Below are 1,070,264 nucleotides of genomic sequence, written 5' to 3' on the forward strand. Positions count from 1 at the left end.
AATCTGCAGATGCTGGAAATTCAAACAACAACACACACAAAATGCTGGTGGAACACAGCAGGTTAGGCAGCATCTATAGGGAGAAGCGTTGTTGACGTTTTGGGCCAAGACCCTGAGTCAAGATGAGGTCCACTTTGTTCCTTTGCTTCCTCCCATGCATCACTATTTGGACAGAGTATTTTTCATGAGATATATTTTTATATTAAGCTCTTATTTTTCTAACAATAATCCAATCAATCTCATTCACACTTTCACATAGGGTGTCAGGAGCAGGCTGATTCACCTCTCTGTTTCATGACAGTAGGATAGAGAGAGAAGGAAGCAATTGTGGTTCATTATTGTAAAACTAGTAATGAAGGTGGAGTAGGGCACCAGGGGGCTGTGATGGAGAGTGGGAATCTGAAAGAAATTTCATGTCTGGTACCAGCCCAAAGCTCATCCTGATTGCTCATGGACTGAGTTGTTTGCAAGGCAATTACAAGTCAACCTGTTTTCAATAGGGCTGGAGTTACACAATACCATATTTTCTACCCTGACTAGAGTGCATTCCTCATCTGATACATTCAACTGACCAACTTCAGCAGCTTCCTGTTAAACTTCACTTCGGCAGAAGTGTAGATGTTCGTTCATTTTTAATGCCTGGTTTCACCTGCAATCAAGTAATGAAGTTATTCACACAAATACACTGGATTACATTCAGATTTATGCTGGTAAGTGGAAAAAAAAGTACTGTGCCAGGCAATGATCACCTCCAACTACAAAAGGCATGTTGGTGCAATGAAAAGTTGGAGCGAGGTCGAGGCATGGTCGAGGAGAAGTGGCTAAAGCAGGGTCGAGACATGGTTGAGACAGAGTCAGAGCATGAAAAGCAGAGAAAAGTCGGAGGGGTGGAGTTTTGGAGCCTGTCCACCTAAACCAAGAGTGAGGGCCGATCAATCTAAGCGCCAGACCAGTTTGGAAAGGTCAGGGTTGGGCCAGAACATGGCCGCAGGGTCCAGGCCCAGAGCACATCAATGCAACAGGGCCCGGGTTTTAGAGGAAAGAACAACCCGATGTTTGGTGATTTAAACACTGGGTTGGATGGATTGAAAAGGCAGGGTGTCGAGACCGGCGGTGAGGGTCAGGCCGGTTCTGCTGCTGCCCCACGACATTTACTCTGCTCTTCCCTGCACTAAAGCTGAGGCTGTGGGCCTGCTCTGGCCACTCCATGCTTTGTGTCTGCATGCACCACAATGTTTAGCTCCACTGTGTGATGAACTGAGGCTGAGGCTGTGGGCCTGCACTGGACTTCATGCCTTTGGACTCACTTTTGTTCTGAATGCTGTTGCTTGCTTTCATTCTTTGCATGATTTGTGTTTTTTCTCTCTCTCCCTGCACATTTGGTATTTGTTTTTTATCACTAATTTTTATTGCAACACCAACAAATTACATTCAATGCAACCAGTTGCCGATTACATTTTGACTGTTTAACCCAGCCACCCCCCAACCTTCATCGCCATTGTTACGAACCCCATAACTGGGTCACTTACCAGTAAAGATAGAGAGGTCCGTTGAAGTCTGATGGTACTATTTTTAACAGTACTTATTGGTGAAAATACACAAAAATAATATCAATGCAAACATACAGATAAATTACGTTGTCAATACTAAATCTAAAAGTGTGGGTATAATAATAACCAATAAGAAATAAGCTCTATCGTTATCTAGGGGATAATGTATTGTCCGATGGAAATATAAAAGTCACTCAGTTCTTGCAGGCTGCAGCCTTTTGGTTGGAGAGAGACAGATTTTAGAAACTTGCCGGCTTTCCTTTATCTGATCTTGATCCATATTCGTCCTTTAGCGAGGCCGTTCCGTGGACGACTTGTCATTCGGGCAAGGATGGACACACACACAAGTCCCCACTGGTCTCATACGTTTCTCCTGGTGCGTCTGCAGGAGTTGTTCCCCAGACCCTCTTTTATCCTTACTCACGGGGTCTCAGATGTCAATCAGGTTGGGATGATGCAATCCCTCCCTCAACCAGCCCACTCTGGTCATCTCCTGAGAGGCTTCAATGAATAGTACAGTACTCAATACACAATTCCATCTCCAAGAGACAATAGCCGTTATCAGTGGTTCCATCTTGCTGAGGCCAGGACACATTCCAAACCCTGTGTACTCTGGACGTCTCTCTCTCATTTCCTGGGTCCCAGACCCGAATTAATAGCGATCTTGCGATTCTCAAAAAGGAGGGGGCTACTTTGTACCCTTCGGCCCCTCAGAGTTGTAGCACAATCGTAACACCATCCCCCCTCCACCTCATCCCCACCCCCTCTCCACCCCTCTCTCTCCCCTCCACCAACTAACTGAATAGTAGTGCATACACAGACAGAGCATTCCTATTTTAACAGAAGATCTTTTAAGTTAGACATCATATTTGTCCACATTAAAATTGTGTTTGGTTGTGCATCATTTGCTCCAGGATTATTATCCTGGATGATAATTCCAGGTAAGAAATATCCAAAAAGCTCCGAAGCCAGTGAGTACTTGAAATATCATGAGGAGGTTTCCAACGCTGGACTACAATCTTCTTAGCTGCAGTCAGGCCTGCCAGCCAGATTTTGTGTGTTTTTCCGTAAGAGAAAGGTGGGAGTCATCATTTTGGAAGATATACAGCGGGGTCCATTGTTAATTGTACCCCCATTAGTTCTGTAAGAGTACTGATAACCTTTCCCCACAAACTAAAAACCCCTGGACATTCCCATACAACATGTATAAAAGAGCCAATGGTTCCGTGGGGGAACATTGAACAATATGGGTCAGGAACCAGTCCCATTTGATGTCTAATTCTCGGTGTTAGATATGCCCTATGACAAAATTTCAAGTGTATATACCGATGATTTGGGTTTTTCGAAGCACCGGCAGCATTATCCCAAATCGCATCACCGACTAAGTCTTGTCCCAATTCGGATATGTCCCTATCCCAGGCTTTCATTCCTGATGTGGGCAAATACTTCTGGGAGTTTAATTTATCATAGATATATGACACTACCTGTCTTGGAGCACTCTGTATCCAACTTAAAATGGGATGGTCCTTTAAATCTGACCCCCAGGGAACCCCGAAGGCTTTATAAGCTGATCTTACAGTAGAAGAAAAGAGAGTGTTTATCAATATTGTAGCGAGATATCAGTTCTTGATAGCTAAGGATAGTATGTGCCCCACTAATATTTTGAAGAGTAGTATTACCTTATCTTCCCAAGTTCTGTTAGAGAATATTCCCCCTCTCCTGATAGAAAATGATTATTGTTCCATAATGGAGATGACCTGCACCATACGCTTTTAAATTTTAGGAATTTTTCTGCTGCTCTAAACACTTGTAGCATATGGTTTAAAATTGGACCGTAATACAAATCACATTTTTTGGTAGACATACCTATAAGGAGAAAGTCCTTCAGCCTTATTGGTGCTATTAGCTCTTGTTCTATATTTTTCCATGACGAAACTTTATCCTCCTCCATCGACTAGCTAAGACTTTTTCTAGCTGAGAGAAAGTTTTATGTCTTGTGGAGAAGAAGGTATAGTCTTTAGCAAATGGATTATGCACCCTCCACACATCAGTTAGATTTAAATCCGTTAGAAAAAGGTTAAGTGCTTTGGACGCAGATTCTTGAGAGCTTGATATAGTTGAAGAAGAATTATCAAGGTTATATATCCCAAAGTGCTAGGTAAAGGTCCACATGTATGCTATCTATACCTGGCATAAGGCCCTTTTTTGTAGCTTTGACTGCTTTAAGTAGCTCATCCAGTGTAATAGGAGAGTCTAGAGTTTTGGTGTCCTCTATTGACAATGTAGGGAGGTCTAATCCACAAAAAAAAATCTGTGAAGTCATTCTCAGAAGGAATTGAGTCACTTGTATACAGTTGTTTTTAAGTAATTCTTGAATTTCTCGTTTATTTCCTCTGTTGAAGATACTACTCCACGTTTAGCACATCTAATCACTAGTATAGACCTTTTAGCTTCCTGTTGTTTGAGCATTTAATGCCCAAAGATGTCTCGGACTGTTGCCTTCTTCATAATACTTATGTTTGGTTATATGGATATTCTGCCCTGCTTCTTAATAAATCATTTAATTCTGCTTGTTTTGTTTTGAGCTCATTTTCTTTAGTTATGGTGTATCTCCTTTTGAGATCATTCTCCAAAACCTTACATTGTTCTTCTAGGGTGGAAATCTTTTGAAGCCGGCTTCTATATAGGTGGGAACTGAACCATATGGCATTATTTCGTAAGAAACCCTTGATGGAGGCCCAAATCACTGTCACATCCAAGACACTATTTCTATTTAAATTTATAAGTCCCGTCAGCTTTGTTCTCAGTTGTGTTAGAAATCTGTCGTTTTTTAGAAGGGTGGAGTTAAGCCTCTACCTAGTAGCCTTATTTTAAATTCTGCCATAATTAAATATAACTGGGTTGTGATCAGATAGACGTCTGGGCAAAAATTCTATCGAGTGTACCAAAGGCAGCAAACTGGGGGATATAAGAATGTAATCTAGCTGAGAGAAAGTTTTATGTCTTGTGGAGAAGAAGGTATAGTCTTTAGCAAATGGATTATGCACCCTGCACACATCAGTTAGATTTAAATCCATTAGAAAAAGGTTAAGTGCTTTGGAAGCAGATTCTTGAGAACTTGATACAGTTGAAGAAGATTTATCGAGGTTATTGTTTACCAAAGCATTCATGTCCGAACCAACGTATAGTTGGTAGTCACTTAACTTCAGTAATTGTGAGGTAATTGAGGGAAAAAATTCAACCTCCAATATAGTTGGGGCATATAGGCTAATGAATGGATGTACAGCAAAAAGCTAGACGTCCTTCATTGTCGGCACCAGTCCTTTCAATTGATACATTAATATTACGTCTCATTAATTTCATAACTCCTTTCATATGAGTACCATCAGCTGATGCCACAACAGGTTTATAAAAGTGGTTTTGAACCCTGGTAATGTCATTAGGTTTAAGATGGGTTTCCTTAACAGCGCGATATCTATTTTACTTCTGTGTAAGGAATCTAAAACCTTTGAATGCTTGTAGGGAGAGTTTAATCCTCTAACATTAAATGATAAACTAGTAAGATTTTCTAATTTATCTGTGTTGCTTATCTTCCCCGGATCATTTGTTGTAAACTGATGGTGGAGCCCTGAATTACCCCCTTCCCACCCCCCTTCCCATCACCCCTCCCATTCAACCCTTTACTTTGTAACATTTGTGAGTGTCACTTAGCAATGTCAACACTGAACATTAACCACCCCTCTCTAGCACCAACCATTAAAAAGGCAAAGCAGTTCTCACAGACAATCATTTCAAAGAGACAAGGGAAAAAACCTGGTCAAACCAGTTAACCTATATAATTAAAACTATTCCTGTCTCAAATATAGTATATTGCATAATCAAGGCCCCAACAGCTCTCTTGTGGGAGACCGTTGCTTAGCGATGACACCAGTGATGTTTTTCCTGGTACCCAGGAACGTAAACAAGTCTACTGGAGACATAACCCGAAATGAAGATGTACAACTAAAGTTACTCAGGACAAACTGCTGTTTTTTAGCTTCATTCTTGATGAAGTATGACATTTGGGTGTGTTGAATATCCCTTTAGAAAGTAAAAGATAAAAAGTATATTCTAGCGGGACTTATATCACTTTACCATGTTATCCTTGTACTAACAAGTTAACTGAGCCATGACCTTAAAACTCTGACCGCCAATACTCAGGAACAAACTGGCCCCTTAATTAACTAAATACAAAAGTGCATCTAACGACTTTCAATAAAAGAATAACCAGAAAGCTTCACACCTAGGACGTGAACTTGCCCGTGGCTGTTAAGATTGTGCATACAGGCTGGTCCGAGCTCTTAATGCAGTTCCATCTCCTCCTGAGGGGTGTATGGATTCTGCCCAGGGTCTTCCATACCTCCCAGCACCGATGATTTCAGGGCTTCTTTTGCTCCCTCTGCCCAGTTAAACGACATCTTCATGCCCTTGATATTCACTCTCAAAATCAAATGAGGACACTCTTCAGCACATGGACTGTAGCAGTTCAGGAAGGTGGATCACCTTCTGGTGCATGATGAGGGATGGGTAGTAAATGCTGGTTCTGTAAATAACCCTTATTTGTGAATGAAGAAAATAGATAGGGACACCTCATCCTGCCAGTGATTGTGAATGCTTGCAACCACAGAGCCAAAAACATCATGACTCAGACCAGGCCCTCCTTATGAATTTAAAAGATTTCATCAGAAACAAAACAAATATTTTGAAGAATGAAGTAAATTGACATCTAGGCTCATTGATGAGGAAACCATAATATTTCCAGACAAATTATCTTATTGGCTGAAATGGCACAAGGCATATACATGCAGGATATGCATGTATATGCATGGATTTGTACTCAGAAAAAGTTTACACAAACAAACTTTCCTCAAATCCTTTTAAAGCTCTCCTTTTGTTTTTATAACTGGTTCCACATCATCCAACTTCTGTATCTTGGAGATCTAAGAAACAAACAAAGATTTTTAAACTAACTTTCATTGAGGAATTAGGTTCTGTTTAGCATCTGTTTCAGATTACAGTGCAGCTGTGCAGATTTCCCAGGCCCAGGAAACTGAAAGGGAAAGGGTAGCTCAGGCGACAAGATCATTACCCTGTCTGCCATACAAATTTGACAGAATCTCATATTTACTCTCCTCAAAGCCATCAAACTGGTTCACTAAGCGTGAACTAGATTTATATTTATTGCATCTTAATGTCACATTAGACCTGGAATGTCTACAAAATGGTAAACAGGGGAAACTCACACTATCCTGGGAAAAACTGAAAGCAGAAACTGAACAATTTAATTATACCATCCAATGCAAACTAATTCTCCACTTTGTCTGAACGATGTCAGTTTTAAAGCTATACTGAAATGGGCTGGCTAGAGGTAAGACTTTTTCAGAAGTCACAGGTTTACGATACATCAGCTGGGATGTTGTCCAGTTATGTATCCTTACGGTGCTCTCATCCATTTCTAGATACCATACAGAGAACCAAACGACCTGGAGACTGACTTCTGAGATATTATTTATTTACTTACTTAGAGAAATAGTACAGAATAGGCCCTTCTCACCCTTTCAGCTGCACCACCTAGCAACCCTTCAAAACCCTAATTTAATCACAGGACAATTTACAATGCCTAATTAACCTACGCAGTACATCTTTGGACTGAGGGAGGAAACCGGAGATCCCAAAGAAACCCATACATTCCACAGGGAGGACGTACAGAGACTCCTTACAGAGGATTGAGCTCCAAACTCTGACACCCTGAGCTATAATATTGTCGCACTAACCGTTATGTTACTGTGGCGCCCAGATGGCACAGTCTTGAGAGGAAACTAAGATGTCTTATGACCTAATGTAGTCACAGAACTTCAGACTTGTTTCTAATTTAATGTGCTGAAGCCTGGAATTATTGAGGGTGGTCATATTATGTTAGCCATTAACTGTTTAGCAGTTTAATTCCCCACCACCATTCAGAAATATGATCCAATCTGTTGGCTGAGAGATTGCATGTCTATTGGTCTTCCTGCTTAGCATGCATGGAGCCCTGTGTTACATCTTCACAAGGTTCTAGGTATGTCTGGCAAGCCTCCCAGCATAAACACAAGAGAATCTGCAGATGCTGGAAATCCAGAGCAACCCACACACAATGCTAGAGGAATTCAGTGGGTCAGGCAGCATCTATGGAAATGAGCAAACAGTCAACATTTTGGGCCGAGACCCTTCTTCAAGACTGGAAAGGAAGGGGGGAAGATGCCAGAATAAAAAGGTAGGTGGAGGAAAAGGAGGACAAGCTAGAAGATGATAGGTAAGACCAGATCAATGAAAAAAGTAAAGGACTGGAGAAGAAGGAATCTGATAGGAGAGGAGAGTGGACAATAGGAGAAAGGAAAGAAAAAAGGACATCAGGGGAAGGTGATAGTCAGGTGGGGAGAAAAAGTAAGAGGACAGAATGGAGAATAGAAGAGGGAAGAGGAGGGAAAAATTACTGGAAGGAGAAATCAATATTCATGCCATTAGGTTGGAAGCTACTTAGACGGCATATGAGGTGTTGCTCCTCCACCCTGAGAGTGGCCTCATCGTGGCAAAAGAGGAGGCCAAGGACTAATATGTTGGAGTGGGAATGAAGGGGTTGCAGGAGGGAATGAAGGCATCAATGTGGAAGAAGGAAACCCCTTTCTTTGAAGAAGGAGGACATCTCTGATGTCCTGGAAAGGAAAGCCTCGACCTGGGAGCAGATGCAACAGAGATGTAGGAACTGAGAAAATGGAATAGGATTTGTACAGGAGAACAGGGTGGAACAAGGTATCGTCAAGATAGCTGTGGGAATCGGTAGATTTATAAAAGATGTCAATAGATAGCATATCTCCAGAGATGGAGACAGAGAGATCAAGAAAGGGGAGGGAGGTGTCAGACATGGACCAGGCAGGGTGAAAGTTGGAGGCAAAGTTGATGAAAAATGTTGCTTGCCTTTGTGCACTTGCCATTGAATTCAGGACATTCCACTGGTTTGATTGTAAGCCAGTGGACATTCCACTGGTTTCATTCAGCATCTGCAGAAATACAAGCGTCAAAATCTGCAATGAGGGGCAGACGTTACAGATTTTGATGCTTGTATTTTTGCAAATGCTGACAGTTAAAAGCAACTCACGGTTACCCAGCTTTCAGTTGTCAATTCTGTTTTGAAGCTATCCCACTTAGCACATTAATAGTGCCACTAACAAAAAGTTCGAGCTTATTGTCATCGTGCAATATATACAACCAAACATAACAACATTCCTCCAGACCATGGTGCACCCAAACACATATCACACACAGCATGTAAACCAAAGTATTACCATAAATAAGTGAATAAAATATTGTTCAAAACACAGCACAGGTACACCATAAACAGAAAACAATATAGTAGACAGCTTGCTGTCATAGTGATTATGCGTTGGTGGTGGCAGGGTATTCATTAGTCTCACAAACTGAAGGGAAATGCTGTCACCCAGTCTGGCAGTCCTAGTCCTGATGCTTCTGTACCTCCTCCTGATAATGGGTCAGGGAGATTGTGGGACGGGTGGTGGGGATCCTCAACAATGCTTTGGGCCCTTCATCTGCAATGGTAAATGTCACAAAGAGGGGAGAGAATCCTCTCTGACGTGTTTACTATCCTCTGCAGGGACTTGCAGTCTGATGCCTTGCAACTTCCATACCACACAGCGATGCAGCCAAACAGGTCACTCTCGAAAAAGTTGTTAGAATGAGGTGCAGAAGTTTAGATGCTGCTGTGTCTTCTTAACAAATTAGGTGTTGTTGGGGGTCCAGTTAGGTTGCCCACTTTGTGTTCACCAAGGCACTTTGTGCTGATGTGCACTGCCACTGACATGCAATGGGGCGCAGTCGACCTGTGCCTTCCTGAAGTCCACAATCATCTCGTTTAGTCCACGTTGAGACTTGGGTTGTCCTTCTTGCACCATTTGACAAGCCTCTCTTCTTCCTCTCTGTGTATGCTGACTCACCGTTGTTGCTGATGAGCCCAGCCACCAGCGACTGTCCATTGTTCAACTGTCCAATCAGCTAGGGGGCAGTGTAGGGGGCTGTTTGTGTTCATCAGGTACAGGTCATCCTTATCTTTTTCATCAGAATTCAGAGTCTGCTCTGCTGGGATTTCTTCCCCTTGTCTGTAAATGGAAATACTGCCTTCTTTGAGCACTTATCACCCTAATGTGACAGAAAATATTTGCAGATCATCACTGAAGTATCTAGAATATAGTCAGTAGTGTATGATTTTGTGAGGATGAGTTTGCCAGGCTGTTGATTCATCTGTGAAAAACTCTCCAAACATAGACACCAATTGCCAGATGATTGTGAGGAGGACTTTATTGGGTCATATTGGGCTGGAAGCAATTTCAGTGTGTCCCAGTTCGGATCCTAGGTCGATGCCAGGCAGTCCTCCAACTTTATTCTTTGCCTGTTTCGTCAAAGCAAATGCCATGCAACCTAGGTGCTTCATCAAGGATTCTTTAAAAGTTAACAACATTGGTAGATCTGAAATCATATTTTGACCAGATCAGTTAATGATGACAAATTTCATCCTTTGAGTAGGACTCCAGTAGCCAAACCAGAGTAAGGCTTACAGTATACTATCGCCAGACTAGAAAATGACTTGTACTATGAATGGCAGGGCACCAGGGAATGTAACAGATCAGAGAGACCTACGAGTACAAATGCATAGTTCAGGGGTCACCAACCTTTTTTGCACCATGGACTGGTTTAATATTGGCAATATTCTTGCGGACCGGCCGACGGTGAGGGGGGTGGGGTTAATCATGACCGGAATATAGGTGATAAGTCAACTATAAGTCACTTACAAGTGGCTAATACACTCAGTTTCTAAAACGGTTTATCTAACGAATTTATTATTAAACACACAGCGCTTATTTTCCTTGCATGAATATAGTGATAAGTCAATTATGTCAGTTATAAGTCAATAGCATATTGAATTCTAAGTCACTTATAAGTCAATAACATTTTAAGTAATGTTTGGATATTAAACACACAGCGCATATTTTCCTCGTATGAACATATAAAATCATTTCAACATACCAATATCACTGAATCAGTGGGAGCCCTGGGCTTGTTTCCCTACAACAAGACAGTCCCATCAAGGAGTGATGGGAGACAGCAATACTTGAAAAGGGTTCCTATGTCCAGTCTATTTTGCAATTTAGTTTTTGTTGCATTCATTGCAGAAAACCTCGCTTCACAGAGATATGATGTTGGAAATGGAAGCAATGTTTTCAGTGCTTTTGTGGCTTTCTCAGGATATTCAACCTTGACTTTGATCTAGAATCCAACTTGAAGACAGTTGTTATGCTTCCCTGAAGTGACAAATTGAGTTCATTGAGCAGGTTGAAGATGCCACATAGATAAGCCAGTTTCGCTATCCACTCCTCGTCACTGAAGTGTGCTGCCAGTGATGACTTTTTTCCTGAAAGTAATCTCTGTAGTTGCTCTTTTAACTCAAAAACCCTGGCCAGGGCTCTCCCCCTTGATCGCCACCTGACTTCAGTGTTTGTGCTCTGCATCCATTTCCTCACAAAGCTGCTCAAACAAACATGAGTTAAGGGCCTTTGCTTTGATGTGGTTGATAACTTCAACAACATCACTCAATACACTGTTAAGATCAGGTGATTTTTTTTTGGCTAGCCAGCATTTCCCTGTGTAGACAGGCATTCAGGAGCAACCTCTTTGACTTGGGTAGTGAAACCAGACAGCCGTCCGGTCATAGCTGCAGCCCCGTTGTGCATATTCCAACACAGAATGACCAGTCCAGTTTGCCTGACATGTAGTCATTCAAAGACTTGAATAGTTCTGCCCCATTTGTGTTACTTGGCAGCAGCAGTGCACACAACATATCCTCGTGCACATTGTCTTGAAATATATATGACACATAAACCAGCAGTATTGACTTGTTGTCAACATCAGTAGACTCGTCGACCTGGATAGCATACCATGGTGACTCGTTAAGCCGTTCCAACAGGCTGTGCTTCGATGTCCTCCGCTATGTCATCGATTCTCCTTGAAACTGTGGTAGCTGAAAGAGAAACCTGTGCCATCTTGTTAGCTGCAGCTTCTCCTCCCAACAGTTCACGGCACATGTCCTTGGGAGCAGGCAGAATCAATTCTTCACCAACAATGATAGGCCTCTTAGCCTTAACCATGCAGCTAGCCACTAACTATGACGCTCTCAGAGCAGCAGCATTTGTGGAGGTGCTGGCTCTCAGCAGTTGCTTCTGTCCCGCTTGCTCATGTTTTCTCTGCTCCAAAAACTCAACGGGTTTGTCTTTTAGTGCAAAGTGCTTGGACTCAAGGTGCCGAAGCAGTTTTGAGGGCTTCATTGCCTCATTAGACAGCTTGTCTCCACATATCACACACAGGGGGCTTGGAGCTTACGAGTCACCAGTCGCATTAAAGACGTACTTTATGTACGACTCATCGTATTTTCTGTTGAAGGAAGCTTTCTTTCTTTTTGCAGTCTCGGCCTCAGCTGTCTCTGCATTATCATCATCGTTAGGCCTTTTATGTCCCCTACCACCTCTTCCAAAGAAACTTTCAAGCGACGTTGGTTTTTACTCATTGAGTAGTTGTAGGTTAATGACCGACTGATGACTTAGCATGGGTAATGACCTCACATGCATAATGCCCTTATTTGAGTTCAAGTTCAACAGTGGGCATGACAGAGAATGAGGAAAGGTGCAGCTGACTCATATCGTTTCATATCACCAAATCATATCATTTCCTTGTGGCCTGGTAGCACATGCTTTGCAGCCCAGTGGTTGGGGACCACTGGCATAGTTCACTGAATGTGGTGTCAAAGATAAACAGTGGTGAGGCATGCTGGCCTTCATCAGTCAGGGCATTAATTTGAAGGGTTGAAGCATTATGTTACGCTTTATAATTTTTTGTTGAGGCTTTGCTTGTAGCACTGTGTACAGGTTTAGTCACTGAGATGCGGTTAAACTGCAAAGTGTGCAGAGAAGATATTTAGGAATGTTGTCAGGACCAGACAACACCACCTGCTCCCATGGGGCTTCATATGGCTCTCATCAGGTGGGGGGGGGGCTGCTAAGTAGGTGCTACACCTCGTCCAAGGGTGACCTGAAGACTGGCGAAGGGAAGGAGCGCCTTACACCTCCTTTGGCAATAAGGAGAGATTGGCCAGGCTTGTTCTTTATTCCTTGGAATATATGAGAATGAGGGATGAGGGATGAGGGAGTGTTTAAAATTATGAGTGGCATGGTAAGGTGGATGGTAACTGTTCGCCCCCCCCCCCCCCCCCAGAGTAGGGGAGTCCAAAGCTAGGGAACGTGGGTTAGAGGGTGAGAGGGGAAAAATTTAAAAAGGACCTGAGATACATCTTTTTATTCTGAGGATGATGAGTACATGGAATGAAATGCTAAGAGGACATGGTCAAAGCAGGTACAATGGTATTATTTTCAAGAAGCAATCGGACGGGGACATGGATTGTTCTATGACTCTAGGCTCTGTGAGGATATTAGTCAGGCAGATTAAGTTAAGAACCTTCTGAAAGTTTGGCATTGCATTACTCATGACTTGTTTACTTTTCCTTCGAACTTCAGATTATAAATTGAGCTTTAACAGCTGAGCTTTGAACTGGATTTGGATTGTTTGTCGAAGCCTCTGAACTATTTGTCCAATATCCTAATATCTGTTCAATCTCTGTAGCCTCTGTCGTAAATTACTTTACAAAGTTAATTTCAAAAATAACAAACAATTTAAGAAGCTTCAGGTTAAACCAAGGGACATTGACACAAACTATTGAGAAAAAAAGTTCAGATGCCTGAAAGTTGGAGAAAATAAGCAAGATTAAAAATGTTCAGTAATGGATCGATGCTCAATTGTGAGCACCATAATGGAGCTGGGCATTCCACCACAGAATACGCCCATATAAAGCAATCTGGTATACCCTTACGTATTGCTTTATGTGCTATGGAACATTCTGGAGAAAAGGTTATGGTAAATGATTAAGCAACCTAACCACTTATTTGAACAATGCCAGCTATGCAATTAATTAGAAACACTGCTGCTTTATAACTGAAACGATGTTTATCCCAATATAAATGTCAAGCAAACAGGCTTTTAATGTCTAAAGTATGTATAATTATGACCTTTATTAAAAAGCAAAAATGTTTAGAAGAAACAATGGAAAAGGAAGCAGAAGTAGCAGAGATGGAAGTAGTGACTCTGACAGAAACTATGCTTTCTAATGAGAATTCCCATGTTTTGGATTAGCAGAGTTTAAGTGGCTTTGTATTTCGTTATTTTTATCTGAAACTTTTGTTTGTCTCATTTTTCATAGGGATTAGGAGCTTCAGCTTCAGTCCTTCCCATTCAAGAATTTCACTGAAATCTTTACCTGAATGCTCTCAGAAGCATGTTCTGATTAGGGACAGTCAGCATGGCTTTGTGAAGGGCAGGTCATGCCTCATGAGCCTGATTAAATTCTTTGACGATGTAACAAAGCACATTGATGAAAGTGGAGCAGTGGATGTGGATATGTACAGATTTTACAAAAGCAATTGATATGGTGAGCTCATTCAGAAAGTAAGGAGGCATGGGGTCCAGGAAACTCAGCTGTTTATATTCAGAATAGGTTTAGCTATTGAAGGCAAAGGGAGGTTGTAGATGAAGCATGGTCTGCCTGTGGGTAGTGACCGGTGAGGTTCCACAGGGATCTGTTCTGGGACGCCTACTATTTGGTTAGTTTTACAAATGACTTGGATAAGGAAGTAGAAGGATGGGTTGATAAGTTTGCAGATGACATGAAGATTGTTGGAGTTGTGGATAGTGTAGAAGATTGCCGTAGGCTACAACATGATATTGATAGGATGTAAAACAAGGCTGAGAAGTAGCAGATGGAGTTCAACCCAGATGTGTGAAATAATTTGAGTGCAGGATACAGTGTTAATGGCATGATTCTTGACAGTATGGCAAAACAAAGGGATCTTGGGGTCTATGTCTATAGATCGCTTAAAGTTGCTACACAAGTTGATAGGCTGGTTAAGAAGGCATTTGCTGTGTTGGCTGTCATTAGTCAGGAAATTGAGTTCAAGAGCCACGAGGTAATGTCGCTGCTCTATAAAATCCTGGTTAAACCAGATTTTGAATATTATGCTCAGATTTGGTTGACTTTTTATAGGAAGGATAGAGGTGCTTTGGGATGTGAAGAGATTTACCAGGACAGTGCTTAGATTACAGAACATGTTTTATGAGAACAGGTTGAGCAAACTCAGGCTTTTCTCTTTGGAGTGAAGGAGGATGAGGGGTGATTTGATAAAGATATACAGAGGCATAGATTGAGTGGACAGCCAAATAATTGTCCCCCAGGATGGAAATGGCGAATACTATGGAGCATAATTTTAAGATGACTGGAGGAAAGCATGGGGGGACGTCAGAAGTAAGTTTTTACACAGAGAGTGGTGTGTGTGTAGAATGCCCTGCCAGGGGTAGTATTAGAGAGAGATGCATTAGGGCCATTTCACAAACAGCAGAGGTCCCAGCGCGGATCCCTGCGGGACACTACTTATTACAGACCTCTATCTTGAGTAAGTCCTTCAACCATCACCCTCTGTCTTCCATGCGCAAGCCAGTTCTGAATCCAAACAGCAAATTCACACAGACTCCATAATATTCTGGTTTAGTCTCCCATGAGAGACTTTGTCAAATGCTTGACTAAAATCCATGTTGACAAGATCCACTGTCCTACCCTCACAAATCTCTCTCATTGCCTTGTCAAAAAGCTCATTAAAATTGGTAAGGCACAACCTGCCCCGCACAAAGCCATGCCTGCTCTCCCTAATTAGGCCAAGGGTTTCCAAATGTTCACATTTTCACCAGCAATCTCCCCTACAACTGACATGAAACTCACCAGTTTATAGTTCCCCAAGTTCTCCCTTGTTCTCTTCTTAAACAGAGGTACAACATTAGCCACTCACTAGACCTCTGGACCTCGCCTATGCCGAGAGAGTACATGAAGATACTGGTCGAGGGCCCAGCAATCTTGTCTTTTGCCTCCTTCAATAACCTGGGGCAAATCCTATCAGGCCTGGGAACTTATCCAGTTTAATACTCATTAGGAGGCTCAACACGTCCTTGTCCTTGACCTCTAAACACTCTAACAAATTTATACACTCAGCTCTGATCCCCTGGCCCTCCATGCCCTTTTTCATTAAGTACCTCACCCACATTCTCTAAATCCAAGTAAATGTTTCCTCCTTTATCCTACCCTCTCCTTAGTTATTCTCTTGCTCTTAATGTATGTATTTAATGCCTCATGATTCACCTTAATCCTACTTAACAAAGACTTTTTGTGGTCCCTCCTGGCTTTCCTAATTCCCTTTGTCAGATCTTTTCTGGATACTTAGTACTCTGTTTGATCTTAACTTCTGAAACTTTACATACTTTTCCTTTTTTTTCTTGACTAAATTCATCACCTCTCTGGACATCCAAGGTTCCTTTATCCTTCCTTTTAACAGATACATACCTTTCCTGCACTCTGTGCAAATCATCTTTAAACACCCTCTACATGTCTAATGTGGACTTGCTAGAAAAAAAGTTGTTCCCAGTTAACTCTTCTTAGTTCCTGCTTACTGCCTTCACATTTTCCCTAGTACAATTTCAAATTCTTCCACAAGGACCATACCTACCCTTATCTAAAATTTATCCCTACTCCTTTTGAAAGTTATTCCTGAATCTATCATCCTCTCGGGGAGGGCATTCCAGATCATGACATCTGAATGTATAAGTAAAAGTTCTGTTCTGTTCCTGGACTCTTCAGCACAGTGTCCTCTCGCTAACAACTGTTCTGCCACTGCAAACCACTTCTTTTTATTTCCCCTATCAGACATTCCAGGATTATGAATAGTTCAGTTAAACCTCTGCCTAACCTATTCTGCTTTAAGAAGAATGACTTCCATTTTTCCACACAGCTGAAGTTCTACATGCTCACCATTTTTAATGCTATTCTGAAAGTGATGTTCTATTACTGGATGACATTTCCCTGGTCTAATTCAGATAATATCCTTTCTTCTGTTTGTAAAGTGACATATACCTGAGTCCTTCAACATCATTCTCATTTATTCTAATCATTTCTAATACCACCTTATTCACATTCTCACTTTTAAAATTGTAAATTTAATTGATATTGGCTCTTCTACCAAAGTGTAACATAATTCCTGGTATTTTCTCATTTCACAACTCCATTTCACTAAGCCCTTTTTTGGCTTGATCATAACCAGTACTTTCAAGTGTGAGGTATGTTAGCACACCCAGAAAGTATTTTGCATATAGCACACATGAATGACTCCAATTTCCATGGAATGTATACTTTTTAGAGTTTGATTAAGAATCATTGTGGCACAGTTATGGGAAAGCAGCTTCTCAGAAGGAGGAGGTGCTGATCAAAGTGACTAATGGAGGGATGCTAATCAAAGTGATTAATTTGGCTTGGATGCTGCAACTCAGTGGTGGGAAAGATGCTGGAGTCAATTATAAAAGATGAAATTACGACACATTTGGATAGCAGTAGAAGGATCAGTCCGAGTCAGCATGGATTTATGAAGGGAAAGTCATGCTTGACTAATCTTCTGGAGTTTTTTGAGGATGTAACTATGAAAATGGACAAGGGAGAGCCAGTGGATGTAGTGTACCTGGACTTCAAGAAAGCTTTTGATAAAGTCCCACATAGGAGACTAGTAGGCAAAATTAGGGCACATGGTACTGGGGGCAGAGTAGTGACATGGATTGAAAATTGGCTGGCTGACAGGAAACAAAGAGTAGTGATTAACGAGTCCCTTTTGGAATGACAGGCAGTGACCAGTGGGGTACCGCAAGGTTCAGTGCTGGGACCGCAGCTGTTTACAATATACATTAATGATTTAGATGAAGGGATTAAAAGTAACATTAGCAAATTTGCTGATGACACAAAGCTGGGTGGCAGTGTGAAATGTCAGGAGGATGTTATGAGAATGCAGGGTGACTTGGACAGGTTGGGTGAGTGGGCAAATGTATGGCAGATGCAGTTTAGTGTGGATAAATGTGAGGTTATCCACTTTGGTGGCAAGAAAAGGAAGGCAGATTACTATCTAAATGGAGTCGTTAGGAAAAGGGGAAGTACAACAAGATCTAGGTGTTCTTGTACATCAGTCAATGAAAGCAAGCATGCAGGTACAGCAGGCAATGAAGAAAGTTAATGGCATGCTGGCTTTTATAACAAGAGGAATTGAGTATAGGAGTAAAGAGGTCTTTCTGCAGCTGTACAGGGCCCTGGTGAGACCACACCTGGAGTATTGTGTGCAGTTTTGGTCTCCAAATTTGAGGAAGGACATTCATCCTATTGAGGGAGTGCAGCATAGGTTCTCAAGGTTAATTCCCAAAATGGCGGGACTGTCATATGTTGAAAGATTGGAGCAACTGGGCTTGTATACACTGGAATTTAGAAGGATGAGAGGGGATCTGATTGAAACATATAAGATTATTAAGGGATTGGACACACTGGAGGCAGGAAGCATGTTCCCGCTGATGGGTGAGTCCAGAACGAGAGGCCACAGTTTAAGAATAAGGGGTAGGCCATTTAGAACAGAGATGCGGAAAAATTTTTTCACCCAGAGAGTGGTGGATATGTGGAATGCTCTGCCCCAGAAGGCAGTGGAGGCCAAATCTCTGGATGCATTCAAAAGAGAGTTAGATAGAGCTCTGATAGATAGCGGGGTCAAGGGATATGGAGAGAGGGCAGGAACAGGGTACTGATTGTGATTGATCAACCATGATCACAGTGAATGGCGGTGCTGGCTAGAAGGGCCGAATGGCCTACTCCTGCACCTACTGTCTATTGTCTAATTGTTTTGCAATTCCAAGGTGCTCATGATTAAGTCTTGTTGAAGGGACTTTAAGGAAGAAGTGAACAATTTGCCAAAAATTTTCAAATCTTGAAGCCAAACCTTTGATGTGGGCAGCCTGGTGTATATTCAATCAATAATCTATCTGGAGGTTGAAAAGTTGCAGTGGTGATTGGGGGAAGATGGCTGAGCCGTTTCATGTCTTCTTACCTGATGCTTACGTGACATTAATCCCAACTGTCATTTACCAACTCAGCTACAGTTTCAGCAGGAAGGTAGGATAGATTAGTTCAATATTTCCGCAATTGTGATTGCTGTTGAGTTCTCAATTGAAATAAAACCAGAAAATGTTGGAAACACTCAACAGTTCAGGCAGTATCTGTTGAAGGAGGAATAGAGTTAATGTTTCAGATCTCTGACATCTGCGGTTTTGTTGCTATCACTTGAAACTACTTGAACTGAGGGGCAGCAATGTCCTGAGATTGAGGTGACTGATTTCTAATAACTTTGGCCATTCTTGTTCATGGGAGGAATGGCCCTTACCAATGCCGGGTTTTCACTTCAAACCATTTACTGTTCATTGATATCCTACAAATCCAATTTTATCCAAGATCACAATTTACCCATTTCCTCCAATGTGCTAAATAATTGTCATTTTTTATCCCCTACTTTTGTTAATAATTACCTAATTCCAATGACGTTTCCTTTCTCTCATTTGCATATTAAATTCACATTCAAGAAAATGGGCCAAAATTATTCCAGTTTAGAAAGATATGTGATTAATATTCAATTAAGTTTTGAATTTATTCCAGTAGACTAAATTAATCTTATATTTTGGATCCCTTCCAACCACGGCTACAATCTAGTTTCGGCAGGACTCTCTCTCCATAATCTTACAGGTAACAGCTGATGGGAGCAGTGATTATTTTAAGGTTGAAGTACTGTTATGCTAGAGCCCCACCTCCTGGTGATAAGCTTATCTACACTTGGCCCTGTGTTCTGCTGCTACCTTTTATTTGGCCAGATGGACTATGACAAAACAGAAAATTAAAGATTGACCAGCCTGAATTAATCTGATTGTTCACAGTGAGGCAAATTCAGAGAAATTGGAAGGAGGCAACATAGTGAGGGACAGAGGACAACAATGGTTGGAGAAAGGAAGAACAGACAACCGGCTGGCATTGTATACTCAGTGGTCAAACTGATGAAGGCCAAGCCAGCAGGCCAAATACCTTCTTCACCCTGTTTATCAGTGACTCCACTTACAAGGAGCCATATACATACTCGTAGGTCTCTCTGTTTTACAACATTCTCCAGGGTTCTACAGGTAAATGTGAATGTCCTATCCAAAATGCAACACTTTTCACTTACCTGAATGAAACTCACTTGTCATTCCTCAGCCCATTTACTCAGCTGATCAAGCTCCCTCTATAAATCCTGATTTCCATCTTCATTGTCAATACCACCACCCTACTTTAGTGTTATCTGCAAACTTGGTTTGTGTATTCTCATCCTAATGATGAGAATAGTAATGGGCTTTGCACCAACTCTGGGGAACACCTCTAGTTTTGGCATACAGTCCAAGAAACAATCTTCCATCATCACCCTCTGCTTCCTACCATCAAGCCAATTGTGTGTCCAATTCATCAGTTCTCACTGGATTCCATTCCATCTAACCTTCCATAGCAACTGACCAGGTGGAACCTTAACAAAGACCTTACTGAGGTTCATATAGACCAGAGGTTCCCAACCTTTCTTATGCCATGGACTCCAGGTTGGGAATCCCTGATACAGACTAAGCCTACCACCCTGTCCACATCAACCTTCAAAATGTCAAATTCATGATTCCCCATTCACCAAGTCATGCTGACTATCCCTAACTAACCATTAAATGTGGCCACACATCTTAATTCCACGTCCCATTCCCTTTCTGATATGTCTATCCATGGCCTCCTCTATTGTCAAAATGAATCCAAACTCAGGTTGGAGGAACAACACCTTATATACCAGCTAGGTAGCCTCCAACCTGATGGCATGAACATTTACTTCTCTAACTTCCGTTAGTGCCCCTCCTCCACTTCTTACCCCATCCCTGACATATTTAGTTGTTTGCCTGTTCTCCATCTCTCTCTGGTGCTCCCCCCCCCTTTCTTTCTCCTGAGGCCTCCCATCCCATGACCCTTTCCCTTCTCCAGCTCTGTATCACTTTCGCCAATCACCTTTCCAGCTCTTAGCTTCATCCCACCCCCTCCGGTCGTCTCCTATCATTTCGCATTTCCCCCTCCCCCCACTACTTTCAAATCTCTTACTATCTTTCCTTTCAGTTAGTCCTGATGAAGGGTCTCGGCCCGAGACGTTGACAGTGCTTCTCCTTATAGATGCTGCCTGGCCTGCTGTGTTCCACCAGCATTTTGTGTGTGTTGTTTGTAACCATTATCCTTCTATGTCCTAGTTTCCTCCTATCAACCAAAGATGTATTGGGTACATTAATTGGTCATTGTAAATTGTCCCATGATTAGGTTAGGGTTGATCGGCACTGAGGAGTTGCCAGGGCAGCATGGCTCAAAGGGACGGAAGGGCCTACTCCATATTGTATCGCCAAATCAAATAAAATTAAAATTAACTCTTGTTGCATCTTATCCCTCAGAATTCCCTCTAGTAGCTTGCCTACCAGAGATGTTGAGCTTACCAGTATATAGCTCCCAGGTTTTTCTTTGCAGCCTTTCTTAAATAAAGGCAGAATATTAGCTACTGTCTAGTCTTCTGGCACTTTACCTGTCACTATCAATCATGCATTTCTCAGCCCACAGTTTCTTCTCTAACTTCCCACAATGTTCTTGGATATGCCTGATCTGGCATTAGAAATTTATCTAACAATATACACATTAAGACATCCTCTGCTATAATGAGAACTATGTTTAATGTCCTACTACACGCCCACTACTTTTTACACTATTCTGAAAGTGAGTTGTCTATCACTGGATGACATATCTGTCTCTACCATTTCCCTTGGCAGCTCATTCCATGCACCCACCAGTCTCTGTTTAAAAACTTACCTCTGACATTCCCCGTGTACTTTCCTCCAATCACCTTAAAATTATTTCCCCTTTCTATTAGCCATTTCCGTCCTGGGAAAATGTTTCTGGCTATCCATTTGGACAGGGCCTCTTAACATCTTGTATACTTCAATCAAATCACCTCTCATTCACTTTTGCTTCAAAAAGAAAAGCCTTAGCTCACCCAAACTATCCTCAGAAGACATGCTAATCCAAGCAGTATTCTGGTAAATCTCATCTGCACAGTCTCTGAATCTTCTATATCCTTCTATAATGAAGTGACCAGAACTGAACAAAATACAGTATTCCAAAAGTGCTCTAACCAGGTTTTTAATAGAGCTGCAACATTAACTAGGCTCATGAAATCAACCCCCTGACGAATGAAGGCCTACACATGCCTTATTAATAGCACTGTCAATTTGAGCGGCAACTTTGAGGGATCTATGGACTTGGATCCAAGCTCATTCTGCTCCTCCACAACGCTACGGATCCTGCCATTAACTCTGTATTCTACCTTCAGTCTACCTTCCGAAATGAATTAGTTCACACGTTTCCATGTTGAACTCCATTTGCCACTACTAACAGCCCGTTACTTTTCTTGTGATCTAGTGAAGTAGCCCATTTTATTTAAATAAGGCTCGGGTGTCTCTGGCATCTATTAGATTATTTTGAAACAAAATTTAATAACAAGCAAAATGAAAATGACATAAATTGCCAAAAGAGGTAGGTTTCAAGGTTTTTTGTTGAAGAATGAGAGATAATGGGGCCAACTGCTTTGGGGATGATTTACAGCTTAGCAGATCCAAGGCTAATGGTTTGGTGAATAGAATACAGAGAGGGCAACAAGCTTAGAAATCTTGGTGCCATGTATGGCTTAAGGCACAGGTGTAGTAAGTTGGAAACAGCTGAGAATTTTAAAATCAAAATGTTTCTGAATTGGGGTGAAAATAAAGGTCACTGAATTCATGGGTATTGTCTGAATAGTATTTGGAGTAAGCCAAGATGTTTAGGGGAGTAGAAAGAGGGAAGCTAGAACAGGAATGTGTTGAGTTGGTCACAGCTAAAGGAAACAAAGGGTATGAATGAAGAACTCTGCTCCAGAAAACTTGAGCAAGAATAGACAAGACAATGTTGCTGAGCCAAAAGATAAATATGTATTGTGGTAAGGGAAAAGGAAGAGAATTATTTTTATTTGTAGACACCTAATGAAATGTGGGTGTAAGGATGATTTGCTGGTGACTGAAGTGGAGAAGGGATCAAAAATCTTCCTGGAACAAAAGGTTTCATAATTTTCCAGATCATTTAGAATGAAAATTTGTGATACCTATCTGTTGTGACCTTTGAAGATATTGACACTTATCTTGAATGTTACAGTGATACTGGAGATTGGCAACAATGTAATCATTGAAAGCATTGTACAAAGACAGTCCATTATCTATAGTGGGTCCCTGCACTGCTTTGACTCACTTACAGTCAATCAAAAGAACACAGCAGCATATACTAGATGAATTCTTCTATTGATAACTAATAGGAACCAAGACACAATTTTATAGGGTCATAGTAATATTGGTAGTGTCCAAATTTGTTCTGTATTTCAGTTAATTTGTTATTTGTAATTTGTTACTAAGTCTGCCCCTTTTTTTAACTATTTCCATGAAACTTTGGCTAATTGGAACAGCTGCTTAATTTGCCAAAATGTATAGGTCCCGATGTATCCTAATTAACTGGAATCCCCGGTATTTCTGTTTTTTCATATTTATTCTGAATTATTTTATTTTACTTCTTTACTTTGTTTAATTTATTTTCAATTTTCCAGTATCTGCAGCGTTTTGATTTGAGTCTCAGTTGAGCTGATTGAGTCAGTTTCTTGTTGAAACAAGAATGGAATTCTGGAATGCTTTTCAGATTCAGCACACGCAAGGTAAGAGTGTGACTCACTTTCCACTGGAAAGGCAGCTGTTCTGTTAGGGAAGAGACAGAGTTGATTAGCTAGATCTACTCAATTTTTTTTCCCTTCCTGTTTCCTACAGGCATGACTGAATAACCACTTCGGGTGTAAGCTATCTCAGTATTAGAATGGCAATATGAGTGAGGGTCGTAAAGAAATGATTACTGCTACTTCAGAATGAATGAAGAGGAGAGAATCTACAGAGACTTGTAGGAAATTAGAAATAGACAATTTAGCTACTTGAGAATGTTTGCCTCCCAGGTGCCAGGGGCCGGGATGTTTCTGATCACGTCCACAATATCCTGAACTGGGAAGGAGAACAGCCAGAGGTCGTGGTACATATTGGTACCAACGACACAGGTAAGAAAAGGGAGGAGGTCCTGAAAACAGACTAGAAGGAGTTAGGAAGGAAGTTGAGAAGCAGGACCTCGAAGGTAGTAATCTCGGGATTACTGCCTGTGCCACGTGACAGTGAGTATAGGAATAGAATGAGGTGGAGGATAAATGCGTGGCTGAGGGATTGGAGCAGAAGGCAGGGATACAGATTTCTGGATCATTGGGAGCTCTTCTGGGGCAGATGTGATCTGTACAAAAAGGACAGGTTGCACTTGAATCTGAGGGGGACCAATATCCTGGCGGGAAGGTTCGCTAAGGCTACTGGGGAGAGTTTAAACTAGAATTGCTGGGGGTGGGAACCGAACTGAAGTGATGGAGGAAAGGGAAGTTGGCTCACAAATATAAGAAAGCTTGGAGACTGTGTGAAAGGGAGGATAGGCAGGTGATAGAGAAGGGACACGCTCAGACTGATGGTTTGAGATGTCTCTTTTTTAATGCGAGGAGTATTATGAATAAAGCGGATGAGCTTAGAGCGTGGATCAGCACTTGGAGCTATGATGTTGTGGCCATTACAGAGACTTGGACGGTGCAGGGGCAGGAATGGCTACTTCAAGTGCCAAGCTTTAGATGTTTCAGAAAGGACAGGGAGGGAGGCAAAAGAGGTGGGTATGTGGCACTGCTGATCAGAGTGTCATGGCTGCAGAAAAGGAGGAAATCATGGAGGAGTTGACTATGGAGTTTCTGTGAGTGGAAATTAGAAATAGGAAGGAGTCAATAACTCTGCTGGGTGTTTTTTATAGACAACCCAATAGTAACAGGGACATCGAGGAGCAGATAGGGAGACAGATTCTAGAAAGGAGTAATAATAACAGGGTTGTTGTGGTGAGAGATTTTAAATTCCCAAATACTGATTGGCATCTCCCTAGAGTGAGGGGTTTAGATGGGGTAGAATTTGTTAGGTGTGTTCAGGAAGGTTTCTTGACACAATATGTAGATAAGCCCACAAGAGGAGAGGCTGTACTTGATCTGGTATTGGGAAATGAACCTGGTCAGGTGTCAGGTCTCTCAGTGGGAGAGCATTTTGGAGATAGTGATCACAATTCTATCTCCTTTACCATAGCATTGGAGAGGGATAGGAACAGACAAGTTAGGGAAACGGTTAACTGGAGTAAGGGGAAATATGAGGCTATCAGGCAGGAACTTGGAAGCATAAATTGGAAACAGACGTTCTCAGGGAAACGTATGGAAGAAATATGGCAAATATTCAGGGGACATTTGCGTGGGGTTCTGAGTAGGTACGTTCCAATGAGACATGGAAAGGACACTGGGGTACAAGAACCATGGTGCACAAAAGGCTGTTGTAAATCTAGTCAAGAAGGAGAGCTTACGAGAGGTCCAAAGAACTAGGTAATGATAGGAATCTAGAAGATTATAAGGCCAGCAGGAAGGAGCTTAAGATTGAAATTAGGGGAGCCAGAAGGGGCCATGAGAAGGCCTTCGTGGACAGGATTAAGGAAAACCCCAAGGTATTCTATGAGTATGTGAAGAGCAAGATAAGACATGAGAGAATAGGACCAATCATGTGTGACAGTGGAAAAGTGTGTATGGAATCGGAGGAAATAGCAGTACTTCAGTAGTCACTACGAAAAAGGATCTTGGTGATTGTAGGGATGACTTGCAGCGGACTGAAAAGCTTGAGCATGTAGATATTAAGGAAGAAGATGTGCTGGAACTTTTGGAAAGCATCAAATTGGATAAATCACCGGGACCAGACAGGATGTACCCCAGGCTACTGTGGGAAACAAGGGAGGAGATTGCTGAGCCACTAGCAATGATCTTTGCATCATCAGTGAAGACAGGAGAGGTTCCAGCGGATTGGAGGGTTGAAGATGTTGTTCCCTTATTCAAGAAAGGGAGCAGGGATACCCCAGGAAACTATAGGCCAGTGAGTCTTACTTCAGTGGTTGGTAAGTTGATGGAGAAGATCCTGGGAGACAGGATTTATGAACATTTGGAGAGGCATAATATGATTAGGAATAGTCAGCATGGCTTTGTCAAAGCCAGGTCGTGCCTTACAAGCCTGATTGAATTTTTTTGAGGATGTGACTAAACACATTGATGAAGGATTGTATATGTAGTGTATATGGATTTTAGCAAGACGTTTGATAAGGTACCCCATGCAAGGCTTATTGAGAAAGTAAGGAGGCATGGGATCCAAGGGGACATTGCTTTGTAGATCCAGAACTGGCTTGCCCACAGAAGGCAAAGAGTGGTTGTAGATGGGTCATATTCTGCTTGGAGGCTGGTGACCAGTGGTGTGTCTCAGGGATCTGTTCTGGGACACCTCCTCTTTTATAAAGTTTTTATAAATGACCTAGATGAAGAAGTGGAGGGATGGGTTAGTAAATTTGCTGATGACACGAAGGTTGGGGGTGTTGTAGATAGTGTGGAGGGCTGTCAGAGGTTACAACGGGACATTGATAGGATGCAAAACTGGGCTGAGAAGCGGCAGATGGTGTTTAACCCAGATAAGTGTGAGGTGGTTCATTTTGGTTGGTTAAATATGATGACAGAATATAGCATTAATGGTAAGACTCTTGGCAGTGTGGAGGATCAGAGGGATCTTGGGGTCTGAGGCCATAGGACAAAGCTGCCATACAGGTTGACTCTGTGCTTGAGAAGGCATACAGTGCATTGGCCTTCATCAATCGTGGGATTGAGTTTAAGAGCCGAAAGTAATGTTACGGCTATTTACAGACCCTACCCTAGTCAGACCCCACTTGGAGTACTGTGCTCAATTCTGGTTGCCCCACTACAAGAAGGACGTGGAAACCATAGAAAGGATGCAGAGGAGATTTACAAGGATGTTGCCTGGATTGGAGAGCATGCCTTATGAGTGCAGGTTGAGTGAACTTGGCCTTTTCTCCTTGGAGCGATGGAGGATGAGAGGAGACCAGATAGAGGTGTTCAAGATAATGCGAGGCATTGATCATGTGGATAGTCAGAGGCTTTTCCCCAGGGCTGAAATGGCTAGCATGAGAGAGGATAGTTTTAAGGTGCTTGGAAGAAGGTACAGAGGAGATGTCAGGTGTAAGTTTTTTATGCAGAGAGTGGTGAATGTGTGGAATGGGCTGCCAGCAACTGTGGTGGAGGTGGAAACAAAAGGATCTTTTAAGAGTCTCCTGAATGGTTGCATGGGTTAGAAAAATAGAGGGCTATGGGTAAAGCCTAGGTAGTTTTAAGGTAGGGTCATGTTTGGCACAGCTTTGTGGGCCAAAGGGCCTGTGTTGTGCTGTAGGTTTTCTATGTTTCTAATGTTCTGCTATTCTTTTACATCATGGTAGACTTGCACATTAAATCCATTTATTCACCCTTGATCCATATCCCCAGAACATGAACCTAGTCATCATTTCAATTGTCATAGTATCAACATTCTTTTGGAGGAGACAATCCTGATTACTGGCTTGTGCAGAAAAGGTACAGTATGTACTTGCTTCACCCCTGGCTGTTCTGGCTTTAATTTTAGGATTGCCCCTTATTGATCAGGGTTTCTTCTTTGGGTGTTTTACCTGATCAAATAATAGCAATTTTTTAATCTCCACAAGATTTTCATCTGTGATTTCCTTGAGTTTAAAAACTGTAGAGCACACATAAGGAAATTTGACATGAGCTAATTGATTATGAACGTTAACGCTGATAAGCAAACACAGCGTAAAGATTATCTGAGAAACCTGTCGTGATAGGCACTACAACAGAAGAAGATGGAACTTCCTATGAAACCTTCTCTATACAGATCAGATGAAGTTGAAGATCTGATAATAAGAAAACATGCAATTAACTGGGTCTCCATTGATGGGGTTCTTTTGATTTTGCTTCAGATGGGTGACAATTTCTATCACCTCTGCTAAATGCAAAAGCCAATAAGAAATCAAATTGTCTCAGCATTGTTACCATAAACAGACCATACTGAGATGGTCGATATATTTCCAAGCTGAGGGTGGGGATGGGAAGGGGAGTTTGGAGGGGTAAATGATTTCTCTTATTTTATAGATATTGACCCTTAGTCCAGCCTTATGGTCATAATTACACAGTGAGCACCTCAGAATAGAGAACATTGTTAAAGGAAATCTTCTCAGTTCTCCTTTTAGTTCCACTACTGCCACAATGGGAGGTCTAACTGTTAAATAAATTGCACTGAAGAAGCTCCAGCTCTCCCAATATTGACGTGTTGCCAGGTGGAAGATTTTGCATGATGAATGAGCTTAGTGTCCTTTGCTTGCGTCCATATTGACAGCAGACATTTAGCTTTATACTTGGTAGTTTGTGGTAGTTTTACAGACCAATTCAGGATTCATAAATGAGCTAACTGCATTATCTTGGGTTTAAAATGATGTGCGGAATGGACCAAGTAAGGATGCCATATTTTCTTTCAGTTCGTAAACAGGACAGGACGTTATAGCACTACTGATACTGAGATTAACTAATCAAATGCGTAAATGAGCGAATTAAAATCCTCTGCTACCTGGGGGGTAGCTACCAGGTACCACAGTGCGATCAAGCAAAATAACCACTTCACATTACCAATCTATTTATGTTATTGACCTACTCTATTTACATAGATTGCCTAAGTCTTCTTGGCTCTGCACTGCTTCATTGTTTTGAAAGTACTATGATATGTCGTTTCCGGTTACAAAGTGAACAAAGTCAAAGTTGCCCACCTTGAAATTCATTTGTTTAGTTTTCCCCATTCACCTAAGCTCATCCTATATCTTTGTAATTTTACTTCCGATAATCAACTTGCATTGCTACCTATCAATCACTAGCAAAGTCTGTGGAATTTCTGTATCCACACGTCCAATTCCTGGGATGAGTTTGGAGAGTAGGATTGACTGAATTTCATTTTCAAGCTGCTCATGCATATTCTGTGAATCACATGAAGTACATTTTACCTCAGTCCTTGAAAAAGTGTAGTGCAAAATTAACTGAGTGAAATAGTGAAATAATGGACAATTCAGAAGTAGGCAAGTCAGGACCAATTGACAAACTTGTGCAATTGAGGAGATTAAGTATTTCTAAAACTGATGGGCAAAGATGAGCAGTTTTTTCCTACTATAAATTGAATGGTGAATGCACCCAGAATTTTCAATGCAAAGTCATTTGCCAGTTGGTTTTATGAGGAACTGTAGGAGAGCAGGAGGGAGTACTTAGGCATTGAAACTAACTCTGGGGAAATGGGACCTGTACTGGCTGGATACATTACACTGCAGTACACAGCTGGAACCAATGTCCTCATGGGTAGATTGATAATAAGTTTTAAACTAATTTAGAAGAGGAGTGTACACCGGACAACAACATTAATAAGGATGAAGGTAGAGCAGTAGATGTAGTATACATGGATTTCAGCAAGGTACCCCATGCAAGGCTTATTGAGAAAGTAAGGCGGCATGGGATCCAAGGGGATCTTGCTTTGTGGATCCAGAACTGGCTTGCCCACAGAAGGCAAAGAGTAGTTGTAGATGGGTTATATTCTGCATGGAGGACGGTGACCAGTGGTGTGCATCAGGGATCTGTTCTGGGACCCATCTCTTTGTGATTTTTATAAATGACCTGGATGAGGAAGTGGAGGGATCATTTAGTAAATTTTGCTGATGACACAAAGGTTGAGGTGTTGTGGGTAGTGTGGAGGGCTGTCAGAGATTTCAGTGGAACATTGATAGGACATCATGGGCTGAGAAGTGGCAGATGGAGTTCAACCCAGATGTGTGAAGTGGTCCATTTTGGTAGGTCAAATATGATGGCAGAATATAGTTAAATGGTAGGACTCTTGACAGTGTGGAGGATCAGAGGGATCTTGGGGTCCAAGTCTATAGGACACTCAAAGCTGCTGCGGAGGTTGACTGTGTGGTTAAGAATGCATACAGTTTATTGGCCTTCTTCAACCATTGGACTGAATTCAGGAGCCAAGAGGTAATGTTACAGCTAGATAGAACCCTGGTCAGACCCCACTTAGAGTACTGTGCTCAGTTCTGGTCATCTCATTACAGTAAGGACATGGAAACTATAGAAAGGGTGCAGAGGAGATTGGGGAGCATGCCTTATGAGAATAGGTTGAGTGAACTTGGCCTTTTCTCCTTGGAGTGACAAAGGATGAGAGGTGACCTGATAGATATGTATAAGATGATGAGAGGCGTTGATCGTGTGGATAGTCAGAAGCTTTTTCCCAGGGCTGATTTGGCTAGCATGAGAGGGCATAGTTTTAAGGAGCTTGGAAGTAGGTACAGGGGAGATGTCAGGGGTAAGTTTTTTACTCAGAGAGGTGAGTGTGTGGAATGGGCTGCCAGCGACGGTGGTGGAGATGAAAACAATAGTGTCTTTTAAGAGACTCCTGGATAGGTACATGGGGATTAGAAAAATAGAGGGCTATGGGTAATCCTAGCTAATTTCTAAAGTAAGTACATGTTCGGTACAGCATTGTGGGCCGAAGGGCCTCTATTGTGCTGTAGGTTTTCTATATTTCTATGAGACATGGGTGTAAAAGGACAGAGGGAGAGAAGTATAACTTGAAGAAGAAATCAAAAGCCTTTAGACAGGAATAGAGTAAGAGTATAGGAAGGAATAGGGAGGTTTACAATATCTACATATGAGAGGTGATTGATAAGTTCGTGGCTGAAGCTAGAAGGAGATGAGTTTTCAGCTCTCATTACATGCACATGCAGGTCAACTCTTTGAGTGATTATGCAGACAGTTTGAAGTTAATAATTCATCAGTTAATAACTAAGCGGGGTGATTGATACATTTGTGGCCTAAGGTAGAAGGAGATAAGTTATTAATATCAAACTTTCTGCATAATCACTCAAAGAGTTGAACTGCATGTGCATGTAATGAGAGCTGTATAACTCATCTTCTTCTACCTTAGGCCACGAACTTATCAATTCCCCATGCTGTGGACACTTTCTGGAGGTCCAAGATCCGTATGCTCCATGGCCGCTGGACTAAGTGTGTAAATGTAGGAGGGGACTATGTTGAAAAGTGAATGTGCTAGATTTTCTAAAATTGACTCCTTCTACCTTAGGCCACAAACTTATTAATCATCCCTCGTAGGTATACGCAAGAAATACTCTGAACTGGATTGCTGAGCTGCTAGTCCATAAAACCACATGGGAGTACAATATTGTGGTAATAACAGAGACCTGGGTAAAGATAGAGGATAAACCCAAGAAATTTTGCAGATTCTGGAAATCCAGAGCAATATACACAAAATGCTAGAAGAACTCAGCAAATCAGGTAGCATCTGTAGAGGTGACCTTTTGGGCCAAGACCCTTCATCAGATCGTTAAGATTTGTAAAAATAGAGGAGATGGTTCAGAATATTCCTGGACACAGGGGCTGGGATAAAAATTAAGGGAATGGAAGTATTTATTAAGTAGAATATTACAGTGCTGGAGAGAGAGGATGTCCTGGAATAATCAAGAAAAGAATCAATCTGATTAGTAGGAAGAAATAATGCAGGTGGGATTACATTACTGGAATTTGGTGGCTACTAACTGGTGTGCAGGATATCAAAGAGGAAATTTGGAGGAACGTAATATAAATGTGCAAAAGCCCTATGGTAGAAATGATGAAGTCAAAGTCAGAGTAAATTTATTATCAAAGTACATAAATGTCACCAGAAACTACCTTGAGATTCATTTTCTTGCAGGCATTTACAGGAAAATAAAGAAATACAATAGAATTTATGGGAAACTATAAATAATAAAGGCTGACAACCAACCAATGCCCAAATAATTTTAAAATAAATAAATAAATAAATAATGCTGAAGACATGAGTTGTAGAGTCCTTGACTGTGAGTCTATAAGTTGTGGAATCAGTTCAGTATTGAGATGTCTGAAGTTACTTACATTGGTTCAGAAGCCTGATGGTTGTAGAGTAATAACTCTTCCTGAATCTGGTGGTGTGGGACTTAAGACTCCTGTACCCCCTGCCCAATGGTAGAAGCAAGAAGAGAGCATGGTCTGGATGGTGGGGGTCCACGATGATGAATACTGCTTTCTTGGTGCAGTGCTCCATGTAAATATGCTCAATGATGGAGAGGGCTTTGCTGGTGATGGACTAGACTGTATCCATGACTTTTTGTAGACTTCCATTCATGCATTGGTATTTCCCTACCAGGCAACCAGTCAGGATGCTCTCCACCTTGCACCTGTAGAAGTTTGTCAAAGTTTTAGATGACCTGCCGAATCTATGCAAACTTCTAAGAAAATAGAGGCGCTGACATGCCTTCTTTGTAATGGCATGCCCAGGACAGATCCTCTGATTATGGTAATGCCAAGGAATTTAAAGATACTGACACTCTCCAACTCCAATCCCCTAATGACAACCAGCTCATGGAATTCCAGCTTCTTCTTCTTCCTGTAGTCAATAATCAGCTCTTTGGTTTTGATGACATTGTGTGGGATTTTGTTGTTGTGGCATCTTTCAGCCTGATTTTCAATCTCCTTCCTATATGCAGATTCATCACATTTGGAGATTTCGACTCTATAAAATAGATCAGGTTATCAATAATAAAAGAGGCAAAGTGGGGCAGAAGACAGTAAAGTTTGTTCAAGAGGACTTTCATTTCTGCCCAAGTAGAAAGAGGCATTGATGGACTTGGTTGCAGGAAAGCTAGGTAGTGCCATAAGGGCAACACTTGAGAAGCAACAACCATCATGTCATCAGAAGTAGAATTGCTATGAAAATGAATATAAACTACTCCATGATAAAAATGGTTAATTGAAGAAAGAACAATTACTACGGGATGAGAGCGGATCTGGACTCAATACACAGGAACCAAAGCTTGGCAGGCAAAACTATAATTAAACAACAGGAGGAGGCCATTAAAGTAGAAACGTTTCCTGTATGAGTGGAGGATAAAGAAACTAACACCAGAGCTCACTGGATGACCAAAAGGACTGTAAGTAAAATAGAGCAGAAATAAACAACAAATGATAGATGGCAGGTTGTTAACACAAATAAAAAGCAGGAAAATTCAATGCGGACATACAAAAGAAAATGAGAGAGGCAAAGAGAGAGGCAAAGAAAGAGCCAAAGAAAGGACTGGCAGCAAACAAGAATAGGAATCCAAAAGTATGCTCAAGAGGTGCAAAAAGTTGACTGAGGTCATCAGATATCTGTTTACACCTCAATTTGCAAAGCAGAATCTTGAAGAAGGTGAATACTTTGGCTGTAGATAATAATCACTTCAAAAGAGGAATTATTGAGAAGATATTTTCAGAATGTTCAGAAAGGAGTGGGTCACAAGCTTTAATTGCAACATGGGTTCTGACAGTACAGACTGAAGGGCCACCATGTTATTTGCGCCCCAAAAAATAAGAAAACAAGTAGAAATTGCTTTTCTTCCATGGTGCTCTCACTAGCTAAAATACTTTATGCCATTTTATACTAGTACTAACAAGGAGAAGATCCCATATGTAGAGAAAGTCACACGAGATGAAGAAGCTCCACCAGTCCCTTAGGTGTAAATGGCATGGCACAATTCTTTAGCCAGGGAGCGGTGAATCTGTGGAAATTTTTGCCACAGGCAGCTCTGGAGGCCAAGTCTTTATGTACATTTAAGGCCGACATTGATAGATTCTTGATTGGTCAGAGCATGAAGGGATATGGGGAGAAGGCAGGAGATTGGGACTGAGAGGAAAATTGGATCAGCTATGATGAAATGACGGAGCAGATTCAATGGGACAAACAGCCTAATTCTGTTCCTATATCCGATGGTCTTAATTAGCAAGTTTGCTATTGATAGTGAAGCAGGTTAACAATGAATTACAGAGATATCTTCATCAATTTGCAAAGTGGGCTCAGGAACAGCAAATGGATTTTGTTACGAACCCCATAACTGGGTCACTTACCAGCAAAGATGGAGACATCTGTTGAAGTCTGATGATACTATTTTTAACAGTATTTATTAGTAAAAATACACAAAAATAATATCAATGCAAATATACAGATAATATACGTCGTCAATACTAAATCTAAAAGTGCGGGTATAATAATAATCAATAAGAAATAAGCTCTATCGTTGTCTAGGGGATAATGTATTGTCCGATGGAAATATAAAGTTCGCTCAGTTCATGCAGGCTGCAGCCTTTGGGGACCACTTTGTTGCAATGGTTGGAGAGAGAGAGAGAGAGATTTTGAGAAAAACTTGCCGGCTTTCCTTTTATGATTTCGATCCGCCAGGAGTCTCGTTGTCGTGGCCTTTCATTTGTGGCCTCTCCTGTAGCTAAACCGTTCTTCCGTGGTGAGCCCGCCAACCCAGGCAAGGGAGGACACATATGAGCCCCCACCGGCTGTCGCTATTAAACGCTGTCACGGGATCTCTAGCATTTCTCCTAGTGCGTCTGAAGGGGTTGTTCCCCAGACCCTCTTTTATCCTTACTCATGGGGTCTCAGATGTCAATCAGGTTGGGATGATGCAATCCCTCAACCAGACCACTCTGGTTGTCCCCTGATGGTTTCCAATGAATAGTACAGTACTCAATACACAATTCCGTCTCCAAGAGACAATAGCCGTTATCAATGGTTCTGTTTCGCTGAGGCCAGGACACATTCCAAACACTGTGTATTCTACGTGTCTCTCTCTCATTTCCTGGGTCCCAGACCTGAATTAATAGCTATCTTGTAATTCTCAAAAAGGAGGGGACAACTTTGTACCCTTCGGCCCCTCAGAGTTGCGTCACATTCGTAACAATTTCAACGTAGATCTATGTAAGGTGATGCATTTTGGATATTCAAACCAGTATAAAATCTACGGTATACCATGAATGAGAGGGCACTGAGAAGTGTTATAGAAGAGGGTCCTAGGAATCCAAGTGGCTGTGCAAGTGGACAGGGACGTACAAGACTCTCCACCCCTCACTGATGACCCTATTCTCATCTTCAACCCTCCTGCTCTTCCTGGACACCCCACTCTGTTCTGGATCTTTTCATTGCCAACTGCTGAAGGGGCATCAACCATCTCAACTTCAACACTCCTCTCTCCAATTCCAACCTCACTCCTTCCAAACGCTCTGCTCTCCATTCTCTCCGTACGCATCCTAGCCTCACCATCAAACCCACAGATAAAGGGAGTACTGTAGTAGTTTGGCATACTGACCTGTACCTTGCTGAGGCCCAGTGACAACTCTCATTAGTTGGTCGGATTAATGCTATTAAAATGATGATTCTACCGAAATTTTTATATTTATTTCAAGCTTTACCAATTTTTATTCCTAAATCTTTTTTTGATAACATTGATTCAAAAATTTCTTCATTTGTGTGGCAAAATAAAAATCCTAGGTTAAGTAAAAGGCAATTACAAAAATCTAAAAAAGATGGTGGTTTAGCTCTACCTAACCTTAGATTTTACTATTGGGCGAATAATATCCGTAACTTAGTTTATTGGAAATCAGATTTGGATTCACCATTGTGCCCACAGTGGGTAAATTTAGAAAGTAATGACGCACAGGGATATTCTCTATTCTCCATTCTGGGTTCTTCTCTTTCTGCCGATTTAGTTAAATTCAATAAACAGATATCCAACCCTGTTGTCAAACATACATTACGAATTTGGTTTCAATTTCGTAAATTTTTTACTCTGAAAAACTTTGTTCTTGATAGCCCTATTTTACTTAATTTTTTTTTCAAACCTTCTTTGACAGATCAAGCCTTTAGCATATGGAAAAGGAAAGGTATAAAATGTTTTCATGATCTCTTCTTTGAAGGTAGTTTGATGTCTTTCGACCAACTTTCCAACAAATTTGAGTTACCTAAATCTAACTTTTTTAGATAACTACAAATCAGAAATTTTTTACATAAAATTCTACCATCCTTCCCCAATTCAACTTCAATGGATTTTTTAGGTATGATTTTTACCTTAAATCCCTATCAGAAGGGATTAGTGGCTTTTATTTATAATATGATTATGAAGATACAACCAGAAATATCAGGTAGAATTAAACAAGAATGGGAAAAAGAGCTTCAATATAATATATCAATAGAAAAATGGGAAAAAATTTTACAAATGGTTAATTCTTCTTCTATATGTGCTAAACATGCATTAATACAATTTAAAATTGTACATAGAGCTCATATGTCTAAAGATAAGCTTGCTCAATTCTATTCTCATATTAACCCTCAATGTGACAGATGTCATTCAGATGTGGCTTCATTGACCCACATGTTTTGGTCATGTCCCACCTTATATAACTATTGGAAGGACATATTTGCTACCATTTCCTCAATTTGGAATATCGATTTACAACCTCATTTTATTACTGCAATTTTTGGTATACCAAATGAGGATGATAATCAGTTTTCCCCTTCAATCAGAAGAATGATTGCTTTTGTAACATTAATGGCCAGAAGGTCTATATTACAAAATTGGAAAGAAGTAAATCCTCCTACCACGTTCCAGTGGTTCTCTCAAACTATTTCTTTTCTGAGCTTGGAAAAAATTAGAAGCACTATTTTTGACTCATCAATTAAATTTGAAGAAACTTGGGGACCATTTATTCGACATTTTCATATGAATTAATTTGGCCTCTTCCAGACCTTCTCTTTACTTATTCTTGTTCAGGTATGGAGTTTCGGAGTTTTTGGCACTATCATATACAAATAAACTGTTATTATTGCCCATGTTAGTTTAGTTTAGTACTTTTTTTATATTTTTGCCTGTATTTTTATAATTTTTTCTTTTTCTTTTGATGATTATTTTTTTTCATACAATTATTATGGACTTGATTGATAATGTACTATGTTTTTCTGTTGATATTTTAATAGGATATTGTTATCCTCCTATTAATTCAATTTCAAGTCTTATGCATTTATAACCTATTTATTATTATATTATGTTTCTTTTATATATGAAATTCAATAAAAAGATTGAAAAAGAAAGACAACTCTCAAACACCTTCTCTTACTTACCCCTCGAACAGGACCCCACTAACGGGCACTAGGCCATTGTCTCCAACACCATCGCTGACTTTATTAGCTCAGACGATCTCCCAGATGCTGCCATCAAGCTCAAGTTCCTCCCATTTCTACCTGCTCCCCAAGATCCACAAACCTGCCTCTGTCAAGGAGGACTCATTGTTTCAGCTTGTTCCTGCCCCACTGAACTCATATCTGCATATTTTGACTCTGTTTTATCCCCCTGTCCCCACCCTAGTTTAGTCCCTTCCTACCTACATCAGTGACACTTCACACACTCTGGATCTTTTCAATTATTCCAGTTCCCTGGCCCCCATCATCTTATTTTTACTATGGATGCCCAGTCCCTACACACCTCTACACCCCCACAGGAAGGCCTCAAAGCTCTCTGTTTCTTTCTGAACACCAGACCCAATCAGTTCCCCTCCACCATCACTCTCTTCAGTCTAACAGAACTTGTCCTCACTCTTAATAATTTCTCCTTTGGCTCCTCCTACTTCCGTCAAATAAAAGGTGTAGCCATGGGCACTCGGATGGGCCCCAGCTATGCCTGCCTTTTTGTCGGTTACTTGGAACAGTCTGTGTTCCAAGCCTACACTGGTGGCTATCCCTCACTTTTCCTTTCTTTCTTTATCAATCTTTTTATTGATTTAAAAAGAGCTTATATACAAGCAAGAGGAGAATTATCTCAAATATATATATATCAATAACAATACATAAAGAAGGTAAAATAAACATTATAAAAATCATGCATAGTATAAATCTGATACAGAATGTATAATAAGAAAAAAGTTAATTAATTCTTCTTTTACCAATTCATAAAGAGAAAAAAGACTTCTTGAAATTTTTATGTGAAAAAAACACTGTTCTATACAAACAAAAACAAAAAGGAAAATAAAAGGACTGTGCAGTCCATCCAGAAAGTAAAACCAAGAAAAGAAAGACTTTCTGATCAAATCCAAAACTTTGGAAAAATAACTGGAAGAGAGTCATTACAAAAATCAATAAATCAAATCATATGAAAATATTGAATAAAAGGTCGCCAGATTTCTTCAAATTTAAAAGATGTATCAAATGTCCGACTTCTTATTTTCTCTGAACTTAAATAGGACACGATGGAGGAAAGCCAATAAAAGGCAGTGGGTGGATTAGGATCCTTCCATTTAAGTAAAATGGCTCTCTTAGCCAATAAAGTTGAAAAGGCTATCATCCGCTGAGCAGAAACAGGAATATATCCTGCTTCTGGTGGAATAATCCCACAAATTGCTGTAAGTAAATTTGGTTGTAAGTCCAGATCCAAGACTTTTGATAAAGTTTTAAAGACATCTTTCCAAAAATTATCCACCTTTATGCAAGACCAAAGCATGGGAGTTAAAGTGGCCATCTCAATATTACATCTATCGCAAATAGGATTGATATTGGGAAAAATACGGGCTAATTTATCCTTTGACATATGTGCCTGATGCACTACCTTGAACTGTATCAAAGAATGATGGGCACAAACAGATGAAGTATTTACCAAATGAAATATTTTACTCCATTGATTATCTGAAAGTAACTCTTGAAATTCCAGTTCCCAAGCACCTTTAATTTTATTGTTAGATATCATTCGTAAATTCAATAACCATTTATAAAATTGTAGCTATCAATCCTTTTTGAAGTGGTTTAACCTGAAAAAGGGTATCTATCATATTAGGTGGATAAGCAGAGGGGTAATTTGGAAGCAAAATACGTGAAAAATTCCTAATTTGTAAATATCTAAAAAAGTGTGCATAGATAAATCATATTTATCCACTGGGTAAAAGACATTTAGCAATCCCCTATAAACAAATCTGAAAAAGTTATTATTCCATTGGTTTTCCAAATTTAAAAGGCCTGATCTAAAATTGATGGTTTAAAAAATAGTTAAGATAGATTTTACTAGAAAGAACAAAATCATTAAACTCAAAAAATCTGCGAAACTGAAACCAAATTCTTAATGTATGCTTAATAATGGGATTGAGGTCTTGTCTACCAATCTTAGAGAGCAGAAAAAGAGAAGCTCCCAGTAAAGAGCCCAAAGAATACCCCTTCACCGAGTTTTTCTCCAAATCTACCCATAAAGGACAGTCATGTATATCTGAATAATGAATCCAATAGGTAATATATTGAATATTAATTGCCCAGTAGTACAATCTAAGATTTGGCAAAGCCATACCACTGTCCTTTTTTAATTTCTGCAATAAAGGTTTACTCAATCTAGGATTTTTATTATTCCAAATATAGGATGAGATTTTAGAGTCTGTTCTATCAAAAAACAGTTTAGGAACAAAGGAAGGGACTGCTTGAAATGTACATAAGAACTTGGGTAGAACTATCATTTTAATAGCATTAATTTGACCAATTAATGATAGCATCATAGGAGACCATTTAGAAAGTATTTGTTGCATATAATCAATTAATGGGAGAATATTTATATAGGTCCTTAAAATTTTTAGAAATTTTAATACCAAGATAGGTAAAGTGATTTTTAGCAATACTAGAAGGTATTTGATTGTATTGATCCAAGTGATTATTAATAGGAAATAACTCATTTTTGTGTAAATTTAATATTCATCCAGAAAAACTACTGAATTCAGAAAATATAGATAACATAGAAGGAATAGATTTCTTAGGATCGGAAATATAGACTAACAAATCGTGTGCATACAACAAAACCTTATGCACTTTATCCCCTCTCTTAATACCCTGAACATTATTGGAATCCCAAAGAGCGATCGCAAGAAGTTCTAAAGCCAAGTTAAATAACAATCGTCTGCAACCAGGATTATAACAATGCTGTCAGGTACCTCTGTATAGTCTGAAATAAAGAGATTTTTGATCGTTAGTTATGATCGCAGCCATAGGAGATTGATAGATCAATTTGATCCAGGAAATGAAACCCGGACCAAAATTAAATCTTTCCGAGATCTCAAATAAATAAGACTACTCCACCCTATCAAAAGCTTTCATGGCTCCTCCTATTCGCGACAAATGAAAGGTATAGCCATGGGCACTCACATAGGTCCCAGCTATGCCTGCCTTTTTGTCAGCTATGTGGAATAGTCTATCTTCCAAGCCTACACCAGTATCACTCCCAACTTTTTCCTGTGCTACATCGGAGACTGCACCCATGCTGAGCTCGCCGACTTCATCAACTTTGCCTCCAACTTCCACCCTGCTTTCAAATTTGCCTGCTCAAAATGTCAACTGTACTTTTCTCTATAGATGCTGCCTGGCCCACTGAGTTTCTCCAGCATTTTGTGTGTGTGGCTCAGAGTTCCGCAGATTTTCTCTTGTCTCAAATTTACTTGGTCCATTTCCGATACCCCACTCCCCTTTCTCGATCTGTCTGTCTCTGTCTTTGGAGATAGCTGATCTACTGATGTCTAATATAAACCTATAGACACCCACAGTTACCTGGACTATACCTCTTCCCACCCTGTTACTTGTAAATACACCATCCCCTTCTCTCAATTCCTCTGTCTCCATCACATCTACTCTCCATATGCAAACAGAACCAGTTAATGTAATTTGTGATGGTGCAGGGGCACTAATGTAAGGCTGCTTTAGCTCATTAGACCATAAGACATAGAAGTAGAATAGGCCATTTGGCCCATCAAGTCTGCTCTGCCATCCCATCAAGCTGATATATTTTCCTCTGAACTCCAATCTCCTGCTTTCTCCCCTAACTTTTGATGTCCTTACTAATCAAAAATCTATCAACCTACGCTTTAAGTAAACCCAATGACTTGGCCTCCACAGCCATCTGTGGTAATGAATTCCACAGATTCACCACCTCCTGGCTAAAGAAATTCCCTCTCATTTCTGTTCTAAAGGGACATCCTTGCATTTTGAGGCTGTGTCATTTGGTCCTAGCCTCCCCCACTATAAGAAACATCCTCTCCACAGTCACTCTATCTGCCTTTCAATCTTTGGTAGGCTTCAATAAGAACACCACCACCCCCCACTTCTAAACTTCAATGAGTAGGCCCAGAGCCAGAGCCATCAAACACTCCTCATGTGTTAACCCTTTAATTCCAGGGATCATTCTCTTGAACTTTCTCTGGACCCTCACCAATGCCAGCACACCTTTTCCTAGATAATGTAGAACATAGAACAATAAAGTTGAGTCGGCCTCTGAGATCAGTGGGTGAATTTAAAAAGCAAGCAGAGGCTGAGTACAAGTTTCACTCCAGGAGAGGTAAGGCCGGGTAAGCTCCTTTAATTAATCTAATTAGTTTAGGAGTAGCTAATGGAGGCAGCAGTTAGGGCAGTCGAGTGCTCCGTTTGCAGTATGTGGGAAGTCAGGGCGAGCACAGCTATCCCTGATGACTACACCTGTAAAAGGTGCATCCAGCTGCAGCTCCTGACAAACCGTGTTAGGGAACTGGAGCTGGATGAACTTTGGATCATTTGGGAGGCAGAGGCAGAAATAGACAGGAGTTTCAGGAAGGTAGTCACCCTTAGGAGTCAGGAGACAGGTAGTTGGGTGACTGTCAGGAGAGGGAAGGGGAATAGACAGGAAGAGCAGAGCACTCCTGTGGCCGTTCCCATCAACACTAAGTAAACCGTTTTGGATACTGTTTGTGGGGATGACCTACCGGGGACAAGTTGCAGTGGTTGCGTCTCTGGCACCGAGACTGGACCCTCAGCTCAGAAGGGAAGGAGGGAAAAGAGGAGAGTAGTAGTGATAAGGGATTTAGTAGTTAGGGGAACAGATAGGAGATACTGTGGAAGAGATCGAGAATCCCGGATGGTCTGTTGCCTCCCTGGAGCCAGGGTCCATGATATCTCAGATCGGGTTCTCAGTATTCTCAAGAGGGAGGGTGAGCAGCCGGATATCGTGGTCCATGTAGGGACCAATGACGTGGGTAGGAAGAGTGAGGAGGTCTTGAAAGGTGAGTTTAGGGAGCTAGATGCCAAGTTAAAGGACAGGACCTCCAGGATAGCAATCTCAGGATTGCTACCAGTGCCACGTGCAGGTGGGTTTAGAAATAGTAAGATAGTGCAGATCAACAAGTGGCTGAAGACATGGTGCAGGAGGGAGGGCTTCAGATCTATAGATAATTGGGCAGTTTTCCAGGGAAGGTTGGACCTGTTCCGGTGGGACAGTTTACATCTGAACTGGAGGGGGACAAATATTCTTGCAGGTAGGTTTGCTAGAGAGGCTTCAGTGGATTTAAACTAGATATGAGGGGGGAGGGGAACGAGAGTGTAGGAACAGATGTATGGGAGAAGGAAGAGAAAGAAGACAGTAAAGGTCTTTGTACTGTTAGAGATAAACAGAGAGGAAGAGGTGGAGAATTTCTTAAATGCATTTATTTTAATGCCAGGAGTATTGTAAGAAAGGTGGATGAGCTTAGAGAATGGATTGATACCTGGAAATATGATGCTGTAGCTATTAGTGAAACATGGTTGCAGGAGGGGTGTGATTGGCAACTAAATATTCCTGGATTTCATTGCTTCAAGTGTGATAGAATTGGAGGGACAAGAGGGGGAGGTGTTGCGTTGCTTGTCAGAGAAAATATTACAGTGGTACTCTGGCAAGATAGATTACAGGGCTCGTCTAGGGAGACTAATTGAGTGGAACTGAGGAATGGGAAAGGTGTAGTAACACTTATAGGGGTGTATTATAGACCGCTTAGTGGGGAGCGAGAATTGGAAGAGCAAGTTTGCAAGGAGATAGCAGACATTTGTGGTAAGCACATGGTTGTGATTGTGGGAGATTTTAATTTTCCACACATAGACTGGGAAGTCCATACTGAAAAAGGGATGGATGGTTTGATGTTTGTAAAATGTGTGCAGGATAGTTTTTTGCAGCAATCCATAGAGGTACCAACTAGAGAAGGGGCAGTGTTGGATTCTGTTAGGGAATGAAATAGGTCAGGTGACAGAGGTATGTGTTGGGGAGCACTTTGGGTCCAGTGATCACAATGCCATTAGTTTCAATATAATTATGGAGAAGGATAGAACTGGACCCAGGGTTGAGATTTTTGATTGGAGAAAGGCTAACTTTGAGGAGATGCGAAAGGATTTAGAAGGAGTGGATTAGGACAATTTGTTTTATGGGAAGGATGTAATAGAGAAATGGAGGTCATTTAAAGGTGAAATTTTGAGGGTACAGAATCTTAATGTTCCTGTTAGGTTGAAAGGAAAGGTTAAAAGTTTGAGAGAGCCATGGTTTTCAAGGGATATTGGAAACTTGGTTAGGAAAAAGAGAGAGATCTACAATAAATATAGGCAGCATGGAGTAAATGAGGTGCTTGAGGAATATAAAGAATGTAAGAAGAATCTTAACAAAGAAATTAGAAAAACTAAAAGAAAATACAGGGTTGCTTTGGCAAGTAAGGTGAAAATAAATCAGAAGGGTTTCTAGTTATATTAATAGCAAAAGGATAGTGAGGGATAAAATTGGTCCCTTAGAGAATCAGAGTGGACAGCTATGTGTGGAGCTGAAAGAGATGGGGGAGATTTTGAACAATTTCTTTTCTTCGGTATTCACTAAGGAGAAGGATATTGAATTGAGTAAGGTAAGGGAAACAAGTAGGAAAGTTATGGAAACTATGACGATTAAAGTGGAGGAAGTACTGGTGCTTTTAAGGAATATGAAAGTGGATAAATCTCCAGGTCCTGACAGGATATACCCTAGGACCTTGAAGGAAGCTAGTGTAGAAATAGCAAGGGCTCTGACAGAAATATTCCAAATGTCATTAGAAACGGGGATGGTGCCAGATTATTGGCATATTGCTCATGTGGTTCCATTGTTTAAAAAGGGTTCTAAGAGTAAACCTAGCAATTATAGGCCTGTCCGTTTGACATCAGTGGTGGGTAAATTAATGGAAAGTATTCTTAGAGATACTACATATAATTATCTGGACAGACAGGGTCTGATTAGGAACAGTCAGCATGGATTTGTGCGTGGAAGGTCATGTTTGACAAATCTTATTGAATTTTTTGAAGAGGTTACAAGGAAAGTTGATGAGGGTAAGGCAGCGGATGTTGTCTATATGGATTTCAGTAAGGCCTTTGACAAGGTTCCGCATGGAAGGTTAGTTAGGAAGGTTCAATCGTTAGGTATTAATACTGAAGTAGTAAAATGGATTCAACAGTGGCTGGATGGGAGATGCCAGAGAGTAGTGGTGGATAACTGTTTGTCAGGTTGAAGGCTGGTAACTAGTGGTGTGCCTCAGGGACCTGTACTGGGTCCAATGTTGTTTGTCATATACATTAACGATCTGGATGACGACGTGGTAAATTGGATTAGTAAGTATGCAGATGATACTAAGGTAGATGGCATTGTGGATAATGAAGTAGGTTTTCAAAGCTTGCAGAGAGATTTAGGCCAGTTAGAAGAGTGGGCTGAATGATGGCAGATGGAGATTAATGCTGATAATTGTGAGATGCTACATTTTGGTTGGAATAATCCAAATAGGACATACTTGGTAAATGGTGGGGCATTGAAGAATGCAGTAGAACAGAGTGATCTAGGAATAATGGTGCACAGTTCCCTGAAAGTGGAATCTCATGTGGATAGGGTGGTGAAGAAAGCTTTTGGTATGTTGGCCTTTATAAGTCAGAGCATTGAGTATAGGAGTTGGGATGTAATGTTAAAATTGTACAAGGCATTGGTAAGGCTGAATTTGGAGTATTGTGTATAGTTCTGGTCACCGAATTATAGGAAAGATGTCAACAAAATAGAGAGAGTACAGAGAAGATTTACTAGAATGTTACCTGGGTTTCAACACCTAAATTACAGGGAAAGGTTGAATGAGTTAGGCCTTTATTCTTTGGAGCATAGAAGGTTGAGGGGGGACTTGATAGGGGTATTTAAAATTACGAGGGGGATAGATAGAGTTGACGTGGATAGGCTTTTTCCATTGAGAGTATGGGAGGTTTAAACAAGAGGACATGAGTTGAGAGTTAGGGGTCAAAAGTTTAGGGGTAACACGAGGGGGAATTCCTTTACTCAGAGAGTGGTAGCTGTGTGGAATGAGCTTCCAGTAGAAATGGTAGAGGCAGGTTTGGTATTGTCATTTAAAGTAAAATTGGATAGGTATATGGACAGGAAAGGAATGGAGGGTTATGGGCTGAGCGCGGGTCAGTGGGACTAGGTGAAAGTAAGCATTCGGCATGGACTAGAAGGGCTGAGATGGCCTGTTTCTATGCTGTAATTGTTATATGGTTATACAGCACAGTACAGGCCCTTCGGCCCACAATGTTGTGCCGACCCTTAAACAGTGCCTCCCATATAACCCCCCACCTTAAATTCCTCCATATACCTGTCTAGTAGTCTCTTAAATTTCACTAGTGTATTTGCCTCCACCACTGACTCAGGCAGTGCATTCCATGCACCAACAAATCTCCGGGTAGAAAACCTTCCATTAATATCTCCCTTAAACTTTCTATCCCTTGCCTTAAAGCCATGGCCTCTTGTATTGAGCAGTGGTGCCCTGGGGAAAAGGTGCTGGCTATCCACTCTCTATTCCTCTTAATATCTTGTATACCTCTATCATGTCTCCTCTCATCCTCCTTCTCTCCAAAGAGAAAAGCCCTAGCTCCCTTAATCTCTGATCATAATGCATACACTCTAAACCAGGCAGCATCCTGGTAAATCTCCTCTGTACCCCTTCCAATGCTTCCACATCCTTCCGATAGTGAGGTGATCAGAACTGGACACAGTACTCCAAGTGTGGCCTATCCAGAGTTTTATAGAGCTGCATCATTACCCTGTGACTCTTAAGCTCTATCCCTCAACTTATGAAAGCTAACACTCCATAAACTTTCTTAACTACCCTATCTAACTGCAAGGCAACTTTCAGGAATCTGTGGACATGTACCCCCAGATCCTTCTGCTCCTCCACACTTCCAAGTATCCTGCCATTTACTTTGTACTCTGCCTTGGAGTTTGTCCTTCTGAAGTGTACCACCTCACAACTTCTCTGGGTTGAATTCCATCTGCCACTTCTCAGCCAACTTCTGCATCCTATCAATGTCTCAATGCAATCTTCGACAATCCTCAACACTATCCACAACACCACTAACCTTTGTGTTGTCTGCAAACTTGCCAACCCACCCTTCTACCCCCACATCCAGGTCGTTAATAAAAATCACAAAAAGTAGAGGTCCACCTGGCCAAACTTCCCTGGATCCCATACCTTTTGACTTTCTGAATAAGCCTACCGTGTGGTACCTTGTCATATGCCTTACTAAAATCCATGTAGATCACATCCACTACATTACCCTCATCTATATGCCTGGTCACCTCCTCAAAGAACTCTGTCAGGCTTGTTAGACACAATCTGCCCTTCACAAAGCCATGCTGACTGTTCCTGATCAGACCATGATTCTCTAAATGCCCATAGATCCTATCTCTAAGAATCTTTTCCAACAGCTTTCCCACCACAGACGTAAGGCTCACTGGTCTATAATCCCTACTACCTTTTTTGAACAAGGGGACAACATTCGCCTCCCTCCAATCCTATGGTACCATTCCCGTGGACAACAAGGAATTAAAGATCCTAGCCTCATGGAGCAGCCTGGGGAATATTCCATTAGGCCCCGGGGACTTATCCATCCTAATGTATTTTAACAACTCCAACACCTCTTCTCCCTTAATATCAACATGCTCCAGAACATCAACTTTACTCATATTGTCCTCACCATCATCAAGTTCCCTCTCAGTGGTGAATACTGAAGAGAAGTATTCATTGAGGACCTCGCTCACTCCACAGCCTCCAGGCACATCTTCCCACCTTTATCTCTAATCAGTCCTACCTTCACTCCTGTCAACCTTTTGTTCTTCACATAATTGAAGAACGGCTTGGGGTTTTCCTTTACCCTACTTGCCAAGGCCTTCTCATGCCCCCTTCTTGCTCTTCTCAGCCCCTTCTTAAGCTCTTTTCTTGCTACCCTATATTCCTCAATAGACCCATCTGATCCTTGCTTTAAACCTCATGTATGCTGCCATCTGACTAGATTTTCCACTTCACTTGTCACCCATGGTTCCTTCACCCTACCATTCTTTATCTTCCTCATCCAGACAAATTTATCCCTAACATCCTGCAAGAGATCCCTAAACATTGACCGCAAGTCCATATACATCTCCCTGCAAAAATATCATCCCAATTCACAACCGCAAGAAGGCTAGCCTTCTAGCCTCATAATTGCCCTTCCCCAGTTAAATATTTTCCTGTCCTCTCTGATTCTATCCTTTCCCATGATAATGTTAAAGTCCAGGGAGCAGTGGTCACTGTCCCCAGATGCTCACCCACTGAGAGATCTGTGGCCTGACCCAGTTCGTTACCTAATACTAGATCTAGTATGGCATTCCCCCTAGTCGGCCTGTCAACATACTGTGACAGGAATCTGTCCTGGACACACTTAACAAACTCTGCCCCATCTAACCCATTGGAACTGATCAGGTGCCAATCAATATCAGGGAAGTTAAAGTCACCCATGAAAACAACCCTGTCATTTTTGCACCTTTCCAAAATCTGCCTCCCAATCTGCTCCTTGGTATCTCTACTGCTACCAGGGGGCCTATGGAATACTCCCAATTGAGTAACTGCTCCCTTCCTGTTCCTGACTTCTACCCATACTGACTCAAAAGAGGATCCTGCTACATTACTCACCCTTTCTGTAGCTGTAATAGTATCCCTGACCAGTAATGCCACCCCTCCGCCCCTTTCCCCCCTCTCTATCCCTTTTAAAGCAATGAAATCCAGGAGAATTTCATAAGAGACTCAAAACTGCTTATGATACTCCAAGTGTGGTGTAACCAATGCATTATTAAATCTCAGTGTCACACCTTTGCTTTTATATTCCAGTCCTTGTGAAAGGGAAGCTAACCTTGTTTTTATCTTTCTTCCCACCACTCAACCTGCAGGAGACTTCAGGGGATCTTGCATGAAACTCCCAGGCTCCTTTGCACCTCTGTTTTCTGAATTTGCTCCCCATTTTGAAAATGATCTCTGCCTTTATTCTTTCAAAGTGCATGATCATACATCTGCTTACATTGTATTCTATCTGCCACCTCTTTGTCCATTCTCCTAATGTATCCAAGTCCTTTTACAGACCCCCTATCCATTATTCCATCATTATTAAACAACTTTAAGCTAGTACTGGAGTTTGTAAATACCCTAATAGAAAGCATTCATTTTATTTAGTGGAATTTTATTTTCTGTTTGGCTTATTATTGGCCTCAAGGTGAAGAGGCTGCGGCGGTGGTTGGGGGAGGGGGAGGTGTGAGCCAATGTTCAACTCCATTTTGTCAATTAAAGCTTCCACTGTTCGCTGATTAAAGCAATGAGTGAAATTGAAACATCAAGGCAAACGCGAAAGTGGAGTGTCAGCTACCTGCCTTGTGATCGCTGGCGGGATCTCTCTGCAACCGGAGAGTGGGAGACATTGTGGCCCACTGCTGTGCCAGGAGGGTGTTACTGTGTTTTGGAAATGGATATGGATATGGACTTGGACTATGGACTTTTTTCAGTCTTATAGATTTTTTAATATTCTTTGTTTTCGCCTGGTCTTACTCGGGGTTTTTTGTGCAGGGTTGGGGATTTGGGGATTGATTTTCCTGTTCCATTTTTGTTCATTTTTTGTGCAGGGAAGGAGGAATTTGGGGGTTGATGATCATGTTGCCGTTCTTTTCTCTCTTGGTTTTGTGGCTGTCTGGAGAAGGAGAATTTCAGAGTTGTATACTTTGATAATAAATTGACCATTGAATCTTTTACTAGCAATGGTATCTAATGGCCAGGAAACCCACCAATATTATCTCTCCTTAGTTATTTTTGTTTCAGATTTGCAAAGCAGTAGGTTTTAGCATTGGGATGGAATTTAATCTGCTATTGCAACCATGATGATTGTGAAAATCTTTTGTTTGGGCTGTCAAGCATGATCCAGTTTTTTAAGGCAACATAAAGTCAAAAGCTATGATCAAACAGCAAACAGATGATTACATTTGTACCTTGGAATCCTCTGTGAGATAACTTGCTTTATGTTCAGTCATGCCTTGCTTTGCAATATATTAGCGTGAAGCCTTATGGAATGTGGTCAGACTCCTCTGAGATGGAGCCTGATTAAAAAGCCTGTTAATATTGTAAAGCTGCATTAAGAAGGTATCAGGTGATCTTCTCCTCCAAGAGGAAAAGCAGTTTTCTCCATACATGGTAATGCTGCTGAGCAGTAGTGCTGCCACTTTACTCCAGCCACAAAGTAGCCAAGGGCCAAGGACACTTTTTGTTTCCACATCCAGTAATGCAAAGCTACAATCATGGCTTTTGTTTATTGTATGCCAGCAATCTCATCGGTACACAGTTGCTGCCTGCGCAAGTGGCCCAATGCTCATGCACTTGCTGTTACTCTGCAGCAGAGTCAACAAGGCCCAACATTGTCCCCAAGTGTCACCAAAGGACCAACAGCACTGGAGTGGAAGGAAGTAGTCCCCCATTTCTAAAGATGCCAAAAGAGGAAGCAGAAGGAAGAGGGGTCTGTTACACAATGTGGAAACCATTTAATACATGAATAGAGGAGGGAAAATACTTTGATACTGGGCTTCATCCATGCAAAGAGAAAAACATTCATGTGTCAAGTAAGACCCTTCATCAGAAATACAGGCAGTCCCTGAGCTACGAATGTCCGACTTATGGACAACTTGTACTTATGAACCAAGGAAGGAGAACGCCGTCAACCATTTTAAGTCATTGCCGTTGACACTGTGTTGAGTCTGTAACTTTGTATTTGGCTTAAATTTTTCTTAGCAAGATTCACCCTGACCCTGCCCCCCCCCCATTCTGATTGGTTGGTGGCACAGTGAGATCAGTACTGGGCTCAAGAATGGAGGTTCCCGAGTTTGATCCAGTGACAGAGATCAAGTGACTCCCATACCATCCGTGCCGGGTTGATGTTGAGTTTGCATCTCGACCTTGTAAAAAAAACACTGCCACCTCCAGTTTAAATTTCCACGTGGAATATTGTGGAGGGTCAAATACAGTACCCAAACCCAGCACAGCCCCCACTTGTCCCATTTAACCTGTCTCAGTGCTGTGGACTTTCGAACCTGGGGAATTCAGTGCAGTGGTCCTTAGGACCCAACAGACCTCGGGAGCTGGCGGAGGTTGGGACCCGCCGCCCACAGCGTTTCTGTTCCGTTGATGGGAAGTGATCGCGATTGAAAATAAAGTGGAAATAATAAAGAGTTTGGAAAGAGGTGAAACACCATCGGTCATTGGAAAAGCATTAGGCTACAGTCAGTCAACGATCAGAACAATTTTAAAGCATGAGGTGAGAATAATGGAGCACGTGAAGGCCCTGCCCTGATGAAAGCTACGATAATACTAAGCAACACAGTGGTTTAATTATTGGAATACATACATTTCATAAGTGTTTTATATGCATAGAAAGGTAAAATATATACTATATACTAAGACAAACGTTTGACTAACTGGCGCTAAATAATACCGGATGTACTTATTGGGACTTACGTAAAAATCCAACTTAAAGACGGACTCAGGAACAGAACTCGTGCGTAACCTGGGACTACCTGTAGTGGAAATAATTTCAACCTTTAAACAAATGTAAATTGTAACATTGTAGATTCAAATTTTTTTTGTCTTTCTTTAATCTTGGTGATTGTGTTAACAGTTAGTTAAAGCAAAAATGTTACCCATTATTGCTGTTACTGTTCACCATTAGTTAGACCTCTCTGCAGTTGGCTCCACATTCTGGGAACTTCGCACAGACATGAAAATTGAAAAGAGGTCATGGAAAAGATGCAGTAACCCTGCTTTAAACAGAATGTCTTGCTTGAAAAATAATACTGATGTGTTGTTAACACTGATTCTCTCACCTTCTCCACATTTCCAGCTGCCCACACTGATACGCCTGCTCAGTTGGGTCATGCTGCTGAGATTTTTAAACCTGCATATCAGTCCTGAGACCACAAATGTATTGTTTAGTACTGTCATCTCAGCTACCATGTGAAGGAAATGGCAGAGTGAAAAATACATTAGAGTCGAGTGAGAGAACTGAACACCTACACTTTTTTGAAACAATTACTCTTAAATATACAGCTTTTTCTGCTTTGATGTAGTAATGACCCAAATTATTAAATAAAATTATAGCTAGAATAAATGTATGGATAATGTCCCAAACGCAAATATTAACAGAGCTGACTAAAAGAGGGTCTTAATGCAAGACAAGTGTACACATTGTAGGGAATCTGTTTGATATACTATAAAGATCTCATAGCTATGAAGAGACATGTTCATACAGGTTAATGCCTCTACAACTAAGATGGAAGAATGTGTATTTATGACATAATTTAGAGTTACAGATAACTCCATGTCCAAAAGACTGCAAGGATATGTATATTTGATTAGACTGTACAAATGTGTGCGTTAAAGAGGATGGATTGGTAAATAGGGAACAATGTTTATGAACTACCATTCACACCCCACCCTCTTTTGTCCATCCATTTCATTCCATCTCCCTCTGGCCTTTAGTCTAAAAGTAAATGATGTTTGTGATTCATTTCCCCTCAATTCCGTTCCACCTTTCCTCCCCCACCCCCACCATTCTCCCAATTGACTTGTGATTTTAGCATACTTACCTGTCTCATTAACTACTTTTTTCAGCAATTACCACCAACTCTGCTCCTCTAATAAAGAACCATAAGCAAGAAACTGGATTTTACCCATTTCATTGCACTAAATATGTGACTATACTTAGCAGAAGCAACAAGCCTGAAAAAATGGGGTCCAGAAATCAGAAACATAATTGAAAGAGACTGCAATAGTTTACACCCAGGTACAGGCGCTAAAACAGGACCCGTGCATTTCCTAGCACAACCAGGCTCATTGAATAAAACTACTAGTATCCTGCTGCATGAAAATTACAAAATGCTGCAGGAACTCAGCAGGTTTGGGCAGCATCTACGGAAAAGAGTAAACAGTCGACATTTCAGGCCAAGACACTTCATCAGTACTGTCACACTGTATCACTCTGCTTCCTATTGCATGAAAGGTTTTGTGTCCGGTTCAGCCTTTTAATACACATTTTGTGATATTGAAGAAGAGGAGAATGCCTTCCAGTCTATCTTCTCCTTTGGACCCGTGGCTTTGGGTTGCTGCAGGGTCAGTCTCACTTGCATTGACACTACTCTGTGGTCAGAACTGACTGAGTTGAAGGTGCTGTAGGCTTCTGTGTTGATCACACAATTACACCATTTTGTTCTTACGAGGATGGAGTAAAGATGTTTCCTGTTGAGGGAGGACATGTTTCAGTATGTCCACAGTTTACCAGCTCGCTTCTTGTATTGTGTGTTGGTGGCAATGAGACCGTGTTCCTGGCTGAAATCAACTAGGTATTGTCCATTTCTGTTGGTAAAGTCATGCTATGAGTGTGGAACATCTTCCAGTCCGACCTGGGCATTAAAATCACTGAGCACAGCCAGGAAGTTATGTGCCGGTATTGAAGTGACCGCTTCGTGAAGTTTACTGTAGAAGGTCTCCACCTCCTTCTCCTTGCTGCAGTTGTGCAGGGAGTAACAGATGATGACAGAGGTCGCCGGGTTTCCGTCAAATTCCACAGTAAGGATTCTGTCACTGACTGAGACTACACCCCTCAGTGCCTTCTTCACCTTGCAGTTCAACACCAGCCCTTCTCCACCTTGTGCTGACATCATTGTCGGCTCTCTCCATGCGGACGAGGTGATGAGGTGCATCCCCTCTACCTCTGTAAACATTATAACAAGAGGAATTGAGTATAGGAGTAAAGAGGTCCTTCTGCAGCTGTACAGGGCCCTGGTGAGACACCACCTGGAGTATCGTGTGCAGTTTTGGTCTCCAAATTTGAGGAAGGACATTCTTGCTATTGAGGGAGTGCAGCGTAGGCTCACAAGGTTAATTCCCAGAATGGCAGGACTGTCATATGTTGAAAGATTGGAGCGAATGGGCTTGTATACACTGGAATTTAGAAGGATGAGAGGGGATCTGATTGAAGCATATAAGATTAAGGGATTGGACACGCTGGAGGCAGGAAGCACGTTGCCGCTGATGGGTGAGTCCAGAACTAAAGGCCACAGTTTAAGAATAAGGGGTAGGCCATTTAGAACAGAGATGCGGAAAAACTTTTTCACCCAGAGAGTGGTGGATATGTGGAATGCTCTGCCCCAGAAGGCAGTGGAGGCCAAGTCTCTGGATGCATTCAAGACAAAGTTAGATAGAGCTCTTATAGATAGCGGGGTCAAGGGATATGGGGAGAGAGCAGAAATGGGGTTCTGATTGTGTATGATCGGCCATGATCACAGTGAATGGCGGTGCTGGCTAAAAGGGCCGAGTGGCCTACTCCTGCACCTATTGTCTATTGTCTTATCTCTTCATCTGGGTGTACGTGACAGTGTTCTTGGATCCCCAGGATAGAGATCTTGTATCTGCTTGTCTGTGATGCCAACTCTGTGCATCAAGGCAAGAGGCAGATGGTTTTTGCATTGAAGGTTGAGATGATCGTTTTTACAACACAAAAGAGGCACAGTTCGCTTGCCCCCTTGTGGTGAACTATGTGTGCCTGTCTGGACACGCCCCCTGCTGACTGCTCCTGTGGCTCCTCCCACAGACCCCGGTATAAAGGCGATCAGAGCCTGGGCCCGGCCTCTCAGTCTCCAGGATGTAGTATGGTGGTCACTCACTGCTTGTTCCTTCTTCCAGTCAATAAAAGCCGATATCTCGCCTTTACGTCTCAGAGTGAGTTATTGATGGTGCATCACCCCTCTTGTCAGACTCAACCCTCCCTGTGGGGTTTGAGGTTGCATCTTCATACTGCTTGTCTAGGCTAGAGTCTGGGTGCTCTGCAGAGTTCCTGAGCACTCTCAGCTCTGGGTTTGCTGGGTTGTCTGTCATCATAATGCCTTACAAGGTGCGAAACGGAAGACTGTGTGGTGCGCCACTCCTCACACAGACAGTAGGTGACACTCTGGCACCCTACTCTTTATAATCATCCTTTATTACGCTCTATGTCAAGCTACCAAAGATCACGACAAGCTTGGTTTTACCATTAAACCAGGATGAACTAAAAGGGTCAGACGAGTTAGGCTCACAGATCTCAATTTTGCAGATGGCATAGTCCTGCTCTCTGACCAGATGGAGGAAGGACAGCAGCTACTGACAGAAGTGGAAATTGAGTGCAATAAAGTTGGATTTAATCTAAACGCTAAAAAGACAGAGTACATGGCTTTCAACTGTGATGAAGCTACCCACAAGACTATAAAGAATAATACCATTAAGAAAGTCTTAGACTTCAAGTACCTTGGGTCAAGAATGATGAGTTCGGAGAAGGACATAAAGATACGGAAGGCGCTGGCGTGGAGGGCTATGAACAACATGAAGGAAATCTGGAGTTTGAACCTGACCAGAGGGCTCAAAAAGAGGATCTTCATAGCAGTCAGAGTTCATTCCCACGTACGGATGCGAGACGTGGACGCTCACCAAGACCATGCGAAAGTCACTAGATGTTTGCTATACACGAATGCTCCGGATGGCTCTTGATATGAGTTGGCAACAGCACATGACGAACAACGAGCTCTATAATGACCTACCAATGCTCACTACTAAAATTGAGGCAAGAAGACTGCAACTAGCGGGACACTGCCTATGCCACCCTGAGCTACCTGCCAGCCTAGTCATCACATGGGAGCCCAAGCATGGGAGGATGAACCCTGGGCACCCCCTCAAGACTATGGTCAACACGCTCTTAGAAGATAGCAGTGCAGCTAATGTAGATGAACTGAACACACTGATGAGGATGAGGGAGAGGGAGGAGTGGAGAGCCCGTCATCATGCCTGACACCAGCTCCCTAGGCCAGAGTCGACATAGTAGTACTTGTGATATTGTTATGGCCAGGTATAAATGTGCAAATTTCTCTGAAATATGTTTGAACAAGTAAGCATTCATACAGTATAAAGTGCACGTCTGCCACCTAGTGCCAAAAAAATAACATCAACTATCCAGCTGGAAGGATTTTTAAATTTGGCCTGTGGGAAGATTAGATTAGATCATTGTCTTATAAACCAGGGTGCAATGGGTTCTTTAATGGCTAGTGTGGAACCGATGGGCCGAAAGGCCTGCTTCCCCATTGTAAGTCTCTATGACTCTTGCTATTCTATATATTTGTGTGATCCCCATTTCCATATTCTTACAGACAGAAATTTCCCAATAATAATTCCACATCTCCACATTCACCCCCAACATTCAGTACCTTTTATTCATCATGTTGAACCTATCTTCCCAAATTGATGCATCACAGAAAGCACCATATCTGGATGTATCAATTAACTTGGGCTATCTCCTTTCCCACACTTCTGTAATTCCCTTCACTATAATAATAGTAGATATTAATTTAGTTTCTTCCTTTCAAATTGCAAGGTGAATTCTATCACATTATGATCACTGTCTCCTAAGGGTTCCTTTACCTTAAGCTTGCTCATCAAATTCAGTTCATTTTACAACACCCAATCCAGAATTATCTTTTCCCTAGTCAGTTTAACTACAAGCTGCTCTAAACAGCCATCTCATAGGTATTCTACAATTCCTTCTCTTGGGATCCAGCACTTGGGAACCATCCTGATATTGAAATCCCCTATGACTATAAAAACAGTGCCCTTTTTACATGCCTTTTCTATTGTCTGTATAACTTGTATCCCACATCCTGGCTACTGTTCGGAAACCTGTATATACCTCCCATTGGGATCTTTTTGCCCTTGTATTTTCTTAGTTCTTCACAAGGATTCAACATCTTCCGGTCTTATGTCACCTCTTTCTAAGGATTTGATTTCATTTTCTACCATCGGAGCCACCCACCCCGTCTGCCTACCTGCCTGTCCTTTCGATACAATGTGAATCCTTGGATGTTAAGCTCTCAATATAATCTTTTTTCAACCACGATTCAGTGACGCCTAAAATGTCATACCTGCCAATGTCTAACTGCACTACTACACAATCATCTCCCTATTCTATATACTTTGTGCGTTCAAATATAACACCTTCAGCTCTGTATTCATCACCTGTTTCAATTTTGACCCCATTTTACACTTCAATTCATCCCACCAACTGTAATTTTCCCTATCTTCTACCTATCCTTCCTCACAGTTTCACTACACACATCGACTTGTATACCAAATGCCCTATCCTTAGTCCTGTCACTTCAGACCCTATCCCTCTGCCAAATAAGTTTAAACCCTTCCCAACAGCTCCAGAAAACCTGCCCACAAGGATATTGGTCCACTCTCGAGTTCAGGTGTAACCCATCCTTTTTATATAGGTCATACCTTCCTTCAAAGAGATCCCAAGGATCTGGAAATCTGCAGCCATGTCCCCTGCACTAATTCCTCAGCCATGCATTCATCTGCTAAATCATTTGATTCTTATCCTCACTGGCATATGACACAGGCAGCTATCCAGAGAATGTTATCCTTGAGATCCTGCTTTTCAGCTTTCTACCTAACTCCCTATATTCTCTCTTCAGAACCTCATCCTTTTTCCTACCTATGTCATTGGTACCAATATATATTATGACTTCCAACTACACCCTTCCCCCTTAAAATGCCGATCCGAGGTACCCTGGCACCTGGGAGGCAACATACATCCAGGTATGTACTCATTCATGTACACAGAATCTCCTTTCTGGTCCTCCAACTATGGAGACCCCTATCACAACTGCCTTCCTCTTCTCCCCCCTTCCCTTCTGAGTTCCTGAGTCAGACTCAGTCCCAGAGACCCCATTATTGCTGCTTCTCCCGATAAGTTGTTTCCCACACCACCCAAAAGTAATATACTTATTATTAAGTATTTTTGAGGTACTCTGCATTGGCTGCCTATTCCCTTTCTCTCTCTTGACAGTCACTCAACTACTTCCCTCCTCCAACTTAGGAGTGACTACCCCCCTGTAGCTACTATCACCTCCTTGTTCTCACCTATGAGCCAAAGTTCATCCAGCAGAGGCTCCTGGTCCCTAACACAGACTCTAAGGAGCTAAAGCTTGAAGCACCCTGCACAGATGTAGTTATCAGGAAGAATGTAGTTCTCCCAGAGTTCCCACATCTCAATAAAGGACATACCACTAACCCTGGATCCATTTTCACCACACTAGCTATGTACTAATAAACAAAGAAATTTATTAGAAACTTCCTTAGAACCTTCACCCCTTCTCATCCAAGCCTCTTGTGCCAAGGCCTGACCATTCAAACACTGTTCACTCAGACGAAGACTGCTCTGATTAAACCTTGCTTGTTAGCCTTTGCCAAGTGCTAACAGTCATTATAATTTCAACTTGCTGAAAAGTCCCGAAAGGCCCCAAGCTCTTTTTAAGCTTCACACTGCCTCTCCCACAAGTGAGTGCCACTCTGCACTCAACTCTCCAGGTCCTGCTAAAAGATAATGGTTCTCAACAGGAGCTGAAGACAAAAAAAGCTATTACATACAATGAATAGTTTTAGAAATTAATTTTTACAGTTTCAGCTGTTTTCACCAGCAGAAATTAATTTAACTGCAGACTTTTACAAATAACCAGCATTAATAAAAACACGACTCCTTTTCTAGGTTTATTAATTCTACTAACCTGTTCTCTCTTTACAACTGATTAAAACATTAACTCTGTTGTCAACATTGAATGAAAAAAATTGGGGAAGTAAAGACTGAAAGGACATGTGTATCTGGCAACTATAATTACAAACATTAACTGTATTCATACTAGTCATTCAGTTATTTATGATTTAGGTTTATTTTGTGGAAAGAATTTTAATCACACCTACCTAACTTCCTCAAATGTGGAAATTTCCAATATGCCATCTCATTCTCCCAACGTGCTATGGTTTTGGAACAGGTTTACTATTTGTCATTGGCAGGAAATATCTGATATCTGCACATTCAAAGTTTAATGTGAAAATCCCAATGTGGCCTTGATCACTCCTGCACAAGACTATGCTGGTTTGCAGTCTTCCCCAACAATCAGGGCTCTAATATGAAGTCTTGACATTTATGAATTGTTAAAACAATCTTTATGAGATGCTTAAGATGTTATTGGCATAATGAACCACAGTAACTATTTCCCAAACATTTAAGCTCAAATGTAGCTAATTTGTTGTTCTAACTCCCTTAGGTAAATATTTCAAACTACCATGAATTTCAAAATTATAGAAGATCGTGTTTGTTATTATCTTAAAATTTTCCTTGAATGCTTTTTGTTTTAAACTATATATTTCATATATATTCCAGTTTTTGTGGTGTATTTTGTTTAAATACAAATTTTTAAATGGGTATTTTGTGTCTTAAGAATTACCTTTCCTTTCTTAGTTTGGTATATGACAATACTTCATTGTAATTGGCAATTGTTCAAACTCTTCATCATTATCTTGGTATAACAGGTGAAATATTCTGCTATGCAATTAATGAGATTTAATTTTATTGATAAGAGATATTACAAGAGTCATACTTGAAAAAAGTTGCTAGCTGAGGTTTTTGGCCATGAGATGTTGATGATGAATTACACAATGGATTGCAAACAGATTTAAAAACCTTTTTTTCTTTTTCCATTGATGCCACTGAACCAGCATGGCAACCTGGTGTTCCATCTGTTGCACAGGAAATTATGTTCCTAATAAAAATATTTTTATCCTCAGTATACATTTAGAGTTCATTGTAGATTAATTCTCCATTGATATTTGTTTTTAACTTTTTACAAAAGAGAATCTCTTCATAAACTTTTCAATTTTTATCAACCCTACCGATACCATGAGCGATGCCTCAGTCTCGCACAGTTGATTCATCTAGTTGTACCCCAAATTCTGTTTTTTTGTAGCTCTGTGCACAGTTGATACTCAATGTCTTCACTCATTTTGTCAATATAACGAGCTACACAGTTATTACTCAGAGGAGTTGATTTAAAAATACTGGTATCTGCTTTGAGAAGTGTTGGGCAATTCTGATATAGGAGACTTAATTTTTCACCAATTGTTTGAGATTTTTCACACTTTGCTATCAGTTTGGAAATTTTATAAGAAGCAACGAGACCACTATCAAAGTCATTTTTACCTTTCTCGGCACATGACTTGAGTGTGCAACAGTTTTCAAATGTTTCTTTCATCTTCTGGAACTGAGTGATACCTTAAGTAGCCTTTTAAGGGTGTCTTTTACAGAAGTGTTCCTGCAACCTTGATGGCTTCATTAGACCTGGGGCATTGCTGATGTGATGGGAATAAAATAAATCCATACTCCAGTTATGGAACATTGTATTGATACACTTTCTGGAGTTTCTGTTTTCTAGCAGGATTAGAATTCAAGGCCTCATAGAGGTCGCATCGTACATATATATCCATATTTAACAGGGTAAATTAGATTGACCAATTACGTCAGGTCTCATAATCCCCAAAGCTGGTTCTTGCCTGCACATGTGAAGCTGAGGTCACTTTGACCCCCTCAAGAGGAATCCTCCGGTTGGCAGGTTCACTGATTAACTCTATTTCACCGTTTGGTTCCGCACAACCTGTTTTCTGTAGATCTGTAGAGAGAGGGTGTATTTGACTTACCAACTGTTAAATTGCATGAATTCATTCTGTGCCGCCAGTCAAGGGGAGCTGTTGGGCACCCTGTTTGCTAATTTCTGCATCCCCAATAATGTTTGTTTGGTTGGTAAAGTAGGATGAGAGTTTCAGACACAGTGTGATGACAAGTGTTCACTGCCTGCAGAGCTGTGGTTCTTCCTGTGTTCCAGAGCCTCATTCTTTTTATTGGAAGTGCCTACTCTACTGATGGTCAGTCAGGTCTTGCGCCTCAAGTTAGGGTGCTGCTTACTGCTCCCTCCCCCCCAAGAATCTTCAACATCCTCTGACAACTTCTTTCTTTCTTTCTTTTTCAATCTTTTTATTGAGTTTCATATATACATATAAAAAAACATAACATAATAATGAGTAAATTATGAATACAATAGACTTGAAGTCGCGTTAATAATAAGATAACAATATCCTATTAAACATCAACAGAAAAAAATACCTTAATCAATCAAGTCCATATGATTATATATGAAAAAAAACAAAAATAACCGTGAAAAGAAGAAAAAATTTGAAAATATGTGAAAAAAATATATATTAAGAAAAATAAAACACTAAACTAAACTAACATGGGCAATAATAATAGCTTACAAGTATATGATAGTGTCAAAAAACTCCAGAACTCCATACCTGAACATGAATAAGCAGAAAGAAGGTCTGGAAAAGGCCAAATTAATTCATATGAAAATGTCAAATAAACGGTCTCCAAGTTTCTTCAAATTTAATTGATGAGTCAAAAATAGTGCTTCTAATTTTTTCCAGGCTCAGATAAGAAATAGTTTGAGAAAACCACTGGAACGTGGTAGGAGTATTTACTTCTTTCCAGTTTTGTAATATAGACCTTCTGGCCATTAATGTTACAAAAGCAATCATTCGTCTGATTGAAGGGGAAAACTGATTACCATCTTCATTTGGTATGCCAAAAATTGCAGTAATAAAATGAGGTTGTAAATCTATATTCCAAATTGAGGAAATGGTAGTAAATATGTCCTTCCAATAGTTATGTAAAGTGGGACATGACCAAAACATATGGGTCAATGAGGCCACTTCTGAATGACATCTGTCACATTGAGGGTTAATATGAGAATAGAATCGAGCAAGTTTATCTTTAGACATATGAGCTCTATGTACAATTTTAAATTGTATTAAAGCATGTTTAGCACATATAGAAGAGGAATTAACCATTGCAAAATTTTTTCCCATTTATCTGTTGATATATTATATCGAAGTTCTTTTTCCCATTCTTGTTTAATTCTAACTGATATTTCTGGTTGTATCTTCATAATCATATTATAAATAAAAGCTACTAATCCCTTCTGACAAGGGTTTAAGGTAAAAATCAAATCTGTAAAATCCACTAAAGTTGAATTAGGAAAAGATGGTAAAATTTTATGTAAGAAATTTCTAATTTGTAAATATCTGAAAAAAATTAGATTTAGGTAATTCAAATTTGTTGGAAAGTTGGTCAAATGACATCAAAGTATCTTCAAAGAAAAGATCACGAAAACATTTTATACCTTTCCTTTTCCATATGTTAAAAGCTTGATCTGTTCAAGAGGGTTTGAAAAAGAAATTAAGTAAGATAGGGCTATCAAGAACAAAGTTTTTCAAAGTAAAAAACTTATGAAATTGAAACCAAATTCGTAATGTATGTTTAATAACAGGATTAGATATTTGTTTATTAAATTTACTAAATCAGCAGGAAGACAAGAACCAAGAACAGAGAATAGAGAATATTCCTTTACCTCATTGCATTCCAAATTTACCCACTGTGGGCACAATGGTGAATCCAAATCTAGTTTCCAATACATTAAATTACAAATATTATTTGCCCAATAATAAAATCTAAAGTTAGGTAAAGCTAAACCACCATCTTTTTTAGATTTTTGTAATTGCCTTTTACTTAACCTAGGGTTTTTATTTTGCCACACAAATGAGGAAATTTTTGAATCAATGTTATCAAAAAAAGATTTAGAAATAAAAATTGGTAAGGCTTGAAATAAGTATAAAAATTTCGGTAAAATCATCATTTTAATAGCATTAATCCGACCAATTAATGATAAAAATAAAGGAGACCATCTTGTAGTAAGTTGTTGAATTTGATGAAGCATAGGTAACAAATTCAGTCTAAATAAATCTTTATATTTCTTGGTAAATTTTATACCTAAATAGGTAAAGTTATCAGTAACAACTTTAAATAGTATCCTATCACTCAATAAAGTTTGTGCATTTAAAGGAAATAATTCACTCTTATCTAAGTTTAGTTTATAACCAGAAAAAATACCAAATTGAACCAACAAGGATAAAATAGCGGGAATAGACCTATCAGGGTCAGAAATATATAACAGCAAGTCATCAGCATAAAGTGATAATTTGTATAACTTCTCATTACGGGTAATACCAAAAATATTAGGAGATTCACGAATAGCAATAGCTAAAGGTTCTAATGCAATATTAAATAATAAAGGACTTAAGGGACAGCCTTGTCTCGTACCACGAGATAATTGAAAAAAAGAGGATCTATAGTTATTTGTAAGAACAGAAGCAACAGGTTTATAATATATTAATTTAATCCATGATATAAAGATAGGACTAAAATTAAAATTTCTCAATGTATTAAATAAGTATGTCCATTCAACTCTATCAAAAGCTTTTTCAGCATCTAATGAGATAACACATTCTGGGATTGTGGGTGGTGAAGTATGAATTATATTAATCAATTTTCTAACATTAAAAAAGGAATACCAATTCATCATAAAACCAGTTTGATCTTCTGAAATAATCTGTGATAGTACTTTTTCTAATCTAATGGCTAAAATTTTTGTAAGAATCTTAGAATCTACATTTAATAGTGATATAGGGCGATAAGATGTACATAAAGTAGGATCTTTATCTTTTTTGAGAATTAGAGAGATATTAGCTTCATAAAAAGATTGAGGTAATCTCTTCTTAGCAAACACATCATTAAAAATTTCACATAACCAAGGAGAGAGCAAAGAAGAAAAAGTTTTAAAAAATTCTACTATATAACCATCAGGACCAGGAGCTTTCCCTGAATTCATTGATGAGATAGCCTCTCCTATTTCCACCATAGAGATAGGAGCATCTAACAAGCTATGGTCTTCATCTATCAATTTAGGAATATTCAAATTGTTAAAAAAATATCTATCATGGACTGGTCACCATCAAATTCTGATTGATATAAAGATTTATAAAAATCTTGAAAAGTATTATTAATTTCTTTATGATCAGTAGTTAAATTACCGTCTTGTTTGCGAATTTTAATAATTTGTCGCTTAGTCGAAATAGCTTTTAATTGATTAGCTAACAGTTTGCCAGTTCGATCACTGTGAATATAGAATTGAGCCCTGGTCCTAATTAATTGATTTTCAATTGAAGAAGATAATAGTAAACTATGTTCCATTTGAAGCTCAACTCTCTTCTTATAAAGTTCTTTGGTAGGAGTCACGGAATAAATCTTATCAATTTCCTTGATTTTATCCACTAATAAAGCAATATCTAAATATCTTTGTTTTCTTTTACCAACAGAATATGAGATAATTTGTCCACGGATAAAAGCCTTAAAAGAGTCCCAAAGTATTCCTCTGTCGATTTCTTCAGTATAGTTTGTTGAGAAAAACAAGTCAATTTGCTGTTTTATGTAGGTGATAAATTCTGGGTCTTGAAGCAAAGTAGCGTTAAGCCTCCAAGATCTGATATTATTGGAATAGTCCGAAATCTTAATAGATAACTTCAAAGGTGCATGATCCGAAATAGTAATAGAATCATATTTACAATCAATAACATCCGTTAATAACCGATGATCAATAAGAAAATAGTCAATTCTAGAATAGCTATGATATACATGTGAAAAAAATGAAAATTCTTTATCTTTAGGGTTCAAAAACTGCCATATTTCTGTAATTCCCGAATCAACCATAAAAGAATTAATAAGTAGGGCTGATCTATTCGGAAGAGTACGGATAGGTTTAGATCTATCCATCGAAGGATTCAAACAACAATTAAAATCTCCACCCATTATCAACATATATTCATTTAGATTAGGAAGGGAAGTAAATAAATGTTTAAAAAATTCAGGGCAGTCAAAGTTTGGAGCATAAATATTAACTAGAACAACTTTCTGATTAAAAAGTGAGCCAGTTATCAACAAAAATCTACCCTGTGGGTCAGAAATAATTTCATGATGTGTAAACGATATTGAGGGGTCTATAAAAATAGACACACCCCTAATTTTAGCGGTACAATTCGAGTGAAATTGTTGACCCTTTCAGAACCTAAAAAAACGTTGATTATCCTCCCTCCTGATATGGGTCTCCTGTGCAAAGATAATATTAGCGTTCAGTCTATGGAATACTTTAAATATTTTTTTACGTTTAATCGGATGATTTAAACCATTAGTATTCCAAGAGATAAAGTTAACAGATTTATCCATCATGCTAATATTAGTTGTGTGTATCATAAAAGGTTAAAAAGACACATAACCCACAATTCAGGAAGGAGGAAAATTGATTCAGGAGCAACCGGAGAACATGACACCTCAACAATATTAATAATTTAAAGTCGGCCCATAAACTAAAAGCAAAAAAATAAAGAGCAAAAGCGTGAAAAAAGATCCCTACCCCCTCCCCCCACCCTTCGAAAAAAAGCCAAGCGGCAGGTGCATAATCTAATACTAACATTACCCCCATTTCAAGATGGCAGCTCTATAAAAAGATTAAAAGAAAACTATATAACACCCAGATTAAGATATAGAGTTGCAAAAAGAAAATATATATCAATCAGAATTAAAAAAACTAATATAATAAAACAATCATTAATAAAAAAAAGTATAAACATCAAAATTTGAAAGCGTAATATACCTTTAAAAAAAATCCCGTGTTCAAATACAAGATGACGTTTCAAAAGCAAAGACTTATGGGAAGAAGAAACGCCATTTTGAAAAAGCCATATTACTAAATACAAATGTGAGTTCAGCAATCTGTTAAAAGACAAAATAGGATTAAAAAAAGGGATGTAATAAACAGTACAATATATATTAAAAAAAGACCAAAAATCCAAAACATTCGTCCCATTTCTAAGTACAGGCAAACAAATAAATGCTTACAAAAAACAGAATCTTACGGGAAAAAGAAACGACATCTTAAAAAAAAAGTAAATCATTATTGCAAAATATAAACGTATATGACCAAAACAGAAAGAAGAAAAAAAAAAGAAGATATTATAAAAATTAAAAGGAACATCTATAAACAATGATGATAGTAAAAAAAAAACCAGACCCGTAGATCAAAATAAGAAGTTATAACCCAGCTTCATAGGTTAAAACTTAAAGTAAAAAGATATCCTCTCTCCGAAAAATCTTCCACATAACACATAGTTCAAGTTGCACTAGAAGATCGAAATTCTTCAGCAAATTTCTTCGCTTCTTCCGGAGTGTTAAAAATTTGCTGACTGTTGTCGTTCAGCGTAATTCTAAGCTTCGCTGGATACATTAAAGCTTGTTTAAGTCCAATCGAGTAAATCTCTGCCATCACTGGTTTAAAAGCGATTCTGGCTCTCATTACCTCGTAGGAATAATCCTCAACAATTCGAAATTTGTTGGTATTGTAAGAAATCATACCTTTTTTACGAGCTAATCGAATTAAAAGCTCTTTCTCACGAGGATAATGAAGGCGAGCAATCACCGCTCGTGGTTTATCAGTCGTAGACGAAAACCTCGCAACTCTGTGAGCGCGGTCAATAACAGGTTTAGTTTGCAAACCTTCATCACCGAAAATTTCCCACAGTAATTTAGAGAAAAATTCAGTTAAATCACCGGACTCAACTCTTTCGGGAAACCCGATAATTCGCAAATTCTATCTGCGAGATCGATTTTCGAGATCAGTAATTTTAAACTTATACTGATCTACAGTTTTAAGAGTCGATTGTACCTTCTTATCCAACACTTCAATCGTACGTACTTTTTCAACAATTAATTTTTCAAGAGTCGCCAACTTATCTTCATGCCGCTGAATATCCGATGCCTGCGACTGAAGCTTAGTATCAAGCGATCTAACAACTCCTTCAAGTTCAGACATTTTCATGGTAAGCTTGTTTTCCAAACTTGCCATTTTACTTTCCAAACTTGCCATTTTACTTTCCATCTTGCTTTCCAAACTTGCAAGTTTAGTGTCCAGAAGATTAGAAATTGCATCGATAGATAAAGGCTCCTTAGACGATTTCTTACTTGTAGCCATTTTAAGTTCGACAGAGTTAGATCAAATATAGTTTTAGGAAAAAAAAGTCAATCGAAAATATCAACTCATTTGATTAAATTCGAAAAGATTTGATTAAAGGGTGATTATAGTTAAAAAAGTAAAGAGCGCCTAAAAGGCAGGTGTTTACGTCGCCATCTTGAAACTCCTCCCCCCGACAACTTCTATTTTCCCTAACACCACTATAGTACATGTAACCACCTCTGTTGGGAATCACTATCTTAATGCAAGCTAATTAAATGTATAAAACCTCAGTGAGATGTTGTGCCATTAGAAATTAACAGATCAAGATGCAAGTACTAATCAGTAAAAAAGCAAAAATGATCCAAAGCATAGAATGCAAACAATCTGAAGTAAAATTTAAAAGAGTAATGTGCAGCTTATTTACCAGTTGTTAGATGAAAATAAAAGTACATCAACAGTACGTATAATGATTAGTAACAATATACAGTCATTTCAACTTTCAGGATCAGGGACTCTACTAAAAGTTCAAATTTTCAAATGAGTGCTTGCTGTTCTTGCTATTGCTCCTGGTAATCAAACTGTGCTTCTGAATTAAGGCTTCAAACTACCTTTTTGCCTTTCCCTGTAAGGACTTATTATTAGATATTCAACTGGGAATTTATTTGACAATTTGCCTGAATATCTACACCTGTTGCAACATCCGTACCAGCACAGATTTCATTGGTGATTCATAGCTTCTCAATAACTTTGGCAGGTGGTGAGGTGTTCAATATCTGATTAACAATTTTAGTAGAATAATCACTGTGTTAATTCATGTGAGTTTCTAACTACGTATTGTAATATTCTGTCAGTTCAAGGGATTTGCAAAACCTACAAAGGTCTCTTCATGGCAGTTCAAAATAATAATTTAAAATCAGGAAATGGCAAACTTACTGGTAGCTATTTTGCATCAGTTTTCACAGTAGAAGGTTAAAAACAAATACGACAACTTCAATTTGTCAATAGGAGGAAGTAACTATTTTTAAAGTAGTAAAGAATGGACTTAATCACATAGAAACAAATGAGGAGTTAGAAGTGCCAATAAGCTTCTTTGGCTGTGGCATCCTTGTGGTTACACTAGGATAGGCTATTGGTGATGTTCACTCGTAGGAACTTGAAGCTCTCAGCTCGACATCAACACCTTTGATGTGAACAGGAACATGTGCACCAGTCCCTTCCTGAAGTCAATGACTAATTCTTTATTTTTTCTGACATTGAGGAAAAGGTTATCATGACACCATGTTGCAGGTTCTCTATTCACTTCCTGTACTCCTGTATTGAAGGCAGAGCTGTAGTCAATAAATAGTAGTCTAACATAGATAACTTTATTTTCCAGATGCTCCATAGTTGAGTGTCGAGCCAGGGAGATATGATCCACCATAAACCTGTTTCAGAGTAGGTGAACGAATCCAAACTCAGGTTGGAGGAACAACACCTTATATACCGGCTGGGTAGCCTCCAACCTGATGGCATGAACATTGACTTCTCTAACTTCCGTTAATGCCCCTCTTCCACCTCTTACCCCATCCCTGACATATTTAGTTGTTTGCCTGTTCTCCATCTCCCTCTGGTGCTTCCCCCCCCCCTCCTTTCTTTCTCCCGAGGCCTCCCATCCCATGACCCTTTCCCTTCTCTAGCTCTGTATCACTTTCGCAAATCACCTTTCCAGCTCTTAGCTTCATCCCACCCCCTCTGGTCTTCTCCTATCATTTTGCATTTCCACCTCCCCCCACTACTTTCAAATGTCTTACTATCTTTCCTTTCAGTTAGTCCTGATGAAGGGTCTCAGCCCGAAACGTCAACAGCGCTTCTCCCTATCGATGCGGCCTGGCCTGTTGTGTTCTACCAGCATTCTGTGTGTGCTGTTGTCAGAGTAGGTGAATTGCATTGGGTCAAAGTTGTCTGGGAGGATGCGTGCCATGACCAGCCTCTCAAAACAGTTCATGATGGTGGAAGTTAGAACCATGGGATGGTAGCCATTAAGGCACATTACCTTGTTTATCTTGGGTACAGGGATAATCGTAATCTTCTTAAAGCAGGTAAGAACCTCACATTGAAACAGGGAGAGGTTAAAAATGTCTTCAAATACCCATGCCAGCTAATCTGCAAAGGATCGAAGAACACAAGTCAGGGACACCATCCTTGCCAGATGTTTTCTCTGGGCTGATCTTATGCCTACATCAGTGACTGTGGGTTCAGGTGCATTGGAGGGGTGTGGACATTCCTATCCCCTTATGTTCAAATTATGCATAGAATGTGTTAGGCTCATTGAGAGGGTTGCACTTCATCAGCAATACTGTCTGATTTTGTTTTGCAGCCCTCTATGCCATGTGAGCCTGACTGCAACTGACAGCTGGACCGGGACTTGATTTTGGACCTGGTATTGTCTCTTGGCATCTCTGACAGCTTCTGTGCATTGTATCTTGATTACTTGTATAAGTCAGTAGGGAGTGGATCTCTCGGTTCATCTATGATTTCCAATCAGGGAACACTCAGATTGTCCTCTTTGGTACACAGTCCTCGACACTCTTGCTGATAAAATCCATGACGTTGTTGAGCATGTGAAAAATGTAGTCTGTCCAATGGAGCAACTGAGAGCATCAGTCCTGAAGATATTGGTCAAAGAAAGGACACAGACATTATACTTCATGTGAATATGGAAGAGACAAAGCTGTGGTAGCTTTCCTATGTCTTAATTCAATGGTCTAATTCGAGGAAACATACAGGAAGCAAGGATCACTGTTTTACACAGGGGACTATTGTCAACTGTGGGAGTACATACAAATGAAAGCAGCTTAAATGGGGAATTGATTAAGAAATTGTAAACATATAATATACTTAAAATGGCAGGACTTATTCAATGTGTACTATAAGGAATTAACTTTCCAATATTTTTATAAGAATCTTGCATGAAAAGCCTTATTACTAAATTTACTTTAATAACTCTAAGCTGGATGACATAATGAATAATGTAGATGGAAATATAAGTTTGTAAGAAGGCAAATAAGTGAACTGAGAAAATGACATGCAGTAAGTTCATTATGGGCAAGTGTGAAGTAATCCATTCTGAGCTTAATAAAGCCGAGTTTTCTTACTATCTGAACTTCTAAAAGCCAGTGGATAAGAAAAATAAAGAACTAAAAGTTGGAAGTTTTATCCCACAAGGGCTTAAATATCAAGAGTAGGGAATTATATTCAGGACATTGCGTATCAGGAAATATAAACAGGCCCTAGCATGATTCAGAGCAGATTTAGCACTCAAATGAGCTAAAAAAGATTATGTTGAGGACATATTGGTCTGTCTTCTATTCTTTGAGATGATAAAGTGGTGAATTAACTGAGGTATTTAAGATAATTAAAGGATTTGAGAGGATAGATAGAGAGAAAACATTTCCCCATGTTTGAAAGTTGAAAATGAGCTTAACCTTAGACTTGGGTCAATCAACAATGATGTCAGAAACTACTTCTTTACACAATGTGTAGCAGAAAACTGAAGCTCAATCTGCAAGAACTGTTGAAATGATCAGAATATAAATTTCAAAACTGAGGGTTATGGAATAAAGGAAAGTGGATGAAGTTAAAACACAGATAAGCCACGATCTGCAATGCAGCAATAAACTGCACGAGCTAAAAAACCTCTTCCTGAATTGATCTATATAGTTGTATGCTATAATCCAGATGTCTCCATGGACCCATGGAAAGTTGAACTTCATGCTGAGCATCCTTCAACCTATCATAGGTTATTATATCCAGCTAAATTTTTGATGGACAGTTTTGATGTGCTCTGTCCTAAGTCATTGACATTATTCCTTTCCCCTCTCCTGGTCCCATATACTTCCAACTTTTCCTGTGGGTAAGAGCATATATGGAGGAAAAGTGTACATGCATCTAATGAAGGGCAGTATGGAGTACTTTGAAGAAGCCTTAGTGCACAGAAGTTAAAGCTCAGATATTTTCAAACATCCTGCAGCTTTACATCTGCTATGGGCTTAATGCATGTTTTACGTAGCCATTTGTGATGCCTTACATGCATACTACAAACTTAACAATGGGCTAAAATCTTGCTTTGTTGATAATACAAACATTTCATACCTCTTATGAGCACAATAATGCTAATTTCTATACTATTATGAGTTATCTGCAGAAGTGCCGATGGCTACCAGTGATATGTGCAGCAACTCCCTCCCATATATAAACCTCATATGTTTATTCCATAACACATGATCTGGCATCCTGGGTGAAGCATGAAGTTGGAGGCCTGATGTCTGCAAGTCTGAGAATCCGGGGACAAGGACCGGAGGCCTGGAAGCGGCCTGTCCTGGGTTGAATGGGTGGGATAGGAAAGCAGTTTGTTTTGATGTTCTTGTTGCCTTGTTATGTTCAGTTGCTGCCGCTTGTGTTGTTTTATGAACATTGTGGGCGTGCTATTTTGGTGCCAGAATGTGCAGCGACCCTTGCAAACCATTCAAATCATACCTCTGGGTGTGCTGGTTGTTAATGCAAACAGCATACTTCACTGTACATTTCCATGTACATGTGATAAATAAATCTTAATCTGATGATGACACTTTTTAGCCTTATATCCATTTTAAGATTTCTGCACTATATGAGATGGACAACAATGTTCTTTATTCCTTATAGTTCTCAGATGCCCCTATAACATTGGTCTAAACATGAATATTTCAAATTCAAGTATTTGAAATGTCTTTAATGTCAAAGTAAAATTTGACCAATTATGGCATCAAGAAAGCCAGGAAAAACTGAAGTCTGTGTGAATCAAAAAGAAAGCAGACCTAGCACAACAGAAGATGGTAGTGGTTTTTGAGGTGAACATTCTCTGACTCAAAATATCTGTGTGTAAGTTCCTCAGGACCAATCACCTTCCAATTTTTAAATAACTTCCCTACTAGCATAAAGGCAGAAGTGAGGACACTCACGATTGCACAACGCTCAGTTCCATTCACACTCCTCAGAAATGAAGTCATTTTTGTTTGCAGGCAATGAGACATCAACACCATTGTGATTTGGACCGACAAGAGGCAAGTACCTTTTGTCTACAAGAGTCAGGCAACATTCAAAGAAAGTTATCCTTGTTCTCTCTCCCTTTGGAGTTTAACCACATTTCATCACAATGTCTCCAACATCAATATCCAGCATCACCATTGAACATAAGTCAAATTCAACCAACCACATAAATACAATTACAACAGGAGAGGCCAGAGACTGGGCATTCTGTGGCTGATGAATCAGCTTTGACATTCTGTTAGTTTACTCTCCACTTTCCCAGAGGAATCCAGCTCCAGCAAACATCAAAAAGCTCAATGCCATCCGGAACAAAGCTGTTCACTAGACAGTCCACAAACCACAACCACGTCTGAGTGGGAGAGCAAGGATATTAGATGTAGAGGTACATCACCAGCTGAGAGCTTATCTTGAAGCCACGTGTCAATCTTTTGTGGAAAATCATTCATATTCCCTCACTATTACTCTCTACCCAGAGCATTGTGGGTATGACTTCACCAGAAGGACGATGGCAATTCAAAAATTTGTCTCTCTGTCACCTCTCAAAGGCAGTCAGGGACAGGCATTAAACATTGACATTTCCAGCAGTATCGATATGCAGTGTATGAAATGAAACCGTGAGGAATGTTAGAACTGTGTGCTGCAGTGTTTGAACTACTGGGAGGGCCAACATACATTGTTTGAACTCAAGGGGTAATGATAGCAATAGTCCTTTATGGTGATTACTATATCTGAAAGGCCAAGCACGATGACAGATGTGCTGCCCACCTCCAACTTGAGAGGGACAAAATGAATCAAACTCACATTCAGGCATAATTCTCAGTGTGCAATTACACCTCTCACCACTCCACGTGGTCTGTACACTCATATAATAAAGCATATCACATTGCTAAGATTCATATACTAGTTGAGTTAATTTACAGATCAGGAGGCTTCTTAGATAGCACTAATCCCAAAGGAAATTACAGTGTCACAATAGCATTACAAATGCACAGATGTACAAATATTAGAAGAGAACTAAGAAAGAACTAAAAAAATAAGTTACCTCAAACAATCAAACAGGAGGAGGACATCACTTCCCTAGTTATATTGGATAATATTGCCTGGAGCCAATTACAATATAAATGAATACAAAGTTCTACACTAAATATAAATGATTTACCTTCAGAAAATAACTTATAAAAAACTTAATTTGATAGCTCCTGAAAACTAATGGAGGAATGTGTTTTATCTGCATTTCTTTCTTCATTACAGGTAGTACATTAATTTTGTTGTTCTTTTGCTAACTTGTCTCAGGGGACGTTCAGTTTTGTAAAAGGTCATAACAAACTAGATTGCCTGACTTAAAGCTATCCTGTTTCCTGAATTATGCTGGGTATTGTGCATGGGTAAGCATTCAGTACCCATTGTGATCCAGGAGACTTTGAAGAGTGGCAAAATACAGTGTCTATAATGTTGTATTGGAAATAGAGGTATCAGTGGGCAAAATAGCAAACTCTGCAGGCATACTTTGCAAAGTGAGTCAGAAGCCAAACCCCAAAGATTTGAATGCTGCACTGCAAAAGGTTTTATATATCTTATACATATGGGGAAGCTCAGTGAGTACATCAGCAAATATACTGGATACATCAGAAAAGTATCCTTGTAGCTTCTATCCCATCACTTTTCTTGTTATCATGTAGCTATTCTTATTGTAGTCATCCACATCGACCTTAAGGAAAGAAACAACACTCATATTTTTGGAGGTGTATTGGGTCAGATGTTGATCTAATCCAGGTTAGAGTTAGAGTCGAACCACAATTTCAGCCATCTGGCTCTTTAGCGCACTTCCTATCCTTTCCAATCTTCTGCTTCAGTAAGATGAACCACCAATTTTCTACATTTTGCAGAGCCTGGCTCAACCTTCTCCGCCTTTCTTCAGACGTCAACTCCTTCATCCAGTGAGGTTCTCTCCACGGCTTCCAATGTGGACACCAAAACTGTACACAGTGGTTTTACCAGTGCCCAGTAATTGCATCAAAATTTTTCTAATGTTGTATTCCACATCCCTTACAATAAGGGCTAACTTGTACCCTTCATAATTACTAACCATATCTGCAATCTTTGTTTCCAGATCTCTAGGATTCTTTTATGCTGCAACATTCTGTAACCTCACTGCTTTTAAGTGATAATTTGCTTTTTCATTCTTCTTCTTAAATTACATTCTCCCACATCTATCAACTTCTTGCCACTAACGATTTGTATCTTATCTCTTCACAACCTGCTAATCCACTGATTTCAGCGTCAAACGTAACTCAGTTTATTTCCAGTCCTGATGAAGGGTCCAGGCCCAAAACGTCGACTGTTTACTCTTTTCTATGGATGTTCCCTGGCCTGCCGAGTTCCTCTAGCATCTTGTGCGTGAACCTTTTTTATGTGACATCTTATACAGCTTCTGGAAATCCAGTTACACAGTACCAGTTTCCCTTTTTCCACCCGTTTGTTACAATCTTTCTCCACTAGATTAACTTTATTAATTAAATTTAAATTGGCAGGCTAGTTGCGATGGTGACATCGGTGTTGGGCGCTCCAGATCAATTGCTCAAACCGCCAGACCTGAACCATATACGAACCTACGCATAACTTCAGATTCCAGCATCTGCAGTGTTTTACACTCGGTAATCAAAGCGCATGGTTCTTATGAGCAAATTTATGGAGCCTGGGCCAGAAACATGAGCCACCACGATTTTGTTGGCTGCCTGACACATGACGGCACCTCGAGAGATCAGCTGACTGCTCGGAACGGCAGACACACGTGACCGGCGAGAGGGCGGGGTTCCCACTTCGCAGGAGGCGGGGTCGCGTGAAACAAGGCCGCGCGCGCGAGCATGCGTGCGTACGTGCGCGCGAGGGAAGTTGGAGCGTTCGTGCGCGCGCGCGCGCGACGGCGGCCGGGCCCCGCCCTACCCCTCGCTCGCTGGCGCTGTCAGTTTGCGGAAGCGCCGGGCTCGCTGTGCTCTGCGAAGACTGACGGTAGAAGCGGTGGCTTGGCCCTAACTCCTACCCGGATCAGATCACCGGCCGCCCGCCCGCGACATGTCCAAGAACACGAGCGTTGACAAATTCCGTCGGGTCAATGTCGATGACTATGACGAGAATAACTACGTGGACGAGGAGGAAGGTGGCGAGAACCAGCAGGGACCCGACGAAGCGGAGGTGGACGCCTCCATCAGGCAATATCCTTTTTCTGAAGTGGGCCCAACGGGCCACACCTGGGTCGTGGGGCAACGGTAGACAGCACCCTTACTGCCTTCTCCTGCACCCACTCGATGGGAAGTTTTCCTCTGACTTTTCGCTTTCGCTGCACTTTTCCAGCACCCTGGGCGTGGTTTTCTTTCCAGCGCCACGGTCTTGGGTAAAAGTGATCAAGGATATGCTGAATAACTCTCCATCTGATGGAGATGTATTTTTAAAAATGTATTACAGGCACTTGTGTTTAAATAGCTGCATCTATTAGCATAGCACTGATGAATGAGGCACAAATAGTTAATTGTGGTTTGTAAGAATTGGAGTAATGCACTAAAAGATGTGGCTCGGGATTAGGATTTGAAGAGTAAATTTGCAGACAAAGCAGCTGTAATTCACAGGAAGTATGTTTGAGGCTCAAAAATGTCACATTTCTGTGGAATAGAAGAACAATAGGCCAACAGTTGAAAATGGGGAGAAATGTGAGATGATTATAGGAAGCGCACTGAATACATCAAGAGCAGTTCCTGTCAGTGCTGTGCTTCTGATGCATAAGATGGTCTCCAGGACTTTGCCTCAGGAGAAGCATTTCCAACAACATTTGCACCTGTTGACAAAGTAGATTGTTGCCTAGTTATGCTCTCAAAGGAAGGTAAGTGAAATAAGATCTAAACATACCATAATTTTACTTGTAAATAAAGTGATGCTGGAAGTTGACAGCATTGTGAAAATAGCATTTTTTCAACTGAATGTCTTGTTTTGGAAAATTCCAGTGTAACTGATGACCAGTTAGTTCCTTGCATTTCAAAAGGGAAAATAGTTAGCCTTTGAACTCCCATAGCATACCAAAGTAAAACTATTACTGTGGGTTTGTTTCATTGCTAACCACCATGTTCACCTCCAACAGCATGATGAACTTGTGGGCAAGTTTTGTTTTGTCAGGATAGTGGGTGGGAACATGCAACTCGTGTTCCAGCAAAACGTCACGTCTTTTCAATTCCCTTGAAGATGTTGCTTCCAAAGCTTAGAATATGGAACAGTATAGCACAGTGTAAAATTAAAAAGAACGTGCCTCACATATCCCCTGTAAATCTCACCCTTTCCCCCCCCCCCACCATATTAAATTTATACCCTCTGGTATTAGAATAAGATTCCAGCTATTTCTCCATGCATTTCAAAACTTCTATCAGGTATCTCCTCAGTCTCTCTGGCTTCAGAAGAGACAATCATATTCCATCCATCCAACTCCACCCTCTCCTCAGCCAGAGAACACCCTCTTCACAGCTTTCTGCAGTGGAATGACCAAAATTTAATGTGATGCTTCAGTTGTGACCCAAGCAGAGGTTTATGAAACTGCAACATAACTTCATGGCTCTTGAACTCTAGATGTTCTGCTTTCGTTCAGCTCTTGGCTTACACCCCAGGGTTCTGAAAGAAGTTAGCTTAAGAGATTGTGGAGGCATCAGAAATGAGATTTCAAGAATCACTAAATTCTGGAATGGTTGTGGAGGGCTGGAAAATTGTGAATGTCACTTTGCTCTTTATGAAGGGATGGAGACAGAAGAAAGGAAATTACAGGCCAGTTAGCCTGACTTCTGTAGTTGGGAAGATGCTGGTATCCAATTATTAAAGATGAGGTTTTGGGGTACTTGGAGGCACATGATAAGTAGGCCAAAGTCAGCCTGGTTTCTATAAGGGGAAGTCTTGCCTGATAAATCTGCTGGAATTCTTTGAGGAAGTAACAGGCAGGAAAGTCAGGAGATATTTACGTGGATTTTCAGAAAGCCTTTGACAAGGTGCCGTACATGAGGCTGCTTAACAAGTTAAGAGCCCATAGTATTATATCATGATAGGAAAGGTACTAGCTTGGAAAGAAGATTGACTGGTGGGAAGTAAAGAGTGGAATAAAGAGGGCCTATGCTTGTTGGTTGCCAGTGACAAATAGTGTTCACTAGGGGTTGGTATTGGGACCTCTTCTTTTCACGTTTTATGTTGACAATTGGATGACAGAATTGATGACTTTGTGGCCAGGTTCGCAGACAATACAAAGACGTGGTGGGGGGGGCAGGTAGTATGAGGAAGCATGAAGTCTGTAGAAGGACTTGGATTGGGAGAATAGGCAAAGAGGTGGCAGATGGAATATAGTTAGGAAAGTATATGGTCATGCATAATGGTAAATGGAATAAAGGCATGGACTATTTTCAAAACGGGGAGAAAACTCAGAAATCAGAGGTGCAAAGGGATTTGGAAGTCCTTGTGCAAGATTCACTAAAGGTAATCTTGCAGGTTGAGTTGGTAGTAATTAAGGTAAATGTTAGCATTCATTTCAAGAGGACTAGAATATAAGAGCAAGAATGTAATGCTGAGACTTTAAGACATTGGTCAAACTGCACTTAGAGTATGTGAGCAATTTTATGTCCCTTATCTAAGAAAAAATATGTTGGTATTGGCGAGGGTCTAGAGGAGGTTCACGAGAATGCTGAATGCTTCCAGGAATGCAAGGGTTAACATATGAGGAACATTTGATGGCTCTGAGCTTGTACTTGCTGGAGTTTAGATGAATTGGGGGGGGGGGGGGGGTGTCCTCTTAGAAAACTATCGAATTTTGAAAGGCCTAGCTAGAGTAAATGTGGAGAGGATGTTTCCTACGATGAGTGAATGAGTGAGTCTAGGGCCGGGAGCACAGCCTCAGACTAAAGGGACATCCTTTTTTTTTAACAGAGATGAGGAATTTCTTTAGCCAGAGGGTGATGAATCTGTAGAATTCATTGCCACGGACTGCTGTGTTTTTACTATTTAAAGCAGAGGTTGATAGGTTCTTGTTTAGCCAGGCGTCAAATGTTATGGGGAGAAGGCAGAAGAAGAAAGGGATAATGCCTGTCTCATCTTAACCAGAATTTCACTTGCTTTCCTTGTTTTGAGTCAGTCCTTGGTACTCTTCTCTGTCTTGTCTATCTCAATGATATGATCCAATACTTTAAGCAATTTCCCATGTGGATGGTGATATCACCCAGATTGTTCTCCCTACTGCCTCTGTGCTTTAAATATAGGAAGTAAGTTTAGCTGGCAGGACATGGTGGGAACCTCAGGAGTTATTCCTAAGTGTTCCTCTTGTGTTCCTGGATGGTCGTTATTGCGTGGGAGGTTTCATTTTGGATAAACTGCAAATTTCCTCAGTTAAATGATTGAATTCCTTTTTTGCAGGTCTCATCAGAAACTGAATTGATTAAAAACAGGAAATACTTGGTAACTCAGGGTACATCTATGTAGAAACAAATCAGATCAAATATTCTGTTTATCTTCCCAGAGATGTGACTTAACCTGCTGAGTGTTCCCAATGTCTGCAATTTTTATTTTAGTTTTCAGCATCTGCAGGTTTTTTTTATGAACTGCATGTGTTACTTCTCATTGATTGCATCATCTTTCATGGCCACAGCCTTGGTTCAGCCATCTCTGTGTGGCTCCAGCATTCTGCTCCTTCCCTTTGAGTCAAAAAGGGAGGCAGAGATTGGAAACTATGAGCCAGTTTAATATTTTTCATTGAGAGAAATATTAGAAACTTTTTAAGATGTTTAGTGGAACAAGAGGATGCTGTTTACCATTTACGTTAACGATTTGGATGAAGGCATAAAAAATCAGCAAATTTGCTGATGATACTAAGCTGGGTGGCAGTGTGACGTGATGAGGATGTTAGGAGAATTCAGGGTGACTTGGATAGGCTGGGTGAGTGGGCAGATACTTGGCAGATGGCGTTTAATGTGAATAAGTGTGAGGTTATCCACTTTGGGAGTAAGAACAGGAAGGCAGATTATTATCTGAATGGTGTAGAGTTGGGTAAGGGAGAAATACAAAGAAATCTCGGAGTCCTTGTTCATCAGTCACTGAAGGTGAATGAGCAAGTACAGCAGGCAGTGAAGAAGGCTAGTGGAATGTTGGCCTTTATTACAAAGGGAATTGAGTACAAGAGCAAGGAAATCCTCTTGCATTTGTACAGAGCCCTGGTGAGACCACACCTGGAGTATTGTGTACAGTTTTGGTCTCCAGGGTTAAGGAAGGACATCCTTGCAGTAGAGGAAGTGCAGCGTAGATTCATGAGGTTAATTCCTGGGATGTCTGGACTGTCTTACGCAGAGAGGTTAGAGAGACTGGGCTTGTACACGCTAGAATTAAGGAAATTGAGAGGGGATCTGATTGAAACATATAAGATTATTAAGGGATTGGACAAGATAGAGGCAGGAAATATGTTCCAGATGCTGGGAGAGTTCAGTACCAGAGGGCATGGTTTGAGAATTTGGGACAGAGTTAAGGAAAAACCTCTTCTACCAGAGAGTTGTGGGGGTCTGGAATGCACTGCCTCGGAAGGTAGTAGAGGCCAATTCTCTGGATGCTTTCAAGAAGGAGCTAGATAGGTATCTTATGGATAGGGGAATCAAGGGATATGGGGACAAGGCAGGAACCGGGTATTGATAGTAGATGATCAGCCATGATCTCAAAATGGTGGTGCAGGCTCGAAGGGCCGAATGGTCTACTTCTGCACCTATTGTCTATATACTTGGATTTCTTGATAAGGAGCCACATGAGATAAGGATACCTGGAAGTTGGGGAGTAATGTATTAGAATGGTTAGAGGAGTGGTTAAACAACAGAAGGCAGAGAGTTGGGATAACTGGGTGTTTCTCTGTTTGACAGTCAGTGGTGATTGGAGTGTCGCAGGGATTGGTGCTGTGCCCACGAGTGTTTATGATATACATTAGCAGTTTGGAAGAGAGGACAAGTGTAATATATCTAAGTTTACTGATGACACTAAATTGAGCGGTAAACAAAAAATATACGGAGTTTGTGGAGAGTTTACAGAGACATATAGATTAAGTGAGTAGGCAAGAGTCTGGTAGTTCAAGAACCACAAAGGTAATTGCAAGATCATCCACTTGGAAGGAAAAATAGAAGATCTGATTATTATTTAAATCGGGTTCCCAACCGATTTTATGCCGTGGATACCTACCATTAACTGAGGGGCCTATGGACGCAGGTTGGGAACCCCTGGTTTAAACGGTTAAATATTGTAACATGCCACTTGTGCAGAGGGAACTGGAGTGCTTGTGCATGAATCAGAAAAAGTTGGCTTGCAAATTGTCCAGAAGGCAAATGGAATGTTTCTTTCCCTTTCTCCTATGACACACTTTCCCCTCTTATCAGATTTGGTCTTCCCCAGCCCTTGACCTTTCCCACCTACCTGGTTTCGCCTATCACTTTCCACCGAGCCTCTTTCCCCTCTCCCTACTTTTATATTCTGGCATCTACCCCGTTCCTTCTCAATCTTGAAATACGTCTCGGCCCGAAATGTCTTTTCCATAGCTCCTGTCTGACCTGCTGAGTTCCTCCAGCATTTTGCATATGTTGCAAACAGAATGTTGGCCTTCATTGCTCAAGGGATTCAAGTTAAGAGCAGGGAGGTTATGTTGTAACTGTATAGGGTTCTGGTGAGGCTGCATATGGAGTACTGTAAGCAGTCTGGTCTCCATACTTGAGGAAGTCCATTCTGGCTTTGGAAACCAGACAGAGGGGGTTTACAAGGATGATTCTGGAGATGAGGGGCTTAACCCATGAGTAGAGAATGAATCGCCTGGTACTATACTCATTGAAATTCAGATTAAGAGGGATCTTATAGAAGCATAAAATTATGAAAGGGATAGATAAGGAGTAAGAGCCTGGTAAGTGAGACCAGAACTAGGGGACATAGCCTCAAGATTTGGGATAGAAATGAGAAGGAGCTTTTCTGCGAATTAGAGAATCTCCACTCAGGGAAGCAATAGATGCTACCTAATTAAAAACTGAATTCTAGTTAATTGGGGCAACTGCTTGTTTGGAACAACTTGTAAAGAACAAAAACTAACTGAGAAAATTGTTGGGATTTCTTTCATTTATTTGGGATGCTGTGTTGCTTAATTGGGTCAGAAGACTGTTGCCGAGCAGTTTCTAATTGGCGCCAGTTGAGTACACTTCTGTGGGTATTAGGCATACACTGTGCTTAGACCGAATAGTTTTTAAATAGTGTCAGTTGCATATGTTTGTGTTCAAAGAGCAGTGATTTTTGTCACAAAATGCTGGAGCAAGACTGGAGGAAAAAAAGATGAGGAGTAGAGTTTTACCTCATCTTTTTTTTTTCTCCCGTCCTGTTGAAGGGTCTCGTCCCGAAACACCAACTATACTCTTCCATAGATGCTGCCTGACCTGTTGAGTTCCTCCAACATTTAATATGTGTTGCTTGGATTTCCAGCATCTGCAGATTTTCTCTTGTTTGTGATTTTTGTCACTGTTAGTTGGTGAGAAATAAGCAGTAAAACAATTCTGAGCTGTTTTGCCCAGTGTAGCTTCAGGCATTCAAGATTGGAGTTGTGAGAAATGACTGTGAGTGAAAATTTAACGATTTCACTACTTCAGCAAGTTGGGAACAACAAAAAACTTGAAGGTATCCACAATCATCTTGAGTGTTACAATGAAATGAAGATTTGGGCGATGCAATCATCGAAAGCATTGTATGAAGGCAGTCCAGTATCTGCACCCACTGTCCGCGCTGATTTTCTTCACTTACAGTCAATTAAAAGAACATGGCATCATACACAATGAATTTCTCCATCAGTAACTACAGTGTTATCATATTAGTAGTGTTCTAATTTGTTTTGTATTTCATTTAAGTACATAATTTGTTATGCAGTTTCTGGTCCCTGTGTGTCCCAATTAACTGGAATCCACTGTGTTTTTAATACACAGATTGACTTTTGCATAACAGGGAAATTGAGGATTAGTGGGAAAGGTGGTAGGTAAAGCTGAGTCCACAGCCAGATCAACTGTGATCTTGTTGAATGGCAGAGTAGGCTCAATAGGCCAGATGGCCTACTTCATTTCCTATTTCTTATATTAGGGAACTTAAAAAAAATTGTAATTATGAGTCAGAATTAATGTGGTTTTTGTGAAAAGGAAATGACATTTAACCAATATGCTGGAATTCTTTGAAGGTATGTGCAATGAAGGGAATTTGTACATCTAAAATACTTAGTTTTCTTGAAGGCAATCAAATGCCATATCAAAGGTTGTTGGTCTAGGCGGTGACATATGGGCTTTGGTGGTAGATTGGTTACTACTAGTCAGCCAGACATTGTTTTTTTTCTGGTTGGCAAGACACACGTAATGATGTGCCACATGAAACAGTGCTGGGCCCTCAGCTTTTTACTATTTATGTTTGGTTTTGCTTGAAGATGTGGAAGATACTGTTGTTAGATAGAAAAACAAGTTGTGAAGATGAGAAGCAAAGGGATATAAATAAATTGTAAAGATTAGGCATATGGAATATAATGTGGCAAGATTGAAGTTGTCCAGTTGGACCAGAGAAATATGAAAGAAGCATATTATTTAAAAGGCAAGATGTTATTCTGAAATGCAGGGAGATCTGGACATGATATGCAAAAGGCTAATATGCAACTTTAGCAAATATTTAGGAAAGTAAATCAGGTTTAAAAAACTTAAAACTGTAATTTAATAAAGAATCAGTTTCTCAATCTTTCTCTGTTTCACACTTCCACTTGAACTCATTTCTGTAGGCATGATGCTGTACCCTCTAAGTTCTTGGCTTCCTCTGTATTTCATTTGCTGTTTGCAGGCTGCCGGTTGCCATCACATCACCTGTCTCCATTGCAATAGTCAGACCTCTTCTGTTATTTTGTTGAATGTACGTGACTTGAAAGTGAGCAATATTGATGGTTTTGCTGTTGATTTGAATAAAGACTTCCTGTCACATGTACAAACTCAGTAAGTTATGTACTCCATGCATGCTTTCTCTAATAGCTGTTTTGTTCCTCCTACTTCTACAAATTTTTTGTAATGTTTGCATTGCTCTGTTGTCTTCACTTTTTGGTTGCATGGTCATTTTTATTTGAATCACTCGTTTTTCCTTTAGAGTTGGAAAGTATTTTCATTTTCATGTCGTTTACTGGTGGCAGCAACGGTTTGTGTTTAATCTTGGAGCTCCTCAGAACTGGCAATGACGCTTCATTTCCTGTACTTTTTTTATAAAATTTTTTAATTGAATTTTCAAGTGGTTACAGAAGGGAAAAAAAATTATCAACCCTTCCCCCCTCCCCTTAACCCCTCCCCCCAACACATCCCTGTAGAAAGAGGGGGAAAAAAAGAGAACAAAAAAGAAACAAGAAAGAATGCCTGGATATCAGAATATCCCCACATGCTCCATGGAGTTCATAATAGCTTTAGTATATATATTTATTTCTTTCCCTAAATAACCAATAATTTTTTCTTCAGAGCACCTATATACTTAATCCTATCTTTTGTAAATAAGGGCGCCAAATTTTCAGAAATATTTCGTATTTTTCTCAAATTATAAGTAATTTTTTCAAATGGAATGCAGCTAAGACCTATATCTATTTTCATTTTCTTAATGTATGTTAAAATTCTTTTTCTTTTCACCGGTCCATTAAGCCCATTAACATTAAAACTTTAAAACTTCAGTAAATTAATCATTATTTTTAACAGGGTTACTCCAGTCTATAGTAATACCTAACCTTTCAACTTTCGTAGTACCTTGGGGAATCTTTTTAAAATTCTCCATGTTGCTATGTGTCTCCCCCCGATTGTCCAGGCAAAGAAAGAAAGATTAAAGAAAAATAGATTATAAAGAAAAAAAAAACAAAATACCCCCTACTAATGTTGTGAATAAAAAAAACACAACATTACCCCCTTCTGTTGTACGGGTCATGGCAATCGCCATGATTACACATGTGAATCCCGTAGCAATCGATCCAAAGTTCCCCCAGCTCCCAGTAACATAAAAAAGTATATATAAGAGAAGAAAAAATAATATCACTACTCTCAATTAATATTTCTCAAATTTTTACCTTTCTTCCCCCTGTATCATATAATTAAGAATATATTTAAATATTCTTCTGTCCTTAAACATCCATCAACTCCATTCACTGCCCCTGTGTTCTTTTTCTGTCATCCAAAAAAGTTATCAGGGTTGCCGGGTGGCGCAATATAAATTTATAACCCTTTTCCCATAAAACTCTTTTTGCTGGGTTAAATTCCTTCTTTCTCTTCAAAAGGTCATAACTTATATCAGGATAGAAAAGAATTGTTTTCCCTTTTATCATCAATGGCCCGTTTCTCTTTCTGGCTCGTTGGGCAGCCGCCTTCAGGATCTTTTCTTTATCTTGATATCTTAAGTATTTCATCAAGATTGATTGTGGGTTTTGATCAACTTGGGGTCTTGATCTTAAGGCTCTGTGAGTCCTTTCAATTTCAATTAACCGGGTTCCTTTTTCCATTTACAAAATTTTGGGAATCAATTTTTGAAAAAAATTTATTGGGTCCTTTCCCTCTATACCTTCTTTAAGTCCAACAATCTTAATATTATTTCGTCTGTTAAAATTTTCAAGTACATCCATTTTTTCCAACACCTGTTTTCTTTCTGATGTCCAGGCAGAAATATTATCTTTAATTTTATTCACTCTATCAATGGTGTCTCCCGTTATTTCTTCCAAGTTTTTAATTTTCTTGTCCATTTTGTCCTGTCTTTTCATCATTTTATCAAATATAATCTTCATATTTTAATATCTTTTTTTTATTAATTTTAATTAATGCATTATTTGCACCAAAGATTTTTTATGTCTCCAATATCACCTCCAGCCTCTTCCTGTTGCTCTTCTTTGTTTGTCTCTTCATCTTCGTCTGATTTATCCAGAGAATCTGATTCTACCTCATATTCACTTTCACTTTCAGTTCTGATCATAGCTGGGATTTGTAGTTTGGGTTGCTTGTGTTTGCGCATGCCCCTTGTTTCACGCGTGCGCAATTCCAGTTGCTCTTTTTTTCGGAAACGGTTGATGTTGCCGCAGTTTCCTGTTTTGTATCGCCGGAGGTAAAACGCATTTGAGCCCGAGGCTCTTTCATGGCTGCCGGCCTTGATTCTTTTCCAACTTGTGTTGTCTTCAAAGTAGTAGTTTTCTTCTGCTTCTGTTTAGGAGACATATCTTAAGACAATCCTGAGTAGTTTATAAGTAATTTTTAAAAAGTATTTACTAACTTTCCTTCACTTAAACATTATTTTACTGGTTTTTTAAGGGAGAGCTGGATTTCTACATCTCGATCCTATGTCATCACGTGACGTCCCCCCATTTCCTGTTCTATGAGGTTCTAAAGAGGCAAGCAAGGGGAAATTGATACCTTCAGACACTTTAATAAGTAGGGCAAGAACTGCTTGTTGGAGAGAGCAAGTGATAATTTGGGATTTGTTGTCCTTCTGTACACTCCCAACAAATGAACTGTAGTTTCACAATGCCCCTTAGATGCTCCTGCTCCACTGAGCAGACATAGACCATGGATTTATAGCAGTCAGTGTGTGTGTTATATTTGTTCGAGGCTTTGAGAATATCCTTCAGTGTTTTCCTCTATCCTATCAATTCTTTTGCCATTCTGGAGATCAGAATAGAGTATGTGTTTTTTGAGTATGGCGTCGAAATGTAAGCAAGCAGCACTCTTCATCTGAGCTGACTCAGTGTCATTCAAACCTCTGGGTCAAGAAGATGACCAGAGAATGGACAGAAATGTTGATTCACTTACACTGCCAGTGGATTAGATGGATTTTGCAGAAATAGCATTGGTGGTGTGACATCTACTGTAGCAGGTCATGTATCAGAATAGCAGATTAAGGATTGTACGTCATGAACTTTGTGCCTTTGGATTTGAGGTCATAATCTTTGGATACTTTTCCTTGGACAGTTGAAGGCTGATCAGACACACTAAAGAAAATGGTGGAAATTTTATTCTCAGTGTTGTGTTTTATAGTGGGGCAAAGATCTTTGTGTCAAACCCATTCTTCTGTCTCCTTCAGTAAATTAGTTGATGATTAATTTGACCCTGACCTCACTTTTTTTTTGCAGATTTAAGCTTTGTCTACACATTGCGACTTGACAATTCAAGTTGAGATAACCTTTGGAGTAGAGAAGCTGTGCATTAGGCAATTTCTGCTTCATTTTGCAGATTAATTTTATTCCATTGGAAAGCTTATTGTAGGTGAGGTGCAGCATTTTAGTGAGAAAAAATTGAGAAAACTGCTGAGGTGATGACGCACCATTTCTTGGCATCACACTGTATTGAGGTTTTTTTTGCCATGGACCCTAGCATCATAGTTTGTGTGGCAACCTCAAAGAGCAGATTAATTTCCAGCAAAATTTCAGAGTGATTTGCCACAGTCTTCCTTGATGGAACTGAAGGCTTTTGATGTCAATTAACCCAGGTATATTATGTCTGATACTATTTCCTGCATTTCTGTTGGAATTGAGTTGATATGTGATGGTAAATTCCTTTGTGCCTAAAGGTTGATGTAATTCAAGGAACATTGCTTTGGCAATTGGGAGATGGTGGTTGAGGAGGATCCTGATAATGACATTCCCAGGAGGAAGATTTCTGAGGTTACCGTAGATTTATGTCTTACTTGGAGGGAGATCGTGTATATTAGCTTTTCAGCTCCCATGCTTCATTCTCCTTTTATGAGACGTGGAGCCAATGTTCTGAATTTGTGATTGTGGCTTACAAGTTTCAGAAAATCATTTGGGACCTTAACAGTCAAAGATGCACATTGTATTGAAAGGATGGATAGGTCTCCAGAGGAGGTGGGGTGGCTCTGTTGGTTTAAAAAAAAATGAAATCAAATCCTTAGAAAGATGTAGCATAGGATCGGAATATGCAGAACTTTTGTGGGCAGAGTTAAGAAATTGCAAGGGTAAATAGACCTTGATGTGAGTTATATACAGGCTTCCAAACAGTAGCCGGGATTGGGGATACAGGTTATAATGGAAGATGGAAAAGGTATGTGAGAAGGGCAATGATATGATAGTGATGGGGGATTTTAATATGCAGGTGGGATGGAAAAATCAAGTTGGTGCTGGATCCTCAGAGAGGGGATTTGTGGAATGCCTACAAAATGGCTCTTTAGAACAGCCTGTGGTTCAGCCCACTAAGGGAATGTCAATTCTGGATTGGATGTTATCTATTGAAACAGATTTGATTAGGGAGCTTAAGGTAAAGGAATCTTCAGAAGAGAGTGATCGTAATATGATTGAATTCACCCTGCAGTTTGAGGGGGAAAAGATAATCAGATATATCAGTGTTACAGTGGAATAAAAGGGATCTCATGTGCTTGAAAAAGGAGCTGGCCAAAGGTGACTGAAGAGGATGTTAGAAGGGATGATGGCAGAACAGCAGTGGTAGGAGTTTCTGGGGACAATTGGGAAGACAGAGGAAAGATGTATCCCAAAAATGAAGAAGTATTCTTAAGGAAGGATAAGGCACATGTTGTTGACGAGGGAAGTCAAAGATAGCATAAAAGCAAAAGATAGGGCATGTAATATTGTAAAAATTAGTTGGAAGTTAGAGGGTTGTGAAGTTTCTAAACACCAAAAGAAGGCGACTTACAAGCAAGAGAGTATCTGAAGATGCTGGAAATCCGAGTAAAACACACAAACTGCTGGAGGAACTCAGCAGGCCAGGCAGCATCTATGGAAAAATAAAGTACAGTCAATGTTTCTGGCCAAAACTTAAAAAGCCATAAGGAGAGAAAAGTTGAAATATGAAGCCAATTGTATAAAAGAGGATATCAAAAGTTTTTTCAGTTACACCCCATCCTTGTTATATGCGGGAGATATGTTCCTCGTAGTTGACGCATAATATGAATAATTATTTAAATGGAGAAAATAGGGATGATTTCCAGAGGGCTTCCTAAATATGCTTCATCTGTAATTTATTCATACCAATACAACACAAAAGCAGTACCACAATGCAACATTCGTATTATATTTCATCAATGTAAGGTAATATTCAATGTAATAAGTCATAGAAAGTTAACATACAGTACTCACCAACAGTGACAGGTGTGTTCGCTCTGGGAGATGAGTGGTTGTTGTGTTGGACAGCTTTACATGAATAAGGTGGATGGTTGTGGTCGTCAGGATCATCAAGCATAGCAAGGGGTGAAGGAAGACTTACAGAACTCTTAGAACTGCCGGCAGCAGGAGATGACACCGGTTTGAAGAAAATGGTGAGGATTGTTTACTTGGCAGCATTTTGTTTTTTCAGCATAAATTTACTTGCAGGGAAGAAGGGTTGAAGGCAGGGAATAACTGAAATCCTGACTCCGTTCTAAACTTGGGTCCATGTCGATCGCCATTTGTGCCAAGTGTTCCAACTTCTACCATTCCCTCACCGTTGGTAAACTCCTGGGATTTTCAAAATTGTCTCTTGCTTGCAGCATCTGAGAGATAGTTCGCCTTAAAAATAAAATACATTGGTTGAGTGGTTGAATCAGCGATGTTGTGTTAGGCGGCAGGAAACACACTGTTATGTTAGGATGAGTGCTGCCCAAGTGTTTTGGATGGGCTGGCATTTTGTTAAGCAACAAAAGAATTTTAAAGGCAAGATTCTATTCCCAGCAGTAGCGTCTCAGAGCTGTGTTACCTGATGTCATGCTGCTTATAATTTCCAACTTTTTTTCAAGTGTTAAAGCGGTTCTCTGCCACTCAGCTGATGGCCCAGGACATGACATCGAATGTTCAGGAGGCATCGTTAAATATTTCAAGCACAAAATCGCTTGCACCATAGGTAAAACCAACAAAAGTTTAAGAGTGCAAGATCGCAAATCCACACCTTGCGAAAACTAATGCGAGACTGGCGGGAGTGAGATTGTGAGGTGCGCACACCTGACTTGTATTGTCAGGAAAACAGTGCTCCTCGCATAACTGAGTTTTGGACGCATATAAGGAGATGTTGGTAGAAATAGGTTCCTCACATAACTGTGAATTCACGTTGTCTTAAGACGCATATAACGAGGATAGGGTGTATATAAAGAGCAAGAGTGGATAGTAGACCACTGATAAATAACACTGGAAAAGTAAATTCAAGATTGTCAGGTGGAAGAAGTGAGTGCAGTTGCTATTACTAAGGAGAAGGTACTTGGGAAGCTAAAAAGTAGATAAGTCACTTAGACCAACTAGACTACACCCTACAGTTTTGAAAGATATAGCTGAAAAGATTGTGGGGGCATTAGTAATGATTTTCAAGAATCACTAGATTCTGGAATGGTTCGGGGGACTGGAAAATTGCAAATGTTCCACTCCACTATTTAAGAAGGTGGTGGAGGCAGAAAACAGGAAATTACAGACCAGTTAATCTGACTTGAGCTTAACAAGATAAGAGCCTATGGTGTTACAGGAAAGTTACTAGTATGGATAGAAGGCTGGTTGATGGGCAGAAAATAAAGAGTGGGAATAAAGGGGGCCTTTTCTGGACAGCTTTGTTGACTAGTGCTGTTACACAGGTCAGTGTTGGTACTGCCTATTTTCACATTTTTTGTCAATAATTGGATGATGAAATCGATGGCTTTGTGGCTGAGTTTGTGGACAATACAAAGATAGGTGGAAGGGTAGGTCGTATTAAGAAGCAGGGAGTGTGCAAAGGACCTAGATTTGGAGAATGGGCAGAGAAGTGGCAGATGGGATCTGGTGTTGATAAGCATATGGTTGACACTTTGGTAGAAGGAATGAAGATGTAAAGTATTTTCTAAATGGGGAGAAAATTCAGAAATGAGAGGTGCAAAGCGACTTGTACTCGTGCAGGATTCCCTAAAGTTTAACTTGCATGTGGAGTCGAAGGTAAGGAATGCAAATACAATGTTAGCATTCATTTCAAGAGGATTGGAATTTAAGAGCAAAGATGTAATGCTGAGACTTTATAAAGCATTGGCCAGACTGCAGTTGGAGTATTCTGAGCAGATTTGTGCCCCTTATTCAAGAAAAGATATGCTGGCATCAGAGAGGGTCCACAGAAGATTCACAAGAATGAGTCCAGGAATTAAAGTATTAACAAATGACGACCCTTGATGGTTTTGGCCTAGTACTCACCAGAGTTTAGAAGAATGAGGGGGAGGGTCTCATTGAAAAGCCTAGATAGTGGATGTGGAGAAGGTATTTCCTCTGGTTAGTGAGTCTAGGACCACAGCCTCAGAATAGAGGGACATACATTTAGAAAAAAAATGAGAAGAAATTACTTTAGCCAGAGAATAGTGCATCTGTGGCATTTGTTGTCATGGATGGCTGTGGAAGCCAAGTCATTGTGTATGTTTAAAGTGGAGGTTGATAGATTCTTGATTAATCAGGGTGTCAAAGATTTGTAAGGAGAAGGCAGGAGATTGAGAGGAATAAATCAGCCATGGAGGAATGGCGGAGCAAACTTGATGGGCCAAATAGGCTAAATCTGTTCCTACGTCTTATGGCCTAATTTTAGTGGTGAAGTCACTGCTCCCACTTTCCTGATGTTTTTCAATTGGCATATAATCTTTATCAGCTTAACTCAGGAGTGATGTCAGGGTTGGACCAGATAGTTTGCTGTGGAATGGAGTCAGGGGTTGTACCTCAAGAATATAGTCAGATGCTTGCTTTGTCCTTGAAATGTCCACCTGGTTATTTAGATGGACTCTTGCGTGTTTAACCGTAGATGCCTTTGACAGTATCAAAGAACCTACTGTTATGGTTATCAGTGAGTTACTGAGTTGTCTATACTGATTAGGGCACTTTCACTGAAAGATTAATGTTGGATAGGCAATGTTTAACATTTTGAGGAATCGATGCAGAAATTGCAGTAGTAATACTTTAATTAATGGGGGGGGGGGAAAGAAAACGGAAAAACCAGCCAACCAAAACTGACAAAAAAAATTAAAATGTAGAATTGGATCCAGTGAGGAGTCACTAAGTTGCCAGGGAAAGTAACAAGCCTGGAGAATAGGAGCTGATTCAGCAAAGATAGCAGCAAGAGAGTGATCATGAGTAAAACTGAAACATGAGAGTAAACTTGCAAGAAAGACAAGTTACAGAGAAAAAAAACTAGTGGAAATGTGTAGGAACCTTGTAATCAAAGATGAGAGAATTTACAATGGGAATGAAAAAATAAATTTTACTTTGATTATTATCTGAGTATATATATGTTATCACATGCAACCCTGATTTTTCTTTTTCTGTGTGGGCATACTCATCAAATCTATAGAATAGTAACTGTAAAAAGGATCAATGAAAGAGCAAGAGCATAATAGGCCGCAAATTGTGAAAATGCAGTTATAAGTAAACAGCGATAAATAACGAGAACATGAAACAACAAGATAGAGTCCTTAAATTGAGGTCAATGGTCATCTATCTCAATAGATGAGTGTAGTTATCCTCTTTTGTTCAAGAGACTGATGGTTGAGGAGTAGTAACTGTTCTTGAACCTGATGGTGCGAGTCCTGGGGCACCTGTACCTTCTACCTGATGGCAGCAGTGAGAAAAGAGCATGGCCTGGGTGTTAAGGATCTTTGATGATGGATGCTGTTTTTCTATGACAACATTTCATGTAAATGTGCTCAGTGATAGGGAGTGTTTTACCTATGATGTACTGAGCCGAATATACTACCTTTTGTAGGAGATTCATAGTCTGCTGAAGACTGAGATTGAAAATCTGGCTGAGTGATGTCGAAACAACAACCTCGTACTCAGTAGGTTTCAGTAGGTACATTTAATGTTAGAGAAATGTATACAATGTACATCCTGAAATTCTTTTCTTGGCAAACATGAATGAAAACAGAGGAAGGCCCCAAAGAATGAATGACATTTAAATGTTAGAACCCCAAAGCCTCCACCCCAGCTCTCCCCTCCAAGCATGAGCAGCATCAAAGCAACGAACCTCTCCCCACCAGTGAAAAAGCATCGGCACCCTCCACTGAGCACTCAAGTGTGCAACAAAGCATCAATAAAGACCCAAGGACAACCTGTTCACCTGGTAATAAAGAGGTGTCCGCGTTTCACAGCAAGAGGAGAGGCATAACAAAGCAACTCACTGACTTATGATGTTAAAAAGTTTATTGCATTGCTTTTTCTGAACTCTGTGCTCAAAGAACTCGAGTTTCTGGACACTCAGCTCAATTTTTATGATCTTCTGTCTCACACAACACATCAGGTGGTGGCACTGGCCTTGAGACTGCATGCCTCCAGAGCCACGAAAATACAGCATCCTGAAGGCGAGCTATTCTTTCAGGCCACATCCTTGGCATATCGAAAAGTGGCTGGTCGTGAGGCCCTGAGAGCGGGTCTTATTTCCACAAAGAACCGAAGTCAGTATGTAACTCCAGGTCGGTCTTCAAAATATCCTTGAAAAGGGAAAAAAGATATATCAAAGACAGAAATAGAGCTGTTTCTGAAGATGCAAGCAAAGGAGTCGCCGTTAGGCAGCATCATCCTCCTGAGCTCCAAATGATCAATGTCAGCAAGACCCAGGAACTGATTATTGACTTCAGGAGGAGGGAATCGGAGGTCCATGAGCCAGTCCTCATTGGGGGAATCAGAGTGGAGAGGGTCAGCAACTTTAAATTTCTTCATGTAATTATTTCAGAGACCTGTCCTGGATCCAGCACTGAAGTACAAGTATGAAGAAAACACAATAGTGCCTCTACCTCCTTAAGTTTGAAGATTTGGCATGGAATATAAAACTTTTGATGAACTTCAGTAGATGTGTGGTGGAGGGTATATTGACAGGATGTATCACAGCCTGGTATGGAAACACCAAAGCCCTTAAATAGAAATTCCTACAAAAAGTAGTTGATATGGACCAGTCCAGCATGAGTAAAGCCATCCCTACTATTGAACATATCTGCTCGGAGCATTGTTGCAGGAAAGCAGCATCCGTCATCAGGGATTCCCACCACCCAGCACTGTTCTTGTTGATACCATCAGGAAGAAGATACAGGAGCCTCAGGACTTAGACCACCATGTTCAGGAACAGTTATTACCCCTCAGTCATCAAGTTCTTGAACCAGAGGGAATAACTTCACTCAGCTTCCCTTGCCCCATCACTGAACAATTCCACAACCAATGAACTCACTTTCAAGGCTCTTTATCTCATGGTCCAGATATTTATTGCTTATTTATTTATTATTCCTTTCTGTATTTGCAGAGTTTGTTGTTTTTGCACTCTGGTTGTTCGCCCTGGTGGTGCTGTCTTATATTGATTCTGTTATGGCTATTGGATTTATCGAATATGCCCGCAAGAAAATTAATCTCATAGTTGTATATGGTGATGTATGTGTACTTTGATAATAAATTTACTTTGAACTTTGAAGTAGATCTGTGGCATTCAAGACCATTGATTCAGAACCATACAAGTTCAGGTACAACCTAAAGAAGACTACTTTAAGAGCAAAAAAGAAATTCTGATAAAGGTTAGAGACAGAAATGGATGCCTATCAGCTCTGGCAGTCTTTGCAGGCCATTACTTCCTACAGAACAAAAAACCTAACTTCACGAATGGCTGTGATGCTTCACTCCCAGATGAACTCAACACCATTTCCGCATGCTTTGAAAGAGGGAACAAAACTACACCTGTGCAAATCCCTGCAGCATCTGGTGACCCTGTGATCACTATCTTGGAGATTGATGTCATAAACATTTTTAAGAGTGTGAACCCTAATTGTGTACCAGATGGGCTCTGAAAACCTGTGCCAACAACTGGCAGGAGTGTTCAAGGACATCTTCAATCTCTCACTGCTGCATTCAGATGTTTTTAACTGCTTTAAAAGAGCAGGGTGGACTGCCTTAATGATTTATCATCCAGTCGCACTCATGTTTACTGTGAAGAGGTGCTTTGAGAGATTGGTTTTGGCTATAATCAACTCCTGCCTAAAAGTACCTGGAACTGCTGCAATTTGCCCATTGCCACAATTGGTTTTTGGTACATGCAATCTAACCAGCTCTCTGCTTAGCTGTGGATCACCTGGAGAATAGTAATACCTATATCAGGCTGCTGTTTATTGATTATAGCTCAGTGTTCAACACAATCATACCCTCAGTTCTAATAAACAAGTTTCAAATCCTGTGCCTCTGTAACTGGATCCTTGACTTACTCACTGGGAGACCACAGTGTGTGTGGATTAGAAATAACATCACCTCACCAACACCTCAAGAATGCATGCTTAGCCCAGTAGTCTTCTTTCTCTACACTCACGATAATGTGGCTAGGCACAGCTTAAATGCCACCTAATATATATTTGCCAATGGCACGTCTATAGTTGGCAAAATTTCAGATGCTGACAGGGAGGCATACAGGAGCAAGATAGATGCACTAAATGTCAGTAAGACCAAGGAATTGATTGTGGACTTCAGAAAGGGGAAGTCGAGGAACGCACACCAATCCTCATCGAGGGCTCTGATGTAGAAGGGGTGAGCAGTTTCAAGTTCCTAGGTGTCAACATATCTGAGGATCTTTCCTGTGTACAAAATATTGATGCAATTTTTTTTTAAAAAATAGCTTGACAGCAGCTATATTTCATTAGAAGTTTGAAGAGATTTGGTATGTCAGCAAAAACATTTGCAAATTTCTATAGATGTATTGTGGAGAGCATTGTAACTGGTTGCATCACTATCTGGTATAGATCAGCAAAAGCTGCAGAAAATTATAAACTCAGCCAGCTCCATCATGGGCACTAACCTCCCCAGCATCCAGGACACCTTCAAAAGGTGATGCCTCAAAAAGGTGGCATCCATCATTAAGGACTCCCCATCACTCAGGATGTACACTCTCCTTATTGCTATCATCCAGGAGGAGGTACGGAAGCCTGAAGAGTGAGACTCAACATTTAAGGAACACCTTCTTCCCCACTGCCATCGCATTTCTGAACGGTTAATGAACGCTACCTCAGTATTTTTTCCTCTTTTTACACTACTTTTTAAATTTTCTTCTTTTATATATACTTAATATAGTTTTTATTAATGTATTGTGCTGCCACAAAGCAACAGAATATGTCAGTGATATTAAATATGAATCTGAAGCTAAGTGCTATGATTTCTGGGCATACATTATACTGGTGACCATGAACTTAATAGATGGCTGAATTAATTGTAGAATATAGAATAGTACAGCACAGGAGTAGTCCCTTCAGCCCATAATATTTTGCTGAAATAGTTCTAGTAATTAAGAGCCCAACTAAACTAGCCCCTTCTGCCTACACATCCATATCTGTCCATTTACTGTATATTAATGTGCTTAACTGAGAACCTCTTAAATGCCTTTTATCATATTTACCTCCAATACCATCCCTGGTACTCATTCCAGGTGCCCATTATTCTGTATAAAGAAAGAAAAAAACACTGTCCAACATATATCTTTCGAACTTGTTTTCTTCACCTTAAACGTATACCCAAACTGTAGGTCATTTTGATGTTCATTGGCTTATTCTGTATCCAGAATGCTTTTATAGTTTTGATTTTATTTTAAGATTTAGATTGTTTTTTTAAAAACTGCAGTGAATATTTTTCCTGGATATCTAAGCTTTAATGCAAAATGTAAATGACAAAGTACAGGTATGCGCCGCTTAACATCCATTTGGACAACGTCCGATCGCATATACATCCATAGTCCCAATCAGAGAATGTGACGTAGCGGACATAACCAATCTTGTGTATCGCGCGTTTCTTGAGTGTAGTAGCGTTATCTCTCTCTTTAATTTTCTTTCGAAAATATTACCGTAAAAGTGCATCATAGCTTCCAGACGCAGCAAAACCACTCCTAGTGATAGCAGTAGCAAGAGGCAAAGGAAAAGTATTGATTTGGAAGTGAACCAAAAGGTTAGTAAACAATATGAAGCTTTTAAAGAATTGGCTTCACTGAAAACTACAAGGCTTACGAAAATGCGAGAGGGACCTATATCGGATATGGAGAAATTGCTAATGACGTGGATTGGATGACCAACCACAAAAGAGAATCCCTCTCAGCACGTTGACGATCACTGCTAAAGCACGGAGCTTGTCTAAGTTCTTGGCTGTTTGGTCAATACAGGTACACTACAGTACTCCATATAGGTTTGCTAAGTATATAATATGGTGTTCGCACAACGTCCAAATTAAGTAACATTTGATTTCACAGAATGTATTGTGGATGTTAAGCGATGCATTCCTGTATTATGAAAGAAGATGTACATTGGAAAAACTAAAGCATTTGCTCCACTGAGGTGCTTAATTTTAAAGTTTAATCTTTCACACAGCTTTAAAATGAAGGAGATGTCTCTGTTATTGGAAATTTGGGAAAAAATAGGACAATATTAGCAATACTCTGAAGTTCAGGCATCATTGTGGAGATTTGATGTTTTACAGTGATGACTTTTAATAGTCTTATAGTTTACATTTCTCTAAATTGCACTTCTGTATTGAATAAAATGATAATTGTATGCATGTGAAATCATGAAGAAAATTAAAGAAGCACAGAGCTGTCTACTATGTAGGGCATTATTTTAATATCTTATTAGATCGAGGTAATTTGGATAGTAGCAAATATACTTCAGGTTCCTGTGCAAACTAACTGTTGAAGAGAGAAGAATGATGAAGGGAATGCATTCGAATGTGTGCTTGACCTTTCAGAATGTGTTCCAGAATCTTTACATAATACACTTGCTAACAAAATTATTAGCATAGGCATATGAAGTAATTCATTTTGAATATGCATATGAAATATAAATGTTGTTGATATGTGTGAACAAACATTTGAGTGGAGTAGAATGTCCTAAAGCTTTTAAATAAGTGGTTATTTTGTGTATTTTTAATAGAGGCATAGGAGTATAACAAGTCCAACTATAGCTTTGTAATATATTCACTGTTTGCGTTCAGTTCTGGGTTCTGCTCATTAAGAAGCATATCAAAGCTTGAGAGGGAGTACAGAAAGATTATTGGAACATTGCCACATTTGTAGGGCTTCAGTTATATGGAGAGATCATAGATACCAAGGTTGTTTTTCTAATAAAAGCAGATTGAGAAAGTTTGATAAAGATGTTCAAAGGACAGTAAATGAGTAGAACTTATTTACATTAACAGAAAGGTGGATGGTTATCAATAATTTGAAGTTTTGAAGTGATTGGCAGAATAAATGAAAATTGTTTGTCATTGAAACAGAAAAACTGCAGTTGCTGAAAATCCAAGCAACACACACAAACTGCTGGAGGAACTCAGCAGGTCAGGCAGCATCTATGGGGGGGGGGGGCGGAGGAATGTCGGACTGGAGAAAAAAAGATGAGGAGCAGATTTTAAAGGTGGAAGGGAGGGGATTGAGAAACACAAGGTGATAGGTGAAACCTAAAGGGGGAAGTAAAGAGCTGGGAAGTTGATTGATGAAAGGGATACAGGTTTGGAGAAGGGGCCAATCTGATAGAAGACAGACTGTGAAAGAAAGAAAAGGGGGGAGGAGCACCAGAAGGAGGCAATTGGCAGGTAAAGAGATGATGTGAGAAAGAGAAAATGGGGTGGGAAATGGTGAAGGAGAGGGGTGGTATTACCGGAAGTTTGCAAAATCGATATTCATGCCATCAAGTTGGAGGCTACCCAGATGGAATATTAGGTGGTGTTCCTCCAACCTAAGTGTGGCTTTATCACAACAGTGGAGAAGGCCCTGAATTGACATATTGGATTAAGAATGGGAAGTGTAATTAAAATGGGTGACCACTGGGACATCCCGCTTTTTCTGGCAGACGGAGTGTAGGTGCTCGGCGAAGCGGTTTTCCAACCTACATTAGGTCTCACTGATATACAGGAGTCCACACAGTGAGCACCAGACACAGTATATTACCCCAGCAGACTTGCAGGTGAAGTACAGCCTCACCTGGAAGGAATGTTTAGGGCCTTGAATGGTAGTGAGGGAGGAGGTGTCATGGCAAGTGTAGCCCTTGTCCCGCTTGCAAGGATAAGTGCCAGGAGGGACAAATGGACAAGGGAGTCAAGTAGGGAGCGATTCCTGTGTGGGAGGGGCATGGAAAGATGTGCTTGGTGGTGGTGGCATTCTGTTGGAACTGGTATGAACATTTATTTCTCAAACTTCCAGTAATGTCCCCCTCCCCCCCTCCCATTCCACTTTTCCCCCCTCATTTTATCTCTTTGCCTGCCCATTATCTCCTTCAGGTGCTCCTCCCACCTTTTCTTCCATGACCTTCTGCCCTCTCCTATCATATGGCCTTCTCCAGCCCTGTATCTCTTTCACCAATCAACTTCACAGCTCTTTACTTCACCCCTCCTCCTTCAGGTTCACCAATCACCTTTTGTCTCTCTCTCCCCCTCCCCCTTATCCCCGCGTTTTAAATCTACTCAGCCTTTTTTCCTCCAGTCCTGCTGAAGTGTCTCAGCTGGAAACAGTGACTGTACCCTTTTCCATAGATGATGCTGCACGGCCTGCTGAGTTCCTCCAGCATTTTGTGTGTGCTGCATGAAAGAGTACTTTTTTTGTTATTTTGCATTCAGTTGTACTGTCTAAAGCAGGGGTTCTCAACCTGAGGTAAACAAGCACTTTGCTTAATGGTATTGGTCCATGGCATAAAAAGGTTGGGAAACCCTGGACTAAAGGATGCTGGATGCAGATTAATATTGACTTTCAAATGCGAATTCTGTGCATGACTTGATGGAGATCTCCATAATACATTAAATGTAAAATTCCAAATGCGTTCCCATCAGTAGCTTGTCAATCAAGCCTCCGGCTCAAAGTTAAGGAGAAATCCAGCCAATGCAAATATATTAATCTATGTATAGCATAAAATATGTTTTTATTGAAAGTTGTTTCCCAGTTGGCTCAAGTGAAGTAACTTTATAACTGTAGGCTTTGAAACAAAAAAACATTTGTTGGGAATCCACAACTGGATCTGACTATTGTTTTGTGTAGGAGGTTAAAACAAGAAACTGAAATTTGGATACATGTTGTGACATGTACACTGAGTACCCACTTTATTAGGTATACCTGCTTGTTAATGTAAAAATCTGCCAATTGTGGCAGCAACTCAAGCATTAAAGCATGCAAGCTTGCTCAAGAGGTTCGGTTTTTCAGACCAGATATCAGAATGGGGAAGAAATATGATATAAGTGACTTTGACTGTGGAATGTTTGCTGGTGCCAGATGATGGGGTAGTTTGAGTATCTCAGAAACTACTGATCTCCTGGAATTTTCAAGCACAATGATCTCTAGAGTTTACAGAGAATGGTGCAAAAAAACCAAAAAAAATCCAGTGAGCAGCAGTTCTCAGCAAAAAAAAATGAGAGAAGTCAGTGAAGAATGGGCAGTTTGGTTCAAGCTGACAGGAAGGCAGCAGTAGTCAGTGATATATTGAAGAGCATCTTTGAACACACTGCACATTGTACTTTGAAGTAGATGGGCGACAGCAGTAGCAGACCATGAACATACACTCAGTAGCCACTTTAGGTAAAGGAGGCACCTAATAAAGTGGCCACTTGCATGTATATATTAATATTGCAGTACTTTATGTACAATGAATAACTTTTAAATATAATATCCTAATTGGGTAACCTGGTGAGAAACCAATATTTATAGTTTTGGTTAAAATTTGAATTGCCACATTAATGTCCACTAAAGAAAGTTCGAAGATTTTTGGGTAAACACAATTTCTGTAATATTATTGGAGATGGTTTTTAGATTTAATTTGTGCAAAAGAATAAGTAAACAGTATTAAATTGTTTAGATTGAACAGAAAGACACAATAAACACAAGTTGGTTTGAGTATGAGGAAATTGTTCTATGATGAGTGAATGATAAATGTTACTCTTGCTTGAATTTAGAGGAATGACAGATGATCTCAATAAAATGTACACAATTCTGGGATATATTGATTGAATAGATGTTAAGTAGGTCTTTCCTCTAAAGAGCCTAGAACTTGAGCATGATCTCAGAAAAAAGGGTCAGCCTTAAATAATTCACAGAAAACACTTTTTTACATAGCGTTGTTCTTTGCATTTCTCTAATGAAGGGGTTGTTTGCTGAATAGTTGCATGTATATATACAGTTTGAAATATTTTTGGCTCAATTTTTAGTTTATCTTTACCAAAATTATTTCACCTTTTCACATTTTCATATTTTCTCATGACATTATACCAATTGCTGATTCTTAGAGTATGCCAATCAGTCCCATGCTTCATTTATTTCCCAGTAAGGAGAAATTGCATGCTTGATCTGTTTCCATGTTAATCAGTACAAGGCTTTTCTCGCTATCACAAAATGTAAATGGAATAATTGCCAAATATCTCAGGGCTTCACTATGGGCAATGCTTTTATTTTCTATGTTTGCAGTTCCAAATCAATTTCAAACTATGTGCCATGGCAGACATTTTCTAGTAAGACTGACATGTGTAGTCAGACTTTTGCTGCAAATGCTTTATTGTGTCATGCTCACCAAAGGCTTCATCCACTTGATTCAATATACTCTTAACTGCACCATTGCTCAGGTGAATTCATGAGTGACAGCATCCTCTTCCTCACACTTCCTGTTTAATTTCTCTAGTTTCTGTTGGTGGCATCTATACTGCTCCATTTCTGCCCATGCTTTCATGCTTCCAGCTATCTTCATCACTGTCTGGCCACATACCTGTTTCTTCTTTACTTAGGCATTCAGGTTATCTGGCCTTTAAGAGAGTCACGGTTTATATATTTGGATGCATGAGAGAGAGGATGTTACCAATATAAAAACAAATACTGGAAAAAGTCAACTGATCAGGTAACATCTTACTAAGACAAATGTTTTGGGTCTTAGAAGTTTTGATGCAGGATCTACGGCCTAAAACAATTATTCCATTTCTTTCCACAGATACAACTTAACCTGCTGAATGTTTCTTTTAATATTTCAGACTTGTAGCATCTACAGATTTTTTTATGGATTATCAATGGACATTCTAAGGGATGTCTATTAGCTTTGGGAAGGGGTCCAAGTAGACTGAACACTGAAATTTATGTATTTGTTCAGTTAATGTAAATTGTTTTAAGTTCATAAGTACTTAAAACATAAGTCATAAGTACAGAGGTATAATGTAAGATTTGTCTTGCATTCCATCCATATAGATAATTTCATTGCAATAAATCATTAAGGTGGTACAAGGTAAAACAATGCAGCATAAAGTGTTATAGTTACAAGCAAGTGCAGTGCAGGTAGACAACAAGGTTCAATGTCGTAATTAAATGTATTGTGTGGTTAAGTCTATCATATTAATGAAGCAAATGTTCAATAGTCTTATAACTGGGCCTTGCGATATATGCTTTCAAGCTTTTGCATCTTCTGCACAATGGGAAGGGAAAAAGAGAAAATGTCCAGGATGGCTGAGATCTTTGATTATTCTAGCACAACAAAGTGTAGATGGGACCCATGCAGCAGTGGTCAGTTTCCATGATGTGATGAGCTGTGTCCATAATTCTGTAGTTTCTTGCAGTCTCGGGCAGAGCAATTGCCTTACCAAGTCATGATGTATCTGGATAGGGTGCTCTCTTGTGAGCATTGATAAAAATTGAAGGTCAGTGGGGATATACCTATATTTCTTTCTCCTTGTAAAGAAGTAGATGCACTGGTGAGCTTTCTTGGCCATAACATCTGTGTGGTTGGACATGCACAGGCTATTATTAGTGATGTTATCTCCTCGGAGCTTGAAACGCTCAACTCTCAACCTGAGCACTGTTAATTTAAATGGGAGCATGTGCTCTCCTTCCTGTTCCTGTAGTAAATAACCACTGTTTTGTTTTACTGACAATGAGGAAGAGGTTATTGTCATGACTCCACATACAGTCTATCTATGGTATCACCTGCAAACTTGTAGTTGGAGTTAGAGCAGAATCTGCCCAAATAGTCCTGGGTGTATAGGGAGCAGAGTAGGAGACTGAGGATGCGGCCTTGTGGGACATCAATGTTTTGAATGATTGTGGTAGAAGTGTTGCTTTATATCTTTACTGATTGCAATCTGTTGATCAGAAAGTCAAGGATGCAGTTGCAAAGAGTCCCAGGTTTAGAAGTTTGGAGATCACTCCAGTCCTTGTTTAGTTTCACTTATCATCTGCCAGTTCCTGTCACATACCAGTCCTTCAACACTTTATACTGGTTCTATCCCCTCTGTACTCTTAGTGCTACGGGGGAGCTGTAGCAATAAAGAATATCATGGTGTTGTGGCGGCTCATTTCCTAGCGTATGCGAACCGACTCACAATTAGATAGCCTACGGGGGTTTGCGAGCACAGAGCTTTGGAGCCTCTTCGCCATGGGGGGCCGGTTGACAGAGGCTTAAAAGTGAGGCTGAAGTTTTCGAATAAAGTTTTTCCTTCGACTGCAGTTACCGACTCCGTGTCGTAATTTTAGCGCTGTTTGTAGCACACCGCTACAATTGGTGACCCCGACGGTCCAAACGATTTTTGGACCAGAAATGACCGACGCCGCCTCTGTTCATGCGGTTTCGTTGAAACTGCCGGGTTTCTGGACACAGCGCCCGGACCTATGGTTCCAGCAAGCCGAAGCCCAATTCCACGTTCGCCGGATCACCTCAGAAGACACCCGCTACTACTACGTGGTGGGCTCCCTCGACCAGGACACAGCGGCCCAGGTCGCGGAGTTCGTACAGTCGCCCCCGGCAGACGGCAAGTACACGGAATTCAAAGCCCTGCTCCTCAGGACTTTCGGACTCTCACGGCGCGAGCGGGCTGCCCATTTACTGCACCTGGATGGCTTGGGCGACAGACCTCCATCGGCTTTAATGAACGAGATGTTGTCTCTGGCCGAGGGACACACAGGCCTCATGTTTGAGCAGGCATTCCTGGAGCAGCTGCCCGAGGACATACGCCTGCTGCTGTCCGACGCGGATTTCAGTGACCCCCGGAAGGTGGCAGCCCGGGCGGACTTGCTGTGGAACGCCAAAAAGGTGAGCGGGGCGTCCATCGCACAGATCACCCAGCCACGCTCCCGGCAGCAAACCAGTCCAGGCCCGGCCGCAGAGCCCACTAACCCCCGGCCCAATGACCACTGGTGCTTCTACCACCAGCGGTGGGGCGCAGAAGCCCGCCGTTGCCGCCCGCCCTGCAAGTTCCCGGGAAACGCCAGGGCCAGCCGCCGCTGATGGCTACGGCGGCTGGCCATCGGGATAGCCTCCTGTATGTGTGGGATAGCAGGTCGGGACGCCGCTTTTTGGTCGATACTGGGGCTGAGGTCAGCGTTTTACCTCCGACAAGTTACGACACTCGCAGCAGGGCACCGGGTCCCCCCCTGAGGGCCGTGAATGGCAGCACAGTAAGGACCTATGGCACCCGTCAGGTGCAGCTACAGTTCAGCCCCAGCCAGTTCACGTGGGACTTCACACTGGCCGCCGTAGCCCAACCGCTTCTGGGTGCGGATTTTTTGCGAGCTCACAGCCTGCTGGTTGACCTGCCCAGGAAGAGACTGGTACACGCCGAGACCTTTCAGACGTTCTCCCTGGGCGCGGCCCAGTTGCCAGCCCCTCACCTCGGCTCCATCACGCTGTCCGACAACGACTTCACCAGGGTCCTGGCGGAGTTCCCATCGGTTCTGGCACCGCAGTTCACAGCAGCCATGCCCAGGCACGGCGTACAGCACCACATCCCGACACAGGGACCACCCCTCCATGCCCGTGCTCGGCGGCTTCCCCCGGACAAGCTCCGACTGGCGAAGGAGGAGTTCCAGAGAATGGAGGAATTGGGGATCATCCGGCGGTCCGACAGCCCCTGGGCTTCCCCCCTGCACATGGTGCCCAAAGCGACGGGGGGCTGGAGACCGTGCGGCGACTACCGCAGGCTGAACGAGGCTACCACACCGGACCGCTACCCTGTGCCGCACATTCAGGACTTTGCGGCAAACCTGCACGGCGCCCGGATCTTCTCCAAGGTCGACCTTGTCCGAGGGTACCATCAAATCCCGATGCATCCTGACGACGTCCCCAAGACGGCTCTCATCACCCCGTTTGGCCTCTTCGAGTTCCTCCGCATGCCGTTCGGCCTGAAGAATGCCGCACAGACGTTCCAGCGGTTAATGGACGCGGTGGGACGGGACCTGGACTTCGCGTTCATCTATTTGGATGACATCCTCATAGCCAGCGGCAGTCGTCAGGAGCATCTGTCCCACCTCCGTCAACTCTGCGCCCGACTGAGTGAGTACGGTCTTACAATTAACCCTGCCAAATGCCAGTTCGGACTTGATACCATTGACTTCCTGGGCCACAGGATTACTAAAGACGGGGCAACCCCTCTGCCCGCTAAGGTAGATGCGGTCCGCCACTTCCCCCGACCCACCACGGTCAAAGGCCTTCAGGAATTCGTAGGTATGGTCAATTTCTACCGCCGCTTCCTCCCTTCAGCTGCCCGGATCATGCGCCCCCTGTTCGCCCTGATGTCGGGTCCGAGCAAGGACATTACCTGGGACGAGGAGTCCGCCGCCGCTTTCGTTCAAACGAAGGAAGCTTTGGCTGACGCCGCAATGCTAGTACATCCCAGAATGGACACCCCTACCGCCCTCACAGTGGACGCATCAAACACGGCAGTCGGTGGGGTGCTGGAGCAGCTCATCGCAGGTCGCTGGAAACCCCTGGCGTTTTTCAGCAAACACCTGCGGCCACCCGAGCTCAAGTACAGTGCTTTTGACCGGGAACTGTTGGCGCTCTACCTGGCAATCCGGCATTTCAGGTACTTCCTAGAAGGTCGGCCCTTCACCGCGTTCACGGACCACAAACCGCTTACCTTTGCGTTTACGAAAGCATCCGACCCCTGGTCATCCCGCCAGCAACGCCACCTGTCCTACATCTCTGAATACACAACGGATGTCCGGCACGTCTCGGGTAAGGACAATGTCGTGGCGGATGCGCTCTCTCGCCCTACCGTTCATGCCCTTTCCCAAGGGGTAGACTTTGAGGCACTGGCAGAGGCACAGCAGGTAGATGAGGAGATTCCGAGTTACAGGACTGCAGTCTCTGGTTTGCAGCTCCAGGACTTCCCCGTGGGCCCAGGTGAGAGGACCCTACTCTGTGACGTCGCCACCAACCAGCCCCGTCCGGTCGTCCCCGCAGCCTGGCGGCGACGTGTTTTCGACTCCATTCATAACTTGGCGCATCCCTCCATCCGGACAACTGTCCGGATGGTTTCCAGCAGGTTCGTTTGGCACGGACTCCGCAAACAGGTCAGTGAATGGGCCAGGACGTGCATGCACTGCCAGACGGCCAAGGTTCAGCGGCACACCAAAGCCCCACCGCAGCAGTTCCATCCCGCCCACCGGCGTTTCGACCACATTCATGTGGATATCGTGGGCCCCCTGCCAGTGTCGCGCGGAGCGCGTTACCTCCTGACTATCGTGGACCGGTTCACAAGATGGCCAGAGGCGGTCCCGCTCACCGATACCACCTCCGAATCTTGCGCCCGAGCCCTGATCGCCACCTGGATATCCCGCTTTGGTGTACCAGCCCACATTACCTCCGACAGAGGCGCCCAGTTCACCTCCAGCCTGTGGTCAGCTATGGCCAGCCTTTTGGGGACTCAGCTGCACCACACCACTGCCTACCACCCACAGTCGAACGGGCTAGTGGAGCGTTTCCACCGTCACCTGAAGTCGGCCCTCATGGCCCGCCTGCGAGGAGCCAACTGGGCGGACGAGCTTCCCTGGGTCCTTCTCGGCATCCGCACAGCGCCCAAGGACGACCTGCACGCCTCGTCGGCCGAGTTGGTATACGGCGCGCCCCTGGCCGTCCCCGGGGAGTTCCTACCAGCCCCGAGGGGGCAAGAGGAAGAACCCGCTGCAGTCCTGGGCAGACTTCGCGAGAAGCTCGGTAACCTGGCCCCCATACCCACTTCACAGCATGGGCGGCACCCGACCTGCGTACCCAAAGACCTACGGAACTGTAAGTTTGTGTTTGTACGAAGGGGCGGGCATCGGCCACCGCTGCAGCGGCCATACGAGGGGCCGTTTACGGTGCTCCGGAACAACGGGTCCACGTTCGTGCTGGACGTTGGGGGGAAGGAGGAGGTTTTCACGGTGGACCGCCTCAAGCCGGCCCATGTGGACCTGGCGCAACCGGCCGAGTTTCCGGCGCCTCGGCGCAGAGGCCGACCTCCCAAGCAGGTTCTGGCCCAGGCTGTGGACATTGGGGGGTGTATCGCCGGTTCTGGGGGGGGGTTATGTGGCGGCTCATTTCCTAGCGTATGCGAACCGACTCACAATTAGATAGCCTACGGGGGTTTGCGAGCACAGAGCTTTGGAGCCTCTTCGCCATGGGGGGCCGGTTGACAGAGGCTTAAAAGTGAGGCTGAAGTTTTCGAATAAAGTTTTTCCTTCGACTGCAGTTACCGACTCCGTGTCGTAATTTTAGCGCTGTTTGTAGCACACCGCTACAGTGTCTTTAATGTCCTGATGCTGTGAAGATGAACATAAGGCTAAGGCATTGACCTGTTTTGTTAGTAGGTGAATCACACTAAAGTCAACACAGAATGCTATCATTTAAATACAAAAATCATTTAAATGCTTTGATATATCAATTACTGTCAAATGCTTCATTTGACTCTTGGCTATGTTGGTCAATCCTTTCCTCTATACTGCACTTAGCATTAAATTCACCCCCTTTGATTTGTACTTTTTAAATGGTACACAGTTAGTATCATTGTCCTTAAATCAATTTGGTTACACGCTCTGTTTATTCAGGTTTCGGATATCCATTTGCACTTCCTGCAGTATTGTTGGTGCCACAGTAGTGTAAAGGTTAGCGTGATGCTATTACAGCTCAGGGAGTCAGAGTTCAGAGTTCAATTCCATCATCATCTGTAGGGATTCTGTGCATCTTTCCTGTGGAAAGCATGAATATTCTCTGGGTGCTCCAATTTCCTCCCATGGTCCAAAAGTTTAGTAAGTCAACTGGTCATTGTAAACTGTCCTGATTAGGCTAGCATTAAATTGGGGGTTGCTGGGAAGCATTTGAAAGGCCAGTAGGGCCTTTTCCACTCTGTATCTCAATAAAATAAATTGTTATTTTGCTGTTTTCATCAAAATGCTAGCAAACACTGTTGTAAGCCTCTAATAATTAACACTTGCATAAATTATGGCTATAATAAAAATATAGAATTTTTTAAAATAATTACTATTTTATAAATTTGGTATATTTTTCTTGATGCATTAGGTAAGTTTAGTTTCACAGGGAGTTTCCATGTCAGTCATAACTCATCAGCACTGAATACCAGTTGACTGAAAATTAGCTAATTTCAATAAGCATTTGAATTTGAGGAAAACTAACAAAGGTGTGCAATACAAAATGTAATTTTTCTTCTCTGTGGTGTGACCTTTTAGCTTGGTAGGTATCACTCCTGTTATTGAAAAATGCATTTTATAATTAGCTGAAGTGCCACCCAAGATTATGTGAAAATGCTGCATGGTTATCTTTAGATGTCTTTTTAATAAAATCTTGTTTGCAAGTTCTGGTGGATATAAAATAATCGATACTATGATCAACTTATTAATCAATAATTAATATTGTACTGTGCAGAAATCTTAGGCACATATATATAGCTAGTGTGCCTAAGACTTTTGCACAGTACTGCAGTAATTTTATGTATTGCACGGTACTGCTGCTGCAAAAAAGCAAATTTCATGACATGTGAGTGATGATAATAAACCTGATTCTGATATGGGTCTCTATTGTGGACTGAGAGTAAGAAGGGGGCAGGAAGGAGGTATCATGGTTGGGAAAAGGGGAAGGGAGGTGGGAATTAGAGAGACATTCTGTAATGATCAATAAACCAATTGTTTGGAATCAAATGACCATGCCTGGTGTCTCAGGGCTGGGTGTGTCTAGACCCGCACCACGTCCTACCCCTGACATTCCTTCTCTGCCATGTGTCCCACACCCCTTTTCAAGCGTTCCACCCTCAGCATTCCCAACATCGTTTGCTCCTGCAAAATTTACAAATTCACTCTCCACTCCACATTGACAACTATAGTACTATACAAAAGTCTTAGGCACCCTAACTTTATATATGTGCCTAAAACCTTTGCACAGTATTGTATATGTGTGACCAGGATTCAATTACTAACCTGTTTCTGTATCAGAACTCATTAGCTGGTTTATTAATCTTATTTGATGTTTGAGCAGTTGTAGTTGTCTCTGTTTTTTTCAACCAACTGCATGATAGTAGCTGCATTCCAAAACCTTCACTCTGGATTCCAAATATTTTTGTATATGTTGAAGATGCCACATGTTTTTCTCTCCCCTTGTTATTCCGAGAGTAGAAGCTAGTTGTTTTCATTTAGACTTCTAACTTGAGGAGTAATTTGTTTTTATTTATGTTATTTAATAATAATAAGTACTTTATTGATCCCGAGTGAGAAATTATTTCATTATAGCAGCACTTAAAAACACACTTAGCAATAATAATAAATATAATAATTTTACTAATAATAAAGAACAGAATAATATACACAATAAATTTACCAATGTGCAATAATAATGTACGAACTAGTAAAACAGAGACTATTGTGTGTTCTCTTGTCGCACAAAGATGAATTATTGAGTATGCTTATTTAGCAATACAGCATGGAGTATGTCCTTTGGACATTTGATCTGTGCTGCCCCAGCAACCCCACAACCCTGACTAAACCTAACCTAATCACAGGACAATTTGCAATGAACAGTTGATCTACCCAGTACACTTTGGGACTGTGGGGAGAAACTGGAGCACCCAGAGAAAAGCCATGCGCTCCACAGGGAAGTACATGCAGGGACTCCATACAGAACGGCACCATAATTGAACTCTGGAACGCTCTCAGCTGTATTAGCATTACACTAACTGCTAAAGCACTGTGGTGCCAGATAGAATTTAGCAAAATAAAATATTTGGTCTTGAGCAACAAATGCAAATTCATTTCCATATGATTTGTAGTATACTACAGTAAGAGTACATTGGCAGTTAATTGTAAAGAATTCGTCAAATAAAAGACTGCAAAATGAAAGAATATAATTGGCTGTGAAATTGCAGAGAATACCCAAGATTAAAATAGAGGAAATTGTTGGAACAGAAAATGTTTTAACTCGCATATGCCATGTGTGCTGGAAAAACTTAGCTTGAATTGGATATCTTAGGGCATTAATAATTATCATAATATTCTGTGAACTATGGAGTTTTCTTCAAAAACTGGCCCTTATTATTAAAGAAATTGCAATAATTTTCAAATTTAATGTTGTTAAAGACAACGTGGAAAACATCCTTCTGTCACTCTATTATTGAAAGTAAAATCCACTTAAAATGCATTATCTTTTATCCATTTGTGCTGGTGTTATTTAGGTGAAGTCTGGTATGTTCTATTCCTTAATATCTGTGCACAGGAAATCTGAATGCAGCTCTTCAAGCAGCTCTAAAGAATCCTCCAATCAATACAAAAAACCAGGCTGTTAAGGTAAAGTTGAAGGGCTAAAGTGCTGTGTGTTATTAATAGCTGAAAACACTGTGGTTTCTTTCTGTTAGTTTCTGGGTTTTGCACTAATTTTAATACACACATTTTCTTTGTTTGTAATTCAGGTTTTCAGGTCAAATTTAGTTAAGCTTTAAAAAACTTAATATGTGAAAATGTTTGTTCAATTTCCATGTTAATGATACATTAATAAGCATCAGTTCACAGAACTGCATAATTTCTCTTTCAACATGGTTCAATCAAACTTGGTAGCAATAAATGTGCTGCTTTATAAAAACTTTTTTTGCTTGAATTATATACTGACTACCTAATCAGATGCTCAGATGTTGTTTGAGCTAATGTTATTCTCTCACATGGTGCTCCATACCTATACAGCATTTAAGGATCGTTCTTATAATTGGGAGACAGAAATGCAGTGGTATTTAAGTAACTTGCCTCTGGCCAGGTTATGTCTTAAGTAATTCCATTTGATTTTAAGTTGTTATACTTCATTTGATTCAATTGATTGCTATAACGTCAATGACAAAATTTATTTTGTTTTAACAGGACCGGGCGGAAAATACAGTTGTTAAAGTTTTGACTTCATTTAAGAGTAATGATATTGAAAAAGCTGTTCAGTCCCTTGACAAGAATAGTATTGACCTCCTGATGAAGTATATCTACAAAGGTTTTGAAAAACCATCAGACAATAGTAGTGCAATATTACTACAATGGCATGAAAAGGTTAGTATAGTGTGGTATTTATCAAAATGAGAAATAGGCCACCTTTGTATTCTTCACACCATAACAAAGTTGCCACTTTGGCAGGCCCTGGCAAAACTACAATGTTGGTAATGACGTAAAGGCAGTTTCATAACAGTTTGGTGGAATTACACCTTGGAAGTGATGCAACTTGAGATTCAACTTGATTTTCTACAGAGGACTTTATGTGGGAATGGGTGAACTGATGGATGGGAGGGAGGAAAGGGGCTAGTTTTCCTGTTTTGTTGCTGTTGTTCTGATGAATATTGGGCATGCTATATTGGTGCCATAGTGTGTGGTGACATTTGCGGGCTGTGCCTAGCATATTCTTAGGCTGTGTTGGTTGTTAGCGCAATAGATACATTTTGTTATACTGTATGTTTTGACATACACGTAATAAATAGATAATTCTGAATCTCTTAGTTCCCTCTGGTAAAAATCCAAAAGGTTCGTTGGATGTGATCTCCGACACACAAAACCATTGTGTCTATTCCCAATCAAGCCTTGATTATCCAAGATCTGTTAGCTCTTATGAAAGTGATTTTTGTCTTACAAACTTAAGTTTAATTCTTGAGGTGATTGAGGGTACAGCAGTGGATGTTGTCTGCATGCACTTTAGTAAGGAATTTGACAAGGTTGGAATATGAATGATGACTGATGATATAGATAAGTGGATTAGTAAATCCGTAGATGACACAAAGGTTCTTGGAATTCTGGACTTTTATGGGCCTGTTAAAGTATAGGGCAGAATATAGATTAGTTACAGATATGGATGGAAAAATAGCAGGTGAAGTTTATTGCAAGCAGATGTGAAGTGTTACACTTCGGGAAGTCAGATGCAAGTTGAAGGTATACAGTTAACAGCAGGACCTTTAACAGCATTGATGTACAAAGGGATTTTGGCATCCAAGTTCATAGCTCACTGAAAATGGCCACTTAAGTACCTTGGTGATAAAGAAGGCATTTTGGCATGTTTGCTTTCATCGGTTGAAGCATTGAGTATAAAGAAAAGGAAATCGTTGCTCTATCAGATATTGGCCATGCTGCACATGGGGATATTGTGTGCAATTCTGGCACCCCATTGCAGGAAGGATGTGAAGGTTTAAGAAGTAATGCTGAAGTACTAGAGAACATGTATATAATGTGAGAGGGAAAAAGTTTAAAGGCGATATGTGGATCAAGTTTTTTCCAACAGAGTGGAAGGTGCCTGGAAGGGTAGTGTTGGAAGCAGATAAAATAGTGGCATATCGGCTCTTCAGCATACAAATATGCAGGGAATGGAGGGGTATGGATCATGTACAGGCAGGAAAAAAAGTTTACTTTTGTATCGTGTTCCATGCAGACATTGAGAGCCAAAGGGCACTGTTCTGTGACCCACATATTGAATACTGCATACAGTTCTGATTGTCTTCTTAAAACAGATGATGGATAAATTTGTGAGGATGTAAAAAAAAAGGGTTTAGAAACATGATAAGGTTATACCTGCAAGAATTGGTGGACAGATAATATTAGGTGGCTCACTAATATTTGAACTGCATTGGGATGGGCAGTAACCAGCTTTGTCAGTAGTACCTGCGCTTCTCTTCATTTGTGAGAAGTAGAAGCCATAAATGTAAGATGGTCACCTTGTAATCCTATAGTTAATTCTGAACTTCATACTCTGCCAGAAATGTGAGTTTGTGGAACTTGTCACCACAGGAAGTGGTTGAAGTGCATCTAAATGATTAAGGAAAGGCAACATAATGAAAGAAGATAATGAAAGGCTGGATGAGTAGGAAGCTTCATTAGAAAATAGTACCATAGATTGCTTGGGCTGCAGGTTTCTGTACTACTACATATAAGTTATTTCATTTGTGATACAGAAGCTTTCGGGTGAAAAGCTTTTTGGCTCCAGGATATCACTAACAAAGAAATAACTAAGTACTTAGTAACAGGTAGCTTTTAAATTGTATAAAATTTACCATTTAATTTGGAGATACCCTGAATAAATTGACTGACCTAATATATAATTTACTGCATAGGAATGATTATCAAGATGTAGCAAGTTGCTCAGTGAAATTACTTGTACTGTAAATTAACAATCGTCTCACATTCTGCATGTCAGGTACAGAATGATTTGGTATTTGTATTAAAAGGATGTTGTCATTATTTTCCATGACCACTTTCCTTGTGCACTCCCTTACCCAATAGAATTGTTGTATTGTGGTTGACACAACAATTTTTACTTTGACTCTCTTGTTTTCTAGGTGTTAGCAGTTGGAGGAGTGGGATCTGTAGTCCGAGTTCTAACAGCAAGAAAAACTGTTTAAAACCATGGGATCAAGATTACCTGTCTGGTACAGAGGAATTGCTGGTGCAGAGACCAAAAGAACCAGTTTGTGCAACACTGGAGTCATTTTTTTTTTTTTGTTTTGGCTTGCTTTTTATGACCAGATTATATTTCTTACTCAATTTGTTTGTCTGTTAACCAAAATCTTAGGTGCAGTCCAAACTGGTTTTATAAGCTCAGTATTTAGTCCAAACTTTGTAGCCATGCAGGAACATTTGAAAAGCCCAGTTTTATTCAAAGTGTAGAAGTATTTGATAAGTTGGAGATTTTTTTTTTCTTTTGCAGAAATGATTTTTTATTTTAAATGTTTAATTAAACAAAGGTACAGAGTATGAATGTGCTATCCAGACAGTGAATCCATTGACTCAAACTTAATCCATTCAGTGATAGTCACACACACAATTAATCATGGGCATTTCAAATTTGAAGCTGGGTATTTAGCTGAGTGATAGAAGCTGAACATACAGAATCACCAGAAAGATTTCTGCTTGAAATCATGCCTCAATTGGTAAAGGTAATGATAAAGTGTGTGGCTTTGGTGTTCTGGGGATTAATTCATTTGTTCATAATTATTCCTAGCATGAGGAGTAATTCCGTTATAAAGAGGCCTTGGCAATGATTTGACTACTTCCAATGTGTAGGTGCAGTGTTTCACCTTTCTGAAAAAAAAACTAAAAATTGTACAATAGATGTCTGAACTGAACACATTTCAGATAGTTTTAGCATCTGTAGGATTTACAAAAATGTAGTCAGTCACAATTTTTTATTGTGTCAGCTATGATCAAAGGTTTGCAGACATGACTGACTTAGTACTGGTTTTGAATTATCTTAATAAAGCTTTCAAATTACTCCTTGAAAATGAAACATAAATACAATGTTTGCACTGTTTTAAAAGTAGCAGAAATAGTATTTGGATTTGTCGTTCATAACAGAGAGCAGTAAGTTCACAGAAGGCACAAAAATGGCCAGTGTCCATTTGCTTTGTACCATGTTTTCTAATTCCAATTAGTTATTTCGAAGAGGTGCTTTCAGCTGATGGTGGATTTAATTTTTCATTTTATAGCAGATCACTTAATCTTGAATTCACAATAAAAAGGTGAAAATGGATCAACTGCCCTACTTGTAGATCAAGTTTGTGCCTTTAGCAAGGAAGCTGATTTCTCCTACCTCCCCCTTCATATTTCTGAACATAAAGGAGTGCTGAGTACATTCTGTTAGGACAAGTTTACTCAAGAGTAAGCTAAGTTTCATTTTAGCACGTTTATAAATTTCAAAGAGCTCTTAATGGCTGTGATGGTTGTCTAAATCCTAGCAGACAATCAGTTTCACTTTGACTAATGTTGTAAAAAAAACAAGAGTTAAATATTCTTCATATCTCTTGTAAAAATATGCAAAATTATTGGATTATGAAACCTAATCATTGTGAACAAAATGTTTGATAACTCAGCCACAGTTTTCTATGCCTGAAACATGAGTTAAGTGTGATCAGTATTTCAAGTTTGAGCAATTGCTGTTGTAGTTGTAAGTATTACTTTAATCACATTGCCCCAAGATTTTTATTGCTTTTATTAAGATAATAAAAAGTTGCTAAACTACAATTGTAATTTGTTATTACATGCTAAGAATTAAGAACTCCCAATACACAGTTTACCTGAAATCTGAAGTTCAGTTCTCTTTTACATTGAATGGAAGGCAAGTTACCAAATACCAAAATCTGGAAGTAAACTTTATAATCCTAGAAATGCTCAACAGGTCAGGCAGCATAAAAATAGACCTAATATTTCAGTTCAATAATCTTTCATCAGAGCTCTTTTATACTGCCTGGATCAGAGTTAAATTTTGAGTAGTAATGACCTGATTGCAAATTTAAGTCAGTGCCACTCTGAGCAGACCACAAAGCCTTGTCAGCACTCTAAATTCTCATTGTAGAGCAGTGATTGAGATTAGATCCTCAGAATGGATCTTGAACCTGCAAACTATTATTCTTTTCACAGGAATATCATCAGAGGTGTAAATTACTACAACCCCCTGAGCTACTTAATGTCTTTGTTAATGGGTGTCAGTGAATTTCTCGACATTAATATAATCATCATGCGGGTGTGAGCTCTGGTTAGTTTTTGGAACTCTTTACCCTGGAAGGCTATGGAGGCTCAGTTGTTGAGTTCATTAATGGATTTCTGATATCAAAACAGTATCATGCATTATGTTCATAATATTGTCAAATTGATACACTCTAGGCCCCAATGCCATCCATGGCCTTTTTGAACAATAATACCTTTTAAATATTTGTTATATTGGACCTAACTCCTCGGTATCGATCAGTGACTGGACTTTCAGTCCTTCCCCATCCCAAGCTTCAGTGTGTTCTTTAGCATTTTCTCCTGAAGACACCTTATATCAGAAGACAAACAAGTTTCAAGCAGACTGAAGTGCGTCTTTCACAGAAGTAGTCTTTCAGCACCACTTGTTGTTTTTGTGGTATGCCTTTCATAGATTAGAGACTCCTCTATTGCACAGCTGCTTGGGAAGAACCTCATAAGGATCCTTGCATCCTCTTCTAGATCTTCTCTGCAAACAAAGGAAACAAATTGATGGATGATTGTTTCACTCTCAACCCAGCTGCCTCCAGGGAGTCGGGAGTGAGACTTTGGCTATAGAGAACTGTTCCTATTCCTTAGGATCTTGCCTTTGATTATTCATAGGACAGATTCCTAAGGTAATAGTGAGGGCACCAAATTTGCACTTAAAACTTGTAACTAATATCACAGTTCAGTATACAACAGAATCAAAAATTGTTTTCTGAAAGTTGTTTGCTTTAATTGTAATTTAACACTGACTTGTAAAATTTTCAGTGTAGGAAGAAGTATTCTTAAGCTCAATACATTCTATTGCTTAAGATTTGTCACTTCTGCTTTGTATTTGTTTCTTCAATTCTGTAGCTTGTTTGCTATGAGGTTGCATTAAATGATTCTCAGTATTTGAAAAAATCAACACAGTCATCAAGTTGCTCTGTTGTACCTGCTCTCCAAATGTGAAGGGAGCACAGTGACCTCAATTGTTGGCAGCTGGGCGATGAAGGCAGTGAATGTGGGTTTGAATGTGAGTTGGGATTTACAAATTAGTTTACTTCATCACAGTGAGTGTTTTGCAGGCTCTCAGTGTTTCTGTGCAGGAATGAAAAGTGGGCTGATGGAAAACATTGTCGTTAGATGGCTGTAAATGCAAAGGGTGAAGTAACGAGGTGTTGGGGAATATTTTAGGATCGAGGTTTGTCAATTCTACAACTGCTTGGATTTCACCCAATGTACTATACTACGGCTCCCAAGTTGCATTTTTGGGTGCAGTTTATTTTTAATAATGTTTAACATTTCCAAATCTCCAATTGATAATTTCACCAATTATGATACTTTACATAGTGATAGTGTTACCAGTAGTCTCTAAATTATTTGGTTGCTTAAAATACTTTTTAAACTTCAACTGAACACAGTCAGTGACTCAGAATTCAGATTGCTTTTTCCACTGGGCACATTTGTTACTTCCTTAACACTTCACTGATGTTCGAGAAATCCTTTCACCACTGTGCAAGGGAAGGAACACTCGCACGTTAAGGAACACAGCAAGTGCAAACTTCTGAAAGCCTGTTTGTGGTATTCTTGTAGGGATAGTGTGGCAAAAGAGCTTTCCAGGTACCTTGCGTGGCATGCCAGTTTCACTGATTTTACGTTAGATATAGAAAGTGTTAAATAATCTTAGCCCTAGACCTGGAGGTTTTACAGATGACAATCCTTGTACTGTGAATCATTTTACAGCAGTTCGACAATATGCTCTAAAATTGTAATAATGAATCTTACTGATCTGCCCTTTTACAATAGACTATTCGGCTCCCCCATCCTTGAAAAACACAAGTTCTGTAACATGTAATTTCTGTTGAATGATTTGCTGATTTAAAAAAATACTTAACAAAACTTATGGGAATGAAATGCATCCAGCTCATGCCTTTAGGCAATTAAAAGAAATTTGGACTAATTCCTTCACCTGGGTCTAGGCAGTCTCACTTCCTCAATGAGTCACCTTCAACCACCCTTTCACACCTTCACTGTTGATGGGGCTAATAGCAGTATTGAAATCCCTTTTAATCTTTCTACACGTCACTAAAATCAGTGCCCCTAGATGGCATCTTGGCTAAAGGAAATGGGTGTTTCCTGTTTGCCGTGTCCTAGTCTCTTTAAATTCAAATCTTCCCTATTCCTGCTTTGTCTAAGAAAACAACCTAGCTTGTGTCCCTGTTCCCTGGCGGTGCACGTATAGCTCTCTAAGTGTTGTCACATACTTGTGCACGTTTAACTGGACGCTAAAATAATATTACAGCACAGAAACAGACCCTTCATCCTGACTTGTCTATGTTGAAAAGTTACCTAACTGAGTTTGGCCCATTTGCCTGCACTTGGCCCATATCTTTCTGACTTTCCTATCCAAATAACTACAAATGTCATAATTGTACCCACATCTCCTGCTCCCTCTGGCAGCTCCTTCCATACACCTGCCACCGGCTATGTGAAAACATTGTGCTCTTTCTTTACACCTATGCCATTTGGTTTGGATTACAATACTCTGCGGAAGAAAATAAATTGAACCAATTCTTTGCCATTTTAGTATTTAGTCATATTTCCCAAACTAATGGTAAAAAAGGAATTTGAAAACTATAAATGCTTCAAGTACAAACGAGAAAATCTGCAGGTGCTGGAAATTGAGCAATACACACAAAGTGCTGGAGGAACTCAACAGGCCTGGCAGCATCTATGGAAAAGAGTGCAGTGGACATTTCAAGCCGAAACCTTTCGGGTGGGGGGAGGGGTGCTGGAGAAAATTTTTTAAAGTGGGGGGAGGGGTGGTAGGTGAAACCTTGAGTGGGAGGATGAAGTAAAGAGCTGAAAAGTTGATTGGTGAATGAGACAAGGCCGTGGAAAATGACTGGCTGCATCACAGCCTGGTATGGAATTACCAATGCCCTTGAGTGTAAAGTCCTACAAAAAGCAGTGGATACAGCCCACATGTTCTTGATATTTATTGCGTATTTATTTATTGTTATTTCTTTTTGTACGTACACAGGTGGTTGTCTTTTTCACACTAGTTGAATGCCCAAGCTTGTGCAGTCTTTCATTGATTCTGCTATGGTTATTATTCTATTATGGATTTATTGACTGTGCCTGCAAGTAAATTAATCTCAGAGTTGTATGTGGTGACATAGGTACTTTGATATACATTTACTTTGAAATCTGTATGCAGAAGAACATATAAAATGGGAGAATGGGCAAAGAAGTGGCAGGTAGAATACAGTGTAGGGAAGAGTATGGTCATGCACTTTGGTAGAAGGAATAAGGGTGTAAACTATTTTCTAAATGGTGGGAAAATTCAAAAATCGAAGTTGCAAAAGTCCCCAGACAGGATTCCCTAAAGATTAACTTGCAGGTTGAATTGGTGGACAAATGAAGACAAATGTAATGTTAGCATAAATTTCAAGAGGACTAAATCACTAAAATATAAGAGCAAGGATACAATGCTGAGGATTTATAACACATAGGTCAGACCAAACTTGAGTATTGTAAGCAGTTTTGGGCCTCTTATCTAAGAAAAGATATGCTGGTATTGGAGAGGGTCCAGAGGAGGTTCACGAGAATTTTCCCAGGAATGGAAGGGTTAACATGGGAGTGTTTGATGGCTCTGGATCTATACTCGCTGGAGTTCAGAAAAATGAGTGGGGATCTCTTTGAAACCTATCGAATATTGAAAGGCCTAGATAGAGTGGATGTGGAGAGGATGTTAATTTTTGTGAGTGTCTAGGACTGCAGGGCACAGCCTCAGAATGGGTTCATTAGGAAGAGAGACTAGCAGAAATTTCTTTAGCCAAAGGATGGTGAATCTGTTGAATTTATCGCCACAGACAGTTGTGGAGGCCAAATCATTGGGTATATTTAAGGCGGATGTTGAAAGATTCTTGATTAATCAGGTGTTAAAGGTTACAGGGAGAAGGCAGGAGAATGGAGTTGAGAGGGATAATAAATCAGCCATGATGGAATTTTGGAGCAAACTTGATGGACTGAAAGGCCTAATATTGCTCCTATATCTCATTGTCCTTATAATCTTAATACATTGTTTAAGAACCTGTAAATAAACCACCTTCATGCTCAGTTCAAGCCACTGAGTGTTGTACAGCTTCAGCTATATATTGTCTGTAATACAAAATTCAATTATTTATTTTTTTCAGAAGTATTTTGGGTGAATTATTTAATACTAGAAGTGAAAGCAAAGAAATAAGCTGCTGGAGTATTTCTCCAGGGTCAGGCAGCACGTGTAGAATGGAACTTCAGGTCATTTGTTCTTACAGAATTGTGTTGAGAGGTGTGTAACTTGAAGTACTGAGTGAAAAGGAAAATGTTTACAGAAGTTACAGTGAAATGGTTGCAGAGGGAACTGGAACTCCCCCTGGGAAGAGTGTCTTGACAGGAAAGTCAATTCTTTCTATTTGAGAAAGAGGCAAGAGTTCCCTTTTCTTGTTCCTATATAATTGTCAGTAACTGCGCAGTGGATGGCCTCATTCAACCGTACACACTCATTTCCAGCATGACCAGCTACACCACTAGGAGTGAAAACATATGTTGAAAACTAAGAACTAACTTATTAAAAAATTGCTGAGTGCAAAAATGATGTGGCAACATGAAGGAAAACCAAACGGAAGAAGCCAAAATATCTTTCTGCTACATAGCGGTATACAGGAAGGAAGTGCCTTTGCTTGAAACATTGGTCTTTTCTGTCTTTTCAAGTGTGGACAGCTGCCGTATGTTGCCAATGTTTCTTTTTCTCTAGCAATGACGCAGGATCAACCTTTTAATTTCAGCAAAGTTCTGAGATTGTAGAACAGTGTTGTGAGTCTATACATACTGCCTTGTGCCATACAGAGAAGATTGGATGGATGTAATTGTAACAAATATACTCAGATTTCTCTGAAATGAGTCTGAGTTTGGTAAATAATGAATTCTGAGGGGCTTAGGAAGTACAACCATGCATCTGAAGGAAAATCTGGTGTAACTTAATCTGTATTTCATACATTCTAATTTGTAATGCTGCATCTCCAGCATTGATTAGAAACTAGGAAAGGCTCACAGTGAAAGCTGGTAAATCATTGTGGGTAAAATCTCAACTACCTCTGACCACACTGAAAGAGAATTACTTAAAGTCCAATACTGTATTTACAAATCTTCATTGTCCTTTTGGGAAATCGATCTGAATTAACTTTTTCTAGTTTGATAATTTCATCTTGTAAACAATTAATAAATATCCTTAAAGCTGAAAGTTAAAAACAGATTACTGCTTGGAACCCAACATACTAATTTTCTTTATAAACTCCTAACCCTGTTACCTGGCGATGTTTAATTATTATGGCTATGGTGGTGGCACAAAAATCTGTAAAAGGACTTGGGTAAGATTGCTCAAATTATTTTGCATTTCTGAACAATACAAAGCACTTTGCAGGTGACATAGTTAATATAACAAAGGAAACAGCACCAAATCAGGACACAAGTTTCCCCCAAACAGAAATGTGGTCATTACATTGGCCAGGGCTCTGGGTAACTCTCCTCCTCCTCTTCAAAATGGCACAATGTTAATAGTTAGTTGAGTGAAAGCAAAAGGTCTCAACTGTAAGGTGGCATTGCCAACAGTTCACTGAAAACTTTGGTGCTCAGATTTTTGGAATGAGATTTCATAATTAACATTCTGGCTTAGGGCCAGGAGCAATAACAACCACATAAGCAAAAGTTAAACAACTGTAGCAGGGAGGGGATGCGTTCTTTCCTGTAAGGCAAAAAGTTCATTGTGAAATCCCACTCTGGAGATTTGAGCAGAAAAATTAAGACTGGCACTTCAGTGCAGTGTTGAGTGAGTACACTCTTCCCATTGAGACGTATTGCTTCAAATGTCTACTAACTAGTCCATCAAACATGAGAACATCTGCAGATGATGGAAATCCAAGCAACACACACACAATACTGGAGGAATGCAGAAAGCCAGTCAGCATCTGTGGAAAAGAGTAAACACAATGTTTTGAACTGAGACCCTTCACCAGGACTGAAGGGGAAAGAAGCTGGAAGGTGGGGAGAGGGGTGGAAGAAGTACAAGGTGGTAAGTGATGGGTGAAACTAGGAGAGGGGGAGGTGTGAAGTAAAGAGCTGCTAAGTTGACTGGTAAAAGAGATTAAGGGCTAGAGAGGGTGGAATCTGATAGGAGAGGACAGACCATGAAAGGGGGAGAAGCACCAATGGGAAGTGATGGGCAGGTAAGGAGATAAGGTAAGATAGGAAAGTGGGGATGGGTAAGGTGAAGGAAAGAGTGGGCAATTACTGGAAGTTCAAGAAATTGATATTCATGCCATCAGGTTGGAGGCCACCAACCTGAGTGTGGCCTCATAATGACAGGAGAGGAGACCTTGGGTTGACATGTTGGAATGGGAAGTAGAATTGAAATAGTTTACCACCAGGAAATCCTGCTTTTTCTGGCAGGTGGAGCATAGGTGCTTGGCAAAGTTGTCTCAAATCTATATCAGGACTCATTGATATACAGGAGACCAGACAGAATAGATAACCCAACAGACCTACAGGTGAAGTGTCACCTCATCTGGAAGGACTGTTAGGGGCCCTGAATGGTAGTGAGGGAGGTGGTGTAGGGGCAGGTGTGGCACTTGTTCCACTTGCAAAGTAAGTACCAGGAGGGAGATCAGTAGGGAGGGACGAATGGACAAAGAAGTCAAGTAGGGAGCAATATCTGTGGAAAGCAGAAGGGGGAAAGGGAGTGAACAATGTGCTTGCTGGTGTGATCCCATTGGAGATGGTGGAAGTTATGGAGAATTGTGTGCTCAACACAGAAGCTAGTGGGTGGTAGGTGAGAACGAGAGGAACCCTATCCTTGGGATGACGGGAGGATGGAGTGAGGGCAGAGGATGCAAAATGGAAGAGATATGGGTGAGTGCAGATTTGATGTTGGAGGGAGGAAAGCCCGTTTCTTTGAAGGAGGAGGACATCTTTCTGGTATGAAAAGCCTCATTCTAACAGCAGATGCGACAGATGCTCTGAGTTTCTCCAACATATTGTGTATGTTGAAGAACTAGTCCATAGTGCCATTTGAAAGGGGACCAGGTATCCTGGCCACCATTAATTTGTTAATGTGCCTAATAAATAGATTTTCTGGTCATAATTACACTGAGGACTATAATAGGTGCAACACCTAGAAGCAGTGTGTATGGCCTGCAGGTGGAATTTGAGTTAGCCTTGTACATGAGGGTTGTTAGACTGAGACAAAGATTTAATGCAGCAATTTCAAAAGAGCCTAAAATATTAACTTTATTTTTGAGTATTTGCTATACAAGCTTAATGGAGACCCACATCATGTCTTGTGGAAACATTTCAGAAACATGCATTTTGTTCCGTCCATAGGACTGGCTGCCATGGGTACTGCCAGTTAACTGTCCAGTGAAATGGTGTTCGCTGAAACCCATTGCTGGAATGTTTGTAACTCTGGATAGAGTTCGAAGCTCATAGTGCTATTCATTTTCTGTCCACCTCTCTTCCAAAATTCAAACATATTCCCAAAGTCTTGAGCCCCTGGTCTTCCATAGGACTCCACAAACTCTCGGACAGAAATCTGTCACAATAAAATAAAAGTGAAAGTATCATTCTGATCACTACAATAATGTTGTCCTGATTGCATGCAGTACTTTCCTTGTCTCAATACTTAAATGGCACAAATGTAATCCAGGAATATTGAATAGGTTATTATGAGCTGGGGGGATTTATCTTTATTGGCCTTTAATCTATTAGGAGATGTTTCAATCAGCATTCCCAGCATTACTTTAAAGGCCATGGTTTAAAATGGCATGAATGAAAAATTACAAAGTGAGGGGATCAACACTCCATGGTCAGGGTTCATGAATTTGCAGGTTTGAAAAAGAAGGGAAACCTGTTTAAATCTCAATGCAGGTGATGTGATCAATCATGCAAATTAAACAGAGGGCAAGAATGAGGAGGTGCACTAAATAGAATTCTAAAGATCAAGACAATAATGTAGATGCATAGTGATCACAGTATCATTAATGAAGGAGAAGACTGGAGGAGGATTTGCATCAAAGAATCAAGGGATAGATGCTCTTCAAACAAGTGCAGCCATCAATCCTGAGGAAATGGGTATTTTACAGTACATTTTTGTGTTTAATGCTTATTTTTAATTTTATCCAACTTGAACATTTTGTAACGGCTCTGAATGTCACAGATTTTACAAGTTCAAAATTGCTCAGAATAGTGAACCATCACAGGTGTCGGCATACTCCAGGGTGGAGCTCAGTGGATGGCATGCCCTCCTTACTTGGCCCTCTATTTCTAATGTCCTTCCCTTGGACAACATCGGTGGCATGGACAGGGGAGACTTGCAGCTTGGGCTACTGCCGGTCTTCCCAAAAAAAAAACCCTGGGAACTGCGCCCTGGAAACTGTTCAAGGCACAAATCCATGGTCTATCAAGACTAATGGAGGCCTACTACACTTCCAGAGAAGGTTATTTTGGGTGGGTGAATGAGTGAACGCCAACCAAAATGTTGGCAGTCAGGCCCAATGTGATCTTGTTCACTGAATCAGGTCATATCGTGAATAGTTGCCTGCCTGCGACTTGCATGAGATTATATGAAGTTTTTTTCTAAATATATCTCTGTGAAGGCTTTGCAACACTGGATGAGAATTTCATGTACCCTATTTAGATTCCTTTACCACTCAAGGATAAAGGAGGTAAAACTTGCTTGGATACAGAGAATGTGAGTGAGGTACTTAGTGTGGACTTTGCTTCAGTATTTACCAAGGAAAATGATATGGAGGACCAGGAGATCAGTGCTGAGTGTATAAATATATCAGGGCATTTAGAAGTCAAGGAGGAGGAAGTGTTGGGTGTCCTTGGGAGTGTTAAGGTGGATAAGTCCCCAGGAGGAGGCAAGCGACAAGATGGCTGGGCCCTCAGCCAGTATCTTTGAGTCCTCTCTAGCCACAGGCAAAGTCCTGGAAAACTGTTGAGTACCTTTATTTAAGAAGGAAACAAGGGGAACTGCAGACCAGTGAATCTCACATCAGTTATAGGGAAATTTATGGAGAGAATTCTTAGGGATAGGATATATGAGCATTTAGAAACCCATGGCCTAACGAGGGAGAGCCAGCATAGCTTTGTGCATGGCAGGTCACGCCATACCAACTTAAGATTGAGTTTTTTTGACAAGGTGACAAGAGAGATTGGTGAGCGGAGGGCAGTGGAGGTTGTCTACATGAATTTTTGTGAGATGTTTGACAAAGTCCCTCGTGGGAGGCTAATCCAGAAGATTAAGATGCATGGGATCTGCAACGAATTGGCTATTGGGATTCAGAACTGGCTTGTCTGCAGAAGTCAGAGGGTAGTGGTTGAAGGGACTTGTTTGAGCCAGAGATCTGCAATTAGTGGAGTTACATGGGGTTCGGTGCTGGGACCTCTGCTGTTTGCAATGCATATAAATGATCTTAACGAAAATGTAGATGGGTGGGTTAGTAAATATGCAGATGATACCAAGATTGGAGGAGTTGTGTAGCATAGAATTATGGCAAAGAATACAGAGCAATATAGACCAGTTGCAGATATGGTCTGAAACATGGTAGCTGGCATTTAACCCAGATAAATGTGAGGTGTTGCACCTCAGTAGGGCAAATGCAAGAAGACAGTACGCTGATAATGGCAAGGTCTTTAACAGCAAGATCTTGGGATCCAAGTCCGTAGCTCCTTGAAAGTGGCTACAAAGGTGGATAAGGTGGTTAAGAAGGCTTCTGGATTGAGTTCAAAAGTTAGTTGTTTGGGTTGCAACTTTATAAAACTCTGGTTAGGCCACATCTGGGGTATTGCACACAGTTCTGGGTGCCCCACTGTAGGAAGGATGTTGCCGTTTTGGAAAGGATACAGAAGAGGTTCGCCAGGATGCTGCCTGGTTTAGGGAACATGTGCTATTACGAGAGGCTGGATAAAACTAGGGTGGTTTCTCTGGAGCATCAGAGGCTGAAGCGAGATCCGTTAGAGGTTTACAAGATTATGAAAGGCATAGTTAGAATGGACAGAGAGTATCTATTTCCCAGGGTTGAAATGTCCAATATCAGAGGGAATGTATTGAAGGTGAGGGAGGTGGGTTCAAAGGAGATGTGAGGGGTAATTTTTTTTTACTCAGAGTGGTGGATGCTTGGTATGTGCTGCCTGGTATGGTGGTAGAGGCAAGTACATTAGAGGCTTTTAAGAGACATTTGGACAGGCACATGGATACAGGGAAGATGGAGGATATGGACATGGTGAAGGTAGGATGTATTAGTGTTTGGGTGTTTTTGATTTGATTTTTAGCTGATTTGGCACAAGTTTGTGGGCCCAATTGCCTGTTCCTATACTGTATTCTACTCTTCTATGTTCTAAGGGGAGCATCCATTATTTCCATGGCCACTTCTTTTGGTAGGCTAGATTCAGATGATCAGCTTTAGGATTTTACCAGCTTTTAGTCCCATTAATTTCTCCAGTAATGTATTATATTTATATAATTTTCCTTCAATTCCTCATTTTCATCACACTCTTAATTCTCTCACATTTCACCCTCTTCCACGAAGACTGAACCAAAATATTTGATTATTTGTTCTGTTATTTGTTTCCCATTATAAATCTTCACTCTACTCTTCCCATTAATGTTCCTGGGTAAAATGTCAGTGTGTCCTATGCCTCAACCACAGTTATGTCACGTTGTTTTTATCCTGTATGACAATCACAATAAATGAAAATGAACTGCAGATGCTGAACATCTGTGGAAAGAACAAGTTAATGTTTCCAGCCCAGGACTTTGCATTAGATCCCTGCCTGGAGCTGAATCATCAACTGCTTCTCCCACCATAGATGTTGTCATGGATCACAGTAAACATAGATAAGAAATATTCATTTAAGATCTTGCTGAGGAAATAACTAAGTGTATCAAGCATTTTCTGTTTGTAATATAATGACACTTGATTTCTTGATAAATTCATACCCGGGAATCTTTAAACTGTTTGGGACGCAGGTGATGAGTCAGGATTTGTGCATATTCCGGGATTGTCAGCCTGCCTGCAGATAGAAAGCAGCTCTTCCGCATCCAGCGCTCTGGGTTTTTAAATAAGACTGTCACGATTGGACCAATCTGTTTGATGCTCATTCCATCCATGGCAACCTCTCCCATTGGAATGGCTGAAAACAACACAGAAGGTCTAAAACCAAAGAAATATGACACTGGAATACTTCCATCTCTTGAAAGAATTCAACACTTGTTAAGAAGTTTATAATAATACTGATTCTAAATTTAACCATATGTAAACCAATTTACATTTATTTTTGCTTCCTACCCTTAAAAGGTTAAACTTTCTTTCTTTAGCAGATATATGAAGAATAAAACAGAGAGAATAGGTCCTATTAAGGATCAATATGGCTACCTATGTGTGGAGCCACAGAAGATAGGTGAGGTCCTAATAAATATTTTTCATCTGTGTTTACTATGGAGAAGGTCCTGCAAGATAAACAAATACAGGAAATGAACAGTGATATTTTGGAACATATCCACACTATAAAAGAGGAAATGCTTATTGATTTACACTAATAGCATATTAAATTACATAGATCTCCTGTACCTCACCAAGTGCACCACAGGATATTGTAGGAAACCAGGGAAGAAATTACAAGGTTTCTAATAGAAGTATCTGCATGTTTTTATTGCATTGTAGGTAATGCAGGGGAAGACTGGAGGGGGGAATGTCGTGTCTTTATTTATATCTGAAATACCTCTTATGGAAATGTTTGTTTGATGATGAACTTAAATAAAAAATAAATTATAAAAGAAAAGACTACAAGGAAAAGCCAAGAAATGACAGGCTGATGACTCAAAGATCATTAGTGGAAATGTTACTGGAGGGTATTCTAAAGGATAGGATCTACCAGCTTTTAAAAAGGCAAGGGATGATTAGAGATAGTCAGCAAAATTCAAAGTACATTTATTATCAAAGTATTTTATACTATACACAACCTTGAGATTTGTCACCTTACAGACAGCCACAAAACAAAGAAACCAAATAGAAACTATTTTAAAAATGACTGCCAAACACCCAATGAGGAGAAAAATATCAAATTGAACAAACAATAACAGCAAGCAAATAACATTCAGAACTGAAGCTAACGAAAGTGAGTCCACAGCCAGTCACAGCTAATCCAGGAGCTTGCTGGTTGCAGGTCGCAGCCTCAGTTCAGTGCAGTGACAAGTAAACCTTGCAAGCAGGCAGCTGGACACCAGCCCATCACTCTCCTCCTACCCCAACACCCTGACCTTTCAAACTGGCCTGGCGCTTAAATCAGCCAAAGTGTGGGTCATTTCTTGCTCTTGGACCTGAGCCCTGCCGGCTCGCCTCACGTTGGTTCTACCACTCAAAATTGATGCAGTCTGCTCCTGCAAGCGCCAAACATTGGCTCATTCCCCACGCTCAGGCCTGGGCCCTGCCTCAATTTGGTATGTATACGCCATGTGGCTACCATCCTGCATCTTCTAGACTTTAGTTCACAATGCAAAAATGCCAGGTTGCACAACTCCAAAAGGGAAGTTGCTGGATATTGATTGCAGTAACCGTTTCAGAGAAAAAGTGTCATTAATAAAGTAATTAGTAGATTTGATGGCTGCCAGTAAGCACACCTTGAATGTGGGAAATTAATTTCACAGACTTGACTTGACTGAGTTGTTTTTTTTTGAATGCAGACAAGTGCAAGGTGTTGCAATTCAGTAGGACCAACCAGGGTGGGTCTTACACAGTGAATGGTAGGGCCTTGAGGATTGCGGTAGAACAAAGAGATCTGGGAATACAGATCCATAATTTGATGGAAGTAGCATCAATGGTTGACAGGGTCATAAAGAAAGTTTTTGGCCCATTGGCCTTCATAAATCAATGTATTTAGTACAGGAGATGGGATGTTATGTTGAAGTTGTATATGACATTGGTGAGGGCTAATTTGGAGCATTGTGTGTAGCTTTGGTCACCTACCTATGGGAAAGATATAGGTAAGTTTGAAAGAGTACAGAGAATATTTATAACGATGGTGCCAGGTCTGGAGGACCTGAGTAATATGGAAAAATTGAATAGGTTAGGACCTTATTCCTTGGAAGATTGAGAGGAGACTTGATAGAGGTATACAACATTATGAGGAGTATTAACAGGGTAAATGCAAGCAGGTTTTTTCCACTGAGGTTGAGCGGGATTACAAGTAGAGGTCATGGGTTAAGAGTGAAAGGTGAAAAGTTTAAAGGGAACATGAGGTGAAACTTCTTCATTCAGAGGGTCATGAGAGTATAGAATGAGCTGCCAGCACGTGGACCATGTGAACTCAATTTCAACACTTAGGAGAAATCTGGATAGATACATGAATGGTAGGGGTATGGACGACTATGGTCCTGGTGCAGGTCGATAGGAGCAGGCAATTTAAAAGGCTTGGTAAAGACAAGATGGGCTGAAGAACCCATTTCTGTACTGTACTTTTCTATGACTGTATGACCAAACTGATCAAGAGAAATGCTAAGAGCAGGACAGTCAATGTTGTCTTTATGGACTTCAGCAAGGCCTTTGAGAACGTCCTGCAGATTAAATCACCCGGGGTCCATAGTGAACTAGTCAACTGGATTCAAAATTGATCAGTGGTAACAGACAGAGTGTGGTAGTGGAGGGTTGTTTTTCAGAGTGGAGACCTGTAACCAGTGGTGTCCATATGTGACCAGTGGTGAAGAGGGTTATTTACAATTACAACAGGAAAAAGATCATCTTGGGAAGTGGGTCAAAGAATAGCAATTTGAATAAGTAAATTGGTTCATTGTTGTCATATGTACAAGGTATAGTGATAATCTTTGCTCTGCATGCCATCCAGACAGTTCATTTCATTACAAAAGTATATTGAGGTAGTACAAGGGAAAGCAAGAACAGTGCAGAATAAAGTGTACAGTTTCAGAGAAAATGCAGCACAGGCAGACAGTAAGTTGCAAGGCCATAGTGAGGTAGATTGTGAGATCGAGTCCATACCTGGGGACAATAGCCTTACATAGCAGCATAGAAGCTGTCCTTGAACATGGTGCTAATTGCTTTCAAGCTTTAGTATCTTCATCGTGATATAAGGGGGGGATAAGAGAGAATGCCTGGGGTGGGAGGGGTCTTTGATTATGCCGGCTGCTTTACCAAGGCAGTGAGAAGTGTGGATAGAGTTCATGGAGGGAAGGCTGGTTTCTGTGATGTGCTGAGCTGTGTCCACAATTTGATGTAGATTCATGTGGTCTCAGGCAGAGCGGTTGCTGTACCAAGCTGTAAAGCAACCAAATAGAACAGGGATACAAATCACTGAAACTGGAGATCTAGATCCTCCTGTAATCTTACATAACCCTTTTCCCTGTCCAGCTGAAAAGGTTTAAGAGATGATTTTCATGAACTTCCGAACCCGAGAGCAATTTCTGACGACTATCTCCCAGGTCGGAAGTGCTCAACGTGGGTACATGACCAGGTAAGGTACTGTTGTGTCACTTCCCCCTACCACCTGATTCTTTTTCCCAGCCTCTCCCCTCTTCAATGGGGCATTTCTGAGCTTTCAAGCAGCTCCTGTGGGTGGCTAGCTAAAATATAAGACCATAAGACATAGGTGTCAAACTCAAGGCCCGCGGGCCATATCCGGCCCGGCGTACAATTATATCTGGCCCAAGAGATCATTTTAGATAGATCTATTATTTTAATTATTAATGGCCCGGCGATATGAAGCCTATGATTGTAAGTTAATACCAATCATAAAAATAATGCTTGCTCAGCAGTCTTCTTCATAAGAAACGGAATTTGTGAAGTGAAACACTTTGTAGTTATAGCAGAGACTGAGACACATGAGAACAGGCTGAAAAAACGGAGGCAATGAAAGCTGCGTTCGCACGCACCCGACTGATCCGGCCCACATGAAGCTGCATTTTGTCCAATCTGGCCCGTGACCTAAAATGAGTTTGACACCCCTGCCATAAGACATAGGAGCAGAATTAGCTCATTTGGCCCATCAAGTCTGCTCTGCCATTCCATCATGGCTGATTTATTATCCCTCTCAACACCCTTCTCCTGCCTTCTCCCCGTAACCTTTGACTCCCTGACTAACCAAGAATCAATCAGCATCTGCTTTAAATATGTTCAATGAGCCGGCCTCCACAGCCATATGTGGCTATGAATTCCAGATTCTCCACTCTCTGCCTAAAGAAACTTCTTCTCATCTCTGTTTTAAATGGATATCCCTCTATTCCGGGGGTTCCCTACATTTCTTGTGCCATGGACCAATGCCATTAAGCAAGGGGTCCATGGACTCCAGGTTGGAAACCACTGCTCTACTTTGAGGTTGTGCCCTGTTGTCCTAGACCCACCCACTATAGAAACATCTTCTCCACATCTACTCTATCTGGGCCTTTCAATATTCAATAGGTTTCAATGAATGGCTACAGAGAACCCTACAGTGACTGCTTGCTCCCCTTACCTTTCCTGGTGATCACTCAGCAACTATCTGAAGTCTGCATGCTGGTGACTACCTCAGCAGAAGTCTTATCTAAGAAGTTTTCAGCTTCCCAAATGGTCCTGAGTACATCCAACTTCAGCTCCAGTTTCTTGACCTCATCAGTCCGGAGCTGAGGTTGGGTGCATTTCCTGCAAATGTAGTCATCAGGGAGACTGTTAGGTATCCTGAAATCTCACAACTTAGAGGAGGAGCATTCTACTGCCTGAACTACTATGCTGACTACACTTGTTATATCTCTAACTTCTCAAATTTAAGTTCTAACCTGCACCTGTTCTCGCTGAAGCCTGTTGAGCTACAGCCTGCCCACTCTATCACTGTCCACTCATGTAATGGCTTACTTAAACTTCTCCTCTTTTTATTGGCCCTTTCCAAGTTACTACTAACCCATGCAATCTCCCACTTGGCAGACAAGTCCTAACAGGCTTTGATCACTTTTTTAAACTGGCACCTTATTTCCACCAAGAACTGTCTCCACTCACTCCGCAACCTCCTGCTCCATAGAGAAGTCCTGACAGGCTCACCTCGCTTTTTCCAAAGGGTATGTCAGGTCTGCAAGGAACTGTCACCAACTCACTCTGTGATCTCCCGTATCACAGCATGTCTCAAAATATGGGCAACTAGATCAAAAATAAATCCACCTCCTTGCTATCGGTTGCCCACTGCATTTGGTTACAACTCATTGTAGCATGGCTATTAATGATGTGTTGAGGGATACATCATGAACTCTTTGGAATTACCTTCCTTGAAGATTATAGTAAATAAAAGAGTTTATTCTATTAACAATTCACTAAATTTAAATTTCATTCCTTACCAATTTTGTAAGTATTATTTCCAACTGGCTTTGGTTTAAATTTTGTCAGAAAATATTCAAAGTAAAATGGAACTATTATCTCGGTCTTGGGCAAATTTATTTCATTCATGTAATCATTAATGCAGGCTTTTGCATCCATGTGCCTGGCTGGGAGGCTGTACTTCCTGTGGACGTGATGAGCCCCACTCACAACAATATGCCCGATGTTGAGCTTTTTGCATGCATCAGCTATCCTGTATCCCTGCTGAATTTCATCCTGTGGAAAGATGCAAGGGCTTTTGGTAAGAAAGTATGGCTGTTTCCAAACAATAGACATTCAATGATCCAAACTGCTTTTGTTTCCTTCAGAGGATTCTGCCTCATCATCCTAGATGCATGGGAGCACCTGCGATACAGATTCTACCCAAATGGAAAGGTGATATGGGACATGGTAAAGTTGCTAGAGTCACCAGTAACCCTGGAGCCTTTACATTCTGTGACAACATTTGGCTCCTGTAAACTTTCTTAAACTCATGAAGAACATGGACTTTATCTTTTAAAATGGTTAGTTTACTTAAGAGGGAAGGTGTATATTGGGTAGCTGATGTGGTCATTTATTGACTCGGTTATGGGATTGGCAGCTGGATCAATGAACAAGTAACTCTTTCCTGTCCGAGCTGTAGTCCTGCTGTTTGTTCAGAGCTCTGCCTTCCCTATCCACTTCTGTCATCTCTGGATTTTAGTCAAAAATAACTTTTGTTCTTTCGCTTCTTTCTTTCTACTCCACTTGCTAACTTTAAGATCTCCAAAGCTAATAATTCCCAGTCTGTTTTGAAGGCCAGGGTTTCCCAATGCTTCTTCACCGCTACCCCAGGACTCAAGGAATTATCACATAGCTGTTTCCTGTGCTGACACCATGATGTGAATGTCCGTCTAGCGCCTCGGTAATGCATGCCAAGCCTGGCTCTTCACTACGGAAAGGATACTCATTAATAATTCTTCCTTTACCCCCTTTTGTATATTCATTAACATCCCATTAATAAGCTTGTCTAGGCTGTGGTCCTGACTAAAACAATGGAGCTTGCACTCTGTTGAGGTGTTTCACAATGAACGACAGTCTAACCAACCTGCAGCGGATCCCTGTTGTTAAAGTCAGTGTGCGTGACAGCAAAGCACTTCTGTGCACCGAGCAGAGCAGAGTCCATGCTTGCTGGGTCATTAACGTCAGCCAGTGTGATGTGTGCCCCATCTGCCCGGAGCAGCTGAGCTGTAGGAGAGGTTAACTCCCGCACTACTGCGCGCACAGTGAAAGCACCATCCTCCAGCAAGGCAGTGGCAACAGCATTCCCCTGCTGCCTGTCAGCACCAAAAACAGTCACAGTCTCTGTCATTCTCTGGAAAGGAAGGTTTCAAAGGTTTAGTTGGGGAAATTCAATTCTTCCAGTTATTAACTGTACAGAAAATCACAAAAATGTTCTGCAATCCATTTAAAATATTTTCACCAAAATAACTTATTGTAATTTTTTCAAATATATGTTTCAGAGTACAGATCAAATTCTGTAGCTGCTACCTTACAGTGTAGTAACCGGGAGCTGGCTGCCTGAGATGGAAATGGGCTTTGGATTGGTGCTGTTGAGCACAGAGATAGAGCTTAAAATGACCAGGCCTGACCCAAGGATGAAGGTGGGGATTGTGGAAGTGCGAATTAGTAAAATTCTTTCATTCTAGATGGTAAATGTCCTTAAGAAAGAGCTGGGTGAGCATTTTACTGAGCAAGGAGACGGCTGGGGCAACGTTTAGGAGGGACAGTGGCTGATCAGTTTGGCTTCCTTCACTGACTGCGTGATGAACGTTGCATGGTGGACACACCTGGTACAGGGTGTGCAAACTGTCAAGCATGGCCGTATATTGGTTGCAGCTTGTTTGCCTTCATTTACCCACCCCAGACATGGACTTGTCTCTCCATGACCCCTGCATTAATGAACGTCTTGTGCCACTCTCGAACTCCACCAATTCAGTCTTTGTCTTTCTTTCTCTTCCCTAATCCCCCTCTTCCATCTGCTCACTAGCTTCCTCGCCTCGCCCTCGGCATCACACTTTCACCACTCTGTCTTTGCTTTTCCCGGCTCTGTGCCAGAACTGGGGAACTTGCGCCCCTTTCCCTTGCTGTGAGGTTGTCTGCCTGTCTGTCTCACCACCACGCTGAGCCCCATTTTCCCCCCTGCACTTTGAATTTATTTTCCCTCTCTTTTCTTCAGCAGCAGCTCATTCGCTCTTTCTACCTTCATCTTTGGTTCCTTAAGGTTGTTATAGGTGAGCGTGGCAATGGGACAAGCTCTCACTACCTAGTAAATGCTCCCAATGGTGTGCATCTCAGATAGCCTCTGACAACCAAGTCCAGCTCCTGGCTTTCATTTGTTGCTGAAGCACTAAGCCAGCAGACCCATTTCTACAGACAGGAGAGGGCAAAGGCGGGTTACTGGTGCTTTACAATCACTTTTGCGGTTGAGAGCTCATCAAGGACAAGGAAAGGTCTGATCTCAGTGGCATCATCCGGAGATGGAGTCCCTAAGGCAGTCTTACGTTAAGTTCAGAAGTGAGGAGGAGCCTGCTACATGGGCAGTAGCTTGCTGTCCATATCGTACTGCCCTGGTCTGCGTATCACAAAGACAGGGGGAATGCGAGAGCCATGATCAATTCTGACCAATGGAGGGGCCTCTCTTGCTCTTTCCTCAGCCCCCAGCTCTGCCAGCTCCAAATCTCAGCCTTTTCCTTCCAAAATCTGCTCCTGCTCTCCTTTCCCTCTTCATCTTTGGCATAGAGAAAATAAGGATTGGGCCCACACCTTGGGCCTTGGGATGGTTGTCACCCACAGGGTCCTGAACTCAGGAAGCAAACCCTTCTGTAAATTCGAAGTCCACCTAGGAACTTTAGTGAGCCTCATTAATTAATGAATTCTTGGATCAGGCCTGGAGAGCTTGAGATCATACAGTAGGACCGAACCACGAGCTAAAGAGCAACTCCAACAATACGTTGACTGTTATGGGAGAAAACAATCTCCTTTCCACCCGTTGCCCTTTTCCACCTGAGATACAGTGAAGTGGACTATCATAAAGTTTGACCGGTCACTTGGAAACATTGAACCAAGCAAGTGACTAAACGGAGGCAGGCTCACGCAGCCCACAGTGTGGACGTGAAATGAGACACGTCCCTCAAAGAACTCACCAAATCTCAGCAGCGTCTGCCTCTGGTTGTTCTGGCTTCCGCAGCCGGCTCGCACTGGGACTGGGAGGCAGAGTTGGTATTTTTGTTGCCGGGGAAACACGCACGCAGAGCGGTCAGGGTGGAGGCGCAGCCCCGCCGAACGGTGGCACGGCGCGCTTCTCCATGACAATCAGAAGAAATTCAATGCATTGGTTATGAAGTGGAAAATCAAAACAAACAGAAAACGCGTAGGGAGGGGTGGGCTTGGCCCACGTCTTTTTCACTTCCCCTCATATTTTTACAATGTTTATGTGTTTCGAGCAGTTTGCGGGTTCCCAAGTCTAGCTGACACACTTAGCGCTCTTGCCCATTCACGCTAGTGCGCTGAGTCAAGTGGCCAAATCAGTGCTCTGATTTCCTGTGAAATTGGCCCAGTTACGCTTGTAGTTAGACTTGCGTTTGCATTTGATTTGCAACGTTTCAGTCGAGGAAACAGGGCAGGGGCGGCGGTGTAGCACACGCGGTTTCACACTCCTAAACCCGGAGGCCAGCATGTCCTTGACCGACACCATACGGCTGTGGGATGAAGCGATCACGGCAGCGGACAAGCGAGAATGGATAACGGCGCTGGATACTCTCGCTGCAATTCGGGAGCCCAGCTCCAAAATCTGCTTCAACATCGGCTCCCTGCACCTCTTACTGGGCCAGTTGAACGACGCCGAGAAGGTGAGTAAGTGGCCACTCCTAAGGGCTAACCGGAGAGATCTTGTACAATATTATCCATTCGTTAAAAATAAGCCAAAATATTACATAATTACGTCAACACTGTAAATCTTAGTAGAAGACGGGGGTGGGGGAGAATCTGAGAGAAAGTTTAATTTATCAAGAATTTAGGAGTCTGCGCTTCCAGGGGAAGGGCGTGGTTGATGTACAGAATTTAATAGATTCAACTGAGTTGATGGAAAGCGGAAATAAAACAGCTCTTGACGCAGATATAAATTTGCTTCAAAATATACCGAAATGCAAGGTGACGGGTCAGTGTTATAAACAAGTAAATTAAAGGAAGGCAAACACGAGGAAATCTGCAGATGCTGGAAATACAATCAACACACACAAAATGCTGCCTGGCCTGCTGCGTTCCACCAGCATTTTGTGTGTGTAAATTAAAGGAAGGGTTATGATAACATCTTTGGAGTAATGCAAATGGCAGAACTGAGCTTGCAAGTGTGGGCAAAGTTCTGGCTTCGTTTATCATGCAACTCCATTTCAGCAATGACCATCTGCAGCAGAAAAGGCCTAAACACTCCCCCCACTCCTGAATCACTATTGCCAGCACTGTCAACAGGAGGTCAGTATTAAACAGAAAACCATCACCTCAAGTCATGTTGCAGATATATCAGCAATAGATAAACATGCTTTAACCTGGTGTTTACCTCTTCCACCACCACTCCCTCTTCATTAAGTACTCAGAGATGTTAATCCACTACTGAAATGCCACTTGCAACCATTCCCTAACCCCGCAGCTTTTATTTTCTAATGTTGGCAAATGTTTTCCACAAATTATTTTTTAATCCTCACGCTTATTATGGTCACATGTTACCTAGGTACATACAGTGAAAAGCTTGTCTTGAACCTGTTAGAGTGATTTTTGGTTTAGGACGTATACATTTAATAATTGACTTTGGCTACCAGTCTTCACATCTGAAAATGTACCGTGCATTTAATTTGGAGTGCAGCACTTAACAGTGGGTTCCTAAAAGCTGTGAATCACATTCCAGAGAATGCTGATTAAAGTTCATCTCTATGTCTGTGGGGTGGATGTGAATCAGGAGATGTGGTTGTATGTAGTTTGTAACTGTGGAGCTGCCTTTTGATGTTGGGCATAGAAAATATGGAGCCTTATGTTGGGCCAGACAGACCTTTCCACCGAAAGACTCTCCATGTGATGTCTGTTTTGTCAAATAAAGAAGCTGCTTTGTATCTACCAGTAATTTTCTATGGTGATTTCATTCACGCAACAGCAGTACACTGTTCGTGCAGATCAGTTCATTGCACACTGCACTGAGGTAGAACAAGGTAAAACAATAACAATACAGATCAAAGTGTACAAGCTACAGTGAAAGTGCAATGCAGGCAAACATAAAGATGTATGATCATAAAGGGGTAGACTGTGAGGTGAAGAGTCTGTTTTATTGTACAGGAAGCCTGTTCCAGTGTATGGGGAAGAATATGTTCCACGGAATATTTAGTTAACTGTTACGGTCCTTTGCCCTGAGATCTAAATCACATTTCCAACTAGATACTTAAGATCATTTAATTAAAATAAATGGTCAATGTCACAAAAACAAAGGAGTTGGTTGTGGACTACGGGAGGAATGGAGACGGGCTAACCCCTATTGACATCAATGGATCTGTGGTTTAGAGGGTGAACAGCTTTAAGTTCTTTGCATTAACATCACCGAGGACCTCACGTGGTCTGTAAACACAGCTATGTGGTGAAAAAGGCACAACAGTGTCTCTTTCGCCTCAGACAATTGAAGAAGTTTGGTGTGGGCCCCCAAATCCTTTCTACAGGGGCTCAATTGAGAGCATCCTGACTGGCGGCATCACTGCCTGGTATAGGAACTGTACCTCCCTTAATCACAGGACTCTGCAGGCGGTGGTGCGGACAGCCCAGCACATCTGTAGATGTGAACTTCCCATGATTCAGAACATTTACAAAGACAGGTGTGTAAAAAGGACTCGAAAGATAATTGGGGACCCGAGTCACCCCAACCACAAACTGTTCCAGCTGCTACCATCTGGGAAATGGTGCAGCAGCATAAAAGCCAGGGCCAACAGGACATCCGACTGTTTTACTCATGCTGACACAATTGTATTTCTATGTTATATTGACTATCCTGTTGGTCATACTATTTATTATAAATTCTATAAATTGCACATTGCGCATTTAGATGGAGTGGTAACAAAGATTTTTACCCCTTGTGTATATAAAGGATAAAGTCAATTCAATTCGATATTGGCACTGTTGAAGAGAGCCAGTTGCACATGTCAGCTGCTTGTACAGTGGTGATTGACGGGGAAGGGATGGGAAACTGTGGCTTGAATTTTGAATCTATGTCCTCTAATCCTCTTTAAAGGATTGCCTTCTTCCTGCAGGCTAGTATGTTAATTTAGCACTTCTGTGTTTTGGATCACAAGTTGGTAGGTTGCCGTCAGCAATCCTTGGCGTTGAACTTGTGTGTTAACCGATGACAATTCAATGGGAGAGTCAAATTCCACAAATTGTAACAGTACTGACAGGGTAAACATTGGATTTATATAGCACTGCTCACAACCTTGTTCACAGTTAAGTACAGTGCAGAGAGTGCAATAGCCAGCTTCCAGACAGCTTCTAAATGCCGTATTTGAGGAGGGCTGGCAGGGAGAAGAGTGAGTAGCAAGCAAGGCAGAATCCTTTGCTTTTCAAGCTGTCTTTTAACTGCACTTCGAGGCAGATCATTGGTAGACAACCTCTAACAGTACAGTCAGTGTCAGCTATGGCTAAGTCATGTAATGGGAGTTTAATACACAGCCACATGGAAATGGTACCATTGATGCATACGTGAACTGTAAGGAACCTGAACCAACTCCGCAGGGAAAGGAAGATTAACTTGCACTCCTTGTTCTCCAGGCATTTGATCAGAGTATCTGCAGGGATGAGCATTTGGCAGTGGCTTTCTTTCAGCGAGGGATAACTTTGTACAAACATGAAAAGTAAGTTCTCTTCCTACATTTTTTTTGGAGACAGCTCAATACATTTCATAGTGAAATCGGTAGGTGCCCTAAGGTTTTCACAGTAGGCTAGACTTAGGGCTGCTTGGGAAAACTCTGAATTCAGTTTATCAGATTTTTTTGAAGCTGTATAACGTAGATGAGTACAGCACTAGACAGGCCATTCTACCCATGAACCTGTGCTGATATCAAAACCAGTTTATACAAAATGTCCTCCTCCCTTGTATCATCTATATCCCTTCATTTCTGTCATATGCACGTTCCTATCAAGATTTTTATACTCCACCAAACTGCCTGCCTCCATTACTACCCTGGTATCCTATTCCAGGCGCCTATCACTCCCTGCGTAAAGTACAATATGTCCTTCACATCAGTCAGAACAAGCACTGCTTGCATTTTGTCATTTTCTTTTGGTTTCACTTGATATGTGTTTGACAGAACTTGCGAGCCAAGGATCATTGATGGAAATTAAATTACTTGTGTGATGTCTTTTCAGAACTGTTTAATTTTATTGCATTTAATATTACACCATATTGTGTTGTTCAGATATGAAGAGGCCTCTAGGGACTTTACAGAAGCTTTTAATCTACTGAGAGGCAACCAGTTAATTGACTACAAGCAGTTGGGCCTAAGGTACAAGCTGGGCGCTTGTCAAGTAAGTACAATTAAAGAACAAGTTTGCCTGTGCAAGACTGGCTCAGTTAGGGAAAGAAAGCCCATGAGGAAAGGGGTATCCTTTGGGGTGACAAGGACAGAAAAGAAGTCCAGTTGTTCAGTACATAACGGTAAGTTAGGAAACCAAGAAGATCCTACTACAGGCATTCCATGATAGGGAGATAGGTTGCTGAGCATGGGACCAAACAGGGAAAATGGTGCTCACTCTGGAAATATTTTGGATTATGGAGGTATCCCCAAGCTTCATTCATGATGGCTTCTGCTTCTGGGGCCACGGTCAAAACTCTACAGCTGGTCCTTCCGCTGGACAAATTTTAGATGATGGCAAATGAGGATCAAGAATCACACCCCCAAGAAGGCTTCATGACCCGTCAGGGAGCTTCTGTGTGGGATTACTGTGTCAGGGGAAGCGAAGCTTATCCCCCAAAATTCCATATGCTTTTGAAAGAGACCCGGGTGTGGTGAACATTATGGTTGCTTCTTCTTGGCTAATGGCCTGAAATTCACCTGGTGACTTCTGCAACTGGATGTCATCTCAGTATTAATCCCCATCTATTTCACAATGTTAGTTGAAATGGAGTGTCCATGTTCTCAATACGTATGTTTGACTTTGTGGTAAACTATTATACCCATCTGGACACGCCCCTCTGCCAACTGCTCCTGTGGCTCCTCCCACAGACCCCTGTATAAAGGTGATTGGAGGCACTGCTCCTCCCTCAGTCTCCAAGATGTTGTGGTCACTTCTGCTGCTAATAAAAGCCTATCGTTTGCCTCCTGTCTCCAAGAGTTATTGATGGTGCATCAGGCTTGTAGTAAATGAAGACAGCAACTACAAGGCAGAAAGTGTGCGTCATGCATTTTTGCTTCTGACCACAGGGAGACAATTGGCCCTGTGGCCTAATTAAGTTTCATTTATTCCTAGCATGGAGGAGTACACTGCAGTGCACATAGCTCTGCCAGTTGTTTCAAGGTAGGTTGGAACAATCTAGTCTGAAGGAATACTAACACTATGGTAATGAAAGGAGCACAGACAGGCTTTCTTTGTCCTGACCAGGAACAGCTCCTGGGGTGATGATGCAACTAAAATATTTCAATTGGCTCAACTTGAATGATGAACTTCACCCAGGGATCACTTCTTCCTCGCTCTAGAAATGTTCATTTGATTGATGACAAAGCCTGGAATTTAGATGGGTGAGGAAGAAATATTGTGGGTAGAAAAATAACTTAATATGTCACATCTGTGATCCTTCAAGCAGGGAGCAGAATTCAGTGAAGTGCATGTGAAAACGCAGATCCTCTCTCTCCACTTTTAAGTGGGTAACCTGAGTTACCTGTTGTTTTAAAGTTAGGCCGATGTTTTGGTGTAATATAGACTACATACTGTTGCTTCTAAGCTGTTCACTTAATTGGTTAACTATGGCCCATCTATGGCTGCCAGTGGGGAAAAATCAAACAGGAAATGCTCAAGTACTCAGCAGGTCGGGCCACAACCGTGGGAACAAGAAAGGAGTCAATGTTCCAGGTCTGACACACTTTCCCAGAACTTGGAAGAAGACAGAAGAAGCTGCAGGGTGAGGGGGGGATGTCCTTGATAGGGTAAAACTGGGGTGGTCTTGAGAAAAGCAGTAACAAGGTTAACTGGTCAGTCAGTGAATGAGAGTAAGTTAGGGGGTAATAACATAGATAAAGGAATGTGGGACTTGTGAAGTGTAGTGTCAGCTGGAAATGATCCAAACCATTAGTTCTAAGAAGGTGCTGTAGGATCAGAGCACAGTGTGACAAAGCTTTTTATGTTACTCCATCTATAAGGCAATACTTGTTTCTTCTTAAAGCCTGATGATTTAAACGTACAGACAATACCAGTTCTCTAACACTTCTGCTCTTCGATCCTCACAGGTGCTTCACAATTTAGCGCTGGCACATGTTATGTTACAGGAATGGGACAAAGCTGAAAAGGTTATGAAGAAAGCCTTAACTTTTAAAACTGAAGCCAAGAGCAATTTTGTGGACCAGGCTCTGGAAGCTGTTTGGGTATTGTCTTCCTTCTAGTATTTCCCAGTTTACAGATCTTCTGTACTTTGCATATTCACAAGCCCCTTGTGTGTTAACTGTGATTAGTTAGAGCACCGGGGAGAACACACCCAGTGAACTGTACATGGTTGGTCTCTTTACCCAGGGAGAGGTAATAATGCATTGCAAACAGTTCAGGGAAGGCTTACTTGAAATAGTCAGATCTTCTTAGGAGTGCAAGGACTGCTAGTTTCTTGGAAGGCCTAGGTTTGTAACTGCTGGAGTTTAATAGAGTGAGAAGAGGATTGATTGAAACATACAAAATCTTGAGGATGGCTTCCTCTACAGGAAAATTTAAAACTATAAGTCACTGTCAGTTTTTTTGAAGTTGTAACCAATATAAGACAAAGATGAGATGACTTTTTTTCTAGGAATGGTACATCTTTGGAACTCTCCTGCTGATACTAAATACCTCAAACAATCACAAACATTAGCCACAATTAAAAAAATTCTTAAAGGTCTTAGATAAAAAATAGAAAACTTTCCAACCCATTGGTTAGTTCCAATGATTATTGCAGGGATAGCTTCTATCACTTTCCCTCCTGTGAAATATATGTGTACGGTCTCTCTGCTCCTCTGGCAGAGAGTTGCAGGATTTCCCATTATAGATAATGGAGAACTTCTGCAACAACCTGCCCCCACATTGATCTCGGCCAGAGATCAACGCCATAATGCAGTCAGCAAAACTCCAACAAACTCCTGACAGCAAGTCTGGCATTTGTATGTTTTCACTGCTTGTGTTGACATCATGCAGCTGCTAACAGCTGTGCCAGGTTTGAGGTCTCTTTGGTGATTCTCTGTAGTATTTGGCTTGTTAGTGACTAACCTGTCTCCACAGAAACGTGAGCCGTTTGACCTCCTGCCATTCCCAGAAGGGGAGTTCTTCAGACCGAAGAAAAAAGTGGTAGCTCAGCTGGAAAAGCAGGACTTCCTGGGAGAGGCCAAGGTAGTGACTCATCTCCATTTAACCAATCCGTATTTTGAATGATTGTCCAACTAAGTTGCCAAGGGATTTGGTTGGGAGGGCTTTAGCTTTCTTCAGGGGGCCGTATCTCATGATCAGATATCTTTGTTAAATCTCCTGTTTGTGAGATTGTAGCCAAAGTTGTGGACAGGGCCAGAAGTGCCCGGTTCTGATTGGGGCAGAATTGATAAGGCCCAGTTCACTTCTATTTAACTCCACCATCCAGACCTTATTCTGAATATCTTTCAGCTGAGCTTTGACATACTCTGATGTTGAGAAGAAGTAGGTGAGTCTTCATCATTATACCCTCCTTTTCCAAAAGCACTTCTTATTTGAGAGAAAAAGGGGTTGTTTGATTATGCTTTAAGAAATATAGGCTAACTGAAAACCCGTGGAGGGATAGCAACACAGAATGAAACATTTAGCAAAGTTGGACAATTAGATATTACATAACAAAGGCTGATTGAGTGATTTTCGTCACATTTTTTTTTAAATGAGTTCAACCTGGAGCAGTTTTGACTCTCATTTTTGTAGCTACCTGCAGTAAATGGGGGCCCAACCTGTACCTGAGCCCTTGCCAATGTTGCTGTTCTTCAGGAAAGAAGACAGGTGACCCAGAGGGATAATTGCATCTTCGTAAATGGAAGACTGGTCCGTCTTGAAACAGCTGCTGGGGTAGAGCCTGGGTAGTGGGGTTAGTTTTTACTTTTGAAGCAGATATTGGCCCCCATGGCTGGAAATGTGGTTCCCGGGAAGTGTTGTTCATAAGACACTTAACTTGAGGTGCTGTACAATGAGGATGCACAGTATAAAGTTTAGACATGATGGTAATAATGGCTTCCAAATTCCATACAAGGTAGGTTATTTTGACAACAGAGATCAGATAAAATAGATGACAGTGAATTCACAGCCCACTCTTTACTACTTGTGATTTTATTTTTTTCTGATCAAAATCAATAGAGTTAGTGACGTTGAACATTGACAAGTCAATACCACAGCTTTTCTTCCAGTCCTGCTGAAGGATTTCGGCCCGAAACATCAACTGTACTTTTTTCCATAGATGTTGCCTGGCCTGCTGAGTTCCTCCAGCATTTTGTGTGTGTTACCACAGCCTGTGCATCATCACCAAATTGACATTTCCGGCTAGTTTCTGACTGTGCATCTTTTATTTCTAGAGCAGTTTTAATGCAGTAAAATGTTTTGGCAGTGAGTATTCAAACAAAGCTTGATAGCAAGTCACATGGTGTAGGTATTAAGACTTTTCTACCAAAGCTCAGTCAAAGAGCTAAAGACATTTGAAAGGAGGAAATGATCACTGATGAATATCCTGTCAGGTTAGAAACCTGTGCAGTCTCTACACACTGAATTCAGCTGCTCTCATTTGCTTGTATTCTAGGTGGTTGCATCAATCATCGACAAAGATGAATTCTCCGGTTTCGCTCCCTTGCAGCCTCTGGTATTTATGTATTTTTTTAAAAGCAAGAATGTATAACTTGAATCTTTGTTATTAAGTATTCACTGACTTAGATACTATCAACTTGATGCAAATGTTACTTCTGTTAGAATTGTGAGAAAGAATTGCACAGTTTGGGTGGAAGGGGAAGTGAACTTAGCACAGAGCTGGATCCACAGAGAATTCCCTATCTGACCATATCAGAAACCCTTTGAAATTTGAGATGTATAATAAGTAGAAATGTCCCAAAAGGACCTAACTGTAATCCCTTCAAATGGAATAATGGGCCAGATTTTAATCTGATTTTACAGTGCATTCCAGTTAATTGGGTCATCGGTTAATCAGGGCAAATGCTTATTTGGGACAACTCTTAAAGAACAAAAAATAATCGAGAAAATAGCCGGGATTCCCTTCATTTATTTAGGACACTATGCCACTTAATTGGAGCAAGAGACTGTTGCTGATCAGTTTCTAACTAGTGTCGGATGTGTGTACTTGTGTGACACTACACTGTGCTTAGAGCGAATAGTTTTTAAATATCAGTTGCATGTGCTTGTGTTCAAAACCAGTGGTTTTTTTTCTCTGATAGTTGGTGAGAAATGAGCAGTGAGACAATTCAGAACTGCCTTTCTCACTGTGCTTCCAAGCATTCGGTCTTAGAGGTGACAGAAAAGGCCAGGAATTAATATAAAACAATTGCACTACTTCAAAAAACTTCAGAACTATGAAGAATTTCAATGCTTCGACTATCATCTTGAATATTGCAATGAAAATTAAGATTTGGAGGATGCAATCATCGATAGTGTTGTATAAAGCAGTCCATTATCTGTAGTAGGAGCCTGCATTGATTAAATTTGTTAATTTGCAGTCATTCAAAAGAACATGGCAGCATATACTGAATGAATTCCTCCATTGATAATCATTAGGAACTAACACACAGTTTTGTAGTACTGCTGTAGTATTGATAATGTTCTTATTTGTTCTGTACTTCTTTTAAATACCTATATAATTTGTTACTCAATTAAACAGGTTTGTCTTTTTGTAATACTTTTTTAACTATTTCAATGAAACTTGGACTAATTGTGGTAGTCGCTTCCTTGGGCCAAAATGTACTGGTCTTAATGTGTCCCAATTAACTCAAATCCACTGTGTATTCAACGTTAGAGTAAACATCTTTTCAAGGTGTTGCTGAAAGTGTAGTTGATGATTTAACAATGAGAGTATCCGATACTCCATATCTCAAAAATCCTGAGTGTAAGGAAGAAGCAACTGTTTGTCTCCTTAACCAATCAGATTGATAGCGTATGGAAGAGAACTGCAAATTAGATTGGTGAATTTAGTATTGAATTTAGTACAGAAGTTACATTAGAGAAAAGGGAGAAGTGGACAGTCGAGATAGAGATGTTATGTTTTAGAATCAATTAAGATTGGAAAGAATAAGCATACTTATTGTAAATGTTCAGTGCAGTGAAGATGTTTGGTAGTTATTAACATGTGTAGGGTATTTCAACTTGCAATAACCTATCCTAATCTTTATTATGCTTGTTTGTATGAGTGACATGGAGTAACCTCAGGCTACTCGACACTTTCCACTGATAAACTGGTTCCATGAAGCTAAGTAGCTCCGCCTGGACAAGATAAAGGGTTTGAGTTTAATTACGCATCTCTCCTCACCCGAAGCTACTAAATAAACCGTGAGTCTAAATGACAGTGAATACCAACAGTGCTCCTGTTAATTTTGACTGAAAAGGCTAATATTGTCCAAGAAAGAGTGAAATTTAATTTTGAACTTGTACAGTTTTATTTTGTTTGGAAGCTCAGTTGCTTTGAATTTGTTTTGTAACTGGATTTAGGGAAGAAGTACTCAAACCGATGCTTTAAGAGGCTTTATTAAAATGAGTGATTTATGTATCCTTTTTAAAAAATGAATGTATTTCCACTCTAAATGTTCTCTTGCTCTGTGGGCTATGGATGTCACCAGCAATGCCGGCATGTCCGTGCCCAGTTACCCCGAACTGAGAGCTGAGTTATTAATGAACCACTTCAGTGAGTCAGCAGTCAGGGAGGATAAATCCCTAGGGCCTGACAAGGTGCTCCCTCAGAACTTGTGGGAGGCAAATGCAGAAAACAGCAGCCTTAGCAGAGATATTTAAATCATCTTAGGGACAGGTGAAGTACTGGAGGATTAGAGGATAGATAATGTTGTTCCGTTGTTTAATGAAGGCTCTAAAAATAAACAAGGAAATTATAGGCTGGTGAGCCTGACATCAGCAGTGGGGAAGTCATTGGAAGGTAAACTAAGGGACCAGATATGTAAGTATTTGGATAGACAGGGACCTATTAGGGATAGTGAGCATGACCTTGTGCATGGTAGATTGTGCCAAAGTTGATGAAGACAAGGCAGTGGATGTTGTCTACATGGACTTTAGCAAGGCACTTGACAAAGTCCCGCATGGGAGGTTGGTCAAGGAGATTCAGTCGCTCAGCATTCAAAATGTGGTACTAAATTGGATTGGACATTGTGGGAGAAACCAGAGAGTGGTAGTAGATGGTTGTCTCTCTGAGTTGAGGCCTGTGACTAGTGGAGTGTTGCAGCGGTTGGTGCTGGGTCCTTTGTTGTTTATCATCCATATCAATGATTTCGATGATAATGTGATTAACTGGATCAACACATTTGTGGATAACACCTAGATTTGGGGTGTAGTGGACAGTGAGGACGACAATCAAAATTTGCAGTCGGATCTGACCCAGCTGAGAAATGGCAGATTGAAGCTAATGGAAACAAGTGCGAGGTCTTACAGTTCAGTATGAACAACTAGGACAGGTTTACACAGTGGATGGTAGGGCACCGAGGAGTGTGGTAAAATAAAGGCATCTGGGAATATAGGTCCATGATTAATTGAAAATGGTGACATAGGTGGATAGGGTCATAAAGAAAACATTTGACACGTTGGCCTTCATAAATCAGTGTATTCAGTCCAGCAGATGGGATGTTACATTGAAATTGTATAAGACGTTGTGAGGCCTAATTTGGAGTGTTGTGCGCAGTTTTGCTCACCTCCCTACGGGAAAGATATAAATAAGGTTGAAAGAGTACAGAGAATACTTACAAGAATGCTGCTGGGTCTGGAGGACCTGAGTGATAAGGAAAGATTGAATAGGTTAGGACTTTATTCCTTGGAATGTAGAAGATTGAAGGGAACTTTGATAGAGGGATATCAAATGAGGGGTATAGATAGGGAAAATGCAAACAGGCTTTTTCCGCTGAGGTTGGGTGAAACTATAACTAGAGGTCATGAGTTAAAGGTGAAAGGTGAAGTGTTTAAGGGGGAACATGACAGGAAACTTCTTCATTTAGAGGGTTGTGAGAGTGTGGAATGAGCTGCCAGTGTAAGTGGTGCATTTGAGCTCAATTTGAACATTTAATAGAAGTTTGGTTAGGCTCATGGGTGCTAGAGGTATGGAGGGCTATAGTTCCAGTACCAGTCGATAGGACTAGGCAGTTTAAATGGTTCTGCACAGACTAGATAGGCCGAAGATGCTGTACTTTTCTATGAGTTGAATTCTATTTAATGCTCACTTGTTAGAAACTATGAATGGAAAGCGAGCCCAATATTTTTTTTACTCTGTGTTTCGCAGCCACCTTCTCTAATAGTTGTTGTGCATTGCTGTGTAAACCTAGTTGTGGTTGGGAGAACATTCTGTGCCCTATTGAAGTCAGTAAAATTAAATAACTAGCCACAAAACTTGAAGGCGATGTCAGTGTGGTTTACCTCCTCTGAGAATGTTATTATGCATTTTGAAGCCACCATTTTATTTAGAGCAAAACTTGGTGATTTCAAATATATGAATCAGATCTATTATTCAAATTTCATTTACAGGCACCAGAACCTGTTCCTCAAAAGAAAGTACCAGAAAAATTCAAGTAAGTTTTTAAAATTTGAGCTCTGCTTGTATTTATATGGGATGCTGGTGAGCAGAGAACTCAGAGGAACTGATGTGTGCATGTTTGCCTGTGGTTTCAGACTGCACTGATTTACTCAGTCATTGGTACCCTTTAAACTGAGTACCAACTTCATAATCACATTCAGGTTTATTAACACTGACATGTGTCATGAAATTTGTCACTTAGTGGCTGCAATGCAGACATAAAAATTACAATGAATTTGCAGAAGTAAATAGTGTGAAAGACAAGGTGGGTGTTCATAGACCATTGAGAAATCTGATAGTGGAGGCCGAGAGCTGTCCTTAAAATGTTGAACGTGGCTCCTGTACCTCTTCCCAATGATGCTAATGCAAAGTGGGCATTTCCCAGATGGTGAGGGTCTTTAATATTGGACCCTGCCTCCATCTTGGAGCTGGCTGCGTCTACAACCATCTGCAGCCTCTTGTAATTCAGTGGGGTGGAGGTTCCATGCCAGGATGTGGTGCTCCCTGTCAGGGTGCTTTCCACCATACATCTTTAGGAATATGTTGGTGACATGCCAAATCACCTCAAGCTCCTAATGAAGTAAAGCCGCCTTTGTGATTGCATCAATGTGTTGGGCCCAGGATAGACACTGACATCAGGAACTTCAAGCCTTACACCACTGACCCCTCAAAGTACATTTATTATCAAAATATATATACATTATACAACGAGAATTGACTCCTTACAGACAGCCATGAAACAAGAAACCCAAAAGAACCCATTTTAAAAAAATCGACAAACACCTAACGTGTAGAGAGGGGAAAAACACAAATCGTGCAAACAATAAAAGTAAGCAAATAGCATTTAGAATGAAAGTGAGTCCTCAGACACGAAGCGGGGAGCAGTTGGTGTGTGCTTCTCCTTCCTGAAGTCCCTGGTCTTGCTGACTCTGGGAGCTTGTAGAGACACCACTACCGACTGATCCATTATACCTCCTTGTCGCAATCTGTGGCGTGATTGACAGATTTATAGGAACATGTACTAAATGTTAGAGGATCTCAGCAAGTCGAGCAGCATCGACGGAGGGGGATAAACTAGTGATGTTTCGGGCTGAAACCCTTCATCAGGACTGGAAAGTATGGCGATAGAAGCCAGCATGAAAAGGTGGGGGGGTGTTGGTAGGGAAACTAACAGGTAATAGGTAAGACCAGCTGAGGGGTAAGGCAGGTGGGTAGGGTAGGGTTGAAATAAAAAGCTCCCTTTTCTCAATCTCTTTACTCCACCGCTGGAGACAGTCAATCCACTGACTACTTTTACAAACCTATCAGCTCCCTCAAGTATCCTGACTATATCTCTTTCCACCCTGTCAATTGTAAAAATAGAACATTGAAGAGTACAGCACAGGAACAAGCAAATCAAAAACACCCAACACTAATCCTTCCTACCTACACCATGTCCATATCCCCCCCCATCTTCTCACATCCATGTGCCTATCCAAATGTCTCTTAAAAGCCTCAAATATTATTTGCCTCTACCACCCTGTCAGGCAGTGCTTTTCAGGCATCCACTACTCTCTGAGTAAAAAGTTTACTCCTCACATCCCTCTTGAACCTATCCCCTCTCACCTTCAGTGCATGCCTTCTGGTATTAGACATTTCAACCCTGGGTAACAGATGTTCTCTGTCCACTCTAGCCCCTCGTAATCTTGTATGCCTCTGTCAGATCTTCCCTCAGCCTCTGGCGCTCTAGGGAAAACAGCCCAAATTTATCCAGCCTCTTGAGATAGCTCATTACTTCTGAACCAGACAGCATCCTGGTGAATCTCTTCTAAAACCCTCGCCAAAACCTCAGCATCTTTTCTACAGTGGGGCAACCAGAACTGTACACAACACTCCAGATGTGGCCTAACCAGAGTTTTATAAAGTTGCAACATAATCTCTTGACTTTTGAACTAAATGCCTCGACAAATACTATTCCTTTCTCACAGTTCCTCTGTCTCCACTGTGTGGGTTTGTGGGGGAGAGGGATGAAATCAGAAGCTGCAAAAGGAGTAGTTGCTCCCAGAGCTGAGCAGGGGTCCTGAGAATAAATTACTACGATTAAGCCAATGACACTGTTCACAGATTAACACCCTGTTGTTGTCTGCCTCCCACGCACAGGCCATGCTTACTTCTCCCTTTGTGGACTCTGTTTCATTTAGTGTCTCAGATCCCAAAAGGAATAAATCCAGACTTCACATAGTTACTGATGTTTGTGTCTCCGCCACAACCTTGAGCTCTTCATTTCCATCAGTCAATTACTCTATAATTTCACAAACAAGAGAAAATCCACAGATGCTGGAAATCCAAACAACACACACAAAGTGCTGGAGGAACTCAGCAGGCCAGACAGCATCTGTGGATAAGAGCACAGTTGATGTTTTGATCCAAAACTCTTTGGCAGGATTGATTCAAACTACACCCAACTAGGCTCATTTTCGAAAGAGTTATTCAGCTTAATCTCTTTGTAAGGGCTCATTCAGTTTCCTTCTTATGATTGAAATCCGTCCATCAGTTCATAGCCTATGAAGTTCGACAAATGATCAGTGGCATTATTTCTTTTTGTAGAGGTGGGACAGCACATAAAATTATCTTGTTAACTCAGCCGTGATGTTTAAACATTGAAAAATGAACATATGGGGATGTGACCAGGTTTAATAAAGTTTCTTTATCTCTGTAGAACACTGGAGGGGAAACCTTACCGTGTGTTATTTAACTTCATCCCTAATAATGAAAGGGAGCTGGAATTGCAGTCGGGAAATATCGTCTTCCTGCAGGAGCAAGGTCAGGACAACTGGGCCACAGTCATGTTCAACAACAAGGCAAGTTTCATGGAGCAGTTCTCAGCAGGGCACAGTGCACCCACTTTAGGGGATCATTGGATGTAGATCGGAAACTCAGAACTGTATGACAATTCTTTTATTCGGAGTACCATTCTGAAGGTTTGTGGTGAAATTATGGACATACAACTGATGGCATTTGAAACAACAAGCTAGCATGTCCATGATGGTTGGTTTGATGCATCCTTGTGTATGTAGAACTCAATGTTTTTAACATGTCAACATTGTCTGCAATAACAGATAGTAATTGAGGAAAAGCAAAACAGTAGCTGGTCTGAAATACCTACTAATGTAAAAATAATTTATCTTTTGGCAGGTTGTTAGTGTCATACCTTGGGTCAGCCTTCACTCCTTTGGGTGCTCCTTCAGAGAGTTGATGGGCTTATCCACACTATCACAACCGGAATGTTAGGATCAAAATAGATTTGACTGTTGGGTCATTCTATGCCCTCAAACTGGCAAACATCCAAAAGTAAAGGATATCACCTCACAAATCTTCTAAACTAACTCATCTAATACTGTGTAAGTTACATGGTAATGGATGTGTGAATTAGGGGCCTTGAACAAAAGATTCTTCTTTTTTGGGTAACCAGGATGTTCTGTTGGATTCAGAAGATAACTTGGAGACATATTGAAGTGGACTTTAGCTTATTGACATGATGCTTGTTTCACCACAGAATCTGCTCCAGTTTCCACAATGCAGTTCTCAATAAATGTTCTGGCAATGAGTACTTACTCCACATTGTAGTGAACAATTGCACATATTGGAACTGGAATTAAGACCAGAAAATACTGGAAACACTCAGCAAATCAAGCAGCATTTGTGAAGAGAGGAACCATTGTTTCAAATCAGTAACTCTTCCTCCCTCCACAGGAGCTGCTTAACCTTATGAGGTCTCCACATTTTCTTTGATTTTGCCCTTCAGTAGTCATTGGAGAGCTCAGTGCCGGGACCTGTTTGTGCTTCATTTATTCGGTTGGTTCCTGCACCTGAGCATGGCTGACCAAGGACTCTGATCACTTAGATTTCAGTAATCTGTTTGCTTCCCCAGAACAATTTGCCTCTCATTGTTCGGCTTTGGAGCAGCCTGCAGTTTGGCAGTGTCATTGGCAGAGAGAGAGGTGTAAGGGAAGTGAACAAATGGGCTCTATTTCCTTGGTTAGCTGCACTCCCCACCTTTAGTTCCTTGTTCACATAGCTTTCCACCTGTTGTGACTTCACTCACAGAAGTTGCAGGTGCAAAGTTATAAAACCACCAGGGTGCAATTTATCAAAGGGAAATGGTCAGATACCATAAGACTACCGTATGAATACCATAATTGCCTGAATTTATATTTAAAAAATCAAACGTGAGAAATGCCTACAACTGGTGATGGCAATACTATCAAGTCCAGATAGTACATCTGGGTCTGGACCGCCATTATCTTAATACATCAAAGGTGGAAGCTGAATCTCATCCTCATGGAAGTTCATTTTCTTATACAAGCATTAACACAGCTTTTGTAGATGACAATCAGCTCCAACTGCGAAGACCAAAATGTTCCCCAACCCCCAACGATACTGATACAACGATATCAGTTCTGTATATAGAATATACATATGATTGCATACATTTCTGCAGTGGAAGTTACAGGGTTACAAGCCATCTGCAATAAGATGAGCTGTCAATTTCCGGTGCATCTGAAACGGGAGAGAGTATTACCATTTAGAGTCACTGTTTTCTGTTCCTCTTCCTGTCTTCTCCACACTGCCCCATCTAGTGGGCTGGCTGAGAACTATCAAAACTCACCTGAACTGAAATTGAAATAAAAGACAGAAATACTTAAGCTCAAACAGTGTGTATGCAGAGAAACAAACTGGTGTCCTTTAATTGTACCAAAACCTGCTCTGGTTCCAATCCCTGTGCTGCCAGTATCATTTTGAATTTGGCAGGGGTGGTAACCTGACGTTAGCTCTTTGGCACCTCAGGAAGGCTCACGTGACTGAGGAACGGTGAGGGATGTCGCAGTATCACTGAGGATCACCTCAACTTGAGTTTATTCATACCACTTTTAACTCTTGTAGTAGCATTAATTCTTGTCCTTCAATTGTATAAAACAACATGATGGGTGTTCTTGCACTTTTTCAGCTCAATATTGTATATAAAATTTAATTTTAAAGATCTTCCCAGCAGCCATTGTCACGTTTAGTTTGGTTGTGTTAATATGTGAAGTATGCTGCTTATAGACATTTGCTAACTCTTTGTTTCTTGTTTGTTAGACTGGGTTAGTTCCCTACAACTATTTGGAACCACTGGAGCCAGTGAAGGTAAAACTGTTTATGAAACAAATGCCTCTTTGCTTGATGTTTAGAAACCTTTTATGGAGTTTCAAGTTTTCCCACAATGACTACAGAAATCACAGGCACGTGTAGTATTTGCTCCCTACTCTGTGGTCATCCCAGTCAGAGGCAGCAAGCCAGTGTAGCTGGGTTTAGGGAACTCGTGTTGAGTGAACAGTAATCAGTCAGTCCCATTAAGAACCTTGTGACAGCACATGAGCATTCTGGTGGTGGGGTGGGGGGGGGGGGGGGGGCTCCAAACGTCAATTGGTTTTTCAGTGCCCAGGAGAATTGCAGATTGGGCCGCCTATTGATGGTGACCTGTGATCGAAAGCAAGAGGCACACTTCAAGTGTCTGAATGCGAAGGTGCCGCTGGTAAAGCATGGTGACACTTTGCAGGTAGCTAACTACTGACAATTCTACTAAATTTTGGGACTATGATCACTTCAATCTGTGCCTGTAAGTTCCTGCCGGGAGGTATGCTTTTACAACAGGCGTTTTCGTCGTATCCTGGAATATTTGGTGAGCTGGACTCTTGAGTATGCAGGTACAGCCATGACAGCCATTGCTGGAGCAGACTTGGGGCCAGACTGAAGGGGCGGGGCCCGGGACCATGAGTGGATAATGAATGATGTTTGACAATTTCAGCGCTGAGCCTGACAAAAGATTTAGGCAGAGGAAGAACACATGAGGCTTTATCGTGTCTCAGTGCTAAACTGACTCTCTGACTGTGGCCTGCAGCCTTCGCATTCACCTCAGTGGCTTTGCGGCTGTGGCCTGCTGCCTTTGGACGCCTGGACCAGCTGCAGTACTGAACTGGCCCCAAGGCTCTGGCCCTGCTTCCAGGGAGTCTGTGGTTCACCTTCTGTGGATTGTTTGCTCTTTTAAAAAAAATGGCTTGCATGGTTCGTTCTTAATTTTTTTGCTTTTTTGATGAATGACTGTCTTTGTGGTGTGGAGTCTTTGTAAATTTTGTTGTGTTTCTTTGCTTTGTTGTTGCCTGCAAAGTGAATCACAAAGTTGTATATGGTATACATACTTTAATAATAAATGTACTTTAAGCTGAATTCAGTTCCCTTCCAGCAGTGGGATGTTACTATAACCAAGTCAGAGAGAAAACTATTGATACTTTGCTAAATGGAATTATAAAGAACAATGCAAACCCACCCTAACTTTATCAGTGCAGAAAATAGTTTGTAAATACTGTTTTGTGTAGTGTATTTTAAAGAAAACTCCAAGTTGATCTTTTCTATAAAAGATAATTTATTTTGTGTGCATTTTCTGATCAGGCAGAAAGATCACCCTCTCCTGATATCCCTGCACCACCCAACTCAACAGCTCCTGACAGACCGTCTGGTATGAAAGGTGAGTAGTTTCACCACACAGTGCGGTAATAACTACAATTGTCCTAGCTAAAAAATTTTAACACATTCAATAGGAGAAATTAATCACTGTTCATGAGGAATAGAATAAAATTGCAGGAAACACTCAGGGCACATCTGTGGAGAGAGAAATTATCTTTACAAGTCACAATTCTTAAATTGGTTCAAATAGAAAGTCCTGGATGCAAAACATAATTTTTTTCTTGTATCTCCACAGATGTAAATTGTTGAGTGTTTCCAGCAGTGTTTTTATTTCAAGTTTCTAGCATCTAATGCTGGTGTGGGAGCACAGGATCCGCACTTGTTGAAAGGTTCTATAGCAGATTGGTGCCCTTTAATTAAAACCACACTAAGCCTTCCTGCAAAGCAGTGATGGTGTGCACGGCATCCTTGGAAAAACAAGAGAAATGTATGTCTTTTTCCCTTGTCCCTTCTGGCAAGTAAAGGTAACCCTTGATCTTTAATTATAAATGTTACAGTAATCAATTGCACGATTAAACACAAGATACAAGAGCAGAATTAGGTTATTTGGCCCATTGAGTCTGCTGCACCATTTGGTCATGACTGATCCATTTCCCTCTCAACCCCATTCTCCTGCCTTCTCCCTGTGACCTTTCATGCCCTGATTAATCAATCTTTCAACCTATGGCTTAAATACACCTAATAACCTGGCTTCCACAGCCATCTGTGGCAACGAATGCCACAGATTCACCGCCCTCTGGCTAAAGAAATTCCTCCTCATCTGTGTTCTAAATGGACATCCCTAAGCTGTGCCCTCTAGTCCTAGACTCCTTCACTATAGGAAATAACCTCTCCACATCCCCTCTATCTAGGCCTTTCAATGAGATCCCACCGTATTCTTCTAAATTCCAGCAAGGCCTAGAATCATCTCACGCTTCTCATATGATAAGAATTTTCATGAATCTCCTTTGAACCTTCTCCAAAGTCAGCACATCCTTTTTTAGATGATGTACTTAAAACTGTTCACAATCCTCCCAAGTGCGGCCTCACAAGTGCATTATAAAACCTCAGCATTACATCTTTGCTTTTATATTCTAGTTATCTTGAAATGAATGCTAATATTGCATTTTCCTTCCTCACTACTGACTCAACCTGCAAATTAACCTTTAGGGAATTTTTCACGAGGACTCCCAAATCCCTTTGCATCTCAGGTGTTTGTATTTTCTCCCCTTTAGAAAGTAGACTCTGCTTTTGTTCCTTCCGCCAAAGTACACAATGATACATTTCCTGACACTGTATTCCATCTGCCCATTCTCCGCATCTATCCAAGTTCTTCTGCAGCTTCTGGCTTTCTTAACACTACCTACCCCTCCATCTATCTTCATATCAGCTGCAAACTTGGCCACAAAGCCATCAGTTCTGCCATCCAAATCAGACATTGAACATAAAAAGAAGTGGTCCCAACACTTAACTTGTTAAGCAGCCTCATGTTGTCAAAGGTCTTCTGAAAATCCAAGTAAACAACTTCCACTGATTCTCCTTTATCTAGCCTACTTGTTATTCCTTCAAAGACCTCCAACAGATTTGTCAGCCAAGATTTTCCCTTGAGGAAACAATGCTGACTTTGGCCTATTTTACCAAGTGCCTCTGTGCCCCCAAACCTTACCTTTATCAATCGACTCCAGCACCTTCCCCATCACTATAATTTCCTTTCTTCTGCCTTCCTCCCTCCTTGAAGTGACATTTGCAATGTTCCAGTCCTGCAGAACCAAGCCCGAATCTAGTGCTTCTGGAAAGATCATTACTAATGCCTCCACAGTCTCTTCAGCCACCTCTTTCATACGTAGTCCATCTGGTCCAGATAACTTATCTATCTTCAGACCTTTCAGCTTCCCAAGCACCTTCTCCAATCAACCAATTGATTAAGTTAAATTCACAAAATGGTTTCTGAAAAAAAATCGACTGTTTTTACAGATGAAAATTTACCCAGCATGCCCAGCCCACAGGTGATAGAACCTTCAAAGAAGATTCAGGTAAGAGACTCTATGCGTTAAGAGAAAAGCAAGTTATTGACTTTGTCCTTTGTCATCATTTTTAAATGTTTCATGCACAACAGGGAGTTAAGCTGTGACCATCATCACGTAGCAAAGGCAGCAGCTGTTACATGGATCACAAAGTTTAAACAACAGCAAAATATTAACTGGATTTTGGTAGCATTGGGAATGCTGTCCGAACACCAGGTGCAAAATCAGTTAATAATCTCACTATATTCTAAAAGTGGTAGGAGCCAGCAGAGACTTAGTTTAATGCCTCAGATGAAGAACCACACCTCACGCACTGCATCCTAATTATTGTAATGACGATCACTAGCTCACGTTCTACAATACTGAACCCACAACTGCACATTACACATGTTGCTTCCTATTCCTTTTCCTATAAGACTGCAAGTACAAAGGATTTAATCTAATCTCGTCAGGGATTTCATTAACTACTAACAGACCTATGGGTACCTGCTCATCACTGGCCCCAGACACCAGATTTAGTTTGGTGATGTTCATCCAGGAGTTACAGGAATGGATGCAGTGCAATTTTTTGTCTAACTAAGGAGATCACGTGTCATGGTGGGAACCTGGGGCTAATCCCTCCACTGGTGCTCTCACACTACTGCATTGTCCAAGGCTTGGAGTGGAGAAGCTGCTGTGGCGCTGGAAGTGGGCAGAATGTGGTTACTCTACACTGAGGTGTGGTGCCGAAGGCTGCCGAGTACACTTCCAGAGGTTGTTCTGTTAATGACCACTCGGGTCCTCTCTCAGATGTGTTGGCAAATGTAGTCTCTCACTTGAACTTGTCACATTAGAGAAATGTATTGCTGTCCAGCCAGACAGAAGAAAGAAGACATTAACTTGCGTCACATTAGACAGGAGGTAATAAATGACATCTGCGTATCTAGTGTGTCAATACCTGGAGAAGCTGAATATGATGTCGTATCTGAGCAATCACTTACCGTGCTAACCAGAGTACAGGCCTGAACCCTACACGCCAGCATTCAGTGAGAACACCATTTGCCTCAGCCTCTCCACAGCAAAGCATGGAACAATTTAATGTTAGATTTGTGCCAGTTTTCCTGCACCCTGGTGTCTGGTACATATTGATATATAACAACTCCACAAGCGTTCCTGGGTTTGTATTTTTGGATGCCAAGTGCAGTAAGTTCTTCCATTGTTAAAGTTAGGGCTTCTTCCTAAAACTAAGAATTTGTGAATTTCTCCATTCTTCAACTATGATTTAACTCAATTTAATCAAAATAGTGGAAAGTGATATGCGGAGAAAGGCTTGTGTTCTGCTGTGAAAATGTTTTGAATCTGATGTAACTGTAATTTCCTACAATGCAGCTGTCTCTAGCAAAGTCAGAATTAGTTGAACATTGACAGTTGTCTTTAAGGCAACAGCAGTGAATCATTTTCTTGAACAATTCAGATCATCTACTGCTGTTAAGGAAGTATTTCCACAACTTAAGATTTTAGGGGGGGGGGGGGTTCTTGGGGGTGATGTAATTCCCATTTGCCTTCTGTCCTTCCTGGTCTCATGTTGTAAACTTGGCCTTTTCATTGTGCTCTCCAGGTACTGTCCTCTGTATCCTGACTTGCCTAATAATGGGTGAGAGCAGTTTAGTATAGATGTTTCATCATATCCCTCCTGGCACCTTGGAATATTATCCAGCAGGCACAAACATTCAAACTCTACAAAGATTCAATAGAGTGAAACTGGGGCCTGTTGTATAAACTTGCTTTTAACCATTATCTCATTACTTACCACTAAAAGTTAAGAAATGTGATTTTTCCAAACAGTGTGGGTGTTGGTTACTAACCTTAACTTTTCTTCACAAGCCAATCTGATCTGTCTAATTTAAAATTACAATAATCTGAAATTCTTTTCTTCCTCGTGGAATAGCGCAAGAATCACACCATGCCAAAAGCATGTATAGTCAAAATACACTTCAACTATACGGTGGCCCTATGTGCAAAACCAGGGTTGTTGCTCAGTGAGTTGCTGGCTGTCATCGGTCGGAAGTTCAATATATACGAAAAGATCATTGAGCTGAGGTAGGTGAAACTTATCATATATTCCCAATAGTATTGGATAGCCTACAGAGGTACACACATCTTTCTATACCTACAAATCATGAGGTAGACATCTGATGGAATGAGCACTGCCCACTGCCCTAGGCACAGTGGTGCCCCATCAGCCACCTAATGCATTATTTCCCCTCAGCAGCAGCACTCCTGAATTAAATCCAGTACGGTCTTAGGAAACTCTGTCAACTCCTCCCAAGTCTGTGATCTGTAACAGCAAGGGGACGAGGGTAGGTGGTACACTGGGTTTTGACCAGAAATAGCAAACCCACGTTAAATACAGTTTGGACCAAGTCATGTTTGTGTGATAGTTTATTGGCACTGCTTCTAAATTGTGTTAATTTCTCCCCAGTAGCATTAAATACCTTCACCAGTAAGACTGCAGTAGTTAAAGGCAGCCCACCTCGATCGACAAGTCAAGGGTAATTAAAAAAGGCAATAAATGCGGCCCTGCCAGTCCCACCCATATCATGGAATAACTCAAAAGATGATGTGCTCACTAATTGCTATTAAAGCAAGTTATTTGAAGGATAAACGTGAGATGGTTGAACGTAAGGTCAGTCCAGTAAAATGGCAGCACACTTGGTTGCAGTGGCTTCTACAGGGCCTACCAAAGGTGGTATTCTTTCATAAACAAATGTTATGATTGTAAGACTCAGCTGGACATTAAGAACTTTAAGCACTGCAAGTCTATCCATCAGCAAATTGCTCACTGGCAGAGAAACAAGGAGTAGAACTTGGTGCGGTCCGCGCTACTGCCTGTGTCAGAGGAGTTGGTGCATGAAGCTGGTGTGCAGTCTAACAGAGAGTGATCGTCTTAGTCGCTTTTCTTGTGATCTCAAGACCCTGTTGGATGTTGTTAATATGGAATGCTGCAAGTCTGATTCACTGATTTATTGTTGGACGGCAAGGTGGATGGTGGGGGGGGGGTGGAGCTGCGTAGCCTTGGTCACAGTGAGGACGAAGCCTTAAGCCACAGTGTCACCCATTTACAGCCACCTGGGAGGGAGACGTGGTGACGGTGCACTGCACCAGAGTGCTGAGGGTGATGTGGCAGTGTGTCCAAGCTGGAGTGGGTACTGCCTCACCCCCGCCCCAATATTTGCTTGGCAGAAGACAGGCGATATTGTGTTTGACTGCTGCAACATTCGTGGACGCTGGGTCTTGGGCTGCATTTTACTGATATATTTGTGCATGCTACCTTATAAGTGCTATTTGTGCCTTTTACTGTGTATGACTGTTGGTGTTTTTTGCACCTTGCTGTTTTGTTTGGTTGTATTAATGTTTATTGTATGGTTGAATGATGATTAAATTTGAACTTCTCCAACCAGTAATGTCAGAGATGTAATTGCATAGTAACTTGAGACTAAATCTTAGCATAAAATTTGTGAAGGTGTTGGCAATTTCACTATAGTTGGGCTCACATACATCTTTATGGCTGAGCAGAGATGTGCTTAGTGTCTTTCCAAAATCATGGAAGTTGGGGTAAAGATAACTAAAAATACAAACTATTTGCCTGAAGTGTTTAATTTACCAAATTTAAGTAAATAGCAAAGTGCTTTTCATCTTTGGTTCTTCTTACTAGTTACAAATCACAAGCGGAGGGTAAGCTTATTCCCATTACCAGTGAAAGCAAAATGAAGCAAGTGTGGAGTGAAGTCAGAAATCTCCGTTTGGTCGTTTGGTGCAAGTTTCTGGAGGTATTTGTTCTTACAGTGAACATCACACTTTTCCACGTGCTTAAAGCTCTAAGTGTAACATTATTATGCTCTATGCTGCAACTCGGAGTGGGAAAGTTTTTGCAGGATTTCTTTAGCAGGTTTAGCAGTGTTAAGCATTTGCAAAATAGGGGACTTCATGGGGAGATGCTGATATTATCCGGAGCTAAGTTTACTTGACATAGTAAAGTTAGAAAATAATAAGGTGAATATTATTTTGGAATTCAGGAAGATAATGAAGGCTCAGAACAAATGTCTACTCACTAAGAGAAATGTAGAAGTTTCCAATTTTAACAATGGCTGGATAGTGGAGAACAAAGATTAAAACAAATTGTGGTAGGTTATCAACAGATAATGAAAACTCAACCTAGCAAAAAGCCTGAAAGGAAAGGGGTGAGATCAGAAGAGAAATTAATGTTAAGAGGATGTATGAAAATAAAGTGGCAAGTAAAATCAAGGAAAATGTTACGGTTTCTATAAAAATGTGAAGGGAAAGAGTGGATCCAGTTGGAGATCAGAATAGTAGTTGTGTACACTTTCAAGAAGTACTTTTTAATTGGCTTTACAAAACAGAAATAAGAGAATGAAATTAAGAAAAAGTGTGAAGTACTGGAATGATAAACATGGAGGAGGGGAGGGAGAGAGCGAGAGCAGGCTCACACACTTGGGGGTGGGGGGCATGGGGAGAGGGAGGCAATGTTAAAGGGTCCAGCATCCTAAATGAAAGTAATTCACCAGTTTGGATATAAGAAGGAAGGAAATACTCTGAGCCCATGTAACAAGTTTCTTTTTTAAAATTTTTTGCTGGAGTTAATATTAGTGGTAGTTAATATTGATGCTTTTTAAAAAAAAAAAGATTGGCTGGACTGAGTAATTACCAACAAGTTTGACCATGGGTAAAGGACATTTTATTGGTAAAATAAGCTGATCTCCCTCCCAGTCATCATTTCTTATTCAAGTGAGTAAACCTGGTGCAGTTTCCTGGGTAAATTATGCGAAACTGTAAATTGGTGAATTACCACTGAACTCCATGAAGAGTTAGAATGTAAATTAGAGTACACAATTAAGAAATCACTTTGTTATTCTATGGAGCTTTAGTGTGACCGTGATATGAGAGTGCTGGTTACCCATTGGTCCCTTAAAGTTGTCATAGCCGGGAGAGGTAGCGGGGAGAAGCTCCCACTACCTATTAAATGTCCCCAGTGGTATACGTCTCAAATAGCCTCTGACAACCAAGTCCAGCTCCTGGCCTTCATGTGTGGCTTAGCTACTAAGCCCGGTGGAACCGTTTCTGACAGGAGAAGGGGCAAAGGTGGGTTACCGGCATCTTATGACCAGTCAGTTTAAGCAGATGGGGCTCGACAGCCATGAGTGGCAGCTCATATGGGAGAAGGAAACTCTGATCTCAAACCTCCACTGCCTTGTGGCTGTACCCACTCATGAGGAATCCTGAGGAGAAATCCAGAGCTGGAATATCTAAGGCAGTCTTACATTGTGTTCAACGCTAACTGGCAGCTTCTGCGACACTGCTGGTGCCAAACTATCAGTCTCTGTTGGTCCTTTGGATTCATCAGCTTGCTCACCATATTGTACTGCCTTGATTTGCATATCATAGATAACTAGGACACAATATCCATGGTTGATTGGTTACCCATTGGATTACCTTGGAATTGTGTAGCCTATTTTCATTTGATGTCATCCTGGGAATAAATCTGATGAGGATGAGTTAAGAAGAACAACCTTATCTTCCGTGAGCTTGAAAAAAGTACGTTAGGTTATGAAAGAAATACCGTACAGAAAAGCTCTTTTCCTTTTGACCGATGAAGTGAGAATCTCAGATATTCTCAGGATAGGGGATGAAAGGATTTGGGAATTCGTCCATGGGTTTGCTAGGAGTCGTGAATATACTTTGGGTTCAACACAAAGTAGTAGATTTTTTTTAAGGTTATTCAAGGGAAAAGTGACTTGATATAGAAATTCAGCAATGTCATTGTTGAATGGTGGTGTAGGCTCAGGGACATGAACAATTCAACATTTTATTGCAAGATTTTGATATTAATTTGTTTCTCCATGATAGGTGGTAGCATTGTATGACTATAAGGTCTCATCTCCTGTTGATCTGAATTTTCAAGAAGGGGATGTCATCCAAGTCTTAGCACAAGGTGAGAATTATATAACGTCACTGCCAATCACTTAAGATTGTTAATTTTGTTGGCGTTGCCTCTTAATCTTGGATCAATTGTTTTGTTAGTGATTTGTAAATATATACTGTATTATCAGCCCAGCATGTGATATTTAAAGTACATACATCTGAAATGTTATGCGTGCAGTCACATTGGCCATTTAACTTCACAAAAGCCAAAATAAAATTCTGCCTATGTAAGATTAAAATGTTGATTGGCAAAGTCAGCCATTCCATAAATAGGAACTGAGCATATGACATCAGGGGACAGAACATTAAGGGTTGAAGATAGTTACTTAGATGGGTAAAAGATGAAATGCCCTTACACAGGAACTTTTATTGTTAACACTTTCATTCCATTCTGTGAAATTAGATGAATTTTAAAATCAGAATCATAGAACACTACAGCATGGATCCAGGCCCTTCGGCCCAACCAGTCCATGATGACCGGCCAGATGCCTGTGTTTGGCCCATACCCTCCAAGTACTCATTAAATCATACTGTTGTATCAGTCATCTCTGGCAACTCATTCCACATACTCACTACCCTCTGCAAGTTGCCCTTCTCACCCTAATCCTATGCCCCTAGTTTTGGGCTCCTCTACCCTGGGTAGAAGACCATTAACAAATTCCTCATCTTTGCCTTTCTCTAAGGTGTCTCCTCTTTCTCCTCTGTTCCAAGGAATAAAGACCTAGCTTGGCCAACCTGCCCCTGTAACACTGGCCCTCTAGTTCTGAGAACATCTTCATAAATCTTTTCTGCACTTTTCCCAGTTTAACCACATCCTTCCTCTGACAAATGACCTAAACTACACACAGAACTCCAAATATGGCCTCACCAACTATTTATGCAAATCTAACAATGTCCCAACTCAATGCCGTGAATGATGAGACCATACTAAATTCTTTTTTTCATCACCGTCACCCCACTTTCAACAAGGTCCTTCTGCTCCATTAAATCTTTTAGTGTCCTACCATTTATAATCCTACAGAAATTTAACTTTCCAGAACTGCACCTTCACAAGATCCCCTTGAACCGCAATAACCTTCTTCACAATCAACACCTCCAAATCTTGGGTCATCCATGTATTTACTAATCAAACCTTGTACATTTGCCAAATTATCTATATAAATAACAAATAAGACCCCTACAACACACAGCTAATCACTACCCTCCATTCTGAGAGCCTTCAACCACCACTTCATACCTCCACTTAAGGACATCAAATAGATCAGTGTAATCCAAAAGATGATTAAAAATGCTGTTTGTTTATTTAACAGATTAAAATGTAAATAAAAGGTAAGGGAATCCACTTCAATAAATCATATACTACTTTGACAACGAGACCTTCGACAGACTAGGTTAACAGTGGTCTGTCTGTGGGAACAGAATCAGAATCAGATTTAACAACCCGGCATATGTTCTGAAATTGGTCAGCTGAAGTTGAAAAGGCTATCAAAGAAAACATTTCCAAAGTAATTGAGATGAAAAACCATTGAGCTACATGAAACATATTAAACCTTACAAAGGTAAAATCACTTGCCAATTCTGAAAACCCGAAAAATTGAGACAGTGTATTGAAAAAACTGTGAAAAGGGAGAGGATTATGTTTAAATTAGTGACTTTTCATTGAACCCTTAATTATAACACATTATCAAGACCTGTGCAGTGTTTTAATCTTAATACCTTAGTATCTGAACACTTTACTATGAAGCGGAGATATATGGCCATAAATGTCATACTGAAATGGATACCCTGCTCACAGTGCTACTAAGGAACTTGGTGCAGAGGCCTGCCATAGCCTGCATCTGTGCCAGGTACAGTACTGTGTAGACGTGTTAGGCTCATACAGTACATATAGCTAGGGAGCCTAGTACTTTTGTAAAGTACTGTAATTTGATGCATTACACTATTCTGCCGCAAAAAACAAATTCCATGACATATGTAAGTGATGATAAACCTAATTCTGATCTGGGTCTCTATTGTAGATTTGTGGGTAGGAGGCAGGGAGAGGGGGATCATGGTTGGGAAAAGGGGAAGGAAAGAGAAGGGAGCAGGAAGCACCAGAGAGACATTCTGTAATGATAAATAAACCAGTTGCTTGGAAGCAAAGCTTGCCTGGTTTTTCAGGGCTGGGTGTGTATGCACCCGTGCCCCCCCCCCCAGCACTCCTTCTCTGCCACCTGTCCCACACCCCCCCAGCACTGTCTCACCGTGCTCCACCCTCACCACTCCCAACATCCTTTACTCCCGCCAAATTTACAAACTCGCTCTCCACTCTACATTGATAAATACAGTACTGTGCAAAAATCTTAGAAATCCTGGTTACATACATGTGCCTAAGACTTTTGCACAGACTTCAGCATGCTTGAGGATTCAGTCCACGACTGGCATTCTTTAAACAATGAACAGTTAAAAGTTAAACAAATCTCATTGTCAGGGGCTCTGTGGATTGAATCACAAAATCAACACCAGGTGTTGGGCGAGCTTTAGTGAGCAAGTGGTACTGAGTACGTGCCTCAGCTGTTCCTTGCCTGCATCTTACATTCTTTCCCATCAATTCTTACTGGATGTAATGAATGTTACCGTTTGTAGTTGCTTTTCATAACCCTTGAGATTGCTTTTTGTTCTTCAACACTAACACCACAGTCTGTTTAGGTTTCTCCATCCTCCCATAATGTTCCTGTAAATTCCAACTCCTACAAAAAAACAGTTCAAATTTGTCTTTTTTTCTATTTGTTGCTCAGTTAAAAAATCATTGTGGAGAATATGAGTAATTTGCTTTCAAAAATATCCTAAATAAATCCTAAATCTAAATATATTGAATATCCTAAATAAAGCACTGTACTCCAATTAACACGTATTAACCATAAAATTGCAGTAGCTTTTAAAAAATGAAATAACATCTTTATCAATGAAGATGGTGCTTCTAGCACACATTAAAAAATCTAACAAATCTTTCATTCCTGAGACCTTTATGATATAATTTCATAAAACAGCAATTCTACTAGCAGAGAATGAATTTCATTTTGCACAACCACCATATCCTCTTTAGTAACTTTTTTTTCCAGGATTGGACATTAATCATTAAGCCACTACTATCCTACAATGGCAGGATAAGTAAATCTTCCTCTTCCAAATTTCTAATCAGCTTCTGTTGTTCACAACAACAGTAATCTTCCTGAAGATTACTCCCTGGCATTTTGCATCATTTTAGCTTAACTAAAATTTCCTATAACAAGAAATGCTGCAAGTGTTTAGCAGGTAAGTTGTATCCATGAAGGTCACTCTTTCTTCTTCCACAGATGCTCTCTGCTGCGCATCTTAAAACTTACTTCAAACCGAGAACATCAGTAATATTTTGCTTATTTGCCATAATGATTCACTATACACCGTCAATTATTTCTGAGTTACTCTCTTCAGTAATTCCAGTACAAATACTTTCCAGATCTCTCTATTATCTTTGAGAATCTACAAATTATATTTATCGCCTCTCCGGAATTCAACGTGCTTCTACCTAATCAACGCTTTTCCTTTCAGTGATTTTTTTTTGTTAAATGTTTGTCATGGACCTTCTCAAATTAACAGAATTTTAAATTGACATTCAAGGTTTCACCTTTTAAAAAGGAACAATTGTAAATATCTCTTTTCCTGTTAATATTTAGCAGTAATCTTTTAAATTATGAAAACAATTCTACATCCATAGTCACAAATTTACTTTCACATCAAGCGTAGAAATCTAAATTTATAGAAATGCCTTATCTCCATTCAGTTTTAAACATACTTGAACTGCTTTGTTTTTGTCTTCACAGTGAACAACAACTGGTTGGAAGGACAATGTAAAGGAAACACTGGAATTTTCCCAGTAACCTTCATCAAATAATTAAGCTTGGCTACACTTGAGAATCCATGAATCTAGCATGCAAGCAATTGATTTTAAGCTCCTTGAATTTGCACTTCCTTGCTCAAAAAAATGGAAATAAGTTTCTCCTTTTGTGAGTGCTAAGTATCGGTAGTTTCTCTAAATTACGCTGATCTTTTAGCAATCCCTCAGGATTGAAAATGATACACTTTTCCTCCAGTTCTGGAGGCAACAAAGTGCCTGATCTGAACCAAGGACCCTGCCAAAGGTGAGATTATTGGAGCTATTTTGGATAGTCGGGTACAACTCTGCCATTTTCATTGGCCTTTCACGTGCTTCTGAACACACAACTTGTCAGCGTTATCCCAAACCCCTTCATTTTTCAGCCATTTCTTGTTTTGCACATGTGAATGATGCGGCCCAACACTTGGAGATGGCTGAGTGTAATTAGAACCTCAGTGCTGATGGAAAAGGACATCAACTTTAGTTCACTCGCACCCCAGTAAGTATGGACAATTTTGCAACAGTACCTCTCAAGTTCTTTGAGAGCCCTGTTGCAGATTGTCTCTACATTGATATCATCAGAATCATCACAGACATAGGCTCTATGACTAACAATACCCGTCTACTCCTATTTATCAACATTTGATCCACAGCCTCTATACCCTGGTAATTCAAGAATTCATCTGAATACAGCTAAAATGTACCAATACTTGCCACTGTGACCAACTCAGCCAATGTGTTCTGTATTCCAATGACCTTCTGGTGAAAAAGTTGGACCTGTTTTGGCTTTTCTCTCTTAAAGTGCCTGTACAAGTATGGTGGTAAAAGCGATATATGGCATAGTAAGGAAGTGACAATTTGATTTAATTTGGCATCATTTTCAGCACAGGTGTGGTGTGCCAAAGGGCCTTTTTCTGTGCTGTACTGTATGTTCAGTATCCTACCCGTTACAATAAAGCCTCATTTTAGATACTACTGAAATACGTTTACCCAGTCTGTGTCCTTCATAATTTTGTACCCCTCGACCAGGTCCTCACTCAGCTTCATCTGCTTGGAAAAAAACAAATCCAACCTCATTTCAAATCTGATAAAACTCCATGCCAGGCAATGTCCTTGTAACACACACAAAATGCTGGAGGAACTCAGCAAGTCAGGCCACATCTATGGAAATGAATAAACAATCGACGTTTCGGGCTGAGGTGATTCTTCAAGACTTGAGAAGGAAGGGGAAGATGGCAGAATAAAAAAAGGTGGAGGAAGGGAAAGGAGGCTAAACCTCCTTCATACAGTTACATTGAAATTTTCACCAGATAGTAAACAAGGTGATAGGTTACTATAAATAGGCAGGAATGTGCAACTGATTGTACAAACACCCCACAATGTCCTTATTAAATGGCCGACACCAGGCTTCAGATATGTACACCTACTGCCATTTCTGTAAAATCCTCAACTTCCTTGGAAGAGTAAGTGATCAACATCTTTCAAGTTTCCCAGAGCAATACCCCCAGCAGAGTGCTAAAATTGAATATATAATCTGTAGCTTGAATACTTAAGATTAGGTTATCCAACTCCATTATGGCATGACATCTGTACCACTAATACCAGGCCGCTAAAACAGCCTGTTACTCAGAGCTCTATTCATGGAAAGAGATTACTAGGCAGACAGAGGAAAATATGTCCTCAAAACTACCTCTATAATAATGGAGTATCACCAACGACTCCTAGAAAACCTGGTCCATGATTGTTTAAAGTGGGAGAACAGCAATTGGGATGTTATTAGGAACTAAGTCCAAATATCAGGAGCACAAAGCATTGCTTAAAATAGTAAAAGCAGCACACCACTTCACAAACAAATGATTTCACCAGTCTCCTCAGGCACCTTCTACTCCATCTGTGGGAGTATTGAGTTCAAATTCAATTAATTATCATTCAGCCAAACAGCATTCCTCTGGGGCCAAGATGCAAAACACAATACCAACATCATACACAGCATTAGGTACATTCAGCACATATAAGGTAGCAGTAAACAGTCACAAAAAAAAACAATTTCCTAAGTGAAATGTCCTGTAAATCAATGGTGCATGGGTGTTGTCGGAGTGAACACGAGCACTGCCGGGAGGGGCCAGCCCCCAATGCGGCGTGCATGCTACATTACACCTCTTACGGCGTCTCCCCTCCAGGACTGCTGCAATAGGCACAAGGCTTGCTACAAATGGGTCCATGCAAATCCCCTGCCGTCAGTCTCACCAATAAACCAGTGAACTGGACTTGCAGTATTTACACTAGCAGTGTACAAAAATGCCCAAGACAACCACTCTCAGTTAGTCTGCACATTCAGGCACCTTTCTGTAGCAGGCAGCCACAGGGTTTGCACTGAGTTCAGCTCCTCCGCCAACAAGCAACTCGCTGATGGGGTAGATTGCAATACTTGGAAGTTCTTAATGTCCTGCATTGCCTTATGAGTGGAAAAAAAAGATGTTTAAGACGACAAAAAATCAGAGTTCTCCCCTGAGCCACCTTATCCTCCCTAACTGGAGTGGGAGCAGATCATCCTCCATCCCAAAAAACTGTCCAAGCCAGGAATCATAAAGGAAGTTTCAGGGCCTACACCTGCTTCCAATTCTAATATATGTTAAGAATGATAAACTTAATAAACTCAGTGAATTAATTGCCTTTGCTCTCCTTAACATTTTGACCCTGGCATCTGAGAGACAACATGTCTCTTTCATGTCCACAAACTCTGCTGTCTGCTTCTCTAACTACAAAATCCCCATCACTACTGCCCTCTCTTCTCCCCCTTTCCCTTCTGAGCCAGAGACAAATTCAGTTCGAGTGCCCCAGTAAGTCGCTCAACATCCCCGTATCAAAAGTGGAGTGCTGATTATTGAGGGGAATGACCATAGCAGCATTCTGCACTGGCTGACTATTCCCTTTCCCTCTCCTGACAGTCACCCAGTTACCTACCTTCTGCAACTTAGGAGTGACTATCTCCCTGTAGTTCCTATTACCTCCTCATTCTCAGACAAGAGCCCAAGGTCACTCAGTTGCAGCTCCAGTTCCCTGCACTTAAAATTTTTTCATACAGCTTTCCATATCATAACTGCACTCTCAAGTCCAGCTAAGCAAAGCAATAATCACTAAAAGTATAAGTTTAACATCTGCAGTCCAAGTTTTAAACATATTTATTCAAAGACTGCAAACCTCATGACATTTTTCAAAATGGACTTTCAGTATAAAAGTTGCTCCGTTAAAAGAGAAGCTTACAGTAATATAGCATCTTTCCTGACCGCAACATCTGCCAGTCTCGTACAGTGTATGAAAGCTATGTGTAAAAGCTCCATGAATAGCAATATGATTATAATAAGAACTATTTACTTTTACTCATGTTTATCAAGGGACAATATTGGTCAGACATCAGGGAAAATTTTTCTGCCATTCATCAGTCCAGCGCAACAAGTTCTTTCAAGATCACCTGAAAAGGCAGACAAAACTTCCTCTGAAATAAAACACCTCCCAAAAACATGGCATTTTGAACAGCACTGCAAAGGTGTGCATTTTCAGTTTCTGGTACTCTAGTCTGTGGAAGGGAATTTGGAATACTCAACCTGCCACTCCAGGGATGAGTACACAACATTCCTAAATACAATTCCATGGGAAGCTGTATTATTTCAACCAGGTGGTTCTTTTTATATTCTAATGCAGAACATTGTCTAATTTTATTTAATAATAGGGCATTTAAACCAAGCCCAATCCTACTCTTTCATTTGGAGTAGAGATCACCACATAATGGCCAGGAATTTTTACAGATACAGTGGACTCTGGTTTTTGTTCTTTGTGTTGTCCCAAATAAGTGGCTATTCTGATTAACCTATGGCCCAATTAACCAATCAACTAAACAGCTGGTATTCCCTTCATTTATTTGGGATTCTAAGACGCTTAATTGGGGACTGTTGCCAAACAGGTTCTAACCAGCGTCAGTTGTGTACTTGTGTGACCATTCGACACTACACCTTAGAGCAAACTGATGCTATTTTTAAATAACATCAGTTACGTGTGTTTGTGTTCAAGAAGCAGTGATTTTGTCACAGACAGCTGTCAAGAAACAAGCAGTAAGACAATTTGGAACTGTTTTCCTCACTGATTCTTTGAGACTTGAAGATGCCAGAAATATCCAGGAGTGAAAATGAAACCATTCCACTTCTTCAACAAGATAGGAAATATGGAAGAATTTGAAGGTATTGACAATCATTTTGAATGTTAAAATGAAAATGAAGATTTGGTGCATGTAATTGTCAAGAAGATTGTATGAAGGCAGTCCACTATCTACACTAGGTGCCTGTGCTGATTTTTTTCATTTACAGTCAATCAAAAGAACACTGTAGCGTACAATGGATTAATTCCTCCCTCAATTACAATTAGGAAATAATAGTTTTATAGAGTTGATGGTGTTCTAATTTGTTCCGTTTTTCCAGTTAAATGGTAGCTTGCCCTTTTTATATCTTTTTAACTATTCACATTAAACTTTGGGCAACGGGGCAGGCGCTTAATTAGCCCAACGTGTACTGGTCCCGATGTGTCCCATTTAACCAGAACTACTGTATTTCTAACCGGCATGACTTAAAAGATTTAAAAGTTAGAATTTATGAAAAGTTAAACAGCACACAACACAATTTATCTTGCATCTTTAACAATGTTTAATGTAAGTTTAGCACCACACCCATGTTTGTAGGTTTTTCCTTCAAGGATCACCCTTAAAAGGAAAACATCGTGTGAAGAACAAGTGATTAAACATAAACTTTTATTCAGAACATTGTTTCATTTATTGAAGGCAAAGCTGATTCCAGCAATTGCTGCACAAGTTCTTACACAAAAAAGACATGAACACAAAAGCTCAGAACAGAAATGTTTTTGTCCCCAAGGGCCCTATAACCTTTCTTGCAGTGCTCCTGTTCCCCAGAAATTTAATTATTCTGAACAGCATACGTACATGCATGCAGGTTGTGAATTCATGCCCTGGTACTTCTGCTAACCTTCTGGGATTTGTCAGCTCAGTGAGTACACCTGAGAGCAAGGTGATTCAATAGCAGAATTGCTTTGATTTATGTGACCAGAGCAGAATGGTGGAATGTTTCAGTGGGTTGACCGTGGAGCTATACCTCTAACTGGCTGCCAGATTCTTTTTTTTTAAAAAGAAAAACAGGGAGTGGAAGTTGTCTTAGTTGCTTTTAAGTCTTCATACTGTGAAGTCATTAAATATCATTTCTAAAAAAACACAAGACTTTTTCAACACCTCTCCTTTCTAGTGTTGCACTTCTTAGCAAGCTGACCGGAACAGTCATACCCCCACCTGAGCTCTGTACTTCTCCCCCACAAGCATGAGATTTTAGATTTTGAACAACTCTCAGTAACTCAGACAATGTAACTCTTCAACTGCAAAATAAGAACAGAAAACAGTGATTTCCTGTAATTACATCAGCTTTTGCCACCAGAAGTTCAACTGAAATAGTTTTTACTGTAAGTACTTTTTCATTACTGAAGAATGATTTAACAGACAGTTTTGTGTGAGTCTGCAAACAGTACATTCAGATCTTTCCACAAAGCTCATAAAGGACATATGTTTGTTACATTCAAGAGCCTGAAGCTTACTGATAAGATGACCACAGTGTATGACCCATGCTTTTCATATATTTTTTTCTTTTAAATTGGAGTAGCAGGTGGCCACATGCAGTAACAGACACCCACAAGTACAAGTGGCCCACTTACTCACTCACATACCTGCTTTGTGCCCCGTTTTGCTGAACCAGCAGCATTGCTGGACCCTTTTTCTACTTTGAAAGACACTGCCAAATCAGGAATAAAAATTACCATCAGACAGAAGCTGACAAAAGCTGTTTTTATCTAATAATTAAAAGAAGCCTGAACTAGAACTAAATAGATAAATTAACCCCTTTCAAGGTTGGTATGCTATAGTAAAATTTATAGCTACTGTTATGATCAAAAACCACTAATTTAAAATCCTTAGCAATTACTGCTTTTTTCTTCTTTTAAGCAGAGCTCTCTGCTGCACGTCTTATCAACATTTTAGCTAGGATTGCTACAGAACAGTATCACAAGTATTTAATATTGTAATTACTACTGCAGCTATTGACATTAACAACTAGTTTTTCCTTTTTAAAAAATCTATTAGCTAAAGGTGCAGAGATGTGAAGCTGCTTTCAAACACACAAAACCCTTGCCTGTCTGAAAAGTTGCCTTCATATAAATTTACTAACAGAATGCCTCCACATCCTTATGTAATAGGTTTGAGGAAAGCTGACAAATGGGCCAGTGTCACTACATTTAGAGATTACAAGAACACCTGTTCCTTAACAGAGCAGAAAATGATCACTCTCAAAAACCAAGATGATAGAGGATTTACAAAACTTAACCACATCCTCACTAGCTGATTCATTAGCTGATTCTCCTTTTATTTAACACTACCTCTGCCCACTTGGGATTTCTTTCCCATTTCATCTCCTTCCATTGCTCAACCATATTAGAGATGTATAAAATAGAGAAGAACATAGGACATCGTTCAGTAGGATCGAGTGGTTAGGAGATAACTGAGTGAGGTGGGTGATGGATCTTCCTCTGGAAGTGACAGGAAGCATGTAATGTTCTTTTTTTTGTTTTTTCCTCAGTAGCAGCTTTGTGCACACGCAGCACTGGTGGAGTGCTTACGCCCTCTCTACAGCAAGAAAACACAGAGAAGAGAGGGCTGCCACCTGCAGGGGACCGTGGGTTGTAATGCAAACCCAACATGCCTTGAGTTGTGTAACCTGGATTCACCGGTCATGCCATTGTGCCTCTCAGTGTGGTGGGTTTAGTGTGCCGAGTCCTCGCTGTTGCTTCTGTTTCTGCTGCATTAGCAACTGCTCCAGTGCAGAAGGTCCAGGATGCATCATTGAACTAGACCAGATTGACTGAAGAGTGGGGCAGGGAAAGAAACAAAAAAAAATCCACGTTATGGTAATTCAACAGTCTTCAACGAATAGTAGTGTACACATGGACACCTCTAGCCAAATCCTATCCCCTGAAATAGCAATTATCCTTCAAGACAACACTCAAGCTATGTCTATGCTTTTCTACTAATGTTATAGCTCAAGATTGAAAAGGTAGAGAGTCAAGTATGATTCATCAAGACAGCATCATAATGAATTATTCAAAAGTATGACTTATTTAAAATGGCAAAACAAGAAACATGACTTTACCATTCAGAATGAGTAAAGGATTGAATGGAAACACACGTCTGAAAGCATTCAAAGGGCAGTTTCACACTTTTCAATGATAAAATTGGCTCCAAAATAACCACTGTGTACAGGAATGTTCTTAATTGTGCATATACAATACAATTAAATAATGGGGTGTTAGCTATCAGACTCAATACTCAGAGCCTGGAATGACACCTTGCCCTATTGTCCTGTTTACTATTTATTGTAATGCCTGTTTTTGTGCACTTTATGCAGTCCTGTGTAGGTCTGTAATCTGGTGTAGCTTTCTCTGTGTTGTTTTTTTATGTAGTTGTCTTGTTTTTGTACTGTGTCATGTAACACCATGGTCCTGAAAAACGTCTCATTTTTACTATGTACTGTACCAGTAGTTATGGTCAAAATGACAATAAAAGTGACTTGACATGACTATTAGTTTGCAAGACTGCAAACTAATATTAAAATATCAAGTCATATTTCTGACCACTTTCTCTAATATTTTACTGTATGATTTACTGTAGGACTTCAAATAAAAAATAAAAAAATAAAATTAACATTAGTTTTTATAGCTATAGACACAATTTAGAATTCTTGCCAATTACTTTTATGAAAAGGAATCACTTAGGGCTTGAAAGTGTAACAATTTCACAGTCTGTGGACATCCAAAAGCAAGTTGTAGCAGTTTCCTGCTCTGGTGCTATGATTAATGAATGAATGAATGAATGAATGAATGAATATCAGTGGGGAATTACATCATAATCAAATCGTTTGTCAAATCCATATGATAAAAATAAAATCTCTGCTCACTGCTTAATGATCACACGAACTCCCTTAATCCACACTGCCTTTTGCATTTGTCCTTATACAGCTGCAAGAAAATGCAGTTGCAATTACCTGGTTTTCTGCATTAATTACTCATAAAGTGTGATCCAATCTTCATCTAAGTCACAATAATAGATCAACGTAATCTGCCTAAACTAATAACACAAACAATTGTACTTTTCATGCCTTTACATTGTACTCGAAGAGTCAATGGTAAATCTGTTCTGTACCTGACAATATTTAACATTAATGCACTTTAATTTATTACTTCTGTGTCATTCATCTGTAGAATTTATCCTTACCTTCCTAAGTTATGGTCTGTTATGTACTTTACATCCTAGTTCGAAGAACAACCATCTCATTTCCATATACATTATATACATGCATGTAGTTAAATGACAGTAAACTTGACTCTATTGAGCACATTGTTTAATCATTCACAATCCAGGCTGGAAAACCTATCTGAACTCTTGTATTTAGTAACTGGTAGAAACTCCTATAGCAGCAGTCACTGCCACCAAGTTTCCTGCAGCTGCTGATCACAATGGCGAGGAGGAATTTTAGACCATTCCTACATAAAAAAAACTATTTCAGTTCATCAATGTTTCTGGGATACCTTGCATGAACAACCCTCTTCAGGTCATGCCACAGCATTTCAATTGGATTAAGGTCCGGACTCTGACTTGGCCATTGCAAAGTACGAATTTTCCTTTTAAACCATTCCATTCTGTTGTTGATTTATTCTTGTGTTTTGTATCATTGTCTTGTTGCATCTTCCAACTTCTATTAAGCTTCAGGTTTTGGAATGCTACCCTGACAGTCTCCTGTAAAATAACATGTTACAATTTTGAACACATTGTTTCTCATTGACTACAAGCTGTCTAGGGCCTGAAGTAGCAAAGCAGCCTGAACCCATGATATTCCTTCCACCATGCTCAGCATGAGGTTTTGGTGTTGGTGTACAGTGCCCTTTTCTCTCCAAACATAGTAGTGTGTATTCCCGCCAAAAAGTTAAACTTTTGTTTCATCTGTCCACAGAACATTGTCCCAGAGGTATAGTGGAACATCCAGATGGTCTTCTGCAAACTTGTGATGTGCAGCAAAGTTTTTTTTTTTGGAGAGCAGTGGTTTCCTCCATGGTGTCCTTCCATGAACACCATTCTTGTTCAGTGTTTTTCTTATAGTGGACACATCAACAGAGACTTTAGCAAGTTCTAAAGATTTCTGCAGGTCTTCTGCTGTTACGCTTGGATTCTTCTTCCACGTTCTTTAGCATTACGCATTGTGTTCAGTGTGATCTTTTCAGGACACCCACCCGTTGGCAGAGTAGCAATAGTACTGAATTTTCTTCATTTGGAGACAATTTCTCTTACTGTGGACTGACGAACACTCAGGTCTTTAGAAATGCTTGTTGCCTTTCCTAGCTTCATGCATCTCTACATTTCTTCTAAGGTCCTCTGAAAGTTGTTTTGATTGAGGCACAGTGCATATAAACAAATCTTTCTTGAGAAATGCAGGTTCCGTCACCTGACTGTGTGTCTTTTTTTAAAAGATAGGGCAGAGTACCTCTACAACCCACACCTCCAATCTCATCTCATTGATTAGACCAGCTGACTCCAAATAGCTTTTGTAGGAGGCACTACCCCAGAGCTTCACATACTTTTTTGAACTTAAGACTGTGACTGTTCAAATGGTGTATTCAGTATTGACAACAATTATGTATAATTGTTTGTGTACTATTAGTTTAAGCAGCTTGTGTTTGTCTATTATTGTGACTTAGATGAAGATCAGACCACATTTTATGAGTAATTAATGCAGAAAACCAGATAATTGCAAACTGTTCACAAACTTCTCCTTGCGACTATATGTTCCCCAAGACTTTTACAGTAGAGCTTACAAGAAACAATCTATCATTTGGCCTGCCATTCACAATCACTTTCATTGTTGTCAACTTCTTCACATTTGAGCATATTGACCAAAGGAAAATCTTCTTTCTGCCCATGCCATAGCATTTGTCAGAATAACTTTGTTCCATGTTTAGGGGCTAAGTCTCAAGCATTTATTGCAGCTGCTGTTCACTAGATCTGGCTATATTAGATAAAGTGTTGTTAGGACCGGTAAAATCTGTCAATAGTTTAGGACTATCCTGGAAAAAGGTAAGAACTCTGAAATGTCCATACGAATGTCTCCTAAAAACACTGGTATGACATTGGCAGTGTGACTGTTGGGTGTTGTGTACGTACGCACGCACACAGAGTCAGCTCTCCTTATCCATGGGTTCTGCATGCGGGGATTCAACCAACTGTGGATCAGGAAAACCTGGAAGTTCCCTCTCAGCACTTGTTACTTGAGCACGTACAGGCTTTTTTTGTCATTATTTCCTAAACAATACAGTATAGCAACTATTTACACAGCATTTACACTGTACTGGGTATTATAAGTAATCTAGAGATGATTTAAAGTATACAGGAGGATGTGCATAGGTTACCGCGGATCAGGAATAAAAAAAAACATAAGTTCTCTACGACGGAACAGGTACATTCGGTATTATTTAGCATCAGTTAGTCAAATGTTTGTCTTAGTAAATATTTTACTTTTCTATGCATATAAAACACTTAAGAAACATTAGTATTTCAATAATTAAACCACTGCGTTGCTTTCATTGTAGCTTCCATTGGGGCAGGGCCTTCACATGCTCCATTATTCTCACTTTATCCTTTAAAATTGTTCCAATCGTTGACCGACTGTAGCCTAACGTTTTTCCAATGACTGATAACACCACCTCTTTCCGATCACTTTACTTCCACTATATTTTCAAATGTGATCGTTTTCTGGAACAGAAACACTGCGGGTGGCGGGTCCCGAGCTCCCCCACGTCCTAAATTCCACCGCGCTGAGACAGGTTAAATAAGGTCTGGAACTCCACTGGGACCTAAAGTCCACTGACTTGAGCAGCCGCGTTTTGTTTTTTGGTATCCGTGGGGGGGAGGGGGGGGGGGTCCGGAACAAATCCCCCACGGATAAGAAGGGCCAACTGTATGTACACACACACACTGTTAGAAATATGAAAAAAGCACAGGGGCCTAAGTGCCTAACTATTCAGTTGGTCAGGCAACTTATAAGTGCTTTAATTTTTTTGTTTTAATTTCATATTCCTTTGAGCTTTAATCTAATTTAATGTCAGAGGAGTTTGATTTCCTGTCACTAACTTCAACATCCTTATATCAAGGAAGATTTGAACAACTGTAAGTAATTTCCCTCCTACTTGCTGTTCAACGACCCATTCTGGAAATGAGTCTCTGAACATAAAGGGCTCCCACTAAATTATGAGGTCAGAAATTCCTGATTAAGGTTCATGAATAGCTGCTTCAGTAACTGTTATTTCCTTCTTTGGAACCACATGCCAGCACTAATCATCATCTGGATAACAAATGGAGGGAAGAAATTAGAAACTGGACATTGGTGGGAATATCATACCTTGAAACTGTCCATGAGCAGTGTGGATGACTCATCCAGTGTGGTGTTTGGGGCAGCCCAGGTGTTGCTGGGAGTACTGACCTGATGCCAAGTGATGTCTGAAGAGGAAGATGCAGCAGGTAGATAGTCCAGGCCAAATCCACTCATTACTGTGTTCATTTTCCAAAAGAAAAACAGATTGATTTTAATCCATGTTTTTAAAAGATGTACATATTTTTGCTATTTATGTGGTAGAAGATACAATTACATTTTTCATAATTGCTGCAGTCAAGAACAGATAAATGTTGCTAAGTTTTGTTTTCATCTATAGGACATTCAAATTTGTGAAAGTTTGTCAAAATAAGGAACACATCGCCTGAATGATTTCACATTTCTCAACTTATGGTTCAGACAGAAAGAACTGTTACAAAAAATAAATCATGAATGCTGGACATGTACTTCTCTTTAAAGCTGAACAATCTATGAAACAGGAAAAAGAAACCAAAACATGAGGATATTAGGTACTCTACCTGATTTATCTGTACGTTTCATGTTCCACCGATCAGTCAGCCTCCTCTCACTGTTGTCAGGAGTTCCAATAGGTCCAAAGCCAGCAAATGAGTTTTGGTTGTGAGTTGGTGGAGAACTTGGCAAACTGCTGGGATTAGAGGAGTGAGGAGACTGGCTTGCTGGTGTTGAATGGTCTAACCCATGTGAAGGAGGAATAACATTTCAAGTGAGGTTCTTTATTTCAGTATCAGTTCAACAAAAGAATAGCTGTCATCTCTTCAGTTTAGCCTATCAAGGTAATGACTTGAACCAAATACTGCAGCTAAAAAGCCACTGCGAAATCTATATTGGTGGCTTCAAATGTGATGTTATGCAATATAAAGTGCAAATCAGTGGCTTTAATTACATTATGATAGGTGATTATCCAAGTCTTTCCACTAATGCCACAGAAGAAACAAAATTCATTCCTGCTATCCAACTTCCTATGACTTATTTGTTGAATTGAGTAACTTAAAAAAGTAGATAAAAACATTTGAAAAATTGTTTCCATAACAGCTGAAATAATCCAAAGCACATTTATGTGCTGAAAAGTAAAATTTATACTGGAAACTCTACTTCATGTGCAACTACCCAGAACCACAAAAGAATGCTTCCACTGATGGAATGTTCTGGTCAAACAGCTTTTATTAAAGTTGGAATTCAAAAATACTAACCTGAGCTGGCAGGAAGAGATGGGGACCAAGGGTTTCCATCAAATAATGAATAACAGGAGGTCTCATGGAATGCTTGTGGTAGCGCATTCTCTGACTTGCCACTTGGTGCTAGATTCTTGCCATAAACCTCACTGAAAATGCTGTTATTCTGAGAGTTTTCCTGAAAAGTAAAGGATAACATACTGACAGATCTACATTTAAGCTAAAGTGTTTCTCTAACGATATGTTTGGTAACTTTTGCAAGATCTATCTATATTTTGTTGAAGCAAAGCATAACCATAACAATAAAAAGCACTTGCAAATATACCTTTACCATTCCAAATTAGGACTGTGACTAGAGCTAAACAGCAGCAAAACACTTTTTTCTTTTAGCCAAAAGTTTTTTGACAGGAACTAAAAAGAATTTAGTTGAAAATGAGTTAAAGAGCTGTCAGCCTTGAGCCATTTCATTCAATGGGGTCAGGAAACCTGGCTTCTAAAATATAGAATAACAGAATAGTTATAGTAGGCAAAGAACCCTTACAGCCTGTGAAGTCAGTAATTGCTCTGTGCAAGAGTAATTCAGCTTGTCCTGCTTCCTTACTTTCTCTCCACAGCCCAGCAAATTCTCTGAGATGCATGTGCAGCTCCCTTGCCAACTTTACAACAGAATCTGTCCTCTGTTTCACTAGCAGCTCATTAAAAAATGTAACCATTCACTCTGTAATCTCTGAAGCATTGAATTAATTCTAAAGTACAGTAGATTCCAGCTAATTGGGACACAATGGAACAAGTATATTTTGGCCCAAATAAATGAATGACCTAATTACCCAAAGTTTCATGGCAACATATAAAAAAGTATAAAAAAGAGAAATTATTGCTCAACTATGTAACAAACTATGTATTTAAATGAAATCAAAAATAAATTAGAACACTACGAAAACTACTACAACACTATAAAACAGTATTTTCAATACAAGCACATGTAAGAGACGCTATTTAAAAACTGTTCGCTGTAAGCGTGGTGTACTGTCTAACTGCCACATTGATGTAGTTAGAAGCTGTTCAGCAACAGTCTCCTGTCCCAGTTAAATGGCATAGTGTCCCAAATAAATGAAGAGATCTCAGCTATTTTCTCAATTTGTTTTTCCTTTTTTAAAGATTTGTCTGAAATAAGTGGCTGCTGCGATTAATCGTTGGCACATGCCAACACGTGCAACAAGTCTATTGCACACTGCATGTAATTACAATTTGAATTTTACCCCCAACACTTTCAATTTGTGTTTCAAGCGAAATAGTAACTTCTACTACAGTCAAAGAGTAAAACAAGTCAACTGATTGTTAACATGCCACAGGGTTAACAATAACCTTTTTATAAAGTCAGTATAATGCACCAGTTAAGATACAAATTAACTCAGTGAAACACAAATACTGAAGGGCTTAAAGCAACAAATATCGTGTTCTGATGAAGGGTCTCAGCCCAAACATCGACTATTTACTCTTTTCCACAGATGCTTCCTGTCCTGCTGAGTTCCTTCAGCTTTTTGTGCGTGTTGCTTGGATTTCCAGCATCTGTAGATTTTCTCGTCTGAAATATGTTGTTAGTCATAGTCATATATTTAGGGCTATAAAGCATTTCAAATTTCGAAAGCACTTCTTTGGTGCAATTTCTCTCATCATCGATACTGCCTAACCTGTTCAGTATTCCCATCATGAGTTGATTTTTAAACGGACAATCCTTGTAGGCAAGCTCAGCATCCAATTTGCAGACAGCACGGTCTCAAAAATACTAAGTGATAGTAATAATGAGATTTTTAAAAAATAAGTGTTGATGAGAGGTGAATGCAGAAATACAGGAAGTGCACAGAAACATGCCCTTTGGCCCATTACATCTGACCATTAATTTACACTAATCTGATATTGATCCAACTTTAAAAAAATTCTCCACTCATCAATTCTTCCCAGATTCTACCTTCTCACCTCCATGCTAGAGTCAATTTACAGTGATCTACCAATTCACAGTTTCCTTGAAAGTAATATGAAAAAAATGTTTTCAATCCAAATTAATTGGCTTGATACATCATCTGAAAGCTAACTGCATTCTTGAAATATAATTCCTAATACTTCACTGAGGAACAATCTCAATTACTGACTTAAATCTAGAAAGCAGGTTTGAATCAAATAGCTCAATTACTAGTAGCTGTATGCAAACACTTCCAAAACAATTTAAGGAAAAAAGTAGTGTTAAAATATTTCCCAGAAGGCTATCATGGGACAAGATTTCTGTAATATTTGTTGTTTATGCTTGTGTCTCTTTTTTTGTCAACACTGAGATCAAATGACAATAGTAAGAACAGAATAAGCTAGTTGGGCACTGAACAATGAAGTTGAGTGGAGTCTGCTGGGTACAGCACAGACAAGCTGTTATTAGTATTGTCTTTCCACAGAAGCAACCAAAGAAACAAAACTAACATAAAAGAAAAAATGGAATGGAATTTGCCCACGCAGTCAGCTTTTTACTCTAGCAGAAGCTGATGATTAGTATTATCTAATACTCTATATCTGGAATTAACATCTTAAACAATACAAAATATTGAAGTAGAATTCAATGTGCCTAAGTATATTTTTGCATTACTTAAGATACTGATCTTAATATAGTTGCTGTCCTGTATGTTCCAATAAAAGTGCAACTACCAAAAAGCACTTAATTTCCAGAAATAATTTTATTAAACATACCTGATTAAGTGGAAAAGGTGGCAAGGACAATAAGGATGAAGAGGTGATCAGCTCAGAAGGCCTCTCCAGTCGAGATCGATTTGGCATCTACATTGATAGAAGGAAAATGTCACTGAAGTACTATAAAACTTTTTTAAATAAAATAAGATGTTACTGCACATCTTACTCCTGCTCCTATTTCTTATTTCTTATCAAATAGAATTATTCATTTAATGGGTGCTAGCTGTGGCACATTTGATAGGAATCTCATGGTTGTGAGTTCAAATTCTACTCTGAAGTCATGATCAAAATTAAAGTTGAAATCCAGGATTGAGGGAGTACTATACCACTTAAGATCCTATTTCCAATTGAGTTGTTAATCTGAGGCACCATCTGCTCTCTTGGATGGTTTTGAAAGATCACATAGCATCACTTTAAAGGTATCTCAGATTAGACAACACAGGTTTAAGGCAAAGACTGAGTGGTTTAATGAGGATCCGAGGAATAGTTATTTTTAACTCAGAGGGTAGTTGCAATTTGAAATGAACAACTTGAGAAGGTGGTAGGGGCATGCACTCTCACAACACTTAGCATGTGAACAAGCACTTGAATTACCAAGTGGGATACTTGATGGTGAGCAAGGGCACTGTGGTTCTGTTTCTGTGCTGTGACTCAATCAATCTAAGGAGAATTAGTCCTGGTGCCTTGGGCAATCTTCATTCCTCAGCCAATATCAGTAAAACAAATTATCTGGTAACTATTACACAATATAGTTATATCACACACATCTATAGTGTGTGAATTTTACCATTAACAAATTAGTTGCTGTACCTTTTGCATTAGAACAAGGTACAAGAGATGGAGCAACTCAATGTGGTACCTGTCAGAGTGACAGTGGGGACAGTAGCTTTGATGGCTCGGGTTGAGGAATAAGAGTGGAGAGAGAAGGTGGCTAATGTAAAGAGGAGCTGGGGTAGTGAGGCAGGGGCCAGTAAATGGTGGTGGACTGAGAAGGGGTGAAGGATGATGAGCAGATAAAGCTAGTAAGGGAGAGAGTTAGAGTTGGAATACAGAGGCAAGTTGTTGATACGTGGAGTCAGACAGAACAGAGGCAGATGAAGCCAGGTGGGCGGAGGGAAGGCAAAGGTAGAGTCCGCTAGGAGGGCGACCAGCAGGTATATGAAGATTACCAGTGCTGATAAGAATGAAAGGTGATAAAGAGAAACATTAAGTAAAGGATAAATGGAACCATATAGGAAAGGAGGAGATCCAATAGGTATAATGTACAGGCAGTGGTAGATGATTGAGACCAGGAGGGGCAGTGGGTGGGACAAAGATGGGAGAACAGGAGGCAAGTTGGAGAGGGAAGATAAAGATTACCTGAAATTGGAAAACTTAGCATTCATACCATTGAGCTGGATATTATTAGGCAGAATATAAAATGTTCTCCTTCAAGTTTATGTTGGGATTCATCCTGGCAGTGGAGAAGGGCAGGTATAGGCAGGTAGGCATGAAAATGGATGGATGTGTAGAATTGAAAAGGCATTCAACTGCTTTGTGTCCATTTTTTAAGAATGCAACCCCTTCCCTTCCCTTCCCTCCCATCCCACTCCTCAAATGTGGGGATTAGCATATCATGCTTAACCTTACAATGTCAGTCCACTGTTGTGGAAGCCATGAAATACAAAGATGCTTATGTAACAAATCTGAACAATGTTTACTAGTTATATATAAAAGAATTCAATATACCATCATCCCGCTTGGTGACGCAATAATATCAACGCTGGACTCTGGAGCCAAGGCTCCCGAGTTCGAATCCAAGTCAGGTTGAGCGTCCAGCTAGCAACTCGGCCTCATAAAAACAAGAATAGCTTGCTGCAGAAACACCGTCAAAAGACGGTGCCCCGATGACTCTACTGCCGAGTTAAGGGCTATTCTTCTTCTTCTTCTTCAATATACCATCACATTCATGTAACTTGTCCCCCGATTTTGCACTTGCAACCCAAAAAGACCCATTTCATATTGGCTAAATTGGAAATAAATTTAGTAGCCATTCTGATTAAAAACTTAACAATGGCCACACACAAAGAGTACAGATGACTACACTTAAGCAGTATTTCAACTGGTTGGAAATACTCTGGGAAGGGCATTAACAGGGAGAGAAAAATGCAATTTTCCCTTTCTTGAGGGAAGCATTGCAAAATATATGTAAAATATATATTTGAAATACCCAACGTTCAGAGGAATAACAAAAAATATGGTATTAAAATCTTGAACTGAAGTTTCAGGAAAGAGTTGCAAGATAGCAGTGAAAGTTTACAAAATGCCAAAATGGTAGCCTGAGCATTCACCCGCTACAAACTTAATAGATTTGTGCACAAGCAATTGAACCATTGTACACTGCTGTGAGAAACAGGGCAACTTCAATACAAACAGTTCAATTGATCAAAATCATGCCCACTGAATATACATGAAAACAAACCTACACATTAGGAGCAAAAGTAGACCACTTATCTCCTCTGCCATTTAATAAGATCAAGACAGATCTAATTGCAAACTTAATCATGTTCCTATCAACACTTGATAAATTTTCATTCCCTTGCTACTCATGGATCCATTTACTCCAATGTCTTAACAATATTCAACAACTCTAGTGACACCACCCTTTGCGGAAAAGAGTTCCAAAAATTCAGAGCCTTCCAAAATAAAAAAAAAGTGCATTTCAGCTATCTTTTATTTTTAAACAGCCAAACGGAGTACCAGATTCTCACACAAGAAAAATTCTCTCTGCAAAATGGGATGGGAACCGGAGTGAAGGGACTCAGGGTAGGATGGATGGTTAAAAAGCAAAGTTAATATGCAGTTAGACCGTTAGGAAGAGCAGGCAGATGATAGGACAAAATTGTAGCCAGCAGCATGAACATCAGTGCATTACGGCATCAGAATCAAAAAGGGTAGCAAATACAGTACTCAATGTTATATCTCAATAAGGTGAATAATCGTGTTGTACTTTTACAAATAGTTGGGTATGTTGAATGTCTAAGATTACAAGTTGTATCAGAGGGATTAGAAGGTAGGCAGAAGGGGTGGAGTGGCTCTGCTGGTAAAGAATGGCAACAAATCATTAGAAAGATGTGACATAGGATCAGAAGATGTTGAATCCTTGTGGGTTGAGGTAAGAAAGCGCAAGAGTAAAAGGACCGTGATGGCAGTAATATACAGACCTCCAAACTGGGATGTTGTCTACAAAATGCAACAGGAAATAGAAGAGCTGTGTCAAAAGGGCAATGTTATCATAGTCATGGGAGATTTTAACATGCAGGTAGATTTGGAAAATCAGGTTGGTAATGGATCTCAAAAGAGTGAATTTGTTGAATCCCTACGAGATAGCTTTTTAGAGCAGCTTGTCATTGAGCCTACTAGGGGATCAGCTATACTGGATTGGGTGTTATGTAATGAACCAGAGGTGATCAGGGAGCTTAAATAAAGGAACCATTAGAAGGTAGTGATCACAATAGATTGAGTTCAACTTGAAATTTAATTGGGAGAAAGTAAAGTCAGATGTAGCAGTATTTCAATAAAGTAAAGTAAATTACTGGTATGAGAGGAGCTGGTCAAAGTACTTTGGAAGGAGATGCTGGCAGGGATGACAGTAGAGCAGCAATGGCTTGAGTTTCTGGGAAAATCGAGAAAGGTGTAGGATGGATGTATTCCAAACACAAAGAAATACTCAAATAGCAAAATGCCTGATGAACCTGTTGTAATTTTTTGAGATTACAAATAGAATAGATAAAGGGAATGCAGTGGATGTTGTATATTTGGACTTTCAGAAGGCCTTTGACAAGGTGCCACACTTGAGGCTACTTACCAAGTTAAGAGCCCATGGTGTTACAGTAAAGTTACTAGCATTATAAGGCACTGGTGAAGCCTCATCTTGAGTACTGCGAAGTTTTGGGCTCCTTATCTAATAAAAGATGTGCTGCCATTGGAGAGGGTTCAGAGGAGGTTCACAAGGATGATTCCAGGAACGAAAGAGGTATCATACGAGGAATGTTTGATAGATCTGGGCCTGTACTCACTGGAATTTAGAATGGCAGGGGGGGGGGGGGGGGGGAGAGAATCGCAATGAAACCTTTCAAATGTTGAAAGGCCTAGACAGAGTAGATGTGGAAAGAACATTTCCCATAGTGTGGGAGTCTATGACAAGAGGGCACAGCTTAGGATAGAAGGACAACCATTTGAAACAGAGATATGGAGAAATTTCTTCAGCCAGAGGGTGATGAATTTGTGGAATTTGTTCCCACAGGCAGCAGTGAAGGCAAGGTCGTTGGGTACATTTAAGGTGGAGGTTGATACGTTCCTGATTGGCCACGGCATCCAAGATACAAGGAGGCGGCTGGGGAAGAAAGGATCAACCATGTTTGAACAACAGAGCAGACTCAATGGGTCAAATGGCCTAATTCTATCCCTATGTCGTATGGTCAAACAGTCTTAGGAACCTTGTATGCTTCAATGAAGCCACTGCTCATTCTTTTAAACTCCCATTTAAACTACAAACTTGTCCTTCCCTACTAATCTCCCTCCTGGCAATTACCCCTGCAAGCAGAAGTGCTATATCTAACCAGTCACCTCCTCCACACTTTCATTCAGGGCCCTAAACAGTCCTTCCAGGTGAGGCAACACTGTACCCGCAGATCTGTTGGGGCGCCTACTGTATCCGGCACTCCCGATGAGGCCTCTTCTACATTGGTGAGAATCGTCGTACACTGGGAGACCACTTTGTTAAGCACCTTCATTCCATCTGCGAAAAGTAGGATTTCCCAGTGGCAAACCATTTCAATTCTAATCCCTACTCCTTCATGATCCATGGCCTCCTTCAGTCAAGCTGAGGCCATTCTCAGGTTGGAGGAACAGCACCTCATATTCCATCTAGGTAGCCTCCAACCTGAGGGCATGAACATTAAGTTCCCCAAACATCTGGTCCACTCTCCTCTCCTATCAGATTCCTTTTTCTTCTCCAGTCCTTGCCTTTCCAATGCATCACCTCTCAGCTTCTTACTTCATCCCCCTCACCTGCCCACCTTGCTTTACCTATCACCTAGCTTCTACCCCTTTTCTTCCCCCATCTTCTTATTCTGGCTTCTTCCTCCTTTCCTTTCCAGTCCCAATGAAGGGACTCAGCACAAAACATAGACTGCTTATTCACTTCCATAGATGCGACCTGACCTGAGTTCCTCCAGCATTTTTTGTGTGCTGCTCTTCATTTTCAGCATCTGCAGAACCTTTTGCACTTACATCTTGATTAAATCTTCATTGCTTCCAATATATTTGTAACATTTTATATTGAGAATGTAAACAGAACTTCTGATGTGGTCTCACTGATGCCATGTATATAGAAGTCTAACTTCCACTTCTAATTTTCAATTCCCCTGGCTTTCCTAATTAATTACTTTTGTGGATCATGAGCAGCTGAATTGGGTACTCTTGCATGTCAGACCAATCTCTTACCACGTAGCTAAAATACTCATTTTCTGCAGCCAAAATGGCAAATTATACATTTTTCCACATTACATCTTTGAGCAACATTTATCTACTCACTTTTTCTATCAATATGCTTTTGCAATATCCTTAAGCTGTCTTCACAAGTTTTTTACCTATGTGGTTTAATATTCATCTTCGCTTATCTTTTTTGCAATGATTTTGTTCAAACCAGTTCAATCAAAACATGTGATCATATTAGTCTGTCAGAGGAGTTATAAATATCCCTATTCTCTTTAGTCTAATGCATACTTGTACTTAAAGTTGGTTGATTTGTAAGTGGGGGTACAGCTTGCATAAGTACAAAGGAAAAGCAAGAAATAGGATGGTTGGAAATGTATAAAATTGACTGAAGACATCAAATGACTTTGCCCATTTGAGAAAAACGGATCTGTGCATGTCAAACCCAAAATCTAATAAAGGCCTTGGGTAAAAGGCATCATGGTCAACTTACTGTCACAAACTTAGTGACAGTTTGTGACAAAAGCATGTCACAAACTGTTCGTGACATTTACAGCGTAAGTCTATAGGAGACGAAGGAAAAGAAAAGAAATTCCAGGCTCAGAGCTGAGTTGTGTTGTATAGGTAACCCACATTTTACAACCACAGTAAGGACAGAATGACATAATTAATGACTGATAAGACTTACAAAGATACTAAGAAACAGTACTTAAACAGAACTGAGGCTTCTTCCTCAATTTATGGTCACTAGCCATTAGGGATCACTAACAAGTATTTTGTTCAGTATCAGGATGGTACTACATGTATAACATTAATGTAAATAGCAACTATTATGATTCTTAATTTTACTGCACACTTAGATTCTACTTGCAGCAAGCAAACCACAAACTGGATTGCTGTTATGTCCTCATTTGGACATATCTTGTGCAACTAAGGATGCAGAATTTGCACGACATATAACTGTTATCAATGATCATAATCATAGAAGTGCAGGGTTTTAACACCATCAAAAAAAAGGTGAGCTGAGTTCAAATTCATACATTCAGAGGATTTGTTGCTTTGACTTATTTTCTTTCCACATATTTCAAATGGACAATGTATAAAAATATAGCCAAGTTATGTACAATAACTTACTAGGTAAAGATAAAAACAGGAAGAATATCCCAATGAAGAGAGCGCATTCCGTTATTAGGTTTTCTTATAAACATTAATCTTTCAACCTCCATATGCAAATAGTACAATCAATATAGTATAATCAAGAGCACAGTACAATTTCATTTGGAAGTATACTGTTCCTTTATAGACATTATATGTGTTCATTGCATGCATGCTGGATGATTCAGGTATTTTTCAAATTATGCAATCAGAATGTCACTTCATTCCAACAGCTTAGAGCAGGTATTTTGTTGCTTAAATGATTTTTTTTTAGAACTACTACAAAATTTTGATTGCAGTCATTAATAGCTTAATCCAATAAAGAAATAATACTTAATTTGCCATGATCAAGCTTCCCCAGGAGTAAAGCATCCTATTTTAAGACAGCTCTCAAACCTGATTATGAGAAATGTCTTAGAACAGAAAACAGAACAGTACAGCACAGGAACAGGACATTGAACCCACAATTTTGTGCCGACCGATTAAATTAGTAACTATATAGCTAACTAAATTAACCTCTTCCGCGTACACAAGGTCCATATCCTTCCATTTTACTCAAATTCATGTGCCTATCTATAGGTAGTTGTCAATACTTGACAATAATTTCTTAACTACTCATTGTAAGCTTGCATCCAAATTTACTGTCAAATCATGTCTAATATTTAAAACGAATATTCAAAACATGCAACTTCAAGTAGTTTAGGTGGAAAGCAAAGATAAAAAGCTCCAGAATGATGTTTTTTGTGGGCTTTTTCCATCTTCTGCATCTCACTTTTGTGATATTCTCCTCAATATGCTGCTGAGGAACTGGAGAGACATATTAGACTGTAAGACCATAAGCAATAGGAGCAGAATTAGGACAGTTTGCCCATCAAGTCTGCTCCACCATTTCATCATGGCTGATCCAATTTTCCTCTCAGCCCCAATTTCCTGCCTTCCCCACATATCCCTTCATGCCATGACCAATCAAGAAACTATCATTTTGCTTTAAATATGCATGAAAACTTGGCCTCCACAGCTGCATGTGGCAAAAAAAATTCCACAGATTTACCACTCTCTGACTGAAGAAATTCTTCCTCATCTCTGTTCTAAAAGGATACCCCTCCATTCTGAGGCTGTGTCTTCTGGTTTTAGACTCTCCCACCATAGGAAGCATCCTCTCCACATCCACTCTATCAAGGTCGTTCACCATTCGATAGGTTTCAATAAGGTCACCCCTCATTCTTCTGAATTCTAGTGAATACGGGCCCAGAGCCAAAAGCGGATCCACGACCTTCCTCTTCATTTGACAAGCTGTTCAAACTTGGACTCATTTTTGTGTCTCTCCTTTGAACCCCCTCCAGGTTCAGCAATCCTTTCTAAGATAAGGGGCTCAAAAGTGCTCATAATACTCAAAGTGAGACCTTACCAGTGCTTTATAAAGTCTCGATATTACATCCTTGCTTTCATATTCTAGTCTTCTTGAAATGAATGCTAACATCACATTTGCCTTCCTCGCTGCAGACTCAACCTGCAAATTCAGCTTTAGGGAATTTTGCATAAGGATTCCCTTTGTGCTCAAGTTTTTGTTTTTTCTCTCCATTTAGAGAATGTCAACCCTCTCATTTTTTCTACCAAAAGTGCAGGACCATAACTTCCTGACTTTGTATTCCATCTGCCATTTCTTTGTCCATTGTCCTAATCCAAGTCCTTCTGCAGCCTCTTTACTTCCTCAAAACTACCTACCCCTCCACCTGTCTTCATATCGTCTGCAAACTTTGCAACAAAGTCATCAATTCCATCTCCAAATCACTGACATATAACTTTAAAAAGAATCAGTCCCAACATAGACCCATGTGGAACACCACTTGTCACTAGAAAATTCTTTCCTATCAATGGAGAAATAAGTCTATTTTAGAGAGCACAAGCCTAAATACTCAGTACAAGAAGTATTTTACTGAATTTGTATACAATTTAGTACATCAACTGGTACCTTCATTTCTTCTGACATGCTCTTGGACATCAAGTAACCACTTCTCCAGATACACCATTTCCTGTGCACTTACCAACATCTCCATTTACATTGACCTTCAACAGAAATGGCATGGTTAGCACATTGCTTTACAGTACCAGCAACCCAGGTCCAATTCCTGCCTCTGTCTGTAAGGAGCTTGTACGCTCTTCCCATGACTGTATGGGTTTCTTCTGGGTGCTCCGGTTTCCTCCCACAGTCCAAAGAAGTGCCAATTGGTAAGTTAATTGGTCATAGTAAATTGTCCCATGATTAGGCTAGGATAAAATCGGGGGATTGCTGGGCGGCATGGCTCGAAGGGCCAGAAGGACCTACTCCGCACCATATGTCAATAAATTGGACAATACTCATTCTCCCCCTCAACAAATGCTGTCCTCAGATAAACATTTGCCATCATATTCATTTGTAAGTCATTTCATGAAGGATAAACAGTTATAGACATATCAAGGAGAAAGAACCAGAAGAACCAGATGACCTGGAAAGGGAAAGGGAATATGCAGCCACTGCCAAGTATTCCTCTGGCTGTTCCTCTCAATAATAAGTATATCACTTTGGATGCTGTTGGGGGGGTGGTGAATGATCTACCTGAGAACCGGCAGCGAAGAAGTCTCTGACACTGAGTCTGGCCCTGTGGCTCAGAAAGGAAGGGGGGAGAAAAGGTGAACTGCAGTGATAGAGGAAAAAAAAGGAGGTTCTGTGGATGAGAAAGAGATTTCAGGGTGGTTTGTTGCCTCCCCAGGGTCAGGGAAATCATGGATCGAGTCCACAGCATTCTTAGGCGGGAGAGTGAGCAGCCAGAGGTTGTAGTCCATGTTGGTACCAATGACATGAGTAGAAGTCACAATGACATGGGTCCTGTCACAATTAAAAAGACAAGGATAACAGGTTAATGGAACCTTGGTTTTCAAGAGATATTGAGGCCCTGGTTAAGAAAAAGGAAGTGGTGCATAGCAGGTATAGGCAGGCAGGAACAAATGAAGTACTTGAAGAATATAAGAAATGCAAAAGGAGACTGCAGGAGGAAATCAGGAGGGCTAAAAGAAAGACATAAGATTGCTCGAGAAGACAAGGTGAAAGAGATCCTAAGGGCATCTAAGGTATATTAAGAGCAGATATATTAAGAAAAAAAGCATTTCCGAATTGCATATGGATACATGCTTTGATAATAAATGAACTTTTGAATTTTTAGATATATGAGCAAAAAGGATGGCAAGCAACAAACTATATCTTCTGGAATATCAGTCTATGTGTGAAACCGAAAGAAAGGAGGGAGAAACCTCAAATGGAATTTTGCATCTGTATTGACTCAGGAGATGGACAAACAGCCTATGAGAAAATGCAGCAGTGAGGTCATGGACAGATTAGACAGGAGAAGGTGTTCACTGTCTTGAGGCAAATTAGGGTGGATAAATCCCTAGGGCCTGAAAAGGTGTTTCCTCTGATCTTTTGGGAGGCTAGTGCAGAAATTGCAGGGGTCCTAGCAGTTACCAAGAAAGTTGATGAAGGCAAGGCAGTGGATGTTGTCTATATGGACTTTAGAAAGGCCCTTGACAAGATCCTGCATGGGAGGCGGCCAAAAAGGTTCAGTTGCATGGCGTTCAAGATGAGGGAGCAAACTGGAGCAGACATTCAATTCAAACCTTCCATCTGCCACAATACCTTTAGCAACAGCAGCTGGTGTAAGTCACTGACAACTACTTATTTGTCAGAGTCAAGCTCTTCAAGGTGCACTGTTACAGAAGATGCATCAGCCCAGTTGTAACTTTAAACACATACATACACACATGTAAGAAAAAGTGTGAGAACACTTTACAATTATCAGGCTTTCTGCATTAACTACTTATCAATGTGGTCACAATAATAGATAAACACAATCTGCTTAAACTAATAACACATGAACAATTATACTTCATCAATATTGAGGACATCTTTTAAACAATCAGTTTAGGTTCAAAAAGTAATGTGAACCTCTGGGGTAATGCCTTGAACAAAAGCTATTTGGAGTCAGGTGGTCCAATCAATGAGATGGGATGATTTTGGAGGTGTGGGTTGTAGAGGTTCCTTGCTCTAATAAAAGGACACACCAAGTCAAGTTACAGCCAGAGCCTGCACTTCTCAAAAGAGCATCATGCCTCGATCAAAACAACTTCTAGAGGACCTAAGAAAAATTGTAGAGAGGCAGGAAGCTGGTAAAGGCTATAAAACCATTTCTAAAGACCTGAGTGTTTATTAGTCCACAGTAAGAGAAGGACACCAAAGTGGAAACCACTGTTCTCCCAAAAAAACAAAATTGCTGCACATCTCAAGTTTGCGGAAGATCACCTGGATGGTTGCACAGCACTTCTGGGTAATGTTCTGTAGACAGATGAGACAAAAGTTGAACTTTTGGCAGAAATGCACACCACTATGTTTGGAAGGAAAAGGCCACTATACACCAGCACCAAAACCTTATCCCAACTGTGAAGCATGGTGGAAGGAGCATCAAGTTTGGGGTGGCTTCGCTGCCTCTGGGCCTGGTCAGCTTTCAACCATTGAGGGAATAATGAATTCAAAATTGTATCAAGCCATTTTACAGGAGAATGTCAGGGTAGCAGTCTATCAACTTAAGTTTAAATAGTTGGATGATGCAACAAAACAATGATCTGAAACACAAGTGTAAATCAACAACAGAATGGGATATTTAAAAAAAAAGATATCCTGTGGTATATCTTTGTTGGTTCATGCAAGGTATCTCAGAAATATTGATGAACTGAAACAATTTTGTATCAAGAAATGGCCTAAAATTCCTTCACGCTGTTATGCTAGTCTGATCAGCAGCTACAGAAAACACTTGGTGGAGATTATTGTTGCTAAAGGAGGTTCTACCAATTACTCAATACAAGCGTTCACAACTTTTTCCAGCCTGGACTGCGGATGATTAAGCAACGTGTTTAATAAAGACATGTAAAGTACAATTGCTCGCGTATTATTAGTTTAGGTAGATTATGTTTGTCAATTATTGTGCCTTTGATGAAGATCAGACCATATTTAATGAGAAATTAATGCAGAAAGCCAGGTAATTGCAAATTTCATGACATGTATAAACCTGATTCTGATATGGATCTCTATTGTGGACTAAGAGCTTGAAGGAAGCAGGGGGAAGGGAGAAAGTGGGAAGCACCAAAGAGACATTTTGTAATGATCAATAAACCAATTGTTTGGAATCAAATGACCTTGCCTGGTGTCTCAAGGCTGGGTGTGTCTGCACTTGCCCCACACCCCTCGCACAGCTTTCCACCCTCGCCATTCCCAACATCCTTTTCTCCTGCTAGATCTATAAACACGCTCTCTGCTCCACGTTGATGAATACAGCACCGTGCAAAAGTCTTAGGCATACTATGTATAGGTGCCCAATACTTTTGCACAGTACTAAAAGTTCTGCAGTAGGAAGCCTGCAGCACTGGTGAGGACACAGTCATCTCAAAGCTTCGATCAATTAGCAGCTTAAGCTATATCTTAAGAGCTAATGATCAAAAGGATTGGGCTTTGGGTAAAAGCAGACCAAAGACTACCACTATCTGTAAGTTAGTATTGATAATGCATGAAGAGACACTCAGTTAATTACATAACTGTTTTATGTTAGTAGTATTATTTGGTTCGTTGTTGGGGAAGAGTGTCCATTGTAGTCTCTGGTCATATAAAGTTATTAGTGCAACAAAGTGAGCTTTGCATGTGGACATTCTTGGAATCCTAGAGCAGACATGTGAACAGCTGGCGATGCATTGCCCTTACTTTCTCATCATCTGTATATTTCTTCACTGGCAGGTATGAAAACAAATGTATTTATTGAGTATTCAAGATTATAGATAGAGTAAAACACAGAACTCTCATAAACTTGATATTTTAGGAGTAAACACATAATAATGTACATGTTTTGTTAAGACAGAGGTCATTCATAACTTGGAAGATGTGAGACTAGATACAACAGCAACAAAGGAATATTAGAATTAACCTCAGAATGTAATTCACATTAGCCAAGCCATTATTAAAAAACAAACCTAGCACTAGGATTTATTTCAAGAAGGACAGAATTGAGAAGACAAGTTATGCAAAATCAGTTTAAAACCTTTGTTTAAAGTACCACATATAGTTCATGCAGGTATTTAAAAAGGATGCAGAGGCTCTAGAGAAAGTGTAGAGATTTACAGAAGTGAGATGAGAAATGCAAAACTATACATATCAAGAAAGGATGAACAGATTGGGTTTCACTTTGCTTGAAAAACAAAAGGCAGTTGATTGCTTCTAATTTAACTGAGGTCTTTGAGGGTTTTGATAGAGTGTATGCAAAAACCATGATTCAATTTCTAGGGAACAACATATTTACAGGTCATGATTACAATATAATCACCAGGAAATACAATATAGGAAATTCTGCAGAAAGTTGTTTAACCGAAGAAAGATGAAAATATTACAGGGCGTTGAAAACATTAAAGGACAGGCTAGATAAGCATGAGCGAGAAGGGAATAGAGGGTTATGTGATAAGATTTGAATGAGACCAAATGGGAGAGGGCTCGAGTAGAATATAAATGGTGGCATGTATTAGGGAGGCTAAATAGCCTGCATACCTTGTGTAATCATCTGGAGTGAAAAATTATGGAATCAAAAACAGTATTCATTCTATACTAAAGGCATTATTACCACTAAGAGTGAAATTTTCAATTTTGAAGGCTAGATACACCATAATGGATAAGATTTAAAACGGCAGGGTTTCCAATGACCTTCCGTACTTTCAAAGCGAAAACAATTCTTTCAAATACAGTTTCTATAATCTACCTTTACACATCAAGCCAATTTTGCTGAGCACTAATTCTCTTGCTCAATTCTTACCACTGATATTTAATATTTATACTACGTGCAGTAATATTTTAATGACAAACCAATCGACAATGGCATAATGGCATTATCTCATGGCAATAAACTGATTTACATCATATAGAGATGATATTAAACTAACAATTCAGTATAGATTAATAAAAACACCATTTTCATTCTAAAAAGAGATTTGAAATATATCATTTATTTCAGCAAAATTTAAGAAAAGTGTAGTATAACTGATATTTATTTATTTTAAACAGTAAATATGCAATCAGAATAATGTTTTAGTTCCTTCTCACTGAACAGACATAAATATAACCCTAGGAAAATTGAGGATTTTTGTACAAATTTTCTTAAAATATTTTCTAAAAATGAATGGAACTCCAAGCTGGAGAAACAATTTAAAGTATCTAATGAAATTAATAAAGAAATGGAACTCGCTGTCAAGAAAGGAGAGATGCAAGGGCTAGGATAAGGGATAAAAGGGGAAGTAGATGTGAAAAATTACAAGCATAAAGATTAGTGATGCAGATGATAACAGTAATACAAAAGGCATTTACTAACAAATAAATTTATTTCCTGTTGCCCTAACCATCAACAATTAAAAAGAAAATCCAAATATTTTTAAAAAAAATATTCAACTGAGTAGGCCTTCAGGATAAAGGGAGTGCAACAATAAAAATACCACGAGAAAGCTGGACAGATATGGACTCGACACTTGTTCTGTAATGCAGCTAACAACAATTCACATCCCAACGTTATTTCAGAAATAGCGAGTAACTGACTTCTACTTCTTTGACTTTTTGTTTACAAATGCACTATTTGGTATCTGTTTTATAATATTAATCTATTTCCTTCCTTATCCTTTTGTTCTAAGTACACTTGTTATCCATTCCAGTTAACCTCTCATCTTAATTCTTACAGTTCTGACTTTGTGGTGGTGTTCGGCTTCTTTCCCTTGAGATTCACCAGGCCTTTTCTCTCAGTTGGCAAGTTTAACTGTTGAAACAAATTCTTGATGACATCATTCTTAAGAACACACTCCTGCAAGTAAACGTGCAGGTTTGCGTTGGGGACTTGAATCACAATGCCATTATGTGCATTATGTCCTTAAGTTTATTGCCCATAAACTCACCTGAATGGAATATTACCTCTAATAAAAAAACAGTAGAGGAGTCAGAATACAGTAATTTACTACCAGTGTAGTTTGAATAACTACAATACTAACAACTATATGCACTTACTCAGAACAGAAATGTAAGAAAGAAAACAGAAGATCAAAGAAGTACATACAAAGAAACCACGCCCCGAAGAACTGCCAAGAGGGCCAGCCAAGGCCTGGTAGAAATCATGGGGTTTGGAAAAAGCCAGCTCTTCCTCCTCCTCAAAGTCAGCAATACTTTTTAACAAATCAGGAGGCAACAGAGGTGAGCTCTTGGCATCCTATAGGCAGAAGAAGAACAGAGGAAGAAAGCATACTCAGAGGGGAATCAAAAATAAACAGTTTTAGATCTGGCCTTAGACCTCCAAATACTGGAAATGCATTCATTCACAAAGATTCCTGGAAAAGCATAAGAATCTTATAATGCATGATTTAACCCATAGAATTACTGGAGGAAAATAGAATATTTAAATGTATTGAAGACTGAATTTAACAAGTAAAGAACAGAATTAGTTCAGGTGAATTTAAATGAACTCTTTAATACAGTTTTTACATCATCTGTTGTCTATAGTTTTTAACGTTAACCAACTACACATGGAAATAGTTTTGTTTTTGTAATGAAGTACATTTAAAGCCAATAAATCTTTTAATTAGAATTGGTGCTGGAATGACATGCAAAAATTAATAGGATTAGCAAGTGTATTATATTTGTGATTTGAAGTAACTAAAAATTGCAATGTGCAGATCAAAAATTTAACATGATTAACAGATTACTGAACATGAAAGTTCAATGAAATTGCACAAAATTGATCAAACAGAACAGGTACTGAATGAGTTGAGGATATGTAAGGAAGCTGCCTTAAGATTACTCTGCATTACAAAAAATGTTCATGAACATCTGCAATGAGGTACCAACTCAATGTTTTTTTCTTAATAGTATGTGCAAATTAACTGTAAAGCAAGCATTTATTAGCCAACTCCAACTGGGCTTGGTTATGAGCCACCTTCAAAAATTGAAGCTCTTTGAGGGCTACTGAGACAGGATACCCATGATCTAGAACCATGACATTAAATAAATGTTTACTTCCAAGTGAAATTCCTGTGCATCTTGGAGAGGAACCTGCAGAGAGTAGCATTCTCATGCATCTGTTGCCATTTTCTTTCTGGATAGTAGAGATTGCAGATTCGGAAAATACTTTCCAAACAGACCTTACAAGAGGTCTGATTTTAGACAGTAATCATTACATCTGTGGTGTTTTAAAAGTGGGGACAATGAACATTTAAAGTAGTGTATAGGTAATAATTAAGAGCTTCATTCAGCAACTATGAGGATGTGCCGTGTTTCAGTGGAAGGTTCGGGAAATTACATGATGACTCATAAGTCACAGAATACGTAGCCTCTGGTTGTTCTAAAAGCAATAGTACTTATAGGATTATTTTTCTTTCCTTCACCCACTTTCCTCCTCCCTCATTTTTAATGCTCTAAGCCTTGCTAGCAAGGAAAACATTAATTACACTACCTTAAGTACCCGTAAAGTGAACGATTGCAGTGCTAAGGCTATTTCCATAGCATTTTTAGGTAGGGAGAATCAGGATTCAGACTCAACAATGAAGGGTGGAGTGCAACATATAACAAAACAAAAAATGATCACTCTGTGTTTCAGCTCCATTCTGGTTCCTAGCAGATCAATCCCATTAGCCTAATTTTGCTTTATATTATTTCCCCAAACCCCTGCTATGTACACACATTCATCAAGTCCCTTTGATTCTTTTAACATTTAACAAACAAAGGGTAACTTACAGTACAAAAGTACCATACCATGGCTGCGGTAGGAACATGCAGGTGGGAGTTCTCCCATAAGCTTGTTACTTTTGTCTCCCTTACTATCAGAGGCCGTTTGCTTGGAAGATGTTGGATCTATGTAGAGCTGTGCACTGAGTACATGTTACAAACTAAAACAATTGTTCAGTAAAGGTTGAAGGAATGAACATCTAGTGCAGTTAATGGGGTGCTTTGTCCTGGTTGGAGCTTCTTGAGAATTACTGGAGCTGCATTCATCCAGACAATTGAATCACACTCCCAACTTGTGCCCTGTGCACAATGTAAGACTATGGAGCATTAGGGTAGTGGTTCGTTTGCTACAGAATACCCAATCTCTGACCTGCTCATGTAATTATGTGGCTGATCCAGTTAAATTCCTGGTTAAAACTGACCTCCAGAAAGTTAATGCAAACAATTCCAAAATGTAATGCCAGTGAATGTCAAAGGTAAGTGGTGGAACTCTTTTTGTTGGAGAAACTTATTGCCTGCCACCTTAATGGCACTAATATTGTCATTTAGACCATTTTATTGAGGTCTTGCTGCATGCAGGTATTGGTTGTTCCATTTATCAAGAAGCTTCAAATGAAACTAAAGATGTGCTGCCATCAACAAACATTCCCACTTATGACTACAATGGAAGGTCGATGAAGAACCAGAAAATGGTTGGTGCTAAGACAGCCTTGGAGGCTTCAAATCCACTATCATAACCATCTTGTAAATATGCTATGACTTGCACCACTGCACTGCTTTCCCTGAGGATTATGACTTCACTTTTACCAGGTTGCTTTGCTGTGTTGATGTCACGGGAAGTCATTCTTCCCTCACCTGCAGATTTTAGATCTAACACTCAAACTTTCGCAACAGCTGTGAGATGTTCTGGAGGCAAGTGGCTCTGGTTAATCGCAAACAGAATACTAATGTGCAGGTAATTACAACTAAATGCTGTTTGTCAGCATTGCTGATGACATTTTACTGATGACTGATTGGGCATTAATTAAGATGGATTATATCTGAACTGCTTTTTGTGAACAGGACATAGCTGAGGAATTTTCTACATTATCACACGGATGTCAATGTTGAACTATACTGGAACACTTTGGCTAGTTGCTCATCTAGTTTAAAATGCTGGTCTTTAGAACTACAACTTTAGTGTAATACCTTGGCTATATTCTGTACCCTCTAGAGATGGCTGCTCCAGTTAACAAATGAACCCAAGATGCTGATGGTGATAAAATTCTGTATGGCAATGTCAATGATAGATTGTCAGACTCCCTCATTATATCATTATTATGTCTCTCTAATTGCATGGCTCTTCTACAAGTGAGACCTAGCTTACTAGCCATTGCCTACATGATCCTTGTTGCATTCACATACAGATTGCTTAATTAAATAAAGAACTGAAAATGATGACTGAAACTGAGCAGCACATTACCACTGTTAAACATCCCACTTCTGATACTTCCATGGAGGGAATGTCATTAATAAAAGAGTAGAAAGCTGGGTTTCCTGCAGTGATGTTCCAAATTTCAGGTGACTGATCTCCAGCCACAACCAATTTTCACTGCACATGGCATAGCTCCAGCAAATGAAATGTTTTCCCTTAGTTACTACTGATGTTAATTTCAACAAAATGTCCTTTTCCAAAAGCCACGTTAGTAAAATGACCTAAAGCAAAATATACTAAAATAGAAAATCAATTACACATTGGATTAATTTCAAGAGACGTTAATAAATGCAATCTGAATTTTCTGCTCACATCTTCTATTACTTTACTTTCATGCACTAAGTTTTCTTACACTGGACAGGTTACCCACAAAAAGCTGTTAAACAAGATGAATTTAAAATCTCAAACTAAGTACAGTTTGAGTATCCCTTATCCGAAATCCAAATTTTTTAAGCGGTAACACGCCATCACAAATGGAGATTTCCACAAGATGTTGGGAAGGCTCGCAGGCAACGTGCAGGTCTCTGCGCACCACAAATAATTCTGAGAAGTAATTACACATATGTAATGAACAGAAGTTATTGAAAAATAGAAAACCACTGAGAAAAGCAAAAAAATGAATATCTCAATTGTGTAATGAAAAAGTGGATTCGTCACCGGAGTGAACATCTGCCACTTAATGAAATGCTGATCATGAAGCAAACAAATATCTATCACGATGAACTGAAAATTGAAGGTAATTGTGAATATTCAGCAGGCTCATTGCAGAAAAATTCATTGTTGACTTTGCCAAGATTGTCGCTGATGAAAATCTAGCACACTAAGCATCTACATCAGTACGCACGTGTGGTGAAGAAGTATAAGACAAAGAACGTTTACTGGTAGCACACAGATTCAAAGTCTGAAATGATGGCAATCACAAGCTAGCTTCATTATATATTCCAAAATCTGAAATCCAGAACACTTCCCACCCCATGCATTTCAGATAAGGGGTACTCAACCTGTATTGAAATTAATCTTTTCTTTTGACAAAAATATAAAGAAACAAACCCAAGACTGAAATACAACTTTATATATACACAGACATTATTGTGCATAGGGCACTAAATGCTATTTTAAATTATTTACAGCTTACCTCATATGACTGCATTCTAGTCATATTATCTTGGTCTGTTCGGAAAACCCCTGGATGCCGTTTCACCATATGATCATTATTCAGCTGATGTCCCATCATATGTCGCATGTCTGACAGAAGAAACATTTTTAATGACATGAAATCACATGCGCTGTGCTATCGCAGATTATTTACCTACCATCTCAAATTTTCCTTTCAACAATATCAACTTCCCATGCCCTTCTTGATATCCATTTATTTACTATACAGTAATCAAGATGAGAAACATCTTGATGAGGAACTTGAGTTCTTCCTTTCAAAGTTCATATTGTTTCATAATGGTTAATAGAAAATCACTGGATCAACAATTCCCTTTGAAATTTTTAGAGGGCTCATTTTAAGTATTAGGGATTAAAGCTGTTCACATATAAAATTAGGAAAGCTATGGGGAAAATGAAACATATTTGTACTAAAGTCAGTGTAGCACTGTTTTTTAAAATTCAGTATAAGTAGACAATGTGCTCAAGTGTTATTCTTTAGTTCAACTATTGTAATAAGCCCTATACAAGACAGTATCCTAATAAAGTTACAGTTAGCAGGATAAAACAGAAGCTTAAGGAAGTCAATTGGGACATAACAGTGATCAAGAAATAAACAGAATAAGTATTTAAAATGTAATCAAACTTCAGCTCTGCTGCAGAGACAGCAAACACCAATCAGGGCTCTATTTCCACTCTTCATTCTTTCACAACTGTGTGCGTTTCCTCCGGATGCTCTGGTTTTTTCTCATGTTCCAAAGATGTACGGTTAAGGTTAGTGAGTTGTGGTGTGCCTTGTTGGCATTGGAAGCACCACAACAGTTGCGGGCTGTCCCAGCAATCATCAGGCTGTGTTGGTCACTGACACTAAATGACACATTTCTTTGTATGCTTCAAAGTATATGTGACAAATAAAATAATCTTTATTCAAACCTGATTAAATAGAGATAAACTAAGCTCTCATTATCTACTGACTTATTATATGCACATTCATATATTAAGTCAACCATGTACTACTATAAAGGTTGGTAAATATAGGGCACAGCTTGGAATCATTTTTCTATGGTACTCAGTGAATTCTGTTTGCTGTCAGATGGATCGTGCTAAATAGTAAAATATCAATAGCTGGAGCACGGTTGAATTTAGGGTCAGGAATAGTGGCTTCATTTGTGGCTACCAGAGTAAGGTCCTGGTTGATAGCAAACTGAAACATACAACGTGAAACGTGGGATCATGAATAAAGGCCTTGATGGGTTGTGGTTATGAATTAACAACCAAGTAGAAACTGGCCTCCTTAACAACCAGTTTACACATTAATTATGATAAGCTATAGACTTGAATATATTAATCAGAATTGTTCTTGAGGCTCATTGCACAAGGATACCTATATGCATTTAACTTACCATAGTCCCATGCAAAGTCCTGCAATTTTTGCACATCGGAAGGATTCTGGGTAAAAGGCTCCATAGCAAAACTCTTCAGATTCTTTTCCATCTGGACTTGTGATTGTTGAAGTGACTTTTCAAATAGCTTCAGAGGGTCCTGATGCATGTAATAGGGCTGTTGTTTCAGAGACATCTGTATAGAATTCTTCTGATGCTGAGAGGAGACTGGATGATGCTGATTCCAAAGCTGGTTGGTCTGATCAGCCTGCAGATACTCATTGAGAGAAAATATAGAACTTTAATTGCAAGGACGCAAAAATTGATCACCTATAACAAGGCCTTTAATCCTTTTATTAGACAAGCATTCTCCAAGTATTGTCTGATAAAAGATCACAACAAAAATCCATTTATCCATCTTATATTGCTGAGCCACAATCTCTCAAATATATTTAATATAAATAAGGTACAAGTAGTAAGCTATTTTCTCAGTTTTTCAAGTCCAAAAAAAACCTCCCAATTGCCAACATCAGAAAGACAAAAATCATTACACTGAGGCCACCTTTTGCAGAATGAGGACACAACTAATCTCAATGCCCATATTATATCACAAACCATAGGAGTATGGTTAAATAAAAGTGCACAAGGATAGTGAAACAAACATTTATTTTTAATGCTTAGATATAAAGGCAGATTTATAAACAACTATTGAGCTTAAAAGTAAGCAAATAGTACAAACGTTGTTTATTTCATTATTTATATATTTCAAATGCATAGATTTCAAACATTCCCAAAGAAGCATTAATATTCATAACCTTGAATTGATGTATCCAATTCTAATCAATGGATAATGCCTTTTAAAAAATATATAGTAGGACAACAGATTAACAAATAGAAGAACCACATACTACTGCAGATCATTTTCAACACTATCATACAATAGCTTTATGTTGGCATTATCTCAGAGACTGACGATTCTCTGCTCACAAGATAAAGAAATAGCTAGTTTTAAAAACTGGATTATTTATAAATCTATAATATTTTTGTACCTACTTGCAGTGCTTTTCATTAATACTTGGATCTACCACACTTGCCTTACCTGCTGAGGTCCGAGATGGTGTTGATTCTTTCCCATTGGCTGCACTGCCTTGGTGGGCGACTGCTGGTTCACAACCTGAACCTGAAGCTGTGACTGGGATGGAGTGACCTGCTGATGTTGCTGAGATTGCTGCTGCTGTTGCTGGGGTCCTTGGTTTATTGGCCCTTGTCCTGAAGGGCGCTGCTGGCTATAGGGGACATGGGATTGCTTTCCGCCTGGTACCTGGTTTCCTGACTGTGGGTGGCCAGTGGCTTGGATGAAAGGTCCTGGTATGGAGACTCCAGGTGGAAATGTATAGCCAGGAGTCATTTGGAAAGTAACTGGTGGCGACACCAGATAAGGAGGTGGAGGAAACCCTGCAATTAAAACAAAGACACTAATACTGATTTTATCAGATATGCCAGTCTATTCCAGCTTTACAGAAATATCTCCTAACTATTAAACAAAGCAGCTCCATTACAAGAAAATACTGGTAAAACATGAATTGTTTAGTAAGAAAGAATTAATCACCATCTATCCAATGAACTGCAGTAAAATTGAGAAAACAGTTATCCAAAATAAAGTTTACACATTCTTCACAAGAACAGATTATGTGAAAGAAAAAACAGAATAGGTAGTATTTGCAGGTTCATTTCATCCAAAATAGCAGGAGGATTTGGGGCAAATGAAAAAGGCAAGAAATTGTAAAATTAAGGTGTTAGGTAAAGACTGACAAGGCAGAATAGGGTAATTAGGTTATTGTTTCCAAGGGGGAACAATTGAGATCCTCAAGGCCCTCTTTTGTGAACAATAGAATATTTATAGGGCAAGCTCTAATCTTCATTAAGTTGTAAACCAAGCCAATACCATAGACTGCAAAAGTAATGCAGATGGAAAATAGTCCAAACAAAAAACAATTTCTGTTTTAAAAAAAGTGCTAGGAAAAGAACTCCGAAGAAAAATACATGAGAAGGGTGAATAAAGGTAGAATGACAATGACACAAGAACAACAAAAGGAATTGAGGAAAGAAAAAGTTAAAAGAAAGCATCCAGGTTCAAAGCAAACACTAAAATGCCAAGTGAATAACAAAGGAATTTGCATTATGTAGGCACTAGGTTTGTCAAGGAATGGTTTGGTCATAAAAGGGAATAAAGTAAAAGAAATAATGAAGGTGGTGAAATTAAAACCAAAAAGCGCTGCTCAGATGTCCAGTGATTTACCACAAGATTGGCCTAATGTACACCTCTTCATATGCATGGTCATTTCTTCTTAGAAAATTGATCTTTGGAAAGAGGATTTAAAAGAATGCAAACATTGGTAAAAAAAAATTACCACTTGATGCACATCAGACCATAAGATATAGGAACAGAATTACGCCATTTAGCCCATCAAGTCAACTCTGCCATTTCATCATTATTTTCTCCTGCCTCTCTCCCCCCCCCACCCTATCCCTTCACACCCAGACCAAAAAGGAATCTAACAATCTTTGCCTTAAATATACATGGTCTCCACAGCTGTCTGTGGCAATAAGTTCTACAGATTCACCACTCTCTGGCTAAAGAAACTCCTCCTCACCTCCATTCTATCAAGACACCGCTCTATTCTGAGGCTCTGTCCTCTAATTTTAGACATTACCACCATCAAATACCAAACTGGGTACCAGATGAACAGCTAAAAGAATAGGGTGGAGAAAAGGTCCCCTTGTGTTACCTTAGAAGTCATATAGAGTACTGCGTAACTTCAACGATGGCAAAGGAAGGATTAATGTTAGTGTAGTACTTTACATTCTCCAACACGGAACTAACTTAAACTACCCTTTAAAAAAAGGGTCACAATGTGGGCAATTATCATAAGGTACTTAGATATCCTTAAGTAGCCCATTAACAAACGATATTGTTATGACTGGTACTGGGAAAGGGACAGATTTATCAAGTTGCCATAGGGAGGGGGTGAGGGAGATCACTGGGCTTACCCAGAAGTAATGACAAGAAACTTACAAACTGTGGTTTCAGTACTTATGAAAAGTTTTGACAGTGAATAATCAGTCTTTCTTGTGATATGCAGTGGTGGGACAGACATATTATATAGTAACAGCAGCCCCAGGTTATACCCAGGGTTGGAAACAGTGCCCTATGGAAATTCGCAAAGTCGCCACTGGAAACCTGACTTCAAACCTGGCTACTGGAGAGTGAACTTTGCCTCAGCCAGCAGTAGATGTAGTAACAAAGAAGAACCTCACAATACAACACATTGATATGGATCAATACTTGTGGGACTATGTTGTTACCGAGTTACCACTGATTCCTAATTTGACAGCAGATTGGACACAAGTTGTGGAGGATGCAAGAGAGATAATCCATCAATGGTCTAAGCAAACTAAAGTAATTGAAACACCCGATGTTAAGGCAAATGAAGTATTGGGCAGCTTCGATTTTTGAAGCAAGTTTTAGAATTAGGGATCAAATTTTTAAATACATCCATGATGAGAATAGTATTGCATGCTGCTCTAATACTAATTTTATGTATGTTGATAACTATAATGCTTAATGTTTATCAACTTAGAAGGTGGAAGGAAAAAAATTATGTGAAAATTAGATGATGACCCTCTTAGAAAACAGAAAATTACTGTCCATAGAGAAAGTGTGTGAATTCAGTAAGTAAATGTTACTTTTACCTTTAATTTTACTAGTAATCATTTATTTACTAAATTCACACTTTCTATACTGACAGTCATCTTTTCTGTTTTATTTCAAGGTCATCCTCTAATTCTCACACAATTTCAGCTTACACTTTCTAAGTTAACGGGGCTGGGCTATGATGGCACTAGACAGCAGCTTCTTTGAGCTCATCTGTGGAAACAGTTTGGTATCTCTCGTTTTCCAGTTCAAAGTGGATGGGGTTCTGTTTAAGACCCTGATCTACAGCTGCACTAGAACTTCGATTCTTTATGACATTGCTTCCTGTTCTCGGGGTTTGCTGACTGGCCGCTTTTTGATATCCCAAGTTTGCAGTCTAGATGACAAGAGCACATTTGGGGTTCTGAGGCTTTGCAGACCTGGAGACAAGCTGATTCTATGCTGGAGACGCTGACTGAAGCGTCGCGAGAAAACGGAATATCAGGAAGAATGGATCATGTGTCAGAGGGCTCTGTACTATGGTCACACTCTCTCTGTCATTGGTGGGGGAAAGTTGGTTGTCGATTCTCAAGTCAGGAGAACTTGGGGGGGGGGGGGGAAGAAAAGTGACTTGGCAGACTTTAACACCACAAATCAGCAAGTGTTTTTTTGTCTTAGTCTCCCCTCTTGCTGTGTGACACCCCACTGCCCCTTTATTAGGGAAAGAGAGACAGAGAGAAAGAGAGCCTGTGGCATGTTGGATAAACGATTAGTTTTTGTTGTACTGCAGATCATGGTCTTTCTAAGGAGGCTTTGCTATGCTTGCTTGGGGGGTGGAGGGGGTTGAACCTTTTTTTGCTCAAGTAAGTAGGAGAGGGGGAGGGTCAATTACTGCCGCTTTTGCATGGGATGTGGGGGAATGGGGGGCTTTAGGGTTCTAATGTTTTTACTGTTGCTCATTCTTTGGGGTATCCTATTTTCATGGATGTCTGCAAAGAACAAGGATTTCACGCTGTATATTGTAGACATACTCCGATATTAAATGGAACTATTGAACTATATAATGTGAGTGCAACACACCTACTGGGGATCCATAGCTGTCCCATGGACAGTCAACAGAATGAGAAGTGAATAATGATCCTAAGATAAATACCTTTGGATCAAGTGGAGGAAGATGTTGGCCAGAAAAAACTACAATCTACTAATCAGTGAACAGGAATGAGGCAAGTGTAGTGGAAACAGACAAAACAAAAGTCTTTGTTCTTGCCATGTGGTTGCAGGAATGGAGGCTGTCTTTTTGTGAACTAACTTTTGCACTGGGACAACTTAAACAGAGCAGCTGAACATGGACACAAGGAGTTTCTGTTAATGATCTGCTAAACCCGAGACCATTCTCAGATAAGAAGCAGTTTATTTCATAAAATGACAATTTTGCAGAAGAAACGGCCTAAGATCTGATCACCTAGGTGCAGCGTTTGGCTGACTTGGTCAGAGTTGGACAGAGCAAAAGACATTACTTGGGTCACAAGGCTGAAGGGAGAGCCATACTGTTTGTAGCCTTGGGCCACATCCAAAGAGAAACTGACACAGGTCGGTTAGATTACCTTGAGTCAACAAAATTGAACCATCATAGTTCGATCTGATATGGAAACGAATAAAACAGGAGGATTTTGGGAGGACAGGCAGCAATGCCTCTGGAGACCAGCCATTTGGGATATGGAAGACCCTATGTCAGCCACATGGAGAATAAATCAGGACCACAAGGAATGCCTGGCCAGCACAGACTCCTTTTCCCAGGTATTACCATTTATATTCTTTGACTGCTCATGGAGAATCAGAGAAACCTAGTTGATGTGCGCACATTTAGTTCATTTGTAAATTCATGTGCCTATTAGTTCAGACAATAAAGATATCTGTAGTAAATACAGATCCTCTCTGTGCCAAACTGATAATTATTGTTGAGGGTTAATCCTTGTAACAATCCCCTCACCCAAATCACTGGCACAGTTTGAAAAAACGCTCAGGCCTGCAACAGTCCAATGGTCACAGCCTTCTAACCTGAAAATAATCTATTTACAGGCAGTCCCCGGGTTACATACAAGTTCCATTCCTGAGTCCGTCTTTAAGTCGGATTTGTACATAAGTCGGAACAAGTATATCCGGTATTATTTAGCGTCAGTCAGTCAAAAGTTTGTCTTAGTATATATTTTACCTTTCTATGCATATAAAACACTTAAGAAACGTAGTTATTTCAATAACTAAACCACTGCGTTGCTTAGTAACAATTGTAGCTTTCATCGGGGCAGGGCTTTTCACATGCTCCATTATTCTCACTTTATCCGTTATCCTTTAAAATTGTTCCGATCCTTGACTGACTGTAGCCTAACACTTTTCCAATGACTGATGGCGTTTCACCTCTTTCCAAACACTTTTATTATTTCCACTTTATTTTGAATCGCGATCGCTTCCTGTCAATGGAGCAGAAACACTGCGGGCGGCAGGTCCTGACCTGCGACAGCTCCCAAGGTCCGCTGGGTCCTAAGGACCACAGCACTGATTCCTCGGGTGCTAAACTGCACCACACTGAGACAGGTTAAATGGGACAAGTGGGGGCTGTGCTGGGTTTGGGTATTTGATCCTCCACAATATTCCACGTGGAAATTTAAACTGGAGGTGGCAGTGGGTTTTTTTTTTACGAGGTCGAGTTGCGTGCTCGACATCAACCTGGCACAGATGGTACAGGAGTCACTTGATCATTAATCAACCCGGCACGGGAGCAGTCTGTCACTAAATCGAACTCAGGAACCTCCGTTCTCTAGCCCGGTGCTGATCTGACTGTGCCACCAGCCGACCGGAATGGGGGGTGGGGGTGGTCAAGGTGAATCTTACTAAGAAAAATTTAAGCCAAATACAAAATTACACACAGTAACAACAGCAACGACTTAAAATGGCAGACAGCATTCTCCTTCCTCGGTTCGTAAGTACGCGGTGTCCGTAAATCGGACGTTCGTAACTCGGGGACTGCCTGTATTCCTATTTTCTGCTCATGAACCAATCCTCAAGTGATTGTGCATGATTTTCTTAGTTAAGATCCTTCCTCCTTAATAACATTCTCTGAAAGTCAGGCTGATTCCACCTCCTTTTCCAATCTGCCAATCTCTTAGAAGTATCCTGGAACATTTAATCCCCAATTTTGTCATTTGCAACCTTATCTATATAATGGCTGTAAGATTACACCCATTAATTTCTATATGTGCATTCTGTTCAACAACCTTGATATAATTTACTCTAAAGCAAAATACCGTATAAAATATTTATAAAATACTGAAAGCAAATGAATCTATTATTCCCAAAGGAAGTCACATGAATTTACAGAATATACAATTTAAGTATGGGGTGAGGAGCTGCTTATATATAATTTGGCTTCACTTAACCTTGGACAAACTCTAACAGCCAGACTGAATTTGATAATGTGAACTTAACTACATATACAAATAAATTCAACTCAGCAAAATCAGCTTCAGGCAGAGTATTGCACAGAACTTAGTAAATTGAGACATATGGACATCTCTGATTAACACCTAATTGAAATCCACCAGTAAATCTGCATACAAACATCAAAGCTCCTTTTGTATCATTTTAAAACATAATCAATAGGGTAAGTTCTCAAATCAACATGCTGAGTGGTGGTTCAGTTTATAATACATCCAACTGCTCACTTACCTGGCCGGCTAGGAAGAGGAGGAAATGCTCCTGGATGGTGAATGGGGATGAACTGTGAATTGCTGGTTTGGTTTGGTGACTGCGTCACTGGTGTCTTCCTTGCCTCTGATACAGGTGTCTTTCGTAATTCAGACTGAGCTTTTACCTGATAAACAAATTTTATATCAGATACTAAAAACTTCAACTTTTTCCTTGACCTGTTAAGTTTGAGACAGATTAAGCTAACAGCAAACGCAAAATTCAGATCTCTTGCTAGATAATTCCAAACCAAATGTCCATCAAGGCTCCTTTTAATTGAAAAACAAAGTACGTCCACGAGTTTCAGAAATTATCTTTCATTGTGTCCCAGACAAATCTAATCATAAACTGATTTGAAGTGTAAATGTGTTGGTCGATAAGAATAAGTAGACTCAATTATTCTGTCTGACATCTTATTTTGCTGCCATTCTGGCTACTAGAATTGACTGCTTTAGATACACTTTTAAATTCAAATTCTCTTGTAGATAGTGCAGTAAGAACTTCTTCAGCCAAAGGTGGCTACAATGTAGTATCCACACATGGAGGCGGTGGTGCTTGACCACGCAGATTGTCTAAAGCTCAATCACTCTTACATTTTAAATGGCATGGACTTGAGTTGATAATTAGTGAGGACGTTAAATGTTTTCAAGGACACTCTGGGCCATCTTTAAGCATTTTCGGTCCTCCTAGAAATCTCATGTCCTGACAGAGGAATCTTATTGGGAAGGCATGATAGTGTACCAGTTAGCAACGCTTTACAGCACCAGTGCTCCGGGTTCAATTCCACCATTTTCTTTAAAGAGTTTGCGTGTTCTTCCTGTGACTGCTTCGGTTTCCTCCCACATTCTGAAGATGTATGGGCTTGGTTTACTTAGCCGAGGTCATGATATGTTGGTATGAAAAGCATGGTGACACTTGCAGACTGCCTCCGGCACATCCCCCCACTGTTAGTCAATGATGCAAATGACCTACGCCAGTGTACGTTTTGATGTACATGTGATGAATAAAGTTAATCTAAAGTTCAGAACCTTCAGGCATATAAACAATGCAGCTCACCTAACTAGAACCACAATCATAGGGTTGCTGATCCAGCTATTTGATCAATGGACTTGGAGAACTGCACAGATGGTATTGGTTACACTCCCCCAGTGTCTTGTGATGCCTGCTGTATTGTGCCCATCTTTCAAAGCTTACTGGAGGGCAGAGATCATTTCTGCTCAGTATATTAAATGTTTTCTGTTGAGCTTTGAGGTCCTGATGTCTAAAAATTCTTTTCCTCAGTCAGTCAAAGGCAAGGTAAATTCTATCAATGGTTTCCCATGTCTAACTGTTGAACATGATTGTCAGAGGCATAGCACGTAGTGGAAACTGATTGTGAGAGGAGCTTAGCCCCTTAATGTATAATGTAAGCTCCATCCACTCATGCAATTGCTTGGCCTTTTAATATGGGCTTGGCACATGCTGCCTGCTTACTGTAAATCAGTACCAAGATTAGGGTGCTTTTGTTTCAGGAATGGAGGCAATGAAGGTTGAACAGTTTCCTGCTCATCCAGTAGGTTCACCCTTCTCCAGCAAGAAGCCTGTTGGAGACAAACTGCAATATTGGAACGATATTGGTTGTTGCAGAGATGACATATACATTAGGTGAAATATTTAAATCAAGACCCACCCACCTGTTCAGGCCAAAGTTGATTTACTAAAATAAGTTCCTGATTTTATTGTTAATCAAACAATAGTTCACTTCATGATCTGAACAACAGACATTTCTAGAATTTTATTTTATGCGAAGGGGTGAGACATACTCAGTAGCCAGATATCAAAAGAAAGCACTTTACATTACTATTAGAGATTACTAGTGCATTCCAAGTAAACACTGAATTTGGTAGTTAATGATGATGAGCAGGTAGCTACACTGCAAGTACATTTCCTTCTACAGAAAGATGATTTAATAGTTTTCCATGCTTTCTCACTGACTATTTAAAGCTTATGCTAAAATGGTTTCTTCACAACTGTGTGAAGCTGAATCTTATTTACACTGCAGTCTGTATAATGGATTTTAAAACAAATTAAATGTTTAATCAATTATCTATATGCTTATTGGCCCTTGATTGCTCGAAGGAATATTTTGCGTCAAAAGAGGACAATTATTTTGGGGGGGTAGCATTCCTCATCTTATTTCAAAAATCCACTATGTGGATGCACATGCTGAAAATAAAAAACTATTAAAGGCAGGGGAACAGATCAGAGATGTAAAAATGAGGCTGAGCTTGAGACAAAGACTGTCCGGGGGGCGTCAAGTCAACCATCCAAAAACATGAAGAGGTAAAAGAATTGGTACAACAGGGGCTTATTTATTGAAAGAAGAATTTGTAAGTTTAGACATTGAAGAATCGGGAGCCAATATAAATGACTCAGCATTGAGGTGCCCAATTAACATGAAAGAACATGGGTAACGGTGGTTAAGATAACTCAGTCAATAGGTAGATTTATAACTCTTGTGGTTGAGGTTTTATTTAAAGTTCAAAGACTGTACACCTTTACCAGTAAATGAGTATATTCCTAGTGTTTAATTAACTTGCCTCAGACTTCAGTTCAGCATGAACAGAATACCAAAATTTAAATAATCTGGTTAACCTGAGCCATGAACAATTGACAGAAATTCTGGCTTATGCTATACTGGATGGTCAACAAACAATGAGACAATACAGTACAAAGGACGAGAGAGGGAGAGAGGGAGGGAGGGGGAGAGAGAGAGAGAGAGAGGGGGGGAGAGAGAGGGAGAGAGGGAGAGAGGGAGAGAGGGAGAGAGGGAGAGAGGGAGAGAGGGAGAGAGGGAGAGAGGGAGAGAGGGAGAGAGGGAGAGAGGGAGAGAGGGAGAGAGGGAGAGAGGGAGAGAGGGAGAGAGGGAGAGAGGGAGAGAGGGAGAGAGGGAGAGAGGGAGAGAGGGAGAGAGGGAGAGAGGGAGAGAGGGAGAGAGGAGAGAGAGAGAGAGAGAGAGAGAGAGAGAGAGAGAGAGAGAGAGAGAGAGAGACCAGTGTTCATTTACATGTTGACACCACATCAACAACATACAGAGAACAATGACTAAAGAAGAACCAATGGTGGTCATGAATGTAATGATTCAGATTGTTGGAGATAATCTGGTTAAATAAGGGCACCCCCACCAAGCTGGGCAATGAAAGAAAGGCACCGTAAGAAGCTACAGTGAACATCACAGAACTATAAGAAGCATTCAGAAGAAATGGTGCATTAGTCTTTTAAATGGTGCATGACTTCTTTGTGTTATTTCAACAGAGGAAGTTCAAGAGAAACCTTAAAGATGAGACCAACTTTTGAGAAATGCCAAGACATTCAAGTTGTAGAGAGATCTTGCCAAGTATCATAAAGAAAGTAAGCTAACTTGCAATTATTGGATAGAAGAGGCAAGCAAAACTGGTACAGGAGCATGAAGATACAAACTCAATGTTTTAGAAACAGCTTCTTCCCCTCTACCATCAGATTTTTGAGTGGATAATGAATCAACCCATGTACACTACCTCATCTCTTTTTGCACTACTTATTTACGATACACTGTATTTCTTATTGTAATCTAGTTTTTTTATGTATGAACTGTACTGCTACTACAAATTTCATGACATATGCCAGTGATACTACATCTGATTCTGACTGGTTCTAAATTTGGTTGGTGAAAACAGCGTGGTCAACTAAATAGTTTCAAAATGATTGTAGTATAAAAGTAGACATTACCAAATTTGAAATTAATGAAACAATTTCTGCAAAAGTTCCACAGATTCTGGAGATAGAGTGGGGTATGCTATAAGATAAAGGAGGCAGTGTTGTGTCTCTAAAAGAAATTCAAGGTGGATAGGACATATCATGGGTTGTTAAGAGAAAAAAGACAAGAAATTTCTGGGATCTTGACCAAGGTCTTTATGTCCTCTCTAGCCACAGGCAAGGTTGCAGAGGACTGGCGAGTAGCTAATGTTGTTCTATTATTCAAGAATGGAAATAGGGATAATCCTGGTGACTTTAGACTGGTGAGTCACGCCAGTCATCCACTGGAAAGTATTCTGAAGAGTAAGATTTTTTGAGAATTTGATAAACCACATCATGGCTTATGCAGGCAATCGTGCCTCACTAACTTGATTGAATTTTTCCAGAGGTGGCACTGAAGGCAATTGATGAGAACAGAGCTGTAAATGTTGTCTATTCAGATATTACCAAAGTGTTTGACAAGAACTTTTATGGTACACCTTTAACAGTCAAGGAATTGAGTCAGGAAGTTACATTAGAGCTTCATAAAACTCTGGTTAGGTCTCAACTGGAATATGCATTCAATTCTGATTGTTCCATTATAGGAAGGATATCGAGTCCTTGGGAATGTTTACCAGGATGCTGGCTAGATTAGAGGACATGTGCTAGGAGGACAGGTTGGATGAACTTGGGTTGTTTTGTCTGGAGCAGCAGAATCTGGTAAGATCTGAGAGAGGTCAAAAAGATTATAAGAGGCATTGATAGGGTAGAGAGCTGCTATCTTTTTTCCAGGGTTGAAAAATTTAATAGTAGAAGGCATGCATTTAATGTGAGAGGGAGTGTTTAGAGGATATATGTAGGGTAAATACTTTAAAAAAAACAGAACGTGGTGGGTGCCTGAAATGAGTTGCCAGGAGTGGTGGTGGAGGCAAAAACAGCACTGGCATTGCATTCAAGAACCTCTTAGATAAGCACATGAACGTGCAAAGAATGAAGAGATACGGACCTTGTGTAGGCAGCAAGGTTTAGTTTAATTAGGCATGTAACTACCAGTTTAATTAGTTTGGTACATCTTTGTGGACCAAAGGGCCTGTTTCTGTATTGCACTGTACTCTGTTCTATGTTATATGTTGGTACCAATGACATAGGTAGAAAAAAGGAGGAGGTCCTTAAGAGAGAATTCAGGGAGCTGGGGAGGAAGCTGAAAAGCAGGATCTCCAGAGAGGTAATCTCAGGATTGCTGCCTCTGCCACGTGCTGACGAGCGCAAGAATAGCATGGTCAGGCATATTAATGTGTGGCTGAGAGACTGGTGTACGGGGCAGGGCTTCAGGTTCCTGGATCATTGGGGCCTCTTCTGGGGGAGATACAACCTGTACAAAAAGGATGGGTTACACCTGAACCCAAAGAGTTCCAATATCCAAGCAGGCAGGTTTAACAGAGCTGTTTGGGAGTGGGATGGGAACAGGAGTGATAAGGCTGAGGAAGGGGAAAACAGAAATAAATCAAAGATAGTGTGCACCAGAGATGACAGAAAGGGCAGGCAGGTGATGAGGCATAATCACAGCCAATGGGATGAGTTACGGGGCAATAGAAGTGTGGTGCAATTAAAACAGAAAGCAACAAATACTGGACTGAAAATGTTATATTTGAATACATGTAGCATAAGAAATAAAATGGGCTATCTTGAAATTGGCAAGTATGACGTTGTGGCCATCTCTGAAACTTGGCTAAAGGATGGCTGCCATTGGGAGCTGAACTTCCAAAGATACACAGTGCATCAGAAAGATTGGTGAGTAGGCGGGGGGGGGGGGGGGGGCGGTGTGGCCCTGTATATAAGAAATAATATTAAATCATTAGAAATGGATGACATAGGATTGGAAGGTGTAGAGTCTCTATGGGTTGAGTTAAGGAATGGCAAGGGTAAAAGAATCTTAATGGCAGTTGTATCCAGGCCTCCAAACAGCTGCCAGGACGTGGATTACAAATTACAGCAAGAGATAGAAAAGGCCGTGTCAGAAGGGCAATGTCATGATAATCATTGGGGATTTTAATAAGAAAGTGGATTGGCAAAACCAGTCCAGGACTGGAGCTCAATAGAGAGAATTCATCGGATGTCTAAGGGATGGCTTTTTAGAACAGCTTGTTGTTGAGCCCACTAGGGGATCAGCTGTGCTGGATTGGGTGTTGTGCAATGATCCGGAGGCGATAAGAGAGCTTAAGGTTAAGGAACCTTTAGAGAACAGTGATTACTATATGATCAAGTTCAATTTGAAATTTGAGAAGGAGAAACTAATTTCCAATGTGTCGGTATTTCAGTGGAATAAAGGAAATTACAATGGCATGAGAGGGGAACTGGCCAAGGTTGACTGGAAAGGGACACTAACAGGAAGGACATCAGAACAGCTAGAGTTTCTGCAAAAAATGAGGAATGTGCAAGACGGATATATTCCAAATAAGAAGAAATTTTTGAATGGAAGAGGGACACTACCTTGGCTGACAAGTGAAGTCAGTGCCAAAGTAAAAGCAAAAGAGAAGGCATACAAGGAAGCCAAAGCTAGTGGGAAGATAGAAGACTGGGAAGCTTTTAAAAGCTTGCAGAAGGAAACTAAGATCATTATGAAGGAAAAGATAAATTATGAAAGGAAGCTGGCGACTAATATCAAAGATACTAAAAGCTTTTCTAAGTATATGGGTAACTATAAGACCGATAGAAAATGACACTGGAGATAGAGATGCAAAGATGTCAGTGGAGCTGAATGCATATTTTGCATCAGTCTTCACAATGGAAGATATTTGCAGTATACCGGACATTCAAGAGTGTCAGGAAAGTGAAGTATATGCAGTGAAAATAACGACTGAGAAGGTGCTCAGGAAGCTTAATGGTCTGAGGGTGGATAAATCTCCTGGACCTGATGGAATGCACCTTTGGATTCTGAAGGAAGTAGCTACAGAGATCGTGAAGGCATTAACAATGATCTTTCAAGAACTGGTAGATTTTGGCATTGTACCAAATGACTGGATAATTGCAAATGCTACTCCGCTATTTAAGAAGGGTGGGAGGCAGCAGAAAGTAAACTATAGACCTGTTAGCTTGACATCAGTGGTTGGGAAGTTGTTGGAATTGATTGTTAGGGATGAGATTAAGGAGTACCTGGATGCACATGACAAGATAGGCTAGCTAATGCCAGCACAGTTTCCTGAAAGGAAAAATCCTGCTTGACTAACCTACTGCAATTTTTGAGGAAACTGCAAGCAAAGTAGACAAAGAAGAAGCAGTAGATATGGTGTACTTGGATTTTCAGAAGGCCTCTAACAAGGTGCCACACATGAGGCTGCTTAGCAAGGTAAGAGCCTATGGAATTACAGGGGAGTTACTAGCGAGGGGGAGCATTGGCTAATTGGCAGAAAATAGAGTGTGGGAATAAAAGGATCCTATTCTGGTTGGATGCCGGTTACCAGTGGAGATCCACGGGGTCAGTGTTGGGACCACTGCTTTTTACAATGGATGTCAATGATTTGGATGATGGAATTAATGGATTTGTGGCTAAATTTGTCGATGATATAAACATAGGTGGAGGAAGAGGTAGTGTTGAAGAAACAGAGAGCCTGCAGAGACTTAGATATTTAGGGGAATGGGCAAATAAGTGGCAAATGAATGACAATGTTGAAAAGTGTATAGTCATGCAGTTTGGTGGAAGAAATAAATGGGCAGACTATTATTTTTGATGGGGAGAGAGTTCAAATTGCAGGGATGCAAAAGGACTTGGGAGTCTTTGTGCAGGCTACCCTAAAGGTAACCTCCAGATTGAGATGGTGATGAAGAAGGTGAATGCAATGTTGGCATTCATTTCCAGAAGAGAAGAATACAACAGCAGGGATGTGATGTTGAGGCTCTATAAGGCACACGTGAGACCACACTTGCAGTATTGTGTGCAGTTTTGGGCTTCTTATTTTAGAAAGGATGTACTGACATTGGAGAGGGCTCAGAGAAGATTCACGAGAATGAGAGGGGATCTCATAGAAACAGTCTGAATGTTAAAAGGCCTGAACAGATTAGATATGGCAGTTATTTCCCATACTAGGGAGTCTAGGACAAGAGGGCATGACTTCAGGATTGAAGGACATCCATTTAGAACAGAGATGCAGAGAAATTATTTTAGTCACCAAGGGTGGAAAATCTGTGGAATTTGTTGCCACGAGCTAGAGGCCAACTCACAGGGTGCTTTTAAGGCAGAGATAAGAGAGGTTCATGATTAACCAGGGCAGCAAAGGGTATAGGGAGAAGGCAGGGAAATGGGGATGACTGGAAGAATTGGATCAGCCTATGATTGAACGGCAAAGCAGACTCAATGGGCCGAATGGCCTACTTTTGCTCCTATATCTTATGGTTATCCTACATTAAGAGTGCTCTGAAATGGACATTAACTATTGACATGCAATTTGGCATTTTTTTTTTAAAATACAATGATTTGTCATTAATCATATTCCTTTATCTCAGTGTACATGGAAATGTAGAAAATAGGAGCAGCAGGACATTTAATTCTCCAAGACAGTTTCCCATTCAAAAAGATCACAGCTGATCTTACATTTCAATACATATACCAACTGTATTTTCATTATCACTTGATACTTTTTGTGTTTAGAAAAGTATTGGTCTCTTTGTAAACGTATTTGGCTTTCACTACATTATGCATTGAGAAAATTCCACATGTTCATAATCCTACGAGTGAAAATATTTCTTCTCATCTCAGTCCTGTTTTGTACCATATCTTGAGACTGTAATCCCTTGACCTCAACACCATCCAATCAGGAGATATATCCTTGCCATATCCAGTCTGTCTAATCCTGAAAGAATTTTTAGCTGTTTCAATGTGATCTCTTATTCTGCAGATCTTAGTGAACACAGGCTTAGCCAATTCAATCTTTCCCCAAATCACCTACCTGCCATTCTAGGAATCAGTCTGGCAAACCTTGATTATACTTGTTCAGAGGCAGATATATAGATTCTTAAGTAAGGAGATCCTATCTGCACACAATACTCCAGGTATAGTCTCACCAAGGACATGGACAATCTTTGCAAAATTCCTTGCTCCTATGTTTGAAAATTGAAAACCCTTGCAATAAAGATCAACATCCTATTTACCTTAATTGCTTGCTGTATGTTTGCTTTCACTAACCAGGATTACCAAATCCGTTAACACATCAATTTTTTTTCTATTAGCATTTAAGTAATACTCTAACTTAACTTCATTTATCTCTGTTATGCTGCACCTGCCTTATATTTTTCCATTCATATTGTCTAAATCACTTTAAAAGCTCTTTGCATCACCTCACTACCCCACTAAGTTAAACATTATCAGCAAGCTTACAGGTCTCATTTGACTCCCTCCTCACTGATGTATACTGTTAATATCTGGGCACTCTTTTCCCTACCTCATCTGACAATTGGTTTCCTTACATTCCTCTTAAGTTAAGCATGTCCTCTTAAATGAAGATCACAAAGTATTTGTTAAACTGCTCTAGTATTTTTGTTCCTCTTTGTAAGTTCCCGTTTTTCTGACTGCAAGACATTTGCTTTCACTAATTTTTAGAAAACATACTTGCAGATAGTTCTGCAGTCTATCTTCCTTGCAACTTTACTTGTACTTCCTACTTCCACTTTCCATCAAACTCTTACTCCTTTTTGTAAACTAAATTCTAAACTTCCACCAGTGTTCAGGCCTGCTACATTTTCTGAAAACATCAAGTGCCTCCGTTCTGAATATAAGACTATACATACTTTCATTTGTAAGCCATTAACTCTGTCAAATTTTGCTTTGTACTTTGTTCCAGAAAGCAATGTTCACATTCACTTCTGCAGTTCCTGCATTTTATCCTTAAACGTTAAGCATTGTCAGGCCTTTTAATGAAACTCTCCAATGCAACATGGCCAGCTCACTTCACTTAACTCTAGTTTCCTGTGTTTAAATTAGACCTTGTCTTCTAGAGTTTCTTGTCTTAAGCATTAAGTTTTAGTCATGTTTTATGTTTTGCACATCTTTAAAAGAACAAAAAGACAGATTTTGTACACAAGTGTCCTAGCACATTATAAAGTCAACTTGTATTATCTTTGCACTTTGTGAAACAGATTCTTCATTGACCACTTCTAAGTTTCTGAGCTGAGCACTAAATTATGATAATCTTTCCTAAAAAATCAAAACAGGTTATAAAACAATTCAGGGACAAATTACAATTACGAATTAAAAACTTATTTTTAATGGAACTAGTAATTTATGCTGAAGATTAAAGATGCAGTAAAATATTTAATCTGGCACACCTGGGACTTTGATGGTGCCAAATTAGTACACTTTCAAGATAACTGGATGTTTTCCAATGAATACTATTTAATGAAAACAGAGGAACTGGGGCCCCAGTACATAATGTCTATGTATATGGTTCATTTATAACAGGCATGTTTCAAGAAAGAGACATCACCATTCGGGCCATGCCTTCTTCTTGTGGCTGTCATCATGCAGGAGAGACAGGAGCTTCAACACAGCTTCCATCCCAATGCCAACAAATGACCCTGAAAACCTTTGGTCTATTTTTTCCCCTCAAATTGCACTAATGTTAGTACTGCTTCCTCCACCCATGCTGAGCTCTCCAATTTCATCTAATTTAGCTCCACCTTGCCCCCTCTCACCTCTCTCCCCTTTTTGATCTTTGGAGCCAAACTACCTTCTGATAATCCTTTACAAAACTACTGACACTCACAGCTATCTTGACTATACCTCTTTTTACCCTGTCACTTGTAAAAATGTTATTCTCTTTTCTGTTACTTCATCTCAGGATGAGGCTTTCCATCCTAGAACATGCTAAATGTTCTCCTTCTTCAAAGAACAGGGTTTCCCTTTCACCACCATCAATCTTGCCCTCACCCACATCTCTTCCATTTCCCACACATTTGTCCTCACCCCATCCTCCCACAATAGGGATAGGGTTTCCCTTGAACTTACCTACCACCTCACAAGCCTCTGTCTCCAGTATATCATTTCCATAACTCCTGCTAACTATAATGGGATCTACCCCCTCCACCTCACTCGCCACTTTCCACAGAGATCACTCTCCATGTGACTCCTTTGTACATTCATCCCTCTCCAGCGATTTTCCTCCTGGCAATTATCCCTGCAAGCAAAACAAGTACCACACCTCCCTCATCAACATTCAGGGCTCCAAACTGTCCTTCCCAGTGTGGCACCACTTCACCTGTGAGTATGTTGGGGTGGTCTACTGTAATTGATTCTCTCAGTGTGGGTGAGAGCTGACATAGATTTGGAGTTGGCTTCGTCAAGGCACCACAAAAGGCTGGATTTTCAATTCAACTATTCATTCTGACATGTCATTCCACGGCCTCCTTTACTGCTACAAGAGGCCACTTCCAGGCTGGAGGAGCAACACCTTGTATTCCGTCTGGGTTGCCTCTTCCAACCTGATACCATGAACATTGATTTCTTTAACTTTCAGTAATTTCTTCCCCCCTCCCCTTTCACTCTTTCTGGCTCCCCTCTCGCCCCTTCTCATCTGTCCATCGCCTCCATTTGGTGCCCCTCCTTCATCTCTTTCTCCCATGGTCCACTGTCTTCTCAGATTATACTCCTCCTTCAGATCATTACCTCTTCCACCTCCCAGTTTCTCACTTCATCCCTCTGCTCCACCCACTCAGTTTATCCCTCAACTGATTTCACCTATTACCTGCCAGATTGCACATCCTCCTCCCCCCACCTCTATCTAGATTCTTCGCCCTTTCTCTCCAATCCTGATGATGAGACTTGACCCGAAGCTTCAACTGTTTATTCCTTTCCTTAGATGCTGCCTGACTTAGTGAGTTCCAGCAGTACTTCACGTGTCTTCAAGATTTCCAACATCTGCAGAATCCCATTTTTATTTATTTCGTAGTGAAGGTTACGTACAATTTAAGTCAAGTTTGTAATGTACTGTGCTGCTGGGAGAAAAAGCTAATTTTCAAGCTATTTCTATCCAAGGGTAAGGGTGTCTCATTGTTTATGAGAGCTCAGAAACCACAGCCCTGGCCTGTTATGAGTATGGACATTAGCACTCAGTGTTCAGTTGCTGAACTAGTGGGATTCCCAAATAAATAATGTAACACATTATTGGTTTCACTCTACATTTACACTATGGATTTTCAACAAAATTTAGAAACATCACTATTATCCACTTTTTGGAATAGAGTAATCAAAATTGTTAAAATACTATCTAAATAAAAATTAACATCAACATATTCATGCTAGACTTAGAAAACTAAAGGCTCATAGTCTTACTGCACAATTCAAGCTTATAATCGACACTGGCACTTTAACGTGGCACATGCTGTTGTGTCAGTGCCACCTCTTGATGAGAGATTAAACTGAAATTCTGTCTGTTCAGATAAAAGAACCCGATTTTCTTATTTTATATTAGATTTGGCTGATCATGGCCAGTGATCCATGATGATCATTACTGCAACCAGTTAAACCACTTAGCCCAATGCATAAAATGTGTTGGAGGAACTCAGCAAGTCAGGCAGCATCTACGGAGGGAAATGAACAACTTGGTGACCTGATAAATGCTTTCCTTTTGAGTGATGCTAATGTTGTCATTAAGAGAAGATAAAGTAAATTGCACATTGCAAGCTGCAACAAATAATGAAATAGTGATTAGTTTTAGTCATCAGCCAGAACATCAAGGATAACTATACTGTGCTGCTTTTGCATGAATCAGTGACACCAGTGAATGCCTTAATTTAATACTTCCAGAACTCATCTGTACGTTGAGATAAATTATGATACAGTAAAACAAATGCACTGACTAGCATGAAAGTGCAGTACTCTCTTAGTCACAATCAAGTTATTCAAAATGAGATTTCAACCCTGCCACTGAACTTTTAGAAGCAATTAATTTCTAAATGAAAGATTTATTTCCATCTCAAGAAATTGCATAATTTCAATCTAGAAAGCAAGCCCTTACCTGCACCGCCACATTCTGTTTCCGAGCATGTTCCAGGTTCTTGTCCTGATTATTTTTCTTTGGTTCAGTCTTTCTTTTATTGCTATCTCTTTTTACATCCATTTTATTTGTAATATCATTTCCTTTGTTAAAGTCCCATCTTTCTTTCATGCCTTCTTTCTGATGATGATTCCGGTTCTGTTCTCGTGGTTTGATATTCTCCTTGAAGGTAACCAGTTTTTCTCCATTTTCTGAACTGTTACTCTGAGTCTTACCTGATGACAAAACAGACTTTAAACCTTGACTAATCTCAGTTGGTTCTGAAAATGGAGATTCCAGCAAAATCAGACTATCCTTTATTTCAGAAGGCTCTTCATTAGCCAGTTCTGGGATGTCAGTTATGAACATTAGTTTCCCTTCTTCATTTCTGCTCTGGATAAGCCTAGGAAATAAAGAAATTGCAAGAAAATATGTACATATAATTTACACTAACATAGAACAGTACAGGAAAAGGGCCTTCTTCCCTCAGTGTATGTACTGATGAAAATATTAATTTAAACTGCACATTCTGCCTGCCCTCATTTCCCTACTTACTCATGTGTCTAAATGCCCTTTAAGCATTGCTACCTTATCTGCTTAAACCAATTTCCTTGGTAGTGAATTTCAAGCACCTACCAATTTCCAGGTTACCAATCCTACCAGGTTAATCTCCTGCAAACTTTCTCCCGCTATCTCCTCCAGTATTTCATATTTCCATCATATCACTGGCTCTCATAATTTTACATGCCTCATCAAGTCTCTCCTTAGCCCCTCATGCTCTAGAGTAAACAATCAAGTTTGTCCAACCTCTTTATATACAAAGTGAAGTAAAGTGATTATATTATAATTTAAGGGAATAAAAGGATTAAATTATGATGGTTTGCATAAACTAAACTGTTCAAAGTTACTTTTCATTATAGGGCATTATGTCATCATATACAATGTTGAGATTTGTTTTTCTTAGACATATTAAGTAAATCCAAAAGCCACGATAGAATCAGTGAAAGACGGCACTCAACAAGACAAACACCAATGTGTAAAAGACAACAAAATGTACAAATACAAAAGTAAAATAAAGAAATAATATTAATAAATTAGCAACAGATATTGAGGACATGAGATGAATCATTGAAAGTGAATCCAATAGGTTGTAGGAACAGTTCAATGATGAGGCGTGAAGTTGAATGAAGTTATCCCCTCTAGTTCAAGTATCTGATGGTTGAGGGGTAATAACAATTCCTGAACCTGGTGGTGTGAGTAATGAGGCTCCTGTACATTCCTCCTGATGGCAGCAACTAGAAAAGAGCATGACATGGGTGGTGGGGGTCCCTGATGATGGATGCTGCTTTCCCGCAACAACACTTTATATAGATGTGCTCAAAGGTGGGGAGGTCTTTACCCATGATGACTGGGCTGGATCAACTATTTTTTGTACGATTCATTTAGGGCATCGGTGTTTCCATACCGATGTCATGCAACCAGTCATTATACTCTCCACCACATTTCTGTAGTTTCTCAAAGTTTTAGATGTTATGCTGAACCTTCGCCATGCTTTCTTCATAACTGCACTTTTTGCTGGGCCCAGGATAGATCATCTGAAATGGAACTTAAAGTTGGTGATCTTTTTGTCTGATTCGTGATGAGGACTGGCTCATGGACTTCCAGTTTCCTCCTGAAGTGAGTAATCAGCTCCTTTGTCTCGCTGACATCGAGTGAGAGGTGGTTGTTGTGGCAAAGCTTCAATCTCCCTCCTATATGCTAATTCATTACCATCAATGACAATGGTGTCATCAGCCATCTTAAATATGGCAATGAAACTGTATTGAGCTGCACAGTTATAAGTGTTAAGCGAGTAGAGTATTTAAATTGAATTTAATTGGGTATAGTAAATCAAAGAGTATTAATTGTTTAAGATGATCCACTGATTTACTAAGGAAGATGAGAGAAATTGGTTCCTCTAAAGAAAAGTGCAGAATAAGGGCAATTGTAAAATTAAAACTCAGGGGTGATATCAAGTAGTATATTCCTACTCATTGTCCTTATTATTGTTCTTTCACTAAGCATTGGACAAACTTTAAATACTTTTGCCCTGAAACACAAATATTAGAGATGAAAAAAAACTAACCTCTTCCTCCTTGGTTGCAATATTTGAAAGAAAATTAAAGATATGACCTTTTGATGTTTGGAGACATGGATTGAAGGGCATTGGAGGATAATAAGGGCCAGAAAGTAAAGTGAATGAGACCAGATCAAATGAGGTGTAATCTTACTCAATGTGATAGCAGGTTCAAGGGACTGCTGGCCTGCACCTGGTCATTCTTCTTGGGTTACTTTCTTCAAATAAAGTGTGTGAAAATATGGTAGTGTAGTGGTTAGTGCAATACTATTACAGCTCGGGGCGTACTGGAGTTCAATTCTGGTGCCTTTCTGTAAGAAATCGCTGTGAGTCCTCTCCCTGGAATACATGGAGTTTCTCTGGGTCTGATTTCCTCCCACAATCCAAAGACATACTGGGTAGGTTAACTGGTCATTGTAAAACTGTCTTGTGATTGGGTTAATCGGGTTTGTCAGGGATCACTGGGGCGGCATGGTTTGAAGGACCGACTCCACACTGTATTGCTAAAATAAAAAAAATAAAATCTGAAATATTCATTCTCTAAAAGTTTTGAGTGTGTCATTTGATAAACTTGAAAACCAGAACTAAGATTTTTTGAGGCTGAGTTATGAAGCATGAAGAAAGTAAGAAAGTAAAATAAGTTTGCAGATTGAGTTCAGGTATAAAAATGTGGCTTTAAGGGCTAAGTAACCTAGTCTGTCCCGGTTTAAAATACACCCTATTTATAAACTCAGTAAAAAGCAGCGTACCTCCAAATCAATTCTTTTTAATAAATCCTTAACCTATACATTTGAGATACATATACAGAATTTATTTTCCATGCATTTCAGTATTATAATTGTAAAGGGGGTTTCTTCTTTTTTCTTTGTTACTAGGTATGTAATCAAAAGGGCTTCTTTGTTTGTTAACTAGCAGGAATGCTTCTTTTTAGAGAGTGCTGGGAGAATTGTATTCCTTTGTAAACCAAATGGGGATTAATGTTCTTTCTTCTGAGTCTGTAAGCTTTTGTTGACGGGCTCTTGGGCAGATCGGCGCGAGGGGGTTGAGAGAGAGGATGCAATGCTGTAAGCGGGGCGAGGAACGGACCCCAAGTGGGGGTCCGAGGCCAGGAGGTACTCCGAGGAGGGGGGGGATGAAGCTAGATGTTCTTGGTTGACCACTCGGAGGGTCCTGAGCTGCGAGTCGAGGAGTTGGGAGGGGATCGAATGGTGGCCAGAAGACTTCAGTAATTGAGCTCCAACAGTCGTGCACGAAGTGGTTTGGACTTTGATAAGTTTGGCGCCTTTTCTTTATTTTTTCTCTTCATATATACTGTATCGTTATTAATCACTTAGTTATAGTAACCTTTATAAATTGTACTCATTTAATCGCTTATGGTGTACTGTCTGTTTTTTGGGCGAGGCAGGGACATCACACAGCATCCACACCAGCTGATTACCCAGTTTGGCGGGGCCGAAGGCTGCTTCCCCCCTAGACGAGAACGAGCTGAGCGAGCCTGAGGTGACCCAGGGGGTTACATAATTTTTTTTTAATTGCAAATGTATCAATATAACATCCAGAACTTAAATGTTATGTAGGGAAGGCAGGGGAATGGGACTGAGAGGGATAATTAATTAGCCATGATGGAATGACAGGAGACTCAATGGGCTGAATAGACTGATTCTGCTCTAACGTCTTAACTAGAGTAGATTGTTAGATGTACTAAACAGAAAATACTAGTAACAATCAGCAGGCCAAAAAGTATTTGTGGCTAGAGATATAGTGCCTTGAAAACGTATTTAGCCCCCACAACTGTTTTCACATTTATATGTCTCATTTTCTTTATCAATTTTTTTTTAAGTTTCAAATAGATAAACGTAACAATGATAGTGATACAGAGATCGGGATTACATCAATAACGGTTAACGTATCCAATGTCTCATTTTCTAAGTTAAAAAAAATGAGGTATTGAAGTAGGATTTGTTGAGCTTATCTAAAAAACAATGCAAATCGTGTCAAATCAAAATTCCAAAACCTGTCAGCAATTTACTAAAAATTAAAAACTAAAATTGTGCAGCTGAAAAAGTATTCATCCCCATTGTAATTACCATGCTAACATTCCTTAGGTATATTATATTACTTCACCAACTCACCCAATTTGTAGATATAGAAAATTGGAGGATCATGTTTTCAATGAATTCATAGGAATAAATACCCCGTTTCTGTGTAAATTCAACAGTATGGTAGATTTTCAAGACCAAACCGAACTGAAGACAATACAGCACTGAACACAAGTTAGGGAAATGATAGAGATGCACAAATCTGGGGAAAAGTACAAGACAATCTCAAAAGCACTGAACATACCTTGGTGCTCAGTGCATTCCATCATGAAAAAATGGAAAAAATATGAAACCACAGCTACATTGCCTAGGTCAGGCTGCCCTCTAAACTAACCAAAGGAGAATGGCATTTTTAAGAGAGGCTACTGTAATCCCAACAGTCACTCTGAGAGAGCTGCAGAAGTCAATGGCTGCACCTGGATATGAAGTTCATTGTTCCACAATCACCAAGACCTTGCACAAAAAGAGTATTTATGAAGAACGACAAGAAGTAGCCTTGGCTAAAAAGAAAGCATACCTTTGCCCATTAAGACACTGCAAAGCATTACTTAGAAGATGCAGTAAAGATGTGGAAGATTGTCTTGTGAGCAGATGAGACTAAAGTGGAAATTTTTGGCCTCAATACTAAACAGTATGTGTGGCATAAATCTAATATTTATACATCAGCCAGGTAACACCATTCCTAAAATAAGGTGCGGTAGAGGTAACATCATGCTATGGGGATGCTTTTCAACAACAGGGACTAGAAATCTGGTCAGGATTGATGGGACGATGAATGTTGCTAGATACAGAGAGATCCTGGATTAAAAACCTGCTAACATCTGCTAGAAAGCATAAACTGGGGAAGAAGTTTGTCCTTCAGCAGGACAATGACCTAAAGCACACTGCCAGAGCAACCATGGAGTTGCGTCAAATGAAGAAAATTGACGTCCTTCAGTGGTCCCATCAAAGTCCTGATCTCAACCTGATCAAACTCTGGCAAGAACTCAAAACTGTGGTATACTGTCGCTCCACAACTAACCTGACACAGCTTGAGTAATTTGGCGAGGAGGAACGGACAAATCTTGCTCCATCACATTGTGCAAAGCTGATAGAGACTTATCCGAAGCTGTTACTGTCATTGCTGTGAGAGGTGGTTCAATTAAGTATTGAAAAAGGAGGGATGAATCCTTTTGAACTGCTGACAATTCAGTTTTTGAACTTCTGGTTTTTAATTTTATACAATTTTCCCTGCATTTTGGACTCTATTGTGAAAAGGGAGCATATGATTCACAAATGAAAACTCTCAGTTACAATGATCAGAATCCCTGGTTGTAATACTCATTTATATGAACAAAGGATTGGGAGCTGAATACTTTTACAAAGCACTGTATATTCAAAATTTCTGGTCATGATCACTGGAAAAATGTAAAAATTCATGTTTTAAGTTGCAAAGAAAGGGGGTAGTGGAGAGAACACAGGCTATATATGACAGGGTCCAGACCCAAATTGTTGTGGTAACACTAAACTTTAAAAAGCAATGTTAGATACTGTGTTTTTCCCTAATTTTACCACTTTTAGTTTTAAACCTCACCCCAACAGTTGTAGTACTATTTTCTCTCTTATGTCTGACTAATTTCTTAAAGCAATTGTTAACATGACAATTTTGGCCTGCACCCTGTACTCCCTTCAGTACTCATCTTCCGTGTAGCTTAAGATAAAATGGTTTTCTCATTTGCCTAAATTCTAAAGGATTCTTGACCTGAAATATTTTTCTTGCTGAGAGATTCCAGCATTTTTTGGTACTTGATTCAAATTTCCAATTTCTGCAGTTTGTTTTAAACAATCTCCAACTGTTAAGTGCACTTGTGATAGTTTACACTCTTTCATTCTTTTCTTCCAAAGGAGGGTTAGATGAGACCTTATTGCCAGATTTGTCTATGTTTAAAAGATACAAGGTTGAATATCAAGGACAAATGGATTACAGCCATTTGAGAGTTGGCCACATTCTACCTTCTGTTGATTATTAGGGTATAAAATCCATTATCTATGAATGCCATATTCTACTGTAAACCTCTTAATTATTTGTGCTAAATGCACCTTGTGCTGTGTCTGACTGTGTTTTGCACCTTGGCCCCATAGAAGCACTGTTTCGTTTGGGTGTATTCATGTATGGCTGAATGATAAATGAACTTAAAAGGCTCTTTAAATGAACAAGACCAACTCTGTTCAATATTGCACAGACAATACCAGTTTGAGCAGTTACATGAGAAAATCTGCAGATGCTGGAAATCCAAGCAACACACACACAAAATGCTGGAAGAACTCAACAGGCCATGAAGCATACATGGAAAAGAGTAAACAGTCGATGTTTCAGGCTGAGGCCTTTCATCAGGACTGGAAAAAAGATGAGAAGTCCGAGTAAGAAGGTGGGGGTGAGGGGAGGAAGCAGTACAAGGTGGTAGGTGATAGGTGAAACTGGGAGGAGGGTGAAGTAAAGAGCTGGGAAGCTGATAGATGAAAGAGATAAAGGACTGGAGAAGGGGGGAAACTGATAGAAGAGGGTAGAAAGGAAAGGGGGAGAAGCACCAGAGGGAGGTGTGAGTAGGTATGGAGATAGGGTGAGAGAGGGAAATGGGAATGAATGGTAAAGGTGGTATGTGGGTGGGGGAGGGGCAATTACCAGAATTTTGAGAATTTGATGTTTGTGCCATCAGTTTAGAGGTTACCCAAACGGAACATAAGGTGTTGGTCCTCTAACTGGGTGTGGCCTCATTGCAACAGTATAGAGGAGGGCATGGACTGAGATGTCGAAATGGAAATGGGAAATAGAATTCAAATATGTGGCTATCAAGAGATCCCGCTTCTTCTGGCGAATGGAGAGTAGGTGCTTGGCGAAGTGGTCTCTCAATCTACAGGAGGCCACACCGGGAGCACAGGATACAGCAGATGACCCCAACAGACTCACAAGATAATTGTTGCTTCACTTGGAAGGACTGCTTAGGGCCCTGAATAGGAGTGAGGGAAGGGTGTGGGACAGGTATCACACTTGTTTCACTTGCAAGGATGGAGATCAGTAGGGAGGGATGAATGGACAAGGGAGTTGCTTAGGGAGTGATCCTTGCAGAAAGTGGGGGTGGGGGGGGAGGGAAAGATGTGTTTGGTAAGGGGATCCTGTTAATGATGGCGAAAGTTACACAGAATTATGTGTCGGACATGGAGGCTACTCGGGTGGTAGGTGAGGACAAGAAGAGTTCTATTCCCGGTGGGGTGCTGGAAGGATGGGGTGAGGACAGACGTGCGTGAAATGAAAGAGATGCTGGTGAAGGCAGTGTTGATGATGCAGGAAGGAAATCTCCTTTCTATGAAGAAGGACATCAGTAGATCAGGAATGAAAAGCATCCTAAAACCAGATGTAGCATAGACAGAGGAACTGAAATAGCATTTTTACAAGTGACAGGGTGGGAAGAAGCATAGCCTTGGTAGCTGTGCGAATCAAAGGGTTTATAAAAGATATCAGTAGATAAACTGTCTCCAGACAGAGACAGAGATTGAGTAAGGGGAGGGATATGGTAAGAGGCCCAGATCATCTCATTTTCACCATGGACATTCAGTCCCTATACTCATCCATCCCCATCAGGAGGGCCTTAAAGCTCTCCACTTCTTTTTAAATAAGAGACTCAACCTGTTCCCCTCCACCACCACTCTCCTCCATCTGGCAGAACGAGTCCTCACTTTCAATCATTTCTTCTTCAGCTCCTCCCACTTCCTCCAAACCAAAGGTGCAGTCATGGGCACTCGCATGGGTCCTGGCTATGCCTGCTGTTTTGTCGGCTACGTGGAACAGTCTATGTTCCAACCCTACACCAGTATCACTCCCCAACTTTTCGATGCATTGCTGCTGCTTCCTGCACTCTTGCTGAGCTCGACGACTTCATCAATTTTGCCTCCAACTTCCACCCTGCCCTCAAATTCACCTGGTCCATTTCTGACACTGCCCTCCCCTTTCTTGATCTCTGGAGACAGATCATCTACTGACATCTATTATAAACCCACTGATTCTCACAGCTACTGGACTATTCCTCTTTCCATCCTGTTACTTGTAAAAATGCTATCCCCTTCTCTCAATTCTTCCATCTCTGCCACATCTGCTCTCAGGATAAGGCTTTTCATTCCAGAACTAATGAGATGTCCTCCTCCTTCCAAGAAAGGGGCTTTCCTTCCTCCAACATCAATGCTGTCCTCACCCACATCTCTTCCATTTCACACACGTATGCCTTTATCCATCCTCCTGCCATCGCACCAGGGATAGGGTTCCTCTTGTAGTCACCTACCACCCAACCAGTCTCCACATCCAGCACATAATTCTCTGCAACTATATATATATATATATATATAACAATTACAGCACAGAAACAAGCCATCATGGCCCTTCTAGTCCATGCCCAACGCTTACTCTCACCTAGTCCCACTGACCCGCACTCGACCCATAACACTCCATTCCTTTCCTGTCCATATACCTATCCTCTTGTTTCAATCTCCCCTACTCTCAATAATTAGTTTCAATTAATCATTCCTGGATTTTGTTGCTTCAGGTCTGATAGAATCTGAGAGGCAAGAGGGGGAGGTGTTGCATTGCTTGTCAAGAGAAACTATTACAGCGGTGCTCTGGCAAGATAGATTAGAGGGCTCATCTAGGGAGGCTATGTGGGTGTAATTGAGGAAAGGGAAAGGTGTAATAACACTTATAGGGGTGTATTATAGACCACCTAATAGGGAGTGAAAATTAGAGGAGCAAATTTGTAAGGAGATAGCAGATATTTGTAGTAAGCACAAGGTTGTGATTATGGGAGATATTAATTTTCCACACATAGACTGGGAAATCCATTCTGTAAAAGGACCAGATGGTTTGGAGTTTGTAAAATGTGTGCAGGATAGTTTTTTGCAGCAATACATAAAGGTACCAACTAGAGAAGGGGCAGTGTTGGATCTCCTGTTAGGGAATGAGATAGGTCAGGTGACGGAGGTATGTGTTGGGGAGCACTTTGGGTCCTGTGATCACAATGCCATTAGTTTCAATATAATTATGGAGAAGGATAGGTCTGGACCAAGGGTTGAGATTTTTGATTGGAGAAAGGCTAACTTTGAGGAGATGTGAAAGAATTCAGAAAGAGTGGATTGGGACAATTTGTTTTATGGGAAGGATGTAATAGAGAAATGGAGGTAATTTAAAGGTGAAATTTTGAGCGTATAGAATCTTTATGTTCCTGTTAGGTTGAAAGGAAAGGTTAAAAGTTTGAGAGAGCCATGGTTTTCAAGGAATATTGGAAACTTGGTTCAGAAAAAGAGAGAAATCTACAATAAATATAGGCAGCATGGAGTAAGTAAGGTGCTCGAGGAATATAAAGAATGTAAAAAGAGTCTTAAGAAAGAAATTAGAAAAGCTAAAAGATATGAGGTTGCTTTTGCAAGTAAGGTGAAAATAAATCCAAAGGGTTTCTACAGATATATTAATAGCAGAGGGATAGTGAGGGATAAAATTGGTCCCTTAGGGAATCAGAGTGGACAGCTATGTGTGGAGCCAAAAGAAATGGGGGAGATTTTGAACAATTTCTTTTCTTCGGTATTCACTAAGAAGAAGGATATTGAATTGTGTAAGGTAAGGGAAACAAGTAGGGTAGTTATAGAAACTATGATGATTAAAGAAGAGTACTGGTGCTTTTAAAGAATATAGAAGTGGATAAGTCTCTGGGTTCTGACAGGATATTCCCTAGGACCTTCAGGGAAGTTAGTGTAGAAATAGCAGGGGCTCTGACAGAAATATTTCAAATGTCATTAGAAACAGGGATGGTGCCAGATTATTGGCATATTGCTCATGTGGTTTCATTGTTTAAAAAGGGTTCTAAGAGTAAGCCTAGCAAGTTTGACGTCAGCGGTGGGTAAGTTAATGGAAAGTAGTCTTAGAGATGGTATATATAATTATCTGGATAGACAGGGTCTGATTAGGAACAGTCAACATGGATTTGTGCGTGGAAGGCCATGTTTGACAAATCTTATTGAATTTTTTTGAAGAGGTTACTAGGAAAGTTGACGAGGGTAAAGCAGTGGACGTTGTCCATATGGACTTCAGTAAGGCCTTTGACAAGGTTCCACACGGAAGGTTAGTTAGGAAGGTTAAATGGTTAGGTATTAATATTGAAGTAGTAAAATGGATTCAACAGTGGCTGGATGGGAAATGCCAGAGAACAGCGGTGGATAACTATTTATCCATCTCCAACGGGATCCCACCACCAAGCACGTCTCCCCCCACCCCTGCCACTTTCCGCTTTCTGCAGAGACTGCTCTCTAAGACTCCCTTCTCCATTCATCCCTCCCCACTGATCTCCCTCCTGGTACTTAGTGGTGCAAGTGAAACAAGTGCCATGCCTGCCCCTATACCTTCTCTCTCACTCCTATTCAGGGCCCCAAGCAGTCCTTCCAGGTGAGGTAACACTTCACCTGTGAGTCCGTTGGGGTCATATACTATGTCTGGTGCTCCCAGTGTGGCCTCCTGTATATCAGAGACCCAACAAAGACTGGGAGACTGCTTTGCCAAGCCTTTATGCTCCACCCATCAGAACTGCTGTAAGGCTCAAATAACGTTCAGCCACCCATTTCAATTCTACTTCCTGCTTCATCAGTCCATTGCCCCCTCTACTGACACAATGAGGCCACACTTGGGTTGGAAGAGCAATACGCTTTATTCTATTTGGGTAGCCTCCAAACCGATGGTATAAACATTGATTTCTTGAACTTCTGGTAATTGCCTCCCCCCTCCTCCTACCTTCACCATTCCCATTCCTCTCTCTCTCACCTTACTTGCCCATCACCTCCTTCTGGTGTTCCTCCCTTTCCCATTTTTCCACGGTCTTCTGTCCTCTCCTATCAAGATTCCCCTCTCTGCAGCCCTTTATCTCCTTCACCAATTCCCAGCCCTTTACTTCATCCTTCCCCCTCGCAGGTTTCACCTAGCTCCTACCACCGTGTACGTTTTCCTTCGCCCTCCCACCTTCTCGCTCTAACTTCTCATCTTTTCCAGTAATGATGAAGGGTCTTGGCCCAAAATGTCAACTGTTTACTCTTTATCCTTCTCCATAAACGTTGCCAGGCATGCTGAGTCCCTTAAGCTTTTTGTGGGTGCTGCCAGTTGAGCAGTTGCTTTTTTAAAAAAAAATTATGGACCAGTAAACTTAAACTAGAGGTTAATGATAGACACTATTTTCATGCAAGTCTGGGATCAAATTAAAGATGCTACATGTTTGTACGGCTCAAACACAATTGGATAAACTTGCTGAGTCATTAGAGAGCAAATATTGTTTTAATTTTGAAAATTCTAAATGATTCCAATTCCCATTTCTTGGTATACGGCTACGTTCGGCCAAATGTAATTTGCTCACATAAGAAGCAATTATAAGACCCTCATTTTAGTGACAATATACCTGGAATGATTTTCCGCTATCCACTTTCCCAAAGCAAGCAATCGCTGATGGCGTGTCCTTAGTTGCTGTCCTTCTTTGTCACCCACTATTCCTTGGTGCCCGCTCGAGAAATCCAGATTTCTTTACAAGAATGAAATACATCAACGTATAGAGCATCTTGAACAGATTAATTACACAAAACAGAAACAGTGATAAAAGTAAAAAAAAATTCCTTAGATAATTAAAGATAAATGTAAACCCAAACAGCAATCTGACAGCTTCAGTACAGAAGAGCATTTTGCAGGAAAAAAAGATTAAAAGCCATGCAAAAAAACAAGACGGGCATAATTTAACTTTGGGATCCTATCATTCCCAATTTTAAAGATCTTACTTTAAGACTTGTCTACTACTCACCCTCTCCAAAGTCAGAAAAGCATCAGAGAATAGTCGAATTAATAATTTCAAAGCAATGTACAAATAGAGGTATTGAAAACTGACATTAAATAATACAATTTTATGGGTGCATGGAGGGAGAGAGTAAAAAACACTGAAACAAGGTTCAGGACTTCGACCCATGGATTGGAGAACTTGTGGCTATGTGCCTGGAAGATTCTATTCAAGAATTAAAAAGTAAACAAGACAACATAAGAATCTGATTGTGAAATACATAACAGTGAGATTTAAAAGGATAATTGGCAGCAATAATATTTGGTGTTCCAAAGGGACCTTCACCATGGTTAAATAAAAATGTTTATTTAAATTTTGAGACATTAAGTTAGGAAGACCAAAAAATAACATGGCAGATGGAGTTCAAACCAGATAAGTGTGAGGTGGTTCATTTTGGTAGGTCAAATATGATGGCAGAATATAGCATTAATGATAAGACTCTTGGCAGTGTGGAGGTTCAGAGAGATCTTGGGGTCCAAGTCCATAGGACGCTCAAAGCTGCTACGCAGGTTGACTCTGTAGTTAAGGCGGCATACGATGCACTGGCCTTCATCAATCGTGGGATTGAGTTTAAGAGCCGAGAGGTAATGTTGCAGCTATATAGGACCCTGGTCAGAACTCATTTGGAGTACTGTGCTCAGTTCTGGTTGCCTCACTACAGGAAGGATGAGGAAACCATAAAAAGGGTGCAGAGGAGATTTACAAGGATGGTGCCTGGATTGGGGAGCATGCTTTATGAGAATAGGTTGAGTGACCTCAGCCTTTACTCCTTGGAGCAACAGAGGATGAGAGGTGACCTGATAGAGGTATATAAAATAATGAAAGGCATTGATTGCGTGGATAGTCAGAGGCTTTTGCCGAGGGCTGAAATGGCTAGCACAAGAGAGCATAGTTTTAAGGTGCTTGGAAGTAGGTACAGAGATGTCAGGGGTAAGTTTTTTCATGCAGAGAGCGGGGAGTGCATGGAATGTGCTGCAGAAACAATAGGGTCTTTTAAGAGACTCCTGGATGGCTATACGGAGCTTAGAAAAATAGAGAGCTATGAGTAAAGCCTAGGTAGTTCTAAGGTAGGGACATGTTCAGCACAGCTTTGTGGGCCAAAGGGCCTGTACTGTGCTGTATGTTTTCTATGTTTCCATAAACTGAAGGCAGATTGACAAAATAAGAAATATTGTGGGAGTTGGAAATTAATTTGAGGTCATCAGTGTGGAACCAAGAAAAGCAAAATATTTTATAAAGAGCTGGAAATCAGAAACTGTGTGAAAACACATATGTACATCAAGGTACTCATATTAGAGAGCTAGATCAGAGCTATACGATTTAATACCAAAAATCAACAGAATACTAATCTCTATTTCAAGGTCAGTTGCCAAAAGAATGCCTCAATTAGAAAGAGCTCGGTTAGTCTGAAGTTTTGAACTTAGCTCTGACCACTGATTTCAACACAGTTAAATTATGTATTGCACACACTTGGGTTTATTCCCACAAATTTAAATTATGAGATTACCTAATAAAGGCATTTCAAATAATACTAGGGCCCAAAACTATGGAAATACCTTCTCTCATGTAGAAAACCAGAAAAAAAAAGTCAGTATAATATTAAAATGCCACACGGCAGCTAAACTGGGAAACTGATATAAAAACAAATTGCAAATGTAAATGTACAATTTAATCCTCCCAAAAGCTTCTGTCTGTTGCTTCCATTCTATTGGGTAAGCAAATGGAAAAAAGTTAAGGCCAGGTAAATATTATTGTAATAAAGTTTAGCAATTACTTATTGAACAGAAAAATAAGTAAGGCTTTGAATTAATTATGCCTGTTTTTAAACTTCAGAGGGAGCAGAATTACCTGGTGTAATTTCAAGCTACACAAATTAATGCCAATCCCTAAATGTAATGAAATTCAGTACATTTAGACATATTCAGTATAGATTCAACAGGTCTTTCAAACAAGATGACCCTGATGCCATTAAAATCAGAAGCATTCTTTATTACTAGAAATTACCTAGTCCTTTTAGACAGCAAAGTACGTCTTGTGTACTTCTACTGTGGGCATCTGAACAAAGCTTAAAAATCCAATTTCTTTCTTGCTGAACCCTGACCTACAATCAACAACAAATTAATACAAGAACAGTCCATGAATCAATAATTTACAATGCAATGAATTCTAAACTTTATTTTCTTTCACTGTTCTTTATGTTTAGGAGTTAAAACCGAAGAGCAGTCCTTAGGTAACTAAAAGGACAACTACAAAGTTGGACCAGAGGAGAAGGAAACTGCTTCCTGGGGAGATTATACCAGCTGGTTATGGGCAAGGGCAAGCCCACGTATGGATTTAAACAAATATAAAAAGGTTTTGAACTTTAGCCTTGGGAGCTATGAGTTTTTTTTTGAAAAAAACTCGTAGATAGAATATTGCACAAGCAGATTTGACATGTGATCACATTATCAACCTAGTACAAGAAGAGCTGAAATTTACACCACGTAAAGAAAGGACAATGGGTATGAAATCTCTGTAATAATTAAATGTGGAGTTCATTCAAGGCATGAATGGGTTTCAGTGACACATAGCTGACGTGCAGGTGGAGGGAAGTAAAGGAGCTGATATTAAACAATTAATTTTAACAGAAGAGTCTAAAAGATTAAAATACTATTCTTCTGAATTTGAGCTGTTAAATTTAGAGGCACAAATGCAGCTGGAGGGGGTGTTATTTAAAGTAATTAGATAATCGGGATATAAACTTTACGCAATTGATCTGTGCCTATTTCAAAAACATCCTACAGTAACTTGCATAAATCAGATGCACACAATTCACTTTTACGGAGGTTATTGAATATAGTAGTAAAAATCAAATAACAAGAATACAATTTTACAATATCTGGGGGAGAAATTGTTCCTTTTTGCCATTTCAATCTGTTAAACAAATCATTTCAGTAAAAGACATTAAGCACAAAAAACCGCTGGGAGAACATATAAAATACTTAAATTAACACTGAATTCTATACTGCTGCTTGCTTAAGGTAGTTTCAGAATGAAGTACATCATTAGGCATAAAGTAATACTTAAGACTATATAAATCTAGACTGGTAAGGTAGCCTATGAATAAAGTGTTGAGTGTGACAGTAAAGTTTAAAAATAATAATTAAAAGGAGATTGTCGAGGATACAATGATTTCAGCAGAAACAATAGGGAGAACAGAGTCAACTTTTAAGAGTAGATAAAAATTAAAATATTCAAAAGATAGATGGGGAGAAACAGCAGAACAATGGAAATAGTTAGCATTACAGGTACCAAATTGCCTTCTGCAATGTAAAATTCTGTAACTAAAATCAGATCAGAAGCATTATCATAGGTATTAAATATACTGTTGTAAATAACTTAATGCCCTAGTTCCATGCTAACTTTTTCAAATGTTCCACCTGAGGTTTTAGGGCAGATTAGAAGTTTCCAAAAGAAAAGTTTGATTTTAAGCTATTGACGTGGCACATTGGAGAGGAGAGTCAAGATCATGAGTTCATTTTTCTGTAAAGTCTATAACATTTGTCATGATAATTAAAATATTTCAGAAGGTCCAAATATCAAATCATGTGCAAATCATTTTATGATTGTTTCTTTTAATAAACTTTTTTTTACCTTAGTGAAGGTCTGAGAGCAAGAAATCCCTGCAATTCAAATTCTTCAGGAAGAGGAGTAGCTGTAAAGGAGGGAAGAGATGGGAAAGGGATAAATAATATAATTGCAGCAGGGAAAACATTACACAAAACTGTTACTTATAGTTTTACATATTGTAGAATGTCTAAGTCCTAGTTAATCTCCTCTTACAGTTGCAAAAAAAGTTTATGAACCGTTTGCAATTACCTGGTTTTCTGCATTAATTACTCATAAAATGTGGTCCGATTTTCACCTAAGTCACAATAATAAGACAAACACAATCTGCCTAAACTACTAATACACAAACAATTGTACTTTTCACATCTTCATTTAACACATTGTTTAATCACAATCCGGGCTGGAAAAAATAGATGAACCTTTGTATTTAATAACTGGTAGAACCTCCTTTAGCAGCAATAACCTTCACCAAACATTTTCTGTAGCTGCTGATCAGACTTGCATAAAGACTAGAAGTTTTAGACGATTCTTCCATATAAAACTGTTTCAATTCATCAATATTTCCGGGATACCTTGCATGACTTTGATTGCTTAAATGGTGTGCTCAATATTGACTAGAAGTAGTACAATTGTTTGTGTAGTATTAGATTAGGCAGATTGTGTTTGTCTTCTATTGTGACTTAGATGTAGACTGGACCATATTTTACGAGTAATTAATGCAGAAAACCAGGTAATTGCAAGGGGTTCACAAACTTATTCTTGCAACTGTACTTAATACTTACAAGTATAAGCTCCTCTCTGAGGTGGTGCTTCAAGATTGAAAGAAATCTACCACACATGGGTCAGGAGGTACCAGACAGGATGTACAGTTGGGACAGTTTCTGTGTGCTTGGCTTCTGTCTTCTCTGACACATGACAAAAATAAGAATGGTGGTGATCGTGCTGAAATGCACAACATTCTAACAGTACAAGACAAAGTAGTCATCAGTGTAGATGCTGCGATGGGTTTACTACATTGGAAGTCTCAAACAAGGGAATATTGTTACAAGGGAACCGTTATTTAAAATTGAGGTGTAGGAATTCTTTCCTCACAAAGTATAGTGAATTCCCAGACTTCGTCTTAGATGGTTGTGGAGGCTAGTTCAACAGAGGCATGAGAAAGTAGAGCAATTTTTGAAAAACTGAGTAACCGAGAGCTCTTGGAAACTAGCACAGAAAAGAACCGAGGACCCAAGGCATATTGGTTGCAACCACATTGATTGGCAAAGCAAGCTTCAGAGCCAGGTGTTCATATTTTCTTGTGATGCATCAATTTAAGATTTTCAATGCCATCATCATCTTTACCTCGAGCAGTTATGGGCCAGGTGTTCTCAAGAGACAATGGGGTATTGCACATTTTCCAAGTTTTCAGCACATTTCAGGCAAGTAAAGACAGGGCTGCCCAAAAGAACAAACTAAATGTAATGAGGGACTAAACGCCGGAGATATTATTCTGAGAGAAAACTCCATAATTGGTTCATTTACTCTACAATAGATTTGGGGTACTTGACTCAAGGAACCTGCTTTAAGTAGTCTAAGACACAGAAACATGAAAGGGCAGAAATATCTGCTATCAGTAGACCAGAAGAATTTTGTGCCATGTCTGAAAGTCCTGTAGTGAGAGACTTCCAGAAGGCAAGGCATAGAACAGCACTGGCAAGGCACAGTATGGTTTAGTTTTGCACTGAAAAGCATTAATGCAATGGCATGGTCATGCTTGATATTAGTCAATCAAGTTTTCTGGTCTGGGATCTTCACAGCTCCTCCCGTGAAACCCTCACATCCCTCTAATTCATTCCAAAACAGAACCAATACACTAAAGTCTAAAGTTATCAGTTAAAATGCCCCAATACTGAAAACATCAGATAAGGGCAAAGAGAACTTCTACTCAGACTTTAGGGGACAGGGCAGGGAAGAGAAAAAAATACTGGCTTTTGTCCCCAAGGGAGACATCTGACTCTCCTAGGCAATGTCAATGATGGAGTGAGAGCAGATGTAACTCTCTTGTTAGCCGTGATTAGCAAGGAGGGGGTGGAGAATGATAACTCTAAAAGGGTTAACAACATGTTTGAAGTGCAGTTTTGTTGTCTTCAATATCTTGATTCAAAAGTGCAAGACCTCGTGGCAACATTTCCAACCTGGCACTGGCCAATCTTACATTATATCATCGTCCAAGTGAGAATCTCCAAGGTTACTCCCAGGTACCGATGAGTTTTGGATTGTTCATTGGCTAATCTACTGTTATCTCCACAAACATGACCACAAATCTCCAGTGTTCATAGAAAAGTTGGAGCAAGAAATTCAATGTAATACAATGTTTCCAAAATTATTTCATCAAATGGGAATTTTCAGCACATTTTCTAAATTCTTCATGTTGGATATGTTCCAGCATAATTGTGTACGTACAATAGAAAGTCACACTTGCCCAGATATGATAATGTCCAAAATCATCTGTAAATTACATATAACATCAAAAGGGATAGTTTGTATGTTTAGGAAGCTAACCAACAAGTAGCAGCAGACACTGTAGCCCAGAAACAATGGCTCACCATCAAAATGCTTCAGGCGTTCTTCCTGATTTTTGGATTTCATACCCCCAAATTTAAATTTTACATGACCAAAAAGGTCTAATGCACCAAGCTACAGATACACTTAATACATAATTGAAGGAAAACTCCACTGTATAGCTCTTAGGCAACTCCAAAGAGCCAATAAGAATAACAATGCCTATCTGCCTTCTTGCTCGTAAGGTTTAGATAAGAAAATTTCATCAGGGTCAAGCAATACACTTATGCAGAGTTATACCAAACATGTTTGGAACTTTTCATAGCAATGAGTGTTTGGCCAACTCCAACATTAAATTGTTTTAAAGATGAGCCTGTCTTTTCCTAATATTTGATATATTGTTGGATTAAATTAGTAAATACAGGTGAAATAAAATACCCTCATATTCACATTAAAATTCAAATGCATTCATTTTTGCATTCGCAATTATTATTTTCAAAAGCAGCAAGCAGTCTTACCATTAAAACTGGACAAATCATCCTCCTGTGGATGAAAACTGTTCAGCAATGATACAATCCAGGGCCAAATGCTGAGGAAAAAAATGCAATAAGAAATTTGAATTCTAAGAGCCACACACTTTTTGTGGGAGGTATATATAGTTCATGAATGATTATATCTTACATAATTATATGAAAGATAAAGGAAAAGCTTAATGAGGAGCAAAAGGTGCTTGCTTCATCAATTGTTAGATCAAATCAGATTATTTTCCACCCAGTCTAAGCAGAAAACCAAAACACGGAAGTGCAGTGTAGCCCTGATAAAGGTACAGGAAAACTACAATACATGACTGTCTAAATCCTACATGTCAAGATGCATCATTTGGTCAACCAATTTAAAAAATTAACAAACAACATGTTGGCTCAGTAAATGAATATCTCCATTTTCCTATAACTACAATCCCATCCTTCACAACGTGGGAAAGAAAGCAATTCAGTCTTAAGATCAATTTTTGATAGTATTTATTTGAAGTCCCATCAGGCTTGCTCACTTGAAGATCAAACAAAAACTGAACTGTAAAACTGTGTCCAAAATGTCCATTATTATATTTCACTCATGGGAGCTTTATTTTTAGTTTTATAGTTATATAGCAGAGAAACACGCTCTTCAATTTTCAAATTCCCCCTAAATTATTTCTTAGATCTGAGCATTAGCTCAGAGTATGGTGCTCCAGAAACATTTGCATGGACGTCAAATTTGCAGTAGTTCCAAAATGTTCTTAAAAAAATGTACATTCAGAAAGGTATGTTAACAATTCTATCTATGAAGTGTAAGGGGGAGAAAAAACAAGAAAACTGGCATCAACGTCAGATAAAGAACACAAATGAGTTATCATTTAAGTATTGCAGGACTTTGGGTTACTTAAAAGATTTACCAATAAATTTCTTAACTGCGCTAGATCTGAATAAGGAATACTTACTGCTGCCTTTCTTCTAATGCACTCTCCTGAAAGACATTGGGTCTGAGTTTCAGCCAATCCAATGAAACTTTAACAGCTGGCAGAGGGCATTCACCCAAGGCTTCTTTGAGGTTCTCATCCTGCAGTGCACACTTGCACATTACTCCAAGAAAAGACACTGGAGAATTGAATGAGAATAGGGATTTTCACAACTACTTTACTGTGGTAGTCTTCACCTCATTGCATGCCATATATTTTTAAATAATCACATTTCTTCAATCAAATATAAAATGATTTAAACAATTACTTCAACTGGCACAGCTAAGTCTAGGTGTTCTTCACCCAACAACCAATGACAAATGAACAAAAGCTAAAACCAATAAAACAAATGAACAAAAAGTAAAACCAAATTAAGATGCTACTTACTGAAGAGACCTAGGAGTTGTGTCCAACACAGTAGCTCTTCCTGACTATAGCAATGGTCATCAGATTCAGTACTGAAATCACGCAGATGGTGTAACTCAAACAGATTAATGACTGTGAGGTGTACGAGTTGCTGAGAACTAAATGCCTTCTGAGGAAGAAGTCTCTGAAAATATCAAAATCTATATCAGAATTATGACCGCTGCAGAGAACTCCTGAAGAGTAGTGTTTCCAAGCCACAAATGGAAAAAATTGGCAATCACAAGGGATCAATGTCCTAGAAGAGGGTATGCACTTCATATTGAAATAAGTTACCCAGTATTCAAATTTGATATGAAAACAGAAAAAAAAATTGACCTATTAGCTTTAAAAATTACCATATTACCACACAGAAATTAAACAGTACTCATCCCAACAAATAGAATCACAAATTATTTTTGTATTTATCTCCTGAAAAACATAGATTTGGGACAAAATGTAAGTTTCAGAATGAGCAGAAGCCAGGTGAAGGTAGTGCAACGGTACATTCTGGGAAACTATATAAATTTTCAGTTGTAAGACTCATTTTCAATGGTTGGAAAGTTGTGAACATTTATGGAACAAGCAGAGGTTATGGGAGGTAGAAGATTATGAGCAACACAAGCAGCAAATTTAGCTATCAAAAGTGGAAAGAAAAACAAACTGCTGATGCTGTAAATCTCAATTAAAAACAAAAAATATTGTAAATAGTCAGCAGGTTTAAGCAGCATCTCTTTTATAAGTGTTCCTTTCTACCCCTAACCCAAAAATTCCTTGTTGGATCAGAGGCAACAGTTTCACTATTCTCATCTGCTTGAGTCAGGACCTAAAGTTCTTTTCCAAAGTGGGGCAGGGCTGAATCAAATTCTCAACAACCGATTATTCTGAAGAGAACAGCTGGGATTCAGCTGCTTCTAAAAAGGCTAGTCCCAGTCTTACACACCAAAAGTAAATCCAGGATGTGGTGACTCCCAGTTACCACTACATATATCACTATAGTCTACTGCCAAACTCCCAAGCCCAGCAGTGGAGCCAGGTTCCATTATGAATCCCAAGTCTACCGCTGACAAAGTAGCAGTCATCTTACTTGCTTCAAAAGGAATTTACAGCCTTATAGTATAGATGGCAAAAGGAGTAACTTCATATTAATCTTCTGTGTTTTAAATATTTTACCTTGCAAAAGTTTTTCAAAAATCAAAGACTTGAGAGGCTCTTGTAGTCAAGGCTTCACCTCTAACTTTGCCATTTGTAAAAGATACAGTGATCAACTCATTCAGCCTTCTGCAATCAACCCAGGTCAAGCAGGCAGCTACGAGACCTTGAGGCAGCAAGCCAAATCCATCTGAATTCAGGTAAACCATTAACCACCAAGGCAAACTTACCAGTGTGAACAAGAAATTTGAAATGAAAATACTGTGGCCCATTCCCCTCAAGTTTTTAAATATTTACATTGGCAGCCTCCCAACATTTTAATCTTAACTCAATCTCTCTCCCCTTATATTTCCTTAAATGTTAAGTAAATTGCTCAAACTATTTTGAGACCTTCACTGTCACAAGGGGTACAAAAAACAGTAAAACATGAATAAATTTCATATTCATAAGTAATAAATAACTTAAAACATCAAATTGCCAAAGCACAGTTTCATCGTACCTTGAATTGGTCTTCCAGCTTCTCTCTCAGCATACACAACTTCTCTAAACTTTTAGTCAAATACACATGACCATGGAATTTAATAAAAGCCTTCATGAAGTCAGAAACATTCCACTTAGTCTTCACATCATCACGGCTATATAACAAAAATAAAAAATCAAAGTGTTTGTGTGCATATTTGTGACGTATATAACCAAAAGCATTAAAGTTATGGTTTCCTCAAATGCAGTGAATACATGATATAGATAGGCTAACCAAAATGTTTCTTAAACCCCAGGAAAGTCTTCAAATATACTACTGAGAAATACTGCAAAAGGAAATTAGTTATTTTGAAGTAGTTGAAATATGCATTACCCAGGGATGACTTGGCATTGATTGCACATGAATCTTTTAAATAGAGAATTACTTAATATAAAATCTATAAAGAAAAATGTCACAATAATTTCCCCCTTTTTCTTCATTATTTCAACCCTCTTCACAACCCATTTTTAAAAAAAAAATTATTTTGTGTTCTGCATTTGATTTGACATTCAATTTTACTATTCTAACTTCAGGGATTGGACTCTGCACCTTTTATCAATAATCCTTTACTTATTGGTTATACACAACATTGTCTATGCCCCAAGTGTCCTGTAGAGGGAGCCAGGACACTTGATCGTTAACATGCAGTAATTACATACAAGCGATATTGGAAATTAAAAGAGCAAGTAAAATTCTAACAAACTACATCATTATTCTCCAGTCGCAGTATTTATGCTGCTTCTAAGTGCAATTTTGCTCACCTTTCCAAAGCTTTAGAAAGCGCTTTTTGTAGATTAGTAGAAGCAGCTGGGAATGGAAACTTGACAGCAATACTTCTGCAATAGTAGAAAATGGTAGTAAGGTGATCACCTTTAGAGGAAGCCAGGATTGCCAGTTGATTGTATGGTTGACCTGAAAAAGTGACATATTGTAATTTAAATACTTCATTAAATTCATTAATAGTTTGCAATTAGGTTATTAAACCCATTCTTGCACTGTCAAATCCACTAGTACTTGACATAAGACAGACAATCTTCTTCCTCAATCTATGCCTATTATATACTTTTGTACTGTCCTTCAAATCCTATCTTAACTTCAAATTAGGAGTTGTTATAAACACTGGATAAAAAAAATATTAAAAATTGCTTTAAATCTATACTTTTTTAAAATAATTATTCCACTCAATCCGAATTCTCGCTGGTACTCTTATTCTTTAACCACTTCTCTTTTGGTAAACAATTGGCTTTTGATAATTGCCAATAACATTTATCTGCCCTGAAGAAGGGTCTCAACCCAAAATGTCGACTGTTTATTAATTTCTGTAGACATTGTCTGATCTGTTGTTCCTCCAGCATTGTGTGTGTGTTGCTTTGGATTTCCAGCATCTGCAGAATTTCTCATGTTTACTATAGTTAGGACAAACTCAGCATGGTTTGCTTAAGGGAAAATCTTGCCTGACAAACCTGCTGTAATTCTTTGAGGAGATTACAAGTAGGATAGATAAAGGGGATGCAGTGGATGCTGTATATTTGGATTTTCAGAAGGCCTTTGTCAAGGTGCCGCACATGAGGCTGCTTACCAAGTTAAGAGCCCATGGCATTACAGGAAAGTTACTGGCATAGTTAAGAGGATTGGCTGATTGGTAGAAGGCAGTGCATGGGAATAAAAGGATTCTTTTCTGGTTGGTTGCCAGTGATTGGTGGTGTTCCGCAGGAGTTGGTGTTGGGACCACTTCTTTTTATGTACATCAATAATTTAGGTGATGGAATAGATGGCTTCGTTGGTGGAGGGGCAGGTAGTGTTGAGGAAACAGGTAAGCTGCAGAAGGACTTGGACAGATTAGGAAAACGGGCAAGAAAGTGGCAAATGAAATACAATGTTGGAAAATGCGTGGTCATGCACTTTGGTAGTAGAAATAAATGGAAAATGTGAAATAAGGGGGGAGAAAATCCAAAAACCTGAGACACAAAGGGACTTGGGAGTCCTTGTGCAGAACACCCTAACGGTTAACTTGCAGGCTGAGTCGGTGGTGAGGAAGGCAAGTGCAATGCTAGCATTCATTTCAAGAAGTCTCGAATATAAGAGCAGGGATGTGATGCTGTATCTATATCAGGCACTAGTGAGGCCTTGCCTTCAGCATTGCGAGCAGTTTTGGGCTCCTCATCTAAGAAAAGATGTGCTGGCATTGGAGAGGGTTCAGAGGAGGTACACAAAGATGATTCCAGGAATGAAAGGGTTATTACACGAGGAACGTTTGATGGCTCTGGGTCTGTACTTGGTGGAATTTAGAAGGATTGGGGGTGGGATCTCTTTGAAACCTTTCAAATGTTGACAGATCTAGACAGAGTAGATGTGGAAAAGATGTTTCCCATGGTGGGGGTCTCTAGTACAAGGTACAGCCTCAGGATAGAGGGGTGTCCATCTCAAACAGATGCAGACAAATTCCTTCAGCCAGAAGATGGTGAATTTGTGAAATTTATTGCCACAGGCAGCTGAGAAGGACAGATTGTCGGATGTGTTTAAGGCACAGCCTGATCTGTTCTTGATTGGACACGGCATCAAAGGTTACAGGAAGAAAGCTGGGGAGTGTGGCTAAGGAGAGGGAAAAAAAGATCAGCCATGATTGAATGGCGAAGCAGACTCAATAGGCCAAATGGCCTAATTTCTGCTCCAATATCTTATGCCCTAAATGTCAATTTTAAATCAGAAGAACCAAAATTATATAGTGGAAATATGAAACAAGCAAACAGAAACATAAAAAAGTGAGTATTTCAACAGAATATTTCAGTTAACATGGCAACGCTGAAGAAAAAATCTGTACATTAAACATCAATGTATCAAATGCCTTCACAGATGTTCACTGTACTACCATTGAGTTTAAGCTGCTTTTAAAATATCTAATATCTGATTTAACTATCACCAACACAGACAAGAATGCACTGTGGTAATCTAGGATTCTTTATTAACAAATAGATTTTCCTATTCTGTAGCTATCTCAACAAATGGAAAACACTTGAATTTATTTCCTATGTAAAATGCATCATGCCAAACTTGGAAATGTCAAATCTTGCAAAAAGTTCAAGTGTAAGGCTCACTTGTAACACCAGTATTCCTTTAAATCAAGAACAAATTTGTGGTGTTCAAGTGAAAACCCTGGTGTGAAGTGCAAAACATCACCATCAGAAGGGAACTAATTCCTGTCTAAGAGGTTTGAAAATCAAGTCTGATTGTGACTGATTAGCCTACACAAGTATTGGCTTTTTCATTCATAAACAAAAACCTGCCAAGGAAATAAACTTGATTCCAAACCATTCACCGAGAGTACACTAACGTGTCATTGTCTTGTCTCTTCTAATCAGATAATTCCTCTCTGCTTTATATAGATAATCCAGTAACAAATAAGAAAATCTGCAGATGCTAGAAATCTAAGCAACACACAAAAATGCCTGCCTGCTGAGTTCCTCCAGCATTTTGAGTGTGTTACTTATTATAGGTAATGCCTGGATCTGGGAAGTAACCCTAGTTGCACAAATTATAACAATGCATACAGTACATATCCAATTAATCGATGGCTGAAAATGGATCACTCAAAGTATAGGCATGGTAAAAGCACTGTAACATGAAGATTACAATATAGATAATAAACAATTAAAACTAATAGTGAGATTGGAAAAGCCAAGATCTTTTGATTGTCTTAATCACTGATGTCTACCCAGAGCCCAAGCAAGATGCTGCATCATAGATGGTGTCAAAAAGTTCCACTCCTCAGACAGCTAACGACAAAGAGGTGCAAGAAAATGGCCAGATCTTAATCCAAGAATTACTGCATTTGTAGACACACAGTGGGCAACAAACTTGAACTGGAACACTAAATTAGTAGTAAATATATGTTGAACTAAATTGCTACAGCAACTCCTTAAATCCAATGCATATGTCCACAAGACAGCTCTGTCGTTCTCCCCTATTGATAATCTCCATCATGACTACTGAATAGACCAACAGGCCCTTCAGCCTATGATGCCAATCTACACTAATCCCATCAGCCTGTACATGTGATATTCCTCCATTCCCTACCCATATGTGTGCCCTTCTATGTCTCTTAAATATTGCTAACATGCCCACTTTCATAACTTCCACTGACAGCATACTCCAAGCATTTAACACTAAGCTACCAGGTGGAAGTGAAAAAAGGCTCAATGTGGTGGGATCTGATAAGAGAGAATGGCAGACCATGAAATAAGAGAGAAACCATGGGAGGAATGTGTGGGTAGGCAGGAGAGAATGGGGAGGGAGAAAGGAATAGGGTGAAGGGGCATCAAGGGAAAAATACAGAAGAGGGGAATGATTACAAGAAGTTAGAGGAATTTATGTTCATGTCATCTGGTTAGAAACTATAAGAGGTTTGTCCAACCTCTCCTAACAACTGATACCTTCTATCTAGACAACACCCTGGTGTTGTCTAAGCACATCTTTACCTCCCCCTGCCTGCTTTCCGCAGGGATCGCTCTCTACGCGACTCCCTTGTCCACTCGTCCCCACCATCCCTTCCCACCGATCTCCCTCCTGGCACTTATCCTTATAAGCTGAACAAGTGCTACACCTGTCCTTACACTTCCTCCCTCACCACCATTCAGGGCCCCAGACAGTCCTTCCAGGTGAGGCGACACTTCACCTGTGAGTCGGCTGGTGTGGTATACTGCATCCGGTGCTCCCAGTGTGGCCTTTTATATATTGGTGAGACCCGACGCAGACTGGGAGACTGTTTCGCTGAACACCTACAAACGGTCCGCCAGATAAAGCAGGATCTCCCAGTGGCCACACATTTTAATTCCACGTCCCATTCCCATTCTGATATGTCTATCCATGGCCTCCTCCACTGTCAAGATGAAGCCACACTCAGGTTGGAGGAACAACACCTTATATACTAGCTGGGTAGCCTCCAACCTGACGGCATAAACATTGATTTCTCTAATTTCCATTAATGACCCTCCTCCCCTTCTTACTCCATCCCTGACATATTTAGTTGTTCGTTTTTTTTCCTCTCTCTCTGCCCATCACTCTGCCTGTTCTCCATCTCCCTCTGGTGCTCCCCTCCCCCTTTCTTTCTCTTGAGGCCTCCCGTCCCATGATCCTTTCCCTTCTCCAGCTCTGTATCGCTTTTGCCAATCACCTTTCCAGCTTTTAGCTTCACCCTCTGGTCTATCATTTCACGTTTCCCCCTCCCCCCACTACTTTCAAATCTCTTACTATCTTTCCTTTCAGTTAGTCCTGACGAAGGGTCTCAGCCTGAAACGTCGACAGCACTTCCCCTTATAGATGCTGCCTGGTCTGCTGTGTTCCACCAGCATTTTGTGTGTGTTGTCTGAACATCCTGGTGAACCTCTTCTGTACCCTCTCCAAAGCTCCCACAAATTTACTTTAATGAAGTTATTGAAACTGCACATAGTACCTGCCGAAGGGTCTCAGCCGAAACATCAACTGTACTTTTTTTTCCCATAGATGCTGCCTGGCTTACTGAACTCCTCCAGCATTTTGTGTGTTCACAGAACTCTAAATGTGGCTGAAACAAACTTTATACAGCTGCCACATGATTTCCTTGAGTTTTATACTCAACATCCCAACCAATGAAGGCAAGTATGCAGTGCAACTTTTCTAACTTTTCTACTCGTGTTGGCACTCTCAGGGAGCTATGAACTCAAACCCCATGATTCCTCTGCATTAACGCTTTGCAGGATCTTGCCATTAAGTATACACTTTTCTCTCTATCCTCATTTCCAACTGATCTATTTCCTGGTGAATGCTTTGACAACCTTTCTCACTATCTGGAACTCTGACAATTTTTGTTTTCATCTGTGAACTTAGATCTATATATAATTCATATTTTGTTTATATATAACCCATCTAGATATCATTTATCTATCTCACAAACAGAGGTTCTAAGTCAGATTCTTGCAGAACACCACAGTCACAGGTCTCCAGTCAGAAAAGCACATTTCCTCTTCTATGGCTAAGCCAATTTTGAATCTAATCTATTAATTGGATTCCACCATGAGGGACCTTGTCAAATACCCTACTAAAGTACATACAGAAACCTTTTACTGTCCTACCTTCAATCAGATTGGTCACCTCTTCAAAAACTATATCAAATTTCTAAGTTGTGACCTGCACTACACAAAGTCCACACAACCATAAAATATAGCAGCAGAATTAGGCCATTGAGTCTACTCCAAAATATCATGGCTGATCCATTTTCCCTCTGAGCCCCAATCTCCAGCCTTCTTCATGTATCCCTTCAGGTTTTGACTAATTAAGAAACTATCAACATCTGCCATAAATTTACCCAATGACTTGGCCCCCACAGCCACCTGTATCAATGAATACCACAGATTCACCACTCTCTGGCTAAAAAAACCCCTCACCTCCATTCTAAAAGGACACCCTCTAATCTGAGAATGAGCCCTCTGGTATTAACTTCCCCCACCATAGGAAGCATCCTCCCTACATCCACTCTATTGTAGTCTTTCAACATTTGATAGGTTTCAATGAGGTCACCTCTCATGCTGACTATCCCTAATAAACCCATGCTTTTCCAAATGAGAACAAATTGTATCCCCAAGGATCCTCTCCAATAGTTTTCTGCCACTGTTGTAAGGCTCACTGGCCTGGTCTTTTTTGGTTCCAGCATATAAACAAGTTATTGATCAGTATTTAAAAAGAAGTGCACCTTACCATTTGAAGGAACAAGTTGAGCTGCATGTCTGTAGTATGACTCAGCCTGACTAGTCTGATTCCTGTATCGAGCTGTGGAGTAAAGGTGTGGATATATCAGAGGCAGACATCTTTAACATTCAATCAAATATGCCTCACCCCAACTGAGTTTCTTGCTTATTTTCTTTCCATTCATCTAACTACTTTCCACTCAAAAATCGGAATCCTGTCACTCACAGAAATGTTATTGTTTTACACTCACTGTCATGTTTATTTCATGATAAACTCAAATAAATCAAAGGATTAAAATTACACTAGAATGAAGAGATCGTGAGCCAGTTGATGAAACAGAATGAACTATTTTTAATTTAAAATATTAGAGGAAATCAGTAACAAGGTTCTCTTCAAACATGATGATAAACACATTTATTCCAATGTCATTAATCTCCCTGGTTGTTTCAATACCACTCTCTTCTTTAGCACACCTACAAAACCCCATGTAACTTCAGTATCTATTCAGAAAAAAAATGGATTGGGTACAAATTATAATCTCTAAAATCAAGAAAGTTTGAAACCTAAGAGGGATGCTGGTACAAAAGAAAACTGTTCACTTCAGTTATCCAAATCCAGGATAAAGTAAATCCTAGCCGGGCTGTACACAGAGAAAGCTCATGACAAGTTTCATCTCTAGCTTGGACAACATGGCATCCAGAGTATGGAGTTGCTTGATGAGATGTAAGAATGGGCTAAATGGACTAGACAAGGAACAGCATGACCACTTAGGCCATTCTTAGTATACAGCATCTTACCTCAATTTAAACTGCAGGCTAACATTAACTTTATTACTCAGTAACTATCTACTGATCTACACAATCACACAGAACTAATTAACAACAGAATTATGCACAAGAAGAAACAAAACTTCACCACTGTGATGATAACATTGCCTTTACATTAAATTACAGAGCCTGGCAGAGAACTGCGCTGTGCTAAAAATACTATTTTGATTTTTCTGGTTGTAAATTTAGAATGGAGTTAGGTCTGCATGAAGTGTCAACATTATTAAAGAACTTTTAAACAAACATTTCTCTAGGTGACATACCTATGTCTCCAAGATGTACAAGGCAGTGCTGGCAGATATATGAGCAAGAGCTGGGTTGGGGTTTCACAATTCCACCGGTGCTGCATTGTTTATTGCTGATGATTCCAAGCTGTGAAGATTTAACACGGCAAGGGAGGTCCACATTGAACACTGTGCACAACTCTTGTAGCAGCTATAATGAAACAAAAGAACATTCCCAAATCACACTTAAAAGATGTCTGTTTAGAATGTTACACAAACCAACTCAAATTTGGTTTTAAAAATTAATTTAGGCTACCATGAAGGACTAAATATTTGAATATTTTCAACATTTTGCGAACTCACCTGTGTGTAAAACCCACTAGCTGCCTCTAAGAAGAGCGAAAGGTTGGCCTGTACCTCACTGCGGTTAGGATTGGCTCGGTTCTTGGCCTGACCCTGTAGTGTTGTAATCTGATTTTTGAAGGCATGGTTCCAGCTACAGTGAATAACAGAACTATTACTGCAAGTCACAGTACATCCTTTGAAAAAAGAACTTCAAACAAAACCTCAAATATTTTTAATAAGATTGCATTTTTATGAAGTTCATTTGCATATTATTTGGATCCAAAACCCATTGATGTACACAAAGCCAAAACAATATCAAAAATCTCAGACTCAGCTAATTTTTTTTGAAACTTTTTTTATTGCATTTTTAAATGGTTACAAAGTAAAGTATGAAAAAACAATGTATATAACCCTTACCCCCTCCCCCCTAACTGCCCTATAGAAAAAAAAAGAAAGAAAAAAAGAATGCTTGGTTGTTGGAAGATCTCCACATGCTCCATGGAATTGGTAATAACTTTAATATGTATATTTCTTTCTTTCCCCTAATAACCAATTGTTTCATCTTCAGAGCATCTATATATTTAATCCTGTCTTTTGTAAATAAGGGCTCCAAATTTTCAGAAATGTTTCATATTTATCTCTTAAATTATAAGTAATTTTTTCTAATGGAATACAACCATAGATTTCTTTCTTCCAAGAGTCTATACTTAAATGTGTATCCGATTTCCAAGTAACTGCAATAGCTTTTTTGGCTACTGCCAGTGCAATTTTTATAAATTCTTTCTGATACTTATTTAGTTTGAGTTTCGGTTTTATCCCTTCAATATCACCTAGTAAAAATAATATTGGATTATGAGGAAATTGTGTTCCTGTAATTTGTTCCAGTAAAAGTCTTAAATTTGTCCAAAAAGGTTGAATTTTAGAGCAAGACCATGTCAAATGTAAAAAAGTACCAATTTCCTGGTTACATCGGAAACACTGATCCGATAAATTTGGATTTAATTTTTTTATTTTTTGTGGTGTAATATATAATTGATGTAGAAAATTATACTGCACTAATCTTAACCGAACATTTATTGTATTTGTCATACTATCAAGACATAGTCTTGACCAATTTGTTCCTTCAATTTTAATATTCAAATCACTTTCCCATTTTTGTCTTGACTTATGGACTAATTACCTGTCTTTGAATCAAATTATACATACAAGATATAAATTTTTTAATATTTCCTTTTTGAATTAAAATTTCTATTTCATTAGATTTCGGCAATAACATTGTTTGACCTAATTTTTCTCTTAAATAAGTCCTTAATTGAAAGTAACAAAATAAAGTGTTATTTGATATTTTATATTTATTCTTTAATTGATCAAATGACATTAATATACCTCCTTCAAAACAATTCCCTATATATCTAATCCCATTTTGAATCCAATTATATAAAAGTTGATTGTCCATTGTGAAAGGAATAAGTCTATTTTGAATTAAAGATCTCTTTGCTAATAAAGATTTTTTTGTCTTATCATCAACATTTATCTTATTCCATAAATCAATCAAATGTTTTAATATAGGAGATTCTTTCTTTTCCCGTATCCATTTAGATTCCCATTTGTATATAAAATCTTCTGGTACGTTTTCTCCTATTTTATTTAATTCTATTCTAATCCATGCCGGTTTATCTTTCTCAAAAAAAGATGCAATAAATCTAAGTTGATTTGCTTTATAATAATTCTTAAAATTTGGAAGTTGTAATCCTCCTAGATCAAATTTCCATGTCAATTTTTCCAACGATATTCTTGACATCTTACCTTTCCAGAGGAATTTCCTCACATATTTGTTTAACTCTTGAAAAAACTTCTGGGGTAATTGTATTGGTAATGATTGAAATAAATATTGTAATCTAGGGAATATATTCATTTTTATAGTATTTACTCTACCTACTAATGTTATTGGTAATGCCATCCATTTTTCAAGATCTTCCTGAATTTTTTTCAAAAGTGGTAAATAATTTAATTTGTATAAGTTTTTTATATCATTATCAACTCTTATACCTTTGTAATAGCCTTTGTTGATCTATCTAAAACTGGATCCAAACAAAAATTAAAATCTCCACCTATTAATATTTTATCATGTGCATTAGCCAAATTCAAAAAGACCTCCTGTATAAATTTTACATCATCTTCATTTGGTGCATAAATATTCATAAGAGTCCATAGTTCTGAAAAAATTTGACAATGTATAATCAAATATCTTCCTGCCGAATCAATTAATACATTTTGTATTTTAATTGGTAAATTTTTATTAACCAAAATTGCAATTCCTCTTGCCTTTCAGTTAAATGAAGCTGCAATAACATTTCCAACCCAGTCTCTTTTTAATTTCTGATGTTCTATATCCGTTAAATGAGTTTCTTGTAAGAAAGCTATATCTATTTTCATTTTTTTAATATATGTTAAAATTCTTTTTCTTTTTATTGGTCCATTAAGCCCATTAACATTAAAACTTAAAAAATTCAATAAATTAGACATTATTTTTATTTATGTTACTCCAATCTATAATAATACCTAATCTTTCAACTTTCATTGTATCCTGGGAAATCTTTTTAGAAGTCTCCATGTTGCTATGTGTGTCCCCACCAATCATCCAGGCAAAAGAATAGAAAAAAAATAGAAAATAAAGAAAAAAACAAAATACCCCCCTACTAATGTTGTGAAAGAAAAGAAACACATTACCCCCCTCTATTGTACGGGTCATGGCAATCGCCATGATTACACACGTGAATCCCGTAGTAACCGATTCAAAGCTCCCCAGCCCCCCCGCAACATAAAAAGTATATATATATATATAAAAAAAACATACTATTCTCAATTAATATTTCTAAAATTTTACTTTTCTCCCTTATATCGTCCTTAAATGTCCATCAGTTCCATTTGCTTTCTCTGTCTTCGTCTTTAACCATTACATTTAGAAATCTCTACGTTTAATTAACGAAGAGATGGAAGTTTTTGTGCAAACACCTCCGCATCTTGATAATCAGAAAAAAATCTTTTTCCTTCCTCCAAAAAAATTATCAGTGTTGCTGGGTGACGCATTAAAAACTTATAACCTTTTTCCCACAGAACATTTTTAGCTGGATTAAATTCTTTCTTTCTCTTCAAAAGGTTATAACTTATATCAGGATAAAAAAGAACTGGTTTCTCTGCTATCATCAACGGACCTTTTCTTCTTTTAGCACCCTGGGCAGCCGCCCTCAAAATCTTTTCTTTATCCTGGTATCTTAAACATCTTATCAAAATTGATCGCGGATTTTGATCATCTTGAGATCTTGGTCTTAAGGCTCTGTGCACCCTTTCAATCTCAATTAAAGTTTCTTCTCCCATTTCCAATTTTTCAGGAATCCATTTTTGAAAAAAATTTATTGGGTCTTCTCCTTCGGTACCTTCTTTAAGTCCAACAATTTTAATATTGTTGCGTCTACTAAAATTTTCAAGCTTATCAATTTTTTCCACGAGTTGTTTTCTTTCTGATGTCCAAGCATCATTATCATCTTCCATCCTCTTCATTCTTCCATCCATTTCTTCCATTTTGACGTCCAAATCTGTAATTTTCTTTTCCATTTTTTCCTGTTTCTTTGTCATTTTATCAAACATAGCCTCCATATTTGTTATTTTTTCTTTAATTACTTTTTGGTTACTTTTAATTACTTTTAATGCATTTAATTTTTCTAGTTTATGCATTATTTGCCTCAAAGTCTTTTTTGTATTTTCAGAGGAACTTTCATCTTCTTCTTCTTCTTCTCCATCTTCCTCTGATTTTTCCAGAGAGTCCGTCTCTCTCTCAGACTCACTTTCACTGTCGGTTTCAGTCGTTGCTGGGTTTTGTAGTTCTGGTTGCTCTCTTTTGCGCATGCTCGTTCCTTTACGCTTGCGCAGTTCTTGTTGATCTTTTCCTTTAGAAATGGCCGATGCTGCCGCGGTCTCCTTTTCTGTTTCACCGGTGGTGTGTTGTACCTGAGTCCGCGGTTCTTCAGTAGAAGTAGGCCTTGATTCTGTTCCAACTTGAGCGGTCTTCGCGGTAGCAGTTTTCTTCGTCCTCTGTTTATGAGGCATAGCTTAAAACAATCCGGAGTAGTTTATAAGTAACCTTAAAAAAGTATTAATTAACTTTTCTTCACTTAAACATTAATTTATTAACTTTTTTACGGGAGGGCTGGGTTCCAGCGTCTCGATCCTACATCATCACGTGACGTCCCCCCAGACTCAGCTAATTTTTAAAAAACACAAACCTGCTAGTTCTCTGGTACCTTTATAAGAACCTTTATTGTTTCTCAATATGCCAACATAGAATAATGGAAGAAAATAACTATTGGAATGCAGTTGGGATGAAATGAAGAGGCCTGAATGGCCTTGAGTTACAGCTACTCATGATGTCAAGGAATACAATGCAAACCATTTCTTAATCATACATGATCAGCCTCCATATTCCATAATACTATTACAATGAAAGTAAATGAAAAATAGTCCAAATCAGCACTCAATTCACCATTCACATGATTTGAATCAGGACAACTGGTAATATATTGAGACTTCCCACAATCCATATTGGTTTTTTTGAGGAAAACATCACTTAAAAAATTTAGGTATATGATACACATCCCCAATTGTCCTTGTGCTAAATGAATTTAGAGGCCATTTCAGAGAGCAGTTAAAACAATCGTATAAAGGCTAGGTTCATTTCCTAGGGGATTGTCTTGCAACAATCCAATACTTGTTACAGTAATTTTTACTGATACTGTTTACTTTTCATTCCAAAGTTATTTATTTGAATTTAAATTTCCAAATTTGTGTTAGGATTCGAACTCATGACTTTAGTCTAGATGAATGTCACTGATACAAATCAGATAACCATACTTTTGGCAATCATACCTCAAAATAAATTGTATTTAATCCAACATGAAATTAAAATAAAGCTGGTGAAAGCTGGAATATGACTGACTAATCAAGATCAAAAAAAGTTTCTGAAGAAAAAAATGGATTCACGTAAACAGGACTCATAAAAATTCTCTCTGGTGCATGCAAGAATTACAAATTTAAGTTCCTATGCATCACCAAGATTTAAAAATAATTAAATGAAAACTTGATCAAAACTACTTTACCAATGCAAGATCATGGAAGTAAACATCTGAGTTGAGAGCAAATGACTTACAAGACCCATAGTATTGCTCTTTGAAAACTGATTTTGCATTTCCCTTCTACATGAACTCTATAAATTGCAAGCTGCCTAATCAAAAATGGCAAGCTGTTCCTTTCTTCTGGAGTTCATCAAATGCAACAAGAAGCAATGAAAGCTTCTACTTGCTACTGAAAATGGTTTAGTTTAACATTAGAGCTTTGATAATTATTAACACAAAACTGTATTAATTTGTTCTTACTAAAATATTTGGTTTGTTGATATATAGCTAGGCACCTAAAAATCAGTAGCAACACTCACAGTGACTTAGGCAAATCACTTTTATTTTCAGGACATTCTCTTCATACTTTGTTGACTAATGAATTGAAATTCTCATTTAAAACTGATCTGCTTACTTTGTGTATTTTAAATGCTGGCTGCAAATTCTCAGTCCAGGGTTACTGAAAGTAAGTGTGAGTTCTGCCCTTTAAGCTTATATATAAATGAGCAAAGGCAAGCTAATCATTCATGTAATTCTTTACATCCAAGTTAAAAACTCTCACCTGCAATGCAAAGTAAGGTGATAAAATGCATGAAAAGACATGATTTTTTTCTGCCTATATCTTCCTATAGAACCCCACAGAGACAAAAGTCTTTGAAAAACATAATTTGAGCAGTGCTCATGGCTGATCTGCCCCAGGCAATACAACTTCTATGTGAGTTCCATATAGCCCTCAATTTTAAGTCTTTCCACCAATTTATCACTAGACCTGAACTACTGAGATTGAGAGAATTGAACTACCACAGTGCAATGACTTTTCCACTTTAAAAACTCTCCAACACAGATTTCCTGTCATCATTGAACACGATGGACAGCCATAACCAATTAAGTACCTTCAGTGATCTAGCAGCCAAATCCTCCAAGATTCAGAGTTCCAAAGATTTACCATTTCTGCTGGTACAAAACCCCTCAGTTTTATCTTGTAGCTGTGTTCAAAGTTTAAAGCTCAAAGTAAATTTACTATCAAAGCACATACAGTCTTGTGTAGCTGGATCACGGACTTCCTGTCAGATCGCCAGCAGGTGGTAAGAGCGGGCTCCTCACCTCTGCCCCTCTGATCCTCAACACAAGTGCCCCTCAGGGCTGTGTACTAAGCTCCCTCCTTTACTCTTTGTATACCCATGTCAGTGTCACCACCCACAGCTCCAATCTGCTAATTAAATTTGCTGATGACACTACACTGATTGGCCTAAACTCAAATAATAATGGGGCAGCTTGCAGAATAATTCATCACCCTATCAGAGTGGTGTCAAGAAAACAACCTCTCCCTCAATGTTGCAAAAACAAAGGAGCTGGTTGTGGGCTACAGGAGGAATGGAGACAGGCTATCCCCTATTGATATCAAGGTATCTGGGGCTGAGCTTTAAGTTCCTTGGCATAACATTGCCCAGGATCTCACGTGGTCTATACATACCAGCTGTGGTGAAAAAGGCACCACAGTGCCTCTTACACCTCAGACGGTTGAAGAAGTTTGGTGTGGCCCCCAAACCTTAAGAACTTTCTATAGGGGCACAATTGAGAGCATCCTGGCTGGCTGCATCACTGCCTGGTATGGGAACTGTACTTCCCTCAATCACAGGACTCTGCAGAGAGTGGTGTGGATAGCCCAGCTCTTCGGTAGATGTGAACTCCCACTATTCAGGACATTTACAAAGACAGATGTATAAAAAGGGCCCAAAGGATCATTGAAGACTCAAGTCAGCCCAACCAGCTGCTACCATCCAGGAAATGATAAAAGTCAGGACCAACAGGCTCTGGGACAACTTCTACAACCAAGCCACCAAACTTTCTGTGTTATGCTGACTATCCTGTCAGTTACTATAAATTGCACATTACATATTTAGATGGAGACATAACCTAAAGATTTTTACTCATGTATGTGAAGGATGCAAGTAATAATGTCAATTCAATTTAATATGTCACCATATGCTACCTTGAGATTCAGATTCTTGCATGCATTCACAGTGGAACAAAGAAATACAATAGGATCAATGAAAATCTATGAAGAATGACAAACAACCAATGTGCAAAAACAAATCAATCAATAAATAACAGTGAGGAGATGAGATGTAGAATCAATTCACAGAGTTGAGATGAGTAAAGTTATTCATGCTAGTTCAGAAGCCAGATGGTTGAAGGTTAAATCTGTCCCTGTATCTGGTGGCGTGGGATCTAAATCTCCTGCATCTCCTTCCAGATGACAGCAGCGAGAGGAGAGCATGGCCAGAATGGTGGGGGTCCTTGATGATGAATTCTGCTTTCTTGTGGCAGTACTGCTTGTAGCTATGCTCAATGGAAGGCAGGGCTTTTCCTATGATGGACTTAGCTACATTCACCACTTCTGTAGCTCCCCACACCACAGCCATTCCTCATTTAAGATTCTCCAACAAGTGGAAATAACTCAACATCTGCTATATTTTACCATTTGCCAAATGTACCAGCAGAAAATAAATGTGCCTATTGTCTTGGCAAACTCATTACTTTCTTTTACCAGTGATTAGAGCAAACAAATGTAATGTAAGCAGTTATTATTAGGAAAAGAAGTTGCAGCTGGTCCAGACCTTAGTGAATTGAAGAGAATTCAAAGAAAAATCCTTTAAAAAAGTTATGCATTACATTCAATTTTCTTTCATTTACTTTGAGAAGTCCAATTCTTACATGCAGTTGAAGAGAAAATTGGAATTGGAACAAAGGCACAAATTCATTTCTATAACTTAAATTGGTTTCTATTGCATACTTACAGGTCCTGCTCTACCTTCTTATCTAATGCATATTCCAAATCTGTGACCAGCATCTTCTGATAGAGGTCCTGCAGTGCTTGCCTGGAAGTCCAGACTTCAGCCGGACCCAACTTTGAATCTGTTTAGGAAAATGGTACATCATGGCATATGGCTTTCAAAAGATACTCTTAGCTTTGTAGCACATGCATGCTGTAACTTTTCACTTTAATCAAATTATAAACATATTATTTGAAAAAGTTTGTCAAGTCACTTTAAAAAAATACACATACAAATGAATACATGCACTGACAATTGACATTATCTGCAAATAAGAGTTACAGGAGCCTAAACCAATTAAAGACGTATTACATATGCAAAGTAAAGCCACTCAAACGAAAACCTATACATTAACTGACTGGAAAAATGAAGGAAGCAGTATGTCTATGAAGGTTCTCAGTCATCCAGGTAATTATATATCTAGCATTAGCAAATAAAGGCAACTGGACTTGCTGTGTTGTCTAGAAGACATTACGCCACTCATCCGAGAGGCTTCTTCAGTCTAATCCATGGTGCCTAGTCAGAGCTACCCACTGGAAAACTACCCACCGTAGATCAGAACTGAAGAAGCCACTCGAATGAGTGGCAAAATGTCTAGACAACTCAGCAAGTCCAGTTGCCTTGGTTTACTACTGCTTGATATGAAAGTATTATTTTTTAGTGCTACCAAATACTGTGAAAGTACAGAAGCTGTACATTCTAGTGGTAAGGACATATATGCAGCCAACTACTTTGCTCAATGGGAAGATGATGCTTCATACTCTATCACAAAGTAACTGAGCAGAAATCAGGAGGCATGTCACTAAAATATTGGCTCAGCAGTTACCTATTTAAATGGAAATCCAAGACTTACATACATGGATTGAAAAACTATTGGACAGTTCTCTCTGTCACTGGGCTCCAAGTAGAGTGCAGCAGCAGAGCTGCATCTAGGTAAAATTTCCACAGGGAGGAAAAAGAAATATGGGGATGGGGGGAGAAGGAGAAGAGAGAAAAATAAAATCTCACCTAGGTCCTGTCCTAGAACACTGACACAAGATCCAAAACTAAATTGATTTACACTGGGATTTTACAGCTGTAGATGTAAAAAAAAGGAATATCCTGTGCTTTTACAATTTTAGAGATGTGCTTTAATTAACTCTAATTAAAAATATTTTAGAATTTTAAACTCAAAAGTTTTCGCAAAGGGATCTGCTTTGCCAGTTGTCAAGGGTGTTGCGAGTATTTGGGAGCAGGATTTCCTCAGGGTGATGTTGAATATCCTGGTGCCATTTTCATTCACTACAGGAGTATAAATTAAAGCCAACAGGATAGGTCAAAAGGACCAGGTCAGCATTGTTGTTGAAAGAATGAGGTGAGCAATTCCAGGCACCGTGCAAGTAATTCTTCCCCCCACCCCCCATTATTATAACTAATGGATAACACAGAAAGAAAGAAGGGATGGGAGAGAAAGCTAACAGCTCAGGAAGAGGAAAATACATAGGGGGAAGAAAACTGAGGCAAAAATAAATTTGAACAAATGGCAATGAAAACCATAAACACAGGGAAAAAAACAGATCAAAACATCTACATATACAGATTTTCCTTGAACATTGCCTAGGGGTTCTGCAGGAAATCACATTAGGTATAGATGATATCAGTTTTGAGAGTAGAGAAAGATGCTGATTTATTATGGACGGGCAAATAAACATCTGTCCTGTCTTAACGCACACGGCATAAATAAGTAAAATGAGTAAAAAAAACAGCATATCAAATTCTAGTAAACAATTATTTTTAAATATAGTGAACACCATAAAAAAACATACAGGAAACAAGCTGTTTTAGTTATTTAAGATGCACATCATGATTAAGTGAATATGCATTTATTAGATACACTGTTTTGGTGTTCACGACAAACTATCTCTAGGTGAAAATTGATGAGATTCATGAATTTTTATTTTGTTATAAGAATTTTTCTGTAATGTAACTGGAAGAGCATATACTTCAGCATAACAATTAAGTGTTCTGCTAGGTATCTAGTCTCTATTCCAGTAAAGCCTCCAGACAGACGTACAACATTAATTCAGAAAAGAAATCCTATTTTAAAGAAAAATGCAATGCTAGGAAGGTAAAGTAAAAATAAACAAAGGCTAGAAAGCAGGTCACTGTTACCCATACATAAAAAGGAGAGTTACGTGGAAGGGCAGGGTTAGGTTGACCTTAAAATGAAAGATCAGAACATCAAGGGCCAAAGGGCTGGTACTGTTCTATGCAGTTCAAACCGAGAAGTATAAAGCAACAAAAATAATAGGCTAGAAAATATAAATATCAGGAGCACAAGATGAAAGGGATAGCTCTTTTTAAAACCCCAACATTAATTTTCATCTGAGGTACTGAGAATCCATATTTAAGTCCAATTTTTCAAGTACAGAGTGTTGAATAGTAATTCCTCAAAGCAATACGTCTAAATTTTTCCGTAAGTTTGAGTCCTAAACATACAGTACAAATAGGTACTTCAGCCCAATTCTTCCATGCTTCCTGCACTAATTCTATTTGTCTACAGTGACCTATGCCCCTCTAAACATTTCATACCAATGAACCTGTCCAAATGTTGTAATTGTATCTGACTTCTGCCGACAGCTCATACTACATACTTACCCCCTTTCTATGTGAAAAAATAGCCTCCAAGGCTTCCTTTAAACTTAAACCTCATTCTTTTAGATTCAGACTCCTACACTGGAAAATCAAATTCTCTGACTAACAAACACTAAAATTAGCAAAATCCAAATTTAGAATTTAATGAAGTTATCTGTGGGGAAAAAAAATAAGCAGGTAGCTTAACACTGTCATAAGGATGTCTTATTTTGTTACCATGACAGGAATTGGGTTGAGTAAATTATTCTTCACAGTCCTCAAAATCCGGACATTACATTTTCAAAAACAGTATAAATTTAAGAAAAACAATGTTATCGTACCTGTCATGTCAGCCTTAAGGGCCTCTGCTTGCCTGCAGACAAAAGAAAAAAATATAAAAACAGAAATGTCAATCCCATCCATCAAAATAGGAACAGACATTTTAAAATCTTCCGCTCAATAATTGTATAACATTATTTCCATTGCCATTCACACCCAAAAGAACACTTTTCCCATCAAACTGAGTCACAAGCCAGTTAGCCAAAAAGAGGATATCAAGCAAAGTCAAGCAAAATCCCAAGAGATTCGACAGGTATTTTAAGAGAGAAAGAACAGCTAGGGTGAGAAAGGTCTACAGGTCTCCTCAAAGATCAGCATGGCAATCCATTTGTACAGCCAAGCAGGGGTGCAAGTGATTTTACATATATGCAAACAGACAGAAGAATCATGTTCAGTCAAGTGGATTCTATGGCAACCTCCCAACATCCACCCAATTTGGCTCACATCATCAGTCATTAAAGTGAAGATCCAATAGGCATCCAATAGGATCCAATTGCATCCTAACATTATTATATCCTGTTCTCTGCATCATATAGTCACTCTAGCAGAAGTCTAGCCCAGCTAAATTCCTATTTTATTTATTGCATATTACAAAACTGAAATTTGTCCAAATGGTGCAACAGGTAAACTGCAACCTTAGATGGTGCAGTGCTTGAGCACTGACAACACCAATCCCAAAATATCTAGCTCTCTACAAGTACACTGATGTCTTATTTAGTGTTCAGAAAGCATTCCCACAATGGTGTTGATGGAATCAATGCTAAAATAGATAGGAGCTTCTGTTCCATCTAACATGAGGTGACAAGGCTGTAGGATTGAGGTGGTGCAGTTCCTACCAATTGTCTATAATTACTGATGACAATGCAGCCAAGACCCCACATCCTAGTGGCCAGTGGACATACTGTATGCTCCAGCAGCCTAATGCCACCCTCTCACAGGTAGCCACAGCATTATCAACAGATGGCATACATTCACACTGGACAGTAAAATCAAAGCATTCCTAGCATTGTTTTTAACAAAGTCTAATTTCTGATGTAAATTAATATTTCTGGGAAGGAATCTTTCTTCTCTATCATTTTGTCAGCATATATCTACATTTTTATCAGTTTGAAAAATGAGTCTATTTTTGATATTTCCCCAAAAACATAGGCCACATGACTCCAAGATCAATCCTATTTCTACTTTACCTCCCAATTTCCCTATATTATTCATTCATACATCTCTGCCATCTGATTTTCCCACCAAAATTCCTCCATTAGAGATGATTCACAGTAGTCAATTAACTGAAATGTTTTTTTGGTTCTGGGAGGAAACCACAACATCCAGGGAAATCTATATGGTCACAGGGAAATATACAAACTCCACAGAGACATCACTCAGTCAGAATTGAACGTGAGTTACTGAAGCTGTGAGATGGTTATATTACCTGCAATCCCAAAAACATTTATAAAAAAAAACAAATAAATGTATTTTTTTAAAAATCAAAAACAAAACTTCTGGGTAGTTTCAGATCCAGTGAATGCCTACATAACAAAACAGATTTAATTTGATAATTGTCACACTTGCATCCAGGTAAAATGTTTGCAGTTACAATGGCTTCAACCTACTGTGGCCGGGAATAATTCGCCTTTAAGATGATAAAACAATCTGCTCTACCATTCAATAATATCCCAGCTAATCATGTCTCTCAAGTTCAACTCTCTACACCATATCTGTATTCTTTGATTCCCTTAATATCCCAGTATCTATCAATCAGTCTAGGTCTTGAATAGAGTCAATGACTGAACACTTGCATCCCTCCAATGTAAAGGATTTACAACTGTAAAAAAATCCTCTTTAGTTTTATCCTAAATGTCTAATTTCTAGTTTTTTTTCCAATTTCCAGATTCCACAGCATTTGCATTTACATTATGGATGACACTTGCCTCTCACCATACTAATAAGGAAATTCAAACTGGAGCTAATGAAATCTCCAGGAAAAAAAAATACAAGTTGCTTATAGGTAGCCTCTAAGAAGGCTGGATTGAATTTAAGTAAAGTCGTGAGTAGACTTTAGTAAAAATGTTTAAATCCAAGTTTGTGCTACATCACCTCTATTATTGGAATAGGTCCAAAATGAGATGGGGTTTATGAATAAAAGATTGTTTAGTAATAAAATAATATTCAAGGTCATCAGCTTGGGTAACTAATACTCAAACTTCTCAACTTTCTGCAAACCCCAGATGCTCTGGTTAAATGAGAGAGGAATGAAGGAGACAAGCAGTTATTGCATTACCAGTTTTGGTTTCAACTGCAGTGATGGTGGCCAATGGGTTCAGTTTTTCTGACCTAACTGTGATTGGGTCAGGTATTCCAGTAGATGCAGTGTCAACAAAGGAAGTGAGTCACCTCATATCCCCTGCATTCAGGTAGGCATTTACAAACTATATGAGACTCCAGACCCCAAAACTGTGAAGTAACACAAACAATTCACATCAAAACTCAATAGTTAGTTCAATGCCAAATGGCAGAGATTTCCTCAAACAGTTGCTACACCCTAAATTGCTCAAATTCATTACTAAGGAAAAGAACACCAATTGAAGGATTTCTATTAGATCAGTGTTTGCATTTACAGCTTTCCTTTATCATAAAATGTTTTCCCTTCTTTAACAGTCAATTGGGTGAGAGGAAAGCTTGCTTCCACTGCTGACCACACAGACTTGGGAGTAGTCAAGCAGCAACAGTTTAGTGGGAACTTTACCCTCCCTCACCCAACCACACACAGATCCAGTGATACACAGAAAAAAAAATCCAGGACCATCAAAATGGTAATGTGATGAATGAAGACTGTTGATTCACATTACTTTCACAAAGTACAATTTTAGTTCACTTCAAAATATGCACAATGGCTTGCTTCCCTGACTGTAAAATCAGAGTGTGAAGAATCAACAGTGTACACAATTTTAAACCAAGATTTCCTCCTTTAACCCAAAAATGATAATAGACTTAGAGATACAACACAAAATCGGCCCTTCAGTTCACTAAATCTGCACCAACTTATCTTTAAACTAATCCCTCACTAACCAAATATTTCATGTCTGATATAGAAATTGTGTCACAAGTACCAGCCTGAATTGTACTTTTTCCCTCATATTTCACTGCACTTGTCAAGTAAGTGGTCTTGGTTTTTTTTTCATGAGTTAAGAACTGGTCATGACTCAGTAAAACCAGAACATCACCACCATGCTGTGGACATCTCTGAACAAGCCAAAGTATTGCATTCTAAATGGTCTGTCAGGTACACTTCAATAATGAGTGCTGTTGGCTTCAATATTGTCAGGGCATTTATACAGCTGTCACTGAAATTTTACTTTAATGATATTAAACATGGCATGAAATGAATTGTTTCAGGAACTGAATACAGAATTATAGAATGCTTACAGCACAAGAGACAACTATATGGCCATCGCTTTAATGCCATTACACCACTGATTCCAAATGCCAATCCCTACAAAGAAGCCTTATTCAATTCCCTCTTAATTTGACCAGACCAGATCTGCTGGCACAGCTTTACAAGCTCCAATCACATTTTGCACAAACTTTTCACTTATTGCTCAGGTTATTTTACAGCTGCGATCACTAGTCGTCAACTTCTCCATCGATACCAACAGTATCCCAATAGCAAACCTGTCCGGTCTTCTCATTATTTTACATACTTCTATATCTCATTAGTCTTCTCTTTAAAAAGAAGTCCCAGCCCCTTTCATCTATTCTTGCCACTGTAGCCTATCATCACAGAAACTATTCTTATAAATCTTTTCTCAAAGGCATTTGCACATTTTCTATTGTGACACTAGGAAGTTTGTGAAACCTGTAGAATTTTCTCTATTTCTGTATAAATATGACCTAAAATGTGATCGGATCTTCATGCAAATTCTAAAACTAGATAAAGAGAACCCAATTACATAAACACAAAACATTATTCTTATTCATTTATTTATTGAGAAAAATGATCCAATATTACATACTTTTGTTGGAAAAAGTATGTGAACCTCTATGGTAATGCCTTCTACAAAAGCTATTTGGAGTCAGGTGTTCCAATCGATGAGATTGGAGGTGTGATTTGTAGAGGTGGCCTGCTCCATAAAAAACACACACAACGTCAGGCAACTGACAGAGCCTGCTCTTTTCAAGAAAGATCTGTTTATGTGCACCATGCCTCAATCAAAACAACTTTCAGTGGACAAGAATTGTAGAGATGCATGAAGCTGGAAAAAGCTACTAAAACATTTCTAAAGACCTCACTGTTCAGCAGTCCACAATAAGAGAAATTGTCTATAAATGGAAGAAGCTCAGTACGGTTGCTACTCTCTCTAGGAATAGGCATCCTGCAAAGAGCACAACGTGAAATGTTGAAGGAGGTGAAAAAGAACCCAAGGGTAACAGCAAAACACCTGCAGAAATCTCCAGAACTTGCTAAAGTCTTGTTCATGTGTCCACTATAAGAAAAACACTGAGCAAGAATGGTGTTCATGGAAGGACACCATGGAGGGAACCACTGCTCACCAAAAAAAAATTGCTGCACGTCTCATGTTTGCAAAAGACCACCCAGATGTTCTACAATGCTTCAGGGACAATGTTCTGTGGATGACAGAATTGCACATTGCTATGTTTGGAGGGAAAAGGTGCTGCACACCAACACCAAAACCTCATCCCAACTGTGAAGCATGGTGGAAGGAACATCATTGTTTGGGGCTGTTTTACTGCCTCTGGGCCTAGACAGCTTGCAATCATTGAGGGAACAATTTCAAAATTCTATCAAGACATTTTATAGGAGAACGTCAGGGTACCAAGTCTGTCACCTGAAGTTTAATAGAAGCTGGATAATGTAACAAGACAACAATCCGATAGTCAAGAGCAGATCGACAACAAAATGGTTTCAAACAAAGAAAATTTGTGTTTGGAATGCCAAATCAAAGTCCTGATGTTAACCTATAGAAATGTTGTGGAAGGACCTGGGGCAAGCAGTTCATGCATAATAGCCCACCAACATCCCAGAGTTGAAGCAGTTTTGTAAGGAGGAATGGCATAAAATTTGTCCAAGCCAATGTGCAGAACTGATCAACAGTTACCAGAAATGTTTGGTTGAAGTTATTGTGTACAAGGACATCACATAAGTTACCAAAAGCAGAAGTTCACATACTTTTTCCAACAACTACTTGTAATATTGGATCATTTTTTGCAATAAATAAATAAATAAACAAGTATAATGGTTTTTGTGTTGTTTATTTAAATGAGTTCTCTTTATCTAACTTTAGGATTTGCGTGAAGATTTGATCACATTTTAGGTCATATTTATGCAGAAATAGAGATAATTCTACAGGGTTCCCATACATGATAGTCCAGCTGAGGCCAGAACAGTAATCACAACTTTATTTATTTTTCCTCTCAATCTCTCTTGATAAAGGCCAAAACAAGGGAAATATATCTGTCACTCTTCAGACTTCTGGCATTCCTCTCATTTTCAAAAGGCAATGAACAATTGTGGTCAGTAATACCATGATTTTGACATGTATTTCCTTGAAATTCCAAAATATATAGAAACAACATATCCCAAACAAGAGAAAATATGCAGAAGTTGGAAATCCAAGCAACACACAAAATGTTAGAGAAACTCAGCAGGCCAGGCTGAGTATGGAAAAGAGTCCAGTTGATATTTCTAGGCTGAGCCCCTTCAGCAGGACCTATTTTAAAATCCCTTCACCTTTTCTAGCCTTCAATCTACCTGTCACAGTTTACATTCAAACAATTGAAGTCTCCCATTATATATTTTTATTTTTCTCCACACACACACACACGTTTATCAACATGAAGCGGATAGCAAGTTTGTAAATCTGGTGGGAGCAAAGGATATTGGGAGTGCTGCAGGAGGGGTGTGGGACAGGTGGCAGAGAAGGTGTGCTGGGGCAAGGTTGGTGCAGGTGCAGACACACCCAGCAGCCCTGAGACACCAGGCAAGATCATCTGATTCTAAATAATTGATTTAGAGATCATTACAGAATGTCTCTCTCATGCTTCCCACTCCCTCCGTCTCCCTTCCTCTTTTCCCAGCCATGATTACCCTCTGCTTGCTCGCTTCCCACTCTCAGTCTAAAACCGAGAGCCAGAACAGAATCAGCTTTATCATCATTCACGTACATCATGAATTTTTTTTTGCAGCAATAGCAGCAGTGCAGTGTGATACACAAAATTACTACAGTACTGCGCGCATGTGTGCATGATCTCCCTCATCTGTCTGAAGGGCCTCATACCTTTTCCTACCAATGAAATATGCTGACATGGACTACTGCCTTTGGCTGATCAGCTGAGCCACTCACAGTACTATGCTTCTGATTCTGGCTGCACTCCCTGGTCATTAGTTAACTGTTATTTGACACTAGGAACAGTGAGATCAACTCATTTAATGTAACATTGTTTGTATGACCTTGGTATACATTTCTCTACACTGAGACTTTTAAAAATAACAAGCAGCACTTCGAACTTCAGAATTGTGTTAATATAGAGGACACCTAATTTAAGGTTTTCAACTTATATTTAAACAAAACAAATCCAAGTTTCCAATGAGAGAAAAGTGGCAACTAAAATTTCAATTCCATCACTCCATTATTTTCTGCTCCAAAATGCTTGCACTAATCAGAGTAACTGCATTTAAACAATATCTGCAGGTTGCTGGACACTCAAGTTCCCCCAAAAATAGATTGAGGATGATGTACAGGACATAACATTTAAATATACGGTTGCAAGAAAACGTTTGTGAACCCTTTGTAATTACCTGGCTTTCTGCATTAAAAACTCATAAAGTGTGGTCCGATCTTCATCCAAGTTGCAATAATAGACAAACACAATCTGCCTAAACTAACAGTACACAAACAATTGTACTTTTCATGTCTTTATTGAACACATTGTTTAATCATTTATAGTCCAGGGTAGAAAACTTATGTGAACCCTCGACCTTAATAACTGGTAGAACCTCCTTTAGCAGCAATAACCTCCACCAAACATTTCCCTTATCTGCTGATCAGGTTTGCACAATGGCAAGGTCCACGCCTCCATACAAAACTATTTCAGTTCATCAATACCTCTGGGATACACTGCATGATCTTCAGATCATTGTCTTAATGCATCATCCCACTTCTATTAAGCTCGAGGTAATGGACCACTATCCTGTAAAATTTCTTAACACAGTTTTGAATTCATTGTTCCCTCAATGATTGCTAACTGCCAGGCCCAGAGGCAGCAAAGCAGCTCCAAACCATGTTGCTTCTTCCACCATGCTTCATAGTTGGAATGAGGTTTTGGTGTAGGCTTGCAGTGCCTTTTTTCCTCCAAACAAAGTGGTGTGCATTTCTGCGAAAAAGTTAAAACTTTTGTCTCACCTGTCCACAGAACATTATAGTGGACACGTGAACAGAACTTTAGCAAGTTCTAGAGATTTCTGCAGATCGTTTGCTGTTCACTTGGGTTCTTTTTCACCTACTTGTTCATTGCACATTATGTTCTTGGTGTGATCTTTACAGAATGCCCACTCCTAGGGAGAGTAGCAACAGTACTGAATTCCCTCCATTTGTAGACAATTTTTGAGGATTGATGAACATTCAGGTCCTTAGAAATGCTTCTGTAGCCTTTTCCAGCTTCATGCATTTCTACAATTGCTCTTCTGATCCTCAGAAAGTTGTTTTGATCGATGCATGGTGCACATAAACAGATCTTTCTTGAAAAGTGCAGACTCTGTCAGTAACTTGACTTTGTGTGTTTTTTTATAGGGCAAGGCACAACAACAACCCACACCTCCAACCTTACCTCACTGATTGGAACAATGACCCCAAATAGCTTTTGTAGAAGGCATTACCCCAGAAGTTCACATACTTTTTTGAACCTAGGCTGTGATTGTTTAAATGGTAAAAGTATTGACAAGTAGTTGTTCAATTGTTCGTGTGTTATTAGTTTCGGTAGATTGTGTTTGTCTCGTGTTGTGACTTCGATGAAGATCAGACCACATTTCATAATTAATGCAGAAAACCAGGAAATTGCAAAGGGTTCACAAACTTTTTCTTGCAACTGTAATTGCTTTGATGCCTCCGGCAAAATTGTAGCCTGGCACATTTGGGTGTTGCTGAGAGATTAGATAAACTGGATAAAATAAATGTTCAAATTATAACTCCAACCAATCTAAACTCAAATAATCCAGACACAACTATTCATGTGACCTCAATTGTAGACTTAGCTCCATATTTGCTAATTCCAAATGTCAATATCAGCAACAGCAAACCTTTAACCTACATAGATCCAAGTATTTATATTATAAATAACACAGGGAAATTTCACAATCTACACACATTGCAAACAAGTCTATGTGAATCATTCAGTAAATGTAGCTGTTATGATTGATGTTAGATATAAAAAAATGTGCTAAGTAAACAAATCCAGCATACACTGGACAGCTCCAAAATCAATACCATCAATGCAAACATACATACTTGGCAAATAAATGGGCAATTGTTTACAGGAAAGATCAGCCTCAACTAATCAAATTCATTACTCTTGGATTTGTGAACCATGTCAGCCATAATCAACCTAGGGTTCAGAGTCTCCAAGTTGCATAGATTGGTCTGTTCCGTTTCAACAGCATCACAGTAGGATAAAGGATGAATAGTTTGTGTCAAACAGCCAATTCTCACTTCTTGTAATGACCCCCATGTTGTTAAAACAGCAACCAGACATCCTGTCATGCCTTGCACCTGCTCACATCTGACATAACAACATTCGTGGAAAGATCCTGCATCGTTTAAAAGTGTCACACTGAGGCCATTTGGATACAGAATTAACTGCATTAGCACAAACTATTTTGGAGAATAACAAAGTGAATAGATAAGAGATGACAAATTTTCACTTTCAGATGCTGAATTAATGTGTATTTTTAGCTCATTTAGTTCATACTTTGTGTATCAAAATTTACAGCTTAGAGCATACAAATTTTATACATTAGAGCCAAAGTATTTGACTAAAATTTCATTAGTCAAATTCCTATGGTAAAACTGGAATTCAGGAAATGCAATTTTTTAAAAATAACATTAACCATTCCGTGTTAAAAGTCAAACACCATTTTTGGGACAGTATTGAATGGAAGTGTTTATTAATTGAGTTAAAACTCTGCATTTTGGTACAGCTTTGAGTTCAAAGAATGAATTACAAAATATACCTAGTCAAGGTAGTCAAACAACCAGTTCTAGGGTAGAACTAAATGAAAAATAAGCAGCATTTAATTGGGTCAAACATATGTCTAGATGTTTTGATTAAGATTGATAAACTTGCCAAATTCCCAGCAGATTCCAGAAACTATTCTAGAAGTCTACAAGAGAAAATTTGAATATTATATCTATAATTACATCCAATTAAAAGTTGTAACTTAGCATAGCTAGAGACTAAATTTAACCAAAGCTGGCCAAGTGCTATTTAAAAGTGAATTCATAAGCAGATATTATTATAATGAATGGAGCTTGAAAGCAGATTCTACTGCATCATAAAATCAGAATCATGTTTAATATTACTGAGATATCATGAAATTTGTTGTTTTGCAACAACAGTACTAAGCAATGGACAAAAAAATGAAAAGAGAGCAAAAGTAGTGAGGTAGCATTCCTGGGTTGGTTCATGGTCCGTTCAGAAATATGATGGCGGGGAAAGAATTTGTTCTCAAAATGCTGAGTGTGTATTTTCAGACCTATGTAACTCCCCTTAGACGGTAGCAATAAGAGCACATCTTGGATGATGGGAGTCCTTAATAATGGAGGCCACATTCTTAAGCCATCACCTTTTGAAGATTTCCTAGATACTGGCAAGACTAGTGCCTATGGTGGAATTGCATGAATTTGCAACCTGCTGCAGCTTTTTCTAATCCTGTGCGGTGGCCCTTAAGTATCAGATAATGATGCAACCAGCAAGAATGCTCTCTACAATACATCTGTAGAAATTTGTGAGTCTTTGGTGATATGCCAAATCTCCTCAAATTCCTCATGAAATATAGCTGCTGACATGCTTTCCCATTATTGCTTCAATATGCTTGGCCCAGGATAGAGCTTCAGAGATGTTGACACCCAGAAACTTGAGAGTGCTCTTTCCACTGATGACCCCCTCGAAGAGAACTGGTGTTTGTTCCCTCAATTTCCCCTCCCTAAAGTCCACAATCAATTGCTTGGTCTTACTTATGTTGAGTGCAAGGTTGTTGCTGTGGCATAAAACAACCAGCCAATCTATCTCACTCCTGTACGTCTCCTTGCCATCACCTGAGATTCTACCAACAACAGTGGTGTCATTAGCAAATTTATAGATGATGTTTGAGCTGTGTTGAAACAGCAGAACAGAGGGCTGAGCACACATTCTTGAGGTACATCAGTGATGATTGTTAGCGAGGAGATGCTATTCTTGATCTGCACAAACTGTGGTCTCCCAGTGAGGAAGCAAAGAATCCAGTTGCTGAAGGAGGTACAGAAACCGAGGTTTTCCAGCTTTTTTCATAGAACTGAGAGGATGATGGTGTTGAACACTGAACTGTAATCAATAAACAGCAGCCTGATGCAGATATTGCTGGTGATATTGTTGTGCAGGTCATCCAAGGACCAGTGGAGAAACAGTGAGATCGTATCTGCTGTAGACATATTATGGCAGTGGGCAAATTATACAAGTCAAGGTCATTGAGGCTGCTCACCCAGCTTTTCTTTGACTCTGGTATGATTGACATCCTTAGAAGCAGGTTTAAACTTCCGACTGCAGCAGCGAGAGACTAAAGATATTCTTGAACACAGCGAGGTTTTCAGTGGCCCACAATGTACACCATCTGATGCCATGCGAGGGTTGATACAGCACTTTGTTCAGCGAGTAATCTTAATTTCTAATCTTACAATTCCATGTTCTATCACTCACCTACATACTCAGAGCATGTTATATGGCAATTAGCCAACTAATCCACATATATGAGAAGAAACCTGAGCACCCAGAGGAACACCACATCACCAGAGGGAAAATGCTCAACCCCATACAGCACAAGGGTTTAGAATGAACTGGTCACTGCAGCCAAAAGGCAACAGTTCTACTAAATGGGTCATTGTGACCTACTGGAATTGAAAAAAAATCAAGGGGAACAAATTTATGCTTGGGATATGCAAACCTCAGATGAAAAAGAAAATTACTGTCAAAGTTGGAAATGTAAAATGCTGCATTGGTCCGGTGGCATCAGTTTAGAACATAGTGACCAGGTCAATTCTGAAGTACAGCCTTCAACCCTGAAACAATAACCCAGTTTTCTCCTCAGATGCCACCAGAGTGTAATAAATTTTAGTTGAAACTAAATCTTCAATTGAAGCATCGATATGGCACAAAATAATATGTTTTCTATATAATAATTAAGTGCAGCAGGCTCTCAAATAAACTTCCCTAACATCTGGTTGAAAACAGGAATGAATACTTAACAATGAGTCATAAGTGCTCCTGTGCTGAGAATTGAATGCAACTCGAGATAAAGCTGAATACAAACTAATCCCCACAGTCACAAAGTCTCCTAATATTAACACTACATGGTGGCACTTGCACTGTGCCACCCCAGGAAAGGGAATGAGAACTAAATTTAGATAGATGAAATTTAAGTGGGCTTGCATTTGCAAGTAGTCGGGTGGAAATCACCTGGAACAGAGATGCCTAGCACAGAGGAAATAAACAAAACCTTTCAGCACATTTGTTAGCATGCGTCTCAAAAGAATCTGATCACGCAAAATATCCAGGTTACCAGAAATGGTACAACTAAATTGTTACAACAATAAATTGATGCAATAATCTGAGCAACATCTTCTTGTGCCCATGGCCAGCTATTTTCAGGTACATCATTTAGGATCCAAGCTTTGGGTGTGACCAGATACCTAATAACCTGTAAGTACTGACCAATAATGGCAAGATACCCAGTGACACATAAACATGTACATTAATAGATCAAACTCAACACCCTAATTCTTAATCAAGATCAGTAATTAACTAATGCTTAAGCAAAGTCAATAAATAATGTTTCATGACTATTCTGACTGATCAGCTCAACTCAATACAAGACAGAAACTGAACTAAAAATTCCCTAGCTTATGTGATCCAGTAGCAAGCACACGGATCAACAGGCTTCGAACTGTGACTGAGTCATCCAAAAACCCTACAACTAATTATGAGGGAAGTTGCTATATAAAATAGGAAACAATTTTACATTTACCAGTTACCATAAATGTGATCTATTACATCTATAAATAATCGTATCATTTCAAATTCCAGCTGGAAGGTAAAGGCCAAGTACCAAAAGAACTCCCCTGCTGTCCTTCAAACAACAATGGAGTTTTTTCTGCACCTGAGTACCAATGCATGACCTTTGTTTAACAGCTTAACAGAAAGACACATCTTCATACAAACATCACGTCAATACTCTGGACCTAATTTTAAATCCACAATCTTCTGTTTTTATTGACAGCAATGCTGTCAATGAGTGAAGACATTAATGAAATAAATGCTTTTAGTGAAAATATAAATTATGCTTCTCAGGCATTCAAGAGAATACTCTACTCTCCCCCCCCCCCCACCACCACAACCCCCAAAGTGACCATGATTTTGAATGTCAACACCAGCCAACATGTTCCAAAGATGAGTAAAGGAAACAGAGAAGCTGAATTGATGACATAAAATACAATTCCCTAGCACATTATTAAAAGCTGAAACAGTCCCTGTTTAGGGATACAGTATATGTCTACAGATTATCAAAATTATGACCTTTTAATCTGGGTTCCACTTCTTCCATCACTGTCTAAATAGAAAGTGAAGCAATTTGATTAATGTAACTATAAAAACAAGTCTTAAACATATAATGGATATAATCACTCTGAAAGGTAGCTTGCACTTTTGTCAGATGACAACAATATTTTATAATCTTAATAGAATTTTCATGTGACAGTTTGTTAGAAAAATGCACCGGGTTCCTTCAAACAATATCCCTGCCTTTACAAAACAATGCATATTTGCAATAGCATAGTAAACATCCTTGTACTTCTTCTTAGCACTCAAGTTCAGAAATTGTAATATTTTGTTCAGACACCAATGCAAAGTGCCTACATACTGTGATTGCAACGTTCTTGAGGAGTTTTCTTAGGTATAACTGTTTGTGCATTAACATCAGACTGAATGGAAAAGCAAAAAAAAAGCTGTGTGAAACAAAAACAGAAAATACTGGGAAATTCAGCAGATTAGTCAACATTGGTGGAGAGAGAAATAATCCTTTCAGATCAAGATCCTTTCATCAGAACAGATGAGTGTGGCCTCAGAGTAAAGGCAATCAGATCACAGAGGAATCATGGAGTGCCCCAAATGATAGTACTAAGTGGCAGCACAGAAGTGAGGAACAGGAAAGAGCAATCACCTGATCCTTTCTAGATTGTGCAAAATAAATAAGACTTGGCATAACTTTCTACAACTACAACTGATAGGAATGTTAGGCCAGTGCAGTCCTACTCCGTTAGATAATGGATGAAGCATTTTGAAGATGGCTGACAACACGTTCAAAGACTAGTTACAGGAAAAGAAACCAAAAGTGTGCACACACTTTAGAAAGGAAGGAAATCTGTCTGTGGACAGGGAGTAATTTATAATGTTAATTAGTATGACAGCTAGGAGGGAAAACTGGGTCAAAGGACACATAACAGGAATAAGAACAAGAGGAGAGTTCCATGGGTGACACGAGCTTAGTTATGACAGGGATTATAAAAAACTAGAGAAAGGAAATAAAAATGAAACTAACACAGGGTATATTTTCAAAAAGTTTAATACCTGACATTACTTTACTCAATCATGAAAATCCTTAATACAATGCAACAGATACAATTAAGTGTCGGCTATATAGTTCTCCCTTCCCATAAAAGGAAATGACAACCTTAAACTCAATTTGTAAATCCATTAAGGCAACTGAGCACAAAACACCCATAGAGAAGGCAGAAGAGATTCAGAAGAAGCGGTGGTAGCAATAGGACCTGCCATATGATCTTAGAGATGACTAGCAGGCAGCATAGATATCACCAGGATTTAAGAAAGTGTCATCACAATAAATATGGATTACCTCAGAAAGACACTAAAGTATACGGTCAAACAAAGCCAGATATTGGGAGCTAGATCACAAATCAATATGCTCTCAGTAAATTGGGGAATAGGCTAAAAGGTCCAAGTGACCTATAAAATAAATAAGAACAATTACATTTCAAGAACTAAAGTAAATTCTACATGGGACAATAACATCAAAGATTCAAAATTGTATTAAATAATAATCTCACAGAAATAATTAACAGTTTGAGAAGTTTAAATGGGAGCATTGACGTAGCAGCAGCCCAATCAGCTTCGTAAGCTTGCTCCATGAGATAGCTACCGATAATAATTTTTTCCTCCTTTCCCATAAACCTTATTAACTTGGTTTAAGCAAAATCTTTCAAAATTCAAATTTGCTGATAAGCTGCAAACATGTATGTCAGGAAGTGTTTTCTGACTTCATCCTGAGAAGTTTATCTTTAAAATGTTATCTTCTCTGTAACATTCATGATCTTCTCTGGGATCCTATCACTAAACACATTGTTTTCCTACCCTCCCACCACCACTCTCCACATGAATCACTCTCTCTATGACTCCCTTGGCCATTCATCTATTCCCCCACCTATCCCTGCTACTACACCTCCTCCCTCACTACCATTCAGAGCCCCAGTCTTTTCAGGTGAGACAACATCTCACCTGCAAATCAGTTGGTAGTCATCTACTGTATCCAGTGCAGATAATCTATGTTGGTAGTGCTCGGTGTAGATTGGGGACTGCTTTGTCAAGTACCTTTGCTCCACCTGCAAAAGGCATAATTACCTGATGTCCATTCATTTTAATTGTACTTCCCATTCCAACACGTTGATCCTTGGCTTCCTCTATAATTCCACGATGAGGCCCATCTCAGATTGGAGGAGCAACACCTCATATTGAAGGGTAGCCTTCAAAATGACAACGTGAACATACAATTTCTCTCATTTCCAGTAATTTCTCTACCCTCCCCTTCTCTCTTTTTCCATTCCCTATTCTGGCCACTTCTTTTTCTCTTTGCCTGCCTATCACCTCTCTCTGGTGTCCCTCCTGCTTCCCTTTCTCCCATGATCCATTCTCCTCTCCTATCAGATTCCTCTTTACCTTACCTATCACCTCCTACCTCATTCCATCTCCTCTTCCCCACCCACCCTCTAATTCATCTGGCTTCACCTATCGACTGCCAGCTTGTATTCCTTCCCTTCCCCCCACCCATACTTATTCTGCCTTCTTCCCCTATCCTTTCCACTCATGACAGAGTCTCAGCCTGCAATGCTGACTGATTATTCCTCTCCATTAATGGTGATGAGGAGGCGTACAGGAGTTGGGACAATGTTAGATCCTCAGAGATATTGACACCATAAACTTGAAATTACCAACTCTCTCCACATCTGATCCCTCTATAAGGATTGATTTGTGTTCCTGCTGAGTTCCTCCAGTATTTTGTGCCTGTTATTCTGGATTCACAGCAACTTCAGAATATCATTTTTATCTTTAAATTTGCACATTAGTCCCAGGCTTTCCAAAATATGGAAAAAAGTCTACATTTGTACCTAGAAGTCATGAGAATTTAAATCAAATCACTATTTAATTTCTGAAATTCTAGGGAATACAAAATTTGTTTATTCAGTTTCTCAACATGTGAATGTGGTATACATGTGTATTATTATAGTAAACCCACTCTCCTGAAGGCCAGCATAAAAGCCCAACAACTGCAGAAGCTAGTAATCTGAAATAAAAAATGAAAATCCTAGGAATATTTAACAGATCAGGCAACATCAATTTAGTCCACTGGATTTTGTTCTCATGATATGTTCTCTAAACTTGATTTGATGATTTTGCAGAAAAAAAACATTCAGTGCATAAGGGTGAATCTAAGCTTCCAATTGACTCACCCCTTCAATTTGTCATACCATTCCCACTCTGACCTCTGCCTTTGGCCTCTCACAGGGTTCCAGCGAAGCCTCGGCAGCACCATCTCACCCTCTTACAAGATATATTACAAGCCTCAGGGCTCAACAATTTCAGATGGCCAGCCTTTTCAATTTTAGCAAGAATGGATGAAAGATCATCTACCTGTAACTTAGGATTCCTCTTTCCAAGGAGACAACTTAACCTACTGGTTATTCCAACATTTTGCTTTGTAATAAAATTTTCTATGACACGTAGTACTAGCAACTGTCTTGTTCTTCACTCTTCTCATACGTCTCCCACAATTAAACAGATCAGCTGCAATTACAAGCCTACATCAATCTCTCTCAGCCGGCACCACCACCATTTGCATTTACTGGGTTTCTCTCAGTCAGAAAACTGGCCTTTATGCACATACAAATATCATGCACCCATTTATACCAATCCTACACATCCTATTTCATTCCCATTGTACTTAAGATCCTCATCCTCTTTTACACTCTTGGGGCAATCTGCAGTGGTCAATGTATTCAGAGCTATTCCCTTTCCTACCTTTAATACCTAAAACTAACATCCCAGTTCTCCTCCTCTTTTCTGGCTGGGGGCCCCAAACCTGTAATGTTAATTGTTTCTAATTCTTCCAGAACCACCAGTGTTTCCAGGATCCTCTGCTTTTACTTTAGATTTTCAGCATCTATAGTTTGTTTTATTTTTATTGGAATAATTGGGGAAAGGCAACAGAAATATTTGTTAACCTAGAGTATACTTGGAAGTACAGATGTGTAAATGCATTTAGTGGGACAAATAGGTGCCATGGTAGTGTAGTAGTTAGCGCAACACTATTAAAGCTCCGGGTGTTGAAGTTTAATTCTGATGGTCATCTGTAAGGAGTCTGAATGTCCTCCTTGTGGAATACATGGGTTTCCTCCAGGTGTTCTGGTTTCCTCCCACAGCCCAAATTCCAGATGGTAGGTTAACTTGGTCAATGTAAATTGTATCATGATTAGGGTAGGGTTGAATCAGAGTTGCTGGGTTGGCATGGCTCGAAGGGCCGAAAGTGCACTGCATGTTTAAAAAGAAGAAAATAAGACTGAATAATCAGAAGTAAGAAAGATCACCAAATTGGAAAAAACCCATATAAGAAATTACAAAGAGCAAACTCAGAGGATAAGAAATCTAATTCTCATTGTTACAAGATATGCAATGAGGAACTATTAAAGCAGAATAGGAGGGTGTGAAAGGCCAAAAAACGGAGTCTGCTTGATCAGAATTAAACAAGAATATACACTGCACAACTGGGTTTAAATACAGGCAATGGCCACATTACAACCATTCAGGCTTCAGAAATTCATCCTTACAGAATTCACAAATTACTACCCATAAATTTGTGATATAAATGAAATTCACTCTCACACATTCTTCCCTCAAGTTGTGCAGATGAGGCAGCTTTATGTTACAGAAACTGTGATACAGACTGCTTGCTAGGAACATAACACCCCCTACCCATCACGTGGGTTTGCTAACAGCAGAATTTCAAGTAAAGAAAGACTGTAAAGCTATAGAGTGGAAATAACAGGTTTCAATTTACCTTTTTGAAGCTTTAAGGATAGGTTGGTGAGGGAGGAATTCTCTAAAATCCACAAGAGATTCCTGATTAGTATCTACACAGGATGGTACGCTGCTAAATTCAGTTCCAGGAATGAATTGGTAAAAAGCAAATTTCTCAATATGGGACCTCTTTTGGGAAAAATTATATATCAACAGCAAAATGGTAAATCTCCTCACTCTGCATATGCTACTTGCTGGGGTGGGGGAAGCTCCCACCATGTATTTTCTTATCTCTTGTATTTTGATCCCCTGCAAAGTTTTAATCACTTTCTCTCACTTTTCTGAACTTTCATTCATTTTAAGTTTACATGTTGCACAAAGATAACCTGTGATTAACATGCCTTCAATAAACTCTCATTCAGCAGCACCATCATTTGGATCACTCATTCTCTCTTGACCTCAATGAAATTCCATTTGTTCTTTCCACCTCGGCCACCCTTCTGCAGCTAAAAGCATGCTCTCGTCTCTAATGGAGACATAAGAGATTGCAGATGCTGAAATCTGAAATATTAAAAAATCTGCTGGAGAAACCAGTCTAACTGCAGGGTTTTAACCTGAAATGCTGACAATCCCTTTCCTCCCACAGAAGCTGCTCAGCTCATAGAGCTCCTCAAGCAGATTTGTCAGCTATGATACAAGTTCAATCACAGATGCTACTTGGTACTGAGCACTTTCTGTTTCTATATCACATGAACAGGTTTTCAACAATTATGGAAATGGACATGTAACAGGTAGTATAAAAAATATTCTATCTCTAGGCCAATTGGAATAAATTATGAAGAAATCAAGTGAACCAAAATTAAATGAGCAGTGAAGAGACTAAAAGATGGGCGAGTAATAAGCAAGGTATTTTACCCAAACAGAGCTTCCAAGATGACTAAAAAGGTTGATCTTAAAATGAAACAAAAAAGGAATCTAACAAACAGCCATAAATTTATATAGCATATAAACAGCCCTTCAGCTCAATCTGTCCAAACTGACTAAGCTTCGGAACATTTGCCTGTGTTTGGTCCATATCCCTCTGAAACTTTCTTATCCATGTACCTGTTCAAATGCCTTTTAAATATTGTAATTATATCACTCCAAGTTGCTCATTCCATATATGTCAACCATGTGTGTGAAAAAATTTGCCCAAGCTCCTTCTCAATCCTTTTGGCTTTGGATTTCTCTGCCTGGGGGAGAAATAAAATTGTACTTACTTACCTAATGGTCATCCCTCAGCCTCCTACATTCCAGGGGAAAAATCCTCATCTATCCACTCTCTCCTTGTAGCTCAAGTTCTCTGGTTCCAGTAACATCCTTGTAATTTTATTTTGCACACATTCCAGTTTAATGAGCGGAATCGTATGCAGTACTCCAAATGTAACTGTAGCATGTTTTATGCAACTGTAACATAACATCCCGACTCCTGTACTCAATCTCCTCACCAATGAAGCCACACATGTCAATCAGCTTCTTCACCATTCCATCTACCTATGATGCCACTATCAAGAAACAACGTACCTGCATTAGATCTCTCTATTCTACAACACTCCCCAGGACCCTACCATTCACTGTGCAAGTCCTGCACTGGTTTGTCTTACCAAAATGCAACAACTCCCATTTAGCTGAATTAAACTGTATCTGCCATTCAACAGATGCTCACTTGACCAAAACCTAAGATGGTATCCTAGGTAACCATCTTCAATGCCCACTGTAGCACCAATTTTAATGTCATCTCAAACTAACTAACCATGCCCAATCATTAATATAAAAATAATTAACAACAGTGGACCCAGCTCCAGTCCCTGCAGCACACCACTGGCCTCCAGTTTGAAAACCTAACCTACACCACCACCACTAATAAGCCAATTTTCTACCTATTTGTCTAACTCACCCTGGACCATAAATTGGCTGGTGGGCTCCAAACCATCCTACCATGTTGTATCTCAACTATCCACATATACAATATCAATCACCCTGCCATTATCTATTTTCTGGATTAACTCTTCAAAAGAATTGAATAAAAATGGTGAGAATGAATGTGCCATACACAAAGCCATGCTGACCATTCCCAATCAGTCGTTGCCTTTCCAAATGCATGTAGATCCTGTTCCTCAGAATCCCCTCCAGTAACTTATCAACTGACGTCAGCCTTCCCAGTCTGAAGTTCCCAGGCTTTTCCATTAGCTTTTCTAAAATAAAGGCACAACATTAGACACCCTCCACACTCCAGGCATCTGACCAATGGCTACAAACAATATAAATATCTCCACTGGAGATGCCATAATTTATTCCTCTGCATCCCACATTGTCCTAGGATACATGTAATCAGGTCTTGGGGATTTATTTACCTCTATGCATTTTATGACCTCCAGTACCTTCTCTTCAGTAACATTCAACGTAAGTTGTATTATTAAAGTACAGACATGTCATCATATACAACCCTGAGATTTATTTTTCTGCAGACATACTCAGCAAATCTAAAGAATAGCATCTACAGCAGACAGGATCAATGACAGATCAACCACAGCACAGAAGACAACAAACTGCAAATGCAAATATAAATAAACAGCATAAATAACGAGAACATGAAATAATGAGATAAAGAATCATTAAAGTGAGATCATTGGTTGAGGGATGGGCAAGTGAGTGTAGTTATCCCCTTTTGTTCAAGAGCCTTATGGATCAGGAGTATTAACTGTTCTGAACCTGGTGGTGTGAGTCCTGAGGTTCTTGTACCTTCTACCTGATGGCAGCAAAGAGAAAAGAGCATGGCCTGGGTGGTGGCAATCTCTGATGATGGATGCTGCTTTCCTACGACAGTGTTTCATGCAGATGTGTTCAAAGTGGACTCTCTTCAAGATATACTACGTCAAGTAAACAGAAGTCAAAATTAACATGGAAATATTTGTCGTGCCATTGGAAAGGAGGACATTGCCAATGTAGCATTAAAGAAGATGGAAGTGGTGATATTGAGTAAGGTAAAACTAGTTGAAGAACAAACAACCATCTTGATGGTTGACAATCCTTAATGTTGAAAAGTAACTGGCTATGATGGAAAGCATTCCAGCTTACTGATAAAAGCAAGGGAAAAAATACTTCTTCCAATCCTATAAAAGGGTTGAAAGCCTACAAATGTCACACTTGTAAACAAGGAAGAATAAATCTAACAACTACAAGCCATTCATCAATTGCTAGTGCTATTGGGGAGGGTTTAAACTAGATTTGCAGGGGGATGGGAACCAGAGTGCCAGAGCAAATAGTGGAGGGGGGGGGGGGGGGGTGAAAATAAATGGTGCTAAAAGTTCCTGCAAAGACAGAAATAGAAGGGTTGTGTGTGGTGTTAATAATCTTTTGAGTTGTGTCTATTTCAATGCGGGAGTATTGTAGGGAAGGCAGACGAGCTGAGGGCGTGGATTGACACATGGAATTATGACATTATAGCCATTAATGAAACTTGGCTACAGGAGGGGCAGGACTGGTAGCTTAATGCTCCAGGGTTCCGATGTTTCAGACGTAATAGGGGCAGAGGGATGAAGGGTGGGGGGGGGGGGGTGATGGCATTGCTAGTCAGGGAAAATGTTACAGCAGTGCTCAGGCAGGACAGATTAGAAGGATTGTCTACTGAGGCCATATGCGTGGAGCTCAGAAACAGGAAAGGTATGACCACATTAATGGGGTTGTATTATAGACCACCCAATAGTCAGCGAGAATTAGAGGAGTAAATCTGCAGAGAGATCGCAGACAACTACAGGAAACATTAAGTTGTGATAGTAGGGGATTTTAATTTTCCACATATTGATTGGGACTCCAATACTGTTAAAGGTGTAGACAGGTTAGAGTTTGTAAAATGTGTTCAGGAAAGTTTTCTAAATTAATATATAGAGGTACCAACTAGAGAGAATGCAATATCAGATCTCTATTTCTCTTAGGAAATGAGTTAGGACAAGTGACAGAAGCGTGTTTAGGGGAACACTTTGGGTCTACTGATCATAACGCCATTAGTTTCAACTTGGTCATGGATAAAGATAGATCTGGTCCTCGGGTTGAGGTACTAAACTGGAAAAGGCCAAATTTGAAGAAATAAAAAGTGTGGATTGGGACAGTTTGTTCTCTGGCATGGATGCAATTGGTTAAGTAGCAGGCCTTCAAAGGAGAAATTTTGAGAGTGCAGAGTTTGTATGCTCCTGTCAGGATTAAAGTGAATTAAGAATAAGGAACCTTGGTTTTCGAGGGATATTGGAAATCTGATAAGGAAGAAGAGAGACAGATGTATGACAGGTATAGGCAACAAGGAGCAAATAAGGTGCTTGAGGAGTATAAAGAGTGCAAGAAAATACTTAAGAAATCAGGAGTGGTAAAAAAGACATGAGGCTGCTTTAGCAATCAAGGTGAAAGATAATCCTAAGAGATTCTACAGGTATATTAAGAGCAAAAGGATAGTAAGGAATAAAATCGGTCCTCTTGAAGATCATAGTGGTTGGCTATGTATGGAACCAAAAGAAATGGGGAAGATCTTAAATAGTTTTTTGCATCTATAAAGAAACTGGCAAGGAGTCTATGGAAATTAGGCAAACAAGTAGTGAGGTCATGGAACCTATATAGATTAAAAAGGAGGAGGTGCTTGCTGTCTTGAGGCAAATCAGAGTAGATAAGTTCCCAGGACCTGACAGGGTATTCCCTCGGACCTTGAGGGAGACTAGTGTTGAAATTGCAAGGGCAATGACAGATATATTTAAAATGTTGGTATCCACGGGTGATGTGCCGGAGGATTGGAGGATAGCTCATGTTGTTCTGTTCTTTAAAAAAGGCTCTAAAAGTAATCCAGGAAATTATAGGCTGGTAAATTTGACGTCAGTAGTAGGTAAATTATTGGAAGGAGTACTAACAGATAGGATCTACAAGTATTTGGAAAGACATAATTTGGTCAAAGTCTGTCAGAGAGCAAAATGCAAAAGTGAAAGGAAAATGGTAAATAATGTAAGTAGTAAAAATAGTGACTTATTAGGGAGAGTCAACATGGTTTTGTGCATGGTAGGTCATGTTTAAACAATCTATTAGAGTTTTTCGAGATGAAGGGAAGGCATTAGATGTTGTCTACATGAACTTCAGTAAGGCCTTTGACAAGGACCCACATGGGAGGTTAGTTAGGAAGATTCAGTCGCTAGGTATATATACATGGTGAGGTAGTAAATTGGATTAGACATTAGCTCAATGGGAGAAGCCAGAGAGTGGTAGTGGAGGATTGCTTCTCTGAGTGGAGGCCTGTGACTAGTGGTGTGCCACAGGGATCAGTGTTGGGTCCATTGTTATTTGTCATCTATATCAATGATCTGGATGATAATCTGGTAAACTGGATCAACAAATTTGCTGATGATACAAAGATTGGAGGTGCAGCGGATAGTCAGGAAGGTTTTCAAAGCTTGCAGAGGGATCTGGACCAGCTGGAAAAATGGGCTGAAAAATGGCAGATGGAGTTTAATACAGACAAGTCTGAGGATTTGCACTTTGGAAGGACAAACCAAGGTAGAACATACAAAGGTAAATGGTAGGACACTGAGGAGTGCAGTAGAACAGAGGGATCTGGGAATACAGATACATAATTCCCTAAAAGTGGCATTACAGGTAGATAGGGTCATAAAGAGAGCTTTTGGCACATTGGCCTTTATAAATCAAAGTACTGAATATAAGAGTTGGAATATTATGGTGAGCTTGTATAAGACATTGGTGAGACCAAATTTGGAGTATTGTGTGCAGTTTTGGTCACTGTATTACAGGAAGGATATTAATAAGCTTGAAAGAGTGCAGAGAAGGTTTACAAGGATGTTTCTGGGACTTCAGGAACTGAGTTACGGAGGAAGGTTGAATAGGTTAGGACTTTATACCTTGGAGCGTAGAAGAATTAGGGGAGATTTGATAGAGGTGTATAAAATTATGATGGGTATAAATAGAGTGTATGCAAGCAGGCTTTTTCCATCGAGGCTAGGGGAGAAAAAACCAGAGGACATGGGTTGGGGGTGAAAGGGGAAAAGTTTAAAGGGAACATTAGAGGGAGCTTCTTCACACAGAGAGTAGTGGGAGTGTGGAATAAGCTGCCAGTTGAAGTGGTGCATGTGGGCTCACTTTTAATATTTAAGAAAAACTTAGGTAAATGGATGAGAGGGGTATGGAGGGATATGGTCTAAGTGCAGGTCAGTGGGACTAGGTGGAGAAGTGGTTCGGCACAGCCAAGAAGGGTCAAAAGGCCTGTTTCTGTGCTGTAATGTTCTATGGTTCTATGATTATGATGGTATGAAAAACCTTCAGAGGGAATAACGCAAGATGAAACTAATTCACACCTACATTGTTATGGGCTAACAAATGTGAGTTCTGTTGAAGGCAAATGATGTCTTAACCCAGGCATATAGCAGAGAACTTTTTTTTAAATTAAATTTCATGGAAATAATGAGTGCCATTCCCAGAAAGTGGTATTTTTAGTTCTTAATAACTTGAACTTCAGAACACACATCAAAGTCAAATGTAATAGACAACGAAGAGGAAGTGAGGGAAAGTGACAATGGCGAAATGAACAAATAGAAGGTAAAATTTAATGCAGATAAGTGTGAAAGGATACACTTCAGCAGGACAAGTGAGTGATCAACTTACAATCAATGCATTATGATCACCAAAATTATAATGCTAACAGACCTTTTCCCTGGAGCATGAAGGTGAACGGACAGCCACAATTTAAACTTCTACCAAGTCTGAAAAACTGTTCATGAAGCCAATCGGTAAAAACCAACCAAAACCTTTACAATTCTGTTGGCAAGAATCTGTTGTCTCAGCACACAATATTCATTTCCCGATACCCTGCAGACCAGCATTTGGGTCTCTAAGAATTATTTTGCTCCATGCCTTCTCCAACCTCATTCAAACATTAACTGTCAGCTGAACGTAAGGAGGATTGAACAAATATCAATGGACCATTTGATTGAATAGACAACAGCAATGTCAATGCAAAACTTTCAAGAGCCTGCAGTCTTACCTGACAAAGTAGGAATACAGTTATAGGAATCAGGAGCCAAATCTTGCATTCCAAGGCATTTTGTTCCTGAGCAAGCAACTTTAACTGGGTTGTCAGTTCAGGAACATAACCCTTCATTGACAATAGTACAGTATTCAACACATTCACCAGTTTCCCAGTAGTAAAGCAGATTTAACCAACCCACTCTAAGTGAAACCAGGACACACCATAACCAACGGACTGGCTGATCACATTTATGCCATGCAAGATCCTAGTACTGCCCATCTTTAACATAACCCAGCTACTTATTCATCAGTATGTCCCCTACACCCCATGACCTCAACCACTGACAAGAATCTAAACTGAAAGAAAATGGAGATATCCAATTTTCTTCCTAATTACTATATCTCTGGCTTTGACCATACACCTCTAATGTTTTGCCATCACCAAGTCAAAGTTATGAAATATTCTATTTTTTTGCTTGAACATTATAGGGTAATATTGCAAAATTGAATCCCTCTACCCATATGCAGAGTGCATGACAGACCGTGGGGCTGGAATGACAAAATATTGTTTTAAAAATGCTCAAATTATTTTAAAATCTGAAGCAAAATATCAATGCAATATGTACTGATTAAAAACGTTATATTGTCAAAAAGATTGCTTTGGTAGAGCAATGGGAGGACTCCATGGCAAAACAAAGAAAAATTCTGGTAGTTTTCTGTGGACTTTTTTCAAATATGCCAAAGAACTACTTTCCTTTTTACAACTTCCATTCGTCAATGCAATACTAACTGACATGCTGATTTAGAAACTAAGATGTCATCCACTGGTTGTCAATCATACAAAAGTGAGGAAACATAATAGAAAATGATTATTCAACTCATCAAGACAAATTGTACAACATGCCCTTTAGTCCAATCAAACACCAGACAAAAATGTTCTAAACACTGTCTGGAAAATTGCTAAATAGTTCTCTCTGCTGTGAGAAGTGTCTGATTTTCACACCAGTTATTTCCTTTTAAGTGAAAAGAAAATTTTGATTACATTTCTAATCTAACCTCTAAACTTCACAGAGCAATGGAAATCCATGACATTTATCCAGCTCATTTTGCGATGGCTCCTTCAACTCTTAGCCTGAAAGTCTAAAAAATATTTCTCCCCACAGAAAGCTGCTAGAAAATGTGTTATTTCAAATGATCAATTCTTAGAAGAATTGTTTATTATCATTTTTATAAAATTTTGACAAAAGTTTATGTTATTTACAGCTGCCTCTCCAAGAAATACAAAATTCGTACATTGTGAAAACCACTGGAAAAATTTAATTTGTTCTGGCTACTTTCTGAGTTCTTTGATCTCTGTTGATGATGGGAATAAACTTTTGACAGCAATATGCACTGCAGTAAAAAACACAAATCAACTCAAGCTTTTGTAAGTCAGGAAAACACTGCAAGGTAGGGGAGTAAATAATAGTATTAATAAATTGGACTTGCATTTCCTTAATCTTGGAAAGCAGTAGTCACATTCAGGTGGGAGCAGAGTGTATATCATTTCTCTAAGCGTGGAATAAGATACTTCCAAACAGAGAAAGATAAATTAAGTGTTTTGCATAAATGAATTGCTACAACATAAATGTTTAAGCGTTTGTGGACTCCATTCCCTTGGGTTTTAATCATTCATCTAGACTACATACTTTTGACATCTTCTCACCATTGTCCATCTCACCTGTCAAAAATTTCAGCAATGAAATTATGTAAACACAAACATATTAACCAATGCAAGGTAGTAAAAAACGCTGCAGGCCTTAAGTCACCTTCCCTTGCAGCAGAACTCCCGATCTGATTCGATTTCACACAGACCAGATCACTCTTCAGACAAGTAAATTACTAAACAGAGGCTACCGTTTCTTATACTAATTAGGGATATGAAAGGGACAGCACCAGAAAATATTTACTTTCCGAAACCATGTGTACGTAGTAATACTATGGTGTGTATGTGTGTGTCTGCGTGGAGAAAGCTCGAGGTTACCAGGACTATGACCCAGGACAAGAGCCAAACCCCACCTCCAGCATCAGTGATGGGGGGGGGGGGTTCAAACATTATTTGGCAAGACGCGGCGCGCATGCCCCGATCTGGTGCCAGAGATGGCAGCTCTGTATTTGGTACCGGAGAGGACGAGACGAGGACACTCAGCAACCGCACGGCTTCCACACGCTCCGTTCACCGAGAGCGGGGCTCAGGCCTAATGCCTAGAAGGCGAATAATAACCCATCATTCTACCTACCCCAACATCCCCGGTCAAACACCTCCCACTGCTCCGGCCGCCATTAGCAACAGGCCCGAGCCCCGCTCCAGCCTCTCACCGTAAATACTGCGCGCAGAGCGTGTTCATTCTTCCTGGCTAAAGCCCAGCAGCAGCCGCCATGTAATCTCCCGAGTGCTGAACGATCCGGATACCGTCGGCGAGGAGGAGGTTAAACTCATAGCTCGACGCTGGATAGAGGGCGGAAAAAAATAAAACCGTCAAAATAATTGCCAAAAACAAGAGACCCGCCTCGGGAGGGGGTGGGCTGGCGAGCGGTGGTGTGCAGGCCGTCGGCGGGTGTCGCTCTGCGCGCTGCCCAGAGGCCGCTTTCGGCTCGCTGCTGCTGCTGGTGGCGGCGGCTGCTTCATCGGTGTCACCACCGACACCGTCCCCCCCGCTCCTCCGCCCCCTCCTCCATCCCACTCACTTCCGCTTCCCAACCGGTGCAACCCGCATTGCCATCCGGCGGAAACACGCACGCAACTCGCCAAACACTTCCTCCCTCCTTCCAACTTTGCGAACGTCGAGAAGAGGAGTTTGTTATGCATTCGCTCTTTAGAAAGCTGCTCACCTGGAAGAGTATCGTGGACGTAGATTTGTACAGGCAGATGATTAGCGTATGCATCTTATTGTTAACTTGTGCCTACTGTTGCTTTGGCACTTTTTTATTCAGAATTTTCCTAATTTAGAAACGAACAAGGCTCAATAACGGTAGCAGATTTTGAGCCATAAAGTTTGTCAGTTCAACTCTCATTCCAGAAGCAAGACCTAGGTGATGTTCCAACTAGAGGCAGTGTTACACTTTTAATAATGATGTATTTTAGATAAACCATAAAAATAAGATACTAGGTGTAAAAATTCTTGTGGTATTTCGACTAATATCACTAAGCTTCTTGGCCTAAAGATTCTCCCATAGAACAAGAAAAGTACGGTGTAGCACAGGAACAGGATGCACCATGTTTGCACCCACCATGATGCTAATCGAAACTAATTCCATTTACCTGCTTGTGGTTTGGATCCTGTTCCCTGCCTGAGCCTCGCCCCAGCCTCTCATCGTAAATACTGGGCGCAGAGTGTGTTCACTCTTCCTGCCTAAAGCCTGGCACCGCGTTCCAGCCACTGACACGTCTGTGTTTAAAACAAAACTGACCTCACACACTCCTTTTAAACTTTTCACGTCCTTTTAAACCTGTGCCCCCATATTGACATTTCCACACTGAGAAATAGGTTCTACGCTATCTGTGCCTCTTATAATTTTATGTACTTAGATCAGATTGCTCTTCAGCTTCCAATGTCCCAGTGAAGATAATCCAAATTTGTCCAACCTTGTGGCAACATGCTCCAATCCAAGCACCATCCTGGGAAACCTTTCCTGTGCCCTCTTCAAAGTCTTCACATTTTTCTTACAGTGAAATTAACATAAGCGCATACAGTACTCCAAATCAGTCCTAACTAAAGTTCTATATAGATGCAGTTGCGTACTTTGTTATTCAGAGGGGAAGCTCACTGTGTGCCTTCTTTGCCATTTGTTCTTACGTGATGCACTTTCAGGAAGATATAGACTTGCACCACAACAGCTCCCCATACATCAGTATCCCTAAGAATTCTGCCACTTGCTGTATCCTTTCCTCGTGTATTTGACCTCCCATGGAGGAGCACCAGTTGTCAGACCTCCAGTCAGAGAAACAACCCTCTGTCTTGGATGACCAATCCAATTCTGTACCCAACTAATCAACTTACCATCGAGGTCATTCTTCTGGACCAGCCTGCATGAGGTACCTCATCAAATGCTTTTCATATATATAACATCAAATCCCTTCCCTTGTAACTTCCTCAAAAACCTTAATCAAATTAGTGAGACAGGACCTCTCCTACAGCTGATGTTTCTTAGTATGTACATGCTTTTTCAAGTGAAAGTAAAACCAGTCCATATGAATTTTCACAAATTTCCCTACCAGCTCACAGGCCTAGAATTGTTTGTCCCTGTGTCCCTTCTTAAATAAAACATTCACCAGTCCTCTGGGACCTCATCTGGCTTAGTAGATGACTAGGAAGTGTGTTTATTTGATAACGTACAGTAGACCTGTCTTTCCATGGGGCCTTGCTCTGCAAATATACTGTGCACATGCCCAAAGGCAGGACCGAAAGAAGCTATTGAAAGTTGTAAAATTAGTCGGCTAAGACATCTTCAAGGATGCCTTGGAAAGACGACATCCATTATTAAGGTTCCCCATCACCCAGGACGTGCCCTCTTCTCACTGTTACCACTGGTACAGAAGCCTGCAGGCACACACTCAGTGATTCAGCAACAGCTTCTTCCCCTCTGCCATCCGATTCCTAAATAGACATTGAACTCACAAACATTACCTAGCTTTTTAAAATATATATTATTTCTGGTATTTTCATTATTTTTAATCTATTGAATATACACATATACTCACTGTAATTGATTTACTTAATTCTTTTTTCTTTCTATATTCATTGTGCTGCTGCTGCTAAGTTAACAAATTTCACGATGTATGTCGACGATAACAAACCTGACTCTGATTCTGTTCAATAGAATCAATTATACTGGTAAAAGCATACAACAGCCTCTTCACTGCATCACTTGGCTGTGAGTCCTTCTTAAAGTTACCACTGGTTTGCTGCTGTGCATGCTGTTTCACACACATACACATTCATCTCTGCAATTGGATAGCACTCCTTTTCAATATCAGTTAAATCTGTACCCTTCAATAAATGCCAAGTCAAGATTGCATGATGACTTGGCCGTTAAGCTTTCCTTGTTATGCCTTCCTAGAATCTGTTCTCCTGGTCTTGTGTTGATATTCCACATCCATTTGCATCTTCCATCCACTTCCCTCTATCTTCCATTATTTTAAATATCCTAAAAACTTTCCTGTCAGCAGCATTGGTACAAAGATTTGCAATGAAAATTATTCAGTTGTGTATTGCTATTCCTGTGAGAATATCTTGTCTACTCAAAATACTAGTAGTTCTGATTGAGCAAGCGCATTTTTGAGGAGAGGGAAATTTTAGTCAGCAATGGGTGTTCAGCAACGGGATAGATAAAAGACACAATGAAATGAATTAACGTGGGATAAAAACAGAAATATTTAGTAGCTGAAACTGCAATTGAGGAAAAATAAACAAAGTTAGTTTTCAGGTTAATGATCTTTTGCCAGAGTTAGATTTTCATTCATCTTTTTCATCCAATTTTGACAAAAAGTTGGCTGAAATGAATGACATTTTTTTTACTTTTATTTCAAAAAACAGAGTTTTTTTAATACAAGCTGCATACTTTCACATGATGATTTCAGCTCCCTTACCAGATATAGGGTGGAACGTATTCTATTTCCCAGTTTATTGGGCTACTTCAACAGTTTTTTTTTGGTTTACCTTCACAATGTCTGCTGCAGGCTTTGCCAGCATCCCCAGATGTTTGTTGCTGCTGTTTTAGTACTAGTTGTGAGTTTGGCCAATGAGCAAAGGCTTTGACAAACATTCCTGAGGTATGCACGCTATGTTTCCCAGCCAGTGAAGCCTGTGAGATGCCAGCATAGTCTGTACAAAGTGAGAACGGCTCTCTCTCGATGTTCTCTCACTTGTTGATCTCAAGTGATTCCAAGGATTCTTCTGAGACACAGAAGATGAAAACTGTTCAATTTCTGCCCCTGCTTGCATATATGACCCAGCTTTCACACCTGTAAAGAGTACAACACTTCTTGCAAATGTGACTCCACTCTTTAAGAAGGAAAAGAGGCAAAAAACAGGAAATTCTCAGCCAGTTATCCTGATTTCAGTGGCTGGGAAGATGTTGGAGGCCACCTTATTAGGGATGAGGTTTCAGAGTACTTGGAGGCACATGATAAAATAGGCCAAAGTCAGCACTGTTTCCTTAATGATCATCTTGCCTGACAAATCTGTTGAAATTCTTTGAGGAAATAACAGGCAGGATAGACAAAGAAGATTCAGTGGATGTTGTTTACTTTGGTTTTCAGAAGGCCTTGAACAAAGCGCTACACGTGAGGCTGTTAAACAAGTGCCTATGGTATTACAGAAAATATACTAGCATGGATAGAATGTTGGCTGATTGGTAGGATGCAAACAGTGAGGAATAAATATAGAAAACCTACTGCACAATACAGGCCCTTTGACCCACAAATGCTGTGCTGAACATATACTTTAGAAGTTACCTAGGGTTACCCATAGCCCTCTATTTTTCTAAACTCCATGTACCTGTCCAGGAGTCTCTTAAAAGATCCTATCATATCCACCTCCTCCACTGTTACCAGCAGCCCCTCCACGCACTCATCACTCTCTGTGTAAAAAACTTACCCCTGACATCCCCTCTGTACCTACTTCCAAGCACCTTAAAACTGTGCCCTCTCATGTTAGCCATTTCAGCCCTGGGGAAAAGCCTCTGACTATCCTCATGACCCATACCTCTCATCATCTTATACACCTCTATCAAGTCACCTCTCATCCTCCATCGCTCCAAGGAGAAAAGGCCGAGTTCACTCAACCTATTCTCATAAGGCATGCTCCCCAATCCAGGCAACATCCTTGTAAACCTAGGGGATCTCCTATTCTGATCTGGCTGCCGGTGACCAGCAATGCTTCACAGGGGTCGGTGTTGGGAATCGCTTCTTTTCACATTATACATCAATGGTTTGGATGACGGAATTAATGGCATTGTGGCCAAGTTGGTGGATGATACAAAGAAAGGGTGAGAGACAGGTAATGTTGAGAAAGCAGGGACTCTGCAAAAGAACTTAGACAGTTTGGTGGAATGGTTACCACAGTGGCAGATGGAATATAGTGTAGGGACGTGTCTGGTCATGCCCTTAGGTAGAAGGAATAAAGGCATAGACTATTTTCTAAAACAGGAGAAAATTCAGAAATCAGAGATGCAAGAGGACTTTGGAGTCTTTGTGCAGGATTCCCTAAACGTTACCATGCAAGTTCAGTCGGTGGTAAGAAGGCAAATAAAATATTGGTATTCATTTTGAAAGGACTAAAACTTAAAAACAAGGATGATTATGCTGAGGCTTTATGAGGCATTGGGCAGACTATACTTGGAATAATGTGAGCAGTTTAAGTCTTATCTAACAGTTGACTCATGAGGAGCATGTGATGGCTCAGGGCTTGTACTCACTGGCATTTAGAAGAATGAAGGGATACTTCATTGAAACCTATCAAATATTGAAAGGCATAGATAGGGTGGATATGGAGAAGTTATTTCCCATAGTGAGGAAATCCAGGACTAGAGAGTACAGCCTCAAAATAGAAGCATGTCACTTTAGAACAGAGATAAGGAAGACTTTCTTTGCCAAAGAGTGGTGAATCTGTGGAATTAATTGCCAGTGCTGACTGTGGAGGGCAAGTCATTAGGTATATTTAAAGCGGAGGCTGATAGATTCTTGATTAGTAAGGGCAACAAAGGTTACAGGGTGAAGGCAGGAGAATGGGGTTGATAGGGATAATAAGTCAGCCATGATGGAATGATGAAGCAGATTTGATGGGTCAAATAGCCTAATTTTGTTCCTACGTCCTATAGTCTTATGATATATTCTGCATGCTATTATTACGTGAAATGAGTTTACCACAGGTGGCACAGACGTTGCAGTTTACACATCACATAATTTATCAAATCTAAGTTAATAAGAACTGAGTCAAGATAGCAGAAGTCATTTACATTGTCCAGAATGGACTTTAGATGGAACATTGGAACTTCAAGACATGGCAACTGTTGCAAATGAAACTGATTGCCATATTGCCATACCCGGATAGATTCTGGCATCAGATGCTTTGTTCCTCGTGATCTGGGGTTCATCGAGTGAGATGGAGAGGAATGCTGCTTCATCAGCAAAGAATAGAATGGTAGCACGTCTTTTGTTCTGAAATTGTCAGATGTCAGCAAGCATTGATATATCAACTAACCCAAATCTCTATTAGCAGAATTTGATAGAGATTGAAATGTATGTTAATGTTTGTCCGTAAACACTTTACATCAATTAACATTAGGACTCCAGTAGAAAATATAATTTGTTCATTTCACTTGGAATCCCATTCTGGTCTCGGCCCGAAACGTCGACAGCGCTTCTCCCTATAGATGCTGCCTGGCCTGCTGTGTTACATCAGCATTTTGTGTGTGTTGCTGATTCATTTTTATTCATTTTAGATCAGTTGAAGTAGACGTGCAACTGAAGATGAGAATTGGTGGCAAGTAGGGAATGTTCTTGTGTTGTGATACGGTGCTCATAATAAGGAATTGTGTTGCAATTACAAACCCAACAAAACAAAAGTACATGTTTCTGGCTAAAATTATTCACTTTCCACCTGTGTCTGGTTATAGATGCCATTTGGACCAAATGCAGGAGCATGGATTCATCTTTACCAAGTTGATTAGAAAGTCACTGACTCACATTCCTAAAGGGTTGTGAATTGCAAAAGCATTTCCTTGTATTTATAAAGATCAATATTTTTCCCTAATTAATAGTGTGCACATCCATTAGTCATAACTGAAGGCAATATTTGTTGGAAAAGCAGACTTGATGAATAAGTTTGATATCAAATCCTTTCCTCAGCCATTGGGTATTGACCATTAATCCTGTAAAACAGATAAACCTTATTAATGTCAGGATTTTAAAAGATTTAGTATCATATTTCAAGTACCCTGTGGTGTGGGTGGAAGGAAATTCATATTAATCACATCAACAATGCACACAACATGCTGGAGGAACTCAGCAGATGAGGCAGCGTCTATGGAGAGACACCAGCAGTCGATATTTCAGACCAAAACCCTTCATCAGGACTGGAAAGGAAGGGGGAAGGAGACAGAATAAGAAGGTGGGGTGTGGAAGGGAATGAATATAAGTGATTGCTGAAACTAGGTGAGGGTGAAGTTGGGTGGGTGGGGAAGGAGGGATGAATTGAGAATAGAAGAGGCGAAGGGCCACTGAAGAAAGAATCTGATAGGAAAAGACGAGGAAGCATATGTTTTGGAAATTATATTTCTCGCACATCACAGCTGGCTTTCTTTCAGCATTTTCAGCCTCAAGAAAGAAACACAGCCATTCCCAGACCCTCACTGTCAGTCTTAAGCTGGATTTCCAGCATCTGCAGAATCTCTTGTGTTTATGATCCACGTCATAAACACACCAGAAACCCCACATCTTCATGCTCTGCTTGTCATCCTCGCTTTGAGAAGTTCCTCTTCTTGTGCTGTAGCCACAAAGCCATTACCAACAACCACTGGATTTGACATCTGTATGAGATGTCCACCTACAATGTTGTCAAATGCTAGATAGAGAACTGTGTTGTTGAGAACTTTATGGTCAGAAACTTATATATAAGTATAATAAACAGTTGAGGAAAAAATCCAGATCATTAAATTACGTTAAAGTCAATGAAGCATGAGGGATGCTTGATCGTATAAATAACGGTATTCTCACCACTCAGCAGCCTGCTTTTTCTTAAATATTCATTCAGTTTAGATACATTCATCTTTTCTCTTCTACATATTTGCATTTTAAGAAGTTCTTTACAGCCAGGGGATCTTTAACAAATAGTTTCAGTTTTACTTAAGTGTTATGTATTATGTATTTATTGACACATTCTTTGTACGCTAAATCGTTAAAATTAAAATGAGTTACATATATTGTTCATGGAAATTCCCCTAATTGTCCTAACTGGTGCAAGACAGTAAAACAAACCCACACCTTTACCCCTGATCTTTTGGGTTTCAGCTAATCTAATCCTCTGTTATCACTATGGTGGAAAATTTAGGGAACTACTTCGGAAATTTCACTCAACTAGATGAGGAAATCACGAATGTTTAATGCTTGAATTTGCAAAAAAAATTACCTCAACACTGTTGAATCCTCAAATATAGAAATGAAAATCCATCCAAAATGTGTTAACTGAAATAAGTGCAAAATCTTAAACCATTGTACTTTTTAATCAGAGTAATGAAGTCATAGAAAAGTGCAGCACATCTAGTCCATGCTGAAACCATTTAAACTGCCTACTCCCATCAACCTGCTAATATCTATAGAAAAAAGTATAGTCGACATTGCCAAAACATCGACTGTGCTTTTTTCCATAAATGCTGCCTAGCCTACTGATTTGCTACAGCTTTTTGTCTGTGTTGCCCTCATGTTCCCCCTAACTTTTCACCTTTCACCCTTAACCCATAACCTCTGGTTGTAGTCCCACCCAACTTCAGTGGTAAAAGCCTGCTTACATTTATCCTCTACAATGCAAAACTGTAAATTCATTAAGTATGTAAGGATCTTATTAGCTGCTTCAGACATCCACCTTCATTACTATTGGCTTTGTGGAACAGTCCATGTTCCAAGCCTTCCCAACTCTTTCTGTGCTACATTGATGACTGCATTTGTCCTGCATCATGCACCCATGTTTAGCTAGTCAATTTAATCAACCTTGTCTCCACTTCCACTCTGCCCTTATATTCACTTGGTCCACTTCTGACACCTCCCTCCCCTTTCTCACTTGCTTTGTCTCCATTACTGGAGACAAACTGTCCTTTGATATCTTTTATAAATCTACCAATTCCCAGTGCTATCTTGACTATACTTCTTCCCACTCTATTTTCTGTAAAAATGCCATTCTCTTTTCTCAGTTCCTTCATCTCTGCTGTATCTGTTTGCTTTCTTCAGACAACAGAGTTTCCCTTCCCCCAACATTGATTCTGCCCTCACCCAACATCTCCATTTCTCATCCATCCGTGCTTACTCCACCTTCCTGCCAGTTTAACAGGGATAGAGTTCCTCTTGTCCTCACCCCTGAATCCAGCACATCATTCTCCACAACTTCTGCCATCTTCAAACTTAAAAAGCCATGCTGAGAAGACTGACAAAGGTAGAGATTATAGCCCAGTAGCCTTGCCAACCTCTTGGGGATCTAGCTTGGTATTCAGAAATATACTAGCTAGTCAAGTGTTTGAGCCCACTCGGGGATCAGCTATTCTGGATTGAGTGTTGTGCAATGAACCGGAATTGATTAGAGAGTTTAAGGGAAAAGATCCCTTAAGAACAAGCGATCATAATAGGATCAAATTCATCCTGAAATTTGAGAAGAAGCTAAAGTCAGATATATCAGTATTACAGTGGAGTAAAGGGAATCACAGAGGCATGAGACAGTTGGCCAGAATTGATGGGAAAAGAACACTGGCAGGGATGACGGCAGAGCAGCAATGGCTGGAATTTCTGGAAGCAATTCAGAAGGCACAGGATATATACATCCCAAAGAGGAAGAAGTATTCTAAAGGGAAGATGACACAACTATGGCTAATAAGAAAACTCAAAGCCAACATAAAAGCCAATGAGAGGGCATATAATACAGCAAAAATTAGTGGAAAGCTAGAGGATTGGAAAACCTTTTAAAAATAACAGAATGCTACTAAAAAAAAAGTCACTATGAAGGTAAAAATGGTATATGAAAGTAAGCTAGCCAGTAATATTAAACCAAAAGTTTCTTCAGACACATAAAGTGTAAATGAGAGGTGAGAATGGATATTGCTGGAAAACGACACTGGAGAGGCAGTAGCTGGTGACAAGGAAATGTATCAGTCTTCACTGTGGAAGACAGTATGGTGGAAGTTCTGGCTGTCAAGGGTAATGAAGTGTGTGAAGGTACTATTACTAGAAAAGGGTCTTGGGAAACTGAAAGGTCTGGAGGTAAATGAGTCACCTGGACCATATTGTGTACAGTCCAGGGTTCTGAAAGAGGTGGCTGAAGAGATTGTGGAAGCATTAGAATTGATCTTCCATGAATCACTAGATTCCAGAATGGTTCTGGAAGACTAGAACATTGCAGATGTCATGCCACTCTTCAAGAATGGAGAGAGGTAGAAGAAAAGAAATTATAGGCCAGTTAGTTTGACCTCAGTGATTGGGAAGATGTTGCAATTGTTTATTAAGGATGAGGATTCAGGGTACTTGGAAACACATGATAAAATGGGATGTAGTCAGCATGGATTCCTCGAGGGAAAATCTTGCCTGACAAATCTGTTGGAACTCTTCAAAGAAATAACAAGCAGGATAGACAAAGGAGAAATGGTTGATGATGTAAACTTGGATTTTCAGAAAGCCTTTGATGAGGCTGCTTAACAAGCTACAAGCCTATGGTATTACAGGAAAGATTCTAGCATGGATAGCGCAGTGGCTGATTGCAGGAGGCAAAGAATGGAAATAAAGGGAAACTTTTCTGGTTGCCTAGTGGCGTTCCACAGGGGTCTGTGTTGTGACCTATTCTTTTAATGTTATATGTCAGTGATTTAGATGATGTATTGATGGTTCTGTTGCAAAGTTTGCAGGCGGAATGAAGTTAGGTAGAGGGGCAGGTAATTTTGAGGAAGTAGGGAGGCTACAAAAGGCCTTAGACAGATTAGGAAAATGGGCAAAGAAATGGCAGATGGAATACAGTGTTGGGAAGGGTATTGTCACACAGTTTGGATGATGAAATGAAAGGGCTGGCTATTTTCTAAATGGAGAGAAAATACAAAAGTACTGACGCTCAAAGGGAGCATTTAATGCTGAGACTTTATAAAGCACTGGTGATGCCTCACTTGGAGTATTGTGAGCAGTTTTGGGCCCCTTATCTTAGAAAGAATGTGCTGAAACGAGAGGGTTCGAAGGAGGTTCAAGAATATGATTCCAGGATAGAATGGCTAGTCATATGAAGACTGATAGCTCAGGGCCTGTATTCACTAGAATTCTGAAAAATGCGGGCTGAAACTGATTGTATGGTGAAAGGCCTTGATAGAGTGGATGTGGTGAGGTTGTTTCTTATAATGTGAGAGTCTAAGACCAGAGGACACAACCTCAGAATAGAGGGGTGTCTTCTCAGAATGGAAACGAGGAGGAACTTCTTTAGCCAGAGAGTAGTGAATCTGTGGAATTCTTTGCCACAGGTAGCTGAGGAGGCCGTCTTCATGAAAATTTGAGGCAGAGATTGATAGATTCTTGATTGGTCAGGGCATGAAGAGATACAGGCAGAAGGCAGGAGATTGGGGCTGAGAGGAAAATTGGATCAGCCATGATGGGCCAAATAGCCTAATTTTGCTCCTATACCTTATGGTGTTATGGTCTTACAAACAAGATATTGCCCAGATACAGGTGATCTTAATGAAACTCTCATGAAGAGCCACCTTCTCATGAATAGGTTAGAAAATATTTGTCAGACCTGCAGATGGCAAAAAAATGTGCAAGTGCAAGATGCAAGTAATGCTTACTGACACTAGAACTTGATGAGCAGTGCTAGGTGTTAACCTAACTTGCAACATTGATGAAGAGGAGATATTTTGTGAAATAATCAAGAGTTAGCTCCAAAGATGAAGTTGTGGAGTCATGATAAAAGGTTCAACAGGTTGGGTCTGAACTCTGCAGGGATCATAACAAAATAGACGCTGAGGAGATGTTTCCTTCGGGGAACCTAGAACAAAAGAAGGGGAATAAATCCAAATTAATGGTGAAATATTTAAGGAGAACCTAAGGGGGAACTTCTCCTCTCAGAGGTTGGTTCAAGTGTGGAACGAGCTCCAGCAGAAGTGATGGATGTAGGCTCAATAACAACATTTAAGAAAAATTTGGTTAAGTACATACAGTAGATGGGATGGATATCGAGGGTGATAGTCCAGTTCAGCATGGGCTAGATGGGCTGAAAGGCCTGTTCTGTGCTGCGGTGTTCTACGACTATGAGAATTTTTTTCACAGATTATGTATTTTTGTAATTCTTTACCTTAGAAAGGTGTAAAAATGAAGTCACTGAATATACTCAAAGATGAAACAAAGGAATGTTTAGTCTATAGGGGAGTAGGGTTTATGGGACTGGATTGTGATAGTGTAGTGGTTAGCACAATGCTACTGCAGCTCAGGGCACCAGAGTTTGGAGTTCAGTCTTGGTGTCCTATGTAAGGAGTCGCTGTCAAAACTGTCAGCAGTTCAGGCGGCATCTGTTGAAATGAATAGATAGTCAATGTTTCAGGCCACGACCCTTCTTCGGGTCTGAGAAGGAAGGGGGAAGATGCTGGAATAGAAAGGTGGGGGGAGGGGAAAAGGGCTAGCTGGAAGGTGATAGGTGAAGCCAAGAGGGTGGGAAAGTTCAAGGGGTAGAATAGAAGCAATCTGACCAGCAAGGAGAGTGGACCATAGGTGAAAGGGAAGGAGGAAGGGACCCAGAGGGAAGTAATAGGTGAGTGAGAAGAAGTAAAATGTCCACCTTTCTATTCCAGCATCTTCCCCCTTCCTTTCCAGTCCTGAAGAAGGGTCTTGGCCTGAAACATCAACTATCTGTTCATTTTCATAGATACTGCCTGATCTACTGAGTTCCTCCACCATTTTCTGTGTGTTCTTTTGTATTCCAGCATCTGCAGACTTTCCTGAGTTTATAAGGAGTTTCTGTTCCTCCTCCCGGTGGAATGAGTGGGTTTTTCTCAGGTCCTCTGGTTTCCTCACACAGTCCAAAGACATACCAGGTAGGTTAATTGGTCATTGTAAACTGTTCCATGATTAGGTAAGGGTTAAACCAGTGATGTCGGGAGTTGCTGGGCGGTGCAGCTCGAAGGGCCATTAGGGCCTATTCCACGTGGTATCCCTAAAAAATAAAATAAATCAAGTAAGCCTTGTTCTTACTGAATCATGGAGCCGTTTGAGGCACTTCCTGTTCCCATTTCTTATATTCCAAAGTTCTTAAAATGCATGGTTCAATATTAAAATCATATTTGTCAAATGTAACTAACCGTAGTTACATGTAATTCTGTAGTGTTTTGATACTGAAATTACATTCCCACCAGTAGAAGTTTTGGACAGGACTACTATCGGGAGGATGAGGAAAATTGTGGAGGAAGTACTGTTTACCATTGGATCATAGCAATATATCTACCTATCTCTTCCATTTTCTTTTGTACTGCAAACATTTGTCTTTTCCTAAACAATAGAATGATTTTGTTAGGGATCATTATTGGGAGGATGAACAGTGTTGGATGGCTTAATATGAATGAACTAAATGAGAATCAGTCTTCAGAAAATAAAACCTTGACTTCCAACAGATATTTTGTAGCTAGTGAAACAATCCTTTGTAGTGGGACAGTCTGATTCCTTTACACTGAAACTACACAGGGGAAGACAACAGGTGAATGTCCCTGCTATTAACACATTGTTGAGAATAGGTTTACTCTGCCACTTAACCTTCTGGTTCGTTGTATATATGCAGAGCCATCCCTCAACACTGAACAAAAGGGATATATTTTGAGGGTCTGGAGTTTGTACTCAGAGGCTTTTGGAACAGACGCTAGTATTGACTATTCAAAGGGGTTCTGCTAGTTGGGATGTGACACCATTTTAAATTATTTTAATCTGAAAATTGACCTGACTATATTCAAAATGTTAAAATTAATAGGTGATTATAGCAATTGAAACATTGAGCGCCGGTGTTCGGCAAAACGGAAGAAGTGCTACACCTGCCCCCACACTTCTTCCCTCACCACCATCCCAGGCCCCAGACAGTCCTTTCAGGTGAGGCACCACTTCACCTGCGAGTCAGCTGGGGTGATGTACTGTATCCAGTGCTCCCGATGTGGTCATTTATACATTGGGGAGACCCGCTGCAGACTGGGAGACCGTTTCGCCGAACACCGGTGCTTGGTCCTCCAGCAGTGGCGGGATCTCCCTGTGGCCACACACTTCAATTCCACAGACCACTCCCACTCCGACATGTCTGTCCATGGCCTCCTCTACCGTCAAGATGAGGCCACACGCAGGTCGATGGAGCAATACCCTATCTCCCGCCTAGGTAGCCTCCTACCTGCCGGCATGAACATTCAACTCACAGACCTCCGTTGATACCCCTGCTCCCCCATCACCCCCATCCCTATCTATAATTTTAGTCTGGTTCTCTTTCTCCCCCCCTCACTATAATCTCCCCCCAGCCCTACCTTTCTTTCTCTTTTATTTCCCATAATTCTCCACCTTCCCCCTAGCCCATTTCCCTCCAACCTATCACTTCCCAGCTCTCTACTTTATCCCTCCCACCACTTCTTATCCCCCCTTGACCATCCCATGTTACTTCACGCCTGATGAAGGGTTTCAGCCCGAAACGTCGTCACTACCTCCTCCCATAGATTCTGTCTGGCTTGCTGAGTTCTGCCAGCATTTTGTGGTTTATTACATTTATTTCCAGCATCCGCAGATTCACTCGTGTTAATCATTTATTGTTATCTTTGTGTTAAAAGTATAAAACATTGTGTCAGGAGGGTGAAGTTCTCTTTGATTTTTCTGGACTTTCTCTCTCCTGGAAGTCTGCTGTCTGAATAAAGATTTTTATATTTCCCAGTTACAGCTTTCAGTTTTAGTCAATCACCTCCGATAAGATCATGATTTATCGGAATGGCCACTGGACAGGTTTATGCTACTTTTCCAACATATGACTGTTTGAAAATGCTTACGTATACTTCAACAAGAAAAGTAAGATGGAAAAGAAAATTAAGATAATTTTGGAAGAACTTATGATTTATGTTTATTTTGATAAAAGTTCCTCTCTGTCTGAAGTACCCCTGTGAGAAACAATGTTTTTATCATAAGAAAATTTTGAATGTTATATGAGACTGCATCAGTAAAGTAAATATGTAACCATTTAAGAGGTGCTATTTGTTATGTTAGCCTAAAGTTAAGAATGAAAATATTAGGGGTGCTACGGTAGCATAGCAGTTAGTGCAACTCTATTACAGCTTGGGGTGTTCCAGAGTTTAGAGTACATTTCTGGCGCCATTTATAAGGAGTTTGTATGTTCTCCCTGTGGGTGGGTTTCTTCCAGGTGCTCCACTTTCCTCCCACAGCCCAAAGACATACCGGTTAGTAGGTTAATTGGTCATTGTAAATTGTCCAGTGATTAGGTTAGGGTTAATTAAGGGGGTTGCTGGACAGTGCGTCTTGTTGGGCCGGAAGGGCCTGTTCCATGTTGTATCTTTAAATAAATAAATCTATTTAAAAATAGACTTCAGTCCTTAGAGTAGATGAGTTCCTGCAATATAATGGAGTGTACTTAACTACAGTGGAATCCTTTATAAGGAAACCGTCTTTACCGTAATGAACTCTTTATTCCATGTCCAACCTGATCCCATCCATGTGCCCTTACATCCACTTTTTTATGAGTATTTTATACACATGTGAAATGCAGAAGAGTAAAGATAATTCACCATTGCTCACCATTAATCATGCATTTTCTTTTGTTACATGAGAAGATTTTGTAACTATCTCACTGAACATTTACAAATAAAATGTAGACAGCAGCAACAACAGGTTTGTTCCTGCTACTCCCTCCTTCCCTCCACCATGCCCTGTCTCCACTGATGCACCGGTGTTTTCCTCATCTCCCTTCCATGGTACCTGTCCTTTGTGTGTTTCTCTGGCCCATTTAGTGCTTGCATACTACCACCTAGTGCATACCAACAGTCTTTCCCCCAACTTTGTATGACTCAGTCCACAGATTAGATTAAGCCAAAAATTCTCCAATCATTTAATAATCATTTTGTGAGACACTATAGTTCTTTTTGATGGAAGAAGCACATGAGTTGGGGCTCTTTCTCAGTCAAAGCTGGGTTCTGCTTGAAGCAGCAACATTTTATGGAACATTTCCAGCATGGTGTCAGACTAGAATACTGACATGGTGAGTGAATGATTTATTTTTAACTGTGGCTCACTGCCCCTCTCCTTGCATTGCCATCTCCACCCATGCACACTTCATCTCTCATCTGTATAACAACATATCCAACTTCCTGCCCAAATGACATACCAATTGAAGGTTTCTGAATCCATTGATTTCACATACACACCCCTTCATCCTACACCAAAGAAAATGCTGCCCCCTAATCTTCTTCCCACTCTGAAATATGCAGTTGCCAGTGCCTGGTTCCCCAGTCAGTATTTCCAACTGATGCTGATCTCATTTTCCAGCTCCCAATTTCTTCCAGACTTCTGGTCCCAATCCCAGTCTCCTTATTTCTTCCAAAATATCTGTCCTGATCCTGATTTCCCCATTTCCATCTTCTGAAGCTCAGTCCACATCCTGGAACTCAGACAAGGAAGGGAACACAAGGTGGGACATTTTCAGTTCTGAAAGCAACATTTATACATAAGGCCTTTGTTGTTAAGGTGAATTGCCATTTTTGGACATGTTTTTATAATCTTTCTCCCTGTTATACATGCAGCTTTAATAGAAAACTGACATGATTTGGACCAACAGTCTAAACTCTAGCATAGATTATGCAGCTAAGAGAGACAAGGAAAGGAAAAGACAATGTCCTCCACTGCGCGGTGCCTCCTAAAAATCCAAATCTGGAAGCACGCTGTTCAGAGAAAAATGCAAGCTCATATTTATCGCAACCTCTAGCATTTTCTATGCTGCAATAATTTAGTTTCTTACCTCTATTTCCACAAATATGATTTATCACTTAATCTTATGAGAAGACAACATAGTTAATAGGGATTTGATTAAACAACATCCAGGTAATTTATTGCAGTGTGATATGGTGCATAGAGTCATAATTCAAAACCAGCAAAATATAAATATACAGAACTGAGGGCCAGACACACAGATCTTCTTTGTTGTCTAAACAGAGGTGGAAATATATAGCCAGTCTTGAAAAGCACAGAGAGGTTGGATTTGGACTAGAGGAAAATTTCCAGCATCCACTGTCACTGCAACGTGTTCTGCTACAAATCACAGGGCTGAATTGTTTAAACATATAGGAGAGTTCTCAAGCATTTCCCCCTTCATTTGGTGTGCCAAAAAAGCATGTTTGGAGTGAGGCTGGGAATGAGGTGTGAGGGGTGATGAAGGAGAAATGGGGCAGTGTATGAAATGGTCAGAACTTTTATTTTGCCTCTATGTCAATGCTAGAAAGAAAGCAATGGTAGATTTCCGGCAGAAGGCAGATTAAACATTGTAACACATTTTTTAGTAGACTTCTATGAAGTAGTGAATTCAGTTTGCAAAATGCATAAAGGGTCCCTTTCACCTAAGGCATTCTTTACATTTACCTGTCCATTTTTTAAATAAGGAAGTAGCTCAGACTCTATTAATTTTCTAATTCAGTCAATTGAAGATATAGAATAGCTAAATTACAAATAAATACTAAGACATTCCTTATAACCAGTGTTAACAGTAGGAAACATAGAAATGTGAGCCTCTGGACCCTTCCCGTAATTAAAATGAGCCATCTACCGACAAACTCTAGTGAACAGATTGCCATTGTTCATAGCATCAGGTGACATATTATGTACTTGTCATGAGAGTACAGGCACCCACATTCTATCAGTCCAAATGGAGGTATATCATCAATGCTAAGAATCAAAATCCACCATTCAAGTGATGTATTTCGGACATATCCCTGAATCTTTCACACTTGGAAATTAGATGACCTATTGTGAATTTGCATGTGCAGACAGTATTATCAACTGGAACATCAGGACTGCAGGTTCGCAACCTGAAACTACAACTTACTCATTGCCTCCACAGATGCTGTGTTTTTCCAGCCATTTGTTTTTTTTAATCAATTGAAACTGCATCATTCCTTTGCACCAGTCTTCACATAAATTGCTCTTAACAAAATCTTGATAAGCTTGTTCTCACACCAGGACAAGTTTACATCCTTCTCTAGCACCTCTTAAACTTCCCTAAAGTAAATATGCTCCTTAAATGGGTAACATTACTTACAATGTTACTAACTGCACATTAAGGTGGCATATATGCATTTCTTTGGTGTACAAAGATAATAGATCTGTTGAAATTTAATATATTCCTTAATATAATATATATGTTCCTAAATACATAGGGTCACTGCATCCAACAACAATCTACAGAATTTATTTCTTGCAAAATACTTGCATAATATGATCAAAATAAAACAGTTGCTGGAATTCTGAAATAAAAACAAAATGCTAGAAATACACATAGCATCTGGCTGCATTTGTGGAAAGAGAAAGAGATGTAATATTTAAAGTCAAAGATACTTTGCCAGAACTGCGAAAGAGAGTAAACAAATCACCCAGCCCTATGGATATACAAACCTTTTACCCCTCCTTCCCACACAAGGACAGTCTGCGGGCCTTCTATTTCTTTCCACCAATTCACCAGTCTGCCTGGAGACACAAGAGACTGCTAATGCTAGAATCCAGAGCAAGTAAACTAAACGGCAGGAGGAACTCAATGGGTTGGGCAGCATCTATGGCTGGAAAGAAATTGTCACAGTTTCAGGTCAAGACCCTGGATCATAGCCGTGATCCATCCTTCACTGTTCCTTGGTCTATCACCCACTGTCTCCTGTAGCTCTCTCCTCCTTCTGGAGCAGGTGAAGCCAAGTTCTGGAGAGGAAGGGGTGAAGTTAGGAGACATGAGTGTGTGGTAATAGGTGAAAACAGAAAAAGAAAATAAAAGGACAGGGTGGCAGGCTGCTGGAAGAGAAGGGATAAAATGGGTGGTCAGGAGCTTGAGGGGGGGGGGGTATGGACAAAGAGACAAAATCAAGATCTGAAGGAGGGAAAAAGGAGAGCATAGGAGGTTAAAGTTATCAGAAATTTAGGAAATAATACCAGGTGAGGACTTGGGGAAGTGCCCCTCCACAACACACTTGTTCATCTAGCAAAACTTGCTCTTACTCTGAACAACTTCCCTTTTGATTCCTCTCACTTCCTACAAATCAACGGCATCACTATGGGCATCTGCATGAGTCCCAGCTACACCTGTCTTTTCAATGGCTGCATGAAACAGTCCCTGTTCCAAATCTTCTCTGGCACCACTCAGCAATTCTTTCTCCATTACATGGATAACTGCATTGCTGCTGCTCCCTGCTCCATGCACCCTTGTCAATTTTACCACTTTTGTGGTTAACCTCCTTCCAGCTCTCAAATTCACTTGGACCACTTCTGATACTTCTCTCCCTTTTCTGGATCACTCTGTTTCTCTGTCAGGAGACAAACTATTCACTGACATTTATTATTAACCTACTGACTTCCTGGACATCTCTCTTCTTCCCCCTTCCCATCGATCAGAAAATACAAAAACCTGAATTGGATACCATCAGGCTCAAGGGCAGCTCTATATGGCTGTTATAAGACTATTGGAGAGACCTCTTGTAAGACAAGATAGACTTTTGACCTCACAATCTACTTCATCATGTCCCGGCACATTATTTTCTGCACGGCACTTTATCAGTAACATTAGCACTTCAGTCCCCGTTATGTTATTGATTTTCCCTTGTCTTACCTTAGTATACTGAAGTGATTAAATGATCTGTCTGGATGGCATGGTTCTTTGTATGTTGGTACATATGACAATAATAAACCAATTTGTCTTTTTTTTTTCTCTACAATTGTAAACTTCTGTTAATCCAGCACACTCAGGACCTTAGTATTGTTGGACTGGCAAATTTTCCAGGCTTGTGGATGTTCATGCTCTTAATATATCAAATGATTTTCAACTTACTTTTACTTTAAAAGAGTCAGAAAGCAGAGCTCCAGCAAGTTCAAAATTAGTATGCAAAACAGAACCGTACAAGTTTAAAGTGAGGACTGGAGATGGGGTCAAATTGATTTAAAAGAAGCACAAAAAACATTACCACATGAACCAAATACTTCTTCCAAATGTATATTCTATTTATAATGTATGCTATAAGTATAAACACGTCAAGCCATTGTACCATCAGTTTGGTATATTCCTTTACAATGCATCAGCGAGGTGTTTGAGAGGCTGTTGCAGCAGACCCAGCCCCTCAGTGGCCAGAGGTGGCAGGATCCCAGATAGTGGTCTGGGTCTTTCCCACTAGCCTTTGCTGTGGCTGCACTTAAGTTCTGTGCTTTCCTCAGCACATAGTTCTGTACCTTGGAAACAGCATTTGCTTGTAGACATCTCCTTACACTCAAAGACCAAGTTGTAAGTGAGATTAGTAAATTTGCAGAGGACACCCAAATTGTTAATATAGTGGACAATGGAGAAAGTTGTCTATGGCTGCAAACAGATCTGTATCAACTGAGAAAGTGGGCGAGGGAATGGCTAATGGAAAGACACGTGTGGAGTTAAACCAGTCCAGGATAAATACAGTGAAAGCCAGCATACTGAGGAGAGTTATACAAATCTGCTTGTACTCTAAGTAGATTCAGTATCACACCAAGTTCCTCTCTGTCTTGTTCCCTTGGAGTAAACTTCCTCTTAAGAATTGGCTTCTCTGATAGCACAGCTGTAGTTAACTATTTTGGGTTTGGAATCAGATGCCGTTGATCTATGCCTTCTTCTGACATATATTTCCCTTGACGGAACAGATTTACCATTGCATTCATTGCATGAAATTGTGCCCTCATAATGCAGTCCTCATCGTAGGCAGAGTGCAAACATCGCCACCTTATGACTTTATATTTCTTTGTGCTCAGTAATGATAAAAATTCCATGTCATTTTCACTGGCATTTTCATTTTCACAGTTCCACTTAGAACCATATAACAATTACAACACGGAAACAGGCCATCTCGGCCATTCTAGTCCATGCCAGACGCTTACTCTCACCTAGTCCCACCAACCTGTACTCAGCTCATAACCCTCCATTCCTTTCCTGTCCGTATACCTATCCAATTTTTTTTAAATGACAAAATCGAACCTGCCTCTACCACTTCTACTGGAAGTTCATTCCACTCAGCTACCACTCTCTGAGTAAAGAAGTTCCCCCTTGTATTACCCCTAAACTTTTGCCCTCTAACTCTCAACTCATGTCCCCTTGTTTGAATCTTCCCTACTCTCAATAGAAAAAGCCTATCCATGTCAACTATATCTATCCCCCTCATAATTTTAAATACCTCTATCAAGACCCCCTCAACCTTCTACACTCCAAAGAATAAAGACCTAACTTGTTCAAACAATTTCCATTGTTTCTCAAGCCAGATCAGAGATCGGGCACTGCAATTTAGGCTTAAACCATTCCCAACTGAATCCACAAATAAATCTATCCCTTACTATAGTTTAGGAATTCAGCAAGGTTACAAAGTCAGGGTAAATGCATCAACATAACAACATAGTCTTTAACTGCTACCTCCATTCATTAAAATAACCCTCAAATTTCTGCACTGTTTCAGTGAAGGAATCACGTGAGGTAGCAGATTAATCAAACAGAAGTGTGCGCTTGGTCTCAGAGCCAATTTCCTTCAGTAGGCTGGGCTTTTGTGCTCTCTTTTGGCAATATTCAATGTATCCCCCACTAAAAATATAATAGAATACTATTAGCTAAGTAAAGAATGTTTCGTTACCTACAGATTATACAGTAAAGAAATCACACGCACAATTGTACACACCTAGGCTGCCTATATACACTCAATGGCTACTTTATTAGGTACCTTATGTGCCTAAAAAAGTGGCCACTGAGAGTACAGTATGTTTGCGGTCTTCTGCTTCTACTGTAGCACATCCCCTTCAAGGTTGGACATATAGTGCATTCAGAGATGCTCTTCTACACACCAATGCGTGGTTATTTGCATTATTGTTGCCTTCCTGTCAGCTTGAGCCAGGCTGGCCATTCCCCTCTGACCTCTCTCTCTTTAACAAGGTGTTTTTGCCCACAGAACTGCTGCCCACTGGACGTTTCTCGCACCATTCTCTGTAAACTCTAGAGCAAAGGTTCCTAGCCTGGAGCTCACAGACCCCTTGCTTAAAGGGTATTGGTCCATACCCTATGCTACAGGGACAAGTTTGTGTGAAATCCCAGGAGATCAGCAGTTTCTGAGATACTCAAACCACCCCATCTGGCACCAAATGTCAATATGACCTCTGCTGGCTCTGTAATTTTGATGGATTGCTGTTCTGATCTTAACCTTCAACCAGTACAATGCAAAAACAAAAGTACACAACACACCATGATACTAATGTGACCAATAGAAACATATTTATCAGTGTGTGAATAAGAAAAAGCTATTAGAGAAAATCATTGGGGGAGGTTTTTTCTATCAGGACCAGCAATTTGTTTTTTTTTGGTATGGATCTCAGCATCTGCAGTCTTTTCTTGTCTTCTCTTTATTAGTGTATAGTTCACAGCTATAAAGGAGGGTGGTGACACAGACTGCTTGGTATATGGCAACCTTTGTGGAGGGATGAAGGCTCCTGTTCTGAAAGACTCTATGCCAAAGTCTCACAAAGGCAGCAGATGGCTGTTTAATGGGGCTTTGGATGTAATTGTCAATGCCGCTATCCTCAGAGAGAATGCTCCCCAGATATTTTAAAGATGGCACCACCGACAGCTTTTCATCACCAACAGTGAAGGCCGGTAGGGTTGGTGGGACACTGGTACTCCATTGGCAAACCACTTCTGTCTTGGTGGTATTGACAGTCAGCCCCATCCTGCTGTACCCTCTCACTGCCACAGCAAAGACAGTCTGAAGATCCTCTGGAGTATGGGCCACGAGAGCAAGGTCGTCTGCATACTGCAGCTCCAGGACCCGTTCTGTACGGAGTTTGGTGGTTGTGTGGAGCCTCCTGATGTCCAAGAGGTTGCCATCTAATCTTATGTCCACTGCCACACTGCTGCTGTCTTCAATCTCATTGTGGAGAAGCTTGGTAACACACAAGAGAAAGATGTTAAAGAGCGCTGGCACTACCCCTGTGCATACAAGGAAGGGCTCGGACTCTTGTTCTTCTATGGTCACCCGAGCAGTCATTCCATCGTGGAACTGGCGGAGGATGTTAACTAATATATTGCAACAGCTGAACCTGAGGAGGACATCCCATAAGAGCTCTCTTTGCACAGTGTCGAATGCTTTGGAGAGGTCGACAAAGGCCATAAACAGGTCCTGATGTTGCTCCTGGCACTTTTCCTGAATCTGCTGGACCGTGAAGATCATGTCGATTGTGCTTCTGTTCTTCTTAACTCCACACTGCGAATCAGGCAGCATTGACTCGGTGATGTTGCTGATGAGCCTCTGAAGCATCACCTTAGCCAGGACCTTTCCAGCAACAGAAAGTCCTTGGATTGCTTCCACATAAGCTGCCTTCAGCACATCCTGGGAATTACCTGGCGTGAGCAGGTGCCTCACACTTAAATACTTGTAAAGACCAACTGCAGAAGTATTGAGGCCATGATCACCCAGCATCAGTTGCAGTGGCTGGAGCACGTGATAAGGATGCCCCCATGTTGGCTACCCCACAGAGTGTTATACGGCCAGCTACATCATGGTCGATGCTCAGCTGGAGGGCAGAAGAAGCGCTATAAGGATCAGAGGAAGAATGCTTTAAGGAAGTGCAAGATCAGACCCGAGGACATGGCGGACGTTGCTGCTGACCATGTCACTTGGCGACAGCTGTGTAGAATGAATGTCTTCTAATTTATAGATTGTTATTAGATCTTGGGAAAAAGCTATGTCCCAAAATGAGACAATTTTATAACTCTTTCAACTTAACCACATAATGAAAACACAAAATTCAGCCTTATTATTCACCAAACCATATAACTTATTCATAGGCATATAACTAAAGAGCAGCTTTATTAAAGGTAATATAACCCTTTGCTGAAAATTGAACATATTAATCTTATACAATTGGGGCATTAAAACTGATTAGAATTAAGACTATGCTTCTTTTCTATCTATCCTTTCAATATCAAGATGATCAGGTCATACATGTCTGCAAGAGACAAAAGCAGCAACGTTATTTGCCACTTGTAAAATCATTGATGATTTATCTCTCCAGTACTGTTTGCCTTGTGCACAATGTTCCAGTTTCCTGTGTTTTATGGGATCTTCCTAAATATTAGGGAGATAAAATTACTGCTTCATTGTTTCTCCTTTGGAATCTGCTTCCATACCCCGCTGTCTGCATCTGAACCATATTTTTTTTTTACATTGTCAGTACTTTCTTTGACAGATGAATAATGGGCACATATCCATATCATTACAATGTCAGCATATTTTCACTCTACAACATCACCCAACACGGCCTCAGCTCAAGTGTTGCTGAATCTTTCATCCACACTCTTGCTATATGCAGATTTGACCATTATAATTTACCCCTCTCTTATTTCACCCTCCCTAGACTGAGGACATTTGAAGTTTGACTCTCTGTGACCTGGCCAGACAGTACCCTGATTTTAAAATTCTCAATTTGGATCTCTCCATGGCTTCACCATTCTCCTGGTTAGGTAGTTTCTTCCAGTCAGACAACCTTCCAAGATATTAGCACTCTACCAGTTTAAGGAATGCTTAATTTCAGCTGTTTTACAATTGTTGACAATGTCCTGAACTGCCAAGGCCCTTAGATCTGGAATTCCTTCCCAAAGCCTCTCTGCTGAAGATGCAGATGATGTATCCTCAAGGGCTACTTAAGCTGGCTAATAGTTTCTGACATGCATTGCTGTCAAATTATATTGATAATGTGCTATTGAATCAGCTTGGGATGTTGAAGGTACTCTATTAAAGTAAGTTGATGTCATTATTTTGTTTTTTGCTTCTCCTCCTTCTTGAACCTATCTTTAAAATAGGGATCTTGATTTACAATGAGAGAAGCTAAAAGATTTTGAGTAATTGTCTCTGTTGTATTTATTCCTAATAAAAATGTTCAGTGGAATATCTATGTAATCGATATAAAGTGAACTAAAGGAGAGTCAGCAACTTTAAATTCCTGAGCAATAACATAGTAGATGACCTGTCCCGCGCCCAGTACCCAGATGCAATCATAAGGGAAGTGCACCATCATCATCGTCACTTTCTCAGGATGTTATGGAGGTTTGGCTTATCATTGAACAAAGAAACTTCTACAGATGTATTGTTGAAAGTATCCGGACTGGTTACATCACAGTTTGGTATGGCAATTCAAACCGTCAGGAAAGTAAGAAGCCTTGGAGAGTAGGGGCATTAGAGGTACATCCCTCTCCACCACTTTAATATATGCAAAAGGCATTGCCTCAGAAAGTCAATACCTATCATCAGCGATTCTAACTTTCCACAGCTACCATCAGGCTGAAGGGACAGAAGCCTGACATTCCGTAGCACCAGGTTCAAGAACAACTACTTTCCTTCACCCATTTAGTTCTTCAACCAGCTGTAAAACTCTAATCACTCCAGTTTAGCATCTCTATAACTATACTGACCACTTTGCACTGAACTGGACTTCTTTTTCTGTTTGTAATTTCTTTTGAAAAAAAATGTGTATAATTTATGTTTAATCTATGTTCTTGTAATGAATGGTGCTTATCTGATGCTTTGTGCCTTTGATGCTGCAGCAAGTAAGTTTTCCATTTCACTGTGCATACAGGTACTTGTACATATGATAATTAACTCAACATTGACTTTGAAGATATTAATCTAAGCTACAGGATGGGCAGTAGAACTTTCTGTTTAGGAGTAAAGTTACTCTTCTGCTGCTTGATCATAGATATAGTAATAGAACCGACTTCCATCTAAACTGGTGTAATTTTGTTCAGTGGCTCTTTACTGAAGCAGTGAAGTGGAAGCACATGGAAAGGTTGATTGGTTGCTGGAAGGGATCTTTTCATCTGCCACTTCTATTTCTAAGAGAGAGCTCTGAGGTCAGCTCTAATCATGTTGTACTATAGATTAATCCATGTCTAGGACGTGGATGTTAAGACATGGTTTTTTACATTAATCATGTAATAGCCATGAATATCTTGTTATATGAATATTTTAATTACCAAACCATTTGAAATATGATAGAGTTATGTGTTAGGAAATTCTTGTAGCAGACACTCATTTTATGGTCTTTATCCTATCAGCTATAAAATACATTCTTCTTTCTATTCTAACAGTGTTCTCTTGACTCCACTAATTTCAGATTTTAAGCAATCTTCCACATTGTACCTCATCATCAGCAGTCCCTCTATTTTTGTGACAGCTCACGGACTAACCTTTGCTTTTAGCAGGAAATTTTTATACAGCCTGAAAACTGCATGTTTTATTTTTGTAATATGCATTCTATGATATTTATAATGAAAATTGAACATTCAAATAATTTTGATTTTATGCATTAATTGAAGGGTATAATGAAATTCAGTACAACAAAGAAAATTTCATAAACTTTTAACTTAGACATCATTGGCATTCAGTGGGCCAGTGATTATTAACAAACAGCTACCAACTTCCATTCTGTGTTGATTGTTACAATTTGTAACAAAGTTTTAACTTGAAACACTAACAATGTAAGTATGGTGAAGCTTTAAACTGTTTCAAAGTAAAGGTTGTGGTACATTTATTATTTATAACATTTATTGATTATGTTCATTAACATAACTAATTACAAGGTATTTCACAATTATATTAATATAGATATTGACATTTTATCAGCATAACTTCAAAATTATATTAACAGTATATAAAAGAAAATTCCAGCAGCACAGCAACAAAGGCTATGTGTGCGGGGGCATTTCAGTCACTGGGCAATTGTGCAGTTTATAGGGATCAGTACCCATCCTCCAAACTGGATTACTGTATATTTCTTCAACAGCATCTGACGTGCTGTTTTTCCCATTTCCGGATATTAAGCCAGCAAACTACCTTAGCTGCTTACGGATCCCATGCCATTTTGAAATCAGACCAGCCATTCTTCAAGACTTAAGTAACAATAATTTTAAAGTTAGGAAACAAAATCTTGGGAATACCCTTTTATTAATTCTGGACAAATTCTTCCCATTCACCAACGACATTTAGCTTGAGGCAACTGAGGTTTAGACATTATTCTGGTGGCTTCCTTCGGAACTATTTTAAGGGCTTTTATCATACAAAGAAGATTAAAAATAAATTGAGTACTTTTTATCCTTTAAAAACAATTCTATAATGTAAAGTATAATTTTTTTGAAGACCTCAGAAGAGGAATCTCCCTGATGGAGTCAAGTCTGGTAAACTTCTATCCTCCTATCCCTATCATTACACCCTGATTTTTATTCATCAGCATATGGTTCCCCCTACTGTTCCTGTTGTCACTCAGTGAAGGAGCATATGCCAGACTAGATCAGTTCTTATTTAGGTAAACGTAGATCATTCTAGTACTTTGTTAGCTTTGGCCACATTTTACAACTGTGCATTTATTATGTTTCGTTGGAGGATAGAACTGTTGACAAAGCACTAATATTCCTGTAGAGTGTAGCTTTAACTCCTGTTCCAGACTCTCTTGATGAATGGAGACTGGAGATCTTGCTCCAGATTTTGCATTGACATCATAGGATAATCATTGACATGCATGGTGTTGTAAGGAGCTGAGAATTGTACACAGTATACCTTTCCCTGATTTTGCCCTTTACAGAGATTATATACTTATTTATAACATTTTCCTCAAGGTTCTCAATCTGAATAAATATTTCTGCTTTTCTATCTATGTATCTTGGCAGATCCTTTGAACATTTGCTGTATTCATTCATATCTACATAATGCAAGACACCAATTGATGCTCAAAACCCCAAGTAAAAAAATCTACCATTCACGAGATGTCTTTCTTTCAATTTATGTATACCTGGGAAAGGTTTCACTGCCAATGTAATGGCTTCTCTGTCTTAGCAGTGTTTGGATTATGACTAGAGATAACGGGGGCTTTGGAGTGTGAGCTATCCAATCATTTCTTTCTTGTGTGTCTGAGAGGAGGTATTTATTTTTGTTGGCAAGAGATGAGGAGAGAAGACGCGAGAGAAGAGAGCTGGTAGACAGCATGATGGAGTGGACTTGAAGTGAATGTCTGGGAGTCGACAATGCTCGGAGGAAATCGATGGGGGACTAATGGTTGGAAAACTGTGAGCTCCAACATGCACTTTAGACTGTTTCATCAAAATGGGCCCTTTTTGTTTTCTTTACTAACCCACTCATCAAATTAAGAATTATAAAGCTCAATCATTTCATTGCATATAAGACCATAAGATATAGGAGCAGAAGTAGGCCTTTTGGCCCATGGAGGCTGCTCCACCATTCATTCATGGGCTGGTCCAATTCTTCCAGTCATCCCCACACCCTTGCTTTCATCCCATACCCCTCAATGCCCTGGTTAATCAAAAACCTATCTATCTCTGATTTAAATACATGCAATGACCTGGCCTCCACAGCTGCTCGTGGCAACAAATTCCAGTGTTTCGTACCCCGTAACTGGGTCACTTACCAGCAAAGATAGAGAGGTCCCTTGAAGTCTGATGGTACTATTTTTAAAAGTATTTATTGATAAAGTGGCACAAAAATAATATTAATGCAAACATACAGATAATACACGTTGTCAATACTAAATCTAAAGCGCGGGTATAATAATAACCAATAAGAAATAGCTCTATCGTTGTCTAGGGGATAATGTATTGTCCAATGGAAATATAACAGTCACTGTTAGTTCATTCAAGCTGCAGCGTTTTGGGTTTAAGAGCAAGGCGGTTTAAACTTGCCCAGGTCTTTTATGATGCCAATCCGTTGGGTCAGGGGAGTGGGTTTCCCCATTGTTAGCTAAAAGCCGTTTTCCGTGGTTCCAGCCACCAGTTCCAGCAACAGAACTGAATGCACGTGGCCTCCTTCAGATGACTTCCTGCTGTTACGTGGTCACTTAACGTTTCTTCTGGTGCATCTGAGGGGCTGTTCCTACAGACCCTCTTTTATCCTGACTCGCAGGGTCGTAGATGTCATTCAGGTTGGGGGTGATGCAATCTCTCCCTCAACCAGCCCACTTTGCCTGAGGGCATTCACGTAGCATAGTCTCCAATCCACAAATTCTCCTTCCGGAGACAATGGCCATGTCCCGTAGCTTTACATCGCCGGGGAAACGAGACATTCCGCACATCTCTTTCTCATTTCCTGGGCCCCCTGAACTGACTCAATAGTGATCTTGCGATTCTCACAAAGGAGGGGGGGGGCTACCCTGCACCTTTCGGCCCCTCAGAGCTGTGGTACATTCATAACACCACAGATTTACCACCCTCTGACTAAAGTAATTTCTCCGCATCTCAGTTCTAAAAGGACATCCTTCACTCCTGAAGTTGTGCCCTCTTGTCCTAGAATCCCCTACCATGGGAAATAACTTTGCTATATCTAATCTGTTCAGGCCTTTTAACATTCGGAATATTTTATGAGATACGGTGTACTGTCTGATATTTTGTGGTACAGATTTGTAACAGGGCAACACATCACGCAGCATCCACACAAGGGAGATTTCACAAGTTTGGCGAGCTGGATACTGTCTTCCCCTAGACTAATGCCACTGGCTGAACCTGAGGGTTACATGTAATTAATTATCCCTTCAGTTTGCTATCCACATCTTTATCATAATACTTTAAACGTGAGACCATACCAACCCCGATACTGGGATGTAGATTTGAACCTTTCAACCTTTTTGCCTAGGGGAGCAGATAATAGGTATTTTAAGACATCATTAACAGAACAATTATAATTACTATGTGGTGGCGACGTGCAAATAAAGCAAGTTACGTTTTGGGATATTGAACCTATGGCGCCCGGGTCTGGGACGTCTCATTTGAACTGCAGAGAAATTTGGAGAGGAGAGGGACCTAAAAGGGTGCCGTTGACAGAGGAATAACAAGGAAAGAGGTTCTGCAGAGGGAACTTAAACAACTCAGGATTAAATTGAAATGCAGAACCCAAAAAAATAATGATCTCTGGTTTGTTACCTGAGCCACATGAAAATTGGCACAAGGTTAGTAAGATTACAGAGCTATACGTGTGACTCAAAGATTGGTGTGGGAGAAGTGGATCTGAATTCATGGGATATTGGTAGAGTGATAAGAAAGGAGAGAGCTGTTTCAACAGGTTGGGCTCCACCTGAACCATGCTGGGACCAGGATTCTGGTGAATCGTATAATGAGGGCTGTGGATAGGGCTTCAAATTAAGTAGCATGGGTGGGGGTGGGGGGAGCTGGTTTCAACATATTGGAAAACCATGGATAAAGTAAAACAGAAGGACAGTGCAGGAGACATTACTGAAGCCTCCAGAATGACAAATAAAATGTGTTTAGAAAGGGGATAAGAATTTAATTTCAGGCAACATGGAGACAAATTTGAAAAGAAGAGTGGCACATATAGGACTGAAAGTGTTATATTTGAATGCCTGAGGTGTTTGAAATAAAGTAGATAATTCTGCAGTTAGAAATTGGCAGGTATGACGTTGAGGGTATCACTGAGTCATGGTTGAAAAAAAATCACAACCGGGAGCTTAACATCCAAAGATACACATCATAATGAAAGGATAGGCAGGTAGGCAGTGGGGCTCAGGTGGCTTTGGTGATTAAAATAAAGAAATCAAATCCTTAGAAAGATTAGATGATGTAGATTCCTTGTTGGTAGAGTTAAGAACTCCAAGGGTAAATGGACCCTGATGAGAGTTATATACAGACTGCTGAAGAGTTGCCAAATGTTGGGTATCAATTACAATAGGTGATAGAAAGGGCATGCAAAAAGGACAACATGATGATGGTCATGGGGGCATTCAATATGCTGATAGATGAGGTAAATCAGATTGGGACTGGATTCCAAGAGTGGGAATTTGTAGAATACCTATAAGGTAGATTTTTAGAGCAACTTGTATTTAAACCCATTTGGAAAAGGGCAATTCTGGATTGGGCATTGATTAATGAACCAGATTTGATTAGGGCACTTAAGGTAAAGGAACCCTTCATGATAGAATTTACCCTGCAGTTTAAGAGGGAGAAACTAAAATTGGATGCATCAATGTTATAATTGAGTAAAAGAACTACAGAGGCATGAGAAAGGAGCTGGCTGAAGTTGACTGGAAGGGAACACTAGCAGGGATGACATCAGAGCAGCAATCCCTGGAGTTTCTGGGAGTAATTCTAAAGAAGTGGGATCAGTTCATCCCAAATAAGAGTAATTCCAAAGAAAGGTTAATGCAACCACTGAGGACAAGAGAAGGCAAAGGCAGCATTTAATATTTCAATGATATTTGAGTCATATTGTATGTATATTGTTTGATTAAGCTTTCTTGTTATTTAAATAATTAATTGGGATTATATGTAACAATTTGTTAATTGTCATCATGCTACCATGTGATATATGCACACCTCGCTTAAAGTAAACTCGAATTAAACCCATATTCCTGAATTCTTTGGTCTTCCTTTGAACTAATGTAACGTTTGGAATTTACAAAACATAGCATTGATGATGAGGTTTTTTACAATGAACCCAAGATGGCTACCGACATGTCAAATGCAGCAAAATGTTCAAAATAAAATAAAACACAGTATGAGCATCAGCGAGTAAATAAGTCACCCCAGCATAGGTGGTCAAGTTTAAAACAAAACCAGCTAACACACATTCTTCAGAAGGGAAGACGCAATCAAGTTTTTTTAAAAGCAGTAAATGGAAGAATTCAGGGTTCATAAACTGTGAGTACCGCGTGAAACTAATCATTAAAACAAATCAGAAATGGCTGGATACATCAGAAATATTGCCAAGTTTGATTATACAATGGGTAATTGGCTCAAATATACTGCGTATTTTGACACAAATGAAATAACTAATGAGAAGCGAGTGCATTAGTGTTAAAGGTATGCAGTTTGTTTCAGCTGTATGCTCCAACCAAACCATCAGAAATGAGCTTTGCTGCTGTTTTAAACCGTTAGTTCTATGTGGTATCGAAAAGATGCAGAGCCCATTTCAGCATATGTGGCTGAATTGAAGAGATGGTCTGAACATTCTCAGTTCAGTAATGGTCTCAAGAATATACTGAGAGATCATTTAGTTTATGAAATTTTACATGAAAACATTCAAAAATAGCCCCTAACTGAAACAAATTTCAAGAGCAATGGAAATCACTGTTTCAATGGAAACTGCAGAAAGAGATGCAGTCAGAACTGAAAGTGAGCCTGAATAAAATTGCAAACAACACACACAAAATGCTGGTGGAACACAGCAGACCAGGCAGCATCTATGAGGAGAAGCGCTGACGCAGGGTCTCAGCCTGAAATTTCAACAGTGTATGTCAACATTGACAAAATGTCAAAATGTCCTTATGGATGCTGCCTGCCCTGCTGTGTTCCACCAGCATTTTGTGTGTGTTGTTTGAACTTCCAGCATCTGCAGATTTCCTCGTGTTTGCTGAATAAAATTGTGCAATGTTTTAACAGAAACCAGCCTGGCTGAACAAATTCTGTTACCAATGTGACAGGGCAGGGGCTCACATACACCAAGCAAATGCAGATTTAAAGGAGAAACTTGCAGAAAATAGTCCGCACAGGGAAGAGAAAATGTTAAAATGTCAAGATGCAGTTTCAACAAGAGCACTAATCTGCATGTTGTTGATGTTCATGCCACAAAATAAGTTTGAAAGGCATTTTGAAGATACTAAACTGAAGACTGCAGACATTCAACTAAGAACTTATAGTGGAGAAAATATAACTCCTGTGGGAAGGACATTCGTGACAGTGAAATACAACAACCAACAAGCCACATTGTGCTTGTATGTGGTAAAAATAGAAGCACCAGTTTTATAGGGCCATGATTGCCTATGCCAACCAAACTTGATTGGAGAACCATCCACAATTTGTATGTCAGATCCACTGCAATGAAGCCAACTGAAAGTTAACTAAGATAGGTACTGGATGATGCTGCACCTATCTCCATGCGAAACACCGACAAACGTGGCCCAACAGAGGACAACCACTGTGCCTATGGTTGGAGAGCATATTGGACCAAGGAAGGACCGTGCTGCTCAGAGAAATTATGGAAATGTCAAAAGCAGTGCTCTGAAACAGTGTTGAAAACAGCAGTTTTTGTAGGCAGCATATCTGAGAAAACCTCTGATATGTTAGTCTGGTCATTATCGTGAAATGTGCTTGGTTTTAAACTGGAAGAGAGTTCAGAGTTTCAGAAAAGTTGGCTTTTGTGAATATAAAGAAGCAGAATCTGCTCTGAGTGCATTAAGGTTATTGCAAAAACTTCAATTGCAAGACAAAAAGCTGCTTGTAAAAGTAAATATAAAGACCAAAGCCCAGCTGGATGTATAGAAGGCAAAAAAGAAAGGAGTCAATTTATAAATTGCAATAAAATGAATTGCAATAAAATTAATTCCAGCAAGATTCAGACCCATTTTTACACAATTGGACATTGATCTTGCAGGATCTTTATTTTGGTTATTCTAGAACTTTCAGCAAGATTTACTTGTAGTAGCCTAGTTTAAGACCGAGCTTTATTTTATTATACAGTTATGCTGTTGGGCATTTAATTTTTTGCAGATTTCCTCAAAATGCAATTTATACAGTATATTAAAAAAGTGATCCTTTACATACAGTTTAAATTGGTTATTTTATTTTGCTGTTTAAAATGTTAATTTGGTTGATTAATAAGTTAGGCTTGTTGTAATTAACCAGAAGGATTTGTTTTGTTAACACTTTGGCTAATAAGATGCTCTGGAGAAAGAAATGCATGACAGAAGTAGTCATATTTTCATAGAGAGCATGGGAAAAGAAAGGAGTAGCCATTTCTTTCTACACACAGCACGGGATCAAAGAGGTTTTGTGGAAGGAAGGAGAAAGAATGGAAATGGACAATGAAGTAGCAGAGAACATGGTGAAACCTTCACAGAAACAAATTTGGCTGGACAGATTCCAATGCCAGAAAATCCACATACAGACTATGATTTCACAGAGAATGTGCAGATAATTTTCTAATAGCAGATGGTACGTGTCATTGGAGAAAGTTCAATGCCTTTTCCTTGGACCTTGCCTGGATATTTATTTATGTTTTGCTTGGACTGATATTTCGGTGCAGAATTGTTTTGATACTGTGCATAAATGAAGTGAAGCAAACTAGGCTGATTTCGTGACAATGATTGCCAACGATTATATGCGTAATATAGACAGATATGTGTGATGGGCCCTTTTCTTTATTTTGTTTGTTATAACTTAAAATATTTTGTTAATACAATTTTTAATTTAAGCTTATACTGCTGTGAGCTAAAATATTGCTTCCTGGCGAACAGTAAATTTGCATTAGTGTCACAGTATTCATACAAGAAATAAGTCTTATTTTTTCCTTAGAAGAAATATACAAACTATAAGTTTTTGCATTTCCCCAAATCATATCCATCCTAGACCCATTTATTTACTAGTAATGGTCCTTTCATCGCTATTCCCATGTAGTGTAATGTTATTGTATTTTGTATTCACAGTTACAGTTAACTCTTTATGACCCTATGGTGAGAAGGTTACATACTCTATTTATCTTATTGTGTGCAACTGCACAAATTGGAACAATAATAAATTTTTCATTATGAGGTCCAATTACTGATCACAAAATTTGTTTTGAGGGTCTAGAACACAAATTGGAGTGGTTCAGAAGGATAGCCTGACATTTGCAGTATTAATAATGAAGAGGCTACGTGAATGAAAATTGCAACTTCCAAACTGTGAGAAACTGAACTTTCTGTTTCAACTTGTCAGTTTTCACTTCAGGAATATCTGAGAAAGAAAAATTGTAACAAGGTAAGTATTGTAAGCAAATGAATGATTTGTCAGATACAGCGAATGACCATGGATGAAGGCCTAGTATTGTGTATTTGTATTTTTATTAGCAAAACATATTACTTGAAGATGTATCTTCCGTAATATGCAGGCATACAGTTCCTTATTGAAAGTGCTGCCGGTGACATTCTGTTGCTCCAAAGGAAGTGCTGATGTAGTTTTAGTAGTGTTAAAAGCATGAAATTCACATTACACATACTATGCACAATATGCTGTACACACTGTTTTCACTGTTAAAAAATATTGAAATTATTGTGAACGGTTGAATGAGATGCACTTGTGCTTTTAGTGCAAATACATTTTTATTATTTTCATTCATTATGAAGAACCTTTCAGCTTAACAAAAATGTATCTATTTCCTTTAATGATTATGATCTTTTAGCTTCTGCTATTTCTTATCCATTCATATATTATTAACTTTATTTTGCCTTACATAAAATATTACCTTCAATATGTTGGTTTTTGCTAGTGTTATGTATTTAATATTTCAGTAATATTTGAGTAATCTTGTGTGTATATATATATATATATATAGAGTTCAGGTTTTCTTGTTTTTTTAAATAATTAATTATGGGTTATATGTAAAAATATGTTAATTGCATACATCATCACATTACCACATGATACGTGTGCACCTCACTTAAAGTAAAAACGAAGTTACACCTGTATTTTCAGTCTCCCATTACTTTCTTTGAGTAGGTTTAATCTTTTGAAGTTATCAAACATAACATTAGTGACAAGGTATTTTTAAAATGAACCTGATATGGCTACTGACCTGTTAAGACGGAGTGAGATGTTCGAAATAAAATAAAATGCAACAAGCGCAATGTCAAAATAGAGCAGCGCATGTACAAAAGGAAGACACGATCGAGATTTTTTAAAAAGCCATTAACAGAAGAATTCAGAGCCCATAAAGAGTGAATCCCAGGTGATACTAATCAGTTAAAAAAAAAGGAATAGCTAGCTACGTTGGAGAGATCGATGAGTTTGATTACATAATAGGTAAGGAGCTCATGTATACTGAGCTATTGGTACAGTATTTTGAAGCAAATGAAATAGCCAGTGAGAAACAAGTGCCAATTTTGCTGAGTGCATTGGGTTTAAAGGAATACAGTTTGCTTCGAAGTTTGACTCCTCCAACCAAACCACTTGTAATGAGCTTTGCTGCTATTGTAAAGGTAATGCTAGAACAATTAGAACCAAAGCCACTGTTGATTGTAGAAAGCTTTAGGTTTCATAAGTGGAATCAAAAGGAAGGGGAGTCCATTTTAGCATATGTGGCCAAATTTAAGAGATTGTCTGAGTATTGTCAGTTCAGTTATGGGCTTAATAATGCACTGAAAGATCATTTAACTTGTGGAATCTTAAAAGAAAGCATTCAGAAATGGTTCCTAACTGAAGCTCAACTTACATTTAAAAGAGCAGTCAAAATTTCAATAGAAACCGTGGAGATGCAATTAAGTTGCAATCAAGAATGAAAGTAAGCATGAACAAAATTGCATTATCTAAACAGAAACAAGCCTGGCCAAACAAATTGTGTTAATGTTGTAGCAGGGACTCACATACACCAAATAAATGCAGATTTAAAGGTGAAACTTTCAGAAGAGCAGAGGGTGGAGCTTAGTCAAGATGGCGCTAAATGGTGACTCCTTTGCTTGCATCTTCGGAAACAGTTCTATTTCCATCTTTAATATCTCTGTTTTTCCCTTTCAGGGTTCTTTTGAAGACCCTGACCTGGAGTTACATGCTGACTTTGGTTCTTTATGGGAATAGGACCCGCTCTCAGGGTGTCACGACTGGCCGTAATCCGACATGCCAAGGGCACAGCTTAAGATTTCAGCTCACCTTTGGAAGCCCAGGATCTCAGGGCTCTGGAGTCAGGCGGGTCGAAGGTCAGTAATCCAGATAAGTGTGTTGTGGGAGCTGGGAGACCTCAGAGACCTGAGATCTTTGGGCACAGAGCTTGGAAAAAGCTACACAACTGACTTTTAACATTGTTAACCAGTGAGTTGTTTGTTATGTCTCCCCTCTTGCTGTGAAACAGAGACATCTCTTTCTCCCTTATCAGAGAGAGAGAGGACCTGTGGTATGTTGAACACTGGATGAACGCATAGTCTTTGGACTACTGCAAGTCTGTGTCTTTGCTGTTGCTGCACACTTCAGTGACGGGTGCCTTTGATTTTTTTGCCATTGGGGGGTGGGGGGATTGTTGCTTGCTGCCACTTACACGCGGGAGGGAGGGGAGCTGGGGGGGACTTTGGGGTTCTAACATTTAACTGTCATTCATTCTTTGGGACACTCCTGTGTTTTTGTGGACGGCTGTGAAGAAAAAGCATTTCAGCATGTATATTGTATACATTTCTCTGACACTGTGTATCTTTGAAACCTTTGAAAAGTAGGGCACACACAAAAAGCATGTTGGGTAGACTAAAATAAATGGACTGCACAGAGAAGAGGAAAAGCTAAAAATTCAAGTTGCCATTTCAAAAAGAGCAGTCATGTATATGTTGTTGATGTAAAATCTGACAATGATGAGAGTGACACAGGATTGTGTAGCCTTGAGATTTATAGTGTAAAAATTAGCAATAGACAAGCAATATGGCTTACACCAGAAGTGAACAGCAAAGTAATTAAAATGGAATTGTACACTGATTTAGCTGTTTCAATTACTCCACAAAATGAGTTTGAATGGCATTTCAAAGATACTAAACTGAAGCCTGCAGATATCCAAATAAGAACTTATCATGAAGAAAATATATCTCCTGTGGAATGACGTTTGTGATAGTGAAATACAACAACCAACAAGCCACGTTGAGCTGGTATTTGGTAAAAACAGAAGGACCAGCTTTACGGGAATGTGATTGGCTGAGCCAACTACAACTTAATTGGAGATCCATCCACTACTTGCATTCCACTTCCCCTGCAATGAAGCCAACTGAAAGCAAATTAAGAAAAGCACTAGATGATGCCACAGGTGTCTCCATGCTGAACACCATGAACCACTGGCCAACAGAAGACAAACAGGCATTGATGCTAGCATCTGTGTCTCTAGTTGGAAAGCATATTGGATCAAGGAAGAACCATGCTTCTCAGAGGAACCATGAGAAAAATCGTTTAAATCTAAACATGGAGCAAAAATGCTGATGAGTTGCAGTAGGGCCTGTTTCTTTGCTGTAAAATCAATGTGACAGAGCACTGGAAAAGAGAGTTCACACTGGCCTATCTTTCTCCTACAGATGCTGACTATCATGCTATACATTTTGAAGGTTTTTTATGCATCAGATTTTGAGTTCTACATTGGAAATCTACGGAAGAATATATTTGGTTCTTCATGACTGCACCATTTTACACTGACAGGTGACAAACACTTTAGAAGTAATCAGATACATTCATAGTGGATTCTGATTAAATTTAAAGTAAAATAAAGCAGAAACTTTGCTTCTACAAATTTATCAATGAAAGAAAACGAGAAGGGTGCACTGATATGATGAAGACCATTCATAAATTACTTTGAAGGTCTATCAGACAGGCAAAGGAATCATAAAAACACTAGATTATGCAGGGTTTTAACCCAAAATGTCAACAGTTCCTTTCACTCCAGAGATGCTACTTCATCCACTGATTTCCTATAGTACATTGTTTGTTGAAAGAGAAGCACAGCAAAACTACCCAAGCAAATATTACAGCAATATAAGTGCAATGGAATTATCAAGGAAGAGATGAAGACCTTAAAATAATGTAAATGCTGTAAAATGAATGAGCATGTTTGTGATTTTTTTCTTACAAAAATGCACTAACATGTTTGTTTTCTGCACAAAAGCAAAAATTAGGACTTCATCACAAGTAAGATAAAAGTGTTGTTCAAACCAAGGGATTCCCTGTAAAACAGTGGAATTCCCAAGGTTATGAGAATTTGTCCCTAATAGGCAGCAAGATTAGTAAGTCAATTTTTGATGTGTTCATTATTATTATGAGATTATTATCATTAATGCTCTGGCAGGAGACATCAATAGGACAAAGGACAATCTGGCATAGAGCAACACCAGAATCACCATGGAGATGAGTTGGAGTAATCTCTGATCAAATGGATTTATGGAGACAGTTTGAGATTGATATAAAGGCTGCATTAAACCCTCAAGAAAACTGGAGTGTTGTCCTCAAGATTGTGTTGGTCCTTTATAGCTTAAAGAACATCGCATCTTCCGTCAAATTTTTATTACAATATTTCTGCAACAAATAAGTTGGTATTTTGAATTATTTCTTGGAATGACAACTTTATGCTTGTTGGGCTCTGTATTTTGATTCTTTCTATATCTCTCATTTCCTCTTTATTTTTCACGCGACTCCATCTTTTATCATCTTTATTTTCTCTCCTCTCAATGTCAGCAGTACTTGGCTTTGATATTGATGAGAATAATTGGCAAATCACAGAGATCCCCACCACTTACCAAAGACGATCCATACGAAGGTCTAGTACCAGCAGGAGGTAGCATAAGGCACGATTCCCCACATATTTTAATAGAGGGAAGTGACTCTGTGACACTAAGGCATTATATTCTCCATTTTTTTAATGTTTTAAACATTTCTTAATGATATTAAAAATTAATGTTTTGATAGATTTTGATTGCTTTTGAATGTCTAAATTATTTAGAAACCAGCTTTAATAGTTTCATTTTAAATTTTGGCTTATGCTTAGTTAGCTGTCGAAATCTTTTTTTCAATTTTTGGACTAAGCATGGTTTACTGAACTCCGTCCTCAATCTGATCTTATTATGGTACAGCAGCCTCCTATACTGCATGGGACTTACGGAGAGGGACAGGTTTTAATATCAACTTCCGAATGGAATGTTGTGGTCAAAGCCACAAAGTAGAGAGTTTGAAGTTATTATGAAAATGAGTGGTTATTGCAGGCAATTGCTGACTGAATGTTTACTTCTTCAAAATATAAGACTATTTCAAAGATTTTTTATTAATCCTTAATATTAAAGTCAGCTGTGTTTCTTTTTGAAAGCTTGGTGTCTCATTTGAACACAGGATGCTCATATTCTGGGCATTAGTAAGATTACAGAATTCCACCTCTGATCTTGCCTGAATACTCTCAAGTCTCAGCTCATCTGGAACTGAACTCACCTCCACACGCTGATTCAGTGTATTTGTAGCCTTCTCCCCTTATTCCACATTTCATAAACTCCAGGTCTTTCAAGCCTCTGCTGCTGCAAAACTTGCACCAGGTCTTCCGCGTCTTCATCCCTGTTTTTGCAGCCTGTATTGACACCCTGGGTTAGACAGCACCTCTCTCTGACATTGCCTATCTTTACCTCTACAATCTCCTCTAGTTAGTCAGTCTTTGAAGATCTCTTGTTTTTATTCTTCCTCAGATTTATCTGCTGTACCATGGTTTTGGCTGCAAAAGTCATATGACAGAGAATTTCCCCTAAACCTCTTTCTCCTTCCTTCCAATAGACATTCCTTAAAACCCACATTTGAGTAAGTTTTAAGTAATCTGTCTCTTATCTTAGATTGAGGCTCATTCAGATTTTGTTTGATCATATTCAGGTTGGGGAGTTTTGTTTACAGATATCAGAACACATTTCAAATGAGGACCAAATGCATGAATATCCCTTCCATGCTCAGTACTCTGAGATTCATAGGGTTTTTCTGGGGGGAAAAGAATCCAGTGTTTTGTATTAGCTCAACGTAAAATTCAGTTCTTTGAATTTTGGTGTGAAAACCCTGGAAAATGTGCAAGAGCACGTTCAGGATGTGAGATTGGCTTTCGGGTAACACAATTCAAGATAAAGGTATCAAGTATGAATCCAAGCTTTTGACAAGGTTTTTAAAGAAGACATCTAATAAAGATATTCTAAAACATAAAGATATTTGAAGATATTCTAATGAAAGATTGATGTCTTTAATCTTTAATCATATAACTGCAAAATATTTTATTTTCTTAAAAACTGTACAGTAGGAATTTAATTGCACATATAAAAACAAAAAAATCAAAGGCACTTTGAGTGATTTGGTTAATAATTATTTTCTCATTGAGGGCATAATGTGCAACATCTTATTTCTATTAAAAATATTTTATAATTTTTATCAGGTTCAACTTCCCACTAGAATATGTGCTTATTGAGATTTAAAATTTCTGCAGGATATGCTGAGGGTTTCTACTGTTTTTTCAACTGCAACAATACCAATGTTCTTGTAGCTCCCAACAGGAAGGAGGTACAGGAACCTTAAGTCCCACACAAATCAGGTTCAGGAACAATTATTACCCCTCAATCATCAGTTGCCTGAACCAGAGGGGATAACTTCACTTGCACAAACATTGAACTCATTTCATAACCTCTGGATTCACTTTCAAGCCCTCTGCAATTCATGTTCTCAATATTTATTTATTCATTACTATTTTTTTGCATTTATACTATTTATAGCCTTTTGCATATTGATTATTTGTCCATCTCTCTGTGTAGTTTTTCATTCATTCTATTGTGTTTATTTGTATTGTGAATGCCCGCAAGAAAATGAATCTCAGGATAGTATATGGCAACATATGTACTTCGATTATAAATTTAGTTTGAACTTTGAACTTTATTATTGCCACATTTTTTCTGAGACAAGATATCATAAAGAAAATGCAGCAATTACCACTTTATTTTCACCATGGATGTCCAGACCTTATATACCTCCATCCCCCACCAGGAAGGTCTCAAAGCTCTCTGCTTCTTTTTGGATTCCAGACCTAGCCAGTTCCCTTCTACCACCACTCTCCTCCATCTAGTGGAATTAGCCCTTACTTACAATAATTTCTCCTTTGGCTCCTCCCACTTCCTCCAAACCAAAGGTGCAGCCATGGACCTATGTGGGTCCCAGCTGTGCCTGTCTTTTTGTTGGCTTTGTGGAACAGTCCATGTTCCAAGCCTATACGGGTATCCATCCCCCTCTCTTCCTTCACTCCATCGACGACTGCATTGGCGCTGCCTCCTGCACGCATGCTGAGCTCGTTGACTTCATCAACTTTGCCTCCAACTTTCACCCTGCCCTCAAATTTACCTGGTCCATTTCCAACACATCCCTCCCCTTTCTTGATCTTTCTGTCTCCATCTCTGGAGACGGCCTATCTACCGATATCTACTATAAGCCTACAGACTCTCATAGCTACCTGCTCTCTGGATGAGTCTTTGCATTTCAGGACAGAGGAGATGTCTTCCTTTTTTAAACAAAGGGGCTTGCCTTCCTCCGCCATCAACTCTGCTCTCAAACACATCTCTCCCATTTCAGGCACATCTGCTATCACCCCATCCGCCCGCCACCCCACTTGGAATAGGGTTCCCCTGTCCTCACCTACCACCCTACCAGCCTATGGGTCCAACATATCCTTCTCCGTAACTTCCGCCAGCTCCTACGGGATCCCACCACCAAGCACATCTTCCCCTCCCCCCCACTTTCTGCTTTCCGCAGGGATTGCTCTCTACGCGACTTCCTTGTCCATTTGTCCCCCCCATCCCTTCCCACCAATCTCCCTCCTGGCACTTATCCTTGTAAACAGAACAAGTGCTACACCTGCCCTTACACTTCCTCCCTCACCACCATTCAAGGCCCCAGACAGTCCTTCCAGGTGAGGCTACTCTTCATATGTGAGTCGGCTGGTGTGGTATACTGCGTCCGGTGCTCCCGGTGTAGCCTTTTATATATTGGTGAGACCCAATGCAGACTGGGAGACTGTTTCGCTGAACATTTATGCTCTGTCCGCCAGAGAAAGCAGGATCTCCCAGTGGCTACACATTTTAATTTCATGTCCCATTCCCATTCTGATATGTCTATCCATAGCCTCCTCTACTGTCAAGATGAAGCCACACTCAGGTTGGAGGAACAACACCTTATATTCCGTCTGGGTAGCCTCCAACCTGATGGCATGAACATTGATTTCTCTAACTTCCGTTAAAGCCCCTCCTCTCCTTCTTACCCCATCCCTGATTTATTTATTTCCCCCTCTTTTTTTCTCTCTCTCTGCCCATCACTCCTTGCCTGTTCTCCATCTCCCTCTGGTGCTCTCCTCCCCCTTTCTTTCTCCCTTGGCCTCCTGTCCCATGATCCTTTTGCTTCTCCAGCTCTGTATCCCTTTTGCCAATCACCTTTCCAGCAATTAGCTTCACCCCACCCCCTCCTGTCTTCTTCTATCATTTCAGATTTTCCCCTCCCCCCTCCTACTTTCAAATCTCTTACTATATTTTCTTTCAGTTAGTCCTGACGAAGGGTCTCAACCCGAAACGTCGACAGTACTTCTTCCTATAGATGCTGCCTAGCCTGCTGTGTTCCACCAGCATTTTGTGTGTGTTGCTTGCAATTACATTGGGTCAGGTTATGGTGCAAGTGAGATTCTCAATCTTGATTTTTATTGAGAAGAGATAGTTGGATCAGGAAGATTAACAGTATTGAAATCAGAGTTTGAAAAATGATATCATAAGGATATTTCCATTCTTTCAAAGAAGAGAGTGGAATGGTCATTGCATGAATAGAAATCTTCAGCAGCAAACTTACGTGAGTCAGTAAGCCAAGCTCAGCCACATCACTCTGACTCAGTGCTGTGCTCTGACAAATGATAATGACGAAGTGAAGGACAAATTTTATCACACTTTTACACGTGGTGTCAGAGGACGCCATGACTTAATTATCATTGTAGGTGAACTGAATGGCGCAAACAACACAAATAATGACAGATCGATAGGATGACACAGAAGTGCAAACATGAACGAAAATGGGGAGAAGCACGTCCATCTCCATATTATGATATAATTACTGGTAGAACATTATTTACACAAGCTGACAATGGTGTTCTCCTCATGATAGAGATAAGAACCAGAGCTCACAGGTTGGCAAAAAGTCAGAAGGAGAGTAAAGTGATCACCACTTTGTGGGAGTCTCCATCAGGCTAAGAAAGCCACAAAGGAAGGAGAAAGGCATTATGACATTGACAAAGCTAGAGTCCTCGGAATTAGAATTAAAACATTGATTTCCAGTCATCAAAACTGTAATGTATGGATCTATTTCTTTTAGAGCAATGATCCCCCTTAACACTACATATTGATCTGTTATCTCTCTCTCTCTCTCTCTCTCTCTCTCTCTCTCTCTCTCTCCCTCTCTCTCTCTCTCTCCCTCTCTCTCTCTCTCTCTCTCTCTCTCCTCTCTCCCATACACCAGTTAAAGCCACCTCCTGCACTAGCACAACAAGTTAGTGAAGAGTATGGACCAGAATGTCAGAAAATATTACGAACTGCACTGACTGTTACGGGACAAAACAGCATGAGAAAGCCTAAGGACCTGTGAATGACAGTGAAAATAACACGCTGAATTTAAAGTGAAAATAACATGGCACAGCTCCAGTTGGGAAAATTGACTAATTTGATCGTGGTAATGAAAGCTGTAAGTCATATATCGAGAGGGTTGCGCGTATTGTAATGTGAGCAATGTAGAGGAGCAAAAGAAAGTATCCACAATTCTTAGATCAATGGGTACATGGACACACAGTCTCTTACGCAACTTAGAAACTCCTGAAAAGCCAGCAAACAAAACGTTCAATGAAATTGGTACAATTTTACAAAATCACTTGGGCCCTAGAACACTGGAAATGGCTGAGAGATTTAGATTTTACAAAAGGAACCAGTCAAATGATGAAAGGCTTTCTGAATACATTATAGAACTGCGTAAACTTTCCCAGGACTGTGAATCTAGAGATGGACTTTCTGATGCATTACGGGACAGGCTTGTACGTGGCATGCATAGTCCAAGCACTGAAATGAGGATATTGGCTGAAAGAAACCTTAGAATGGGTGTTGACCATTGCAATATCATTAGAGACTGCAGCAAAGGATGCAGCAGAACTACAGAAAAGGAGATTGGAATGAGAAATGCATGAAATGTGCCCAAATGGTGCAGAAAAACCCAAAAATGTTATTGCTATGGCAAATCCTCCCATGATGCAAATGACTATTGGTTCAAGGAAAAAGAGTGCTGTAAGTGCCTTTGACAAGGTCACATAGAGAAAATGTACAAGGCAGACTAAAAGCACAATTGAGTGAAAAGTCTCAAATACAAAACTAAGCAAATGCATAAAGTTACTGAATGTAAAACAGAATCAGACAACATTGAGCCTGACAAAGGTGAACTGTCATGCCTAGAACTGCATAGTATATCTCAAGAAGATCTCAAAATCATCTGGATAACAATAGATGTGTCCAGCCTAAAACTGAAAATGGAGCTGGATACAGGGGCAGCTTTGTCTATAATTCCAGAGGCTGATTACAACAGACTGTTTTCTAATATACCATTAGAGAAGACCCCAATGATGCTAAATACTTACACAGGTGATAAAGTGTCTCCCAAAAGCAAACTGAAAGTAAATATGACATTTGGAGGCCAAACACAACAATTAGAGCTTTATGTAGTGAAAGAGTGGAGTGCCAACACTTTTCAGATGTGAATACTTGAGAAAAATCGAACTAGACTGGCACTCAATGAAAACTCTCAGTGTGTCATCAACAGGTAATGGCACCCCGAATGGTAGCACTAACCAGAAACTGGTTTAGTGCTAATGAGAAGGTGTTTGAGAAGGGGACTGGTAAACTCAAAGCCATGAAGACCAGATCTGAACTGGATGAAAAAGCAATACCAAGATTCCATAAAGTGCATCCAGTGCTTTATGCACTACATCCTAAAGTGGATGCTGACCTGCAGAGCTTGGAGGTGTCTAGAATTCTCTCCAAGGTAGAGTGGAGTGGTTGAGCCACATACATTGTTCCAGTGATTAAGATGGGGAAGACTGGAGCCATTTTCAAATGTGGGGATTCTATGGTGAGCATCAACCTGGTGCTGCCTACTGTGCTGTATTCTCCTGCCACAAAGACATATTTGCATCTTTGACAGGTGGGGAGAGGTTTTCAAAGATTGTCTTATCACAAGCCTATCTGCAAATGAAGATTGAGAAGCAGATATTTCCTCACAATCAACTCTCACACAGGATTGTTCCAGTATAATCGTCTTGTCTTCAGTGTCACAAGAGCTCCAGCAATCTGGCAAACAGCAACATGCACCAAGATAACGCAGGACCACAATGTTACCTTGATGACATCATCATGACTGGAAAAAGTCATGAGGAGCAAAATCTTGGTAAAGTGCTTACCAGGCTGAGTGAGTATGGTTTGTGTGCAAAAGAGAGAGAAATGTGCGTTTTTCAAGAATGAAATCTCACATTGTAGACATGCCATTGACAAGCATGGCTTACATAAGTCACAGGAGAAGGATGAAGCAGTGCTACAGGCACCCAAACTGGAAAATGTGTCACAACTCAGGTCATACTTGGGTCTTGTAAACTACTACTACCTGTTTCTCCCAAACATTACTACAGCACTGCATCCATTGAACGCACTGTTACAAACATGAGCAAAGTGGGAATGGTTAGAAAAATGTGAAAATGTATTCAAGGAAACAAAGAAGCTAATAACATCTGATGAACTGCTCCCCTAATATGACCCATCCCCGCTTATCAGACTGGTATGCAATGTATTCCCTTATGGCATTGGAGCCATTTTGTCACACATTATGAAAAATGGATCTGAACACCTGATTGCTTTTCCTTCAATATCACTGACGAGTGCAGAACGCAACTATGCACAGAGTAACCGAGAGGGTCTGTTTAGTATGGGGAATAAAGAAATTCTATCACTACCTCTATGGGCAAAAGTTTACACCAGTGACAGATCACCAGCCCCTTGTGTCCATTTTCAATCCCAGGAAGGGAATTCCAGTGATGACTGCTACCTGGTTCCAACATTGGGCACTCTTCCTAGGAGCCCATTCTTATGACATAGAGTTCAAGGGTACCAAACAACACACCAATACTGATGACTTGTCATGTGTTCCACTATTGGCAAACGAAGAAGAAAAGTCTTCATACTCTGACCCAACAGAAGTGTTCCACACCTGCAGCTGGTATCAAATTCCAAAATACAAAAGGAAACAAGGAATGACCCGACATTGTTAGAAGTCTGTGAAATCACCATGCAAGGATGGCCGGCTCATGGTAACTGTTTCCAGAGTTCTCAGTAAGATGAGACCAACTGTTGGAATGTCAAAGCACGCTGATGTGTGGACTTTGTGTTGTGGTTCCCTCTAAACTGTCCACCAATGTGTTAGAAAATCTGCATGAAGAACATCTGGGTAAAGTCAAAATGAAGAGTTAAGATGAAGGAGGATATTTCTCTACAGCATAAGGTGGACAACTTCCTTTCTGTGCCTCAGAAATCTGTTCATGTGATGACAAATCAAACACCTGCAACGCTGTTCATTGGCAGGAATCTGAGCTCTCACATAGATCTCCTGAAACCAGATCTATGGAGGGAAGTGCAGAATAAACAGTTCAATGAGTTGCCAAGTGAAACAGCAAGGAGCTTCAAGTATGGCCAGAAAGTCCTAGTACATGATTACTGAGAGGACAAGTTGACACCCAGTAGGATAGCTGCAAAAACTGGACCACTGATGTACACAGTGCATGTTGGAGATCAGACATGGAGACATCATGTGGACCATATGCTGGATGCTCAACTGAAGAACACTCCTGAGCTGACTGCATCCAACAAGATAGACACGTTAGAGTCAACGGACTTACCTCTCAGTGATGATCATGTCACAAACAGCAACATGACATTGGAAACCGAGAACATTGTCTTCGACAAGACACCTACCAAACCCAAAGCCACTCCAGAGGACCAGGGGTACGAGGAGAATGTTATCATTGACAAGACTGCCACTCCACAGGTCCAGAGGCACTATCCCGAAAAAAAACCAGAATGCTATCCAAAAGACTGAACCTTTAGAACTGTGAAGTTAGTTATGGGGTGTTATTGTGAAAGCATGTTTATTTGAAATATGGATTTATAAAAGGGTAATTTAATGAATTGTACGTATGCAGTTTTATGTTGCATTAATCTAAAGGGGAACGAAATATAATGTATGGGTCTGTTTCTTTTAGAGCAATGACCCACCCCATCCTTAGCACAATAGCTTGATCTGTTGTCTGTGCATGTGCTGTTCTCTATGCATGCACATTGCTCTCTCTCTCTCTCTCTCTGCAATACGAATAACACCAGTTAAAGACTTCTCCCACGTGCGTGTTTCTATTTAATTAATTTGTAATTGTGCACAGACACAACAGAAACAGACTGAGGAGTTTATATGCTCAGATGAAGAAGACTGCATAGATGAGCTCAAAAAGAAACTGGGCAAAGCACTGAAGACTGCTTAGGCTACAGGCAGAAAAAAAGACCTGCATCCAAATCATGAAATGCCATGGAAACCAGGTGAACTCTGAAGGTTTTAGACAAAAAATTCCCAGAGGTTAAAGGATGACTGCAAGGGACATTGGGTTGTCAAATGCCCTGTAGGAGCAGAACAAACATTGGAACTCAAGCAGAGGATGCAATTGCCCATGGCAAACAAAGAAGTTTCTAAAGAATTGAAGTGGCTAATGAGTGTCAAACAAAAGACATAATTAAATATGTTCATCAGGGACAAGCAAGGTCAGCTACTGACAACAGTAAAAGAACAAGAAATGCACAAAGAATTGCTGATCTTGGAGCCATGTAATGAGGAAGCAAATACCCAGTGTGGAGGGCAGAACAACGTCCTAATAACAAAGCAATGCACACAAAATGCTGGGGGAGCTCAGCAGGTCAGGCAGCATCTATGGAAGAATAAACAGTCAACATTTCAGGCCGAGACCCTTCCACAGGACTGGAAAGGAAAGGGGATGATGCCAGAATAAAAAGGTAGAGGGAGGGAAGGAGGATAATCAGAAGATGATAGTGAAGCCAGGTTGGTAGGAAAGATAAAGGGCTAGAGATAAGGAAGTTGATTGGAGAGGAGAGTGGACCATAGGAAAAAGGGAAGGACGGAGCCCAGGGAGAGGAGATAGGCAGCTGAGAAAAGGCAAGAGGCCAGAGTAGGGAATAGAAGAAGATGGAAAGGGGAGGGAATTTCATTTACCTGAAGGAGAAATCAATATTCATGCCATCAGGTTGGAGGCTACCCAGGTGTTGTTCCTCAACCCTGAGGATGGCCTCACATTGGCACAAGAGGAGGCCAAGTACTGACATGTTGGAATGGGAATGGGAATGGGAATTAAAATGCTTGGCCACTGGGAAGTTCCATTTTTGGAGGATGGAGCGGAGGTGCTCGACTAAGCGGTCCCCTCAACTTACAACGAGTGTCACCATTTTAGAGGAGCCACATTGGGAGCACCGGACACAATAGATGACCACAGGAGATTCATGGCTGATGTGCTGCCTCGCCTGGAAGGACTGTTTGGAGCCCTGAATGGAGGTGAGGGAAGAGGTGAATGGACAGGTGTAGCACCTGGGCAGCTTGCAGAGGTAAGTCCCAGGAGGGAGATTAGTTGGGAGGGATGAATGGACAAGGGAATCATGGAAGGAGCAATCCCTGTGGAAAGTGGAGTATGGGGGGGGGGGTGAGGGAGGGGAGATAAAGATTTGTCTGGTGGTAGAATCTCTTTAAAGGTGACAGAAGTTGTGGAGAATGATGTGCTGGATGCGGAGGCTCATGGGGTGGTAGGTAAGGTCAAGAGAAACTCTATCACTGTTAAGGTGGCGGGAAAATGATGTGCGCGTGGATATTCAGGAAATGGGGAGATGCAGGTAAGGGTAGCATCAATAGTGGAAGAAGGGAACCCCCTTTCTTTGAAGAAGGCAGACTTCTCTGATATCCTTGAATGGAAAACTGCATCCTAGGAAGAGATACGTTGAAGACGAATGAACTGCACAAAGGGAATAGCATTTTCACAGGAGATAGGGAGGGAAGAGGTATAGGCAAGATAACTGTGGGAATCGGTAGGTTTAGAAAAGATGTCGTTCAATAGTTTGTCTTAAGAGATGGAGACAGAGAGATTGAGAAAGGGGAGGGAGGTGTCAGAAATTGAGCAAGTGAATTTAAGAGCAGGGTGGAAGTTAGAGGCAAAGTTGATGTAATTGATTAACTCAGCATGGGTGCATGAAACAGCACCAATGCAGTCATCAATGTAGCAGAGAAAGTTGGGAGCAATACCTGGGAAGGCTTGGTACATGGACTGTCCTTTATAGCCAATGAAGAGGCAGGCATAGCTGGGGCTCACACGGGTGCCCATGGCCACCCCTCAAGTCTGGAGGAAATGGAAGAAGCCAAAGGAAAGATTTTTGAGAGTGGGGACCAGTTCTGTCAGAATGAGGAGGGTGGTGCTGAAGGTGAACTGGGCCTAATAACAATGCTGAGAACCACACAAATGAATAAGTCATCCAGGTCTTAGAGAGGAGGAAAGGTTATGCTATGAACAACTTTAATGTGGAATTGTACAATGCAGATCTTGAGGTAGTAATATCTATCCTGCCTCTCCTGTTTACATTAGATTAGGAAAGGGATGAAATCTCAGGTGCATAAACCAATGAGATTACAGTGAAGTTGCCTAATAAAGAAGCACTCAATAATTGGGAAAGCTGCATGGTATTGCATTTTTAAACCTATAGTGGCCACTTTATTAGGTACCTCCTCTACTGAGCGCATCACTTGGAATATTGTGAGTAGATTTGGGCCCCTTACCTTAGAAAGGATGTGCTGAAATGGGAGAAGGTTCAAAGAAGGTTCATGAAAATGATTCCAAGATTGAATAGCTTGTCATATGAAGAGCTTTTGATAGCTTCTGACCTGCACTCATTACAATTCAGAAGAATGAGGGGTGACCTCATTGAAACCTATCAAATGATGAGTGGATGTGGAGATGATGTTTTCTATGGTGGGAGAGGCTAAGACCAGAGGACGCAGCCTCAGAATAGAGGGCCATCCTTTTAGAACAGACATGAGAAGGAATTTCTTTAGCCAGGGAGTGGTGAATCTGTGAAATGTGTTGCCACAGGCAGCTGTGGAGTCCAAGTTTTTAGGTGAATTTAAAGCAGAGGTTGATAGATTCTTGATTGGTCAGGGCATGAAGGGATATGGGGAGAAGGCAAGAGACTGGGGATGAGAAGAAAATTGGATCAGCCATGATGAAATGGCAGAGCAGACTTGATGGGCCAAAAGGCCTAATTCTGCTCCTATATCTTATGGTGTTATGTATGTTCGTGGTCTTTTTCTGCAGTAGCCCATCCACTTCAATGTTCAATGTGCTGTGCATCCAGAGATGCTCTTCTGCACATCAGTGTTGTAAAGTGTATTTAATAAAGTTCCTGTCGCCTTTCCATCAGCTCGAATCAGTCTGGCTATTCTCCTCTGAACTCTCTCAATTACAAAGTGATTTCCCCACAGATCTGCCACTCACTGCATGTTCTTGTTTTCACACCATTCACTGTAAATCCTAGAGACTACTGTGCATGAAAATCCTAGGAGACTAGCAGTTTTTGAGATAAACTACCCCATTTGGCACCAATATACATCCCACAATCAAAGTCACTTAGATCAGAACTGTTCCTCATTCAGATGTTTGGTCTGAACAATAACTGAACCCCTTGCCCTTGTCTGCATGCTTTTATGCATTGAGTTGCAGCCATACACTGCTGTATGGCTGATTAGATATTTGGATTAACAAACAGGTGTACATATGGACCTAGTAAAGTAGTCACTGTGTATATATACCAAGCAAGTATTGTGTAAACTATAGTTCTACATTTATATGAGGCATTTGAATGAACATAAGTAAATTTGAAGTCCAAGCAGAAAGAAAGTCATTTGGCTCTTTAAGATGACTCTGCCTTTCTTTAAGATCATAGCTGATATTCTACATCAGTGATGCTCACCAGTACTAACCATAACCCTTTGTATCTGTCCAGAAAACTATCGATCTCTCCTCTGAATCACTGATTCTGGAGCCCTCCATGAGGTGCATTCTGAAAGTGCACCATTCTCAGAGGGAAGAAATATTTGATATTTTCAATTCTAAATGGACTAAAGTACTCATCATTCTGGAACTTTCATCCTATTTGTAGACTCCTTATTTGGACTAACATATTCCCCTGCCGCTCACATTTGTATCATTGTAGAAATTTGCATGCATTAAGGTATCTCCTTATGCTCCCAAACTCCAGGGAATATAAACCCAGTCTGCTTAATCTCTTTTCAAATGATGAACTCCCAGCCCCGGAGTCTGGTGAATATTTGCTGTACTCCTTCTATGGCAAGTGTGTCAGTTTTTTGGTCAGGCCAAAACTACACAATATTCCAGGTGAAGTCTCACCATGGGCTTATACAATTCCATAAAACATTCCTACTCCTGTATTCCAATGCTATCATATTACTTGCCCTCTTTATTTGCCACACCTGCAAGTTGGCCTGCAGTAACTACTATGCAAGCACACCAGGATCCCTTTAGATAGCAGTCCCCAAGATCTCACCAGTTAACAAATACTCCATGTCATTCCATTAATCAAAGTAGATGGTTTCACATTCAATCTGCCAGATTCTTGCCCATTCATTCAGATTGACATTTGCAACCCCCCCCCCATACAGAATGTGGTCCTGGAACCATTCCCTGAAAGGTGCCCCCCATTCCCAGCTTGACAAACTGAGAAGAATACATTTTTAGAAAAAATGCATGCCTTATTTTGGGGTGGAGGTAAGGATGTGCTTGCACGGAGCATATATAATAAAGCATACTTGGAATGGCCACAGTATCTCTACATAAATTTCACACTTTGATAATCCTAAGGCACATTCTGCAGCCAAAATGCCATCCCTTTGCAAGTAGTTATCGCCATTACAAGTTGCTCTTCCAATCTTAGCTCTCTGCTGATCACAGTGAACTCAGTTTTGTGGTCAGAACAGGAATGTGCCACCTATGTGTCAAGTCTGCAGTTCTCTTCTATTTTGTCATTAATAGGTACTGAATACTACAAAGCATATCTTACTTGAATTTTGTTTTAAAAGCGTCTCTTTCTATAAATTAAAATTTATTCTAGATGTCAAACATAAAATTAACTTAGAACCCTGCAAGGGATTGTGGGTTATATTTTAAATTACAGCCGATGGGAAGTTTTCTGCCTGGAAAGTGTATTTGTTTGAAGCATCCAGAAACTGCACAAAGATCCAAGATAAAGCCCGACCAGACCGAAAAAAGCACAGTGCAAATGCTTATAAGTTAAAAGCATCTGCATTTTCCTGAGATCTGCTTTCTGACTGCCGCTATTTTAAATACGTATGCAGTTCTAACCTCGTTCTTTCCAGGTCTGTAAACATTCCCTAGTTTAAATTAACAAGTTCCGTTCTCCTTGTTCAAATATAGAAGTAAATCACCACACACTGTTTTTGTCACGCAGTTGTCAATCCGAAGTTTTACCAAACTTTTAAGCGCAACTCGTGACGATATGCTGAAATATCAGGGTCTGAACTGATCAATTCCTTTATACAGTTTCTATCAGAACCCAACGCCACTCCACAGTAATGTCCTCTGTTAGTCCTGAGTATTGTTCTTTCCTTATGGAACTCTGGCCTGAGAAATATCAATAACCATATCTCCTCCATTGAAAAAATGGATTTCACTTTTTAAACGTCCCAGAGCCATTGATTAAATTCAATGCCCAAAGCATTGCGTAATTAATCCTATTTTACGAGTTGTATGTATTTCGGTTCTCCTGTCAATGTGAATTGAGGCATTGCCATCCAGTTTATGCCAGATATTGGTATTCATTCTGAAAATATTAATGCGCAGATGCGTTCAATCTAATCTGTGCGTGAATGGGAAAAATTATTCTCGAGTTCAATTATTCCCGTTATTTAATGCGGGTAGCCAAAACCAGAATGCTATAGATAGTGGAAATCTGAAACAAAATCGGAAACTACTAGAGTGGCGCGGGAATACAAGCAGCAAGTGTTCAGAAAAGTTTCAGGTCGACGTCTTTTCACCTAACATACTTAAATAGAATTAAATGATACAGAAAGCCACCAGGCCACCAGCACTTTAAGCGAAAATCACCAATTAACGTTACACCTTGGTATCTTGTCAATCGTATGTATCTTAAATCCCTTTTCAAATACGCATCCAATTCTCTTTGTAAAGTCTAACTAAAATCTGCTGCCCTAGCCACTTCCAGTGGTGAACCAAATCGTTACAATGTTGTTGAACTTTTTTCCCCATCTCTTACACCCCCCCCCCCCAACACAGCTATCCCTTCAACTCCCCGCGTTCTTTAGCGAGTTACCTATCTGTGAGGAAAACACTGTTGGAGGAAATCAGCGGGCCAAACAGCTTCTGGAAATGAAAGAACCGACGTTTTAGATCTAGAGCCTGGAGCCGTAGCGAGATCATTATCATTGTCATTCTGTGCCTGTCATATGACGGGGGCAAACATGGTCTTTTCCCTTACCATGATTGTACTTGACATTTATTCTAGCCGATGTAAAGAGGAAAGGAGAAGGGGATAAGACAGGAGCCCGTAGGTGATAGCTACTGTGAACTCCCTGCCAATCCCTGTTTCGACTCTCCCCCTGTTCTTTATATTTGCCATCTCCCCTCTCCACTCTGATGCTGGGTCTCACGCCGAATCCCCTGGCCCTGCCCTGCGGCAGAAGGTTTATTGTTCCAGATGTCACCCATCTGTGTCCTCTGGAAACAGTTCATTTCAATTAAACCCCATCAAGATCCTATCCTTCATAACTGTAAATAATCCCCTACACAATCTCCTCTGTTTCTTTCCGAAAGCAAAACTCCATTGTCCCAGATACCATTCCAGTTAATTAGATAGTACGTCGAAGTTAATTCACTCTAACAGAATGCGGATGCAGGCCAAAGCAAAAACCCGGAGAGTACTTCACTCAAGAGTGAGGGTTGCAAAATCTAAATCGGCGGAACTATATCAACAAAAAGGTCACCCAGCAGTAACGATCAAAAAAGACAAAGGTTTATATGAACATTTAATGTCCACGACGCCGCTTCTTTAAAATTGCACTTCGAAAATTTGCGCTCTTGTTTTTGTTTATTATTTACTGTTGAACTGTCGCTGAAGTGAGGAATGCTATCTGGGGCTTGTAGTTCCTTACTAGCTGTGATAGACGAAGATCCGCTTCGTGAAAATACATCTCTCAGAGCAGTCTGCGTTCCGGGCTAAACTCCATCTTCAGGTAAACCCCTTATTTTTGATGCATTTTATAGCAAAAGAGCTCTAAGATTGAAAGAGCGAGACTGTATTCTAAAAGGTTAGTGCCTTTATTCAATTTGCTGCCAAAATCTTCTAGCATCTGGCGCAAGATGCAAACGGAGACACCAAACAAAAAATAATTAATAATCAATGGATGACGCACTATGTGCGAAGAGCGAGCCAGCCGAGGCTGTAAAACGATCTGAAGCTCGCCTCGCCCTGCAGTGAACACAGAAAGGCAGCGAGGAGCACAGGGCAGCAGCACGGCATGGCAGAGCCGACCAAGACGCACGTTATCTTGCTAGCATGCGGCAGCTTCAACCCCATCACGAAAGGGCACATTCAGATGTTCGGTGAGCATTTCCAGTCTCCACATTTTCATCGCAGCTAGTGTTTATTTATAAGAACGTTCTGACTCTGAACGCTGCTCCAGACGAATTAGCAAATTCCTCAGAAATTTTCTGATATCATGTTGCGTCTGAAGAAATGATATTTCAATTGAAGTATTATTTACTAAGAGTTGGTCCCTATAGACCGTTGCCTTCCTTTGTTCGCTGTCCAAGGCTTGTGGTACTGAAACGTACGGGCGACGAATACCAGCTCGACCCACTTTCGTCCGACAGAAAAAAAAAGCCAACTTCAGCATTGTACCGTTTACAAAGCAGTCAAAATATTATTAATATCCATCTTTTAATTAGTTTTTCTGCTAAATGTCAGAGATATCGCTCACGCCCAAGGAGAATGTATCGATCGTAAACAGGGAGAGAGCAGCAGCATCCACGTGTCTTTTTATGCAGAAGAATTTGTGCAATGTTTGACGTATTTTCCATTTCACTATTTTATTTATACTCATTTATTGTAAGAGTGTATACTCTGTATGGGCAAACGATGCAAATTCTTGCTCTCTGTGTTTTGTAGGGTTTATTTTATGGAAAGTTCTGCGTGCGTGTTCAATCACATCTGTTGTTAAATTGCATTATTTTGTGCAGTCGCTCCGCCCGGGGCTCCAAGTGCTGCGAAATGGGTAAAAGCACAAGGTTGGATGGGGCCGCAGTGAACAGGCCCGTGGGCACTGCAGTTGTCGAACAGTTCTGTGGAGGACGGCGACCTCCAAACTTGATTGTTTATAGTCTGTTCTGTTTGGCTGCGTGTGCTTGGGCCCGACCTGACGCTCATTACATTCAGTTCGTATCTGGATCAAAAACATCAAGGTTTTTTATTTTGTTTTGTATGAGGGGTGATTGCCCCTTTTTGGTTAAATGTGGAAGTTTGATTGTAAACCATTGAAGACAAAGATAAATAAGTTAGACATAGCGGTTGGAATGCTACCATTACATCTGTAAATACTGGTGCTGCGGCGGTGGACTAAACAATCCACGATGGCTGAGAGGCGGACGAGCTTTCTCGATCATTTAGATGATGCCCTTGATATCCCTGAGAAGTGAGAATTTCCACTGAATGGCGGATTAGCAGGCAGCAACACCGATCACCGGAGACACTCACTAACTCAGTGACTTGAATAGCGGTGGCTGCAAAGCAGAGTCGTTTGTTATGCTTAAGAGTCAGACGTCAAAATTGAAGGCGGTTTCTGTAAATGCATTGTGCTGGTTATATCTGTTCCTACCTTTGACCAAGCAGTGTCTTTCTTGACTTGGGAATTGAAATGATTGACTGCCATCTAAAATCACGGGAGAGCACATTTTGGTGTACAATTTTCTGTCGTATTATTCCAGAGCGGTGTCTGCGCAACACCGCAGACCAGACGAAAACTGATAATTGTTCAGGGTGCCTTTAATGTTGAGGAGGCGGGGCATTAAAAGTCTGGTTCGGGAGAACCATGGCAAATAAAAAATGGCTGCTTTGCACCAGTGCAATGGTGGGTAGGAGGGTACTGGAAGGAGTTTGGAAAGTAATAGGGGGGCGGGAGAATGACCACGATGGAAATGGTTTGCATATTATTGTAACGACCTTCTTGGAAATTAGATGATAATGTAGACTTTGTAGATTAACTATGAAAGCGGTAATCTTGAATCTGGGAAGAGCGTGTGAATCTCTACTAAAGCTGGGACAACAATTCTATTACTGTGGACAAGCTGCAGAAGGAAGTGTTGAGATCAAGCTCAGGAAGACGAAGGAAAGGTGGAATGGCTGGCGAGGTGCGACACAGTACCTGCATGAGCAGAAGTGTGCATTGATGCAGAATTTATTTGTTATTACAATTAAGCCAAGTTGTTTACGAGTAGCTGGGTCTGGTATTTTTTCACTGCTAGGTAGAAGTGAGCATCATTTAGGAATGGTCAAGGTAAAAGGGCCGAAAACTGTAACAATTTGTCGAGAAAAGTGAATTTCAGAGCCTTGAGCTAATTCATATCATTCACGGATCTGTATACGGTATCTTGTTCCTGCGGCCTAACGTCGAAATCTGTCTTGACGGTTGTGTCCTATTATAAACCTGGGATAAAGAGTTGTTGGTATTGCACCCAGTGTATGATAATATATTCACAAACAAGAGAAAATCTGCAGATGCTGGAAATCCGAGCAACACAAACGAAATGCTGGAGGAACTCAGTAGGCCAGGCAGCACCTATGGAAAAAAAGTGCAGTCGACGTTTTGGGCCGAAACCCTTCGGCAGGACTGTGTTCGGTGCTCCCGGTGTGGCCTCCTGTATATCAGGGAGACCGCTTCACCAAGCATCTAAGCTCCGTCCGTCAAAACAAGCAGGATCTCCCAGTGGCCACTCATTTTAATTCCACTTTCCATTCCGATATGTCCATTCATGACCCCCTCCGCTGTCAGGATAAGGCCACACTTGGACTGGAGGAACAAAACCTTATATTCCGTTCGGGTAGCCTCCAACCTAGTAGCATGCACATCAAACTCTCAAACTCCAGTAATGCCTCCCCCTCCCCATTCACCATTTCCCATCCCCTTTTCCCTCTCTCGTGTTATCTCCTTGCCTACCCATCGCCTCCCTCCGGCGCTCCTGCAACCACCTTTCCCCCACTTCTTCCTTCCATGGCCTCCTATTTCACCAATCAACCCCCTAGCGCTTTGCTTCATCCCTCCCCTTCCAAGTTTCACCTATCGCCTGGCGTTTCTCTTTCCCACCACCCCCCCCCCCACCCCACCCCACCCCTCCCCACCCCACTTTTCAAATCTAGAACTCAGCTTTTTCCCCCCAGTCTACCGAAGGGTTTCGGCTCGAAACGTGAGCTGTTCATTTTTCTCCTATAGATGTTACCTAGCCTGCCAGGTTCCTCCAGCACTGTGTATGATAGTATATTTCTTGTTGGTCGGAGTTCTTTTTGTTCTTAACATAGAAAACCTACAACACAATACAGGCCCTTCAGCCTACAAAGCTGTGCCTTTAAAAAAAAATTAACGAGTTTCTAGAATACAAATACAAAAAAAACCATCAACAAAATGGAGATTAATACAGTGCAAAACAAACGTCAAATATATAATTCATAACAATAAGGAAGCAGCACCCAAAATAAGATCATACAAAGTTAGTGTCCTCCCCTCCCTCCCACTACAAAACTCCAGGCCAACCATTAGGAGATGTGAAAGAAAAAATAATCAGAGCCTTCAACCCCACGAAGCTGTAAATTTGTAAATATATATTTTTTAAATGCCTTCTACCAAAACTATAATAGAATTCCCATAAAAAACCATAAAACTTACAGGAAAAAAGCTGATAGTAAGGGATTATGGTACAAAAAAAGAACAAACTTAATCTAAAGAGGAGCTATGAAAGTATTCAAGAAAAGGACCCCACACCTTTTGAATCTTTATGACCGAATTGAGAAGTGAATAATGAATCTTTTCAATGTCTAAACAGGACATAATATCACTAAGCCATTGAGCATGAGTGGGTGGAGCAACATCTCTCCACCTGAGAAGAACTAAGTGTCTAGCCAAAAGAGAGGCAAAAGATAGTGTTCGACATTTAGTCAGACTCAAATGCATGTCTTCTTCATCCAAGGTGCCAAAAAGGGCAATCAGAGGGTTAGGTTCTAAGTGACAATTAAGAATATGGGATAAAGATAAAAGAACTTCTCTCCAGAATTTCCCTAGGACAAGCCCAGCACATATGAATAAGAGAAGCCTCACCCCCTTTACACTTGTCACAAATTGGACTAATGTCAGGATAAAACCACGATAATTTATTTTGTGAGCCCTACGTACAACCTTAAACTGCAAAAGTCAGTGGCGAGCACATAAAGAAGTTGAGATAACTGACTTAAGAATTGAATCCCAAACCACATCAGATAAAGAAATATTTAAATCATGCTCCCAAGCTGATCTAATTTTTTTCCAAAGGGGGTGTGTCTTCTAATCAATCAGACAAAATTTGCTTATCAACAGGCTGGCACAGAACTCTGGAATTTGTGGTTTGCACATTGAGAAGTTACCTTCTGCCAACATTTTAATTTCATGAATTTTTGTTAAGTTTGTTTTTATCACAATAGCAAATCCAGAATAAAGTACAGAGCATGTTACCACAAGTTAATGGAAATGTTTTATTGAAAATTACCAAAGCACAACAACTGACTATCATTGTTATTAGAATTTGGAAGAAAACTGTCTATTTCATTCTTTGATTTTAAAAAAGGAGCACATTCCTACATTGACAGCAATTCCCCTCAATCTCTTTTCTTCTGTAGTTCCCTACAGTGAGAATTGCTTGTCCACCTTTATTAATTTGAAATGTTAAATGTGGGAGGGTAGAGAAACAGGATGTATTGCAGAAGGAATATCAACTAGGTTGTGGTTTAAAATAATTCTGATACGCTGAATGGAATAATACAATATGCGTGTGCTATTGTCACAAGGATCTGAAGAAATCAATGTCAACAGCAGCTGGTTTTCCTTTATGTGCACACTGGCTTGAAGTGCCTCCACATTTGTGCTATGAAAATCTTTGATAAATGTGCACAAACATTTATCTTTAAGAATTTGTAAAATGTAATTTTAGTGAGGTAAAAGAATTAAGCACAACACACCCAGGTTACAGTTGTCTTTCACATGAAAATCTTGCCCATGAAATTGATCCCTACCTTCCAGGCATCCTCAAATCATACTTATTTAAAGATATTGACATTGTAGCTAGAATTTTCCATATTCTGACAAATAGTCAGTACTGTAGCAGGGGTAGAACAGACCAGAAATGTCAACAATTTCTCTTTCCACAAATGTCTTTCCTGCTGAATTTTTCCAGAATTTCCTGTTTCTATTTCTCAACATTTCAATAAAAGATTGAATTTGATTTTGTATCTTTTTTCATTTTGAAATGATTGTTCATGAACTGAATATTGCAGTTCAAAAAATAAAATATTGCTACTGTGGATTTGCAAATATGAATGATCAATTAATGAAAATAAATTGGCCCTTAAATAATAATATTCTACCAGGCTTGATATTTCTTGGGTTTCAGAAGTTTGTTTTTTTCCCCCTCTGAGTTACACTATATTGCATTTATTTTATGTTGATACATATGAAATTCAGAAAACATTTGGCATTGGTGGAAAGACAGACTTGGGCACATAGTGTCCATTGGGTAAACAGACTGTCTGAAATAATTAGCCTCTATTGGCAACAATGAACAAGATTCCAACCATTAGAAGAAATATTACAATGTATTCAAAATATAGAGGAAAAAGAAAAGGCAGATAAAACTATTGAGTTATTGGTCTTATATGAACTGGTTATTTTTAATTGAAAATCAAAAGTACTGCATCTACTGGAAATCAAATCAAAGCAAAAATACTAGAAAATCTCAACAGGTAAGCTGGCATCTCTGGAGAAGAGAAAACAGCCAACATATTGGGTCATGGTCTTTCATTAGAACACAATGAATTTCTTTTAGTTCTGTCTTTTTCAGATTGTAGATTTCATGGCAGTGAGTAATTTAAAATGAGAAACAAGTTTCTCCCTCATTAAAGCAGGTGATCAAATGTCTTATGATTAATAGGTTGCTGTTAGAGTCTCCATCATGTGTTGATCCATTCAAATGAAATTAAAATTGTAGGAAGACTTGATTGGTTAGGGTTTGAAACCATACTGTAAGAACTTAGATTTCTCAGACATACTATTTACATTTAGCTGCCTTCTGTGGTGTCCATTTTTTTTGGTAATAACTTAACTCCATTACTGGTGATGTGAAGGATTAACTAAATTGTTATTTACCCTGATTACTAACAAGACTTTGTTTGCAGTGTTGATGATCATTTGTTTTGTGTGAAGCAAGAAAGGGTTCTAAATTCAGAATATAGACAAAGACAACTGAACCAGAATATAGTGTCTGAGAAAATAATGGATCAAAGCCACTGATAATTACAGCTCATTAATTTGGCATGCATGTTGAGTAATGATTCAGTACTAATTTTGTGAGAATCCTTTGAGTTGGACCCAACTCTGAACACAAAGGAGCTTTGAAAAGTTGCATCAGCATTTTGTCCATGAAATCTTAGAACAAATTTCCATTGTTTCTTTGTGACCTTCCTTGAACAAATAGTTTGATTACAATGAAAATCATAAGGGCCTGAGTAAACATTTACCATAATCATTTGTATTGTGCAAACATTGTAAGTTCAGTCCACATAATGGGCTTGGCAGCATACTGACATCTTCCTCGTGATCTCAGTAATTCACAGCAAATAGAACTTTTGGTGTAAGATAGAAAAATCATAGCATTTCAAGAAATAAAACAAATTTGACCACCCAAGAGAAGTAGTACATATTAGAGCTGGTCCAAGTAATGTTTGGAAGTGAGGCCATTTCATTGCATTCAAGGAGCTGAAAACAAGGGAAAAAGTCACCTTAGAGGTTCGTGCAGTGGTTCCTTCTGTTGGTCTGGGCTATATACATTGCTAAAGGCAAGAAAAATGTGAATACAGAAGAAATACACTTGAAATGTGGCCCAACCAACACACCACAATCAGTAAGGCTAGATAGCAACACCTCTACCACAATTACAGAACCACAAGACCATAAGCCATTTGGGCAGAATTAGGCCATTTAGTCCATTGAGTTTGCTCCACCATTTGATTGTGGCTGTGTTACAAGTCAGGTGTTGAATCAGGACCCAGACACTGGAGTCCCCGAAACAGGACGAGAGAGAACCCAAGGACAGGACAGGATGCAGTCTAGGCAGGGGAAGCAGGACCAGGACAGGGGACTGGGAACAAGGAGCCTGGGGTGGACTCCGAGCCAGAGACTGGACAAGGACCCGGAACCTGTGTCTTACCTCAGGTTCAGACCTCCAAACCCAGGCAAGGATGTGACGAGGCTTGGCTAGGGACTTGGGGTCTTGAGGCTTGAGGCCAGAGGCTGCAGGCTTGGAGCTTGGAACTCAGAGGCTGGAGCTAGGGGCAGACTAGGGACTGTACATCAACATGGAGCCAGGACTTACCCACCAACAAACCAGGTCTCATCTTTAACAGGACATTGACATGAGACAGGACAGTACACAGACAGAGCCAGGACTTACCCACCAACAAGCCAAGTCTCATCTATAACTCCACACCAATGTGGGGCAGGACCATCCGTCAGGTAACAGCAAAAAAACTTGACCTACCCAACAGAGACGAGGACAAGACAAGACAGATCCCCACAGGGCAACAGCAGAACAGCCAGACTTACCCCACAGGGGCAAGGACAGGAAGAGAAACACCAAGGAACAATAGACAGTTCCACCTCTGCATCAGGGTAACTCCAAGTAGCCATTACAGCCAGCAGCCTTGGCTGGCTACAGAGCAACCAGATCCCTACCTAGCTCAGAGTGGCTGACAGCCACCCAGCTGGCCCCGGAAACAGCTGAATCCAAACTGCAATGACCACTCCAACTACTACCAGCAAGGCTTCCAGAAGCCATGGTTCTCCAACACAGCCCCAAGGATGGCAAGAGTCCATTCTAGCTTTCCACCAGCTATCTGTGCCATGAGTATCTTGACTAAACAACCCCCCCTCCATACCAGGGCCACTTATATTCCCAGCTCCAATATGAGCCTCAGGTGTTTCTGGTTAAGTCCAACCACAGCAAGGGTCCACCAGAAAACCCAGAGTCCAGAGTCCACAGACCAGACCACAGACTTTGGACTGAACCAACATAGCCGTGCAGGTTGACTCTGTTGACTCTCAGAATAGCCTGACTTACCCAACTGAGGCAAAGACAGATCCCCCCACAGGGCAACAGCAGAACAGCCAGACTTACCCTACAGGGACAGGAAGCAACAAACACCAAGAAACAACAGACAGTTCCACCTCTGCATCAGAGTAGCTCCAAGTAGCCATTACAGCCAGCAGCCTTGGCTGGCTACAGAAGCAACCAGATCCCTACCTGGCTCAGAGTGACTGACAGCCACCCAGCTGGCCCAGGAAACAGCTGAATCCATACCACAATGACCATTCCAACTACTACCAGCAAGGCTCCCAGAAGCCACAATTCTCCAACACAGCCCCAAGGATGGCAAGAGCCCATTCCAGCCATCTGTACCATGAGTATCTTGACAAGACAACCCCCAACCACACACCATACCAGGGCCACTTATATTCCCAGTTCCAATATGAGCCTCAGGTGTTTCTGGTTAAGTCCAACCGCAGCAAGGGACTGCCGGAAAACCTGGAGTCCGCGGACCAGACCACAGATTTCAGACTGAACTACCACAGGCTGATCTATTTCCCTCTCAGTCCTGTTCTCCTGCCTTCTCACCATAACCTTACACACCCTAACTTATCAAGAATCTGTCAACCTTCTCCATAAATACACTCAATGACCTGTCCTTATAGACACTTGTGGAAACAAATTCACCAACTAGTTAAAGAAATTCCTTCTCACCTCCATTCTAAATGGACGTCCCTCTATCCTGAGATTTTGCTATCTGGTCCTAGACCCCCCCCCCCCCCCCAGTATAGGAAACATCCTTGCCACATCCACTCTATCTAAGCCTTTCAGCATTTGAAAGATTTCAATGAGAACCCTTCCTCCATCCCCTTTCTTTTAATTTCCAGTGAGTACAGGCCCAGAGCCATCTACCACTCCCCATATGTTAAGCCTTTCAATTCTGGAATCATTTTCGTGAACCTTCTTGGAAACCTCTCCAATGTTGACACATCCTTTCTTAGATAAGAGGTCCAAAATTGCTCACAATACTTCAAGTGAGGCAGTGCCTTATAAAGCATCAACATTACATTATTGTTTTTATAATCCAATCCTCTGGAAAAGAATGCTAACATTGCATTTGCCTCCCTTACCACCAGCTCATTCTGCAAGTTAACCTGCATGAGGCTTCCCAAGTCCCAACTCCCAAGCATCATTGTAGAAGAATCATCTTCCATAATGTCACCCCCTAAGGCTGTGTACTTAGTCGCTTCCTTTACTCGCTGCAGGCTCACAACCTGCATGGCCAGATTCTGCTCAAACACCATCTACAAATTCACAGATCGCACTACCTTGTGGGCCAGATCTCAAATAATGATGTGATGGAGTCCAGAAAGGAGACAAGGAGCCGGCTGGCATGGTGACATGACAACAACCTTTCCCTCAACGTCAGCAAAATGATATAGCTGGCCATTGACTTCAGGAATTGGGGGTAGAGCACACGTCACTATCAATGCTGAGGTGAAGAATGTTGGAGCTTTAAGTTCCTAGGTGTAAAGTAACTTGTCCACATCCAACCAAATAGATGCAATGGCCAGGAAAACACTCCAGAGTCTCTACTTCCTCAGAACGCTAAGGAAATTCAGCATGTCCCTGCTGATTCTCACTACAGAAAGCATCCTATCTGAATGCACCACAGCTTGGTTTGGCAACTGCTCTGCCAAAGACCACAAGAAATTACAGAGAGAGAAATTGCAGCTCAGTTCATCAGAAAACTAGTCTCCCTTCCGAGCTTTGTATACACTTCTCACTTGCTCTGAAATCAACCAATGTAATCAAAGACCCGGGGATTCTCTCTTCACTACCCCACCCCCTACCCCCATCAGGCAGAAGATACAAAGCTGAAGAACACACAGCAGCAGGCTTCCACCTTGCTGTTAGAAGACTCTTGTACATTAAAGATTAATTCCTGATCTCTTAAATCTGCCTTGTCATCACCCTTGAACCTTATTGCCTACCTGCTCTGCACTCTCTCTGTAATTATAATGCAATGTTCCGCATTCCTACTTTTCTTTTGTACCATCTGGATATAAATATATTTTGAAATAATCTGTATGGATGACTTGCAAAAATACTTTCTCTGCATCTTGGTACACGTGACAATAGTAAAACAATGCCTTTTCTGTGTGTATTTCATTAGCTTTAGAATGCTTGGGGATGTCTTGAGCTTATGAAAGATGCAATAGAAACACAGACTATTTACTATTCTATTCATGTGTTTATATGCAGATATCGGCATAGATGTGAACATTTGCATCATAGGTTGGCATGCTTCATTGGTGCTTTGGTTTTGTGCTTCGCCAGAGTCAGTACTGTGGCAAAGCAGCCTGTCACCATTCATGCTCTATCAAACTCCATCGAAAGCATTATCAACTTTGATCCAATCAAGTCATGTGTGAAAATAGAATTTCCAGACAAGCGAGCTTGAGTGCATTTCCCTCAACTAACTAATGGAATGTGAAGTTTTAGTATTATGTTCTGATAGATCAGCAAAAGTAACTTCGTTCTCTGTATTTAATTAATAGTTCCTTAAAGCTTTCTAAGGCTTCAAAATGTTCTACACATTTTTGAAACTTTCAGTTTAGATGGATATAAAAGATCTCATGTTGCTTATGTGCGAAGTAATTTCCTAATATCCTGATCAGCATTCCTTTTGAAAATGATTGCACCAGAATATCAGATTATTTACTCATTTTATCTTCTGTTTGTGATACTGTGAGGTCCACAAATTGGCTGCTATACTTACCTACTCACCAAGAATGATTGAATAAATGTAACCCATTGTTAAACGTTTTGGGATATCCCAGTAATGTAATGACTTAAATAGAGGCAGCCTTTTTAGTCTGTCATATGGTACTGATAACTATATTATCATTAAACGTAGAACATACTTTGTAGAACATTCTGGCACAGTACAATCCCTTAGGCCCAGGATGTTGTGCCAATCTTTTAACCAACTCTAAGATTAATCTAACCCTTCCCTCCTACATAACTCCCCATTTTTGTATCATCCATGTGCTTATCTAAAAGTTTCTTAAATGCACCTAATGTATCTGCCTCTATCACTACCCCTGGCAGGGCATTCCATGCACCCACACTTTCTGTGTAAACCTCTGACACCCCAACCCCCTACACTTTCCTCCAATCATCCTAAAATAATGACATTTACACTCTGGGGAAAAAGTCTGTCTATCCATTCTGTCAATGCCTCTTATCATCTTGTACACCTCTTTCAAGTCACCTTTCATTCTCCACTCCAAAGTGAAAAGTCCTAACTCTTTTAGTGCATCATCTTGAGACATGCCCTCTAGTTCAGACAGCTCCACGTAAAATTCCTCTACACCTTAGAAACACAGGAAACCTACAGCACAATACAGGCCCTTCGGCCCACAAAGCTGTGCCGAACATGTCCTTACCTTAGAGATTACCTAGAGTTACCCATAGCCCTCTATTTTTCTAAGCTCCATGTACCTATCCAGGAACCTCTTAAAAGACCCTATCGTATCCACCTCCACTACCGTCACCGGCAGCCCATTCCACACACTCACCTCTCTGAGTAAAAAACTTACCCCTGACATCTCCTCTGTACCTACTCCCCAGCACATTAAAACTGTGCCCTCTCCTGCTAGCCATTTCAGCCCCGGGAAAAAGACTTTGACTATCCACACGATCAATGCCACTGATCATGTTATACACCTCTATCAGGTCACCTCTCATCCTCTGTTGCTCCAAGGAGAAAAGGCCAAGTTCACTCAAAAATTTCTCACAAGGCACGCCCCCCAATCCAGGCCACATCCTTGTAAATCTCCTCTGCACCATTTCCACATCCTTCCTGTAGTGAGGTAACCAGAACTGAGCACAATACTCCAAGTGGGGTCTGGCCAGGGTCCTATATAGCTGCAACATTACCACTAGGCTCCTAAACTCAGTCCCACGACTGATGAAAGCCAATGCACCATATGTCTTCTTAACCACAGAGTTAACCTGCGCAGCAGCTTTGAGTGTCCTATGGACTCGGACCCCAAGATTACTCTGATCCTTCACAGTGCCAAGAGTCTTACTATTAATACTATATTCTGCCATCATATTTGACCTACCAAAATGAATCAGCTCACACTTATCTGGGTTGAACTCCATCTGCCACTTCTCAGCCCAGTTTTGCATCCTATCAATGTCCCGCTGTAACCTCTGACAGCCCTCCACACTATCCACAACACCCCCAACCTTTCTGTCTTCAGCAGATTTACTAACCCATCCCTCCACTTCCTCATCCAGGTCATTTATAAAAATCACGAGGAGTAGGGGTCCCAGAACAGATCCCTGAGGCACACCACTTGTCACCGACCTCTATGCAGAATATGACCCATCTACAAACCATTCTTTGCCTTCTGTGGGCAAGCCAGTTCTGGATCCACAAAGCAATATCCCCTTGGATCTCATGCTTCCTTACTTTCCCAACAAGCCTTGCATGGGGTTCCTTATCAATTGCCTTGCTGAAATTTATATACACTACATCTACTGCTCTTCCTTCATCAATGTGTTTAGTCACATCCTCAAAAAATTCAATCAGGCTCATAAGGCACGACCTGCCTTTGACAAAGCCATGCTGACTATTCCTTATTATATTATGCCTCTCCAAATGTTCATAAATCCTGCCTCTCAGGATCTTCTCTATCAACTTACCAAAAACTGAAGTAAGACTTACTGGTCTATAATTTCCTGGGCTATCTCTGCTCCTTTTCTTGAATAATGGAACAGCATCTGCAACCCTCCAATTCTGCGGAACGTCTCCTGTCCCCATTGATGATGCAAAGGTCATCATCAGAGGCTCAGCAATCTCCACTCTCACCTCCCACAGTAGCCTGAGGTACAACTCTTAAGCTTCCACATTGTTCCTATAATGAGGCAACCAGAGCTGAACACAATATCCCAAGAGTGGTCTAACCTGGGTTTTATGGACTGCAACATTATGTCACAGCTCTTGAACTCAATCCCTCAACTAAAGAAGGCCAACACACAATACACCTTTCTAACACCACCATCAATTTGTGTGGCATCTTCGAAGGATCTGTAGACATGGAACCTAAAATCCCTCTGTAACTCCACTCTGCCAATAATCCTGCCATTTACCTTGTATTCTGCCTTCCAAAATGAATCACTTCATACTTTTTCGCGTTGAACTGCATCTGCCACTTCTCAGCCCAGCTCGGCATCCTGTCAATGTCTCATTGCACCCTACAACAACACTCCACACTATCCACAGTTCCACTGACCTTTGTGTCATCTGCAAACTTATTAACCCATACTTCCACTTCCTCATCCAAATTATTTATAAACATCACAAAGAACAGGGGTCTCAGAATAGATCTCTGTGGAACACCACTGGTCACTGGCCTCCAGGCAGACCATGCTGCACCCACTACGACCCTCTGTCTTCTGCAGGCAACCCAATTCTGTATCTACACAACCTAGTTTCCCTAGACCCCATGCCTCCTGACTTTCTGAATGAGACTGCCAAGGGGAAATCCTCTCAGACACATTAATAATAATCCATGAACACCACATCCACTGCTCTACCTTCATCAATGTGCTTTGTCACATCCTCAAAGAATTCAGTCAGGCTCATCAGGCATGACCTGCCCCTCACAAAGCCACGCTGACCACCCCTCATCAGACTATGCATCTCCAATGTTCCATTACATAAGAACCTAAGAAATATGAGCAGGAGCCGGTCAAGCCTGTTCTGCTATTCAAAAAGATCATCCTTATATGGCCATGGACTCATTTCCACCTACCTGCCCTTTCCCCATAACCCTTAATTCCCCTACTATGCAAAAATGACTGGAAAATAAACTAGATTATCTGCGTCTGTAACTGAATCTACGTCTGATGAAGCATTCTGAAAGAAACGAGGCTCCAGGAAACCACCCCTAAAGCGGCCATTGAGAGGGTTTCATCAGCTTTTGGGTGGACAGAAATCCCATGACCTACAGAGGAGGTTAATGTATCCACGTTAAAAAGAACTGGTGTGTGAGCACCTCTGTAGTGTGCGCCTCTGGTAGAGTTTTTAACAGTGAGCTTTGGGCCTTTCTGTTTACCGAGGGAGTTCAATGCTGTTGTGATTGTGGCTGTCTATATATATTCCCCCCCCCCCCCCACCGTGCTAATGCTGGGGAAGCGCATTGTGCCATATGATCCTCCAAGTCACATACTTCAACGGTTTCATTATTGTTGCTGGCAACTTCAACCATGCTAACTTAAAAAACAGTCCCACCTAAATCCTATCATAATGTGGACTTGCTACCATAGGCGAGAACACATTAGAGCTAGTTTGTACCGACATCCCTGGTGCATACAAAACTGTTTCACTACCCCAGCTCGGATAATTTGGCCATTTATCTGTTCTACTAATACTTCATACAGTTCAAAACAGTTCGAAGGGTTTTAAAGACTTGACGAGAAGGAGCAACTGCAGCATTGCGGGACTGTTCTGCAAACACGGACTGGAGCATGGGGAGGCGGCTACCTACGATCATCATATTAACATTGGTGAATATGCAGGATCTGTGACTGGCTATGTAGAGAAGTGCCTTGAGGACATCACCATTATTAAATGCATCTCCATGAGGGCAAATCAGAGCCATGCTGACAGCAGAGTCCGGGCACTTCTGAGACATCCGGTTACTGCTGTCAGACCGGGCGATAACACAGCTCTCAGGTCAGCAAGAGATGCGCTCTCCGGCACCATCAGGAAGACAACACTAGATTATTCACAGAGAATGTACAGCCATTACTATGAGAGCAGAGACACGAGGCACGTGTGGTGGATATTCAGGCCATAATGAAATACAAGTCCACCCTACGCATCAACAACAGCGACGTCTCTTTTACTTATGGTTTGGTACACGGAACAATATACCGGTGAGGAAGGTCTCCCTTTCCCCCTCAAACATCAGGATGCTGTTTAAGTATATCAGCTTGTTTTCACTGTCCTCACAAACGCCAAGGTCTTTCTCACTGGTGACTACTGAAGCAAAGTGTTCATTAAGGATCTCACCCTACTTTCTCTGACTCTCTTCCTCTATTTTCTGATCTCTCTGTTCTCTCTGGCTTTCCTCCTGTTCTTCACATATGTGTAGAATGCCTTGGGGCTTTCCTTAATCCTACTCACCAAGATCTTCTCATGCCCCCTTCTAGCTCTTCAGCTCCTTCCTGGCTACCTTGTATCTCTCTAGAGCCCTATCTAACCCTTGCTTCTTAAACCTTAAGTAAGCTGCTTTCTTCTACTGGCTAGGTGTTCCACATCTCTTGTCAACCATTGTTTCTTCAGCCTACCATCCTTTTCCTGCCTCATTGGGACAAACCTATCTGGAACTCTCAGCAAGTGCTCCCTAAACAACCCCTGCATTTCTGTCATGCATTTCCCTGAGTACATCTGTTACCAATTTATGTTCCCCAGTTCCTGCCTAATAGCATTACAAATCTCCCTCCCCAATTAAATATTTTCCCATATCCTCTCCAAGGCTATGGTAAAGGTTAGTGATTTGCAGTCACTGTCTCTGAAATGCTTTCCAACTAAGAGGTCTGGCATCTGATCTGGTTCATTGCCTAGCTCCAAATCCAATATGGCCTCTCCTCCTGCTGGCCTGTCTACATATTGAGTCAGTAATCCGTCCTGGGCACACCTATCAAGTTCTGACCCCCTACACACCTTTGCACCAAGGAGGTGCCAATTAAAGTTAGGAAAATAGAAGTCCCTCATAACAACAAATCTTTTATATCTGCACATTTCCAAAATCTGCCTCCTGATCTGTTCTTTAGTGTCTCTGATGTTATGGAGTGATTGCTGCTGTTCTATTTTCCATTTCTGACTCCCACCCACACTGATTCAGCAGATAATCCCTCCTTGACATCCTCCCTTTCTGCAGCTGTGATACTATCCCTGATTAGCAATGCCACTACCCCCACTTCTTTTACCTCTCTCCCTGTCCTTTTTGAAACATCTATACCCCAAAACATGCAGCAGTCATTCCTGCCCTTATGACAGCCAAGTCTCTGTAATGGGCACAACATTGGAGTTCCAGGAACTGACCCATGCTCTAAGTGCTTCACCTCATACATATCTTGCATTAAAATAGACACATTTCAACCAGTCCCACTGACTGAAATTTTGCTCGGTCAACTGCATAACCTTCCTCACAGACTTCCTACACATCGCATCTACTTGTATACCACTGCCCCAACCTCAGACCTGAAACTGAAACTGTTTGAAAACTTTCTCAATAAATGAAAGTCAACTTCTATAAGGTACATTAGAAGAATTATAGCTGAATTTTATAAAAAGTTAGTGCTGTAAAGTTCGGGAACACTTGTTCTGAAGTTTTTTAGATTTTGTTCTGAAAGGCATTTGTCTGATGTAAAGACTGTGAAAGGAAGGGAAATGTATAGAAAACCAAAGGAGAATCCTGCTCTCTATGTCTGAAGGGAAGTTTAGAACAGATGGAAAAACACTTTCCACCCAAGATTCTTCACACATGCTGCATTTTTGCTTTCAGGTTTGGAGAAACTCCTCAATAATTTGGCACTACATGTGAAGACAGACTGATGGATGGTCTGAAAATCAACCATGAGGTTGAAGCCAATGCCTTAGATTAGAATTGTAGTTTAAGGCAGTCCATTTAGAAATCAAACTGCAGACCAATTTATTATGTAAGGCTCTACATTTTGATTTCTCAATGGAATATCCATTGATCCATGCTTGAAATCATATGGGGATGATCTTGAAATCATGCTCTAATTTAAAAAATGCTTTTATTTTACCATCTTAGGTCTTTGGCTATCTGTAAATATCATTATGATTATTTTTAATTCTTTAAGATCAGAGGGAAAAACTAAAATGTGTAATACATCATTCATACATTCATTACTCCAAATTTGGGCTGTGGAGTTATGGTTCAGTAATATGATTGTGATACTGCATCTAATTTACAGTTCTTCACATGCAAAGAATTAGTGCATTTTCTAGAATATTCCATCAGCAGATGGAGTTTACTCTTTCATGGCCTTGGTTCCAGGACTACAGTGTGAAGTAGATGGGTCAGCATAAATATCTGTTTCATTAAATGTACCTAGATTCAACCATTTCTATTATAAAGGTCTATCCCAATTCTGCAATTCTTGCAAACTTCATTTTATTTCTCCAGATAAATAGTACAAAGAACAATTAATTTCACTAACAGTAGGGAGTCAAAAAATAGAACCAGAGCTTGGTGATTGAAAAATAGACAACTTGTCCAGGCTTACCAATAGAAGGGTGACCGCAACAAGAAAACCCATTAACCTGAACTAATTCCCTTATAGAAAGGGCTAATTGGTATGTTTGGTAACTTCAAAACATTAAACTAGTTCAGAGGTAAACAGGAAATGTGAGTCTTAGTTTCTTCTTTACTTTAGCAAAACTCAACATAACATATGATAGCATCATGAGATATGCAGTTCACTATTCTTACATATAACCTGTAATGAATTATTTAATTACACAGGAATGCTTAATCACCAACATATTTACAATGTTACTCAAATACTACAGAAATATTAAATACACAACACTCCTTCCTGCTTAGCTATAAATTCCAACTCAATAGAGCAGCCTCTCTCAACCTTTTTGACCTCAAGGAACCCTTGAAATAATTTTCAGGTCCCAGGGAACCCCTGTGTAGAAATTATTATATCTACAGCTCACAATATGTTAGCATGATCAGTACATTGTACATATAATAATGCAAAAATATTAGTCAATGCTCTTTTGAGTGGAGAATTAATTTTTAGATAACCTTTCTTGGGGAAAATAACAGGTGGTTAAACTTGGCTTACTTGAAATTAATCTTTCTTTCCCTTTCATAAATTTTTAAAACTCATAAGTCAAACATCATAAATTTCTTTTAAATAACTGTATTAAGCCAAAATAGGATTTAATGTTTTGACAATGTCAGGATTTTCTTCTTTTTTGCAAGAGAAACGAAACCTTACATGGAGTTAACCATTGAAGGGGCACCATCAGTACAGGTGCAAATACAATTCCTCCGAGACAGGCCTTTTGTTCCCCCAGTGCCCTCGGAATCCCAGTTGAGAAACCCTGCAATAGACACATAAACACATAATACTAATAATATAATATGTATTATAAACACATAATACTATATAATACAACTTATCATATAAATGCATCCACAGCAGAGTAAATTTTGAACAGTCCCATTCAGGCCAAAAGATTTATTTGCTGTGGCAGATTTCTTACTCTAGTGGAATAATATATTTCCTGACAATGGAGATCACTCTGGTGGGCAAGTGAGACTTGAGGCTGTGAAAACAACCTCAGCTTCTGGAGCCTCCTCCATGCTGGTTGTAGAAGTCGACCCTGAGACTGCGGGAAGTGGTTCTGACAGCTCTGGAAACCTTTCTTTTTCCAGTTTGTGCATCTTGATCTTGAGAAGTGCATTTAGTTCACTGGAGTATTCTGTTACTAAACCTTCTATTGCTGCCTTTACGATCTGCTCTCTCCTCTTTGTTTCCTCATCCACAACATTATCTCATGAATCCTCTGTTTTCATTTCTCCTTTGACTCCTTTCATTCCATTCACCCAGCTGGGCTTTGGTCTCTGCGTTTACTTTGACAAGCAGCTTTTTATCTCCCACTTGTCCGTAATCAACAATGGTTTTGGTTCTAAATGCTCCTTCACAATATCAGTAAAGCTCACTTCTGCTGCTTTGGTCAGAGCACTCAAGCTCCTAAGCAAGCTATGTCTTTAAATCCAATGCACTCAGCAAAATTGGCACTCACTTCTCATTGGCTATTCCATTTGCTTTGAAATACTGCTCAATTCATTCAGTATACAAAATCCAGTTATCTGCTGTACAATCAAACTTGTCAATCTTTCAGATGTGGCCAGCTGTTTCTGCTCTTTTCTTTATGGTTACTACCACCCACTACTTACTGTTTATGAACCTGTGACTTTGTCTGTTTTCTGCCTTTTTAAAATTCCCCTTCTGAAGAACACACGCTGTGACTCTTTTTTTACTTGCCCATTCCTCACTGTGCTTTTTTTAAAACTCAAACATCTCACTGCACTTCAACAGATAGATAGCTGTCATGGGTTTGTTTAAAACTTCCTCATTGCAACTGCTATGTTTTGGAACTCCAAAACATTAAACTAATACAAAGAAAAACAAGAGCCGAGGGATGCAAGTCTCAGTTTGTTCACGTGCATGTATCACGTGGTAGCATAGTGACATGTGCAGTTCACTTATTTTAACATAAAACCTGTAATGAAGTATTTAAATAAACAAGGCTGCTTAATATTTACAATATTACTCAAATACTACTGAAATATTAAGTACACAACACTAATAAAATCTGATATGCAGAGAGGAAAATTGTCTTTGAGTTTTAATGGAGCTCTTCAGGAACAGAATATATTTGGGAAAATGTCATTTCCACGTTAGGAACACAAGTACTTAAGGAATATGGGGGTTCCAGCAGGAAATTATGCAAACAAAAATAGGATATCTTTGCCTGTAGGTGGTGGCTCAGTTGGCATGGATTTTGTGATATAAAACACAACATGAAGAGCACAAATCTCGGGCAGATGATGAGAATGCAAATATTTCCTGCAAATTGTCTTTAGAATAGGAAAGGTACTGTTGGGCCCTGAGCGTCCAGGAAGTGACTTGGCAATCCATTCTGCTGCATTAAATTATTGCAGGAAGATGGCCTGCCTCCTTCTCAGGCAACTAAAGAATGCCAATGATTGCATCCCTCAATGGTGGCATTCATGAATGAATAATAGTAATAAAGTGGTGTTCACACTTCATATAAGCTATAATTTTCCATAATGCTTTCAGTTTCTCCTTAGTGGAAAGATCTCTGTCAAACTCCATCATAATTTTTAAGACTACCTTTGGCCCTTCTGACTATTTTTTCCTGATACTTGTCCAATTTCTCTTGGTGGGACAGTAAATTACCGGCACTTATTTGAAGCCCCATGGTTGGGAGATGTCAACAGAGATTGAAGCCTTACTGAGCATTGTTGTTGGAGTTTGATGGTTGAATTCCAGGGTTAGATCCTACCTTATGCTTCTCTCCAAATATTTGGCCGACGTGATCATGGATTAATTCTGTTTGTCTAAAATAGATAAACATCCTTCATTACAAGTGCACATTGTGGCTTAAAATAGAATCTATGTCATCCTTTAGAAGTATAGAAAGTGATTAAAAGAATTCCATTCGGTGAGGATGTTCCGTGAATGGGCTGATGTCAGCCCTTCAATTCCAAATCATCCTCTGGAAAACATTACTTTATACTTTACTTTGTAATCTTGAACATTGCACTTGTGTGAACCTAAATGGTAAATGCTTGAAATCAGTCAACCTTTATGCATACAAACATTAGATAATGAAAGCATCTGAGCCTACATTTGCCACAGAAAATATGTTTCTCTGCATTATATTTAAGAGGTCTACAAAGAAAAAACAGTATGATTGTACATGAGATTGGCAAACAGAGCTGAGACTTCTCAATTTTTAAGCATGTAAGGAACCTTGAAAGGTCAAATATCTGTACGTGAAATTTTCCGAATACTGGAGATGCTAGTTATCTGCACTAAGCACCTTGTGCAACAGGGGTGGCATCCTCAGCCATTTTTAATCCCTGTCTTCTTCCAGTCCTCGCCAACGGAGTCACTCCACCCGCGAACTCTAGAACTTCCTTCCCAATCTACCATCCTGATTGGCTGACACCACATTCCTAAGTTGAATAACAAAGCTCCCTATCTCATCTCAAACTCAGACAACCTGAGAACAGTACAGACTGCTGTAACACAACTGCTGAAATGGAATGCCTGCAGCATAGCAATAAAAATCTTAGCCAGGGCCTTGCATCCATAAAACAGGATTTCCAGCTTAATAGTAGGAGTCCATGGCATAAAAAAATGTTGGAAATCCCTGTTATAAAGTTATGCTAGGCTATACATATAAGGTGACTGATGGGAAATAAAGTAGTGGTGGAGTTAGTGGGTGGAGGTGTTGATCAGGGTTGCTGCTTGGGGAAAGTAACTGTTCTTGAATCTGGTTCTCATGTTGTGGATACTACGTAGCCTCCTCCCTTACGGGAGTGTTACAAACAGTCCATGAGCAAGATGCGTGGATGTTACTGGCCGTTTTCTGCATTTATGTCCTTGATAGCAGGTAGGCTGGTGCCAGTGATGCATTGGGCAGTTCTGACTACCCGTTGTAGAGCTGTCCTGTGCACTATAGTGCGGTTTCTGTACCAAACAATGATGCAGCATGTTAGGATGTTCTCTATTGTGTAGAATGACGTGAGTACAGATGTGTAAAGTTGAGGTCTCTTCAACAATCGAAGGCATTGGTGAGCTTTCTTGATCGTGTAGGATGTGTCCTGGGATCATGAGAGGTTGTGTGTAATCTGCATTTCCTGTAGTTTGAAACTGCTTGCAGTTTCCAGTACTGTGCTACTGATATAAACAAGGGTGTGAGTCTTCCTGAAGTTGGTAACCATCTCCCTTGTCCTTTTGAGTAAGGAAGAGGTTATTTGACTGGCACCAGGCCTTTAGCACTTCCACCTCCTCTCTGTGAGTTGTCTCATCACTGTTGATGAGCCCCATCACTGTTGTGTCACCGACAAACTGGACAATGTCATTGCTTGGGAGATAGGTCGTTGCAGTCATATGTAAGCAAAGTGCACAGCAATGGGCTCAGCACAGGATGATGGGAAGAAGGAGCGTTTGTGTATCCTGACTGTCTGGGATCCACTCATTAGGAAGTCCAACTAATCTGACTACACAGTAAATTGTACTTCCGTTCTTAAAATATGGCAAAGGAGATAATTACTTCTTTGCCAGATCACCATCTTGGATTCCAGTCATCTATTATTTACTGAAAATTACTACAAATGTCAGAACACTGTCTGATCCATGAACCTCAAATTGCAGAACTTTTTATATCCACTATCTCCTTACTAGACCACCGTTGTTTGGTGACCAAATAAACAAATTCATAGCATGTTTTCTAAAACTCATGCTGATTCTCTTTATTAATCATATGATGCTTGAGCATTCTTGGCTTTTCCGTTTGTAAATGTCCTCTAACTCCAGTAGCTCTGCGTTTTGTCCCTTGGGGCCTATATTCCTTATATACTTTCATTTATTTATGTTTTTCTTAAGTTATCATTTTCAGTCAGGCGAAGCAGTGTATTAAAGTCCAGCACATTCTAACTGCTGTGGAGATGTAATTCATTTATTACAGCATAGAAAATGCCTTGGGAACTTCGAAATGAATTTGTAATGATTATGTGGATATAGTACCCAGCTGCATTGTTGAGAAATGGATTGGTGAAAGAAATCAAGTTTGCTTTCAATTTAAAAAAAAATCTTCTTAAAATAAACTATTTTACTCTTTGGAAACACCCAGTATGGAATTGCTCGTGCATCATCCCAAACATTTGCAAACACTGCCTCTCTGGATCCAATTTTATTCAAGGGAAGAAGTTATTTTAAAGGTATCTGGAACATCTCAGAATAACCATTGTATTTTTTCAGTAAGGATGTTAGCAAACCAACATTGTTAATACTGCTGAAGGGATCCTGAGCACTAAGATTATTAACTGGGGGATAACTTTACTTGTTCATCTGAAAAAATTAAACACTGTTGGCCACATTTGGAGCATGATGCTTAAAGGTGGTAGCGTTGTGAAGATCCCTATATCTCCTCTTTACATATTTAACAGCAGTATTTTAATATTCCATTTTCCTAGTGCCTGGAATGCTGAGGTATTCATCAACTTTGCTTCCAGTTTATACAACTTGACTTTGTCAATCAGGAATCTAATGGTGAGGTTTCAGAATTGTCTCATTATCTGTGGCTTGTCAGTTCAACTGTACATTTTTAAATGTCTTGTTAATTTTTTTCGAATTGAAGTTAGCCTTTGGGTCCATTTTCCCCATTCATCTTTTTTCTAATTTTTCTACATTGGAAATTAAACCTGTGAACAGAATAAGACCAATAAAATACTGATTTGGAAAAGGACTTTATTGATACCATTTTGCTGCTGTTGCTGCCAAAGCCTCAGTGTTTGCTATACAGTCCCTGCAAACCAGACCTGGGTGAATCCTCTTCTACCCAAGCTGGACTGTGGTTAGTATGGGCTTCCTTTAAAAATCTGAGGCAAGCTTAATTCTCTGTGCTAAGTTCAGGGGGATATGTGGAAATTCAAAATCCTCACTGACAGAACAAGTGAAGCAGCTTCATCTCTGCACTGGAAGGTCAAGTCCTAGGCAAACAGTGCATCTTAGGTGATCTCACATAGCAGCAACCTGGCTGAAGGACATGCCACTAAAGCAGTGACTGGATCTACACTACAAACATAGAAAGGAAAAGAAGTACATAGGCAGAAGCACTGTTTATGAGCTAGACATCGTGCTACAAGATAACATTAAAAACAAAGGGAAGGGAATACTGAATGGCAACCAAAGTAGATATTGTTATGATATTTAGTAATGTATTAAATAGTGTTAAGTCTAATGAAAATTGTTGATATTCAGAAAATATTTAATGCCAAGTATTTATAGTTATATTTAGTTAGAGAGGTATTCGTATAGAAATACTACATAATGATTAGCTCTAGACAGTGAATTCTGGTTAATCGGACAATCGGTTAATTGGGGCAGTCGCTTATTTGGGACAAATTTTAAAGAACAAAAACTAATTAATAAAATAGCCAGGATTCCATTTGTTTATTTGGGACACTGTGCCACATAATTGAAACAGGAGACTGTTGCTGAAGAGTTTCTAACCAGTGTCAGTCACGTGCGCTAGTGTGGCCATTAGACACTGCACCGTGCTTAGAGCCGGCAGTTTTTAAATAGCCTCAGTTGCATGTTTTTGCATTCAAAAAGCATTAATTTTCGTCACTGATAGTTGGCGAGAAGTAAGCAGCAAGACAATTCAGAACCGTTTTGTTCACTGCAGTTGCAAGCATTCAAGCATGGAGAGCACAGAAATGACAATAACAATGATTTCATTACTTCAACTAGGAAGAATTTAAAGATATTGACAATGAATATGAAGATTTGGGGGATGCAATCATTGAAAGCATTGTATGAAGGCAGTCCATTATCTGCACTGGGTGTTTGCGCTGATTTTGTTTATGGATGAATTCCTCTGTCAATAACTATTAGTAACCAATGCTCAGTTTAATAGTACTGTAGTCATATTGCTGGTGTTCTAATTTGCTCTGTATTTCATTTACATACATAATTTGTTACTCAGCTAAATGGTAGCTTGTCTTTTAATGCCTTTTTAACTTTTTAAGACTTCCATGAAACCTTGGGTAAATGGGACAGCCACTCAATTGGGCCAAAATGTATGGTTTCGATGTGTCCAAGTTAACCAGAATCAACTGTATATTACTCCAGTCTTAAGGTTCAGTAGACAAGAAGACTAAAAGTCTGAATAAATTTACATCTGGTTAATTTATGGTATTAATCTTGAGATTGCCTATTGGTTAACTGATGGTATAATTTATTGCATATCAGTGACTTCTTTGTGTCTTTTTGGCAGAAGAGCCATGGTATATTTTCTATCTTCAATAACCATGTTTTGTTGTTAGCTCCTCCCAGTCTGAGTGAAAAGTGATTGTAGCAACAACTAAGAAATACACAGAAAATGGATTGATGGATCTCAGTGAGATTCCTAGCTGTTCTGATTCACTTAATTCTCTAGCTAAACAACAGTTGTGGGCTTGCCTCTTGCTTGATTCTGAAGGAAGCAAACTTCAGATTATTAAGGCCAATTAATTATGTGGACACAGGGAGCCAGAATATCTGTATGACACCTAAATTCTAAGTGACACACGTTGGTATCAGAAACACGGCAACACACGGACCCTAGCACATTCCAGGACTGTGTCAGTTGTTGATGCAACTGATGTGTATCTCTGTATGTTTCAATATACCTGTGAAAAATAAAGTTTATCCTTATGTACATTCAGAACCCCTTCTGGCTCTGTTTGGAAGGAGTCAGCACCCATCACTCCATGCAAAAAGCATTCAAGAACTTAGTTATTTTCTGGGAAAGGCAATATTAATGGAAGCCGTGGTATCTGATATTGGCCTGTGTTCCATTTAGTGAGCTACAGTTATATGAGAAAGGGAGCCCCAGGCTGCCCTGCATATAGTTGACAGCAGGTGACTTTTCCCCATGTGCTTCCCTAATTTTCAAAAGACAAGAAAAATTAGACCGTAAGACCATTACACCATAAGACATAAGAGCTGAATTGGCCCATCGACTCTGTTCCGCCATTTGATCCTTCTTTCCTCCTCCTCAACCCCATTTCCCAGCCTTCTCCCCATAACCTTTGATGACATGTCCAATCAAGAACCTATCAACCCCTGCATTAAATACACCCAGCAACCTGGCCTCCACAGCTGCATGTGGTAACAAATTCCACAAATTCACCACCCTCTGGCTAAAGAAATTTCTCCGCATCTCTGTTTTAAATGGATGCCCCTCTATCCTGAGGCTGTCCCCTCTTGTCCTAGTCTCTCCCACCATGGGAAACATCCTTTCCACATCTGCTCTGTCCAGGCCTTTCAACATTCAAAAGATTTCAATGAGAATCCCCCGTCACCCTTCTAAATTCCAGTGAGTACAGACCCAGAGCCATCTAACATTCCTTGTATGATAACCCTTTCATTCCTGGAATCATCCTTGTGAACCTCCTCTGGACCCTCTCCAATGCCAGCACATCTCTTCTAAGACGAGGAGCCCAAAACTGTTCACTATACTCAAGGTGAGGCCTCACAAGTGCCTTATGAAGCCTCAGCATTACATCAAAAATAGGTAGCTGCTGTGTATAACTTGAAGGCAAACCTTTTGAATGATTGAGTAGGTGGATGATACTTCTTGGTCTATACAGTATGTGTTACTGTTTGTGTATGGCAATGGCATAGTGGTCCAGCTGGTACAGCCTCAGAGACTGGGGTTCAGTCCTGAGACTCAATACTGTCTACGTAGAGTTTGTACATTCTCTCTGTGCCTGCATAGGTTTCCTCTCACATCACAGAGCTGTGCAGCATCGTAGGTTAATTGCCTACCACAAATATCCTCAAGTGTGTTGATGACTTGCAGAATTCGGAGCTGGTTGATGGCAATTTGGAAAAATAAAATAAGCAAGAGTAGGTTTAGTGTAAATGATGTTTTATGGCCAAAGAGCTTCCTTCTGTGGTGTATCTCTCAATGACTCAATGACGCCTCTGGTAATTTTCTCTCATGAAGTGATCCCTTACAGTACAAGAAATGAGGAAAGGTTAGGGATCTGCTCAAGTTTGCACTTCACAATTGAGGAACCTGCTAACATTCAACATCCACTGTATATACGGTGACTAGAGAGCAATACGTTCTATATTTGAGTTGAGATGCATTCTGTATTGAGTTGGAGTTTATAGCTAAGCAGTGTAGTGTATTCAATATTACAGTAATATTTGAGTAATATTTTAAGTATATTGTTTGATTAAGCATTCTTTGTTCACTTAATTCATTTTGGTTGATATGTAACAAGTATGTGAATGGTGTACGCCATAATGCCACCATGTTATATGTGAGCGCTTCAGTAAAGAAAATAAATTAAGCACACGCATCCCAGCTGCTGTGTTTTTGGATTTACAAAACATAACAATAATCCCTCCACAATCTCTTTAACTACCTCTTTCAGAACCCAGGGTAAAGTCCATCTGGTCCCGGTGACTTATCTGCCTTAGACCTTACAGCTTCTCAAGCACCTTCTCCTTAGTAATAGCAACTACACTCACTTCTGCCCCTGACAGTCTCAAACTTCTGGCGTACTGCTCGTGTCTTCCACAGTGAAGACTGACACAAAATACTTATTCAGTTTGTCCACCATTCCTTTGTCCTCCATTACTACTTCCCCAGCATTATTTTCCTATGGTCCAATACCCACTCTTATCTCTCTTACTCTTTATATACTGTATCAGAAAAAAATATATATCTTTATTGTATCATTGATTCACTTACCTTCATACAGTATTTCATCTTTTCTCTCTCTTATTTTTTGTTCCCTTCTGTTGTTTTTCTTTTGCTTTTATGCTTCTCTTGTCACCCCCTGTTGACTCATCCTCCTTTAGAATACTTCTTCATCTTTGTGATGTATCTATCCTCTGCCTTCTGAATTTGCCCTCAGAAACTCCAGCCAGTGCTATTCCACCATGTTCCCTGCTAGTGATCCATTCTAATCAACTTTAGGCTCCTCCTCTATTATACCTCCGTAATTTAGTTTGTTCCATGTTGTACTGATACATCTGACTTTATTTTCTCCCTTTTAAACTGCTGTGTGAATTCTATCATATTAAAATCAGTGCCTCCCAAGGGTTCCTTTACCTTAAGCTTCCCAATCAAATCCGACTCCACAGCACTCAATCCAGAAATGACTTTCCCCCAGAGGGCTGAACTACAATCTGCTCTGAAAAGCTATCTCGTAGCCATTCTATAAGTTTCCTCTCTTGGGATCAGGCACCAACTTGATTTTCCCAATCTACCTGCATTTTGAAATCCCTCATGACTATAGTTTCATTGCCTTCTCTATTTCCCATTGAAACTTGTATCCTTCATCCTGGCTACTGTCCAGAAGCTTATATATAACTCTCATCGGGGTCTTTTAACCTTGAAGTTTATTAACTCTACCCACAAGGATTCTACATCTTCTGATCCTATGTCACCTCTTTCTAATGATTTGATTCATATTTTACCTACAGAGCCACCCCATCCCCTCTGCCTACCTGCCTGTCCTTTCACTACAAGGTGTTTCTTTGAATGTTAAACTTGCAACAACCATCTTTTTTCAGCCTTCAGCCGCATGCCAGTGATGTCCAGTATGTCATACTTGCAAATCTCTAACTGCACTGCAAGATTATCTGCCTTATTCTGTATACTGCTTGCATTCAAATATGTCCTGTATTCATCACCATTTTCAATTTTGCCCCATTGTTACACTTCAACTCATACTACCAGCTGTAATTTTGCCCTATCATCTGCATGTCCATCCTCATAGTCTCACTACACACTGCAGCGACTTGTATACCAACTGCCCTGTCCTCATCCTGTCACTCTGGTTCCTATCCCCATGCTAACTTAGTTTAAACCCTCCCTAGTAGTTCTAGCAAAGGTTCCCACAAGTATATTGGGTGCCCTTGGGTTCAGGTCTAACTCATCCTTTTTGTTCTGGTCCCAGAAGAAATCCCAATAATGCAGAAAACTGAAACACTGCCAACTGCACCACTTTCTCGGCCACTCTTTCATCAGTTCTTACATCCTGCCTGGTCCTCTCTAGCAGTAATCCTGAAATTACTACCTTTCAGGTCCTGCTCTTCAACAATTTTCCTAGCTCCCTATAGTACTTGCCTGGACCTTGTTCTCCCTGTCTACTTATGTGATTGGTGCCAATATGCCCCATGTCCTTTGGCTGTTCACCCTCCTTTTTGAAAATCTTCTTCAGCTGCTTTAAGACATCCTGGACCCTAGCATCTGGGAGGCAACACACCATCCTCGCTTTTCTTTCACGGCCACAGAATCCACTGTCTGTCCCCCTAACTATCGAGTTTCCTAACACCACCGTTCTGCCTGACTTTACCCTTCCCTGCTGAGCCTCCAAACTGGCCACAGTGCCGCTGGCCTGGCTGCTGCTGCTGTGCCCTGATAGGTCATCCTGCCCAGCAGTATCCAAAGGGTGGCTGAGGGGAGTGTCCACAGTGGAACCCTGCACTGTCTGCTTACTCCTGTTACCTCTGCTGGCGATAGCCCATCTCCTATCTGAAGCCTGCACTCTGGGTGTGACCACCTCGGTAAATGACATGTATGAAGTTTTCAGCCTCCTTGATAGTGCACTCAGCTCCAGCTCCGTTTCCTTGACCTTGTCAGTCAGGAGCTGAAATTGGGTGTACTTCCTACAGATGTGGTCATCAGGGAGACCATTAGGTAGCCAGAAATCCCATATCTGACAGGAGGAGCGTTCCAATGCCCAAACTACCACCCTGTCTACACTTGTTATGCCTCTAACTTCTCAAACTTAAGTTCTAGCCTGCACCTGTTTTTGCCAAAGCCTGACCACTCTAACACTGTCCTCTCACACAATGGCCACGCCACCTCAAACCCCACTTGCTTTGATGTTTTTCAACAAAAGAAAATTTATATATCATTCTTTATATACTCCAAGAATGTAAGAAATAGGGCAAGACTACATTTATTTTTATGCGATTCTTGCCTCGCTGGTTTTAAGATTCAATCATATATTGTAGGACTAGAACAGCATCTAACAATTTCCCTGCCCTGAATATTACTGAGTTGGTTTGGTATTTAGCATTACTATGGTTTCATTTATATTTTATTCTGTATTATACCAAGAGATCCTTTCCATTTATCTTTAATGAGAACAATGTTCATCAATCATGGGAAATGGACATGTGGTATATAAAACACTCTCAAACCAACACACACTTTTCCCCTTGGTAAATGCCACCACCCACAAGAAGGCTTTTAGTTATCTGGCACATATGGCACAAAACACGTATGGCCTTTTCCCAAAATCTTGTCTCCATCTGGGGTCTTGCACGTAACAAATTGAAAGTTGCAAAGTGAGACCCCTATTTATGCTTCAATCACTGTTTTGCATTTATAAAGACCTTTGTCTGGCTTTGTTATTGAAAGTCTGAGTGCAATATCATAAAGCCAACACTGCAGGCCTTCAGTGATTTTCACACGCACTGATTTCTTTCATCATTATATGCAGTCATTACCAGGATGGTTTTCTCTTTTTATTTTTTTTTTTGTGACTTGTTTTCAACCAAACAATCCTTTTAACATTAAAGGATATTTTACAGTTTTTAAAACTCTTGCTAGCATTATAGAGTGGTCATTCAATGTTGTTTTCTGCCTCATGTATTCATTGGAAACAGGGCTCTTGAACTCATTTACCTCAATTGCTCTAAAGTGTACAATAATGTTGAAAAGGAAATCCGTTAAGCAAACTCTGTTTGCAATTTCAGTAAAGAAATTTTCTTGAGAGAAAAATATAACCATGACAATAACAATTAATTGTGATTTGATGTCATTTTAAACAGGAGTCACTGTTTAAATAATCAATGCTGCTGCAAAGCTCCCAAGCTGTAAGAAAATTATAAGTGATTCTAATAAATATGTTATGAATGTTATTCTGCTGTATTTAAATCAAAGGAAATTCACTTGCTGAGGAGTTAATAATTTACTAACAACTAACATGCAGGTACAGCAAGCAATTAGGAAGGAGAAATGGGGAGATAACATGTCAGACTGCAGTTATATAGAGCACTGAGGAAACCACATCTGGAATATTGTGTATGGGTCTGATCTCTTTAAGTGAGGATATGACTTGTGATAGAATGAGTGCAATGAAAGTTCCTGGGTTGTCGTGTTTGTTTTGTGAGGAGAGTTCAGATAGACTGTGCCCGTATTCCTGCATTGCGAATGAAATGGAATCTGATTGAAATATCTATATTCTTACAGAAATGCAAAAATAATATTTCCCTTGCTGGGGTGTCTGGAAACAAGGCTCACAGTCTCAACATAATGGATCAGTTATTCATAACCTAGATATGGAAACATTTCTTCAACCATAGGGTTGTAAACCTTTGGAATTCCCTATCTACACGGCCTTAGGCACTGAGTTTGTTCATGGCAGAAATTTCTAGATATTAAAGGAATGAATAGATATGAGGTTAGCTCTGGAAGGTGGCACTGAGATAAAAGATTAGCCATCATTTCATTCAATGGTGGAACAGGCATAAAGGGTTAAAAACCTTTGTCCTGCTTCTATTTCTTCAGTCCTTGTGTTCTTATAAAGAGTCCTTTGTTAACTTTGTAAATATGAAAATTTCCTAATTTGTGTGCATATTGTGAACATGTATGATCAGGTTTCATGGTCTAAATTAGGTTTTAAGAATCTTCAGATACAGTCTGACCTACTGGAGAGACCACATCTGCTACGCACTGGTTTTGATGAAACTGGTGGGTTCAGTTCACCACATAAATCTTCTAGATGAAAATTGTGACAAGGTATGATCACAAATTTTAAACCCGCTCCTTGGGAAACGTGTTGTTTTTTTTTTATGATGCTCTGATATTCACGCTTCCATTTTGAAAGGAGTTGATCTCAAGCTGAGTAAGATGAGTAAGCATTCCTGGATAAACTGGAGATAATGCTAAAAACCCAGCCCCATTTTCAGAGCTGTGTGCAGTTCCTCCAGCATGTCAGCTGTACATAAGAAATTATTCAAGATTTTTTGCTCTCTTTCAAACTGCTTTTCATTCTTGCTATTCCACTGAATTACAACAATTATCTCCTTCACAACATTTTCTTTAATCCAAATTAAAAATTTTAAACATGCGAAGTGCTTCACACTGTTAAACCTGCTACTGTTTAGCAAACAGTTCTGTAATAGGAAGCCATATAGTTAATGATTAATCTCTGCTTACTGTATCTGCTTTAAAGGTGGTGATATGCGGAGGATTTTAAATTTGCTGACTTTGGAGGCATGTCACAGAGTGAGCCATACATACTCTTTTATAATCTCCCAGTGAACATACATTTTGTGTTTATTTGAGAAGAACAGAAACTTGTCCTGCTTATACATGCCCTTAGAAATCAGGATGGATGGGTGGGAGGCAAACCTTTTGCTATATGTGAACACCTTTGGCATAGATACAAATTTAGTTGAAATTTCACATTTCCACAAGGATAGTATATTTTGGCTTCTTACGAAGTTAACTCAATATTTTTGAACTTTTCAACTTCCAATTGGAAGAGCAACTTCACATTCAATATCAGAGTAGAATGACTAAAACCAGCAAATGTCCCTGGTTTGTATGTCACTCATGAACATAAATAGGTTGTAAAAAAGTGTCTGCTCTCTTAAGAAAGGTAAGTTTCCTAGTGAAATCAACACACACACTCTGCAGGAGGAGCTCAGTGGGTCAGGCAGCACCTGGGAGGAAAATGAACAGTCAATGTTTTGGGCCAAGACCCTTCATCAGCACTTGGAGACATTTCAAGAGATTTACATAACTCTGAACAAAGATACATTCCACAGACAAATAAAGTCTCAAAATGGAAAGAGATTCATCTAATAGACTAAGGAAATAATAAAGTTAAGGATGGTAACAATTTGAAAGAAAGGGCATTTAATGTTGCAAAGTTTAGTCAAAGGGCAGAAGATAGAGAAAATTTAGAAATTGGTAAATGATGGCCGAAAGAAGGTAGTTCATGAGAAAATATGAGGAAGAAATATAAAAACAAAAATTAAGTTCTTCTACAATGGTATAGGAAGAAAATATCGAAGATAATGTGGGCCTTTAGGATGAGATTGGGTAATTAGTAATGGGAAGTAAGGAAATGTCAGAGACTTGGAGCAGATATTTTGTTTATGTTGTCATAGTAGAAGACACTGAAGTATTTCAGTGCACAGTGTGTAGAAAATTTTGGTGGAAAAGGGAAGGAGGGACTTTAAACTAAAGGAAGAATACTAGGCACACTGACAATATTGATGCTCGCAACACAACTGGACCTGAGAGCTTGCAATCGATGGTGTCAAGTGAAGTGACTGCTGGAAAGGTCCGGTGGATTGGAATGCCATAAATAACATAGCTGTACTGAAGAGAAGAGGAAAACAACAGTCAGGAAACTGTCAGCCCAATTGGCTGACTTCTAACATTGAGAAAATGCGAGAATCCATTATTAAGGCAGTACTGGCAGGACATTTGGAATACTACAATCTAATCAAGCTAACAATGTGGTTTTAGGCAAGGGAAATAATGTTTAATAGATTTATTAATGTTCTTTGAGGAAAAAGAATCATGGACAAAGCAAAACTAGTAAATGTGTGCTTGGATTACCAAAAGCCATATGAAGGTTTGCTGCACAAAGTGTGAGCTCATGGCTTGGGGGTATATATTGGGATAATATATTGACATGGAACTTTGGGTAACTTGCAGGGATGTGAGTTCAGCCACATTGGTTATTTTTAGTATAGAAGCAAGAATTAGTGGGGTGCCAAAGAACTTATCGTTGAAGACTCAACTATTTACAACCTGTATTGAGGATTTAATGAAGGTTTTGGGTACATAGTTGCCAAATTCACTAATGATAAAAAAAGCTGGATGAGAAAGTAAGTTGTGAAGAGTCCGTGAAAGGGCAAGAGGTGAGACAAGTGTGCTCAGTTGTGATATGTGGAATATAAATGTGGTGATGTGAATTTATCCACTTTAGTAGGAAGAATAAAAAAGGAGCAAATAGAAAAAGACTACAGAATGTTGCTGTATAAAGGGTTCTGGCTAAGCATATACATGAAATCTTGGTACAACTGCTCAGGGAATGAATGATGTAACACATGCATGTAGTTTTGGCTTTCTTATGTACTTTCACTGGACACAGTTCAGAGAAGGTTAACTAATCCCTTCCTGGATGAAGGAGATGGCTGATGAATATGCTGAACAATTTTGGTGCATACTTAATGGAACTTACAAGTATGAAGTGACCAACAAAACAAATAAGATTCTGAGAGTTTTCTCAAGATTGATGCTGAGAGAATACACCCCCTCATGGGAGAATCACAAATGAGAGGAAATTGTTTCAGAATAAGGGGATGCCTATTTAAGATGGAGGCTAATGTTTGTAATTCCACACTCCACTGAATATATTCAAGGGTAGAAATTGTATTTACTTGCTCCACTTTCATAAACAATGAACACATTAAACCCATTTTCTACAATTTTAATGTAATTGTGATGATTTCTTACTGAAAATCCATCTTCCATGAAACTGGACAGTGCACTTCCAGGTAAAATTCTCTTTTGCATACATAATAAAGTGATCATGATACACATTGCCATCTCTAGTGTACCTATGTGTTGGAGAAGTAATGTAAAACCTTCAACCTTTATTTTGAACTCTGTTTAAAAACAGGAGCAAACCCCGCAGCAAGTCAACTGCGAGATCTCCATATCAGTGTGCCACCTGAGCCGTTCCTGCTCAACATTTTTCACACACCAGTGCTGAGTCTAACCGTACTCACTGCAGGTAGACATAGCAGATACTCACTGTGATCAGCTCAGAGCAGTGAGCTTCTGCTTTACAGTAAGACTTGATCTACACCAGGGATCCCGAGAACTGGATATGGCTACACAAACTGGAAATATGTGCTTCTCCCCTCCCCTCCAAACCCACTGAGTTTTCTCTCACATTTACAGCTGCCTTTTATCCTACTGACCTGTGGCTGCTATAGAGAGCATTCTTTAAAGCTGAGATCCACTTCCAATAAAATTCACCAACAAATACAATGGCAGCTGAAAGATTCAGAGGTAGCTGCAGTCAGGAACTATACAGGTCATGTTTTAACATAGATATCAAAAGGCGCACTGACATTTCTTTAAGAAAGCACAGTATATTTTCCCACATTTGGTGTGGAGGAGGGGTTAAGCGGGCCTCCTGATAAGCTGTCAACATTAAGTACATCACCTTGTTAGCCTGCCAGATAGGATGACCTTAGATAGGGTCTATTTTTTGGCTGGTGGCCTCATGGTTGTTAAATTTTTCCTGGCACTGGTTTTTCTGACTTATCTGTGGTGATGGCTGATTCTCTTTCGTGAGTAACCTTGCAAAATCCTACCAAGATGGGATTTTTTTCCCCCTATTTCGTTTAGGATCTTTGAAAATGAATAATATAACTCATGCTTATCAAAAAAGCACCGTAGGAAATTGCAGAGGCTCAGACTGCGTTTTTTCAATCATCCTTGTATAATGGAGTTGTGCCAGGAGATTAGAGGATTGCTAGTATTGTTTAAAATAAGGCAAAGGAATGAATCTAGAAAAAGGAGGGGTAAGTATAGGTCAGTTAGTTGAACTCTAGTAGAGGGAAATAATGGAATCAATTTTTGAGGGATGGTATTTGTGTCATTTAGAAAGCCATGGATTAACCAGAGGCACAGAGGTTGGACTTGTTAGAAGTAAATGATTTACTGATTTTAATTTTTTTAAGGAGGTAACAAGAAGGATCTATCACTATAGTTGTTTCATCCACAAAAAGTGACCAGCTGAATTTAACCTAGAGATGTGTGAAGTAATGCATTTGGCAAAATGCAACAAAACAAGAGACTAGACAAACAATAACTGGAAGAATATTGAATGGCACTGAGGAACAGGGGGCTTTAGAATGCCTGCTTCCAGAGCAGAACAGCCAGTAACATGATTAAATGTGAATGCTATTAGCTGAGGCAAAGAAGATAAGGACAGGGAGGTTATACTAGGACTGTGCAGAACACTAGTTAGATCACAGTTTGTATTTTGTACATGGCTGTGGTCACCACATTATATTAAAATGTGATATTCTGGAGATGGTGTAATGGCAATTTGCAAACATGTTACCAAAACTGGAAATTTGCTGCTATGAGGACAGACTGGATAAGCTGTGGTTGTTTTTTCTGGCACAGTGAAAGCTGAAATCTTAATTGCAGCATATTGCATTATGAAAGGTCAATGTAGACTAATTAGGAAGGACCTGCTTTCCTAGCAGAGTGGTCACAGACCCCGGAGGGGGGGAACCAATTTAGGTAATTGGTAAAGGATTAGAATGGCAATGAGGAAAGTAATAGTGCTCAGGTACTCTCGTCACATTTTTAAAAAAAACTTTTGATGTGCTCTTAAAGAGCCATGTGTAGCCTAAACTCACAGAAAATGGGTTTAGGCTGGGTTGTTTTTATTTTACTATTGGTACAGGTATGATGGGCTGAATGGCCTCTTCCATGTTGTAAATTTTCAGTGAGTTTGTGTTTTATTTATGAACAGGATGTGGGTGTCACCAGGAGAGCCAGTATTTATTGCCTGTCTCTAATTGCCCTTGAGAGAGTGGCAGAGAGCCTGCACCTTGAACTGCTGCATTTATTCTGGTGGACGTACACCTACGGGGCTGGTGGACGGGCAGTTCCAAGAGACAGTCACAGAAACAATGAAGGACTAGTAAATTAGCCCAAGTCAGGATGATTTTCAAGTTGGGCTGAACCCACAGGTGCTGGTGTTCCATGTACCAGGTGGCCTTGCCCTTCTCAACAGCAGAAAGCAGAGATTTGTTTCCCTACTGAATTCTATAATTTTTAAAACTAGCTGCTAGGATGAATAAGGTTTGTTGGAGAATTATCAACTGCAGTTTTGAAGCCTATTTTTCTTTTCTGAAATGGCTTTCTCTTGGTGTTTGCTGTTAGAGCACACTTTGAGTCAGTGTGAACCTGCTGTGATCCCACTCCTAGGAAATTGTCTGGGTACTATCTTGCAGTGAAATGCTGAAGACTTAAAGATGTGAAGATTTTGAAAGATTCCTCTCTCCATCATTCAATGCCTCACAGTTGTTTGTCCAAGCCAGCGTATTTCTTTGAGCCCTTTTTAAAAATTGCGCATTCAACCAAAGCTTTGTGCTTCATTTCTAAGGATCTAGGAACTGAGAGCCCCTCAGGCACCTGGCACTAATTCACATTTGTCACGTTGGATGAGGGGGTGGATGGAGCTGTTGTCAGTGGATCAGGCATTAATGCTGCTCTATTTTGGCTTTTTGGTCCTTCATTGTAGCAAGGGAGTCTATTAAAGATCTATTCCATATTGACTCTAGCAACATTTTAACTGATGTGATTGTGAATATTGGATCTGGAATTGGGTTATTATTGTCACATGTACCAAGGCACTATGAAAAACATTATCTTGCACATTGTTTGTGCAGCTGAAATCATTACAGCAATGTATTAACGTAGTACAAGGTAAAAGAATAACAGAGTGCAGAATAAAGTGTGACTGCTACAGAGAATGTACAGTGCAGGTGGACAATAAGGTGCAAGAACATAATTAGGTAGATTGTGAAGTTAAGAGTCTTATTTACTGTACTAGGGAAGAATTCAATAATCTTGTAACAGTGGGGAAGAAGCAGTTTTTGAGCTTGTCGATATGTGTTTTCAGGTTTCTGCGTCTTCTTCCCAATGGAACGGCGTAGAAGAGGGAATGTCGAGGGTGGATGGCGTCTTTGATTATTCTGGCTGCTTTACCAAGGTAGCGAGAAGTATAGACAGAATCCATGGAGGGGAGGCAGGTCTTCATGATGAGCTGAGCTGTGTCCACAACTTTCTGAAGTTGTTATCGGTCACAGGCAGAGCAGTTACCACACCAAGATATACCATCAGCAGTTGGTGTTATTTAGGCACTGGAGGATCTAAAGTAAATGTTATTCCTTACTGGCTACATAGATTTAATGGGCCAATGATACAACCTTTATGAGACGCATTGAAATTTTTTCTTTTCAACTGTCCTGGTATCTCCACCCCTATGATTTCCACTGTTTGTAAAGGAATGTTCTCTGTACACGATGTTCTATGCAAGAGTGGTCCTGTAGTACAGAGCTCCCTGGGCCTTCTGCATGGTAGAATTTAGGTGCTGAGATCTAATGCAAAGTTATCTCTGCTTCTCATGGGGTATCAATTTAGTATACCTTTGTAACACTGAAGAATGTTGAAGTCATTTTATTTCTTAGTCCTGCTAACCTTCCAATGATTGCTTTAGTTATGCTTTAATACTAATGAATATTTGTCCAACTTCAACACAGTTGAATTATGGAGCTTTTGCACAATACAGTTGGTGCCATCATTGATTATATCTATCCATTTTTTGTATGTATTGCTGGAAAGATGTGTGGCTGTGATTATTATCTCTTCCAATAAGTTGCTTGCATGTCGATTTCAACTGAAACTTTGGCACGTAGATATTCTGCTGAGATGCCTGTCAAATGTGTTAGCCAGAGTCGGATATGATTTGGTTCAGAACTGGAGGTGGCTGATCTCAGCTGGAGCAATGGCTAATCAATAAGCTTCAAGACTTTGGCCTCAATGCCTCCTTGTGCAATTGGATCCTTGATTTCCTCACTTGAAGAACCAGTCATTTCAGATTGGCAACAGCATCTCCTCCACAATCTCCATCAGCAAAGGTGTGTGCTTAGCCTCCTGCTCTACTCGCTTTTACACTTTTGACTGTGGGCTAAACACTGCTTCAATGCTGACAATACCACTGTCATAGGCCGAATCAAAGGTGGTGATGAATCAGCATTTCGGAGGGAGATTGAAAATCTGGCTGAGTGATGCTACAACCAAACCACTTTACTCAACGTCAGCAAGACAAAGGAGCTGAATATTAGCTTCAGGAGAAGGAAACCGGAGGTCCCTGAGCAGGTCCTCTTCAGAGCATTAGAGGTGGAGAAGGTCAGCAACTTGAAATTCCTTGGTGTTATCATTTCTGAGGACCTGTTCTGGACCCAGCGTGTAAGTGCAATTATGGAGAAAGAACGACAGCACCTTTACTTCCTTAGGAGTTTGTGAAGATTCAGCATGATATCTGGAACTTCGACAAAATTCTATAGAAGTGTAGTAGAGTGTATATTAACTGGCTGTATCACAGCCAGGTTTGGAAATACTAATGCCCTTGAATGAAAAATCGTACAAAATGTAGTGAATATGGCTCAGTCAATCACAGGAAAGCACTCGGTGCCATGGAGCACATACAGAGGACATTCTATTGCAGGAAAGAAGCATCCATCGTCAGGGACCCCCACCACCCAGGTCATGCTCTCTTCTTGCTGCTGCCATCAGGAAGTAAGTACAGAAGCCTCAAGACTTTCACCACCAAGTTCAAGAACAATTACTACCCATCAGGCTCTTGAACCAAAGGGGATAATTTCACTCAACTTCATTTGTCCCATTAATGAAATGTTTCCACAACTTATGGATTCACTTTCAATGACTCTTCATCTCATGTTGTCGATATTTATTGTTCATTTATTGATAATTCTTATTTCTTTCTTTTTGTATTTGCAGTTTTTTTGTCTTTTGCACACTGGTTGAACGCCCAGTTGGTGCAATCTTTCATTGATTCTATTATGGTTATTATTCTATTATGGATTTATTCAGTATGCCTGCAAGAAAATTAATCTCAGGGCTGTATATGGTGACATATATACATTTTGATAATAAATTTACTTTGAACTTTGGCAGTAGGACAGTAGACTTCAGTGTTCCACTGCACTGGATAGTGGGTGGAAATTATTCCTAATCTTTATGGTCATTTAATCAAAATAATGACTTTCAATTGCAATAGTTTACTTTTGTGTGCAATGAGGAATCAGAGATTTGGATGGATGGATGAGCCTGCCCTTTATACTTTGTGATTAATAAACCATTCTTGTTTGGATGCAGAACTCTAATGCGTACATTTGAAGAAGAGTGCATCCTGTGTATGCAGCACTCCTGATAAATGTTCCTGATGGATAGTAGGGAGACCCCATTGATCATCTCAGGCATTCTCACGATCTTTTGTAGAGACTTCCAGTCAGAAACTCGGTTGCTCCCATACCAGAAGGGAAAATTCAGTTAAGATGGGTGGGGGATCATTGCTTGCCTCAGCCTCCTTAGGAAGTGGAGGTACCATTGTGCCTTCTTATTCAGGGAAGTGATATTGAGGGAACAGGAGAAGATGTGAACTCCCAGGTACTTGACATCCTTAACTCTCTACAGAGGAGCCAGAGGGGGATAGTTCACAATCATTTTCTGCATCTTCTCCATGTTCAGATTTAGATCAGGCTTGACATGGAACGGAAGAACAGGACTGAAGTGGGCTGAACAGTTCCACAAGGAAGCCACTATGAGGCACTCATGCCTCTGGATGCCCCTGGCATCTGCACTTTTGTTGTCTGACAATACACTAGGGGATAAATTTTTGACAGTGACCAGTATATCTGCCTGTCTGCTCCATTGTTGCATTCACCGTTGATCATGATAATGGAGCAGGGATTTATTGGTGTGAGGAGCTGGAAGCACTTCACCTCCAGTGCATACCATTACCCTGAGGATTACCTTTGTGACACTCACATCTTAAATGTTCAATGAAAAAGGTCTTGCTTAGATGGGAATCTTGTTTGACATGAACCAATTGGACCAAAGGACCTATTTCCAGGCTGTAAGACTGCATTAATCAATTAAGAAAAAAATTAACATAATATTTTCTTAGTTTCTTAATTCACAGTTATTTGGATCTAATCTTACAGTTTTTAAAGGAGATCCAAATAACAGTGACTCAGTCAAAGATATTTAAAAACTGCTAATCAGTCTTTGAGAGCCAATAATGATGTAATAATGTAATGTCCCATCCAATCAGATGCCTCTGATTCAGAGATAACTTCATCCAGCCAGTTACGTTCAGAAACACCTGTTGCAGTTAGGTAGATATCACAGACAAAGAGTAAAGACATTGGGCCATCCTTTGAATAACCTAGCCCAGCATAAAAACAATAAAAGTTCAAGTTCAAAGTAAATTTACTATCAAAGTACCTATATGTCACAATATATAACCCTGAGATTCATTTTCTTGCGAACATACTCAATAAATCTATAGAATAATAACCATATCACGAGGGGGCATAGTTTTAAGGTGCTTGGAAGCAGGTACAGGGGGGATGTCAGGGGTAAGTTTTCCACACAGAGAGTGGTGAGTGTGTGGAATGCACTGCCAGTGACGATGGTAGAGGTGGATACAATAGGGTCTCTTAAAAGACTCAGATAGGTACGTGGAGCTAAGAAAAATAGAGCTTATGCGGTAGGGACATTCTAGGCAGTCTCTAGAGTAGGTTTCATGGTCGGCACAACATTGTGGTCCAAGGGGCCTGTAACGTGCTGTAGATTTCTATGTTTCTACGTTTCTATTAGTCGAAATTACATTACAAATTGTAGCTCTGAGACAATTGGACTACATTTAGTTTAATTTTTCCTTTATCTGCGTCACATTACCATGCTACAACATAAAGGTCTTCCTGGTTGCTATAATAAATATCCAGACAGAGATCTGGTGTGTAACTTGTTTGTTTTGATAATGAAACCAAGGACTGCGTTGTCTGTTCTGAAAATGTCAGGATGAAAGCTGAACTCAAACTAAGAACAATTCTGTTTCTCATCCATTTAATTGGAACGGCTGACAGAAATGAGATACTGTAACTTTTATCCTGGTTATAAGCAAAGGAAAAATAGCAATGATCCAATTGCTTGAAGACTGACATGCGCTACAAATTAGTCTTCATTTTTCCCTACGCTACCATCCTGCTGTTCCCAGTGCATCTCTTCCCCTCTTCACCCTGTGAACATGATGCAAGTGCTGCAAATAGAGCAAGAGCAGGTCCAGCTGTCTCAATATATTCACCTCCTAATCAGGACAGATTTATCTCGTGTTGAGGAGGTGCATTAATGATAATCATTTCACTGTCACAAATGTCACAAAAATAATCATTGTTTCTTGTACTCATTTTTCTGGAGCAGTTAACTCTTCTAGTCACTCTGAAGCAGTAACTTATCCTTGAAAACATTCAGCTGAAATACTTTTGTAATGTTGATCCAATCAAGTGCATATCAATTCCTTATTTGCTTTCCTTCCCACCCACCAACTTCTACCTTTTTGTTTTTGTTTGGTTTTTCCTTTCCCATATCTCTATCTCGCGTTCTTTCTCTCGTTCTCCCATTACTTTCCTTCACTCTCACCCCTTCCCCCTATTCCTCCCACCCCCTCCTCCCTTCCTCCTTTCCTTGGGCATTGCAGCAGGTACCTGTGCTACAACGACCTCTTCGTCGCCCAGATGAGATGTCTGGCGTCACAAATGCTGGCTGTAATGCCATGAGTATGTGTGTTGGCAGCTACAGATTGTTAAGATGGTCATTCAAAAACACTGAATTTTAACTTTCAGAAGGTTATTTTATTTCCCTTCATTTCATAGGGTCTATCTACCACTGCTGCTTTGCTTTATCTGAAAGTGATTTAACTGAGTTAGGCAGCTTATTGTCTGGAAGGATATCCTTTCAGGTCATTATGAGATGAGCATTCATAACTCTTTTCCAGTTAATGAGGCTCAAAAAAAAGACATTGTAAAGTCTGGCTGTAGAATGTGTAATTTGAGAATTTTGTTGCATGAGATCAGACAGAATCTTGGTTTCCATGTCCAACGTGCTTCTCCTACGTGTAAACTAGACAGTGATAACAGAGGCTGCATTTTCTTTCTGCCATAACTTCTTTGATGTATGTTGTAATGCTGGAGAATACATTTGGAAGGTTTACTCTCTCCCTTAATTATGCTTTTCACTAATTTGTTGCTTCCTGTAATGCAGAATTTGGCAGTGTTATTGATCCACAAAGGTGTGAGAAAGCAAAGTGTTGCAATGTGGGTCAATTGCATTTTGAAAACCCGAATATTTAGTGCCTCAACCTTCAACATTAAATATGTGCAATTAGAAATATTAATCTTATACATATTATTTTACTTGCTTTGCAGACATTTTATGAAATGTAATTCCAGAGTGAAGGATTTTCTTACAATTTGAGCTGAATCCTTTGCAATGGTGTGAGGAAAAGGTGGAGCACATTGAAATGATGTTACAGATTGTTTTTCTTTAAATCGAGGATCATACATTTGAAATATCTGTGCCACTGAAATCTGTTCATTTGTTTGGCATTGACATGTTTTGATTCATGGACTGAAATGTTAAGGTTTTGAAACTGTTTGAATCAGAATCAAATTTATTATCAGTGACATGTTGTTCAATTTATTGTTTTGTGGAGCAGTACAGTGCAATACATAAAATATACTATTACAATTTTTTAAATATATATATATAGTTGATTTCTGTTCAGAAATCTGATGGTGGAGGAGAAGTAGCTATTCCTAAACTGTTTAGTGTGTGTCTTCATGGACTGAAGAGGGCATGTCTTGGTTGGTGGGGTACTTAATGATGGATGCTGCATTATTGAAGCATTGCCTTTTGAAGATAAGTCCACGATGGTGGGAAGGCTAGTGCCCATGATAAGCTGGCTGAGTTTACAACGCTCTGCAGGTTTTTCCAATCCTCTGCAATGACCGCTACATACCAATGATGCAACCTGTTTGAATGCTCTCCGCAGCACATCTGTAGAAAGTCGCTTGGGTCTTTGGTGACATACCCAATCTCCTCATGATCCCAATGAAATATAGCCGCTGGCATACCTTCTTTGTAATTGCATCAATATGTTGGGCCCAGTATAGATCTTCAGAGATGTTGACACCCAGGAACTTGTATCTGCTCAACCTTTCTACTGCTGATCCTTCAATGAAGACTGGTGTGTGTTCGCTTTGAAAGTCCACAATCAATTCCTTGATCTTACTGAAGTTGAGTACAAGATTGTTGTTGCAACACCACTCAACCAGCCAATCTGTCTCACTCCTGTATGCCTCCTTGAGGTGCAGTGTGATTGTCAGAGAGGGGAAAATGTTATTTCTGATCCATACTAATGGTGGCTTCCCAGTGAGAAAGTTAAGGATCCAGTTGCTGAGGGAAGTATTGAAGCCCAGGTTTTGAAGCTTGTTGATTAGTACTGAGTGGATGATGGTGTTGAATACTGAGCTGTAATCAATAAAGAGCAGTCTGATGTAGTTATTGCTGCTGTTCATGTAGTCCGAGGCCGAATAAAGAGTCTGTGACGTTGCAGCTGCTGCAAGTCTATTGTAGCAGTAAGCAAATTGCAACCAGGTTCTTACTTACGCAGGATAAATTACAGGCACAATCAACCTTTCAAAGTTCTTCATCACCGATATGAGTTCGACTTGACTTTGAAGCAGCTGACCCACCCTGCCCTTCTTGGGTACCAATATGACTGATGCACCTTTGAAGCAGGAGGTAACCTCCGAATGCAGCCACGAGAGACTGAAGAAGTCCTTTACCTTACCAGCCAGTTGGCTGCACAGGTTTTCAGTGCCCTACCAGGTACACCATCAGGGCCAAATGCTTTACAAGGGCTTATCTTCTTGAAAGGTGTTCCGACATTGGCCTCTGAGATGGAGATCACAGGGTCACCAGATGCTGCAGGGATTTGCACAGGTGTAGTTTTGTTCTCCCTTTCAAAGTATACATACTGTAAAAGGGGTTGAGCTCATATGGGAGTGAAACATCACAGCCATTTATGATTTTAGTTTTTGTCTTGCAGCAGTTAATATTCTGCAAACCTGCCAGAGCTGACAAGCATCTAATTCTGTCTCTGACTTCACTCTATCTTTCATTCTTAAGATAGGTTGTACCTGGACTTCTTATAGAGTTCTGGATCATCAATTTAGAATGCCAGAGGTCTATCTCTCAGCAAACTGCAAAATCACATATTACACCTATTTGACTAGTGTCAACTAGTTTTTTTAAATTGTTTGAATTTGTTTTCAAATGGATTTGTATTATGGGACACTGGGACCAGTATTGGGAGAGGTGGGATCTATTCTGATCGGGCAGATTCCACTTAAACCATGCTAAGACCAGGTCCTGAATAATTACTTAGTTCAGGCTATGCATAAGGCACTAAATAGTAGGGAGATGGGTTCAGTAGTGTGGAAAAGAATGGATACAATAAAAGGGAAGGATAATGCAGGAGAGGTAATTGAAGTCAAACAGAATAAAGAATAAGGAAGTTTAGAAAAGGATAAGAAATTAACTTTAGGAAACATAAAATTGAAAAGAAGAGTGGTAATGTTGCTATATTTGAATGCAGCAATATATGAAATAATGCAAATGATCTTGCAATGCAATTAGAAATTGGCAGGTATGACATTGTGGGCATCAGAGTTGTGGTAGAAAGATGGTCAAATCTGGGAGTATAACATCCAAGGATATACGTCCTATGGAAGGACGGCAGATAAGGTGGGGTGGTTCTGATGGTAAAAAATGAAATGAAATCCTTAGAAAAAACTGACATAGGATTAGGAGATGTAGGGTTCTCGTGGGTAGGGTTAAGAAACTGCAAGAGTAAAAGGCATGATATAGAAACACCAATGCCTAGGAGTGGACAAGGCTACAGAAAGGGACACAGTCTGGTCCATCACAGGCAATGCGTTCCCCACCAGTGAATACATTTACACGCAGTACAGCCCCCTCTCTATGTCCAACATATGATGAAATGTGTCTCTTAAATGTTTCTTCTTGTGATTACAAGACCCTGTTGGACATTGGAAATATAAAATAGTGCAAGTCCGATTCACTGGTTCATTGAAGAGACCGCTGGCGGGGGGTGGGGGGGGGGAGCTGCGTGGGCTTGGATGTTGTACGGACCAGGCCCTCATGCCACAGCATTGCCTGTTACAGTGCTGGAAGCGATGTGTGCACTGGAATCCATACTGGTTTGGTGGCTGGCTCCACTAGGCCAGCTCTCCGACTGGGGCTTGTTCTCCATTGCTCTCTCCTTGGATTGGCATCGTCTGTGGATGACCCAGCGTGGGACAAGCTGATTTGTATTCATCTGGCACTCTGGTCCAGTGTGAGCTGAGACACTGAGCGTATTTGTTCTTACAGAAACGAGGGTCTGGCTGGAATTTCTGAGAGTAATTCGTAAGAAGTAGGATCGGTTCATCCCAAATAAGAAGAAGCATTCTACCGGGAGTATGAGGCACCTGTGGCTGTCAAGGGAAGTCCAGAACAGTATGAAAGGGTGTACAATATAGCAAAAATGAGTTGAAAGCTGGAGGAATGGGAAGCTTTTAAAGTCCAGCAGAATTTAAAAAGCAAGAAAGAGAGAAGAATATTAGTATTCATAAATAAATATAAAAGAGGATGCCAGAAGTTTTCATCAGATATATAAAGAGTAAAAGAAAGGCAAGAGTGTACATTGGACAACTGGAAAATGATGCTGGAGACGTAGAAACGGGGAACAATGAAATGGCGGTTGAACTGAATAAATCTATTGTGCCAGTCTTCACTGTGAAAGACAACAGCAACATGCCAGAAATTCGAGAGAGTCTGGAGCAGAAATGAGTGTAGTTGCTATTACTAACTGAAGGTGCTTGTGAATCTGAAATGTCTGAATGTAGATTAGTCACCTGGACCAGATGGACTATACTCCTTGGCTCTGCAAGAGATAGCTGAAGTGATTGCAGAGCCATTAGTAATGATCTTTCATGAATCACTACTTGCTGGCATGATTCTAGAGGACTGGAAAATTGCAAATGTTACTCCACTCTTTAAGAAGCGAGGGAGGCAGAAGAAAGGTAATTATAGGCCAGATAGCCTGTCTTCAATGGTTGGCAGGATGTTAGAGTCCATTATTAAGGATGAGATTTTGGGGTACGTGGAGCATAGGATAAAGTAAGCCAAAGTCAGCATGGTTTAGAAGAATGAGTGGGAATCTCTTTGAAAGCTCCAAATATTGAAAGGTCTAAATAGAATGGAAATGGAGAAGATGTTTCCAATAGTGGGAGAGTCTAGAAGCAGAGGGCAAAGCCTCAGAATAGAGGGACATCTCAAAGAACAGATGTGAAGGGAAGTATCTTAAGCCAGAGGATGGTGAATCTGTGGAATTCATTGCCACAGGTTGCTGTGGATGCTATCATTAGGTCTATTTAGTGCCAAGGTTGATAGGCTGTTGATTAGTAAGGGCATCAAAGGTTAATGGGAAAAGCAGGAGAATGGGTTTGAGAGGAAAAATAAGTCAGAAGTGATCAAATGGTGGAGCAGACTCGATGGGCTGAATGGCCTAATTCTGCTCCTGTATCTTAGGGTCTAAGTAGATACACACAAATCACCCACCATTTCCTAGTGGTTCAACAGTGCCCACACAGACCTGAATAACATGTACTGTAGTGTGGCACACAGAGATGAATTATATAGCCATTGTTACTCTTCATAAGGGTCAGCACTTGTTATACAGTTTTTGTCTTAAAATATCCTTAATTGACTTTTATTTGGTGAAACCTGTTTGATTCAAGTTAAATTGTTATGTATATTTAAGATTTTAATCACAGAAAGGGGGCTAATCAGCACATCATAATCATTCTGGCTAAAGTGGAAATATTTATGTTAATCTCATTTTTAAGATACTAGTTTCTAGTCTTATGGGTTATGATTCTCTGGGTACCCATCTCCTCCAAGCCAATTAATTTAAATCTAATTCCACATTATTAGTTTCTTTGCTGGTGGGAACAGATCTTTCCAGTGTAGGTTGACTTGGCTTTCCTTAATTTTAAAAATTGCAATTAAATTTTCCCTCAAAGAAATTAACCCCAGCCAAGCAAATTTATTTTGTCCCATGAATAACTTATTCTGATATCTTCAGGGATCTGTGGACACCTTCATTCCTTTATTCTCCTTTGTATCTTATGAATCATTTGTCCTCCCCAATGCATTACCAATATTCTGAATTGGGCGTTGTATAATGAACGGGGTTTGATTAGAGAATTTAAGGTAAAGGAATCCTTAGGCAATAGTGATCATAATATTACAGAAATCCCCCTACAATTCGAGAGGGAGAAGCTAGAGTCAGATATATCCGTATTACAGTGGAGTAAAGGGGATTACAGAAGGAGCTGGCCAATGTTGTTTGGAAGGGGGCACTAGCAGGGATGACAGCAGAGCAGTAATGGCTGGAGTTACTGGAAACAATTCAGGATAGATATATTCCAAAGAAGAAGTATTCAAAAGGCAGGATTAAAATCTGGCTCAGTTAAAGAAAGCAAAGGTATTGGTTGTGGTGTACTTTGGTGATTAAGGGACTGTGCTGTCTGTTCCACAGAATGATTTTTCAGCAATCAGCGTTCAAAGTACCCAGAATGAAGGTCAGAGGCTTAACACAATTGGTTTAAAAGACAGTAAAGGTAGACTGAGTAATCACACACTGATCATTTTTGAAAGATCATTACTAATGCTTCCACAGTCTCTTTCAGAACTTCGTGGTGTTGTCCATCCGGTCTAGGTGACATATCTACTTTCAGATCTTTTGGTTTCCCAAGCACCTTCTTTCTAGTAATAGCAATTACATTCACTTCTGCCCCCTGACTCTCTTGAACTTCCAGTATACTGCTGGTATCTTCCACAGTGATGACTGATGCAAAATACTTACTCAGTTCATCCACCGTTTCCTTGTTCCCCTTACTATCTCTCCAGTGTAATTTTCCAGCATTCCAATATCTACTCTCACCTCCCTTTTACTTTTTATATATTGGAAAAAATGGTTGGTATCCTCTTTGATATTGTTAGCTAACTCTCTTTCGTATTTCATCTATTCCCTCCTCATGGCTTTTTTAGTTGCCTTCTGTTCTTTTTTACAATTTTCCTAATACTCTACATGTTTGCTCTGATATACACTTCCCTTTGCTTTTATGTTGGCTTTGACTTCCCTTGTCAGCTATGGTTTGATATCCTGCCTTTAATCCAACTTGCCAGTTTTCTGTGAATTCCATGGAATTTTATTTTCATTATCAATCTGCCATGTGGGCTTTGTAAAACATTTTGCCAAAATCCTGTAGAGACAAACTCAAGTGTGTTGCCTCATCAGTACACACTTGACGTACTGAAGGAAATCAGCAAGTCAAGCAGCAACCGTGGAGGCGAGTAAACAGTCAGTGCTTCGGGCCGACACCCTTTGTCAGAAATCAGACTGCATGGTACTCTCTACAGCATCAGCAATATCTCTTCTTACCTCATCAATCTTCTTGTCATAATCTTTTAAAAAGATCAAGTTAATCAATAATGACTTCCCTTTAACAAATGTGCTAATTCTCCTTGATTAGTCTGTTACTTTTTTTTAAATAGAAGGATTGATTTTGCCATTCTGAGTTCTTCCAGTGAATTTTTTCCTCACAGTCGTTACAAGGCCACCCCTTTAGAATGAGATGAAGGGGGATTTCTTTAGCCAGAGAGTGGTGAATCTGTAGAATTCATTATCACAGGCAGTTGTGGAGGCCAAGTCATTGGATTTATTTAAAACAGAGGCTGGCAGGTTCTTGATTCATTGGGACATCAGGGAGAAGGCAGGAGAATGGGGCTGAGAGGGATAATAAATCAGTTATGATGGAATGGTGGAGCAGATTCATTGGGCAAGTGGCCTAATTCTGCTCCTTTGTCTTATGGTCTATAAAATCCCTCCATAACTAGATATCCCTTTGTAATTTCCTTCTACACAGCTTACTCTCTGGCTAGCCCTGTGTCACAAGCAAAGTAAGCAATCATGCCTTAGGATCCTTCATACATCAGTAATATATGAATTGAAAAAAATGAGGTCGCAGTATTGTTCCCTATGACACTTCATTCATTGCAACTTATAAATCAGTAAAAGACCCATGAATGCTTATTCTCTGATTCCTGGTATCTAGATAATCAATCTGTGCCAGTAAGGTACTTATTAAACCATGAGCATTTATTTTACACAACAACCTTTGATATGGTAGCTCATTAATTACCTTCTGAAAATCTAAGTATTTGATTGACATTCATTTGTTCTCTACTATCCGCAGAATATTGTGTCCCTTCACAAACGGCAATAGTAATTGATCAGCCATGATCTCAAAATGGCAGTGCAGGCTCGAAGGGCCAAATGGCTTACTTCTGCACCTCTTGTCTATTGTCTATATTGGTCAGACATAATTTCCCTTTCAGAAAAGTAAGCTGGATTTCTCTGAATGTCCTGGTATAATGTCCTTAATAATAATTTTTTTCACATTTTTCCTGTGACAGATGCTAAGATAATTGGCCTGCAGTTCCCTGTTTTCTGTATCTTCTGTTTTGCTATTTTCTAACTGAATAAAACCTTCCCGGCATCCTCAAAATTTAGGACAATTTAAAAACAATTAACTATCTCAAAGGCTGTTTTTTTTTAAGCTATTAGGGTGAAGTCTATCAGGACCTGAAGATTTGTCATCCTTCATATTCAACAATTTGTTCAATGCCTCTGCCCTGGTGAATATAATTTTCCTGAGTTCATCCCTTGTTTTCAGTTCCCAATTTACAGCTATTTCTGGTTGTGGTGTGCGTCCTCTGCAGTAGTGCAAAATACCAGTTCAATTCATTTGCCATCTGTTTATCTTCCATTATTAGTTCCCCAGACTAATTTTCATGTCTTCTGTAGTAAGTACCATACGGTGTGAATCTGTATCCACAGCATTTCAGAGTAGAGTGATTTAGTAAAATACTTTAAGATTAATCCACCAGTTGGATATTCTGTGTTGTTATTTTGGCTGATCAGAGTTCTATATGGATATACAGGTAATATTCATCTGCAGAATCAGAATGAGGCCAAGTCTCATCCTTACTAGCTGGATGAAATCTGGTGGACAGATTGATGCGTCTCTTATAGACCACTCATGATTTTCATTCCATTCAAGTTAATAAACAATCTGCCCGACCGATTAACGCTAAGGTGAAAATCTACCCTCCAGTCCGTTTTAATGAAAGATATTTCCAGTGCACAGCTGGTTTCAGAGGCAGATGGAGCCTGAAAATGGGCTTGCCGCTAATTGGAAATTAATGCAACTCAGCCACTGATGTGATTAATTATTTAGCAATTGTAGCATTGTGTATAAACCTTGGGTTAGAAAGGCTTTGTGGAACCATAGAGTCCTTTGATTTCCCACCCCCCTCTGTCCCCCTCCCTGAGACCATTTTACAACTCCCTCATAAACTAAGCAATCACAAATTTCTACCACAATCTCCATCATGGTTCTCATTTGTCTCATCCCTGAAAAGCTTTAAAAGAATCACTGTGTAGTGTATTCAACATTTTAGTAATATTTGAGTAATATGGTAAATGTATTGTTTGATTAAGCATTGTTAATCAAGAATATGCAAGACGTACGTGAATGGCAAAGGTCATTACAGCACCACACCAAATCTGAGCATCTCACTACAAGAAAGCAAAGTGTCCCAACTCCTGTGCTTTTCTTTTGATTAGTTGCTGGAGTTACAAAACATAAGACAATGTAAAAGCAATTGCTGTCATCTGATGCAATTGATACTAAGATATGTCATCAGATGATGCAGAGCCAAAACTGAGACAGAAAATGCTGGAAATACTCAGCAGGTCAGAATGCATTCATGCATTCATTTAGGTTAGAGACCCTTCATCACAATTGGAAAAAAAGATGTTTAAAAGAGATGCTTTTAAAGCTCCAGGTAGGGAGGGGGAGGAGATGTCTCAAAAGGGTAGAACTGGGAGCTCCATCAACTATGGCAGGAGAAGCCACATTCATTGAAGAAAGGCATTTCGCAAGTCCTCTGTGGAAAGCCTCAACTTGAAAGTAAGTGCAGCAGAGAAGAAAATGATAAGGAAGGCATATTGAAAGGAGATGGAAAAAGAAGAAATGTAGTCAAAGTTATGTTTCTTCATGTCTATTTTCACCAATGGCACTAAGATTGCTGTTGCTGTGAACTTTATTTTTTGTGCCTTCTAAATTTTTACATTTAACAAATGTTTTGTTTCCCATTTCCCCACACTTCGTATTGAATCAATGGTGGCCAAGTAAAATAGCCTTTGAAAATGGGATTAGGTGTGAGGAACACAAGAAATTCTGCAGATGCTTGAAATCCAAAGCAACACGCACAAAATGCTGGAGGAACTCTGCAGGTCGGGCAGCATCTATGGAAATGAATAAACAGTTGACGTTTCAGGCCAAGAACCTTCTTCAGGACCAGAAAGGAAGGAAGCTTTGAATATGGACTGTTTTATATAGCCATTGAAGAGGCAGGAATAGCTGGGGACCAAGCAGGTCCCCGTAGCTACCCCTCGAGTCTGGAGAAAGTGAGAGAAACCAAGTTTTTTTTTACTTCTGACCCATTTAGAATTGCCAAGTTTGATATATCCATTATTTCTCTATGCCAGATTTTAAACAAATTGTTTTGATCATCATTGCAGTCATTGGAATGTTATTTATGTATTAAAATACCATAGTTACTTTGACACAACAGTCAGTAACAGCAGTGTTTTGCCTTGCACATTAATGAGGTTGTAAACACCAAATCTGGGGCATAGTTTAATATCATCTAATCTAGGTCACTGAAGTGTAATTTAGAAAAATTTGTAATCATTTCACATTGGACTGTTAGGTATAGATGTTTCTGAAAGTCTGAATAATTTTAAAGGGAACATTATTTTCACAATATGAACAGTTATATTAACTTGTTTCACACAAATTGTGTTTGATGGGACAAAATTCTAGCAAAGAAGCAGTTTAAAAATTATTTCAATAAACCTTAAAAATTTTCAAAATCTTTCAGCCATCTATTCACAGGCTGTCAACAGCATAATTTTGGAATTGCTTACAATTGACTACTACTCAATATTCATTGAGTTCCTAAAATAAATACATCACCATAAAAGCATTAATTATGAATAAGTTACAATGGTAATCTCAACTACTATTTAAATTTCATCCTGGTTTCTTCCTCAAATACTTTTCTGCCTACTATGTTCACTAGTCCTGTTCATGTGTCAGGTCTGAAAAAACAATCAGAGTATTGCTTCTCCCTAATATTTTATGGTAACATACAAAATAATGGAAGAACTCAGCAGGTCAGGCAGAATCTGTGGAGGGGAATCGTTATTAATGAGTATGATATAGTTGGGATCACAGAGACATGGCTCCAGGGTGACCAAGGATGGGAGCTCAACATCCAGGGATATTCAATATTCAGGAGGGATAGACAGGAATGAAAAGGAGGTTGGGTAGCATTGCTGGTTAGAGAGGAGATTAACACAATAGAAAGGAAGGACATTAGCCTGGAGGATGTGGAATCAATATGGGTAGAGTTGCATAACACTCAGTGGCAGAAAGCGCTGGTGGGAGTTCTGTACAGGCCACCTAATAGTAGTAGTGAGGTTGGGGATGGCATTAAACAAGAAATTAGAAATACGTGCAATAAAGGAACAATAGTTATAATGGGTGACTTCAATCTACATATAGATTGGGTGAACCAAATTGGTAAGGGTGCTGAGGAAGAGGATTTCTTGGAATGTATGCGGGATGGTTTTCTGAACCAACATGTCGAGGAACCAACTAGAGAGCAGGCCATTCTAGATTGGGTATTGAGCAATGAGGAAGGGTTAGTTAGCAATCTTGTCGTGCGAGGCCCCTTGGGTAAGAGTGACCATAATATGGTGGAATTCTTCATTAAGATGGAGAGTGACATAATTAATTCAGAAACAAAGGTTCTGAACTTAAAGAAGGGCAACTTTGAAAGTATGAGATGTGAATTAGCTAAGATAGACTGGCAAATGATAATTAAAGAGTTGACAGTGGATATGCAATGGCAAGCATTTAAAGATCGCATGGATGAACTAAAACAATTGTTCATCCCAGTTTGGCAAAAGAATAAACCAGGGAAGGTAGTGCACCCGTGGCTGACAAGGGAAATTAGGGATAGTATCAAATCCAAAGAAGAAACATATAAATTAGCAAAAAAAAGCGGCACACCTGAGGACTGGGAGAAATTCAGAGACCAGCAGAGGAAGACAAAGGGCTTAATTAGGAAAGGGAAAAAAGATTATGAGAGAAAGCTGGCAGGGAACATAAAAACTGACTGTAAAAGCTTTTATAGATATGTGGAAAGAAAAAGATTGGTCAAGACAAATGTAGGTCCTTTACAGTCAGAAACAGGTGAATTGATCATAGGGAACAAAGACATGGCAGACCAATTGAATAACTACTTTGGTTCTGTCTTCACTAAGGAGGACATAAATAATCTTCTGGAAATAGTAAGGGACCGAGGGTCTAGTGAGATGGAGGAACTGAGGGAAATACATGTTAGTAGGGAAGTGGTGTTAGGTAAATTGAAGGGATTAAAGGCAGATAAATCCCCAGGGCCAGATGGTCTGCATCCCAGAGTGCTTAAGGAAGTAGCCCAAGAAATAGTGGATGCATTAGTGATAATTTTTCAAAACTCCTTAGATTCTGGATTAGTTCCTGAGGATTGGAGGGTGGCTAATGTAATCCCACTTTTTAAAAAAGGAGGGAGAGAGAAACCGGGGAATTATAGACCGGTTAGTCTGACATCGGTGGTGGGGAAAATGCTAGAGTCGGTTATCAAAGATGTGATAACAGCACATTTGGAAAGAGGTGAAATCATCGGACAAAGTCAGCATGGATTTGTGAAAGGAAAATCATGTCTGACGAATCTTATAGAACTTTTTGAAGATGTAACTAGTAGAGTGGATAGGGGAGAGCCAGTGGATGTGGTATATTTAGATTTTCAAAAGGCTTTTGACAAGGTCCCACACAGGAGATTAGTGTGCAAACTTAAAGAACGCGGTATTGGGGCTATGGTATTAATGTGGATAGAGAATTGGTTGGCAGACAGGAAGCAAAGAGTGGGAGTAAACGGGACCTTTTCAGAATGGCAGACAGTGACTAGTGGGGTACCGTAAGGCTCAGTGCTGGGACCCCAGTTGTTTACAATATATATTAATGATTTAGACGAGGGAATTAAATGCAGCATCTCCAAGTTTGCGGATGACACGAAGCTGGGCGGCAGTGTTAGCTGTGAGGCAGATGCTAAGAGAATGCAGGGTGATTTGGATAGGTTAGGTGAGTGGGCAAATTGATGGCAGATGCAATTTAATGTGGATAAATGTGAGGTTATCCACTTTGGTTGCAAGAACAAGAAAACAGATTATTATCTGAATGGTAGCCGATTAGGAAAAGGGGAGATGCAACGAGACCTGGGTGTCATTGTACACCAGTCATTGAAGGTGGGCGTGCAGGTACAGCAGGCGGTGAAAAAGGCAAATGGTATGTTGGCATTCATAGCAAAAGGATTTGAGTACAGGAGCAGGGAGGTTCTACTGCAGTTGTACAAGGCCTTGGTGAGACCACACCTAGAATATTGTGTGCAGTTTTGGTCCCCTAATCTGAGGAAAGACATTTTTGCCATAGAGGGAGTACAGAGAAGGTTCACCAGATTGATTCCTGGGATGGCAGGACTTTCATATGAAGAAAGACTGGATCGACTAGGCTTATACTCACTGGAATTTAGAAGATTGAGGGGGGACCTTATTGAAACGTATAAAATTCTAAAGGGATTGGACAGGCTAGATGCAGGAAGATTGTTTCTGATGTTGGGGAAGTCCAGAACAAGGGGTCACAGTTTAAGGATACAGAGGAAGCCTTTTAGGATCGAGATGAGGAAAAACTTCTTCACACAGAGAGTGGTGAATCTGTGGCATTCTCTGCCACATGAAACAGTTGAGGCTGGTTCATTGGCTATATTTAAGAGGAAGTTAGATATGGCCCTTGTGGCTAAAGGGATCGGGGGTATGGAGAGGAAGCAGGTACAGGGTTCTGAGTTGGATGATCAGCCATGATCATACTGAATGGCGGTGCAGGCTCAAAGGGCCGAATGGCCTACTCCTGCACATATTTTCTAAGTTTCTATGTTTCAATGAATAAGCAGTTGACATCTCGGAGTGAGACCCTTCATGAGGACTGGAAAGGAATGGGGAGGGGGGAGGAGCCCGAATAAGAAGGTGTGAGGAGGGGAAGGGAGTGCAAGCTGGCAGGTGATAGGCAAAGCTGGGTGGGAGGAAAAGTAGCTGGGCGGGGGATGGGAAATGAATATGCAGCTGGGAGGTGATAGGTGGAAAAGGTAAAGGGCTGATGAAGAAGAAACCTGATAGGTGAGGAGAGTGACCATGGGAAAAAGGGAATGAGGAGGGACACCAGAGAGAAGTGATGGGCAGGTGAGGAGAAAAGAAAGAGTGGGGGGGGGGGGCAGAAGAGAGAGAGGGAGAAATTACTGGAATTTAGAGCAGTGTTTCGTGCTGTCTGGTTGAAGGCATATTTTATATTGTTCTGTTTTGGCCATTTACTCTTTGGTCTATAGAGAATGAGCTTGATTAATTTCTCCCATATCTTATTTGCAAGACACTTGGAATTATACTCCCTTCCACTGTTACTTCCTACCATAATTTTTTTCACTGTGTTCCTAACGTTGTCAAACCCTTTAAAAAGTGATTTCTTTTCATGCCAAACGTAAGTGAAATCTCAGTTGAAAACCTTTTCTGTAAGATCAGCAATTTAGACTATCGAATAACTCAGGCATGTACACAACTTTATGCTGAAAAGCCAAAACTTTTTATAACCTTGGTGTTTTGCAACTGATTTAATTCTTTTGAATTGTTGCCACAGTTGTAACATGGGAAACGTAGCAGCCAGTTTTCGCAGGTCCTACATAAAGTAATAAAACAATAACCAAATCATTGTTCTTAAGTAATGTTGGTGAAGGCTACACTTTGGGCAGGATAAGATTCAACATTATGCCAAGCCATCTTTTAGATCTGTCTCAGAGAGTCCGCATTCAAATGTGTAATCTAAAGCTGGCATCTTTGAGATTTTGTGTTATCCCCGAGCCAAGATTGGCACCCCTAACATGTTCTCACTGGGCACCATCTATAATACTTTGGAACTGACACATTTCAATTTCTGAAGTTGTTTTTCAGAATATCAATGAAAGTCAAGTGATATTAGGCTGCGTTTGCTTGCAGCATTTAAACTTGTTTGGCAGGAGATCATTTGACATTCAGCCCTGCTTTATTAGAGCAAGTTAGAAACCAACAGCACTGAAACATAAACCAGAGTTTTCATTTTTGCTGTGCCCTTCTGCTTTCAATAAGAATTTCTTTTCTCTAGCACCCACTAAAAATTGAATATGACCCCTGTCCTAAGCTCATGCCCATGGTCATTCAGTGAGAGCATGAAAGAGATATCATTAATGTTCACCTTGTTTTGAAGGTCAAGAATCAAAAGGATTGCTCTGTGTGCTGGGCAGTTCTGGTGCAAATAGCATTTGGAGGCATGATTGTCAGTAGGAGACAGTAGGTAAATGACTTTGGTTTGACACTGGTCTGTTGAAAAGTTTGGCTGGAAGCCAGAAAGTGGCAACTGTTCTGCACGTATCACAATAAACATTTCAAATTCAAATTCATTCAGCCATACATGAATACTCATGAATACAGCCAAATGAAACAGTGTTCCTCTGGGCTAAGGTGCAAATCACAGTACCAAAAGTCAGACGCAGCACAAGGTACATAAAGTTCATATAAGATAACAGTAAACATACAGCAACAGATAAAAAACATAACAGCCTAATCCCTAACTGACACATCAAGGAAATTGATGGTGCATGGGTGTTATCGCTAAGAACAAATGTTTCTCAGCAGTCTACAGATGAATGTAGCACATACACATGCAGTCAAGCTTGACTTGCACTGAGGAAACACTGGAGAGCAGCACTGATGGGAGAGGCTAGCCCCCAGCTCAGCATGGGTGCCGCACTACACACCCTACACTGCCTCTTCTCCTGGAACACTGCAACAGGCAAACCTGCAGCTTGAGTCCTAATCCTCACTACAACCAAGGCCACGCAATTCCCCTGCCGTCTGCCTCACCAATAAACAAGGGAAGCAAACTTGCAGTATTTTACATTACTAATGTCCAACAGGGTCTTATGATAGCAGAAGAAAAGTCCAAGACAATCACTGTGTTTAAAAGAGACAAAAACACCTTTGGTTGGTCCCTGAACGTGCTGCCACCTCAGACGAAGGCATTTGATCTTGGGGATTTTTGCAGAAGGGCAAAGCCAAAGTAGACCCTACCAAAAACAAGAATATTCTTTGTCACACTGATTAAAATTGCTAATACTGCAGCTGGTTCTGTGTTGGTTTTTAATGATATAAAGATTGAACCATCTCCGCTAGAGCAGGAATCGATGGAACAGGAAAGCGCTCTGAGCTCAGCCGAACTGAAATCAGCAGCTCATTTCCTGCATTTCATCCAATGTGGTTGAAGTGAAGATTGCTGTGAGATAAAGGAGTCCCAATGACAGGAGCCTGCACAGCATTTCTGGTGCTTTGAAATCTCTGTGTTTCATTAGAGGGAAATAATGCTTGCTGGCAGGTTTTCAGAGAAGCAACCTGCTGTAGCCTCGCCTGCTGGGTATTTTCAGTGTTCTATTTATTTTGTTTTCCAGCAAATGCAGTGTTTCTTTTAGCATTATCTTCTCCTTTTCTGGCAATACTAATTCCTTTCTACATGCATGTCCTACACTGCCATTGACCAACGTTCACCACTTTCTCTCAGCCTTACTCACTTTCCGTTGTACCATTCCCTCTTTTTCTTACCCATTCTTACTATTCCGCTGCAACTTAAAACAGGATGATTTTTTTAACATCTTCTAATGAAAATTTATTAACCAGACCTGAACTTTCTCCACAGATGCTGCTTGACTAGCTGAATATTTTCAACATTTTCTGATATTATTACACCTGCATTAGGGCATAGCTTCTCCATGAACAGACCAAAAATGTTTCGGTCTGATGCACCATCAATAACTCACACTGAGACGTAAGGCGAGATATCGGCTTTTATTGACTGGAAGAAGGAACCAGGAGTGAGTATCTATCATACAATGTCTTGGAGACTGAGGCCGAGCGTCAGGCCGCAGATCTCCTTTATACAGGGGCCTGTGGGAGGAGCCACAGGAGCAGGCAGCAGGGGCGTGTCCCGACAGGCACATAGTTCACCACACGGTCAAAGCTGATTGCAATGATAAAGAAAGTGATGTGCATTGTTACCAGAAATCTGTAAGTGCATGCTTTTCTATCACAACATCCAGTTCTTATTATTTTTTCCTAAGCATAACATGCAAATCAAACATGCTAAAAGAAGCAAGAATGCATTAAACACTGTCAAAGTTGTCAGAGCGACACTAATTTAATTTCCTCCAGGGAGTGAGACCCTTCATCAGGTGATTGAGAACTACTCCAGGATGTTTCAGTAGGAGATGCAAGCCTACGGTTGATATAATTATGACAAGTTGCACCCTTTGCTGTAGGAGCTGGTGGTATCTGAGTTTGGGCATGGGTAGATATATTGCAGACCATACAGGGGAAAGGTACAGTCAACATTTCAACCTGAAATATTGACAAAGTTTAACATGATATCCCTAGACTCTGATGTGGAAGCAGACATGGCCCGACCTCACTATCGCCGCAGAATATATCTCTGCGAAGACAGGTCACTTTTAGTTGTGAAGCTACCTCTGTTTAAGTAGGCTGTTGGCTGTCTCTAGCTACATGCAGATATGCACACTATTAATTAAAGCCATTCAGATGAAGTATAGAATCATTATTCATGTGAGAAGGTCCAATCTGAGTGTGTGATATTATCCCCTTACCTATGTAAGATCAGCTCCAGTAAAATTCAAGACACTTAATATCATGCAGGATAGAGTAAGTTCTTGATTGGTGTCTGATCCACAAAGCTGAACATTCACTCCCTATCCCTCCAGTTCCAAAAAAAAGCCAAAATATATGGGAATATCAAAATGATTTTTAACTTTTTTTCCTAAGATCTAGAAACTGAAATCATTAGAAACCCACTGTTTGGTTAATGTTCTTTTGATAAAGACATCTTCCATTCTACCCTGTCTGATCTCGATGCATACCTGACCCACAGTAACAATACCGAGATTTTGACTCACCTTCAGTGGCCTTACGAGTTACCCATTTGTACCAAGTGGTGGGACAAATATTACCTTTTCAAGGTACTAGGGAAGGGCATTGAATCTGCCAACAATGTGCTCATGCTATGAATTAAACAAAATAATTCTTAGATTTTATTGGTAATGATTAAAATACTTAATTCTGTCAGAAATAAATTATGCTGTTCTTCATTTGTACCTCAAAGCCTTATGTCTAAAGGAGTTTGTCATGTTACCAAAGACCAGTAAATTTCTACAGAGGTTCCGTAGAGAAATTTTTGACTGGTTGCATCACCACCTGGCGTGGAGGCTACAATGCACAGAAGGTGAATGCAGCAGAGGTTTGTAGACTCGGCTAGCACAAGCCTCCCCACCACTGAGAATATCTTCAAAAGGCAGTGTGTCAAAAAGACGGCATCCATTATTAAGGACCCTCACCATCTGGGACGTTCCCTCTTCTCATTACTGCCATCAGGGAGGAGGTGCAACATCTGGACAAGTACTTAAAATTTTAGGAACAGCTTCTTCCTCTCTGCCGCCAGGTTTCTGAATGGTCTATGAATCCATGAGCACTACCTCACTATTCCTTTTTTACGCTATTTACTTATTTTTTATTGTAACTTAGAGTAAGTTTTTTAATGTTTTGTACTGCACTACTACAGGAGTGATTTCACAACATATGTCAGTGATAATAAACCTGATACTGATTCTTAAATGGACTGAATAAGAGGACATTCATTACTACAAATTTGCATCATTTGTAAATAGCTATTCCTTTTCAGAGCTCAGTTTTTCCCTTTGCATTTATTAATCATTATTTTATTTGGAGCTGCTATTTTTTAAAGCTACTGGTTGATTGTGGAGATGAGAAATTTGAAGAGAACATGATACTGAGTTAGACATTTAACAGTCCTCTGGGGCTGTTGACAACAGCTCTTCTACAGAATAGTGTTCCTTATTCAAATGCAAATGCAGTTCAGGTCAGGAGATGATGACAGCATGTGAAAAGGTCCTATTGGCACAGTTGAATATGTTAAGCATAAGATTGTATTGGAGATTTTAATAAAATCTTTAGTGATGGCAATCTCATTTTCTGATCTGAAAACTGACATTGACAGCTATTCTTCTCCCCAGTACCTTTAGCTTTCTGGTTCTTACATGGGATATTTCAAACAGAGATGAGGTGGGTGCAATGCATGCAGTTTACATATCACAACAGCCCAGGAGTCATCTAGAAGAGGGTGACAAAGGGAAGAGGGAGTAGGAGGGAAGGTGTAAGGACGGGAAGACAGAAATAAAACTGCTGGAGATGTTATTTTATTTCTAACTTTTAGCAGTTCTGGTGAGAGGTCATCAACTTGTTGCCTGTTTCTGTCTCTACAGATGCTAATTGACCTGCTGAAAATTTCCAGCATTTTCTTATTTATTTCAGATTTCCAGCATCTCTAGTGTTTGCCTTTAAAGTACCTGTCTCTGTCCAGGCTTAAAAAAAGCTTATACCCTCTGTGTTCCTGACATGTTCTTGAAATGTTTTAACTTCTCTTTGCATAGAATGCCGGTTCTAGCATTATATTTTGAGCATGGTCATTTCTTATGAAGTTTTGTCCAATCTTTCACTATGCTCATCTTTTTCTGGTCTATGTTTGCTACCTGAAGAATATAGAAATTGCTCCATGACTGATTTCTTTCAGATATCAGCAAGACATAATTATAAACCACTTATAAATATATAATGAATTATGAAATGGATTGCAAATCTGCCGCAGTGTGGGTGATTAAAAATAAACCTGAAATTTATTTTGAGTGTTTGAATATATTTTAAATGTTTCCTGGTGAGTGCAGCAGCTGGTGATAAGGCGTCACCATGGCAATATTGTTTGTTGGATCAAAAGCTCCATTACCGTAAGGCCTTCTGTCCATCTGACAACCATTACATATTCACCTCATGGTGGAGATAAAACCCTATGACAACTCATTTTCCATAGTTTACCAGTATGGCCTTGCACATAATTTCATTTTCTGAGGAGCTGCTTTTGGAAAAAGGTTACTCCATCTTTTTTTTATCTACAATATCAATTCTTAACTTCACCCAAATCTGCATTATTTGTATTTGTAAACCTTTGGTTTCTGATATTATAGCTAAAAACTTACTTCCCATTCCATCCTTTACATCCAAGCAACACACACATAATGCTGGAGGAACTCAGCAGGCCAGGCAGCATCTCTGGAAAAGAGTAAACAGTTGACGTTTCGAGCCGAGACCCTTCCTCAGGTGCTGATGAAGGGTCTTGGCTTGAAATGTCAACTGTGTACTCTTCTCCAGAGATGCTGCCTGGCCTGCTGAGTTCCTCCAACATTTTGTGTGTGTTGCTTTGATTTCCAGCATCTGCAGATTTTCTTTTGTCTGTGATTGGCCTACCTTTACATTGTTGAATTATAAACTGGATTCTCTGCTCAGAAGACAATCGTCCCATCCCAAGGATCGGTTTTGTGAATCTCTGCTGTACTGACCCCAGTGGCACGTAGACTTTGACTTTGAGTTTGAACCTTGCTAACTGCCTCAGTAAACGGCAATGCAGAAGAGACTTCAGACATTATGCTGGTGTCAAGTTTAGGATGCTGCTGTTGGAGAGAGTAGCAGGGCAGTAATTCAGTGGAAACTAATAGGGAATGGGTCCCTACATGTTGCTGGTTACAGCTACATGCTGCAATCAGACAGTGATGCTGAGTCAGGACTGGGTATGTGGAATGGAGTTTGCTGCATATCTTAACAAGTGGTTAATGACTGTATAATTAGAGCCATGGTTGAAGTTCAGAGTTCAATTCCAGTGCAGTCTGTAAGGATTTTATGTAATCTCCCCATGAGTGTGTGGGTTTCCTCCAGGGACTCCGGTTTCCTCCCACATTCCAAAAGCACACCGGTTAGTGTGCTAATTAGTCATTGATTAGGTAGGTTGCTGAGCGGTGCATCTCGTTGAGATGGAAGGGCCTGTTCTGTGCTGTATCTCTAGATAGGCAAACAAATATATAACTAGTCAGAAACACCAGAGATTCTGCAGATGCTGGAAATCCAGAGCAACACACAGAAAATGCTGGAGGAACTCAGTAGTCGGGCAGTAGCTATGGAAATGAATAAACAGTCCATATTTCAGGCTGAGACCCTTCATCAGGGCTCACTCCCCTTCCCTTCGGTCTCAGCCCAAAGCGTTGACAGTTTATTCATTCCCATAGACTGTCCGTCTGCTGAGTTCCTCCAGCATTTTCTGTGTGTTGCTCTAGATTCCCAGCGTCTGCAGAACCTCTTGTGCTTATGATTAGTTAAATATGTGCTAACACTTTCCAATGAGGCAGAATAAAATAGGATTGCACACACTTGCAGGAGAATCTCTCAGAGTCACAGAGCAGGTGAGCTGCTGGTTTGTCACGAGAGATAGGTGTTTCCAGTTATCTACCATGGTCACTGACCAAAGGGTGCATCATCAATCATGGCCATGGAAGTGGAGACTTGGGAGTCATTGATTCTTTCGGAAGAACTTGGCTCAAGTTGTCCAGAAGGCTGCAGTTCACCAACACTATCTGACCAGGGTCTCAAGCAGCAGTTTTAGCAGGGAAGTGAAAGAGAAGGTGAGGGAAAATAGTATGATAAAGCTAGGTGGCTCTCCAGATGTGGGCATGTGTGGTAATAAAGGTATCCAAAATAGCAGGGAGATTGGTAGGATGCACTGCTGAGGAGGTGGCAGAGGGAGATACTCTCTCTATATTTATGAATCATCTAGGTAAGCATGTGAATAGCCAACTTGTACGAGGCTGCTGATCAAATACAGGTCAGTGGTTAACAATCATATGGTCAGCTTAGATTGATGATGTTCCATCTGAAAAAGAATGGGAAGAGATGAGAACAACAAAATGCCAGAACTCATGGGGATGTTAAACCAGAAGCTGGGCATTTGAAGGTCAGAAAGAAGATCAAAGATAAATTGTGTGACAGAGTCTAGGCCTGTGGTGAATTTGCAAAAGAGTGAATGAAAACCTAATAGTCCCAGAAAGAGGAATGCAATTGTAGGTACCAATGAAGATTTATGAAGATAAAGGAAATGAGTATTTTTAAGGCTTTATTTTGTCGCATATACATCAAAATGTATAGTGAAATACATTGTTTTGCATCAATGATCAGCATAGTCTGAGATGTGTTGGGAGCAGTTCACTAATTGCTCTGCTACTCTGATGTTGAAAACAGTTCAGGTGTCTGCCTAGCAGCAAGAGTGATGTGTGCTTACTTCACTGTGCAGCAGCAAGGAAACAGGTCAAATGTAAGGGGAAGGTACACAGCTGATGACAGGACCCTCAAATGCATTGACATACAGCGGTATCTTGGAGTCCATATCCATTGTTTCCTGAAAATGACCACAAAAGTACATAGAGCAGCGACAAGTATGTATGACACAGTCATCTTCATTGGCAGAGCATTGAGTATTAGAGTTAAGAATTGTTTATTGTTATATAAAAGTATGGCTATTATTCACACTGTCAGGAGATCTCTGTGCTTGGTAATGCTGTGACGCAAGACATCAGCACTGAAGTACTTTGTTTCAGAGGTCTAACCACCAATGCCTGGTTATTCCTGGATATCGTTTGGATTCTGTGAGAACCAGGAGGTTGTTTGGAAAATTATTCAATTATACTATTACCCAAAGATACTTATAAATGCATCTACATTATCATTTCTATTCAGACGGTGATTCTACCATGACTGAGGATGGGGGTCCTTCTGTGGTTATGTCCCAGACACCACTACCCCTGAGAGGCAGTGCTCCCTGTTTCACTGCAGTATACGTGTTTAGTAGCTGCAGCTAACCATCTCACAGAGCAAACAATATTAAAACAACACCCCCTTTGCTTGGTGCATTCCTCATAAATTTTTCCTCTGTGAAATCTCAAGGGCATAAAGAAATGAAAGTGTAAATTTTCTGCTGCATGTGACCAAATGAAGGTCCATTTAAATAAAAACTGACCTGCTCCATGATTTAGTGATATAATTAGTCATTCTTACTTCAGCAATTGGGGTTATCACCAGAAGATATATTGTAAGATATTACATTTAATACTCAGTAAGACTCTCAACTGAAAAGGTACATAAGCACTGTTTATTTGGGCTCTTGGGTTTTGAAATATGGAATTATAGCAAGGTTCGGGGTGGTAGTATATAGATTCCAGCAATATAAATACAATTAAATCTCTTTATTCTATTCTGACAGGATTTAATGGTGGTTAACTTGAGAGAGAGAGAGCTCTGAAGCCATGTTTGCAACTCAGCTAAAATGGGATGGTTTCATAAAGGCTGTGGCATCTTATTTATTTTACTGAGAGTTTATAATGAACAACCCTGCAGTATTTCCTTAGAGAGTTGTTTGAGAACATAATGCTCCTGAAAAAAAACACTTTAAGGCTTATAAAATAGCCTCCCAGACAAGAAAAGGTGCGTTTTTGTTCATTTACTATTATGAACTCAATGACTCATTGTCATTCTGATCGCTAATTATCTTCTAGTGAGGAGCCTCCTTTCTTAATTACAACAACCCCTGTGTCTCAGCAACACCCAAACAGTGCAGCTAGTTTAGGAGTTTCCTGATTCTTGTCTCAGTAATGATGGAGGAAGGGCAATGAATTTGCAGATCAACATGTTACATGATTTTATGTTGGGAAGGGCGATAATCATATGCCCCAGCTGTTTATGAATGTCAAATAAACAACTGACAAATCTGGGATATTGGACTTACTGGGGACTCTCAGGGCCACTCCTTGTTGACCACTGTGCCATCAACTTTAATGTGTGTAACCTTCTGATAGGACAGTGATGAAGAGTAGTGATGGTTGTATTATAGATGTAGAATAGTGAATTTCAATATTTATATTATTACCATGTTACAATAATAATTAGCCATTTGATTCAAATGATTTGTAATAATTGTTTACGAAAGTAATTGCACAGAGTCTGGGGGATATCAATTTCAAGCAGGTCAGGAGGCAATCCATGCATGTCCTTTTGTGCCGACAATTGTCAGGTCTCCCTTGCAGAGGTGGAAACATTTCTGGCCAAGGAGGGCTGATATGCTGCACAACTCGTAGAACTGGGAACAAAAGAGGAGGCTACACACAGGTCCATGGGTGAAATTTTTAAAAAGGTGTGTTTTGCGGGTTTTTGGCAATTTTCTGGCAGCCCAGTCAAGTCAGGAGGCTACAGACAGGTCTGTGAGTGGGATTTTAAAAAAGAGTGTTTGTGGGCTTTTGGAGTTTTTTCTGGTAGCCCATTCAAATCAAGAATGAGAAGCAGAGGCTGTGGGTGAGGCTGTTAGGAAGGACAGGTAGATAGATGATAGGGCAAAATTGCTCTCAGTGGAATGAGTTGCAGTGTAACGAGGACAAAATCAAAAAGCGTGACAAATACAGGAGTGCAAGTGTTATATTTGAAAGCATGCAGTACACAGAATAGGGTAGATTATCTTGCAGTGCAGTTAGAGATTGGCAGGTATGACATTCTGGGCATCACTGAGTTGTGGCTGGGAGGATTATAGTTGGAAGCTCCACTGGTTAAAAAATGAAATAAGCTCCATAAAAAGAGGTGGCACGGGATTTGAAGAGGTAGAATCATTGTAGATAGAGTTAAAGAACTGCAAGGGTAAAAAAGACCCTATTGGGAGTTATGTACAGGCCTCTGCCCAGGATGTGGGCTACAAATTATAACTGAAGATAGAAAATGCATGTCAAAAGGGCAATACACACAAAATGCTGGTGGAACGCAACAGGCCAGGCAGCATCTATAGGGAGAAGCGCTGTCGACATTTCGTCAGGAAGGGTCTCGGCCAGCGCTTCTCCCTATAGGTGCTGCCTGGCCTGCTGCGTTCCACCAGCATTTTGTGTGTGTTGCTTGAATTTCCAGCATCTGCAGATTTCCTTGTGTTTGCCTTTCAAAAGGGCAATGTTACGATAGTCATGGGGAGATTTCAATATGCAGGTAGACTGGGAAAATCAGGTTGGTACTGGTTTTGGATTCAGTGGGAGAGAATTTTTTAGAATGCCTACAAGATGCTTTTTAGAGCAGCTTGTGGTTGAACCCACTAGGGGATCAGTTATTCTGGATTGGGTGTTGTGTAATGAACTGGATTTGATTAGGCAGCTTAAGGTAAAGGAACCCTTAGGAAATGGTTATCATAATATGGTAGGATTCATCCTGCAATTTGAGAGGGAGAAGCTAAAGTCGGATGTATCAGTATTACAGTGGAACGAAGGGTTTTACAGAGGGATGAGAGAGGAGATAGTCAAAGCTGATTGGAAGGGGACACTAGCAAGGATGATGACAGAGTAGCAATGGTTAGAGTTTCTGGAAGCAGTTCAGAAGGCACAGGAGAGATACATCCAAAAGAAGAAGTAGTACTCCAAAGGCAGGAAGACACAACTAATGACTGACAAGGGAAGCCAAAGACAACAGAAAAACAAAATGAGAGGGCATACAACAGAGCAAAGGTTTAGCAGGATGTAAACCAACAGAAGGCAACTAAAAAAGCTGTAAGGAGTGAAACTATGAAATACAAATAATATCAGAGGATATCAAACATTTTTCAATTATATGAAGTGTGAAAGAGAGGTGAGTGTAGATATCGGACCACTGAAAATGAAGCTGGAGAGGTAGTAAGGGGGACAAGGAAATGGCGGATGAACTGAATAGGTATTTTACATCAGTCATCACTGTGGAAGACACCAACGGTGTGCCAAAAGTGGGAGAGAGTCAGGGTGCAGAAGTGAGTGCAGTTGCTATTACAAGGAAGAAGGTGCTTTGGAAGCTGAAATTTTCAAAGCTAGATAAATTACCTGCACCAAATGGACTATACCCAGCAAACATGAGGAAATCTGCAGATGCTGGAAATTCAAACAACACGCACAAAATGCTAGTGGAACACAGCAGGTCAGGCAGCATCTATAGGGAGAAGCATTGTCGACGTTTCGGGCTGCGACCCTTCGTAAAGACTAACTGGAAGGAGAGAGAATCTCTTAGTATCTCTCCTTTCAGTTAGTCCTGATGAAGGGTCTTGGCCCGAAACGTCGACAGCGCTTCCCCTTATAGATGCTGCCTGGCCTGCTGTGTTCCACTAGCATTTTGTGTGTGTTGTTTGGACTATACCCAATTGTTCGGAAAGAGGTGGCTGGAGAGATTGTGAGGTATTACTAATGATCTTTCAAGAATCACTGGATTCTGGCATGGTTCCAGAGGAATGGAAAATTGCAAATGACACTCCACTCTCCAAGAAGGGAGGGAGGCAGAAGAAAGGAAACTATAGGCCAGTTAACCCAACCTCAGTGGTTGGGAAGATGTTGGAGTTAATTATTAAGGATGAGGTTTTGGGGTACTTGGAGGCAAATAGGCAAAGGTCAGCATGACAGAATTGATAGCCAGTGGATATGAAGATAGGTGGAGGGGCAGGAGGTGTTAAGGAAGCAGAGAGACTGCAGATAGACTTAGACAGATGAGGAGAGTGGGCAAGGAAGTGGCAAATAGAATGCAGTGTCGGGAAGAGCATGGTTATGCACTTTGGTAGAAGGAATAAAAACAAAGACTATTTTCTAAAAGGGAGACATTTTTTTTAAACTGAGGTGCAAAGAGACTTGGGAGTCCTCATGCAGGATTCCCTAAGAGTTAACTTGCAGATTGAGTTGGTGGTGAGGAAGGCAAATGCAGTGTTGGCATGTTTATCAAGAGGGCGAGAATATGAAAACAAGAATGTAATGCTGAAGCTTTATAAGGCATGGAGTATTGTGAGCAGTTTTGGGCCCCTTATTTAAGAAGGGAAGTGCTAACTTTGAAGAGGGTTCAAAGGAGGTTCACAAAAATCATTTCAGGATAGAAAGGCTTATCATGTGAGGAGTGTTTGAAGGCTCTGGTCTTGTACTTGCTGGAATTTAGAAGAATGAGGGGGTTCGCATTGAAACCTATCATCTGTTGAAAGGCCTAGATAGAGTGGATGAGTGGAGGATGTCTCCTGTAGTGGGGGAGTCTCTAGGACCAGAGGACACAGCTTCAGAATAGAGGGACTGATGCGCTATCAATAACTCTAGGAGACTGGAAGGAGACAAAATGATAGGCTTTTATTAACAGCGAAAACAGGCACGACCATGTTGAAGATTGTGGGAGGAGCAGTGCCCCAATCACCTTTATACAGGGGTCTGTGGGAGGAACCACAGGAGCGGTCAGCAGAGGGTGTGTCCAGACGGGTATACATGGTTCACCACAGGGACATCCATTTAGAATGGAGATGAGGAAGAATTTTTTCAGCCAGAAGGTGGTGAATCTGTGAAATGCATTCCCACAGATGGCTGTGGAGGTCAAATCGTTGAATGTATTTAGAGCAAAGGTTGGTAGTTTCTTGATAAGTCAGGGTGTGAAAGGTTATGGGGAGTAGGCAGGAGAATGGGTTTGAGAGGGAAATGGATCAGCCATGATCAAATGGCGGAGCAGACTCGATGGGCCAAATGGCCTAATTCTGCTCCACTGTCTTATGGCCTTAGGTTTGAAGTCAGTCTGGAGGAGTTATCAATTTTATTATAGTAGAACGGGTGAAGAGAGAAATTATTAGATGGATTCAGGCAATAAAAAGAATTGCTTTCACTTGGAGACAATGTGTCCTTTAAGACCACTAATAACAGGAAACACTGGAAATGCTCAGAAAATCCAAAAGCATCAAAATTATTAGATAAGCTTAAAGAATAAATGTCACAATGTTTTAAATGTGTTTTGAGAAAATAGGCTGAAACATGTGAAGATAAGGAGACAATTTTTGATCGAGCAAGTGATAATCCAAAATGTACCCAAGTGCAGTGGAAACAGATTCAAAACTAATTTTCAAAGAATATTGACTATACACTGAAAAATGAAAGATTTTGTTGGACAATAACTATACTGATGAAGGCATTTGTTGAATGTTGCTAATTGTCCTGAACTAAAAGTTAATCACATTGCTAACCTATAAAGAAAGGGGAAGCGAGTGTCACTAATTAGATAGGTCTTTCAAAGAGCCAGCACGGCTTCTAAGGGCTCACTTTGCCTCTGTGCCTTAAGATTCCATGAAATGGAAAGGTTAGACACCATATTCTGTCATTCACTGTTTAGGCAAGTGTTGGAATCTGGAGGACATCATATGCAAGAAAATGGAATAAAGCAGATTGGAAATGGCTGTAAAATGGACATACAGTAATTTGCCTTGACAGTCAAATGAGCATGAAGATTATTAAGCTCTGCATCAATGTAATTTACTGGTTGTTAATGGAGGAAGTCTTAATGAAAGTGTATTTTACATATGTTTTCCTATTTGCTTGGATTCATTATTCTATTATGGATTTACTGAATATGCCCACAAGAAAATGAATCTCAGGATTGTATATGGAGGCATATATGGGCTTTGTTAATAAATTTACTCTGAACTTTGACCATTGTAACTTTGCCCTTTTTACATGCATTTTCAATCTCCTTTTAAATTTGTAACCCACATCCTAGCTACTGTTCGGTGACTTGTATATATCTCCCACCAGGGTCTTATAACCCTTGCAGTTCTTTTTATGTCAACTGACAATCATTTTAAATCTTCTGATCTTATGTGACTTCTTTCTAAGGATTTGATTTAATTTTCACCCACAAAACCACCTCACCCCCTCCGCCTACCTGCCTGCACTTCTGATCTGATACGTATCCTTGGATGTTAAGCTCCCAGTTGTGATCTTCTTTCAGCCACAACTCTGAGATGCTCCCAGTGTCACACCTGCCAGTTTCTGAACCGTGCTACAAGATCACCTACTTTATTTCATATTCTGTTAGACCTTCAGTCCTGCATTCACCACCCTTCTTTTCAATTTTGTCTCCAAGTTGTCTGAAGTTAAATTCTTATCCCTTTCTAAACTTTTTGTCTTATTCTTTATTTTGAAAATGTCAATAATCTCTCCTTCACTCTGCTTCCCTTTAACTTTATCCATACTTTTCCAAGCTGTTGAACCCACCCCATTACTATTTAGTTTAAAGCCCTATCCATAGCCCTAGTTGTGCATTTTGCCAGGACCCTGGTCTCAGCATGGTTTGAGTGGTGAAGACTGGAACAGCTCCTTCCCCAGCACTGGTGCCAATGTTTCTGGAATTCAACCCAGATCTCCCATACCAGTCTTTGGATCACATGTTTAGCTCTCTGATCTTATTAACTCTGTAGCAATTTACACTACCTCATTATCCTTGTTTAGCACTATTTATTTATTTTGTAATTTATATTAATTTATGTCTTTGCAACATGCAGCTGCTGCAGATCAACAAATCTAAAGTTATATAAGACATTATAAACTCTGATTCAGATTAGTTTGTTTACTTTTTAGTTCTTCTTTGTTGCAAAATGCTGAAATTTAAAGTATATATTTTCTCTATCTTTAGTCCACACCTTACCACTTATAACAATCCCCTCCCCCCCCATGCTCGTCACCTCCCCTTTTCTGCAGGTCAAAATATTCTTCTATTTTTCATTTTCCTGGAATGATGAGGGGGCATTGATCTGAAATATAGCCTGCATCCATACTAGCCTGAAAACTCCTGATCTGATCCCTTCTCAGAGCTAAGCAGGAGGGTGGCACGATAGTGCAGCCGTGAGCACAATTGCCTTACAGTATCTGTGATCACCAGTTGGGAGTTGATTCCCGTCGCTGTCTGTAAGGAGTTCCTATGTTCTCCCTGTGACTACGTGGGGGTCTGCCAGGTGCTGCAGGTTTGATTCCTGTCACTGTCTGTAAGGAGTTCCTATGTTCTCCCTGTGACTACGTGGGGGTCTGCCAGGTGCTGCAGGTTTGATTCCTGTCACTGTCTGTAAGGAGTTCCTATGTTCTCCCTGTGACTACGTGGGGGTCTGCCAGGTGCTGCAGGTTTGAGTCCTGTCACTGTCTGTAAGGAGTTCCTATGTTCTCCCTGTGACTACGTGGGGTTCCTCCCGGTGCTCCAGATTTCCTCCCACACTCCAACGACTACGGTTAGCGAAGCAAGTTGTGGGCAAGCTATGTTGGTGCCGGAAATGTGATCCCAACCCAATCCTCAGACACAGAAAACACATTTCACAGTATGGTTTGATGTTTTGATGCACATATGACAAATAAAGCTGAACTCTGTTTCTCCCTTCATGGATGCTGTCTGGCCAGCTGGGTATCTTTAGCAGTTTGTACTTTGTTTGCTCTGTTTGGGCTTGTTTTGTTTGAACTGGAGTGAGAAGAGATTTCAGTAAGGTATGTAAGATTATGAAAACAATAAGTGGAGTGTGTAAGAATGACCTTTACTTAAGAACTGGGAGTTGGAAGATCTCTGGCTCTGAGACCCGAGATCTTTGGGCACAAAGCTTGGAAACAGCTATGCAACGGACTTTTAACATCGTAAATCAGCGAGTTGTTTGTTGCATCTCCCCTCTGGCTGTGAAATGGAGACATCTCTTTCCCCTTTATTAGTCAGAGAGAGAGCCTCTCTCAGTATGTTGAATACTGGGTGAACGAGTAGTCTTTGGGGTACTGCAGCTCTGCGTCTTTGCTGTTGCTTTGCTCACGCTTGTTTGCTCGGTGGTGGGTGCCGATGCTTTTTATTTCTGGTGGGGGTGGGGGATCATTGCTTGCAGCTGCTTACGTGTGGTGGGGGGGGGAACTGGGGGGTCCTAACATTTAACTGTCAATCATTCTTTGGGGGCACTCCTCTGTTTTTGTGGATGTTTGTGAAGAAAAAAAATTCAGGATGTATATTGTATTTATTTATTTGACATTAAATGTACCTTTGAAACAAGGGGACATAAAATTAAAGAAAGTATTGGAAAGGTTAGATGGTAGATGAAAGAAAAAAATGTAATCTCTCGGAGGCTAGTTGGGTCTGGCACTAAAAGCCTTAATGAGGTAGAACCCTCATCACATGTAAGAAGTATTCACAGTGCACGTGAACTGCAGGAATATGGACCAAATATTAGAGGGTAGGATCAGGCTGGATTTTTCTTTCTTGACACACACAGACCTGCTGAGCTAAATGGCCTTATACTCAGATTTGCTTTCTGCAGTTCCATGACAGGACTTAAGGGTTCCCAAAAAAATCCAAATTAATTAGACGTGGTTTAACTTTGTGCTCGTGTCCCTTGCATGATGATGTTTGTGTAGGTTTGAAGTCGACAGATTGTTAGTGGTTCAACATACTGCTCAGTATTTGCTTGCAGGATGCTGCAAACCTAGATTAATGGTTTGGCCCCAGGCCAGTTACATGTCCTGGCGTTATGAGTTTGTTTTAAGTACATTGGAACACAGTATTAAGAAGCTGGTCATTTAACCCTTTTGTCTGTTCTGTTCTTATGGGAAGCCTCATTAAGTTTGGTTTCACTTCTAATCTCAGGTCCCAACACAGCTGAACCAGCTGCAAATTTAACTCCTTGTTACTGGCCACTTCAGAGGCCACTTTGTTAGCTACACCTGTACACCTGCTCGTTAATGCAAATATATAATCATGTGGCGGCAACCCAATGGATAAAGGCATACAGATGCAGTCAAGAGGTTGAGCTGATTGTATTAAAAAAGCACAGACCAGTTGAGGGAAGTGGTGAAGATTGAGAAGAAGGTTTACTGCAGGTCATATTGTCATATTGGAAGGGATATTAAACTTGGAGATGTTTGGGAAAAGATTAAGAAATTGGAAGGGGGGGGGTAATCTATTGGGATACTAATATTCCAGTATTGATTGAGGAGGGTAAAATGATTATTACTGAGATGGAGAAGGTTAAGTTACTGGCTCTGTTATTTGCTGCAATTTGTAATCAAGATAATTTAAGTAAAGAGGTTAAACAATGTGGGGATGAGGTTCTAAATGAATATCTTGATGTGCTGGAAATCAGCTACAGCAATGATAGCCTTACTGATGTTGAGTTTTCTTTGTCTGAATTTAAGAAGGCTATTATTAATGTAGGCCAGATGTCTGCAGGAAAGGATGATAAATGTTATTGGTTGATCAAACATATGGCTGCTAATGCTCTTGAGATAATATTAAAATTTTTGAATCATATTTGGAGTTTGGGTCATCTTCCTTCCTCAAAAAAATTAGTAGTACCTGTTCTGAAAGCTGGGAAACCCCACCGGACCCTTCAAGTTATAGGCCTGTATTGTTATCGTCTCATTTATGTAAACTTGTGGAGCATATGGTAATAGAATGTTTGAATTATTTATTGGAGAAGAGAGGTGATATAGCGTTTTATCAGTGTGGACCTCGGAAGGGTAGAGTGACATTGGATTCAGTCTTATGTTTGGAAGATGATATTAGGGAAGTACAGGTAAATAAAGAAGCAGTATTTTTATATTGAAAAGGCATGATATGTCATGGAAGGAAGGACTTTTTGATTAAACTACTGAAATTAGGAGTGGGGGGAGATTGTGTGAATTTTTTATTTGGACAGTCTATGCAGGTAAGTGTGGGCAAAGTATATTTGGGTTTCTGTGGAACAGAGAATGAGACCTCACAAGGTAATGTTTGCAGCCCTTTATTATTTAATATTATGATTAATGATATTTTCTCTGAGATAGGCACTGGGGTGGGTAAATCACTATATGCAGATGATGGAGCTTTATGGATTAGAGGTAGAAATTTCAATTTCAAGTAGATGGGGATTTAAACTTTCAGTAGCTAAAACTCAAGTTATATGTTTTACAAAGAGGATTAATAGGCCTGCAGTTGATTTGAAATTATATGGTCAAACTCTTGAATAGTCAGTGGTAAAATTTTGAGGCATGTAGATGGATAATAAGCTGATGTGGAAGCACCATATGAGAAAAATCATTGATAAATGTAAAGGAGCATTAAGTATTCTCAGGTGTCTATGTAGGCATTCCTGGGGTGTTACACACAAATCTTTGTTGACCATTTATGTTTGTTTAATTAGATCTGTGCTTGATTATGGCTGTGTGTCTTGTGAATCAGCTTCTTCTTCAATGTTGACCTTAAAGCACAGGCTTTAAGGTGAAGTTGTGGTGCAGTAAGGACACCCCTGTTTCAGCTTTTCTGCTTGAAATGGGACAATTGCAGAGGTGGAAGTTGATGTTAACATACTGGATTAATTTGGTGGGGGGCAAAGAAATTAACATCCTGGTAAAGGTGTGTTGGAGGACTGTTGGGAACATCATAAGAAGAGTGTTTTTCAGTTTCGGGTGTCTGGGTTCTTATCATGCTAGGAACATGGGTTTGTTGGATTTTACGATATGTCATACTGCAGCTTTCTCAGTAACCACACCTTATTTCTTTTTCCAGCCGTGTTTATTGATTTTAGTTTACACAATTTAATAAAGTCTAAGTATTCTGTTATGCCTGAGGGTCTATTGGTTCATAAACATATAAAGGAAAATTATTGTGGTATGTTAACCATTTCTGGATGAAAAGATAATTTAACTGGGAATGTTGGTTGGCTGTTTTTTGTGTCATGAGAATATGAGGTAATGAGAAAGAAACGACTTGCTAACACTTATCAGTATATACATAAGACAGTTGCCATTAATTTCCGCTCTCAGTGAGTGGAGGAAATTTGTCTATGTGAAGTTGTAATTTGTTCAGATTCCTTGTCAGTAATGATAAGTCTTAAAACAGGTGATTCTAGCAGTGGGTCAGATTTACTGTTGGAAACTCATCAAACATTATTTCATGCACGAAGTATTAGTTCACATGTTTGCTCCTTTTGGGCCCCTGCACATAGAGGTGTTGAGGGGAATGAGGGGGTTGATAGTTTAGCTTAGAAAGCTGTTATAAAAGTTCACCAGAGAATATAGATCTTCCATGTAGCAAATCAGAAGGTAAGGGGTTGGTAGGGTTAAGAGTTCGGGGGTTATAGCAAGACTTATTGGATAATGGGCATAAGAGGAAACACCTTTATAGAATACATAAAACTGATGGGTTTATGAGAGTTAGTTAGTAACGGGAGAATGGGGTAAACCAATAAGGGAAGGAATTATTTTGGCACTACCTAGAATTGTGAGAGCGGAAATTAATGGCAACTGTCTTATGTATATACTGATAAGTGTTAGCAAGTCGTTTCTTTCTCATTACCTCATATTCTCATGACACAAAAAACAGCCAACCAACATTCCCAGTTAAATTATCTTTTCATCCAGAAAATTATTCCTTATATCTTTTTGGAAAACATCACTCTGGGTTGTGTAGGCTTTGCCATTATTATGAAACAGTTGAACATATTATTACAGTGTGAAGCATATAAGGTTGAAATAAATCAAATGCAGGCTTCATTACAATCTTTGTTGGATTGACAGTTTTCATTTAAAAACTTTAAGTTATGCGAGTGACTTTAATGTATCACAGTATCGCCTTTCATTACTTCCAGTCTACAGGGCTTTTGGGGGTAATTTAGCTTTAATTTGAAAAAGAAGTAGTAAGGGTTTTTTCTCCAGTTCTCTGCACCACACTCCAGTCCAGTTGATGGTGGTAATGGATCTTTACACTGGACTGCTAACTGCCATTAAAAGTCCAAAGAAGAAGAGGTTGAGTTATTGTTCAGACTAAACATCAGAATGGGGAAGAAATGTGATCGAAGTAACTTTGACTGTGAAATGATGGTTGATGCCAGAAGGGGTGCTTTCAGTATCTCAGAAACTGCTGATCTCTTGGGAATTTCATGCACAACAGTTTCTTGAGTTAACAGAATGGTACAAAAAAAAACAACAAAAAGACATCCAGGGAGTGGCTCTCTTATGGGCAAAATTGCCTTGCTAATGAGAGAAATCAAAGGAGAATGGCCAGACTTGTTCAAGCTGACAGGAAGGCAACAGTAACTCAAATAACCATGCTGTACAAACGTGGTGTGCAGAAAAGCAACTCTGAAAGCACAACACGTTGAACATTGAAGTGGAAGGATTACAGCAGCAGAATACTATGAAAATTAACTTTTTAACATATAATTTGTAAGCTGGCAAATAGGATCCCTTGCAAAAACTATGTCTCCAAGGTTCACAATGTTTTTTTTTAATATAACTTTTTATCATAGCCTGAGGTTTAGAATGGAAAGATGTGCCAACTAAATGTAGGAAGCTTTTCATGTTTCTTTTTAGCAGATCACTTGCTTATGTTGTAAAGTGTGAAGGTACAGAAGGAAAAAGAAGATACAATTTTAAGGTGATTGAAGGAAATTATAGGTGGATTGCCAGAGACAATTTCTTTACACAGAGACTGGTGAGTGCATGGAACACCCTGCCAGAGGTAGAGAGAGAGAGAGGTAGAGGTAGATACGTCAGGGACATTTAAGAAACTTCTAGATAGGCATATGGATATTGGAGAAGTGGAGGGCTATGTAGGAGGGAAGGCTGAAATTGACCTTAGAGTAGGTTTAAAAGTCGGCGCAACATTGTGACCCAAAGGGTCTATACTGTTCTATGTTCTCTGAAAACAAAAAAAAATCAAATAATTCTCATTGGAAGATGTTTTCTAATAGATGAAATGTTCAGATTAAGAGACTCCACCTGAAATATCAACTGTCCATTTCCTTCCACTGACTCTGCCTGACCTGAGTACCTTCATTTCTTTGTGTGTGGCATTGTTTTAGATGAGCTTTGACACTCGGGTTTGAAATTCTCACCATTTTCAGCCCTTCTTTGTTGAGTTGCCAGTCTTTATCTCTCTAATGTCTCTCTCCCCTACGCCTGTGATACATTAAAATTAGCATCTTGCACAGACTCCTCAGGCCCTGCCCTCTGGAATTCCTTTCCTCAGCACTCTGCCTTTCTACTCCCCCTTTTAAAATGGTTTGTAAAACTCACTTCTTTTTTTGTCCTGATATTTCTTTTGGAAAGCATCACTGTCAAATTTTATTTCATGAAATGCTTTGGGATGTACAATTACAGGTCAACCTTCTATAACCTGGCACCATTGGGACCTGAGGAGTTCCCGATTAGTGAAAATGCCAAATTACAGAAGGATCACATTAAGCAATAGTTAACCGCCTCATCATACCTTTAAAATATCATGTAAATCAGTAGAAGTTAGATAATAATGAAACCTAAATATTAAATGAGTAGCAAGTGAAATTTTAATAAAGTTATATACTGTACAGGCACAGGTAAAATAAAGGGTACAGGTAAATGTACAGGAATTAACTTATACTGAAAAGTTGAGCGCTTCTGTTTCTAAAGTGAGATGTTTAATATACCTTCAGGAAAAGCTACATGTCTGCAAGTGTGGGGTTGTCAGGATCATCAACATCTTCATCTTGAAAAATGAGTGAAGCATCAGGAACTGGTGCTGAAACTGGCACAACAGTTTCTTCAAATACAGTTTCTTCAACATACTCTGCTGCAGCTTCCTTGTCTGCTGAACGTTTTTCACCACGCACTGCACAAAACTGTAAGCCATGACACTGCTTGAACCGATGAAGCCAGCCTTCACTATAGTCACACTCATACTCTAGTCCTAGTTCTTCAGGAAACACTTTTGCTCGTTCCTTCACCATATCTCCAGGTAGTCCAACACCTTCATTTACATGAAGATTAAACCGCGTTATCAGCATTTTATCTAGTTCCAAACTTCTTGTGTCTTTGATTGTTTTTCTTACGCACATCTGTTTCTTTGAGCCACTATCAGCAAAAAAGTGTAGCAGTTTTTCTTTCTGTTTATTTATATCATACCGTGTGGAAGAGCCAATGTTGTTACACTTGCACAAGCTTTTCACCAATACACCACTGCCCACTTTTTTCAAGAGTTCAACCTTATCTTTGATGGATAATGTGTGGTGTTTCTGCTTCACAGCACGAGGTACATTTCCTTTACTCACTGGGGCCATAATTGGGGCTAAAGTAGAGCCAATGAAAGAAACATGGAAACATAGAAAACCTACAGCACAATACAGGCCCTTCAACATGTCCCTATCTTAGAAATTACTAGGCTTACCTATAGCCCTCTATTTTACTAAGCTCCATGTACCTATCTAAAAGCCTCTTAAAAGACCCTGTCATATTCGTCTCACCACCGTTGCCGGCAGCCCATTCCACGCACTCACCATTCTCTGAGTAAAAAACTTACCCCTGACATCTCCACTGTACCTACTCTCCAGCACCTTAAACCCGTGTTCTCTTGTGGCAACCATTTCAGCCCTGGGAAAAAAGCCTCTGACCATCCACATGATCAATGCCTCTCATCATCTTGTACACCTCTATCAGGTCACCTCTCATCCTCCTTCACTCCAAGGAGAAAAGGCCGAGTTCACTCAACCTATTCTCATAAGGCATACTCCCCAATCCAGGCAACATCCTTGTAAATCTCTGCACCCTTTCTATGGCTTTCACAACCTTTTTGTAGTGAGGCAACCAGAACTGAGCACAGTACTCCAAGTGGGGTCTGACCAGGGTCCTATATAGTTGCAACAATAAATGATATTAATAAATGCAGGAAAACAAGCAGAAATTGCCTGTCTGCGCTTACAAGAGCGCGACAACATGTGAACAGATCTAGCGCAACCGAAACAATGCGCAGCAGATTGGTACGGTGGCCCGGGAAATTTGAAATTACAGTTGCGCGGAAAATTTGAAATCAGTGCCGGATTATCGAAGCAATCGGATTATAGGTAGTTGGATTAGTGAAGGTCGACTGTACTATATACTAGAGATATTGTGGTGAACTATGTGCCTGTCGGGACACGCCCCTGCTGACTGCTCCTGTGGCTCCTCCCACAGGCCCCTGTATAAAGGAGACCTGCGGCCTGACGCTCGGCCTCAGTCTCCAGGACCTTGTATGATAGACACTCACTCCTGGTTCCTTCTTCCAGTCAATAAAAGCCGATATCTCGCCTACGTCTCAGTGTGAGTTATTGATGGTGCATCAGATATCTTGCATTTGAGGCTAGTTTTTGAATTGTTTTGGGATATCTGATTGAATATCACAGAATCAGCATTTCTCTAGCACCTGACAATATTTGGGAAAATATGAAGCAGCAGCAGTTTAGCACTGAAACTGCATTTAGATTTCTTCCAGCTGTTTGTAGAGTAAATGAACAAGAACCAGCTAGCTCAATGAAGTATAACACAGAGATCAGGCTGTGATTCAGTATATCACCCTCTGCAGTTTGTAAATTCACCTTTCCTGTTTCTGCTTTCAGAGAGAGCCCGTGATTATCTGCACAAGACAGGACGCTACATTGTGATTGGGGGAATCATCTCACCAGTTCATGACTCCTATGGAAAACAGGTAATACTGCGAAGGACAAATGTATCTTGAACTCCTTCAGTGTTAGACTGTACGACCACAAGAGACAGGAACAGAATTAGGTCATATGGCATTTCACCATGGCCGATTTATTATCCCTCTCAACCCTATTCTCCTGCCTTCACTCTGTAACCAATGACCCCCTTATTAATTGGGAATCTATTGACCTCTGCTTTAAATATATCCAATTGCTTGGCCTCCACAGCCATCTGCGGCAATGACTTCCACAGATTTACCACCCTCTGACTAAAGAAATTCTTCCTCATCTCCATTCTAAATGGACGTCCCTCTCTGAGGCTGTGCCCTCTGGTGCAAGACTCACACTATAGGAAACATCCACTCTATTTAGGCCTTTCAATATTTGACAGATTTCAATGAGATCCCTCCCTTTTAATGAGGAGGTTGTTTTTCCTGATGACTATTAACTGCTACAAGAGGAAATCGAGGCTTTTTTGTTCCACCATGGTAAACAGTGGAAATCGATAGTAATTTGCTCTCAGCCTCTCTTTCCCCTCTCCCTTCATGGTTATTTCTCCAGTTGCACTCTTTTGGAAAACCTGGTGAGCCATCGCTGGGCTCCCTACCATGGTGATTTGTAAGAAAGATTGATTCATGAGGAAGTTGAAACACAACACCCTTCTGCCCTGTGAGCTTGAGCCCCCTTCCTCTGGACATTTTCATACATCATATCCTTAAAATGTAGCAGGAGGCAATTTGGCCCCTTGAGTGTATGCTGCACTTGGAGCAATTCCACCAATACCATTCTTCCACTCGCTTTTCCTGTAACCTATCACATCTTCCCCTCCACCCCCTTGCCATCCATCTACACCAAGGGTAAATTAAAACAGGTAACTAACTTACCTACCAGAGCACCTTGGAGCACCCAGGAGTACCTCTCTTGAGCTTCCCAGGGAGAACTTGCAAACCCCACACAGCAGCACAAGTTTAAGGATAGGTTGTTGGTACTGAGAGCAAGTGGCAGCAGTGCTGCAGAGCAGTGCCATCCTTTTGCTCTGTGTCTGACCCCATGCAACCTTTTCTCCCTTTCCTGCAATACCCCCGATAGGAAAAAATAATCTCAACTCTTAAAGTTTCAACTGAAGCTTGTTTGCACAAATTTCCATAGAAAGGTAACTACATTTCCGCACATTTTGTGAGAGTAAATGCTTTATCTCATTATAAGCCTGATTTTTTAAAATGGGGATTACAACTGAAACGCTCTTCTTTCTGTCCTTTGTTTGTTCAGCCTAGACCCTCTCCAATCCCAATTACCATTCAAAACTGCTCACTTTTATCACCCCGAAAATAATGAGAAAAAAAGGTTTGCAATACCCCCTTCCCTTGTATTCTAATTCATTAACGTGTTTAACAACATGGTTTTGTTCTGTACAAGTCAATGAACACATCTATTCATGACGTAACACAATGAAGGGCATGTTGGTAGTGCCCAAATGTGTTCTTCATTTCTGCTGTTAGTCCTGTGAATATAGGTTTAATTTCATAAAAATACTGAAGAATAAAGAACCTTTTATTTAGTGGTGTCATGATTTTGAATAATATTTGAATAATCAATAACTTCCAAGACCTTGGCTTCAATTCCTCCTTTTGTAATTGGATCCTGGATTTCCTTACTTGCAGTCTTCAGTCAGTTTGGATTGGCAATAACATCTCCTCCATGATCTCCTTCAGCACAGGTGCACCACAAGGCTCTGTGCTTAACCCCCGCTCCACTCTCTTTACACCTTTGACTGCGTGGTTAAGCACTGCTCCAATGCCATATTCACGTTTGTTGACAACATCACTGTTGTAAGCTGAATCAAAGGTAGCAATGAATCAGCATAGAGGAGGGAGATTGAAAATCTGGCCTAGTGTTGCCACAACAACCACCTCTTACTCAATGTCAGCAAGATCAAGGAGCTGATTATTGACTTCAGGAGGAGAAAACCAGAGATCCATGAGCCAGTCCTCTTTGGGTAATCAGAGATGGAGAGGGTCCGCTGTTATTATTTCGGAGGACCTGTCCTGTCCCAGCACATGAGTGCAATTATGAAGCAAGCACAGCAGCACTTCAACTTCCTTAGGAGTTTGTGAAAACTTAGCATGACATCTAAAACGTTGACAAACTTCCATAGGTGTGTATTGACTGGCTGCATCACAGCCTGGTATGGAAACACCAATGCCCTTGAATGAAAAATTGTACAAAATGTATTAGATATGATCTAATAGGGTAAAGCTCTCTCCACCGTTGAACATATCCACACAAAACGTTGTTGCAAGAAAGCAGCATCCACCATTAGGGACCCCCACCACCCAGGACATGCTCTCTTCTCACTGCTGTCATCAGGGGAAAGGTACAGGAAGCTCGGGTCTCACACCACCAGGTTCAGGAGCATTTATTATCCCATAATCATCAGGCTGTTGAACCAAAGGGGATAACTTCACTCAACTTCACTTTCCCCATCACTGAAATATTGCCATAACCTATGGATTCACTTTCAAGTGTTCTTCATCTTATATTCTTGATATTTATTGCTTATTTATTAATAATTATTATTTATTTCTCATTGTATTTGCATATCTTTTGCACACTGATTGAGTGCTCAGGTTGGCGCAGTCTTTCATTGACTCTTGGGGTTATTGTTCTATTATAGACTTATTGAGTATGTCCACAATAAAATGAGTCTCAGTATAGTATATGGTGACATATATGTACTTTGATATAAATTTACTTTGAACCTTGAACTTCTAATTTCTCATTTTGGAGCATGGCATTCACTTGTAATATTCCATGAAGTAATGTTTGTCTATTTTAATGTACTCATATTGTGGGTGAAAACAGACTGTAAGATTCATGAAACCACAGGTGTCACTGGTGCAATTAATATTACAAATACACCTCATACGATAGAAGTGTATAAGATGATGAGAGACACAGACAGAGTGGACAGCCAGTGCCTTTATCCCAGGGAGGAAGTGTCTAATATGAGAGGGCATAATTTTAAAGTGTCTGGAGGAAGGTTTGGGGGGGGGGGGAAAGAGTGAAGAAGATATCAGAGCTAAGTTTCTTTATGCTGTTACGAAGGTGAAGCAACTCTGAGGGGCCGAAGGGTACAAAGTTGCCCCCTCCTTTTTGAAAATCGCAAGATCACTATTATTTTGGGTCTGAGACCCAGGAAATGAGAGAGATACACATCATGAGGGAGAGAAACGCAGAATACACAACCAGGTGGAATGTGTCCTGACATCAGTGGAACGGAACCACTGACTACTGCTATTGTCTCTTGGAGAAGGAATTGTGTATTGAGTACTGTACTATTCATTGAAACCCCTCAGGGGACAACCAGAGTGGTCTGGTTGAGGGATTGCATCAGCCCAACCTGATTGACACCTGAGACCCCGTGAGTAAGGATAACAGAGGGGTCTGGGGGAACACCCCTTTTAGACGCACCAGGAGAAATGCTAGAAATCCCGTGATAGCGTTTTATAGCGAAAGCCGGTGAGAGCTCATGTGCGTCCTCCCTTGCCAGGGTGGCGGGCTCATCATGGAAGAACGGTTTAGCTAAAGGAGAGGCCACAATTGAACGGCCACGACAATGAGACTCCGACGGATCGAAATCATAAAGGAAAGCCGATTTTCTTCTAATCTCTCTCTCTCTCCAACAATTGCAACCCCGCAACCAACAAATACTGCAGCCTGGATGAACTGAACTGAACTTTATATTTCCATCAGACAATTCATTATCCCCTAGACAACGATAGAGCTTAATTCTTATTGATTATTATTATACCTGCACTTTTAGATTTAGTATTGACAACGTATACACTGATATTATTTTTGTGTATTTTTACTAATAAATACTGTTAAAAATAGTATCATCAGACTTCAACAGACGTCTCTATCTTTGTTGGTAAGTGACCCAGTTATGGGGTTCGTAACAAACTGGGGGCCTCGTCTCGAGAATTGATACCAAATTGGAGGACCAGTAAATCGGGCTTTTAGGTCCAAACTTGGATCTGGTTGCATGGGTAACCAGATGGGAAATCAGCAAAGATGGATGTAGATGAATTTATAGAAAACCCAACTCTGGAGGTGCTAGAGGCTGCCACAAAGTCGGACTTGATAAATATTGCGAAAGGACTAAACCTCGCAGAGGTGAGGTTGTCAATGAAAAAGCAGGAGGTGCGGAGGGCTGGAACTCAGTATTATATTGTGAAGAATGTTTTCGGCTGAGGGATTGGAAAATATCCCTGAAAGGGTACCAGCTAGTGGGACGGCTCAGTTAGAGTTGGAGAAATTAAGGTTGGAACATGAAATTAAGTTAAAACAGCTGGAAGCAGCTGAAAAGGAGAAGGAAAGAGTTGAAAAGGAGAGGGAGAAGGAGAAACAGAGGCAACATGAGATGGACATAGAGAAGTTAAGGCAAGAGCGAAGAGCTCAAGGGTCAGACCGAGAGGAGAGATTTAATGTTAGTAGGGAGTTTAGGTTAGTACCTCCGTTGGAGGAGACGGATGTTGATAGTTATTTCTTGCATTTTGAAAAGGTGGCAGTGAGTCAGAAGTGGCCAGAGATCAGTGGGTGGCGTTGTTACAAAGTGTGTTAAAAGGGAAGGCACAACGGGCATATGCGGCATTGTCCATGGAGGAGGAGGAGTCTGAGAATTATGAGGGAGTAAAAGAGGTCATTCTTTAGGCCTATGAATTGGTACCTGAGGCCTGTAGACAAAAGTTCAGAAATTTAAAGAAAGGGTGGAATCAGACGTATGCAGAGTTTGCCTATGAGAAGGGTTTCCTCTTGGATAGTTGGTGTGCAGCAGAAATGGTGGAAGAGGATTTTCAGCGTCTCAGGGAGTTAATTCTGATTGAGGAATTTAAAGGTTGTGTTTCGGATGATATCCAGATGTATTTGAATGAGAAGCCGAATAAGTCCAAATCCGAATTTGCTAGGTTCGCAGATGAATATGCCCTAACCCACAAGACAAAGTTTTTCTCGAATAAGAGTTACCAGAAAGACCTTGGGAACAGTAGAGAAAGCCTGCCGGCTGAGGCAGAGATCCAGCCGGGAGCTAGTGGCAAGAATAAGGAGGAGGAAAGGCAAGATGGCAAGAGGGGTCCTGGCTTGACCTGTTTTAATTGTTGAAAGGTGGGTCATATTGCATCTAAGTGCTTTGGTCCGAGGAAGGAGACAGGAAAAGGGAAAGCAGCAGTCCCTACAGGATGTATTGAGTTGATCAGTAAATTGATGAGAAGGCCCCAGGTAGATAGAATACAAGAGGGGCCTGAGAAGTTTATTTCAGAAGGAACCGTGTCTGTGAAAGAGGGAGAAACACCAGTTCCAGTGCGGATCTGGACGGACACTGGAGCTGAGCTGTCATTGATTCGCAGTACGGTACTAGATTTTGGTCCCGAGACTGGAGTGGTAGCTTTGATAGGCATAGGAAAAGGGACAGAAGCGGTGCCTTTGCATAGGATCATTATAAGTTGTGAGCTGGTATCTGGACCAGTTGAAATAGGGATGCAATCAGAATTTCCGAGAACTGATGTAGACATCCTTCTGGGTAATGATTTAGCTGGTGGTGAAGCTTGGACAGCCATGGAGCTGACGAGCCAGCCTGTAAGTGTTGAGGACCCGCCCCTAGGTTCCAAGATCTCTCCCACATGCGCAACCACTCGCAGCATGTCGAGAAAGGCAGCTGAGGCAGAGACCAGTTTAATTCAGGCCAGTATCGATTTGGCTGAGACATTTTTACTGACCCTGTACCAAGAGGGGTTAGAGGGTGGTAAAACGGAGAATAGGGAGGTGAAAGAGAGAAAGGGAGAGGAGGTAGACCTACCCTTAGCCAGGAGGAAATTTATAGAGGCACGGAGTAAAAATGAGAAACAGATAAGGCTGCTGGAAGGTCCAGGGTTGGACATGGATGATCTGTCTGGCTTAACAGAACTGTTTGAAGAAGTTGAAAATTTTAAAGGTGTTCCCGATAATGAAATGAGGGCAGTCCTAGATGAAAAGGATGCCATTACCTTGAAGAAGTCTGCTGGGTTGGCAGATGAGGTTGTTTCAGCCCGCAGGGTTGAGTTTACTCTGGAAGGGAGTTGCCCAGAGAGTAACTGGGAGGATCAGGGGAACTTAAAATTTGAAAAGGGGACGGGTATTGAAAGCCTGGAAGAGGCAGATGTCCCGTTTGAGTGTGTTCAAGATGTGGATGCACGTGGTACTGAACCTAATAATGGAGCTCAGGAAAAGTCTGAGGTATCTGATTCAGTTAAAAAGGAATGCAGTCCTTGTGGGTCAGATGGACTTGGTTCAGTGAAGAAAGGGTTAACCTTGGTACTAGTGGGAAGTGAGAATTCCCAGTTGTTTGTGTTCGAAGGTGTGTTAAGTTAGTGAGGAGATAAAAGGTGGTGAGGTGAATATTATTATTGGAGGAGCAGGGGAAAGTGTAGCTCCTAAATTGAATGAAGAAAATTTAAAGTCTGGATTGGGGTCCGAAGCCATAACCAGGCTGAAGGGGCAATGGCTTGTTAACCTGCGAATCAATTACAGGTTGATTTGGAATGTAAAGGTGCCCCACGCGCTATTGTTATTCAGGAGTGTGCTGTGAAGAGGCAGAATTTGAAATGTTGTTTGGACAAAGAGGGATCGCTTGCAGATTTTAAACTAAAAGCCAATAGAATGAAGGGTCCTGAAGATAAAACTAACGACTTGCTTAAAAATAAAGAATTGTGTGGAAATTCAGCCAATGGGCTACATTTGGAAAACATTGTTGATAAAATAACTCCTATGAAAGGAGCATGCAAAAGCCTATTCCACACTGGTATACAAGCTAACCACGTGGGAGTTAACTGGAAAAGGGTCAAGGGTTTATGGGATGCCACTTTAAATAACAGGATCCGGTTTTAAGGGATTTCGACAAAGCATGTAAGCAATAAAGACAACACCATGGAAGATTGTTAAGTTTGAAAGTAAAATAAAGATTAGTATTTGCATGAACTTTTGTAGTATACATGTAAGCTAAGATCACAACTCTTTAGTTGTGTTTTGCTGAAGAAAAAAAAATAGGTGGTTATTAAATTGGAGTCTGATGCTACAGGAATTTATTAAGGTACAAGATATTAAGATATTAAAGGAAGACAATGTAATTGCTAACTGTTTAGATGCTGAATTGAATGTATAACTGTATTACTCTGTAGTGAAAAAAAAACTCTTGTATTGTGTTAGATTCTGAAATCCTGTAACACTCTGTATTAATTAATTTTTACCTGTGGCAAAAATCTTAGAAGGAAGGGGGTGTTATGAAGGTGAAGCAACTCTGAGGGGCCGAAGGGTACAAAGTCGCCCCCTCCTTTTTGAGAATCGCAAGATCACTATTATTTTGGGTCTGAGACCCAGGAAATGAGAGAGATACACATCATGAGGGAGAGAGACGCAGAATACACAACCAGGTGGAATGTGTCCTGACATCAGTGGAACGGAACCACTGACTACTGCTATTGTCTCTTGGAGAAGGAATTGTGTATTGAGTACTGTACTATTCATTGAAACCCCTCAGGGGACAACCAGAGTGGTCTGGTTGAGGGATTGCATCAGCCCAACCTGATTGACATCTGAGACCCCGTGAGTAGGGATAAAAGAGGGGTCTGGGGGAACACCCCTTTTAGACGCACCAGGAGAAACGCTAGAAATCCCGTGATAGCGTTTTATAGCGAAAGCTGGTGAGAGCTCGTGTTTGTCCTCCCTTGCCGGGGTGGCGGGCTCATCATGGAAGAACAGTTTAGCTAAAGGAGAGGCCACAATTGAACGGCCACGACAACGAGACACCCGACGGATCGAAATCATAAAGGAAAGCCGGCAAGTATTTTCTTCTAATCTCTCTGTCTCTCCAACAATTGCAATACAGCAGTACTCAACGGCTGCAGCCTGTATGAACTGAACGAACTATATATTTCCATCGGACAATACATTATCCCCTAGACAACGATAGAGCTTATTTCTTATTGCTTATTTTTTATTGATTATTATTATACCTGCACTTTTAGATTTAGTATTGACGACGTATATTATCTGTATATTTGCATTGATATTATTTTTGTGTATTTTTACTAATAAATACTGTTAAAAATAGTATCATCAGACTTCAACAGACGTCTCTATCTTTGCTGGTAAGTAACCCAGTCACGGGGTTCGTAACAATACAGAGTGATAGATGCATGTAATGTGCTACCAGGGATGATGGTAGAGGCAGATACATTAGGGGCATTTAAGATAAGCACACAGGAAGAAGAGAAATAGAGGTCTGTGTAGGAGGGAGGGAAAAATTAGGTTGACCTGGGAGTAGGTTAAAAGATCAGAATGACTTCAGGGCAGGGCTGAATGGCCTGTACAGTGCTGTTCTGGTCTCTGTTCTCTGTGATGCTGATTCCACTTCACTCAGTAATTATGCCCTAACACACCCAGTAAAAACCAGAAGTATTATTTTCTCCACTGAGCCGTTATCACAGAGCAGCTACAGGACAAAGTCACTGAACTCTGTCACAATTAAAATTATGTGTCCCCTTCTGCCTCATACTTTCCACTTTCTGAATTATTAATATGAAGTAGTGTCCTGCACAGTGTGCTAATTCCAGGAAAATGGAGACACTATGGATACAACTAGTGATATATCCCAAACACTAACAGCTGTGAAAACATCTGATGTTTTCTATCCCTGGCAATTAATAATTATCTCCTTTTTGTTGGCCTACCCTGCCATTTGAAGAGGTAATTACACCTGTGTACTGTAGCCAGTTGCATAGCTGATGTTTAATTCATAATGTGAATATAGACCTGATGTGGAATGAAACCAGAGGCTGATTAAAGGGCTATAATATATTGGGTTCATTCCCAGAAACATTAAAACGTCACCATTAACGTTTTGGAAATGGTAAAGCTGCTAAATAAATAAGTGAAGATTGAAAAGTTTTAAAATCATTTTCAGGATGCAAGAATGACTGGCAAGATCAGCATTCAATACCTACCACTCATTATCAAGATGGTGGCAGCGAAGCCCTTCTGATGAGGGTACTTCCTCAGCATTGTTACACAGGGGCTTCCAGGTTTTAGAGGCAGTGATAATGAATATATTACCAAGTCGGTATGATGGCTATCTTGGAGAGGAATCTGTAGGTGATGGGATTCCCATATGTTTGTTTGTCCTTGATGATGTTACATATTTGAAAGCTGGTCACAGAGTAGCCTTGGCAAGTACTGTGTAATTGTCCCATATCTTCAAACATCGGTTTAGGCATTGGCGTTCACTGTAATATCATTGAATTTTTTTATTTTTTTCTTCTTGTTTGTTGGCTGTTCAGTAGTAAAATCTCACTATCTGCTCCTGCCAATTGGGAAATCAGTATAATGTTGATGAGGAACTTAACTTAATTTATAGGATGTTATCAGGCTTGAAGCAAGACAAGGTGACCTGTTTGTTGCAGCAGCTGTTCATTATGAAGCTACACAGTCATATCCACCCTGCTGGAACAGTAAACACTATAACCTTATTTGCAATTAACCTCATTCATTATGTCCCAGCAGTCAGCACAGAATAGTTTGCAGGAATCGTTCATTCTTTATGTCAAAGAAATAAGGAAGCACCATTTTTCTCTTTGGGAAATTGTATTAATCCCTTCAGCCAAGGAATTTGCTGAGTGAGGATATTCTGTTACAAATGTTCTCTTTACAATCCTCTGAAGATTTATATCTCACATTTCATCACTTCATGATGATATAACAACTTTACTGCCAGTAAGAATAGTTACTATTATAAGGAAGAGGACACCACAGTTAATTGCGCAGAGTAAGTTCCCACAGGCGTCTCTGAAGAAATAAATGCGACAGTAATATAGCATTCCAAATCTGCATTTCAGCCAATGTGGTACCTATGAATTTTACTCACTGTTCATTTGTATACAGATGTGATGCCAAACTGGAGTATTTAAAAAAAGTTATCTAAAATTGAAAAAACAGAATTAGCCGGAAACTTTCCCAGAATTACTCCCACGTTGTCACCATGTTGCAAGAGTGAAAGTCTGAAGTTACTATGGTTGAGAGGCAGCAACAATGAGGAAGTTCCTGGTGCCAGAGTGAAAACGCAATTCCAAGTGAAGTTGGAGACAAACGTTAATCACGCCAGCTATGGCAGGATCTGCAGGCTATTACAGGGTAAAACAATATCATAAATGGCTGTGATGCTTCATTCCCAGATGAGCTTTTATACACATTTTGAAAGGCAGAATAAAACTATACCTGTGTGAATCCCTGCAGGATCTGGTGACCCTGTGATATCTGTCTCAGAAGCTAACATAGAAACATGTTTCAAGAGGGCAGACTGTCACTAGGTGTCAGGCCCCAATGATATACCTGGCAGGGCACTGAAAACCTGTGCCAACCCGCTGGCTGGAGTGTCCAAGGACATCTTCAATTCCTCACTGCTCCAGTTGGAGATCCCCAGCTGCTTCCTAAGGGCAGCAATTGTACTAGTGCCCCTGAAGAGCAGGGTGAGCTGCCTGAATGATTATTGCACTCCCATCTACTGCGATAAAGTGCATAGGGGTTGGTCATGGCTAGAATTAACTCCTGCCTGAGCAAGGACCTGGACCAGCTGCAATTTGCCTACCACCAGAATAGGTCTATGGTGGAGGCAATCTCATTGGCTTCTGCAGTGGATGCAATCACACCTTGAACCACTGGACAACAGTAGTACCTACATCAGGCTGCTGTTTATTGATTACAGTTCAGCACTTAACACCATGATACCCTCTGTACTTACCAATAATCTTCAAAACCAGAGCTCTGTACCCTACCTCTGCAACTGGATCTTCGACTGCCACATTGAGATGTATTGGAAATTGCATCTCCTTGCTGACAACTGACATTGGTATGCCTCGAGGATGTGAGCTTAGCCCAGGGCTATACTCTCTCTACACTTATGATAGTGTGGCTAGGCGCAACTCAAGTGCCATCTATACATTTGCTGAGACTCAACTGTTGTTGGCAGAATTTCAGATGGTGATGAGGAGGCAAACAGGAGTGAGATCGATCAGCAGGTTGAAGGGTGCTGCAGCAACAACCTTCTACTCAACATCACTAAGACCAAAGAATGAATTGTGCACTTCAGGAAAGGGAAGTCAAGAAAACGCACACCAGTCCTCATCGAGGGATCAGAAGTGGGAAGGGTCAGCAGTTCCAAGTTCCTCGGTGTCAACATCTCAGAATATCTATCCTTGGCTCTACATATTGAAGCAATTATGAAGAAGGCATGCCCACGGCCTTATTCCATTACAAGTTTGAGGAGATTTGGGATGTCACCAAAGACTTTAGCAATTTTCTACAGATGTGCTGTGGAGAGAATTCTGACTAGGTACGGAATGGTATGGAGGCATTAATTCACAGGACCAGAAAAATACCAATGACATATTCCAGACATATGTCAGCAATAATAAACCTGACAATTCTGGTTGAGGACAGAACTTGGCAAAAATGCCCTGAAACATAGAAACATAGAAAATAGGTGCAGGAGTATTGTTGTGAAATTATTGTGAACAGTGTTAGAGTATATTTTAGGTCCAATTGTTTTATGAAACAATTAACTCCTGTTTAACTTTTCTTCACAACCTTCTCTGAATCCCAAGAACAAGTGAGAATGAGGAGTATTGACATTAAGACAGCATTTGAGTGTAGCAGCAAGCAGTCACTGGAATGTAGTGATAGTTATCAGAAGTCAATCATCCCAGTCCCTGTATATTGTGGCCAGGGACCCTGAGGGTGGCGTACTACGTCAGCTGACTTCTGATGCTGGATAGATGACCTTCCCTTCCTCAAAGTGAGAAGTGGGGATGTTTCAGTGCAAAGTGAGAACAGAACAGTGTTCTATTTCATTCACAACTCCATAGATAGTGAGGCATCTGCCTGGAGTAGGTCCAATACAATGAAATGGCTTGGGTGGCAACGTGGTAGGTAACATTTGTATTGCATTGTTGTCAGTGTATTTATTACTCCTTGCTTGGTACAGTACTTTCAATGCACAGAAACACAAGAGACTGCAGAGAGTAGAGGACACAACCTAGTCCATCACTGACGTAGGATGTACCCCTCAAGAAGGCAGCATCTGTCATTAAGGATTCCCACCATCTGGTCATGCTGTTACCATCAGGTAGGAGGTGTAGAAGCCTGGTTCAGGGATAACTACTTTCCTGCATCCATCAGGTTCTTAATCTGCACGACCCCAACCCATGGAACACAGTGGACCACCTTTTGTACTTCCACAGTTTTTCTCTGATTGTATTTTTTTGCACTAGTGTCTTGTTTTGCACCCTCTTTATTCTCCATGTCTTGCATGATTTGGGTTTTTTGTGTTGTCTGAACCTATATACTGTACAGTACGTAGAGGGTACTATGAACCTATATACTGTACCTATAACCTATATACAGTGGTGCTGCTGCAAACAAGTTTTCCATTGCACCAGTACCCTTCTGTACTTGTGCACATGACAATAAACCACTTGACTTGACTTGAAAGAGAGAAAAACATTGTCTCTCTCATTTTATTATATTCTGCCTCTCCAGAGCACGACTTGAATTCATTGCCTTCCGACTCGGAGTCAAGGATCTCTATTCCAGACTGAAGGAAGTAGCTGTTGGAGAAAAGACATTTACTGAGTTCAGGGTGGGTTCGCCCACCCAGATTCTCATCAGTGAGTGGTGAAGAGAGAATTCAAAAAAGAAGGGCAATGTAATATTAGAAAAGAAATAGAAAACACAAATTAACTCGTACCGATTAGTGAGATTAGAATGTCTTATTATTAGATAGAGATACATTTGTGTTTTCAGCATACCATATTGTTAAGAACTTGTTAGTTGGCATATGTTAACCACATCAACACTGAGACATGTGAAAGTTTAAGAAAACCTTGCAATCCATAAAGAATAAACTAAGTTGGACAAATGGTTATAAAAGATAGGTTCTGGAGGTTTGCAGGGTAAGGTTATAGACTGAAGTCTGATCTGTAAAAACAACAAATAGAATTTGCTAGTCAGACATTTTTGTTTAATATCTGAAGCACACCCATAGCCAGAGTTTGAAACAAAGGGAGTAGAGATTCTTTGGAGTTGTTGTCCAAAGAACAGTATTCACTTACTGAGCTGAACTGAATCACTGCTTCCCTGCCACTGGTCCACTTCCACTGAAGTGCTAAATTGAAAAAGTGGTTTATTATTGTCACATGTAGTGAGGTACATGTCTTGCTTACTGTTATTACAGATCAATTCATTACAACAATATATTGAGCCAGTACAAGTAAAGCATTAACAATGCAGAATAAAGTGTTAGTTACAGAGAAAGTGTAGTGCAGGTTGACAATAGTGTGCAAGGTTACAATGAGGTAGATTAACAAGATTAGTGTCCATTATACCAGACAAATATTCAATGGTCTTATTACAGTAGAATAGAAGTTGTCTTTCAGCTTGATGGTATGTGTTTTCAGGCTTGTATCTTCTGCATGTCTGGGGGAGGTGTGGGGTCCTGGATTATTCTGGCCGCTTTACCAAGGAAGCAGGAAGTATAGACAAGAGTCCATGGAGGGGAGGACGGTTTCCATGATGTGTTCAGCTGCATCAACAGTTCTCTGTAGTTTCTTGCGGTCACAGCCAGAACAGTTGCTATACTAGGCTGAGACGTATCACTGTAGGATGCTTCCTGTGGTGCATTAATAAAAATCAGAGAGGTTTGAAGGGAATTTCTTGAGCCTCCCGAGGTCCTGGTGTGTTTTCTTGGCCATCATCTCTTTGCCAGTAGATGCTGCTTTCTTGTGGCAATGCTCCATGTAAGTGTATTCAATGATGGGGAGGGTGTTGCCTGTGATGGACTGGGCTCTATCCATCACTTTCTGTCCATGGGCATTGGTATTTCCATACCAGGCCCTGGTGCAACCAGTTAGGATACTCTCCACTGTGCAGCTATTTACATATGTCAAAGTTTTTGGTGAAATGCCGAATCGATACAAACTTCTAAGAAAGTACAGGTGTCAGTGAGCCTGTTTTGTGATGGTCCCAGGATAGATCCTCTTATGTGATAGCATGAAGGAATTTAAAGCTACTAACCATCTTCACCTCCATTCCTCCAAAGACAACTAGCTTATGGACCTCCCAGATTCTTCATCCTGTAGTTGATGATCAGTGCTTTGGTTTTGCTGATGTTAAGAGGTTGTTGCTGTGGCACCATTCAACCAGATTTTCAATCTCGCTCCCATATGCCAATTTCTCATTTGGCCACCTCTGATTTGGCCAACAACGGTCTTCTCAACAAACCTAAGTACAATTGGAGCTGTACTTAGCTACACAATCATAGGACTAAAGTGAGTACAGACTGTGGTTCACCTGTGTTGAGGGTGAGTGTGGAGGAGGTGTTGTCACCAATCCATACTAACCGGGGTCTGCCAGTGAGGAAACTGAAGATCCAGTTGCAAAGGGAGGTAACGAGGCCCAGGTCTTGCAGCTTAGTGATGAGTTTCAAGCTGAGCTGTAGTCAATGAAAAGCATCCTGATTTATACATCTTCATTGTCCACATGATCCAGAGGTGAGTGAAGAGCCAATGAATTAGCATTTTCTATTGACCTGTGGTAGTAAGCACATTGGAGCAGATCCAAGTCACTTGTCGAGCAAGAGTTGATATGCTTCCTGACCAACCTTTCAAAGCACTTCATCACAGTGGTTGTAAGTACTACTGGATGATAGTCATTGAGGCGGGATACCACGTTCTTCTTGGACACTGGTATGACTAAATCTTGCTTGGAGCAAGAAAGATTCCTTTAACAAGAGCACAACATTTGCTACTTTCAGTCCTCTGGGACGTTATACTTTGCTACTCAGAACACAAAAATCTTTCTCAAGCCTTCAGCAATCTCTTCACTTGATTCTTTTGATATTCTGGGATATATGATATCAGGCCTGGAGTCTAATTCACCTCTTTGCTTTTCAGAAGACCCAGCGCTACTTCCTCCTTAATCTCAAAATGTCCCAGAACATTAGCATGCACCACTCTGTTTTAACTATCCTCCACATCCTTCTCCTTCTTAAATATTGACACCAAGCACTCATTTAGAACCTCAACCTCTTGCTCTGACTCCAAGCTCAAGTCCCCTCCTTTATCCTTGTGAGAAGATACCCTCTCCTTGTTATCCTCTTTCTCTTACATTTTATGGAAATATAATTTCAATTCAAGTCAAGTTGCTTTTTATTGTCATTTCGACCATAAACTGCTAGTACAATACACAGTAAAAACAAAACAATGTTGCTATATGAAACACAAAACTACACTAGACTATGTGAGACAACTCAAGGCTACACTAAACTACATAAAACAACACAAAAACTACACTAGACTACAGACCTACACAAGACTACATAAAGTGCACAAAACAGTGCAGGGGAGAACAATAATTAATAAATAAATAAACAAACAAACGATCATACAAACAAGCAAACAAGACAATTGGCACAGTAGATGACAAATTCCAATATAATAATAAGTGTTGTAGATGTCAGTCTAGACTCTGGGTATTGAGGAGTCTGATGACTTGGAGGAAGAAACTGTTGCATAGTCTAGTTGTGAGAGCCCGAATGCTTCTGTACAGGAGGGAGAAGAATTTGTATGAGGGGTGCATCGGATCCTTCACAATGCTGTTAGCTTTGTGGGTTCAGTGTATAGTGTAAATGTCTGTAATGGTGGGAAGAGAGACCCTGATGATCTTCTCAGCTGACCTGACTACCTGCTGCAGAGTCTTGCGATCCGAGATGGTACAATTCCAAACCAGGCAGTGATGCAGCTGCTCAGGATGCTCTCAGTACATCCTCTGTAGAATGTGGTGAGGATGGGGGGTGGGAGATGGACTTTTCTCAGCCTTTGCAGAAAGTAGAGATGCTGCTGGGCTTTCTTTACTATGGAGCTGGTGTTGAGGGACCAGGTGAGATTCTCCACCAGGTGAACACCAAGAAGTTTGGTGCTCTTGACGATCTCAATGGATTCTCCTTGATCCTGCTCACAAAGGACATTTCATGGCCCTCTTTGGCCTTCCTAATTGCCTGCTTGAGCACTTTCCTGCTATTTTATATTCCACAAGGGCTCAGTTTGATTTTAGTCTTCTAAAACTTACATATACTTAATTTTTCTCCTGATCTCTCGGGCCATCTAACCTTACCGTCCATGTCCTTGCTCCTTACCAGAATATGCTGATCCTGAACTCTGTTCAGCTGCTCTTTAAACAATTTTCACATGTTGGACATGGACTTCTCTGACAGTAGCTGCTCCCAATCTATGTGCCATATCTCCTACCTTATCCTGATGTAATTTGTCTTCCCCCAGTTTAGTACTTTCCTGCAAGAGCCAATGAGATCCTTACTCACAACCATCATTAAACATAATCAGTTGTGGTTACCGTTCCCAGAATGTTCACTCACTATCACATTTGTCACCTGGCCTTGTTTTTGTTGTGTATTTAATATTTCAGTGATATTTCAGTAGTATTGTAAATATATTACTTGATTAAGCATTCTTTGTTGCTGGCATAATTCATATCGGGCCTTATGTATAAGTACGTGAATGGTATATGCCATCATAACAGTAGAGAAGTGGTTATTGGTGAACTCAGTCCCCTGGGAAGAGAACATCAATGAAGCCCATGAGCACAAGTTAAGCAAGTATGCAGAATTAAGATCAGATTGCAGAGACGGAGGGTGGAAGGACTCATGCTGTCCATTTGAAATAGGTTGCTGTGGCTTTATTGCGTTCACTTTCCAGAAGTGGCTGTGTGACCTTGGCTTCACTAGAAGAGAGATCAGGTCAACCAGCAGGGCTGTAGCTGAGGCAGCAGAGACAGGATCATCACAGGTGTGGACTAAGTACATCCAGAGGGGCAGATAATCGGACAGTGCATCCATCTTTTGTAAACCCTTCAGTAGCTGCATAGACACCTGAAGAGTAGACTATCTGTTGGATGGAAGCGACCAACAACTCTGATAGAGGCAGATGCCAAGTTGTTAAGCTCATCACTGCTGGCCCACCACCTCGAGGGAGTCTTGATCATAAGCGGGCCGAAACTCCTGAAGACAGGTGGCAGATCAACTGATGGTAGCACAGGACAGTTAACATCTTAGTCCACGTGTATTTTCAATTTCTGTGTGCGCCTCACTAAAGTAAAACAAAATATACACGTTTTCTGAGCTCCCGTGTTTTTCTTGCATTTAATTTCTGGAAAATATAAGTTTTTTTTTCTTTCCTCTAGTTGGACCCTCCGCATACTATTTCAAGAACCCCTCTTGGATGCACTGTATGAACCCCACCACATCTAAGCTTCTCGTATTAAGGAAGTTCCCCACTATGATATCACTTTTGTTTCTGCACCTTTCCATAATTTCAAAATCAGCTTTAATATCGCTGGCATATGTTGTGAAATTTGTTAACTTTGCTGCAGCAGTACAATGCAATATATGATAAATATAGAAAAAAATTAATTACAGTAATTATATGTACTGTGTATTGAATAATTAAGTTAAAATAAGCAGTGCAGAAACAGTAATAAAAAATGTATTGAGGTAGTGTTCATGGGTTCACTGTCCATTTGGGAATCAGATGGCAGAGGGGAAGAAGCTGTTCCTGAGTGTGTTCCTTCAGGCTTCTGTACCTCCATCCTGATGGTAACAGTGAGAAGGGGGCATGCCATGCCTAGAACTTGTTTGAGTTTTCACATCACATTACAATTACAATTACAATCACATCACATTACAATTTCTGGTTGAAGTTACACCAACTGGAAAGCTGGACCAGGAACTCTGGTCCAAACTCCATGTCAGTGTGCTTGTTTTTTCAGTGTCACAAACAACAGGTGAAGTTAAATTTTGTGAAATGCATATTTCAAATATTTGGCCTTAAGGTGCTTCTCAGTGCTGTAGAAAACGTCTGTTATTTAAGAGTCACAGCAAAAGTAGAATTATGCACTTCCTTTAACTATCAGTCAAAAGCATTTTTCTGCAAGGATTGAGAAACTTTGCCAGCAACACCAGAACTGGCAGCTGTCTACAAAAGTATTTCTAAAATCCTCAGGAATGCTTGTTCCTTAACTAGTGAGCAATTGATTTAGTGGGTACAACACACACAAAATGCTGGTGTTACGTAGCAGGCTAGGCAGCATCTATAGGAAAATGTACAGTTGACGTTTCGGGCCAAGACCCTTCGTCAGGACAGGGTCTCGGCCCGAAACGTTGATGCTCCCTGGCCTGATGTGTACCACCAGCACTTTGTGTGTGTTGCTTGAATTTCTAGCATCTGCAGATTTCTTTGTGTTTGCGTGATTTAGTGGGTGCATTGGCAAGAAGAAATCAAGATAGTAGATGCCTGAATGCACTCATGAAGACCAATCCAGAGTGTTTTGAGAAAGTATTCCACCTGATATACGCAGATTCAGATCTCCAAAGGCGTACACCACTCAGGTCTATGACTTTCTGCAGAATCACTTTCAACCATGTTCATGGGCCTAGACAGCTCTCACGATGCAGGCCAGCCTCATGACAACCCTCAGCCTCCTAGTTTAAGGTTCATTCCAAGCAGCTATTGCTTGCTTCTACTGCATATCCCAGCTTGCTCAACATGTTAGGGGTCACCCAGGTTCTTTACTCGCTGAGTGGTGGTGTCATACCTTTTGATTTCTGTGAGGAATGGGTGGTGCTTGGTGCAGAGAGATTTGCCAGCATTGTTCGCTTCCCTACAATCTGAGCTCATTAATAGGCCCATTAGGGCTTCCTTCAAAAAAATTGCACAGTTCATCAGTAAGAAGGCTTTCTACTTCCTCAATGTCCAGTTATTGGTCTCATGTTGCCTGCCTGTTTCCTGGGAACTCACTCCAATGCTTCACCTTTAGAGTCAGCACTCCCTGACATCTTCATTGGATAGCACTGACCTGAGGGATAGGTCTCAGGAAAAAAAGGGCTAGCCACTATTTTGACGGCTATGTGAAGATTTAAAACTTCACCCTGCTGTGCTATATTGACAGCAGATGTTCACAATTATGTCTAGTCCAGCTAAGACTACTGAACAGTATATTTACAAATTGGCATGGGAAGTTTAGGGAGATGCATTGAAGGGAAAAGAGATCAAGCCAATGATGTGCACTCTGAGCTGAAAACCTCATAGATTTCACTTTAGTCAAGAGGGTTCATTTGAATCCATTGAACCCGTTGATCAGTGCAAGATGCACAATGGAGATTTCTGACTAAATCACAAGGAAGTGTCATTTTTCATTTTATTCACATCTATCAAATATAACCAATGTATTGCCGCCTTGTCCTGCTCAAGGAATCTCTTTGTCTAATGCTATCTCACCTATCCATACAGTTTTATACCTGGAAAAATGGAAAAAAGGCAGGTTTAAATAGTTCTCACCATGCTACAGGACAGACTGAGGGAAAATAAGAGCTATGAATTTATTTTTGTCCATAGGTTTGCAGATGTATTCAGCTTGCTTGCAGAAACTTCACTTATTCTCATTCTCAATCACTCTTTGTCAATAGATCTTTGTACCATTCGAGATTAGCCAATAAACAGTGTGCCAATATCCTTTGTTTGCCAGGCACCTCTAAGTCAGAAATTGCGGAAAGCAGTTCATCATTTACTTAGAGAGGCGTTTTACTTAGACATTGGATTTGTTCCTGAGATCTAAGCCCATATTGCTGCTGTAATGTCGGAGAGACTATGCAATGAATGCCAGCAATGAGTCTTTCTAATCTGAAATAATTGGCTTTGGCTGGATGGAGCGCATGTATCTTTCACTAATCACAATAGACACATCCAGAATTTAAGTGCCAGGTTGGGTTGATCTGGGCATATTCAACCACTGCAACGGCAAGAAGATTAAAGCTTTGAATTAGAAACATAGGAGGAGGAAATGGTTTGGTTCTGATGTTGGCTGACTTAGAAGTTTATTGCTGTTCACTGATTTGGCTCATTTAAAAGAATGTTAACTTGGTTCATTTTCCGTAAGTTGTGTGTGGCAGGCAAACGGTACCTTAGAATGTGTCAGCACTCTTAGAAGAGGAGAAAATTAGAAGGAAAACACAATCTAATTAGTGGGGGATTAGGTGTGCAACTTGGAACCTAAGCTATTGCCTGACTCCCCCTGTGAATCTGGGAAGTAGGCAGATTGCCTGCTCTTGTCTTGGAACAATGTTATTGCACTTTGTGCCTGCACAGAAGCTTTTGAGTTGCAGATCTTAATTATCATTAAAATCATTTCCTTACCAATTCATTAGTTTAAAGTAAACAAATAAATACCAGAGTGGGAACATTGCCACAGCTTGTGATGTCTGACTTCGTGGTCCTTTTGCAATTTGTAACTGAACTGTTGCCAAACAGACAGGAGATTGCACTTTCCTTCTCACAGCTTGAAGTAAATGAATTAAAGATGGCAGTACAACACCAGCAGTGAACGTTGAGAGCTACTTGAAAATATAAAATACTGTAGTACATCCGGATTTCAAATCTAGGGAATATAATTTGAAGAAATTGAGTAAGTCTGGAATTTAAAGCTGCTTTCACTAATAGTATATAAGCTTGTCCTACTTTATACTAGCTGTTGTGTATATTTGTTTGGTGAAATTGCCTTAGGAAGCTGTGACACATCATTAACCTAGCCTCAAGGTATTTATTATGCTTAAATTTGGTTTGAACAACTAACACCGCGATAGGGGCACATTCCCCTCATGCTTCACATCCAGGTGGGTCCAAGTCATGGTCCATTGTGCATTTACAAAATAAAACAATTTACTACAATGACCATGAGAGTACCTTACTGTCATGGAAGCCCACCTGGTTCAGGTGCCTTTCAGGAAAGAAAACTGTCTTCTTTATCCAGTCTTGCCTGACCCACCAATGTAGTTGAAGGCTAAGTGTCCTCAGAAAAGGCCTCAAAGCCTCTCAATCCAGGGATAGCTTCGGGATGGGTAATCAATAATGGCCTTATTGATTACCACAGCATACAGTGCAGGAACAAATTGAGTTCATGAGGCTGTGAGCTGTAACAGATTATTATATGTCAAATAATTTTGAGATTGTTTTGAGAATAATTTTGAGAATGTCAAATACATTATGAGCTACAGTAGGCAAAAGCAGTATTCTGTGAGGTGCACTATGTAGCATAATCAGCTTAAGACTGTAATCATTTATCTGTTCGGCAATATACCAATCTGCACTGCATTTTTGACATGCACTGTTCTAAAAAATAGATGATCACATCATAACAAAATAATAAGGAAATAAGGACTGGTCCAAGTGTGGGGGAGTGCAACTAGTTGGATTACTCTCGCATATAGCCAGTGAGGACTCTGTAGGTCAACTGGCCTCTTCTGAGCTACAGCCATTGTGGAATTCTCTGGATTCAACCTTGGGACCAGAATATGGTGTCCAAATTGAAAGTTAAATTTTACACAAAAGTAAGAGTCCCAGAATGAAACATGGAAGATTTTGGAAGAATGAAACAATAGAAAGACTTTGAGTGGAATTAGTGTTGTTCCTCTCACCATCAACCTGCTGCCTACCCCAATGCCCAGTACTGGCTCAGGAGCCCATTGAAATTAATATTTTGGAATGAATTGGCTGAAATGATTTAGAAAGAGAAACCAAAAAAATAGAAATTCAGGTCAACATTATGGTATTTTTTCATAGGAGATTGCAAGGTGCAACTACTGAAAGTTCAAATGTCAATGCCGTGTTTGCACAGAAAGTCACAGAATTCACACAGAAAGAAGACTTTTAGCTTATGTTTATATATTTATGTTCCAGGCAAATAGCATCACTTCATAAACATACCATCTTGAATCTTCCTGGCAATTCCAAAAAAACACAACTAACATTCATAGAAGTTGTGAGCTTTGCTGTGTTCGAGACATTACCTCCACATTGAGACCAGACGAGGGAAGTTGCAAGCCTGATGAGTGCTACACCTGCCTCTACACCTTCTCCCTCAACACCTTTCAGGACCCCAAACAGACCTTCTCAGTGAGGCAGCACTTCACCTGTGAGTCCCTTGTATCTGGTGCTCCCAGTGCAGCCACATCTATATCTGTGAGACTCAACACAGTTTGGGTGATTGCTTTATTGAGCACTGTCTACTGCTAAAGAAAGGATCTCCCAGTGGCTACCATTTCAAATCAGCTTCCCTTTCCTATTCTGACTTGTTTGCCCATTGTCTCTACCTCCACAATAAGGATAATCCTCAGACTGGAGAAGCAACACCTCATATTCTGCCTCAGTAGCCTCCAACCTGACAGCATGAGCATTGATCCCTCTAGCATCTGGTAATTACTCCCTCCTCCCCACTTCTCTGTTTTTCCCCTCTCCATTCCAGTTACTCTCTCACCCCTCGCTTGTCCATCACATTCCTCTGGTTCTCCTCCTCCTCCTCATTTCTTTTCTTCTGTGGTCCTCTCCTATTAGATTTCTTCTTCCTCAACCTTCTATCTCTTCTACCTAAACTTTCCCAGCTTACTTAATTCTCCCACTCACCCACTTTTCCCTAACCTGGCCTCACCTATCACTTTTCAGCTTCTCCTTATTCCCCTCCCACCTTATTATTCCGGCTTCTGCCTCCCCCACCCCTCTTCTTTTCCATCCTGGTGATATGTCTCGACCCAAAGCACTGATTATTTATTCCCCTTTGTAGATGCTGCCTGGCTTGCTCAGTTCTACCAGCATTTTGTGCATGTTACTCTGGATTCCCAGCAACTACAGAATATTTTGTTTTTATAGCTTAATCACCAGGTTTCCATCATTATCTTAAACAGAATTATTGACCTATCTAACATGCTCTTTCCAACAGCATTATTACTTTAATTATCTCTATCGGACCCTATACACACAAAATGCTGGAGGAGCTCTGCAGGCCAGGTGGCATCTATGGAAAAGAGTAAACAGTCACCATTTCAGGCTGAGACCCTTCATCAGACCTTAACCTCCTCAGCTCTAATGAAAATAGCCCCAGCTTTTTTCAAGATTTACTTAATCTGAGTCTGTACTCGCTGGAAACTGGAAGGATGAGGGGAGAATCTTCATGAAACCTTTTGAATGTTGAAAGGCTAGACAGAGTAGATGTGGAAAGGATGTTTCCCATGGTGGGGGAGTCTAGAACAAGAGGGCACAGCCTCAGGTTAGAGGGGCATCCTTTTAAAACAGAGATGTGGAGAAGTTTCTTTAGCCAGAGGGTCATGAATTGGTGGTATTTGTTACCACAGGCTGTGGAGGCCAGGTCGTTGCGTGTATTTAAGGCAGAGATCGATAGCTTCTTGATTGGACATGGCATCAAAGGTTATGGTAGTAAGGTCGGGGAATGGGGTTGGGGGGGTAGAAAAGGATCGGCCATGATTCAATGGTGAAGCAGACTTAATGGGCCAAATGGCCTAATTCTGCTCCTATGACTTATGGTCTATGGTCTTACAGTTTTAATCTTTTTTTATTTCCTCATGCTTCTGGATCATAAAAAAAAACAATCTGGATATTGGGTTTTATGGTCAAAAGTAGAGGTGGTTTGGATTGGAAAGAAGCATCTTGTTGGCTTCTTCTATCAGCTCATGTGAATCATTAGAATACCCCAAAAGACTGAGTTATCAATCAGTATGTTCAACACAGAAGCTGATAGATTTTTAGATGTTAAGAAAAAGACTCATGGAATGCTAAAAAACCTAGACAGGAAAGTTGAAGCTTAGGATCAGTTGCACTCTGTAAAATTGCTAATGTCATGTTTTGTAACTTTGAAAGATTAGACTAATTTAAAGGAAGGCACAGGAGTTCAACTTCAAGTTTACTTTAAGCAAGACATGCACGTATCACATGGTAGCATGATAATGTATGCAATTCACGTTTTTATACATACAACCAGTAGTGAAAAGAACAAGAATACCCAATCAACATATATAAATAAGTAACTACAGGGCCTATAAAAAGTATTCAGACCCCCTTGGAAGTTTTCATGTTTTATTGTTTTACAACATTGAATCACAGTGGATTTAATTTGGGATTTTTTTTACGCTGATCAACAGAAAAATAATCTTTCATGTCAAAGTGAAAACAAATCTCCACAAAGTGATCTAAGTCAATTACAAATATAAAACATAAAATAATTGATTTCATAAAGTATTCACCCCCTTTAATATGACACATCAAATCATCACTGGTGCAGCCGATTGGTTTTAGAAGTCACATAATTAGTTAAATGGAGATCTGTTTTTGGAGACCTGTGTGCAGTCAAGGGGTTTCAACTGATTGTAGTAAAACTACACCTGTATCTGGAAGGTCCAGCTGCTGGTGATACTGACAAAAACTACACAAAAGAACACTCTCAGCAACTCTGCAAAAAGGTTATTGAAAAGCACATGTCAAGAAATGGTTACAAGAACATTTGCAAGTCACTGAATATCCCTTGGAGTACAGTTAAGTCAATCAGCAAAAAATGGAAAGAATATTGCACAGCTGAAAATTTGCCTACAGCAGGCTAACCTCAAAAACTGAGTGACCGTGCAAGAAGGGGACTAGTGAGGGAGGCCACCAAGAGACCTGTGACAGCTCTGAAGGAGTTACAAGCTTCAGTGGCTGAGGTGGGAGAGACTGTGTATACAACAACTGTTGCCCGGGTGCTTCACCAGTCATAGCTTTATGGGAGAATGGCAAAGAGAAAGCCACTGTTAAAAAAAATTCTCATGAAATCTCAGCTAGATTTATATTAGTGTCTCTGAGGTCAGTTGGAAGAAGGTTCTATGGTCTGATGAAACCAAAATTGGGGTTTTTGGCCATCAGACCGAATGCTATGTTTGGCATAAGCCAAACACTACACATCATCAAAAACACATCAGCGAAGTATGGTGCTAGCTGCATTATGCTGTGGGGATGTATTACTGCAGCAGTCCCTGGAAGGCTTTTGAAGGAAGAGGGTAAAATGAATGTAGCAAAATACAGGGAAATCCTGGAGGAAACCTGATGCAGCCTGCAAGGTAACTGCGACTTGGGAGAAGATTTGTTTTCCAGCAAGACAATGGCCCCAAGCATAAAGTCAGGAATGGCTTAAGAACAACAAAGCTAGTGTCCTGGAATGGCCAAGTCAGAGTCCAGACCACAATCCAATTGGGAATTTGTGGCTGGACTTGAAAAGGGCTGTTCACTCATGATCCCCATGCAATCTGACAGAGCTCAAGCAGTTTTGTAAAGAAGAATGGGGAAAAATTACAGAGTCCAGATGTGCAAAACTGATAAGGGACCTATACACAGACTCAAGGCTGTAATTGCTGTCAAAGGTGAATCTACTGAATACTGACTTGAAGGGGATGAACACTTATGCAATCAATTATTTTGTGTTTTATATTTGTAATTAGTTCAGATCACTTTATAGAGACTTGTTTTCACATTTACACAAGAGTCTTTTTCTGTTGATCAGTGTCAAAAAAGCCAAATTAAATCCACTCTGATTCAATGCTGTAAAACAATAAAACATGAAAACTTCCAAGAGGGGTGTGAATAATTTTTAAAGGCACTGTATATATAGGCTTTGGGCCTACTCCGAGTTGCTCCTAGGATTTGGATCTAAGGACTCCATTTAGTTCAGAATGCTGTGGTGTTGTTTGCTTCTTTTTGGGGTTTTTTCTCTTTCTCTGTTGGCACTAGGGGTTGGTCTTTTTTTAAATTGCTTCATTCGGGTTCCCTGTGTAGTGACTGCTTGTAAGCAAACAATCTCAAGGTTTTATAATTATACATTCTTTGATAATGAATGCACTTTGAAGCTTAATTGTTTTATCTTTTCCTCTTCCCTGTGCCTGGCTGACATGCTCTTTGTATGTGATCTACTTTGTTGCATTTTCTGCAAGTTTCAATTTTAAATCTGCAGTTATATGCTATAGGTGAGTCCCTGTTACAACATTAACAATATTTGTTTGGCCAGGCTGGTTTCTGTTTAGATGCATCAATTTTACATATGCTCACTTTCATTCCTGACTACCACTCAATTGCATCTCTGAGTGCAGTTTCCATTGAAATAGTGATTTCAACTGCTCTTTTAAATGTAAGCTGTGCTTCATTTAGGAGCCATTTTCGAATGCTTCCTTGAAGGATTCCACAAACTAAATGATCTCTCAGTACATCATTAAGACCGTTACTGAATGGACAATGCTCAGTCTCTTCAATTCAGCCACGTGCAGTGAAGTGGACTCCCCTTCCTTTTAATTTCACTTATGAGGTTTTTCTGGTGATGTCATTGTCGAGAATGGCAGCTTAAGTCACTAGCTCCTCCGGAAAAATGTGTATTAAGCCCCGTTAACTCATCAAATATAATATTTTTTGAAATATATTTAAATTGGAAAGAGGGGCAAGAATGGGGAAAAGGAATGGAAATTTTAAAAGCGACACTGCGGAGCCTGCATCTGAGAGGAGTGCAGTGAGCAGCTCTCCTACCAGACCATGTGCGAGCGAGAGGGCTTCTGGGCCTCGTTCAGGTGAAGTGGCGAATGTGTTTAAAATCCTGAAAGAGATAAGAGAGTTCCAGAAAGAAATAGAGCAGCAGCTTCGTGATATTAAGTCAGAGCTCTCCAGCGTTAATCAAAAAATAGTGGTGGCAGAGACTCGAATTGAGAAGATGGAAGATCGCGTTCAAAACATGGAACGGATACTGAGTAAGACAATAAAAATATTACATCACCAAGAAGGTAAACTGCTTGACCTGGAGGAAAGATCACGGCAGAAAAATATCAGAATCTACAATGTTCCCGAAGGAGCAGAGGGCTCGTCTATGACGAAGTTTGACCGAAAGTTACTGCGGGACATGCTGGAGCTTCCCTTGGCTATGGAGCTGGAAATCAAAAGAGCCCACCGCACGCTCGTCCCAAAACCTTCCCGGGATAGAAAGCCACGCTCAATAATAATTAAATTCCTTCTGTACAGCAACAAGGCAGAGATTCTACAAAGGGCCTAGGGTAAGAAGGGAGTGTTTTTAGAGGATAAATTAATATATTTCGACCAAGATTACCCCCCCCCCCGCGGTCCTCCAGAAACACAAAGAATACTCTGAAGTAAAGTGAGTACTAAAGCAAAATAAGATTAGATTTCAAACTCCGTACCCTGCTAAACTTCAAGTGTTTTATGACAACGGGACACAGTTGTACCAGACAGTGGAAGAGGCGACTACAGATATGAAGGCCAGAGGGTTGCCCATCAACATGACCAAAACGAGTGAAAGCCTGGCTGAGGAATTATCCCGTTCCACTTGGGAAATAGTGCGAGAATCAAAAAGACAGGAGACGAGAGGAGGCCGAGAGAAATATATCAGGAAGAGACTGGGAGTTTCCCAAAGACGGTCCTCACCCCCTTCAGAAGAGCCAGAAGGTTTGGCTATCTTTGAAAATGTTGAGAAGCTAAACGGAAGCAAAAGTACACGGTGATATACCTATCTCAAGAAATACTTATTTTATATAATATTTATTATAAAATGTGGATTTTGTATTACTTGGTTGTTATTCTTTATTCACTCACTTACTTGTTTTTCCCCAGCAAAATGAGAATATATATATGTGTGTGTGTGTATATGTGTATATATATTCATCCATCCATCCATCCATCCATCCATCCATCTAACCATCTATCCATCTATCTATCTATCTTTGTGTGTGTGTGTATATATATATATATATATATATATGTAAATATAGGAGGAGTGTGCAGGGAAATCTTTTCTGTGTAATGGATTTGTTCACTGACTTTTACGAATACTGCAATGGGGGCCCTCAACTCACAAGTAGGAGGGGTTATCCCCCACAGCTAGACATTTCCTTTAGCTCAACACAGGGTCATCTACTAGAGACCTCAGCCTTGGAATCACATGTTCGTTGCCATTTTTGTTATTATTTGTGTTTCTTGGTTCTTATTTGTTCAGGGAATAGATCGATTAAGTTTTATTCTAATTTCAATGATACATTGACAGATAAATACAGATGGCTAAGGACAAGGTAAAATTCATTTCTTTTAATGTCAATGGACTATTAAATCCAATCAAACGTAAGAGAATTTTATCCAAAATGACAAAAGAACAAGCCCGTGTAGTATATTTACAGGAAACTCATTTAAGTGATAATGAGCATAAAACACTAAAGAGAATGGGCTTCACTAATCTGTTTTTCTCATATAAATCAGGACGTGGGAGAGGAGTTGCTATTCTTATCTCAAGTAAACTAAATTTTGAAAAAGTATTCAAAATGAGAGGTAAAGAGGGCAGATATATTCTGGAAAGGGGAAATAGAGACGGCAATTCATTTACTCTATTGAATATATACACAACCCCGGGAAGTGAGATTGGTTTCTTTCAGAAAATTACTGATATTATGGTAACAGAAACAGAAGGTCTCCTGATATGTGGGGGAGACGTAAATTTACAATTACAACCAAACTTAGACTCTTCCAATAGAAAAACCTATGAAACAAAATCTTTACATAAGAAAGTTAATACACTTTTTGAGGATGTTAGTTTAATTGATATACGGAGGGACCTTTTCCCTGACAGAAGGGATCACACTCATTATTCTGCTCCCCATTCTGTATATACAAGAATAGACTATTTCATAACATTTGGAAAAGACAAAGACAAAATAAACACCTGTGGAATTGGGACAATAGATGTAAGTGACCATGCACCTATATATTTATCTGTTGATTTTGACCTACAACCAAAGAATACTATTTGGAAACTAAATTCAAGTCTACTCAATGATCCGTACTTTAAGGAACAAATTAAAAAAGAAATTGGTCTCTACTTAGAATTTAATGATAATGGAGAGATTTCACCTCCCATTTAATGGGATACTCTGAAGGTGGTCTTAAGGGAAAATTATAGCGATATCTTCATATAAGAAAAAAATAAGGAATAATAAAACATTATAAAACATAAAACAAAATAAGCTGAAGGAACTGGAGAAAAACCGCAAATTGAACTTGGCACAGGATACATTAGGGGAAATTAACAGAATTAGGAATGAAATAAATAATTTAGCTATGCAAGAAATCTGGAAAAACTTAATGTTTCTGAAACAGGGACATTATGAAAGTGAATTGAAATCTATGAAAATACTGGCGTGGAAACTGAAAAAAAAAGTTAGCAGAAAATACAATTCATAGAATTAAGGACCCAAGAACGAAAATGATAAAAAATAAGCTAAGTGAAATTCAAGAAGCTTTTGAAGTGTTTTACAAAACTCTATATTCCAAAGTTCCAGGGGGAAGCATAACCCAAATTGACACCTTACTGAATTCTCTAGAGTTACCCACTTTAAGCAAAGAACAAAATAGAACGATGACTGCTGACATAACTGAAGCTGACTTAAAAGCTGCAATTAGTAGGATTAAATTAAGCAAGTCACCAGGATCAGATGGGTATATGAGAGAGTGGTACAAAGAATTTAAAAATGAGTTAATTCCTGTTTTACTCCCCACACTGAACTGGGCTCTAAAAAAGGCACAAATGCCACCCAGTTAGAAGGAAGCGATAATCTCAGCTATACCAAAAGAAGTCAAGGATAAAATGGAATGCAGGTCATTTAGACCAATATCCATTCTTAATGTAGATTATAGGTTATTTACCTCCATCATGGCCAAACGATTAGAGGAGTTTCTACCCATACTGATACATAACGATCAGACAGGTTTTATACGTCAATGCCAGACACAAGACAATATACGAAGGACACTTCACATTATGGATCATATGCAAAAAAATAAATCAAAGCATTAGTGATAAGCCTGGATGCTGAAAAAACATTTGATTCAGTTAATTGGAATTTTCTGTACAGGGTTTTACGTAGATTTGGTTTCCAAGTCACAATTATTAAAACTATACGACAATCCTACTGCTAGGATTATAATCAATGGATATTTATCAAACAATCTTACCCTAGAAAGGGGCACAAGACAGGGTTGTACATGATCACCACTACACTTCGCGTTTATATTTGGAACCATTAGCTCATTACATCAGACAAAATGAAGATATCAGGGCAATTACTATTAAAGGGACAGAGCATAACTTGGCTTGTTATGTAGATGACATTTTGATCTATCTCGGGCAACCAACATACTCTTTACCTAAATTGATGCAATCCTTTGAACAATATGGTCAATTATCAGGATACAAGATCAACATAGATAAAACCCAATTACTTTCATATTACTATGGCCCATCAAGAGAAATTCAAAGTCGATACTCCTGGGCATGGCACACAGAGTCTTTCAAACATTTGGGCATCATTATGCCAAAAGATTTGGCAAAATTATCAGAATGTAGTTATCAGCCTTTATATAAAAAAATTAAGCAAGATGTGGCAAGATGGAACCTGATTCCTTTTTTCAGTCTCAGTTCAAAGATTGAGTCTATTAACATGAATATACTGCCCAGACTGTTATATCTCTTTCAGACCCTACCAATACAGATTAATCAAAATCAATTCAATGAATGGAACAAGATGCTATCAAGGTATATTTCGCAGGGTAAAAGGCCTAGAATTTGTCTCAAAACTTTGCAATTAGCAAAGGAAAAGGGGGGATGGGGTCTGCCTTCTCTTAGAGATTATTATTTTGCAGGACAGTTGAGAGCTGTGATATATTGGTGCAACCCATCATATGACGCTCAATGGAAAAACATTGAAGAGCAGGTACTTCCCATCCCCATACAGGCAATTTTGGCTGATAACAACCTGCAAAGGTACATAAATACTATTGATAACCCATGGGTGAAATTGACTCTTAAAATATGGAAAACTACTATAAAAGAATATAATCTAGAGGGAGATATTGCAATTCTTAAATGGTGTGCATATGACCTGGATTTTACACCAAATAAATTGGATGCTAGATTTAAGGACTGGACAGCTAAAGGAATAACAGTTCTTTTCAACATAATGAAAGAAGGAACACTGTTCAGTTTTGAAATGCTTAAAGAGAAACACTTATTAGAAAAATGAGATTTTTAACGGTATCTACAGATGCGACAATATGTTAATAAGACACTTAAAAATGTAACCAAGGCAAATACAGGCTTGATAGAGCTCTTTAGAAAAGCATATAATTCAGATAATGGTAGTAGAATCATTTCAAGCATGTATAAGGGGTTGTCAAATCTTAAAACACATTCGACTTCATACATTAAAACAAAATGGGAGAAGGAAAGAGGGATAATTATACCTGAGGAAGAATGGACAACAATATGGAGATATCAATGGAAGTGTACCAATTCACAGAAATGGAGGGAGGTTGGATGGAAAAACTTGATAAGATATTTTATTACACCCTCTCAGAAATCCCATTATGTTAGTAACCTCCCTGTTTGCTAGAGAAATTGTGGAAATCAAAATGCAAATCATTATCATATTTTTTGGGACTGCCCTGTTATCAAAAACTATTGGAGGGGGATACACAATGCCCTACGAGACATCTTTAAATGTGAAATACCGTTAGAGAGTAAGACCATATATTTTGGATATATACCTCAAGAGTGGTTGAAAAGAGATAAATATTTAATGAATATACTGTTGGTGGTAAAAAGACTCTTACTAGGAAATGGTTATCACAGGAGAGCCCAACTTTAAATACATGGATGGAAATTACAATGGACATTTACAAAATGGAGAAGATAACCATAAGCTGGAACAATTTGATTCATACTGGGAAAAATGGTTTAACTACATAATGCCTCATAGGCCTGATTTTATTCTCACAAATCAATGAATCTGTTGTAAAAAAAAAGATCACTCCCTACTTGTACATAGTTCTTTCTTTTTGCTTGTTTTTTTTCTTTCCACTCTTTTCTATAAGTGTATACCTCAGATAAATACTTTGTGGAGATTTGTGATATATATGATTATATGATATATATGTACAATGTCTGAAATACATCTTATGGAAATGTTTGTTTGATGATGAACTTTAATAAAAAATAAATTACAAAAAAATTTAATTTCACTTATGAAACCTAAAGCATTCTACAATCAACAATGGTTGTAAGTGTTCTTGCATTACTTTGACAATATCAGCAAAGCTCATTTCTGTTGATTTGGTTGAGTAGTCAAACTTCAAAGCAATCTGTATGCCTTTAAACCCAATGCTGTCAGCAAAATTGGCACTTGTTTCTCATTGGCTATTTCATTTGCTTCAAAATATTGTTGAATTAGCTCAGTATACATATTCCAGTTATATTTTGTATAATCAAATGTGTAAATTTTTCTAACGTAGCCAGCCATTTCTATTTTCTTAATGATTATTATCATCCAGTACTCACTTTTTAAGAACGTGAATTCTTCCATTTTCAATAGTTCAATAGTTCCATTTAATATCAGAGAATGTATTACAACCTGAAATTCTTACTCTCCGCGGACATCCTGGAAGCAGAAGAAAATCCGTAAAGAATAAATGCCAGAAAAAATGTAAGAACCCAAAGCCCCCTGCCCCCTCCCATGCACAAACAGCAGCAAAAGCAACAACCCTCACCCTCCCCCACACGCATAAAGCATCAACATTCCCAGCATGCACCATGCAAGCAACAGCAAAGTCCCCAAAGAGACCATAGTCTACAGCACACCGAAAAGTAACTGTTCTTCCAAGATTTCAACAGCCCACAAGCTCTCTGTCACACTAACAGATATCGCTGCGCCCACAGCAAGAGGGGAGAGAAACAGTTGCTATCTTAATGTTACAGTCAGCCTGAACTGTTGCTTTTTACTTCGAGTTCTCCACCCTATTCTGAGTGGGGTGGTAGGTGGATGGGGTGAGGGCAGATGTGCGGGAAACAGCAGAGATGGGATAGGGTTCCCCTTGTCCTTACCTACCACCCCACCAGCCTCCAGGTCCAACGTATAATTCTCCATAACTTCCGCCACCTCCAACGGGATCCCACTACCAAGCACATTTTTCCCTCCCCCACCCTTCTGCTTTTCGCGGGGATTGCTCCCTATGCGACTCCCTTGTTCACTCATACCCCAATCCCTTCCCACTGATCTCCCTCCTGGCACTTATCCTTGTAAACGGAACAAGTGCTACACCTGCCCTTACACTTCCCCCCTCACCACCATTCAGGGCCCCAGACAGTTCTTCCAGGTGAGGCGACACTTCACCTGTGAGTTGGCTGGTGTGGTATACTGCGTCCGGTGCTCCCGGTGTGGCCTTTTATATATTGGTGAGACCCAACGCAGACTGGGAGACTGTTTCGCTGAACACCTACACTCAGTCTGCCAGACAAAGCAGGATCTCCCAGTGGGCACACATTTTAATTCCACATCCCATTCCCATTCTGATATGTCTATCCATGGCCTCCTCTATTGTCAAAATGAATCCAAATTCAGGTTCGAGGAACAACACCTTATATACCGGCTGGGTAGCCTCCAACCTGATGGCATGAACATTGACTTATCTAACTTCCGTTAATGCCCCTGCTCCCCTTCTTACCCCATCCCTGACAGATTTAGTTGTTTGCCTGTTCTCCATCTCCCTCTGGTGCTCTCCCCCCCCCCCCACCGCCTTTCTTTCTCCTGAGGCCTCCCATCCCATGATCCTTTCCCTTCTCCAGCTCTATATCACTTTTGCCAATCACCTTTCCAGCTCTTAGCTTCATCCCACCCCTTCCGGTCTTCTCCTATCATTTCGCATTTCCCTGTCCCCCCCCCCCACTACTTTCAAATCTCTTACTATCTTTCCTTTCGGTTAGTCCTGACAAAGGGTCTCGGCCTGAAACATTGACAGTGCTTCTTCCTATAGTTGCTGCCTGGCCTGCTGTGTTCCACCAGCATTTTGTGTTGTTGTCTACATGTGCTGTGCTGTTTTTAAAACTTGACTGTTCCTCACTATGTTTTTTTTAATTTAAATGTCTTGCTGTGCTTCAACAGGTCAGTAGCCATCTTGGATTTGTTTTAAAAATACTTTGCTGCCAATATTACATTTTGGAATTTCAAACGTACGCTCCCATGCCAAAAATGAGAAGTCGTTGTTTCAGGTCAAGAGTTTTGGAATGTTTGGAATGCACTGCTGAGGAAAGTACTAGGAGATAAGATAGCAGCACTTAGACACAGATAAACAGGCAGGGAATAGAGGAGGATGGATCTTATATAGGTTAATGGGATTAGTTTAGGTTGACATATCATGTGCTGAATGGGCTGTTCCTGCACTTTACTATTCTATGTTCTTGTTCTATTAAACTAATTCAAAGGATGACACAAGTTTAAAATGTGGGTCTAACTTTGAGTTTACACATGTATGTGTGAGGCACGCATGTATCATGTGGCGGCCTGATGATGTATGCAACTCGCGTATTTATGCATATAACCGGTAATTAATTATTTAAATGAACAAGATTACTCAAACATTACTTAAATATTAAGTACACAACAGTTAACCTGATTCAAGGGGCCATGTACCCTTCTCCTTCTGATTCTACTGTGCACAAATATAAAGCAAATGATGTAATGGTGAACTGTATAAAAGCTTAATGAGATTTCATTTGGGAGCACAGAGTGTTGCTCTGGGTTTACATAACGGCAGGACTGTTGAGGCAATGAGAGCTTAGTTCCATCTCATTGACATATTGCCCGATGTGATGAAATAAAAATAAATGAAGTGAATCTTGAAAGATTTAGATCAATTTTCATTAGACTTGAGGTTAAGGTGTGATTTGAAAGAGATGATTAAAATAATGATATATGAAAACATAAGCATGAGAGATTCTGCAAATGCTGGAAATCTTGAGCAACAGGCAGCATCTATGGAGGGGCCCGAGGAAAGATTGTTTTAAAATGAATGGACAATGTTGCTATGACGTTAGTGGAAACTGGAGATTGAGTCTCTACTAGTAGTCACAGAGAACCCCATCCTCTATTTATTACATTCCACTAATTTTGTGCACAATAGCAATAACCTATAGTTATTATGACGTTCATGAAACTGTAACTAATAATCACTACTGTGTTGTATCATAACCAGTGTAGTAGGGCAAACCTTGGATTATTGGTAGCATCCTTTCCTTTCAGTCTGCAGGTAGATGTTTTGAAAGCTGCTGTATGATTTCTGGCTTAGCATCCACCCCATGGTATTCATATCTTCACTTCTTTAAATATGTGGGATTTAACTATCCCAATGGTTGGTATAAGCTGGTTATAGTACAGAAAAGACACTCAACCCTTGGGCCATTAGATTGTTAGTCAAAGAACGAGAGTGAAGTTTCAACAACTTTTCTCATTATGATTTGCATTGCCATGTCGGCAATAATAATTGTGGTCTGTAGGGAATTATTGCGAGGGAGGAAATAAGCCAGGTGTCTATTTTGTTACCTAAACATGATTATTAAGCAATAAACAAAAATCATACCCAGCATTTAATAGCATGAAGTCAGTTTAATGCAATTCAAACTTAAGAAACAGCTCTATAATCTGTTATTTGCAACATCACATATCCTAAAAATTCGGTATCAGGTATATTTTTGACATGGGTGCTCTGACATCAAATTATAAGCCACCCATAAAATTACAAATCAGGGTCAAATTTATTTTAAGAAAATGGTTTAGTTCCAGTTAAAACTACACCTTGATCCTTTTGGCTACCTGTGCGTGTAGCTACAAGTGATGCATACTCTGATCTTTGGGAATGGGTCCTATTTTGAAGGAAGATTGAAAGAATATAGGAATATCTCCAGCTTATCCCCAACCTGATTACACTTTCTGTATATATAGTGTGTGCGTGCGTGTGTATGATGTTTGAAGATGTCCTTAGTGGTAGGAAGGCTAGTGTCTGTTATGGAGCTGGCTGAGGTTAAAACTCTGCTGCTCTTTCCAACACTGTGCAGTGCCCCCCGCCCCATTCCAGACAGGGATGCAACCAATTCGAATGCTCTCCGCGGTACATCTGTAGAAATTTCTCGAGTCTTTCCAGACGTACCAAATCTCCTCAGACTCCAAATGAAGTTTACCACTGGCCTCTTAGTAACTATGCCAATATGTCAGAATCAGGTTTAATATCTCTGACGTACAACTCTAGCATGGACGGTCCCATGAACCCCGGTGAGCTGCTGTCGTGGCAACGCCTCAGTAGGGGTGATGGACTAAGAAGAGGAAGAATGGCTGACATATGTCATGAAATTTGTTGTTTTACAGCAGAAGTACATAACAATGCTATAAATTGCACCCAGATATCTCTCTCTGTCTCTCTCTCTCTGTCTCTGTCTCTGTCTCTCTCTCTCTCTCTCTCTCTCTCTCTCTCTCTCTCTCTCTCTCTCTCTCTCTCTCTCTCTCTCTCTCTCTCTCTCTCTCTCTCTGTGTAATTTATATAAATAATTAATGATCATATTAAATTGGTACAAAAAGAGAACAAAATAGTGAGGTACGTTGGTCCAAGATTTTCAGAGATGTTGACATGCAGGAACTTTAAGCTGCTCTCCCTTTCCATAGCTGAATTATCAATATGGACAGGTGTGTGTTCTCTCAACTTAGCCTTCCGGAAATCCACAATCAGTTCTTTGCTGACGTTGAGTGCAAGGTTGTTTTTGCATCAGCACCCAACCAGCTGATCGATCTCACTCCTGTACGCCGCCTCGTTACCATCTAAGGTTCTGCCTGCAGCAGTTATGTTATCAGTGTATTTATAGATGGCGTTTGAGCTGTGCCTGGGCACGCGGTTATGGGTGTTGAGGGACTAGAGCTGTGGGCTAAGCACGCATCCTTGAGGTGCACCCGTGTTGATTGTCAGTGAGGAGGAGATGGGCTAATTGAGTAGTACTGAGGGTATGAACATGTTGACCACTGAGCTGTCATCAATAAACAGCAGCCTGACGGATGTACGTATTACTGTTGTCCAGGTGGCCCAAGGCCGAGTGGAGAGCCAGTGCAGTTGCATCCGCTGTAGACCTATTGCAAAGGTCTAACTAAAAGGAACTGCATTATGGTGAAGAAGTCATTGTGAAATGTGGTAGGCAAATGAAACCTGCATTCGGGTGAATCACCAATGTAATTTCCTGATAGGTTGGAATGCTGATGAAATGGTCATAGAATGACAGGCAAATTTTACCTTTTCTTGCAATTTATACATAAAATCTAGGTGTAACTGTTTTAGAATATTTTCAGATTATTCATTACTATTAATGTTTACTTTTGTTTATTAATTGCAGGGCCTTGTCTCCAGTCGACACCGCCTCACAATGTGTCAGTTGGCTGTTCAGTCCTCTGATTGGATCAGGTAAATAGTCTTGCATTTGCTCTTAGGGTGAACTTGATGTGTAGGCTTTTCTGTGTTTAATTTTAACTTTCCAATTGATAAAATCTTAACCTTTCAATTGTTGGTTCCAAATAGCACACTTACTTATGCAGAATATTCAGCTCAAATTTTGCCTAATATACTCATGGAAGATCAGTAGTAAATATAAACCAAAAGCTCCCCAATTCATCCACAATTTAGATGAAATCCTAAGCTTTAATGAGTTATTGACATTTCTTTCCATGACATAGAGCCACTACTTCACTCATTCTTAAATAGTTGGAACACCCATTTCAACTTGAGAAAATAACTGTATGTCAGATAATTGAATGTCTGCTGGTTATTTAATTGAATCTTACAGACAAGGAGTGTACTTAGACTTCACTTTGGTAAGGATGTTGCTGTTCAATACTACGATGATGGAAATAAAATCTGCTTTCTTTTAGCCAGTCAAACACAGATTTCTTGTGTGGCATCAACTCATCATGTTGTTACTTTGCCAGTCAGTGAAGGCAAAATCCCTGTTTTAACTTGGAATTACAAGACCAGACAAATACTTTGGCACCCACATCACCACATTAGTGCTAGGATGTTTTTCACGGAAAGTGCTGAGGAGAAACCATTGTGTTGTGAGCAAGTGCTTCAGTCTAAATGAGTTTTCAGCAAGATGTTGACTGCAATGATGCTGATCATTCCTCTGCCTAGCAACAGATATTTCATTGTATTGATCTGAAAGAGGCATGTTGTCTGGTGCCTGGTACACTTCACCACTGTGCAGACTGGCGACATGTAGATGGCATTCAGTCGTAGAATCCTCGTTTTTGCTGAACTTGCTGCAGAGATATTCCTAGTGCAGAAGATGTTATCAAATCATAAATGGCATGCTTACGTTCTCATTATGTAAGATATTTGTGGCACCCTTGCCTATTGATGCCTTTTTTGTATGCGTTTTCATAAAGGAACTTCAATGACAGGTTTCAAAGTAACAACCTTACCCTTATTTTGTGCTCACAGGATGTGCCCAGATGCTTTTTATCCAATGAAGCAGTCACTTATTGTCTCTGTAAACAACAAATTTGCTCATCAATTGCATGAGATGAATGATAATTCATCCTTATTTGTAGTGATGAATATAGCCACGGTTTAGCAACACTATAGTAAATTCAGCCACTTTGCATTAAAATAACACTTTCAACAATGCAGCATACATGTTCTTGTTCTAGTTGTGTTTTCTTGTAAAAATCATGCAAAATTTATATTCAGTTTACATTTTTGTTGTGAATGCTGCTGATATGATCCTATATGCAGTGATGCTGCTGCCAGTAAGCTTTTCACTGCACCCATGTTTACAAGCACTTGAACAGGGGATAATAAACTTGACTTTGACTCGGGATACCAGGAGATCTCCGTGCTCCATTTTGAATATGTCGCAACAATTGCATGTCCATCAAAGCCAGGCCTTGTCTAATACCGAATGCAAAGACAACACCTCAGCTTCGTAATGGAAGAAACATGGGTTATGAAATCAGTTGCTGTCGGGAAGCTGAAAGCCACACCAGCTCAGTGAAGCTATCTTGTTCTGATCAATCAATGAAATCATTAAATGTAGTCACCGTACACTAAAATAAAGTTATCGGGCACAGCTTGTTGTGCTCCATACACACACTTTATGATGCTGAAGGCTCAGTTGGCATACATGACCTCATTGTGATGGGTTTTGTTCTGGTGACCTGCTTTGGACTCTACAGGCAATGGGACCTTAAAATTGGTGGGGTAAGAAGAAGGGTGTGTGGTACCTGGCCTTCCTCTGGTAGTGAGAAAGCAAATGCCAGCCATTGGCAAACAAAATAGGTTCTGCCAGCATTGGCTAACCAACCGACTGCCTGGAACTGAAGTACAAAATCAAAGCAGAAAGAAATGGGAGTTTGAGCTAATCTAGTTCCTTAGTGGATATTATGGCCTCACACTTTACAGCTATTGGTTCAGCGCATCTGCTGCTCCTTACACTGTCCCTACACTAGTTCTAAACTTTGGCTGGATTTTTCACCCACAGTCTTTCAATGCAGAATCAGGGATTCACGCCAAAGTCTGGACTGTCCACACCAAAAAGGGACGTATGTTTACCCTCCTCCCTTCTTTTAACTCCTTAATTCATTCTGAAGGATTTTGGCACAGAGAATGAGAATGGCCTTCAAGGCTGTTTTGTACTCTTTGTGAACGTTGGTTCCACATTTCCTTCAATAGAGGCTTCCACAGTTTAACTATGCTTTTAGTCAATCCAACTCCACCCTCCATTCCCTCCCTGTTTCTTTGCTGTCCCATCCAATACAAAGCCAGTCTCTCCTTATTCCCAGAATCCTTAAAATCCCAACTAGTCTAATATTACATTCCCTCCAATCTGTGTAGTTCAGTTGATGGTGGTCATGTTGTGGGGCACCAGGACTGAATTTTTATCAGGCAGAGAGGCAGATCTAGTCATTGGGCCCCTTAACTGGCAGTTCTGATTAATCAATCAGAGCTCAATATATAAATTTCCATCCAGCTTAACTTTTGTTTAAAGATTTTTTAATTAGATTTTAAGCAGCAAAGTTCTATATATCGCAAAATAGAAACTGACTTGGAAGATCTAGAGGGCATGTGATTTAAAGGAATGAAATTGATATTTGTAGATAGTCCTTAGCCTAGGGTTAAATCTGTACAGACAATTTTGAAGAACCTTTTGCATAACGCACATCCCTGTTGACTTTTCTTCTGCTTTTATTTTAGAATCTAATCTAATTGGACAGCAGATCCCAGAGGTTCACATTAGTCTTTGAACTGAACTGGGCAGCAACTGGAAAACCTGTTGAAAATGTTATTAAACTCATGTTAAATACAGGGTTTGGCAAGGGATCTGTCAGAAGTTCATAAATGAATCAAAATAATTATTGAATCCTAACAACTGTACACGGTCTACCTGTGTGATTTGAATCTGTTATTTTCTGGGTAGTTAAAATGAGTCACTAGATTAGTAATCTGTTGCTTCATCTCCTGACTGAATACTGACTCGTGGGGTACAATCACCATGAGATTTCCATTTACAGAGTGTTCATAATGCAGCAAAAATGCCCCAGAGTGTCTCAAGGGAATTACTATAATAGTTGATGCCTAGAATTAGAATCAGATGCCAGAAGGTACAGAGAGGAACAGAGAAAAGAGAAGTAGAGGATGTTTAAGTATTGAATTCCTGGGCTTTTTTGGCTGAAACCACAGTCATCAGTGTGGAGTGCTAACCTTTCAGAGTTGCTCATGGACAGAATGTAGGAACCTCAGATGCTTCTAAGAATAGAGAAAATGATATAGATAGCAAAGGGCCAATTGGGACAATGTTTAGCTGGTAAGCAAGGATGATCGGTGAAATGTATTTGGTGAAGGTTAAGTCAGAAGCTAAGTTTTAGGTAATTTTTATTTTATAGAAAGATGAGCAAAGGAGACTTGCCAGGAGTTCATTCAGCTGGCTGACTCCAGAGATTTTCTGCAGCAAACAAACCAAGGCAGGAGAAGAGGCACTGTTACCAGGGATCAAAGGTTGTACAGCATCTAATCTGATCTCAGAATAAACAAGGGAGCCCATGGAGTTGGTAGAAATGGAACAGATCCAGGCTGAAGACTCACTTCAGCTCAGAGAGCGCTGGAGGTGAGGAAACAGTTGGACAATTTAGATACAGTGGGGAAATGCAGTTTTGAAAATTTTCAAATGATGTTGCTGAGGGACGGCAGGAGAAGCCAAGCTTAGAATCCTGATGACTGCTAAGGTAAAGAGGCAGAGATAGGATGAGAGATCTGTACTGGTGGTTCACTGCCCACAACCACTCAGATGTGATCCCCATTCAGTCATGCAGCCCCACCCACCTGGAGGGAAGTCAGCTCTACTGGTTGTGCGGAATCCATTAACCTATATGCGATAAGTACATCAACTGAGCTGGTTAGATAATCAACTGATCAATTCTTAGCCACCAGTGATGCCATGATAATTTCCATACAACAAATCAATGGATGATTTCATTACACCTGTGCATACATGCCCTTGTGCATGTGACAATAAACTCAACTTGGTTTGTGGAACTTTGCACTTTCCAGCAACTTGAAGATTATTTGACTGGGTGTAAGTTCCTTTCCGAGAACTAGTAGTTGAGATAAGTACACATAAATATGTTCTTTCTTTAAATCAGGGTGGAGCATGAATTGCATTGAATTTTGTGGCTATCAGGTCAACTGATGAAATCTTCTAAGGTGCCTGTGTACATGCACAGTCAGGACACAATAAAACTGATTCACAGTGTGAAACCATCCATAATTAGGCTCATTTTGTTGGGCAATAGAGATGATGGGAACATTGAGGCATCTCCGGTTCTTGTTAAAGCAGAAAGAGACTGTAGGAGAGAGTATAATGTAGGTCAAATGAGGAGCTGATCAATAGCCAATGGTTCTGGGCACTCAGAGCTCAGCAGGTCCTGCATTTCATGTGCATGTCACAAAAGATGACTATCTGATGGTCTGCTCCCTTGCTGGACTCTCGCTGGACCCAGCACCAGCACATTATCATCTTGAAGGTGACTGGATGCACTTCACAATGACTCTCAGCTTTGCTCTAAGGGCATGTGAATAAAGATCACTTCTATTTAGATAAAGCATTAGACCCTGTGGTAAATGTTAAGTGTCTGTGTTGTTTTTCTCTGTATTAATGTATTTTAATTACACATATATTTTTAAGTTAATTCTGTTTGCAAAACTTTTAAGTTGCACTGCTACATGAGAAAGAAAGTTACAGAACAAAAAAGCCAAAAAGCAAATAGTGGAGATGTGCAGTAAACCCAGCAAATGCGGTTTAGGCAGAAACTATGGAGAGCCAAACAGAATTTACATTTCAGGCCAGCGATTTGATCTTAGAACCAGGAAATTTTAGAAAATAGACATGTATAATAGACCATAGAACAGTCCATGATGTTGTGCCAAATTAATTAAGCTAATGATGCCTAATTACAATAAACGCTTCTGCCTAAACATGGTCTATATCATTCTATATTCATGTGCCTATCCAAAAGCATCTTAAACACCTCTATCATATCTCCCTCCACTACCACCCCGACAGCGAATTCAAGTCCCACCACCACTCAACATATATAAAAAAACTTGCACATCTCCTTTTCTCCTTTGAACTCTTTCTCCTTTTGCCTTAAATGCATTCCCTCTGGTATTAAGTACTTCAACGTTGAAATATTGGTTGTCCCCTCTGTCCATGCCTGTCATAATTTAATAAGCTTCTATCAAGTACCTCCTCAGCCTCTTCACTTTGGAGAAAACAACCCTAGTTTGTCCAACTTCTCCTTTTGGTACATGACCACTATTCCAGGTAGCACCCTGATAAACCTCTTTTGCACCCTGTCCAAAGTCTCCACATCCTTCTTATATTGGGATGCCCAGGTATGAATACAGTACTCTGGAAGAGGCCTAACCAGAAGTTATGCAGTTGTAATGTATGCAGTTTCCTGACTCTCGAACTCAATGCCAATGCTTTCTTTATGAGCCCATCAACCTGTGAAGCTGCTCCCAGGAAACCATAGACGTGGAGCCACAATCCCAATGCATAACACCGTTAAGGATCTTTGTATTAACAGCGTACTGTGCTTTTGACTCTTGAACTCAAGGCATGTTTAACTTTACAGTAAAAGGGAGGGATGGAACGAGGTAAGTGGACGTCTGGACCAGCTGGAGGTTTTGAGCCTGCAGATTGGTGTCATCTAGAGGAGCAGGAAGTGGTTCCAAAGGCTTATTGATGAAAAGCATTGGTTTGTCTGAGAGAGGTGTAAATCGAGAGGGAGCAGAGAAAGGGGATAAAAGTCCAGCTAGAACTGTGAACTCTGAGATACTGGACACAAGAGTTGTTTGAAATCTGAAATAAAAGATAACGCTGATAAGCCTGGCAGGCGAGGCCATATCTAAATTGGCCAGGACTAACAGCATCAAGCTTCAGCTTGTGGGAGGAGATGGGTTTGGTTGTAAGATGCAATATTAGGGCTACTTAGCACTCAAATCCTGCTGTGCCTTGCAGTGGTTTTTAATCTGAATAGATAGCTTGTTGGGCTCCTCCCTCAAATGAGAGTGCAGGTCGGCAGGGTCTATGTGTGGTGACTCCAGACAATTAGTCAGGTTCATCATGTCTTTGTTCGTTATGTCAATGTAAGGAAATGTTAGCTGGGCTGTGTTCTTGTCACTTTCTGTTAACATTAGTGAATAATATCTCAGTATATTAGTCACTCCCAAGAATAGCAGAAATAAAGCCAATATGCATTAAAATGATTTCATTGAGTCTTTATCCTCAATGAGATAGATACAAGTAAACCTTCCAAAATACATGGGTTTTTTAAAAGTATTTTTGTGTCCAACCAGAAATTCATACTCTCTTCTATTAAGAGCTATTTAAAAGACATGTATTATAAATTAAAACAGCATAATATTTTCTCATGTTTGTAATACTATAAAGATTTTTTAAAATATGCTAATTGTCAGGATTCCTCATAGCAACTATGAAGAACTGTTTTAGTTTTTAATATTGTAGAATTTAACAGATGGGCTCCCGATAGGAATAGGGAAGAGAACCACTTTGCCCATAAATCATTTGCAAACCAGATGTATATTCGGAGACAGATATTTAATTCCCAGATATTTAGGACATTATTTGAAAAAATTTGTTTCAGTGCAAGATTATAAAAGGTAGGTGTGACAGAAGTGTTCACACCTTTAAACTCAATAACTGCATCAAATAATTTTGCATAGTGGAAACAGTAACTATGCTCTTCATTTTCTGTGTAATTTCGGGGTCAGAAAGAAATTAATGAGTATTTGTTTTCTTTAAGCCTCCATTGTAAGGTGGGTGGTTGAAAGACCATCACCAAACTCACACCAAGTTGTAGAGACTTCAAGCGATGATTTCATCTGAATTTGCCAAATAAGAGCTCTTCTTGCCTCTACTTAGCAAAGAAAAAAGGCATCTGAAGCAGATTCATGGCTTCTTTTTCTCCTGGGGGAACACCTGGTTTTGCTTGTCATCTACACTTGATGATATCACCAAACCCAATGTCTAGGGAATTCCACGAAGAGTCCCAGCACCTGGTGGTACAGTGGATCTTTCCTACGACTGTTACTTCAATCAGCTGAGCACTATTAGCATAAGTGTCTCAGTTTTGTTAACTGGGTGTTATAAACACTGATCCAATTAAAGCTGTTGATACATAATGCAGTCCTATCAATCAACTTTGATGTACAGATGACAAAAACAAAAATAATTTATGCATGTCCAGTGGTTGAAATGACTACACTCCAGTAAGATACTGTGTATTGAAGCAGATTTGAGTTGCACTCTGTACCAAGGGCATCCATGCAGCTTATCTCTGCCAATTTCAGCTGAGTATTTTCCTTGGTAATGAGGTTCTTTTAAGACCTTTAATGAAGACTTGTTGAAATAGTAAATAACCCTGAGTGCTTCATGAGACTAAGTTACTGTTGTAAGCATTATTTATTTCAAAAGGATCTGATACCTATTGAACTATTAGAGGATTTCCAGCAAACTAAATGTTATGCTTAGCTGGAATATAATTGATTTAAAATGGACATTGTTTCAGTGTCCAGCAGAGAGTGTATCAGTTGCAGCTCAGAAACTATTTGACTATGCATGTTTCTTTTAATCCTTTAGCAACATAGAAATAAATTTAGATTTGCAGTTAGGCTGGATTTGCAGATTATGGTTGTCAGAGTGACTGTCATTCTTTAATAAAGTGATTGACCCCAGAAGATAGGTGACACAATGCTGACCTTGGCTTCAGGTCCATCGGTGTTAGATCAGCAATTTCACAAGGTCTCGGCCAGTGGGTGATGGGTGTAATTTGTTTTGCAGTCTGACAGGTGTATATTTCACATCTAATCCACTGGAGAAGCCAGCACTTCTTTCAATACTTGTTCCGTGATGAGGGCTGTATAATTTCCCAATTTTTTCAGCAACCTTGAAAATTTGTTACAAGAGCTGACCTTGCACAGAAGTTAGGTGATAAATAAGGCTACATCCTGGTAATGCCTGGCATTAAGACAAGAGTTTATGCACAGTTATGTAATGACTCACAGAGACTTTGAAGATATTTTGAAAGAATTGCTAATGATGTAGCCTCCTTTCCTCAGGCACCTATTTTGGTTTTAAGTTCAAAAATATATAATGTTTATATATTTCCTGACAAAATCTGTAAGAAGGAAAAGACATATTTAGTATTCACCAATGCTATCTTTATATAACTTCTGGGTATGTCACTAACGATCTGTATTTGGGAGACAGACATGTTTATATACACAATGAGCTGTATAGGAAGGTGAAAGTACTTTCCAGTTGTGCATGTGATGGCAATGTTGATCAAAATACATAGTAAACATCTTGTTCAGAGACACCAGAAGATCTGCAGGTGCTGAAAATCCAAACAACACACACAAAATGCTGGAGGAACTCAGCAGGCCAGGCAGCATCTGTGGAAAAAAGTAAAGAGTTGGTGTTTTGAGCTGAGACCTTTCATCTGGATCTTGTTCAGAGCATGAGTTCTGGGTCTGAATTTTGCCTACAACTCATAATTAAGTCAGTGTTTTCTCCATGATTTTTAAAGGATTGGCAATAGCATTAATGCATGAGAAGTATTATGGCCACTTCTCTCTGCTTCTCCCCATGTTCAACCCCCTCCCCTCTCTGCACTACCTCGCCATTCTGATCTATGTCCTTGATGAGCCCATGCAGTTTAACATTTCTCTCCTCTTTAGTTAGCTCAGCTTAGGTGTGGTGTGTGGTATTGAGGAACTGTTGATTTGGACGTTGTGAATATATGAAATTAATGTTCACACAGCTGAAGCCAGAACCATTTTGGTTAATGGCTGTGCCAGCTGAGGTTGTATTTCCATTAACCAGGAAGCTACCAGTAAACCTGCATCAACCTATAGTCAGGTGATTAGGGGAATAATAAAATAAAAGCAGGTGAACGTGAATTACTAAATTGATCCTAATCTTCAAAACTATAACTTCAAAGCACCTTCGTAGGCAGCCGTCGATCCCAGGGGATCATGGGTTTGCACCTCTAGTGGACTGAGTCCTCTCCAGGGGTAATGCCTGGGCAGGAAGGTTTGAAGAACCGGCTGTTGCCCATGCTGCAGACTCCCTCTCTTCATGTCACTGATGGAGTCCAAGGGAAGGGCAAGTGCCGTACAGCTTGGCACCAGTGTCGTCGCACAGGTAGTCAGAGTGAGGTTGTAAATACATCAAACTGCCTGAGGGACCTGACTCCAAATTTCTTCCTCGGGTATGGCCAGAAGGCAGCGAAGGTTTAAATTAGAGTTTTCCTTCTCCGGCTTCAAAACAAGCTATGATAGTAAGACAAAGAAACAAGAATTCTGAGAGTACCCCATCTGGCATTAATGTTATCGAATGGGAAAGATTTAAAAACAGAGCGCTGAACATTTGTCCTCATTCCAAATGTGTTAATATGCATTTTGTCATATGGACTTTGGTGTTGGTGAACAGTTTTCTTTCACAGAATAATTATCCGTGACCAAAATAGTTGTTAAGAGTGTACTGGTATGGTCTAACTATTGATAAGTAAAATATTGTGTATAAAATTAACAGAATCAACTATCTTAGTGCAAGAATAAAGACAGTAACAAATCTTAATTTGTCTCTTTTGAGCAAATGCTGTCTTATTCCAGAAGCGGACAATTAGTGTTGGGTATTGTGTGTGTGTGCATCGTGGACTTTGTGTGCATGGAAACATGTGGATTTTAATTCTACTACTCCCCAAAAGTGAGTTTGCAATGGGATGGGAATAATGTAAAAAAATACTTGAACACCAAATCAGCATTTCTTACAAAAGTGAACAGCGAAAGAAGTCAAGGATTGGTCAATGAATCCTATTCCAAAACTGCTTGCACTTCAGTGGGAATTCCATCCACTCTGCTGTGTGAATGTTAACCCCTTGAAGTTTATTCAGGTTCAACATTCCTAATGTTAGTTTCACCAAGAACTCTCCCACATTAGCTTCTTTTTCCAAAAACCTTCCAAAACATGACACACCATAACACTTTGCGTGATCACTTCAGAATCAGAATCAGAATTTATTATCAGAATCAGAGTTTATTATCACTGGCATGTGTCGTGAAATTTGTCAAATTAGCAGCAGCAGTTCAATGCAATGCATAATATAGAAGAAGAAGAAAAAATAAAGCAATAATAGTAAATCAATTACAGTATATGTATATTGAATAGATAAAAATAAATAATATAAACTTAAAAAGTGAGGTAGTATTCACAGGTTCAATTTCCAATTAGGAATCAAATGGCAGAGGAAAAGAATTGCTGAGTGTGTGCTTTCAGGCTTCTGCACCTCCTACCTGATGGCAACAGTGAGAAAAGGACATGCCCTGGGTGCTCGAGGTCCTTAATAATGGACGCTGCCTTCCTGAGACACTGCTCCCTAAAGATGTCCTGGGTACTTTGTAGGCTAGTACCCAAGATGGAGTGGACTAAATTTACAACCCTCTGCAGTTTCTTTATGTCATGTACAATAGCACCCCCCCCCCCATACCAGACAGTGATTCAGCCTGTCAGAATGATTTCCACAGTACATCTATAGAAGTTTTTGAGTTTATTTGTTGACATACCAAATCTCTTCAAACTCCTAATGAAGTATAGTTACTGTCTTGCCTTCCTTATAACTGCATCAATATGTTGGGACCAGGTTAGGTCCTCAGAGATCTTGATGCCCAGGAACTTGAAGCTGCTCACTCTCTCCACTTCTGATCCTTCAATGAGGATCGGTGTGTGTTCCTTCGTCTCTACCCTTCCTGAAGTCCACAATCAGCTCTTTGGTCTTACTAATTCGCAATACAGAAGGATTTTCCAGCATTCATGGTGAGGGATCAGCCAACTGAACTTTATTCAGAAGTTATTGGCAGATTTAACTGGTTCATTGCTGAGCAGAATTTCTGGTTTATGATTTGAATTCAACGTTCAAAGTTCAATGCTTTCTTCCTCTAGGTGGTACAATATGTAAAATATGGCCAATGCAAAATAGCCCTCCAATCTCATAGAAAATAAAAATAAATTGGAGAACTCTTATTGAAAAGAGGGAGTGCTCAGTTAGACACCGTTAGATTTATATCCTCCATAGCTATCCCTAGGTGACAAGGAACCGTGTTTCTTTGGTAATGTTCAGAGAGTACTAGAAGCTATTACTCTCTAAAGTTGTTCTTTAAACTATATCTGTATTGTTCTTTAAACTGTATCTATTCTTAAGGCATTCAGTAAATCTGTTTACTGAGCATCCCATCTTCCTCCCAAAAGGCGAAATACCAGTGAGGCCAGTGGGTGTGAGACTGCATAAATAAAAAAACTCAGCAGATCAACATTCATAAATGATTGCCTCTTTCTCCAGTGGTAGAACTTGCTTGCTGAAGCAATACCACTGCTTTACTAATGTTACAAACTTGCCTCTTAAAGAAGGGTGTTCAAATTCTTTCCTTAGTTAGTTCAGGCATCCACACCCACATGTTAAAGCATATGGAATATTAATGGCTGTGGATTAAAGATTAGCACTGTCGAGAACTGATCAGTAACTGGTGATTATTGTTTTATCCCAACTCTCCTTCATCTATTTCAGATTTTTGTTTGTTCTAGTGTAGCACCTTGGAGTAGTAACGTGTAGGAAAGGCACAATCATTCCCAGCACACCTTCATCTGAAGAGCTGTAGGTCAGATATCACACAGCCTCTTTTGATACAATAATTATTTGTCTCAAATCTCATCATCCACATTAAACTTCAAGAATCATAATTAATTTGTGATTTTTGAAATTTTCAAAATATATAATATTAAAGCTTAAAAAGGAGGAAGAAAGTACCAGTAGTGAAGGATCAGTGTCCAAAGTAATGTGTCGTGGAGATAACTTGTCATGCATACATTCCTCATGCAGAGAGTTGCACCATTTCAGAATCACTTGGACTCCTGAACTTTTACAATGACAGATGAGATCCTGTGAAGGATAAACTCTTTCCTCTGGAGGAAAACTCTGGAAAGAATAAACTAGGCTATTCAAGTTAGAGTTAGGCCATTTTGAAAAGATTTAAGAAATCACCTTTTCACACAAAAATGTGAGAGAAACCACTCTTCTTTTCCTAACATTTGTCCATGAAGCTCTCTGGGATTCAGCGTCTGATAGTTTTCTTCCTTACTTACTGCACCATTTAGAGATCCAAATTGTCCTTCCACATGGAGCAGCTGTTCAATTGTTCCTCTTTCATTCTGCATTTGCTGCTCATGGTGTGATCTTCTCTATTTTAGAGCAACCAAGGTTAGATTGGGTGACTCCTCTGCAGAGCAATTTTTCTCAGTCGTCAGCAGTGACTCTACTCTCAGCTTCCATTTGCCTTTCACATTAATTATCCAATTGATTCCCAGTCTGACCTCTTTAGCTATGCTCACCTGCACTGTCCCATTGAGGCCGTTGTGAGCTTCAGGAACAGCACCTCATCTTCCATTTAGGCATGTTGTAACCTTCCAGTGTTGACATTCTATACAGAAATTTCAGGTAACCCACCTGCTTTGTTTTTATCAGAAATGACCAGCTCTAGGTTATCTATGTGTAATATTAACTCAGGTTTTCTCACTGCAGTAGTACTGACTAATCAGCTGGATATTTCTTACGAATTCCACTGCTTTTACTGTCACTGATTTCTCTATTTCTACAACTTTCTCTGCATCAACTAGAGGACCTCAAATAATTTATCCCCTTTGTTAGGGAGTATTCTGGAGTTTAGGGCAGCAGTGAAGGCCCCCCCATCTCTGTCCTTGCTCTTGGCAGTGTCCAGGGCTTCCTTCATCATGCCAGTAGTTTGCTCTCGGTTTTCACTAGTGTCAGTCATGCAAATCCTGGCTGGAGACTCAGGGTTACCATTGTACACAGATATGGAAAGATTCTTCATTACTGTTTCCATAACAATTTTTTCCCAGTCAGAGTTATTAGCCCTGAGCTGAATCCCCAAATCTGGAGGACCATGGACCAGTCATAGTCTGACCTCTACCCTTTGACTTGTTTGGCCTGGTAATCCTACCAAGAGTCAAAGCACAAGGCCCCGACTCCAGGTGACATAGCTCTCTGGGTCATGAGGCACGCAAACCCCCAAACCCTACGAGAAAATTGTGATCCTCTTAGAGGTATGTGAATAAAGCAGATATTAATTCAAACAAGAACCAGTCTTCGGTTCTTCTTGCTAATGTATATAACTTCAGGAAGTTTACAATTAGCCTTCAGTTCTTATCGTAAATTGCAAGCAGGAAATTGAAGTTAAATTGGCCCACAGACTAAGAGATTCCATATGCAACAGCCAAGCATTAAGACAAGGGGGTAATGTTAATTGGCTTGCATCAGGGCAGGCAACATGGCTAAGTTCTTTGCACCATTGTGGTTTGAGTTCAAGCTGGCGGACCAGATGGATGTCATCTTTCAAGTAGACCGTGGGTTTGGCACTGTGAGTAACAGTTAGACCCAGCTTTTAGAAGAGATAAGCTTCAATGTTCATGTGCACATTTAGACTGGTCAAACTGTAATGAATTGACTGCGCTGTCAGTGTGTTTAAGCCTGTATGTATCGGGGAAATTGATTAAGGTACTTTACGAAGAATGCCACAAGGATTAAGGTTTGGTGCGATTCAAAGAGTTTATCCACAAATAATGCTTGTGTTCTGAGCGGGGCAGAGATCTGAAGCCCTAATGAACTATTACTCAGAGTACTGAGTTCTGTAAAAGTGTTGGGGAAGCTTATCCTGATTGATTGTTGTTTTGACCAATCAGCTGGTAAGGATATCATGTTAGTCCAGACTAGCAGTGACGTGACTGAACTCGTGCTGCCCAATACATTAGGAGACTCTGGAGAGGTGGGCCAGGGGCAGTTGATATTTTTAGAGAAGGGGGGGAAGCTAGCTGAGGCAAAGACTTTAAAAACAAGTTGTTCTTGTTTCTGCTAAGTGAGGGAAAGAGTTGTCTGATGTAAAAGGTCTAATGGGTCCTTCAGCGGTTGATTTAAATTCTGAGCTGGTTTTGTCTATTGCATCACTGGCTGATAAATGCAGAAGTATATCTGTGGAGAGCCGAAGTTATTGTAGGCAGGGAGTGTCCTCTGGAGTCAAATCCACAACTGATGGGGAATAAGAATAGAAGGCTTGGGCTGAGCAGGCATCTTAGTTACTGGATGAATGGCCGTGCTCATATAGTAGGGAAAAACAGAGATTGGTAGAGAGTTTAAGGATTCTGGCAGCTGTGTAGTAAAGTTCTTAAAGGCAGAAAACCCATTAGACATATCAGCTAATTACTTGCAAGCTTTGGGAGATGCTTTTGGCATTGCTGAAAGTGCAGCTGATCTTACGATGAAGTTCAGGCGCATATTCCAGCAGGAAGGAGAGGAGCTGTCAGCCCACCTTTTCAGTTGGAGAAAGTGCGCCAGGAAAGGGGCATTTGATTGCCTGAGGATTGCTTGAGGATGAAGCAAGTTGTGATGGGCACACATCATGATTCGTCTACGTATTCAAATGATCCACAAGGCGTGCCCTCTTCCATCTTTTACCCAGTCACTCAGAGAAGTTAGAGAGCTAGAGAACATGATTGAGAAGTGGAACATTTCCAAAAACCGAGTAATGTCTTCAATGGTAACCACTGCTGCTAAAGTGACTCTTGAAGCCACAGAGATTGAGCTTTTGAGGAACGAGGTGGAATACCTTTGAGCTGAGTTGATTCGATGGTTGATTCGATGTTTCAGCTAAGTGTGATATGTCCAATGGGAAACCCAACCCACCTATAGCACTTACAGTGCAGAAGAAAGCTGCTGAAAAGGGTCTCTTGACTAGACATGTGACTGGTATTTTCTGATACAACTGTGGAGAAGATGGACATTTCAAGCGAAACTGTAAGAGACAGAAAAATCCTCAAAAAACGAGTCAGCGGTTAATCAAACAGAGAAAAAGCAAAACCATGGAGGGATCCAGTGAAGCAACAGGTTGGCATCTTGGAGAGGATATGTTCCAATCAGTGTATCAAGGGAAATACTAAAGGTACCAAACAGTATTCCTGAAGGTTTAGCCAGACCAAGCTCTGATGAATCCATACAGACTGAAGGTGTTTATCTGGAACCACACTTGACACAGGTTCTCAAGTTACTTTGCTTTATAGATCCCTTTATCACCGCTGTTTGACTCATTTACCATTGATGCCACCTAGTGCTGTTGAGAATTGGGAGCTTAGTAACGATGAGTACCTGTATCATGGTTACTTGTCATTGTACTGCTGCCGTAGAACAACAAATTTCATGACATATGCCAGTGATATTAAATCTGATTCTGATTCCTCTTCTCGACCAGATCCTTAAACCTCTCTTATAGCTCTCAATAAGTTTGCTATTCATTCCTCTAAACCCAACAGAATACAGGTCCCCAACTATTTAGCCTCCCTTGATTCTATAGATTCTACGTCATTCTACAGGTGCACAGTGGAGAACATCCTAACAAGCTGCATCAGTGCATGGTACGGACACTCCACTGCAACAGGCAGGAAGGGTCCACAATGGGTGGTCAGAACTACCCAACGCATCACCAGCTCTAGCTTACCTGCTATCAAGGACACATGTATAAAAAGGTGCCAGAAAAGGGCCAGTAAGGATTCCATCCAGCCTGCCCTCTTTGTCCCACACCCATCAGGGAGTGGGCTACAAGACGTCCACACCAAGGTCCCCAAATTCAAAAGTAGTTACTTTCCCCAAGCAATAAAGCTGATCAACACTTGCACCCACGAGCCCATTCTGCTACACCCTTAACCACCACAACTTTATCATTTCCTCTCAGTCACCTTATGAACAGACACTCCTGTATCTAGCATCACTTTATGAACATACAATCAATCTATATATATAAGCTGTTATGTATTTATATTTATTGTGTTTTTCTTTATTATTATTGTATTCTTTACCTTATTGTGTATTTTTTCTGTGTTGCATCATATCCCAATTATTTTGTTCTCCTTTACACCATGGAAGGAAATGAACAGTCAACATTTCAGGTCAAGACCCTTCATCTGGACTGAAAAAGAGGAAGGAAGATGGCCAGTGTAGAGGTGAGGGGAAGGAGTGGAGCAAGAGCTGGCAGGAACTAGGTGAACAGGGGTGATAGGCCGATGAAGGAGGGGCAAGTGAAAATAGTAATAGAGACTCGGAGGTGGTGGGTGGAAGTAAGAATGGGGTCTAGGTGCAGGAATATGTTGGGATGGAGGGTGAAATATGAAGTCAAATATGAGGTGGGCATAAGGACTCAGTAGGGGAAAGGGGTCCAGTCAGAAGAGTGTGGATGATGTCCAGAAGGAGAAGGTGGAGGAAGGGTAGGAAACAGAAAAGGGGGAAGGAAAACAGTCGTTGGGTGCACATAGAAGGAACTGGATAGATCATAAGGGGAGGAAAAAGGGACAGTGGAGGAGCAGCTTACCTGAAAGTGGAGAGTTTTCCCAACCACTCTCCCCAAAATCCAAATCCCCCAATTTCTTTCTTTCCCCCTCTTCCACCTACTCCATCAGCCCGTCACTCACACACTACTCTCAGTTGCCCTACTGCCTCCCCCATTATATGGTAGAATGTTGTGACATCTGTTGGCTCAGTAAAACAAGCAAGGTTGATGAGCTTGGTGTGTATGGGGTATCCACGGAGGGGTAGCACCTCTGGTGACAGGGCTTGTCATGTCCATTCCAGGACAGCTCAGTCATCTTTGGTCCTCACTGGACACTCAACTCTCACCTGTGACTCTAAGTAGCTGATTGCATGTGACAGTGGTCGCTCCCCGGTACACTGCTTCGACCTGCAAGCTAAAATAGGTGAGGGTAGCTGGCGGCCTCACACACGAGTGAGGTAGGGGCAAGCCTGTCCTGGCATGTGAAGTCACCTCTGGCAGACCGGGTGGATGAGATCTACAGCAAGATCCAATGGCCAGGAGGGTGGTTCTGCAACACTTCATGAAAAGCGAACGGCTTGACAAAGCACAGAAGACGTCATGGTCATCCACTGCAACCAAGGAAGACCCCAGTTTGTGAAACTTGTTCATTTCACCGGACCTAGACATGGGGTTGAGAGAGTGGAAATGCCCTTGTGCTGCAGCTTTTCCACTTTAAAATCTCTCCCGCAGAGGATTCCTGTCATCGTTGCACATGAGAGACAACCATCACTGATGAGCTTAAGGTATTGAGCTTTGCTACAGAGGCCAGCTTCCAACCTATGGCATTTACATTAATCAATTATTTCGTAAAATCTTTCCTTCAGATGGGAATTCAGCAATACTTTTTTTCATTAAAGAGCACACATTCAGCCTCAGGTTTCATACATTGACCTAGTTTGAAGTATTTTCCATCTTTTCCCTATTGTGGAGAAAGTGCTATGGGTGGTTTTCATAATCTTTGCAGAATGAGCTAAAATGCTTCAGTTGATCTTAAAAGTCCTTCACATTGCATCAGTGATGATGTTGGCATGGTAACCCATCATCAGCCTTATGCAAAAGCCAATTTGTGTGTCAAGAATGAAGGATTTTTTTTTCCCAGAATAACAACATGGCATTTCAAGTATAGAAGTCGCCCTTTTTGGCATAAATATCAGAGAACAAAAATGAATACACAAGGACCCATGGATAACTTTGACCTCCTTGAACCCTTCCTTGACCTTCTCAACACCATACACAGTCTTTAGTACCACGCTATCCAATGCGAAATTCTTGTTTTCTAAGATTCCTTCCCTTGTGGCTACGTGGTTGCTAGTACAAATTCTCTGAAGTGGCAAGTCAAATGAAACTACCTTACACAAATTCTCTGCGGGATGTCAGTTATGTTTCAAAGCAGCGCACAGCAAAGGATTATTATATCCTGTATAATATTAACATAGTAGGCTATACACAATATATCCATGGGTAAAATTTGCTCTTTTTTGGTACTAACATGCACAATTTACCACCTAAATACTTCCGTTTCTAAATAATTTGCCATTGAATTTTCTTGTGTCAAATGCCATAATGTTCTGCAATCTCAGACCAGAATACCAATAGTTATCAATGGACTCAAACCCAATAAGTTGCCTCTGGAGCTACTCAGGAAACAAATGTTTAGGTGTGACAATTCTTTTGTACACTACTATAAATAAAACAATAAAGTTGGAGTATTTGCCTGAGCCAGTTGTTCCCATATTTCATATTCTTTCTCAACGATATTGATTTCTGTTGGCATTTCCAGGAACAACAATAGATCAATCAGTCCTTTTAGCCTCTCCTGTCATTAAGTTCACCAGTGACCCTGACCCTCATTCTAAACAAATATCCTCTTCCCATATCTCTTGACATCTTTACCAAAAAATATCCTTTGTTACACCTTCACTTGTTTCATTAAAATCTGGAGTCCAGTAAATAATTAAATAGAGAAAGAGAAAATATTCAAAATAGTCAGCGGATCAGGCAGCAGGATGGAAAGTGAAACAAGGTTAACATTTCAGATTGAAAGCAGAACTGAAAAAAGAGAGTAAACACATTAGTTTTAAGTTGCAGGGAGAGTGTGATGGGGAGAAACAGGACAGAGAGAATTTTCCAGCAGAGTAAGGCCAATGTTTGTCATGTTGTTATGACTGTTAAAGCACCTGCTTCAATCAGGCTTCAATTGTACCAGTGCCCAAGAAGACCATGGTAACCTGTCTAAATGACTATCACCCAGCGCCACTTACATCCACAGTGATGATGTGCTTGAGAGAGCATATCAACTCCTGTCTGAGTGGAGACTTAGAAATGCTCCAATTCGCCTACTGAAGCAACACGCCTACAGCAGATGCTATCTTGTTGGCTCTTCACACAACTCTAAATATCTGGTCAGCAAAGATATTGTTTAATCGTTTACAACTCAGTACTTAAAAGCATTATCCTCTCAAAACTCATCAGTAAATTCCAAGACCTTGCTGTCAATACCTCCTTGTGCAATTCCTCACTTGTACTAGCTTTCCTCACTTGTAGACCCAGTCAGTTAAGATTGGCAAAACCATCTCCTCCACAATTTTCATCAGCACAGGAGCACCACAGGGATGTGTACTTAACCTCCTGTTCTACTTGTTTTACACCTATGACTGTGTGGCTAACTACAGCTCCAACACCATATACAAGTTTTCTGAAGACTCCACTGCTACTGTGGGCTGTATCAGAGGGGATGATGAATTAGCATACAGGATGGAGATTGAACATTTGACTGAGTGGTGTAATAACAAGAACCTCTCACTCAATGTCTTACTCAAAGACCAAAGAACTGATTGTAGATTTGGGAAACCAATGAGCCAGTATTCTTTGGAGGATCAGAGGTGGAGAGGGTCAGTAACTTTAAATTCATGGGTGTCACTATCTCGGAGGACCTACTCTGGACCTATCATATAAATGTAATTGCAAGAAAGCATGGCAGCACTTCTACTACCTCAGGAGTCTGTGGAGATTCAGTACGTCATCAAAAACCTTGGCAAACTTCTATAGATGTGAGGTGGAAAGTGTGCTGACTGGCTGCATTACGGCCTGGTATGGGAACACCAATGCCTTTGAGCGGAAAATCCTACAGAATGTAGTGGAAAAACTGGGTAAAACTCTCCAAACCATTGAGCACATCTGCGTGAAACATTGCCGTAGAAAAGCAACATCCAACATCAAAGATCCTCACCACCCAGGCCATGCTCTTTTCTCACTGCTGCCATCAGGTAGAAGCTGCAAGTGCCTCAGGACTCACACCACCAGGTTCAGGAACAGTTACTACCCCTCAACCATCAGGCTGTTGAACAAATAGGGACAATTACACTCATTTAAGGACTCTTGTTCTTTCATGCTCATTATTTATTGCTATTTATTTATTATCTGCATTTGCACAGTTTGTTTACAGTTTACTGTTCCTGATGTTTATAGTTTACAGTTACTGTTCTACAGATTTGCTAAGTATGCCCACAGAAAAAGAACCTCAGGGTGTATGTGGTGACATTTTTGCACTCTGATAATAAACTTTACTTTGAACTTTGAATTTTGACTGTGATCAAAGTCACTGAGAGACACAGAAGCTGGTGTTGTAGAAGTCTTTATTCATCACAACAAGCAGGCATCATTCTGGAGGCACTGTCAGTAGAGACTCACAAACCCAAAAGTAAATCACATTTTTATACCCTTAAGATCAAAGGGAACAATTCCAATGACATTATTTAACTTCAATACTTTGGGTTGACAAATAGTTCTTTTGAGATTTATAGTGGAAGCACATTGCAATTAATAAGACACCATAAAAAGGTTCAAACACCTTTGGGAGAAATTAATTAACAAAAATATTCTAAAATCTTCTGATGACTGAAAGCCAGGTTCCCAAAATGAATGTTGTCATGGCTGTCTCTGAATACACAAATACACTAATTACACAAGACCTATGATATCTATTACCTATGGTATATCGGTGACCATCCCTGAACTTCCCTCGAAGCCCAACTTGAACAAACTTCCTCTCTCTCAGGAGAATTGGCCCTTACTCCTTGGAGCCATTCATCTGCACAAGGCACTTCTCGCAATGGGGAACCTCCTTCCAATAGCATCCCGCAGCATCTTCCTTTCTGTCCCACACCACAGCTCGCACCAAAAGATCCCAAACTGGACTACTGTCCGTCACAAATCTCTTCCTACACGCTCTCTCTGGAACCTCCTCTAGATCCCACCATCCTGATTGGCTGGCACAGCATTCCCAAGTTGAATAACAGGGCTTCTTATCAACATGTACAAACAAGCTGGATGAACTCTTATCTTTAGCTGAAAGCAGAGCATTCTACAAGCAGGACACACTGTTTTTGCATAAACTGCTAAAATGAAGTACTTGCAGCATAGCTGTAGAAATCTTAATCAGGGCATTACATGCATCTAAGTTAAATAACTAGTGCAAAAAGAGAGGAAAAAATACTGAAGTTATTTTCATGGGTTCATTGTCCAGACAGTAATCTGATGGAGGAGGGTAGCAAGCTTTGTCTTCAGGCTCCTATACCTCCTCCTGTGATGGTAGCAATGAGAAGAAGGCGAGTCCTGTGTGAAGGCAGTCCCCAATAATGGATGCCATTTTTTGAGGCATCACCTTTTGAAGATGTCCTCCATGCTGGGGAAGTTAGTACCTATGATGGAGCTGGCTGAGTTTACAAATTCCTGCAGCTTTTTCCAATCCTGTGCAGTGGCCCCTCCATACCAGATGGTGATGCAACTGGTTAGAATGCTCTTCATGGTACATCTGTAGAAATTTGTCTGTACCTTTGGTGATATACCAGTTTTCCTCAACTTCCCAATGAAATATAGCTGTTCTCGTGCCTTCTCTGAAATTGCATCAATATGTTGGGCCGAGGATAGATCCTCGATAGGACCAATTAGCACAGACTGTGTTATCTCAGTGAGGAAGTCAATGATCAAGGTCAGAGACTCATGTTTCGGAGCTTGTGGATGAGAACTGAGGGGATGATTGTGTTGGAATTGAGGTCCAGGGTAGATCAGCCATGATCATATGGAATGGTAGGACAAGATTCAGGGACTAGGGGGGCTACTCCTGCTCCTCTTTTATTTTGTTTTCGTATTCTTCCACCTGTGTGAAGATATTGTCTTGTTCACGTGTAGCTGTTATTCTAAAAAATTGACTAACTGATTTGATTGGTTGCTATAATTCTTAAGAGAGTTCTTAAGTTTGGAATAAGAACCAACTTAACATTAATTGTGGTGCAATGCTAACATATCTTTAATTGAAAAACCTAGTGTATGAATCAATCCTGTTGATTTACTGGTAACATTTCAGTTAAAGTAGGCATCTTCTAAAGCTCTCACTAATACTGCTATAGCTCTGTAATCTGGCTTTAAAATGTCAGCAGGTTGTAGAGGAACGACAGCAGAGAATTGAGAGATTACTGACTTAAAGATGTTGTGATTAGGGATAATCTTTCAAACAAAGATCTGCAAGTCTGCAAGAGTATCTGAATGAAATGTGATATTAAGTCCAACTGGAAAGAGTTTGTAATATTTTCCAAAACGTCATCCATTCAATGCAAATAGGATATGTGAGTGAACAGACAATGTAAAGGTAATATTGCAAAATAATTGTGCCTATACACCCAGTTGGAGAAAGGTTTATACATAGCATCTTTCATGACTTCAGAATGTGTCATAGAAGTACATCAATCCCTTATGCTTGTGTTGCAGTGACTCGTTTAATCCCACTGGCCTGTTATTTCTCTGTAGCTCAATGGATTTTTACCTTTCAATTAATTATCCAGTTCCTTGTTGAATGTAATGATTGAAATTGCTTCTGCCGTTGTTTCAGATAGCATGATCAAGGATGCAATAACTCATCTGTGTAAAATCCATTGCTAATCACATCAAATCTGAAGGTTCAAATTTATTGCCATTTGACTGTGCAGATATATAAACAAATGAAACAATATTCCCCTGGACCATGGTGCACTCATAAAGCATAGAACACCACAGCACCAAAACCAAAATATTACCATAAATAAGCTAATAAAATATAATTCAAAATGCACGCAGCACAAGTAAACAGTAAAACAGTAAAAAGCATGCTGACCTAGTGACAACACCACGGTGGTGGCAGGGTATTCATTAGTCTCACAGCCTGAGGGAAAAAGCTGTCACCCAGTCTGGCAGTCCTAGTCCTAATGCTTCTGTACCTCCTCCTGATAATGGGTCAGAGAGATTGTGGGACGGGTGGTGGGGATCCTCAACAATGCTTTGGGCACTTCATCTGCAATGCTCCCAGTAAACGTCACAATTAGAGGGGAGGTAGACCCTGGTGATCGTCTTGTGATTTTAACTATCTGTTCTAGGGTCTTACAGTCTGATGCCTTGCAGCCTCCTTACCACACAATGATGCAGCCAGACAGTACACTCTCGATAGTGCTCCTGTAGAAGGTTAGAATGGGGCAGGGAGGCTTTCACACCTCAGTCTCCTCAGAAAGTGTAGACATTGCTGTGCCTTCTTGACTAGTGAGGAAGCATTGTGCGTCCAAGTTAGATCATCGGTTATGTGCACACCAAGGAACTTGGTGCTGTTCACTCTCTCCACTGCAGAGTCATAGATATGCAATGGAGAGTGGTCAACCTGTGCTTTCCTGAAGGCTACAATCACGTCTTTTGTTTTGGGTTGTTGTTCTTGCACCATTTGAGAAGTCTGTCAACCTCCTCTCTGTACGCTGACTTATCATTGTTGTTGAAGAGGGCAGCCACTGTTGTATCATCAGCGAACTTGATGATGTGTTTAAGCTGAATCTGGCAATGCAGTCATGAGTCATCAGCATGAACAGCCACGGGCTGAGCACACGGACCTGGGGGCACTAGTGCTCAGTGTGGTGGAGCTTGAGATGTTGCTGCCAACTCGGACTGATGGGGTTATTCCATTAAGAAGTCCAAAATCTAGTTGCAGAGAGGGGTGTTGTGTTCCAATGAGGACAGTTTACTCACCGGCCTCTGAGGGATGATCATGTTAAACATTCAGCTGAAGCCGATGTTTTCTAGGTGGGACAGGACAGAGCGGAGGGCCAAGGCTCTCCATGGTCATCAGTGGACCATTTTGAGTGGTAAGCAAACTGGAAAAGTCTAATGTAGCTGGAAGGTGGCATTTTGTGTTATCCATTACCAGCTGCTCAAAGCACTTTATGATTGTCAAAGTCAGTGCTACTGAGCACTATTTCTTTAGGCCAGTTACCGTTACTCTCTTGGGCACTGGAATTATGGCGGCTGCTTTGAAGTCTGCAGGGAGTGTTATAAGCTATGGTTTCTGGTAGTTCACAGTCATTATTGTTAAGTAATTCAACATAACCAGTCTGCAGATCTTTTCTGATGATTTTGTTTGAAGAAGGATGCTGAAGGCTTCACCTTGAAATTGTTAAAAAGCGACAGACAGAATCTTGATTAGCTACCTAATGTGTGAAGTAAGGAAAATTTTGCAATAGAATATATTTCCTGCTGGTTACTTATGTAGTGGAGAAATTAGATACATGCATCTACACACATCAGAAAGTGAGGACACACAACATTAAAAAAAATCAGTGAAAAACTCACTTGATTCTTTCTCAATTTCCCCCTTATAACTTTTGTCTCCTGAAGCTCAAGTCCATGAGCATTGATAGGATGGGACAAATGGTCTCCCTCTATGTGGTACACATCTATGTTTCTCCCTGTCACACATACAAGGCTCAGAGCACATGAAAGCAATGCCCTCTGAAAACATTATATATTCAGGTCAATACTGATGATTTCTACTATATTTAGACAAACAACATGGAAAGAAATTCTGAGTTGTTAGGAGCAAACACACAGCAAGAAATGCAGGCAAGTATCTTTACCAGGAGAGTGACTAGAATGTGGTCCAGTTTAAGTGGACATCTCAGACACATTTACGAGGCAGCTGGATCAGTACATGTAGAGAAAGAATTGGAGGAATATGATAGAATTAAATAACATACTGGGAGGTAGTCACACCCAAGTTGCAGGACACAAGTAACCGTCAGGAGGGAAAAGGAGGATAGGCAGCCTGTGCAGAGTACCCCTGTGGCCATTCCCCTCAAAAACAGGTATACCCATCTGGATACCGTTGGGGAGTATGACATAGCAGAGGAAATCCATAGTGGTCAGGTCTCTGGCACTGAGTCTCGCTCTGTGGCTCAGAAGAGGAGTGTAGTAATGACAGGGGATTCTATAGTTATAGTTGCAGACAGGAGATTCATTGGACATGAAGGAGACACACAGATGGTATGTTGCCTCCCAGGATGTCTCCGATTGGGGCATCAAAAAGTAGTGGGACATTTGGAACAAACAACATAGGTAGGAAAAAGGATGAAGTCCTGAGGAGAGAATATAGGGGTTTAGGCAGAAATCTAAAAGCAGAGCTTCCAGGGATTTAGTTTCTGGATTGCTGATTGTGCCACGTGCCAGTGAGGATAAGAATAGGATGATTTGGCAGATTAATGTGTGACTGAGGAATTGGTGCAGGGGGCAGGATATCAGATTTCTTGATCATTGGAATCTCTTCTGGGAAGGTATGATAGGATAAAATTGCAGTAAGTGCAATGTGTTTAAGTGTAACTTGGGAGTAACCATTTTATAGCAACAAAGCCACCCCACCCCATTTGCCTACCTGTCTGTCCTTTCAATACAATATATAGCCTTTGATGTTAAGCTCCCAACTATGATGTTCTTTCAGCCATGACTCATGATGTCCATAAGTCATACCTGCCAATCTCTAACTTCACAACAAGATCATCTACATTACTATATCTATTCAAATATAACCCCTTCAGTCCTGTATTCATCATCTTTTACAAGTGTGTCCTATGTTACACCTCAACTTATCCCATTGACTGCAAGTTTGTCCTGTCATAACACCATAAGACCTTGAGAATTAGGCCATTTGGCCCATTGAACCTGCTCCACCATTTGATCATGGTTGATCCATTTCCTTCTAAACCCCACTCTCCTGCCTTGTCCCCATATCCTTTTATGCCCTGACTTATCAAAAATCTATCAACCTCCATCATAAATGTTTTCAGTGACCTGGCCTCCACAGTCGCATGTGGTAACAAATAGCAGATTCACCACCCTCTGGCTAAAGAAATTCCTCACAGACTCCATTCTAAACATCCTCTCCACATGCATTATATCTAGGCCTTCCAACTTTTGACAGGTTTTAATGGAATCTCCCTTCATTATACTAAATTCCATCGAGTACAGGCCCAGAGTCATCAAACACTCCTCATATGATAAGCCTTTCATTACTGGAATCATTTTCATGAGCTTCCTTTGAACCCTCTCCAAAGTGAACACATTCTTTTTTAGATATGTGGCCTAAAACTATTCCCAATACTCCAAGTGAGGCCTCACCAGTACTTTATAAAACCTTAGCATTACACCTTTGTTTTGATAGAACATAGAAAACCTACAGCACAATACAGGCCCTTCAGCCCAAAAAGTTGTGCTGAACATGTCCCTACCTTAGAAAATTTATATTCTAACCTTCTTGAAATGAATGCTACCATTGTATTTGCCTTCCTCACCTCTGACTCAGCCTGTAAATTAACCTTTAGGAAATCCTGCATGAGGACTCCCAGATCCCTTTGCACCTTGGACTTTAGAATTTTCTTCCTGTTTAGAAAATAGTCTATAATTTTATTCCTTCTACCAAAGTGCTTAACAATGCATTCCATCTGCTGTATTCTCCTAATTTGTCTAATTCATTCTGTAGCCTCCCTACTTCCTCAACTCTACCTATCCCTCCATTTATCTTCATATTGTCTGTGATCTTGGCAACAAAGCGGTCAATTCCGTAATCCAAATCATTGACATACAATTGAAAAAGAAGCAGTCCCTGTAGAACACCACTAGTCACCAGAAGCCAATCAGAAAAGGCTCCCTCTATTCCCACACATTGCCTTCCGCCAATCAGCCAACACTCTGTCAATGCTCGTATCTTTCCTGTAATACCATGGGCTCTTATGTTGCTAGGTAGCCTCATGTACAGTACCTTGGCAAACGACTTCTGAAAATCCAAGTACACAACATCCACTGATTTTGTCTATCCTGTTTGTTACTTCCTCAAAGAATTCCAACAGATTTGTCAGACAAGATTTTCCCTCGAGGAAGCAACGCTGACTTTGGTCTAATTTACCATGTGCCACCAAGTACCCTGAGACCTCATCCTTAACAATCGACTCCAGCATCTTCCAAACTATGGAGGTCAGGTTAATGGGCCTATTATATAATTTCCCTTCTTCTGCCTCCTTCCTTTCTTGAAGAGTGGGGTGATAACTGCAAATTTTCTTATGAATTTCTTAGTTGCCTTCTGTTAGTTTTTAAAATCTTCCCAATCCTCTAACTTCCCACCAATTTTTGCTCTATTATATGCCCTCTCTTTTGCATTTATGTTGGCTTTGACTTCCCTTGTCAGGCATGGTTATGTCATCCTGCCTTTAGTATATTTCTTTTTGTTTGAGGTGAAACTATCCTGCACCTCCTGAATGCTCCCAGAAACTCCAGCTACTTACTGCTCTGCTATCATTCCTTTTAACATGCATTTTCTATTTCCTGTTGTAGTTTGTAGACCACATCCTGTCTACTGTTCGGAGGCTTATATATCACACCCATCAAGGTCTTTTTTTGCCCTTGTAGTTCCACCCATAAGGATTCTAAATCTTCCGATTCTATGTAAACTCTTTCTATGGATTTGATTTGATTTTTTACCAGTAGAGCTACCCCAACTCCTCTGCTTATCCTCCTCTCCTTTCAATACAATATGTATCCTTGCTTGTTAAGCTCCAACCATGATCTCCTTTCAGCCACAACTCAGTGATACCCACACTGTCATAGCTACCAATCTCTAACTGCGCTACATAATCATCTACCTTATTCCATATACTGTGTGCATTTAAATATAACATCTTCAGTCCTTCATTTGTCACCCTTTTCAGTTTTGACCCCTGTTACACTGTAACTCATCCCTCTGACTGCAATTTTGCCCTATCATCAACCTGTCCTTCCCGACAGTCTCACTGCACACTGCCTCTACTTGTGTACCAGCTGCCCCATCCTCAGCCCTTCCACTCAGCTTTTAACAAAAATATACATTTGCAGATTTTGTGATCATACAAGTACCCACAGTTAAGCAATCAAAACATCCAATATGAGATTTAAGTTGAGTTATTAGCAAACTTACAATGCTGTTAATTTTAAGCTATGCATATGTGTTTCCAAATAGTGGGTCACATACACGCATTCCCCGGCCAAATTAGTTTAAACCCTCCCCAGGAGCTCTTGTAAACCTGTCTGCAAGGATATTGAACTCACTTGGTTTCACCCGTCCCCTTTGAACAGGTCATACCTTCCCCTGAGGAGATCACAATGATCCAGAAATCTGAAACACTGTCCCCTGCAACAATTCCTCAGCCATGCTTTGATGTGACAAATCATCCTACTTATACCATCTACTGGCATGTGACACAAGAAACAATCCAAAAATTACTACTCTGGAGGTCCTGCTTTTCATCTTTCTACCTTGCTTCCTAAATTCTCTCTTCAGGATCGCCTCCCTTTTTCTATTTTTATGATTCGTGCCAATATGTAACAAAACCTCTGGCTGCTCACTGTTCCCCTTTAGAATTCTGTGGACCTGATATAAGCTGTCCCTGATCCTGGCATCTGGGAGGCAATATACCATCCAAGTGTCTATCATATTCATAGAATCTCATGTCAACTTCACTATAGAATCCCCTATCACTACTGAAGTCCTCTTCTCCCCTTCCCTTTCGAGCCAGAGAGCCAGACTCAGTGCGAGACCCGGTTGCTATGGCTCCCCTGAAAGATCTACCCCTCCCCCACCAATAGTATCTCCAGTGATATGCTTACTAATTTATTTATTGAGAACTGCCACAGGGGTACCTTGCATTGGCTGCCCATTTCCCTTCCCTCTCCTGACAGTGACCCAGGTACTTGCTTCCTGCAACCTAGCTCCTGTAGCTCCTATCTATCACCTCCTCAGTTTCCCGTACGAGCTGAAGGTCTTTGAGCCGCAGCGCCAGTCCCTTGACACATTCTCTGAGGAGATGCAGCTTGGTGTACCTGGTGCAGATGTGATTATCCGGCAGGCTCCAGGTTTCCCAGAATTCTCACATCTCAAACAAAGAACATAACACTGAGGATCCCTCCCCACTGTTCTCACTATGTACTAACAGACAAGGAATGAAGAAGAAAATTACCAGATATATACCTGTTAAACCAAAGCCTCTAACACTGGTCCATTCCAACAATGGGCACTGCACTTGTCCCTACCTTATTTCTATTTGCCCTTGCTAATGAATCACTATTTGACTGGGCTGCCAGAAAACAGTGAACACTCATTTTTTAAATCTCACTCATGGACCTGCAAGTTGTCTCCTCTCTTCCAATTCTGCTGGGCCGCTGGAAAATGGATAAGCCTGTGAACACTCCTTTTTAAAATATTACTGATCCGTGAGTTGCTTCTCTCTTGCTCCTGGTTCAATTGGGCTGCCAGAAAAACAGCAAAAGCCCACATACGCTTCTTTGTATAAATCTCACTCACAGACCTGTGAGTTGCCTCCTCTCTCGCTCCTGATTCAGTTAGGTCACCAGATAAAAACCTGTCCTTCCTCACAGTCTCACTACACACTCCATCTACTTGTACACTCACTGCCTCATCCTCAACCTTGTCACTCCAGTTCCCATTGCCCTACCAAATGTGTTTAACCCCCCTCCCCCCACAGCTGTAGCAACCCTGCCCACAGGAATATTGGTCCCCTTCCCCTTCGAATTCAGGTGTAACCTGCTCTTTTTCTGCAGGTCATTCCTTTCCTTTCCTAATACTCCAGAAATCTAAAACCCTGCCCCCTGCACCATGCATTCATTTGCCAAACCATCCTATTCTTACTCTCACTGGTGTGTGTGGCACAGGCAGCAATCCAGAGACTGCTATCCTGGAGGTCCTGCCTTTCATCTTTGTACCTAACTCCCCATATTCTCTCTTCAGCACCTCCTCCATTTTCCTATGTCATTAGTACCAATATGTACCATGACTTAAGGTTGCTCACCCTCCCTCTTTAGAATGTGTGAATCTGATCTGGGACATCCCTGACCCTGTCACCTCGGAGGCAACTAACCATCCGGGTATCTCTTTCACGTCCACAGAATCTCCCGTCTGCTCCTCAAACCATGAAATCCCCTATTGCTATGGCTCTCCTCTTCTTCCCACTTCCCTTCTGAGCCATAAAGCCAGTCACTGTGGCTTCCCCAGTAGGGCAACCCCCAACAGTATCCAAAGAAGTATAATTATTATTGAGGGGAACAGCTACAAGGGTGCTCTGAACTGGCTGCCTTTCCTTCTCCTGACAGTCACCCAGGTACCAACTTCCTGCAACTTAGGGGTGACTACCTCCATGTAGTTCCTATCTTTCACTTTATCATTCTTCCATATCAGCTGGAGGTCATCCAGCTTCTTAGAGAAGCTGCGGCTCGATACGCTTCATGCAAATGTAGTTATCAGGGACACTGGAAGTCTCCCAGAGCTCCCACATCTCACGTGAAGAATGTACCACTCACCCTGGATCCATTTTCAATGCACTAGCTATGTACCAAAAGGAAAAGAAAGAGAAAAAATAGTTACTAGGAACTTACTTAGAACCTCTGGCTGTTCACCCCAGCCTGTTTTCGCCCATGTCTTTTGAGCCAAAGCCTGACAACTCTAACACTGTCCACTCCAACAATTGCCATGCCTACAATAGCCACTCCGTTACATCTTGGTTCTTTTTATTAGCCTTTGTCGAGTGCTTGATTGCAGTCCGCCGAAAGGTCCCAAAAGGCCATGAGCTCTTTAAGCCTAGTGCCACCTCAGCCAAACAAGCACCGACAAGGACCCCCACCATCCTCTCTTCTCACTGCTGTCATGAGAAAGGAGGTACAGGAACTTTACATTCCGCACCACACCACCAGGTTCAGGAACAGTTATGACTCCTCAAGCATCAGGCTCCTGAACAGAGACGATAATTGCACTCACCCTAACTCTGAACCGATTCCACAACCTATTGTCTCACTTTCAAGAACTACAACTCAGGTTCTCAATATTTATTACTTATTTATTTATTATTATTATCATTTTGGGTTTTTTTGTGTTTGCACAGTTTGTCTTTTGCATATTGGTTGATTGTCCATCTTTGTGTGCAGTTTTTTATTGATACTGTTGTGTTTCTTTGTAACTAATGTGAATTCCTGCAAGAAAATGAACCTCAGGGTAGTATATGTTAATGTATATGCACTTAGATAAACAATGGGCGAACATCCTGAGCAACTGCTTCTGCATTCAACCCGTGTGCAAAAGACAATAAACTGTGCAAGTACAAAAAGAAAGAAATAATAATAAATAAATGTACAATAAATATCAAAACCATGAGATGAAGAGTCCTTGAAAGTGAGTTCACAGGTAGTGAAAACATTTCAATGAAGAAGCACATGAAGTTGAGAGAAATTATCCCTTTGGTTCAAGAGCCTGATGGTTGAGGAGTAATAACAGTTTCTGAACCTGGTGGTGTAAGTACTAAAGCTCCTCCACCTTCTTCTTGATCGAAGTAGTGAGAAGAGAGCATGTCATCTGGCCGGTGTGAAGGTCCCTGATGATGGATGCTGCTTTCCTGCGACAATATTTCATGTAGATGTGCTCAGTGGAGGGGTATGCTTTACCTGTGATGGACTGGGATGTATCAACTACTTTGTATAGGATTTTCAATGGAATTGGTGTTTCTAAACCAGGCTGTGATGCAACCAATCAATATACTCTCCACTACACATCTATAGAAGTTTGTCAATGTCTTAGATGTCATGCCGAATCTTCACAAACTTCAAAGGAAATCGAGGCGCTTCCATGATTTCTTCATAATTGTATTTATGTGCTTGGACTGGACAGATCCTCTGAAATAATAACACTGAGGAATTTAAAGATGCTGGCTCCCTCCACCGCTGATCCTCCAACGAGGACTGGTTTCCTCCTCCTGAAGTCAATAATCAGCTCCTTGGCCTTGCTGACATTCAGTAAGAAGTTGTTGTTATGGCACCATTCAGCCAAATTTTCAATTTCTGTCCTAAATGCTGATTCATTACCATCTCTGATTCAGACTGTCACAGTGGTGTTGTCAGCATACATGAATATGGCATTGGAGCTGCGCTCAGCCACACAGTCCTAAGAGTAAAGTGAGTAGAGCAGGGGCTAAGCACACAGCCTTGTGGTGCACCTGTGCTTTTGGGGATCTTAGAAACATGAAAACATCATGGAGGAGATGTTGTTGTCAATCCAAACAGACGGGGTCTGCCAGTGAGGAAGTCCAGGATCCATTTGCATAAGGAGGTATTGAGGCTGCAGGGACATTATTCCCTGCAGCGTAACAGAATGAGGGGAAATTTGATAGAGGTATTCAAAATTATGAGGGATATAGATAGAATAAATGCAAGCAGGCTTCTTCCACTGAGGTTGGGTGAGAGTAGAATTAAAGGTCATGGGTTAAGGGTGAAAGGTGAAATGTTAAAGGGAAATATGAGGGAAACTTCTTCATTCAAAGTGTGGTGAGATTATGGAACGAGCTGCCAGTGGAAGTGATGGATGCAGTTTAATTTCAATATTTACAGAAATTTCGATAGTTACATGGATGGGAAGGGTATGGAGGTTAAGGTCGGGATGCAGGTTGATAGATGGGACTAGGCAGATTACTGGTTTGGCACGAATCTCGTGCCTTGCACAAACAAGCTGTCCCTCCCATGCTGGGCTACTGCTGCAACTGTGCCCTGGCAGAGCCCAGCATGAGTTCAGTGAGACAAGAGAGTTCAGTGGTACCAATTACAATGGGAGATAGAAAAGGCATGTAAAAAGGTCAATGTTACAATAGTCATAGGGGATTTCAGTATGCAGGTAATTTGTAAAAGTCAGGTGTTTACTGGATCCCAAGAAAGAGAGTTTGTAGAATACATACGAGGTGACTTTTTGAGCAGCTTGTGGTTGAACCCACTAGGGGAAAGGCTATTATGGATTGGGTGTTGCGTAATGAAATAGATTTGATTATGGATCCCTTAGGAGGCAGCGATCATAATTTGAAAAAAAATCACCCTGCTGTTTGAGGGGAAGAAGATAAAGTCAGGTGTACCAGTATTATATTGTAGTAAAGGGTATTACAGTGGTATAAAAGAGGAGCTGGCCAAAGTTGATTGGAAGTGGGCCACTAGCAGGGATGATGGCAAAATAGCAATAACTGGAATTTCTAGGAAAAATTCAGAAACCGCAGGATATATAATGTATATCTCAAAGATGCAGAAGTATTCTAAAGGGAGGATGATGGCTGACTAGGGAAGTCAAAGGCAACATAAAACAAAAGAGAGGGCATATAATAGAATAAATATTAATGGGAAGTTAGAAGCTTGAGAAGCTTTTAAAAACCAACAGAATGCAAATAAAAAAGCCATAAAGAGAGAAAAGATGAAATACAAAGGTAAGGTGACCAATAATATAAGGTTTTTTCCAGATATATAAAGAGCAAAAGAAAGGCAAGAAGGATATTGGACCATTGAAAAATGATCCTGGAAAGGTGGGACAAAGAAATTTTGAATGAACGCAATAAGTATTTTGGATCAGTCTTCACTGTGGAAGATACCAGAAGTATGCCAGAGATTTGAGAGCATCAAGGGATAGAAGTGAGTGTATTTGCTATTACTAAGGAGAAAGTGGGTGGGAAGCTGAAAAGTCTGAAAGTAGATTCGTCACCTGGACCAGATGGACTACACCCTCGGGTTCTGAAAGAGGCAGCTGAAGAGATAACAGTCTTTTAAGTTTCACTGGATTCTGGAATGGTTCTGAAAGACTGGGGAATTGAAAATGTCACTCGGTCAATATGGTTTCCTTAAGGGGAAATTTTACCTAAGAAATCTGTGGAATTCTTTGAGGAAATAACAAGCAGGATAATCAAAGGAGAATCCGTGGATGTTGTATACTTGGATTTTCAGAAGGTCTTTGACAATGTACCGCACATGAGATTACTTAACAAGGTAAGTCCCCGTGGTATTATAGAAAATATTCCAGCATGGTTAGAAGATTGGCTGACTGGCAGAAGGAAAAGAATGGGAATAAAGGAGCCTTTTTGGGTTGGTTGCCAGTAACTAGTGGTTTTCTGCAGGAGTCGCTGTTAGGATTGTTTCTTTTCAAGTTGTATATCAATGGAATATGATATCCAATCACAAAAAAACAGAAAATCTGTAGGTGCTGGAAATCCAAGTAATACACACAGAATGCTGGAGGAACTCAGCAGGCCAGGCAGCATCCATGTAAAAGAGTACAGTTGATGTTTCGGGCTGAGACCCTGGAGCAGGACTGGAGAAAGAAAGAAGAGTTAAAAGGCGGGGGAGGGGAGGGAGAAACACAAGGTGACGGTGAAACTGGGAGTGGGGAGGGGTGAAGTAAAGAGCTGTGAAGCTGATTGGTGAGAGAGATACAGGGCTGGAGAAGGGGGAATCTAATAGGAGAGGACAGAAGAAAGAAAAGTGGGGGGGGGGGACACCAGAGGAAGGTGATGGGTGGTCAAGAAGATAAGGTGAACAGAGGGAAAGGGGGATGGGGAAGGGGGAAGTGGTATCCTCCAACCTGAGAGCATGAACATCAATTTCTTCATCTTCCAGTAGGTAGCCTCCAACCTGATGGCATCAACGTCGATTTCTCAAACTTCTGGCCTCTTCTACTGTTGCGATGAGGCCACACTCAGGCTGAAGGAACAACACCTTATATTCTGTCTGGGTAGTCTACAACCTGATGGCATGAGTATTGATTTCTCGATCTTTTGGTAATGCCCCCACTTTCCCCTCTCCTTCACCATTTCCCATCCCCTTTTCCCCTCTCTAACCTTGTCTCCTTGCCTGCCCAACGCCTCCCTCTGGTGCTCCTCCCCCTTCAATTTCTTCCATGGCCTTCCGTCCTCTTCCATCAGACTCCGCCTTCTCCAGCCCTGTATCTCTTTCACCAATCGACTTCCCAGCTTTTTACTTCACCGCAACCCCCCCCCCCATCCCCCGGTTTCAACTCTCACCTGGTGTTTCTTCCTCCCCTCCCCCACCTTCTAACTCTCCTCCTCATCTTTCTGTCTCCAGTCCTGCTGAAGGCCCGAAATGTCGACTGTACTCTTCTCCATAGATGCTGCCTGGCCAGGATGATGGTATTAATGGCTTTGTTGCCTAGTTGGCAAACAATACAAAGATAGACGGAGGGGCAGGTAGTGTTGAGGAAGCAGGGAGACTGCAGAAGGACTTATTTATGAAGACGTAGACTATTTTCTAAACAAGGAGAAAATTCAAAATCAACAGTACAAGAGAAGTTGAGAGTCCTTGTGCAGGATTCTCTGAAGTTTAACTTGCAGGCTGAGTCGGTGGTGAGGAAGACAAATGCAATGTTACCATTCATTTTGAGAGGACTAGAATATAAAAGGAAGCACATAACGCTAAGATTTTATAAGGCATTCGTCGGACCACATGGAGCATCGTGAGCAGTTTTGGGTCCCTTATCTAAGAAAAGACATGCTAGCAATGGAGAGGGTCCAGAGCAAGTTCGCAAGAATGATTACAGGAATGAAAAGGTTAATGTACAAGGAGTATTTGATGACTTTGGGCCTGTACTCGCTGTAGTTTAGAAGAATAGTGGGGGATGTCATTGAAACCTATCGAATAATAAAAGGCCTCGGTAGAGTGGATGTGGAGAGAATGGTGGGAGAGTCTAGGACTAGAGGGCGCAGCCTCAGAATAGTGGGACATCCATTTAGAACAGAGATAAGGAGGAATTTCTGTAGCCTGAGGTTAATGAATTGTGGAATTCATTGCCACTGAGAGCCATGGAGGCCAAGCCATTGGGTATATATAAAGTGGAGGTTGATAGTTTTTTAACAGGGATAATCTCTATCCCTATTAAGATGATGGCAGATGAGGTGAGTGCGGATGTCCAGGAAATAGAGGAGATGCCGGTGAGGGCAGCATCGAAGGTGGAGGAAGGGAAAGCCCGTTCTTTGAAGTAATATGGTAGAGATGAAGGAACTGAGAAAACGGAAAGTAAAAATAAACGTGCATAAACATTGAGATCTCTCTCTGTTACTGAGCACCTTTAAGAATTGCCTCTTCTCATTCTTCCTACCAAAATGTAACACTTCATTTCTCTCAGTATTAAATTTCCTCTTCCATAATGCAGTCCATCTCCTTGAACTCTACATCAAAGATCACCATGCCTCAAAGTTATGTCACCTGCAAATTTGGAAATTGTGCACAGTACACCAAAGAACATGTGTGCTGATCCTGCTGTATCTCACCAGATACATTTGCTTTGTCCTTTAGCTTCCAGAGTTTGAGACTAGGACAGTGTTTAACTTTTTGCATGTAATTTAGCTATCATTTGCCTCATTTTGACATTCGAGTTGTTACACAATGTAGCATAACTCAAGGCAGTAAACCAGTATCCAGAAAAAAAAAGGATATAGAGTGGACTACATTTACATGACTGTACTTGGGAGAGTGGAGGGGGAAATTTCCAATATATTTGCCGTTCATTGAAATATTAGCTTTTCTAGTTCTACATTGATGTTAATTTTCAGTGCTGTCATTTTCTGCACTGATTGTTACATCCTTGTCTAATCATTCACTATGAATGCTGTTTGGGAAGATCAATCCCTAAGAATTTAGACACCCCTAGGATTTTAAAGGAGATTATGAGAAAATAAATGGAAATCACCTTATGGCCAGACTGGGAACTAATGTCTCTTTCACTTCATCCTAGGCAAATAGAATTATCGAGCTTTTATCCCCATTCTCTCTCCTTAAAGAGTTGTGTAAGTTGACTTTGATTTGGAACATCATCGTTAAGTGAAGAAAGGAACAAAAGATATAAAGTTCTAAAAGATATAAAGTATTAAACATTCATTATTTTTAATAAATTAATTTGTATTCAAATATAGTTTATAAGGAATACCACTAATAAGCATTCAATTGATTTTTCATTAGTTTCTATGATGATTTAGTATATAAACTAAAAAAACACTAATAATTTATATTCCAGTAGGCCCTTCGTAAGAGTCATCCATACAGGATATCCGCCTAGATTCCATAGAAGAAATAATGTACTAACCCATTGAGAGGAGCAAATGTTTTTCTATTTGTTTTAGAGGTTTCTTAAGATTGACTTTGCAGCGGGTGGGGTGGTGGGGGGGGGGGATAAGCTTCCACTACCAATTACCTGCTCTCAATGGCATACGTCTCAAATAGCTTCTAATAACTAAGCTCAGCTCCTGGCCTTCACGTGCAGCTTAGCTGCTAAACCCAGCACAACTCTTTCATTGACAGGAGAGGGGGCAAAGACATATTACTGGCACCTTATAAGCAGGTACTTTGGGCAGATGGGCCTCATCAAACATGGTTGGCAGCTCATCCAGGAGAAGGATAACCTGATCTCAAACCTCCGCTGTCTTGCGGCTATACCCACACATGGGGAGGGCTTCAGGAGTAAACTCTGAGGGAAATTCTGGAGCTGGAATCCCTAAGGCAGTCCTGCATTGAGTTCTACACTGACTGGCAACTCCTGCGATGCAGCTGGTGCCAAGCTGTGTCGGTCTCTGCCGTTCCTTTGGATACATCAGCATCATGGAGAGGGGGCAACAGCTTGCTCTCCATATCGTACTGCCCTGGCTTGCATAGTAGAAAAGATAATGGAGAGCCAGTGGATGAGGTGTATTTAGAGACCCTTCCTGATGAAGGGTCTCGGCCCGAAACGTTGGCTACTCTTTTCTCATGGATGCTGCCTGACCTGCTGAGTTCTTCCAGCATTGTGTTCGTATTCTTTGATCCACAGCATCTGCAGTTGTATTTTTGTGTTTTTAGGTTTTTGGAAAATGTTTGCTGAAGTTCCACACGAGGCTTGATAAACAAGGTTAGAGCACATGGAATTGGACATAATAGACCAAAATGGATTGAGAATTGAGTATCAGATAGAAAGTTAAGCACTTGCAATTAACAGATCATTCTCAGTTTTAATGAGCCTCCATGCCTCAATATCGATATCAACAATTTGGCTTAAGGTATTAAATATCACAAGCATGCAACACAAAGATCATCTTAATGGGAAAGAAACAAAGGGAGAGCTTTCCATCAGGATCCTGATTGATTGATTGATTGATTCCTGGGATGGCAGGACTTTCATACGAAGAAAGAATGAATCAAGTCGGCTTATACTTACTGGAATTTAGAAGATTGAGGGGGGATCTTATTGAAACGTATAAAATTCTAAAGGGATTGGACAGGCTAGATGCAGGAAGATTGTTTCCGATGTTGGGGAAGTCCAGCATGAGGGGTCACAGTTTAAGGATAAAGGGGAAGCCTTTTAGGACCAAGATGAGGAAAAACTTCTTCACACAGAGATTGGTGAATCTGTGGAATTCACTCCCACAGGAAACAGTTGAGGCCGGTCCATTGGCTATATTTAAGAGGAAGTTAGATATGGCCCTTGTGGCTAAAGGGATCAGGGAGTATCAGGGTTCTGAGTTGGACGATCAGCCATGATCATACTGAATGGCAGTGCAGGCTCGAAGGGCCAGATGGCCTACTCCTGCACCTATTTTCTATGTTTCTAGGATCATTCTCATTACACCGGAGCCAAAATTTAGTAATAGTTGTGAACTGCAGTAGTTGAATTTGATATTGCACACAGAAAACCTTGCCTGAGTCAAGAGATAATGGGTTCAAGACGCACTCCAAAGACTTGAACACATAAATATAGGCAGACTATTTGGTGTATTAGAGAGGGAGTACTTGCATAGATGTAGTTCCAAAATAAAAGAGGATTTCCTTAAAACACACCAAGGCTTGTCCACTCCAATTACAATTCATCAGATTTGTAAATTAACTATACTGATATGGTTAATATGTTTATCTACAAACTGAGTACATGGGCCAAGAAATGCTATAGCACCACATAACTTTCATGTCCCGTACAGAAGGAATTTGTTTTGGAAAATCTATCACACAGCATTTTAGCTTGGTTTCCAAATTCCATGCTTTCCTTTATCAGAAGAAAGGTATTATGAATAATCCTGGGAATCATAGACCAGTAAGTCTTAAATCAGTGGTGGGCAAACTATTGGAGAGGATTCTTACAAACAGAATTTACAAGCATTTGGAGGAGTATAGTACGATTCGGGATAGTCAGCATGGCTTTGTGAGGGGCAGCTCATATCTCATATCTCATTCATAGTTGAATGCTTTGAGGATTTAGCAAAACAAATTGATGAAGGTAGAGCAGGGAATGTGGTGTATTTGAATATTTGAAAGGTGTTTGACAAAGTTCTCCATAGTAGACTTACTCAGGAAGTAATGAGGCATAGGACTGAGGGAGGCTTGGCTGCTTGGATTCAGAACTGGCTTCCTCACAAAAGGCAGAGGGTGGTGGCAGATGAAGCGTATTCTGCATGAAGATTAGTGACGAGTGATGTTCTGCAGGGATCTGTTCTGGAGCCCTTGCTCTTTGTAATTTTAATAAATGACGCATGAGGAAGTGGAAGGGTGGGTTAGTAAGTTTGCGGATGCGAGAAAAATTGGCATTGTTATGGATAGTGTAGAAGATGGTCATAGGTTACAATGAGACCTTGATAGGATGCAGAACTGGGCTGAGAAGTGGCAGGTGAGGATCATTCTGGAGAAGTGTGAACTGATTCACGTTGAAAGGCCAAACCTGAAGGCAGAGCATAGGGTTAAGGGCATGATTCTTAGCAGTGTGCAGGAACAGAGAGATCTTGGGGTCCATATCCACAGATCTCTCAAAGTTGTGTTGCAGTTTGAAAGGGCTGTTAAGAAGGGTGTGTTGGCCTTCATTAATCAGGGAATTGAGTTCAAGAGTTGCAAGGTTATCCAGTTTCTATTGTGTTTACTTTCCTTTCAGATTATGTGCTTCAAATCCTGATAAAGTTCAAAATTCAAAGTAAATTTATTATCAAAGTACATATATGTCACTATATACAACCGTGAGATTCATTTTCTCGTGGGCATGCTCAAATCCAATAACTATAATAGAATCAATGAAAGACCACACCAACAGAGTGGACAACCAGTGTGCAAGAACAACAAACTCTGCAAATACAAAAGAAAGAATGAATGTTAATAATAAATAAATAAGAAGTAATTATTGAGAACATGAGATGAAGAGTCCTAGAAAGTGGTCCATTGGTTGTGGCAACAGTTCAGTGATGGGGCAAGAAAAATTGAGTGAACTTATCCCCTCTGTTTCAAGAGCCTGATGGCTGAGGGATAATAATTGTTCCTGAACCTGGTGGTGTGAGCCCTGAGCTCCTCTACCTCCTTACTGATGGTAGCAGCAAGAAGAAAATATGACTTACTGTAGGTAGTGGGGGGAGGAGGCCTGATTATGGATGCTGACTTCCTGCAACAACACCCCATGTAGATGTGTGGGGAAGGCTTTACCTGCACTGGAATGGGCTGTGTCCACTACTTTTTCTGGATTTTCCATTCAAGGACATTGATGTTTCAATACCAGGCTGTGATGCAGCCAGTCAGTATACTCTCCATCACACATCTATAGAAGTGAGTTAAAGTCACAAGTGTCATTCTGAATCTTTGCAAACTTACGTTACAGCAATGATAGCTTCTTTGAAATGGCAACACAGAGGAATTTAAAGTCATTGAAGCGGACTGGCTCAGTGACTTCTGATTTATCCTCCTGAAGTCAATAATCACTCCTTGTTCTTGCTAACATTGAGTAAAAGGTGGTTATTGTGGCACCACTCAGCCAGGTTTTCGATTTCCCTCCTATATGCTGTGTGTTAACTCACCCAGTTTAAAAATATGTGCTCATTTCCTTCATTTTTGTGATAAGTGTCATATTTTCATTCGATAATTGGTATACATTACTGCAGTTTGTAAAACTCTAGTGTTGATGTGCTAGGTTCAGGGAGAACTAAAGTACATTTAAGTCAAGCTTGTTCACCACAAATCAAGCATGCCTGTTGCAATTCTGATTCTCTGTCACTAGATGGTGATAATGTTCCAAGCAGCATGAAACAAAGTGGTTCTGCAGATGATGAAATTTCAGAGAAACAGACACCAAATGCTGGGGGATCCCAACAACTCAGGAAGCATCTTTGGAGAGGAATAAACAGTCAACCTGTTGGGCTGAGACTCTTCATCAGGACTTGTTAACATAAAATGTTAAACCTGAGACCTTTAATCTAGCCTTGCTACACAGTAGTTGCAGAATATTATCATGCCTATTTTTTAACTCACTGGTACTTCTAGTTATTTACAGCCCACGGTCAGAACCATCTGGCCAGGCAGATGGCATGAGCATGACAACCAACTAAATTCTGTCTGATATCTGCATGAAGTGGTCACCTCCTCAAAGAACTCTATCAGGCTTGTTAGGCACGATCTGCCCTTCACAAAACCATGCTGACTGTCCCTGATCAGACCATGATTCTCTAAATGCCCATAGATCCTATCTCTAAGAATCTTTAGACTAAGCAAAACAAGAATGTTTGCAGACCCTATATTCAAATCAACCCGAATTAAGCTTCAACATCAGAATTCATAGTTCAAAGTAAGTTTATTATCAAAGTACATATATGTCACCATATATAACCCGAAGATTTGTTTTCTTGTAGCATACTCAGTAAATCCAATAATAAAATCAATAGAAGTCCACACGCAACAGGACGGACAAACAACCAATGTGCAGAAGACAACAACTGTGCAAATAGAAAAGGAAAAAAAAAATAAATTAGTAACAAATGTCAAGAACATGATTTGAAGAATCTTTGAAACCGAGTCCATATGTTCAGTGATGGGCAGTGAAGTTTAGTGAAATTATCCCCACTCGTTCAGGAGCTTGATGGTTGAGGGGTAATGAATGTTTCTGAACCTTGTGTGAGTCGTGAGGCTCCTGTACCTTCTTCCTGGTGGTAGCAGCGAGAACAGAAAATGGCCAGGGTGATGGGGAAGCACCTAATTTCATTTTTAACAAAACTCACCACCATCCCTTTGTTAGTCCTTCTGCGATTGAAAACCTCATCCTTGCCATTTTGCTCAATTCTTGCAATCTGCTTCGGACCAATTTCCCTTTTGTAAACTGCAAATCAAGCAAAAATGCACCAACCTGTTCACATGTTGCTGATGTGCATTGGATGCTGATATGCCAAAGGCTCATATTTACAGCCACCATTTTCCAATTAATCTGGTGGGGTTTTATGTCCTTGCTGGCTGTATAAAAGATCTGCTGATTTATTTCCTTCAGTGTTTAATGCCTCTAGTCCATTTTCCAGATCAAAATGGCACAAGCTCCAATGTAAATCTTGCTACTTCCTTGACCTTGCTTGGAATAAAATCTTTTCCCTGTAAAATGCCTGGATTGTTTTCTGTGTTTTTTAATCTATTGGTCCTCTCCTTTGATTCATGGTTTTGAAATGTTGCAGATTGACCTCGGATGTGCTGACTGCTGATTGCAAATGACTTGGAACTGAAAATAGATTGGCATGTAATTATGAATCAGTACAGATTTTGTACAGTTATTCATTCTCTGAAGTCTTTTCATTGTGATTTGTTAGTCAAGCATTAAAGAAAGCTTGTTCTCCGCTGCACATCAGAATAGCATCCCTTCAGGGAGCAATTGAACTACTGAGTCTAACATCCAGTTGTTCAATTGTAGGGCCTGTGTGACAACTGAAATGTTCTGCATCTCAAGACTTTATACCTGCATATTATTTCCACTCTGCTCTGTTGAATGAAACTTTGATCTTATCTTTTGAAAAAGTTTTGATCTAGCCTGTTATTATAGGTTATAGTGTTGAAAAGGACTGGTGCTGTACGTGGACAAGCAGTATGCAGAAACCTGCAGCTATTTCAAACAAGGCACCTGGATCAGTTTTACTTTATACTATACTTTGTTTGTCTTTGAAAGGATGCATGTAATGTGGGTCTTTAGCATACCGTGCATATTACAGGAGATAACACAAATGTAGCTTGGCAGAAGCTGATCAGGTCCATTTATTTATATCAGTGATAGATTATACTATGGAACTGCATTAATTTGCCTGGCATCATCTTCCTGACAGAATTGACCACACTGCCTTCTGCATTCTCTCTGCTCTCCAGCTTTTAATCAATCAGGTGAAAGCCAGAACAAGTTGTTTCCTCATCAACACCCATACATCCCCCCTAAAGATTGATAAGCACAAGTCCTTTGTCTTTGGCCATCTGCTGCAGCGACATTCTTTCTCTGCCTCATTCATTCTTCTGAGGACTTCACAGCTTCATTCTGTATCTACACTAAACTTAGCTCCTTACTCCATAAATTCTCCATCAAGGACTATAACTTGCACTTGTATAGCACCTTTAACATAGTGGAACATACCAGGTGCATCACTAGAGTTATCAAAGAACATTTGACAATGAGCCCACAAGAAGTTTAGAAAAGTAAGTTCCCCCCTCTCTCTCTCTATAATCACTCCTCACTCTCCCTCCCTCCCTCACTCTCTCTTTCTCTCCCCCACTCCCTCTCTCTCTTTTTCTTCCCCACCCTCTCTCTCCCCTCTCTCTTTCTCTCCCCACTCCTCTCTCTCCCCCTCTCTCTTTTTCTCCCCCACTCCAATCTCTCCCCCTCTCTCTTTTTCTCCCCCACTCCTCTCTCTCCCCCTCTCTCTTTTTCTCCCCCACTCCTCTCTCTCCCCTCTCTCTTTTTCTCCCCCACTCCTCTCTCTCCCCCTCTCTCTTTTTCTCCCCACCCTCTCACTCTCTTTCTTCCTCTCTTTTTCTCTCTCTTTCTCCCCCACTCCTCTCTCTCCCTCTCTCTTTCTCTCCCCCACCCCGTCTCTGTCCTTCTCTCTCATCTCTCTCCCTCTCTCCTTCTCTCCCTCTCTCCCCCCCCCTCCCCCTTGGCCAAACTTTTTGTAATTTCCCCAATAATTCCTGCTCCTCCTGTACATAAAACAGTACAGCACCATACAGGTCCTTTCACCCTTTAATGTTGTGCTGACCTTTTAATCTACTCCAAGATCAATCTACACAGAGCCCTCCAGTTTTCCTTCATTCATGCGCCCCTCTAAAAGTCTTCTAAATGTCCCTAATGTATCTACCTTTACCACCACACACAGCAGTGCCTTCCATGAACTCAACGCTCCCTGTGTAAAAAAACTACCTCTGACATCCGCCCCACCCCCCCCCCCCCCCGTATTTTCCTCCAATCACCTTAAAAGTATGCACTCTCAAATTAGCCATTGCCACCCTGGTTATTCACCTTATCTGTGCATCGCATACACCTCCGTCAAATCACCTCTCATTCCCCTTCACTCCAAAAAGAAAAGTCCTTGCTTGCTCAACCTTTTCTCACAAGATGCTCTCCAATCCAGAGAGCATCCTGGTAAATCTCCCCTGCACCCTTTCTAAAGTTTCTACATCCTTCCTATGACGAGGCAACTAGAACTGAACATAATGTGGTGAACTACATATACCTGTCTGGACATGCCCTTGCTGACTGCTCCTGTGGCTCCTCCCACAGACCCCGGTATAAAGGCGATTGAGGCCTGAGCCCGGCCTCAGTCTCCAGGATGTAGTATGGTGGTCAACCAACGCTTGTTCCTTCTTCCAGTCAATAAAAGCCGATATCTTGCCTTTACGTCTCAGAGTGAGTTATTGATGGTGCATCACATAATATTCCCAGTGTGGTCTAACCAGAGTTTTAATGCAACATTGCCTCGCAGCTCTTGAACTCAATACTCTGACCAACACACCATATTTCTTCTTAGCCACCCGATGAGATTCCCAAGGATAATTGTGAGTGGAGCTGAAAGTGTTGCATTGTTTAAGTAGAGAGAAGATCATACTAAAGTCATAGAGGTAGAGTAAAGGAGTTTACCAATCCTGATAATCCACTGAGGTCTTGGTCTGACACTGCTTGCTTTCGGCACAGTGCAAAAAAAACCAGAGGCATTCCTGTTATCACCCTGATGAAAATACATATATAGGCATCCGTTAGTCTCATGAGACCATGGATTTGTGCCTTGGAAGGTTTTTTCCAGGGCGCAGGCCTGGGCAGGGTTGTATGGGAGACCGGCAGTTGCCCAAACTGCAAGCCTTCCCCTCTCCACGCCACCGACGTTGTCCAAGGGAAGGGCATTAGGACCCAAGCAGCTTGGCACCGGTGACGTTGCAGAGCAATGTGTGGTTAAGTGCCTTGCTCAAGGACACAAACACGCTGTCTCAGGTGAGGCTCAAACCAGTGACCTTCAGGTTGTCCACTAAGCCACGCGCCAACTGAAAATACATAATACCTCTACTATCCAAAAAATAGGAGGGTTTCCCTTTATCACCCTGATGAAAATACTTAATACTTCTACTATTCTAAAAACAGGAGGAATTCCCTTTATCACCCTGATGAAAATACATAATAACTTCACTATCCAAAAAAGAGGCACATTTTTAAAAATCTGTCCCCAACCTCAAAGAGGTTTACTTCAGGTTATGAAGAATAACTGAATTTTTTTTATTAACAGATGGCTGATAGTTTTGTTTATAACATGATACAATCTGGAACTAGCTCATAGGAAACTTTTGCTGTTAAGTTAGAAAACTAAGGTTTGCCCTATATATTCTTTGGAGTTTGACAAGATAATTTTTAATTTCCGAACCTAAAACACTTAAAAAATTTTTGAATGTAAAAGAAATGACATTAAGACTCAGATGTTAGCTGATCACATTCAACAATGCAATGGGCAATTTGTTGGGATTCTGTTTATTTTAAATTCACTCTGTCAGCATGTTTTATGTGAAATATATTTCCCTTTGCATCTAATTTAATCAAAACAGAAGTGAACCTAATGGGTGCAGAAGAATTGAGAAATGTTCATAGGTAAAGCTGATCAACAGAAATTAGCTTCAGATTGGCTTTAGGGCATGCTTATTTATGTTACTCTCCCGCAGGGAGCTGTTGATCACGCTTATGTTTGGCCCATTTAGGTTTGATAGCCTCGAAGGGATTGGCCAGATAAATACACCTCTTCCCTAGCCACAGGCATCTTTTCCTCAATGAATCCTCCTTATCATCATCCAGATAAAGCTGAGAGATAAACATACTTTGCATACTCTTCAGTGATGTAGAACGCATTAACAAGTCTTACATCTTTATAATTATGAAAAGACAGATCCATCAATTTGCAGTGAACCATATTTATAGACCATTGTTTTTTTCTTTAAATTCCTTTACGGGATGTGGTTTCTCTGGCAAGGCCTGTCCGGAAAGATAGAGATTATGAAAATCATCTCCCAGTAAGGCAGCTGGCATGGAGTAGCTCCCACAGACCAAGTTCATTAAATATTAGAGAGCTCTGTCAGCTTTTGTTTGCTTTCAGTCTAAAGCAACAGCCCAGGCACAATATCCTCGTAACAGAGTGATGTTTTTAATACTGGAGTATGTTCTATTTGAAGTGGCAGATGGAATATAGTGTTAGGAAGTCTATGGTCATGCACTTTGGTAGAAGAAATAAACGCACAGACTATTTTCTAAATGGGGAGAAATTCTAAAATCTGTGCAAAGGAAGTTGAGAGTCCTAATGCAGGATTTCCTAAGATTAATTTTCAGATTGAGTCGGTGATGAGGAAGGCAAATGTGATGTTAGTATTCATTTTGAGAGGTCTGGAATATAAGAGCAAGGATGTAATATTGAGGCTTTATAAAGCACAGGTGAGGCCTCTCTTGAAGTACTGTGAGCAGTTTTGGGCCACTTATCTAAGAAGGGATGTGGAGAGGGTTGGGGAGGGTTCAAAGGAGGTTCATCAAAGACTTGTCAGACGAGGGACGTTTGATGGCTCTGGGCCCCTACTCACTGGAATTCAGAAGAATGAGGGGTGACCTCATTGAAACCCATCAAATGTTGAAAGGTCTTGATAGAGTGAATGTGGAGGATGTTTCCTATGGTAGGTGAGTCTAACTCCAGAGGACCCAGCCTCAGATTTGAATGGCATCCTTTTAGAACGGAGATGAGGAGGAATTTCTTTAGCCGCAAAGTGGTGAATCTGTGGAATTCACTGCTACAGGTGGCTGTGGAGGCCAAGTCATGGGTATATTTAAGGCAGAAGTTGACAGATTCTTGATTAGTCAGGGCATGAAGGGATATGGAGAGAAGACAGGTGATTGAAGTTGAGAGGAAAAATGGCTTTCAATGAATTGACTTTACTTCTTACATCTTTCACATACATGAGGAGTAAAAATCTTTATGTTACGTCTCCATCTGAATATGTGCAATCATAATAATTTATAATAAATAAAACAGTCAATGTAATATAGAATACACTGGAGTCAGTGTGAGATCATCAGTCTGATGGCCTTCTGGAAGAAGCTGCCCCAGTTGGACCTGGCTCTTACGCTGCAGCACAGCTTCCCAGATGGTAGCAGCTGGAATAGATTGTGGTTGGGATGGCATGGGTCCCCCAGTGATCCTATGGGTCCTTTTTACACACCTGTCCTTGTAAATGTCCTGAATCATGGGAAGTTCACATCTACAGATGTGCTGGGCTGTCCACACCACTCTCTGCAGAGTCCTGCGATTGAGAGAAGTACAGTTCCCATACCAGGCAGTGATGAAGCCAGTCAGGATGCTCTCAGTTGTGCCCCTGTAGAAAGTTCTTAGGATTTGGGAGCCCATACCAAACTTCCTCAACCGTCTGATGTGACAGAGGCACTGTTGTGTCTTTTTCACCACCCAGCTGGTGTATACAGACCAAGTGAGGTCCTCGGTGATGTGGATGCCAAGGAACTTAAAGCTGTTTATCCTCTCAACCCCAGATCCACTGATGTCAATAGGGGTTAGCCCATCTCCATTCCTCCTGTAATCCACAACCAGCCATGATGAAACGGCGGAGCACACTTGATGGGCCAAATGGCCTAATTCTGCTCCTATATCTTATGGTCTTAAGTACTATTTTTCTGAGTAGACAGTCAGCTGCTAACTTTGCTTTCTACCTTTTAAGAACAAGAATAGGCAACATATTTCTGTGAATGAATGTTAATCAAAGAGACCCCATTGCCATTTTAGATACAGTGTCTGTCTGGTTTCATTAGCTATGTTTCAATAGGTTTCAATGGGTACATTTAATGTCAAAGAAATGTACAGTGGCATGCAAAAGTTTGGGGCCCCTGGTCAAAATTTCTTTTAATGTGAATAGTTAAGTGAGTAGAAGTTAAAGATAAAACATTCTTTTCAACATTTTAAGCAAGATTAGTGCCCCCATCTACATCAACGAAGCTGTAGTGGAGCTGTTATCAAGCTTCAAATCCCTTGGTGTCCACATATCCGATGATCTCAGCTGATCCCTGAACTCCTCCATCCTGAACAAAAAGGCACAATAGCGCCTTTATTTCCTGCGGAGCATCAAGAAAGCTCACCTCTGTCCCAGGATACTGACGGACTTTCACCACTGTACCATTGAGAGCATACTCACCAACTGCATCTCAGTGTGGTATGGCAATTGTCCCGTATCAGACTGCAAAGCACTGCAGCGTGTGGTGAAAACTGCCCAGCGGATTATCGGAACCCAATTGCCCACTGTTGAGAACAATTACCATAAACACTGCCTGGGCAGGGCGAAAAGCATTATCAAGGATGCATCTCACCTTAACCATGGACTTTTTACTCTCCTCCCATTCGGTAGGCGCTACAGGAGCCTCCGCTCCCACACCAACAGGCACAGGAAGAGCATCTTCCCTGAGGGTGTGACCCTGCTGAATTTCACATCACAGTGCTAAGCAGTATTACACCCATATTGTACTGTCTCAGTACTTCTATATTTGTGTGCTGTAGCACTTACTTTTTATTCCCAGTTATTTTGTAAATAACATTATTCTTTTACACTTCTGGTTAGATGCTAACTGCATTTCATTTGGCTTTGTATCTGTACTCGGCACAACAACAATAAAGTTGAATTTAATCTAATCTAATTTAGAAAAGGCAGTTAACAGGAATGGTGGAGGTCAGGTTGAGGTCTGGAAGAGCAAGAAAATTTTCCGAGTGAACTGCTCATAGGATTGCTAGAAAGGCAAATCAAAACCCCGGTTTGACTGCAAAAGACCTTCAGGAAGATTTATCAGACTCTGCAGTGATGGTGCACTGTTTTACTGTGCAGCGACACCTGCACAGATATGACCTTCATGGAAGAGTTCTCACCACAAAATTCAGCATCAGAAGTTTGCAAAGGAACGTCTAAACAAGCCTGATGCATTTTGGAAACAAATCCTGTGGACTGATGAAGTTAAAATAGAACTTTTTGGCCACAATGAACAAAGGTATGTTTGGAGAAAAAAGGGTGCAGAATTTCATGAAAAGAACACCTCTCCAACTGTTAAGTACGGGTGGATCGATCATACTTTGGGCTTGTGTTGCAGCCACTGGCACGGGGAACATTTCACTGGTAGAGGGAAGAATGAATTTAATTAAATACCAGCAAATTCTGGAAGCAAAATCACATCATCTGTTAAAAAAAAAGCTGAAGATGAGAAGAGGATGGCTTCTACAACAGGGTAATGATCCTAAACACACCTCAAAATCCACAATGTACAGTACCAGCTCAAGAGGCACAAGCTGAAGTTTTTGCCATAGCCCTCAAAGACCCCTGACCTAAACATCATCGAAAATCTGTGGATAGACCTCAAAAGAACAGTGCGTGCAAGACAGCCCAAGTATCTCACAGAACTAGAAGACTTTTGCAAAGAAGAATGGGCGAAAATCCCCCAAACAAGAATTGAAAGACTCTTAGTTGGCTACAGAAAACATTTACAAGCTATGATACTTGCCAAAGGGGGTGTTACTAACTACTGACCGTGCAGGGTACCCAAACTTTTGCTTCAGGCCCTTTTCATTTTTGTTATCTTGAAACTGTAAAAGATGGAAATAAAAAGGTAATCTTGCTTAAAATATTAAAGAAATGTGTCATCTTTAACTTTATGCCTTTTAGAAATCAGGTCATCTTTTACTCGCTTAGCTATTCACAGTAACAGAAATTTTGACCAGGGGTGCCCAAACTTTTGCATGCCACTGTATACAATATACATCCTGAAATTCTTTTTCTTTGTTAACATCCATGAAAACAGAGTGCCCCAAAGAATGAATGTGTTAAATGTTAGAGCCCCAAAGCCCCCCCCAGCTGCCCCCTCCCACACATAAGCAGCAGCAAGGCTATGTCCTCCCCCCCCCCACCAGCAAAAGAGCATCGGTGCCCCCCAGCAAAGCATCACTAAAGACACAGACTTGCAGTACCCCAAAGACTACTCGTTCACCCGGTAATTTGACATACCACAGGCACTCTCTCTCCCTAATAAGGGAAAAACAGGTGTCCCTGTTTCACACAAAATGCTGGTGGAACACAGCAGGCCAGGCAGCATCTATAGGGAGAAGCGCTGTCGACGTTTCAGGCCGAGACCCTTCGTCAGGACTAACCAGAAGGGAAGATAGTAAGAGATTTGAAAGTAGGGGGGGGGAGGGGGAAATGTGAAATGATAGGAGAAGACCAGAGGGGGTGGGATGAAGCTAAGAGCTGGAAAGGTGATTGGCGAAAGTGATACAGAGCTGGAGAAGGGAAAGGATCATGGATCAGGAGGTCTCGGGAGAAAGAAAGGGGGGGGGAGCACCAGAGGGAGATAGAGAACAGGCAAACAACTAAATATGTCAGGGATAGGGTAAAAAGGGGAGAAGGGGCATTAACGGAAGTTAGAGAAGTCAATGTTCATGCCATCAGGTTGGAGGCTACCCAGCCGGTATATAAGGTGTTGTTCCTCCAACCTGAGTTTGGATTCATTTTGACAATAGAGGAGGCCATGGATAGACATATCAGAATGAGAATGGGACGTGTTATTAAAATGTTTGGCCACTGGGAGATCCTGCTTTCTCTGGTGGACCAAGCGTAGGTGTTCAGCGAAACGGTCTCCCAGTCTGCATCGGGTCTCACCAATATAGAAAAGGCCACACCGGGAGCACCGGACATTGAACATTGACTTCTCTAACTTCCGGTAATGCCCTTCCTCCCCTTCTTACCCCATCCCTGACATATTTAGTTGTTTGCCTGTTCTCCATCTCCCTCTGGTACTCCCCCCCCCTTTCTTTCTCCTGAGGCCTCCCGTCCCATGATCCTTTCCCTTCACCAGCTCTGTATCACTTTCGCCAATCACCTTTCCAGCTCTTAACTTCATCCCTCCCCCTCTGGTCTTCTCCTATCATTTTGCATTTCCCCCTCCCCCCACTACTTTCAAATCTCTTACTATCTTTCCTTTCGGTTAGTCCTGACGAAGGGTCTCGGCCCAAAACGTTCACAGCACTTCTCCCTATAGATGCTGCCTGGCCTGCTGTGTTCCACCAGCATTTTGTGTGTGTTGTTTGAATTTCCAGCATCTGCAGATTTCCTCGTGTTGTCCCTGTTTCACATTTGTTATTTATAAATGTGATACCCTCTTTTTGGGTCATTTTAAAAATGACTTTTTGACTATAATACCACCTTATTTTTCCATAAGTTTGAAGATAACCTTTTGATAAATGTGGCAAATAATAACAAGCAGTTGCTGGGAAAATGCTTTGTGTGATATCTCATTCCGCTCAGAATGATTTGTGTGGCTTCAGTTTCTGCTTGGAAGTGGAGTCTTTGGTGCTGCGTATCTAATTAGCAGCAAAACAATACTCTCCTTCAGTAAGCACATTTAATTTAATCAGGACCATAAAAATTCTCCATTACCCAAAGTGATCCATGATTTAACTGTTTTCTGAGTTAGTTGATTTCTGCCCAGGTGAGTTTGGGATACTTCAGATGAACTGTGTGTCCTGGGTGAGGGAGCTTGAAACCAATGACATTTCCAGCCCCAGTCACATACCCGCTGAGTGCATATGTCTAGTAAGACAGTTAACTAATACCCTGAAACTCACAGATCAGCTTAGAAATTAATGATATCATGCAGAAGAGGATGCTACAAGTTGAGAGAGGAGGTGAAGGAGCAAGACTCGCAGAAAAAACTGTTGAAGCGCATAACTAATTGATTCTTGCATGAATCTGTTTAACTAGATCAAGCAGCTTTTCAGCTTTCAGCTTGGTTCAGATTACTGCCCATATTTCCATTTTAACAACACACACATCAAAGGGCAGAGCAAAATTGATAAAGGGTCGCTGTTAAAGTTGCAATTTGCTGAATGTTATTCAGTGGTTCCAAAAGTTTTCACGTTAGCCTCCAGTAGATCCGACCACTGAAAAGAAGCCCGGGGGTATGCTATGCCTTATAAAATGAAACAGGACCTAGTGACTAAGGGAAACTGGCATGAGGTGGGGCATAAACTAGCAGACAATGGAGGAACATTACTAAATATGAAATTAAATATTGTGGTCTGCGATGTTTCCAGTTGTACTCTTATCTCCATGGTTTTTTGTTAGGTCACACAACATGCATGTCATCTAGAGTGTTTAGTACTGAGGGTGTGGTGTGTCTCTGATCTTGCCAAAAACCTGCCAACTTTGAGTTATTTCTCACTCAGTGGAAAACATGCTCAATAAAACTCAGTGACTTGGCCTTCATTGAGTGACCTAACAGAAAACTCCCTGGTTGTCACTTCTTTGACCACTAGAATTTGTGTGCAGTTGTAAGAGGTGCACCTTATGGAAGGTCTAAGATACCAGACAGCCATTGTGATTCTCTGTCCTCTCCCACATCATCTTCTGTCCACCAATCAATGGCAACTTTTCCCTTTACTGCTTTAGATGGTCAGGCAACAGCAGCTGGGGCTGTTAGTAAGTAGTCAGTAAAATCTGTAAGACAAGACCTGCTTTCTTGAGTTTTGCCTAGTACCACCACTGGAGGACACTCACTGCCCATGGCCTTTCTTCCTGCTGGCTCAGGAAGCTACTTCATACCAGTTTCTCTCTGAACATCCCCTCCATAAAGAAAACCCTGTGGTTGTGAGCATCTTCAGATTTGCTGATGTCTGGAAATCTTCAGTCTCACGTGCTAACATCCTGTCAGCTGACACCAAGTAGGTTAGAACCTAATTCTTCCACACTGTCAGCTATGGTGGTGAAGCACCTTAGCAGGTGTCACATTAACCAATATTACTCCTTGTATGAAAAGAAAATCCCCTGCTTTAAAACTCTCATCCTTGTTTGGAATAGAAAATGGAAATAGGCCATTCAGTCCTTCAAGCCTGCTTGTACCATTCAATGCTATTAGGGCTGTTTATCCAAATTCAGTACTGTGTTCCAGTCCCAACAACCCACTCCTCTCCCATCCCAATCCTTGATCTCTGGCCTTTAAAAATATCCAACTCCTTTTTAAATATCTTAAATTCGGTTGCCATTTGTGGTTGAGAATTCCACAGGTTCCTCACTCTTTGGGACAAAAAAAATCCTCATTTCATTTGAAAATGGCTTATCCTTTTCCTTAGTCAATAAACCATAGTCCTTACCTCTTGTACCTTCAGGAATATCTTTACTATATCCAATCTGACCACTCCTGTGAGTATTTTGTAGGTCACTATGAGATACCCTGTCTTTCTCCTAAGCCCTAGTGAATATAAGCCTAACCGACACTATCTGCTTTCATCCGTCAGTTCTGCCAGCACTCCAGCAGTTGGATTTTGCAGATCAAAGTACATTCACACTGTACTTGGCCATGACTGAGCTTTTGGAAATACTTTACAGAACTGGGTTTGTTTATCCGCAGGACAGAAAATTGGATGGAAAATTCATGTGTGGTTATAGTAGGGAGTGACCTAGAAGTCGAAGTATCTGGATCTGTTTTTGAATGCAGTCAGTGAGCTTGAATAGAGATCAAAATTCACACACCAATACTAGTCCATAAGTAGAATTTAAAGGCTTTGTTTCATAGCAGGCAGACAATGAGACACCCCTTAATTAAAGGTTCTACTAGGTACTTTGTGGATGACATTTTAAAAATTTCCTCCCGTGGATCATTAAACCTAATATTTCCTTTCAACTGTTAAAACATTTCATACTTGTGTTTACAAGATGGCAGTGCTGGCACCTTTTAAGGGTAAGTTATGTCGGAACTTTATTGTAGGCTGTGAAAATAAGGTCTACACAGGATTTCAACTATATTTTGGGCAACTAAAATTCAGTACCAAAAAATGTAAAGATATAAACTTTTTTTTCAAAATTGAAGTAATTGACAAAATATGATGAAACATCTAGTGCAGGAATATGAATTCTCAATGTGGAAGTAAATAACATTAGGGTCATCTTGAGCTTCCAGTTACATATCATTTCAATCTACACCAGTCCTTACCCTTCCCACACTAGCCTGTCTGTCTTTGGCCTTTTCCACTGCCACAGTGAGGCTAAACACAAACTTCATCTCATATTCCACTGATGTAATTTACAGCAGAATAGTATGAATATTGAACTTTACAATTTCCTGAAGCCCACTCCCTCCGTGTTCCTTTCCCACACCCACCAGTTCCTATAGGTTCTCAGTCCTATTGTTCACCTTTCCACTGAAATCTGTTACCATCCCCCTCCTGGTTCCATCTGTTTAACACCCACAAACCTATTCATGTGGGCCTACCTTTCCTACTTCCTCACTCCACCTACCATTAGTTGGTTCCGCTTAGTGCCCTGCAGCTCTGTCTCCCTGTCTCCATCTTTCTCTCACCTCCCTCTTCCCTGCCCCTCATCACCGACCCAATTCCTGTCTCCATCTGCCCATCGTCTCCCACCTCACCTGATACTGCCTGTTGCTTACCAACCCTTGTCCTACCCAACCCTTTACGCCTTTAAGTTTGCACAGGTGCTGCTGGACATGTTAACTTCTTGTGTTCCAGATTCTAGCGCCTGCAATCTCCTGTGTTCCCAATGACAAATATTGTTTCCCATCCCTGTTATCATTCCACTGAACTTATGCGGTATAGTCCATATGGCTAGAGCGCTCATTATTACAATACTGCACCTCATGATTTAAGTATGAACTAATATTTTGTTTGAATAAGAAAAGGAATTCAAACAGTAACATAGACAGACAGATAAGCATTTAAAAATTAAGCTGCTATGAGCAGTTATTGACCCTATTTATGATGTTTCCACAGGGTGGATCCATGGGAATGTTATCAGGATACTTGGCAAACGACCTGCAGTGTACTGGAGCACCACCGGGACCTAATGAAGGTGAGAAGACAAGATTCAGTTGGCCAAAGTTGATTATAATTTAAAATGGCTGGTGGTATCTTCTTCCTGTTGGAATCTGTACTACCGCTGCCATAGCTAAAGCTGGTGCAAAGCGAGTGAGAGACAACCAAAAGAAGGAAATTAATGTTTCCAACTTAATCTGGAGAGAAACAAATGAAGGGAGAAGTTGTTGAGTTGCAAATAGAGACAAGTGCATCAATGTAGAGCACAGCACATCACCTGAAGCAGGTTGTGTGATGTAGTGGGACAGCAGGAGGTCCAAATTCACTGATCTGGTCCATGAGTTTAATAAGAACATCAGGACTGAAGCTACTACAGTGGCACACATTGCTACTCAGAACTACAGCTGCAATTCATTAAGTGCCCACCTCACACAGGAAGCCATTTGTCTGAATTGGAAAAGATTAGAAGTAAATGGGCTTGAAGGTTCAGAGAAAGTGGAAGAGGGGAGAAAACAAAGGAAGGTTTATGAAATGTGGAAGGCAGAAAAAATTTAAAGTGAGGCAAAAGAGGGTGGTAAAGGAAGAACAAGGAAGATGTAAACAGGAACATAACATGGAGATTGCTTGAGATAATGAATTCAATTATTGCTTATCTGAAATTGGTTGAATCCTGAATTCATTTTGGAATGCTGGTCAGTGTCCAGTTGAAAATTGTGGTGATGTTTCTTAAAGTAATGTTGGGCTTGTAGGAGGCAAAAGGCAGAGAGGGTAGAATAGGAGTGAAATAGAAAAATAAATTTGCCAGTGAAAAGAAACAATGAGTAAATTGGAAGATTCACAAGTAACTATTTGGTTCAATGGCAAGGAGAGTTTGGAGTCATGGGCAGAGAAAAGTAAGAGGTAAAATAGTAACAAACCTCCTGCAAGGGTATTCTCCAGTAAAAACAGAAAATGCTGTCAATTATTGGATTTTGTGTTTCTGTGAATTTTGAAATTGGCATTGGTTTATGATTGTCTTGTGTACCAAGTTGCAGTGAAAAGCCTGTGATGCACACAGGTGAATTCATTACACAGGCATTGAGATAGTACAAGGTAAAATAATCACAGAGCTACAGAGAAAATGCAGTGCAAGCAGACAATAAGATCATACAAGGTAGATTGTGAGGTTAAGAGACCATCTTGTTGTACAAGGGAACCATTAAATAGTCTTACAACAGTGGGGTAGAAGCTTTTCCTGAGCCTGGAAATGTGTGTTTTCAGACTTCTGGACCTTCTGCCTAATGGGGGAGGGGAAAAGATAGAATGCCCAGGCTGGGTGGTGTCTTTGATTATGCTGGCTGCTTTACTGAGGCAGCAAGAAGTTTAGACAGAATCCATGGAGGGGAAGCTAGTTTCTGTGATGTGCTGAGCTGAGTCCACCACACTCTGCAGTTTCTTGTGGTCATGGGCAGAGCAGTTACCACATCGAGCCGTGGTGCATTTAAATAGGATGCTTTCTATTGGAAAGGGTTGATGGGGATATGCCACATTTCTCTCAGAAAGCAGAGGTTTTGATGAGCTTTCTTGATTGTTGCACCTAAGTGATTGAACAACGACAGACAATTTATGATGTTCTCTCTGAGGACCTTGAAGCTTCCCTCCTCGGTGCCTTTGCTGTAGATAGGAGCACGTGTACAACTCCACTTCCTGAAGATAGGAACCAGTTCTTCTGTTTTGCTGACACTGAGGAAAAGGTTGTTGTAACATGATGTTACTAAGATGTCTATCTCCTTCCTGTACTCAGACCCATCATCATTTGAGATACAGCCCACTGTTTGGATATCAATTGCAAGCTTGTAGCTGGATTTGGAACAGAATCCGCTCATGTAATCATGAGTGTACAGGGAGTAGAGTAAGGGGCAACTTCGTGGATCGCCAGTGTTGCGGATAATCTGCTGGAGGTGTCGCTGTTTACCATTATTTATTGGGATCTGTTGGTCAGTAATTCGAAGATCCAGTTGCAGAAGGAAGAATTGACTGAGAAAAAAAAGAGTTATTGCTGCAGGCTGACATCCAGCATTTTCTTTTTCCAAAATTTCAACTTTTCAACATCTGCATTTTTTGGCTTGTAAATTTCTGCAGTACTTTGCTTCTGGTCAGTGGATAATAGTGTCAAAGATAGTCTGGTTCTATTTATTTTAATTACTTGTAGACAAGTTGCTGCCAAGTACAAAATGTCTTCATTAGTCCCTTAGGCTAAAGAGTTTTTACAAAAGCAAGCCAGAGTAAGTTATTTTTAAGCAAGCATGTAAAGTAAGAGGGAGTGGCAATTTGTACCTAATCTATAAATAAAGTAGCTTTTAAAACCTGTTTACCTACTTGCTTTGTCAGCATTTTTTTCATTTGTCACAATTTTAGTTTACACCAAAAAAGTCAACTTTCCTATTAGATGATATTTTTTCCCATTATAACTTCAAATTTAACATCCCCCCCCCCCCCCGTTAACAGTTTAAATAATCACAAATCCAAAGAAACTGAACAAAGCCACAATTTTTGTTACCTGTAGCATAAAGCATAAATCTTTTCAACACCTCAAATGTTAAATTCTGTCAGACTATGGCCTGAACCCCAAAGGAATTAAAAATTTATTTTAAAATGGGTAAATACATACTGTACAGTGTATATTAGTATGTAAAGTAATTCATGGCCTTTTACAATCCCTAAAGTGATAAATGTGTGAGTCATGTTCTCTCGATACAAAGATTTTAAAATAAAATCTTTTATTTTAAAGGAAATTTCTTGAGCAAAGATAAATGTGCCTTTAGCTCGTGGTCAGAAAGGTTTACACTTCACCTTCAGAATGAACACCATCCTCAGTCTCCTCTCGACAGGAATATGTGCTGATGTTTTCCCCCGTCCTTTTCTACTGGTTTCTCCTGAATGTAATAGCTTGAGTTGAATTCTCAGCCTGTAGTCATGGAATTGTACTGCATGATAAGAAGCCATTTTGCTCCCAAAAAGGGTAGAACCACTGTTTCATTAGTGTTACTGAAGTTGAGTTTTTTTATTGCAGAACTTTGTTATCTGAATTCTCTCACAAACAAGAGAAAATCTGCAGATGCTGGAAATCCAAGTAACATAGTCAAGGTGCTGGAGGAACTCAGCAGGCCAGGCAGCGTCTATGGAAAAGAGTATAGTCGACATTTCAGTCCTGTCTGAAGGGTTTTGGCCCTAAACATCAACTGTATTCTTTTCCATAGATGCTGTCCAGCCTGCTGAGTTCCTCCAGAATTTTGTGTGTGTTGCCTGAATTCTCTATCTTGTTTTTTGTTTGCATCTCAGTCACCAAACTCCTTAACTCTCATCATCTTTCTATACTTCCTCCTGCAATCTTCAAGCTATTGAACCTTGAGGTCGGCATCACCTCATTGAATGCTGAAGATCCATCTTGTCTCCCTGCCCAGCTGTATAGCCCTTAACTTGTGTTCCTACCTGCTGGGAAAATGGAGAAGACAACAACTTCTACCCTTCCAGCTTCTATTCATACCTAATGAAGGGTCTCAGGCCGAATCGTAGATGCTGCTTAAATTGCCAAGATCTTCCAGCATTTTGTGTGTGTTGCTCAAGATTGCCAGCATCTACAGAATCCCTTGCATGTAAGACTCCTTCATGGCAATAGCAAACTGAAAGACGTGTACTCTTTACCCGCAATCCATTTTCCCACAGGTGTAATCCTGTCGGAGTCAGCTGATTGGAACTGTTTGCTGCAATTGCACTTGCGTACTCACACACCACCTATGCTTCTACTGTTCTGTGGATAGAGCAGCTTTTAATATTGTACCTGTGCAATTCCTTTTGGCATGTCATCTAGCATATTCACCAAAATTGGTCAATTTTGACTGTGGAACCGAGCTGCTTAATGTTCCACTTTTAACCATTAATCTGGACTCAGCTGGATGCTGCACAGGTCCTTGACCTTGTTTGACCAAACAAGGAAAAAGGTAAACTAATATTATTAGCTTCAATTATCGACCATTGAGCCTTGCTGGAAAGAGTAGCTCTCTGATGAAGATGAGGTTGAGCTTATATTAAATGTACCATTTCCCATAGTTCAATATATCCATAGGTGCCCTTATAAAATATTACTTAAGCATGTTGCACAGAAGCAGAACTGGACTTGAACCTGTATCCTACTGGACCACCAAGACAGATATTTAAATTTGAATATGTTGATTTAGTGCCTAATATCTGTTGAAGAACAATTCATTGAAATTAGTGACAGAAGAGCAGGCTGGGCATCTACAGGACTAAGCTTTATGAATATTGATGCTGGAGAGATGCCAATCCTAGTTCCATGGGTATCACAATCATCCATCACACCATTCCACTTCACAGGACAATCCCCTCTCTTGATGTTGCCTTTCTGCAAAGCTGCCTGTGGAAGGTGTTCTGTAGCTACTTCCCTCCCTTTACCATTATTGTGACTCAGGAGTGAGTTCTCACACCCAGTTGTGCCGGGACCTGCTAATACTGTAGAACTTAGAAAAGAACAGCAAGGGAACATGCCTTTTAGCCTACAATATCTGTTCTGAACATGATGCTAAAGTAATCCCTTCAGCCTGCACATCATCAAAATCCCCCATTTCCTGCATATTTATGTGCCTGTCTCTTAAACACCATGTAATATCTGCTTCCACCATTACTCATGGCAGTCAATTCCAGGCATCTACCACTCTGTGTTAAAAAACTTGCCTGGCACATCTCCTTTAAACATTCCCCCTCTCACTGCAACACTATGCTCTCCAGTATCTGACAATTCTACCCTGAGTAAGCAACAAAGAATCTCTACCCTAACTATGCCTGTCATAATTTTATAAACCTCTCTCATGTCTCCCTTTAGCCTCCAACATCCCAGTTTAACAACCTCTCCTTATCGATAATACCCTGTAATCGAGGTATCATCCTGGTAAATCTCTTCTGCATTCCTTCTAAAGCTTCCATATCATTGTTCTAACAGATGTCCAGAAGTGTGGCCTAACACTTTTACAGAGCTACAACATGACTTCCTGACTCGCCTCAATATCCCAGTTGATTAAAACCATCATGACATATGCCTTCAATACTGCTTGATTAACTTTTGTTGCCACTTTCAGATATCTATGGATTTGGACCCCAAGATTCCTCTGTACAATATATCAAAGCTGTTAAGGGTCCTTCCTTTAGCTGTATACTTTCCCCTACATTGGGCCTCCAAAACTCCAGCAACTCAAACCTGATCAGGTTAAACTCCATCTGCTTTGTCTCCATGCATATTTGTAATTGATCTCATAGTATTCTAGTATCCTACATATACACAACCCACCAAACTTTGAGAACATCTGTGAACCATGAATCTTTGATTCATCTTCGAGCTTACTAACCAACTCATCTACATTTTCATTCAGTCAGAATAACACCCTTTCACCTCTACTCTCTGGATCCCATGCATCTTAATCTTCTGGTTCAGCCTACCATGAGCAGCCTTAACAAATACCTTACTGAACTCCATGTAAACAGCATCCACTGACCTACCCTCATTCAGTACCTTTGTCACCTCCACAAAAAACTCAGTTCTTTGTAAACAAGAGTTGTGCTGGACAAAGCCATGGCGACTGTCCATGATTTTCTCAATGTGACTAAATACTGACCCTAAGAATGCTCTCCAATAGCTTCCCACCCACTGATGTAAGGCTCACTGGCCTATAATTACCTAGATCATCCAAATTTCCTTTCATTAACAAAGAAACAACATTAGCTATTCTCTAGTCCTCATGAAATTTGTCTGTGGCTCGAAAGGATACAGAGATGTTCATTAAAGCAGAAATTTGTTCTCTTGCTTTTTTCAAGAACCTGCGATAGATCTCATGAGGTGCCGAGGACTACGCACCTTAATACTCTTTATGAGACACAACAGTACCTCCTCAAAATGTCTTAGTGTCACACCCATCTCCTTTTCCTATATGTTTTTCTCCTTGAAGAGTACTGGTGCAAAGTATACGTTTAGTATCTTGCCCACATATTTGTCCTTGAGTAGTCCTAACCCCTCCCTAGTTGCCCTCTTGTTTTGAATGTATATACAAAATACCTGGGATTCTACCTCAATACAACTTGCCTTGGGCACTTCATGGCCTTATTTCACTATCTTAATTCTCTGCTTGAGTTCTTTTCTGCATTCTTTCTATTCCTCAAAGGCCTTGTCGAATTTCAAGCTCCTAAAATTACAGATGCTTCCTTTTCCTTTTTGAATAAATTTACAGACTCTCTCATTGTTCCCTAATGTGCCATCCTTGTCTTTCTTCCTTAGTGAAGCATGCCAGTGCTGACCTCTACCTCTTTAAACAACTACCACATGTCAGATGTGGACTTGCCCAATGACAGCTGTTCCCAATTTGTGCCCCAGTTCCTTCCTAGTAATATTGTTATTTTCCCTCTCTTAGTTTAGTATTTTCTGGCCTTCTTCATAACTATCCTAAAACTTAAATCATTGATCTCAAAATGCTTTCCCACTAAAACTCCAGTCACCTGATCAGATTGTTTCCCCAATAGAAGGCCCAGTACAGTCGATCCTATGCTTGGACAATTCATATACTGTTTCATGAAACCCTCTTGGAAGCACCTAACAAATTCTGCCCTATCTAAGTCTCTGACATTAAGGAAATCCAGTTAATATTGATGAAATTAAAGTCACCCACTCTGACAACCCTGTTGCTTTCCAGAATCTGACTGTGTATCTTTTCCTCTATCTTCTGCTGACTGGCTATTGAAAGATTTATAGTATAAACACATCTGTGATTGTTCCTTCCTTACTTTTGGAACTCTGCCTATTTGGCCTCAGTGGATCAACCCTCCTGTGCATTTTTAACCTGTCCCTGCCTCTTCTTCCTTGTCAGAACCTCTTTCTTCAGCCCCTCTACCTGTTGAGCTGGTTCTTAGGCTCTCTCTCTCCCTCTCTCCCTCTCCCTCTCCCTCTCTCCCCCTCCCTCTCTCTCTCTATCCCATTGATTGATGATGGTTCCTTTCAGTCAGTCAGTGGGGTTTGATTCGTGTGTTCTGGAGTGGCCGTACAGGCTGATCCTTGACAGGCACTGCTTGCTGCATACTTGGCAGGTGAGGCCTGGAGGGGCAACAGGGGCAGAAGCTCTGTTGTGGTGCTTCCTGTGCCTTTCCTCTGTTGCCTCTATGAGCTTGTTCTCAGCAGCGTCCACACCTTTTCTGATGGTGTCCCTCCACTGTGAGCCATCTTGAGCCAGATCCTCCCACGTTGATGGGGCGATGTCAGCTTTCTTGAGGCTCCTGTGCAGAACATCCTTGTACCGTAGTCGCTGGCCTCCTCATTTTCGGGTACCACTGGACAGTTGGCCGTACAAGGTGTCCTTGGGCAGTCTTCCATCAGGCATTCTGACAACATGTCCTGCCCAGCACAGTTGGGCTGACATCACCAGGGTTGAAACTGCTGGCAGTCCGGGTCGAGAGAGGACCTCGGTATTGGAGACCTTGTCTCGCCAGGTGATCTTCATCAGAGGACGTAGGAGATGCTGCTGCAGTTGGTCAAGCTGGCATAAGTGACTCTGATATGGGCACCACGTCCAGGGCTCCCACCTCCTACCACACTCGTGTAAACCATCCCCGCAAAAACTCTATTCTAAAATCCCTTCGGGGAAGTAAAAAATTAGAGACAAGTATGTTACTTAATAACTAGAATAAATAACATTTTAATCTGACACTTTTCTTTATCTTCATTTTCATTCTTGCTTTCTCTCTCATGCTCTGCCTTATTCATCAGGGGCAAGTTATGTGCCAGTGAAAATCACAAGATTAAAGTGCTAATCTTCTACTTGATTACTGCTATAAACCTGATTATGCAACATTTAATTTTATGAAACAGTTTCACATTGTCACATTAAGTGTGTTAATTTAGATATTATCTTCAGACTCTGTCAGGCCTGCACAGACATACACGTCATAGGCTCCACCAAGATAACAGGAGTCACCTACCACTCGAACCTGTGGAATTCAGGACCCTCACAGATAGAATGTGGAAGTGCTGCTGGCCCATTATCATCACATCCTCTTGGAAAACTTGAAAAACAAGCTGTCTACCTGGAAGATGCCTACCAACATTGAAAGCCTCATCACTCAGGCTGTCCGAATCGACAAGTGTCTTATGGAATGACTCTCCATATTGTCAGTCAGAACCCCAGTTCTGTTCCTAAAACCATTTCAGATTGTAGGACCCTCATCATCAATGCCTCCAGAACCGATGAAGTTAGGGAAAGCTCCCTGAACCAATGTTGACTGTCCCTGACCATGCTCCCTCCAACAGTTACAGTGCTTCTGGGGCTTCTCCAATGTCTACCGCCATTTCATCAGGAACTACAGGCAAATCACTGCTCCTCTCATCTACCTCACAGATAACCTGGTCTGCTGCTGTGGACTTTGTTATCAAAGAGCTCAACACCACACTCATTCTCTGGCATCTGAATCTCACTGGAACTTTTGTGGTAGAGGTGGATGCATTTGACATGGGCACCATGGCCATCCACTCCAGGGAGGACCAGACACCCTTGTGCTTTCTTCTTGCACAAGTTCAACTCTACACAGCACTGTTACATTGTAGGAGACAGGAAGCTACTTGTCATTAAGTATGGCTTGAAGGAATGGAGAAATTGCTGATAGGAAACACCATGCCCTACCTGATCTGGACTGACCACCAGAACCTCATATCCAAACAGCAGAACTGCCACCTCAACCCATATCAGACTCACTGGGCCCTCTTCTTTCAAGCAATTCAACTTCTCCATCTCCTACCAGCCCGGCTCCAAGAACACACTGTCTCAACAGTTCAACACCATTGAAATGAAGATCAACCCTCAGCCCATCATTCCATCCTCATAGATCCTCACCCCGATCATCTGGGACCTTGAGAACCAGATCCGTCAGGCCCTACTGCACGAGCCTGGTCTGCCAACACACCTGACAATCACATGTACGTGCCGTGGCCATGTTCTCTGAGGTACTCCAATGCGCCCACTCCTCACCCCTCACAGACGTATGTCAGTTTGTCACTCCCTGTCCTCAATGTGCCCTATCTAGTTCTCCAAACAGCAGCCCTCTGGGCTCCTGTGCCTTCTACTGGTCCCTCAACGCACGTGGTCCAACACTGCCATGGATTTCATCACAGGTTTGCCACCTTCTGGCGTGGACGGTGGTGGACCAGTTCTCCAAGGTGGCCCACTTCATTGTTCTCCTCCAGTTTCTATCAGCCAATGAAACAGCAGACCTGGTCCTCCAACATGTAGTTATCTCCGCAGTTTTCTTCAGGACATTGTGTTGGACCAGGCTGCATAATTTGTCTCCCACTTCTGGCGAGCCCTCTGCCCCTTCCTCCATACCTCAATGAGTTTGTCCTCTGGCTATCATCCACAGACCAAAGGTCAGTCAGAAAGAGCCAATGAGCAAGTAGAGAAGTTTCTGCAAAGCTTCCCCACCTCTAATCCTTCCACACAGAAGAAGCATCTACTCTGGGCCGAGCTGTCCCACAATCCACACACCTCCTCTACCACAGCTACATCACCTTTGGAGTGCTGCATGGCTACCAGCTCCTGTTGTTCCCTGCGGAGGAGCCACCAGCCCACCACCCTGTCCACCAGGCTCCTGTTTCACTGTGGCTAAAGTGCATGGAAGAAGACCATCCTTTCTGCCAACTGCTGGCGGCATCCATCCGGACTACTCCAGCCTGGAAATCATGTCTGGTTGTTCACCTGAGATCTGCAGGCTCTCGCCCCGGTTCATTGGTCCCTTCAAGAGTGTCCATCACATCGATCCAGTCACTTATTGTCTCCAGTTGCCACCATGATATAGGATTCCACCTACCTTCCACACATCCTGCCTCAAGCCAGTTGTCCATAGACCACTCAACCCACCAAAGCCACCAGCTCCAGAACCTAGGATGGTGGAAGGTGGTCTAATGTAGAAAGTTCACTGGTTGATGGATTCATCATCATGGATGGGATGTTCAGTACCTGATTGACTGGGAAGGGTACAGTCCAGAGGAGAGGTCTTGCTACCATCTAGTTTTATTTTGTATCCATTGCTCATCGAGGAGTTCCAGCAGACCCATCCAGATCATCCTGGCTGTAGGAGATGGGGACCTATCAAGCTTGCACAGTTAGCCACTACCTCGTCTCCACGCAGCTAACAGGAGTCACCTGCCATTTGTTTCTAACTCATTGCCTGCAGCCTATTTTAACCCAGCTCACACCCACAATCCTTGTTCACTCCTTGAACCAGCTGACCACAATCAGTTGCTCCTAGCTCTCTGTTATTTCATTGCCTTGTCATGTTTAAATATCTGTTCTCTCTTATTTTATGACCCTTTAAGTCTTGTTGTTTTGCAGTATATTAATAAAGTATCTTTTACTGCTAAATCATTTCTGTTGCTCCGCTTTCGGGTCAAGCCTCCTCTGCATGTCTTCACAGACTCTTCAATAAATTGTAACTAAAAGCACATAAATCTTCCTATCCAAAGCTTTTCACACACTGATAAATGAGAACACAAAATTTTTCTTCCAGAAGTTAAATTTACTTTCAGTATGGTAATTACTTCAGCAATATTATAGAAATAAGGGGTGTATTTAAATAATGAAAAGCAATAGTTGATCATTCAATCATGCTACCAGAGGTGAAAATACACTAGAACTGGTTTATACTAACATACCAGGTGCATATAAAGCAGTTCCCCAGACCCACATTGGGCTTTTGAATCACTTACCTAATGCCAATTCCAGTTTACAAACTACTGATTAAACAAGCCATACTGGCTCTAAAGGTGGTGGAAAACCTACCTTTGAGGGAGCAATCTCAGCATTGCTGGACTGCTTTCAGAACATGAACCGGAGAATGGTCAGGGAGGCTGCTACCTATGTCAAACACGTTAACACCGAGGAATAAGTGGATTCTGTGACCAGCTTCATAGAGAAGTGTACTGAGGATGTTACCATCATGAAACACATCCAGGTGAGGGCAAATCAGATGCCATGGCTTACTGCAGAAGTCCGTGTGTGGCCAAAGGACCATGATGATGCCTTCGGGGGACGTGGCAGCTTTCAGGGATGCAAGGACTGTGCTTTTCCGCACTACCAGGAAGGTGAAACAGGAGCATTCTCAGCAAATTTACAGCTGCTTCTATAATACCAGAGACACGAGGCGATGTGGGGCTGGGAATTCAGAGGATTACAGACTACAAGTCTACCCTGTGCATCAGTGACCAGGTCGCCTCATTCCCTGACAGGCAGAAAGTCTTTTATGCCCTCTGATGCACAGAACAAAATGCTAGCGAGGAAGGCACCCCTCTCCCAGGGGTTAGACATCTTGTCTGACTGAAGCTGAGGTGAGGCCAAGGTCAACCCACGCCAAGCTGTGGGGCCTGATAATGTGTCAGGTTGGTTTCTGAAGGACTGCGTGGCCCAGCTAACTGAGGAGCTGACAGATATAGTCGACATCTCTCTGGAACAATCCATTGTCTCTTTAGTCTTCAAGGTGGCAACCATTATCCAGTGACAAAGAAGGCAACAGTCACTTACCTAAATGACTATCAGCCGGTGGCATTAACATTAACCATTATGAAATTCTTTGAGCAGCTGGTCATGGAACACATTAAAGCCTTTCTCCCGACTACACTGGACCCTTTCCAGTTCGCTTAACATTCAAATCAATTCACTGATTATACGATAGCCTTTGACCTCCCCTCAGTCCTGTCCCAAATAGACAATGGGCTCTCACTTGTCAGTCTGCTCTTTATAGACTGCTGTTAACACCATCATACCTCAGAAAATGGTGAGGAAACTGTTCTCGCTAGGTATCGAAGCCTGCCTCTCTAACTGGATCCCGGACTTCTTAACAGAAAGACTATAGTCCAGTCCATGTGGGCAGCAACATCCCTAGTCCCGTTATGTTGAGCACCGGCACTCCCTAAGGCTATATGTTCAGCCTGCTGCTGTCCACGCTGCTGATGCATGACTGTCGCAGGATCCAGCTCAAACCGTGTCATCACGTCTGCAGATGACACAACAGTGGTTGGCCTCATTGACAATGAATTCAGAGAGGAAGTGGAGCAGCTGGTGGATTGATGTGAGGATAACAGCCCAAATCTAAACATGGAGAAGACCAAGGAAATGATCGTGGATTTTAGGAAGGTGCAGATGAACCATCCCCTCTGTGCATACATGGCTCCTCTGTAGAGAGAGTTAAGGGCATCAAGTTCCCGGGAGTTCCCAACACGGATGACCTCACCTGGTCCCTCAATATCATCTCCCTGAACAAGAAGGCACAACAGTACCTCCACTTCCAAAGAAGATTGAAGCAAGCAAGGCTCGCACCCCCCATCTTAACTGTGTTTTACAGGAGCACCATTGAGAGTGACCTGACAAGGTGCATCTCCATCTGGTATGGGAGCAGCCAAGCATTGACCAGAAGTCCCTACAAAGGACAGTCAGAAGGGGTATAGGGGTCTCCCTATCATCCATCCGTGACATTTATCAGGATCACTGTGTACACATGTCCTTTAGTATTATTAAGGATCCCACCTGTCCATCCAGCATCCTCTTTGACTTTCTACCATAAGGCAGATGCATAAAGACAAGAACGGTCAGGATCAGAAACTATTTCTTCCCTCAGGCCATTAGGCTCCTGATCTCCCTACCAAATCACGTTTGAAGTGTCACCAGATAACTTGTACTGTAGCTGACAATATTGAATTCATGAACTTTACTTTGTTGTTGAGTGCAACTGAGTCATCGTCGGCTCATGGCGACCCTATTGAAAGTGTATATTGTCCATAGGGTTGTGTGGCAAGATATGGAAGAAGATTATCAGGCCTTTCTGACTTTGTTTATCTGTGCGTAATTCTTTTGGAGATTTAATTCTTACTTCTTTAAGTTATTGTGTGTTATATGTACTTTACTGCTTTAGGTCCGGAGAAATGTTGTCTTGTTTGATGGTCTGCATGTATATAGTTAAATGACAATAAACTTGACTTCAATAGACAATATTGAATTGCTCAAATAGGTCAATGAGTTGCCCAGGCTTTAGTTAAATAGGTCATGTTGTATTTTCATCACTCTGAGACTTCGAGGCAGACTTCTGGTGATGTGGATTTTACTTTTCTTCCAGTGGCTTGTCATAAGAATTGTCAGAGGTTATTAGAGTTTATGGCATGAACCTTTTACTCAAGACATATCGCTTCCCTACTTTACACCTGGACTACACATTGAGAACAAGAGTTTGTGTAATGCAGATTTCTACTGAGAAAGTAAATCCATTTTTAAAAACAATTTTAATTGCATGTCTTTATTATAATTAGTTCAGAGTCATGTTAAGTTTTCTCCTTTTCTGGGCCTCCTGGCACGCTGCCCCATTGCCGAGCAGGATATAAAATGCTCTGTGTGAGCTTGCTATGTGAGAGAGAGAAGCTTCAGCCTGTACTTTCATCCTCTTCTGTGAGAGCGGCTTTCAACACGCTCTCCACTACTGAGAGCCATACTGTGTGCAGACTATCCCATGTCCTCCTATCCATGTTGTATTTTGTTCAGGACTGCTGAAGTGCTGAGGCAGAACAATAAGGTGAGAGTGAGGCTTGTTGATGTTGGAAGAACATTGGAACACAAGCAGTTATTTGGCCCCTTAAAGCCAGTTTTACCATCCTAGTGCAGGTCCTTGTACTTTGGAAAAAGAATGTGTAAACAAAACCACAGACATTTCTTTTGCTCTGAGCTCCACCAATAGGTGATATAGAGTTGTAATTTGCTTTCACACCTCTGTGCTGCAGAATGAGAACTGTCCAAGCTCCCCACCTGATCATCCAATGACAACTACTGGAAATATTAAGGCCTAGAAATTCTAGGTGGGCTGAACGGTCATTATACAAGGCACTAATGAAGGATTCTCTCATGGATCCTGTCTACAGATTTCAATGGTCTAGCCTCTTACTGAAAGAACATTGCACATTTCCATTGTCCAAAATGTATTCCCTGTGTCCAAGTCTGGGGCAAGGGTGAGAGGACAACAACTCTAAGCCAAAGGGCAGTGTTGGGATTGAGGAACAATGCAAGGTAAGCAAAGCAAGATCAGTCCTTGTAAATGGGATGGCAATCAGCTAAGTGGGCAAGGTTGAGATGGAGTAGTGGAAAGTTGCTCAGGTAAGTGGCCAAAGGAGAGTTATATGGAATTCAGGTTTTCCACTGAGGCTAGGTAGAGGCTTGGCCCTTTGTGGGAAGGGCAATAGAGTTATGTCATGTGGTTGTCAGAAAGGTGATAGCAGAGCTTCAGAGTAAATAGGGACACAAGTCCAAATCGAGGACTGTGTAAAACCGTCGAATGGTAGTCAGGCCTGGAAGAAGGCCATCTAATATCATAAATGGAATGCAAAAAGAACTGAGGCATTAATGGGTGCCCGATGTAAAGGCATGGCCAGCAGTTGCAGATTGAATGATGGTTATTACATCTCATCTTTGAACTAAAAGAACCTTCATTGCATAATGATGAAATAAAATCATTACACAATCTAATTTCTAGGCTTTGGTTAAAGAATTGGAGTCATGAATTAAAAGACCTCGTCATTATGTATTTTCTTAGTACAGCAAGTAGAGAAAAAAGGCAATTTAATGAAAATGTAAATCAGAGACCTGGTGTGAATGCCACAGTCATGTTGCCAGAAGGGATTCATTTCGTTTGTGTCTTATACAAACTAATAAAATCTGTCAAAAGTGTGACATGTCTTTTTAAAAAAGAAGAAATGTCCCTAAATTTTCATCTGTGTTGATGACCATTCTGGCAAGAGCAATCTATCTTCAAGGTGTGTAAATGTCTTGGGGATGATTATGTTTTTGTTCACTGTGAGTGACGGTGTAATTAGACATCATTTTCTCATAGCTTAAAAATATTAGGCACTCACCATTTCCAATTTGTACTGCTGTCAGGAAGGCTGCAGTACAAGGAGATCTGTAGAAATTCATCCTCTGCATCTGCTAATCTCCAAATGTCCAAAATACTTCTATTGATTTCATTGGAAGCTAAATCTTGTAGCTAAATACAAGATGGTAAATGTAATCTTAGTGTCATTAGACCTAGCACTGTGGGGTGCTGCCAAAATTTTTGGCATATTCTTGTTTATAAATTGAAAAGTGATGTACAGTATGCCTGGGGTACCCTTCATTACCCTGTGAGTGTAGTGATGATATTGGAATACGGATTGGCTATTATTTCTACAAAACTTGAGTTGTCTATAATTCTGTCTATTATTATTACTGATTCATTGATCAGTGATCATCTCTGCTCGAACTTACCAAGCATGCGAGAGACATTTTTTAGAAAGTTATTTCCAATTTAGACACACACTCTCAAAAATGTTTGCCACCTCTGGACTTGGCTATAGTGGTCATTCTTCGAGGATGAAGGTCATTTATGATGAAAAGTCCAACAGGATATCATTGACCCTGAAGCCAAAATGTTGCCAAGTCTGTTTGTAAGAGTGGAAATGGGAGTTTGGGGCTCTGAATGGTAGTGAGGGAGGAAGTGTAAGGGCAGGTGTAGCACTTATTCCGCTTACAAGAATAAGTGCCAGGAGGGAGATCAGTGGGGAGGAACAAATGGATAAGTGAGTCATATAGGGAGCAATCCTCACGGAAAGCAGAAAGTGGGGTGTTGGAGTTGGGGGAAGTTATGGAGAATTATGTGCCAGACATGGAGGTTGGTAGGTGAGGACAAGAGGAACTCTATCCCTGGTAGGGTGGCGGGAGGATGGGGTGAGAGTAGATGTGTGTGAAATGGAAGACATGCGGTTGATAGGGGAGGAAGGGAAGGCCCTTTCTTTGAAGATGGAGGACACATCTCATTCATTTGGACTGAAAAGCATCATACTGAGAGCAGAAGTGGTGGAGACAGAGGAATTGAGAGAAGGGGGTAGCAGTTTTTCAAATGACAGGGAGGGAAGAGATATAATCCAAAAGTTGTGAGAGTCAGTGGGTTTATAATAGACACCAGTAGGTAATCTAGAGATAGAAACAGAGCATTTCCAACGGGATCCCACCACCAAGTACATCTGTCCCTGACCCCCAACTTCCTGCTCCCTACCCTTGTCCATTCATCCCTCCCCACTGATCTCCCGCCTTGCACTTACCCTTGCAACACCTGCTCATACACCTCCTCCCTCACTATAATTCAGGACCCTAAACAGTCCTTCCAGGTGAGGCAACACTTCACCTGTGAGTCTGTTGGGGTCATATACCGTGTCCAGTGCTCCCAGTGTGGCCTCCTGTATATCACTGAGACTCTACGTAGATTGGGAGACTGCTTCGACAAGCACCTTTCTCGTAAAGCCGACTCATATTTTTTCTCCAGTCTTGATGAAGGTCTCGGACTGAAACCATGACTGTACCCTTTTCCATAGATGCTGCCTGGCCTGCTGAGGTCCTCCAGCATTTTGTGTGTGTTGCTTGGATTTCCAGCATCTGCAGATTTCCTCTTGTTTGTGAGGAAATATCAATACCAGGTTTGGCTCCTGGAAATGTTTACAGAAAAGGAAAACCTGTGTTCTGTCCTTCATAGACGATAACTATCCATTCTCTGCTCCACTGTGTCTACCTCTCCAAAAGCCCCTCAATCCCAGTTGCTGGTATGACAAATGCCTCCTTTACCCTCCTCAAACTACACGTACAGATAACAGCCTCCGGATGCATCCTTCTGCCACTGGCATCGCAATGCCGCAAACTGACAGGCTGGTTGTCCGGCAGGAGATGGGAATGAAAAAGCTGAAATGAGAATGCTGATGTAAAATCCAACAAGACCTTTGAGATACTGGAATTTTCTTTTGCCGTACCTGCGGCATTCCCTTTTACCCCTCCACATACATTGCTGTCTTGTTGCTCCCTTTGGGAGATCTGTCAATTCGTAGAGTATAAAAACATTTCTGGTTGAGATCCTATTCAATGTTGTTGAATAATTAGTCCCTAATGACACCTCCTTTCTCTCATTGTTCAGTTATCTATTTACAATAACTGCTCTATTTTGATTTCCCTGTGCCTTTATGGTACGCTGTAAGATAGATGCTAGGCTAGTTGGGTAGATAATACAAGTATTTTCCAGTATGGCGATTCATCAGTTTGGCTGCATGGGTCTGTCAGTTTTCTCTCTGCTTTCATCCACTATGTCATCTGTTCCAACAATCTTTCTTCCTGAGTTCTAAATCACATGGTTATTCAAGAGAACAGCAACCCACCTCAAATGGGATGCCACAACTAAAAATGTCTTTTGCTGTCACTGGCAGGTTTATTAATTATCTTAATTTAAACCGTCCCTCTGGATACTCACAGGATGACTACAGAGGTTGGAGTGAAGCATTATCAACAGTTTTGTCTCTGCTAACTTGCCACTGCTGTTATTGCTTTGGGGTGTTCCCTTCATAATGAATGAACATACTTTTGAATTAATGCATTTGCTGGCTAGTTGCTTATCTAGTGTTTGAGTGGCTAGTAACATGCCATCAGAGTAATGTTGCCAGTGTATCCTGGCAATCGTCTAAACCATTTTTCCCTCCCCAGCACCCTAAGGTATTCTAAAATTATTTAATCTAAGTAGAAACTTGCTTTAGAATGCTCGTAATTTCTCTTTTTTGCCTCTATCCTTATCAAGAGAGTGGAAATCTAGTCATGTTCATGGACCAAAGAATGGGTGGCATATTTCAGGAAATAAAACCCAGAAATTAGATCAGACTAGATTCAACTTTATTGTCATTGTTCCGAGTACAGATACAAAGCCAAATGAAATGCAGTTAGCATCTAACCAGAAATGCAAAGTATAGTGTTATTTACAAAGTAACTGCGAATAGAAAGTAAGTGCTACAGCACACAAATATGAAAGTACAGAGACAGTACAATATGGGTGCAATACTGCTTAGCGCTGTGATGTGAGGTTCAGCAGGGTCACAGCCTCAGGGAAGAAGCTCTTCCTGAGCCTGCTGGTGCAGGAGCGGAGGCTCCTGTAGCGCCTACCGGATGGGAGGAGAGTAAAAAGTCCATGGTTAGGGTGAGATGCATCCTTGATAATGCTTTTTGCCCTGCCCAGGCAGTGTTTATGGTAATTGTTCTCAATGGTGGGCAATTGGGTTCCAATAATCCGCTGGGCAGTTTTCAACAGACGCTGGAGTGCTTTGCAGTCTGATACGGGACAATTGCCATACCACACTGAGATGCAGTTGGTGAGTATGCTCTCAATGGTACAGTGGTGAAAGTCCGTCAGTATCCTGGGACAGAGGTGAGCTTATTTGATGCTCCGCAGGAAATAAAGGCGCTATTGCACCTTTTTGTTCAGGATGGAGGAGTTCAGGGACCAGGTGAAATCCTTGGAAATGTAGACACTGATGCACCATCAATAACTCACTCTGAGACGTAAGGCGAGATATCAGCTTTTATTGACTGGAAGAAGGAACAAACAGTGAGTGACCACCATACTACATCCTGGAGACTGAGAGGCCGGGCTCAGGCCTTGATCGCCTTTATACAGGGGTCTGTGGGAGGAGCCACAGGAGCAGTCAGCAGAGGGCGTGTCCCCTGTGGTATATGTAGTTCACCACAGACACCAAGGAATCTGAAGCTTGATACATGCTCCATTGATGTAGATGGGGACATGAGTGTGGCACCTAGCATGCCTGAAGTCCACAATGATCTCTTTGGTCTTCTGGGTGTTAAGGGCCAGGTTGTTGTCGGCACACCACGTGTCCAGGTGCTGGACCTCATCCCTGTAGGCCATCTCGTCATCCCCTCTGATCAGGCCAACCACCGTGGTGTCATCTGCAAACTTGATTATGGAGTTAGAACCATGTACAGGAACGCAGTCATAGGTGAAAAGTGAGTACAGAAGTGGCCTTGAGGCATGCTGGTGTTCAGGGTGAGAGTGGAGGAGGAGAGGTTGTCTAACTTAACAGATTGGGGTCTGTTAGTCAGAAAGTCCAATGTCCAATTGCAGAGGGATGAGCTGATACCAAGCTGGCGAAGTTTGACGATCGGCTTGGAGGGGGTCACAGTATTGAATGCCGAACTAAAGTCAATGAACAGCATTCTGACGTAAGAGTTGGGGCTGTTCAGGTGGGTCAAGGCAGAGTGAAGTGCAGTGGAGATGGCGTCCTCTGTTGACCTGTTGGTGCATAATATGCATGAAATTGTAGCCTTTAAATTTGCCATTGGGTTGTGCTGTGAGTTACCACATTACCTTGCAAGAACACTGCCAGACTTTCAAATAGAGTAAATTGAACCTAAGTCAGATCGCTGTGAAGGTGCACATAACGCAAAGGGAAATTTTGAAAAATTTTGAGAGATTGGCAAAGTCAAAAAATTCAAAATGTTTGCTTTTGTACTAGGCATTTATGATCATGTAAAATTTGAAATCGTTCTGTCATACTTAGATAATGGATTGTTTCTGACCAGCTGTGCAGTGGAACATCCACCTGGTAAACCAGTAAAAGCTTGGGGAATGCATTCATTCTTGGAGCTTTGGAGTGAGCACTATTCTCCGATTAAAGGTGAGGAGCCTTGACGTACAAGGCTGGGAACCTAAAAGACTGAAATAAGTGGTATGATACAAACATTAGTTGTGTTTTAGATAACATAAAGGACTGGCAAAAGATAGAGTGGGAAATAGATTGACGTGCAGAGGGATCTTGGGGTCCTTAGCTCTCTGAAAGTGGCTACACATGGTGATAGAGTGGTGAAGAAGGCATAAGGCATGTTTGTCTTTAGTAGTGCAGGAGCTGAGTTTAAGAGTCAGGAACACACACAAAATGCTAGAGGAACTCAGCAGGCCAGGCAACATCTATGGAAAAGAGTAAACAGTCAATGTTTTGGGTCAAGATTACAGCTACATAAACCTTAGCTAGGCTGCAGGTGGAGTATTCCATTCACTACAAGTTGTCCCTTTGTAGGGAGGACGTTGAGGCTTTGGGGAGGGTGCAAAAGAGATTTACCAGAATGCTGCCTGGATTAGAGGGTATGTACCATGATAAGAGGTTGGAAAAGCTTAGGTTGTTTTTGCTGGAGTGGTGGAGACAGAGGAGAGATCTGATAGAGGCTTTTAAGATTATGAGAGGCATTGATAGATTAGAGAGAGAGTATCTTCTTCCCTTCATTTAAAGTATCTTCAAAAGAAATGTACTGGGGTCAAGTTTTTTTTTACACAGTGAGTGCTGGATGTCTGGGGTTGTGGTGGAGGCAAATGAGACTCAAGACTCTCTAAGGCACATGAATGTGTAGGAACGGAAGAATATGGGATATTGTACAAGCAGAAGGGAATAGTTTAGTTGGGTGTTTCATTATCTTTTTAGTTAGTTCAGCACAAGATTGTGGACTGGAAATCTGTTCTATGTGGGAGTCCAAGGAACAACCTTCCTGTGGCTGGTGTCATAGGAAGGTGGTTTTTGTCAGCACAGTCCCCATGCATTGCTGTAAGAGTTCCTCAACACTGTGCTCCCAACCCAGCTGTAAACACAAGAGATTTTGCAAATGCTGCAAATCCAGAGCCTCTCTCTCTCTCTCCCTCCCTCCCCCACCCCCCCCCTCTCTCTCTCTCTCTCTCTCTCTCTCTCTCTCTCTCTCACACACACACAAACACACAAACACACACACACACACACACACACACACACACACACACACACACACACACACACACACACACACACACACACAATCTTCTTCTTCTTCGGTTGTCCATCGAAATCCAATGATGACGTCTACTCCTTTAACGGTGAGATCTTTGATGACTATACAGTCCTATCCTGGACCCACAAGTTCTATTGCCGGTGGGACATGTATATGTGGTAGTGGTGGGGGTAGTGATGGCAACCATGGCTGCATTTCTCCTGGCTCTCTTCTGCTGTCTTCTGGTTGTTCTTTCCATCTCTAGAATACAAACCCCATCCCTACACAGCTGTCGCCAAGTGTTACGGTCAGCAGCAACATCCTCAGGTCTGATCTTGCACTTCCTTAAAGCATTCTTCACCTGATCCTTATAGCGCTTCTTCAGCCCTCCAGCTGAGCGTCGACCATGATGTAGCTGGCCGTATAACACTCTGTGGGGTAGCCAACATGGGGGCATCCTTATCACGTGCTCCAGCCACTGCAACTGATGCTGGGTGATCATGGCCTCAATGCTTCTGCAGTTGGTCTTTACAAGTATTTCAGTGTGAGGCACCCGCTCACGCCAGGTAATTCCCAGGATGCACTGAAGGCAGCTTATGTGGAAGCGCTCCAAGGACTTGATGTGACGGCTGTAGGTTACCCAAGCTTCACAGCTATAGAGGAGGGTGGTGACACAGACCGCTTGGTACATGGCGACCTTTGAGGAGGGACAAAGGCTCCTGTTCTGAAAGACTTTATGCCAAAGTCTCCCAAAGGCAGCTGATGCCTGTTTAATGCGACTCCGGATGTCGTTGTCAATGCTATCTTCAGAGAGAATGCTCTCCAGATATTTGAAAGATGGCACTACTGACAGCTTTTCATCACCAACAGTGAAGGCTGGTAGAGTGGGTGGGACACTAGTACTCCATTGGCAAAACACTTCTGTCTCTCTCTCTCTCTCTCTCTCTCTCTCTGTCTCACACACACACACACACACACACACACACACACACACACACACACACACACACACACACACACACACACACACACACACACACACACTTCCAGAGAAACTCAGCAAGGCAGGCAGCACGGGTGGGAGTAAACAGTCACAGGCGGAGATCCTTTATCTACTGAAGGATGGGGCAGAAACCAGAAGGGGAGGGGATGGAGTAAAAGCTGCTAGGGTGAGATCAGGTAAAGGAGTGGGGGGTTGAAGTAAGAGAATGGGAGGAATGCTCCTTTATAAGCTGCTCCTTTCAAGTTGTTCATTAACTGCTGCAAAAAGTCTGATTCCAGTGATAATGAATCAGTTTACGATCACCTACTGTACAGCAGGCTTTGGGCAATGTTTGGGTAGGGTTGAGATGGCAAGTAACATCTGTGACAATTAAACCCCAACCACCACTTCCTAGCCTTAGTTATTAGCTTTGCCGAGAGCTCCAATATTAAAGTGCAGGCAATTGACCACAAAACTAATTGGGGCTGCCTGATACCATGGCTATGAGCACCGGGGACCGTGTGACACTCCGGCTGACTCTGTCCACCATTCGCAAGAGTTCATTACTCACCCACAGGGTGATAAGTCAATACTAAAGAAGCCCAGTGCCAACATAAGATATCATTACTACAAGAGTCCCAGAAACACATCTATTACCACTGAAGGATGAGAAATAAATGTGACCACCTTTGTCTCATAGAACATGAAAAATATAGATTAAATTGAGATCTCAACATGATTTTTTATCAGTGAAGATGAGAACAGAGTGAATAAAGCATTTACTCATAATCTTGCTGCAACCAAATTTAGAACTAGCCATCTGACTTTTCAATCTGCCCTTTAATTCTCCTTGGTTTTAGTCTGAGGCCCCCATGATGCTTTGCCCTCAGATACAAAGGCCTTCATGTTAAACAACAGTTTCATTCTCAAAAAAGTGTGTTGCATGGCTGAATAAGAAGCAATTTACATGAGAAAGACTAAAGATATGATTATTTCCTCACCCTTCAAGATGTGGGAAATTAAACAGAAAGTAAAGCCTTTGAATGAGAACAATTAGATTGATTCTATATCATAGCTAAATTTTGCATGACACACTAATCTGGGCTTTTACTGCAGAAGAGAGGACTGAGATGGATCAAAGCCTATGTGCCGAAGATGTTGACCTGATAACTTGGATAAAACCAGACTATAAAATTTTAAGTGTGGTTTTTGAACAAGAGGGTATGGGTGTAAAAATGACAAATGAGAAATCTCAATTTATTCAATCTTTAATCCTGGGAAGAGTAGTTTATTTTCATCTTTGTGCTTTAGGTTTCGGGACCTCTCATTTGATTTTGGTCACAGTGATCAGACCCTGATAAAGGTAGTTAATGCCATCATAAAATAAAAGTAGAAATACAATGAATTACATTGTTTTCAAAATTGAATACAAAAGATACAGATCAAACAGTTTGTGAAGCTCAGTGATCCATTAAGGTGGTGCACAGATAAACATTGTGTATGATAAAGGCAATATCATCAGTAATCTTAGATTTGATTTATCAACTGATTCCTTTGTGTTCAAAGAGATTTCCTGGCTTGTTTTTTCTTTGTAAAATTTCCTTATGCAATTCCTTGAGGAGAAGAAATTGCAAAAGATTGTCTGAACAACAAAGGTTAATTAGACTTCATTTTCTTTTGCTGTGATCAGTTCTTTTTTTGATGCTTTAATAAATGTGTGACTTATGAAGTTATTTGTGTTTACTGTTAGTAAATTATTTATGTAATATTAATGATTGAGATCAGCAGGCAGTGCACTAGATATTCATTTTTTGAGAGATTTCACTCCAGAAATTTGGCATTTGAGGTATTTATTTGGATCCTGCTGAACTTGGAAGTTTTACCTGAATTGTGAGTATTCAGGTAGGGTGTAGGGGGTGTCTACCCTCTGATTTGGATTGTTTGAGTATGGAAAGTGGCTGGATGCTGATGAAATGCGTGCTGCAGTATCTTCAGCCAGCACAGCAGAATCATTCTGTTGGCAAGTAATAAAACACAGCTCCGAAAAGATACCTCCCACACTGTACAAGGAATTGTCAAGTACCTCGGGAGCACCTTACTTGTCCCATGTACAGGAAAAGTCCAAACCTAAAATTCTTAAAACAAGCACATATGGAAGATTTATATTTATACAAAATTGGCACTGTGAATGAAACATGGGGGAAATGGACATATTTTGTAATGGCCTACTTTTCTGCTTGAGTTCAACAATTAATTCCTATTGCCAAGACCTAGTAAGTAAAGAATAATCTACACAGCTTGTATATGAAAATTAGGTTGGTGCTGTCAAAAGTTTAACAAGAGTCCACGTGTACAACATCCATTGCCCTCCCCTAATCAGTTATCTTTGTCAACTCCTTGAAACACTCAACCTCTACATAAAGCTATTTTTCTAATAAGTCTGTGATTTTATAAGTTTAATTAGATCTTATCCTTAAGAATCTTCTGAAATAACTTTCCTTACTGACCTTTAATTTCCTGATTTGACCCTACTGGGTCAAATGATGACCTAGTGGGGTAGATGCAATTGGATCCTGGATTTCGACACATGTGCCAATCAGTTCAGATTGGCAAAAACATCTCCTCCACATCTCCATCAGCACAGGAGCACCACAGGGATGTGTACTTAGCCCCCTCTTCTACTCACTTTACACCAATGACGGTGTGGCTAAGTACAGCTCCAACACTATATTCAAGTTCACTGACGACACCACTGTTGCGGGCTGTATCAAAGGAAGTGATGGATAAGCATACAAGAGGGACATTGAAAATTTGGTTGAATGGTGTCATAACAGTAACCTCTCACTTAATGTGAAAAAGACCAAGGAACTGATTGTAGACTTCAGCAGGGGGAAGCCATAGGTCCATGAGCCCGTAATCATTGGAGGATCAGAGGTGGAGAGAGTCAGTAATTTTAAATTCCTGGGTGTCATTACTTCAGAGGACCTAACCTGGACTCATCATATAAATATTTTTGAAAAGAAGACATAACTGTGTCTCCACATCCTCAGGAGTCTGCGGAGGTTTGGCATGTCATTGAAAAGCATCAAAGATCCTCACCACCCAGGCTCTGTTATTTCATGTTCGTTATTTACTGCTATTTACTTGTCTCTGCATTTGTTTACAGTTAACAGTTTTCCAGTTACTAGTCTGTAGATCTGCTAAGCATGCTCACAGAAAAAGAATCTCAGGTTGTATGTGGTTACATGTATGTACTCTGATAATAAATTTTATTTTGAACTTTGCACTGGTTCATCTCTGTAGCCAACAACATTGGCTATTCTCTGGTCCTCTGGAACCTCGAGTGTGACTAGAGAGGGTACAAAGATTTCTGTTAAGCCCTAGCAATATCCTCTCTTGCCTCTCTCAATAGCTCTGCAAGATAGATTCCTTCAAACTCTGTAGACTAGCCACCTTAATGCTTTTAAAGAGCTCCAATACCTCCTTCTTCTTGCTATCAGCATATCCTTTCCTGCTCGCTATATTCTCCATGTAATTCTCCTTGGTGAAAACTAATTAAGTAGGTACTTAATTAGTATCCTGCCTATTTCCTGTTGCTCCAGGCATAAATTCCTTCCTTTGTCCTTGGATGGTTCTATCCTCTCCCTAATTGCTCCTTTGTTTGAATATGTGTAAAAAGTACTTTAGGATTCCCTAAATCCCACTTGCTAAGAGCATTTCATGAAAACATTTAGCCCTTCTGATTCTTTTAAGGTCTCTCTTGCTTCCTTTAAGGCCTTCCTCAAAAGCCTTGTCCAATTTTAGCTTCTTAAACATTACATATCCTTGCTTGTCTTTTGAAACTTTCTTTCCAAAGTTCTTGAACCTTGCCATTTTGTCTTTCTTTCTCACAGGAACACACAGGTTCTGAAACCTAACCAGCTGCCTTTAAATGACATGTTAATATGGATTTGCCCAATAATAACCACTCCTAATCTCTCTCCAGTGTGTGTCTAATGTTGTAATGCCTTTCTCCAATTTTGCACTTTCTCCCTAGGTCTAGTCTTATCTTTATCCATAAACATCTAATGACTTACAGCATTGTGCAAAGTCTTAGGTATATATAGATAGATAGCAACACACTGGAGGAACTCAGCAGATCGGGCAGCATCCGTGGAAACGAACAGTGAACATTTCGGGCCAAGACCCTTCATCAGGACTAAAGATGGAGGGGGCAGAGACCCTATAAAGAAGGTGGGGGGGAGGATGGAAGGTGCCAGGTAACAGGAAAGATTAAGAGGTGGGGGAAGGGGAGCAGGGAGGGGATAGGCAGGAAAAATGAAGAAGGAATGTAAGGGGAAAGCACTATGTGTAGTAGAAGGCAGAATCATGACAGAGGTGATAGGCAGCTGGAGGAGGAGGCAGAGTGAAACTGAGATAGGGGAAGGGAGGGGGAGGGAATTACCGGAATTCGATGTTCATGCCAAGGGGCTGGAGACTACCCAGACGGTAGATGAGGTGTTGTTCCTCCAACCTGAGTTTGGCCTCATCATGGCAGTAGAGGAGGCCATGTATGGACATATCCGAATGGGAATGTGAAGCAGAGTTGAAGTGGGTGGCAACCAGGAGATCCTGTCTGTTATGGTGGACGGAGCGGAGGTGCTCGACGAAGCGGTCCCCCAATCTGTGTCGGGTCTCGCCAGTGTAGAGGAGGCTGCACCGAGAGCACTGGATGCAATAGATTACCCCAACAGACTCACAAGTGAAGTGTTGCCTCACCTGGAAGTACTTTTGGGGCCCCGAATGGTGGTAAGAGAGGAGGTGTAGGGACAGGTGTAGCACTTGCGCTTGCAGGGATAAGTGCCAGGTGGGAGATCTGTGGGGAGGGACGTGTGGACCAGGGGGTCGCGGAGGAAACGATCCCTGCAAAAAGCTTCATGATCCTTTGTGCCAGTGTGGTTGATATTTGGCTGCGCTTTCTATTTATTGAACAGAGAACTTCAGTCACAAGTATAAGCAATTAGTTGGTTCTTTATTTTATGGGTGCAAATTATAAAATCCAAATCATATTTTATCTACGAGACTTCTTACAGCCTCTCTGGTTCATTACTACTTAAGTGGCCACCCTTCTGATCAGGACTGCAATTTTTCTGAGAAGCTTACTGTGTAACTCAGACAGAATTGCCCATTAAATTGTGTTTCCTTTGTGAGTCTACAATGCCATACGTGCAAGCTGTTAACTGTATCAAACCCTGGGATTTGGATTATTGTCTGTCACATTAGAGAATATATAGGAAAGCATCTGGAATGACGTTTTTCATGGTATTCCTGCTGAGAGAATTTAAATGACCACTGAATAAACGCAATATTATTTGACTCCTATTAAAGATCAATCTAACAGCACTGAAAGGCTTTGCTGCAGCTGCTCAAAACAAAATAAACCAAATCCAGTGAGCATGAATGCTCAGCCAGCCACCTTCGAAAAGTGACATCCTGTTGTCCCACCGGACAAATTTGCAACCTGCTTTGTTTTCTTCTCCTCCCACTGGGAAGCTCGCTCTAACTCCATGAACTTCCCTGTGCTGGATGAGTTTTGCAATGCTACTATCTGAATCTTTGTCTCTCTGACTGGAAGATGCTCCAAAACTCAAACGATGTTTGAGCCTTAACCTGCTTACAGTGTCCCGAGAGGAGCTGACTTTGAATCATAAAGTCCTGAGCAGATCATTTAGCCCTTGGGAATCTGATGCACATTTAATGAGGTTCTGAGTGACCTGTGAGCTGGCTGCATATACCTGTCTTTGCCCTTTTTACTTTTGATTAACTATCTTGGATTCAGAGTTACCAAATGACCCACGATCTGTTGTCTTTTGAAATTTGATCTTTGGCATTCTGCTTTGAGGTGGAACGAGTTAAAATGTCATTGCTTTCTACTTCCTAAAATTGTGCAGTGATTCTTTCCAAAGCCTGACAATGATCCTTTCAGTTCTGATGAACCATCTCATCTCCAGGGAAACCATCTGCACAGTGCTGAACTGTACAACCATTGTGAAACACAGTGAAATGCTGTAATGTCCCCATTGTGAACTTGCATAAGATAATGGTTAACCTTCCTGTAGCTGGGACTTTATCATACTTTTGAATACATACCCTCAGTTTTCAGATTAGGCATAAACCCAAGTGGAAAATGTACATTGCATGATTCATGCTTGCCGTGCTTAATGAGTAATGACTCTGTAAACATCGCTGGGGCCAGTATCCTTTTTCTCATTTGGAGAAACTGTAGATATTATAAATGCTACTAATCATGTTTGCCTTTTAAGGAGAGGAAGGAGGCAAATAACGTGCTGTAGGGTTTTATAGTTCATTGCAACTGAATGAATCAGCTTCTCTGTTGTTTCTGCTTCAGCTATAAAATTTATTACCCTAAAAAATCTAATGGTTTAGAATCATAGAATCGAGAAAAGTCTCTGTTGCAGGTGGCCATTTAGTCCATCATATTCATGTTGTAAAAGAGCTATCCAGTTCCATCTCACTATCCAGTACTGAGCCTGAAGTCTTGTAAGTCACGGGTACTATGTAAATGTAACAAAGGTTTCTGAACTCTCACTTGTCCAGATCCCTACCTCTCTTCCTAATCCTTCCACACTTTTCTTGGAGTTTAGGCATCAAGATTTTCATTCCTTTTACTAAATAAAATGAGTCCCTTCTATTTGCCCTATTCAGGACATTTCAGGGTAGAAAGCTACCTCTTCAGACTATCCAATGTGGAACCCTGCAGTTGATGATAGGTAGGCAATAAATTATTCTGTGGAGTACAAAAAACCTGTTCAGACCCTTTATGTGGTCAAGCCATCCCCAACACCATACATAGCAACAATAAAACTAAATAATCTTATCAAGTCAAGAAAGCTGAAAGGAACCATCTACAACTTCCATATTCATTTGTAACTCACTTGAAGGTCTTACAATTTTATCCATCATTATTCTGTGTCTGTGTATGGATTTATAGATTTCACCAGATGCAGAGTGGCTGCCACCTGCTGTGGTGATTGGATCCTATTCTATTCTGGGACTTGCTAGCACGAAACCACGGGCTGATTATCTGATGTGGGTCAGTAGTTATGGGAATCGCTGATCAGAGGGCGGCCATTTTGGCATTGACGTGACGTCTTAATCTGGGTACAAGTGGAACAGGCACTGGCTAAGTCTTGAATGTTGCAGCACTGGGGCAGGAGTAAAGCATCACCTTAGCTCTGAGAATGTTTGGTGTGTTTCATTGGTCCAGAGAAATCCTGCAGAGGTCTTATTGGTGAGTGCATTTATGGGAGCTGCAATGGAACTAAAGTTTCAGATGAAGCGGCAATAAACGTTTGCAAATCCAATGAAACCCTTCACCTGTTCGACCGTAGATGGTTTGGGCCATTCTATGATTGCCTGAATTTTACATATGTCCTCTTGAATACTGGAAAGGTTTAGGACGTAGCCTAGGAATGACACCTGCTCCTTGTGAAACCCAAACTTCTCTGGCTTGGCATAAGGTTGTTCTCGAGGAGCGGCCTGAGAACCCTCTGGACACGCTGGATGTGTTTCTGGCAAGAGTTGGAATAGAAAGAGTTTAGTTCCAATACACAAAAACAAACTAATTCAAAGTGTCCCAGAGCACATTGTTGACCAGGGTCTGAAAAACAGCGGGATGTTGGCCAGACCAAATGGCATCACGAAGTACTCCTACTGGCCAGTGGGGGTGTTGAATGTGGTCTTCCGCTTGTCCCCTTCTCAGATGCGAACCATGTTGTAAGTGGTACACTGTCTTAGAGAATATTCTGTAGTTTCTGCATGGAGATGTTCAAATGCAGAGGCAAGCAGAGGTAAAGAGTAGTGGTTTCTCACCATGATGTTGCAGAGGCGCTGATAATAGTGAAATAGTTCAATGGCTCAATTGACGTAGGGATAAATCAATGTAGGGAAGGAGCTTCTTCTTGACAAAATGGAAGCCTGCCTCTGCTGGTGAGGGAACTGGACAGATAAATCCTAAAACTAATGCCTTCTTGATGTAGACTGTTTTTACATGACCACTGTTTGAGGATGGTAGAACCTGGCAGGAGGTCAATGCCACAGTCTTATGCCAGCGTTGAGGTAGAAAGATGCCCTTCTCTTTACTGAAGACCTCAAGAAGGTCAGCATATTGATCTGGAACACCAGACAGGTCCACACTAGCAGTTGGCTCTGGAGAGGATGCACTGACAGAGGCTTGAGCTAGACCTGTACAGGTAAACAGGCATGCCATTCCTCACTCTTGGTGCTCCTTTGGGACCAAGTGATCCATGGGGTTTTTCAAGATAGCCAAGGAAGACCAAGCACCAGCAGTAGTTCAGATCAATCAACAAGATAGAAGGAGAGCTGTCCCCTATGGTTGCCTTCTAGCACAAGTTGGAGGAGTACTATGGAAAGGTGGATCCTGTCAGAGCCCAGAGGCCCACCATCCAGAGCTTTGACATAAATATTCTCTCTCAGATGTTGTGTGGGAACTTCCCATCTTTGAGCCTGAGAGATATCCATGAGGTTCCCAGCTGCTCCCGAGTCAATAATGCCTGAAGCTCATCACTCTGGGTATCCCATGACGGGGAAGCTGAAAGCATTACTTAATTAGAGGAAGGTGCTTGCAGAGAGAATTGACCCGTAAGAATTTCCCTGTGATGATCTAAAGAGTAGGAGGTGTGGGCATTCACCTTCTGTGCCACTCAGCTGCCCAATTGTCTATTCGAATGGCCAGATTTATTAGTTCGTCTAGGCTGTCCTGTTCATCATGCACATGCTGGACCCCTCTGCTCAGCCCATGCTAGAAAGCAGTGATGATGGATCTCTCACTCTACCCCGTCTCAACCACAAGAGTGTAGAAATTTACTGCATAGTCCCTCACTGTCCCTCTCCCTTGGTACAAGTCCAGTAGTTGGTGGACAGCCTCCTGATCCCGTACTGGAAGATCAAACACTCTCCTGAACTTAACTACAAATTGCTGGGAAGACTGTGCTGCAGGGAAATTTTGTTCTTGTAGGGCTTTGAACAGGCTGAGTGGGTGTCAGTCTATGAGATTCACCATGTAAGTCAGTTATCATCCATTATCATTGAACTGACCTGGCTGGGCTTGGAAAGTCAGCTTACACCGGGTAATAAGTTCCCGCAGCCACTGGGGACATAGCAGTATCTGTCTAGTGGAGGAATAATTGGGTCAGGTCCAGAAGCAGCTAAGGGAATCGGAGCATTTATGGCTGACGCTGATGAGACTGCATAGAGGAGGATGGGACAGGTACCAGTGCTGGAAGTGAGACAGGTCAGGCAGAGAGCTGATGAACAGCAGTAATGAGAGTAGTAATGGCTGCACCTGAGTCTGGCTGCCTGTAATGAGTTGCTGAACTCACTATGGACAACCAGGTGTCACTACAAGTGCTGACGTCTGTTCTTCCTGCATCGACAGGGCTTGCTGCTCTGAGAGTAGATGTTGCAGTGTGTGAGCCATTACTGCCAACCTAGCTCCACTGATTTTAACTTCTCCACCTGACCACTGAAATTTGGTTTTGACTGGGCTTGACACTGAGAGCAGTTGTCGCACTGCCTGAGCCACTTCTGCCAACCCTGCCTCCACTGATTTTAACTTCTCTTGTACCTGACCAACAAGATTTAAGGCCAATTTCCACAGTTCTTTCTTCTCTGTATTCATTTTTGTGGTCATGTCTTACTGATGCAAGCTTGGTGATGGCCCAAATGCAAAGGGAGAGATATGGACTCAGAGTGAACAGTTCATACAGTTATAATTAAAATTGTACAGAACAAAGGAAAATATTAAACACTAGGCCAACGAGGCCACTAACTTAAAAAAAACCCTCTCAAATTGGCTAAAAATTCACATTGTCTTCACCGCTTAAAAACAGTAATCATAAACTAAATTTATACAGCTCCTGAAAAGCATCTGTCTAAAGCGCTAGTCTTCTTTCCTGAGGTGCAGGGAGCGTGACATTGCCATGCTTTGGTCAAGACCAGGCAAGACTGAAACAAAAGAAAAGGAGTTAAATACTGTACATTTAAAAAGAAACCCTAATTGGCTGGATTGTGCATTATCCCATGCATGATTGCTGTCTTCCAGCTGCCCGCATGCAAGGGCACACTGACTCTGTAGCAGAGTCAATGGTTGTGACGCAAATGTGGTCTGATGATTGCCTTATAAAGCTTAAGCATTTCATACTTATTTTTATATCCCAGACCTCTCAAAATGAATGCTAATATTGCATTTGCCTTCCATACTACTGACACAGTCTGCAAGTTAGCCTTTAGAGAATCCTACACTATGACTCCCAAGTCATTTTGCACTTCCAGTTCCTGAATTCACATCCCATTCAGAAAATAGTCTATGCCTTTAATCCTCCTACCAAAGTGCACGGCCATACACTGTATTCCATAAGCTACTTCTTTGCCCATTTTCCGAATCTGGCCAAGACCTTCTTCAAACTTCCTGCTTACCTGCCCTTCAATCTTTGTATCATTCATGAACATAGCCACAATGCCATTAAATCCATCATCTAGATCATTGACATACTGTATAACATGACAAGTAGTGGACCCAATGCTTTTCCTTTGGAACACAACTGGCAGCCAGCCAGAAAACCCCTTTTATTTCTGCTCTTTGCCTTCTGCCCATGCTGCTATCTTTCATGTAATACCATGGGCTCCTATCTTGTTTAGCTGCCTTATCTGTGGCACCTTGTCAAAGGTCTTCTGAAAATCCAGGTAAGTAACATCCATTGACTCTTCTTTGTCTGTCCTATCAGTTATTTCTTCAAAGAATTTAAACAGATTAGTCAGGCAAGGTTTCCCTTGAAGAAAATCATGCTGATTTCCACCTATTTTATCATACGCCTCCAAATACTGTGTCTTGAAACATCATCCTTAATAATGGACTCCAACGTTTTGCTAACCACTGAATTCAGGCTGGCTGACCTCTAGTTTCCTGTCTTTTGTGGGTGGCAATGAGCGAACAGGAGAAAGCAAAAAAATGGAATCATGACTGTTGTTTCAAGTTATTTGATCCACATCCCAAAGCATGAATTTAGACCATTATGAGAAAATAGCATGAGCAGTGTGCGAACACACACCTGAATGTCACATGCAAAGTTCTTTTTCGCATTTGAGATTCATTGAAGGTATAGATCCATGGATTGTTCAAGCCTGCTTGTCCATCAGTTAATGTGGGCCATGCTTGACTGCTCCACTTCCAAGAAGTCCAAGGCAGTTAAGTACTTTACTTAGTGTTCTCTTCCATTAACACTTCCTCTCCTCTGCTGGACTGGTCAGATGATGTGTCTAATCCACTTGCAACATACTTAACTCCGTCTAGCCGATGTTCCTTGTTCCCTAGGCCATCGATTGTAGCATCATTTTGCATGAATACAGGTCCTTTGGCCTATCATGGCTGAGCCAGCTATCAAGTACCTCTCTACACTGATCGCATTTTACAGCAGCTGTCCCATTATCTGCTATGTCCTGAGGTTTCAGGAGCTCATCTATATATGTCTTAAGTGTGAGAATACCTTCCTCCACTACCCCCTTTGGTGGTATGTTCCAGATTTCAACCACCTCTTGCCCTTCTTCCAACACCGATGCACCTCACCTTCACTCCAGGCCTGTTCTTCCTATGGTTCTTCCTAAAACACACCCAACCCATGATCTGCAGCCTGCTTGATTTCTTCCATACAACTCCGTAAACTTTAGACCTCAGTCATTGGAATTCCGCTGCCATTGATGTATTTGGGCTACTCTGCGCAATGTCTTTAACTCTTGGCATTGACTATTGAAGACTTCTTGGACTGTTCTGCTTTTAAATACTTCCAGGCCCTGGGAAACCAAGGGAGTGTAAGCAACACACACAAAATGCTGAAGGAACCAAGCAGGCCAGGTAGCTTCTTTGGAAAAGAGTACAGTTGACGCATCGGGCTGAGATCCTTCAGCAGGGCTGAGGAGTGTGATGTGTTGAATCCACAGATGAAAGTCTATCCTACTTATACATCAGTGGAATGAAGAGCACCTTTCCAACTGAACACCTAGCCCAACTCTGCCCTGCCCCCTACCATCAGTCTGTTCATCAACTCCCCAGCCATGACCACCAACCTCCATTGTTTGTTCTCTGCCCCTGCACCTCAGTCTATTCCCAACATGGTGATAATATGGTGAATTGGATCAGAACATTTGTGGATAATACCAAGGTTTGGGATACAGTGAACAGCGAAGAAGGCAATGAGATGGGACCTGGACTAACTGGAAAGAAGGGCTGAAAATAGTTGGTGGAATTTAATGTATACAAGTGTGACACGTTGCATTTTGGAGGACAAATCAGGAAAAGACTTAATGATGAGTAGTAGGGCACTGTGGACAGTAACAGAGGGATCTAGGAATACCATAAGGGTAATGAGTATAGGAGACATAGGAGCAGAATTTGGCCATTCAGCCCATTGAATCTCTTCTGCCATTTGATCATGGCAGATCCATTTCTCTCTCAATCCCATTTTACTGCCTTCTCCCTGTAACCTTTCACACCCTGATTTACCAAGAAACTAAGAACTTCCATCTTAAATACACTCGATGATCTGGCCTCCATAGCTGCCTGTGGCAATGAATGCCACAGATTCACTACCCTCTGGCTAATCAAGAACCATCCTCAGCCCTATCACTCTGGCTCCCATCCATTTGTCAAATTAGTTTAAACCCTCCCCAATAGTTCTAGCAAACTTGCCTGCAAGGATATTGGTTCCCTTTGGGTTCAGGTGCAGCCTGTCCCTTTTGTTTAGGACATACCTTCCCCAGAAAGGATTCCAATGAAACACTGTCCCCTGCACCAGGATAAAATGGATAATTCATATCCAGAATTCCTTGAAAGTGGTATCACAGGTAGATAGGGTCATAAAGAGATCTTCTGGGACATTGACCTTCATTAATCAAAGTATTGTATACAGGAGTTGGGATGTTACATTGATGTTGTATAAGATGTTGGTGAGGCCTAATTTGGAGTATTGTGTGCAGTTCAGGTCGCCCACCAACAGGAAAGATATCACTAAGCTGCAAAGAGTGCAGAAAAAATTTACAAGGCTGTTGCCAGACCTTGTGTACCTGAGTTATAGAGAAGGATTAAATAGATTGGGACTTCATTCTCTTCTAGTGCATAGGAGAATGAGGGGAGATTTGATAGAGGTATACAAAATTATGAAGGGTATAGATGGGGTAAATGCAAGCACATTTTTTCCACAGAGGTTGGCTGAAACTAGAACAAGAAATGATGGTTTAAGGGTGAATGTTGACATGTTTAAAGAGAACATGAGGGGTAACTTATTCACCTAGAGGGTGACTGAAGTGTGGACGAACTGCCAGTGGAAGTTGTGGATGTGGGTTCAATTTCAACATATAAGGGGAATTTGGATAGGTACAGGGAGGGTCGGGTGTAGGTCGATGCAACTAGGCAGAATAATAGTTAGACATTGTCTGGATGAGCTGAAGGTCCTGTTTCTGTGCTGTAGGTTTCTATGAATATGACTCTATGCCCAATAATCCCTCTTTCCTATCCCATCCAACTACAAAACTTATTGGAGACCCCTCTACCCTTGGATTTTTCCACCCCTGGCCACTAGCCCTCTTCCACAACAATTCTCGCTCGGTCCCTCCAGGAAATTCAATTCTCAGACAGAATTTAGTCTTGTGAATTGGACATTCAACTTGAATGTCCACCAATATGTCAATCAGGTAGTCAGGAAGCCAGCGGTAAAAAAAATAAAAACAGGGTATTAAAATGATAACACCTCTAACTATTACCCCCTTCACATTAATCTCTGTAAATACTTCAAGCCATATTTTATAATATTTACTTTGTAAATTCACGCTGGTATTTATGTGCATTTTATTGCATATCCGTACCTCTAACTTTATACTTGAACCTGAGGGGAACCAATACCTCTTCATGATCTGTTGGGGAGGGTGATGAGAACCAGAGTGATAGGGCTGAGGATGCTATACAAGTAGATGCAGTGTGTAGTGAGACTGTGAGAAAGGACACAGACGGTAGGGCAAAATTGCAGTCACTGGAATGAGTTGAAGTGAACATGGGAGAAAATTGAAAAGGGTGATGAATACAGGACTGAAGGTGATATATTTGAATGCAGTATTTTAGAAATTTGAGAGTATTGTGAGGAAGAAATGAGTGTAGTCACTATTACTAAGGAGAAGGTGCTTGGGAAACTGTAAGGTTGAAGGTCTGAAGTAAGCTGAACCTGATGGACATCGTCATTCTGAAAGAGATAGCTGAAGAATCTTCCAAGAATCATCAGGTTCTGTAATGGTTCTGGAGGATTTGAGAAGGAAGCAAGGAAGTTATAGGCCACCTAGCCAGACTTCAGTGGTTGGGAAGATATTGGAGTTCATTATTAAGGATGAAATTTCAGGGTAGTTGGAAGCATGTGATAAAATAAGCCAAAATTAGCATGGTTTCTTTAATGGAAATATTGCCTGACAAATCTGTTTTTAATTAATTGAAGAAGTAACAAGCAAGAGACAGTGACAAAGGAGAGTCAGTGGATATTGTTTACTTGGATTTTCAAAAGTCCTTTGACAAGGTGCTGCACATGGGGCAGCTTAATAAGATAAGAGTCCTTTGTATTATAGGAAAGATTCTACCATGGGTAGAAGTTTGTCTGACTGCCAGGAGGCAAAGAGTGGGAATAAAGGGGGCCTTTTCTGGTTGGTTGGCTGCTGCTGCTGACGGTTTAGAAGAATGAGGAGGTATTTTTACTGAAACCTATTGAATATTGAATGGCCTAGATAGAGTAGGTGTGGAGATGGTATTTCCTATAGTGGATAAGTCTAGGACCAGCGGGCACAGCCTTAGAATAGAGGGACACCCATTTAGTTCAGAGATGAGGAGACATTTCTTTAACTGTGGGTAGTGAATCTGCATTTTATTGCCACAGCTGGCTTAGGAGGTCAAGTTAATTGGGTATATTTAAAGTGGAGCTTGATAGGTTCTTGATTAGTTCGGCATCAAAGATTACAGAACAAAGCTGGAGAGTAGGGTTGTGAGGGTTAATAAATGAACCATGATAAATGGCAGAGCAGACTCGATGGGCAGAATGGCCTAATTCTGCTCTTATATCTAATGGTCTTATGTTAATCCTATATTCTTTATAGTTATTGAATGTTGTTGTTCTTAGTTGCATGTTGCACCCTGACCACCACATCATAGCAAATTGCTAATGTATATAAATGTTCAGTACAGTATATGGTGAATAAAGTTGATCCTTGATCCGTGATCCTTCAGATTTCCAAGCCCCATACAAGAACTCATCACCACACCTTCCTCTCATCCCAGTCTAGCACTGTCCTTAATCTTAATTTGAAATTCTGCTTTAATGCTCAAACCAGGGTCTTTTTGTGATGATGTTGTCAAAGAGCAGCTTTTGAGCCATCTACCAGACATTGTTTACAATGTTATCTAGTCCGTTTACCAAATGGGCCAGTCTGCATCTAGCCTGCAAATAAATAGCACGTCTTCGGGAGTTCAGTCACTTCAGCTAAATTCAGCAGAAAATGGAAAATGTAATCTGCCTCAGGAAGTCGACCATTATATCACTCATAATAAGGAGTTTCAGTTATGATGAAATGTCTTTGAGGCCATCAGTTTGCTGTTGTAAAAGGAAAGCAGTTTGAAATCTAGCAGTTGCTCTGTTATTGTACTCATAGGCAGACGAGGTCTCTGAAGAGTTTTATTAACTCATCTTGTTTGCCATATGAAGCACTTGAATGAATTTTTTACCTTGTTTATGGAGAGACACCAGTTATTGATTTCTGTTTATTTTTTTCATTAAAACTTTTACAGTAGTCTCTAGATTGAGTTTATGATATATGCCATGGAGAAAAGGATTACTGTTTTGAAATTGTCTGTAGAATAAGCGGCCAATCTTCTCTGGATTATGAGCTAAATTAATTTGAATTGTTCTAATGCATAACATTGCATAAATCCATTGGTAATATTTAATTCTCAGAATAGAATCATAGGAATCCAAGCTTCAGAAAGCAAGAGGTACTCTCTTGTCGGTTTTTCATGTTTGTTGTATATTTATTTGAAGTGAGAAACCTAGTCTAAACAGCTGTGGTCCAGAACACCACCACAGGTTGATAGGGTGTTAAGGAAGACAAAACAGTATGCTTGCATATATTAGTCAAGGCATTGAGTTCAAGAGCTGGGAAGTTAAGTTGCAGCTTTATAAAACTCCAGTTAGGCTGTTTCTGGAGTGTTGCATTCGATTCTTGTCGCCCCATTATAAGAAGAATGTCAGGGCTTTGGAGAGGGTACAGAATGCTGCCTGGATTAGTGGTAGTTTAGAGCAATTTTGCAAATAATGAATAACAAAGGTCCTGACACAGACCCTTGTGGCACACCACTCATCACCATCCTCCATTTGGAGAAACAATCTTCAATCATCCCCTTCTGCTTTCTACATCAGGGCCAGTTTTGAAAGCATCTAACTCTTCCTGGATTCCATGGAACCAACCTTTCAGATCAGCCTACCATGCTGGACCTTGTTGTTGGCCTTGCTAAAATCCAAATAGACAACATCCCCTGCCTTACCCTCATCTATCTATTTGGTTACTCTTCAGAAAACTTTGAAAGGCTTGTCAAGCATGGTTTCCAGTGCTCAAAGCTATGCTGACTTCTCATCATCTGACTACGTCAATCAAAATACTGGCAGAAGGTACATCCCCACTACTTGGGGCACCATGGTAGTGTAGTGGTTGATGCAAGGCTATTACAGCTCATAGCGTCAGAGTTCAGAGTTCAATTCTGGCACCGTCTATAAGAAGTTTGTACGTTCTCCCCGTGACTGCTTGGGCTTCCTCCAGATGCTCCAGTTCCCTCCCACAGTCCAAAGACATATGGGTTAGTAGGTTAAGTGGTTGTTGTAAATTGTCCTGTGATTAGGCTAGTAATAAAAAGATGTTTTGCTGATTGGTACAGCTCATTGGGCAGGAAAGGCCTATTTCGCACTGTATCTCTAAATAAAATTGAAATATAATAAAATACCGATGTCAGGCTGACTAGCCTATAGTTCCCTTCTTGAACAGAAGAACAATGTAAAGGAGGTAGGATTTATACTGTGAACGGTAGGGCTTTGAGGAGTGTCGTAGAGGAAAGGGATCTTTCCTCTATACAGATAGAAATCTGTATGGCTATACAGATCCATAATTCATTGAAACTGGCATCACAGATAGAAAGGGTCATAAAGAGATCTTTTGGCACATTGGCCTTCGTACGATAGGGCACTGAGTACAGGAGTTGAAATTGTACAAGATTGTTGTGAGACCAGATTTAAAATGTTGTGTACAGTTCTGGTCACCTTCCTACAGGAAAGAGATCAATAAGAGAAAAATTCCAAGGATGTTGCCAGAACTTGGGGACCCAAGTTAAAAGGAAAGGTTAAAAAGGATAGGACTTTATTGCCTAGAGTGGAAGAAAATGAGAGGAACTTGATAGAGGTATACAGAATTATGAGGGGAATAGATAGGGTAGATGCATGCAGGTATTTTTCCCTCACGTTGTGCAAGGCTAGAATTAGAGGTCATAATTGTAGGGTAAAAGGTGAAATGTTTAAGCAGAATCTGAGGGGAAACCTCTTCACTCTGAGGGTTGTGCAAACATGGAATAAGCTGGCAGTAGAAGTCATTTATGCAGGTTCAGTTGTGACATTTAAGGGAATTTGGAATAAGTACATGGATGAGAGGGTATTGAGGAATATTGTACAGATGCAGGTAAAAGGAAATAGGCAGGAGATCAGGTCGGCATGGACGAAATGGGCAAAAGGGCCTGTTTCTGTGCTTGAAAACACTACGACTCTATAATTCTTGTTAGTTAAGTTCCAGTATTTGGTTACTTCCATCAGTGGCTAAGCATGAAGCAAACGTCAGGAAAACCATGAAGCACGGGTTTCCACCAGTTCCTCTCTGGCATCCCACAAAGTCCAAGGGTGCACATGGTCAATTCCCTGGGATGACTGCAAAAGCAGGAAATGATGTATTGGGATTGAGGGCAGAGAAATGCAAGTTGCTTGTCTACCTGCTTGTAAACTTTCCAAACTCAATCTGCTTCTTCAGCGAGTGAGGTAACTGATGAACTAATGATTCCTTTAACAGTTGTGAGATGTTGCTGGTGAAAAATGGTGCAACATTTATTAATGTAACAATAGATACTTGGTGCCAACGCAAGGTGCAAAGCCTGTACCAGTGTTTTACAAGGTGTCAAGTAAGTGCCATATTTAAGACTATGGGTTGATCTTCTGCCGTCTTCTCTGAGAAATTTTGTTCTTTAGTAATTAAACAGCAATTAACAGGAGGCATGAAATAAAGGGATTTCACTTTTAAATAAGGTGCTAATTGATAATAATAAAGACTCTATTCACTGGGTGAGAGATGTTATAAATTGCTCTGTGCTAAGAAACTTTTCAGTGCCACTGTGAATTTGCCAGATCTTGATGGCCGACAGAAACAGCGAGGCTTTAATTCTGCTTTTCTAAATTTTCTCCTAGAGAGTGACTGGCTGCATCCTGTCCAACGTAAACTCTCCAGCTACACCTATCATTGGACAGCCACAGAATGGAAGGCGCACCATCTACCAGAACACCACAATCACAAGCAACAAACCCACTGCAGGCAAGTCTCATCTGTGACCTGGTGGATGTGTCATGGGGGAGGCTGGAAAAAGCGGAGGGTGCCTTATCAAATCTTGATTCAGGGTCAATGTTTTAGTACACGAAAGAGCTATTTTTGAGTAACGGAACCAAACCCAAGGATTTGCATTTTAAACCTCATTACTGGTTAGGTGCCTGAATACAACATCTTGTATATTCATTAGACATTGCAGAAATATTATTTCAAATTCCTCCTGTTACAGCTGGGGAACTTACTTCAGGCCGGTAAATAAAGATGACATTTAAATATTATCATTATAAATAATAGAGGCTCGATTCTCATAAAATTCCAGCAGAGTAACTCATTCTTTACCTGTTCTGGCTAATGTAAGGCTCCGGAGCCACAACGAAGTAGTTGACTTTCAATTTTCTTCTGAAATGGCCCAGAAAGGAAAATTTGGAATGGACTCTTAAGGCTGAAAGAAGATGCCTGTCCCACCGGGCAATCAGAGAAAAGCTCAAGGTCCAAGTTTTTTTAAAGTTAGCTGTTCTTGGCTAAGAGATGGAGGAATTACAAAAAATTGGCCACAATGGCCATTTCTTTTCCCTATTCAACATTTACATATAAATTGATGTATGACCCCTTATTTGAATGCTGGTATCTCCTGGAACATTCCAGGCATGAGGGAGCACCACCAGAGATTGAACTAGTAGGAATAAACACTAAGCATGCTATTTGTTTTTATGGATAAGGGTGTCATTGACCAAAGACGCATTCTCTGCTTGTCCCTAATTCCCCTCCAGTAATTTGTAGTGAACTACTTTCCTGAAGCATACTGCTCTTTATTGCTGGGGATCATACTCCAGGATTTATGCAGCAATGATGAAGACGTAGTGATGCATTCCTAATTCAGGACAGTGTGTGTCTTGGATGGTATTTGAAAGTGGTGTGTTTTTTTTAAGAAAAGTCGGAAAACTACAAGAGCTGGAAATCTGAAAGAATGAAGCCCGAGTAATTCTTTGTTAAGTTATATTAGTCTAATTCCTTGGGCATTCAGATCAAATGCATTCTTAAGTTAAGTTATACTCTGAGCTTTTTGTACTTGACCTTCCACATCTGAGTGAAGTTCCCCCTTATGTTATCTTTAAACATTTCACCTTTCACCCTTAACCCCTGACCTACTGTTGTCTCACCCAACCTCAGAGGAAAAAACCTGTTTGGTTTTACTCACTCTATACCCTCATTAATTTGTATACCTCTAACAACTCTGCCTTTAATCTTCTACATTCTCAGGTATAAAGTCCTAACCTATTCAACCTTACCCAAATTCTCAGATATTCAAGTCCTGGCAACATCCTTGTAAATTTTCTCTGTACTCTTTCAATCTTAGTGACATCTTTCCTGTAGGTATGTGAACAAACCTGGACACAATACTCCAAATTAGGCCCCACCAACATCATATACAATTTCGACATAGTATCTCAGCTACTGTACTCAATACATTGATTTATGAAGGTCAATGTTCCAAAAGCTTTCTTTGTGTCCCTATCAAACTGTGACACCACTTTCAAGAATTATGGATCAGCATTCCCAGATCCCTTTGTTCTACCACACTTCCTCAGTGCCATACTACTCACCATGTTTTAAATTTACCCTGGTTGGCCCTCCAAAATGCAACACCTCACATTTGCATCCATTAAATTCCATCTGCCATTTTATAGCCCATTTCGCCAGCTGGTCCAGATCCCACTGTAAGTCTTGACAGTCTTCTTTGCTGTTTACTAGACCCAGTCTTAGTGCCATCTGCAAATTTGCTGATCCCATTTACCACATCATATTGCAGATTATTGATACAGATGACAAACAACAATTGCTATGGCACACCACTAGTCACAAACCTCCAGTCAGAGAGGCAACTATCTGCAACTAGTCTTAGGCTTCTAATGCAAAAGTAATGTTTAATCCAGTATACTACTTTATCTTAAACGCCAAGCGACGGAACCTTCTTGAACAGCCTTCCATGTGGGACCAGTAGACAATATCCACTGCCTTGCCTTCACCAGTTTTCTTGGTAACTTCCTCAAAAAGCTCAATAAGATTGGTTAGACACAACTTGTCACACACAAAGCCATGTTGATTATCCCTAATCAGTCCCTGTCTGGCCAAACACTTATATTTCCAGTTCCTTAGGATCCCACTACTGATATCAGGCTTACCAGCCTGTAATTTCCTGTCTTATTCTTAGAGCCTTTTTTAATCAACGGAACATTATCTATCCTCCAATCCTCCGGCACCTCACCTGGGGCTAAGGGTGTTTTAAATATCTCTGCTATTTCTGCACTAGCCTCCCACAGGGTCCAAGGCAACATATTGTTAGGCCCTGTAGATTTATCCACTCTAATTTGCCTGAAGACAGCAAACCTCTCCTCGGCAATCTGTACAGGGCCCATGACTTCATTTCTTTATTGCCTCACATCTATAGACTCTGTCCTCTTCTGTAACCTGCATCGGGTACATGGCCTTGCTGTTGCTTTGCCTCATCTATATGTAAAAATACATGTAAGACCTCCCCCATCTCTTTCAGCTCCATGCATAAATTACCATTCTTATCTTCTGGAAGACCAACTTTATTGCTAGCTATCCTTTTGTTCCTATTATATTTATAGAAGCCCTTAGGATTCTCCTTCACCTTGTCTGCTAGAGCAACTTAATGCCTTCTTAAGTGTTCTCTTGCATTTCTCATACTCCTCAAGTACCTCATTTGTTCCTACCTGCCTATACACCTGTTATGCACCTCCTTCATTTTCTTAACCAAGACCTCAAAATCTCTTGGAAACCATGGTTCTCTAAACCTGACGTCCTTGCCTTTTATTCTAACAGGAACATCAAAACACAGTACTCTGGAAATTTCCCTTTTATTCACCATATGCATTTACAAGTTATTTAACCGACTGGTGGCGTAGTGGCATCAGCGTTGGACTTCGGGGTGAGAGGTCCCAAGTTCGGATCCAGCCGGCTCCCTTGCACGCTCTCCACCCGTGCCTGGGTTGAGTGTCGAGCTAGCAACTCGAGCTCCTAAAAAAAACCTGGAGAGGGATGGGCTCTGCCATGTTTCACCACGTGCCCAAGACACGTCGTACCATGAGCAATCACCAAAAAGATCGGTGCAAAAAGCTTGTCATGATGGTGCCCCGACGACTCCACCAGGAGTTAAGGATATACACACATTTACATGAATTAGGAATTTGCTGTGGTATGTTGGTTAGGTGCGGCATGCAACAAAAAAAAACATTAAACTATTATAAACAATAAAGAATTACATAAAAATAAAGTTAGAGGTTGAAGTACGGATATGGAATAATGTGATAAATAAATATCAGCCTGTATTTACAATGTAAACAGTATTATACAAAATGGTTTAGTGTTTGCAGCACAGTGAAGTGGCTGAGGTAATAGATGAGGGGTGGGGTGGCTAACTAGATTAACTGCCTGGGAGAGAAAACTTGGAGGTCTGTGTCCGTGCTCTGTATCTCCATTATTCTGTGATAGGTTTCCATCCCCCGAGGATAAACATGAATCAGCTAGGTTTTTACAGTAATCCGATAGTTTCATAGCTTCCATTATTGAGAGATGAGTTTTTATTCCAGATTAATTTCATGACTTGAATTTAAATTCCCCAGCTATCACAGTAGGATTCAAGCCTGTGACTCTGGACCTGTAGGGCACCGACTCCAATTAAGTTACTAGACTAACAGACATTACAATATCACATGGAGAGAATATCTAAACTATTGACTGCGTGATGGTAAAAAACACTTTTTCTGAAATGATACTTTGGTATTTTTCCTGCTTTATTGACTCCAGTTTCAGATTTTTGTGAATATTATAACTGGGCGGCCTCTTTAAACACATTAGTATCATCTCTTAGAATTGTAATGGGGCAGTCAAGTTCAAATGTATTTTTTTCAATTTATGTGTGGTTCAGTGGTTAGGATCATTGTCAATTGTGTCAAGGCTCACAAATGTAATTCTGTTCCCATTTTAATGTACATTCCACCCTTAATTATATTCTATTACAAATTCCTGTGCCTACATTTGTAATGAAAATAATTTTTGTCAAGCAGTCATTGAATAATGAACTCCTTCCACCATTGGTGACATTGCGAGAGAAGTGGGTTTACATTTGCAAAGGAATCGTTTGTAGAGCTGGGGCTTGAGGACAAAAGAGTGTAACTAATTGGGTAGATTCTCAAGTGTTGATAGGTGTGCAGTGCCAGCCTCTTGTATGATTCTGAAGTACCACTTGCACCCTGTATGTGGTGATGTGAAAGAGGCTTTAAAAAAATAATCATAAATAAATATACGCAGCTAAACAAAAAAAACCTAGAAAATGGTTGGCACAGTGCTGATTATATTTTTAGCTCTATACAATTAACTTTGGAATGGGGTGAAATGTTATTATTGCCAACTTGAAAATAATTCAAATGGCCATTATTATAGCTGTGCCAGAGTGAGATCTCAATAGGTCCCATTTTTTTTATTCTTTGGAGCAAATACCCTCATTTACACCCATCCCCCACCCTAACCCCTATACAATACCAATATCCATCCACCTTAATAAGTATGCCATTCCGAATGAAGGTGGTTTTATTTCCATGGGATTAAGTGAGCTCTTTTTCCATTGGAGTCCTGACAGGCCTTGGGGGGTTGGCCCTCTGTTGACATGTGTCTTGGAATATCTGAAACTCTCAGTGCAGGGTCGGGGGGGGGGGCAGATGTCAGGCCTGAGCTAATCAGGGAGGTCAGGATTTGGGGCTAAAACCAATTGAGGAGGATCTAGGCAGTTTTATCACACTCCAGTTGCTGTCAATGCAGTGTTACTTGTGGTGATAGCAGCAGATCCTGATGAAGTCAAGTCTTCATGACCCCTGACAACCTAGTACTCTATCCAATATGCCACGCTGCAGTTTCAAGGATTGGGTATTATAACTTTTATTGCCTTGGAAATTTATCTACTCTTGCTATCAGTAACCACACTATATAGCACTGTTTAAGCATTGTATCATGCCTTAAAATGTATTGCACTGGCTTCGGCCCTAGCTATTTTTACTATGACCAGTCCAGAAAACAATTTCCGTAGGCAGGATCTTAGATCATGATTTCTTTATATACAATCCTTTGTTGGACTCCCTAATGTGCTTCACAGTGAAACAGTGCCAATTCCTCGGGCCTTCATAAACTAACACTACTATCGCAAACTCTGAACCTCGCTATACTTTTCCTTCTTTCTCAAGGCCCCATCTTCCTTCCTCCACCACATTTCCTCCAGCTCCCCTACCCCTATCCTGCTTCAATTACAGCATTGTGCTCACTTGACCTGAGTTATGCTCTTCGACTGAACAATTCATGTAATTTTGTGGAAGATCAGTGAGTATATTTAACTTGTATCCCTAAAATCTAAGAGTACATGGTAAGTGTGAAGCAGGGGTAGGATGTAGGTTCCTGACACTGACTAGAGGTAATGTCACTTTACTGCATTGTAGTGGAACAATAGAACTCAATTTAAAAGCTTTTGAAGAGATCAGCAAGTAGAAAAAGTACAATTTTATTTATTTATTCAGAGATACAGCACAGTAATGGGCCCTTCTGGCCCAAAGAGCCTGCACCACCCAATTACACCATGTGACCAATTAACCTACAAACCTTAGCCACTGAAGAATATGGCAGGAAAGCAGAGCTTCTGGAGACAACCCATGCGGTCACGGGGAGAATGTACAAATTCCTTACAGACAGCAGCGGGAATTGAAAGCGGGTTATGTTAAACGCCATGCTACTGTGCTACCTGATTTATACAAACAACTAAACTCCATGTTAGGACCCTCCGATGAATAACAAGGTTCCAATTCAGGACCATAACTATGCGTTCACAAAACTTCTGTACCAAACAGGAAGTGATACTGAGCCTTTCTTTTAAAATCTCATTATTGGATTTCAGAAGCTGTTCAAAGTCCTCTTAATTTTCTCAGAATTGCCTTCAGTCTTTAATGTTTATGCCTCATCTGATTCATGTGTATATACAATTTAGCCAAAGAATAAATGACTAAATACAAAGTTAGTGTATATACTCTGGAAGATAAGAGCACCTGCATGTCACACTGCCATAGATCAAAGGAATCAAAGGAACACTTGTCAGCTATGTTAAAGAAATAGACATCTGTGATATTATTTTCAGAAACCTATACCAACAATTCAAATATTCCTACAAGTAATTAACCTACTGGTATTGGCAGCTATTTATATTTTGTTTATGGTTTTAGATTTAAAGCTTAGTTGAAATTTGTTCTTCCTCTGCCTGTAATGTGGTGATTAGACCAGGGTGGAATTCTCTAATTATGACTTAATTAGGATTTACAATTCTATCATGATCTTCCCGTTCTTCTATATTCCATGCCACTAGGCAAGTATACCACATGCATTCTGTAGTTTAACATCAAGTATTTCCATCATTTCTTTGCTTTTCTTTGTATCCCACCGTTTATCCACTTGTTATCTTTTTGCTCTCCCCAAATGTAAACTGTTCACTTCTCCAGACTGGGTTTGATTTGCAACACTTTGCCCATTGCATCTGTTCATCGATGTGCTGCAACCTTCTTCCTCACATGGACAATTTGTTATCTCCAAAGATTCCCTTTTTGTAGATTAAATACAGTGAATTTCTGATTATTAACATTGAGCATGAAAAATGGAGAACTTAGCACTGAGGCTTGCAGAATCCCATTGATACAGTCAAAGCAAAACCTTGTGGCAACCATTGCGCTTAACTTCCTGCCACTTTCCAGTTTTAGATCCCAAACCATTTCCTCTGGATTCAATGGACTGAAGATTTTCTTAGCTGTCTACCTTGATAAGCTCCTCGGTAAAATTCATGTGTTAACATCAAGTGTACTACCCTCATTGATAATATTTATTAACCCTCAAAGCTAGTCAGTCAGGTTGGTCATATGTGACCTTAAGAAATGCATGTTAGTCATTCTTGGTTAGCCTGTAGATTTATCGATGATAATTTATACATTTCCCCAGACCCTTTCTCAGTAATTTATTCTGACGGTCGATTCATCTGTAATTATCCTGTCCATCCCTTTTAAAACAATTAAAGCACATTAACAGCCTTCAAACCTCCTGCAAAACATCTGGGGAAAAGAGAATTGGAAAATGAAAGCCATAGTTTTTGCTACTTCCTCCCCCTCCTACTTTCAAATCTCTTACTATCTTTCCTTTCGTTTAGTCCTGACGAAGGGTCTCGGCCCGAAACGTCGACATTGTTTCTCCTTATAGATGCTGCCTGGCCTGCTGTGTTCCACCAGCATTTTGTGTGGGCTTTTGCTAATTTTATGTCTTTTCATTTAAAAAAAAGTGTTCTGATGCTGCTGACTTATCCATTAATATGTTGTACCTCACTGTTTAGTATCTCCTTTCCTTCGTACTGTTTCACTTTAACTACATCATCAGTATTGTCTCTCTTTTGTGAAATGATGCAGAAGATTAATTTACAGCTCACTCTCGTGCTTTCCATCAAGGCTTGGCTTGCCTTTTAATATTTTTTTAAAAACCTGCTTTTTCCTTTGTCATCCTTTTCCCTTTATGTGTCCTTAAATAAGGCTCCAATTTGTAAGAATTTTTTTTTGAAACCTTGAGCTGAGTTGTTGTCAAAGCTGGGGAAAATTGTCAGAAATATTGATTTTTTTTAGTTTAACAACAGGAATTTTTAAATACCAGGATCTAGATTTGCTTCAGAGAGGAAAATCAGCTCAGATTATATAAATGTGAAATAATTTAACATTTTCTCTTGCTATCTGTTGTTTCCTGCTGAGAACCAGCTGCAGTGCTCCCTCTCCATCAGCCATTATCCTTCAGCAAGAACGAGGGAGTGAACACAGATGGCTCAGAGGGTGGGAATCCCATTCACACCCTAACTAGTGAAGGCAGCTCACTCCTTCCACCATCAGTCTCGGGTCCCACTCACTCACCAACTGCTTCTCACTGACAAACTTCTCCAAAGCTCTGCAGTGATTCTGGTCACATCCACCATTTTCCAGCACTCTGACGGATACAGGTCTATGCACACTGATTAATTTGCACACTCCCCTCCCCTGTTCCCTTTGCATTGTCGTTGCCTCTCTACCATGTCTTTCAATCTCCTTCTTTGAAGTGACATCCAGATCGTACATGGTTAATGCAGGAGGCCGTGGGGCATCAACACTGATAAGACAAGCCAAACAAAATGGCAGTATAGACCACATAACAGGCAATCTTAGTTTATGCACAATTGTAGTTTAGGCAAACTATTCATAAATCATCTGACCATTTTCTTGAGTTTTACTTGTCAGTAATTTTCCACAGACTAGTTTGTTATTCGATTTTCCATTTTTAATTTCGTATCTGCATTTCCTGTAATCCTTTTGGATCTCTGAGGTTTAATGCTGCCCATCAAAAAATTTCCTCTCCTTGCTTTATCCTATGCTGTATGCATCCTTGGCGTCTCTATTTTGAGACAGTGAGATGCTGCCTATTACTTCTAGACCTTTCCCAGAGGGCTTAGGTTCAAGGTGAGGGTTAGCTCCTCCTTGACTCTCAGACCATATCCTGAAATTCATTTTGTAGTGAGCTCAGTCCTTCCTGTTAACTCCTCAGTACAAATGTGTAGGAACTGAATCTCAAACTTGGATTGAGAGAAGATCCTGAAATCTCTCTGGCATGTTTATCTTTATCTCTTTCTGCTTATCTCTTTATCTTGTTATCTCATGCTCTCATTATTTATTGCTATTTATTTATATTTGCTCTACTTGATCTTTCATTGATCCTGTTCATAATTACAATTCTATAGATTTGCTGAGTATTGCTACAGAGTAAAGGATCTCAGAGCTGTATGTAGTGACATATATGTACTCTTGTAGCGGTGTGCTACACGCAGCGCTAAAATTACGACATGGAGTCGGTAACTGCAGTCGCAGGAAAAAACTTTATTCGAAATCCTCAGCCTCACTTTTAAGCCTCCCTCAACCTGCCCCCCGTGGTGCAGAGGCTTCAAAGCTCTGTGCTCGCAAACCCCCGTAGGCTATCAAATTGTGAGCGGGTTCGGATGTGCCAGGAAATGGGTCGCCACATAACCCCCCCCCAGAACCGGCGATACACCCCCCAATGTCCACAGTCTGGGCCAGAACCTGCTTGGGAGGTCGGCCTCTGCGCTGAGGTGCTGGAAACTCGGCCGGTTGTGCCAGGTCCACATGAGCCGGTTTGAGGCTGTCCACCGTGAAAACCTCCTCTTTCCCCCCAACGTCCAGCACGAACGTGGACCCGTTGTTCCGGAGCACCATAAACGGCCCCTCATATGGCCGCTGCAGCGGTGGCCGATGCCCGCCCCTTCGTACAAACACAAACTTACAGTTCTGCAGGTCTTTGGGTACGCAGGTCGGGTTCCGCCCGTGCTGTGAAGTGGGTATGGGGGCCAGGTTACCAAGCTTCTCATGTAGTCTGCCCAGGACTGCTGCAGGATCTTCTTCTTGCCCCCGTGGGGCTGGTAGGAACTCCCCGGGGACGACCAGGGGCGTGCCATATACCAACTCGGCCGACGAGGCGTGCAGGTCGTCCTTGGGCGCTGTGCGGATGCCGAGTAGGACCCAGGGAAGCTCGTCCGCCCAGTTGGCTTCTCGCAGGCGGGCCATGAGGGCTGACTTCAGGTGACGGTGGAAACGCTCCACTAGCCCGTTCGACTGTGGGTGGTAGGCAGTTGTGTGGTGCAGCTGAGTCCCCAAAAGGCTGGCCATAGCTGACCACAGGCTGGAGGTGAACTGGGCGCCTCTGTCAGAGGTAATGTGGGCCGGTACACCAAAGGGAGATATCCAGGTGGTGATCAGGGCTCGGGCGCAAGATTCGGAGGTGGTGTCGGTGAGCGGGATCGCCTCTGGCCATCTTGTGAACCAGTCCACGATAGTGAGGAGGTGCCGCGCTCCTCGCGACACTGGCAGGGGGCCCATGATATCCACATGAATGTGGTCGAAATGCCGGCGGGTGGGGTGGAACTGCTGCTGCAGAGCTTTGGTGTGCCTCTGCACCTTGGCTGTTTGGCAGTGCATGCACGTTTTGGCCCATTCACTGACCTGCTTGCGGAGTCCGTGTCAAATGAACCTGTTGGCTATCATCCGGACAGTTGTTCTGATGGAGGGGTGCGCTAAGTTATGAATGGAGTCGAAAACGCGGCGCCGCCAGGCTGTCGGGACGACGGGACGGGGCTGGCCGGTGGCGACATCACAGAGTAGGGTCCTCTCACCCGGGCCTACGGGGAGGTCCTGGAGCTGCAAACCGGAGACTGCAGTTCTGTAACTCGGAATCTCCTCATCCGCCTGCTGCATCTCTGCCAGTGCCTCAAAGTCTACCCCTTGGGAAAGGGCATGAACGGTAGGGCGAGAGAGCGCATCCGCCACGACATTGTCCTTACCCGAGACGTGCCGGACATCCGTCGTGTATTCAGAGATGTAGGACAGGTGGCATTGCTGGCGGGACGACCAGAGGTCGGACGCTTTCGTAAACGCAAAGGTAAGCGGTTTGTGGTCCGTGAACGCGGTGAAGGGCCGACCTTCTAGGAAGTACCTGAAATGCCAGATTGCCAGGTAGAGCGCCAACAGTTCCCGGTCGAAAGCACTGTACTTGAGCTCGGGTGGACGCAGGTGTTTGCTGAAAAACGCCAGGGGTTGCCAGCGACCTGCGATGAGCTGCTCCAGCACCCCACCGACTGCCGTGTTAGATGCGTCCACTGTGAGGGCAGTAGGGGCGTCCATTCTGGGATGTACTAGCATTGCGGCGTTCGCCAAAGCTTCCTTCGTTTGAACGAAAGCGGCGGCGGACTCCTCGTCCCAGGTAATGTCCTTGCTCAGACCCGACATCAAGGCGAACAGGGGGCGCATGATCCGGGCAGCTGAAGGGAGGAAACGGTGGTAGAAATTGACCATACCTACGAATTCCTGAAGGCCTTTGATCGTGGTGGGTCGGGGGAAGTGGCGGACCGCATCTACCTTAGCGGGCAGAGGGGTTGCCCCGTCTTTAGTAATCCTGTGGCCCAGGAAGTCAATGGCATCGAGTCCGAACTGGCATTTGGCGGGGTTGATTGTAAGACCATACTCACTTAGTCGGGTGCAGAGTTGACGGAGGTGGGACAGATGCTCCTGACAACTGCTGCTGGCTATGAGGATGTCGTCCAAATAGATGAACGCGAAGTCCAGGTCCCGTCCCACCGCGTCCATTAACCGCTGGAACGTCTGTGCAGCATTGTTCAGGCCGAACGGCATGCGGAGGAACTCGAAAAGGCCAAACGGGGTGATGAGAGCCATTTAGGGGACGTCGTCAGGATGCATCGGGATTTGATGGTACCCTTGGATGAGGTCTACCTTGGAGAAGATCCGTGCGCCGTGCAGGTTTGCTGCAAAGTCCTGAATGTACGGTACAGGGTAGCGGTCCGGTGTGGTAGCCTCGTTCAGCCTGCGGTAGTCGCCGCACGGTCTCCAGCCTCCCGTCGCTTTGGGCACCATGTGCAGGGGGGAGGCCCATGGGCTGTCGGACCGCCGGATGATTCCAAATTCCTCCATCCTCTGGAACTCCTCCTTCACCAGTCAGAGCTTGTCCGGGGGAAGCCGCCGAGCGCGGGCGTGGAGGGGTGGTCCCTGGGTCGGGATGTGGTGCTGTACGCCGTGTCGGGGCAAGGCCGCTGTGAACTGCGGTGCCAGAACCGATGGGAAATCCGCCAGGACTCTGGTGAAGTCGTTGTCGGACAGCGTGATGGAGCTGAGGTGAGGGGCTGGCAACTGGGCTGCACCCAGGGAGGTCTCGGCGTGTACCAGTCTCTTCCTGGGCAGGTCGACCAGTAGGCTGTGAGCCCGCAAAAAATCCGCACCCAGAAGCGGTTGGGCTACGGCAGCCAGTGTAAAGTCCCACGTGAACTGGCTGGAGCCGAACTGTAGCTGCACCTGACGGGTGCCATAGGTCCTTACTGTGCTGCCGTTCACGGCCCTCAGGGGGGGACCCGGTGCCCTGCTGCAGGTGTCATAACTTGTCGGAGGTAAAACGCTGATCTTGGCACCAGTATCGACCAAAAACCGGCGTCCCGACCTTCTATCCCACACATACAGGAGGCTATCCCGATGGCCAGCTGCCGTAGCCATCAGTGGCGGCTGGCCCTGGCGTTTCCCGGGAACTTGCAGGGCGGGCGACAACGGCGGGCTTCCGCGCCCCACCGCTGGTGGTAGAAGCACCAGTGTTCCTTGGGCCGGGGGTTGGCGGGCACTGCGGCCGGGCCTGGACTGGTTTGCTGCTGGGAGCGTGGCTGGGAGATCTGTGCGATGGATGCCCCGCTCACCTTTTTGGCGTTCCACAGCAAGTCCGCCCGGGCTGCCACCTTCCGGGGGTCACTGAAATCCGCGTCGGACAGCAGCAGGCGTATGTCCTCGGGCAGCTGCTCCAGGAATGCCTGCTCAATCATGAGGCAGGGTGTGTGTCCGTCGGCTAGAGACAACATCTCATTCATTAAAACCGATGGAGGTCTGTCTCCCAAGCCATCCAGGTGCAGTAAACGGGCAGCTCGCTCGCGCCGTGAGAGTCCAAAAGTCCTTATGAGCAGGGCTTTGAATTCTGTGTACTTGCCGTCCGCTGGGGGAGACTGTACGAACTCCTCAACCTGGGCCGCGGTGTCCTGGTCGAGGGAGCTCACCACGTAGTAGTAGCGGGTGTCTTCTGAGGTGATCTGGCGAACGTGGAATTGGGCTTCGGCTTGCTGGAACCATAGGTTCGGTCGCTGTGTCCAGAAACCCGGCAATTTCAACGAAACCGCATGAACAGAGGCGGCGTCGGTCATTTCTGGTCCAAAAATCGTTTGGACCGTCGGGGTTACCAATTGTAGCGGTGTGCTACACGCAGCGCTAAAATTATGACACGGAGTCGGTAACTGCAGTCACAGGAAAAAACTCTATTCGAAATCCTCAGCCTCACCTTTAAGCCTCACTCAACCTGCCCCCCGTGGCGCAGAGGCTCGAAAGCTCTGTGCTCGCAAACCCCCGTAGGCTATCTAATTGTGAGCCGGTTCGGATGTGCCAGGAAATGGGCCACCACACTCTGATAATAAAAGCTACTTTGAGCTTTGAACATGTCTGAATGCAGCAAACCTCACCCAAGTGGGTACAGTATATTTGAAGATCATCATCTGGTATCCTAACCAACAGACTTTAGAAGGAGCAGTGTTAGATCTCCTGTTAGGGAATGAGATAGGTCAGGTGACGGATGTATGTGTTGGGGAGCACTTCGGGTCCGGTGATCACAATACCATTAGTTTCAATATAATTAAGGAGAAGTATAGGACTGGACCCAGGGTTGAGATTTTTGATTGGAGAAAGGCTAACTTTGAGGAGATGTGAAAGGATTTAGCAGGAGTGGATTGGGTCAATTTGTTTTATGGGAAGGATGTAATAGAAAAATGGAGGTCATTTAAAGGTGAAATTTTGAGGGTACAGAATCTTTATGTTCCTGTTAGGTTGAAAGGAAAGGTTAAAAGTTTGAGAGCACCATGGTTTTCAAAGGATATTGGAAACTTGGTTTGGAAAAAGAGGGAGATCTACAGTAAATATAGGCAGCATGGAGTAAATGAGGTGCTCGAGGAATATAAAGAATGTAAAAAGAATCTTAAGAAAGAAATTAGAAAAGCTAAAAGAAGATACGAGATTGCTTTGGCAAGTAAGGTGAAAATAAATCTGAAGGATTTCTACAGTTATATTAATAGCAAAAGGATAGTGAGGGATAAAATTGGCCCCTTAGAGAATCAGAGTGGACAGCTATGTGTGGAGCCAAAAGAGATGGGGGAGATTTTGAACAATTTCTTTTCTTCGGTATTCACTAAGGAGAAGGATATTGAATTATGTAAGGTAAGGTAAGAAGTAGGGAAGTTATAGAAACTATGATGATTAAAGAGGAGGAAGTACTGATGCTTTTAAGGAATATAAAAGTGGATAAATCTCCAGGTCCTGATAGGATATTCCCTAGGACCTTGAGGGAAGTTGGTGTAGAAATAGCAGGGGCTCTGACAGAAATATTTCAAATGTCATTAGAAACGGGGATGGTGCCGGAGGATTGGTGTATTGCTCATGTGGTTTCATTGTTTAAAAAGGGTTCTGAGAGTAAACCTAGCAATTATAGGCCTGTCAGTTTGACGTCAGTGGTGGGTAAATTAATGAAAAGTATTCTTAGAGATGGTATATATAATTATCTGGATAGACAGGGTCTGATTAGGAGCAGTCAACATGGATTTGTGCGTGGAAGGTCATGTTTGACAAATCTTATTGAACTTTTTGAAGAGGTTACAAGGAAAGTTGATGAGGATAAAGCAGTGGGTGTTGTCTGTATGGACTTCAGTAAGGCCTTTGACAAGGTTCCGCACGAAAGGTTAGTTAGGAAGGTTCAATCGTTAGGTATTAATATTGAAGTAGTAAAATGGATTCAACAGTGGCTGGATGGGAAATGCCAGAGAACAGTGGTGGATAACTGTTTGTCAGGTTGGAGGTAGGTGACTAGTGGTGTGCCTCAGGGATCTGTATTGGGTCCAATGTTGTTTGTCATATACATTAATGATCTAGATGATGGGGTGGTAAATTGTATTAGTAAGTATGCAGATGATGCTAAGGTAGGAGGCGTTGTGGATAATGAAGTAGGTTTTCAAAGTTTGCAGAGAGATTTAGGCCAGTTAGAAAAGTGGGCTGAACGATGGCAGATGGAGTTTAATGCTGATAAGTGTGAGGTGCTACATTTTGGTAGGAATAATCCAAATAGGACACACATGGTAAATGGTAGGGCATTGAAGAATGCAGTAGGACAGAGTGATCTAGGAATAATGGTGCATAGTTCCCTGAAGGTGGAATCTCATGTGGATAGGGTGATGAAGAAAGCTTTTGGTATGCTGGCCTTTATAAATCAGAGCATTGAGTATAGGAGTTGGGATGTAATGTTAAAATTCTACAAGGCATTGGTAAGGCCGAATTTGGAGTATTGTGTACAGATCTGGTCACCGAATTATAGGAAAGATATCAACAAAATAGAGAGAGTACAGAGAAGATGTACTAGAATGCTACAGGTTGAACAAATTAGGTCTTTATTCTTTGGAGTGTAGAAGGTTGAGGGGGGACTTGATAGAGGTATTTAAAATAATGAGGGGGATAGATAGAGTTGACATGGATAGGCTTTTTCCTTTGAGAGTAGGGGAGATTCAAACAAGAGGACATGATTTGAGAGTCAGGGGGCAAAAGTTTAAGGGTAACATGAGGGGGAATTCCTTTACTCAGAGAGTGGTAGCTGTGTGGAATGAGCTTCCAGTAGAAGTGGTAGAGGCAGGTTCGGTATTGTCATTTAAAGTAAAATTGGATAGGTATATGGATAGGAAAGGAATGGAGGGTTATGGGCTGAGTGCGGGTAGGTGGAACTATGTGAGATTAAGAGTTCGGCACGGACTAGGAGGGCCTAGATGGCCTGTTTTCATGCTGTAATTGTTATATGGTTATAGTCAGGATGCACAACTGCTCCTCCCTCATTATCATCCTCAATATGGGTACCCTCCCCCACCCTCCCAGACTGCGTGCTGTGCACCCTGCTCACACATGACTGTACGGCCAAAGCACCCGAGAAATCACGTCATCAAGCTCACTGATGACAAGACAGTGGTGGGGCTCATCACCAGCTACGATGAGACAGCCTTCGGGAGGTGGAAGAGCTCAAGGACTGGTGCTAAGCAACTAACTTCTTCCTTAATGTCAACAAGGCAAAGGAGATGGTCATCAACTTCAGGAGAACTCGGTCCACTCACATCCTCAGTAACATCTGGGAGTGTAGATCACCCACGACCTCTCATGGTCGCAGAACACATCCTACACAGTCAAGACAGCTCAGCAACACCTCTGCTTTCTGGCCTTTGCACACCCATTCTCACCTCATTCTACAACTGTGCGATAGAGAATATCCTGATAAACTAGGTCACGGCTTGGTACAGAAACTGCACGGCTCCGAACAGGAAGGCACCAGAAAGGACTAGTAACATCATGAAGGATTCCACCTACCGTGCTCATGGAATGTTCGTCCCACTCCCTAGCACCCACGTCAAGACTATCAAACTGAAAAGCAGTTACTTTCCCCAAGCAGTAAGGCTGATCAATACCTCCATCTATTGACTCCATCACAACTTTAACACTTCTTGTCATTCACATTATGTATACTCTAGTGTCACTTTATAGTAATTCATTCATTATACGTATATCAGCTATCTTCTGTATTTATATTTATTGAGTTTTTTATTCTTATTGTGTTCTTTATCGTTAGTGTTTTGGTCAGATCAGAAGTAACAATTACTTTGTTCTCCTTCACCCTTGTGTACAGGAAATGACATTAAACAATATTGAATCTTGAATTCTTTCTTTCTCTTGCAACTCAAAGAGGCTCAGAAATTAGCAAAGGTCGCGATGGATTATGTTGCACTTAAATAAGGTTAACTTGGATAGAAATGTGGAGATGATTGATTTGACTTTGATATGATTCACATCATCTCCTTGCAATTGAAGATAGATTTCATTAGACTTAGTGAATAATTCTGACAAATAAGCAATGTCGTATCTAATATTTTTGGGTTGATTACTGAATGAAGCATTTGAGTCTTCAAAGAACTTTATGGTAGTTTTAGAAAGTACATAGTTTTTTAAGGCTGTATCCTTTTGAGAGCCAGCTGATCCCTGTGCAACAGCAAGTGTTCAAACTGTTCATTATTCTCAATACAAAGCTCTCAAAATGTTTTGAGGACTGAGAGCATGAGACTTGATTTTATTTACCACTGTGATAACAGTATTTAATGATTTGTGCAGCCGATCATTTGGGTTTTTTTTGTGACAATATGTTGTCTGTAAATTATACAGAGAATGGTATATATGTTCGGTACACCTCTTTTCAAGAAAGTAATAACCCAATGGTGGCATTCTGTCATTGTGGTTTCCCCATCTGTTGTACAAGCAAGAACATTTGTGAGCAGAATATCTTTCTCTTTGAAAAATGGCACAACATCCTGAACTATTAACTCCCTGCCCCCTTGCAAATAACAACTCTTGAATTATGGTTTCATCTTTTATGAAGCAAACATAACCAAGAAATAAAGATTTGTTGCCTAGCGCAGTTGACTCATCCAATTGCAAAGCAAATTCTGTTCTCCCAAGTATGTTGCACAATGTGTCTTCCACATTCTCAGATATTTCATCTATTCATCTTTGAACAGAGTTGTCGCTGTTTTATTTATTTGGTCTGGTGACATGTAAAATCATACTCAGAACCTCCCTTACTGCTGGAAGATTCAGTTCTTCTCCAATTGTATGGGGCTTTACAGTTTTAGCAATGAGCAATGAAATGTATGAAGCATGCAAACTATCACTATTGTTGTGAAGTTTTGAGGTGTTTTCCATTTCTGAAATTTTTAATGAAGTGACTGACTATAAGGCAAGTTCTTGTTTGCTTTATCAGAGTGTATTCTCTTCAGATGTTCAAAGAGCCTGGATGGTTTCATTGCTCATTTGACAATAAAACTTTTTCACACAACAGGCACATTGGCTACTGCTGGTTGCTTGGTGCTGGTATAAATCCTATTTCTGATACTCCACACTATATTGCCTGTAATTTGTTTTCATTAGGTCTGCTTCTACTATTTTCATTATGGATTAATGACCATGGTCTATTGCCTTTTGTTTAAGTCCAACTTCAAAAACTGCGATCAATAAATGCGATCATTGTCATAGCTCAGGCAAAACCTGACTCTCTAAGGTACATAAACAGGTGCAGTGATATCTTGGTTGGGCCATGGGCCAGAGAAATGCAGTCAAGACCATTTAAAAGGGCAGATACTGAACTTTACCCCATTGAATTCCACACCCTAATTCACAGGAATTGTGTCACTGTTTGATTAGAATCATACTAGCTAGTATGATTACAGTAGTGAATGGCAATAATAGATAGGCAGGGCCCGGATTTCTTCCATCCAGATCTCTCAAGATATGCCAAATACAGAAGAGTCACATTGCTTTTCAACAAAATAATATGCTTTGAGCAAAGTCTAAGTACATGATCATTGTAATCATTTTGAAGCACTGAGGATCAAATGCTAATGATAAGTAATTAATTTCTTAAATTAAGCCTGTTATCCCAAAGCTGCCCCACCTCTGCTACCGAGAATTCCAGTCATCCATTTCATCTTTATTGCTCCTTTAGACATTCCCATGCCCTGAGTAGACAATATCACCCACTTTAGGAACCATTGGTTTAAAAGATACCCAAAGAGAAATTTCTTCATACAGAGGGTGGTAGGCATATGCAGCAAGGCTCGTTATACACCTGGCTAAGGCAGGTACTATTCTAACATTTAAAAGTGTGAATAGGAAAATTTAGAAAATAGGCAAACGGGAGCAGGCAAGTCAGGTAGGCAGTTTAGTCTACGCAATGAACTGGGTGGAAGGGTTTGTTAATGTGCTGTACTATATAATTCTGCTGCCTGGTCCAATTACAAATATTTGCTTTACCCTGAAGCCCTTGGTAATTTGGCCCTTTGCACCTTTCATTCCTGTTTCTGGGTTCACTGTGTGCAGTCCACTAGGCCACCTCCTTTTCTGCTGCACTTTAGTTGGTCTCTCATCCCTTTCATATCATCCTAAGCTTCACTCCACCAGGTCCACACCCACGTTGGTAATTGGTTTATTGTTGTCACATGTACTGGGATACAGTGACAAGCTACCCAGACAGGTCATTTCATGTGTAAGTATAAGGCAATACAAATGGAAAAAGGAAAGCAGGATGCAGAGTAGACATTACAGTTACAGAGAAACTGCAGCGTAGGTAGACCACAAGGTGCAAGGGCCTTGATGTGGTAGACTGAGAGATTAAGAATTCAAGCTTATCATCAAAGAGGGCTATTTGGAAGTCTTACAATAGTGCGATAGAAACTGTCCCTGACCCTGGTGGTACATGTTCTCCAGCTTTAGTACTTTTTTTCCTGATAGTGAGGGAAGTAAGGGAGAATTGCCTGGGTGATGAGGTCTTATGTTGACTGCTTTCTCAAGGCAGCAAGAAATATGGACAGAGTCAGTGGAGGGAGGGTTAGTTTGCTACAAACTCTCAGAGTCACCCTGCTGTCTCTGTGCTTCTCCTGACCACCTGCTGCCTCTTTGCCCTGTGTGGTTTTGTCTTGCTTTGCTCCGCCTTTTAGCCTGGTCAGGCTTCACTTTACTTGGTGTGCAGGCTCATCACCTTGTGAAGTGCTCCAGTCCACTCCCAAATCAGCCTACTCTCCCTGCACACCCTCAGGCCCTTTACTCCTATACCCTAGCTCTGTCCATCCCTGCTCCTGGTTTAGGACATTGATAGCACATTACAGGCCCTTCAGCCCACAATGTTGTGCCACCCTTGGAACCTACTCTAGAAGCTGCCTAGAATTGCCCTACCGCATAGCCCCCTACTTTTCTAAACTCCTTTTTAATTTTTTTTTCTGAAAGAGATGGTCCACTAAACCTTTTCCCCCTGGGTCCACTTGAGCTTGCCTTCTTCTATAATTGGTAGTAAGATGACAGCAGTGCAATTAAGTAACCATTAATTACTGCGGTGATGAGATTTATTTCTGTGTGTAAACTCTGGTTTAGATGTAATGTGAAATGTAAGCAACCCACTAATTTGATGATGAAGCCTCAAAGTGAAGAATGTTTACTGAGCAACTTGATCTAGCTGAAATCTCCGGCAAACTAAAAAAAATCCATTTCTTTTAAAGTAGACTGATTTGGAGTTTCTCATTACAAACATATAGTGGTGTTAATTGCACAGTGATAACAGATGCCCAGCAGTGGGTAACGGAGAGGGCCGAGGACAGTAATAACCTCCCTGGAAACGTCAGCAGCTGATTGACCGTTAGACCATTCACACCCTAACCTCCTGTTAGGTGCAGGTACATTTCACCTCCGGAGTGGTAGACCTTTTCCGATGACAGGAAACAGAACAGCATCCAGTCAGGTTCTCCAGGTCAAAGGTAGACTATGGGAGCTCGATGGGCACAGTCCTCAATTGCCTTTTGGTGGCATACTTAGAGCAGTCTGATTCAGTCCTACTCAGGGCCCGATCCCCAACTCTGAGTGGTATATAAACAAATTTATTTCTTCCTCCACTCATACAGAGCTCCAATTTTATCACTTTCACTGCCAGTTTCCACACAGCTAACACTTTCAAGTCTCTCCCCCCCCCCCCCCCCCGTCTCTCTGAAACACCAATGCCTTTGAATGGAAAAGCCTACAAAATGTAATGGATACAGCCCAGTCCGTCACTGTTAAAGCCCTCCCCACAATTGCGCATTTAAAAAGGACCATTTTCTTTGCCACTCCCTGGCTGATTTTTCCATCTCCACCTACTCATCTTCATGTGGCACTTATCCATATTCAGGAGATGCTTCTCTTGCTCTTTAACCACTTCCTTTCCCACCAACTTCAAGGTCAAGTTTATTGTCACTTGATTGTACATAGCTACAACCAAATGAAACAACGTTCCTCCAGATCACAGTGCACCCGCAGTGTAAATATCACACACAGTACATAAAACAAAATATTACCACAAATACTGTAAGTTAATAAAATATGATGTGCATGCAAAGTGCACAGCACAGGTAAACGTTAAACAGCTCACTGTCCTAGTGACTGTGGTGGCAGGGTATTCATTAGTCTCACTGCCTGGGGGAAGAAGCTGTTACTGGCAGTTCCAATGCTGGTGCTCCTGCACCTCCTTCCCGATGGTAGTGAGGCAAAGAGTTTGTGGAATGGGTGGTAGGGATCCGAAGCCTTGCAGCTTCTGTACCACACAATCTTGCAGCCAGACACCACACTCTTGATGACGCTCCAGTAGAAAGTTGTTAGAATGGAGATGGGGAGCTGTGCATTCCTTCCAAACTAGTTAATAAATTTAGAGCCTTAGACACTACGGCACAGAAGCAGACCCTTTGGGCCATCTAATCCATGCCAAACCATTAATCTGCCTAGTCCCATTGATATGCTCCCAGACCACAGCCCTCCATACCCCTCCCATCCAGGTACCTATTCCAATTTCTCTTAAATGTTGAAATCGACCCTGCATCCACCATTTACACTGACCACCCTCTGAGTGAAGAAGTTCTCCTTCAGGTTCCCCTTAAATATTTTGCTTTTCACCCTTAACCCATGACCTCAGTGGGAAAAACCTTGTTTACACATACCCTACCTATACACCTCATAAGCTTGTAAACCTCATTCAAATTTCCCCTCAGTATTCAACCTTTTCTTATAACTCAGGTCATCAAGTCCCAGCAGCATCCCTGTAAATTTCTCTGCACTCTTTCAATCTTATTTATATCTTTCCTGTAGATAGGTGACCAAAACCAGACACAGTAATCCAAATTAGGCCTCACCAATGTCTTATATAATTTCAACATATCCCAGATCTCTCTATTCTACCGCACTCCTCAGTGCCTACTGCTCACAGTGTAAGACCTGCCCTGGTTGGTCCACCTCAGACTTGTCTGCATTAAATTCCTTCTATCTGCACTTTCTCAGCCCATTTAACCAAATGGTCCAGATCCCACTGCAGGCTTTGATAGTCTTCCTTGCTGTCCACTACACCCCAATCTTTGTGTCATTCACAAATTTGCTGATAAAGTTTATCATATTATCATTCAGTTCATTGATATAGATCACAAATGGTGATGGACCCAACAGAGATCCCCGCAGCACAGCACCAGTCACAGGTCTCCTATATACAATTACACTTTGTTTTTTTTTGGTAAAATCGATGTCTAATCCAATTTACTACCATATCTTCATTGTCAAGCAACTGAACCTTCTTGACCAATCTCCCATGTGGGTCCTTGTCAAACCTTATAGAATTTTGCAAGGAGATAACCAGGAGAGGTTTGTTAGGCATGACTTACCACGCAAAAAGCCATAATGACTATACATAATCAGTCCCTTTCTATCCAAATACTTGTATATCTGTCCCTTAGAATACTGCCCAATAACTTTCCCACAGCTGATGCCAGGCTTACCCGACTTATTCTTAGAGTCTTTCTGATATAACGGATAATATTAATTATCCTCCAATCCTACTGCACCTCATCCGTGGCTAAGGGTTTTTTAAGTATCTCTGCTGGGGCCCCTGCAATTTCTGCCCTAGCCTCACACAGGGTCTGAGGCAGCACATTGTCAAGCCCTGGGGATTTATGCACCCTAATTAGCCTCAATTCAGAAAGCACCTGCATCGGGGTCATGACATCACTGCTGCTTTGCCACACACTGTAGGCTCTGTGTCTGTCTCCCAAGTAAATACAGATACAAAAAATCCATTTACGATCTTCCCCATCTCTTTCAGCTCCACACATAGATTTCTACTCTGATCTTCCAGAGGACCAATTTTGTCCCCTGTTGTCCTTTTGCTCTTAATATAATTGTAGGAGCCCTTAGGATTCTCCTTCACCTCGAGTGCTAGAGCAACCTCATGTCCTGATTTCCTGCTGAGATGTTCTCTTGCATTTCTTACGCTCCTCAGGTAACTCATTTGTTCCTGTCTGACTGTGCCTGCTATGCACCTCCTCCTTTTTCTTAACCAGGGCTTCAATATCTTGAAACCCAGGGTTCCGTAACTCTGTTAAACTTGCTTTTTGTTCTGACAGGAACATACAAACATACAAACTCTGTACTCTCAAAATTTTACTTTTGAAGGCCTTGCATTTACACCTTTGCCAGAAAACAACCTATCCCAATCTACATTTGCCAGATCCTTTCTGACACCATCAAAATTGCCCTTTCAATTTAGTATCTCAACCTTGAAGACCGGATCTATCCTTTTCCATAATTACCTTGAAACTAAAGATGTTGTGATCACTAAATGCAATGTGTTCCCCTACATGACTGCATTTGTTGTTCTCAGCGTGATCAAAAATAAATCAGATTGAATGTCAATTAGTTTGTAATCAATCTGCTGAGGTGGCTCAGAGTTCCCAGTTGCTTGCCTCGTCGATTTTCCACACCACTCCACTCCGACCTACAGTATCTGTCTGTAGAGTCTGCACTGTTTAGCAAGGTCCAACATGAGCCTGAGGAATAGCAACTGTTGTTTGGGGCATGTTGAAGCCTACGGGATTCAATGTTTGAGGCTAAGGAAGAGGAGTTTTTGAAGAAGAGAGCAAGAAGTAAATTTCCTGTAAATGGGAAAGTACCGCAAGAAGAGGAGTTGGTGGAGATGGAGAAAACGGACCAGAGGATAGCAAAGAGAATAATCCCTTCAAAATGAAATATTGAATTCTACAACTTTGGGTAACTTGCTCTGTCAGTATGAAAACTGACTCTTTCTGTTAGAAGTCATCATTCATGATGTTGTTTCAGCAATCCCTCTGTCCATTAACAGAGCTGACAGGCTGGATATGACCTGCGTTTCACAACTGTTTATATTCCTTTGTTAGTATTCACATTCTCTAATGACAAGAATTTCATAGCTTTCATTTATTTGTCTTATTCTACCCAAATGACTGGCGTGCCCTGTACAGCTCATCCCCCTAAACATTCCTGCTGTCACTTTGTCCAGTATTTTCCCCGCCTTCTCTGCACCATAAAACGAACTTGTCTTCTCTCTTCTCCAGTTCTGACTGGAGTCTTTGACCAGAAACACCAATCCTGTTTCTCACTCCACAGGTACTGCCTAATCTAATGAGTGTTTCCAGCATTTTCTGTTTTTAATTCTGATTTTATACATCAGCATTTTTTCTAGATTTCACTTGCAGTGACTTGGAACATACTTCAAGGTCCCCAGAGCCCTAATAATTTCTGTGACATTCCTGAGTTTGTATTCATACTGTTGTAGGATTTTGTGAATAAAACATGCGAGATGTTTTATTTGCTTAACCAAAGCCACAACCCTTTACTTCCATACAAACAGAACCAAAAGCAGTCGCCATACATTGATGTCATTGTGTCGGACACTGTCTCTTAAATTGAACCAGCAACTCAATGACAGTGTTTGTGACTAATGTAAAACAGTTTCCATTATGGACAATATGTGTCATCTGTCACCCATTACATTACCCTGTGAAGGCCACACCCACCCAGAATTCACCTAAACCGAATCTGTCTGGAGTTCATTTGAGCCTCTCGGCTCAGATCCTGTGTCCCTTTATTGGATCAACAGCAGGTGCCTCTGCCTCATTAGGGGGTACTGGCACACACATTGTCATGCTGAGTCTGGTAGTGGAATCATCCAGGTCTTGCTGGGCCGGTTTATAGCAATCTACAGAAATACATTCAGCTTTTCCTTTCCTGTCCACAGTAAAAGTCTTTTCACCCCATTCCAAGATGTAGAACAGGCCATCGTAAGGGGGCTTAAGAGGGTGTTGATGTGCACCATGGCGGACAAAAACAAATGAGGTAGAACCTAGGTCAACTGGAACCAAGAGTGCTGTACGTCATTCCGGGAAGTAGGAATAGTGTCAAAGTTTACTGAGGAGGATGGAATGCTGCTGAGATGCTGACCAAGCAAAAAATCACCCTGCACCCTACTCCAACTAGCTGTGGAGGTCTGCAGGTCCTTTTTCGGAGTTCTTCTGAGCCCCAGCAGGACGCATAGGAGACGTTTGTGCCAGCACTCATCCACCACAGAGGAGCTCAGAGCAGGCTTTAGGGAATGGTGAGACTGCTTGCACAGGCCATTGGACTGCAGGTGATATGCAATTTAACAGTCTTTCGGTGCTTATAAAAAGAGTCAAGGGGAATACTGAAAAAAAGAAATGGCTCTGCATCAGTGATCAATATGGCATTATTAGTCATGAAATGGAGGTGAATCAGTGGCCATTGAAATCGTACGCTAATGCCTTAGATCTTTGATTCAGAGCAGAACTTTGTAAAGAGAGGGAGTCCAACAAGAGAATGGGATTAGAGCAGGTTGTTGATGTGGAGGATGACACCAGCATAAGCATAAAGGGCTGAATGGCCCCTTCTGAGCTGGAGGATTCCCTCTCCCTGAATGATTACTCAGTGACTCCCATTCACAGAATTCTGGCACCGGACACAGGCATTTCATTCCATCAGTGAAAATGTGTCCTTGTTTATGATTGACTTTGCAGTCCCTCTGTTTTACCATAATTATGTTCTGCTTGCATATTCATTCATAGTGAGGAACAGCAAAGGTTTATTCATGTGCAAGCTGGTGACATACTCTAGGTGGCACTCTAACCTTCTCCAAACACCTTTCACAACCAAGTTAATTCCAACATCAGAGCCAATTTTGTATTGTTAAGTGAAAACAAAATAAAATCAATACCTCATTTGTGATATGTTATTGTTAGATACGTTATCTTTTATTCTTAGTTGTTTTCTGCATTAACCTGAACTTTATTCTGTTTCCACAAGTTCAGTCTTGTGCCAAAGTAAAGGTTTGTACAACGTCCAACTTGCCCAAGGCTAATTCACTTGAGGTTATAAATCACCACTGTGACCTTCAAGCAGGAATGTTTAAAATGCTCTAATGATATTCCTGCTGTCCTATTTTGATATAGATTAATTCAATAACTTTAAAAGGATTTATAGTAACTCAAAAATACCGCATATGGGATCCTAGTAAGAGTATGTTAAATATTTAAAGGAGCATAGATCAAATGGACAGAGGCTTGTTCCCAGGGTTGAAGTGGCTGATATGAAGAGACATTGTCTTAAGATGATTTGAGGAAAGTATTGGGGGGGTGGGGGGGTGGGGTGTTACCAGAGCTAGGAATTTCACATGAAGCAGCCTGCCGGGGTAGTGGTAGAGGCAGATACATTAAGGACGTTTAAGAAACTCTTGGATAGGCCACAGGGATGATAGAAAAGTGGAATGCTACAGTATATGGGAGGTGAGGATTGAACAGATCTTAGAGTATATTAAAAGGTTGGCATAACACGTGCCCATATCTTTTATGTTAGGCCTTAATATGGCTGAACAACGTCACCAATCTTTGTATTAGAATTTGTTTCCATCACTATCCCCAGAATCACACCCACCCACGTGGATACTCTCTCTAAAGAAACACCTAGGGCCAAGAATGCAAGGTTATGAATGGTTTGCCTGGAGCTGCAGAATTGGCTCTAAATGATTAACCATGTGTCTTCTGCAGTTTCCAATCCGGGAGCTATTGGCTTCTACTCTAGGGCCTGTACTGTGCTGTACTGTTGTATGTTTACACAAGAAGTCCAGAATTAGTATTATTAATGCCATACCCATCCTCAGGGCTAAATTATTGTGTATAATGTTGAGTAGAAGCCAATAGCTCCCGGGTAGGAAACTGCAGAAGACACATGGTTAATCATTTAGAGCCAATTCTGCAGCTCCAGGCAAACCATTCATAACCTTGCATTCTTGGCCCTAGGTGTTTCTTTAGAGAGTGTATCCACGTGGGTGGGTGTGGTTCTGGGGATAGTGGTGGGAACAAATTCTAATACAAAGATTGGTGATGTTCAGCCATATTAAGGCCTAACATAAAAGATATGGGCACCCCCTGGAGAAAATGTTATAACTGCTGAATTTGGGTAGGGCTGCAACTTTAGGTGGTGGGATTAAAACTGCTGAGAGTACCAGTGCTGCACATCTACTCTTACGTTATGCCCACTGATAACTGGGCTGTAACACTGCAAAGTCAGAGCCCAATACAGCTTCCTGCTTCCTATTTCTAAGATGTGTAACAGTTAACCTTCGAGAAGTGATACTTTGGCAAGTACTTGTCAGCAAGGATAACAATGATTTAGCTTCAACAAGCCAAATCGCAGTTAAGTTCTATAGTAAGTACCAATTCATCCATCACTAAGGACCCAGTTACCCAGGGCATTGGTACCATCAAGGTAGGGTCACAGGAGCCTGAAGACACACACTCAATGTTTCAGTAACAGCTCTTCCCCTCTGCCATCAGATTGCTGGATGGACACTGAACCCAAGAAAACTACCTCATTATTTTTTATTGCTCTCTTTTTAAACTACTTATTTAATTTAATTTTTTAATATATATTTCTTACAGTAATTTGTAGTTTTAATTATTATGTACTGCTGCCGCAGAACAACAAATTTCATGAAGTAGGCTGGTGATATTAAATCTGATTCTGATTCTATTCCATAATTTTAATTTATGTTGAATTTGCATTCATGTCACTGGAGCACATTACACTTTGTCAAAAGTCTATGTGGATTATTGATAGCATAATCATTTGTGTGTAGAATAATCAGGTGCTATTTTTGGCTCCCTCTACTGAACACAGAACATGGAACAATACAGATCAGTATATACCCTATGGCCCATGATGTGGTGCCATCCTATATAAACTTACTCCCCGATCAAGCTAATCCTTCCCCCCTACATTGTCCATAACTTCCCATATTTTGTACATCCACTTGCCTGCCTAAGAGTCCTATTATATCAACCTCAGTCACCATCCCATCTCCAGCAGTGTGTACCAGGCACCCGTCACTCTGTGTAACAAAACAAACCTACCTACGACACTTCCCCTAAATTTTCCTCCACTCACCTAAAACAACTGTCTTCTGGTATTAGCCAATGCTGCCCTGGCATTTAAAAAAAAGGTGCTAACTGTCTATTCTATCTCTGCCTCTCATAAACGTGTACTCCTCTACCAAGTTGCCTCTCATCCTCCTCCACTCCAAAGGAAACTAGCTTTCACACTTTCCCTATAAGACGTATTCTCTAATCCAATGAACATCCTAGCAATTCACCTCTTTACTCCCTTTCAGGTGAAATGGCATTCTGCTACTAAACAATTTGCTGCACATAGCTGTTAAGACAAAGTGAACCACGTACACGGAAAAATGACCGAGAGCCAAAACCGGTCTAAAGGTTAGAAACTCAACTCACAAGCTGAAGACTCATCATGCATATTACAAAACTTTCCTCTGTGGACCACTCAAATACTGGGGTATAAATTCAATTTCAATGGTTGTGTGTACCAGCTAGCGGTCAGTCAGCAGCTCATTAAACACTTCACTTGATTTTAGAGTGCCAAAAGAACAGTCAGTTTTGCTTTACTATCTGAAGATTAATTTGTACCCCACACAGTTCTGTGTCACAGGCACTGTGGAATTCCAAGGTTTATTCTGTTGTTGATAGCCCCTGAATGTTTTATATGCAACTGTAAGGTTACACTTCTTGGACTCCAGGAAAAAAGCCCCAGACTGTGCCATTTCTAGCCCTCCAGTCCTAGTAACATCCTTGTGAACCAGCATGATACCTGCCCATCTCCAACTGTGCTACAAGATCATCTATCTTATTCTGTGCACTACTATAACACCTTCAGTCCTGTATTCATCACCTTTCTCGATTTTGTCCCCATGTGACAATTCAACTCATTCCAGTGACTGCAGTTTTGCCCTATCATCTGACTCTCCTTACTCACAGTCTCACTACACCTTGCATCTAGTCGTATACCAACTGCCCCATCCTCAGCTCTACCACTCCAGATCCCATCCCTTCGGAAAATTTGTTTAAACCCTCCCCAACACCTTCAACAAACCTGCCCACAATGATATTGTGCCCACTTGGGTTCATGTTTCACCACTCCTTTTTGGATGGGCCATACCTTCCCAGGAAGAGATCCCATTGAACCAGAAATCTGAAACCCTGCTTTCCCCGCCAGTCCCTCAGCTATGCCTTCATCTGCCAAGTCATCTTATTGTTACCCTCACTTGTGTGTGAAACAGGCGGCTATGCGGAGATTACTACCCTGGAGGTCCTGCTTGTCAGCTTTCTACTTAATACCCTATATTCTGTCTTCAGGACCTCCTCACTTTTCCTACCTATGTCATTGATACCAAATGCACCGTGACTGCCGCTGCTCACTCTCCCCCTGTAGAATGCTATGGACCAGATCGAGATATCACTGATCCAAGCAGCTGGGAGACAACATAACATCCGGGTGTCTCTTTCATGACCGTAATACCAGAAGACATAGGAGCAGAAGTAGGCCATTTGGCCTATCGGGTTTGCCCTGCCATTTTGTCATGACTGATGGATTTTCCCTCTGAGCTCCAGTCTCCTGCCTTCTCCACATAACTCTTCTTGCCCTGACCAATCTAGAATCAATCAACACCTGTCTTAAATACACATACAGACATGACCTCCACAGCTGCCCGAGGCAACAAATTCCACAGATTCACCACTCTTCGGCTAAAGAAATTACTCCTCATCTCCAATCTAAAAGGGCACCCCTCTATTCTGAAGCTATCTCCTCTGGTCTTAGACTCTCTCACCATAGGAAATATCCTCTCCATATCCACTCTATTGAGGCCTTTCACTATTTGATAGGTTTCAATGAGGTCGTCCCTCATTCTACTGAATTCCAGTGAATACAGGCGCAGAGCCATCAAATGCTCTTCATATGTCAAGCCATTCAATCCCGGAATCATTTTCGTGAATCTCCTTTGAACTCTCACCAGTTTTAGTACGTCGTTTCTAAGATAAGGGGCCCAAAACTGTTCACAATGCTCCAAGTGAGGCTTCACCAGTACCTTATAAAGTCCCAGCATTGCATCCTTGCTTTTATATTCTAGTTCCTCTTGAAATGATTGCTAACATTGCATTTGCCTTCCTCACCGCAGACTCAACCTACAAATGAACCTTTTGGGAATTGTGCACAAGCACACCCAAGTCCCTTTGCACCTCTTTTTTTTTGTATTTTCTCTCCATTTGGAAATAGTCAATCCTTTCATTTCTTCTACCAAAGCGCATGACCATTCAGTTCCCGACACTGTATTTCCACTCATTTCCTCAAAACCACCTGCTTCTCCATGTATCTTCATATCGTCTTCAAACTTTGCAACAAAGCCATCAATTCCGTCATTCAAATCATTGACATACAACATTTAAAAAAAAATTGGTCCCAACACAGACCCCTGTGGAACACCACAGTTACCGGCAGCCAGCCAGAAAAGGCTCCCTTTATTCCCATTCTTTACCTCACTGCTTTATCCTCCCTGTAATATCACAGGATCGTAGCTTGTTAAGCAGCCTCACGTATGGCACCTTGTCAAAGGCATTCTGAAAATCAAAATACACAACAACCCATTCTCCTTTGTCTATCCTGCTTGGTATTTCTTCAAAGAAGTCCAACAGATTTGTCAGGCAAAATTTTTCCTTGAGCAAACCATGATGATGACAGCCTATTTTATCATGTGCCTCCAAGAACCCTGAGACACCACCCTTAGTAATCGACTCCAACATCTTCCCAACCACTGAGATCAGACTAACTGGCCTGTAACTTTCTTTCATCTGCCTCTCTCCCTTCTTTAAGTGTGGAGTGACATTTGCAATTTTTTCCAGTCTTCCTGAACCATTCCAGAATCTAGTGATTCTTGAAAGATCATTACTGATGCCTCCACAATCTCTTTAGGCTCCTCTTTCAGAATTCTTGGGTATATCATCTGGTCCAGGTGACTTATCTACCTTCACACACTTCATGCTCCCTGACACCTGGAACTTCCACCATATTGCTAGTGTCTTCCACAGTGAAGACTGATGCAAAATACTTATCCAGAATCTCTCATCTGCTCCTTTAACTAAGGAATCCCCTATCACTACGGCAGTCCTCTTCTGAGCCACAGAGTCAGACTCAGTGCCAGAGACCTGACTACTCATGCCACCAAAACTATCTGACTTTGGCGTATCATCAAAACCCTTGGCAAACTTATGCAGATCCGTGGGGGTAAGTGTGTTGGCTGGTTGAGTTACGGCCTGGTATGGGAACACCAATGCCTTTTGAGTGGAAAATCCTACAAAAGGTAGTGGATTTTGCCCAGTACATCATAGGTAAAACCCTCCTATATACTGAGCACATCTACGTAAAATGTTACCGAAGAAAAACGGCATCCATCATCAAAGATGCTCACCACACAGGCCATGCTCTTTTCTCATTGCTGCCATCAGGTAGCAGGTACAAGGGCCTCAGGACTCACACCACCAGGTCCATGAACAGATTCTACCTGTCAACCATCAGGGTCTTGAAAAAAAGAGGATAACTACACTCATTTAAGAACTATTTTATCTTGTTTTCTCATGCTCATTACTTATTGCTATTTATTTACTATACTCAATTGCACGATTTGTTTACAATTTACAGATCCTGTTTAACAGTTACTGTTCTAAAGATTTGCTAAGCATGCCTGCTGAAAAAGAATCTGAGGGTTTTATGTGGCAACGTGAGCGTACTCTGATAATACTTTGAGAGGCTGGTCAAGGGCTACATCTGCAGCATGCTACCACCCACACAGGACTCCCTACAATTCACCTACCGGCACAAATGATCAACAGATGACGCAATAGCCACAGCTCTATACACCATCCTTACGCATCTGGAGAGGAGGGATGCTTATATGAGAATGTTGTCCTTGGACTACAGTTCAACATTCAACACCATAATTTCCTTCAGGCTCGACAAGAAGCTCGGAGACCTTAGTCTGCACCCTACCTTGTGGAGCTGGATCCTGGACTTACTATCGGATCGCTGGCAGGTGGTGAGGATGGGCACCCTCACCTCTGCCCCTCTGACCCTCAACACAGGAACACCCCCAGGGCTGTGTCCTGAGACCCCCCCCCCACTCCCTATACACCCACTACTGTGTTGCCACGCAAACTCCAACCTGCTGATCAAATTTGCAGATAACGTGACATTGATAGGCCTTATTTCCAACAATGATGAGACTGCCTACAGAGGAGAAGTCAACACCTTGACACAGTGGTGCCAAGTAAACAATGTTTCCCTCAATGTCAAAAAAACAGAGTTGATCATGGATTACGGGAGGAATGTAAACAGGCTAACCCATATTGACATCAAAACGACCGTAGTTAAGAGGGTGAGTATTTACAGGTTTCTTGGTGTACACGTCAAGAGCCTGTCCGGACTCTGGATTGGGGATTGCCAAACGTTATGTGGATTTTCTGGTGTAGTCTGTTTTGTCATGCGTTTTTGTGATAACATTCTGGAGGAACGTTGTCTCATTTTTTAACTGCATTGCATTTGTGGTTTCTAAATGACAATAAACTGAATCTGACATCACTGGGGATCTCACCTGGACTGTACATACCAGCTGTGTTGGGAAAGAAGCACAACAGCACCTTTTTCACCTCAAGATGGCTGAAGAAGCTTGGCATGAGTCCCCAGATCCTCAGGACTTTCTACAGGGGCACCATTGAGAGCTGGTTTTGTCATTGCCTGGTATGGGAACTGTACTACCTTCAATCACAAGGCACTCCAGAGCACGGTGTGGACAGCCCAGCACACCTGTCGATGTGAACTTTCCTCTACTCAGGACATTTACAGCAGCGGGTGTGTAAAAAGGACCCAGAGGTTCATCAGGAACTCCAGCCACCCCAACCACAAACTGTTTCTGTCTGGCAAATGGTACCGCAGCATTAAGGCCAAGACCAATGGGCTCTGGGACAGCTTCTTTCACCAGGCCATCAGATTTATCAATACACATTGATCTGTTTGTATATCTGACTGTACACTCATGTATACAGAACAATTATGTACACATTCTTAGTGTTTGGGCAATATCCTCCCACAATTTGCCTCTTTATTGCTTGTACATTGTGACGGAGACAGAACATGAAGATTTTTACTCCCGTGAATGTAAGAAATATAAATAAAATAAAATGAAAAAATATTACTTTCAACTTTGCTGTGGCTTTGCTAGGTCATTCTGAACCCTCCATGATATCCAAAGCAACCTGTTGTTGAGGGGAGCTCTGCACTGCCTGCCTGTCCCCTTTCCCTCTCCTGATGGTCTTCCAGTTACCTCTGTCCTGCACCTTGGGGTGTAACTACCTTCCTGTAGGTCCTGTCAATTGACACAATATGAAAGAAGCTGCAGTTGTCAGGGTCACCTGATGTCTCCTTGCCTGCCCACATCCTATGGGAGGAGCATTCTGCTATCATGCCTGGCATCCCCACTGCTCTATCTGTGAAACAAGAAAGAAAGATTAAATAAAAATCTACCTGTAGCCATCACCTCTCCTCAGCAAAGCCTCTATGAGCCAAAACCTGAGCTCCCCACTCTGACACTGGACTGGTCCCCCAGTAGTTGCTCCACTTAAACCTAACTTTTATTGGCAACATACACAAAACGTTGGAGGAACACCTGACTCCTTCCCCCTTCCTTTCCAGTCCTGATGAAGGGTCTTGGCCTGCAATGTCCCTTGCTTTCTCTTCTCCACAGATGCTGCCTGGCCTGCTGAGTTCCTTCAGCATTTTGTGTGTGTTGCTTGGATTTCCAGCATCTGCAAATTTTGTTATGTTCTCCTTATTGGCCATTGTCAAGTGCCTAATTATGCGCAATCCAATGTCTTCTTGGGGACTGTGGCAAGCAAAATGTCTTGACCATCCCGTTCACTTATTCAATAGGTACATTAAATGTTAGAGAAATGTTTACAGTATACATCCTGAAATTCTTTTTCTTCGCAAGCATTCACGAAAACAGAGAAGTTCCCCAAAGAATGAATGACAGTTAAAACATTAGAACCCCAAAGCCCACCTCCAGCTCCCCCCTCCCATGGACAAACAGCAGCAATTCAATGACCCCCACCCCCTCACCCACAAGCAAAAAAGCATCAGCACCCCCCCCCCCAACCAAGCTCTCAGGTATGCAGCAAAGCATTAATAAAGACACAGACTTGTAGTACCCCAAAGGTTACTTGTTCACCTGGATTTGACATACCACAGGCTCTCTCTCCCTAATAAGGGAAAAAGAGGTGTCCTCGTTTCACAGTGAGAGGGAGATGTAACAAACAACTCACTGATTTATGATGTTAAAAGTCTGTGGCATCACTTCTTCCAAGCTCTGTGCCCAGAGAGTCGGCCCCAAAAATGCTCAGGTCCCTCCCCAGCTATGCAAACCAAAGTCTCCAAGGGAATCAGAATAAAGATCTGAATAATCTGAATAAAGCATTTATTAATCATCGAGCAGTCTGGTACAGATGTACAGTTTACAATAAAATTCTGTAAAAGCATTAGAAACCAAATATTTTAGGAGCCTGGAGTTCAGCTATTCATCTAGTGATTTCCAGTTGTAGTGGATTAGTTGATTTTGCTCTCATTTCAGAGTCAGACTGTTGTTGGTTCAAGATCCCCAATGAAATGGAGTACTTCTCTTTGTATTATCTTTCAGTGCAGTACTGAAGGGTTTTAGTTGGTTTATGCTGCTGTCTCTCATATTGGATAATAAACTAACCCTTAGTCAGGCTACCTTTGGGTCAGTTTACAATAACCTGAGAAGCAGCAACATAAACCAGATCTCTAGTACTGCATTTGATTCATAACTGTAAGCCAGCACTAGACCTGTTGTTAAGAGATACTGGCTTTAATAAAGGATGTTCAGTTGATAGCTCTGCTTTGCTTTATTTGCTTATGCTTACATCACAGCAAAGACCTGGACCCACTGTAATTTGCGTACAATAGATCAATGGCAGATGCAGTCTCAATCACACGGCCTTGGATCACCTGGACAATACAAACACCGATGTCAGGATGCTGTTCATCTCAGCATTTAACACCATCGTTCCCACAATTCCGATTGAGAAGTTACAGAACTTGGGCCTCTGTACCTCCCTCTGCAATTGGATCCTCAACTTCCTAACCACAATCTGTGCAAATTGGTGATAACATATCCTCCTCACTGTCAATCAACACTGGTGCATCTCAGGAGTGTGTGCTTAGCCCACTGCTCTACTCTCTCTGATTGTGTGGCTAGGCATAGTTCAAATACCATCTATAAATTTGCTGATGATATAACCATTGTTGGTAGAATCTCAGATGGTGATGAGAGGGTGTACAGGAGTCAGATATGCCAACTAGTGGAGTGGTGTTGCAGCAACAACCTGGCACTCAATGTCAGTAAGATGAAAGAGCTGATTGTGGGCTTCAGGAAGGGTAAGACAAAGGAACACATACCAATACTTATAGAGGGATCAGAAGTGGAGAGAGTGAGCAGCTTCAAGTTTCTGGGTGTCAAGATCTCTAAGGATCTAACCTGGTCCCAACATATCTATGCAGCTATAAAGAAGGCAAGACAGCGATTATACTTCATCAGAAGTTTGAAGAAATTTGGTATGTCAACAAATACACTCAAAAACTTCTATAGATGTACCAAGGAGAACATTCTGATAAGTTGCGTCACTGTCTGGAATGGGGGCAGCTACTGCACAGAACTGAAAGAAGTTGCAGAGGGTTGTAAATTTAGTCGGCTTCATCTTGGGTACTAGCCTACAAAGTACCCAAGACATCTTCAAGGAGCAGTGTCTCAGAAAGGCAGCGTCCATTATTAAGGACCTCCAGCACCCAGGACATGCCCTTTTCTCACTGTTACCATCAGGCAGGAGGTACAGAAGTCTGAAGGCACACACTCAGCGATCAGGAACAGCTTCTTCTCCTCTGCCATCCGATTCCTAAGTGGACATTGAACCCTTGAATGCTACCTTACTTTCTTAATATATATTATTTATGTTTTTGCATGATTTTAATCTATTCAATATACATATACTGCAATTGATTTACTAATTAATTTATTTTTACTTTTTTTCCTTCTGTTTTATGTATTTCATTGAACCGCTGCTAGGTTAATAAATTTCATGACACATGCCAGGGATAATAAACCTGATTCTGCTTCTTCTAAGAAGATTATGTTTGCCACTGAGCTGCATCTATAGTTGCCTTTTACTTACCGATTTTCTATTGGATTTGCTTTACAGTTCGAATCCTGGGGAAGGTGAGCGAAAGTCTCGGAAGAATCTGCTGTGTTCGCCCACACGTTGAACACTTCACCTTTGTGGGTACGTGCATCTTTTTTGGCATAAAGTCACACTCCTCATCAGACAAACATACATGGCACTTTAACATGCAAAATTACCTTAAAATAAGGTCTGTATTGTACTAAATAACCTTATTCAAGGCATTTACTTATATATCTGGAACATTAATTGTTCACAATTAGGCACTTAAAATGACCAAAAAATGCATTTTAAAACACGAGTTACATTGAAGTATTGTTTTTGGCCCTGGCTCTGGACAATTTCCAATATTAAGGTAGTACTGTATAATATCATACGACTGATCTATATAGATGGACAGATCATTTACTCCTTGTGCTAATAACACCAAGCACAATCAGAGCCAAGTTGAACGTTCCAAGATCGTGAAAAACTCATTCTGAAGTGTGTTTTGCCTAGCTGTCTGTGCTTTTAATTAACTCCTGATATTTTATTACACATGAAGTCTTGTGATTACGGTTAAAGATCATTGGTTTGATAATTAGAAAAGGAAAATAAGTAGTTTCCTGGAGCGTGGTTGGCCATGCAGAATGTTGAACGAAATTCTGCCAGAACAAGTACTATTAACCTGCTTATGGTTCACTGATAATCTGCTATAATTTTCCTAGTGCTCCAAATCTGCCACTCCCTACCCAACTCTGCCAAATGATCCCAGCTGTTTCCCCCAACTCTGTATTTTAACGGTCTAAATTTACAATCAGTAAGAACTCAAGGTAGAAGAAATATCCAGAACAGAGAAAGAGAAAGCATTAGCATAACATAATGTCCCTATTAATATAAGAAACACATCCTCTGACTCACTCAGCAATTCCACTGAGATTAGCAATATATTCAGAAAATATTCCACACAAAATAAGAAATGTGTGTTGCTGATTTGCTTAACTATTGCCATGGAGATGAGTCAGGGATATACATTTTGGAGAACAGGCGGTTGTGAGTTAAGAATTGACAATAAGCCTCTGAGAAATGTTGTCGGCCTTTTGACTGAAATCTCAACCAAAGTGCAAGCAGTTGGCCAATCCACAATCAGTGTACTGATTTCTTGTGCTTAGGTCACCAAGTGAAATTCCTAAGTAGTATTTCCATACTATTTATCAAACAAAGGAAAGCATTTTTTTTGGGGGTTTGGTTTTGCAATCTAAAATGATACTGAAAGCAGTGAATTAAATTGCATTAGCTTTTGGCTGCTGGTTTTATGGAAATCAAACTCACAGAAGCATCAGAAAAATTATATCTTGATATCATTTGATGCAATTGTAAAATCTCTGGATTTGTTCAAGTTTTATAAGACAGGCCTGGGTGGGGTGGGGGGGGGGGGGTTATTTTCGCATTTTTAGAATTTGTAGCATAGTCCCAGTGATGTCACAATGGAGCATGATCAAATTAAAGGCCAATTCTAGCAGCCTGATAATAAGAGTTTAAATTTCTAACAAATATTTTCAGAGAGCTGCAGGAGCCATCCTGCAAAATGATGTTAAACATCAGTTTCACTGGATGAAGAAAGGGTAATAGGTTCAGAAGCAGCTGAAGCATAGGCTAAGTGTTGACTGCGAAATGTGTGCTTTGGAATCTAGGAAGAAAACTGATTTTGTCCAGCGTGTCTAATAAGAAGTGATGAATTTCCTATTACGCATTTCTAGATGTTCTGAAACACAATATTGAGGTAGAGCAGATTATATTCTCCCTCTGGTGCAACAGACACTGACAGATTAGACTGAGCTGTGGTGTAGGTCAAATGATACTCCAATAATATCTATGTCTAAACAGTTATTTTGAACAGTACAATATTCATTTTCACACTGGATGTAGGGATCAGGAAGTATCTGAAAAATCTCATAATATTCGTAACAACAAAGCCACCCTTTTGTTCTATAATAAACATAAACAGGGAGTTTTTGTGCTTTAGTATTTGCCAATAATGCAGAATGGGAAATTGCTCTTACATTCATTTTAGCTGATGCGAAAGAAGCTGTTGAGGTCATTCAATACAACCAAGGCTGATCCTCAACCTCAACACCTTGCTCCACTTCCCAACGTTCCTTAATGCCTTTTGATCCAAGGAAATTTATCTGTATCCTTAAATATATTCAACTGCAATACTTGGCCTCTACTGCCCCCTGTGACTTCCATAGGTTCATCACTTCCTCCCAGTCCGAGTACTAAATCTCTTGTCTGGTAATCTGAGATAGTTAACACTCTTCCCCTGCCCCCTCACTTGTAGACATTCCAGTCAGGAGAAAAATTGTCTTGCATTAGACCAGCCTCATCAGAATTCTGTAACTTTTAGTTAGATGCCCTCTCGTTCTTCTAAACTCTAATGAAAACAAACCTAATCCCATAATCGCTTCTCATATGGTGATGTTATCCCAGAAATAAGTCTGATGAACCTTTGTTACATTCAGTCTAAGGCAAGTATATCGCATCGACTGTTAGAGACCAAACCTACACATAATTCTGCTGGCATGATCTCACCAAGGTCAGCACAATTATAACAAGTCATCCTTGCTTCCATAATTACAACCTAGAGTATCTCTGTGGCAACACCTGCATTATTACTTTCTGCTGTTGGTGTACTTATGTTGATTTGCACTTAATCGAAATTATTTATTCACACTTCCTTCAATAAGCCTTATAAACAACTTTCTAAAAGTTTACTGAAACTCCTAACTACATATTTGATTCTGCCCTGGAGGTTTAATTGACTTCAGTCTTGCCTTACTAAGTACCGTGCTTTCAAAATATTCACCAATTTATCAAGAAGTCACATAACCAGCTGTTGATAATCAATGCAGTTGAAAGCCAAGCTGGCAAAGTTTGATTCAAAACTAGATGGACAGGAGTTGTGTCTGAAATCAGCAGTATGTGAATAATGAGGATTAGGAGTTTAAAGTCTGAGGACCAAGATTAGTGAAGTCCGGGAAGCCAAGGGATATGAGGGAAAATATGTGATCAGTAAAAACAGAAGGAGCTGACTAAAGGTGGGTGAGCCCATGAAACCAGCGAACACTTGTTTGAGAATGTAACTTTAATGCAGAGGCCACTTCCCCATTACAAATTTCTCTTGTTTGGAATACAAGAAGAATGTATAAATCTGCATTACCCATAAATTATCTGAGGCATTTGTCCATAGGCAATAGATTGTAGAAGGTTCATTATTTTTAATGCAAACAATCTTTCAAATCAGTCTTTTATTGATTGCATCTCTGCTTCAGATGAAAATGCCAACCTGGGTACAGCAATGAGATATGAAGAGATTGGTGAGTGTGATAATTTCCATCTGACTTTTTGTGTTAAATTTCTCAATTTTACTTTTAACGAATATTGTAATTATGAGGATGGTATCTAGAAAAACACTGACTCAGTCCAGAATCCTCTTGACACCATTTCCCACTGGATGTCCTCAGACTGCGAGATAGCAATGGAACCGGAACAGTTTCACATATTGTTGAGGACCTACCTTCAGGCTATGTGCAGAGTGAATGATTATTAAAAAACATACACCTGCTTGCCATAGGCTGTTTAAAGTAGTTTGTCAAGCCTCGCATTTTAAATGACCCCAATGCTGAGAAAGCTGCTTCCACTAAGTTGGAAACTCTCAGAACTCTTGGAGTTGTTAATGCCCAATGATTGGATACTTCATTTGATCTAGACTTGGAGGTTCCAATTCATGTTTTTGGATAAATCAGATGTCGTAATGGGGAAAGGTATTAGGGATCAAATACTGAAGAAAAAAGAGGAACAATGATGTGAGGCACCACCATTTTTGATGTCGAATCCTCTTCAGATGGCTGAACATGGTTTAAGCAGCAGGAAAAACCTCATATCAGTGTTACTTAAAGAGATGATCCATCACTCATAATTTATTTGCTGTTTCATTCCTGCTTGCATTTGCTAGTCCCAAGTATTTGCTACTTTCTAGAAATGGTTTAACTTTCAATCCTGTAATATGTGAATAGTGCAAATGTACATTTTGCCAGTTGCATTGCCTCTGCACAAATATGTTGGCAAAACACCTGGATATATTAGTCCTCATTCACCTCGGAAGCCAGCATGAGCAGAAAGCACATTGGGCTCAAAGCGGAGGAAGGCCTTCACCCTGAAGGCCAGGAATTTGAGAGATTGTTCATCAGGTAGGAAACTCAATGTGTGGCATAACTTTTGTAAGGAAAGCTTCCCTAAAATCTGCTGGATGATATAAGTGGCTTCAAGATGATGTCCAACACCTTATTTGCTGAAGCTAGAGATACTTGCAGCACCTATGAGTTTGCTGCTTGCTTGTCTGTCATGGAAGCTCTCAATTCAAAAAGGGAACTATTTCTGTTTCAGAACTTTCTGCCAGAGTTATTGACATTTTATAACATTTGCTTCATCACTATTGGACTTAAAAACAAACACAAAATCAATATCCTAAGCAACATTGATAAATGAAATTTCTTTCTACTGTACATGGTCAAGGCATCACACAATCGATGCACTTCTGCCTGTCTCAGTGATTCTCCTTGTATGGTTGGAGCATGTCTAGTAGAGGAGACTGCTGCTAGCCTCTGGGGATGACATCAAGCTGCTGCAGGCCTGGAAGAATGAGCTGTGGATTATACATTATCTAGCCAGGCGGCAGAGGTCTGTGCCTGCAATAGCAAATCCTCTGGTAGACTGTTAATAGTGCCTTGTGGAGGGGCATCAAGTTTATGCTTTGCCAGGAGGATGACTAAGCTCAGCCTCAGACGTTGGCTGGATTTCTCAGACTCCCTGCATGCTATTTCACACACAGTAATCCATGATGGCAACTGTCTGACATACCATAAGAACAGCCTGAACTTGTACTGCAGTAGCCAGACACCAGGGAAACTGCTGCTTTTGTTGGAATAGCAACTACAACATTAAGTACTGCTCTGTCCTAAGTTTGAGAGGAGATTTGGTCCCCACTTCCACAGAGGAAAGAATGGGCTCTCAGTTCTGCAGGTAACACTTTAACACCAAACGCCTATCAATATTCACCACCAACTGATCTCACCTTGCTTGTTCATGCCAATGGTTGCTGCATTTAGATAGCACTAACCATTTTTGATCATTGGATGCATCAAAGGGGTCAATGACAGTTTTTGTTTGGCTTAAGTTAGCCTATAGTGTCTAAAATCAGCCTACATTTCTTCCAGGAGCAGATCATGGGAGCAGTAGCTAACAGTCCCTGGGGAACACGTAATCATGTTATACAGTACTTAGGATTCAGCAAGGTTTATGTGCACAGTACCTGAGGCCTTGTAAGAGAAGATGCATAGGAGATAAGCTTTGTACTGACACAGGAGCTGGTTGCTATGGACATCAATGCCAATTTTCAAGGCAACATCCTAGATAAAATGCTGCAAGAGGTCCCTGTGTTGTGTATTTATGATTCACACAAAGTCAGCATGACTGAGAAGATTACGTAAGCACAAAATATGAATTGAAGCAGTTGGTCTTTAATCAAACAGTAGGCATGGTACAGTTTTGCAACTATAGCAGTGTGACACGGTGACAGCCCACTAAATTTAAGTCAGCACACATCATTACACACAGATAGCTCTATCTTCAAATGCCATATCCAACCAGCCACCCTCAAACTTCTTGCTGAATATAGAGACAGTACCATACTCCATCAACAATCTCAATTAGGTCTCATTCATTCATAACAATGTACAACACCTTGCCTTCATCTCCTCATTTGCACACACTGGTCATTATTCAACCCTGACAACCATATCACCCAACACACTGCAGGAACTTACTGACAAAATGTTGGCCCATATGGGGCAGGAACAACTGCAAATACAATTTACATGGAGAAGATGGTACCTCAGATGCGGCAAGTAGAGAGGCTGAAGCTGAATCTCCAACCTACTTCTCTTTCTCACAATCACAACCATGAGCACATGGTGAGGGAATGAACAGCATAGAAATAGGCCCCACATATGTAGAAACACTGGGCCTATGTGGCCTACAAGTAGGACAGGGTGTTACCAGACTGCCAGAGGGAGAAATTGTGCAGATATTCACCCACAGAGGTTTCTGATGAGGTCTTTACAACAACCTGCATAGGAAAGTTGCAGGTTAACAGCAATGAAATCCTTGCTACGTTGATAGAGGATGAGTCCTGACGAAGGGTCTCGGCCCGAAACGTCGACAGTGCTTTTCCCTATAGATGCTGCCTGGCCTGCTGTGCTCAACCAGCATTTTGTGTGTGTTGTTTGAATTTCGAGCATCTGCAGATTTCCTCATGTTTGCTGATAGAGGATGTTCAGTTGGCAGGGAGAATGGGGGGCCTTCAGCATCAACGTCACCTCCACTGATGATGAAATGCCTGCAAGTTAATTGCCAGGCTCGGCAAACACCACGATATCAAATGTAACCAGTATGTTGAACAAGCACACATTAATTACACATCGAGACCGCCATCTTTGTGCCTTATTGATCCTAGTTCTGATTGATTTCAAAGGGTTAATTCCTTCATCTGCAACATGAGGAAAGTTGCCCTCAGTGAGAGTTGGATGATTTGGGGCCGATTGTAGTTTGCTCTGCCAAGCATTGCTGTCTGAGCATGTAATCCCAGTTAGCATGCTGAATGAGAATCAGAATCAGGTTTATTAGCATTGGCATGTGATGTGAAATTTGTTAATTCAGCTTCAGAGATTTGGCATGTCACCAAATACACTCAAAAACTTCTATAGATGTATTGTGGAGAGCATTCTGACAGGCTGCATCACTGTCTGGTATTGGGGGAGGGCGTACACACAGGACCGAAAGGAGCTGCAGAGGGTTGTAAACCTAGTCAGCTCCATCTTGGGTACTAGCCTTTCAATGCAATACATAATATAGAAGAGAAAAAATAAGTAAAATAAAAATAATAATAAACAAATAAGTAAATCAATTACAGTATATGTATATTGAATAGATTAAAAAATCTGCAAAAAAACAGAAATACTGTATATAAAAAAAGTGAGGTCGTGTCCAAGGTTTCAATGTCTACTTAGGAATCAGATGGCAGAAGGGAAGAAACTGTTCTTGAATTGCTGAGTGTGTGCCTTCAGGCATCTGTACCTCCTACCTGATGGTAATAGTGAGAAAAGGGCATGCCCTGGGTTCTGAAGGTCCTTAATAATAGATGCTTCCTTTCTGAGGCACCGCTCACTGAAGGCTAGTACCCAAGATGGAGCTGACTAGGTTTACAACCCTCTGCAGCTCCTTTCGGTCCTGTGTGTACGCCCTCCCCCAATACCAGACAGTGATGCAGCCTGTCAGAATGCTGTCCATGGTACATCTATAGAAGTTTTTGGGTGTATTTGGTGACATACCAAATCTCTTCAAACTCCTAATTAAGTATAGTCGCTGTCTTGCCTTCTTTATAACTACATCAATATGTTGGGACCAGGTTAGGTCCTCAGAGATCTTGACACCCAGGAACTTGAAACTGCTCACTCTCTCCACTTCTGATCCCTCTATGAGGATTGGTACGTGTTCCTTCATCTTACCCATCCTGAAGTTCGCAATCAGTTCTTTTGTCTTACTGACTTTGTTACTGCGACACCACTCCACTAGTTGGCAGGTCTCACTCCTGTACACCTTCTCGTCACCACCTGAGATTCTACCAACAATGGTTGTATCATCAGCAAATTTATAGATGGCATTTGAGCTATGCCTAGCCACAATGTCATGTATATATAGAGAGTAGAGTAGTGGGCTAAGCACACACCCCTGAGATGCTCCAGTGTTGATAGTCAGCGAGGAGGATATGTCATCACCAATCCGCACAGATTGTGGTCTTTTGGTTAGGAAGTCGAGATTCCAATTGCAGAGGGAGGTACAGAGGACCAGGTTCTGCAACTTCTCGATCAGGATTGTGGGAATGATGGTATTAAATGCTGAGCTATAGTCGATGATCAGCATCCTGACATAGGTGTTTGTGTTGTCCAGGTGGTCTAAAGCCGTGTGGAGAGCCAGTAAGTTTGAACCATCAGATTTAAACAGCCATGCATATACACAAACTTTTTACTCAGTTTTGTACAAGTATTTGACTCCTCTAAACATTAATCATGAATGCAGTGGAGATGCCCTTGAATGTATTATGTTTAAGGATTGTGATTTTATAGGTAAGTCCAGATCCTGGACCAACTAACTGGAGATATAATTTACGATTTAGTTACTTAAATATCCCAGAACTTTTAAAAATAGATTTGTTATCTATTCTGTGACCATGGGAAATCAAAATCAATCTAGTTCATCTATGTCCTTTAGGGATAAACTCTGATGCCCATAGCTTGTCTAGTCAGTAAGTGGTCCCAAATCCACAGAAAATGTTCATGTCCAATTACTTCGGGCTAAGCCATGGTGGCATTTTGGTCCTTGTTTAAACATCCTGACTGTTTGCCCCTCTTCACCATTATATTTATGCCAGATGAGGGAGGATGGGACTAGAAAATGAGAGTAATGATTTTTTTGTTTGTAAACTAAAGCTACTTTTAAAAGCTTTGTTTCTAAAATGGTCAAGGAAGCCATTTGTTAGTGTCGTTTCCAATAGCAAAGCAAACACCAGAAAGGCTGCAGCAATTTAGCAAAGCATCAAGGTGTGCAGGAGGACCATCGAGCTGGTTCAGACAGTGATAAACGTAACAAAAGCATGAGTAGAGAACTCAATGTCACTGTTGTCAAGGATAACAATATAAAGTAACTGGGCCCAGAACACAGGCACTCTTACAACTCCCTCACAATGTGAGTCTTTTGTCAATGACCTTGACCAGGTGCCGGTATATCTTGTCTACTCCACACAGGAGGAAATTTGCATTCCAGCAGCAGACCTAGTCTTTTACTCAAGTATGAGCAGCCTAGGATTTGGGACTGATCAGTTACTGGGGCTTTCTCCCATATAATGGAGCCAAGTGTCAGGCATCTTGACAGAACCTCCAAGTAACTGCTACACCAATAATAAAATAAAATACTGGGCACTGAGTATGCACTCTTACAACTCACGCACACTTTATTTTCCACGTGCACAAGGAGAACAGCATGGCCCCTGTCACCCACACTGTTCTGAAGTCTGAACAGAAAACTGTTTCGTTTATACGGAATTGGCTTATCAGTTATGGGTGTTGACCATGTGGTGAATTGTGTATGTTTGAATTCCTTACTTGCTAGATCAATCGCCTTTCACAATGCAGATGCTCAAAATCAAAAGGAACTACAAGCTGACAACTGGTGGTACTTTGAAGCAATTGTCCCCCAGTTGCTGGGAGTATTTCACACCCTTCCAGTATCCCTATTTTGTCTGCCTCCGGCAACCCCTACTGTGCTAAATTCTTCCTGGTTGATTACACATTGCCAGTTATTCTCACCTGTCTGTCTGCAGTAAGCAAGATTGGCTCTGGCAGTCTCGCTTCAACGGCCTCCCTTGTCTGGGTTTGACTGCATACCGCCACAGTCATTCTCGCCTGCTTATCTTTAACCCTTGCCTATTGCAGCTTCCACTTTGCCATACTGAAAACAATAGCCTCATGGCTGAAGCAAGTAAATCCTTTGCATTGTTAGCTGCCATTTCACTGTTCTCCAATTTCATTCAGTACACAGAAGAGAAGGAGAAATAAATGTGGCAGAAAGGATATTGTGTATTGAGTGAAAGTATTAGCTAAAATTCCTTAATCTTTTCTGTCCCAAGTAGAACTTCTGCCACATATATTGTGTGATAATTCTTAATTCAGTGTAAACCCCCTGTGTTTGGAAGGCCACCTTTCCCAGTGTAAAATATTGTTCAACTTCCACTCATTCAGAGCTCCGGATCTTGTTGCTGTGCGGCAGTGATTTGCTGGAATCCTTTTGTATCCCTGGTCTATGGAATGAGGAAGATGTAAGTATATCTTACAGCTGTAACTTATTTTGTTGTTTATATTTGCAGAGTTCATGGCTAATAATGGTTGACATTACTGTAGAGATGTTTTCATAACTTTGGCAGTTCATGCTAAAAGAATGAGTTTAGAAATAAAATTGCTAATATTGTATTGAAAACAAAATGAAGTGAATAAAAATGCTTCCTGCCTGCAAGTTTTCTGGCTTTCCTTAGATGAGCATCTCGGGCATGAACAAAGAACATAGAAATCTACAGCACATTACAGGTCCTTTAGTCCACAATGTTGTGCTGACGATGTAACCTACTCTAGAAAATGCCTAAAATTACCCCACTGCAAAACTCGCTATTTTTCTAAGCTGCATGTACTTATCTAAGAGTCTCTTAGAAGACCCTATTGTATCCACGTACACCACCGTCGCCATTCCACACACTCACCACTCTTTGAGTGAAAAACAGACATCCCCTCTGCATCTATTTCCAAGCACCTTAAAACCATGCCCCCTTGTGTTAGCCATTTCAGCCCTGGGAAAATGCCTCTGGCTATCCACACAATCATTGCCTCTTATCATCTTATACACCTCTATCAGGTCACCTTTCATCCTCCGTCACTCCAAAGAGAAAAGGCCGAGTTCACTCAAACTATTCTCATTCAGCATGCTCCCCAATCCGGACAACATCCTTGTGAATCTCCTCTGCACTCTCTTTATAGAATCCACATCCTTCCTGTAGTGAGGTAACCAGAACAAGTGGGGTCCGACCAAGGTCTTATATAGCTGTAAGAACCCATCTTGTACTTCTCTCTCAAGCTACTTTCTTCAGTAACTGAGTTCATTTAGAGATTCTTAGTGATGCACTTGTTTAATTTATCCACTTCTATAAATACAAGACAAAAAATGGGAATTCTTTAAAAGTTGTGAATTATTTTGGCCATTAGCTTCCTTCTGTTCCTCATGCATCCAGTCCTTAACACAGGTGTCTCACACATTATAGCAGCTTGGGGAAAAGAAATCATCCAACTGAATTCACAAATCATGGCTATATCATTGTGATTGCTATTGTATCTTGAAATTTCCTTCCCTAGGTGGAAGTTATAGTAGGTGATTTTGGAATAGTGGTCGTCCCACGTGACAGTGTAGACACAGACAGGATCCTCAATCATTCCTCAATACTTCGCAAATACAAGGTAGGTCTTAGCCATTTAATTCTGAGAGGTTTTGTCCCCTACAGTTATTTGCCTGCCTGGTTTGGAAGCAGGAATAGATTTTACTATGAAGCGCTACTTGTAGCCTGACTTGTTTATTTTGATAACAAATATCCAAATGACAAAACCATTATTGGTTGCATTGAGTTCAAACCAATTAGAAATAGACAATAACTAAGGGAAGCTTCTTTAATGCCACTGTGAGAAGGTTCTGTTTGCTTGTCTGAAGATTATATAATTTATTAATCTTCAGATATTTTATCTTTATTATCCTATCAAATGACATAATTTGGTGTACTTGGAGACCATTGTCAACAATGTTTCAACAATATGATCTGGTCATTAAGAGGCGAACCTCTGAAATTCCAATAAGTAATTAATAAGTATCCAACAATTCCACTTTTTCAAGGTGGCACCAGTGATCATTGATGATGTTCTGTGGGCTGCAGAAAATCGATCCAAAATTTCTTTTAAATATATTTCTTTTGAATTACTTTCACTGCAATCTGAAGCATATGACTTCCCTCCGAGTATTGGACTTTGAAATCAACTCATTGATCTTCATATCTCAAGATGGAGTGAAGAACCTGGACCAATCAGGCATGGCACCTCTAATTTTCATCACCATGACTGAAAGCGAGGCAGGAGAGGAGGGCTTCAAGGCAAGTTGAAATTCCTCCTCGACCCAGCAAATCTTGTCAGCAAATGTGCAGTCGCTGGAGAGCAAAACTGAGGAACTGGGGGAAAGACTGCTGTATCAGAGGCCTAATTGTATGCATTATTGAAACGTGGCATTCTCCGGGCACACCAGGTGCAGCAGTCAAACCAGAATTCTCCATTCACAGAATGGACTGAACTGTTGACTCAGGAAAGACAAAAGGAGGAGGTGTGTGTTTTGTGGTTAACTCTTGTAGGTGCTCTGACATGGCAGTTCTGTTGAACTCGTGTTCCCCAAACTTGAACACCCAATGATCAAAGGTTTCCTGTTCTATCCATCTCTGGAGTTCTCATCCATAATCCGAACCACTGTGTACATACCACCAACAGCCAACTATAATCAAGTGCCCACAACACTGCACTAAGTTGTCTGCAAACAAGAAACATCCCATCCCAATGCATTTCAAGTCATAGTTGGAGGCTTCAACCAGGCTTGTGAAGAAAACTCTGCCCAATTACCACCAGCATATAAAGTGTATTACCAGGGGTCCCAACAAACTAGACCACTGTACTAAGATAAAGAATGCCTACCGTTCCTTGTCTGGAATTAATTTTCATAAATCAGATCACTCGGCTGTCTTCACCAACCTGCGTACAGACAGAGGCTAAAAAGCAAAGTTCCAGAGGTTAGGACAACTAAGAGGTGGTTGCTGGAGGCAGAGGAGTGATAACAGGATCGCTTCGAGTCAGTGGACCGGGCCAGTTGCAGTAGATTTTATTAAAACAGCTGTAAAATGAGTGTGTCCCCACTAAATCATTCAGAAGCCCTGGATGAAACCATGAGATCTGAAATCTGCTGAGGCCCAAATCAGAAGCATTCAAGTCTGGAGACTAAGAAAGTTACAAGAGATGCAGACACAATCTCCGGATAGCCATCTCACAGGTGAAGTGGCAATTCTGGACCAAACTTGATTCAACGAGAGATGCCTGACAGCTGTGGCAGGGCTTGAATGCTGTCATCTCTTATAAAGTTATATCAAGCAATATGGGAGACAGCAAGGCTTGGCTTCCAGATGAACTCACAGACTTCGAGGCTCGCTTTGACCATTGGAACGTGGAGGAACCATCATGTACTCCACATTCCACAATGATCCTATGACTTTCAGTCTCTCAAGCTGACATGCGGGCTGACTTCTGGAGGGTGAATCCAGACCAGATGAGGTACCTGGCCGCATACTAAAGAACTGTGCTGACCAGCTGGCTGGTGTGCTCACTCAGATCTCACTCAATGTGAGCAAGACCAAGAAACTAATTATAGGCTTCAGCAGAGGGAACCACAGGTCCATGAGCCAGTCCTCATTGGTGGATCAGAGGTAGAGAGGGTTAACAACTTTAAGTTCCTAGGTGTTACCATTTCAAAGCCCAGCATATTAGTGGAATTGCAAAGAAAGCACGGCAGCACCTCTACCTCCTTAGGGATTTGCAGAGATTCAGTATGCCACCTAAAACTTCGACAAGCTTCGAGAGGTGTAGTGGAGAGTATATTGACCTGGTAGGGAAACACCAACGCCTATGAATGGAAAATCCTACAAAAACTAGTGGGTCCAGCCCAGTACATTATGTTTAGAGCCCTCCCAACCATTGAGCACATCTAAGTGCAACAGTGTCATAGGAAAGTAGCATCAATCATCAAAGATCCTCACCTGCCAAGTCACGCTGTCTTCTCACTGCTGCCATCAGGAAGAAGGTACAGGAGCCTCAGGACTTGCATCACCAGGTTCAAGAACAGTTGCTAACCCTCAACCATCTGGCTTGAACAAAAGGCGATAACTACACTCAACTCCACTTGCCCCATCATCGAAGTGTTCCCACAACTATTGAACTCACCTTCAAGGACACTTCATCTCATGTTATTGCAATTTATTTATACTTGCACAGTATAAATAAGTGTGTCTTCTGCACAGGTTGATCTTTCATTGATCCTGTTATAGCTATTATTCTATAGATCTTTTGAGTATGGCATAAGAAAATTAATCTTAGGTTGGTATAAGGTGACATATATGTACTTTGATAATAAAATTCACTTTGAACTGTGCCTGTTATATGATGCACATGGTATTGAACACTGTTGAACAGATCAGATGGGGTTGTGAGCCTTTTATTATTTCATATGTTAATTTGTGCAACAGATGAAATATTTAAGGTGAATGCACAGCCATGAATGTTCCCCAAACACTTTGGTAGCTGCTATTAACACTCTCAAAGCCACAATACATGCACATACACTGCTAACCAATGCCAATTAATCAGATTTTTTTATACATTGACTTCTGCACCACAACACCCAGATACAATGAACAATAGTGTAATGGAATGAAAATTAATTAATTGTCAATATCTGATGCAGGGTTCTAAGTCAGGTAGAATATAATGTCTCAGACAGATCATTCCTCTGTTCTCTCATAATGGACATGGCATCTGGAAACATTTTAATATAGTTTTTAGTGTAATATGTTTTCAACAGCCGTTATAGATGCTGAGGGAAAACAGAAACAAATTTGTGCAGTTACAAGGAATAAACGGTAAAAAAAACTCTAAATTCTACAGCTTCTGTGTGTCTTCTATATTGATATTTTGTTGTAAAAATATTCCCCAAAAGAAATAACAGTCACAAAATCTCCAAGGGTTAGTGCAGGAAATTGCTGCTACACTCTCCCTTTAATAGCAGGATACCAAATTGGAGGAAAGTTGCACAGCTGAGGTTTGTTATTCTTCCCTCCCCTCCTTCACAAAGAGATCAATCACCTGTTCATGCTGGCAGAGATTCCCAGCCTTGCAATGGAATTGTTGCAACTAAATGCCTGAGGATGATATCATCTCATTTTCCTCCCCTTTTATCTCTAGTCACAAGAAAAACCAAAACAACTGTGAAGTAGGTGGACACATTTTGCCAGCAAAGATCACTCAGTAAAAGGGGAAATGTGCTCCAGCTACTTTGTCTAAACAAAGTGCTATAAATTGACACATCATAAGAGTCTAGACTATGGAGTCACATGAATCTTTGCATTTTCCAATTAGTTTTTATCATACTGACTTAAAATAGAGTCAAACTAAAGGAGCTCAGTGCTTCTGGGTTGCATTCAATTGCATATTCTTATCAAGCCTTTAAAGGCCAAGAGAAAGGGACGCAAAGTCACTTCGCATCCAGGTCCTTGAGATGAGAGAGAGAGAGAGAGAGAGTCTGTTAGTTCTGTATTCCCAACGATCTTTGGCAATAGTGGTAACAAACTCGGTTTGAAGTTTTGCTTAGTTTATACATTTGTATGGCATTTGTATCTTATTAAATTCTGTACTGGTAAAAAGCATTCATCTTTTCTGTTCTTAAACAGGATAATATACTGGCAGTAAAGGATGATACTAATCACCCAATGTCTGTTGTGAGTTCTACCAAGAGCAGGTATGCAACATTCTTTACATTTAGATAGCAACTGGCCTATTTTAATGTGGGTTTAATAAATGTAATGGATATTTCAAATCACCTACATTTTCTATGAGGATGCTATTATATTTATACTTTTATCAGGATGTGAGTATTATTGATCAGAGCAGCATTTTTGTCCATTCTGTTTGCAGTACTGTATAAAGGTCAAGCATATTGTGTTGATGTAAACATAGCCCAGAGAGGAAGGGAGGAGGATATGATTTACTTGGATTTTCAGAAGGCATTTGATAAGGTGCCACACACAAGGCTGCTTAACAAGATAAAATCCTATGGCGTTACAGGAAAGATACTGGCATGGATAGAGGATGGGCTGACAGGCAGGAGACAGCGAGTGGGTATAAAAGGGGCCTTTTCTGGTTGGCTGCCAATGTCTGGTGGTGTTCCTCAGGGGTTAGTATTGGAACTGCTACTTTTCACATTGTTTGTTATTGATTTCAATAATGGATTTGATGGCTTTGTGACAAAGTCTGTGGATGATACGAAGAAAAGTGGGGTATAGGTAGTGCTGAGGAAACAATGCGATTGTAGCAGGACAGACAAATTGGAAGAATGGGCAAAAAAGTGGCAGATGGAATATAGTGTTGGGAAATGTATGATACATTTTGGTAAAAGGAACAATAGTGTGGACTATTATCTAAATAGGGAGAAGGTTCAAACATCAGAGGTGCAGAGGGACTTGGGAGTCCTCATGCAAGAGATTAACTCAACCCAAGGTTGAGTCTGTGGTAAAGAAGGCAAATGCAATGTTGGCATTTATTTCAAGGGAATAGAATATAAAAACAAGGGAAGAATGGTGAGCCCTTTATAAGACTCTAGTCAGACCACATTTGGAGTATTTTCAACAATTTTGGGCCCCATATCTCAGAAAGAATGTGTTGTCATTGGAGAGAGTCCAGGGGAAGTTCACTGGGAATGAAAGGATTAACATATGGGGAGTGTTTGGCAGCTTTGAGCTTGTACTCACTGGAGTTTAGAAGAATGCATGGTGATCTCATTGGAATCTACTGAATGTCAAAAGGACTAGTTAGGCTGGATGTGGAGAGGATGTTTCCTGTGGTGGGGCTATCCAGGACCAGAGGGCATAGCCTCAAAATTGAGGGGCAACCTCAGAGGTAAGAAGGAACTTTTTTTAGCCAGCGAATAGTGAGTCTGTGAAATGCTCTGCCACAGGCTGCAGTGGAGGTCAAGTCCGTGGGTGTATTTAAGGCAGAATTGATCGTTTGCTGATTGGTCAGGCAATCAAAGGATACAGTGAGAAGGCAGGTGTATGGGGTTGAGTGAGATCCGGGATCAGCCATGATAGAATGTCAGAGCAGATGATGGGCTGAATGGCCTAATTCTGCTCCTATGTTTTATAGTCTTATAGAAATTTGACATGATAGCAGTAACACCTATTGCTTTGATAGTTGACCGTAGACTGATGGGATAGAAATCAGCAGGCTGAATTAGTTCTGGTGTCTTATGCCTTAAGACCATAAGATATAGGAGCAGAATTTGACCATTTGTTTCTGCTATTTCATCATGGCTGATCCATTTCCCTCTCAGCCCCAATCTTCCACTTTCTCCCTGTATCGCTTCTTGCCCTGACTAATAAAAATCTGTCAACCTGTGCATTGAATAAACCCAATGACTTGGCCTCCACAGCTACCTGTGGCAACTAATTTGACAGATTCACCTCTCTCTGGCTAAAAAACAATCCTCTCATCACCTTTCTAAATGGGCATCCCTCTATTCTGAGGCTGTGTGCTCTAGCCTTAGACTCCCCTAACATAGGGAGCATCCTCTCCAAATTTACTCTATCAAGGCCTTTCAACATTTGATAGCTTTCAATGAGATCTCCCTTCACTTTTCAGAATTCCAGTGGGTACAGGCTCAGAACCATAAAATGTTCCTCATATGACAACCCTTTCAATCCCAGAATCATTTTCATGAACCTCCTTTGAACACTGTCCAATGTAAGCATATCCTTTCTAGATAAGGGGACCAAAACTACTCGTAATACTCCAAATGAAGCTTCACTAGTTCATTATGAAGCCTTAACAGTACATCCTTGCATTTATATTCTAATCTTCTTGAAATGAACACATTTCATTTCATTGCATTTGCCCTTCTCTCTATTGACTCAACCTGCAAATTAACCTTTAGGGAATCCTGCATGAGGACTCCCAATTCCCCTTACATCTCAGATTTGTGAATTCTCTCTCCATTTAGAAAATAGTCTATGCTTTTATTTTTTCTACCAAAGTGCATGCCCATACACTTCCTGACACTGTATTCCATCTACCACATCTTTGCCCAATCTCTTAATCTGTCTAAGTCCTTCTATAGCCCCTCTGCATCCTCAACACTACCTGCCCATCCACCTGTCTTTGTATCATCCAAATCTTTGACGTACAATGTAAAAAGAAGTGAATACCATTAGTCACTGGCAGCCAACCAGAAAGGCTCCCTTTATTCCCACTCCTTGCCTCTTGCCAATCAGCCAATGTGCTATCATTCTACTGTACTACCATTACTGTAATAACTTGTTGAGGAGCCTTATGCGTGGCGCCTTGTCAAACGCCTTCTGAAAATCCAGGTACGCAACATCTAATGCTGAATTTGGCCTATTTTATCATGTGCCTCCAAGTACCCCAAAACCTCATCTTTATCAAACATTTTCCCAGCCACTGAGGTCAGACTAACTGGCCTGTAATTTCCTTCCTTCTGCCTCTCTCCCATCTTGAAGAGTGGAGTGACATTTGCAATATTTCAGATCTCCAGGACCAAGCCAGAATCTATTGATTCTTGAAAGATCATTAATAATGCCTCCACAATCTCTTTAGCCACCTCTTTCAGAACTCTTGGTCCAGGTGACTTACCTTCCTTCAGATCTTTAAGTTTCTCAAGTACTTTCTCCCTAGTAATGGCTACTGCACTCACTTCTGCCCCCTGACACCCTTGAACCTCTGTCATACTGCAAGTTCCTTCCACGGTAAAGGCTGATGCAAAATACTTATTCAGTTCATCCACCATTTCCTTGTCCCCTATTACTACCTCTCCAGCAGTCCGATATCCACTCTCACCTCTCTTTTACTCTTTATATATCTGAAGAGACTTTTGGTATCCTCTTTAATATTATTGGCTAGCTTTCCTTCATATTCCATCTTTTCCTTCTTTATGACTTTTTAGTTGTCTTCTGCTCATTTTTTTAAAAAGCTTCTCAATCTTCTCACTTCCCACTCATTTTTGCTCTATTTTTATGCCCTCTCTTTGGCTTTTATGTTGGCTTTGACTTCTCTTGTCAGCCACGGTTGAGTCATCCTGCCTTCAGAATACCTCTTCTTATTTGGGACGTATCTATCCTGTGCCTTCTGATTGCTCCAAGAAATTCCAGCCATTGCTGCTCTGCTGTCATCTCTTCTAGTGTACTCTCCCAATCAGTTTTGGCCAGCTTCTCTCTCATGCCTCTGTAATTCCCTTTACTCCACTGTAATGTTGATAATCTGACTTCAGCTTCTCCTTCTCAAATTTCGGGTGAATTCTATCACATTATGATCACTGTCTCCTAAGTCTTCCTTTACCTTAAGCTCTCTAATCAATTCCGCTTCATTGCACAACAACCAATCCAGAATAGCTGAGCCCTTGGTGGCTCTCCCACAAGCTGCCCTAAAAAGACATCTCATTGGCATTCTATAGATTCCCCCTCTTGGGATCCAGCACCAACCTGATTTCCCCAATCTACCTGCATATTGAAATCCCCCATGATTATCATAACATTACCCTTTTGACACGCATTTTCTATCTCTCGTTGTACCACATCTTTGCTACTGTTTGGAGGCCTGTATATCACTCCTATCAGAGTTTATTTACCTTTTGTGGTTTCTCAGTTCGACCCAAAATTATTCTACGCTTTCCGATCCTACATCACTTCTTTCTAAAGATTTGATTTCATTTTTTTACCTACAGAGCCACCCCACCCTCTCTGCCTACCTGTTTGTCCTTTCAATACAATATGTCTCCTTGGACGTTAAGTTCCCAGCTATAATCTTCTTTCAGCCATGATTCATTGATGCCCACAACATCTTACATGTCAGTCTCTAACTGTACTTCAAATTTTTACTGTGTGCATTCAAATATAACACCTTCAGTTCTGTATTCATCACCCTTACTGATTTTGTCCCCCTTTTTTCACTGCAGCTCAACCCATTGACCACAATTGTGCTCTATCATCGACCTGTCTTTGCTAGCAGTCTCACTACACACTGCCTCTGGTTGTAAAGCAATTGCCTCATCCTCAGCCCTATCACCTTACCAAATTAGTTTAAGCCCTCCCAAGCAGCTTTAGCAAACCTACCTGCAACGATATTGGTCCCCTAGATTCAGGTGCAACCCACCCCTTTTGTATATCTTGTTCCTCCCCCAGAAGAAATCCCAATGATCCATAAATCTTAACCCCTGCCCCCTGCACCAGTTCCTCGACCCTGCACTCATATTCTTACCCTCACTGGCATGTGGAACAAGCAGCAATCCAGAGATCACTACCTTAGAGGTAACGCTTTTAGCTTTCCACCTAGCTCCCTAAAATCTCTCTTCAGAATCTCATCTGCTTTCCTGCCTGTGTCATTGGTGCTGATATGTACCAAGACCTAGCTGCTTCCCCCCACCCCCTTCAGAATACTGTGTACCCAGTCCGAGACATCCCTGATCCCTGCACCTGGGAGGCAACGTACCATCCTGCTGTCTCTATTGTGCCCGCAGAGTCTCCTCTGTTCCGCTGACAATGGAATCTCCTATTACTACTGCATTTCACCCCTGAGCCACTCAGTGCCAGAGACCCAGACACTGTGGCTCTGCCCCGGTAAGTTGTCAAGTGCTACACTTATTATTGAGGGAAACGGTCACAAGGGTATTCTCCGCTGGCTGCCCATTTACCTTCCTTCTGCTGAGAGCCACCCAGTTGCCTGCCTTGAGCAACCTCCCTGTACCTCCTATCTCTCGCCTCCTCGTTCTCCCGTATCGAGCTGCAGTTCCAGTTCCATAATGCGATCTCTCAGGACCTGCAGCTTGGTGCACGTGGCACAGATGTGGTTATCCAAGAGGCTGGAAGCCTCCCAGAATTCCCACCGAACAAAACACTGCCCCTGGAGCCATTCTCACTGCACTAATTATGCCCTAGCAGACGAGAAAATAGAATAAAGAAGAAAAAAAATCTTACTACATGCTTCCCTTGCCCAAGCCCGATGAGCCAAAGCCCCTCCATGAATGGCCACTCCACTTTCACCCGCCTTGTTTTGATTAATCCTTTCTAATGAATCATAAAAACACTGATAAGCTATTTATAAAGCATATCAGTGCAATTTTCTAATCTTTTATGCTGTTATCATTGAGATATCGGTATGAATTCTGAACCTTGGGCTGTAACTCAAAAATTATTGTATCTGGGTACAGGAAGGAGATAAGGGCCTAGTGACATGGTGCCATAACAACAGCCTTTCCCTCAATGTCAGCAAATCAAAAGAGCTAGTAATTAACTTCAGGAAGTGGGGGTAATGCACATGTTCCTGTTTGCATCAACACTGCTGACGTCAGAGGTTTGAGAGTTTGAAGCTCCTAGGAATGAACATCACCCTGTTCCAACCACTTTGAGCCACAGTCAAGAAAGCCCAGCAGCACCTGTACTTCCTCAGGAGATTAAAGAGATTTGACATGACCTCTTTGACCTTCAAAGCACCACAGAAATTATCCCATCCGGATGCATCATGGCTTGATCTGCACATGACCGCAATGCACTGCAGAGAAGTTGTCGACACAGCTCAACACATCACAGAAACTAGCCTCCCACACATCAATTCTGCCTACAATTGTCACTGCATCAGTAAAGCAGCCAGCATTATCAAAGATCCCACAAATCTCGTATATTTTCTCTTCTGCTACATTACATCAGGCAGAAGATATGAAAGCATGTCCCGCTGGTCTCAAGAATAGGTTCTATCCCTCTGTTATAAAACTATTTAATGTTTCCCCAATACAAGAAGATGGACTCTTGACCTCACAATTTACCTCATTGTGACCTTTGCTGTCTACTTGCTCTACAATTTTTCTGTACTCTAACACTTTATGCTGCATTCTGTTATCATTTTACCTTGTACTACCTCAATGCACTGTTGTAATGAAGAAATCTGTAAGGATGGCATGCAAGATAAATTTCTCACTGTACCTCGGTACATGTGGTGATAATAATAACAAACTAATAACAGAACCATAGCCAATTTAGAACCTCAATCATCTGTTGCATATGCTGCATAAAAATGCCAGTCTTGTGCTGGAAACGTTTGCAGTTAAATGGCTAATGGTAACTTCATTTCAAATCTTCTTTCTTTTGTCCTTAATTACAACTGAAAAAAAACAACAGTAAAGTAGGTGGACATGCTTAGACTGCAAAATTAGATTATGATTAAATTATTTTTATTTGTATTTGATAGACTTGCTTTGCAACATGGTGATGGGCATGTGGTGGAATATTTGAGCCAGCCGGTTATTGATTACATCCTGCAGAATCAGCTCTACATCAAGACATCTGGATAAAGTTCTACTGTGAAGACCAGAAAGCACAGCTTACAGTCTCCCTCTCAGTAAAACTGTACCACCGCCCTTCTGCTTACATGTACAGAGTTTCTCATGTCTGCCGTTCCCACTGTACAATCGAAGTAGAAGTTCTGCTGACAAAATGCACTGTGTGAACTGCATACAACTTCTCGCTGTCCACCTGTGTCTCTTCCTCTGTGCTGCCCACTTTTGATTCTTGTGCTAATCTTCCTATTATTCCAGGTTACCAAACATCAGTATAACTATTTCCTCTTTTTTCACTACAGTAGATTTATGTATGTTTTTTTGCAGCAATTCCTACCCTCTCTGTGCTGCTTTCAACTTCAACGCAACCTAGTTGTGTGCCTTCTGGGTTTGTGATCAAGGACTTGCAGTTAGTAGCATGTCTAGTTCAAAGAACTGCTTCTGTGTTTAATAAATGTTATATGTTCAAGCAATCAATTGTTTTCCTTTGGAAATAATTACCTGGACAATATTGCAGGTACCCTCCATGTCACGAAAAGGAAAACTTTTTTTTAAAAATCCATCAATGTTTGGAGAAAAAGCAAATTGACAACAATAGTATTGGTCTCCATCTCAGAATTACATTTTAGTTGCTGTGGTAAAATAGGCATAAAAGCAAAATAAGTAGAACCTCCCTCATTATTCAAAATTAACTCAATATTTTGTCCTTGTTTCATCAGTCTATTATCAATAAACTTTGCCAGGTATGAATGCTAAAATTCAAATAAGTGTGGTTAAGATCACACTATGACTTAGGAATGTATTTAAGTTTCTATGCAGAAGTAGAAAGCACAGAAAAATAATCAGAAATATGAATCAGGAATTGTAGGTTCTGCACTGCTTAATAGCTGATGATCAAAGAAGTAGCTACATTTTTTTTTACAAATAAATTAGCTACTATAATGTTGGGACACAAAGTGTTCAAGAAAGTTTGAGAATAGAATCATAATCATTAAAATTATCTGCCTGGTAAGCCACAGCAATATTTTCACCCTTGGTAGTTAATAGTTGAAGCAAAGAAGTCTGTGTTCTTTTTTGCTTAAGTTATTTCATTTACTCACTTTATGAGTTAGTTAGGATTATCTTCCAGCTGTTGTGGTTCCCTCCATTGCAGAAGTAATCCAAACGTGCAACATCGGTAACATTGAGAGTTGACATCTACTTTACTCCCTGGATCCAAATCTTTCAGATATAATGCCTCTTTAACATGTAATAAATTTAATTTTGTAAAATGTCATTGTAAATTGAGATTTATTTTATTACTCTTTTGTCCAGTTCTGCTGTGGACATATTCATGTTAACTGATATTCTCAGAGCATTGCATATTGCAAGAGATCCAAAAGGTTTTTTTAGACCAATTCATCCTAGTATTGTACGGAATTTTTAATTGTTTTCGATCCAATTTTTTTTTGATTTTATGAGACTGTAAACGTCTTGGGTTCCAGTTCAAATTTATTTTGGCTAGGTTTAGCCCAATTTGAAACAATGATCAGTTTTGGAAGTGTGTCACTTCTGAAGATGTTGTGAATCTTATGAAAGAAATTTTGAACAAAGTACTGAAATTAAAATTTTAAAAATACAGGAATGAGTTGTTATACTCAGTAATTTCAACACTTTCAGTGGGAAGAAAGGAACATTAACAATTCCTTCTCGTCCTCACCGATGCTGTTTGACCTACTGAGTTCCTCAAGCAGAATGCTTGTTGCTCTGGATTTCAGCATCTGCTGTCTCTTGTGTCTCTAGCTGATTACTGGATCTTGCTACATTTCATTATTTTATCTTAGCAATATCTTCAACTGACAACGGAGAACCTCTTCTTTAACAAATGTTTTTATTATTCTGACCACCATTGTGTTAAACACACCCAATCATTTTATTACAGGATCAGCTTACATTAGCAATGAGCCTGTTCATTCAGTCGTCTCTGAAATGTCATGCTATAAAAACTTTATAGATTTGAATTGATGCAGATTCTTGTCGAAAGTACCCACTTTCTGTTAATAATTGCACAAAACTGTCAGATGTATCCTTTAATGTACGGTGTGTGACTGATCTCGTTCAGCATTGTCTAGTGTCCAGCTCCACCAGTAGTTTAACCTTTAATGTTGCACGATTGAATCTGATGCTCAGATACTAGGCACATGTAATGAAAGGATTCTATATCATTTCCATGATGCTTTCATTTTACTGTTATTCAAGTATAATACTAAGTGATGTGTGCTCAATTTACGAGCTGTAAATGATCCAAATGCATGCTTTCAAGATTCTCCAGCTGATGCCATTTTCACGAAAAAAAAATTGAACAAAATAGTTACTTGCTGGCATAATGCTGGCTGAGATCTATATGAATCCCATATCCTTTAAGAAACAAATTCTAATTTCTCAATCTGAAATCTCAATGTAATGGCACTTTTATGTAAAAAAATAAATTTATCAAAATATCATTTCTCCTGACCAACAATACAGTCTTTGTTCACAAATGAAATGCAAACAAAAAGTAAATAGTTCCATGTATGGCAGTTCTTTCCCAAGCGCTTAAAATATATTTCTGTTTCTAAATTGCACTGTTTTAGAAAACAGACTCCACTTTTATAATCTTTTTTTTTCTATATAAGCCTCTTATAATAATCTAGAAGTTAGAATTCTTTTTAGTAAACTAATTTGAATGATTAGCTGTATTACTTGGACCTGGAAAATGTTTGCCGTTAGAAAATAATGCACAATGGAATATGTTTAGTAAAATTATAACCTAATGAGATGCTGTTACACCCTGCCGTGGGATAATTTAACTATATTGTTTGACAACACTCAGCCAGTGATGTTATGCAAAATGAATCAAGGAATTTCTACAGATTAATTAAGTGATTCCAAAAACACTGTTGTAGCCACCACACATGTGTATAGCCACCCTCATTCCCTGCTTTGGTGGTCATTCAGAGGTCAGTGTGTACATCTGTATTAGTTGCCCTTTTCTTTAAATATACAATACAAATGAGTCAGACTTTGGTCAATAACATTTTTATTGTGCTACTGATATTTGTGACATTCCCTTTGATGTAATGACTTGATTGAAATATGTGTAGGTGTGAATCAATGTGGAAAAAATGCATCCAGTGTAATATTCAATATATCATTAAATTTCTTAATTAACAACAACCTTTCTCTATCACTCCAACATTCAAAGGAGTTTTTGAATATAGTATACACTAGCTAAAAGCTAACAGTTTCCTTGGGTCTGGTCCTGGATGGCACAAATGCATGCGTAATGCAATCATATGTGCATAAACTTCTGCAGGGTGCATTCAAGAAACAAAAGGGCATGCCGCATAGGAATAAGCGATTGGCTGATACATAATGTTTCAGAGCATTTAGAAAGGATGCTTATTTGACAAAATGAGCTCAATGAGCGAGACACCTTCGGATACCTTTTTGAATTAAGATGGGCTAAATCAGCTGTATCTGTAACATCTATGGTATATGCCACATTGTCATAATAAGCTGTGGTTTTTGGCTCTCACCTGTCCATCACACTTTGACATTTTGCTGCAGTAATTTCACTTTGCCTCTATCATGGTTATGAAAACAAATCCATTGACCCACTTTAAATTGTTGGCAGGCAAAAGTGATATGGTAATGGCCACAAAGCATGTAAGATTGAGACTGTTGGGTAGGTGAAACTATCTTTAACTAAACAAGCCAGGAGTAGCTGAGGGTGGTGTTTATTCTACATGATTAAGCGTGTGGCTGTGCGCTGAGCTGGTGAGCTGTAATTGAACTAGAACAGTTGGTGTTTTGTTTTCTTTTCATATTTGATGTGGAATCCATTAAATTTTGCACTGTTCACAGCATGCCATTTACTTATGTCTGATCACCGACTGGGTCATCTGCACATTATTGTCTAGATGTTTTTGGTGAGAGGATATGCATTAACCACTAAGTGACCCCTTAGTAATCTCACATATCTTAAAATATGGTTAATTATAAAACATTTCCTGTGTATTATCTTTAATTATTGATACTGAAGATGATGTGATGATGGATTTAATAATCAGAAATCAAATATTCTGTTTTGTGTATCATAAACTTTCAAATTATTTCTTAAATTGCTAATAAAATTCCTTGCTGAAAGAACTGATTATTGGTCATTTTAAAACATTGTTCTTTTGTGCATTGACAGAAAATTAGATTATTAGAAAATTAGACTTATTGTTAATTTACTCTTGCCTATTAATCAATGCATCATGAATATTAGGACCAAAATTCAATCACACAGACAGACAGATATATATAGTCTAAAATGGTTTTGTGATGGATGGGGTGGTGAACCTATGGGCATGGGATATTATTCCAATGCTATTAGAGCAAATATTGCTCTGATCAAGGTGTAATTTTGTGAGTCACGTATCATAACGTATTCTGTTTAAACCCAATAACTTGGCCTTTGTAGCCATCTGTGGCAATGAATACCACAAATCACCACCTTCTAGCTAATTAAATCCCTCTTGTTCTTAAATTAGCCCTGTTCCCTTTATTCTGAGGCTGTGCCCCCAGTCCTAGACTTTCACACTATGGGAAACATGTTCTCTCTATGTCCACCCTATCTAGGCCTTTCAATATTTTCTGTAGGTTTTAATGTTATTACCCCGCCCCTTCCATTTTTCTAAACATGAGTGAGTATAAGCTCAGAGCCATCAAATTTTCCTTATACGTTAACAAAGGTTTTTCATTAATAAGAGTGTCAAAGGTTATGGGGAGAAGGCTGGAGAATGGGGTTGAGAGGGAAAATAAATCAGCTATTCTCAAAAGGCAGGGCAGACTTGATCGGCTGAATGGCCTAATTCTGCTCCTATGTGTTATGGTCTTTTAAAACCCGGATGACTTGAAGCAGTTGTCAGTGGTGTTAATGATCAATATAACTTGCTATATCTTGGGGTTAAACTGTTCAGAAAAGTAGCAAGACAGACATAGGAGTGGGCACTCTGCTTTTCCAAAAAATTGCTTTGGATTTGTGGTGGAGGAGCTGGACACTCACGTAGAAAATGTATCCACTCAGTATGTACTGGAAAAGAAAAGATCAACTCTCAGTAATAACCTGCATTCTGTTGTTCCAGCATTAAGCACACCTGACCTCAACAATAACTGTGATAACATATTCCTCAGTAAATGAAGTATCTCCTTAACTGTCACTCCCAGGACCACCCTTTCTGTGTAAGCATCATACATTATCAAACTCAAGGCTTACTGACCCATCTCGTTGCCACTTGCCTCAGGGATATGGGTGTTGCTTGCATACCTAAGCCCCAGATGTTATTCTGTAAATTCCTTATTATCAGAGAAGCTGTTCTTCAGCCAATTTCATTCATTCCAGCTGAGAACACAGAATATGCCAAAGCTGTGGAATCAGACAACATTGTGCAGAGGATGCGTCCTATAGTGAAGGAGCCTAGGTCTGGAGAGCACAGCCTGAGAACAGAAGGATGCCCCTTTCAAGCAGAGGTGAGGAGGAACTTCTTTGGCCAGAAGGTGGTGAATTTATGGAATTCATTGCCTCAGACAGCTGCAGAGGTCAAGTCATTGGGTATATTTAAAGTTGATAGTTTCCTGATGAGTAAGGGAATCAAGGATTACAGGAAGAAGACAGGAGAATGGGGTTACGAGAGATAATAAATCAGCCTTAATGGAATGAGGCCAATGGCCTAATTCTGCTTCTATGTTGTAAGCTCTTATTATCTTCAACCGCTGCATTAATCACCTTCCTTCTGCTATAAGTGGTGATGACTGTGCATTACTTAATTCCAACCACAACTTCTCAGCAAATGGAGAAGTCTCGCCTGCATGCAACAAGGCCTAGATAATATTCAAACATGGACTAATAAATGTCATTTGCACCCTAAAAATGACAATAATGACCAACTCCAATAACAGACCAGACACCTACCCATGATGTTCAATGCCAATATGAATACCAAGCCTCACATCATCATCATCCTTGGGATTACCACCAACCAGAAGCACAAATGACACAAATGTAAGAGCAATATAAAAGCCCTGGCTTCAGGTGTAGGTGTAAAGCACCTCCCTCAATCCACCAAAGCCCTTTCCACTATTTAGAAGGCAGAGTCCAGAGCAGGCATGGGCAAACTACAGCCCGGGGGCCTTATGCGGCCCGTTAAGCTTTTTAATCCGGCCCGCAGAACTTCATATTAATAAACCTTGTTAACGTTTTTTCCCCGCAATTCTGGCATTTTCCCAATAGATGACGCACTCTATATACATTGACCTTTGTTGAGGTGCAGCGTATTACTCCACATTTGCGCTTTACTCTTTGTTCGGCTCGACCTATTTGTGTGAACAGGCATTCAGCGTCATGAACATCAACAAAGCCAGCCACAGATCCAAGTTAACTGACCAACATCTCAGATCCATCCTGAGAATCGCCACAACAAAAATAAATCCAGACTTTGATGTGCTGGCTAAAAAGGGAGACCAACAACATTCTTCCCACTGAAATTATAAATAAGTTTCTTCGTTGTATTATGTAAAAAATGCATTTGAAAATATTTTTTTCAATAAGCCTTACATGTTACATGTCATTTCTGTTAAGTGATGGACATGAGTAGTGCGCAGGTGCACGTACGTTCTCAAAATAAAAAATGCGCTCCAGATCAAATAACGTGCTCCACATACTGGCGCGCTGTCACTGTTCTGTCTTTGTGCTGGTCGTTGTTGAGTTTTGGCACGGGACAATTGAATAAAAAGGAGCAGGACAAGTAGACCTGCATCTCCTACCGTTTTTGAAATAAAGACAGTCAGGAGGAGAGTGATGATGATAATATCTTGAAGGATAACAGAATTTTCTGTGCTTTAACATAATAACTGTTACTATTAAAAAAGCTGTGTTTTATTCATTTAATTTTCAGTGTTTTGAAAGTCATTTCAATAAATAGCTAAATACCATGGGACTTCAAAGACAGATATTTTGTTGTAATGCATTTGTTCATTTTCAATTGAAATTAAAGCACATGTTTTCTACATATCCCATGATATTTTATTTTCTCTTATGAGGTGTATTACCAAAACACTCCGTCCATCTGCTCCTGGTCCGGCCCCCCTGTCAAAGGTTAGAACACTTTGTGGCCCACAAGTCAAAAAGTTTGCCCACCCCTGGTCCAGAGTATGATTGCATTCACTGCACTTGCCCAGAACAGAGCAGCCTCTTGGTTGGCACGCCAACCTCCAGTGGCAGTAGTGTGTACCACCTCCAAAGTCCACTGAAGTTACTCACCTTGGCTAATTAGTGAGCGTACCCATGGCTATTCATATCAGATAGGGCTTGAGATTTTCGTTTGAGTTCAGAACTTAGTGGGACAGCAAACCCAATACCATCACTCTGTAAAATTCACCCAAACTGATCAGTGGGAGACTATCAAAGGTGAATATAAGGACAGATTACAAGCTCAATCTATGATACGAGAGCCAAATCCATGTGTTTCTCACTGCTCAGTGAAATGCTACCATCTGGTGTCAATGTGACATTTGAACTGATGGGATGGTAATTAAAAAATACAATGTAAATGAGAAAATAAATACCTGAATATTCATGCAGCAATATGTCCAAATGGAACATACTCAAGAATGCTGACAGGGTCATTCAACATTTTGGGGATTCTGCTGTGAAGAAAACAGCCAGTTTACCCAGATGCCTTTCATGGTTAGGCAGATGGGAGACTAATAACAGATGGCAAATGAATAGCAGATAAGTCTTTATGAGGACATGTTTAAGAGATTGAAATTGGATTGACAAGCATGAATGATGGACGTAGTAAACACACTTGTGCATATTAATTTTTTTCAAAAAATTGATTTAGAAATGGTTAATCACATTCAATCAGTAATAATCAATGTAAAAGTTTCACTAATGAGGCTTCTGAGTACTAGGATACACATCAGAATTTTTGGTTATAATGTCCATCAGGCCTTTTAGCCCTGAAATACATCGGGTGTTTAGTTGGTGTGCTATTCGTGATTATGTGCATGATTTGGCAGTGGGATTCAAGGGAAATGGAGCTGACAGAAACTCCCAGGAATCTGCCTTCCTTTTTTACAGGATCAAGAGCTACTTGCTTTTTCAAATAGTTCTTAAGCCACCACCATTACTGCCAGTTACAGATACAATATTCAGCCCAGGTTGAAGATTACTTGTGAAGATCAGGACACTGTTCATTTAATTTTGCAGTGTTTGCCCTGAAGCAATGTCATCAAATTAGCTAAATCCCAGGTGAGATTCAAATTACAATTCCTGTACTTCCACATTGAGCTTTCTTAAAGATGCATTGACTTGCTTCAGGAATTATACACTTAATTTGATTTTGTTGCATATCATTAGCAAGACTTTTAATTTAGCAACAAATTTTCACACTTTCCATTTCCTTTCTTTGCATAACACCTGAGATTATCGAGTAAGGCTGCCCTCAATGAGCTGGTGGATGTGAAAGAATTCAGCCAGAGTTTAGAAAGATACAAAAGTCTTAGGTGCACGCACACACACATACAACGCACGCACGCACGCACACACACGCACGCACGCACGCACGCACGCACACACACACACACACACACACACACCTAGGGTGCTTATGATTTTTGCACAGTACTATATTTGTCAACATGGACAGAGGGTGAGTTTGTAAATCTGGCAGAAGCAAAGGATGTTGGGAATGATGAATGCGGTGCACCGTGGGAAGGGTGTGGGACAGGTGGTAAAGAAGGAGTGTCAGGGGTGAGTGGTGGCGTGAGTGCAGACATGCCCCGCCCTGAGACACCAGGCAAGGTCATTTGATATCCAATCAATTGGTTTATTGATCATTACAACAGTTCTGTGCAAAAATCTTAGGCACCCTAGCTATATGCGTATATGTGCCTAAGGCTTTTGAACAGTACCGTAGATCTACAAAGTTCTCAGGTGATCTGCCTGAAACCTCCATTAGTAAGAAGGCAAGTTTATTCAGTCCTTCATAGTGACATGGGGATGTCTGAGATGGGACTCTGTTCTGGATGGCAAGCCAAGCTTTGCAATCTTCTGCAGTTCAACCTGCCAACCAGTGCTGAGCTGAGTTTCGCATGGTCTCAGGCAATCCCAAGAGTGCATAACTTGATCTATGATTTCCTTCAGTAAAAAAGAAGGAATTTGAATGAGTTCTATTCATCAATATCTGGCATGAATGGACCTATTTATACCATATCAAGCAGAAGTAAGCCAAGTGTTTTTGGAACCAGAACAGACCCGTATTTTAAACAGAGGAATCCTCGGTAACTGGATAGATTTTGTTTGAGACGTGGCTCATAACTCAGTCTGAAATCTGAAATCAAATAGGCACACACCACTACAAATATTGCACTAAGATACTTAGAAAATATTAGTATTTATTTACAGTCTTGTAAATGTTTCTAAAACTAATATGGACTATAATTTTCAGTAACCAATTACCAACTATAGGAACAGAAATGCAAATGAATGCTGATTGCATGATCTCCTCCTACAGATACACACTTCTTCGTGTTCCTTCTGATGGTGTCCTTGGATTGCAGTGAATTAGGAGTTAGAGTTACAAAAATGTACACGTGAGCTAGACTGTTGCTGCCTCTGGACAAAAAGCGCACCGTATCCTTAAAATCTGCAGTATAATTGCCATTGTTTGTTTTTCAAGAAGGGAAACAGAAAGCTGACTTAAAGTTATAGATTACAAAAAGACATTAATAGGCCACCATCAATCACATTAGTCTCATTAGTCTGTGGATCTGTGGAACAATCTAAGGGACATGGGGATGCAGTAAAGGAAGATGGAATTTGTGTAGTATTGGTGTAAATGGGCAGTTGGTGCTCGAAGAAGACCTGGTCTGCCGTAAGGAGTATTTTCTGACGAAGGGTCTTGGCCCGAAACGTTGACTGTGCTTCTTCCTATAGATGCTGCCTGGCCTGCTGAGTTCCTCCAGCATTTTGTGTGTGTTGCTTGAATTTCCAGCATCTGCAGATTTCCTCATGTAGGAGTATTTTCCTGCTGTATAACTCTATGAATGGCAGTACAAAATATTGTACATTCTGGAAGTCTGAAATACAAACAGAAAATGTTATAAATTCTCAACAGGTCAGACAGCATCTTCAGGTCAATAACTTTTCATCAGAGAATAAAGGGTTCAACAGAAATGAAAGAAAGGGAGAGAGAATAATCCATAAGTGCTTTTTTGTATCCAGTCCAAATGTCTGAAATGTTAAACCACTCTTCCAAGTTATTTCAGTCTTGCTTTTCAGGTAAAGTTAAAAGATTGGGGAGAAGGCAGATCGATAAAGAGAAATCCAAGCTGTTTGCGGAGGAATGGACGAGGAGAGCTTAGGCCATTGTAAGCTCAGGACTCGTGATGGTAAATGACAGTAACTGATAATTGCAAAAGACATGAAGGCAAAAACACCAATATTCATGGGGAGATTGGGGAGAATGCAGTTGGATGAGCATTCAGCAGATGAACCCTGTAAGATTGTAAAAACAACTATTCTGCTGAACTTTAAGGTAGAGACCCTATATCTTTTGTTTAAATCAGTTTTCCGTCCACCCGTGGCAATCAAATAGCGGACTGTTCAGCAAGGAATGGTCAGGAAGATGAAGAATAGGATGGAAAAGTCAGAAGTTCTGATAGAGAGAGAAACCATCCAGACAGATGAGGAGAGGGCTGTGAAGGAAGTGATATCTGCAAAAATGACAGGAAGAAACATTGTCTTGAAAGCTAGTATGGGAGGAGGGTGATTGTGCAAAGGGAAGAAGGTTTGGGAGGTACCTCACTTTCTCCGTCTGGGCCACAGGAATTGTCTAGACTGCTCCTCACTTTCACTGTTGGAAATATCTTCACAGCAGCAGTGTCTCTAGTGACACTGCCAGAGCCCATTATAAATGACAATGGACAGAAATACTGCTCCCACAATGTTTGCCTTCATGTAAGAAAAACCTACGTACTCCTCCTTGACCTTATACATTTAAGCCTTGGTGATAATCTTCATTATGTTTAAGTCAATTTTGATTCCAGTAGACTTGATGGTTTATGCTCTAATAAACATGCTCTTTTGAGTGTCCCACAAGGCTATTTGTAATTTGCTGCAAATTGATGTCTGACTGAATGGATGTTCAGAGTGTGATGCTAGATCCCCATTTAACAAAGGGAATTTGCACTAAATAGAGTGTCAGCAATAAACAGGGCAAATGTCCCTAGCACAGCTGCTTACAACATGATGCAACCAAAAATGCTGTCCTTTTAAGCTTACTCATTATTAAATTTGCTGACTATTAACTTCAAGCCAATTATTATTCAAAGAGCTTTTAGTTTTAAGATTCACTTTTCAACTTGAAAATCAATTGCCCGCAGATTTTGCCTGTCTTGTCACGTACATTTCTACAGTTTGCATACTCTTAAATCAATTTTGTCTGGCTGGGAAATCTAAACATTGTGAATCCACTGCTAAAGGAATCTCATGCTATTAAAAACTTGTGATAATTGAACATTTATTGCTAAAAGCAAGTACTGCAACCATTAATTTTAGTGTATCTATGTAATGCTTCAATTTTGTGGCTTTAAGTCATAATCAGAATTCGGTTTACTATCACCGGCATATGTTGTGAAATTTGTTGTTTTGTGGCAGCAGTACTTTGCAATACATAATAAAAGAAACTATAAACTATGATAAGAAATATATTTCTTACTGCAAAAAGGGAGCATAAAAAGAAAAAGAATAGGGAGGTAAGGTACACAGGTTCATCGTCCATTCAGACATCTGATGGCGGAGGGAAAGAAGCTGTTCCTAAAATGTTGAGAGTGTATCTGCAGGCACCTTTATGGAAACAATGGGAAGAGAGCATATCCTGGGTGACGGGGGTCATTCATGGGGTTTAAATTTATTTAAGAGTTAAATGTATCTGTACAACATTTGTTTTCAAATAAAATGCGTAAGGAGAATAGGGGAAGGGAAACCTGATGAGGTAGGAACATGCATGAATCAAAACCAGCAGATCTGATGAAGAAGGACTTAGTCCTGGTACCAATTGTGGTGTTGCAATCTAGCGCCATGGTGCTGATTCCCCCCTTGTAGTGGGGATTGGGAGAAGCTTGAGCTCTTAATAACTATTTCCTTCTTTAAGCTTCCCCTCAATACAGAGGAATTTCAGTTTCAACACTCTTAGTGGGATTTGTTAAACACATGCTTAAAGTTCACCTTTAAAATGATAACTGGGTGGCCAGGGGATAGATGTCACTAGTCTCACACTGGGTGCACACTCTAATTCCCTTTCTTTGATGATATCTAACTCAAAAACCTAAACTTTCCTCTGACATTTCCTCTGAGAAAGCTCAAGTTCTCCATCAATGTTCATTTTCAACAGATAGGAAATGTCCAGACAAAATTCATTGATAATTTGGAACAAATTGAAAACCATTTGAAAACCTTTGCTAAAGATGCCATACAGTAGAGTTTATGTAGGGCATTTTTGAAAATTCTTAAAAGCTGTAAGTTGTGAAAGTGTTGATGGAAATTATGGTGTGACCATATTATCTTCCTTTACATTCTTTGAAAATTAGGGGCAGCTAAATAATAAGTAAAAATGGAATATGTATGGATATTTTGATGCCTTAAATTTGAGGGAGAGCAAAATAAATCACAAGTGACCATACCAAACTGTTGTGCATCCAAATAGAATGCTTTCTATGGTACATTGATAAAAATTGATGAAGGTCAACAGGGTCATTCCAATTGCCAATCCAAACTATATTTCCTCTATTGTTATCTGCAGCGTTATGATCAAAATTGGTTGCAATTACTCAAAGCAGCTGCATTTAATAGCCTTGGGAAATATTCAAACTTGTCCAAAACTAGTCCACATTCAAATTACATGAACAAAAGTCTTAAAGGGAGAAATATTTTACTGTTTAACAAAAGATAGTTAAACTACTTGTTAGCTGGAGAAGGCATACACTTATGATTTTAAGACACAGGAGAAGAATTAGGCAGTTCAGTTTATCGAGTCTGGCTAAGGGGTGAAGGAAGGAGAATAAGATTGAAAAGGAAAATAAATCAACCACTTTCGAATGACAGAGCAGAAATGATGGGCTGATTGGCCTGATTCTGCTTCTGTGTCTTCTGGTTTCCTGCTTTCTCTCTGTAGTCTTTGACGTTCTTACTAATCAAGAACATATCAACTTTCATTTTAAATATACCCAAAGACATGGCTCAACAGCCATTTTTGGCAATTAATTTTACGGAATCATCACCCTCTACCTAAAAAAATTCCTTCTCAACTCTGACCTAAATAGAGGTCCATCTATTCTGAGGCTGTGCCCTCTGGTCTTAGACTCCCCCACTATTGGAAACATCCTTTCTGTATCCACTCTATTTAAGCCTTTCAATGTTTGATAGGTTTCAATGAGATTCCTCCTCATTCCTCTAAACGTTGGTGAGTACAAGCCCAGAACCATAAAATGCTCCTCATCTGTTAAACCTTTCATTTCTAGTATCATTCTCATAAACCTCCTCTGCATCCTCTCCAACGGCAGCACATCCTTTTTTAACCTGCTGACAATGCTCCAAATGTGGACTGACCAATGCTTTATACAGCCTCAGCAATACACCGTTGCTTTTGTATTCTTGTCCTCTGAAAATGAATGCTAACATTGCATTTGCCTTCCTCACTACCAACTCAGCCTGCAAGTTCACCTTTAGGGAATCCTGCACTAAGAATCCCAAGTCCCTGTGCACCTCAGATTTTTAAATTCAATGCCCATTTAGAAAATAGTTTACGGCTTTATTCCTTCTATCAAAGCGCTTGGTGATACACTTTCCTATGCTGTATTTCATCTGCCACTTCTTTACTCCCAATCAATCTTTTGCAGATTCCCTGCTTCCTCAACACTACCTACCCCTCCACATGTATTGGTATCATCAGTAAATCATTCAGACTATGAGCATATAACGCGATAAGTAGCAGGCCCAACACTGAACCCTGCAGAACACCAGTACAGTTGGCCTCCTTATCCGTGGATTCTGTATGCGCGGATTCAACCAACCGCGGATCGGGAAAGCCCAGAAGTTCTCTCTCCAGCACTCGTTGTTTGAGCATGTATGGACTATTTTTTCTTTTCAATATTCCCTAAGCAATACAGTATTGATGCACCATCAATAACTCCCTGAGACGTGAGGCGAGATATCGGCTTTTATTGACTGGAAGAAAGAACAAGCAGTGGTTGACCACCATGCTACACCCTGGAGACTGAGAGGCCGGGTACAGGCCCCAATCGCCTTTATACCGGGGTCTGTGGGGGAGCCACAGGAGCAGTCAGCATGGGGGGGGGGGGGCGTGTCCAGACAGGTATATGTAGTTTACCACAAGTATAACAACTATTTACATAGCACTTACATTGTATTAGGTGTTATAAGTAATCTAGAAATGACTTAAAAATACAGGCTGTCCCCAGGTTATGAACTAGTTCCATTCCTGAGACTGTTTTTAAGTCGGATTTGAAGTCTGAATAGGTATGTCCGGTATTATTTAGTGTCAGTTAGTTAATTGTTTTTCTTAGTATATAGTACATATCTTACCTTTCTAGGCATATAAAACACTTAAGAAACATACGTATTTCAATAATTAAACCACTGCGTTGCTTAGTAACAATTGTAGCTTTCATCAGGGCAGGGCCTTTCACCATGCTCCATTAAAATTGGTCCGATCGCTTACCGATTGTAGCCTAACGCTTTTCCAATGACCGATGGCGTTTCACCTTTTTCTGATCACTTTATTACTTCCACCTTATTTTCAATTGCGACCATGATTATTTTTGTGAACAGAAACACTGCGGATTCAGAACTGCGCCGGCAGGTCCTAATGTCCACTGCACGGAGACATGTTAAATAAAGTCCGGGATTCCGCTGGGTCCTAAAGACCACCTCACTGATACATGTTAAATAAGGGACTAGAGCATCCACGAATTTTGGTATCCACGGGGGGTCCCAGAACCAATCCCCCGCGGATAGGGAGGGCCAACTGTAGTCACTGACAGCCATCTAGAAAAGGCCCATTTTATTCCTGCTCTTTGACATCTGGCAGACAACAATCTTCTACCCATGCCAGTATCTTCTCTGTAATACCAAGAGCTCTTATCTTGTTAAATGGTCTCATGCGCATCACCTTGTCAAATGCCTTCTGAAAATCCAAATAAACAACATCCACTGACATTCCTTTGTCTATCCTGTCTGATATTTCCTCAAAAAATGCCAACAGATTTGTCTGGCAAGATTTGCCCTTAAGGAACGAATGCTGTTTTTAGCCTAAATTATCATGTGCGTCCAAGCATCCCGAAATCTCATCCGTAATAATGGACGAAATATCTTTCTAAACACTAAAGTCAGACTAATTGGCCTATAATTTCCTTCTTTCTGCCTCCTTCTTCTAATGTCCTTCTTCTTAAAGAGTGGAGTGACATTTGCAATTTTACAGTCCTTCAGAGCATTCCAGAATCTATTGTTTCTTGAAAGATCATTACAAATGCCAATGCAATCTAGCCAGCTACCCCTTTCAGAACCCCGAGCTGTAGTCCATCTTGTTCAAGTAACTTACCGACCTCCAGACCTTACCGCCTCCCAAGCACCTTCATTTTAGTAATTGCAGCTATACTCACTTTTGCCCCGTGGCACTATTGAATTGCTATATCATTTTCCAGTGGTCTCACATCCTCTCACATCTCTCTTTTTCTCTTTATGTATCTGAAAAAAAGCTTTTGGTATCCTTGTTTAAATGATGTTAATTAAATGTACTCCAAACTCTGCTGCAACAAAATCATGGAACTGTAAGCGAAATTTCTTTTTGCTTCAACAGAAAGTAAAGTCTCCCCATCACGAAGACAATGAATGTAACGGGCCATTTTACACAAACATTATTGAACCGTACAGCAGTTATATTCAACATTACCCTCTAGATGACAAATGCAATCTATCTTAAATTCATAATAAAGTGCAGATCAATCGGCACCTTTGAGGTGAGAAACAGATTTAAGTTTCTGGGCTGATGACTTTTTATCAGAAATATTGTTTCAGGTTTTGGTGGTGAAGGCAGCAGTCCCAAACTTTTTTGGCTTAAGTACATTTTGCTACACTGTACTACAGCATTTAATGGGTCTTGCTGTACTTCAGATTTCAACATCACCAGTATCTACACCTGATATGGATGGGACAAGATTTTTCACAAATCCAGAAGTTTTCACCTTTGGCTTTTGAAGCTATTCTGTATTCACTACAGAACATATGGTTTTTTTTTTGATCTTGTAATATATTTTGCACGCAAATCCAAAATAATGGAAGAAAAACGTTCCTAACAAGCAAGTATTCCTGCCAATAGCATGATCCAAAAATTGCCCTTTCATGTTAAGTAGAAAGGAATTTGCAGTTAATTCAACACTTGGTAATAGGATAGTTAATCAATCATTTATTTGCCAGGGGGTTATTGACAAAAAAAACATGAAGGAGCATGAAGGAACAATCATTACATTAATATCAAGCCAAAAAACATAATTTATGTTTATCTTGCAATCTTACTCTTTACAAAGCCGTCAAAAGTAGCATCAAGTCTGGGTTAAGGATGCCTCTAATTTTTTCTTACCCAATATGGCAGGTGGTACAGTTCCAGCCAAACCTGGACAGATGTTTGATGCCAGATATTTTGGGATCTCAGCAGTACCTACCAACAAGAGACTTATAACTGAGTTTTTAGTTAAAGTCTTGTACTTAAAACTAAAGTCTTGATTAACAACTTCTAGAAGACACTTGAATAGATATACAGACAGGAGAAGTTTAGAGAGACGTTTGTGTCTATTTATATAACACAAGAGTTTCTGAAAGTGCTGGAAATCCAAAGCAACACAAGAAAATGCTAGCAGGTCAGGTAGCATCTATGGAAATGAATAAGTAGTTCACATTTCGGGACCCCTCTTCAGGACTGGAAAGGAATCACAAGGACAACAGAATATCAATGATTGGGGAAGGGGAGGGTGATAGCTAGATGGTGATAGGTGAAGCTAGGTGGATGGGAAATGTAAAGGGCTGGAGAGGAAGGAATCTGATAAGAGAGGAGGGTGGACCATGGGAGAAAGGTGGGAGGGCATCGGGGGGGGGGGGGTGTTGACAGGCAGGTAATAAGATGTAAGAGGCCAAGGTGGGGAATAGAATAAGAAGGAAGGAGGAAAGAAAAAATATCAGAAGGTGAAATCGATGTTCATGTCATCAGGTTGGATGCTACCAGACAGAACGTGAGGTGTTGCTCCTCCACCCTGAGAGTGAACTCAGACTGAGAGTGTCCTGAGAGTGGTGCAAGAGGAGGTCATAGACTGACCGGGAAATTCCGCTTTTCCAATTTATCGCAGGTTGCACCAGTGTAGAAGATGCTGTATCGGGAGCACCAGATACAATAGATGACCACAACAGATTTGCAAGTGAAGTGTTGCCTCACCTGGAAGGACTGTCTGGGGTCCTGAATGTAACACTATTTATTGTTGCTTGTGTGGAAGTGCTCAGGGAAAAAGAGGAAGAGAAAATCCAGCAGTCCAAAACTATATTGATCTCTACCACTGTTGAACAAATTTGTTGAAGGAGATGAAGCAATATTGTGCTAACTCAATCCATCAAAGTGACAGTTTGGAATTTATACTGCAATGGTAACTGAAATAGATATTGAAAAGATCCAGCAATGAATATAAAAATGCCTAAGGCCGTAAATAACCTCCATGATATTTTCATTTTGAAGAGCTTCATAAAATGTTCCTGAATCTCATTAACTTTTACAAAAATAAAATAAAGAGGCTCCACACTTGAGGGAATTGTTCTTAAGTTAATAGTGTATATTAACAAAATAATCAGGGTGATTTATAGAAAGATGAATGAACTTTTCCTTGGCCACAGGTCATGATGGCTGTCAATTTTTCATTAATTTCTTATTTCTTCGAACCTGCCAACTTATGAGAAGGTTTACTCACGCGAGTAGTCCTACCCATGTGGCCATGCCCCAACACCTGCTTTAGCCAGTCAGTGGTGACCAGTAACTGGCCAATCTTATTGCCCAGCTGCAGTGCAGCCAATCACAATCTGTGACTTCCCAACCCACTCAGTCTGATCACATGACAGTTGACCTCCAGTCACATGGCATCTAACAGTGTGACTCTGTCCTTGGCAAATGTTACAAGTGAGGGTGTCTGTAATTTGGCGGGAGCTACAGCTATACATGCAGAGTGGAGGTCCACTGTTAAGAACTAGGGACTTAACTGTCTTAGCATTCAGGGAGTAGGATGTCAGGAATATCCCCAATTTGAGCCACGTCAACACCAATATATGTCAGTACACCTGATATTTAACTTTTCAGTCTAGGATGGAGTCTCCCAGCTGGATGACTCACAAAACCAATGGGCCCTCCACTGGGCACCAATAACATGGGCACCATTAATTTCCACAACAGAGTGTGTGCTTGGGGCGGAGGGCACAGACACACACTTTGTTGGGGGAAGTATTGGTGCCCATTGGAGACGGCTAATTTTCTCTGGCGTTGTTCATCTTGTAGTCAAGGACTTTGCCCTGGGAGACTCCAGCCAAGTCTGGAATAGTTAAATATCATATGTGTTGAAATATATTGGTGTCAATATGGCTGAAATTAGAGATCTTCCTGAATCCTTTACTTCAGTAATTAACCAAATCACACATTAGGTTTTATAAACCAATTGCACTGTATTTTATCAATGTTCCAGAATTGAAATCAACATTCAGAATGCCTCTTAGAAACAATTATTTTTATTGATTCTGTTTGACTGTTAGAATGAAATGTACATACAAAACATAGGAAGAACAGTTCATTGTATATGAATGACTTCAAATACTTCAAGGTAAAAGTGTCTTCAAAGCACAGCTTTAATACTGAGATATTTAAATAAAGAATATATAAACTTCATGCAGAAAACACAACATAGTTAGACTCCAGTGCAAATGTAGGTGTTTGGTTGTATTATAGATGACCTATCAATAACAAAAAAAAGAGCAAAGAGCTATTTTACAGCCAGTGTGTTTTAACATTATGTTCTGAAAATCTTAGAGTACTTAAAGAGGGACTGCTGTTGTGGATAGGGGAAGACCATATTCGTAAGATTGGCATCACAATAAATTGTTCAGTAACGTGTTTTTATACTAATTGACATGGTGATTTCATAAATGTGAATTTGCATAAGCCAAACATTTTTTCTGAAAGATGTGAGTAGAAGATTGTTTCTGGTCACTGTCATTAAATGATGCCATTGTATTGATTGTCCTTTGCACTCCCAGCTAAAGACTGATTCAAATGAAATTCTATTGCAGGCAACCAAAACTGGAAGCCCAGACAACACTGTTGTAAGATAAATGAACCAGATGAAGAGTGTCCTGCTCTTCAGACAAATCACAGTCTACAAAGGTGATAACTAAGCATCACATAACCAAATGAATGAATAAATATATTAAAAAAATGCAAAGATACTGTATTGAGTATTCCACTAGGATAAATCATTTTATCCCTTAAAGAAACTTGCAACAGTAAAAGTACTTGGTGCAAAAAAAAATCCAGTCTTCCCAGGCCAAAGTATATGTCGATGGTCTGTAAGCAACAGGTGTATAAATAAACACAGGAAAGATCCAAAGTAACACACACAAAATGCTGGAGGAACTCAGCAGGTCAGGCAACATCAACGGAAATGAATAAACACTCGACATTTCAGGCCAAGATGATACAAGGAGTAGTTTCTCTTTCATTTGCCTTCATAGTCTTAGATTATAAAGCACAATGGGACATTCCCAGGGCATGAACAGTTAAAAAAAGCCAAATATTTTTTTATCAAATTGCACAATTTCATAAAAATGCAGTCTGTGAGGGAAAATCATTCTAGTTTCAAGTTATTCTATATTCATTCAGTTTTCCAGCATCATTTTTTGATTAAATTCATTTACACCATAGCCATTGAGGGATATCAGTACATTAGGATTGTCCCCAATGATCAAGGCTGTGGGAAGTCTGGGATCTGAGAGGACTGTTGTGAAATGTGTTAATACCACCAAAGGCTCTGTCCTTGTATCAGCAAATGGTGTTATATGAAAATAAATAATATTCAAGTTCATGAATCTAGTTCCTCTAAATAAAGATTTCATATAAATTTCACCTGGTACACTCCACATGAACAGCAGAAAGGAAATGGCTTCAAATTACTCATTTTGAGGTGATTTTGGTGCTTTGCCCATAAGTAATATTAACACTATTCTTTCTACACATTCAAGTATCTGCTAAGAACTCAAAAGTCTGAGTTACTGATAATAAAAGAGACTTCAGTTGGTTTAGCAGGCAAAGGCGAGACTTACATGTCCTTAATTTTCCCTCAGTACTACAATTAAGGATTAACTCTTGATAACTTTGTGCAAGTGGGAGTTAGTGTTGCAGCAGCATATAATTCTCTGCAAGGAGCAGAGATCAAAACTGATTATTTATCTTTTTGCCATGTTTACACACAGGAAAGAAAGAATAAATTAAGAACATATGTGAGCTGACATAGCAGCTGAATTTTTGTGCCCTTGTAGCATTGCCTTTAATAAGGGTTCAGCTTCTAGACAATTTTCCTGATTTAAAAACCTAATTCCTATTGACACTGAGGAACAGTCACCTAGATTCATTCCAGTAGCCACATTGCTCCCCTTTTCACATATACATTGGCAACTTCTCCAGTCCTCACTCATGTTACCTTATTCTTTCCCAGAAGCATGGGATCTTGGTTAGGCCCTGCTTCCTAGAAACCAATAGATTTCTACTAATTCAGCAACAGTTGTTCCTCACATGACAAATTGTCTTTAGGGTTGTCAGCCCATAGGAAAACTTATATAACTAGCTATCAGAAATGGACTGTCAGCTATTTAGTACTATGTACACTAATAATTTACAGAGGTATAGCAATATCTGAACAGTCAGTTAAATGGTAAAAGGGCGTGTAGAAGACCCATCCCATAAAGATTGTGGGAGATATTAGTTCTATGTCATTGAAGGATGAAAACATTTCCAATATTAATAATTGTGTCAGAAACATTTCTACATTTTGGCAATGAAAAAATCTATTAATAAATCTGCTTGCATCTCTAATATATTTTTTGGGTATTAACAACTTTAAAACTGTAAATTGTAACTTGAAATGCTGAATGATTTTATTAATTTGAAAAGTAAACAATAATAGTCTGCTCTCTTCAAGGTCAATATCAATTTTGTAAAAATACTTTGGAAACAAAATCTTTAATTTTAGCCCATTTGTGCTGGAAGTTGGGGACAGGGTGACTAGGGACAGGTTGCTGGGAACAAGCATCAAAATAGCCAACAATGATTAAATAAGATAATATTAGAATCAACCATGTTTTAATAAAGTTGTAGAGGTTGTTGCTCCATTTTCCATTTGTCAGTCTTTTAGGTGGTTGGGGCATTACATAAATTATCGTTTCCTAATAGGAAATATCCTGTAACTTTTGGTAGAGGAAAGCAATTAGGGCCTTTCAACGGCTGCTGTGTTGAAGCACCCTTTAGGTAAACTGTCTCTGATTTGCTCAAGATTTCTGATATCTGCAAGGATGTCACCAATGTCTTGGTCAAAAGCTGCAATTGCATGCTGCTGCTGAGCAGCAACATCCTGCATCTCTTGAAAAGGTATTTGTAGTTCATTAGTCCATTGAATTTTAAAGCTCTCAAGTGAATTCTCTACACGTTCCAACTTCATAGTGTCAATCTCGGCTGGGTTATCTGTAAATGAAACACAATTATTGAGTAAGCAATGCTTCCTTGAGAAATCAGGAAATTTTGTTGGTATACATGGATACCAGCTGGAGAGAAAAAAATACCAGAAAAGCACCAGATATTTAAGTTAACAAGAGTACAAAAGATATTTCAGATCTGGTTCCCACACATTTACCTCAGTATTCCAAAATGTCATTTCTGAAAAGCTTACAATACATATTTTATTCCTGTTTGCCTCATATGTCTTAAACACCAAAGGACATTGATCTTTCTTATTTTTGGCTTATTAGAGATAACCCACAAAGTGAATAGTTCTCTGTGCTCTCCAAGCTACCTAAAAACCAGTTTTTTTTTCTACAATTAGATCATACTCTTATCTTCCAGTCCCTAATTGTAGACTTACTATACTTCAATTCTAGTATAGTTTCTAAGACTTAAAACAAAGATATCCTTCTGACAATATTTTTCATTAACCTTTTAGGATTTACAAAAATAATGGTTTAACTCTCTTATGAACTTGTCATGCTTACCCATTGAAAGTAGTAAATGACTTATCAATTTCATCATTTCATTCACAGAATCCTTTGCATTTGCTGTATTCTTTATTGCTGCATTTACAGTGCCTGTAGTCTGAAATAATAAACAAATAGTTAAATGTGTTGTTTCAAATTTTAACTGCTCACAGATTAGAAAGGCTACAAGTTTAATCCAAATATCTCAACTGTGACCCAAGCTGCACATTTAAATGGTGCAGATAGTCTCAGACAAGATGGAATCAATAAAGGAAGTGATTAATTTCCCAGAGTCATATAACAGAAGAAAATAGTTCAGGCGTCAGCCACCTGGCTCCTCACACCCGCCCTGCTATTCAAAATCATAACTACTCTGCCCCAAACTTCATCTCCTTTTCTGTGCATGTTTCCAAGTAGCCCTCAATATCTTGATTTTCCAAAATATATCATCTTCCTCTTAAGCATCTCTATTGACCTCACATTGACAATCCCTCCTGGATAGAGAATTAAAGAGATATGCAGCCTATAATAGTCCATGGACCTTGATTTTAAATTGTTAATCTCAAACTTGAAGCTATGTCCCCATGTTCGAGGTTCTAGAGGGACTATCTGCCTTCAATTACCCTGTAATGTTCCCCTTAAGATCTAAGATGTTTCAAGAAAGAAAATTGCTCCTCATTTTCCTAAACTCCAAAGAATATAGATCTAATTTACTCAACTGCTGTATAACCTAACCATTTCATTCCAGCAATTAACACTGAATTTCTTTGGAACAGCCCAAATGCCGGTGTATCCTTTCTTCAATGATAGAACCAAAATGCACAGAACTTGAGATGTAGGCTCTCCAGTATCCTGTACATTTCATTTATCTATTTGATTTTATTTAGAGATACAGCATGGAACTGGGGCTTCGAGCAACCCACCGATCAACCCCAGCCTACTCACAAGACAATTTACGACGACCAATCAACCTACTAACAAATACATCTTTGGGGGAAACTGGAGCACACATGGGAAGGAATGTACAATTTGTAAACTTGCTGTAGTAGTGTCACGCTAACCGCTTTGCTACTGCAATGCCTATTAATTGTAATATTCCTTTCCTACATATAAATTCCAAACTTTTTTCAGAGAAAGCTGAAATACTATTCGCCTTCCTATCAGCATGTTATTAGTAAACTTGGATTCCTTACTCTTTTCCCCTCCACCATGTAGTTTATATTCAGTGAATTATAAATAATTGAGGATCAAGATCCGACCTTAGTTTGTAAAAGATCCATATTCTGAATCTCTATCTTCTGTGCAATAACAGACCTTTAATTCATGTAAACATACTGTATTTCTATTACCATGAGCTCCAGCCTTCAATGTGGCACCTTGTCAAATGACATCTGAAAATCTAAAACACATTACATGTTCCCCTCCATTGACTCCACTTGTTACATTCTTGAAGAGATCAATCAAATTTGTGAATGCCCAATGAAATTGACTGAAAAATTGCAGAAGACCGCAGGCAAGCTCTGCTGCGATGCTACTCAGTTCTCAATATCCCATCCGTGCTTTTCTATCAGGGACTTAAACGAAGAATAACGATGAAAAGAATGTCACCAATTACTGAGTGACACTGCAGTATAAAGCACAGGAAGGAAGTTATGCTGCTCCAGAGAAAATATTAGGGAACCTTTAATCCTTTTGTTGCAGGCCTTCCATGTAAGACTTTCCTTTAGAGAAGGGGAGATGGTAACTAAAGAATTATTTCCGTCCTCTGTAATTCTTGGTGTATATTTATAATTATGGTATTCCTTGTTCTGCCTAGGTATTACTGCTGAGCTGCAGCTTTCAGAGAATATCTAGTGGGTTAACAGACTGAAAGTATTAGTGACGATCCTACGTTCTGCAAACTTTACAACACTTCAGGACTCATATTATCTCCTACCAACAGTTTACTGCTAGACTGTTAAGGCTTATTGCATTTTCTTCCCCAGAACTACAGACTTCTCTTCTTAGGCAAAGAGTAGTGAAATCTCTGAAAGAATTTAACCTCACTAATTACATATACAAGTCCAAATTGAATGTCAATTAAGAGGCATGAAAAATAATCTTACCAACTCAGCCATCAATGCATCTTCATTCACAGCTCTCTGCTTATTTGCCAGTTCAGTCTCTAGTTGCTTCAGTTGCCCACTCATATCCATCGCATCTTGATTCAATAGCATGGCATCATTTAATGTAACTTCTGCATCACGTAGCGTTTGAAGTGCCCTCTGTCAATGGAATTAAAACAGGCACACATTGAAATTTATTAGCAAAACTAGAAAAGGCTTTCAACAGAATATGACTCAGTTTTCAGCAGTTGCCAGTCACTGAGGTGAAAGATGCATCCTACAAAAAAACTATTGATGGATTATTATAGTGCAGGAGTATTTTCCCAGTCATATCTGTTTAATATGTCAATCATATTTCTGATGTAGACTCATTTTTCTAAAACAAAGTCTGGGCAGAAATTATTCTGCAGTACACAAATGTAGCTCACAAAATTGATCAAATATTTTACAGAACATGATGTGCTCTGTTTTAATCTTGGAAATGTGTCCATGTATCACAACTATTCTGGATTTTGTCTAGTTTTGATTGCAAGTCAGTTTGACATGTTGGAGTTCTGCCAGATTACTTTAGCTGCAAGAGAAATATTTCCAACAGCTTTATTTTTTTGTATTATTTTTAATTTCCTACAATTTTCAGCTCTGTCGATGTCGGCAATTTACGCTGAAGTATGACTGCACAAGCCTAGACAATGTCCTGGCAGTTAAATTACAAGTCTGAGTGCAACAGGTCTTGATGCACTCCTCACTCTCGATGCGCATAAGCATATTTTAAAATTCTTCCAGCAGCCTGGACTGCTTGTATTGCGAATAATGCCCAGGGAAGGAACGAGAGGGGGAAGACTAATCACCCAGGGAGAGCACCTCTGCACTGTTTGACAGTGGCAATTGGTTGGAAGGGTGAACAGCAGGAAGTGACGGAAAGAACAACAAAGCACACTAATTGCAAAAGTTGTAAGATTTAATTTCACTGACTGATACAGAGTTGGAAATTAACTAAATAATTACCTCCTGCATATCACTGGCAATACCATCTGCCGTTTCAGCTTTTCCCTTGGCATCTTTGGCTGTTGTTAACGCATCCCCCAGGTGATTCTCAGCCTGGTCAGTCAGTGTGTTGGCCCTGTCAATGGTCCTTTTAATATTCGGTATTTTATTCAAGGCATCTTCAGCAGCTGTTTTGTTGATGACCACACGTGTGTTGAAGTCTGTAATATCAAAGAAAGCTATGTATAATTTATGTTATCAGTTGAAGTCAGCTGTCTCTGCTGCTGGTATTTGGGTGTTTAAAACTGAAGCTTCCAACACACACAAAATGCTGGAGGAATTCAGTAAGTCTGGCAGCACATATAGAGGATCGACATGACAGGCCAAGACCCTCAACCTGACTTGCTGAGTCCCTCCTGCATTTTGTGTGTTGCACAAATTTCCAGCACTCAGAATCTTTTTTTGTTTCTGAAGCTTCCAAAGCACAGAATGGTTTGAGCATAGCCTTGCTTTGACAACAAAGTTTAGGCTCTAGTAAAAGGCCTTCAAAAAGCAGGGGTGATGGAAGCAAGACAGGTAGGAATGAAAGTATGACACTACAATTGAAAAGCAACTCCCGCAGAAGTGTGATAAGCACAGTGTATATTTGATAACACCTATTTTTTTAACTTATTGGAAAAGGCGCAGCATAGTAGGGTGTCTCAGTGAGGCACGGAGGCCTGGACTGGAGGAATGTTGGTGCGAGGTAGGAAAGGAACTTGTTTGGCTGTTTTTGTTGTTTAGTGGCTTGGTGTGTTCTGTGTTTTTTCTGCCAAGCATCGTGGGCAGACTATGTTAGTGCCGGAATGTGCGGTGACACCTGCGGGCCACATCCTTGTGTATGCAGGTTGTTACTACAACTTTCACCTTATGCTTCGATGTACGTCTGATGAATAAATAAATACATCTGAAGTGGGACATGCATCTTGTGCAATGTGGCAAATTGTGAAAGGGTGTGTGTAGCATGAGCTGCAAGTTTTGGAACAGCAATAATGGAAATCCCTGTGGTGCACAAATAGAGAACTCATTTAGGGAGTGGGTTACACCATTGCTGACATAGACTACCAAGCACCCTTAATTTCTCTGCACTTGCTAACAGAGTTTCCCTTTTGGATGCTTGGGGGCATAATGGATCTCAGGAATTATGTGGGAGTGCGTCTCCATGAGTGGCTGACCTTCACACTGTGAGAGGGCAACATTTTTCCTGATTGTAGTCACTTGAACCAGATGGTTGGTTGGTTGCCTTCCCAATCCCAGGATCAAGGATGTCACTGAAGGGATCTGTACAGAGAGGGTGAAGGAGCAGAAACTGTGTTTCATCTGGGTAGAAGGGATGATGCCCTGCAAGCTGATTCTTGATAAAAGATGAAAAAGCAGGATCTGTAAAGTAATGCTATGAGTGCCACATTAACAAGTACAGAATTAGGAGGGTACAGCAAATGTTAAAAGGCCAAGTTAAAATGACTATACCCGAATCCACACTGCATCAGCAGGAATACGGATGAATTAGTGGTATGAATAGTTGCAAATTGCCATCATATACATAATAGCCTTCACCCAATAGCGATTGCAGGATGACCAAAGCTATGAACTGAATATTCCAGGATATGTGACATTTAGGAAGCACAGGCAAAAAATGAGAAGGAGCTGGGTTACTGCTGTTAATGAGCGATGACAGCACTATAGTTGTTAGGAAGGATCTTGACTCCGCCAGTCAGGGGTAAGAAATAGTATCACTTAGGTAGGCCGAGGACATCGGTGAGAAAATAGTCACACTGAGGGCATGGTATAAATGAGAAAATTAGAGGTCCACATGACACAAATCATACGGCACTCAAGAAAGACGGAGTAGGTGCTAACAATGTAAGGGCTGAAATCATGAAATCATGCATTTCTAAATGTGTGCTGTATATTGAAGAATCAACTAAGTGGCTGATTATTTAAAATCTGATATTTTGCAAAAAAAATAGGTTAATTAATAATGTTGTAAAGGATCCCCTGGAGGGGGGAGATTGTATCATGTTAACTTTTAGGTGATGTAGCTCTGAAGCCAGAGTTCTCAAACTAATCTAATGAAATTAATAAGGTACAAGAGGCAAGTTGGCTGTGGTAGATTGGGGAAACTATTTAAAGCTTTTAAAGAAAATGACATGATTTACAACAAATATACTTCCATTTTAGGCAAAAATCACTTCAGGTAAAATGTTTCAACTACAGATGACAAGAAATATTAAATCTAAGGAAAAGACAGAGCTTCCAGGGGAAAAGAAGCAGTTGGCATTAGAAATTAGAGTGTTTCAGAATACATCAAAAAAGGCAAAAAAAAAAGAAATAGCTTATGGGAGTAAACTTAAGCTTATGGGAGTAAGCACAAAAAAGACAGTAATAGCATCCATCAGTAAGTAAAAGGGAAAGAGACTTTCAAATGCAGTCCTCAGAGACAAAGGCAGCAAGTTTCATGATGGGGAATAAGGAAAAGAGACAGGAATTAGACAAATACTTTGTGTGTGCTTCACAGAAGAAGGCACACATCAAAAAAAAAGTACTGGAGCGCCAAGGACCCAGTGTAAATGAGAAAGCAAAAGACATCAGTTTTCATTTTAAAAATACAACTGAGGATAATGAGCCTGCAAACTGATATTTATTTATTTTTCACTTCACAAATGTTGGTTGCATACCTCTTAAGTTGCTTATAATCCGATCAACTTGCTCCAGTGTGTATGACCCTTTTCTGACGGCCTCTTCGGCCAAGTACTTAGCGGCATTTGCTCTGGCTTGCAGTCTCTCAGCTGTCTACAGAGATAAACAGTCAGAATGTTACAGTCAGACCCAGAAACTAAAAGAAACCCTTAAATGCAAAAAAGTCAAATAAAAACAAAATTTAAAAAATGTTGCAAGTACTCAGCAGGTCCGGCAGCATCAGTGGAGAGAAACGAGAATTAACATTTCATGTCAAAGACCTTTTTCAAGCTGGGTTCTTTGAGTATTCTCTTTTTTGCTTCTGATTTCCTGTGTCTGTACTTTCTTTCTTTTTAACAAGTTTCCAGTCTCCAGACATATTTTACAAATATGTACTGGCATCACAGAACTTTATCTAGAAGACATTCACTCAGATTTTGGACATAAACATCAGTGCAAGAAGTCTTGCATTATTTTGAGTATTAAAAATCATAACGTTCTGACCATTCCCAAAATGCATATTCATTATAGCATAAACACCAATATTATACAACAATAGCAGGTTTGGAGATGAATATTCAACACATATATTTGGAAGCAAGTAAAGCTAGTGTGTTAAACTGCTATTCAATCTCTTCTGCCTATGGAGAATACATCCCAGGAAAAAGGAGTCCATCACATTCAGTTTCCTATTATCAATTCCGATTTGCCAAGTCTTAAGCAGTGGTGCAATTTTAAAATAAAGTTCAGGGCTGTACATGGTGACATATAATAAATTAACTTTGAATTTCATAATATCTATCAGCATCTGAAAGCAAGAAGCATACATGCAGCACTTAGTGCAAAAAATGTAGCTGTTGTTTTAATTGAGTAAACTTACAGCATTTATCAAAAACTGTAGATGATCTTATTTTGTGAAGGAACCATGAATGGAGCCTTAACATTACTTTTGTACATTACAGCTGTAGGGCTGACTTTCAATATGCTATGGGCTAAATTAATTATGTTGGTATGCCAAAATTTACAATGACATAGTTCTTCTACTAATATGGATCAAAGCAAATCTTCAAGACAACTCGACAACCACTTCACCATATTCACAATTGTTAGATACTTACCATTTCATCTATTTCTCCTTTCTTTAAAATTCTCTTGATATCTCTCTGGAGATCACTGATATTATTTTCCAAAGTCTCAACCAGTTCAAGTTTTTTGTTCAGTTCCGATTCCATGGTAGCTTCTTTGTCTTTCAGTCGATTTGCTTCATTCTGATGAGGAAAAACAAAGATTTTATTCTCATTTTGATTTCATCACGTTAAATTCTCAAATATCCAGCTGTGTTCATGGGACAACTTTGTTATATGTTACAATTGTATTCTCAATTGCTCCTTATTCCCACTTTCATAGTCTGACTGGTCCATCTGGGTTTATTTCTGAGCAATGGAGATGGGAAAAGTGCAGGAACCTTCTTGATCCTATTATTGCACTTAATTTGAAATAAACTATCTTTGAACTGAAACACAATCTTTTCTCATTCAGAAGGTGCCCTGTGTAGGTGCAGGGGGAGGTTAAATTGTTAGAAAATCCATCATCCTGAATCAATACAAGTAAGTAATTAATGATAATAGAAATATTATGTTCATTAAGATATTCACTTCTGAAGTATCTTTTTGTTAACGAAATGGTTTCCTTTCCCTGCCCAAAATGAGATTGTAAGTATGAGTAGGTGAGTTATCCACTAATTCAATGCTTCAGGCTTGGTGCTTTCTTTACAATCAAACACCTAAACCTGTTAATTACAAAGTGATCTGGATGCTAATATTAATCCTCCTGAGGAATGGGGCGCTGAAGTCAATTCGGAATCCCAAATGAAATCAGTTAACACAACAGCAGCTAAGGATCTCACCTGCAGTCTCCTAGCTGGTCACCCGAGGGTGGTGTTTTGATTAAATGGCCCATTTGGAGCCATTACAGAGGGTCAAGAATGCAATCCTTTTCCCACTTAAGCAAGGAAAATGGCTTGAGTAGCTTCAAAGTAATTGATAGTTGATAAATAATTACTATTAAGTCTGAAATCAAATGTATCATCTTTTGTTTACTGTTTTCACTGCTTCCAAAGCCACCCTGTGATAAACTGAGAGATTCCATCTCTCGAATTATCTTCACTCACCAATCAAATTCATCAAAGGTATGGATGTTTCTCCCTTTCCCCTTCACTTGATCAACAGACTCAAAAACATAACCTACCTCAACAGATGATATATCAATTGTAAGCAAATTGTTCAGCTCATTATAGTTCTTCTTGGCCCTCTCACCGCCTCTCCGTGCTTTTGTAGTTATTCTGTTTGCTTGTTCTTCCAGATCTGCTGCCATGTCACTCTTCTGTTTTGATCTAAGCAGAATGAAATCTTAGCATCATGTTTACAATGCCACCACATAGTCGAGATACCACTCTCAAAACAAGTTGTCTTTGTATGAGACAGTGGTCCACTGATTTATTATGTACAATTTCTTTCCTTTTCTTGCCTTACATTGTAACTTTGTTCATTCCCATATTCAAGGTATAGTGTAAAATTGCACTTAACTGTCTTCAAATGATCTTGCTGGGGTTGTGACTGCGTGTACTATAGTCTTCAGTTACTTTGTAGATAAATAATCCTTATAGTGACCTTCTACAGTTAATAAAATTTCTAAAATATCTGATGGAATTTTATGAAAAAAGTAGATTGTTTTGCAGACCAACAAGCGCCTGCTGTTTAGGTCATGAGTATCAGTTAACACTTGATTCTAAACTTATCCATCTAACTGCTCCTTGGTTGCTTTATATGTGTTACAGCTATCACTACAAGACCCAAGTACATTTTGCTTTTTGGGATTTGCAGCATCACTTTATCATTTCAAGTATTTTCACTAAACATTAGTTGAAAAAGGGAAGAATTGTTATTTCCCATTGTGTGTTGTAGTCAGTGCAGTGAGGGATAGAGCTGTGCGGAAGTATAAAGTGTAAAGTAAGCGTTCAGATATCATTGATGGAAGTTTGCTTCAACTTACTGCTGAGTTAGTAGCTTGATGTCCTCTGTGGTTTGCTGATCTTCTTTGATTGCTTGTGTAATGACTTGAAGGGCTTCGAAAGCAGACGTGTTGGCAGCTCCACTGAACCGTTCAATGTCCTCTGCATCTTTCTGATGCCTGAATAAAAGAACAAAATCAAATGTTAATATTCCTCTTTGAAGGCATGAAATTAATTTTTCAATGGGATGCTTATAAATAGACCACATACTTATCTGCCAGTCTACGAGCCTCATCTGCCAGAACACTTGGGACAGTGCCTCCACTAGGATTTGTTGGCAATGACGGCTGTAAGAAATAATGTAACAGTTGTCAACAAAATCTAATTTTCCCAATCTATTCTCAAAACTTTGCATCCTGCTTCCAGTCGATGCTGTCAAATGCCCTGTTTTGCTCTCCAATTGCCAATTCATTAGGGGAAAGATTTGAGTGAAAGTCTGGATTGGCATCAACATCCCTTCCAACAGTAACCACAATTTACCGATCAGTAGCCAACATTGCAGGATAGATTTTCCATCTTATGCTTCAGTGTTAACGTAGTTCAACAGCAGTTAATTGCAGTAACAGTAGAGATTTGAGCTGATCAGGGACTGAGTCCAAATAACTGTGATCCATTGTCTGTGTCAGCTGAGTTACTGGGAAGCTCTTTCTTTAATCTTTGAGCAGCTATATTGTTCAACACTACATTCATCTAGATGTCCTTTGGTTCAACTATATCATATAATTTTCCATGAAGGCTTGCTCCTTAAAAGGAGTTATGATACTGAAGGTAGATTAGGGGTTCCCAACCTTTTTAATGCTATGGATAATACCATTTAACAAGGGGGCCATGGATCCCTGGTTGGGAACCCAGGAGGTAGATACCAATTCTTCCAGCTGCTGAATTCTGAGATATGGTGTCAGGATTAGTGATTAGCCATCTAAGATCATGTAGAAAAGAAATTTCCTTCCACAAAAGATAATGCTTTGGAATTATCTATCTCAAAGGGCTCTAACTATTCAGTCATTGATTATATTGACTGAGATATTCAAGCCTGAAAGTGATAGATTTTACTTTAACTGAGAGAATTAGAGAATCCAGGAAGAGTCAGCAAAGTAAACTTGAGGCATTGTAGGGACTGCGTTCTCACTGAAAAGTAATGAATGCTTAAAGTGTCATTTTGCCTATTCTGCTTCAAATTCTTACACACTGATGACATAATAGTGAATTGGTGAAGGACTCTGTCATAACAGTAGGCAGTGTCATCACATGTAGCTATAATAATGATTATTTCATAACAAGGTTACTCAACTGTCTTTGCAAGATACTGCAACATTGCTAGAAACAATGGTGAAACATGAAGCTGTGTCATGCTAAAGGGTTATGTTCTAGCTGAGGGAATATATCCTACCCGGGAATTGCAAAATAATGAGCGACTGAGTCACAAAAAACAACTAATAATATTTCATGGGATTTTGTTACAGCAGTAGAAGTGACAGTTGTACCTAGGGACTGAAATAGTAAGTGTGTTTCCATGGTAAACCATGTATACCTGTCTGGACACGCCTCTCTGCTGACTGCTCCTGTGGCTCCTCCCACAGACCCCTGGATAAAGGCGATTGTGTCACTGCTCCTCCCACAGTCCAGGGCAGTCACCCGGCATGGACGTGTTCCATTTTACTGCTAATAAAGGCCTTTCAGTATTTACTCTACTTCCAGTCTTTTGGAGTTATTGATAGTGCATCAGTTTCCCATTTGTCAGGGTACTACATTTGGGGAATCTTATGGTTTTGAAACACCGGGGCTGCCCTGTTTGCATTCCTGATTTGGATACCAACAATGACTATTTTGTAACAGACAAGATTTTATTTTAAAATAATGAAAATTTTAACCTTTTTAATCTTGTGAGGACTTACCATTTGGTCCATTTCTGTCTGGCTTTGCTGGATTTTTGTCCTGACATTACTTAGCACGCTATCCGTGTTTTGGACTCGATCTTCATAACTTAAAATCAACCTTCTAATCTCATCAACAGATTTCCCAATGTTGTTCAGGCGATAAGTCTTGGTGCCCAGCTTATTGTTTAAACTTTTCAGTTCATCGAGATTATTTTCATCATCATCTGTAGAAAGAATTGGATCTTTACTGCCAGGGCTAGATACATTACCTTCTTAAATTTATGTCTCTTGCATGCTCCTACATATGGCAACTCTGCTCTATTAATGTACCATTGTGGTATGGTACTGTACTACAACAATGAGGAAAAGTTCAAGTTAAATCCTTGCCAAGTTACTTGATCTCACCAGACTAGCCATTTAAAAAAAAAATGCTGACCAGCTAAACACATCAAAAACTCAGCCAGCATAGGGAGGAGCCCATGTTTATCTCTATAATAGAAATGGGCGAGAGAGAGTGCAGAGGATCTTCACCAGGATGTTGCCTGGATTGGGGGACATTAGTTATAGGAATAGATTGGATAGGTTGGTAGGTTGAGGGATGATATGATAGAGGTAAGGTTGTTAAAATTTAAAGGGCATAGGCTTAAGGTGAGAGGAAGGAGTTTTGGAAGTAGATATGAAGGGAAAACTTTCCTTACACAGATAGAACTTGATATCTGGAGTTTGCTGACAGAAGAGATGGTGAAATCCAGCATTTATGTTATGTGGCACAGAAGGATCTGGACAATGCAGGCAAATGTGATTAGTGTAGATGGGCAAAAAGATCAGCATGGACATTGATGGTCTGAAGGGCCCTGTTCTAAGCTGTATGGCGTTATGACTCTACAATATTAGATGGGGACAAGGATTTGTTGGTTGAGATGGTTTATATAGCTGACTAACTTGGTGAACCATAAAGTGCAGCCAAGTGAATGAGATACTTTAGGGTAGTCAGTTCAAAAGGAGGAAATGAATCTGTTATATACAATGCAATCAATAAAGTTTGAAGAATTTGATGCATCAAATCAAAATGGGTATTTACTTTCAATCTCTGTAGCCATGGTCATCATTTTGCGGAGGTCTTCTGATGCTTTTCTCATTCTTGCCTCAAAGTCCTTGTCATTCACTGGCCTCCCATTTGTTATCAGTTTTGAGATGAGAATTTCCAGATCTCTGATGACATTCTTGTGTTTCAATATCTGATGGATAGAACAGAGAGGGAAAATAATTCATCTAAAAATTCCAACAATCCATTTGCAAGTACTTCTTATCATCTAAAAGCTCACATTGTGAAATGAGAATCATTCAAAATCTACCTATCTTATCTGTGAATGGATAATAACTGGGCAAAGTCAGAGGCCAACTGGAGAGACAAATATCTCACACTGGTGAAGTTGGAGATGATGAAAGAGGTATTTACAAAGCAGTGCCAGCAAGCAAATCAGAGGCATCTTCTTATCTGATCTGTGGACTAGTAACATGGAGTTAAAACATCCCGAGTGGTCTGCATGCCTTATTTCAAAACTTCTAATTTTAACTAGTTTAACAGAGATCCTACGCAGGCATTTGAAGAGCATGGGTAGAACATTGCACAAAACTAAGCTTTTTATTTGAATGATTTAGATACAAATTAACTTCATGTCAGTCTCTGCCAGCAATTAGAAACAACCAGGAATATAATCTAAATGTAACTTCAGGATTGTATAATGATCAAAGCTTCAGTGTTTAGAACGCATCAGTGAAAATATTAAGCAGTATGGTTGAAATATTGGTCATCAAAGGGCTGGGGAGGTGGATAGAGGCTTATTTGATGGTGGTGATAGTAATAGCTCTTTCCATTCATTTGAAGTTCACATCTGTTATGCCCCTGGCTGTGCAAGCCTTAAATTTTCTGTTAGTAATGTTTATGCCTCATTTTATTTTGCAAGGTATTCTGTTTACCTGATCCACTTGCAATCTTCACCTTTATTCCCCTACACTCAGTGGCTTACAATTGAACACGATTTCAGGAGCACAGGACATCCAAGGGAACACATTATTGAAATCACTAAGTTACAGTCCATGCGTAACAGTTAGAGTCAGCCATTAGGCTCTATAATGAGTCAGCTTATAGCTTGGGAAGTGATGACACTCTCCTGTTAGACTGTTATTAACCTCTGTTTATCTCTGTTTACCACACCCTCTTATCGTGGACACCTTGTGCAATAATGTGCAATAGCACCATCACTTAACTGGTCGGTGTGAATGTGCATCCATTACTGTATAAAATTACAGTAATTCTTGCACTACCATCCTATCAGTGTGAACCTGGGAACCTTATAAATCTTGCCTTTGACTTGTAAATCTTGCACAACTTATTTTTAAGGTAACTTTTAAAAAATTCTTTCTTACTTTTCTTCTAATATTTGTATATCTGTGCACTTGTAATGCTTGTGAGACACTGCAATTTCCTTAGGGATGAATAACTCAGAGGACTACAGGTAATCCTAGTAAGTACATGTTTGGCACAGCATTATGGGCCAAATGGCCTGTATTGTGCTGTAGGTTTTCTATGTTTCTATGTTAAAGTATCTATCTAACTATCTAAAATGACACATCAGAAACTGGTGTGGTCCTGCCTTTGACCAGTTTCCAAAACTGCAAGATAGTGAATCTAATTAACAGAGCCAACTGATGTTTATTGAAATTTACTTTCAAGCAAAATAATATTTGCTATAATCACCTGGCTCAAGAGTCAATGCATTTCCTGGAAGTGATTTTCATGACTGCATTGAACATTGATAATTGACCTTAATGGAATAGCCTAGATGTCATTGAGTCAACACCTATCCATGATAGAAACATTGAGGGGAACAGTGGCAATGTACATGATTGTTAATATATGCTCCAAGATCATACTATCACTTAAATAGTGGTCTTGAATCTATCACACCTTACAAGCTTCTTTATGGTAAAATTGTTTGTTCTATAATAATTATAACATACTGTATATGTCAAATTATGAGTATTTAGTACTTCTAACTTGTATTTTCCTCCTACATTCTAAAGACGAATGGGTTATTAGGGTGTGAGCATGATATGTTGGCACCTGAAATTTGGTGACACTCACTCGCTGCCCTAGCGTATCCTCGGACTGTGTTGGTCATTGTCACAACAATGCATATAACTATACGTTTCAATGTTTTGATGTACATGTGACAAATGAAGCTAATCTAATCTTATTTCTGAATTAAAATAAAATCTTATCACATTAAAATTTCAAAGGTTTACAGAATGATCCTTCACAGTACACGTGGTGTGTATACTGTAAACAGGCTGATGCCTTTAATCTTTAGTTTCCATTTTTGCACTCAAATTTCAATATTGGTTTCCCTATTTTACACAGTCCTTTTTTCAGCAAAACATGCCAGTAAGATCAACACTTAGGCTGGCATTTTCAGAAAGCAATAATTTTTGTCATAAGCCTTGCTCTTAGTCAACGCTATCAAAAGTATTGAATATACAGTAAACAGTATCTTCAAGCTCTTGGAAACTTGAGAGCAGACCCCTACCTTGTCTTTTACTGATAGGTAACAGCCAGGGCAAACCTCACAGCCTGTGGTGCTGTTGTAATAAGAGTTTCCTGCACACTGGTTGCATCGATCTCCAAACACCCCTGGCTTACAACTGCATGTCCCATCACCCCTGCACTGTAAGGACCAAGAACCTCTTGGGTCACAGTTACATGCTGCAAAAGAACATTATTTTTAATTAAGGTCTGTTCCTTCACAATACTTCTCAAAAGTTTAGAGAAAACCCGCAATAATGGAATATGGAAATCAAAGCATAACAAATGTCTCATTCCTTTATTGTAACACAGCTATTTTGTTAATGAAACAGTTAATCTTACATGCAGGCAGCCTCAGTTCAGTCACCCTAATAATTCCATTGACTGTGGGAAGAAGAGCGTTTGCATTTCATACAATATATTGCCTAATGTTGCAAGGGAGAGCACAAAAATGTGGAGAAGTTTGCTTGTGAAGTTTATAACCTTGAGTTTGATTCATTTTCCCAACAGCCATTTGCCCACTCATGGTCTTTCTTACCATCCCCACCAGTATTTTATCTTGATTCCCACTAAACAATTCTTGGCTTTTTCTACAGTTGAGCATATTTAATTGTACTTAAAAGAATATGATTATCACCTTTGAGCAGCCATTTGAAAGTTATCAGGAGGCAAAGGGATTTGATGATACAGTTTGTGAGGAGCTCTGTGGAAGGAGGCAACCTTTCCTCTTTTTAGGTCCTTAACACTTGGTCTCTTAGATTAGTTCTGTGCCTTGTCAACAAATCCCCAGAAGGTTATCTTAAGATGGTTCTTCCCTTTGCAATAGCTAACTGCTAAAAAACGGAGCTCATTCCAAGCTAGTAGGAATGGTTGTCTCACTGGATATCTGCCATGCGTGGATAATACATCACAATCCAGCAATGTAAATAAAGAGAACTTCTAACTGAGCAGCCTTAACTTAGCGACTTGGTTAGAAAAAATTGAATCAAATGAGAGCAAAGCTACTAACCTAAAGTTTTGTACATTCAGTGCATTGAAATTAATTGCATAAAGACAAGTGCATATAAAATTTAAAAGCATTTCTTACGCTTGCACTTCTCCGATGGATTAGAGGCAAGTGCATTTCCATAGAATCCAGGTTTGCACCTCTCGCAGTAATGTCCCGCAGTATTATAGAGACAATTCCGACATTCCCCTGTCCGCTGGTCACAGCTCCCAATTGAATTGGGATCCACGTTATTGTTGCATGCACAAGGCTTGCAGGGTCTGCCTGCTCGCGGGCTTCCAAAGTACCCTTCTTCACACATTTCACAGTGTTTACCTAGGGAAATGGTGCAACTAGATCAAGGAATGAAGATTGCCTGTGTTCGAAACTTGAACTTTGGTGTTCACCAAACACTAGTCAAAGCAAGTTCAAGTACAAGTTTAATTGTCAATCAACCAAACACATGTATGTAGCCAAACAAAGCAGTGTGTATTCAGGGCCAACACAGAGCATATAGCATATATAACATATACATGTAGTTATGATAGCAGAGAGACATACAGTCACAAAAAATTTAGCCCGAGTCCCTGAGTGGTATGGCCTATAAACTGATGATGCATGGGATGTTATGCTAGAGCCATTGTTTCCTGAAATAACCAATTACTTTAATCTGTGTTCTTTTCACATACAGTAGATATGTCGTGTTATGTTAAATTATCAATGCAGAGTGGTTAACCATTTGTAATCTGAATACTAATCTATGAATGGGAAAAGTTAAACTCATCACAATTCTGTGTTAATTTAGTGACTAGGAAAGGATTTGTTAGGTATGATTTTGTTGTCGTGATGGTGAAATTATTTGCTTCATTGTAATTCTCTCTTATGGTGGTAAATCAGGAGGTACTTTGTTTGAATAAATGATGCAATTATTGACAGTGTTATAACAGGGAGATCTAGTATATTCAATACATAAATGGATCTACAGTAATAACTAGCTTCACATAGTGATAATGTCTCAGGAACAAGATTGATGGCAAAACAAAAATATTAATGCCATAGCATTTAGGGAGATATTAAAGCACTTCCAAAGTGTAATCAAAATGCAGTTTATATGGAGCATCTTAAAGGAGGGAAAAAGCAGGACTGGAGAGAATTCTAAAGACAAGGAATTTCAAGATACGGTTGTTAGTCATGGAGCAATTAAATTTGGAGGTATAGAAGAGGATAGAAGCAGGGGAACTCACATCTCTGAGCACATAGCAACAGAGAGAGTGAAATTCTGGAAAGATTTGAATGCAGAAGATGAGACTTGTGTAACTCAGGTGTTAAGTCAGATATTAAGAAAATGATTCGAGTAGAATGCATGGGTCAACAGCACCATGCTAGCTCAGACATGGCTAACCAGAAGCATTAAAAGAGCAATAGCATTCACCAAACACTAGTCAGTCTTAGTCAAAGCAAGTTCAAGTACAAGTTTAATTGTCAATTAATTGTGTATTCAAGTGGAAACTTAAAGTTATGGTGACAATTTCAGCAACAGGTTCAAAACTATCTGCCACAAAGCAACAGGTTCAACATGTCAAGGAAATGGGTAGAGTCAGGGAATCACGATCAGAGTGTGAAAGGAACTCAAGACAATGGATCTAGTTTTCCCAATACTTAGTTAAAGGAAAGGTGATCTCTGTACATCCAATCCTAGATGTTAGTCTGACTATTTGGAGGCTCAGGAGAAGTGATGAGGTAAAGTCTTTATCATCATTGCATGTGTTGAAATCAGTGAAGAAGGATCTGTCATTAGATCACAGAGAACACCAGACTACACCTAGACCGATGGGGCTAGAACAAGAGGAACATGTTCTCAGCCAAACTAAATGATGATTTGAAGTACTGGAGGAGAATGGTGTGGTAAAACATGTCAAAGGTTGTGGATTAGTTGAACACTAATTAAAGCAAAAACTAATTAATGCTGGAGATCTAAAGCAAAAATAAAATGTTGGAAACGCTTAGCAAACAGGCACAAGCTGTTTTTTGTTTGTTTCCAGCATTTATTTTTTGCTTAAGTTAGTATTGCTATACCTGATGCTATAAAAACAGGTAGAAAAACAGATATAAATCAAGTATTACATAGGTTAATTCACTTCTGGATGCAATGAAACATACTTATTTACTGTATCTTCCAAATAAGGTTTTATCTCATTCTCCTTCATCACAGCTGGTCCCTCAGGATGGAGCTTGCATGATTTCGGAGCTAAATGAAGTCTACCTCAGATGACGTAGAGGTGCTTGATGAAGCACTTGATGGAAATGTTGTATACTATCTGCCACACTCACTTGGCCTTTTCGTAGTTGCAATGAAGAATTAATGTTTCCAGCACGTTTACCATTTTCAGCGCTCAAGGGTCAGGAATTGGTGAGGATTTTACAATTTTTTTTTCAGAGAATGTTCCTTTATTGTTTACTGATAATTTCTTGCTATGATGGAGTTCAGAGAACAATGTCTGCTTTGGGAGTCTGGTGTCAGCATAGCCATTTGAGAGTAATTGGGGCACCATTGCTGGGGATGTTAATTACCCAGTCAGTGGATTTGGAAAATACTTTGAGATCATTGATAGTATCTCTACAGTTCTTCTTGGTGCCATGACAGGATCTCTGTACTCCAGTAGACATGCCAGGTTTGATATTATGAACATCTAACACATTTATTCAGTCAGCCGTGATATTTCACTGGAGGTGTCGGTATACTTAATCATTGATTGTGTTCTTAATCTGCCAATGTCTTGTTCTCGACCTTTACTGTTGAGGGAGATGGGCAGGACAGTGCTGTGCAATGGGACAGACGGATAGATGACCCATGTTTATGGATGCTTAGACCAAGGCCCAAGTTGGACAAGTTAACAATAACTTAAGAGCTGGGACTTTGAAAGTATCTTAAATTTACAGCTGGAAATGTTTGCATTTGGAAGATGTTTTAAGAACGTTATACAACACAGCCTGGTATAATGGGTATATTTTCTTAGGACATTCACATACAAGATGGATAATGTTATATGGCTGTGCCACTTATTATAAATGGTTCTGACCTGAGATATATATAACGGTGTCTTTTCTGAAGTACTTTTTGTTGTGCTTCTTTCATGTGCTCTTAAAAAAAAAAGCAACTTTAAGACATTTAAGGTTGATAGATGTAGCCAAAACTTACCCATTGTTTTATCTGGACAGCCCACACATATAACCTCCCTTGTATCTGGTGCCACAGTGCAACCTGTACCTGCAGGACAAGGGCAGACACTACACCCACTTGGTTCAGAAGGATTAAGGTAGTAACCATGTGGGCACTGCTTTCTGGATTGATCATTGGTGTAACAGGAACCTAGAATGCAACAGAAAAATAAATTAACAATTTGTCGACTGGACAAATGGGCATTTTCCCTTTTTTTCCCCAACATGAATTGAACAAACTTCTGTTTAAGGCAACCATCTGACACCAAGGCAGCTGCCTTCCCTTGTTGTTCATTGTTTGTGTTAAATATTTAATTACATTCACACAGTCTTTCATTGATCTGTGTCCCCACTTATTCCAACTAAAATTTAGATATTGGCCCTTTTCCTGCCAACTCAATTCTATAAGAGCTAGAAACATTTTGGATAGATCCTTCCCATCCTGTTTCTGACAGAGTGACAAAGGCATTCTCAATGTTGAGCTTGGCACTTACTAAGTGTTACTCAGTTGTTCTATTGACATCCTTGACAAATTGACCAATGGGAATAAATAATAGTAAAATGACGTCAAATATCATGAAATATTGATCAGTCATTAAAAGTGTACAATGCTTCTTAAAAGATTGTAGGTAAACGTTAGCTTTATTTAATGTCTACTGTTTTACAAATGTAATCTTTATAAAAAGAAAACCAAGAACATTAAGACATTAGCACATTTCAAGTTGATGGATAGAGCTGAATTTTATAAGTGGAGGTCAGCATGCAGTCTCAACAGTTATTGTGTATTTAGCATAAGCAACTGGAAATGAATTTCTGCCCTTGTGTATTTCGGTAACATTCCATAGGAATTTCTCACCCGGTACTCTACTTTCACAAAGTATTAGGAGAGGTGTAGATAAAAGTCTACCATTCCAGAGCCTATCAGCAGACTCACCAGTTTCTGGGTCACAGGTCTCACTGGGGCTTTGACAGTTGCATGGCACACACCGGCTGAAGCTTCCGAGATGATGACGCTCCCTTGTGTAACCTCTTGCACATTTCTCACAGAAACGCCCCTCATGACCTGCTGGACACTTGCACTTCTCTACCCATTGAGCTGGTTTTCCATTGCCAATTCGGGCGGTGTGCAGGACTACATTATCAATGTGGCCAGGACCTAGAATACAAAGTACTTAGTTGATTCTCAGTACCATATTGCTGAACTGTTACATGTTTCAATAGTTTAATAACGCTGAGACAGTGCTATACTTATACTCAACATGCTGACTGCTTGTGAGTGCATTCAGTTGTGCTTTTATAGTGCTCTTACTGAGCAACTTAAAGCGGTACATCTAAAATGCCCTTCTGCATTCAACATTACAAAATAGAAATGAGGAATGCAAAGAACAAACACAAGGAAATCTGCAGATGCTGGAAATTCAAACAACACACACAAAATGCTAGTGGAACACAGCAGGCCAGGCAGCATCTATAAGGAGAAGCACTGTCGACATTTCAGGCCGAGACGTCGACAGTGCTTCTCCTTATAGATGCTGCCTGGCCTGCTGTGTTCCACCAGCATTTTGTGAAGGCAAAGAACAAGAATCCTTGTAACAACACTAATGACCGTGCACGAGTCACTTGATTCCTAAGCTTGGATCATTAAGTGCAGTTTACCTGCACAACCTGAACATGTTGATATTTCAGATTTCCAGAGACCTGGCTTAAACCTAATTGTTGTCCAAGCCCTTCACAGAGGCTGGACAATGATATGTTCAGTTATGGGTCTAGAAGCGTTGAAAGTCATTAGCTGCCTCTTTGCTGCCATCCACAACTCTCAGCAAGATAGTAGGGTGTCTGTAAATCTTAAGCAACTCTCAAAAGATGGAATCCAATACTTGTTAGATTCCTTGAAGGTTGCTGAACCTTCCTCATTTCAACCAGATCTGCTTTATCTGGTAGACAAGTCCATCCATTCCACTAAGGAAACGTCCATTGGTACTTCAGGGGAAATGGAAGGGCTCAAAGCAACTCAGCCTTTATTGGGGAAGTACATGGAGCGGCATAGAAAAGGAGAGGCCCATTATCATGGCTCATTCCTCATCGCTGTGGGCACAATGAAGAGGAAAGTCAGGGATCGCCAGTTACCGAGCAGCAGCAGGAATGGCTGGCTCATTTTGTTTTCTTCTAATCTGGATCAAAGCGAGCGCCATTTGTGCTGACAGCTGAAATTAATGTGCCCAGGAAAAGCAGAAATCTGGTGTAAGGGTTCCTAGTCATACAATCTGGCAATGGATTGCTCAGCAAGGATATCAGAATCAAAGGTACCACGTTTAAGTCAAATTTGCACTTTATCTTCTTTCAACATTGCCATTCCCATTGAAAATATAAGCTTTTCTATGTTAAAGAAGTTGTTAGTATGTTCAGCTTGCCCAAAGATTCCAATTTTTATTGGCTGCTAAGCTTATACATTCAATAAACTGAAAAACGGGGAAAAAAGGATAGAATTATATGAAAAAAACCACAAAAAATGCTGCCAAACGACTTCCATTTTTGATGAAGGGGCATTGATCTGTTACAGGAACTATTTTCCTCTTTGCAGATACTGTCTGAAGTGAATTTTCTGTTTTTATTTCAGATTTAGAGCATCTGCAGCTTTTTAACATATGACACAAATTAGTAAAATGTTGCCTCAGACCTTCAGTGACCCACTTTCAGTCCTGGTGTCCAGTGCCGCCTGTGTGGAGTTTGCATGTTTTCTCTGTGACTATGTGGGATTTCACCTGATTTTCTTGCTTCCTCCCACATCTAAGGAATGTGCAGATGGTAGATTAATGGGCCATTATAAACTGCCCCTGGTATGAAAGGGAGTGGCAAAATCTGGGAGTAGATGAGTTGAAGGTGGTGAAGAATAAAGCAGGGTTAATACCTAATGGTTGTCGCAAAGAAGCGGGCCTAAACAACTATGATTTTATGGCTTAAAAATAAAAATAAAATAAAATGCCTATAACATTGGCTTGTGCTAATGCTTTTTTTTTTGCTGCTTCAATATCTTTGACATCTGATTGAAGTTAATTAGTAGCTGAGAAAATATCCACTGAAGGTATCCAAACTGGTCCAAGTATCAGCACGGGAACAATTGATTGGGACCATATGCCTGAGTATAATAGCTGTGATTTGGTATTAATCTGTTGACAGATGAACACAAATACTGATTGATGCTTCAAACATTTTTACATCTGCTTCACATATTCACCTAGACCTTTGAACATATTTTGGTTGTACTTTGATGAACTGATTTGCTTTTCAATATTGTGTTTCCGACATTTAATTTACCCCAGCTCAAGGGAGCTTTACATGGACTTACTCCGCTGGGTGTAGGTACCGCGGATTTTGATGGCCCTGAGATCACTGAGCACCCGCTGGAACTCAAAAGAGGTTATAAATGGCTTCCATCCATACTCCAGACCCTCATGGAGCCTACAGAAACAAAAGGAAATTATCTAAGGTAGTCAGATAGTCTTACGTTATTTGGTTAATAAACAAAATATCATCAGCAAAATTTTACAATCATTTAGGACAGTCATGACTCTTAATAACAAATAAACAGTAAATGGTTTTTTCTATCAATTCTTTAAACATTACTACAAAGTTAGTTATATGGCCACTGTAAGAGCTACCTTCTGTTAACATACTGTGGACTTAATGATAGTTGTCCCCATTCAGTCCCAATAAGCACTGTGCCTCAGTTCACAAGAGGGGTATTCACTGGGAATTATAGATGGTGCTCATTGTGGTGGAGGTGATTTGGTCTGGTTTTATTTAATCAGGGTTGGGCAAGAATTATTCATCAACTGACCTTTGAAATACTTGTTATCCTAATATCTTTTATATCTACCTGTAATTATATGTCTGCTTGCTTGTGGATGGCATCGGATTGTTTTGTGCGTTCACTTGTGCAGTTAGTGTCTGACTGGCTCCTTCCAGGATCAGGTCTTCCACTGATGGGTAGGCACCATCCCTTTCCAAGTAGAATGTGAAGGAGAGATTTTGCCCATAACTCAACATCTGATTTCCAAGGAACTTGGCTGAAGATGGAAAGAAGTGAAAAATGAGAAATGATCTTTACAACCTACATAATAGCAAGCTGAAACAGGTCTTAAAATTGGTTCTATTTTCAGTTCATAGTTATAAAAAATTCAGTTTTCAAATTATTTTTCTTATGGCATTTATTGCGGAACAGGAGAAACAGAGAGCCGTCCCACACTTGATCGCTGTTTTCAGTTACCAGCTGGTGAAGTTACAACTGGGTTGTGCACCATTAGGAAAATGCTGTTCTTACCTGTAGAGGCTAAAGGGTAGCCTTTCAAAGGGAGACCAACTCCCACCTGATTGTTAAGACCTACACAGCACCCTTTTGCTAATGTGCAGCAGCCTGCAGCTACCCAAGAGATCGGGGTAGGAATGGTCAATATGGCCACTCAGACTGGCTCCATCTGTCAGTAAAATCATGTCTGTGCCGATCTCAGCAACCCCACATTCCTTGCAACCCATGATTCCCCAGTAGTCCAATAAACTGTCTGTCTCAGTCAGCAACTCTATGTTCAGCTTTCTGGGGTAGAAAATTAGAGAGATTCATAATTCTGAGGGAATTCCTCTGCCCCTCTGACTTAAATGGACAAGCCAATATTCTGAAACTTAATTCTATATTATTCCCTTTCACATAAAAAATCTCACATAGATGTGTTATTTATCTTCAGCTAAGAATGTAAGAAACAAAATCAGTATCAGAAACAAATTGTGTCAGCTGTCATGGTCAAAATACTGATTAACATTACTAGTAGCAAAAGTGGAAATCCACCCTCTCTACATGTTTGGTAAAGTATTGACAATTAGAGTTACGGGCTCTTGTGACTTTGCAAAATTTAAAGTTGCTGATTCCTCAAGGGAGCTCAAAATAAATCAAAAAAGTAAAAGTGTTTGAGTAAGAGAACACAACGTTGAATGATAAGAGCATTCTAAGTGCTGAGTTACTGCATGCAAATTCAGATGGGCGGTTTATCAAAGCATGCATCGTATAAATGAACCAGAATTAACAAATTACACAAAGTGCCTGTAATTGCTCTCATCTCACCTGGAGCAACAAAGTATACTGGGTATCCATCCTCAGCCTGAACAATGATGTCACGAGATGATGATGATCTCATGAGAGGGAGATCAGAACCCCAGCGTTGCTGTGCTTTCCAGTTTTCAGTACCTGTGTACAAACCAAGGCTGGTAAATTACAAGCTCTTTGTAATTTTAATGACAGTTAATTATGTCTTTTTCAGCAATGTCCCAGTTTAGCTGAAATCAGTAAATTAAACATTAATATTAAACTGTACAAGGAAATTATGCAAGCAATCACAGCACAAGTATTGGACATATAATAGGAGCCGTTCTCTTCAGTTACGTAATGGAGAATGTGCAGTGTGTATTCACTAGTCACATGACATAACCTGACAGTCAGGAATTTCTAATCTTTACCATTTGCAATAAGAAATTATTTTTGGTATTTTATCACCCCTTGTCATGGTTGTATTATCGTGCTTATCAAATTTCTTCACTAACGTGACTTTGGGCGTATGTGAACTGGCTGCAGGAGCTTAGATTATGACTGTGGGGATACAATACAGCAACCATGGGGCTACAATACAACATTCAGAATGCAATCTACAACCGAGTGAGCATGAAAATCAGGTGAACACAGTGGTGGGTTGTGAAGTGTGTTGATAGTGATGATAATTGGTCCTGATTTGGTGGTTTGAGATTATGCTAATGTATTGGCCTACTTACTGCAGCATTTCATAATGGTGGAATGGCTATAAATATACTGCAGCTTGGGCCTTGCCGATGAGCTGGTCCTGTATGGTGCCATGGGTCGGGCAGAGTGAGAGGGGCCTGTGTACACCTAGATAAGTATCTTAATTATTGCTCTTCTGTCTTAATAAACAAAGTTTTGTAGTGCTAAGTGCATAATTGGAACTTGCGTCTTTCTTCCTTACCAAACCGATGCCACATTTTTTGGTGTAACGTAACAACAGTACACTCCTTTTCTGAAATATTTCAAGCTGGAGTAACAATGTTATGACAAAGTGATATGTTAATACATTGACAACTTCCATAACATTACAAGATTAGCTTTTGAATCCACTTCCTCTAAAATAGAAAACTACTTTTGGTTCAGGTGAGAATTTAAATGGCTCAAATGGGCACTTGGATCATTATCTTTAACACCTGCTGTACTGTGATTTCTTATCAAAGGATCTCACTGTTAACTGTCTTGCATTTCCTTACACTATTACAAGTTAGTTTTGTACAAAACTTCCAATAGTTATTCCCCAACCCTACAGCCCGAAGGTGGGCACATTCCAACTTGACTCCTCCTGTCATCTCAATGGCTCCGTAGACGCTAGCTGCATTCCAGAAACTCTGCTCTTGGACAATGAATGTTTGTAGGCCAGCTGAGCAAAGTGAACGTGAGCTCTCAAAGCAGGAAGCCCAGGCCAACATATTCCAAACTGTCAACACAGAAATCATTCGAATAATCTTTTCATTTTTGACTACTCAACCGTTTATTCCATACACAGGCTTGACTTTACCTTTGAGTCCACCAAAGGTGCTGACTCGTGTCCTCACTTTATTCTTAACGATAACTAAAATTCTAGCAGGATTAGTTGTTGAGTGCTACCTCAGCAATTTACAACACCTAGTTCATTACAGTAGGTGCCACGGTACCTGAATCAAAGGTGGAGGTGATGTCAGCCTCTTGGTAACCATCATCCACTTTGCAGTTCGATGAATGCCCAAAGCAGAAACATGCTGAACAGCCCATGGGGTTTTCTGGATGAAGATTGTAATAACCAAACTTGCAACTGTGGGGAAGAAAAGAATCATTTGGAATACATTCCTCGTTGCTTTATTTACATGGTACTGACATTCCTTTGAGATATAGCACTGCTCAACAGCACTTCCAAATCAGGCAGAGACCTATCAAATGTTGAAAGATCCACCTAATTCATGCAAATGATCCCTGTTGTAAAATAACATCCAAGACCAGGGATTAATTTTTACTGCGCATTTTTGCTCAATATTTTGTTGAAAAATAAAATGGAAAACTAATGGTTTTAATCAAATAGCAATAAAAATAACTATAAAGGTTAACTAATATGTTTAATAAACTTTTTATACAACTTGTATATTTTAATAGCTTCAGGTATAGGACCATAGGTAGGGAGGGTCAGAAGATGTTGTCAAAGAATTATGCCGATGAAGTAACTAACAGTGCTAGATTTGCTACTTTACCAATATGACTTAAGGACAGTTACATTTGCTAATGTTAAACAATTATAGTGTAAAAGCATCTGTAGTTGCACGAACATCTTCTAATGGAGACACAGGAAACTGCAGATGCTGCAATCTGGAGCAACAAACAATCTGCTGGATAAAGTTGGAGGTTGAGCTGGATTGGGCATGAGGGGCACGTGGAAGGAGAGAAATTGATGATGTCTTGGGCATGGACTGAAAGTGGAATGGGAAGATAGCCAGTGATGAGACAGAAACCAAATTAGTGAGGGATGGACCAGGGATAGGGGTGATTGAAAGATGACAGACAGACCGAGTCAGGTAGGGAAGGGGCAGCAGGGAAGCTGGGAGTCAGCAGCAGATGGATGATAGATGGAGGCAAGACTGAAGGGCTGATAAAACCTAGTGAGGGGGAGGGTAAATGTGGTTTTAGCTATAAAGATAATAACAGGAACATACATTCAGTATCTGATAACAGGAGAGTGATAAGAAGAAGTATTAAGAGGGAGATGAAAGGCTGATGAAACCAGAACAAGATGGAGGAGACTGGGCAATGAGAGGCAGAGGGAGAAATGTATGAGTAGTAGGTTGGAACTGAGAGGAGTATGAAAACAGGTGAGGGGAGGCTTGAGGGACTGGCATGTGGGAAAGGAGATGAAAATAGAGGACTGGAGGATCAGATGAGAGAGAGAGAGAGGGTTTGGGGGAGAGGGAGGAGCACACCACAGACAAGTCTAATCTGAATTTGAAATGATCAATGTTCACATCATTGGGCTATGACCACCCATGTGGAATATGACCTCACTCTGGCAATGAGGGTGAAGCTGAGGACAGGTCAGTGTAGGAATGGGAAGGGGAACAGAAACTGCATTCAACTCAAGCTTGGGATGGCCCTCGCAGAGAGAGCATAGATGCTCTGTGAATTGTCCGTGGCAGTTAGCGCAATAGCTTTACTATACCAGCAATCGCTGATCAGGGTTTGATTCCCGCCACCGCTTGTAAGGAGTGTGTATGCTCTCCCTTTGACCACATAGGTTTTCTCCAGATGCTCCGGCTTCCTCCCACTTTCCAAATATATACGCTTCGGGCTGCAGAGTTGTGGGCATGCAATGTTGGCACCTGAAGCATGGTATAACTTGTAGCCTGCTCCCAGCACAATCCTCAAACTGTGATGGCCATTGACACAAAGTGACACATCTCAATGTTTCAATATACGTGTGACAAATAAAGCTAATCTTTATCTTTAAAGCAAGCCCCTCATCTGCCCTTGGACCCACATCAGGAGCATTGAATGCAGTGGGTAAAGTTGGAGGAGCTGCACATGAATCTTTGCCTCATTTGGAAGAACTGTCTAGGTCTATGGATGGTGGTGACAGAGGAGCTGCAAGAGTAAGTGTTATACCTCCAGTAGATGCAGGGGTTTATCTCAGAGGGCAGGGAGAGGTGAGTGGGCCACAGAGTCAAGGAAGGACTGGTTCCTACAGAAGGTGGAAATGGGTGGTGGTGGGATCTTGCTGTAGGTGGTGAGAACAGTAAAGGATTTGGAGGCCAGGGGGATGGTAAGTGAGCACTAGGGGCACTTTAACACTGTTGCATTTGCAGGGAGCTATGGTGAGAGCAGAAATCTGAAAAATAGAAATACGAGAGAGAACTCTTCCTAATGGTGAAGTTATTTGAACCACTTACCGATTACAGTTGGACCCTTCAACATTATATTTACAGCTGCATTCTCCCATTTCAGCATCACAGATTCTTGTAACACCCGCCATATTGCAAGTACAGCGCCTGCCATCAAAAACACAGTTTATTAATTCTGGGAGAACTGGGTGTCATGCAATGATTAGCCTAGATGGGACACTGAGTTTTGTCCTGCTACTTTCCACCAACCCTGCTCTGGAAGTACTATTTCTCAGCTAATGCTAAAACCTTTATATTTCTGTGTATAGAGGTGCTGGCAGTATATTATTACAAGGAAATCTGGCTGGTGTAACACAGTGATTGTGCATGGTGTGATGTAGTGTGTTCTTTTATATAGGTCTTTGATGAGTTCACAAAATAGTATATTGCTAAAGTATTAGCAGAACACTTCACGGACCAGAGAGTGCTGAATGTTTTTGACTCCATGCGCCACTCTCATATAAGTTGCATGTAAATATGTGGATAATATAGCTCTTACTTGACCCAGATAACTTATCCTAACCCACATGTCCTCCTTCCCATCTGACTGATCGTATTTGTTAATCAACTGTTTGGTGTTTGGGCCTGTGGTATGATGTATAGTCTGGAGAACATTGTTATAAAACGGGCATAAAAACAATGAAAAGGTTGTTGCCTAAACCCATTAAGATGAAAAATTCACATTGCAAAGAGAGATTCAAATCTTTTCATCAAGGTTGCATAGTTAATGGATGAACTAATGGAGGATTTCACAATTGTGTAGGGTTTGGAAATGGATTGTGTGCACTGATGATATGATGGCACAAAGTAAAGATCATCAAAAACCAGAAGAAAGGCTAAAAAGCATTCTTTGCACACTCTATGGTTAAAATGTAGGATTTTCCACCACAAATCTTTGTTTAAGCAAAGCCCATAAATTGTTTTAAAAGGGAACTAGACAGTTGCTTATAAAGGAATGGAAGTGGGAGCAATTCCAAAAAGATTAGGATGTGAATGGAGAGTTACAAAAACATTGATTAACCTTGCTGCAAGAGGTGGATTGCTTTAGTTATCTGGCATACTGCAGAAGGTTAAAAGTGCAAAAGATTAAATAATAAGAAACATCAGATGTTGCAAATTGTTCAAAAGGCAGAAAACAATACCAACGAACAGCAGACCTGATTTACCTCTGAACAGGGGAAAGGCAGATTTATATTTCAATTATAGAAGTAATAAATGGTGTGCCTCTAAAACAATGGCTTGCCTTCTACCTTTACAAATACTAACTTCCCAGTTTCATTTTTGTTGTTATGCATTAAAAACGCAGTACATGTTATCTTTCATCGCAGTTGAAAACACATGCCATGCAGGAGGAGGTGACGGTTCACCTACCTGCAGCCAGTGCTGGATAATGCGTAAAACCCAGGCTGGCACTTGTCACACTTGTCTCCAATCACCCCTTCTGCTTTGCACCTGCAGCGGCCATATTCATCACAGCTACCTCCAGTGGAACCTGAGAGAAACAGAAAGCATCAAAACAAAACCACTTCACAGTCAGTTCTTGTTAACTTCACTCAGTTGAGTGCACTTTTAGCTTTACTTAAAAGCATTTAGGTTCAAATTCCATCCCACGATTTTAAAATCACAAAGGGTGTTGATCCCTGACAACACTGGCAAACTGTGTGCTGCACTGGCAGGGATGATGCCATTTAGGTAGTATATTAATGCAGACAATTGATTATCACTTAAGCATGGTAAAGGTGGCTAGTTCACAGCTGATCAACCAACATTGATATTTTGGTCACTTACAAGATGCCTTTGCATTTCCATGCAACAGGTCAAAACGTGGCACATTGTGAAGCATTAACAGATGTCTCAACACTGAAGCAGAGCCTGTACCATGGTTCCGAGTAATACGAGCATATGCACACAACAATGAGTTGTTTACTATCTATTCTTTTTCTTCAGGATTTTTGCAAACTCTCTTCTGTCCTCGAGGATGACTTGAAGAAGCTATTGCCTTGTAATACTAAACCCACCTTGATCAATTACCCTTTCTTTATGAAAGATAAAATTAGAGTTTAGTCATCGGCAACTGAGATTTAAACATCACTTTAAGGTAATTTTATCGATTTTGTACAGGAACTGGTTTCTCTTTTCTGCTGTTTGCTACCAAATGAAAGATTACAGTGTTGGGCTGTGGCAGTCTACGCAATTTCTCAAGATTCTGCTACACAGGGGGCACAAGTAGTTTCAGTGAAAGTCAATTATGCACAAAAAAACAAAGCAAGGGAACTCAGAGAGTCAGAGAACATCTGCAAAGGGAAAAGGACAGTCTTGGTCCTTCATCTGGTCTTGACCTGAAAAGTTAACTGTCCATTACCCTCTACAGATGCTCCCTGATCTGCTGACTTCCTCCAGCAGTGTGTTTTGTGTGCTAGATGCCAGCATCTTCAGACCCTACATTGTCAAATGACGACAGTGCATGGTGTCTGCTGGTCACTGACAAATCTGTCAAGTATTTTTCCATTCAATTTTGTAAACTTTTCTTGTCAGGTGAAGAATTGACATGAAATTGGAACAGTGTCTCCTTTTTGTTGTGTTGCATGGTATATAATGCATAGACTGAACACTCAAACCCTAGAAGGAGTCTATCTAAGGCAAGTATGGCTTATTCTTTTTGCTGGTGTTGTTATTGGCTTACATGTGTGCAAAATTAAATGGCAGCTCTCCACAGCCTCCAATTTGTAGCTGCTTAAAGTTAGATCACATTTACCACTTTTAGATTTACTAAATAACAAATCTTTGGACTAATTATATTTCTTTTTCCTCTTGCACAGAAACAAAATGATTTAATTTAAAGCAAAATGGCACAAGGAAGCAGGGGACAGCAGACCACAACAAAGTGGCTCCATGAATCTGTCATCAGGTCTCCTGTGAAAGCTTTCTAAATGGTGCTGTTTATCTGTGCTCATTATATCAGATGATTCTCACCAATCATCCATGGAAATTGATATCAGATATGAAAAGAGGAAAGTCCACTGCAGAGATCACTCACCAAGATTGGAATGGTCATTTAATCTAAAGTAAAAATGCCTCAAGGTTCCATCTTGATCTGATTACTATCGACCCTTAATCCATTGGATTGTAGGCAAATGATTTCACTGTACTCTCTCCCATAACTTCACAAACTTACCCAGTAAATTGCATTGGCAGGGCTGACAGTGTCCACCTTGTGTTGCATAGTAATTCTCCTTACATTTCTCGCAGTGTATTCCCTCAGAGTTACCAACACAGTTTACACAGCGTGTACCACTTCCGGTCTGCTGATGGAGTTTAGGATCCCACACACATTGTCTGGCCCTGCGGTTACAGTTGCAGGCTGTGGAAAGACAATATATAGCTCAAACAAAAATACCTATTAATGTCAATTGCAGCAGCACCATTTGAAAACAATTTATTTTTCACTCATATTTAATGCTGCACTGACCCATTAAATTGTCTGCCGATCAATAGTACTTGCTCATAGCTGCATTAACAATGCAATTCACCTGATTGATTAAAAACATTCCGTACTTCATGGGTTTGTTTTAATCATTGTTCCTTTTATTGTTTTAATTGCTCGTCAACCATTTTAGTCATTTAACTGCACAAAGCAACAGCTGTAGTAGTCTGCCTGTCTAGACCCTCAACCTCACTGTGCTGCGAAATGATCCAGGACAAATAATTACGTTGTATGTTTAATTTAGCATGATGTTTAAGAATGCTAAAATTGTAGCAAAGTACAAACGAAGAAGATTCACAAGGGAAATGGATTTAAACGGATTATATCAATAGGGAAACACAGCATGACCACAGAACTCCTGGGGGGCATTTTGTATTGTCGCTGAGGGCCGCCTCACACAGTTAGAATGGCTTGGCAACAAACCAACCAGACTTTCACATATCATAGCCCTCAAATAACTGCAGAACTCACTAACAAACTTGGAACTATTTATGACAGACGACTTCTAAATTAAAATAGAAACATTGCAACCAAGAGGATTTAATTTTAGAAATTACCATTTCTTTTACACCACTCCCCTGCGTTTTCCTTATAGGAAACTATCCTTAAGTCCATATGAAAAGAAAGTAAAATAGCTTGATAATTAATGGGTTTTTAATAAATTGCCTGCGTAAGAAATGCAATTGAACATTAATTTCATGTTACTCAGTCTGTTAAGGCCGTGTGATAAGGCGCAAGACAAATGCAAGCATTTGCTCTATGGACCTGGTGTCTAACAGAAGGAGATAGATTTGGTTTTTAAGCTTAATTTATTCACATTTATATAATGATTTTTGGCTCACTTTAGTTTTGATCCTTCAGTGGTTATTACCTAGACATTCTTGCTTGGTGTCTGTCACTAGCAAACCAGCAGTACAACATCTGCAATGGAGCTTTGGGCTATTTTTGTTCTTGAAATAACTGGCTTCCATTACAAAATGTAATGAGATGAGTTAGCCTGACCTTTCAGGTTAAAGACTCTTTAACACAGATTATTAAAAATACAATTTACATCAGCAGCATTCAAAATACTTTCACTGATCCCATCAAAGATGGAAGTGCCACAAGGTGGCCCTGTTTCTCTTTTCAATTTGGAAGCAAATCCTCTGCTCTCACTATAAAGTATATTATCTACACTGTCTTCCACTCCATCCCAATTATGTGAGATCACCTGTCTCCCAACAGCATGCAGACACCTACTGTTAGATGCAGGTGTAGAATGTAAATTAGATCATGTTTGAAGCGAGACGAAAATATCACACTCACACAGATTCTGCACCAACATACAAATTCACATGTCCTGAATGTTTATCGGAGAGGGTTGGGTAGCGACTGCAGAGGACCCCCCCTTCCTGCCCCCATAATTAAACCCACTACCCCCATCATGGTCAGGTAGACCTTATTTCCCAGCTGAGTGGAATCGTTCACATCTTTCAATGTCGTTCAGGAAGCACCAGTCATTATCATCATGCTCCATCATCCATAAACGCATCTGAATAAAGAGCTGCCTAGAACTGGCATGTGGGCAAGGAGAGGCACTTCCCAATAGGACAAGCAGATGAAAGAAACACCAAAAGAACAGGGCACTGCAGGCGATGCTGCTGCACTGCTCCAGTCAATAATGTCCTCAGGTTATTAACAAGGCCTTTCCCTTTAGATTAAATGTCAATAGCGATTCCTACACTGCAGTCAGGAAGAGAAATACAAGGTAGTTTCACTCCTCTAGCCGGAACTTTATTGTGTCACCTGGCCCTAGCCTTCAGTCTTTCCCTTCAGCCTTTCTACCTTTATTATGCTTCTGAAAACCTTTAACTGAGCTTTTGGTCTTTTCTCTCTGTGTGAGTGGAGATGGAATTTTGTCTGATAATATTGCTGTGAAGTTCCCTACACTCTACATTAGGTCATTGGGCGACACAGTGACCCTGACCTCCGGAACTTCCCATGCAGAGGTCCCTGTGATCAAGTGTCCTTCTTTCTTCCCATATCCCAAAGTGCTTTGTTGCTAAGGTAATTGGCTACTCGGAATTACTCCTTGCGTTGGTGGGTGGAAAAAGTCTCATAGTTCACAGGAAAATATCTGGGGAAACGGGTCTGATGGAATTGCTCTCTCAGTAAACCACGTGCTTCCTCTGATCTCGCAATGCAACATGGAAATGCAGCATGAATGGAAATTGTTCTGAGCTGTTGGTTCAGCACAGCTGATCTACGGTGAAGTTTGGTACCTTCCACGTTATTAAATGTTCTGTGAAACTCTATATTGTGAATGCCTAACACTGACAGTGTGGGTTGAAAGTTCCACTGCACTATGTGATACCACCTCAAAACTTAAATGCTGGCCATCAGTTTCCTCTGCACAAAAGGACACTTGACACAGTCCCATTACTCAGTATAAGTGATGAATGCCAAAAAGTATTGCAGTGGATGGCTGTAACTCAGATAATATCTTGTCTTCTGAGAGACTATTTTGCAATTAACTACTATCAGTCAAAGAGCTCCACTTAGACTGGCCGTAAAAAACACAGCTTTTAAAGTAAACCCACATCATGGAATTAGGAGAGAAATACTATGAAGTGTTCTCCCCTACACACACCGAGCATACCCTGAATCATTAGAATTAACTTTGCAGCGCCAGCAGAGTTATACCTTGGAATGTTCTTTTACACTTCCAACTAAGATTCTTTAACAGTTAAAATTAGCCACTTGGTCCAACTAGTTAATTGTTAATCAGTGTCATAGCTGTGTAAGTGACTTAAAATGGAACAACGTTTCACTGCATCTCCGGCATCAAAGAGTAATTTACTATGCTCCTAGGTCAGGATGAGGAGGAAGTTTCCATTAATAGCTCATTTGTCCCTTTCCTAAACAGTATCAGGACCAAACTATTTTTCAACCTCTTCATCTCATTACTTGTTCACAAGTAATATCTATTTCCTTAAATCTTTTTTTTTTGGTTGTGGACATCTTGAGCAGGGCCAGAATTTATTTCCCATCTCAAATTGCCATTGAGAAGCTGGGAAGGAGCTACTGCCTTGAACTGCTGTAGTCTTTGTGCTGAGGGTGCTTGCATTGTTCTGGGTCTGAAAGCATTGTGATTTGGTGGACAACGTGCAGGTTCTGGTATTTCCATACCTCTGATGTGTGCATCTAAAAAGACATCTGTTAATAATTGACAGATCTGGCTTCCTCCAATAGTTAAATCTAGAGCACTAGGCGAAGTGCTACTCTAAACTTTAGAAGTTACCTTTGTTTTGTGTTATAATGCTAAAACAGAATTAACGTATCTCATGCTTTGTATATCCTTCAAGTTCATCACTATTATTCCTTCAAAGCTCAGTGTCTGAATATTATCATATTTCAACTGACTTGAATGTAGTCAGTGATCCAACATTTCATTGAAGTTCAGGCATGCAGAGATTATTGATTATTTCAGTGAGGCATGAGACAAGGACATCATATCACATAGTACAAATTCATGATTGAGAAATCAGTTCATCAAATGCACACACACACTCATTCACAAGTGACGTTCATTTCTCATGGTGATCTAATTGATCAGCTTCACTCTTCACATATATAGATGACTACTGCCTATATCATGGGCAAATAGCCTGCTTATTTGGAATTCAAGATAGAGCTGCATGTAAACAGAGTAATCTAGTTTGGCTCAGACTTGCAGGATGTAACTCCTAGTATGTCTCTTCACTATAAACTTCATAAATTTGAGTCTAGTTGTTCAGAAACCAGTGTCTTAAAATTTCCCCTAAATTAACAGTTTAACTAAGAAAAGCCGGAACTTGAGCAGCACACACGGAGTGTTGGAGGAACTCAGCAAGCCAGGCAGCATCTATGGAGGGGAATAGACAATCCATGTTTTGGGCTGAGACCCTTCATCAGGACTGGGAAGGAAGGGGGCAGAAGTCAAAATTGGGAAGGGGTGAAGTGAAGGAGTACAAGCTCGCAGGTGATAGGTGAGACCCGGTGAATGGGAAGGTGTGTGGGTGGGAGGGGCAATGAAGTGAGAAGCTAGGAGGTGGTAGGTGAAAGAGATAAAAGTGCTGAAGAAGAAGGAATCTGATAGGAAAGGACAGTGGACGGTGGGAGAAAGGGAAGGATGAGTGGAACTAGAGGGAGGTGGTGGGCCAGCCAGGAGAAGCAAAGGAGTGAAAGGGTAAGCAGAATAGAGAATGGAAAAAGAGAGGAGAAAGGAGGGGGAGAGATTACCGGATGCTGGAGAAATTGATGTTCATGCCATCAGGTTGGAGGCTATCCAGACAGAATATGAGGTGTTGTTCCTCCAACCCGAGTGTGGCCTCATCATGGCAGTAGAGGAGGCCGTGGGTTGACATGTGGGAATGGAATGGGAAGTCAAATTGAAATGGTTGGCCACCAGGAGACCCTGCCTTTTGTAGCAAAAAGAGAGAAGGTGTACAACTGGGCAGTCCAATTCCCTGGTCTTCCTTGGACCCTATAAGCTGTTACTTCTTCAAATGACCCATGAGTGCCCACTGTCTGTTAAAATCTTTGCCCTAGAACTGATTGGTTTACCCCTTGTTCTTTTTGAAACACTGCTATAATGTGACCAATCTGCTGACACCTGCCCTGAATCCAGAGAGAAATAATAAACTGCAATCAGATCCTGCACTAGTCATCTAAAACACTGAACATTAGAACACAGTGCATACCCTTTGGTTCACATGCTGCTCATTTATTTTTTAATAATAGCCTGGATTTCATTTGGTTTTATATCTCCATTTTCGAGGATGATAAACTCTTAATTCCTTTGTTACTACATTTATCCTGTCCAATATCACACACTGATTTGCCTTGATTACAATTTTGGCACCAAGCTTCACTTTCTATAGCCATACTGATACCACTGTTGCCCTCCAGAGATATGTCCTTGGTCCCCTCCTATTTATCATCTGCATATTGCCACCCAATTATCCTTCAATTAAATACTAGATAGACTGAAGCCATTGTCCATTCCCCAACCACTGTCACTCTCAGAGTAACTGTCAGAAAGCAAACCTGACCACTGTCATATTTTAGCCTGAAATGAGATTTGGGCCTTCACTCTATTCCATGAATGAGACTCTTAATTCCAATTCTTTTGCCTAACTCTGATCCAGCACAGTAAATTTAGAGCTGTACCTCTTTGTTATTGCCTTTAGCTATCCCAATGCACAACTGCCAGCCTTCATCATTTTACTCTGTACACTTGAGCTCTACTGTTCATATCCAAATGCACACCATCTCCTGTTCACCTATCACCAGGGTGCTTTCTGGCCTATCAGTTAAAATGTGCTGAGTTCTATCATTTCTAACATAGTTTTCAATTCCCTACATTGTCTCTCCCTTACTTCCCTTTTCTAAGGTCCTGTCCGACTCTCTCTAACTCTGTGTACTTTTCACTCAGAATCAGAATCGGAACTGGGCTTATTATCGTTTTCTTATATGGCATGAAATTTCTTGTTCTGCAGTTGCAGTGCAGTGCAAAGTCATAAAATTACCAGAAGTTACAAAATAAATAAGAATGTCAGTAAAAAGGAATAACAAGATGATGTTCATGGATTCAAGGACCATTCAGAGATATAAATGGCAGAGAAGAAAGAAGCTGTTAATGTGGGTCTTCAGCTCCTGTACCTCCTCCCTGATGGTAGAAATGAAAAGAGGGCATGTTGAGAATGGTGAGGATTCTTAATGATGTATGCCACCTTCTTGAAGATGTCTTCGATGGTGGGAGGGTTCTGCCTGCGATGGAACTGGCTAAGCACTCAAGTACTATGAACTTCCTCTGCCCACCTTTAACAGCCATGCTGTTTGTAGGCCATTCCTGAAGCTCTGCAATTCCCAAATCAATTCTTCATCAACCTTTGCTTTGTTCAACAAACTATGGCACAACGGCAATGCTCCCTAATAAATGGCAACATTGAGTGAAGTGAAGTGAAGTGATCTCAGAGAGCTGATTTGTAACGATAATGCGAAGGATGGGAAGGTGGACAAGAGAAAAGTTTGGAGGAAGCATTGTAGAAATTGAGAATAGACAACGAAAGAGAAGGGAGGTGTGTAAGTGGATCAGCATATGAATAACATTTAAAGCAGTGGTACTTTATCACATTACTGTTTCATCACTACAACTTTTTTGTTTTGAGTTGAGTTTATGTCTTAGGGACAATTTCAATTTAGAGACAGTTTAAACCAAAGCCAGAGTAAAATTATTGGGCTGCTAAGCAGAGCCCTGTGGAGTCAGCAAAAAAGTAGGCATCATTTTGTGAACTTGCAAATCTGCAAATCTTTCATCCTGCAATGTCTCCCTGGTAGGATGATAAACAGTGCAGAGAGGCAAGCACCCGGTTTTGAGTTTTGCTACATATTTATTCATTAGATGAGAAGGTTTACAACAGAACTCACTGCCGGCATTTAAAATTTTTTTGGAATGCAAAAATTCAGAAGGCAACTTCCAGATTTTGGGAACTAAGGAGCTGAAGGGCAATAATCAGTGGGGGAGTGATCGAAAGTGCAGGTAAGTTGCAATGGGCAAGGTACCAGTTGCTGGAAATTGGAGCCAAGGATTGTGTAGGGAAGTGCTGCCACAAACTAGGAATTGCTGCATGGTGCAATGATAAATACACAGACACAGAAGAATTCTGTGAAAGATTAAGAATCCGATAGAAGTGTGCCAGCAAACAAGCGGCTTGGAATATAATTGGAATTGTAATTGAAGTTATTTTTCAGTAAGGTTCGATGTATTTCTTGTGCATGCAAGCACTTCAAGTATTTCACTGTAATAGAAACACAAAAATAACACCACATTCCATCCATCTTTTGTTCTAATTTCTTTGAAGTTATTTTACAGTGCTTTTCAGCATCTAAATCCCCTTATTTCGGATCTTTACAGCAGTTCACTGCAGTTAGTGTAATCTTCTCTGCCCATTTAATGTGATTGTGTCTAATGTAGGATGAAGCGAAAGAGATGATTCATATCCAAACCTGATAAATGAAATATAAGTTTTATTCCTGCCAATGGAGATTCTTATAATGCCACTAAATTCATAAAGTTCCAAAGACATTCAGGATCGTAAATTAATTGGTCACATGGGTGTAATTGGGTTGCGCGTGCTCTTTGGGTTGGAAGGGCCTGTTACTGCACTGTGACCCTAATAATAATAATAATAATAAAATTCAGGAAGACTCAAATCAATTCTGAATAGGGAAAAACCTGTTTGGCACTGATTGAGTAATTTTACAAAAGTAAACAGTGTTGGAAATACAAATAGATGAATGCCTTTTGAAGAATGCCTCCGAGGAACCGGTGAGTGCACAGAATGAGGTTCGATGTACACCATAAAATGCTACGTTAAATGGAACCTGTGGAGCATGTGGCTTAGAGTTTGATTTACTAACTGAATGAATTGCAAGAAGAGTGGCAAAACGGTATTAGCACATACAGTTACAAACTTAGAGGGTCGCACATAGGTTTTCAGTCAGAAACCTGATGTTTGGTTGTAAAATCGTGGCTTGCCACAGAGTCATACAGGCATTTCCATGCCAAACATCAAGCACCTGTTCTGCACCCCACATTCTCAACAACTACCACTCAACTGTACCCCAATGCCAGTTACTCAAGAAACCACACATCTTTCGGATGTGGGAGGGAATCGTAACAACTGGGGAAGTTTGTGTAGCCCCTGAGAGAATGGGCAGACTCTGCACAGACAGCACTGAGGTCAGGGCTGAACTCGAATCGATTGAGCTGTAGGCAGTAGTTATACTAACTGTCCGATGAAACACTCCTGGTTGCGTTTTGCGAAAAGGGAACACACCATGTTGGATACCAGGTAGTGCATATCTGGGAACAGGGTCAAGTCATGTTCTCTCTGTCAGATCAGTGTTAATATTTAAAAATGGGTTAAACTGGCAGAGAAGGTACATAGAAACAGTATAGCAATCCGAGGTTAGGATTGCCCTTCAAATTCCAGGGCCCCCCCACCCCCCAGAGATGATAAAATCGTCAAGATCTATTGCATTTCAACAACAAGATGGCCAGGTCAGCAGAGCAATTGCCGAACATTGAGCCAGATCGCTGGCAAAGTTCATCCTTCAGCATGCACCGTCCCTGGTCCTATACAGTGCCAGGCTGCACTGGCATTTTTCACCACAACAAGTGCTGGGGATGTAATGCCTCTAGCCGAGTGAGGTCCTGGCCCATTCCGAGGATTCCTGGCTTATTCTGGGTCTAAAATGGATGGTTTGAATTATATAAACAACACAAGCCCAAGATCTAAGACAGAGACGTTCTAGGAAAATAATCAAACAAATGAAGAAATTTGCGTAAGTGTTTCAAATTCAAGTGCTTCTTCCCTGATGCCAACCATGGTAACATTTTTCAATTGTGTCTTCTTGTTTGGGATAAGAGGCTAAGTATGAAGTCATGCTCTTCCTCATGAAAAGATGCAGCCGAGAAACATTGCCAAGGGTTTCCTTGCCAAGCCAGGGAAATAAGGTCATGTACAAGTGACCAAGTGGCATGGAGTCTGCCACAGATCTGGTTCACTGCGCACTCCAGGATGGCAATATTTGTTCATGTCATGGTTAAACCTGCATGGTGAGTGGTGAGTAGACATCGAATCACACAATGCCATCCATAGGTTTTCAAGAGTAATTTCAATTTTTAACGACGAATTAGTAGCACCAGTCCCTTCTGAGTTAATTTAAATACTTCAGTAGTTTTTGCTGTAAACTATACCTCTTCCTCTGTTCCTTCTTTGCACAGCTGCAAACAGCTTGCTTCACGGGAAAGGGCTGTACAACATCCTGAAAGCTGTTTTCTTCAGGAACTAATGAGAGCTGAACTCAGCATTCAGCACTTGGAAAGGCAAGTCAGAGCTAGGCCTTACTGCATTACACAAACACTCCTTTTGTCTTTACCCAGGAGATCTCCAGGCTTGTTTTGGCATGCAACTCTGTTACTGCTGTGACTGCCGGATCGAGGCCCTACCCTGCTTCAAGTGGTTACTCAGGAGCACAAAGCAACAGCCAGTCATCTGAGTTACAGCCAGTTAATTGTCAATTTTAGACGTTACCTGCAAACCATAGTGGGAGTGTGTGTCTGTCTATGTTTGACTCGGATTGTACAGATATATACATTTATGCTTGAAGATGTATTTCAAAGGTGGAAAATAGAGTAGACAACTTTATTTTTGCTTTGATGCCTCTTGCTGTATTAAAGGGAAAAAGGGAATAATACTTTTGTACAGCACAGAAGTAGGCCTCCCATGTCCATGTCAACCTTTTTGCCCATTTACATGATCCAATTTGCCTGCATTGTGCCCATATCCTCTAATGTCTTGCTTCTTCAAGTGCCTAACTAAATGCCTCCTAAAATTATATCTGATTCCATTATCTCCTCTGGAACAAGTTCCAGACATTAACCAGTTTCTGTACCAGAAATAACCTTTCTCCTCAAGTCCCCTTTAAAATCCATTCCATTCACCTTGGCTTCTGGTTTTTTGATGCCCCTAACACTGGAAAAAGATTCTGACTAACTACTGAAACTATGCCTTTTACAATATTGTGTAAAGGACACCTTCAGCCTCCTTCACTCCAGGCAGAACAAGTCCAGTCAGTTCAAGCTATCCCCATGACTAAAGTCCTTTATTTCAGGCAGTATCCTGGTGGGACTCCTTTGCACTCTCTCCTGTTCAACCACATCCTTCCTATAGTGAGGCCACCAGAAGTACGCACAATTGCTGTGTGACCTGGCCAATGTTTTGTAAAGTTTCCATATAACATCCCAATTTCTATATTCTATGTCTTGAACTATGAAAATAAGTATTCCAGCTCCCTATCTATATATGCTCAGTGGCTACTTTATTAGGTACGCTGCTCATCAATGCAAATATCTAATCAGCCAATCATGTGGCAGCAACACAACGCATAAAAGCATGCAGACGTGGTCAAGAGGTTCAGTTGTTGCTCAGACCAAACATCAGAATGGGGAAGAGATGTGATCTGAGTGCGGGATGATGATTGATGCTGGACAGGGTGGTTTGAGTATCTCCTGGGATTTTCACACACAATATTCTCTAGTTTTTACAGAGAAAGGTGAGATAAACAAGAAAATAAAAGACATTCAGTGAACAACAATTTTGTGGGCAAAACCCCCTTGTTATGGAGAAAGGTCGGAGGAGAATCACCAGCCTAGTTCAAGCCGACAGTAACTATGCATTTGAACAGTCACGTGCAGATGTGCATCTCTGAACACACAACATGTCAAACCTTCAAGTGGATGGTCTACAGCAGCAGTAGACCATACTGGGCTCCACTCCTGTACCTAATAAAGTGGCCATTTTTTCCTCTTTCAGGGAACAACGGAGTTTGAACCAGAAGCTCTCTATGTTCATCAGTTTTCATTCGTGCCTTAACATCTATTGTATGTATCCTAACATTTATTGTTTATATCCTATAGACAGCACAACACAGTGTCATTGTTTAATGCAGTTGATATAAAAAGAAGGCATTACATGTGTAGAGCGAAACCTGAAATTATCAGTGCTGAAGCATTACTGAGTTGGATCATGCTGGATGAGATAGCCCAATATCATAACCCCACCCGTCTGCACTCAGCAATCTTGCCCAGCCTTTGCCTCTTCAACTAGATTGGTGAGATCTTATGGCAACTAGTCCTTGAGTGGTACAATGTTTAGAGCCAACGCCGCCCGCAAACCCTATCCCTATCTCAAACTCCAGTGCCCCTCACAGGGTTTGACAAAGGCAAAGTTGCATGTGTGAGGATGGGCCCATCAAAGTTTGATTTACATTTTAAATTGATTAACAATAATGGAAATATTTTTTGTACTAAAAGTTCATCAAAACATATTAAGACACTTGAATCATTGAACATGTTAATAACTGCCTTCTTTATTCCTTATCCTTGTAAAGTGAATAGATTGCCCTCTCCTGCAACCAATCATATATGAGGTCCAAGGGGATGGACCACTTCCAGGTAATAGAGGGATATCAATTATGCTCTCTGTTGCAGATGTAACAAATTTTCTTCAGATGCATAGACAACGTAATAGTTGCTATATAAATGCAAATAGACTACTCGCAGTCTCTCAAGTCTGTCCCATTATTCAGCTGGATTGTATCTGATCTTAACTCAATCTATCCAAATGGTTGAGTTCTACACTCTATCTGCCATTGGGCCACAAGTAGAGAAGACTGAACTATGATGCTGTGTGCAAGTGCTGAAAAAGGAAGGAACAATGAATAATGAGATATTTAAGGGATGATTTTAAACAACCACAATAATCTTTTTAGTTTTTAGCTTTACAGGTGAAGCATCTTGTGTTTTTTCTTGAGATCTGCTTCATTAAAGCCACTGATATGCTGGACAGACAGCTTCCAGAACATCTTTCAGGTTCAGACTATAGTTAATTGAACACCGATTGATCTTCAGCACACAGCTGGTATGTGCCTGGGTGGAATCAATCCAGAGGTTTATAACCAGACCTGAGGTAAGTGAAGAGAAATGTTGTTTATTGAGTTCCAAATCACTAAATGGGTTTCTAAACTTGTTTGGAATTGCTGTTGTGCATTGGATACCTGACCCCTATATCATTATGCCTGTCACCACACACAACAGATTTAGGAAGACAGGGAGGAGCAATGAACATTTTGCAATTGCAGTGAAGTTTCTGGCCTCTCGTGGTATATATTGATTTGTAGTTATGGGAATTACTAAACAATACATTGCCTTTTAAAATTGGCATCTATATTCAGCACAGCAATATTAGTAACAGCTGTTTACTAAAGAAAGAAGAATGTGCATTTATACTCCCAAGAGTATTTTATTTGACATGCAGTTGCCACTGGTAAGGCTAGTAATAACTGTAAATCTCAGAGTGCCACTGAGAAAGAGGTAGTGGATTACCTCTGTCAATTGCTGCAGTCTTCTAATGAAGGTGCCGTCACAATTTTGTTGGGTAGAGTGTGCCAGGTTTTAGACCTAATGATGAAGAGACGGTATTTGCAAGGTAGGATGTTACTGTTGCCCTTGTGCCTCTTAAGGTGTTGAAGTTATAAGGTGGGACAAATTCCCTGGGTAAATAACCACAGTGCATTTTGTAGATGGTAAATATTACAGCCTTGTGCATTGGTGATGGAGGGGACAGATGTTCACACTGTTTGATGAGACGCCAGGTCAAATAGTTTTAGCTTAGTTTAGAGAAACAGCATAGTAATGGACCTTTCCAAATTACACCCATGTGAACAATTAACTCGCTGCCCTGTACGTCTTTGCAATGTGGGAGGAAACCGGAGCACCCACAGGAAACCCACGTGGTCAGGGGGAGAACGTACAACCCCCTTACAGACACTGGTGGGAATTGAATCCATGTTACTGGCACTGTAATAGTGTTAAGCTAACTGGTATACTGTAAAAATATGCTGCTTTGTCCTGGATGGTACTGAACTTTGAGATGTTATTAGAATGCAACTCACTTGGGAAAATGGGGAATATTCCATTACATTCCTTCTGAAGGCTGGAAGAGATTTGTCATGTTAGGGAGTGAGTAAGACATCAAATGATGTGCAGCTCTAACCTGCTGTTGGAGCCACTATACCTCTATGGCTAATTCAGTCGAGTTTCGGATCAGTGTTAATCTCAGAAGCTTAATGGTGGGGAAAATCTGCGATGGCAATGCCATTGAATTTGAATTGTAGCTGAATGGACTTTTTCTTGTAGGTGAAGGACATTGCCTGGCACCTTGGCACAAATGCCTGAATGCTGCTGTCTTACTCTTTATATACTGTTAGAATTTCCTACTATTTCTTATGCCCACAGGTTTTCTCTCAAAATAGTTTTACAATTTTTATGAGCTTTTTGGTCTTTCACTGCTGGGTCCTAAAAATTCTTCCTAGCCCTCAGTCCTACCACTAGTGCTTGAAATTTTGTATGCCCTACATTGAATGTAATATTATCTTTGACCTCCTTTGTTAATCAAAGAATATTCCACTTCACCATGAATCTCTCTTACTAACTGGGATCCCTGCTGAGTGTTATGGACAAGCTAATTGAATATCTACCATTGTTCATCTGCTGGCCTGTTTCTTAGCTTAGTTTCCAGGTCCACTTCATGCAATCCACTTTTGCACCATGAAAATTATTTAAATTGAAGACAATGGTTTTGACCTTTTATTGCTGTTTCGCAAACTGCATCTGGAATGCTACATAGTGGTCATTACCACTGAGAAGAACTATAACATTAAGATGCCTTATGAATCCTTATTGGTGGTATCTGAGTTGTCCATTTCTGGGTAGGTTCGGTATCATACTATTGAATGAAACTGTCTTTGACTCACATTACAAATTTGTCTTCTCTGATATCCCAGCCAGTTTGGTTCATCTGATCAGTATATAGATGTCCATGCCAGTTGCAATCAGATTTGCTCTCTCTATTTCTCCACTCATGCCCTGTTGGGAGGACACATTCTGGGAGCCGAAAGGCTATTCCCACCCTTGTTGATTTGCAATCTAAAGAGCATTTTATCAGATCAGGATTTGATCAAGGTAAGTTACTAAGGTTAATAATGTGTAATAGCATTCCAAACATTAAGATTCATGATGTAGTTTCAAAATCTCTTCGCTGCATTTATAAAATGCACAATAGTCAAAACTTGCAGTGAAGAAATATTTGTTTTTAAGCATTCTTCAATAGTAAAAGAAATTTGAATGCCAGGGTTGCTTACCAAGTTAGGAAAAAGGCACACTTTATGGGGTGTGCCTTTAATGTCAGCATTATTAACATGGGCATTGTCAATGAGTTGTATACAGTGTGGGTTTTGATCGAGGGAGAGACTGCTGATTTGCAGAAATTCAGTAGGGCAGACAAGGTTTTATCCTGTGGTGCATATTACAACACTTGCTACTAAGTATGAAGCTGTTGAGGGTTGGGTTAGATATACTGGCCCAACATGTTGCTCTTTAGCCTGTTATACTCCCTCGGTCTGTCATTTTGAGCTCTATGATACCGACCCAGTAAAGAAGGGTTACATTACACTATAAAGCTGGGAGTTACCTTAATTGAAACTTTCTAGGTAAGGGTTTCTCTGATTCTTTTCCTCCATCTAGAAATTCCTGTGCTGTGTGGTTCTCATCTCAATGGGTCCAAAGATTGAGCATACAGGACTCGATGGGTGGGGGAGAACTATTAGATCAATACTGTACCTGACCCTCTCTGAAGCACGCCATGGGGAGGAAGCAATGATAAGAATTATGACCTTTCTGTTTGGTTTAGAAGACACCAACCACTCAAAATATCAGGCACATTTGCTCTGAAATTTGGTCTGGTGCCATACTGGCTGCAGCAAGATTACAGCACACAGATTGTATCTTTAGCTTTTCCCACAAATGCCGAAAACGCAGCCAGCCATGTTGTTCAACTGATGCCCAAGATAAGAACCCCCTATTCTGCTGTAGTCCATAATTTTAACAATGCTCATCTGATTGTCACCAGCCATGCATTTAAAATGAGCCGACAGGTAGTTTGGAGATTCTGTTTTGACCCAGACCCATTCTGCGTAAATGATTGACATCAAACATCACAGATCAGAATCACCCATCCCTTTGAGATCAGTGTCTAACATAGACAGCCATCACAGTCACTATCACCCCCCATGCATCTTCAACCAGTTGCTGCACTCCCACATCGTCAGCGGGGCCAAGGTGGGAGCAAGGGGGCACTGAGGACTGCTAACAGGTATGTTGGTCAGAGGACTTTACAGGCCGTGTAAAAAAAATTCCTGCTCAGAGAATGGTTGCCCCATGCAGCTGTAAAGGAAGATATTGTCCATAATCCTAAATTTCCCTGCTATGCAAAAATCCATCTACCTGAGTCTTAAATACTGTATATCTAATGAGGTAGCATCTACTGCTTCCCTGGGTGCAGAATTTGTCTCTGGGAAAAGCAGGTTCAAGTTCAAGTTCATTCAACTGCACGCATGTATACAGCTAATCGAAACAATGTTCCTCTAACACCAAGGTGCAAAACACAGTACAAGTGCAGCACATAAAATAATATTAACAGACAATTAAAAATATTCTCTCCATGTACAAGCTGACATAAAGTGCACATACAGCATATAATTCAACATACAACAGTATAATACTACTGGCGCTGCCATAAATAATTTGCACTGGGTGGTATCAGGGTGCTCAGAGCTCTTGAACATTGGGGGAAGAAGCTTTTACCCAGCCTAGCAGTCCCAGTTCTTTATACTTTGGTCTCATCTGCCTGACAGTAGGAAGTCCAAGAGATTGTGGGATGGATGGGAGGGGGTCCTTGACAATGCTGAGGGCTGTGTGATTACAGTGCTTCTGGTATATATCCTGGATGGGGGAAGACAGACGTTGATTATTCTCTCTGTAGTTATCCCAATCTGTTGCAAGGTCTCGCAGTCAGATGCCTTGCAATTCTCATGACAGATGTAACTACAGCTGGGTGGGACACTCTCACTGATGGAATGCATTAGGATAGGGTGGGGACCCCCACTCAACTCAATCTCCTCAGAAAGTGGAGGCACTACTGTGTTTTCTTGACTAAAGAGGTGGTGCTGAGGTAACAGGTGAGATGTGTAATTTCCAAAAAGATTGGTTCTCTGCCCCAGGCTCTCTCCATGGAGGAGCCATTGATGTGCATTAGGGCGTGATCAGCTTGCACCTTCTTGAAGTCCACTTCATATCTGTAGTTTCTCCTGATCTCCAACCTAAATCTATTCCCCTGAATTTTCAGGCTATGTCCCCTAATTCTAGTCTCACTTAATAGTGGAAACAATTTTCCTGCCTCTATCATATCAATCCCTTTCATAATTTTATGTATTTCTATAAGATCCCCTCTCATTCTTCTGAATTCCAGCAAATGTCATCTGTGGCAACTTAAACTCTTCTCAAAAGTTAACCTCTTCATCTCCAGAATCAAAGGTTCAGAGGTTCATTTATTTTCAAAGTACACAACTCTGAAACTCTTCTTCTCTGGGTCGCCATGAAACCAAGACAAAAAGAAAGGCAGCACGATCATCAACCCCCACATCCCTCCTCCCACACAAAAAAAAAGCGCGACAGGGATCAGAACTGCATGCAGTACTCCAGATACGACCTCACCAGAACCCTGTACAGTTGCAGCGTAACATCCCTGCTTTCAAATTCAATCTCTCTAGCAATGAAGTCCAAATTTCCATTTGCCATTTTAATAGCCCATTGCATCTGCAAACCAACCTTTTGCAAATCATGCACAAGCATTCCCAATTCCCTCCGCTCAACAGTATAGTGCAATCTTTCACCATTTAAATAAAAATCTGATCTATTTTTCCTTCCAAATTGGACGACTTAAAATTTTTCAATTTTGTACTCCATCTATCAGGTCCTTCCCACTCACTTAAACTATCTGTATCTCTTTGCAGACTCTCTATATTTGGAAGAGGGGACCAAGTGTAGCATATCTAAGTTTGCTGATAACATAAAGTGAGTTGAAGAGCAAGTGTTCCCACTCAATTTAGTGCCATTAGCAACTTAGATACGTTACACTTGGTCCCAACATCCAAATGGTTAACCTATACCCTGTCTTGTCCTCTCCTTCCCCTTGGTCATGTTTGTCCAGTGCTCCATTGCTGTTGCTGTTGAGCAGAATTCCATGCACTGTTGGGATGTTGGAAACTCTCCCTGAGACTCATTTCTGAGAGTGCCAGTTGTCTCTAGTTTCCTAAATCTCTGCTAAAACATGCCAGTAACTATCAAAGAGTTCTCGTGACTTTGATTTTATCCTTATGATTCAGTATTGTAGTACGAACTAGCTGGATTCAAGAGAGGGACTTTTGATCCATGAAGCCAGCAAATTGGCTGATGCCTCTTGAGGAAGCTATCTGCGCTTTCTGTCTTCCATTTGTCACAGCTGCTTCCTCTGTCCAAGTGTGACATAACAACTTGCTGGCAGGGTAAACAGAGCTTGCAGAAAAGTAATAACATCACCCAGGATGTGTAGCGGATGTTTCCTCAGGTGAATAAAGCAATAAAACTGAGACAGGAAATACTCATTATGTTAGAAATATGTTGCAATTAATTGCAGATCAATATGTCATTAAAAATGGGATCTGGTGCTCTGTGTACTGGGAAATCCAGCGATGGATAGATGGGGCTTGTAACTTTTGCCGTGGAATTCCAATCTCGATATACATGGCCTCAGCTTAAATACATTCAAAAAAAATCTCTGCCTATCTAAGAACATATTGAAATACAGTTAAACTGGGGACAGGCAAGTAATCATAATATATAATGTATACATAAACAGGAAATGAATATCCATTGCCACTTTCCAACCAGTGGATTGAAATAATTTGAGAGTCAGTATTTAAAAATCTGCACCTTTTTCATTAATAGTAGAAAGTACAACAAACATGCATCTCTTTATATTGAAGAGATTTTCCAGATTTTCCCTTTCTTTGTATTGCCCTTGTGAACAAAAGCTGAAGTTTTTCATTAGGACTTAATGTTATTTAAAATAACAAGCAGTAATAAAGATTATACAATTTATAATTTACCTATCCAACAGCACACAAAATCACTCAAAGCATAAATTCAATAATATATAACCAGTTCAGCATTGAAACATCATAATATTCTATAATTTGAAATCCTTGTTAATGCATAATTACAAATGGAAAAAATAAATGTAGACACCTACCTACGTATCTTCTACCATTCCAAACATAGGTGCCAGATACATGGGATAACATAATAATAAAGCTGTAACCAGTCAGTACCAGTAAAGTGAGTGCATTCATTTTTCAGCCAAGGAGTTCAGTCCACACAATTTCACTGGCGTTGACTATCGTAGAAGAAGAAATGTACAGTAAGGGGTTCACCAAGTGAACTTATATTGCCTCGCTGCTTGACTAATTCTGACACATCTCAGAATCTCCTGCAGTAAGGTGATCAGAGTCTCCCGATGTGATTCAGACATGTACAGGAGCCCAGCCCTCTGTCATCATGTGGCTTTGCTCCATCATTCAAAGCAGAACTCAGCTCTTACAAAACATCACGCCTTGCCCTGCCCAGACTACTTCATCTGGAATAGTGCCAAGACTTTGGAAAGTACCTGTTGAGAGAAGGTGAACTGCTTTCAGTCTATTCACAGCACTGTGCCAGCTGGTTAAGGTTCGGAATTCTTGTTCCTTTGACAAGTAGAAGCAATTGCTATAGATCAGGGTAATTATTCAATTTTTAAAAATGTACATTTGTTACCCACCAGTTCATTTCAGTGTTTTGAAGCGATGAACAAGCTAAGCTGGCTCTTTCAGCAAAACAAAGGAGAACTTATATACATTCAGAAAGCTAATATTTATTCTCATTGTCTGTGCACTGATTCACATTGCAATATGATTTCATATTAACTAAACACTTCAGCAAAGGAACATAAACCGGGAGAGGCACTGACTCAACTGGATTCAACCCTCTCTATCAGACAATCAGATCATAATCAGGAATTGGAATTTTCCCCAAAGTGTGGAATCAAGGTAATTTTTCAGTTGTTATTTTGTGGGCATCACTGGCAAAGCTAGCTCTAATTTCCCGACTCCAGGTACCCTGAGAAGGTGAAAAACTGTGAATAATTGTATTGCAATAAAGCCGAGAGGGTTACTTGGTCTTGCAAAGGATAGATGAGACTGTAGTTATGTACAGGCCAAATAGGGTGAAAGAATATCAATTTACTTTCTAAAGTGTGCGCGCTGAACAATTATCTTCTCCAGATGAACACTTCTATTCTAGCATGAAACCTAAATATTGTTACACCAAATTTACGTTAAGATTTGAACCTTTATCCTCTTAATTATTGGACCTCCTTCATGATTGCATCAACATGTGGGACCCAGGATAGATCCTCTGAGATGCTGATGACCAGGAACTGGAAGCTGTCCACTCTTCTCATTGCTGATCCCTCCTGAGTGTGTTCTCCTGTTCTTCCTGAAGTCTGCAAACAGTTCTTTTGTCTTATTAACAAGGCTGTTATCGCAGCACCTCGCAGCCAACTGATCTATCTTGATCTAATCTGTTTTCTCATCTCCATCAATATTAAATATAAAAAAGGTGAAAGTTCACCTGGGACCAATGGGAGTGTAGAGTTGAGAATACAGTCAGATCAGCAATTATCATTAAATGGCAGAGTAGGCACAAGAGGGCAACTCTGACTGACTCTTTCTAATTCACATGTTTTTGCAGAGTTTCTTCGAAGTCTGCTCCAGTGTAATGTTCACTCATCCTGCACATGATTGACTGCCATTGCAGTTAAAGGGCATTTAGGCAGGATGATAAATCCGCATTACTGTTAGTAGTTACATCTTATCAATGATTAAATAAATAAAATCCTATCTCCTACTCTCCCATTTTTAAAAATTTTATTTAGAGATACAGAGTGGAACAGGCTCATCTGACCTTTGGAGCCACACTGCCCAGCAACCCACCCATTTAGCCCTAGCCTAATTTACAATGACCAATTAACCAACTAACCAGTATATCTTTGAATTGTGGGAGGAAAGTAGAGCACCTAGAGGAAACCCACACGCTCACGAGAAGAATGCACAAGCTTCGTAAAGATGGCACCGGAATTGAACTCTGAACTTTGACGTCCCGAGCTGTAATAGCGTCGTGCTAAATGCTATGCTACAGTGGTGCTCCACATTTTCTGAGTTAAAGAGCTATTACAAAGCAAATTGGTTTGTCATCAATAGAGATCAACAGATTTAATAAAGGCATAAGTTTAATTAAATATTGTGATATTTCCCTTAACTTGAATGTTCTGGATATAATTCTTGAAAAGCATTTTGATTAAGGGAGCAGAATATAGGAACAAAATATTAGCTGTTTAAGGAGGAATGTTGTGTTAAGTGGTTCTTTCAGCTTGCATGCGTTCTGTATTTGTAATTATTTACAAATAACTTGCTTACATTGTCATGTCCATTTTGTGTTAGGATAACAGGATAAAGGTGTATTCATAACACTGTCAGCTTAGTAATAGGAACAGGTCATCAGTGAGTGTGCATGAGATGTCTTTTTGCTAGCCAAAAGGCTTTAAACTTTAAAATTTTATCTTTTCAGTAACACTATTTTGCTTTCAGGAGCCTCTAATTCTCAACAGCCTAGAATTTAAAAATGCTCCAACCGATAAATTTATGCCATGCCCAATGAGCATCACATCAGTGAAAGGGAAACTATTGGAGAGGATTTCTGTGCACTCGGCCTGATTAGGGAGATTGTGTGGAGCAGGTCATTTCTTACAAGTAGCAAAGGCGGTCGGTGGATGGATTGTGGAAAGATAGTCAGCAAGGTGCCTCAAGGGAGACATCCAGTAGATTAAGGTGCATGAGATCCATGGTGACTTGGCATTTGGATTCAGAGTTGTCCCTAGGTTATGAAGGGTAGTAGTCCATGGGTCTTATTTTGTTTGGCAGTCTGGGGCTAGCAATGCTCTTGGACCTCTGCTGTTTGTCACATATACATGACATGGATGAAAACATTGATGGTTAGTAATTTCACAGACGATAACAAAATTGGTGACATTGTAGATAGTGCAGAAGATTGCCAAAAGGTCAGTTGCAGATATGGCTGGAGAAACGGCAGATGAAGTTTAATCAAGGGAAATGAGATGTATAACAAACCATATATATCAGCACTGAAACAGGCCATCTCAGCCCTTCTAGTCAGTGCCAAGCGCTTACTCTCACCTAGTCCCACCTACCTGCACTCAGCCTATAACCCTCCATTCCTTTCCTGTCCATGTACCGATCCAATTTTTTTTTTAAATGACAAAATCAAACTCGCATGTCTTTCATGTTGGGAGATCAAATGTAAAGCTAATGGTAGGATCCTTACTGCTTTCAACATACAGAGGGATCTTGGGTTCGAGTGCATAGTGCACTGAAAGTGGCCTCATAAGATGATAGGGTAGTAAAGAAGGCAGATGGCGTGCTTGCTTTTATTAGTCAAGGCACTGTATTCAAAGGTCAACAAGTTATATTACGGCTTTATAATACTTTAGTTAGGCCACATGTTGAGGATTACATTTACTTCCAATTGCCCCATTATAGAAAGGATCTGGAAGCTTTAGAGAGGGTGCAAAGATTTATCAGGAAAATGCATGAATTATAGAGCATGTCTCGTGAGGAAAGGTGGAGTGAGCTAGGGCTTTTGTCTTTGGTGCAAAGGGAGATGAGAGGCAACTTGACAGAGAGAGAGGACAGCCAGCACCTTTTTCTCAGGGCAGCGATGGTTGATACGAAATGACTTACTTTTAAGGTGATTGGAGGTAAGCATAGGAAGGATGTCAGAGGTATTTTTATATATGCAGGGTGGCTGGGGCATGGAATACACTGTTGGAAGTGGTGGTAGAGTCAGATACTTTAGGGGTATTTAAGAGACATGGGTGTAAGAAAAATGGAGGGTTAAGTGAGAGAGTAGGTTTAGATTAATTTTGTCATAGGTTAAAAGATTAGCACAAAATCATGAGCCAAATGTCCTGTACTGTACTGTACTGTTCTATGTTCTATATTCTATTCCAGATTTTAAACATCTGAATTTCTTAACTTTCACAACACAGCTGTCTTACTAGAGGCCCTCTGGAAATGATTTTTTCTCACATGATCATGGGTGGGTCCATTTACTCTGGCTGACTATCTATTAGTCATGTATGATATATGAACACACCTTGGTGAGGTGCAGACTATGCTGCAAGCTATGGCAATTGATCACAGCTCAACAATGAGGTGATGACGTTCAGGTCCTGCCTCTGATGGTCATATTGTGTTTTTTGTTCAAGTGGGTTGCCAGAAAACTTCACAATTCAGTAGAATTCGGGTTGATCATCAGAAGAGAGGTCTTTAAAATACATGTGCAATCCGGTTGATACATAATTCTTTTGTATTACCTGTTTACACCCAGGGATTGTACTGAAAAAATCAGGAAAAACATTGCCCTATGCAACTTCTTCAGATTTGCTCCCTCTAACAGATGCATGCCTTCTAGTATTAGATACTTCGACGCTGTGAAAAAGATATCATCTATCTATCTATCTATACCTCTTATTATTTTATGAACTCCTAACAAGCCTCTGTAGTTCCTGAGAAAACAGTGCAAGATTGTTCGACCTCTCCTCATAGTATATGTACTCCAATCCAGGCAGCATCCTGGTGAACCTCTTCTGTGCCTTCTCCAAGGCCTCCAGATCTCTAAAGCCCATAGATCCTTCCTATAATGGGCAACCTGAACTGAATGTAATACTCCTGACATGGCCTAACTACTATTATGATCTAACCAGGATTTTAATAGAGCTGCAACGTTATCCCACGACTTCAACTCAATTCCCCAATTAATGAAGGCCAACACATCTTATGCCTTCTTAACAACTTTATCAACTTGTGTGGTAACTTTGAGATATCTATGAATATGGACCCTCAACATCCTTCTGTTCCTCCACATTGTTATGAATCCTGCCATAACCCTGTATTCTGCCTTTAAATCCAATCTTCCAAAGTGTATCAGTTTTTGGGATTTCAATTCCATCTGCCACTTTTCAGACTAGTTCTGCATCCTGTCAACGTCCCACTCCAACCTACAAAAATCCTCCACACTATCCACAACTCCATCAACCCTCATGTTGTCTACAAACTTACTAACCCATCCTGCCCCTTTCTCATCCAATTAACTTATAAGAATCACTAAGAGTGGGAGTTCCAAAGCAGATGCCTGCAGAACATCACTGGTCACCATCCTCCAGGTAGAATGCACCCCATCAACAACCCTGCTCTGCTTTCTGTGGGCAAGAAATTCCATGCTTCTCCAAATGTTTGTAAATCCTGTCTCTAAGAATGCGCCCCAGTAAGACTCAGTGGTCTATAATTCCCAGGATTATTCCTATTACCTTTTTGAACAAAGGAATAACCTTTGCCACCCTTCAATTTCCTGGTACCACACCAGTACCAAAGATGCAGCACTCTTTCTTCGCTTCTCGTAATAACTTGGGGTATATCCCATCTGTCCCTGAGGATTTATCTATCCTAGCATTTTTTCAATGTTCCAAAACATCCTGTTTCTTAATCTCAACATGTTCCAGCATATCTATGCTGACCTCATATTCGTCAAGGTCCCTCTCACTAGTGAATGTTGAAGCAAAGAATTCATTACAGACCTTCTTAAGCCCCTTCGGGGATACCTTGTAACTTTCAAGTGCCTTGTCTGGTCTTTGCTTCCTGAACCTTAAGTTAAACCGAGGTGTTTCATTTCTCTTGTCAACCATGGTTTCTTCACCCTGCCATCCTTTCCCCGCCTCAGTGGGACAAGCCTATCCAGAACCCCAACCAAGAGTTTCCTAATTGATCTCCATACTTACGTTGTGTATTTCTCTGAGAACATCTGTTCCCAATCATGCTCCCAAGTTCATGCTTAAGAGCATCCAAATTAGCGCCCCATGAAATACTTCTCTATACTGTCTATTCCTATCCTTGTCCAAGGCTATGCTGAAGGTTAGGGAATTGTGGTCACTGTCTCAGAACTGGTTGCCCACCAAGAAATCTGTCAGATCCAGTATGGCCTCTCCCGTGGTCATCCAGTCTGTATATTGTGTCAGGAATCCTTCCTGACACACCTCACAAATGCTGCCCCATTTAAACTTCTTGTACTAAGAGAGATACCAATCAATATTAGGGAAGTTGAAGTTACTCATGACAACAACCCTGTTATTTTTACGCTTTTTCCAAAATCTGCCTAATGATTTGCTCCCCAGTGTCCCTGTTAATATTGGGGTGGGGGGAGGGAGTCTTTAGATACTCCCAATAGAGTGGTTGTTTCTGACTTCAGCCCACATTAACGCAGTAAATTATCGGTCCATGATATTTTCCTTTACCACAGCTGTGATACAATAAATAAAATCGGAACGTGCTGGAAGTAACTCAGCAGGTCAGGTAGCATCTGCGGAAAGAGAAACAGAGCCAAGGACCCTTCAAGTGAACTAATTGAAACTGAGCTAGCTTAAAGTGCTGAAAGTGTGGGGGAGACATGAATAAGAATCCACTGGGGACGTACAAGGCAAATGAGACTTAGGTCATAAGGCATTGGAGCAGAATTAGGCCATCTGGCCCATTGAGTCTGCTCTGCCATTCAATCATGGCTGATCCGTTCTTTTTCCTCCTCAACCCCAGTTTCTGGCCTTCTCCCCATAACCTATGATGCCATGTCCAATCAAGAACCTATCAATCTCTGCCTTAAATACACCCAACAACCTGGTCTCCACAGCTGCATGTGGCAACAAATTCACCACCCTCTGGCTAAAGTAATTTCTCCGTATCTCTGTTTTGAAAGGGCGTCCCTCTATCCTGAGGCTGTGTCCTCTTATTCTCCCACCATGAGAAACATTCTTTTCCAAGAATAGACACATGGATGAAGGAAAAGGGAGGGCTATATGGGAGGGAAGGGTGATCTTAGAATAGATTGAAGAGATGACCAAACATCATTGGCTGAAGGGCACCTACTGTACTGGTCTACATTCTATGAATGCCAACCTTGAAGAAAATCTGCTCCTCTCTGGGCACTCCATCTGTCCCTTTTGTCTTGTTTACACTTCCACTCCCTTACTGTTGTACAAGACCACCTTTTCCTTCTCTACTTGCTAGTTCCGATGAAGGGCTGTGACCTGAAACATTCTCTCTCTCTCTCTCTCTCTCGTGATTACAGCATTTTCAGTTGTTTAGTTCCGGTGTAAGACTGTATTTGATGAAACTGATCCATGTTGTCTGTTAAAATTTTTTTTTAAATATTTACTTGCAGCAGGTGAATGAATGTGAGTTTGTTAGCGCCTGTAGATACAACAATTTTTATTGGTCCATTTTTGATGCTGATGGGAAGTCAAGGGAAATCAAGGGAAAAAGATGCTGGCCAGCTACTCTAAGCCTCTCATAATCATATAAATTTCTATCAGAGTTCCCCCTCAGTCTCCACTGCTCCAGAGAAAACAAGCCAGGTTTGTCCAACCCTCCTTATACTCTCAAATCCAGGCAGCTTCTTGTTAAACCTGTAATGCAGGGGTTCCCAGCCTATGGTCTACAGACCCTCGGTTAATGGTTGGGGTCCATGGCATAAAGAAAGGTTAGGAGCCCCTGCTCTAATGCATCCTCCTCCAAAGCTTCAATATGGTTCCTATAATAGAGCAACGGGAACTGAATACAATACTCCAGATGGGGCCTAACAAAATTTTATATAGCCGCAACATAACTTCCAGACTCTTGAAATCATTTTCTCAATTAATAAGGGTCAGCAAGTCATGTGCCTTCTTTCCCACTCAATCAACCTGTGTAGCTACTTTCAGGGAGGGACGGACTTGCATCTCAAGATCCCTCTGCAGATCAACAGTCTTACCAGGGTCTTACCAATGAGTGTACTGACTCTTTATGTTTGATCTCCCAAAGAGCAACACTTCACATTTGGCAAGGTTAGACTCAGGTGGAGAGGAGCTTGACTGTAGAACACTCAAACTCCCTCATGATACTGTTGATTCCAAGGGTAGTGGGAGTTCTTCCTCAGTTTTTATATTCCCCCCGCTTGTTAGCAGCATTTGAATTTATCCAACTGGGTAACAATAGATAACACATTCAAAAAGAAAATAAAAGTAATTTTAACAAAAAGTAAATGTGTAAAATAAAAGGAATTTGCAGATTGTGATAACTAAAGCTGACTTTACCTCATGTTGTGATCTTATTGTTATCGACGTTCTCATTTGGATGAATGCACAAATAAAAACTGATCTTATATATCAAAGGAAAACATAGTTTGAATTGTTGAATTATGCTGTTCAGTGGTGAATACTTCAAATGTTGTCCTTGTAGTAATAGTTCTTGAGAATGATTGCAGAATGACCTGGTTGCTTTCAGAAGTAAGCTTTCATGAGATTTTGGAAGTCCTTCCTTCAATCTGTGAAGCAGTATGGTTTGATGCATTCATTTAGCTTTTAGTGTCTACATCAATCATCGTGGGAAGTCAAATCAAGATGACCGCAGTTGATACTTCAGTTTCTCTAAGTGGTACTATTGAATTATCGATTCAATACGTGGAAGATGGAAACGGGTTTTTTTGTAAGTGACCTTTCAGAAAAGAAGTCGTCCATTTCACTCTCTATTGTAGGAAATGAAATATATATTGATTAAAATAAAGCAATGGAGACAGCCAAAGGAAGAAAGAATACTTTCAAAGATATGAAACTGCAGGTGCTGGAATCTGGAGCAAAGAAAAATTGCTGGAGGAACTCAATGAGTCAGGCAGTATCTGTGAAGGGAAATAGACAGTCACATTTAGGGTCAAGGCCCTTCATCTAGACCGGGGTTCCCAATCTTTTTTATGCTATACAGCCTTGCATTTAACCAAGGGGTCCATGAACCCCAATTTCAGAACCTCTGATCTGGGCCCTTCCAGTCCAGGTGAAGGATCTTCACACAAAATGTTGACTGCCCAGTTCCTCCACAGATGCTACCTGACCTACTGAAGAGTTGATTAAATTAGTCGTTCAGCCTGAGTAACTCCGATTCCGCCCCTGGTTTTATGGTTCAACTTCAGCAATGCAGGCATAACAGACAGAATCGACACTCAAGCAAAGCCACAACAAACTTTGTCACTGAATGGAGGCAGGTGGCACTAAACACTACAAGCAGGTGTAGGGTTAGATGAGATGTTGCTGGTTTGTGCATGCTCAAAGATGGCTGCTTAGTGAGGAGAAAACAACTTTTGGGCAGATGATTGATCTTATCCAAGTAATGGAATCAATGGTCAACCAAACACAGATTCAGAGAGTTAACAAGTGTGGGGGAAGGTGTGTTGAAAAAGTGAAAACCTCACTTCAGGGCTGATGTTTTCATTATGGTTGTGCATAACACTGCAATGAACAAACAAGCCATTAAACTTAAGTGACAGGCATCTGTCTGACCTGCTCTCTGTGATTCCTATAATGCATCATTATTATCTCAGCAGCCTTCCCAGTTGGCCTCACCCAGTTGCTAACAACAATGCAGTGCTGGATATACCTTGACTAGCCAATTTCAGATTACTGAAGGTCTACTTCAGACCCTTTGTCTTCTATGGGCATTGTCTGCAAACTTTATTGTTTGGACCTCAGCATGAGTTGCTGAACCTCAAGGCAAAGTAAAAGTGGATGAGTTGAAGCAATTGCAAGTGTATTTGCAGCTTTTGTTCATTTTAATCTGCCCCAGCCATTGCTGCTGATCTGGCAGTGGTTACGTCTGTAAGCTTTAAAAGAACTGTAGGTGAAATTAGTAGAAAGTTAACAAGTGACAACTTGTTTCTTGAATTGGTTTCCTATAGCAACCCTACCACTCGGTGGATCCTGACAACTGATGTCATTGCATCTCTATCACGTGGATCATTTAAAACCTAACACAATCCTCCCTCATGCTGAAATCCTGTGCACAAACATCTGATCACTAGCTCTATGACCCAAGTAAAGAATGTTTGTATTTTTCATGTAAGGAACTCCATCACTTCATTATCTTTATTCTATATTTGGATGCAACAACCTATTCCACAATTACCTGCAATTGTAGATATTAGACCATAAGATATAGGAGGAGAATTGGGCCATCTGGCCCATCAAGTCTGCTCTGCCATTTCATCATGGCTGATCCACTTTTCCTCTCAGCCTCAATCTCCTGGCTTCTCCCTATATTAGAACATAGAACATAGATCATAGAATAGTACAGCACAGTACAGGCCCTTCAGCCCACAATGTTGTGCCGACCTTCAAACCCTGCCTCCCATATAACCCCCCACCTTAAATTCCTCCATATACCTGTCTAGTAGTCTCTTAAACTTCACTAGTGTATCTGCCACCACCATTGACTCAGGCAGTGCATTCCATGCACCAACCACTCTCTTAGTGAAAAACCTTCCTCTAATATCCCCCTTGAACTTCCCTCCCCTTACCTTAAAGCCATGTCCTCTTGTACTGAGCAGTGGTGCCCTGGGGAAGAGGCGCTGACTGTCCATTCTGTCTATTCCTCTTAATATCTTGTACACCTCTATCATGTCTCCTCTCATCCTCCTTCTTTCCAAAGAGTGAAGCCCTAGCTCCCTTAATCTCTGATCATAATTCATACTCTCTAAACCAGGCAGCATCCTGGTAAATTTCCTCTGTACCCTTTCCAATGCTTCCATATCCTTCCTATAGTGGGGCGACCAGAACTGGACACAGTTCTCCAAGTGTGGCCTAACCAGAGTTTTATAGAGCTGCATCATTACATCGTTCACCCTACCATTCTTTATCTTCCTCACCAGGACAAATTTATCCCTAACATCCTGCAAGAGATCCTTAAACATCGACTACATGTCCATTGTACATTTCCCTGCAAAAACATCATCCCAATTCACACCCACAATTTCTAGCCTTATAGCCTCATTACTTGCTCTTCCCCAATTAAAAATTTTCCTGTCCTCTCTGATTCTATCCTTTTCCATGATAATGTTAAAGGCCAGGGAGCGGTGGTCACTGTCCCCCAGATGCTCACCCACTGAGAGATCTGTGACCTGACCAGGTTTGTTATCTAATACTAGATCTAGTATGGCATTCCCCCTAGTCGGCCTATCAACATGCTGTGACAGGAATCCGTCCTGGACACACTTAACAAACTCTGCCCCATCTAAACCCTTGGATATTCCTTCATGCCCTGACTAATCAAGAATCTATCAACCTCTGCCTTAAGTATACCCAATGATTTGGTCTTCACAACAGCCTGTAGCAATGAATTCCACAGATTCCGCACTCTCTGGCTAACAAAATTCCTCCTCTTCTCCATTCTAAAAGGACACCCCTGTATTCTGAGGCTGTGTCCGCTGGTCCTAGACTCTCCCACCACAGGAAACATCCACTCCACATCCACTCTATCAAAGGCTTTCAACATTCACAGAACATCGAAGATAGAAACCTACAGCACATTACAGACCCTTCGGTCCACAATGTAGTGCGAACATGTAACCTACTCTAGAGACTGCCTGGAATTTCCCTAGTGCATAGCCCTCTATTTTTCTAAGCTCCTTGTACCAATAGGTTTCAATGAGGTCATCGTTCATTCTTCTGAATTCCAGTGGATACAGGCCCAGAGCTATCAAATAGTCCTTTTATGACAAGCCTTCCAATCCTGGAATTATTTTTGTGAACCTCCTTTAAATCCTCTCCAATGTCAGCATATCCTTTCTTAGATAAGGAGCCCAAAACTGTTCACAATGCTCCAAGTGAGGCCTCACCAGTGCTTTATAAAGCCTCAATATTACATCCTTGCTTTTATATTCTAGTCCTCTTGAAATGAATGCTAACATCACATTTGCCTTCCTCATCACCAGCTCAATCTGCAAATGAACCTTTAGCGAATTCTGTACAAGCACTCCCAAGTCTATTTGCATCTCAGGTGTTTGAATTTTCTCTCCATTTAGAAAATAGTCATCACTTTTATTTCTTCTACCAAAGTACATGACCATACACTTCCCATCTCTGTATTCCATCTGCCACTTCTTTGTCCATTATCCTAATCTGTCTAATTCCTTCTGTAGCCTCTCAACTTCCTTTAAACTACCTGCACCTCCACCTATCTTCGTATCATCCGCAAACTTGACCACAAATTCCATCATCCAGATTACTGACAAATAAAATAATAAGAAGTGTTCCCAACACAGACCCATGAAGAACACCACTTGTCATGCGCAGCCAACTGGAAAAGGCTCCCTTTATTCCCACTCTTTGCCTTGTGCTTAGCAGCCAATGCTCTACCCATGCTACCATCTTTTCTGTAATAATAGTGACTCTTAACTTGTTAAGCGACTTGTGTGTTTCCTTGTCAAAGGCTTTCTGAAAACCCAAATAAACCACATCCACTGACTCTTCTTTGTCTATCCTGCTTGTTATTTCCTCAAAGAATTCCAATAGATTTGTTAGGCAAGATTGTCTCTTAAGAAAACCATGCTGACTACAGCCTATTTTATCATGTGCCTCCAAGTACACCAACACCATATCCTTAACAGTCAATTTCAACATTTTCCCAACCGCTGAAGTCAGACTAACTGGCCTATAATTTCCTTTCTTCTGCCTCCCTCCCTCCCTGAAGAGTGCAGAGCCATTTGTAATTTTCCATTTCTCCGCAATCATGCCAGAATCATTTGGTTCTTAAAGATCATTACTAATGCCTCCACTATCTGTTCATCCACCTCTTGCAGAACCCTGGGGTGTATATCATCTGCTACAGATGCTTATCTACCATCTGCTTATCTACCTTTAGACTATTCAGTTTCCAAAGAACATTCTCCCTAGTAATGGCAACCACACACTTCTGCCCCCTGTCAATCTTGAACTTCCAACATATTGGTAATGTCTTCCACAGTGAAGTCTGATGGAAAATATTTATTCAGTTCATCACCATTTTGCTGGTCCCCATTACTTCCTTGCCAGCAGCATTTTCCAGTGGTCCTATATCTACCCTCGCCTCTCTTTTACTCTTTATATCTCTTTACTCTTTACTCGTCTCATTTTTACTGTGTACTATACCAGCAGTTATGGTCAAAATGACAATAAAAAAGTTACTTGACTTGATATCTGAAGAAACTTTTGGTATCCTCTTTTCTATTATTGGCTAGCTTACTTTCCTATTCTATCTTTACTGTCTTAATGACTTTTTAGTTGCCTTCTGTTGGTTTTTAAAAGCTTCCCAATCCTCTAATTTCCCACTACTTGTACACTATTATATGCCCTCTCTTTGGCTTTTATGTTGCCTTTCATTTCTCTTGTCAGCCAAGGTTGTGTCATCCTGCCTTTAGAATAATTCTTTCTCTTTGACATGTATGTATCTGGTACCTTCCAAATTGCTCCCAGAAATTCCAGCCATTGCTGCTCTGCCGACACTCCTGCCAGTGTTCTCTTCCCATCAGTTTTGGCCTACTCTTCTCTCATGCCTCTGTAATTCCCTTTACTCCACTCTAATAATGAGACATCTGACTGTTGCTTCTTCTCAAATTAATATTAGCTGTTAGATGGAAGAGAATACATTAAGTTGTCAGGGTCAGTGTCACTCTACTAAAGTGACAAAGTAGACAAATTAATATCTGCATCTTTTAAAATTTCTAGTATATTTAAAATTTCCAGTTTTGAAATGTCAACGTAATAATTTGAGCCTCATGTGAAACAGATGAAGCTGCATCATTGTCTGAAGAACAGACTTCACTCAGTTTTGTAAGTCTGAACTCAAAACATTTTCATTAAGTTCCTAAGATTACCAGCAAACCATGACTGAGAACTTTCAGTTAGTTATCATGTACATTTTTGTCTAGATACCTAACTGGTACAAACTGACACTCACTTGAACTCCCTAATTGTGGAGGATCAACGTGAGTGTTAATGAGTAAACTCCAACTTGACAGAATTTGACACTCCAGCAAATTCCCTTCTTTATTTTCTTTATTCTTGCTGCGCACACACACACACACTCACACACACACACACACCATTACTTAAAGGTGTCATTAGCTTGTTAGCTGCTGATCGATTCCCTCTGGCGGATTTCATGACACCAGTAATATTTGATGCAGTGAGTAACGTGCCAGATGCTGAAGAAGTTTGTCTTAACTTGAAGCTTTTGCTCAAATCTGATGCTGTCAGGCATGACTGTAGTTGTAGACACTCCTTTTGTAGCTGGGAGAGGCAGAGGTCAAACTGAACAGGACAGTCTGCTTGAAGAAGGAAAATGAAGAAGGTATGAGGGCTCTCTAGAAGAAGACATGTTTCCCCGTATTTATGTTAGGGAGCATTTCTCCTGCCGACAATGAAGCAGTAAGAACATCTGAAATATGTATAATTCAGAAAAGATCTCCTCATTGTCAGTTAGAGACCACCCCAGACAAGAACAAGAGCAGCATTGCCCGTGGTTTTGCCCCACCCACTGCAATATTTATGCAGCAGGTTGGAGCTGATTATATTCATGACATCTTATTGTTTACCATTCGTGGTTGCATTGTGAAGATCACTAGCACTCTCTCTTCTGAAGGAGAATAGGCGTAAGAAGTGAGTGTCTTTGTGTAGATTGCTGCTTTCGGAATGCTGCATGTCACTGATAGAGATCTGCCTGGCAGGCAACGCAGGCCACTTCTAGAATAAACTGCAATTAAATCAGATCCCACTTCCTCAAGTGTTTCATCTTCCCCCTCACCACTATTCAGGGTCCAAAACAGTCCTTCCAGGCGAAGCGGTGCTTCACATAGAAACACAGCGCCATTTGTTGTATCTGCTGTTCCAGTGTAGCCTCCATGATCTTGGTGAGATCTGGCACAGATTGGGGGAAAGGGAAGCGCTTCATTAAGCATCTTCACACTGTCTGCCGCAACAGCTAGTATCTTCTGGGGGGGGGGGCAGCCACTTTTAATTCCACTTCCTGTTCCCCCGCTGTCTGGGACCACCTCCTCTGCCACATTAAACCAGATGTGGAGTAGAGGAGCAACACCTCATAGTCTCCAACCTCATGGCATTAATATCGACTTCCGATAACCACTCCCCTCTGTGTTTCTTACGTCCCACACCCCCTATTTTCCCTTATCCCATGACTCATTACCCCTTTTCTTTCCACTCCCTGCCTATCACCTACACCTTCCTGCCTCTGGTTCCTTACCACCTTCTCTGTATTCCCAGATCTACTAACCCTCCTATCAGATTTCTCCTTCTTCAGCTCTTTGTCTTTCCTACTAATCATCTCCCAGCTTTTACATTATTTCCTTCCCCCACCCTATTGTTTTGCCCACTCATCTGGATTCACCTTTCACCCCCACCAGTTTGTGCACCAGTTCCTTCCCCTACCCTTTCATTCTGGCTTTTGCCCCTTTCCTTTTCAGCCCTTATGAAGGGTGTCTGTCTGAAACCTCAACCGTTCATTTCTCTTTGGAGATACTGACTTGATCTGCTGGGTTCCTCCAACATTATGTGTATGTTGCTCCAGATTCCCAGCACCAGCAGTCTCTCTCGTGTCTCCACTTCCTTAATGTACCGCTTCACACACTGCCCCTCACAAGCAGTAAACTTGCGATGCCCATTTCTTGTCCTGGCAGCAGCCTACTTAACCCCACGGCCCTAGCGCACGCAGATCCTGCCTGAGAGCTAATTTCTAACTACAACAGAAAATGCTGGAAACTGAGCAGGTCAGGGAGCACCTGTGGAAAGCGAAACTGAGTTAACGTTTCAGGATTGGGGCACTCGTCAGGACTGAGAAAGAGGGAGAACAAGTTACTTTTCAGTAGTAGAGAAGGTATGGGAGAGGGAGGGGTAGAACGTGGAAAATGTTCCTGATGGAGGGAGACCAGGTGAGTAAAAGTGGCAGTTATGTTGTCATGAAGATCAGATTAAGCTTCTTTATCTTTGGTGTTCTTGGCACAGTTCTGGGATTTGCACAACAGGTCAGAAAACCTGAGCCAAAATGATAACAGTCAGTGGAAAAAGACTGTTAACTCTAGTTGGAGGAATCATCATGCCCTGTCCTGAGATGAGCTGTTGTCAGGTTTTTCTCTCTGGATTCCATTGTAACAGTGCAGGAGATCACGGACAGAGAGGTCCAGGTGCAACGGTAAATCATGGATCAACCTTTTCTGCCATTTACATGGATCAGGAATTTGCTGTGGTGTGTTCCTTGGGACATGACATACAACAAAAAAACAACATTCAACATTTATAAAGAGTTACATAAAAATAAAGTTAAAATAAAGGCTAAAGTACGGATATGGAATAAAATGTGCGAAAATACACGACTAGAAGAATTAAAGTGACAAGCAACTACAAGCTTTGGGTCACTCCTGTGGACTGAGCTCAGGTGCTCTGCAAAGTGATGTAATTGTATCAGCAATGGAAACGAGTCCCTGAATGTTATACTGAGTGACAGAATGTCTTCAAGTGACACCTGTCATCCCAATATTCTTTACTTTCAAGTATCTCTAACACACGATTGATTAGTGATGAGCTGAGGCAGAAAAAATATTTAAACCACCTGCAGCTTGTATATCTGGCGGGATTGTGGACTGAGGAGGAAGTGGGGGTGAAGAGAAGGATTAGAATGAGAATGGATTTATCTGTAGATTCAGCCTGTCACTAGTATCATTAGACACTGTTGTTGTTGAATGGAAAGATGCTTCATTATTTGAAAACACCTTTGCTAAGGTTGTAGATTTTTGCAAAAAGAATGACATGAGGCATTTTGTGTTTGAGAAAAACTGTAACAATTCATTAATTGTGCTCCAAAAATTGCAGTGACAGAACTTCACGTAACACATTATCACATCTGACCATTCTCTTACGGTGAACCCCAACTCAGTATCGGTGGTTGGAAATTATGTACGTTTCCATCATTTACGACACCTTACAAGGTCCTGAAAATGCATTTTTCAAACTGGATTGTTAAAGCTTAAAAGTGAAGCACATGGAAATGAAATGAATGCTGCATATTGAACCCTTGGGTTTGTTTTATTGCAATTGAGGGTAGCTTAGGAAATGACTTATTAAGAAGAGCTTGTGATACAATGCAGGCTCGTTTCTCTGTTATCCACACAGTGCAGTGTCAAGCAATGCCACCTAGGCCCAGAATAGAATTAACATTGAGAATACAAGACACAGCTCGCCAGTCGATGCCATCTACATCAGGACCTCCAAACACAAAAACGGATGCTTTCCCCAAGCAGTGAGACTGATCAACAACTCCACCCACCCGTCCCCTCCACATCCCCCACCACCAATGCTTCATTTCCTGTCAGTCATCTTATGTCCAGACACTCCTGTGCCTAGCAGCACTTTATGGGCATACTATCGTTCCACTATATGTATATAAACTATCTTATGTATTGATATTTATTGTGTTTTTAGTACTATTTTTATCATTATGTTTCTTAACTTACGGTGTATTTTTAGAGCCGCATCGGATTCAGAATAATAATTATATTGTCCTCCTTTAGACTTGTGTACTGGAAGTGATATGAAACAATCTTAAATAGCTTTAAACTTCTAAGAAGTGATACAGCATCAGCTGTTGTTTGTAATCTGTCTGAAAATGAATCAGCCAGACAGTGGCAGACCATGGCCTCATCACAGTCTGGTCAATCATTTGTCATGATTGGCCACTGGTGTTCGACAGTACAAACAATGACTAACTTGGTTAAATGACCGTTCTTCCTTTGAACTTACGCAGAACGGAAATGAGTGAGAGCACGTCACGGAGCGGAGACATGTGAAAACTTGTAACTAAGTACTTTGTTCAGATTCCATTCTCTCCTTACCAAGGCAACATCAGACTTAACATTACCATTTTTACATGCACGTTTTCCTGCCAAATTCAGAAGGATCTAGTGAAGATGGTAGGGAGCTGTCATATCATTAACCTGTAAATTTAAAAGCTATTTCTGAATCTTTCTACATGCTCTATTTGATTTCTTTGACACTTATAGTGATGTGGGCACAGACTGTGTCAACTATCCATTCAGTTCAGTCCTCCAAAAGGTACTGATTCAAGTGTCTTAGACAGGCCAGCAGTGAATGTAAGAGAAAGTAGTCTTACTGCAAAGAAAATTTAAACCAGTAATTCAAGTTTCCTGCTTCTGATCATAATCCAGTTGAAAAATGTCTTAAGGTGAGTGGGCAGGCTCTGTGAGGCCTCTCCTGGTGGAATAGGATACCAACTCCCACTTCCTCAAATTTTCCATAGAGTATGTCCCTTGAGCATCCAAGTGCACCGTAAGCATATTCAGCCATCCACAGACGCAGAAGAAGCAACAAAGAAAATGATATAGTGCTCTGCAGCTGTGATAAGCAGGACTCACAATCTTAAAACTGGTAAAGAAGTTAAAAACCCCAGAAGCAGTGCTTTTGGCATGGAGCTTTGAGCTGTTTGCCCTGTACAGGCAACTCCAGCGTTTCAATCGCTGGGGTAATGGAAATTCACATTTACCAAACTCACAAATTACTGTTCAAAAAAATTGAGAATCAGAGTAAAATTCACTTCATGGCGCATGGAATATTGAATAAAACAATTAAGTAACACAAAATGTATTTGTTTTCAACTTGCATTTATTTATGTATGTTCAGTTCAATGGGCTTTTCTTTAAGGAAAATTGTGATACAGAACAGTTTCTAGGAACGCACACCACCTCATAACACGGGTGGCTTTATAAAATCAACTGCACAAGTTTAAATACTTTTTTCTAAGAAAATTGCTGATAGGTTCTGCAGGGAAATGGGGCTTAGGCTAACAAAATGTAAGAAGTTGGAGATCAGTTGTGAATGGACAAGAGAACACGATGGTACAGCACAGCAACAGGCTCCTCAATCCACAATGTTACACTGACAGAGTTAAATTAATATTTTTTTTAAATCCCATGCCATCAATTAACCTACAGGACAGTGGGGGAAAACTGGAGCACCTGGAGGAAATCTACATGGTCACAGAGAGAGCATACAAATTCTTCATGCGCAGTGGCATGAATTGAACCCCGATGGCTGGTGCTGTGAAGCTTTAGGCTAACCACTACACTACCGTGCCATTTGATGTACTTCAGTGGGGAACTGAATGCTTGGCACTCAGAACCAAGAGGCAAGTTTTTCATGCAGAGAGATATGCTTATATGGACTGAACTGCCCGAGGAAACATTAAAGATTGGTACAGTTACAATGTTTAAAAGGCATCTGGACAATTATTTGGGTAGGAAAGGTGCAGAGGGATATGGGGCTAATGTGGGCAAGTAGGAGTAGTATATATATGCATCACCATCATCATAGTTGGGCCAAAGGGGCTGTCTCTATGTTATAAAATTCCACATCTCTTTGACAACCAACAGTCAATGCTCTCACAAAACACATACAGTACCAGCAACCAAAGACAAATTATTCATGTCTCCTTAAACAATGAGAACACAGGATTGAGAAATAAATGGGGGAAAAAAAAACTGAGAATAGAATTGGGCAAACCTCATTCACAGTCTGCCCCTTAGCATTTGGAGTATAGTCCCGTTTATTTGATGGAGTTCGTTACCATGATTAAAATATTAAGCAGAGGCAGTTCTTTGCTAATTTAATTTCCCTTAATCTAAAAGTTTTAGATAACAAACTTGTTCTTATGTAAGTTTATCATATAAGGTATTTTTTGTTTAATTATTTTAATCCTTTTGAACTTGTGTAAATGTCATCGCCCAAAGGTGGGGTCTTGAGATCCACAGCCTGGGGCCTAATCACCACTTGCTGCCTGTTCTGCCCTGCAGCTGAGAAGCATAGAGGATTTTTCAACCTGCGGGACTGCAGACATTATACTCCTGTAGAATGATGTAAGTTGAAAGCACAAGGAGCAATTCAGATCAAGGGAAATCTGAATCAAAGCAAGGTTTGATTTCGATAGAAAATTAAATTAAAAATTTATAAAATATATGTGCAACAATTTTTTCTGAAAATGTTTAGGCTGGGAAACATTGAACTGAACATACAGTGAGGTAGTGTGCGTGAGTTAGTTCATTGTCCATTCAGAAATCTGAAAGTAGAAGGGAAAAGGCTGTTCCTAAATTTCGAGTGTGTGTCTTCAGGCTCCTCTACCTCGCAATGTGATGAAGAAGGCACGTCCAGGGTGATGGAGGTCTGTAATGATGGATGCCACCCTTTTGAGGCATTGCCTTTTGAAGGTTTCCTTGTTACTGGGGTGGGGGTGTCAGTGCCCATGATGGAGCTGGCTGAGTTTGAACCTTCTGCAGCTTTTTCAGATCATGTGCAGTTGGCCCTCCATACCAGACAGTGATGCAACCTGTTAGAATGCTCTCCACGATACATCTGCAAAATAATTGCCAGAGTCTTTAGTGACATACCAAATCTCCTCAGATTCATAATGAAATATAAAGGAGCAGTTGTTGTACCTTCTTTGTAATTGCATCAATATGTTGGGCCCAGGATAGATCTTCAGGTGTGACACCCAGGAACTTGAAGCTGTTGAACTTGAAACCCCTTCCACTGTTGATCCCCCGATAGGGACTGGTGTGTGTTCCCTTGACTTCCCCTTCCTGAAGTCGACAATCAATTCTTTGGTCTTACTGACCATGAGTGCAAGGTTGTTGTTGCAACACCACTCAACCAGCTGATTGATCTCACTCCTGTATGCTTCCTTGTCACCATCTGAAATTCTGCCAACAATAGTTGTATCACTGGCAAATGTATGGATGGCATTTGAGCTGTGCCTACCCACACAGTCATGATTATAGAGAGAGTTGAGCAGTAGGCTAAGCACAGATCCTTGAGGTGCTCCGGTATTGATTGTCAGCAAGGTGGTGATGTCTGTTCCGGACTGACTGTGCTCTTCCAATGAGGAAGTCAAGGATCCAGTTGCAAAGGGAGTTACAGAGGCCCAGGCTTGGAAGCTTGTCGATTAGAACTGTAATCAATGAAAAGCAGCCCGATATTGGTCTTGCTGTTTTCCAAGTGGACCAAGGCCAAGTGGAGAACCAGTGAGGTTGCATCCACTGTAGATCTGTAGTGGTGGTAGGCAAATGCAGTGGGTCCAGATCCTTGCTCAGGCAGCAGCTGATTCTGGCCATGACCAACTTCTCAAAGCACTTCATTGCAGTAGATGTCAGCACAACTGGGTGATAGTCACCACCATAGGCTGAATCAAGGGTGGTGATGAATCAGCATATAGGAGAGAGACTGAAAATCTGGCTGAGTGGTGTCACAACAGCAACCTCTCATTCAATGCCAGTAAGACCAGGCAGCTGATTACTGTCTATAGCAGGTGGAAACCAATAGTCCAGGAGTCAATCAATCATCAGGGATCAGAGGTGGAGAGGGTCAGCAACTTCAAACTCCTCGGTTTTCTCATTTCAGAGGATCTGTCCTGGGTCCAATGCATGAGTGCCATTATGAAGAAAGCACAGTGCCACCTCTACTTTCTTAAAAGTTTGCAAGATTTGATGGAGAGTATACTGACAGTTTGGATCTCAGCCTGGTATGAAAATGCCTAAAAAGTAGTGGATACGGCCCAGCCTGTCACGGAAAATCACATCAGCCACATACGTCATCAACCACCATCCAGGCCGTGCTCTCTGCTCACTGCTGCCACCAGGATGAAGGTACAGGAGCCTCAGGACCTAGACTACCTTGTTCAGGAACAGCAATTACCCTTCAATCAACAGGCACTGGAACCAGAGAGGATAACTTCACTCGCCCCATCACTGAACTTCTCCCACTGAACTGGACTCACTTTCAAGGGCTCTTAGATAGATAGATAGATAAATAGATAGATAGATAGATAGATAGATACTTTATTCATCCCCAAGGGGAAATTCAACATTTTTTCCAGTGTCCCATACACTTATTGTAGCAAAACTAATTACATACAGTATTTAACTCAGTATAAATATGATATACATCTAAAATCACCCTCCCAAAAAGCATTAATAAATAGCTTTTAAAAAGTTCTTAAATATTCATCTCATATTCGCGATATTTTTTGCTTACCTATTTATTAACATTTTTTCTCTCTGAATTTTCAGTGGGTTTTTTTTGCACATTGGATGTTATCCGCCCTGTTGGTTGTGGTCTTTCAATAATTCTATTGTGTTGCTTCTATTTACTGTGATTGCCTGCAAGAAAATGAATCTCAGGCTTATGTATGGTGGCATATACATATCCTCATAACAAATTTACATTGAACTTTGAATTTTGAGGCAGCTCACCCTGCTCTTCTTGGGCATCGGCATGATTAACTCCCCTTTGAAGCAACTGGGAACCTCTGACTGTAGTAGTGATTGACTGAAGATGTCTTTGAACATCCCACTGGTTGGTTTCTGTATGTTTACAGAGCCCTACCAGGTACACCGTCCAGGGCTGGTGTCTTGCAAGGATTCATCCTCTTGAAAGGTGTTCTGACACCAGCCTCTGGGACAGAGATTTTCAGGGTCACCAGATGCTGCGGGGTTCCACACAGATGTCGTTTTACTCTCCCTGTCAAAGCGGGTTTAAATGCATTGAGCTCATTTGGGAGTGAAGCATCACAGCCATTCATGATGTTAGGTTTCATCTTGGAGGGAGTAATGGCCTGCAAACCCTGCCAGAGCAAACTTGCATCCAATTCTGTCTCTAGATTCAATCAGAGTTGTTTCTTTACTCTTAAAATAGCCTTCCATTGGTCATACCTGGACTTCTTGTGTGGTTCTGGATCACTGGTCTTGAAAACTACTGACCTAGCCCTCAGCAGACCACAAATCTTCTGGTTCGTCCACAGCTTTCAGTTTGGGTATGCTAATCAAAGAAGCTAATTCAGATACTAAATTAGTTCTAATATCTGAATTAGGTTCCTTGAGTTTCGCCACATTATACCCAGACACCTTGTCCCTGGTTTGAGGGAAATTGTGTGCTTTTTGTCAGTGAGATTTTATGATGATGTGAGCTACTCTGATTTGTGTGTGAGCTCCATTTTTTACGGCACTTTGTACTTGACTTTGATGTATGAGTGAGCCATATTAATTTAAAATTAACTCATCAAGAACTAATAGAGTTTTCTACAATATCTAACCTCTGAAGAGAAAGACTTCCATTTATATACTGTAGCTTTTTCCACAAGTTTGGGTCTTCTCACAGCTCCTTACAGCCAGTGAAGTACTTCTGAAGTCACACCTTTCAGAATCAAAGTCAGGTTTAATATCACCAGCAGGTCATGAAATTTTTAGGAAACTCACAGTTATAGGAAATACAACAGCTTATCTGCACTCAGCGTTACAAACAGCAGTGATAATAATCATTTGGTGGGGTGGTTGATATTGGCTGATGGATTTATGATACTCTGGATAACTTGCCCTCTGTTCTTCAATGGTGTGTTTTTGAGATATTTTGCACTTAAAGATGAACCTTTGACAGTGCACCAAGTGTTGGCCATGTTACAGCACCTATAAAAAGTATTCAGCCTCCTTGGAAGTTTTCATGTTTTATTGTTTTACAACATTGAATCACAGTCGATTTAATTTGGCTGCTTTTGACACAGATCAAAAGAAAAAAAATTCCTCTGTGTCAAAGTTGAAACAGATCTTTAAAAAGAGATCTAAATTATTTACAAATATAAAACCCAAAATAATTGATTGCATAAGTATTCAACCCCACCCCACCCCCTTGAAGTGACACACCAAATCATCACTGGTGCAGCCAACTGGTTTTAGAAGTCAGATAATTAGTTAAATAGAGATCTGTTTTTGGAGACCTGTGTGCAGTCAAGGTGTTACATTTGATTGTAGTAAAAATACACCTGTATCAGGAAGGTCCAACTGCTGGTGAGTCAGTATCCTACAAAAGCTACACCATGAAGACAAAGGAATGCTCCAACTCCATGAAAAGGTTATTGAAAAGCACAAGTCAGGAGATGGATATAAGAAAAATTCCAAGTCACTGAATATCCCTTGGAATACAGTTAAGTCAATCATCAAGAAATGGAAAGAATATGGTACATCTGTAAATCTGCCTAGAGTAGGCCATCTTCAAAACCTGAGGGACCATGCAAGAAGGGGACTAGTGAGGGAGGCCACCAAGAGACTTATGACAACTCTGGAGGAGATATAAACTTCAGTGGCTGAGATGGCAGAGACTGCACTTACAACTGTTGCCTGGGTGCTTCACCAGTCGCAACTTTATGGGATGGTGGCAAAGAGAAACCCACAGCTGGAAAAAACTTTCATGAAGTCTCAATAAAAGCTTGCCAGAAGGAATGCAGGAGATTCTGAAGTCAACTGGAGGAAGGTTCTACGGTCTAATGATACCAACATTGAGCTTTTTGGCCATCAGATTAAACACTGCATGTCATCATCAAAAACACACCGTCTCTAAGGTGCATCACGGTTGTGGCTGCGTCATGCTGTGGGGATGCTTCACTGCAGCAGGCCCTGGAAGACTTGTGAGGGTAGAAGGTAAAGTGAATGCAGCAAAATACAGGGAAATCCTGGAGGAAAACCTAATGCAGTCTGCAAGTGAACTACGACTTGAGAGAAGTTTTGTTTTCCAGCAAGATAATGACCCCAAGCATGAAGCTAAAGCTAAACAGGAATAGCTTAAAAACAACAAAGTTGATGTCTTGGAGTGGCCAAGTCAGAGTCCAGACCTCAATCCAATTGAGAATATGTGGCTGGATTTGGAAAGTGCTGTTCCCTCATGATCCCATGCAATCTGGCAGAGCATGAGCAGTTTTGTAAAAAAAAATGGGGAAAAATTGCAGAGTCCAGATGTGCAAAGCTGATAGAGACCTATCCATACAGACTCAAGGCTGTAATTGGTGCCGAAGGTCCATCTGCTAAATACTGACATGAAGGGGGCAAATACTTAAGCAATCCATTATTTTGTGTTTTATTTTTGTAGTCTATCTACATCACTTTGTAGAGATCTGTTATCATTTTTACATGAAAGAGTCTTTTTCTGTTGATCATGTCACAAAAAGCTAAATTAAGTTAACTGTTAAACAACAAAACATGAAAACTTCCAGGGGGGTGAATACTTTTTATAGGCACTGTATTTTGGTTTGAACTCTTAAATCCCAAGTTGCCTTAATTAAGCAAGTTTGGAGTAAGACTTGAAACCAAAACCTTCTGATTAGGAGATGAACGTGTTCCATGGCCGTAACAACCAGTCATTGAATGATTGCAGCATGACGTGTTCTGGTTGTATTATTTCCACAAATTATTTTCCTGTCAGCCTTGTCTCCCAGTATGATCATAATTAGTTATTCACACAAGTTGAATGTTTATAGGCGTGATGACTTTGAGAGAACTGTCAGTGAGTATGTGACCAGACAGAGCCAGCATATGATGAAACACACAATCCTATCCTATTACTGTAAAACTATGAGTACTAAATGTGTAATATTGAGCATAAAAATAAGTGCAAGACTGCCGAGAACTCAAGATAGTAATTTAATCTTCAGGCTCCAGTAACAACCGTAAACTATGTAGACCTAATTGCTAGCTGATTTATGATGCAATATCAATCATCTTGTTTGTTTTATTTCTGTTTCCCCTCAGTGAGTAAAACCGATCACCTTAATTGTAAATTGTCTTCAATCAAAGAACTCTGTCATCTTGCTTGCCCAACTGCATATCAGTACAGCAGACTCAGTTACCTTCCAACAGTGTGGGCCCTCTCTCGCACTGAACGTGCTTCATCTTCCACATTAAAGGAATTGAGATGGCTGTGTATGGTGGCAATGATAAGTCCAGGCACATTGGAAATAACTGGGTAATTTTCCTCTCAAACACATATGATAAATAAACTGCTGTACCTGTCTGAGGTTGATTTTATTAGTTTAAGTGAATCATAATGAAATATTGTTTTTTTATTGGGAGAAGTTTCTGTTGTTTGTCTTGTCTGATTTTTAAAATATGTTTAAATGTTAAGTAGATTAAGTTGTTTACAGATTAAATTTACTTACTGTGCTATATGACAGTTTACTGGTAGTCATCAGTCTCACCTCACTTCCAATTGATTGACCACTAGTAACTGGCCTGGGAAAGAATGCTTGAATTAAGCAACTTAGCTATAGGTTTGAATCTTTGTTTTTCTTTCATTTAGGGCATAAACCTCCAATTCCTTCTTTGCATTGCAAATCTTGGACTTGTCCCAGCCACATTAGGAGCTCCCGTGTGGGCAAGCCACGATGAGGAAAGGGATCTTCTTCTTGACACAGTGACGAAGGCAATGAGATGCTGCTTTGTATGGCAGATCAGCTCAGTAGTAGTAGATTGGAGGACTAGATCTTCGGCTGCAGAGGAGATGCTGTAGCTCTCTGACATATTCCCAGATTTCCCCTGATGGTGTCCTCAGCTTATTTATGCCATCAAGCCTATTTATAGAAACAGGCTTGAGCGCTCGTTTGGGCACCTACTCCTCTTCCTGCTGCTGCCATCTTCTGAGGCGGGCTTCATTCGCCAGTCAAACTCCTATTCAATGCTAAAATGGCTGGACCCTGGGAATGGATTAACTTTGAGGGGGAAGACAAGTTACATTGTTAAGGAAATTGAAAATAAACATGACCCCAGTAATTTATTTCCTAAACGCCCACTATGATTCTCAGCAAGTTCCATGGTCTATTAACCAGATGATCCATGCTGAATACCAGTTATCTGAACCAGCTGTGTGTGGGGGTGTGTAATATTGTGTTACCCTCTCTTTTCCTTTAAACATATTGAAAAGAATTTACTTGTCAAAACTTCCCTAAAACGTGAAGGTTACTGAGTACTATGTTAATACCAACTTGTTCTTTTCTGCACAGCATCAATCTGTTAAGGTCATTGCTTAGATTCTTACTTTAATACATTCCTTTCCCAAAATCTCAAAGCTGCAGAATTATTTGAGGTCAAACAAATATTTCATCATGTTTTCCTTTGTCTTTTTGGTAATATCTTGTTTCCCTTTGACGCAACGAAGAATAGGAGAGAACTCCCCAGTTCACCTGACGATGTTTATCACTCGACTAACACCAGTGAATCAAATTTTCCTAAAAATTAGATTTTGGCTTTTTTGTTGCATAATAACATTTGAGACTAATGCCTGAACAGCCTCCCCATGGAAGATTCTGGACTTGGCCGAAATCTTGCTGGAAGCACCATTGTGGTAATGTACAAGCTGCACTACAGAAGCAAACAAAGCATTCCTGATTTCACTGTGACTGAAGGTCTTCCTGCAGAATTATACATATCCCAGAAGCAAGCATTTGAGAGTGGACCTGCATGATTCCTGATGGGACTTCCCTTAACCAAGCAACTCCCAATACTTTGAGTGGCAACTAACGAAATTTGTCACCCTTAAAAGTACACTCCAGATTTCGCCAGACATGGAGGAGACAGACACAAGGGAGAGATTGAGATAGAATTGTGGAAGCTGTACTAAAACTCGATTCTCAATGACATCATGAATTCTACTTATCCACTTCCAGCAAGCGTGGGTCAAAAGTTCCCAGGAGTCAGTGGGCATGTTGCACATCTTTCCAGGAGGTTTCAAGAACATCCTTGATTCTTCTCCTCTTTTTCTGAATAATCCTTTCTGTGACAGCTTTCTGGGTAGATTGTCTGTCCTGAGGGTCTGGTGTCAGGCATTTGGGTGATGTGATCCACCCAGTGGAGATAACCAAATGTAATTAGGAACTTAATGTTGGGGATGTTTTCCTGGGAGAGGAAAATAACATTCTTTGGTTTATTGTCCACCAAAGTTCATGTTGGTGATATCTTTGAAGTGTCTTGAGGTACCTGTTGTAAGTAGTCAAGGCCTCAGAAGCCCATTGATCTGATAGAGCAGCGACCTGATAAAGCAGCAATCGCATAATCAACCATAAACATCCCAGCAAGTTTTCAAAGGCACCATATCCAATCTAGACATCTCTGATAAGCGGTGCATTTACAGGTTAAAGCAGCTTTCCCTGAGATACGTGGTGAGTCTGGACTGCTCTCCCCATGGGGGATAATGAGTTTGGTGTCAGGTCTGAGGTCTTGTTTCACTAATTCATTTTACAAATTTGTTTTTCGTCAATTGATCATGTTGTGCACTAAAAGTGATAGTGAATTTCATTGTTAATGTGACACCCCAGATGTGAAAAGTAATCCATATTTTGTGGGCATTTGCGTGCAGTACATAGCTGCCTGTTCTCTGGAAGCTCCCAGTGCCCAATCCTGGATGGCATAGCAGTGAGTAGCACATTGGAAGGGGCTGCTGCAGCTGCTTGAAAATACCTTGGGGTGCACAAGTGACCTTGACCTTCATACAGAGAGTAATCCAATCTCAGAAGTGTGGCTGAATACTTCCTTGCCGAATTGCACAGCTGTGATGACCACATGGAGGACTAAACCCCTCAAACACTATTCATCAGAGACTTCCCATTGGCTGTGGTACCTCTGAAGACTTAATTCCTGCTCTTTAGCAATTTTCTCTTAATTTTGTGTGGAAAGATAGCAAATTTCAATTGGATGTTCAAATAAAAAGTATCCATAGACAGTCCCAATCAACTTCAGTTACTGACCTTTTCAGAGATTCTTATGCACCTGCTCTGGAGTTATGCTTTATGTATATATACGCATGAACATGAATTGTTGATTGAATTTAAACTGCAGCTCTGACAATGATCTTACTGGAGCTGCATTTTGAGGGTTGATTGCAAACTAAGAAACATGCCATTTGATCTCAGAGGCCTGCACATACATAAATGCAGCCCAGAGTCAGTGGGAATTAACATTCATTTTGGGTGCTTGGAGTGAAGACAGAGGTATTTGAAAATGTATGTTATTCAAAGGAAGCATTGTAGGTACACTGTAACTATAGAATTGTCCTGCTGTTATGTTTGATCTTTGGCATATAAAAATGTCTTGTAATGTTGGGTCAGGCAAGCCTTTTCTTTGAAGAGTATCTTGAATGCTGAATTAAGGCTTCAATATCTACCAGCTTCAATGTCTCTCTGTTGACCTTGTTCACAGTTACAATACCTATTCAAGATCCATTACTCTAAATTGAGACTGCACTGTTCCAGAAATCTCCAAGAACCTTTCTTGAATACTGCACTGAATATGGTATGAGCTATTTTACTTCCCTCAGTAAGTGAATAATGAATCCATTATTGGAAGCATATCTTTGAGCTACAAGCATTTTTCATCTCTATATTTTATACATCTGCAACTGTACATGACATACGAGTATGTAAGCAATAATCAGGAGACTCAGATCTGTTACTATACTCGAGTCCCGTTCATGCTGTTAACCATTCAATTTCCTTGGCCTTTCCGAACCAATAACTAACTCAAACCCTTGACTATTTAGTTTTTGTTTTTAGGATGCTCTGTAATCACAATAGCTCTTAAAGCTGAATGTGTGATTCTCTTTTAAAGAATAGGAGATCGGAAGTAAGAGGAGCTGAGATTTCAGGTAAGGAGAGCTGAACCAGGAGTGGTTTAAGAGTTAAGGGACACCTCTGAAGAAGGAGAGATTTGTGGATATAGTCCATGTATTGTTGCTATTTAGCAGATTTGGACTGCAGATTAAAACTGCTCTTCCTAAATTCTACCCATCTTGCTTAGATTGTAAGAAAAGATTATCTAAAATATTACCTTAGAATATCAGTTTTATAGCATTGAGCAAATGCTAAAATAATTTAAGGAGTCAGGAATAAATTCCATAGAGTTACTCGCAGAAACATCTACAAATGTTTTGGCAAAATGGTTAGAGATGTGAGATGAAAGATCCGACACAAATCATCAATTTGACCTTTCTATTGCAAACACTGATTAGTCTGCCAGTTTTTCTATTTATACTTTATAAGCTCGTTGTTCTTTTCAAAATCAGCAACTTCATGGAGTTGCTTGGGAAAGTACAAAGCCATCTGAACCAATCTTTAGATTTCACCACCTAAGGTTTACTTTCTGCATAACATGGGGAGAAACAGTCAGTGAGCTGCTTTTTAACTGTTTCATCTCAAATATCAAATGGTTCAAATGGTCTCATTTTAATATCAGGGAACATATGTATTATACAATCTGAAATTCCTACTCTTCACAGACCTCCACCGAAACAGAAGAGAACCCAATAGAATGAACAACAAAAGAAGTTGGAACACCATATCTCCCTCTCCCACACACACAAGCAACAGCAAAGCATCAACCTCCCCCTTCCCCACTTACCCATCTTAGCAGACAGAGTCAGAGCCCACCATCCACCAAACAAGAGCAAGGTCCCCAAAGAGCGACCATGATCTACAGTCAAGAAGAACTACTGTTCACCCAACACTTCAACCTGCCACTGACAGGGGTCTCTGTACTCACTCCCCCTCTCTCAGTGATGGGGAGAGTTTTCTGCCCATTCCCAATTCTTGTGGCTCTCTCTCTCTAACAAGGGACAGAAGGTGTCATCCATTTCACAGCGAAAGGGGTGACTAACAACCAGTCTTTGCTACGATGTTACATTTTGATCTGATGCATTGCTTTTCATTCCGAGATTCTCCAACTCGAGAATTGGCAGTGAACTCTCCCCATCATTGGGGGGGTAGGGACTGATACAGAGACCTCTGTCAGTGGCATCCACCACCACAGAATTCTGATGTCCCTTCTCCCGCGATGCTTCAGTCAACGACACAGGCGTGCAATTGGTCACCCACAGGGCCACACATGGCTGTACCCCAGAGGAGCATGTCTTCCAGGCCACCCCTGGAGAATGTCGGAAAACGGCCGGTCGCTGAGCAGGAACCCATCCGCCGTGGAAAACCACAGTTTGAATGCAGCTGCAGACCACAGACACTGAAAGGAGCCCAGTCACCTAGAAAAAGAAAAAAAAGATGCTAAAGAGAGGAAATTAAGCTGTTTCACAGATGAGATTGAAGAAGTTGGTGCCATCTTAGCTCCTCCCACATATGTGAGCGAATCCTCCGGTGTTGCGATATTCTAATCTCTGTCTTACCCCGTCCATGTCAGAGTGTCTGATCTTAGGGCTTTTAGTCATAGTAAACCAGATTAATGTAGCGATCCCAACACCACCATGTCCTGTGTATGATGGAGGAGAGGGGCTGGAAACAAATGCAATATCAATTCTGAATTCACACATTGAATCAGCGGTAGTTTAAAGAGGGGTAAAAATTCAGACTGATGTCATTATATAATGGCATCATCAAATTGTTGCAAAGGAAGGGCAATAATTGCAAATTGTTAAGAAAAGATAAAATGAACTTGAAGAATATTCACCTGTTGATTAACTTTATAACCAGAACAATTTGATTTGTCCATTCAATTCAATGAGAGGTGTGCTGGCCCGTTTCCTTTCACCATTAATCACTATTTCTTGGGCCTTTGATCACAAGTTCTTCATAATTGTAAGCAATTTGGAGGGAAGAGGAAATGTAAGAGACATTGTAGATTTGCTGTTCACATATTAACCTGTATTTGTATTTCTAATTATTCCAATACCACTTCAATGATTACATTTTTTAAAATAATTAATTGTCTCTACAGTGATTGGGATCTCCTGAAAAAGAACATGAAAGGCCCCATAAAAATTCAAAGATCTCTATAGCTCATCCAGGTTGTCAACAGCTACCTCTTTTGGAAATATGAAATGATTCAATATTTTTTTCACATTTGAGGAAGCGTTTTACTATCAATTTGTAATGGGATGTAGAGACATTTCTTACGTTGCAATACTGCGTCATCTTCCTCAAGGAGCAGATTGAGTTGCTACTCTTGACCTCTCCTTATCCAAAATGTGCTCTTACTTCTTTTTCCTCCTACTCCAGTATAAGAATAGTTATGGGAAATGGAGGCAGTAAAGCCCATGGGAAAGTCTCTGAGACAGACTGGTGGTAAGGAAAAGATTTGCCTGCCTGATACTGCTGAGGGGGAGTTCACAAAAACCCACTAAGCAACACAGCTGAGTAAAGATTTCCCGATCTTGCCAGTCAAAGGTGATATTTTAAACAGTCCCCATCAGTGAAACTTAAACCACTTTCTAAAAACAAAAAGAACAATGGGCTGCAGTCATTCAGCAGGTCAGACATTATCTGCCGAGGGACCATAAGTCAACATTTCTGATCTCAAAAGCTTCCTCTGAATAGGAAGATTCTGCAGATGAACAACAATTAAAAAGGACCAAAGCAAGGGGAATGGGAGAAGGACTGGAAATAAAACATACAACCACCACGCACAGGAAACCAAATAAAATGCCCTTTGAAGTACTGCGGTGAACAGGAGATGATATAATTGCCATGACATGATGCATCCTAGACAAAAGGGGAAATAACTAAGCAGTCAAAAAATAAAACAAACATACAAGAAGCTAAAGAGGTAGAAATTTGTTCTTGATTGTTCTGTTTACTGAACAGAAAAAAATAACATTTGACGGTGACCCAGACCCCAAAGGCACTTGGACAGTCTCCAATCCCATATTAGACTGGGTGATTTTTCAGGATTTCCTGGTGGAAGAATGAAACAGTTAAATAGCCAACCCACAGAGTTTTATAGGCAGTACGTTGTGACCCTGCAGGCTGGAGATGATTGAGTAGTTGCTGTTCACTCAGACCTAATGCTATTAGAGAGAATTATCTGTATGCAACAATCCTTTGGTTTGGTTTTGTTATTACTGTCACATGTACTGAGATACAGTGGAAAACATCTGTTGTCAGGCCAGTCTGGAAGATCATGCCAAAGTACACTGAGATAATAAACGAAACAGAACGCCAATAATATAACGTCTTCAGAGAAAGTACAGTGCAGGTAAACAAATAAAATGCAGGGTCTACAATGAGGTAGATAGGATATCAGAGGTCTATTCCAGAGTTTTGTAATAGTGGAATAAGAGCTGTCTTTGAGCGTGGTGGTATGTGCTTTCAAACTCTTGAATTTTTCACCCTACGGGAGATAGGAGAAGAGAGAATCACTGGGGTGGAAGAGTACTTGATTATATTGATCTCTTTCCTGAAGAAAATGGTGTCAATCAAAGGGATCAAAGAGAGGCTGATTTGTGTGTTGTAGTGGGCAGTGTTCACTACTTTGCAATTTCTTGCCGTCTTGGACAGAGCAGTTGACGTACTAAGCTGTGATACATCCAGAAAAGATGCTTTCCATGGTACATCTGTAAAAATTGATAAGAGTCATCGAGGACATACTGAATTTTTTTTAGCTCCTGAGGAAATAGAGGCACTAATGTGCTTTCTTGGTCATAGCATCAACATGGCTCAATATTTTAACCTACAAACTTGAAGCACAACCGATTCCAATTCAGCACCACTGATACAGGGACATATACTCTCTCCCACTTCTTGAGGTCAATGACCAGTTCTTCTGTTTTACTGACATTGAGAGAAAGGTTGTTGTCACAACACCATGTCACTGGCCTCTCTATCTTCCTATATTCCATCTTGTCATTTTTTTTTCAGATCCAGCCCTCTATAGGGTTGTCATCTGCAAACTTAAGTGCAGAATTTGGCCACAGCCATGAGTGTACAGCGAGTATAGTAAGAGGCCAAGAAATGAAACTTGCAGGGAGCTGGTGTTGAGAGTAATTGTGGCAGAAGTGCCATCACAAATCCTTACTAATTGCAGTTTGTTGGTAAGGAAGCTGAGGATTCTTTTTCTGGACTAATAACCTTCATTTTATTGGAAGAAGTTATTGCCATTGCTATCCACAATAATGCCGTCAGAAAGATTCTGTGACTTTGAATAGATTGGCTTTGTTTGCAGTACAATAGAAAATTTTACTGAGCTGGTTATGCCTTACTTCAATAAATAGGCTGACTCCATGTTATCAGTAGATGCTCTGATCTTAACAATGAGCCCAATATCTCTTTTCAGGACAAATCCTTCTCTCTGCTTCCTCTCTCTGTTTACTGAAACTTAAAACGTATTTGGTTTTTAACTTTTTTCAGTTCTCATGAAACGTCATTGAGCAATAACATTAGCTTTGTTTCTTTCTGCACAATTTACTAATTAATCCACTAATTAAATTTGCAGATGATACTACATTCATTAGCCTTATCTCAAATAATAACGAGGCAGCCTACTGAGAAGAAGTCATCACCCTGACACTGTGGTGTCAAGAAAACAACTTCTCCCTCAATGTTGCAAAAACAAAGGGGCTGGTTATGGACTACAGGAGGAATGAAGATAGTCTCACTCCAATTGACATCAATGGAACTGGGGTTGAGAGGGTGAACAGCTTCAAGTTCCTCAGCATAAACATCACTGAGGATCTCAGTATATACATACTGGCTATATGGTGAAAAATGTACAACTGTACCTCTTTCACCTCAGACGATTAAAGAAGTTTGGCATGAGTCCCCAAATCCTTAGGACTTTCTACAGGGGCACAACTGAGAGCATCCTGATTGGCTGTATCACTGCCTGGTATGGGAACTGTACTTCCCTCAATCACAGGACTCTGCAGAGAGTGGTGCAGACAGCCCAGTGCATCAGTGGATGTGAACTTCCCACTATTCAGCTCATTTGCAGTGACATGCATAAAAAAGGCCCGAAGGATCATTGGGGACCTGAGTCACCCCAACTACAAACTGCTCCAGCTGCTACCATCCGGGAAACGGTACCGCAGCATAAAAGCCAGGACCAACAGGCTCCAGGACAGCTTCTTCAACCAGGCCATCAGACTGATTAATTCACACGGACACAATTGTATTTCTAAATTATATTGACTGTTCTGTTTTATATCTAACTGTACATACTATTTATTACAAATTACTATAAATTGCACATTGCACATTCAGACGGAGACGTAACATTTGAGGCATTGATCGTGTGGATAGTCAGAGGCTTTTTCCCAGGGCTGAAATGGCTAGCAAGAGAGGACACAGTTTTAAGGTGCTTGGAAGTAGGTACAGAGGAGATATCAGGGGTAAGTTTTTTACACAGAAAGTGGTGAGTGCGTGGAATGGGCTGCCAGTGATGGTGGTGGAGGTGGATATGATAGAGTCTTTTAAGAGACTCCTGGATAGGTACATGGAGCTTAGAAAAATAGAGGGCAATGGGTAACCATAGGTAATTGCTGAAGTAAGTACATGTTGGGTAGAGTATTGTGGGCCAAAGGACCTGTATTGTACTGTATTTTTTTATGTTTCTATGTAACATAAAGATGTTTACTCCTCATGTTTGTGAAGGATGTAAGAATTAAAGTCATTTCGATTCAATTCAATGATTGCCTGGCCTTATGAATATTTGCAGATTTCCAGCTTTTGCTTTTGTCCTCCAAATAACGTGAATAGTTATTGTGAGTTTGGAAAATGGAATAGAGAGTGAAAAAAGCTTGCAACATATAACTCTGGCATTACTAATTGACAGCTTTAATTAAGATAAACCTTAGTTTCACTCTCCAAAAATGCAATCCATTTTAAAAGGTGAGTGTATTCTCAAGTCCTGGTCAAAGTACTAAGAGTGAGAACAGTATCTACACAATACAAGTTATGATAATATGAACAGGCTGAAATAATATGCCTAACTATTTCCAGTGTCTTAATAACCCACATGATATTTGAAGGAACTCTAACTAGAGCTGAGCAGTAAACATGAGGTAAATATGCTTTGTTGCAGACTGGAATCATTCTTCAGTCTGTCATGTTCATGTGTGATGGACAGGCTGGGCTGGTGAGGGCACTGAGAGTTTGGGTGAACTCTTTCTATTTTTTCTGTCTGAAGTAAACTTTCATTTTCTGTCACTTGCCCACACAGATGACATGTAACTTTTCAAGGTTAGCTGTAAATATTGGGAGGTGCCTTACTTAAAAGTATCTGCTTTTGAAAAAAATGTCTTCAGGTCATCTAATAGAACACAACTAAAAAACTGTTCACAGGAAACAGTGAGTGCTAATTAGCTTTGTCATCCTCTCACTAGTTTCAATTGCAGCCCCTAAAATGCACTCTCCTAAGATCAAAAGCTTCTATTTGAACAGCTGTCCAGCAAGGAGTGCTGTGTTGGTTTAGACCAATCTCGGTTTTGTTTCAACATGAGAAGTTTAACTGTTGAAGTCTAAACTAACATGACCAACACAGGTGGCTCCTTTTTGCCCTCTGTTGAAGTCACACAGGTCCGATCTGTAAACATTGTAAAGATCATTCAGTGGTTTGTGTTAAAATCCATTGGCATCTTCAACAGTTGTCAAGCAGGGTAATTGTTGTCCAGAAATGTAATGGTTCTTTTTAGATATGATTAAAGTGTTAGTGCATTGTGGGGCACTGGGCAATAGTCATATAATCATCAATAGCTGTTAAGAAGTTCTATTAATATACAAAGTGCAGTTTATCGTGTGTTGTGTTAGGAAAGGACATTTGACCCTCCCTTGTGTGCTTCACCAAGTCAATTGGCAAGTTGGATAGCTCTAGAACAGGGGTGGAGAAATGCTGATTTGATGGAAGGAGAGCTCCCAGGGCTTAAGGTAAAACATTTGGAATGAGTGGTGGGGTTGTGCCCACGATTTCAGGTAAAGGAGTCTGGTGATACATTTGGAGAAAGAGAGGTAGGCTGGTGAGATGTTAGATTTGGGTGGATGTTGGCTGTCAGGAGTCATGAAGAGCTTGCTATAGGAGACAGAGTTGGCAGATTTGTAGGTCAAAAGATGGGTGATGGAGGGGGGCATGGTCAGTATTAGGGACAGCAGGAGTAAGGGTCATAAACAGTAATGGAATGTGTGCTCTGACTGTGAGCCTTGTGAGTATATTATTTACAGGAGCTCCAGTGAGATTTAGTTCCCAGCATCAGACTTCACTGCCTGGGGCCTGGATGCCCGTTTGTACTGGTGAAGTAGGGTTGTCTTCTGCAACGTGTGGCAGTGCAATCTGCCGAGCATGTCTCTGATCACCTGCACGTCAGCAGGCAGATTACATGAAGGGAAATTTGCAGACGTTGTGTAACTTCTGGTAAGTCCCCAGTTTGAATTACATTACAATTGAAGTATGCAGTAGACAAGGGTGAAATCAACTCTGGACTTTAAACCATTGGGCCAGATTTAGATTTGTAATGATAGTGAATCATTCAGGTGTTAACTATTCAGTTTGTGAGATCCAAGTGCAATGGGCCAGGGGACCTCATGTTTTGCCAAGTTCACTTTCTAAACATAGCGGCCATCACTTGTAAGGTCAAAAGTAAATTTCCAAGTAACATTTTTAACTCCTAGTCATAAGCAGGAGCCAGTCTTCAGTACTCAAAATGTAAATGGCTAGCAGTAATCAGTCTGAAGATAAAACAAAGTACTGTCTATAGTGCAGCTTTGAATACGGACTCTGTATTTAGCAGGTACTCTGTCTGTAGAAGTAGGATGTAACCCATAATACCTGGTTTATCATAACTCACAAAATGCTGGAGGAACTCAAGCAGGTCAGACAGCATCTATGGAAAAGAATAAACAGTCACCGTTTTGGGCCGAGACCCTTCCTCAGGATTGATTTATAATCCTGGTTTATTACTGCTCAAGAGGTGCAGTATAAAACAATGGATTATTCAACTTGGCTTGTTTCAAAACAAACAACTTTGACAAAGTTGTTTAGTTCATGGAAGCTTGCCAACTGCAGTACTGGGCAAAACTCTTACGCACATATATATAGCTAGGGTCTTTGGGTCTGCCATCTATTACTGCTTTCTATTCCCTTATTAATTCCTGGGTCCTCCTTTGCTGAATACTGATATTTCCTCAATCTTTGGATTTACTGCTTTTGTTTTGGCCAAACTCTAAGCAATTTCTTGGAATTTTCATATATTACAATAGACAATAGACAATAGGTACAGAAGTAGACCATTCGGCCCTTCGAGCCTGCACCACCATGGCTGATCATCTACTATCAATACCCGGTTCCTGCCTTGTCCCCATATCCCTTGATTCCCCTATCCATAAGATACCTATCTAGCTCCTTCTTGAAAGCATCCAGAGAATTACAACAGAGAAGGAGACCATTTACTCCATCGAGTCTATGCTAGCTCAAGATCTTTTGTACTCTGCCATGTGCTCTCTGTAACTTATTCCCTCACACATCCAACACAAATTGCTGGTGGAACACAGCAGGCCAAGCAGCATCTATAAGGAGACAGTGCTTCTCCTTATAGATGCTGCCTGGCCTTCTGTGTTCCATCAGCATTTTGTGTGTGTCGTTTGGATTTCCAGCATCTGCAGATTTCCTCGTGTTTGCCCTCACACATCCCCCTGATTCTCCTGGCACTCATCCACAGCGAATCATTTTACCATAATCAATTCACCTAACAAGTAGTAGGTCACTATTTCCTCAGCCTGTGGATCCAAAAAAATCTTGATGTTACAAAACTCCTTACACCCACCTCTCCCAGCGCAGAATTCAATTTAAAACCAAACCAGTACCTCTGGTTATTTGAGTCACTCAGACGCAGTACCAGCCAATTTAAGAAAAGCACAACTCAACAGAACAGTTCCCCAGTTTGTGACCATTTCCGATGAAGTTAGACTCATTTCTCCTAATTACCAGATGAATATAGGAGAAATGAGTTTGACTTCATCAGGCACAAAGTACAATGAAAAACTTTGTATTGCGTGCCATTCATCACAGACAGTTTCATCGCATCAGTAAACTGAAGCAGCGTAAGCGAAAAGCAATAACAGAATGCATTGAGTTCTCTGATCATACCTATCCTGTGCCAGTTTGTAGATGGACCAGGTAGTCATAGAGTCAGAGGCATTACAGCTCAAAACAGGCTCTACAGCCTATCCAGAGTATGCTAGTCTGGCCTTTTCCCAGCTACCTGCACCCAGAGCATATCCCTCCACACCTCTCTCATTCATCTACCTATCCAAGCTCTCAAATGTTACAACTGAATCCACATCTACCACTTCCACTGGCAACTTATTCCATATTCACACCACCTACAGTGAATCTACAGTGAAGTAGATTCCCCTTAAGTATTTCACCTCAAATTCCCCTTAAATATTTTACCTCAAATTCCCTTTAAATATTTCACCTTTCACCCTAAATCTGTTCTAATCCTAGTTCTAATCTCCCTACCTTTTCCCTCATTATTTTGTATGCCTCTATAAAATCTCCCCTCATCTTTTTGTGCTTCAGGGAATAAAGTCTTCAACCTTTCTCTGTAACTCAGGTCCTCAAGTCTCAGCATATCCATGCAGTGATCTGGGCCACCTGCAAATTGGCAAATTGGCAAATTGTCAAGACCATTTTGGTCATGGTACTTCGCAGTCATCAAGTCAACCATGTGATGGAACTAGAATTTCCCTCACCTTTGACAGAACCCAGTGCAGGGAAGGAGGACCTACTTCAACTTGTGGTTTCACAACAAATCGGAAAATATCGGGGGGGGGGGGTATTTGTAAACAGGTTAATTTCACATTTTTGCACCTATTTTCACCTGTTTTACTTTGGTTTCCAATACTGCTTTAGATCGTGGCGCTCACTGTTCACCTGATGTGTCATTTTTCATCTATGAAGCTGCCACCACCTGTCCCAGCCACAGCTCCGGGTGCAGACTGGCGTTTCTGTTGGACCAGGACTAGTCACCTCATCAGAATGGTTCCTGGAGGTTAAACTGAGACCAGGAGTTGGACCCTCAATTTCAGTGAGGCTTCAAAATCCTTGCGTCCCATTTCAGGGACCGCCAGCCATAAGCTTACATTGGAAATGTATTTATGTCATATTTAAATATTATGTTGTATTTAAATTTAGAAAAGATCCGCTGCTCAGTCTTAAATTCAAAACAATCTTTTTATGATATCTGGGGACCTTTCCTAAATTACTTTTCCAATTTATAAAGTTTTATAAAATTATAATTTTCTTATTTTCTTATTTTTCTTATAATTTTCTTAATTTTCTTATAATTTCTAAAATTATAATTTCCAAGAAATTATAAAATTTCTTTTATGATGTATGACCCATCTTTAAATTTTTGATTACAGAGTGGTATACCTTTATGTGTTATGCTATAACATTTTGATCAATTTTATTACAATATATGAATGTACACAAGTTACGTTGAGATGTATCTATGTGTTGCACTCTGTAAATCTTTTTTTTTCTGAATAAAAATATTGTAAAAAGAAAGGAAATGTTACTAAGAAAAGTACATCATTTGTGAGACCCCAGCTTGTGCAACATCATGATTGGGATTGAAATCCAGGTCATAATCACATCAACTAATATAAATTATGTAGACTTTCCAGCACAGTAACTGACCATACAAGGGCTAATGCCAATACATATGTTGACATTCCGCGCCTAACTCTATTAGCCACTCTGTTTCTCGAAGGCAAACCAGTTTATTCATTAAACTCGTAGCATGTGGCACAGCTAGCTGTGTGGCACAATCGCACAGAGTTTCAGGGACCCGAGTTCAAACCTGACCTCAGACTGTCTGCGCGGAGTTTGCATGCTCTCCTGATGAGTGTGTGGATTTCTTCTCGGTGCTTTGGTCTTCCTCCATACCCTGGAGACTTGAGCATTGGCAAGCTGATTGCCCATTGTCAGAGTATGCAAGTGGCTGATAGAATCTGAGGGACGTTGAGGGAAATGTAATTAATATAGCTGGAGGTTTGGTGCAGAAGTGTCTGGTTCCGTACTGAGTGATTTGTTCACAGAATGGTTATTGACGCAGAAGTTTATGCTCAGACCCGCACCTCTGATTGTGAATTCAAGCCTCAAAACTCCAAGGTTTGAGCTCCAGACCTCACTTGATAATTCAGGTAATGTTCTTTGCATGTGTAGCCCAAGTTTGTTCTCATTCTACACAGGAGGTGCAGTTACCTTTCCACTGCCTCGATGTGACCGTGCAGTGCACAAGCCTGCCATCTCTTGGTCGAAACAGTTAAATGTAGCCAACTTCCTTGAAGTGCACAATATTTTCTTGGGGCTCTGTAGGGCAGATATGTGGATGACGTTTCTCCAGGCTGGGGTGCTCCATTCTCAGAGCAAACGGTCAGACATTTGAACTGGGGATTAGAAGTTTCTTCGCTCCGAGGAGAGTATGAATTTTGGAATTCTCCACCCATCAGATTTATAACAATTCAGTCACTGGGTTTATTCAATATAGTGACAAGTAGTTTTTTGGTTGCTATGGAATTAGTAAGGGTAAGTGACAATGGGGAAAAGGATCTACTTTGATCTTAAAGGGTGGAACAGGAACAAAGGGCTGAATAGCTGTTTGTTGCTTTCATAAAATACTAGTTAAATGTGATTTTAAACATTTAGGCTCCTGGATCAAATCACAATTTGTGGCCTTAATTTGTGGCACAATTTAAGGCACAGGAGCAGAATTAAGCCATTCGGCCCATCAAGTGAGGAAGTGATAGAGAGGAGTTATAGGCAAGTAGACACACCAGGGCCTTGGGAGACAGATAAGTGGGTCACAGTCAGGAGAGGGAAGGGCAAGAGTCAGATACTAGAGAGTACCCTGTAGCTGTCCCCCTTAACGATAAGTACTCCTGTTTGAGTACTCTTGGAGGGGTTCGGCCTATCTGGGGTCCTATCTGTGCCTCTGGCACAGAGTCCAGCCCTGTGGCTCAGACGGGTAGGGAAAGGAAGAGGATGGCAGCAGTGATAGGGGACTCTATAGTTAGGGGGTCAGACAGGCGATTCTGCGGACGCAGGAAAGAAACACAAATGGTAGTTTGCCTCCCAGGTGCCAGGGTCCGGGATATTTTGGATCACATCCAAGATATCCTGCGGTGGGAGGGAGAATAGCCAGAGGTCGTAGTACATATTGGTATCAACTACATAGTTAGAAAAAGGGAGGAGGTCCTGAAAATAGGCTACAGAGAGTTAGGAAGGAAGTTGAGAAGCAGAACCTCAAAGATAGTAATCTCGGGATTACTGTCTGTGCCACGTGACAGAATAGGAATAGATTGAGTTGGAGGACAAATGCGTGGCTGAGGGATTAAAGCAGTGGGCAGGGATTCAGATTTCTGGATCATTGGGACCTCTTTTGGGCCAGGTGTGACCTGTACAAAAAGGATGGGTTGCACTTGAATCCCAGGGGGACCAATATCCTGGCAGGGAGGTTTGCTAAGGACATTGGGGAAAGTTTGAACTAGAATTGCTGGGAGATTGGAACTGAACTGAAGAGACGGAGGAAGGAGGTGATTGGCTCACAAATTGAGAAAGCTTGTAGACAGTGTGAGAAGGAGGATAGGCAGGTGATAGAGAAGGGACACACTCAGACCAATGGTTTGAGATGTGTCTATTTTAATGTAAGGAGTATCATGAACAAAGTGGATGAGCTTAGAGCGTGGATAAGTACTTGGACCTTTGATGTTGTGGCCATTTCAGAGACTTGGATGGTTCAGGGACAGGAATGGCTACTTTGAGTGCCAGGCATTAGGTGTTTCAGAGAGGACAGAGAGGGAGGCAAAAGAGGTGGGGTCCAAAATCTCGAGCACATCCGTTTTCTTAATATCTATATGCTCGTGCTTTTCATTCCACTGTAAGTCATCCCTACAATTACTAAGGTCCTTTTCCATAGTGAATACTGAAGCAAAGTATTCATTAAATACCTCTGCAATCTCATCCAGTTCCATACACACTTTTCCACTGTCACACTTGATTGGTCCTATTCGCTCACATCTTATCCTCTTGCTCTTCATGTACTTGTACAATGCCTTGGGGTTTTCCTTAATCCTGCTCGCTAAGGCCTTCTCATGGCCCCTTCTGGCTCTCATAATTTTATTCTTAAGCTCCTTCCTGCTAGAACTTATAATTTTCTAGATCTATATCATTACCTAGTTTTTTGAAACTTTCGTAAGCTTTTCTTTTTCTCTTGACTGGATTTTCAACAGCCTTTGTACCCGTGAGGTGATGTTACAACTATATAAGACCTTGCTCAGACCCCACTTGGAGTACTGTGTTCAGTTCTGGTCATCTCACTATAGGAATGATGTGTATAGGATACTATAGAAAGGGTGCAGAGGAGATTTACAAGGAAGTTGCTTGGATTGGGGAGCATGCCTCATGAGGATAGATTGAGTGAACTTGGCCAATGGAGGGTGAGAGGTGACCTGACATGTGGATAATCAGAGGCTTTTTCCCAGGGCTGAAATGGCTAACACGAGAGGGCACGGATTTAAGGTGCTTGGAAGTAGGTACAGATGTTAGGGATAAGTTTTTTACACAAAGAGTGGTGAGTGCATGGAATAGGCTGCCGGTATTGGTGGTGGAGGCAGATACAATAGGGTCTTTTAAAAGACTCCATAGAGCTTAGAAAAATAGAGGGCTATGGGTAACCCTAGGCAATTTCTAAAGTAAGTAAATGTGGGCCGAAGGCCCTGTATTGCACTGTAGGTTTCCTAGCTGTCTATGTCTATGTTTCTATGTTTTGCCATTCCATCATGGCTGATTTACTATCCCCCTCAACCCCATTATCCTGTTTTCTCCCTGTAACCTTTGATGTCTTTATTAATCAAGAAACTATCAACCTGTACTTTAAATATACTCAATGACGGGGCCTCTGCAGCCATCTGTTGCAATGAATTCCATAGACTCATCACCCTTTGGCTAAAGAAATTTCTCCTCCTCTTTGTTCTAAGTGGACGTCACTCTACTCTGAGGCTGTGTCCTCTGGTTCAAGACTCCCCCACTATTGGAAACATCTTCTCTACCTCCACTCTAACTAGATCTTCCAATATTCAATAGTTTACAACAAGATCCCCCCTCCCTCTCATTCTTCAAAACCCCAGTGAGAACAGGCCCAGAGTCATCAAATGCCCCTCATACATTAACCCATTCATTCCCAGAATCACTCTCATGAACCTCCTCCGGACCCTCTCCAATGCCAGCACACTTCTTCTTTGATAAGGGGCCAAAAACTGCTCACAATACAGTACTCCCATACCCTGATATGACCAATGCCTTTAAAGCCTCAGCATTACATTCTTGCTTTTATATTGTAGTCCTCTTGAAATGAATGCTAACGTTGCATTTGGCTTCCCTGCCACTGATTCAACCCGCAGGGTAACCCTTAGGGAGTCCTGCATAAGGACTCATAATTCCTTTTGCATCTCTTGTGAATTTTCTCCCTATTTAGAAAATAGCTTACGTCTTTATTCTTCCCATTTTTCATATATAACATGAAAAGAATCGATCCCAACACTGATCCCGTAGAACACCACTAGTCACTGACAGCCAAGTAGAAAAGGCCCCCTTTATTCCCACTCTTTGCCTCCTGCCAGTCTGCTAGTCTTCTCTCCAAATTAATGACCATACACTTCTCTACACTATACCCCATATGCCACTTCTTTGTACATTCTCCCAATCTGCAGACTCCTTGCTTCCTCAATACTTCTTGCCCCTCCACCTACCTTTGCATCATCTTCAAACCTAGCCACAAAGCCATCAATTTCATCATCCAGTCATTGAGATATAACATGAAAAGAAGCTGTCCCTATCCCAACCATTGCAAAACATCACTAGCTACCGGCAGCCAACCAGTAAAGTCGCCCTTTATTCTTAACATTTTTGCCTCCTGACAGTCAGCCAATCTTCTATCAATGCTAGTATCTTTCCTATAAAATAGCTTATCTTGTATAGGAGGAACTTTGTCAAAGGCTTTCTGAAAATCTAAGTGAACAACATCCACTGATTCTCCTTTGTTTATCCTGCCTGTTATTTCCTCAAAGCATTCCCAACAGATTTGTCAGGCCAGATTTCCCCTCAGGGAAGCCAGGCTGTCTTTGGCCTGCTTTATCATGCACCTCCAGGTACCCTGAAACCTCATCCTTAAAATTACACTCAATGCACTTTGGAAGAACATGATAACTCCAGACGAGGACAGCAAAAGTGCATGAGAGAGCTCCGGCTGTGACAGAAAGAGCTTGTATTTATCCCGCAGTTTCCATATTCCAAAGATCTTTTTGGTTAATAATTGTACTGTAGCAAAAATGTAGTGATTATGCAGAGCAAAGACCCACAAATAAAAGATCAAGGCCAGTTAATCTATTTCTAATTTGGCTTGCAGCAGAATATACATTGACCCTGGTAGCAGAACTCTGCTGCTCTTTGAAATACTGAAACAGGATCTTCAAAGTTCAAAGTAACTTTATTATCAAGTATGTGTATGTCACCATATGCTATGCCAAGATTTATTTTCTTGTGGGCTTTCATAGTAGCACAAAGAAATACAATAGAGTCAATGAAAAATTACACACAAAGACTGATAACCAATATGCAAAAGAGACAAAGTGTGTAATAAAACAAATAATAATACATAAATAGTAAATAAATAATACTGAGAACATGAGTTGTTAAGTCTTTGAAAGTGGCTCCATAGACTGTGGTATCAAATGTGTGTTGTGGTGAGTGAAGTTATCCACGCTGGTTTAGGAGCTTGATGGTTGAACTTTTCCCAAACCTGGTGGTGTGGATCCTGAGGCTCCTGTACCTCATTCCTGATGGCAGCAGTGAGAAGGGAGTATGGAGTGAATGGTGTGGGTCCTTGATGACAGATGTTGCTTTCTTGTGCCAGTGCTCCTTGTACACGTGCTCAGTGCTGGTGAGGGATTTCACCTGTATTGCCAAATAGAACAGCTGTATGATTATTCACCTGCAAAACAGCACCTCTCATAACGTAGTGAACCCTTAACACTGCAATGATCTTCAGCTAAAATCTTCAGAAGTGGTATGAACCCACAATGTTCCAATTCAAATGTGAAATAAAGCTGACAAGCTGGAATGGAGAGATTGCAGTAAATCTGCTTTACATAATACATATTTGCTTTCTAACTCAGCAACAGTTCGAATGTAGATCTGCATATTCTGGGTTTAAAGTTTAATTTCTTTTAAAGTGTCTCGGCACAGAATGTCGGAAGCTCTGAATGGGTCAGTTAACAGCTAAGGATACTGTAATAGATTAGGAATCCAGATGTGAATTTTGATTCGATTTAATTTGGATTTCCAGCATTTTCTGTAATTTTTGCTGTCTCTAAGAGGCAGAATCAGTATCAGGATTATTATCACTGATATACTCTATGTACGTCTTGTAGTTTGTTTCTTTGCAGCTTTTCAATGCAAGACATAAAATTACTATAAATTACACAAATAAATACTGTAAATAGTTCATTCGTTGCGTTCCATGTTGTATGACATAGGCGATCATGGTCTTTCCATGACTGTGATTGTTCTTGGCAAATTTTGCTACAGAAGTGGTTTGCCATAGCCTTTTTCTGGACAGAGTCTTTACAAGATGGGTGACCCCAGCCATTATCAATTCTCTTCAGAGATTGCCTGCCTGGTATCAGTGGTCATGTAACCAGGACTTGTGATATGCACCAGCTGCTCATACAACCACTCACTATCTGCTCCCTTGGCTTCACATAACCCTGATCCAGGACCTGGGTGGGGGGAGGGGGGGCTGAGCATGTGCTACACCTTATCCAAGGGTGATCTGCAGGCTGTAAATAGTACAAAAGATGAATAATGAGGTAGTTTTCATCAAGGTCCTTTCATAATTCTGACAACAGATGGAAAGTAGCTGTTCCCAAACCATTGACTCTGGGTCTTCAGACTCCTGTACCTTCTCCCTGATTGTAGAAATGCGAAAAGGGCATGTCCCAAATGGTAAGGATCCTTAATCTTCAATGCTTCTTGAAGATGTTGAGGAGAGTTGTACCTGTGATGGAGCTGGTCAACTCTACAATCCTCTGCAGCCACTGATGGTCCTGTGTGTTGGAGATTCCAGGACAGGCTGTAATACAACCAGTCAGAAAGGTCTCCACTCTATGTCTATAGAAATGTGCAAGAGTCCTTAGTGACATTCCATATCTCCTCAAGCTCCTAATGGAGGAGAGCCACTTGTATGCCTCCTTCATGATTGAGTCCATGAATTGGGCCCAAGGAAGATTCACCGAGATGTTGATGCCCCTGAACTTGAAGCTGCTTGCCCTTCCTCCTGCTCAATGAGGACTGGTATGTGTCCCCCAACATCCCCATGTACTGAAGTCTGCAATCAGTTCCCTGGTCTTGCTGACGTTAAGTGTGAGGTTGGTGCTGTAACACTGCTCAATCAGCTGGCATATCTTACTCCTATATGCCTCCTCGTCACCACCTGAGATTCTGGCAATGACCGTGCTGTTACTGGTGAACTTATGGATGCTGTCTGAGCTGTGCTAGCCACACAGTCATGAGTATAGAAAGAAGTAGAGCAGTGGGTTAAGCATGCACCCCTGAGGTGCGCCTGTTGACTGTCAGTGAGGAGGAGGAGCAGGAGAGGTTATTCTGTTCGACACTGATTCTGATCTCCCAGTAAAGGAGTCAAGGATCCAGCTTCAGGAAACAATTTAATTTTGAATACTCAGAAAACACGGGAGTTTCAAACCACATTCTCAACCATAGTATATCAAAATTATATTTTATATGATGGGAAAGTATGAAGGTGATTTCCAGCCAATTCATTCTCATCGTTCTGGAATGCTAATGCTACATTACCCACTGCATCCACTCAATAATCACTAACAAATCCAATCTTCCAGATTTTGTTGAGTATCAGTGCAAAGAAACATTCCTGACATTTTTCTGTAATTTGCCTTTCATAAACTTTTGCCCTCTTGTCCTCTTGTTTTGGCATTTGTTTCCATAACATTCTTTTCTGTTCCGTTCAGGGTCCCGTGTTTCCTCTGAGATCTCTCTTGGGGCTGAATAACTTTATCTAGTTTTCTGGATGATCCTCGTAATTCTTCCACCTTTTCAAAGAATGCTTAAATCTGAAAACATCAGTCACTGTATATTTATCTTTGCCCAGATCAAGATCGATATTAACATCAGTTTGTCTTGATAGAAATGAAGCATGTTGTCGTGTGCATAGTGACCTACTGTGTAGCAGGTGGAACGTACTGACAGGAAGCATTTTTGGAAAGAGTAGATCAAAGACAATGACAAAATAGTCAGTGTGTTGGACCGTGTGCTCCAAACCTGCAGCCCTCACTCCATCTTCCTTTTGAACTTTCCCTACTTAAGTTCTTTCTTTCTCTTATTCCTTTGTTCCGCCGCATCTATGTTTTGTCTAAAGTTGGAGTTTAGATTTTTGTTAGATTTATCTCATAATCCCTCTAGGAAAATCTTTACAAAAGTTAAGGGAAACCGGTTTCAGGGGATGTGGGTGGGGAAGGAAAGGTAATGCTTAACAACACTTTCACTATAATCATTCAGACACCACTCTATCCAATAACTGATGCAAAGCAGCTCCTCTACAACATAAGTACATAACTTTGAGAGGTGAGCAACTGAAGTGAAGTGTATGTTTCTTGTGTCCTGTACTGTATTGATGCTTGTACCACACTTTTCCACCAGTAAATACATGTAATACAGTTTAGATTGGCTTGCAATGGGAAGACAGAAAGAATAGCAATGTTCAATTGAGCTTTTATTTATCTAGTATTAATATGAAATGTGGGACCACTATAGGAAATAATGATGGCCAATTAACCAAAACTCACTTTTATTTTACAGTTTAATACAAGCTTGTGATTCTAACAAGTTTTTAAATACTTGTTTCAGCTGCAGAGCAAACAGGTAAAGACAAATGTACCACAGGGTCCTACAATTATCTTCAGTCAGAAAAGAAGGTTGACTTCTTTTTGGCAGTTTCTAAGAAATTCTGTGCCAGTTACAGGAAGAGAGTAATTTTAAAAAGCTGTTGAATGAACACCAACTACTTGTACATGTGCAATGTCTTTAACAGTAAATTATTCCCTTGGGCAGGGAGAAAGAACATATGCTGACCTTTTATGAATGAGTCGGGAGAAGTGACAAAATAGAACTGAGTGGAGAATTGCATTGAAGGCAAAGAGAGAAAAACAATGAGGAGGGAGATTGAAAGGGTGGGCCAAGTGGCAGCAGGGTAATAGGTGTGTAGAGCTTCTGAGAAATCAACCTTCATCAATTTGAAGACTGAAGAAACTGTATTGGATCAATAGAAGCCAAGTCTAGAAGATTCAAATGCACGGATTGGACTTCCAACAGTCAGAATTTTGGCAGAATAATAGTTTGGCACAGACTAGAAGGGCTAATAGGCCTGTTTCTGTGCTGTAGTGCTCTATGACTTTACATGTGAGCATGGAGGTAAGGTGTGAAGGCCAGCAGTTTGGGTGTGAATAGGATCCCAGATCCAATTCATTGCTGAAGTATTCAGATTCCTTCAGACTTTGATCAATAAAGTGAAAATATTCTTAAAGCTGAAATCACACTTTGAGCTCAGTGGCAGTGCATTAACTTCCTTAGACTGCCAAAGAGCATCTTCCCACAGCAGTACCACGGCAATGCTCAGTGCTTCCATTACAAAACAGTACTAGAGGTACAAAAGTTTAAAAATGGTGAGATCTTTTAGGAGTGTGATCATTTTTAGAGAATAGGAAATAATCAATTCTGAAGTTTATCAAGCTAGATACTTCTGGAGAAACATGCTGTATTCTTATTAAATGGCCACATAGGATAAAAATACAGAATTTTTGCAAGACAGAGTTGATTCATTAACTCCACGCTTGTTTATTGACAATCATAAATTGAACGTTGAGTTAAACACTAAGAATTTGTTTCTTTTTTCATACCTGACCCAACATATTGATGCAATTACACAGAAGGCATGATAGCAACTATATTTCATTAGGAATTTGGGAAGACGTGATACGTCATCAAAAACCTTTATAAATTTCTACAAATGTATCATGGAGCGCATTCTTTCTGGTTGCATTATCATCTGGTACGGAGGAACCATTGTACAGGATTGGAAAAAGTACAGGATTGGAAAAAGCTGCAGAAAGTTGTAATCTCAGCCAGCTCCATCATGAACACTAGCCTCCCCAGCATTGAGGACACCATCAAAAGGTGATGCCTCAAAAAGGCAGTATCCATCATAAAGGACCCCCATCACCCAGGAAATGCCCTCTCCTCATTGCTACTATCAAGGAAGAGCTACAGAAGCCTGAAGAGAGACACTCAATATTTCAGGAACAACTTCTTCCCCTCTGCCATCATATTTCTGAATGGACAATGAACCATGAACACTCTTTTTGTACAGCTTATTTAATTTATTTTTATATACTTATTGTCATTTATAGTTATTATTATGCATTGCAATGCACTGCTGCTGCAAAACAACAAATTTCACGACATACAGTATACCAGTGATATTAACCCTAATTCTGATTCTGATCTGTGATTTTTTTGGAGCAGGGAAGGTTGGTAGAAGATTTAACTGAAATGTTCAAACTCAATTAGTGTCAGTATGAAGGAACCTCAACAATTACATAGCATGAGCTTAAAGTATGACACAAAGGAACCAACGGTAAGAGGAAGGGAGTTATTTTACATTTCAAGCTGTTACTATCTAGAATGGACAGCCTGAATGGATATTCAAAGCAATTCACAAGGTGCTCTCAAAAAATATAGAGTAAGTCAGGGATGGGAACAATGGGCGAGCTATTTCAAAGTGCCAGCACACACACCGTGGGCTGAATGGCTTTCTGTGGGGATATTTTTATGATCTTGCTGATTGTTTAAATTTCACAATAATGAATAAATGACTGAAATAATGAAATTATTTGTGTGCTCTGCTGGACGCTCTGTACAGCACTAGGCTATCTGCAGGAGAAAGTGGGATGTATTTTTTCCAGACCAGCTGTTGTACATTCTGTTGACTGCAGATGTGGAAACTAGGCTCATCAGTTCATGTTCTTGGCACAGCCGGCTTTGTTAGACTCAAGATCAGTGCCAGAACTGCAGTCCGCCTCCAGATGTACACCTGCACTAAAGAACATCCTGTTTACATATGCCTCTCCCATGATATAGAATGTTCATCTGAACTTAGTTTTAAAAGCTACATTTCTGTTTCTTACACTTCAACAGTTTGTTCCATAGATTTCTAAGCTAAGAATTTGTGATTTTGGGATTCAATTTTCTGAGCAGAGGAGGTATGTGTTTTCCTGTAAAAGCAAATTTTAGTAATTTTCCCACTACCCGGACTAGTGCTTTTCCCCTCCGTTGTTAGCTTTCCCATTTGTTGATAGCAGAAGCAACAAAGAAGTGAGAAAATTAATGTTTCAGTTGAGATTGCACAAGGCATGCTTATAGATTTATCGATGCACTCTGGTCATCTTCTTCCCTGTTAATGCACCATGTAAGTCTTGATAATTCAGTAAATAGTTTTAGACCTTTGCAGCTGTTGGCGTTGGGGCTGATTAGAGGAGACTAGCCAGCTTCGTATTTTCATTGTTTGCCGGAGTCCGGAATTCTTGTGAGAAAGGAAACTCAATCGCATCACTCTAAGAGCCAACAAGCAATGATTTGTGCGCTGCTTTGCTCCTTAAAGCTCATTGTTGATATGTATAGAGAAAGAGAACATAATTCGCATTGCAATCTGCATTACATCTGGTATGGAAGCACATGATCGTGACTTTAGATGCCAAATATAATTTCCCACTGCTGCAATCTTGAGTCTAAAATTCAGAACAAAATGTACCTGCCAATAAATTGCTGTCTTCATCAAAATGGAAGGAACGAGGTGAAAGCTAGATGCTCTCTTTGTTTAAGAGGCCACTATATTGAACAATAATCTCAGCAGGATCGATACTCCACAATCACATCATGCACCAAATCTCTACTGGCTTTGTTTAAATACTGACTTAAATCAACTTCAAAAAACATTGTTTTTGGAGTTTGATGTTCCTATTATATTTTGTTGAGGGGGAATGAGGATTTGGAGGTTGATGATCGTATGTTCATTTTTCTGTGTGTGTGTGTGTGTGGGGGGGGGGGGATAAGTTTGGTGTTTCTCTCTGATCTTACAAGTTGTTTCTTGTTTCATGGCTATCTTGAGAAGACAAGATTTCTGAATTGTTATGGACACATGCTTTAATAACAAATGAACTTTTGAAACTTTAATCTGCATGCTGTTGATGAAAAATCTGATAATGATGATAGTGACACTGGACTGAGTAACCTTAAGATCTATAATGTAAAAAACTAAGAATAGACAAGTAATATGGCTTTCACCAGAAGTGAATATATATAATGACTAAAGAGCAATACGTTACATGTTTGAGTTGAAATGCATTCTGTGTTGAGTTGGAGTTTATAGTTAAGCAGAAAGGAATGTAGTGTATTTAATATTTCAATTATATTTGAGTTATATTCAATTATATTTTTATTTCACATGTAGATAGAGTAGTTTAAAAAGCTTATAAGGTGTTAGCTTTCTAAGTCGAGTGTTAAGAGTTGCGGGGTAATGATGCAGCTCTATAAAACTCTGGATAGGCCACACATGGAGTACTGTGTCCAGTTCTGGTCGCCTCACTATGGGAAGGATGTGGAAGCATTGGAAAGGGTACAGAGGAGATTTACCAGATGCTGCCTGGTTTAGAGTGTATGCATTATGATCAGAGATTAAGGGAGCTAGGGCTTCACTCTTTGGAGAGAAGGAGGATGAGAGGAGACATGATAGAGGTGTACAAGATATTAAGAGGAATAGATAGAGTGGACAGCCAGTGTCTCTTCCCCAGGGCACCACTGCTCAGTATAAGAGGACATGGCTTTAAGGTAAGGGGAGGGAAGTTCAAGGGGGATATTAGAGGAAGGTTTTTCACTCAGAGAGTGGTTGGTGCGTGGAATGCACTGCCTGAGTCAGTGGTGGAGGCAGATACACTAGTGAAGTTTAAGAGACCACTAGACAGGTATATGGAGGAATTTAAGGTGGAGGGTTATATGGGAGGCAGGGTTTGAAGGTCGGCACAACATTGTGGGCCATAGGGCCTGTACTGTGCTGTACTATTCTATGTTCTATATTTACTATGACTATATTGTTTGATTATGCCTTCTTTGTTTACATAATTCATTACGGGTTATACATAAAAGTACATGAATGGCATATGTCATTACGTCATCATGTCATATGTGAGTGCCTCACTAAAGTAAAACAACTTGGACAAGTTATCCAAAGCTCCTGTGTTTTTCTTTGTTAGTTTCTGGAGTTACAAAGTGTAACACCTTTTTATTGCTTGCAAGGTTTGTTCTTTTTTCACACATTCTGTTGGTCTTTGTTGTGTGGGGTTTTTCACTGATACCCTTCAGACCTTTTGGCAAGTTCTTACCATCATCTGAGTGCGGGGGGTTCAATTCACAGTAACTTGGACAATAAACTGCTTTATTGCCACTGAAGAAGCTTCTCGGGTCACCAGTCTTCCAGTCTCTGGAATTACTGTGTACCATGAGCTACAACCAGGGAGATAATCATATCTTTTGAACCAAGGGAAAAAGATGACTTTTCATTTTTCACCAGTTATTCTTTGCAAAAAAGACATTGGAATTAAAATGGTTACTGCTTTATGACTCTTCACATTTCATTTTACACAAAGACGTATGTGCAACCCAGGTCCTTTGAAATCTCCTTCTGTCATTAAGGGTTTAAAATCCATAATTTGGTTTGGTTTGCAGTTGTTATAATCGCATAGAAATTGTTATAATTTGAGTGCTTGATGCCACCACTTAAAAGTGTACCAATAATTTTGAACTGGAGTTTGTAAAATCCTTTCTTTATGTAGGATCATAATAAAATGGCTTGAATAAAATGTTCAGTAGGTTTTCACAGAGAGAAGCATCAGCAATGTGTAGTGAGTTGAATTTGATGGATGTTATTATTCTGCTGATAGTCAATTAATAGTGCTTTCCTTATTATTCAGTGGTTAGACCACTGACACTGTTTGCTACTTTAGTGTATTCCTCAATCCTTACAGAATTACTCGAGCTTGGATAATGTGGCTGAAAAAGTATTGTAAGTAAGCCTGGTGTCCAGGCTATCAATCATTCCAATGTAAAAAAAGAACGCGGTAACCTGCCTCAATGACTTATCATCCTATAGTACTCACATCCACTGGGAAATGCTTCAAGATGCTGGTCATGAATCATTCATCTGCCTGAGGACTGACCTGGATGTGCTCTGATTTGTGTACTGTCACAACAGGGCAACAGCAGATGCCATTTCACTGGCCCTTCATTCAGTTCTGGAATACCTGATTAATGAAGATGTTGGTACTCTTCATCAGGGTACTCTCCACTAACTACAGATCAGCATTCAATACTATTAACCCCTCGACTCATCACTAAGCTCCCTGATATGGGCTTGAATCCTCCCTATGCATCTGCACTTGCAAACCCCAGTCAATGCAGATTAGCAATAGTATCTCCTTTACAATTATCATCAGCACAGGGCTGAATGCTTTGCTCACTTGATAGCTGTGATTGTGTGGCTAAGTACAGCTCCAATGCTGTATTTAAGTTTGCTGATGACAGCACTGTTTTTGGCCGTACCAAAGATCATCACTTTCAAGGCCTTTTCATCTCCCGTTCTCGATATTTATTGCTTATTTATTTAATGTTATTATTTTGTTTTTTTTTGTATTTGCAGTTTGTTGTCTTTTGCATGTTAGTTGTTTGTCCATGTTGTGTGTGGTTTTTCACTGATCCTATTGCGGTTCTCTATATTTACTGTGAATGCCCACAAGAAAATAAATCTCAGCTTAGTATTTGGTGACGTACATGTACTTTGATAATAAAGTTACATTGAATTTTGATCGGCATATAAGAGGAGATTGAAATTCAGGTCGTCGCAGAAACAGGCTATTCTGCCCATGCAGTCTGTGCCAGACCATTAATTCCACCAAAATTCTGTTGTTGCTACAACAACCTTTCCCTCAGAGTCAGCTAAACCAAAGATATGATTATCAAGCACAGGGAGAGAATGGCTGTCCTCATTAAGGAATCAGAAGTAGAGAGGGTCAGTAGCTTTAAATTCTTCTGTGTCACTGTATCAGAACTTTCCAGGGACCTACATGCAAGTGTCATCACTAGGTAGGGGTTGTGTGGCTACTTCCTTAGAAGTTCCATAGATTCAGCATGTCATCAAAAGCTTTGACAACTTCACAGTGGAGAGTAACCTATCTGGTTGCATCACCTCCTGGTATGGAAGTGCCAATGCCCAGGAACAGAAAAGCTTACAATAAGTAGTGGATACCCAGTCCATCACAGGCAAAGCCTTCCCCACCAATTAGCACATTTACATGGAGCTCTTCCAGAAGAAACAGCCCCCATCAACCAGGGTCTTCTCATTACTACTACCAGACTGGAGGTATAGAAGCCTTTTGTCCCACATAAAAGATAGGAGCAGAATTGAGCCTTCAACCCATCGCGTCTGCTCTGCCATTCCATCATGGCTGCTTCCGGGTCCCACTGAATCCCATACACCTGAAGTGATGTCAAGTGACACGTACATCACTAGGTTCAGGAATAATTACCCTGCAGTCATCAGGCTCCTGAACTGAAATGGATACCGTCAGTCCCCACAGCTCCGAGCTGATTCTATAACATAAAGACTCACTTCTAATGACTCTTCACAACTCATTTTCTCTCGGTATAAATGTTTTTTTATTTCTACAATGGTTGCTTGTCAGTCTTTGTTTCTGTATAGTTTTGTAAATTCTATTTTATCTCTTTACTTTCCTGTAAATGCCTGCCAGAAAATTAGTGTCAAGGTAGTATATAGTGACATATACATACTTCAATGATAAATTTTACCTTGACTTTGTTGTTTTGGAAATGGTCATCAGTTGTATCATCGGCGAACCTGACAATGTGATTACTCAGATATTTTGCTGTGGAGTTGTGCGTGAGCAGGCTAGAGAGATGCACAGAATATCCAAAACTGCTTCTCAAGACCGTTAGTGAATAAGGAGTTTGGAATAATTCTTACCTTTTGGTTTGAAGTTGAAATTTAACTTAAAATCAGAAGGGGTTGCATGGCAATGCAACAGTGTAACACTGTTAGAGTGTCATCGACTTGGTTCAACTCCACTGTTGTCTGTAAGGAGTTTGCATGCTCTTCCTGTGATGACCTGCATTTCCTCAGGCTGTTCCAGTTTCTTACCACATTTCAAAGATACATGGTTTAGTAGATTGGGTGTAATTGGCAAGTGTGAGCCCATTGGGCCAGAAGGACCTTTTACCATGTTGTATCACTAATTAAATTAACGAAAATAAAGGGGCAAAGATTTTTTGGAAGCTTAAGGCCAATGCTGTAGATACTGTAGGTGCCCAGTGGTGGAGCTACAAAGATAAAGCATGAATTAAGTGATTAGACAGATCATTAAGAACTGCGGAGCTGGCAAAGGTCTTTGACAGATTGTGGGACAAGCTATGTTGCTGGACTACCAGTTAGTGTAGAATTGTGACTTCAGAAATGTTGAACTAGTGCGTTCGAAGAGATAAGCAGCATAGTTTTAGACAATTTCAGGTTTATGTAGATTTCCATATAACCATATAACAATCACAGCACGGAAACAGGCCATCTCGGCCCTCCTAGTCCGTGCCGAACTCTTATTCTCAACTAGTCCCACCTACCCGCACTCAGCCCATAACCCTCCACTCCTTTCCTGTCCATATACCTATCCAATTTTACCTTAAATGACACAACTGAACTGGCCTCTACTACTTCTACAGGAAGCTCATTCCACACAGCTATCACTCTCTGAGTAAAGAAATACCCCTTCGTGTTTCCCTTAAACTTCTGCCCCCTAACTCTCAAATCATGTCCTCTCGTTTGAATCTCCCCTACTCTCAATGGAAACAGCCTATTCACGTCAACTCTATCTATCCCTCTCAAAATTTTAAATACCTCGATCAAATCCCCCCTCAACCTTCTACGCTCCAATGAATAGAGACCTAGCTTGTTCAACCTTTCTCTGTAACTTAAGTGCTGAAACCCAGGTAACATCCTAGTAAATCGTCTCTGCACTCTCTCTAATTTATTGATATCTTTCCTATAATTCGATGACCAGAACTGCACACAATATTCTAAATTTGGCCTTACCAATGCCTTGTACAATTTTAACATTACATTCCAACTTCTGTACTCAATGCTTCTTTGATTTATAAAGGCCAGCATTCCAAAAGCCTTCTTCACCACCCTATCTACATGAGACTCCACCTTCAGGGAACTATGCACTGTTATTCCTAGATCTCTCTGTTCCTCTGCATTCCTCAATGTCCTACCATTTACCCTGTATGTTCTATTTGGATTATTCCTGCCAAAATGTAGAACCTCACACTTCTCAGCATTAAACTCCATCTGCCAACATTCAGCCCATTCTTCTAACCGGCATAAATCTCCCTGCAAGCTTTGAAAATCCACCTCATTATCCACAACACCTCCTACCTTAGTATCATCGGCATACTTACTAATCCAATTTACCACCCCATCATCCAGATCATTTATGTATATTACAAACAACATTGGGCCCAAAACAGATCCCTGAGGCACCCCGCTAGTCACCGGCCTCCATCCCGATAAACAATTATCCACCACTACTCTCTGGCATCTCCCATCTGGCCACTGTTGAATCCATTTTATTACTCCAGCATTAATACCTAACGACTGAACCTTCTTAACCAACCTTCCATGTGGAACTTTGTCAAAGGCTTTGCTGAAGTCCATATAGACTACATCCACTGCCTTACCCTCGTCAACATTCCTCGTAACTTCTTCAAAAAATTCAATAAGGTTTGTCAAACATGACCTTCCACGCACAAATCCATGCTGGCTACTCCTAATCAGATCCTGTCTATCCAGATAATTATTAATACTATCTCTAAGAATACTTTTCATTAATTTACCCACCACTGATGTCAAACGGACAGGTCTATAATTGCTAGGCTTACTTCTAGAACCCATTTAAACAATGGAACCACATGAGCAATACGCCAATCCTCCGGCACAATCCCTGTTTCTAATGACATCTTAAAGATCTCCGTCAGAGCTCCTGCTATCTCTACACAAACTTCCCTCATGGTCCTGGGGAATATCCTGTCAGGACCCGGAGATTTATCCACTTTTAAATTTCTTAAAAGCGCCAGTACTTCCACCTCTTTAATTGTCATAGGTTCCATAACTTCCTTACTTGTTTCCCACACCTTACACAATTCAATATCGTTCTCCTTAGTGAATACCGAAGAGAAGAAATCGTTCAAAATCTCTCCCATCTCCCTCGGCTCCACACATAGCTGACAACTCTGATTCTCTAAGGGGCCAATTTTATCCCTCACTATCCTCTTGCTTTTAATATAACTGTAGAAACCTTTCGGATTTACTTTCACCTTATTTGCCAAACCAACCCCGTATCTTCTTTTAGCTTTACTAATCTCTTTCTTAAGATTCCTTTTACATTCTTTACATTCCTCGAGCAATTCCTTTACTCCATGCTGCCTATATCTATTGTTGACATCCCTCTTTTTCCGAACCAAATTTCTAATATCCCTTGAAAACCATGGTGCTTTCAAACCTTTAACCTTTCCTTTCAACCTAACAGGAACATAAAGATTCTGTACCCTCATAATTTCACCCTTAAATGACCTCCATTTCTCTATTACATCCTTCCCATAAAACAACTTGACCCAATCCACTCTCTCTAAATCTCTTCGCATCTCCTCAAAGTTAGCCTTTCTCCAATCAAAAATCTCAACTCTAGGTCCTGTCCTGTCCTTCTCCATAATTATATTGAAGCTAATGCTATTGTGATCACTGGACCTGAAGTGCTCCCCAACACATACATCTGTCAGCTGACCTATCGCATTCCCTAACAGGAGATCCAACACTGCCCCATCTCTAGTCGGTACTTCTATGTATTATTGCAAAAAACTATCCTGCACACATTTCACAAACTCTAAACCATCCAGCCCTTTTACAGAATGAGCTTCCCAGTCTACGTGTGGAAAATTAAAATCTCCCACAATCACCACCTTGTGTTTACTACAAATATCTGCTATCTCCTTACACATTTGCTCTTCCAACTCACGCTCCCCATTAGGTGGCCCATAATACACTCCTATCAGTGTTACTACACTTTTCCCATTCCTCAATTCCACCCAAATAGCCTCCCTAGAGGAGCTCTCTAATTTATCCTTCCAAAGCACCGCCATAAGATTTTCTCGGACAAGTAATCCAACACCTCCTCCTCTGGCCCCTCCTACTCTATCACACCTGAAGCAACTAAATCCAGGAATATTTAGTTGCCAATCACACCCTTCCTGCAACCATGCTTCACTAATAGCTACAACATCATAATTCCAGGTATCAATCCACGCTTTAAGCTCATCCACCTTTCTTACAATGCTCCTAGCATTAAAATAGATACATTTAAGATACTCTCCACCTCCTCCTCTCTTTTCATCCCTAACAATGCATTCAAATTTATTATCCGTTTCTTTCTTCTCCCCTACATCTTCGGGCTGAGCACATCCCTTCTCTATCACCTGCCTTTCCTCCCTCATACACTGTCTATTTACTTGCTCTACTGGTGAACTAACCTCCCCTCCCATAGTTTCCTCAAATTGATTCCCGCCCCCCCATCTTACTAGTTTAAAGTCTGCCCTGTAGCCCTAGCAAACCTCCCCGCTAGGATATTGGTCCCCCCAGGATTCAAGTGTAACCCATCCTTCTTGAACAGGTCACACCTGCCCCAGAAGAGGTCCCAGTGATCCAGAAACTTGAATCCCTGCCCCCTGCACCAATCCCACAGCCACGCATTCATCCTCCACCTAATTCCATTTCTACTCTCACTGTCGCGTGGCACAGGCAGTAATCCCGAGATTACTACCTTTGCGGTCCTTCTTCTTAACTGCCTTTACGAGGTGACGTACTAGCCATAGGAGTCCAGTTTAATCCAATGGCAATCAAAGGTGTATATAACGTGGGTTAAGGACATTGTGAAGGTGGAATTGGGGTATTGGTGATGGAGAAGATATGGGACATCAGCTCGTTTGTATCAAGCAGAATGCCAGCAGGTGATGCATTCTGTGTAAATAATTTCATTTCCTCTTCAATCATTTCTGAATAAGCTTGAAGAGGAAATGTGAAGCCTTGCCCAAAAACGTGCAAGTATCGTGAGAAAATATGAGTGCGGAGGATACTATGTCAGATTGAAAACAGGTGGTAGAACAGCATTACATAAATTGTTTAGTCATCATTTAACAGCTAAACCACAGTTCCACTAGGCCTAACAGACCCACGAAGTGACTGCATTGTAATTAAATGATACTTCATTTAATTTTTAAAAGAATTTGAAAGTTTACACCCATTGTTTAACCAATAGAAACAGCCAGACAAAATGCTGGGCAAATATGTAGAAAAGAAGAGGTTCAAAAATCACGATTTATTTTTGGAATAAAGGAATTCTTCTCCCCCAGTGTTTTACCTTTCATGATAAATTGGCCCACTGAGGAGCAGACTTGTATCCTGTTCTCAAAGTCTCAGAATCAGAATCAGGTTTAATATCACCAGCATATGTCGTGAAATTTGTTGTGTTCTGGCAGCAGCACAATGCAATACATAATGATAGAAAAAACCATGAATGACAGTAAGTGTGTGTATGTATGTATAATATAGTTAAATTAAATAAGTAGTGCAAAGATAGAAATAAAAAAGTAGTGAGGTAGTTTTCAAAGTCCTTTCAGCAATGTCAATATACTAATGAAATACTGAAGATTGGAAGTATAGTCACTCAACTACGCTTTTCATGTCTAACAACCCCTTACATTCTCATGCTCTTTTGCCCTTCAAGAGAAAGGGTTTGAGAAACATTTTATCCCAATTCTGACCTCTACCATTTACCCTTTGGGTGCAGCCACGTTTTAGAAATGAGCAATGCTTGTGTTTTATAACGCGTCAATGTGTGTTGTTCATACTTGCAGTGGAATTGCTCCTCTACCCTGGTGTTAGTGTTTTACATCTGTGTGCATTTGTATTTAGCACAAGTGTTGACATAATTTACAACCGTAGTGAAGTCTGCTTTACACTTGCTTGAAGAGTGTGTTTAGCTTGTGATGCACCTGTTTCAGATTATTGCCAAGCCCCACATCTCAGAATGGTGTTGGTGATTTTGTTTTACATTGGTGCTTGAATCTTTGTGGTATCAAACGAGGAAAGAGCTAAAGGAAAAAGGTCTGCTTCAGCAGCGTGAAAGTCAGGAATGCTGAAGATTCAAGTGTATCATCCCTTGCATTCGTAGTGTGAAATTTCATCTTCAGCAATACAGTCATGGCTAGGCTTATTGTAGTCTGTCGATTCATGAAAATTAAACATGATTCCTTTTTGTCAATAAAGTAGTTTTCCAATCCAAGTAATTTGAATTGGAAGCATTTTTAGAAAGTGATTCATTTTTAACCTTGTTGGCACTGTAACTGAATTTATAGTCCATCTCTAAATGCCTTTGAAAAGGTGGTGATCAGTCATCTTCTTGAACCGCTGCAGTCATTCTGGTGACAGTACTCCCACTGTGCTGCTGGAATTGGAGTTGAAATCTTGACTCAGTGATGATGAATAAATAGTAATCTGGTACCAAGTCAGGATGCAGCTCAGCTTGGGGTCCAGGGGTGTGGCAAAGCTGCATGTAGTGGTGGGGGTCAAAAGGTAGAGAAAGTATTTCATTGCACTGCTGATTGTAGCTTATAGATGTTGGGAAAGGTTTTGGAGCCACTTCCACAGATACCAGCCTTTGGAATACAGCTGTAGCAAAATGACAAACACTTCCTTAAATTCAAGTCAATGTTGACATTAAACCTTATATACGCTGAAGATTATTCCATCAGGAGGAAGATTCAAAAGCCTGAGTGCATGTACTTGCAACTCAAGGACTGATTCTTTTATTAAATAGTTCCCTAGTACGAGAAGCTGGATTCTTGACCTTTCAATCTACCTCATTATGATCTTGCACTTTATTATTTACCTAAACTGTTCTCTGTCTGTAGCTGAACACTTTATTCTGCATTGTTAGTGTTTTACCTTGTTCTACCTCAATGCACTGTGAATCTGTATGAACTGTATGCAGGAAAAGCTTTGCACTGTTTCTCATGTGACAATAATGAACCAATTCCAACAGGTTTTAAGAATATATTAATTTCCCCCCAAAATGTATGATTATAGAGAGCTATAAAATTCATACACTCCGAAATGGCCAAGCAAATCATCACCAAACAGGACCAGCCACAATTCTGGCAACTTATCCGAATCTGTGAGGACCACCACACCAAGCTGTTACCTGACTGGCATGTCGGATAGCCTCCAGTTTCAAGAGGTAGAAGTTCACAAGGCAGACTGGGCCATCCACATCCCAGTTCAGAACCTCACTTAATCTCACATGTTCTCCATTTCTGTTATAGTTTGTGGTTTGCTTGGCCATTTCAGACATCAGGAAAAAGTGTTTTGAATTGTATATCTCTGGATGAACATAGATTTTGGGGAAGAGGCTAAGATATTCTGAATCAGCATTAAATAATCTTCTGAGTGCGTAAGATTATATGTTGACTTTGACTTGAATTTAAGGAAGTAGTTGTTGTTTTACACATCCATACATTCTGAACAATCTCAGTCTACCTTTTAATAAATTACGGGCAACACAATGTAACAGCATTGGCTAAGGTTTCTTTTCTAGACTGTTGTACCATTAGTGTGTATGTGTATGTTTTGAATCTGCTTTGTGATGAATTATGCTGCCAGCCGTGCCTGGATTGTCTTTTGGGTGATTTAGATGCCTAACTAACTTGAACTATGAAGGAACCAAGTCCCTTTGATGCATGGTGAAAAGACAAATGAAAATCGGGAAAGGCTGTTTGTTGTGGGGGAAGGGGATGTAAGTGGTGTAACCTGAAATTGTGCAAAGTGTTATCTTAATAGTCAAACAAAGATATAGTTTACATCTGGTCTTACAATAAGCAGGAGCCTGGTCCTGGATTTTTGATTATCTGGTGAAGTCAGATTTTGCAAACAGACAAAATGCCAAGATAGGAAAACAAATATCCTGCGAACCACCCCTATTCCGAATTGTTTTATTTTTAGGGGATATTATTTCATTTCTGTTAAAAACTTAGACTCACCAAGCTAAAAGGGTGAACTGGAAAGTGAGAAACTATAAATGATAACGTGGTTCATGGTCACAAGGTTCAGTTAATCTGGGTCTCTTTCAAGTACATTTTTTAAACGCTTTCTTTGCCAACTTCTGCTGTTTCTTTCCCTCAGAGAATTTGCTTCACATTCTTCATGTACATTTTCTTCAGTCATACTTTATCCGGGGATGTTCCCAGCTGCATCTCACGCTATCGTCCCTGTGGATCTGGCGCTATTTCCCACTCCGCAAGTGGCAAACAGACTTCAGCTACACTTTACTATCTGCCTTAAAACTATTTTGCATGTGCTCTTCTGACACGTTGTTAGCCCATGGAGTGTTACAGCTCCTGCACCCAGTTCTGATGAATGAAGTGTATTTTTTAACTGTCTGTTACATTCCCTGTATTTCTCGAAGGCCTGGGGTCAAACAGAAGGTGTTTGTTACTGCCTTATTTTTCTCTAGCTTAAAGAGCTGTTTAAGAGAACACATAAAAAGGGTGCATTGTAAGAACAAAACTGTAAGAAGATTCATTAATAGTTGTGTAAACAGTGCCAATGACAACATGTAACTGTAATATAGGTACAGGGCTAAGCAGAAAAGTTCACTCTGTTGCACCTAGTGTCAAGACGATTTGGAAAAGAGTCACAAGCTCATTTTAAAAATGCAAACATGAGGAAATCTGCAAATGCTGGGAATTCAAGTGCATGGTGGAATACAGCACTCGAGAGCATCTGTACTTCTTCCTATAGATGCTGCCTGGCCTGCTGCGTTCCATCAGCATTTTGTGTGTTTTGCACATGCTCATTTTGTCCTTTTCACTGAATTCTGTCATTTTTTTTTCCCCTTTGTATGAACCTAAATGTACGAAGGACTCCTTTATTTTCTGTTGTTAAAGCCCCAGGTCTAGAAATTAATGCCAACCTAATGTTTATGTGGACTATGATACAATATGATTGAAATTGTTTCGTATGTGTGCAAAAGACTGCTCACGTTGGATCTGGGAAAGTCTGCTACTTTCCAGACCTGTGTATCAGATGCGCAAATGACATTCCCCCCCCCCCCCCCAAGAGGAGCACTGTCTGAGAGGTTGTAAATGAGATTAATAATCTAAATCACAAATTAAATCTCAACCGAAATCTAGCTCATATCTATCTATGGCTTGCTTGTGAGATGACTGTATTTCCTTCTCATCCTAGGATTTTTACATTCACATTTTGGCAGCTTTTGAATTGTTGTGACTGTTCTTTGGTCTCAGTGTTCTGTGAATATTGCTCATGGGGTCTATAAAGAGCACAACAAGAGAACTGAAGCTTACAACGGCATTGTTTGCAGTTGGTTCCCTTACGTTGATGGTGTCAGGGTTTCCAATGCAATGTGTAGGGGAGAGGAGCGCAGCAAGATTGTCATGAACTAAATGTTAATCTCTCTGAAAAAGAGTAGGAAACCATTGAAGCAAATACAAAAATTCAGATATGCTGAACTTGGTCACTTCCTGGTAGTAGCCAAATCAGGGAACCAGTTCCCAAGCACAGCTGGATAAACCACTGCAACAGATGTGGGGTAGCTTCAGTTCCTATGAGAACAGAAGCTACACATATCACATTGCAGGGAAAGCAGTTTTGTGCAGTGCAGAGTCTGTGAAATAAAATGCAACATTTTTATTTACAGGAAGGCTGCATGCTGTACAAGCAATTTAAGGCTTAGATACATAGAAGAAAGTCACCCTCTTCTACAAAGTAACAGAATATCTCTCTAAGATTATGAAATATAGCCTTTAAATGCTAACTCTTACCAGCCTGGCGAAGTTGGTCCTGAATCCCTCCACCAGCAAGGGCATCAGAAAAGATTCCTGTTGAAACATTCCATGTAATCTAAACAAAATACAGGGTCTAACAAAACCATTTGGTTTTATGACAAACCCTTATGATTGCTATTTCAGTTAAGAACTACTGAATATGCATTTTTTCCCAAAGTTGGTGAATAAAAATCTAAACGAAGGAAAAGGGAGCAGGAGCAGCTATCTGGCCCTTGGAGTCTGCTGCACCTTTCATTGGGATCATAGCTTACCTTTGACCTGAGCACCATTCTCCAACACAATCCTGTATCCCTTAAAATGCGTGGTAGGGTGAGGATGCGTCTCTACCAAAGGAGATGTCAGGTGCTCCTTCTCTCCAGCCTTGGGCAAGGTGTAACACATGCTTAGCCCCCCGATCAGGGTTATATGAAACCTGCCCCCATGGTCGATGATCCTATGAGCAGCGGGTGCATATCACCCTGGTTATATCACTCAGTCCTGGTTATGTCACCACTGAAGCCAGACGGACAATCTCTGAAGAGTAAAGTCAAGAGAAAATCTGTAGATTCCATACACACAAATACTGGAGGAACTCAACAGGCCAGGCAGCATCTGTGGAAAAGAGTAAACAGTCGAAGTTTCAGGCCAAGACCCTTTATCAGGACTCAACAAACAGGAGAAAATCTTCGGAAGCTGGAAATCAAAATGCTGGAGGAATTCAGCAGGCCAACCTGATGAAGGGTCTCGGCCTGAAACACCTTTTCCATAGATGCTGCCTGGCCTGCTGAGTTCCTCCAGCATTTTGTGTTTATGATCTCTGAAGAGCTTTGATAATGGCAGGGGTCATCTGTCTTGTAAAGACACTGTCCAGAAGAAGGCAATGGCAAACCACTTCTGTAGAAAAATTTACCAAGAATAATGATGGTTATATCGACCATGATTAAACAAGTCATCCAGACATAGTGTATTATGACGATGATGATTCATTAATTCCCGTAATGTGAAGAAATTTACCAGTCGCTGTTTTCATTGAGCCTCCACAGCTCTCTGCTGGTAGAGAATTCCAAATGTTCAGCAGCCTCTAAATGAAGACACTTCTCCTCATCTGAGTCCCAAATAACCTTCATTTATTCTCAAACCATGTCACTTGAAGTGTGAGGAAACATCCTCCTCACATTGGAAGGTGGAGCAAACTTATGATGGCACTAAACAGCGACTCCTTTGCTTGCATTTTCGGAAACAGCTCTATTTCTGACTTTGATATCTCTTTTTTTTCCTTTTTAATGTTCTTTTGCTGACCTGGAGTTACACTCTGACTTGGGTTCTTTGTGGGAGTGGGACCTGCTCTCAAGGCCTCAGGACCAGCCGCCTTTTGATCTCCCAAGGATGCAGCCGGGAAGACTAGTGCCCCTTCAGGGTGCTGGATTTTTGTGTCTCTGGAGATGGGCCGATTCTAGGCTGGTGCCCCTGACTGAGGCATCGAGGGAGAACATGAAACATCAGGAGCAGTGGATTAGCTGCCATGGGCTGTGTGTGCAGAGACCTCAGCCTTTCTGAGGCTGACTCTCTGGGTACAGAGCTCGGAAAAAAGCAACACAACAGATTTTTAACATCATAAATCAGCAAGCTATTTGTTATGTCTCCCGTCTCACTGTGAAACAGGGCACCTCTTTTTCTCTTATTAGGTATGTCAAATTACTGGGTGAATGAGTAGTCTTTAAGGTACTGCAAATCCGTGTCTTTATTGATGCTTTGCTGCAGGCTTGAGTGCTCGGTGGGGGGAGTGGGCGCTGATGCTTTTTTGCTGGTGGGGAGGGTAGAGATCATTAGTTTGTTCATGGTGGGGGAGCTGGGGAGGTTTGGGATTCTCACTTTTAACTCTCACTCATTCTTCGGGGCACTCCTCTATTTACATGGAAGCTTGCGAAGAAAAAGCATTTCAGAATGTATATTGTATACATTTCTCTGACATTAAGTGTACCTTTGAAACACTTAACTGTCAATCTGTTTATGAATTTCATCAAAATCAGAGTTCAAATATGGAGAATTGCTAACCTCCACTATTTGCTGCGATTGCCAAGATCCTCTTCCTTTTATACGGACTATTTGACATTGTCAGACAAAATGTATCCAAGGAATGTAGTGAAGATTCCACACAGAATGTTGTCACTATAATAAACCTTTATTCTAAGGGAAAAAAAACTTTTTAAAAAAATCTTAAATTGTGCACGATTAACAGGAGAGGCTGCAGTTTCAATGAGGAGGAGAGAAAACACCAGAAGCAACAGATTCCAGCTTCTGGACGATGTTTATGCCTGTTCAAGTTGGGATATAAAATTATAAAATGCTTACAATTCGTTGTCACTGCTCTCACATTTGTCATTTCACATTCCTAGAATTACTCGAGTTCAAGTCAAGTCAAGTCAACTTTTATTGTCATTTCGACCATAACTGCTGGTACAGTGCATAGTAAAAATGAGACAATGTTTTTCAGGACCATGGTGTTACATGACACAGTACAAAAAACTAGACTGAACTACGTAATAAAAAAACAGAGAAAGCTACACTAGACTACAGACCTACACTGGACTGCATAAAGTGCACAAAAACACAATAAATAAATAATAAACAGGACAATAGGGCAAGATGTCAGTCCAGGCTTTGGGTATTGAATAAATAATAAACAGGACAATAGGGCAAGATGTCAGTCCAGGCTTTGGGTATTGAAGAGTTTGATAGCTTGGGGGAAGAAACTGTTACAAAGTCTGGTCGTAAAAGCCCGAATGCTTCGGAGCCTTTTCCCAGACGGCAGGAGGGAGAAGAGATTGTATGAGGGGTACATGGGGTCCTTCATAATGCTGTTTCCTTAGCGGATGCAGCGTGTAGTGTAAATGTCCGTGATGGCGGGAAGAGAGACCCCAATAAACTTCTCAGCTGACCTCACTATCCGCTGCAGGGTCTTGCGATCCGAGATGGTGCAAGTTCCAAACCAGGCAGTAATGCAGTTGCTCAGGACGCTCTCAATACAACCCCTGTAGAATATGATGAAGATGGGGGGTGCGAGATGGGTTTTCCTCAGCCTTCGCAAAAAGTAGAGACGCTGCTGGGCTTTCTTTGCTATGGAACTGGTGTTGAGGGACCAGGTGAGATTCTCCATCAGGTGAACACCAAGAAATTTGGTGCTCTTTATGATCTCTACTGAGGAGCCGTTGATGTTCAGTGGGGAGTGGTCGCTCCATGCCCTCCTGAAGTCAACAACCATCTCGTTTGTTTTGTTCACATTAAGAGACAGATTGTTGGCTCTGCACCAGTCCGTTAGCCGCTGCACCTCCTCTCTGTAAGCTGAGTCATCGTTCTTGCTGATGAGACCCACCAAGGTCGTGTCATCGGCGAACTTGATAATGTGGTTCGAGCTGTGTGTTGCAGCACAGTCGTGGTTCAGCAGAGCGAATAGCAGTGGACTGAGCACGCAACCCTGTGGAGCCCCCGTGCTCAGTGTGATGGTGTTGGAGATGCTGCTCCCGATCCGGACTGACTGAGGTCTCCCAGTCGGGAAGTCTAGGATCCAGTTGCAGAGGGAGGTGTTCAGGCCCAGTAGGCTCAGCTTTCCAATCATTTTATAAATAAAAATTCCAATAATTTTATAAAACTATAAAATGTTTACAATTCATCGTCACTGCTCTCACATTTGTCATTTCACATTTCTAGAATTACTCGAGTTCATGACAACTTTGTGGTTCTTGCTCCTGATGATATACCTTTCTCTCAATGGATTTAACATGGCTGCCCACAGACCTTTTGTTTACTTAACTGTCAAATTTAACCGGACTCCAGTGCCCTCAAATCATTCTAAAGCCCTATTGGTTGTGCTGTATGTTAAGTATTCGTGTATATTGTGACCTTTTGGGTTGCCGTCAAGCTTCCCTGTGTGATACGCACTGAATGAAATGGGAGAAGGCATTCTGGGTAAACGATTACAAGTAAGATGGATGGCAGCATATTTGTTCCTCACCACTCTGTCTGTCATGTGTTATTCACAGCCGCCCGTCTTCCCAATACCACAACCGTAACACTGTAACCTTCCAGGTACAACCTATTAGCTTAAAACGTGCATTTCTGTGCCCACCCAAATTTGGACCTGCCTACCAGGTTGTCAATTACATTCCACACAATCTTCTCGGAAATACTTAAAAGAAATTCAACTAAAGACTTCTTTTCTCTGTACGATATCGACCATTTAAACTGCCTACTCCCATCAGCCTGCATTGGGACCAAAGTCCTCCAGACTCCGACCATCCATGTACCGATGCAAACTTCTATTAAACGTTGAAATCAAGCATTCATGCACTACTCCACAACCCTCTGAATGAAGAACTTTCTCCTAATGTTCCCCCTAAACTTTTCACCTTTCACCATTAATCCATGATCTCTGGTTGCAGTCCCACCCAACCTCAGTGGTATAAGCCTGCTTCCATTTACCCCACCTATACCACTAATAATTTTGCATACATCTATCAAACCTCCTCTCAATCTACTACATTCCAAGGAATAAAGTCCAAACCTATTCAATCTTTCCTTATAACCCAGGTCCGCCAGACCCAGCAACATCCTTGTAAATTTTCTCTGTACTCTTTCAACCTTATTTACATCTTTCCTCTAGGTCGGTGACCAAAACTGCACAATACTCCAAATTAGATCTCACGAATTTCTTGTACAACACAACATTCCATCTCCTGTACTCAATACATTCATCTATGAAGTTCAATGTGCCAAAAGCTTTCTTTACAACCCTCTCTACCTGTGACACCACTTTCGACGAATTATGGACCTGTATTCCCAGAGCCCACTCCTCTCTGTCCTACTATTCACTGTGTAAGACCTACCCTGTTAGGTCCTATCTAAGTGCAACACCTCACACTTGTCTGCATTAAATTCCACCTGCCCTTTTTCATCCCATTTTCCAACTGACCGATCCTGCTGCAAGCTCTGATAGCCTTCCTTGCTGACCACTACATCCCTAATCATGGTGTCATCCACAGATTTGCTGATCCAGTTAAACACATGTAACACTTACCCAACAGGCTGGTATATGTCTCGGGGAAAAGAAGATCCAGCCACTCTCCAACCCACCTCCCGTTTACGCAGGTGCTGTGAGAATCAAGTTTATGCCGCGCGCCCGCACACAATATTAAACTCACAGCACATCCCGTTATGGAATACACTTTTAAAGAATTTACTAAAACTAAAAGAGTCCTATGCAATACAATATATGTGAAGAAAAAGAAAATAAAGTAAGAGGTGCCAACTTATCAAAGTTCAGTCAGTTTAGTGTACATCGCTGAAGCTTTAACAGCGAACCATTCGACCGCTCGTCACTTTCCTCCAACCCCCATGTCCTCGCACCTGGGACCACCCCCGCTGGTCGACTGAGAAGTGCAGCCCCCGTCCACCTTCCTTGGCGTCTTCTTCCCAACGCCCCTGAAAAGACCGCAAAAACCCCCAAGCTCCCAGCATCACAAAACTAAATAACATTCCCCATTGGTCAACAAATGAATACAATCCAGATATCAGCAAGTCTAAAGCCAAACAACTGCGAGAGAAAGAACTTATCATACAAAGAAGCATTCCTAATCTTAACAAAACAAAAAAGCCATTTTGAATAACACACACAGTACGTTGTACACACATTATCATCCAGATCATTGATACTGATGACAAACAACAACGAATCCAGAGGCAAACCCTGTGGTACTCCACTAGTCACAGGTCCCCAGTCAGAGAGGTGACCCTCTACTACCACTCCAATAGTCACAGGTCCCCAGTCAGAGAGGCGACCCTCTACTACCACTCCACTAGTCACAGGTCTCCAGTCAGAGAGGTGACCCTCTACTACCACTCCACTAGTCACAGGTCTCTAGTCAGAGAGGCGACCCTCTACTACCACTCCACTAGTCACAGGTCTCCAGTCAGAGAGGTAACCCTCTACTACCACTCCACTAGTCACAGGTCTCCAGTCAGAGAGGCCACCCTCTACTACCACTCCACTAGTCACAGGTCTCCAGTCAGAGAGGCGACCCTCTACTACCACTCCACTAGTCACAGGTCTCCAGTCAGAGAGGCGACCCTCTACTACCACTCCACTAGTCACAGGTCTCCAGTCAGAGAGGCCACCCTCTACTATCACTCCACTAGTCACAGGTCTCCAGTCAGAGAGGTAACCCTCTACTACCACTCCACTAGTCACAGGTCTCCAGTCAGAGAGGCGACCCTCTACTACCACTCCACTAGTCACAGGTCTCCAGTCAGAGAGGCGACCCTCTACTATCACTCCACTAGTCACAGGTCTCCAGTCAGAGAGGTAACCCTCTACTACCACTCCACTAGTCACAGGTCTCCAGTCAGAGAGGCGACCCTCTACTACCACTCCACTAGTCACACGTCTCCAGTCAGAGAGGTAACCCTCTACTACAACTCCACTAGTCACAGGTCTCCAGTCAGAGAGGTAACCCTCTACTACAACTCCACTAGTCACAGGTCCCCAGTCAGAGAGGCGACCCTCTACTACCACTCCACTAGTCACAGGTCTCCAGTCAGAGAGGCGACCCTCTACTACCACTCCACTAGTCACAGGTCCCCAGTCGGAGAGGTAACCCACTACTACCACTCCACTAGTCACAGGTCTCCAGTCAGAGAGGCGACCCTCTACTACCACTCCACTAGTCACAGGTCTCCAGTCAGAGAGGCGACCCTCTACTACCACTCCACTAGTCACAGGTTTCCAGTCAGAGAGGTAACCCTCTACTACCACTCCACTAGTCACAGGTCTCCAGTCAGAGAGGCGACCCTCTACTACCACTCCACTAGTCACAGGTCTCCAGTCAGAGAGGTGACCCTCTACTACCACTCCACTAGTCACAGGTCTCCAGTCAGAGAGGCGACCCTCTACTACCACTCCACTAGTCACAGGTCTCCAGTCAGAGAGGCCACCCTCTACTACCACTCCACTAGTCACAGGTCCCCAGTCAGAGAGACGACCCTCTACTACCACTCCACTAGTCACAGGTCTCCAGTCAGAGAGGCCACCATCTACTACCACTCCACTAGTCACAGGTCCCCAGTCGGAGAGGCGACCCTCTACTACCACTCCACTAGTCACAGGTCCCCAGTCAGAGAGGCCACCCTCTACTACCACTCCACTAGTCACACGTCTCCAGTCAGAGAGGTAACCCTCTACTACAACTCCACTAGTCACAGGTCCCCAGTCGGAGAGGCGACCCTCTACTACCACTCCACTAGTCACAGGTCTCCAGTCAGAGAGGTAACCCTCTACTACCACTCCACTAGTCACAGGTCTCCAGTCAGAGAGGCCACCCTCTACTACCACTCCACTAGTCACAGGTCTCCAGTCAGAGAGGTAACCCTCTACTACCACTCCACTAGTCACAGGTCCCCAGTCAGAGAGGCCACCATCTACTACCACTCCACTAGTCACAGGTCCCCAGTCGGAGAGGCGACCCTCTACTACCACTCCACTAGTCACAGGTCTCCAGTCAGAGAGGCCACCCTCTACTACCACTCCACTAGTCACAGGTCCCCAGTCGGAGAGGCGACCCTCTACTACCACTCCACTAGTCACAGGTCTCCAGTCAGAGAGGTAACCCTCTACTACCACTCCACTAGTCACAGGTCTCCAGTCAGAGAGGCCACCCTCTACTACCACTCCACTAGTCACAGGTCTCCAGTCAGAGAGGTAACCCTCTACTACCACTCCACTAGTCACAGGTCTCCAGTCAGAGAGGTAACCCTCTACTACCACTCCACTAGTCACAGGTCCCCAGTCGGAGAGGCGACCCTCTACTACCACTCCACTAGTCACAGGTCTCCAGTCAGAGAGGCGACCCTCTACTACCACTCCACTAGTCACAGGTCTCCAGTCAGAGAGGCCACCATCTACTACCACTCCACTAGTCACAGGTCTCCAGTCAGAGAGGCCACCCTCTACTACCACTCCACTAGTCACAGGTCCCCAGTCAGAGAGGTAACCCTCTACTACCACTCCACTAGTCACAGGTCTCCAGTCAGAGAGGCGACCCTCTACTACCACTCCACTAGTCACAGGTCCCCAGTCAGAGAGGCGACCCTCTACTACCACTCCACTAGTCACAGGTCTCCAGTCAGAGAGGCGACCCTCTACTACCACTCCACTAGTCACAGGTCTCCAGTCAGAGAGGCGACCCTCTACTATCACTCCACTAGTCACAGGTCTCCAGTCAGAGAGGCGACCCTCTACTACCACTCCACTAGTCACAGGTCCCCAGTCAGAGAGGCGACCCTCTACTACCACTCCACTAGTCACAGGTCTCCAGTCAGAGAGGCGACCCTCTACTACCACTCCACTAGTCACAGGTCTCCAGTCAGAGAGGCGACCCTCTACTACCACTCCACTAGTCACAGGTCTCTAGTCAGAGAGGCGACCCTCTACTACCACTCCACTAGTCACAGGTCTCCAGTCAGAGAGGTAACCCTCTACTACCACTCCACTAGTCACAGGTCTCCAGTCAGAGAGGCGACCCTCTACTACCACTCCACTAGTCACAGGTCTCCAGTCAGAGAGGCGACCCTCTACTACCACTCCACTAGTCACAGGTCTCCAGTCAGAGAGGTGACCCTCTACTACCACTCCACTAGTCACAGGTCCCCAGTCAGAGAGGCGACCCTCTACTACCACTCCACAAGTCACAGGTCTCCAGTCAGAGAGGCGACCCTCTACTATCACTCCACTAGTCACAGGTCTCCAGTCAGAGAGGCGACCCTCTACTACCACTCCACTAGTCACAGGTCTCCAGTCAGAGAGGCGACCCTCTACTATCACTCCACTAGTCACAGGTCTCCAGTCAGAGAGGCGACCCTCTACTACCACTCCACTAGTCACAGGTCCCCAGTCAGAGAGGCGACCCTCTACTACCACTCCACTAGTCACAGGTCTCCAGTCAGAGAGGCGACCCTCTACTACCACTCCACTAGTCACAGGTCTCCAGTCAGAGAGGCGACCCTCTACTATCACTCCACTAGTCACAGGTCTCCAGTCAGAGAGGCGACCCTCTACTACCACTCCACTAGTCACAGGTCCCCAGTCAGAGAGGCGACCCTCTACTACCACTCCACTAGTCACAGGTCTCCAGTCAGAGAGGCGACCCTCTACTACCACTCCACTAGTCACAGGTCTCCAGTCAGAGAGGCGACCCTCTACTACCACTCCACTAGTCACAGGTCTCCAGTCAGAGAGGCGACCCTCTACTACCACTCCACTAGTCACAGGTCTCCAGTCAGAGAGGTGACCCTCTACTACCACTCCACTAGTCACAGGTCTCCAGTCAGATGGGTGACCCTCTACTACCACTCCACTAGTCACAGGTCTCCAGTCAGAGAGGCCACCCTCTACTACCACTCCACTAGTCACAGGTCTCCAGTCAGAGAGGCGACCCTCTACTACCACTCCACTAGTCACAGGTCTCCAGTCAGAGAGGCGACCCTCTACTACCACTCCACTAGTCACAGGTCTCCAGTCAGAGAGGCGACCCTCTACTACCACTCCACTAGTCACAGGTCTCCAGTCAGAGAGGCGACCCTCTACTACCACTCCACTAGTCACAGGTCTCCAGTCAGAGAGGCGACCCTCTACTACCACTCCACTAGTCACAGGTCTCCAGTCAGAGAGGCCACCCTCTACTACCACTCCACTAGTCACATGTCTCCAGTCAGAGAGGCCACCCTCTACTACCACTCCACTAGTCACAGGTCTCCAGTCAGAGAGGCGACCCTCTACTACCACTCCACTAGTCACAGGTCTCCAGTCGGAGAGGCGACCCTCTACTACCACTCCACTAGTCACAGGTCTCCAGTCAGAGAGGTGACCCTCTACTACCACTCCACTAGTCACAGGTCTCCAGTCAGAGAGGCCACCCTCTACTACAACTCCACTAGTCACAGGTCCCCAGTCAGAGAGGCGACCCTCTACTACCACTCCACTAGTCACAGGTCCCCAGTCAGAGAGGCGACCCTCTACTATCACTCCACTAGTCACAGGTCTCCAGTCAGAGAGGCGACCCTCTACTACCACTCCACTAGTCACAGGTCTCCAGTCAGAGAGGCGACCCTCTACTACCACTCCACTAGTCACAGGTCTCCAGTCAGAGAGGTAACCCTCTACTACCACTCCACTAGTCACAGGTCTCCAGTCAGAGAGGCGACCCTCTACTACCACTCCACTAGTCACAGGTCTCCAGTCAGAGAGGCGACCCTCTACTACCACTCCACTAGTCACAGGTCCCCAGTCAGAGAGGCGACCCTCTACTACCACTCCACTAGTCACAGGTCTCCAGTCAGAGAGGCGACCCTCTACTACCACTCCACTAGTCACAGGTCTCCAGTCAGAGAGGCGACCCTCTACTACCACTCCACTAGTCACAGGTCTCCAGTCAGAGAGGCGACCCTCTACTACCACTCCACTAGTCACAGGTCTCCAGTCAGAGAGGCGACCCTCTACTACCACTCCACTAGTCACAGGTCTCCAGTCAGAGAGGTAACCCTCTACTACCACTCTCTGGCTTCTTCCACAAAACCAATGTTTAAACCAATTTACTACCTTATCATGAATGCTGAGCAGCTGAAGCTTCTGAACCAACCCCCTGTGCAGGACCTTGTCAAATACCTTGTGTATGTCCACGTAGAAAACATCCACTGCCTTATCTTCATCAACTTTCCTGGTAACTTCAAAAAACTGTAAGATTAGTTAGACATGTCCTACTTTGCACAAAGCCATGCTGATTACCCTTAAACGGACCATGTCTATCCAAATACTTATATTATCTCATCCCTTCGAATACATTCCAATTACTTTCCCAATACCAATGTCAGGCCCATTGGCCTATAGTTTCCTGGTTTATCTCTAGAGTCTTTCTTGAATAGCAGAACAATATTGGCTATCCTCCAATCCTCTGGTACCTTACCTGTTGCTAAGGATGATTTAAGTATCTCTTCTAAGACCCTGGCAATATCTGCACCGACCTCCGGAAGGTCTAAGGGAACACCTAGTGAGACCTTGGAACTTATAAATCCTAACTTGCTTCAGGACAGCAAAAGCCCTCTCCTCTGTAAACTGTATAGGGTCCATGAAGTTGATGCCACTTTGTCTCACTTCTGTAGACTCTCTGCCCGTCTCCCGAGTAAATACAAATGCAAAAATTGTACCTAAGATCTCCCCATCACTTTTGGTTCCCCACAAGGATTACCATACTGATCTTCCAGGGGACAAATTTTGTTTCTTACAAACCTTTTGCTCTTAACATATCTGTAGAATCTCTTAGGATTCTCCTTCACTTTGTCTGCTAGGACAACCGCATGCATTCTTTAGCTGTCCTGATTTAGTTCTTAAGTGTTCTCTTGCATTTCTTATGCTCCATAAGCACCTCATTTGTTCCTAGCTGCCTGTATCAGCTATGCACCTCCTTTCTTTTCCCTTAACCAGTGCCTCAATATTTCTTGAAGTCTAGGTTCCCTACACCTGTTATCTTTTCCTTTTATTCTGATAAGCACATCTAAGTTTTGTACTCTCAACCTTTCACTTTTGAAGGCCTCCCACTTATCTAGTACACCTTTGCCAAAACACAGCATGTCACAATCCACATTTGTCAGATACTTTCTGATACAATCACAATTGGCGTTTCTCATATTTACAATCTCAATCTGTGGACCAGCCCTATCTTACAGTGTATTTACTTTGAATCTAATGACATTGTGATCACTAGGTGCAAAGTGTCCACCTCCACAAACTTCAGTCTCATTCAGCCCTGAAACTTCAGCCCTGTCTCATTCCCTAATAGCAGATCAAGTACTGCACACTCACTTGTTGGGACTTCTACGTACCTATTAAGGAAACTTCCTGAACACATTTGACAAACTTTATCTCACCAATCCTTTTACAGTATGGGAGTTGCAGTCGATATGTAGAAAGTCAAAATCACATACAATAACAACTTTGTGTTCCTTGCAACAGTCTGTGACCTCTCTGCAAATTTGTTCCTCTAAGTTCCCCGGGCTGTTAGGTGGTCTGTAATATAGCACCATTAATGTGGTCATACTTTTCTTATTTCCGAGTTCCACTCATAACACATCATTAAACAAGTTCTCTAGTCCGTCCCGAGCACCACCGTGATATTTTCCCTGACTGGTAACGCTACCCATCCTCCTTAAATCCCTCCTGCTCTGTTGTCTCACTATAATGTCATAATTCTTGATGTTGATCCATACCCAGAGCGCATCTGCCTTTCCTACGAAACTTCTTGCATTGAAATATACGCAGCACAGGACATTCGTAGCACTATGGTCAACCTTTTGCTTCCTGACTTTATCTGAGATCTTAACAACATCTCTCTCCACAACCTTCCTACTAACTGTTCTGACAGCCTGGTCCCCCACCCCTGCAATTCTAGTTTAAACCCCACCAATGTTCAGCATTACCAGATCTTTCCACTAGGATATTAGTCCCCTTCTAGTGCAGTCTCTTCTGTACTGGTCTCACCTTCCCTGGAAGAGAGACCAATGATCCTAAAATCTTATCCCTCCCTCCAACACCAACTCCTTAGCTACATGTTAAACTGTATAATCTTCCTGCTTCTGGCCTCACTAGCATGTGGCATTGATAGCAATACTGAGGTCATAACCTTGTAGGCCCTGCCCTTTAATTAGCACCTAACTCCCTGAACTCATATTGCAGAACCTCGTCACTCTTCCTACCTAAATGGATTATGACCTTTGGTTGGTCACCCTCTCACTTAGGAATGCTGAGGATTGGGTCCGAGATGTCCTGGACCAGGCACATGGAAGGCAACGTTCCATCATCTTTCCTTCCCCATATTTGCTGGTCACTGCTTTCAACCATCTTTATACTGTTGTTATTGATCCCACTGCCTGCCTTTTTGGAGTTTTGGTGTTACTCCATTAATGGAAAACAACTAATATCACTTTCAAAATCAAATCCACCATTCCCGTCTTAGAAAATGTATAAATCTAGTCACTTATCATTTTCTCCTTCCACACCTCTGACTCTCTTATCTAGCCCTACCTTTCTCCTTTAGTTATAACCTTGTAGTATGTTCCTGCAATACCTTTACCCAGCTCCCTAATCCTATCATGTTTGCTCCCTAACCTTTCTGCAATTGATTTCTCCAAGCTTCTCCAGTCGCACATTACAGCCATTGCATGTTAGGTTTGAATTTTCTCAGTAGTATGTTTAGAACACAGTATTGTTCATAATTTGAGAATGAAGCCATTTGAAAGCAACTAGTGAAAGAAACATTTCAGCCGGTCAAGATAAGGGACCCTTTTGGGATATTGAGTTGTTCAAGTCAGAAAAATCTAGTCTAATCAGAATCAAGTTTATTATCACTGAATATGTCATGATTTAGAACATAGAACATAGAACAATACAGCGCAGTACAGGCCCTTCGGCCCACAATGTTGAGCCGACCCTTAAACCCTGCCTCCCATATAACCCCCACCTTAAATTCCTCCATATACCTGTCTAGCAGTCTCTTAAATCTCACCAGTGTATCTGCCTCCACCACATGCACCAACCGCTCTCTGAGTAAAAACCTTCCTCTAATATCCCCCTTGAACTTCCCTCCCCTTACCTTAAAGCCATGTCTTCTTGTATTGAGCAGTGGTGCCCTGGGGAAGAAGCACTGGCTGTCCACTCTATCTATTCCTCTTAAAATCTTGCATATCTCAATCATATAACCATATAACAATCACAGCACGGAAACAGGCCATCTTGGCCCTCCTAGTCTGTGCCGAACCCTTAATCTCACTTAGTCCCACCTACCCGCACTCAGCCCATAACCCTCCACTCCTTTCCTGTCCATATACCTATCCAATTTTACCTTAAATGACACAACTGAACTGGCCTCTACTACTTCTACAGGAAGCTCATTCCACACAGCTATCACTCTTTGAGTAAAGAAATTCCCCTTCATGTTTCCCTTAAACTTCTGCCCCCTAACTCTCAAATCATGTCCTCTAGTTTGAATCTCCCCTACTCTCAATGGAAACAGCCTGTTCACGTCAACTCTATCTATCCCTCTCAAAATTTTAAATACCTCGATCAAATCCCCCCTCAACCTTCTACGCTCCAATGAATAGAGACCTAACTTGTTCAACCTTTCTCTGTAACTTAATTGCTGAAACCCAGGTAACATCCTAGTAAATCGTCTCTGCACTCTCTCTAATTTATTGATATCTTTCCTATAATTCGGTGACCAGAACTGCACACAATATTCCAAATTTGGCCTTACCAATGCCTTGTACAACTTTAACATTACATTCCAACTTCTGTACTCAATGCTTTGATTTATAAAGGCCAGCGTTCCAAAAGCCTTCTTCACCACCCTATCTACATGAGACTCCACCTTCAGGGAACTATGCACTGTTATTCCTAGATCTCTCTGTTTCTCTGCATTCCTCAATGCCCTACCATTTACTCTGTATGTTCTATTTGGATTATTCCTGCCAAAATGTAGAACCTCACACTTCTCAGCATTAAACTCCATCTGCCAACGTTCAGCCCATTCTTCTAACCGGCATAAATCTCCCTGCAAGCTTTGAAAATCCACCTCATTATCCACAACACCTCCTACCTTAGTATCATCGGCATACTTACTAATCCAATTTACCACCCCATCATCCAGATCATTTATGTATATTACAAACAACATTGGGCCCAAAACAGATCCCTGAGGCACCCCGCTAGTCACCGGCCTCCATCCCGATAAACAATTATCCACCACTACTCTCTGGCATCTCCCATCTAGCCACTGTTGAATCCATTTTATTACTCCAGCATTAATACCTAACGACTGAACCTTCTTAACTAACCTGTCTCCTTAATTAACATGTCTCCTCTTGTCCTCCCTCTCTCCAAAGAGTAAAGCCCTAGCTCCCTTAATCTCTGATCATAACTCTCTAAAACCAGGCAGCATCCTGGTAAATCTCTTCTGTACCCTTTCCAATGCTTCCACATCCTTCCTATGGTGAGGCGACCAGAACTGGACACAGTACTCCATGTGTGGCCTAACCAAAGTTTTATAGAGCTGCATCGTTACCCCGCGACTCTATTCCTTGACTTATGAAAGCTAACACTCCATAAGCTTTCTTAACTACCCTATCTATCTGTCAGGCAACTTCCAGGGATTTGTGGACATGTACCCCCAGATCCCTCTGTTCCTCCACACTTCCAAGTATCCTGCTTTTTACTTTTTACTCTGCCTTGGAGTTTGGCCTTCCAAAGTGTACCACCTCACACCTCTCTGGGTGTAACTCCATCTGCCATTTCTCGATCCTATCAATGTCTCTCTGCAATTTTCGACAATCCTCAATGCTATCCACAATGCCACCAACCTTTGTGTCATCTGCAAACTTGCCAACTCACCCTTCTACCCCCACATCCAGGTCATTAATAAAAATCATGAAAAGTAGAGGTCCCAGAACCGATCCTTGTGGGACACCACTAGTCACAACCCTCCAATCCAGATGTAATCCCTCCACAGCGACCCTCTGCTTTCCGCAGGCAAGCCAATTCTGGATCCACCTGGCCAAATCTCCCTGGATCCCATGCCTTCTGACTTTCTGAATAAGCCTACCATGTGGTACCTTGTCAAATGCCTTAGTAAAATCCATGTACACACAAATAGAATGGAGAGTGGAAAAAATATGTTGAGGGTCTTAGTCTTGAACACTATTTTGAATTGCCCTTTCTGCAGAATTGGTTTACAGACTGCAAGAGCAGCACACTTAGAATGTCAGTGTCATCTTGAGGAAATGTTATGCATTTTTTCTTGACAGAACATCCATTTGAAATACAAGTATCTCTGAAAGCTAAAAGGAGATTCTGTTTAGCTGGATTCTGTATCTGTGAATCCTTTAGCCGACCACATTAGGTTGATATATTTTAAATCAAACGTATTATGTAACCATTCTTACACAGAGGTTTTGGATAGGCTTTAATCCCATTTTCAGTTCCTGTCAGGTGGTTCTTCATCCATTGATGTCATTCCTTAATCCGGATTCAGACCCCCCCCCACCCCCCATGTCTGATGTTTACAAAAGTGTTGTCTATGGCTAAATGGTGACTATGTTTTAACACTCAGTGCTGCTCTACAATCATTAATAACCAAACCCCCAAAACAGACAGCAAGCATTAGTGGTAGAGCTGGTACAAGGTTTGACTGAATGGCGTTTTTCCAAAAGGTAATGCCAAAGTGCTGAGGCTGCAGGTGTTTTATATCTAATGTTCTTTTCTAGAGCAGTGGTACCTGAGATTTCTATTTCTGTTTTACCACAGATAATAGTAAGCAACTCAAGAATTCCCAGAACTTAGCTTTCTAGTTTTAATAGTATTGGTAGTTTATATGGTAATAGTACATCACATTGAACAGAGAGTGGTGCATTTATTATAGCCAAGCAGGATTTTTCCTGTTATTGAAGGGCCATAGATTAGCACATTTTGGGCAAGTCAAATAGCTTGACAGGATTCTCAATTGCAGGAACAGGGAACATCTTAAGGAAACCAAACGAAGCGCGTGTTCAAACATTGATGTAATACCACTTTTATTTATTTAAATGGTACAATTTGATTTACAGACAAAAAAGGTATTAAACAATAATTTGCCAGGTATTTGGCCACTGCAAATGGGTCAAAAGAGGTGTTAAGGAAAAAAGCAGTGTTCTCAAGTCACATCATTACAAGAAGAATGTGCAACACACAGGAGACCTGGATAAAGATTACAAATATTATGTCTTATAAATAAGAAATACTGTTTTATACATAAAATTGTATAAGTGTTGCACGTCTTTCCTAACAGTATGATGGCACTTTAAGGCAGAAGGCTTACAACAAAAGGCATAGGATAAGACAGCATGGATTTATTTCTCACCACAGAAAGTGCTGAGTTTGTTGCACCTTTTCCATACTATGTCAATCATTCTGTACATGTTTTTTCTACAGGTAGGACGCTAACCTCATACTTTTGATTAATTGACTTCCTTACTTGATAAATAAACAGTATTACTGCAGTAAAAAGTACAAGAACTGTTGTATTGTCTAAGTACAGTGACAGGAGAGGCTGTTATAGTTAAACTTCAAAATAGAGATGTATTTTTTTGCTTTAGATACAATATTTGGGAAAGAGCGTGCAACCCTTTAGGCCTGCTCAGTGCTTGTAAGATTGAGCCTGAATCCCTCATAGTAAAATCGTTGCAGTGATAGTTTCAGCCAGGAACCAAACGTGTAATTATGGATGATCAAGCAGCTACCAATAATACTTTTTTTAAAAATTGGTGATTACAGTGTAATGAGATGGCTTAAGACCGATTACAAACAGAATAGAAAAGGAGGCAAACACTGAATAACAAACATCAGTTTGCAGAGGCAATTTAGTCTGGCTGGCATTGCACTGGCAGGATAAAGGGCAAAGGGCACACACAGCCTATCTCCCCTCCACAAGGCATGTGCTGGAAAAGTAACAGCACAGATTGCCAAAGTTTTTGTTCTCTCCATTTTGTATAAAAGATTTACGTATTTCCATCTGGGCCAGAAATAGGAAACACCCCTGCTTTGAAAGCACTGTATAGATTAAGTATATTTAAACATGTGTGGGCTGGGTACATTCCCAAGGATGGCGCTTGGGGTAGGAGAAGTTGTAGGAAGATGGTGGGGGGGGGGGGGGACTTTCAAATAGCCACATTTGGAATATTGGATACTTGCAGGGTATTTACCTATCAGTAATAACCTGGTATTTTTTCTCCAAATAAGACTGATAGCCCTGAATAGAAAATAAAATCTCAGCTGTGTATACAAGCAAGCAAATTACCACAGAATTACTAAGGCAATCAGAAAGATGTCTAAAAACAGTTACTGCTGATGGTAGAAACTTGAGGATGAGGAGGTAACTCATGGAGCCAATCCTAAAACAATTATATAGAGTATATTTACACAAAGACAGACGCAACATTTCCTCATACTATTATATGATAAAAAACATTCACACAAAAATATAACATTTGAAATAATTAATAGCACCAGTGTATCAGGTAATTTTATTTTTTTTTGCTACGCAATGTACAAAGTTGCATAGAGTGTTTGTTGCTGTAAAAAAAATCTGCTTTTAATTTTGATATAGATGAAGCAGCAGTCTTGGGAACAGAAAGAGTGTAGTCCACACAAAAAGTGCAAGACATTTTTATAGGCATTCCACCATTGCAAAATAACTGAAACCAAGAAGTAGGAAGCAAAGGGATTAGTATTACAAAATTAAACTGCTTTGTAATGAGAAGACCAGCTTTCATGGTAATTTACAACATTAACATGTTGAATACTGTATATAATGCTCTTAAAGTGACTTACTGCTACCCTAGAGTGATGTGATTTAACGTGCATTTAGGAAGTGAAGTGGTAGGAAGTTAAATAATAACATGTTAACAGTTCATAATCCTTCACAGCTAGTCTAGTCATTTAATAAAGTTGGGGGAGGGTGCAAGGGAAGAAAGTCACATCACAAAGCTATGTTAATACTCATGATTTGAATGCAATAAAGAACCAATACCTCCACGCAGTGGCAGGAGAGACAAACCTACATTAAAAGCCAGTTATTTCATTTAAACACCTTTATATTCTTAGAAGCCAACTTTATTCCACCCTACAGCAGAAGAAGCCTTTGTGTTTGGCCTCTGGAAAGGCATGCTTAATAATTCAAGGTTAATGGTGTGAAGTGATTAAATCAGGTAGATGGAGTGTGTCCTTCTAACACAAACTTGGTTCTTTCAGGATTCTAGTAGCTCGTCATATAGGTATGTCACTCACACCAAGCCTAGCGTCCAGAATCTTGTGCTTCTTTCAAGCAGCTGCATTTGATGCCTGAGGAATTTCAGTTATGAGCCTTGGAACACTTAATGATGTTGTGTCAGACATTGAAAAAGATTTGGTAATAAGGCAATTTCTGTACAATGTCACTTTTGGGTAGGATATGGAGGTGAAGGAAGTGACTATGGGGTCTCCAGAGACTGAGTATTGTAACAGCCAGGAGGTAATGTTTGTTTGATATCCTCTAGGTTTTTAATGTCATTCAGAATATCTTGAATATCTTGCTCGTGGGTAGTAATTGCATTTGCTTGTTCCTTTTCAGCCTTTTCTAGATCTGCCAACTTCCTTTCTAAATCACTATCTTTCATCTGGTTCTTGGCATCATTCAAAGTTTTTTCAATCTCTTTCAGCCGATTAACATCAACGTTATCGAGCTGACCTGTAAAAACAAATCCAAAATAATAACCATTTTAATTTACCAAGAAAATGTTCTGAGGTATACAAACTGATCAAATTACAACATTGCTCATTTACAACTTCCTAGAAATGCCAGTATCAAGATGGAAGGCAAATTAGAGCCAAGTAAACAAGTAGGTACAGTTTTTTTGCACATTGGTCAGAAGAGACTTTCTCACACAGAATTCCAGTCCTGAAGAGTCTCGGCCTGAAAGTTCAAGTGTTTATTCCCTCTATAAATACTACGTGACTTGCTGAGTTCCTCTGGCATTTTGTGTGTTTCTTACAGAGGACCCTTTTAGATTAAAATGGGTTCTAGGTGTGTTTTGCTGGAGGCAATGTAAATAATGTTTACATTTCTCCTTGGCTGACCATAAAACCAAAGCTTGCTTATAAAATAAAACATACCTCAACATTGTAAAACATTTGTGTATCAGTCTCCAACTAAACCATCACCAGAGGCTATGAGTTATAAATCACTGCTGATTTTATGGTCCATACCTTCCCATAACCAATTTACCAGTGGCTGGAGAAAATGCTGCATGTTACTGGATTATTCAATGAATAGAATACAAAAATAATTATCCATTTGTGGCTTGACAGTTGTTCCATTCAAACGTGGTACAAAACGGTTTAGTATGCTGTAAGCATAGTTTGATACAAATAATGCCAAATCAAGACTCTTCGTTCTATAGTACAGAAACATAAAAGGATCCAATCCATATAATTCAAGCACAACTCAACTAATCATGTAACAATGCTCACATGAATGGCTTTCATAGGAGAAATAAGCCGTCATTTAACTGAGTCCAACTAACAAAGTTTTAAGAGGAATTTGTTAAAAATTTACAGTTGTCAGAACTCTTTAAGTACAACAATTTAAGTAAAAGTATTATCCTATTGACAGGCTAATCAGTATAACTTATAAACTTTGCTAATTATTAACCTTTGTATTCATGAATTCAACATTCAAATAGAACTGGATGCTAACTGTTCAAACTGGATGTTCTACCACTTTCTGTAAACTATAATCTGTTGGAATTCTTTGAGGAAATAACAGACAAGATAGTCAAACGAGAAATACATGGATGTTGTGTACTTGGATTTTCAGAAAGCCTTTGCCAAGATGCCACACATGAGGCTGCTTAACAAGATTGGTGCTAGCATAGATAGAGCATAGGCTGATTGGCAGGAGAAAAAGTGTGTGAATAAAGGGAGCCATTTTTGATTGGCTGCTGGTGACTAGTGGTGTTTTACAGGGGTCTGTGTTGGGACCATTTCTCTTCATGTTATTTGTCAATGATTTGGATGATGGAATAGATGGTTTTGTAGCCAAGTTTGCTGACGATATGAAGATAGGTGGAAGGAGTGGTAGTGTTGACTTAGACAGATTAGGAGAATGGGCAAAGATGAGGTAGAAGGAATACAGTGTCGGAAAGTGCATGGTCATGCACTTTGGTAGAAGAACTAAAAGTGTAAGCTATTTTCTAAACAGGAAAAAAATTCAAAAATTTGAGATGCAGAGAGACTTGGGAGTCCTCGTGCAGGATTCCCTGATGGTTAACTTGCATTTTGGTGAGGAAACATATGCGGTGTTATCATTCATTTTGAGCAGATGAGAGTATCAAAACAAGGATCTAGTGCTGAGGCTTTATAGAACACTGGTGATGCCTCACTTGGAGTACTGTGAGCAGTTTTGGACCCCTTATCTAAAAAAGGATATGCTGACATTGAAGATGATTCAAAGGAGGTTCACAAAAATGATTCCAAGAATGAATGGCTTATCATATGAGGAGTGTTTGATTGTTCTGGCCTGTACTCATTGGAATTTATAAGAATGGGGCAGCAGGGAGATTTCACTGAAACTATCAAATGTTGAAAGACCAAGATAGTGGATAGGGAGAGGATGCTTCCTATAATGAGAGAGTCTAGGACCAGAGGGCACAATCTCAGAATAGAGGAACGTCCATTTAGAACAGAGATGAGGAGGAATTTCTTTAGCTGGAGGCAACAATTGGATCCAGGACACTGGGTTTATTTAAGGCTGAGGTTGACAGATTATCAGTCAGTGCATGAAAAGTTAAGGCAGGAGAATAGAGTTGAGAGGGAAATGTATCAGCCATGATCAAATGGCAGAGAGAATTCAATGGACCAGTGGCCAAATTCTGCTTCTATTTCTTATGGTCTTATAAATGGATTCTCTGAATTCAAAGAATAATTCTAGTAACTAGAATAATCAAATATTATTCTGTTCATCATCTGTTTATTATTCTGTCAGCCTTATGAAGCTTACACAGACACAAATCAGTAGAAAATGCTTACTGAGCTTTTAAAGAATTAATTTTGCCCAAGAGTAAAGTACAGCAAGAAAATTATGAGATCTGTTACAAGCGTAGAAATACCTGATATTAACCCACACAGATTTTTTGTTGGTATTGTTAATTTATTTCCTGCTTTCTCAATCTACCAAATTTACTGCAGGTTTTATTCTTTATTTTTCTCTGCCTATCTAAAACATTGTACTGGAAATACTAATTTATTCTAGGAGTTAGCAAAGTGCAATCTCCAGATTACTGAAAATTTCATCATTTTTTAGAATTCAAACTTTTAGTGGGAATGGGGTGATAGGTTGGTTTGTGAGCAATGTCACTTTGCAGATAGAAATCACATACAAATAAAGGTGAAAATGGTTGGGTTGGGTGGAATCTTTGTAAGATTCTTTTGTGTAGGTTATTTTCCATTCATAGCTCAATTTAAGATAAATAAATATTTCTATAAAATAACAATTTATTGTTGGAAAAACTTGGCAGATTGAGGAGCATCTGTGGAAAAAGACAGTTAATGTTTCAGGTCTGTGACCTTTTATTAGGACAGAGGGAAATGAGCTGGTCCAGGTGGCAGAGAATTGGGGAAGAGCGATAAGTGAAAAGATTGAAATAATGTGGCAGTTAAAGAGCAACAGGTCAGAGTGTACAAGTGAAATAAAAAGGCAAAAGGAAATGGCAGGCACAAATGTCTAGCTCTAATACAAAGGAAGAGAGCTATCTGAAGTTGCAGAATTCATTGACAAACTGATTTTCACGCATCTGTATTAAATGTTTTGCCTAAGTAGGCTGCTTTGTGGGCCAGTTACAGAAATTAAGAAAGAAAATAGAATTCATGTGTTGGGACAGTTCGGAAAGACTAATTGCTTACAATATACCAAAGCCCTCCTAACTACTGCTCAAGCAGCAGGCTCCCCTCTCCAAATAGCTGATGACATCCAAAGGATCAGCAAACCCCATACAGTTTGGCACCCGCGGCATCACAGGAGTTGCCAGTCATCATTGAACTTGGTGCAGGACCTCCTTAGAGACTCCAGCTCCTCGGGGTTTACTCCTGAAGCCTTCTCCATGAGTGGGTATAGCTGCAAGGCAGCGGTGGTTTGAGATCAGTTTTCCTTCTGTGAGATGAGCTGCCAGCTATGGCTGACGAAACAGAGTATAGGGAATAGAGTCTCTGCCCAAATAGAGTATACAACATACTGGATCAGAAGAAACTGCCTTTTTTATATTATTTGTTGCTTTGCTAATTTAAAAGTTCATTACATTATGAAAGCATATATCATTGAGAATGACCAGGAGAGATGATAAAGGTAGGGCAGGGGGAACACTGTCTACATGGACTTCAGTAAAACAGTTTGCTCTCGAAGGTAGAATCCATGGGACTGGTGATACGACAGCAAACTGGATATAAAATTAGGATGCAGAGAGTAGGAGCGGGGAGTTTCTGATTAGAGACATATAAACAGTAGTGTGCTGCAGGGATCAGTGTTGGGTCCTCTGTTGTTATATATTATTGATTTGGGAAAGGACATAGGAGGCAGGATTAGTAAGTCTGCAAATCACATCAAAGTTGGTAGTAAGTGGACAGTAAAGAAGGTTATCTGTGATTACAAAAGCATCCTGTTCAACTGCATGGCTGATAGAACTCAACTCAGACAAAGGTAAAGTGATGCATTTTGGGAAGTTAAACCAGGCTAAAACATGCACTCAGTGGCCACTTTACTCATTAATGCAAATATCTCATCAGCCAATCATGTGGCAGCAACACAATGCATAAAAGTATGCAGACATGGTCAAGAGGTTTACAACCATACACTCAGTGTCCACTTGATTAGGTACGGGAGGTAACTAATAAAATAGTTACAGTCTACATAGTAAATGGCAGAACTCTGGGGTGTGTTATTGAACAGCAGGATTCTGTATCACTGCTTTCAAGAAACTGAAAGATGAAAAAAGCATATAGTCTGCCTGCCTTCGTTGACATAAACACTGAGTACAGGAATTGGGATGTCATGTTACAGTTGTACAAATTGTGGATTAAATTTGACTAAAGAGATATTGTATAGCTTAGGACTGTTTTCCCTGGAATGCAGGAGGCCACCAAGAGGGAACCTTATTTATAAGATAATGAGGGTCATAGATAGGGCAGATAGTCACAAGATATTCCACCCCCCCCTCGGGATAAGACAGTCTAAAATTAGAGGGCAATGGTTTAAAGCGGGAAGAGAAAGATTTAAATGAGAACTGAAGGGCATATTTTTCCAAGTATGAAACAAGCTACCGGGGAGGTGAACAGAGGCAGGTACAATGATAGGAAAAGTTTGGAGATATATTGCCAAACCTCGCAATGGGATTAGCGTAACAGACAGCCTGGTTAACAAGGATGAACTAGGGAAAAGGCTCCATTGCCAGGCTATAGAACTCCTATTCAGCAAAAGGTAATCCCTTGCTAACTCCTGCTAGTATAAATCAGTCATAAGTTCCACTGCAGCATAAAAATTACCAGCAGGACATGTTAGTAGTTTTGAATACCAAATGCAACTGTATGTCTTGATAGCAAAGTTATCTTTCAAAACAGACATTCGCAATCTGATAACATCAAATTTTAAAAACCAGGAAATCTTCCACAAGATTAATTTTAAACATAGTTTCACATAAAGCACCACATGCTTATGTGCCTAGAGAGAAATTACCGAATTGGGACTTACTTTTTCTAAAAATCACTGTTTTAACTGTACTACCAAATCTGATTAAAATTGTGTTCTTTTAATAGGTAGTCACAAAAACAACTAGATATTTTGTCACATTGACATAAAGAGAAAAAATCCAATGGTGAATTTACTATATCCTGAAGCAATTTTTCCAGTGATTGTCCTATCTCTCTGTTGTAAGTGGCATTCCTTTTTTTCTCAGGATAACCAGGTAGCTTGGGAGTGAATTACAATTTAAAGTCATAATCAAACTTCAATGCTATAATCCCTTATTTTCTAAAAGGAGTGAAAAAAATAATTCAGCAATTGATGGTGAAATTAGTTTGCTGCCCTGTAGGATTGTAACCATTGGTGTATCTGTGCATTTTTGCCCTACTAGGAATCCAAAAAAGTATAGAACTAACGTAAAATAGTATCACCACAAAATGGAGGCATCAGTGAAATGCTGAGAATAGATCATTAGAGAAACTAATTCCAAGGATTTTTTTCAGCAGTGCTTATTTAGGGTAAAATCGTAGCTTTCCAGTAGGCACAAAGTTAACAATGGTATTAAACTCTAAAGGAACTATATTTTTTGTGTCATAGAATAGGATTCAGGCTAGATTCAATTTGAAATCTGAATCCTGGAAAGTATCAGCCAATACTAGAAGAAATAGCATCTGTTAAAGTCAACTGCTCTTAACATTACCCAGAATCAATTTGAATCATTCTCTCTCTCAAATTTCTTATGGTTAGTTCATAAGATCAAAACTAGCTATTTTGCTTGTACTGTACCAATGACATAAAAAAATACCTTAAAGGCAACTATCAAAGCACCTATATAGCATAGGATGATTAATATGCAAGGCTTCCAATAAAACCTACCCAGTTCTGCCAACAGCTTATTGATGGTATTCAGCACACCCTGCACTGCCTTTTTGGCCTTTCTTGCCTGCTCATCAGCTATTTTCGCAGCTTGAGAAGCCTAGAAGAAAGAGTTTGAGGATATTTGTCATGTGTAGGTCAAAAGTAGTATTGACACTGTATTGTCAAAAACATGGAAGACCCTTACCATGTCAGCCATCATCATATCTTGGTCTGCTTCATTTCTTTTTCCAGCAAGCACATCTTCTGCACCTTTCAGATTTTTCATCATTTTTTCTACTTCATCTTCCAAATTTCTGGCATCATTAAACGTGCTATCTGCATCTTGTTTTGTCCGAGCAGCACTCTGCAAACAAAAGCACTGATCAAGACCTTTCATTTCAAGTCCAAGCCTAAAAATGTTTTTGTGTAAAAAAAAAATGGGGAACCACTGTTTTAAAATAAAAACAGAGTTGGTGTGATCAGTGCAATTATGCAGTAAAGGTGGCCCCCGTTTATCGAACGTTCGCTTTATGACAGCTCGCTGTTACGAAGAAAAGACACCCACTTTATATGTGTGTTTACCCCAAGAAAGACTACAATGACCATGAAGCTTTGCGTGGGCAGTTGTTTGCGCATCCGTATACATGCATACGTATGTATGTGCCAATTTTTTTCTCCAAATCGATTTTGGCTTACTGTCTTCCCGAGTTTGATAAGTGAAACTACACCACACATACAATATTTCTACTTTATATAGGCTGTATATTTATCATATCATTCCTGCTTTTACTATATGTTCATGTTACTTTAGGTTTTATGTGTTATTTGGTTTGATTTGGTAGTTTATTTTTGGGTCTGGGAATGCTCAAAAAATTTTCACATATAAATTAATGGTAATTGCTTCTTTGCTTTACGACATTTCGGCTTACAAACAGTTTCATAGGAAAGCTCTACCTTCGGATAGCGGAGGAAACCTGTATAGTATAACAGTGCCATTATTATTCTTAATTTGCATGCATAAACTTTATGACTTTCACCGGGCTGTGCTAATAACAACGTGAGGCATGTAGAATATTGTCCACTTGTGGCAATGCTGAGATCATTCTTAAACTGTATCAAAAGTGCTAATCCTGCAGAACAATCTTAAGGATGCACACCTTTCCAAACTGATCACAATTCAAGTTTGAAAGAAATCTGTATAATTACACATTAAATATAGCCCAAGCTTCCGGGCAATTGTCCTTATACACTCAGTGGCCACTTTATTAGGTACAGCTATACAGCTACCCATTAACGCAAATATCTAATCCCAATCATGTGGCAGCAACATGAGCTATAAAAGCATGTAGACGTGGTCAAACAGCTCTGTTGTTTTTCAGACCAAACATCAGAATGGGGAAGAAATATAATCTAAGTGACTTTGACTGTGGAATGATTGCTGCTGCTAGAGGGGGTGGTTTGAGTATCTCAGAAACTGCTGATCTCCTGGGGTTTTCATGCACAATAATCCCCTGAGTTTACAGAGAATTTATCACAAATTTACCAGACTGTCTTAAAACTCATCTGGTTCAAAAGTGCAAATAGGGTGGAAACCTGCATTCCTGAACCAGACATAAGAGCAGAATTAGTCCAATCAGACCATCAGGCAATCATCATATAAACATTGATGAATATGCAGAATTTGCAACTGGCTATACGACAAAGTGCATTGAGGACATCGCCACAGCTGATAGCAGGGGTCCTGGACACTGCTGAAAGAACAGGATGCTGCTTTCAGTTCAGGGGATAAGTGGGCTCTCAGGTCAGCAAGAGCCATGGTTTCCTGTGCTTTCAGGAAGGTGAAACAGGACTACACACAGAAAATCACACTACATGTGGTGAATGTGGCAGGGCTAGAAGACCACACTGCACGTCACTGATAGTGATGCCTCTCTTCCTGATAGATGAATGTCTTCTAGGCCCAGTTTGACACACTAAATTCTGTGCCAGTGAGGAAGAGCCCTCTCCTAACACCTGCCCCAAAGAGGGGGCACTCTGGCCACAGCTGATGTGAGGAGAGGAAATCCTAGTCAGGGTCAATCCACACAAAACTGTGGGTTCTAACAGTACACCTAGCCGGGTGCTGAGCGACTCTGTGGCCCAGCTAGCAGCATTTTCACAGACGCCTTTGACATTTCTCTGAAGCAGTCCATTGTCCCTGTAGGCTTCAAGGCTGCTACCATCACCCCAGCGCCCAATGGACCGATTGTAACCTGCCTTAACATTACCATATAATGGTGTCGACCTCAATAATAATGAAGTGCTTTGAACATCTGGTCATGAACTACTTGAAATCCTGTCTTCCCATCACATTGGACCCTTATCAGTTTGCATATCACCCAAGTTGGCCCACCAATGATACAATGGCCTCTGCGCTCTACTCAGTCTTATCCCACCTGGAGAATGGTGACTATGTCAGAATACTGATCATTGACTTCAGTTTGATGATCAATATGATCATTCCTCAGAAACTGAGGGTAAACTATCCTTGTTGGGCCTCAACACCTCCCTCTGTAACTGGACTTTGGACGTTTCAATGGAGAGACCGTTGACAGTCTGCGCTGGTAGCAACATCCCTAGCTCCATGATGCTGAGCAGTGGCAGACACCCACCCCTACCCCTGGGGCTGCTCACACTGCTGATGCATGACTGACCTGACTGATCAAGCTCCAACCACATCATTAAATTTGCCGATGAGATAGCAGTAGTTGGCTTAATACTGAGTCAGCATATAGAGAGGAGATAGAGCAGCTTGTGCAAACACAACTACTTGAGTCTCAATGTGGATATGACTAAAGAGATGATCGTGGACCTCAGGAAGGAGCAGGCTGATCACTCCCTACTGCACATCAATTGCTCCTCTGTGGATAGTCAGGGGCACCAAGTTTCTTAGACTGCTTACTACCTGTTTAATCAAGAAAGCCCTGTAGCGTCTCCCCTTCCTGAGAAGGTTAAGGCAAGCAAGGCTCCTCACTCCTATTCTAATCGCAGCACCATCCAGTGTCCTGACCAGCCATATCACTGTTTGGTATGGAATTGCAAAATGTTTGACCACAGGACCCTGCAATGGATTCTGCGGATTTACTGAGAGAATAATAAAGGTCTCTCCACCCCCATCCAGGACATATACCAGAAGTGGTGTGTTCACAGAACCATTAGCATTGTCAAAGACTCCATCCACCTTGACCTCCTACCATCAGACAGACGGTACCGCAGTACAAGTACAAGGACCGTTAGGCTGGATAATAACAACGTTTTCCAGGCTGTGAGACTTCTGAACACCCTGAGACCAACCAGTACAAATTACATATGACAGCTTCCAATAGCAGTATGCTGTTGTATATTTAACATGTCAACTTTTACATTACAGAATACTTTTTTATCATTGTGCTAATATTATTTATGTGTTCTATGTGAAGTATGTACTGTGTTTTGCACCTTGGACCCTGAGAAACATCGTATCATTTAGCTGTACACATCTGTATGGCTGAATGCAAATAAACTCGAACTTGAGTCTACTCCACCATTCAATCAGGGCTAATTTATTATCACTCTCAACCCCATTCTCTTGCCTTCGCCTCATAATCTTTGATGCTTTCTGATCAAAAGGCATTGAATTCCAGATTCACCATCCTCTGGCTAAAGAAATTCCTCTTCGTCTCTATTCTAAGGGGACATCCTTCTATACTGAGGCTGTGCCCGCTGGCTCTAGATTCCCCGCTTTCGTAAACATCTTCTCAGCATCCACCCTGTCTAGGCCTTTCAATATTTGATAGATTTCAATGAGATTCCCCCCCCCCCCCCCAAACTCATTCTTCTAAACTCCAGCAAGTTCAGGCCCAGAGCCATCAAATGCTCCTCATACATTAACCCTTTCATTCCTGGGATCAATCTCATTAACCTCCTCTGGATTCTCTCCAACAATGGCATGGCCTTTCTTAGATAAAGGACCCAAAACTGCTCATAATACCCAAATGCTGTCTGATCAATGCCTTATAAAGCATCAGCATTACATCCTTGCTGTGATTCCAAACTTGCAGCGATCTGGCTAAATGTTCACTGACGTAGATTATCAAGCCATTCGGTTGCATCATCAACATCGCATTGTAACAGGAAACATATTATATGGAGTATCTAGCATCAATCTAGGCACCAAAGCTGGAAACAGCTTCACCAGAGTGGTTCAAAAAGTCAGAATATCAGTTCTTCAAAGTCAGGTTGGAATGAAATTTCTAGCAATTCAATAATACTAATGAATAAATACATTTCAAAAAAATAGCATGCAATAGACAGAGCTACTCAATCTCATGATCCCAGCTTGAACAATTTTACTGATACTTTCAGTTGCAAATGGCATTGAAATGTTAAACTAATCAGGAGTGTAACCTTCACAAACAATTCCTATAGGGGTGTTGCAATTACTTTCCATCAGTAATTTTCAGTTGGTAATCAAGTCCTACATCCCTCTGCATTCCACACTGTCACAAAAGCCTGACTTCATTCAGTTCAAGTTGTGCTACATGACCTCAAAAAGAACTTGAATGCACTGGGTACAGTCAAAGCTATGTGCTCTGACAATATTCTAGCTACAGAGCTGAAAGTGTGCTCTACCTGAACAATTGCAGTTCAGACATTACTACCTTAGTCCTGTTCAAAATTTGGATAGATCCTACTTGGACAATAATTAGTTTGAGGGACATAGGACCAAACAGAGCATCAATTGAAGATATGAAAAAGTGTTGCTTGCTAGTCGATGGTTAGTGTGTCATGGTGTATGGAAGCAGCCTCTTTGGTCCACTGTATCCATGTTCATGTTATCAAATTTCTGTCCATTTCTACACACACACACACACACACACACACACAACTATCAAATTTCTGTCTATTTCTACGCGCTTGAGGAAGGAGAACGCTGCTCGCCATTTAAAATCAGATCGTGTTGCTGTTAACACTGTATCGAGTGTGTAACTTTGTATTTGGTTTAAATTTTTCTTAGCAAGATTCACCCTGACCCCCTTTTCCAGTCAGCACCGCCCCCACTTGTCCCATTTAATCTGTCTCAGTGTGGGTGGATTTTAAGACCCGGGGGAGCTCAGGACCCGCCGCCCGCGGCTGCTGCTGAATCTGTTCCACTGACGGAAAATGATCACAATTGAAAATAAAGAGGAAATAATAAAGCGATCAGAAAGAGGTGAAACGCCATCTGTCATTGGAAAAGCGTTAGGCTACTGTCAGTCAATGATTGGAACAACTTTAAAGGATAAAGTGAGAATAATGAAGCACGTGAAGGCCCTGCCCCGATGAAAGCTACAATTACTACTAAGCAATGCAGTGGTTTAATTATTGAAATACATAAGTTTAAGTATTTTATATGCATAGAAAGGTAAAATATATACTATATACTAAGACAAACGTTTGACTAACCGACACTAAATAATACCATATGTACCTGTTCCGACTTACAAATCCGACTTAAAGACGGACTCAAGAACGGAACTCGTTCGTAACCCAAGACTGCCTGTAATCTCCTCAGCAGAAGAGTTAGTAGACAGATTTAAGTTAAGGAGAGGAGATTTAAAGGGAGTTTGAGAGTGATTTTTCCCCCATTCAGGGGGTGGTTGAAATCTGAAGTGTGTATATGTGGGGGGGGAGAGATGAAGACAGGACCTCTCAAAGCTTTTAACCAGTATTAAGATGAACACTACGGCATAGAAGATTTTGGGACAAGTGCAGGAAAATGGAATTAATACAGAAGTTTGATAATCAGCATGGATACAAAAGGGGCTGCTTCCCTGCTCTATGACACCATCAACTCACAAGCAACACTTTATTATAGATGTTCTGTTTGGTTTAGATCTAAAATACCTGCCTCCACACCTTAGCTCAAAGAGGTCAAAATGGGAAAAAGAAAGCTCATTTCTAGAGGTTATGGGTGATTGATTTAATTTCAATGCAGTACTATGGGAAAACTTCACACATTAAATTTGTAGCCAAACAAGTCATGCATCACCCACTCAAATAATAAAATCCATGGAAGCCCTGGGGGAGCAAAGAGACACTAAAATTTACAATTAGTGATGGAATACCATGAGAAAGCTTATTTATTAAGTTTCTTTACAAAACAAGCATTTCACCTGTTGCAAGCTAGTTGCAATCTGCTCTGCATCTTCAGCCTTTTTTTTGGCTTCATTGGCATCCATTCTTGCATTCCCTAATGCATCCTCTGCCTGCTTTGTCTTTGCATTAGCATCATCAATGGTCCTCTTGATGGCAGGTATTTTTTTCAAAGCTTCTTCAGCTGCTGTTTTGTTATCATTCACTCTCTTGTCAAAATCTGTGGGAAATAAAATTAAGACCGTAAGACCTTGGAGCAGAATTAGGTCAATCAGACCACTGAGTTTGCTCCATCATTAGACCATGGCTGATTTATTTCCCCTCTGAACCACATTCTTCTGTCTTTTCTCCATAACCTTTGATGCCCTTACTAATTAAGTCCTTATTAACCTCTAAGTATACCCAGTGACTTGGCCTGCACAGCTGTCTGTGGCAAGAATGGTGCAGATTCATCACTCTGGTTCAGAAGAAGAGATTCTTCTTCATCTCTATTCCAAAGGGATGTCCACTTATTCAGAGGCTATCCATCTATTCTGGTCCTACACTCACCCACTCTATCTATGCCTATCTGGCATGTGAGACAGCAGGTCTACAAGCTGCACCACTGTGCCAACCTACACACCTACGTACCTGTGCAGCAAGAGATATTTGAAAGGGCTTGTTGGCCAGGTAACTTGAGGTAGCTTACTCCTACTATTATTCATTCCTGAGTGCTCCCAATTAATTCAACGACATTCTCAATAACATGCAGAATGCTCCTTCTTGAAGCTGATATGGGCCAGACATTCCTAGAAGTTAGAAGGAATGCTGTATTTTGATGAGACTTCAAATCTCTCTGAGCACAGAAAAGCGTACATGCTTTCAGGAGTTCCATACTGGACAAGCGAATGACATGGCCTACCAATGGAGATAGAAAATGCATGCCAAAAGGGCAATGTTACAACTGTCATGGGGGATGTCAATATGCAAATAGATTGGGGAAATCGGATTGGTGCTGGATTCCAGGAGGGGGGATTTCTAGTGTACATACCAGATGGCTTTCAGAGCAGTTCATGGTTCAGCCGACTAGGGGATCAGCTATTCTGGATTGGGTGTTGTGCAATGAACCAGAAATGATTAGAGAGCTTAAGGTAAAAGAAACTTTAGGGGAAGGTGATCATATGATTAAATTCACCCTGAAATTTGAGAAGGAGAAGCTAAAGTCAGATGTATCAGTACTCCTGTGGACTAAAGGGAATTACAGGGGCATAAGAAAGAAGTTGGCCAAAATTGATTGGAAAGGAACACTGGCAGGCAGGGAAGATGGCAGAACAATGACTAGAATTTCTGAAAGCAATTTGGAAGGCACAGTATATATACATCCCAAAGAGGCAGAAGTATTCTTAAGGCAAGATGACACAACCATGGTTAACAGGGGAAGTCAAAGCTATAAAGGCCAAAGAGAGGGCATATAATAGAGCAAGAATTAGTGGGAAATTAGAGAACTGGGAAACTCTTAAAAACCAACAGAAGTCAACTAAAAAGTCTGAAGGTAGATAAATCACCTGAACCAGAGTTCTGAAAGAGGTGGCAGAAAAGTTTGTGGAGGCATTAGTAATGATCTTTCAAGAACCAAAGGAGGTTCATGAAATTAATTCCAGGATTAAATAGCTTGTCAAATGAAGACTGTTTGATGGTTCTGGGCCTGTATTCACTGGAATTCGGAAGAATGAAGGATGATCTCATTGAAATCTACCAAATGGTGAAAGGCCTTGATAGAGTGGATGTGAGGAAGATGTTTCTTGTGATGGGAGTGTCTAAGACCAGAGGATACAGCCTTAGAACAGAGGAGCATCCTCTTATAATGGAGATGAAGAATTTCTTTAGCCAGATAGTACCCGTAGTGAATCCGTGGAATTCACTGCTGCGAGCAGCATGGAGGCCAAGTCTTTATGCATAATTAAGGCAGATTCTTGATTGGTGAAGACATGAAGGGATATAGGGAGAAGGCAGGATATTGGAGCAGAGTGGAAAAACGGATCAGCCATGACGAAATGGCACAGCAGACTCAATGGGCAAAGTGGCCTAATTCCGCTCCTACATCTTATGATCTTATGAGTATCAGCAGAGACAGGAGCTGAGAGGAGGAGGAGCGTAGGAGGAAGTAGTTAAAAAATGGCAGACGAACTTATCAAGCATTTTGCATCAATCTTCATTGTGGAAGGCAATAGCAGTATTGTGGTCGTTCCAGGTGTTGGGGGGGCATGAAGTGTTTGAAGTTACCATAACTATAGAGAAGGTTCTTGGAAAACTGAAAGGTCTGAATGTAGATAAGTCACCTGGACCAGATGGCATACACCCCAGGGTTCTGAAAGAGGTGGCTGAAGAGATTGTGGAAGACCAGAAAATTGCAAATTTCACTTCACTCTTCAAGAAGGGGGAGAGGTCGAAGAAAGGAAACTATAGGCTAATTAGTCAGATCTCAGTGGGTGGGAAGTTGTTGGAGTCGATCATTAAGGATGAGGTCTGCACTTCAGTCAAAGAAATGAAAGGGTTGACTATTTTTTTAAATGGAGAGAAAAGACAAAAAAGCTGAGGTGCAAAGGGTCTTGGAAGTCCTCATACAGGATTCCCTAAAAGATAATTTGCAGATTGAGTTTATGGTGAGGAAGGCAAATGTGATGTCAGCATTCGTGGATTATAACATAAAAGCATGAATGTAATGTTGAGATTTTATAAAGCACTGGTGAGACCTCACTTGGAGAACTGTAAGCGGTTTTAGGCCCCTTACCTTAGAACTGGAGAGGGTTCAAAGCAGGTTCACGAAAATGATTCCAGGATTGAATGGCTTGTCATATGCAGAGCGTTTGATAGCTCTAGGCCTGTATTCATTAGAATTCAGTAGAATGAGGGGTGACCTTACTGAAACTTATAGAATGGTGAAAGGCCTTGATAGAGTGGATGTGAAGAGAATGTTTCCTATGGTGGGAGAGTCTAAGACTAGAGGACATAATGGAGATGAGGGGGAATTTCTTTAACTAGAGAATAGTGAATCTGTGGGATTCTTTGTCATAGATAGTAGTGGAGGTCAAGTCTTTATGTACATATAAGGCAGAGGTTGATGGATGCTTGATTGGTCAGGGCATGAAGGGATATAGGGAGAAGGCCAGACATTGAGGCTGAGAGGAAAACTGGATCAGCCATGTTAAAATGGCAGAGCAGACTTGATGGGCCAAATGGCCTGTCTCTGCTTCTATGTCTTACAGAACGAAGGTTATGGTAGTAAGAGGACCAGATCAGCTTACTAAGCCTGACACTTCAAAGCACCAGCTTACCTGCTGATCCTGGCACTAATTCAGCACCATTCAAGCAGGCCATTCATTATCAGTTTAAAGGGCAAATGAAGAAGGGAGATGAATCATGCACTTCTCTGTCCACAACTTTAAAGGGTTATGGCTGGGCATTTCTCTATGAAGGCATCATACACAAACAGATTAGAGTAAATCAGAAGCAAAGGACAGCTCATTGGAATGAATCTTCAGCAATGAACAACTTTTTGAAGAACAGAGACTTTGCAAATTGTTGCAGAGAGGTCCAGTAAAGCTATGAACCTAACGGATCATAACCAATTTTATGCAATCTTGCTGACATTTTCTTTGAAAATGGAGATGAAGGTTTTCAATGGGGTTAGCATACAAGGTCAATTGGAGCTGAGGAGTGGAACTGTTACATTCACCTCTCATCAATGATTATAAATAGTTAGTGGTGTGGATGCAGGCTGGCACTTCTGCGCTCATGTAGCTGGGAACGATGCCTGTGAAGAAGCCTCCAAGATAAGTTGTGATTAAATCAAACTAGTCCTGACTTCATAATCTGAATGTGAATCCTTCAATGCCACCTGCATCATCAACCTCCTGATGTACAGAAGAGTTTCAGATAAAGGATGCACCATTCTGCTGTCTAGGCTGTGCTTGAGGCACCAGATGACAAGGGCTTGAAACTTATTTTGGTGACTGCCAGAGGGTGTGATGCAAAGTGCATCTTAATTGCCCGATCCGTTCATCGCCTGATGGTTGTGTGATTTTCATCCTGTGGCATTAAATTTGCACTCACTGGAACTTGGAGAGGCGATGTGGATTGCTCAAGAACAAGAGTCATGGACATTCCCTAGAGTAACACTATCTTTGTTTCCATGAGCAGTCTAGTACAATCACCGGTCCATAGCTCCAAGGTCACAGATCTCAGTGTCCATCGATTCAGAAAACTTACATCCGAAGTGCCTGATCCACCTTTTAGCCCAGCATGATAGACTGTGCTAAAGTGCTACACAAAACAAATTCAAGGCAACTAAACCTTTCATTTCTCAGAATATGCCAAGCTTTTTCCACTCTTAATTAAGTCATTTTAAGGTCAAATCATTATTGTTTTGTAATTAATGAGATGGAAGCACATAACAAGGTCTCTTGAATATGGTATTGGCTGAAAGAGAAGTGGTGGGAAGACCCATTCCTCTTCAATTTGTGACATGCTGCCTTCTTACGTCCATAGACAAATGACTGATTTCGTGTCCCACTCCAAGTTGCCGCTTCCAATAATGCAGCCAGTCTCGGTGCTTCTCTGGAATCTCGACTGAAATTCTAAGCTCAAGCATAAGAAGGTTATTCTAATTTTCATTCTAATTTCTCCACGTTGAAACCTTGAGTAATTGGCATAATTCCTGCACATAATCTAAGTAGCAATAATATACAATGGTTTTAGAAACTTTATCTCACTGACCTAGTATGTTGAAATATTTTTAGAGAAATTGGAGCCCTAAAGGCACTCGAGTTCCCATTACCCTAGTTCTTCTGTTTCCAATACCTTATAAAGATGACACAGATCAGTATGTAAGATCGGTATCTTAATAATGTCCACTAAGCAAAGAACTTACTAGATTGTTTATTGACCATTTTCTAGTCAAGTTTCTTTTGATTCTCTTCACTTTTATTACCCCAAATACAATTTAGCACACCTTGCAGGTTTCTGAGAATATCCTGAGCTTCCTGTAGTGTGGCATTTCCTTTCTTGGCAGCTTCTTCAGCCAGAGCTTTTGCAGCATCTGCACGGGCAAGCAATTGGTCAGCAGTCTTTGGGTAGAGAAAAAAGTTCAGAATGAATACTTGCTTCACATCTATAAATTCCAGACAAAAAAATTACTGAGCAGCTTGTCACATTATTTAATAGTTACAATCCCATGATCTATTATTATTGTTTGGATATCTTAAAAGACCTACTCTATATAATCTTCTATGATTTGTGTAAGAAATAATTAACACTTTTAAGTACTGATTTCCCCAAAGCTCACTTAACCATTTTCAGTTAACAAATCTCAAAATGGCCTGCCTTTCCCCCCACTCCAAAAACTCATGTTATTCCACCAGATGTAGAGACCATATTGCGTAAAAACCTCAGTCTCAGATTATAGTTTGTTTTGTCCATAACTGACAAAACATTAATGATACTTGGTGATTATCCTGAGGCCTTTTTCAGCTTTTAATAGGAAATAATGGATGAGATATGAGGTACGCTTTCAGCCCTCCTTGAGAGGGCATCTACTTTGCTGACAATGAATAGCAAATGCTATCCGACCAGCAGCAATATCTACATTCCCATACCTAGAACACAATATTTCTAATACCTGCAATTAGAATGGCCAAACTGTTGAAACTAATACAATGAACACAAAAGGTTCTGGGCAAGTAATTCCAGAAATCTTGACACATCAGTAGGTCCCAACTATAACTCTTCTTGCATTGTTTATGAAATTTAATTCAATTCCCAATGCAGTCTATTATTTCTCAGTGCAGCATGCAATTTAATCTTTTCTATAACTTATCTCAGGAGACCTTCAGCAGAATTCAATACCCAGCATTTCCTCAAACAGCAAAGTATTGGGATAAGACCTGTACCTAAGATTACATGTAAATTTATTTATAGCATACTGTACAATGCTCTTACTTCATAAACCACTTGACTTTATGGGAAATGAGCAAGAATTTATTCTCAATATATAGGCCTTTGGGTATATACTTATCAATTCTTGCCTGATCCACATCCAAAGCCCTGAATTCCTGACTATTGAGGCACACTGCCATACATCACCTTCCTTATTCTCTTTTCTCCCACATATCCTAAACAGTTCCCCATATTCTAGAAAACGGGAAAAGCAAAACAGAAAATACAATTACTGGAAAGAATAAATATGATAAAAATTAACATTCTATGTGTGAGAGGTCTTGGAAATATACATAACTGTTTCCTTCAAATATCATTCTCAATTGTGGTTCTGCATGCAAAGGTGTGAGCAGCAAATGAAAAGGAAACTAAAGATTTTGTTTTCTCTATCCCTTGAAAGGGTGCATTTTTTATTGGATACAAAGAGCCCAGGTTTTACTTGCTGTTCTGTTTTTCCTTTTTCCAAGAGGTTCTTCACTTCAGCTTCCTTTGCTTTCAAGTCATCTCGCATATCATGATAATCCTTCAGCTTCTGGTCGATTTCAGCATCCAGATCTGCCGCATTCTTTATGATCTCTTCTGCTTCATTCTAAAAGACAAGTTATTCGCCTTCAAATCACATTTTAAACAGTCCATAATTTGATCTCTTAACACTTATCTTCTCACATTGTGAAAAATAGCCAGCTATTAAGAATTAAATATTAGTCTCGCTCTCTTATGGAAATGTCCCTTTTCCAGCTGTCTTAAGAGCATCTAATAGCAAGGTTAATACACTGATATAGCAATTTGTAAGTGCTCCCTGCTAATTCAAGGTGGCTCCATATTAAGAAATCCTGTTTACCAGAAGTACTGACTAATGCTGATTTGCAGCCCACGGTAGTTAAATCTAAACAAATATATTATTGCTGGTGAAAAACCTACATACCTCCAAGGCTTTAGTATCCACTTTAGGCAAGCTTGTCAGATTGGCATAAATCTGTAAAGCTCTATTACCAGCTTCTGTTGCCTCACTGTGTACTTTATCAGCTTGTTTTTCAAGCTCTCGGGACATATTTTTAGCTGCATCATACCTAATTGAAATAGTATGGAAAAGTATTAACATCATACGATGCACTCTGACATCCCAAGTAATAAGATGCTTACTTTATAAGGCTTTATTATTAAATAACCTTTTACCAATACACAAGCCTAACTGGAACACATCTACTTTCAACTATATTGTTTTAAAAACTGTATTAAGGAGCAAAATTTGTTTTAAAATTATATTAAGGATAGTCCCACACTTCCACTAGTCAATATATTCCTTCCAATATCCATTTCTCCACCATCCATATTTTATTTCTAATTGACAGTTGTGACGATGTGCATTTTATTTAATTCCTTGAAATGATGCATTACCTTTTTATAATTTTAAGATTTAATTGTAATAAATTAATATTACTTCAGATACAGGCAATTATGCTCTTTAGTTTTTCGAACGGAAATTCTTGATTTAGACCATAAGAAACAGGAGCAGAATTGGCCATTCTCGCCATTGCGTTTGCTCTGCTATTCCACTATGGCAGATTATCCCTCTCAACCCCATTCGCCTGCCTTCTCCAAGTAACGTATGATGCCCTTAGTAATCTAGAACCTATCAATGTCCACTTTAAATATACCCAATGACTTAGCCTCCTTAGCCATCTGTGGCAATGAATTCCACAGATTTACAACCCTCTGGCTAAAGCAGGTGAGACACAAGTAGAGCTCATTTCTAATGTTTTACAAACAAACTCATTTTGTTTAAAATATCTTGCAGGCATCGCTCCCAGATGATACTCACTTTGCCCATCAAAACATGGAGGAACCTTCATGAATTCTCACAGCCCCTGATGACTCTGTGATTTCAGTCTCTGAGGCTGACTTGCGAGCATCCTTCAAGAGCGTGAATCCGTGAAAAGCATTCGGCCTAGATGAGGTCCCGGACCTAACACTAAAGGCCTGTGCTGACCAACCGGCTGGAGTGTTCACCAATATCTTAAGCCTCTTGCTTCAGCAGTCTGAGGTACCCACCTGCTTCAAGCAGGCTTCAATTATACCGGTGCCCAAGAAGAATGTAGTAACCTGACTCAATGACTATCATTCAGTAGCACTTACATCCACTGTGATGAAGTGCTTTGAGGGTCTGGTGATTAAAAACATCAACTCCTGGCTGAGAAGCGACTTGGATCCACTCCAATTTGCCTACTGCCACAACAGGTCCACAGCAGATGCTGTTTCATTGACTCCTCAATCAACCCTGGAACATCTGGACAGCAAAGATGCATACATCAGGATGTTCTTTATCGACTACAGCTTGGCATTCAATGCTGTCATCGCCTCAAAACTAATCAATAAGCTTCATGATCATGGCTATAAACCCTCTTTGCTCAATTGGATCCTTGATTTCCTCACTTGCAGATCCCAGTCAGTTCAGAATGGCAACATCATCTCCTCCACAATCTCCATGAGGCCAAGTACAGCTCCAGTAACATACTTAAGTTTGTTGATGACACCACTGTTATTAGCCAAACTGAAGGTGGAGATGAATCAGCACTTAGGAAGGAGACTGAAAATCTGGCTGAGTGGTGCCACAACAACCTCTCACTCAATGTCAGCAAGAACAAAGCGATGATTATTGACTTCAGGAGGAGGAAACCAGAGGTCCATGAGCCGGTCCTCATTGGGAAATCTGAGCTGGAGAGGATCAGCAAATTTAAATCCTTTGGTGTTATCATTTCAGAAGATCTATCAAGGGTCCAGCACGCATCAGATCTATGCTCTGCTGTATTTTGCTATCTCTGACTCCGCCAATTTCTTATTAATCAGACCACCTATATTCTTATCCAAGCCTTTATATATATTACAAACAAAAATGATCTCAGCACCGATCTCTGCTGTATATCACTTGTAACAGACTTTCAGTCAGAGAAAAATCCATCCACCACTTTTGGATCCAGTTTGCCAACATGACTCTGATCCCTTGTACCATGGCATTTAGGACCAATGTTCTGTATGGAAGTTTGTCAACATCCATACTGAAGTCCATCCTTATCACTCTGCCTTCATTGATTTCTTTAGTTATCTCTTCAAATTCAATCAGATTTGTGAGACATGATCGCCCATGTACAAAATAATGCCAATTCACTCCATGTCTTTCCAAATGAACACAAATCCTGTCCTTCATAATCTTCTCCAACAACTTTTGGTAGTACAAATCACATCCTCCTTCAGCCCCTCACTTCCCTGCAGAATTTGCATTTGATAGTAACTTCTCTCCACAGTAAATATTATGTGTATGTTATTTATTGAACAATAAGGTCTTGACCAATAAATACTACAAATAGCCAAATGAATTCTTAAATTTATCCTTCTCAACAGATCAGAAGTAGATCTTGTATCATCAACTTACTTTTTATTTAAATCATCAATTCCATTGGTGATTGTAACTTCTTCTGCAAGAGTATTGCGTAGCAGTTCATAGGCTTTGGTTGAAGTGTCATTAGCATTCTTGGCAATCTGTTCAATTTTGTCTGCTTCATTCTTGTGCCTACAGGAATTGAAGAATGTTTATATTAACAAACCTTATTCTGCTTCCTAACTCACAGAAAGCTCACATTAATGATTGTGTTAGCTCTCCAGTCACATTCAACTATTTCATTCTTCAGTCATATTTGGGAAGATGAGCAATATCAGAAACATTATTTGGAATCTTAAAATATACCTTGCGCTGACCATAAAAGTGCTTTTATAGTTGAAGGATTTCATGCTCTCAACTTATAAACTGATAGGTATTCACAAGTGCAACTTTGTTGAGCAGATGTTCTTTCTCAACAGGGATTCTGAACTTCTTAATTAACAGTGTTAACTTTAATAGCTACAAAGCACAATGAGTGAGTCACTGAAATCTCCAGTTTCCAATAGTATGCAGTGTTTTCTGTGTGCTGATGTATTTTCTGTTTAAACCTTGTGACGTTTCCAAGTCTATTCTTGATGCAACTGGATCATGGGCTAAACGTTGGCTTTACTTTGCTTGATTAGCTTCAGTAAAATAAGCTTAGGTAATTCAAGCCTCAGATGTATTTTAATAATTAGTAAAAGCCTCCCCTTAAAATGCACACACAATCAGTGACTTTCTCATTCTACTGAAGTAAACTTCAAACAGAGGCAGTAAACTCTTGGCATCTATTTTATATATGCATTGATTAGGCAAGTTTCACAGCGATGCACGATTAAAAAGTGCAAGTTCTAAATCACGAACAGAAATATAGACAAAATTATATAATAATGTAAATTGCTACTTTAATCAATTATATAATATGGGTTAGTAGTAAATTAACAAATACAGTCAACTCCTAATTGCTTAACAATGGTTTGAATGATTTTGCAATTGACTTGACTTCATCAAAAACATGTACTACTGCCCCCAAAGCCAGCTCTGATCACCCTGTGTGACATGCACCTGACTGCCGCAGTGCACTGTCACAAAAATATCTGGGGCTTCTTGGGGCAGATGATGACAATACCAACTGGAATTTCAGGGCAGGCTATCACTCTTCAGGCAGTAGTTGCTCAGAGACTGGTTCAGCAGCTATCAGTATTGCCTCAAGTTGAATTGCACAAAGTACTCAGCAGCATGCTTGATGTCTTTTAATGTGTTCTGCACATCATTTGGAGGTGCTCTCCTCAATTACCCCAGCTAATTAAGAGTCACTAGAGGTTATGTGTGTGGAAGAGGTTGAAAGGTGTGGGGCACAACGATGCAAATGCAAAATCTTGCAACTATAACACAGATACAGCTGGAAATTATTCTTGATAAAAAACAGGCTACATTTGAACTATTTGGCCTGACAAATGGCCTGTGTGAAACACATAAATAGTCAAAGGAGGGAAACAATTATATGGCAACCGACAGAAAATTAACTGCATTCACAGATAATTTCAACAGTTCTGGAAATACATCTTTACAGGATTAGCAAGATAGTAAGTGTTGACAAAATGGCCAACATTTCACTTTTTAATCAAAAGAGCCAGAATACATTTATAGTTAAATCAGAGCTTCTTGATAGTTAAGAAATAACAACCAGCCATCTGGAGTCTTTGAGAAGGAACTGATGTGGGCTGGAGTCCAATCTGTCATTGGTAAAGAGGCTTGACTTGTACATGAAATGGTTGGAATTCTCAAACCTGATAAACATGAAAATCCAGTCTCTAAAAGTGAGTCACTGAAAGATCATTTAAGAAATGTTTACCTTTCTGCAAGATTACGAGCTTCTTCTGCTAGGAGTGTCATATTATTTGGATCAGCACTGGAATCTGGCATTGTTGCTGACTACAGAATAAGAAGAATAATCAATTTACCATCCAGGAGTATTCGCTGCACATCAAGCAATGCCTTTAAAATACTTAACTCCTCTTTGGCAACTTTAATACAATAAAGATTTTTTACTTTAACCCAGAGACATACAAGAAGTTGCTATCATCATAGATTAGGTCAGGAGCATCCACGTCACATGGAGAACCCAATCTATTCTCTCTATAAAAAGAATAAAAAGACAATCTTACTTCCACATAAACATAGGCTGCAGAGTTGACTGGATCAGATGTTAGTGAGTTGTCACTGGTCCCAAACTGATTGGAACCTCACCTGCCTGAAAGATGTTGGCTGTCCCATTTGACATCAATTCAGAGTGCCCATTTTCCCAAACAATATTGGCAAAGGTCTTGGGGCTGGTAAAGCCACAATTCCTTCAATGGAACTGCCAGCAATATCAGAAACTAGTTTATCATGAAGCACAGTTGTAGCTTGGAGAAGCAAAGAGAAAAGCTGTGACTGACGACTCAACACAAGAAGTCAATTTCCTCTGACTGACTGTCCCTGGGATCCAGGGCACCAACAACCAGCCTGGGCAAACAGCAAGACTCATTGAATTACTATTCATGTCCCAACTCCCTTCCCAGGAATCACATTTTTTTTGTGTATTGCAACAACAATGTAAGCTTAGTGAATTTTCAGATAAAACTGACAGTGCAAAAGGATGATAGTTTTTGAAGGTAGAGGATGTATGCAATATTTTCTTTCAGAGAGTAAAGTGGAACCAACTAGTTCTCTGGAAAAACAATAGCCTTACTGCCTTTTTCTTAACAGTCTAGAATTTTGCATTTCTAGTTTAATGGTCAGATCTTGAGTATCAGTATCTGTTAATTTCCAACATTATTGTTATACTTGACCTTTTTCTCTTGTTTAGTACCATCACAAGGATGGTTTTGCCTGTGGTACCTATTCGGCTTCCAGGATGTTGTTATATAATGGAGTTTGTTGTTGAAGCCCCACTCTCAATGTGCCATGCCCACAGGGCTGGCATCCTAAGCAGCTCTTTCAGTAACACCATTGGCTTTCCAAGATGTTATCCAACTGCCAGTTGGTAACACTGCAACCTATGTTCATTGTTCCTTTGCAAATTGTCATAGTTTTGCACTCTGTTGGTAGCAACTTTAAATGAATGGTTATATATTTAAGAGGATTCAGAGGAACTCTTCTACTAAATGGAAAATTAAGAGATTGTGCACAAAGTTTATATCAGTACCTTCAGCTGTCATTCTCTAGCTGCCCTGACAGTGCATTGAGGGGAGGAAAAACAGATGAAAGGACAAGTCAATGGCTATGCAACTTCGTTTGCAAGCACATGCGTGGTAAAGAATGGAGAACTCAAGCAGAAAATTAATTTTGTTTCTGAAATGCTTCAATCAAAATACAAATCAGTTCATCTAATGAATACCCAAAATACATACACAGATTTTTCAGAATGGAAAAACACATCACTACTGGCAAAAATAATCATGTCTATCACTTGGATGTTACTTGAATAATCAAATGACATATGGAATAATTAGGCAAGATACATCTCATATCAATCCAATCAGAAATCAGTACAATGCATCATATGCTAAATGTTTATGGGCTAAAATAATAAAATTAATCATTCATGACATCTCACATATGGTTTATGAACATCCAACCAAGATCAGCCATTTGACAGACACTTCCACTCACAAAGAATGCTGCTGAAAACATTTAACTGGCTAATATTGTGAACAGCCTGAAAAGAAAGTGGAAGCATAGGAAAAAAGTAATGTAAATGTAAATGCCTGCTTTGACTTGATATTAAATATATAGGCATCAGAATAAAATTTTAAAGCTTAGCTTATAAAGTGTTTAACTAAGTATTAAGATGAAGCAAGGATTGCCCATTTATGATCTTGCCCTTTGCTTCAGTGTTATTCAAAGTTATTTGCACATAAATACCTACCACATTTGCTATGGCTTTCTTAGCCTTTTCAAGCTCCTTTCGTGCATTTGAAATCACTTTCTCTGCATCCTGTATACGCCTATTGGATTGCTCAGCCAAGACTTCAGTATTATTTACTGTATCCTGTATATTTTGCAGGCGTCCCCACTGAGTAGATAGTGTGTTATTAATTTCAGCCAAGCGGTCCATCAGACTTTTGTCAACATCTGTCAAAAAATTCCATGAAATTATTTGAGTAAAATTTTGCAATGTGTGTAATTCTGCTTTGTCTGAACAAATGTTAAATAGGGCATTAAAAAAAACTGTACCATACACTATGGAGATTCAATGCAGATAAATGTAATTTGTTCAGAGGTAAACCACAAATCTTTCCTAGCTGAGCAAGGAAAACAAAAATACAGACTGATTCTCACAAGTAATACATCATGGATGGCCTGCCAAATCGACAAAGGTCAAACATTAAACAAGCTGCAACGCAAGTCTCAATAATGCTGTTACAAATGGCATTCAATAAATAATTTTACTGCTTTAAATCTGCCTGAAATTTCTGCAGTCCAAAAAATATTTTTGCAGTTGAAAAATTTCAGCTTTCCCACAGAAAATTCATGCTTAACAAGAATTTCTGGCCTTCTAAACAGATCCATCACTTTTAAGCAATCATGATGAACTGTTTCCCTTTTTATCGTACCATCTTGAATATTTTACTCTCCTTTACTTCTCTGTTGTGATTCAGATTAACAAATACCTCACCCTGTTGAAGATAACCTAAAAATATTTTGCAGAGTGATGGTCCTTTTTATGAAGGCAATATCAATAATCAATGGGAATATACAGAGGTCAGGATAAAGCATCTCCTTAGCTAACGTGATACAAGTGTGTCTGAGGATGTGATCTCCACATGCTCCAGATCTTCGCAAAATACAATCTCCCCATTTACAATTCAATAATCCATATGTGCCATTTCTGTATTTATCATGAGCAATTAGAGGGTGACTACAACTAAATTACTTACGGCAAGAGGGACATCAGTTTCTAATTTATTAAGGGAATAATAGGAGCAAATTTCACATAATTACCGTAGATTCCGGACTACAGAGCGCACCTGATTAAAAGCCGCATGCTCTAATTTTAGAAAGAAAATCAATTTTGTACTTGTACAGGCCGTACCGGATTTTAAGCCGCAGGTGTCCCATGTTGTAATATGAGATATTTACATAGAAAGATATTACACGTGAGGATTTTTTAACTTTTAATTAAATCAGTATGGTAACATAAACAAATACATATTGCAAATGCTTTTTTTCGAACAGTGCCTGTAACACAGCTACTTTTAAATATACATACGTATCGGTAACACACAAATTATGTTGCGTATACTTTTTTACTGAACAGTGCACGAACAACATTCCAATATCTCCTAACGACTGGTAAAAAAATATATATACTGCAGCCTACCAGGAAAAGTTATTGATCGCCTTTAACTTAAAAGCTGCATCATATGCTTTTCTTCGAGTGTTTTCCATGTTGATGAGGGTGAGTACAAATGACTGATTTACAATAATTTAATTGTGAAAGTGCGCTTGATTTATCGTACAATTTCATTGGACCTCTGTGAACTACTCATCAATTTTATTGGTCTTGCTATGATCCCAGCCCCCTCCTTTGTGAGAATCGCAAGAGCACCCATCGGGGGGGGGTCAGTAGACCCAGTAGGAGAGAGAGAGAGAGAGAAACGAGCCAAATTGCACGTTCCACCCGGGACGACAGCGACTATTGTCTCATGGAGACAACGTGAAAAGCCCTCGGGCAAGGTGGGCTGGTTGAGAGAGAGATTGCATCATCCCAACCTGATTGACACCTGCGACCCCGTGAGGAAGTATAAAGGAGAGTCTCAGGGGGATAGCCCCCTCAGACGCACCAAGAAGACACGAGAGTGTTCCCGCAGCAGCGGGAAGCCATTCTGAAGGAAGCCGCGTGCGTTAGATTCCGGGATTGGAATTTGTGGCTGGAATCACAGCAAACCGCTTTTAACTAACATCGGGGCGAGGAAACCAACGCTCCCCCGATTTCACGGAAGATTCATCAAGACTCGGCAAGTTCTTTCTCTTCTCCCCCAATCTCTCTCTCTCGGTCGCCCCACGTGAAACCCAGCAATTTTCAAAGGCCTGAGGCCTGCAGACTTTCTGAGTGACTTTTATATTTCCAACGGACAATCTATTAACCCCTAGACAACAGCAGAGCTCACTTAATGATGAGTATTACTATACCCGCGCTTTAGATTGAGTGTTGACGATGTGCACTATCTGAATGTATGTATTAACCCTACTTTTGTGTCCCTTTATAAATAAAACATTTGAAAATAGTGACATCAGACTTCAACGGACCTCTCTATCTTTGCTGGTAAGTTCTCCAGTTACGGGATTCATAACAGTCTACTGTTACAAGGCAAAATGCTTTTGGCGACATGCATTAGCCGCACCGTAGTATAGGCCGCAGTGTTGCTGCAGTGTTCAAAGCGTGGGAGAAAAGTAGCGGCTTATAGTCCGGAATTTACGGTAATTGCAATAATCAAGTTTTATAAACTTTGTTGAAGTTTGTAATTATGCTATTAATATCAAGATGTTAGATAAAACACATACCTCTCATGTTTTCAGCATCCCGCAATAAGTCCATAATGGTTCTTTCAGCTTCCATCAATCTCTCTTCAAAGGCCTTGTCACTCAATGTGTCCTGGCTTGTCCCAAGGTTTGCAATTAGATCTTCCAAGTCCTTAAGTTTCTGTCTATGTTCATTTACCTGATCATGTCATGAAAATGAAATACAATTGCTCAGCCAATCAAAACAAAACAAAGCTTAAAACTTTGTAAACATGAGGAAACATTAGGAAGTCTGCAGATGGTGGAAATCCAAAACAACACACACACACAATGCTGGAGGATCTCAGCAGGTCAAGCAGCATCTACAGAAATGAATAAACAGTCAACACCTTAGGCCCTCCTTAAGAAGGGTCTCGGCCTCAAAAATCATTGATTTATTCATTTCCATAGATGCTGACTGACCTGCTGAGATCCTCCAGCATTTTGTGTGTGTTAGCTAAAACATTGTCACCTTAAATCAAACCTGATAAATCCTGCTGCATGAAAATAAGTACATTGCTAAAAAAAAAGTTGCCATAATGAGCATCAGGTTGAATATATTTGGCATATATGTTGTGAAATCTGTTGCTTCGCTGCAGCAGTATAGTATATATTTATTTATAAATTAATTAAGTAGTACAAAAATAGAGCAAAAAAAAAAGAAAAATCTAGGAGAAGCTGTTCCTGAAACATTGAGTGATGTGTCTTTAGGTTCCTGTACCACCTCTTTCATAATTGCAATAAGAAGAGGGCACACCTGGATGATAGGGGTCCAGAATGATGGATGCCACCTTTTTGAAAGTGTCCTGGATGCCGGGGAGGCTAGTGATGAAGCTGGTTAAGTCTGCAACTTTTTCTGATCCTGTACAAAGGCTCCTCAATATCAGATGGTGTTGATACCAGTTAGGAAAACCTGCGTCTTTGGTGACATACCAAGTCACCTCAAACGCCAGATGAAATATATCCCTTGTCCTGCCTTCTTTGTAATTGTATCAAGATGTTGAGCCCAGGCTAAATCTTCAAAGATGCTGACACCCAGGAATTTGAAACTGCTCACTCTTTCCACTGCTGATCCCTCAATGAGTACTGGTGTGTCTTTCCCTCGGCTTCCCCTTCCTGAAGTCCATAATCAATTCCTTGGTCTTACTAACTATATAACCATATAACAACTACAGCATGGATACAGGCCATCTTGGCCCTTCCAGTCCGTGCCGAAGGCTTACTCTCAGCTAGTCCCACAGACCCGCACTCAGCCCGTAACCCTCCATTCCTTTCTTGTCCATATACCTATCCAATTTTACTTTAAATGACAATTTCGAACCTGCCTCTACCACTTCTACTGGAAGCTCGTTCCACACAGCTACCACTCTCTGAGTAAAGTAGTTCCCCCTTGTGTTACCCCTAAACTTTTGCCCCCTAACTCTCAACACATGTCCTCTTGTTTGAATCTCCCCTACTCTTAATGGAAAAAGCCTATCCACGTCAACTCTATCTATCCCGCTCATAATTTTAAATTTCTCCATCAAGTCCCCCCTCAACCTTCTACGCTCCAAAGAATAAAGACCTAACTTGTTCAACCTTTCTCTGTAACTTAGGTGCTGAACCCAGTAACACTGAGTGCAAGGTTGTTGTTGCAACACCACTCAATCAGATCGACCTCACTCTTGTACGCCTCCTCATCAGCATCTGAAATTCTGCACGATAGCTGTGTCATTGGCAAATTTATATATGGCGTTTGAGATGTGCGTGGACAGCGTAGAGCAGTGGGCTAAGTCCATACATTTGAGGTGCACTAGTTTTGACTGTCAACAAGGAGGAGATGTTATTTCCGATCCTAACTAACTGTGATCTCTCAATGAGTCACAAGACCATAAGATATAGGAGCAGAATTAGGCTCTTCGGCACATTAATTCTGCTCTGCTATTTGATCATGATTGACTTATCTTCCATCTAATTCCTCCTACTTTCTCGCCCCATAATCATTGATGGCCTTGTTAATCAAGAGCCGATCTACCTTTGCTTTAAATATACTAATGACTTAACCTCCACAGCCAACTGTGGTAACAAATTCTACAGATTCACTATCCTCTGGTCCTCAATTCCATGTCCACTCTATCTAGGCCTTTTAACATTTGAGATCCCCCTCATTCTTCTAAACTTCTGTGAATACAGGCCCAGAGCCATCAAGCACTCATCATCCCAGAATCATTCTCATAAACCTCATATAGGCCTTTTCAATGCCAGCACACCCTTTCTTAGATATGAGGCCCAGAACAGCTCTCAATACTTCAAATTTGTTCTGACCACCTCCTTATGAAGCCTCAGCAATACATCTTTGCTTTTACATTCTAGTCCAGTTGAAATAAACGCGGCATTTAGTATGAGGTAAATTGGATTAGACATTGGCTTTGTGGGAGAAGCAGACAGTGGTAGTAGAGGGTTGCCTCATTGACTGGAACCCTGGGAATACTGATATGCTGCCAGGTTCTTTGCTGTTTGTCATCTATATTAATGATCTGGATGATAATGTGGCTAACGAGATCAGCAAATTTGTGGATGACACCAAGACAGGGGGTGTAATGGACAGTGAGGAAAGCTATCATGGCTTGCAGAGGGATCTGCATCAGCTGAAAAAAAGGCAGATGGAAGTTAATGCAGACACGTGCGAGGTCTTGCACTTCTATAGAAACAGGGCTGGTTCTACACAGTGCTCCTCAGGGCACTGAGGAGCATGGTCCAACAAAGGGTTCTGGGAATACAGCCCCATAATTCATTTGAAGTGGAGTCACAGGACATAGGGTCAGAAAATAAGGCACCTTGGCCTTCAGAAATCTATGTATAAAGTACAGGAGGTGGGATGTTACACAAGACGCTGGTGAAGCCTTGCTTGGAGTATCATATGTAGTTTTGGTCACTCACCTACAGGAAAGATGTAAACAAGGTTGAAAGAGTATAGAGAAAATTCACAAGCATGTTGCCAGGTCTGGAGGCCCTGAGTTATAAGGAAAGATTATTAAAGCTTAGGACTATATTCTTTAGAACGTAGAAGACTGAGAGGAGATGTGATAGAAGTATACTAAATTATGAAGGGTATACATAGGGTAAATGCAAGCAGGCTCTTTCCACTGAATTTGGGTGGGACGACATCCAGAGGTAATTTCTTAAGGGTGAAAGGTGAGAAAATTCAGGGAAACATGAGGGGAAACTTCTTCACTCAGAGGGTCATGAGAGTGGAACGAGCTGCCAGCACAAGTGGTGCATGCGAGCTTGATTTCAGCATCTAAGAGATGTTTGGATACATACATTGATAGCAGGGATGTAGAGGGCAATGGTCACGGAGCAGATCAATGGGAGTAGGCAGTTTAAGTGGTTTTGGCACGGACTAGATGAGCCGAGGGGCCTGGTTCTGTGTTGTACTTCTCAATGACTCTATGACTGTGTTTGCCTTCCTTAACAGCAACTCAAGCTACAAGTTAACCTTTAGTGAACCCTGCATGAGAACTCTCAAGTTCCTTTGCATCTCCAATTTCTGAATTTGCCTCCCATTTAAAAAGCTGTATACACTTTTATTCCTTTTACCAAACTGCATGACCATACATTTCCCAAACTGTATTTTGTCTCCCACTTCTTTGTCCATTCTCCTAATCTTTCTGCAGACTCCTGCCTTCCTTAACACTGCTACCTTTGTATCGTCTACAAAGCTATCAGTTGAGTCTTCCAGATCATTGACATATAACATGAAAAGCAGCAGATCCAACACAGCCTCCTGTGGAACAGCACTACTCACTAGCAGCCAACCAGAAAATGCCCCCTTATTCTTCATGCTTTACTTCCTGCCTGTCAGCCAATCTTGGAGTCAGAGTCATCGATTGCCCTTTGGCCCAACTAGTCCTTGCTGAACCATTAATGTGCCCCTCCCATTGACCTGCACCTGGACCATTGCCCTCTCATCCATGTATCTATCCAAATTTCTCTTTAATATTAAAATCGAATCCACATCCAACATTTGTTTCAGCAGCTTGTTCCCCACTCTCACCACCCTCTGAGTGAAGATCCCCCTAAACATTTCACTTTTCACCCTTAACCTGTGACCTCTAGTTGCAGCCTCATGCAACCTCAGTGGATAAAGTCTGCTTGTATTTACCCTATCTATACCCTTCTATCAAATCTCCCCTCAATCTTTTATGTTCCAAGGAATAAAGTTCTAACCTATCCAAACTTTCCCTATACCACCGGTCCTCAAGGCCAGGCAATATCCTTGTAAAATTTCTCTGCACTCTTTCAATCCTATTTCCATCTTTCCCAGCGGTATGTGTCCAAAATTGGACCTCCCCTGGTTGGTCCACCTCATACTTGTCTACGATAAATTCAACCTGTCATTTGTCAGTGCATTTTTCCAGCTGGTCCAGATCCCATTGCAAGCTTTGATAGTCTTCCTCACTGTCTACTATGCCCCCCAACCTTGGTGTCATCTGCAAATTTGCTGATCCAGTTTAATACATTATCATCCAGATCATTGATATAGATGACAAACACAAAGCACTGATCCGTGCGGCATAGCACTATGTCAGAGAAACAACCATCTACAACCACTTTCTGGCTTCTTTGCAAATTCGATGTTTAATCCAATTTACTACTTCATCTTAAACGCCAAACAACTGAAATTTCTTAACCAAACTCCCATTCGTGACCTTGTCAAATACTTTGTTAAAATCTACGTAGACAACATTCACTGCCTTGCTTTCATCAACTTTTCTATAACAGCCTGCCATAGGGTCCGAGGGAACACTTTGTCAGCCCTGGGGACGTATCCATCTTAATTTGCATCAAGACAGTAAACACCTCCTCCTGCATAATCTGTACAGGGTCCATGATGCCGCTGCTGCATTGCTTCTTACCTATGGACTTTTGAGTCCATCTCCATAGTAAATACAGACGTAAAAAATCCATTTAAGATCTCCCCCATCTCTTTTGGCTTCATGCATAGACTACCACCCTAACCTTCCAGTGAAGTAATTTTGTCCCTTGTTATTCTTTTGCTCTTAATGTATCTGTAGAAGCCCTTAGGATTCTCCTTCACCTTGTCTGCTAGAGCAACCTCATGTCTTCTTTTAGCCCTCCTGATTTCCTTAAATGTTCATTTGCATTTCTTATACTCAAGTACCTCATTTGTTTCTGCCTGACCAGACCTGCTCTGTACCTCCTCCTTCTTCTTCAAAAGGGCCTCAACATCTCTCAAATACTAACGTTCCCCAAACCTGTTATCCATGCTTTTTATTCTGACAGGAAAATATCATCTCTGTACTCTCTAAATTTCACTTTTGAAGTCCTACCCACTAACAAGAGCACTGTTGCCAGAAAGAAACCTACCGCAATCTACACTTGCCAAATCCTTTCTGATACCATCAAAATTGGCCTTGCTTCGATTTGGAATCTCAGCCCCAGAACCAGACTTATCTTTCTTCCTCATTACCTTGAAATATTGGCATTATGATCACTAGAAGCAAAGTGTTCCTTTACACAAACTTCTGTCACCTGCTCTGTCTCATTGCCTAATGTCAGATTAAATATCACACTCTCGCTCATTGGGAATTGTACATACTGATTGATTAAGGAAATATTCCTGAACACATTTGACAAACACTTTCCCATCCTGTCGTTTTACAGTATGGGAATACCAGTCAATATGTGGCAAGTTAAAATCACTTATTTTCACAACCTTATGTTCCTTTCAACAGTCTGCGATCTCTCTACAAACATACTCCTCCAAACCCTGCAGGCTGTTGGGTGGTCTATAACATAATCTTATTAATATGATCATACCTTTCTTATTCCTCAGTTCTACTCATAAGGCCTCTCCGGTCTGTCCTGATGGAGCACTTCCATGACATTTTCCCTGGCTACTAATGCCATCTGTCCCCCTTTAATCACTCTAACGCCATCAAATCTAAAACAAGGAAACCCCAAAACATTGGGCTGCCAGTCCTGCTTTTCCAAAAACTGTGTCTCACTAATGGCTGTGTCATCATCTCACATGCTGATCCATGCCCCATACTCATCCGCTTTTCACTGAAATATATGCAGATCACAATATTAGTCCTGTAGCGGTGTGCTACAAACAGCGCTAAAATTACGACACGGAGTCGGTAACTGCAGTCGAAGGAAAAACTTTATTCGAAAACTTCAGCCTCACTTTTAAGCCTCTGTCAACCGGCCCCCCATGGCGAAGAGGCTCCAAAGCTCTGTGCTCGCAAACCCCCGTAGGCTATCTAATTGTGAGTCGGTTCGCATACGCTAGGAAATGAGCCGCCACATAACCCCCCCCCAGAACCGGCGATACACCCCCCAATGTCCACAGCCTGGGCCAGAACCTGCTTGGGAGGTCGGCCTCTGCGCCGAGGCGCCGGAAACTCGGCCGGTTGCGCCAGGTCCACATGGGCCGGCTTGAGGCGGTCCACCGTGAAAACCTCCTCCTTCCCCCCAACGTCCAGCACGAACGTGGACCCGTTGTTCCGGAGCACCGTAAACGGCCCCTCGTATGGCCGCTGCAGCGGTGGCCGATGCCCGCCCCTTCGTACAAACACAAACTTACAGTTCCGTAGGTCTTTGGGTACGCAGGTCGGGTGCCGCCCATGCTGTGAAGTGGGTATGGGGGCCAGGTTACCGAGCTTCTCGCGAAGTCTGCCCAGGACTGCAGCGGGTTCTTCCTCTTGCCCCCTCGGGGCTGGTAGGAACTCCCCGGGGACGGCCAGGGGCGCGCCGTATACCAACTCGGCCGACGAGGCGTGCAGGTCGTCCTTGGGCGCTGTGCGGATGCCGAGAAGGACCCAGGGAAGCTCGTCCGCCCAGTTGGCTCCTCGCAGGCGGGCCATGAGGGCCGACTTCAGGTGACGGTGGAAACGCTCCACTAGCCCGTTCGACTGTGGGTGGTAGGCAGTGGTGTGGTGCAGCTGAGTCCCCAAAAGGCTGGCCATAGCTGACCACAGGCTGGAGGTGAACTGGGCGCCTCTGTCGGAGGTAATGTGGGCTGGTACACCAAAGCGGGATATCCAGGTGGCGATCAGGGCTCGGGCGCAAGATTCGGAGGTGGTGTCGGTGAGCGGGACCGCCTCTGGCCATCTTGTGAACCGGTCCACGATAGTCAGGAGGTAACGCGCTCCGCGCGACACTGGCAGGGGGCCCACGATATCCACATGAATGTGGTCGAAACGCCGGTGGGCGGGATGGAACTGCTGCGGTGGGGCTTTGGTGTGCCGCTGAACCTTGGCCGTCTGGCAGTGCATGCACGTCCTGGCCCATTCGCTGACCTGTTTGCGGAGTCCGTGCCAAACGAACCTGCTGGAAACCAGCCGGACAGTTGTCCGGATGGAGGGATGCGCCAAGTTATGAATGGAGTCGAAAACACGTCGCCGCCAGGCTGCGGGGACGACCGGACGGGGCTGGCCGGTGGCGACGTCACAGAGTAGGGTCCTCTCACCTGGGCCCACGGGGAAGTCCTGGAGCTGCAAACCAGAGACTGCAGTCCTGTAACTCGGAATCTCCTCATCTACCTGCTGTGCCTCTGCCAGTGCCTCAAAGTCTACCCCTTGGGAAAGGGCATGAACGGTAGGGCGAGAGAGCGCATCCGCCACGACATTGTCCTTACCCGAGACGTGCCGGACATCCGTTGTGTATTCAGAGATGTAGGACAGGTGGCGTTGCTGGCGGGATGACCAGGGGTCGGATGCTTTCGTAAACGCAAAGGTAAGCGGTTTGTGGTCCGTGAACGCGGTGAAGGGCCGACCTTCTAGGAAGTACCTGAAATGCCGGATTGCCAGGTAGAGCGCCAACAGTTCCCGGTCAAAAGCACTGTACTTGAGCTCGGGTGGCCGCAGGTGTTTGCTGAAAAACGCCAGGGGTTGCCAGCGACCTGCGATGAGCTGCTCCAGCACCCCACCGACTGCCGTGTTTGATGCGTCCACTGTGAGGGCGGTAGGGGTGTCCATTCTGGGATGTACTAGCATTGCGGCGTCAGCCAAAGCTTCCTTCGTTTGAACGAAAGCGGCGGCGGACTCCTCGTCCCAGGTAATGTCCTTGCTCGGACCCGACATCAGGGCGAACAGGGGGCGCATGATCCGGGCAGCTGAAGGGAGGAAGCGGCGGTAGAAATTGACCATACCTACGAATTCCTGAAGGCCTTTGACCGTGGTGGGTCGGGGGAAGTGGCGGACCGCATCTACCTTAGCGGGCAGAGGGGTTGCCCCGTCTTTAGTAATCCTGTGGCCCAGGAAGTCAATGGTATCAAGTCCGAACTGGCATTTGGCAGGGTTGATTGTAAGACCGTACTCACTCAGTCGGGCGCAGAGTTGACGGAGGTGGGACAGATGCTCCTGACGACTGCCGCTGGCTATGAGGATGTCATCCAAATAGATGAACGCGAAGTCCAGGTCCCGTCCCACCGCGTCCATTAACCGCTGGAACGTCTGTGCGGCATTCTTCAGGCCGAACGGCATGCGGAGGAACTCGAAGAGGCCAAACGGGGTGATGAGAGCCGTCTTGGGGACGTCGTCAGGATGCATCGGGATTTGATGGTACCCTCGGACAAGGTCGACCTTGGAGAAGATCCGGGCGCCGTGCAGGTTTGCCGCAAAGTCCTGAATGTGCGGCACAGGGTAGCGGTCCGGTGTGGTAGCCTCGTTCAGCCTGCGGTAGTCGCCGAACGGTCTCCAGCCCCCCGTCGCTTTGGGCACCATGTGCAGGGGGGAAGCCCAGGGGCTGTCGGACCGCCGGATGATCCCCAATTCCTCCATTCTCTGGAACTCCTCCTTCGCCAGTCGGAGCTTGTCCGGGGGAAGCCGCCGAGCACGGGCATGGAGGGGTGGTCCCTGTGTCGGGATGTGGTGCTGTACGCCGTGCCTGGGCATGGCTGCTGTGAACTGCGGTGCCAGAACCGATGGGAACTCCGCCAGGACCCTGGTGAAGTCGTTGTCGGACAGCGTGATGGAGCCGAGGTGAGGGGCTGGCAACTGGGCCGCGCCCAGGGAGAACGTCTGAAAGGTCTCGGCGTGTACCAGTCTCTTCCTGGGCAGGTCAACCAGCAGGCTGTGAGCTCGCAAAAAATCCGCACCCAGAAGCGGTTGGGCTACGGCGGCCAGTGTGAAGTCCCACGTGAACTGGCTGGGGCCGAACTGTAGCTGCACCTGACGGGTGCCATAGGTCCTTACTGTGCTGCCATTCACGGCCCTCAGGGGGGGACCCGGTGCCCTGCTGCGAGTGTCGTAACTTGTCGGAGGTAAAACGCTGACCTCAGCCCCAGTATCGACCAAAAAGCGGCGTCCCGACCTGCTATCCCACACATACAGGAGGCTATCCCGATGGCCAGCCGCCGTAGCCATCAGCGGCGGCTGGCCCTGGCGTTTCCCGGGAACTTGCAGGGCGGGCGGCAACGGCGGGCTTCTGCGCCCCACCGCTGGTGGTAGAAGCACCAGTGGTCATTGGGCCGGGGGTTAGTGGGCTCTGCGGCCGGGCCTGGACTGGTTTGCTGCCGGGAGCGTGGCTGGGTGATCTGTGCGATGGACGCCCCGCTCACCTTTTTGGCGTTCCACAGCAAGTCCGCCCGGGCTGCCACCTTCCGGGGGTCACTGAAATCCGCGTCGGACAGCAGCAGGCGTATGTCCTCGGGCAGCTGCTCCAGGAATGCCTGCTCAAACATGAGGCCTGTGTGTCCCTCGGCCAGAGACAACATCTCATTCATTAAAGCCGATGGAGGTCTGTCTCCCAAGCCATCCAGGTGCAGTAAACGGGCAGCCCGCTCGCGCCGTGAGAGTCCGAAAGTCCTGAGGAGCAGGGCTTTGAATTCCGTGTACTTGCCGTCTGCCGGGGGCGACTGTACGAACTCCGCGACCTGGGCAGCTGTGTCCTGGTCGAGGGAGCCCACCACGTAGTAGTAGCGGGTGTCTTCTGAGGTGATCCGGCGAACGTGGAATTGGGCTTCGGCTTGCTGGAACCATAGGTCCGGGCGCTGTGTCCAGAAACCCGGCAGTTTCAACGAAACCGCATGAACAGAGGCGGCGTCGGTCATTTCTGGTCCAAAAATCGTTTGGACCGTCGGGGTCACCAATTGTAGCGGTGTGCTACAAACAGCGCTAAAATTACGACACGGAGTCGGTAACTGCAGTCGAAGGAAAAACTTTATTCGAAAACTTCAGCCTCACTTTTAAGCCTCTGTCAACCGGCCCCCCATGGCGAAGAGGCTCCAAAGCTCTGTGCTCGCAAACCCCCGTAGGCTATCTAATTGTGAGTCGGTTCGCATACGCTAGGAAATGAGCCGCCACAGTCCCACCATGCTCGACCTTTTGATTACTAACTTTGTTTGAGGTCTTACCAACATCTTTCTTCTCAACCTCCCCACTCTGGTTCCTACCCCCCTGCAACTCTAGTTTAAACCCCCCACATGCAGCATGTTAGTCTCCCTCCAGTTTAACTGTAAACTGTCCCTTCTGTTGAGGTCCCACCTGGAAGGAAGCCCAATGATCCAAAAGCATGAAGCCCTTCCTCCTGCATAATCTCTTTGGTCAAGTGTTAAACTGTATGATCTTCCTATTAACACATAGCATGGTTATCAATCCTGATATCACTTCTCTTACATTTTTCATTTCTTTTCAAGGTGGTTAGGATGCTATTGGTGCCTGTGATTTACAGTTCAAACTACCGTTGTCCGCAATGTGCAGGCTGGCGATTCGCTATCTCCACGAGCAGTGTGGAAGTGTTTCTTCAGGGAGCACCCCCACAGTTCATCGCCGATGCCACTAACTGAAACATTGTGGGAGACTGGAACATCAAGTCAGCAGGCAGGCGGAAGAAGGCCTCTGTACTCGGGTGATCCCTGCACCCCCCCCCCCCAAGTCAGGGGGCCCGAAGAAGTGACACAGAAGATTGCAACATTGGAACAGCGAGTTGATCTCTGCTCTTGTTGCAGGAGAGTGACTCCTCTTGAGCCTGTCTGTGATACTGAAATGCTGGGTTATGGACTGTAGGTTTTGATGGACTCTAGGTCAAGGTCACTTTGGGGGTTTTGACTATCGCTTGCATGGTGGGGAGGGGTGGGGTCAGTGCTTCTGCTGGTGCAAGTGTGGAGCGAGAGAGGAGGAGGGTTGGTGCTTTGGCAGCTACCTGTGTGTTGGAGGGGAAGGGTGGATCTGGGGTTCTGATCGTCTCTCTCATTCATTCTTTAACGTTTCTTGTTTCACAAAATGTTGTATACTGTATACGTTCTCTGATATTAAATTGAATCATGTGCTTTGCTCTCATTGGCATGTGCAGCACCCTGGAGGCCCTGTCCTTTAATTTAGTAACTAACTCCCTTAACTCATTTTTCAGGACCTTGTCACCTATCCTATGCATGTCATTAGTACCAACCTAGGCCATGATATCTGGCTGCTCACTCTCACACTTAAGAATGCTGTGGATTCAGTCTGAGATGTCCTTGATACTGGCACCCGGGAGGCAACAAACCATTGCAGAATTCTTTTCTATTTTCTGTTCCCCTAACCACCAAATCCTCTATTACTACACAATGGGTGCTCAGCTTAAACCTAACCTCTTTTTATTGGTCTTTGCCAAGTGCCTAATTATGCACAATCCAATATCTCCTCGGGAGCTGTGGCATGCAAAAAATGCCGATTGTCCCCGTTCATTTCTTATAAACTGTCTCTCCCTCTATGTAATCTGGTGTCTCTTCGGGGCTGTGGTGCAGAAAATGTGACAAGTGCCCCCACTTGCTTCTTTTAAACGCTCTCTCTCTCTATCCAATCCAGTGTCTACTCAGGACCACAGTGCGCATTAAGTGTCGACTTTTAAACTCTCTTTCTATGCAATTTGTTGTCTCCTTGGGACTACGGCCACGATGTCACACATCTTCTGTGGCCATGCTGGTTTTGCTCCTTTAATACTATGAGCTCTTATCTTCTTTGGCAGTCTCATGTGCAGCATCATGTCAAAGGCCTTCTGAAAATCCAAAAAACAAACAACACCTACTGATTCTTTCCTGTCTACCCTGACTGTTACTTTCTCAAAGAATTCCAACAGAATTGTCAGGCAAGATTTGTCCTTAAGGAACCATTGCTGACTTCAGCCTTCTGTGATTGAATTACTGAGTAAAGTTAATAGTTTCTTAAAAATATCTATTTTAAAAAAAGATAAACTCAGTTGTTTTCTGTTTTTCCGGATTTACTGACAAAAAAATTATTACAAATTCAAACATGTTTGCTTGCTCATTCTTAATCAATTATAAACTGCGGTCAGGTAACTGAATGTCACTATGATAGCAAGTTTAGTTTTTTATACAATTCTTTCCTTCCTTTGCTACAACTAGTTATTGGGCTGTGAAGGCTGTCTTCACACTATCCATTGAAGTGCAGAAACTTTTACCTTAGTTTTCTGAGACTGACTCATGGTGTCAAATTCTATGAAAAGATTTATTTAGACTTACTAAGGAAACAACATCAACGTATGATGGCGGCAAATTGTAGCTTGCAGAATCACAGTAAAGAAACAAGATTTTCAGCTCATTCATGCTTTCCATGACTCTTCTACATTACATGTGCTTCCTAAGTCTATCAGCATTATTCTAATCTTATGTTTTTCATGGGCTTTCTGTTAAATACAATGTTACCGCAACAACAAAAAATTTTAACCACGCATTCTAAACATATATTTTCTGAATATGTTACTGAAGTTGAGTTATGATTATATATTCATGCCTCACTGTTAACCTTCCCTGAAGTGGAACAAGTGAGGCTGCAGATCTCCCACTGTGCTGGGGAAAGACAGAGTCTGTGTGAGGTAGCAAGTGGGAAACAGCACTGGGGAGCTGAGGATAACAAGGCCCCTAATTTAGGTGCTCTTGGGTTCTTCCATAATATTCAGTATTTGAAAACATCTAATTCATTTTCAATACAATCATACACTACGTAAACAGCTTGTTTTATTTAATTCATTATTTCACTTTCTGTTTATCTTCAATTTGTGAGTTCACTAGTTTAACCTAAGTAGGGGAAAAAACCTCTATTTCGTATTTGCATAACCACTGTGCTAGTGCTAACCAAAGCTGGATCTTTTCCCAGAAATTATATCAGTTCCATAACGGTTCCTAAGACTTCACACAGTGAAATTAGAATAGGTGCCTTAAGGGAAGAAAGGATCCACAGTAGATTTAACATGATGGGACATTTAATAAATTTGGGTATAAGTCACCATCTGGTATCAAAATTCAACTGTTAGACTGAGGAATTCAGTAACCTTGATTTCACTTTCACCTTAGGTTTATGGAAGTCCCAGCATCAGAGAGCATTGATTCTATAATCTTTCAAGTGAGGGCATCAATTTAGAGGCTATATGTAGATTGTGTAGACTAAAAGAATCCAACCATGAAAGCCAAAACCAATTTTGCATAGGCCAAGGGATGCATATTTCATCTGGACAACATTAGGAGTCAAACCCAAGAAAAAAGAATGTTAAGCAAGTTGCTCTGTAGCCTAGATTATATACAAGTTCTCAGTCTGATTTTCAAATAATGCCTGATGATCTAGCAGGAAAGTTAGGAAAAGACAAGAACAAGTTGAAGCAACCTCTGATTTTATTCACAAGACAACATCATAAAATAATATGACAAATATAAAACTGTGATTCCTACCTTATCTTGCACCAGTCTGTAGCAGGCAGGGCACTCCTGGCAACCAGGTCTTGTGCGATTATAGAAGTAATTTTCTTCACACTGATCACAATGAGCACCCACAAACCCTTCCTTACAATCACATTTTCCATCTTCCTTACATTGTCGTGATTTAGAACCTTCAGGGTCACAGTCACAGGCTATAGAAGGAGAAAAACAATTTTAAGACATTTCTCTAAAGAGTTGATAATTGATAATTTATTCTAAAACTTGTTAAACAACTTTTGCACTCACGTTTGCATCCATCCCGACTAAATCCAAAATGATTAGGTTCACAAGTATCACACTGCCGACCAACAACACCAGGCTGGCATTCACACTGCCCATTTTGGGAGTCGCATTGTCCGTTAACAGAACCAATAGGATTGCACTCACATCTGAGATAGAGAACTGAAATTAGTCCTTCACTTCGAAGAGTAATGTTAGTCAATGCATTGAAAAATTATAAGATTAGCTAACTATTCCAAACTGCACATTATCCCAGAAATAATTACTTCAACTATTTTTTCATTTTTTGTGCAGTTAAAGGTGCACAATTCTAGTTAATATTATGATGGAAAGGAGAAACGTTTTTAATGACAGGACTACTGTGCAACCTCATTTTTTAACCTCCATTTTAAATAATACATTTAACATTTGTGATATGAGCAAAATGTGTGTCGTAGGTTTACAGAAAAAGATTATCCACACAAGCAATTAAAGACAGTTCACCAACGAGAATCATAAATACGTTGTTACTCAACCTGCTATTGGGATACAAGCTAAATACTGGATTACAGTAATAAATCCAAATACACGATTAGGACTTTAAAATCGGTGTTTCAGAAAGTATCTGGTGACTTCTACTAGTTTTCTGAAATGTGCACTAGTGCTACTTCCACAAACAGCAATAATTTAATGGAATTTATTGACCCAAATTTTACAGTTCTCAGCAACAGTGTTGTATTATGTTCATTGCTTTTATGGATTTTTCAGTCAACCCATTGGGGATTGGATTCTGCAGAGCATTACTGGTGCAAAATCTTGGCCAATCTGTCTTTTGGGAAAAGTATCCTTTTTAGTGGATTTTTCAAAGAATGGTACATATAAATTATGTGCAAACAGACTCTGCACTATATCTAATATAAATGAGGGATAACAAACATTTCTGCTACTCAATATCCTTGAATTCACTTGATTATGCTAATCAGACCCCATGTCAAGTAAGTATTCTATAGACCATTCTGGGCCAGCCAGTAGTGTAGTGGCATCAGCTCTGGACGTTGAGGCGATTGGTCCTGAGTGCGAATTTCGCCAGGGACCCAACGTGGGCAGCAACAGCATCTGTGCAAAGAATGGCTTAGCAATCTACTTCCATATCTGGCCACAAAAACCCTATGGACAACTACACTATCCATAGGGTCACCGGCAGTCAACGATGACTTGACAGCATTCAACAACTGACCCTTCATAAAATGTATTAGCAACAATGGTGCACTGTTTCGATGAAATGTCTTAAATGCCACAATTATATTTGGTCTTGACTACGCTAAGCGTAAATTTATTTCCCACGTCTGCTATACAGTAAGCCAATTTTCAAGCACAGTCAAACTAGATATTTAATCTCATGAGGTAAATGTAAAAAAAAGCAAAAGGAAATCCTACACTCATCCTGGGAGCTATGGATTTTTATATGCATACTGTTAAGTCACACTTTCAATCCTCATTTTAAGGAGAAAATGTATACCATTACCTCCCAACATTATCAGCAATTCTTCATCTTGCTTGCCCTCTATCCTTTACAAGTTCAAGCATTCTTTCCTGAAACTTATACATATTGCCAAATACAACACCTATAATTTGCAGAGGTATCTTTTCTGTACTGAAGTTCATAATCTTATGAATTACTCTGCTCTTAACATTGTTGGCATTCTTGTAGGATACAATAGTTTTGCATTTTACAGGACAGACACAGAAGGGGACAGGGCAACAACAGGTCATGAGTACTAAGCAGCAGTATTCATCGATAAGTCAGGAAGTATCAGATGGCAGGGAGCATTCCTGAAGTTTCCACAGGAATGCAGTTTTTGCTGGAATTCCCTTTGTACACTGTCCACAAGCAAGACGCAGGTAGTTTCTCCCAAGTTTCATGAAAAGGTCAAATATCACAAAACATCCAATCTTGCAGTAATTTTATCCACAGTGCAATTAGCAATTTGAAAATAAAATAGGTGCCATATATTTTAAACAGAAAATCACACGCTTTATCTTATAGAAAGGATTTTTACCATATAGTCCCTTTCACTTTGCCCTTACAACCAAGAGTGACCTGTTCCTTTGATTTTACAGTGAAATGAACTAAGTGACATCAACATCAAAAAATCATGAATGGACCTTGGGAAATATGCAGAGTTTTACTTTCATCACTATCAAGTGGAAGACCATGTTTTATAGAACACAGAACAGTATAGCACAAGAAAAGGCTATTCGGCCCACAATGTTGTGTTGACCCAGCCAAAAAAGCAAATCAAAAACACCCAAACACCAATCCCTCCTATCTACACATGTCCATATCCCTTTATCTTCCTTACATCCACGAGCCTAGTGAAACATCTCTGAAAAGCCTCTTAATGTATTTGCCTCTACCACCATACCAGGCATCTGAGTAAAAAACTTACCCTTCACATCCCCCTTGAACTTACCCCCTCTCACCTTCAATGGACACCCTCTGGTAGGTATTTCAACCTTGGAAAACGTATACTCTCTGTTCACTTTATCTATGCCTTTCATAATATTGTAAACCTCTACCAGACCTCCCTTCGGTCTCTGACACTCCGGAGAAAACAACCGAAGTTTATCCAGCCTCTCCTAATGGCACATGCCCTCTAAACCAGGCAGCATCCTGGTAAATCTCCTCTGGACCCTCTCCAAAGCCTCAACATCCTTCCTATAGTGGGGTGACCAGAACTGTATGCAATACTCCAGATGTGGCCTAACCAGAACTTTATAAAGTTGCAACACAACCTCCTAACATTTGAATTCATCGCCTCGACTACTGAAAGCAAGTATTCCATAAGCATTCCGAACCACCTTATCGACCCGTGTAGCTACTTTCAAAAAGATATGAACTTGGATCCCAAGATCTCTCTGCTCAGCAACACTGTTAAGGATCTTGCCCTAACAGTGTACTGTCTCCTTGTATTTGCCCTACTGAGGAGCAACACATCACATTTATCTGGGTTAATCTCCATCTGCCATTTCTTAGCCCATATCTACAATTGATCTGTATTATTTACCAGTCTTCTACACTATCCACAGCTCCGCCAATCTTGGTGTCATCTGCAAATTTACTAACATACCCATCTATATTTTCATCCTTTTCTACCTTTTCTTCAGGAATATCATAACACAGGTCTCAATACTTGGTGCCTGGAATGTTATCTGCTACTCCATTCTAAACTCGATTAATATACCAACACAATGTGGGATCAGCTACTAGTCTCCAATTAGATTATATGAGCACACAGAACTGCTAAGTAATCAGCTGAAGAATGGTGTCTGTAAGTTGTTCTACTTGACTTACCTTTGACAGCCCTGGCCACTAAGAAGGTTATAGTAGCCGGGCTCACACTGACTACAGTCTCTACCCGTGACATGAGCTAAGCACTCGCATAGACCTGTAATCTGGCTGCAGTTCCTCTGCTGACCCACAGTGCCATGAGGAGAACAGTTACAAGCTGCAAGAGAAAATAAGCACATTATATTGTGAAAGAAGCTGGTGGGGTCCACAAGGCACTTACTTCCACTATTCTCAGTAGCTGAGAGATTCGATCATTTCTGTCAAGAAATTTCCTGCTATTGATTCCAGCCACAAACCACCCACCCTCAAACACACACAAAAAACAAAAAGTCATGAATGTATCAGTTACTGTGGATTAAAAGATAATAACAAATGGTAAACTTTAAATTAGTCCTGATGGCAATTGTAAAGAGCAACTGCCAACATAACATTCATCAAACTTTCCCCCATGTCTACAAAAGTGATATTATAATAATTTCCCTACAACATACAAGTTATACAATGTTTCTAATGTAGCAAAAAAAAAGCAAATTGACTTTATGTCTCAGATGGACAAATTTGAATTTCATTAGATTTCATGAAAATAATAATAAAACCACTTTTAAAGAAATTATTTAGGTTATTTTAGGAACATTTAATGGACAAAGCAAATATAAGACTCACCTTTGCATTTTTCTGAAGGAATCGGATTTAATGCATTTCCGTAAAATCCATCTTTACATTTATCACAGTAGAATCCAGCAGTGTTGTAGATGCACTTCAGACACCTTCCTGTCAGCCGATCACAGTTCCCCACGGCGTTTGGATCAATGTTGTCACTACAATGGCATGGTTTGCATGACCTCACAGCCCCTTCTTCTCCTAATGGGTCACCATAGTATCCATCGTCACAGAGCTCACATCTTTTACCTGAAAGCAAATGCATTGCAATGAGATGTGGAAAAAAAAGCTCAAAAAGAAATTGCAGATGCTAGAAACATGTTAATAAAAACAATGGAACTACTGAAAACACTCAGCAGGTTAGGGAGCTTTTGGTAAAGAGAAACAGACTTAATGTTTACAGCAATGGCCTTCATTAGAACTGTAGTTATTCTAAAGTTACAGTAAATGTTTGATTTACTAAAATGAGCAGAAAATGCATATGTATGTGTATCTTCATATGTATCTGAGCAAAGTTTGCCCAAGAACACCATTTCCCTGTTATTTTCCAATTTTGCCTTACCTGTGGATGATGCTTGGATTGCCACACACACAAAAGCTATGCAGAAGCAAATCCATGATGGGTTAATTTATATACTGGGTTTTTTTTTTACAAATTTTTGTACAGCTCCTAATTTTGATAAAGAATCTACCTGTATGTCAGATGCATTTATGTACAACTGACTGCAAGATCAGCATTATAACTCTGGCAATTCCTTAAAAAGAACAGGGAGCAAACAAATTAAGGTGAAGATAACAAACACTAAATATAGAAATTATCTTCTTAAATGCAGACACTGCACAAGGATGGGCCCACTAGCTGTCGAGCTTACAAGCCTTCATAATCACAATTCAACCTTGAGACACCTCCCATCACATCTGACCCCACTGCCTCCATTTAGCACTCCAGGGGTCTGTTGCAATTCCAATACTACCCATTCTCATAGCAGTTACACTCTTCGCCCGCCCCCAAGAATATTTTATGCACAGACCTTCTCGCTTCCTTGGTCCCAAAGGTCTCAAACGTACTTTACATCCAAAGCAATTCTGTTGCATTTCGGGCTCTTGAGCACAATAACGTTTTAAGGCAATTCAGCATTCCAGGTTTACATTTTCTTTACCCAACACTGATCTTTCTTCCTTTTCCTGGTAATTTTGAACTACATGCCCTATTAACATCTTCCCCCAAATATACATTTTGTTATTCACTAGCCTTCATTGACCCTTTATAGCTAAGTCATGACCCAAATGGTTCAATAGCATTAACAGCAACTGGACATTGAAGGGTCAGAGTGTTTAAGTTTTGGGCCACATGGGGAATGGGTTTGATGGAATTGCTCTAACAGGCAACTGGGCTGAATGGCTTTCTCTGAACATATAATCCTATTAACTTTACACAAAGTGTGGTTTTCTGACAGTCATTTATATGTATTTGTAGAAATCATTGTCCAAGAAGGACATGCCCCTTGTTTTCCATTAATTCTTTGCTGCTACCTGAGATGATTTGCAACAAGGCAAACGCTGAAAAGTATAGCTGTGTGATTTCTGTGAAGTGGGCATTCATTCATTGAGTTTTTTGCATGCATGAGCTGCAAGCTGAAGATTTTAATTATTTTTTAAAAAGTATCTTAAGTGAAGGCCTTTACCAATGCCAAATATCTAGCCAAAGTTCCATGAGGAGCATTGAAATGCCAATATGATACAGATAAGAATACAAGACAATGGTTTACCAATGATGGACTCACTCCATTTATCCTCTTCTGCTTGTCGAATGATTGCATTTCTTACATTAATGGCTAGAAGATCTATTTTGTTGAATTGGAAAGAAATTAATCCTCCTACCGTATTTCATTGGTTTTCTCAAACTATGTTATGTCTAAATTTAGAAAAAATTATAAGTTGTATTTGATACTTCTATTAAATTTGAAAAGATATGGAGACCACTTATTCAATACTTTCATATGATGTAATATGACTCTGTTCCAAGCCTATTTGTTTTTCCAGTTTCGATTTTACATATGTTGAGAGGATCGGAGTTGATGACACTGATGACTTTGTATTTTTGCTAGATATTATAAACAGCCCTTTTTTTTCATTTTTTCTTTTTCCCTTTTCTCTTTTTTCATTTTTTTCCTTATTAGTTATTAGATTGTTAGATTAGGTTTTTTTTGCATATTTTTTTTCCTTTTCTTTTTTCTGTTTTTGTAAAATATATATTATGATATACCTAGGTTTGCCTTGTTTATTTGTTACTTATATCATCCATGATTTGGGAATACTCATTTATACTGTAACTATTGCTTATGTATTCTTTCATGTTCAGTTGAAATGTGTATGTTTGTAATCCCATTATCTATGTATCAATTTTATTATAATTTTATTATCAGTGATATTATTATTAATAATAATAATAATAATAATAAGATTGAAAAAGAAAGAATACAAGACAATAACTTTTTATAATTAATCAGCATGATGTATGGGAACAAGTTAATTTTAACAGGTAATGAAAGTTTTGAGCATCTCACCTGTGGTCCCTTCAGGGCAGTTGGTGCACACAATATTCCCAGTTTTAGGTACCACAGCACAGCTTGAACCAGCTGGACAAGGACATGGCTTACAGTCATCTGTGCTACCAACTGTAGGATCACCATAGTATCCATCTTTACACCGCTCACAATTTGGTCCTGCTGTGTTGTCCCTACAGTAACATTCACCTTTGCACCAGATTAAAGAGAGTTAATTATCTATGTATCAAACATAGGGACTGAAATTCTGCTTCTGTTACAACTGTTAAACAGATACAAATACACTGACCACACTTTTCTTCCCCATTTGCCTCCATCAATTGCACTGAAGTAAACAAATCTTTCTGATTTTCCCACATTTAATACATAAATAAGTCATCCGGCAAAACATCAGAATTAAGAACAGATTACTAATATCTCAGAAAATTCACATTTTTTGTTTGAACATGAGTATGTGAATTTATTAAAGATTCAATGAATTAAAAGAAAACTTTCAAAGAATCAATTCCCAGGATGTAAGCATTTATTGTTCACTCCAAATATGCCTTTAAAGGGATAGCTCTTGGACTAAATTCTTTGAGTTATTGCTATCTATATATCTTTAAGAAAGGAATACCAGGATTTTGACTCTATGAAAATATTTTATCGAAACAGCACCGAAATTCACTTCAAAATTTGGCCAGTAGACATGACCTAATTTCATGATGCTCAATATAAAGAAAGGTGTTCCTGAAACCTCATCTCCTGTAGACTTAATCTCCAATAGTAATGATTTCATAATTTGGGGGTTTATTTGATATTACAACAGAACTGTTTTGGAGCAGACTCAATGGGCCTACTTCTGCTCTTTTCTCTTGTGATTTTGTGATCTTGATCTTGACAACAGCTTCTCACAAATATTTTAATACATGGTGACTTTCTCTTTTAATGATATCGGAGAATGTTACCGAGGTTCTGTGTTTGTGAATTTGGACCATAGAGTCTTGTAGTTTTTATAATCTATGCTGTCGCTTGTTTTTCCTCGGTTTTTCTGCGGGGAGAAGGGGGTTTGGGGATGATGTTCTTGTTGTGTTTTGTGGGTTGATGGCCATGTTGCCAGTCATTTTATTTTGCGGGGTGGGGGGGGGAGGCTGGGTTTCCTGTTTCTCTATGAACAGACTTCCGTGGGTTTCTTCATTTTGTGGCTATTTGGAGAAAAAGAATCTCAGAGTTGTATACTGTAAACATACTTTGATAATAAATGAACCAAACCCTTTCGAACCTGATCAAAATTTTTGCTGACAATTATGGATCCACTTGATATTCAAACAAAAACTATCCAGATGCACTATCAGAAAATGACAGTAAGGAAACAGCAGAATATAATTCAGTTCAAATCAAGTTTAATTGTCATTTAACCATACATGAATACAGTCAAACAAGACATTGTTACTACGGGGTCAAGGTGCTAAAACACAAGGGTCACACACAAGAACACAAACACGGAATACAAGAGTCCCGACCCCCTTACCCACAACAACATGCCAGCAAAATAGCATGTTCCTTAACCAAAAGGACCAGCTTTCCCAAAACCACATAATATTAAACAAGACTTGACTTTAGCTGCTATGCACATAAACAATGGTGCCTTTAATAATAGGTGGGAAGATTAATAAACATCATCTCCTATGAAATGAAGCAAAAGTATAGATTTTCAAAACAAAAATCTAATTGAACCAAAAACAACAAGCACATGTATTTTATTTAAGTGCATTGTAAGTTGAAGAATTGTATTGCCTTGATCAGGTTCCCTCTGATCTAGGCAGTACAAGAACGGGAGCAGATTGGGGAAAAAGGAAAATATGAAAAAAATGTCTTAAAAAGTTAGATGATATGAACTCCACTGTTTAAAATATTGACCTACTTTCCTGAGATCTCTCCACAGACAAGCTCTGGGTACTCACCACTTTCAGGATCACAGGTATCACTATGTGCATTACAGCTGCAAGGCACACAGGGACTGAATGATCCACGACTGGGATCATCCCTTCTGTAGCCCAAAGCACACAGTTCACAGAATTGTCCCTGATATGCAGTTGGGCAGGTACACTGTTCCACCCAGTCAGCTGGACTTCCAGAGGCAAGGCGAGCACTGATCAGAGTTACATCATCTAAATAGCCATAGCCTGCAGGGAAACAGACAAACATTGGTCACAAACAAACTGAACAAGGTGAAATGCCATGCAAATATGTGATTGGCAGTAGCAAAAGGAAATAATGTTCCAAAGCAATGAAAACGTGCACAAAAATATTTATTATTTTTACTTGAACTAAATTGTAAAGATCTCTACTTCGACTGTTCTCTGGAACCCCCACCGTCTCTTTTCACTAATTTAAGAACTTTTCAGAGCAGTGTTATTTCAGTTAAATTCTAATCATGCATGATAAGCTTTTCCTTTTTGCTTCAGTATTCAGATTTCCACAACCATTTGTGAAATATTATGTAATGTCTGTTCAGATAAAAAGAAAAATACAAATTGCTTTGGTGTTAAAAATACACATTTATAGGCTCCATTGAAATATGATTAATTATTCTCTGAAATAACCTAGCAAGCCACATCAAAGCAATAAAACTAGACAAACTCCCTCTGATCTATGGTCAAACCCAAACACGACTGAAAATCATAGGGAAGGAAGGATAGCAGAGCAGCAATGGCTGCAGTTTCTATGAGAAATGAGGGGAGTGTAATACAGTCGGCCCTCCTTATCCATGGGTTCCGCATGAGCCCATTCAACCAACTACAGATCAGGAAAACCCGAAGTTGAGCATTGTTTGCCTCGTCTCTTGTTCATTTGCTACTTGTGTTGTGAGCGAGAGGAAGGAGTTTAAAGCTAGTAATGGATGGCTGGCTAGCTATGTAAAGCGCTACAGCCTCAAGAACTTAAGGATCATGGGAGAATCGGGATCAGCTGATGCCGCGTGTTCCCAGAAGAGCTACGATGGCTGCGTCTGTACTGAATATGTACAGACTTTTTTTTCTTATTCCCTAAACAATACAGCATAACAATGATTCACATAGCATTTACATTGTATTAGGTATTATAAGTAATTTAGAGATGATTTAAAGTATACAGGAGGATGTGCGCAGGTATATGCAAGTACTACACCATTTTATATAAGGGACTTGAGCATCCGTGTTATTTTGGTATCCGTGAGGGTGGTCCCGGAACTAATCCCCCGCAGATAAGGAGGGCCAACTGTACAGATATATTCCAAATAAGAAGAAATTTTCAAATGGAAGGACACTACGTGGCTGACAAGTGAAGTCAGAGCCAAAGTAAAAGCAAAAGAGAGGGCATACAATTAAACCAAAGTTCGTGGCAACGTTAGAGGATTGGAAAGATTTTTAAAACTTGCAGAAGGAAATTAAGAAGGTCATTAGGAAGGAAAAGATGAATTATGAAAGGAAGCTGGTGACTAATATCAAAGAAGATACTAAAAGCTTTTTTCAGTATATAAAGGGTAGAGAGCTGAGGGTAGATATAGGATCAATAGAAAATGATGCTGGAGATATTGTGATGAGAGACGCAGAGATGGCAGAGGAACTGAATGCGTATTTGTATCAGTCTTCACTGTGGAAGATGTCTGCAGTGTACTGGACATTCAAGAGTATCAGGGAAGTGAAGTTTGCACAGTGAAAATGATGACTGAGAAGGTGCTTAGGAAGCTTAAAGGTCTGAGGGTGGAAAAATCTCCTGGACCTGATGGAATGCATCCTCAAGTTCTGAAAGAGGTAGCTGGAGAGATTGTGGAGACATTAACAATGATCTTTCAAGAATCGATAGATTCTGGCATTGTACCAAATGACAGGAAAATTGCAGATGTTACTCCGTTAATTAAGAAGAGTGGGAGGCTGCAGAAAGGAAACTATAGACCTGTTAGCCTGACATCAGTGGTTGGGAAGTTGTTGGAATCGATTGTTAGGGATGACATTAGAAAATACCTGGATGCCAAAGCCAGCATGGTTCCCTGAAAGAAAAATCCTGCCTGACTAACCTACTGCAAATTGTTGAGAAAATTACAAGCAGGGGAGACAAAGGGGATGCAGTAGATGTGGTGTACTTGGATTTTCAGAGGGCCTTTGACAAGGTGTTGCACACGGGGCTGCTTAGCATGATAACAGCCGATGGAATTGCAGGGAAGTTACTTGTATGGGTGGAGCATTGGCTGGTTAGCAGAAAACAGAGAGTGGGAATAAAGGGATCCTATTCTGGCTGGCTGCCGGTTCCCAGTGGAGTTCCACAGAGGTCAGTGTAGGGACTACTGCTTTTTACGATGTATGTCAATGATTTAGACTATGGGATTACTGGATTTGTGGCTAACTTTGCCGATGATACAAAGATAGATGGATGAGCGGGTAGTGTTGAAGAAACAGAGAGCCTGCAGAGAGACTTAGATAGTTTAGGGCGGGGGTCGGCAACCTGCGGCTCCCGAGCCATTTGTGGCTCTTTCACCTCTGTGCTGCGGCTCCCTGTGGCTTTGGGAAATAATTGGTCAGTATTTAATTAAAATGTATTTTATGTTAGTTTGTTAGCTTTTGAAATGTAATTCTAAATTTGAAGATTATGGTGATCTTGTACAATCTAAGTGTGGCGACACATTTCCTCACAATTAGCCAGCATTCCGGCTAAGGGAGATAGCCTACGGGGGTTTGTGAGTACGCGTCTTTTGCAGCATCTGCGTCCATGGGGGCTGGGTTGAGGGAGGCTTAAAAGCAAGGCTGTTTAGTTCGAATAAAGTTATTCGACTGCAGTTTACTGACTGCGTGAGCACACCGCTACAACGTGTTTTTATCGCTATTAATATACGTCACCACTGCCAATACCTGACACCCGCCAGTGCGCGATTTCTTTAATTTTTCGATCCAAGGTAAGCCAACTATGGAGAATTCTAAAAAAAGAAAAGTGACTGAAGAAAACAGAACGTTTAATGATAACGTGGACAGATTCATTTGCTTTCACTGTTGACGAGACTGGTTTACCGGTATGCTTAATATGCAATGAGAAACTAGCAAACAACAAAAAGTCAAATGTCGCAAGGCATTTCCAGAGTAAACACGCAGCCTTTGCTCAAAAATATCCGGATGGAGATGAGAGAAAAAAAGCCGTTTCGGAACTGATGCGGAAGGTTGATCTGAGCAAAAATCATTTCCAGAAATGGATGAAGTCTGGAAAATCAACGACATACGCCAGTTATATTGCCGCTCAGGAAATAGTCAGGCACGGGAAGCAGTTTACAGATGGTGAATATATAAAAGAATCTTTCATTAAGATTTCAGAACATCTATTCACGGACTTTAAAAACAAGAGTGAAATTGTGCAGAAAATCAGGGATATGCCCCTCTCTGCAAAGACTGTCAAAGACAGAACCATAAAAATGGCAGAAGACATCACAAGACAGCAAATTAAAGACATCAATTCAGCTGTGGCCTACTCGATTGCCTGTGACGAGTCTAAAGACAAAGGTGATATTGAACAAATAGCGTTGTTCTGCCGGTATGTAAACTCTGCCGGGCCACAGGAAGAACTGATTGAGTTGATACCTCTAAAAGACCAAACACGGGGGGAGGACATCTGTGAGGCTGTCTTGAATTGTTTAAGAGCCAAAGGAATAAAGACCACCCATCTGGTGTCAGTAGCTACTGATGGGGCTCCGAATATGACGGGAACGCACAAGGGATTTGTGGCTTTACTGCAGAAGTCGCTGGACAGAAAGCTGCTGACTTTTCACTGCATCTTGCACCAAGAGGCACTGTGCGCTCAAACATTTCCTCCGGAATGCACAGAAGTAATGGATGTTGTCATTCAGATTGTCAATAAAATAATGGCAAAAAGTTTAAATCACCGTCAATTCCGTTTGTTACTGGACGAGATGGAAAGCGCATATTCTGATCTCCTGCTGCACAACAAAGTCCGGTGGCTGTCCAAAGGGGAGGTGCTGAAACGCTTTGTCGCGTGTCTGGAAGAAGTGAAAACTTTCCTGGGCAGCAAAGGGCTCACCTTTCCTGAGCTGGAACAGCCAGAGTGGCTGGAAAAGCTACACTTCATGGTAGACATGACAGCGCACCTGAACACGCTGAACACAGCTCTTCAGGGGAAAGGACGCACAGCCCTGCACATGTTGGAGGATGTTTTGGCATTCGAGCGCAAGTTGACAGTGCTTGCCAGAGATTTACAGAAAGGCACTTTGTCTCACTTCCCCAGTTTGAGAGAGTTCAAACAAGGTCACGACATGATAATTTCGGAGTATTTACATTCTGCAATCATCGCAATGCAAACATCGTTTGGGAAACGCTTCTGTGAGTTCAGAGAGGAAAAAAACACATTATCCTTCCCGGTCACTCCCTTAAGCATCGATCCTTCCCTACTGAATACGACTGCATTGGCAGGTGTGAGTCAACCTGATCTTGAGATGGAACTGGCCGACATAGCCGACAAAGACATATGGGTGTCCAAGTTTAGACGCTTGACAGCAGACCTTGAAGATGTTGCCCGTCAGAAGGCCGTTCTTGCTCAGAATCACAAATGGAGTGATATTGAAAACCTTCCAAAACCGGACAAACTTGTGTTCGAAACATGGAATGCTATGCCCGACATTTATGTAAACATGAAAAAGTATGCGCTTGGAGTCCTGTCGATCTTTGGATCCACATATGTATGTGAGCAGGTGTTCTCCAACATGAACTTTATTAAAAACAAACATCGCGCACGCCTCACAGATGACAGCTTGCGATCCTGTGTAAAGATGAAGGTGACGTCATACAGCCCTGATGTGCAGACGCTGTGCGCTGAGGTCCAGGAGCAGAAATCCTATTAACCAAGTGTGATAAATATTTTAATTGCCTATTATTTTATGTATATTCATATTTTTTCATTGTTCAGTGAAATAGTCCTTTTATTTTTCAGGCTGACAGCTGGCTGATGTTATTTTTGGTTTGCTGCTGGCGGCAAATTTAAGTTTGGCGTTTTTCATAAATACAAGAAGGACTCAAATAGACGTTGAGTATTTTACTTAAAAGTAACCTTCAACCCAACGTCTTTTTTTCGGAGTTCAAAATGTTTTTGTTGCATGCAGAAATGTAATTTCGTTTTCTCTGCAGGAGTTCATCAATTTCATAAATGCAACACATTATAGTTTGTTTATACATAGCATAAAGGCAAAAAAAACGTTGTATGCTGTGTTATTTCATTTTAAATGTCAAACGGGTTTTGCGGCTCCCAGTGTTTTCTTTTCTGTGGGAAACGGGTCCAAGTGGCTCTTTCAGTGGTAAAGGTTGCTGACCCCTGGTTTAGGGGAATGGCAAAGAAGTGGCAAATGAAATACAATGTTGGAAAGCGTATGGTCATGCAATTTGGTGGATGAAATAAATGGGCAGACTATTATTTAGATGGGGAGAGAATTCACAATGCAGAGATGCAAAGGGTCTTGGGAGTCCTTGTCCAGGATACCCTAAAGGTTAACCTCCAGGTTGAATCAGTGTTGAAGAAGGCAAGTGCAATGTTGGCATTCATTTCTAGAGGTACAGAATATAAGAACAGGGATGTGCTGTTGGGGCTCTATAAGGCGCTCATGAGCCCACACTTGGTGTATTATGTGCAGTTTTGGGCTCCTTATTTTAGAAAGGATATACTAACATTGGAGAGGGTTCAGAGAAGATTCGCGAGAATGATTCCAAAAGTAAAAGGGCTACCCTACGAGGAATGTCTGGGAACTCTTGGGCTGTATTCCTTGGAGTTCAGGAGAATGAGGGGCAATCTCATAGAAACATTCTGAATGTTAAAAGGCCTGAACAGATTTGAGACGGCAAAGTTATTTCCCATGGTAGGGAAGTCTAGGACAAGAGGACACAATTTCAGGATTGAAGGATGTCCATTTAGCACAGAGGTGCAGAGAAATTAGTCAGAAGGTGGTAATCTGTGGAATTTGTAGCCACGAGCGGCTGTGGAGGCCAAGTCTTGGGTGCATTTAAGATAGAGATAGATAGGTTTTTGATTAGACAGGGCATAAAAGGGTATGGGAAGAAGACAGGGGAGTGGGGATAATTGGAAGAATTGGATCAACCTATGATTGAATGGTGGAACTGACCCTATGGGCCAAATGGCCTGCTTCTGCCCCTGCATCTTATGGTCTTATGGAAATTACGGGTACTAAAAGCAAACCAATTCACTAGTCTGGAGAGCTTCCATCACAATATTTTAAAATCCACACATGAAACAGCGATAGTGGATGCTGGAAAGATGATTGTTCAAATTTCCTTTGATTCCCAGAAGACTGAAAACAGCAGAGGTAACTATTCAAGAAAGGGGTATGGGGGAGGCACTTAAAGGTCAAAGCAGTGGGTAAGAAGTTGGCTATTGGAATATGAAGTGGGATTTATTAACTTTAATAAAGAATAGAATATAGTAACTTTTAAAATTCTTTAAGAAACTGGTAAACTTGGGCGTGTAGAAGGATATTGGTGTCACAGTTCCAAAAGCACACAAAATAGGCATGTAGATACAGAAAGCAATTCGGATGGCAAATGGTATATTACCTTTTGCTGTGAAGGCTTTGGAGTACAAAAAAGTGTATTTCACTGAAAGACTGAGTGTGATTTGCTTTCCTCACTGAAGAAATTATACACTTGCCTTGGAGCGGATACAGCATGTTTACTTCTAAAATAAGGATAAAAGACCAAATAAAATTGCCCTATACCCAGCAGACCAGAATGAGAGACAGTCATTTTTAACACACATTCCACGCCCCCCCCAAAAAAAAGACTGCAGATATATGGAGTATATGAATGTAGGAGAAATAGACTCAAGATTAGGGGTTGACTGTTTAGGATGGACAAGAGCCTCTTTACGTACGGTACTGTGCGGAAGTCTTAGGCACATTTTAAAAGACCTGTAAAGCAAAGATGCTTTCAAAAATAATAAGGTGAAAAGTTTCTAAATATCAAGAAGTTCACTATAAGGAGCAACAAACTGCAAAAAAAAACCACACTAAATCAAACCAATAATTGGTGTGACCACCGTTTGCCTTTAAAATTCCATTAATTCTCTTAGGTATTCTGTTGTGCAGTTTTATAAGAAAATCAGCTGGCAGACTCTTCTAAGCATCTTAGAGAACTTACTAAGGTTCTGCAGATCTTGGCTGTCTTATTTGCTCCTGTCACTCTAGGTAATCTCTGACAACCTCAATGTTGCGATCAGGATTCTGTGGAGGCCGTACCATCTGTTGTAGAATTCCTTGTTCTTCTTTTTGCTGAAGATAGTTCTCTGTGACCTTAGGCATGTATTTGGCGATATTGTCCTGCTGCAGAATGAAGCTGGGGACTGATCTGACACCTCCCTGATGGTATTACGTGATGGATGAAAATTTGTTTGTACTTCTCAGCATTGAGGATTCCATTAAATTTGACCTGGTTACCAACTCCATTTGCAAAAAATGCAGCTGAAAAGCTGCAGGGAATCTCCACTGTGCTTTACTGTTGACTGCACACACTCATCCATGTAGCACTCTCCAGCTCTTCTACAAACTGCCTCCTGTTTGAGCCAAAAATTTCAAATTTAGACTTGTCAGTCCAGAGCAAATGCTGAGACTGTTCAGCACCCCAGTCCTTGCGTTTTAGTGCGCAGGTGAATCTCTTGGCTTTGTTTCCACTTCAGAGGAATGTTTTTTTTGGCAGCAACTCATCCAAGTTTTCTGACAAGACTTTTCCAGACTCTACTTAGGTTTCTGTGAGTTCAGAGCTGTTAACAGTGATGGATATATTCTGATCTAGAAGGGACACCAGTTTAATGTATCTCTCGTCTGCTGCACTCAGCTTCCATGGCCGACCACTGCATTTCTCCTCCTCAATCATTTCCTTCTGTTTCTTCAGAAGTGCTTGAATCTCCTGTCTGCCGCGAAATTTCGGCTTGAGAGAGAGCTTGCTGATGCAGGATGACCACCTTGTGTTTTGTTGCTATACTCACTCTTGCCATCACATACTGATGACTTGAACATTAAATTGTCACATCTGCCAAACCCTCACCTTTTAGTTTGGTTGTCCTTGGCTCAGTTTGATTTCTTCTACATGCATTTCTGTTTCAGTTAATCAGTTTAGCTCATTCAATTCGTGATGTCATTGATCGTTAGCATCCTGTTCGTCACTTTTGTTTAATCGTGCACTGGGCTATATACCTACAAAGTAATCAGGTTTTGATGTGAAAAGTGGTCTATTACTTAATATGTTGCTTCCTTTAATGAAATACAAAAAATTCTCTGTAACATTCATTTTTTTTGGACAATGAATGTTTGGAGATCTAAAATTTGTTCTTTTCTACTGTCACTCCATTGCTGAAGACAAAAAAAAATCTAAAACAAAACCTATATAAAAACCTAGGGTGCCTAAGACTTTAGCATAGTACTGTAGAATTCTCTACCTATGGAATTGTGATAGTGTAATGTTTCAATCTGATAGGCACTCCGACCAATACTGATTGAATCAAGGGAATGAGAAGTGGACAGAAAAGTGGATGATGTACAAGATCGCACATGACCTCATTAAAAGCAGAAAAGGCTTGAAAACCAAATAGTCTCTTTCTGATTCCACTCTTTTGAGCCTTATGTGCATTGTCAACTGGCCTACTTACTTCAAGGGATACTTACTATTTTCACCGTATGTACCCCGGATCTTAATAGCTGTCAGATTGTGAAGGAGCCTTTGAAATTCAAAAGAGGAAAGCTGTGGCCTCCAGGGGTAGCTTGTCACTTCATGGAGTCTGTAAATAGAAAAAAAGAATACATTACAAACATTTATAGTCCTTTTCAGATTGCAAACATAAATACATAGGATTCCAGTTAATTGGGACACATTGAGAACAAACAGTATATTTTGATCCAATTAACTGGCTCCATTAACTAGCCGAAATTTCATGGTAGTTAAAAAGGTATTTTAAAAAAAGACAAACTACCACTTAACTGAGTAACAAATTGCGCATTTAAATGAAATATAGAACAAATTAGGACACTGCTAACCCTCAGCTGGTTTAGCCTGTCTGTCAAAGCGATGTATTGTCCTTCATATTCAACAATATCAGGAATTCTGTGGTGAGAGTTTTTAAACTGGAAAAGCCACTGCACTGGGCAGTTCAACGCTCTGGGCCTTGGTTGGCCGGGTCCAGTGGGACGACTAGACCTCACAACTCGGGGTCTCCCATGGCTGTAGTGGATGACCATGACTTCTTCTGTGCCACATCATGCCCTTCAATCTCCATGTCACATTGCAGAATCACTCTCTGGGCCATTGGAGCTCACCATAGGTCTCACGCAGCCAGACTGATGGAGCTGACTTTAATGCAAAGACAAGCATGTTCCTATCTCACCAAGGTATGGGACACAGCAGCTTCCCTCAGCTGGTTTAGCCTGTCTGTCAAAGCGGTGTATTGGGATGTGGCCACTGTTGCATGCAGCCACAAGTGAGAGCCGAGTCCCTGGAGGTAACATTCAAGATGATTGTCGATAACTTCAAATTCTTCATAGTCCTAACTTATTGAAGTAATGAAATCACTTCATTTTCACTCCCAACCGTTTTGGGCAACTCCAAGCCTGAATGCTTGAAACTACAGTGAATGAATTGTCTTACTGCTTATTCCTTGCTAAATATCACTGACAAAAATCAGTGCTTTTTGAACACAAACACACATGACACTACTTAAAGCTGTTTGCTTTGGTATAGTGTTTAACAGCCACATGACGTGCATGCGACTAATACTACTTAGAAAATGTTTGGCAACAGCCTTCTGCCAAACAAATGGAATCCAGCTATTTTCTCAAGCATTTTTTTCAAGTGTTGTCCCAAATAAGCAGCTATCCCAAGTAATTTATGGCCAATTAGCTGGAATCCACTGTACCTACAACTTCAGTTTGGGCTTAAAAAGTAGAGTATTTATGATCAGCATTTTACAAAGGCATAAGGTGCCTTGAATTGATTCATGCAGGTAGTTGGAGTAATTTTTGCTCCTAAATAAACAGATATTGCTTTGAACTCTAGAGATTAGGTGGTCCAGTGCAAGCCATCATGTTTCCACTTTCAAGACTCAGCTTTCAATTTCACAGAAGCAGATGGGATATTTCCTAAACTATAATTCCTTACCAATTTCTTCTTTTGGATCAATAAACAAACAAACACAAATTAAAGATATGAAATGGGCTGGAATACAATTGCAGATCAAGCAATTCTTACCCTGATTTCCCTTGGGTTAGGGCAGGGGAGATGAAGAATGGAAGGAAATAAATGCTTAATTCAGCACTTTCCCTCATGAATATATACTTTGTTACTTTGGTGTATGGCTTACAAATATTAACATTCCAATACTATGACAAAGGAGTTAGGTCTCAACAAGATGTACAAGACTCCACTTGCTATTAATATACTCTAAAAGCACAGTAAGTATATTTGGGCTACTAAAATCTAGAATAGCTTCTAGGCAAATCACCAGATTAGACAATGACCCATTGCTCTAACTTTAATCATTCAGCCTGATGACAGTAACATGTTCTGGATCCTATTTCACCTGAATATATAGGTCTGAGGACTTTCTGTGGGATAGTGGTTTCCCTGGGCGATTAACGGAGCTGTCACTCTCAGGCCTGCTCCTTCCAGTATGACATCCTCAGCAGATAAACGGTTGTTTCTCTTGTCCATGTAGAAAGTGAAAGAGAGGTTCTGACCATAACTCAGCAGCTGATCACCCAAAAGATTTGCTGGGGGAAAATATAAAACCAATTATTTGCTCTGCAAGTGTCTAAGGATGCATCAGTTTCTTAAATTAATTAGTTAGATCCTCAACTTTTACCATTAATTTCATTGAAATTGTTCTGGATTATAAAATACTAATTATCAAGTCAACTGTACTAATTTTCCTTGGTGAAAGTTAACATTTTGTGCATTTACTGAATTTACATACCAGGAGCAATGTAGTAAACAGGGAAATAATCATTGGAAATCACAGAGATGTGACTATTCACTGGAGACCACTGTAGCTGAACCGCAGCACCATCTCGATGTTCCGCCCGCCATCCATCATCACCTACAGACCAGTTAAGAAAACTCTTAGATTTATTCCATAAGCATGGCAATGTACTGGCCTCTGCCCTATCATAAGTTTTTATGTTCCAACTACATTGGCAACAGCAACAATTTTCATTTATCACTTCCAGCATTGCTCAAGTCCAAAAATGCTTTATTGAAATATTAGCAAACATGATATTAAAGTAGATTAACAGTTGAAACAGAAATTTAAAAAAAGGTAGTCTCACTGATGGCTCAAATATGCGGTCGGCAAGTTCCTTGCTGGATCAAACATCATACCAAGATTACATAGATGTAGGATTAGTTTGAAATATTTGAAAAGGGAACAGGGTTTGTTACAGGTTCCACAGACAAAGGCAAGAGGCTTCCAAATGTTTGGTTGGAGAAGACTGCTTCTCACTTGTTACTGTATGTCAAACAAGCTGGTTGTCAATTGAGAGTTCAGGTAAAGAACTTTGTACTATCTGCTTACTTGTGGAGATATGACAGCATGTTTACAGTATATTGATTAAGGACATTAAAAGTGAGAAACAGTTGAAGCCAAGGACAGGAGCTTTAGGAATACCAGTGGAAACAACAAAAGGGAAGAAAACTCATTATTAGTTACTGATTCTCTGGTTATGATTAGACAGAAAAGACTGGAACCAGGGGATTGTAGTCCCACCTTGTAAAAAATGGTACAAGACCAGTAGATGAGAATGTTGTGCTCAACCATGCCAGCAGTTGTAGATGGGTTGAGAATGACCTCTGTCCCAGTTACAATACTAGAAGCAACAAAACTCTCCAAGCTCTACACTGCTGCATTAAGAAATGGTAACTCTAGGACCCTTTTCAATCATGGTCAGAAGTGCCAAGTGGATTGATAAATTTTAGTTACCAAAGATCTGAGAAGCAAGACTTAACTAATTCAATTTACATCATATGACTTCAAGAAACAGTGGAGAGTACAGCAAAGACTATGGCAGCAGACAATATCCCAAGTATAGTGCTGAAAATGTGCTCTGGGACAGTGGTCTCCAACCACCGGGTCATGGCCTGGTACTGCTCCGCGGCCTGGTGGTTGGGGACCACTGCCCTAGGACATTCTGTATCTCAAACAATGTAATTCACAACAGTTACAAAACTAGGATCCACCCATTAATGTGAAGATTGTGCAGTGCTAGCAAAAAAAAAGAGACAAAACCAAACTGGCGGATCAGTCAATCTAATCTCAATCACCTACAAAGTGATGGAGGTGACATTAAGCAACTTGTACTCATCATTAACCTCTGTAGGTTTCATCTGAATTACTCAGCTTTGGATCAAAGCCTTTCAGCAAACCTGTCCTGAGGCAAAATAGTGTGGCCACTTTATACGTCAATGTAGAGTTTGACCAAAACTAGTATAAAAAAAAGCTCTAGTAAAAAGCTCTAGTAAACCTGATCAATAACTTTCTGCCATGAGGTCTGAAAGAGGAATATCTACTGATCATTGTACAATATTCATGCTATTCATAACTCCTCAGCAAAACAGCAGCCAATGTCTGTATGAAGCAAGGCCTAAATTTGTCTGTGAGCTCCTAAGAGACAAACTTTGTTTGCATCACAAATGTTCCAGGCTAACAGACATTGACAATAAAAGAGAATATGGTAACTAATCTTTGACATTCAACGGAATTTGATTGCCAAATAGTACCATCAACATTCTATTGACGAGAAATTCAACCAGCGCATGAATAGTGTGTCTACCATAACTGGTCCAAGGCTGGGTATCCTAAGTAAAGTAATTCATTTCCTGTCACCCTATAAATATTCCACCATCTACAAAACATAAATCAGGAGGATTATTGAATGCTTTCTGCTTGTCTGGATAAGTGCAACCCCAACAGCACTTGGTAAAGTTCAATAATCCTTTTGGTCACCTTTTCAAAACAAATCCCATCTTCACCAGAAGGGAGTAAGTCGGAAGTTAAGCCCTCTCAGGGACAATTAAAAATGGCTGACAAATTCTGGCCTTATCACTGATGCCCAAAAGTTAATAAATAACAAGAAAAATAGGACTTAATGCATACCATCATCGGCAACCTGACCAGAATAAACCTCAGTACTTTTATGGTGGCAGGCAAGGTTAGTATCATGGTTCCAAGATGGGATGATTATTTGAGAGTGAAAATGGCTTTTGAATTGAAAAGCAGGAACAGCACCAGGAGTGAGAAATCAGGTCCCAACTGCAGGTAACATGGAGATGGGGAAAAGAAGCTGAGCTGTCAGTAGATTAGCTGGAGTAGTTCAAGGGAGCTAGAGCTAGAAATAGGAGAAACCAGAAAGGCTGCAAGTTCTGGGGCGGGGCTGAGAGAACATTAGGAGTCTAGCCCAGTGGGCGAGAGGGAACGTAGCAAATACATCAAACCATAATGTGCCATTTTTAATGGCAGAGTCTTCCATGAATTTCTAACATTTTCTATTGGATATAGAAGACAGGAGAGAGTGGCTTGAGTCCGGATGAAGGGTCTCAGCCCAAAATGTCGACCATTTATTCCCCTCCACAGTTGCTGCATGGCCTGCTGAGTTCCTCTAGCATTTTGTGTGCATTGTGCTAGATTTCTAGCATGTGCAGAATCTTGTGTTTGAGTAAATGTGTTGCAGTAGGGAACAGAAATGATTTAAGATAGATATGTGAGCCACTCTTCGATAAGCAAGCAGGTGCTTTGCGTGATTCATCTAGATTTAATCTTAAATAGATAAAACTTGTTTGTCCTTTACATCTATTCAAGTCTGCATCTGAAGGATCTAGCTCAGGGAACATCCAGTGATAGAGTGATGATTTTAAAGGGCATAGTATGTTATGAGGAGACAGAAGATTGATGTGGTTGACATATAGTTGCAGACACACCATGGAGAATGGAAAGTCAACGGGCAGTTAATGAAGCTTCCTAAAGTGTAGACAGCAATTGGAATTGTTTAGAAAAGATCAGATCAAGGAGGAGATGCGAAGGCACGGGGGGGAGGGGGGGGGGATGGTATAGGTAGAGACAAGTACAAGGAAATGATCAAAGCTGGGTCTATGTTTGAAACAATAAGAGCAGCAGAGTCATTTGGGATGCTGTAATGTTGGAACTCTGCTTAGTGTCACTGCATATTCACTGGGCAGTTCACCAAGAAATTAGTAAACAAACTAAAATGAAGTGCAATATCTACTTGAGAATACCTCCATTTACAGTTGGTTTGTCAGATGTTTGGCAAAGAGAGTTTGGAGAATGTAATCATTTTTTATCAAGCAACATTTCAACTGGAGCATGAGCTGGATGTCACTATATTTGACAACTCAACCTCAAATCTCAAAATTTCATAAACAACATCTACTAAACAGCATATGTTAAAAATCTTAGTAACACCTGTATCAAAGCTTGCTGTGATCCGCTCTATTCTGTAGCCCTCAGCTTTGCTACAAACAGATGAATGGCCAAAGCAGAAACAGGCAGTGCAGCCTTGGGCATTCTGGGGGTCCAGGTTGAAAAAGCCTGGCTTGCATCTACAGAAAAAGAGAACATTCTTGTGAACATACTTATTGATAAATAAATTGCTGATTACACTCATCAATTTATAAATAATTTTTTATAATTCAAACCACCAAGTTTGTGTTGTGTGTTATTTTACCTTCAATTAAACCACGCCTTCATGAATAACATTAAATACAAGCTATGCTTTTTCCTTGACAAAACTACCTAGCATTATGGCAATTAAAATTATTTTCTAGCTATTCAAATGTTGGACTACAACATGAAGATGGGAGAGGATAATTACTGACATAGTTATTTTGAATTACACGTCAGCTTCCATGCACCAAATATTGAATGAGGAACTTTCAAATGAAGTTACTCAATTTAAGAAAAAGTTAATCTAAAACTCAAAGGAACACGGAATTTCTAGGGGGGTGTTCAGTGAAGAATAACTAAAGTAAACTGATAACTTCAAATACACAGAGCTGAACGTGTTTTCATAAGAGGAAAGATAATGCAGTAAGACAAGTTCCAGATGTTTAAAATGTTGAAAGATATGGGTACACATGCATACAAGCTATTTGGCTTGGACTATGGCCACAGAATGAGAGGAAATAGATTTAAATTTAACTAGCCTCAAGTGAGATTAAATGACAATTTCTCAATCATAGATATAATGAATGGACTATGTTCCAGTTAAGACACTTGGTGAAATGAAAAGGAAAAATTTGCATACATAGCAACATAAGGAAATGATCAAGTAATTGCTTTGTATGAACATCATGTTAAAACTATTTGAAAACATATCAAACAATACACAGTACTTTTTGGCCATGTAGATTTAAATGCCACAGTAATGCAGGAATGTAGGAACCACGTTGACCTATGTTAGGGATGTTGGGTGAGGGTTAAATGCTGGACAACAAAAGTGACGAAGTAGTATCACAATATCTTTTAATTTTCTGATGCTAACACAACTTGCTTTTCTTCAGCTTATTTCCCTTGTTATTTATTTAAGAACAATTTTGATCTTGTAACACTTTATGTTTGTTAACTCTGCATTATACTAGAACCTTGTCTCATGGATTTTTAAAAATAAAAGCAACCATGGAAAGACTAGAAGACTGGAGTTGTCTATTAAGTGATCATTAAAACAATTCTTTTGCATTAATGATTGCTTTCAAACAACTATATTTAAAAATACAAATGGAATCATTTAAGATGACAGTCTTTAAAGGCTCAGGTATATAAATATTAAAACATTTCTGATGTTAGATGAATCTTTTCTTCAAACAGAAGTACTTTGAAAGATTACATCCACTTCACTGTTCCTTCCAGTGCTGTAGGCAAAGGAAGCTTCATTGTGTTAGAATTACAGTATTATGATAGCACAGAAGGTGGCAATTTAGCTCGTTAACCTTTTGTAAGAATAAATTAATTAGTTTCCCATTCCAACTCATGCCCTGTAGCTTTGAAATATTTTTAAAATTTCACTGACTTAACTTCGATATGAAAACCACAACTGAAACTGCTTCAACTGCTGTTCAGACAGTGCATTCCAGATTAATCAGTGCTGTACAAAAAAAAACCTGTTCCTTATCTCACCTCTGCATTTTTTGCCAATCTCTGTATATCTGGGGCCTTTTGGTGGAGGCACGAAGAACAATGAAGCATTTCTACATTTTGTCCTCATGCTGTGACCTTGAACACCACCAATATTTGAATTCAATCTCAGAAGCACTTATATCTGAACAAATCCAGTCTATCTACTCCAATCTATCTATGCAAATCCATAAACCCTAGAGCTGTAACACTGAATCACTTCAGTAATCCCATGTCTTTACGTCTAACCCTGAATCCAAACCTACTTACCAGTTACAGCTAAATTGCCTGTTTTTAATCAAGGGTCAATTTAACGTGCCTGCATTGGTTCTCTATGCCTCTTCTTAAAGCTCAGAACATCATATGCCAAATTAACACTTAGTCCAACTTGTCCAGAATATTCAAGTACTAATGTGAACTTCCTCCCCCTGCACTGCCCTCAACTGTCCCTGTTCCTATTATCTTGTAGTTTTGTTCCTATATATTGTATTGCCTGTTTTTGCTTCCTGACAATATCTATTACTTTACATTTGGTATTAAATTACTTCAATCATGAATACATCCAATCTTTTTCAAGCAACTTTTGAAAGCTCACGTACACAATATAAACTTCATTGCCCACAACCATCTCTTGTTTTCAAAAGAACATAATTAATTTACCTACACACAATTTGCTTTTCACTTTAGGCTTTCAAGTTCCATCCTAATAGCATTCTAATTCGCCCACCCTCAATTAAATAATTTCTCATACCACCTGCCTCTATTCTGTCCTAGGCTAGGGTAAAGGCCAGGAAGTTGTGGTCACTGTCTCCAAAATGCTCACTCACCGAGAGTTCTGTCACCTAACCATGGCCTAGAACCAGATCAGTCTCTCCTCTTGCTGGCCTGTCTACATACATAGCCAGGAATCCTCCCTGGCTACCCTTGACAAACTCAGCCCCATCTTTTTTGCACTGAGGAGATGGTAATCAGTATTAGGGAAGTTGAAATCACCCATGACGACAACCCTGTTATTTTTGTATTTTTCTAAATCTGCCTCTAGTGTCTCTTTTGAAATTAAAGGGGGTGTCTATAGAATGCTTCCAATAGAGTCATTGCTTCCTTCCTGTTTATTACTTCCATCACACTGACTTAGTAAACAATCCCTCTACTTTGTCTTTCCTTTCTCTGCTGTGATACTATCTCCAAATACCAATGCCACTCTCCACCTCTTTTATCTCCCTGCTTGTCCTGAAACATCTGAACCCTGGAACATCCAGCAGCTATTTCTGCTCTTCTGGCAACAAGTCTCTGTAATGGCCACAATGTCAAAGCTCAATGTAGTAACCCATGCTCTAAATTCATTGTTCTTGTTCCTGATGCCTCCAGCACTAAAATAAACACATTTCAACCATCCAACTGAATGCACTGCCTATCCCTCTTCACAGTCTCTCTACAGGCTGCTCCTACCTTTACACCAACTACCCCCACCACTCTGGTTCCCTTCCTCCTTCAAAACCAGTTTAAACCCTTCCAATCAGTTCGAGTAAACCTGCCCGCCAGGATATTGGACCTCTCGAGTTCAGATGGTAACATACCACTTAGGTACAAGTCATGTCTTCCCGAGAAGAGACCCTAAAGATCCATAAATCTGAAACCGTGAGACAGTAAGTGGATTCACTGTTATGATCTGCCAGCCAATTTTCACCTACATACATGGGCTCATTTTCTCTTTATCATTTTGTATTATGATCTTTCCAGCTTCAGCCCAATTATCATCCTGGGCATATGCCATGTTTCCTTTTCTCTGCATATCTTCTTGTCCTTCTTTGTTCTCAGGAAAGTTCTGCCTTGGGTTGCTCTATCCTTTTGTCCTGTAGAGTTGTATCTAGATCTTGGCTGAACCACTTACTCCCCTATTTAGGGTCAGCAGTTATAATTGTACCTAACAAACTCTGATATCTGCTTAACTTCAACTAAATCATTAATTTGAAAAAGAAGGAACTATCTCATCTAAACCTTGATCACTATTAATTATTTTAGTCACACCAATGTCAATCTCAATGCCTCTTGCTTTGCTTGACAGCAAATAGGCTCCCCAAAACTAGATAAATATACCACCTCCCTTCCTGATCAGAAGAAACATAATATTTCTTCACTTAAGTCATAAAGATATCATCATGAGGATGAAGGAGGGGAAAAATAGAGTGAAAATGTAGAGATTTGCCTAAGATCAAAGGAATGATAAAGCAATAATAATTAAACTAAGGTAGAAATTAATCTGAAACATTTTTAATATGGAAATTAGAAAGAATGTGCAAATCACCAGCAGTGAACTGGTTGAAGCATAACAACAAAAACAATTTAATTTTATACACATCCATTAATATAACAAATATTCCTAAGACATTGCACGAAATGCTATCAAATAAAAATGTGACACTTAGTCATGTAGAACCAGATTATGGTCCAAGTATAAGCTTCTAAAGGATTGACTTAAGGAAAGATAGGCAGAGATGATGAGGATCGTGCCAATGGTTAATGATAGCAAGGAGAAAAAAAGTACTTGCCTTTCACAGCTGCATTCCAGTGCTTAACAGCATGATAATAGAAACCACAGCCGCCAGTGGTAGACCAATTAAATTCAGATAAGATCACGAGGTCAAATTGGAAGAGCATGTTACTTTCTTCAAATTTGAAGAAAGTGACCTTTCTTCAAAACCACTACAGCTCTATCAATGGGGAAGCCAGGTGAGCATAAAGTATAAAAGAATAGAAATATTAAGAGTCAGATGAACCTGAATGAGAAGATGTGTGTAATACAGGTGTGCAACAAATTCTTTACTTAATAACATTATCACTTAAAAAGGAATTTATAGAAATAGAATTGTTAGAAATATTGCTGATAGGTTAATTGACACCAATAAATCACATCTTGATGTGGCAAAGAAGTAAAAGAATTAAAGGGAATTTGATGTGAATGCAAGGTCATAAATTGCAGAATTAGGGAAAATAAATGGCAAGTGGTGCAGAATGAAATGGGACTAATTGAATTGCTCTGTTGGGAGTTAACATGGATGTAATAGGCCAAGTGATATCCTTCAGTTATAATAATAATTTCTAAAACATACACCTTATAAAACACTTACCTCTCGCAGTTGAAACCCTCTACATTATTTTTACACACACAGCGTCCTGTATCGACACTACATTCTGCTATACTACCAGAAGGATTACAGGCACATGCTCTATCAGAAAAAGAAAGAACATTATAAATATAAGGTACTTAAGATGACCAGATGTACATTATTAAAACCTTGTGTGCAAAAACAAATTGTAGACTAATAATGATTGAATCAACGGGGAAATAAAACAAGGTGCCAGTTAAACATGCAAACTATGCATTACATAATAAAGAGCAGGGTTCTGTTATAAAATTCAGATTCTCATGAACACAGAGTCTACCTCAAAGCTCAGGAGCAATACAACCATGGGGATGTTAGAATTGGGGTAACTTTTAAGTCCTCTTCTCAGAGGGGACTTACAGAGCTTGCGTACCAAGTTGTAAAGGAGAGTCAGTGGATGTTGTTTACTTGATTTTCTGAAGGCCTTTGCCAAGTACTGCACACGAGATTGCTAAACCTTGTGTACACTGCCTTGGCAAAGGCCTTCTGAATAATGGTGTTCCGCAGGGGTCGGTGTCGGGTCACATTATATGTTAATGATCTGGATGACAAGAATTGATGGCTTTGTGGCCAATAGAAGATAGGTGCAGGAGCAGGGTAGACAGAAGCAAGTTGGGGAGCATGGGAAAGCTGACAGGTTCAATGCACTTACTTTAATGTAAACAGTCTCACACATAAGTAAGTGGAATTATGATATTTTTACAAGTACAGAAACATAGTGTGCAAATAGCAGGACTGAAAATTTCAGGAAGCACAAGTTTCAAATGTTGTGTGATATACAACTTTCAAATGCGACACTGGAGATTATGGAAAATCAGCACTAAGGAGGAAAAGATATTGGATGGTATGCAACACATAAGAGCTGAAGTTCTCTAGGGCTCAATGAGATCAGGCTCAGGTTGCTTTTGGAAGCAAGGGCGGAGTTAGTTGGGACCCTGACAGAGATTTTACCATCTTTGTTGAGCCACAGGTGAAGTGCCAGAAGAGTTGCGGATGACTAAAATAGTTCTTTTATTTAAAAAGGGCAGAAGGGTAACTATAGATCCAGTGTGCCCAACATCAGTGGTAGGGAATTTATTGAAGAGAATCCTAGGGACAGAATTTACAATTGGAAAAGTGGCAACAGCATAGATAGGATGGTGAACATAGCATATGGCATGCATCCTTCATTGGTCAAGGCATGGAACATACAAGTTAGGATGACAAAGTAGTGGTTAGACCACACTTGAAATACTGTGTGCAGTTCTGATCACTACACAAAAGGAAGGATGTGGTTGTACTGCAGAGTGCAGATTAGGATGTTACCTACATGGGACAACTTCAGTTATAGGCAGAGATTTGGAGCTGGATGTTCCTCTCTGGAGTGAAGGTGACTGAGAGATACTATATATAAAGCTATGAGGGGCATAGGTAGAGTCAGAATCTTTTTTTCCATGCATGATTGAGGTTCCAAAATCAGAGTGGCATAGATTTAAAGTAAAAGGAAAGAGCTTTAAAGTGGGTCTGAGGGGAAAGTTTCTTTTAAAAGCATCGAGAATAGTTAATATCTGGAACTTGTTGATAGCAGAGGTATGGAATCAAATTTAATCAGTGTATTTAAGAGCCATGTAAGCAGAGAAGGAAACAAATCTACTGCAGAGAAATGGGATGATTGCAGATAAGCATCAAGTTTGGCATAAACGCAAGGGTCAAAAGCTCCATTTCTGTTCTGTACAACTCCATGGCTCCATTAAAACTTGATGGAGGATTGCCGGAAGAGGGGAACAATTCTCAAATGTAGTACATGTTTTAATATTAGCGTGAAACTATTTGCCTATGACAATAATAAATATTTGTCATTATAAATTATTTAAATGAGTCACTTTCCCATCAGCAAATAAAGGTAAACTAACACCCATTACCTGCATCCTGCTTCAGTTAGTGAGTGGTAGCCAGGCTGGCAGTGATCACATTTATCTCCCATCACTCCTGGTTTACAGCTACACCGACCATAGATATCACAATGGGTACTAATGGAACCTTGAAAGCAAACAGAAGCAAATACTAGTTCCCCATATGTAAGGTGAACTATTTTCAGTCAAGGTGTACAGAAAAAGAGGGGAAAAAATGGATAACAAACAGAACTCCTGATTTCTGAAAGGACAGGAAAGTGAACAAAATGAAAATGCCAGATGCAAAAAAAAATTAACTGCATTCTAAAACAACATAGAGCTGCTGATGCAAACCAGTCTAAATCTAGATATGGAAAAAATGAGTGGATATTATGATGACAAGGTAAAGTCAAGAAACATTTTTGTGACAGTATTTTTTTCAAAAATGTCAATCAACTTTTCTCAAAACTGCAACAAAAAATATGAGCAGCTGTAGTAACAATTTAAATAGATCTATGGGCTCCCCCCCCCCCCACTACATTTGAACTAAATTTGGCCATGGCTAGGGGAAAACAAATGCCACCCACAAAACTGAAATAAACCTGAAATAAAGCTGACAAATGTTAAGAGACAGTTAAAAATAAATTATATAGTAACACTAAAAATATAGTATATTACTGTGTGAGAGCACACGTATAATGGTGATTCCTGAGGAATGAATGCTAGCAGTTTGACTTTGGCCTGTCTCAAAATTTAAATAATTTAATAATTTAAGATCCAAAATCAAAACAAGTTGCTAGCCAGGAGTATTTACAGTTTAAGGTAGAGCTGAGGTATCAGCCAATCATCTTCTCACAGCGTGGTGGTAAGGGTTGAAGAGCAAAACAAATTACCCCAACTTCTATGTCCACTTCATCATCACTTGCACAACTACAATTTACTCTGGATAAACTGAGTGATTTGCATTACAATGAAGGTATGTACTTGGGTTTGTTGAGAATAACAGGTCAGAAGTGCAGTAGTGCACAGAAGGACTATCAGATGGGGGGAGGGTTTATAGTGGCAATCAGTTATGCTTTTCCCCCAGGCAGCAAAATTTTATCATGCACAGTCCAAACTGGATGAGGTGCCAACAATCTACAAAGATTAGGCCTTTTCACAGGCAATCTCAATCACTGCAGAGTATTGTAACCTATGGAGACACAAGAGACTGCAGATCCACAGCACCATTCAGCTAGAGAAACTCAACGGGGCAAGCACCATCCCGGGGTGGGGGGGGGGGCGGTGGCAGGGGGGGAGAAACTGTCAAGTGTTTCAAGTTGAAGGCCTGCATTTGGATTTCAGAGTTCCGATCCAAAATGATTGGTTTTGTCTCAGCTTGGCGTGGAGGCTCCAATGCACAGGATCACAACAGGCTGCAAAGATTTGTAGACTTAACCTGCTCCATCATGAGCACAACTCCTTACACCATTAAGAACATATCCAGAAGGTGAGCCTCAAGAAGGCAGCACCCATTGCTAAGAACATTCACCATCCAGGCCATGCCCTCTTCTTGTTCCTAGCATCGAGGTGGTTCAGGAGCCTAATGACCCACACTCAAAAATACAGAAATAGTTTCTTCCCCTCGACCATCAAATTCCTGAATACTACCTCATCATTCCTTTTATTCTTGCACGATTTATTAATGTACTTAATATATAGTGATTTTGTATCTTTGCACTGTACTGCTGCACCAAAATAACAAATTTCACATCATGCAGGTCAGTGATAATAAATCTGACTGAATCCACTCCTTCCCTCCCCTCCACCCCCACCCCAGCCCCACAGCTGCTGCTCAGCCCCCTGAGTTCCTCCAGCAAATTGACTGTTGCTCAAGAGGTGAGTGGTGGGACAGTGACATTGGTGTTATGTAAGAGAACTTAAAGCCAAAAGCATCTTTTGAATGCTTGGTTAAAGCCAAAGTGATTGAAATTACATTTATGCAAGGGACTTAGCACAAGTTTGAGAGTTGTGGCAAACAGGAAATTGCAGTATCCATACCAAGTTACACAAGTTTAATAATATATTGTCTAAGAAAATTATTAATACAGAGGTGCATGTAAACACCAGTGAACCTAAATCATCCTAACAATTTCAAAGGAATAATTATATCTACATCAATTTGTTCATTTATTTTTCTTGCTCAATGAAACAATTAATTGTAATCAAAAGTTCTAAATAATCAGAAGTGCATTATAAGAGCAGCAAAATTTTGCAAAGTTGACCAAAATGTATACTTTTGTAAAAAAATGGAACAGCTTTATACTTGCCGACAGGGTTGCAATTGCAAGGTAAACATGGAGCTTCTGGACCCTGGCGGTAGAAATCGTCTCTGCACCTCTCACAATTAGGACCGTCTGTGTTGCCAATACAGTTGCGGCAGCGACCACCATGTCCTGTGGCTCGGTAAAGCTCAGCATCAAAGTAGCATTCCGCAGATTTGCCATGACAATTACAAGCTGCAAAGAGCAGAAATTATAATACAACTTAATCAGCAGAATCTACTACTATAAAACATTGGCAAATGCTTACCTTTATCAACATTTTGAAATCTATTAAGTAACCATCACATTGTGGAATATGGCTAACCACATTTTCTCTCAGGTCTTAGTGATAGTGATTTAAAATTAGTTTTATTGGCAGCAAAGTATTTTGAGGCATTAAGGAATAATTGTTTTTCTTTTCAAACCTTCCAAACAAAGCAATATTTAAATCACCTTATGGTTACCAGCTCAGTTGGATAAATGGTCTCAATAACACTCTTTTGGCTTAAATGCATATGACTGATATGTTGAATGGCTCCTCAAAGAGCCATAAATTCTCTTGATTCTACCACTGAGTATACACAAGATGAGATCTTCTGATCTGCCCTTTCTTCACTTCCAGCACCACCTTGTAGCATTCATTTTAAATATTCATCTAAAATGTTACACAATGAAACTCCAATAATCTACTATTTAATTGTTTCCCATGCTCCCTTCAAACTCATATAAGCTCCCCATTTTCCACAGTTCCCTCAAATTCACTTGAGTCCTGTTTCTACACTCCATTTAATTTTAAATCAGGTCCATAGGTAGATTTATTATACTACTTAGAAACAAAATATCTAATAATGCTGCACCTGGGATAGTAATAGGATTAATTCCAATAGGGTAGAAAATATGCCAGTCCAGCAAAGCAATGAGGATGCCAGATCTTCCAACTTTATTTACTTAAATTTTTAAAAAAGTTAATTACAAGAAACTTAACAGACTCATGCCCAGCAAACCTCCACAATAATTCCTAATTATGCATTTTGACAAATAAACACCAGGCATGATTTTAATAAGGTAATCTGAACAGAAGTTTGCAGCTTCCATGAATTGGGGACAACTAGATGCACAGGGACAGAACATCAAAAGTAAGTGAACAGATTCAAGCTTAATGTCAAGCCAAACCTACTGTAAGTTGACAGCAACCAATGATAAGTTAAGAGAGATTTCTAACAAGTGTCACTTGCAAGTCATAATGGGGCTACCCAGAACATAATGTACTCTGAGAGGGAACATTAAAAATAATTGAGATGGACATTTCCTGAAGGATATGATTGCTGAAGAAGGACTGCAGGAGGCAGTAAGAAAACCAAGGGAAAATTTTTCTTGACAATGGTTGATCTTGACACTAATCAAACAAACAGCTATCCAGCACAAAGAAGAAGATACTGCAGTACTGATAGATACAACATTGCATGTCCTTAAGGAGTTGATGAGGGTAAGGCAGTGGACATTATGTTCATGGACACATAAGGCATTTGATAAGGTACCTTATGGTAGGTCAATTCAGAAGATTAAGATGCATGGGTTCTAGGGTGAAGTGCAAGTTTTCATTTGAATCTTGACCATAGAAGAGAGCAAGGATGCATGCCTGTTATTCTGGCTGGAGCTCGGTAACCAGTGGTGTTCTGCTAGCAATGATCCCTATTGTTTGATGTATATCAATTACTTGGATGAAAATGTAGATGGGCAGATTAGCAAATCTGCAGTCAACACCCAGACTGACAGAGTAGTGGACAGTGTAAAAACTGAAAAATACAGCATGATATAGACCAGATACAGATATGTGCAGAGAAGTGGTAGGTGGAAATTACTCCGGGCAAGGGTGAGATGTTGTACTTTTGGAGGTCAAATGAAAGGATAAAGTACACAGTCAAAGGTAAACCCCTGAAGAGCACTGGGTTACAGAGGGCTATTGGGGTCCAAGTCCAGAGTTCACTGAAAGTGTCTATACAAGTTGATAAGGTACCAAAGGTAGCATACCACATGCTTGCCTTCATTAGTAAGAGTACTGCGTATAAAAATAAGGAAGTTATGCTGCAGCTTCATAAAACTATAGTCAGACCACACTCGGAGTATTGTATGCAGTTCTGCTGGCTCCATTAAAGGAAGGATGTGGAGACCATGGAAAGGGTGCAAACAGGATCACAGGGGTGCTGCCTGGACTAAAGAGTATGAGCTAAAGGACAGTTTGGACAAACTTGAGTTGTTCTCCCTTGGGTGTCAGCATTAAGAACAGACATGACAGAGATGTTTTTAAATTATGAAAGGCATAGATAAGGTAGTCAGTCATAATTTTTCCCCAGTCTACATATATCAAATATCAGCGGACAATCTTTTAAGATTATTGGGGGGGGGGAATGTTAAAGGCAACATAAGGGGTAAGCTTATGTTTTTTTAAAACAGAGAGTGAGTGGTAGGTGCCTAGAATTGGTACCAAGGATAGGAATGGAATCAGGCAATTTGGTGGAGTTTAAGAGGCTTTTAGATTAACCCACGAATATGACTGAAATGGAAGCATATGGATGATACACAGGAGCAGGACATTTAGTCTACAGTGGCATCAAGGCTGGGACAAAATGGTGACATGAATGGCCTGCCCAGGAATGTACAGTTCTGTATTTTATGTTCCTATAATGGGTGCAATCTTCAAAGCACTGACACCATGTTGAGTAACAAATCTAGCAGGTCACAAATGAGTATGCAAAATTAAGGGACTGCCAGTACACCTTTAACCTCATAACCTTGTACATTCTTGACCCTGCAAACACCAACCCAGAATTACAACCCTTGCTCAATGAAGAGTATCACTGAGCACCTCAGTGGCCATTCTATGTGTAACTAATAATCAGGTATTATTCTGGCAAAGCTGAAATGAAAAGACTTTTAAAGCACTGTCCTAAACAGAAAAGGCACCATACAACACAGTGAGAAGGGATCCCACCATTAAAAAATTGGTTCAGAGCTCTGCAGTTCAGCCAATTTCAGGTGCAAAATGCGGTGGATGAACTATGAATGGGAGGCAGTAATTCCGTGATTGTGTTCATCTTCAGTGACTACTAAGCTAGACATCCAAGTACTACACTCTATTAGTCAAAAGAACTAAGCAAACAATTGAGGACAGCAATGAGTGTCTGTTGTGTTGAAAATTTCAGCTTCAATACTGGTTGTGCATCCAGGTAAGCTGTCCCAAGTACAAATACAACTCAGCACTTATCAGACAAAACAGAAAATGGTTCATGTTATGTTCCTAGCTCAAAACGCAGAACATATCCAATTTGCAATTATCAGCAGTGACTCAATGTGTTGCCAGCAACCCTGCAACATGAAATTTTCTCACTGGTATTCAGTTTATGTTTTGTAAAAGACACAAAGCTGAAGGCTGTAGCTTCGGTCCAGATGAACATTACATTTCTGGAGTAACAACCAATCTGCTGAAGCAACTCAGAAGGTCAAACAGCATCTGAGGAGTGGGGTGGGGGTGGGGAAGGAATCTCTTGGATCGAAGCCCTGCATTAGGCTCGACTTTGTAGAGGTGAAGGCAGACAGCTGAAAGAGGAGAGTGGGATTGGTGAGACAGGAGCCAGAGGGCCCAGGAGGGGTAAAGGATAATAGAAAAAGCAGGTGAATGAAAGCAGACAAAAACAAAGGCAGATGGAGCCAGTAGCGGAGAGGGGAGGGTGATGTGTAAGTAGCTAGGAGGATGATAAACAGGAATACAAAGGTTACCAGTGAGAGATGAATGGCAGATGGATCTAGAACTTATTTTGGGGGGGAGAGGACTAGTGGGTGAAATGCCTGGGTCAACGGTGCGGGGGGGAGGGGAAGCAGGAGGGACAGGGGACAAAACTGGGCAACTGGGAGCTGGAAGTAGGGACACCTGTTAATTAGAGGATTTAGGTACACCTACATTTCCTCAGAAACAGATGGGTTCCCTTAATCATAAAACATGGTCAACATGCAAATCTAGATTAACAAATGGCAAATAATATTGGTACACATAAATGCCCAATAACAACCACTTACATAATCTCCACAAGTTGCTCAACAGCATCTCTCAAAATGCCACCCAGGAAGAGGATAAAAGTCTGTATTAGATCAACAGAGCAGGTGATTTGTTATGTCTGTTTCTTTTGCCATCCACAGTCAATCTATCTGTCCTAGTTCTTAACAATTTCATTAATGGGTTCAGTTTCACACTATCAACTCAGTTCAAATCCTTCAAGATTTTAAATGCCCTTCTGTTCCAAGAGAGTAACAGCAGCTTCTCCAGTCTAATGACACAAGTCCCTCACTCTAAACACATCCTTTGCAGCCCCTTAACTATCCTAATATGTCTAGAAATGGACACAATACTCCAATTATGGCAAATCAGTGTTACCTAAAGGATTTTCATAGTACTCTATGCTACTTTTTACAAAACCCAGGATCCCATACACCTCTAATCACTTTCTCAGCCTTTTCTACCACATTCAACAAACTGCACATTCCCCTCTCCCCCAACCCTGAACAGCTATTGTATCCTTCATACAAGTACCCTCTATATTGTCTTTTTCTCATTCTTCTGATCAAGATGCAACTTCATATGTAGAACTCCAAAAATCTGGCATCCAAGTGTTTAGAAATCCCAATGATTTACCATCTGGACACTCATTAATACATTAAGCCCTCATTATCCATGGAGCTACCAACTGACTGTGGACAGAATGGGCAGTTGTAGACAGGAAAACCAGATGTCTTGAGCTCAGGTGGATTTATGGCCAGAGCCAGGATCCAGAGAGCAGGAAAAGCTGAAACTTTCTAGAATTCAGTTTATCCACTCTCCTTTCAAATTGGTCAAAGCCCATTCCTACACTCCCTTTAAACTTCATGGGTGCACTTGAATATGTATTATATTACTAAATAACATGTAGAAAAGAAGTGAAATTGAAGTGTGTTGAGCAATATGAATAATATTCATTCATCCAGAAAATCTGTTGGGCAGATACCATAATTCCATTTGGATCATCAGTGTAAATAATCTATCTTCCCAATCCAGAAGAATATACACCTCTGTGAAGTCCATGACTATGCGCCCCATAGTTCATCAGGCCACCTGTCCTCAGCCTGTCTCTAAAGCAGAATCATGAATGTAGCTGACTTTCTGCTATGTGCTGAAATGGCTCAGTTGAGAAGGAGCTGTCTATAATTGCAGTCCATGCCAGAGATAAAGACTCTTATAAACATAAATAAAAACAAAATTTAAAGGATTAGTGGAACAAGACGTGCATGGGTAGATGAAGAGGATATCGGATTTGCAAAAAGGAGTAAAATGGAGAATTAGAATTTCAAACCAGTGCAGTGTCATAGCACAGAAACTCCTGTTTTGAAATGCCGAGTAATGGCTGGAGGGTTGGTCTTTACCTTAGATACATTAACTAATATATCTATTACTGTCAGTCAGAAGACCAGCCTTGATATTTCCCAGTGTAATTTTGACTTTGGTTCTATTTTATCTGTTGGATGTGTTTTACAATATGATTGGTCTCACCTTCAGTTCAGTTTATTATGAATATAGTGGCATATTCACCTGGAATCTGTGAAATGATTTCAGGAAGCAATTTCTATTGATCAACAATAAAGGGACAGAACAAGTTCATATATATCCTGCTAAAAGTACTCTGAAATTTTACAAACTACTCAAGGTTATTGTACTTACGTAGACACTCATTAGCGTTTTCTGCAGTGGCTCTCCGCCAAGGTCGGTCATTATAAAATGGCTGGCAAGTTTCACAGTCCGTTCCCATTGTATTGTGTTTGCAGTTGCAGACAATCTTACTGAATTCATTCTTTATACATTCACTGGCATGACCATTACACTTACACCTGAGAAAGAGAAATGAGTAAAGAAAAACATTCTAAGAACATGATCAAAACTAGACAGAAGGGTAAATCTTAGATTTTTTTAAATCATCAAAAGTTGCTCTGGAGAAATGATGGTTATTAAAAGAAACACATTTTAAATTTATGACTGTGATTATTTCATGATTTTCAACACATCCATTATATTCCTCCCTTGTGGTTAGAATGGCCTTAAACTGTTGTTGATAAGCAACTGTCACATCAAGTTGGTAACTGACCTTGGTATGTGAGCACGTCCAATATAGCCAACATGCTCTTTTAGAGCCATGGTGTCACTGAGTAACATCTCACCCATCTCCTATGGCTCCGCACATAGAAGGTCATGCTGATCTTCAGCAGGACCTATTCTCTTCTCAGCCTCCCTCTTTAGAATCTCTTGTGGTTTTTCTTCACCCTGTCAACCAAGTCCATCTTTTGCCCTCGCTTATGTTCTCTGATACATTTTGTTGCCAGAGGGATTCACTTGTTCCCAATTGTCTAAACCTGTTTTTCCTGACCAGAGCCTTAATATCTCTCATCAAGCAGGGTTCCCTAAACTCACCAGTCTTGCCCTTCATCCCAGCAGGAAGGTGCCACTCCTAGACTCTTGACATTACTCTTTCAAAAGCCTCACACTTGCCAGTCATCTCTTTACCTGCAAACAATCCCACCCAATCAACTTCTGCAAGATTAAAATTGAACTACACTTTTCATTCCAACCATCAAATCTGTTCATCGCTTCCTCTACTGCCAAGTCTGAGGCTCGACACAAATTAGATGAAGAGTTCCTTACCTTCCACCTAGGTTGTCTCCAACCTGATGGCATGAACATTGATTGCTCTAACCTCTCATCTCTGCCGCCCCCTTTGTTTTCGCTTATCACAACAACCCCATCAATGCTTCCTTTTCCCTTTGCCACCCTCTCAATCTGCCCACCACCTGCACGTCCATCAAAGATCCTCATCACCCAGGCTATCTCTTTTCTTGCTGCTGCCGCCATCAGGTAGAAGGTACAAGTGCCTCAGGACTCGCACTACCAGGTTCAATAACAGTTACTACCTCTCAACCATCAGGCTCTTGAACAAATCGGGACAACTACACTCATTCTATTTCTGGTGCTCCTGCTAGCAATAGTCTCACTTTAAGGACTTTTTAATCTTGTTATCTCATGCTTCTTTTATTTAATTTTATTTCATACTCGTTATGTATTGCTCTTTATTTATATTTACATTTGCACAGTTTGTTGTTCATTGGTCCTGTTTACGGTTACCATTCTATAGATTTGCTGAGTATGCCCACAGGAAAAGGAATCTCAGGGCTGTATGTGCAGACATGCATGTACTCTGATAATGAATTTTACTTTGAACTTTGATCCATTTCCTCTTCTCAGCCCTGTCCTCTCCTATCAGATGTCATCTATTCTTGCCCTTCATCACTTCTAATTGCCATTTTCCAGCTGCTTATATCATTCCTACTCTCCCTGCCTTTCTCTCTCTTCTCACTTGCACTCACCTATCAGCCACTAGCTCTTGCTTCATCCTTCTCCATATCTTTTTATACTGGCAATCTCCCCTCTTTCTTTCCAAACCTGGTGAATGTTGTCATCCCGAAACATTGCCTGTCGATCTCCCTCCATAGATGCTGCTTGACCCACTGAGTTCCTCAAGCATTTTGTGTGCTGAATCTCCTCTCTTCAAATTTTTACCCTTCTGGCCTCTCTGGATGACTCCCCCCCAACCCACTACCAAATATAATTTCTAAGCACTGTGGTTTTGTCCCCCTCTCAACTTCTACCTGTCATGCCCGTGGCATCTGTGTCTTGAAACATTGAGCTGCCAGCCCCTTCTCTCAGCTGTGTCTCTGTTACAGCTTTAACAAATCTAAGTAGACATTGGAATTTATTTTGTCCTCGCCTTACTTCCCAAACACTCTTAGTATTCTCTGCATAATGAACTGTTAGTCATAAAAATCAGTAAGGCAGTGAGACTTGCATTTAACTACACCACTAAATACATTTTAGTTTCCTGCTGTTCTAAGATCAGATTGTAAGCACTCCAGTTTTAAAAAACATTTTCAAGCCCTAATCTTGATTGAAGATTAAATTCCTTTATAAATTACAGATGTTAACTATACAGTTACCTAAGTACACAAAGGCTGTCTGACTAATTAAAAAAAAATTGACCTATGGGATCAATTTGGAATTTATGGATATTAGCAACATCCTTTAATTCATGGTAGAAATATATTGAGTTCCTGAATTGTTATTTACTTATTTAGCAACACATTTAGAAAAGATCCTACTTGTACAGATACTGATAAGGATAATCGTTGGCAACATTCCTTGGACTTTAATCTTTTGTAGGCAGTCATAAAGCGCAACTTTCAAACCTATTTTTATATTATGCAAGAATTGATAAAACTGAAATTTCTTCTTTATCTAACAAGAGTCAATCTGAACATCTATCAATTAGCTGAACTAAGAGTAGAACTGAAAATAACATCCATCAAGCATGCTGGAAAGTATATTAAAAGACAATTAGACTGGTACCTAGTTTAGAAAGGCTTAGATGGCTATTGGCCAAACACTGGTATAAGGGACGAGGTTAAGTTGGCATCTTGGTCAGCATGGACCAGTTGGGATGAATGTCCTGCTTCCAGGCTCTATAATTCTAACTCCTACTATGACAAATTTTCATGGCACAAAATTTGTCTGAGAACCTCATTTACAACTTTACTAACCTTTTGATGATTAACTTTTTTTTAATATACCATAAATCCAAACCTGAACATGTTGCTCTCAATTCCTGTGTAGTCCCAATACTAAATTTCACTAGCATCCCATACTTCAGCAAATCAAATCTAGAAGCTTTTGTCTACACTTTCAAATTCCTTGCCATATTAACCTCTCTCATCACGTGAGCCCTTCCTGCAGCTTTCAAACCACAACATTTATGCTTTCTTCTGCCTCTCTAATTTAGAGACCAATTTTCACTAAATAAATGTATTATTTTTCTACTGCAAATTATTGAGAACAAACTGAGGTGAAGAATGTGGTTGTTATTTCACACTTATCACTGCTGATTCTCTTGACAGATACTTTTTTTTAAAGGAGGTGTTGGAGCAGGTATAGGCCACCTTGTAGGTTCCTTCTACATCCTCAGCCATCCAATGAGATCAGCTGATCTTTTATCTTTGTGCCACTTGCCTACACATACCCCATAATTCTTGACTCCCTTTATCTGTAGATCTCTGTCTACAATGAGATTTACACACAGGAACTGAACTCCCACAGTCCCTCCAGTACAGAAATCCAAAGATTCACAAACCACTGAGTGAAGAAATCTCTACTCATCACAGTTCCAATGACTGATTCCTTGTTTTGACTGTTCTAGATATTCCAGCTAGGGGAAACACTATACCTGCATCTACCTTCAAAGGGTTCAAAGTACATTTATTATCAAAGTTCTGTATGCAATACAAAACTGAAAAATCTGTCTTCCCACAGACAGCCATAAAGAAAAGAGAGCCATGGAACCTGTTCAAAGAGAAATATCCAACTCCCCACCTCCACAATGCACAAGAAACAAATCGTGCAAACAGCAACAAAAAGAACAAGTGAAAACACAGAATATAAAGACAAATGAAAGAGTCCACGTTCAGTTCAGCTCAGTGTTCATTACCCGCAGGCCGCCTCGTTACAAAGCCCCGAGAAACACATTATAAGGTGAATTACAGTCAAATCCACAAAACACATTAATTAAACCTTCCTCCGGCACCATCTTCTGATAGCATCGATGGAGAAAGAGAGACACCTTCTCAGGCAACAGCAAGCAAGAGACAGCACTGAGCGTCTTCTTGTCTTCTGTGCATGCCTCAATGTTTTCAATCTTCCTCACTGCTTTAAACTGGTGAGATCAGCAGGAAATGGAGTCCATTGTTGTCTCCAAATTTCTTGCCCTCAAGGAGGGAGCTTGCCTCCTGGAATGCTCTCAGAGACAGCAAAGTGCCAGATGGCACAATTGACCCAAAAACACATCATCAAACCGTAGATCACAAGCTTCAACAGTAGCAGAGCCACATTTGAAAGAAAAAGATGTAAAGGGGGAAAAAAGCAGTTTCATGGACCAATTTTAGAATGTTGCCTGTGTCAGTGTTGTTTGCTGACGCCATTGTCAAGCCCTTTAAAAATGTTATATGCTTCGATGAAATTTTCAGACGTAGTCTCACCAATACCCTATACAATTACCATCACCAATCTTAATCTTGTACCTTAATCCACTTGCAATTAATTATATTGTATGCCTTTATCTTTCCTGAATGCCTGCTTGATCTGCACATTAACTTTCAATGAATCATTTCCCTCTGCACTTCTCAATATCTCATTTTGAAAACATCATCTGAGAAAATCATCAGTGGATAACTTCAGAATACACCATATGTCAAGTGCTTGCTCATTCAGAGAGCCTTTCTATCCTGAAACATCTCTGCATTCTCCTCACAGGCCACAGTTTCATAATAATAATCTCAGAACCAAGTTGAGTGTATTGTCATCTGCACAGGTAGTATGAGCCGCAGGTATAACAAAAAACTTGCTTAAATAGCATCACAAGCAACACATGGAGCATAAATTATACATGATATATAAATTACATAAGGCAGCACAAAAAAAACAAAATTTTACAATACAATGGTGCAAAAAGTCACAGCAGGAGACAAGCCCATAGTGGAGCAAGAGGCCGATAGTGTTACACTGTTGACACAGGATTATGGTTGTACAGGTCAGCTCCAGAGCCTGATGGCTGTAGGAAGGTAGATGTTCCTGAACATAGTGGAGTGGGATTCCAGCTTCCATACCTCTTGTCTGATTGTAGTAGCGTGTAGAAGCCATGATCTCGATAATGAGGATCCTTGATAACTTCATGATACATGCTGCCTTCCTGAAGTGTAACTTCCTACAGATGCTACATGTGTTCCATATCATTATGGGAATTACAGTGTTGGCCGCTGCAACAGCAATGGTCTACTACTCCAGACACGTGCCAAACATGAATTGTTGATCACCAATGCTGTCTTCCACCTTCCCAGCCGTAACAGAACTTCATGGATGCATCCATACTCTAAGCACTGGCATCTAATTGACATTATTGACAAGAGAGACAGGCAGGACATAAGGGTGACAAAATCCAAGTTGCTGAATGCTGAACAGACCACCATCTCAGTTTCTAAACTGAACATCCACATCCAACCCAAGAGAGTTTCCCCACAAGGAAAGAAACACCTAAGGCGGCTGAATGTCTTCAAGCTGAAAAGCAGCAGCATTAAGAATTCTTTTGATGACTCTCTGGCAGACCACTTGAACAACACCCCTCTGGAACAACCAGAACGTAGAAACTGCTTGGTCAATTCAACCCTTTGAGAGCTGATCTACAACACTGCTACAGAGATCATGAGGCATGCTACCAGAAAGCACAAGAACGGTTTTGATGAAAACTGTGTTGACATCAAACAACTGCTGGATGAGAAACATCATCTTCACAAAGCTTTCCTCAAATCCATCTCAAAGAAGAATGCCTTCAACAAACGAAGGAGTGTAGAGTGTAAACTGTGCCTGATGCAGGATTCCTGGCTGAGCAATAAAGCTGATGAGATCCAGGTGTATGCACATAGGTATGATTTAAATAACTTCAGTGCTGCACTAAGAGAAGTCTATGGCCCCACACCATTAAGATTGTCCCTTCTTCTTAGTGCTGACTGGAATGCACTGATCATGGACAAAGAGAAAATTCTACATCAGTGTTCTGACTCATTCTTTGACTGTAACTGACTGTCTCTGATCACCTGCTTCAGTTACCTGAAAATGAAGCACTGAACGTACATCACCACCCCTAGCCAAGGCTCAGAAAGTGATACATCGGCTCTCCAATGGCAAAGAGCCTGGATCAGACACAATACCAGCTGAGGCCTAGAAGGTGGTGCAATGCTAACAGAAAAGCTCCATCAGCTCTTCCAACTCGTGTGACAGCAAGAGACAATTTCACAGGAATTTAAAGATCCATCCATCATCCAAAGGCAATCAACAGTCCTGCGACAATTATGAAGGAATATCCTTGCTGGCTATCACAGGCAAGATCTTTGCCAGGCTTCTTCTCAACATTCTCACATCACACCTTGATTGAGGATTCCTACTAGATAGTCAATGTGGAATCCAGAAAGACCGTGGCACTAAAGACATGGTATTTGCTGCAAGGGAAATGTCAGGAACAGTACACTGACTGTTCTCTTGCTAAGTGGTCTGACTAAGGCTTTTGACACTGTTAGCAGAGAGGATCTGCTGAAGATCATCGTGAAATATGGACGCCCAAGGAAATTCATCACCATGATGCAAATGCATGATGGCATGCAGGCAAGAGTTCAGGACAATGGTGAGACACCTGAACCCTTTCTTGTCTCAAGTGGTGTCAAATATGGTTGTGTCTTGGCACCAACACTATTCAGTCTGGTGTCGACCCAATCTAAGAAGTCCTTGACCATGACACAAGGGAGGCAACATAACATTCTGGAGTCTCTTTCATGCTCACAGAATCTGGCTGTTTCCTTAACCAATTAATTCCCTATTATCACCATTCTCCCTTCTTCCCCCCACCCCTTCCATTTTGAGCCACAAAGCCAGACTCAGTGTTGGAGCCCTCGTCACTGCCGCTTTCCCCTGGTGGGTTGTCCACCCAACAGAACATTATCTATTGTGCATCAGTAAACAGTTATTTAGCTTCCTAGGGGAGCAGAGGGACTGGTGAGCTTTCTTTGTCCTGGAGTTGACATGGTTGTACCAGGACAGGCTAAAGGCAATATTCACTCCTAGTAACTTGAAGCAACACCCACAAAATGCTGGAGGAACTCAGCAGACCAGGCAGGATCTATGGAACGAGTAAAGAGTCCAAGTTTTGGGCCGAGACCCTTCATCAGGACTGGAAAGGAAGATAACAAGACTAGAGCAAGAAGCTAGAGAAAGGAGAGGAAAAAGTATAAGGTGGTAGGTGAAACAGGGAGAGGGGATGGGAGTGAAGTAAAGAGCCGGGTCATTGATAGGTGAAAGGGATCAATGAAAAGCTCAATCATTAGCTCATGTCACCAGGTTCTCTATCACCGACCTGTACTTTGACAGGTTGCTATTCAAGATATGGCCAATGATGCTGGTATTATCTACAAACTTATAGATGAAGTAAAGAAAAAATATGGCCACACAGGCATGAATGTAGGAAGTGGAGGATACAGCCTTGTAGCATTGATAATAATTGCGCCAGAAGTATCGCTGCCTAGCCTTAGCGACTGCAGTAAGTCAAGGATCCAGTTGCCAAAGGAGATGTTGAGAGTTCAGAGATCTTGCAGAGGTATAACGACATGCAGAGATGGAGGGGGGGGGGGGGGGGCATGCTCAATCTTTTCTCCCCAGGATTGGAAATCAAAGCTAAAGAATATAGGTTTAATAGGATCTTGAGGGATCATTTTTGTTTTTACACATTGAGAGTGGCAAGTGGATGGAAAGAGTTGTTGGAGGAAGTGGTTGAAGCAGGTACAATATCAACTTTGAAAAGATATTTGGACAAATGCATAGATAAGGAAGGCTTTAAAGATCATGGGCTAAATGCATACAAATAAGATCAATCTGGCATCTTGGCCAGCACGGACCAGATGGGACGAAGGACCTGCTTCCATATATCTCTAACTATTATGTGAAATTGGGTTTCCCAAACCTGGACGAGTCAGATGGGGATGGCACAAGCCACTCCAGTGGGTATCCTCACCTCTTTTGTGTCTGAGTTAGATATCCTTGTCACGCAGTTGAGAAATTGCCAACTGGTAACAATAGCCATTCAGAGGGCGTCATGACCTAACAGTTATATGAAACTTAAAACTTATGCAATAAATTTCCGGGCGGTAAGGCACATCTGTTTTATAAAATTGTTTACACATATTTTGGAATGTAGTGACAATGGCAAAGCTGAAGAGGTTGAATGACCTTTCATATTTCTAAACTAATGGCTAATTTTAGAACTAATCTTATCCTTACTTCCTCGCAACAACTCTTCATCAGTGAACTGAATTCTCACGTTACTGATACAAGACTATTTGACATTTTTGACATTCGGTATCGCTAACAATGAATGTTTGATATTAGCTCCTTTCTAGTAAGATGTAAATGATCAAATACATTAAAGTACAGTATTAAAGTATAATAAAGCACATTAAAGTACAATAATTACATTTGAGTAATTATTGCAAATCCAGTTCATGGGACAAAGTTCTTAATTCCTTGCCTCCCTAAAATGACATTTACAATGTTCTCTCTGTATCTTTTCCCTGTGAGATTAGAAAACAAAACAGAATACAAAAGTCACTGAAATTATCTTACATTAAAAAAACTGACTAACCACCTTTCGAATCCCTCACATCTCCCTGTAAAGGCCGCTCTCCTCAAGCATTCAGATACAGAAACATAAATTCAAGAATTCTACTAAATGAACAGCTTTGTATTGGGACAATTAACATCAATTCAACAATATTAAACTCTTCATCTTGAATGACATAGCATCACACAAGATCTATAGTACTCGCCAACCACATAATACAAAAGAAGTTCTACAATGCTTTACAGCAAAGTAATCAAGAATAAAAAATCAAAAATTACACCAAGTCAGAGAAGATGACATTGGTGAATATGACTAACACTTGATTTTAAGGAGCATCTTAAAAAGGGAGAGTTTGGGCCACGGGGCGAGGAAGTATTTCCATAATGGTATGATACCAAAACACATGGGTGTCAATGGTACAGCAATTCAATTCAGTGTTACTCAGCAGTCCAGAATGAGCCACACAATTAGCACAATATTGAGCTGGAGAAAATTAGCAGATAAATCCCAGGCAGATTTGAGAAAAAGTCAGAGCCATAGTGTTGTACACTACACAAACAGGCTGTTCAGCCCACACATTCATGCCTAACTTTTTGCCAAATTACACTAATCCCATTTGTCCACGTTAGGCTCATATTGTTATATGTCTCACCAATTCAAGTACCTGTCTAAATGGCTGTTAAATGTAGCAATTGTGTCTGATACCATCATCTTCCCTGGCAGCAAGTTCCAAATTACAACCACTCTCTGTAACAAAAAGAAAGTTTTTCCCTCAAATTCCCTTTAAAACTGCCTCTCACCTTAAAACTATGCCCTTGTTCTTGGTACCCCTGAATTTCTACCCAACATCTCTTATAATCTCCCTCAAACTACTTTGCTTCAGAGAAAATAAACCCAGCCTATCCAATCTCTCCCCATAACTACAGTCCTCTAATCCAGACAACATCCTGGTGAAGTGCCTCTGCAGCCCTTCTCCATTAAATTCAATTCTGTAGTGTAGTGACCAGAACTGTACATAATACTCTCAAGTGCAATCTAACCAATGTTCTGTAAACTTGTAAAATAACACCCCAAACCTTTGTATTCCATACCCTGACCTATCAATGTATGTCTTCTTCACCACCCTATTCACCTAGATTCACTCTCAAGGAACCCCAAGTTCCCTCTGATCATCATCCCTTTGCACCTTACCATTTACTGTACATGTCCTAACCATATACGACTTCCCAAACTGCATCACCTGCCATCTGTACCTCCTACTTCGTCATACTGAAATGCTCCAAACTATCAAGCTAAAGCTCCATGAACTCAATATCTTTCAAATCTTTCTCCTTAGTGAATATCCTACCCAAGTCCACTGGCATTACTTAAGAGAGGCCCCATTGAAACCCTTATGTTCCTAAAGGGAACACTTTTTCCCTGGCTACCTGTTTGCTCCTGATATACTGATAGAACGTCTAGGGATTATTCTTAATCTTAATTGCTAAGAATTAGCTCATGGTCCCTCTCTGCCTTCCTGATTTCTTTTAAAGTATCTTCTACACCCTCAATATTCCTTAACAGTCTATTCTAGTTGAATATATATGTCCTTCCATCCCCCCTCCCCAAAACCTCTTTGTTCATCCAAGGTTCCCTAATCATAATATCTTTGCCTTCTATCCTTAACAGAATATGTGCTTTACTTACCCACAAACATCTGCTCCCACTCTACTTTCATTGCATCCTCTCTTAGGCTTTTGAAATCAGTGAGGTCATAATAAAAATAGAGGTAGGTTATATTTCAATTGAAATGCAATGTTATTGATTTTCTGTGGGGTAAAAACTGTTTGCATTCTTTTTTACTTTCCCATTTTCATCAAGGATTATCCGCTCTACAGTTATTCTTTGCAAGCTACAAGTGTATTCATTGCATGACACCAAATTCTATAAAATAGCAGTGCCATCAGGCAGCACCTCAGTATACCTGAGCAACAGAACAGGTAAGTTCCACCCTCACAGACTAACACTAGCTCGCTAATGATCAGCACAGACAAAACGCTAGAAGAACACAGCAGGTCAGGCAGCATTTATGGAGGAAAATAAAAAGCTGACATTTCAGGTCAAGACCCTTTCTCAGGACTGGAAAGAAAGGAGGAAGAAGGTGGTGGGGGGAGGGGGGAGGGAGTACGAACTGACAGGTGTTGGCTGAGATTGGGTGAGGGGGAAGAAGGGTCAGTGGGGATGGGGGATGAAGTAAGAAGCTGGGAGGAATAAGTGGTAGAGGGAAAGTGGATTGTGAAAGAAAGGGAAAGACGGGAAGCAAAGGGTGGTGATGGGCATGTAAGGAGAAGAGTGTGTGTAGGTCTCGATAGACTAACTCAATAGGCTCCAGAGTGCAGGCCTGGGCAAGGTTTTTTTTAAATGCCCAAGCTGCAAGTCTCCCCTCTCCACGCCACCGATGTTGTCCCAGAGAAGGGCATTAGGATCCATACAGCTTGGCACTGCTGCCGTTGCAGAGCAATGAGTGGTTAAGTGCCTTGCTCAAGGCTAAAACTAGTGACCTTCAGATCACTAGACAAATGCCTTAACCACTTGGCCATGCGCCAATACATAGCAATGTACGCTTAGAATGTGCATTGTTCCACGCAGCCAAGAAAAAAAACTGGTATAGCTAGGGCCCATGCAAGTGACCATGGCGACGTCTTTGGCTTGGAGAAAGTTGGAGTAGCTGAAATAGAAATTGTTGAGGGCAGGAACCAGTTCCACCTGATGGAGGATGTGGTGTTGAAGGGGAACTATTTGTGCAGAAAGAAACAGAAAGGCATTCCTGAAGGAGGTTTGAAGTGTTATTGGCGATCTAGGCCAAAGAACTGAAAGTTATTGAAATATTGACTAGTAAAGTCAATTTTAGACTCCTTATTAAAAGGACAGGTAGTGCAGTAAATGCTATTAATTTATATAGATAAACAGCTTTGATTCCTGATCAGTGAACTCAGAACTGCAATAAGCTAAAGGTAAACAAGTTCTATGATGCAAAAAACAGTGGATATGCAATGACAAGCATTTAAAGATCGCATGGATGAACTACAACAAGTGTTCATCCCAGTTTGGCAAAATAATAAACCAGGAAAGATAGTGCACCCGTGGCTGACAAGGGAAATTAGGGATAGTATCATGCCCAAAGAAGAAACATATAAATTAGCAAAAAAAAAGCAGCACACCTGAGGATTGGGAGAAATTCAGAGACCAGCAGAGGAGGACAAAGGGCTTAATTAGGAAAGGGAAAAAAGATTATGAGAGAAAGCTGGCAGGGAACATAAAAACTGACTGTAAAAGCTTTTATAGATACGTGAGAAGAAAAAGATTGGTCAAGACAAATGTAGATCCTTTACAGTCAGAAACAGGTGAATTGATCATAGGGAACAAAGACATGGCAGACCAATTGAATAACTACTTTGGTTCTGTCTTCAATAAGGAGGACATAAATAATCTTCTGGAAATAGTAAGGGACCAAGGATCTAGTGAGATGGAGGAACTGAGGGAAATACATGTTAGTAGAAAAGTGGTGTTAGGTAAATTGAAGGGATTAAAGGCAGATAAATCCCCAGGGCCAGATGGTCTGCATCCCAGAGTGCTTAAGGAAGTAGCCCAAGAAATAGTGGCTGCATTAGTGATAATTTTTCAAAACTCCTTAGATTCTGGATTAGTTCCTGAGGATTGGAAGGTGGCTAATGTAACCCTACTTTTCAAAAAAGGACTGCAGTTGTACAAGGCCTTGGTGAGACCACACCTAGAACATAGTGTGCAGTTTTGGTCCCCTAATCTGAGGAAAGACATTCTTGCCATAGAGGGAGTACAGAGAAGGTTCACCAGATTGATTCCTGGGATGGCCGGACCTTCATACGAAGAAAGACTGGATCGACTAGGCTTATACTCACTGGAATTTAGAAGATTGCGGGGGGGATCTTATTGAAACGTATAAAATTCTGAAGGGTTTGGACAGGCTAGATACAGGAAGATTGTTTCCGATGTTGGGGAAGTCCAGAACGAGGGGTCACAGATTAAGGATAAAGGGGAAGCCTTTTAGGACCGAGATGAAGAAAAACTTTTTAAAAAATTTTTTAAATTAGTTTTTCAAAACATTTTACAAATTAAAAACCCCAAATCCCAATGAGGAACATTAAAACAGTGCAAAATTAAGCATACAATAACAATATGTTACAAAGGAAGAGAATTTAGCAAAAAAAAGCACCTAAATTAAAGACAAGTAAGCTTAGTGTCCTCCCCAAGCCCCACAACACAAGAAAAAACAACAGCAACACCAGACCAACCACAACACAATATAGAGAGTATAAGTCAGGACAGCCAAGCTCCCAGACTGTGAATACACTCAGCAACAGAGGATAATAATGCCTTCTACCAGAAAAAAAAAGGAGCTGAAAGCAAGGGACCGAAGAGAAAAAAAAAACCCTAGTCAAGAGGAAGGTTATGAAAGTACTCGATAAAAGGTCCCCAGACCTTATGGAACTTTAGATCCGAATTGAGAACTGAATAATGAATTTTTTTGAGGTCCAAACAGGCCACGATGTCGTTAAGCCATTGAGCATGAGTGGGCAGGGCAGCATCTCTCCATCTGAGGAGGATCAAGCGTCTAGCCAGGAGAGAGGCAAAGGATAATATTCGGCATTTGGTCAGACCCAGACATAAATCTGTCTCGCCCCAAAAACCGAACAGAGCAATTAAGGGGTTTGGTTCTAGGTGCTGATTCAGAATACACGATAACGTACTGAAGACATCTTTCCAGAATTTCTCCAAGCTAGGACAGAACAAGTACATATGGATGAGAGAGGCCACGCCCCTCTTACATTTATCACAGAGCGGACTAACGCTAGGGTAGAATCGAGATTGTTCATAGAGCCCATATGTCTAAATCTAAACTATCTTAAACTGTAAAAGGCAGTGACGAGCACAAAGAGAGGTTGAGTTAACCGATTTGAGAACTGAATCCCAGCTCTCCTCAGATAAGAAGTTGATAACTCAGATAACAGTTGAGGCCGGTTCATTGGGTATACTTAAGAGGAAGTTATATATGGCCCTTGTGGCTAAAGGGATCGGGGGTATGGAGAGAAAGCAGTTACAGGGTTCTGAGTTGGATGATCAGCTATGATCATACTGAATGGCGGTGCAGGCTCGAAGGGCCGAATGGCCTACCCCTGCACCTATTTTCTATGTTTCTAAAAAGGAGAGCAAGGGAGAACAGAACAAAAAAAAAGGTTTATTAGCATAAAGAATATGGGATTATGGCACAAGGGAATAATAAAGTAATGTGTAGAAAAAAATGGAAGATAAATTAAAAACTACTAATCTTATTAATTGCTATTCCATTGATCTGCCCTGGGCCAGAGTTTTGAAGAATGAGTTTTGAATCTTTGAAATTAACCTTTGAACCTTTAAATAATTATTGGATTGATACCATTGGTATGATTCCTGCCAGTATATTTAATGCACAGTGGTTTTATTGCATTTGTTAAATTATCATTATTCAAAATATCAGTCATGTATGTTGGCTTCAGGAAATGTTATAGCGGCTGACAAATTATTAAGGATTCCATTTACGCAATTAGAATCCTCTAAAGTGCCAAAAATTAATTTGCAACACAAGCTTGTGTGGCTGGATAGGTTTCAGAGATCTGTTCCGTATTTTCTGCCCTTGAATCTAAAAATTGTGGGAAAACAGTGACAGAGTAATGTTTTGATTTCTATCAAAACATCCTTTTCGAGGATGTAACCAGGAAGTGAGACAAGGGAGATCCAGTGGATGTAGTGTACCTCGATTTTCAGAAGGCATTTGATAAGGTCCCACATAGGAGATTGGTGGGTATAATCAAAGCTCATGGCATTGGGGGGAAGACATTGACATGGATAGAAAACTGGTTGGCAGATAGAAAGCAAAGGGTAGCGGTGAATGGGTGTTTCTCAGAAAGGCAGGTGGTGACTAGTGGGGTGCCACAGGGCTCTGTATTGGGACCACAGCTGTTTACGATTTACGTCAAATATTTAGATGAAGGCATTGAGAATAACATCAGCAAGTTTGCTGATGATACTAAGCTGGGTGGCAGTGTAACATGTGATGAGGATGTTAGGAGAATTCAGGAATGACTTGGATAGGCTGGGTGAGTGGGCAGATACTTGGCAGATGACGTTTAATGTGAATAAGTGTGAGGTTATCCACTTTGGGAGTAAGAACAGGAAGACAGATTATTATCTGAACGGTGTAAAGTTAGGTAAGGGAGAAATACAAAGAGATCTAGGAGTCCTTGTTCATCAGTCACTGAAGGTGAATGAGCAAGTGCAGCAGGCAGTGAAGGAGGCTAATGGAATGTTGGCCTTTATTACAAAGGAAATTGAGTACAAGAGCAAGGAAATCCTCTTGCATTTGTACGGGGCCCTGGTGAGACCACACCTGGAGTATTGTCTGGTCTCCAGGGTTAAGGAAGGACATCCTGGCTATAGAGGAAGTGCAGCATAGATTCACAAGGTTAATTCCTGGGATGTCCGGACTGTCTTACGCAGAGAGGTTAGAGAGACTGGGCTTGTACACGCTGGAATTAAGGAGATTGAGAGGGGATCTGATTGCAACATATAAGATTATTAAGGGATTGGATAAGATAGAGGCAGGAAATAAGTTCCAGATGCTGGGAGAGTCCAGTACCAGAGGGCATGTTTTGAGAATAAGGGGTAGGTCATTTAGGACAGAGTTAAGGAAAAACTTCTTCTTTCAGAGAGTTCTGGGGGTCTAGAATGCACTGCCTCAGAAGTGGAGGCCAATTCTCTGGATGCTTTCAAGAAGGAGCTAGATAGGTATCTTATGGATAGGGGAATCAAGGGATATGGGGACAAGGCAGGAACCGGGTATTGATAGTAGATGATCAGCCATGATAGAATTACAGTGCAGGCTTGAAGGGCCGAATGGTCTACTTCTGCACCTATTGTCTATTGTAAAATAAATGCAATGTTTACTGTCAAGAAGCCACATACTTTAACTTCATCCACACCACAAAATTATACATACTTACCATGGAAATAAACTGCTTATATTAGGTGATTAACTATATATCAGAAGGAAAGGTAATAAATAAAAATGGGAGAATTGAATGCAGGAAGGTGGACAGGGAAAAAAAAATCTCCCATTTAAAGAATACTAGACAGCGGGGTGACCCGTTGGGGAACCCTTTGAGAGAAAAGTAGTGCAGTCTGATGTGACCAGAATGAACATTAAATTTTCCTGAATACTATTAGTATTGCTTTGCTTTGGAAATTAAAGAAGAAAAAAAGTTTATTGAAGAAGGACACGTTGCAAGGTAAATATAGCTCCTCCTTGTTTAACAAAGGATACTTCTGATGGCAACATCTCTGGTTGATCTGCCACCCTTGTGCCTCTCATTGTCATTCTGGAGATGTGTAGTCCTTTCATGCGCTATCTCTTCTGCTGTTTGTTCTTTGTCCCTGATCCTGGAGACGTGCATTTCTCAGCTCCTTTGTCTCTTCCTCTCTTCTCCTTCTGTGCCTGTTTTTGTCATTTTGGAGACGTGCATGCCTCTCCTCCTCTGTCTCTACTTCTCTCATCTTTTTTGTCCTGACTCTTTGATCCCGGAGTCATGCGGCCCTGGCCTCATCCAATTCTTGTTCTCTCCCTCTCCTTGCCGCTTCCCGATGACACTTGGCGTCATCTCTTGACCACAATGTCCGCCTTCTCTTTCCACATGGCGTAATTAGGCTGACCATATTCTTTTTTACCCTAATGCTGCATAGAAGATGCGAAGCAGTAATACCAAAGGAAGCTGATTATTCTTGATGATGTGGTTGGCGTTCTCCTAAATGTACGTGATATAATCACCACTGTCCTTTGACTGCAGCATAGGGTTTTATGGGTGTCTCGAAGTACGTCCTTACGGGTTATGGGATGTAATGTCATGCTTAAATTTAGAGAAGATCCGATGTTCAGTTTTTGAATCTAGTCAAGACTTTTATACATTTTTGAGTTACTTTCAAAACCTTTGATTTGTTGTAAAGGTACAGATGGTGGATAATAATCTATTTCATTATATAAGGGTCTTTCCCTTTTTTTTCTTGCTTTTCCTTACAGCTTTATATTTCAATATTATGATTTAATTTAATTTTTATGAATACAGAATTTTGTGATTGTAACTGTATTTTAATACAACGTATTTGGTACTTTTTTTGACTTATAATATATATCTTCTTGTAGTCTGTATTCCTTTATGCAGAAACTAATAAAAATATTGAAAGAGAAATACGTCATTAGAATAAGATTTAATGATCTCTTATTGATGGGTGGCAGTCCCAATCCTTCACATGCTGATGGTGATATGTGACCGCTCAAAATAGAGCTGCCCTGCCCTTCTGCTGCGGATGGTGTCGCTGTTGAGGCTGGCCGTGAATATGCATCGTGGTGTCGTGTCCCGATTTCCATGATGGCGGATTGGCTCTCGGGTGAAAGGCAGCCTGTTGATTTTTGCGAATGAGCAATTTCATACGAGTATACAACCCTGAACATTGCCTGCATTCTGTAAGTTAGCGCATTTTAAGTTGATTTAGCCAAAAAAAGCACCATCTGTGCTAATTGGAAGTCACAGACAGACAGAGCATGAGTGTTTTAGTAGTATATAGATTGAACAAGTATCTTTTAGACTTCTATTTAGTGTAAAGGCCACCATGTTATTTTGTGTGAATTTTTGTAAATCTGTGGTGAAGAGTGAGTAGTTAGTCCCAATGCCAGCAACATTCATGCGTTCACCCAATAATTTTAGATTTAGTAGCATTCAACATTCTCAGCATAGAGAATATTGATATTTCTATTTTTATGTTTTTTCATATTTTCAAAGTTCAAAGTAAATTTATTATCCAAGTACATATATGCCTTTATTATGTGATAATAAACTTGCTTTGAACTTTGAAAGTATTAAAAAAATTCAGATTTGTCACCACCTTTAATTTGATTGTGTTTGATTTTTATCAAACTTGAAATGCAGCAATCACAAAATATTAATCATAGTCTAAATAAGGATTCAAATTTCATTTTTCTCTACCATTAGAACAAAGCTAGAAAAAATCTTAAGCCAACAAGACATGGAAGCAGCTTTCCACTGCCTTTCTACAGCAATTCTACTATTTACTAACGAGTAGTTCTGACATTTTGTTTCAAGCACTTTGGATGACAGCGTGCAATGTCAGACTCCAGTTGTGTATTTAGCCTATCTACTACCCCCATAAATTCCATGAGAATCAATTTTATTCCCCAGCTCAATTATTTGAAAAGTGATTTGCAAATTCTTTCATAACCAAATGGTCACATTGAGGGTGGGAGAGTAATCTGTATTGCAATTTTACTTTGTAACAATTCATTATCTTTTCCAAATGCTGTTGTTTGCAATGACAGCATTTATTACCCATTTCTCAATGGGGCAGTGGTAAACTAAAAGCATTCCTATAATGTTTTGGATAGAGAATTCCAGGTTTTAGACTTATTGACAGTACATTTCCAAGTCACAATTATGCAACTTAAAGATTAATTGGAATGTTATTCCCATGTGCACACACTCCCCCATCACAGATTTGCAACGTGCTGCTGAAGCAGTCTGCTTCATTAACTGCTGTGCAGTTTGTGTAGGTACACATTGCAACCACTGCATGTCAATGATACAATGAATGAAGGCTGGAACTTTGCTGTGCCCAATAAAAAAAAGTAAATATTACTCCAAAAGTAATAGCTTAATTGTATGCTTTGATAGGAAGCATGATATGGCTCAATGAGATTTCAAAGTCAAAGCAAACCTGTTATCGGTACATATGTTACCATAAATCATCTTGAGATTCATTTTTTGCTATTCTTGGAGAAATGAGGGTGAGGGCAGCATCAAAGATGGAGGAAGGGAAATCCCATTCTTTGAAGGAGGAGGACATGTTTGATGTTCTGGAAAGGAAAGCCTCATCCTGAGAACTTTATTTAGAGATAAAGTGTGGAACAGGATCTTCTGGCTATGCCGCCCAGCAACACACCTGCACTTGGGAAGAACATACAAAGTTTCTTACAGAAGGCGCTGGAATTGAACTCTGAACTCCAATGCCCCAAGCTGTTATGTCGCTGTGCTAGCATGGCCCCCTTGTTCATATTGTTCCTTACATCAATTTATTTTGTTCCAGATTGCTGTCTCCAAAGGGTTTCCAACTAATGAGATTAGACTGGCATTTAAGAATTCTTGAATTTGTGATATAATCATGCTTATTAAGTAAAACTTCATTGAATTTCCAAAATAAACACACACAACTAGAAATGTGTCATTAATTATCTCTCAAATTATATTTTAGATAATCAAAGGTTTTCCACAATAAGCATATTTGTAAATATCCAGCTTATTATCTCTTCCAGAGCAATTAGTGTATCCCTGAAGAAATGGAATAAAACATTGCCTTTAAATATATTGGCATTTCTTTTTCAGAGTATCCTTCAACTGGCTCATCTCTAATATAGAATCCGGTAATAGAGGCCTTGAATATACATTGTTATTTCAAATAACTCATTCACAATCACATGGAACTGAAGCATAATAAAAGCTAAATGTAACAGCCAAATACCAAACAACACAGTTGATCATCTGTAACCATCTGTATTCCCTTTAAAACTTAAACACATTTAAGAACAATCAACTCACTCCTCTATAAGCATTTAATAATTTTGGATTTTGAATAGATTTTAACCCGATGTTTAACAGAATCAGTTTCTCAAAGAAGCTCCAGAATTGCGATGTAGCATTACTCAGATCTCCTCTGAGGAGCGTTAAACCAGTCATGTAAACTTTCATCTTCCCTGATGTGCACTTTTTCATTTAGGAAGTAAAAATACCATCAAACAAGCTTAAGAGAAGCAGAAGTATTTCAAAATTTTAAAAACATATAAAATGCCTGCTAGGGTGAACTCTTTTGTTAAGAAAGTGCATGAAAAGAATAGAAATCTAATGCCAACTCTTTTACAGCATGGAGAATTCTGGCATTATAGTTCTACTCTTTTCATGCACTTGCTAAACGAAAGATTTCACCTGCACCTTTCTTTTCAAAAAACTTGTCAGAAGTAATGGGAAAACAAAAGTACCTTCCGCCAACTGCAAAGTCTGAAATAGCATAATAGTAGGACTTCAGAACCTTTGGGTCATTAAAAACCTCATCTCCAAAGGTGTTCAACCTATTCAAGGTCACTTTGATATCAGTGGCTGTCACCCATTCCTGTAAGTGAGCAAAGAATAACTACGTTAGCACTCAATCACATGCATAATTATAGGTTACTGTAGTCAGGAAATTATCCACCAGGAACTGTCAGTACAGCCAAATACATCTGTAAAACATTCGCAATGGCCCATTTTCTGCAATGATTTATATATATAAAAAAACTTCAATTATCATGGAGAATAAATGGAAGAACATATCATTTTGTGCTTTATATCCAAGTGCAAAGTGCATGATTAAACCATTCGATAAAATGGCATTTTTAAACTGCTAATTACTTCCAAGATACTACAGTCCATGGATCGAGTAGTAACTGATAAAGCAAGTTTAATATCTACAGACCTTGCAATAAATGGAGCTTGAAAGGATGAGCAAGGGGTCAGCAATCCTGGTTTTGTCAATTCCTTTCGAATTGCTCCCAATGACAGATGTCGTGTTCCCAGTTCAATCTCAGATGTCCATCCACTTTGAGCAATTTAAGGCCAAGGCCATTAGATAGTGAGAATGTTCCATTCTTTTCAATCGGGCGTTAGAAGATAATTTTTCCTTTCATCCTGGTAACCTAAAGCTCAGAATTGAGCCTTTGAAACCTGCTGAGTACATTAGAACTGGGGACACTGGCCTGCTGATCTACGTTCACTCATCTTGCCAGTGGATTTGAAAGTTTTGTGGATACAGGATCGATAATACTTTTCAGCACTGTCATGTTTTCTTTCAGTGGTCTATATCTCTGAAGTGTACAGAAGGAAGGGAATCAGTGTTTTTCAGCAGATCAGGAGCTTTGTTCTAGGTCTCAATCTTCAAACATTTTTTTTGCTCAGACAAGGTCGAAGTGAAGAAATTGCTATTAATGACCGCCTTTACTGAGAACTTACTCCCTGAAATGAAAAGTGACTCATGTTTTCCACGTTATGTATCTTATCTGTTGCACAGTAAAGAATCTTCATTTTGTGGTTACTTCTAGTGCAAAGATCATTTTTGTTATAAGTTCCAGTGAACAAATTTACAAAGTTCAAAGTAAACTTATTATCAAAGTACATATACGTCACCATATACAACCCTGAGATTCAATTTCTTTCAGGTAGTCACAGTAAGTACAAGGAACACAAAAGAACCAATGAAACACCACACCAAAGGAATAAACATTAAATGAACAAAAATAATCCAACTGCATGAATAAAAAAAAGAGCAAAAAGGGGGAATAAATACATAAATAAACACACAAGCAAGCAAGCAATTAATACTGAGAACATGAGATGAAGAGTCTTTGGAAATGAGTCCACAGGTTGTGAGAATAGTTCAGAGAAGGGTCAAAGGAATTTGAGCCCCTCTGGCTCAAGGGCTTGATGGTTGAGGGGAATAACTTCCTTAACCTGGTAGTGTGGGGTCTGTGGCTTCTATAACTTCTTCCTGATGGCAGCACCGAGAAGAGAGCAGGGCCAGGACAGTGGGGGTAGTTAATGATGAATGCTGCTTTCCTGTGACAGTGCTCCATGTAGATCTGCTCAAAGGTGGGAAGGGCTTTACTTCTGATGGACTGGGTCATACCCACTATTTTTTGTAGGCTAGTCCATACAAGGGCATTGCCGTTTCCATACTAAGCCATATGCGACCAGTCAATATACTGTACACCACACATCTATAGAAATATGTCAAGGTCTCAGATGACATGCTGAGTCATCTAAGAAAGTAAAGGTACTGTCATGTTTTCTTCATAATAGCACTTATGTACTGGACCCAGGACAGAACTAAAATGAGAACAATGAGGAATTTAAGGTAGCTGACCCGCTACACCTTTGATTCCCACAAAGACTGGATCATCGACATCTGATTTCCTCCTCTTGGTCAGTAATCATCTCTTTGATCTTGCTGACATTGAGTAAGAGGTTGTTGCTGTAGCACTACTCAGCCAAGTTTTCAATCTCCCCCCTACCTGATTATTTGTCACCACCTTTGAATCTGCCAGTGACAGTGGCAAACTTCAGTATGCTATTGGAGCTGTGCTTAGCCTTGCAGTCATAAGTGTAAAGCGAGTAGAGCAGGGGGCTAAGCACACAGCCTTGTGGTGCATGTGTGCTGAGGGGGATTGTGCAGGTGACACTGTGCCAATCCCAACTGAAGTCCAAAGACTTCATGTTGTCTCCAAATGTGTAAGCAAGCAAATATTGTCTACGTACTGCAACTTGATGACTCAGGTCAGATTGACCTTGATGTTGGAACAGAGGAAATAGGCTGTATTTGAGAGGCTAGTGTCTTCACAAATTCACAATGTTATACAGCATGGAAACAGGCCCTTTGGCCTAACGTCCATACTGACCAAGATGCCTAACTGTACTCTTGTAAGCTTAAAAAGAGACTATGAATAATGGTTGATGTTGCTCTCTGCATTGTCTTCGGAATTTGCATTGTGCTTTTCCGAGCAACTCTCCAGATCACTGGGAGGAGGTAGTCAATGTGTAACCAGACAATGACTATCCCTGTGGCGAAAAATAAGGAAGCACATCTAAAATACTGCAATTGTATTTGTCTGTTCTTAAAGATGGTCATGATTATGCCATCTCTAAGATTTTCTGGCATGACCATCTTTTGTCAGACTTGGGATTAAGAAATTGTGACTAAGGTTGGCAACTGCCAAATTTTAGAACTTCAACAGGTATTTTAGTTTCTGGATTGAGGCCTTGTCAGTTTTAGCTCGCGGTCTTTCCCCCCCCAAATCTTTCAATTTTATCATTTGATGAGTCTGGACCGGATGAAATCAAGAACACATAAGTGCAATGTCATAACAGTCGGTATGTTACAGGAACTCCTGCTAGCAAAGCCATTTTTAGTTACAGACTACAAACATAAGAATTCTATTCCTGTAAGTGATAAGTTGGATTGGCTGCTGTCTGTTTAAACACTGGTCAACTACTGAAAGAAGCATACTGTAAATTAATTCAACGATGAATATCTTTTCTAATACACCAAGAAACTATGGAATAAGTACCTCAAGTTTATTTTCTTTCTAATGACAAACAATATACTGGAACTTTCTGCATGTGCTCTTTCTATCTTACAACTATAAAAACCGTGTATTTTTGTAAATCATTATCTACTCAACTGTTGGAAAAATGGTGCAGTCAATAAGATAGACAAAGAAGATATGTAAAGAATGGCCTTGGGACCTATTCAATATATTTGAGCCCATTGTTATTCTTGTGAATTGAGGAGACTCTTAATACTATATTAACTGGTCTTTCTTACAAAAATTGTGTATAATTAAGTATACTGTTTATATGATGCTATGACCTGGAAAAGCTGCTGGAAGTAAGATTTTCATTTTACCTCTGCATACACGGACTTATGCTGCTGAAATCACCTTATGAATATTTCTGGGATGTGCTCTCATTTCAAAGATCTTAAATTTCAGCATTTTAGAATTATATTCACTTCAATCCTTTTGGATTTTGAGGCCATTGATTAGACATAAATTTTCTCATAGGCACAAAAAGTTTCAGTGATATGCTAATTACTGGGAAGAAAGATTTTAAACTTAGACAAGTCAAGGCATAAAAATGCTGGAGTCAGGACTTGCAGGTTAAAATAATTTTAAATACAACAGGAATTGGTGTATTGTATGTCTGATTAATAGGCAGCAATTTATTTAGCGCAAAACTATAATATCATATTGTTATTTTTTCAACAAAAACACCATGCTGTTGTTATCTGGAAAGAACTGCGTAAAAAGGTGGAACAAATACTTTCACTTGCAAGGACTTAGCTACTTGCTAAGGACTAAGAGGTGCTTACAACAATTGTGGTGCAGCATTTATTTCCAATTTTGATAGCTTGTACCAAGTATAACATCTGACTCACATTAATTTCATCCATGAACATGCAAGGCAGAAACACTTCATAATATATCTAAAAAAAAACAAGTCTACCATTCACAAAACGAAAGCACTCTGGGTTCCATATCTGCCCACAAAGAGCAGAGATTATCCTAGAAAATAGCCCCTAGACCAGGGGTCAGCAACCTTTACCACTGAAAGAGCCACTTGGACCCGTTTCCCACAGAAAAGAAAACACTGGGAGCCGCAAAACCCGCTTGACATTTAAAATGAAATAACACTGCATACAACGTTTTGTTTTGCCTTTATGCTATGTATAAACAAACTATAATGTGTTGCATTTATGAAATTGATGAACTCCTGCAGAGAAAATGAAATTACATTTCTGCATGCAACAAAAACATTTTGAACTCCGAAAAAAAGACGTTGGGTTGAAGGTTACTTTTAAGTAAAATACTCAACGTCTATTTGAGTCCTTCTTGTATTTATGAAAAACGCCAAACTTAAATTTGCCGCCAGCAGCAAACCAAAAATAACGTCAGCCAGCTGTCAACCTGAAAAATAAAAGGACTATTTCACTGAACAATGAAAACATATGAATATACGTAAAATAATAGGCAATTAAAATATTTATCATACTTGTTCAGGTTGACTCACACCTGACAATGCAGTCGTATTTAGTAGGGATGGATCGATGCTTAGGGGAGTGACCGGGAAGGATAATGTGTTTTTTTCCTCTCTGAACTCACAGAAGCGTTTCCCAAACGATGTTTGCATTGCGATGATTGCAGAATGTAAATACTCCGAATTTATCATGTCGTGACCTTGTTTGAACTCTCTCAAATTGGGGAAGTGAGACAATGTGCCTTTCTGTAAATCTCTGGCAAGCAACGTCAACTTGCGCTCGAATGCCAAAACATCCTCCAACATGTGCAGGGCTGTACGTCCTTACCCCGTTGAAGAGCTGTGTTCAGCGTGTTCAGGTGCGCTGTCATGTCTACCATGAAGTGTAGCTTTTCCAGCCACTCTGGCTGTTCCAGCTCAGGAAAGTTGAGCCCTTTGCTGCCCAGGAAAGTTTTCACTTCTTCCAGACACGCGACAAAGCGTTTCAGCACCTCCCCCCTGGACAACCATCGGACTTTGTTGTGCAGCAGGAGATCAGAATATGCAATTTCCAGCTCGTCCAGTAACAAACGGAATTGACGGTGATTTAAACTTTTTGCCATTATTTTATTGACAATCTGAATGACAACATCCATTACTTCTGTGCATTCCGGAGGAAATGTTTGAGCGCACAGTGCCTCTTGGTGCAAGATGCAGTGAAAAGTCAGCAGCTTTCTGTCCAGCGACTTCTGCAGTAAAGCCACAATTCCCTTGTGCGTTCCCGTCATATTCGGTGCCCCCATCAGTAGCTACTGACACCAGATGGGTGGTCTTTATTCCTTTGGCTCTTAAACAATTCAAGACAGCCTCACAGATGTCCTCCCCCCGTGTTTGGTCTTTTAGAGGTATCAACTCAATCAGTTCTTCCTGTGGCCCGGCAGAGTTTACATACCGGCAGAACAACGCTATTTGTTCAATATCACCTTTGTCTTTAGACTCGTCACAGGCAATCGAGTAGGCCACAGCTGAATTGATGTCTTTAATTTGCTGTCTTGTGATGTCTTCTGCCATTTTTATGGTTCTGTCTTTGACAGTCTTTGCAGAGAGGGGCATATCCCTGATTTTCTGCACAATTTCACTCTTGTTTTTAAAGTCCGTGAATAGATGTTCTGAAATCTTAATGAAAGATTCTTTTATATATTCACCATCTGTAAACTGCTTCCCGTGCCTGACTATTTCCTGAGCGGCAATATAACTGGCGTATGTCGTTGATTTTCCAGACTTCATCCATTTCTGGAAATGATTTTTGCTCAGATCAACCTTCCGCATCAGTTCCGAAACGGCTTTTTTTCTCTCATCTCCATCCGGATATTTTTGAGCAAAGGCTGCGTGTTTATTCTGGAAATGCCTTGCGACATTTGACTTTTTGTTGTTTGCTAGTTTCTCATTGCATATTAAGCATACCGGTAAACCAGTCTCGTCAACAGTGAAAGCAAATGAATCTGTCCACGTATCATTAAACGTTCTGTTTTCTTCAGTCACTTTTCTTTTTTTAGAATTCTCCATAGTTGGCTTACCTTGGATCGAAAAATTAAAGAAATCGCGCACTGGCGGGTGTCAGGTATTGGCAGTGGTGACGTATATTAATAGCGATAAAAACACGTTGTAGCGGTGTGCTCACGCAGTCAGTAAACTGCAGTCGAATAACTTTATTCGAACTAAACAGCCTTGCTTTTAAGCCTCCCTCAACCCAGCCCCCATGGACGCAGATGCTGCAAAAGACGCGTACTCACAAACCCCCGTAGGCTATCTCCCTTAGCCGGAATGCTGGCTAATTGTGAGGAAATGTGTCGCCACACTTAGATTGTACAAGATCACCATAATCTTCAAATTTAGAATTACATTTCAAAAGCTAACAAACTAACATAAAATACATTTTAATTAAATACTGACCAATTATTTCCCAAAGCCACAGGGAGCCGCAGCACAGAGGTGAAAGAGCCACAAATGGCTCGGGAGCCGCAGGTTGCCGACCCCCGCCCTAGACCAATCAAGAATCTACTTCTGGTATCTTTTAACATTACTGCAAGGAGGTGTGCCTGCCTAAAAATCTGGCGTTGGCTCCTTACCATTAATAGAACTGTGCACCTATGAATTTAACTGAACTGAAATTCCACCGTGCAATTCATGTTAAAAAATGAACAAAAATTTGAAGTAAAATTGTAATTATCTATAAAAGCCTTGTAAAACATTGCAGGATCAAAAATTTTTAATGGCTTTTGTAATTATCATTGAAATTCATTATGAAAAAGTCATAACTATAAGACACATGGAAAACTCAACAAGAATAAACAGTGGTAAATCTATGACTGATGCTAACAGATAAACTTGTACTGCTTCTATAATATGAAATCAGATACAGAGATAATTGGTATCACTTAAAAATACTACTCTAATGTAGCAAAAATTTTTTTTACAGGCATTCAGAACTAATACTGAAGCTTATGAATTGGCAAAAGGACAACTTTCTGTCAGACTGGTAGGTTAAAATCCAATGCATTATGGAAGACTAAAATTAATCCTACATCTGACATTAGGTTAAGCTGCACACACTGTAAATTGCACTCCCTAAATGATATAAATAGTGAACATATCTTCAGGACTACATGCAGACACATTCCAATTGCCAAACTTGAAACTACAAAACCAGGCACTGCTGCACTGGATGCGAAACTGACTTGCAAATGAGACACAAAAGCTGGTCAGGGCACATGAATGATCACATAGCATGAAAGGAGAAGCTAGGACAGGGGTCAGCAACCTTTACCACTGAAAGAGCCACTTGGACCCGTTTCCCACAGAAAAGAAAACACTGGGAGCCGCAAAACCCGTTTGACATTTAAAATGAAATAACACTGCATACAACGTTTTGTTTTGCCTTTATGCTATGTATAAATAAACTATAATGTGTTGCATTTATGAAATTGATGAACTCCTGCAGAGAAAACGAAATTACATTTCTGCATGCAACAAAAACATTTTGAACTCCGAAAAAAAGACGTTGGGTTGAAGGTTACTTTTAAGTAAAATACTCAACGTCTATTTGAGTCCTTCTTGTATTTATGAAAAACGCCAAACTTAAATTTGCCGCCAGCAGCAAACCAAAAATAACGTCAGCCAGCTGTCAACCTGAAAAATAAAAGGACTATTTCACTGAACAATGAAAACATATGAATATACGTAAAATAATACGCAATTAAAATATTTATCATACTTCTTCAGGTTGACTCACACCTGACAATGCAGTCGTATTCAGTAGGGATGGATCGATGCTTAGGGGAGTGACCGGGAAGGATAATGTGTTTTTTACCTCTCTGAACTCACAGAAGCGTTTCCCAAACGATGTTTGCATTGCGATGATTGCAGAATGTAAATACTCCGAATTTATCATGTCGTGACATTGTTTGAACTCTCTCAAATTGGGGAAGTGAGACAATGTGCCTTTCTGTAAATCTCTGGCAAGCAACGTCAACTTGCGCTCGAATGCAAAACATCCTCCAACATGTGCAGGGCTGTACGTCCTTACCCCGTTGAAGAGCTGTGTTCAGCGTGTTCAGGTGCGCTGTCATGTCTACCATGAAGTGTAGCTTTTCCAGCCACTCTGGCTGTTCAGGAAAGTTGAGCCCTTTGCTGCCCAGGAAAGTTTTCACTTCTTCCAGACGCGCGACAAAGCGTTTCAGCACCTCCCCTCTGGACAGCCAGCGATAAAAACACGTTGTAGCGGTTGCTACACGCAGTCAGTAAACTGCAGTCAAAGATAGCTTTATTCGAACTAAACAGCCTTGCTTTTAAGCCTCCCTCAACCCGCCCCCCATGGGCGCGGATGCTGCAAAAGACACGTACTCACAAACCCCCGTAGGCTATCTCCCTTAGCCTGAACGCTGGCTAATTGTGAGCCGGTTCGGATGTGTCAGGAAATGGGTCGCCACAACGTCTTACTTAGATTGTACAAGATCACCATAATCTTCAAATTTAGATTTACATTTCAAAAACTAACAAACTAACATAAAATACATATTAATTAAATACTGACCATGTAGCGGTGTGCTACACGCAGCGCTAAAATTACGACACGGAGTCGGTAACTGCAGTCGAAGGAAAAAAACTTTATTCGAAATCTTCAGCCTCACTTTTAAGCCTCCCTCAACCTGCCCCCCCCCCCCATGGCGCAGAGGCTCCAAAGCTCTGTGCTCGCAAACCCCCGTAGGCTATCTTATTGTGAGTCGGTTCGGATGTGCCAGGAAAAGGGTCGCCACAACCAATTATTTCCCAAAGCAACAGGGAGCCGCAGCACAGACGTAAAAGAGCCACATGTGGCTCCAGAGCCGCGGGTTGCCGACCCCCGAGCTAGGAGCTTCCCCTGCCTCGGTATTTGAACCACTTCACTCTTAATCAATGCTGCCAATAAAAAGGTTAACTGGCCATCAACTTCCTTGCTGTCTGAGTGGCCATGCTGTGTAGACATTGGTTATTCCATCTGAATATGAACACTGTTTCCATACTTTGTAAATTACTTTCAAATTGCCTTTGAAGTAATCTCTTCTTTTCATTGTTAACATACGCATACAGGTTGTTGGTCATTAACTAGAAACATCTAATACTTTAAATAAACCTATTCTAAATAATCTCCCATGAATTTGCAGAGTATGTTTCTTCCATATGTCTTATTGTAACACTAATCAACTAAACTACATTTTTCTTTCACTGATTACCCCTTTTCTTTAAAAAACTCATTGAGTCATAAGCAATAGTTATGTCTTTACCTACTAAAATGATCAGCACCATCTTGCATAAATCTTTCCCCTCTTTTTCCCTTTTTCATGTGCATTTGTAAATACTTACTGAATGTCCAACTTGTTACACATTCTTGTACTCTTTCCACTTCCCTTGCTTGTCACAAAAATATGAAACCAGACTTTGGACCAGAGCTCTCAAAAATAAGAGGTCGTCTTTTCTCCCTTTCCATTCTTATCCTAACTCCCCAAAGAGAAAATTATTTGGTGGTGGTTTCCTGTATATTAAAGTAGCAATTAACAAAATACATGAAGACTTTTATTAATACTACTATGGAGGGAAGTATATTCCCTGATTAACTGATTAGCCTTTTGATTTATAATGGCTGCAAAAAACAATACTGAATAAATATGGAGGCACTTGGGGAAGTCTGATGAACACCATTTTGTCTTTTGACAATGGCAAACCAACTCAGCATTTAGTAATTTCAGATAAATGTTCCATTTATAAGCTATTTCTACGTATGCTTCCTCCAAACCTATTTATTTAACTGTATAATTACCACTTTCACTGTGCACTGTCACCTTAGACTTCTAATTACTTCTTCACTCCCTAAAATAACAGAATCCTATCTTTGGTAATTTCTTCCACTGAACCCTTCATTCCCCCCCCCCCCCCAGTATAATGTAAGTACACTGACCAAAAACGCTAACTCATCTCTTTTCAGATTGTCATTTCCAGTATTTTACACTTTTGCGGATAGATGAATAAATAGAATTTCCTCTGAGGAACTGAAAGCTTGCATTCAATCCTGTCAAAATCTACTCTGAATCCAAATACAGACTGTCACTGATAATTAGTGGTACAGGTAATGCAAGGCAGTGAAATAAGACCATTTTTATCAAAGAATTTTTCAAATCAGCTCGATGATCTTTAACACTAGTAACAATGCAGAATAGCTGAAGAACTTAAAAGGTAGAAATTATTCACTGGAGTTTTGGATAAGAATTTCCAGGTCTGAAGAAAAAATGCATGACTTGTTAAAAGAATCAAGCATCACATGCTGTAGAAATAAATCTGAACCAGATGAAAGGATACTACAATCTTTAATGATGAAAGTCAATTTTAATCCTTCTGTTAGCATGGCATTTATGTACATTTAGGAAATTGTTGCGATATGCTTTAAAGACATAATGCAATTTGGCCAACCATGGGTCACTTGGAACAAACAGTGCAAATACACAACAGCAAACACGAGGAAATCTGCAGATGCTGGAAATTCAAACAACAACACACACAAAATGCTGGTGGAACACAGCAGGTTAGGCAGCATCTATAGGGAGAAGCGCTGTTGACGTCTCGGCCCGAAACGTCGACATTGCTTTTCCCTATAAATACACAACAGCCTGTATTTTGTGAAAGCGAAAATCACTAAAAGTTTGTTTCTTCCATTACTATCAAGGCCCTGAGGTTTGGCGCAGGATCTCACAAATTTCAATATTCAATAGGTTCCAATAATATCACCTTCATCTTTCTGAACTCTAGCCAGTAAAGGCACAAAGCCATTAAAACTCTTCTCATATGTTAATCCTTTCATTCCAATGATCACTCCAGTGAACCTCCTCTGGACCCTCTCCAATGCCAGCACATCTTTTCTTAGATACATCATCATTAGGTGTTGTGTTATATGACGTGGGCAACTGTGGTCTTAGAAACATAGAAAACCTACAGCACAATACAGGCCCTTCAGCCCACAAAGCTGTGCCAAACATGTCCTTAACTGAGAAATTACCTGGGGTTACCCATAGCCCTCTATTTTTCTGAGCTCCATGTACCTGTCCAGGAGTCTCTTAAAAGATCCTATTGTATCTGCCTCCACCCCATTCCATGCACTCCCCACTCTCTGCGTAAAAAACTTACCCCTGATATCTCCTCTGTACCTACTTACAAGCACCTTAAAACTGTGTTCTTTCATGCTAGCCATTTCAGTCCTGGGAAAACACCTGTGATTATGCACACGATCAATGATTCTCATCATCTTATACACCTCTATCACGTCACCTCTCATCCTCTGTCGCTCCAAGGCCGACACTCCAAGGTTCACTCAACCTATTCTCATAAGGCATGCTCCCCAATCCAGGCAGCATCCTTGTAAATCTCTTTTGCACCCTTTCCATGGCTTCCATAGAAACCATACCTCTTACTTTTCTATCCACTACCATAATTGTTATTGGCAAATTTTTCTATAGCAGTGTTTTGCCATTGCCTTCTTATGGGCTGTGTATTTACAAGACCAGTGAACCTTGCCATTATCAATACCCTTCAGAGATTCTCTACCTGGCAACACTGGTTGCATAACCAGGACTTGTGATATGCACCAGGTGCTCGTATGACCATCCACCACCTGCTCCCATGGCTTCATGTTTCCCTGCTCAGGGGGCTAAGTAGGTGCTACACCTTGCCCAAGGGTAACCTGCAGGCTGGCAGAGGGAAGAAGCACCTTACATCTCCTTTTGTAGAGATATATCTCTATGCCTCCACCCATTTCTTAGATAAGAGGCCCAACAACTGCTCATAATACCCAAAGTGTGGTCTGACCAATACCTTATAAAGTCTCCTTACATCCTTGCTTTTATGTACTGGTCCCCTCAAAATGAAAACTAACATCATATTTGCCTTCCTTTGCCATACACTCAACTTGCAAGTTAACCTTTACAGAATCCTGCATAAGCACCTCCAAGTTCCTTTGCTCCTCTGATATCTAAATTTTGTTCCCTGTTTAGAAAATAGTTTACAACTTTATTCCTTTTACTAAAATGCATGACCAAACACTTCTCTACGCTGTCACATCTTTGCCCATTCATCTAATCTGCCCAAGTTCTTCTGCAGACTCCCTGCTTTCTCAACACCATGGGCCCCTCCCCCTCCTTGTATCATCCGCAAGCTTTGCCACAAAGCTATTAATTCTGTCATCCAAATCACTGACATATAACATGAAAAGAAGCAGTACCAACACAGACCCCCTGCAGAACACTGCTAGTCACTGGCAGCCAACCGGAAAAGGCCCCCTTTATTCCCACATTTTGCCTCCTGTGGTCAGCCAATCTTCTATCCATACTAGTATCTTTCCTATAATACCATGGGCTCTTATCTCTTATCTTAACCCCATATGTGGCTCTCTGTCAAAGGCCTTCTGAAAATCCAAGTAAGCAACATCCAATGACTCTCTGTTGTGTATCCTGCTTGTTATTTCCTCAAAGAACTCCCAACACATATCAGGCAAGATATTCCCAAAAGGAAATCATGCTGACTTTGTTCTATTTTATCATGTGCCTCCAAGTACTCTGAAGCCTGATCCTTAATAAAGAGACTCCAACATCTTCCTAAACATGGAAGTCAGGCTAAGTGGCATATAATTCCATGTCTTTTGCTCTCTCCCTCCTTAAAGAGAAGAGACACCTTCTTAGTAACAGCAACTACAGTACTTCTACCCCCCTGACACACTCAAATTTCTGGCATAATGCTGGTGTCTTCCACAGAAGACTGAGGTAAAATATTTAGAGTTTGACCACCATTTCTATCCCTCCATTACAACATCATTCTCCAGCGGTCTGATATCCTCCCTTGCCTCTTTTACTCTTTATATATCTGGAAAAAACCTTTTAATATCCTCTTTTATATTACCTTCATATTTATATTACTAGCTTACCCTCATATTTCATCTTTTCTCTCCTTTTGCTTTTTATTTACCTTCTGTTGGTGTCAACCTGTAACTGTTACCTGCTCAGTTGAGGAAAAACACCAGACATGAAATTACCTCTGAAGCGGTTTTTATTCAGAGAGTTCGCAGCCCTACGCACTTCGGGCGTAAGGTAGCCAACTTCCAATTTGTCGGTTTACAAAGGTCATACTTATACCCAAAAGCAGGGTACTACATTCGCAAATATGGTTACCGATTCAAATTCATCAATTGATTGGCTATTGCATAGCTAAGCACGCGAAATACTCGGAATAAGCAAAGACGCAACGTTAATACTTGGAATTAAGTACAGACGCACTCAAAACACTGGAAATAGGTATAGCTCAAAATACTTTGCCAAACATATTGACTTGTGGTCGCAGGTTCCCTTTTCCTTGTGGTTTCCACGTCTTGCCTGGCACCTTATTTTAGCTACCTCTCCTTATACTTCCCCAATGACGTATCTCTCCCTGGTCCTGTCTACATATTTTGCTACACTTACCCCTCGCCCACCCCCTCTACACGTACCCCTTACCCTCTTCACATTCTCATTGGTTTTTAAAAGTTTCCCAATCCTCTAGCATTCCACTATTTTTGCTGTATTATATCTCTCCTTTGTTGCTTTTATGCTACCTTTTACTTTCCTTGTCAGCTGCGGTTGCCACATCCTCCCTTCAGAATACGGCTTCTCTAGGATGAATTTATCCTGCACCTTCTGAATTTCTCCCAAAAACTAAAGCAGTTCCCGCTCTGCCATCATCCTTGCTAGTGTCCTCTTCCAATCAACTTTGGCCAGCTCCTTTCTCATGCCTCTGTAATTCCTTTTACTCTGCTGTAATATTGATACATCTGACTTTAGTCATTCTCTCTCTCTCTCACACACACACACAGACACATAAACTGCAAGGTGAAATCTATCATGTTATAATTGCTTTGCTGAAGAGCTCCTTTACCTTGTTTTCTTATCAAATTTGGTTTACTCTACAACATCCAATCCCCCTGTCCACCTGCCTGTCCTTTCACTACAATGCTTATCCTTGCACATTAAGCTCCCAAGTGTGATCTGTCAGATACGACTTAGTAATGCGCATATCATGCCTACCAGTTTCTAACCCCATGACAAGATCATCTGCTTTATTCCATATACTGTGTGCATTCAAATATAACACCTTAAGTCCTGTATATGGCTACGGATCCCACAAACTGTCTGGGTCGTAGGGGCGCTGTATGAATGAGTCTCCATCTCTCACTGTTCTGTACGAGTGCCTAGGTTACAGCAAAGCTGTGTCCAGTCCACTACGCAATGCTGTCTGCCCCTTTTTCTTCTCCCTTGCACCATTCCCTGAAGATTGGTCTTTGAGAGTCCATTTGATCTTGTTATGTGGCCATACCATCTCAATTTCCTCTACTTTACTGTGGACAGTAAACCTTTGCAGTGTCTCATGTGCTGGGTGATTGTACTTTGTGGTTTGAGACAATATCTGAAGCATCTCACTTCTGTTGCCTGGATCTTCTTTGCAGTTCCGCTGTCTAGTCCATGTTTTGTATGCATACAAGATGAAGAGCACAAGCGCATGTAGGAGTTCCAACTTGGATCTGAAAGTGATGTTGTTTTCTCTCCAGTTTGGTTTTGGTTGAGCCAGCATTGTTGTTGCTTGGGCTATTCTTGTAAGGACTTCAGGCTTTGATCCTTCTTGAAGAGTGGTTTCACACATCATTTGGTGTCTGACAAGGCTGCCTCCTTTCACCCATGCTGTTCAACATTTTCCTGGTGCAAAAAATGACAGATGCCCTGGAAGACCAAGTTGGCACAGTCAGCATCAGCGGATGGATCATAATCAGTTTGCCGCCAACACTGATGGGCTGGCAGGAAGAGAGGATGAACTGGTCTGCCTTGTGAACCGCCTGGACAACACATCTACCAGATATGGCACGGAGATCAGCACAGAGACAACCAAGCTGATGGAAAAGTGAGGACAATTGTGACAAAAATCATCATCAGTGGACAAGAACTAGAGACTGTCAAGTGGTTCAAATATCAGTCCTGTATACTGAAGTAAAACTTAAAAGAGCTTCTTTAAATGGCGCTTATAATGAAATTATCTTAAATTAACAAATGCTAAATTTTATTACTCTTGCTTTTGTGTGGACTTAGCTTTAGGAACTGGAAGTCATTAAATTTGGGCTGGATTTCATGAAAACATTTCTATGCTGCTGCTGCTTCTATAATGTAATACCACTAACTGTCAGAATTTATATCCTTATTGCAGATCTAACCTTGTATAAGCACTTCATACTTAAGATACTTTGCCCACAAAAACAGTTCTTCTGAATTTCTCAAAGAACCAAGTTTTGTTAACAAATGGCATTTTGATAAGCATTTCCAAAATAGATTCCCCCCCCTCCAATTTGAGAAGATATATTGATTATGCTTAGTAACTTATCTTTGCAAGATTCTGTCAACTTCTGCCATTTGTAGTTTCTTATAGTCACTTTTATGAAATGGAATATGCTATGTTTTATAACTCCAAAATATATACCTAAATGAAATAAAAAGATGGGAGCCCGGGAATACATATATGCTTCATTTTTACTTTTAGTGAGGTGCGCATTTGTAACACATGGTGGTGTAATGACACATGACATTTACGTATTTTTACATACACAGTGGTGCTAGAAAGTTTGTGAATGCTGCAGAATTTTCTCTATTTCTGCATAAATATGACCTAAAATGTGATTGGATCTTCACATACGTTTTAAAACTAAAGAGAACCCAATTAGATAATTAACACAATAAGTGTTATAATGTTAATATATTTGAGAAAAATGATCCAACATTACATATATTTGTTCGAAAAAGTATATGAACCTTTGCTTTCAATAACTGGTGTGATGCCCTCGTAAACCAATAACTTCAACCAAACGTTTCAGGTAACTGTTGATCAGTCCTGAACATCAGCTTAGGCCATTACTACTTACAAAACTGCTTCAACTCTGGAATGCTGTTGAGCTTCCTTGCATGAACTGCTTGCTTCCGGTCCTTCCAAAACACTTATATAGGATTAAGGTCCGGACTTTGACTCAGCCATTTCAAAATATGGAATTTCTTCTGCTTTAACCATTCTTTGGTTTACTGACTTGCGTGTTTAGGGTCATTGTCTTGCTGCATGACCCACTTTCTCTTGAGCTTCAGTTCACAGATGGATACCCTGACATTTTCCTATAGAATTTGCTGGTACAATTCAGAATTCATAGTTCCATTAATGATGGCAAGCCGTCCTGGAACTTTCTTTTTTAAACCATTCTGTTGTTGATTTACTCTTGTCTTTTGGATCATTGTCTTGTTACATTATCCAACTTCTATTAAGCTTCAGGTGACAGACTGCTACCCTGACATTCTCTGTAAAATATCTTGATGCAGTTTTGAAATTATTGTTCCCAACAACTGCAAGCTGTCCAGGCCCCGAGGCAGCAAAGCAGCCCTAAACTATGACACTCCTTCCACCACACTTCACAGTTGCGATGCAGCACCTTTTTCCTCCAAATATTGCAATGTGCATTTCTGCCATAAATTTCAACTTTTGTTCTGTGGACAGATGAGACATTGTCCCAGAAGCATTGTAGAACATTCAGGTGGTCTTTTGCAAACTTCAGGCATGCAGCAATCTTTTCTTTTTGGGGAGCAGTGGTTTCCTCCGTGGTGTCGTTCCATGAACACCATTCTTGTTCAGTGTTTTTCTTATAGTGGACACATGAACAGAGACTTCAGCGAGTTCTAGAGATTTTTGTAGGTCTTTTGCTGTTACCCTTGGGTTCTTTTTCAGCTCCTTTAGTGTTGTACATTGAGCCCTTGGTGTGATCTTTGCAGGATGTCCGCTCCTAGGAAGTGCAGCAACAGTACTGAGTTTCTTCCACTTGTAGGCAGTTTCTCTTACTGCAGACTGATGAACACTCAAGTATTTAAAAATGCATTTTCCAGCTCCACGCCACTTTACAATTCTTCTTCTAACCATAGAGATGGTGCACATAAACAGATCTTTCCTGAGAAGAGCAAGCTCTGACTTTGTTTCTGGGCACCTCTACAATCCACACCTCCAATCTCATCTCATTGATTGGAACACCCAAATAGCTTGTGTAGAAGGCATTACCGCAGAACTTAACATACTTTTCCCAACAAATACACATAATATTGGATAATTTTTCTCAATAAATAAATTAACAAGTATAATGTGTTATTTATTTAATTTGGTTCTCTTTATATAGCTTTAGGACTTGTGTAAATAACTGGTCACATTTATGGAGAAATAGGGAAATTTCTAAAGGATTCATAAACTTCCTAGCTGCACCGTAACTTGTAATGAATTATTTAAATGAACAAAGAATGCTTTAATCAAACAATATATTCACAATATTACTCAAATATTAAACACACATAACTCTTCCCTGCTCTGCTATAAACTCCAGCTCAGTACAGAATGCAACTCAACTACATTCTCAGTATACGAGATAATACAACTACCATATAGACATCCACAGCACAGTAAATTTTAAATTGTCCAATTGGCCTAAAGATTTAATTGCTCTGGAGGACTTCTTACTCTGGATGGATAACGTCTTTCCTGACCAGGGGGTCATTCTGCTTGGCAGGCGAGACTTGTGGCTGTGAAACAATCTCTTATGCTGGGGCCTTCTCCATGGTGGTTGTCGGAGTTGACTCTGAGACCACAGAAACTGGTTCTGACAGCTCTGGACATGTTTCGTCTGGACATGTGGCATCTCGAATAGCTGCTAGATCTGCTGATCTATCACAGGTCAGAAGACAAAGCTTTGAGCTAATGCTTTCATTTTGACCACATCTCTGGATGACCAGCATGTAGCTCCTCCAACAACTTAGCTTGCAGTCTGAAGGGTACAACTCTCAATCCCTACATAAGGCAACTTACATCAATAGCAGGTTCATTCCGGCGCTGCTAAAAATGGGGAACTGGAATTTCTACTGGCATACTCCAGCCCCACGTAGACCTGAGACAGTGTGGGTTCTTTTCTGGTTTCCCTGTGGAACATCTATCTTTATAGGGAGTCCTTCGATTTACATTAGGGAGTAAACGTCAAGGAGTGTCCTCCTTTGTAAATTTTTCAGGTATTTCCTTTATCAAGTGTAAATGGGACAATCCATCAGCATTTCCATGATTAGCCATCCTCTCGAATTTGATCTAGTAATTGTGACCTCCAAGAAAAAGAGCCCATCTCTGCGTTTATCTTGTTGCTGTTAATAGTACAGCTTTCTGCGGACTGAAAATGGACCCTAGCGGTTGATGATCAGTGATGAGAGTAAACTCTCTCCCATACAAGTACTGGTTGAAACATTTTACACCCCAAATCAAACTCAAGACCTCTCTGTCAACCTGTGCATATTTTTTCTCTGCAGCAGTAAGGGAATGTGATGCAAAGGCTATGGGGTGTTCACTTCCATCACTCATAACATGCAACATGACTGCACCTATATCACAATGCGAGGTGTCACGGGAAAGATGCACTGGACAATGTGGATCACAATGTGTGAGTAGCGTCTGACATCACCAGTCCCTTTACCTTTTTGAAAGCTACCTCAAACAAGATCTGGCAGGAACTTGTTACGGTAATATACAAATCTTAAACAGTACTGTAACTGTGACATGTCCTTTGGCCTTGGGGCATTCACTGCTATTTCAATTTTCTCAGCACACTTGTGTAATACTTGTGCATCAATAGTGTGACCACAATAGGTGATGCTTGGTTTAAAGAATTCACACTTTAGCTCTGAGCCCATAATCTTCTAATCTTTTTAACACCGTTTTGAGATTTGGAGATGTTCATTGTCATCACTACCAGTAAGAGTGATGTCATCCAGGTAACACCGGGTTTCTGGGCAACCTTGCAGCACTTGGTCTACAGATTTCTGCCAGAGTACAGGTACAGATGCAAATCTAAAAGTAAGGTTATAGCAATGAAGCCTTTGATCAGTGTTTATGGTGAGAAACAATTTGGACTCTTCTTCCATCTCTATCTATAGATAGGCCTCAGCTAAGTCAATCATTCCAGAAAGGTTTGCAAAGATATCTTCTATCCCAGGCAGAGCGTATTGATCTATTTTCAGTGCTGGGTTGAGGGTGACCTTAAAATCACCACAGATCCTCACAGACCCTTTCATCTTGGCTACTGAGACCACTGGAGTTGTCCACCACTCCACTTAACCTTGGAAAGAATTCCTTCGGCCTCCATGTGATCTAGTGCACTGGCTACCTTATCACGGATGATACAAGGAACTAGATGGGTTTTGTAAAACTTAGGCATGGCATTTTAATTTAACACTATTTTCCCTTGATATGTTTGAGCTTTCAATACTATCCTTGAACATTGCAATAGCGTCATCCAGTACCCTCCTCAATTCAATCTCAGTTGACTCTATCGCAGGGGATGGTTCTCGAATCAAGTTTTAGTTGTCTCAGCCACTTGGACTCTGACAATGTTTTTACCACATAGAGTTTGTCTGATGTGTTCAGGAAAGTTCCCTTAATCAGTACAAGGAAGACCTAACAAGAGAGAGTGCAGTATTTCATCTATTATTAGGGACAGGGCAGCTGAACAGAAGTTTGTGACGGTGAACACTTTGCATCTAGTGATCACAATGCTATTAGTTTCAAAGTAAGTATGCAAAAAGATGGGTCTGGTCTGCAAGTTGAGATTCTAAATTGCAGAAAGGCCAATTTTGATGTTCTCAGAAAGGATCTGACAAATGTGAATTGGGAAACACTGTTTTCTGGCAAAAGTGTGCCTGGTAAGTGGGAGGCATTCAAAAGTGAAATTTTGAGAGTAAAAAGCTTATATGTGCTTGTCACAATAAAAGGTAAAGATAAAAGATGTAGGGAACCTTGGTTTTCAAGAGTTGTTGAGGTCCTGGTTAAACGAAAGAAAAGGAAATGTGTTGCAGGTATAGGCAGATACGAACACATGAGGTGCTTATGAATATAAGAAATGCAAGAGAACACTTATGGAAGAAATCAGGTGGGTTAAGAGAAGGCATGAGATTGCCTTAGCAGAGAAGGTGAAGGAGAAACCTAAGGGATTCTACAGATTCGTTACAAGCAAAAGGATTGTAAGGAACAAAACTGATCTTCTGGAAGATCAAAATGGTAATCCATGCGTGGAGCCAAAAGAGATGGAGGAGATTACAGATTACAGAGGCGGGGATGTTGCTGTTCTGAGGCAAATTAGGGTGGGTATATCCTCACTATTTAAGAAAAGCTCTAAACATAAACCAGGAACTCACAGGCCAGCGAGTCTGACATCAGTAGTGGTAAAGTTATTGGAAGGTATTCTGAGGGACCTGATAAATGAGTATTTGGGTAGACATGGACTGATTAAAATAGTCAGCATGGCTTTGTGCATTTTGTACATTTAATTTTTGCTGCTACTTCTCCGGAGTCTGGATTGGGGATTGCCAAACGTTATGTGGATTTTCTGGTGTAGTCTATTTTGTCATGTGCTTTGTTAATATCATTCTGGAGGAACGTTGTCTCATTTTTTAACTGCATTGCATTTGTGGTTTTTAAATGACAATAAACTGAACCTGAATCTGGAATGTTTTGGTATTGTTATGCATAGATAGTTTGAAGATATAAAAAAATCAATCTTTTCTTGGTGTGAGTATTAATACCAAAAAAATTTGTTTTCTGGTCTTGGTGTACAATGTGTAAGATGTGGTATGCTGATTCACAAATATGCTGTGTTTGTGTGAGAAAATCTAAAGGTGTGGACAGCAACAGTGTTTAACCAAGTGCAAGACCAAGCTCGAGTATATGAATAGGAAGAGTGAATTATTACATAAGAGTGAATTTACAGAGGTAGTAGTTTGAAGAGTGATGTGTAGTGACTTTGCACACTTCAAAGTAATAAGTTTTGGGCACTCAGTAGGTTAAGCTAAACAAAGAACAAATTATACTCTGAATGTTATCTTATGGGAACTGTATTCCTGTGCACGTAATTTACCAGTTAACTGACAGAAATACTTTGCTTGACTGATAACATACAGTTACTGTATAAGCTGGCTCATTCATACTTAAGACCAAAACATCTTTGAGGCTTTTAATCGGTAACTAGGAATGGTGCTGAGATCATGATTACATACCCTGTTTCTTTTTAACATGACCCTGGCCTTTTCTTTCCAAATGAGCCTCAAGGATATTCAGCCCATCAAAAAATACTGTTGGCTCTCCTTATCTGTGAGTTCTGCATGCGCGAATTCAACCAACTGCAAATCGAGAAAACCAGCACTTGTTGCTCGAGCATGTATAGACTTTTTCTTCTTGTCATTATTCCCTAAACAAAGCAGTATAACAACTACTTACATAGCATTTACATTGTATTAGGTATTGTAATAATCCAGAGATGAGTTAAAATATACAGGAGGGTGTGTGTAGGTTATCATGAATCGGGATTTTAAAAAAACAGAAGTTCTCTTACTAAGTAAGTCGGAACAGGTACATCCGATATTATTTAGCATCAGTTAGTCAAACGCTTGTCTTAGTATATAGTATGTATTTTACATTTCTATGCATATAAAACACTTAAGAAACGTAAGTGTTTCAATAATTAAACCACTGCATTGCTTAGTAATAACTGTAGCTTTCATTGGAATAGGGCCTTTCTCACTTTATCCTTTAAAAATGTTCCGATCATTGACCAACTGTAGCCTAACGCTTTTCCAATGACCGATGGCGTTTCACCTCTTTCCGATCACTTTATTGTTTCCACTTTATTTTCAATTGTGATCGTGATTATTTTCATGAGGACACTGCGCATTCAGAGCTCTGCCGCTGGGTCCTAAAGACCACCGCACGGAGACAGGTTAAATAAGGTGTGCTGTCTTTACGACAGTTATTTAGTTTATAATATTTTTGCTTAGTAATTCATTCGATAGTATTTTCTAGTTAGAATTAGAAGTGTTTAAAGTATATTCATTGCATGTAAAATATATCGGCATGCGATGACGTCACATCCGGTTTCGCCGCGTCTTGTGGGAAAGTACCGGGTTGAAATTAGCGCGAGGGTGGGGGCTTACCACGAGGCACACCTGAGCAGAAGTTGTTTTGCAGGCATGTGAAATCACAGTGAGAGCAACGCTGTAAGTTAATAGATAATCGATATGTTGAACTAAGATGTTAATGCCGATCCTGTTAGAAGTAACGACGGTAGATAATGTTTATGCTTTCGTGAGTTAAAGAGTTGCGGATAGTTTGCATGGAAGTGTATTTAAAGTAGTCAATGGAGCAGGTAAACTCTCCCTGTATACTGCACCTTAGTGTAATGTAGTTATAGTCACCTTTGCAAGTATTTACAATTGAAATGTGATATTAAGGAAGGAACAAATACTGTATCAATCTTGTATTGTTTTATCAACAGTTTTCACCATATGTTAATGTGAAGAGTGAACAGTAAATGGTTAATCTTACTGCGATCTGGTTCGTATTGACTGTGGTTTATCTCGACGTTTAATTCGGCGTTTCGTTACACGCGAAGGAGAACGTTACATAAAGGATTTGAGCATCTGGTATTTTTGGTATCCTTCGGGGATAAGGAGAACCAACTGTATTGCTCTTCTATCTCACTATCTCCCCCACTCAACTTTATCATAACTTCTGATGCTTTGAACTTCACTTGCCTGTGTATTCAAAACTTTTGTTAGTCCTAAAAGAGAATGAGATATTTTGGATGAATATCACATATGCAATGTAATATTTCAATTACATTCATTTAATTTTAATTCTCACATTATCAATACTCCCAAAAACCCACTGTTTAGATGGTAAAGTTCATGTTCAAGCATTTTACATTTCACCCTAAAATATGTACATACTTTTCCTTTTTCAACACTGACAATTCAAACTAGACTAGAATTTATGAACAGATTACATTCTAATATCCAACTCAGAACTTCTGTAGGTTTGTTCTGTGTTACTGTATGTGAGACCAAGTGGAGCATAAAGCACAAGTAAAGGAAGAATGTATTATTATATCAGAGTGGATTTTCTTAAATTACTCTGCTGCAAAATTTGAATATTTTATTATCTATTACTTTCCTTAGGCCCCTTTTCTTCTGTTAAATTAATTGTATTCACAGTAAAAAATCTTATTTTGGCCCTCCCTCATTATGTTTATCTGAGCACAATTAGATATTTGAACTAAATTTATACACATTTCTAACTACACCAGGAACTTCACCATGGCTGGCTCTGCATGACAATTTTAATTGAATATTTTAAAAATGCTGATCATAAAGATGGATACTTATTCTGGATTTATTCATGTTGTTTTATTTATATCCAAATGGAACTCTATCAAAATCTACAGCTACATTTCAGGAACCAAGTTAAATTACCCATGAGTTACTTTGCTGTTGAGGTTTGAATTGATAATTCCAGCCTTAGCAAAGGGTGCTAAGGGGGAAATGATGAAAATCAGAAATGGGCAGGATACCAGAACTACAGGAGTGGCAGAAATGTGAGGATTTTAAAGCTGCAAGAAATTTCAAGGAGGCATTAACATATTCAGTGGTAAACAATGCAGATTGAGCTCGCAGTTAAACAGAGAAGATTAAAATACAATAGAATTAAAGACATCCTGTGTTGGTACAGAGGTGGACTATGAAATCCATTAAAATAAAGCATAAATTAGCAATCCACAAATTGTGTTGAATCATTCCACATTAAAAGAAAATCACTAACAATCCATTGTTCAGATCGCAACTCTGATGAGTGCCTCTGATAAAACAAGAACAGCTGCATTGTAGTGGTGTGCTACTGCAGCGCTAAAATTACGACACGGAGTCGGTAACTGCAGTCGAAGGAAAAACTTTATTCGAAATCCTCAGCCTCACTTTTAACCTCCCTCAACCTGCCCCCCGTGGCGCAGAGGCTCCAAAGCTCTGTGCTCGCAAACCCCCGTAGGCTATCTCCCTTAACCGGAAAGCTGGCTAATTGTGAGCCGGTTCCGATGTGCCAGGAAATGGGTCGCCACATAACCGCCCCCCCCCACCACCACAGGTTATGTGGCGACCCATTTTCTGGCACATCCGAACACGGGGGAAGTGGCGGACCGCATCTACCTTAGCGGGCAGAGGGGTTGCCCCGTCTTTAGTAATCCTAGGAAGTCAATGGTATCGAGTCCGAACTGGCATTTGGCGGGGTTGATTGTAAGACCGTACTCACTCAGTCGGGCGCAGAGTTGACGGAGGTGGGACAGATGCTCCTGATGACTGCTGCTGGCTATGAGGATGTCATCCAAATAGATGAACGCAAAGTCCAGGTCCCGTCCCACCGCGTCCATTGACCGCTGGAATGTCTGTGCGGCATTCTTCAGGCCGAACGGCATGCGGAGGAACTCGAAAAGGCCAAACGGGGTGATGAGAGCCGTTTAGGGGACGTCGTCAGGATGCATCGGGATTTGATGGTACCCTCGGATGAGGTCTACCTTGGAGAAGATCCGTGCGCCGTGCAGGTTTGCTGCAAAGTCCTGAATGTGCGGCACAGGGTAGCGGTCCGGTGTGGTAGCCTCTTTCAGCCTGCGGTAGTCGCCGCACGGTCTCCAGCCTCCCATCGCCTGGACATGGCCGCTGTGAACTGCGGTGCCAGAACCGATGGGAAATCCGCCAGGACCCTGGTGAAGTCGTTGTCGGACAGCGTGATGGAGCCGAGGTGAGGGGCTGGCAACTGGGCTGCACCCAGGGAGAACGTCTGAAAAGTCTCGGCGTGGACCAGTCTCTTCCTGGGCAGGTCGACCAGTAGGCTGTGAGCCCGCAAAAAATCCGCACCCAGAAGCGGTTGGGCTACGGCGGCCAGTGTAAAGTCCCACGTGAACCTGCTGGAGCCGAACTGTAGCTGCACCTGACGGGTGCCATAGGTCCTTACTGTGCTGCCATTCACGGCCCTCAGGGGGGGGATCCGGTGCCCTGCTGCGGGTGTCGTAACTCGTCGGGGGTAAAACGCTGATCTCGGCACCAGTATCGACCAAAAACCGGCGTCCCGACCTTCTATCCCACACATACAGGAGGCTATCCCGATGGCCAGCCGCCGTAGCCATCGGTGGTGGCTGGCCCTGGCGTTTCCCGGGAACTTGCAGGGCGGGCAACAACGGCGGGCTTCTGCGCCCCACCGCTGGTGGTAGAAGCACCAGTGTTCATTGGGCCGGGGGTTGGCGGGCTCTGCGGCCGGGCCTGGACTGGTTTGCTGCTGGGAGCGGGGCTGGGTGATCTGTGCGATGGAGAACACCTTTTTGGCGTTCCACAGCAAGTCCGCCCGGGCTGCCACCTTCCGGGGGTCACTGAAATCCGCATCGGACAGCAGCAGGCGTATGTCCTCGGGCAGCTGCTCCAGGAATGCCTGCTCAAACATGAGGCAGGGTGTGTGTCCGTCGGCCAGAGACAACATCTCATTCATTAAAGCCGATGGAGGTCTGTCGCCCAAGCCATCCAGGTGCAGTAAACGGGCAGCCCGCTCGTGCCGTGAGAGTCCAAAAGTCCTGAGGAGCAGGGCTTTGAATTCCGTGTACTTGCCGTCTGCCAGGGGCGACTGTACGAACTCCGCGACCTGGGCCGCGGTGTCCTGGTCGAGGGAGCTCACCACGTAGTAGTAGCGGGTGTCTTCTGAGGTGATCTGGCAAACGTGGAATTGGGCTTTGGCTTGCTGGAACCATAGGTTCGGTCGCTGTGTCCAGAAACCCGGCAGTTTCAACGAAACCGCATGAACAGAGGCGGCGTCGGTAATTTCTGGTCCAAAAATCGTTTGGACCGTCGGGGTCACCAATTGTAGCGGTGTGCTACATGCAGCGCTAAGATTACAACACGGAGTCGGTAACTGCAGTCGAAGGAAAAACTTTATTCGAAATCCTCAGCCTCACTTTTAAGCCTCCCTCAACCTGCCCCGCCATGGCGCAGAGGCTCCAAAGCTCTGTGCTCGCAAACCCCCGCAGGCTATTTCCCTTAACCGGAAAGCTGGCTAATTGTGAGCCGGTTCCGATGTGCCAGGAAATGGGTCGCCACAGCATCATAGTTCAAGCTCACAATCCATGTGTATTCACTGAAGTGGCATCTCTTTTAGTAACTAAAATGTAGCCTTAATTTGGCTCTGGTTGGAATGGTGGTCATTTCTTACAGAAGACTGGACAACATTTCCCCGATTAGCATCTGTTGCACTGTAAGACAGTGTTCAGTATGCACTTTTATGCTGGTCCAAAGGAGAGGCAGAACACTTATAGTCTGACAATTCCTTCTCTTATGGAATAGCCAACACTAATAACTGAGTGAACCGATTTAAATTTAAAAGCTTAACATACAATTGGGGATTGCTATAAATTATGAGGAAACATGCCTCTCAGTTACAAATGGCAATCTTTTGCAAAAATACAGATTGATCTGTGGGATTCTAAATTAAGTATTTAAGATGTTCACAAAAAAAAATCAGTTGACAATTATTCATATCATGGCTATCTGCATGTTCCTACATCATTAACCGTGATGTTTCATTTCATTCCTACACACTCTTCCTCATACATCCACCCCCCACCCCCCAAGCAGATCTTCCAAATGAAGAATATCTTTCACAATTGAGTGCCTGGTGATCCACTCAAATCCACTCCCACCTTTCTAATCTGTCTCATAATAATATTCAAAATCCCAATAGATTCATAGTCATAGAACACTACAGCACTGAAATGGGCCCTTTGGCCCATCTAGTCCATGCAGAACCATTAATCTGTCTAGTCCCAACAACCTGCACCCTAGACCATAGCCCTCCATACCCCTCACATCCATGTACTTATCCCAATTTCTCTTAAACATTGAAATCGAACCCACATTTGCTACTTGATCTGGCAGCTCATTCCTCACTTTCACCACCACCTTATGTTCTCCTTAAACCTGTCGCCTTTCCCCCTTAACCCATTACCTCTAGTTGAAGACTCACACAACCTCAGTGGAAAAAATATGATTGCATTTACCTTACCTACACCAGTCATAACTTTGTATACCTCTATCAAGTCACCCCACAACTTTCTACATTCTAGGGAATAAAGTCCTAACCTATTCCACCTATCCATATAGCTCAGGCCCTCAAGTGCTGGAAACATCCATGTAAGTTTTCTCAGTTCTCTTTCAACCTTACTTACATCTTTCCTGGAGGTAGGTGCCCAAAATGTAATAAAGAACTTTTAAATAAGAAGTGTTCATGGGTTCAAAGTCCATTCTGAAATCTGATGGCAGAGGGGAAGAAGCTATTCCTGAACTGCCGAGTGTGTGCCTTCAGGCTCCTGTACCTCCTCCCTGATCATAACAATGAAAAGAGGGTATGTCCTGGGTGACGGGGGTTCCTTAAAGATGGACGCTGCCTTTTTGAGAGATTGCTCCTTGATAATGTCCTGGATGCTATGAGGGTAGTGTCCATAATGTAGCTCAATGAGTTTACAATTTTCAGCAGCTTATTTTGATCCTCTGCACTGCGTTCCCCCCATACCAGATGGTGATGCAGCCAGTTAAAATGCTCTCCATGGCACATCTATGGAAATTTGCAACTGTCTTTGCTGACATCAAATTGCCCCAAACTCCCAATGAAATATTGCCACTGTCATGCCTTCTTTGTAATTGCATTGATGGAAGACCATAAGACCCTAAGACATAGGAGCAGAATTCAGCTATTTGGCTCATCAAATCTGCTCCACCATTCAGTCACAGCTGATCCTTTTCACCCATTCCCCTGCCTTCTCCCCATAACCTTTGATACCATGTCCAATCAAGAACCTACAATCTCTGGCTTAAATATACCCAATGACCTGGCTTCCACAGCTGCCTGTGATAACAAATTCACAATTTCACCACGTTCTGGCTAAAGAAATTACTCCGCATCTGTCTAAATTACAGACCCAGAACCACCAAACTTTCCTTGTATGATAATCCTTTCATTCCTGGAATCACCTTTGTGAACTTCCTCTGAACCCTCTCCAATGACAACACATCTTTTCTTAGATGAGGAGCCCAAAACTGTTCACAATACTCAAGGAGTGGCCTCACCAGTGCCTTATAAAGTCTCAGCATCACATCCCTGCTCTTGCATTCAAAACCTCTTGGAATGTATGCAAAAATTACATTTGCCTTCCTCACCACTGACTCAACCTGCAAGTTAACCTTTAGGGTGTTCTGTACAAGGACTCCGAAATCCTTTTGCATCTCAGATTTTTGGATTTTCTCCTGTTTAGAAAATAGTGTGCACATTTATTTCTATAATCAAAGTGCATGGTTTGTATTTCCAACAATGCATTTCATTTGCCACTCATTCTCCTAATCTAAGTTCTTCTACAGCTATCTTGTTTCCTCAACACTACCTGCCCCTCCACCAATCTTTGTATCATCTGCAAACTTGGCAACAAAGCCATCTACTCCATCATCTAAATCATTGATTACAGCACAAAAAAGTCCCAACACCAACTGCTGCAGAGCACCACTAGTCACCGGTAGCCATTTAGACAAGGATCCTTTTGGAATCCTTAATGAGGATCCCTATGGAAAGCGGCCAGTGAGTGAGAGGGCCAGTGAAGGAGTGGAGATTTGAGGCTTTGACTCGAGAGGCTTCGACAAGAAGAGGCGGAGGACGAACTTGTTCCCAGTTAGTCTTTATAATGACTCCTGAGACGGTGATGTGCGTCTCCTGTGAGATGTGGCAGACTTGAGGGATCTCCCCTCTCCCGCAGAGTCACATCTGCCAGAAGTGCTTGCAGCTGGGCGATCTGGAAGACCATGTGAGGAATCTGGAGCAGCAGCTGGATGACCTTCGACTCATAAGGGAGAATGAGGCAGTCATAGATGAGAGCGACAGGGAGGGAGTCATAACTAGGCTGAGGGAAGCAGGTCGTTGGGTGACAGTTCGAGCGGGGAAAGCGAAGGAGAGAAGACAGGTAGTGCAGAGCACCCCTGAAGCCATTCCCCTAAATAATAAGTTTACCAGTCTGGATGCTGTTGGCGAGGACGACTGACCAGGTGTGAGCCACGGTGGCAGGGCCTATGGAACTGAGTCTGACCCTGTGGTGCAGAAGGATGGGACGGAGAAGAGGAGAGCTGTCGTCATTGGAGACTCTATAGTCAGGTGAGCAGACAGGAGATTTTGTGGACGTGAGAAGGAAACCCACATGGTTTGTTGCCTTCCAGGTGCCAGGGTCTGAGATGTCTCTGACCAGGTGCATGACATCCTGGTACGAGAGGGAAAGCAACCAGAAGTCATGATACATGTTGGTACCAACAACACAGGCAGGAAGAGGGATGAGGTCCTGAAGTGTGAGTTTCAGGAACTAGGAAGAAGGCTGAAGAACAGAACCTCAAGGGTGGTGTTCTCAGGATTGCTGCCAGTGCTACGTGATTGTGATGGTAAGAATTGGAGGAGATGGCAGTTGAATGCGTGGCTGAGGAGTTGGTGCAGGGGGCAGGGTTTTAGATTTTTGGATCATTGGGATCTCTTCTGGTGAAGGTGGGACCTGTACAGATTGGATGGGTTGCACCTGAACTCGAGGGGGAGCAATATCCTTGCAGGTAGGTTTGCTAGCATGGTTCGGGAAGGTTTAAACTAATTTGCAAGGGGGGTGGGACCTGGAGCGATAGAGCAGTGAAAGAAGTGCATGGAGTAAAGCCAGATGTAACATACAGAGGGGCTTGGAGGAAAGAGAAGCAGAATAAAGGGTGCAAAGGTAGTAAGGTAGAAGAGCTAAAGTGTGTGTACTTCAATGCAAGAAGCATCATAACAAAGGTGATGAACTGAGAGCTTGGATATATACATGGAATTATGATGTAGGGGCCATTACGGAGACTTGGCTGGCACCAGGGCAGGAATGGATTCTCAATATTCCTGGATTTCAGTGCTTTAAAAGGGATAGAGAGGGGGGGAAAGGGGAGGAGGGGTGGCACTACTGGTCAGGGATACTAATACAGCTATAGAAAGGGTGGGTAATCTAGCAGGATCCTCTTTTGAGTCAGAATGGGTGAAAGTCAGGAACAGGAAGGGAGCAGTTACTCTACTGAGATATTCTATAGCCCCCTGGTAGCAGCAGAGAGACCGAGGAGCAGATTGGGAGGCAGATTTTGGAAAGGTGCAAAAATAACAGGGTTGTTATCATGGGTGACTTTAACTTCCCTAATATTGATTGACACTTGATTAGTTCCAAGGGTTTAGATGGGGCAGAGTTTCTTAAGTGTGTCCAGGATGGATTCCTGTCACAGTATGTTGACAGGCCGACTAGAAGGAATGCCATACTAGATCTAGTATTAGGTAACAAACTAGGTCAAGTCATAGATCTGTCAGTAGGTGAGCATCTGGGGGACAGTAATCACCGCACCCTGGCCTTTAGTATTATCATGGAAAAAGATAGAATCAGAGAGGACAGGAAAATTTTTAATTGGGGAAGGGCAACTTATGAGGCTATAAGGCTAGAACTGGCGGGTGTGAATTGGGATGATGTTTTTGCAGGGAAATGTACTATGGACATGTGGTCAATGTTTAGGGATTGCTTGCAGGATATTAGGGATAAATTTGTCCCGGTGAGGAAGATAAAGAATGGTAGGGTGAACGAACCATGGGTGACAAGTGAAGTGGAAAATCTAGTCAGGTGGAAGAAGGCAGCATACATGAGGTTTAGGAAGCAAGGATCAGATGGGTCTATTGAGGAATATAGGGTAGCAAGAAAGGAGCTTAAGAAGGGGCTGAGAAGAGCAAGAAGGGGGCATGAGAAGGCCTTGGCGAGTAGGGTAAAGGAAAACCCCAAGGCATTCTTCAATTATGTGAAGAACAAAAGGATGACAGGAGTGAAGGTAGGACCGACTAAAGACAAAAGTGGGAAGATGAGCTTGGAGGCTGTGGAGGTCCTCAATGAATACTTCTCTTCAGTATTCACCACTGAGAGGGAAGTTGATGACAGTGAGGACAATATGAGTGAGGTTGATGTCCTGGGGCATGTTGATATTAAGGGAGAGGAGGTTTTGGAGTTGTTAAAATACATTAGGACGGATAAGTCCCCGGGGCCTGATGGAATATTCCCCAGGCTGCTCCACAAGGCGAGGGAAGAGATTGCTGAACCTCTGGCTAGGATCTTTATGTCCTCATTGTCCACGGGAATGATACCGGAGGATTGGAGGGAGGCGAATGTTGTCCCCTTGTTCAAAAAAGGTAGTAAGGATAGTCAGATAGTCCAGGTAATTATAGACCAGTGAGCCTTACGCCTATGGTGGGAAAGCTGTTGGAAAGGATTCTTAGCGATAGGATCTATGGGCATTTAGAGAATCATGGTCTGATCAGGGACAGAAAGCATGGCTTTGTGAAGGGCAGATTGTGCCTAACAAGCCTGATAGAGTTCTTTGAGGAGGTGACCAGGAATATAGATGAGGGTAGTGCAGTGGATGTGATCTACATGGATTTTAGTAAGGCATTAGACAAGGTTCCACACGATAGGCTTATTCAGAAAGTCAGAAGGTATGGGATCCAGGAAGTTTGGCCAGGTGGATTCAGAATTGGCTTGTCTGCAGAAAGCAGAGGGTCATGGTGGAGGGAGTACATTCAGATTGGAGGATTGTGACTAGTGGTGTCCCACAAGGATCGGTTCTGGGACCTCTACTTTTTGTGATTTTTATTAACGACCTGGATGTGGGGGTAGAAGGGTGGGTTAGCAAGTTTGCAGACGACACAAAGGTTGGTGGTGTTGTAGATAGTGTAGAGAATTGTCGAAGATTGCAGACAGACATTGATAGGATGCAGAAGTGGGCTGAGAAGTGGCAGATGGAGTTCAACCCAGAGAAGTGTGAGGTGGTACGCTCTGGAAGGACAAACTCCAAGGCAGAGTACAAAGTAAATGGCAGGATACTTGGTAGTGCGGAGGAGCAGAGGGATTTGGGGGTACATGTCCACAGATCCCTGAAAGTTGCCTCACAGGTAGATAGGGTAGTTAAGAAAGCTTATGGGGTGTTTGCTTTCATAAGTCGAGGGATAGAGTTTAAGAGATGCGATGTGATGATGCAGCTCTATAAAACTTTGGTTAGGCCACACTTAGAGTACTGTGTCCAGTTCTGGTCGCCTCACTACAGGAAGGATGTGGAAGTATTGGAAAGGGTACAGAGGAGATTGACCAGGATGCTGCCTGGTTTAGATAGTATGGATTATGATCAGAGATTAAGCGAGCTAGGGCTTTATTCTTTGGAGAGAAGGAGGATGAGAGGAGACATGATAGAGGTGTACAAGATATTAAGAGGAATAGACAGTGGACAGCCAGCATCTCTTCCCCGGGGCACCACTGCTCAGTACAAGAGGACATGGCTTTAAGGTAGAAGTTCAAGGGGGATATTAGAGAAAGGTTTTTCACTCAGAGAGTGGTTGGTGTGTGGAATGCACTGCCTGAGTCAGTGGTGGAGGCAAATACACTAGTGAAGTTTAAGCGACTACTAGACAGGTATATGAAGGAATTTAAGGTGGAGGGTTATATGGGATGCAGGGTTTGAGGGTTGGCACAACATTGTGGGCCAAAGGGCCTGTAATGTGCTGTACTATTCTATGTTCTGTTCCCACTTGCTGTCTCCTTCCAATCAGCCAATGCTCTAACCATGTTAGTAACTTTCCTGTAATACCATAGGCTCTCAACTTGGCCTGGATAGATATTCAGAGATGTTGACACCCAGGACTTGAAATTGCTTACTCTTTCCACTTCTGATCCCTTAATGGCTGGTGTGTGTTTCTCCACCTTACCCTTTCTTAAGTCCACAATCAATTCATTCGTCATACTGACATTGAGGGCAAGGTCGTTGCTTTGACATCACTCAACCTGCTGATCTATCTCATTCTGTATGCCTTCTCATCACCATCTGAAATTCTGCCAAAAATAGAGGTGTTGTCAGCAAATTTATAGATGGTATTTCAGCTGTACCTAGTCACACAGTCATGGGTGTAGTGGGGGGGGGGGGGAAGAACAGTGAGCTCAGCTCACATCCTTGCGGAACATTGATTATCAGTGAAGTGAAGTGGAGATGTTAATTATGATCTGCACAGGCTATGATCTTCCAGCAAGTTGAGGATCCAGTTGCAGAAGGAGGTAGAGGCCCAGGCTTTGGAACCGTAGAAATGATTGTGTTAAACGCTGACCCTGATGGAAGTATTAGTATTGTCCAGGTGATCCAAAGCCATGAGAAGAGCCAATGAGTATCACCTGTAGACCTACTGTAACAAAAGGCAAATTACAATGGGTCCAGGTCCTTGCTCAGGCATGAGTTGATTCTAGCCATAACCAATTTCTCAAAGCACTACATCACCATTGATGTGAGTGCTACTTGATAACAGTACATTGTTTTATAAAGGCCAATGTACCAAAACTTTTCTTCATGATCCTATCTACCTGTGTTGTCACTTTCAAGGAACTGTGGATCTGTATTCCCAGATCCCTCTGATGTATCACTCTCGTCAGTGCCTTAACCTCACCATGCAAGACCTACCCTGGTTTGTCCCCCCAAAGCACAACACCTCACTCTTGTCTGCATTACACTCCATCTGCTATTTTCAGCCCATTTTTCCAGTTGGTCCAGATCCCACTGCAAGCTTTGATAGTCTTCCTCACTGTTCACTATACCCCCAATCTTGATGTCATCTAGATCGTTGATATAGATGACAGACAACAATGGACTCAGCACCAATCCCTCCAGCACTCTACTAGTCACAACCCTTCAGAGAGACAATCAGCTACAATTACTCTCTGGCTTCTTCCACAAAGCCAATAGTTGATCCTATTTACTACTTCATCTTGAATGCCAAGCAACTGAATCTTCTCCTTAGCCATATGTGAAACTGTATGGTCTTCCTATGTCTGGCTTCACTAGCACATAGTAGGGGTAGCAATCCAGAGATCACAACTCTGGAGGTCCTGAGGAGGGCTAAGGCACCGATGACTCCTATTTCCATCCAAGGGGTCAATGTGGACATGGTGGAGGATTACAAATACCTGGGGATATGAACTGACAATAAACTGGACTGGTCAAAGAACACTAAGGCTGTCTAAAAGAATGGTCACAGCCGTCTCTACTTCCTGAGGAGACTGGTCCTTTAACATCTGCCGGACGATGCTAAGGATGTTCTACGAGTCTGTGGTGGCCAGTGCTATCATGTTTGCTGTTGTGTGCTGGGGCAGCAGGCTGAGGGTAGCAGACACCAACAGAATCAACAAACTCATTCGTAAGGCCAGTGATGTTGTGGGTGTGGAATTGGACTGTTTGATGGTGGTGTCTGAAAAGAGGATGCTATCCATGTTGCATGCCATCTTGGACAATGTCTCCCATCCACTCCATAATGTACTGGTTAGGCACAGGAGTACATTCAGCCATTGACTCATTCCACCGAGATGCAACACAGACCGTCATAGGAAGTCATTCCTGCCCGGCCATCAAACTTTACAACTTCTCCCTCGGAGTATCAGACACCCTGAGCCAATAGGCTGGTCCTGGACTTATTTCCACTTGGAATAACTTACTTATTATTATTTAATTATTTATAGTTTTATATTGCTATATTTCTACACTATTCTTGGTTGGTGCGACTGTAACAAAACCCAGTTTCCCTCAGGATCAATAAAGTATGTCTGTCTGTCTATCCTTTACCTTAACGCCTAACTCCCTGAATACACTTGGCAGGACCTTGTCACCCCCTCCTACCCATGTTATTGGTACCGACTTGAATTATAACCTCTGGCTGCTCACCCTCCCATTTAACAAAGGTGTGGATTCAATCTGAGATGCCCCTGACCCTGGCACATAGAAGGCAATACCCCATCCAGGAATCTCATTCTCATCCACAGAACCTGCTTTCTGCTGCTCTAACCAACAAACCCTCTATCACTACAGCTCACCTCGTAAGCCCCTTTCTCTTCTGAGCCCAACAATATAAATGCCATTTAATTCCAAAAACCTTTCTAACACAGAATGCTCATGTATAACACACTCTTGAAATTTATGGAATATTTTGAAACAGATATACTTATATATGAAAAGTAAAGAACCAACAGCATGGTTTCTGCATCCTCTGCATTACTGAAAGGAGGAAGTAGGACTGCTCATCATCCATAGTACAGGCAGCCCCCGTTTTTCAAACGTTCGCTTTATGACAGTTCGCTGTTACAAAAGACTGACATTAGTACCTGTTTTTGCTAACCAAAGAGGGTTTTTGCTTTTACAAAAAAAGACGCCCGCTTTATACGTGTTTACCCTGAGAAAGATTACCATGACTGTGAAGCCTTGTGCAGGCAGTTGTGTGCGCATGTGTGTACGTACGTAGGTGTGTAAGTGTGCATGCATGTACGTGCCGATTTTTTCCTTCTCCGAATTGATTTTGGCTTGCTGTCTTCCAGATTTTGATAAGTGAAACTGCACCATACATACAATATTTCTACTTTATATAGACTGTATAGTTATCATATCATTCCTGCTTTTACTATATGTTCATGTTATTTTAGGTTTTATGTATTATTTTGTTTGATTTGGTAGGTTATTTTTTGGGTCTGGGAACGTTCAGTAGTTTTCCCATATAAATTAATGGTAATAGCTTCTTCGCTTTACGCCATTTCAGCTTACAAACAGTTTCATAAGAACTCAACACCTTCAGATAGCGGGGGAAACCTATACTTACATCCCCCAAATAGAGCACACTAATTAATGCACAAAATACACCAACTTCAGCTACTCAAATCTTCATATACTTTAATTTCTCTCTTCCTTTAGCTCCTCCTCAGTGGACCATTTTATTCAAATGTAATATTCTACCTCTGTAACCAATGCATCACATCTGTAACAATACAGATTTTGTTTTCAAGTGTTATATTTGAATTGAAAATACAATACAGTCACTTTAATAGGTGTTCCTTTTATTTCAAACATACCATTTAGCAGCTGGTAAGGTCACCCAGCCCTCCAATATTCATTTAAAATGATGATCACAACTGCTTTGACTGTAGCCACAACACTAAATTCCTGCATACCCAAGATTAATCTTCCATTCTTTTGCGTATCAAGAATGTATCTAATTCCACTTAGCATTAAAAGACTTGCCTTCCACCACCAAAGCTTCCAAACTCAAACATAAATCTGTGGCTCATTCGGTCTTAAATAGGTGACCCTCAGCTCTCCCACAAGAAATTCTACATTTGACAATGTGCTCTAGATTATTTCAATCAAATCTCCTGTTTTCTAACCTTCAGCAAATTCTAGCCAGGCCTATCCAATTTTTCCTCTCAAAGCAACTCGCCATTCCGCTAACAGTATGATGAACCATTTCTTAATAGCTTCCAAATGGTTAACATTCTTCCTCAAATAGGGAGGCCAGTATTATGTATAGTACTCCAGATTATGAGCTCAGCAATGTATACGAGTAAAATTCTTCCAAATTTATGTATTAAATTCACCTCGCAATTCGCAATAAAATTGTGTTACCTTTCCTAATTACATGTATTATGTGCAAAGTACTTTTTTGTTTGCAAACTATGTGCATGGATACCAGATCTCTCTGCATTAACACTCTGCAGTCTCTCACCACTGAAGCAAAATGCTTATTATGTCATCAGCAGATCTTACAATCATACTTTCAATGCCTTCATCCAAGTCACTTACGTAAATTGTGTTGAAATCACTGTACTCATCCCTGGGACGTACCTCTTATTACTTACGACCAACAAATACTTCTTCTATTTCCCGCTAACTAGCCAACCTTCTATCATATGCTAGAGGAATTCAACAGGCCAGGCAGCATCTACGGAAAAGAGTACAGTCAACATTTTGGGCTGAGATCTTTCGTCAGGACTTACTCTTTTCCATAGATGCTGCCTGGCCTGGTGAATTCCTGCAGCATTGTGTGTGTGTAACTTGGATTTCAAGCAACTGCAGATTTTCTCTATCATATGTTAACTGCTATACAATAATATTTTATTCTCTACCTCAATAAAAGCTTTTTGAAAATCTAAGCATACTACATGAACTGATTCCCCTTTATCCTCAGCACTTTACTTCATGGAGCTCCAAAGAATTGATCAAACATTATTTCCATTTCACAAAACTATGTGGGATTGCCTAATTATACCAGGACATTGACCAAACTTTTGAAGTCTTTAATGATAGCTTCAAACACTCCCCTATGACATATGCCAACCAGAAGACCCAATTTTTTTCTGCTTTCTCTCTTCCTTTTTGAATAAAATGGCCACATTTGCTATTTTACAATCTAAAGAAATCCTACTCTAACATAAGGAATATTGGGAAATAATACTAACATATCAACTATCTTACTGGTCACTTTAAGATCAGAAGATGGCATTCATGAGGACCCAGATTTATCCCCAAAACTCCACGAATTTATTCAGTATCACTTCCATAACTTTCATGACTTTTTCTCAATTAATTTCTGACATATTACATTAATTCTCTAATCTTCATCCGATCCTTTTGATTTCCATTAATAAATTTTAGACTCACTTTTCATACGACTAACACTCACTTGATTAACACTTTTTTTAAAAAAACATACTTATAGGAATTCTATGGCCAGATGTACATTGTTTTTCCCCCACCCTTATTTAATTAGTCATTCTGTTATAAATAAATATAGTCAAATCAGCTGACCTATTTTTGTATCATTCAATGTTCGGTCATTACCACCTTCATCTTCACTGGTTATCCATAGAGGGTGGATTCTCCTCTTCTTCAAAGATCCTCCTAAAATATCTACCACTACATAAAATATGATCAATCATTTAAACTAACTTAACCATTCATTTTAGGTAGCACTGCCTTCATACCCCTACAATAATGCTTATTTGAAATTAAAATACTAGCCTTCAATTCATTAAATTCTCTTGCAATCTGAATGCATAATCCAAAAACAGCAATTGCTTCTGCACAAGGGTGTCTGCACAATGAGTCAATACCAGGTTTAGTTTAGCCTACCCTCTGGTTGGCAGCCGACTGTCTGTTCTAATGAACTATGTCTTCATGCAATTACACTAGAAACCTCCTGTGTATCAATGAGACCCGACACAGATTGGGAAAGTGCTTTGTTGAGCATCTACTCTCCGTCCACCAGAAAAAGTGGATCTTCCAATGGCCACCCATTTCAATTCCACTTCCCATTCCCTTTCCAACATGTCAGTCCATGGCCTCATCTACTGTCACAATAAGGCAACTCTGAGGTTGGAAAAGCAATACCTTATATTCCATCTGGGTAACCTCAAAAGCATTTATATTCCTACTTATGGGAATTCGGTCCCCACAAATTGGCTGCTGTATATGCACTTGAAATTCAAAACTGATTATGACAACTTTTGGCATGTCCAGAGATGAAGAAATGCACTAAGTAAATATATCCCTGTTTGATTGAATAATCACTCTATTACTTTTCTTTAAAGATTGAATATGAAAGTATAAAAGTACTTGAATATAAATATAAAAGTACAATGAAGTTATACTTCTCATAAATTCACTCGCACCAAACTGCCAGAAGCAAAAGTGTATTCCCTACTTTGTTACCTATTTTGCAGCCTTATAATGCAAGGGTGTAATGGAAAGTAAAAAGAGTTGTACAGTGCAGAAAATGTCATTGTAAACGTGTCATAGACCTTAAGGAAATAAAAAGAAACTTTGCTCGAGAGCACAATTCAGAACCATCCATCACAGATTTTTATTGCATTGCTTTCACCTAGTGAAAAATACATTCTGAAATCAGAATCTATTAAAGGGAGTACAGTTTAAGATGGAAATAATATGCCTCTATGACCCTTACATTAACAAGAAAGTCAATGTCCAAAACTTGTTCTGACATTTTCATTCCTGCAGTAGCAGCTGGCTTTCGTACATCATGAAGAATATTTATTGTAAACAAGCCTCCCAGTTTATAACTCAACTAAATTGCTTGCAGAAGATGGCAGGTTTCCATCTCTTTAAAGCAAAAGCAGTAAACGTATTATAATATCTCTAATGTACTGAGGGTTAAATTATCACTCACCCCATCTTGTGCTTTTTTTTACAAAAACAGAGCCTCACCATACTGTGACTCAGAAAGTACACTCCTCTAATAAGCAGATGCTGTGCAGGGCACAACCAAGTAGTAAAGTTAACCCTATGCTGGCCATCAGCAGATTATTGCCTTTTTAAGAGTGCAGCCTTAAACAGAAACGATGAAAATGATCACCGAAAATGGGAGATAGTAAGGCAAACTGCATCTGTGCAAAGATAAACATGATCACGGTTCCGAGTCAGAGATCTGTCATACCAGAAAAGGAGACAAAAGTAGCTTGCAAAGCTGCAGGGGAGGTGAGGGAGAGGGTCCATGGGAGTCGGCTGTAACCCTGGTCAGTGAGTGAGTGGGAGCAGTGGGTGTCAGTACGAAGACAAATGACAAAAGAAAGTGAGAACTGCGTTGTGATCACAGTCAAGTGATGTTGTTAGTTCTTTTAAAATGACTGCAATGTTTTAAGAGCTGTTTGTGAATCAGAACTACAAGGACCACTGGTGATTAGAAGCAGAATGATCTGGAATGACACTAGGATTTTCCACTTGGGTAAAATAGCCTGAGATTTCATGACTCATTAACTGTAGGTGCTAACATCAACCGCTCCACACTACTTTTCCATGCTGGAAGTTGCCATTTCCTGTCTGGAAACTAGAACAATGATACAAACACAAACAGAAAACAAATAAAAGAATAGCTGGGAACACATCCAACAAGTTTTTTTAAAAATCTCAAGTCTAACCAAGTGTTTTCAAATGCAAATCAGGTCACAATTCCATCATAGTCCCCAAGCAAGAATTAATGAAACAAAGGATTGCAGCACACAACTGAAGTTTTCGATGTTTTACAACATGAGGAAATGCACAAAAATTGAAGCAAAGATCTACAAACTGAAATATTCACTAGCGCTCCCGTCAGTGCCCTTGCCCTCCAGAAGCATCAACTGTCTAGACATTTAAGCTTATCTTATGTATTTCTATTTATTGTATGTTTTTTTATTATTATGTTCCTTATCTTATCATGTTTATTCTGTGCTGCACTGGATCTGGTTTAACTATTATTTTGTTCTCCTTTACATTTGTGTACTGGAAATTACATTAAACATTCTTGAATCTCTTGAATCATTTTGCTTTTAAGATGATCGAGAGGGATTTAAAAAATTTTCAGGACTGTACAGTAAATAAAATAGATTTGACACCTTGACCAATGACTAATAAGAAAGTAGAATTCTAAAAATCCAGTCTGATTTAGGAGGTATTACCTTCAGGACATTTTTAATGCTCCTGTGTCATAATGAGAAATTTATGAACTTATTTAACTGAATTAAGTGATCAAGGGTATTTGTGGTAGGGAAATTCTAGGCAGTTTCTAGAGTAGGTTACATGTTCACACAACATTGTGGGCTGAAGGGCCTGTAATGTGCTGTAGGTTTCTACGTTCTATGTTCTAGAAGTACAGGCAGTTCTTTGAGGCTTCTGTTCTCAAAAACGGCCTGTATATCAATTTCTGCATAAGTCAGAAACATAAGTCACTATCTACTCATGTCATATCTCTCTACATACACTAGTTATAATTCTTCCATTTCACTAATTATCCTAACAGTATACACAAGTAAAATAAATGAATATATACATTATCCAGCTAATGATAGCAACAGAACATTTTATTACCTTGCCATTTCTTTAGCTTTTTTAAAAATCTTTATTTTTACACGGCCGAGTTGAGCTTCTAGCTTGATACTCAACCCAGCATGGATGGAAAGCATGCAAGGAGCTGGCCGGATTCGAACCCAGGACCACTTGCATCAAAGCCCAGAGCAGATGCCACTACACCACTGGCCGGCATTCAGACGCATATGCGTCAAATCGTCTTCCTCTTGAATTACAAAAAATTGATTTCAGATCAAGGACCTTGCTGCCCACAAGTCATTAACCTGAACCACGAGCTCAGTTTCTTCCCAATGGGTTAACTGAAATACTTAATAGTTCCAAACTTTCCTTTTTAATTTTATGTTTTCAACATCTGCAGTGCTGTTCTAATCTAAATCATTAATCTGATGAAGCTTTGTACCTATTATTTCTATTTGCATCATAATTAACATTCCACCCAACCCAAGTGATATGTAGAAACACTAATTTCTAAGCAAAGCAAATAGAAAGCATAAAAGTCACATAGCCCATCCTGTGTCAATAACGTTAATGTACCCTGTGAATAAACAATGGGGCGGGGGGAGAAAGAATCTCCACAAGGATACAAAATCAGGGAAGACTTCAATTTATATCAAAGTAATAATGCATTTTCACTGTGGATGACGTGTGCATTTTGAATGCAACCTGTATCAGAATAACCTGCATCACATCTGGTGGTGTAACAGCCTGAAAGTAGCCAGTGTTTATGCCTGCACAATTACTGAGGTGCTTGTGAAACCAGAGTTCAGCATAGGTCAAATCTTTCAAGAGAGGGATGGAATAACTTACTTCAAGGAAATGAGCATTGAAACAATACTCACAATATAAAGCACTTAAAATTAGATGGTAAACTCTTAATCATTAGGACAATCATCATTATTATATTTAAGGTCACACCTTTTAAGGTATATCAAGTAGTACAAATCATTCTATATATACAAGAAATATGTATTTTTTAATTACCTGTAGTACAGGACTATTGTCAAAGTTGTAAGCACTAGGCCTCCCTTCCAGAGTAGAAAAGGCTACATTTCCTCCAGTGAGGGGAGATATATCACTAAATTCATCTGTGCACAGTGCCTGTTGTTCATCATCTCCAGTTCGGATAAACCCACGATTCATTTTGTGGTAGGTTTTTTCACAAGATCCGCTATAATACTGGTAAGGTATCCAAGGGCCATCTTCACTTGTACGCTTATAAATAGCAAAGCTCTCAGGTCGACTTGTATGGAATTTCAGTCTTACATACGTAATATCAAATGCTTTACCTGCAAAAATGAAATAAAAAACTGATTACCTTTCTGTGCCTTAACATGGTGATTTAAAAATCATCTCTTAGATACTATCTTCACATGCAATTTGCAACCAATTGTTATTTTTATAACTGAAAAGTAAATCTACAGCTAATATGTGACAACATGATCACCAATTCTGCAAATGAGATGAATGGAATTCAATTTTTTGACAATGTAAGGAAAGAATGTTGGCCAGAACTACCAACTCTTTTGTACTATAGAACTTTTTGCTTCTATACATATCAGGGATGGCCAACCTATGGCACATGCGCCAAACCTGGCACATTGGATGTTTAGAAGAGGCGCATTGCACCCCAGTGATAATAATTTAAAAAGTAAGCCTACTCATGCAAAAAGTATTAACCAAAAACCAACTAGGAGGGAAAAAAATCTATAACAGGAACTTAAGTAGCTTCGAGCTAGAAATGGGTTTTACTGAGAATAAATCTAATCTGTTTTCAATTTTTAAAAATGTTCAATGAGTCAAACTAGGAAAGAAGGACTTTTGTTCTGCAGTCGTTCCAAAACTGTTCAATAGAAGTTTGATACTTTTTTGATCCCGAAGCGCCAGGCGTCTGCACCAGCAATGCATCACAGGTTTTTGCTAGCCAGTTTACAACTGACACTAGTGTGCTACCGAGTTGTGCTTTGTTCATCCTTTGTGAACTCTGGCAGTTTTGTACTTTTTTGAAAATTAAGCCTTGTTTTTACATTCAGTTACACATCACAGTGCAAAAGAAAAGCAGAAACTGATAGTAAGCGTGAACTCAATGAACAGTGGGAAAATGAGTTCTTACTTATAGCGGGTCCGTCAGGAAAACCATTGTGCATTGTTTGTGAAAACACTTTCTCACATAATAGAAGACATGATCTTAATAGACACTATAAAACACAACATCAGACTGAAATAGAAGGAATAGAAGCTAGTGCTTGGGTCTGAGTTACGAAAAGAATATGTCATTAAGAAAAAGGAAGAAATCAAAAGAAGACAAAATATATTTGTTAAAAGTCTCATTAAAGTAAGTAATGTTTATCTTGTTTTTATATTAAATCAATACATTATGTAAAAATGCTAAATATGTCTATATTAACATATTTTACAAGAATTGAATGGGGTACAAGACTTATATGGCACATCTGAACTCGTGCGTGAAAAAATTGACGCATGGAATGTAAAAGGTTAGCCACCCCGATTCATATAAATAACAGTTGGAGACGTACCAGTTGTACTTTCAACCTGCGTCAGCTTAAATTTACACAAGAATATCACAGAGGAACTAATCTTCGGATAAATGCACATGTACATAAACTCCAAGAGTATAGACATGTACATCAGTTTAAAAAAAAATTAGGTGGGCAAGGAAGGAACTGCATTTTTAAAAAAACATAAATAAGATTGTTTGAAGTAACCACAAAATTGTACTTATGAAGGCAGCATAATAGGGATGCTTTACCAAGCTGAAATACAGAAATTAAAAGCAGAAAGAATGACTAGGCTATGAAGATTCATTGGTTTGTTTTGTAGTCATCTACCACATCAGACGGGTTTTTCATATGGCACACATGCTTTTCCCCCACAGGTCTAATTATGAATTTATTCATCCATCTCTCTACTGAAACTTGCGAAGTGTGCTTCTAGTGGTGTTGTTGTTCCTCTTTTCACACCTTGTGAGGCATCGGGTGGCAACATTGCTGTTTCTTTATCATTTTATTGTCTGTTTTTTCAAGAGGCTGAGTTGCTAGCTCAATGCTCACGCAATCCAACCCAGGACCACTCACCTCAAAGTTTGGTGGGTACACTGGCCAGCATACTTCCATTGTTTACAGGTAAAGATTCCAATCTAATGGTACAAAGAATTTCCTCATTTTAGCTCCATGCTTCGGCCATTAGTCTGCAACTTCTGATTGACCTTCAAGCTTTGATCTTCGGAATTGATCCCCAGATTGACCAGCGACAGGACATTGTGGTTCCAACTCTGAGTGCGTCAACTGACCAGACCTTGTGCCTCCTGCTCATGTGGTCAGACACAGGCCTGAGACAGCCCAACAACATATAACCTTCATCCCAATTATCCACATCACTGACCTTTTGAGTGTGGAGTGCAGGACTGGACTCTGGATATATTTTGTTTCATGTTTATAACACAGGTCTTGTCAGCACGGAGCAGAGATCTTGATTCCGTTATGTCCTTCATCACCAATCCATATCACTGGTCTTCAAGTATGCAGCAGAGGCCCGATTTGACTTCTAATTCCCCACATCACTGCCCCAAACCCTAACCTGACTCAAATCCCCTCTTTGACCCAAAACTAACCCCACAAACTTAAAAAAACAGCTCGGACAGAGGCACAATCTTAATGGAAACACAGCTCTCTCACTCAACATCAGCAAGAGTAAGGGGATGATTACTGACTTCAGGAGGAGGAAACCAGAGGTCCATGAGCTAGTCTTCATTAGGGAATTAAACATAGAGAGGGTCAGCAAATTTAAACTTCTCTGTGTTGTCATCTCAGAGGACCTATCCTGGGCCCAGCACATACGTACAATTACAAAGAAAGCACAGCTTTGCCTCCATTTCCTGAGAAGTTTGCGAAGATTTGACACGACATCTAAAACTTTTGACAAACTTCTATAGGTGCATGGTGCAGAGTATATTGACTGGTTGCATCATTGCCATTGCCCTTGAAAGGAAAATCCTACAAACTGTAGTGGATACAACCCAGTCCACCATAGGTAAAGCCCTCTCCACCATAGAGCACATATACACAGAAAGAAGCATCAATCATCAGGGCCCTCACTATCCATTCATGCTCTCTTCTTGCTGCTGCCATCAGGAAGGTGGTACAGGAGCATTCAAACTCACACCACCGGGTTCAGGAACAGTTATTACCACTCAACCATCAGGCTCCTGAGCCAGCGGGGATAACTTCACTCAACTTCACTTGCTCCACAACCTATAGACTGTTCCCACAACCTATAGACTCACTTTCAAGGACACTTCATCTCATGTTCTCGATATTTAATGCCTATCTATCTATCTATTTATTTATTTATTTGTTTGTTTATTTATTATTTCTTATTTCTCTTTTGTACTTGTAGTTTGTTGTCTTTTGAACACGAATTGTCTGCCCTTTGGCTGTGGCTTTTCATTGATTCTATTATGATTATTGAATTTATTGAGTATACCTGCAAAAAAAATCTCAGGGCTGTATATGGTGCCATATATGCACTTTGATAATAAATTTACTTTGAACTTGATTCCATTAGTTTAAATGGGGGGGGGGCAAATTTTGATTTTAAAACTGAAGAGTAGCAAGTACCTGGAATGCACTGCCAGGAGTCTTGGTGGAAACAAGGATGATAGTCATGTTGAAGAGGAAGTTAGACAGCACATTAATATGCAGCGAAAGGGTAGGCAGAAGAGAAAGGATTAGCTTAAATTGGCATTAAATTCAACACATATATTAATGGGCTGAAGGGCCTTTTCTTACACTGTACTATTCAATATTCTGCATTAAACCACCAGTTTACAACCTTTTTAAAATAGGCTATCATCATCATTATTTACTAAATGTCTAAAATTTGCATTTAAAGTATGCCTTTTATTCCCATTCAGGTAATTTATGTCAAGAGTGTTGATTCTGTTACCTAACAATGTTTGTGTTCCTCCAAAATAAGAACCAGCCATTCAAATAGTGTACTTTGCCTTTAGTCTTGCAGATAATTTTCGACTCATGCTCATTCAAATTGTAAACCAATGTATTAAACTTTCATTGCATTTTCTCAAGCACACTTTTAAAGTACAATGCAAATTATCAATTCCACAATCTTCAAACATATCTGTCACTTCAAAGAACTCTATTAAAATGGCCAAACAGGATTTATCTTAAGCAAATTCACTACAATTTTAATTTAAAATGCAATTTATGTGCCCCCTTTAAAGTTAGAAGTTATCTCAAGGTATTTCAGGAGCACAAATAAAATATGGAACCAAGTCTTAAAGACGTTATAAGAAATGACACAAAAGCTTGATCAAGGTTCCATAGACAGCTTTCAAAGAGGAATAAGAGAAAGAAGGAAAACGTTTAAGAATAATCCACAGACTAGAGACTTGGCAGCCAAAGGCACCAATTGCAAAGGATGATTGAAAGGATAGAAGGTGAAGAGTACAGAAAAACTGGGAGTCATTCTACACAGCTGAATGACATTAGAGATACGAGAATTACAGGCAAGGTCACAGAAGGATAAGATATTACGATGGGCACTTAAAACTGACACTCGGGAAGGAGCTGCTCTTGGTCAACAGTTAAAGGCACAATGGGTGAAAGAATCAACAACCACAACCTCTGACTTAATGTCAGCAAAACCAAAAAGGTGATTACTGACTTCAGGAATAAGAAGCCAAAGGTTCATGAGTCAGTCCTCACTAGGGGAACGGAGGTGGAGAGGGTCAGTAACTTTAAATTCCTTGGCATTAACTTATCAGAGGATATGTCCTGGGTGCGTCACAAAAAGGCTTGAAAATGCCTCTACTTTCTTCTAATTTTGTTTAGATTCAAGTATGTCACCTAAACTTTGACAAACTTCTATAGATTCACAGTGGAGAGTATCCTAAATGGTTGCATCCCAGCCTGTATGGAAATACCAATGCCAGGAATGTAGAAGGATATCAAAAGTGGTGGACAGAGCACAGTCCTCACCACCATCGAATACATTTATATGTAACAGGCCACAAGGAATCAGCAACCAGTATCAAAGACCCCACCATCCAGATATTTCCCTCTTCTCACTACAACCAACAGCAGGGGATACACAGCACACTATTCAGAAAGTTATTACACTATAACTAGCAGGCTCCTTCACAGATGTGGGTAACTTCATTTACCACTACTCTGAACTGATTCTTTGACCTACAGAGGCACTTTCAATGATGCTTTACAATTTATGTTCCCAATATTATACTTTTTATCTGCAGTTTGCCTTCTTTTTCACAGTTTGTCAGTTTTTGTGTACAGTTTTTCATAAATTCTATTATATTTTTCCCTGTAAATACCAGAAAATGAATCTCAAAGTGCACTTTGCTAATAAATTTATTTTGAACTTTTCAATCAGATGCATCGAATTTCGCTACAATTTTGCAGCATGTTGGTGGGTCATACGTGGAGTGCTGCACACTGCTTTGGTCTACTTAATTGAGAAAGAGTATACAGTCGGCCCTCCTTATCCTCAGATTCCGTATGCGCGGATTCAACCAAACGCGGATCAGGAAAACCCAGAAGTTCTCTCTCCAGCACTCGTTGCTTGAGCATGTACAGACTATTTTTCTTGTCATTATTCCCTAAACAATACAGTATAACAACTATTTACATAGCATTTACTTTGTATTAGGTATTATAAGTAATCTAGAAATGACTTAAAAGTACAGGCAGTCCCTGGGTTACGAATGAGTTCCGTTCTCAAGTCCGTCTTTAAATCGGATTTGAAGTCGGAACAGGTACATCCGGTATTATTTAGCGTCAGTCAAATGTTTTTCTTAGTATATAGTACATATTTTATCTTTCTATGCATATAAAACACTTAAGAAACATGCGTATTTCAATAATTAAACCACTGCGTTGTTTAGTAATAATTGTAGCTTTCATTGGGGCAGGGCCATTAAAATTGTTCCAATCGTTGACTGACTGTAGCCTAACGCTTTTCCAATGACCGATGGCGTTTCACTTCTTTCCGATCACTTTAATACTTCCACTTTATTTTCTTTCTTTCTTTCTTTTTCAATCTTTTTATTATCATTAATAATATGAACAAAATACAATTGATATATTAATAAAGGGATTACAAGCTTACAAATTCCCATTGCACATGAAAGAATATATAAGCAATTACAATATAAATGAGTTTTCCCAAAACATGAACCATACAGTATATGTATGAACAAGGTAAATCTACGTATTTCATAATATATAATATAGAAAAAGCACAGAAAAAAGAAAAAAAAGTTATGCAAAAATAACTAAACTATTAATCTAATAGCTAATAAAGAAGAAAAAAGCAAAAAAAAGAAAGAAAAACTAGAAAAAGAAACAAAAAGGGCTGTTTATAATATCTCACAAGAGTACATAATCATCAGTGTCATCAACTCCGATCCTCTCAACATAAATAAGGTTAAAGCTGGAAAATCCAATAAGCTTGGAACAGGGTCATATTACATCATATGAAAATATTGAATAAATGGTCTCCATATCTTTTCAAATTTAATAGAAGTATCAAATACACCACTTCTAATTTTTTCTAAATTTAAACATAACACAGTTTGAGAAAACCAATGAAATACAGTGGGAGGATTAATTTCCTTCCAATTCAGCAAAATAGATCTTCTAGCCAGAGTAAGAAATGCAATCATTCGACAGGCGGAAGAAGATAAATGAAGTAAGTCCATCATTGGTAAACCAAAAATTGCGGTAATAGGATGGGGTTGTAAATCGATGTTCAATACTGCAGAGATAATATCAAAAATATCTTTCCAATATTTTTTCAAATGCGGACATGACCAAAACATATGAGTTAAAGACGCAGTTTCAAATTAACATCTATCACAAATAGGATTTATATAAGAATAAAAATGAGCTAATTTATCCTTGGACATATGGGCTCTATGTACGACCTTAAATTGTATTAATGAATGTTTGGCACATATAGAAGATGTATTAACTAACTGAAGAATTCTATCCCAATTCTCAATAGGAATAATAAGATTAAGCTCTCTTTCCCAATCATTTTTTGTCTTATAAAGGGACTCTGAATGTATCTTCATAATTATATTATAAAGTTTTGATATAAGCCCTTTTTGAAAAGGGTTTAATTCAAACAAACTCTCCAAAGTATCTGAAGACACAAAATTTGGAAACGTAGGAAGTACAGTACTTAAAAAATGCCTAATCTGTAAATATCTAAAAAAATGAAATCTAGGCAAATTAGATAATTGCTCAAAAGACATAAAACAATTGTCCAAAAATAAATCAGAAAATCTTAGTAATCCCTTAGTTTTCCAAGCCGAATAAGCTTGATCTATAATTGAAGGGTGAAAAAAGCAATTAGATACAACAGGAATATTTAAAATGAATTGAGTCAACCCGAAAAATTTCCGAAATTGAAACCATATACGTAAAATATGTTTAACTATTGGGTTGTCAATTCGTTTCGGCAATTTAGAAAGAGCAAAAGGGAGAGAAGTCCCTAAAATAGAACCCAGAGCATAACCTGGTACCGATTTAATTTCCAAACTCACCCAATGAGGGCCGAAAGATCCATCCCAGTCTTTCAACCAACATAACAAATATCTAATATTAACTGCCCAATAATAAAATCTGAAATTAGGTAATGCTAACCCATCTTCCGTCTTCTGTAAATATATTTTACCTAACCCGGGATTTTTATTCTGCCATATATATGAGGAAATTTTTGAATCTACATTAGTAAAAAAAGATTTTGGAATAAAAATTGGTACCGCTTGAAAAATATATAAAAACTTAGGTAAAATAACCATCTTAATAGCATTAATCCTACCTATCAGAGATAAAGATAATGGTGACCATTTAGTAAACAAGCCTTTAATCTGATCAATTAAGGGTAAAAAATTAAACCTAAATAATTCTTTATGGTTTTTTCTGATTTTAATCCCTAAGTAAATAAAAGAGTCATTAACTAATTTAAAAGGTAAATTTCCATAAATTGGGACCTGTCTATTCAAAGGAAACAATTCACTCTTATTAAGATTTAACTTATACCCAGAAAACTCACTAAATTGAGCCAACAATGATAGAACTGCTGGAATAGATTTCTCAGGGTTAGAAATGAATAATAATAAATCATCTGCATACAAAGATAACTTATGAATATCTGTCCCACGATTAATACCCGAAATATCCTGTGATTCTCTGATGGCAATTGCCAAAGGTTCTAAAGCAATGTTAAATAGTAATGGGCTAAGAGGACAGCCTTGTCTAGTGCCCCGAAATAAACGAAAAAAGGGAGATCTTTGATTATCAGTAAACACTGAGGCTACTGGAGTGTGATAAATCAGTTTAATCCAGGAAATGAATGTCGGACTAAAATTAAACTTCTCCAACACATTAAATAAGTATGGCCATTCAACTCTATCAAATGCTTTCTCCGCATCTAATGAAATAACACATTCTGAAGTGCTATGTGAAGCAGCATAAACAATATTCAGTAATCTCCTAACATTGAAAAAATAGTGATTTTTAATAAAACCCGTTTGATCTTCCGAAATAATTTGGGGTAATACCTTCTCCAACCTGGATGCCAGTAACTTGGAAAAGATATTGGAGTCTACATTCAATAAAGATATTGGTCTATAGGCTGCACAGTCAGTAGGGTCTTTATCTTTCTTCAGTATTAAAGAAATGGAAACTCTATAAAAAGATTGTGGCAAATTCCCCAATCTAATTGCTTTTTCAAAAACCCTGCATAACCAAGGAGAAAGAGTAGCGGAAAAACATTTAAAAAATTCTACTGTATACCCATCTGGACCTGGTGCTTTCCCAGAATTCATTGAGGAAATAACCCCTTTGATTTCTGCGTCCGTAATAGGAGTATCTAATATTGAAAGATCATTCACCTTATTTTCAATCGCGATCGTAATTATTTTCATGGACAGCAACACTGCGGATTCAGATATGCGTCGCCAGGTCCTAATGCCCACTGCACGGAGACATGTTAAATAAAGTCCGGGGTTCTGCTGGGTCCTAAAGACCACCGCAATTAAACATGTTAAATAAGGGACTTGAGCATCCGCGAATTTTGGTATCTGCTGGGGGTCCCAGAACCAATCCCCCGCGGATAAGGGGGGCTGACTTTATTTGTATTTGAGGTACTCCAAAAGCAATTAGTGAGGCTAATTCCTGGGATAAGAGGGTGGGTTTCTCTACCAAGACAGGCTGAACAGATTGTATTTGCATTTTTGGAAGTTAGAAAACTGAGGGTGATCTTTATTGAAGGATATACAATCATATGAGGGATGACCAGATATTTTCACAAAGTGGTGAGTCTTAAACAAGGAAACATAGCTTCAAGGAGGCACCGGTAAGTTGTGACTCTTTGCATGCAGCTCAGATGGGAATCATCCTATATTCCCATTTAGGACTATTGCAGCTGAAATCTGCAATAAAAAACATTATTTTAAGATGCTTAAAAAAATTTATTGATCCTTAAAGTCGTGAACCCTAGACAGCAGATTTGGGTTGCCAGTACAGTTCCCCTTTAAGAAAACAGAAGTGCAGATGCTGAGGAAGTCTCCAGGTAAGATTGAAATGCAGAGGCTTTAGACCCTCACTCTTGGCTATTCTGCTGGCAATCGTAGAGTCTCTGGAAAATAAAACTGAAGAACTCAGAAGGACATCAGGAACTGCTGTGTGTTCTACTTTATGGAAATATGACTCACTGGCACCATTTTGGATGCAACACTGCAGCCCAATGACATCATTCTCCACCAAGAGAGGACAGCTCAGACTTTTAAAGGTAGGGGGTGGAGTATGATTTATGGTTAACTCATCGTGGTCCAAAGACATGGTGGTTCTGTTTCAGTACTGCTCACCTGACCTGAAACATCCAGCAGTCAAGTGTCATCCATTTTATCTGCCGAGGGAGTTTTCATCATCATCTTCTGGTGGTGTACACTCCACCTCAGGCCAAGTGTCAGAGAGCATCTGTACGAGCTGAGCACTGTAATCAGCAGTCACGAACATTGCATTCTGATGCTTTCCCCTATCATTATGGAGGATTTCAACCAGGCCAGCTTGTAGAAATCTCTGAACTACCACTGCTAATGTATCACCTGTAGAAGTACATGTGACTACTACTATCCCACCATCAAGAATGCTTACCATAGCACCCCACATCCACACTTTAGAAAGTAGGATCAGGTGGCTGTACTTCTACTTCCAGCATATAGGCAGAAAGCTAAAGACCGCAGCACCAGTGGTGAGAACCTAGAAGGTAGGCGGTGCAGCGTTTGCAGTACTGCTTTGAGTTGGTGGATTGGTCAATATTCAGGGATTCATCTTCAAATCTGAATGAAAGCACCACAGTTGTCACTGACATCAACAAGACCTATGCGGATGAGTATGTGTCTTTGAGAACATACCTGATATACGCAACCAAAAGCAATGGATTAACCAGGAGATCCATGGTCTGCTGAAGGCTAGATCTCTGGCATTTAAGACTGGTGACCCAGAATTAAATAAGTAATCTAGGTATGACTTATAAAAGGCCATTTTAAGGGCAAAAACCCCCCAATTCTGATTGAAGTTATAGAAGGAATCAGATGTATGTCCGCTCTGACAGGGTTTCAAACCAGTACATCCTATAAGGCAAAACCTAACATCATGAATGGCAATAAATCATAAACATGAGAAAGTCTGCAAATACTGGAAATCCAGAGCAACACACACAAAATGCTGGTGGAACTCAGCAGGTCAGTCAGCGTCCATGAAAGTTAATAAATAGTTGACATTTTGGGCCGAGACCCTTCTTCAGGATTGGAAAGGAAGGAGTAAGACACCAGAAACTTCCCCCTTCCTTGACGCTTCACTCCAGATGAGCTCAACACCTTTTATGGATGCTTTGAAAGGGAGAATGAAACTACACCTGTGTGAATCCCAAAAGCATCTGGCAACCCTGTGATTTCTATCTCAGAGCCAGAAATCAGAATCAGAATCAGAATCATACTTTAATCGCCAAGTACCTGTACACATACAAGGAATTTACTTCCGGCAGATGTTGTCTCTGCTCATAACAGATGATAAATATAAATGAAAATATAGATTATACATACAAGTAGTGCAATCCAAGTAATAGCCGATAGTTAACTGTTCAGCAAAGTGACCGCAGTAGGGAAAAAACTTCTCCAGTGCCTATTAGTCTTAGTCTGGAGGGATCTGAAGCGCCTACCAGAGGGAAGCAGTTCAAACAGTCCGTGCGCAGGATGGGAGTCAGAATAACATGCAAGAGCCTGAACCCTCATAAGGCGCCAGGCTCTGATGGTGTACCCAGTAGGGCATTGAAAGCCTGTATCAACCAACTGGCACAAGTGTTCATGAATATCTTCAATCTCTCACTGCTGCAGTCGGAGGATCCTACCTGCTTCAAAAGGGCAACAATCATACCAGCTTGATGGTGTGGTGTTCGCTGAGCTTGGCAACTGGCTTGCAGACTTTCATCACCGAAGTAACATCCTCTGAACCGTTGCTGGTGTTTCTCTCCAGCAGTGCTCGCATTTATAGAGATCCCTGTTCACTTGCCTTGGTCCTGATTGGCTAGCCCTCCAGTTGCCCTTTGAATTCTATTGGCTCACATGTCTTTGGCTCTTAGGGGCTCAATTTCAACATGTTTTTTTCACAGAATTATCAGAAGAAAACCACACTTCCAAAAATCCTTGTGCATACTTTTTTTTGGGGGGGAGAGAGGGAGAGGGGGAGAGGAGGAGGAGGAGGAGAAGGTCCGATGGCTGGTGAGTCAGTATCCTGCCAACAACTACACCATGAAGACAAAAAAAAAACACTCCAAGCATCTCTGCAAAAAGGTCATTGAAAAGCACAAGTCAGGAAATGGATACAAGAAAATTTCCAAGTCACTGAATATTCCCTGGAGTACAGTTAAGTACTCAAGAACATCAAGAAATTGAAAAACTATGGCACAGCTGTAAACTTGCCTAGAGCAGGCTGTCCTCAAAAACTGACTGACCATGCAAGAAATGGACTAGAGAGGGAGACCACCAAGAGAGCTATGACAACCCTGGGAGGAGTTACAAGTTTCAGTGGCTGAGATGGGAGAGACTGTACATACAGCTGTTGCCTGGGTGCTTCACCAGTCACAGCTTTATGGGAGAATGGCAAAGGGCAAAGAGAAAGCCACTGTTGAAAAAAGCTCACATAAAGTCTTGTCTAGAGTTTGCCAAAAGGCATGTGGGTGACTCTGGAGTCAGCAGGAAGAAGGTTCTATGACCTGATGAAACCAAAATTGAGCTTTCTGGCCATAAACAAACACTGCACATCATCAGAATCACATCATCCCTACCATGAAGCATAGAGGTGGCTGCATCACTGTAGCAGGCCCTGGATGGCTTGTGAAGGAAGATGGTAAAATGAATGCAGCAAAATACAGGGAAATCCTGGAGGAAAACCTGATGTAGTCTGCAAATGAACTGCGACTTGGGAGAAGATGTTTTCCAGCAAGATAATGATCCGAAGCATAAAGTCAAAGCTACACAGGAATGGCTTAGAAATAATGTGCTGGAGTGGCCAAGTCAGAGTCTAGACCTCAATCCAATTGAGAATTTGTGCCTGGACTTGAAAAGGGCTGTTCCCTCACAATGCCCATGCAATCTGACAAGCTTGAGCAGTTTTGTAAAGGAGAACGGGGCAAAATTGCAGAGTCTAGATGTGCAAAGCTGATAGAGACCTATCCACACAGACTCAAGGCCATATTTGCTGCCAAAGGTGCATCTACTAAAAACTGACTTGAAGGAGGTAAGTAATTATGCAATCAATTATTTTATGTTTAATAATTGTTTTATATGTAGACCAATTTGTAGAAACTTGCTTTCATTTTGATACAAAAGAGTCTTTTCTGTTGATCAGTGCCATAAAAAAATAAATCAAACCTACTGTGATTCAATGTTGTAAAACAATAAAACATGAAAACTTCCAAGGGGGATGAATATTTTTCATAGACATTGTCTATTTCTTATGGTGATTTTTTTTTTAGTTATTATGTATTTCAATGTACTGCTGCAACAAACAACACATTTCATGACATATGCCGGTGATTATAAACATCTACAACTGAGGTAGGAGTTGGATGAATTTAAATGTGAAAACACTATCATTGGAAGAACAGGTTTAAAAGATAAAGTAGCAAACAGTAAATTTCATTTCAATGAGCTGGTGGCTCGTTACTACTGTTAACTGCCATGTACCACTGCCAGACTGTGACTGATTTTCCTTAGAGATGTCTTGACAAGGCAAAAGGTCAAATGAAAGGTCAACAGATGGGAAGCAAAGGAAGAATGGAAGATCACCAATGCATTGGGTCATCAAGATAAACAGAATGCAACAAATGCACTGGCAGCTCATGACATGCCAGATGACATCACATACATCCTTCATGTAGCTGGGACAACCACGTTCCTGGGTAAAGTTCTTTTAATGGTACATTATTTTTGGAAACTCCTTGACTAAACTGCCTTAATTTTATTCCAGGCCAATTATTTTTAGCCATCCTACCCTTAAGTAGGTCACACATATTGGGTTGAGAACTGCTGGGTCAAATGTTAGATATCATGAAGTGTCATTCATGACAAAGTGCCTGTGAATGTCAATCAGGACATCACTGATGTAAATCAAGGACACAGTCTTTTGACAGATCCGGAGTAAAGAGATACAATCAAATTGATGCAACCAGGTCTGAGAAGAGCAATCCTGCAAAGTGTCATAAAGTGAATGAACTGTTTATGGCTGTAAAGGTTTTTGAATGTAACCAGATCTGCAAATTACAATAAACATACTTTACAAAAAACTTGGGCTGACTTAGCAGTGTGCAGGAGCATTCTGTGTAAATACTTTTATCTTTTTATATCGCAGTACAGGGAATCCCTGGATTACGAACGTCCGACTAATGGAGAACTCATACTTAGGAACGGACTGCCATAAAGCCTATTATATTAAAAATTTGAGTTAAATACAATGGTTCGTAATAACAAACGCACACACTACTTTGTGACGCTCATGAAAACATTGCACGGCTTCAGCAGTTCATCAGCTCGAGGAAGGAGAACGCCGTCCGCCATTTTAAGTCAGATCACATTGCCGTTTACACTGTGTTGAGTGTGTAACTTTGTATTTGGCTTAAATTTTTCTCTTATTTACCCTTGTAACCATGCCTCCAAAGTGCAAATCCGATGCAAGTGCTGGTGATGCATCAAAGAAAAGGAAAACAATCATGATTGAAAATAAAATGGAAATTAATAGTGATCGGAAAGAGGTGAAACACCATCAGTCACTGGAAAAGCGTTAGGCTACAGTCGCTCAACAATTGGAACAATTTTAAAGGATAAAGTGATGATAGCATTTGGGACCTAAAAACCAGAACCGAAAAAGTTCTTGACGAAAGAGTTAGCTGAAGCCTTTCATCTCATTGAAGCAGGGATGGCAAAATTAGAGGAGCAAGATCCTAACACAGAGAGGTTCACCAAAGTTTACTGTACATTTTACGCAGTTTACAAAGTTTACTCAGCTGCTGTAAGGCCATTTATGACAAGAAAAACTAAAGATCTGCATAGAAAGGTAAAATATATACTACAAACTAAGACAAACATTTGACTAACTGATGCTAAATAAGAACCGTATGTACCTGTTCCAACTTACCAACAAATTCGACTTAAAGACAGACTTAAGAACAGATCTTGTTCGTAACCCAGGGACTGTCTGTATTCATATTTCATATTGGTATTTCGGTTGCTGGGCTGTTGCCCTTTTGAGGAATATGTTCAATAGTGAATTACAGAAACATTGTGATAACAAGCCTTCAGCTACAGTGAAGACCAAGTGTCATAATTAACAGTTGTTCTTACTTAATTCTCTAAGTTCACGAATGAGCAGCAATGATACACAGCTCCTGAGCAATTCAGAACTCTTCAAAAATTCTAAGTTATTATCAACTATTATTCCCTTGCCAAGACTCAAGGGAAGATATCAGGGCTGAGGAAAGAGAAGTTTTATTTTCAGGATTATCTTAATGCGAGAAATGTGTCAAAAGAAATACGGAGTACAGCAGACAGAAAAATAAATGAGCTTACTTTAATTTCTGGTAAGTCACATGCAGCACAATCAGACTCCACTCTGAGGAGTAAACACTCAATCCAGAGGATGTTTGACAGCAATTAAAACATCGCACTGTTTGAAAATACATACATTTAAAAGGACAGGCTCCAACTTGTTCTGCCCTACCTATTTGGTCTGGTACTTAATGCCCTTCCAAGGCTCTAATTTAGAACATGAGAAATACAATATTCATGAAGTGTTAATTGCTTCTTCTACCGTAATTGCTGACTGACCTGCAGGATGTTTCTAAAATTTTCTGTTTTTAATCTGCCTGATTACCTTTCAGATCTATATCTCATTCTTTGAAACTCCAGAACACCAACTTGCTTGCTCTTAATGTTGAGATTCATATTCAGATAAGTTTATCTGAAAATGAATTCCTTGCTCTCACGAAACTTATGTAGTACACATAGTAATAATTAAAGACTAAGTACAGTGGAAGTTCTTAAAGATCAGAATGCTGTAACGATTGTAAGGCTGGTTGAAGTACAGCACAAAGACATTCTAAAGTGATAATAATAAAATAACCAAGGATTAAAAGTCCAAGAACTTAGCTGCACCACCAGGAAGGGGATGTGAAAGAGTAATTGGTTTTAAAATCTGATAGCAGAGGAGAACTGTTCTTCTCCACTGCTGTCAGATGTCAAGACTTTCAAGTTCTTGTAAGGTATAAGACAGAAAAAGGAATGGCCAGGGAGATGGGCATCCTTGACAATATGATTAGCCTTCATGAAGCAATGCTTTGTGAAGATCAGCTGGATGGGAGGAAGAGAAGACCTCTCAAATCAAGAATCAATACAATATTCAATCCAAAGTAAGTATATCCCTTGAGGAAAGGAGACCAAAACTGTGCACAGATGGGATCTCACCAACATTGATTTTCCATTTCCTTGCTGCACTTGGATAAAAAAGCTGTGACATGTGTACAACAAACAAACATACTAATAAACAACGTTTAATGATTGTGAAAGAAACATCAAATCTTCTGGAGAAAGTCAGTGAGTCAAGCAGCATCTGTGGGAGAAAATGAACTACCAATATTATGAGTTGAGGTCCCCTGATGCAAGGTCTTGGCAACCAGGTCCCCCGATGCAGGCTCTTGACCTGAAATTTAACTGTTCCTTTCTCCCACCCTTAGCTCCCTGACCCACTGAGTTTGTCCAGAAGTTTTTTTTTGCTCCAACATCTGCCACCTTCTTGGACACTCACTAAAACAGAAAAGGTATTCGTAATCCACCCCATGCTAAAAGTTTTAATTTTCCAATGGCCAAGACCAGACGCCAGTTTCTTAAAAGATAGAGATTATCCTTCGTAGGCAATGGAGGGGATGCAGGGTTATCTGATCTGCCATATGTTTCTTACAGCTTCTTGAGCTGCTGGTCTCTTAGGATCTGTTCTTCCCTTTGGATATCTTCTTATGGCCTGGTCATCAAAAGTGAACATAGATGAATTCCAAGTTGGTCACCTCTCTAACAAGTCACCTGATCTCAGGCTCCACCTCTTCAACTACTTCTCATGTGTATCTAACAGACAGAGCTTGGACCACATCCCATCATAGCCTCAAGGAGAAGCCCTCCTCCTTCCATTTCTAGTTGGGCCAGAGTAAACAGAATAAATCTTGGTAGTTCAATCCTCCAGCAGTTGGTGTGTGTGTCCATCCATTTGCACAGAGGGATGACTTCTGCCCAGCTGCATAGAGGCTGCCGAAACACAGAAGATGCTTGATAGCACCATTGGTGACAGCTATTATTTTGCTGTTGAGTGAGAGAGTAGCAATTTACAGAATTGGATTGTCCTTGCTTTCCTTGAATAGGATAATATCTGGGATAGTTTCCTTATTTTGCGGCAGCAAGCAGCAATATAACTTTAATGAAAAGCTTGGCTACAAGTGGACCTAATACCAGATCACAGATCCTTGGGATCTTGGGATGCTTCCACTGCCTTTGCTCGGTCATTACATGACATCAGCTGGAGCAAATCAAATCATATCTGAAGATACACTTTCACAATTATTCCTAAATTATTCATACAATTTTACCACATAAACAATGAACTGATATTCATGATTGAACTACATTCAATATTGTTGGTAAAACTGAACAAACTTGGGCAATTATGTGATTGTTTGCATGAACACAGCCAGAAGTTTAGACCATACTGTGGAAATAAACAGCAAATTAAAACAATTCATCCCAATCCAAAAGGATATACTTGGAAAAACATTGACTGCCTTGCCTTTTCTGTGGTGTTTGAACACCAAAAGAGCAGAACAAATTTACTTACATTTGGTTAAAAGTAACTTGCATCTTTTATATTTATTTCATCAATCCTCCAATGATTTATGGGCACTAACAATCTTATTATGTCTTTCAGGAGACTAAGTCTTGTATATTACAAAGCAGTACATTTAATAAAGCTAAACTATACAATAGATGACCAAGTTACAGTGTTGCTTTTGATCAGTCTTGAATAAGAATGATACTGGGTAGTGTATAGCAACTGCAAACACATTAGAAGAATGCCAGCATAGTGAATGGTTATTCATTAAAAGTCAAGTGCTTGGGGTGTTCAGGAGTTCAGGAGTTTGGTAAATTCCATAAATGCATTTCATAAAACCTCTCCTTTGTAGTTCGTTTCTTCTTATTATTCTCCGAATGTGTTCGAAGTGCAAATTCAGCTTGCCCAAACAATTTTTGACATTACATCTACAAGCTAGTTTCACAGTCCATGCAAGTTGTCCCAAATGATTTCAGATACTGTGCAAACTGAACAATCAAGTTAAAATCTATACTTCCATTCTAGTTGAATTCAATAAAATTTATCTGCATGGATGCAAATTAGCACCTTTGACATGACGATGCCAAGTCTCAAGAGGTCCAATGACTTTGAAATGACCAGAATCCAATTAAAAGTTACAGCACAAGCTTCATTAGCCCAGCAAAGAACCTATTCTGTGTACTGCCCCAAAATGTTATTCAGGCAGCTTCTAATTTCTATCACTAAAACATAAAAATTTCTCTTTGTAAAACTGCTATATATTGCTTAAGATTGAAGTTCCTGACTTTTAAAATACTGTAGAAACTATCCAGCTTCAATTGGTTTCTCCTGCCAAATGTACTCAAATATACTCTACTTTCCCCATCCCTCTCCACCTACCCATTCTCCAAACACATGACTCTGCTGCTGCCTCCCTGTATCCTAATGCTATCACCACATGCACTCTGTGGCGCTGCACCAAAGTGTGCTCACCCACAGTATACCACCATAACGCTCACCCACAAAATGGGTTTAGAAGGTTTTCTGATGGGAGGTAGATTAGAAATAGTAGAGTAATTCTTAAACGGTGAGAGAATTGGAAGAGTTGGTGTTTAGAGATGCACTGGGGTACCAATGGAAATGAAGAGCAAAAATATATCTTGCTCCAATTGTGTAAGGTCTTGGTAATGCTGTGAACAGGCATCCCTACTTGTACTTGCAATGAAGGGAGTGTAACAAATGTTTAGCAGATTTGCACAAGGCAAGATGAAGCAGACTGGATCTACTGAGTTTAGAAGTCTGAGGGGAAATATGATCAAAGTGTCCAATATTAATACAGGGCTCAGCAGAGTAATTATTTCCATGACTGGAGTGTATAGAACTAGCTTCATGCTCTCACAGTTCAAAGTACATTTATTATCAACATATGTATATCATATGCAACTTTGAGATCTGTCTCCTTGCAGGCAGCCACAAAACAAAGAAACACAATAGAACCTACTACAAAACCCACACAGCAAAGATTATCAAATAACGACTGTGCAAAAAAAGAACAAATTGTGCAAACAATTGAGGCCAGTCACGTAGCCAGTTCTGCACTGAGGGGAGTAAAACTACGGAGTGGTAACCCAAATGCCAGTTCACCCTCGGCCTCAACACCTTGATCTTCTTATTCTGGCTCAGTGCTTAAATCTGATATACCAGTTTGTGCTCCATCACAGATCACTGAAATAAATAATCCCAGGTCGGACATGTGGAAACTTGATTGGGAAAACATGGCCAGCGTGGACTCCTTTCCTGGGTATAACCTTTTCTATTCTTTGACTGTTCATGGAAAGTCAGAAAAACATAGTAGGTATGTACACTGATATTTGGTTGTGTAAATTCATCTATTTGTGAACGAAGACAATAAAGGTCCTTATCAGTAAATATTGATTCTCTCTGTGCCTAACTGATCATTATGACAAGGGATAAATCCTTGTAGCAATGCATACAGTTGCAAAAATTAGTTTGTGAACCCTTTACAATTTCCTGGTTTTCTGCATTAATGATTCATAAAATGTGGTCAGTTCTTCATTTAAATCATGATAATAGACAGTCACAATTTGCCTAAACTAGTAACACACAAACAATTGTACTATTTCATTTCAATACTGAGCACACCATTTAAACAATCAGAATTTTGGTTCAGAAAAGTATCTGAACCTCTGGGGTAATGTCTTCTACAAAAGTTATTTAAAGTCAGGTGTTCTAATCAATAAGATGAGATTGGAGGTATGGGTTGTAGAGGTGTCTATAAAAGAGACACACAAAGTCAGGTTACTGACAGAGCCCGCTCTTCTCATTAAAGATCTGTTTATTTGCACCATGCCTCGATCAAAACAATTTTCAGAGAACCCTAGAAGAAGAATCATAGAGATGCATGAAGCTAGAAAAGACTACAAAAGCATTTCTAAAGACCTGGGTGCTCAACAGTCCACACAGCAAGAGAAACTGTCTACAAGTGGAGGAAATTCAGTACTATTGCTACTCTCTCTAGGAGTGGACATCTGGCAAAGATCACACCAAGAGCACAATGTGCATTGCTGAAGGAGATGGAAAAAGAACCCAAGGGTAACAGCAAAAGACCTGCAGATATCTTTAGAATTTGCTCTGTTTTTGTGTCAACTATAAGAAAAACACTGAACAAGAATGGTGTTCATAGAAGGACATCATGGAGGAAACCGATACTCTCAAAAATAAATTGCTGCAGGCCTCAAGTTTGCAAAAGTCTACCCGGATGTTCCATAATGTTTCTGTGGACATTGTTCTGTCCACATTGTTCTGTGGACAGATGAGAAAAAAGTTACACTTTTTGGCAGACAGGCACTGTAATGTTCTCCTTCGCGTGTAACGAAACGCCGAATTAAACGTCGAGATAAACCACAGTTAATAAGAACCAGATCGCAGTAAGATTAACCATTTACTGTTCACTCTTCACATTAACATATGGTGAAAACTGTTGATAAAACAATACAAGATTGATACAGTATTTGTTCCTTCCTTAATATCAGATTTCAATTGTAAATACTTGCAAAGGTGACTATAACTACATTACACTAAGGTGCAGTATACAGGGAGAGTTTACCTGCTCCATTGACTACTTTAAATACACTTCCATGCAAACTATCCGCGACTCTTTAACTAATGAAAGCATAAACATTATCGACCGTCGTTACTTCTAACAGGATCGGCATTAACATCTTAGTTCAATACATCGATTATCTATTAACTTACAGCGTTGCTCTCACTGTGATTTCTCATGCCTGCAAAACAACTTCTGCTCAGGTGTGCCTCGTGGTAAGCCCCCACCCTCGCGCTAATTTCAAACCGGTATTTTCCCACAAGACGCGGCGAAACCGGATGTGACGTCATCGCATGCCGATATATTTTACATGCAATGAATATACTTTAAACACTTCTAATTCTAACTAGAAAATACTATCGAATGAATTACTAAGCAAAAATATTATAAACTAAATAACTGTCGTAAAGACAGCACAGGCACACCACTGTGTTTGGAAGAAAAGGGACACTATACACCAACACCTCATCCTAACTGTGAAGTACAGTGGAAAGAGCATCATGACAATGATCCGAAACACAAGAGTAAATCAACAGAGTGGTTTAAAAAAAGAAAACTTGTATCTTGGAATACCCAAGTCAGAGTCCAGACCTTAACCCAATTGAGATGCTGTGGAGGGACCTGAAGAGGACTGTTCATGCAAGGTATCCCAGAAATATTGATGAGTTGAAACAGTTTTGTATGGAGGAATGGTCTAAAATTCCTCCTCACCTTTGTGCAAGTCTGATCAGCAACTCCAGGAAACATTTGGTGGAGGTTATTGTTGCTAAAGGAAGTTCTATCAGTTATTAAATACAAGGGTTTACGTAATTTTGCAAACCAGGACTGTGAATGATTAAACAATTATACAAAAAAAAATTAAAAGTACAATTCTTTGTGTTATTAGCTGAAACAGATTGTTTTTGTCTATTATTGAGACTTAGGAGAAGATCAGACCAGATTTTATGAGTAATTACTGCAGAAAACCGGGGAATTGCAAAGGGTTCAAACTTTTTCTTGCAACTGTATCTGTAACTGTAGGAGATAGGAATCTGAGAATGTGGACAGGAACTTCAGGTCATTAGCTACATAGTAAATATGCTTAATTGTGTGTGAGCTAATATCTTTCCTTCAAAAGGACTGAAAACAAACGTATAAAATGTATCGTCCAATAGAATCTGCAAAGGATTTACAGCCTTCAAACTCTGTGAGAATGGAAGGAAATACACAAAATTACATTTACAAATCTGATATCAGGAACATCGGTACACCTATAATCAGGCCATAAAGGTTTACCCCCAACTAGCAGAAATTTTAAAAAGCAAACTATTTTGAACAATCTGAATAAACAACTGTTTTTTTAAAAAAGTGAATATTCACTGAGCATAACAGCTGCCGAGCTGTCAGGAAGTTTGAGATGGTGGAAGTTTACAGCTTTGGCTAGAATGGATAAACTGCAGTAACAACAGTGTGATCTGTGATGACATGTATTCCTATGCAACAGCACAGATGTCTTTATCATTATTCTTAGTTCTTCTGCCAGCTCAAATATACCAAGTTTCTGAATAAAGGGACTCAGCAAAATCTACCCAGTACTCACAACTTTGTTCTTCAGTTGTAAAACCCAAGTACTCTGCTGAAAAACGACAATAAGGAGCAAGCTTCTGTGACTAAAGCTCCAGAGTTGCATTAAAAAAAATTCATGCTTACTTTCCAATGCACTGGTAATCACTCAAAAACAAATGAATTAACTATTGAAATACAAAATGCTGAAATTTTAAAGAGTGATTTGAACTATACAAGCACATAAAATTCCACCTGAAAGTTACATCTTTAAAACTATGAGCCTAAAAGACTACTACAATTAATTTACAAATAAAATGCAGTTTGGGAACTACAATTATGGAGACTTGGAGGTGTACTCGGGTAATTCTGATAGTAACATTTAACGAAGAAGAACCTACATCAATGTGCCTATGCCAATATTTCTTGATTGCTGCTTTAATTACCAATGAAGTACAGTAAACTCTGATAAGGTCTTATGGTAGAAGAATCTGGGACATGTTACTACATCTCTGCAATCCACCATTTCCTGATGAAAAGAGACTAAAGATTATGTGAGTTCCTGATAAGAATGCATGGGCATACATTTAATATTTTTTTTATTCCTTTATGTATTATTCTTTCATTGCACAGATTTTTTTTCAAGTAGAAGAATCCCACTGTTTAGAAATTTAGTCTTGTTAGAATGAGTGAGGTGAAATAAGAGGTGTCCAAAATGTAGTTTCTCATTTTCTCTATGTGTTAGTACAAGTTGCAAAGAACTTTCTAATTTTTAAAGCCAGTGATTTAGCCTGGAATGGTAACTGGTGCATCTCACAAATACTCTCTTGCCTAGTTATATGGTAACAAAGTACATGGTTCACTCCAAAACCACAATTAATGCATATTAAATAATTTACTCTAAATCACAAGAGTCTCCACATAAACTAGCTACAATGCTTTCACAACACAATAACGAACACACTCCAAAAATATTTCTTTTGCCAGAGAGCACCTGAAAATGTTCCAAGATCATACATATAACTGCTCCTTTCTTTGATGTCATCTTGGGGGGGGGGGGGGGAGTAAATTGGTGACCCCCCCCCCCCCACAAGATGACATAATCTTACCCATATTTTCCTTGCTGGGCAGATAGTTTATTTCTAATCTTTACTTACTAAAAGTGCCCACTAGTGGAGAAGCATTAGATAGTATTAAGCACTTCCCCTGTGTGGGAATGCAGCACTTCCTTGCTGAAACTTGTAAAATTGTATTTAATTGTCATAGATCATAAATTGACCACCTTCTGCTATGTTATGCAAGAACCACAGTTGCAGCTTAGAAGCATAGAAAACCTACAACACAGTACAGGCCCTTCAGCCCACAATGCCGTGCCAAACATGCACTTACTTTAGAAATTACATAGGGTTACCCATAACCCTCTATTTTTCTAAGCTCCATGAGTCTCTTAAAAGACCCTATTGAATCAGCCTCCACCACCATTGCTGGCTGCCCATTTCACAATCTCACCGCTCTCTGTGTAAAACACTTACCCCTGACACCTCCTCTGTACCTACTTCCAAGCAGCTTAAAACTGCCCTCTCATGTTAGCCATTTCAGCCCTGGGAAAAAGCCTCTGACTATCCACATGATCAATGCCTCTCATCATCTTGTACACCTCTATCGAGTCACCTCTCATCCTCCGTCACTCCAAGGAGAAAAGGCTGAGTTCACTCAACCTATTTTCATAAGGCATGCTCCCCAATCCAGGCAACATCCCTGTAAATCTCCTCTGCACCCTTTCTATAATTTCCATATCCTTCCTGTAGTGAGGCGACCAGAACTGAGCGCAGTACTCCAAGTGGAGTCTGACCAGGGTCCTGTATGGCTGTGACATACAGCTCTTAAACTCAATCTCACAGTCGATGAAGGCCAATGCACCGTAAGCCTTCTTAACCACAGAGCCAACCTGCACAGCTGCTTTGAGTGTCCTATGGACCCGGACCCCAAGATCCCTCTGACTCTCCACATTGCCAAGAGTCTTACCATTAATGCTATATTCTGCCATTATATTTGACCTACCAAAATGTACCACCTCACACTTATCTGGGATGAACTTCATCTGCCAATTCTCAGCCCAGTTTTGCACCCTATCGATGTCCCACTGTAACCTGACAGCCCTCCACATTATCCACAACACACCCAACCTTTGCTTCGTCAGCAATATTACTAACCCATCCCTCTACTTCCTCATCCGGGTCATTTATAAAAATCACGAAGAGTAGGGGTCCCAGAACAGATCCCTGATGTACCCCACTGTTCACCAACCTCCATGCAGAACATGACCCGTCTACAAGCACTCTTTCTTTGCCTTCTGTGTGCAAGCCAGTTCTGGATCCACAAAGCAATGTCCTCTTGGATCCCATGCCTCCTTACTCTCTCAATAAGCCTTGCATAGGGTACCTTATCAAATGCCTTGCTGAAATCCACTCTTCCTTCATCAATGTATTTAATCACACCCTCAAAAAATTTAATCAGGCTCGTAAGACAAGACCTGCCTTTGACAAAGCCGTACTGAGTATTCCTAATCATATTCTGCCTCTCCAAATGTTCATAAATCCTGCCTCTCAGGATCTTTCCATCAACTTACCAACCACTGAAGTAGGACACTGAAGTATAGACTGGTCTATAATTTCCTGGGCTATCTTTACTCCATTTCTTGAATAAGGGAACAATATCTGCAACTCTCCAAACCTCCGGAACCTCTCCTGCCCCATTGATGATGCAAAGATCATTACCAGAGGCTCAGCAATCTCCTTCCTCGCCTCCCACAGTAACCTAGGGTACATCTCATCCGGTCACGGAGACTTATCCAACTTGATGCTTTGCAAAAGCTCCAGCACATCCTCTTTCTTAATGTCTATATGCTCAAGCTTTCAATCCACTATAAGTCATCCCTACTATCGCCAAGATCCTTTTCCATAGTAAATACTGAAGCAAAGTATTCATTAAGTACCTCTGCTATCTCCTCTGGTTCCATACACACTTTTCCACTGTCACACTTGATTGGTCCTATTCTCTCATGCCTTATCCTCTTGCTCTTCACATACTTGTAGAATGCCTTGGGGTTTTCCTTAATCCTGCTTGCCAAGGCCCTCTCTTGGCCCCTTCTGGCTCTCCTAATTTCATTCTTAAGCTCCTTCCTGCTAGCCTTAAAAACTAGATCTCTATCATTACCTAGTTTTTTTGAACCTTTTGTAGGGTTTTCTTTTCTTCTTGACTAGATTTTCAACAGGGTTTGTACACCATGGTTCCTGTACCCTACCATCCTTACCCTGTCTCATTGGAATGTACCTATACAGAACACCATGCAAATATCCACTGCACATTTGCCACATTTCTGCCGTACATTTCCCTGAGAACATCTGTTCCCAATTTATGCCTCCAAGTTCCTGCCTGATAGCCTCATATTTTCCCTTACTCCAATTAAACGCTTTCCTAACTTGTCTGTTCCTATCCCTCTCTAATGCTATGGTAAAGGAGATAGAATTGTAATCACTATCTCCAAAATGTTCTCCCACTGAGAGACCTGACACCTGACCAGGTTCATTTCCCAATACCAGATCAAGTACAGCCTCTCCTCTTGTAGCCTTATCTACATATTGTCTCAGGAAACCTTCCTGAACACACCTAACAAACTCCACCCCCATCTAAACCCCTTGCTCGAGGGAGATGACAATCAATATTTAGGATATTAAAATCTTCCACCACGACAACCCTATTATTATTAAACCTCTCCAGAATCTGTCTCCCTATCTGCTCTTTGATGTCCCTGTTACTATTGAGTGGTCTTTAAAAAGCACCCAGTAATTGTGACCCCTTCCTGTTTATAACTTCCACCCACAGAGACGAAGTAGGAGTCTCCTCCTTTACTGCAGCCATGATACTATCTCTGATCAGCAGTTCTACACCCCCACCTCTTTTGCCTCCTTCCCTGTCCTTTCTGAAACATCTAAAGCCTGGCACTCGAAGTAACCATTCCTGCCCCTGAGCCATCCAAGTCTCTGTAATGGCCACAACATCATAGCTCCAAGTACTGATCCACACTCTGAAGCTCATCCTCTTTGTTGACGATACTCCTTGCATTAAAACAGACACATCTCAAACCATCAGTCTGAGCATCTCCCTTCTCCATCACCTGCCTATCCTCCCTCTCACACTGTCTACACGCTTTCTCTATTTGTAAGACAACTGCCCCTTCCTCCGTCTCCGGTTCCCACCCCACAGCAATTCTAGTTTAAACTTTCCCCAGTAGCCTTAGCCAGGATATTGGTCCCCCTGGGATTCAAATGCAATCCCGTCCTTTTTGTACAGGTCATGCCTGCCCAAAAAGAGATCCCAATGATCCAGAAATCTGAATCTCTGCCCCTTGCTCCAATCCCTCAGCCACGCATTTATCCTCTACCTCATCCTATTCCTATACTCACTGTAACATGGCACAGGCAGTAATCCCAAGATTACTACCTTTGAGGTCCTGCTTCTCAATTTTCTTTTTAACTCCCTGCAGTCTGTTTTTAGGACCCCCTCCCTTTTCCTACCTACATCAATGGTACCAATATGTACCACAACCTCTGGCTGTTCACCTTCCCACTCCAGGATATCGTGGACACAATCAGAAACATCCCGGAACCCGACACCTGGGAAGCAAACTACCATTCGTGTTTCTTTCCTGCGTCCACAAAATCACCTGTCTGATCCCCTAACTATAGAATCCCCTATTACTGCTGCCTTTTTCCTTTCCCTACCCTTCTGAGCCACATGGCCAGACTCTGTGCCAGAGGCACTGTTGCTTCCCCCAGTTAGGCAGTATCCCCAAAAATACTCAAACAGGAGTGCTTATTGTTAAGGGAGACACCCACAGGGGTACTCTCTACTACCTGACACTTGCCCTTCCCTCTCCTGACCGTTACCCACTTATCTGTCTCCCGAGGCCTCAGTGTGACTATAAGTCTATAAGCTCCCCTCCATCACCTCCTCACTTTCCTTGACCAGACGAAGGTCATCGAGCTGCATCTCCAGTTCCCTAACACGGTCCCTAAGGAGCTGCATCTTGATGCACCTGGCACAGATGGGGCCTTCTGGCAGGTTGGGAGTCTCCCGGACTTCCCACATCTGACACCCATTATCACCGAAGCCTCATTGAGCCAAAGCCCTCCTACTCTACCTCTACTCTGTCACCCGCTCTATAAAGCTGTCTCCTTTTAAATCTCTTCCTGCTGGTCTAACTTATAGACATCCACGCTCCTGCGCAGTCATTCTTCGATCAAACCACCAAAGAAAAAATGATCTCCTTTTATAATCTTCTATATTAGTCAGCAAATATTTTGACAAAACACATTACAGAGCCTCTGCATTGAAATAGGTGTTATAACCAACTAGTCATGTTTAAAAATACTGTACAGTGGTTTTTGGTTAATTTAGCCATCCATTAATCACAGCTGCCATTTACTTCGAACAACTCAAAGAACAAAAACTAAATCAAGAAATAGCCTTTATTTATTTGGGACATAATGCCACTTAATTGGGGCCATGAGAATGTAGCCAAACAGTTTCTAACAAGCATCAGTCGTATTCACTTGTGTGGCCGTTAGTTACTACTCCATGCTTACAATGATCATTTTCAAATAGCATCAGTTGCATGTGTTTGTGTTGAAAATTTTTGTTACTGATTGTCGGTGAGAAATGAGGCAGAATGGCAATTCAGAACTGTTTCACTCACCACGGTTTCAAGCGTTCAGCTTGAAGATGCCAGAAACAGCCATGAGTGAAAGTGAAATGATTTCAGTACTTCCAAGTTAGGAATTACGAAGATATCGACAATCATCTTGAACGCAGCAGTGAAAATGAAGAATGGAGGATGCAATTATCTAAAACATTGTATGAAGGCAGTCCACTATTCGCACTGGATGTCTGCAACAATTTTGTTCATTTACAGTCAATGAAAAGAATATGGCAAATGGATACCTCTGTCAATAACTATTAGGACCTAATACAGTTCCATAGTACTGTAAAGGTATTGGTAGTGTTCTAGTTTCTTCTGTATTTCATTTAAATACATAAATTTTTACTCAGATAAATAGTAATTTGCCTTTATCTTTTAACTATTTTCAGGAAACTTGGGCAATTGGGCCAAAAGGTATTGGTCCTAATGTGTCCCAATAAACCAAAATCCACTGCACTTAAAGAAATCTGCTACTTTCCCGTCTCAAATGTTCTGTTCAAGTTCATCATCTGTGTTGCCACAAGATCAAGTACCTTCCCAAAATTTGTGATTCCATCCTCTGTGTGAAGAAAGGGAAATTTTGTCAGAGTACTTCGTATCTATAGCACTGGGAGTGCAGAAAGTGGGAGAAATGCCAAGATAGAGAGAAGGAGAAAAAGTAGCAATGAAAAAGTACCCTTGTATTGTGATAATGTATGCATTTTGCTGTTATATAGTTTAACATTCCTAAATATAAATTAAATAGAACTATAACATGGGGTTCTTTGAATGCTAGAAGGTGTGTTAGCAAGAAATATCCTTGCTCAAATCCAAAGGTCATTTACCAGATCAATCATATAGTTGATTTCATATAAAATACAATGTATGCATAATTCCTTCAAGGAACTAATTTCTATAGTTACATTTCACTCAATTATCAACTCCCAAATGTGATACTGACACCCCACCCAACCAGTTTCTAAAGAACTTCAGAAAACATCAACCAGTCACTTCAAAAAGATTTCAGTAACATTTTGTTTATTGAAGATCAGAGCAAGCAGATGAACTGTGATATGTATCACAGTCTAGGGCTGGAGGTTGTAGGGGGCAGGGAATGAACAAACAAAACAGACATGGTTACCTTCCTTTGAAGTTATCCTTTAACATACAGGATTCAAAGACACCAATGTACAATGTTTGCTCTGAAGAACATCAGGTTAAACAGTAAATATCAATTACTTGCCTGAAACTGAAATTAAATACTTTTCACTACAGGTATATTTCTTGTGCTATCATTAGAGCAGTAGAAATCTAACACCTATCCCAATTTTCAATCACCAAATATTGCTGGTCAAGTTTTACAGCTCAACTATTTGTCAAAATTGGCAAAAACTGATGTCCTGACAAAGGATCTCGGCCCGAAACGTCGACAGTGCTTCTCCTTATAGATGCTGCCTGGCCTGCTGTGTTCCACCAGCATTTTGTGTGTGTTGTTGTTTGAATTTCCAGCATCTGCAGTTTTCCTCGTGTTTGCTCTTTAAAAACTGATGCTTAATCATAAGCTTTCTCAATATGTCATTTATTCCTGGAATTAAGCTCAGTTATTCATGAAGCTCTAATTCAGAAGGCATATTGAAGTCCTGGATGTCACCTAACAACAAAGGCCCACCTCACTCCCTATCCTCTGCTTTGACATCATACCCCTCCACTCCCTCCCCCACAATAATGTAATTCAGTTTCTATCTGCAATCTACATACATCTCCAATTCATCCTAGCTCTTCATTCAATGCACACTTTCTTCCCATCAAATATAAAAACTTAAAGCACAAGAGGTTATGTGGCTGACTGCAATTGTGCCATTTCCTGAGATGCTGACATGCTTAGAACTATGCCTCTGCTGTGCATCAAGTTCTGCATTAGGCATACATCTGGCTCCCTTTCCTATCAGCTTTCTACCATCTTTCCATTTGAGGCACAAAATTAAAATCACATTTGATGATAATCAAAGCAAGCTTGATGCTCTAGTCAACACAGTTAGTTAGGTTCTGTTAGATTCTCATCAGGTAAACAAACTCTACCATCATTAGACAATTGTCATTGCCAAGAAATTAGCATAAAAGAGCACCAATCTTGCCAGAAACAACATACTATAAATGACAAAACTATCTTGCATTTCTTTTTCCATAGTTTGAATTTTCAAAGTCAAATCCATGTTTATTTTCATATGTACAAGTACATGGGAGTGAAAATTATCATTGTTACTACTTCCTTTGCCAATGATTATAAATCTATTTAAAGGATTTCTCCATCAAAACCAACCTTAGCAGACTTATATTAGGTCATTTCTTAATCCTTCTTTCAGGACAGAACTGCTTTTTTTTAAACTTTTGCTCACAATTTTGGTTGAGGAGATACTGATAATTCTACACTTTCCATCTTCCTGAACACTGAATTCAAATTCTGCAAGGTCCTGTGGAAACAAATCAAACATGGGTAAAGAAATGGCCTGATACCACCACTGTCCACTGATGATTCAATGGTTAAAATATTTACAAGCAGCACAAAATAGAGCAAGAAAAAGAATTCTACAAACGTAGTGGATTCAGCCCAGTCCATCACAGATACAGCCCTCCCCATCATTGAGCACTGTTGCAGGAAAACAGCATCCATCAATAAGAACCCCCACAGGCCATGCTCTCTTCTCACTGCTGCATTCAAGAAGGCTGTACAGGAGCCTCAAGACCCACACCACTAGGTTCAGGAACAGTTATTACCTCTTAAGCATCAGGCTCCTGAAACAGAGGGGACAACTTCACTCGCCCCATCACTGTGGTCCCACAAACTATGGTCCCACTTTGAAAGCCTCTTCTTCTCATGTTCTTGGTGTTTATTGCTTGTTTATTTATTGTTATTATTATTTCTTTATTATTTGCCCAGTTTGTTGTCTCTTACATAGTGGCTGTTTGTCCTGTTGGGTGCAGTCCTTCATTGATTCTCTCGTGTTTATTGAATTTACAGTTAATGCCCGCAAGAAAATGAATCTCATGGACATATAGTACTGTGCAAAAGTTTTAGGCACGTATACAGTGGTGCCAGAAAGTTTGTGAACCCTTTAGAATTTTCTCTATTTCTGCATAAATGTGACCTAAAGTGAAATCAGATCTTCTAGTCCTAAAATTAGATAGAGATCCAATTAAATAAATAACACAAAAAATTATACTTGTTCATTTATTTATTGAGAAAAATGATTCAATATTACATATATTTATTGAAAAAAATATGTAAACCTCTAGGATTATCAGTTCATTTACAGGGGAAATTAGAGTAAGGTGTTTCAATCAATGGAATGACAATCAGGTGTGAGTGTGGGAGGCCCTGCCCTATTTAAAGAACATAAAACTGGGTCTTCACTATCAAAGTCTGATCTTCACCACACAGGTTTTTGGAAGTGCGCCATGCCTCGATCAAAGATTTCTACAGACCTCAGCAAAAACGTTGCTGCTCACTAGGCTGGGAAAGGATAAAAAACTATTTCTAAGGAGTTTGGGATCCACCAATCTACAGTCCAGCAGATGGTGTAAAAATGAAGGAAATTCAATACTGTTGTTACTGTCCCTAGGAGTGGTCAACCAACAAAATAACTCCAAGAGCGGCATATAATATTTCAGGAGGTCACAAAGAAGCCCAGGGCAATCAATTAGTATCAAGTATAATAAACCAATGGCTCCTTCCATCAAAAGAAGTCAAAAAATGGGTATGTCTGCTAAACAGTTTGGAATGTCCAATTCTATTCACCATTATTCAGCACATTAAGCAATCCAAACCTGGATGCATCAAGACCTAGTTGACATTCACTCATGCACCATGTAAATTAAAAAGTATCATTTGAGACAACAATGTGGCAGGCAATGACAGTCACCTACAATAGAATGTTTAACCACCTGACCTTGACATTCAATGGTATTGCTAATGCTGATTCCCCTACCATCAACATTTGTGTTCATCACTGACCAGTAACAATACTGGACCAGTCATATAAACACTGCAGCTACCAGAGCAATGGCTATGTATATCATGGTGAGGTTCTCATCTGACACTCCAAGCCTTTTCTCCAATTGCAAATTACAAGTTAGGAGTATGACAGAACCGTCTCCACTTGCCTGGACACGTGCAGCTCCAGCAACTCTTCAAGCAGCTTGTTAACAACCAGAACAAAGCAGTCCACTTGACTGTGTGATGCTCCATCTAGCTCTGAAACATACAATTTTCGCAGCTCTCAATGGCTACAGTATACAAAATGGATAGTAGTTATCTCCTTTGCCTATTCTGGCGATATCCATGATCTCTAACTCTGAGAATTATAATAGGGTTATAGGAAACCACCATCTGAAATTTCTCCAAGTCACACACCATCCTGACTTCAAAATATACTATAGTTCTTCGTCATCACTGGGTCTAAATCCCAAAACTATGGGAGTTTCTTCATCAAAACAACTAGAACAGTTCAACAGATGACACAAGGACAATTTGGTACAGGCAGAGAGTGCTGGCCTTATCAGAAATGCTATGACTGCAAAAATTTATAAATCAAAAAAGGATCATAGGACATTGTTCCTTTGAAACAGGATCAAAGAAGCAAAGAAAAAACATAAAAGATGTCACGTTCTTTTGAAATTTTCCATTTCAAATGCACAAGTCCATCAACAAATGAAACAGTCATTTTGTTTTAGTATACAAGGGAGCTGTGTAGTTTTGCAATTTATTGAAATAAACACTACACAGCCAGCTGTGAAAAACATTACTACGGAAAACATTAGCAAATCTTTTTGGAAAGGACTCCTAGTACAGAAAACATAGTAAACAACTTAATTGGGACAATTCACTTTTCAGTCGACTATTCTAAAAATATATATATATCACTTATTTAGTTCGATTAACTTAACTATATTTTTGTAGGACATGTTTTAAAAAACATTATTTCAACAACTGACAATTCTTTTGAATGTCTAATATGTCGATTTTTTTTAGCTGGGAAAGAATAAATGGTAATGGCAGGGATTTGTTGGAATGTTTGGGAGAAAAATAAAATGCATTTAATTACATGAACATGGATCCAGTTCCTGAATTATTGCAAATCAGCCCTCAATGAGACATTTCAGCACATTTAAGTCGCCTTTCAGCACTAAACATTTTTGTGCATGTTCTACATGTGCTTAGGATAGGCTCCGGAAGTACATTTCCACCCAATAACAGATTAACGTGCATAGTTTATGTGAAAAAAGAAGAGAAGGTGAAAATTGCCAAAACAGCACTAACTTGGAACATAGTTGCATTAAAAACTAAATTCTGAAAAAAAGACTGACATTAAAAAATGTTCAATTTTAATTACAAGTTGAATGCCAGTGCAACAGTCAAAATATTTTAGTTTTTTTGCCATCAATTCAAGTATCTTCATCCTTTATGGTGCACTAGGCATGCTGTGTATAGTGTTAACCCCAATCATATACAAACATTCCTGAAATATTTTAAAAGCAGAATTATGGATTTACAACTAGAATAATTTATTTAAAAGGTGTAGATCCTGGAAAGATCCCAAGTGCTGCATTTTTGCTGAACAGATTACAAGGGCACCTGAACTTAAAAAATTTCAAAAAAATATACTAAATGTTGCCATGAAGGCAAGAAAATTTTCAGGCAATACACACAAAATACTAAAGAGAGAATCTGCAAATGCTGGAAATCGAAGCAACACACACAAAATACTGGAGGAATTCAGTAGACCAGGCATCATCAATGGAAAAAAAGTTAACAGTCGATGTTTTGGGCCAAGACCCTGCTGAATTCCTCTTGCATTTTGTGTGTGTTGCTTGGACGTCCAGCATCTGTAGATTTTCTCCAGCGAAGGGAGACATGTAAATTGTGTCATGTGGAATTTCCTCCGTCCCCTACCACCAACTTCATTATCTGTCTTGATTTGAGTGCCATGCAATGCATGAGCTCACATCAGTGTAAGGTTCAGGGTTGATTAGGCAGAAATCAATCACACAGCTTCAGTGTAAAAGAGCTGCAATCTGCGATGAGCTTTCTCTCTCCTGAGGCTATTGGATACTGTATGGAAACCCTTCAATTAACATTATGTGCACTGAGATGTTTTCTCATGACTCTTCAATGGAAATGTTAAAATGTCCCCTAAAAGCTCCAATTTACAGGGAGAAGAAAAGAAACTTAGTTCATGACTTGTAACATCATAAAATGCACAAAGGTAAAGCAAGGAAAACATCAGATACATAACAGCGAATTTTCCTTGGAAGTGTATGCCTAATTTTCCAGACTGTAATTTCATTCCAGAAACGATCATTTATATAATCTAACCCAAACTAAATCACTTTGGAATGTGATTTTTCCATCAGAAATTGGTGCTAATCATTCAACCTTGTCAGCATTATGTACACTTTTCCACACCAGCATTATTTTTCTCCAAATTCTGACAGAAGATAACCAAAACTATTTTTAAAAAGTACATCTCTACAGCCATGAGAATGATAATATCTTAACAACTTGAGGGCATTTACATACTTGAATCTTGAAAACTGAATAAAAACTAAAATAATAATAAGACCATAAGATATAGGGAGCGGAAGTATGCCATATGGCCCATCTAGTCTGCTCCACCATTCAATCATGAGCTGATCCAATTCTTACAGTCATCCTCCTCCCCTGATTTCACCCCATACCCTTTGATGCCCTGGCTAAACAAGAACCTCTGCCTTAAATACACCCAATGACTTGGCCTCCACAGCCGTTCGTGGCAACAAATTCCACAAATATAATATGATGACTATTATCAAAATGCTCACTTACCTGCTCTGGTTCCTGTCCCCTTTGTAGATCCAATCTTTCTTTTGCGCTTTTTATATAACAGAGCTGGTTTTTAAAAAAAATCTTTTACATTGATGAATATGGGTTTAACTTCTGTGCTCTTTATTAGGTATGTCCAAGTTTCTCTGCTATTTTGTCCCTAATAAATACCATTGTAACCATGTCTCAGGGATCTTTATGTCTGGTTTTCCCAACAGATGACAACCTCCAGCTCCCCGTTTGCTGAGAAGCTCTGCTGCAGGATTTTTAGTAGGATTTCGTCTCACTTTATAGCTTGTAACCACCTTATTAGGCTACAATATTGTTCTTATAATCCTAACCCCTACTATACAGTGCATTCAACAAAAGGGATTCTGCAGATTCTGGAAATCCAGAGCAACACAAAACAAAGTGCTTGAGGATGGCAGCATCTATGGAGAGGAAAAAGAGTTGCTGTTTCAGGCCGAGGCCCTTCATCACCTTCCCCCTCCCACCCCAACTCCCATCACAACCACCACAAAAATCCTTCATCATGATTGTATGAGATAAACAAGAGAAAATATCAAAGGGGTGATCAATTGCAAGGCAACCTCATAATAACGCAGTAGCCAGAGGACTATTTCAACCCACTAGTATTAAAACTAACATTTACTTTAAACACAATCTAGAGGGCAATGCTGAACAGAAGTGCCACTATACATCTCAAACTGGTCAAAGCATCAGGAAACTGCAAATTCTCAAGGTGGTAACATTGTACTGTTTGGGGGGGAAAAACAACAGAATAAAAAGAGTAATTACAGGACAATGGGTTTTAACGTTGGCCCTGGGCAAATCACTAGAATCCTTTCAAAAAACATGATAAAATTTTGTTGAAAAGGGCACAGAAAGCCTGCATAATTTTAGCAAGTTTTTGACAGAGACCTACATGAGCGGTAGAGTGACAAATCTGATCAAAAGTATTCAGTAACTGGAAGAACACAGCTGGACTTGTGAGTTATCTTATACACCTCTATCAGGTTACCTCTCATCTTCCGGCACTCCAAGGAGAAAAGGCCAAGTTCACTCAACCCCTATTCTCATAAGGTATGCTCCTCAATCCAGGAATATCCTTGTAAATCTCCTCTGCACCCTTTCTATAGTTTAAGACTGTCATGAGAGTGGTTCTGCAGAGCTCAGACATGGTCTCTTGCTCTTTTGTAACTTGCATAAAAAATTAAATGCAAGGTGCATTATAAAGTAGCTTGCAGATGTCATAAGAAATTGGTGTACAGTTGACAGTGAAGGGAAAGCATGCAGGAAGACTCAGATGCTCTTATCAATTTTACAAATAGAATTTAGTCCAGGGAAGTCTGTGAATATGTTTCAGAGAAGTGCAACAAAGATACTAAAAGCGGGAAGTTGGAGTGACATGGATGAACAGTGAAACAACAGATTCTTAAATTAGACCACAAGATATAGGAGCAGAAGTAGGCCATTCAGCCCATCGAGTCTGCTCGCTATTCAATGATGGGCTGATCCAATTCTTCCAGTCATCCCCACTCCCCTGCATTCTCCCCATACCTGTGATGCCTTGGCTAATTAAGAACCTATCTCTGCCTTAAATGCACCCAATAACTTGGCCTCCACAGCTGCTCATGGCAACAAGTTCCACAGATCTAGCATGGAAGGACTGTCTGGGGCCCGGAATGGTGGTAAGGGGGGAGGAGTGGGGACAGGCTTCCAGGTGAGGCAACACTTCACCTGCGAGTCTGCTGGAGTTGTCTATTGCATCCGGTGCTCCCGGTGCGGCCTACTCTACATTGGCGAGACCCGACGCAGATTGGGGGACCGCTTCGTCGAGCACCTACGCTCTGCCCGTCACAATAGACAAGATCTCCCGGTTGCCACCCACTTCAACTCTGCCCCTCATTCCCATCCAGATATGTCCATACATGGCCTCCTTTACTGCCATGATGAGGCCAAACTCGGGTTGGAGGAGCAACACCTCATCTACCGTCTGGGTAGCCTCCAGCCTGGTGGTATGAACATTGAATTCTCCAATTTCCGGTAATTCTCTCCCCTTCCCCAGGTCCCTCTCTGCCTCTCTCCCCTTTCAACTTTCTGCTTCTTTATCTCTACAGTTCTTTCATGCTTATCCCCTCCCCCTCCCCCTTTATCTTTCCTCTGATTGGTTTTCCACCTGGCGCCTCTAGGCCCTACCCCCTCCCCTATCTCTATTACTGGGCTTTGGCCCTCTCTTCCTCCCATTCCTGATGAAGTGTCTCGGCCCAAAACGTTGGCTATTTTTTTCTCACGGATGCTTCCTGACCTGCTGAGTTCTTCCAGCATTGTGTACGTATTCTTTGATCCACAGCATCTGCAGTTGTATTTTTGTATATTTTTGAAGTTTATCTGATAGGTAACGACTTACTATAATTCTTGATAAATGAGAATTGTTTGAGAAAGATAGACATCTATGAGGTCCAGCACCAAATAGCAGCTTCACAATGATACAATGAATCAAAATCTAAATGTTTCTTTTTTTTAAAAGATTTGCCACCTTTGCTTCCCACCAAAAGAACAATGCAGCCAAACATAAACACTCTTGCCTGGCCACGAGATTGTTTTTTAAAACAGCCTATTGTATCAGTCAGGTAGATTTTCCTTTTTGCCATCCCCACTCCATCCAAATAATCATACTTCCAAGAATCCCAATAAGATTTGGGACAATATACAAGGAACAGCAGAGCTCAGTGGCTCTATACAGTGTACTAACAAATGAAGCAGTCAGCAAACATTACAATAAATTACACGTTGAACTGAAAAACAGATGCAAAGGAACAAAAAGAAACTCTATACACCACACCTGGTCTTAAATGCTTTGAAACGTTCCTTTAGTTATGATTTAGGGCAAGATAATGAATTAGATCCAGATCAATTTCTATGTTATTACCTTGTTATGTCAATATGAAAAATTCTTTATTGCAACATGGAACTATTAAAAGTTGTACTAAGCAAGGCAATAGTAACAGTAGTTGTAGAATACACCTTCTGGTGCTACTTAGGCACGTCTTCAGTGATGAACCCGGGGTCGCGGGATGTTTCAGGTCTTTAATCATCAGACACCTTTGCCCGGGCGACCTAGCCAGGGGTGACTGGCCCCCAACTTGTGTCCAAGTGGCGCACTAATCCACGGATCCCCCCTCCCCCGGATGCACAGCCGCCACAAGGCCTTTTCGGCAGCCTCCAGAATGTTCTTGGTGGCTCTTGCTTTGCAGTCCTTTGACTGCAAGGAGCTTAAGAGTCCGCTGTAATGAATGGCCAGCAAAGCCCTGGCACCCAACTTTGACTGGCTCACAGCGAGCTCTCCAGCCATTGCTCCAGCACTCTGCAACAAGATCTGTGTATTTAGCCCTCTTGCGCTCATTGGCCCCTTCAATCCGACCTTCCCAGGGGACAGTAAGTTCCAGCAGGACCACTTGCTTTGTAGACTCTGATATTAACACCACGTCCAGGTGGAGCGTAGTAACCGTGATGATCTCTGTGAACTTGAGCTGCCTCCCTAGGTTGACTTGGAGCTGCCAGTCTCGTGCAGTGGCAAGAAGCCCTCCTGAGGAGCTAGATAAGTAAAGGGGTAGGTAGTACTGAGGAAGCAATGCAATTTCAGCAGGCCTTAGACAAGTGGGAAGAATGGGCAAAAAAAAATGACAGATGGAATACAATGTCAGGAAATGTATGACAGTGCATTTTGCTATAAGGAACAATAGTGCAGACTATTCTCTAAATGGGGAGCAAATTCAAACATCAGAGGTGCAAAGGGACTTAAGAGTCTTCGTGCAAGACTTCCAGAAGGTTAACTTACAGGTTTGAGTCTGTGGTAAAGAAGGCAAAAGCAATGTTGGCATTTATTTCAAGGGGAATAGAATATAAAAGCAAGGAGATAATGCTGAGGCACTATAAGACACTAGTCAGGCCACACTTGGAGTATTGTCAATAGTTCTGGGCCCCATTTCTCAGAAAGGATGTGTTGTCATTGGAGAGAGTACAGAGGAGGTTCACGAGAATTATTTCAGGAATGAAGGGGTTAACAGATGATGAACATTTGACAGCTTTGGGCCTGTACTCACTGTAATTTAGAAGACTGCATGGGGATCCCATTGAAACCTACTGATTTGTTGAAAGGACTAGATAGGGTGGATGTGGGGAGGATGTTTCCTCTGGTGGGATATCCAGAACTTGAGGGTACAGCTTCAAAATTGAGGGGTGACCTTTTGGAACAGAGGTAAGGACGAATTCTTCTAGCCACAAAGTAGCAAATCTGTGGAATGCTCTGCCACAGACTGCAGTGGAGGCCAAATCCATGGGTATCCATGGGTATATCCATGCTGTAATTGTTATATGCTTATATTCAAAGTGGAAGTTGATAAGATTCCTGATCGGTAGGGACATTAAGAGATATGGTGAGAAGGCAGGTGTATGGGGTTGAGTGAGATCTAGGATCAGCCATGATGGAATGGCGGAGAAGATCCGATGGGCTGAATGGCCTAAATCTGCTCCTATGTCTTATGGTCTTATCTAAGAAAACATGTGCAGGTATTGGAAAAGATCCAGAGGTTCATGAGAATGATTCCAGGAATGAAAATGTTAACACATGAGCATCATTTGTTTGTGCTAGACCTGTGCTCGCTGGAGTTGAATATTGAAAGGCCTAGAAGAGTGCCCATAGAGAGGATATTTCCTATAGCAATGTTATGCCTAATTTATAATGATTTGTGAGCACAAAAAGCTTGTGCTGTGCATTTTTTGCCAGCGACAACATGTGCACACTGAATTTTTAGGGTAAGTAAACCTGAAGCTATTCTAAGGATAATAGACTACCAAGTCCAGTTTGTCAATCATTGTTTAAAAGAAATAAAATATTACACAGCAATAAGTCTTATTTCTCATATGCTACACAACAGCAAGTAATAATATCAATCTTTTCACATTATTTAAGTTACTTGAAATGATCAAACAAAACATACACAGCAGGCCTGTAGCGGGTAATGAAGGATTTTCTCACCAGAGATTTTGCACACCATCCGTATGTGATTTCCTTGCTAAATGACACTTTTAAAAAAGTCATATTTCCAAGTATCATTCAACTTTTTCCCACTTGTAAATTCTCCAGCAACTTCTGTCGCTCGACTATAAACGAAGGTAACACCAAGTTCTGTGTAGTGCATACATATTTCTCTTAGCTGCATGTCTGGTCATGAGCTTTCGGTGTAGCAGTTTCTACTGTTTCATTAAGCCATTCTGCTGTAAATGAACTAGCAATTCTTTTGCGCTTCACGCTGAATGGCCTAATTCCTAAGTTTAATTATCATTCAACCATACATGAATACCCACGACTACAGCAAAACGAAAGAGCTTTTCTCCACAGCCGAGGTGAAAACACAGTACAACACAGCATAAGGCACATATAGCACATACAAGATGGCAAGTAAATATACAGTCACACAAAATATATATATCACAAGTCCCTGAGTGACATGTCCTATAGCTAGGGTGTTATCAACAATAACAAGCAGTTCTCAGCCAACTGCAGATGAATACAGGTGTGCACCACTTAACATCCATTCGGACAACGTCCAATCACATATACGTCCGTAGTTCCGATCAGCGAACGTGACATAGCGGACGTAACCAATCTTGTGTATCGCGCGTCCCTTGAGTGTATTAGTGTTATCTCTCTGTTTAATTTTCTTTAGAAAATATTACTGTAAAATGCATCATGGCTTCCAAAAGCAGCAAAACAACTTCTAGTGATAGCAGCAGCAAGAGGAAAAGTATATAATATGGTGTTCGTACAACGTCCAAATCACATAACGTCCGATTTCACAGAATGTATCATGGACGTCAAGTAACACGTACTTGTATATGTATGCAATCCAGCTTGTCATTCTGCTGTTTGAACACTGGATGGCAGCACCATCTGTTGGTGCCAACTCCTACCCCAGCATGGATGCCAAGCTACTCCACTTGCAGCATCTCCTCTCCTGGACTGCTGCAACAGGCAAGCCTGCAGCTTGGGGCCTAGTCAAACCAAGCCCACATAGATCTGTCCATCTTGCCAACAAAATAGGAAAACGGACTCACAGCTAACCCGAGGGATGAGCTGTGCTGATGTGTTTCAAAGTCAGAGAGTAACATGTTCAAGACGGTTTTAAAGATGGAGATGGAGTTGAAATGAGCGATTTGGAGAGGAGTCAAGACCCACCTACCTAAACCGGATATGAAGTTAGATCACTCTGAGCCCCAAACCGATTTGGAGACGCTGAGAATGGCTTTGGCTAGGTGGTGAAGTCTAGGCCAGGAGCCTATCACCGGCTGGGAAGGTCTAAGCAAGACCTGAATCCTCATGCAAGATACGAGCCGGAGTTTGAACAATTTGAATTCCAGTCCACATCGACTGCAAAAGCAGTGTGTTGGGATCGAAGGCAATGATCGGGCTGAGTTCACTCATTCTCCCACAGTGTTCACTACTCTCTCTAGGGGCACTGAAGCCGCGAGACCGCTCCCACTGTTACACACTTCGCGACTGCGAGCTTCGCAGCGATTTGCCCCACTATATGATGAACTGAGATTGAGGCTTTGGGGCTACTATGGTTATTCCAAGGATTCAGGGTCTATGGGCTCAACTTGGTTTGGAATGCTGTTGCTTGCTTCTATTGTTTGCATGATTTGTGTTTCTTTCTCTTTCTCTGCGCATTGGGTATTGGTCTTGCTTTTTTTTAAACTGGGTTCTTTCGGGTTTCTTGCTTTGTGGCTGATTGTAGGCAGACAAATCTCAAGATTGTATAATTTATACATACTTTGATAATAAAGGTATTTTGAATCCTTGAATCTTTAAATATCTTATGGTCTTATTTTACTGTAGCACAATACAAATAATTGCAACATAATCACTACAACACAAGAAGCTATTTGTTCTGTAAAATAATTACCCTTTGGACAGCAATTCAGTTGGTCCCAATTCTTATTTTTCCCTCATGTCCCACAAATGCTGCACTTCAAATGTCTATTCAAACTTCCTTTTGATGCCACAATTGAATCTGCAGACAACATATATCTAGACCTTTTTAAGAAATTCTACAAAATAATGACCTCCTTCTTTGCGCCTGGTGTATATAACATTAAGCAAATCTAAATCAATTCATATACAGATGTTGATAATCAATTTGAATTTGTCTCCTCTAATTCTTGGCCACTAGTTTAGACTATTAAAAAATATATTCACCAATTAAGCACATGCAGGACAGTAATGCTTTTATAAACACCAGAGTTTCCACAGAAGCTAGAAATCCAGTGAAACACACAAAGTGTTGTAGGAACTCAGCAGCTCTGGCAACATCTACAGAGAGGAATAAAAAGCCAACGTTTTGGGCCAATGTGAAGGGTCTCAGCCCAAAACGTCAGCTCTTTATTCTTCTCCATAAATGCTGCCTAATCTGCATTTTGTGAGTGTTATTCCATATTGCTTTTAGATCAAACTTGTGTTTTGCTCTCACCCAAAACATGCATTCCTCTATTCTCTGCCCAGGGGGTTATGCCTTTGCCAATGCCATTCCAGTAGCATATCTCCAAGTATACTAATTTTAGAGTCACAATGCAGGCCTCCCCTTTGGATACACCAGAAGGACAAATCTTACAAACTATAATTGTATTTATCTTCATCAGATGCATTAAATTTTAACAGCACTGCCTGGTTCATGCAGATGAAAAAGATGCAATATTTTGCAATGTGGGATAGTTTGCCTGGCGCAAATTGCACCTCTACATAAAAATAGTTAAGTTAAACTTCTGAAGAACTTCAAAATCCCAAAACTTCAAAACACAAAAATATAAATTCATTTTAAAAAGTTGTGCCTGTCTTGACAATACATGCAACAATAATTCTGATAACAAGCAGACTAAACAGAATGTGCAGTAGCAGCGATTCATAAAGTGATAAAGAACTGTAATTCCACACTTTCAAAAATTCCTGCACTAAATAGATAAGCAAAAAAGAAAGCACATTATATGACAGAAAAGAGAAGGAGCCATTATGGAATAGGGTTAAAATATTCACATTTAGTTCATTGATTTGTATCAGAATGTCTTCTAACCTGTACATGTTGTGTCTATCACATTTTCTAATTTTATAACTATGACAAAACACAAATATACTGTTATAACCATGCTGCAATGCACAAGTATGAAAACGGAACAATGGAAAATGGGCTTTCAAAAAAAATTTCAAGCTTTACCTTTTGGAAACTATTCAAAAACACTCAAGGTGCAATGATGGGGAAAAAAAGCAAACATACACTGAAATAATTTCATACGTTTTATACAATATTTACTTATTGGACTTGTAAATGCAGTTATAAAATCATAATATTAGAGAAGTCAACAACGCCAACTGCAACCACCTAAGACTCGAAACTATAAACAGAATGGAGCAACCTGTGGAGTTTACCAGGACCACCGCCAAAACATGATCAATTTAATACAAAATCCCAACCATTTGACAAAACCCAATCAGTGACATTGCTATAATCTACTCTGCACATTCGGAAAAGGCAAAAGGTAGAGATGTGTGTTTCATTTTGATCTCAGTGGTGCTCTGATGTGGTGGTTTTGTCAAACTCTGCTCCTCCAGCCTAGAACACCTAATGGTCAAATGTCATCCATTCTATGTACCCAGGGAATGCTCACCCGTGACCCTCACTGGAGTTTAAATACCACCAGTGGCCGACTGTAATCAAGCACTCACATTACTGCATCTCCATAAAAGAAACAATCCATTCAATGCATTTCAAATCATTGTCTTCAACCACATTTGTTTGAAGAAAATCCTGCCCAATCACCATCAGTGTACAACCTGTAGCATCAGAGGTCCCAACATAACACACCACTGTTACAGTAAGATAATGAATGCCTATCATACCATGCCCAGATCACATTTCAGTAAATTGGGTGTCTTGGCTGTCCTTCTCCTACCTGCACACAGGCAGAGGCTGAAGAGCACAGCTCCAAAGATTAGGACCACAAAGATAGTTGCAGGAAGCACACAACTGGCAATGGGACTGCTTCGAGTCAATGGATTGGGCTGTGTTCAAAGACTCATCTATGGATCGGAATGAATACACCATGGTTATAATGGACTTTATTAAAACAGCTATATATGAGAGCGTGTCCCCACAAAGTCATTCACTCTTCCCCAGTCAGAAGCCCTGGATGAACAGTGAGATCCACAATCTGCTGAGAGTCAGATCAGAGCCATTCAAGTCTAGTAACCATGGAAGTTCCAAAAGGTCCAAGTACAATCTCCAGAAAGCCATCTCAGGGGCAAAGTGGCAATTCCGGTCCAAACTTGAATCAACAAAGCATGCTCAACAGTTGTAGCAGGGTTTGAATACTATCACCCCTTATAAAGTTAAATCCAGCGACATAGGTGACAGCAGGGCTTTGCTTCCAGATATGGTCAATGCCCTCTATGCTCACTTTGACTGTCAAAACATGAAGGAACTATCAAAAGCTCCTACATCCCTAATGATCCTGTGATTTCAGTCTCTGAATCCAACATGCTAGCAACCTTCAGGAGAGTAAACCCACGAAAAGCATCCGGCACAGATGGGGTACCTAGCCAAGTACAAGAGACCTGTGCTGATCAAATGGCTGGAGTGTTCACTGAGATCTTTAACCTCTAGCTTCAGCGGAGTGGGGTACCCAAGAAGAACGTGGTGAGCTAACTCAAGGACTGTTGCCCAATAGAACTTACGTCCACTCTGAAGAAGTGGTTTTGAGAGGTTGATGAAGAATCACATCAACCCCTGCCTGAGAAGCGACTTAGATCAGCTCCAATTTGCCTACCAGATCTCTAGGTCCACAGCAGATGGAATTTCATTGGCTCTTCACCCAACCCTCGATCATCAGGGTGGTAAAGGTTCATACATCAGAATGCTCTTTATCGACTACAGCTCAGTATTCAAAACCATCATGCCCTCAAAACTCAGAATCAGATTTAATATCGCCAGCATAAGTTCTGAAATGTGTTGTCTTTGCCACATCAGTAAATAACAGAGAAGAAAAAACTGAATCACAGTAAATAATGGCAGAGGGGAAGAAGCTGTTTCTGAATTGTTGAGTGTATGCCCTCAGGCTTCTCTACCGCCTTCCTGATGGTAACAATGAGAACAGGGCCCTTAAAGATTGAACTCCCTCCATGATACATCAGTAGAAATTCCAGAATGTCTTTGGTGACATACCAAATATCCTCTCACTCCTAATGAAATATAGCTGCTGTCATGGCTTCTTTGTAGCTACATTGATATGTTGGGCCAAGGTTAGATCCCCAGAGACAATGACAACCAAAAACTTGAAATTGCTCACTCTTTCCACTTCTGATTCCTCTATGAGGGCTGGTGTGTGTTCCCTCATCTTACCCTTTCTGAAGTCCACAGTTCAGTTCTCTGACCTTAGTGATGTTGAGTGCAAGGCTGATATTGTGACACCACTCAACTAGCTGATATATCTTGCTCCTGTACGCCTTCTCATCAGCATCTAAAATTCTGCCAACAATAGTGTGTTGTCAGCAAGTTTATAGACGACATTTGAGCTGTGCTTAGCCACAAGGTCAAGTGTATATAGAGAGTAGAGCAGTGGGCTAAGCACACACCTCAGAGGGCACCAGTATTGATCTCCAGTGAGGAACATATATAATTACCAATACGCACAGATTGTCGTCTTCTGGTTAGGAAGTCGAGGATCCAGTTGCAAAGGGAGGAACAGAGGCCCAGGTTTTGGAGCTTTTTGATCAGAACTGTAGGATTGATTGTGTTAAACACTGAACTGTAGTTAATAAACAACATTCTGACAGGCATTAGTATTGTCCAGGTGATTCAAGGCCACCCGAAGAGTCAATGAGCTCCAAGACCTTGGCCTCAATATATCCTTGTGCAACTGGATCTAGGATTTCCTCTCTTGCAGACCTCAGCCAGTTCAGATTAGCAAAGTCTCCTCCATGATCTCCATCAGTGCAAGTCCACCATAAAGTTGTGCATTTAGCACCTGCTCTACTTGCTTTACACTTATGACTGTGTGGCCAAGCACAGTTCCAAAGCCATATTCAAGTTTGTTGACAGCACCACTACTTCCTTAGGGGTTTGTGGAGATTCAGCATCACATATAAAACTTGGACAAACTTCTATAGATTTGCAATGGAGAGTATTGACTGGCTACATCACAGACTGGTGTGGAAACACCAATGCCCTTTAATAGAAAATCTTTCAAAAGTAGTGGATATGGCCCAGTCCATCACGGTAAAGCCCTTCCAACTACAGAGCACATCTGCACGGAAGTCTGAGGGCCCCCCCCACCACCCAGGATATGCTCTCTTTTCGCTGCTGCCATCAGGAAGGTGGTACAGAAGCCACAGTACTCACACCATCAGGTTCAGGAACAGTTACTACCCCTCAACTATCAGGCTCTTGAACCAAACGGAGTAACTTCACTTGCCCCATCATTGAAATGCTCCCACAACCAATGGACTCACTCTCAAGGACTCTTCATCTCACGTTGCTAATATTTGTTGCTTATTTATTTATTATTTCTTTGTTTTCTATTTGCACAGTTAATTGTCTTCTGCACTATGGCTGAACACCCTGGTTGGGCAGTAATAACATTTACTTTGAACTTTTCTACATATTCATTCAGCAGTCATGTAAAAGCAACCAGTGGGGCACTGAGCCAAATATTTCTTCAACAGAATTTTTCTTTTAAGATCTAAAAACAGTTAATTCTCTGTGAAAGAAGTATTTCTATTCACTTGAATGAGCAAAGATATTTCATCTCAAGCTTGATCTTTAATAAAGTCAGCAGGTAAATTTTTAACTGTATCTTTTAAATCCCCTAAGCTATTGGCCACTTATGAACAGGTATTAGAAAAGTTATTAAGAACTAACATTAATTACAAAACAAGGAGAATGTAGTTTCCCATTAAGGCTTCACTCAAATAATACTGCATTATGATAATCAATTAGCATACTTAAGTATCTTCCAAGAGGACCACAAACTTGCCGTAGGGTTTGGAGGCTTGCATGCCTCTAAGACCCATAGAGTTATGTTGACTGGAGTCAGGGCCTTGTGCTTTGGTTCTTGGTAGGGTCACCCATTCTAAACAGGTCAAAGGGTAGAGGCCAGACTAAGCATGCACCACCAGTTCTCCATGTTCAGGGGTTCAGCTCAGGGTTAACAATAATGGTCAAAAGAAAATTGTTACAGAAACACCAATGAAGAATTCTTGTATAAGGACAGAGATTGAGGACATTCATTGCTGCCCTAAATGCCATAGGCAAGTAATACCTGAGTATCAGTAAAATGCACATACCCTGGTATTGAGAATATACCAAAAAATTTTCTCAACTGACACAAGAAAGAAGAAAATAAATCCAAAGTAATTGTGCACAGAAGGAAAATCAGGATGACATGCAAACATTATTCAAATTCTTATATAATTTCAGTAGCTACCTTTCAAATTATGTTGGCAGCAACTACATTTAACCAGAATATTAATGCCAACAAATTGGAAACTGTAAAAAAATACTTACCAACACTGCCCTGAACTGTGACACAAAACATGACAGAAGGTTTAAAAACAGACTTTGTCTATATTTCTTTCTTTAAAAAATAAACTAGATATGAACAAATGTTTCTCTCATTGGTCTCTTTTGTTAGAAATCCAAATGACATCACACTGGCAGCTAAAGTACTAATGAATAGGGATTACTCAAAATAAATATGGATAATCAGCTTTCTAAAGCCATTGTTACAAGAATTAATGTGATTAAAATGATGGCATCCATGGGTAATTTGATGAACAATCCAAGAATTACAAATTACAGTGAATTCAGGTTAATTGGGCTATTGGTTAATCAGGACAGCCACTTATTTGGAGCAACTCTTAAAGAACAAAAACTAATCGATAAAATAACCAGGACTCCCTTTGTTTATTTGGGACACTATGCTGGTTAACTGAGGCAGGAGACTGTTGTTAAATAGCTTATACCTAGCATCAGTAGCATGTATTTGTGTGGCTGTTAAGACACAACTGTACTTCGAGCGAACAGTTTTTAAACAGTCAGTTGTATGTATTTCTATTCAAAAAGATTTTTGTGACTGATCATTGGTAAGAAATAAACACTAGACAATTTCGAACTGTTTTGCTCACTGCAGTTTCAAGCATTCGGGCAAAAATGGCTAGTTGTTACAACTTCAATAAATTAGAAACGATGACAAATTGGAAGGTATGAAATTTTTCACAGTTTCTACTTTGAAGGTAACATCTTGAATGTTACAATGAAAAGGAAGATTTAGAGAATGCAATTATCAACAGCATTTTACGAAGGCAGTCCATTATCTGCACTAAGTGCCTGTGCCAATATCGTTCATTTAGACTCAAAAGAACGGAACATGGATGAACTCCTGTCAATAAGTGTCAGAAACTAATACATAGTTTTTTTTTAGTATTGTAGTAATATTGAGTGTTCTAATTTGTTCTGAATTCCACTTACATGCATAATTTGTTACTCGGTTTGCTTTTTAAAAAAAATACTTTTTTAATGAATTCCATGAAACTTCATCTAATTGGGGCAGCCACTTAATTGGGCTAAGATATACTGGTCCCAATTTGTCCCAATTAACCAGAATCCACTGTAATTTTCAAAACCAGTCCGATACACAGGAGTCTCATAACTAACAGCCATCAATAAAGGACTCTCGAGTTAGAGCAGATTCAGTAATAGCTAAAATCTCTGACACTAACTTAATCCAATGTACTCAAGACAGCAACATAGTTCTCAAAACAATCATGTCATTTAGACCACTCTACAACAAATGAGAGAAGTTCAAAGAAATACTTCAAAGATTCAAGGGTTCATTTTATTTTCAAAGTATGCATGTGCAATATAGCTCTGAAATTCGTCTTCTCCAGATAGCCAGGAAATACAGAAAAGCCAAGGGATTTGTTGAAAGAAAAGGCAACAACCCCCTCCAAGCACAAGAAGGAAGAAACAAAACTCATGAACCCTAAATCCCCCATCCCGTCCCTCACACAAATAAACTATCAGATTGCCCACCCAGAAAACAGCAGCAGGAACGTCAAACCCTCAAACCCCCATCCCATGCACAAAAACTAACAGATCGCCCACCCTGAAAACAGCAGTTAGAAAACCAAAAACCCCAAACCACTTCATTGCAAAAAAGAGCAACAATAGCATCAAACCCCCAACCCTCCTCTCACATACAAAAATTAAATGATCAAAAAAAAATCAAAACCCAAATCCCAAAAACTAACATATCACCCACCCAGAACCCCAACCTGCCAATCGGCAACAAGAAAGAAAACACAGAACACTGAAGGAGAGCAGTATAAACTTCAGCCCAATAATTACATAAATCTTAGAATTTCGAAAACATCCTGCCATCAGAATTGAAGACAGCAGCTGCTCAAACTCAGTTCTTCCATGAACAGTGACCGGGTACCGCCCTGCCACTGACCTGTGGCCTACTTTGTTTATAATATACACTAACATCACACATACATTTATTTAAAATACTGAATAGAACTGGGAGTTCATTCACAAACTAAAACTTCTAGTAAAACCAAAAACCTGGTCAATACTGTTTGTTTAACATATTCAAAACTTGACAAGCAATGGCATCCCATTTTCCTCAGCAACTACTCAGGATACAGCCTAAACTTAAAATACTCGTATGTCCCATTTTATACCATTTTGAAACCGAAATGCGTCTTTCTTAGATGCAATTGGGTAGTGAGAATGTAAGAGATTTTGAAACATCCTCGGTAAGAAACTCCATCCATTTGGAACTAGGTTGGTAATAAAACGCTTTAAACCTTTTGATGCTTTTATACTGTGAATCGTAATTCAGCAGGTTACTCGCAGTACAACTATATGGACAATTCAAGCCCCCAGAGGTCATATTTCAGTATACTTCAGATAATCATCTTTAACATTGTTCTTTATTTATAGAGTTAATTTATTCTTTCTGTTGAAGAAATATTTCATCTAAAGGTGTTTAATATCCCATGAAAAGTTATTCCCAGTGGTTAAGCAAAACATGTATTTTTCTGAAACGAATCCAGAGATTTGTAACCTGAAGTCAAGAAGTATCTTCATCAGTTTTGCAGACACAGCAATGGACATGCATACTAAACTGAGTGCAGAGTTATGGATTAGATGCCGTCACAACCACCTTGATGATGTCAAACTCAATGACACTAGATGTCACATTGTCAAAACACTTCCAATACCCTGCTTCATTCACACTCTGCTCCAACACTTCTGTCTATTCCTGTCTGCTAGCAAACATCACTCTTCCATCTGTACACCATTACACCCCAAACTTAAATGTAATTTTGTGCAATGATGAAACTAACAGCTTTCCATTCACGAGGACCTCATCAGATGCCCAAAACCATTGCACGAAATTGATCAGGCCCTTCTACACCCAGGCAGCAAATTCCAAATTAAGCATTTTCGATGTTAAACTTAAAGTGGGTAAATGGCATGAAACTCATAAAATATAAAATACAGCACAGTACAGGTCTTCAGCCCATGATGTCGTGCTGACCTTTTATCCTACTTTAAAATCAATCTAACCTTTTCCTCTTACATAATAACCCTCCATTTTCCTATCATCCATGTGTCTATCTAAGAGTTTCTTAAATGTCCTACCACCACCCTTGGCAGGATGTTCCACGTACCCACCACTCTGTGTAAAGAACTTGATTCTGACATTCTGCCCCCCCCCCCCCACCCCTGTGCTTTCCTTGAGAGAAACACATTAGTTTATAACAGAAAATGGGAGAGGTGTTGAATGGAACAAATGGAATTTTCAGATTAGGTGCGAATGGATGACCTAAGCATCACACACAAATGTGGCAGCTGAAATCAAATTAAGCTTGTCTTCTATCTAATGCACTGCTAATGGGATAACTGTAGGACATGCCAGACATGCTGATGGCTTGCATTGGCAGCACAAAGGGAATAAAATTACTATCAATTGCAAAATAAATTAATAATTAAAAAAAAAGAGAAATAGCGAGGTAGTGCTCATTGACCATTCAGAAATCTGGTGGCAGGGAGGAAGAAGCCATTCCTAAATCGTTCTGTGTGGGTCTCCAGGCTCCGTCACCTCCTGGTCGTAACAAGAGAGCATGTCCTGGAGGGAGAGTGTCCTAAATGATGAACAGTGCTTCCTTGGGGCACCACCTCTTGAAGAGGCCCTTGATGGCAGAATGGGTTATGTCCATGATGGAAATGACTGTAGTCTGTTGCTACCTTGTGCACTGGAACCCCCACGCCAAACTGCAATCCATGTCAATGCAACACATTGATAGGTACCGCACCAACCATTCATTCTGCATACCACTGGCATAAAGCGGCCCTGTGAACAACAACAAAGTTACTTATCCAAACTCACAATCTCCATTACCAAAGAGGGCAAGGGAGCAGGAATATCATCAGCTGGAGAGGGATAGGAACAGACAAGTTAGGAAAGCGTTTAATTGGAGTTAGGAGAAATATAAGGCTATCAGGCAGGAACTTGGAAGCTTACATTGGGAACAGATGTTCTCAGGGAAATGTATGGAAGAAATGTGGCAGATGTTCAGGGGATATTTGTGTGGAGTTCTGCATAGGTACATTCCAATGAGACAGGGAAAGGATGGTAGGATATAGGAACCGTGGTGTACAAAGGCTGTTGTAAATCTAGTCAAGAAGAAGAGCTTACAAAAGGTTAAAAAAAACTAGGTAATGATAGAGATCTAGAAGATTACAAGACTAGCAGGAAGAAGCTTAAGAAAGAAATTAGGAGAGCCAGAAGGGACCATGAGATGGCCTTGGCACACAGCATTGAAAACCCCAAGAAATTCTACATTTTTGTGAAGAGCAAGAGGATAAGATGTGAGATAATAGAACCAATCAAGTGTGACAGTGGAAAAGTGTGTATGGAAACGGAGGAGATAGCAGAGGTACTTAGTGTGTACTTTGCTTCAGTATTCACTACAGAAAAGGATCTTGGTGATTGTAGGGATGACTTAGAGCGGACTGAAAAGCTTGAGCATGTAGATATTAAGCAAGCGGATGTGCTGGAACTTTTGGAAAGCATCAAGTTGGATAAGTCACTGGGACCAGATGAGATGTACCCCAGGCAACTGTAGGAGGCGAAGGAGGAGATTGCTGAGCCTCTGGTGATGATCTTTGCTTCATCCATGGGGACGGGAAAGGTTCCGGAGGATTGGAGAGTTGCAGATGTTCTTCCCTTATTCAAGAAAGGGAGTAGAGATAACTCAGGAAATTAGAGACCAGTGAGTCTTACTTCAGTGGTTGGTAAGTTGATGGAGAAGATCCTGAGAGGCAGGATTTATGAACATTTGGAGAGGCATAATATGATTAAGAATAGTCAGCATGGCTTTGTCAAAAACAGGTCATGCCCTACAAGCCTGATCGAATTTTTTGAGGATGGGACTAAACTCATTGATAAAGGTAGAGCACTATATGTAGTGTATTGGGATTTCAGCAAGGCATTTGATAAGGTACCCCATGCAAGGCTTATTGAGAAAGTAAGGAGGCCTAGGATCCAAAGGGATATTGCTTTGTGGATCTAGAACTGGCTTACCCACAGAAGGCAAAGAGTGGTCGTAGACGAGTCATATTCTGTATGGAGGTCAGTGACCAGTGGTGTGCCTCAGGGATCTTGCTGCCTTTATAGCCGCATCAATATGTTGCATCCAGGTTGGGTCCTTAGATATACTGGCACCCAGGAACTTGATATTGCTCACTTTCTCCGCTTCTGATCCCTTTATGAGGATTGGTTTGTGTTCCCTCATCTTACCCTTTCTGAAGTCCACAATCTGCTCTTTGGTCTTTGGGGAAGGGGGGGTGGGGAAGAAGCATAGAAAACCTACAGCACAATACAGGCCTTCAGCCCACAAAGCTGTGCCGAACATGTCCTTACTTTTAGAAATTACCTAGGGTTACCCATAGCCCTCTATTTTTCTGAGCTCCAGGAGTCTCTTAAAAGACCCTATCGTATCCGCCTGCACCACCATCATTGGTGTTATCTAATACTACAGCTGAACTACATTTGAGTGAAGATGATAACTCATGGTGATTTCTCATCATTGGTAAACAAATTTAAAGTGCTACAACAAATATTATAGGGGAAAAAATCTTAGTTATCTTCATTTTACTAATCTATTTAAGAAAACTTTATTAGAAGTCTGATGCTACCAAATTAAGTTTCTCAGAAACATCAGATACTAAGCCAGAGCTTAAATAAAGCTTACATCAAATTGATTTCCATCTTTTAATACTGGCTCTAAACAAAATTAATAACACATTCCCAGTGATTCAAAGGATAGCTATTATCATGACACTGAACATACTAGCAAATTCCATGAAATTTAATTCCTTTAAAATAATTTCAGTATAATTACAGGTATCAAGACCAGCAAGATAGCATTTGTGGCTTGCAAGTTTATTCCTAATATCACTAAAACATACCATATCATCACTAAAATCCCCAAAGTAAAGAATCACTGTTCTGCCATGATCTTCCGTGAACATGTTAACTGAAGAGATTCAGTTCAATAATCTGAAATCAAGAAAGAAAGCATGCAGATGCTGAAAATCTGAAGTAAATAGAACACAGTGATACTCGATAGATCAGGCAGTACCTGTAAACACAGAAACATAATTGGTATTTCTAGATTACGAACATGCATCACCATTCTTAATGAACTCTGTCTTATCCCACAGATGTCTGATCTTTTAAGCATTTTCACATTTCCTGCTTTTAAATTCCAATTCCTGTCTTTTGCAGTTCTCTATTTTTTAATCTCAGTTTGACAACCTTCATCTACTCAAGCCTATTTCCACATTCAATTAGATTATGACAGCTGCATATCTCAACTCTGCTTTCTACAGTTTCAAACTCCGACTATCCTTGCCAACAACGTTGTTTTGGGATTTTCAATGGCTGATCAGCCTTGCCAATCTTTCTGTAAACAATTTTAGATTTCCACGACTGTTCTTTCTGATATCATACTTAAATAATCTAACTTCTATTGCAAAATCCTCCTTGAATTTAATTTCTCAAGTGAATTAAGAACTTCTTTCTAAATATCTGAACAAATCCTTGAATTATAGAGTAAATCAAACAGTGAAAATGATGATGTGAAAACAATAAGTTTAAAGAATCTAAATAAATGCAAGTGACTGAATTGCATCTCTGTGGTATTTTTCCACTCAAATTATACCAAGCCATTATCACAATTTTAAGTGCCAAGCCAACTTTCATCATGAAATCAAAAGCATTAAGGTATGTCAAAGTAAGAGATAATTACACCTAGATTCAATGTTAAAAAAAAGACATGATATATTCCTATAAATTTAAATTTGGCAATATTTAGTGTGCCAAATTCAATGAATGGTTTAAAACAATTATTTGTTAACTTTGTTATCCATATATTAACAAGATTTATCATGTCTGAAAATAGATCCAGAGACTAACAAAAACGGCAAGTTGCTTCTCTTTAAAAAGAAGTTCCCTTTCGATCCATGGTATTAAAGGAAAGTTCCTATCATGGTTAGAGCATTGGTTGACTGGTAGGAGGCAATGAGTAGGAATAAAAGGATCCTTGTCTGCCAGTGACTAGTGGTTTTCCACAGGGGTTGGTATTGGGACTGCTTCTTTTTATGCTGTTATCAATGATTTAGATGATGGCTTTGTTGCCAAGTTTGCAGGCGATACAAAGATTGATGGAGAGACAGGTTGTGTTGAGAAAACAGGAAGGCTACAGAAGGGCTTAAAACAGCTTAGGAGAATGGGCAAGAAAGTGGCAAATAAAATACCATGTTTGAAAATGCATGGTCATGCACTTTGTTAAAAGAAATAAATGTGCAGACTATTTTCCAAATGGGGAGAAAATCCAAAAATCTGAGATGCAAAGGGACTTGGGAGTCCTTGTGCAGAACACCCTAAAGGTTAACTTGCAGGTTGAATCAGTGGTGAGGAAGGCAAATGCAATGTTAGCATTCATTTCAAGAGGTCTAGAATATAAGAGCAGGGATGAGAGAAATGATACTTAAGGAGTCCATTTAGAATGTGCTGACACAGAAAGAACGTGCAAAGCAACTTGCAGGGCAACGTATAGACCAATTTGCAAAATCAGGATGAAACAATAGCTTGCTGATTAAAGAAGCGATACGGGTAACGGGAAGACATGCTTAACGGTTGAACAATAACGGTGTTAATGCGCTGAGGCTGATAAGTGGGCCAAAGGGTAATCACATTTGTAATTTTGTAATGAGATTAAGGAAGAATGTCTGCACCTCACATGGGTGCAACTCACAAAGTCGTAAACAAGTAGGGTATAAAAAAACTGTACAAAGTGTAATTCGGCACTCAATCTAGCAGGAGCTGGTTGGGTCCGACTCTGCAGACTCGAAAAATAAAGTTTACCGTTCTGCAAATTGCTGAGACTCAGTGTGTTTCCGACAAGGGATGTGACGCTGAGGCTTTATAAGGCACAGGTGAGGCCTTACCTTGAGTATTGTGAACAATTTTGGGCACCCCATCCAAGAAAAGATGTGCTGGCATTGGGGAGGGTTCAGAAGGAGGTTCATATGGATGATTCTGGGAATGAAAAGGTTATCACATGAGGAACATTTGATGGTTCTGGGCCTATACTCACTGGACTTTAAAAGGATGGTGGGGGCAGAGGAAACTCATTGAAACCTTTGGAATGTTGAAAGGCCTAAACAGAGTAGATGTGGAAAGGATGTTTCCCATGGTGGGGGAGGCTAGGACAAGAGGGCCTCAGGTTAGACGGGTGTCTGTTTAAAACAAAGGTACAGAGAAATTTCTTTCACCAGAGGGAGGTGCATTTGTGGAATTCGTTACCACAGGCAGCTGTGGAGGCCAGATCATTGGGTGTATTTAAGGTGGAAATTAATGTCACAGCCAGTAAAGAATCTATCAAAGGTTACTACAGGGAGTGGGGCTGAGGAGGGAGAAAAAATTATCAGCCATAATTAAATAGCAGGTTAGAATCAATGGGCCAAATGGCCTAATTGTGCTCCTGGTCTTATAGTCAGCATAACTCTCACAATACCGGTGCTGCCCAAAAATGAGCATTTCCTGCATTTTCTATTTTATAACAAATCTCCATAGTGTGTCAGTCAGTGCAATGAGACATGCATATAATTTTTGTAGGTATGCTGCTGTTTGAACAATGCACGTCAAATGAGGGAGCTAGAAATGCAAGAGCTTTCAGACAATGAGTTTTATTTTCAATTGATCGGAATGTTTGGGGGTGGGTGTGGGGGTGGTGAACAGTGAATGCCGTTGCCTTAGAATTCTCGGGACCCACATTCAATCCTGGCCTCGGGTGCTCTCTGAGTAGAATTTTCACATTCCCGGTCACTGCATGGACCTCTGCCAGTTGATTGGTTTTCATCTCACATAACAAAGTTACACTGGCATGTTAATTGTCTAGTTTAAAAGTTACCCCTTGGTACACATATATAGTTAGATAAAGAGGACTTGAAAGGTAGGAGAAAGAAATGTTGCAGAATTATGGGGGTGGGAGGTAGTGGAAGGGAAGGAAGGGAAATGGCCTTTTCTCGTGTCAGGTTCATAAGCAAACTCCCTACACCCTCTCAGTTACAACCAAGAACAAAAATCACTATTATTTAAACAGATTTTATGTCACACCAGCTGCACCCAATTGTGCATGTAATTCAGTTTCAGAAAAAGGGATGTGTGGTAGTATATCAAATTTACAATTACAACCATGTATACAAATCTTCAAAAAAGCAAAACCTGAAAGCTACTATGCTGGCATGACTACTTACGGTGCTGATTTTCACTAATGTACTCAAAAGGCAGCAGTTTGGAAGATAATAATTGACACCATGGAAGAGAAGACAAAAATTGTTGCCTCACCTGAAAGACTGTTTGGAGCCCTGAATGGCAGTGAGGGAGGGAGGTGTTAGAGCCAGTGCAGCACTTGTTCTGATTGCAAGGAGTGCCAGGAGGGAGATCAGTGGGGAGGGACGAATGGACAAGGGAGTTGTGCAGGGAGCGATCCCTTTGGAAAGCAGGAAGCGGAGGGGAGGGAAAGATGTGCTTGGTGGTGGGATCCCAGTGGAGATGCTGATAGTTATGTGCTGGGTGTAGGGGCTGGTGGGATGGTAGGTGATTATCAGTGGGGAGGGACGAATGGGCAAGGGAGTCGCGTAGGGAGTGATCCCTGTGGAAGGCAGAACGTTTGGGGGGGGAGCGTCCCTTCTGGCACTTACCCATTCAGGGCCACAAACAGTTCATCCAGGTGAGGCAACACTTTATCTGGGAGTCTGTTGGGGTCACATACTGTGTCCAGTGCTCCCAGTGTCGCCTCCTGTATATCGGTGAGACGTGATAGACTGGGAGACCGCTTCGCCAAGCACCTATAATCCATCCACCAGTAAAAGATCTCCCACTGGTCACCCATTTTAATTCCACTTCCTATTCCGATGTGTCCATCCATGGCCTCTTCTGCCGTTATGATGAGGCCACACTCAGGTTGGAGGAACAACACCTTGTATTCAGTCTGGATAACCTCCAACCTAATGGCATGAAGATCAATTTCATGAACCTCGGGTGATGCCTCCTCCCCCTTCGCCATCCCCTTACCTCCTTGCCAGCCCATTGCCTCCTTCTGGTGCTCCTCCCCTTTTCTTTCTTCCATGGCCTTCTAACCTCTCCTATCAGACTCTTCTTCTCTAGCTCTCCATCTCTTTCACCAATCAACTTCCCAGCTCTTTACTTCACCCCTCCCCCTCCCAGTTTCACCTATTACCTTGTTTCTCCCTCCCCTACCTTTTTAACTCTATTTCTCATCTTTTTTTCCCTCCAGTCCTGCTAAGGGGTTTCAGCCCAAAATGTCGACTGCACTCTTTTCCATAGATGCTGCCCGGCTTACTGAGTTCCTCCAGCATTTTGTGTATGTTGCTTGGATTTCCAGCATCTGCAGATTTTCCCTTGATCATAATATAATACAGTATCTCCCTGTCTTACAGTGATTTGGGCATTGAAATTCACAAAGCACTATGTTGAGATACAAACTAAAGTTTGCTCTAATAGAATTTTTTTGAAAAACAAGAAACACAAAATGTAAAGATTTGAACTAATTTACCAATGAGCAATGCCAGTTCACAGCACGAGGCCTTTGCTTTGGAAACTGTCAAGGCAATGTCCTCTATCGATATTAGTGCAACAATAATTTATTGAACAATATAACATACACATTTCTTGTTTAAGTAAAGCAGAAACCTTTTCTCTCCTGGCTATAATATAATCAGAATTTCCTTGCCTAAAAGCCACAGGAGTACTACTGCAGAGAGAAAAACTTCCCAACGAAACACATCTCCTCTGTTAATATGGAATTCAATGAGGAAGTACACATTTACTTTATGGAAAATGAAAATGCAGAGAGTATTCTAGAAATGCTATTGCTCTGTAATGATGGAGTACACTACATCATGCCCTCACTAGAATTTCATAAGATCATGACACAGGAGCAGAATTACGCCATTCGGCCAAGTCTGCTCCGCCATTCCATCATGGCTGATTTATTTTCCCCCTCAACCCTATTCCCCTGCATTCTCCACACTACCTTTGACTAACCAAGAACCTATCAACATCCACTTTAAATATACCCAATGACCTGACCTCCACAGCCATCTGTGGCAATGAATTCCGCACATTTGTTCTCCTCTCATCTCTGTTCTGAAGGGTTGTCCTTCTTTTCTAAAACTGTGCCTTTTGGTCCTAGACTCCCCCACTATAGGGGACATCCTTTCCATATCCACTATTTAGGTATTTCAATATTTGATGGGTTTCAATGAGATTTTCCTTGTTCTTTTTAAACTCTAGCAAGTACAGGCCCAGTGCATCAAATGCGCCTCATTTGTTAACTCTTTCATTCTCAGGATCATTCTCATGACCTCATCTGGACCCTCTCCAATGTTAGCACATCCTTTCTTAGATAATGACCCAAATCTTCTCACAATACTCCAAGTCTATCAAATGCCATATAAAGCCTCAGCATTACATCCTTGTTTTTATATTTTAGTCCTCTCGAAATGAATGCCAGCTTTGCATTTGCCTTTCTTACCACTGACTGAATCTGCAAGTTAACCTTTAGGGAATCTTGCACAATAATTTGAAATGATATAAAATATTTAAGGAAAAGAGGTCAGTCTGAAGATACTGATAATGTGCCATCCTTAAGACAGTAACTTCTTGTTACTACTGCAACAATTATTCATCGATGCATTCAAACAACAGGGGCTAGACTAAGCTCACATATATTAAAAGTAATCCCGACAGCTGAAGCTCATTCATGCAACTGTGCCAAAATAAGATATCAATGTATTCCCCAGAGTTAAAAGTAAAATTCAAGCTAATCTTTTCCAACCAATCAAATGAAACATGACAGTACTTTGCTTTCAGAATTTTGGAACTTGAGAATGGAGTGGCAAGTATATGGTGGATTTCTGCACATTGCTCTAATCATTTTTAATGATCCATCATTTCAGATTGTACGTACTTCAATAATCTTCTGCGAATCATTACAGATTAAAGCACAGAAGAATGTCTTTGAATAATAATCTTTATTACATCAATCTACAATTAATTTCACCACTCACTTGCATTTTTCCCTTGAAAGCTGATCTGTAACTCAGTTCTTTAATATAGGATTCCATGTGATGATTGCTTTGTTGATTAAGTTTACAGAAGTCCAAATCTTGTTTGTGTGATGGCATTAACTGGATATATTTATTTCTCAGGAAGATGGCCCTTGTTCTGCCACTGTTTTCTTAATTTTGTCAAAGAGTGTGTGTGTTGGTCCCAAAATCAAAGAGTAGGCAGCAGCAGTAGCCATAATCCCCTCAGAGGATCCTGAACGTAGCAAAAACAAAAATGTGGCTTCACAGCAGTGATGTAAAACAAAAAGGTACAATTGGTAATATCAAAAAGAAAATAATGAGGAACTGGTGTTTTTTTAATCATTGGCTAGCCTCTTGGTATTCTGAAAATAACCCGCCCATTGTAATGGAAAACTACCTCAGCTACTATTTCCAATTATAAAGCAGCCAAGAATCTCATGTAGGACTTGCTACAATCTGCCCTGGGGCTGAAGGCAACCAGCTGAACAAATACGCTTGCGTTTTTCAGGAGGTTGCATTTAAACACCTAATTCTATTTCATCACAACTTTAAGAACTTTCCCAACCCATCTATATGCACTAACTTAACTTTCCGTCTATTCCATGCTGAAAAATTTTCTCACGCCAGTAACTTCAAAATTTCCTCCCACAGCTTACAAAACTCTACTTGGTGACAGTCAGAGGATCAAAAGCAATCAATAATTTCAGAATTGGGAAAGCAGAAGTGTTTTCAGTTTCAGACACTTGAGAGTGTATACTATTGCCTACAGCATTCTTCAGCGACTTACTGGGGAAAAGGTAGCAGAGAGTGGTTTTCCACATAGTAAACCATATGTGATTTCCACATTAAGATGGTGATAAATGTGTAGTTCTCCAGAAATGTTGGGAAGATAAGCAAGAAGATAATAACAAATTAATTGGGATTAACTGATCTCATGATGAATCAATCTGGCATAAATTAATGGACGGTATCAAAATATAGCACTCACCTTTGTTTCACTGAACAGCTGCCATAAATTGGGAGGTTAACTCACTTTACTAACAGTCTTTGAAAATTCTTTGAAAAATGACTATCTGCTTAAAGTGAGATAAGAAACAATGGGGGCACTCTCAGACATCTCCAATGGCATTCAAGGCCTCAAAAGCAGGGTAAAGAACAGGCTGTTACTTTTGTAATAAGAGATAACTACGAGATACTCTAAGGCCACAGTCTCAACCAAGTGATGAGATTTGATCATGCAACCCACGTGGTGAATGAAATTCTTGTCTGAACAGTCAGAAGCATTCGACTGCATATCCCTCTCTATCCACTTGGCTCAAGAACAATGACAAGATTGTTACATAATGTGTGATGTGGAAACCAAATGTCCAACTGCAACAGGACAAAAATGGCCAAAATGGGTCAGAACTGGACCGACAATATGTAGTTCATTGGAGAACAAAAGGAATAGAATTGAGATGAACACTGTAAACAGAATTTCATGAGAATCTTGACCTAAATATGGCAACTCCAAATATGGAATTCATTTCTTGACAATTACAGTACAATGCATAATATGAATGCTTGTACTTTTATCTCTGTAATTTTAGTTTTAAAAAAAATCCAAGTATACTTCTCACCTACTGTCAGTAGTGTCTCTCTGACAAAGATGCTAATTTGGCATAAAAATTTTGTATTCTTTGCAAATCCACATGCGTTCTTTCTCATCATTTCTTAAACCAAATGAATTTCTCAAATAAGACTTCTTTGAATATCCATATTCTCTTCCTCGATTAAGCTAACATTACATTTCTTGGAGTCAAAAATATTTTCCTCTCAACTGTTCCACTATTCAGGGATCTCACTGAAACTAACTGAATACTGAAAGGCCTTCATAGAGTGGATGCTAAGAGGATGTTTCCTATCGAGAAGGAGTCTAGGACCAGAGGGCACAGCCTCAGAATACAGAGATATCTCCTTTAAAACAGAGGGGATATCTCAGCCAGAAACACAGAGTGTACTCTTTTCCATAGATGCTGTCTGGCCTGCTGAGTTCCTCCAGCATTTTGTATGTGTTGCAGAGATGAGGAATTTGATTAGCCAGAGATTCGTGAATCTGTGGAATTCATTGCCATAGACGGCTATGGGAGCTAAGTCACTGGGTATATTTAAAGCCGAGGTTGAATAGTTCTTGATTAATAAGGGCATCAAATGTTGTGAGAAGGCAAGAGAATGGGGTTGAGAGGGATAATAAATCAGCCATGATTGAATGGCAGAGCGGAGTAGATGGGCCGAAAGACCTAATTCTGTTCCTCTCTTATGGCCTTATTCACAAGACTTTTTTCAATTCTTTCTGCAAATTTCCACACGTCCCTGGTTCACTATATAAATTGCACACTTTTGTACAGCGGTTCAATTGTTCCATTTGATACCAGAGAATGTATGCAACATGTAACCTGAAATTCTTACTCTCCACTGACATCCGCAAAACAGAAAAAAACCCCAAAGAATGAATGACAGAAAAAATGTAAGAACCCCAAAGCCCCTGCCCCATCCCACTCAAGCAGCAACAAGCCTCCCCTCCCCCACACATATTCTAGCATAAAGCATCAGCATTCTCACCACCCACCATGGAAGCAACAGCAAAACCCCCAAAGAGAGACCATTGTCTACAGTCCATCAAAAACTAACTGTTCACTCCCAACACTTCAACATTCCTCAGGCTCCCTCTCTCACTAATAAGGGAGACAAATAGTTGCTGTTTCAGACAGAGACAGAGGGGGAGAGGGAGAGAGAGGGGGAGGGAGAGAGAGAGAGGCACAGACACGGGCACAGAGAGACAGAGAGAGAGAAACAGACAACAGAGAGAGACAGACACAGAGAGGGGCAGAGAGAGAGAGAGAGAGAGAGAGAGAGAGAGAGAGAGAGATCTGTCTCAGTCTGTCTCTTTGTCTCCCTCTGTCTCTCTCTCTCTGAGAGAGACAAAGAGACAGACAGAGACAGAGATCACCCGAATGCAGAGGCCTCCATCAGCTGCACTTGCTGTCTTGATGTTCTGGTTCTCCACAACACCGCTAAGAAATTGGGTCCACAGGGCTACATAAAGCCGCAACCCAAACAAATGGAAAAACAGCATGAAAATGTGCAGTCTAATGATTTATTTATCTCGTTTGGTTAACTTATTCAAAACCAGTTTCTTTTCCAGAGATTAAAATCAGAGTTAACTTTTCAGATAAACGACCTTGCATCAGTTCTCAACTGCCAAGTCTTATTTCTTTCTTTCCCTACAGTCACTGTCTGTACATTTTGTGTAGTAATTTCAGATCTAACATTTTCTCTACTCATACAAAAGGCTCTGGTAACAAAATATCAGTTTATGCAAGGTATCAAAATTTTAAGATTTGTAATGCTGAGACAAGAGTTTGGGATTAATGAACATTAATCTGAGAAGTTCAAGTTTAATTGTCATTCAACCATACATGTGTGTACAAGTGAACTATTCAGAAAAAAATGTTGGAAACGAAGTCTTTCTTCTGTACTTTTCACATTAACTAAAAATGAATGCATATTTGTTTCTTAGCAGGGAATCAAACATTTGTAAATATTTGTCACGTTCAACCGAGATTTAATGTTGATATTTACTTGAAATAGATCCCAACAGCAGAATAGCACTGAAGAATTGGGTAGGGTTTGGACATGAAATCAACAGGCTCAATCAGCAAAACTGCATATTTTAATGAAATACAAGTGAAGAGATTTAAAACAAACAGAACACTGCAATTTTGTAATTATAGTCACTTTAGATATGTGATAGAAAGACATTTGCAGCAAATAAATTGAGTTGAAGGATATATGCATCCATTAGTCTCGAGAGACCATGGATTTGCACCTTGGAAAGCTTCCAGGTTTCCAGGATTTCCTGAGCAGGGTTGTATGGGAGAGAGACCCTTTCCAAGCATCCCCTCTCCATGGCCACCAATGTTGTCAAAGGGCGAGCTGGTACAGCTTGGCACTGGCGTCGTCATAGAGCAATGCATGGTTAAGTGCCTTGTTTAAGTACACAACACGCTGCCTTAGCTAAGGCTCGAACTAGCAACCCCCAGAACACCAGACCAATGCCTTAACCACTCGGCCACACTGAATAGAGAATAGAGACAGTGAAAACAAGCCTTAATAGGTAACTCAATTCAATTTGGAACTTAAAATAAATAGGTTATTTTTCTAAGCATCAGTTAACCACAAATGAGTTACCCACATCAATGTCCAAACTCACCCATTACAGTTTTATTCCCAGTTTAATTTAAATCTCTTCTCAGTCCCCACATTTCTACCCTATTCTCCAAACTATCCTCCAGAATTCCCCATTGCCTCTCTTATTCTGTAACTATTTTAAGTTGATTTTTGAACCAAACCTTACCTCCCCACAACTTTGCAATGATGTTTGACACTTTTTCTCCTCTGTGATTACCCTATACTACCTTTTCAAAGGAGAAAGCCATAACTACTGTAAAAACTGAGGACAGAATAGTGCAAACTGCATGCAAGAATTCCAAAACGAATTTGGCACAGCCACTATTTTAATATTCCTAAAGACAGTTTACATCACAGTATATTCATAAATTTAGTATATAAATAACCTGTACTTCAGACACGAGTTTAAGTTACATGCAATGATATAATACCAACCAATGATTTACTTACTATTGCCAGGCTTTAAAAAGCAACTAACTAATACGTGTATTAAATCTTGAAATTCTCAGCCAGAGTTTGTGGTGCCACCCTACATCTATATTGAGGCAGTAAGGGCAATATAACAAATTACATACAATGGGAGATATTGTGTCACAAAAACACACACCTTGACCAATTTCATTCATGTTTTAAACTTAGTGTGGACCATTATCTAAACACAAGACATCCTATTGCTGCTGGAAATACAGAGCAACACAACACAAGATGCTGAGGGATTTTAGCAGGTCAGGCAGTGTTTACAGAAATGAATAAATAGACGACATTTCGGGCTGCAACCCTTTGTGAGGACTGGAAAGGAAGGGGGAAGATATCAGAATAAGAAGGTGGGGGAGGTGCTAGGAGGTGACAGCCAGGTAGATGGGGGGAGGGTGGGTATGAAGAAAGAAACTGGTAGATGTTAAGTGGAACACAAAGGACTGGAGAAGGAATCTTACAGAGAGGAGAGTAGATCATCAAAGGGAAGAAGAGGCACCAGGGAGTGATAGGCAGGTGAGAAGAGGCAAGAGTCCAGAGTGGGGGAATAAAGAGGGAAGGGGGAGGGGGGGAAAACACCAAATGTTGAAGAAATTGATGTTCTTGCCATCAGGTTGGAGGCTATCTAGACAGAGTACGAGATGTTGCTTCGACTTGGGAGTGGCCTCTCATGGCAGAAGAGGAGACCATCGACCAACGTGTCACAATGGGAGTGGGGATTGAAATTGCAATAGACAGTCCTGACAAATTCACAGGTACACTGTTGCTTCACCTGAAAGGATGGTTTAGGGCCCCGAATGGAGGTGAGGAAAGAAGTGAAAGGGCAGGTCTGCTGCTTGCAGGGGCAAGTGATGGGGGAGATTGGTGGGAAGGAATGGACGGACAAGGGAATCATGGAGGGAGTGATCCCTGTGGAAAGTGGAGAGTGGTGGTGGGGGGGGGGGGAGAGAGTAAAAGATGTGTTCGGTGTTAGGGTCGCATTGAAGATGGTGGAAGTTGTAGAAAATGATGTGTTGGATGTGGAGGTTCATGGGTCGGTAGGTGAAGATGAGAGGAACTCTATCCCTGTTAATGTATAGCCCCCTGATGGGGTGAGCACAGATGTCCGGGAAATGGAAGAGAAGTGGATAAACCATTATCTACCAAAATCAACAGCTGAGTGACTGATCTACAAAGTCATTTATAAAAATAATCAGGGTTCATACATAAAATTACTGACCAAGATTGCAATTATACAATGAGATTAAACCGTGATAAAAAATATATTGTTTCTCCATAATCAAGGATAAACATTTTGCTATCATAGATTAGATCAATAGCTACCAACCTAGTTGAAAGAGGCTGGAGTATGGGGTACAGTCAACCCAACTTCTTGCCTTATGCTGGTGACTCATACATGAATAGCCTGCTGAGGGATATTAGTGGAACTCAGTACAGTTGCTCTTTGCATCACGGTCATCACTTACAATGACCAATACTAGTGTGGAACGTTTTTCATTGTCTGTTAGAAATGATACATTTAATAACATAAAAGCTTATGGACAAAGTAGCCAACGAGTGAAAGGATTATCATATTGGCAGCAGTTGAAAGCTCTGGGCCTGTACTCACTGGAACTTAGAAGAATGAAGGGGCATCTCATTGAAACCACTCAAATGTTGAAAGGCCTAGATAGAGTGGATGAGAAGAGAATGTTTCCTTTGCTGAGAGAGTGGCACAAGAAGGCAGTCTCAAAATAGAGGAACTATTTAGAACAGAGATGAGGAGGAATTTCTTTAACCAGAGGGTGGTAAATCTGTGGAACTGATTGCCACAGGCAGCTGTGGAGGCCAGGTCACTGGGTGTATTTAAGACGGAGGTTGATAGGTCTTAGATTAGACAGTGTGTGAAAGATTATGGGGAGATGACAGGACAATGGGGTTAAGAAGGAAATGGATCAGCCATGATTAAATGGTGGTGCAGACTTGATGGCCCAATTCTGTTCCTACTTCTTATGGTCTTACTATAAATATATCAGGATAACAGAATAAAACAAAACATTATGATGAAAAATATTAAGTGTTATTCCCATATTAGTAAATAGGGTGTGCAAGATTTTATTTCTCAAAAACAGTCTTCATTCCATCAAGCCTTCCATTACACACATTTTATTTGTCTACTTTTTTTGCTTCTGCAGTTAGAAATCAGCAACAATGCAATACTGATCTAATAATACTACACGGTGATCATTTGTAGCCAGAATCAACAAATGGGAAACAGATAAATTCATTATACTTACTGCCCTGAAATTTAATGTGAAATTTAAATGTTCTAAAGACAAAAAATTAAATTAAAGCCAAAAGACAGTATTCTTCCTACTGAAAGAGTTGAGACCCAGTATCAAATGGGAAACAGTTTTCAAAAATTGTTGGCGTGGAAGACAGGTGGGTGTTTGGCATTTTTGTGAGAATGGAACTGATAGAGAAAGACAAAAAACAAATTAAGGGACAAAACCAGATCTGTGAAATTGAAGGACAAGACTGTCTGAGAAATAGGTGATGCAGAACAAGTCTAGCAGACAAAAAGAATAATATATCCAGGGAAAGCAAGCTTCTGGTTTGCTCATTCTTTCTTACCCAAAGCCACATTTCTACATAGAAGCCATCTTCATTCAATATTGGATTAATAATGGGAACAACAATTTTTACCCCTTCAAAAAACTTACTTTTAAATTCAGAATTAACTAATTCAGATGGAATTGACAGGGCAGTTCCTTGGAACAGTTGGTTCAGGGGAATCTGAGCCTATATCCTCAACTGGTTCAAGGCCAAATCATCCAATAGTCTTTACATCAACTTAGATCGTTAAGGTTGTACTGATGTGCTTATTTTAAAGATTTTCTGAGGAGTATTTTCTTGGGCCAAGCACTCTGGAAATAACTGTCCACCATTTAGAAAAAAAGGTGACACACAATAATCCTTGCAAAAAGGTACTGCAGTCTAACGGTTTCTCCTGGACAATTACCACAATTTCTGGCATGATATCCATGCTTAATGATTAACAGTTCAATACTATATATGAGCATCACAGGAAATAAAACAATGTTAATTAGTTTTGGTGACCGTTGGCTGCAAGAATACACTAAGTAATATTTACTTCGCAAATTCACCAGATGCTCTTTCCAAATTTTCCATGTTTGTAAAAGAAAATAATAAAGTCTGCAGTAGTTAGTTTTTAAAAATTAATCATCTACTATAGTCATCATTCTGACAGTTTCTTTAAAAAGCAACAGTAATCATTCTTTCTGTGATCACAGGAAACAGAAGCCAAGTAAGTAATGTGCAATTAATAAAACTGTAGGGAGAAAAGTTCAGAAGCTCCTAAAACAGATAGAATCTACCTGAAAGCAGAAAATAAGTTGTAAGATTTCCTATCACTGTCCCCTTCAGTGGCTGCCATTGACTGCTATGAATACCTTAAAATTTCTGCTTATATGGCAAGAAGTAGAAATAGCTCTAGACAACATGGCTGGAGCAACGTTAAATCAGGCTTGGCTTTCGTGGCATGTGGTGTGCAGAGCCTTTTCTTGGAATCATTTGTCACTGCATATTCTTAGAGAATAGCATCGTATAGAGAAGTACTGACAAACTTGCCGTCAGGATATTCAATTGTTATATAGTTTTGTAAATACAGGCAGTCCCCAGGTTATGAACGAGTTCCGTTCCTGAGTCCGTCTTTAAGTTGGATTTGTACGTAAGTCGGAACAAGTACATCCGGTATTATTTAGCGTCAGTTAGGCAAACGTTTTTCTTAGTATATAGTATATATTTTACCTTTCTATACATAGAAAACACATAAGAAACGTATGTATTCCAATAATTAAACCATTGTGTTACTTAGTAATAATTGTAGCATTCATCAGGGCAGGGCCTTTCACATGCTCCATTATTCTCACTTTATCCTCTAAAATTGTTCCGATCGTTGACCGACTGTAACGATTTTCCAATGACCGATGACACTTCACCTCTGTCCAAACGCTTTAATATTTCCATTTTATTTTCAATCGTGATTGCTTCCCATCAATGGAACAGAAATACTGCGGGCGGCAGGTCCCGAGCTCTGCTGGGTCCTAAGGACCACCGCACTGAATTCCCCGGGTCCTAAACTCCACCTCACTGAGACAGGTTAAAAGGGACAAGTGGGGGCTGTGCTGGGTTTAGGTTTTTGATCCTCCACAATATTCTGTGTGGGAATTTAAACTGGAAGTGGCAGTGTTTTTTGTTGCGAGCTTTACATCAACCCGGCACGGATGTTACAGGAGTCACTGGATCAACATCAACCCGGCACAGGAGCGGTCTGTCACTGGATCGAACTCGGGAACCTCCATTCTTGAGCCCGGCGTTGATCTCACTGTGCCACCAGCCAACCGGAACGGTGGTGGGGGGGGGGGTGGAGGGAGGGGGCAGGATCAGGGTGAATTTTGCTAAAGAAAATTTAACCCAAATACAAAGTTACACACTCAACACAGTGTCAACGGCAATGACTTAAAATGGCGGACAGCATCGTGATCTGACTTTAAATGACAGATGGCGTCGCGATGTGACTTAAAATGGCAGATGGCGTTCTCCTTCCTCGGTTCGTAAGTACAAGTTGTCAGTAAGTTGGACGTTCGTAACTCGGGGACTACCTGTACTAACCAACAAACAAACATGGGCCTCTGTACCTTCCTCGCAAACTGAATCCTCAACTTCCTTTATCAGGAGGCCACAGTCAGTACAGATTGGTAATAACATCGCCTTGCCAACAATCAACATGAGTGCAGTTCAAGATGTGCACTCATGACAACAGGAGTGAAGCACAACTCAAAAGTTGAAAAAAAAATTTATTAGCAATGTACATACATGTCACCATATACAACCTTGAGATTCTTTTTCTTGCAAGCAATCACAGAAAGTAGAAGAAACACAATAGAATCAATGAAAGACCGCATCCAGCAGGACAGACAATAACCAATGTGCAAAACAAAACAACCTGTGCAAATACAAAAAGAGGAAAAGCTAATATTAATAAATAAGCATTAAATATCAAAAACATGAAATGAAGAGATCTTGAAAATGAGTGTGGAAACAGTTCAGTGATAGGGTGAGTGAAGTTGAGCACCATCTCTAAATTTGCTGATGACACCATTGCTACTGACAGAATCTTAGATGGCAACAAGAAGTACAGAAGTGAAATAGTTCGGCTGGTTGAGTTATGTCACAACAATCTCACACTCAAAGTCAGCAGAACACACACCAATCCTCACTGAGGAATCAGCAGTGGAAAGAGTGAGCCGATTTAAGTTCCCAGGCACAAACATCTCAGAGGATCTACCTGGGCCCAAACCATTGAATGCAATCACAAAGACACATCAGTGGTTCTACTTCATAAGGTGTTTGAGTTTTGCTATGTCACTAAACACTCCTTTACATGCACATTGAAGGGCATTCTCGATGGATGCATCACCCACCTGGTCTGAAGGCTCCAATGCACAGGATCATAAGATCCTACTGCTGAAAGCTGTACGCTCAGCTAACTTCATCACGGACACAACCCTCCCCACCACTGGGGATATCTTCAAGAGGCAATGCTTCAAGGAGGCAACATCCATCATTAAGGACCTCATCACCTGGGATGTGCCCTTTTCTCTACCTCCTACCATTAGAGAGGAAGTATAGGAGCCTGAAGACCCACACAACATTTTAGGACTGCTGTTTTCCCTCCACCATCAGAATTCTGAACAGTCCATGAACACTACCTCATTATTTCTCTTTTGCACTCAATTTGCAACTTAAGAGTAGATTTTGTCTTGTACTGTACTGCTGTGACAAAACAAACTTCATGACATATGTCAGTTGTAATAAGCCTGATTCTTAAGCCAACAATAAATGTTAACTCAGCATTTGTTAAACCAAATAAAGTAATTTTATTGTATTACATTAGAAATGTTTCCCAAAAGGGTTTGCAGATCTCGCTCCCCCCCATCCCTTAATCTAACTGCAATCACAGTACCAGTAGTACTTCACCAGCTAGTTGACCATGAAGCAGAGCTGCATAGGAACCCTGAAAATAAACACTCATTCTTGTTTATCTTGTTTGTAAATGAGCTGATGAATAGTATTTGTAAACTGAATACATTATTGTTAACCCATTCAGAAAAGTTAACAGGCTGGAGCCTGTATTATTTTGAGCTCCAAATTGACCAATAATTTTAAAATGGACTGTATAAGGATCACAAGACAATTTTTCATTGACGGAAACGTTAATCTTTCGTGGTGGAGAAAATGTAGATTCAGACCCTCACCTCTATTACTAAAGTGCTTTTCCATAGTTTAAATTACTTCAGATCATTAACTACACTGATTGTAAGGATGACATTCATTAATACCGGGAATATATAAAGAATATACACTAGACATTTGAATGCCAACAAACTACATATCCCCTTTAACAAGAGACACTTATTCCTTACTATCAAGATAAAATAGAAACCAGATCAAACCCTCAGGCCCCCACAATTGCTCTTCCCCTGCTCCCTATGAGGATCCATTCCATTTTCCCAGCTTCCCTGCTTTCTTTATATCTGCTTATGCAAAAAGATTTTCCGTGATGCTCTATGTCTCACAACCACATATGTCAGACTCTCAAATGCATGTGTTCAATTTCCTGCACGTCCATTCTTACCCTCGTTTCTTCCCGGTCATGACAGAAAAAAAGATCCTCTGACCTCACCTTCACCCAACCAGCCTCCACATTCAACAGATTATCCTTAGATTTACACACATTTCAAAGAAATTCATTCACCACACACATCTTCTACTCTTCTACCACTTCAACATTTCCAAGGGAACATTCCCTCAGTGACTCCCTAGTTAACTCTTCCATTTCCATGAACCACTCCACCTCTCAAAGCATTTTCCTGTGTAAATGCACTTGCTCTTTTACTTCATGTCTTTCAACCATCCAGTAACCTAAACAGAGTTTCCAGGTGATGGAGTAATTCCAAACTAGTGAATTCCATCTGATGCTCAAGAGGCAATCTCCTCTACAATGGAGAACAAAATGCAGATTGGATGATTATTTTGCAGCCAGTTCAGAAGGCTGACCCTGAGATTCTACAAATGGTTGTAGTTGTTCCTTATTTCTCTCCCTCACAAGGCCTCTGGCTCCCAATACAATTTCAACAGCAGCTCAAAGTACAGCACCTCACCTTCCCTCCAAACACTGCAAGTTTGCTTAACCATTTCATATAAACAGCTTATTGTGTATGGGTCAGAATTGACCTATTCTGGTAGAAGATCGTTAACCTCAAACATTAGCTCATTTTTACTCTCTCAGATGCTGTTCTTCTGTCAAAGATCTGTCAAAGATTTCCAGTATTTTTTTTATTTCAAATATCCAATAACAGCAACTCCTAAATGCAGGGCTGCTCCACTTCACCCCTTTCTTCCATAATTCCCCTCTTCATTGTTTGTATATTGCGACGGAGCCACAACATAAAGACTTTTCTCCCTTAGGTGCAAGAAATAAAGTAAATACAATTCATCTCCCACTATTTACAGTAGATATATATTTAACTGCAATCACATCCTCCTTGAAATCACATGTTCTTCCCTTTATGAAATTTAAAACTCTCATCTTCGCATTTACAATTCAAAAGAAAAAGCATTTGAAATGTTAACACACTTTCTTCTTAAATGCTACATGGACTGTCGAGTGCCTTCAACATACTCTGCTCTAGAACAGAGCCTAATCCTTTGGCTATTAAGAAAAAGCAAAATCCTCCATTTCAGCCTATATTATCTAAGAGAATACAGTGAATATTATCAAACAGAAAGAGAAACCTTAATTGTTCCTCTTTCAGCAGGCGCTCCATGTTCCCAACATTATTCAGGATTTGTATCCCTATTGATACAAGAAGCATAAATAGGTTATTTGGACCATAGAATCTGCTCCACCATTTCATCATGGCTGATTTATTATTCCTCTCAACACCATTCTCTCATAACCTTTGATGTCCTGACTAACCCAGAACCTATCAAACGCTGCTTTAAATACACCCAATGACTTGGCTCCCACAGTCATCTGTGACAATAATTAAATATAGTCAAAGAGTCACAGAACACCACAGCACAGAAACAGGCCTTTCAGGCCATCTAATCCATGCTGAACCATCAATCTACCTCAGAACGTGAACCTGCATTGGGACTACAGATTATCTCCCTTCACGAGTCCCTGAATCCATTCGTTAGTTTTGCTAATGTTCACAGAGGTTGGTGTGACCTCACTCAATCAACCAACCTATATCAATTCTCTGCGTCCCTGTTGCCATCTGTAAAAAAAAACAAATCTATTAACAAACAAGAAGAATTTTTGAAACAATCTAACCAATATACCAACTGCTACCCACTTAACCAGCTGATTACCCTGTAACCATTTAATGAACCAGCCTGTACAGAACAACTTTTGTTGCCAATTTAATTGGAAAGCAGGAGATGAAAGCAATTTGTTTATTCTCAGGATGCTGGTTGCAGGAAAACTGTTCCAAAGTAATATTACTGCACATCACACACTAGTATTCAGAAAATAAATTGCCAAACTATATGTCAACTCTTTCCCATTTTAAAAAGATTAGTAAAACCACAATTCTTTCATGTAAAGCTAGCAATTAGTTTTAAAAACGCAAAATCAAATCACATGAATGACTGTATCCATCATCACATGAAGTAACAAATCTTCAATGAGGGTGTAGTGTCTTACAAGTACACTGCCCTTTTGTATAAATGTTAATAAAAAATACTTCCATACAAACTTTGCGCAACTTAAAAATTACAAATTGAGCTTATTTTCTTAAAAATAAAACTATACAATGCAGGCTATGCTTAGACCTTTTAAAAATAGCCTCCAGGCAAGGCTACCACTTAAACTGAATTCACTTTAAATGTCAAAAGGACTGTGCAAATTACTTGTGCTCTGAATCCTCTAATGCCATGTCATCAGGTTGAATAGAACTTTAGAGTCAAAGTGAAAAACTGAGGAGGTTTAGACATACTTAAATGATATATCTAGAGACAATAGCCACTTGTGAGATACAAAGGAGAGATTGCATTGCTGTAGGCTGATTGAGTGCATGAACAAAATCACACCGGAATGTGACACACCAAACTTTGGATAACATTTTTGGAAAAATATAATGAAATTATTTAATGATCTTTGAAAATTTTGCCAGTTGCTTGGCAATTCTGGATTTTTACCGTAAGTACTAGACAACTTGAGAGTTTACCATGGAGGACAAAAGTCAACCATCTCATTGAAAACATTAGTCAGGATGAATGAACCTCACCTTTAGCTTTCTATATGACTTTACTCAACAAAACACACACATTAGATACACTGAGTCATACTGAAAGATTAATTTTTTTAAAAATTCACCAAATTAAAATTAGAATCTATGCATAACAGGCTCTGCAATTCCACTAGATGTAAGGTGGCACGTTTTTTAAAAACTTTGCTAATACTTCTGTAACAAAGTCCTTGACATGGCAATGACCAAGCAGGAAAATTTGTGACAAGTTATGATACCTGCAATGATTCAGATATTCATTCTCAAGTTACACATTCATAGCTCACCCTTGAAAGGCTGCATACCTACCTTGCCAACCAGTGCTACACAAGATACACAAGTACATCAATGTGTATATTCAAGTCATAAATACAATTATATTCGCAAATTAACTTTGTATTTAAAAATAATATTTGAACACCAATTGGAGTAGAGACTTTATAAGTGAAATTGTGGCAGACTACCTTTCATCCTGGCTCCTCTGACAGTTAAATTTTGTTTATTCAATTTTAGCAGCTGGTTGGAGTCATAAAGGAAGTAAAAACTGGAGCATCAAAGTTTCAGGCAAGATGCAGACAACAGACCTGATGAAAATCTGTACAAGATGAAAGTAGTGAGATCAGCCTTTGCCTTACTGTGCTTTCTTCCAAAAACTGAAAACAGTTTAACTTGCAGTTTTGTTATGTCTGGTCCACCAAATGGTGAGCATAGCTTCAACCATCTACAAAATAATACAATCTTATCTGATACAACTTTAAAAAGAGACCTCTACTACTGATCATCACATAAGTAGTGTTATAAATGTGTTCGTCTAAAATCTTGAATATGTGGTCTTTGGGAGATTGAAGGTTATTAATCTTTCTTTTGCAGGAATATGAAATGGGAGACAACAGAGGACAGAATGGGGGATGTGCGAGGCAACTAAACTATGACACAAAGGAAACTGCATGTGTGACAATTTAAAGGAACACTATCTGCCTTTTTATTCTTCCTGCTTTTTTTTGAAAGGCCTATGTCAGACTAACATTCCATTGATGCTCTTCAGACACCAGTCATATCTTATTCTTAAATTAGCCTAAATGAGACTGGTTAGAAAGCAACTCAGTTGTTGGGAGCATCCATACCTGGCCAAGCCCTCAACTCACCCAGGTTTTACACAAAGAGGCAAAATGAGAGATAAAAAAAATGGTTGAGCAACCAGATATTCTTCACTTGCTCCTGTCTACCCTACTAAAACTCAGAAACAATAAACACATATATTGCAACTGGTGGGGGGGGGGGGGGTTCCGACTGCCTTCGTTGCTGTTTATAATACCTTGTAATGTTTCTCTACCAGGAACAGCAGTTCATCGAGTACAAAATGATTTATTTTACATTTGTCCTTCCAATGAAACAACTGACTCTTTAATCGGACTTCTGAAGGTATGAACAGGAAGCATAATGTCAACAGAAAGTGAACATTCCAGGAGAGATAAATTCAAAATTGGCTTTTGGTCCTAAATTACTATCACAGGCTTAAAGTTGTTTCCATTCACTGCAGAGCTACAAAAGACCACCAGATTTCAGAGAGTCCTCACCATTTTAAAGATTAGCTTTCTTTGTTGCAAGTACATGACCACATGCAGTGAAATGTCTTGTGCTGTGTCAAATTTGCTGCTGTTGCTTGCTTTGATTTCCTGAACTCCCGGTCATGCCCCCACCCCCCACTCACCTTCACCATTCATCTGCAGATGTTCTCATTTCTATAGTTTATATGATTTGTTTTGTGTTTTTTTTCCATTCTCTGTGGACATAGTGGTGGGGGGAGTGGTCTGTTTTTAATTGGGTTCTTTTGGGTTCCTTGCTTAGCGACTGCCTGTGAGCAAACAAATCTCAAGGGTCTATCACTTATACGTTCTTTAACAATAAATGCACTTAGAAACTTTGAAATCAAATCAGCAAAGATTGTGCTGGGCTATAGGCATTCACTAAATACATTCACTTCTGCTACGATTTTACTAATTTCACTTTGCAAGATCACAGTGCACACAAATCACTACCAATTTTCAAACTAGACAGCATCTAGTATAAACGAATCACTTTCTGGTCTGGGACATATTGCTTTGATGTATTTGGTATGGTGAACAATGCAATTTTTATCTGTACAGAATTTGGCATTGTCAATTAGTATTGAGAAGACAGAAAAGACCATTTGTCCCAATGATAATTTGTTGATTTTTAAAACCTTTTGTTCTGAGATAGAGTTAACAAACAACAGTAAATCTTTCAACTTTTAAAGGTTGTTGAGCTATTCACAGATGACTTGATCAAAATTTGCCACCTAGTGATTTAAAGTGACTAATTTGGAAGCAGCTATTTCTTTTTTTTTGGCAGGGGGTAAGTTTTCATGCAGAAATGTTTCTCAATTGCTCATCAGAATAGACTTCCTCTAGATTTTAAGTATGCACTGGACTTCACAGGGAGAAACCCTTAATTAGATAATTCCCTTCTCCTCCAATAGACAAAATCCTGCAATCTGTACAGGTTATGCCTACCTTGTAAACATTTGATTATCTATAGTGTGTATGTACAAACAAGCATTTGGGTAACCGGCAATATTGATTTACTGCTTGTTCACAACTGTTCAGATTACAAATAGTTTACAGGAATAAAACTCTGCCATAAGGTGGGGACGATGTGTATAAAATCTGTAAGTTCAAAGTAAACTCATTATCAAAATACACACGGCACCATATACCACGCAGATAACTCCAATAACCATAATAGAACCAATGAAAGACCACGCCCAACAGGGTGGACAACCAGTGCGCAAAACAAACTTTGCAAATTCAAAAGAAAAATAAGAAATTATAATAAACATCGAAAATACATGATGAAGAGTCCTTGAAAGTGAGCCCATAGGTTGTGGGAACAGTTAAAGATGAGTAAGTGAGGTTATCCTCTCTGGTTCAAGAACCTGATGGTTGAAGGTGATAACTGTTCCTGAACCTGGTTTGAGAGTCCTGAGGCTCCTGTACCTTCTTCCTAATGGCAGCAGCAGGAAGAGAGCATGACCTGTGTGGTGGGGGTCCCTGATGATGGATGGTGCTCTCCTGTAATATTAGTGGGAAGGCCCTTACCCATGATACACCAGGTCATACCCCTACTTTCCGTTAAAGCACACTGGCGTTTCCATACCAGGTCTCCTTGTACTGTACCCATACCCACTGAAGCTCTGGTGGTATTCTGCTAAATTAGTACTTTCAAAGCTAGGATACTATACCTAGGAGCATTGCACAGAACTCCAGTTGTTCTCCAGCATAGCTTCACATGGCTTTGAAGCACAACAATCCCTATACAACTTTATATCTGGAGAGAAGCAGCCAAAGAGTGTACTTCCATTAGCTGTATCCTTTCTTGTAACAAGCTACCATGTTATAAAAGGTTTAAACAGACTTCAACACCCCCAAACATCTATGGGATTTGTAACATTTTTACCATTTAATAATAAAGCTCACAACAGTTCTTTGAGCAAAATATGAATTTCATATCTCTATAATACACATGAACTTTCCAATGAAGTTAGGAAATTTGCAGGATTCAATAAAGCTCTAAATCAGATCAGCGATGTGTACAAGTTGCCACTTCAAATAAGTGCTTTTGCATGTGAAAATAAAGTCTTTCCTGGATTCGGTTTCTAACAAGAAATGACAATATACCCACACCTCTAGAGATCTGTATCTGCATACTTACTGGTTGAACACAAGGCAAAACAAAAGGCTTGATATTGCAATATTAATATTGCAATAAATATTAATTTGCAACAATGTACCTTTTGAACATATCTATCATGCATTACTTTGGTCTTTCGGGGAGGATATTTGAACATTAATAGAACTAAATTACAATGAAAATGGTTTTAAAAATTATTTAAATCTGAATTATGGTTAACTGTTCCACTACCCATGGAACCCAAAATGGTAACCACTCATTGATCCAAGGATGCAAATTACCAATATTGTCAAATTCAACTTTGAATATTCAAAGGAAATACATGAAGGATAAGGTCATTCTACCTCTACACATGATCCCATTGGGGAACAACATGGTTGCTATCGCACATCAGTGACACTTCCCTGTGCTACCTCTACATCCTTTGATTCACTTCATATCTAAAAATCTGAGAATTTCAGACTGGTATATAATCAGTAAATGAGCCTGCATTACCCTCTCAAATTCCAAAGATTCAACCTGCTCTTGGTTAAGAAAGTTGTTCACACTTGTCATGAATGACTTTTACTTTGAGACTGTGATTCTGATTCTCAGCACACAAGCCAAGGAAAATACCAATCTCGGCTAACTATTACTTGGATTGCACTACTTGTATGTATAATCTATATTTTCATTTATATTTATCATTATTATTGTTATGAGCAGAGAGACAACATCTGCCGGAAGTAAATTCCTTGTATGTGCACAGGTACTTGGCGATTAAAGTCTGATTTTGATTCTGATTCTGATGTCAAGTCCCAAACATATTGTACAGATCTATAAATGTTCCCATTATGCTTCTAAATCAAAGAAAACACGGGCCCAGACTGTTCAAATTCTATTCCTATGATAAAACTGTCATTAAAGGAATCTATCGAACCTTTGTTGCACTCCCTCCAATATACTGTATATACAGCTCTGATGATTAGTATTTGCATACTTTCTACGTAGTTTCACACATGGCATCTCAGGGTGATCTTGCCCAATTCACAATATTCCCATCAGGCTCATCAGGCTGATATAAATGGAGAGACACACTTCTACTGCAACCCCCTTGCAATGAAGACCAACACACGACTTGCCCTCCTAATTACTTGTGTATCTCGATGTTCACTGCACATTTTGTGCAGAAGAGCACATAAGACCCTTTCAACATCAGCACTTTTTAAGCTCTCACAATTTTACAAAGTACTATGCATCTCTACCACTTCCACTGAAGTAGATTATGTCATTTCCCCCACATTATATTTCATCTTTCATTCCCTTTCTCATTCATACCATCACCCAACTCTGCATCATCTGCAAACTGGAAATATTACACCTGCACTAATAACCCAAATCATTAACATCAAGTCAGAGGGAAAGCAAAGATCTCTACCACATCTCGTTAATTAAACAACCCAACCCAGAAATGATACATTTATTCCTGTTGTTTCCTGCCCATTAACCAATCCTCAATCCACCCCAATATATTACCACAACTGCTATGAACTTCAGCTTTATTTAGTCCTTGGATAGTACCTCATTAAATCTCTTCTGAACTCAAAATAGCACATCAACTAACTGCTACCTCCAAATATCCCAGCTTTCCCTTTCACAAAATCATGTTGATTCTGCCCAATCTTACTTTATCTTTTAATTATCATTTCCTTAAAAGCAAATTCCAGCATTTTTCAGAACTGATGTCAAGCCTGGTGGTCTAAGGTTCCCTGCTTCCCCTCTCCCTGATTTCTTAAATAGGGTTATATTTGCTACATTTCAGTCTCTGGTAAATGTTCTACATTTATTTTATTGAGATCCAGCGTGGAATATGCCCATCCACCCTTCGAGCCACACCGACCAGCAATCTCCTGATTTAACCCTAGCCTAACTGTGGAAAATTTTGAAATGACCAATTAACCTACTGACTGGTACCTTTCTGGAATGTGGGCGGAAAATGGAGCGCCCAGAGGAAACCCACACGGTCATGAGGACAACATACAAACTCTTTACAAGTGATGGTGGGAACGGAATCCAAGTCACTATATTACCACATTGTCCTACATCCTATAGAATTATTTTTATTTTGGAATAGTCTAACTCCTTTTCCATGGGTATTCCAAATCTTTGGAAATAACTATTGTTCCCAAAATGTTCCCCACTGAGGGCCCATCTCAGACAGATTTAATTCCAGCAATATCTCAGAACTGCATCTGTCAAAAAAGATCTCTTGAACACATTTGAAAAGTCCTTTTGGATGTTCTTCCTTATCTTTACTTAAGTGGAGATTAAGAGATATTTTTTAAAGTACATACTTAATTCATAGTAAATATATGTAGTAAGTATAACACAGAATGAATTTTCTCTACGCTCTTCCATTACCAGTACTCTGAAATTTGCACATCTCTGTAACTTCCCTGTAGTTTCATTCTTTCTGTTTTTACCATTAGTTGGCACCTACTGAATCCTAGTAATGTAATAGCACCTAGTTGCTTCCTGAATAATTCAGTCTTTGATCATTCCAGGACATCCTCTCTTGCATATTCTCCTTTGAAGCCTCCTTTCATTCCCAATTTCCCCAAACACCCTATGTACAGGAATATGTAGCACCCAATCCTAGTATTTATGAAGCTGGGCATCATTAAAATAACATCACAATAACATGTGGTTATTTATGCTTCATTTGTTTTACATACACAATTATCCCTGCATCATCACCTATTTTATAGACCAATAATATCCAAGGCCATGCCACAACTTTCTGTACTACTAACCATACACCATCCTGTGTATCTTTCACCTTTTCACTGGCACCCATCCCAAAGTCAAAGTTTAAATCATCAACAAAGAAAAGAAGCATCAGGGTCGGATTTATTATCACCAGCATATGTAGTGAAAGTTGTTAACTTTGCGGCAGAAGTACAATGCAATACGTGATAATATAGAAGAAAAAACAACAGAAAAGAACTATTGGATACTACTTCTGGTCAAGATTCCTAGAAAATAACTGTTGTTTTATTATCCATGTTCAAATTTTAGCTGTCCATTATTTTGTGGACCTGAGCGGTGCGGTACTTAATGATGAAAGATTTACAAAATTCTATACCAAAATGTACATTTTGCACTATCAAAATAATTCTAGGATAGTTGCCTTTCTGCAGGGCGAGTGCAAATTTGAAAATGGTGACTTTAAACCTCAGTTTATCTGGCCACATTATACACATGCCAGGTACAACATGCAGCACCTGGACAACATCAAAAACAACTATAGGTGTTTTTGAAGTATATTTGGAGGTCACATCTAAGCACTGCTCCTAATACTAACACATGCTTAGTGCTCAAGTTAATTATTGCATTGGTGTTTGCAGAGGCAATTCAGTTCCCACACTGCTTTTTTTAAACTTGGCTTCGAAGGACACATAGCAGACACCACTGTCTACTGCACTTCCAACTACTGCTAAAGCACAAACAAAAGACCCTCAAATCATTCACTAACTTGCTAAGTACAGAATAAAAGCAAAAGCTGAAAATTCCAGTGGTTTTAACACAACTTCAAAGCAAGAAAAAGCAAAGCAATGTTGTTCACACATTCAGTGTGACAAAGGGATGTTTACAAGTTTGGACTGCAAAAGTGAAAGAATGAAACAACTTCCAATGACAGGAGGAACAAGTGTTACTGCTCAATTCACAGCATCATCAGCTTTGAATGGCACCATCATCATATTAACTGATTCTTTTTAAACTGTCTACACCAACATTAAAATTAACTTAGTTGAAATCAGCTTAAATGATTAAAGACACCAATCAGAAATCTTGGCATATTGGCAAGATATTTCTCAGCCAAGAAACAGATGATTAAAATATAGAGATACTACTTTGCTTATAGCATCTGGAAAAAAGACAAAAAAAGAAATTGTATCAAAATGTTTGCACTGATTTTAAGTGCCAGTTGTTTAAAGCTGGTAAAATAAAAAGTTGCCAAGATCCCATACAGGAATAGATCGAATGTCAGAAAAATACACACCATGCAGGAATAAGCTATGTTTTAAGACATTATGGAAACAACTTTTTAAAAAGAGCAGATAGAGGATATTTTTCCCTGGTTGGCAAATCTCGAACTGGAAATGTTATTTCCAAATAAGCGACTTAAGGCAGTACATCAATGTATTCATATTGGTTGACTTTCCCATTCCCATCCATTTAAGGCAGAAATGAGGAAAAGTTTCTTTGTCATGGAGTGTTTTTTGTCTTTGGCATTCTCTAATCACAGAATGCTATGAAGATTGAGTCATTCAATTTATTTAAGGATTAATTAAAAAGACAGCTCTTTGGACTTTAGTGGAATTCTAGATTATAGGGAACAGGCAAGGAAATAAAAACTGAAATATTATGATCCAACTGAATAGCATAAATGACCCAGTCCTACGCTTATGCATTGGGTACCACAGCAGCTATCACTGTGGGCTCAGAGGTTCTGGAATCCAGGTTTACTCTGGAGTTTGCACTTTCTTCCTGCAACCATGTTTGTAGCAGTCCCCTCCCACATGCCAAATGCTGGTAGATTAATTAGCTACAATAAATTACCTCTAGTGTAGTTAAATAACAAATGAATCAAATGAGAGTTAGCAGAGTTCTAAAAGAGAATAAGCTGCAAAGTTACAGAGACATAAAAGGAAGAATGAGATTGATCTGCAAGGGAGCCAGCATAGACTGGATAGACTGTATAAACGCCGGGATCGTAAGTAAATGAGTTTTTTTTTAGTCATTTGGCTGGAAATGAAGCATTATATTCTAAACATTTTCATGTACATGTCCTTCAGTGGACTTTTCAATATGATTATCTTCATAGCAAAGGGACTTACAGTACAGCAGCTGGGCAAGGGATATTTCAGACTGATGAACAGAAATATGTTTGGAATTGGCACTAGACACGAGGAACTCCAGCACATTGTAGCTCATCAGTCTGAAATATCCCTAAATGCTGTATCAAGAAAGCTTCAAAACTGGCATGCACATATTTGACACAAAGGTTAGTTCTGTGATACTGCAGCTAAAAATGGAAAATAAAAAGCCAAAGGTTGGGGCATAAAGGAGCAGTTTAAGTAATTCTGGTAGTTTATTCTGAGAATGGAAATTGCAGGAAGTAGAGTATAGAAAGAGATGAGTAGTTAGAGATGAAGAGACATGTTTAAAAAGCAGTATTGTCAATGAACAAGAGGATGGGAATGGAAAAGTCAACCAATCTGATACACCGATGGATTGATTGCCTGCATATGCAGGTATGGGAGTTTATCAGGAGGGGAAAAAAAACTAAAAGATTGCAGTAGAGTCTAACAGACCTAAATACTTACACTAAATTGACTGAGTTTGAATCTCACGCAAAGAATCGATAGGAGGGTGAGATACCAACAAATACCCATGGCACATAACCCCATTTTTGAGCTGAACCCCTTCTTTAAATCTGAAAAATAAACTATACTCACAGAATATATACAACACGGTGCAAAACCTTTTACATTCTTCGTGTCACGTGGTCAATATATTCAGTAGTGTTAACACTTCTTTAAAGCCATGATACCAATTCCACGTGGTCTCCTATGGTTATTCACCATTTCAATGTCTAAGGGGCATCCCCCAGCTGATTCAGCTCTCTATCAGTGGTCCTTCTCCATGGAACCTTTGCATTCACTAGACTAAGCTTCAGTGTATCCCTCAGCATGTACTCCTTTGGCCTGAAATGCACCTTCCCTTACAGACATATCACTGTGCTGGAAGACCAACAAGTTTCAACCAAACCAAAAAGCATCTTTCAGAGAATTAATAATCTTTCAGCAGGACTTGAAGTCGGTCTCAGTGTGTGACCCTGGAACAGCCCATAGAGTCCCCCATTATGCAGCTACTTATGATGAAATAAGATAAGGGTCCTTGCATCTTCCTCCACACCCTCTGAAAGTGTCAGATCACCAGCAGGTTGTAAGAGTGGGCTCCCCCACCTCCAACCCTCTGACTCTCAATACAGAAGCCCCTCAGGGCTGCGTACTGAGACCACTTCTTTAGTCCCTGTATACCCATGGCTGAATCGCCACTCACAGCTCCAATCTGCTAATTAAATTTGCTGATGACATTACATTGATTGGCGTTAAACAATAACGAGGAGGCCTACAGGGAAGAAGTAAGATCTCTGACACAATGGTGTCAAGGAAACAATCTCTATCTCAATGTTGCAAAAACAAAGGAGCTGGTTGTGGATTACAGGAACAATGGAGATGGGCTAACCCCTATTGACATCAATGTATCTGGGGTTGAGAGGATAAACAGCTCCCATGTTCCTCGGCATCCACATCACCGAGAACACCAACTTGTGTGGTGAAAAAGGCACTGCAGCACCTCTTTCACCTCAGAGAGCTGAGGAAACTTAATACCTCCAAATCCTAAGAACTTTCTACAGGGACACAATTCAGAGCATCCTTACTGACTGGTACGGGAACAGTACCACCCTTAATTGCAGGACTCTGCAGAGAGTGGTACAGACAGCCCAGCACATCTGTAGTTGTGAACTACAGATTCAGGACATTTACAAGGACAGGTGTGTTAAAAGGGCCCATAGGATCATTAGGGACCCAGGTCATCCCAACCACAATCTATTCCAGCTGTTAACATCCGGGAAATGGTACCGCAGCATGAAAGCCAGGACCAACAGGCTCCGACAGCTTCTTCCACCAGGCCATCAGACTGATGAATTAACGTTGATTTGAGTGTACTCTATATTACATTGACTGTTCTATTTATTATAAATTACCAAGACTGCACATTTAAATGGAGACGTAATGTAAAGATTTTTACTCCTCATGTATGTGAAGGACTTAAGAAATAAATTCAATTCAAAGTGAATGTCAAGCGAACACACCCACTAAAGCACAATGCATTATTCAAAAGCTGAAACTTGCAACACATTAACACAGCCACTTGATGAGGAAAATGTGTAATTAAACATTTCTCCAATAGCAGCCTCCTCTTATTCCCCACTGAGACCTCAAATGCACACAGTAGGACAAAATAAAAAGAACCTTTCTACACCTCCCCCCACCCCCACCAAAAGCTCCAAACTGCACTGCCAGAGGTCCCATGTCAGAACCTCCACACTTTGATTCCATCCACATTTCCTGACTAAGGTTCTTGGTTGGTTTGGAGGGATGAGACAATCATACCATAAACAGCACATGGTTGCTAACAATAAACATACACAAAAGATCTCACTTGTATTCCTGTTGATGAATTGACCTAATTAAACACGTTTTACAAATGGGGTGCTTGGAGCAATGTATTTCAATCATGTCACAGCAACATGACTGTTCAAGAGAAAAAAAGAGCACCATAGTTGTATAATTTTGAGAAAGACGTTTTTGGAGAGATCAAGGAGCAGTGCATTTTAAGGTAAATACAAGAAATTTCTGTATGAATTTAGATAAAGTTGCAATAGAAATCAGTTTAGTTGAGGTCAAATTCATTTTGCATTCTTTTTTCATTATATTCTGTTGGCTTAGGGTCTAATGTCAAATGTATTCAGCATAGTATGTACAACTGAAGTAATCAAATGTCCTTTCAAGGACAGGGAAGTGCTCAGGAATTCAGTTGAACAACTACAACACCTTATTTAGAATTGTGAGACAGGCAAGATAAGACTTGCTTTGGGCACTTTAAAAACTACGCTAGTTCAATAAAACATGGTAGTTTCTTAATAACAGCACTGCGGCTTTTATAATTGGAGAGGTGCAAGAGGAAAAAAGCTTTAAAGGAATTGTGTGGAAGACAACTTTTTCTGTTTCAAAGCAGTCAGCCCAACAAAAATTAACTAGTTTTAGTAGCTCCTATGGTTTGACAAAGCTAAAACAAATTGTTAAGAAATAGGGCAAGTTACTATTTAGTGTTGAAGGCTTTTAGTCTGGTTGAGTGATTGGAATATCTTTGCTCATTTTGATCCAATATTTTTATGCCATAATTGTTACTGGAACAGACTGGATTTATCATTTGCAAAACTGATACAGAAATGGATATCATTTACAAATAAAGTGTGAAGTATGCTCAAGCATAAATTGCCCAAAGCATCTGAGTAGTGAAATTAAATGGGTTACATGATGTCAAGGAATAGAGAACTGGCAAAACCAAGTAGTAAAACTGCCTCATACTAACATCAGTCCAAACATGATAGTAAGCTTCTCCTGCAGTAGGGAACATAAAAGATATAAAGGTTTTTAATGCACATGTATTTATTTTTTAAGCTAACTACACTAGATAAAGTTATACAGTCGGATGAGCATGTAACTCGATAAGTAGCAGGCCCAACACTGAACCCTGCAGAACACCAATACAGTCGGCCTCCTTATCCGTGGATTCTGTATGTGCTGATTCAACCAACCACGGATCGGGAAAGCCTGGAAGTTCTCTCTCCAGCACTCGTTGCTTGCATGTACTGACTATTTTTTCTTGTCATTATTCCCTAAACAATACAGTATAACAACTATTTTCATAGCACTTACATTGTATTAGGTATTGTAAGTAATCTAGAAATAACTTTAAAGTACAGGTAGTCCCCAGGTTATGAATGAGTTTCATTCCTGAGTCCGTCTTTAAGTCGGATTTGAAGTCAGAACAGGTACATCCAGTATTATTTATCGTCAATTAGTCAAACATTTTTCTTAGTATATAGTACATACTTTACCTTTCTATATATATAAAACACTTAAGAAACATACAGATTTCAATAATTTAACTACTGCGTTGCTTAGTAATAATCGTAGCTTTCATCGGGGCAGGGCCTTTCACATTCTCCACTAAAATTGTTCCGATTGTTGATCGACTGTAGCCTAACGATTTTCCAATGACCGATGGTGTTTCAGCTCTTTCTGATCGCTTTATTACTTCCACTTTATTTTCAATTGCAATCGTGATTATTTTCGTGAACAGAAACACTGCAGATTCAGAGCTCGCTGCCAGGTCCTAATGTCCACCGCAAGGTGACATGTTAAATAAAGTCCAGGGTTCTGCTGGGTCCTAAAGACCACCACACTGATACATGTTAAATAAGGGACTTGAGCACCCACGAATGTTGGTATCCACGGGGGGGGGGGGTCCCAGAACCAATCCCCCGCGGATAAGGAGGGCCGACTGTAACATATCAATAGCTCAGATAAGCAAGACTTGGAACTACTTGGAGTCTTTCAGAGATCTTTGGATATTCCAAAGTGCACGATGACTAAATGATTATTTTGGAATCCATGAAGAAAGGAGACTATAGAAAAAAAATGGCAATTTTGTTTATAATGCATGGAGAAAGTAGTAGGGAGTTGCAACATTCTGTACATTTCTCCAACAATTGCAAAGCTAGGTTGATCTTGGCAGTCATGAGAAACAATGATATTCCTTCCTTTGCATGTTGTAAATGTAATGATGATTTACTAAAATACATTTAATGCACTTCATTGCTATCCCTATAGTAACGTATATACCATTAGCTAAAAAGTTAAACCATTAATCTACCAAAATAACTAACATTTATAGATAAATAATTCTACCCATACACATTGAAATTAAACAAGAACAAATGCAATGACATTTGAGAACTGCAAACTGCACTTTATAGTACAAATCCTTGATGGTTACAAACCAAATTGCTCATTCTAGGTAATTTACTAAGATTTCATTTTAGAAAAAATTTGAAGAGCCTAAAATAGGATAGAAAAAGAACTTTATCCTTTGGATCAAAACAACTAAAAGTTCCATATAGTTACTTAATAAACTGCCCATATCTCCCCTACTACTTCAATTCTTTCTGATCCCCACCGACAAAAGCTCAAATCCCTAACATGTTTTCCAAATTCTCCAAACCACTTTCATGCCTAGCAGCCAAGGTGCTCAATTGGCAAATCCAATGTTTAGATTTTACTTTCCTTTAAAAGGGAAATTCAGAAACAGAATTCAACATTATAGTAGATATGTTTCTTCTACCACTTCACATTTCTCTGGACCTACAGGACAATAATACCTCTTAAAAAACAGTGTGATCACTTTCTCTTCAAAACCTACTCTTGCCAATTCAACTCTCCTCCTTCTCTGAACTTGTTCTTTCAATACTTGCTTTATAAAAACAGTCATAGATGAGTCTGTCCCCACAAAGTCATTCAGTCTTCTCCAATCAGAAGCCCTGGATGAACCATGAGATCCGCAATCTGCTGAGGGCCAAGGCCAGATCAGTGCCAATCAGGTCTGGCAACCAAGTTCCATACAAGAGGTCAAGGAATGATCTCCGGAAAGCCATCTTGCGAAGTGGCAATACTGGAGCAAACTGTGATCACTGAAAGATGCTTGACAGCTGTGGCAGGGCTTGAATGCTATCACCTCCTAAAAAGTGAAACCAAGTGACATAGGTAACAAGGCTTTGCTCTCAGATGAGAATGTCTTTTATGCTTGCTTTAACCATCAAAACATGTATGTACATTCACATGCACACAGTCCTGATGACCCTGTGACTTCGGTCTCTGAGGCCAACTTGACAGCATCCTTCAGGAGGGTGAGCCCACTGAAAGCATCCACCCAGACGGGGTATCTGGCAGAGTACTAAAACCCGTGCTGATCGACTGGATGCAGTGTTCATCAATATCTTTAACAATTCTCTTCGGCAGTCTGAGGTATCACCTGCATCAAGTGGACTACAATTATACCGGAGCCTAAGAAGAATGTGGAAACCTGACTCAATGACTATCATTCAGTAGCATTTGCACCCACTGTATTGAAGTGTTTTGAGAGATTGGTGATGAAATAAATCATATCCTGCCCGACAAGTGACTTGGATCCATTCCAATTTGCCTACTGTTACAACAGGTCAAAAGCAGTTGCCATTTCATTGACTCCTCACTCAATTCTAGAACATCTGGACAGTGAAGATGCATACCTCAGGATGCTCTTAATTGACTGCTGCGAAGCACAGCTCCAATGCCATATATAAATTTGCTGATCACACCATTCGGCATGTCACTTAAAACTTCAACAAATTTCTAGAGACGTGCTGGAGAGTATACTGACTGGTTGCATCTCAGCCTGGTATGGAAACATTAATGCTCTTGCACAGAAAAGCCAAATAAATGTGGTGGATACAGCCCCTTTGAGCGCATCTACATGGACTGTTGTCACACGAGAACAGCATCTATCATCAGGGACCTCCAACTTCCAGGCCATACTCATCTTTCTCTGCTGTCATCAAGTTGTTACAGAAGCCTCAGGACCTCCACTACCAGGTTTAGGAATAGTTATTACCCCTCAACCATCAGGCTCTTGAACTAGAGGGAATAAATTTACTTGTCCTACCATTGAACTGTTCCCACAATCTATGCACCCACTTTCAAGGACTCTTCATCTAACATTCTCAATACTTATTGCTTATTTTTTTCTGTTTCTTCTTACATTTGTACAATTCATTTATTTTTTTTTGCATATTAGTTGTTGTCCATCTCGTTGGGTGCAGTCTTTCATTGATTCTATTGTGTTTCTTGTATTTACTGTGATTGCATGCAAGAAATCTCAGGGCTGTATATGGTGATATGTATTTTGATAATAAACTTACTTTGAAATTAGCATCTAATTATAACACCTATAGCCAAAATTGTCAACGATGTGATTACTACCATACAACCCCTTTAAGACCTAGCTAGATTGACTTTAGAAAAGTCTAGTTTCTTTAGTAATACCATTGCTGCAAATATTTCCATTGATATTTTTCCACTGATGAGAATGAAAATGGGAGGAGTACTATAACAGCAGATGCTGGCCTTTTATCTTGAGATGCTCTTCGAGCAAATCTCACTCTCCTAGACAATTTGCAAGGGTTGCTGTCTTACACATAGCCCTTCACTGACTTGCTGCATGGAAGTTGCCTCCACTACAGACCTATTTCATGTTACAATCAACAGTAATCCTTAAATTTTTCTAACTTTTTTTTAAGCCTGTGTAATTCAAATGCACTTATTCAGTACTCCATCACACTGAAATCAAAACTTCATGGCATGTCCATAACGTTACCAGGATCCCTAAACCATGGTATTCATTATCTCTATTAGCCTTAATAAGCCTTTCAAATTTTAAGCTCAGCACAACCTAAATCAAGATTTCCCAATTCAATGGGTTTTTCGACCTTCAATGTTGTGCAGGAGAAAAAAATAAGGAGAAAATTATATCTAATCCACAACATGCTCAAGATAATAAACATCAGGAGAGCAGAGAAAAGTAAATAGGTCAATTTTATATTACCTGAATATACAGATGAAGTAATAGATGCAGTGTTACATACTGAAGTAGTTTTAAGGGTGTAAACCTGTGACTAAGCCCATCATCAGAACAAGATAGATGAAAATTTTTTAACAGGTAAAAAGTTTGCAGTCACGAATATCTAAGCAAGAAACAAAGTTTTTATGAAATGTATTAAAACTATACTGTCTTTTCCATATCACTGTTACATCTGCAAAAGCTCTTCAGAGCTGTCAGTTAGTTGCCAGTCAATATAATTCTCAGTCTTACTCCCACTCAAATTTCTTCATCCTTCAATTCCTGCATTGTGGCAAAACAAAAGCCCAACACAAGTGAGATTCCTCAAACTTATCTTCTATCAAAGCATACTGCAGCCCTCCAGTGGGAAAAAGTAGTAAATGTCAAGCCAAATTCCCAAGTCAAAATAACTGCCAATTCAAATGCTCCCGATTCCGAAGTGATGGAACTCAATTAATAAACTTAACAATAATATCCCACGAGGTCTACAGAAGTTACATCATAAGCACACTTCCTCAATACATTCCCTGGTACTTTAGGAAATGCTGCACCATTCTGATAAAAGTACTACAATAGCACTGAAAACATTACATCATAATCAATTTCTTGAGTGCCAACCTTCACTTCCCAAAACAACCAGTGGCTATCATATAGACATCCTCCTTTGAACCAAAACAAATAATTAGGTGATAATAAACAGAAGAGATGTTCAATACCCAAAGTGCTGTCCAAAACAAGAATCATTGATCTAACTGGTATACTGTCATGGATACGAAAGCTAACTTATATTGCCAATTGGGAAATGTTGTTTTCCCTTATAAATTACTTCTAGAAATTGGCAAAGGAAATCAGACTACTAAAAACAAATAAATTCAGGAAGTTGTTTCAAAAAGCACAATTTTTTTGATATATTAACCAATTGACAAAAAAGATGCATTTAACTTAATTATGATTCACAATTATTTACAGCTAATTTGACAATCAGGGATTAGAAAAAAAAGCACAAAGGATGCTGAAAACCAAAAATAAAAACAGAAGCTATGAAGAACAAACCTGGCTGCGTTTGTGGAATAAAAAACAAAGTTAACATTTCAGGGCAATAAATCATCAACATCAGGGATTATTATCACAGACCTTTAATAGGACACAATGAAAACTTTCAGACAGTTTGCAAATTAGAAATGAAGAAATTATGTTTATTGTTTTGACTCCAAATCAAGTTACCTTACATTGGAGCATCTGTTACCTTCCTTTTAATAAATAATAGAATTTACACTTCAAAATGGCCTTTTTCATGTAAAACTTTTAACTTTGGAAGAATTATCAGTATCCTTGCTCTATATCAACTAAAGGTACTGAGTGTAGATTTTGCTCTTCTGGCAACACTTAAACATGAATCATATCTTTTTTATAAAGTATCAAAATTTTGCTACATATTTTTCACATTATCAAAGACATGTATAGTTATGACTCTAATTAAATAGCTAAGTAATATCTAATGATATTAAATGCAATCCATTCTACCTACCCAGAGTTTTCCTCCGTGATCCTGACCACAGTTTACATATCACCAAAGGAAGTCGTTAAGTAAGCACTTGAGTACTGAGAACCACAATGAGCAAACAAGAAACAGCCTACCCCAACAGCTTTCAAATCATTGCCAGGGATTTCAATCATGTTTGAAGAAATAGCTGCTCAATTATCATCAACACGTCACTTGTAGCACCAGGGGTCCCAACGCGCTCGACCACTGCTATACTACCATAAGGACAATCTACTGTTCCATCCATAGACCGCATTTCAGGAAATTAAATCATCTGGTTGTCCTCCTCCTATCTGAATACAAGCAGAGACTAAAGAGCAATACTCCAGCAGTAAAGACAATAAAGTGGTGGTCATGAAAAGCGTAAGACTACCTATGGGACTGCTTCCAGTCAGTGGACTGAACTGTGTTCAAAGACCAAAAGGATCTGAAGAAATATGCCACAGTTGTCACAGACTTTAAACAGTCCTAAAGAAAGGTCTCAGCCCGAAACGTTGACTGTTTATTCATTTCCATTGATGCTACCTGGCCTGCTGACTTCCTCCAGCATCTTCTGTGTGTTGCTCTGGACATCCAGGATCTGCAGAATCCCTTGTGCTTAGACTTTATTCAGTTAGTCGTGAATGAGCATGTCCCCAAAAATAACCTTGAGTCTTTCCCAACCAGAAGCCCTGGGTGAACCTAGAGATCTGCAATCTGCTGAGGGCCAGATCAGTAGCATTCAGATCTGGCGACCAAGTAAGAATCAAGAGGTCCAGATATGACCACTGAAAAGCAAAACATGGCAACATTTTGCAGCAGTTTACAAAACTTCTAAATACACTTCCAAACTACTATCACTGCAATCTGTAACCTTTAATTTGCCTTTCAGTCTGCCATGTGCCTTCTTCATTGATTCTATTATGTTTCTTTTGGTTTACTATGAATGCCTGCAAGAAAAATGAATCTCAGAGCAGTATTATGGTGGTACAAATGTATTTTGATAATAAATTTACTTTGAACTTTGAAAGCCATCTTACATGCAAAGTGGTGATTCTGGACCAAATTGGAATCACAGAAGCAAGAGAAAATCTACAGATGCTGGAACTCCGAGACACACACACAAAATGCTGGAGGAACTCAGCAGGCCAGGCAGCATCTATGGAAAAAAGTGCAGTCGATGTTTCAGGCCAAAACCGTTCGGCAGGGACCACAGAAGGATCCTCGACAGCTGTGGCAGCTTGAATGTCATCACCTCTTATCAAGTAAATGACGTATATGACAACAAGGTTTCACTCAATGCCTTTTATGCTCGTTTTGACTGATAAAACACAGAGGCACCTTTACAAATACCCACAGCCCCTGACAACCCTGTGATTTGAGTCTCTAAAGTGACATGAGATCATTCTTCAGGAGGGTGAACCCACAGAAAGCATCTGATCCAGAGAGTGTACCAAGCCGAGTTCTGAAGACCCTGTGTTGATCAACTGGCTGCAGTGTTCACTGACATCTTTAACCTGTCGCTTTGGCAGTATGAGGTACCCACCAGCTGCAAACAGACTTCAATTATACCAGTGCCCAAGCAGAAGGTGGTAACCTGCCTCAATGACCATCGTCCACTGGCACTTATTTTATTGATCCCAAAGGAAATTACAGTCTCACAGGAACATTACAAGTGCACAGATATGGATCAGTATCAGCATTTGACATGAAATGTGTTAACTTAGCAGCAGCAGCAGTTCAATGTAATACATAACATAGAAGGAAGAAAGCACAAAATAAGTAAATCAGTTTCAGTAAATGTACAGACAGCCCTCCTTATCCGTGGGGGATTGATTCCAGGGCCCCCCGTGGACACCAAAAAACGCGGATGCTCAAGTGGTGGACTTTTGGGCCCAGCGAGGCTCCGGAGCTTATTTAACCTGTCTCAGTATGGTGGACTTTAGGACCCGGCGGCACTTGGGACCCGCCGCCTGCAGTGTTTCTGTTCTGGAAAACAATCACAATTGAAAATAAAGCCGAAATAATAAAGCAATCGAAAAGAGGTGAAACGCAATGGTTCACTGGAAAAGCGTTAGGCTACAGTCGGTCAACAATCAGAACAATTTTAAAGGATAAAGTGAGAATAACGGAACATGTGAAGGCCCTGCCCCAATGAAAGCTACAATTATTACTAAGCAATGCAGTGGTTTAATTATTGAAATACATACGTTTCTTAAGTGTTTTATATGCACAGAAAGGTAAAATATATTTTACGTTTGACTAACTGATGCTAAAAACCAAATGTACCTGTTCTGACTTAGAGAACTTCCGTTTTTTTTCAATTCCCAGTCCTCTGTAACCTATGGACATCTTCCTGTATACTTTAAATCATCTCTAGATTACTTATAATACCTAATACAATGTAAATGCTATGTAAATAGTTGTTATACTGTATTGCTTAGGGAATAATGACAAGAAAAATAAGTCTGTACGTGCTCAAACAACAAGTGCTTGAGAGAGAACTTCTGGGTTTTCCCGATCATCAGTTGGTTGAATCTGCACATGCGGAACCCACCGATAAGGAGGGCTGATTGTATATTGAATAGATTAAAAATTTTGCAAAAAAACAAATACTATATTAAAAAAGTGAGGTAGTGTCCAAGAGTTCAATCTCCATTTAGGAATCGGATGGCAGAGGGGAAGAAGCTGTTCCTGAATCACTGAGTGTGTGCCTTCAGGCTTCTGTATCTCCTGCCTGATGTAACAGTGAGAAAAGGGCATGCCCTGGGTGCTGAAGGCCCTTAATAATGGACATTGCTTTTCTGAGACACTGCTCCTTGAAGATGTCCCGGGTGTATACATGAAGCCGGCTAAATGTACAACCCCCTGCAGTAGCTTTCGGTCTTGTGCAGTAGACACCCCACCCCACCCCCCCATACCAGGCAGTGATGCAGCCTGTCAGAATGCTCTCCATGGTACAAGTATAGAAGTTTTTCAGTGTATTTGTTGACATACCAAATCTCTTCAAACTCCTAATGAAGTATAGCCGTTCCTTGCCTTCTTTATAACTGCATCAATATGTTATATTAGGAGAAGCAGAAACAGTATAACAGGAGATGGTCATCATTTCCCCGGCTACAGATTGACTCATTATAGAGCCTAATGGCCAAGGGTAAGAATGACCTCCTATAGCACTCTTTGAAGTGGTGCAGTTGTCTTAGTGTATTACTTAAAGTGCTCCTCTGTTCAGCCAAGGTGGTATGCAAATTATAAGTAAATTGTCCAGAATTGCCAGGATTTTTGTTCTACCACAGCCTCCAGTGTATCCAGTTGGACTCCTATAACAGAGTCAGCCTTTCTAATCAGTTTGTTGAGCCTGTTATATCTAATGTGATGCAGTGCTTTGAGAGGTCGGTGACGAAACATCAACTCTCGCCTGAATTGCAATTTGGATCTGCCCCAATTTGCTTACCATTGCAACAGGTCAAGAGCCATTTCATTGGTTCTTCACTCAATCCTAGAGCATCTGGACAATGAAGATGCATAAATCAGGATGCTCTTCATTGACTACAGCTCAGCATTCAATACTATCACCCCCTCAAAACTAATCAATAAGGTCTAAGACCTAGGCCTCTACACCTTCTTGGGCAACTGGACCCTTGATTTCCTCACTTGTAGACTTAGGTCAGTTTGGATTGGCAACAGTATCTCCTCCACAATCCCCCTCAGCACAGGTGCATCACAAGACTGTGTGCTTAGCCCCCTGCTCTACTCGCTTTACACTTATAACTGTGAGGCTAAGCACAGCTCCAATGCTATACTTAAATTTGTTGACACCACCATTGTCATTGGCCAAAACAAAGATGGTGATAATTCAGCACTGTGAGGGAGGGAGATTGAAAATCTGACTGAATGGTACCACAATGACAACCTCCCAATAAATATCAGCAAAACCAAAGAGCTGAATATTGACTCCAGGAATAGGAAAACGGAGGCAGTCTCATCAGAAGATCAGAGGTGGAGAGGTTCAGTGATGTTAAATTCCTCTGTGTTGTCTTTTCATAGGATCTGCCCTGGTCCAGCACATTACTGCAGCGTGGCAGTGCCTCAACTATTTTTTAAGAAGTTTACAAACATTCGACATGAAATCTAAAAATTTGACAAACTTCTAAAGATGCACTGTGGAGAGTATACTGACTGGTTGTGTCATGGCATGGTATGGAAACACCAACGCCCTTGAATGGAAAAGCCTATAAAAAGTAGTGTACACAGCCCAGTTCATTACAGGTAATTCCCTCCCACTATTGAGCACATCCACATGGAGTGCTGTTGCAGGAAAATAGCACCCAACATCATGTACCACCCCCCATTACCCAGGCCATCTTCTCGTTTCTACCATCAGGAAAGAGGTGCAGGAGCCTCAGGACCCACACCACCAGGTTCAGGAATAGTTACTACCTCTCAGCAATCAAGCTCTTGAACAAAGGGGATAACTTCACTCACCCCAACACTGACTTTTTCCCACAAAATATGGACTCACTTTCAAGGACTCTTCATCTGACATTCTCAAGACTTATTGCTTGCTTATTTATTTTCTTTTTTTTGTATTTGTTCGGTTTGTTGGGGTTCTTTTGCACGTTGGTTGTTTGTCAGTCTTGAGTGCAGATTTTCATTGATTCTATTGCATTTATGTGAACATCCACAATAAAATGAATCTGAGGTTATAATATGGTGATAAGTATATACGCATGCACTTAGATAATAAATTTACTTTGAAGCTCTGAACTTTGAATGACAAAAAAGAATTAGACCATAAGACATAGCAGCAGAATTAAGCTATTTGTCCCATTGAGTCTTCTCTGCCGTTCTATCATGGCTGATTATCTCTTTCAGCCTTCTCCCCATAACCTTTGACTTCTTTACTATGCAAGAATGTATCAATCTCTCTTTAAATATACCTAATGACCTGATTGCCATAGCAGTCTGAGGCAATGAATACCACAGATTCATCACCCTATGCTAAAGAAATTCTTCCTCATCTCTGTTCTAAGGCTGCATCCTCTGGTCCTAGACACCCCACTTCCATATCTACTCAAGGCCTTTCAATATTCAATAGGTTTCAAGGAGATGCCTCCTTATTCTTTCAAACTACAATAAGCACAAGCCCAGAACCATCATATGCTTCTCATACACTAACCCCTTCATACAAGAACCTTCACTGGACCCTCTCCAATGCCAGCACATATGGGCCCCAAAATTTCTCACAATTCCCCAGGTACAGCCTGACCAATGATTTATAAAGCCTCAACATTACATCCTTACTTTTATATTCTAATCCTCTTGAAAAGAATACTTTGCATTTGTCTTCATTACTGATGACTCAACCTGCAAGTTAACCTCAGGGAATCCTGTACGAAAACTCCCCAGTCCCTTTGCACCTCCAGTTTCTGAATTTGCTTCCCATTTAGAAAAAAGTCTATGCCTTTATTCTTTCTATTTCAAAGATTCTAATTCACACATCTTATCCAAATTCAAAATTGAATGCTTACATAGTTTGATAAAAACTAATCTCTCAATGAACCTGTACAACAAAGGCCTATGGAATCATTAAATTGCAAAACAAACTTGCCAAGCATCACTGGCAGCTCAGGGTGTAAGTCTTGGTTGCATGCAAACAAAGAGAGAACATTGGATTTGATTTCTCCTATTTTATCGATATTTGTGAAATATGAAAATGAAAAAAACAACTGTAGGTGCTGCAAATCTAAAATGAGCCTTCTGGACAATACTGAATACTACAACATCAGAGAACATGGTTTTGATGATTGTATCAATCATCTGTTTTTTTCCCCTTTTCTTTGTTGAGTATTTCCAGCATTTTCTGTTTTATTGTTTGCAAGAAATTTTGATTAATTCTAGTAATTTTTAAAAGAAAATGCGTTATCATGATTGAAACACTAGTGTTTGTTTAATTTACTTTTTCACTTTCCTCAATAGTTGTGTACAATATGGGCATTCAAACTGATACCAGATAAGAGATAATCAATGCATCAAGTGACATCTTCACACATCACTCCAAAAGCATTTTTAATCAGTGAAGTTAGCTACAAGGAAAAATCGCATTTATATCATTTTTAAGTATGCAATGTTCATTTTTAAATAGCTTTACCACTACAATAAATCTGAGATCTTCTGTTGCTATACTTGGATCAGAGTGTTGTAATGCATGGAACACAAAAGGTTAACATGCAGATGCAGAAAATAATTAAGAAAGCATATAATTGGTTGGAGTTTAGAAGCATTGCTACAATGGGCAAAGCCCTACTTTGAGTACAGTGTAATATTCTGGTCCCTTCATTTGTGAAAGGATATACTGTTACTGAAGGCAGTCCAGAAGAGATTCACTGAGCTAAATCCTGGGATAAAAAGATTGTCCTATCAAAAGCAGTTAATGAGGTTGCACCTGTATTCTTTGCCATTTATTTATATGAGGGATATTCTTATTGAAGCATAAGATCCTACGACAGCAAGTAGATGCCGATATTTCTACTCATGGTGATGCCTCTAAAGAGTGGCCATAATTAAAAGGGAGTTGTCATTCAAAAAGAGTATTTCTTCTCAGAAGGTTATGAATCACTTGAATTCTCTAACCTAAAAGATTGTGGAGCCTAAATCACTAGAGAAATTTTTGACAGGAGGTAAATACATTTTTGAAAGATTAGGAATTGAATAATATGTGGACCTGTCACAGAGGAGAGGTGGAGATCATCCAAAATTAGACCGAACACCAGGAAAGGCTGACATGGCAACTGGCCTATTTCTTCTTCTATCTTCTTGTGTGTATTCTTTTATTTATGGAGGATGATGATGATATACAATTCACCAGACCAATATTTCTCCAATTTGTTTATAATAAATGTATGCAACAGGCACAAGGTAAAGAATAGAGATTCAAAAAACTAAATGATGTAGAATGAGCAAAATTCTATCCAAAATGTTTTCCATGCAACATCAAAGCAGTAACACCAGTCAAAACAAGGGCAAAGCAACTTCCTGTTAACTATTTAAGAAATATCCAATATTCTACCTCACTGAGGAATAGAAAATCCACAAGTAAAAACCTGAATTTGTAATATTTTTGGACAAGATTACTTCACTAACAGTGGACCAATTCCAAAATGATGCCTGTTTACCTTACAGCTATATAAAAGTTATATTTCCACTCCAAACATGCGTATACTGTTCTCTTTCAGATGGGTTGCTGAATAATAGGAACTACTTACAATACTTTAAAATGTGAACACAGTCCAGTTAATACAGACCAAACAACATAACCACAAAATTACAAAAAGAATGATTCACTGATATGTCTTCCAGTTGATAATCTGGCATAAGGTCGTAAACTAAATTGTTAGCTATAATTATGACAAAGACATGTTTTATCGACCACTTCAATTTTTTTCCCCTCTACACCCAGCATTTCATAAAATTGTTCCAGAATATTAATATGTTCTCAGCCAAATACAATTTAATGCTTTAGGCCATCTGTATATAAACAAGGATAAAAGCCTATCAAAATTTGTATGGCAAATCAAATAACTGTCATGGACTAGAAGGAGCCAATGAGTTGTGAACAGCTCAGTTTTTTTTAAGGACATGCACAATATTTTCAAGCAATCAATTGATGATTCCATTCAAATTGTCTCAACTGTTATTGTCCAACTGCTAACAACTCAACTCTCAACTCAGACACTGCCTCAAACACCTTCAAGAAAAAAATCTGCTAATGCTGGAAATCCAAGCAACACAACAAAATGCTGGAGGAACACAGCAGGCCAGGCAGAATCTATGGAAAAGAGCACAGTGAACGTTTCAGGCCGAGACTCTTCAGCAGTACTTTGTTTAACTCTGTGTTTTTAAAAACTTTAGTTCACAATGGCACTACTTTCCCTTTTTCCCCACCAGAGACACTCCTCACCAGAATAAGATACTTGTCAAGTAAGTTAACAAGTTAATTGGACCCTGTAAAAATGTTAGTATGAAGGCAAGTGGTAGAAACAGAGAAAAGTTTATGAGAATATGTAAAGAATAAAGGTGGTTATAAATGGATGCTTGTTGGTGAGAACAGACCATCCTACTGCACCTAAAAATATTTGCTCAATAGCTCCTTCCAGTCCTATTTTTCTACAACTAAACATAAAGTTTATCAAATGAAATGAATGACCTTTGGTCACTGTAAGCACTAACCACAGTGTCAATGCCTCCATCCATATTCCACAGGAATTCAAACCAACTCCAGTGTTAGTAGTGTGGCTAAGGGATAAAGAATCCAGAATGCATCATCAGTGGGTACCGACAAAGACTATTCTGAATGCATTGCATGATACTAATCAGAATCAGAATGAAGAACAAAGATTTGCCTTCTATTTGATAGCAGCTATACCAAAAGTGTGATTGGAAGACAACCAGGAAGATAATCCCTAAAGAGAATTAAATATTGAGCTAGAAATAAAGCAATTCTCTTCCATGTCACCTCTGGTTTAAAAAAAAGAATTAACACAATGAATTGAGGCCAGCATTATTCAATTTAATAACAACACCACAAACTGATTACTTATCATAGCACTGGAACTCTACGCACTTAACCCTCAATAAAAAAAAACTGTTTAAATTAGTATTATCACTTCTTTACTGGGTTCCCTAACACTGACCAATAGGTGAAGACTTGTGGTCGTCTTAAGCAGACCCAATATATTGCAATAAATTGCAAATTCACAAAGGACCATTAACAAGGTATCTTTTAGGATCATTTTCAACAAGATAAGGAAACATTAAAGACAGACAGCTAAATGCCACTTCCTAGGAAGATCAAAGCAAGTGAGCTCCCCCCAACACCCCCCAATTCAAACAATTTTTACGGGAGTACCATCATGTGACCAGACTAGCTGCATCACTGTCTGATATGGGAACTGTAAGGCATCTGACCACAGTTCCTATAAAGCACTGCGAGAACTGCTGAGATCATTGGGGTCCCTCTTTCACTTATCAGAAGCACTGCATATGGAGGACTTTTGGCATTGTCAATAATATCTCCCATCCATCCGACAATCTCTTTAATCCACCCTACCATCAGGCTGGAGGAACAATAGTAAACAACTTCTTCTCCCAGGCCATAAGACAACTGAACTCCCCACCAATACCCAGGTTCATCTTGCATGAAGCACCAGTAACATTATACTGTTTACTGGTTAAACTAGTGTCATAAATGCACTAGTGCTAATTTACTAGTGGTAATATTACTTTGTGTGCAATGTGTGTGTTCTACAGGTACTTGTCATTCACCTTAGGCCAGAGGAACATTGTTTCATTTGGTAATATACGTGTACAATAAGGTGACCTTGAACTTGAATTGAAAGTTTGATCAGAAAGAATGAATTAAAAAGTCTCGAGATAAAGAATAGGAATGCAAGTGAGACTTTGATAACTGAAGGCATGGTATGAATCGAGTGCTTCAGACTGGAGGCCAGAATTGAAGGAAAGCAGTTCAATGGGTTGGGAGTAGGGCTGCAGGAAGTTACAGAGGACATTCCCATATAAAGCTTTGGAAGGATGCAAGAAAGGTGAGAATTTTAAATTGAGATGTCACTCGCAGAGAGGATGGGTATGATCTGTCAATTGTTGCAAGTTAGGAACTTGGTATATTCTCAGAAAAGGATTTTCCTTGATTTAAAGATGCTGCAAAGTGGCAAGTCAGCAATATAAATAGCTTTGAACTAGTCCTATTTAAAAGTTAAAAAGGCATAGATGAGGACATTGTCGATGAACTAAGATGGGGAAAATAATTACAAATAGAGTACAGTTAAGTTTTACCACCACAATGCTCCCAGAAATTATATTAAATACTTTCAATAGGTGCAGGATATCAGCCAACACTGAGGTAATTTCAGCAATATAGTTGCATTTTGTCAATAAAAATGAATTTAATCTACTCATTAAAGAAGGTACCCAAATTTTTCACCAGTTTCTAGAGATTTTCCTTCTGCCTCAAAAAAAAGCTAAAATAAACCAGTTTTAAGTTAGCATTTGAATATATCAAATACAGAGTCTTGGTTACAAGAAAATTACCATTTACCTAACAAAAGCCTAAACTGAGTTTAACATCACAAAACCAAATTGCAAATTATAATGAAATTAAACAATTTGCAATAATTTAAAACTGGACTTTAATTGCAAGGGGAAAGTGAGAGGCAGATGGAAAAGTAGAAGTGATTCATCTAAGCAGTTAATTATAAAGAATAATGATTTAATGTTTATCCTACGAGAGGGTGTGGGAGAATACAGAATAGCCCCCGTGGTGGCACATTGACTGCTCAATACCTGTGATACAAAAGTTCATTCGAAAGGGTTCAACAAAACTAATGCCTTAAAGCAGAGAGCGTTCGCGAGTCAACAATGTGCCTACTTAGCCGGTAATTATGTTTCATATGGACTCGACACCTAAAATCCCAGATCATATTCGCACTGTGATCGTATGTAAAAAAAAATTCAAATTGTGGAGAAATGTCATGCTAGAGATGAAGTCCTCCAAACTCGCCCGATTTAGTTTTTCCTGATAAAAAAAGAAAGCAAGATTTTCAACTGAAACTCTCAACTCCTTTCGCGGAATGCAAGTCGACGCAAAGGAACATCCTGACAAGTCCAATTTAAGATCGCAGCAAAGGGAGGATGTATTCTGGGAAAAGGCATGACCACCACAGCGTGAGAACCGACTCCAGGAGATGTCGCCCATCTACTGTACACACAATTTAACCAATAAAACTACAACCAGCGCAGATTTATGTCGCGATTGCTCAGTTTATAACACAAGTCCCCACCCTAGCCTTCCTCTGCCTCGCTCACACTATCCCATCCATTTAATACCACCCTCACTAACGCGCGCACCGCAGTCGACCGGCACTCCCTGGAATAAAATGTCAGCGATCTCTCCCTTTTGGCCCGTCCAGCGCCCTCCTTCCCCTCCTTCCGATCCACGTTAACTATTGACAAAACTCGCCGCCTAATGGAGTTCACAAACTGCGCCATCTTGAAGCGGGGAAGGAATTAAAAAAACTTTCCCAAGAGGGAGAGAATAAGCGTTAAAAGCATTTTTAATGAACAGTTCGTGCAGATATTAACTGATGTTAAACGCCACCAAAGGCTCTTCTTCCCCGCTCAAGCGTACTTAAGGTGTACAAAACCGCGAGGCTGATTAAAATATTGTACCCGGGGGGCAGCAAAACTAACTCCACTCGTTGAACTACTCGGGAAAGGAAGGTATCGCGGCCCGGATGCACCGTGGCCACATATCATGGCATAGGGGGAGGTAGTGTCAGGTTAAACACACTTGGGATGTTTTAAACTGCAAGTTTCAATCGGCAGCCTGATCGCTTCCTTCTCATCTTTATATTCGCTTGTAAGTTCAACCCCGGTCGACGATCGACTGAAATTATAAGTTTTCTAATAACTGAACGGAGATCCATATCTTCTACAACACTCCCCTCTCTCTTCACCTCCCCTCGTTTCAACAGCACCGTTTAAACAGGACTTCGCTACCGTTCCACCTTCACCTACAGGACAGACGATTGCAATCCTCACGTCTCTAATGAATGCAAATTCAGGAAATTTACAATATCAACACTTTTTTTGCCCAGTGCATAGTTAATACAGATGCAACACCTTGAATATAAACAGTTAGAACTTCTGCCATCAAATGTTGCATGGTACATTCCGAAGCAAATTTTTAAATTTAAATTAAATTACTGCATTTTTGGTGGGGGAGGGCGCACTTACCCAAGTGCAAAGTCAGGCTAATTGAATTAGGATACTGAATCCCTGCGAGCATCGTCTGACTTTGCCACCAAGTAGTATCGGCTTGGTTATTATAATCGGTCAGGTAGACGGCACCGTGCTGGAGCTGGGGGTCGCTGGAGTCGCAGATGTGGCAGGACTTGGTAACCCCCGTCACTCCGGTCTGGACGCAATATTCTTCAGGAGGGAAACCGCAAGTGTTGCTGGCCACCACAGTCACATTGAAAGCGGCGTTGACGAACTCGGGCATGCAGCGCTGAGACCGGGCATTCTCGTCGTAACACTCGTCCATGGCTGCCGGGCATTGCACGATCAGACAACCGAGAAGGACGAGTCGTAGTCTCCAGCACATGTTACCAAGAAAGTCCAAACGCTTCAATTCATTCGGCATGCCTTCCTCCGAAGTCCAGGATCGCCTCAGCGCCATTGAAGACTGCACATACAAAACATACACAAAAAAGGCAACAGGTCCACACCCTCGCAGTGCAATCTGGGACCAAGGAATAGATCTGGGCACCGCACTCCCTAAACGTGATCCACTTCCGCCGATAGAGATGGGGGAGTAAGGAGAGAGGCGCTGGAAGCCAATTCTAAAACAATCTGACAGCCGGCATAAGTTTCTCTCATCAATGTTCCGTGCTCACCCGCCCCCCCATGTTATAAAGTAGTAACCATAGGAAAACAATACTCCCATGGTATGTACATGTAAAAATCGTAATCGTTTCAAAAAGGTGCCGATGTTTATTAAATCCTCTAAGTAAGGGGAAAGATACTGGAAACATTCAGCAGGTCAAGCAGCATCTCCGGAAAGAAAATTAGTTAACTGTGCCTTTCCTTCCACAAATGTTGTCCTGACCAGCCGAGAGCTCTCACTATTTTCATACTTAACAGTATCACCTTTTTTTTGAAACGAAAACGATTAAGTACAAATTTGAGTATTTCAGACTTTAAGCACCCGAAATTTTTGATCAACCTTAATATCGTTATGATTATATATATATTTGTAAATATAATTATTTGTAGCGATTTATGTCGTTCAAGTTATGCCTGTCTTTAAAAATGCCATTAAATTCAGTGAGGATGCGGTAAAACAGCTTGCAATGGTTCTGTTCTACCGGTCCATTTTAGAAAGCGAACACACACTTTGAATCATTTGTGCAACATCTTAAATTCAAACCATAAATTTTCTCGATTTACGTTGCAGGATTCAAGTCAAAAAGTAACAATAGCAATAAGATTGAAATGTGCCATTACATTAAACTCCTAAGAATTGTACCGTGCTCGATTATCAATTTCTATCAAAAACACACCCCAAAGAACTTTGCAGAGATGTATCGGACAAAAATTGGTCCAAAGCAAAAAAAAAATACTAGCCTAGTTTAGTCAAAGACGTGTTTTAATAAAGAAAGTTAAAATACGATTTCCAGCAACAGGATAAGGAATCCATGAAAATGCTTTAACATACGACTTATAAATTGGAGGCGTCCAATGACTGAACTAATTCAGAATTGCAGCACAGAGGTAAAAGGTCAATTAGTGATTACGTAGAACAGCATATCATCAGTTTTCAATGACGTAATGTTTAAAGTGAATAGAAGATAGGATTCTAGGTTAGAAGGATACTGAAATAGATCTGGAAGTGAAAAAACATTAATGAAGGAGTGGGAGCAGACAGATCAAGGTTAGGGTGGAAACAAGTGATTTTACACAGATGGAAATCCTTTATAAAGGATTGGATATGTGGTTAAAGGTTCAAACTGAGGTTAAGGGAGGATTTAAACCATTCGTGTTTTTAACAAAGTTAGTGGCAGGGAAGGACAGAATCAAGGATGGAGTCAATGGTTCGCTAGAGGAAACTGGATTATCTAAGAATGGATATTGGGCAATCAGTTTGACACCAATGGAAGGAATTCAGAGAAATTCAAAAATCAGAAATGCTAGAGATCTGAAATAATAACAAAATTTTCAAAACACTCTGCACTTCAGGAAAACGTGTAAAGAGAAACAGTTTACCTGAGGAATTAATATATTCAAACCAACTTGATATCTTAAGATATCATCAAGGTAATACATGTAGATAAAGAAAGAGTGGTAACTAAGAATAAATCCTTGATGGACTCCAAAGATATGTGCTCGAGATCGAAGGTTCTCTACAGTTGGATAGATATGAACAAGACCACTCAAACTGAGCTTGACAAATTTGATCAGAATAATTTCAGGACTGATGCAAAGACATCCATAAACAGTGTTAAATGAAAAGCTTTAATTTGGGTATTGGAGAGAAAACATTGTAGATTGTATTGTGGTGTTTCAAAGACTTAACTTAAAAATAACTTATGACTTCCCTGAGCTTAAGTATGATCATGGAAGTTTTAGAATAAATGAATTGGTCTCCAGGCAATGGTATCTGTAACCATCATTAATATGGAGAAAAATTACAAAATACTGCATGGTTAGTGGGATTTTAAACAAATTGATTGTCAGCAATTATTTAAATTTAGCTGGAATGATATTTCTTTGAAGATTTGATCACTTTTTGATGTATGCTTTCTCGCAGCCAGCTGCCCCCCACCGTCAATTTCTATTATGTACAAACCATGAACCCATCAGGACTACCTCATTATTTATCTTTTGCACTATTCATTTATTTTGTAACTTATAGTAATTTTTATGTCTTGTACTGTACTGCTGCAAGATAACAAATTTCACAACATATTGTCAGTGATAAAATATGATTCTGACTGATAAAAACAAATGAACAAATTAAACTGATTTTACATTATTCTTTGGCATATTACAGTGACACTATCGATTTAATGACTGCATTTGATGTTAGCTGTTACTGTATGAAAATATCATGTAACAATTCAATGTGATATTTAGAGCAGTTTATCTCATTTGGAATGCAATGAGTAACTGAAGTCTGGTATAAATAGAATTATAATTTTTCTATTTTTAACAAAAATACCATGTCATATATCTTAAAACAATTACATCAAAATTAATTTAGTAAAATGGAATTGCAGCAGCCTAACTCAATACTACAAACAGTGTTGGATTATAAGTCTGAAATGAATACAGGCACTGTAATATAAGCCAAATTAATAATGGAAAAACTGCAACACAGAGAAGATGATTTGACCCATTGTGTCCATGTTGATAGACACATGCAGCAAGTAAATCCTCTTTCTCTCATTCTCACATACACATATTCTGCAACCATTCACCACTCATGATTAACTGATGCAGATTTAGTGATGTGCATAATTTCACAGATGGGAAATTAAAAACTTGAATTCCAGTTTAAAATTTTTGGAATGAAAAGACAGTGCAAGAAATCCTGTTTATTCTCCGATCAGAATTGTACTTCAGCACATTTCATAAACCAGAAATGGGGAAGCAATTCAGCACATCAAATCTGTTCCACAAACCTGTTAGCACAAGGCTGCTTTGTATCCTAATTTAAACTCCCTACTTTGGCAACACTTGCTGTTCATTAAACAGCAAATCTCCCCAAGTACTCCTTTCTACAAGCTCTACCCAACAGAAAATTTGAGGCTGAAGCATTGCGAACTCTTCTGTCCAGGATACAAGCTGAGCCATTCAAGTTACTGCATAAAACATGAACGAGCTCAAGTCAATAATAGTGTTTATTTCTTCTTAAGATAGCTAACAAAACTGAGTGAAATTGCTACACAGTAGTATGCCATAGTGACATAGTAGCTCCTAGTGGCCAGATTAAGAATGGCATCAAAGGTTGCTCAATTGTGGATCAAGACAGCTGAATGAAAAGAAACAAAGATTTTTTTTAAACTAAATTTGTAAAAATGCTTTATCAGTGGCATTTGGTTAATTTGCATCTATGCTGCAGCTAAAAGAGGGTTTGAATTGGAAAATTCGCACAGCTATGAATTCAAAAGCCTCTATTTACTACGTTTCACACTAACGTAGAGTCCTTTACTTCTTTGGTCAATGGATCATAGTATCAGTAAAATGTAAACATGACCTGGAGTCTTTGTAATCACTTTCATGTCTGACACCTCCTTTATCACCATCAAACAAATCCTGTATCTACATAATTGTCCTGCAACATGTTCATTAATCAATTTAAGTTTAACCATCAATATATCATAAACTTTATTTTAATCAGCAGAACACACATATACACACACACACAATGCTGGAGGAACTCAGTAGGTCAGGAAGCATTGGAAGGGAATAAACAGTTGACGTTCCGGGCTGAAACCTTTCATTCTCTTTGCGGAATGTTGACTGTTTATTCCCTCCAAAGAAGCCGCCTGACTTGCTAAGTTTCTCCATTTTATATCTGTTGCTCAAGATTTCCAGTATCTGCAGAATCACTTGAGTTTAGTTTTAAGTTAGTATGGTAACTAATTGAGCTAAACTAGCTGTCCACTACAGAAACAGGCCATTAAACCTATCACTCCCATGCCAATCTGTTTTGACCACTACACTAAAGCAGAAAGGTGTGGGTGACAGAATGATGTATTAATTGAGGAATTGCATCACAGATAGTGAAGGATGATGTACTAGATGCAGTGAATACTGGAGAACTCTATCTCTCTCCTGAGGTAAGGTTTTGACCCAAAATGTTGATTAGGTAAAAGCAATATGTGGGAAATGGAGGAAACGTGTTTGAGGCTTCCATCAACTAAGGCAGGGGAAATTCATATTTTCCAAAGAAGGAGGATATTTCTTAAGTCCTAGAGTCTTAAGTCTTGAGAGCAGATATGGCAGAAACAAAGAAAGTCCAAGAAGAGGATGGGACTCAGCTGGAAATTAGAACACAACAGCTCTCAGCCTGTCTGTGTCAAATATTATGTCAAATTAAACTCCCTCCTGCCTGCCTATGACCCTTATTTCTCCATTGCCTGCATATTTATGTAGCTAATAGTTTCTCAACTCCCACAGTTGTATTTGCTTTCATCATAACACCTAGCAGCCTGTTCCAAGCACCTACTGTGTTAAAGCTTGCACCACTCATCTCCTTTCAACTTTCCTGCTCTCACCTTATATGTATGTCCTCTACTACCTGGTCTTAATCTGAGACAGGGTTCATGCAAGTAGTCTGTAGGGTACCAACTAATTGGCTATGGTTGTAGCAGCTGACAGATGGACAATTAATGCGCCAAAACATTAATTTCCCCTTATTAAAATAGCCTTCCCAAATTTCCAGTTTTGACTGGGAAATGAAGCAATGGGAGAACTCTGAAAAATAAGACTTTTTTCAGTGCAATATGAGTTGGTGTAAAGAGTAGTCAATTAGGATTACAATTGCTCAATGAACTGCCCCACTTGTGTGTCATTTAACTTCTACAAAACACAGTTAAAACATGTCTTATCTATATTTAACATTATTTTCAGAATGTTGCCCAATTTCATATCTCTCTTTCCTTTTCTGTACAACAGAGCAAGTCCCTCAAAAGTTAGAACTATGAATGTTGGCAACCTGTACAACTGTGGAATTGATCTCCAGGAAGATAAGTGAACATGCAATCGTTGTTACTGCGTAATCCTATCCTCTACAAAAGATCAATTTTTGCACCAGTCTCCAAATTCATCCATAATCAGCCAATTCAGCCCAAATCAGGTTTGTCCCACTCACTGGGAGGAGACTAGGTCACATCCATACCAGGACTACTGGACTTAAAAGAAACAGTTACTTTCTCCAAGCAGTAAGGCTGATCAACACCTCCACCTACTAACCTACCCCTCCCTACTCCCACCACCACTACTTTATCATTTTCTGTCAGAGTCACCTTTGTACAGACTTTCCTATGCCTAGCGTAGTGGACACACAATCAATATGTACAAGCTATCTTGTGTATTTATATTTATTGTGTTTTTTTATTATTATTGTGTTGTGTTCTTCACCTTACTGTGTTTTTTGTGCTGCATTGGAACTGGAGTAACAATTATTTAATTCCCCCTTTCACTTGTGTACTGGAAATGACACTAAACAATCTTGAATCTTGAAATCTAATGTACTTCTCTGCATAGTAGGTTGATACATGCTGTAGGAAATAATGCTTTTAAGTTGAATGATATTACACTGCACTCCAATCATGGCTTGGAGTTTCCTCACATTAAATTATCTTAGTGCAAACCAATTAGGTTGAATTTCATTGGGCACTGCAGACCCAACATAAGCAATTCAGAGCATGCACCTGACCTCCTATTATGCAGATGCACCTAGCTTCACAGGTAATTCAGTAATCTAAGTTAACTTCACTCCCATTCACCTCCATTCAGTTTTACCTCACTCATTCGAATGATGTTATCAATCTTCCCCAAAACATGCATTTTTAATACTTTATTTAAATTTATTGACTTTTATTTTACTTTTTTATAATTATCTTAAATGTTTCTATACATCTCTGATATCACAATTGCAAAATATAAGTGTGATTGAGGACATTTTGTGAGTCAGTTACAAGACCAAGGCTACGTCCAAGACCAAGGCCAGAGAGGTGGCAGACTTTGAAAGTGAACTGCATATTTAAAATAAATACATGAAAGTTTCTCCATGTGTTACAATTAGGTAAATAAATTTCTGTCACAATAAGTCTGCATTTCCAATTCGCAAGTGGAATTATCGTACATATAGATCTGTTCAAGGGATGAGCATCTTAATATTACAGTTATACTTTAAGACACAGCAAGAAAGTAATTCTTCTGATTCTTAAACTGAAAACTTTTGAACATATTTTAAAAACGTTTCCTCAGATTTGTATCTTTACTTTCTACTTCTGTTAAGGCACTTTATAGTGCAAATGCTATATACCATATTCAAAGCTGAAATATTTTCTGCAAATTCAATAACAATTTGCATTTTTACAAGGCTTTTAGTGTAGCGCAACCCAGGGCCAAATCAAACATAACATTAGATTGGGTGGTCAAAGAGGCAAGTTTTAAGGACTGTTCAAGGAGTAAATATAGATGATGATAGATTCCAGAACCTATCATCTATAAGGCTGAAGACACAGCTGCTAATACTGGGGATATGGAAGTTAAAGTACATAAAACCAGAACTGGAGGAAAGCAGAACAGGTGTGATCAGGTGTGTGTCAGGAGGAGTTATAGAGATAGGAAGATAAAACACAACAAAAGGAATTGAACATAAAAAGATTTTTTAAAAATCATACATTGGTAAAATCATCTGAATGTTGAGAAAGAGAATCCTTTGCAATTTGTATTGAATGCGCTGTCAGGAGTGGTAGCAGAAGCAGACATGATAGTAATGTTCAACAGGCTTTTAGATGGACAAATGAATATGCAAGAACTTGAAGGATATGGATCATGTGCAGGCATATGGTGTTAGTTTAATTTGACATTATGCTTAACACAGACATCGTGGGTCAAAGGGTCTGTCCTGTGCTATATTGTTCTATGTTCTACATAAAACTTCAACAGTCTTCAATCCTATTGTTTGGAAATCCGAAAGCACAGAGCTTGGTTCACTGAGCTCTTCTTTGTGCACTCCCTTTAAGCTCACTGGACCCTATTGACCATGCTTCCTTTAAACTAACCATGTCCCACCTTCCCTTTAACTTTACCAGATTTTTTGGAAAATTTATTATATTTCTGTGTAATATAATGAAAAAGTGAAATAAACATGCTTTGGGTCTTGATCGGAGTAATATCTAATAAACTGTAAAATCTGCTAATCCGGCACCATCAGTCCAAAATCTGATGGATTTCTAGAATTTTGCTGTACAGTACTGTCTGTTTGATGTGATTAGGTCTACAAGGCTATATGGATGCAATCCATAATCCACAACAATTTAAGTAAAAATGCATTTCAGGTTGATTTTAGTAATGCAAGTTCAATATGAAGCTTTTATCTTGAATAAACAACATACCTGTGAACCAATGACAAATAATATCATCAATTTTAAACAATCCAATGTTTAGAACATTGGTCATTTTAATAGGATTTGAAACACTGCAACAAAATCAGAATATCATGTAAATGCTCAAATTAGACAATATCTACAAAAAAAATAATATTTATAGGATTAGACAGCTACCCAGAAACGAAACAGGTTATTCATCCCAAGTCGTTAATACTGACATTTACACTCCTCCTCTTTCTTCATCTATCTCTCCCCACTTCTCTGTTTACCTTACCTTCCATTAATGCTTCTGTACCAATACCACCAACCGCAATTGTGGTCATAAGTTCCACCTTCTCAATCGCTCTCTGGGTGATGAAGATTTTGGATATTTTACTTCAACTTACCGTATCTTTATCTACAATGAAATTCCTTTATATTTTCAAAGATCTGAATCAAATCATTCCTCCCAAGCTTTCCCTTAAAAGAAAAAATAACAGAACCGGTGGGGGCAATCAGCATTGATCCCAGTAAGGTGTGTGTGCGCACACACATCTTTTGCTACTAGCACACAAAGGAATTTAAACTGAGCCAAAAGATTGTCACCGTCTACCTCGTTGGTATGTTAAGTATATTTCATAATTGTACACAACCATGTTCCCTTTTCCAGTTTCTGATGCAAACAGTGTTGACAATACAGAGTTTGCAAAGATTAGTTTGCAGATTGTAAAACTGGCTTATTTTTACTGTTTTTATTGATGAAATTATTCAGTGTGCACTTGTTGCTGTCATTGGGCAAAAAATTGCACAGCACAAGATTTTTGTGCACATTGGTCATTACAAATCAGAGGGAACATTGGCAGTCAGCACACTTGCTAAGGAGACATTGGATATAGAGGAAGAAAATGTTTAGAAGCAGCAAGTGGGGACAATCAAATACACGTTGTGTGCCACAGGTCTGAGGAAACACTGGACAGCACAAAATTAGGCAGATTCTAATAAAAAGAAAGTAGGTTTAAGTGGAGCAACATTGCATGAGTGAGCCTGTGTTAGAGTGGGAAACTGAGGCTTTGGCAAGGTAAGGCATAGGCCATATGTAGACTTTTATTCTTTCTTATTGCACATTTAGAGCAGAGGGGATGCCATTCAGGATAGTGGAATGGTTCTCTTATAAGATATGGGAAGGCAGGGAGATCTACAGAGTTCCTGACAACTACACCTGCAAGAAGTGTATCCAGCTGCAGCTTCTAACAGACCATGTTAAGAAGTTGGAGCTGAAACTGGATGAACTGTGAATCATTCAGGTGGAGGAGGGATTGATAGACAGGACATACATGGAGGTAGATACAACCAAGGTGCAAGACACAGGTAACTGGGAGACTATCATGATGGGGAAAAGGGATAGACAGCCAGGTAGTGAAAATGGAAGAGGGAGGAGAAGAGAAGAGTTGCAGCGATAGGGGATTCATTGGATAGGGGTACAGAAAGGAGGTTCTGTGGACACCAGTGAGATTCCTGGATGGTTTGTTACCACCTGGGTGCCAGGGTCAGGGACATCTTGGATGGAGTCCACAGCATTCTTAATAGGGAGGGTGAGCAGCCAGAGGTCACAGTCCACCTCGGTACCAGTGACATGGGTAGGAGAAATGACAAAGTCCTAAAACGTGAGTTCAGAGAGATAGGTGCTAAGTTAAAGGACAAGACCTCCAGGGATGTGATCTCAGGATTGCTACCTGTGCCGTTTGTCAGTAAGGCCAGAAATAGAACGATCATACAGTTTTGCACATGGCTAAGATGATGGTGCAGGAGGAAGGGCTTCAGCTTTATGGATCATTGGGCTCTCTTCCAGGAAAGGTGAGATCTGTACAGAAGGGACTGTTTACACCTGAACTGGAGGGGAACTAATATCCTAGTGAGTGGGTTTGCTAGTGCTGCACTGGAGGGGGGGGGAGTTAGAATTAAATTAAATTTGCAAGTGTATGGGAACCAGAGTGCCAGTACAAATAGTGGAGTGGTTATGGAGAAAGATGCTGTTAAACCTACATACAAAGTCAGGAATTAGAAGGTTGAGCACGGTGGGACTAGTGTTCTAAGCTGCTTATATTTCAATGGAAGGAGTATTGTAGGAAAGACAGGTGAACCTGGAGTATAGATCAGCACATGGAATTATGACATTGTAGCTGCTAGTGACATTTGGTTGCAGGAGAGGCAGGACTGGCAGCTCAATATTCCGGGGTTCTGTTGTTTTAGGTGTGACAGAGCTGGAGGGGCTAAAGGGGGGAGAGTAAATGTCAGAGTAAATGTCACAGCAGTCCTCAGTCGGGACAGACTGAAGAGCTCATCTAGTGAAGCTTTATGGGTAGAACTGAGGAATAAGAAAGGTATGACCACCTTAATGGGGTTATATTTTGGACCATCCAGTAGTTAATGGGTTTTAGTGGAGCAAATTTGTAGAGAGATCAAAGACTGCTGGAAGAAATATAAGGTTGTGATAGTAGGTGATTTTAACTTTCCAGGTATTGACTGGGATTCGCATATTGTAAAAGGGCTGGATGGGAAAGAGTTTGTCAAATATATTAAGGAAAGTTTCCTTAATCAGTATATAGAAGTCTCAACTAGAGAGAGTATGATATTAGATCTCCTATTAGGGAATGAGACAAGGCAAGTGACAGAGGTTTGTGTCGGCCCTCCTCCTAGGGGAACACTTTTTATCTAGTGATCATACTGCCATTAGTTCTATGGATATTATGGAAAAGTATAGGTCTGGTCCTTGGGTTGAGATTTTAATTTGGATAAAAGCTAATTCTGATGGCATCAGAAAGGGTCTGACAAGTGTGGATTGGGACAGGTTGTTTTCTGGCAAAGCTACACTTGGTAAGTGCGATGCCTTCAAAAGTAAGATTTTGAGAGCACAGAGTTTGTATGTTCCTCTCAGAATAAAAGACAAGGTTAACAGGTTTAGAGAACCTTGGTTTTCGAGGAATACTGAGGCACTGATTAGGAAAAGAAGGAGGTGCATAGTAGTTATCAGTGGGAAGGAACAAATGAAGTATTGAGAAGTATACGAAATGCAAAAGAACACTTAAGGAAATCAGGAGGGCTAATTGAAGGCATGTGGTTGCTCTATAAGGTGATGGAGAAACCTAAGGGGTTTTACAGATATATTAAGAGTAAAAGGATAGCAAGCAATATAATTGGTCCTCTGAAAGATCAGAGAGGTAGTCTATGCTGAAAGAGATAGGTCAGATTTTAATTGGATTTTTGCATCTGTATTTACTCAGGAGATGAACATTGAGTCTATAGGATTGAGGCAAAGCAACAGCGAGGTCATGAACCCCAAACAGATTACAGAGGAGGAAGTGTTTGCTGTCTTGAGGCAAACTAGAGTGGATAGATCCCCAGGGCCTGACAAGGTGTTCCCTCAGACCCTTATGCAGAGATAGTGGGAGGCTATTGTTTAAGAAAAGCTCTAAGAATAAAACAGGAAATTATAGGCCGTTGAGTGAGCCTGACATTTGTAATGCGAAAATTATTGGGAGGTATTCTAAGCGAGTGAATATATAAATATTTGAATAGACAGGGACTGATTAAACTGTAGGTTGTGTCTAACCAAACTGATAGAGTTTTTATGAGGAATTTACTAGGAAAGTTGATGAAGGCAAGGCAGTGAATGTTGTCTACATGGACTTTAACAACTTTGGGAGGTTGTTCAAGAAGGTTCAGTCATTTGGCATTCATGATGAGATTATAAATCGGATTGGACATTGGCTTTGCGGGAGAAGCCAGAGAGTGGTAGTAGATGGTTGCCTCTCTGACTGGAGGCCTGTGACTAGTGGTGTATCACAGGAATTGGGGTTGGGTCTATTGTTGTTTGTTATCTATATCAGCAAACCACATGATAGTGTGGTAAAGTGAATCAGCAAATATACAGATGACAATAAGATTGGGAGTGTAGTGGACAGCAAAGAAGACTATCAAAACTTGCAGTGGGATCTGGACCAGCTGGGAAAATGGTAGATGGAATTTAATGAAGACAAAAGTAAGGTGTTGCACATTGGGAGGACCAACTAGGGAGGTCTTACACAGTGAATGGTAGGCCACTGAGGACTGCAGGAGAACAAAGGAATCTGGATATACAGATCCATAATTCCTCAATAGTGCATCACAGGTGAATAAGGTCATAAATAAAGCTTTTAGTACATCTGTCTTCATAAATCAGTATATTAAGTACAGAAGTTGGGATGTTATGTTGAAATTGTATAAAATGTTGGTGAGGCTTAATTTGAGTATTCTGTGGCGTTTTGGTCACCCATCTACAGGTAAGATGTACAGTAAATAAGGATTGAAAGAGTGCAGAGAGAATTTACAAGGATTTTGCTGGGACTTGAGAACCTGAGTGCCAGGGAAAGCTTGAATAAGTCAGGAGGTTATTCCCTAAAACATAGAAGACTAAGGAGAGACCTGACAGAGATATAGAAAAATACGAGATGGGATAAATGCAAGCAGACTTTTTCTATTGAGGTCAAGTGAGACTACAACTAGAGGTCATGGGTTAAGCGTGAAAGGTGAAATGTTTTAGAGGAATATGAGGGAGAACTTTTTCACTCAGAGTATGGTGGGAGTGTGGAACAAGTGGTGGATATTTCAACATTTAACATTTAACATTTAAGAAAAATTTGAATAGGCTCATAGATAGGAAGGGTATGGAGGGCTAAGTCTGGGTGCAGGTCAATGGGACAAGCCAAATTAATAGTTTGGCCCAGATTAGATGGACCAAAGGGCCTGTTTCTGTGCTGTTGTGTTCTATAACTGCTATGACTCTGACCAATGAAAGGCCATCAACCTGAAAAGTTAATTCCACTTTTCTCTCCAAAATGTATGCTTAATTTGCAATGTATTTCCAGCATATTTTTATTTCTTCCTAGTATCCACAATATTTTATTTCTGTATAGGTAATGCTGTGTTTGTGAAATTTGGCAGCTAGTGTACCTACAACATTTTGCATGATGGTGAAAATATAAATGAATTTATTTTGGTAAATTAGGAACAACTGAACTGATCACTGCTTAAAAATATAATGAGAAAATATAGTAAGTACCTAGAAACTCAGACAGCATTCATGGAGAGGAAAGCAGTTAATGCTCCAGGTTTTTACCTTTCTTTTAGATGTGGCAATGCTCCAGATTAGCACACTGCAGCATGTTTCTTTATTTCTTCCTATTGATGAAGTTATTCAACTTACAATTGACATGTAAGTCACATTGTCAATATTAGCCTAATAGTCCATGAACTTTGTTAGTTCTTTTAGTCTAAGCTACTATATTTACCACTTTCAAAGAAATCAGCTCCAGTACAAATACCTACACACATGCATACAGGATAAAAGGTAAGCTACATACTTTATATACCCAGACTTGCCCATACATGCTAGTAAAATAGTAAATGGTTCCTAGCAAGCATACTGATACTCTTTTATAGTGTCATACGTAATCTCATAATCGATTCACATAATCTAGGGAATACAATACTTAAAGTAAAAATTTGCCATTTTAGTCTTCTTGAGCCCATCATCCCTATTGAGCATAGACCACCAGCAGCAGCTCATCAGAGTCCTCTGTTCTGGGTCAGTCCTTCAAGTTATCCCATAGTCTTAGAAGATCCTTCCTCTGCCAGGGATGAGGTCTTTGGAGCTTCTTTTGGTGTTACTGTTGCTCTGGGTTTTTAAGGGGTTACTATCCCCATGTCCAACCCTCCTCCTTTTGTAGCTGGACTTGGGACTATCCCTAGTGGAGTTAAATGTTTTGCCATATATTAGTTAAATCTTTGCATTACTGATAAGTAAGTAAAACGCTTTTTAATGATGTTCATATTTGGTTACATAATGATATATCATGAGAAAATGCACTATAACAGTACTGGATAATGAAACATTAACACCCAACATTACAAGGCACAGAAATAGTTTTACTGATTTATTTCAAATCTCTGTTTTACTTTCCTGCAGAGGTACAGTTCTTTGGAATAAGCAGGTTTCCAGTATTTTACCCCAGTGATTATTCTTGTAACACAGAAAAAATGCTGGAGATGCTCAGCAAGCCAGGCACCATCTATGGAAAAATGTACAATCTACATTTCAGGCTGTGACCCTTCGGCAGGACTGGAGAAAAAAGATGAGGGGTACATTTAAAAGGTTACCTTGTTTTTCTCTCTTCCCTCCCCCACCTTTTAAATCTACTCCTCATCTTTTTTTCTCTAGTACTGCTGAAGGGTCTTGGCCCAAAACGTCAACTATACTTTTTTTCATAGATGCTGCTTGCCCTGTTGAGTTCCTCCAGCATTTTGAGTGTGCTGCTTGGATTTCCAGTATCTGCAGATTTTCTTTTGTTTGTGACTATTCTTGTGTAAGCCAGCAGAGTGCAGGCCAGACTACTGTGTATGGAGATATAAGACCTAACATCATTCAATGTCATTACAGTATATTTTTCTGCACAGGGTATTATTAACCATCAGCTGAAATAAGCTTTTATGATTCTTTGCCCTCCACATCTGCCCTTTCCTCCCCCCAAGCCATATAAAAAGGCAGCTATAACATTCATTGCTAAAATTAGAGCTATAAGGTTATGGAAAATTAGTAAACCAGCTAGATTCTAGTTGCAGAGTGGGTATATTTATTTCTTTAAGGCACACTCACCAATATCCTTAATGCAGATAAAGAATAGCTGGTGGGATCATGCCACATACAACTTCAGATAATGTATCACAGACCTTAAGCCTGCATGGTGTATAAGAAAATAAAAGGGTTTCTAACAAAGTATAAAAGGAACCAACCTCTGAACAAAAGAAAGATTGGAAAGTCTTTTGTCTAATGACATTAATCTCGTCAATGGGATAAAAAACTTAAAACAGCTGAAAGTCAACATTTCATCAAGGCATTGGGACTAATCTAATAGTGAAGTGTCCGTGTGTATGATTAGTTGGTAATGACAAGTCTCAGCAGGAATCCTCTGTTAGTTAAATAGCCTGCTAATTCTCAATATTTAGGATCTCATTTAGAGACTGTTGGTGTCAACAGAAAAAGGGAGAAAAGAAAGTTTGGTGGTTTGTAGTAAACAATATTTATTCACATCCCAAACCTGGTTTAAATCCAGTTTACAAGACAAAAGAGATAATGTTTACTCCAATTTTTTATGTTTTAAATTACTGTAAACACTATCAACCTAGTTTCTTGTATGGGCAAATCAGAAATACAAAAGTGTCTGCAATTCCTTATTAAATATGTTCTTTTGCATTATAATAGCTATCAAAGTATATCATATGACCCTTCAGGACTGTTTAGTCATTCAAAAAAAAATGATGGCTGATATTGTATTTTAGTCCAAATTGTAAATCATTTGATACATTGAGTGTCCCAAGGTCTTTCAATTTTAATCCCATCATTCAATATACTCAACAATTGAGGTAGGATATCCCAAAATTCCCAACCTTATCTCAGTCCTAAATCCTCAGGCTAGCCCTTCTAGTTGTGGATTCTCCATTTTGAGGAAATTTTCTTTTAGCACAGTACATTGTCAATCCTTTGAAATATCTAGAATATCTCAATGTATCATCTTGTTCTTCTAAATAGCAGCAAGTTTATGCAGTGATCATTCAGTCTCCTTTCATACTCCCATCTCAATATCAGCAAGTGAGCCCAGAAGGAATACTTATATATTTCCCTTATTTGTATAGATGTGCTGTATAATAATAATATTCCTGAGGTTCATCTACTTTTAAGAAAGAAATTAGGAGAGCCAGAAGGGGCCAAGAGAAGACCTTGGTGGACAGGATTAAGGAAAACCCCAAGGCCTTCCATGAGTATGTGAAGAGCTAGAGGATAAGATGTGAGAGAATAGGACCAATCAAGTGTGACAGTGAAAAAGAGTGCATGGAACCAAAGGAGATAATTGAGGTACCTAAGGAGTACTTTGCTTCAGTATTCACTATGGAAAAGGATCTTGGCGATTGTAGGGATGACTTACAGTGGACTGAAAAGCTTGAGCATGTAGATATTAAGGAAGAGGATGTGCTGGAGATTTTGGAAAGCATCAAGTTGGATATGTCACCGGGACCGGATGAGATGTACCTCAGGCAACTGTGGGAGGTGAGGGAGGAGATTGCTGAGCGATGATCTGACGATGATCTTTGCATCATCAATGGGGACAGGAGAGATTCCGGAAGATTGGAGGACAACGGATGTTGTTCTCTTATTCAAGAAAGTAGTAGAGGTAGCCCAGGAAATTATAGACTAGTGAGTCTTACTTCAGTGGTTGATAAGTTGATGAAGAAGACCCTGAGAGGCAGGACTTATGAATATTTGGGGAGGCATAATATGATTAGGAATAGTCAGCATGGCTTTGTCAAAGGCAGGTCGTGCCTTACAAGCCTGATTGAATTTTTTGAGGATGTGACTAAACATATTGATGAACGTAGAGCAGTAGATGTAGTGTATATGGATTTCAGCAAGGCATTTGATAAGGTACCCCATGCAAGGCTTATTGAGAAAGTAAGGAGGCATGGGATCCAAGGGGACATTACTTTGTGGATCCAGAATTGGCTTGCCCACAGAAGACAAAGAGTAGCTATAGACGGGTCATATTCTGCATGGAGGTCGGTGACCAGTGGTGTGCCTCAGTGATCTGTTCTGGGATCCCTACATGGTTTTTATAAATGACCTGGATGAGGAAGTGGAGGGATGGGTTAGTAAATCTGCTGAAGACAGAAAGGTTGGAGGTATTGTGGATAGTGTGGAGGGCTGTCAGAGGTTACAGCGGGACATTGTAAGGATGAAAACGGGGGGAAAACGAGAAGTTCAACCCAGATAACTGTGAGGTGGTTCAATTTGGTAGCTCAAATATGATGGCAGAATATAGTATTAATGGTAATACTCTTGGCAGTGTGGAGGATCAGTGGGATCTTGGGGTCCGAGTCCATGGGACACTCAAAGCTGCTGCGTTGGTTGACTCTGTGGTTAAGAAAGCATACGGTGCATTGGACTTCATCAATCGTGGGACTGTTTAAGAGCTGAGAGGTAATGTTACAGCTATATACGACCCTGGTCAGACCCCACTTGGAGTACTGTGCTCAGTTCTGGTCACCTCACTACAAGAAGGATGTGGAAACCATAGAAAGGGTGCAGAGGAGATTTACAAGGATGTTGCCTGGTTTGGGTAGCATGCCTTTTGAGAATAGGTTGAGTGAACTTGGTGTTTTCTCCTTGATCGACAGAGGTTGAGCGGTAACCTGATAGAGGTATTCAAGATGATGAGAGGTTTTGATCATGTGAATAGTCAGAGGCTTTTCCCAGGGCTGAAATGGCTAACGTGAGAGGGCACAGTTTTAAGGTGCTTGAAAGTAGGTACAGAGGGGATGTCAGGGGTAAGATTTTTACGCAGAGGGTGGTGAGTGTGTGGAATGGGCTGCCGGCGACAGTGGTGGAGGTGGAAATGATAGGGTCTTTTAAAAGACTCCTGGATGGGTACATGGAGCTTAGAAAAATAGAGGGCTACTAGACAACGGGGTGACACATTGGGGCACCCTTTGAGAGAAGGGTAGTGCAGTGTGATATGACCAGAATGAACATTAAATTTTTCTGAATGCTATTGGTATTGCTTTGCTTTGTAAATTGAAGAAGAAAACCTGAGTTTATTAAAGAAGAAGGACACGTAGCAAGGCAAATATAGCTCCTCCTCGTTTAACGAAGGATACTTCTGATGGCAACATTTCTGGTTGATCTGCCACCCTTGTGCCTCACATTGTCACTCTGGAGACGTGCAGCCCTCTCATCCCCCGTCTCTTCATCTCTTCTGCTGTTTGTTTGTCTCTGATCCTGGAGACGTGCATTTCTCAGCTCCTTTGTCTCTTCCTCTCTTCTCCTTCTGTGCCTGTTTTTGTCATTCTGGAGACGTGCATGCCTCTCCTCCTCTGTCTCTACTTCTCTCATCTTTTTTGTCCTGACTCTTTGATCCTGGAGTTGTGCAGCCCTGGCATCCAATTCTTGTTCTCTCCCTCTCCTTGCCGCTTCCCAATGACGTTTGGTGTCATCGCTTGACCATAATGCCCCCCCCATCTCTTTCCACGCAGCATAATTAGGCTGACTATATATTTTTTACCCTAATGCTGGATAGAAGATACGAAACAATAACACCAAAGCCTCCAGGATGCTGATGATTCTTGATGATGTGGTTGGCGCTCTCCTAAATGGACATCATATAGTCACCGCTGTCCTTTAACTGCAGCAAAGGGTTTGATGGGTGTCTCGAAGTACGCCATTACAATAAGATTAAATTATTTCTTATTGATGGGTGGCAGTTTCTGAAGCTGGCCATGTACATGCATCGTGGTGTCGTGTCGCGGTTTCCATCATGGCTGACATCAGCTCTTGTGTGAAAGCCGGGCTGTTGATTTTGGTGAGTGAGCAATTTTATGCAAATATATAACCCTGAACTTTGCCTGCATTCTGTAAGTTAGCACATTTTAAGTCGATTTAGCCAAAAAATAGTGCCGCTGTAATGCACTGTTTGCACTAATTGGAGGTCACAAACAGACAAACAGAGCATGAGAGTTTTAGTAGTATATAGATAGATGGGTAACCCTAGGTAATTTCTAAATTAAGGACATGTTCGGCACAGCTTTGTGGGCCGAAGGGCCTGTATTGTGCTGTAGGTTTTCTATGAACTATGTTTCTACTATTTGAATCATTTGAATCGGGAGGAAGTTACAGCTTGTGATTCAGCTGGAAGCTCAGAGAATTCGACCGTGTAGGTAGGATTTAAGCCTACCTGGTCAATACCTGTGGAGGAGGGAGAACTGCGCAGGCGCGAGTGACGTCAGCGTCGAGCACGCACTTTAAAAGGCAGGACTTCTTTTCAGAGCGGGCAGCGTCGAGCGGGCAGCGGAGTCCGTGGAAGCAGAGTCCTGGGCTTTGGCTAAGTTGGAGTCCGTGGAAGCAGAGTCCTGGGCTTTGGCTAAGTTGGAGTCCGTGGAAGCAGAGTCCTGGGCTTTGGCTAAGTTGGAGTCCGTGGAAGCAGAGTCCTGGGCTTTGGCTAAGTTGGAGTCCATGGAAGCAGAGTCCTGGGCTTTGGCTAAGTTGGAGTCCGTGGAAGCAGAGTCCTGGGCTTTGGCTAAGTGGGCTTCGGCAAAAGGGGACTTCGGTAAGGGCGCTAGGTGCTTTTTAGACTTATTCTATCAATCCAGTTCAGGTATGGGGGAGACAGTCAGAGCAGTGGTGTGCTCCGTATGCAGTATGTGGGAAGTCAGGGTCAACACAGTTGTCCCTGATGACCACACCTGCAAAAGGTGCGTCCAGCTGCAGCTCCTATCAGCCCGAGTTAGGGAGTTGGAGCGGGAGCCGGATGAACTACGGATCATTCGGGAGGCAGAGGCAGAGATAGATAGGAGTTATCAGGAGGTAGTCACACCAAAAATCCAAGAAGTAGACAGATGGGTGACGGTCCAGAGAGGCAGGGGGAGCAGGCAGAGAGAGCAGAGCACCCCTGCGGCCATTCCATTAACAATAAGTATACCGTACTGGATACTGTTGATGGGGATGACCTACCAGGAATGAGTTGTAGTGGTCCTGTCTCTGGCACAGAGGTTGAACCCTCAACTAGAAAGGGGAGGAGGGAAGAGAAGAGAGTGATAGTTTTAGGGGATTCTATAGTCAGGGGGGCAGATAGGAGATTTTGTGGGACAGATCAAGAGTCTCGGATGGTATGTTGCCTCCCTGGTGCCAGGGTCCGGGACATCTCAGATCGGGTGCAGGCTATTCTTGAGAACGAGGGCATGAACCCAGATGTAGTGGTCCATGTAGGGACCAACGATGTAGGTAAGGTGAGTGAGGGGGTCCTGCTTAGAGAGTTCAGGGAGTTAGGAGTGAAGCTGAAAGGCAGGACCTCCAGGGTGACAATCTCGGGATTGCTACCTGTGCCACGTGTGAGTGAGGCGAAGAATAGAATGATTATGTACATTAATACGAGGCTGAGAGCATGGTGCAGGAAGGAAGGGTTCAGGTTTTTGGATAATTGGTCTTTGTTCCAGGGACGTTGGGATCTGTTTCGAAGGGACGGTCTACATCTGAACTGGAGGGGTATTAACATCCTTGCAGGAATATTTGCCAGTGCTGCTCGGGGGGGTTTAAACTAGATGTGCAGGGGGCAGGGATCCAGATCCAGAGGGTTGGTCAGAAGGAGCATGGGGTTAAATGTGTAGAAGGTTTGGGTGATCTTGAGAAGGTCATCAAAATTCAGGGTGCAATTAGCCCGATGGAAGTTCAAGGAGCTGGGTTAGGTACAGTAGACAGTGTTTTAAGCAAAGAGAGGAGGAATGGGCTAAGAATTCTATACTTGAATGCACGTAGTGTCAGAAATAAGACAGATGAGCTTGAAGCTCAGATGAAAATGGGGAACTACGATATTGTTGGGATAACGGAGACATGGCTGCAAGGGGATCAGGCCTGGGAATTGAGTGTACCAGGGTATACGTGCTATCGTAGAGACAGAAATATGGGAAGAGGAGGTGGGGTGGCCCTGTTGGTGAGGAATGAGATTCAGTCCTTAGCAAGAGGTGACTTGGGAACAGGGGAAGTAGAGTCTGTGTGGATTGAGCTGAGGAACAGTAAGGGTAAAAAGACCCTAATGGGTGTTGTGTACAGGCCCCCAAACAGTAGCGTGGATATTGGGTACGTTGATTAGGGAGTTAACATTGGCATGTGCTAAAGGTAATGTAGTCGTTATGGGAGATTTCAACATGCAGGTGAACTGGGAGAATCAGGTAGGTGCTGGACCCCAGGATAGGGAGTTTGTGGAATGTCTGAGGGATGTATTTTTGGAACAGCTTGTGCTTGAGCCAACCAGGAACGAGGCTATTTTGGACTTGGTGATGTGTAATGAACAGGAATTGATAAGTGATCTTGAAGTAAAGGAGCCATTAGGAAGTAGTGATCATAACATGATAAGTTTTTATCTACAATTTGAGAGGGCTAAGGGCAGATCAGAGGTGTCAGTGTTGCAATTAAATAAAGGAGACTACGGAGCCATGAGGGAAGAACTGGCCAAAGTTAAATGGGCGGATGCCCTGGCAGGAAAGACAGTGGATCAGCAGTGGCAGATATTCTTGGGGATAATACAAAAGATGCAAAAGCAGTTCATTCCAATGAGAAGGAAGGATTCAAAGAGGGGGAAGGGGCCACAGTGGTTGACAAAGGAAGTCAGAGATTGTATAGCATTAAAGAAAAAGAAGTATGACAGGGCTGATGAGTGGGAATACAGATGATTGGGAAAGTTTTAAGGAACAGCAGATCTTGACTAAAAAAGCAATACGGAGAGAAAAAAATCAGGTATGAGCTCAGTCTAGCCAGGAATATAAAAGGGGATAGCAAAAGCTTTTTTAACTATGTGAAGAGAAAGAAGATAGTTAAGAACAATGTTGGCCCCTTGAAGAATGAATTGGGAGAAATTGTTATGGGAAACAGGGAAATGGCAACAGAATTTAATGCGTACTTTAGATCTGTCTTCACCAGGGAGGACACAAGCAATCTGCCAGATGTATGGATGGGCCAGGGTCATAAGATATCAGAGAAATTGAGACGGATTGACATTAGGAAAGAAACTGTGATGAGTAGACTGGTAGGACTGAAGGCTAATAAATCCCCGGGTCCAGATGGTCTGCATCTGAGGGTTCTAAAAGAGGTGGCTCAGGAATTGCGGATGCATTGGTAATCATTTTCCAATGTTCCTTAGATTCAGGATCAGTTCCTGAGGATTGGAGAGTGGCTAATGTTATCCCACTTTTCAAGAAAGGAGGGAAGGAGAAAACAGAGAACTATCGCCCTGTTAGCCTAACGTCAGTCGTGGGGAAGATGCTTGAGTCCATTATTAAGGACGAAATAGTGGCACATCTTGATGGCAGTAATAGAATTAGGCCAAGCCAGCATGGATTTACCAAGGGCAAATCATGCTTGACTAATCTGTTGGAGTTTTTTGAGGGTGTAACAGGGATGTTAGACGAGGGTAAGCCAGTGGATGTTGTGTACCTAGATTTTCAGAAGGCATTCAATAAGGTGCCACATAGGAGATTGGTGAGTAAAATCAGAGCTCATGGCATTGGGGGCAGGGTTTCAACATGGATAGAAAACTGGTTGGCAGATAGAAAGCAAAGGGTAGCAGTGAATGGGTATTTCTCGGACTGGCTAGTGGGGTACCACAGGGCTCTGTATTGGGACCACAGCTCTTTACGATTTATGTCAACGATTTAGATGAGGGCATTGAAAACTATATCAGCAAGTTTGCTGACGATACTAAACTGGGTGGCAGTGTGACATGCGAAGAGGATGTTAGGAGAATACAGGGAGACTTGGATCGGCTGGGTGAGTGAGCAGATACTTGGCAGATGTCATTCAATGTGAATAAAAGTGAAGTTATCCACTTTGGAAGCAGGAACAAGAGGGCAGAGTATTGTCTGAACGGTGTAGAGTTAGGTAAGGGAGAAATGCAAAGAGACCTAGGAGTCCTAGTTCATCAGTCAATGAAGGTGAATGAGCAAGTGCAACAGGCAGTGAAGAGGGCAAATGGAATGTTGGCCTTTATTACAAGGGGAATTGAGTACAAGAGCAAGGATGTCCTTTTGCATTTGTACAGGGCCCTGGTGAGACCACACCTGAAATATTGTGTACAGTTTTGGTCTCCAGGTTTGAGGAAGGACATTCTAGCAATTGAGGAAGTGCAGCGTAGATTCACTAGGTTGATTCCTGGGATGGCAGGGCTGTCTTACGCAGAGAGATTGGAGAGATTGGGCTTGTACACGCTGGAATTGAGGAGATTGAGAGGGGATCTGATTGAAACGTTTAAGATAATTAAAGGATTTGATAGGATTGAGATAGGAAATATGTTCCAGATGTTGGGAGAGTCCAGTACCAGACGGCATGGATTGAGAATAAGAGGTCAGTTATTTAAAACAGAGTTGAGGAAGAACTTCTTCTCCCAGAGAGTTGTGGAGGTGTGGAATGCACTGCCTCGGAAGACGGTGGAGGCCAATTCTCTGGATGCTTTCAAGAAGGAGCTAGATAGATATCTGATGGATAGGGGAATCAAGGGATATGGGGACAAGGCAGGGACTGGGTATTGATAGTGAATGATCAGCCATGATCTCAGAATGGCGGTGCAGACTCGAGGGGCCGAATGGTCTACTTCTGCACCTATTGTCTATTGTCTACTATGCCACCTATTTATAAGGTATTTCACATCTAGCATAACTGAGGTCACTACATCAAAGTTAAAGTAAATTTATTATAGAGTCATAGAGCCATTGAAAAGTAAAGCATAGTTTGTGCTGAACCATTTAAACTGCCTACTCCAATTGAGCTGCACTGTGACTATACCCCTATCATCCATGTACCTATCCAAACTTCTCCTAAACTTTGAAATCAACCTTGTATGCACCTCTTGCGCTAGCAGTCCGTTCTACACTCGCACTACCCTCTGAGTGAAGAAGTTTCTCCTCATGTACTCCTTAAACTTTACACCTTTCACCCTTAACCCATGATGTCTAGACCCAACCTCAGTGGAAAAAGCCTGCATGCAGTTACCCTATCTATACCCTCATAATTTTGTATATCTCTATCAAATCTCTTCTCAATCTTCTACGTTCCAAGAAATACAATCCTAACCAATTCAATCTTTCCTTATAACACAGGTCCTCCAGACCCAGCAACATCCTTGTAAATTTTCTTTGTACATCTTCAACCTTACTTACATCTTTCCTGTAGGGAGGTGACTACAACTGCTAACAATACTCCAAATTTGTCCTCACCAACATCTTATCCAACTTCAACATAACATCCCAACTGCTGTTCTCAATATAAAGGCCAATGTGCCAAAAGCTCCCTTTATGACCCTATCCACCTAACATCACTTCCTAGGAATTATGGATCTGTATTCCCAGATCTCTTTGTTCTTCTATACCAGGGGTGTCCAAACCGCAGCTCGCGGGCCACATGCGGCTCTTTGGTATTCAATGTGCGGCTCATGGAAATATGTTGGTTGACCTCTTTTTTACCACGTGCTGCCATTGTGTAGAAATGAATGGAAAAGCATTTTGGCGATAAATAGAACCGCAGGAAATCTCTTGAGACTTAATTCCATCGCTCAAGAATTGGTGAGAATCACTACGTGGCGCTGAGGACAGAGGCGCATGTTTCAAAATACACGATGTAGATCTACGTCATTGGGCGCTGAAGGCAAAAGTAGTGCAGACGTAGATCTATGTCATTTGGTGCTCAAAGTGTTAGTGAGTCTAGGCCCGACCTCACTCACGTCATGTACATTAATGCAGTAGTTGGTACACTGCGGATACAAGTTTTGTTTACAAGTTCCTGTGCAAATTTTGTGAAGGAAGATGGCGTCATCAAATTATAAGAAACGAAAATATGAAGATGAATACAGTCATCTTAAGCCACAGTGGGAAGAAGATTTTGCATCCACCGTTAAAGGAGGTAAACCTTTGTGTCTTATCTGCAATGTGTCACTCAGTCATTACAAAGCCAGTAATTTGAAACACCACTATGAAACAAATCACAAAAACTTTTTGGCTAATTATCCACGTAAATCTGAATTATGGAAAAACAAATTAACTGTGTTAAAATAATCTCTAAATAGCCAGCAGACTGTTGACAACGTTCAGTAAGGAGCCGATACAATGACTGAAGCTAGTTTCCTTATGTCATGGAATATTGCTCGTGTTAAAAGCCCATATTCTGATGGAAGTTGTTGCAGTATTAGATCCAAATAACACAAAACTTCAGCGTCTAATAGCACAAACATCAGTTTCACGCCACGCTACAGAGAGGCGTATCTCCCAGATCAGTGCTGATGTTGCAGGCAAAATGCAAAATGATGTAAAGAACTCCCTTGCAATCAGCTTAGTTCTTGATGAATCTACAGACATACAAGACAACCCACAACTGGCAGTATTTATTTGTTATGACTCCTCTGATGTAACTGAAAGAAGAGATGTTGGACTTGGTGGCAAGTCCAATATCTGATGATTGGTAGTTAAAATAATCATCAGTCAAGATTTTGAACATATTTGGTATATATGTACATTATGATTACTGAAACTAATACAAATTAACAGTTCAAAAAACTACATGCATGAATAAATATTATTGCATAAATGTATTTCTTAACATTTATATAAAATAAAATGTGTATGTTACAATAAAATCATGTGTGTAAATTTTTTTCATATCTTGCGGCTTTCGACATCTGAAGTTAATCGTATGAGGCTCTTACATTAAGTAAGTTTGGCCACCCCTGTTCTATACTCAAGTTCTAAACAAATTTGTCCTACTAAAGTGCAAGACTTCACACTTGTCTTCATTAAATTTCATCTGACATTATTCAGATCCTGCTGCAGGCCATGGTAGTTTTCCTTGCGATCACCATAAACTAGCCTGAGATTAATATTCTTGTGGTCATTCACAATAGAATCAATGAAAAATCACACACAAGCAAAGACTAACAAACAACTATTGTGCAAAAGAGGCATTCTATGCAAACAAAGAAAAAACAAATAGCATAAATAAATAAATAATATTGAGGACATGTGTTTTAGAGTCCTAGAACCCACAGAAACATCTGGCATGGATGCAGTCCACAGCTATGTCCTTGCATCCTGCACAGATCTTGGTGTAGGTCAGTAACACTAAATTCCTGGGTGTCACTATCTTAGAGGACTTATCCTGGACCCAGCATGCAAATGCAACTGCAAAAAAAGCACAACAGTACCTCTGCTTCCTAAGGAGTCTGCAGAAATTTGACATGACATCAAAAACCTTGACAAACTTCTATGGATGTGTAGTGGGAAGTGTATTGATTGGCTGCATCATGGCCTGAAATGGGAACGCCAATACCTTTAAACAGAAAATCCTACAAAAGGTAGTGGATTCAGCCCAGTACATCACAAGTAAAACCCTCTCAACCATTGAACATATCTACATGAAACACTGTCACAGGAAATCAACATCCATCATCAAGGATCCTCACCATCCAGGTCATGTTCTTTTCTTGCTGCTGTTATCAGGTAGAAGGTACAAGAGCCTCAGGAGTCATACTACAAGGTTCAAGAACAGTTACTACACCTCAACTATCAGGCTCTTGAATCTCTTTCGATCATTTGAGATTTTGCCACAGCCAATGATCTCACTTTAAGGACTCTTTTATCTTGTTATTTTATTTTCTTGTTATTTATTGCTATTTATTTATAATAGGATTGGCACAGTTTGTTGTCTTCTGTGCTCTACTTGATCTTTAATTGAGTCTTTTTATAGTTACTATTCTATAGATTTACTGAGTACGCCCTCAGGGAAAAGACCCTGAGAGTGCATGCGGTGACATATATGTATTCTGATAATAAAATTTACCATGAACTTGAAAGAGAAATAACAAGGTAGTGTTCATAGGTTTATAGATCAATCAGAAATCTGATGAAAGAGCGGAAGAAGCTGTCACTGAATCATTGAGTGTGGGTCATTTGGCTCTTGTACCTTATCCCTAATGGTAATAATGAGAAGAGGACATGTCCTGGATAATGAAGGTCCTAAATAATGGATACTCCATGCTTGAGGAACCTTCTCTTGAAGATGTCCTCAATGTTGAGGAAGTTTGTGCCCATAATGGAGGTGGCTGAATCTACAATGCTCTGCAACCTCATGTGATCCTGTGCAATTATGATTTGAAATTAAAGGATGATATTTCAAATCTTTTCAGAATGCAGTCTCACAGTGTGGTAAGCTGCAAACTTCAAAACATTGTGTAAAGAAAATAATATTAATACCAACGATTTGCTGTCATTGCCCAAAATGTAACTGAACTCTTCAGCAAAGGGAGTTTTAAACAACACACCGTTATCCAAAAAAAGTGTTTTATCATTTATTCTGACTAACTCAGGGAGTTATTTCAAACCAAAATCCATCCACACCCAAAAGCAGTTGCCATTTTTATTATGTTGCAGTCATGCCAACATCCTTTTTACAACAGTGGCTACTATTAACCTGCAATTCTCATTGTCCTAAAAAGGGATTCAACCCTGAGACAGAAAGCTCAGATTAATTCTCAGTTGCAAACCTTTAAAGTTATGTAGGTATTCACACAGGAGCAGATAAATTGTAAACCCAAAGTGGTGTCCCCAAAAGTAAATCTGCAACTTACATAAACAATACAGGTAATTGTATACTTTCTTAACTGAACGAGGAACTTGGATCTGCAGTGGATGATCTGAACCAGGCATGTAAATCGTTTTCTAATAAACACCTAAAGGAAGACAATTATTTTTACATATGGAGTCTTAAAGTTACCTGTACAGCATGATAATAGACCACTTAGCCCAACTTGTCCTTGCTGACAGGAGTGTCTATCTGAACTACAAATGTAATTCTATTTGCTTTCATTTGGCCCATATTCCCATAAACCGTTCCCATCCATGTACCTGTCTATATGGTTTTTAACTGTTGCACTTTTTTTCATCTCTACCACTTTCTCTGACAGCTCGTTCCACATACCACCACATTTTATGCAAAAATTTGCCCATGAAATCTCTTTTAAATCTTCCATAATCTTAAACTTCCTTAACCCTCGGCTTCTAGACTTCATCACTGTGTGAAAATGACTATGATCATTAACCTTATCTATTCCTCTCATGATTTTATATACTTGTATAAAATCACCATCCACCTTCTTTTCTTGAGGGAAAACAGTGCCACCTATCCAGCCTCCCCTTGAAACTCAAGTCCTCCAATCCCAACAACAGCCTTGGAAATCTTTTCTACACAGTCGTTAGCATATTGACATCTTTCCTGTGGCTAGATGACCAGTCAGAGACTTTTTTTCCAGGGTGAAAATGGCAAATATAAGAAGCAATAACTTTAAGATGATGGGAGAAAAATATAGGGGGGGGGGAGATGTCAGAGGCAGATTATTTTACAGGGGTGTGGGTACATTGAACACAATGCCATGGGCTATTGATAGAGGTAGATCCATGAAGGACATTTAAGAAACTCTTAGATATTCACATGGATGAAATAAATTGGAAGGTTATGTGGAACAGAAGGGTTATATTGATCTTGGAATAGGTTAAAGATAGGTTATATACAGGTTTCATATATATAAAAATAGGTTATATTATGATGTTCCAAGGGGCTCTGCAGGTATACCAATTTCAATTTATGGTCAATACCTCTAGGCAATGAAGTAAGTGGAAAAGAGTGAATAAAATGAGTGTTTTGATGACCAGTCCATTCACCTCACTGGGGAATAGCAAACTGACTATAGGTTTGAGGTCAGTTGTCATGTCTCACTCAATTGAATGGTTACACAACCAAAACTCACACATGAAGAACAGCAAATTTGTATAAAGCTTTTTATGGAACTACATACAAGAATCAGCATTTCCATAGAATATCAAAGAAACAAAGATCAGTAACTTAATGGAAATCAAAGATATTCTGTAAAAGGCTTATATTGGAAATCTTTCTCTGAAGTCATCAGAGAATAATAAAATAGCAAACTTTCAAGGAATAGTTAAAGTGCTAAGAATTGTAAATGAGTTCTGCTGTCCTGGCACCATCCCTTTTCATATCACAACAAAATAAATGCTTTTACTTAAATGGCATAAATTTTTAATGTGCAGAATATGGAAAGAAATGCATCATGTTTATTTTTCATGTTATATGTAAAGGAGAAACAAAGTGAGTTATTTTAAAAGTAAGTATTCTTGTGGACAGTAATCCAAGCAATGGAATAGTTCTCTTAAAAGGAAAAGGACTGTATATTTGGTAGTAGACCACAGTGTTATGATCCGGTCCGGAGCCTGCATTCCGGGTCTTGATCTGGCCCATGGACTCTGGGTCTTGTAGCAGTCCTTCCTTTCAGCCTTAAGCCCAAATAGGATCATCTTGGCTTAAGGAGGTGCACCTGATACCTATCGAATGGCAGGTGTATATAAGGGGCTCTGGGACTGAGTCTAGTTGGGGGTTGTCCTGTATGTCTGGCAATCCTGTTTTGACCTGGTTGTCCTGGCTTGGAGTGCTCACTGTTAATCATCTAGTTCTGAAAGTCCATTCTTGTAGTCACCCTGGACTGAGTTCCCTTCTGATCCCTTGCCTCTGTTGGGTAAGCAGGCTGGACTGATGTTGCCTGGTGGGGGACTCTGACCCTTTCCTACTCCTTGCTTCTGATGGGTGGTGCCCTGCATCCTGCCTAGGTGCCCTGTGACCAACCCTGACCCCTGTGTTCCTGCCTGTGAGGCCAGGCCCTGCCCAGGAGTTATGTGGCCTGCCCAGGGGGCTATCCTCCCAACATTCCTTGTCCCAGAGACCCATCCTCTAGCCTAGCCAGGGTCCTGCCTTTGCCATGAACTCCCTCTGAACCCCAGGATCACCTTTGAATGCCATGTCCTTCTTGCATGTCATGGTCTCCCCATCTTGTTCTATCCTTTAGTTGTTCCTGTCCTGCCCCTAGTACTTCAGTGCCTGTGTCCTGCATTTGGGTCCAGTCTCTGTGTCCCTTTGTGACAGAATGAACCCCCCCCCCCAGTCATGGACCCAGCACACAGGCACTGGAGTCTATTCCTGTCACCCTGGGGTCCCCTCCTATCTGAACATTTCCCTCCCACCCACCTGTATCTTCTCTAGCTCTAGAGACCCTCCTTGGTTGCCTGGAGGCTCCCTTTGATGGGGGAGTGGTACTGTTATGGTCTGATCTGGAGCCTGCATTCTGGGTCTTGATCTGGTCCATGGACTCTAGACTCTGGGTCTTGTAGCAGTCCCTCCTTTCACCCTTAAGCCCAAATACAATCATCTTGGCTTAAGGAGGTGCACCTGATAACTATTGGCTGGCAGGTATATATATATAAAGGACTCTGGGACTGAGTCTAGTTGGGGGGTTGTCCTGGTTTTCTTGTATGCACTGGTCCATCTGGTATGCCTTGTTCATGCTGTTTGCCTGTCAATCCTGTTTGCCTGGTTTCACTCTGTTTGTCCCGGCTTGGAGTACCCACCATTAATCATCTAGTTCTGTAAGTCCGTTCTTGTAGTCACCCTGGACTGAGCTCCCTTCTGATCCCTTGCCTCTGTTGGGTAAGCAGGCTGGACTGCCATTGCCTGGTGGGGCACTCTGAGCCTTTCCTACCCCTCTCTTCTGACAGGTTGTGCCCCGCACCTGCCCAGGTGCCCTGCAACCTGCCTAAGCCCCTGTGTTCCTGGCTGTGAGACCAGGTCCTGCCCAGAAGTTATGTGGCCTGCCCAAGGGGCTATCCTCCCAGCATTCCTTGTCCCATGGACCCATCCTCTAGCCTAGCCAAGTTCCTGCCTTCACCATGAACTCCAGGGTCCTGCCTTCGCCATGAACTATCTCTGAACCCAAGGCTCACCTTTGAATGCCATGGTCTCCCCATCTTGTTCTATCCTTTAGTTGTTCCTGTCCTGCCCCTAGTACTTCAGTGCCTGTGTCCTGCATTTGGGTCCAGTTTCCATGTCCACTTGTGACACATGCCCCTGTTATCAACCTTTTATTCTCACAGAATAACATAAATATATACTTCAAGGTCAATTTCAACTAAAGATAGGAATCAGCTGCACAGAACCCAAGGCAAATGGCAAACCATTTTGGACATTTCTGCATGTGATCCAGGAGACTTCAGTTCCTGCAGACAAATATAATCTTAGTAAGTAAGAAAAAGTGCATCTGTTGTTGGTTGAAGAGAAACAATTAATCAGAGTCCTCCTCAACCACCTGCCACCAGTGTCCACATCATCCATGGACCTGATGCCCTACTTCCAAAAGGATATTTTATTTATCAGTAAGACTTCAAGCATATTAAATACTTCAAACACATTCTCAAAACCTCTGTGAAAACTCCAGCATCTAACAGATGGAGGATTGTGCCTAACTAAAACAAAGGATCATCTGGAAATGCATTGAGAACCTTTAGTTATTTCACTGGTGTTATGTGGAAATGAAGTGGAAAAACAACAGAAGGCTACATTATCTCCTCTAGTACTGTTAAGCATCTCCTATCCCAACTGTGGTGGTGTCTGGATCCTACTTTGGCCTCATTAATTCCCTAAGAGTTGGAGGAAAGTCACCCAGAAACTATGCAGGGATATATTCAAGGCAAAATACAAATGAGAAAACATTGGAGGAGTAGGTTTGCATGAATGTGTGTAGGGAAGAGAGAAAGAAAGAAAGAGCGACAGACAGAGACAGAGGAACCAAAGATGACAGGAGATTGTGTGTGCAAGTGAAATAATGTGTACATTTTAAGAAAGGATGTTAGCAGATTCAAAATGGAGTTGAAGGATATAGATTTAATGGCCCTAACCTCAGAATTCACATTATGAGTTTTTTTTCATCCAAGTACTGATAAGCACTGGAAGGAATGTGTTTCTAACAAACACCTTCATGATGGCCACTTGATAGCATCTACTTGAGAGCAATGAAGAGGTGCTGATTTAAGAAGGAATTACCCATTCTAAATTTGCTCCAGAGTGGCCCTCAGAATTGTTTATATTATAAATCTAGCTATACTTGTAAAGCAGTGCTGTAGAACCTGAGGAACTAACTGAAGAGGACTCAACTGTGAGCATAAATCTCAGCAGCTGTGAGGCATTGAATTAGAGCTTCATTGAAACTGAAAGAAGACATCTTTAAATGAGTGGACTTGATAATCATGCTTGTTACACCTTGTGGTAAAATATTGTGATTTTTGTTTTAGTACAGTTAAAATAGCATATAGGGGTTCATATTACTATTTTAATGTCAAACAAAATGTACAGAGGACTTCTAAGGCCAGACACTTAATAGCAGCAGTACATCTAAAATGGGAAAAGTTTCTAACTTAATTTGTGCTGATGTTATTCATGGTGTTACAATTAATCTGAAATCAGTTATATCACAGAGCAAAATTAGAACCTGAATCTGCATCGTTGAATGCAGCTGAAAATGGAAGGAATATTTGCCAAATGTAGCATCAAGAAAGGAGAAAATTCAATTTTTAAAATATTCGATGGATATACAATTAGAATCAAGACTTGAATATATGTTAACAGACATATCAAAGAGATTGGATAGTCTCTTTGATTACAAATACAGATACAATTAATTGTTTCTTTGTTGTGTGCTGCAATTGGTGCTCAGTTTTGATTTACAAAATCATAAAGATCAGGAATCACATAAATTCAGAGACCAGCAGAGGAGGACAAAGGGCTTAATTAGGAAAGGGAAAAAAGATTATGAGAGAAAGCTGGCAGGGAACATAAAAACTGACTAAAAGCTTTTATAGATATGTGAAAAGAAAAAGATTGGTCAAGACAAATGTAGGTCCTTTACAGTCAGAAACAGGTGAATTGATCACAGGGAACAATGACATGGCAGACCAACTGAATAACTACTTTGGTTCTGTCTTCACTAAGGAGGACATAAATAATTTTCCGGAAATAGTAAGGGACTGAGGGTCTAGTGAGATGGAGGAACTGAGGGAAATACATGTTAGTAGGGAAGTGGTGTTAGGTAAATTGAAGGGATTAAAGGCAGATAAATCCCCAGGGCCAGATGGTCTGCATCCCAGAGTGCTTAAGGAAGTAGCCCAAGAAATAGTGGATGCATTAGTGATAATTTTTCAAAACTTGTTAGATTCTGGATTAGTTCCTGAGCATTGGAGGGTGGCTAATGTAACCCCACTTTTTAAAAAAGGAGGGAGAGAGAAACCGGGGAATTATAGACCGGTTAGTCTGACATTGGTGGTGGGGAAAATGCTAGTGTCGGTTATCAAAGATGTGATAACAGCACATTTGGAAAGAGGTGAAATCATCGGACAAAGTCAGCATGGATTTGTGAAAGGAAAATCATGCCTGACGAATCTTATAGAATTTTTTGAAGATGTAACTATTGAGTGGATAGGGGAGAGCCAGGGGATGTGGTATATTTAGATTTTCAAAAGGCTTTTGACAAGGTCTCACACAGGAGATTAGTGTGCAAACTTAAAGCACACAGTATTGGGAGTATGGTATTGATGTGGATAGAGAATTGGTTGGCAGACAGGAAGCAAAGAGTGGGAGTAAACGGGACCTTTTCAGAATGGCAGGCAGTGACTAGTGGGTTACCGCAAGGCTCAGAGCTGGGACCCCAGTTGTTTACAATATATATTAATGATCTAGACGAGGGAATTAAATGCAGCATCTCCAAGTTTGCGGATGACACGAAGCTGGGCGGCGGTGTTAGCTGTGAGGACGACGCTAAGAGGATGCAGGGTGACTTGGATAGGTTAGGTGAGTGGGCAAATTCATGGCAGATGCAATTTAATGTGGATAAATGTGAGGTTATCCACTTTGGTTGCAAGAGCAGGGAAACAGATTATTATCTGAACGGTGGCCGATTAGGAAAAGGGGAGATGCAACGAGACCTGGGTGTCATTGTACACCAGTCATTGAAGGTGGGCATGCAGGTACAGCAGGCAGTGCAAAAGGCAAACGGTATGTTGGCATTCATAGTAAAAGGATTTGAGTACAGGAGCAGGGAGGTTCTACTGCAGTTGTACAAAGTCTTGGTGAGACCGCACCTAGAATATTGTGTGCAGTTTTGGTCCCCTAATCTGAGGAAAGACATTCTTGCCATAGAGGGAGTACGGAGAAGGTTCACCAGATTGATTCCTGGGATGGCAGGACTTTCATATGTAGAAAGACTGGATCAAGTAGGCTTATACTCACTGGAATTTAGAAGATTGAGGGGGGGATCTTATTGAAACATATAAAATTCTAAAGGGATTGGACAGGCTAGATGCAGGAAGATTGTTTCCAATATTGGGGAAGTCCAGAACGAGGGGTCACAGTTTAAGGATAAAGGGGAAGCCTTTTAGAACCAAGATGAGGAAAAGCTTCTTCACACAGAGAGTGGTGAATCTGTGGAATTCTCTGCCACAGGAAACAGTTGAGGCTGGTTCATTGGCTATATTTAAGAGGAAGTTAGATATGGCCCTTGTGGCTAAAGGGATCAGGGGGTATGGAGAGAAAGCAGGTACAGGGTTCTGAGTTGGATGATCAGCCATGATCATACTGAATGGTGGTGCAGGCTCAAAGGGCCGAATGGCCTACTCCTGCACCTATTTTCTATGTTTCTATGTAAATCTTAACAACCAATTTAGTCAAATATATCACTGCCAACTGTATCACACCTGTGTGAGAAAATGGTTTGTCTATTTATGACATCAAGTATTTGTCTTTCAATATTAATATCACAGACAAAGAGTAAAAACTTTACCATGTTTGCAGATCATGAGTGAATAAATATAACAAATGCTGCTATCTGCAAAGTCCCTGCATTCAAATACAGGTGCCCCTTCCCCTTTACAAAGGTAGAGCGTTCCTATGAAACCTTCCTTAAGTCGAAATGGTGTAAAGCGAAGAACCATTAATTTATATGGGAAAAATTTTCGTAAAAACGGAAATCCTCTTTGTAATGCAAAAACAGGTTACTAATGTAGGTCTTTTGTAAAAGTGAAGCGGCGTAAAGTGAACATTTGTAAAGTGGGGGACACCTGTACTGGATACAGAAAGGTTGTGTGTCTAGTTCTGATAGAAAAATGGAAATAAAATGAACCTGACAAACATCATTGAAATGCAGGCTGAAATATATAGGGTTGAATAGGTGAGCATTGCACTTTTTGTTTGAATGAAATGTACTGAATGCAATATGTATCCATCAAGTACTTGGATGTTCTGAAACACAATCTCCTCAAATATTGATCCCACTCTAAATTTGTTTGGAACTCGTGTATTTTCTTTAGAGTCCAATGATATTGATGAACTCCTTTTTAGGAGTTCCTTTAATATTCTGAATAGAGAATTGAATATTGGAAATAATAAAGTATTATATGAAACTTGAAAATTATTATCTACTTTAATTACAAAATATATACTATAGTGGACACTGCTTGATGAAATCCAAAGTATATGAATGGACACTACATGCTCCACATCCACAGCATACAACAAAATCGAGGCAACTAACCAGATATCTTCCTCATACCCAATTTAACTCAGCTCTGTAAAGTTGCCCTGAACTTGTGATAAGCATTTAAGATTACTTTTTAATAGATTTACACCAAAACTTAAAATAAACTATAAAGGAAGTTAACAAGAAACAGATTTCAAAACAGAAGCATTGCACATAAATTTTCTATATACCTAAGGCTCCATAAATTCACTCTGTGTCCCTGCACAAGGAATACAATATATCATAGCAATCAGAAGTACCAATCACATTTTGTAATTAAATTTTCAACATTGAATTCATTACCCAGCATATAGAATGTTTTAGATTTCTGGTCCCTTTTTTTATTTTACTAAACTACAACTTATAATTTTCAGTGTTTCAATGAATAAGCAGGATGTGAAAGACTTTCAATAAAATTTAAAAATAGTTTAAATAAATGCAAAAAATGGAATTGCATTTGAATTCTGTTAATCAACAATTTCTGAATAAAATACTACATCTATAAAGATTGAATTGCTTTCAAAAAGCACATACACTTATGGCTGTTCCAGTTGATCCATTTTTGAGCACACAAGAAAATAAGAACAGGAGGAGGCCACAAGGTCCCGCAAGTCTGCCCCATCACTCGATGTGATCATGACTGACCCATACCTGCTTCAACTCCTTTTCTGTACCAGTTTCCCATACTGCTCAACTCCCTAAAATTTCAAATACACACACACACACATATATTCTATGTGTATATGTATTCATATATATCTCCACCTTATTAATATCAAGTATATCTTATTTGTGACTCACCTAATTAAAACATCTCAATCCTGTTAAGCTCTCAAAGGAATTTATATTCTCATTCTTCTAAACTCCAAGAAATATCTGCCCTAAACTATCTCACCTGTCTTGAAAAGATAACTTGCACATGTCAGAAATTAACCTGGTGATTTCCTCTTTTGCAGCTTTGGGGATGGGGGCCACAACTGTACACAAAATTCCAGGTATGGCATCACCAACACTATGTACAGCTAAAGGAAAATTTTTGTAATACAGCTGTACAAAATGATGAAAATGTAAACTAGGAAATTGGCATGTTGTCAAGATCAGCACAAATTAATTCAGAATCTTTGTGCTCATGTTCAAGGGCTACTGACTTTAATCCCTATATTTTCATTTTTTGGGCTACTAAGGATTAATAAAGGCATCAATCAAAACAAACAAATTCCACAACTTCATACAAATCACTTAAAGAATTGGTAATTCATAAGCAATCACTACTTCCTAAAATATTTATATGCATGCTTTGACAGTTTTCCAGTTACATTTAAACTTTGTTTTTGGATTAAACATAAAAACTGTTGCAAATATTCAATATAATTATATACTTCGCCTTTTCTCTTTTCTGCAAGTTAAACACAAATAATTTATTTTTAGCAAGTAAAACCATCTTGTTTATTTCTCAGACTTTCTGAAGCAAATATGCAATTCAACAGATTAGTAAACTAAACAATTTATGTCTACCTCAACAAATCTCAAATAAATAAAATTTATGGTAGGCAGTCAGGATGCCAAGCACCACCCACTACAAGTTTGTTTGCTGTGATTCCACCAGGCTGAAAAACGTGGAACATAGAACAATCCAGTACAAAATAGGCCTTGACCCACAAAGTTTTGCAGATCATTTAACCCTTCCCTTCTAAATTGCCCTCCATTTTTCATTCATCCACATGCCACCCTCCTATCTTCTGGTATTTAAGAGTCTCTTAAATGTCCCTAATATATCTATCTGGGTCACCACCACTGGCAAAGCTCTCCATGCACACACCACTCACTCTGTAAAAAAAACCTCTCACATCCCCCTACACTTGCTTCCAATCACCTTAAATTTATGCCCACTTTTGTATTAACCATTTCCGCACTGGGAAAATGATTCTGGCTGTCTACTCTAACAATGCCTCTTATCATCTTGTACACCACTAACAAGTCACCTCTCATCCCCTTTCACTCCACAGAGAAAAGCTCTAGCTCACTCAACCTATCCTCTTAAGACATTATTGCTAATCCAGGCAGTATCCTGGTAAATCTGGTCTGCACCTTTCCTAAGTTTCTACATGATGTGACCAGAATTGAACACAATACTCTAAGTGTGGTCTAACCAGAGTTTTAGAGGGCTGCAAAATTACCTTGTGGCTCTTGAACTCAGTCCTCCGACTAATAAAGGCTAACATCTGGATGATAATGTGGCTAATTGGATTAGCATATTTGCTGATGAAACTAAGATTGGGGGCAGAGTGGACAGTGAGGAACACCATCAAGAAAATCTGGCCCAGCAAGAAAAATGTGCTGAAAAATAGCAGATGGAATTGAATCCAGACCAGTGTGACGTGTTGCACTTTGGAAGGACAAACCAAGCTAGGATTTAAACAGTAAGGCACTGATGAATGCACAATAACAAAGGGATCTGGGAATACAGATCCATAGTTCCTTGAAAGAGATATCAGGTGGATAGGGTCATAAAGAGAGTTTTGGCACATTGGCCGTTATATATAGAGTTTTGAGAACAGCAGATGAGATATTACACTGAAGTTGGATAAGACGTTTGTGAGGAAAAATTTGGAGTATTGCATGTAATTCTGGTCAGCTTCCTAAAGAAAAGATTGAACGAGTACAGAGAAAATTCACAAGAATGTTGCTGGGACAAGAGGATGTGAGTTATAGGGAAAGGTTAGATAGATTACAATTTTATTCCCTGGAGCATATAAGGATGAGGGACAATTTCATAGAGGTATACAAAATTATGAAGTGTATAGATAGGGTAAATGCAAGCAGGTTTTTCCCGCTGAGGTTGAGTGAAATGAGAACTGCAGGTCATAGGTTAAGGATGAAAAGAGAAGTATTTAAGGGGAACCCGATGGGGCACTTCTTCATTCAAAGAGTTGGGTAAGCATGGAACAAACTGCCAGTGGGAATGGTGGATGTGGGATCAATTTTGACATTTAAGATAGTTGGATAAGTACAGGGAAAGATATGGAGAAGTACGGTTGCCGTGCAAGTCAATCGGACAAGAAAGAGTAACAGTTTGGCATGGGTGGGATGAGCCAAAGGGCCTATCACTCTGACTCTATAACATACCATATGTCATTTTAACCACCCTAACAACTTGCAAGGGAACTAGGACCATGGACCCTAAGAACCCTCTGTTCTTCTATTATTAAGAATCCTGCCATTAACCCTGTATGTTTGACTGTCCAAAATGAATCACTTCACACTTTTCCAGATTGAACTCTATCAGATCTTTTCAACCCAACTCTGCATTCTTATCAATGCCCCATTGTAGTTTACAATATCCTTTTACACTATCCACATGACTACCAGCCTTCATGTATTCTGCAACTTACTAACCCACCTTTCCACTTCCAAGAATGAAGAAGTCATTTATAAAAATCATAAAGAGCAGGTTTATAATCCATGTACACTACATCCACAACTCTCCCTTCATAAATGTGTTTTGTCACATCCTCAAAGAATTCAATCAGGCTTGTGAGGCATCTCCTGCCCTCACAAAGCCATGTTGACTGTTACTTAACAGGCTATGCTTTCCCAAATGCTCATAAATCCTGTATCTCAGAATTCTCTCCAATAGCTTGCCCATCGCTGACATAAGTTTCTCAGGTCTATAATTCCCTGTGTTAATCCTATCACCTTTCTTGAACAAAGGAATAACATTTGCCACCCTTCAATCTTCTGGTTTTATTCCTGTGGCCAGTGAAGATGCAAAGATCATTGCTAAAAGGTGCAGCAATCTCTTTCTATGTTCCCCATAGTAACTAGGGGTATATCCTGTCCATCCCAGGGGACTTTCAATACTTCCTGCGCACCCTCTTTCTTCATGTCGACATGTTCCAGTATATCAGGTTGTTCTACTCTGATCTCACATTTGACAAGGTTCTCTCACTGATGAATAGTGAAGCAAAGTTTTCATTAACAACCTCCCTACTTCCTCTGACTCCAGGCATGTTTCTTCTTTTATTATATAAACAAGCATATTTCTAACAAACTAGACAATAAAAAATTACTTAATTCTGCTCCTATGTCTTATAGTCTTGTATCATTTAGTAGTATACAAGTTCATTAGACATAGGAGCAAAATTAGGCTGTTCAGCAAATCAAAGCAACTTGCAGAATATTTTGTTCATCGCTCCATTTCCAGCATTTAGAGTCTCGTATACAACCATTTTTATTTGCCAATTTTAATGCAAAGTTACAATGCACCACTCTGTCTATCCACATCACACAGAATTCTGTAAAGCTGCTGAACAATAGATTACTGGAGTAATCTCATAAAACCCCCACAATCAGTAGAATCCAGCGTGGTAGCAGATTTACTAGCAAGGACACAAGACGGAGCATGCACAAAGAAATCAAAGGATGAGTTGTTTTTGTCTTAGCTGCAATAAAGGCTATGATCTCTACCATTAAATAGCACAGCAGGGTCAGGGCTATGAGCATTGACAAGAAGCAGGACACCACTTCCATGCTGGAGTGTTGGAGAATGTGTGGTGCAGGCTGAACACAAAGCTATGTACAAGACTGGAGCTGGGATGCAATTCTTCTGTACTCTATCCACCCTTTGACTTGGATTTCCAATCAATGATTATTTTAGTGAAATGATGAGGCTGGTTCCATGCAGGGGCTTATCTTCAGCCACTGAAAAAGGGATCAACTAGTGTACTTCATATGTTTTTATCATTATTTTATTGTAAAAATTCATCCCTATTCCTTCTGGTTCAATACCACTTTAACAGGTACTAAGCGCAGAGGAATTTGTTCTACCAACAACTCTTGGTCTATAATACTTTATGCACGGGATCCTATTTATGTTTGGTCCTTGGTAAATTAGCAGGTGATGAATCAGCTCATCAGAGAGGCCAGAGAGAACAAGGGCAACCTATCAGAGCTGTAGCTCAACCTGGCAAATGCATGTGCTCCATTCCGCACAAGCTAGTGCAGCTCACACTGACTAAACATCACGTCCCCAGCAGAGTCAGAAACCTTATCGCTGATTATTACAACAACTTCAGGATGAGTTCAGGAGCAATTACATCAGGCTGGCACAAGGTGGAGATCGGCATCATCACAGGGTGCACTATCTCAGTGACACTGTTCTCCCTACCCATGAACATGCTCACTAAGTCTGCTGAACCAGAGTGCAGAGGGCCCAGAATGAATTCCGCTCAACTGCAACCACCCATCAGAGCATTCGTGGATGACCTCACAGTCACCACAGAATCAGTCACCGGCAGGGGCTCGAAAAGCTGGTGGAGTGGGCCCGGGTGTGTTTCAAACCAGCCAAATCAAGATCTATGACGCTGAGGAGAGGGAAGGTGGACAACAAGTTCCAGTTCAGCATCACAGGCACAGCCATCCCAACCATCACAGAAAAGCCAGTCAAGAGTTTAGGTAAGGTTTTTGACAGCTCTCTAAGGGAAATGACATCCATTCAGGTGACCTGAAGTGAGTTGGATGGCTGGCTGAAATCTGTGGACAAGTCTGCCCTACCTGGGAAGTTCAAAGCCTGGGTGTATCAGCGGGACATTCTTCTCAGAATCCGGTGGCCCCTCCTCATCTATGCGGTTCTGATCTCAACAGTCAAAACCTTAGAGAGGAGGGTCAGCAAGCACCTCAGGAGATGGCTGGGGCTGCCAAACAGCCTGAGCAGCATGGACACCACAAACTGCAACTGCCCTTCAAATCCTTGGAGGAGGAATTCAAGGTAACAAGAGCCAGAGAAGCGGTACAGTACAGGGACTCAAGTGATCTGAAGGAGGCTAGAGCAGGGATCCAAGTGAGGACTGGCAGGAAGTGGAGGGCAGAGGAAGCTGTTCAGGAAGCAGAGGAAAGGCTGCATCACAGGAGGCTGGTGGGAGTGGTCACACGAGGCCGAGCTGGCCTAGGATCCTTTCCAACTCCCCAGATGGACACCATCAGAGGAAAGGAAAGGCGCCGCCTGGTTCAGGAGGAGGTGAGAGTAACGGTGGAGGAGACGAGAACTTGCAAGGCAGTGGAAATGAAGCAACAGGGAGCTTGGACAAGGTGGGAGAATGCGATTGAGAGGAAAGTGACCTGGGCTGCACTTTGGAAAGCTGAGCCACACCGCATCCAATTTCATATCCAGGCAATGTGTGATGTGCTTCCAAGCCCATCAAAACTGCACACATGGGGCAAAGCAGAGTCACCTGCGTGCCCACTGTGTTCCAAGCGAGGAACCCTGGAGCACATCCTCAGCGGCTGCACAAGGGCACTTGGTGAGGGACGGTACCGATGGAGGCATGATCAGGTCCTGAAGACCATCGCTGAAGCCTTCAGCGCAGGAGTTTAATGGGCGAAGCGGTCTCAAACCTCCAAGCAGACCATTGCTTTTGTCAGAGCTGGGGAACAGCCAATACCCAGCAAAAAAACATCTGCAGGCATCCTGCTATCTGCAAGGGACTGGCAGCTGTTGGTGGACCTCGAAAGGCAGCTGAAGTTCCCCAATCATATCACAGCCATCATCCTGCGATCAGACATTGTTCTTGTGTCTGAGTCTACCAACCAAGTGGTGATGCTGGAGTTGACAGTCCCATGGGAAGATGGCTTGGAAGAGGCCTTTGAAAGGAAGCTTTCCATGTATGCAGGACTGGTCAGCAACTGCCAGCAGGCTGGATGGAGAGCGAGGTGTCTCCCAGTGGAGGTTGGTTGTAGGGGATTTGCAGCCCGTTCCTTAGCCAGAGCTTCTAGCAATTTGGGCATCGAGGGAGAGAGGACGAGGAAAGCCATCCACAAGTCCACCGATGCAGCAGGCAGGACCTCAAGATGGCTGTGACTCAAAAGACCCATCTGGACACAAGCTGGGGTCTGATCACTTGGAGGAGGGTGTATGATGTTGAAAGACCCAAAACACCCGATGATTCCAGGAACATCACTGAAGATGTGTCCAGAGGCATCAGTAGATGTATGTACACAGCATATAGGAGGGAGAATGGAAATCAGATTGAGTGGTGCCACAATGACAACTTCTCACTTGATATTAGCAAAACCAAAGAGCTGATTATTGAATATAGGATGAAGAAGCCAGATGTCCAGGAGCCAGTTCTCATTAGGGAAACAGAGGTGGAGTGTATCAGTAGCTTTAAATTCCTTGGCATTTTGGTATCAAAGGATCTATCTTGGAACCAGCGTATAAGTGTCATCACAAAGTAGTCACTAGAGTGCCTCTACTTCTTAAGAAATTTGAGTAGATTTGGCATGTCAACCAAAAACTATGACAAACTTCTATACATGCATAGTTGAGAGTATCTTAACTAGTTGCATCATGGCCTGGCATGGAAAAATCAGTGCCCAGAAATGGAATACACTACAGGGAGTGATGGATAACACCCAGTCCATTACAGGCAGTGCCCTCCCCACCAATGAGTACATTTACCTGGAGTGCTGCCACAAGAAAGCTGTATCCATCATCAAAGGCCCCAACAATCCAGGCCATGCTCTCTTCTTGCTTCTTCCCATACTACCAGGTCCAAGTTATTACCCTACAACCATCAGGCTCCTGAAATGGCATGGATAACTTCATTTCCCTTTATTTTGAACTGATTCTAAGACCTTTCATGGCTCTTTACAACTCATTTTCGTGGTATTATTTTTATTACTAGTTTTCTCTTTTTGTATTTACACTGTTGTTTTTTGCACACTAGTTGAACAAGTTGGAGCAGTCTTTCTTTGATTCTAATATATTTATTATTCAATTATGGATTTATTGAGTATACCTGCAAGAAATTAATCTCAGGGTTGCATATGGTTCTAGTTAAGATGGCGCTACTGAACATATGGTTTTATGATTGCATATGGTTTTATTTGCATAGTTTATCTTTGTCTTTTGTCTATTTATGTATAGTTTTTTACATAATTCTATTGTATTTCTTTTTTCCTGTAAATGCCGGTGAGAAAATGAATCCAATATAGTTGACGGTAACAAAGTTCAAATTAAATTTATTACCTAAGTACATATATTCAAGTCCAAGTACATTTATTATCAACGAATGTTGTGGCTATCCCCTGAGGTCGAGGATGATGGTCTTCGTTCTGTTTCCACAGAGCAAAGACGCCTGTGCGTGCATTTGTTTAACGTGTACTTGATGCCGTACAAGAAGCACACGATACTTCACAAATCAACCAACTGATTCCATTGGCAAGGAAACCACGACGATTGGAGCTGATGGATTTGTTACCCCCTTCACAGCCATTGAGTTCGAAGTAACTTCGTCCGCCTGTTCCACCATTGAGGTGTTGGTTGGATTGTTCTTTGTCAAAGACCTCACCCTTGACCTTACCGCCACGGGTGACCCTCAGACAGCATTGTTCTCAGGATCTCTGGACCACACAAGCTTCTCCACTACGACAAGATGACAATCCACGGAGAAGAATATATACATTATTCAACCTTGTGATTTGCTTGCTTACAGGTAGCCACGAAACAAGAAACCTGAAAGTACTCAATTAAAGAAAATAAATGAAAGACAAACACCTGATAAGCAAGAGAAAGAGAAAAACACAAGTCATGCAAACAACTGAGGTGAAAAACAATAATCAAAACCAAAAATGGAGTCCTGAAATCTGAACCATGGAGCCAGAATAAACCCAAAGCATTGCAGCAGGCACAGAGCACAACAATCAAGGCAGTATTTATAGCCTCATGCCATAGAGAGAGAGAAGTGATCTTCACAAAGAGCAAGTGAAATCGGCTCTCACCCCAGATCCCGACACCTCGTTTTCTCAGTCTATCTGGGACGGCGCTTAAATTGACCAAACAACAGAACAGCAAAAGGTTCCAGCATGCTGGAGAGAGGAGTGACCATTGCAGAGAGCAAGCAAAATTGGCTCTTGGCTCCAATCTGGGCTGGTGTTTAAATTGCCTAAACATCGTATCATAACTCATACTAGGACTCTGGCATTGCTGCAGTGAAAGAGCCTCAACCAAGCCACCCAGCAACTTGCTCCAGGCCCAAATTTCACCACCCAGCCCAAAACCACTATTAAGCTCCTCAAATTAGTTTGGTGCCCAGAGCGATCCAACAATGCACCCAGGCCATTAGCACAGGCATCGCAACTCTATCTGCAACAATTCTGCAACACACCATCTTGGCTCATCCTCCAATCTTGCCTCACCATTGCTCACCCCTCCACTGTTTGTGGCAATAATTTAACACAATTTCCCTCAGAAAAGGTCATTTTTGGTAATGTTTTTAGTTGGATTTCTTAGCCTTTTGATTACCAGAAACTGTTGCACGGGTTCAGTAGCACCATCTTAACCAGAACCATATACAACCCTGAGATTCATTTCTTGCAGGTATACTCAATAAATCCATAATTGAATAATAAATATATTAGAATCAAAGAAAGACTGCTCCAACTTGTTCAACTAGTGGGCAAAAGACAACAGTGTAAATACAAAAAGAGAAAACCAGTAATAAAAAATAAACAATACATATCAAGAACATGAGATAAAGAGACTCTAAAAGTAAATCCATAGCTCATGGGAACATCTCAATGATGGTGCAAGTGAGTTGTGTGACGTTATCCCCTTTGGTTCAAGAGCCTGATGGTTGAGGGGTAATAACTGTTCTTGAACCAGGTGCAATGAGTCCTGAGGCTCCTGTACTTTCTACCTGATGGCACCAGCAAGAAGAGAGCATGACCTGCATGGTGGGGGTCCCTGATGTTGGATGCTGTTTTCCCGCAATAACGCTTCATATAGATGTGCTTAATGGTGGGAGGGCTTTACAGGTGATAGACTGAGCCGTAGCCAGTACTTTCTGTTCAAGGGTATTGGTGTTTCTAATATGATGCAGCCAGTCAACACACTCACCACTACACATCTATAGAAATTTATCAAAGTTTTAGAAGGCATGACAAATCTTCGCAAGCTTCCAAGTTTGCCATGCTTTCTTTGTAATTGCACTTACAGTATGTGCTGCACCCAGAGCAGGTCCTCCAAAATAATAACATAAAGGAATTTAAAATTGCTAACCCTTTCCACCACTGATCCTCCAATTACTGAAGTCCTGAAGTCAATAATCAATAATCAGTTCCTTGGTCTTGCTGACATTTAACTTTATAAGAGGTGATAGTGTTCAAGCCATGCCACAACTGTTGAGCGTCCTTCATTGATTCAAGTTTAGTCCAGAAATGCCACTTCGCTCATGAGATGGCTTTCCGGTTGTTATTATGACACCACTCAGCCTGATTTTCAATCTCCCTTCTATGTGCTGATTTGCCACCACCTTTGATTTGGCCTATGACAATGGTGTCGTCAGCAAACTTGAAAATGGCGTTGGAGCCGTGCATAGCCACACCGTCATTAGTGTAAAGCGAGTAGAGCAGGGGGAAGAGGTGTGGTGGGAAGCACACAGCCTTGTCGTGCACCTGTGTTGATGGAGATTGTGGAGATGTTGTTGCCAAACCAAACTGACTGGGGTCTACGAATGAGGAAATCATGGATCCAGTTGCACAAGGAGGTATTGAAGCCAAGGTCTTAAAGCTTATTGATTAGCTTTGAGGGGATAATGGTATTGAAAGCTGAGCTGTAATTGGTAAAGAGCATACTGATGTACGTATGCATCTTTGCTGTCAGATGTTCTAGGGTTGAGTGGGGAGCCAAGGAAATGGCATCTGCTGTGGATTTGTTGCTCCGGTAGGCAAATTGGAGTGGATCCAAGTCATCTCTCAGGCAGGACTTCATATGTTTCATCACCAGCCTCTTAAAACACTTCACTACTGTGGATGTAAGTGCTGCTGGATGATAGTCAATGAGGCAGGTTACCACGTTCTCTTAGGCAATGGTACAATTGAAGCTTACTTGAAGCAGTTGTGTACCTCAGACTGCTGAAGTGAGAGGTTAAAGGTCTGAGTAAACACTCCAGTCAGTTGATCAGTCTTTAGTACTTGGCCAGGTACCCCGTCTAGGCCAAATGGTTTTCTGTGGGTTCACCCACTTGAAGGCTACTCACACGTTGGTCTCAGAGACTGAAATCATAGGATCATTAGGGGCTGTGGGAGTTTGTAATAGTTCCTCCATGTTTCCTCCACAGTCAAAGTGAAAATAGAAGGCATTGCACTCATCTGTACACGAAGCCTGGCTGCTGCCTAGGTCACTTGATCTAACTTAATAAGAGGTGATAGTGTTCAAGCCATGCCAAAACTGTTAAGCATCCTTCATTGATTCCAGTTTAGTCTGGAATTGCCACTTCGCCCATGAGATGGCTTTCTGGAGATTTTATGTGGACCTCTTGTAATTTTCTTAGTCACTAGAGTTGAATGTCTCAACGGATTGCAGATTCCATGGTTCATCCAGGCTCCTGGTTGGGGAAGACTCTGAATGATTTTGTGGAAACACACTCGTCTACAACTGTTTTAATAAAGTCCATGACAACCAGGGTGTATTCATTCAGATCCACAGAAGAGTCCTTGAACAAAACTAGTCCACTAACTTGAAGCAATTGCATTGCCGCTCCTCTGCCTCCCACGCTATCATCTCTTTGACATCCAAGTTTCAGGAGGTTTGCTCATTAGCCTCTGCCTGCATGTAGATAAGAGGACAGCCAAGTGATCCAATTTATTGAAATGTGATCTGGGCATGGAACAGTAGGCACTTCTCATCTTAGTACTTTGATAATAAATTTACTTTGCACTTTGAACTTGAACATTGATAACTACTTCTGGAAATACACATTAGATTCATCAGCAACAACAGCAAAAGAGGATCTGTCAGTCTGTTGGTATTTGTCCACGGTTAAGGTCTGTTGCAATGTTATTTTGCTGCTGTTCAAATAGTTTTAATAAACAAAATTTAAGTTTTATAAATAAAACTTCAAGGGATAATATTTTAATTGTGACATTTAACTTAATTATTCAGCAAAAAGGACCAGAAACCTTTGAACCTTTGAAAACTGTAAAGAAACTGCTGATGATAAACTAATCAAAAAGTCTGTATTTATCAATCTGTAGTCAAAGTTTCAGGTTTGAACAAATCTTTTTCAAATATTTGGTTATGTTTTGTGTAGTCCCAAAAATCAGAAAGTATTGCATATCTGCAAATCAAACTACATTTTCTCTTTAGTTCCAAGATACTGCCCATGACTTTCTTAATCTTTTTCCCACCAGACTTCTTCCACATTTGAAGGACATGTTTATACATGTTCATAGTGAAACACTGTCATTCAACTGAGTGCTGAGAGTTCCACAGACTCTGAGGCTTTTGTTCCACTTAGTTTCTCTCATCTTAAGCTAAAAATGTTTTCATTATCAAATAATTTGATGATATTCACCCTGCATTTGTATTGGCCACTTGTATTGAAAGCCTGTTGATATTCTGAGCAACATTTGAGTAGGGTGGAGAGGGAAGATGAAACAATAATTGGGGTGGGAAAGGCCCTTAATGATGTTGGCTGCTTTCCCAAGGCAGCAAGAAGTGTAAATTGAATTAATGGAGGAGAGGTCGATTTGGTAACATACCATCAAGGCATTCTTCTGAAAATCCTCAAAAGTTCATGTTAACCAAGGTCAGTGTCCTTCACCGGACCATGGAAGCACTAATTATGCTCCCCCTGGTACCTGTCCTTCTTCCCTTTCTCTTGTGCTCCACTCTCCTCTCCTATCAGATTCCTTCTTCTCCAGCCCTTTACCTTTCCCATCAACCTGGCTTCACTTATAACCTAGCTAGTCCTTCCCCTCCACCCACCTTTTAATTCTGGCTTCTTTCTTCTTCCTTTCCAGTCCTGATAAAGGGTCTCAGCCCAAACCATCGACTGTTTATCCATTTCCATAGATGCTGTCTGATCTGCAGAGTTCCTCCAGTGTTGTGTGTTATACTCAGTTTGTCCCCTCAAGCAGGACATTTTGTTCACATGCCTGGCAATAAGACTCCTAAAAGAGACACTGTAGTCAAAACTTTGTAATGGGAAAAGGCTATAAGGCAGACAAAGAAATACATTTATTGATGCGCTCAAAGCCTTGAATAAATGCGATATCCTGACTGACCCTTAGACTGCTTAGGCCATGACTGCACAAAGAGAAGAAGGAGCATTTATTGAGAACCTTAAACCTATGCATCAGATGCACTTAGAAGCCCAAAACAAATAGTGGACAGAGCACACCACCTCACAAACTACCCATCCACCTCATCAGACACCTCCTGCCCAAATATTGAAGGACTTCAAATCCCACATTGGCCTCATGCACAAAATGTCATATCTGCCAATCTGTAATTGTGCTACAAGATTATCTACCTTATTCAGTATACTGTGTGCATTCAAACATAACACATTCAGTCCTGTATTCATTACCATTTTAGATGTTGTCCCACTTTTACTATGCAACTCATTCCACTGACTGCAATTTTTCCCCATTATCTCCCTGTAGTCTCACTAGATTTAGATTTTCAGAAATTCTTTGACAAGGTGCTGCACATGAGGCTGCTTAACAAGTTAAGAGCCTGTGGTATTACAGGATACTACCATGAACATATCGTTGGCTGATTGGCAGGAGGTAATGAGTGAGAATAAAGGGAGCCTTTTCTGATTGGCTGACAGTGACCAGTGGTATTCCACAGGAGTCAGGTGTTGGGATTGCTTTTTTTTAACGTTGTATGCCAATGTTTTGGATGACAGAATTGATGGTTTTGTGGCCAAGTTTGCAGACAATACAAAAATAGGTGTAGGGGCAGGTAGTGTTGAGGAAGCAAGGAAACTGCAGAAGGACTTGGATAGATGAGGAGAATGGGCAAAGAAGTAGCAGATCTTCTTCAACATCAGCATCAACTTCAGCACTATTGATGTAAACAGGAGCATATGCACCACCAACCTCCCTGATGTTAATGATCTTTTGTGATATTGAGGAAAAGGTAGTTGTCGTGACTCCATATTAAATAGGCTTTCTATCTCCTTCTTGTACACCAACTCATCATTATTTGAGATACAGTCCGCTGCAGTGGTCTCATCTGCAAACCTGTAGTTGGAATTAGAGCAGAATCTGGCTACGCAGTCATGAGCATATAGGAAGTAGAGTAGTCTGAGGATACAGCCTGTAGGACACCAATGTTGAGCACAAATGTGGTGGAGGTATTGCTGCTTATCCTTACTGATTTCAGTCAATTGGTCAGGAAGTCAAGGATCAAGTTGGAGAGAGGTGTTGAGAACGAAGACTGGGAGCGTGAAGATGAATTTGCTTAGAATTATAGCATTGAACACAGAGCTGTAATCAATAAGCAATAGCTTATTACTTTATTTGCTTATTTATTTACTGTACAGATGCTCCAGAGATGAGCGCAAGGCCAGAGAGATGGAGTGTACCAAAGACCTGTTTCAGTGGTAGATGAGTTACAGTGGGTCAAAGTTGTCTGGGAGGCTGGAGTTCACTGTTCCCTTGAAGCTGCGTGGGTGCATGGCCTCCCAGTAATGGAAATGCTCCCACACACAGTCTTTGTTGCCACACAGGTAGAATTGAACACAGCTAGAAAAAGTTCACAAAACGTGTAAGATTTTCTTTGTTGTATTTCATTATACTCTCCGATAATAAATAAAATCAAAAGTATGTGATTTTCAATTTTCGTTCTAAATATTCATAGCATGCACATTACAAAAAAAGAACATTTGAATGCCATGCAGTTTTCAGGCAGTATAAAAATTTCCTACTTAGACCAATGATTGGTCCACACAGTTGTAAATAAAATTTAGAGAGAACATTGCTGGAGTTAATGCATGTCATGACCAGCTCTTGAAGCACTTCATGAAGGTGGATGTCACAGCCACCGGCAGTAGCATTTAGGTACGTCTTATTTTTTTGTAAATACCGGTCTTCTTAAAGTAGGTGGTAACTTCAGACTGAAGTTGCAAGAAGTTAAAATACTTCTTTATACCCTCTCCAGCTTATCTGTAAAGCATCCAAGGACATGGCCAGGCATACTATCTGGGCCAGATGCTCCTGGAAGACTGTTCTTACTTGCAGAACAGTTACTGTAGATTCAGGTCCATTGGAAGGCATTCTGCTGGGCAGCAAGTTCTAATCCTTTTCTGTTCTGTTCAAAATGTGCATAAAATACTTTAAGCTCATTGAGAAGGGATGTACTATTGTCGGCACAAATGCCTGACTTAATTTTGTAGTCCATTATAGCACATAAGCCCTGTTGCAACTTCATTCAAGTAAACTTTTAAATGTTGACCTCAAAGTTTACATCATGGAATAAGAGAAAATCCTAGGCAAAATTTCAAATCTGCACCCTTCCCTTTAACTTTATAACCTTCCTACTTTTTCTTCTTAATATGTACTTGCTCTCAATTACATTCTGTACAAGTTGTGCCCTCTGGTGGTAATCAATCATGTGAATATTTTTCCAAAATACATATCATCATAATTTTCCATTTGAGTAATAAAACAAGAAAAACTAATCATATTTCCATCAAGATTTGTACTTCATTTGAACTGCATAAATTCTGTGTTAATGCAGAATATTGGAATAAATGTAAATGGTTTGTTATTTTTGTTACATTTTCCTTGATTTATCTATTTCATTTTTTTAGTTCTATAATATTGCTTTGCCATTTGGATATTTCAAGAAAACAACATCAAAGTATCATAGTGAATCAAAAATGCAATACTTATTTATCAGGACAAAATGTATTCAGTTCAGGAATTAATATTAACAGATGAAACAATAAAAAGTTATTCAGCTTCTCCAATAGGCCAAACCTCAATAATATGCAACACTTATACAGCACCTTTACAGAGTAAAATATCCTGATTAAATTCAAATGAATCTGAAGTGTCTTTTTTCCATAGTGGGTTTGTATAAATATTGCATTTTGTTTTGTTTGCCTTTGAAAATTTGGAAATCACGTAGCGAAGCAACAGTATACTTGTTCCAAATCGAAAACATTAGATAAAAAGATGAAAGAAATGTAAAATACTGACTAAAACACAGGCTTTGTGATTAGGGAAAGTATTGCCATCTATAATTAATACTGACCAGGTTGGCTTCATTAAAGGCAGATCCCCAACTGACAACTTAAGGAGATTACTGCACTTAATATGGCTGAACTCTTCAAGTTAGTATCCCAGTTACTGCCATCTCCCTAGATGCCGAAAAGGCCTATGACAGGGTTGAGTGGAGATTTTTAACCACAGCCTTGTCATTCTTTGGGTTTGGCTCTATCTTTAAATCATGGATTAGAATTTTGTATAAAAACCCTAAGGCTGCAGTTATTACAAATGGTATCATATCCCTATTTTTTAACATTTCACGGGGTACACACCAAGGATGTCCCCTCTCCCCACTGTTACTTACGATTTGTTTGGAACTGTTGGCAATCATGATTAGAGCAGATCCAAATATTAGAGGGGTGAAGGGAGGCGGAAAGGAGCATAAGCTGATGCTATAGGCTGACGCTATTTTATTACTGATTAGTGACCCTCCTAATTCCTTACCCCTACTAATGAAAACAATTCAATTATATTCTGAGGTACCTGGTTATAAAATCAACTGCAATAAATCTGAGGCTATGCCAATGTCAAAATTGTGTTATTCAAATTCAGTATCTCAGTTTAATTTCAGACGGGTGCCAGTTGGAATGAAGTATTTACGGGTCAAACTCAGTCAGAATTTGGATGAAATAATTACTTTAAATTATGATCCTTTATTGAGTAGGATAGAAATAATCTGGATAAGTGGGGGGCACTGAGACTGTCACTCTGGGGTAAAGTCAATGTAGTTAAAAATGGTCATAGCACCTCAGTTTAACTATCTTTCTAGGATGCTTCATTTAAATATTTCAGATTTGATTTACAAACAATACAACAAAATTATCAGTGATTTTCTATGGGATAAGAAGCCGCCCAGAATTAAAATGTGTATGTCCAGGGACATGGGTGGGCTCAGTCTACCAGACGTCAGGGCATATAAATTATCCTTTGAAATGACCAAATTAGCTAAACATTGGGACAGGGCTGATGTTGATTTAGATTGGGTAATTATAGAATGGAGCCTGGCTACACCACATTCTCCCCTTAACACCCTCTCACAACATGTGGAAAAGAAGACTGATCTAAATCCTATACTATTTCACTCAAGGAGTGTGTGGAGTACAATTCATAAAGCTTGTAGAATGTCACATTTAAACCAGTTATACTCCTCGCTCTGGAATAACCCTGAGATATGCATTGGGAAAAGAATGGTGTACTGGAAAGAGTGGAAGATTAAAGATGTAAATACAGCAGATGATCACTATGAGAATGGGATTTTTATGTCATATGTGGATTTGCAGAGGAAATATAACTTTGCAGATAAAGGAAATTTTTGGAAGTGTTTACAAATAAGAAATTGTGTTAGTATATTCAAGAACAGTGACCCACAAAGTAACCCTTTAACTGAATACTTTACATTACCACAGGAAGTTCATAAAGCATTGGTGTTTTATAAAATGTTCAAGCACTCTGTGGGTGAATCATGTAACAATCTCAAAGTAGTATGGCAGAAGGATCTTGGAAGCAATATTGAAGATAATAAGTGGTCAAATATTTTATCAAATGTGGGTAGACATATTAGGGAAGCGAGAGGGAAATTTATTCAGTGTAAGATAGTTCACAGATATTATTGGACACCAACTAGACTCTACAAAATGGGGATTGTTGGTAACAATTTATGCTGGAAATGTGAAAATGAGGTGGGCACATATTTTCACATGATCTGGCAGTGTTGTATGGTTTGTCCATTTTGGTGTAAAGTTCTTGATTTGTTGGGGAATTGGTTGGGTTCCACACTGCCCTTGTGCCCTCGACTTTGTCTCTTGGGTGATAGGACAATGATACCTAATGTAAACAATGACAAATTTACTATTTTAAACGTGGGTCTCATCACAGTTGCAAGAATTATATTGCAAAACTGGAAAAAACCCAAATATCCCACTGTGAAGGAATGGACTGAGGAAACGATTAAGATTTCACCATATGAACACATGTTGGGAAGAATTAACAGTGAGAGAAAAGTGCAAGATGTGCGGGATCAATTTTGGTTGTAGGTTAATTTAAACATCAATTAGAACTTTTTTCTATTTCTAAGTCTTATTTGTTTTACTGTCATGGAATGGCTGGGTAAATATGCTGTACTGTATCTGCTCTATGATATGCTGTGCTGCTTTGTAAAATAAGAATAAATAATTAAAATTTGAATAATAAAAAAGATGAAAGAAACCAAATTCCATTGAAGCTAAAGGAGGTGCAAAAATGGACCATAATAATTTTCAAACTATGGATATAATGGTTCTCATTTTATAATCCTATTAAAGACAAAAGTGTCAGCACTCCTGTCAAAACACTGAAACTGATAACTTTCGGCAATGGCACACATATATCAAAATACATACTATATATCTGTATATCATTGACAGTGATAGCCTCCTCTTCCAAATGTCTTGATTGTAACTTTTATATAGAATCAATTAGAAATAATTGATATTAATTGTTTATGAACTACTATCCACAATGAAAATACTACCATATTTTAAATGGTGAATAGCTGAGTTTTAAATGAAAAGTACACATTTGTGGTGGGACGTTATGCATCATCTTGAGTTTTAACCTTAAGAATTCCTTATCTAACTCTATTGTTGGACCACCTTTATTACAAAAACTGTTAGCAGTTCAGATTAATACGTTCTGTTTCAGATCAACCAGAGGACAAAAAATGGATTTCCAGGTATAATATACACAAATGTGAAAATGGCTATATATAATCACCAAGAATCATATGATCACACAGTAATAGAATTGTTAAAAGTACAGAACACAATCATTTGTCCCTAGAAGCTTACAGCAGCTCTTAGTAAATCAATCCTCTCCGTCCCATTCATCTGTCATCTCCCCATAGCCTTCAAATTATCTTCTCTCATTGCAAATCCAATTCTGTTTTTAAAACATTGTTTGATTCCTACATGGTGTGTAATCTAATTCATAAGTGAATCTCTTCACAACTCCTATTTACTTCCATCAAAATATGAAATTAGTTCTCTTTGGTCTTATAACTATCCATACACAAGATGAGCTTCCTTCTGCCTGTCTTGTCTGAGTCAGTCTTTATCTTGCACACGTCTATCAAATCTTCCCCTAACCTGATCGGCTCCAAGAACTTATATTTCTCACTGCTAGAACCATACCAGCAAATCTTTTTTGCACCCTCTGCAAAACCTTCATATCCTCCTGAAAAGATGTGACCAAAATAGGGCACGATTTTCTTTTTGAGGCCTAACCAGCTCAACACTCTTTGGAAATGTGCTGTATTTCTAAGTTTGTGTCATTCACAAGTTTGTAAATTTTACCCGGCATGTTCAAGTAATTTTTACACAAAAAAAGTATCTTTGGGAACAGCATGAACTATCATCTCCCTGTGGAAATAATAATTGTTAACAGGTATTCTTTGATTCACAGATATTCTATTTATGAATTTTCACTATAAGTTCCTTAGACTCTTTGGGGTCTGTTTCTTTAATGTGCAGTTTTTTTTTTGTTATAGGAATAGAACAGCATTTGCTGCCCACTACCTAAGTACCTGGAATATATTTCACCCAAATTGAATGTACAAAATTACTGTTTATGAAATATTTTACAGGAATTGATCCATTTCATTCATCAAGGAGTGGCTATACACTCTACATTCTGCTTTTAAAAGAAGTTTCCCATTAATGCAGTTAGTGTTGTTGCCTCTCAGCTCCAAGGATCTCAGTTCAATACTGACTTCAAGTGTGATCTCTCTGGAATGATCATATTCACACTATAACCGTCCCAACCCCCGGGTGTTACAGTTTTTTCCATCAGCCCTATTACCATTCAAATTTGCTAATTAGTCATTTGTGTGTGACTTCAGAAAAATTACTGAGTAACATCTATAACATTCTATTCATCAATAACATAAAAGTAATAATATTAGTGTGGTGAACTACATATACCTGTCTGGACACGCCCCCCTGCTGACTGCTCCTGTGGCTCCTCCCACGGACCCCGGTATAAAGGCGATTGGAGACACTGCCCCGGCCTCAGTCTCCAGGATGCAGTGTGGTGGTTTATTGAGTAACTGCAGTGTAATATGAAGTTTATGCATACTGCAGTTATAGCATGGCTATGGAAGAAGGAACAAATATTTAAGGTGATTGTTGTGCCAATTAAGCTGGCTACTACTTTCCTGAATGGTATCAGGCTTCTTGAAATTGTTCGAAGTTTAAAGTACATTTATTATCAAAGTATGTATACATTATACAACCTTTAGATTTGTCTGCTAACAGGCAGCCATGAAACAAAGAAACCCAAAACAACCCATATATAAAATAAGACCATTGAACACCCAATATGCAAAGAGAAAAATAAACACATCATACCCATAAGAACCCTAAAGAAATAAAAGAGCCCATAAAAAGACCATTGAACACCCAACATGCAGAGAGAAACAAACTCATCATGCAAATGGTAACCACAAGCAAATAGCATTCTAAATGTGGGTCCAATAAGAGAGTCCAGTGTAGAGAGTTCAGCATAGTTCAGTACGAAGCCAAGTGATGGAGCAGTGATCTCAACCAGCCTGTCCCTTGCTTCGATCGCTAATACCCTGACCTTTTCAATCTGGCCCAGCAACTAAATCGATGTCCAAACACTGAGTTCAATCAACTCGAAATGCTCTGAGGCCAAAATTCCACCACCTCGATTCAGCCTAAACCTGATCTTTCCAATTGAACCCAGCATTTAAATCTCAATCCAAACATTAAGGAAGAAGAGGAGAGCGGTAGTGATAATAGAGGACTCAATAGTTTGAGGTACAGACAGGAGGTTCTGTGGTTACAACAGAGACTCCTGGATGGTTTGTTGCCTCCCGGGTGCCAGGGTCAAGGATGTCTCTGATCGCGTGCACAGCATTCTGAACTGGGAGGGTGATCAGCCAGATGTTATTTATCATCTATGTCAATAATCTGGTTGATAATGTGGTAGATTGGATCAGCAAATTTGCTGATGATACAAAGATTGGAGGTGTAGTGGACAGTGAGGAAGGTTATCAAAGCTTGCAGAGGGATCTGGACCAGATGGAAAAATGGGCTGAAAAATGGCAGATGGAATTTAATACAGACAAGTGTGAGGTATTGCACTTTGGAAGGAAAAAACAAGGTAGAACATACAAGGTAACTGGTAGGGCACTGAGGAATGCAGAACAGAGGGATCTGGGAATACAGATACAAAATTCCCTAAAAGTGGTGTTACAGGTAGATTGGGTAGTAAAGAGAGCTTTTGGTACATTGGCCTTTATATATCAAAGTATTGAGTATAAGAGTTGGAATGTTATGGTGAGGTTGTATAAGGTATTGGTGAGGCCGAATTTGGAGTATTGTGTGCAGTTTTGGTCACCGAATTACAGGAAGGATATTAATAAGGTTGAAAGTGTGCAGAGAAGATTTACAAGGATGTTGCTGGGACTTGAGAAACTGAGTTACAGAGAAAGGTTGAATAGGTTAGGACTTAATTCCCTGGAGCATAGAAGAATGAGGGGAGACTTGATAGAAGTATATAAAATTATGATGGGTATAGATAGAGTGAATGCAAGCAGGCTTTTTCCACGGAGGCTAGTGGGGAAATAAACCAGAGAACATGAGTTAAGGGTGAAGGGGGAAAAGTTTAAAGGGAACATTAGGGGGAGCTTCTTCACACAGAGAGTGGTGGGAATGTGAAATGGACTGCCAGATTAAGTGGTAAATGCAGGCTCACTTTTAACATTTAAGAAAAACTTGGACAGGTACATGGATGAGAGGTGTATGGAGGGATATGGGCCTGGTGCAGGTCAGTGGGACTAGGCAGAAAAATGGTTCAGCACAGCCAAGAAGGGCCAAGAGGCCTGTTTCTGTGCTGTAATGTTCTATGGTTCAGTTGAATCGGTATGTACAGATGCCCGGACCTTGCCACCCTGATGTGCCCTGTAACCTACTTTTTGGCACAGCACTTAAATTGAGTGAACCTTGGGACTTCCTTGCTCTCGGCAATGGGGCCACTGTCTTGCCTTGCCTCGGTTCTGTCACATTGAATTAAACAAGTGTGATTGTCGATGCTGCACTTGCTCTGGCAAAGAAAAAGTTACAGTAAATTTCAAGTAATCCATTATCCGAAGATTGGGAAACCCTAATACCTCCCCGTCTGGCTGACCAGATGATGTTTGCCACATGCACTTCCAATTTATTAAGGAAATTTTCCATGGAAACAGGACAACTGTGTGGTAGATAATGGTCTGATTTTGGTGATTGTGTCAAGGTGCAGAGGGAGATATGAAGGTGAGTCTGAAAGCTGATGTTTAGCTTCTGCAAGATAAAAGTCAGTGCCCCAACCCCAGTAAGATTCTACCAACAACGCTCCCATCCCCTCTGAGCATATTGAAAGGATCACATCCTTCATGACTCCCTGGTCCTCCCATCTTCAACAGCCATTTCCCATTTTATGGAACTTTTACGTGTAATTACAGGAAATGCAAGATGTCATTTCAACTCTTCCCTTCCCATCATCTAGGGACCCAAACAATCCTTCCAGGTGATAGTGATTTGCTTGCACTACATAAAATTGAATAGTCAACAGAAAATAAAGTATGTTGTTTTACTTTCGTTCTCCACCCCAAAGTAGGTAATTG

At 40.5% G+C, this 1,070,264-nt stretch overlaps 7 protein-coding genes and 1 pseudogene across 11 annotated transcripts; 3 read left to right on the plus strand and 5 right to left on the minus strand.

Moving 5' to 3' along the window:
* Positions 1–51,852: 51,852 nt before the first annotated feature.
* Positions 51,853–56,171, minus strand: LOC132401492 (craniofacial development protein 2-like; annotated as a pseudogene).
* Positions 56,172–73,606: 17,435 nt separating this feature from the next.
* Positions 73,607–112,910, plus strand: LOC132402018 (actin-related protein 2/3 complex subunit 5-A-like). The gene is made up of 4 exons (XM_059984474.1): positions 73,607–73,916; positions 108,155–108,227; positions 108,789–108,965; positions 111,230–112,910. The coding sequence occupies exons 1-4, from the start codon at positions 73,777–73,779 to the stop codon at positions 111,290–111,292; spliced, it is 453 nt and encodes a 150-aa protein (XP_059840457.1). The 5' UTR covers positions 73,607–73,776; the 3' UTR covers positions 111,293–112,910.
* A 7,770-nt stretch (positions 112,911–120,680) lies between these two features.
* LOC132402021 (nmrA-like family domain-containing protein 1) lies at positions 120,681–133,127 on the minus strand. Its single transcript, XM_059984481.1, has 5 exons — positions 132,991–133,127; positions 130,893–131,159; positions 129,787–130,042; positions 124,417–124,610; positions 120,681–121,005 (listed from the first exon to the last, which is right to left on the minus strand). The coding sequence occupies exons 2-5, from the start codon at positions 131,154–131,156 to the stop codon at positions 120,823–120,825; spliced, it is 897 nt and encodes a 298-aa protein (XP_059840464.1). The 5' UTR covers positions 131,157–131,159; positions 132,991–133,127; the 3' UTR covers positions 120,681–120,822.
* On the plus strand, positions 133,105–165,255 carry ncf2 (neutrophil cytosolic factor 2). The gene is made up of 15 exons (XM_059984479.1): positions 133,105–133,695; positions 136,643–136,725; positions 137,290–137,398; positions 139,315–139,449; positions 140,327–140,434; positions 141,849–141,908; positions 145,787–145,830; positions 148,534–148,675; positions 150,954–151,001; positions 152,304–152,379; positions 154,332–154,390; positions 156,309–156,460; positions 158,076–158,190; positions 160,286–160,370; positions 164,203–165,255. Exons 1-15 carry the CDS (start codon positions 133,522–133,524, stop codon positions 164,271–164,273), a joined length of 1,461 nt encoding a protein of 486 aa, XP_059840462.1. The 5' UTR covers positions 133,105–133,521; the 3' UTR covers positions 164,274–165,255.
* Positions 165,256–169,321: 4,066 nt separating this feature from the next.
* Positions 169,322–288,656, minus strand: smg7 (SMG7 nonsense mediated mRNA decay factor). Of its 4 annotated transcripts, none has more exons than XM_059984476.1 (23): positions 288,311–288,656; positions 261,286–261,317; positions 258,296–258,413; positions 250,345–250,477; positions 250,021–250,192; positions 248,940–249,011; positions 242,972–243,122; positions 242,190–242,325; positions 240,524–240,686; positions 240,119–240,275; positions 239,160–239,230; positions 236,122–236,182; positions 232,063–232,182; positions 220,373–220,793; positions 207,597–207,741; positions 201,279–201,634; positions 200,201–200,447; positions 198,781–198,890; positions 179,719–179,805; positions 177,004–177,163; positions 176,311–176,484; positions 175,802–175,950; positions 169,322–171,217 (listed from the first exon to the last, which is right to left on the minus strand). In XM_059984476.1, the coding sequence occupies exons 1-23, from the start codon at positions 288,337–288,339 to the stop codon at positions 171,104–171,106; spliced, it is 3,378 nt and encodes a 1,125-aa protein (XP_059840459.1). In that variant the 5' UTR covers positions 288,340–288,656; the 3' UTR covers positions 169,322–171,103. The 4 variants fall into 4 exon arrangements, with proteins under 4 accessions (XP_059840459.1, XP_059840460.1, XP_059840458.1 ...); XM_059984477.1 differs by having other exon boundaries at positions 175,883–175,950; positions 200,201–200,456; XM_059984475.1 differs by having other exon boundaries at positions 200,201–200,456; positions 288,311–288,655.
* Positions 288,657–288,764: 108 nt separating this feature from the next.
* Positions 288,765–617,300, plus strand: nmnat2 (nicotinamide nucleotide adenylyltransferase 2). Of its 2 annotated transcripts, XM_059984483.1 has the most exons (13): positions 288,765–288,869; positions 300,644–300,754; positions 324,478–324,656; positions 422,735–422,823; positions 460,076–460,143; positions 514,995–515,073; positions 555,314–555,437; positions 591,289–591,369; positions 594,579–594,623; positions 601,161–601,237; positions 602,319–602,420; positions 606,485–606,552; positions 613,062–617,300. In XM_059984483.1, exons 3-13 carry the CDS (start codon positions 324,509–324,511, stop codon positions 613,162–613,164), a joined length of 984 nt encoding a protein of 327 aa, XP_059840466.1. In that variant the 5' UTR covers positions 288,765–288,869; positions 300,644–300,754; positions 324,478–324,508; the 3' UTR covers positions 613,165–617,300. The 2 variants fall into 2 exon arrangements, with proteins under 2 accessions (XP_059840466.1, XP_059840467.1); XM_059984484.1 differs by lacking the exons at positions 288,765–288,869; positions 300,644–300,754; positions 324,478–324,656 and adding an exon at positions 343,155–343,282.
* A 17,169-nt stretch (positions 617,301–634,469) lies between these two features.
* On the minus strand, positions 634,470–684,504 carry LOC132401596 (laminin subunit gamma-1-like). The gene is made up of 23 exons (XM_059983616.1): positions 684,360–684,504; positions 666,274–666,459; positions 664,470–664,590; positions 663,108–663,206; positions 660,855–660,991; positions 659,212–659,334; positions 657,976–658,165; positions 657,445–657,557; positions 655,033–655,254; positions 654,079–654,249; positions 650,982–651,215; positions 649,899–650,074; positions 647,390–647,546; positions 646,327–646,532; positions 644,642–644,718; positions 644,413–644,550; positions 643,609–643,753; positions 642,480–642,629; positions 641,361–641,475; positions 638,665–638,864; positions 637,660–637,818; positions 635,573–635,672; positions 634,470–635,048 (listed from the first exon to the last, which is right to left on the minus strand). Exons 1-23 carry the CDS (start codon positions 684,457–684,459, stop codon positions 634,795–634,797), a joined length of 3,573 nt encoding a protein of 1,190 aa, XP_059839599.1. The 5' UTR covers positions 684,460–684,504; the 3' UTR covers positions 634,470–634,794.
* An 82,176-nt stretch (positions 684,505–766,680) lies between these two features.
* On the minus strand, positions 766,681–1,013,574 carry lamc1 (laminin, gamma 1). The gene is made up of 28 exons (XM_059984482.1): positions 1,012,591–1,013,574; positions 909,591–909,895; positions 867,759–867,889; positions 848,020–848,186; positions 842,280–842,468; positions 840,001–840,118; positions 838,064–838,162; positions 833,229–833,365; positions 829,731–829,853; positions 829,338–829,527; positions 827,431–827,543; positions 818,699–818,920; positions 816,756–816,944; positions 814,192–814,437; positions 813,532–813,685; positions 810,204–810,346; positions 809,931–810,109; positions 796,262–796,418; positions 793,623–793,828; positions 791,565–791,644; positions 789,725–789,862; positions 787,220–787,364; positions 786,734–786,883; positions 785,312–785,426; positions 780,342–780,541; positions 774,374–774,532; positions 774,187–774,286; positions 766,681–768,270 (listed from the first exon to the last, which is right to left on the minus strand). Exons 1-28 carry the CDS (start codon positions 1,013,033–1,013,035, stop codon positions 768,014–768,016), a joined length of 4,857 nt encoding a protein of 1,618 aa, XP_059840465.1. The 5' UTR covers positions 1,013,036–1,013,574; the 3' UTR covers positions 766,681–768,013.
* Between the last annotated feature and the right edge of the window lie 56,690 nt (positions 1,013,575–1,070,264).

The sequence above is a fragment of the Hypanus sabinus genome, chromosome 11 (genome assembly GCF_030144855.1).
Source record: "Hypanus sabinus isolate sHypSab1 chromosome 11, sHypSab1.hap1, whole genome shotgun sequence".
NCBI lineage: Eukaryota > Metazoa > Chordata > Chondrichthyes > Myliobatiformes > Dasyatidae > Hypanus > Hypanus sabinus.

Coding starts and splice junctions, on each gene's coding strand:
- LOC132401596 (XM_059983616.1), bottom strand. CDS start 684,459: ATGAATGCACTCACTTTACTGGTACTGACTGGTTACAGCTTTATTATT. Junction 655,255..657,444: donor CGGTACCTACACCCAGCGGA/GTAAGTCCATGT, acceptor TTTGTATTCTAG/GTCCTGGCCACATTGATAAT. Junction 654,250..655,032: donor GACCTGTGACCCAGAAACTG/GTGAGTCTGCTG, acceptor GTTGCATTCTAG/GTTCCTGTTACACCAATGAT.
- lamc1 (XM_059984482.1), bottom strand. CDS start 1,013,035: ATGGCGCTGAGGCGATCCTGGACTTCGGAGGAAGGCATGCCGAATGAA. Junction 810,347..813,531: donor AGTGGCCAGGGCTGTCAAAG/GTAAGTCAAGTA, acceptor TCTCTATCTCAG/ATGTGAGTGCAATCCTATTG. Junction 774,533..780,341: donor TTGCAACTAGCTTGCAACAG/GTGAAATGCTTG, acceptor TTTTGTTTGCAG/AGTGCTGCTCGGACAAAACA.
- ncf2 (XM_059984479.1), top strand. CDS start 133,522: ATGTCCTTGACCGACACCATACGGCTGTGGGATGAAGCGATCACGGCA. Junction 136,726..137,289: donor ACTTTGTACAAACATGAAAA/GTAAGTTCTCTT, acceptor TGTGTTGTTCAG/ATATGAAGAGGCCTCTAGGG. Junction 141,909..145,786: donor TCGCTCCCTTGCAGCCTCTG/GTATTTATGTAT, acceptor TTTCATTTACAG/GCACCAGAACCTGTTCCTCA.
- nmnat2 (XM_059984483.1), top strand. CDS start 324,509: ATGCTGACTTTGGTTCTTTATGGGAATAGGACCCGCTCTCAGGGTGTC. Junction 591,370..594,578: donor TGAACACTTCACCTTTGTGG/GTACGTGCATCT, acceptor TCTCTGCTTCAG/ATGAAAATGCCAACCTGGGT. Junction 594,624..601,160: donor AATGAGATATGAAGAGATTG/GTGAGTGTGATA, acceptor CCACTCATTCAG/AGCTCCGGATCTTGTTGCTG.
- smg7 (XM_059984475.1), bottom strand. CDS start 288,339: ATGAACACGCTCTGCGCGCAGTATTTACG. Junction 240,276..240,523: donor ACAACTCCTAGGTCTCTTCA/GTAAGTAGCATC, acceptor TCAATTCTCCAG/TGTCTTTTCTTGGAGTAATG. Junction 232,183..236,121: donor GCTCTCAGACCTTCACTAAG/GTAAAAAAAAGT, acceptor ATTCTTGTAAAG/AAATCTGGATTTCTCGAGCG.
- LOC132402018 (XM_059984474.1), top strand. CDS start 73,777: ATGTCCAAGAACACGAGCGTTGACAAATTCCGTCGGGTCAATGTCGAT. Junction 73,917..108,154: donor GTGGACGCCTCCATCAGGCA/ATATCCTTTTTC, acceptor ATATCTGTGCAC/AGGAAATCTGAATGCAGCTC. Junction 108,228..108,788: donor CAAAAAACCAGGCTGTTAAG/GTAAAGTTGAAG, acceptor TTGTTTTAACAG/GACCGGGCGGAAAATACAGT.
- LOC132402021 (XM_059984481.1), bottom strand. CDS start 131,156: ATGACAGAGACTGTGACTGTTTTTGGTGCTGACAGGCAGCAGGGGAAT. Junction 130,043..130,892: donor ACAACAGGGATCCGCTGCAG/GTTGGTTAGACT, acceptor ATCTTTCCACAG/GATGAAATTCAGCAGGGATA. Junction 124,611..129,786: donor AAATAATACTTACAAAATTG/GTAAGGAATGAA, acceptor TGTTGTTTTCAG/CCATTCCAATGGGAGAGGTT.